The 1,153,433-nt window shown below is 41.6% G+C and overlaps 19 protein-coding genes, 1 long non-coding RNA gene, 1 other non-coding gene and 1 pseudogene across 44 annotated transcripts; 12 read left to right on the forward strand and 10 right to left on the reverse strand.

Moving 5' to 3' along the window:
* Positions 1 to 7,686: 7,686 nt before the first annotated feature.
* On the reverse strand, positions 7,687 to 16,872 carry LOC135264932 (crk-like protein). The gene is made up of 3 exons (XM_064353989.1): positions 15,526 to 16,872; positions 13,829 to 14,288; positions 7,687 to 9,804 (listed from the first exon to the last, which is right to left on the reverse strand). Exons 1-3 carry the CDS (start codon positions 15,834 to 15,836, stop codon positions 9,670 to 9,672), a joined length of 906 nt encoding a protein of 301 aa, XP_064210059.1. The 5' UTR covers positions 15,837 to 16,872; the 3' UTR covers positions 7,687 to 9,669.
* Positions 16,873 to 18,540: 1,668 nt separating this feature from the next.
* On the reverse strand, positions 18,541 to 26,625 carry klhl22 (kelch-like family member 22). The gene is made up of 8 exons (XM_064353988.1): positions 26,437 to 26,625; positions 25,419 to 25,699; positions 25,112 to 25,277; positions 24,041 to 24,352; positions 23,313 to 23,719; positions 22,529 to 22,721; positions 21,665 to 21,898; positions 18,541 to 20,854 (listed from the first exon to the last, which is right to left on the reverse strand). Exons 2-8 carry the CDS (start codon positions 25,637 to 25,639, stop codon positions 20,513 to 20,515), a joined length of 1,875 nt encoding a protein of 624 aa, XP_064210058.1. The 5' UTR covers positions 25,640 to 25,699; positions 26,437 to 26,625; the 3' UTR covers positions 18,541 to 20,512.
* A 7,031-nt stretch (positions 26,626 to 33,656) lies between these two features.
* Positions 33,657 to 44,159, reverse strand: LOC135264934 (sphingomyelin phosphodiesterase 4-like). Of its 2 annotated transcripts, XM_064353994.1 has the most exons (20): positions 44,024 to 44,159; positions 43,216 to 43,306; positions 42,952 to 43,038; positions 42,008 to 42,144; positions 41,734 to 41,809; positions 41,363 to 41,468; positions 40,999 to 41,051; positions 40,758 to 40,909; positions 40,450 to 40,582; positions 40,087 to 40,158; positions 38,353 to 38,442; positions 37,446 to 37,594; positions 37,088 to 37,178; positions 36,832 to 36,932; positions 36,591 to 36,754; positions 35,963 to 36,168; positions 35,292 to 35,522; positions 35,034 to 35,165; positions 34,663 to 34,791; positions 33,657 to 34,549 (listed from the first exon to the last, which is right to left on the reverse strand). In XM_064353994.1, exons 2-20 carry the CDS (start codon positions 43,252 to 43,254, stop codon positions 34,229 to 34,231), a joined length of 2,469 nt encoding a protein of 822 aa, XP_064210064.1. In that variant the 5' UTR covers positions 43,255 to 43,306; positions 44,024 to 44,159; the 3' UTR covers positions 33,657 to 34,228. The 2 variants fall into 2 exon arrangements, with proteins under 2 accessions (XP_064210064.1, XP_064210065.1); XM_064353995.1 differs by lacking the exon at positions 38,353 to 38,442 and having other exon boundaries at positions 44,024 to 44,158.
* A 21-nt stretch (positions 44,160 to 44,180) lies between these two features.
* si:dkeyp-14d3.1 (transmembrane protein 132C) lies at positions 44,181 to 212,097 on the forward strand. 3 transcript variants are annotated; one of them, XM_064353990.1, is made up of 10 exons: positions 71,760 to 72,588; positions 73,000 to 73,159; positions 104,605 to 105,496; positions 141,729 to 141,872; positions 169,422 to 169,608; positions 193,660 to 193,803; positions 202,640 to 202,848; positions 206,429 to 206,702; positions 208,712 to 208,903; positions 210,379 to 212,097. In XM_064353990.1, the coding sequence occupies exons 2-10, from the start codon at positions 73,081 to 73,083 to the stop codon at positions 211,558 to 211,560; spliced, it is 3,303 nt and encodes a 1,100-aa protein (XP_064210060.1). In that variant the 5' UTR covers positions 71,760 to 72,588; positions 73,000 to 73,080; the 3' UTR covers positions 211,561 to 212,097. The 3 variants fall into 3 exon arrangements, with proteins under 3 accessions (XP_064210063.1, XP_064210060.1, XP_064210061.1); XM_064353991.1 differs by having other exon boundaries at positions 71,760 to 72,450; XM_064353993.1 differs by lacking the exons at positions 71,760 to 72,588; positions 73,000 to 73,159 and adding an exon at positions 44,181 to 44,358.
* Positions 212,098 to 227,200: 15,103 nt separating this feature from the next.
* Positions 227,201 to 258,636, reverse strand: slc15a4 (solute carrier family 15 member 4). Of its 2 annotated transcripts, none has more exons than XM_064353998.1 (9): positions 258,430 to 258,636; positions 257,084 to 257,707; positions 254,398 to 254,693; positions 253,310 to 253,451; positions 252,995 to 253,081; positions 249,510 to 249,693; positions 243,837 to 243,995; positions 238,547 to 238,705; positions 227,201 to 227,752 (listed from the first exon to the last, which is right to left on the reverse strand). In XM_064353998.1, the coding sequence occupies exons 2-9, from the start codon at positions 257,657 to 257,659 to the stop codon at positions 227,601 to 227,603; spliced, it is 1,755 nt and encodes a 584-aa protein (XP_064210068.1). In that variant the 5' UTR covers positions 257,660 to 257,707; positions 258,430 to 258,636; the 3' UTR covers positions 227,201 to 227,600. The 2 variants fall into 2 exon arrangements, with proteins under 2 accessions (XP_064210068.1, XP_064210066.1); XM_064353996.1 differs by having other exon boundaries at positions 258,085 to 258,636.
* A 174-nt stretch (positions 258,637 to 258,810) lies between these two features.
* Positions 258,811 to 284,895, forward strand: glt1d1 (glycosyltransferase 1 domain containing 1). The gene is made up of 12 exons (XM_064353999.1): positions 258,811 to 259,412; positions 259,705 to 259,856; positions 261,453 to 261,558; positions 263,740 to 263,791; positions 265,603 to 265,639; positions 266,703 to 266,759; positions 273,985 to 274,083; positions 274,241 to 274,290; positions 279,672 to 279,715; positions 280,115 to 280,235; positions 281,418 to 281,516; positions 284,132 to 284,895. The coding sequence occupies exons 1-12, from the start codon at positions 259,345 to 259,347 to the stop codon at positions 284,276 to 284,278; spliced, it is 1,032 nt and encodes a 343-aa protein (XP_064210069.1). The 5' UTR covers positions 258,811 to 259,344; the 3' UTR covers positions 284,279 to 284,895.
* Positions 283,574 to 288,023, reverse strand: LOC135264937 (uncharacterized). The gene is made up of 2 exons (XR_010332825.1): positions 287,248 to 288,023; positions 283,574 to 284,274 (listed from the first exon to the last, which is right to left on the reverse strand). It is a non-coding gene; the product is annotated as an uncharacterized LOC135264937 (long non-coding RNA).
* A 620-nt stretch (positions 288,024 to 288,643) lies between these two features.
* Positions 288,644 to 416,287, reverse strand: LOC135264939 (transmembrane protein 132C). 5 transcript variants are annotated; one of them, XM_064354004.1, is made up of 10 exons: positions 416,151 to 416,287; positions 412,880 to 412,972; positions 321,972 to 322,857; positions 307,902 to 308,039; positions 303,061 to 303,247; positions 299,063 to 299,206; positions 292,927 to 293,132; positions 292,321 to 292,588; positions 291,711 to 291,902; positions 288,644 to 290,656 (listed from the first exon to the last, which is right to left on the reverse strand). In XM_064354004.1, exons 3-10 carry the CDS (start codon positions 322,805 to 322,807, stop codon positions 289,382 to 289,384), a joined length of 3,246 nt encoding a protein of 1,081 aa, XP_064210074.1. In that variant the 5' UTR covers positions 322,808 to 322,857; positions 412,880 to 412,972; positions 416,151 to 416,287; the 3' UTR covers positions 288,644 to 289,381. The 5 variants fall into 5 exon arrangements, with proteins under 5 accessions (XP_064210074.1, XP_064210075.1, XP_064210072.1 ...); XM_064354005.1 differs by lacking the exon at positions 416,151 to 416,287 and adding an exon at positions 414,835 to 414,973; XM_064354002.1 differs by lacking the exons at positions 412,880 to 412,972; positions 416,151 to 416,287 and adding an exon at positions 336,371 to 336,485.
* On the forward strand, positions 378,532 to 382,641 carry fzd10 (frizzled class receptor 10). Its single transcript, XM_064354000.1, has 2 exons — positions 378,532 to 379,756; positions 379,992 to 382,641. The coding sequence occupies exon 2, from the start codon at positions 380,103 to 380,105 to the stop codon at positions 381,855 to 381,857; it is 1,755 nt and encodes a 584-aa protein (XP_064210070.1). The 5' UTR covers positions 378,532 to 379,756; positions 379,992 to 380,102; the 3' UTR covers positions 381,858 to 382,641.
* Positions 414,969 to 425,973, forward strand: piwil1 (piwi-like RNA-mediated gene silencing 1). Of its 2 annotated transcripts, none has more exons than XM_064354008.1 (21): positions 414,969 to 415,464; positions 415,895 to 415,978; positions 416,165 to 416,264; positions 417,419 to 417,547; positions 417,633 to 417,847; positions 418,164 to 418,285; positions 418,407 to 418,487; positions 418,613 to 418,810; positions 419,293 to 419,401; positions 419,769 to 419,895; positions 420,186 to 420,303; positions 420,781 to 420,895; positions 421,257 to 421,444; positions 421,955 to 422,027; positions 422,637 to 422,837; positions 423,063 to 423,166; positions 423,439 to 423,509; positions 423,614 to 423,767; positions 423,891 to 424,016; positions 424,125 to 424,272; positions 424,648 to 425,973. In XM_064354008.1, the coding sequence occupies exons 2-21, from the start codon at positions 415,910 to 415,912 to the stop codon at positions 424,762 to 424,764; spliced, it is 2,565 nt and encodes an 854-aa protein (XP_064210078.1). In that variant the 5' UTR covers positions 414,969 to 415,464; positions 415,895 to 415,909; the 3' UTR covers positions 424,765 to 425,973. The 2 variants fall into 2 exon arrangements, with proteins under 2 accessions (XP_064210078.1, XP_064210077.1); XM_064354007.1 differs by having other exon boundaries at positions 415,909 to 415,978.
* A 38-nt stretch (positions 425,974 to 426,011) lies between these two features.
* On the reverse strand, positions 426,012 to 546,245 carry rimbp2b (RIMS binding protein 2b). 8 transcript variants are annotated; one of them, XM_064354009.1, is made up of 29 exons: positions 545,265 to 546,245; positions 543,335 to 543,469; positions 523,510 to 523,647; positions 488,412 to 488,495; positions 476,152 to 476,241; positions 472,532 to 472,654; positions 467,703 to 467,807; positions 465,472 to 465,522; positions 464,205 to 464,225; positions 460,595 to 460,799; positions 459,696 to 459,844; positions 456,754 to 456,833; positions 454,935 to 455,044; positions 453,608 to 454,486; positions 447,530 to 447,681; positions 446,115 to 446,882; positions 445,272 to 445,421; positions 444,094 to 444,246; positions 441,106 to 441,885; positions 439,404 to 439,518; positions 438,631 to 438,765; positions 435,997 to 436,166; positions 435,672 to 435,840; positions 434,745 to 434,807; positions 434,199 to 434,302; positions 432,482 to 432,508; positions 431,930 to 432,001; positions 431,047 to 431,181; positions 426,012 to 428,256 (listed from the first exon to the last, which is right to left on the reverse strand). In XM_064354009.1, exons 1-29 carry the CDS (start codon positions 545,361 to 545,363, stop codon positions 428,062 to 428,064), a joined length of 5,457 nt encoding a protein of 1,818 aa, XP_064210079.1. In that variant the 5' UTR covers positions 545,364 to 546,245; the 3' UTR covers positions 426,012 to 428,061. The 8 variants fall into 8 exon arrangements, with proteins under 8 accessions (XP_064210079.1, XP_064210084.1, XP_064210081.1 ...); XM_064354014.1 differs by lacking the exons at positions 432,482 to 432,508; positions 441,106 to 441,885; positions 464,205 to 464,225 and having other exon boundaries at positions 543,335 to 543,475; positions 545,265 to 546,209; XM_064354011.1 differs by lacking the exons at positions 432,482 to 432,508; positions 434,745 to 434,807; positions 441,106 to 441,885 and having other exon boundaries at positions 543,335 to 543,475; positions 545,265 to 546,206.
* A 6,772-nt stretch (positions 546,246 to 553,017) lies between these two features.
* stx2b (syntaxin 2b) lies at positions 553,018 to 567,173 on the reverse strand. Of its 2 annotated transcripts, XM_064354018.1 has the most exons (11): positions 566,776 to 567,173; positions 565,205 to 565,279; positions 565,003 to 565,102; positions 561,926 to 562,000; positions 561,000 to 561,073; positions 560,368 to 560,476; positions 557,787 to 557,860; positions 557,418 to 557,555; positions 556,487 to 556,597; positions 555,781 to 555,901; positions 553,018 to 554,947 (listed from the first exon to the last, which is right to left on the reverse strand). In XM_064354018.1, the coding sequence occupies exons 1-10, from the start codon at positions 566,803 to 566,805 to the stop codon at positions 555,806 to 555,808; spliced, it is 882 nt and encodes a 293-aa protein (XP_064210088.1). In that variant the 5' UTR covers positions 566,806 to 567,173; the 3' UTR covers positions 553,018 to 554,947; positions 555,781 to 555,805. The 2 variants fall into 2 exon arrangements, with proteins under 2 accessions (XP_064210088.1, XP_064210089.1); XM_064354019.1 differs by lacking the exon at positions 555,781 to 555,901 and having other exon boundaries at positions 566,776 to 567,171.
* Positions 567,174 to 568,888: 1,715 nt separating this feature from the next.
* On the forward strand, positions 568,889 to 575,354 carry LOC135264943 (GTP-binding nuclear protein Ran-like). Its single transcript, XM_064354020.1, has 7 exons — positions 568,889 to 568,990; positions 570,527 to 570,582; positions 571,147 to 571,231; positions 572,594 to 572,719; positions 573,257 to 573,444; positions 573,744 to 573,914; positions 574,941 to 575,354. Exons 2-7 carry the CDS (start codon positions 570,544 to 570,546, stop codon positions 574,983 to 574,985), a joined length of 654 nt encoding a protein of 217 aa, XP_064210090.1. The 5' UTR covers positions 568,889 to 568,990; positions 570,527 to 570,543; the 3' UTR covers positions 574,986 to 575,354.
* A 2,058-nt stretch (positions 575,355 to 577,412) lies between these two features.
* On the forward strand, positions 577,413 to 630,654 carry adgrd1 (adhesion G protein-coupled receptor D1). 3 transcript variants are annotated; one of them, XM_064354021.1, is made up of 26 exons: positions 577,413 to 578,102; positions 578,212 to 578,248; positions 579,079 to 579,195; positions 580,109 to 580,207; positions 580,912 to 581,034; positions 582,525 to 582,701; positions 584,564 to 584,821; positions 587,428 to 587,495; positions 588,473 to 588,622; positions 588,798 to 588,857; positions 589,247 to 589,370; positions 589,865 to 589,972; positions 592,273 to 592,348; positions 593,929 to 594,070; positions 604,333 to 604,406; positions 605,229 to 605,352; positions 613,847 to 613,950; positions 614,457 to 614,568; positions 615,524 to 615,677; positions 618,094 to 618,160; positions 619,808 to 619,874; positions 621,230 to 621,321; positions 625,572 to 625,698; positions 626,020 to 626,061; positions 626,560 to 626,652; positions 628,312 to 630,654. In XM_064354021.1, the coding sequence occupies exons 1-26, from the start codon at positions 578,049 to 578,051 to the stop codon at positions 628,405 to 628,407; spliced, it is 2,745 nt and encodes a 914-aa protein (XP_064210091.1). In that variant the 5' UTR covers positions 577,413 to 578,048; the 3' UTR covers positions 628,408 to 630,654. The 3 variants fall into 3 exon arrangements, with proteins under 3 accessions (XP_064210091.1, XP_064210092.1, XP_064210093.1); XM_064354022.1 differs by lacking the exon at positions 580,109 to 580,207 and having other exon boundaries at positions 577,415 to 578,102; XM_064354023.1 differs by lacking the exon at positions 580,109 to 580,207 and having other exon boundaries at positions 577,415 to 578,102; positions 579,079 to 579,171.
* Positions 630,655 to 728,410: 97,756 nt separating this feature from the next.
* Positions 728,411 to 755,075, forward strand: LOC135264945 (matrix metalloproteinase-17-like). Its single transcript, XM_064354024.1, has 10 exons — positions 728,411 to 729,144; positions 741,254 to 741,386; positions 741,710 to 741,845; positions 745,526 to 745,812; positions 747,951 to 748,127; positions 749,499 to 749,598; positions 750,202 to 750,284; positions 752,032 to 752,184; positions 752,714 to 752,971; positions 753,370 to 755,075. Exons 1-10 carry the CDS (start codon positions 728,998 to 729,000, stop codon positions 753,690 to 753,692), a joined length of 1,797 nt encoding a protein of 598 aa, XP_064210094.1. The 5' UTR covers positions 728,411 to 728,997; the 3' UTR covers positions 753,693 to 755,075.
* A 109,213-nt stretch (positions 755,076 to 864,288) lies between these two features.
* On the forward strand, positions 864,289 to 897,683 carry ulk1a (unc-51 like autophagy activating kinase 1a). 3 transcript variants are annotated; one of them, XM_064354026.1, is made up of 28 exons: positions 864,289 to 864,962; positions 865,596 to 865,688; positions 865,801 to 865,842; positions 870,319 to 870,351; positions 871,012 to 871,048; positions 873,509 to 873,682; positions 875,445 to 875,518; positions 875,698 to 875,799; positions 878,963 to 879,021; positions 881,244 to 881,326; positions 881,510 to 881,560; positions 881,987 to 882,075; positions 882,523 to 882,676; positions 883,270 to 883,330; positions 883,566 to 883,655; positions 885,393 to 885,518; positions 885,855 to 886,009; positions 887,395 to 887,466; positions 887,867 to 888,162; positions 888,682 to 888,875; positions 889,889 to 890,004; positions 890,802 to 890,927; positions 891,031 to 891,218; positions 891,959 to 892,137; positions 892,482 to 892,600; positions 893,230 to 893,387; positions 893,647 to 893,782; positions 893,928 to 897,683. In XM_064354026.1, exons 1-28 carry the CDS (start codon positions 864,873 to 864,875, stop codon positions 893,981 to 893,983), a joined length of 3,153 nt encoding a protein of 1,050 aa, XP_064210096.1. In that variant the 5' UTR covers positions 864,289 to 864,872; the 3' UTR covers positions 893,984 to 897,683. The 3 variants fall into 3 exon arrangements, with proteins under 3 accessions (XP_064210096.1, XP_064210097.1, XP_064210098.1); XM_064354027.1 differs by having other exon boundaries at positions 891,034 to 891,218; XM_064354028.1 differs by lacking the exons at positions 864,289 to 864,962; positions 865,596 to 865,688; positions 865,801 to 865,842; ... (1 more) ...; positions 871,012 to 871,048; positions 873,509 to 873,682 and adding an exon at positions 873,689 to 875,159.
* A 1,700-nt stretch (positions 897,684 to 899,383) lies between these two features.
* On the forward strand, positions 899,384 to 902,500 carry LOC135264948 (pseudouridylate synthase 1 homolog). 2 transcript variants are annotated; one of them, XM_064354031.1, is made up of 6 exons: positions 899,384 to 899,544; positions 900,189 to 900,443; positions 900,580 to 900,717; positions 900,901 to 901,003; positions 901,103 to 901,800; positions 902,031 to 902,500. In XM_064354031.1, exons 2-6 carry the CDS (start codon positions 900,234 to 900,236, stop codon positions 902,061 to 902,063), a joined length of 1,182 nt encoding a protein of 393 aa, XP_064210101.1. In that variant the 5' UTR covers positions 899,384 to 899,544; positions 900,189 to 900,233; the 3' UTR covers positions 902,064 to 902,500. The 2 variants fall into 2 exon arrangements, with proteins under 2 accessions (XP_064210101.1, XP_064210102.1); XM_064354032.1 differs by having other exon boundaries at positions 899,518 to 899,654.
* A 364-nt stretch (positions 902,501 to 902,864) lies between these two features.
* Positions 902,865 to 932,475, forward strand: ep400 (E1A binding protein p400). Of its 2 annotated transcripts, none has more exons than XM_064354029.1 (49): positions 902,865 to 903,329; positions 904,352 to 905,688; positions 906,057 to 906,170; positions 906,437 to 906,521; positions 906,816 to 906,935; positions 909,174 to 909,577; positions 909,672 to 909,974; positions 910,073 to 910,258; positions 910,786 to 910,926; positions 911,040 to 911,118; positions 911,705 to 911,763; positions 911,876 to 911,930; positions 912,078 to 912,167; positions 912,858 to 912,965; positions 913,118 to 913,311; positions 913,404 to 913,581; positions 913,672 to 913,808; positions 914,178 to 914,347; positions 914,528 to 914,702; positions 915,376 to 915,512; positions 915,670 to 915,856; positions 917,128 to 917,297; positions 917,800 to 917,996; positions 919,036 to 919,287; positions 920,956 to 921,129; positions 921,449 to 921,604; positions 922,178 to 922,275; positions 923,021 to 923,322; positions 923,491 to 923,693; positions 923,891 to 924,060; positions 924,702 to 924,898; positions 925,427 to 925,538; positions 925,961 to 926,230; positions 926,796 to 926,873; positions 927,187 to 927,321; positions 927,421 to 927,465; positions 927,577 to 927,730; positions 928,154 to 928,389; positions 928,491 to 928,664; positions 928,956 to 929,003; positions 929,142 to 929,278; positions 929,422 to 929,478; positions 929,626 to 929,704; positions 929,804 to 929,998; positions 930,189 to 930,234; positions 930,356 to 930,462; positions 930,984 to 931,185; positions 931,642 to 931,745; positions 932,167 to 932,475. In XM_064354029.1, exons 2-49 carry the CDS (start codon positions 904,384 to 904,386, stop codon positions 932,458 to 932,460), a joined length of 8,619 nt encoding a protein of 2,872 aa, XP_064210099.1. In that variant the 5' UTR covers positions 902,865 to 903,329; positions 904,352 to 904,383; the 3' UTR covers positions 932,461 to 932,475. The 2 variants fall into 2 exon arrangements, with proteins under 2 accessions (XP_064210099.1, XP_064210100.1); XM_064354030.1 differs by having other exon boundaries at positions 928,157 to 928,389.
* LOC135233820 (small nucleolar RNA SNORA49) lies at positions 924,242 to 924,372 on the forward strand. The gene has a single exon (XR_010323954.1). It is a non-coding gene; the product is annotated as a small nucleolar RNA SNORA49 (small nucleolar RNA).
* A 699-nt stretch (positions 932,476 to 933,174) lies between the features above and the next one.
* LOC135264949 (E1A-binding protein p400-like) lies at positions 933,175 to 935,247 on the forward strand. Its single transcript, XM_064354033.1, has 4 exons — positions 933,175 to 933,315; positions 934,157 to 934,297; positions 934,413 to 934,487; positions 934,778 to 935,247. Exons 1-4 carry the CDS (start codon positions 933,217 to 933,219, stop codon positions 935,090 to 935,092), a joined length of 630 nt encoding a protein of 209 aa, XP_064210103.1. The 5' UTR covers positions 933,175 to 933,216; the 3' UTR covers positions 935,093 to 935,247.
* Positions 935,248 to 938,788: 3,541 nt separating this feature from the next.
* LOC135233715 (matrix metalloproteinase-17-like) lies at positions 938,789 to 1,003,916 on the reverse strand (annotated as a pseudogene).
* Positions 1,003,917 to 1,057,377: 53,461 nt separating this feature from the next.
* LOC135264950 (matrix metalloproteinase-17-like) lies at positions 1,057,378 to 1,087,103 on the reverse strand. Its single transcript, XM_064354035.1, has 10 exons — positions 1,086,537 to 1,087,103; positions 1,071,608 to 1,071,740; positions 1,071,257 to 1,071,392; positions 1,067,564 to 1,067,850; positions 1,063,263 to 1,063,433; positions 1,062,675 to 1,062,774; positions 1,062,201 to 1,062,283; positions 1,061,407 to 1,061,559; positions 1,059,951 to 1,060,208; positions 1,057,378 to 1,059,566 (listed from the first exon to the last, which is right to left on the reverse strand). Exons 1-10 carry the CDS (start codon positions 1,086,672 to 1,086,674, stop codon positions 1,059,223 to 1,059,225), a joined length of 1,803 nt encoding a protein of 600 aa, XP_064210105.1. The 5' UTR covers positions 1,086,675 to 1,087,103; the 3' UTR covers positions 1,057,378 to 1,059,222.
* Positions 1,087,104 to 1,153,433: the final 66,330 nt, after the last annotated feature.

The following is a 1,153,433-nucleotide window of genomic DNA, read 5'->3' on the forward strand; positions in this document are numbered from 1 at the left end:
ATACAATTTAAATCACCAAGGGACCTCAGGCTGATGCATTTAAATGTTCAGAGTACTATTTAAAAAATGGACACCATTAACATTTGAGCCCGGAATACTAATACTGATATATTTGTGCTCTCTGAGACTTGGTTGAATGAATCTTCATTTCAAACGATGCCATAAAGCTGGAAAGTTAGATTACTTTTAAATTACTTTCTTAAGGTAGATTAATTCCTGAAGTTGCAAGTGACTGCTTTGAATTAGGCAAATCTGCATTTAGCTATTGTGCTCCTCAGTTGTGGTATGACTTCCAGGTTATTTGAGAGCTGGACTTCCCGGTTCTGACCTCATGACTTTACTGAAGGGACTCTGCCTTTCAATTTAATATTCTGCAATCTGCATTGTATGCGACTCCGCATTGTATGTTACTCTTTGTATCTTAGCTGTCCTTTCAATCATATATTTCAAAGTCCGTTATAGAGACTGTGGTGTCACTGGAGTTTCCCTGGTTAACTAAAGTTAATAAAGAAATTATTTCAGTGGCTGCTAAATTGTTTGCTTGTTTTTTTGTGATATGCAAATCTACTTATATATGTTAATTATATCTTCTTCAGCTTTCTTAGTGGTATTTTCCAGGGAATCTTAATGTGCACCACTGCAGCTGAAATAGGAATGCTAAACAGGGAGAGAACTGGGGACAGATTTGAGGATGACTGACAGGAAAGTGAGGATCTGAGGGTATCTGTGCCAGTGTAAATTAAGCGCAGAGATGATATTTGCACTAAACCATACCCTCGCCCTCCACCATCGAAAGGGCCATTTCAGCTGCAGTCTGTTGCCCAGCAGGGGGGAGGGGACGGTGGGAATTGTTGTGGGTGGATAGCTGACAGACCAAGTACAATGAAGGGAGGAGAGAGGTCTCCCTCCAAACTCCCTACCCCTCCCCCCTCTGTCCTAATGTACCATATCCTGTGTTTGTGTTTGAAGAGTTGCAGTCCAGACAGGACAAGCAAACAAGTTGCCGGTCACCTTTCACCTGAGAATGGCCTATGACCCAGGGACAGCTAGGCTGCCAGAACATACCAGTGGAGCCACTGAAACCACACTCAAAACTGCAGAAGAGACACCCATATGGCTACTGAACAGAGGAGATGTGCACAGTGCACCTGGAAACAACATACCAAACAGTGTTTACCAACCATGTGCCATAAGGCAAGGGCAGGTGTGCTGTGTGAAAAATTCATTTAAATAAATTTAAAAGTTCAAATGAATAAAAAAAAACGATTCTACAAAACGATATGATGATACACATATCAAGTGCATTATATGCTGAGAGTATCTCAATTCTACTTTCATGTGTTAGAATTTCTGAATGTATTAAGGAAAGACCAAATAAAATAGTGTCATGAAAAACAACATTTGACAATATAGTATAGGCTAAGCCTAACCTTTTGCCCTCAGAACAACTCAATTATTATATTTAGAATTCCAAGGGCACTGTACAGGACATGTTTCTGAGGTATAATGACTGCGTAGGAGACTATCACCTGAACAGCCTGTGGCCTCTGTGGGCTCAGACACTGATACATACTGTCTGTTCACTTCATTGGTTTGCTTTGGAATGTTTTTGCATGCAGACCAACAATTTGTATTTTGTCTGTTTAAATATTTTTCAATAACCTCTACACTATGAAATGTTTATTTGTTGAAGTGCAGCACTCAGTCTATTGTGGGAAGTCAGCTTTCATTTTACATAAAAGTCTCAAAAAACAAGAGAAAATAAAAGCTCCCTAACATTGCCTTTCTTACTGTGTTCTGAGAACAGAGTTATTTAAAATGAGATAAATGCATTTCAGACATTGATTACAATACAATACTGCATATAAGTTTCTTCTGCTTTCTTCACTAAATAATAGAAGATGAGTGGCAATTATTATGCAGAACCTTTCATCCTGGAATTGCATATGGAAAAAAAACAATGAAGATAACATCCATCTTGAGACGACAGTTCCCTGACATTAAATCAACAGGACTGATAAGCCAAAGGAATCCCTCTGTGATCTTCCGACCTGAAGCAAATACAGTGAAAGCCAACTCTAATGAAGGTCAATTGGCTGCAACAGTCACATCTGAACTAAGTCAAAGTTGACAGAAAGGGCAAGGAAACTTGCAGTGCCAGAGAATCATTTTGAGACCTATTCTAATCCTGGCATCAACTTCAAAATCTGACCCAGATGCAGAAATAAGATCGGCAACAATACACAGTGGCCTCATTTTAACGGTGATGCCCAACAAAAAAGGAGACAGACAGTATGTTCAATAAATATTTTATTGGGTCAGTTTAAAAAAGCAGGTCATCGTGCGTAATGAAAAAAAAAGTTCCAACTGCTAACCAGCAGAATACAGGTAACCTGACCAGGAAGAACAGGCGACTGCTTTGAAGTCAAGGGTGTAGCGTCAAGGAACAAATTATTGTGGGCGATGGTGCCAGATCGCCAGGGGACAACAGCTCCGTTGAGTGGGACTGAACAGATTTTTCCACATGGACGAGAGCTCAGTGAAATTGTGTCCACTCTGAGATGCAAGCAATGGAGGGTGCCGGCCTCCCCCCCACATGGTCAGCAGGACTCCTTTCAACAGCCTCTGCAGAAATGTACTTTTCTCATCTACACTGTTACGACCCCCCACCTGAACTGACAGAAAGACCTTTCTTTGCCTCCAACGAAATGTTTCTACTTCATTTTGCACAGGCCTTCCTTGTCTAAAACAGAAATGGAGACTGTTCAATAAATGCAAAAACCTAATAAAGAAATGTCCAGTAGCTACCCCCAAATACAAAGACGCACAGGTTTTGTCATTGAGTTCAACAATACTATCCAGCGAGAAATTTTTTAAAATGTATCTGTTTTTTTTATTTTTCAAATACTTGAGAACATCGCAGTGAGTTCAACTTTGAAGCCATCAGCTGCCTGCAATCAGCGCCTGAAAACGGTCTGTACATCAGCTGCAGCTGCCGCCCGGAGTAAAAACCCAAACAAGCAGAATCAAAATGGAATGGTCTGGAACGGCAACTGCATTTTGTGCACTTCAGTGCCTCCAAGAAGGAAAATAGTCCGTGCATTGGCTGCCCACACAAACAGATGCCAGAAAGACTGTGGAGGAAAAAGCCCGTAATACATCACAAATGCACGACTTGTGCAACGGCACCCACGACGCTCGTTGCCAGCTATCTATTCTGCATAAACACGCAGGCTGCCAACCTTTCAAAGGGGAGATGGAGGGAGAGCCAGTGCTCCAAATTAGCCTCAAAGTGCCTTAATAATGGAGCGCAGAGAAGCCTGAATCGACCTGCGGTGCCTTCGGATGGAACTGAAAATACTAAGTAAAGGGGGTTCGTTTCAATTAGTCCCAGGGTGGCCACCACCGTTAGAATGAATTGACCATGCTGTTTAATGGCACCATTCTAACACACCAAGCTGTGTGCTGTTAAAAAAGAGCTTTTAACAAGCTCCAAGGTATGAAAACACTGAGGAACTGAGTAAGGGCTGGGTGTACATCTGTGTGTGTGTGTGTGTGTATGTGTGTGCATATACGTGCATGTGCATACATGTCTTTGGACCAACAGTGATTCATTTAGAAGCGTGTTCATATAATTATACAAAAATTATAAACATTTTAAATATAATTGAATATTTACATCATCCATGAGTACAATGCACAGATCTATTCTGTGACATTCACCCATTTAAATCATTCGCAAGAATGACAACAGCTGTTCTGTGGACAGGCTGTGGGGGGTTGGGGGTCTGACTGACAACTTGTTCATTTTTCTAGTATGCGTGTTGCATGTGTTTGACATGCTTCCCATGGGTAGATTCATAACTCGTCATGTAGACTGTCTGATTGTGCCTGTGGTGCATTTTTTTTTAAATAGCTCAAAAAACCATCTAACCAGCAATCCATGCAACTTTCCTGCCTTGGTCAATAATAATCTTGCTAACCAGCAAACATAGCTATGTTTACTACATCTTGCTACTTATTTACTGCATGTCTGATATTTCATCTTGCAAATGTAGACATATCTCGGTTGTAGTCAAAGTAAAGTAAACATCTTATTTAAAAACAGGGTAAATACAAAAGAAAATATTTAGCATAAAAGGATAATAGACAATTTTAAAGAAAAAAGTAAAAAATAAAAAAGGTGACTCATCCAAACAATACTGATCAGCAAGCCCTATCCTTTGCCTTCATAAAGTCATAAGGCCAAATGGGGAGGAACTACTGCAGACTAGACAGGGAGAAGGAGGGGGTGGGGGTGGGGGGGTGAGGAAGCCCTGCTTCTGCTTCTTCGGGGCTTCAGAGGGAGGCCACCCCCCTCTTCTCCTACCCCTCCCACTACTTCCCCCTGCCACCATTGGCCCCGCCCTCTGCCCGACAGTGCTTGTCTTACCTGATAGGGGTTTGCGCTTATAATAGACAGTAATTTGCGCACAGAATTTAGCCATGTGTTTCCTACAGCCACTGTGTGCTTCGTTAGTCCTTATCACATCTTATGAGCCTGACATCCTCTGGGTTGGGAAGCCATAGATTGTTAGTGTCTAGAAGGATCCTGTAGTTCTGTCGTCTGTCACAGAGACATGCATCTCAATTTGTCTTCAGTGGAGGCACCACAGGTGAAAAGGGTGATTTTGGCTGTACAGGTCCATTTTGAGATATTGTCATACAGTATTTAGCTTCTACAACTACTGTAGTTTCATAAAACATCTGAAACAATGAAAAAAGTATTTTAACTAATATGCAAATTTAATTTAACATGCAAACTAATATGCAGAAAATGTTTGCATTAGTGTCCACAATAAAAATATAAAACGCCATTTTGATTGGAAAGGATTTTTTCCCCCCAATTCACCTTTGGTACCTCCTCTTAATACAGTTTTGCTCCTGCATACTCAAAGTGCATAAATAATTAATTAGCGACCAAACTGCACCTCATTCTACCTTTTCTCAATCATTCGTCCTAAAGGCAGGACACAGTGTGATGGTTAGAGCACTAGACTCACATTCCTTGATAAGTGGATTGTCACTATTGAAATAGATAACAATGACTCTGGACTCGAAATTCTGGAATGGAAATGAGGTGAAAACCTGCAGCATTTGCCTACTCCCTTGGCTGTAAAATTGAATGCGACATTTTTGATTGTGCAGCTGAACTACATTATGTGAAGGCAAATTGCTACAGTGTCTCGTTGGTACAGTGTTTCAACATTTCAACCATTAGTTATGCTAAAAGTGCATGTGTTTCAGAACCAAAGCATGTGAGTGTAGTGGAGATAGGGTTGCTGTTCAAATTTTCATATGCTGTCCGGTCAATTACAATAAAATTTACTTTCCTTTGATCACATCTTGCTTGCATTAATAAAGCTCAACTTACGCCTTCAATATGCATTAGGAAAATTAAATTGGTGCAGCCCTGTTTCGCCTTCTTCAAGGTTAAGTCCCTGCACTTTCTTTAAGGTTTTTTTTATTTTATTTATTTATTTATTTTAAACCAAAAAACAACGCGGGTAATATTACACACATCGACACAGTAACTTGGAGCAAAGTATGACCCATATCTGAAAAGTCATAGAGATATCCGCTTACTTGTCAGCTTGCAGAACGTTCCGCTTTGATATTTCATGAAACATGACTGAGAAGGAGCCTTGGCGTCATGAGCCAATTCTAAATGTCAGTGGCGTCACACAAAATCTGGCCGGCCGGTGAAACACGTGTGAAAATCGATTTTTCTGTGGTGGGCTATAGTGTTGACGGAAAGCGTATTTCTTTCAGCAACGGTGATGATGACAAAAAAGTTTTCAGAGACAGCCTGCTACATACATCGGGTTAACGCATGAGTCTGCGTTATCCAAGCGTAAAAACATGAAATAATTCAGCGCTGATAAAGTACAGGTAGGCTACATCTATCGTGACCGTCAATTCAGTTTCGAGTTAAGATTTGTCTGCAGTGACGCACAAAACTTGAGCATATTTTTTAATATTCAGCTGGGAAACATGGATATGTGCTTCGCATAAACCTATCCAAAATACAAAAATGTACCCGTTTCGGTGTTTGATTGTGAGCAGCATGTTAAGAAGACAAGTGTTTTACACTGATCAGGGAAAGCTGTAGCGGCATTGTTCTGGTTTGCGAACTAGCTGGGTAGCAGTAACGCTATCTTAGATTTGTTATATCTTGCTAAAAACATAGGGAATAGACCAGTGTTCCGTAGCAAGCTAGGTAGTGCTTTTTTATCCATGGGGATGACCTTTAGCAAGCGAGCAGCACACGCATGTTCAAGACACTGTGTATGGATTATATCTAGGTGAGTAGGCCTACGTATTAGTATCAACGTAACAAACGATGTTAATAAAATAATGTTCTGAAATTTGACCATGAACCCAAATGACGCCACTGAAAGTTATTTTTCAGCCACGCACAGCGTTGCTCCGCACCCAGAAAACCGCTTGCCCTCTTGCGGTCAACCACACTAGCAGCCTAATGGTTAGGGACCACGTTTGGAGTCAGTCTGGACAACTCCAAAATATTTATTAAAGGAAAGCCCAAGGCAAAATCATGGCTTCAGCTTAGGCTAGAGCTAGACTGATGTAATGGTTATTACGTGTCGTATACAGTTTTTCATATCCACTGAAACCCTTGAAGCAATGCTATTAATGCATATTAAAGGCATGATGTGAGATTGGCCATCACTTCCTCAAATTTGAATGTAGAATTAACACAGCCTTAATTCTCATTAGTGTACTATTTTACTATAGCACTCTGCAGACTATTTGACGATTGGGGTGAGTTAATATGAAAATAGGACCTACAAAAAATGTCACGTTATTTTGTTTACAATATGTTTATGGAAATTGATTTTCCTTTTTGCAATAAGATAAATCTTAGCCGCATTGACTGAAAGCGCCGGTGTTGCTGAAACATAGCCGAAACTGAATGGTTTCCAACTTTCGTCCAGCCTGACGTAAATCTTAAGACATGTTGCACTTGGGTGGATGTTTGGTCTACCACGACTGAAACAGAAACCGCGTAGGCCCACACATTAATTTAACCGTGTCCAAATACATTAACGTGTTCATCTTACCATAGCTGACTGCTCAGTCACTCCAGTTAAAAGAAACAAAAACGTCATGTAACGCTGATGAAGTCACATAATAGTGCACGTGGATATATTCTGGAAGGAATTTAACATTGTGATAAAAGACGTCAGGAAATAAAACTGAGCCCGAATCAGACGCCGTCAGGTACCAGCGGGTATACAAGCCTTTAATGATCCAATGCATGGAATTTAGCATAGAAAATGGTGCTGTATCACAACCATATGAGGTTGTATTTATGCATTGTCGCAAAAATGGTTAACACTGACTAACCTTGAAGTTTTTTCCCCACCGAAGGTCATCAATTCATTCGCTCCTTTTATAGCATCTCATTAAAGAATCACTAATTGCTTGTTCCTTCAGGGCAAAGCTAGGAAGTAGCACTGTAGAAAATTAAAACCATATTACAGCAGTAATTATAACACGCAACTCTCATTGCTTTCCCTCACCCAATTATGTGGTTGTGAAAAAAGTATTTTTCATGCATGAAGTTTAAAAACAAAATAATTAAAAGTCTTAAGTGGTAAGACATGTACAAACCAATACGAGAAGTCGATGGTAATTTTTATTTACTTGCACTGTACATGATGGGTTTTACCAACACGGGTATTATATTAACCATGTGACGCATTACACACATAAATGCCGTAAGAAAATAAAAGGCACAATTTTGCTTTATTAAAACAAATTGACACTGTAGGCTTCCTAAACCAGAAAAAAGCACTGTAATACTGTTAATGTCAATAACAAAGGAATACAGTATTCGGGCAACCTCCTGATTTAAACAGACAATTTAATAGCGCATTTAGAGACAAGGGATTGATATTGCTTCGTTCAAATGGTTAGAAAGGAGGCTGCACGGGTATCTGAACTATGGGTCAGGATACAGCAATTCCACTGACTTAAAAAAGAAAAAAAAGAAATATAGAATATAGGAGGTTAGAGGTGACAAAGCAGCATTTTGACTTTGAACAAACCAAAAGATCAGGACGTCATGCACAGAGGCAACTAGCAGGCATTATCCCTTTATGAAATGTCCTTTTCTGTTGACAAGTGTGTGACCCGACAGCTGACTGTTAAGAGAGAGGAAAAAAATAACAATTTTTCCTGGACAAGGTGAACTGCATTGCTATTCTACCAAATGAAAAGAACAGGTTAGAGAGAACGCACTATATAGAGCAGCATGTACAGCTTTTTTTTTTTCTTAGGGAGAGCATCTAGTGACAGCCTACAAAGCAGAAAATCCATTAAGCTCAAGCTTCAAAAGGGGGGGTAAAACCAGACCAGACTTTATTTTTCTGTCATGATTTTACACGGTAAACCTTAAAATATATTCAACTACGTTCCGACTTCCTCGTACAGTGACAAAAAGTCCGGAGGAAAAGCTGGTTTAAAAAGACGAGGGCAAGAGCGGCGGTCACTCCTGCAACTCTTCCTGGTTACAAGAGCCTTGTCAACAATGTGCAGTGCCTTTCATCAGTCAGTGAGACACAGGCAACATACAGTAAGATTTCTTCTACAGCCCCACTTTACTGATGGACTTATCACCCCCTACTAAGCTAATGTTACAAGAAGCCCCCTTCCTAAGGCAGCAACATCACTCAAAGCTAAGTCGCAAACTGTGGACCTCCCGTTCACTAGGGACGCCCCACAATGAGCCGTTTCGCAGCACCTGAAGCAGCAGGCGCAGGCATGCGGCAGCCCCTATCAACAAGTGGCATTGAGAGTCTACTCCTGTGTCCTGTCCATCTCCACTCACAAGTTTCTTTTGGAGATCAGGAGGACAGAGGGAGTTTCACTGAAAGGCACGCTGCTGGTTCTGCTCTCTGCACGGGTCGGTCAGCCTCTGCTCCACATTAAGGTTTGCGCTGTCCTTTTGCACCTCGGCCATTTTCTTATTATTCGCATAATGGTTACACTTAAGATTCTTGCTACTGAGCAAAACGAGAGCAGCGGCCTTGATTTGAATAAGTTTAAGGTGGCGGAGGAAGGAGGAAAAACTAATTTGGACAGAATGCGTCCGTCTCTTCGTTGTTTCCTATTCTGCTCTTCATTAGTGATTTGTCTTCTCGTCGTCACGACCCTTTCTGGTCAGTGTCAAGAATGGGGTACCTCATTCTGGCTCTAAAAACTGTAAAACGGTTTCAAAAAGCAACGAACCAAAAAAACCAATACGAAAATAAAACGTCTTCGGCATCACTTTCAATTGACGGCACATTGCGCTCTTCGGCACGGCAAGGGGCTGCCAAATGTCCGAACACAAAAGGTTATGAGGGGATGACAAAACGGGGGGGAAAAGGTAAGATAATGATGTCAATGCTGACACCAGGGGAGGGGCTAACAGCTCTTTGATTTCAGAGGTGGAGAGACTCTAGTGATGGTTTCAGTGGGTGAACATGGGCCTGACGTTCTCTGAAGCGATGCATTGTGGGAGCGGGCAGGCCAGGCCAGCAAAGACAGGTGGACAAATGGAGGCTGCCCTCAGACTGGGGAAGGGTGGGAGGGATGGGGCGGGTCATGGAGCCCAGCTTCGTCTCATTCGCTCTCGTCCGGATTCTTGGGGTCGATTATTTTGACGTGAGTGAACGGGAAAAGCCCCCTCCGACCGTTCACCTCCCCCTCCCACTGGCCGCTAATGTTCATCCGCGTCACTTTGACAAGGTCTCCAACCTGAAAAGAGAGGACAGGGGCAGTTTAGAGAAAACGTATTCCGCCTCTAGGTCTATACATCAAAATATACCTTTGACAGATCATTTCACATTGACAGCTTGCACAAGTCCTTTTTGCCATTAAAACTTCTGCATTTGGGAATAATATATAGAAGCAAACCACAAAAGAGTGTTTACATTATGCATCCCAAACCTTCTTTGCAATCCCAACACATGCTTGACTTGACAAATGCTCTTTTTTGAGAGGATACATTTTCGGGGATATGGATTTTACAATTTAGAAACATTTAAATATACAGTTAGTACATGACTGTAAAATAAGTTAAATATACATGTCTTAATTCCTGAAATAAGAAAAACCAACAAAAACCCAATCCTGTTCTTGGGTTCCAACAGAAATCACTGAATGGACCCATAGGGACAGTAGCTAGAGATGCATCCATCCAGAATGGCACAAAAATGCTCATTCAACCTCATTAACAAGCAAGCGGTCTTATCTGGAGTCATTGGCTCGGTGTGGACATGGGCTTTGTGTGGCAGAATGGCCATTGCTGTGTCAAGAAACACCTATGACTGTCTTATCAAAATGATCAGTGAAAAGGCTATGAGATGCAAAGAAATCTATGGTTATACAACAGACACAAATATTAACCAAGACATTGGTAGGGATGAAACTGGACTGTGAACACCTGGAAAAATGTTACCATCTTTGCTGCACACAAAAACATCCAAGTGTGGGAAGCCTACAACATTAAAAATCATGAAACTACACAGATTAGACTGATCTTATTCTTGGGTCTGGTGCCAATTTTAATTGAATAACAAAGCTAATTTAAAGCTATTTTTGCATTTTCTTCAGTGGCTTTTTCTGAAATTTCCTCTGGTCCTTCAATCCTTGTAACTGCCCATTGTAATACCCTGTAGGCTCCTAAAACCAAAAAGCCAAAAAAAAAAAAGGTTGCAATAAATTTTTTTGGCTTTCATATAATTTAGTGTACAGGCCCTCAGTCATAGACAGCTGTAAAATTAGACAAATGGCTCGCCCTTCTGCATTTCCCCTAAGGGGCATGATGTATCACTGCAAGCTATTCTTATTCGTGTAACAAATGTGCTTCACACTTTTTCACAAACTCAATACTTTGCCATTCAAAATTTCATTTCTTAGGCACTATTCATGAAGAAATGAAACCTTTACCGTTTTAAGAGCACGTTCTTACTACCTGACTCTTTGAAATGGTTGTGGAAATGTTAAAAAGTCAATAAAGGACATTTACCAGTTACTAGTTCCCCCTAGTACTGATTTAAAAATGTGTTAAATTATTCCTAGTTACTAGCAGGGAAAGTAGCTATGGATGTATGTATGTAACAGCTATTTAATTAGCTGTGTTAAAGCAGCTATGCATTTGCCACATTTGTTAACATGAGAGCCTTATAATTCAGTACATGAGTGACTGGTATTGCCCTCTGGATTACATCCATCCCAGTCCTTCAGCACAGACCCCTGTTGTTCTAAGGTACCAAGCCATTTTGCTCATAATGGTAGACTGTTTGGAGAGGGACTGTCCACAACTGCAGAGCCAGTCACTGTTCCTGTCAGTACGATATGTTCTTTAGGCAGGATTTACAAGCAAATGTTCCCTTCCCAGCCCCCCAGCCTTGCCCCACCTCCCCTGCCCCATCAATGGGCAACTAGACATATCCCAGACAACTGTTTTTACCAAGCTACTAACCTTATGCATACCACTGCATATTACGCATGCAAATAAAGGGTAGAGATGCATTGGGTGCCGTTGTCCACATCTTAAGCATTGTGTGCTTAATCTTTAATGACAAATGCTGAGGGCATTACTTCCTTCTTTAACACATTAATTTAACACACACTTCCTGCTCTGCTGCCACAGCAAATACAGAAGCAGCAACCCTGCGCGGTGTTAGCGGCAGCACAACGCCAAAAATGCTGCAGTGTTGCAAGACCACTGGAAGTGTGAAATGGAGGAGCACAAATTAGCTGTATTGCTCAAACAGACTTCACTCAACACTGGTTAGTGCAATCAATCTGGACCACAACACGCCTACAAAATAACACAAAGATAGAACAGTTCCCTTAACCACTTTTAATTTATTGCCCAAATTCTAATTTGGCCCTTCTCATAGTCTACCACGTTCATGATTCCCCATATGATTTGTGGTGTCTTACAAATGAGAACAATAACACAAATAACATAATTAGATGCAAATTAACTACATACCACTGGTCACCTTACTGACACAGAAGGGTCTTTCCACAAAGCGCTATACTTAACATGCTGCACACTAGCTAGTGCCACTGCTAATTTAGCTTAGTTGGTGTTAAAGACTTTGGGCAACATCATCTGAAAAGTAATCACCTTACTCTTGCTCCTTTCAATTTTGTGCTACCAAAATCTGGAACTTACTCCTGGGACTAATTTCAATTTTAGCTTGCGAAACTTTTCCATTTTAAAAGGCGTCATTATCATTCACCCTTTAAGATTCCCCAGTAAAACAGATCCCAGATCTCAGATCCTCATCAGCCTCCCTGCGACAAACCGGTTCCTGTTCTAAAATGGTGGACACCACGTCTGCACAAGGCTGTTAACCATTCTAGTGGATTTAAAGGTTTAAAGTACAGACGCCGTGTTGCTTTTAAAGCAGGCCTCAGGAGATGCTCAGGGCTTAGTCAGACCTGGCTGATGGGTATGACTGTGTGGTGCGGTGGGGAACTACCTGCCACACTGTTTGCTGAAACGGGCTTCGGGGACGGCCCTGAGATTTCCATGAAGCAGCAACACGAGCGGGTTCACACGCATTTACATTGCAACCACAAATAAATAAATAAATTACGCGTGATTCATAAAGGCCTGCAGAGGACGGAAAGGCATGCAGCGGCACTACCTGCAACTATGTCATTTTGGCACAGAAATTTAAGTAGATCGGACAGTTTTTTTATGCCAATGTGTGCTCAATACAGGGCATGTCCAAGACCATCACAAATTACCACTCGCAATAAACAATCTGCACTTGCTCAACTTCAAAAGCAGGTGTGACCAAAACCAGCCCTTTACTGTATCTCCGCATTTACAGACAGCTTGACACAGAGACCAATTATTAAGTAAGAACAAGAAAACATGGCATAACCACTGCTTAAAATATCTTATTCTGGCCAATCTGCTTGCTGAAACATCATGCATCGCAGCTAAAAACACGACATTATTTTACCTGCCAATTTCCCTTACAAACTACCTGGGCGTGGTTGCACGGTTACTTGATTTATCAATACTTTGATGAATTAATGCTGATAAGGTGTGGGAAGCATTCCTCGGCTGTTGCGCAATAAGGAGCATCAACAGCACTCGCTATTTTGAAAGAATTTCAGTAGTTCACCAGGTGGAGACTCTCTGAACCCATCCAGGGAGCATTGTTGAAAGCGAACAGGATTATAATTTAACCTGCGATTCTGTGTTACTAAGAGCCAGTTACAGTGAACATTCACACAGATTTCCCCCCCCAGTTCTATTTCAGGACTTCTTTTCAGACGCTCATATGATTTCAGTGTATTTTAAGAATACCGCATATCTTCCGCTTGAATACGTGCATCGACACGAGCATCAATTTCAAATTAAACATTCTGAAAACTTCACCAGCACTAAATGCTGTCCGCTTTGCACCTACGTGGCGATCGATGCAGACCATCGATCAACAAAATCCATGCCGATGGCTAGGCAGCAAGACATTCAGCAGTCAGCTGTTATTGGACTATCACTAGACTTTACCTTAAAACATCAAGTGTGAAGTGCACAAAAAACAAAATGAAAGAAAAAAAAGTTCAGTGGATAGGACAAAAGGCAAAACTGCAAGTGATGACAAACGGGGTTCACTAGATGGGTACAATCTCAATACTTTCTAGTAGACAAATCCTGCACAGTATGTGGTGGTATGCACCTCTCAGTTGCTACTCAAGTCACCATAAAATCCAAAGAAGAAGAGGCTAGAGACAGAAGCCCTACCTCTAGTGCCAGGGCTGTCTTGTCGTAGGCGCAGGGCACCCGTTTCTGGATGGCCTTGGCCATTACAGGTCCGTTCTGCGTGGAGGGCAGGGGGTTGATGATGGCGCCGGGCGTGCCGGGGGGCAGAGGGGAGGGGGTCTGGGGCTGGGCGTACGCGTGGGCCGGCTCGGGGATCCCGTAGCTGTTGGAGTTCCGGTTGCCCTGGAACTGGAGGGGTGACGGCCGCACCAGCTTCTCCACGTAGGGCACGGGGATCATGCCCACGCGGCCCTCCTTGCTCTTGGCGCTCCACCACTGCTCCTCCGGCTTCTCCAGGATGATCAGGATCTCGCCCTTCTTGAAGGGGAGGTCCTCGGCATCGCTGCCCGTGAAGTCGTACAGAGTCCTCACGTACTCCAGGTTCTCCTCCGGGCCGCCCATCATTGGAGCGGGGCTGCCGCCGATCGCTGGGTTTGGGTACCTGGGGCACACAGTGAAAGGTAGTAATGAAGTCCCATTTTAGCAACGAAAAAAGGAAGCATTCATGCTGAAACTTGCTGGGCACACACAGAGAAAGGTTATCACTTTGAGATGCATCAAACCATTCACTGTTTTTGGTATAATGAAGCTTTATTGTATGTAGGATAAACAAATCAAGAGGGCAACAAGTTGTTGTTTGCAGTCGTCTTTACCGTTCTATTTTTATACACCAAGCTAGCTACGTACATCCTTAATAAAGGTCTGAATAATGTTTTGGGGTTTAAAGAACATTAGCTGTTTAAATGCTTAGATGTCTGGCAAACATGGTTAGAAAGTAGAACTGAAATCACTGTTTTGTCAGAGATTGACTCAATATATTGGCAAAATTCTGGAAGAGCAGACAGTGCAGAAACTGCACACAGGTCCTTTGAGAGGCAGCTTACTGGCTATGATATCGACAAATCCAGCATTGAATTTCACATGCTATGCAAGGCATACAAGCACAATGCATAAGACTTGAAATTTATATTATACCCATAACAATGAACTTGGTTTGCTTGACATTGTGCATTTCATCAGATTACAAATAACAGTAGTTTATGAATCCAGTGGCATAAAATTACATCTGTTTAAAAATAAAAGATAACGTGGTGCATACTCTCTTGGTTATATTATGCAGGCAATTTCAGCAGCCAAATTATATTGAAATAATTTATATAAAAAGACATTGACCAAGATAAGTTGGTCTGAATTTTTACTGCAGTTCCTGTCCCATACTACACACCTCTCACTACTTACAACTTACTTCGGGGCAGGGTATGCCAAACAAAACGCCCCATAATGCTTTACGACGTTAACTGAGGCTTGTTAAACATTTGTGATTCACGTTAATTAGGTATGTTCAGTATTGTGCACTTGACAGGCGCTGCAAAACATGTGAATAACGCTGACAAAAATACTGCTAGATTAAATACTGAGACCTTGGCATTAAATATTAACGTAGTTGAACACAAAACCAGACAATAGCATGAGCCAAATATCTAATATTGTTAAGGCCGACCGTAATGCTGGCTGAGACGTAATATGAATATGACGTTATGCACTTATCCAAACCGTTTTAGCTGATAATGAATTTGTAAATGAACTACCGCTAGCTACATAACTACAAATACAAGCCAAAATAATTTCGGTAAGCAATTTCAGTAAGTCGAAAGGCATAGTGTGATTTATTCACTTACCTGGGAGCTGGCTCTATGAGTGTCGTGGTGTCTAAGTAATGGATTTTGTAGAATTCCAAGAGAGCCGGAAGATGGTCAAACTCTTGATCGCCAATCTTGAACCTCTTCGTGGGCAACGAATTAATAATATAGTGGGACACTTTGGAGTTTTCTGATACCGACAAGACATAGTCACCTGGGCATGTAGAAGAATCCCGTACTAGAAACATGCCATGCCGCTGTCCCTGCAATCTGTTCTGAGCTTCCACCCGAGAAACGGGACCGAAATACCAGCTGGCCCTGTCCGATGAATCGAACCGTGCGGATGACATGGTTCTAAGTAGATAAGACGATTAAATAAACAAAGATGCAATTACAGATGTCCAGCCCGCAAATAATAAATTGAAAGTTTGTTAGCGATACGAAAATATCAGCGGTGTCTAGCTAACGTTAGCGTTTTAATGTAGTGCACGCATAGTTTATGTGCCCGATTCAGCTAACAAGATATTGTTCCAAAAAAGTAAAAACTCGCCTCAAATACTTAAACTACACAGCTAACCAACCAAGTATTTTGCATATACCTAGAGGCAAGCCGTCGTCTCATGCGAGAGAGGCGCTTGCTATCCAACAGTTAGCTAGCTTTGCATGCAATCTGGTGTTTCACAAAAAGAAAGCTAGAGCAAGCGCGAGCCCACTTTGAACCATTCTAGCCAGCTGACTAGTTGGCTAATGCTACCTTTAATATGTGACTGAGATTTTCCAAACGAGCAAGCTAATGAAATGCATAACTCGGAGATTATTGTTTCAAGATTACCAGTCAGTGTTCCCTTTTCTTTCTCTCTTCCGAGAGAAGTGGTGAGGTTAGCCAGCTAGCTAGCTGACTAGCTAGCTACTCCAGTGCACTGCTCCCATGTCTTTAGCCAAGTTACAAAGCTAGCAAGCTAGTTGCCAGAAGAACGGATAGCATTTACCTAATTATGGTGTGCTAGTCTAAGAGTCGTACAACGGTGTAGTAAAGCTATTAGGTCACGATAGTTCCCGCTATGCCTAAGTTGACGCCTATGATATTTCGAAAATTGGTAGCTAGCTAACTAGCTACCGTAGTTAGCTAACTAGCTTACTTGCCAATAAAAATGGCGGCCTTCAACACGTCCTAGCAAAAAAAGAATCCTGCAGATAGCGATGTGTCCGCTGCGTCTACATCAGCGGAACCAAGCGTCACTAAGAGCCTTTATGTTTACCCGCATATTATTTTATAAAACTCGAAAGAATATAAGCAAGCAAATCTCTTGTAGCTGTCTCTCGCATTGTTGATATTTAGTTCCTCTCTCGAGACTGAAGTCTGAAACTGAGAAATGGCGGATAGAGGGCGGGTCCGCGCGCCCCAGACTCCAGCACGTAGAGTGACGCCGAGCAGCGTTGCATGAACCTGACCATTTAAACCGATGGAAGGTGTAAACCTCATAGATAAGTTACCCATCTTGGGAGCATTATCACCTGTTTTTATCACCTAACCAACCGAGGTTTTCCGATTATGCTGTAAAAACACTCGATTAGAAAAGTGCTTGGAGGTGAGTTTAATATTAATATTTCTCCATACTTATTTTTTAAACTTTGGTGCAGCTAACTATAACTTTTTCAAAAGCGTCCAATCCTTATTCAAAACATAACGCTGTTGTTACATAACTTTTGTATTTCTAACTTCAACATTATCCAGTATTGGCTGTGCCCGGCGACTAGAAAATCTGTCTGTGCATTTTATTTAAGTTACATGTTCTGCGTGTGTTCTCTTGGGAGCCTTCGTCGTTCTCTTTCCTCAGTGGCTCAACCATATTACATAAAAAATGTGGAAACGCAGTATTACCAACACTACTGCTACACTATAATACTCACTTTGTTTTCTTCTGTAACAAATTCAGAAATTAATTCTGAGCAATCAAATGAAACTAGTGTGCTACTGCCTTTCAAAAGTCAAAAGCGCCTTAATTGGTTAACATTTTTTTTTTCGTTCTAAATTTGTTCCCAGACAGCAACCAGAGAGCACTAATCACAAATTACCTCTCCTACATTCACACACCAGGGGAATACACTTGAGGCCTTTGGGTGGAGGAGACAAAGCAAGCAGCCTTCAAAACCCTAGCTACCCAGGGGCTGTTGTGAAAGCTGTAGCACAATATGCCTTTCTAAAGCCCTCAGCAGTAAGGCCTGTCTTCATCTGTGAGAAGAATTAGAAACAAAAGGCGGTCAGAGGGACTCGCCTACAAGGGTTTGGTGTTTCCAAGCCGGATAAAGAAGCTGGATGGCTGCCTTGCTCTTTCATCCACACTCGGTTTGGGTGAATGTTAATGCCTTCACCCGTAGGTTTGTAACGCACTGCCTCAGCCAATTCCCTGGAGCTGGCCGAAGGCAATGGCACAATAACAAAAAAGATGAAAACAAGTTAGGAAACTGTTCCACCTTAGTGTTTTTAAATGCATACTGAATCACTCAGGTGCACAAATGCAGTAGTGTGCAGGACATTAAGTTGCCTTACATGTTGCAAACCGACATATCCAAAGTAACTTCTACAGCTTTTTACAAAAATATGTGGTCCATTCATACAGCTGAATTTTTATCACAGCCTTTTGTTCATGAGTAGAAAGACCTTTGCTGCAAATGGGAATCAAACTGGCAATCTTGGGTTACCACACATCTTTAATTCCACCATAAGCAAGCAAAAATGAATGAGCAGTTTAAATGAATTCACAATGATGTAAGAATTTAGTCTTTGGAAAGCTCTTCCACAGATTCACTTCCCAGAGAAGAGCATGTTCTTAATGGAGCAGTGCTTTATCGGAGTTCATCTCACATCTTCAGCCAGCTACCTACAATATTAATTTTGGGACTGACACTAATGGATGGAATCAGGGTGTATAAGCAACATACCCCACTTTAATATTAAGCCTGCATGCCACATGGATGGCGCTTCTAGATAATTCAAACTATTTTACTGTAGTTGGATGTGTGCCAAATCATTAAGTAATAACTCGAGTGATGTTAGATTTTTGAAGTGAACAAATCATTTATTTAAAACTTGCACAAATATGGACAGAAAGTTGATGAACAAAACCTGAAGCACAGTGATTTTTGCATTTAAAAGCTTGACTTACGCACCACACCAGGCAATAGGCAACCTACCAATTTAGTGGCAAACAGTGACACTCAGGCATGTTTCCTCCTTAAATGCAATGGTACAACTTTTCAGTGGCAAATAGTAATTATTTGAACAATTCCATAAAATCAAACACGTTTCTTCACATCAATAAGTGTGTGACAGAAAAAGCCTATCTTGGCAAAACATTCATAAACAATTTATTCTCACTGCAATCAAAATTTGACATAGAACTGAATTAAGTGCATTGCATTCCAGTAAAAGATCAAATTAATATTAGAAGGTGCCAATAAATGAAACAAACAAACAAGATGGCAAAATAAGGCCTATTTCTTTAACAACAAACACCAACCCTACAAGGGACTTCCTGATTTTGTCCAAGCAACAGTTGCCAATGCAACAAGAAACATTCTGGAAGATTAAGTCTTCTCGAGTTGAACTAGCTGGCTGATAAGAAGTACATGGGTGGGAGGGGTGGCCTAGGAAAAAGTAGGCCACAGTGACCCAGATTTGTATTCCCTGAGGAAACTGCACTAATGCTCCATGTGAGAAGTAGATGAGCGGTTGGGGAGGGGGTGTATCAAATTAAACATGGTCTGTTACTCTGCTGCGACACCTCTCCCTCCTTCCCATGGTGCAATGCCGGCCTCCCGTGTGCATCGCAAATTCACTGAGATAGCTGTGTCACAATGTCTCACCTCATTATGAGTCAGGCACTCAAGGTTACACTGATTTCATGGTACACTTTGTCAGTAACACAATACTCCATAAACCTGTCTGTTGCTGAACAACATTCAGACTCTTTCAGTCAGACTAAGTTCCATGTGATTATGTCACTTGTGATCATTTCTTGACCATTTTTGTAACAGTGTTCTTCTGATGTTACAGTACCTAGTTACAGCGCCAAAAAAACTCAACAATGTTACAATATGAATATATCGTAATGAAAAGGATGTAATACACTTTCTTAGGGGCGTTCTTCAAATCGGGAGTCCAGGATTTTAGAAACATGAACTGGCAGAAAGAAATAAGGCACCCTGGAAATAAGACAAAATTTGAGCAATTTAAAGTGCATGTCATGTCTATATTTTTCCAAACAATTGCCTATAATTGCCTGGTCCACCACTTCACCACCTGCGGTTGAGTCGCTTGGTAATTGCATGAACATACAGGAGAACATCAAGAATATGCAACATTATTTTCATTTCTAGCACATAACGTCATGCAATTAATCGCCTGTTTAGTTAACTGCAGTTGTAGCCAACTGCAGACATTCCACGCAAATCCCTGTTAAGTACAGTAAGTGAATCAACACTGATCTGATGATAAAATGGCTTACATAGATTAATAGATTTTTTCCAATCTAAAATTATTATGGGCAGAATGACCGCAAATCTTTTTTAAATTTTTTTTTACAAGAATTAGAAGAACATCAAGAATGTTCCCTCAGTTGATAATTTTCATGTCATGAGAGACCAGCTGGTTTAAAAAAAAAAAAAAATGGCAACAAATGACTTTGGCACAACTGTAGTATTGCAGTATTCTACTCTGCATCTGATTATAGATCTGTTATTTCTACACTGTGCCTAATTACATGAATTCACAGGTTGTTACAACTCAGGTAATCAATGTTAGCATTTCGCTTCGCCGACGGACCACGTATCAATTCAGAGGGTGAATTCCTTTTCCTTCCCAAAAGCTAGACTTAAAACCTGGCAGCGTTTAGCTAGGTCAGCCTTACATGCAAAAGAAAGGCAAACAAAAAAAAAGTGCTGGTGTCCGTGTCCTTCACTGCTTGGGGGGTGGGGCTGGTGGGGGCTTGGTGGGGGCTGGTGGGGCTCAGACCAGCGGTGGCGGTCAGTCCTCGCTGGAGTTCTCGGAGTTGTCGAAGTCCACCATCTCCCAGGAGGCCTTGGCGTGCTGCTCCCAGCTGCGGGCCTGCCTGATGACGGAGCGGGGCATGAGCAGCACGCAGGCGGCCAGGCCCGAGATGCGGTCCTCGAAGGGCGTGCCGTTGTCCCAGCGGTCCGTCTTGGTGTCGTACACGTGCACGTACTTGGTGCGGCTGCCCTTGTCGTGGGAGCGGCCGCCCAGGATGAAGATGCGGCTGTCCAGCACCACCGTGCCCGGCTCCCCGTGCCCGGCCGGCAGCGGGCTCAGCACGCTCCACTGGTTCACCGCCGGGCTGTAGCACGCCACCTGCAGGGAGACCGACGCCTTTACATCTATGCAGAACACACACACACACATTCTAGCTCTACTTGGCTACTGCATGGACTTCAAATACGACTTGCTTGTTAATGTTCCTTTTTGTGTGTGGCATTTCAAAATAAGTATCATATAATTTGCTAAAAATTTGCTATAAATTGCTACATAAGATTTATCCAATGAAAATGCATTGTATATTATACAAAACTTGATTATGTACTCTTCTGATTGGAGTACATTCTTGGTTGAGAGGATGCTGATTATTTCCCAGTACAGAGAAGCAGTATAATGCACACTCGTGAATTAGTCACTAAAAAACTGCTCATCACAATTTCAGGGTTGTAGGTTTGACTCAAAGGTGGCGCAATGCCATTGTACCCTTGAGCAAGGCTCTAACCCATGGTTCTTCAATAAATATCCTGCAGTGTAAATGCAGTGAATGTACAAAGAATGTAAGCCGTGGAAGCCACTCTGGATAGGAGCATCTTCCAAATGCCTAAAACAAGAGCTATAACAATATTTAGATTGATTACTAGATTGAATGTTTAATTATTTCTGTTGCAGATAGCCATGATAATTGCAGAATAAACCACTCCAGGTTGAGCACTTGTATGAAAATGAACTACTTCAGTTTGATTAAATGGTTCTTGGCTTTGTCTCAGGGCAGCATCACACCACTGTGCCACAGTGAATTTTCATACATTTGGGAGGATAAATAATATTGCATAATTGACATTATGACAGTCACGCACTGACTCCATTCTTAACCCCCATGTCAGACAGCTCTCCTGGCTGCGGTACCTTGAGGACGTCTCGGCGGTACCCGCGCTCGTCGTTGCTCCCCCCGATGACGTACACGCGCCCGTTCACCGCCGCCATGCCGTGCCACGCCCGCTCCACCGGCCCTTCCGCGCACGGGGCCCAGTGGTTGGCCATGGGGTCGTAGCAGTAGGTCTCCTTCAGGTACGAGAGCCCGCGCCGTCCGCACGTGATGTAGATCTTCCCGTCGACAGCCGCACCAGCGTGGGCGTACACCTACAGAGGTGTGTCACCCATCAGTGGAACTCGCAAGGGAAAGAGGTCGACCTTCTCTTGATGTTTCTTACTTCCAATTCCAAATGTTACTCAGATCTACAGATGATGTCATTGCCACGGCTCAACAAGTTAGCATGTAGGTATTGATTTTTATCCCTTTTTTTCCGACAATAGAGTGTTTTCGGAAAACAAACATGAATAACACTGCTAAAAGCCTATCACAAAACTGTTCAAGTGCACCCAACACATTTTTAAGGGGACAGATTTCTGAAGTTCCATCTCCCTCTAGTGGACAAATGAAGCAACTTTGAGTCATTTCCACACTGTGACTTTTACATCACCAGTATTATTATTCTAATAAGGCAAGAGGGTCACGTGCTCCTGCTTTTAGGTTCTGCAGAGCCAGAAGGACACACTCAGCAGAGATTCCGCTAAACCACCGGATCGCAATGTCAAAAGCAAGCCTAATCAAAGCAGGCAAATCTATGCTAAAGGGTACCAAAGTTACGCAGCGCCGAAACTGCAACTGGGTGGTTAACTCAAGTGCTCGTTCCCCGCTGAGCCTGTCATCCCTGCAGTCTGTAAGCGGCGCTAGCTGAAGACCGCGTTTTGGGCGAAGGTGCTCGTTACCTCCCGCTTGAGGGCGGCCACGTATTCCCAGGTGTTGGCCTGGGGGTCGTAGCGCTCCACGCAGTCCAGCTCGTTGCTGTAGTCCCGCCCCCCGATGGCGTAGATGAGGCCGCCCAGCACGCACACGCAGTGGTCTGCGTGCTGCTTCTGCAGCGGCTTGATGCTGCACCAGCTGTTGTGGCGCGGGTCGTAACTGTGGGGGGTGAGGGGGGGTGTGTGAGACATCAGCGAGGGTCAAAACTGCTGCCTGAAACTGGCCCCTCAGAATCCCTGCATGGCTCTCTGAGCCAGACGCCATACGCCATGCTGTGCCTCAGTAGACGCACTGGGAGCAGTCATAAATCATTCACAAAGCATGTGTTATCACCCAAGTACATATTTAATCAATTATGAACCTCTGAAACTAGCACTTTTGATGCAGTGTTCCATCACCTAATGTGCTTCCAAGTTCCCAGAACTGCATTCTATAATAACTGAAATCCGCCACAGGAGATCTATCTACTCCCACTACATTAACTTTAGAGCAGATTTTTATTTTCAGTTTTATCTGAGTTCTAACTGGCCCTCTCATTTTTGCTGATGGTACCCATGCTTTATGACTACGGCATGCTCACTCTTCTTTCACACAAAGGGTGTTCGAGGCCTCGCCCACCTTACTCTTTAGTGTGTCATCCAGGAGATTCTTGGCCCCTCCTACCATACTCTTTACTGTGTCACCCAGGAGATTCTGGGCCCTGCCCACCTCACTCTTTACTATGTGACAGAAAGGGGTTCCGGGCCTCACCGCCAGCAGCGTGTCTCGGCGCGGAAGCCGCTGGTGTTCTTGTCCCCTCCGATCAGATAGACGAAGTTGTTGAGCACGGCGATGCCCTGGTTGGACATGCGGGGGCCCTGGGCGGCGGTCAGGGTCCTCCACTCGCCCCAGGACGGGTGGAACACCTGGAACTCGTCGCTGGCGGTGACGGAGCCCGGCGAGTACATGCCCCCGAAGCCCAGGAGGCAGCGGAAGCAGGAGCGGGGCTGGGTGAGCGGGCTCTGGAGCACGGGCTGCCACAGCTCCTGCCCGTGGTAGCGCAGCGCCGCCGCCACGCAGTCGCGCAGCGGGCAGCGCTTCAGACGGTCGTGCAGCCGCTGCAGGACCGGCCGCTCCATCAGGCAGAAGCGCACCGCCTCCAGCATCTTCAGCGGGTCCTGCCGCAGGGTGGGGACAGAGCAGCGCTCCCAGTGATATTACTGCTTATTTAAAGTTAGCACTACCAATATCCCAGCTAAAACAATGTTCTCACAGGGCTTCTGTTAAAGAAGTAGTGTTGTGCTTTCAGAATTACTACCGTCAATGCTACAGCAATCCTGTGAGGATAGCTTTCTCTGGCTGAGACCAGAATCACATTTTATTTGTTTGAAACACAGACTCCTGAAATGAAATGAAAAAGACCGCAGTCGTGAACCGTATCCAAAACAACATCATGAGCGGAAATCAAAGAGACGGAGGGTTCCCCCTGCTGGCCGTACCTGCAGGCACACCTGGTCCGACTCCACCTCCTCCGGGCTGTAATGGTAATGCAGCGCTGCCTCGTACACCTCGTTCTCGGAGCTGACCTCCAGCTCGTCGCTCGACAGGACGCTGAAGACCTTCTCTGGCGGGAGCTGGCGGTACACGGGGGTGCGGGAGAAGGTCTGGATGTTCTTCAGGATGTACGAGTGCACCTTGGCGCCCAGCTGCTCCAGCCCGTACATGTCGGCCAGCTTGTACACTTCTAGGATGTTGTCATCATCCAGCCAGGAGAAGAGGAAGTCGCAGCAAAAGCCAATCACATCCTGAATCTACAAAAAATGCAGCAAAAGGCATGAACTTCATTCATTTCCCCAGCAAACTTTGTAAAGAGAAAACCTGTCACGCTATTCTGAGGTGCTACTGTGTCGTAAATGAATTGGTGCTCAACCGCTTCTGAATTTCACTTGAATATATCTTATTGGTCAAATCCTTCACTAATTTATGTCACCAGGAAGCTAGCTTTTGACTGGTGCATTCAAAGCAATCTTTATTTTTTCACCCTCCTTGAGGTTCTCTGTACTCTTAATCATTTAAATCTGCTCAGAAGCCCTCCTCTGAAGGTGGTGATTGTGGAGGCTTCAATCACTTTCTGTCTGGCCTCTGAATATAAACGATAGTTTTAGGATCCACAGTGACAGCACATTCCTGTCTCTTCAAGGTCTGTCTTAACAGAACTGAAGGTGGGAAATTCCAACATGTGCAGGAAGTGGTGTTTGAGTATTGTAAATATAGATTTACAATATATAGAGACAAACCGCAAAATCATCACTTCTGAGAAGTCACTTTCACACATTGAGCTGGGAACTGCCTGTACTGTTAAGACTCATATGTAAAATAATTTTTTATTTGTGAATTTTAATTCAATTATGAGTGTCTAATAGCTTCTATAATTAAGATTATCTGCATTGTGACTGGACATTGAGGGGTTCTAAATAAAAGAAAACTATATTACATTTTTTTTTTAAGACACTGGTTGTTTGGGAGAGGAGCTAAAAATGTCAAAACCACACGATGATGCAAACGTGCACCTGCAGAAGCGTGGAAGCACATAGGATCTCTTGCACATTGTCCAGGTTCAACTCCAGCTCTGCAGTGTAAATGAAGTCCAGCAGCTTGGTCATTGCTGTGTAGGTGACCCCATGAACTGGGATCTCTGACTGTTGCATTTCTCTGAGACCGCCTGCAAACATACCCCTTAAGAAAGAAACAGCAGAGCTGAGTCAATTTGAGAGGCTGACGGTAAACCTCTAAAGTAAAACATTTTGTCAATGTCAAAAAAAAAAAAAAAAAAGTGTTTCAAGCTTTCTTTTAAATAGAGGACACTGTCCAGGGTACCTGAAGTAGTCACAGGAGGCCGCCAGGAGAATGCGGTGGGCTTGGACGGGTCTACCTTCAACCAGAAGCACTACATCGAACAAGATTCCACTTTGCCTCAGCGAAAGGAGTCCTCCTAGCAGTCTCTGGGAGTGTGCATTGCTGCGGTACGTCTGACGGCTACGCTGCGCCGTCGGAGGGGCAGCAGCGCCCGCCGTGTTCAGCTCCCTATCTTCTGCCATCGCTGGTAGAGTAGGCCAACCCGCACCGATCACATCACTCCTGTCCCTACGTTTGCACACCTAGGAAAGCAAAAGGCACAAACTGTAATGCTTTATTTAGCTTACAGTGAAGTCGCATGAGATTTCACTCAACTAATTTTCATTGGACTTAAAGACAAAAGGCTGAACCCGCAAAATAAACTAACGTGTAACGACAGATGATAATGGTTAACATTAATATTTTGCCATGATAACCATTAGCATCCTTCATACCAACGAGGGAAATGATTTTTGCAGAGCTGCGTGCTATCCTTAGCTCGTGAAACATCAAGGATATAATCTACAGTGTGACCTTTGGCATTTAGTTGTATAATATTTAAATAGTTATATAAACAATAACTGGGCGCCAACTGTCATCAAAAACGAAGTGTATTGCTCTGTACAGCAATACTGTACCGTACATTTAATGACAACGATTAGCTAGCTGACATTGCTAAAGCTAGCTACATTGCTAGCTAGAAGAACCGTTCGCCACGTTGTTTTTGAAATATAGCGAGCTAGCTACTACACGTTCGTTATCGAAATTATCGAAGACAGCAAGCGTTATGCAAAGCTTAAATATACGGCAGTCCTGTTCAAATGGAAAGCGGAACATATTCGAGGGTTAAATTATATCTAACAATCATACTTCGCCACGAACTTCAGCTACCCAAAAGGACAGCGGATAAATAGCTAGCAAGCTAATGTTAAACATACAGCCGGTTAGCTGGTCCACAAACCAAAACATTCCAATATGTTATCAGTAGATTTTAACGTACAAATTCATGCACTCCCAGTTGAAACAAAGCACAATAAGCCGTATTTTCAAGAAGGTTTAAACGTTGTTGTCATCGTGTATTGCGCTTTCAGTTTCTATCTTGATTCCATTTTCAATTGTGTGTTTACTTTCTGACTTCAGCGTCGTGCGTCGCAGTTTCGGGTACAGCCTACACCCAGTGCATGTAACATCCGGTACTGAGAACGTGCAGAAAAGGGTATCCGGAGTAATGCACCGATGCAAGTTTTTATTCAATGGTATACTTGTTTGCTTTGTATGACCAACATTTCCACAATTTCTGACAGGAACACCAAACAGAAACACAAATTGTGCTCACTAATTATTGGCATCATTACATATTTTCAGTTTTTATCGTTATAATGTGCATAACTCAATTTATAAAATTGAATTACACACAGTATAATTTAACTGTGGGTATCTGCAGTTCAGTTCATATCTGTTCTGTTATTTACTTTGAAGAGATCTTTAATTGAAGGATTAATGTAATTTCTCATATAAAATCCCCCAACCCATATGAAATTTTTAGTTGTACATATCTGAAATTTGTTCTTGGTTGTTGGCGCTTTGTGGTAAATATAAATAATTTCTGTGAATATCCTTAATTGAATTAGTCCATAATCTAGAATTAAGATTATGTTTACAATTAATTGTTTAGTGTTTTAATGGCATACATGCAAATTCCACAGTTCTCACAGGGGTGGGTGGTGGTAGAAATCAGTAACTATACAATATCAAACTCACCAAAGGTAATTGGATCAATAAAAAAGTAATCGTTCAAATGAAAAAACATCAAAATTAAATGAACTTTCACTATGATGATTTTTTAAATTTATTTATTGAGAACACCTTAAAAATTAGCCTAACACATGCATAGGAAAAATCTAAATTTAGCTACTCTTGTGATCTGTAATGTAGAACATGGGAGACATGAGAAAGATGTTAATGCATTTTTTCTTCTTCCCAGCTGCAGCTCAAAAACAGAGTAATTGCACTGAGGTCCATGTGTCCTGCCTGCTCCAAAACAAGTTATTTCCTCCTGTTTCAAACATTTGTTGAACTCAGCTTGGTGTGCATTTTGTTGGATATACATATATATCAATTTAGTTAGTGGTGGTGGTCTTAGTGATGTTTCTGGCATGTCTTGAAAATCTAAGTTGTTTCAGTATACAGACTTGAAATATACAGTTGTCATGAGTAAAATGTCCAGTATTAATGTAGCCTTTATCACCCCCCACCCCAAAGTTAAAATGCCAGGGAAAAAAAAAAAAACTCCCTCGGGAGATGCAGAGTTAAACTGTAATCTTGTATTGAACTGTAACGCAATTAGAAAAGTACATTAGTGAAATTGCAGATCAGGCGTCTAATTTAATGCAGAAAAGCTAGGAGTCTCAAGGCCTAGCAGGCAGATTGCTGTAGCCTACCTTTTCTCCTCTTTAACTAGAAGACAGATGTGACTGCTCTGAGTTATTGTTTTAAGCTAAACACATAAACTGCAGTCATGGGCTGGACCTGGTACAGGTGGAGTCATATGTCTGGTCATGAGAGAGCCACCGCCTAGTAATTGTCCTCATAGGGGGCAGGAAGTCAGAAGCAGGAAATTCCAAAGCAGAGAATATCCTGGATGGGCAAACATGCTATGTAAGACCTCTGTGGATGCCCAAGGCGTGTTAAAATGAAAAATGAGAGTTTTCAGCTTCCTGATCTGTGTTGGCAAGATGGTCAATATGGTTCGGCGGAAAAATCACCCATTGTTCTATTGACACACATTATGTGCTACAGCCAAATGAAATATTTTAACAGTGGGCAATGATACAATGGTTCTCTTGCCATCAGTGAACAAAATGTTGAACTTTTAATTGTCAACACCTCTGCAACGACAGGATGGATAATGTTAAATGTATGTCCAATGAGGTAGAGACAATGGCTATTTTTGATATTCAGTGGCTAGAGGACCACCCATTAAGTCATTCATTCTCACCAAACTTGGACAAACTGACCAAAAGCACTAACAGTCTGGCATTATTATTAGTTACATTTATATAATGACTGTTTCAAAGAACCCAAAGCCCAAAACCCCTACTTTCACCTTGCCTCTTTGGTTGAGGAAGCCCTGAAGCTATTCTCAGAAAGAACAACTAAGCTGTTAAACTTATTATTTCCACTGCAACCACAGTGGCCTGTTATTTCGCTACTGTTTTCAATAGAAGTGCATTTTAGCTTTTATTATTTTGATTTGAATGGCTAATGGTATGGCTGAATCAATATGACAGGAAGCCATTATTATTTGCTGCATATCTTCATGTGTGTTTATCTACGAATATTTACATAAATACTCACTCAGGCATGAAGTAATTTGCCCCTTAGCATGTACTAATGTTTAACGAACTGTCTATAGTGTACATCATTTTCCCAGAAACACCCTTGATGAAAGTAATTTTACAAATAACCATCGCTTTTTGGGAAAATTGAGTCATTACAGGTGCTAAATGTAGACACTTTGAGAATTAAATGATGCTGTTCAGCAGTGTGGATACTGAAGTCATTGCCTTGTGCCATTGCCATTGCCTTATATTGAAAACCTCTCAAATAGAGAGGGCTTTGTCAATACAGAATGCACCACCAGGAATAATTTTTATCAGAGCCCAAATGAGCTTGAACAATGTTTCTTATATTTTGACCCAAATAATAAATGAATGCAAAATAACCTTTTTAAAATATCTATTGTATCATTTCACTTAAAGACAGACTTTATTATGCATGTTTACTTTAACCACTCACATTTGTTGCTCCATATGTTCTGTGAAAAGGACAAACAGGAAGTGAAAATAAAATAGTATTAGGACATAGTTAAAACATGACTTTATTTCATACAATTAGTAAAATCGCTGATGTAATCTTTAAAAAACGTGTTCCACTGATGTGTTAACATGTTTTATGGTCCCACTTCAGGAGAGGAACGACATATTGTCATTACAAATATATAAACACATTTTACTCAGTGGCATTGATACCTTCAAGCGTTAAATGGTGCTGTTCAGCAGGGTGGATGCTGAAGTCGTTGCCTTGAGAGTTTAACCAGATAAATTGAGAGAAAATATTCAAATGTCCTTCACAGCTGACAGAGCAACAGTGTTGTATTTTATTAGCTGTTTTCAGGGTCCAGTGTGTCACAGGCTGCAGTGCTGTTGTCGTGGCCCATCTCTAACCGTGCCTGAGCTCTCAGACAGCTCTTCTGCCTAGCCCGCATCTTCCTCTGCTGATCAGTCACTGTGGTGGCCAGGGTCTGCTTGAGGGCTGGGAGGATCACTCTCTCCACCTCCCTGACCAGAGGTCTGTACCTATAGGAAAGCAGGAGGGCGTTTATCACTCCAGGCTGGCCTTTTCTTACTCCCCAATACTGAACCCACCCCCAGTGACTTAGTTTCTTTGGCTGTGATTTGAGAGGGATTTCCGGAAGCATCAGCTCCTCTTCATCACTGCAAGAGCTGGAAGAGGAACAATTATGAACTTTTCCAATAATTTCCAGGAACTGACCCATTTTATGTGGAAATTTGGAATTGATGGAATTTACCTGGTAATGTTGTGGCTGTGGGCCTTGGCCAGGATGTAAGCCTTGGGGGAGATTTTCTTCCTGTTCAGTACAATGTCTCTGGGGCCAGCCTTCACATGCAAGAAATAGATCAGAGGACCATGTATTGTGGAGCCGAGGTCTATCAGTTCAGGAAATTAATTGAAATTCAATTGAAAAATCCCCATATAACATTGTAACAATTTAAAAATTAATTAATTGAATTTAATTTCAATTCATTTCCCGAATTGGGCCAATTCAAATGGAAATGGCCATAACCCTTGTCTGCAGTCATAGCAAAGGAAATTCCAGAAAACAGATCTGTCACAAATGCATTGTGTATTTGGGATATACTGTATGAGAGAGATACATTTGGGATTAGAGCACTGTTCAGAAACGGGGAGCTGGAAAAGCGTGGCAATTGTGCTGAAACACCCACCTCCTGTGACTGCAGGCCGTTGGTTTTGTGGAGCTGTCTGAGGAGGTCCTGGCACTCCTGCAGGGTGCTGACGGGGAGGGAAGAAAAGAGGAGCCGTGGGCATGCAGTGGCACTAGGGAAGTCATGAGATCTGCCCTCAGCTGACCTGTGGGTTCTGGGCTGCTGGATGCTGGATAGCACAGAGATGTCTTTGCCATCAAAAACATATGCTCACTATCGGGAGAGTGTTGGAGAAGCCAAACATGCAGGGCACGTGGGGCATCAGAGATGGGCTGAGTGAAGAAAGCGCTTATCCGAAAGATAATTTACACGTTAGAAATCTAAAGCATCTGTTCAATAGCAGATTAAGCTGATATTCCAAATCAACAAGCCAATTCCATTGAGTACAGCATGATGCAGAACACAGAAATGCAGAACTCAGAGATGCATCTTTGCCATGCAGGGATCTGCAAGGTGAACTACCTAAGGGCTGCTCGATGGGATGAAGGACTGGGCAGATGAAGCAAGCGGCGGTTGTTCTCTAAACACATCCCACTCCAGTGCCGGGCCTCTGTATGCGACTGTGGCTCTTTTCCCTTCCGGCAGCCTGAGGACAAAGGAGTTGTTAAAGGGGGGGCTCACTAAACTCTCCAAGATCAAACTGTGGCAAAGTCTCCAATTCTAATCTTGCATATGAAGTGCTAGCTGTCAAACAATATTGACTTTAACTTGGGCCCTCTGATGGTGCATAATATTTGAAAGAATCCCTGTTGAAAGCAATCATTTTAATGGCAAATATATTGAAAACCTCTCAGAAAAGATCAGATAGAGAGGACTTTGTCAATACAGAACACAGAACACAGAGCTGGGACAATGTTTTTCACAATCTGACCCAAAATGCAAAATTACATTTTTTATATCTATTGTATCATTTCACTTAAAGACTGACCTTATTATGCATGTTTACTTTAAACCAGTCCCATTTTGTTGCACCTTTTGTTCTTTGAAATTTCAGGTAATGTAATTTTCCTCAAACAGGAAATAAAAATGAAATCGTCTTGGGACATAGTTAAAACATAACTTTATTTCATACAATAAATAAAATCACAGATGTAGTCCTTAAAGAAGTGAATGTGTTTTATGTCCCTGATAACACCTCAATAACATAATGTCATTGCAAATATATAAACATATTCATAAAATACTGTATTTAAAGGCATTGTGATACATTATAATTGTATAGTTTAATATAGACTTTAGCAGAACGGTATTAAGATTTTATTTATTTTTGACTTTGCATACTGCAGCACCATTTGCACAAATCCAGGTAATAATACAAATATGCAGGGCTCTACAGTACTTCCATTTTCAGGAGAATTTGTTCCTTAAAATTGATGTATGCCAACTGGAAAAATAATTTAGAAGCACATCTACTAATTGGGATGCAATTGTGTGCTCCTAAACATTTAAATTTATGAGCACATATGCTCCTTAAGAAAAACATGTTGGGAGTAGTGCCCTACAAATATGACTAAAAACATTAACGTAGTAAGATATTTAAATATGATGAACAATGACTATTAGAACGAGGGCAGAAATATCAATAGACCTCCAGACTTGGAAGTATCGATACAACAGTGATGAAGCTAAATATATAAAACTACAAATTTGTCTTACCTCTATGTTGATTTGTTTTCCATGGATTGTGATAGACACTGGAGTGATGGTTGTCACTGCCAGTCATAATTTTTAAAAATCCTTCCAATTCCAAAAATGAAATGGTCAAATTATAAATTGATTATCCAATTAACAAGATTCATATATAAAGCATATATATATTTTCTGCATGGCTGTGGTGGTTCCATAATTATATTAGATTGTATTTAACAACAATTACAAAATTGCAAAAATTTGAAGAAGCGGAGATTCACTAAGAAATACAAACAAATGACACTCCAGAGGTGTGTGCAGTCTTAAAAACAAGTCTTCTGGCAAAGACATCCTTCCTTAACAGCCTTTTACTGTACTTACAAGGACAAAAGACAAAGACAATTATGTAAAATTATACTTTTTTCATCAGGGGTGCAGCACTGTTCTTAGGTTGCTTAATCCTATAACCTTCCGTTTCCATGCAACCAAAATCTAAAGTGTCACCTGCAACTGGTGTCTTATGCTTGGTTCTCTTTGTCTATATCAGGGCAGCATTAATTATTTTAAAGCCCTGGTAGTATTTATGCATTTATTATTGGCTGTTTTCCAGTTCTTTTCATTTCCTAGACACTAATCTGTGAGAAACTGCCCCCTGAAAGAGGCAAATTACAATGGTGAAGATGCCCAACTTCCTAATTATTTAGTAGGGTAAGAAAAGAATACAATTAATTAGTGTCATCTTGCAAGATTATGTAGGCTTGTTAAATTGTATTTTCAGAAATCCTGTGATTTCATTTTAAACTCTTGGGTCAATTGTCATTTCTCAAAACCACTTGCCTCCAACGAAAAAGATTTTTAAAATTGTATACAGCAATAACACATCTTCCTAATGAATGTGCCCCATTAATGCTGAGGGGCACTACACATTTATTAGTCCAGACACTCGTAAATCTTTGTTCTTCAGGGAGTACCCGATTTTGCCCTAGTTTCGATAGCACTTAAAATGCAGGGCATTCTTTTTTACTGATCTGATGTTAACACACAGCCTACAAAATATAACATTTACTTTAAACAATATTATTCTGGTACAAGATGTATCTTACAGTAAATAACAATTCTCCCCACCATAATTTCCCTGCCTTTGGATTCCAGAATTGTTCGCTAAAGTTGCCAAATGCTCTATAGAGACAGATCCTAAACATCCTATTGCTGTAGGGTAGTTAAGGGAAACACAAAGCACCCATTTTATTTCCCTGTTCATGGACACTTATGTCCCGTTGCAGATTCCTCAGAGCATTTCTGCTGCCAAGGCAGATCACAACAGCTTCCCACCCATTTCCTCGTGTGGCGGAATTTTGGCCATTCAGCATATGGGCAAGAACGTTTAGTGAGAACAGCCTTGCAATTCAGGCTTACAAGTTTCAAATAGGACTGAGGCAAACTGTGCAAAGATAGTAGTCTTAATATCCAAGCTCACTGCTTACAACCACATCTGTGGCTCTTTGTGTCGGACATCGGGTTTGTATTGTTACAGCAAGCCAGACAAGAACCTGTACATGTATCATGTCATTCGAGCTGAGCTTTATTCCCCTTTCTGTGTCTGCTACATAGCATAAAAGCTATTTACTAGCATCTTGTAGGGAAACTCTTTTTTTATACATCGCTAAGGATAATACACTGAAAATTACTAGCTTAAAAGTTTTACAATGTAGATCTCTATACAGATAAACGAAGTGCACCTGTTGACTTGGTCAGTCATTGAATTGAAAGCCACAAGCAGGGGTGTCACCAGGGATTTTGATTCCCATGAAAAGATTTCACATTTTGGGAACCACCACCCTGGGCTACCCCATCCCTGAAACAATTACAGCACAATTTTTTGAAGGCCCCTGTGAGTCTGGACCTTCGGAATCGTCTCCCCATATGGTGCCCCTGGCCACAAGTAAAGGTACTGTCTTCCAAATGTCTTAATCAAGAGCCCTTAACTACAGACGTTGACATTTCATTTAGAGGTGAAGGCAGTTTTCCAATCAGCTGTTTTTGCTTGTAAACATAGACCTAGTAAAAAAAACATATTGTATTTACATGTGAAGGCAAGAACTGGGAAAAAATAAAAAACTTGTAGTATAACTCGTGCTATTGTTTTTTCTGCTTCTCAGCCAACGCGATCATGAAAAGTCCGTGAATAAAGGCGGCCACCAGTATGAGGCCCGTGCTGGACAGAGGGCCGAAGGAAAAGAGCGCCCCCAGCAGGTAGAGCAGGAGGATGGCGAGTATGGTGCGATAGCTGGCGAACAGGCGGAGGCTGAGGCGCGGCCCCAGGTGGCGTTCCAGGCTCCGCCGCGTCGCCGGGCTCTTCCGGCACCTCTCGGCGGGCGTGTCGCGCATGAAGTAGTACTGCCCCAGCCGGCCCAGGAAGTCCCTCCTTACACACAGCGCATCCATGTGTCCTCCAAACTGCGTAAGAAAACTCCCGTTAATGCCTGCAGCCCCACCACTGAGCACTCATTCTGCCTGCCGAGAGCTGTGTTAAATTCTCTCGAACGCAGAGGGTTCGAACGCACTCTTACCCGCCGGTTCACAAGCGACGCTATCCAAAACAGCAGCCGAACCAAAAATGCATTCTCGTAGCTTCTTATGGGCTGCAGCTCTGGGTCCCCTTGATACTCAATCTCGAATCTGCGCAGTCCATTAATAATCTACAACAGAAAAGGCATGCAGGTACAAGTCGAGTTGTTTCATATTTCAAACACAAACAGGACATATATGGCAAAAAAAATTGTACACATAATTATGAGCATCTTCATAAGTAAATTTATAATGAAAATATACTGAGGATCTACCATTTGTTCTACTACAGTGATACTTTGGCACTTCTCTATAACCTGGAATTCCCTCATCTGAAATGTGGGGTCACCATCGATGTAAAGAACCCGGTTACCTGCATCCTGCCCAGGTCAGTGAGGATCAGCCCATTTTGTCCTTGAATGCAGTCAGGTAGCTGATTGGATCCCACATCATTCTTTGTAGTTGCCATGGTTCCCATCAGCTGGCACACCTGCCCAGCATTCAGCTATAACCAATCAATGGGGGGGGGGGGGGAGGAAATCAATTAGAGATGGGATTAGTCAAAGGGTGCAGGGTTCTATAGCTGATAACTGTCATTAGCACATAATCAGTTGTGTTTTTATCCACCCACCCGAAATATCTGACACAGGTAGTCCAGAGCCCTCTCCAAATGCTCGTGGGTCTTCTTCCCGCTCTCGCCCGTTTCGTCCAGCTCTCCACCTGTGTAGGTGGTGTTGAGGTCTGATGAACCCAAGCCAAACCAGGAGAGGTAGGACTGTTTGGCAGCGGCCTCTCCCGAGCAATCAGACATGCGCTTCGTCGTCTGCTGGGCCTGAGCTACGAGCTGGACCAGCTGTATCACCTGGGAGAGGTACAAGAAAGGGTCGGCTGTTCAGGCGCTTCATACCTGGCCAGGATCATCTAGAGAGGGTGGGATTTGGACAGCAGGGTAAATCCCACCACACCGCTATCTGGCAACCCTTCTGATGTCTCGCCTGCAGTCTGCCTGTGTTATTAGTTGCTGTGGAAACCGAGCTGGTGCATTGCAGAGAGAGAAATAAGTGGTCAGCTGGCTGCACAGCTGGGGGGCATGTAGTAGCACGCTGTTCTCTAAAACCGACAAAGGATGTTGCAGTGATGGGATTGTCAGAAATAATACAACTTGTAGAATATTACATTATTAGTTTAAGAATATAGACTTATATGTGATAGAAGATTTAACGTGGCAGATTCTGTCCATAGTACCAGTCCCAGCACATATTTGTCCTAGTGTAAGAGGCTATCTGTGGTGAATGACCTCACCGCATTACGCTGCTCTGTCCCAAACATTTGCTTGTACTGGCAGTCCTGCCCCTCCAGGCTGTAGACGTGACTCTTGACCTTGAAGACGGCGTCGGCCTCCGCGGGTTGCCGTGGAGACAGGAAGCTGCCGCCGTGGGCGGGGCTGAGGAACAGTCGCTGCTGCCGGTGGTGCAGAACATGCTCTGGCTCGAGGAAGAGCTGCTCTCCTGCAGAAGACCACGCGTGAGATGGCACCGCGCACAACACTGTGTTGGCAAGGTAAACTGGCAGTGCCCAGCTTAGGTATGGCACAGACCTCAGGCAGGAGCTCCACAGGAAGACCCTGCATGACTGGCCAGTGAGTGCATCAGTATGACACTGGGTTATACCAGCAGCATAGAAAGCAGCTGGTGGAGAACCTCTTCTGAAACCACATCGAGGCATCAACACAAACAGCAGATGTGCTGTGTCAGCGGTTTTTGTTACCGCCAGTCCTACACCACATCGCAGTGATGAATGTCGATCCCTTGTTATAGCTCAGGGAAAGACTGATTGCATTGGCACCTCCTGCTCTTACAAATGCTTCAGAGAACAGCAGGAAATACAAAACAGCTTCAAAATGACAAACTTTGGAGAAACCTTGAGTTACCTTTCTGGATCATTTCCGACAGGTTGGGCTGAGCGAAAACTTTGGCGACCCTGAACACCATTAGCGCGTTCTTGCTGTTGACCAGGTCCGTGCGTACCGCTCGGTTTACGAAACCCTGGAACAGCTTGGTGTACATCAGCAGGTTCTCCTGCACAAAGGCTGCCCTGTGGGAAAGGGGCGCTGATCAAATGTACTGCACAAGCACAAGGAACAATAGGTCACTATTTTCATAAAGCATTACCATTTCTCAGGGACATTTTTGTTCTGGCCGTCCAATGAAGGATTACTCTTTTCAGAAGTATACCTCCAGGGCTGGATGTAACTTAGCCAGGTTTCCAACACCTGCGGAGAACACCCAGAATAGAATCAAATCAGTTATGTAACAAAGGCGAGTATCCCAGGATATAACGCTACTGTACGAATGCCAGACATGCAGCAATGCAGAGAAAGTTTTTCATGTGAACAGATGGGCCTTGGAGCGGAGGAAGGTCACGTACTGCCCTGAAGGAGGCGTCCAGGGGCCAGTGACCGAAGCAGTGCTGGAGGAAGATGTAGAGTTTCTGCTGCACGAATCGGGAGATTACCACCCTGGGGGCGGACATCAAGAACAACAGGTTATGGCTGTCGTGGTTAATGAGGAGAAAATCACTTGCTCTGCAGATGTCCTTAACCGAGGCAAACTGCATAACTTTGTAAAACCTAATCCACTTTACAGCTGGCTGGTTACTGAACAATTCAAGCTCAGTACCTTCCCCAGGGTATGGCTTGGCAGTTCCCCTATAAGGATTATACCATGCGAAAACCAACCAACTATGAATGCGTCCCACTATGCCGCACTGCCGACTGGGGGCTCACCGCTTAAACTCCTCCAGGGGGCTGGCCTGTGGTTGGGCGGAGGGTGAGGGGGCGGCCGGCTCGGGCTTCAGGCTGTTGGAGAAGGCGTGAAGGTGCTTGACCAGCAGCCGCACCACCAGCACGTGCTCCTCGGTGGGGCTGAAGGGCTCCTGCAACCCCCGGCCCGCCCACCAGACGGAAAGGCAGTTAGACTCCGCCCTCAAACACCCTCACCTCCTCAGCGCTGATTTCAAATTAAAGGCCACAAGTTACAGCCACTGTGCAGCCAATGACAAGATTTCTTACTCGTTTAATAATATACACAATTACATTCATACCATCTTAGTGTAATGTTTTAACATTGGGCATAATCTTGGATTCACTCAGCTCAGAGAATGTGTAAAGTGAATTCACCATATGAAAGTAACACTGCATCTTGATTTTTTTTTTTTCTTCTTTTCACCCAAGTACCATTACACTGATGTTTCAAACTGGACACAAAACAAAAGCATGATTGTTAAAATATCAATCAAGAAATCAAAGGATCGAAGAGATTATTTAATATTTAATAGGTAGCTGTTATTAAAAAGCAAACCCCTTAAAATGTGTTCTCCAAATTTTTCCAAAATGGTAATATATAGTCCGGAGAAAATTACTTTAAATGTTCATTGACATCTCAGAAACAGAAAGCAAAAAAAATGTTTTCCATAAAAAATGTAAAAGACATTTACAAAAAAAAATGAAAGCATATTTGACGCCCCTCTAAAGAAATGCCACTGTTTAATGTACCGTGCTCACTGCTGCTGAATCTTTCGCTCAGACACAAAACACCTTCTTTGAGCTTTCTGACACGTGGCCTGTAATGAATAGCTCAACTCTGCAGACCCTGTGTACCTGGCAGAATATGATATAAAGGTAGTAGAAGTACTTGGTACGTGCTGAGGGTCCCATAGCCGGGCGGGGCCGGGGGGCTGCAGTGCATACTGGAAATACCGAGTCGGTACTGGAGCACCGCCAGCTGACACAGCCGCCGCGATGCGGGTGCGAGAGGGAGAGGAGGGAGGAGGGTAAAAAAGAGCCAGAAAAAGGAGAGGGAGAGAGGGAGAGAGAGAGGAGAGGCGGAAGGTGAAAACAAGAGGAAGAGAACAGAAGGCACGAAAAAGTGCAATTCAAAGACACAGGGAGGACAATATGAGACAGGAAGAAAAACAACAACAACAACAACAACAAAAACATCGACACAGGAACGCTGCCATGACAACAGGGGTGATGCGGTAGCCCGATTCAGAGCAGGCACTGTTTGCTGCAACTGCACTGGGGCAAAAACGTTAGGGCCTTACAGAGGGTGCTGGGGGCAAAGAAGCAGCACCGTGCTTCAGGCTCGAATGCCGCTGATGGTTTCGGATCAAGGAAAGGGGTTACCGCATCAACTCTGACTGTTCTCTACACAACCTCATAGTGTGAGCCAGACAAACCATAAACGGTGTGACTTTATGTATCATACACCTGAATTTCAGACACATTGTAGACATGAAGAACAATTACAGCGAGTTCTCTTGAGAAATTTAGATTTATAGTAAATTTATAAATATATATATATATTTATATACTTCAATAAAAAATGTATGTATCATTGCATTTCATCAGATAGACAGACTCCTGGGTCAGAACAGCCACAGGAGCACTTGCACTTGAACCCTCTATTACCATGTAATGAGACGGAAATTCATACTAGTAGTCTACAATTTAGTTTAAAAAATACACAATACTCATTTTCTTGGGATACACAGCAGTCCGTACACAGCCTCTGGGGGTTTTCCCAATTAGAGAAAGGACAATGTAGCAATGGAAGAATGGGTTCAAAGTGCAAGGCTGACAAATTTGTGGAGTGAAAATGAAAAGTACCCGGCAAATGAGGACAAAAATATAAGGGATGGCAAGCAGTCCCTACAGCCAACATTCAACAGCCAACATAGAGCACAGACAGGAACTAAAGAGAAAGCAGGTGATAGAGGAAGGGCATGCACAGATCACAGTAAGAAAGCAGGCCTAAAGAGGAATCTACACACTATTCTGGTGCAGTGTAACTTTGCTGCAGTCACCCACTAGTACGTTTTGCAAAGTAAATCACTGAGAGCAACAGGTACTTCCGTTCTGTTCAAACAAACACCACCATGCTTTTGCTCAAGCAAAGTGTTAACTCTTTCCCTGGTGGGTATTGTGCTTTAATTTATTGGATTTGAACAGGATGGAGGAATGAACAGCAAGGTCCTACACTGCTTGTGCAGGGAAATGGTCAGACCATTGAAATCACCCCTCCCTCCATGACTGTTACACTCAAAGCTGCATGGTAAGAAAGGTAAACATTCCTGTGCAAAATGTACATAAACGTAGGTTTCCCATCCAAGGCAAGAAAAGAAAAAAATCTATAGCAGTTTGACAGAAGGAAATAACAGGTCATCTGTGCTCTGGTGAAAAGCATGATTGCGAGAGGTTGGTGGAAACTATGTGAGAGGGCTTGTGGGAGGGTGGAGAGGTCTGCTCTATGGATAAGGCCGAGGCCTGCCCAGATTTACACAGCTGGATTAATATCCATGGCCTGCTGTGTTGAGCTTGTGGGGGGTGGAGGGGGGGTGGACATGCTCTTCAGACAGGTTCTTACCTTCACCTGGGGGGATTGGAGCTTCTGGTACATCTCCAGAGAGTAGTGGTGCAGCCATACCTCCACAAACATCTGAAGCAAAGGCACACAAAATGAAACAAGTCATTTTATTTTAGTCATGGTGGCCCATTGTTATCAACCAAATGGCAATTACACAATCATATTGCAGGATAAGAAATGGAGTTTAAAGTAGAGTTACTGTTCAGAAATAACTAGCCAACAAGCTACAACAATAACTGGGAAGGAGAAAGCTGATCATTGTAAACCACTGGAATAATAAGGGTCAAATATAGGATGTGTGTAATCCCTCAATGTCCAACAGTAGATAGTGTACAGTGATCCAGCCTGGCCTCTAGCCCCCACCTGCAGCAGCGTCTCAGTCCTCCAGATCTCCAGGGCCGCGGGGTCGGCGCTGGCAGAAGGCTGATGGGAGATGTGGCGTTTCAGCAGGGTGGTGCTGGGGATGCCGTACCCTGCAAACGGAACGCTGGGGGACCTGGGGATGGAAAGGCCATGTCAACCCATTCGCAACATTCACACACATATTTATCAATCTCTGAGCCGGACGTAGTCACAATTAAAACTGTGTGCGCTACCCAGTCTGAATTTGTCTGGTATAAAAAGTGCAATTTCCTGCAGGTGCCATGGGGACGAATTCTGTACTGGGGTACCTGGCTGCAGGTGGTGGCACCGTGGCCCTGATATCTGAGAAAGGTGACAGAGGCACGTTGCCCTCAGTAGGCAAGAAGTACTTCAGGTAGACGTCCACCAGTGTGAAGTAGGCACTGTCCGATGTGCTAATATGCAGCCCGCTGGGGTGATTCTATTAAAAAAAGACAAGGTGCCAGTTGTTCAAGTCATTTGTGCACAGGGAAAAAATGAAGCTACAATAACCAGATAGTGCATACTTACCCTTTGGGTTATGAGGCTCATGGCGAAGTAAAACATGTAATATTCAAAGGGATCTGATGAAAATTTAGGAACTGCACTCAATTGAACAAGGACCCGAAACACTTTCTCTATAGCAACAGGTATAAAGTTATTGACTCCATAACTGGCTATGTTAACATGCACACCAATAGCATGATTATTGGGAGTAATCAGTTTAAGGCAATATTCTGATTAAATGTTAACATGGATCGAATAACACAATTACTGTAACAGGTTCAGTCGATTCATTGCGAAAATTTGTTGAGGGAAAATTTAAAACATTAATTTTAACAGCTTGACAGTTTCACAGTTTGAGTCTGAGTTACTGAACATAATGAAAGGATACTGAAGGACAGACTGAGACTCATCTGGCCAGAGAGAGGGAGCTGCAGCTTTTGAAAAAGTGGACAATCGGGAATGGTGCCTTCCTGAATGGATGCTTTCAAAGGTCCCTGCAAGAGTGAACCGACTGCAATGTTATGAAAACTAATCCACACACCATCTTCTTATACAGCACAGCGCTGCAAGGTTCATTCACACTAATATGTGTGTGCAGTGCACTTAATTTCTCAAAAGTACAAATCTCATGGTAAACTTAAAAAACATCAAGAACACAACAGTGAGACTGTTGAATTAGCATGCTGTTTCAGGTTTGTAGCATCACACAGTAATTATCTGCTGTGCAGGTTATGGTGAACCACATTTTTGTAAACTTACTGGGAGACAAGTGATTGGGATATCATACTTGTACTCTTCTGCTTGTAGCTTGTAGAGAAGTTTCATCATTGGACCACTGAAAAGCACAACAGTTAGTAGGTAGTTTTAGCTGTGGTTTGTCTCGTATATCAGTTTTTTAATGTTTCATTTAATGTTTTGAACTGCTGTACACCACCAAAACTACAATAGGTGAATTTTCCTGTACCGTTGTATTTGTGCACAGAATACTTTGACAGTACTGAGACAGCCATAGGCACCAGTGAGAACAGTGTACCTGGGGTCTAGGAACTCCATAGCGATATTATACTCATTGTTACGGGCCTGCAGAAACCGCAGGTTCCACCCTCCAATGACGCCATCCAGACTACCAAATATGCTCTCTACCAGCCAAGGGAAGATCAGGTGTAGATCCTGCATAGGAACAAACCAGTCTGTGGTAATGCACACTGCTCATTATCATACCCATAATGCATTGCACAAAGGAGACTCACTGTAAACAAGAGGCCAAAGACCTTTTATTCCTAACAAGTCCTCACTGGTTAAGTTCTCCTAACCAGTCAAAAGTTTCACATCAAAAGAGCAAAATAGTGAATTTCCTAAGGCTAGTGCACACTTTCAACATGCTCTTTGTTGCTTTTATAGGACATTATCAAAGCAATTAAATTCATCTCCCATGGTCTTGTGGCCTTTGAAGCCTAACATCGAGATATAAATCATACAATCCACACTACAGTTGATGTTTTTGGCACGCTCTGTGGTGTCAGGAAACCAGCAGCTGTTCAACGACTCCACGGAAACAATCCCCTCTTTCACCCACAGCAGCAGCTGTGTGAAACCATTCTACACTGGTACACTAAGAAATAAAGCCCACTGCTGAAATCTGTGCCCAGCTCTCTTGAGTTTTAGGGAAACTCCACTAGCAAGTTTATACATTCATTTCACTTGCATCCCTTTTTAGATTGTACATCTTTTCTGATATTTTGGGTCATTTTGTGTTAACACAATTGTAACATGATCCAGTCAAATCATGATGTTACTAAACGAATACATATTACTTTTGAAACTGGAAACGTCCCCCTCTACACTAACAGCCTTGTTGAATGTCATGAAACATTTTCAGCCGCTTACTACAGAGAGTTGTCCAATCCTTTGAGAAAACGTGGCTTTCGCCGCAATTATTTTCCAAACAGAATTACAGATTGAGTGGCTGTGCTTCACCTTGGCAGGATTGTCATCGATCACCTTCACCAACTCTTGACATCGCTGCAGAAGAGGCTTGATTGCCCAGTCAGTTTTCAGATTGGCCTGAAGAAACACCCAGCTTTATAAGTGCTACAATTAATTATGTATTTGCAGTATTAGCATATTAGTTGGCATAGTATTACAGCAATATGTAGCCTTATTTACTTGTAGATTAGTGGATCAAAAATAAAATACACATCGTCGCTAAATTAGATAAACCAGGTAGCTAACGTTACAAACCAGAAGGAAATTCGGCTGTTGCAACTGAGGGGTGGCCATGAACGCAGGGCAGTTTCAACACCCCAACCTTGCAGTCACTACGTTAAAACTCCTGAAATACACAAATTTAATAAATCATAAGTCAAACAAGCACAAATTTGCTAAATGCATACTGCCGTGTCAGCTAGCTAACAGTTATGACTTGCCTTTACCAGCAGAAACGAGTGTTTGACTTGTGAACAAGAAATTAATTATTGCCTCTAAACAATCAAGTTAGCTAGTAAATGTTGATTAGCTAATAGTTTGGTGTTATTGGTAACGTTGTGTTTTGTTGGCCATCTACCTAGGGTAGCCATATCGCTGTAATTTTTGACTTGGGTTAGTTTAGCGAACGATCCTTGCAAGATCCCTGTTTTAGTGTCAAGTTGCTTAGCTACACGTGCAGGACTAGCTCGCTAACAATAATAAAAACAAAGCGGTTAACCTAGCTTTAGCTAGAAGGAATTTAGCTAGCTAGATCTAAGTATGATATGGAGGATGTATGACGATCAGCAATAACAAACAGCTTCCTTGCAATGCAAGCGTCTCAAACGACCAATCGACCGCACGTTAATTAACATTACTTGGCTAAAGTTAAGTAATTCAGTTGTCTAGCACTAGTACAAGGCAGTTAACTTGCTAGATGCTAGCTATGCCTGGATGCGTCGTTACGCAGGAAGCACGCTACACCTTCCAGTGACAACACAAACAAAAAACACGCATTTCAAGCCCAATGATTGCACTCATCCACAACAACAATTTGATTACATCAATATGCGATTAATCTTACTTCTAAATCGTCTTCTAATCAGCAGCTAGCTAGCTAAATTAATCGTTGCGATTCCAATCTACCGCGTCCGACAACGTCCATGCAGAAACATAGAAAATAATGATGCCATTTCCGCTGTTGCTCCATTCAGAACGGAGAAGCCTCTGAAGCCCAGCCCCAATATTTAGCCACGCCCCATCCCTTGGCCCGCCTACCGCAGACGGTACAATCCACTGCGGTTGTCAATGAACTGTATGGCTGTGGTCGATTAACTTGACTTACTGAAGTGATTGCGATATAGTTCACGCTCCAACATGGCACAAGAAATGCAATGCTGAGACGCCCATTCTTTGAGGGTAAATAGGCTACGTATACACTTGTAAACTAGTTGTTTGCTGGTTTTTATTGCACAGTATGGCAAGCTGGCCCTGTACCAAGTGTGTAATACCAGTTTTGGCAACAGCATTTGCTTGAATTACATGTTGGCTGCTGGCTGTCCTCAATGTGATGAAACTGTCTTCATTGTTTTTTTTCAGTCTGCTTTTGTATTAGTGCAGGTGGATGGGATCTAGTGTGCTGGGAGCCATGCATTTGTTGTTCAGGTATTTGTTTTTAGGTAGGCCTATATTCGCCTGAGTTCATACTGGATGCTTGAAATGCGGTGATTCGTCCTGACCGATTCAAACAGACCACTTGTTCTAGTGGAGTTGAATCTCGTCATTGTATTCACTTTGTGGATATTTCAAGTTGGCAGAGTTAAATTGAAACTTTTAGCTTATCAAACCCTGTGAAATAATGCACTAATGTAAATTACAGAGGTTAGGTTAAGTCAATGACATCCCAAGTAGCTTGAAAGAGAAGACGAGCTTGGATTCCAGGAGCCGTTCCTTATTTATTTAGTACGACCCACATTCTTACTTTAAACGGCCAGTCCTTTTTTCATAGTGAAACAAATTACATATCATTTGCACGGACATCATTCAATGTGACACTTGAGAAGACCTTCTGACTTGACAAATATAAAGACATATCAGGGAACTGAATACTGGGCAAAATGCATAAACAAATCAAGGCAAGCATCTGGCATGTGATATCAATCACAATCAAACTAGAAGCTAGTGCAGGAAATCGAAGATTTCTCCAAAACATGTTGTAGGGTCTAATATACTGTGATATTCTGGTTTACGGGCAATTATTTGTTAAAAAAAAACAGGTAAACTGTTATTGATGTTTGATTCTCTGTTTTAATAAGAGCCTTTTCTGTTAGGTTAATTTTAAATTAACTTTAAATTATTATTTCATTTTCATTTTTAAACTATTCATTATATTTTGAGGGTTCTCCCCTGACTTCCAAATAAATTAAATGGTCACTATAGATATGGTTTAATTTCTCTTTCACTGCTTCAGAGATTTTGTTGCTGGTTCTTGTAGGGAAAAGCTAGACTGTTTATGCAATTGAACAGGTGCATAAATGGATATTTTCCAGTGCAGACATGAGGGACCATGGAAATCTGCTTGGCCTCTGATTATGAAACTTGGGAGATGCTCTATTTCCCATTCAATAAGCTGCTCATTTTTCATTGCTTAATTTGGCCTGTAGAGTGTGTAATTAAATGTGATATTTGCATGGCCCTGCATGTGTTATCACTTGATCATCTGTGTGTGCATTGCACCGTGGCGCATAATGCTGTTTTGGGGACCGAGAGCATCTGGTAAACGGAGTGTTAAAAATCCCCCAGTACAGCCTTTTCAGTGCACGTGCGGTGATACATTTTGTGGCTTTTCCTTTTGGGATTTCAAAGCGCATTCATCCATCACGAATGCCCTCGGTGGTTGATATCCCCTCTCTCTGAAAGACTGGGGCAGAGGAGCGGGCTTTAATCAATGGCTGATTAATAATTCCAGTTTAATCTCGTTCAGGCAGAGCATTATTATAATTGCAACTCAGACACTCAGTAAACCATTGTTCCCTGCACCGAGAGAGAGCTGTTTTAAATCCTTCTGATGTGGCTTCAGCCTACTGCCGTTGATGGCACCATAGTCAATTTACTCCCTATCCTTGTGCCATTTGATGGATTGGGGTTTCTTTCCTTTTTTAAAACCATGAGAGATTAACCCCCTTTCCTTTTATTCACACCTGTCTGAAAACTCTGGGTCTACCTTAGATCTCTTCTCTAAATTAATGTATTGCCCATGTGTCAGATGGGAGCATGCGATTGGCTGTTGTAGAAAGCATCGCTCTCTCTCAGTGGCTTAGATGATCTTTTTGTGCTTGAACACCAGCTTGGGCATAGAAATGACTATCTGCAGTCTCTCCACATCACTGTTACAATTTATACCTGAATGCCTGCCATAAAATGGCCCTGTGTAGTCGTAAAGGGAGAACTGGCATTTGCTTCTGGTCATATCTTTGCTCAATCGAAAAAGAGTGTATCCATTCTTCGGACATGTGTGTGAATCTACCTTTAAAAGATGGCTCTTCGAAGGATAAATAATGTTTATAAGTACTTCAGTTTAAGCATCTTGCTCAACATCAAAATAGAAGCACTTGACATAGGATGTTAATCAAGAACTTACAGTACAAGTTACAAGCTAAGTTTTTAACCACAATACACTGCTAATGAGCTTTTTTTTTACGAATTGAAAGAACTGCCACATCCCCTTTCCACCCTGTTTCTGTGAGAGAAGGGAGCAGAAGTTGAAATCCCTTAAAACTTGGCTGCCGAAAGAAAGCCACACTGTAAACACAGGGAATGTAGATGCAGATTTATTGATAAAGGCATTAAAAAGTAGGCATTAAAAAGTTTTGTAGTGGCTATTATTGGGGGGGAGGGGTCAGGAATGGTTCTCCTTGTGGTTGTAAAAGAAGAAAGATTTATTTAGGGTGCAAATCCCAGCAGACAGACACCATGTCAGAAAACAAGACAGTTGGGGGAGGAGGGGTTAGGCATCGCTGATTATTAGAAGCTGAAACACCCTGGCACACGGTTGCACAGGTAACTACTTTGTAAGTAAGATGGACCCATGAAAGCAAAGTGAAACTAAATTAAGCCAAAGAGAGGGGAAAGAAGAGCTGAAGCGAGGAAGGAAGAGAGCTGTTGACAGGGCCAAGGTGCTTTAGCATACTATTATGGGGAAAAAAGCAGGCAGGGAGAGCAGTGAATTGTGAATGAGGCATGGCAAATTGCTGGTTCTGTTTTTGTAGGCTCATGTGGGTGGCTAAGAAGGGAGACATTAGAGCTGGTGGGCAGACGGTAGGTGCCTGTGGTGCTATATCTCTAGAGGCCTGATGAGACTTCAGCAGACCGCCAATCAGAGAAACCAGGAAGGACTGATGCTGGCTGGTAACAGTGAGAAGTAATAGTCTTGGCCTCATGGAACCCCAATCTTTTATTCTGTGAGAATTCTAGAGAATTCACGTTTGTAAACCTGGTGATGGATTATGCGTCATGTACAAAACTGATGTTGTGGGACTTGAATCAAAGAAAATAAATAAACCAAAAAATAGCTTTGCAGAACAGCATGTGAAAGATGAGTGTGTCATTCCAACTGTCAAGTGGTTTAGTCAATGATTTTACGCTGTTTCAAGGAATTGCATATCTTATGGAAATATGTTCAGAATTTTGAAGGAGATTCAGATGAATATTGATATCCATTCACCATCACCAGTAACGCAGCAGATCCTGCCCCAACTTGAAAACAGTGTGAAACAGCCTAAAGGGCCTCCAATTGGAGAGGCTGCATATTTTATGGGTCATTTAACCCCTTAATACATTGCAAAAATGCCAAGAAATTCAGACAGCATATTCTTTTTCAGAATAGGTATCTTTCACATTTTAAGGTTGAGCTCTCATCAACAGCAGTAAAATGTAATACATTCTCGAATCAGAAGCCAGGAATGAGCTCTTGTCACGCACTGTGAAAGCCTTACAAACTTAGTTGTTGTATACTGAGGGATTGGCAATTGAAGTCGCTTTTATTAAGATTGGTTTGCTAGCATTTGCACTGTCCAGTGGCATAACATGAGAGTGAATTCTGCTAACAATGAACAAATACCCATATTTTTCCTTCATTCTTTTTTGGCTTTATCTAAATTCTTAGTTGTAGTTTTTTTAAGGATTTTGATATGTGTCCACCGGGTATATTTTGATTAAGCCCTGTTGTATGATACGATTGCTACGGCTATTGTAGGGGGTGGAGAAGGTAAAACTTTTGACTGATGCCTTTCACATCTATTTGTCCAGGCTATACAAATATGGCCAGGACTGTCACATTTGTGCTAGACTAAACGAGGCCAGAGTTAATGTGCTTTGTAAAGCTGATTTATCTAAGAAATACTGACATACAGACCTGTAAAGGCATATTTAATCTATTCATTAAATATCCATGAGTCATTTTTGAATGACAGACATTGCAATGAAGCTAAAACTGTAAATTGGTGTTTTGAAGCCAATTAGAATTGCTGTCAAGGTTGATTTTTGATAAAAGACCATCTGACACTACAAGTCTGAACTATGGGAAAATCATATTCTTTATTTTCTTGAGTTTTCAGAAATGTACTTTTGAAAATCATGCCTTTGGAACCATTAGTGCTAGCAGAGCCACAGTATTATGAATATGGATGTCAATTGCCCTTGAGTAAGGCACTAATTGAATTCAAATGAAAAGAGGGAAAAAAACAACGGTGTGTTCAATGAAGAGGCATATGAATAGTCTGGGTTTTGGATTCTGCCCTCTTTGGTTGCATAAGCAGGGCTCTTGTTGATGAGCAATGCGCTTCACAAGACAATAGTCGAGAAAATCAAAGCGTGACGTTTGGGATGTGAACATGCATAATAATGAAAAAGGAACAAGGCTGTTGAAATTGAAAACCATGTTCTATCATTATTTTTCTCGTACATACACTTGAATAGATCTATTTTGAAAAAATAATCTTACTCTCTTTTCAAGAAATGCACAACCTATATTGTAGAATGTTCTTAGAATAGCATCTAAAAGTTCAATGTCTAATGTGGTTTTTCTCTTTCCATATAATGTTGGTAGTATCTGTCACTCTTGTCCTTTCCCTAGCTTATGCACTACTTTACATTGCAGAAGTGGTAAAGTCAATGCCTTGTTGTATATATCTTATGCCTTTACACTTGAGGTACTCACCAGCTTTAAAATGTCAGGAGGCTTCTTATCAGCCCGAAAGAACAGATGAATCTTATATTTCAGTGAGATTTTAACAGGTTACACAGCTTCAGCAAAAACCTCCCTTCTTTCTTCGGATTGATGGTCAAACAAACATGTTCATTTACTGCTTTGCAACCACTCTCTGGAGATGATTTTTGCCGTCAAACAGTGGTAGTGTCTTTGGCAGAGATGGAAAAACCCATGGCCATTTAAGATTCCCTTTGCTCCGTCAGTCTGCTTTTTTCCCCGTCTAATTTCACACTGGACTGTGAAGAGAGGAGCAGAAAAAGGGAAGAAAATGACTACAATTCCATTCCTACATCCCCTGCCAGTAAATTGGCCCTTTATTAAATTTAGGCCCCATCTATCAATACAGAGACCGGTATCGAAATTGCTCTGCTGGCCACAAATCGTCGGGAATAGATCGGGTCTTATTTGAAACAAGGCCATCATTAATCTGGTTCACTTGTTCTCCTGAGGTGAGGAGGAAACAGGACGTATTAAGACTTTTATTTGTTCCCTCAGTGATAGATGTGGTCCCCTTGAACCCCTGATTACCAGATTACTAGGACTAAAGCGGGAATCCATTAGACAATCATTTACTGCTGTTGGGGAGGGGAGGGGGGGAGGGGGGAGTGGTTGGTTATGGAGCCGGGGAATTCTCTCTCTTTCTTCAGACAGCAGGAAGGAGGCTTGGAAGAAACAGTGATATGCCATACACTTTCGTTGAAAAGAACAATACACTGAGAAAACATGGCAGTATCATATTTGTTTTCCTCCAAGGATACTTTCTTGAGATTTGGTGCATTTTTTGAGGTAAAGTCAACAATTGGATGCTGGTTATTTTGTGTAATGCTGTTTGTTCTACATATTCATAAGATGGAGTACTGTACCAAAAATCCTTAAATACCAGGATTCCACTGTCTCATCTCACACCAGTGACCCTTGCTGGTCAATTGGGCTCCCACAAGTTTTTCTGTTGAGCTGCATGAGGAGTGTCATCCTTGCACAGCGTGTGAACTTAACTTGTGATGCAGCCACTGAAGTGATAGTTGACATTATGTGCTTCTTATGTTTGCCTGTGTTCCACCAAATCAACAGTGGAGGTTGTGGAGGTCAGCTTCGCAGCATGAGCATGATTGGGCAATTGTGGAGAAAAATTAAAAAGAAAAGAAAAACATAAAAAAAGGTTTACCTTTACTGATATGAATAGATTTCTATATTTTAAGTTCAATACTTTCATGCCATAGGGAGACCTAATGTATAATTTATCTACAGAGAAACCATAATAAAGACAGAGTCTGCCCTTAGCAATGTGAAAGTGGTGGCAATTAAATGATGATGGAAGTGTGAAAAGCCATTTATTGTTCTTTTTACTATATTTTGAGCTTATCAACCTGTTGGGTTCTAGAGTAGTTTCTGTCCAGGATAGCTGAATATTGAGAATAGGAGACTCTTTTGGCAAATTATCAGCAGCAATGAAAGGTCACAGAAAGTTAAACACGCCCGCAGAAGGTCATGACTCCTCCGTACTGATAAGAAAAACAGTTTGTGAAAAAAGCAGGGACATCAGTTTGTTCCATTCTCTCTATCTGAGCTGCCAGTCAAAATAATTGTCCATCAGTCCATTCAGTGTTTCCTCTGAGCCCAGTTATTTTTGGATCCCTAAGTTGGAAGCTGCCTTATAATACAAAAGTGACCCATGTTAACATTATGGACCACCATAAGATTTTCTGTACTGCTAATTATAAGTTTATGGATACGTTACAATAACTGTATCTTGATAAAGTATTTGTGATCATCATTTCATAAAAGACACGAAAGCTTCATAAATGAATTTGATGCAGTTAATAATGTTTATGATGTAGTTAACCATCCAGGTGAATGATTCTAGCTCCTCTTGACCACGGAGCTTCTCTAACCTAGCTCCAACAGTGGTGGAACAAACTCCTTATTTCCCCTAAACCACTCAGCCACTGCTTATTTTCTGCCATGGTATGAAGACACATCTCTTTAGTGTAACATGACTACGCTGCTCTTCGACAGGGTCACTCTCAATCTATGATCACTATCATATCACTTGTGTCCTTGTATCTTCTAGCATTAAACTCTGTCCTGGGCCCCCCTGTGTATGTAGGTTTTTATTCCAACCACAATTGCATTCCTATTGTTTTAACAAGCTGCTAATTTTTCTTAATTAGGCGGTTTTCCTCTTTGTAGGGATTAAGCCATATTGTGTCTGGAATCGCATTCCACAAAGAATAAAATTCCCATGTTGATTTTGTCCTACATTGAGCTACATTGCAAACAGTTACATAAAAAAGAGGTAGCGTTAATAGGTAGGTTAAGAGGTAAATTAATAGGCTCCTAATTAGGTGGTTGAACACGTTTCATTCTTTTCAGAATGTATTTCTTAAACTTATTAACAAAATGCAGGTTTGACTCATTATCATTTGCTTTGTCTTTGAATTCTTCATTACATTACATTACAGGCATTTAGCATATGCTCTAATCCAGAGCGACACAACTTTTTACCATTTTTTTTACATACCATCCATTTATACAGCTGGATATTCATATTGAAGCTATTCAGGTTAAGTACCCTGCTCAGGGGTACCACGGCAGTTTTCTACCTGGGAATCTAACCTGCAATTATATACTACACTGCCACTTTGATGGTTAGTTTTATTGGCCAGATATCCACACTTTCACCAATTTGGAGCCTATTGATTTGACCTCTTTTTCAATTGTTTGCAATATAACACAATAAGCACAATATGAACATGGGAATGTTAATCTTTATGGCATTCATAGCTATTTCTGACGTAATGTGGCTTTAAAGGGTAAATAATCCCTCTAAATATGAAAAGAACCTAATTTAAAAAAAATAACAGCTTGTTAAGATTCTGGGATTGCGACTGGTTGGAATGAAACCAGCATTCATGTTATGCTTGTATCTTCGTCTAGGTCTTTTAATGTTGTAGCATCATCTTGATCTTGTAGCTCTTTATCACATCGCTTGTAATTATGCACTTCTAGTTTGACTTGCCATAACTCTACTGACGTAGCCTAAGCTTACTGTGTGAACTAGACTTGATGTTCATGCTATGGATAACTGATACTTTATGAGAATTGTACCTTCTTGGACCTGTGTTCTATAGTTGTTCCAGCGACCTTTGGTGTGCACTTATTGGATGTCGTTTTGCATGAAAGCATCTGCCAAATAAAATTAAATGTTTTTTTGTGCTTTTTCATATGGCAATTTTAAGCAGTATCACGCAATAATAAGCAAAATATTTTATTTTTATTAAAGAACTGAAAGTACATATAGGCCTAAAAATGGGATCAATCATGGCAAATAAGGCTTGTGCAATTTAAACCATTTCCTGTTTATGGTTGTTTTTTACTTAAACATGAAAAGTGAAGGTCCATAATTTGAACGGAGAAACCAGAGATACACAATTGACTTGAGCTATATTCATAGAGGTCAGATTGCCATCATTTTCTTTCATGACAGTATATCCTTTTAGAGTTTCCAAAGATAATTTTTTACCAGTCTCCCTTGATCAGTGACTAATACCAGCTATATATCACTGAGCCATGCACAGCTGAATTGTCATGCACTATACAATGCATGAAGTAGATTACTGGCCAACAGTTCAGATGATTACAAATGAATACCTTAGTGTTATCCAGAGAGACACAATATCTGATTGTAACCCTACCTTGGAGACAAACTTAAAACCAGCCACTTTTCTTAATAATATGAAATTACAAGTTCTTCTACCACGGAATGATTTTAAAATTATAAATGATTGTATAATCAATGCATGCACTTGCACTAGATGAAAGTTCAAAGCACACAGTAAGAATTCGTAAAACTTTTTCTTCATTTTTACGGTTTGAAATTGTATTTATTTTTTGTGATTTATTGTCTAATTATCTTGTTCTTTTTATTGAGACGTGCATTATTAATCTGTTTTGCTTTCTTGCTGAGCTTGCAGCTACTGCATTTTGGACCAGGTCTCTGTTGCAAATATATATTTTATTTTAGCAGAATAACCTGGTTTAATAATCATTAAACAACATGTTTGATCACAGTGGGTCACTGTGATATGTACCCCAATTTGATAATATGCCCCCCATAGAATGAAAAATGCTGCTTTGTATTCTTTATAAAAATGGCTTTCTTTCCTAGGCTAGACTCTCTGCCCTGTAATGAACAATGCTTGTTCCTGCTGGCATGCACAGAGTCATGACAAATAGGAAGCTTATGTGTGCTTGAGCTGTAAGCAAGCCCCTATTTCGTTTTTTTCTCTTCTTCATAACTGAAGATATATTTCTCTATAAAACAATTCAATACAAGGCTTGGATATTGTTCATATTTGCTTGGTTGTATGTTTTTGATAAAACCTGGGTTTTTGTAGACATTCATTATCATTTTCAGATGTTGCATGATGCAACTTTGCAAAATATAGAGAGAGCCCATTCCTTGACATTCATGCTGCCATTTGGCAGTTTTCAGCGATATGCACATCAAAACCCACCCATGCCATGAAGTGCATGCTCTGTTACTCCACAGACAAGATATTTGCTTGAAAAAAACGGTTTTGGTTTTACTGAATGAATGTTTGACTGAACATTGATTCAGCAAATGTTCAGTCAAGTGAATGTCTAACATTTTCAGAATGAATGTTCAGTCGTGCTGTCGACAGTCGTCTGTTAAAAAAAAAAAGATTATTGTTCAATTGCACTTTCTCTTGAGCGACGCCTGATTTACGACACTCTTCTCTGAACTAAGAGAGCAGGGCTCAGACGGATTCTGCTGTAGCCTATATCTTCATGCTTTATGGTGTTTTTAATGTGGTGCGGTAATGGGGTCAGCTGACACTGTCCTTGAATTACGGTCCTTCTCTGGGGCTAATGGAGGCCCGTGGTCTGCAGGGGGAACCTGAGGACTGCTCCCCCTTCCCAGACAAGCCTGTTTTGAGCCAGGGGCGATCTGCACGTCCTGGTGAGTGTGATCAGCACAGCCATAGTTTTAAATGGGCACTTGAGCTGCCAGAAACACTACAAACAGAACATGTTGGGTTCCACTTGTGGCTGACACTGATGATCTGGGGGCTAGATAATCAAAGCCAAGTGGCTTACTGATCTTACCATAAACTATATCTTATAATGTAGATATATTTTGTCTGCATATTATGGAATTTATGATATATTTATTCTTTGTCATAAAAAATAACTCTATTATGACCTGTTATATTACTTATCATGTCGTATACTGAACTCCTTTTAAATTATGAACAAAATTGTCTGACCCATTTTTTAATTATCACATACTATGAAAATTCTAACTGAAGAGGAACTACTAGTCGGGGCCTCTATTAATGAGCCCTTAAATTGTGGCGGCAAATCCAAAATATAATGTACATTTTAAATAGAAGTGGATTGCAATCCTTTAGGTTAAAAATTGAGTATTCAGTAGCCTCATTCAGAAGGGGAAGGACACTTATAATGGGATGCCCATTACAGAACTTCTTTCAGGATCATCTTTGCTTCTTTTTAAAAGAATGCTTTCTGTTGTTATGTTCCTCACTGGGCATGGCTGCTCTCAGCATTAACGTCAGGGCGCAAGCAAGAGGCAGGCCAAGCGCGTGCTAGCTGTCAAGAACACTCTGATGGCTTCTGTCGTCTGGGGGAAGGTCACGTTGTACCTCATTGGTGGGCAGCTGGCAGGCAAACAAAGTGGTGGCACAGGCAGGAATGATAAGTAAATACTGTCTTAATGGGGTCCGAATCGGGAGAGGCGATCTGTGGACAGGGCACCCGGAGAGCATGGAGCCGGTGCTGCTGAGGTTATTATTAGCACTATCATAGATCAGATAGAGCTTGGAAAATGAAGGGCAATGATGGACTTCACAGCTCCAGACTTGCATTGCAGCTGTCGTGACCGCAGGGGGAGGCTGTCCGTGGTGGGGATGAAGGGTGCCACCACTGGGGTGACCTCAGATTGGCCAAATTAAGCACTCTTCTCATTGTGCCTTGGGGGATGGACCTCCAAACTTTGACTGGAAGGTCATAAAACAAGTTGAGTAACATTGGTGAAACTTCCCTTTTGTCAAACTTCCATCCATATATTTCAGTAGTATAAGTGGATTGTCCTTCTACTGGGAGTCTGGGTATTTCATGAAGTATCAAATGATATTTGAGCTACACATGCATCTGTAAATGTTCTTGTCTAGGTTGTTTTACTTGAATACAACTGCAGAGGAAAAAGTCAAATTTTTCTGTAACCTGATTCTCTTTTGTGGGTAATGCAGCAAGCCTTGTGCAAACAAATCTGATTTAGGTCATAGAGATTTTCCATTAATTTAGTGACCCTTGATGGCTTACCTCCATTCCACCTAGGGAATATTGCTGCCTATTCTTCTCAATGTGGGGTTGAGCATGTCCAATTCCCACTGTAATTTGGAATGGCCAACGGTCTGCAAATGCTGTCACGCTCATGCACAAACCTCACTGCGGTTTTGGGCGAGTGTAGACATTCGCGATTCTCCTCCGAAACGTGTTGTTAGTGTGCGTCTTTTCAAGCTGCAGACTGCAGCGAAGCTCGTATAGAGCTGAGTCAGAGGAGGACCTTTCATATGCAGCTTTAACATGCAGTCCACAGGCACCCGATCCACCAGCAGGGGTTGCTAGATAGCGATGAAATGCGGACCCCTAACTGCCTAACCGTCCCATACCCAGGCCAGTGCAATCTCCAATTACACATCGCCCTATGGAGCTCCTGGGCAGTAGCTCCGAAACCATGGGGTACTTTATGCACCACAGCCTGGTGCCTTAACCGAATGAGTCACACAGCAGTCCCTTTTATTTTCCCCTTTCACCAATCGACCCAGCTTTTCCCTTTGCTGTTCAAAACGGCTGTAATGATGAAATGACGAAGGACATGGCTCCTCTACTCCACACTCCAAAAGAACTAGCAAAAACTAAAAATGATTTTGAGTCTTCCAGATATTTTGCTTGAATGTACAAAATGTTCCCCTTGCTCACCAGGCTTGCTGAAGAGGCTTTGGAAATGACAAAACTCTGGCCTATTACTGTCGTTTTGCACTCTGTTGTTGCAGATGGTGTAAACGCGGATACGCTGGCCGTGGCCCGGTCCTCCTGAGGGGCCGTTTGGCAGTGTAATGGATTTCAGAGTAGTATTAGCTTCCAGCGCCGCAACTTTCAGCTCCCTATGGTGCGGAGTTTGGACAGTCGCCAGCGGTCGGTGTGAATGAAACCACGGCGCACCTTTACTTCTGAGAGGAAATTGACCCTCCCGCATCGTGTGCAGTTTTTTTTCCCCCCTACCTCTAATGCTTTCCACAGCTGTCTGAGAGCGAACCAGTTGGCTGGCTGGGAAATTGCATTAAAAACACACAATGAGAGATCCTAGTCGCAGTGCACAGATGGCGAAATGAAACCAAGTTGTTTAGCCCAGTGTTGCAAGCATCGCACGTTTAATGTCAGTAGGTTTTTGCTGTTATTTTTAAAGATGAATATTTTGCGTGGCAGAAATTTGTCTTCAGTGTTTGCCTGTACTCTTTAAACACAGGTAATGGAAGAAATCACCTTATTCCACAAATCAACCTGGCTTTAAAAAGTATACATAACGAGGTCGGGTAATATGCTGCAAATGAATGTTAAGGCTAGTAAAGCAAATTTTTAATCTGTAATTTCTTACGAGGTGCTTCTTTTCTCAACTATACCAATCCTGCAATTTTTATTTATTTATTAATGAATAAAACATTGATGCCTTTAATATTATGTGATCACTGATTGAAACAGTAGCTAAAACAACTGGCTCAGAATATTTGAAGACGTCTGTGAATACTTTGAGTATTCATAAAGTCTTTCATGTGTTCTGTTAAGTAGAAGCCTTGTTTTAACAAATGTGTGTTTGATGTTTCATCAATTACAGCCTCATAAAATATTGATCCCAATTTTCTCTGTCTCTCTCTTACTCTCTCTCTCAAATACGTACGCACACATATCACCAAATATCACAACTACACAAAGACTTAAAACAGAATTGAAGTGTCTTGAAGTTTAACTTGTTGGTTTGGAAACTTTCTCACCAGTTGTTGTATTGGTGTGCATTTACTAGATATAATTTTGAGTGTGGAATTACCAGATGTAAAACCTATTTTGATCCCTACATATTGTGTTATGTTCTCTGTGACTTTATCATAAGACAATATTTTCTCTACCTTTTTGACATTTAAATTTGATTTCCACTGGCCTGTAACCTGACTTGCCTTTGAGAGGAAAAGGTTTGTGCTTTTATGTTTCTGCTGCATTTGCATTGTCATATAAATTGCTCTTCAGATGTGTTTCATGAAAGGGTTGTGAACAGAACAAATAGAATGTAAATCACAAACAATTTGGAGTGCAAATGTGGTTTATATTTTTGACTGAAAGACTGAATGTTATTTTTCATCAGTAAAACTGAAGATACATACAGTGGGCCTTTTTGCCTCAGGGTCATTAACTCAATTCTGCAGTTAATTTTTTGAACTTTGTAGAACACCAGGTCCCTCGCCATGACAGAATGTAATTAATTTTGATCAGAGAATCCAAGGAAGTCTTTAGTGAGCTTCTGAATGCCATCCATGGTGCTTCCTTTATGAATCAAGGAGGGGTCCCTCCTACTTTAGACACTCACACGACAGTTAAGATTATCTCTGTGTGAGTCACAGCCCTTTAAGTTAGGGGACCCTTGTGTCATCCATATTATCCGCTCATGTGAGCCGTCCTCTGTTTCTCCTCTCTCCATTGCTTTGAATAGACTCTCCTCCCCTCCACCTACACCCCCACTGCCCTGAACACACAGTCTATTTAGACTCCTCTCTAATTCAACTTTTCAACTTTGCGCTCTCCTCAACCCTGACTGTGAAAGTTTCACTAATGGGTAGACAGCTGCAACAGACGGCCGCACAGTGGCCACCCAGACATCCAGAGCCGAGAGAGTGTGTTGGGGAGCGCCATGCGTAAATAATTCATGACTAAAGACTCTTAGGAAGCCTTCCAGAACATTCCAGAGGACATAATCTCATTGATCGAAATAATAATAAAGAGCCATACAGAGGGTCAGGATGTGAAGATCAAATGTTAATCCTGACAAAGATTTTGTTATGAATTTTAACTGAGCCATTTCAATCATGTTAATGTCTCCGAGTGCCTTACTTATCGGGGTCTTGCTTCAGTACATTATTGCTGGTTGTTAAGGCGTCTGTTGCGGTTTGAAATGACTGATGGGAGAAATGCCCTGCACTACGTCCGTTCTTGACAGCCCTGAGTGAGGCTTAAAAAAAAAAAAGAAAACTGCTGACACAGCTGATACAAATGAGCAATTACAATGCTCATAAAAAAGCTAGGGCGGCCCAGAAGCAGATGCTCGATCATAAGCTGTTTGTTTACAGTGATGATAGCAACAGGTTATGCTTCTAATAGAATACCAGATTGCAGAGGCATTTGGTCTGTGGTATGAGTCAACCTTAGTGGTTAGGCCTATATGTAAATATAATTATGTGATATGTGTAGCATATAAATTTGGATATTGGTCTAGTTTCTTCTTTAATACAATTAATTTGTTTGTTGCCTTTCCCTACATGTACACATGTACTGTATACTTTGTTTTGCACCAGACCCACAACTGATCATCATAAGGAAAAGAGATGGTGCTGGGTAATACCTACTATTAGTTATTAAGTTACCCGCGTAGATCATGTGCCACCATTGCCCTTCAAATTCATATTTGTCATTTTGACATGCCCAGTGAGATCTAGGCTTTGCTGTTATTTTTCAACTCATTACACTTTGTTACCTACGTGTGAGTATTACTGCTGATATTTACTATGATGGAGAAGAATAGCATCTAAATGAATGACAGAATGAAAAAGCCCGTAATATGTTTGTTTTGTGCCATAACTCACCCTGGAATTGGGTTTTTGCTGATTAAACGTGCACAAACATCCATCCCTGTCATTCTGCAATCAGTTAAAGTCTACACCAACATCACGCCATTGCTAAATACTGGCCTTAGAGTTTGTCTGAAAGAGATAAAAATGAGATGTAATTGCAAATTTAGTACTGTACCAAAGTCCATTGGTGGCCTGACAAACTTGGTCTGAAAGCCCCTGGCAGGACAATATGACAGAGTTACCTCCATGTAATATAAACCTCCACACATCTTGAGGGCGCGTCCAAATTATTCAGCAGAGCAAAGTAAAGTCTTTTTGCCTAAATCTAAATCTCAGAGTTGACAAAAAGATATTAACATGCTGTTTTGGTACATTCTTTGCTAGTGCCCAATTCACCTTGGACACAGTTACATTAGGATGACCATTTGAATGAGGAAGGGATAGTGTCATTTCAGTTCAAGTGCAAGGTTTCTGTACAATGAATTTGTAATCTGAGAATTGTTTGTGCCACCAGTAATTGGTTTTTGTGTCCAACACATGCTTTACTTTAACAAATTTTGTTCACTTTCATTGCAATTTGGAAATGGCAAGCAAATGGTGACTCATATCTGTTTTTTACATTTAAAAATTTACCAGATGCTCTTTTTCAGAGCAACCTGCAAAAGAGCAGACAGAAAGGATTGGGTTTCAACAAAGAGCTGGTGCCAAGTCATTGAGGTTTCTTTCTGACAAAGACCCATAACCTGCTTTGAACTACAGTAGTACATACCTAAATCTAAACAAACCAGTTACATGCCATAGTAGGCGCATGAAAGAAAATGAAAGTGGGTTCAGAAAATGGATTTAATAAGTTGAACATTAGGTAAGCTGAGATGCAAGTGTTTTCAGTCTGTTGTGTGTCATTATTTTTAGGGTGTTAATGCTTGTACACAAGGTTTCAAAAGCCATTGTCTAAACCACATTTAAATATCCCTGCCACATTTATAAATAACTAGTTTTTTTTTTTTAAACTAAAACTGCTGTGTTACAAAACATTAATGTAAGATCCTTGTGTAAGGTTAATGTAAGGTCCTTGGATTGCCAAGGGTTCTAATCCATTGAAGCCAGGACCCTACCAATATAATTTTAATAGCTATTTTTACCAATAATAAGTTAAGAAATACATTTATTTTATTTTTAGCAGCATAAACAAACCTCCAGCTACATACAGTTTTCTCTAAAACAAGATTACACACGATAACTGTCGAATGATATAAAATCCATATGAGATGTCGTTGTCAAACAACTGTTAATTTGACCCAGATTAATTTGACACCAGCTGGAACTAAAATCTGTTTACGCACAGCGGTCCCTGAGGACCGGTTCAGAGAAACCGCAATAAAGCACATGATTATTGGCCCTAAATTGATGTCATATTGAATTTCATGTTAATACATTTTTATGGTTGGACAGCTGGTCCACAAGCACCCAAGCACACACTTGCCCAAACGATGCATGCTGTTCTCAGTGTTCATTTTACAATATTTGTGTTTCTCTATTGTATGTGTCATCTGAATGATGTCACATAATAAATTGCACACCAGTAGTGGGTTTAACTAAGGGTGTCTAGACAACTGGGGGAAATAATAGCATTGTGGAATCTATATTTGGTCATTTTTGCATTAACAATTGCACTTTCCTTTTATTTTCTATGATAGTGAATTCAGAATGAGGGGCCAGTTTATTACTACCATAAACACTGTCCAACATGATGAATACAAGTACTGTGAACACTTGCATGACACATTCTACAACAGATTTATTTTATGGTCTAAAGAGAAAGATCTCAATTGAAATTTGCCTTTGTCTTTGGCTTTCTATGACATCTTTGTTGCATACAAGATATTTTCGCACCTTGGCAAATGATTTCTGACTTTAGTGTAATCTCAGAATTTGACTTCTAGTAAGGTAGAAATCAGAATAGAGCAGATATCATAAGATAAGGGGTCCCCTTATCCAAACAACAGCCATTGCTAACATGTATTTACAGCTTGAATACCAATTTGCTGGTGATTTTGTGATAGTGTTATTTTTCTTTACATCTAAAAACTGTGCAGAAGCTATCCACATATTTGTTTAAATTTGTGTGTAAATATTAGCAATACTTTGTACTCTATAATTATAACTATAATTGTAACTATAATTATATGGAGAGTAATCTCCTGACTTTAACCTATTCGGTGAAATTATTTTACCTAATTTTATTTTATTTTTAAAATGGTTATATTCTCTACCTTAATGATAAGAAAGAGAATGTTACAGCATAAGACAAGAGAACACTTTGACTTTAATATGAAATTTACCAAATGTACTATTCAGGTAATTGAGACACTGATTAGTCAGAAAATTAGATTAAACCTGTTATTGCTATGTCTACCTCATAAATCACATGCTCTCAGAAAACATGTTATGTTTAGCTGAAGCGCCATGGAATGTGTCACTGGAAATATCTCAAGCTACATCTGATGATAGTAGAAAAATGAAAGCTATATATGGCATTGGATTGTGTTTTCCACCAAGCTGGGTTTGGCAAAAGGCAGATCCAAAAACATAATTACTCTACAGTATAAAGATTGCCTAATTCATTCAGTAATTCACCACCACGTGAAATGGAGGTTGTTCTTTTTAATTCCCTCTGGCCCAACAGTTCCTCTCCTTCTTTCTCTTTGGGGGTTAAAATAGAGACATCAAAGCCCCAGCAAACAAAAAGAGCCACAGAGGACCCCAAGAAAAAACCGTATGCAAACAACCTATCTAATTTTAATTGTATTTCGTTTGCATGTTCAAGAGGTTCTTTTTTCCAGGACTTCCTCTTCTCTTTCAAAGCCGAGATGGCTCCATTGACACAACTGCACAGTGTTCCAGAATGAAAGCTTATGAACATAATTAACTGCAGTCTGTAACCTTATTTAAAACCATATTCTGTGATTGAAACATGACAAGTCTTGGTGGTTTTTATATTTAATATTGGTGCACTGTAACCTAGAAGTGATGGATGAACAAATCTACTGATACATAAGACCAAATCGTTTGGACACTGTCTATAATGAACTTGTTAAACACTGTCTAAATGAGATGGGTAGTGAAGGAAACATTGTCTCTGTGATGTGCCTCTTCACAGTCGTACATTGTATTCATCAAGTATCTAATGCCCTTTTCTGTTAAAAACTCAGCGAATAAAAAGATGTACTTGCCCTGCCAAGTGGTAATCTGCATGCACGCAAATGTGAATGTGTCCATTCAGTGCATTAATGCAAGCTTGGAACGACCTTCTTTGAAAGCTCAACCTTTGTAATTAGTAGTTAATGAAGAATGTGAAGGACCCAGTCCTTTTTAAACTTGTAATTACCTGTTATTGGTTAACATTCCATAATTATGTTTATGAAAATTTGAAATATAAAATATTTGTGAACACAGATTCAGCAAATACTGAATGAAAGTTAAATACTGAATATGTGTACCTCTCGATATGCTTTTGAAATCACGTAACTTGTACTTAGGAAATGTAAGTTTTACAAGTGAGACAAGAAGAGTTATGATTGGCACTTCACAATCCTCTCATTGAGTAGCTGAACTGGCACTAGTATCAGTATGTCAAGGGTAATTAGCCCCTGGTGGCAACTGAGCTTAGCTTATTGCACGTGACTGTTAGTTCAATATGGTCTCAGGTTGTGAATCCACAATATTTAAATTGGATGTTTAATGAGAGATTCATTGTCTGTTCTTTGTACGATAGTATGTGTGTCAACACGTTCTATTGAATTGGCCTTTGGGAATGTTTTTTGCACCTTTGGAGTGCTCAGCTTGATGGCAAGTCAAAACATGTGAAAATTAACTTTAAAATAGAATGCTTCCCAGAAATAATATAGTGAGTAGGAATGGGAAAGGTTTTAAGTGCTCTGCAAGTAAAATGAATGGATATCATCCATCCATCCATGACTATTACATTAGTCAGTCAGAGAGTTCTCTAGAGAGAACAAAACAAAATGAAGTGTGTCACGCTCTCAGAGGGCTCATTAAATAAACGAAATAATATTTTAAAAACGTGTTTTGTGTTTACTCAGTTTCCCTTTGTCTAGTATTACATTTTGTCTAAAGATATGAAACCATTCAGTATGACAAATATGGAATAATAGAGGAAATCAGGAATGAAGCAAGTACCTTTTCACACTACTGTATCTAAGGCCATGTTCTTAACAGAACCCAAGGATTCATGGATGATGATGATGATAATGATGATGATGGTGATTATTATTTTTTCAGACATTTCACTTGCTGAAATAACAATTATTTGAGATTATTTATTTATTGAGAAGATTAAAAGCCACACTTGTGATGTACTCTTTTTGTATTTTACAAGGTTGAATTTCTGTGAGGTTTCAATCTGAGGATCTATTTCCATATGCCATTTTCAGAAAAAAAATCATTAACATGCTAATAAAACCAAATGAAATTTCAAACTTGACTGGGACAGCTTAGACCTGCTGTGTACACACAATAAATTATTTCAACCAGCTTTGTTATTATTTCTTTCACATATTAAATTTTTAAATCTATTTTTTTTATGAATTAATTTTTTTACTTTCATGTTTATTTTGTCACACGAAAAGAAAGCAAAGAAAAATGTCCCCTTTTACAGAAATAAAAATAGTTCATGATAGTCTGCCCAAGACCTTTCCCCAGTAACACAATTATGAACATATTATAAGTGTCAATATCCACCATATTGTATATTTATTCTATACCACCTCATGTGGAAAATATCAGAGGAGCCTTCTAAATCCATTCTGGGAGGATTAAAAAGCAGGCTAAGTGGATGAATCCGTTTCCATGGTACCCTTTGATTGAATCCCCCACTATTCAATTTCTTTGTGTTATTCATAGTCATTCAGGACCAAACTCATTTTCGCTGGGAAATCATATAACTGATGCTGAGTCTTTCATCAACACCTTTTTCCTCCTTATATCTCGGTCAATATTAAATGTCAGCTCATCTAATGGGAGATCTTTTCACAATCCAACTAATTTTCAGACATACGAAACATAGTTTTCAATCACACACAAGCATACAAAATAGAAACCCCTTGATTTTTAAGAGTGCAATAAGTCATGCAAGTGCTCACAGTACTTGTATTCATGATGGACAGTGTTGATGGTAGTAATAAACTGGTCCCTCATTCTGAGTGCACTGTCATAGAAAATAAAAGGAAGGTGCAATTGTTAATGCAAAAATGACAAAGAAAATTGCCCCCAGAAATTCATTGTTGAAATTCAAGTTTCAGGGCCATTGGTGGAAATTAGCAAAAGGTATGTTTGGCACAAATATCAGCAAGTATTTATTTGCAGTATTTACACAGTTGCAAGTCCTCACTGCACAACAGAATTAGATTCTTGGTTGGCATACCTAATTAAATAAAGGTTAAATTCAATTTTTCAAAATGTGTGGATCTGCTTGCCAGGTCATGTAGTGATGAGAACCCATGGGTGTTCAACTCCAAGCCTGAGTCTGTGCTAGATACTGTCTTGTATGTGATAAATGGTGAGTGTTTGATACTGTCTAGTTGGTAGGTAGTTTGCGAGTATACATGGGCTGTTCTTGTCACAATGTGTTTTTATGTGAGTATGCAATTCAGGGGTAGTAAGGCTAAATGCAGGAGAACCCTGAACTTCCTGTCATTGATCTGCTGGTACAATTAAAACCAACAGGTATGGGCCACGCTAGCCCTTGACATCTTTTGTCTAACTGGTATTATAGAGTGACTGTACATTAGAAATGTATTTTAGAATCTGCTTGTTAGGTTCCAACTGAAAACCCACTGGCGAATCAACTGAAACCCCTTAATATACTGTATGTCCTTGCAATTTGAATGAGAACATAAAGTGTCTTCAAATTAATATGGCTGGATAAATGCAACAAAAGCTTTCTAAAACAATTGTCACTGTCTTACCTAGTGACCAGGGTAACACTTGGAAAAGTAGTACTTTGAGTGAAGATTCTGACGGAATTATGCGGATAATGAACAAAAAATGGAAATGCCCAGCAATCCAACATCAATGAGTTCTAGTTGTTCTGTAAGAGTGTGGGAAGAATTATCCTGGAGTGGTCTACATGCTTTTAAATACTTAGTAGGCCAGGTGGATATCAACTGCTACTCAATGGTCATGAGTATCAATCTAATTCACTCTATCATCTTCACCCCTTGTTAAATATTTTCTATCTTTCAGAAAATGGTATCTTTAAAAATTGGAATGCCCCCATCCACAGAGCATATTAGTTGGCGGAAAGTGACACTGCTTTTGTCCTCATGCCTTGTCATTCAACCCTGAACCCAATTAAGCCTTTTTTTGGAGAATTTGGCGTGGCAGTGCTTTCGATCAGCTAAGCATGAGTTGATTGACTTGCCTGTTCAATAGTCGTGCCATATTCCCCCTGCTAATCTACATATAGTAATAGATTCATGGCATAGTGTGTGTAGGTTAAAATTGCCACATATGGTGGTCCAACACCCTAATAAGTGACTTTACATTGGTACTTTCCTTTTTTCCTGTTACAAATATATACATCAATTTAATTTTTCATTTTAGGAAATAGTCAAATCAAAAGTAATAATTGAATGCAGAATTGACTACTTAATATGACCACATTATATGTTTTGAAACAAATGTTTTGAAACATGAAAAATAAATAATTTCATGAATAAAATTACTATCAAAGAAAGATAAGAGGAAGGATGACAGATTTATCACCTGGAGACAAATAAAGTATAAAATGTTAGCAAATCAGTTCTTCATTAACCTTATGTATTTTTTAATCATAACTAATGAAAACTGCAAGTGTCCTGCCAAGCTCTTAGTTACCCTTCAAAAACACAGATCATTCATTAGGTGGTGATGGCCACTTATGCAATTAATAGACTTGCTTTCTCCATTTGTGAAGCGGGAAATGTTGCCATAGGCACTAATATGCTAATTAAACACTGGTTCAAGCACTGCATTAATTAGCTTATGAAATCGGGTTTCTGGCGTTTGCATGACACTTTATGAAATAAACATCTCTGGACACGTCTTATGGCTAATTATTCATAGTTCAATTACAGCTCACTCCATCTGTGCATCTGTGTAATCTTCACTGGGTGCAGAAGTTTGATTTGTTGTGCTAGCATTGGAACTGCTAGCATGGAAAACAAAGGCAACCCGTGAATATGATGTCACTGCTTCAGACTTTACATACTGTAACACATCATGGCACTGAATTCCCTTAGTGCAACAAAACATGGTAATTTTGGAATTAAGGGGAAAATAGAGCTTACCAGGGATTCATTTATGATGCCACAATTTATACGATTCAATTTTTTTTTCGGGCTATATTGTTTTGGCATAGTCCTATGCAGCTCTGCTTGGCAAAAGGCAATTCTTTGCACAGTGCAAATGAAAGCATCCCAGAGAATGAAAGCAAAGCAGTATTTGGTATTCATAAAATCAATGCTTTGAAAATTAAATTTGACAAAAAAATGTGTGCTTTGCAATTTTCTTCTCTTGTCCTATATGCATGTGTTCTTATCTTTATGAATCAGACTACACCCAGGCCAGTTAATTAAATCTCTCAGAATCTGGGGCTGTTTTTCATTCCATGGATCTGAAGGCAGTGAATTTTATCTTAATCTTTCCTTGGGTTGTTTTAAACAAACAAGCTGCCACAGCAATGTCAATGTGTTTTATGACAGCTAATCCAGCTCGAGTTATTCAGCCAATAATAGGGAAAAACTAATCTTGTCTATGTGTACTCTAAAGTTTGGCTCTTGTTACAGAATTTAGTCCATTCTCTAGTAACACAGTAATGTGCTCAGTAACTCAACCAAAAATGGCAGAAAGTGAAGACACACTGACAAACCTAAATCATTGGACATTACATAATGGAAAATTCAATGTGTTTTCGAATTAAGGTCTGATAAATGTCCTTCTATATTTTACCCAGAAATGTGATAATGGGAGTTATTTGGGAAATTTGGATCAAATTGAATGAATGGTCCTTATTATTCAACAGGAACATACTGTTCTGTTGCTATTAATATTTTATTGCATAATCTTTTTTCTATTGCAACACCTTATACTCTTTCACAAAACAATGTAGCTCACTTGCACGCATATTCCAACACCTGTATAATAGGACTCTAGGCACAATTTGCTTAATTATCATGCAAATTGTAAGTGGATATAATGATTTAATTGTTCATCAATTAGATGTTTACAAAATTGTAACAGAAAATCTGGAGCCATAAGAACCCTAATGTCTTTTTCGACAATTGGTGACCTTCTCAGAGGTAAGGAATCATTCTCACTATGAATTCAAAATAATGTTTGCAGAACCGCGCACAACTCCAAAGACTGCTTTGGTTTAGATATCATGCTCCTGTCACATGAAAGGTTCCTTTCTGAGACGGATAGATACTAATTACCTGAAAGGACAAACAAAACAAGCCAAAGAGGTGGAGGCAAAAAATAAAGGAAAATGATAAGGATGCAAATGATGATAGAGATCAGGGAACGCTGAGACACAACAGCTGCCAGATGTGGAATGAGTCATATCTAGTGGCAGGTGATTTCACTGACTGCACGCTGAGGATTTGTGATGCTGCGCAATAACAACCTTGTTACATCCCATTCCAAACCTATTGCTGTTATTTGCAGCATCTCTTTATATCTCTAAGCAGGCAAGTTCTCTGCATCTTTTCACTGTAGTCCATAGGCAGAGCTGCACAGTCATTGTATTGGAGGACAACACGTCACACACAACTGATGCACTGCAGGCAGAGAATCTCACGGTACTCAACTGACGCACTTGTTTCATGGAGTTGAAGGAAATGACTGAGGTCCCGCTGACCTGGGTGATGCGATAACCGACTGTGAATTGCCAAGCGGGTCCCAGACAACTGTTCATGAAAGCCCTTGAAAACTCATTGACGGGCAGCGTGCCTGGTACATGGCACAGTTGTTTAGAAGCATTGCTTTGAAAATGTGTGAAAATTAATTATTTTGGACCCCCTGCCATGAATCCAAAGTTCTACAGAGCAATTCATCCTGTTTTGTTTTTGGTTTCCAATTAATTTTACTATTTATTCCTGCTGACAGGCTGCTCTGATGAGGATACCATAGATCCTATTGCCTGTTTGTATGTTCTTAGTTTTTGCTTTTTTTAACCCAAAGATCTAATTTTCCATATTTGATTTGTTATATTGCATGAAGGCTACAAAGAAAACATTTTTGTGAAACAGTGAAACAAAACACACTGAAACAGAGACATCAGATTAATTGTTCTCTCAAGTCTGTTTGATACAGTTTATACCCCTTTACTTTGTACTTTGCTTATTTCTTAAGTTGTAGAGCAATCACACTTATAACCACATTTAATGTGTGTACAAAATTATGACAAACATTTTAGCATCCCATACTTACAATTTGACAGCATTACAATAGGAGGTCCTTGAAAAAAGAATACGATATCTGTTTCTATGATATCTCTTTATGATGAAAACATATGACAATATAAGACAGTATTAATGAACAAGAGATCCCAGGACAACGGAAGTGCAATGTAGTTGTCCCGTTTAGCTAGTGACCCAGAACAGTTCTAATGTGCCAGTTCCATGGAGCAGAGGACCTGTCCAGCTCAGAATGCATTTATGGTGAAAATACTGTAACCAGTTTATGGATTAAAGCACTACTTTTCATAACAGTTACACACCGCATACCCCATGGTCCAGAATCAAACCCTGACCCTGCAAGTGCCAACTGTGGGTCCCGTGAAGTCATCCATGATTGGCCCAGAGTTTCAGTCTGCAGGGTGTTGTCCCACCACTGCCTAATAGCCGCTTCCTTGCTTGAACCTGTGCTAGATGCATAATTTGCGTGGATCTCTGCTGCAATAACTGTACTGTTCAGGTGGTGCACTTCAGAGAAAAGTAGCTCGAGCAGCTCACAAATTGAGGGAGGACATTGCAGCAATGTCTCCCAAAATGGGAACGAAGAAAATAGGGATACAAGTAGTGTTCTTTTGGATGGAAGCAATCATGCTGTTTTGCGCAAGATGGCTGCCAAAGCTTTCGTGCCTGGTAGTAGCAATAATCAAGGCCATCCTGACAATCCTATGGAGGGTTGCAGAGCACAGGAATGAGTTGGTGGGCTAGCCAATAGGACAGGTAGATTGCACCATAAGCCACTGCAGGTGGATCAGCACTTCATGCGGTCACCAGGCTTTATGAAATACACTACCAACTAAACAACCAGGTCCTAGAGAAGGTGAAAAATCTGAATTTAGGTGCTCTACAGAACTTGTGTGTTCTAGGCTTATTTTTATTTTTTGTGTGCAAAATTTAACAAGACCTTGGATTTTCATGGCATTAACCATTTTTGCTGCTCTGTTTTGATATTCAATGTCTATATAATGGCATGTGTGGGTTAATGGCATTGAAGAGTTTACCAGAGGTGTATTGGCAAAGATCAGCCATTTCCCTGCTTGACAGAAGATTTTATTTTACTTTTTAAAAAATCAAGAATAGGTGAGAGTATATCAGTCATGTCAGGAGAAATGAATAAGTGGATTTGTTTTTCTCCAGGCTTAGAGTGAATCATAGACAGCTGCTTTTTGATATTCAGTCACATAAAAAGTCTGAAGCACCCATGTTTCTGTGTGTATTTCATGTGTCAGCAATGCGCCCGTATCACATATCTGCTTTGCATGCTGTTGCTTTGAGATCTGAGATATTGTGCTTGTGTTCAGCTGTTTCAGACAACATTTCTGAGAATTGCCACAATTTTAAATTGCCATTCTTTCATCCCTGCAAAAATTTGGTCATTCATCTGCGATGTAAGCTAAAGTTAGCTCTCCAACAGGCAAAATCATATTTCAAAGTAATTCTGAGGATGTTATAATCCTTGTTTTTATACTTCTGTGGCACTGATGAAAGCTTTTTAACAGAAGTCATCAATGAACTATACCTAGAAGGAAATTAATTTTCGTGTCAGCCACCTAAGACGTGGCAAAAATAGTTGTTTTGTATAGCTGAACACACGAAACTACTGTACTTAAAGTGCAATCAAGATCATAGTACAGAAAACTTGTGAGAATATTTAATCAATTTGTCTTGCTTATTGTAATGTCCTCTACTTGACACGTCAGTTTGTAGCTTGCTCTCCACGAGGGGTCACTGTTGCTTTTCTGTGGAATATAGACCGCAAGCAGTGGAACTGGAGAACATGTCTGGCTAAGGGGGACTTTCTAATTGTTCCGGGGACTTTCTTTCGTCAACTTGCATAAATTGTTTCTATAGCTCTGTTCGCCTTTAGGGATATTTTTAGAATGGCATCTGAACATGAAAGAGCATCTTCGCATAGGAGGGAAAGGAAGCGAAAGGGTTTCGGAATGGCACTTCAGTTCTTTCAGCATTGCATAAAGTAGGCTACATCACATCTTATCCACGTATCCTTGACTGTGAAGAAGAAATTGCATCTCGTTTGCCTTTCCATGATTAAAAGGCCTATAGGTATTCAATAATGTTTATATTAAAATTCATAGCACGTGTTTTCAGTAAATAACATGATTCAGTTGATACTTCTCCACATTCCTCTCCATCTTTCCTAATATTTTTTTTGTGTGGAGTAGCTCTGTCACAAAAAAAAAAAAAAACACATCAGGTTCTGCACACCGTCCTGGTATTTACACGATATATAACATTTTACAGAGCAATACTTTGGATACTGCATTTTCATCGATAAGTTACATTTAGAGAATGTATATAATAGCATTCTACAGTAGCCTTCGGAATCATTTGTATTTGATAAATATTTAAATAATAATGTTCACAGTATAATAATATACTTTTTCAGGCACGCTCTTTTTAAGGGATGCTATTCTTATTTAATCATCACAAATATTCTATGTTTTCGGGGAAATGCCAGCTTGAAGCATGAAAAAAGAATGCTTTGAGATATCCTTTTCATAGACAGGTGTGGCAAACCGATACATTTAGGCTAAATTAAGGAAATACATACATTTTTTCAACAATGACTGTTCAATTCACTTCTCTAATGGATGGCAACTATTTAGTCATACGTGCGTAACTAAATCATTCAGCTTTACGTTGTCCATGTTTAGGCTACTAAATATTATTCTCATACATTGTTCTGGAATTGTTTAATGTTCCAACTTTCGGGACTTAGTTATAAATTGTTTGTTTTAATACGGGGTTTTGAATTGCAATATCGTTTCTGAAATTAGTCTGTGTTAATGTGCCATCTACAAATTACCTCAGTTTTGTAAAGGTTCGTGGTTCACTACACTATCGTCCGAATTTTTAAGCATTTACTAGCCTATGTAACGTCTTATTTGTGTTCTCAAGACTTATGTAGTTAAATAGTTCGTGGTTCATATTATTAGCAAACCAATTGTTTTCCAATTACACAAAGGCTATTGCGCGCGAGCAGTGTGTTTAGCACTATATCCACCCATAAAAGCCCTCCAGCTCTGAATTTGCCAATCCAGGTTGTCAGTATGCAGTGTTCTGGTCGCTTATGTTTTTCTACAAAACGTCCTAGCAGGATTCATTGACGCCGCCGAACGGAGAGCGTAGGACAGCGCTCTGGTTGAAAATAACTTGTCTTCGCTGTGCAGTAGGTGGACACACGACAGGAAAATACTTTTTTAGGAGCTTCTCTGAGTGATGTTGCCATTGTCTACTCTTCGCTGATGTGCAGAAGTTTATACCACGAATATAAACTAACTGCAACAAATGGTTGGAATACAAGACTATAACTGTCGTCTGGAATTCGGAGTGATTTTTACCTGTACAGGAAACCAAAAATGTTAAAAATTCCGCACATTTTTCTTGGAACATTAACCCATCTGCGTAAAATAGAATGCCTTCTGCAACGCGACAGCAGTCAGGAAAAACTCTTTAACAACTCTTTATTTTTATGTTCCTGAACATTTTAATCCAGATAAACGGTGACTGTAAATAATATTCTCATCGCTTTATTTTAAAACACTACCGATACTACCATTAATTAACAAACTCAAAATGCACTCATATGTGACATACAAGTAGTTGCGATCTAAGTGGATGTAGTGCGTTGCCCGGGGAAGATCGGTTGCCTGCCCTTCTCAGTAGCCTAGCCGCGGCCAAGTTATGTCTTCGAGGGGAAACAGAAAGCTGGGAACATAAGGATTCTGCCTTGTTCGGGGGGACGGGCGATGATGCAGAAAAAACGGTGACTAAATCGAATCTGCGCACCACAAATCCGTCCTAGCCAGAAAAGGAGGAAAAGGGAAAATACCGACGTTTTTCGGAAGAACAAATCTCATTTTATGGGCTAAGCAAAATCACCCAGCATTATGGACGAGAACGCGTGCGTTAGTAGTTCCTTTCTTAATTAAGTTTGATTTCTCTATAAGACGTTACTGATAGTGACCCAAGGAGATTGAGCAAGCACGCGGAGTCGCTTTCTGGAAGCTCTGTATTGTGCAAGGGTATTTTTAATGAACGGGTGCACTACGAGGAGAAAAAACAATCCCAGCTGTAGGAGACAAGTTGCTTAGAACGGACACTTCGTCTGTTGGTCTACCACATACAATGCACTGACAGGTTTTCAAAAGGCGTTTTCTTTTACAACTAAAGTTTAATCCAAGATCCGTCGGTTGGCAAATGCCTGTAATGTGTTAGTTCTCACAGCTTGGATACCTGGATGATAATGATTGTGTTTTTGGAAAAAACGATGGGAACTTAAGCATACATTCTTATGATCCCCTTTCTTCATTAGAAACGTCTCTGTTGGTGTGTAGGACGCCCAGCCTTTGTCGTCGGTTTCTACTCTTCACATTTCTGTTTGTTTTTTAACCTAATGGAAGTTTTTGACAGAGCGGAAAGAAACATGTTGCGTCTCTGCACGCTGCAATTTATCGTTGCTGTGCTTTGGAGAGGTGAGTATAAAGACGAATGCATTTCGACACAACAAAGTTATGAAGAACAACGACGATATTAAGCATATTATATATAGTCGCGGTCATAATGATAGCGAACTTTATTACGTCACGTTTATCTTGCAGATATACTTGGGTAATGCAACTCGTTATTAGCTTACACATTTCACCCAGTTAGAATTAATCGGGATTTTTCTGAACGCCGCTGTGCGTTCGACGTAAATGTCGGTCATAAAGAATCTTTGCTCAGTAATTACATTGTCTGCATTCAGTATTGTGACATGGATAGTCTCCAGTTCGTTAAGCATCATTCCTCTGGTCACAGTGGGAACTGACAGCGCAGTTGGGCGCCTTGAAAATAGGCGCACACAATAATTAGGTATCAGTCATGGTTTTATACACACTAAGCTGTATTGTGTATTTTATGATATTACATCTCAGTCAGTATTTATGGACTCAAAGCATCAATTTAGTCTTGAAGCATTATTGAAGCCAGGAGGTAAAGACTGGCTACTGGTGTGAAAAACACAAAGATACATTAAAAGGGTTAAAAGATTTTTTTAAAATGTGTAATGATCTCAGCTATTTTATGAAAATATTTTCAGAAGTTTTTTATGAAGTTTTATCTGGAACAAAGAGCGCATTGGTTTCCACCAATGATATGGACTGTTGCATCTCCAGTGAGTGAAGTGTTGTATGTATGAAGGTGGCTACTTCAAGGATCATTAGTATCTTGCGGCAGATGCATTGGGGAAGATAAGACAGGCTCTGTTGTGACTTTGTCACCCTTCCTCCCAAGAGCTTCTTCTAGTGGTACTATTCGGGAATGGGGGGACTGGTATCCCTCGGTGCTCTGTGAAAGGCCGGAAGATAAATGGCTCCAGTCGGAATGGGCAGCCACCGCATCGGCTCTGAATCTTAATGCTCAGCTGCCCAGGGACACCGAAATTCTGAGTGAATCTCATAACGCCCCCCTTCCACCCTCCCAGCAGGATAATGCAGCCTCAGTTCCCTGTGCTTACTGCAGCTTCTGGCCCCAGTCATGTGTCCGCAGATGTGAGGGGGTCTTCCTGTGGCTCAGACGCAGAAGAAAGCGAGGGAGCAAGAAACCTCTGCCCTGGTTCTCATCAGGGCGAGGGTAATTTGGCCTTGTGTGATACCGGTGCTGTCACTGGTGTTTAAAGGCATTTTAAACATCTGGGGTGTGCAGCCTTACAACCACCCCCCCCACCTCCCCCCAACCCCATAAAACCATAGTCATTTGTCATTGTTTTGGAATGGCATTGTTGTTGTTGGGCACACCACTTGATCAGGAATTTATCAGGCATTTTATTTCTAGTGTGCCTGAAATATCGTCTCACCAATCATTGAAGACTTGCCAATTTGTGAGAGCCGTACAGCACTGCAGGGTTTGGTTAGCTCTAGGGGGTATGTTTGCTGTATACAGCTCTCCTCTGCTTAGCATCCGAAGTGGCAAATTAGAATAAAAGTCAAAGCAATTTTTCCCGAATTGCTAAATTATATGGCATGGCTCTGCCTCAAGGAAGTCATGGTTTTCTGTTGTCTTCAGGTATGACCAGTTCATTACAAAAAGCTGACAGTAGATTCCAAATCCTTTTTCAGCACAGGATTACTGTTGATTTACTGTTCCCTGGAAGATTTCCACAGAATATATAAGCCGTATTTTGCGTCAAGTAGATTCACAGTTGCCATAAAATGTTATGTATCCTAAAAACGGCAGTGGGTAGTAGTCATACTTTTCTTACTCGTTTATTATTAATGCGGAACTGTAAAATGAAAGGAGAAAAGGGAAAGAATCTCTTTCCTGAAGCACATACCTAGAATACAGTTAGACCACCGGCTCTGTCAGTTTTCCTATTGAAAAGGGATGGTTGGATTATTTTTCACTTTTTGCAAAGACAAATTAAAACTCTTTATGTGTTTGTTTGCGCATGGATTTCATGATTGATTGGACACTGCTGTAGGGCTGGAAATAGCATTTTTCTTCAATTGTTTGAATACGCACTTGCGTGCTTGTTTTCAGTAATAAAGTGAATTAAGGTTCCTCATTCATCACCCCCCCCCCCCCCCCCCCCCCCGCAGGTGATTCTCATTTATTCCAGCATGGCATAAAAAGGAGTAGCACTGTCGTCACTACCAGAGCTATCTGCCATGGTTCCCCTGATTTCTGACCATGTGGAAGGGGAACTCACCTTCCTGTTTGTCTCTGCGGCCACATGGCGATGCCGATTACTGTCTTCACTCAATTTATGATTGGGGTTGTGTGACTGTGACCCCACGTCAAACTCGAAACTGTGACAGGCATGCAGAAACAGTTAGCGGGGGGTCTCTTCTGCGGAAACCGCGATTGGTCACATTGTTAATCTCGTTGCGGCAAACGAGACCGAGGCACTCTGGGCACGGTTTCCTTGGAAATATCCCATTCCCTTCTAGAGAAGCAAAGCACATTTTTGCTTACATTTATTTATCCGTACAGCAAAAAACATAGATATTTCTTCAGACTTAATGGAGTGGCAAATTGAAGATGCATTTGCATTAAATAGTATTTTAGCGGTCTCTCAATGGATCTGTGAGTTCCAGGAGGATTGAGATGAACGCACTGCCCCAGGAACACTGCTGGAGACTCATCTATGCAGACTGATCTTAAGGCACACAGCACCAGAGGTGTAAAAGCAATAGTAGCCCCTCAACAGTGTCCAGCATTACCATAATAAACAGGCGAGCAGATTTTGTGCCCTTTTAAGAATACTATAAACCTTGCATTGAGTAAAAGGTTAAGATTTGGAAGGAGAATGAATATACTGTAATATCTCAGGTTTATATAGAATATTGATGTTCACTTGAACCATCTGTATGAAAAGTAATTTTCTATCCATATTTGTATTTCCATCCCAGCTCCACCTTGCACAGCATAGAAATCGGACTTCTCCATGAATTTAAGAGTCCTTTAAATATTAATGATCAATTTACATTCAGGACAAAGGTATCAGATGAGTAGGCAGAGAAGGAATTCTCACTGTTCTTAGCACAGTTAAACTATGTACCTAATTTAAGAGGGAGTGAAATAGATGATTAATAATCCACAGGACCATATGTACCTGTTAAACATATTGCTCAAACAGCCATGTAATTTCAAGGTCATTGCTTCCAGCTACCATCATCTGCATGTAAGACAGAGGGCACGGCAGGAAGGCCAGGGCTTTTGCATTTTCCTGCAGTTGTCTTTGGCTGGCCGCCTAAGTGTTTTTTTCAAATCACCTAAGCTGCCTGTATGAGGAATAGTGCAAAAAAAAAAAAATGTAACGTCCCCAAAATGTTGAAGAATCACAGGATTGTCCAGAATGTGATTGTATGCTGTGGCTTTAAGATTTGCCTTCACTGGAACTAAGAGTCCTAGACCAAGGGGTGTCTAGATACTTTTGGTCATAATGTGTACTTACGGTATGTAACCCTTCAATAGATACTGAAATTGGTCCTTTTTTTTGTTACACGTTTCATTTCTATAGCCTACATCTCAATGGATTGTGTTGGTCTCTTGTAGACCAAAACTTTACATTCTGAATACAGCTAAATATAGGGAAATTACACATTCAGTTAGCGGTGACAGTAAAGCCGAACCAGCCGTTGTTACTGTCACTCAAAATCACCACCTAAGCCCTATTTTGAACCAGAAAAACCCCTGACGGCTGTTAGAGAACTCCAGAGATTATCTGTTTTTTTATTTTTAATAAAAACTTGATGTTTCATAGTTTTCAGCGTGAACAGGACTTTTAATTTTCTTCCTTAATTAGGTATACATCTATTTTATGGTAATATTACTGCTGAGCTCTTTTGAGAATAGTTGTCATTATTGTTGTCTTTTAAAGAAGAGAGAACATCTAACATGCTCACATGTAACTTGTGTTGGTCTCTGTGGTGTGTTCCTTTCCCATGTAATTTTTATTAAATTTCAAAGTAGTTAACATGCAACGACAATGACTACATCAGTACTATATTTTATTTGGTCTGCTCTGACATAGCCATAAATTTCTTTTCTGACACTGAGGCTATTATATAGTGATAAACTGATAACCTCCTAGATAAGAAGGTTATCCTTGACATCTCATTCGCCCAGCTTGGTGTCTGTAGGTCAGTGTTTCTCATACCTCTGTTGGCATTGTATCTGTTGGAAACCTGTGATTTTCCTTTATTTTAGAAGGAAATTGCAAACTGCAGCAGAATGGAGCCCAACCAGGAATGAAAAAAGCAACTGTCAGACAGATTGTGTGTATCCATGTGGTGTGTGTGTGTATGTGTGTGTGTGTGTTTTGCATGTCCGCTTGCTTGTGTGACTAGTAGTTTTGAATTCGTATTTGTGTGTGCATGTGTTTGCACTATAAATCGAGCTGTATCAATGTCAAATGTTCCTAATTTCATTTACATTGTTTGAATACACAGACTGAGCTATAAGCTTGCAGGATGGGTCGGGGGTATTGTGGCGGTAGTCCTAGAATAGTGGCTATAGGTTTCTTGCTCTCATGTTAAGTGGTCACATATCCTTTTTTCAAAAGATATATCAAATTAGCATTGAAATATTACAAATCACTCCTGAAATGGAAAATAGAGATTTTTCATCACATCAAATTGCTTAATATATACACTCACCGGCCACTTCATTAGGTGACAGGAGTGGCACCCGGTGTGGTCTTCTGCTGCTGTAGCCCATCTGCTTCAAGGTTTGACGTGGTGTGCGTTCAGAGATGATCTTCTGCATACCTCGGTTGTAACGAGTGGTTATTTGAGTTACTGTTGCCTTTATATCAGCTCGAACCAGTCTGGCCATTCTCCTCTGACCTCTGCCATCAACAAGGCATTTTCACCCAGAGAACTGCCCCTCACTGGATATTTTCTCTTTTTCAGACCATTCTCTGTAAACCCTAGAGATGGTTGTGCGTGAAAATCCCAGTAGATCATCAGTTTCTGAAATACTCAAACCAGCCAGTCTGGCACCAACAACCATACCACGTTCAAAGTCACTTAAATCACCTTTCTTCCCCATTCTGATGCTTGGTTTGAACTTTAGCAGATCGTCTTGATCATGTCTACATGCCTAAATGCATTTAGTTGCTGCCACGTGATTGGCTGATTAGATATTTGCGTTAACGGGTGCAGTTTGCAGTTGAACAGGAGGACCTAATGAAGTGGCCGGTGAGTGTATATGCTCATTTTCATAAGTGTGTATCATCACTGTCCATTTGAGCCGTCAAATTAAAAAGCCACTACTATCTGCCTCATTAAGGACAGTGTTAAATAACATATATCAGAACCAAAATGCTAATACCTACTCATGTAACCTGCTGTCGGAAAAGTTACTTCACCAAAAAATAAGGTCAACATTTAATTTATACAATGTTTAATTGTTGACGTTCTCCACACAGATATTCTGTAATTCCATTCATATAGGTAACGGTATGGCCATTGCATATTCCGCTCTTACATTTTTTTCAGTTTTATTTTGGGGCACATGCTTCATGTGCGCTACCTGTCAAAACGGATCAGGGTTAAGATTGCCTGTCAAGAGGTGGGGAGGTAGGAAGAACTGCGAGATGTGTTGTGGTGGCATGTGTGAAATCCAGGGCGGTGGCTACTTGCGGATGTCTCATGCTGGTTTGGATTCTCTGTACATGGAAGTGTTTGTCGGTGTTCATTGTTATGTGTTGGGGGTTTGTGGTATTGAGGGGTGAATTCAGTGGTTTGTGTTTTGGAGAACACCATTTTGTGTAGCTGGATTTTCGTTCATCTTTTGCCACGTGGCAATAGAATTTGCGGCATTGTTGCTTTAGGTTCACATGCAATCCTTTGTTTTGAAGTGCTCAGACTTTGCACATGTTGGTGTTTGCTTTATAATTTTCTTGTTTTACCTTTTGCCTTGTGCATACAATAAACAAACTGTATCCTACACTGTGGAAAAAAAGTTAAATTTCTCAAAATTTCATGGGAACTGGAGTTTTGAGCTGAACATATATTTTTAAGTCGCTATGCCAACTATTCCTACTTATACCAAAAATTAATTTGTTGTTTTGTTCAGAAAACTTACTAAATTAATTTTATATTCAGAAAAACATACATTTTCTGAACTAATGAATGCTAGTTCATAGAACTATCAAAATGTAAAGATCTATGTTAAGCTCAAAACAAAACAAACTTAGTGAAGTATTGAGTATTCAGAACTTTTTTTACAGCGTGTCCAAGTAAAATGGAAGGAAATAACACAGTGCTGTGCTCTTAGCCTGATGCCTAGATTGGTCTCAGAAAAATGCTTTTGGCTTTTGCTTACAGACAGGGTGAGTTCAGTGTATCCCTTGGATAGTAATGTTGCCTTGCCTCTTGTTTTCTTTTCATTTTTTTAATGAATTTACACACACAACACCTTGTGTATGTTCAGAAGCATTTAGTATCTGTAGCAGCCTTGGTTAACCTTTGCTATGTCTTTTCTGACACTTTTTGAGGTTGAAGGGCTGGGGTTGTGAAGCTTCCCGCTTTAACCCATTGCTGTACACTTACCTGTTCCATGAGCTCCTTGACTCATTAACATATGAATGGTGCAGGGCCTGAGGGGAACTCATTCCAATGAAATGTAAAGCATTTGAAATGCAATGAATGTTTCTTGAAATAAAGTTGTCCCCCGAGGGGGTCATGGTGGTTAACGCAATGACAGAGATTATATCTACAAAAGAAACAGATATTTAAAAATGTAATTGTAATTTCTAATTAAGTCATTTTCATCTTCGTCATGAAAGATGAAGACATATCACTAACAGAATTAATTGCAAGCATTAAGAATAGCCAGCAAGGCTCTCCTGCATTAATCACAAGGAGTAATAGCGCTGGCATTACACTGAATCAATACAAGTTTTTCTTGGAGGAAAAAAACAACGGAAAAGGCAAATCGGGTCAGTTAAACCAGGAAGCAGCCCTAGGGCAGCCATACCCACTGTATGATCCGCATCGCACTGAGTCAGAACGCGCAGTTGCACCCTCCAGCTGTATTCCTCCCCTGGTTGTCGCGTCACCTTGAGGAATGTTGTGAAGAGGGTATTCCCTTCACACTGTGTGTCAGGTTTACGGGTCAGACTACGCTGCTGACAGCGTTGATCACCGCCCAGACCTTTATAGGCCACCTTTATGGTGTCGATTGCCTTTCGGCCAGTTGAAATCCGTGGTTCCCGTTTCCCGGTTGCGACCTCATCCTGTTTCCGACAATCCAGATAAGTGCTGGAGCTAGCTGTGTTCAGCAGGCCCAGATTCTGTGATAAAAAAACAAAAAACAAAACAGAAGATAAAATGGGTTTTAAAAGCTTCTCAGAGGAAGGAGACATGGCCAAAGCGAATGGATTAAGAGACAGCTGTGAAATCCCCTTTGTTTTGCCGTGAGTTTCAATCCAGGCTCCATACATTTGCTGGAGGTAATTGGGGTTTCTCTGTGTGTAATCTCTGTGGCACAGCCCCTATGTGTGTTTCTCAGAAGATGAGAGATTTAAAAGTAGGCAGAGTATTAATACAAGGCCTGTTTATTTACGGTGGCTGACAATTACAGCGAGGGTGTTACCCTTTTACACACAGCTTTGTCGCCATATCTCTGGATAACCTGTGGAACCGTGACTTAAACCTGCTCTACGTTTGGTGGGACAGGGAATATTGTCTTCCACTGGTGCAGACTCCAGGTAATAGTCAGCAGAGGACACACCAAAACTGCAATGCCAAGCAAACAAAGAACTATAATAATAATGTCCAAAGATTCTGGGACTTACGGCCTCGGTTCAAGCATATTATATCCAGACAAATCGAGGTCGACCCATGTAAAGTCTGATAATGTCTCTGAGCAGATGGATGGGTTAGAACAGGTGGGGAAGAGGAAGACTAACCAGTAGCAGAGAGCAGGAAGATTTAGGCTTTGGATAATAATGGCTGGGCGCCCTGAGCCCCGACAGAAGGGAATTGAAATAGTCCAGATGGGAGCCCACCAGCCCTGGAACAGCAGCTGGATGGTTTAGGTGGTGAGAAATTTGGTGGGATTTTTCTTGGTGGGTTGGGCGAGTGTGTAAACAATGCAATGAAATACGTGTATTTAATTAAATCTAACTGGAAGACAGTCTGTACCAAGTGTTTGTAGAAAAGAAATTGTGTATATATATATATATATATATATATATATATATATATATAGCGCCTATATGAAGTACACACTGTACCAAGCAGATGGTTGGCCCTAGCAAGCAGCCATTATGATGATAAGCATAATGGCATAGTGTATGTTTACATGCATTCACATTAAATTAGCTGCAATAAGTTGGTTCCCTGTGTTTATTCCTACTAGGACTTTAGTGAACTCCCAGAAGGAATATCGTATAGTATTTGAATGTAATTCGGCCTTACAGGCGTTCCTTATATCCTGCTGCATACAGATATAAATTGTTAGCATTTCACTGTAGTTTAACTAAAAAGAGGAAGGTAAGAATTTTCTGTTATTGCAGTGCTGAACTGACCTCAGCCCTTGAACATGTTCTGTAGTATTTAATCACCATGCTGAAAAGCAGATACATTTATTACCGAAAACCATATTTTTTTTCTTCCACAGTCATTTTAACCTCAGCTTATACTTGGCTTGACTTAAATGTATTAAACATATAAAAAAATAAATTATCTTAGAGGCTTTGTGACAGAAATGGTGTACACTGTGCTAGAACCTGAAGTAATTGAGAATAATACTTGGTAATAAGGCTAAATCAATGTCCCTGTTTTTTTTCTCCTCCTATTATTTCCTCATCTTGAGGGGACTGATGTCCTCGAGCTGATTGATCTGCGTGTGCCTTACAGTGCTCCTGCACCTTTGAAGTGTATATTTCCTATTCAGTGCTGTTGTTGCTCAGGATTTGTAGTTGAATGTGCCCTTTTAATATTCTCCAGGAAGCAAGGGCAAATGCAGAGGTATTCAGCTGTGAGTGAGCCTTCTGCCACAATGATCAGCAAGACCAGAAAGAGCCAAGGTTTGTCCAGAGAGTAAATGAGGAATATGTTGATAGACAGGGCACCTGACTGGCTCAGTTCGTGGCTGCTTTTGCCCTGTGCGCAGGCCGAGCACCTTGGCCTACGGGTTCTGGGCTACGTTATGAGCCGCTGTGAATGGGTGCCGGCAGCAGTGGCTTGACGGCTCCTTGCGGTATTGCTGCGTAAGCGCCTGCTAGCGACTCACCAAGGCGTTTACAGTGTGTATTTGTCAGCAGTAAACATGCGCCTGTCCATCAACTGGTCCTGTAATTTCCTGTGTCCGTGAAGCCGTGTGGACTTCCGCTGCAGGGCTCCCAGCACAAGTGTGGATGGCACAGCGATAATGCAAGTGCATAAACCTGGAAATTCCAAATAGGAAATTCATTTATTTGTGTGTGTGTGTGTGTGTGTGTGCGTCTGTTTGTCTTTCTATGTGTGTGTGTGTGTCTGTCTGTCTGTCTGTGTGTGTGTGTGTGTCTGTCTGTCTATGTGTGTGTGTGTGTGTGTGTGTGTGCGTGGTGTGATGTGGTATGCTTAAAGCTTTGTTCTCATCATCCGTCTTGGGTTTCTTTTGTTCTTCAAGGTAATGCATGTGCGGAATTACAACTTCAGTGGTTATATACGGAAGAATGAGCTGGTGCTTAATTCAGTGGGCCTTTCACACATTTAAAGTTCCAGCACACAAGTGCACTGATTATGGATGAAGCACTTTCAGATTCTAGCAATTATTTACAGGTAGCCCTTTTCAAAGCTAGTCACTTATTTTTTTAAGCTGTTGGTTTTTCATGGCAGTGAAGTGTTCCCTTGAACTGTTTCCCTGGGTAACTGGCTGATTACACAAAGCTACTTTGAGCTTTAATCAGATTAATGGAACACTTCTATTCTGTGGTGCACATACTTCATGTAGACTGGTGTGCTATTTTTATAAAACTAAGAAAGTGACTTTTCGGAATCTGCTGGTTTATGTGCAATATACAGTAGTGAATTACAAAAGTGAACCAAAAGTATTGTATTTTAAGAAGCACAGGTAAGAGAAATATCCAATGGGAAACTATTCAGTATTAATCTAATTTACAAATTCAGACCTTTTTTGCATTTTAAATCCATGCTGGGACATTCACCCTTGAGATGGGTGCCTGGATTACTTAAATAAATATCCATAAATATAGATAGCAAACTTGCAAAAACAGAAACCAACAGGCAGCTGTTTTCTTAGCTTGCAGGAGCGGAGAAGAAGGCTGAGAAGTGATGTCATAAAAGCGAGCCGTGAACTTCACAGAAAAGGACTTACCTGAAACGAGTTTCATCCTCAGAGAAGATTTGCTGTTCTGGGACTCTGATATGTTTTGTGTTTGTTAGCTTAGCTCAAAATGGTTGCCCGAAGCGCACCAAAAGTCACAGTACGCTTATGTTGAAAAAGAAAGGCACCACAGAGCTATGGGCTGTCCCATGGTGCCCCTCAAGGCTGACAGTGTTGCTGTATTGTAGTTGTGAGAAATCTTTGTAAAATCATTTTAAATGAGTGTAATGTACAGTATACCCTGCCCAGTGTTGCATAATTATGGGAAGGGTGACACAAGGGTATTAACAGTGGTGCGACAAAAAATAATATATCTCCCTGTAATGTGTATTCATGTATTATATTTGTGTCAGTAAAAAACCTTCCTTGTGCGGAGACAGTGTGGCACAGTCTGTAAGGCTGTCAATTCCCCACCAATATACAAAAACCCCTGTGTGGCCGGCTCAAGTTCTGGCTATGGAACATTCTGTACCATGATCCCATCTCTGCCTATCACCCCCTCTTCTGGGCCCCATCTGAATAAAGTGAAAAAATACATAGAGATCGTGGCCTGTTTGCCGTCCTTAGAAAGGTTTCTTCTTTACAGTAAATTTCTTTCCCTCACATCATCATTACAGAATTGAAACATTTTTAAACATGAATGTGAAAAGTGAAATATTTTTAAATAATCCACCACAGTTCCTGAAATGTGTACAATGTCAAGTGTCAGTTTTAAATTGGTGGAAGAGTTTAACTGGACACATTTATCCTTCTTGGATAAAATCATAAACTTCATACAAATATACATTTTTCGAATGAAGTAGAAACAGTTGATTAGCAGCAATATCTATATCTGTCTAATGTATTGAATTTATACACACAGATGCACACACATACACGTGTGCACACACACACACACACACACACACACGTGTACACACACAATTTGAGAGAGCAATATTTTAAGTAGCTTGAGTAAATATTTCTTATTATGATGCAGTATATATAGATGTTATTACTGTCTGAAGTCTCCTGGTAAAAATGCTAAGCCAGCACATAGACAGTATTAAATATTAATAGAGCACATAGCATTTGAATACATTGAGTTTAAGTTTACAGCAGCACATTTAGTCTGCAATGATTCCAGTTTGATCCTTTATTGTATTGAAATGAAAATAAACTCAAGCTACAGTATCTGCACATGTCTGAATTACAATTTTTCATTGCTAGATGTCTCAGTAATTTAAATATGTAATTTTTTGGAATTAATTTTTGTATATCACAGGTGGAGAGACAAGTCTCCACAAAGCATGTAGTGCTTTATAGGCAGTTTTTAGTGTCCAGTGGAAAGGTCATAACCCCTAAACAGAACTGCGATGGCAGGTATATTTTCAGGACTCATTGACTGCTGTATATGAGGGTAGTTTTCCTGTCAAGGTCATTGTGGATTAAGTGCTGACTTCAGACAGCCTTCATTCCTGTGCGATCCCTAGCGATTTTACACACAAAGACCTCACTGAATTATTATTGTCAATGAAGAGGGCAAGTATTTAAGTGCTAAGGACATCACAGGCTCACTTTGTTCCCAGCTGGATTCTTGAAAATCCTGCGTCAGTTTCTTCTTTATTACAGTGAGTGTATTTGACTCCCATTTAACAGATCACGTAAGACAAAAACACTCTGTGATCCTGCAGATTGTGTATAATCATTCCTGGAGGTGAGAGTTGAGGGTACAATCAAAATAAAACACTAAATCTGATGACAAAGCAGGAAGTAATTTAAATTTTACATTATTGCTTTAAGGCAGCAATATATTTCCTGTTGCATGCAGTGCTAATAAACTGACATTAGTCATTAAAATAAAGTGCTTTGCTTGACTGGTCAAAGTTTGCCCTGGCGAATGGTGCTTGGTGTACCCTGGTGGGCATTGTGCTGTAAGTTTTTTCATGGGTAGTGGTCAATAGAACAGGATGAGCCTTATAAATTTGTGATACCCCTTCTTTGTGCATGGGGGGAGGGGCTATGCATGGAGATACCCTTCCCTAAAGCATCTCTCATAAAGGATGGCAACGCACAACAAACAGCAAACAGATTGACAGAGTGAGGCTTCTTGGTTCGTAAACACACCATCTGTGCCTCTTGTGTTTGTAATGTGACCGCGCGACTCTGTTTGGGGCTGCACATGAAGCTGACAGTGAGGATTATTTTGTATTTTTTTACTGTGTAATTTTACAAGGCATTCAATCACACCCCTTGTCATGCGGAAAGCCTCCTCCCAGTGCAGTCCTCCAGTGAAATTTTTCGACTTGAATTAAAATGGGTACACAGTAGCGTTTATGCATGGCACTGAGTTGGAGAGGATTAATAACACAATGACATCCTGCCGCCTTACATATTTATTTTCTCCTATCATGTGTGTTTGCTTGCATTGTGGATTTGTCACTCATCATTAGCTAATCTTGTCCAGGTGACTGGTAGGAGTCAATTCCGTTGTATTGTGCAAAATGTCACTTAGTGTATTTCGGTACAATAGACATAAAATTGTTCAGTTCAGTTTCTGAGGGACAACGGAGGTATAATTTAAATAAAACGTTGGAAAGCCTGAATCTATTATAATTACCATCATGTAATTGACATGCGTTTGGAAACATAGTTTTGGTGGTTAGAGGGGTGTTCCGCTGCATAATTGAAATGCGGAATGTTGTAGCTCTGCGAATCAGTGTGAAGCAAATCCCTGACACCTAATCAGGGCTGTGGTAATGAGGGCCTGGGAGCCTAATCAACATGTGTGTCGTTAGAATGGAATGGTTTAATCTTAATTAGCTGGAGTAAGACTGCCCAGGGTTGGGACACTGAAGGAAAACTCTGACACAGAGGCACAGTGAAACTGCACAGAGATAAGACTCTTTTAATACTTGTATTTTGGTTTTCTTCTTCAGCAGTTCATAGAGCAGTAATATCAAGTGAATCTATGAACAAGGTTACTGTATAAACATTTTCAGGGACTTAGCATTTTTCAAAAATAAACCTGAACCTAACTTCGACCTGGACCATCTGCTTTAGAGATAAAATGTACAAAACATTGAATAGCAGATCCAGTTTTCAATTTTCAGTAGACAGTCTGTAATATCCAACCCATAAATATAGCCGATATGAAGTTCTTGATTAAAGACTACGCAGCCAAGGTATTCCACCACAGGTGCTAATGATGGTATACAGTGCTGTCATTGGGGTGAAACCTCCGATGTTTTTTAACCTTGGAAGAATCCCATTGTCTTGGTTCTCGGTGCTCCACTATGGTCTCTCCACACCAAGGCTGCCCTTGCCGTGGCAGGGACACCGTTCAGAGAGCTTTATAAGCTGTAATAACACCAAGGGCTCCCATTATCGACTCTCATTAACGCCCCCGGCAGCCTCCCTTTGCCAGAGCGTGTTCTTGTGCTCAGCGGTGGCTGGCCAGGCGCTGTGCGTGCTCAGTGTGCTTAGCGCTGCTATCTTGTCTTGCAGGCTGCTCATCTGTGGGTAACCGCAGGGCCCTGATTTCACACACACACACACACACACACACACACCAGAAGGGGTTTGTAGGGCAGAAAAACAAGAACGAACCTTAGGGTCATGAAGGAATTATCTGGAATAAATATTTCGAATTATTTGAAATTTTTAATTAAAATGAGAATCAAAATATAAATTTATTTCCTACTGGGGGAATTGTATTGTTTTTAGTTTTACACAACATTTTTGACATAACTTGTTATAATTAGATGCTGTATTTAATCAACATTTCCCCTAAACTTTGGCTAATAAGTAAATGTAAGTTTGATGTTTTTCTTCACAAACTCAGTTTGGCTGGTTGGTTTTAGTGGTTGCTGATTACTGAGCTGTGTTGGTGAAGAAAATAGTTATTGCTTTTAATTGTCAGTGAGTCTCACTGCACCAAGGCTCCCTTTTTTTTTGAAGGTCTGGAATTTAGGCCATGATTCCAGTGTTGGGACAAAAATTTTGACCTTTCTTAAATACTACGCCTGTTTTTTAGGCTGGCCAGGAAAGGCATACGCAGGTTTTTTTCAGGTTTTGGTCTTTAAATTTGGATACAGGAACTTTTTTAAAGAACAGAATCCCTTTTTAATGAGGATAAAGAAAAAAGAAAAAAGCACCGTAAAATATAAAAATGGCTGACATGATACAGGCTTCCTGGAGCTGCACAGTGAAATTGTTACCAAGATAACCTCTGTGGTCTGTGAAAAATAATTATCTGCCAATGGCGGGTCTTTGTATTCCTGCACAGACTCTGCCTTTCACCCTGAACTTTCCAATTCGCCTCTATTTACTGTCCCGGTTAATTAATATCGCTTGTGTTCGGACAGATGCCATCTAGCAATCCATCAGCTACTTCCGACATCTATTGCCCACCCTCCCTCTTTCTCTTTCTCCCTGACCTCAGACTTACTGTATGCCTCAGGAATATAATGTATATCATAATATTTATCATATAATTGGCCAACAAACTTTGTGCTCTTCTCCTCTTGCCTAGCATTGCTGAATGGATCCTTGATGCATAATTTCTGAAAGCGTCGCCATTACAGCAGCCCTCGTGCATCGAAATAAACAAGGATATGTCTACTCTGTAGCAAAACCATAAAGAAGCAGGATTTATTTGTGTGTGTTGGTGCTTGGTTTCATGTCATTCTTTGATGTCTCCCAGTCACTGCCCAGACTTCCAAAAGCCCTGCCATGTACTAAGTGGTTTTCCAGCTGATTAAGAACAATTATAGGACAGTAATTTCATGGTGTTTTTTTATTTATTTATTTTTTTTTAAAGACGATGCCTTCTCTGGCTGCTTTTGTACGTAATTTCGCCATTTTAATTGCTATAGCTAGCTGATTGCTTCCGCTGTTTGCTCCATTACCCACACTGGCAGATCATTTGAATATGTGTATTAAATGATTTACTCGCACTGTAATCCATTCAGTCAAGTGCTATGAATGAAACGCATTTCAAATATAAATTGAATGTTGACTGAATGCTATATTACAATAATCAGGTCATACCAAAAAATCTATTTACCGTACACAGACTCCCGTGCGCGTACACACACATGCACACACACACACACACACACACACACACACAATTATGGATATATTTCTCATTTGTAGTAATGCACAGGCACACATAGGCACATGCCAGCTTATACGAGATGCATTGTATTTGTATTTGCTGCTGAATTGGCTGGAGGCATTGGGATTAATCCTTTGGAGCCGAGGATTAAGCCGGTTTTGGAGAACACAACCCGATACACATGTTTCTGTTTACAGGCTCCCAGTCGCGCACCCTTCTTTGGTGGGGATTCTAACGAGCCGCACTGCAGACCCACTCCATTCGCATGCAGCTAGCGACGTCTTCGTTTTGTGATGGAGTGCTTCCGTCAAACTGGCACTTGACAGTGTTTGTTAAAACTCCCGGCAGGTGGAATGGATGGATAAGGAGAACGCGTCGTGCTTTTGTGTACCCCGCCACTGTGGGGAAATATTTACAAACAAATAATGTACGTACCCTTTACCCTGGCCCTCTGACCGGCTGTATGCTGGACTTAAATGCTGGCCAACCTTTCGTCCCGCTCATTCAGCGAACCTGCCGGAAACCCTGCCCTGTTTCGTTCGTACATATGGAGCCCTTTCCGTGATTCTCTGCTGCAATTAAAGACAGACCGAAGTCATTTGCCAACAGCAAGAGCACCCAACCGTAAGCACTTGACACCGTGCTTGTTGGCCTTTTCAGGATTTCTTGTTTTTTTTTTTAGAAGTGTTTATGCCGTGCATTTCGACGGATAATTGGCGTAGAGTCGAACTTTGAGAGCCCAGAGACAGATTCCCTGTCATAAATGTCAGATCCCAGTGGATTCCAGCATACCTGGCGGTATTCAGATGATTGTTTGGGAGAGTGAGGAGCAGTTCAGAAGGCTCTATTTGCAGGTTGTTTCGTTTTGTTGGCCGGGGTCTGCCATCTCTGGCAGCGGAGGCGGCTATTCATCCATGTTTCTGGAATATTCTGTGCCCGTGTCAGATGTGTGGGGTAAACATTTTCTCTGCAGAGGCCGGCTGCTCATTAAGATGAATGAAAGAATTCTAGGTGGACATGGATCGGTCTCCATTTGCTGCGCGCCCCCGGCCTTATCGTCACGTGCATGAGCGCTCGGCTCTTGTTCTCCACAGCCTTTTCTCGCTTCATCCCTTCCCCCTTCTGAATTACTGGAGTGTGGAGTGCTTTTCCAGGCTTCCCTGTCTGCAAATACTTTCAATCAAGAAGACTGAAGCGGTTCAGTCCCTCCCTCTGTTTCAGCCAGCATTCAGTACGTTTTCAAGAAAGAAAAATTTTTTTTGAGAACAGAAAATGCCAAAGACAAAAGGCAGCCTTGCTTGAATGGGAGAAAGTCGAGAGGGAGAGGCGAGGGCTGTTGGGCCAGGAGTGTGGGTGGTGTGGGCAATTTGCTCACATTGCCCAATTGTGAACGACTGCTATTAGTTTGGAGCAACGGCCAGAGCACTGACCTACATGGTAACGATTGCTGTTTGCCAGACAGAATAGTTTGTCAGGAAATGAGGCCTGTTATGAAGCTAAAAGCCCGCAGTCCCTTGCATCCTGGTGAATGGACATGAATGTAACGGTTTTAATGTGCGGTATGGGCTTTGAACACACTTCAGCTCCATTCATTAGACTAATACTCAAAAGGAACCATACGTGCAGTCTCGCAGGATAAACCCTTATGTAAGCTGGAGTCTCAGAAGCAGTCTACAGTGTTAAGCATTTGGTTTCTTGTGCTGCGTCTCTAATGATCAGGCCATACAGCCAAAATTGTTACATCAGTCCATGACAGGGTCTTTTTGGCAGTCTCTGGCGGTGGGGAAATGGGAATTGTGGGCATTGATGGAAGGAGCAGGAGGAGGGCTAGAGGAGGCCGGAGGGAGCGGTCACCATGAGCCAGGAGACGCAGACCCCAGTCGCGGCAGCACTGGGCTGGGGACAGGGCGAGGGGGGTGGGAGACTCTGTCATTGTGCTGGAAGATACTGTACAAAGGGTTTAGCTAGGAGCTGTCACTGAGGCCTCATTGCAGTCTCGAACAAAAATAAATAAAATGGATTACTTTCATTTGATATATTCCCCGAGAAAGGGACCATCATTGAAAAGCCATTTTAAAGTCTCATAATGTTCTTTGTAGTGTAATTTGTGTGCTTTCCGCCTCCCCTACAACTACATTGTGATTGCTTTCTCACTGATGGAGATTTTTTTTGTTGTTGTATTTTTTATATTAGTTGAGTTGAAATTACCGCATGGATTTAATAGTATTACAATACAATACACAATAAAGATTGTGGGCGAAGTGACTGGCAGACAATTGTGGAATACAGTATAACTCATGTCCAAATAATGATTAGGCCACAAATTGTGGAAAGGAGCCCATAAATAGCACTGTCAAATTATCTTTCTATGCTTTCAAAATTGTTCTTGATTTTGTCTGATAATGCTTTGTAAGTATTTTAATACAGTATAAGGCAGGGTTTCAGCAAGTTTTTGCTCTGAATATGTTGCTGATATAGGATGATTACAGAGGTGTATGGTAGGTACATTGTCATCATTAGCATGAATTCCTACACCAGTGCTAATATTAACATGTTCCACAGATTACAAGGATTTCTGCGGTTTTCTTTCTTCCGTCTTAGTTTTCTGTGGAGTAGGGAAATCTCACAATCCACACTGCAAAGGAAGCTGGAAGAAAAGGAGGGCTGAGACCTTTTGCTGCTATGTGAGTCCTCCCTGTTTGATCATATTTTTTGGCAAACAGACAAGAAGTCTTTGAGAACTGGCTCCCCTCCTCATTTTTCATCTGTCTTCACAAGAATTTCTTCCCCTTTCTTTAACTAAGAGACATTATCAGAGGCAAGACAGAGCAGCTCTTCCTTTTGTGTTCCAGTCAGAAATGGGATTCCTCTCCTCACTTTTTAGTAGTCAGAATGGCTTTTTTGGTCCTTTTTTTAAAGACCAAACGGGGACACTTGGTGATACGTTTAGTTCCTACTCAGACAGCCTTTGGGTTAAAACAAACATTTACAGCCAGTCCATCTGGAACCAGAACAAAAGACAAAAAAAGTGAGAGAGAGAGAGAGGTACACTGCTGCTCTTTTGATACCAGTGTTCCTTGGCTCAAAAACAAAAAGTGCATTTGTAAATAAAAACCCAAAGCCAAACACCACGCTTTGACCAATTGTCAAATTATTTGCAAGCGTGGGCACCCTAAAAAGACATGAAACGTCGCTGTTCATTGTTGATTCGGCTCAGTACAGAAAAGCGTGTGCTCTTCTCTGAAGCTTGCGATGTCAGCCGCTGCTCTTTATCCACACTCCACTCCAAGTTTGCAAGTCGGTCGTGCACAGGCATCAGTAGGAAGGCACTTCACATGCAGCATCACAGACAAAATTGCGGGCACCCAATTGACTGCTGGGATTGATCGGATGCTGTCAACTTGGCAAACTGAAACCTCCATTGACACTGGAGTCAGTTGTGTGACACCCTGCAGGGCTGCTGGCCGCAGTTGGCACTGGTACAGTCCAGATTTGATACCGTGCCCTTAGAACCGTGTCTTAACAGGATGAGCCACCCAGCAGCTCCTCATTGGCCGGTTATTTTAGGAACACCCACCTGCCCACTTCATTTATATGTACCCTATTGTATCAGAACTGTTCTTGAATTTTTACAAACACACAAAAGGGAATCCATGGACAGTGCCTGGGAATGCGATGCCCTGGTAACAGTTAAAGATGTGGAAATGGAGGCATTGTGCCTCTGTGCTGCTGTGGACTCTGTGCTCTGCTTCTACAGTGCAGCACACAGCTGTGACAGGTAATCTCAAAGTGGAATTTATTATCCGGCAGCTGAATGACCTTGAGGAAAGTTTTCTGATATTTAGGGGAGGATGAGAGGGGGAGGGTCAGCTTTCCCATGGAGAGAATCATTTTGAGGTAATGTCCACACCAGTATATGGGAACTTTATGGTGCAGCACTTTATTTTAAGACTTACTGTAAAAATGGAAGACCATTTTTAAAAATCCTTTTCTCAGCAAAATTGGAAGCACTGGAAAGTAATTATATATATGTGTTTTACAGGCTTCCGGTTGAGCCTCTTTGCGTACTGCGGCTAAGACTGTATTAACAAACATGCATTTTTTGTGGAAAGGCTTAGTCAGTGCTGTCCTGTGGAGCTGTGATGGAGGTAATCAGCTAGTATATTCTTTTGCTGAGCATTTTGAATATTTTCTGATAGGTGAAATGAGTTAGAAATCTCCAGGGGGGTTGCTGTTTCAAGCTTCTTGAGCACACTTGAGCACCGGCCTTTCTTTCCAATGGACAGACATTTTTACCTTGCCAATACAGCATTAAATTTTCAGAGCTGGGAAAGATGTGTATCCCGGTAATTCTTATTGCCATCTCTCCAATCATAACCATGCTCCTCTAAATGAGTTGAAAATGGCTGTAATTTTGTTAAGTGACCATTATCCTTTTTCTCGGAGATGTGGCCTGGTTCTCATTGAAAGCATGTCCCCCTTTTTTTGAGCGTTCTGTCTATATGGAATGCTGGCCGTATGAATTAAGGGGAGGGGTGGCTTTTGACTTTCTGTTCAGTGAGGTTGCTGCACAGCTTGGGTAGTTTTATTCACAGGTTTGCGTTTCAAGAGTTTGATTTGTTTTCCGCAGATGTGCTCACCCCCATATTGAACTCGGTATTCTCTCTTTAGTGTGTTAGTCTCTGTTATAAACTCAGTATCTGTGGAAGAAATATGCCTTTGTTTTGGCACAGCGTGCAGAAATCTGGATGTGCTTAAGTCGGGTACATGAATATTAAACCAGTGTGAACTGCAACAATGAAATTTAGAACAGACAGCGAAGAGGAAAGTAGGTAGTTATGTTTTAAGTTTTTTGAATACAGAAATGTGTCACTGAGCTGTGTATTAAGCCAGCTGACTGGGCTACCTGGCTAGCTGGTTAGTTGGCAGACTGGGCTATCTAGCTACCTGACTGGACACAACAATAACACAATTTTACCAAAAGGGATCAAGTTATGGAAATCTCTTTTAGCTTTTTCTTTCAGAAGTATGCAATATTCATTCCATTCCATGAATGAAAGCTAGTCATCCAATTTGTTTAAAAAGACTCATGACGATGTGAGACATTAGCTTTGGGATGTCCAGTCCTATCCAAAAAGGGTTGACACGGGTGCAGGTTTTTGTTTTAGCCCTGCGCTAAGACAGCTGATGCAACTAATTAACTAAACATTGTCTTCAGTCACAACCTAAAGTGAAAAGCTCAGTGTCTTAAGCAGTGAAAACTTAAGAGTCTTAAGCTTTTGTAATAACTGAAAGGCAGCATCATCTCAGTAATGGCCTATGTGGAAGAATACAAGTGCGATCCACCCGCTAACTCACCTGTGGAAACTCACATGCATTGAGGCTGATACAGCTAATCAGTAAGCTTGGGGAGGGGGAGGGAGGCATGCTACAGGGGTGAATGGGGCACGTGAAACACCCCGACAAGGGTGCGGCAACATCCTGCTGCAGCAGTTCCTACCCAGGGTCTCTTCCTTTCTCTTCTTGGCCTTGCAGTGCTTACTGGAACATTTTTATTTATTTTGTGTTGCATTTAATCTTTACAGCTCGTGCGCTCTTGGCCGGATCTCAGCGATGTGCGAACGGCTCGGGCTGTTTGTTTTCTCCCTTCCTCCGCGCCTCTCCAGGACCTCTCCTCATTGTTTTTAGATATCCCCGGGTGATCGCAAAGGGGCCATCTCCAACTGCCCAGCATTCGTGCTGATTTACGGTTCTGCTTCTCAAAAGGGCAGAGTGAGGGGGGAAGTGATTCATTAGGCGGCCGGTTTATGTTTTTGGAAAGTTGGGAGAAGCCCCGGGAATATTGATTCCCTTATAAACCTGCGCTTGTTGCATCTTTGTGAATTCCCCCGCACACGCGTATGCGCATGCACATGCGCACACAGAATCCCCTTTGCAACGTGCGCAAGGGAGTCATTTCTCCCCGCACGCTGGAGCGGTTTAGTGTCCTCCGGCCCGGTGTGAACATTCGCCGATGTGCTGCTGCGGTGAAATTTTTGCCTACCGCCGTTAGGCTGCTCGGACTCATCAAACTGTACTCCAGCACCTGGAAGGCCAACCGCTGCGATTAATAGTCTGGCTTCCCCGCTATTTCGTTTTACGAACTTGCCGGCGTGGTGAGCTCCACGCGGAGGTGCTCGGGCTCGCCCAATAAGTTAAACAAGCCAACCGAAAAGTGCCGCGTTTAGTCTGCAGTCAATACCCTTCAGTCCCCAGGATCAGCTCACATGCAGCCGTCCCACTGACGGGACCTGCTCGCCGATTACTCCTGATTAGTCCTGATGTCCTCCGCGTCGGCGTCCATTAGAGGGAAGGCGAGAGGCCGCCCCGCCGGGGCACGGCGATGCCGTGAGAGACGACGGCTCTTTGGAAAAACACTCGCTTACCACACTTAATCACGGCCGTTCACAACAGATCGCTTTATCAATTTCAATTACCGCCCTCGGAAATGAGTGGAACAATGGGAGCTGCCCTTTGAGGTGACAGAAAGAGCTGTCTTCGTGAAGAGACGAGCAGCGCTGCAAACTGTCAAGGAAGTTTCCAGATTCACACATTATAAGCCAGGGGCAGCCTAGACCAAAAAAAAAAAGCATTGAGTGCATGTGCGTGATTCTTCGGCAGAGAAATTGCACACGGGTAGAAAGCACTGTAATAATATATCATTGATTCCTTCGGCTGTACTTTACCACCAGCCAGAATGCAAAAAATTGCATTGACATTTTTTGGAAGACAACTTTGCTGTCAGAAAATATGGTTACTTGAGAAAAGAAGAATTACTGGTACTTGGAAAAAAAAAAAAAGACTTATTTGACTACATTAGGAATGGTTGATAATCCAAGGATAAAATATGATGCAAGTGGCTGATTAGGAAAATATGGAGCCATCTCGTGTGAAAGCCTTCTTCAGAGGTGTAGAAAAAAAGCATGCTTTTGAAAGGATGTGCCGTGAAAGATGGTGGATGGTGGGATTATGGATTTGGAGGGCAGAGGAGTCAGAGAGGGGCACAAAGGCCGGGGACTGAGGTGAAGAGAGGATTACTGAGTCCTTCAGCGTTGGCCACTGTGCGTTACGCAGCGTGGGTGGAGCTCCCACGACTTTGCTTCACAATTCATCTTTTCATCCGGCCTTTCTTTCCTGGTCACTCCCTACTTTTTTCATTTCGTATCCATATACAGTGAGCTCCATGATTTTTGGGGCAAAGACATATTTCTTCCTGATTCGGATCTGTACTCCACAATTTTAGATTTGTAATCAAACATTTGTAATCAAACATGTGAAGGGCAGATTCTCAGCTCTTATTTAAGGGTATTTTTTAAAATACATTTTGGTTTCGCCATGTAGAAATTACAGCACTTTTTAGTGCAACACATAGTCCCTCTATTTAAGGGCACCATAATTTGAGACACTATGTTTGGGACAAATGACTTTAAAGGTGTTTCTGATTAGTCGGATGTGTTCATATGCTTCATTAGTGCAGGTATTAGAGAGCTTTCAGTCTCCAGTCTTGATTCTAGGCATTGTGCCAATGAAAGTCAAGGAAGCCGTTATGAGAAATGAGAAAAAAAAACTGTCTGAGGCATAGGCCAAACCTTACGCTTACCAAAATCAACATGCAGAGCTGACAATGGCTGCAGTACAGGCCTGGCAGAGCCTCACCAGAGGAGCTACTCAGCACCCGGTGATGTGTATGGGTGACAGACTTCAAACAGTGCATAGGTGACTAAATATGACTAATTTCATTTACAAAACATTAATATATACCAAAAATTATGATGCCCTGAAATGGGAGGGCTATGTATAAAAAGTGCTCTAATATCTACTTGGTGAAACCAAAGTGTAGAAAAGAGAATGTGCACTTTAACCACATGTGAATTGAAAAAACTAAAAAACTAATCTAAAACTGGAGTAAAGAGCCAAATCAACAAAAATAGGCATTTGTCCTGCACATTATGGAGCTCACTGAATGTTTTTCTCTCTGTCTCTCACTTTCTGCCTATCTCTCTCTCTCTCTCTCTTTCTCTCTGTACCTCTATCTGTTTTCTGGGCCAGCTGTGGGGCGTGCACAGGGTCCTATCCCCATTCTCCAAAAATCACATTTCTGAAAGAGTGGAGACGGGCGTTTCTCTCTCCATGCCAGGATGAACAGGACCACCCCCTCCCTCTCCCACTTCTCTATACCGCAGTAGGTGGTCACCTGGCATCCCGGCGTATGGAGGGGCCACCCATCAGGCACGGCGGGTGCTGTGCCGCTGCCAGTCCGCCAGCGCGTTCGCGATTACCCAGCAATCCTTTCAGCTATCACCGGGACTGCAGTCTGATGAATGACCAATCCCGCGGTGGAGAAATAATAAAGGGCTTTTTGCGCTTAGCGTACCCGGAGCCCTACGGAGGCAACACCGCGGATACGTCCTCGGTTATTTATGTTCCTCACCTTTTTCTTACTGCCTCATCCGAATGCAGGTCTGTCAGGGCCAAAGACAAGCACCTTTCGGAGCCTTAAATAAAGCTGCGTCTCGACATTTCTGATAAAGTGTTACGTTGTGGCGAGCACTTGGAGCCTTTCACCACCAATGGAATGTTGGATGGAGATTAAATCAGGTCATTCCCCAATATACTGCTACTACACTGGTTAATTTCCTGAACCATACATTTTTAAAGGACATTTTTTGAAATTAACTGTATGAGCGTGCAGAAGTATGCAGAACTGCGCATGATGCTTCATACTTTGCTGTTTTTAATTAGTTGTATTTTGCACACTTTTTTGAACAGGCTTATGGAGTCCTTATTTGCTCCTTAGAAAGAAACCGGTTTAATTGGTTTGTAATATTTGCTTTTCAGTTTATGCTCGGATCATCTGAACACTCCACCACCCTTATAATAGCTTTTTTTAGTGTCAACAAATCAGCACATTTATACCAATATGTAAGAAAATAGAGATATATGGATTCAAGCCAGTGGTTATGGATTTCTCAAGATTTCATTATGCTTATAGGATATGAAATGTATGACAAAATAACAAGGTATTTCAGACCTCCACCAAAGCATGCAAATTAATTCTCTGTCATGTTGTAAAGTAAATAACTCTCCATAACGATTCTAAGCTGTTCACTGAAAAGATCTGCATGCCTTGAAAATCCTATGTGCGTAGTGTATAAAGCAGTAGGGTTCCTAGTTCTGACTGGACTCACTTTCTAGTCCTGCCTTCTCTTTATTTCAGAGAGACATCACAGATATTTAAGTAGGGCAAAATGACCTCTTCCCCCAACATCACAAACGATATATATATATATAATTGTCTTTTATTTGACATTTGGTTTTGAGATCAAATTATCAAAATGGGCACTGTCAACTCTAAAACAGGTGTTTCTGCAAATGGTAAAATATATTGGTATGTACAATGAAATAAAGGCTTACTTTTGACTGTCTGTACTTTTGTCTCATTCATCTTTTGATGTCAAACCCAAATGGCTTAAGTGCAAATATAACAAATTTCACTCAACCATTTCCGTACTCTTGGAGGGCACTGTACCACATCCTGGACACTTGGCTGCTTTCCAGTTTAAGAGTGATATTTTTTCACAATTAACAATGAAATCATAATAATCCACCCATTAGGATATTTTATCATGCTATCATATGTTGTATCCTGCAGTATACCTAAAGAACTTATTTTATATGATATTGCATTTCAAGGCCGTGGCTAACCAGATCTCTAGATCTTTCCATACATTTCTTACTTTCCCACATTTCCAAAATGCATCTATCATAAAAAAGCCTTAAATATATGAAGTTAACAGATTTTTGTGTTCTGTTGTTCAGGTGTTTCCTTTTGCATGGATTGTTCACACATAAAGCAACAGTGAGTGTCTAGATTTAGAGTTACAGAAAGCTTAGATCATCATGAAGACCACAGGACTAATAGGACCGTATATATAGGTTGTAATATTAAGTAGTAATATTATTAAATTAGATTACATTACATAATAACAATATTATTATTTAATGTAATATATTGCATTCTAAAGGGAGTATTCTAACAGGGGTATTCATGTAACCATGCTGGATCCCTCAAATCTTAGTGGGATCAGTTGTGATAGCAAGTACCATTAGGACCTTTATACTATGTGACAGGTGATAATTAGTTTTTTAGAAACACGGTAATTGCTGTTGGTCCCTCAAAGGATACAAGACCTTTTATTTCCCCTGGTTCACCCTCTGCCCTGTCTTTTATTTCTGTTTCATCTTCATGTAATGTGTTCTTTTCAAGGCTGTTTCATCCTTGTGAAGGTAAACAGTTTTCAAATTTCAGTGTGATAAGTCATTCATTCATATATATATATATATATATATATATATATATATACAGTATGCAGCCTATTGATGAGAATGAAATCCCACAGTTGTCTCTCAATATAAGTCTATGTACAGTACAGTCCAACTATCCAGGGACCCATGCAAAGAATTGCTGTTATGGCTTTCTATAAAAAAAAAATTCATCATTGAAAAAGTGATGAAAGACTTATTGCCAATGTCCATAAAAAAACATCCTGAGTGCCTCATCCATCTTTCTGTAGTTGAATGTATTTCCCCCCACATTTCTTAAAAAGAGAAAAAATAATTGAACTTATTGATCTTTGTAAGATGTATGAGACTGCTGTTGCATAACAAAAGAATGATGGAGAACTGTAACTTGCTGTAATGTGACCAGAATAACAAATCAAACCAAATTGCACTCCCCGAACTGCCAGTTCTGAGCTTGAGAATTTGTCTGCATGACACTCATTACTTTTTGTGTCACTATGCTTCAACATGTTGCTGAATTGTTATGGCTGAGGACCAAATGAGAGTGGTATAGAGAGACCAATGAGTGTCTGTGCTGAATCTCTTGAGCATCTATGAACTATTTTGGTTTTAATGCGTATATTTGTTAAGATTTATTGTGTATTTTATGGCATATTTTTCTTAGTGTACATTTCTCTTATTCTATGCATTGGCTTTATAAGTGTGTTGCTTTTGGTTTTATTTTTGTTTTATTAATTCCTCTAGCCATTATTTTTTTCTATTTTTAGGAACAGTATGGCACAGTATGCTTGTGAGAGAAGTAGGATTGCAGTCTTAATTGCAGGCTCAAATCCTGTCCAAGTCATTGTTGCTGTTTTGTACTTTAATAACCTGGGTAGTTTTGGTAGACATTAAAGACATTACGGGCTGTACAGTTACTTTCTTCTTGCATTTTAAGTGTTCATTGTTCTGTGCTATAGCACAACAAAGCTATCCAGCTAAAATTTCCAGGTAAGGGTATAGCACAAAATTATTTCATTTAACATTATAATATAAATTAATCTTTTCTATGAATGACTAAACTTTTATCATTTGTCCACAAGATAAAGATGCATACTTACTAATTAATGAACAGGAAAATAATTTAACCTAGTTTCAATGTGTAACGGGTTATCTCTAAACATGAGCATTGGTGGTCTGGCACAGTGTGCACATTATGTATGGATATTTATTTATTTTCACTGCCGATTGGTTGTTCACAAAACAGTTGCATTTCTGATTGGTTAAAATTTTAATTGCATGTTCAAATAACCAATACCAAATCCCCCTGTAGTTGGCAGTATAAAAACTGCAGTATTTGTGATTTTAAAAATCTCGTTTAAAATTTAAACACAATAATATCGACTTAATATCATAGTATTTGGTTCTTTGTGAATAACACGACTTAAAAATGATAAGTTATGATTCAATGGGTCTTTTAAGTGAATCAAAGGCAAAATATAAGGTCCTGGATAAGGATGGCTATGAAACAAGTCCATAATGCCCTGTAATAAGGAATATAAAATGACTCATCATGGAAGAGTAAACTCATCCTTGTCTTAATGAAGTGAAATCAAAATGTTAATTGCTTTCTGGTCTCAGATGACAGAACCAGCGCCAGTTCCATCTGCTGTGGCGGGGAAGGGGCGGTACTCCTGGTTCTAAGTCTGCCTTAATTTTTTTGCACTGTTTTTGAAATCTGTGATTAGTTTCTAAATTGGTCATAGCTTCAAATGGGCCCTGCCAAAGATTTAATGATTGTTGAGCACTTCTGTCTTTTACAATACACAGAACTGAAATCAAATGAGAGCTAATTGTGTGTGAGCTATATGGACCAAATATTATTTTAGGCCAACATCATAATAGCAGAATAGCCTGTATAAGTACATAGATGTTCTAAAGATCTATATAAACGCAAATGATCTCTTTGATTTTTGAGTGTTCACCATAAGCAACATTTACTTTATTTTGCCTTCTCAGGCAAATTACTTGGATAGCAAAAAAGAAAAGATGTAAATTATTTGGATGTTTCTCAAAAATACTTTCTTCATTTTGATTTTATTTTTCCAATTAAGTTTTAGTCATTAGATGTTTTTTACTCATCCATTAACTGTGTTTTTATTATGCCAATAATATTTTATATGAACAAACACAAAATGTTTTACTAACATCAATATATAAAAAATGTCAATTTATTTTCCTATACTGGTGTTTATAAAAATGGGAGAAATGTCATTCAAATGAAATAACTGACACTGCTTTGCAGACCCACTTGCCTACTATATTGAGACATATTTAAAATATTGAAACGCATTCAAAAATCTTCGTCATTTTTTAAATGTCAGGAAAAGTTTACAGAGTTAGTTGCAGTATCTGGATATCGAGCTTATCACATGGATAATATTCTAATTTTCCATATTGCAAAAATTGTGGTAAATTCATAACGATGATGAGGGCAGTTTTAAGCCCTGTCAGACACTGGGCTAGATGGAAATATATTTAACTGAAACTGATCACTGGTTGTATGTACTGTAAAGCAGTTGTGACATTAATCGCTGAAATGTGGCAGGGACGTTTGCACATTGAAAAGAAAAATCATTATTTATGAACTGTTCACTCTTAATGTATGTATGTATGTATATATATATATATATGATGGTATGTACTCCTGAGGTAAATCAAATCTAGATTGTGTTATTGTTTTATACAAAAAAATATCATGAAATTCTGAATCCATCATATGGATATGGAATGTATCCATATTGCGATACTGACATGTAGCCTGTCCCAAGAGTTCATTTTACATTACTATATATGATTTTAATGTGTCCAGTTAGAAAACCAGATTCTTTATTTTGCTAAGTGACTGAAATTTACTGTTTTTATTTAACGCTGTTAGCCTGTGTGTTTTTTTTTCTTTGCATCATTGAATGACAGCTCGTTTCTCAGTCCATGTTATTTACAGTAAATGTGGTTTCCTTCTCTGTCTGGCACAGTGTTGTGAGACCAGTTAGGACCCACTCGCTCTGTTCGCTTAGTGAATGAGATCCAGCAAGCGGCAGACATTTAAAGACTTTCAAGACCATTAAATAGAAGCTATCCAGCTCTTCACTTATCCAGAGGCCTTTCATTTTCTCATTTGTAGCACAAAAGCATCCTCTAACAACAGATTAAAATGTTGTTAGAAGATGAAAAATGTGCTCCTTTTCTGAAAGTGTTGGCCAAGCTTATAATTGCGATTAAACCCCGGCTCATTCAGTTCCTACTAATTGCTTCTCCTTCCTTTAGTAGCAGCAGCCCTCTACTGCGGTGGATATGCGTCTGGAAATTAAGCAAAACTAACCAAGCTTGCTGGAATACATCAAGTCAGTAATCTTGTCCCTGGGAGCCCATGCGCTGCGTTTCTAATGTCGGCGCCAGCATCCTGCATCTCCAGTCGTATGCTTCTTTTCTGCGCCGAGCAACTTTAGCGATTACCTTTAAGCTGGCATCATAGTTTTGTGCACTTTGTCATTTTTAAAGCACATTAACCTGTACGTTGCATGTGAATGGAATGAAGAAAATGGCCACCCAACAGCAGTGGACATGAATATAACATGAGGGGCATGTTTGAATGCAGATGCAAACACAATTAAATAATAACATGAACTAGCCAAATTACAAAACCATACCGCTTTTGAGTATGAGAGGTGTGTATACCGTTAGATGTATGCATGGGTGCTTAATTGCTTGAACAAAAAACACTCAATATATCTGATAATGAAGTGATTAAATAAATTGGGCCGCGTTTTGTGTAGAAAAGGCTTTGTTTCATTGCTTCAGACAGATGGTTACATTACTGCCAAGGGACACAGAGGATGACATTGTTTCTCTGATTGTTAAATCTGGTATTGCTCAACCTGGACCGTTGGGGTTTTCATTTATCAAACTGAAATAACAGTGCCTTTCTCTACACTCAACAATTCCTTAGGAGTGCAAGCATGCTTGTTTGTTCCTGAGAGAGCAAATGTCATCTTAGACCAATTGTATCTTGTTTGCAGTGTGCTGGGGTTTGACTTTTGTCTATTTCCAAGCATTATGTCTTTGTCATCTAGGTAAATTAGGGAACTTGACCATATGTTTTAAATACATTTAAGGACAAGGCACATTTTAGTTGAATCTGATCCTTGTGTGTTTAATTAGCATCAGCCTATGGATGTAATTTAATTTGCATAACTGCACAGTTAATGTCCCCAGGTTGCTGTTGTTAATGTGCAGCGTTTGGTTCTCCTGTCTGGCTTGATGGCTTTGGATAGGGGTCACATGTGTGGTATGAATCACAAATCCCTCGCTGATTTGTAAATTGTCACCGGCATGATTTACAAGGCAGCAGAAAGAAATGAAATCATCCTACAGTCAGCGAGAAGGAAGAGGAGAGGCCACAGAGGGTGTAATCACACATCAGATTGCTCTTGACGACAAGGTCAAACCTTGCTCCGATGGTGATTACGGGAATTTTAGACATGAGGTGTTTCCTTTCTTATTTCACATATAAAATCCAAGATGGAGCTGTTTATTTCTGGCCTCTGGGGTTACCTCCCCACACAGCTCAGGTCAATTTCGTTTTTCTTACCCATCATTTTTCAGCGAGCTCCTTTCCAGTCATCAGTGTCCTTATTGTAGACGCTTGCCACACTGATCTGATTATTTATTCCGTCCTGAATGCAGAAGCTACACTCACCCGTGGCAATGCCAAGCATATTTTACAGTTACATTGTTTGTATTTCAAAATGTATTTTGACCTGCATAAGTGTGTAGATACCAAATTGTTGTTTGCACATAGACTGTAACTCAATTTTGTTCGGAATGAAGACACTTGAATTTAGATGTGAGACAAAATTAAGGGTAGACATTTAGTTAATCATAGCTACAGTATTTCTGTAATCAAAATAGCTCATTTAGAAAGAAAATGTGAATACTGTCAGAATACTAAACTTCCAGTTTTATTCTTTTCTCTATGTACTGGTATCACAATGCAATGATCTCACAGACCGCCTGTAGAAATGCAAAGTGACTTTAAGCCAGCTCAGCGAGTAATCAAGCTTGTGACCTAAGCAAACCTGAAGACTATGTCTGTGACTGACATATATATTAATTTGAGTTAGGTTTACAGGATCAGTACTGTTCTAACTGCATTCGGTCGTCATGAATGGCGTAAAAATATTCTTTGTGCCCTTCGTAGCAGCTTCACCTGACCCAACCCCGAGTTCTGTAGCAGTGCAGCCCCCTGGGCTGCCGAGGGGAGGGGCCCGCTCCCAGGCTCTGGCTGTTTTTCTTATTTGAGTGGCGGCCTGCTGGCAGCTGACGTGAATCACAGCCATCTCTTTCAACACCGCCATCTGGCTGTGATGTGAAATCAATGGTGCTGTTTCGGGACCCCATCACTGAAGATGTCTTCTGGATGCTGATGCGGAGAGAAGCAGATATATAGACCTAGACTTGATCCAATTGCTGCAGTAACTACTGGTCAAGAGTGACCATTCCTTTAGATTGTGTAGTAGGCTGTAATGGCAGTGTGGTCTTAGACGTCAGGGAAATAGACTAATTAACCTGTAAGAGAAAAACTTGCTTTAACATGGGTCTTCTTTTTTTTTGCAGTGGTGGACTGTCGAAGCATCCTAGAGGGACTGCAGAGGTTTTCGACCACCCCCACATACCTCCCTGTGACCTATCAGGTGCTCAATGCTGAGTCCTTCTTCTTCCTGAAGGAGGCCAATCAGGACATCATGAGGAACTCAAGCTTGCAGTCACGCACCGAGCCATTCTTCATATACCAAGCCCGGAAGATGCCTTCGGTGAATGCCAGCTACGGGCCCCTTTCGGTGGAGCAGCCGGTGAACCTGGAGCTCCTGCAGAGCCCCAATGCTTTTGTGGCCTCCTCCATGTTCACCTTCAACTGGAAGGTGCAGACCTTCATAATCAGTGACAAGATCTACCTGAGCAAGCCCAAGGTGCAGGTGCTCTTCTACGTGGCTGGCCGAGACTGGGATGACTACAGCACCATCGCGAAGCTTCCGTGCGTCAAAATGTTCGCCTTCCACGAGACCCAGGAGGTGCGGGGCATCTGCCGCCTAAAGGGGGAGCTGGGGCTGTGCGTGGCCGAGCTGGAGCCCCTGGCCGGCTGGTTCAGCCCCCCCAGCGTTGTCCCCGGGCGGCAGAGGACCCCCGAGCTGCCCGAGGGGACCCCTGTGGAGCTGTACTACATGCTGCAGTCCTCCGAGAGCGGGGACTGCAGTGCGGACGACTCCCGGAAAGGCAACTCCATCCGCTCGGACCAGGAAGGGCTTTTCGGCTCCTCTACTTCCTCTCCCATGAAGAGAATAGGGAGCGTGCGGCTGTACCAGAGCTCTGCCAACGTACCTCTGAAAGAGCAAAGGCTGGATAGTAACTTCATGGTGTTGCTGCCCTCTAGACCCATCAGACAAAGGGATACTGTCACCGCCTACCTCACTACATCCACTTTCTCCACGGTGGAAATGTTCACCCTCAGGTAAGTGGCTGTGTTTCCAAGCCTGGATGACCAGGAAAAGAATCCTGTTTGTTTTTTTTTTTTTTTTTTTTTTGGGGGGGGGGGGGTGTGGTCAGCAATTCATGTGTCTGAACTTGTTTGTTTGACTAAAGGTGCATGTTCAATATAGTCAGTGCCCATCCCCTCCCTGGTTCACAATGCCAATGTCCGTCACCGCCCCCTTGCCCCTCCCTGTCCATGTTTGTTTGGATTTCATTCTTCTCATCTGGTTACAGGTCACTTAGTTCCTGCACTTTTTTCCACCTCAAGCACTAAATGTAGTATATATAATATGAAGTGCACTTAAGTTTGGAGGGAACACTGCTAGTCGAGGACCATTCAGGAAACAGTTGCCGTTGGTTTCAGTACCTCACGCTTTGTTTCTGAAATGGGATCAGTCCAATAAACAAACTGGAAAGCACTTAGCTCAATTTCTCAGAGCCCCTCTGACTCTGCAAATCAGGAGACAAACGTCTTTATTCAAGGGAACTCATCTGATTCATTGAGCTCTGGGTACTAATTAGAATGTGCAGATGAGACTAAGTGATTTGGATAATTAACACACAATGCAAATGAGGATGTAATTAATTAAAATGCATTTCCATTAACGTAATGACTGCAAGCCTGATCTTAATCACGGAGGGTGAAAACATTTGTAAACCATAAGAGATGCTATGAGATGCTATGACAAAGGATCATACAATTTGTCAGCCTGTGCACATTCAAATAACATGAAAGCCTCTGTGATTGTTTTCTGCGTGGGACAATGTAGACGGTTATGGTGTATAATTTTAGTTTCGTATATAGATTTTCAATGTTTTTTTCCCCATTTGCTTGTCAAGGTTTTTTGGTTTCTTGCTTAGATATCTTCAGCTCTGTTAAGGAGGTAATGTTGTCTGACCAAATTTTGAGCAATAAAACTGATATTATGATCATGAACTGACATGTTCTGAATAGGATTTAACTTGCATATGGTGTTGATTTTACAAAATATATAGTTATCTTGAAATGATGTTTTAAGTGATGCTTCTCATGATGGCCTCTTCAGCCTTGATGTTATTTTGGGCTAAAACCAATTTACATGTGAATCATTCCATACAGAATCAGTTGGAAAATAGCAGCTTGTCCTTCATCATTTTTGATATTAATGTCAATTTTCCGGGTTTTTTGCAAGTCTGATGCTATGTAGAGTGCCTTCTTTTATAGCCTTATTTTTCATGACTTTTAAAACGTCTTATCAATGCTGCTTCCCCTTAGAGACGCGCACATTAGAGTATTTTTTGGCAGCACTCAAACGCTACGCGATCAATAGTTTGTGCTGGCCAGCTGAGTGGGCCTGATATGGAGATGGCAGTGGTCTTGGGTTTGAGAGTGTGGCCAGGTGATAAGCCCGTCCCTGTGTCCGGGAGCGTCTAAAGCGGCCAGACTTGAAATGGCCTGGATCTCCTCACTGGCCCCATCGTAATCCTGCTCCAGTGCCACGTGCCCGTGTTTATCGAGATTGGCATCCTTCAACCCTGCCACAGCCATGTGTTCTGTATGGCAAGTCTCCATTGGAACCTAAACACAGTAAGAATAGGGCATTGTAGAAGGAAGTGGTTATGAAGTAATTTAATAACGTTGACAGTTAAAAAATGTGTTCAGTCGTTTATAGATTTTCCTAAACGTTAGAGTTTTTGTTAACTTTTAGCGATTAAACATTTAGAAGTCACACCCCTAGTGGCTTGCAGTCTAAATAGTTGCTGGAGGTCTGCAGGTCGATTCAGAGAAGTGCTTGTGCATCAGCTGCAGTGTTTCTTGAACTGTTATGTGCAGGACTGGAGATACGCAGTTGGTGCGGAAGACTTGGGGAAACTGCGGCTTTTCCCCCAACCTCCACCCCTTTCTCAGAACGGCGTTCGCATGTTTACTCTGAAGGTGCACATTCTCTTAATATCGCAATCAATAATTAATTAGCAGTTTGCAAACTGGGGAAACTTCATTCACAGACAGTGTTTTAATTCATTTCTGCCCAGGCCGTCAGCAAAAGCAATCACAGGTCGCCCACTGAGAACAATCTACTCTGTCCCACCCCACGCTGACTGTTAATACTTTGCCTCCTATGAATTCATGTTTATGAATGAATCAAATAGAGCTGTGCTGTGGCAGAAGCAAGGATGAAAACTAATTTTGATTCTGCTAATGACCAATCATTGCCGCACCATTCACGCCTGACAGACGTTTTCATGCATTAAGGCCTCTCTTGATCACTTGGTGATGTGCTGGAGGAATATTAAACTGGACAGATTTAAAGCCGTTTGCACGCAGTGTGTTTTCTGTGAAAACAATGTGGATCATGTGCTTACTATAGCTAGGACAAACGCATGGATCCACCCATGCGTTGAATTTAGAAAATTGTGGAAAATTGCAAATTTAATTGACTTTTTCTTACATGCGCCAAAAACAGGATTGTTTCATTTTACTATGCAGATATGTACCATCAAGGTTTACGAAAGAGTGGGCTTGGTTGTTAACCCCCCCTTCATGCCCTTTTGTTGCCAGCCATCGCATCTCTTTGTTTACAATACATTATGGCCATCTGTGAAGCTCTGTTCACTTGCACTTTCATGCGCAAATTGCCTCAATGTCCTTTTTCATTCAGTCCTATTATGGTATCTACAACCTCTGAATAGGCTTTCTCTGACTATTTTGACTTGCCATTTCTGCCCTGGACATTTTATTAGTGGTCTGCTTCCCATATTTGTACTTTCCAACTGTGCTATGAATGTCAATCAGAAGAGACCAGATGCCCAGGTGGTGCTGTTTTATCACTTCACCTTGCGACCAGAAATAAGTGTGTGTAGATACTACTTTCTCACCTGAAGAATAATCTGTAGACATTAGGAGCAATGGAGTTCATGTTTAAAAATGATTAAACTAGAGCACTGTAATATTACAGCTAAGCAGGCTGATGATGTGGTTAAACTAAAATGGTGGTAGCCACACTAATGAGTTTTTTTTTTCCTTTTTGTGTGCTTCACCAAAACAAAATTATTTTATATTAAATTATATAATAGTAATAATAATAAAAATGTAGCACACCAATAGTGTACCACCTGGCAGAATTTAGTTTTTCTTTATCACTTAAAATATATATATTTTATTCTTCATCACCTGCATAGATATCTTGCCTGTATATTGTATTGTGTTGTATATTTGTGTGGGAAAGTCCAACACACGAACATCCACTCTGAGACAACATAAGGGAAAATTTTAGTTTTTTAGTTTTATTATTTTTGCACAATTTAAAAAATACACAAAAATGACAAAGATAATAACTAATATACAGTGCAGGGAGAGGCAGAAAACCCAGTGGGCTTATTTGAATAATGTTAAAATAATTCACACGTACTTGGAAAGTAAACAGAGGTGAACATAGCTGAGAAAGACTACTGTAAACCACATGCTGTCTCCTTTTTGAAACCTTTTTGGTGCTGTATTGCTTTGAGTGTTCAGTTATGTTTCGTGGAACTGAGAAAGATGAGAAAAATGTTCATTACAGTTGGTAAGAAAATTAATTTCATTTAACTATTCAAAGCTTGCATGAAAAAGGTTAATAATGCCTAGACACGGCTAGCCATATTGGCGTCTGTAGCTGCCATAGTGGCTAGCATGATAAAAGTGAATTTACAGCACTTAATGCAGTGTTTTTTTTTTTTTTGCAGTATCCTTATATTTCAACAACCCTGTAACATTTTGTGGGAAAGATATGCAAGTGATACTAATCTGAATTTAAGATAATTCATTTTTTGGATTCACTGCAGAAAAAATTTCATGAAAGTTATTCATTAAAAATATGCCTTCATTTAGACAATTTTATAATAAATTCATAACATGATAGACCAGAAATGCGATTAAAAGACATTTCATCCCTGGGACATATAGAAAAGGAAATCCTATCTCTAGATGAAAATGCCCACTTTAAGCTCATGAAGCTAAGGCTTTGGTTTTGAATGACCTTTTAATTAATGATTTACCAGAGAACAGATTAGCTTCCAGATTTGGATCAATGCAAACACTCCTTCCTTGTCTTTCACATTCCTCGCTGGTTTTCTGGAAGCCAGGTTGTTTGAAGGCATTTGCTGGGCAGCCGGTCCTCGAATGGGGTCCCCAAACCAGCGACTTTGGGACTTAAAAGTTTTTATACCCGATGCGTCTTCGTCTTGTGATGGCACACAGTCCATTTCGAGTACAGAGATGGATATAGGGTCTTAGGTGATTCAATAACACAATGGAGTGTGCAGTGACAGGCACTCAATGAAGTGAGGCATTATGAAGTAATTATTGAGAGTGTTGGCTTTTCAGAAGAGCCTGCAATCCACACAGCGCGATTACTCTGTTCATGTGTCTTCCTCTCTTACGGTCCTGACTCAGCACAGAAGTGGCTTAAGCGGCACACATGTAAAGAGAACACTGATGGACAGGCTTTTGATCAACGAAAACTTTTTGAAAGTGCCTTTCTTTTGTGGAATGGATGTCATTGTCAAATTATAATAAATTACTTTGAGCTGTGATCAATATTTAGAAAAGTTTTGTTTTTTTTGTTTGATAATATTTGAGATGTTTTGATCTTGATTTAGGTGAGTTCATTTTTGATCGTGTTGAGTATTTCATATATCGAGCAGTAGTATTTATAAAAACCTAAAAGGAATGCTAAGGCTTGCATTACATAGCAGGAATCAATTAGCCTGTTAAAATCTGTTAAGACCGAGTTGACAGTGCTCCTTCACTTCATGAATGGTCTTCCAGGATGCAGATCAACCCTAGTGCACTACTAGGGTGAGCATTCCAATATATTGGATTTCCAGGGGTAAACCTGATTTGCTTACCTATTTTAGCACTGCTCAATGCAATATTCTCTTCAATGAATTTGAATAAACACAGAACCTAGAGAATTGGGCTATGAACAAACTCACCGTAGTTCTAGGTATGTTTACCGGATGTTTTCCTGTACATTTTGCAGTCCTTGGCTTTGGACCAAAGCAATTATCTGTTCTACAGCTGTATAGAGAAACTGCTCTGTTTCCAAAGCACAGGTCAACTCAGACTGTTGAAGCTGTAACAATGAGCGTTCACATTCTTGTGAACCATACTTTTACTTTAACCTTGAAAAGTTTTCAGAAAGTCCTGTATTGTACAGAGTTCAGTTACCTGGTGAGGTAGGCTGCCTCCGACCGATGTGTGTTGTGTGGGGGTGCCAGTATGCTTACTGTTCATACTTGGAAGCCACTGCTGTCCCATGTATGTGTATAGAATATTTTTAAGCTGAAGAGAAACACTTCATGAACAAAATGTGTGCACCAAAATGGAATTTGCCCTTTTTCTACCTTCTGATTCTGTCAGTCTATGCCTTTTTTTGTCTGTCTAACTTACTCTCCCCTCTTTCTCTCTCTCACCAATTCTCCTTTACTGGTATCCTGTATTTTTGGTCCTATTACTTTGGGAAAAAATAGAGTATTAAGATTAAAATGAATGATCTTAAAGTGTTAATAAAAAAAAGATTGAAAGATTTTTAAAAATTAAGATTCATTCATCATGCAGGAGCACTGCATGAAACACACTGTTCCATATGTACAATATAGATATCAATATATTTTTAAATGGCTGTGTTTATTTCTTGATATTTTCGGGAATGCAGTAATCTAATGAGTGTGACCTACTGTGCAGGTAGACACCATAGATATCACAACTACTGTCTTAATGAGACTCAGTTTTGCTCAGGGGGCGATGGGCTGAGGCTGATTGCCAGAGGGACTAATCAAACTCTTATTTAAACTCTCATGCGGGCTCCAGGGGCTTACATTTTCTGTCGGATATACTGTATGCAACATTGCTATGCTCAGCAGCAGCCAGTGATCACAGCCTTGACAGGATTCATTTCTCTGCAGCACCATTGAGGGCCATTAAAGGCACTTCCCTGACATCCCGGGCAAGCGGACCCCTTGTTTTAGTAATTGGTGCTTGAGTGTCATTATCGTGGCATATGTCACTTTTAACTAGCCGGACTGATGTGACACTTTGAAGGTTGAGCTAGCTGTAGTGGGAATTAATAGAAATAATTTTAGCGTGCGTCTGATCCGGCTCATTACGGGCATTGTGCAGGTTGAGTGACTGCACAGCGTGAAGGTTTTTGTTTCCTATGATGGGTGAATGATGCCAGCCCCCCCCCCCCCCACCCCCCACACCTGGTGGCAATGCGGCAGCACTTTAGGTTTCTGTATAGGAATAACATGGGAGGGGAAGAGGGGGGTTGGGGGAATGAGTCATTCACTGAGCTCATTGTGACACAGGTGGCTGGATACTGTTGGCTGTGCTCTTATTGCACATGCACTCTTTGCTGTGGTGGTCAGTATTCTTGCTGCTACCCCACTGGTTCCTGTTATCTGTGGCCTGGGCCTTCCCCTTGGAACTGTGATAATCTCTATTTACTATGTCCAGTCCAGGCTTCGGGACTTTTAGAAGTGAGTATTTTTCAGTGACTGTGTTTGTTTATAGCACAGAAAGACAGAGCTAGCGGGCTTTGAGGGTTATATTACTGCAGGTCACCCAGACTTCTTTTAAAATGCCTTACACCCCCTCAACAAGTAGAAGGAGCAGTAAATGGCTTCCATTAAGGCAATCATTAAAAGCAAAGAGTGAATAAAGTGCTTGTGCTGACTAAGAGTCTACAGTCAACACAGCTCTTAAATGTTCAGGCTACATACCGAGATTTCTATTGCTTACAAAGAATATTGCTCCATTTTTGGGCCTCATCCATTAAGTGCGCTTACACAAAAACGTGCTTTATCAGCAGGTTGATCTCTCTGTAAAACATCCATCCTGTGACGTTGAATTGAGCCTGTTTAATTAATATTAAATTATTTTCAGTGTAATTTTCATGATATTTAGCTTTGGAGAGGTTCAGAATTGAACAGTTGCTCAGACATTGTGTTATTTTTTTTTATTATGTCCTCACAGCATAGCAGGTGGTGATTCTCAAGAGTACTGGGCATTGTTCACAGTCCAGCATGCAATGCAGTAATGTGGTAGTAATGTGGTCAAAGAAGGAAAAGCAGAGGATGATGAAGTCGATATCAGCTATGAAGGTTCAGATCCTTAAGACAACAATATGCGTGTGAAAGCTTTACCCACTGTTCCTTAATATAGCGGCATTTCAGAAACCATTAATATTGTTGGGTTTGGTTCATTGTTCTGCGATGATTCATACTTTTATTTGCCACATCTTTTGTTTTGCCTCTGATTAATTTATGCTTAGTTAGGTTTCTGACATTATATGTGAAATTACTTGTGAAATTACTGAGGGTGGAATTTTTCAGTGTTTCCTGGGTCAGAAGACCCAACTCTTCAGGCTGCACCGTGGCTCCCCTGACCCCATTCACCCATCGTTATTTTTTATTTAGGATATTTTTCTTTCCTTTTGTGATACTGGTTTTGGTGTATAAAGAAAAGATAACTGTATTGTGATATTTTCTTTTGTTTACAATCCTTTATGTTACACTTATTAATTTTAAATGGGCCTTCTGTGCCTTCTTGGTGATACTGCACTATTGTTTTCCTGAGACTAACACTGATCTTCTCTGTGTTTGTCACTCTGGATGAGAGTTTCTGTGATTGTAATGCAGTGATTGGGGTCAGACAGTGTCTCTCCCAAACAATGCTGTGGGAATGGAGAAATTATAACTTTTTTTAATTCATTGTGCTGACGCCCAATTATTCAATAATTATTCTAATTATTCCCTGAGTTGTGATTTTTTTTCTCTTTTTCTAATTCGACACAATCAGGTCCCCTTCCACCTGCACCATGTGTTAAATGCACTCTCTTGAGTGGAAGCAGAAAGTTTGATCTCTCTTGAGCTGTAATCTCTCTTGATCTGTGTGCTCCGGTTTTGTTTGTGTGGGTGAAATTCCGGTCACGTATTTAGTAACCAGACCTCGGGAGGGGGGGGGGGGGGGGGTGAGGTGTCAAAACTCAGCCGCCTTTTTTGCTGAGCTTGCCTATTGGATTTTAGCTTAATAAGACCTTACCTTTTTGTCAGCTGGCAGATTGGATCACACGGTCGTCGATGCCCAGGCCGATATGTCACTTAGGTCCTGTTATCAAATAATCCTGGTATTATCAAGCCTCTGAGGAATTCCTCTCACCAAGGAGGAACAATGCATCCTGCTAGCAATAAACTAACAGCTACTACTTGGCAGCTTTACCTACTCTAATGATGCTTGTATCTTTCTGCTGTTTAACAGAATGTTCATTGTTATCTGTCTGGTGTGGGAGAGAAACATGTACAGTACATATGTAGACAATGGCCAGGATTCAATCAACGTTTGTGCTAAAATGTCTGTTTTTGTCTCCGCGGAGCTTGGCAATCACCAAAATGACACCACCAAACTTGTGTTGGATGGATCCTATTTTAATTCAGGCCAATTTTGGCACTTTTTCTTTGAAAGACACTTAGGATATTTAGAGAGAAAACTAACGTGCATCGGCTCGGCATCAAAAAATGGAGGGAAAAGAGATGATCTAAACGAGGACCTCGATCAGTAATTAATTTTTTTACCCAGGCAACTTCTTCGAAGGATGAGACTAACTGAGACTGGAGCATTCAACATGTAGTGGCACATATATCATTACATATAATTACGACTACATATAACAACTACATTCACTATAATATATAATTAATGTATAATTGTTTTAATTATATATAATACATATATATTAATGAACAGGGACACATAATCCAGTCTGATAATTCAACGCAACAAGCGTTTTCTTCTATACAAAGTGGGAAGGGGCTTAAATGCCCTTGTGTTCACTATTGACAGCAAGAATAATTATTTTCCAAGTGCACTTACATAATAGCAAATGCATTTGAATATGTACATTTACTGTTTACAGCTTTTATTTCACGGAGTTCGTAAAGAGCAGAGTGTGAAGCAGAAGGAAACAAGGACATAAACATTATATCCCATTAACATTTTAAGTGAGGAGACAGGCTGAGTTCTTCATTTAGACCCTTGGGCTTTAACTGTGCGCAACATATAAATACAAAACGCTCCCCTTGTAAGTAATTCGTTCGCCAAATCACCACCCCAGGAAGAAAGAGTGACCTTTCTCAATGCCTTAGAATTTAAGCACAGAGGCAGAATCATGATTGGTCCTGATGCAGTGATGTGCAGTGGTATATTCCATGTTCTTATTTCAGAGGGTGGCCTTATGTTCAGAAAGGCCACCTGAACCTATTATATAAGGCCAACTGGCCATTACAATAGGTAGACAACACATTGAAATGTCTGTGATTTATTTAGATATTTCTGTGTTAAAATAAATGATCGGTGCTCTAAACTATCAACTACTTTATGAAACAAACAGGGACAAAGTACCTACTTTACAAAACAACGGTTTAGCTTTCTAACTTAGCAGCAGTCCTACCTCTGTTCAGATCACACAGGAAGTTGTCAGGCAGTTTGTTTGTTTCATTATTTTCCTACTGGTTCCTCTGCAAACACGTGGCATGCAGCAGTTCAGTGAACCTAACCCACTCAGGCCGGTGCTGCTGGCCTGTAATCCATTCAGCCCTGTAGATGATGATCCTCACAGTCCTCACTGAGACCTGTCTAAAAGTCAGATCTTACAGGCTGAGCCACCATTTACCTAGAACTCATCATCTAAATGCTGATGTCTATCTGCCTGGCCTCCCGGCTCTCCTGGGAGGACTGGGCACATCCAGTAGCTCATTTCTGTCACAGTTTATTCATTAAAAGCCTCATTCAAAAGCATCCAATTTCCCCATGGAAATGTACAACGATATTTTCCTTGGTAACAAAATTACCAAATGACACACATTCAGTGAAATCACATGGCATTGCGTTGTTAAGATTATGTGGTACTTTGTTTGAATGTCAGTCACTATAGAGGAGAATTATTACTGGTATTTTTGAGAATACCGTTTCTGTCTCATGACAATTAAACTAGCTGTACTGTGAAAAATGACCACATTTACGGACTGGTGTCTGGGATTGCCGATCTTTTGGGCACAAAGGTTTGTCAGAAACCCATTGTAAGGATATAAATCTTCAACACGGTTAATTTGTACTACTAGTTGCATGTGGCATAATGACTTGCATATTTAGATAATTATCGTCTTGATCCTCATGTTCAAGTTCAAACAATCTTTCCTGAGAATACATTTTTTGCCAGATGAACTTTAAACAGTAGAAACACTTTTGTGTTATATCTGGATGTCATATTATCTGGAACAGTTTGATGAGATATATGATGGAATATACAATTACCAAGCACATCCTTAGGGATACAGACTTCTTCACTACGCTGTACATGTATACTTGTATAAAGGATATATGCAGATAGACATTTTTTACATTGTATTTCAGCTGTGCTCAGCCAATTAGGTTAAATGGGACGCCTTATTTGTACATGGTATGGATAGAATTTTGCAAGGCACATTGCAGTTCCAGTATCGTGTAGTTGTTTCCAGAATCCGCGGTTGCCTGCTAAAACTCCTGCTGCTCCCAGCACGTACTGGGATATTGTCTCGTAAAACATTGTGTCATTGGCGTACTGTACCTTTACCTGCTATATATTGCCCTTAATACGTTTTTTTTCTGTGAGCTCCAAGGCAAAGCCAAAAAGCGCTGCAAAGTAATGCATCAAGTGTGCAGAAACAGAAAAAAGTGCTGACTCTAGTATAGGAAGATGAAATGTTAAAATAGGCTGGTTAAGATAAACCTTTGCATTTCTGAATTCTGAATGTATTGTCGTCACATCAAGTTTATACTCAACATCTGTAAAGATTTTCCAAGTTAAAATTTTATACAAAAAACAAACAAGGACACACACTCATGAGGACAAAAGGCTATAGTTGTGTCAACAACGTACACTGCACCAGAAAGTCATAACTTCCATCTCTTGCTTTATAAGGCTTAGTACTGCTATATAGGAGAGCCAAGACATTACATTATATTGAAATCACTTACAAGTGTTCTTATCCAGAGTGATGTTCAGAAGTGAAGAATATCAGTGTTAGTCTCAGAAATACAGAAATGTGATGTTACCAAGAAGGCACAGAGAGCCATTTATAATCAATAAGTGTAATGTTAACCTAACAAACAGAAATTTGTATTAATTAATTTGTAAGAAATGTTCAACTAGGCAGAACATGCCTAGTTGAACTATGCCTATCCTATCCAAAATGGAAATGCACAGAAAGAATATCTAGAGGATGTCAGGGGAGATATGGTGTAATCTGAAGAAGTGAATCTTCAGTCTGTGTCGGAAGGGTTTCTGCTGTTCTGACAGCACTGGAAAATTCATTCCACCACCAGGGGGGCCAGAACAGATAGGAGAGGTGACCTGGCAGTGCAGGCGTACGGGAGGTTGGGGGGTGGGGGGGGGGGGGTGCGCGGTGGGGGCAAGGGCCAAGGGCCAAGGGCCAGGCGCCCAGAAGTAGCAGAACAGAGAGGTCTGGTAGATGTGTAGCGTCTGATGATCTTTTGAAGATATAATAGAGCTGTCCTTTTAGCTATCCAATAGCCTAGCACCAAGGCTTTGAATGTGATGCAAGTTGATATAGAGAGCCAGTGGAGAGAGGCAGGCACATCTGCCTTTCATTTGGAGGGAAAGCGTTTAGTGGATTGAACAGCACAGCAATGTGCGCCACTGGCTAAATACTTTGGTGACATCAAAGAAGCTCTTAACGAACTTCTGTGGTAGCAGAGGCTGTGGTGCAAGTCAGTACAAAGCAGACTGTAGAATTTTCCTCATTTACCAGGTGAAAACAATTACATTTTGTGGAGCAAGATCATGAAACTATAGTCAAAATTCAATCAAAACCTGAATAATGAATCAAAGGGGGTACATCTTTCTCTGACAACAATTGCACTTATTTTGTATGAATGTAGAAAAATAAAATGTTGCATATATTTGTTGAGGATGCAGCATATTGGGGAAAGATTAAATTCATCCCTGTGTTATGCCACAGTGACAATCATACCGGGATGCTAAATGTGAGTCTAACAGTTAAAGAAGGGCAGTCCGCTTAAATTGTTTTTCTGGCCCTAATCATCTCAAAGTATGTTTTTGAAGCATCATCATAGACCATTGATTATGGAGATGATTGCGATCATAATTTGTAAGTACTTTTTTGGCTGCCAGTTGTTACTGAAAGGAGGATGTAATCTTTTTTTGTCACTCAAAATGTCAGACTAGCCAAAAGCTCATAATTGCACATTGTTATGGAAAATTTGATTCTTAAACGTTGAGCAGGTAATTAAAAATTTGCAATGACATCGCAGCAGCTTGCCAAGTGGTGTGTGCCATTTTTTAATAATGCATTTTCAAATTTACCCTAGCAGATGTTGCTCTATCTTCATTCATTACATTTCTGGTTTCCATAGATACCACTCAGCTGCCACCAGTCACAAGCAATATAACTCCCTTTGATTCCAATTGTTTATATATGTGGTTTTTGAACACGACAGAGCCCACAGTTTACACTGATCAGTATCTGTCTGATTGTACAGAGGAAACCTGGTGTGCACCGGTGTCAAATCTTGAAAAACTAATGGAAAATTTGCACAAAGCCGGAACAGAGACCAATGACTGTAATTAAACCCTGTCTCTCTCTGAAAAGCTAGAGCTTTCATGCAGTTTTCCTAATTTTATTACACTGCTCTGTCCAGTCTGCATGTTGCGTGCATGCTTTACACTACTCTGAACAAAAGGGGTGATTAGAAATGAACAGTGAGCAATTTGTTTTGTTTTTGTTTTTTTTTTTTGCTTTATTTGCTTTTTAGCTTTTTGTTGTAGCACAGGATTATCTATGGTCCTGAAGTGCCAAACGCAACAATAAAGATGAAACACAAATGAATAAGAAATGCACAAAAACAAACAGGCAAACACAATGATATCAGCAAGAAGACAAAAATAGCTTAGCCTAAATGGCAACAGAAAGCATGATCACAAGTGAATTTATTGTGTGTGTGTTTTCTCTTTATTTGTCAAATTTGTCAGTTTGTAGCTGTGCTTGTCACTTCAGGCCTGCTGCTCTCAAAATTTGCAGAGAAGAGAACTGCTCCATGGGCAGCAGTATAGTTTAATGATTACGGTTATACTAATTGTAGTATAACGGTTAAAGTATACGAGTTCAAGTTTGATTCCCAGGTAGGACACTGTCATTGTACCCTTGAGCAAGGCAGATAACCTGCATTGCTTCAGTACATATCCAACTGTATAAATGGATGGTATGTCAATAATGCTAAAAGCTGTGTAAGTGGCTCTGGATAAGAGTTTCAGCTAAATGCCTGTAATGTAATGTCCATGTCACTAAAGCTGGCCAATTGGATTATGACACTGACAATTAGGGTCATTTCTCAATGTGGAATATCTCATTGTTATCATAAGCATGCCCCTTTTACTGTGACATGCTCCGAAAATTTGTGTTTACACCTCTGTAGCACATTATTGGGTAGGTATCATGTAATGAGGGGATACCTCTACCTCAACATTGTGTCTGACCATCCCAGTACTGTAATGAAAATGAATTAATGAAATATATTTAAAAGAGTAAAAATGAACATTATTTTGGGAAAACATATGAAGAGAAATGGAACGAGATTCCAATTTTTTCATACTTTGAATCGAATGTTAATTGTACTGTATGCAATATATTGAAATATGAGCAAGCCTTGTCAGGAGCTGTTTTTGATTTAATGTTTTCATAATCATATTGATCACATACCTTCTGGAAAAATGTCCATATGCACACTGCATGAGCATATCTGTTTGAGGTTAGAGAGGTTAGAGAGACCTGCAGTTCTTTGGATGTTCTTCTGTGATCTTTTGTGACTTCCTGGATGAGTTGTTGTTGCACGTTTGGAAAGATTTTGGCAGACCAGCCAAATCATCCTGGGATGATTCACCACTGTTCCAAATGTTCTCCGTTTGGAGATAATGGCTCTCACTGTGGTTTGGTGGCATCCCAAGGCTTCAGAAATGGCATTATAACTCACTCCAGTCAAATAGTATTTCAACTATTTTTTCCCCCTCATCTCTTCTGCAATTTCCTTTGATCATGGATAACTTCTTTCATTAAATAAAGCAAATTATAATTTACTCAGTTTCCCTTTGTTTAACATTACATTTTGTCTAAAGATGTGAAATCATTCAGTGCGAAAAATATGCAATAATAGAGGAAATCAGGAAGGGGGCAAATACTTTTTCATGGCTCTGTAGTATATATGGGAATCTATGCAGCACCCTATGTTTGTATGGTATACTGACACTTAAGGTCAGGGGATTATACTTGCATCGCACGGTGCTTCCATGGCTGGATCATTTGCTAGTGCAACTGTAAGTCCATTGTGAAGATGCATGACTGGAGGCATAAGACTCATGTTTCTCTGCCAGTGGCTCATAATGGCTCAATCCATTATTCTCTTGGGATGTCAAAGAGGCGGTTGGTTTATTGGTATTGGTTTATACCTCCAGCAATAGGAGGTCTCCATAGGAGAGGCGTCCTCATGTACTCATTTGGAGTAAGACATTAAGGTAAGGGATACCTAAGCTTAATACTGTAGCTGTTTACTCAGCTTTTACCTTTTGCAGGCATTGTGTCAATAAACACTTTCATAAGTGCTCAGCATACTTTGAGGATGTGATCCTGACTGAGATCAGTGACCGCAAAACAGAAACCTCTGTGATGTTTAAGTGGATGTGAAGTTGTACGTTTGAAGATTTAGTAACATATGCATATCACGCTGCACCAGGAACCCCTTGAGCGGAGCATGTGTATTTTGCAGTGATTACATTCATAAGTGTGACAGAATGGTATAATTTACAGTAGAATATTTAGTGCTCGGCAGGAAAAATACTGAAATAGTGTACAAACTCAGCAAAGACAGTGAACTATATTTCACAAAATGTGCAGCGTGTAGAAATATGAACACAGACATAGGCATCAGTATAGGCCAATTATAATTCACTGTTGTTCTGACTGTTCCCTAGTGAAGCAGAATTTAATGTTTTACAAGCAAACCTTATGGTTCTATGTTTATCTATGTTCTGTTTTATCTGTTTTTTCAGTACAATATATACAAAGGCCAGCCAGCTTCTGGGACATTTCATCTCATTTTAGAGATCCACCTGACTGAAACCAATGACAGCTGCATTCTCTTTATCATCAGTAGAAAAACCACTTTGAAAAAGCAAGAAGTGTTTCTAACAAATACCGTGGAAGTGTTGTATACTTGTTTGACATTCAGTGCATGATGTAGCACAAATGAATACATTTTTTCTCTTTTATTTCACTGATGTGGGTAAACAATATGTAGAATGCAGGTCAGCAGGGGTGACAGGTAGATATTGTGTCTGATATTGTTCTTCTGATTCGGAGGGCATCGGTGTTGAATGCTCAGCAATGGTGCTTCTCAGAGATCTTGTCTGTTCTTATTTTCTTCCCCCCTGCCTCTGTACTGTACAACTGCTGTGGCATTTTACATGCGCTTCCAAAATTTGTTGGGTTATTTAATAGGCTGACATTTGCAAAAGGTCGCGGCCTTTCCCCATTCGTTAGGTCCCTCCAATGTCGATTTTTCACTGTTCAGCAACAGTTTGCAGAATGCCCGACAGCCTGCCCTGCTTCACAGCGCGAGAGATAGCCCTATCACGAAGAAGGACTGATTCATAGCGCGATTACTCTGATTTCTCACCTTACAGCTCACTGCCTTGATCTTACCAAGCACGCTGAATTGTTGTGCTGTCCTAAACTCTGTAGGACTACACTTTTGTACACTAGTCCCAAATGAAGATTTACAAACTCTCCCGTGCAGCCCAGCCAGTGCTCATTTGTCTGTATGTACAACAGGTCCAACAGTGTTCTCAAAAACACCCTGCTTAGAGTTAGCTCGCACGCTGTGCGTGAATAGAATTTTGATCCTCTCTGCATTTTCGTTTGCGTGTGAATGCATATGGTATACACCCTCACCGTAGAAGAATAATATCCATTTGGTATGGCACTGAAAGTCCAGTGAGAGTTGCAAAGCGAAAGTCTGACTCTGAGCGTGACTCATCCAAGACAGACAGGAAGAACAGAAAAAAGGAGGAAAGCTAGAAAAATGTCCAGAGGAAGCCTCTCTGGGACATTTTATCTGTGTTCTCAGTGTGACGCCCCCCCTCCCTGCCCTTTTCATCTGGTTACAGAAACAGGAGGCCTCTCCCCACAGGGGTAAGGTTAAGGATTCATCACTGACCAGAAAATAAACCTATTTGTGGTCAGGGTGGCTGGCCCAGTGCTGGGTAAACGAAAGACTAATGGACAGTGAGACTGGGGCTGACGTGCTCTGAAGAGGGTTGTTCGCAGTCACTACGCCCGTCATCCATCACGCCTCCCGCTGATTAGAGGAGATGGCTCTCCTGGGGGATGAAAGAAGCAAGGGGCAGACCAATAGGGTGAGTCCCCTGCTGCCTCCCTGGAACCCCCACCCAGCTTTGGGTTACCTGTGGAGAATAGGCTCTCTGTTTTGTCAGAGGGCCTGGGGAGGCAACGGCTTTCCTCGCAGACACAAGAGGCTCTGTGCTGGAGTGGTCCGCTGGGGCATCCCTCACTCTGCTGTCCATTCAGTTAAACTCGATTATGTTTTTATGGATGGCTAATGAAGCCATTATGTACATTTGGAATAGTTGTTCTCTGTTGAATTGAGCGGACATATTTGGGTTTTGAATAGATCAAATCTCCATCTCCCGTGCTGGAAATGTGGCCATAATTGCAATTATCTTTAAGACCACCCAATCCTCGGCTGGTTCTCAGCAGGTCCCGACTGCACACATCGCTGGGTCTGGTGACGAGGTGGCTGGCTCCGTTTAATTGCAAAAGCTCAGGCAGATTCCCATTGCTAGATGACTCAGGGAAGCAGAATATAAATGATTAGGTTTTGCACCATTACACGCCTCTCTCGGATATGGGGGGGCGAAATCAGAGGGACGCTCTCTCTCAGTCCCGCAGAGACGCCATTTCCACACAGGTGTACGCGCCGTGCGGCGGAAAACGCATCCAAAAAGAAACCAAACCCCCGTTTCTCGGCACTGAATGCTACTTAATTAAATGGCGCTAATTGAACCACGTAAAGGACAGAGTTCAGATGGTAGCCGTACACGACGTGGAGAGGTGAAGGTGAATGCCTGCTGGCAGTGTTCCGCAGTTGTGAGCAGCATTGACCCTGGCACGCGGCCGTTTACTTGTTTACTGAGTGGGCGTGACAGCTGTTATGATCTGGGGGCAGCGGTGAGAAATGATCTGGGCCACGAAGTGCAAGAAGCAAGAGAGAGAAGCAGTGGTGTGTACAGGGCACCATAGAATAGCAAGCCCATGTGCGCAAGGATAGGGCCTTGTTGTAGTTCTACCTCTTTCAATGGGGCAGCAGCCAGACCTTCCTATCCAAGGCATAAAACACTGTAGCTAAACTCTCCCTGAACCGCAAGGCACCCTCAAATTCGCCCACCGAGAATTCGGGCTCTCGCTAGATGTAGGTTTCGTCTTTGCTTTGTTAAACGAGACCGTGAATATTCACCTCAGTCCACAGAGAATCTCATTAATCGTTTGCAGGGTTTTTAAAAAAAGGGAAGCGGTGCAATGTGCCTGTGGGCTGGAATTAGTGCCCCGGGTCGACAAATTCCTCCAGCGATGGCAACACTTTCCATATCAATGTCTCTAGTTAGCGCGCCGTTGTGCAAGCAGCACAGCGATCCCCAAGCTTTCTTTATGCTGCCTTTGTGCTTTCTTGCTTCCTCTTTGCATTCCAGCGACACATTTAGAGTTAATCATGCCCCTGTGTGTTGAAATGCTATCTTTAATTAAGTATATCCCCTTCAGAGTGACAGCGTGAAACAAAAAGGGAACAAAGCAATTGCGTGAGTTCATGCATCTCTACACCTCACTACGTTCCACATGCCTTTTATATGTACTGCATGTTAAACTGGTGGCAAAAAAATAGATAGAGTGCAAGAAATGCCGAGCGTAGAATCTTGGAAATCTTTTCATTGATATTAATTTATGGAGAACTGATCAATCAGTTGCTGCTGCTTTTGCCTTGGCCAAGCAAATACAAGTGTACTGCATATTTTAGCAGTCAGGATTGCATTACAACACTTTATATTATTTCTATGTTATATTATTTCTGTCTTCACTTTAACTGGCTGGGTTTGCTGATTGACAATAATTCATCATGGCAACAATGAAGGTGAGAGAAAAAAAAATGAATGAGGTATGTTAAAGAGAGCGTCAGTCCTTGGGGTGTTGTATGGTAATTCCGGCTGGCTTGTAGTAGTAATTATTACGCTTTAAAGCCAAAGGAGAAACAACTCATTTGTGAAGCAGGCACTCTAATTTAGTCTCTTACCTCACCGCCTGGTCTGTTCTGACTTTTGCGTCCTCGCTGTTCCTCCTGTATCATTTCCTGCAGTGGTTGCCGGGATGCTGCCACCGCAAACATTTTACAACGAGATGCCATTAGGCCAGGAGAACGCTTCCGCCCCCATTGATCATCCAATGATCAAGCCGCTTGTCTCGAGCGAAGAAGAAAAGTGTAAAATGTTAATAGTGACAGAGTCATTAGCATTAACTGAGCAGGGTGACTGACTGCAGTGCCGGCGCGTTTCCTGGAGTCAATTGGGCGTACGGTAAACAGCACGTGCCGTTGATGCCGGAGCAGCGAGCCTTGCACATTACCCAGTGCTCCTTCTCCCTCGTTGACTACTACTGACATTTAGACTCCGTCGTCCCCGGGGAAAACCGTTCTCCTATTAATCACACGGATAAACAATGTGGTCATGTGCAGGGAGCAAGTAGAAATGCCATAAATATCACCTTATTAGTCGTTCTAATCTCTTAAATAAATAAAGTATTCTGTCACTTTAAATGAATTCCTCTATTTCTAGACTGAAATCCCTCTGAATTGTGTGCACATTCGCTGTTCAGCTAATAGGAAAATGAATGGGAAACGCACTGTTTGGAACAGTGTCTCTCAACAATACAACTTAGTCCATTTAGTGTATAACAGGAAATAAATTAATTGCACCACAGCCTTTTTACTTTCGGACAATGTTAAAATGTTGTAATGCTTTCTTGTATTTTACCTAGTTACCTTGGTCTTACTGTGACTGAGTAACTGAGTATTATGCTTTGCTTTTGCACTATGGGTATTATGGGTAGAATTGTGCTTGCCACTTCGGTAATAATTATTACACACACACACACAGATGCACAGGCACACACACAGACGCACTCTCTTTCTCTCTTTCTTTCTCTCATTTTCATGGCCTACTTTCCTGTAAACCATTTTCTGTTATTTACAATATTGTTACATTATTATACGCTCCATTTAAATGAATGACAAAAACTGCATGTTAATGTTTAATGACTACAACTGTCAAACTGTGACATAGAGGGGCTGACATTCCAGGAAGGAATAAAACTTATTTTTGTCCACCGGGGACACAAAGCATGTATTGCTGTGGGGTTTGTCTGCTATTCTTGAGTTTTGCACTCAAGTGTGTTCAAAGAGGGCCCATATCCTGTCGCACAAAGTGCAGCGTTCACAGCTCCAGGTCCAGATATTGAATTCACCTCTGCTTTCAGCAAGGTCCTGAGCTCATCAAGGCCTCATTGTTTCAGCACACAGAGCAGCCAAACAAGGAGAGGGAGGGAGGGTGGGAGGGACATGGAGTGAGAGAGAGAGAGAAAGATAGAGAGAGAGAGAGAGAGAGAGAGAGAGAGAGAGAGAGATAAAGAGATAAAAAGGCTTTTTGTACACCTCTGGAGTCACAGACATAGAGGACAATGTTGGCTCTGTGCTGACAGGTCCATTCTGGGTAGCCGCAGAGGTTGGGTGCACATGAAGTGAAGATTCGGTTGGGTTGTCAAGTCCTGCCAGGGCTTCCCTTGACCGCTTCTCCCTCCATGCTGTTTTCAGCTCCCTCAGTGTGGCTGTTTGTCATACACGCGGCCAACACAGCATAGCCTAGTGTGGCTTGAGCTGCCAGCTTGATTGTCATCACAGAGCTTTGCAATTGGAGTGGTATTGCATAAAACAAAAAACAAAAAAGCATGATTAAACAGTCACACTCACCCTGGACTTGTACCTTGGAGGTTGCAGGTTCAAATCCAGGGTGGGGCACTGCTGCTGTACCGTTGAGCAAGGCTACGGGGAAATATTCAGTGTAAATGGGTTGTATAAAGGATTAGTGTTGATAACATGAATGAGACCTTGCAATGCGTAGTATCCAAGGTTTTTTGGCAACCATATGGATCTTATGTTGCATTTTTCACAAAAATAAAATAAATAAAATAATGACCAAAAAAAATTCTCATTAACAACAGAAACCAATTTAATTTATCAATGTATCAACACTACATTATGGTTTAGTTAACAACCTCATTGATTGTTGAATTATGAGAATTCTGATGTAGAGAACTTTTCAATACATCTGTCAGACCCAAATGAAAATAAAAGATGGCTGCACAAGATTTTTGCAAAGCAAGAATTTTCTGATAACAGTGGTAGAGATTATAATCTTGTCTGGTTTGTCTTTGTCATGCTGAATGTACAAAGAATGAATTATGGGCTACTTTGAACCACCAAATTTGAATTGCAAATAATGATTATCACAATTTAGATTAATGTTTTCGGTGCACTTTTATTGATGGAATTTGCATCATGAGACAACACTTGTTTGAAAACAAGGCAACACTGCGATGGCCATGATAATTGTCTTCAAAATGGACTTTTGGCTGTCAAATGAATGTGGTTAGCTATGCCATGCTTTAACGACTCGAGTAAAGGCATTAAGCAACGCATTGCCTGCTTGGTAAACACTCGATATTAAGCCAGCACTTTAATTTCCTTATTATTGAGGGAGCGTTGAAAGGCCGAACGGCCACTAGTCCGCCCTGCGATTTGGCTCACTCAGTTCTAGGACATCCCTTGTACAAGATGGCGACGCTCATGAATGCACAATATGGGTGTTGGTGTGTAGGTAGAGTGATTAGGAGGTAAATTGTGACTGGGTCTAAGTCTTACCTGTTGCTTTAGCTGTGCCAACAGTCTGTCTGTGGTCACTGTAGAACAGGGGTAGCTGACTCCAGCTGTGGGCATCTGTATGTCCTGATTTACCTACTACCTCTGTGCTTGTTTAAAATCATCTGCCCTCATTCACAAACATTTCTTAAATTATTCTTACTTTTGTTCTTAAAAATGTTCCTATGAAAAAACCAATATGGGATTCATGACTCATGTGCAGACCTTTGTTTTTGTGCATATCCCAGGTGTATGAGATAATGAATGCTGACTGTTTGTAAATTTTATGCACAATCCTGTTCATGTGATTAGCACAAGGAAACAGCCATGAATAAATACAGGTAAGAAGAAAATGATGTTGAAATGTTCTTGGAAACATTCTTACACACAGTTTACAAACAAATGTGATCGTACACATGTTTTGTGAATGAGGCCCATTGTGTAAACATGACCAATCTGCTCACCTGGTGTCCATGATGTAGGTTATTCGCTGTTTGAATGATAACCATGAGTCCTATAGGAGTCTGCCCCTGCAGGTCGGGGTTTGTGCATCCCTACGATAGAAGGACACACAAGACAAAGCACCTGAGGTTTAATCCATGACCGGGTTCATTCTTGGGCTAATAGAAAAGAGTCTGAATGGTTGGATAGTGATGGGATTAGTTTGGCAAGGATTAGAAATCTAACAATGTTAATCTTTTCTCCTTCCCCCCTTCTCCTTTATGTTTCGGAGGAATGCCATAATGAAGTGGCAGGGGGAGAGAGAATGCCCAGTGGATTTACCGGGGATAATGGGGAGAAGAATGGCATCAAACTTATTAATTAAATTAACTTTGTTGTTGTGCCCCACTCTGTGTTCACCTTTCCCCATTCTGAGCAGATTAAACCGGCTTTAATTGACTCAAACGTATTCGCATTCAGGTCCTCGGCTTATTTTACATGATTTAAAAAGCCTGGAAAGACATTAGCGACTCCGGTTTTCTGATAATCCCGTTTGGCCTGTGGAAGGAACCGGTTGCCAGCGAAGTCACTCACAGTAGAGAACAGACACAGAAAGAGCCACGCAAACATGGCAAACAAGGATCTTTGATTTCAATTAGCTTCACCTGGTGGGATACTGAAAAGTGGTTTGCAGGCATGTTAACCTGTTCGATTTTCTTTTTGGTGGTTTCTGCAGGCAAAATTTAGATTTAATAAAATTGTTTAACCTGGTGGGAGATGGTTTTGATTTAATTTGCTGTCTGGTAACACCTGCTTGCCAACAGCAGGTCTTTTATCTGCTTCATGGCATTTGAAGTGCTGTATCAGAGAGTCAGTTTGTATCTTCCTTTCTCGGCCTCCTTTCTCCACTGTGGAGTTTTTTTCTATGTGATGTTGAACCACCTGCTTTGTCATCTCTTTGTGCTTCTCGAGGGTGAGGTCTGTTTTAAACCCACGGTGCTGCTTTGTGCAAGGTGGGCCCTCTCCCCTCCATTTATCTCTTTTTTAAAAGGTCAGCCAGTCGGGTTTTTAAAATGTGTCGAGCGCTCGCTCCCCGAACAGATAATTTACTTTCAAAAGAGCCGCAAAAAGGGAACTTTGAAGGAGACGGTGTTCCCTGTCTGTCCAAAGACTCCTCTGTCCCTGCGGAGCGCCCCGCCCCCACGTGCTATCGGCACCGCGGAATCGCGATGGAAACCTGCCTTCAATCTTTTTCTCTTTTTCGAACACAACAGACGAGTGCCGGTTGGGAGTGATCTCCCTCTTCCTCTCTGTCTGATGACGAGCGCTCCCGCTCTGAGGCGCTCGTGATGTGCAGTGCTGTTATGTGGAGAATTTGTGCGATGATACATTTAGAGTTTTTCTCTCTGGTCCTTTGCTTTCATTCTGGGGGGCGGCAAAGTTCAGCGCTGCCTCCTTTCTCACTGTCCTGGTAAGGTCAGGGCGATCCTTTACTGCATTACTTTGGGATGTTGTTTACAGGCTCCCCCGAGGCACGCGTGCCTTCCTGAAATCTTGGGATCTTGGGATTGCAGTGAAAGGATTTTCGAGCTTAGGCCAGTCCAGTTCTGAAAATGGTCAGATGGGTAACATTATATGAAATCCTACTGTGCTGCAACAGCTGCTAAAGAGCGAGTTATTATAGCAGATGTGCCTCTGCTCTACATTCTCTCATTCTGATATTGTTTTTTTCCTGTTCTCTGAAAGCTTCTAAGCATGGCGTACATTGATTTATTCTTATCCACCAATTAAAAGCAATTTTGCGAGCATTAGAGCAAGCTGAGCCACTGGCCGCATGTTGAGCCCGGCCACGCTGTTCCGTCTATTACCGCTGTTTGTTTATCAGCGATTCCCATCACGTGGAGGGCATTAGTTCTCTGTTCTGCGGCTAAATCCCTGTGTTGTTGGAGCTGTGTCAGTATTCGCCATGAGAGCACAATGCTTATCTTTTACAAATTCCGGGTGTTCGGGGGTGGGGGCAGAGGCAAAGGGTGTGGGGCGTGGAGGGGGGGAAGTGATCCTTGTTAGAAGTGATGGGGTGATGAGGAAGCGACTGGTGTAAATAACCCTAGCTAGTGACAGCAGTGAAAAGGGCTTAGATACGGACTTGAATACCAAGTGTCAGCATTGATAGACTCACTCCCGGTGTCACTGTCATAAAGGACTGCCACTCCCCCTCTCTGCATACTGACATCAGCACTGAGGCTCTGCACTTCCCCTAACTTACTTCACAGTGATATTATGCCTTAGCATCAGTTTCAGCTGTGAGACTAGAGCAGCAATGATTATACTATTTGAATAGCGCTGTTAGTGCTATTATTAAGAGCAACTGTATACTGCGATGCTATTTTATTTATTGATTAATTTGCTAAAGAAAATACATTTGAATCATACTATTTCAACAGACTGTTTCATAGACACCATACGCTACAGAGCCAAAAGTATGTGGACACCTGACATCCAATATCTCATCCAAAATTATGGCGTTCATATGGAGTTGGTCCTCCCTTTGCTGCTATGACAACCTCCACTCTTCTGGGAAGGCTTTATACTAGGTGTTGGAGCACTGGTGCAAGGATTTGCTTCCATTCAGCTAGAAGAGCATTAGTGAGGCTGGGCACTGATTGGACGATTAGGTCTGGCTCGCAGTTGGCTTTCCAGTTGATCCCAAGAGTGTCGCATGGGGTTGATGTCAGGGCTCTGTGCAGGCTAGTCAAGTTCTTCTACACCATGCTCGACAAAACCATTTGTATATGGACTTCGCTGCATTCCCAGGGGCATTGTCATGCTGAAACAGGCAAGAGCCTTCCCCAAAATGTTGGGGAAGCACAGATTTGTCTAGAATGTGAGTGTATGCTGTAACATTAAGATTTGCCTTCAACAGAACTAATGGGCCCAGCCCAAACAATGAAAAACAGTCCCAGACCAAGGGGTGTCCTGATACTTTTGGTCATATAGTGTATAAGCCATTTGAGTAACTGTCTTTGAAAGATATACATTTTCTGTTGTACATGTTGTACAAAATGTTGTACATTTTCTGTTCTCAACAAGAGAACTAATCTCCCTTTTTCTTATGTAATGCTGGGTTTATACCTTACCATCTGGACCTGCTGACTTATACTTCTTAAAGCTGAATTCTGCCCAGGGTTTTTCTTTTATTTATGGAAGAGTAGCTTAAAATGAGCTCTTAGCCAACTCTCTACCTGCAGTGAGTGCCGAGATGTAGCTCTGAACTGCTGCACATGATCCAGTTACCTGCTTTACTATGGACTACAATGGGGTGGGTGCTTACAGTCTATGGGCAGGAATCAGACTACGCCACTCACAGGTTGCCACGCACACTGAATACAAACTGAGGGGCTGAGTTTTACTACTTGGCCTTGGTTCTTTGAGAGAGGCTAATGTTACCTGCTACCAAGCTAGCCACTGGAGAATGTGAGAGGGAATGGGGGAGATGAGGCGAAGGTGTTAAGGCAGACAAGGAGAATTGCATGGTTGGTATTGTTGACATTCCCTCATAGGAGAGTTGATACAGATAGTCTCCATATCTACAGGAATACAGTTCAATACATTAGCTGGCAAAAGTATCACCTTTGTCTTTTGTTCATTCATTTTCATTTTCCATTGCTTTTCTAAATGACAAATCAACAGCAAAATGTGCACAACCATTGTATTGGTATAAAGACAGAAGTATGCAGGTCTGAGAAATAAGTGTACAATATTACCAGTTCTACTGCCTCTTAAAAAGGAAATATTTTCATTGTAGGGTTTTTAGCCACTTAGCATGTTGTTACATTGTCTACAGCTGTGGTAACCAACCCTGTTCCTGGATATCTGCTGTCCTGCAGGTTTTCACTCAGAGTCTAACGAAGCACACCTCATTCAACAGCTAGAGATCTTGTTCAGCTACTAATTAGCAGAGTCAGCTGTTCCAAATTAAGGTTGAAATGAAAACCTACAGGATGGTAGATCTCCAGGAACGGGGTTGTTTACCACTGGTCTACAATGTCTGGGTCAGTTACCTCAATTCACACTTCATTCTACCGCAAGCATGGACTTAAATGTTATTCAGTGAACAGCTTTTCAGTCAAGTCTCTGTGGTGTTCGGTTTAAAACACATGCTTCTGTTGCTTCAGCTGTCATCACACCAATGCCTATAAATGCCCCAACATTTATTGTAGGCATAGGGTGGTTTGTGTACGAACTGAGATTTCATTTCAGAAATCGTGTACAATGCTGTCCTTTATAGAACCAATTTTCCTCGCATATAGGCTTACAGACTCTGAGTGAAATTCATCAAAAATTATTTATGAAATGTAATTACCAGTAGAACATGACTTCAGCTAGATGATTTTTTCAGTTAACCTACTGCAGAAGACACAAAAATGCACTTTAAATGTAATTGGACTATAACATAATTTATTGCTGGCAGTATATGTCAACAGAAGCCTACATGCGGCTATATAATGTGTGTACGGTAGATATGGCATAGTGGTAGAAATATGATGCTACAAAATAACAGTACTAATGCAAATAATCTGTGTATGTTTATTATATCTAGGTCATGGTATATTTCAGCAGCAGAAAAACATAACTAGCGGTAAGCTAACGTTAGCCAACTTCAGGCTGTTTGATTAAAATGTGGAATCAAACACATTGAAACTTGCTAGCTAGTTAGCAGTACAATTATCAATAGTACACAGTTAGTTATATTTAGTTAGCTAGTGTCAATGTATCTAGTGTTGGGTTTGGCTGTCATTTTTTTTTGTACCATCCAATAATTTGTGTGTATCAGCTGTAAAGCAGGAATGTATGTAACCAGTTCTTTGGAACCTCTCCACAAGCTTAACTATTGTCAACTACAATATTGAATTCAGTAAAATTTTATAATTGCTGTCCATAAACTGTAATTATGGCATCTCCTTGCAAAGTTTGGAACAAAGTCATTTTTGAGTGAACCTGCAATAGCATTAAATGTAAATGTCACTGTACAAGGCAGTCTGTAACTCTACACTTAGGGTGACCATTTTTCTTGGCTTTCAAAAATATGGACAGGGATACACAGTCTTTATGAACATAATATAACGTTATTTTCTTACAGTGTTTATATCAAATCTATTGAACAAGCAACTCTAACCAGACACTTTTATGCATTTAGAAATGCAGCCCAGAAGGATGTTTTATGTCCCGAAAGAGGAAGTCTGGTCAACAAAGGTATACTGATATCACCACTCAACGCAGAGGCTCCGTAGTCTATAGCTCTCAGTGCGTACAGATATCATCGCTCAGCACAGACTCTTGTTGTAGTCTCCAGCTTTCCCTGTGCACTGATATAATCACTCAGTACTGAGACTGCCCTGTCTTAATTTCACAGTGCACTGACAACATCGCTCAACGCTGAGACTCTTTTATTGTCCATAGCTGCCACTGTGTGTCGATATCATCACTCAGCACCGAGACTTTTTGCGGTCTCTTAAATATCTCACTGCTCTCTGACATCTCTTCTCAATATCAGTGTCTGTACTGAGTCTGGCCCTCTTTCAGCAACTCTTGATTTCGCTGCTCCGTGTTGGCATCAACACGCTGAGGCATCTGCAGTGCACGCGCTGCACATTAGCCGCATCCTGGGTGCCAGCAGCTACCACTTTCCAGCACTGGAAACGCAGAAAACATGCAATTAGGGGGAAAAAGGACTACCTCAAATTTGGTCGTCGGCAAGTTCCGAATTGCGATGACGAAAGAAGTGAATCTTCGCCGCCTCTTTCTGAGCTGAAAAAAAAAGCGGGAAATGCAGCGGAGAGAGAGGGGTGCGAGTAAGAGCGCGAATCAGCCTCCCGCTTTCAGCCTCGCCCTGGCATTATCACCTTTTCACGGCTCGGCTCGAGCACATTCTTCCGTGGCCAAGAGGAGTGCTGCGCCGTGAATGATAGGCTTGTTTACCGATATGCAGACATCACCTGCGGATTACCGAACACCTGCTCGGGATGAGAGGAGCACCGGCACAAGAAGCGGAGGCCCACGCGTCACCTCGCCTGCCCACCGCTTTCCCATCACCTTCTTACCTGTCCCCATCTCACTGTTTCTGTGAGGACGTACAGAGAGGGCTTCATGTCTGATTTTTTATTTGGGGCGGGGGTGGGTTTAGAGACATGCCACTACATCTTAACCAACAATGCAATATTGTTATAATGAATGGTTGTTTACTGTTGTTTTTTGCAAGTCTTTTCCCATTTGCATGCGCCTCTTGCGCAGCACCAGGGCTATTTGTGGATTGAGTATGGGCACTTTGCCTTCGCAATTTACATCCCAGCAAAGAGTCCGAATTTGTTTTGTTGTTTCAGGCGATGACTCGAAATGAGATAAAACCCGGATAAACACAATGTTATGCAAATTACTTACAATAAACATGTGTGAATATCAATAACCGTGCTCATTGCTTATCTCTTTTACTGGCTCCCAAATCTAATTACGAGACATGCTTTCCTCTGAATCACAAGACTGCATCCCACAAAAGCAGGCAAATTAATTCTTAATACGGGTTTATAAGACCCCTTTTTGCATTTATGCTGTTTGCACAAAGGTTCATGTGGCACATAGGGATCTATGCAAAATAATTTTCCTCCATTGAAAAGCCTGTTGCAGGTTGTGGTGTGAATTTTCAACATTAAAATCTGATTAACTGTATGCCCAAAGAAGGATGCAGAAAATTGGTTAGCCTCACCAATCAGTGGGAAGGTGGTAACTTCCTGTCCTTATTGTCCTGATGTTTATTTTTTGTCACTTTTCTGTTTTTGTGCATCTCCTTCAAAGAAACCCTCACGTCAATTCCGTCAATTCGCGATAAAAGCAAGAGCCACTTTCAGACGTACGTGCATTGACTGGTTGCCGTGGATCAAAAATGTGATTCAAAATGTCCTCTGATGTCCTTGGTGAGAAGCTAGTGATCAGAAGAGGAGGTTGCGGGTCAAATTATTGTGGCTGAGCTATCGATGATTAAAACAGACAGGCGGTGATTTATTGCTGTGTAAATGCCGTCGGTGGGAAGTGTCTGATTGAAAGGTGAATGTTGATTTATGGTTGATAAAATGCCAAGGCAGTGAAAGAGCACACAAGCGAGTCAGTGTTCATGCTACGGCCATCGACTGCAGGAGGCATTTAAGCACTTTTGGCCGAAAAGGTTGATGATGATGAAGTGACGATACCCATGAAAATGAGTGAAGGCATTCAAAAGACCTTGATGCCTTTTCTAAAATCCTGCGGAGGTGCCTAAGAATATTTTTGCTGTTCAGGGCGGCAGTGTAGTATAATGGGTAAGGAACTGATCTTGTAACCTAAAGGTCACAGGTTCCATTCCTAGGTGGGGCACTGCTGTTGTACCCTTGAGCAAAGTACTTAACATGCATTGCTTCAGTATATATCCAACTTTATAAATGGATGCAATGTAAATGCTGTGTTAAAGTTGTATAAGTCGCTCTGGATAAGAGTGTCTGCTAAATGTCTGTCATTCCTCCGTGTTTTCATCCCTTAAGCCATAAGGATTTGGGTGTCACTCTTTGTGTTATTTATTATCATGGTCGTGGCTATCATGATCACTGATGATACTGCTGAGTTTTTTTTTTTACTGCTGTGACTGTGCCTCTCACTAGTGCTAGTGTCCCGCTGGGATCAGGCTTGATCTCTGAAGACAAGGGCCAGCACAGATTGATTCTTCCGGCTGCAGATTGAAACATCACACAGTGGAGGCATTAGCTGTGGTTTGAGCTCTTCCCGAATACAAACCCTTGTGGACTCAGGAGAGAGATAGCAGAGTAACATCTGCCTACCCTTTCCTGAAGTGCTCAATTCACACAAAGCGAATGGAGGACATTCACAAACTTTTTCACTCATTTTTTCAGGAGGGGGGTATCTCAGTAAACTCCTGGTGCCAACATCTTATACATTGATATACATTTACCATTAAGGCAGAATGACTTATACAGATTACATTGTTTGCATGCAATCAATTTATACGGCTGGATATTTTACTGAGGCAATTCAAGTTAAGTATCTTGTTTGAGCAATCAATTCCCTAACCATTATGCTACTCTGCTACCTGTATGTAAATCCAGCATCTCCCCTTTCTTTTGCCAATCCTGCAGTGCTAAAGACACAAAAGACCATACAAAAAAATTGGTTGTTTGGTTTAAGCATTTGGACTCACCGCCGGTTGTTGATATTTGGTATACAGAGAGGATAGGATGTGAGTGTGGCACTGCATCGGTGGGTATATGATAAAATAAAGTAATGCCACAGCTGTCATCACTCAGAAGACCACGGTTGGGCTGTGAGGGTGCTGGCAGTCAGAGCCCTGCCCCCCCCCCAATGCAGTCCTTATCCCAAAGACATGCTAAAGAGTGACCCCTTGGAGCCTGTATCTCAATGTGACTACCCAGGTTATATTAAGGTTAAATAAATGAAATTCTTTTTCAAATCCCAATCGCTCATTACCTATAGGGGCTATTGTAGTAGCCCCATTCGGCCTCTGTGAGAATTCTTCCCATGTTCCATGGGCACGTCCCACTGCATCGGTATGCAGAGGCACCAGGTGGAGGTCTGGAAGGGAGCGCTGTGGGGCCGAGCGGTGGCCAGGCCCTGCTCTACCTCTGCTGAGATGGAGGCGGCGAGGGGACCGCTGGCTGGGGACTCCCACCAGCACTCAGCTTCCAACTTATTGGATTTTGTCAGGCGATATTTATTTCTTTCGCAGCTCCACTGAGGGACAACTTTCCATTTCCAGTTATCTCATCATTATTTATTGAGGAAATAGGCAATGTGCTGCTCTGTGGTTTCAATAGACAGTTTGGTGGTGGAGGGGGAGTGGGGGGGGAGGGGGTTGGTGAGTGCTGAGCTTTTCTGTGCATCCAGTGAATGCAGCTCAAATTGAGAATGTTGGCAAAAAAACAGCATTTGTACCCCATAGGGAAAGCCAGTGTCCAGCTCTCTCTGCGTCTCCTACTCCTGCTGTGGCAACGGCCAATGTACTGGGGCTGTCAGCCATCTGATTGCACTGCTGTCATGTTCGCAGAGCTGCAGACTTTTGAGATCTCTGGAAAATGTCTGCCGTTCTGTGCATTATGGACTCTTCAGCTTCAGTATGTGCTACTGTCTGCAGTACACTGAGAATGGGATTTGCACAGATTGAAATGGCGTGGAGGATAGTCATACAGTATGCTTTCTGCAACTGGCTTTGTCCCTGGAAGCCTGCAGGTTCAAATCCCAGGTGGAACCTTGCTGTCGTTCACTAGCTGTGGGCCAGAACTCAATGGTTCTTGGGAAGGGTTGAGGTGGGTTGATACATATACAACACAAGAAAATCGACATTAAACAATGGAATTTTACATGAATTGCAGTAATTACAGTGTAAATGCTGTTCTTTTGATGAAATTAAAATGTTTTAATTGCTTATAATAGTGTCAGGCAACATTTTTTAATTGGGGTGTGTCGCAGAAAAGGTATTAGCTCATTAAGAGGATTGTGGGCTGAGAAAATTAGATAATCGCCGCCCTGGGGCATCACACATCATCTTAATCTCTTTAGTAAAAACCTGTGTAAATGGGTACTATGTAAGCTGTCTTAGTGGATGCTGTCTGCTGGGTGAATTTGGCTCGAAGAAAAAAAATACGAGAATGGGCTGTACTTTGGAAAATTATTCTGCTGTATTGCATTTTGTATTTTCTCCCCTAGAGGTTGCATGAGGTAATGCTCAATTAAATCACTGAACTAAGGATTTAAAGGGAGAAGAAGGTTAAAATGGGATTATAACCTTGCCAGGCTGTTTCTGTTAAGTGTTGAGTACTTTTGCAAAGCTGTGTTCCTCTGGCAGTGCAGCCGTTTGAGGGAGCATGGATAAAACTGAATGAATTGCCGGTTGTGAGTGCAACACCACAACATATGGGACATATTTGTATTTTCTTTTTGAGGGTAACTTATGTGGTACCGTGGAAATAGTGCTGTGGATGGTACACAATTATAAAGACCATGCAGCAGGATGCAATAATAACAGAGTGGCTGAGTACAAAATGCGTTATTATATTGCACATTGCACAATTTGCACCCTGTGTTGAAAGCTCCTAAGCTTTCAACTGGATTGAAGTTTAATTTAATTACATCCCCTTGTCCTGTGGCACAATGCTATGGTCAATGCTGTGTGATGACCTTGAAGGAGAACAGACTGGTTGGAAGAGGTATCACATTGTCGAAGCCAGTAGGACCTGCTTTTGAGTAATGACTAGCTGAAAGTTTCACGTGAGCCCAACCGAGAAACAGCATCTGCAGTCTGTACAACATCTCTCTTTTAAATCCTTGGGTATGCTAAACTTTACATGTAATGCAATGCCTGTTTGGGAAGAGGACCACATTTGGATATTTAAGGTGCTTTAACTGTTTGACAGTTTACTTGCATATCAATGAATGTGTCGAGGAAATGTACAACAGCAAAAAAAAATATTTATCCTGGGTTACCACTTGTAGAGAGGTCACTGTTAAAAGCAAAAAGTAGGATCAGAGGGAAGGAATACTGTACTAAAAAATAGTGTTGTGATAGTGAGAACATACATGTTTCAAATAGCTTTTGCTTATATGAATGTGAATTATGTTTCAGTATGTTTCTGTGTGTGTGCGTACGTGTGCATGTGTGTGTGTGCGTGTGTGTGTCTACGTGTGTGTGTGTGGTATTGGTTCTAATGGGCTGAAAAGGCTGCATGAACCTTTTTTCAAGTATCTGAGTAGCAAGACATCTGGTGGATGAAAGCTTTCCATTCCTATTTTCATTCATCAATGCAGAGCCAAATCATTTTTTGAAACTAAAAGGACGGGAAAAAAAAGTCACACAATCCTCTGCATGAAAGCCAAGAAGAGGATGTGCTTTAGCATTTTCCCTGATCGAAATGACCTCACCTAAGGGATGAGCACATCTATGTAAATTCTTTTTATAAGAGCAGTAAGGGATGGGAGTCATGGGTATAGTATTGATGTGAATTGGTTAGATGAGATCTAACCTCTCAAGCTTTATTGCTTTATTTTAAGCCCTTTCATTCTGGTATTGGCTTACTGTATTTCAAACAGTTGGTGCATTTTGTATTGCCTATCCCTTATTATAATGGACTTAGAGTAGTTATCTATTTAGTATCATAGATACTTTGCTAAAGTGCACTTTAGCCAGAGTGTCAAACTAGTACTTATTGCCACCTTGTCATAACTATCAGATCACTTTCATGATTTCGGTGTATACTGGTGTTCGATTGTATACTCCTTCAGAGCTGTGGCTGCTCCGGGCTAGAATTTGGCAGAGTTACGTTATCAGCGTTCTAATAGCTTTATCCATATGCTTTTTTGTGTGTGTTAGCCGTAGATTTGTATGGGTTATTACTCTTCCATCTGCGCCTACGTTGCTTGGCACATGGAGCAGGGATGCATTCCAGAAAATTAACTTCAGGTGACTTGAATCCTCTGACTTGGATTTCTATGTTAGATACATATGTTCATTTCCAAGTCACACATATGTTTCTGGATAAACGTTCTGTTTTCAATGTAATTCGTCTCTGATAAGCAGTCAGTAGTGTCTTTCACCTCCCCCACTGCGCTTAAAAACAGTGCTTTCTCCCTTTTTTTGGTGCGATTTCTGTCTTTTTACGTGCCGATTTATACCCTACCAGTGATTCTGGAAATAAGGTAACTCATAGTGACAGTCGCAACATCATAAGTGCCTACTCTCAGCTAAGACATGCAAAGCATTAGTTTTGAGAGACATTCAAAGCATATGGAATGACCTACCATATCACTATCTGTCTACCATTTCACTCTCTTCCCAGGATCTGGGACCAGGACAGCTAACAATGATGGAAATCGAAAGTATCACACCATTAACAAGTCATTCCCATGCAATATTGAACCATGGAGCTCATGAGGTGAATCAGATTTTTTCACCCACTGCAAATCTAATCAATTCAAAATCGAAATAATTGTCTTTTTCCATTAGGGTCCTTCTGAATGAGTGTAGCAGCGTATGAAGCAATGTACTGGAGCACATCTAGACTGCATTCCTCTCACAGGGCTCAGCCAATCATAATCTCCCCTCTGCGCACCTGTGTCGTACTGTGGGGAGAATGCTCCGGACGATGCAGAGTGCATGCAGAGGTCGTCTTTGGCAGAGCATTGACTGATATGCTTTGAAGTCCATATCATTAAATTTGGCCCTGGAAAACCCTGCTCCTTCCCATGTGCCAGCTGGCCCCCCAACATCCATCTCGCAACCAGTAAATAATAATTGAATTAATGGTAGGTTTACTTGCCTGGGAATTAGACTGCTTCCATGTGCTGATGAATGGGAAGATGGATCCCTTGTTAAATGGATGCCTTTGTGTCAGCCAGCTACAGTAGAACGTGCTCCCTGGTGAAATATTGGCTGTCCCCATCTCATCTCAAATATTACATTTTTTAATTAAGACACTATTGTTTTTTTCCCCTCTTGTTTGCTCATCTATTTGTCTGTAAGCATTTGTTGTCTTTATGTGACTTTGACGAAGACCGACAGGAGGGGCAGTGACAGTGGCTTTGTCGGTTGGCCATGGCTCCGATCCACGAACACCCTTTTCAACCACTGGTTGTAGAACAGACCCTGAGCTTCTAACATGTGCCCCGGAAATGGGCAGCCTGCTGTTTCGCCCACCCTCGACCAGAACACTGCGACACACTGTAATCATAGTTCATTGTCTCCCCGAACATGTAGACTCAGAAATGACACCATCTGTTGTTGTAGGGCTGGAACACACTGGCCAATTACTACCACCGCCACGTGCTAATAAGATTTCATTTCATACAATGACCGACAGAAGCCTGTTCCTTTTGATAGCGGAGCAAGCAGTTTGTCACACTATTAGCGATCGGTAATGTGAGAGGGATTGCTTTTTCATGGGTAGCTTTGGTGGAAAGAAGGCAATCTATTCAAATTTTGATCTTACATTTTCTCTCAGAAAAACCATCATTCTAGGTTCAGCGAATGTACTATTGACTGAGCATTTCAATACGCCATTTTCCCTCTGAACATTTTTTTTCTTGCCATTTTTAATGCTTAGGACATTAGGCAGGGTAATTTGTCTTGAATAAAAGACTAAATATTGGATGTAAAAACTGAATATGTGTAAGAGGAGGAATCTTTGGGCTAAGTAAAAAATAAAAGAAAAGGTACTGGCAAATGAACAGAGGAAGGGAGAGCTCATTGGGTTGGTGCACACATTTCCTGCTCTGCTCACAAGGCCTTATTGATTCTAGTCTGTGGAGAAAAGAATGACATGCCAACAGTGAGGCACTGGAAGAAAGGGGTCAAAGTTCAAGCAGAAACTGGCATTGCTGCTGAAAGCCTCCTCTGTACCTGGGGATCAGACATGCTTTGAAGTGCTTTGAAGGGGATTGTCAAAACTAAATTCCACATTGGCTCCACACAAAGAGCCTCTCTGTGACCTCCACACCTCTGCCCCACCCTTAGCCTGCTCCACCAGCCAGCTGGCCCCCTTCAAATATTTGCCCCCGCTGGTGCGAGGGCACCGTGGTCCAGTCGGTCCAACACCTAGCTGATAACTCCGAATGAGACGATTCTTAGGGCCGATGTCTAAATTTTAGGGAGCAGCTGCAAGAAAATGGGAGACTGTGAGAGCCATCTGCCAAGACCAGAATTTTTATGACGTGTAGAATCCTGAGGACTTGTTTAACATCCCTGAACCAATCTGCAATGCACAGTGAAGTGTTGTGCAAATGCATTATTCTGGGGTTAGGTGGGGGATATGTGGGATGGAGGGTGGGTGCCATTTTAACTACTGTAAGTATTTTAGCTGGGAAATAAATATATTTATACGCTTATAGTGAGTTAGATCTGGCTTGGAAAGCCTGCGTAACAAAACATGACAGGAAATAGGAGAATTGCACAAAGTAATCATTGGTAGCACAATTTATCTTTGTCTACTATTTGTCTTCTACTCAAGAAATAAAAGATGTATAAATAAATAAAGAACATCTCTGACGCCGGGAATTCATTTGTATACCTTGAATGTAGCAAACATGCTGACTTGCTGCTGACAATAGTGAGAGTTCTAAATTAATGAAAGAAAATAATGAATGTTTTTTTCAACTGAATGGACTTAGCTGCCCTTTAACTTAGTCATACTGAGAGAATTAGTACTTATATTTTTCATGTGCCTGCATGAATATTGCATTTTATAGTACAATGGTTCATAGAAAACAAATATTCTGCATTGATGCTGAATACTGCTTATTATTACTTTAGAATTTTTAGAATGGCATCTAAGAGAATGCTCCAGAAGCATTCATGGGGAAATACCCGGAGTCCACATGTTAAGGTGCATTATATTTTACAAGAGACTAAGTGGTTTGTTGTGCTGTTGAGAGAGGAGATGTACTGTAAGAGGTTTTTTCTTTTTTTTCTTTTTTCTATTCTCAGCCACCTCTCCTTATCACAGACATTGCTTCACCTGAACAATATACGCTTGTTAACCGAACATTTCTTTAAGCCATGTTTCAAACCTTAAACTGACTTTTTTTTGTGGCTTCCAAATAGGGTGAAGTTAAAAGAAGGCGTGGCCTTTCTGGGTGCGAGGCCCAGCAACCCGGCCCTGTGGATGGTCAGCCAGGACGCCCGGAGCGAGGGCCACAGAGTGGTCACCCTGCACTGCCGCAGAAAGGAGTCCAGCTATGGCCAGAGGCAAGTGCTGCCGCCATTCTTTACCACACAGCATCATATAATACAACAAGTAAGCCAGAACAAAATGTCAGACTTTTAAGCTATTGCAACAATTTAGTCATGTCCTTACAACCTTCCTGTATGGTTTCATTGGGAGAAAAGAAAGAAAAACTGCATTCTGTAAATCCAAGTCATCAGTTTTATGAAAGAGATGACTTTGATAAAGGCACTTGCAGTGAACTTTCCACATTCAAAGGGAAAAGTGTGCGACTAAGTCAGTGATCTTGTTCCATCCATCAATGAAATTGCAAACAAATTGCAGCTGATATTTTTCTGTGCTAGGATTCGAATGTGGTCACTCCTCAACATCTGCTCCAAAAATCAGGGCACCACATACTGACATACTGACATCCAGGACCGGCTATTCATCCAACTGAAGGTGATTTGTGTTGCTCATTAAATAATCTCTAAGGAAGCCACTGGCCAGGTCCACACTGCCCCACAGCCCAGATTGCTCTCTCAGCAGACTTGCTGTAAGACAGTTCCTGGTACAGTAAATGTGCTGAATCTCTCACAGAGTGCAGTAAAGTGTGCATGCCCTTTCCTTGTCAAGCGCATATGCCTGGGAAGTTAGCAGGCGCACTGGACTTTCCTCAAAGATTAGCAGTACTTTGCCCTGCGGGTGTCATCGAAAATGTATTGCTGATTCAAGCTTGGCCTTGCCAGGGTGATTTTTCCCCAACCAAACATTTTTTTTCTGGGAGATACTGTCTGATACAGACATTCAGTTTGCCTTTTAAGTAAAAGAGTGAAGGCAAGAGAAGGATATTTTGTGCTGTGCTTCTCCACACCCTTTCATAACATATGTGGTTAACAGTCTGTCTCTGGCTCTCTGCCGATTAGTATATTTACTCCCTGTTCTTAAGTAGACTGAAAATTCTTTTTTGGGTCATTTCCTATCGGTATTTACATACTTGAATTAATCCTATAAATAAGAAACTGATTCCCAGAATGAGAAAAAGGTTATAATGTTAATTAAGTTGAGATCCAGGGCCCTTGTGGGTTTTAGTAATTTTAATGGATTATTTCAGGGATCAAGAAATAGCATTAATAAATTATAACTTCCAGTGACAGGTGTAATTTTATGGATTAGAGAAAGATTGCTGGGTGTTTGCAAACTCTTCTTTAGGCCCATAACTATCATGCTAGCATTCTAGGTTTTACAGAAAGAATAAGCAAGCATAAGCAAGTTACGTTCCCCCAAAATGTATGCCTCTGATGTCTAATTATCAAACTGAGCTTATTTTATTCAAGCACTCATTTTCCCAGCAGTTTCATGGTTTCTCTGAAAATAAAAATAAGCGTTACTTGAAAAATAAAGTAAGTGTCTTGCAGCAAGCCCAGGTCTTGTAAACAAAGTAATGTTGTGTGGTGCTGATAGCTCAGTAACTCATAACAGGGGTCACTTTCATGATTTACACTTCAGCTTGTTGATTGACTGAAATATTATCTTTGTACGACTAAAATCTAGAAGATGAACTGCTGCACTGCCGGATAATAATGGCATTTTTTGTGTGACTGCTGTAATCAGTGACTTCTTGTTTATTTGATTATCATTCCGTTCATTTTTCCTGATATATTTCACCATCGGTACCTGTGCCAACATCTTTCCAGTGCTTCCTTAAGAAAGGCTTATACAGAGTGCATACAATTTTTTGAACTTAAGATGTCTAATTCTTGGTGATCTCATTCCCCTCCTCCTTGGATCTTTCATACTGAATATAGGCATTATAGATTTATACATTAATTTATTTTTAAAGACCTCTTAATTCTGTTCCCTACCAAATAGCGTCTTTCATTCCATCTTATCTTTCATGACCATCTTATCTGGTCATGATAGTCATGTTTATACTAGCTGCAGACAGCCCCTGTCACACTTAACTTATGCACTAAAGATCCGTGTGGTTCTGTGCTTGATTCAAACTCAATTCTACATTGACTGTCTTATCTATAGCTGTTGCCTGAATGGACAATTAAATTAAATATGTTTCAATATATTGATCATCTGCTGCTGAAAAGGTCCTTCTTCATCATGGATCTGCAGAACCTGTAGTGGACCCAGTGGCAATACTTTATTTGCCCTTAGAACCCTTCTTCTTTAAGTTTTGTGTTTCCATAATGTGTGCCTGCTGTATGCCCAGAAACTATGTGGAATATGTGATGATGTCCCTGTAACCTTGCTCAAGATTACGGAGCTGTTCCCAGGGACTCAAAACTGCAACATTCTGGCTACAACCAAACAATAAACCCATTAGATCCTCTGATGTCTTATTAGCCCCATGGCAAATTTACATTACATCATCATCTAGGCTTGATCTATATAAAGTAGCTGGGCCATGGAGCAGTCAGTCAAGAAGTAAGGATTTGCAGATGGCCAAAAGCTGCCTAATAATATGAAGAACATGTACAGAAATACTTCAGGCAAGAGAGCCCAGAGAATGTGCCACCAGGGAACCGGGCAAACAAAAGGACATCACAGTAAATCAAATCAAACTAGTTTCTTCTTGAGTGTGTTATCTGGCACACTCACTCCAGGGACAGAGGCACCGAAGGCTCGCGCCGGGCGTAGATTTAAGTAAGACTTCCCCTGGAAGTAATAAGAGCATGACTTGTGTGCCTTAGGCTTATACGTGTCTTTCCTGTATACAGGAATAGCATTAGTCATCAGTGGGCCCTGTGTTTAACGCGGTGTCCTCTCCCCCTCCCCCCAAATGATGCACAGAAATATTCTCTTGAGTTTTATAATGCATCTCAATCACAAACAGAAAAAGTAGAAACGTGTGAAATGTTAGCATCCAACCATAAGCAGGAAAAATACATTGTTTATAAATTATGAAGATATGATTATGTGTTTAATAAACCATGTGAAAGATAAATATAGACAGAAATTTAACACAATGCAGGTCAGCCTTTAGAGGTGTGGTCCCCTGTATTGATGGAAAGGCTAAGAGGTCATAAAATGTATGTTTTTTAAAATACATATTCGGACAAAGAAAGATTTTTGCTGTTATAAGACATTGAGAGATTTCCACACACAGATCTAGTCTGGTCAAATAAAAATGATTGTAACTAGCAGACACGTATAATTTTACATAATTTATATACAAGTATGTCTATATAAATTACAATAGTACTGTCATGAACAACTGTGGTAATGAATTTCCATTACTCAATAGCAGAAAGTGTCATTATTGAGACAAGAAAAGAACAAAACGTTTGTTGTGACAGGTGTTAACATCAAGTAATTATTTTGTTTTATTTTTATCCTATTGCATGAGTGGCAGTCAGCACAACCCATCTCAGTTTCCTACCAATGTATAAATAAATGGCTTTTAGTAGGCTTTGTGTTCATATAATGAATGACCATTTATGAGTTTAATCTGCATGTCTAGATATTGATTGGACACTATATCAAATCAAATCTTTGCAGTATGAATACATATATAATTCCTAGACATAGTCAATCTGCTTTATAATGCACCATCCCTCAATCATAGGCTCACTCTGGACTGGTGTCATCAGTAGTTATAGACAGATCATGTCTCCTTCATTTTCAAAAATACTGTAAAGCCAGTGAGTATTCCTTAGTCATCACATCTTATCTACATTGTGAGTTCTTCCCATTCTTCAAAGAGGCCTCAAATGGAGTCCCCAACTACCATAACCACCTTAACCACCCGATTTGACTTCATTAAAATTATTTGTTATTCTTGGTGAGGTTATGGATTTCATCCACTGAATACTACAGCCAACTGTATATCTAAATATGATTTTAATACTTAATGAATGTATTTTCAGATTTTTTTTGTTAGTGCTTATAACATTGCATAAATGACAGTATAGCATTTTATATGCTGCAATGCATAAAGGTTCAGTTGTAATATTGAAATGAATTTTAATAATTTTAATATATATCCAGCTTAAAGGTGTTCATTTACAGTCATACAGTATACAGTATCTATTTGTATCTTTGTATCTATTTGTATCTTTGATCAAACAGACAGACTTTCAGTACTGTACAATTAGATCTAATGCGGGCACATTTTTATAAATCCTTGAAAATATTGTCTGATAGAGGATTTGTTTCCCTGAATTAAATTAGTTTGATGTCAAGTGCTATCAGAACACAGTCGCAATACGAGTCAGAAAACAGCTGTCACCACGCAGACATTTCATTGGTTGTTATCCAGTAGCAGTCATCGCCTCAAACTCAGGTAATCGCGAATCATCGGCTCCGGAACACAGAGCAATACAGTAATAGTGAACGTAAACATGCTTACTGATGCTCAAGGACGCCTGCAGGTTTTTTTATTGATTAAACGGTTAGAATCATAGACAAGAGACGACATACTTTGCTTAATCCTGTCCTGTTGAGCTCTGTTTGATGGACTGCTTTTTAATCCTCCAGCTGTCGGAGCCGCTTCATAAAGACTCATAAGAAGCTGGGATTAAGTCCGTACATGATACACTTTATTTCCTGCCCCCCACTCCCATCTTTTTTTTTTTTTTCATTGAAGCTTCTTTGGAGGGATTAGATTCAGCCATCTCATCTGCTGAGCTGTCATCTTGTTTCTGCTCTCTTCTTCTTCTTTAATGTTTTGTCTTCATTTCATTTTTCCTCATCCTTTCTTATTTCCCCCCCATCGATGGATGAGGAATAAGGTTCTGTGCACAGGCACAAGGCGGGTCCATCTACACTGAATGCCTGGCTTCTTTTTTAGTGCTCCTCGTTTTACTGGGGGCAAACTTTAATTATGTGCATTGGGGTGCCTTGGTTTATGGGGAATTTGATCCTAGTGTAAAACAGTAGGCCATGGTTGTTATAAGATAAGTGAATAAAAAACAGTGCTTAGAAGACAAATCACAAAGCCCGCTGAAATTTGGCACAGTGGTTGATTTGTGTAAAGTTTTCTGATGTAGTCATTTCCCATACTAATGTTGTGTTGGATACGTATTTTTATGTAGCAGGGCATATATCCAGAGTGACAATTTTACATATATTTATCCACCTTAAAACATACCTGACATTTGTTTAAAAATTATAATATAGGATTCAGTATTACCAACGGTAATTACCATAAAGCTATATATTCACACCGAGAGCATTTGTATGCTCTCAGTGTGAATGATCTAGTAAATCTCTAAGATACACGTATCCTATTTGATGGTAAAATGCACACACATGTTCAATTAGTCGTAATGGAATGTGACAAAAATGAATAAATGTTGCTACTGTCCCAATAAATAGATTTCAGCATATTTTATAAATATTCATTGAAAATATTGTGTTTTCTTTTTGTTGCGTTCAGAAGAATTTTGGACTATTATAATTGATCCAGACAAGTGGGTGAGGATAAAAGAATGACTTGCACAACATATGTAAAGCTGTTACGAAATTATAGGCTAATGGTGGGCACAGACAGCAGTTTTTACAAACCAGCATAATCACGGGTCAGATGTTCCATTGCCGTGCTACTACAAATTGTAGGCCTATTAATTAAGTATGACTAGATGTCAGCCGCTTAGTATTGTGAATTCCATGGGTGTTACTGTGCACGGGTGTTAAAAGTTTAATTAAGACGCGTTCAGTCCTGGATCAGCCCTTTGCTCGCGCCGTGGTAGTGTTCGTTCTCAGTGCATGAATCACCGTGACCTGATGAATTCATGGCTCCGTCTTCAACGAGGTGAAATAAAATCCCCCTTAATCGGGGGAATTTGTCTTCATACCCAAGGAGGCCGAGTGACAGGTGCTGCGTTTAAAATCGTGCACGTGCGGCTATAGCCTAGCTGCGCTGCTCGGTTGTTCTGCAGAAAGGAAGCACTGGCCGAAAATGGCTTTGAAATGAACACGTCACTCTTGTGTGAGGATCACAATGAGAACTGCTGCTGAGCAGCATGCGTCAGTACTTTTGCGTGAACGTCATTTCAGCAGGAGACCACTTTCTGGGATTAACAATGCGGAGGCTCAGCTATTATAACCGCATAGTCTCTAATGAGTGCTAGCCGCGTAGACTCTCTATGCCGTAATCCTCTCTAAGCGGGCCTTTCCCTGGCTCCCTTTGTGAATGTAGCGTGTCCGGACCTGGTCAATTTAGATCGTCACCTTACAGATGGGTTTCCCCTTGGAGGCGCAGCTTCATTAATTCCGTGGATCGCGCAGCTTTCTCGTCCAAAAACACGTTCTTTCCGTGAAACTCCACATTCAGCAGTAACGAGCCATTGTTAACATAATTATAATAATAATAATAATAATAATAATAATAATAATAATCACCATCACCATCACCATCACCATCACCATCATCATCATCATCATCAACCCTGCCAGGTCTTCTCCATTCTCAGGCCTCCATGGAACACAAAACACAAGGCCGCACATTCCAACAAGGAAGTCTTTTCACTTCACTAACAAATAAATAAATAAATAGACTTGAACTGCCAATTTTGTGCCATGGTGGTGCAGGTTTTCCCATTTGACATTCATTGCATGTTTTCGCCACCTTCCAACCCTCAAGACATTTGACTTGATGAAATGTGGCCCTTTATGACAGGCCCTCACCCTCAGCATTGCGTGGTCCCCGAGCAGGAGGGAGAAGGAGAAAAGTACAAACAAACCTGCTGTAGACTACAGCAAAGTGTTGCATAGAGTTTGTCACCCTGTCAGTTCTCTTTGTTCACATAGGCCTACACATTTCACCCAAGTGCATATTGGCTGATCATTTATATATCACTTTAATCCATTTTTATACACTTATATCTATTCTCTTAGATTTTGGCAAAAAAATCCTTTATCACTATTCCACATTGTAAGGTAACCATTTTTGGGTATTTTTTAAATATTGTTATTAGCTCACACCCATCCAGCCACATAAAGAAGTACAACCTGTTTATTTTTACCAAAAGGAGGTTTAAAAAATGTATTTTCATGTTATTCATTCTTAATATAAATATATTAACATTTATTATTATTATATTTTCTATATAAATTTACCAACTACTTGCTTAATAAATGTACTGTCCTCTCCATTGTAGAATCATGTTCTGCTAAAGCTTGGCTTACTGTAAAAGAGATGCCGGCCTTGCAGCATTTTGATCTGGAATTAATACTTTTCAAGGGGCCCTTTTAAAAAAAAAAAATCATTTTCATTTCCAGTAGCTATTAAGTGTGTTGTGTTTAGCCTGCTAGCTTTCCCCCTGATCCGTGAGTAATTGCATTTTACTGAAAACCAGGCATTGTGTTGTAATGTTGTATGAACTCGGACAAGTTGCAACCCTATGCCAATAGTGATGGGTAAAAACCACAAGTAGAAACAGGAACGCTGGTGCATACTGCAGGCTACTAGATATGGGGGTGGAGGGATGGTAGCTGGAGTGGCTGAGATTTGACAGTGTCCACCCTTTTGCTTTTTAAGACACAAATAAAGAAGGCACCATTGACAGCGGTGATTTTTATTGCCTCTGTATGAGCGCTGACATGCTGCCAGTTTGCTGTGTGACAAGCGTGTGGAATGTCATTCAAAAGTTTGTGGTTCAAACTGACAGGATCTACCCGAGTCACGAGCAGCTCATGGCTGCTCGGAGCAGTGAAGGGTGTCTTTTTACCATGCAGAGGGGAAGAAAAAGAGGATGAGGACCATAATGATCTTACAGTGTAAGTCAATGCAGAAACTAATCGAGACTATTACATTAAGAGTTGGGTGGGCCCTTCGTGAGATGGTATTAGTGGTAACATGCTTAATAATGGGTCTGATTCTTTTTCTATTGCCTTGGTCCAGGCAGCCTTTGTGGGTAGTTATGTTCATCCCATGAGTACATAATTTTGTCAGACCATAAAGTACAACCCAATTTATACACTACTCACAGAAATTAAATAACAGATGATCAATATGATAAATCCTTGTGACAATCAGTAATGTCAGTAGTCTGTATGTAACTCTTTTTTTTAATCAAAGCAGAGCAACCATTCACCTCTTAATATGCTTGTTCCAAAGCGCAGGCCAGTAATGGAAGAATAATTGTATGGATGTCCATAAACAGACTATAATTTTCTGTGCCATTCCTTGTACAATGCATGTACAATGGAGAAAATGTTGTACAGTGTGTTACCGGAGACTGCAGCCAGTCAGCATACCTAGGTGGTTCTCTTAGTTTCTGTGGCCATGAAAAAATTCTGGCATGTTCTGGTCTGGTCCTCAAGTTATCTGCAAAGCAATGGTGGCAATGTACAGCAATGGAAGGGAAGCTGAGCTATGTTGGGATCAAATTAATTGTGGCAGTCTATAGAAATAGAAATATAAAAACTGTACTGAATGTCTATTTTGTAGGATATTATTTATGCTATTGAAGATCTCCAGATCCTGCGTGAAGCTTGCCATTGTACCTCATGTGTTTGAGATTTATATGGGTTTATCATTAGACAACCCTGGCCTCAGAGGTTAATCTGTAGCGAATTTTAACTGTGGGAGTATGCTAGCATACTGAAGAATCTAACAAAATCGAGTAATAATAATAATAATAATAATAATAATAAAATGTGTATATTACCGACATACTATAGAATATTCCTTGTACTGTATTTATACAGAAGGAAAATGCATTTTTTGTTGCATGTGGGATTGGTACATAAAATAAAAGAATAATGTAAACTGCACAGTGGGGCATGGATATGCCTGCTGCGTTGTGTTAGTCATACATTTGGTTCATAAACAGATGTGTTGTACAGCTATACCCTTTAGGTATTCCCATGTTGTCCAATGGGGGGAAATCTGTATTTTTTTTAACGAGGGCCTGCGATGAAAACGCTGTTGTTTCCTTATGAAATCCAACCTCAGGTCATTCTAAGTGTACCTGGGGGTGACATTGAGTTAAATAATAATTAATGAAAGAATGTGGAGAAGTGTAGTACTCCCGTTAGCCTCCTGCTGTCAGGAGAAGCACCATGAAAAGCATTCTGTGAAACTGAAAAGCCTACCACCACACTAAACAAAGTACTTAAAAGCATATTGGCAACACAAAAAAATGCCCTTGTGAACAAAGAGGGCATTCAAAAACAATTTCCTAAATCTGCAGGCACTGAGGCTGCAATTAAATATAAAGAAAGGCAGCCCTTATACAGTATATTGGATTTCTATTGACCTCACTGTGGGTTTCAGGCAAGCGTGATTACAGTATGGCCTCATTGCATTTTACTTTTTATTTTTGAAAATGCATGAACATTTTTGCCTTTGAAAACCACTTCCGAATGACTTTTGACTATAATGCAAAAAGCACTCGAGGGCAAATAGCATGCAAGGAATAATTTACATCCTTAAATTTTTTGAAGGCCATACTAGCAAATTAGTCAAACAGTCCATCAATTTGTATTTAATTGGACTTTCTGTTTCTGGGCAATACGCAAATTCTGACTTAGATTATGAATATCATCTTGCAACCCCATGTCCTATCAGAGATTAATAAATGTGCACAGTTTCATAAAATTGCCAATTATGTGTGCTTTACATGAACAGGCTGAATGTGAGTTCCGTGCACTAGCTGTCATATTTGTGAAGTCTGCAAAGACATCTTAACATCCATTTAATTTAGCACACCCATTTTCTGAGAGAAGATTGGCTGCTTAAAATTGCTAGGCACCATGTCTTATAAGAAAATGTGAGATTAAAGACTGCTTGTCTGGTTTTGAGGCCGTCTCATTCCTTCAACCTGGGCTGCAGAAATATTCAAACAATCTTTATAAAGCCAGCTCTATTTGAGCCGAAAACGGCAGAAGGAAGATGAGCTGGTCATGGCATAGGTGAAAAATTAATTTGCGATTATTGAGATGGCCGGGGCCAAATTCAGCTGAAAGAAGCAGAAGAAGGAATATTTATGTGACTGCGTGTGTGTGTGTGCGTGAGAGAGAGAGAGAGAGAGAGAGAGAGAGAGAGCAGGAGAGAGAGCAGTATGCACTGGAGAGAAAAATTATTGTTTTCAATTTGAAGATCGGCGGTGATTGGCACTCGAGGAAAAGGTGGAACAGACTCTGAGCAGTTGTGAAGTGAGCCATCGGGACTCTGTGTGTCCGTGTGGAGTGTCCTCCATCGGTGCCATTGTCATGGGCTCCCGACCCATTTTGCTCAGCCACCGACGTTAACTGGCAAAAATTAGAGCCAGGCCAATGGGACGGAGCAAATACCCTGCCGCTAAATGTTCCTCTGCTCCTCGATGCGGCAGGGATTCCTCAGCTTCTTTACGGGCGGTCAGCCAGAGTTTGGAGTGTCCTCATTAGCCCCCCCCCCCCAAACGGTCTTCCGCCAAAGCTGCCCATTTCCCCTCAGTGTGCACTGAGAGGCAGTCAGTGATTTTGCCCAATCCGAATGATCAATCTCCATTGTTGTTGGCAGATATTCTGGAGGTGACGGTAAGCACAGTGAGTGTTTTTTTGCCTGCTGTACCTTGGCATCTGTGATGCCCTGGTACGATGTGGATTGTTGACATTGCAACATCAAAAGAATAAGCACCATTACATGATTTGGGAAATCCATTAAATCAGAGTATCCATGGACATGGCCTCACCAAATGGAAGAAAGGATGTTTGCTGTCATCTCAGTTCCTCATCAACTTTACCACTGTGAACCTTTTCTCTTTTTGCTATGTAACGGGCATACAGTAGTTAATAAATATGTACGCTGTTCTGGCTCTTTGCACCATGTGTCGATGATTACTTCAGAGTTCAGTTGACGCGTTCAGTTTGTGTTAACTAGGCGGTAGAATACCTTAACGCTTGTCATTAGATTCCGTTTCTTTAATTAGTCTCACATTTCAAGACTGAGTGCCTCCGTTGATAGATCAATGTCTCATTTTGCAGGAGAACCCCTGGGTGACCGGAGGCAGTTTGGCTGTTCTGAAACGCGTCACGATTTTTCAGCCCCAGCTGTGTTCGGTCAAGTCTGCCCCCCCCCTCCCGATCGGAGCGAGCTCTGCACGCGGTCCCCTCTTTGCATATTAAAGCGTGTGGGAGGTTTGTGCACACACACGCTCGCCGGGCGTGCGTTTAATTGTCCCAGCTGTGATATACTGTTGCGCCGAGCTCATTACCGCACATGACACGGAGACCGTGAATGACGATAAATGCTTCTGCTCCGATCTCGCGCACCGGGAGAACAGCGGCGCTGTTTGTGTTTCTAGAGCTGAACGTGGCGTCGTTTTCCTGGGAGCTGCCAAAGGTAATACTCAAGTGTCAGCGTCTATCCATTACAAGAGAGTGTAAAGTCTTAGCGCCATGATGCAGAGGTACTAAACATTGAAATGCCATTGAAAGCGGTGTTCACATAAACACCAGCTGTGCGGCGTATTGGAAAGTAAGCCTGTACCAGTCTATGACTGAAGCTTTTTTAATGCAATCTTTAATTAGAGAAAACTTGTTCCTCTCATAGTTTTCAATCAGAGGAGAAGATTTGGCAGGAATTTTAAATGCTCACTATATAGATGTAGTGTTGCCTCAGATTTGATAATCTTGTGTCTGTGTTTGGCACTTAAGCAAGTGCAGGATCCTGTGATTATGTGCCTTACTTATGGGAGTGAAAAGATGGTGTGGCAATCAAACAGCATACTGATATAGAATTTTGCCATACTTATTCAGTTTATCGGTCCACACTCAGGAGCTAACTGAGTTCTTCTCCAAGAAACACTTCTGCCATTATGAACAAAATTCTTCCTCATTAAAGTCAGGTTTGCGTGCAGCAGAGGACCGTGGTATGTACCTCAAATCCTGCGAACCTAGTTTAGACATCACTATGCAGCATAGCTAGGTGTGAAAGACTAGACTCGTTTTTGCAGGAGAAACGGGGTTCCCTGTGCTGGTCTCCCCTTCCCTGCGACAGAGATTGAGGGGTTGGACAAGCTACCTTGGGCTGATGGAGGGTGGTCATATTTCCACCGTCGGGCCAGGCATCCCAACACTAATGCAGATCTCCAGCAGGAGAAACTGATACCGTTCAACCGGGTGCATGAGGGAGTCGTCACTGGGCACCTGCCGAGAGATCCAAAGCCACCTGCTGGTCATGATTTGATCGGCCTGCTCAGTGGGTCTTGAGAAACCCCACTTTTTTGTCATTAAATGGTGAGAAAGGACTATGCCCTGGTGTCACTTCTGCCCCCTGGTGGAATCAATTACAGCACCCTATATTTGGGATAGCCTAAGACTGCTCTGTGGAGGAGATTGATTTGAACCCCCAAATCTGGTAGTTTTGGACTGTGTCTTTTTTTATTTCACAAGCTTAGTTTATGAAGGTTTTGCAACTGACTTGGCAAATGGTCTCCCCATCTCCCTTGATGGCTTGGTTGGCAGAGCAAACCGAATGAATTCTGGACAATAAATTTAGGAGATGCTACTTCAGGATCACATATATTACCCATGTAGAAGAGATATGTCTTTACACTGTCTAAAATATTTCTTGGGATGAAATGTTACATTGAATAGATGCCTCAGTATTGGCTGGCTGTGAATTCAAACTAAGTTATTCTGAAATGTCAAAAATGGGAAGGTGTGGTGATTTAAAATCCATTATGCATCACCAGTGTTAGTGGGGAAACCCTGGATTGTCCTTCTTTGGAAAAGTGACTGCAGCTATCTTCTCCATAGAAGGGAGCGAATCATCTCTGCCTGCTTTGGTCTTGACAGCACTCACTGGCACTAATTAATTTTAATCTATTTATCAAAGAAGAGGGTGGATCATTTTGCTTGGTTAAGCCCACTCACAAAGTCAAGAGCAAGTTCTTCCCCTAAAGCTCTTCATTAGTGGAAACTGAAGCTTTACAGTCCTGTCTCTCTGCTTCTAAGTGACAACGAAGATTGCTTCTTCAGGATCACACAACCAGCCTCATGGGAAGATAATAAGGATATTACCTACACATTTTTTGTGTTTCCTTTTTTCATCATGTTGCTTAGGACTTTCTATACAACTGAACTGATTTCCCTTTCCTGGCACGATTCAATGTACCTTGTGTGCCTTGTTGATGCGAGTGGCCACTGAACTCAGGAGCTCTGCCTCATTAGCTGCAGAGAGGACAGGCTCTCCCTGTATCTGAACCCCAGATGCATAGAGCCGTAACTGCCACAGAGTTACAAACTGTCCCGCAAAGCCCCTCAGTACAGGTTTAGAAGCCACCAAATATACAGTAGCTGCGATAGCGGCCTCTTTTATCTGGCGCCACCTGGTGGATGAGCAGTGTAAAACCCCACCCTTTCAGCTGCTGGGCTTCAAGGGGTGTACTTCAAGTCAAACCAAGCTGGTGAACACATTAAAAAATCTTATTTTTACTGTGCTCTTTTGATCTGGGGCTTTATAGAAGTTTCAAAAATTCCTTGGCTTTCTTCTGTTTGCCTCTCAAAGTCTTTTCTCTGTAAACCTTGCAAAATTAATTTTATTAAATCAAAACATTTTACAGTTCAGATGTATACCTACAAACAGTAGTAGGCATGTTAACTAACAGCTATGGAATAAAAATGCAATCAGATACAAATTGAATAGCTACTTTGATGTTAGGAGGCTTATCTATTCAATTATAGGCTAGCAAGCTGTCGGCAGCTTAAACTGTGTTATTTTTAAAGCTGAAATTGTTGAAAGGAATGGGGAACTTATTGTTAATGAGTGCAGAAGAGATTGCTTATACCTTTGGTCACAAGCAGCAAGATTGTTTTGATATTTCTCCTGTGCTCTGAAATGAGAATCTGCTGAAGATCAGAGGTACTCGTCTGCAAGTCTGAGACCTTCCCAGCAGCCTCTGCAGAATTAGTGAGGTGGTAATGGTGATTCATGATGCCAGCTTCACTATGGACAGACATCAGTCCTACCGTGCTGAAGTGGTGCCAGGTATATAGACCAAGCATTGATCAACAGAGATAATTGTGGTGATGGATTTTCACTCTATTCAATCAGTATGACTCTCAGAACTCACCCAGCTATGTTAAACGGTCCATCTTAAATTATATTTGTGAACCTGCATAAGATATTCGGAAAAGGAAACCATAAAATCAGTACCACCAGTATTAGTTATGTATTACAGTACAGCACTGTAATACATAATTTGGCAGTCACCACTACATCTATCTCCAGTGATATTGTAACAATAGCTGCCTTATGCTATTTTTTGTGCTATCTCACAGTGGCTGAAAAGCCATCTCTGTATGTTTTTAATCATAATATTTGCTTGGTGGCTTACAGATCCATCTGGAAAATCTTTTTTTTTTTTTCTTTAATAAGTTAAGGATTTCAGTGATTCACAACTTTTGTGTTTAATTGGATACTTGCAAGATACCAATTTCTATAATATAATAACTTCACACCCTCAAAGTTTATCCTTGCCTTTCGATGGTAATTTGTAAACCACTCAGCTTACAAATGACCATTGACAGATGAGAATAAACCTTCAAGCCATTGCTTGAGACCTACTGCCTTCTACCAATGCCATTGACGTCTGGCTAATGGCTTTAAATATTTTTCTTCAGTGATTTCTCACCGAAATGCAGTTTCATTGGGTTGCTGGCACCAGTTTAGTGTTCCTTGTTCTGCATTTTTACTGATTAGTCCATAAACATGAGGTGCTGCATAGTAAACAAACTGCAAGGCAAGTATCCTATGAATATCTGCAGAGGCATATCCATGCCTGTGAAAATTATGCAGACTGTCTTGTAAAGGCATTACCCTAGTTTTCCCAGTGGTTCTTTTTCCAATATAGCATTAACATAAGATCTTCTGCTGATAAATGCATAAATAGATGCATTACCCTTTAGGGAAATATTTTAACTTAAGCGTTTTTTTTTTTTTTGTATTTTACAAAAAAATGCAACCAATCTAGAGAGACCAAAAATAATTAATAGACAATTTTTCTGCTTTCTGAATCTTGATTTATTATATTTGTGCCTTACCTGTGAAACCAAAAGCTTTAGGGACATATCCTACTTTGAATACAAACAGAAAACAGCGTAGCCTATATGGGGAACTGGTATTGGCAAGCGAGCTTATCGTTTTCCTTCTTGATGAACGTTCAAGTGGAATCGCTCCCTTCCGAATTGCCGGCAACATCGCCACCGGGTTCGCCGTACCGCTGGAAATGACGCTTCCCGCGGCTCCCGGCCGCGCTCAGGCGCTTGTTGCCTGAAGCTTGTCTTGATGGTGCCGTGGCTTGGCGGGCTAAGATTACTTTCGCTGGTGCTTGGGTGAGTCATACGGAGGTAAGCAGGCGCCGTGCGTGTGTCTGTGTGTGGGTGTGCGAGTAGCGCTCAGCTGCGGCCTTTCCCGTTTGTTAGGTGACTACTGCTGCAGAACGCTGCTAATAGGAAATCTCATTCCCCGTCCATGTTCAATACACACTATTGAAAACCCTTTAATTTGCGCCCACGGTTTATTATAATAGTATAATTAATACCTCTCAGCTTTTTTCCTCCATAAGCTCAGCTAGAAAGGCTTGCAAAATAAATGATTAATTTTAAAGAATCTAATGCATATTAATATGGTGCTTTAATTCTAGCTCAGTAATTTACTCGGAACCTATTTGCCTAATTGCCAGATCTATTTTACATAGGAAAAGACAACTAAATGGATGGGAATTCAATTCATTCTGCTTTTATTCGGGAAGGGAAAAAATGCCTTAAAATTTTGAGATGCTTCAAATGTAGCTCAATTCATGCAGTGGATGTGTGATGTGTAAATACAGCATTTAAATAAATACAATGTGTAGATTTGGACATGTAATTATGGGTTTGCACACAAACACAACCGCACACATACACGGATTGTTTTTTCTGTATCCAGCTGTGTGAGGTTTCATAGATGGCATCTGACTGCTGCTCTCACTCACAGCCAGTGTCTTGAAAGACCCAATGGTTAAACCAGATATATAGAATAAAATAACTTTATCTTTCCCAATGGAACTTACATTTTGGCATTGGCATCAGAAATAAATATGCAATGCAGACATTAAAGTGTACAATGCAGTTCATTACACTAACGTTCATATGGCACACTGCAATGTACTGCACTGTATGCTCTGTAATAAGATTATTATGCCTTGCTCAAAGAATATGTTTTGGCTTGAATTACAATGATTTTCCCTGCCATCTTAGTCTCATTCTGGGTCCGGGGATTCTGCCAGGAAGGCAAATAGGGCTTGTGTACAGCAACATGACATGCAATGACAAATGATTACCGAACACAATATATTTGTTTATGTTCTTTCTCTATTAATATTTATGCACGATCTTGTGTTTGATGTGCTGAATCATCTCTTTCAGCACCTCAGATAGGATATTTATATCTGCAAGCTGTGTCACGCCATTTATATTACCAAGGTAACCTTCTTAGCGGACTGCCATTTCAGATGCTACAGTTCAATATTTTCCCCCCGTCTTTGTTGTTGTGGTAAAGTGGTGCAAATGAATGGCAGCAGACAAGTCATAAATCATAGGTATTAGTATTGCGTCTTGGAGGAAATGATAGCACCATGAGAGATGTCACAGCCCACACGGACCTGCTTCATCTTCCACCTCTGAGTCTGAAAAATAGTTGGCCGTGCCTTGAATAAAAGGTATATACACAAACACACACACACACACACACACACACTTACACACGCACACATATACACATACACGTGCACAGACAAACACATGTACGCATGCATGCACGTGTGTTTACGCAAATATGTAAACACGCATCCGCACACACACATAGACACGTACATCCACATACACACACAGTCAAACAAATACAGCTGGTCACCTCCCATGGCTCTGGTTCCTCACACTGTCAACAACGGGGACCTCACCACCGCCCAGTGGTTTTTTACCAACACACACTAAAGACGATATTTGTATAGATTTTGTAAAGAGCGCAGTTTGTGGGAAAGGAGGCAATACAACTACAGTAGGGCTGCGATTTTAGGATTTCACTAGGATGATTGTTGATTTTATCGTGGGCCCTGCTCATGCTCGACACCATTAGATTTGTCAATGCCTACGTCAAAATTCTCTGAATAACCCCCCACAGGACCTTCACGAAGTGCGAGAAGAGCGTCCATATTGTGTGGTGGAATTATTCTTTCTCCCTCATCTCCGCTATCAGTCTCACAGACTCGAGCCCCTTTGTGAAAATGTCTGCATTTTGGTTTTGTTTACCGAGGAGGAGGCCAGGCATCTTTTGTTTGGTTCCAGTGGGGCAGAAGACTACCGAAAGAGCAAGTACGGTAAATGTCACAGCCGGCCAGTGAGCTCCACCGTCAAGGGCCACTTAGCCAGGGGAACCTGACCTCCTGACAGCAGTGCTCGAAGCCTCTCCAATGCCAGGAGTGAGGAGGAGCCAAGGAAGCACTGTCTTCCTCTCGTACGCATCTAGCATTTCTTTAAATTGGTAGGTGTGTAATCATTGCTGAAAAACAGTATAAAAGTCATTTGGCCCTCCTTTCGCAAAACTTTTCTTAAATTATTCTTACTTTTGTTCTTAAAAAATGTTCCTATGAAAAACCAATATGGGATTCATGACGCATGTGCAGACCTTTTGTTTTTGTGCATATCCCAGGTTTATGAGATGATGAATTCTGACTGTGTGCAATCCTGTTCATGTGATTTGCATGAGGAAACAGTCATGAACAAATATAGATATGAAAAATAATAATGGATGTCAAAATGTTTGTGGAAATGTTCTTACGTACACAGTTTACGATCAAATGTGATTGTACGCATGTTTTGTGAATGAGGCCCATTACTTCCCACATATCTCTTTATACAGGGATTCTGTGTTAGTGAGAAAAAGTAGATCTGATGAAGCTATAGTCTTGTGGTACAGCCAAGAAGAATTAAATGGCTCCATTTTACAACCCATCCTTTCATGGCATGTGTGCGCAACATTTATCAGTGTTATTTTCATCCTTGCCTTGCTTTTATTTGACAGGGTTTCAGTGGAGTCCTCTCCCTCTGTCACTATCTCTCTTTTCTGGACTGACTATATTGAAAACTCCATGGGGTATAGGGCTCAGAAAGGGCCCCTGCTTCTCTCTCAGTCTCCCTCTCTCTCTTCCCGACCCCCCCTCCTCCCTTACTGTCTTCCCATTGGGTGGTGTGCAAGCAAGGAGAGAAAAGGACAGAGAGAGAGATGCAGCTGTCAATACACAGGGATTAGCAGGGAGCGGAGCCCCCGTTGATCTCTCTGCTCCATGCCTTGCTGTTCTGTCCTATCAGCAGTCAAGGGGCCTGGCCGTCCTCTCTCCTGTCCCTCCACTCTCATCTGCCCTCCTTTCACTTCCTCTCTTGCTTATTCACTCATTCTCTCAGTACTTAATCACTTATTTTGTGTTTTGTTCCACATATGCTTATTTCTCCACCCTTTATTTAAATTTTTCCTGCACACACACACACACACACACACACACACACACACAAGCATCTGGTACAAATTTCTCCCTCATCTGATTGCTGTTCTTTTTCTTTTGTATTTTTTTCTATTCATCCATTTTCCCCACTGCTTTAGTGTCCGTAGATCTATTCTGTTTCCCATATGAGGAGTCAGAGTAGAGAAACATCCATCTCCACTTTTGACACCCAGGCTCACACATTAATGGCACTTTGCCCATCTCACTGCAGCTGCAATAGCGAGAGTAGATTACGGTCTTTGCATCAAATTTCCCGCAGCATTTACGCGGAGCAGTGCTCATTGTATTTATCCTTTGTCAGAGCACCCTGCCACTTGGAAATTGGCTTAAAGTGCCTTTTAATAAGGTTCTTTTCTGGCTAATGATGTCATATTTCTTTGTTGTAATCCGGCAGTGGGCAGTCTGGAAGACGGTTCTTTTGTGAGCGGCCACAGGTCCTCGGCCCCATGCTATCTCCGTGATTGGGTTTCGCGTTTCCGACCGTCGGGGGCCACTGACTTACAACGCGGCCCCTAACAAGAGACGCTCACCTCCAGGATGCGTGCGTGCCGAGCGTGCCCCCCACCCCCCCGCTAATGCACTTCTGACGGCTTCCCCTCGGCCCCGCGAAATGAAATTCCTCCACAGCTTAGTGAAATTTCACCTGGGCTGAAACAGCTATTACCTCCACAGGCCGCCGATTTTCTTTCTGCCTGCATGGTACCATTTGCGCTTCGGCTGGGGCTTTGTGGAGAAATTGATTCACTCCCTTTGATGTATTAGTATTGTCACAGCTAAATAAATTGCGAATGTATATGAGAGGGCCCCTACCAATGTAATAAAAAAAAACAAGGACCAGTTTTTTTATTTTATAACGTGAGACATTTGACATTGAAGCCATTCGGTGGTGGCGTTCGGTCCCACGTCTGCTTGTAAATGTAGCGTAATAAATGCGTTTAAGCAGTTTTTTTTTTTTGTTTTATTTTTGGAATTGGCAACACCAGGCAGTCCTTGATGTGGTGGGACCCTTTGAACTGACTGGACACTTCTCAGTATTACTGAACTCTGTCAGTAGGGGGGAGAACTTTCTCACGCAGATACGTAGATGCGAGCTCGATGTGGGAGTCGTAGTAGAAGCTTTGTGTAGGCCTACACGCGAGAGAAAATTACAGTCATGGCTTCAGTGCAGGCGGAGTTGTTTGCATATTTATGATTGGAGACAGCTTTGCTCGGAGACAAGCCAGATGACTTTGGATGACTGGTTGTTGAAGTGGAAATCAATCAGCGTAGTGAAGGACGGTGGGCGAAACATTGTTGCAGTTAGTTTATTACAAGGTTTGCGAAGGAGGGCTGGCGCATCGTAGAAATAATTGTCAATCACTTGCGGCGTACATAATGCGTAATTGCATCTTTTAATTATCGCTCCCATTAGCTACTTCTAAGTTTCAGCAGGGCCTCGGAATGGAAGGGGAAAGGCTGTCTTTCGGTTGAGTTTGATGGCTTATTCCGTGGCAGTGCTCGTGCCACCCACCCCCGCCTGAACGAGAGGAGAGTAAATTGTCGCAGGCTGGATGTACGGTGTAGCAGTAAACTTGTGTATAATTGTCGCGGGTGGTTGACCCCAGAGAGAGAACAGCCCGGGTGCTTTTTGCAGGCACTGCTGGAGCTCCAAATGAGATTATTCCTTCTTCACAATTGGTTTTGCTCCTGATTGTGTTTTGTTTCCAGTAGATGGCTTGAACGGTTTCTAGCTTTCATTGAGAATGAGACTATATATATATATATATATATATATATTTTTTTTATATATAAGTGTGTGGGTCTGAATTCCTTCACTGTACATTGGCTGTTCAAGGCTGTTTTAGTGCCTGTTTTTCTTCAGGCTCTGCAGATTGTATTTGATTAATGGATCCTGAGGTAAAAAACACACTTTAGCACACACACGGACAGGAGAACAACAAGGGGAAAAAGTGGCTGCAGTGTTAAGGGGGGAGTGGGGGTGTGCACAGGAGGGAGCGGAAGCACTTATGTGCGCCATCCTGGAGGGAAGACGGCCTCTCTGCTGCCTATTCCCACACGGGTGGACTGCATGCCTCTGCCCCTTCAGATCCAGAATGGGAGATAGCTGCAGTACAAATGCCAGGGCTTAAGAGACCCCCCACCCCTCAACACCCCCCGCCCTCCCCCCTTCCCCAACACCACAGCATGAGCCCCAGCGGTGTCAGAGGAAGACAGAGAAAGCCCTATCGCATCTCTCCGCAAGATTAAATGAAAGTGTCACAGTGAAACATTGGGTCTGATAATAGGACAATAGAGCCAGTTTCAATTATGGCTTTCCCTAGAGAAGACTGCAAGAAATAAATTACCTCGGTCGGGAAATTGTTTATTTTTTCTGTCAGTATATTCCCTGTGACATTTAAATCTTTCTTATTCGAACCTCGGGGTGGGAGCCAGCGGGGGGGGTGCCGGGGGGTACGTGGGCAAAGAGCCGACTTAAAACTCAATAGCTGTAGCCTGGTCTTACAGAGGTGGTCTGTCGCGAGCAGCACTTAAAATATTCCAAATGTTAGGCTGGTGAGTTCAGTATTGCAATTGCGGGTCCTGAAGTGCTCGTACGGCAACTTGTACCAAGGACAGGACTGGGTTTGGCCTTGGCAGCATCTTCAAGCAGAAAGGTATGATTTCGCTCAAGATTTAAAGACTGCACCCGCGATAAAGTTTTTTTTTTTTTTTATTTTTTTTTTACAATGAGTGTGTTCTTGAGGAACGCTGGGTGGATGAATGTTCTTTAAAAGCCAATTTCTCTCTGCCTGTAGTTAATCTCCTCTGCTTGCTCATTTGTACGCTCCACTCAGGAATTGGAAGTGTGGTCAGCCGAGCTCTCCGGATGTAAAACATGCTGAGCCGAGCGGTGAGCGAGGAAAAGCTATACACCGCATGAAATAGGTGTGGGGAATTATACATTTAGATAAGCCTAAATCAACTGAGGATTTTGCCGAAGGATGAAAACTAATTTCAAGGGAATATTTTACCATAATGAGCATGTCTCTGTTACAGGAAGACATTAAAGCCATTAATTATTCATTTAAACCGTGGATTGTTTGGAGCCAAGGTTCATGCATTAAATTAGAATTAGAATGTCTTTAATTAGTCCTCTGACAATTGCAGTACATGTGCGTTTGGTTAATCTTAGCCCTCCAAGCCGAATTGTATTAGATGTTTTTGATCAGCTGAATGTGAATTTTTGAAAGGCATGATAGATATACTAATAACCCAGTTGGTCTCAATATGCTTATGAATGCGCGGGTGGTAGAAACTGCAGTGGGTCCAAGCTGCTGTCCCATATACATGTTAATGTGTGTCTGTCTTTGTCTTGTCAATTGGCCGGATGTTTTGGTGAAGGGGTTAGACACTGTCCCAGAAGTGGCATTGCAGCATTCGAGAAGAACGTCTAATGAGCGCTCCTCCAATTGCTTTCCATGAAGCCCTGCAATTCGGCGCTAGCTGGAAGCAACGTGCAGGAGTGGGTCTCAAGTCCCCGGATTGTTCTGACCTTTATCCCTCTGATCTGTTCAGAGCTCAAAGTCTGTGCTTCTCAGAGGTCATCCTTGTTCCTGTCTACACTTTAACAGAAGCAACAAACAGGATTGTACTGTAGATAATTGTCTATTCAGCTGCTTTCTGCATCAAACAAACGTCTCCTGAGTAATTCAAACAGAATCTCAAAATGAAAAAGAGGGGTGGTTTCACTTAAGAGATAAAACTGCTCACTACATCAACCTGTTATCCTGTTTTAGCTGCATTTTAGGAAGCATTGGACACAGACTGAAGCTACACATGTTTCAAACAATTGTAAACAGCTACCAAGGCTTACAAAAATGTAATCAGATCACATTTTCTTGTGCGGGCTTGTGTGCGTCTCTGTGTGTACCTGCGTGTACAGTGTAAATATGTGTGTATGCTTGTACATTCTACCTGTGTACAAACGCACTGTACTGAATTTGTGTATGTGTGCGAGTGCATCGATGAAAGAGTGTGTGTGTGTGTGTGTGTGTGTGAGAACAAGAGAGAGAGTACATGTGTAAGTATGTGTAATTTGTTGTTCTTGGTATATAGTTAGGTAATTTGGTTTGGCCATGAAAAGATGAATACAGTAAGAGACAAAAGTACAGACAATCAGCTTTTATTTGATGGCATGTACATGAATATATGTTTTACCATTTTGCGGAATGTATATGTTTTACCATTTTACAGAAACAGCTCATTTCACTATCAATCGCATGCTTTTGGAGGACGCCGTACTGAATGTAAAAGGGCATGCTTGTTTGTAGCTGTGGGCACTTGCTTGCCCCCTTCTGCTGTTTGGTGGCAGAGGTGCCCCTTTGGAACTGGGCAGCTGCTGGAAACCTTAGCCATTAATTCACAGCACCGCTCCCACTTTCGCACTGCCAGGGAGGACAGGAGAGAGAGACGCATAGGGTCCGGCAGCCATGTCACGCTGACACCATCTGTGCAGAACCCGCGCGTCAAAGTGAAATGAAATTTCCTTCCTTAATTTCAACGAGGCGCGTGCCCCGATACGTGCGGACCGTGGACCTTGTGTGTGGCGTGCCCGCTCCGGAGCCCCGCTCCGCATTCCTGCCGTATCCGAGCCCGTATCCGAGCCCGTTTCCGCTGCGGTTGGACGTAACGTCCGCGGGCCGGTTTATATATCTCTGCGGTGGACATGAACAACATTACACAGCCTATTAACTTTAATGGCCAGACACCGCAGGCGTGAAGGCCGCTGAAGTTGGACCCGAGCGGCGCCCGCCGAGGCCTGCGGTTGCGCGGCGGCTAACGAGGCGTTGGCTTTATGGGGCACGCGCGGCCCGTGACGACAGAGGGCCCGCCGCGAGCCGCGCAGCCCGCTGCCAAACGCCGTCTCGGGCCGGCGGCGGCGGCGACGGCGCGCTGCGACTGCACGTCAACAAACTGCTGAAGACCGTAAATACAGTAATTACCCCGCTCAGCAATGTGTGCACAACAAAGCCCCGTGTTTGTTTATGCCAGCACCAACGCGGGCCCCTCCGTATTTCCCTGAAGTGGAATACGTAATCTTTTTCGCTCCACTCTCGGTGCTCAGTGCGAAGTGTGTTATTTTCGTGTCCGTCAGCTAATTCAGCACCTGCCCCAACCCTAACGGAGTTAATACCCTCTGACGAGGGGTCTCAGCTTTGACGCTAGCGAATTGTTAGCAGAGTCTGTTGCTCAAATACCTAGTCCTAGCTTCTCAAAAACAATGTGTGTTTATTAACTGGTGGCAAATGTGCAGTAAAACTGCATTTAGATATAGTGCTCCTCATGGCTGGAATGAGTTGCAATGCACATTAAAGATGAAGTCTTTCATTACCATGGGCCTTGTTTAGGAGCATGATCAAGAAACTGGCTACCTTTGAATGTAAAGGTTCCGACTGGATTGAACTGTTTGACTGTTTTATTATGCCTCCGTGACGGCACAGCCGTGGCCGGAGGCATTATGTTTTCGGGTTGTCCGTCCGTCCGTCCGTCCATCCGGTCCGTCCTTCCTTCCGTCCGTCTGTCCGTCCCAATTCTCGTGAACGCAATATCTCAGGAAAGCCTTGAGGGAATTTCTGCCTTGGTTGGCGGAGGCATACAACCGCAAGGCGGTATTTCTAGTTATTTTTATTACTTCTATTATTTTTATTAATAATGATTTTTTGTTTATTTTTATATATTCATTTTATCTCTTGCTACCTTTAGCTCTTGTCTGTTAGACAGTTTTTTTTCTTTTGTAATCAGGCTCTATTGAAAAAGAGACCCAGTGTCTCAATGTGATTGTATAAATAACGGTTCGTGAGTACAGCAATCTGACAGCGCCCACATGCATGACTGTGTCAGTAGACTGTGAAAACAGCAGAGACTATACATAAGTCAGCTATAAAAAAAAATCACAAATGACATTAGTGTTGGCTAATTCATGAACATTCATTTCTTAAATCTATAAACACTGAATTTCACTTTGTTCATCTCTTATATGTGTGTGCATGTGTTCGTATATGTGAAAAAGACTAAATTTATTACATTTTGAGAGGCTGACTGTCTACCCTGGAACTCTGGGAGGCTGTTGATAAATCTCCTGTTACCTTCAGGTTAGAATGTCCTCACTTACTTTGGGTCATGTGGTTATGGAGTTATGGAAGTTCTGAAGTATTTTTCTCAAATACCAGTGTGCACCTTTGATTTTGTCTGTCCTCTTTACCTGAAGTTCCAAAGCAGAATAATGTCAGAATAGCTCACATTTCCAACAAATTTTTACTTCCTGAGGTGTTTGATCTCATTTCCTTTTTAGTCTTTTCTTTTCTCCTTTGTTTTCCTCTCCCCCTCTCTACTCATGTTCTTGCATGTGATTGATGTGACTTACTGTACAGTGTGATATTACTGAGAAGGCACTGAAGGTCCAAGTATATAGAGTAATTATAAATTTAGTTGAACAAACTAACATACCATAGTAATGTAAACACACAGCTGTATTTACACTGCTTGTCCTTAAACATTTTAATTCCAAAAGGAAACAGAAAAAGCTAAAGGGTCAGAGGAGCTATTTATTTAACCTATAAGCCTATAAAGATATGCTGTATAGCAAAACCATACTATTGTGAATATCTAAAATTCCAGGATGAATTGAAATGTGCGTTTAATAATATGTGAATTGTTGGAACCAACATTTTGCAGCAAGATCTTTCCAGTCAAAGACTGAAGAGAACAATGAAGCTAGGAGGCACTGTTGATTGGTTGTTGGAGGGAGCGGGGTGCTTTCCTTCAATGGCTTTGTAATTCTGCAGGGGGTAACTGATGTTACTGAAGGTAACATTAGTTACTGCTGCTGCAGAATTTACTGCATCTGTGGCTTGGATTCAGTTTTCACGGCTAGGGGTTCTCACCTTTTGTCCTTCCTAATGTGTTAGCAGCATCCTACAGCTGAATATAAAGTTTATGGATGCCAACTTCTGAATGCCTGCTTGTAACATCCAACTGTAATCTGGAGTAGAACAAAATACAGGCTTCACATAGATAAGTTCATCAAATTTAATTCATTTGTGACTTTGGCGCAACCTCTGTTTCAGACATGTCTTCTCGGTCTTTGCCAATTGTCCTGATCTTGGTTATGTACAGTATAAGTGAACCTTTCCATCGACCTCTAGTATATGTACAGTCAAGTTGGCATGGGGACGTGACATTTATTTAATACCTGAAAATATTTCAGTGTTTGAGGATGTTTGAGGGTTTTTTTTTCCTTCCCCCTGGGGAGTTGAAGTAGAGTGTCTTTGTAATGTCTCTGTAAAAAGTATTATACAAGTAGATCTAAAATTTTAAACAAATCCTGTGCTTTTATAACAACTATGAGCACTAAATTGGAAGCCAAATTTGAACCATTTCGGGACCTGAAGTAGCACTGTATAGGAAATAAGGACAGGCGGTTTTAGGTGTTTGCACACACAGCAAAAATGCGGGTCCTTTCACAGTGCTGGTCTTCATTCTAATTTTGACATATTCACTCACGTGCTGAAGATATGCAGGGAGTGACAAGGCCCTGTGAAATCCAGCGGGTGCACTCAGACACCGTTCCTGCTTGCAGATTCTTTGTGAGATTTGCAAGAGCACTGTCCCAAATCACATTGTCCCGATTTTAAATAGTTTGGGGTACATGCGCCCCTGTAAATCCGTGTATCATCTGTCGCCACCTTTCATTTGTAAGCTCCCGAGGTCTCTTTGAAACTCTAAACTTAGCTGTCTGAAGTGCTTGGCACGGGTTTATGGAATTCACCAGAAGTCATCTGGACCCCTCTCTAAATATTTAATAGCATCCCTGTTTCGACGAGAAAAATTGGGTTGTTCTGCACTGGGATCTTTCGACTGTTTCTTGTCTGTGTGGGGTGAAAATAAATAACATCAGAAAGGGTGAGAGTGACAGAGAGTGGGGATCAGTAAATCCGGCATCTTGTGTATTATTCATTGTTTCTGTGCTCTGGCTGTGTATCGCATTCATAAATGAGTGCTGCGCTTCGGTTCAGAAATCCTTCCAAGAAAAAGCGTATTTTCTGTTTTGTTTCTGTCCCCAAAAAGTAAAAAAAAAAAAAAAAAAAGGCCGAGTGCCAAAAGTAATTAGCTTCTTCCGCGGTTGCGACCGACGTGCAGCCTGTGCTAGAACCGTGGCCTCGAGTGAACCTCGCGCTGCTCCGCTCCAGTGGAAAAGGGAACAAGGAACGAGAAGTCTTTCCGTGACCCGCCTCTCATCCGCAAGGTGCCTGGCAGTACCAGAGGGTCTTCCGGGCTGCCAGGCGGAGTTCGGCGGTGGAAAACCGCGCCACGCTCCCGCTCTCGGAAGACGGCTCTGACAGATCTCGCGTCTCCTCCGGATCCCGGCTCTCTCCCTGACTGCCGGCTGTATTTAAGCCCCGCGCGCCAGGGAGACGCAGTGTCACGGAGAATTTTATTATCGCCGCTCCACATTTGTCAGGTCTAATTCACTCCCGCCGTATGTCTTCGCATAATACCGCCTGCGTCATTGTAAACAAGGACGAGGAGCGGGGCCGATCCTTGTGAGTGGGAAGTGCTGTATGGCCCTGAGTGTTTCTCTGATTCTGATCTGCAGTGATGCTGGCTCCTTAGCCTAGATGTTTCAGGTCTATGCCCAGGTCAGGTAATTAGCTTAATCTCATGAGGCATTGAAATTTGAAAGAGCTCCTTTGCTTTACTGCTGCATTTTCCCCTCCTTCGGAGGATCCTGGAGTTGACAGCGAGTGATAAGCTTCCATTTCTGTCTATGCTAGTCCCCCCCTGTGTAGCCTGTAATGTGGAAAATAGGCATCAGTAATGGTCCTTGTGTTGGCGTCGGTGGCGCGGCGGTGACTTGAAAGGCACAGTTGGAAATTCTGAATTTCAGAGGGGAAGGGGGTGTTAAAAGAATTTGTGAGAAAAGACACAGTCAGGTTTTTAGCAAGTCATGGTGTGTTTTCCCCTGATTCCCTCCAGCACAAGAAAGAGCCTTTCTGCCAACTGATTTCTCATGTGCAGCCCCCTCTGAGCCTGCAGTGACGGTCGTCCTCTCCTTCCTGTGTGCTCCAGGGCGGAGGGCGGATTTCAGAGGATCCTGCAGGTGGACCTGGAGGTGGACAGCTTCCTGGGTCCCCTGGGCAGCCGGTCCATAAGCTGGCAGGTGGAGTACCCGGGCACCCGCGTCCTCACCGAGGAGGCCGAGACCGAGATCCACCTGGCGCAGAAGGATCTGGGGGGCATAGTCCCGCTGGCGATGGTGAGTCAACGCGACCAACCAATTAATCACAGCCAAACAACGGGTAGGCTGAGCGACCAACCAGATAATGATCCCTGCAGAACAGGAAATTATGCGACCAGCCGAACAAGATCAAATCGCAAAAAGCGGTACACTCTGTTTTCACTCTTTTTAAGTTATTGCACATTCATAACAGTAAAATAACAGCAACTAACATTTTTGGTACAGTTTTATTTAGCTGCATCAAAAACATTTTTCACCTTGTGAATAAGAATTAAATGCGCTTTTTACTGGATTTTCATTTAACTTGGACCCACGTATAAAGGTTCTGAATGAAACTAATTCCCAATTCTGTTTTTGTTTTGAATCTGCTATCGGTGTTAAAGGTCTGAGCTCATTTGGTCTTTATTGGAGGAAATGTGTGGGCAGGAATATATTGGCACAAATGGTATGCATGTGGGGGTCACTTCTTTCTTACCTGGCAGAGGATTCTGGGAGTAATGTTTGCACAATGTGAGAAGACTAGAAATAGAACTCTTGCAAATCTGCTGCCAGCACTTATCTTCTGTGCTTTATTTGATTTGCTTTTGTTTGTCTATTTTTCTCTTCAGCATGTTATTCTGATGTTACGTTATTATCTCTATTACAGAAAATTGCAGGGCTATATTTGAGAGCGTACATCTGAGAGTGGCTAGGTATTTCCAGCCTGTTTGTTAAAGGATTACAAACAATATGATTATTGGTGGGTTATCTAAGAGTGGCTAGGTGTTTTCAGCCTGTTTGTTGAAGGATCACAAACAATATGATTATGGATGGGTTGTTGGGATACCAGTTTGTGGCTGTTAATTAAACCTCATTTGTTTTTTATTTACTTTTGGTAGAACTTTTGGTAAAATATTATTTATTATAAACTTCTTCTGGACTACATGCAAACATTCAGCAAAAGCTGTGGGCATTTGCAGTGCAGTGTTGTTTAACTTTCCAGCTTCTGTTCAGTATGGACATTAATTTGACTCTGTAGGTAAGATTTTGAAGCCTGCATGAACATCTGTTTAAAGGTAATTATAATTAGCCAACTAAATCAGCAGATGCTTTTGATGGTAAATATATATAATATATATTGCTAAGCATCTGTAGATAGCTTCCAGATGAGTTGATTAAACGTTAAGTTTAAAATTGACTCATATTTCTTTAACTGGACTGTATCATATCAGCAGAAGAAGAAGCAGTTGTACTATATCAATATCTTATTGACCATTTGCTAATTTGTTGTTGAACAGCAGCGACGATATCAAGATATTTGAAATCCAGAGCTACAACGATATTAGACTGTAGACTGTCACCGCCTTGATATCAGGAGGTACGGCTGTAAAATCTTATTTGTCTTTTTTGGTGTTTAACACCAGAGTTGTGTTGTTCGCCATTGCGGAGCTATTTTCACAGTCAGCACAGTGACTGCGCAGGCCTGTCTTGAGTAAACATGAGTAATATCTCTTCTTCACTTTGAACGCATCTTGGCAGCACCCTACTTACCGACTCGAGAGAGAGAGCCACAGGAGACACCCCCCCCCCTCCCCATTCCCCCACAACAGGGGAAAGATAATGTTTACCTTTTAGATTCCTAAAAGAGATGAAGGCATGTGTGGGGAAAGAAGAAGACATTCAGTTTTCCCTTTATTTGTTGTATATTCAGGCTAACAGAGAGAGAGAGAGAGACAGAGAGAGAGAGAGAGGGAAAGAGAGAGAGAGAGACACTTACATTGTTTTCAGATTGAGATAAATGCGGCAGTGCCGTTATCAACGTATCCCTTCTCTCTCACGACCGAGTGGAACTCCCACAGGCAGCAGGTTCTCTGTCTGAGATCTGAGCGTGTCTCCACTGGGAACCTCCGCCCCTGGGAGATCTGTAGCCGCCCTTAGCGCCGCTCCGTTTGGCGGCAATATTGGCAAGACTATCTGATGGAAGACACAGGTTTTTAATCAGATGGAGCAATATCTGAGCATAGCCTAATCACTTTATGGAAGTAGTGATTATATTGAAGAGGTCTTGTGCTGCAGTGAGACGAAACAATATGTGCGAACACGAGATTCTCGTGTCAGACGACCCTGTTTTTCCCGTTTCATATTTCTTGTGCTCCATCAGCGTTATTTTTGATTGCTGTTAAATTATGTATGCTTAATTCTATAGATGATTATATTAACATCCTTTCAAACAATTCTATATATATACATTGTGGCTTAAGCTTTTGATTTTCTCCCTAGCGGTTGCGCAATATGCACGATGCAGTATGCAATGAAAGAAGTCCTTATGAGCACTGCTACCTGCGGTGATGCTTCCTCCCCCAGGACCCCAGAAAGAGAACAGCCGTGAATAACGTGTCATGAGGCACCGTCTCTGGGGGTTTGTGACTTCCTCTCTCCCCAGGTCCTTTTGGAACGGCCAGGCAATATAAACGGCATCCTAAGCTGGGCTGATGCCAGGCTTCTCCTCCTCTGGCAGGAAACGGCTGATACCTTCTTCCGGCTGTTCCCCAGCCCACATCACAAATAGCTGAATCATAATGTGTGTATGCATGTGTTTGTGTGTGTGCGTGTGTGTGCGCGCGCATGTGTGTATGTATGTGCTTGTTTATGGATATAGTGTGTGTGCATCCAGGAAACATTGGAATGGCATGTATATATGGGTGTATGTTGGGGGTGTTTGTACATGCGTACGTATGTGTATGTGTGGAAGGTACGTGCGTGTGCACGAGCTCACATCCATGCATGCAAGCCTGTGAGGTTGTGTGTGTGTGGGGGGCAGGTGTTTGAATGCGAGCGCGTGCTCGTTTGCATGTATCTGTAATACGTGTGCAGGCTTCAACGTGTCACGCGTTTGTCAGCGGGGTGCGCATTTTCACTGGATGCGTGTCGGCGTGTGCGTGCTTATGCGTGGGCGTCTGTCTCCACACGTCAGTACGAGCACGGCGGGCCGCAGTGCGGTCTTGCATTAGTCAAAGTTGTGAGAACGCCCGTGCACACATCCCCCTCCCCTCATGGACCCGGTGGTGAAGCAGAGTCTGCAGTGTAAGTGCGGTGCTCCTTCCTGCTCCACTACCCTTTACTTACCTATCATAAAACCTCCAAAGTGCATTTCTGCGCTGCCGTATTTATCACTGATTGCCCCGAACGGGGCTTGCGGTTCATGTGAACGCGCGATGCGGGCGTCCCGGGGGTTCTGTGCGTTGCCTTCGTTTCGGTGTCGACGTAATGAAGGCGAAACTATTAATGCGTGTCCCAAGGAGGTCGGGACAGCTCGTTGATTCCCATGTTCTGCCCAGAGCGGCATTGGGTTGCGGGAAACGATGACATCAGCAGGTCTGGCCCGGCAGCACCCAATCACGGGGAAGTTGTCGGCGAGGTTTCTCCCATCTCCTTTAATTGAATAGGGCAGAGTGGTTTTTTGTGGACACGCGGAAGGCATTTGACGAAACAACCGTGTTGTTACTTTGGTTTAAAGAAGCTTTCATGTGTAATTAGTTCTTATTAGACTAATAGGCCATATTGTCTTCTGCTGTGATTGAAAAGGTAATTGAATTTGGGCCAGAAATAATCCTTTTAAATGGAGGGAAGAATCCATAAATGACTCCGCTTCAAAGGCGGTAATGTAATAAGGGTAATGATTATTAATAATGCAGAGCTTATTCAAAGTTTGATCACATTTATGGCTTATTAGCCCAATAGCCTCTCAACCCCTTTCCCCCCCTGATTTGCTTTCTGTTTTCATTAATTTGCTCCCTTATCACTTATCAGCGGTAACGCAAATGTATTATTATTTCCAAAGCGTTGGAAATGGGCACCGGACCACCAGAGCCATAATCCTGCCAGTAAAAGAGCGTCGCTAGTCAAAGAGATGGATCTGACTGTGAAATAAATCTCTTTATTTCTTCAAAGCTGATTTTCCCCTGTCCGTGCCTGCCAAGAGAACACGCGAAACAGACCGCCAGCCGCATTCGAACGGGGAAGGGCGGGGTTTTTTGCAAATGCGGCGATTCAAATATATTTTTTAAGCGAGCGAAGGTGAAGGGATGAAATAAAAGGAAATGGTGCGAGGGAGCCTCTCTGTGAAGTGCGGGGGAAGCGAATGCAGCCGACGACTTCCCGCCAAGCAGTCCGTGACGCGCGGAAAAAAACGCTCGCCGCCTCTCCGGCCCTCCCGCCACGTCCGCCCCGCGATTCCTCACTCTCCTTTAGCCACACATGGCATAAAACAACTGTGCGGGGTTTCTTTTTTTTTTTTCCCCAGGTCGTTTGGAGATGGATTTTAACAGCAGTAATTGGAAGCAGATATGATTCTTCAGCCCAGCAGGAGGCTGCTCCATTACCTTTTGCCATCCAAAAAGTAATACGCTCCTGACCGCCAATGCCTCATTATCATTATCAGTGTGGCGATAAATGACTGAGCGCGAATGATGGAAAATGAGGCAGGGGAAGGGACATACATCACACAAGCGCTCATCAGTCTTGCCGCCGCGACCTCGGCGGCGAGCCGCATTGCCTGAGATACACATTCAAAGCATTCAAATGAGAAGAAATGAAAGGAACGGTTTGTATTGATATGCGGTTCGATGCGTCGTTACACAATACATCATCGCCGGGAGAAAAAAAAAAACCCTGCACAGTTCTGTGAAGATAAAGGCATCGATCAAGGCCTTCCAAAGTGATATCTATTAATTTCAGCCTGACTTTCTTGTATGTTTGGCGTGCATGTGTTTTTTCAGCTGCAGCAGCTTTGAATAGCCGTTCTATTTTATAGAATGTTCATATAAATTTATATTTCATGATATGCATACACCATCAAACTCAGACCAGCGGGACCAGTACAAATCCCAGATCAGTACAAAAAACACTAGTTGTAAGTGCAAACTTTCTATAGGAATACTTTGCCTCTATTGCAGTTAAATAAATCCAGTCCTGTGAATGGGCGGGAGAGTATGGAAAATGTGACAGTGTATTCCACCCAGGACAGAATGTCAATTTATTGAGGCCTGTCTGAAAGAGGAACCTAACGCGGAAATGAAATGTAAATTTGGATGCGATTAGTATTGCATCTGGTAGAGATTTGCAAAGCATTACCTTGAAAGCCTGTTGCAGACACTTTAATATCTGTGGATGTTCAGAAATGCTCTAAAGGTTCACAGCCTGAGAGCATCGTGCCAGGCAATGATTTGTTACCATCACTTCAACTGCATTAGATTATGTGGTAGTACACCATTGGTGAGCAAGTGCTGATTCAAGGATTGTTGACAGACACAGAAAATTCTCACTGTCAACTCTTTTTTTTTTTTGTTCACTTGTTTTTTATTTATTTATTTATTGACTTTTTGTGACTGTGAGAGGCTCAAGATCCATTGACTGCGTCCCAAAATGGAGGGTAGAAAACCCAACTGGATAATTCAATATCAAAGTATTATTTTCTTCCTTTCACTCTAGTAATATGTGCATTCTCCAAAGGGAGCCTTCCTCTGGAAAGAAAGGCACCTTGGATGAATTATCATGCCTAATTTCCTGCTGAAAGCTTTCTCGCAATCACTCATTTTCATGTTCATTATAGTGTAAACTCTGCCAGGGCTGTGGGACCCTGCATCGAAACATTTTTCAACTGGAAGTACAAATTCACCCCACTTTACTGTGGTATTCATTGTGGTAGTACTGTGAAGGTAAGGAAAATGTGGAACTGGCTGCAAACAGAGCATTATGCCTGCCTATTCTGCTCTGGGTGATTGTATTATCATTAACATGTAAGTGAAAATACATTTTTCATTTCTGGGTGAACTTTTCCAAAGGTTCACTGCACTGACTTACAGTTACAAAGACATTTTGATCCAGAAAAACTGTAGCCTATACACTCCACACTAGGTGGCAAGTTTCACATGATATCCACCAATAAATCCACTGAAAGAGCTCTCTGAACACCAAGTGATGCAATTTTGCTTCCTCCATTCAAGTTTAAAAAAATGAAATTGTTTGTTTTTGCAGCCTTAGACAGAGCTGTAATGTGAGCTTGGTTAGTAGATTTGCCTTCGGTTAGCTGATTGTTGTTGATGTGATTTTGAGGGCTGTATTTCCATGTTGCAACTTGTTCAGTACAGATGGCACACCACATTCCTCTGGGGCCAGAAATGGAACAGGAAAACAAAACAAATTTTTCACACTCAGTCTTGCTAACAGATAGTAAAAGGGTAGAATTGGACTGCCAAATGTTAAGGTTTTAGGAAATGTTAAGGGGGTTTAAGAAGTCAGCAGCAGCTCCAGTCTTGAACAGTGTAATAAGTACTGGAAGATAGATTTTACGAAGCTCAAATCTGAGCTAAACTGCCATTTTAAATGGTGGTCTGAGCATTTTGATCTCTTGCATTATCATATGGTTGGGATTTCCAGTCATGGAAGTTGTCATTTTAAACTGAAAACCAAGGTGCATAGTCATCATTGAGCAGTGACTCACTGTGCTGTTGAAAGTTGTTCCAAAGCAGCATTTTCAGGTATGCCCTGCTAAAAGTCTGCTGATTTCAATTTTGGAAGTTCCATTGATCTGAATGATATATGATCTGTCTTCTCTGTAAAAAGCTTAAAATCGTAGCAATTTTATCTGGTATACTCACACAGGCGGTAGGAGAGTTTTAACTGTATTATATGCAAGGGAAGGATGGGTATTTTAAAACATGATAAGCAGCAGACAGGACCGGACATGTTTGTGTTTGCCAGCGACCTTTGGGATTAGGGTATGCACATCCTTATTCATTTGCATGAAAATAGAATGGAAGGCATTTTAAATATCCATAATTTACATGCAGAATGCAATTAAACATTTCATCACCACAGTCAGATGCCAAAAATCTAAGCAGCTAAAGGCGTGAACATGTAGAATATGTATGATGAATAATATGTATAATAATATTGGCACTTTGAATTAACAGCCACATTATGGTGCAAGCGTAGCATGTTTTGCCATGTAGCAGTACTTTTTTTACAGTGTTGTCTCATGAAGCAGTTCCCCACCCAACTGGGAATCAGAAAATGATAAATATGGCATTGACGGGGTATGATATTTTGATTCATTTCTTGATCTGCTGGCCAGTATGTGAAAATGTTCATTAAAATATTAAATTAATATGAAATACCCCATACAGAATTAAGTTGCATGCTTTGCCTCCAATACATGCAAAGGGATATGGAGAGAAAATATAAGGAATAGCAGCGTCAGCTAAGAGACTAAATAAATGACAATCATGCTTTTTGGAGCGCTGGTATGTTTTCAACTGACCGCTGTTTTTTTCTATTAATTGGGCTACAATGTGTCAATCAAGTCTGACAGCTCTGCTCCCCTTCAGCAGTCCTGCACCCGCCTGTCCACCTTCCTGGCTGGGCCACATTGCACATCAGTCATGGGGCTCCTGCATAAAAGTGTTGCTCCAGAGAGTGTTCGTGCTTGGAGAAGCCCCCCAGGGCATTTATAATATTCTCAGTGTGGAAGGCAGAGCTTACCGGCAATGTGTTCTGCCTGGCACTGCTCAAAGTTGCTCTGCTGCAGTTCAATCGGAACAAATCTGGTATCAGAAACAGTAGCTGGCTGGTGCGCTACCTCGTACAGCTTTGTACTAGCCCTCTTATTTTACATTCACAGTGCTGTTCTACGTGCCTGCCACTGATTATTAATAGCAGAGCTGTATTCCATTAAGCTTCTTTGAATAGCGTGATTCATACAGTATACAGTGCAAACTGATATATGGATCCCAAGTGGATAATACATTAGAAGCTTGTATGGCTTGCGGCCTAAATTAGCATGATAAAGTACGCCAGCTAATTGAACCTACTACAGTGTTCATGGGTGTCACAACGCATGTAATTTTAATTCGTGTAACATTTCTTGCGGATTACCTCATTCATGCGCTCACTTTCCCTCAACAAAAGAAAGCTATGCATGTGCTTTGTGCACCTTTTTTAAATATAATTATTTAGCTAGGGTCTTAGATGTATTTCATTAAACAAGCACGCAAGCTTCCTTCACAATAAGCAGCATGTGGCGTTCCAATGGTCTTGACAGTTACATTTACAGGCATTACCACTGTGTGTGGCATACCTGAACCTGGCTTAGGTCATGTTTAATCCACTATCTTTAGCATACTGTCTTGCACATGATAGCGATTGTTATGCCAATACCCACAAACTTAATTAATTAACTATTCTTATAGTGCAAATGGATGGGATGGGATTGGATGGAGGGCAGAGGAGTAAAGGTCAATTAAGTGATCAGACCCAATTATCATGCTTGCTACTGTATCCTCAGTCGAGCCTGTCCTTTGACCTGGGGCTGTGGCGTGTCACATTCTGCCCCTCCTAGTCCCCTTCCCCAGTTCTAACACCTCTGTTTTTTATTGGTGGGTTAGGGAGATCTACTAATTGAGTTGCCGATCACTCTCAGTTTCAGAGAACAGAGACTTAGTCTCCTGATATGCGTCTTTGCGCTCTCGAAATATGCTCTGTCTCTATCGTTTCATTCTGTTTTTACCTCAGAGAGAAAGAGAGATGCCTGGGGTCTCATTGTGTTTCTCAGAAACCAGTGATAGAAGACTGTGTTAATGACCGGTAGCACGAGTTTCCCGAATCTGAACATCTCTCCTTCATTCATTCTTTTGTTTTCTTTTTTTTGAAAGTTTATCAATTTGTATGGCAGGCTCTCAGAGAAGACAGAAGCTACAGGGGAGCTGAGCCAGTGTTGTGTGATTCCTGTGTGTGCAGCATTTAGGTACATTCCCAAAAGGTGCCCCTCTCTCTCTCTCTATCTCTCTCTCTCTCTTTTTTTTCTAGCTATTTCTCTCTTTTCTGCCTGTGGTTAGTTTGTTAATTGTTTTTCTCTTTATGTTGCTTGTGTATTATTTTTGTTTTGAAGTACAGTAATTTCTGTGGTTAAACAATGTCCCAATAAAAGGGTTTTTAAATCTCAAATCTCTCTCTCTCTCCCTCCCTCCCTCCCTCCCTCTCTCTCTCTCTCTCTCTCTCACGCACATACACACTCACTTTATCTCAATGAGTGTGTAGAAAAGGGGGCAACTTATAAGTTGGCATCATAATAAAGACATATTGTAATATATGGCAAATTATGCTACATTAATTCTAATCATTTCCACTTGTATTTACCTTAAATATATATTCATATATTGTTTTTGTTTCACATGGGTTTTTTTTTTTAATGAATAAGGGTCAGTAACACTGCATTTCATCACATCAGTAAAGCTTACTCTAATTTGAAAACTTCAAGATGTGGTAGCTGCGCATTGTTACACACTCCCTAACAAAATTAGGTTATTATCGGATAAAAAAACAATGTGCTTCCCAATGTGTCCATTTTCAGTTTAAATCTGCATTGCAAAAGTCTATGACAGACAGTAAACTAGCTTAGATTTCCAGAACTGTTCCAAAGTTGCAATGTAAATTGAGTGAGCCAAGTGAAAAGCCTGCTTTCTGGATAATGGCAGCTTGGGGAGCCAAACTTGGCCTGACGAAAATGGTCCAATTTGGCCCATGGTGTCTTTTACTCTTTCCTAACAGCTGACTAATTGTTTTGCTGGTCCCAACAGATCAATCTCTCGAAGCGGCTCACTGTTAGACACATCTTTGGTCATATTAAGTGTATCTAACAATGTGCCAGTACTTCTTGTTTACATCAGGCTTGCTTAGTCCTGTTGCCACAGATGGCTCCATGGTTCTTTTAAAAAATGAAAGAAATAAAAAAAAAACATCTGTTGCAGGAAATTTATTGGGGCCCTCAAAATGCAAATACTGGCTGCTGGCTGAGATTCTGATAGGAAATTTACCGTGGTTGCTGTTTTATTTAGGCTAATTCTTTTTTTATTTAGTCTTTATTTTACCAGGAAAACCCCACTGGGATTGACATCTCTTTTTCAAGTGCACCATGATATGTGCACAGTTATAAAGATATATAATATAACAATATAACAATGACAAGAAATCTAAACAGTTGGTAAGACAGCTTGTAGCGGTATATACTGGGTAAACAAGATTAGAAGCAGATGTATTTTTCAGTTATGGTATTTCAAATTGAACATCTAAAATCAGAGCACTGTATTGACATGGCAAGATTATTCCTGATTCTCAAGTTCTTCTCAAGTTAAAAATGTTAATTCATAGACAACACAGTAGGTCATGTAAAGAAGTGGAAACTGCATGCATATACAGTAACCAATTAAGGATAAACATTTTGATAAAACCAACCTTCTGTTGGCCTCAAATGTAAAAATAAAATAAAATAAAATAAAAAAGACTTGTTTTTAAATTAGAGCCTAGCTTTATTTTCAGTGTTTCATCCAACCAGAAACCTAGGTAGGCATGAGATGACAGCTGGTGAATGTGATTACCATCTAATGTGAGAAATTGCATCTGATCTTGACTTATGGGACCTAGGAAACAACATACATTTAATTTGCAAAGCATTTAGTTCCAGATGTAGCTCGCTGAGAGCAGTCTGAATAAAGTTCAAAGGAGCGCAAAGTCTTGTCAGACTGAGGTTAGTGAAAGGAGCATTAAAATATTGTTATATGTTTTTGAAATAAAAGGAGAAAAAGACTGGAACCAGTACCGATCCTTGAGGAACACCTTTAGTAACCATCATGGGCAAAGAAGACATGTGGCCAACTGCCAAAACACATTGTGTTCTATCAGAAAGATAGTTTAAAAACCTGGTTGCTGTTAAATTACAAATAGTTCATTTAGATTGACCATATATTGGACTTCAGGAAAAGAGGAAACGGGCAGACAGGAGTTAGGAACATTATACTAGACTGATTGTTTACATGCAGTCATTGGAATGAGGCATTTTTAGGCATTTGTAGAAACTTCCTGGATGGATATTTTCAGTCCTACAAAGAATTGTCCAGGAAAAAAAGAATGTCTGGTCAGCTTAGCTGATTATATGTTCTGAGCCTTGCAGTTTGTTTTTTGATATTTTATCTCTGATTTATACATTACTTTTTCGCAAACTTTTTGCAAACTGCTTTGCACATCAGAAAACTCATAGTTCATAGTCTTAAAAATATAGATGTAAATATCAGTTTGCTACTTCTCACCTCTTTATATTCCTGAGAAGAAGAAGCTATAATTATATAAAATTCTTTATTAACATTCTCTATTCTCTATTAATGTTAAAAACTGCTGATTGAACTTGGGGTTTTGGACACTAAGCTCAGCTTAGTCAGTGGTATGGATTTTGATCAGAGCAAAGCCCAGCATACAGATCAGATGCCACCACTGTTAGGTCACTCCCAAGACACTTGCTTAGAGCCAAGCACAGATCTTTCTATCACCTGGAACAGATTGTGAAGGGAGGTATAGACATTCCGGTTAATCCGTGTCCTCTCTAGGCCAGCTCAGAAAAGGTGGAGGCGGAGCTTCGGGATTTCGGTTCGAGGCACGCCCACCATACCATACCATAGTGCATCCATATGTGATGTATTGGCAGGCTTGTCACTTTTTTTTCTCGCTTGTATAGGAAGAAAGGTGGCATCTGCCCTTGAGGCCCAGGGGAGTCCTGCTCGTCCCCGGCTGACGACCTTGCCGTGTCGCTGAGCGTGATAAAACTTCCTCTCGTTTGTATTCTCTGGGGATGCCGAGCCTTCTTACCTGACCCATTGATCCAGCTGCATTGTGGGTGTGCTACACGTGAGCAACGTGGGTGCTGTGTCCAATAAAGTTAATATATAGAGGCTCTCCTTCCTACAATGTTTTATTCAGGAGCCAGCCTGCCACTGCAGAAAAATGAAATTCGCTGCTATTTGGCTATAACAACCCCCCCCCCCCCCATTTTCAAATGATGAAAAAATCTGGAATAACCCTCCATCTTTTCATGAAATATCTCTTATCTAATATATCTCATTTCAGCTGCTAATATTCCCCAAAAAATATCAGCTTATTCTAAAGCAAGAAGATATATCAATACAGAAGAAAATTACGGATGCTTTTAATAGGCTTCTTGGCTAAATGGTAAACAACTTTCTTTTTATTCACATTTTCCTCTTAATTTTCAGTGTTATCTGTGTTCCTGCAATAATTAGTTGAGACAAGCAGCCAAGCTGTGAGGCCTGGTAGCTCCTCATATCCCAAACATTGCTATTACACAGTAAGCTTAGTTTAGGCCCTGTAATGGAGATGAAGCAGGTTGCGTGAGACCATTTAGTGAGTAGTGTGCAGCAGAAGTCTTTACAGACAAACTAAACCCCAAATTCTATCCCCCCTCATACATGATGCCACCGCTCTGTCTACTGCCTTCATGACAATATCTCTAAGGAAAAAGGGGGGGGGGGGGGTCAAACAAATCCAAAAAGAAACAGCTTGCTAATTCCCTGTTTCATTTTTTAAAGGGAGAAGTCGGGATGCAGATTTTCTCGGAGAGCTACTTTCATTGTTTGCTCTACAGGCTTAACAATATTTCTGCTCTGAAATGTGGCACACAGCCCACTGTTTCCATTTGTGTTAGCAGCACCAGCCACGCCGAGTTGTATTATGCGTGACTTTGCTGAAATGCTTGTTTTGTTAATGGCTCTGTGTGTCTTTGTGCGCTCCGGAAAATGTCAGAATTCTATTCCTCTGAAGTTCTCTTTCTGAATGTGATGCGCCACTGGTACTGTGTTTATTCTTATCATGGGGTTTGCAGCAAACATAGAATTGTATTCATCTTCATAATAGACTTCTGTGGATCTGCCATTTTCTGTTGTTTCTATTTTTGGATTTCTGGTAAGGAGAGGAACTGTGGGGTGGCTCATCCTATTAAAGGCATAGTTTGCTATCGTCATGAGAAACTTCTGTAAGTATCTAAAATATCCTTCATTGCATTCAATGCTGCTGGGGCTAATTGAAAGCATATACTAACACTGAGATGAAAAAAGTGAACTGACCCTTTATAACACCGTTTTAGTATGTGGATAGGCCCCATGGTCTGGAATGTAATCCCAGTTGTCCCCGTATCGACTGTGGCCAGTGCCGATGGTGGGCGGTGGCCCTCAGGGTGACACTTAATTGGTGGTTGCTGAGAGTTCAGTCAGCCACACGCTCATTGCTCTCTAGTGACCCTGCTGGTTGATCGGGCTCCTGTGGTCTGCTTGTTAAAAATGCACATGAAGTGTCTTCCTCCAACTGCAACCTTCCTGCAAACTTGGCTTGACCATGGTGTGAAAAGAAGCATCTGGTGACATCACATACTTGAGAGGACCTGTACTTGTTAACTCTCTTCCACAGAAGTCGGTATTCTAGACTGGGGAGAAAATGATGGGAAAAGTATTTTTAAGGGAATATTTAATGGATTAGATGCAATCCATTTTAATGAGTAATGGTTATGAATATCAGACTATCAGTCTAAAAATGTAAGGTGAATAAAAGATGGAGACAAAATAGAAATGTTACTGTAAGGATATTTGGGTTGGTGGTTCGATCTTTTGGATAATCCTGGAATAAACTCCAGTCTCCCTGCTGCATAAGTGTGGAGCAAATGAAAGCCAGTAAGTTACCTTATGTGAAATGTCTTCATCATTGCTCTGCATTTATTGTGGATGAGCACAAACAGAGGAAATATGTTTTTTTTGTCATGTCCTGTCAATTCTACTTCATTTTGTTGCAATTTATGTTGGATGAAAGCTGAAACTCAAAAGATTTGAAGCTCTTTGTAATACAAATAGAATGATTTCTTCGCGAAAACTCATTTTTGAATAACTACTTCTGACTACCCACGTGTCCTTGTTGAGGTTATCCGTCAATATTAATTATGTGTTGAATATTGTAGTGCGACTTGCAAATTCTTACAAGACCATCTCATTCAGGCTTCTTTATAGAAGTATATGTAAGGAGGCAAGCAGAGTCAGCCACTGGGATAAACACTTTGTGCAGTTGTTCAGGGCCTCAGTCATCCTGGAGCCACATTCATTCAGCTGTTACGTGGTGAGTGTGATTTATGTTGGAGCACTTTGGGGCCACAACAACATTCTTGTTTTGGGCCATCAAAACCCTAGGGCCGGCTCTGGAGGGGAGTAACTTCTTTCAAGAACAAATTTCCCTGGTCATATTGATGAATTTAATTACATTTCTAAAGAAAAAAAAGAACGGATTAGTTAGAATGCGGGGAAAGGGTTTCAAATGTAGCCCAAAGACAGCTTACAAGTGCAAGGTAATGTAATTATACTTTCTAGTCAAGCAGCATCACAAGACTTCTCCACATGGTCCCTCATTACGGGGATGCCTCTGAGTGGATGTTCTCGCATGCGGTCCCACGGCCGACGTTTCCACAATCCAAATAGCTTATGTACCCATTACGTTCTACCAGGAGGCGCCCCGCCGTAATGAGCACATAAGCTCTCTCTGGAGCACCCTCCCGCGGTCCGCGCGATAGCACTGGAAAGCGGTTAGTGGTCTTTTGGAGCCGCTGAAGGGCGGCCGCCCGTAGGCCTTCGTCTGGCTCCTCGTACGCGGTAATCTCCTTCTCTTAAGAGGCTGCGGAGGTCTGAGACACAAGGGTGTGCTTCAGCCTCGGGTGGGAAATGGTTTTCTCCCGTGAAGAAGGCGCAGTGATCTCATTGACTGCTTCGCCGCTTCGGTGGATTGTCGTGCGATGGATGATGTGTCGCCTTTTCCGCGGCGCGACCGGGTTTTTTTTAATTCCCTGTGTGGCTGTCACTCTTCTTCCGTCCAATTAAAATCCCACTGAATTGAGAGGGAGGAATCAACACCCACAGCACCTCGCGGTACAGGCCCCATAGGTAATGAGCGATTCCGTCCACGTAGTCTCGTATGTTATCCCGGGCGCATGGAATTCTACAAATTTCGAACGTGTCATCTCCTTCTGCTGTTGTTTCGATTCTTTCTTACCTGAATGATGGGGAGAGAGGAGTGGGTCAGCTTTTATATATGTTGGATGATCACAGGTTACTGTCATTTATTTTTTCACCAGTTTTAAAAGATTTGGGAGGGAGCATGTGTGATCACATGATCACATTTTTTTGACAAATTTTTTCCTAGAAACAAAATAGTTCCACTATATGTATTGTGCTCATACTATGTGGTACTTAATAAACTTGACTTGATTTACAAATAATATAAACTAAATTATAATTGCTCTGGACAACTTCTGTAGTCAAATCACAGGTATTTATGATACTGGTATTGGGAGAGGTCTGGTATATTGTGACAGTGTTAGATTTTGAGATGATCTCTATTCCTCTTTCCTACAGTACCCCATTGCCACTGGTGTGATCAGGACTTGAATACATTGGGTCAGCTTCTCAGTGTCCTAGCAATCAGTCAAATTAAATAGGAATCATGTTGACTTAGGGCCTCTGTAAGCAACCAGGGGGTTGGCTCGGAAAATCCACTCAGTCTACCATGTAAGTCGGTTATGGATGGTCTTTAGCAATCTCCCTTAAAATCCATCTCCAAAATTTTAGCCAGACATTTGTAAACAGCCTTTAACCACTGAGTCGATGAGAAAGCAGAAGGATTCCACCCATCTGAGGTTTGGCTTGAAATATAGATTGTAACAGAATGAATGGAAGTTCCACTGCGAGCATTTCCTACTCCAAAATGATGGGCTGCAATTGTGAACTGTTCTAAAAATCGATCAAAGCAATACAGTTATGTGGCTTATGCAGACACTCAAACTGTACAGAAAGACTAGCACATTTCCTCCAGGACACAGGGGAATTCTCTGCTCTTTGCAATAAGCAGCACGCGATATTCAAAGAGCACAAGTCCTAAAGGATTTTGGTTAAAATCTCAACCAAGAGACATCATGGTGTTCTATATTTGCATAGTGCTATCTCCCATCATTGAGATAATGTATTAATTTGAATAATGAATATTTATCATGGATGTGATTGTGGTTTATGGTTTTATCTATTGTTAGCTGAATGTTTAAGAATTTCACATGGTATTCAGCGTCACTTGGCACTCATTTGTGTTGGAAATATTGCATTGAAATTGTTTGGCCATTGGTATTGCTATGTCACTCTTGCTTAGGTATATACCAAATAAGTGACAGTAGCAACAATGTAGGCAACATGAGCTGACATGGGGTGCAAATTAATGCAGGGCTACCTACACAGAGACAGCTCAATGCTGGGTCACCCACACTGGAACAGTTTAATGCTGGGTCACCCACACAGAGACAACTCAATGCTGGGTCACCCACACTAGGACAGCTTAATGCTGGGTCACCCGCACTTACACAGGTCAGTGTTGGGTCACCCACACAGGGACAACTTAATGCTGGGTCATGGTTACCCACGCAGGGAAGGCTCAGTGCTGGGTCACCACACAAGGATAGCATAATGCTGGGTCATGGTTGTCCACACAGAAATGCATCAATGCTGGGTCAACAGCACCAATGCGGTTCAATGCTGGGTTACCCACTCAAGGACAGCTCACAGGGTGGCACAGCTTCAGGCTTTAACACTTGCTGAATCTAACATGTCACAGTACACCTTCAGTGACATGAATGAATTATTAGCCCGTGTAATCAAACCCTGCTGCCTCTCCAGCACACACACACACACACACACACACACGCACTCACACACATACACACATTTTAGCCTTTCATTGATTTATAGTACCTTGTTGTTTTCAGTGTGTGAAACTGATGAGGAATGGGAAGGGGGGGGTGTTAAGATAAGTTGTAGATAAGCGTGGATTAGTCAGTGATATTCCCTTTGGCTGAGTGGAGAATGTGTTCGGTATATTAGGGGTGAAATTAAGGTCCAGCGGATCGTTGACATTAATAAACAACAGCCCGGGCAGAATATATACTGCCATGGCCCCTGCGGTGTGAGCATATGAATAATGCAGGGCCCCCCGCTCCCCTTCCTTAGCATGTTCCCATAATACTCATTCATGCACTTGACCCAATCTTCTGGGAGCCGTGGCCTGGCGACCAGGTCGGTGGTGGACGAATAAGAGGGCACCGTGTTGGCCTTACTTGGGGGGAATGCAAGGTGGGGACAGGGCGGGGGCAGGGGGGGGACCTGGTTTTAATGCCAGCTGTGTCACTCCCCCTGACACCATAAATCTCACTTAATTTCAGGCCCGAGCCAGACGCGGGGAGAAATTGCACTCCAGACCGCGTCACTTGCCGCCGTGTCTGGAATTCTAAGTGCGTCCTGTGCCTCAAGACCAGGCTGCCGCCCCAGCTTTGCGAGGCATAAGAAGCTAATGAGGCATTCCCAGACCTTCACAAAGCTGTGTAATATAGAGACGCCATGTTGGTGCCAGTGTGACTCTGTCGCCAGAGCATGTGAATTGAGATTTAATAACCTTATGAGCGAATTTAATAGATATGGGAGGAACAAAAGCCCTGTGGTTTACAAACATTATGTTCATTTTTTAATTTGTTTTATTTTTCAGGAAGCGTTTTTTTTTTTTTTTCCAGCTCCAGTATGAGCTCCTTCACATTCCGAGCCCGTGAGTTATTCTGAACGGCATAGCATGGCAAACTAGCCTCTGCCTGTCTTTAATTGCAGTGTCTCTGTCTCACTGTGCAGGCTATTGAAGCATTTCTCTAATGTCCCAGTGTGGCTTATTACAACCAGGGCCAGATCTTTAATATCCTGCCGCTTAGGACCTGCTGGGTCTTTTCAAGCTCTCATAATCGAACATGGCCCCTCTTTTCACTGGGCATCAACCGTTTACCCTATTATGTATTATAAAAGTCCCTCTGGATATGGGGGGGGGGGCAGTAGAGGGGGAATTAATTTACTGAAGCCCCTCTTTAGAAGGAATTGAATCAAAGTCAGCAGCACAGAGAAGGTTTATACTCTGTATAACGCTGTCACAGTCTATAAAAATGTAATGAAAAGTCATTTGAAGATAGCGCCACATTAAGTGTTTTTCTTGATTCATTGGTATCTTTAGGCTCAACTAATAATCACTTCACTGCAAAGGCTGCTGAATAGACCCTCTAACCGATGATGACAACACAGCATCTCTCTCTAAAAGGACCGTAATCCTTTCTTTGCTTCGAATTTTAAATGCCCCATTTCTTGTTTAAAAAGCAGCCAGACACAAAAACACAAATTCTTAAGGTTTCATATGCAGCGCTGCTTCTCGGAGCCGTTCCCAGTGTTTCCCTGATGCTGATAAATTTGTGCTTTGACACCGAATCAAACGACAAAGATGACTCCGCGTCACAGTGTGCCAGCATTAGTTATCTAAATTCAGCCCTCAGTCTGTTCGGCAGACTCACATTAGCATCGTTTTGGAATTAGAAAGAGGAAGGAATACTTATCATTAGTCAGGAAATATCATTACAGAGACTAGAGAGGCATGCCTTTGAAAAGGATGAGCTTAAATACAGCGCAGAGCACTCTATTTTCTCTCATTGTGCAGTTTCAAGTCTGATGTTTGAAGTAGAGACTGACTCTTAAATGGAGCCAGGAGTAATAACAATAATATGAAAAGGCCCATGTTGTATTACCGAGCTTTGAATTCTATTATTCGGGTCTGAGATTGAATAATGTTATCTGGGGTTCTTAAAAGGAGGCCTGGTAGGTGGGGTAAAGAAAGGGAAAGAAACCAATGATTAAAACGCTAACTGACTGGATCTTTTTGGCTGGCACTCATAACAAAGGTTCGGCCTACTTAACTGTTTAATTGACAATGGCACATAATGAGCAAAATTAACTTCACAATGAAACAAGCTGATGTTCGTTTCCAGGACAATGAGGAATCACTCGTGCCTGTCTTAATTGTCCTAATTATCAATGCTGTCGGAGTAATGAGAGGTCACGGACTGCGATTGTGTGGTAATGAACTACTGCTGTCTGAGGCTCCAACTTAGAACCTTCCCCGTGGCGTAAACACACAAGTGCTCTTTGTTCTGAACTCTCACCTTATTAAGAGGACTCCCAAGAGCTAACATGGAAGAATTTTGTGCTTCAGTAGACTGAGTCATAGTAATGGTACTTTCAAAGGGCCTGCACTTTGAACCAGTGAGCAGATGGTTTGAAAGTGGCTCTAGTGCTGTTCTATTTTGGCTGCAACCTTAGCAACAGCTCCAAAATTGTACCGTCGATCATGCATTCAGTGACCGAATCATTCACTGAACGGTTTCCCAAAATAACCTTTGTTTTGATGTATTCAGCATTCTGTGTATTCGGTTTGTCATAGCCAGTTCAATTTAACTCCTTTTTTAGTGAAATTTTCTATCAATCTGATCACTTGATACACTGTTTGAAAGTTTTAAAACTTGTGGTTCTATATCTATAAAATGTTTTACAATGCCAATATGACAATGTTTCTTTTTTGAAACGTGGGGTGGCAAAAGAAGCCTGGGGGTGCCCACCTTCTTTGCATTTTGGAAATCCACAGACGTCACACATCTCAAAAAGTTGGTATGCTTGTCACTGGAAGAATCCTGCAAACAAAATCCATAGTCATTTTTAGTCCCAGAAATGTGCTAACTTGAAGAAACCTCAATTGAATGCCCATTGTTTACCAAAAAATTCTCCAGAAGAATTATCATTGTTGTCCGTTGTGCCATTGCATGCACACCGAAAATATTGTGTACAAAATAATGTTGTTATCTTCAGTTTGTATAGATTCTCAGAAACAAAGCAAACCCACCTAAGCTTCTCAGACCAGTACTGGCCAAGTAGTCCCTCAATATAGCCAATGGGATCCGCAATGACTCAGTACACTGCCAGCCAGTGGCAAGCTATCATGGTGACGGCTGAGAATCATTTTAAATAATGAAATTACGTTTCTAATGATGTATCGGTTGTTAAGCTCGCCTAAAAGGACACGCTTTGTTTCTCCTGTGTAAACAAACCATAAAAAAGCCATCTTTTTCAGTGCGCATGCTGGAAACATTACGCATACGAGTCTCAACATTCTCAAGACTTATGCCTACAAGGGTTGTTTTACAACAAACATTTATTTTGCAATGCCTAAGTATAAACAGAAGACTGAGCATTTGGAGGTCTTGGATGAAATCACTTGTCTGAGTGAATATTTCTGAGGAGGACAGTGGAAATGGCTTTTCCACAGCAGAGAGTATGTTCAATGAAGGACTTAATCCCATTTTATATCAGTGAGCATCTAAATACATTCTCAAAATATATATATTTTTTATTATTGTCCTCTTATAAATTAGGAGTAGGCATACTGAATAATAATAAACATATTTTAAGAATTGAGAGTATTTTGACATGTTGATGGGGGTGGGATATTTGACATAATCTTCAATAGCTGAACCTCAATCAATGGATTAGTATACAATATATTTATTTTATACAATCATCCAGACCTCCTGCTGCCAGAGGTACTTTTTTACGCAATCATATAGTATAAGGTATATAGCATTTTACAGCTCTCATAACCCGTAATATCATTTGGTTACCAAGTAGCCTTTTGGAGTCTCCAAATGGCTTTTTTGAAGACATAGCTTTTGAGACATAGCTTGGAAAAAACAATGCACACTGCTTATTTCTGGTGGTATTGTCATCAAATCTGAACCAGGATTTGTCCAGTGTTGTGGCTTTGTCTGAATTGTGTTTGTAAGCCCACCAGGCACAGTGTCAATCATTTGTATCCACTCAAAAATATATATTTTAGTTGAGAAAAAAACTTCCACTGTGTTTGAGCTTCTGTTACTTTGTTTCAGTAATATGGAAGAAAAATCAAACTCCGAAGGTTTACCTTTCAGAAAAGGATTATGCCTGTAGTCAAAAGGGTTCAAGTAACCATCTTAATTTGGATATGTAATTTTCAGGCTAGCATTAAGGAGTTACATAAGGAGTTAAACTATTTAGGCTACTTAGCATATGTATTTACTTCAATGATTGATCAATTGACATTTATATGTCTACTTCTTAGCCTTGAAGGGACATATTCTTTTAGTAATCTGTAATTGCAATAGTATTATACACAGATCATTAAATCCAGGGTTGAACCCAAAACACAGATACTTCCAACAAACCCTTTTTATTTGAAAGTTGGTTGTGCATTTTCCTAGTAGGGCTAATACAAAATAGATTTTTTACCTCTAAAAAAGTAAATTACTGTGTGTACATGTTTGTAATATTGGAAATTGTCCCAACAATAAGTTTACAATATGCTGTGAGTGCATAAGTGCTCTAAGTTATTTCACAGGCAATCATCAAAAGAAACAGTGTGGCGAAATCAGGCTCATCAAGCGAGTCTCAACGAGTGGCCAAATGCATTGAAAATAACAGTGTGATAGATGTTGCCCTGACTACAAGAAAAAACAAATTATTAATATTTACATTGGACATTCTTGGTGGAGGAATTATTACTTTCTCTGGTCTCCAGCATCCCCAAGCACTGGTACCTTGTGTTAGTTCAGCACTTTTCAGCAACAGGGTCACTAGGGAGCCGTACACTCACCTTATAGTATGTATCAAATGTGTATTCCGCAAATAGAATGGGACATCAAAAAGCTTGACAATTGTGTACATTTGTTGTACATTTATCTGGGGCTGTATGTAATGCGGTAGAGTTTTTATTTTTATTTTAAAATAAATGTGCCATCTCCAATCGCCCTAATTCGGAATGTTCAATTTCCGAACTACGTACAAGCTTTAATCATATGCAGCCCCTACTGCCGGCTTATGCGAGTGAAGACAATTCACGGTTCTCGTCCGAAACATGTGGTGTCTGCCAGCTGCTTCTTTTCACTCCGCAGCCACAAGCTGCGTATGCACAGAGCTGGGGCAGAGGAGACCCACTCATACACGTGCACAGAGGGCAAGCCACGGGCACCTGGACAGCCAACACAGGTCACTTAAGCAATGAACACTGCTTTCCCTACAGACTGAATCCCTCCCATATATCCCCTGGGCAAGGCAAAATCAATTGGTGCTCACTCATGCACTGCAAGCAATGTGTAATAAGGCAGAGTTGTTTCATTTTCTACCCTTACTTTAATCGGAGTAAGTATAATCCTCATCCGTCCAAGCAAGAAAACCTAACATTCTCTATTAATGCATTAAATTTATGTTCAGTTGTATAAGGATTCACCTGAAATAAGAAAAGTAACAATATTTTATTCTGACGTAAACCACATCAAAGTACACTGCATTACATTACAATCATTTAGCAGACAGTGTTATCTAGTGCCATACAGTAGGGGAGAACATCAGTGTTACACTCAGGAATGCAAAAGTGCAATATCACCATGAAGTTACAGATGTCTGTAAGTTTAATGTTATCATAAAAATGACTGTTGTTATTGTAACAAAAGAAAGTACCACAAGATGGATACCTGATTTTACACGGCTATACGTATAACATTAGCCAAAAGGAAGTTCTGAAGCATTCTGTGAAGGTGAGTTTTCAGTCTGCTTTGGATGATGGGCAGGGTTTCTGCTGTCATGATGTCCTGACTGCATTGTGAAGCTCATTCCACCACTGGGGGGCCAGCCCCAGCAGGAGACATGAAGCGCAGGCATGCAGGTGTTAGGGGTCAGATGCCCAGAGGTAACAGAAAAAAGAGGTCTTGTTGGTGTGTAGAGTCTGCTGATCTTTTGAACATACAATGGAGCTGTGCCTTTAGCTGCTTCATAGGCTAACACAAATGTTTTGAATTTGGTGCAAGCTGATATCAGTAGCCAGTCGAGTGAGATGTGCAAGGGAGTGACATGGCTAAGATGAGATGTGCCAAGGTAACCGTGGGATACAAATTCTTCTGTATTTCTTGTTTGAACAGTTGAAAAGCTGAGACTACTGACAACTGAGACAACCACATTACTTTAAAAGATGACCACTGCCAACCTCGAACACTAAACGTGATATTGTAGAAATGTGCTTGTACAAATCTGTAAGTCTTTCCATCAAACCCTGCTGTCAGTATGTGAACCTGCCAGGGATGTAATATAAAGCGTTCTTTGGTACATGCTGTCTTTATTTAGCGTGTTTGAGGTTTGAGCCCTTTGGTACAGTAAAAAAGATACTGTGCAGTTCATACTGGGTTGTGCTACGATAAAAGAGGAGAAAAGTTGAGAAAATGCTCGGATTAGGAGGTGGTTACTGTACTAATGAGGGTCTTGGGGCGGGTTAAACTGTGACCGCTTGACCGGGCACAGTTTAATTTTACTGATTCCTTTTGACCGGGCACAGTTTAATTTTACTGATTCATTTTGACTAGGCACAGTTTAATTTTACTGATTCCTTTTGCTGCAGACTGCTCTGCTGCACTCCTTGCAGTCTGTTTCATCATCAGGGGTGCATGTTGTCTCCATCTCTCTGTACGGCACTGTGACTCCGCTGTACCGCACAGGGCCGGGCTTAGTGCCCTCATGACACTGCACGCTTCGACAGAACCTTCAGCACAGCAGGAATGGCGGCTCTGATTACGCTAGCGCATAGTGTCTGTTTCTATGCGCTGGCCCCTCAGTGCTTTCACTGTCAGCACAATTTTAATGTGGCCACGTGGTGGGGTTGCTCTAATTAAGTGAGTGGATAATGTCTATGGCTACAGTTAGCCTGCGGGGCTTAATGCTCAATTCCGATTTCACTCAGATCGGATTTTTTAGGCTGAGTGTTCATATTAATTTTTGAAAGCAACTCAGCAGTACAGCCACTGCAGAATTATGATATTAGCCTGTTGCACGGAGAGTGACATAAAAACCACTTAACCGGAGGATCTGGGGCTGGGTGGGGAGTGCAATTCTGTACCAAAGCTGTCGTCAATCAAAGGAATATCTTGCCCAACTGGTGTGCACTGTACTAAACGCATTCATGGATTGAACAATTCTGATTTGAGGGTAGATGCAAGTCAAATTGAAACTGAAAAAATACAACTCTGTGGTTTTCAGCAATTCAAACTGTTATAAAAACTAAACTTCCAAACTGTCACATACAGTATGAGGAAAAGGAAAAAATAGAAATTGGTTCACTCATAGCTTTATTCTGAACATAGCCAAGGTTTCTGTTGGTTTTGACCCAGCTCATTCTATCAGTATGATTTAAATGTGGCTGTACTGAGCCTCCATGACCTGTTGTTCTGTGATCTGGCCCCTACAGGACACGGAGATCCTCAACACAGCAGTGCTGACCGGAAAGACTGTAGCCGTGCCAGTGAAGGTGGTTACCGTGGGGGCAGACGGCACGGTGACCGATGTGTCCGAGTCTGTGGAATGCCACTCGGCCGATGAAGACGTGGTCAAGGTGAGTGTGCGAACTGGAATTCTAAAAAATATCATTCGAAAAAAAAAAATTCCATTTATGGACCGGTGCAAAAACACATATATCAGTCAAATCTCTGAGATTTGACATGCATTATATTTGCTTCAAGGTCTAGCGGGAGAATTTAATGCTGTGTCGTTTTTTTCCTCAATATTGAATGGCAAATTCAATAACTCAGACACAATATTATTTTTACATTATATTTCTTGCCCTCCTAACAATTGATATTTAAGAACATCCTTCTTTACAAAAATGATGGACAGTCTACCTTGCCATATTGACTGAATGGTTGTCTAGTTGCTACATTCATGTAAGATGCTTGTTAAAATAAATGTTGCATTATTTGTGGAGGCATGACATTATTGTTTTTGCATGCCTCCGTATCTTTCAAAATGCCCATCACCTGAAAGGTCTTCTAAAATACTACAGGGAGTATTTTAATTCTAATCACAAATACAAAGAATTAATTAAAACGAATATAAAATATGTATGTGTTAAAAACTGCCATCCTCACAAAGAAAAAGTGTTAGCAGTTGGAAACAGCCACAATAGTGCCCAAGCGCAATGAGTAAAATACCAAATTGAATTTTTTTCTTTTTATTGACAATGTGCAGCAGGTTCATCAGGACACAGATGGTTATGAAGGATGGCTGGTGTTTCATGAATAAGTGGGGCTGTTTGTTAGTTTCACTTTTTACCAAGCCTTCATTTGGACATCTAGCCGTAGGACAAAGAAACAAGCAGTCAGACATGATTTTAGAGAAGATTTCTGCTGACAGCCTGTTTGGGATTCTTTTTCTTCTTCTTTTTTTAGTTGCTTGCGCTGGTTCTTGACCAAGAGAAAAAGACACAATATACTGTACCTCACACACTGCGGTCAGTTGCCCGCCCACGCATCAATGTCAGTGACATTCCCAGAAAAGTGATTTTTCTCTTTCCTTCTGGGTTTAATTATCAACTGAACACCTCAGCACACTGTGACTCGTGGAATCATCAGATCCCTCAGAGGCTGTCTTCAGTCTGTCAACTGTATCCCATTTCAAAGCTGGTTGAAATATTAAGTGACACTTACACAGGCTGCCAAAGCTTTTGCGTGCTGATTGAGACAACAGCTGCTGTCTTTTTGTCTATTCCCTTCTCTACAAGCATGTCATAAAAATGCAGATAGATATAGTGGAGAGGAATTGCTTAGCTAGAGTGGGAAAGCATGCCTTCATCTGAAAATCTGCAAATAAGAAGCATATTTTACAGTTTGGTGCATTTACGGGGTGAACGAGTCGCCAGTTTTACAGTGGAGTCATGTGACTCCCTTAGCATTACACAGCTAGACCATCAGCAACATCAGGTCCATAGTAATCGTTCTTATTCTTAGTGCTGAATTGTTTTTTTTTTTTTACCTGTATAATGTTATGTAAGGCTAAGAAAAACAAGTTGCATTACTTATAACTTTCTGATAGGCTTCCCAGATAAAAATTAATTTAGCCTTTTCCCTTTTATGGGGGTTTTTGTTAAAAATACAAAATCATATATTTTAAACTTTTTCATAAAAAAATTTTAATCAAACAAGTAGCTGTGTTTATTTCAGTGGGGTAAATGTATTCTGGATCTTTGGTGCTCCGACATATCAAACTTCTTCTGTGCCCTCCTTGCTTTCTTGGGCCAGTGTAAGGTACACTACGAGGCCAAAAGTATGTGGACACCCCTTCTAATTAGTGAAAAACTTGAAACTCTCACTACCGAGTTCTAGACTGCCTCTGCAAGCGACGTCAGCACAAGAACTGTTCATCGGGAGCTTTGTGAAATGGGTTTCCATGGCCAAGCAGCCGTACCCAAACCTAAGATCACCATGCGCAATGCCAGACGTTGGCTGGATTGATATAAAGCACACCTCCATTGGGCTCTGGAGCAGTAGAAACACGTTCCCTGGAGTATGAATCACGCTTCACTATCTGACAGTCTGACAGACGAATTCGGGTTTGGCGAATGCCAGGAGAATGCTACCTGCCCTAATACGTAGTGCCAACTGAAAAGTTTGGTGGAGGAGGAATAATGGTCTGGGGCTGTTTTTCATTTCAGAGAAGCAGTGAACAGAGGGGTAACATGAATACAACATGAATATCCAGATGTGTCAGAGAACAGTGAATAACAGAAAGTTCACTAACTTTCTTATAAATAAAATCAGTGAGTGTTCTCTGTATCCCTTTTCAAGTGAATTTTTGGAGATAGATACTGCTCTTGTAGTGGCTGTCATTGAAAAGGAATGCCCTTTTTATAGAGGGAGTATTTGACAGTGCACGCTCCTGTATGTTGATTGGATGACAGCCTCAGTGTAAATAAAGAGGCAGAAACACTAAAGTAAGCTGCTAGGCCATTTATAATCATATATTCAGAAATATAATGAAATATAACTTGCATGGACTCTGGGAAATTAATGTACAATAAACACAGTGACACTGGGACTGAATAATGGATCAGAACACGCTCATAAACTCATCCTTTATTCATTATGCGGGATTATAATTAGATCATTGTCTTTAATGGAGACTGCATATAACATGTGTTCTCCTAGCCTCCAAAGGGAGAACAGTGGTTGTAGCCGTGCTTTTTTGGCAGTGGTTGTAACTGTGCTTTATTGGTAGGTACGTGTGCAGAGGAGCTTTCACATATTTTTCTCTGTTCTTGCTCTGTTTTCCTGGATACCGATTGAGTCTATTTTTATCGTGTGGTGTCAAATGAGATGTTGTACATTTAGGATGCAAAGAGCACTGACTGTGTTTGGTGTTGCGCGTGACAGACATCCATATGTTACACCTGTCTTTCCACATCGACAGGCTTTCTGAGAGCGTCCGCCGGCTGCGTTGTGTTCTGGGAGGGCATTAGCCTCTCTGTGGGGGGTCTCCTTACCCTACGGCGGGTCGGCTAACACGGCGTTTTCTTGCGCTCAGCGATTTCCTTCCACTGCTTAGCCCAGGCGGCTTAAGCGCCACGCGTTACCCGCCATCCATTACTGAAGCCCTGGCTCATCCGCGCCCTCGCTCGCCCTCACCCGTCTCCAGCACGCCGCCGTTGCTACGACGCCTGACCCCCGACGTCACTCACACGAGAGACCAATTAAGGGAAAAGGCTGCTGAGCTTGGACGGTGGCCCAGAATGATTTCCCCCCAAGGAGCACCCACTCTTCCCTCTTTCTCCCACCCCTCTCTTTCTCCCACTTCTCTCTCTTTCTCTCCAGCTTCTCTCTCTCTCTCCTCCACCCACAGTCTTTGTCAGGCTGGAACAGCTTCACGTGCTGTTGCTGGCTCCTTAATGCTCCCAACACCATGCAGCCTCTGTCACAGCACTTTGTGTGTGCCACTAATCTTAAATAGGTAATTACACAAAGAGTAAATTAAATTCCAAGCAGAAAAGAATAGTGCACAGCAGGGTTTTTTTTGCATCTGCAGACTGCATCAGCTGCTAGTAAATGTACAGGCTAATTGCCAAGGTACATTTTATTCACCTCTTCCTTACACAATATGCAGACCCTGTTGTAAATGCTAAATAACAGTCTTGTATATGACAGCACCATACACTCCGCCCCCGCCCCCTCCCCGTAGGAAAACCCACTGAAGATATTTCGCCGGGTATTACCTAAAACAAATACAATTACAGTGTGTTGTCTTCTGTCCTTTGTGACAGAAATAAATTAAATGTGGTCCCTGTATTTAACCAGATGCCTCAAACTAATGTTTACTCGGATGAGGTCACGCCCCCACGCGTCTAAAGTAGCTTATTTAAAAAGCTCACATGACGGAATGAAAACACCAATCACATTAATATTATTTTCAGTTAGATCCCTGAGAACGTTTAACTAATGACCTGGCCTGCTTGGAATACAAATCTTCGTCATTCAAATAGAATGGAAAAAGCAATAACAGTGATTTATGATATCTACTGTAGGGGCTCTTTTTACCAAATGGAGGCTCCCATTCAAAGTTGCATATCTGTCTTAGCCGTTTAGGCTTTATGAATGTGAGTTGCTTTGATATTCCCCACTTCACAGAAAGGAGTGCAATAAGAAAGAGAGTCTGACTGACTTTTCCCAGTAAAGCCCAAAGCAGACTTCCTTGTTGTCATCGAGTTAGTGGCTCTGTAAGGGTTATTGTTTGGCCAGTAGCACATATATGTGTGTGTGTATATATTATATACACACATTTTTTTTTTCCTCTGGATTAAGTAGTGCATAATGTCGCAGTGCAGGTTAAAAGGAACCTAGCTGTAGGGAGCACTGTCTTTCAAATGGAGTATTAAACTGAAGCTTTGACTCTGTGTGGTCAATTAAACATCCCACGGTGCTTATTGCAAACAGCACGCGTGGTGTCCTGGCCAAATGCCCAATTTGCTAATCATCCACCCCCCACTTGAAATTGCTCATTAAAATTCCTCGCTCGTGTTTGATTCCTGCTCTGGCAAAAACAGACTGTCCTTCACCACCCAGGTGGGTACTGGGTGTTAGTGCTGTATTAGTTAAGTTAGTCGCCTCACTTTAGAAGTGCTTTGAAATCCCGGGATGAAAGATGCTATTGAAATGCAGCTCATTGTTCTTGCGCTTGGCATACAGCTAACTGGAATATTGACCCACGCTGTATGCAATAATCACAGACAACAAATCAAGCAGAAATGAAATCATACCAAACTGGCAAAGATGAATCGCTTAAAATAAATAAGATCAGGAGAGGGAAAGCTGAAAGTAGAATATTTACTTTTTATTCCCTGTTATCGACAGTGTGTGTATTTTATTTATTTTCATGTTCAAGTCTTTTCTGGCCATTTGTTTGCAAGACCCACTGCTGCGTTCATGGCCTAGAAAATGGGCTATTCTTGGGCTAATGAAACATTCTTGTCCATTGTACAGTCCTCTGGCTTTATTTCGACTCAATTCGTACAGTCTAACCCTGCGGTGAACCAGTGTAGACCACACTGCGGCTGCCCTTTCTTTCCCCACCATAATCCAAGACACCTTAATCTGAAAACCCATAAATTACCAGCCCCCTCACTCTGAAAAAGGGGCAGCACGTGCAGTGATTTATCAGTGCTCTCTGCTAAAGAGAGAAGAGCCCTGTGATCCCCAGGCCTGTGTCCGTGCAGGGAGGGCCTGGCTCAAACAGGCACAAACAAAGCTGTCAATCAGGGGCGCGATTAGCGCTCGATGCTCAGGGGCTGGGGGGAGCACTGGTATGGAATAACAGGTGCAGTGCATCTGAGTCCTTTTGCCTTCCCGCTATAGAAATGAGTATTTTAACTGGATGAGAAAGCTTGAGAAAGAGTGATTATGGAATTGGAGAGAGTGAGAGGGAGAGTGAGAGTATGAGAGAGAGAGGGTACAGTATACACCTGGACTACTCTTTGTGAAGAGAAAGTCAGGAGCTTCTGGCAAAATGAGACTCTTCTCCACTGAAGTGACTAGCGCAGCTGATACGGGCTGTGGGCTGGTTAATTGCTTCTGTCAAGCCAACTCTATGTTTAACACACAGACAGGCCCACCTTCATGCTTTATAATCCCATCTCTCATATCGGCCGTTGATTGTATCTGTCTGGCGTGTCATTAATTTCCTGGGCGAGCTCCAACGACAACCTTAATGTCCTCGGTAAGTATTCTCCTGTTAGCTGCCTAATGCATCTGATTAATGTGACGTGAGATCCTCCTCGACGTTTATGATACCTTGAGGAATGGATGTGACAAAGAGTTTATAACTCAGAGCGGAGTCGTACCTTTGCCTGTGTTCTCGCGCGGTTCCTTATATAAACTGTCTATCCTTCTCTGGTGAGGACAGTAAACTGATTCACTCTGTGTATTAAAGTATCGATCAAGGAATGAGAGAACTAATAAAGCTCAGATTACGTGCGTCGGCTGTAAAGGGAGGTTTCATATGTAGTGCGTTCGATGATTGTTACTGCCAGTGTATTCTGAGGAGATTAGAATATCCCAGCAGGCAGTTAATTTGTTGAAGAGGTACCCCTGTGACTTACGGTTTGTTAATCAGGCTTACAGATTCAAATGTATTCATGTCTTTCCAAGCACATCTTTTAGTACCGACTCAACTCGATTTGACCTGACATGAAGCGGCGGGTGGGGGGTGATATGACATTATACTGTAGGAATGAGACCTTCAAGGCCTTAATTAGTAGGTTTTTATTATTAAATTTTCTTTAAACTAGTTGCTCATCCACACTGATCAGACTTGTGGGAAAGCTGAATACTTGTCCGCCGCTGCATGTCCACTAGGGGGCACAGCTGTATCTTCGGCATTATTCCACAGCTGTGGCTCCCGGCAACATCTGGAGAACTAGGGCCTGGCCCTGACAGTTATAGTACTGATTAACGATTTTACAGTCAGTGATCATCAATAATTTGCCTAAAGCCATTCTGGCAAATGTCAAGGATCCCAAGAGAAAAGCATTTCATTGATTTCCTCTGCTTTCTGAATTTCAGCAGTCTGTAAACAAAACTGCAGTTGAGGCAGATGACATTGGATTGAAAAAAAGAAGAACTATATTAGTGTTGAGGTCTTTGCTTCATTTAGAGCGAACTGAATGTGTGTTGTTTTTTTAAAGAAATATGGCGTGCGCAGTGGAAACAGCAGATTTACACATGCGTTTGGCAAGCTAGAATGTAATAAAAGACAAGCAGCAACAGGTTTAAATGATCAGAAATAGAGTGAACGACAAGGAGAAAAGAAAAATAAAAGAAAGACAGGAACTCAATCATGCTCCATTGTACATCTCGATAACTCCAACCGTCCACTGGAGATGTAGTGCTTCGGCTGTCAAAGTGAAGATATCAAAGGTGAGAGACACTTTTGAAGGTTCATTTGAAATGGACTCTTGGTTATCAGAGAGTAGCACGCTCTCATGATTGCTGGCCTGGGGCTGGCCCTCTCTCAGCGCTGTGTCTGCGGGCAGAGGGTCTTAACTACCACCAGAGAGCTGGAAGAGCTGTTATAAGGCTCCAGAAAGCCCTTCAGATCCTGCCTTTTCTGTGAAATAACACACGACAAAGGCATCAATGATTCTCCCCACTGATGCGGCACAGGCAAGCCGCACTGAAGATGGTGGGAGGCTGGGTTGGGTCTGTGAACAGCTTTAGATGCTTCCAGAACTGTTTGGAGAGCTGGTGTGCTCAATTGTGCATTCCAAAGAGCTCCTTGGATGCTTTTTCAGCGATTAGTGGCTAAATGCCTATTCCTTTCTGTTTATGTGTTGGAAATACACTGAAAACTCTTCTTTGTTGTGTTTCATTTCTGAAATAGCAAACTTCAGAAAGGCTGAATCACATTACACAGTGTGTTTTTCAATCTGTTGATTGTGACAACGTAAACGCGAAACATGTTCATTTTTTCAGTGTACTGTGTATGTGGCATTACATCAGCTTGGACTCGGGGGGTGCTGAAGCTGCTAGCCTCTCCCCTCAAAGTCCTTTATGGTGTGCGCTTTATCTTTGTTGTGTGCATGAGCACCTCAGAGGGGTCTGAGGGAGATTCAAGAGGGGGATGAAAGGAGCATAAAGGGACATTGGCCAGCTCGACTGGAGAAGGAACCAAATCGCAATGTCCTGCTTAATGGTGAATGGGTAAATGGAGTCTGAAATGCAGTTTCCTGTGCAAATGATTCCAATGTATTTTTTTAGTACATTAATTATTGTGCGAAGATTCTCCCTCTCTCTCTCACACTCCCTCTCTTCTCTCTTTCTCTCTCTATCTCTGTCTATTTCTCTGTCCTCCTCTTCATCTTCCATGTGCAGAGTAGCCCTGGGCCTTAACTCTACAAGCCTTGTTTAACGTACCCATGCGCTCAATTCAAAGACATACCCCACCCCCCACCCCCCACCCCACACCCCCCACCTTACCCTCTGTAGTCACAAATGAGTAGTTGCAGGGGCTATTCGTGGACAAGCATAGCTTTCATCTGCTGCCTCAAACGAAATAATCACATGACAAAAAAAGATAAGAAATTGTAGCAAGGATATGTGGGGGTCCATATCTCATGCTGGTCAGAAAGGCTTGACCCAGTTAAGACCATTGTGATCAAGTTTGGGGACCTGCCTTACGACATTGGTTGGATGAAGATCCCCCTGAGATGACAGAAGATAGCAAAATGGCTCCTGCACTGATTGTATCTCCGTGGAGTTGTTGTACTCAGAGTGGCAATGCCAGGAAAGGGTGTGCTGTGTGAATTTGCAGGTAGTGACAGGGCTTGACACCTGGCCACTCAGTTCCATTCCCCACAAGGCAGTGCAGTCATGGATCAGTGAAGCAGGAGCCAGCTCCTGTTGGACACCACTTTCCTCTGTCTGAGCACAGAGACCACATCCCACAGAAAACCTGTTCTGGTTTCCAGTCCAAGAAATCCTGCCTTTCTCAGGTTAACGCAAAGATTTTGCCTATTAACGTTCATATTATGTGATGTTACCTCTTTTGTTATGTTAATTTCTTTCCTTGTTCACTTTACCAATGTGCTGTTGAACTCGCTGTCTTTGTATTTTAATCTCACAGTAAACATTGTTCTTTTTTGCCTACACTGTTCATTTGCAGGTGCCTTTACCTGACAGCTTCTGATTCTTTCTGGTACATTCTATTGGCTGTTTGTTCAGCTGGATTTTCCAATGGAGCCACAGGGAGAAATTGCATTGTACCCACACCTGCAATTTTACCCAGTGTTTCTCCTAGGGCTTTTTACAGTATGTCCCCGCTCCCAGTAGTCTAAGGTTTTGTTTAAAAGAGCAGCATGAGTGATGGTAACCCACCTTTCCTGTCTTCCTCCTCTCTCTGTTCCCGCTCAGGTGTCGGACAGGTGCGACTACGTCTTCGTGAACGGGAAGGAGATGAGGGGCAAGGTCAAGATAGCGGTGAACTTCACCTACAGCTACCTGAGCGCCCAGCTGGAGATGACCGTGTGGATCCCCCGCCTCCCCCTGCAGATCGAGGTGTCCGACTCCGAGCTCAGCCAGATCAAGGGCTGGAGGGTGCCCATCGTGGCCAGCAATCAAAGGTGCGTCACCCCCTGCCCCCCCACGTCCCTTCCATCTGGCCCACATTAGGCTGTGCCATGCAACCCTGTTCATCTCTGTCCTCCTCTGTGGGTGCCAAATCTCACCACCCTCTAACTGCTCCCTATTGTAATCAGGGTGTCCCGGGCACTCTCAATGCACACGGACCTCCGGGCTCATCTTTCCCACAGCCGTTAACTTTCTCTTTACTTGGATACCACTGGGGGAAGGAAAGAGGGAGTGCTCGCTCACCTTGTGTCATCTGCAAGCTGGAATACCCATGCCCAAATTCTGATCCCCCCCCCGTCCCGTCTCCCCTGACTGAGTTTACAGGCAGCTGCTCCCCCCCGCTCCATTCCAGTGGCTGATTTCATACTGTGTCTCCTGTGCGCAACAGAGCAGACTGCTGCTTCACACACACAGGACCGAACATGCACAGAATATCAACACACTAAGTTTTTCCTTTTTTTGTCAACACAGATTTAAAAGCCTTTTAAAAAAATAAAATAAAATAGTGCTCAGTGTTCATTCAGATTTGCTCCATTATATTTAATGCGATTAGAGCAAATGAAATGAATAGTCTTTTCCCTGTCACGGGCGGAATAAAGTTTAGATTCACATTTCCCCAAATTGATATTCATACTGGCTTCACATATGTAATATTCTACACTTGTAATTCATATCAGACGGAGGAGAAAAGAGAAATGAGCGCGTGCTTTAATTGAAATGGAAGTGAAGGTAGCGTTTGCTATGTAAATTAGCCACGCAGGCTTCTCCTGTGACATTTCCACTGTAATTCAAATTTACACAACTTTTGAGGCAGAAAAGGGCATTAATTGACACGATTGTTCCCCCTAGTCGAGGAAATTTACTCTGTCCAGTTCAATATCCATTTCGTCCAATTTAGTGCTTCGGGTCAAACACCCTCCTCCCATTTCTTTCTTTGTGAAAGTATCCTGGTGGTTTAATACACGGCACTCACGGCATTGCTCGAAAATTGCTGTAGCGTGAGCATGACAGTCACACTCAATCGTACAGAAGTGTGTTGTACTTCCTGCGCTAAGTTTGTGTAGATATAATAATCCAGTCTAAAAATGCTACCCAGTAGCATGCAGCTCCCTGTCACCACAGAACCAAGTGGAGAGGCCCAGTCCATTTTAATGGATTTGCATATGATCCAAACAGATGACTATACTGTATCTAAGCCACTGAACGCGGAGGCTGCCAGATCTGCTTCCCCTGCTGCTTTGGCCACACCCCCCAACTACGCACACATGGCGACCACCTTCAGTTGTGCAAAGGAGTTCCTCCCTTCAGGGGATGTGGGCATGCGGTACGTGAGCGATGTGCAACTTGTCATCGTGACATTCCCGCTTTACTGCGCCGTTGTTGTTGTCATGTTGTAATGGCTTTCATCACAGTCGGCTTTAACAAGCAGTGAAATAGCGTTGGGTCACTGCAGCGCATTCCTGAATCTGTATTGTTTAAATGCCAGAATTGTTTGTCCTTGATTGCTGACCTTGTCCAAGTAGTTATACCTTTTCTTTCACAGCAATATGTGTTTCTACTCCATAGCATTTAATATATGAGGCTCAATATCCGAGGAACAGAAATGCCAGACCGCATTTCTTCTTGTAGGACCTTCATAGTGGACCCTCACACTTGTAGACCTTCACTTCTTTGTAAGCATTGGAGCTACTGCAATACTATACAAAACTAGCAGGGCAAGGCAATGCCACGGCTCTGGCATTAACATGCGAATGCGAATCCAGGACTAGCAAAGTGAATAAAACGCTCTCTGAATCAGGCTGTTCCCAGGGTTGTATTTGTTCATTAGATTATCCTCTGATTTGATTTGAAATCTCTGAGCAGCGCTGTAGCGCAGATTAGACCCGGAGAGCGATACCAGCGGTGTAGGCCCCGAGATCCATCAGCTGATAATGTCAGGCAGGAGGGCACCTTAGACGCCTTTCCCCAGCCTGCTCTGAGTGCTGCTGCCATGTTAGCTGAACGTTGCTTCCGAATCTCTCCGGGCATCGGACTCCTAAAAAAGATTGCGTTTGAATCGAAACATCCAAACAAAAGAGAGTCTGGCATAATGAGTTCTTAAGAGCCGTTTCTCCTTTTTTTCCCGAAGGCCAGAAATGTAAAAATCGTTCACCAGCCGCACAAATTAAAGTTTACTGTGGACGGATATTATTAATGGGAGTTCTTGCTGCTACAGTTGTTATAACCTGTTGTTTACATCAGCACCGAGGGTCAGCGAAAAAAGCTTTTGAATCATTAATTGAACAACCCTGGAAGTATTGATTGTCTTCAGCTTGTCTTTGATTGTTCTACACGATTAGCACTTTCTAGTTCTGTAGGCAGTTGCTTTTTACTTTGTTGTTTTTTATATGATGCCATTACCTTTGTAACCTCAAAACACTTCACACAAAATTATAATTATGGCTGAAAGATTTGTTTGGCCTTAAGACCAACCGATAATCTCTGCATTAAATCAAAGTATATTTAAAATAACACAGTTTCTTAGTTTTAATTGAAATATTAAATTTTAAGTGTGGAAAGGTATCGCTGTGTCATTAAATTCAATCAAGTGAAAAATCATGGCAGCTGCAGGTGGGTGATGCTTACTGAAATTTGCATGCTTGATAATCATGCAAAACAATCAAAAAACAGCTCACAAGGGTTATTGGTGAAAAAATAAAGTCGTTTTTTTTTTTTGTTTACCACCTCCGTTTTAAGCCCGTGAACTTCCAGTGCAGTCGACGGATGAACAGATCTCTCGTGTTCCGTATGCTGTCACTGCTGGGCCTGAACCCCTTCCCCCAAATCCCGTTTAATTTCCAGACCCTTTCCGGCAATCCGAACGGAGCGTTTATAGAAGGTGGAAAGAGGACATCCTCTGACTGGCTCGAGGCGAGGCTGGTGATGCTGAATGGCAGCTCTGACAGACATCACTTGGCGAGCAGCGCTGTCCGTTTGATCGCGCGGTGCTGTAAATGTCATAACTGTTAGCCCCCGGCCTTTTGTGTTGCGTCGTCTCGATGCATAAATCAAAGCCGCGATATTAACCTCCCCGCGTTTGACGCTCGGGTAGCCAGGGCCTCATTAAGCCTAATGGAGGTTGTCAATTTAATTTCCTCCCAACGCCGGCTTTCGCACCGGCAGCGCGCGGAGTAATAACGGTGCCGAACGCCAGGCGATGCCCCCTGATTACACCTGACATGCCGTCCCCGGAGGCGTGTAACGCCACCACGCTACCATGTCACGGGCGCAATCTTTTCCCCATTCTACAGATTTCTGTTGTTCTCGTTGCTATGGAAAACGTAGAGGGTAGCTACGAAGGGCCTTTACAGTCAGATGGCGACGTTTGCCCTTTAAAGTGCTACATTTGCATTCTAAAGGAAATGCCGCGGTAAAGAAGGATGGTCCAAGTTGGATTATCTTTTTTTTTTTTTTTTCCCATTTTTATTAAGTTTTTTGTCCTTGCCAGTATCGACGTTGTATCTGTGGGTTTGACCATTTTACCGTGACTGGATACTTGAAGTGGGGCTGAAGGTTGTTTTCCTGCTGTTCCAGGTCTGCACGGGACAGTGAGGATGACGACGATGAAGACAGGCGAGGGCGGGGCTGCACGTTGCAGTACCAGAACGCCATGGTCCGCGTTCTCACGCACTTCGTGGCCGAGCCCACCGATCCTCGTGGTCAGCTGACCTTCATGCTTGGCAGCGATTGGCAGGTGGACATCACTGACGTGGTGTGGGACTTCTTGAAGGTGGAGAATCCGCAGATTGCCCAGCTGCAGGACAGCAGGGTGCTGGTGGGGCTGGACGTGGGCATGACCACCATCCAGGTACTGTGAGAGGGGATCCTGAAGCAGGGATGGGGAAGAAAACTGCTAGAGGGAGGTCCACGGAGAGGGAGTCCCTGTCAGAGATAGTGACAGACAGGTGGACACAGAGAAGGAGGGACAGAGGGATGAAAAGGACAGAGGGGGAGGCCACTGGGAGAGAGACAGAGAGAAGGGGGGAAAGGCAGAAAGAAGAAGGGTATTATGCGCAAGAAAGAGAGGAGACAAAAAACAGCGAGGGAGGACCCTGTGAGCAGAATAAAGAGACAGAGTGAGAAAGGAAAGCAAGATAGTGAAAGGGAAAGGGAGATGAGAAGCCGGGGTGGTGTTCGTCAGTCCTAACCATGTGGTCCATATAATGTTCAGACGATGGTCGATAATATGCCCCAGCCAGGATGTAGTTTATTTGCACTGCTGAAGCATTTTCAGTTTGCCAGGCTTTTCACAGGTTATATACTGTACGGTTCCTAGAACTGTTGTTGGATTGAGCCTCACTTTAAAGGAAAACGATTTCGCGTTTTTAAAGAGCCATGCTCTCCCGAAGCTTTTATCATCAGCCAGTCATTTGTGGCAGATTGCGTGCAATTTCCACCAGGGGTGGGGGAAGAAAGCGTGTCTCTCATGAATGGCCCACTTTCCCTTGTCCATCTCCCTTGGATGGGGGGGAGGGAGAAATAGCCATCGGTTAATGGCACGTATGTGTCAAGCCTGCCGCTCCAACATCACATCTTCATTCATCTGTTTGCTGCCAGACACCATCGCCACCATTAGGATCTATATCTGTGCCCAAAACAGTGTTTGTGTGAGCGAATCTGAGCTCGCAGACTCCAAACCGTCAGCCCACCTCCCCAAGGCCCACAGCTCAGAAAACGGTAAATAACGATAAAGTCCCCTCCTCAAAAGAGCTTCAGAGCTCTCTCTCCTTTGTCATCTTCTGTTACAGACGGAGTTATCGACGTTGCTGTTAGAGAATTATTTAACAGCAAAATTGCCTATTGATTGAGGCCGAAGATTTGAAACTTGGCCCATGCTGGTGAGGGAGGCTCCATTTGAGCCAATTGACAGAAATCAAAATCCGATAAAAGGCACAATAACAGGTGGAATTAGGTGCAGCATGGCTGGAAAGAGGCCAGGGGAAATCGAAGTGGGGGGGAAGGGGGGTGTGCAAGGCCTCCTGGAACATTCCAGCATCATCTCTCTCCTTGGGCATCAGCATTGACTCTCAAGTAGCATTCAACAAGAGCTGGTGACTCAGGGACTGTCATTACAGTGGATCCTCTTGACATTAACATAGTCAGAGATTCGCTTTATTTCGATAATAGGAAACCATCTGTAAACGTAGCTCACTTGCCTTCGTGAGAATTTTTTATTGTGGTGGTAATGCCGCAATCCTGGATATGTCCTACTGTAGGTCTCTCTGATCAGCATAGGTTTACATGCCTCAATCCTAGCACATGGTCTTCTGCATTCATTTAGCCTAATGATCGATTCAGTTGTGTAATTAAGGGGTTGGAAGGAACAAGGCTAATGAGGCCTCTTCAATAATGCACCAGAGGGAGTCCTGTAGCTTTTTTATTGCTGGCGTACGGGACATTATTGTGAGTGTCAGACTGGGGTTTAAAATTCAACAATGGGGAAACTTTAAGGCCACATCTGGGCCTGCCATCTTTTGCTCAAGTAGAGCCCTCTGTCACTGGTTCCAAGGGAATGACGGAGACATCATTAGAGAAAAGTTACTATGCATGCAGGAAGGTGCTCAAGTCCAACCTTTTGTTTGGATTGTATCAAGAATTTTCATGTAGTTGGTCAAGACAGTTGTTCATGTTCCACGACGGGATTCCAGGTTACTGTGTACTAAGAATAACAACTTCATATAATTACTTCATATAAGTTCAAATAATTACCCCAGTATCTCACTATATTGTGCCTGTAATGTATAGGGAATAAGGTAACAGGACATTGCATAATGTGTGTGTGTGTGTGTGTGTGTGTGTGTTTGCGTGATGGATCAGGTGATGTCCCCCCTATCAGACTCCATCCTGGCTGAGAAGACAGTGACGGTGCTGGATGACAAAGTGACCATCACAGAGCTGGGTGTGCAGCTGGTCTCTGGCCTCTCCCTCTCCCTGCAGCTCAGCCCAGGAAGTAACAGGGCCATCGTTGCCACGGCTATCACGCAGGAAGTGCTGCAAAGCCCTAAACAGGTAGCTACCATTTCACCCTCCACACTCGAAAAAAGGACACCATGCCACAACATTCCTGCAGGGTTCTCTCAGTGCCAGTCAAAATGATTCTAACCAATAAAGCATCCAAGCTGTGTCTGTCCTAATAAAGAGAGCCACAATTTGTTTGTTCACTCATTCACTCAAATTTGGGTTCACTCATTATTTAATTTTCTCAGTATTATAATGTCCTACATTAACTCTGGTGAAAGCTGAAGAATGGCAGAGCATGCTCTCCTCTTAGGGCCTTTTCTGGAAAGGAGACAAATGTTTAATCTCCGAAAGGATAAGTAGGGCGCTGCTGGAGAATTATGAGTCGAGAGGCCCTCCCTATGCTGTCCTCTTCTGTCCCCCACTTGAGATGGTGAGGGGGCAAAAAGCAAAGGACAGGGCTGAGGCCCAGTTATCTTGTGGATCTCTGAGTGTCCACTGCTGGGATAAGCAGACAGTAATTCCCCCACTCCATAATTAGAAAGCACGTGGAGGGGATCTCTTGATGAATTCCCAGGGATTTGCCAAGTGGGCGTATTGGAGAGCAAATTGCAGAATCGCAGTAAAAAGGACTTAGACTGCACGCGTCTCCGAAATCCCCATTTACATTAAAGTTCGGCTAACAAGGCTAAAAGATTTTTCCTGAATCTTTTAATCTGTCTTTTTTGCCTTCCCTTGATAGAGTTGAAATAAGTAGATAAGCTGAACTGGCTGTAAGGCTGATCAGTAGTTCTGTCTCACAACGTATTATATACTTTTTCCCCCATCTCGTTTTAACTTCCAAAACTTGTCTTCCAAATTTAATACATTCTTTTGACATGCTCGCCTGTGTGTATTTCAGATTTGATCACAGTGTACCCTTAATGCATAATGCAGTGTTGAAAATAGAATTATTTTGATGTTGAAGGCTATCTTCGAGTCTTAATTGATTATAAAACATGATAAGAGGAGAGCTTTTATGCTGCTTTTAAGCTGCTGTCAAAATATTTGAAGAAATCAAGCTTTGAGAGAGCAGAGCATGTCATTTGCACGAAAAGGAAAAGGAAGGCAAGGGAAATATTTGATGCGTTTAACTAAGCTGTTCTACAATTCCTAAAGAGTACTGAGTTTTCTGATTCATTTAATGAAATAATGGAGTAGACCCATTTCATTTTTTACTTAAGAGTGCTAAGCACATAAAGAGTATTTAGGTTAAAACTGTTATAACAAATGAATAAATGGACTTAAGATATGTCTTTATTATCCATATATAATCTGAGGTGTATTTAACATGACATATTTAGTAATAATGCTTCTGTCGTGGTCATTTTGTTATGATGTTTTAACTTTCATTTTCTTAAGTAGGATATGTTATTTTAGCTCTTGGTAATACACTGTGGTGTAAGAAAAGGGAGAAGGGGCAGACTTGTGGACAAATGCGAGAATGTGTTGTTTAGTGTGTGATGGTGGTGTCTGTGTTACTGCAGGAGGCTTTAATTAGTGCCTGGCTTCAGTTCAGCGATGGCTCCATGGCCCCTCTGGATCTCTACAGCCCAGACTACTTCGTATTGACGGCCACCTCCTTGGATGAGGAGGTGGTGACCGTGCGCCAGGATCCTGCGTGGAAGTGGCCGGTCATTGTGACCGAGGCGGAAGGCCAGGGCCTGCTGGTCAGGGTGGAGATGACCGTTTGCGAGCCCTGCCAGAAGTCCAAGCGCCGGAGCGTGCTGGCCGCCGGCAACGGCAACATCCGGGTCAAGTTCGGCCAAAGCGACGGCTCCTCCAGGGCCAGTGACTACGGGCCCGAGGGCGAGGAGCTGGAGAACCACGCCAGTGACCGCCGGCAGCGACCGCACCTGCAGGACCGAACGGGGCTGGACAACCATTACTACGGCAGCTCCATCTCGGACATGGAGGACGGCGTCATGCGGCGGATCACCACCACCACCAAGACGGCCATTGTCAGGAGGCCCAACGGGGACAAGCTCTCGGATGACGGCGGCCAGATCCAGAGCATCCCCATTGACTTCTCGGACTTTCCGGCGCAGGTGGACCTCCCACGCGGCCGCAACATGGAGGACGACCTGGTGCAGACGCCCCGCGGGCTGACGGACCTGGAGATCGGCATGTACGCCCTGCTGGGCGTCTTCTGCCTGGCCATCCTGGTCTTCCTCATCAACTGCATCTCCTACGCCCTCAAGTACCGCCACAAGGAGCTGTCACTGGAGGGGCAGGAGGCCATGAACCACGCCCACGACTGGGTGTGGCTGGGAAATGAGGCGGAGCTTCTGGAGAGCCATGGCAGCCTCTCTCCGCAGCAGGATGAGCACACGACCATGATGGACTCGAGCGCGGGCTTCGAGGAGGGCAGCCACTTGCTCAACGGGGGCCAGAAGAACGTCCAGGGCCAGGTTCACCGGTCAGCTGACTCCAGCTGTCCAGGCAAGGACCACAAAGGCGATTCCCCTACCACAAAGAGGAAGCGTGTCAAGTTCACCACGTTCACCACCATCCCCCCGGACAATGGCTGCCCGTCCATCAACCCCAACATTCTGGGGCACAGTGAAGACATTAAATGGGTTTGCCAGGACATTGAACTTGGGGATTCCAAAGAGCTTCGGAACTACATGGAGAGATTAAATGACAATGCTTTAAAGGATGTTGCGTAGTGCATTTGGTGGACCAATGGATAAGTCACCCTTATGCCTTTCAGAGTGAGGAGATGGACCTGAGCGGTTATGCGAAACCTGAAGCAAATGGTACCTCATCATGACAACAAGATGGAACTTTCAGTGTGACTTGTTGCCATGGGAACTGCCAAAGGGCCATTCATCCTGACTTAAGAAAAAAAGGAAAAAGGAAATAAATCACAATGAAACCACCATGGGAAAACACAAACCTGAATATAGGAAATGTGAAATGATCTAGAACATTTGGTTTTGTTGTTTAATTTGTTTATTAATATGTTGTTTTCTTCTAATCCTCATTACAGATGTGTTTTTAAATTCCAATCACAGTTTTTTTATATATACGTATATGTATGGATTTAATTTTTGGTCCTTGTGTAGTTTAAATCAGATCTCCACATTCCCCTGTTCTGCATACGCACACGGTATGTGAAACAATATGCAGATGATGACTTGTAGATTTGAGAATGTAATATTGCTAAATATTCAAGTTGTAAATAAAGTGCGCATAGAACCGTTTATCAACGTTTTGACAAATTTTTGTAATGTTTTCAAGATTGTTTTTCTACTCCACTGATCGTCATATTTAGCTTTTCAGTATTGTTTTTGTTTCCATCATACATGACATCATACATGCTTGTGTCTTATTCAAAGGTATACCAGTCATAAGAGCCCCTTTTTAACTGATTGAAGGCACCAATAAAAAGCTCTGTACATAGCCCAGAATTGTCCCTCTATAAATGAAACTCGATTGTATTGTTGCTCTGTAAATTGTATTTTCATATATATCATTTGAAGAACATACAACGGTAGGAGGGGTACACTCAGCCTTCTGCTGGGAATCTTTTGGTGTAGCATCCTTTAACATGACTTTCCTCTTTGTCTTTGACAAGTGACAGCTCTTTCAGAAAAGATGAAGAACTGGTTGGTAAAGGTACTTGAATGCGTGTTTTCCCAGAAACAACATAAAAATGGCAATGCATTAACCTGAAACCTTTTGATTAATATGAAAACCCTTTTTTTCTTTTGTGCAGGCAGGTGGAATTCTATGCACTGGTACTGAAAGCTGGCAGAATTTCCCCATATTTTTCCACATGAACAGACAGCAAGTGTGATGAGCTGCTAGGTTGGTTTTAATTAAAACCCGGTGCTGGTTATAAATATAATTTTTGTACATTATACTATGTTTATGTATCAACCTAATAAAGAACACTGTTATTTCGTTATTTAAAAAAACAACATTTCTTTGAAACCACTTCAAGGCGCTACCACGTCAATCATAATGTGAATACATTCTTATTTTCACTAATTATATTTAGCTGAAAAACAAATGCACCTCATAGAGATACACTACATGGCCAAAAGTATGTGGACACCTGACATCCAATATTTCAACTCTTTGTGAAAGGGTGGACCAAACAGTGAATTGGTCCACCCTTTGCTGCTATAACAACCTTCTCTCTTCTGGGAAAGCTTGAAACTAGATGTTGCAGCATTGCTGCTGGGATTTGCTTCCATTCAGCCAGAAGAGCAATAGTGAGGTCAGGCACTGATAGGACGATTAGGCCTGGCTCGCAGTTGGCTTTCCAGTTGATCCCAAAGGTGTTGGATGGGGTTGAGGTCAGGGCTCTGTGCAGGCCAGGAAAGTTTTTCCACACACGAAGAACAAAACAATGGTTTTGTTCTTTTACAAAATCATTTCTATATGGGCCTCGCCGTGTGCCCGGGGGCATTGTCATGCTGAAACAGGAAAGGGCCTTCCCCAAACTGTTGCCACAAAGTTGGAAGCATAGGTCTAGAATGTCATTGCATTAAGATTTGCCGGTAGCTCCAGTAGCTTTGCTTTATTAAGATTTCCAGGGAAACCAGGCAACATAATTAGCATATTTTCATTACTAAACATCATTACTTTCAGAACATTTCATTCTCAGGAACATCAACTGTTTCCATTTCTCAGTGACCAGCCTATAGTTATCTTTTATTCACACAGGGTCTTCAACCAACTTTATTTGCAATTCCATCACAAGATATAGCGCTGAAAGAGAACTTTCATGTGTTGCGTTTTGGGTGGGAATGGGCATACTTGGTTTTTTCATTACACTGACAATATGATTGTTTGGTAAAGTAAATATTACACTGTAGTTTTAATGTATTTGACACCTTGGATAAAAGCTGTGGGTGCAAATGCAGCTAGGATTTGCTTCTGTTTGTTTTCTCAAAGATGGTCTTTCATAGTGTGGGATACAAAGGGTCTTATGGGTTTTCCTGAATAAAGTAAAATAACCTGCAGCTATCTTTTTCACTGAGAAAGGCACAGCCCACTGGAACATCTCAAACAGTGGCAGGGCTAGCAGTGCCAAGCTCTTGTTTTCTGGGTGGGGTGGAGCGAACAAGTCGTGGTCCCCCCATATTCGGGGTCCGAAAGTTATTGGACAATTGGCTGCTGAACTGTTTCTTGGTTAGCTGAGTGTGTCTTGCTGAAGACAAGACTGAAGGCAAACATCCCCCCAAAAAATCAACAGGACCTGAAGATGGCTGCAGTACAGGCCCAGCAGACCGTCACCAGGGAAGCATTTGGTGCTGTCTGTGGTTTGCTGACTTCAGGCAGTCATTAAATGCAAAGAATACAAAGGACTTGCAACTGTGTAATAAATATAATTACTTTATTTAAGATTATGTCCATTTGTCCAGTGAGTTTTGGTCTCCTAAAATGCCAGGACTAGTATCAAAAGTGCTGTAATTCCAGCATGGATCACCCAATATGGATGTAAATGCCCTCAAATTAAAGCTGACAGTTGGCTCTTTTACCTCTTATTCATTGCTATGTTTCAAATCCAATATGGTGGAGTAAAGAGCCAAAATTGAAAAAAGATAAATAACAGTATGTATAATGTCAACCTACAACTTTTTTCAAGCACTACATAACGCGTGTGGCCTTTAAAAATGTAATTATCTGTAGTTTGTGAAAGCATCATGCTGGGTTTGAATACAATACCTTATTAATCTTCACCCCAAGGACACTGCATTGGCCTCTGAATGTTTGCACGTTGGACCAGGTGTGCTGTGTCTGTGCTGCTGTGTTTTCTCTGTTTGGCTTGATTACATGTCTGCTTACTAAAGTCCCCCACCCCTGTTTGAGAAGAGCTGGCTCTGGAGATGGCCTGTTGTGTAGGTTTTTAATGAGGAAAGGGGATTGATCCCATATCTAATAATTGACCTTGCCAAAATGGCAATCTGTGCTTCCCTGTCCCCCACGAGCTTCAGGTCTTACCTCAGTTTTGGGAACTGTGTTTCCTGTTATTAAAGATAAAAGCTGCGTACTCTGTTTTTGTTATGCTAACGGGAAGCATATTTCACTCTTCTCTTTTTGCCTCGTGTTGTCATTCATTCTATTCTTAAATGAAACATACGATAAGATAATCTTAATACCAAACACCATGAACATGATACGCACACATAAATAAATAAAAAATAAATAAACTAAATCAAATTATATACACATGTGCACATATTACACATATGGTGAATGTTTCTTGCAATGAAAGAATAATCTATATATTTTTAAAATACCATTACAAACTTGTCAATAAAACAAAAATAATTATTTTGTTAAAGTTATTAAATGTAAGTAGAAATAAAGGGGAAAAAACTTTTCCTTGAACACTGTTTTACCAATTGATCCAAATGCTCAAAGTAACTTAGTTCATTCGCGGACTGTATGACACACTCAATCATAAACAAACATCTTGAAGGATAATCTGGCCGCAAGATTAGCTTTTCTTTTGTCAAGATTATGTCTTGCATCTTGTAAGTAAACACACTGAAGTGAAAGGAATCTTTACAATTCATCCACTCAATGTGCAGTGGCACAGAAAGGATTAATTGCATTAATGTCTCTATAAATGGAAAGAGATTGAAATGATTATATCCCCTACAGTGTGAGCTGGCTGAAATACTTCTTTATGTTATAACACATTTTTATTCGTTCGTGTATAGATTGTCATCCCCCCCTTTTCTCAATGCTTCTCTCAAAATAATGATTGTCACCATGAGGTGATGGGTGTAATTAAAATAATGTGTAAATAAGGGCATCTGCTAGATGACAAATATTTCTAGTACTAATAGTACTAATTACAAGGTATTATATTCAGTTATGAAAAGTAATGAAATTAGCTTGCTCACATTTGGCTTACCCCTGGCCCAAGTTGCCAGCATCCCATTGTACACCATTGAGATAAGTATATGAAATATAAGAAATCCAGCCGTATGGACTACACATTAGTCTTTGGGCCAGACATGAATGATGTTCAGGAGGTTATCATATCAAGTACACATCCTTCCCCAGCAAACAGGTGTGTCCTAATCAATTTTTATCTGTTACATCTCTGCTAATTCATTCTTTTCTGGCCTTCACAAATAGGGATGATATTCAGCTCAGACATCTTGGATAGTGTAATGCTACAACTATATGGATGTGCATGCAATGCATGCATGTGTGTACAAGGACTTAGTGGCTTTTGTATGAATGGTAGTGCTAATTTCCACGAAATGGGCGACAGCAGATGTAAGTCCATGAAGCTTGGTGGTTAGGAACCACTTACAATGTAACTGTAGTAAAAAATGCTGCATGTTTGACAGTGGGGTGTTGCTCTATCCTTGAGCAAGGTACTTAACCAGAATTTTTTCTGTTAATATCTAACCGTATACATTCATGAATCATAAAGGTGTCAGATGTATATTGATCATATTGAGAAACTAAAATTAATCCAACACCAAGATGACTGCAGTCACTATTTCAGATCAAATCTGACCTTTTAGTCAGCGTGTGGGATTTGTAGCTACTAGAAACCAGCTACTGTAGGGATTGTTCCCCTGCCTGGCCCATAATTTAATAACCATATAGACTGAGATAATCCCTTGGGTGGTTCTGCAGCTAATTATGCACAACTCTGCAGGGTGGCTCCTCTGAAATAAAATTTTGTGTCGATTACAACTGCTTCTTTTCGCACTAATGTGCTTTCAACCAGTTAATTTGCACTTTACAATGGATATGTGTGTATGAGTACGTGTGTGTGTGTGTGTGTGTGCATGTGTGTGTGTCTGTGTGTGCAACTCTTGAACTGAAAGTAGAATGAAATTAAGTATCTGTATTGCGATAATGGAAATGTAACTACTAATGATGCTTCTTGGTTCTAAGCAACCAGAAAACATCTAGATTTTCTTTTACATTTGTGCCCACCACCACCCCGCTATGTACTTTGAAGAAACAGTGTTCTTTTTTTAATTAACTGCCTTTTTAGCATTTAGTTTATTCTGACTGAATAAGAAGTAGGGACAAGAAAAAGAAATGTGAATGGAACAAGCATAAATACAATTGCCTGGTAGTGCGATAAAGGGCTTTTTAATTGAGGGTCAGCACCTCGATTACAGTGCCCTCCGAAAGTATGGTAATGGTAGAGTGACATTTGTTGATTTTGCTATTTACTTAAGGCATTTGGATTTGTGATCAAAAGATGAATATGAGACTAAAGTACAGACAATCAGCAATCAGCCTTTATTTCACTGCGTGTATGTGTGTTTTCCCGTTTCACAGAAACACCTGTTTTTGTGTTGAGTTCCGCCCATTTTCAGCTGTGCCAAATTATGTTAATTAAGGAATGTAAAAGTAAATACAAACAATAAAGTCTAACATTTGGTTGCATAGCCCTTAATTGCAATAACTGCATTAAGTCTACGACTCATTGGCATCTCCAAATATTCGATTTCTTTTTGGGAAATGCTTTGTCTTCAGTCTCCTCTTCAGAAAGTGAAATTCATGCTTGATTGGATTTAAATCATGTGACTGACTTGGCCCGTCCAAAACTTTCTACTTTGGTAGCATAGGCAGAGTGTTTGGGGTCATTGTCTTGCTGCAGGATGATGCACACACCTGCTGATGAGGCTTGAGGAATTTATTTGCCATAGCCAGACAAAATCTGTCTGTACCCTTCCAAATTCATCTTACTTCTGCCATCCTCCATTACATCATCAGTAATGATGAGTGAGCCTGTTCCAGAGGCAATCATACATGCCCATGTCATGATATTCACTATCTCCGTTGTATTTCACAGATGAGGTGATATACAATACCTTGGAACATGGGCTCCTTTCTCCACTATTTTGTCTTTCCATTACTTTGGTAAAGGTTTATTTTGGTCTCATCTGTCCAACAAACTTCCAGAACTTTTATTGCTCGTTTCTGTATTTTGGGTGAATTCTAATCTGGACTTTTGATTCTTTCTGCTTATAAGAGGTTTGCATCTTGTCATGTAGCCTCTGTAATTCTATTCTGCATAAGGCGGCTTGTGATATTTTCACCCCTCTGGTGACTGCTGGTAATATCACTACCATTGTTTTAGGGGGTATCTTTGCAGATATTAAGATCTGTCTGTCAACAAGTGAAGATTTTCTTCCTTGGATGACCTGTACAATGCTTATTTTAATTCCACCAGTAGTTAATGTCTTTTCCAAGACTGCTTTATTTGACATACCCAGTTTCTGTTATCCTTCTTAATTAATTATCCTGTTCTCTCAGATGACAGATTAGTTGCTTTTCAGCCAGTTAGTTCTCCAGTCTTCATGTTGGTCTGACTCCAAATATTATTAGATGGAAACAAAGGCTAAAATCAAGACTAGACGCTCACTGCTCTTTTATGCATGAACATAAAAGGAAACATCTGAGCAACAGTTATTACCTGTCAGTCAACTGTTAATTTTACACAGCTGAAAATGGGAGGACTCAACACAAAAACAGCTGTCTCTGTAAAATGGTAAAACATATGTGCATGTAAATACCATGGAATAAAAGCTGATTGTCTGTACTTGTATGTACTTTTGTCTCATATTCATCTTTTGATCTCAGATTCTAGTCCAAGTATATCACAAGAATAAATAAAAAATTCACTGAACTATTGCCATACAGGAGGGCACCATACTTGCCCATTTGTCACCGATTCAACTTCCCACTTAAATACAACTACTGAATACCAGTTAAAAAAGTGAGTTTACAGTCCTCACATTTTGAATTTCACTATGGTCCCATAGATCACTGGTGTGCTGTGGTTTGTGCCCCATTTCTATAGAGACAAATTGAAAATGAACAGGATCCTTACAAGTCATTAGAAAGGACAGCCCAGAAATTACATTCACTGTTTTTCCATTGACGTCAACATAGATTGAAATGAACTGGAGAGCGCCTAACATATTTGTGTCATTTACACTGAACTGAACAGCATATTAAACATGGTGTGATGATACAACAGCTAAGCCTGCATGAAGGGTCAATCTCAGGACATTAAACCTGCCACCATTTCTTCTACTCGTGACAATTAGCAGCCTATTGCAAGATAGCAACATAAAGCCTCCTCTCTTAAAAGGGCATATTCATTAAATAATGATTGTACTACATGTTAATGTGACATTTCCTCAACAACCCATCACACAGAATTATTGTAAGCTTTCTACAATTCCAATGCCAATTATTGTCTAATTCACCTTTCAGATCACGCACTATGGAAACAACTGTTTGAAACAGGGAGGGTGATATTTTCACTTGCTCTTTTGAAAATGACAATTCCTGTCAGTTATCAGAGAATGCAGAGTATGGCCAAATCATCTTTTTGAAAAATTCCAGTGCATTGTATAGAACACTTCATTGGGGCCACTGGTACACTTTGTGAATCGAAAAAAATAAATCAAATCTCAAGCAAGTAAGCTCAATACTGCTCAGTAAATGTTTACTGTTCTGCAATGTTGAAGTTGAGGACACACTTGTTTCACTGCACTTGCTTTCATTCACAGTGCAGCACCGGCATGTTTGCCCAACATATGCTTTGCTCACGTGGCTACATGTTTTGAAACCGTGGCAAAATTAATTAAATTTCCTCCTCAAAATGTCAAATAAATGTGATTATCATACGCGTGCAGTTTCAAGTGTAATTACCGTATGTTAAATTACTGTGCAGACTTAAAACACCCCATGTAGTCAGTGTTATGGAAAGTGTTTTCTGATGTATATTTTCCACCCTTGTGTTGAATGAAGATGATTTCTCATGCACCTGAATGTAAAAATAACAAATGTAGGATATTTGTTTTATTTCCCCACTTTTTGGACATGCAACTACATATAGTCTTAGGTAATTTGTCTTTTTTCCAGTGAAATGTGTTTTCATTTTAAATGTCTTAAAACACTTGTTTATTCACTCATTTCACCCTGGTTGCTGAATCTTTTCCATTCTATGTATATTACCAATTTTCCAATGAAACAAATCATTCTACAAACACATTTTCATTAATTTATTTAGCTGTGGTTGTTGAATAAACATGATTTTGTGCCCTTCTTAATTAATTTTTTTTTAAAAATAATTAGCCATACACATTTTAGTTATTTTTCAGTTTGCTAGTCTCCATGTGTGGGTTTGGCAGACATTTTTTAATGATTGGCTGCTGCTAGATATTCGCCCATACTGGCAAGCATCTAAGCATCTGACTAGCTGTAGCACTAGTTTAAGATGCTGGCACCAGCTTCTCCTATCTGATGTTGTTCAAAGTAGCAGCTGAGCTTAGTAGCTTAGTGTACGGTAAGTGTATACTCTAAGTGTGTGGTAGCCTAGCATTAGGACTGCTTCAAGTTTTAGATTTTTCAACATACCAGCAAGTGAAGCATGAGCTTCATCTTGTCGTAGTTCCTTTTTTCTTCTTGTGGTTCTTGACTCTTGGTGTCTTTTTGACACCATTCCTCCACCATATCGAATCGCAATGCAAATTCATGCATCAGGTACCGCATGATTGACAGTTGTTTTGGCATATGAAAATACACTTGGGGAAAGGGGGTGAGGGCACTTTACACATTACTTATTATTTTGAGAAAATATTTATTTAAATGCACCTTACCTTATGATTTATATTACAAATTAAGTGAAATAAGAATGTTTTTCTGCAGCCTAGCTGTGGTTTCCTACATGCAGCCACACTGAGTTTATATGGTGCTGTACTTGCGTGTTTCAATTGAACAAGCACCCACAGGTGCTATTTTCCCCCAAAAGTTTCTGTTTCTCATTTGTTGTAAATTATACCCATTACTAAAAGAAGAAATGATATACAATTTTATATCCTTTTCTGTTTTCAGCATTCACAGAACGTTCATAGAACATTTTCTATTAAATGTTACATAAACTGGAAAGAAACACAATCTGTTCTTTATGTGAACTCAGAACTTGGACATTGGATTCTGTGCTTGGCCTGAATGTCCAGGTAGCATTTTTTAATATTAGAAAGCACTGGCACAAATATCTTTGAAATGAAGTCATTATGACTGCCCAATCCATCATACAGCTGTCTTGTATATCTATTGTGTGTGGGCATATGTTAAAGTGTGAATATAAAGAGTAGTAATGCTAGTGATGCTCCAGGCCGTTGTGGAATATCAGGTGAATATGGGCCTCAGCTCCTGCAGTGGCACAGTCCTCTTGAGCTGCTGCACAGGAGTAATCTGCTTTAATTGCTTAATTCCAAATGCTGGCTAAGCTAAAAAAATAAAGAATTAAATAAATAAAAATGAAAAAACTGCTGTCGTATCAACAAGCCCCCATAACAGTACTGCTCTAAATCTGTTCTGCTCCAGTCGGGGCCTCCCTCGTTTCTTTATTTATTTACTTCAAGTGGCTTGTCTACATGATTCCCAGTGCTTCTCCTGCCGTTTCTCTATTGATCTCTTGCTTTATGTTTAATGAAAACAGCGGATTAAATAAAAGTCGCTCAGCCATGCCCTCCCCTGCTTCCGTTCCATTCACTCTGCATCTTTCGCTCTCCCTCTAATTTCTCCAGCACCCACGTCCTGATAATTTCTCCAGCGCCCACATCCTGATAAATGATTCTTTTTTCTCTCTCTCTCTCTCTCTCTCTCTCTTCCGTGCGATTTTGATTGTGGCTCTATCAGCGGAAGGATTGATGTCGGAATGATGGCGGGGGAGGGAGGGGGTGGCGTAGGGCGGTGTTTTTGCACGGCTCTGGACGCCAGGACTGTGAATTCCGCGCAACACACCCCCTGAACTGTGAAGGACAAAGGAAACCAGCGCGGCCTAGGAGGAATTTAACTGTCAGCCACAAGGGGATGATTGATGGAGGGTCTGCTGTAATTAACACAACCTTGTGATTTTTCCGCCTGTGGGCTGCCACTGCCGTTGCTGCCTCTCACAATATCCCCCCCGTCTCGCGTCAGAACAAAACTGAACAGGTCGTAGTCGAGTGGGTTTTTTTTTTTAACGGATTCTTCTTTACACAGACCAGTGACATGGCTGCCCTCACTGATCCATTTGAATATTCTAGGCAGGACTGGAGTGTGGTGCTGGGGTGTGTAGTTACAAATTGCGTACCGGCGGGGGGGGGGGGGGGTTACATTCATGGACTTGGGGGCATGAATGCAATATGTTCCATTTTCCCATTTTCCATTTCCCAAGGCCTGAATGGCATGCACACATTTTCTTCATAACATGTCACAAGGGCGTTCTATATTATTCCCAAGTAAACCTATTGCTTTCTGAAAGATGACATGAGTAAGATGAAGTTCTATTCACAAATCTGACACAGGAAGTCAGATAATTCCTCTCAAAATTTCCGCAGAAGGGCTCATAAATGATTCATGAAGATGCTACACTGTGGTAATTAAAGAGTTATACATGCTTCACAAATGCTTTAGAAGTGTATTCTGTGTGGTGTGACCAAATGCGATGGGTTCTTAATTAAAACTCACGAAACGTACGACTCAGACATGGGCCTGTGCACACACATACAGTAGAGCAGTAGAGGTGCAGTAGTAAAAGTGAGCCTGGTGGACAGAAGTAAGTTACTTCTAGAGGGAGAGCAATGGGGAGCAAACAGCAGGAGGCCTGGTACACATGCACCTCGTCATACCTGTGAAACGAGTGCGCTGTGAAACGTCTTCCTCACCTGACCTGTTGTGCTTCTCTTCGGGCCTCCAGACAACACCCTACACTTTCTCTCCTCCACTCAGGAAAGAGACGGGGGTGCCCCCAACGCCCCCTGGAGAGAAAACAGCAGAGGCTCTGACAGGGAGCATGGCACCCCAGGGAAAAGCAGCATATCTGTGACTAAATGAATATCGAGTGCAACACTTTCTCCTGCGGATTCAAAACAACCACAGTGAGACTGAGTGAAATAGAGACCTAAAAATACAATGCAAAAAAGCGTTCTTGTTTTCATTGTGAAGTCTCCCCTTACAGTATTGTGTAGAAATGTTATTCAGATATATATATGTTACCAAACACTGTCATTCAGAGTGGTGAGTACTTCTCAAAATTCTGCATCTTGCTTATCGTGTTGTATTATGAAATTATTACAATACCACATTACGGCAGTGTATCACCTTGGATCCAATCCCATAATGCCAAGGTGCAAAGTGCCAGCAATTCTAACCTCCACAGACCTGCTGGAAAACGGCACGACTGCCCTGGAGCTGGAGCACAGGACCGTGATTGAAAGCTTCATTAAAACGCAAAACACAATTAAGTTTGGGCTACTGTAGATAAAGGAAAAATAGCGCCCCGCCGACCGTGCAAAGCCATGGGGGATTCAATCTCCTGCACCCCGAGCTTTGGTTATCTTGTCGCTGCAGATTTACAGAGAGCGGGGACATGTGTTCTTACTGCCTCCCGCCAACTCCTAAACATCCCAAAGGAGGGAAGGCACTTTGGGCAGACGGCTTTGGAGGTTTGGCTTTGTGAGCCACGGTGCAGAGAAGTCCCACGGCTCCACGTAAATTCAGACTCACGAATGACTGATACGCATCGACGCTAGCCGCTAAACGCGGAAGACAAACACGCGCGGGCCGGTTAAAGTGACGGTCGCACCATGTCTGCCTTAGTTTATCTAAATGGACATCAGGCAGGAGAAGCAGGAAGCGTCTCTGCTCAGGAGTAATTGCTGAAGGATTGTTTAACAGTTCGGTTATTTGTGGTGTTGCTTGTGCGTGCTCAGTTGATCGCAGGATAACAGTGAAAAACATTGCTTGCCGATTTGGCATCCCTTTGTACGAACACTAACGTCCCCAGTGTGCTAACGATTTCTCTAGCTCCTGAACATAATCCTAAACTTGCCTCAATCTTACGGTTTAGTGTTCACCTGACCATAACCCTAAGCCTAATTTTAACCCTAATTTATAGATTTAAGAGGTTGCAGTGCACCCTAATTGTAAATGTATTTTTAGAAGAAAAGGGGAAAAAATCTATGCCTTCCTCCAAGGTACTGCAAAAGAAAAAACAGATGCAACATACAAAGGTACGCATAACGGCATACGAGTTGACCTGGAAAAAAAACGATGAAAGTGCTTCGTTCTCGACACTCGATCATGGGATGTCGGTTGGTGTGGAAACAACAGAACGACTGCAGGCAGTTTTCATTCTTGTAAGGACACACAGGTTTGCTTTATCCATATCCACCGAGCTCTCAGCCTGAAAATTGCCATTAATGTGATGGACGTGCCGGCAAAGCTGCAGCTGTAACCTGGAGGGTTTGCGTGCGGTCTGCACATCAAACTGTGTGTCACGCTCGCGCGAGCTCTCTGACGAGCTCCTTCTCGCACGGACTCCCATCTGCGGCGAGCCGCCCTCTGATGTAGCTACAGCTGCGCCGCTTCCAAGGGTGCGATTTACAACACTGCCGCGGATCCCACTTCTGACAGCTTCTGAGGTACGATGGAACTGTGAGGAATCGCTGAACCTTCAGTTCGGCTACAACCGTGTCCGGATGCGCACGTTTTGCATTCGACGTGTTTTCCAAAACAACTTACGAATTTCACGTTTCGCATTTATCTTACGTGGAATTCCACTAGGACATAATTGCGTCTCTTCGGCAAGCTTATGGAAAAACAAAAACAAACGTGCAAGGATGTAAATGGTGTATAGACTTATCGCTCAGATTGTCCACAGCTCAGAGGAAATGTAACTATGGTTCTCTTTGAGCCGATGGCTTAGAAGTACACAGCAATTTCCCTCAGTTCTGCTTTTAATCTGTTCAATTCTCCCCCTTCTAGAAACCCATACACAGTGGTACATGCAAAAAGGACATTCAAAAGTTCAGCTAAGCCAGTGTTCAGCATTTACAAAGCCACCCGGTCTCTGAAATGACTTGAAATGCTATTTAAATAGGCCTTAAAGGGTAGGGACACATCATATCAGGCAATCAAGCATATATAAACAGACAGCAAAGCCATTTAAGACAGTTGAATTTTTTTAATAGAAAAAAAAAATCTTAAGTAAACTGTCCTTTTGCATAATCCCATTGAAACACATTTTATACACAAAATGCATTAAGGTTGTTAGATTTCAAAAGACACATAACTGCAAAAAACAACAGTCATTAATGGCCCTTCATCATGACAAAGCAGGTGCTAGAAGCAGGCTTCCAAACAATCATTCGAACACTTCTGAATCAGACTGGCGGAGGATCTCCTCCACGTAATAATGTTGATTTAGAGAGGAAACCATGCTTGGCTCAACACACATAGAGATTTAATTGCATTTAACAAGACTACAGCAGCATCCAGATGGCTGTAAGCTGCTGGAACCTTAAGGAGTGGTTAACAGTCATACCTCTATTACGGTTGCCATCTACACAACATTTAAAAGAAGAACCCATTTAGAAATCCATCCATAGGTCAATCTGAAGAGTTCTCAATTGCACTTTCCAGGATTTAATACAAATTCAACCAACTTATCTTAAAAGCTAGAACTCATCAAAACCGGATGACTGCAGTGAATGAATATAAACTAAAGGTACAATAAAACATATATTACGCTACCGTTTATGTACATGCCATTTTCCATTTAAATCTGCTCACTAGTGATAACAATATTACAATTACCACAACCCAAATGTAGAATTTCAATATGGCAGATTCCTTAGTACAGTTAGATAAGTATTAGAACACAACTGAAAAAACAAAACACAATAGATAAAATGTTCAAATATGCCCACTAGGTATCAAAGTTCCTCTGACTGCACCAAGGAACACTAAATTAGACCACATTTTTATAGAGACTGGGAAATGCATTGTGTTCAGGGAAACAAGTGGCCACACAGGTCTCTACTTGAACATTGTTTTCCCAAGAAGCACATGTGCTCCCAAGTTAAATGATTTAGGAACGCATTAATGCATCCCAATTAGTAGATATGCTCCTAAACAATTTTTTCCAGTTACCGCACATCAATTTCCAGGAGCAAATGCTTCTAAAATGGGAGCACGACAGAGCCCTGCTGCAGACTCTTAATATGCAAAGTGATCGCTCCATTTAAAGGTGCTTAAATGCAAATGCATCAGAGCTAATTTTTTATTTATTTACAATAGCCAGACAACCACTTTACAGATTCCATATCTGACATTTTCCATTTCTGATTCCTTACTAATAATAATGCTCATTAAAATACTTAAAATGTATTACAATGCAATTATCTGAAGTGCATCCATCAAATTCGAGATGTGTCACCAGTCTGAGTGATCACCACAGTTCACGCAATTGGGAGAGGTATCCGATAATCTAGTATGACTAAAAATACAAAAAAACTTATATCCTTCAACATCACGGATATTTACCAATTTTCAGTGTTCATTTTATCTTTTTAAATTCACACTTACTAAATGTTATGCTACAGAAGCTACCTATCTTTTCATAGCCAAACATATTTGGTTTTTAAAATGCCAAAACATTACCCACTTGAATAACCATTACATAAATAACTGCAATTATCGTAGAAAACAACAAATGCTCACCAACACTTTGCTGTTGTAAATTTCATTATTTTAGCACTCAAGTGGCCATGCTCTGGTTCGTAAACGTGTACTGCTCCTCCTTTTCCAAGTGTACATGGTGATAAGGCCTGTTGCTTCCGGAAAAGTCCATAGAGACTCTGGTTTTGGTAATTAATAGAAACATGGGTAATGAATTCTCCAATGTAAACTCATTAAATGCTACAAGACTCGACACATCAATACTCAGATCTCAAATACTTCACACATTATAATTATGTAAATACTCCGAATTACCAGAGGACAAAAACATGTAAATCGTTAATATTTCATCTTCACAAAAGGGAGAGGAGCATTTGGTAATGAACAAAAAATAAAAAGAAACAACCCAAAACAGACCCCATCATAACGCAACTCCACAGTTTCTGTTTAACGCCAATGCCACAAGTAGCATGAAGGTGGCACAGCTGATCAAACAGAAACCAGGCAAAGACAAGTTGTGCGAGGGAAAAAAAAAAAAGAAAAAGAAAAAAAGAAAAAAAAGGATCACTAACAAACCCGTTCTGCATCTGACATCTGACGCGAGAGAATGCGTGGCTTACTTTTCAGATGCACAAGTCGAGATTTCATATTGTTTGGTGATAATAAATTTGACTCTGTACTGATCTGTCATAATTGCACAGCAGTAACTCAAGATGTGCAGCTTTTCCGAAATTCAGACACGCATTTTCAAACATCGTTAGTCTTCGCGTTTAATTTACCGTAACACGCCAAAGTCAACTGTCTTCGCCTGCTTTCTGTTGCAGCTTGTGCAAATGAATGCATTATGCAGAACTCACACCACAAGCTGTCCCGGGCAAACATACAGTACTACCCAGAACAGGTCAGATTATCACAGCAAGTCAAATCTTATCACCTATGCTTATCAAATCATAAGTGATAAGACTTAGCCTCAGGTAAGTCGGTTAAGATTTAGAAATTCTTAATATTTTAAGATATTTTACTTGTTAAAAGATTTGTAAAGTCAATAGAATTGAAGTCAGGAACAACAGTTAAAAAATGTTTTTTTTATGTTCCGCTTTGCTATGTAGGTCAATTGTAAAAAAAATAAATAAATAAAATAAAACAAAAATTGGCGGGCTTTTTAATCTTTGTTTCGAAAAAAGCTGGAGAGGAGATGAGAGTGATAACAGGGAAGGGCCCTAGGAGTCCGGCCCCCAGGTCAGGAGGTGATGCTGGTCTGCCTCTGGCTCCCCGGCCTCGCTCTCTGCCTGTCGTATTTCACCGAAACGATGATGAAGAGCAGCAGGGTGACTCCCTGGATACCTGCCAGCAGGAAGAAGTAGTAATGCAGGGAGCAGTCGTTGATGTTGCCTGGAGAGAGAGAGAGGGGGGGGTGGGGGGGGGAGAAAGGGAGAGAAACGGATGGCAGACGTTAGCGTCGCGAACCGGCGCGCGGGAAAATAAATACAGACACTTAGCGAGGGAACGAGCGCAATTTGTCAGCCGCTTCCAAACGAAAGCCGACAAACATCTTCCTCTCCCGCCCGGGCCTGCGCAGAGCGAAAGGAGCAGGCCGCGTTTCTTCTGAAGACCAAGACGGCCGCTCTTCAAATCAATCCCCTTTGAGGGGGGGTTTTAAATGAATGGCGTTTGACTTCTGGGAAGTGCGCTGTGTGACCCGGGCGCCTGGCTGGGATGAGGCCCGCGGAGCCGAGCGCTGGGACTGGGGCGCTGGCGGTTTGCCTCAGGGGGACAGGGCGGGGGGCTCAGGCCGGCCAGCCCCGCGGCTCGCTTTGCCGCCGACCCCGGCTCCGACTCGGCGCGGTTTGAAAGGAGGGCCGTTTCGGCATCGCGGCACGGCTGCAGAGGCTTAAGTGCCGCACCGATCGATCGCCGATCTCGGTCGAAGCGGCGTACAAATCAATCTTCTCGCGCGCGGCCAGCGGAACGTGGCTGCGGGTCGTGACCCCGGCTCTCACTGCGGGATCCGCATCACAAGACCAACCAGCACCTGAGAACCTGCACCGCGGGGGCCGGCTACAAAACAAACCCTCCACTTCGCAGGCCAGAGGCCAGACCAGCATGCTTTAATTACGGAGCAGGCCAAACATTTCCCTCCAAAAGAAATTTGTATTCATAAACAAAAAATAATTCTGGATTCTTAACACCGAGGGTCCAGCCTCCCTGCCAAGGTAGCTGAAATACTGCGACCTGACGCATCTCATTAAGGGCAGGACCACGGGCAACAATGGGGGCGATTGATCATCTGTCCTCGGACACGGCTCCTCATGAATATTCATGAACCGCGATACAGCACCGCTTAACTATTGTGACCAAACAGAAGGGAGAACTGAAGGAAAGCCAGAGCTGACCAGCCAGTACGGTCTGCGGCCGCAGCCCCATCTTTTCCTGAACTTTCCCATCATGCCTCGCGCTGTATGTGCACTGTGATGTCTGCTTCCCTGGGAGGGCTCTGAATCTTGAAAGCAGACACGCGCAGAGAAGAGAGACGTCTGCGATAATCACACAAACACTCGCGGCGAAATCCAAACTAAATTTCATTTTTTTGTTTTGATTTTTTTCCTCTTGCACTTTCAGCCAGCGTTTGACGCGGAGAGGAAAGCAGACAGCCTCGCCAAACCCCCCCCCTCCACCTCCCCTTTCCCCCTCCACCTCCCCTTCCCCCCCCCACCTCCCTCCTAGACTTGAAACAAAGCAACAAAGTGTCTGCCGATCGTGCCGGCGGTGGAGATGAGGCCCGCCCGCGGTCCGAGCCTGGCAATAGAACCTGGGCCCCTTATTGGTCGGCCCGCAGCGCCGGAGGACCCGCCCGGGTTCCCTTTGACGACTCCTCCAAGAACAGCACCCGCTTGGTGGATTCCCTTCGCTTCATTTTTTCACTTTATTTTTCCAATTTACTTTATAAACTGCTTCAGTTAAGTACTGGGCTACACTACAAAAGCAGCTTTTAAATGCCTGGCAAAATGAGCTGGCCAAATATATTAAGCTGTAAAAATTGATTCCGGTCCGTTCCAAACGGACGGGGTACTTTTTTTTGAAGTAGCGGAGCGGTAGCCAAGCTCTCGGCGGTAGCGGCGGCGGCGCTGTCAAAACGATCTACCTATTAAATCCTGCCGGTGGGAGTGTGAGGCGGCAGGTGGAGGGAAGGTGGGAAAGGCTGGAGGCTTAATTGGAGAGGAGGTAATTCTGCAGACATCCTGTCATTTCTCTGAGCGGCTGTAGGTGGAGGTGGAGGAGGAGGAGGAGGAGGAGGAGGAGAGAGGGGGGAACGCGGAGACGGAGCGTTGAAGGCTCCAGGGTCCGGAGCTGGAGGCTTCTAATTACAGCTGTCCCTAAAGAGCCGGGCCTCTCTGGCACCGCCGAGGTCATCTCCACGGTGACACAAAATAAGGGGCGGTGGGGGATGGGGGGGGGGTCAATTAATGCACACCCAGATCGAAGAGACACGCAGTGTGGCACTTTCTTCATTTTTCCCGCCCATTACTGGAAGCCAGACTCGCTCCCGCTGTGGCTACGCCAGGCGTCCTTCTGCGAGGCGGCCTGGGAGGGATAATGCTACCCCCGCGGACCACGAAACAGGGCTCCCCCCCACACAGCCATCGCCACCGCCAACCGCCACCACCACCCCCGTCTCTTACCGCTGCCTGCAGTAAATGTAACACAGCAGCAACCAACACTGTTCCTGGAGATCTACCAGGAGATCCTGTAGGTTTCTATTTTAACCCAAATTTGGCACACCTGAGTCTGCTAAATAGCAGCTCGACCAAATATCTAGCTGTTGAATGAGGTGTGCTTTGCTAAGAGTTATGGTGAAAACATCGAGGTACAGGGCTGGCTGCCAGTGATGGAACGACCAACTCTGGGACGTGAACGTGATTCTTACTGTGAAGAGATCGTAACGCTCCACAATGAAAGACCATAGAAAAAGAACCTAAGCATGCAGAAAGGATGCAAAGCCATCCTGTTGAGATGCAGGGCAATTTCATTTGCACATTAATTCTCGTTGTGCATCGACAAAGTTAAGGTTTTTAATTTCAATCTGAGAACCGGTAAACAATAAACAATTTCAAAGCACTGAGCATGAAGTGGGCTAATCAATACAGTGGCATTAATGTAAAAACAAAGAAAAGCTGTAGTGCCCATGTAGTAATTAAAGTACTTTCTCCCTAGCCTTGTTCCTCAGGACTAAATAAGCCACTGATTTTATTATTGTCTGCAAAACAACAGAAATTGGGTCTATGAACCTACTTATTCACAGGAACCTCTGAAAATGCATTAAAGCGCCAGACTTGTGAGATTGCCCGGGTCTTGCTTTAAGAAAGTAACAAATATGCAACGTCCATCAGGACCACAGAAGCGGAGGCTCAATTTGCACCTTTCCCTTCCCCAGTCGGTCCTGTTCTCTCACCTCCTCTGCACTGAAGGACAGAGGGAATGCCCCCCTCCACGCACAATGCCGCTTCGCTAACGGACACAGCGACAGTCCTAACCCCCCCACGGTGGGAGGGGCGCCTATCAAAACATTTAAAAAATTCTATCATATGGTAACATAACATAAAATAATGAGAACAGGCCATTCAGTCCACCGATGCTCACCATTTTCCTACTTCTGAAGTGTTCCTAGTGCTCGGTTTACCTACAAACCAGATAGTATCTAGCGCTGTACCAAGCCTGGTCTTGAAAACACCCAGTTTCTGCCTCTACCACATAACCTGGCAAGCTATTGCACACATTAACTACTCTCTGTGTGAATAAAATACTTCCAAATGCGGAATTTACTTTTTGCAAATTTCCATCTATGCACCCTTGTTCTAACCCTAACAGAACTCAACCCGAAGAATCTCTTGTAGTTCACTTTGTTAATCCCTTTAACAAATCGCCGCAAGTCTCCTTTTACAAACCTTGGAGAGATTAAGCATCTTAAGTCTTTCCTCATAACTCTTATCTTTCAGAACAGGAACCAATTTGGTTGCCACGTCTTTGAACAATTTCCAGAACCTCTATATCTCTCTTGTAGTACGGTCCCCAGAACTGCACACAATAATGTATGGTCTGACAAAGGCATTTTATGAGATAACTATAACTTGGCTTTGGACTCAATACTCTTGGCTATATAACCCAGCATCCTGTTGTTTTACTGCTATTGCACAGTGCCTAGAACCTGAATGTCTTTGATCGACCATTATTCCAAGTCTTTTTCAAATTGAGTACATTCCAATTGTGTTCCGCCCATAAAGTAGTCCTGCCATGTTTTTTCTACATTTCCCACATGTAGAACTTTACACCTAGCTATATTGAATTTCATTTGCCAGGTTTCCACCCACTTCTGGATTCTGTTTCAAGCTTCTTAAATTACTTTAGTAGATTCCAAACTGTTAGCAGAACCTCCCAGTTTTGTATCATCTGCAAATTTAACTAATGTACACTCAATGTCCCCATGAAGCTCACGTATATAAATGAGGAAGACCAGTGGTCCCAGCACCGATCCTTGTGAGACTCTACTTCACACAATATCCTGTTCAGATAAGATCCCTCCTACTACTCTTTGTGTTAGACACTGCAGCCAGTTCCGAACCCGCTCTGAAATGCCTCCGGTGATTCCTACCGTCTTCATTTTGATAATGAGTCTCTCGTGTGCTACCTTATCAAATGAGATGAGCGATAACACATTCCTGCTGCACGATGTGCGCAAATCCGTTCGTGAAAATCGGAAAACGGAAGATTAAAGATGAACAATCTCTGTGCCGCAGACCCTACGAGGCAAAATGCTGGTTCTGAGGAGAGTACGCAGTCCTGCACATCTGTAGAATGGACGTGCATTACAGGCCTTTCATCTCCTGTTCAAAGGACCAAGGAAAAAGTACCCATTCTACTGATGAAGTCAACACCGTGGCAAACCCCACTTGTGATACTACAAAAGGGAAATAAGAGTAGTGCGTCCCATCAAAGGAGAGACGCATCCCAAAAAAAAGAGAGAGAAACCTGCCGCTCCCTACAGTGTGGCAATTGTCCCGCGACGATCACATGTTCAAACTCAGGACTGACTGTGATCTGAGTCAGGCAACCAAAGGGGAGATCTTAGCCCCCATCTCCCCCCACCCCGGATTTAAATAATTTAGGGGAAATAATGAGAGGCTCGCAGCAGGCTTGCACTCAGCCTCCCGTGAGGCCGCCTGCGTTTCGGATCGATAATTCCTCCTAACCAGCGCGCGCCCGGGACCCGCGAGGGGGGGGGGCGCGCTCTCTCCCTCCGCCACAGCCTTAATTAAAACGGGGCGAGCGGCTGCAGGAGGACTCCTGTAAGGACACGTGTGCCGCTGGATAAACAGCGGGAGGGAATCAGCCCTGCGTCGCTCTTTAACCGCGCGGCGTTTCCCCCGGGCGAATAAACGGCGTTACCGCCCGACGCGGAGTCCCGCCGAGACGTCCCGCTCCACGGCGCCTCCAACGCCTCGTTTTATGAATTCGGCTTGGGTCTTTCTTTCTGCAAGGTTTCCATTTTGTAATGGTCCCACTTAAATTTTATTGTCCGTTTGCATCAGAGCAGACCGTGTCCGTGTCCCCCCCCCCCCCCCGGACCCGCCTCGGGCTTCGTGTGGCAGCAAAACGCTCGCGAGACTGAGCGGTAATTACGGTCGCAAAAGACAAAACAAGAACTCGCAGTGACGCCATTAACGAACCCCACAAATACCGGCCAGCTATTTAAGGAGCGAATCCAGAGCCGGGGAGAGATGTGGGAATTCGAACGGAGAAGCGGAGAACCCCGTCAGAGATACCCGCGCCGGTACCGGAAATACCGCGACGCCGGAGAAAGCAGCCGACGTCACCGCGAAAATTGTGTTTTCGCAATTTATGTCACACGTCCTTGGACTGTAGCTGAAGAGAATCCGTGGTGAGAATGAACGCATCAATCAGTGTCGCCACATTCGCTCGTGCATCCAAATGTAACGCAGCAGGGTCTAAACGGCATTAGCGCACATAATCAGGCAAAATCCCATCATGCACCTCAATTACACAGGTTAGTTTCTAATATTTTCATTTACGCTTTTAAAATCGTGTATTAAATAAAGTTTGTGACCCAAATAACTGTTTACTGGACAGATGTCTATAAATGGCTATAATCTATAAATGTCTTAATGTAATCTATATCTATACAAAAAACACCTTGCATCTTTATCCTGAAACACTTCCATTGGCAAATGCTATGTATAAATCAGAGGGATGGACCTGTCTTAGAGGTAGGAGTAGCAGCAAATGTACGCTTGAATGAAAGGAAATGCAACTAGTGCACCTATAGAGGGTGGACAGCAGTCACCTTAATACTTCCCATTGCAGGGGGAAAAAATTACAGCTATTGGTTTAAAAGCATTTTTCCCTTCATAGTGACAGATTGCTTTTGGCACGGAGTACAAACGTGTGATTGGAATGAAGCTGGGCCCGGAAATCTCACCACAAATTCTTCAGCCGCTATTTCAGCTTTTCAGTTAAAGGCAATTCATACAGTGAAATACAGTGTGAGAATTTTACATTGCCCAAAATTGCGCAAGAGCTTCAAAGGACCTACTATAGCTTTGGCCAAACCACATGGGAAGCTCGGCATAAAATGCCGTTAAGATTCGGAATCCCTATAGGAAAAGGATTCAGGTAATTCTGAAATCACACCGAGAACAAATCGCAGATTAGATTGCAGTCTCAAATTAAAGTGAAAACGTTAACGGGGGACTTGAGAAGAGAAAGCCTTCATTAGCAGTACGTGCTCAACAGTCCTGTGGAATAACGGCAGAGATTTTACACTCCATCTGTCTCCTGTTCCTTTCCCGCCTTTCTTCCTCGCTGACACGGCTGAACCTCATTAAAGCGCTGACATTTCGCTAAGTCTGTTCGGCGGGGCCGGGAACAGGAAGCGGGAGCAGGGGGCGGGGCCTTTCCGCCTCACGGCCGCGGCGGAGTCAGTGCCCCGAGGCGGACGGCCCCCGGACCGCAGCCCAGGGCTCCCGCGTAGCCGCTTCCAGAGCGCCCCCCGCCCGGGGGCGTCGGGGGCCGAGCCGCGTCTGTCGATAGAGGGGCCCGCGAGGGCCCGGCCTCGGAGCGCCCGCCGAACCGGGCCCGCGCCGGCGGCGGACACGCGCCGCGGCGGACGTGAAGATAGCGAGCGGCGGGAGGGAAGGAGGGAAGGGGGGGGGGAGGGAGCGGTGGCCTGGAGCCAGCGCTCCCTCAGCACTCTCCCAGCTTTGCTTAAGAGGAGCCGGCTGTGTAATCAGGCCCCCGGTCAGCGATTAACGCCGGGCGTCTTCCCCCCCGGGCGTCTCCGTTCTGCTCCGACAGCTGGCGCTCGCCGCCGCCGCTCTCCCTCCCTGCCGCTCGAGTACAGCTATACCGCCCCCGCCGCCGGTGGGCCGACACAAGGTAAAACGAGGTGAAAGGAGAGAATGAATGGCGGGTGTAAAAAAAAAAAAAAAAAAAGAAAGACAAGGCAATTGGAATGTCAGGCGGCTATTCAGACGGCAGCCGCGCGTAATGCCTTCATCGATAAGCACCCGAAGGCCCCTCTCTGAACGTCTCCCTTTATATCTTCCTTACACGACGCCTCGAAGCCGCCGAGACAAAAGGCGCGCGGGCGGGGCCCGCGATCAGAGCGGCGCGTACCGAGCGCGCGGCTCCTCGGGGCCGAGGCCAGGGGGCCCGATTTATGAAGGCCTTCGGCCGGACCTCTCCCGCTGCTAACATCATCAAAAAGAGAGGGGGGGAAAAAAAAAGAAAAGAAAAGAAAGGGCCTCGGAAGCTGTCGCGGCGCTGTATTAACGAGCGATTCGACGTCTGTGGCCAAACAATTTACAGCGGGCGCTTACTCACCGCGCACTCACAGTAAAGTGCGTCTGCGCCGCGCGCTGCGGCTCGCCAGGGGAGGCCCATCCATCTGCCGCCGCCGCCCGCTCCATTTATTCTTTGCGCTCGGACAGATTTACACAAACCTTTTGTCGTCGGCCTGACACGTCTATTTATTAAGGGGAAAGGCCTCTTAAAACCAGGGGATTGTGGAGGAGTTTTCCCCGCCCGGTTAATTCGTAAACTCTTAACGGTAATTTAAAATCGAGACTTTCTTTCTTTCCCGAAGGTTCATCAAACGCAGATTAACTCTCTGAATGCGCGTAGATTCGCAGAAGGGCTCCAAGACTTTCTCCAAAACGCAACACCTGAACAGTGTTTACAATTAATGGGAAAATACTTCCATTAACATCTTATTATCAACCTTTTTGGGAGAGGGGCATAATATCTAATGAACCTATCTGAAGTTTTCCTGTAGATTTGCGAACAATCGAAGAGCTGTAACACAGAGATCACAGGGACAGAACTTGGGGATAAAAGGAGAAGAATAGGCTAAAGTCAGGCCTTTTCCTGCTCCTGGAGCTGCTCTCACAGATCAGCGCTGGCGCAGGCCGCAGACACAGGGCATTTGGCCCCGTCGCGCGAGGGCCGTGGGGAACGGGCGGGGGCGTCGACACGTCGCTCCGTCATCCTCAGTCCAATTCACCCCGATTGCTTTCCGCTGCCGTGGCTCTCAGTCAGCCCACCCCCCTCCGCTGCCGTGGCTCAGTCAGCCCCCCCCCCCGCGGCTCTCAGTCAGCCCCCTTCCCGCCGTGGCTCGCAGTCAGCCCCCCCCCTTCATTTCTCATCCCTAGCGGGGCGGGCGGAGGTGTCTGAGGCAGGCTGTCGGGGGCTGGAGTCGGAAGGGAGGCTAGGCTAACCCCTCCCGTACGCGCTGACCCCCCGAAACTCATTACTCTGCGGCCGAGGAGCAACCTGACGGAATGGGCCTTCACGCCGCGCCGGTCTCCGCCGGTCTGCCGGAGGTCCTCTCCTCCGCCCCGCGGGCGTACGGCTGAAACGTTTTCCGCGCGTTTGCCGCATTTACCTCGCCGAAGCTGACGGGCTTTGATCTGTGGATAATTTGAAGATGCAACAGGTGTGGCTAAATTAACCGCGATAATTTGGCACTGGAATAAAAGTTAAAATTGGCAACAAATGCACTCATTTAAAAGGAACAAATTATATCCCTCACAAGTCAATACCCGGTGCCAATAAATACAAGTGACTGCATGAAACTAGTTTCAAAGCTTGCAGTGTGGGTAATTAACCCGTGGCCATTTGCGCAAAGCTTGGTATCCATGTTGCTTTATTTGTAACTCGACACGTTTAATATCACAAACTTCATTCCAAGTCCCAGTTTCCAAAGTTATACTCAAGACATACAAGGCTTGAAGCCTAATCAGAGTTGGAGATGGGCCACTCCCACCAAGGATATCATATGCTAATCAGATGCGTTACCCATCATATGAGCCAATGGGATGAGAACTTGGGGTGAGGTCAGCCATACACTGTCCATGCTGCATTTCTAGTGGAATATGTTGAAATCCTAAGAACACATTAGACCTTCTCTGAAAACCTCTCTCAGTGTTGAGGAACCAAAAATGGGATATTACTGTGTGTACATCCACCTCCTCCTCACAGCCTGACATCTACAGAACATGCTCATTGGTGAATGTGTGGGGTTTTTGAAAATGGTTTTTTAATTGCCACTCATTGCCGATTTAAAGGAGGGTGGCAATGTATTGCCACTCAACAGCATATCATGGACCAATCCAAAATCCAAGCCAGAAAAAACCGTAATGCAGGGCTTCCCCCAAGAAAATACAGAAGTCAGTGAAGGGGGAAGTGCCTCAGAGGGCAAGCAGAGGTGGTGTGAAGTGGTGAGCCGAGGTATTCACACGGTGTAGTTGTCACCAGACCTGGTGAAAACTACACGATGCCAATTTCGTGAAATAGCACCACCGTGCCTTTTCCCCTTTCCACGGAAATTTGATTCTGAGGTTTTATTGATTCCTCTCCAGTGTTTGCGGACGTGCTCGTGAATTCAGTGGAGGTAAGGGTCTTTGCTATTAATACCTGGGGGAAACCCTGAAATGTGACCATCACAAGAAATGTGTTTTTACTGAGAAGGCTGTAAAGCTTTAGTGGTGGCAAGGCAGACTGTTTCTGCCCACCAAAGGACTACTTTCCAACTGCTTGAAGGCTTTAAACTGCAAGTCTAATGGGACAGTTTAAAGTTAAAGTTTTTTTGACATTTTCAGTTTTGGTGGACATTTTAGTCTCCAAAGCTGCTTGTACGAGAGACTTTGCTTCAGACCACAAATCCCCAAAGTCCTTATTTCAGCCGGAATAAATCCAGCAGGCCTTCAGAAACTCAGGCAAATGTCTAAAGCATCCATCGAGCACAGAAACCATTGGGGGTCAACTGAAAACATGCACAAAAACTGAAATGGAGGGGAAGAAAAAAAAAACATCAGTAGGTCAATAGCATCAGTCAACCCGGCCGCGCTAGTGCAGTCCAGCGCGACTCCGAGAGATTAAGATCAGCGCTAGGCTAACAAACCTCGCGGCGCTAAACCTCAGAGTCAACGGGGCTGTCCCCGGGGAGCGAATCCGAGCCGACAGCTCAGCAGTCACAAAGGACGCTCTCTGAGCAGGGCCCCAGCCGGCGGCTCCGGCAGAGATCCCAGAGACTCGCGGCCCAAGGGCCGGAGGGTGCCGTAATCCCAGGCTGAGCTCCCCTTCTCAGCCGCCACTTCAATTTGCGGCCATTACCTGCGGAGCCAAAACGGCGACCGGCAATTTCGCCCGCTATTTCGCCAGCGCTTCGCAATATTCGGCCGCGATTGTTTTCCGAAAATATTATCTTTAAGACTCCTTATCTTAAAGTTACCTTGAAAAACTCGGACCAAATTCGAGGCATATTATTTGATCCTGGGTTTGGGAAAATGAATGCAATTGTACCTTTCACATAATTACACGTCATTACCATTACACATTACGAGTCAAACGGTTTTTACGCTCTGCGTTCCGGCCTTGAATAGGAATGGAATACATCATTTCACAAAACCGTTAGTGAAAGCACAAAGTATGCCCCAGCAAAAGTATCCATTTTGGGTCCATAAAAAATTACTTCCAAAGGTACGAAAACATGCATTTGTACTGTCATGCACTATATACAGGAAATAATATTAATTAGAAGCTAGCCATTCATCACTGTGACGGCATTTGACATTGCTCATCCGTTTCCCTGGCCGCGGCTGCCGGCGACCTTACCGAAGTCTCTGTGGGAGGACATCCATCCGATGCCCTCGAGGGAGACCAGGGCGAGCAGGCCGGAGCCCACGAAGGAGCCGATACCAGAGAAGAAGAAGAACAGGCCCATGATGGCGCTCTGCATGGACTTGGGAGCGGCCGAGTACGCAAACTCCAGACCTGCGGGGAGAACACAGCGTCCAGGACCGTCAACATCTGCACCACCGCTCAAACTCACACATACATCACAGACACATAACAGGCCATAATATGGATGGCTTCAGTAATCAAAAAAGTAAACACAATCACCATTTTAAAATGATATCACTTCATGAATACCTGGCTGTTATGATCAGGGGACCATGTTAGGGGCAGTTTAGTAAGACTAAAGGTTTTCTGTACAGGTTTTCTGTACAGCAAGCCCCAGAGTTTTGCTAAACTTTGTGGCAAGTTGTAGGTTCTGTTTCTGATTCTGTTGCTCATCCACCTCAGCGTGCTTGCGATGGGGCAGCAGACTTGCTGTGATCTACCGTTACGGAGACCAGCGGATCCCTGACAGTGCGACTCCCGCCACCGGAGTCACACCGAAACCAGTCGGCGAGGAGGAAGGAACCACACTGACAGCACTCAAGCACCACGCTGCAAAACTGGCCAAACTCACTATGAGGGAGCTCTTTTCACAACAACCTTCCTCTGCTCCGTAAAAACAACCCGAGCGATTCGTATGAGGACCGGACGCTTGCTGATTCGCGCCCCGTTGTTTTTCCAGTCGCTCACAGGTCGACAGCGCTAACGCTCCTCACTCCAAAACCTTCGCCAAACCTTGCGGTCTCCGACTCAGCTCAGGTGTTTGTTTGTTTGTTTGCTTTGCGAAGGTGACTGGTGGGGAAGGGGGGGGGGTGGAGGGTAAAAGCATACCTCTGCGGCTGGAATTGTTTCCAGAAAGGTCTCTCAATATTTAATGCATCATCAAAAAAAAAAAAGATCAAATCGTTTTCTGTCAGCGCGAGAGAGGCCGCCTCTGCCTGCCGGGTGACATGGGTAATTTCATGGCGCCTCAAACCTGTGATTTCTCAAATTACGCCCTATAGCTGCAGCTGTCAGCAGAGATTACAGCTGTATGGTTAAGCAAGGGTGCCTTTCCAGACCCTCCTCGGGAGAGGAACATTACCACAAATTAAAGAGACGCACGGCTTCCCCGCCAAGCGCCTGCACCGGAACTAATGCGCCTCGTTAGGGAACAGGGAAGGAGGGAAAGGGTGGAGAGGAGAAGGGAAAAAAGAAAAAAAAAAGTGCAGCCCCGCGACGGGAGGAGCGGCGAGAAGGCGAGCGGGAGAAAAGCACGCCGCCGTTCCGCCTCCGTGCTCGCGCCAAGCCGACTGCTGCCTGTCTGCACTCACATTCGCCTGCCGTTGGAGGAAAGAGGAAAGGAAAAAAAAAAACCACTAAACAATTATTTGTATCCTCAGGTAACCTTTTAATGGAACATTCCACCCAGGTCTGTCAAGGGGCGTGGCCAGTGTGACGTACAGGAAAAGCATGCTTGAAAACAGAGCGTGTCAGTATGGCGCAATTGCAGGGGGGGGGGAACTATTTCACTCACACGTTTTCATCACCAGTTCGCGCGCAGAGAGACAAACCTCAACCTCCGGGCCGGGGAAACCGGCCAGGAAAGGAGAGGAATTAGAAATGTTGTCCACTTTCCGCCAACACGCATAAACAAGCGGACTGACCTTTGCCGACTGCGAAACCGAATTACTTAAAAAGAGGCGAGCAAGCTGAAATATTTCATTCTCTTTTCCCCCCTCCGGCTGTGTCAGAAGGCTGATTTTTCTTTCTCGGGAAATAACATTAGCCTTTAACATTTCCCAAAGAGCAATTCATAATTAAAAATCCCCAAGGGGAAAATCTTACAGTGTTTATCATGGTCCCGGTGACCAGAGGACAGCGGTTATCTAGTGGTCTGAGCACAGGAATTTGCCCTCACTCCTCTGTGGTACAGGATAGTGGGAGAATATGTGGTCACCTATGACCCCATGAAGTGTTAAAGGAAATACAATCCCACGGGTACACTGAATTTCCAGGCATTCCTCTAGAGGTCCTATTAGCATCCTAGACTGTGTTGAAGATGCGAAAACACACAAATTTAAGCTACACCAATCAGCTACATGTCTACAGAAACTCTGCCTTCACAGTAACACTGCGACACACAGGAGCTGATCAGAAGGAGGCTAAAGAGATAACCCAAAACAAGGGGAAAAAAGAGAAGGAAAACAGCCCATTGGACACGGCGAGTTTCTGCAGGGAGGGAGGCTGGGGGCGGTGGCGATGGCCCAGCGATGAACCCACGGGCCGGGAGGGTTCCATCAACCCCGGCCTCCATATCAGCGCCACCCCCGAAAGCGTCCTCCTCCACGTCACGGAGATCAAACGCGGGGGCTGTAGAGGCCGCCGGTCACGGAGAAATACCTCTGCGGGAGTTACGGGCGCATCTCGCTCAAAAAAAAAAAAAAGAAGAAAAGATTTCAAAACGATCATTCCGCCCAAAACGATCATTCCGCCGTTTCCAGGAGAGCTTCGGGGGGGGGGGAGCCAGTCCCCGGGACGGTAATAAAGCTTAATGCTCTGGATAATGAGCAGGGAGAGCACTGGAGATGGAGCAGGAGCCAGCTCTGCGTACAGCAAAACGTCCACACAAAGGCAATAAAAAGCAATACCGGGATAGCTGTGGAGCGCTCGGTACGAAAGACGCACTGGATTTCAGCGGAATCACAGTCTTCCCGTGAGGTGAAACGCCACTGGGTGGATTATATACGCCGGGACGCATTCCCCGGAAGGGACAGAGGGATCAACTGCGTAACGTTAGAGAAATCCCACGTGAACGGCCGCTTCCTGTCAGCAACAAGCAGGTGTCCCAGAGGAGGAAGCAGCGCCCTGTGCTTTAGCACCTGTGTGGCTGACACCCGATGAGAACACAGGACGTGGACCGACCTTGCGCCACCTCAGAACAACGAGGTATTGGAACACACACGGCTTCTGTGCAGGTTGACACGCTACTGGAAACGGAGGTGTCAGACATGTCACACGCACACGCATGTCTGACAGGTGCGCTTACAGCGTACAGCGTACCTTTAAAAATATTCACTTAGCCTGCTGCACCTATACAGCTGGATACTTAGGAAACGGTTTAGATCAAGCACCTTGCCAAAACAGGAGGGTGGTGCCCCACTTGGGACTTACACCTACTGCCCATTGACTACAAGCATAAACCATTAACTGCCCGGTGAAACTGATGGGAGCTATTTGTGGTGACTTTCGCTTTCAGTTTGCCCTTTGACCTTTCCCTATCACAGGCCCACTGACACCTCTCCCTTCCAAAGGTCTCATCTAAAAAGCCACTGGAGCTCTGCTGCTAAGCCTGACAGGTGGAACTGCCCATTAGAGCTGTACTTTTTTAATGGTTTTTCGTCTCTCGGTTCCCACACACTCCACCCCCCCCCCCCGCCCCGAGCCCAGACCCGTGGGAGCGGGATGGCGAGGACGGCTGCCCCCGAACTCACCCCTTTGCCCCTTAACGCCCAACCGGACGGTCGCCGGCTAGTTCCTCTCGCTCGGCCGACCTGCGGGTAAACACAAGGCCGTCTGCAGCACCCGGGGCTCTAATTAGCACTGGGACCGGTGTGAAGAAACCAGGGTGGGGGGGAGGGGGGCGACACAGGGAGCGTTTGACTGGCTTCCAGGAAAAGCGGCGTAAACAGCAGGGTGGACAAACCATGGGAGGGGGTGGGCAAAATGAGGGAATTTCAGACGGGGGGGACAATGGGGGCGACGCAGGCGAGGGCAGAGAAGGGGCAGCGGGCGCCGGAGGGAGAAAACAAAAACCGAGGGAGGCCGTGTCCGCGCGAACAAAGTAGCGCAGACGCACGCTCCGCAGCACCACGCAGCGAGCCCCGGGGTGGATGGGATGCCACGGCCTCCACGGGAGGCCGGCGTTTAAGGAGCCAGCCAAAAAACAGCCCTTTCCAACTGTGATAAAACTCTCCAGACACAGGCTCACACACGGCCACATCGCCTACAAGCTCCACAGCAGCTGTGTTTCAGGGAGACTTTTCAGAAGTCAAGAACTATTTAAAAAAAAAAGAATCTAAATCTCATAAAAATTCTGTATCATGGATTTCATCTCACATCTTCACAAAAATGGCTCCTCAGCACCAATTATGTTACTTTGTGAGATTTAGCAGACTCTTTTCTCCAGCGACTTACACAGCCTACGCTTTAACATACGATGCCTTTATACAGTCAGATATTTTACTGAAGCGATTCAGGTTAAGTACCTTGCTCAAGGGAACAATGGCAGCGCTCCAGCAGGGAATCGAACCCACGACCTTTGAGTTACAAGCCCGCCCCCCCCCGACCATTATAACCCTGATCATTACGCTGCGATTGTCCGCGCTTTAGCTCTGACAGCCCTTAATGTCAGCCCGCGCCGGGCCCCTGCTGCAGCGTGCAGCGCGGGCCGGGCCCCAGACAGAGCAAAGGGCAGCCATTCATCGCCGCGCCCGCCGATTCGGAAGCTGATGAAGTGCCGGAGCTCTTAGCCCCGTCACCTGGAGCGGTCAACACAGATGGAGCCCCGAATCGGGGCTCGCAGTTACGAACATTGTTACGGTAAACGTTATAGGCGACGGGAACCGGTTCCCTGGGGGGTGGGGGGGTGCGTGTCATGGTGGCGAATTGTGCTACATACTGACGGCGACGCGGAAAGGTGTCCAGCGGCGACGGACGCCGTGTTGCGCGATGCTCCCTAAAGCGCGGCGCTAAATGTGACCCAGGCGGCCGCAGCAACGCATCGACGCCGGGGATCGATGCCTCGGTGATTGATACCGCCGTGGATTCCGTAACCAGCGATTCCTCCCACAATGCCGCGGGGAGAGGCCTGCCAAATAAAAGCCGTGATGCGCAGGGGTTTTTTTTTTTTTTTTTTTACGCGTCTCAAAAGAGCCGCCATTGATTGGCCGAGTCGTTAGGGCGGATTGATGAGCCGGGGGGGGGGGGGGGATATCCTCCGTATCGAGTTGACGCAGAGTCCAGGATTAAGGCCGTCTGGCGGAGAGATCGCAGATCACATGCTGATGTGGCCGGCGACTCGAGAGCTCGTTCCTAAGGGCGACCGGGTCTTTTTTATTCTTCAAATAAAAACTTCATCGGAAAATCGACCGCGCCGCGCTTCATCGTCAGGGCAACGGCGGAAAAGCTGGCGACCGCCTCGTTTTGGCGCTTGTTCCCCCCCACCCCCGAGACGCCGCCTTACCTGCGATGCTGGCGAAGATCTCGCTGATCCCGATCAGCACGTACTGCGGTATCTGCCACCAGATGGGCAGGTCGGCCGCGTGGTACGTGACCCCGCCTATGACCTGGTTGACGGGACCGTAGGCCTTGACGATCTCCAGCCGCTTGGTCTCCAGTATCCCTGCGGGGGAGAGGAGAGAAAAGGCATCGTTAAAACGTCTCCCCCCCGGTACACCTCGCTGACGGAGACGGCGTCTGAATCGGGGTGCGGGCGGTCCGTCCTCCTGCGTGCGGACGTCACGGCCCGCGGGATTTCGCCTCCCCCTGATCGATGGGCGGTCCGATCGCTCTTGAGCACGACGGCGCGCCGGCTGGCTATTAGACGCGCGTGACCTCGTTTTCGCCGCAGGCCTCCTCACTCCCTGCCCATACCGATGGGCCACATAATCTCCCCGCTAATCAAACTCCCGACGGCGCTCCCACATCTGCACACCGTTGACCGTGACCGAACAGGTCACGGCCGCGCGTACCGAGGAATTTTAAGAGTGCGGTCAAAGAAAGGATTAAAAAAAGGTAATGGAAGAAGGGTTAGTCAGTTAACTGATTTTTGTTCAGGACTAAAATGGAATGCATACAGTCTGCATGCACTACGTATAAATGTATAAATCCTCCTTGAAATTGAACTAGTAGCATGTTATGTTATGATCTAAATTCATATTACAAAACTCATGGGCTTAATTTAGTCCCAGTTTTGAATTCCTTTCTCATTTTTTTTTTAACATAAGCAAGACATGATAAACACAGCTCAAAGGGTCTGGGTTTGACAAAGGGTTCAGACAGCAAGCAACGTATTGATGCTTGATTGCAGTCAAGGCCACTGCGATTTCTTGTCTAAACGGAGTAAATTAAATGCGAAGCGCATATTTTAAGATTGGCCGTCTAGACAGCAGGCAGCGTGTTTGCACAAGTCTCCGCTCAGATACAGAATGAGTTTTTCCAGAACTCAGATATCACAGTATATAAAAAGGCAGGAGGAAATCTTTATGGGGAAAGAGAGGGAGAAAGAACAGCACATAACCCACCTTTCCCTGCAAGTACAACACAGTGGTCCACTACACTCATATCACATCTATAACGCATGGTCCATGTGCCACTACTTAACCTACTTGATTAAACCCAAACGTAACAAGATAAACAGGAAGGACAGCGCATGTCACATGTGCGTAATATATAAAACTTATCAGCCGTCTGTCAGCTTGAGGAGAAACAGGTGATGTCACTTCAATTAAACTGATCCATCCGAGCAACACAGTACCAACAGTGTTCTCAAAACTGTTCAGGTAGTGCTTCCCATAATCTCAATCTTGCTATTGATTTTATCAATTAAAACACTCCCTGAACGCATATGCTCTTCATTTAAGTTTGCGAAGTTAAAACAAGCACACACACAAACACAGACACACACGAAAAAGGGTAAAAAAGGAACACGCAGATAGGACCGCTCTAGATAAAAAGTGCGCTTGTAAGATTACCACAATCCACCAACACCCAAGACACAATGACAAGACCCAGAGGGGGGGGTGCACAGGGAGGGGGGGGGGGGGGGTGCACCATTAAGGATTAAGTGTCAAGCCGGAGCCAGTGTTTCGCACAGATGGAATCAGCGCAGTACAAAGTTAAGAGATTATAGTAATTTGTAACGGATGAGACCGGACTGCAGAACAATGACTCTGCGAGGCTGTCACCGGGACCTGTGTTTTTCCCCCGAAGGCTTTATTCGATAACCACTATCGCCGGAGCGGCGGCTATTTGCAGATAACCCCCGCGGCGGCGGCGGCGGCGGCGGCGGCCCCATCACACACGCTCGCGCGCAATGCCCCGCTCCAGAGCGGACAGAGCTCTGTAATCCCGCCTCCGCCGTAATAACCGTCCGTCTCTCCGCGGCCCGACGGCGGGCGCTGCCCAGAGGAAGTCCTCTTCTGACACCGCGCCGCGGAGTGTTTCCGCGCCGACCCGGTGACTTCTGGCTCCTTGCGTTACGAGGAAAACCGCTCGAGCCTCCGGGGCTGTGACACAGTAAAACTCCACGCTGGGTCCAGTAGATTAGAGATTAGAAAGAAAGAAAAGACAGTTCCAGCTGAGCTCTGCCGTTCCTCAAACACCCGGTGAACAACGGCCGTCTGGTGCTGTCGGCTCAGCGGCGAAGTGCTCCCGGGCTGCGGGGCTGGCACGCCGATGCCCGCTGGTGAATTGCGGGTGGCGTGGACAGTGAGACAGTGGGCACAGGAAGCCGTGCAGCGGGTTAGCATCCGGGCACGCCTCTGCTTAACCTGAAGCGAGGACCTCGCCACACGCAACAGGTACTGAAGTGCTGCATAGGGCCTTGTGCACTACTGTATTAAAGCAGTACGGCCTTGGGTATGGGGACGTGGCACAAATTACCACCTGGTACTAACAATACGAGTGTCACAGGAGTGGGCTTTCCCAATTAAACTCCATCCAATTAGAAACGTCTTCACAACGAACCAAATGAGCCAAAATGGAGCCCTGCTCTCACGGCTGCGTCGATCTCTTTACCCACGCAGCAGTGTTAAAACGGCCAGAGATGGGCATAAATGCAAGCCGCACTGATGACGCTCCCTTGCGGCGCTTGCTGACGCTGCAGGACGTGGGATCGGTGGCAGCGGCGCTAAATCTGCGTCCGATCCGCCGCCGCGTTGAAAACAGGCCCGAGTGATTCCGTTTCGGGAGCGCCGTGAATCCCACGCCCGGGTGGCGTGGCGGCCGAACAAAAAAGTGTCACGCCGTCTTAGCGAGCGCAATTTCCTCTAAAAGGTTAGGCGCCACGGCGGCAACAATGGGAATGGGAATTGGCCGGCCATGCGGGGAGCTCTAATGGATAACGGATTCCCGCGGTCTCTTTCAGAGAGCGCGCAGACGCGCGGGAGCCCAGAGGCGGAGCGGAGGAAGGGCCCGGAGTTTGCGCGGGTCGCCGGGTCGCGCGGATTTCCCGTAGGACCCCGACGCAGCCGCGCGGTGCAGGGAAAGGGTGATGGCTCTGGTGCGCGACTGCAGCCCGCGCATACCGCCGTAAACCCTCCTCTACACCACGGCGGTTTTCAATGACTTTCTCCCGACACATACCAAACCCTTTATAACCCCGTTTTTAGCCGAGGGATAAATGCGGAGTGAGGGATGGAGGTGGGAGAAAATAAAGGGCGAATCTGCTCGCCGGCTGGAGCGCTTTATCCCTTTGGAAATGTATTGATTTACATTTTTAAAAGCACGTCCGTTAGCCGAACGGCGCGACGGGGGGGGGCACCGAATGAGTCGCGGTTGCTGCTCCCGCAGTGACTGATCAATAAAATAACCGCTCGCGGTCGCGTTTTTAACGGCCTGATCGCGGGCGCGTGCCTCCTCCCGGCGTCTCTGCGAGAAAGGCTTCTCGAACGTTTGTCCCGCGAACGTAACAAGCGGCGTAAGGTGGGGTCGTTAGGGGGGGGGGTTAGGGTGATGGGGAGGCTGGGGATCTGGGACTCAGCGCAAACCCTGTTAACACGGTGCGGTTCACCTCCCGAGGAGCGCCCCTGGTCGGGTGTGGTTTATTAATGACGCGCTACAAAGAGAAGGAGGAGGAGGAGGAGGAGCGGGACCCGGCGGAGCCAGACTCTCCCCGGGGAGGGCGGCCCGTCCCCGGAGCAGTCATTACGCGCCCCTCTCGTCCCAGCGTGGGCCGGGCAGGCCGCTCCCGACGCCGGCGGCGGGCGGGCGGGCCAATCACGTGGCGGCCCTGCTGACTGAGGGCCCGCCGAGCGGCTCGACAGCCTGCGAATGCACACATTTACATGCGCGCTCGTGTGCATTTCCATTCGCTTGCGCACATCGCCACACACGCATCTGTATTCATGAGCGCAGGTGAGCGAGGCTGCCTGGTGGAGGTACGGCAGCTCATTTCCATCCACACCCACCCACACACGTACATACACACATATGCATGCGGACACACAGGCATGCACGCACGCACACACAGGCATGCACGCTAGCAAACACACACATGCTTACTCGTATGCACACATGCATACATATGCATGCGTACACACACACACACACACACACAAAAAACTAATTACACGGTGAATGCTTTACTTCCTTTCCCTTTAATATGACAGTGTTCAGGCTAACGGGTGAAGGTAAAATAGAAGAATGTGACACTCTCAGTGCACACGACCAGCAGCTCTTCACCGGAGAGGTATAGGCAGTGCCCACTATGACCATGTAGCAAGGAATGTGGGCTCACTGTAACCATAGACACCACCCTCCCAGCACACGGCCCGTTTTACTTTTACTTCCTCTTGAAGAACATTCTGGGATTCCCCCACCAGCTGGGCAGACCAAGCCCAAAACCACCACAATGACAAAACATCTGAAGACCATAGTTTGGGCAGAAAGAAGTAGTGAAAATAGGCCTATACAGGATGACAGCAACTTAAAAGTACCGGGTACCATAGATCAAATGACTTGACACCAGAGGGGCTTGTTTAAGGTTTCTGTTTAAAGCTTTCAATAACACATACATAGTTGCATACGCCCATTTGATTTAGTCCTGAATTAAGATACCATCTCGAGAGAATTCTGTGGTTCACTTCAAAAGTACACTCTACCTGCCACGGCAGGGTTCGGTACTAAAGAGTTCGCTAAAAAGGTTTTAACCTTAGGTCAAGCTATTAAGTATTGAATGACAGGTGGGGGTGAATTAGTTTTTCAAAGCAGACCTGTTGGCTGCTGCAGGATACTGCCTTTTTTAGTTTTCAGGGCGGTATCCTGCGAAATTCAGTCAGAATTAAACGGGGGGTAGGGGAGAAACAGCTTCCCACGTTCACCACGCAGAGTCTGGAAACAAAGCACAGCTTTGTTTTTTGTTTTTGTTGTTCTTTTTTTTTTTTGCTTTAATCTGCAGGATGCCGGCCAACCAGCCAGCTGCGTTTTGATGGGAGAAATATGAATACCTTTCCAACAGCCTCCCTGCTGGATTTCTGAGTACCCGCCCGACACAGAAGGTCAGTCTCAAACTCTTCAAAGGCCAGCAGGACTGGTCAAACTAGTTCAGCTTCAAACTCCGTTCACAGGCCAATCGTAACGGAGATGTAAATCGTCCTGAATGATCGTTTTCATATTTTTTCGAACACCTCACCCTCCCCGTCCGACCCCCGTCGAGCTTCGACAGGACACCGCACATATATTAGCATAAAACTGTTAACTATATTTTACCAACTCACCCCACATGAAAAACAAAAAATAAAAACTCCAAAATCCACTTTCCAAACTTTTTCCCAGTAATTTACTGTGACAATTTAACCATGTTAAGCTGGTAACTGGCAGCCACAGAAGGAGCCGTGCTGCACAGAATGAGGAATAAATGACTGGCATGTGACTCGGGTTACCTGGCACTAAACATGAAGTCAGCTGACCAAGCCAGCTCCTTAATGCACCTCGCTGTTTCTCACACGCATTTCAAAGTCGATGTGAGCACGAGGTAAGGAGGAAGGCTTTGCCACTTTGGCCACACAGTTGAAGACACTTCCACTTCCAGAGAAGAAACTCCCACATCCCCCCCCCCACAGTTCGAACCGGTGACTTGGGGCAAGTGGCATAAATCTTGAACGAACCCCTCCTCCCGCCCGCACCGGACCCTTACCGGCGGCGACGACCGAGCACATGACGAAGAACATGCCCACGGCAATCCTCCGGAGCGAGGACGGCAGCAGGCCCTTGCGCTTCAGGATGGGGTCCACCACCTTGTCCTTCAGGGGGATGAGCATGAGGATGAGCACCGCGTCGAACATGGTGAGCCAGGCCGCCGGAAAGCGGAACAGGGAATTCTGGGAATTGGAGGAAAAAAAATACACGGAGTGTGCCAAAAGCGACGGAAGGGTACACAAAGCCGGCGCCCCCGCATCAACACAGAGAGATTAATAACGGAGGAGAGAGCATTATCTTACTTGAACTCCAGCACTGTGCTAGCTCCCTCGTGTGGTCAGAACTAGAACATTAGTGGACTTAATTCAACACGATAAGAGTGAATACAACTCAAAATATTACAAAAACTTCAAGGGCAGCCATTAGACTGATGCCCTGAAACTGATATAACTAAATTAAAATCTGATACAGTTAAAAAGTTGTTGAAGACTGTCCTAACACGAATCATTTAGCATGTTGGTTCATAAAAACCAAATCCTATAGAATCTGAAATAATAAAAGAAGGCCTTTCGGGAGTTTAAACATACTGTATTCAGCTGTGACAGCTGAACTGAGCACACCCCTGCATACATGGTCACAAACAAGAGATTACAGCAATAATGGTGTTGTTTTTATACATTTAACACAACAACAGTTAATCTCGCGACAAGACTTTCTGTTACACGTGACCTCTGTCTGCAACCCTGGGTAATGAGTGACCTTAATCAGCTACAGGAATGTAATACTGGATTAATAAACTCGGACTGGCAGGGCAGAAATCACTTCCTCCTGGTTCGACCCGCTCCGCTAAGACAGATCTCCGAGCCCACTGTGCAGAAATGAAGCCAACGCAATGCACTGCAAGTCCAATGCATGCAGGCAAGGCCATTTCACACAGTATTTTTCTGTACCAAATTATAGCTCTGAACACATGCTGAAAATTCGAAATGCGAATTGCCCTAGCTTGGTAATGACCCCTCATAAACCTGGAACAGGGAAGGGGGGTGTGCGGTGCTTAAAAGATGATGACCTGCAGTAAAACTGAGCGGAGCAGCCGCCTAATGCCCTCGTCTCGATTGTTTTGGTAATGGGCGGGCACTGCGGGTTAAGGACTTCTTTGCGGAAAAGGGTCTGATGAGACTTGGAGATTAGTCAAAAGATGCCGGAACAACACGCTCATTATGCATATGGTCCTATCAAGTGTTTTTCATGCATAAATAAAAGACAAAATATTCATCAGCGAACTGAATCGCCGTGGATTCATTTTGCAATTTAAATTTAATTTTTACACTGAAAGAACTCACTAAACAGCACTGCCTTGAAAAAGCTAATAGTTTAGTTTATTCCCCAGCTGAATTTAACCAAGTGATTTGAACATGCGCCACTGTGGGTTGAGTGGGGCCTGTTTGTTCAGCTTTCTTCCGCTCCCTTTACCTGCCGTCATATCCCAAACATCAATGCGTCCTAATTGGGATATTATCAGCCAACGAGCGCAGCCAAGCTTAAATAGCAGAGCTGTCCCAACAGAGCCTAGCGTGGAGGGAGCAAATTTGCCTGCTTAATTGTTCATTAAGAGGAGACGACAACGTGAGGGGAGTGACTCCGCCCCACCCCGCCTCGCACCGCCAACTGTCGACCGCTAACTCTGAAACGGTCTGAACGCGGGATGAACAATCTTCCTGGAGCGCTCGGACCGACTGGGCAGACAGTGTCACTATGAAACTGCACACTTGGCCGAGCCCGATTCCCTGGGAGAGAGGCTGCAGCAGTGCTGGAGGAAATGACTGTCAGTAAGCTCCCTTCCCCTGTCAGTCACTGGAAATCCTACTTATTTGTAACAGCATATCTGCTTACTCATCCTGTCCTGCTGGGGCCAACTTCACTCTTGCTCTCTGAAAGGAAAAACAACTTTCTTCCCGTACAAATGTTGTGTGTTATGCAACTTAATGCAAGTCATTGTTAAAAGCACGCGTTAAGTTATCACCAAACAGTAAAGGTCTTTCACTTCTCCTTAGATCTTGTTGGTTACTAAAAGGGAAATATGGACATGCTTCCGCTTTTGCAGATGCCTGCGTGGAATTTAAGACTTAAAATAACATCTTTAGTTCATTTAGCCTCCACCGTGAAACGGACAATACACAAATCAGCCCCTTCTCGTGTACATGGTCTTGTAGTACATTTTCCCTTCAGTCCTACCTGTGAATAGTAATTTCATTCTAAAGCAGTTGGTTCATTCTAATCTTTCATTAGCAACTTGTGCACTGTATTTAAAAGGCATTTAACAATGCACTTTATAGTCGGTTTTGGCTTCACGTTCTGCAGAGAAGTACTGGTCCAACAACTATGTGAAACAGACAAAAATGTGCAAGACCAATACTGATGTCACACCTTTTTTGCTCCTTGAACATCCTGTTAGTCTGTAGACAGGGGCTTAGTACCACAGTCTAAAGAGTTTCAGTTCACTTTTCATCCAGCATACTTCCCCTATACAGAAAATGCTCTCATACATCTTATTGTAAATCACAACCCGCTGCACTCCATTTTGACTCTCACTACACACAGTTCTGACGTTCTTTCCAATTAAAACACTATTTTAAAGGTAATAGCACTGCCCTTGAGTTGGGAAAAGGAATTAAACAAGTCACAGGTTTTTTCTAACCCTGCACAGAACTTTTAATTTTAACTGTCATGACAATTAATTATAAATGTGGAAGAAATCAAAAACAGAGCACTTGCTCAAATAGATCTCAAAGTATCCTCAGGCCATAGACAAACTGTGGGTTCAAACAAATCTTCTACTCATTTGAGACATACTGATAATGACAAGTCATGTGATGGTGGAGCTCAGGAAGGTCAGACTGTTAGCAAATAAAGGATTCCTGTCTGTGTCACGACCAATAATTTTTGAGACACATATACAGTGTCTCTCTCTCAGTTTCACTTTCTCTCTCTCTCTCTCTCTCTCTCTCTCTCTCTCTCACTCACACACACACACACACACACACACACACAGCAGGTTGTTAATCTGTGATTAGCGAGAGGGTCAAAGTTTTGATGTAATCCCACAGGGTTCGGCTTCCCTCCCTGCTTCCAGCTGCTGTCTCTGGCTGTTCTACGCTGCGTACAGGACCCATCTCCCTCCCCAGAGGGCTAAGAATGCCTGCACAAATCTCCAGCGAAAAACCTCAAGGAGAAACCTGCCGCACACCGAGGGGAACAGAAACTGAATGGAAACAGATGCGGAGACTTCAGTACTGGCTTAATGAGAATGTGGCAGAGAGACATTATTTGAATGTGCTGCAAATTTGTAAGGCTGTCTGAGTGGCTCTGTAGAGGCAGCCAAACAGTACCACAAAAAGATGCATCAGCCAGAAGCAATATCGGCTGATGAAATATAACATTTTCATATCTCAGACTCTTATGACAAGCTTACCCAGAACTTACCTGATTTGGGGTGCTGGCGTTGGTGCTGTTACCAGCAAATTCTGGGATCTTTAAGTGAAGGCTCTGAAGGTTATAGGTGGTCTGCATCTATTTCACATAAAGAATAGTAGTGTTGTGAACATTTTTTTTGTTGCAAAAGTACACTTTGACAATATTACCCAAAGGCCCCTTCTTCAGTAAACACGACCAGCCTGCAGTAACATTTCATGCCGTTATTCACAAGTAAATATCTGCATTTCCACAGTCAGAGCATTCAGATAAGAGCAGCACTTCCTTTGTGTATGTGTGCGTATGTAATGGACATATGTGCTTTACCTGGAAGTACACAGTCCAGTAGGGGATGAGAGCGAGAAATACGGGGATGATTTTGACCAGGGATTTCAGCTCCTCCACCTTCTCCTCTGGGAATTTTCCTCCGTAGCTCACTTTGGCACCGTCCAGCAGTGTTGGCTTGGGCCTCAATTTACAAGAAATCAAGAAATAAATTTTGTTTCGGCCGGCCGACCACGACCGTTAAGTTCCAGACAGCCGAAGCAGTGGGAAGCAGGGACTAGAGAACCCGGTGCCTCCTTCCTCAAGAAAACGGGCACAGACGGTTCTAACTGACAACTCTTCTTTGCTTTAAAACACAGTAACTCTAGAACGAGGGCAAAAAACTCAATTTTTCAAAGACCGTAATCCCCTCTCCAGGAGACACTGTCTCTTAATAAGGAATTTGTGAACGGTCCTATGATTTGACAACTGGAAAAAAAAAAAATCAGTCAGGTTTTCAAGCCGATTGTTCTATTCTGGTTCAAAGTTAAGGTACGCCGCGTGGGAACAACCTTCCGCCGTTGAGAAAAATGATGAATAGTAAGAGCGCGTAAATCTCCGGCAGAGTAGCGGATCAGGGGAAGATTTCACTCTTCAGGCTCACGCTGCGGGATATCGGCTAATCCCACGCTACCCATACAGGGCACTGCTTATCCCCAGAACACTACTTTTTTTAAATTCAGGTACTCGAGCAGATGGACCTTCTTGAGTCCACAGAGAAGCTTGCATAACAATCGGAAAAGGCAGCTGCTCTTCTCTCAAAGATTTCTCTCACTCGTTCATACGCCATGTCTCAGATGCCCAATCTTGACCTGTACACACCGGTTTCTTACAACCTGGCGTCCAACGCTGGTCATAAAGTGTCATCAAATTCAGCTTAAATTACCAACTAATACATTTGGCTATCCTATTATAACAAAGTACTGAGAAGTTCAAATGTGGAAGCCCATATTCCAGGACACAGTTACGATTCAACGACGGTAGAAACTACCAACTCAGTAGGGCTCTGTATTACAACTTATTTCCCCCTCATTGTTAGCACTCTGGCCTTGGAGAAGGCAGCGCAGTGAGAAAACGGCTCCCTTTCTTACCGGAGTAGGTCGGGCTCTTTGGGCCTCCGCGAGGAGCAGCAGAGAAAGGCCAGGATCTGGAAGACCCCGGTGAAGGCGCTGCCGTCGGCGGGCTTGGTGACGAAGACGGTGCGGCCCAGCAGGAAGACCACGAGCGAGATGCCCAGGCACACGGCCGGGATGATGTAGCCCACGAGGAAGCTGAAGTTCTGCTGGATGTAGGCCACGCCCCCGAGAGACAAGATGGCGCCCAGGTTGATGCACCAGTAGAACCAGTTGAAGAACCGTCGTGTCGCCTCCGGTCCCCGGTCTTTTACCTAGAAGCCGCCATTTCACCATAAAAAACGCATTTAATTACACTACACATTGAACTTAAGGGCAAATGATGATTTGATTCAAGGTTTTTCTATTGTTGCACAAATGTCAACTTCCTTATGAAATCGCTGAAGATTATGGCAAAAAAACATGAATGAGCAATATTGTGCAATTCTGTGCTTCCTTCTGAAAATACCAGTGCGGAAGAGTCTCAACTCAAACAAATTAACCTGCACCTCTTATTGATAAATGCCTGTACAGAAATTGTAAAATTAAATTAGCTGTCCTGACAGCAAAATTCACAAGAATCAAATAATGCAAGATTCAGAGAAAGCCATCTTTCTGACATTAAAATTACGGAATATGAATCTTTTCTCATATAATTCAATTTGTGAAATATCCTCTCCTGATGTCTGTGTGGGGGGGGATTCAATACAGGGATTATAAAGAAAACTAGTAAGCTATGTAACAGTAAACTAAAGTACACTGACTGTTTGCATTTTTACAGAAGCCAACCACAAAATAAGCATGGACGAAACTGTTCAATATACAAGCACATGATAATCACATGATGGTGGAAGTGTTCTGCTAAACCAAAGGACTTCTAATTTAAGACATCTTTCAGCCAGTTTAGGTTTTTATATGAACAGCAAAGAACCCTTTTAAAGCTTTCCCTGAAATCAAGGCATTGATTAAAAAGTCATTACAATTCCAGACCTTTTGTTGGAAACAAATGTGAACAATGTTGTGTCCATTACTCGTTTTAAGTTCAGACAACTGACGTCATGAACCATTCTTATTACTGAAATGTCAGCCTCATTAGGCAAATTTTCAGTCACAATCTGACTGAAATCCAGTAAGGATTCCAGTCAGATTGTGCTTCTATGTTTCTAAAATGGTTATGAATGCATATAAAAGCCCATCGTCCAATTGCTCAACTCAATTATGCATGACTACCGCACTGCGTGTTAGCATGGCTTCTGCAACAGGCAAACCAATTAATTCCTTTCAGTTTGAATCGAGCATCAAAATGTGCTGCAATGAAAGAGGTTTTATAAGAGCATTTATTTTATTTATTTTTATTTTTTTACCTTGTCCATCATCCGAAATTCTTTATGCACATTTTACACACCAATTCCAGTTCCAGCTAATTTTGCCAGTCAATATTCAAGTTTCAATTCATTTGGCATCTGGTACATAAGCAATTAAATTAATCAAGGACCATGACAGGAGGGTGGAGAGTAACCAGGTGCACACCACTCTACATCCGAGAGGGGAGAAAAGCAGTTCCTCATCCCGCAAAGCCTATTGATTATGAGGACAATATCTAGAAGTGGCCAGATGCGAATCACAATCATATTTGAAATTTTAACACTTACCATTGACAAATGGGAAATGAGAAGTATTAATATCTCCACGGTAACAAAAGGGAGCTTGATTACGGTTGGTTACTTTACCCTCAACATTTCATTTAACAGTTATTAAATCACCGCCCCTATAAACTAACGCCAATTTATCTATGATTAACTTACTGACCATTGCGGTTCTAGATTTTCTGGCTGTGTACACTTCTTCAAATACATTTCCCCAGTACATAATTACAACAACACAAATGCAGTCAAGTGAGTCAACAGTAACCCTAAGCATGGATGCTGGATAAACGCATGCTTTCAATGGACATGAAATGGGGCTTTCATGCACTTCAGTGTTTGAAGTGGCACATGAATAGCAGTGCTGGGGGTCAGTTCTCATCAATGATGTACGGTTGCCATACAGCATATTCAGTAATTGTAGTAACTTCATTAATTGTTGTGAAAGCCACTCATCGCATTTCTTCCTGTGCTCTGAAAATGCATTGTTCCCTGTAAAATTTTACAATGAACAATTATTAAATGAATAATTCTGGATATTAGCCCAGCGGCTACATTTTTTTTTTTTTTAATGGGACTGGAGCATAACATAGCCAGAATGTAAAAATCAGCACAGAAAACAGTTAAGCAGACACCAACGTGTCCCAAGACCGGGACGGCACGCACATTTGAAACAGAACGGATTTTAAAACTAAGCTTAGATATGCTGCTATCAGTCTGTGTGTGGAATGAATGACAGCTTATCAAAGGAAATGCCTTTCACCGAAAAACAACCCACAGTTCAGTGTTTGACTTCATTCAAAAATGAAAGCTACCTTGGCACACAGCACAGTCACAGATACCCATTTGAGCTGCTTTCTTTGCAAAACGTGCTTGAAGGCCAAATCCTCAGAACATTACTGATAAAACTACAATGCCCCAGGAAAGATAATGTGCTTTCAAACCTCAGAAATTCAGCCAAGAGAAATGATGCCATAAAGGAGCACGGATAGCACCATGTCCCTCAGCCAATTGGATCGTACCTGGTCAGCCCCAAAAGGAGTGATGTTGGACTTCACTGTTCCCACACCCAAGGCGACGAGGACAAGGGCGCTGTAGATTGCCGGTCCACAGTAGGGTTTACGGGTAGGGCAGGACACATTGCTTGGGGGAGTACTGTTGTTGCTCAGGCACTCCGGGGGCAGTACGGGGAAAGCCATTTCTTCCCCACACAGTCCAATCCTGGTGCTCTCATTCGCAATCATGGGAAAAAACAGCATCCCAATGAGGTAAAGGAATAAACTGCAGGCGATGGTGCAGAACTTCCCCAAGTAGGCATCTGCCAGCCAACCACCAAACGGAGACACCAGATACGTGACCCCCATGAAAAGTAGAGAGGCTTGGCTGGCCTGCGCACCCTCCCAGTAGAAAGGGCTCCCATTGAGGAAGAGGATTAGGTTGGAGATGATGCCGTAAAATGCCACTCGCTCAAAGGACTCGGCCAGAAGGACTGCCGCACATGCCAGTCTTCTGCCCTGAAAGACTGATCCTTGAAACCTGTTTCCAGCTGCAGCACTCTCCAACAGCGGCGTGGTTTCGCCGACCTCCCTACTTGACATGATGCACTTTGCAGATTAAGACGAACCTCTAACAGGGAAACTCAAAGCCTGTGAATGAAAGTTTCAAATACAAAATATAGGCATTAAGGCAAAACTCATACTGATGCCACATAGAACTAGTTTTCATTTGGGTAGCTACCAAGCTAGCACGTTCTGGCAAAGTATCTGCTAGCTAATAAACAAGCTAGCCTCTTGCAAACGTTTAGTGTAAACTGTTGTAGATCTACAGACAAATGTAACATTAGGTAAAGTGCATTATTTTTTTCTTTAATTCAACTAATGCAAGTTAATCAACGCTAGATTTCTGAATGGCTTTAGCCAAGTTCGACTCGCTAGACATATTATTCGCCTGCTTACTACATCAAATAAATTTGCTAGCTTGCATGTTTACAATCGAATAGATAACGTCACACAAAAAAACTTACCGGCCAACTATGCGCTCGTTTAGGTGAGAAGGCAAAGTCATTTAGTTATCCGACTAGTAGCGCCAGCAACACACAGCCAGCTATCGTTTCCTCAACCTAATCAATCAAATACATGTAGCCAGATCCTCCCGAAAAGAACTAACTAGCTCAAACCATGTAATGTCATGGATAACGCTAGTTAGACAGCTAGAATGCTAACGTTAGCTACTACCTACAATACACAGAACCTGGCTTAGTTGACAAAATTATCTAACGCTGCCTAACTACAAGTTAATTAAGCTAAAATAAATGGTGTAGCAATAGCTAGATGACAATTTAGCAAACAGTACAATGAAGGCTAGCTACCTTTGATTTCGTTACCAGACGTCTGTCATTTAACGACTGCTAGCTATGTTTCATGTTGGTTTGTTCTTATCGGCATTTATTTTTCCAGTAATATTTGTTTCGTGGCGGAAAATAGGAACTCTTGTCGAAGTTCGCCCACTTTCTGAACAATTCCTGAAATAAACTTGCCTAACTCAGTCACAGTACTGCCGCGTGACATTAGAGTCAGCCCACTTCCTTTATATTAGCATGTCATTGGCTATAAAGGTGAAACGGAATTAGAACCACTGGATACATTCTATGCCAATCATTGGTAATTTTCCAAAAACTTCCTGGATGATCCGTCAATTTCCTCTGTAAACCAGTAAACACTTATTGACAAAGAGATGGACGTTTAAAGGGGCACATACACCGCTTAAGTAACAGCTTTATCAACCTGTGGACATATTTTCTGACACTAATTAAAATTATGGCTTCTGCTTTAATAATTTCTTTCTCATTTTTTATTTTCTTCGGTAGCAAGAAGGCTAGAAGGAAAAACTAGCTCTCTGATTTGATACTATTTTACTAAATTGTGATAGGTTAATCGAGTAGCCAGTTGGTTCTATCTAGTATATCTGATGGTAGTAGTATAAATACTGGGCATATCACTTTGCCTTACGAATTCTAAAATAGCAGTGTTCAACGGAAAATTTACATTTTCTTTTATCAACTAGACATATTTAGGCTCGGTACCTTTAAGTAAATGTTTCCAAGGGAAGGATTTTGCAAGCGGACACAGATCAAACAACATGGGCATCAACTTGTTACTTTTTGCTCTTTTAGTTTTAAATAAACAGCTCACATTTGTTTACTGTGTGAGAAGATTTTAAACAACTGTTAATTCTGACTGACAGTTGAAATTGTCGTAGTTATTTTATTTTGTTAGTTATCGATATGAGATTGCTATTTTTGGCTTGTTTAAGTCCAAAAACAGGAAATTGTACCACAGCCGAAAGGATCAGGTATGATCTAACTTAGCTAGCAAATGAGCTATCGTTGCTCTATTACTACGAAACGATTACTAGCTACTTAGCAGGCTCAATATCCCCAATTACTAGATCAAATACCATTGCTTGCTTTAGTCAGGGGTAACGTTTTACTCTGCGTCGTATCCAATGGTAGACTGCTCAAATTATAATACACATTTTCCGCATAAGGTTGCTTTTTCAAATTATGAAACAAGCTTACAGCTTCATGTTTCGGTCTGTGTCCATATGACTCGCCGTCGACACTTACTTTATTTCTGCTTTTCAGGAAACACATAGAATCAGCGGGTCACATATGTGTTCTTCGAGATATAGTGGACTTCCATTCTCCCGCTGAAGTTACAAGTTTGGTGTCGGGAGAGCCATCTTTTGAAGGGGCACTTGCCATTCACCTATATAAAGGAGGCAGACTTCTCCTTGGTAAAAAGCTTACTTCATCAACATGCATGACGAATTTGTAAGAGGGCTTGGTATAAAACCCACTGGGAGATTGTTTTCGTCGGTTGGCTTTTATATATGAAATGTAATAAAAATGGAGACAGATATTTTTCCCCCTCAAAATTCATGTGCACGTATGCGTGTATATAGTCGCCAAGTATGTGGAAACGCCAGTATAAACTCCCTTAATAGGGCATTGGGCCTCTACGTGCCACCAGAACAGCTGGTGTCTGCTGTGGCATAGAATGCACCCATCTGAATTCTGTAGGAGGGATGTGGCGACATTCTCCCACAAGAAAACACTTCCCCATGAATACTCATTTGGGTTCAGATATGGCGATTGAGAAGGCTATGGCATATGGATAACAGTGTTGTCATGCTCATTGAACTACATCCTTCCTGGCTTGAAAGATATTTAAAAACATGGGAGGATGGGGATCATACAGAATCATTAAGTAGTGATTAGTATTGACCTTAGATTCTAAGTGGATGAAATCACCCACTTTACCAAAAAAAAAAAGTGTTTTTCACAAACCACTGGAACACTTCCATGTTATAATCAAGTACTCAAGTCTGTAGGCTTCTTTAGATGGGCACACATCTGTTTGACAAGGACAGGTTGAAAGTTGATTCATCTGACCATATCACGTTTTTCCAAGTAAGCTTGCAGATTGAACTGGGCCGGATGACAGTGTAGTATAATGGGTAAGGAACTGGTCTTGTAACCTGAAGTTCACAGAGCGTCTGCTAAATGGCTGTAACGTAATGTAACTAATGCACATGGACATAACAATCCAGTCATATGCCCTTGTGACCACAGTTACCCTTTGTTGATGACAGATATGCACAAGTTTGCATACATTTAGTTTTCTTGGCTGCATCACTACCCACCTGTAGAGGTTCCTATAATTAAAGAATGCATATGTGTTAGAATGTATTCCTTACTTTTTCTATATCAATGAACTTTGAGTATCATTTTCATCTCCATTTGTCTAGAAAATTGTGAGTAATAAAAAATCATTATGTTTGCCATGTACATATACCAATGCAGTTGCTTCCTGACTACCTAGCATAAATATTATCATGGCACCATGATAATTGGCCTCAACACAACTGCGCCATATAACATGATGAAGTGAGAAGATTTAGTAACATAACTTCCATTATTTCAGTGAGAGAAACCGTTCCAGTGAGAAAGAGCCCGTGTGTGAGCAAACGAGCATGGCTATTATTTACAAACATAATAAAATAAGGCATTCTGCAGAAGAGACTCAGTTGGGTAGGTTCCTGTCATCACATGGAAAGCGTACCTTCAGACATGACTGGAGGATAAGCCGTTCATCAGAAGTGTCTCCTGAATGTGTGGCCGTAATCTGCGTGGGTGAGCGGTTCCATTTCCCTGGCTTTAAAGACAGTATTCCTTGCCTAATGAGCTGCATCAAGAAAGATGAATGTTTTACGCGAGGGACCGGAGAGAAACCGGCAGAGCCTGAGAATATCGTTCTGGTGGCTCTAAATATGAGCAAAAGGAGACAGAGAAGTGGCACGTTTTTTTCTGTTTTTTTTATGTTGCCCCAGGCAGCAAGGCCCCGTACGGAATCATCTTTGGAGGAACAGACCTCAACCAGGACGTGAAAGATGAGAAGAAACGTGCAGTGATGGAACAGGTGCTGAAGAAAGCAAGGTAAGCTTTATGCGTCCTCCCTTACACACTTGTAACAGGGAGATTGCACAGAACAACACAGAACAAACTGGTTTCATGGAACAACAGTATTTAAAAAGGGTGACACATGGCAACACCTCCGTTATTATATACCTTTCAGCATAATGTATGCAATAAATCTCTTGAAATAAGTCTATTGAAAACAATACTGTGTTGAACAAGATGGCTGAAATGCAAAATAACATTTGTTTTTTAAAGCTAAAATTATTTGTATTTAAGAATGATGCATATGTAAGCAATATTGCATGTGCTTGCTAATTGTTTTGAATCAGTATTGACAGGATGACAGTGTAGTATAATGGGTTGTAAAAGTGTTTTGTGGAATTTATCGTGAATGTCTCTAAATCATCACAGCACATGGCACACTAATAACAGCTTGGTGACACATTTGCATCAGTGCAGAACATATACACGTTTAATATGTGCAAGCTTGCAGTAATTGACCTTTTGCCTTGCGTTTTTCATTTTTGTTAGCACTTTTCAAATGGATTGATGTGTTGCTAACAATTCCAAAGAATAACCGAGATCCAACTGTCATTTTGCTGTCGTGACACATTCATTTCCTGTTTTCTAGCAGTGGCATGGTACTAGAACATATGTTGTTTACCTGTTAGTAAATCGCAGCACACCTTTAATAAAAGAAAAAAGGGTTAAGTATTTAGCTACATTAGGATCTATATAATGCATTTATAATAGATGTGAAAGATGAGAAATAATTGAATAATAAATACCTGTCTGTATTTAAACAACCATTCATGTGTATTTATTAACAGACATTAACAAGGTGATGGTTTGACTGATGAGAGCAGATGAACTGGAAAGCACTGGTGGGAAAATGAAGTCGTAGGTTACACTGAGCGTCTGGTGGGAGGCCTTCACAGGGCTTGGATTATTGACGCACATTTTGCATAGGCGGGGTCTCTTCACTGTAAAGCTCCCATTCAGGACGCCTGGGATATTCGGCTGCTGACATCAGACCTCTTGTTCCAAAGTCTGAAGGCGTATTAACATTATGTTTATCGGTGTTTATAAGCGCTAGGCATATGGCTTACTTTAAGTAGGGTTTGCGGTTTCTATTTTCACCTGCTTCTGTTTGATTTTACTGTCAGCAAGACACCCATCTTGGAGTCTGAAGCTGTAATTGCCTTTAGGGATTGCGAGTGTAGTGCAGGCTTGCGACTTCAAACGTCTCTGTCAGGGAACCCCCTGCTGAGCCTGCCTTCACAGATGTACCTTGATCATGGAGTTCAGGCCTCTAAAACTAGATCCCGTTGGCCTTATTCACAATCAGAAAATAAACCCAAAAGAAGGCACACCTTCTTTTTTTGGCTCGAAATCTGTCCCTTTCCAGGTACACGCACCTCCCTCTTTGCCAAACCATCAGTGAACTACCACTCCCACCTTCTCTCTTCAGTATTGAGGATGCTAAGGAGTTGTTGTTCGTCTTTGATTTTCTGTTCGGGCTCTTTTGAGATTGTTGATTACTTCTGAGGGAGTGACAGGCGGGGCTCCAAGCGTGAACATCAGGGCTGTGAAAAGACGCGCGACGTAGAGATTTAAAGAGACAGTACAGTATGGCTTTAATTCAGTGCATGGTCAGGTTTTTGTTCCAGCCATGTTCTTGTTTCATGACTGACAAAATCCATATGATTTTTTCCATGATCATTTCTGTCTTTGATCCCTTTACTATATGCTTTGTTTATGAACATTTTTCAAAAGTTCTGAAGGAGCACAGCTAGATGCCTATTTTCAAAATTTAGGGCTGCAGTGACATACTTCTGCTATTTCAATAAATAAATAAATAAATAAATAAATCAAACCACCAATCAGTCACCCAGTCGGCCTATCAGTTAATAAATCCAGGGAATAAGTATTCAATCAATAAAATTCCTCTTTGAATATACTGTATTTTAAAAAATTTGGCAATACATTTAGGACTGATTCAGTTAATGAGCAGTTCTGATTATGCAGGGTTAACAGTGCAACTCTGTTTATGATGTAATGTGGCCTTAAGAGTTCATGTTCTTTGTAAACAGTTGGAAAAAAAATCCATCAAACGCAAGGAGGCCCAGAGCTGTCTTAGACTGTACAGAAGGTGTGCGATCCTCCCTGCAGCTTAAATGACAACATGATGTTTTTCAGGTTTGCTGTTGCATTCTCCTACAAAATGAAGGAAGAGGCTGAAGTCTTCTGGGTAGGATCTGTCCGTTTGTACTACTTTTATAGTAATATACTTAAGAATGTTCCCAACATTTCAACAGCTACAGTAACCCAAGAATGCTTCCCATGGGTGGCTGGGACCATACCCTTTTATCGCATTCAGAAAAAGCTTTGTCGTTTCCTTCAGAATTCACTGAAGCATTCACTTAATAAAAAACGCTGCTCCAAAGTTGTTTATGCTTTGGGGGTAGCATATGTAATAACTTTTCAACAGGATGTCAGTTCCCCTGTTTTCTCTCTATGCAGAGACAGCCTCACATGTTTGACAGCCAGATTAACAGATTATTATAATCCATGAATTATGGTCACAATCACAGTGAAATTTTTTTCAACCTGCATTCACGTACAGTTAACTGGGACTGAACGAGTAAATTAACTATAGTGACTGAGGCTATGTAATTGTAATTGCCCAAGATAAATATTAATTTTCTCCATAACAAAATATAAATATTTATTGTCTCCCTAATATTTTTGTCTCCTTAAATGAATATTTCACTTTGTAAGGCTTCGGTGATTGGCCAGATTAGCACTGTAAAACGGGAGCGAAGGATATTGTATTTGGCGAAAATCAACCGACCACATTGCAGGACCGTGAGATAGGCTACATTGCGTAAGAGCACGGGGGTCAAGGAGGGACGTAGATCACTGCAATCTCGCAGATAAAACATTTTGCCCCGCAATTTATGGTGGAAGCCGGCGTCGCGAGACAGCAGGGCGCGACAGCCGGCATAAATAAAGCAGCAGGGTTTTACTGCGTGCAAACACAATATCCTGCTCCGTCCCTCAGCAGCGCGGCATTAAAACAATATTACCATGTTTTATTTTCAGATTAGATTCCCCCGCGGCCTGCAGATTGAAGGAAACTGGCGCACTTTATCTCTGCAATTTAGCGGTGACAGCACACAGTCAGGAGTCAAAATTGCGGAGCAGGACACGTCTGCCACGCGCTGTTTATTGAGACTGAAAGCGTGGGAGAATTTATCCGGCTAAATTCCGCGTGATAAGAGTTGCCCAATTTCCTTTTCATCAGCGCAGAATTATTACCAACATGGAGCGTTTTGCTTTTTTTTTTTAAATATAAAAGCTGCCTCCCCGTCTATTTATAAATGAGCTCAAATGTGCTGCTTATTATTCTGTGAATGCTGAATTGTTCTAACAGTGGCTAACATTGTTTGTATGTAATTGCTCATAACACCATACCACTGCTGTTTCTTTCTAAGCTAATGACATAGGAGATGATCTAAATAAATTTTCCCGACATATGAGATTTCTTTCACGAAGTACAGTTGTGACTACTGTCAATGCATTTTACTGTGATAAAACCTTTCATAGAGTTCTGTCTGTAGTAGTACTACATGGCTGTGGGAAAGCTCCTTGTAATACTACTGCTAATAATAATAATAATAATAATAATAATAATAATAATAATAATTATTATTATTATTATTCAATGTATGATTTGAAATGTTTAATGTTAGAATAATATAATTTAGTATTATTTTTGAATAATAGATTATTGTCCTAGTCATTCATCTAGTTGTAATATTGTGTTATATCTTCAGTCTTTGAGATTGTGCTATAAGAGTGAGAATAGTTTCTGAGCCACGTGAAATGGGCCTTTATAGTATGAATTTATCAAACCATGTGTTACACATACATACAGTTCCAAGCAAAATGCATGTACGTATAACAAATGGTTTAAAAGGATAAAATACCTGTTCTTTTTTTATCAATAAGCAATCAATTAATAACCTAATCATTGTACTGCTTTTCTTGTTCTCAAAGCTGTCCCAGAGCAGCAAAATCTATATCCAGCCCCAAGGTAAGGTCTGAAATTGTGTGCTGCGCGTCTGCTAATGGCTTTTTTGGCATGGCTGTGTTTGCAGTTGCGCATGGCTGAGCCGGAGCCTGGCTCGCTATTCCATTCTCATTCCTCTGGCACTCGGACGCGGCTCCGTTTGTTTTGCTGCCGGGTCGCTGGCGCGGCCGCCGAGCAAGATGAACGATTGCGCGAGTGGCGGAGGGGGGTGGGGGGTAGGGGGGGCGGTTTCGCGGCTCAGGCCGTTAAGCCGCTGCCACCGCGCCTGAGCTTTAGCCCAGCTGTCCTCTGCCCTGCCCTGCCCCGCTCGGCTTCTGAGGGCCCCCTTCATTCCCGCCATCGCCCACGCGGGCCCCTCGCCGATCCGCGCGGGGCGCCAAAGGCGCGACGCATCAGAGCCGAGCTGTCCCCGCGCAAAGAAACACCCCTCCCAAAAACAGGGACCAAGGTCCTTAAAGCATGCCTCCAGCCTGATTTTTTCAGAAAGGGGAGCTGTCAATCAAGAAGCCCAGGGGTTGATTGGTGTACCGGTGGCCCACGGGGGCTTGCAACATTGATCTATCGTAATTGGTTAAAACTGTAGGCATCTTGGGGCGGGGCACGGCAGCAGGTGGAAAAATCACACAAACGAGCGCACGGGAGCTGCGGCAGCCAATCGGTGAGGGGTTAATCGCTGGGCTCCGCGCGGAAGGAGGACGTCGCTTCAGCGGAGCACGGAGCGCGCTCGCTCGTCCTGCTGTCGGGGGCGATAGATGATGAATGGGATGACCTTTCGGCGGGAGTCAGAAATGTCAGGGAGCGATAATTACACCCAGGGCTCCGGTCCTCCCCTTAGCCGCCAATGTAGCGCTCCGCCCGCTGCCACGCCGTCTCCGGTGGGGCAGGTTAAGGGCAGCCGCCCGAGCCGGCGAGCGATTGGCCGGGAGAGAGCTCTCTGAAGCATCCCACGCATCCCATTCACAGCCACGTCACTCTCCTCTCCCTTCACTGCAGATATGATGTCTTGCAGCCGCTGCCTCTTTGCCCTCGTAAACTCAAGCCTCTCTTCTCTCTTGCCCTGACTCAGGCATCGAGACCGGGGCCGCGCCGAGCTTCAGCTGGAGGGCCTTCCTGAAGAGTTCAGGTACCGCCTCGCATCCCGTCGCACCCCCCTCCACCCCCCCCACCCCCTCAACCGCCGAGGGTTGCACCACCTCCTTAAAATAAGCAAACGGGGCGCTCAGGAACAACCCGCGTTCCTCCTCCGAGCCGGTCGGGCGGAGGCGGGAACGGTGGGTGATTATTCATACCGCGTCAGGCGCGTTTCGTTCGGTGTTTCTTTTCAAGATAAATGCCCGGCTGCATTCTTTCCCCCGCGCGGGGAAGGCGGCGGGGCATTAATCTGCGGGAGCCCCCCCCCCCTCCGCTCTCCAGTCTCCGGGCCCCGCTTCCTCCCCGGGCCCCTGCGTCCCGGCTGTGGCAGCCCCACGTCCCTCTGCCGGTGAACACGCGTCATTATTCAACAGCCTTCCCAAGACCTGATTCTAAATTGAACACTGTGAGGCAATTTCCATCCCTGCTCCATCACAGAGCGCAGAGCACCCCCGATTAATAACTCTCCAAAACAGAGCCATTTGTCATCTCCTTCCCCCCCTCCCCCCCAAAACCAGCATGAATAATACTGATTGCCGCCTGTGGCCAGACACTTGATGATAAAATATACATGGGAGGGGGGCTTGAAACCCTGCTTTGCGCTGCTTTAGTCCTCATCCGAAGGTGTGGAATTATTCATACTGTGATTCTGAGTCACAAATGGACATAAGCCCCACTCTCTGCAGCTTTGCAAGTTTTCAAACTGGCAGAAAACGATACAGTCCAGTTTGTCTTATTTCCTTTTGACATAAACCGAAGGTGTTTTGTCCTGTCAGGTTGTTTTGATTTGATTAGATTAGGTTTTTTTTTCCCCCTACCCTGTCATTTTCCAGATGTGTCGTGATATGAACTGTTTTGAACTGTGGCGCACCGAGACACTCTCTCCTCTCTGCAGGTAATTATTTTTCGGTTGTCATACTCCTCAGACACAATAGAATGCGCCGCCAGAATGCGGGAATCTCTTACTAAAAAGATATCAATTCCGCAGCCCGTCTTGTCAGCACTTGTCCCCTCTCTTTTCACAAACACTCTCTCGCAGAGGGGGGTCCATATCTCATTTGGTGCTTCTTTAATACCCAGTTTCGTTTATTTAAATTCATCATAATTTCCCATGTCGGCTGTTTTGTTGTGCTGCTAATCCCTCCTTTGTTTAAATCCGTAAATCTACAAGGTGCGCAATTTTACGCTGCCTTTCTTAGCATCCAATTGTAGACTAATCTACGAATGGAAGGAAAGGCAAAATGTCTGCTGTAGGTAGGTTAGCATTGATGCTAAAAAGCTAAAGCATTCATTTATAGTGTTTTTTTTGTATAATATGCACTATTTATGAATCAACATAAGAAATAATAGCGGGGTAAATTAGCCGTGGATTTGCGGCTGAAACCGAGGGGCCTTTTCTTCTTCTTTGGTAACGCTGATGCGAGATGTTCCTTTGTACTCGTCTTTGGTTGCCGCGGAGGCCCGGGGGGGTGGAAAGCCTCCGCGGCGGCCGCCTCTTCAAAGGAGCCCGGTGTCGGCGCGCGTGTCGCCCCCTGCTGCGCTCAGCGTGCGGCGCGGGGCGGGGGGAGGGCAGGTGCCGGGCCCCCCAGGAGCCCCGGCGATGAGTGACACGTCGCGCTGGGGGTCACAGGTGGCGGGGAACGCAGGCGGGTGTCCTGTTTTTAGGGTGGAGCGGCGGTCTTTCCACGGGGAATGCACCCGCTAGGATTCCCTCTCTGATTTATCATAACGCCGTCACGCAGCCACATACAGTATCTGAAGCTCCTTTATGTGTCTCTGCTTTGAGTAGTCAGGCTTGCTGGTAGCCTAGCTTCAGGTAACGCCATATTCTCCTGGCTCTCGTAGCTTAGCCACGATCAAACTGAGAAGCTGTTTTTTCCCTATGTGGGTTAATCTGCCGTGGTCGCTATGAGGTAGAGAGAAACTATGAATATCGGCTTTTGTGGGGAAATTGGATAGTAAAAAGGAAGATGCATTTAGTCCAAGTTCCCTGAGGAAACCATTGTCTTGTGTACCAATCTGCCAGTCTAATGCCTGTTGTAGTTTGGCAGACTGAGCGTAAGACACATTAAAAAATTCAGCCCACCTGCAAATCTCAAATAGTCTATTCAGGACAGACACTGTGGAAAAATACATTATGAGCATAGAACATTGATTTAATCTGCCTCTGTGGTTTCTAGGAAGAAACAGGACATGGCAACACGGTTCATTTTAAAACTGAACATCTGCTACAAAATTTGGTCTGACCTTTGTTATTGCAAAATGTATTATTTTAAATTTTTTTGTGAGAGATCTGAATCTGCCAATGATGAATTTACAGAAGTATAACAGCTGAGTTTGCATATATTTAATCTTTCTGCATTCGTACAAAAACAAGTTTTTCCCCCCCCCAGGTAAGAGCAGATAAGTTTTTTCAATTTATTTTCCAGAGGCGGGGAGCGGGGTGTTTTGCATTGTCAACTGATACTGTAAGTTTTACACCTGGGGTTCCCTTCCTAAGCTGGCCTATTATATCTGTAGTTCACACTTGAACAGTCACAAACAAGAGATTATAGCTGTGAAATATGCTTCAAAATGGACTCTTTGTTTGTTAAGGGTGAATGGAGACAACTGATACAAACGAGTAAAGACAGGCTTCTGTCAGCAGAGTTGCATTTTCAGCTTTAAACGAATTGAATTAAAATGACTCTCGGCGGTCCGCACCCTGGAAATGGTCTAAATTGAATTTGTCAGTCACCCTTCAGGTTCGGGTCGGCCTGCCGTCTGAAGACCCCTCCGAGCGCTTTTTCGCCGGGCGTAAGTTACGGATAACTTAACGCGCATAAACGTGCGGAAAAGGGCCGATTTGCGCCTGGGACGGGGCCCAGCGCGCCGTCAGGGCGTGGCGTTTCGCCGCCACGGCGACAGGAGCGCTGGCACTGTGCCACCGAAGCGCCGACGACGCTGGCAGCGGGAGAAGGTGCCACCTGAGATCAAAGGCGGGAAGAACAGGAACGGGGATGGCCACGCGAGGGACAGGAGACGGGCCCAAAACGAATGCGGCTGGCTGGACAGGCGATCTGTCCGAATCAGTTTCTCCTCCGGAACAAAGAGAAGTCACCCCCGACGCTCCCATCAGGCTCTTTTCTTCCTTGATCTTTCCATCCTCTGACAAGCTTGTAAGCGCTGCTTCTCTTCACCTGGCCCCTCCATCTTCTTTTCTCCTCTGGTCCTTAGGTCTGAAATAGTGAAGAGAACACTTTACCCTCAGCCAACTGACACTGCCCCCCCCCCCACTTTTTACTGGCCTGAAGTTAACCACTTCAGGATAATTATATTTACTCTTCAATTACATCACACTCATTCGAACTGTAAACACACTACACACCACACACCAGCCCCTCCCCCCCATGAAATGAAAGTGAATAGCCAAGTACTGTTAGAGTTCCTCAGCATCTCACACACTGGTTCCCAGGCGTCTGTTTGAAGGAGAAAACACGAAGCACGGTGAATTCAGGGGTTTTGCGGCGGGTTGTTCCCGCGCCGCTGAGAGACGGACGCCGTCTCCGCCCGCCTCGGCGCCGTTCTCTCCCGCGTCCGTGCAGAGCGGCAGGAACATCGCGGCGGTTTTGATTTACAGAACGGCGTACGCGCCAGAGTCATTTCACTGTGGGCTGGACTGCGAAGCCGCGGTCCTGTGAGCGTTTGTACGATGCTGTGTGAGTCTCGCTCAGTTTAAGCGGCCAATAAGAATGAGAAATGGCTCGTACAGGTCAGAGCCGGGCTGAATATGGAGGCTCTCGAGGGAAATAGATCGACAGATAAAACCAGGAACATAGAATAAACTGGAACCAGTCAAATCTGTGCTTAAAAATGAAGTGAATGGCGTGTAACTGAAGTAGAGGCACTAGGGGTGTTTAATCTGAGCTTCAATACAAAAACGGTATATTTTTTATACACGCAGCAGTGTTGTGCAGTGGTTTGAAAAATGAACTTGTAAGCAGAAGGTTCCACAACAATTTCTATAAATTGCCTCAATGTAATGCATTGCATTCAAAACACAGTACTGCATACTGCATTGAAAATACAACGTGAATGTGGTGTGGCACGACACATACTGAATCATTAGTGCAGCATCAATAAGCATAAACGTAATACTCAAACATGTTTGCATACATAAAACTCCTTTATTCTTTTTCAGGGGTGCAATGTTTATTTACACCATGGCAGCTACCACAGTGCAAGTCTATATGATTGTTATGTTGCTTTTTTCTTAAAATTTTGATATTATTTATTTATTTATTTTTGGTTTAGTGCATAGAAGCTGAATGTCACTGATATACTATAAATGAGCACTGCACCACAGAAAAGAATCTCCCTTGGGATCGTTCTGGTCAAGTCAGTGACATCCGTATCAGAAGATCTAAATGTAGATTTCAAACTTCTTTCAGCATTTTTGCTTGGCCACAACCGGAGAAAATTTTTATTCCTTGCACCGTTTATTTTATGTTCCATTGGTCAGGCATCGTAAAGTTGAGTCACATTCACCAGTTCGTAATTGTATTTGCTGTTGTGTAATTAGCACCTGTCTCAGAATACTCGCACGTTTCCTCGGTATCTCTAAGAGGGTTAATTTTTCAGTAATCAGGTCAGGTGTCGGCTTTGTAACTCGATGTTTGATGCATTTTATTCCTCTTGTTTCTGAAATGACACTGTGCTCTGCCACGATTTTAATTTACCTCCTGCCGTTTTCTTTTCTCTTTCCTTCACTGTCACCCAGCACCTACCTCAGAATACACATGAAAAGGCCATACGATGAGGGGTCATGTTCAAAACAGAGATAGAGCTTTGAGGGGTTTAGCGTTCCATCTTTTAGCGTTAGCCTGCAGGTCATAGTGTGTTCAGCAGTGCTAGAGGTCCTTTCCATTTATTGAAGCCTGAAGGTCTGTACGCATTGAGCCAGTGGGCCCTGTCTGTACTGGAAGGGTGATTTTTGGGGACCTGTTTAGCATTCTTTGAAGTACAGCGACAGAAAGGGTACTCTGGATTGATAGTGCTTTGTTGAATGCATTCTGAAAGTTCAAGGAAAAGTTAATAAACAGTAGAAGATAGCAAAGCTGCTTTTTTGCTGTTATCTACACAATTCAAGTTTATACTAAAAATATTTTATGTACATTTCTGTTTGTACTTATCTTTCTACATTAAAAAGTGGATGCAAATGCTTTAGAATGGAGCATTGGTAAAACTTTTTTAAATTTTAGCAGAAATTTAGCAAAATAAGTTTTTTAACTTAGCTGAAACTATCTGTTTCAAATACTACTTAAGCAAAATAGTTATTTTGCCTGCATGTGTTTGTATTTCTGCATGTATGTATTACTAAATCATTTTTAAAAATATTTTTTTATTTAGCCATTTTACAAAGGATTGTAATTGGGCTTCATGTAGCTTTTCTGCTATCGTGCTTTCTTTCTTAGTGTGAAGGCTAGTGGTCAGCAGTTCAATTGATTTTGCCAGCAGCCAACCAAGTTTGCCATACCGAACTAGAGAAATTTCACCTGTTAACAGCCAACTGCCATAGCACCGTGGTGGTTCTTTTGAGCGTAACGGCCTCTAGGTTAACCTCTCCCAGTTTAACCCTCTGACCCTCCAGTGCCAGATAGGTAATGTAATCATCCAGCTTTTCAATAGCCTCTTTGCTGACTTGCGCTTCCAGCTACTAGGTGAGCGCTTGAGCACCTCGACATGAAAGAAGCCTTTAGCATTTCAGTACCTGATTACTAAACCTCACAATCCTTTCCACATAAAGTTCATCCTCTACAGTATATCTCCCCTGCATCCTTACTTCAAGGGGAAACCCCCCCCCCCCCACAACGTATCGCTCGTTTGCATTATTTATTACGATGACAGAGAGGGAGAAAAATTCAGATTCCACTTAAAATTATGTTGTGCCAAGTCGGTCAAGGCAAGTTATTAATAGAAGCGACGGGGTAGATTGTGCTCTTATCTTCTCTGTGGGCGCAGACTCTGCTGGTAGGGCTGCCCACGGCTGCCTGGCCCATGCCCAGTGTGTGTTTCAGGAAAGGGCCGAACACGAGGGTGCGGAGATCGATAAAAGCGCAGATTTGATAAAGAACAGCTTTTCCAGAAGGGAGCTACTGAGGCTGTGAGATAGTCTTTCACTTTTGGATGCAGCCTCTGCCGTTTGATTCGTTTTCGGTGTGTATCTAAACTGCGGTGATCCCCATTTTAGATACACAGCTGGAGAGCTTAACCTTAAGCTGCACTGTACTGGATGTGATACGCTTGATTGTCCTCGGATAGGAAAACGGCTTTAAAAAGCCTTCTGATGTATTGTAGGCCATCCTCAATGCCCAAAGATGAATTCAATACCTAACGACGTCAGGATATTGTGCCTGTATTACTGTATGCCCACAGCTGAAAATGTATTATCATATATGGGTTTGCATTTGAGGCTCTCAGTTCTGTCGGTGATTTTCCGATGGGCGTTTCGTTGATCCAGCACGCCCTCTGTGTCCCTCCCGTGTGAGTTTTCCAGGGATTTCCGGTGAACCGATGGCTCAAAAGAAAACGATTGCATTTGCATTTGTTATATGGTGAGTTCCAATCTCATCTCAAAGCACTTCGCAGTGAAAAAGGGAAAACTCATCTCTGCCCCCAACGTGTTGCACCCACTTGGGTGATGTACGGCAGCCATCTTGTGCCAGAACACTCACTGCACATCAGCTGAGATGAAGAGCGAGAAAATTATCAAGCAACTGTCAGAATGGCCATCATTTTTTGAAAAACAAATAGGCAATGGAAATGTGTTCACTGGCCTAAACACCCATTTATTTAACTTATTATTCCGGGCAGGTTTGTCGTATGACAGCCCTGACTAGAATAATAAGACTGTAATGCCAAAGTGTAAGAGCAAAAAATTATGTATTATGTTCTTTTAAGTTTTGAGACAAAATTGCTCCTGCCAGCAAGCAGTAAAGCAGAACATTGTTTTTTATTAATGATACCAACACATGGCCTAAACTTTCACTTATGGTTTAAAAGAACTATCAGCTCAGCGCTGCTTGGTTGCTGATATCCTTTAGCATCAAGTTTCACTAAAACCTTTGTTTTATTGTTGGGGGTGTAGTCCATTTCCCAGTCAATCCAATGGCAAGGTTATCTGCACAATCAGCACTGGTTGCTATTAAGATGGCGGCTATTGTGTTTTGTTTGTCCAGGTGTGAATGGCACAGGTGTGGAGGATCTGCACGTTTTCCTCCTGGTCTGTGGCCTTAGGAGAGTGAAGGACCCTCTTTACCTAGTGGAGGCATTCTCAGGTACGGGATCCTACTGTGTGTTACATCACGGTAAGGCGCATACACAGAGAACTCTCAAACCCTTTGCCCTTTATCTGCAGGGCACAGGTGACTAGGAAATAAGTCCCTGTGTCCTACTCAGTAGACTCTGTGGTTGATGCCGGCTGATCTCTTTCAGAGTGGCATGCAGAGGATCCATCTGTCATCCTGATCATCATCGGACCAAAGGTGAGTTACCGTGGTGAGAGGCTGAATGCATGAAACAGCACTTGATTTTATATTTATCATTTCCCTCCCCGTGGTCACCTCCACGCACAAGGCGCACAATAGTGTAGCCTATGAGTTGGAGGGACCGCGTAACAATTGGACGCGGCCTAGATAACCGCATTTGGGCTAACGAGCGGAACCCTGGCTGTCAGAGTGCAGGTGTGCCGTGCAGGTGGGTGACAACACTAGTTGGATATGGAAGGGGAGGAGTTACCCTGCCCACCTGCGTGCCATAGGCTGCAGGCAGCTGGCCCCCTGTGGCAGTCAAGCCCCTGGTTGAACGTGGCGACATCTGTCACTGTAGATTATTTCCCAGAGGCCTCTTCTTTGGACGTTCGCCAGGCTTCTGCAAAACGATCCGCCCTGTGAACGCTCATGATTTGGGTTTGGTGTTAGAAGGACAGCAGCCCTAGCCTGTATTCCTACAGTCAGGGGAGTGGGAAACGGTAAGAGGATTTCCTGTTGAGGGTCTCTATTATTCCTCAGGTCTGTTGCTTCAGATTGTTCACAATAAAGGAGCAGAGATCCTTCAAAGACTTGAATTAAAGACTACTGCATTAGCCTTATGATCAGTATATTTTTTATTCTTTTTAAAGGTCAAGGGGAAATAAATCTGTCTTGGTCAGCCCTGGCTTGCACTTTGCACAGTACACAAGGGTACTCGTGATAAAAAAAAAAAACGGTCAGCGTGTTTTTGCCCTTAAAATCTGCAGGTGTTATTTGGATGGATTATCCGATGACAGATAGCAGCAGCCTCTGATTTTTTTTCATGCACTTATAGGGTGCAAATAACCCCAGGAAGAGTGCCATGGATTGAATCTAGGCCAGTGGGGGGAAAATGGAATGAGGTCCAAGTGGGGCTTGAAATTCATTTTATGCACTTTGCAAAATGCCAATATGAATTACGTTTTATACAGTATATGGTCCTTCCGTTAACTAGCTTATGGCGTGTGTGTGTGTGTGTGTGTGCGTGTGCCCGCACGCGTGTGTGTGTGATGTCCTCAGCCCTCAGTCACAAGTCAAAGAAAATAAATTAGGTTCTTTTCTTGCTCTCTGAGCACTGAAACCAAAAAGTTGTTTTCCATTGAGTTAATTGCATTCCTCTCTCCTGCCTGAATATTGATCCTGTAGAACCAGCAAGTGGGCCTGAAACGCCCTGTTATTCTGCTCCAAATCTCTTATGGCCCTGCCAACAGTGTCCTTGGGGGGCTCTCTCCCTGAGCAGTGGGTCATTAATTCAAGGCTATCCTTTTTGCTGCTTTAAAAAATATTGCATCTTCTATTTCCCTTTTTCTCCCAGTTTGGAATTGTGTATGCTCATCCCTAGTGCTGACTACATGATCGAACAGACCCTTGTATTGGTATTCTTTTTTGGATTTTACCTTGTTTTCTTTACGCTTTCTCCTTGTGTCTTCAGTCATCGGTGTTGTAAGGCATACATTTTGTCTCGTTTTTTTTTTTTTGGCACCTTCGGATTTGAGTCGTTCTGTTCCATGTGACTCCTTTCCCAGTTGGCTTTATTACTCCTGTTTGATAAGCTATCTCGGAGAGGTCGGTTTCTGCTGTGATCCATGTAAAGCACATCAAATTAAACGCTTGACATGCTGTGAGTCGTGTCAGCCTTTCGGGGTTGCCGAGGAAACGACTCTGAAGTCAGCACTACCAATCTGATTTCAAAACGCAAAAAAAAAAACTGAATAGTGATTCAGGTAAAATTGCCTGGAGCCCAAAGCTGTTTGATAATACAAATTAGCCATCCACATATGAAAGCTTCCCACTGCAACCTCATTTTTGAAAACTCTGACAATGTGAAAAATGATTTCACAATAATCATGATGATGCTTAGCCGTTTTGGACTGTGTCAAGTATGTGGCCATTTTCAACCATAACAGGTTGCTTCATCTTGCATTGTTTCAATGTGACTGCTGTCAATACATGCAGAGGGGAGGGAACTGGGTTTGCCTTTATGTAAGAAATTAAGGAAGGAATGAATGTAACCAAGGTAGCATTGTACAATAGGTTGGCATCCACAGACTGCCATATTCATTTTCTACATGTTAGTGTCTGCCAGGGTGGAGAGCATTATTTGTTCTTATTGAATACTCACGCACCACTGGTTTTCCCTTCCCTGAGCTTGTTCTTACATTACCTCATTTCTCGATTGTCCATTTGTGTTCTTGTTTCATCTTTTCCGGGGGTGAATAGAATATCTACAGATATTCTTCACATTTAATGTCACATTAAACTGAACAACTGGTCTGTTTTGTTCCGTGTCACTTTTATTTTGCTGCGTCCCTGTAGCTTGTAGCTCTAGCGAGGCACATTTTCCCAGAATCCACACAAAGGCCATTTGTCAATAGGTAAGAAGCGAGTCATTAAAATATAATTTTTCAGTGGAACAACAAATGGACTCTGGAATAAAAAACAAACCAGCGAACAGCAGCTTGCTTGTGACTTATTTGACCTGATTTGCTCAGTGTTGTGGGCCAGTTAATGCATGTAAATCCCGCACTGCAATTAATCAGATTGGGAAAGGACCCCACCCTGACCCCAATCTCTGGAAATCAGAGGGATTTTGAAATGTTTTTTGGTGTTAAGTGGCACGGGGAGGGAGCATGTTTGAAGGTATGATGTGGTATTGTCCTGTCATGTTCTACATGGTCAGTATTAAAATGGCAAGGGAATTTGCAAAAAGTCATTACATTTCTTAGTACCTAGGGCTATGAGGTATTGCATATTGTCTAGCATCACATAATATTGTTAGAACAATAATAATTATAGATAATAGACAATAGGCAATAGCTGTAGACATTGACTAATAAATAACTAAAAGTCTCTCAAAAATAACTCATCTAATTTGGCATGCATATGTTTGTGCACGAAAGGCAAACGAGTTTTAACTGATTTATTGTCAGTGGGATGTATGATCTTGGGCCAAAAAAACTTTGCATAAATGCAAGGATAGTCAGTCATCCTTTCAAGATGATGAGAATTGTTTGGCAAAATAATATGACAATGTGCAATCTATGAATTATAGTTTCAGATAAAATGGCTGAAATGCCGTTAAGTTTATGCAGTGCCATAACAAATCCTTTGTGAATTTAAATGCTAATTAAGATTGAAGATTGTACACCTCTGAACTTTTTTCTTTTTAGTTTTATTGGAATATAATGTATATTTGATATTACTACTGCAATATGGTGCTTGTACAACCAGCCCAGAACACAACATTCATGTTCATTTAATATCCCAAATGCAGTGCAGAGGTTACTCTTCATATGCTGTAAATTTAGCCAGCTGAACCAGAACGAGTGCTTTCCTTGAATGAAATGTTAAAGATCTTTGTTTCACAAGGCTCCTGTGAGTCTTTCCCCTGCAAGGAGCAGTGAGCAGTGAGCAGTGTCATAATCTGAGGTTCACTCTTCAGCATGAAGTGCCGGGTTATAAATATTGATCAGGCAGTGTTTGACCACCTCCTACAGTTTAGCTGGTTTAGTTTAGTTGAGGTCACAGGGGCATTTTTGGACAGCTGGCAGCAGCAGGTGTTGTGTTGTAAGCTATTTCCACGGACTTGGACGCCGTTCAGAACGCGTTGTAACCAACGAAAAAGTTGTGCTGCTTTTCTGTGAGGCGCGGCAAATCCGGCAGGCTCCACTGAAGCCTGCATCTCGTCCTTAACTTCGTCTTACTCCAAGTGAAATCTTTCTTCCACTCCACCTGAAAACTTGCCTTTCTACATCACCAGTCTGAGCATCATTCCGAGTTCTCTGTTCTTTTGTCATGAAACAGTAGCAGAACTGCCTTCACGGGTTTATCTGCAGCTAGGCGGTAGTATTGTTTCTCTATGTTGTCTCAGTAGAGCACACATCTCATGATGAGGATTTGCCCTAGTGCTAAAAAGGCAATTAGCCACAAAATGTGGACATCACTTAAGTGTCTATTTGTTTGGATGCAATATGACTGACAAAATTTTGTACCCACATTTATTGATATGTACTGATACATTACTTTTCACATTATATAAAGAAATTCTTGTTGTAATAAATATAATAATAACAGCTGCATTTGTTCAGAAATTTTGAAGATGGATTTTGTGGGATTTTTTTATGTAAAGCATGGTGTGAACAGGGCTTGTCTAGTTTGGAATCAGAATTCTCGGAAGGGAAGAGATGTGAATGCAGTGATTCAGAAACTCAACCTGGGCGCCTATGTATGCTTTTGTCCTTTGTACACATTTGCTTTCGCCTCCTCAAGAACGTCCAAGTTAAATTACTGTCAGTAATCTCTCCTTTGAAAGCAAGCCACTGGTCTTGTCACTCTGCAGAAGGACCTTGGCTTGCATTCATGGCTCCGTCTGTCAATGTCGGCCCCAGTAACCGTGCACGAATTGACTCCAAGCGGGTGTGTAATTGGATCAGATCTTCCCTGTCACAGCAAGCTAGGTGGGCAAGGACTAGATGTCAGAAAAGGGAGGTTTTTATTTGGAAAATCGGGGGGGTGGCAGATATCTTGTGTATTGTTTGGTGACAGTTGCACATCTTTTTGCTGATTTCTCTGTCCAAAAAGAGACTTCTCTGCAACTCTGCAGTGTAGTTGATCTGCCCAGCATCCCTGAACTGCATATATTCACTACATGGCCAAAAGTATGTGGTCACCTGACATCTAACGTCCCATCCAAAATTAAGGCCGTTAATATGGAGTTTGTTCACTCTTTTCTGCCATAACAACCACTCTTCTGGGAAGCCTTTATACTAGATGTTGGTGCATTTTTGCAGGGATTTGATTTCATTCAGACAGAGGAGCATTAGTGAGGCTGGGCATTGATTGGGTGATTAGGCCTGGCTTTCCGATTGATCCCGAAGGTGTTGCATGGGGTTGAGGTCAGGGCTCTGTGCAGGCCAATCAAGTTCTTCCACACCGATCTTGACAAAAACATTTCCATATGGACGTCACTGTGTGCCCGGGGGCACTGTCATGCAGGGGAGGGCCCTCCCCCAAACTGTTGCCGCAAAGTTGCAAGCATTGGTCTAGAATGGCATTAAGATTTGCCTTCACTGGAACTAAAGTGGCTAATCCATGAAAAACAACACCGACCAAGGGGTGTCCCGATACTTTTGGTCATAAATATGCAATATATCTCCATGCAAACTGATGAGGAGATACTGTACAGTCATACAATAGTGAATTGCACGCTTAAGACTGTATCTATATTCTGCTAACTTGTGCTTACAAGAAACATCAACTGGGGAGAAAGAAAACTGAATTCATCTATATTGCAAAGCGGTGCAATCAATAAGGGCAAATGGTGGAATTTTATTAAAACGGACCTCATCTTGTTTCAGATCGATCCTGTGTTCACTGGGGAGGTGGAAGTGAATGTTGAAAGGTAAACCATTTTAGTTTCAGCTTTATTTTACTTATTGTAAGTTCCAATGCTACAATATCGCAGACTTGAAATTTGCTCATGTGCCTTTGGAACCTGTGTCTTTGAATGCTGAAAGTACTTCAGAGATGTTCCCAAGAGTTGTCTGATAATTTCACTTATCTGCCACCAAGGACAGCCAACAAATTGTGCAAAATCTATACTTTCCTTAGTAAACCAGTACTAAGCTTTCAAAGTGCTGTTTGGGAGATGAATGAAGGTGCCTGTGGGTGACTTTATGTGTGGCCTGCTCTCAACAAACCTGTACCAAGGTCCTTATGTTTTTTACTTCTCTCATTTCTGACATGCTGTAAATTAGTAATAGAAATGAAAGGCTGTGCACGTTGGTTTATATCTCACCAGAGCGCAGGGTGTCTACCTCACCACGGAAAGGAGTCAGGAGGAGCTTCACGCTGCCCTGAAGATGTGCTTTGCACTGGTCAACAGCTCCGTCTCAGAAGGGATGTCGGCCGCCATTTTGGAGGTGGGTCTTTTCACGCCTGGGGGGTGTGGGGGAGTGCCTATGTGGCAAGACGCCCTCCTTAGGCTAAAGCCACACATCCTCCGACTAAATCACCTGGCATCACTCTCTCCTCCGCTTGTGGGCATTTTACATCTTTAAAACAGTGTTCCTTAAATGAATATCGATCGTATATATTTTGCAAAACCCACACAGCAATAATTAACCTTAACAGTACTACGTGGAATGGGGGGGAAAAAATTATATCAGAGACAGTTTACTTGTTGGACCTTTAATCTGATTGGTTATCACACCATGTTTCCTTTCTTTCCGGTCACTCCGCCTCACTTCACCAGCTATCCCAGCATGCCTTGAGGACGTGAAATATAGGCTTCCATTGAAATGAATGGAGGCGATTACAAAGAAACCTGTCCTCGCAGGATGTGTGGCTTTACCCTTAAAGTAAGACTTAACGACCAGTAGAAGAGCGTATAGATAATTAACTAACAAGCAGTTTTTCAGATGCAACAATGGCCTTGCTCTTTCATCAGTAACACATAAAGCTTTATCGACAGTTTGACAAAGGCAGCGGTAACTGTCACGAAACATCACACACAAGCAAATGCGATTCATGTTCATTCCCAAAACATCAAACACACTCATTCACCAGATTTTCCCGCTGCTTTATTTTTGATGTAATTTGCCCTCTGGCTCCTCAGATTGAAGGGGAATAGTCACATTTTGAACACTTATGTGTTATTTGAACACAATTGGCTGCAGATGAAGCATTTCTCCCAACCGCACGGACGGCCTCTCGTCTGCTGTGATAGTGCGTGTTCTCTTTTGGGTTCCAAGGCGTCACACCCCCGTGGTCCTGCCTGCAAGCCACATTGGCGCGTGGCCATCACACGTTTCATCACCAAAACAACCAATACGCCGTCCTTTCTTTCCGTACTTACCGCAGAGCAGCGCTATAATCCTGCTAATCTTTTTTTAAACACTGCAGATTAAATCAATCCTCAGAAAGCTTAAAACACTGATGAGTCTGTCTGCGTTTTCCTCCGCAACCTGACGCCGAGGTATTCGCCCGATAGGCGCAACTAATTCTCCCTCCGGTGTTCAAATGGAATTGTGCAAGTGAGGGAACTTGGGTGGAACTTTTGGTTGGGTTAAGAGAGTTCCTCTCACCCCCTCCCCCCTCCACAGGCCATGCACCTGGGGGTTCCTGTGGTGGCCAGGGACATCCCGGGGAACGCCGCGATCATCCGCCACGAGGACACGGGGCTGCTGTTCGCCACCCCTCAGGTGAGTGCGGTGACCTTTCACGCGCGCGCGGGTTCGAGAACGCGTGGTGAGACTGCCGCCGCTGCGTGCGCCGTAGCACCCCCCCCCCCCCCCGTCACCCTCTCCCCCCCCGCCTCGCTGAGCTCTTAGCGACCGCGGTACGCTTTCCCCTCAGAGCACACTGTCAGGTACACGGCTTCCCGCCGTCTCTCTGACCTGTGCTGCAGCTGAGAGCACTTTAGATAAGCACACACCTATATTTACTTTCCAAATGATTTCCCTGTTATTTTGCTTCCTGTTCTAGCACAAGGTGAGCTGTCCATGTTGGAGAGAAACTAAATGGTTTGGCTTTGCATGGGTTTTGATCAAAATGTTCTACATGGTGAAACTAAATGTTCAAAATGACGCAGCGATTATTACTGTAGCTATTGCTGTTGTTTTTTCTTGTGTCCATTGCTGCTGGTTTGTTTTTTTAACCATGGTGGTCTAAAAAGACTACACAAGGATGGTCCTGGCTAGTTCAGTGAGTGAAATTGAGAAACTGAGGGCCATTTGGTCAAACCTCTTCCCAGCTTTCACCTTTGGATATTTTCTCCTGCACCGATCCATATTTACCTGAGATACTGTGTCCTGTTTTAGGTTCCAGAAACTTCTGGAGCACTTCTCTCCAATGCATTATTGTTTCCTTTTGAAACCTGTTCTTTTCTAAACACGGGAAAAAAAAGATTGCCTAATCGCCCTCAGCTATGGCATTAGGTATACTGCCATGCAACAGTTTTAGCTCTGAGGACGCTGCTGCTGGAGAGGAGGCATCTCCTTGGGTGTAGCTGTTCTGCCGGAGGGGCCTTGTTATAATCACTGCCAGAACATCTCTCACACAGAGGGACTCAGCTTCCAGTGAATAACAGAGGAGCAGCCAGAAAAGAGAGAGAGAGAGAGAGAGAGAGGGAGGGAGGGAGAGAGAGATTGAGAGAAAGAGAGAGAGAGAGAGAGAGCACTGGGGAATCTGTTCAGGTCTACACGACGTGACACCATGCGGCGGGGGAGAGGTGGTGACGTTCCGGGACAAGACAGGGGTCGTTAGTGTAACCCGGGAGCAATGTTGACATTAGCGTGACACTCCCATGATCCCCGGCGCCGAGGGACGAGGCCCTCACGGCCGGCGGTCAAAGGGAATGGCCCTGGTGTTCAGCAGTGTCGAGCCGCACTGGAGCATCCTGATGGATAAGGCTAACACGCGGGTCGAGGCAGGCTGGGCCGAACTGTGACACACTGCTGCAGAGGTGTCGCTGTCTTCAGTGTGCCTTTACTGAGCAGAATTTCACAAGCGTCGTGCGGGGAGTAGAGAGGTCTGCCTGCACTTCTCCCCATTATGATGTATAACCATATTCTTTTTAGGCAAGACATTCATAAAGTGGTGGTTCCTTAATTAGAATATAAGCAAGTTATCCTATGACGAATGACCCCCTTGAGTAAAGAAATGTTATTTTTTGTGTTTTAATTGCCTACAGTGAATGGCCAGGTCCAAGCCTCCTTTGTGCATTCCCCTACCCAAGACTGTGGAAGCCATGAAGTGACAATACCAGAACACTATCGTCTACACGTTCTCTCAGACCAGACCAAACTTTCATTTACACAGCATTATGGGCCATTAGGACAATGTACTATCAAGATTCAAGTGCAGCCTGGAGCACAGTCATATGGATGTGGTAGTTAAAAACACATTGTACATGTGATTCTGTGCTAACAGACCTCTTGGGTGGTGTTTTTTTTTTCTCAACACAGTGCATTCTTGCTCTGCCATCAATCCAGCGGCCCCCAGGAGACGCTGACAGGGGAGGGGTCTGGGTGTTGTAATTCTCATCCAGAATTAACCGAGTGGCCGTTGGCCTGGCTTTGGCCAGAGCTGGCCAGGAGATTTGTCTGTTCTGCAGCAGCGGTCTGAGCTGAAAGCTTACAGAGTGGGGATGTACTGTAGGAGCCAAATCAAACCTGCTTAAGAAATGCCCTGCTCCTGACTTAAAAAAATAAATGGGAAAAAAAGCCAAACTTCTGGGTGCAATACACTTTCACTGCTGTTCTGGGTTGTCGTAGTGATTAATTTTAATGAGTTTGTCTTTGTTTCACCTCCCTCTCTGACCCCCTTGTGTTTGTCTTTGTGTTTGTGAGAGCCCAGAGTCTTTAAGTAGTGAGAAGAAACCTGACAGATGGCCTTTCTTGACACCTCAGGGCTAAATAATTAACAAACTTATCAGGGTTGTAGAGAAGGTGGAGGTTAAGCAAGGTGAAGCCATCTGATCAGCTGTTTAGTGAGCAATCAATCCTTTGAGTGACACGCATCATCCACTGAGGATTCACCCTCTCATTTTTCCTTCTGTACATATCACACTTCACAGAATCTCATCACACATGAAAGCAGCCTTCAAGTTCATATCACTACCTGTCTTGATAAGGTTTGTCCAAAACTGCCATTAAGCCAGGCTGTCACATTTTGAAAAATGGTGAAAACACAGTGACTGTCTGAGTCAGCATTTTCCATTCAGTGAACAGTTTCAGTAAACAAACTCGAGCGAGTCGCAGTTCTGTTCTTCGTAATTAGGTGCTAACGCACATTGTCCTCTCTCCTTTCCCGGCAGGAGTTTGTCACCATGTCCAAGAGGCTGCTGGAAGATCGCCCCCTGCTGGAGAGCATCGTGAGTAACGGGAAGCGGTACGTGGAGAAGTTCCACAGCTTGGCGGAGGAAAGGATCGTCTACCAGAAGCTGGTGGAGCTCCTTCTCTGAGCACAGAAGAAAAAAAAAACAAAAAAAAAAACGGTTTACCTACTCTTCACAGCGCTGCTCCTTTCGAGACTGATCACTGCCTGGCATGAACAGCAGGGTACCGATGGCCATTCACACACAGTTGAAGGGGCAGTCAGTTGTTCACCATTTGCTCAGGATAAGGCCTTCCCTATCACTAAAAAGCTGTAAATGTGTCATATCAGGGAAGAGTCACTGTGGACCGTAGTGTGTCCAAGGACTTTTTTGTACAGTAAAATTTCTCTATTTCCAGGGATAATGACAGGAAATGTAGCTCTAACTTTCTTTTTATCTTACAATTGATATTTTTTAATATACATCACAATAAAACAACTTGATTTCTAAGACACACAAGATGCAAGATAATATAGGACTACTGTGTATGAAAACAGTTCAATATTAAATGCGTAAGCAGCTGAATAAATCTATTATGGTGCTACTGTAGTGTTTATTGCAAGCATTTTCGATCTTGAGAAAAACCCTTATGTACTTTTGGACCGTATTTGCTGATGTTGTTTTATAAATTGGCGTGCAAATAGCTGTTTTATATATGCCTTTTTTGACATGCCGAGGTAAAAATTATTCATGATTGAGTTTGATTGATTTGCCATTTGTGATGTTTTCCAACCACACTGTGCTTGTTTTATTCCACACTGACCCAGCCACGGCGATTTCAGCAGCCACAAAGCTCCCTTGCGTATATATATTATTTTTCTGTACGATAAAACATGTGCACAAGTGCACAGGTATTTTAACCCACCCGTCAATAGCAAGCTAATACGGAGTACTCAATCCGTCAGTGCAATTTATTTTTCTGCTGAAATTTGGTCTGTTCCATACGCTAATATACTGGTTGATTTCAGATTCCAATTTCACACTGCGCTTTTTCATTCCCTCTGTAATTAAGACTTCCTGCCGCAGCCTTTGAAGTAGGGTGCCGTCAGCAGGGCGAGGTGGGGAAATAAAGGTTTTTTGCAGCTGTTTACCCTTGAGGGACTTTTTGGGATTCTGTACTCTGAGAATCGCACTTCAATCGAGTCGCGCCATTTATCCTCTACAGCACAGAAAAACAGCGCCTTCCTGTGATGGGGCTCCGTCATGTTTGTTAACATTTCACCTTTTTCTGAGCTCTTTGTTCATACTGACGGTTCACACTCGGTCCCTCAACGGCTGCTCTCTGTGTGCAGGTCTGAACGTTCAGGCTGTTTGCGGCCCACTGCTGTGTAGCCAACAGGCATTCTGACTCTATACAACAGACGAAAAACTCATCAACTCAGCTATTCATTGCCATTAAGTTTTCATGAATGGCAGGGAATTGCGTGGAGCGAGGCAGCTGACGCGCAGAGGTCGTGGAGGTGCTGGAAAGGGCGACGGTTGAAAAGGTCGCGGGAGCGCGGCGTTAAGTGATTATGATCTGTACAGATGACCGGAGACGTGGAAACCCAGCAGGACCGGGCCTCTCAGGGCAAAGCCCCTACCAGCCGCCATCTCGGTTTTCATACGGTAGAAATGTCATCGCTGTAACCAATTTAAACCAAGCACAAAACACATTATCGGAGAAAGGTCGTCTTCAGTACAGTTTGTATGTTGTTATTACAGATCTTAGATTGACGAGGGTATAGTTCTTATAATCTGGTTTGATGAAGTGGGCCCAGGAAGAAAGAAAATGTATGCTAATAACTTTAAATTGGTCCATTGCAAATGTTAATGATCTATGACTGTGTGTCCATATATATTACCCCATATCTTTTCTGACATTTGAATTGCAAAATGCACTTCAACAGTATTTATTGTTGGCATTTAGTACATTGATTCTGCTTGTTTTTTTCTACAAATGTTAATGCACCTTTGCAGTAATTTATGCATACAAAAAAAAATTCAATTAAAATTTTGTGCAGCGATAATTGGAACCTCATCTGCAATTGACAAACCTTCATTCCATTATACACCAAATGTTTTGGCAAACACAGTGGCTGTGTAATCACATTCGCAATTACGTCTTTGGTTTTATGTTTATTTCAGCTGACCGGGGATCGCAGATTTTATTATCTATTAAATCCATTGAGGCATCAGGTGGTATCTATTAAAATGAAATTCACATATTTTTGAATATTAACTTGGTGCATTTCTTTATAAGACTGGAATATATATGCGATGACTACACGGGTAATATTGTGAACAGTGAAACAGACCCACTTTATAGCAGACCAAGCACAGCTCCTTCATGACCAATATAATCACATGCCTACAGGGTTGTCGTCAGGGGAGGGGGGAGGGGGGAGGGGAGGCAACCAGGCTCATTGTCCTGTGCCCTGGAAAAAGATGGGGGGGGGGGGGGGCAATGGTCTGTGAACCTGCAAATATTGTCCCAGGCCCAGGAATAATACAATATAATTTTGTCCTGCGAATTCCACCCAGCAGCCCTGTATGCCCACACACTGTGCATTATAGACTGACTCCACAGTGACACTGCTATTGGCTGACAAACTCAACCGCATATACGCGACAAATATCACATGCGGCTTGCACACACCTTTGGGTCACAAGTGAGCGCCTTTCAAATTCAATTCTTATGTGCTTAGAACTCACACAGACACATGCCATGAACTGCGACACCTACACTGACCAACACACAAACTCTGCATTTACACATTACTGGCACACAAACTCTATGCTTGTAATCCAGTAAACACCAAAATTCTACACACACACACACACACACACACACGCCCCTGTATAGAATTAAACCAGCCTTAATGCAGGAGCATTGCACAAGTTCAAAGACCTGAATCATTTGGAGACTTTGCACAATTTGTTACAATCCTATCAAAGATAATAAGCTGCCCTAATCTTCAAATTTATAGCTTACACAATTCGCCTTTCCACAACCGCTGCATTCAGTGATGTAAAACAGGAATGCATGACTGAGACAAAGCAGCCCATTATTTTACCTTACAAAATGATTTAAGAGAAACGCTGGAGATAGGGAGTACTCCAAAAAAAGACATTCATTAAAAAAATAAAACCACAATGGGGAAATTGCATGCCTTTCATAGACAAAACCTCAGGCCCACTTCTTGCAAAATGGCCATTTGTCTGCTTCTCGCACACCTGTTTTTAAGACAAGCTAATTGCAATCACCAGCAGGTGTGCCAGTGGGCTTAATCAGTCACAGATTGAGACTATCAGCAGTTTAAAGCACTCTGAAATTATCAACAAAAACAAAATCCATGTCCCCGTATAACACTGAAACATTTTAGTCACTAAGCGCATTTGCACTGAAGAGGTCTTCATCTTCATAATGACATACCACTTAATCTCTGCTTTAAATAAGCCTGACTGTGATGTAATTTACCTCTGTCACCATTAGGTGGAGCTGACTACGTGACCACCCTTTCACTGTTGCCTGTCTGTCTGTATGTCAGGGTAACTAAAAATGTAACAGGTGGATTTTTTTGGATGACTAGCTTCGTGATAGGGGCAAATACCCAAACTTTACTGTGCTAGAACAAATGTGTCCTATTTGAACTCGGTGCTGGAGCATTAATCATAAAGCACTGCATCAGCAGTATATTTGCATAAGGTAATGCCGCAGTTCAAAAAACTTGTAATGAAACTAAAGTGTGTTGCCCTCATTCTGCAAGAAATTTTCATTTTTCAAAGAATTAAAGAAGACTTCATATTTCTGTGCATTTGGGCTGGGATGATTTAGACTTCAGGGCTTCTTTCTGTGGGCTTGGGCAAAGGTGGCTGGGCCCACTGTTTCACACTGAGATACAGCCTCAGTTGTCGGGCGCCATAAAGATATTAGCGCAATAGACAATAGCAGCCTCAGAAATCTGGTCGCATTAAAACCATTTTTCAATTAAACGAGGCCTAATTATTTTCCATTTTTTCGCGGGAACCTTGCCATGTCGTGCTTTGCAAAGCACGCTGCGACAACCCCATTGTTACGAGCGCCGTGGCGAAACTGATTGATTGACTGATTGATAGTCGCATTATCTTCCCTGCGGCTCCAATGGTGTCTCTTGGCAGCCGCAGCAGAAGGCTTATTCACAGCTGGCTGTAGAGCTGATGCATTGCTATCTCATCCTGTGTGAGCCAAGACCATTTATTACTCACAGGCAAGGCTGTGGGCAGATATGCCCCTGTCGCAGTACAAGGGTGAGGCATTCAAGGGGAACAAGCAAAAAAAAACAAAACATGGTACCAGTAGCCACCCTGCAGTATATCAGATTCAAAATGCCTGGCCCTGAATAGAATCCTTTTATTTTACACCTTACTTCTGCTGTTTGAAACATACGCAGCATATCCTCCACCCAAAACATCACAGAAATAATCAAAAAGCAAAGAAAGTAAAATTTATTCAGTCTTCTAGTTTTAATAAGAAATCATATCAGGCTGTACACACAAAGTAGCAATGTCAGAAAGTCAAATAAATTTAAAAGAGCAAATAATCCTATACAATATTGACAATTACAGATATAAAACAATCCCTTATTTAGCCGTGTCTCCTGGTTGCGTACTGTTGGTGTTAACACTGTCATGCGTACCATAGTTTTGTTAAACTGGATACAAGCATGAGTGAGTGGGTGTGTGAGTGTGTGTGTCCGTGTTTGTGCGCATATGTGTGCCTGTGCATGTGTGTGCGTGCACACATGTGCGTGTGTCCAGTTCTAATAAGGGGAGATGTCAACACAGTGTGGTCCTGGCAGAGTGATTGGCGCTTGTGCCCCTCCAGCACACTCCTCTGCTACATGAATCAGATTCCCCTCTGCCCGTCCTGCGCACCAGTCAGCAGCCGACATGACTGACATGACTCCGTCTTAAGCCTATTACATTATAAATGCAGCGTGTGACAGACAGGCTGGCCGGCTCAGGGTCCCAGAGCAGAGCAGCTTGTTTGCAGCAGGCCCCTCAGGCAGACTCAGGCAAAGCAAGGTTCCCAGAGAGGTCGTTGTAGTGAATGTTCTTATCCCCAGGGGTGGTGATCTTTGCTGTTAGCCACGTGCTCCTGTCCTTTCCCACTGACGGAAGGCATCCAGGTGAATGGACACTGGACACTGGATGGACCGTCACAGACGGTCATAGGCGGTCCACGGTGGGCACTTGGGGCTCCTCAAGGTCCTCCTCCTTTCCAACCCACTGGATGTCTTGGGCGTTCTCCTTCGGCTTGGCGTCGGAGGTGCGGCGTCGGTCGAGCGAGGCGAAGGTGGTGAACTGCACCCTCTTGCGTTTGCTGGTGGGGGAGTGCACGGGCTCGCCCCCGCCGGCCTTGGCCCTGAGGGACCCCATGCAGCCCACGGGGGCCTCGGCCTGGGGCTCACAGCCGGCCCCCCGGCCCAGGGAGGCCGTCATGTCCGCGGCGGGCGCGATGTCGATGACGGTGGTGCTGTAGCTGTCCTGGGGGGGCGGGGTGCCCGGCACGTTCATCACCAGCTCGGCGTCGGTGCCCAGCCACACCCAGTCGTGGCGGTGCCCGCGCGGCTCCTGGTCCTGCGCCGGGGCCCGCTTGTGCCCGAACTTGACCGCGTAGGAGGTGCAGTTGACGAGGAAGACCAGGATGGCCAGGCAGAAGACCCCCAGCAGGGCGTACATGCCGATCTCCAGGTCCGTCAGGGGGCGGGAGGCCTGCGTCAGACCATTCCCCTCCTCCTCCTCCTCCTCCTCCTCCCCGGCCTCCTTCCGCCCGGGCACCTCCACCTGGGACGGGAAGCCGGTGTAGTCCACCAGATTGCCGTGGCCCTTTCCCGGGCCCCGCCCGACGACGCTGCCATCTCTGTTGCCCACCCCCTCGTTCCCCCCCCCGGCAGTGCTCCCAGGCCTGGTGTTTCCCGCATTCACAATGTTGCCCACGTTGCCCCCGGCGCCCATGCCGTCGCCGCCCGTTTCCCTGCTCGCTGCCAGGTCCGGCGCGGCCGACCGGGCGGTGGTGGTGACCTTGCGCATGGCGCTCTCCTCGCGCTCCGTCGCTGAGCGGTTGGTCGGGCCCCTCTGGGGCTTCCGCTTGCGTTCGGCGCCGAGCTCCTCGCTGTCGCTGCCGTAGTCGCTGCCGCCGCTGTTGCTACGGTTACTCGGGCGCTGACCCCCGGGCTGGAAGCTTACTTTGAGGGTGCTGCTGCCCACCGCCAGCGTGCTCTTGCGCTTGGACTTCTGGCACGGCTCCGTGATTAAGAGCTCGACCCTCAACAGCGCCCCCTGGCCCTCGCCCTCCGCCACCACCGCCGCCGGGGACCTGCGCACCGACACCACGCCCTCGTCCAGCGACGTCACTGCCAGCGTGTAGCAGCTGGGCTCGTAGATGTCCAGGGGCGTCAGGGAACCGTCGCTGAACTGGATCCAGGAGCTGATCACTGCTTCCTGGGAAAGAAACAAAATGAACGCTCCACGCATATGCTAATGCAATTTACCCACTTCAAATGAGGCTAAATGTGGATAATGGGAATACTTGAGTTACTTGAGCAAGAGTTTTTTTTCCATGGTTTACTTTATGTGATGTCATTATCATGGTCTGCATTTTTGCATTCAGTGCTTATAAGACTGCCTTTAAAACTACCAGTGTTTTCAGAACTTACCGAACAACGGTCACACTAACACTGTTATTCACTTTTTTGCATGCAAATCAGGAAGGAATCATAAAAGGGACAATAACCATCAGCAATTATAATCGTTAAAAATGATGATCGTTAAAAATGTACCACAGACTGCCATATAGAGAGAAAGGTCACTGTATGCCAAAGATTTCACATTGATGAAATAGACTCATCATATCATTACGTCAAAAGAATCACTTCATCATATATACATAAGTCATATCATTGAGAGTGAAAGGTCGCTGAATGGCAAAGGTTTCGCATCAATGAAATGAAATCATCATATTATCGTAGCAATCATTTCACCACAGATAAACATTTAATCATGTAAAAGAATAGCATAAATGCTGGTATGCAAAGGCTTAATGAGTCCGTATAAGCTGAAATATTCTAATGGATATATTTCTCATTCTCTTAACTGAGAATGTTTATCATGGTATTGAGCCAGTGCAGAGGTCAGGCATTTGATGGTTTCCATCATATTTTCAAAGCATGCTGAACTGGCTACCACAGCTAGTCTGTTCCTGCTAGATACCTCCTGTATTCTTAGCTCTAAAATGTTATTGCCGTAGCTCTCTTTGCTGGCTTGTTATGAAGGGTGTGGTTGAATGCCAACAGTTACAACACAATCACATGATGTTACTATCCAAAACATTCCAGGATAAGTAATTACTGTACAGTGGATGGAAGGCAGGAGCTGACCATCTGGTTTGTATGTAGAACATCTGTGACAGTACCCTCAGTTGACTGGCAGGCATTAATCACTTGCATGCAAACACTGTAATCCGGCTTTGACCGTTTTTCCATTTATGAGGCAGTACCTGTTTAGATCTTTGCAGCACTTCCTGCGTGGTAGCCGTGGCAACGATGGCCCTGTTACTTCCTGGGCTGAGCTGCAGGGAGAGGGAGAGGCCAGAGACCAGCTGCACACCCAGCTCTGTGATGGTCACTTTGTCATCCAGCACCGTCACTGTCTTCTCAGCCAGGATGGAGTCTGATAGGGGGGACATCACCTGATCCATCATGCAAACACACACACAAAATACACAATCATGAGCCTACCTAGGCTTGTCATTTACTTAAATCCTAGAGCAAGGCTATTCAACTGGGCCCCAGGGGCCAGTTGTTGGCTTTCATAGATGAACACTTGGCTCGCTCAATGAGAAAGAAAAAAAAAACATTCAAAAGCTTCAGAAATTGTGAATGTGCCCTCATCTACATTTCCACAGTGTCTCCATAGCTTCCATTGTGGAATAACAAAAATGACTTCTGTACCACATTTAAATATAACATGCCGGAAGAAGTAGATGAGGAACCCTGGTTTAGACATACAGGGTGATACACAGACAGAGAGGCCAGGTCCCAGTTCAGACAACACAGCCACAGGTTCGATGCTCAGTCCCTGACAGGAGTCCGCGTTACCAAATTTACCTGGACGGTGGTGACCCCGAAATCCCGGCCAGACAGCACCCTCCCCGCCTGGAGCCGGGCGACGCGCGGGTCCCCCACCTTCAGGAAGTAGCGCACCAGCTTGGTGACGTCCACCTGCCAGTCCTCCCCCAGGAAGTAGGCCAGCTGCTCGCGCGGCTCCGACCGATCGGCCACGAAGTGCGTGAGCACCCGGACCAGGGCGTGCTGGAACTGCAGCATGCAGCCCTTCCCTTTGCGGTCATCCTCTTCCTCGCTGTCCCAGCTGGTTCTGAGGTCAAACACGACAGAGGCACTCGGCACCGACCAACACGCCACAGAGAACACTGAAAATGCTCGCTCCCCAGATTCCTGTCCTCTCTTTCCCTTGTGCCCTCCACCTCAGTTCGATCCCAGAAATGATTCATTCCTGCATCATACACTGGCAATGGTATTAAAGAGGGAAGCTGTAGCTTTTGTGTCATCATAATTCTCATATGAAATTTCAACGTACGCTAAACTGACCATTTTTTAAAAGCATGTCTACTTTGGATAACCCTGTAAGCTATATGTCTGAAGGGGTAAGTGCTTGATTGTGCACTTGGCAGGGGGCCATCTGGCAGGCTCTACCTCTTGCTGGCCACGATGGGCACCCTCCAGCCCTTGATCTGGCTGAGCTCGGAGTCGGACACCTCGATCTGCAGGGGGAGGCGGGGGATCCACACGGTCATCTCCAGCTGGGCGCTCAGGTAGCTGTAGGTGAAGTTCACCGCCATCTTGACCTTGCCCCTCATCTCCTTCCCGTTCACGAAGACGTAGTCGCACCTGTCCGACACCTGAGCGGGAACAGGGAGACCCGCAGGAAACCCATTAAAACGAGATGCTGTTTCCACGAAGATTATGTTTAGCTTGTTTTCAGTCGAAACGTTGCTATATTTAGGCCTAGACTGACTGCTGCGCCTGCAGACACCAAACATCACTCAACACATTATACCCATCAGACTGCATGAACCACCCCTTTGCCCTTGATTATCTTACGTACCGGACTTGTTATGCGCACAGGCGCTTTTGTAAATAGACAGCTTCATGTTTTATTTTTACATCAACAAAATGAAAATGAGATGATTATGCCCTTTAAATTGCTCGCAGATTGTACTGTAGTAACATTGGATGGGCAATGAATGGAAAATAAGGACATAAAGCTCAAAACACTTCTTAATTGAGCACAAGACAAATATTTTCAAATGCTTTAATAAACTTAAATTGCACGAGCGCAGCTGGGTGACTGAGGTAATGCAGTCAAGCAGAGGTAATAAACTGGAAGACACTGAACGCTAGGCTAAACCGCCATAATGAGTTATCGCCGAGACTTTCCGTTAATTTAATAAACTGCGCCGCATTAAACATCAATCCTTTGCAGTGAAACTCATTTGTTGAATTTCAATTCCTGATGTCACCTTGCTGAGTTTCCGGGTGCTTCTTAAAAGAAAAAAAAAGGAAAAAAAAAAAATAAGAACGCTTTCAAATTGCCAAAAGGCATTCTCTGCTGTGCACCAACCCAGTCAATATTCCATTCTTTAATCAATATGATAATTTACAGATGATTGACTTTCTGCTGTTACTGTCACCACCACTCCCCCCCCCCGCCACCCACCCCCCAGGTGCTCGAATGAGCTGAGGGGACAGGCTATGACTTTGACTGAGGACTCAAGGAGGAACGCTGCTGTAGACTTTTCTCCCAGCAATTCCAAGCCTCGGCAGTCACAAAATGGGTGGTCACAGTCGCACGGTCGCGGTGTTGAGAGAACCTCAGGGGGTCCTGCAAGCCGTTGTGTTTATGATGAGTGCGTTAAGCCTTTCACAGGGATAACACCGGCTTCAGTATTTTCCAGAGAGCCTGGGAAGTCTCTAAATCTGACCTGGATAAAAGATTAATGACAAATTCCTAGCAGTGGTGGGTGGCGGGTGGGGGGTGGGTGCTGGATGAGGAGTTTGAAGGAAATCTCTAAGAAAAATAACAACATGACAATACTCGATGATAAACACTTTCTGCCAATGACAAGATCCATTACATATGCTACGTAGACAGCTTCACAAAGCTTGGTAAAAACATCAGGAACAGGCGGATTGCTACCTTCTCTCCCTTGAGTATGACACTTGCCACCTCGAAGCAAGCAGCAGATTTTATGGTGGCTAGCCTCACTTGTCACGTTCATAACCTTACTACAGGAGTGTCTGAAGTCAAGACAACAGGGTGGCTAATTGCTGATTTGAGAGCCCAGATTACAATAACATTATTTCATAATAACGTTATTTCAACTGTTTTGCTTCTAATTGCTCTCATAAAGAATATACTGTCCAGCTAGCCATTTTTTACAAAATGGAATGGGTGTACTCCTAGATACCCAAACTTGCACAGCAAAAATAGTACAGAGAAGATAGTTTATCTTCTGTGTAAGCAGGGATAACACTGGGACAACATAGGGATAACTAGTAAACAAAGGCATGGCGAATCAAATCCGAAAGACTGATGTTAGAATGACAGCTACAACCTCCGCCGCGCTGATAGCGAGATGCGATCTTTACGGGCTGCGTGCGGGGTGCACACAGCTACGCGAGCGGGGGAACAGGGATGACAGTTCGCCGTTACACGCCGTCGTTCGTCTCTGACAGCTCCGACTCCCGGCCTCATTAATTTCACGTCCCGTCTCGGCAGAGTTTACTTCCAGGCGCTCCCCTCTCGGCTCCCGCCATTACCGGCGTAATTAATGGAAAGCGCCGGCGTGGAGGGACTCGGTACACAAACCCCCGGGGCTTCACTCGCGGCGGGCCGCCAAGCCATTGTCTAATAGAGAGGTAAAATTAACTTTTTCGTCGAGGCTCCAGCGGCAGTTTTTATTTTATTTCATTTTTTTAACTGAAATAAGAATTGCGGGGGTTGCGTGCGGCTTGTAGTTCAGCCTGCGTATAAAATAAGACTGTAGTGTTTGCACCAGGATCTTTTCTGTACGATGTTCAAAAATGAGAGTGAATCATCACACAGTAGGAGTTACTGTGAAACTGGATTTATATAGGAAACTTATGATATGTGCTACCAGTGATTACTGGGCCCATATGCTAGCTAGTTAGGAGAGTTTATTCTAAGTGCTGTACTTTTCTACAAAAAGACTTTATTTTTATCACATAGAAGATCAAAATCTGTTTCCCTCGAGCTCTTTACAGTCTCCAGAATACACTCAAAGGCACGCCCGCCTGAATTGCCAATTTTCTGTCATTACTGCTTTATTACATTTTATGGGCTGTGAAATATAAATCAAAAGGCCTAATGTATTCGGCCTACATCAAATCCACAAACTTGAACACCTGCAAAGCAGCGGAGGCAACAGTATAAGCCAGTCCTGTGTTACAAACAGACCAGAAAGTGCCCTGGCTCCTCACGGAGAGACTCGATCGGTCTCAAATTTGGCCGGTGTCAATTCTCCCGCCGCGAGACAGCAGCTATCCGCTAACAGTGGCACGCCTGGAAGCTACGCCCCGTTAGCCACGCTCACCGCTAGTGAAAATCCTTTCGTTTCTCCGCAGGGGGCGGTATCAAATAATATTCCGTAAAGGTTTCCTTCAAAGACATTAGCGTTTTGATGCGCTGATGCAAAATCTGATAGGACTCCAAAGAACACTTCTCAGCAAGGTACAAGAAGCACCACTTCATGATTTACACAAAGTGACTGAAGTATACTGGTTATAATACTGTATGACAAATTGTGCCTTTTAACTGCTGTTTCAATATGAAGGCTCGGAATGTGTGAATTCCAGGTCATGCTGAACATTTTATAAACATTCTCCTTGTTTTCCTTTCCAAGTTAAAATTTACAAGTGGCTGTGTATGTAGAAGGCACTTCAATGAACTATACTAAGGTTCATTCACTTTGCAATTTGTCATATTGCTGGATATTTCTAAACTGACATTGTCGTGGACAGATATTATTATGTATTGCATTCTGATTGATAGACATGTACAGAGTAAATAAAATGCACAAGACAGGAAGGCCAGCATTGTTTAATTATGTTGTCTCTGCAGAATGTCTTCTGAGAAACACTAAACATTGTACAGTTGCTAGGGCAAGATACTGTATATGAAAAAAAGCTCTTCTGTTGGCTCAAGATAATCACTGTGTATCTGGGTTACTGGAATGCTGCCACTGAGTCCTTTGAGCAAACATGCATCATCATCTTCAATCAAGTACTGCATTATGTGCGAACTACACCATTTCAGCCATACAGTACTTAATGAGCCAGACAGACAAATACTACCGAGGGACTAGTGGTACATCGCACCAAATTTATTGCTGATAAAAAGTGTCATGAAAGTATGTCAATTTTGACTTTCTCATATTTCAGTTCCTGTCCCTACCAGGATGGTCACTTCATGTACAAGACTCTACACTCATTGGTATACTGTAATAAAAAGAAAACGAGGCAGAACATCTTTAAAAAGCAGCTGTTAATTCTCTGGTTCCTTCTGGAAGAGAAGCAGATTGATGCAGATTATGTTACGCTATCAGGTGTAGCATAGTACACGGAGTTTGTGAAAGAGAAAGCGTGCTCATTCCTTTTCTGATGATAACAGACAGAACAAGCCTGTTATTCCCAGTAGCACGTACACTGTGCAGAAACTGTTCACCTGTCCATATCAACTCCGTGTGTCTCATTCCTCCTTGTTGGTTGCAGTGTGGAACACAGCTCTTGCATTTTCCCCCTGCTAACTGAGACAGCTACAGCTCAGGCTTTGTTTAATCAATCCTAATATTGCCTTACACTGAGGTACAACCCAATAAATAAATAAATACATATTATTCCTCTATAAAAGTGCACCGCTCATTCATGTAAGAAACCTCGTTCCTTTTTTCAGCTAAAATCCCTGACATTTTGGCTGTCAGATGGTGTGATGATGAGTCACTCAAGCGTTCTTGCAGAAAATGCAGAGAAACACGAGGCGCGCACCAGATCAGGCGCATTAGCACGCAGATGAGCGCACTGCAGTCCTCCTTCTTTGTTCCCCAACAGCTGCTTCTACATTACTTAAGAGGATTACACTCAATTAATACAGCAGGATAGAAGGGCGCAGACATGGCAGAGTGTGCACAATTAACCATGCCACTACTAGAGTGTTAAAGTTAGCATTTTTTTGTAAAATGCATACCTTAGGATAACATTTGCTTTGACCTGGAAGTACTTTTCATAGCCTTGAGATTGCATTGTGTTACTTCATATGGTGTGTTGTAGGACAGGAGTAGGCGACACTGATCCAGGAGTGCCAAAGATGTTTTTCTAGTTTGCTTCATCCAAATCCTTAACTAGATGAAGGCTTCATGAACGTAGGCGACCTTGAGCTGGAGGGGCAAAGAATTTCACCATTCAGACTGTGAAAATGCAAGCTCAGTACTGAGCTTCGATCAAACTGTGCAATCAATTTTGGAGAGAGCAAACAGAAATATCTTTGGCACTACAGGACCAGAGTTGTCTACCCTTGCTGTAATATATGCTGCATCATCGTTCAAGGTAAGATTAATTGGTAAGGATGGCAATGGTATGTATTGTGAGTTTGGGGTTTGCCCTGTGAAAACAGTACAGTCGCATTGTTGTAGGGAAGATTAAGAATGGTGAAGATGTCGACAGAGCTCCTTTAACAGAAACAGCATTCAAATGAACACAGCTCCAGCTGTTTACACAGCTTGCTGTACGGTTTCCTTTACTTCAGCATTCTGAGAACAGTCTATTGCATTGGGTTGGATTTGTTTGTATATTTGTATATTGTTAGACTTCAAGTAGTAAGAAAGTAGGAGAAAGTCACTGTAGTTAGGCCAGAGTTCTTGTTGGCTGCATTATGCAGTCTAATTAATGACTTAAACTGATTAAATCTTTCTTTTTTTACCATATCTGTGCTCAGCCATGCAGTTTAATTTTTGTTGATTCTACCGCTTCATGACATGTCATATTGCACATTCATGAAGAAATTATCTGTTTCATAAAGAACACATAACCCAGGTTCTTGGGGCAACTACAGGGGTGGAGAATTTTGAAAAGTGTAGGCACGCATCAAGTTCTTGTTCTGAAAACTTACAACCTTCTGGCCTGTTTTCTGCTTCGTCGCAGTTGCTTGGTATCAGGTAATTTTCCCTCAGTAACGACGTTCCACTGCGACTAGCTGGCTCAAGGAGGGCAACACTTTCAGGAGAAACTTTTTTTTACTTTTTTCTTCTTCTTCAGAGTGGCACTCAGGGTTATCAATCTCAAACAGACAGTAAACTTAACCATTACTTTCTGTCCCTGGGTCAACTCGGTGTGTAGTCACAGAGGAGAGGAGAAATGTCAGCGCATGTAAAGTTCCGGTTTGTTCTGCGATGTGGAAGAGGGAGAGCAGTGAGGTGGCTCTGATAAGACGTCCCCATGCCGTCGCTGCCTCCTGCCTCCTGCGTATCAGCCTTAGGCCAGTGAACTGGCATGACGGCTCTCACAAAACCGGAACCCTTCCCCTTTTCCAAAACCACCATTTCCCATTTCCCAGTCTATGTGACAGGACGGTATCACTTTAAATCTGGAGCACTTCCACGCAAACTTATGAGTTTGGTGGCAGTGATGACACCAAACTCCTCTTGAAGTGGTGCACAATTGCATGGGATTTGTCCTTCACATAGAGCTCTGTTTCGTCTCCTTGATCGCATCCGCCATTAACAAATGTGAAAGACAAATAGGCTAGACGTCCTACCTTCAGGATGTCCTCGTTGGTCGACCGGCAGTCTGTGAACTCGGAGACGTCAGTGACAGATCCATCCTGCTCGACTGCCACCGTCCTCACTGGCACCGTAACCCTCTTCCCGGTTAGCACCGCTGTGTTTAGGATCTCTGTGTCCTGTAGGGGGCAGCACAGAGCGCACACCGTTCAGTGAGAGAAAGATGGCTTATGCCCCGGCATACAATGCAAGTATTCCTTTTTACACCTCAGGCACCAGCTCACTGAAGACAAAAGACTGATCTAAGACAAGCCACATGCATGTTCTAATTAAGATCAACATCAACTGCCACAGTTAATACAGAATGCCTCTTATTTGACACCTACTTCCTATACACAATCACCAATAAAGACACCATACTGTGCATTCCCAGGCTGTACTACGACTAATATCAAATACATATGACCAGCACACATTCCTGTATAACTCTAGTGAGAGTTGCATTAATCCAGATATTTTGCCAAGTACAAGGATCTAACTCGGCACCTACTCCTATACTGTCACATACAAGAACTTATTTAAACACCACAGTGATAAATAATGGTATTACTGGGCAAATATTGCAAAATCAATTAGGATTGATTAAACAAAGCCTGAGCTGTAGCTGTCTCAGTCAGCAGGGGGAAAGGCAAAAGCTGTGTTCCACACTGCAACCAACAAGGAGGAATGAGATACACGGAGTTGATATGGACAGGTGAACAGTTTCTGCACAGTGTACGTGCTACTGGGAATAACAGGCTTGTTCTGTCTGTTAGCATCAGAAAAGGAATGAGCACGCTTTCTCTTTCACAAACTCCGTGTACTATGCTACACCTGGTAGCGTACTATAAATACAACGAGGGCCAGTCTATGTTGTAAACAAGAAACTGCTTCAACAGACACTGATACATCCCCACTGGTGTTACATGTGACATTTTGTGATTCCCAGCTTTCTTCCCCAGAAAATGTTCTTTCTCCATAAAGTTTTACATACTTATATAATTTATGTGATGAGCACTAATCATGGGACAGTTATGACACGTAAAACACGTTTTTTTCTTCCTCAGAATTCTACGCATCCACATTCATTCATATTTGTTTATGACATACAGAAGCCGATTAAACAAGAGCAATGTTCTTTGCATTGATCGGATTGCGGAAACCCCTTGAACCGGAGCGGACACCTGTGCCGTTGCCGGCTATGTTGACAACAGGGCTTACTGTTGCTTTCCGGGTCACTGGATCCATATGCACCCGCATTGTCCTCAAGATTTAAGAGTCGCTTGAATGAATGGGAGGGACGCGTTACTACGCGGGGGCCCTGCATGGGCCCTTTCTCCCTGTGACTCTCACCGCTAAACTCCCATCAGGATCACACATGGGTAGTTCAATGGCTATTTTGCGCTGATCACCATAGACGCAATCTGTTGTGCGAGGGTGGGAATGAATCCTAACTGAATTCTAACTGCCGTTAGGATTCACATCCTAGAAGGCAGGACCAGTGGGCAGAAGCAGAGCTGCATTTTAATACTTCCTCTGGCCCCATAATAACAATTCGATGGTAATTGTGGCCAGCCACATGACCACCGATGCCAGATAAAAGCTCAAAACTTTCAACACAATCAGCCAGTGCATTGACCATTATCACCATGGTTTACACAGTGGCATGAACCCTTCTGTGGTCCCGGTCAAGACACAAAGGATATTACATTTTTTCCCTTGCCTAAAATATATCTTGCCAATCACAGTGAAAGAGTTCTTTTTAAGCTTTCGGGATGATAAATATATGCTGAAAGGTATTCATCCTTGCATAAAGTTAGTAAATATAATGCGTACTGTAGGTTTTGTAGAACATGGCCGAGAAGATGTATAATTGGGTTCGAATGAGATTACACCTATTTAATAACTAGACACACTCTTCATTACTGATGTTACCAATGCCTTAGGTTCTCATCAAGCAATATTCCAAATCTAATATAACAAAACAGATCTGCTCTAATGTTACCTTCGAACAGCACTCAAATAAAATTCAACCTGTGTTTTAGATGACCATATTACATTACTTAAGAACATATACAATATAAAATTATGGGAGGAAGGAATAAGATGTGTAAATTTAATTAAAATTCAAATTAAAGTTCAATGAATGTTTTGCTGTTACACAAGTATTAAATAATACCATGGGAAAATAAATATGTGGCTAGAAGTGCTGAATTTTATCACCTCTCAAATTTTGCTCTTGAAATTATATCACAATAGATTTGAATAGAGCCCTTCAACAATGAGTATTAAATCATATACTTAGAGGGCGAATCTACATAAGCAAATCACTGAGTTAATTAGACAATACAATAGGATGCAAATTATACGGTACATAAACATCTCCCATTCTCCCAATTCAAGTCACTTGAGAGTTTACAAGCAAAACACAGTACGAGCAAGAGTTTATCATCAGAATTGCACAGTCAATTTAAATACATTATGAGATATTCAAACTGAGCTTGACAGCATCCTCCATGAAAACAAACTAAATAATGGAGATAAAGATCAAGGACAGAGTTCAGTAGCTGGCCTCCTTTTGTCTTAAGAAAAAAAAAATGCACACTGTCCTCAAAACAGCCTCGGTTATAATGGTTCAGATGAAGGGTAGATCAGGCTACATTCTTGAAAAAAACATCTTTAATCATGAACATTTCTATGGAGAACAGGAGCGAATCTGATTTCTCCTTTATGTCCTTATCTTTCTATTACCTAATCCATATGAGAATTTTTTTTTCCTTTGGTGCCTTTAGTCAGATTTGACTTGAGGTCCACCACTTCATTGTTCTCTTTAAATGTAGGTGGGAGACAGAGGTTCAGGTTATTTTCTGTTTTCTGTTCAGGGTGACTCATCAGAGTAACTCTCACACCTTGAGGGCAGATCAAGCACCAGGCCCAGAAACTGGGACAAAGCTACAATACACACATCATTTCCAGACACTGATAAGTCGCCAGCAGTATAAATCAAGCATTCCGTGTCAGGAATTTTGATTTGAAAACATGAAACACAAAAGAAATAATCAAACAAACTGTCCGCTGATGGGTACATATTCTGATCTTTTTTCAGGTAAATAGCCAGCCTATATACTAAGGACAGGTGTCAAAAACACAGTTATTATTCAGTGGACAGACACAATGTTGACTTTCCATGATTCCAGCCTAAGGAATGAGGATTTTCTTAAAGTAAAACAACTTTGAAATGTCAGAGTATCATGGGGACTAAGATTCCTGTATTCCTCTTGGACTGAAGTGCAGAGATTTCCCGTTTCTGAGTTTTGAGCAAGGGGGAAGTAACAAACTCAGATTACATTTTTGAAAATTGCATTGCTGACAAAAATCTGATTGCAGCACTTACTATCATGTCTAGCCCATTGCAAGATCTCCCTGTTCTCTCAACAACTACAGCTGAAAGGAACATTCTGCTGATCATAACAGCACACAACGCAGATAAAAACCATAATACAAATTGCTTCACAGATTTCTGAGCATATTCAGCTATGAGATTATTTCACAGATTAATTGTAGGACGTTAAACACAAAAGAGAGGGAAAAGACTGCTGTACAGCGTAGCAGTAAACATTTGAAAAGCAGGGAAAAGGGCAGATGGGTCAGACCGATGCCTGAACAGGGAAGTAAACACTGGTAGAAAGATAGAGAGCTGCGATTGGCTTAGCTGATCTACATCACAGATAGCACAGCACTTCAAGCACATCCAATCTGCTCTGGAAATCAACAGCGTAAGGGATAAGTGTTTGACCTATACAAACAGCCTGGACTTTATACAAAGTCACTTGAATTATTAATCACAGTAAAAGCTCAACGAGCCAGAGAAACAGGGGTATAAGGATAATTAATATACATCAATAACAACTCTCATGAGCTCCAGAACATTAGAACCTGCCCTGATGGTGAGAATGAATTGAAGACATGTCAGATGCCAGGGTTCCGTGCTCACCGTTACAAGTGGAGCCAGGCCCACAAAGTCCCTTTGAGTGGTGTAGATCCTCATGGTGCCCTCATGGCCCGCCTTGGCCTTCCCTGGCAACTCCAGCCGCCACGTGATCACTTGGCTCTCAGAATGCCCACTGAGTTCCTCGGCTTCAAAGTCCAGCTGCAGGATCTCCCTCAGGTTGCCCTCCAACCTAGAAGTAGAGATGGGAACTGCATATCTTTAGCGGGGAAAGAGCAGATAGCTGTAGGAGGGAACATTGTTTAAAATTGCTTCTATAAAAGTCTGTTTCCTGGACTGTTCTGTTCTAATTCACTTACGACTGGGCACATTCGGAAGCATTTCAGTTCTCTTGGAACCATCTGGTAATGACTTGCCGTTTTCATAAAATGTCCCTCGGTGCCGATCACAAAGAGCTTGGAGTCCTTCTGCATCAGTGCAAAATTCCCAGATTGGACATTTAATCATTCCTTGGTTTAACTTGCTGCAGAAATTCCTCCTTCTCCACCCTGGCTGATGTTTATTGAGTGCTATTCCACAGAATGGCCACCTTATATCCTGCATCGCCCTTGAGTGTATAGCACCCGAGTGGGTGCTGTAAATCCCCATTGCAAAATGTTCTGAGAGCCTAAAATGTTCAATATACTGTATATTCAATAAATTATTTGAATCCATTACAGAATAAAGCCCTATTCGCATGGGACTAGTATTACCTGGGGACCTCTAGTAACTCGTAATAATTGCGGGGGTCGTATGTGATCTTAATCCTGTGCGAATCTGCCATGTCCGCAATTTGTAAAGTAAAAATTCCACCGCAAATTACCTACCATATTTCGCCAAACACAGAGGTCATATGATAATACTAGTCCCGTGTGAATCGGCATCTCGGTGATTTGGGGTCATATTTTACTGTTAAGCAGAGCAGAGCCTTGACAATTTCAATCATATCCGGGGGGATAACGTCAGTAAATTCTAGTAAAATACATACTTTGTTTACCCCGTGTGAATGCGCCGCACGAAACACAGACGTGGGGGGGTAATTTCTAAATCATATAAGGTCCCCAGGTAATACTAGTCCTGTGCGAATAGGGCTTAAGACAAATGTTTAGTTGTGCGGATAACAGATTAAAGGCAACCAAGGCAACCAACGGAAGGCAAGTCGAGGTCTCGTGCTGGTAATGGGACTGGTATAGCGAATGTAAAGTCTGTCAATACTAGTACTATCACTACTGCTACTACTGCTGCTGCTGCCTTCTGCTGCTGCCGGTAGCCTCTCATCTGTTATCTTTATATCCATCCATTTGTCTTTACCCAACAACATCCCACAGGTGTCTTAAACCCATCCATACAACATTCAGTTCATCCTCTCTTGATTCAGTCAATCTATCTAACATTTTCAAACTATTTCCGTCAATAAAAATACAATTTCATTATTCTGCACGTACCTGGTAAAGACTGATCCACAAACTGCTATCAAAATAATGCATTATATCTACATCAGGTAATGGAAGATTACATCTACACCATCATTCGTTCATTTGCGCAAATGTACCATTATAATTAGTGTCTGTCACTACATTTCCTCAACAAAAGAAGGCTTTATCCAGAGGCAGAGTTTCCCCATTGAGCTAAAGTAACCTAGGATTAAAGTGCATGTACCTCACTGCAATGTCTAGCAATCATGGAATGTGATCTGACGTGCACTCGGTGGATGTGAAAAGTCAACTATGGAGATTGAGGAAGGACTCTCTCCCCCCTCCAGTCCCATCTCATCTCATCATTCCGATTCTTCTGAAGCTCATTACGTCTGAGAGACTATTTAGAATCCATCTGCGTTGCAGATCATGCACAGGGCTAAAGGGCAAAAGGCACCATCTCGCATTTCCAGTGTGCACCGTCAGTTTCACAGTAATAATACAATCTGCTCCATTCGGTATATAATGCTTTGAATAGGATGCAGGATCTGTGTTAATCTGATGAATCATCCCAGAATCTTTCAGCAAGCAGGGAGCTCTTAAGCCTTGCGGTTGAGCTATAAGAATTCAGGGGAATTGTTTTAAAAGCTTAAGTAGGTCAAGCCATATATAGGGGGTCAGTAGAGAAGTAATGGGAGGATGAGGTTGACCAGTCTTTTTCTGATTAAGACTGGGGAGGGACTGGGATCATTTTGTAGGATGATCCTGATAACTCCCAGACTTCCCACTCTACTGTAGAGATGGCACACAGAGCCTAGACTTAATTTGCTACGTCAGTATTTTACTTAACTCTATTGAGAAAATGTCATACAAATTAAACTTAACTCAACTTAACATCTTACTGTTTTGTAATCACAAATCGTTTAGGATTATTTAGTTTAGCATTATCAGATTCTAGATCCTGGTAGCCCTACATGGCATAGTAAAGTACAGTAAAAATTAAGGTCAGAAAGTACAATATAGAGCTGCATGAGTAAGTTGCCTTGTACCATTTTTCTACCATACAGCCATGTTTCTAGCATACAGTTAAACTCGTCCTGTTAGCATAAGTATGCAGTGGGGGTGTACAGATGCTTCATTTTCCATACTAACATTATTCCAGAGAACAAAAAAGCACAACTGCACCCAGATTAAAAATATGATGGGTTGTTGTCACTAAGTGGTTGACATTGCTGCACATTACCGTAATACTTACATACAGTATTACATAAATATCACAAACACAAAAGGGCCAAGGGGCACAAAATGGGCTTGCAGTAACACCCATCAGAAAAGCCCCAGCAGGGAGCAAAACAGGCTGCATATTATTTTAAGATGGATTAACTCAACATTTACACTCCAAACTGTGCAGATCAACATGTATCGCACGAGGACCTATTTTATGGTCACCATGAGGTCATCCAAATCTGTTATGGCAGCGTCCTTGTTAAACTGGCAACAGCTTCCCTTCTTGGCTTAGTATGAAGTAAAATGACTGACAACCAGAAATAGCTTAATTCAATTGCTTCCCATTTGCTTACAAGCTATGTGCCATTGCTCCCCTTTACATAGTTTTACAGTACATCCTGTCAGGCAATGGACAAAGTGCCAGTAGGCTCAATAGCTGGGTACTGTAGCCAGACCTCTATCATTTATTGTTGACTATCATTTATGAAATTATGTAATTATAAATTTCAGCCTACTTTTTAATCAATAAAAGCCTATGATGAACGTATTTTAATCAAAATACAAAGAAATAATAAGTGAAATAATTTAAATCTTATGCTATATACAGTACATTCTTGATTCTAGTTTTTTGACATGCCTGTTTTTATCACTTCTAGAACATTCAGAATCTGTTGTTTCTGCATCTAGTTAAGCCAGACATGCTCTTAGTAGTGTTACCTAGTCAGGTACCTGGTTATTTTTTATCTGCTATGACTACTATTCATGCACCTGTCTACCTAACAAAATGTAGATGAAATGTGAAATGAAAATATCCACGGTCTCAGCAGTAAAACAGAATACATTACTTTTTCCTTAAGAGTCCTCTGACGGAATTACTGTGACAGAACTTTTGTTAGAAAGATCACTTTGTTGCACTTTGAGAAGAGAATTTGCTGACATCATGGTTCCGACAATTTTATGCTGGCCTGTTTTCAATAAGAGCATTACATCCAAGTCTGCACGGCCATACAGCAGGCGCACGCACAGTACCATAAACAAGACCCAATTTGTTTCTTCAATTCCAAGTCATTTTCTAGAAATCCTGGATCCACAGAGACCCTGTAATACAACTAAACACAGTGTACTTTCTCATGTCTCCTGTAATGGAAGAAATAATCATGCAGAAAGAAAATGAAGGCAGCTCTATTTCACCCTGCAGGCTTGCATCAGCAAGTCTATTTCCCCATTCTTCTACATTGTGTATTTTAAATGCGAATTTTACAGTCACAGATGGTGAGTGATACTGGGCTGAAACGTGAAATGTGCTGTAATTGTATGCACACACAGCATAGAGCAGGTACAACTACAACTAGGTGGAAGAATGCCTTATCCCCCTTGGCCCTTTAACACGACAGCATCAGCAGTTCCAACTTTTTCTGGCAGTCTGTCCACCCGTGAGGAGAAGTGCAGCTCTGTACTCTTCAACTAATGCCACAGTTCCCCTTGTGCTGCTGCTCTGTTCCACTTTACAGAGCAAGCAAAGAAGTTGCATCAGACTGTTTTAGTAATATTTTTGCATTTAGGGGGTTTGCATTTATATTTAGTTACTATTCTCCGAGAAATGTGCAAGGTTGTGTCATTACATGCAAGTAACAGCCTTGTGTCCTATTATCCTAATATTACTGCCTGCACTATGGAAGAGAAGTATGTTGTCCTGTGGTAAACATACACACAATCCCAATTTTTTGGCAGATGCTAAGTTTGAATGGTAAGTTTTAACTATGCATTTTAATGCCATAGTGAAATTCAATATGACCCATACAGATAGGCCTGAGTGACTGACCCACCCATCCCGACTAATACAAGGTTTTATAGACTCAGCCCTTTCCCCCTTCAGTTACACAGTGCTGGGTGTCTGGTCAAGTGGACAGTGTGTGACCCAGTGTGTGTGAGAAAAGGGAGGCGACACCCTTCGCGTTTTTTGAATGTTGAAGCACAGGTACATATAAGAAATCACACCCACACACATCCATCCATTCATTATCTATACCCCCTTATTCCTGGCCACGTTTATGGGAGGTACTGGAGCCTATCCCAGCATGCACTGGGAATATCCACTGACCAATTGCACACCCCGATCCCACAGTACAGACACAGACAGACCTGCGATTGAAAATGAAGAGATTCTTAAAACATAGTAACAGTATAACCAGAGGTATAACTTACCTTTTCCTGGGAGTGGTGGTCTTCTTCTGGCACACAATGGAGATGGTGCCATCTGCCCCAGTGTCTAGGGTGGTGTCCCAGAGGAGTGAGTTGCTGGGCGTGGCTGTGCAGAAAGACATGCCTTTCTTCACAGTGGCTCTGTTACAGAGAAAGACGACATCGAAAATTGTCAAAGAAGTTTCTGAATGTCAGCTAAAACAATGGTGTCATAATTCTAAAATCCATACAGAGCCTGCTGATGTTATGTTCTTTGTTCTCTATAGTTAGCTTTTCTGCAGGGTGCTTAACACAGACATCGCCCCTGAGCGGTTTCTCCAAAGTGCAGTGTCAGTTGAACTTTTGTGAGGGCAGGAAGCTGGATTCACACAGGTGTCTATCTCTGAAATAACTGTTTCCAGGATTCACCACATGAAAAACACTAATTCTATATCAATAAACTAAAGTCCACTGAGCAGAGCATCGCCTAGGACAGTGACATTACATCAGCATACAGCACAGAAAATAACAGTGAAAAGAGTACAGTGGTGTTGAAAACAGAACATAAAGGGAAGCCAGATATTTTAATGCAGAAAAGCGAGATATAAACCATGCCATGCATATACAACAACAGCACGGCAGGGTGGCGATCTCATTAACCACCCAGAAGTACTATATATTCTTGCGTATGCACTGGTATGGAGTCGTTTAAATCTTTTATACCATGGCTACAACTAAAATGCATGAAAAATTTTTAACTTGAGTTTTGATTCTACAGTTGTCTATCAGCTATCAAAAACATGAGAAAAGAGAATGATAAACAATGCAAACACTAACTAATAGAATGCTGTATTAATAGCTTCTATTACCGAATATCTAGCTGCATGGCACACACTATATCACTATTAATTTAATTAATATTAACCTTAGCTTTTGGTTTAGGGAATCAACTGTTATAACCAGTTGGCTATGGTGAAGTTTCCTTTAATTTATTTGGGGATATGGATGCAAAAACATTTATTTGATTTCTAAGCATACAGCTAAACATTTTTCCTGGTAGTACTGTTTTTGAACTGTAATGAAGTGAAGTACCCAGATTACCATGGTAACATACACTTTACCGTGCCTATACACAAATATAATGTATGGCTGTCAATCAATCAGAATTGACCATTTATCCATAAAGATTAATGTCTGACAGATTCAGGCAGGATCTCGGTTGTGAACTTGGCAGTGGCAAAGGAATAAAAAGATTCTAATGGGGAAAGTTGTTTGGTATGCATCAGCAAGCTTTAGCTTCCTTTGTTCCTGTCGTACTGACAATTTATTTATCCTAATGGGTGGCTGGCCTCTTGTCCTCTAATTTTCAAAGGATAAACATTATCTAATGGAGCTAAATACACACACCGCTCTGACATGCAGTTGAGCTGCTGGGGGTGCCAACTGCTAATGGTAAACTGACTCCAAGAATTAAAAGCAAACAGAGGTAGGTGTGATTGGAGTGTCTGGCCTAGCTAGACTCCAGATGGGCCACAGAGGGAATTGAGTGGTAAGGTTACATAAGGAAACCCTCCCTTGTTGGATTTGATGACCTAACAAAGACAATGAGAACAGGAGGGAGGAGTTTGCGCCCTATCACAAACAGAAAATAAAATAAATGCGAAGGAGGCTCAAGGTCAGAACTGCCTTTTCCTACCATCTTACAAACACCTCCCATAACCTCCCCTCCCCTCCCCCACATTTTTCAGTGAGGGGTAAGCCTTTTTTCTCTTAGGTCTCAGCTCTGAGAGTCATAAATGTCATAGTATAATCTGAAAAGCATCTCTAAGCCCCTCCCACCCCCCTATCAAGGCAACTCTATGAATAAGATTTTCGCAGCAGAGCTATAATAATGTCCCTATCACATGATGTTCCAACATTATTTCTCCATTGGCTCAATACGATCAGGAGACTCTCTTTTCACTTATTCAATTTCATCTGTTATGACACAGACGCCCTGCTAACCGTGCCAGAATAATTCCAGCACAATTAAATGGCCGACTATGTTCTTTTTGTTAAAAAAATGCCATTACAACGAAATGAAATGAAGCCCACAGCTAGCGTGTAGGATGTTAAGTCCAATATTTTTCATTTAATCTTACGACGATGCTTATTGGCTTACGCCCGTATCTTTCCAATAAACATTAAAGCCGTAAACGATGCTGCGTGCACTATGGGCCTCAGCGGGGTTGTGATGTGCGCCGTTCGAGTGCCAGTCTGACGCAGAGTATTTCCCCAGCTGGAGTTTGCCCAGCACTTCCAAAGGACACTCACAAGAGCGCACCTTGTTCCAGCAACCGCATTCATGTAAGGTCAGCAATGCCTCATCTCCCTTCAAATGCCTAAAGCGAGATTTTCACTGCGTGTGCGCGTGCATGCGCATGCAGACGCGCGGATGCTCGTATGTGTACAGTGTGCGCACACACAGTACATGTGGCATGTTTTAACGCTTCAGCGCATCCGTACGGGCAGCTCGACCCTCGCGCGGGTTTGGGGGCTCAAGGGAGCGCTAATCTTGGCAAACATCCGCCTGATCTCCTGCTGACAAAGCCACACGGCATGGAGAGGCAGGATCTGATCCCCTGGCCTGCCACTCCGTTTGGAGGAGGCGCCGCTGGTTTCCTGACCCACGTGAGGAGCTCCACTTGCAACGCGCGAAGGGACAGAATGGAGGAGACGCTGCCCTGTGCTTTAGCCCTTGCTCAATGTGCCCCACCCCTGTAATCTTATTCTGACAAAACTATTTAGGAAAACTATTTAGGAACATTTACAACACTACATTCTTGTGACACAGTGCTTGGAACAATAGCTTTAAAAACACTCAGGGATATGACAGAAACTAGTTTAAGTTGATTCTGTGAACTGTAGTCCTCACGCAAGGTGCAATTCAGCTTAAGCATGTGCATTACTCTGATGTGATCGCCTGTGGGCTAGTAGCTGTTTTACACAGACAGGCCACAAAGCAGTACAGTTAAGCAAACACCAGTGAGAGGAGCAGCATATTTCTCATTTGCTAAAATTGGTAGCCTCTGGGTGCCTGGTGTGTTATTAGGAGGGACTAATGCAGCAAAGCAGTCTGGGGGACCATGTCTGGTTTAAATACACCTTATCCCTGGGGAGATGAGGCCAACTGAGTTCACCCACTGTGAACCTTGGGTTGTAGTCGGTTAATGACTTAGCTGACGATGAATTCGGCAGCCAGCCATATAGCAGTGGTAGTGCTAGCCCGTCTTTGGAACACGGGAAATTTTTTATCTGCCTTTTACACTAATTCACGTGTTCTGATAAAATAAGTTTTTTCCTAAATATGCCAACTCACAATAATAAGCCAATAAATCTATGTAGCTCATAATTTTATTCTGCCACTTGTGCGGAATCAGCGGGCTTAGAGGGATGAAATAAGCTACAAAAAATGTTTTCTATTTTTTCCTACACAGGCTAATCATATTAAAAAACCCTAGGGTAGATTTATTTTCTTAATTTACTCACGTTGAGCAAGCCAGCTAGTGGTTGACATTTTTGACTTTTCATTCAAATATCTCTTTGAATCTTTCAATGCTACCAACGGTTGTGTAAATATTGTGATCAATGAACAACATGAATGTCAGATACTGAAAGACAATCTTCTCAAAGAAACAGTTTGTTGCAGTTCAAGTCTGGGACATAGCCCATTGTAATCTTCAAAAAAGCCTTGGAATATTTGCCTTTATAGAATGCAGTGCATTTTTTTTCTTGTGTTTTGTCTCTTTCTTCTGTGTAAAAAATGCATTACTACGACCACTGTGCAAAAACTCACGCATACACTCGCGGTAAACAGCCACACTAACTGAGGCACTTCGTGAATCAGCTCTGTGTGACAAGTCTATTTCTAAATGACAAGTTATTACAGGCAAGATCAGTCTGTGATTTGACAGCGCAAATACAATCAATGAGCACATTTAAGCTTGGGAATGCAAAAGGAATAAAAAAAATCGTTCTTCAGTGAAACTATGGAAAAAGTATGTGACGTCAGTCTAATTAAAAATATCAAACAAACAAAAACAGATGGTGCATTATGCAAGCCAGGAGAGAGGGAGGCCGGGGTGCAGGGGAGCCAGTGATACAATGCGGGGTATTTAAGTCCCTGAACCGGGCTGGGCTGGGCTGCTTTTGAAGGTGACCGGACGCTTCTGCGCTGTCTATTAACGTGAGTGGTGCAGAGAGCGGTGGCTCGTCTGGGTCTGGCTCTATTGTTAGAAGCAGGCTGACTCTCTGGGGGAAGGGCGGTCGGGGTGAACGCGGGACTCGCGAGAGAGGACGGGACGGAGGGAACTGGCTCGCTGCGGCCTGTGATTAAAGCGGCGATGGTGACGAGGGTCGCGGCCGAGAGGCATGTGACAAACGGGCGATATGGAGCCTCCAAATGCAAAGATGGGGATGCAACTGTCTCACAGCAAGCCGTCCGAATAAAAAACTTTAACGCGGCAAAGGCTTTCATACATTTGCGGTTTCTTCGTGGAGTAACAATTACATAATATTTACACAATAATTATGTCATAACTCTCTTTGATTAATTTGCACACCTCATAATTTGTACACAGTAATTACAGAGGTGAGAAAGATTATCTTCGCTCAGCGAGTAATTCCTTCATGGACCGTGAAGAATGTGGCAGTGTGCTATTATGTAACTGAAATATGCATAAAAAAACTTAATTCCTCACCAAATAACATCTGTCAATACACCGTCGGGGGAATAAACAAACAACCCCCCCTTCAAACTATTATGACATCTGTTCTCTTACTCTGAAACAACACAAATCAACATTTCAGATCAAGGTAAAAATTTTGCAAGGTTCTGAGTTGAGTTAATGAAGTAAGTTTACATGAAGAGGAAAAAAGCAAACTGAAAGCAGTTTGCGTCAAGATCTGTGGAAATGTTTTCACATAATGGGCTTTGTGGCAAATGAGAATGCTGGTATCCCGGAAAAAAAGTGAATCCTTACGCAGAATGAAGTGTGTGGAGACAGAGGGTCACACATCACTCATTCTTCCCAAAATACTCTTTCCTCACTCCACGGAACCTGGTGCTTTGCCGCTCGGAGGGGGACTGTGGAGGATGTCCCGTTTGGGGGGGGCGCAGTGTTTTTTTGGGGTGGGTAAGGGGAGGAAAGGCCCCTGGTTAGCGGCGCTGGCGGCGGAGGGGGGGGCGGCGGGGCGGAGAAGACGGATGGGCGCGCTGGGCGGAGCTGACGGGGTGTGAGAAGCCTTGTTTCTCAGGTGGCGCGCCTGCCATCCGTCTCGCCTCGGGCCGGGGAGTCCCGCTGACAGGCGGGGTGTGATCTGCATAGAGGCCCCGGAAGCGGGCCTGTCGCACGCGCCCTCTGCCCCCGTCACACGCCGCACCGACCCCCCTGACCCCTCCAGTCAAAAGCTTTTCGGGTTTTCTTCGTTCCCTGTCTCCTCAACTCCTCGTGGCAGTAAATCATTCTGTGAAGTGGATGCTATAAACATCAGACTCCCACCTACAGAAAGGTCATGAAACATTTTGCATTTGAGCTCAAAATGATACTTTTTAGAACAAAAGGCAAAGGCCGCTCTCCAACCATCCCTTACCCCTGTATGGCTGCATTCTCATTGTGCTGGTTATGTGCTGAAATCCTGACACATGGCTATGCATAGTGCAATGTGTATGTTGGCAAGGTACTGTGCTAATTAGCACTGGTTATGATAACATAGTGCATTGGTTTAGTAATAATTTCAGCAAAAATGACCCAATAGCAACACCGCATATTGGGAAAAACAGCACCATCAGCTTGTTTTGCATCTTGCGAATACTTTACAAGAAAGAGAAAAAGCGGCTTTACAGAACTTTAACTGTATGTAATGCTAGAAGAGTGTGTGCAGTATGAAACAGTGTCTCCTAATTCTACTATTCTGCCATTCTCGGTGCCGAGATTGCCTGGGTTAGGGAGTGCTGACGGCTGATTGCCCCATTATTCTACCTCTCCGTCCCCATAGCGACCGATACCCTGCAGCACGAGCGCTCGCCGTACGGTAAGAGACGTGTAACACGCTAGATCCGCCACCAACGCAGGCACAGCCAACGCGCGCGCTTATCAATTATGCGGGTAAGTGCGTCAGCTCATCCAATCAAACGCTCGGCGGTGTCCGCCTTGGCGTGCCTTTCGCATACGACGTGTGACTTAGGTATGCAGAGCCGTTCTCCAAAAACGCCATTAGGCATGGCAGGGAGCTGGCAGTGCCAGATGGCCGGGTCGAAGAACTCGGCTAATAGGCAAAAAATCACGTGCTGCTCAAATGACCGGTAAGCGGCCATACAGACAGTCCCAGACGTCCGCACAGCAGACTACCCAGGAACACAGCCGATTGCAGCACTAATGTGCCGTTATTCTTCTAATAGCACAGACATGCTTAGTTAGTGTTAATAAATACAAATACATAGTTCAATGGCCGTTACGCACGATCATGTTCAGTCCTCATTGAAATCACTGTTTGCATGAAATAGGCATTGATTTTGGAGTTAAATGGAGGAACCAGACCTGCATACTGTGGGATTGCCAACAATCTAAAAGCATTTCAAAGCCCTCGGTGCTGGTGCATTTTCTGTTCACAAAAAAGATCTGTCTGCTAACTGGTCCCTCCATAACAGTCCAATTTGCATCCCTTCCAACCGGAGTAGCATGGAGTTCAACTTTGCCTTGGAATCAGCGCCCATATACTTATTCAATGCAGTTTATTCTGCAGTTCTCACCACTGGAGGAGCCTACGCCCCTTGGCTGTTCAAAAGCACGTTGGTGGAAGTTTCTTCTGGATTGTTTTAGCGATGCCCGTAAAGTCACAATAAAAAAACAGTTGCATCACCATCTGGTCTCCGCCTGCACCCATCTACAATCCGGGCGAAAAACTTGCCAGCGTAAAACGGCAGTTACAGTGGCGCTCCTGCTGAGGGAAACGCGAGACCATCTGGAGGGACGGCACTAAGACAATAGCAGAAGAATGATAAAATAAATGGTCAATGGAGATATTAGTGCCGCTCATATGCAGTCGGTCCCTTGCTAATCTCCATCCAATTTGCCCGGGTCACTGAAGGTTTTGTTACATAGAAAGACCATAAATCAGAGGAACCGGGATCTACAAATGACATGACAACATTACTGTAACAACAACAACAACAACAGCAATAATAATAATAATAATAGTGCAGACATATGCTGCCTGGGCCCTGGCCATCACAAAAACAGAAGCTTCCTGGGATTGGAGTGACGATGAGGAGGAGAACTCAGACGGAGCGTGAAAGTGTTGAGCCACGCAGACGTGGGCTCGTTCAGGGACGGACGCTTTCCTCCGGCCGCAGAAAACTCGGCGTAATAAGCAAGCCGGCGGAGCGGCGAGCGACTGTCTTCCGCCCGTAGGACCGCTCAGAAACGGTCCGCTGCTTCGGCTCGACTACGCTTCCGCGCCACGGTCCGGTCCCCCCCCCCCCACGCGCATAAACCGCACGCAGGCGAGTGATTGACGAAGTGGCGAAAGTAAGCGAGAGATGGGGAGACGGATTTGCGCTGACAGTGATTAAGGTACGAGGCTGGAGGGGGTGAGAAAGTAGCAAAGCAGAGAGAGGGAGAGAGAGAAAAAAAAGCCCTATTTTCAGCACCGCTGCTTAAATAAACACTGTGCTGTGCGGGAGCGGGGCGGGCGGGGCGGGCGGGAGGAGCCAGTCGGGCCTGTCGCTGATTAAATAAATCCCTCGCTGCTTAAATGAGTTTGGAGAAGTAATGTTGGAGTACGGGGTACATGTACGCTTGGGTGCATCCTTCCACACACGCAAAATACAGCATTAATCTGGGAAAGGCTTTTTTTCATACTCGCTCACATCCAACATTTTCACACTGAGTAGCCTACACAACCCCATCTGAAAAGGCAGAAGCAACATGCTGAATTCAGGATCTATCGGTGCATTGTGAGATGTACAGACAAAGAAGTGGTTCTTAATGTTTCAAGGTTATACTACAGTTCTTTTTAATACGGAAAACCTATTAATATGGAAACCTAATCTATCACAAGGCTTGTCATTTCTACCCTATTTCCACACTATTTTTTAACTTACATTACATTACAATACCCATGCAATACAGGCGGTCTACAAAAAATCAAACACCAGCTGTAACAGGTAACAAGGTGTTGGTCATCATGTGACCAGCACGACCAGCATCTGGAATTCTGCAGGAGGAACACGACTCCGTTCTTCCGTAGCAAAGTGAATCGACTCGTGCCTAGTTGATGTGGGAAAATGTGCCCGGCATGGGTTCCAGAATATTCCATTTGCGCTTGATTGGATTCAGACCTGGCTGAGAAGGCAATGAGGTGCATGACACTAGCCATTAAGTCAGTGTCACGCTCCTCAAACCAATGGGTGATTATGCGTGCTGTGTGCACAAGGGCATCCTGAAAGAAACCACTTTCTGCAGGGAAGAGCAAGCCTGAGCATGTTCCAAAACAATTTAATGACTCTCTGTCTAGTTATATCTTTTCTTACATAACCCTCGCCTCGCCTTTGAAAAAAATTATACGACCCTCCCCCATGACTGACAACATTCATTTGCATAAATATGTCAGGTCTGCACGTCTCCGCAACTGGCGATGTGCATGGGAATTTAAAATTTAATTTAAATTTGCTCAGTACATAGACGGCTAAACATATTCACATCCTTTTATTATGGTCCCTATTTATGCGGCCTACTCCATCACCAAACGTCAGCTAAATACCAAGTGCGTATATTATGCTTTAAATGCACAATGAAAGATACATGAATTCATGAGAAAATGTTCTGCATGATGATGTACTTGCATGGGGAAAAATATACCAAACTGGGCAGCTATCTTGCCAGCCTACTACAGTGACTGCATCCATCAGTGATTCACATACGTAGCAAATAGGGTTGAGCCATAGAACCAGTCAGTTAGTGTAAGAGACATGGCACTGGTAGTGGGTGACACACCATGAAACAGAATTGTATGCCAAGGATCATTTTCCATACAGCATTTTTCTACCATTTAAAAAAATATATAACTAGCCACCTAAGTTCAGTTTAGCAAAGCATGAATGATGACCTATACCCCAAAATTTAATAAGAGATCCTCCTTTTCACGGTAGAACAAAGCACATACCGGCCACAGTGTGGACGGTTGGCTCCTTCCCTGATGAAAACCAGTATTGGAGATATTCTGAACACTGAACCTAGATTTCAAATACTGTAACATTTATTATCAAACATAATAAAAAACATTTGTTAGCAACTTACCCAAATGTTACTAGTTAACATATAGTTGTCTAGTTAATGCATAGTTAATTATATAAAGCTGCACAAATGCATCTTACTAAACATTACGAAAGCACTCGATTTAAACGGTTTTGTTACATTTATGAATTTTCCTCCAGAAACACTTGATGGCATCAGATTATTCTGACTTTCTGGGCTGAATTCAGTAAGTCTGGTTGAAGCAGCAGAGCCAGACCATGTGCGTTCCCGCTGGTCTGTGCAGGGACACCCAGATGGGATTTTAACACCACCTGCCCAAATTTCAGTTTTCCTCTTAATTTAATATTCTCCTAAAGTAAGCCTGCTCAAGACAGGCACAGCCTGCCTCTCAGTTAATGCCCATTCCACAGACCGGTTCCCACATTCCCAAAAGCATACATAAACGAATGAATGAGGGAGATTGGTGAATGGATGAATTATTCATGCTTTGGTCAGGAGGGTCTCCATTTCAGCATCACGGTCTTTACAAGCACTGAGCATCCTAAGGGACACACACACTGCTTCTGGTGTTCACTGCACTGCACTGTGGGCTTTGACTTCTCTCAATGTAATATTCATAGTGTGCAGGTAATCATGTTAAGTTGGTTGCAACTCTAAACAGCTATTCATAGTCTTTCGCCTCTGTTAAATGACCATAAAAAATGTATTTTCATTTTGAAAATTCAGAAATAGTCAAGCACCAAGATAATTAATCAAATATATTTTAGAGAATCATCACTAGGTTCAATTATGTTTACTTCTTCCATTAATGACCAACGTTTTTTATCCATTTTTTACAAATGCCTATTCAAAATTCTCAGCCTGTGTCATCACAGAAATGTGCTAGAATTTTGGGAGCTTGCTCACCACCACTTGTCTTTCAAAGCACACGTAGCAAGCTGCTGCTTCTTCTCATTTGGCAACAGACAGTGCGGGCTGAGTGAGGCTAAACTGAGCCGTCATTGTGCTGGGAGATGATACAATCAACCCCGCTGACAAAGACAAACCAAAAGCACCCAGCTGACCAGAGGAACACTATCAATCACCTTTATACCAAGACAATACAAATCTTCCTCTTTTTGTCATGTACTATATATCTCTTGCCATCTTGTTCCTGTAAGAACTGTGGTACACACTGTGGAAATATGATCCAAAACAATTAGGAAATTTTTTGGAGGAGTATTTCTGTATGAATCTGGAATAATGCCAGCAGTGATTTTACTGATTTTTTTTTTTTTTTACTGATATTATAACATTTGTGCACAAGGTCTTCAGGTTTTTCCAAATCAAGTGGTTTTAAAGAAAACCACCTCTGTGTTGACTGTGCAAAATAATTTTTCATAATTCCTGTTTAAAAAGGCATTGGTTAACTTTGATACTAGGGAAATGCATTATAGGATCACTGGCTCAAAGTCTCCCTTTTGACTTCGTATTCACATTTATCTGGATTCAGTTTTGTAAGGACTGAGAAAAAAATAGAGCCGCAAGTAGAATTTAGCACCAAAAGCAGGCCTGCTCTTTACTGACATCTGGAACCACTTAAAAGCATAAGTGATGTTGTCACACGACACAATGAATGACATGTGAATTCTGTTAATCGTTCCTGTCAAATAAGTTATAGAAATCTCCTAATGGATAATTTGATCCACATGAGGATGTTCCAGAGTGGCACAGTCAGCACAGCTGTGGTGAGTGCAGGTTGGGCTTTATAGCCTAGACGTTAATATTTCAAGTTGTGGCTACAGTATGTCGTAATCTGCTACATAGCCAATGACTTCCCTTTTGATTCAGCATCCACAACCGTGGACCTGGAAAACAGAAGGGTCACTGGTTTTGTTTATTAGGACTTAAAAGTAAAGCATTACATTTGTCTTAACTTTCTTGGGTCCAAATTGGTTGCTAACTTTGACGTTGCAATGAGAATCAAATGGCCCTGTGGCTCTCCAGGACCCGTGATCCAGACCCCTGCTCTAGAAACTTCCAGGCTATAATCTGTTGCCATGGCAACTGAAACTTTATTTTTTTTAGAAGGATGCTTGTTTTTTCCTGTTGTGCTCTACTGCAGTGTACCTGGATAGTAATGTAGAAAATAGTGTTTTGGAAGAGTGCACACTTTTCAGCTGCAGATCTCACTGTGTAGGTATGGCTGACAGAAAGGTGTCAGAAGCATTGTAAAATTGGTGTTTAAAAAAATTCAAAATAGAAATAGATTCATGCATGAAATATTCAAACGTTTACAACCTACCATTGCAGCTAGCAGGCTTTCTGCAACAGTCTACATTCTATTAATTAAACATACAAAGCTGTTGTGACAAGTAAAATATGTTTCATTTGAGTTGTACGGATTGTTTCACCATATCACAGTGTACTTTAGACTCCAGCTTCACTGGAATTACAAGAGTTTCTTTAGTCAATGATGAGCTAACAGCTACAAGTTTCTGTTTTTGGCTATAATTTCTAGGCAATAAGTAATTCATTATCTGTACGTTTGTTTTCTGTATATCATTCCGTGATGGTGTTGCATTATTCATGCACGTTCAATGAAGATATCCATGGTTAAGGATTAATTCAATGTAAACAAATGAATACTGTTTCACTTTTTCTCCATTAATTGCAGAGAGACCCAAACATCCTCCAGCTCTAAAGTTAATTGAACTGGGACACTGCTGTTTAATATTTATGGTCTGAGCAGTGAGTGGGACTGCTGGGAAAGCTAGGACCGAACAGGATTCTGGCATGGAAATACATTTGTGTTTTTTAATAGACTCAGAATTAGATACACAAATAATATTAGATAAAATAAACAAACGAATAATCATAAAAAATAAAAAAAGCAATAAATCTTGTCTTCAGCGCGTGGTGTATCTGCGCTGGGCATCGGAATGCATAATATTACCGCGATAGATCACAACAGAAAAGAGAGCAAGCCTCCTCCTGAGGACTGCCACCTTGCTGCCTCTGATTCATTAATGTGAACATTGACTGATTGACCACGTTGGTCATTAAAAAACACACCCTTACTAGCCAGAGGAGGACAGCCTCCCCCTTTTGAGTCCGGTTCCTCCCAAGGTTTCTTCCTATCTATCTCACCCAGTGAGTTTTTCCTTGACACCACTGTGTTCTTAACCCTTTAAGGTGTTTAACTGAATGTAACCATGACTACTGGAAATTGAAAGCAATGGAGTTCTGACTTAGAATTTAGAAATAGTATTCCAAAAAAACCTACTCTTCAAAGGGTTACAGTAAGCCAAAGACTGAATGAATGAATGTGCATCTCCAAATACCACTCTGGATATAATATCCTTTGGCGTGCAGGACATGTGACATGAGATAAACACATGCCTTTGTATGTGCTGTTAAGATAGGCAAGAAACACCAGCTATCACATGGTGCAGAGCAAAAAAAGTGAAGCTGGGAAGTCCCATTACTATTAGGCCTACATCCCATTAGTCCTATCAACCTATCGGCACCATAGATATTTCTCTTTAACATCAGCCATTCCCAGAACTACGACAACGACAACATTTATCATATTTCCTGAAAACGGCTGTAATCCTGGATAAATCCCATTTCCCAATTTTTTCTATGTTTTCTATGAGGGCTGGATTTACCCAGACTGCTAAAACTGCAGATGTTCCACGGAAAAGACATCTTGGCCAGTGGCCAGTTCTCTGCGACGGAATTATGTGGTTCATTCATTCTCAGATTTCCTTCCACACATATTTTCATTTGGGGTGGTCTGGTCATCAATATGCCTGAAATACAAGCATGTCAGTCACACAGAGCTCTGTCTTTGCAGAGGAAATTCAGTTATCAAATGCAAGACATAATTGGTTGGGATCCATAAAAATAGCCACGTCTGGACCAGTTTGGTTTTTTAACAGCTCTGGCCTAAGTAATGCAGGTGATAAGTGGCTAATAACTCTACAATAAGCTGAAGATGTGAAGACTGCATGACTGCGGACTGGCCAGACAGGAGTTCTTTTGCATAAACATTAAGCGAGACTTTGCACCCCTGAAATGGTCTTTTTCCATGGCGTTACATTTATCATTATTTTCCTACACTTTTAGAGCAGTGTCTATTTTTCTTCCCACCAGCCCATGTAGTTCTGCATCACAGAAATGTCAGGTTGGAGCACGCCACCCAACCAACCCAATCACCCGAAAAACAGTTTTCTTACTTTAAACATTCAGTCAGGCATTGCCAGACTAAAAGCTTGCTGTCTTGGAACTGCATTAAAATTTCCTTTTCCAGGCAGATTTTTATGACCATTTAAGTATTACAACTCAGCATGTACCAAATCACATCCAAATCCCCCAACAAATGTTACATCCCTTCACACCCTATCCAAGTAAGCAACTTTGAAAAAAAGCACTTAGAGAACAGCAAGGAGTCCAAAATGCCAGTAATACATTAGCCAGTTGGATTTTATCATTGCAAAATCTTCCTGTGCTTTTATAATAGGGCCCATACAAAATCATTCCTGTATGAAATTAGGTGATTTTCTACTGAGCTGGGGCGATTTCCTGCACTGGTCCACAAAAACATCCTTAACTTCAGGAAACACAAGCAGAATCTTATATAGTACACCATATTTCATCTGTAATGAAACAATTCTCTATATAAATGTGATATAAGTATGCAGTATGAAGACTGACACCTGAATTGCACGGTGCACACAAATGCCTTTCAGAAGTATTGTAGACCCATTAATGCAGACCAAACCATTCACAAGAAAGAGCCCTAGGAGAGACCTACTTGAGCGTAAATTTGTCCAAGGAGGAGGAGCTGGACATGAACACGTAGAAGGTGGTGATGTCCGTTTTCTTCAACGGCTTGGAGGACGTCTGTATGATGATCGAGTCTCCGAGCTTGAGCTGAGAGACGGACGCGTTTCCCCGGGCCACCTGCAGGAGGCGCACGCTGCCGATCCTCAGCATGGGCGTGGCGTAATCCTCGTCGGGCGACGGCGGCGGCCGGGCCCCGCCACGCCGCCCCCCGCCCTCGCCGCTGCGCCCCCCGCGGGAGCTTGGGCGCGTTCGGTAGTAGAGCTCCACGGCGTTGCCCTCCTCCGGCCCCTGCCTCTCCCTGCTGGAGGTCTCCTCGGCCGGGCTGAACCAGCCGGCCGGGGGCTCCAGCTCCGCCAGGCAGGTCCCCCTCTGCCCCCCCAGGGAGCAGGAGCCCCTCACCTCCTGCGTCTGCCAGAAAGCGAACACCGTCACGCAGGGCAGCTCGTCGTCTGCGCCCGCCTCGCCGCCGTCCCACTCCCTCCCCGCCACGTAGAAGAGCACCCGCACCTTCGGCGCGGAGGAGAGGACCCGGCGGGTCAGCACGAAGGCCTGGATCTTCCAGCTGAAGGTGGAGGCCCTGGGGGAGCGGAAGAGCCGGACCGTCTGGACCAGGTCGAGCGGCACGGCCCGGGCCACGGACAGCGGCCCGTAGCTGGCGTTGATGGAGGGCGGCCGGGTGGCCTGCAGGAGGACGAGAGGCTGGGAGTGCGTCTGCATGCTGGAGTTCTGCATGATGTCCTGGTTGGCCTCCTTCAGGAAGAGGTAGTCTGCACCCAGCACCTGGTAGCTGATGGGGAGGGACATGGGGAACAGAGGGGGGCTCTTGGTGTTCTCTCCCAGCTCCGGGCTCAGTTCTGCAGAAGCAGGAGGAAGATTACATTCATTAAATTTTTATTTTAGTATCATCCAGCACATTACAGCAAGAGTGAAATGGAAGAAATTAAGATAAACTGAAACAGTTGAAGCTGTTTAAGCAATGTAAGCTACCAATGAATATTATACATTCAAGACATACTTAAGTTTCAGTAGTCTCCATTTTATTATTTGCAGAGAGAGAAATAAAACAGAAGTCTGCCACATTCCAAATTAAGGCACCCACAAAGATAAAAGTACAAAAAGGCAAAGCACCTCTCTGAGAAACAGTTTAGTATCTCACATCTAGATGCTTATAGATAATTCCTCTCAAAAGTTTAGAGTGATTAGTATAGTCATTTAGACAGTGATTGGAAAAGTGGAAGTAAGCAAGGGCTTTGCTAGTGTAAGGTTCTTCTAGGTTACTGCAGAACAATGCATGTTAAAATGAAAAGGTCCCATATTTGGTTTTCTAGGAAGCAACAGCTAAAAATCTATATAGTGGATTAGACATAAAACAAATTAAAGTGAAAGGGTAGCACTGCCTTTTTGTTTAATCCAAACAAAGCTTCCATGATAGAGAATATAGCAAGGCTGCCTTTTTATGGCTGTGGGGATCATAGGGCACAACTTATGGGGTATTTTAATGTAAATGGCGTTATTGTAACCTTACTCATTTGACATATCCAGAGTGACCTACTTGAAGGAGCTAAGTGTTCAATAAAGTAGCTCAGTTCAGGTGCCCAGTGTGGGATTAAAACAGGAAAATCTCGGATCTCCAACCAAATCACTTGTTATGTATTCAGCACCTCACCAAAGGTCCATAAATGTTCTTAAATACTGCAAATCGACAGTCAGCTGATCTTACAAGACAATGTAAAAACACAATAGAATCATTTCCATTCATGTTATAATCATTGATGTATGAATATAACCATACAACAATTTTCATCTGAATAACAAATTGCTCTGGGGAAAAATGTAAAAAAATGATATATTAATGTATAATGTGCATCAGAACAGTCAGAAAAGCTGAATTTCTGGTTTGCTTTCACGAGTTCCTCTCCATGTATTTACAATAAACACATAAATCTACATTTCACTGCTGAGAAAAATATACTTACATATGCAAGAACTCAACCACGCACAAACTGCCAGCTCTCTTCTACATTATCCACACCACAGGTATGAATCACAAGTGACTTCGTCTTCTACATTTCACAACAGTATTTAGCAGTGTTTGTCTATTTCTGTGTCGGCATAATTGTGCTCTTTCAACACCTTCCCTGGTATTGGATTTCATAGCGAAACATTGATTAAATGTTTTTTTCGCAATCATTAGAACTGACAGCTGCCATCCTGCTTGACGCACTTTCACAGAAATCCATAAGGTATGATTGAGCGAGGCTCCTTCTCATTGGAAGTCAGGATGGATTGTCAGCTGCTGTAATATGCGGACAAACTTTGAATACCACTATTCTGCAATAATTCGTAAAAGTTAGAATCAATTACAAAGGTCACATTGTCTGCTGTTTCACATGAAAATTCAGAGGTGTTATTTGAATGTCAGAACACCGAGGCCTCATTAGCATACATTTCTACAAACACAGTACAGTCATAATAAAGACAGCTATCATCTAATATTAGCTCTAATTATGATATAATGACAAATTCCTTAGAAGACGTGTATGATTATAATTTCACTGTCGAGCCCCAGTTATTCTTTTTTTTTTTTTACCACTGCCACTAATAATAATAATAATAATCATCATCATCATCATCATCATCATCATCATCATCATATCATAATCATTATCATCTTCATCTGAACCATATAGTTAAGATCACAATTATAATAGATGTTGGGTTAACTGAAATCGTGCTGATTATAAAAAGAATGGTTTGTCTTGAATTAACCATCATAATGGGATTTCCCAGCCAAACAAGTACTGAAATCTTCTTTTTTATTAAAGCTCAATAGGATACCATATGACCCAAGACCATATCTAAACTATCTTCCATCCATTTTCTACACTGCCTCCTGGTTGGGGACATTGTGGGGTGGGGGGCATATGAATGAGTGAAATGAATACATATGAATCACTCACTCATATGTATGAGCAAATCAGAGCCTCCAATTAGCTGCATCTCTTTAGACAGAGGGTGGAAACTGTAGTACCCGTGGAAGCCTACACAGACATGAGGAGAACATGCAAACTGCACACAGACAAGCCAGGATTCAGACTCGGTACTTTCTTGCTGTGAGGTGACAGAGCTATTCACTCCACCACCGCGCCACCCACATCTAAACTTTATCCAATCACTCTGTGCTCAATGGTGTTAAACTCCTTTATCAGTTTAGTTAGAAACTGATGTTGCTAGGGTAAAATTCAACACTGATTGTCATTATATGTTCAAATGTGTCTCCGTGAGATGAGTCCCGCAGGAACTTGTACTTATCGGTCCAATAGTTATTCAGCTGTGACCAAAGGTTTTCGAATTACTGAATAATTCAAAATAGGATCAACTTCTGAATAAAAACCAAGTTATATCACCCAAGGATAGAGGATGATAATTTAAGAAACGGTTTTAAAGGAAGGGAGGAAATATGAGAGGCGACTTGGCAGAGAATTACAGTCTTTGCCAAGACTCTGAATAATAACGCTGAAACCTATTCATTTTTCACAGACCTTGGCTGTCACCAGTAACCATGGCCTCCTCGAAAACCCAATACGCAGGTCATAATGGATCTACATGTAATGGATCTACATGTGGCTCAAATCATCACGTTCCCGTGCTGTTCTTACGATCCACCCCTATGTTCACAGTAGTCCATCATACACCCTATGTTCTGTATAGAGCATGTACATGTGTGTTAGATAAATAATGATGATAATGACAGTCTAACATGCAACCTTCCCCACCTCAGATGATAATGAGGCATCTGACTGACACTGGCCTTCATGTGCCCTGTGGTATTCACTGAATCGCATGATGTCATGTGAATGTATAAATATCTGCGGTATTTATTTGCTTTACCAGGTGAAGACCTGTGAGGTCGAAATTCTGTCCTTTTGATTACATAATGAAAATCACAATTTATAGAGACAGAATTGTGCAGAATGACTTCTGAAAGAGCAAATTACTACACACACACTCAGATATATATATATATATATATATATATATATATATATATATATATATAGTGTATATATTGGCTGTCAACCAATCAGAATTTAGGATTTAGCAAAGCCATGATATAAAAACATACATTAGTTTGTTATTAGCTATTAGCCGTATATGTATGTATAAGACAAAGATTCTGACTCAAAAGGATCAGTGTCATCGCTCAATAGTGGGGAAACAGCCCATTTCCTTTGAAAGTACTCATACTGCGATGCTCAGCCTTCCTGCAGGTGACCAGTTGTCCTTGCTGAGACAGTGCTGAAAGTAGCACACTGCACCACACAGGGAATCTAATTCTAAACCCATCCTGTCTCCTTCTGACAGCAACACAAAGTATTATTGTGGAATGGGAAGCATTATGCTTGGCAGAGATGTAAAGAATGACACAAACTATTTCACTTCACTATTTTGAGCCAAGGGGTAGATGCTGCGTGGGGCAATATACAGTCCGAATGTACTTTTTTGATGGGATGTTCCACATTTAGCACAAAATCTGTCACACAGGACTTGAGGCTGAACACTTTTTTAAAGAGAAACATTTCTCTTGAGAGGAAGGCATGGTTTGACGTGAACTTGATGGAACTGACCCATTATTTCTTATGCTGGCGTGCCAATTGGCCTTCAAAAGCTGCATTAGCCACTTTTCTCAGCCAATAATAGTGACTGGTAGACTGACTTGATTTAATTAAACATGGATTTCAGAATTTGTGAGACAACAGTTTCACGGAGTCAGGAGTTTCTCATGGATCAATTCCGTGTGATTATATAGAGTGAGATTTAATAACCCTCCTCCCCCCTCCCAGACGCCTTGTTGCGAAGCTGGACAAACTAATAATTTATCTAAACTACTTAACACCAATCTATTGCGGCACTAATGGTTAAATGATGCATTGTCAAGGGAAAAAAAAGGTTACTAGTACTACACTGTGATATGTGTTAATAATTAATTTCATCATTTGAAACCATGAAGCTGGAACTCTCCCTGGCTGTGAAACCTATAAGGTAACAGCTATTTAACCGACATTACTCCCATTACCGGAGACACTTGACAAACCACCATCTCACCCCAAACCACTTCCATCGTTGCCCTGTTTGTACAGGCTAATTGATTATCCCTTTTACACAGAACTGCCAAGGTCATCTAACGTAAGGGCATTTGCAATGGAACAAATAAGCCTTTGTGTTTGGGGACGGGCATGGAGGGCAAGGTGGAAATGACTGTAGCATATCCACTCTTCTCCCATGACACAGAGAAGGCAGTGAGCATGCCCGTCTTCCAGAGGCCAAGCTGTGGTCAGGATTATTAGCACAGAGGTCACGTAGACCAGCATTCATGTTCATTATACATCCATTATACATCTGCGTTGATGAATTGCTCGGTACGGCCTGCTGACCTGGGTCAGCAACCTTGGTCTGTCTATAGCACACTTACTAGCTCCCTTGGAGAGCTGGGAACACAAGAACACACAAGGACAACCCGGGGCCATTATGCATTCATTACAGCAGACGGTCGAGAGCAATTTAGCGCACGGCTACCAGTCTGTCACGCAAGGAGCGCGCAGCGTCAAACAGCTTGGGATCCTGACCCTAAGATTCTTGCTTATTTCAGTTTTAGCCATTTGAACACATTGTTGTGGATGAAACAGGTGAGGCTGGCTCAGGTAAGCACTGAAACAGCCAGGAGATTTAGCATCTCACCACAGGCAGCACCATACACATTTAGCTGCTCACAAACTGGCTTATAATGCCAGTGTTAATCCAAAGCATCATAATTCCAATGTTTCCACCCCATTGCTATCAACGTACTGACACGTAATGGTTTTCATTTGTTTATTAACTTTCATTTTCAAAAACTCTTTGCTAGATTAATTGCATCTAAAACCGAATTTTCCTATGTTTAAGAAGTACATATCGTCAATATTTTAAATAGATAATGCGCTATATTTATATGCATTTTTTGCCAATTTAAATATTATTTAATATAATATTACATACTCCCAACCAAATACATGTATAGTGTTTGTGGTTTCCTCCATCAGTTTCATGACTAATGTCCTCACCAAACTTCCATGTGAACGCATGCTCGTTTGCCATACTTTGTGACTGTGGTGTTTTATGCACATGTAGCGGTGTGGTGACTGCGGGGGGAAACGCTGAGAGACTCTGCTCTGATCAGTACAGCCAGGCAGCTGTGATCCTCCCTTATTATCTATGCAGCTGGCGCCTCCGCGAGCGACCGCGCGCTTTACGGCTGCTCCCCGAGCCGTGCTTTATTCTCTCCCTCTCCTTCGCTAAGTTGCCCCTTCTCATTAGCTGCTGGGAGATTTAAACACCTGTTCGGCAGGATAACCTCCTCTCCCGTCCCCCCCGACCCCCCCACCCCGCCGCTGCCGGCCTCCGCAGACCGTCCCTCGCCCATATTTGGCGCTGTGTGAACTATGGGGGTCATTAAAAGCGTAATTAGCCCCGCTACTGCATCCACCGCGGCGCCGGCCTCATCAGCGGCTTCACGGCCCGCGGAACAAATGCGTGCAAACTCGCTGACGTCCGCAGCCAATTCATTAAGAGCAGAAGAGCAGCGGCCGGGCGGGGCGATCTGCCGTCTCCGCTCACCCGCCATAGCCAAGATGCTACTTTTGGGGGGTAGAGCTCCTTAGCGACTAGCGCGTGTTGGGTTCACAGAAGGATTCTGGCGAGTGCAGCTATTTTTTTGGACATTTTCAGAAAAGCACAACAGTGGGACGGGAACCTGTCCAAAAAAAGCGAAACACTGTTGCCATTTCGTTTTAGTTTTTCTTAGAACTAGATTTGTGATTGGACTTTCGTTCTGAGAAAGGAAGAGGAACACTGAGCACCGACTTGGAGCAGTAAGGCAGTACAATTTCAAATGACCTTTCTCTTGCTTTTCATTTTCCACAGTATCACAGTAGTGTCTATATCTGAGGATTAATCTTCATCTATCTCACTTTATTCACATGATGCGAGGGCCACTTATTATTAAAGAGTAATTAAGCATTAATTAATTAATACCTATAATATAAATTAGCATTCTGCTTTATCATTAAAGGATTGTACTCTAAATTTAAACTTACGGAAAAAAAAAACACTTTTGCAAATGTGAACAAAACGTTTCATAAATCCAGGTATGTCCTAGGTTCTCTCAGGAATATCATTTTTGAGAATCCCTTCTCAGCCTTTCCCACACTGCCTACAGTGTTTAACAGGGTTTCATATTACAAACACAACTGTTTTCATCACCTGAAATATATTCACCTGGGCTTGTGAGCCCACAAAGCTGAGGAGAGGGAAGCTTGTTCACATCCCCCACAATGTCTGCCAAGCTTCCAGAGGGTGGATGTAGGCGGAAACCATTTTACACTGACATACCCGTCAATCAGGACCTGCACCAATCACAAGAAAGAGCAGCCGGGTCCCTTCCCATTTACTCTCCTGACTATATGGCAGATGTCATCTGTCTAATATCATGTCAGGCAATGTAACGTAACAAAAAATATATTATAATAATAATAATAATAATAATAATAATAATAATAATAAATACAATTTAATTAAATGTGCTGCCTACATGTCCACAATCGCAGCATTTTCTGTTCAAGGTTGACGGTGGTCATTAGTATGGGAAAAATACTGGAGCAGTTAAGGAAAACAACCCAGTAAGGAAGCTGTGTGCCAAGGATAAATTCTGCTGAATGGTCTGGTGTACTAGATGACCTCCTTTGCCCATCAGGCTATGTGGGTGACTTGTGGATCTTACAGATCTAGACCACACACATAATTATTCTGATGTTTGCAAATCAATAGAGAAGTGCACACCATCCAAAATTGTGTGCAACACCCACCCATCATACAGGACCGATTAAAGTTCTGTGTCCCACAGACAAACATGGGACAGATCTCTTCATCAGCTGTTTCACCGAAGAATGCAAAATCACTGCTATTCGACAAGACCGACTCAGCAAGACAGGGAGAAAAAATGCCCTGCCAAGTTCAGAACTCCAGATGAAAGACAGATTTTTAAGAGTCTTTGCTTTTTCACTATCTTGTCTTCAACATTCATTTCAGTGAGGGATGTTTTTCAAAGGCACTTGAGGAAAAACCTTTCAAATGTATGCCAGACTTGAAATCATCACCTGTCTCTGCCAAACTCTTGAACATATTAACCAAAATAGATTACACTTAATACAATTCTTCCTTGTGTTATATGTCAACAAAATTCTGTTGTGTTATAGGAAACATCAATGGTAATTCCTTGCCAAGAGCACATGCATAATAAACATAATGTAATAACCTTAGTGATCATGCAACAGCTAATCAGAAAAATAATTATTCAAATAAAGAGGAAATAGAATTCTCACAGCAATAACATAACACTCTTTTGCAACATTAGTCTGAATTACAGAATAAGCAGCAGATCTGATGTCCTAGATTGGATCTTTCTGGCAAATGTCATTTCAAATAAATCATAAAATCTGATCAGACGCATGAACAGGCTCCTTTCATTTTCTGGAATTTTTCTAATTTCTTTGTTTTATTACGCACAGTATTGAATAAGGTTGTTTTTTCCTCAACAGAAGTTTGAAACAGATAATCATTTAGAGCTGGATCAATTTGTAGTCTTTTCCAGCTGAATAGTGCAGCGATTTGCTGACTATTTTCTAGGTGAGTGCTCATTAAAAGAACACAGATTCACAAAGGTAAAGTGGACATTTAACAGCACCAGAGCTATTTTTTTTCTTTCAAAAGTTACAACAGCGAGCTGGGAAAAAACACATTCACTACAAGCAGGGTAAATGAAGAGTGTTTGAGGTTTCCAGGCACATAAGGTTTTTGCACACAGTTCATTTAACCATTGGCACAGCAAATTTCTATATGCCGTGCAATACTGAAAGAACACAGATTTTTTAAAATTCTACCTCATTTTTTTCCACAAACACAACATCTAAAGGTATGAAAGGACCAGGACAGCATACATTTTAAAGTATGTCTTTGCAGGCAGGAAACAGCAATCCCTGTGATAATGTATTCACACCATTTTGCTATCGAGAGAAGACTCTTTAAGCCTATTCACAAGAGTCAGCGACTGGGAATAGCACTAGATCCACAATACCATCTTTCCTTGGCTTATCCTTATGCTGAGTGCCATCTAATAGTATGGATAGATACTGAATTCTGACACCCAGGAGAAAGAGGCATAGTTTCACTTGATGTTGAACTATCAATACTGTTACATTTCCTATTCTAACTGCATGGCCTAAAGCATTAGGAACAAAAAGAAACCATCGTTCACCATAGCTTCTAAGATGAGAACAGGGTGCACTTCTGCTTTTCATGATTAGCAATGGCTCCTTTGCTTCCATCGGTGGTGTAATACAGTTAGCTTTTCAGTTTGTGGGGCAGTAAATTGTGGAGCAGTAAGTTATTGCATAATTAGTTTGGATGAAATGGAAATTGGATTTAAAGTTTGGAGCTAATTTGACCACATGAACCTAATATTTGTGAACAAGAATCATTTGAATTGTCGTGTAGCCAAGAACATCCATCTTTTTAGGGAAAGCTCAAGCACTAAAGATTTTTTTTTAAGTGTGCATATAATCAGGTTTATAACAGAAATCATAATTCCCAGATTCACGATTGTACATTTTAATTGATCACAAAATGTTTGTCCAAATATGCAGTACACTAGTATATTCAAGGAGTCTGACTTAATGAAACAGGCTGAACATTCGATACACATATTAAAAATAACATGAAAAAGATGGCGTGTATTGCTTACAAAAAGAACAACCATCCTTCTTTGATCTCATCATCTCAAAAAACAAAGAGCAAGTTTTACAGTCTTACTACTGTATACATCTGTGCTTTACTGACTCACAGACAGATAAAGCACTGAGGATTATAAACAAATCCTGTCAACAGGAGAGCTTGTGCTGTACAATGAAGAACATTAAGAACCTAAGTGGGTTAATGGTTAAAGCCAGGAGAAAGAGAATGAAAAGAAATGCCCCCAGAGTCTTATCCAGGCTCAGTAACAGATAGGCCAGAGTTTTGCTTATTGTTGCTTGACATGCTTTACAGATGCTGCACAAGCACACCTCCCACCTTTGGTTTCATTTTAGTCTGATTCAATTTTTCTACTAGAATAAGGGACCTGGCAATTGGTGCACTATGTGTAGCCTTTGCCATCCACGTGTAACAAGTTCAGACGTAAACTCATTGTCTGCATCTCGTTCGAAAACAATGTTAGAAAATTTGTGTTCTCCACAGGGATGGGACAGGGAGCATTTTTGAGAGGACAGGACAGTGTAGGATTGTAAACGTTGCTTTAGTTATATTGGGGTGGGGCATAAAAAAAACTTGGACAGGACAGCGCAGGTGTTAGTTTTCACGCCTGTATCATGCTCTATTCAACCCGTCTCATTCATAGCAAATCTAATGATCCAACCATCTCTGGCGGTTGGAGCTTCTGATATTTCTCATTGTCAATGATTGGTCCACACAAATAGAAACCAAGCTTACAGACTCCCAAACTCATTTCCAGGACTTGATGTACAGTACGTGATGTGGAGCAGATGGCACAGAAATAAATTCATGTGCACCCCCACCACCCAACCCCCCCCAAAGCTCTTGGTAGCAATCAAAGTAGTAAAGGACAGCTGATTTGATTATATTGGGCACATTTTTTTTACCATCAAAGGTCACATAAGACTCCAACTGTGTGCAACACTGGACAGCATACAGAAATACTGAGAACTAAAAAAACACAAGTAGGTGCTTTCTAATAATAAAACTACATGGCTTTATAATTTACAGTATGCCAGATGACTGTTAGTAAGCTTCATTAAACCGAAGTGTCCTTAATTCTGAGCAGCATCTTCCATCAAGTGTCAGATGATTTTTTTCACTACTTGATCAACATTACAAGTTGGGGTTTACTGTTTACAGAACTAAAAATAATAAGAGATTTGGAATACTCGTTAAGCACAATGCTCACGGCCTTTGGCTCAATGCATTGTGTGAGCATTGTGTCTTACATGCAAAGAAATGGTCTCATTCTTCCATAATACTTATGAGTTATGTTTAATGAATGTAACTGAAAGTAAAGGATGGGGTGACGCTGTTAATAATTCAGGGCCACATTAAGCTCTAACATTGTCAGTATGATGATATCTGCACAGAGAAGCTTTTACGTGATCTTACCACAAACTGTCATTACAAAGCCTTGCAATTTTGCACTCACTGACTTTATTACAAAGTCTCCACATTTGCACTCAACAAAGGGTCAGTTTTAACAAGTGAAAGGCCATTTAATCCTTGTTCTAACAAGGGCAGTAGAGGATACCTGTTTGTGTGATCTTGTTCAAATGGCTTAGCTTAGCTAAGAGTCTTCACATGACATAAGCCACTATATTCTCACTACACCAAGGATAGGTCTTTGTATCAAAGACTAAAATGGGAAATCATTACATATAGACTACTGGTGGATACAGAGAATGTGAGTTTTTGTAAGATTTTTGATATGAGAGTAGGAGAGAAAGAGATGTGAGAGGGGAAGAGAAAAAGTGAAAAGAGGAAAAAAGAGGAAAATGAGAAATGTATATGGGAAGCAGGAAAAATGGTGAAAAAGAAAGACATAGAGAGAGAGATAATGAGAGAGAATGAGAGAGAGAGCAGGGATTGCTATACCCAATGAGACCCTTAAAGCTGCTTTTAAAAATCTGTTTTATCTGATTTTCTCTCTTTTTATGATCTTTTAATCCAGTCAGTTTTTTTGTAAGTCAGGGAACCTCATAGTCTGGGAATAGCAGCCTTCTGGGCAGTTACAAGCTCCTCTATAAATGTGTTTCGGCCATCAAAAAACAGAGTTATTGTTCCACAGCATTTTTAGAGTATTTAATCGAATGTCAGTGGGTCATGAGACTTCCGTGGGTCATGAAACAAAAACTATAGGTGTGATATTTGCAGCAAAACCTGGAAGACTACAGTGGGGATGGAATGGCCCATGCCACGCGAATGTTTTAGAGAAGGACAAGCTCTTTTTAAAAGCAGTGGGGGGATTGTATTTTCTATACATTCATTTGACCAGGTCAAGTGAAATGTCAGAACTGGCTAAATGAAGTGTGGCGCAAATTACCATGAATGGTAAAACAGAGAAAATTCTACAATACTAGAATCAGACTTCATGGAGCTTGAACATCCACCATGTTTATACTGGACAAACAGGGGTCAGTTGAAGTAGCAGGGACTGTTAACAGGGACAGTTGTATCACCTTGAATTTCTCCAATCAGAGCTAGGCAAGAGCTTGTTATTCACAGCAGCAGTCTAGTTTGAGAAATAATAGGCCAATTTACAGTTTTTTCCCACAGATGGCTAAATCCATATCTCAGTGCACGCCACCAGTGGGTTTTTGTTACCTTAAGCATATTCAAAGTGAAACTTAAGTGAAAATTAAGTACATTCAAAGACACTTGTTTGATTAAGACCTGAGACACCTTTATTTAGCAAGAATTTCAAAAATATAAACCTGCTTTCACTGCAACTACATGTTTTAACTGCAAAATTCAGGTAGAACAAAGGCCACCCAAGAGAAACAAAGTTTTTACTGTTGTGTACAGACTAGCTGTGAAGTATTTCTAAAATTCCCTTTGACTGACTCATAAAAAAACTATTGATTTGCTCAACAGTCTTTAGGCTACTGTAAAATGTCACTTCGAATTGATTTGCACTTTGTTTGAATTAGCTGCAAGGTATTTGAGACATTTAGGTGGATTCAAGTAAATAACTTCTTTTCAATGCATAGTAAACTTGCATGGCTGAATTAGTTTTCAAGGTAAAGGTATTTCCATGAAAGCGGTCTTTAAAATAGGCCAATTCAGTAAACGGCCTTTAATTAAGGGGCACATAAGAGTTGAAGTCTTCTCCCAGCCAGAAAAGGATAAATCACCCATAAAGAGAAGTAAAGCAAAGCAAAACAATGTAACGCCTTCGTATTTCTGTAGGCATGCAGTAATCAGTGCAATTGCATGTGATTGACAGGACTGATATTTGAATTTCACTAGAACACATTAGAACACTTAGGCCTAATATTTTGCATATGTGTAATTACGTGATGGTTAATAGTATTTCAATTTTGCAAATTAAAATACTGTGTTTGTCCTTTCTAATTAATTAATTAATTAATTAATTGGTCAATATTTTAAATACAGCCGCCACTGTTAATCGTGGCTAAAACACTAATTTTTATTAAGGTACAAGTTCAACAGTATATGACTGCTTTAAACTCACGACAGGCTACTCTAGAAGTAGCAGAAATCCGTTTGCTATACTTCTGGATCAAGAGTTACAACTTCTGTAACTAGATCTAGTCATCATCTAATTGAATATTGGATTTTAAATATTCTGTGAAATTTAAAAACTGTTTCCGCTGCAGGAATTGTCCTAAATCCGCTTCGTGAGACAATTATGCTTTATTATCTCGCTGGTAGCCTCTGTAGCCTCTCTTTTGGCAAAACTGGCAAATACATGGAAAAACTTACCTTGTGTAACTACTGTTGAAATCATAGCAAAAATTATTTGCGAGATCCTCCAAAAGTAAAAACAAAGGCTCATTTTGACAGCCGGAATGGCTCTGGATTTATTCCATGGAAGTTCCAGGTCGATCTCAGTTTAAATAGTTAGGGCTGAAAATCCTCTTTTGCACATTTCATTCATTGCATGGGACACCACAGCACTCTTGAAGATCCAAACAAGGGCTCATTCCACTTTGGCACTTTCCTTGTGTGGAGTAACACCTGCACCACGATTTAGAAACGTCCCGTTCGCGGAACCCTTATGTCTATCGCTGTTTTGGCAGTGCGCATTCATAGATTCAAAATAAATCTTTTCTGCTGTCTTAAATAACAGTCCGTACAATGCATTTCAGTGGTTTAACCTTCCGCATTACAAATAACATTCGCACAAACCAGTTCGTATCTGAGATATGAACGATGATATCAACATTGTCCGAAATGTGTATCCTACCTACCCCACATGTGCAACAAAAAGAATCGTGTCCACTTGAAAAGCGGTCAACTTTAGACAACTTTGCTAATTCCAGTTGCGAGTTCTCGGTGACGTTTGTTGAGTTTGCTACGAGGAGCAGCGCACAAAACCCAAAGCCCTGAAGTCAGTCAACAATCTGATCTGGAAAGTGTCCAATGCGCGAGCTCAGGGATTTAGGACTGTCATAAAATTATTAAACAAACGAGAGCATGGTGATGGAACATCGTGCGATTGAGTAGTTCATTTCTACGGAGAAGAAAGGGTACCGTGCATAATCCCATAGCCGTTTCCAACAGAATACGTCATCCAACCTGAAGACTAATGAACCCAAACGTTTTCGGTGATTCGCTGTATGAATCCCTATTGGACTACAAAATGCAGCACTAAATAAATTGAATGCAATTTGTAGAAATAAACGATTTAGTTAGTCTAAATTGTAATTAAAGACAGACTAATTAGTCCTAATTAATTTACTAATAAGAAACCATAGCCTATCAATTTAACTCCGTCTTGCTGTCTTCTTCACTTAAAAATAGGTTTATACAGCCAACATGAATTTGTTTCCTTAAATTAATTCTTAACAGTTTGTCTATGTTTTAAGCTATTTGTAGCCTAGCCCTAGATTTTCGTCCCAAGTAAACTAGCCTATACTCAATTCATCAGGCCTTCGTAACTCTTTTTTCCTTACAGTGATGTACAGCTATCAAAGATAACATGATAGATATAGTGTCCAGTTAGTCACCACAGAAAAAGGATTAGACATGTGGCTAAATTCCCCTCAGGATTATACTACAATTTGGCCTACTATTTACTGTCACATTTTGTCATTCACAGACATATAAAATAGAACATGTTACAATTCCGAGTTCCGAGTTTCTAACTGTTTCTAACTGTTTGTGAAACTAGACATATTTTTAAACTGTAAAATGAAAATGTGTGGCGGGCTACTTGGATTTCTGTGCTAGACAGATTGTGTGTAGTACGACGTGTAGTAGCCTCGGTAGTAGCCTAAAACAGTCACTAGACGCTTGGGAACACGGTCGGAAATGGAGTGTCAGTGCCCCCTAGTGGTCATCTACACGTTCAAATACTGTGTTTCTGTGCAGTGATTTCTGCAGGAAACATCCGACTTTTTGACTGCACACTCCTTGCAGATAGTTTCATCAGAAAAGTTCAATGAGCATCGGCGTTCATTTAAAATTAGTTGTTGATATAAAGGGTGAAGTACTTTGACATGTTTGTCTATTTAATAAGTGCTATAACATTTGTTTCGTCAACGGATGGATTACCAGAACTTGATACAAGGCAACATTCTTGACATAAGTGCATACATCCTTGAAATAAATATATTATCTATATATTACAATACTTAATAATATATTGGAAAATATACTAAATATTGCCACTTTATAAAATATAATAATATATCACACTTCTATGAAATATATTTAGGCCTATATTTTCCACATACTACCACATATAATTTGCAGTATATTCTATTTCCACAAGGTTTGGCTGTGAGAAACACTCACCCAAAATACAAATGCGCACAGAAGATGATTACTGAAAAATTGGAAAAGAAATCATTCACAACCTCAGCAATCATATTCACAATCAGTAATAATAATTTCTACTCTTTGGCCATGTGCACAAAGGCACAGGCAGAGAAAATTATTTTTGCTTGACCAACGTAACAGTGAATTAAGGACCGTGCTGGGAGGAGAGGGGCCTACCGCTGCTGTATGTTAGTGGCTGGAACACCAGACTTCAGAGTCGCGGGGAAGTCGCCACGAGCAGCACCTCGACGCTGCAGCTTCGCGATAAGCTTTTTACAGGGGCCCGCTGTATTGTGGCTGTAGGGCTCCCGTGATACTCTCCAGTCTTATGACTGCTCCCAGCGCACCGGCACACCGCACAGCAAGCCAATCTCTGACAACCTTCTAGCAGCCTTGCTACAAGTTGTTATTGCATTAAAAAATAGATAGGCCAACAAATAAAAATTCAGTTCTGATGGATTGTGAGGAGGAGGGGGGAAAAAAAGCAAATTTATATTTAAAAATATTCCTGTTTTGCTCCGCTGTGCTGATGGAAAATCAGAACTGTCGACTCTCGCACTGTCACAAAGTGAATTCAAGTAATTTTAGTTGTCGTGTCGGTCTGACAATCAAACAGGCTTGTCTCGCCTCTAGCTGTGTACATCAGAAGAATGCTACAGTACACCGCAAACGCCAGATGAGCAGTGATTTCGTATGACTGCCTGTGCCTGTTGTCCACCGGCTCTCCAGCATAGGTGTGCTGCAGCATTCTTTCCTCCAGAGCCCTGAGTAATTCTGACACAGTAAGTTACTGGCACAAGTTCAGTGTATGTGCTCTGAACCCAGATGGGGCCGTGACACAAATGTCACTCAGCAAAGCACTCAGCTGCTGCTAGGGCTATGAATGCTAGGACTAGCATTGTGTCAAGGAGTAGATGCTGTCACTGCGTGCCACTGAAATCACAGCATTGCGACAAAGATTAGGGTCTGACCCTGTGACCCATGCTCGCTGAGACGCTACTCTGAAACCATTAAGGAGGAGGTTTTTGCCCTAGTCCCTTCCTGCTATTTTTGTTTTTTTTAACTAGATTTGGACCTTGTCATGTGACACATGGCTGGCTCATAGGGTCTAGAGCAGTGGCAACCAACCCTGTTTCTGGAGACCCACCATCCTGTGGGTTTTCACTCAAACCCTAACAAAGCACACTTCATTCGACAGCTAAAGATTTAATTGAGCTGCAAATATTAGAGCTGAAATGAAAACCTACAGAATGGTAGATCTCCAGGAACAGGGTTGGTTACCATTGGTCTAGAGAGTTACAGTATGCAGGGCTGAAAGCCATCCACTGACAGGTGTCATATCGAGCAACACCTCATAACTCTTCTCCATCTCCAGCACCTGCTGGAGATTTTAATACCTCGTGGCTGGAAGAGCACCATGCTTTCCTGAGGATGGGCATGAAAAGCAGAAGTTTATGTGTGAGATAAATCAGACAGGGGGAGAAGAAACATGGCAGGATTGGGACCTGCTAGTGTGTGGGGATGCCTCTATGTTTCTGCTTCCTGATATTTCACTCTGGAGAAATGTGGAAGAATGGAAGTATGTTTTGTGGAAGTATGTTTTTGCATGAGGCTGTATGGAACTCATTTCACTTCTGTCTCTTCTTAATTATTTCTGAATTTTCTGAAGGGAATTGTCCTAAACAATGACAATGTTAATTGAATGGTGGCAGAGAAACAATAAAAGACTAAGATTCTGGACCCTTCATCTAAGGCTAATGCACATATCCTGTGCAGGCATGCGGCATTTCTTCGGGGGTGGGGGGACTAGCTAGCGAATGCAAAATAACAAGGAAACTGCACCTATCCTAACCCAAAGCATTTGTATAATAAACACAAATAATTGATGTCTGCATTGCTACGGGTTTGCGATTGAAGAATTTCATTTGAATATTTTGTTAGTGTTGGAATAATGTGTTTGCTCTGCGGGGCCCACTGGGTGGTCTCAACAGGATTGCTAAAGCGAAAGGGGTAAATAATCTCTTGTCCAACAAGGCAATTCAGGCTATTTTACAATCCCTAATGTCTGGATTACACAAGCAGGTTTGCTGCCCATTCCGGCTACATTTGCAAAGATATTGCAGTGATATGACAGCTTATGTCCGCATAATGGAAATATAAGGCTTCATCTAGATGGCGCGACACAAAAAAAAGTCAATAAATAAAATAAGGTTATTTTAGGCACAGGTTCACGTGACAATAGGTTTATTGATTGACCTGATTAAGAGTTCTGTTTTTATTTTTCAGGGACTGTGACAGAAGTGCATCTGTAGATTACAAATGGATTAAAGGCTAAATTTAACTTTCATTTCCCAATCAGATTTTGCAGGAAATAAACAGCAAGTTGCTTTATTTAGAAAGATAAACTGTGATGCTTTGAGCCAACCTCAGAAGCTGTCCTCAACCCCTCATATCCTAAAACGTCATAAGCCTTTTTCTTTTTTCCAGGTTTATATTTTCTGTTTTTGGCAACTAGGTGTAATACCACTTCTGCCTGCACAATTTGCAATGGTGCAAAGCAAGAGTAAGTGGTGTAGTGTAGCTTGGTGTGCATTGAATGAACAAAAACAGCCATATTTAGTTTCTATTGCACTGAGCAGTTGCACCAACCTTGCACTACTACCTGTCGGTCTACTCCGTTGAACTCTGTGGTCACTTAAGACAACATGAACAGGAATTTTTTTTCCCATGCATATTAGGGAATTAAAATATCTGATGTCAATAGTTAATCAAGGTACTATTGTATTTAAAAATATATTTGTAGCACTGAAAATAAACTCTCAGATTTGTGTTACAAGTGTCATGTCAGCTGAACTTGTACAAACGTTTTTGGATAAAACTATACACATGCGCAATGATCTGAATGCCACTGCAGTGGAGAGCGTAATGCTTCAGTCACACAAACTGTCCAAAAGTTGTGGAATGCCAGAGAATAGTTTTCCTATGAAAACTTTTCAAACACAGTCAGGGGCATTTTTTCTGTAGATGCTTTTTCATTCACTGTATTTGAATATTTACAGTGTGTGGCCTGAAGAAGTCAATGTGGCCATTGGTCATTCTCAGCCAATTATATTTCCATATTTACTATGTGTGGCCTGCAGAAGCCATGTCCCTATTGGTTGTTCTCAGCAAATAGTAAGCAATCTACCAAAAAGACTGCAGGAGAACAATGCCTCAGGATATGTAAGTAAAGAAAATATCACTGTCGTTGATGGATGCCAAAGTTAGCAGAACAGTGATTCGTTATTATGTGAATAGTATCAATAAGTTTGTGATAGATGAGCATGCCATGCTAGCAAGGAATGCTTTCTCAACGTACACCATCCTTCTCTTTGACAGGTGGAGAAGTAATGTCAAAATATGTCAGCCCACAAGCTCAGTTCATCAAAAATGAGTCACCAACAGACAAAAACCTGCATTTCTACAAATCCAGCCTGAAGCAATGTGATGGATTGTAGACCCCCCCTTCCCTTTTTTCTCTTCCTCCTCCCCTTGGGATCGTTATTAGTCACATCTGTTTCATAAGCCTACTACCAAGATTCATTAAAAAGAAGCTTCATAAAAGAACATGTTCATATGACTTCTGAGTATGAAACAAATATAGGCTTAAAAATAGCTTCTTAGAAAAAGATAAGAGAAAGAACATGCATATATGTAAGGACCTGTCTTTTCAGCAATGAAAGCACACAGCCTGTAATCCAGTCTTCCATACAGTGTTTTCATGAAGCCACCTGCTGAGCAATATTTAATAGAACATGGTATACATTGCACTATTTGATTTCTCTCGATTTGTCACTGAATTACCTCTAGGTATCTGCAATTAGACATTGATTCGAGAATGCCGCTCACGGCTATTGAAGCATGTATATAAAAATTTAATAATCTGTATTATGATAAATTGTCTGCAATACTTACATTATTCTCAGTAGTTTATCGGCACAGCCTCTACAATCTAGTGAGAAGTTGTGAATAAAAAAAGGGTTGTTGGTATGAAGCAAATGTCATTTAAAAAGAAGAAAGGAAAGTATGCAATATATTTTTGTATTTACCTTAATCACTGTCATTCAACAAACTGGACTGGCACAATGTTGTGAAAAATTGCTGTTCATGCAAAATATCCCTCAATCTGCAATCCACTAGGGGAATATTGCTTTGCAAGTTTGTTTAAGGTTTGTTTATTTATTTGATTCAGTGCCGCTGATAAGGGGCATTTTCACTGTAATTGTAAATTTTGATTCAAGCACCACATTTCACACACAGAACAAGCATCAGTGATTTTTGGCAACAGGTCCCTGGTACCCAGTCCCTTTCCTGGTACTTGGTATATCTCTGTGTGATACTTGCTTATGTCTTTAAATGAACAACACTTCAACAAATCTGCTCCATTATTTAGATGTTGTCATTTTGACAGAATTTCAGTCTAATCCATTCATGTAACACAATAGTTTCTGGACTGTCAAACTCATTATAATCCATTTGTCTTGTCTTGTCTCAATCTCATAATATTAATCACAGCTAATTGCCTTGTATATAGACGCATTGAAGTTTTCTTACAGAATTACAGATTACAAAGCCCAGTAGCAAAATACATTAAACTTTAAGTAGGACCCTAGGCAGTGAATGCAGGTTCAATGCAATCTTATGGCACTTGAAAGGTCACTTCAAGTGTGACCAACCTCTTCACTTCTGCAGGAGTATAATAGCATGTACAAGAAAGACACGCTCTTTGTAGTGTTCTTGTATCATGGCACATATATACAGACAACTGAGAATACGGGACCTCAGGAATAAAAAGCTGTAAGAACTGCAGAGCTCTTAATCGCTGACCTATTCCCCCTCTACATGCTACCCTCTTCCATAAATCTGTTGTGGATCCCTTTTTAAATTATGATTACCGAGCATCATCTTTCAGTTTGGCCACCATGTTTGCGGTCCTTGGAAGCTCATGGCAGGGACCTAAGCCACATCTGGCACTGAACTAATACGCATCCAGGTGAAGAGGAGTAGTCCCATTTACTGAACTACTTTAGAATTCCTGTCATACACACTTCTTGATACACAGAGTCTGCCAGGAGTGGTCATTACATTACCAATAACAATTATTACAAACAACAAACAACAGATCAATACAGATAATGTAACTATAACCTGAGTTTGATTTTAATTTTTATAAATTTGTGTTATGCTTGTCTTTTCTGCTTTTATTGGCTTACCGTATGCAAACACCTTGCTGATTACACAGTGAGAGAAGCTGATATTTTAAACAATATTTTACATAACATTTAGAGGCATTCGATTTGTAATCTTAGCACTGTTTAACTGAAACTAAAAAATATATATTGTCGACTTTTGTTCAAAAGCCTTCTCATGATGCTCATAGTTCATGGCAACACATGCTGACGTGGTATACACACACATACACACACACACACACACACATATGGTATGTGTGTGTGTGTGTGTGTGTGTGTGTGTGTGAGAGAGAGAGAGAGAGAGAGAGAGAGACAGAGCACGTATACATACAGCTTTGAAGTGACATTAAATTTTTTACCTGCTGTGTGTATGTGTGTGTGTGTGTGTGAGAGAAAGAGAGAGAGAGAGAGAGCGAGAGAGAGAGAGAACATACAGCTTTGAATATACATAACATATTTTACCTGCTATGCTGATAGTTTAGCACCTGCATGAAAATACATTTTAAAAGGTTTCTGATTACTGTATCTTCATCATGATTTACACATTTTTGTATTATTTATTTTCTTGGCAAATGCCCTCATCCAAGACACCTTCTGTTGCCTACACTTTGACTTATTATCCATTCATACAGCCAGACATTTACAGTAACAATTCAGATTAAGTGCCTTGCACAGGGACACAGCCGTCATGCCCCACCAGGGAACTGGACCTGGCCTTCCGATAGCAAGTCAAGTTATAAAACCACCATGTTGCATTGCCACCAAATCATTCCTTCTCATATATGTCAGGTTTCAATGGCAGCCATTTTATAAGCACAGCCCCCAGGAGTGATAAAAAAATCCTTGTGGCACTTCTGGAGAGGTTATGGACAGGTTGCCACCTTGTTAGTGTAACCTTGACAGAAACGGCAAATCGTGTCTGGAGTCCTGCTCTACAGCACTTTTCAGGGGAAAGGCAAGGTTATGGCCGGATCGTATGATCTCTGCTATGATTACTGCATTACCTTGACTTATATGACTCTTACTTTACTACTGTTGCCAAGGGCAAGTTTCTAAGAGTCTCTGCACGAAAATATACAGTGCTCAGGTGAATGTGGGGAACATGCTCAGAAGCGCATTCTTTCTTCACAATCTGCTGAGCACAGCTGGAGTCGGCGGATAGTTGCCGGTGGTGTGAGTCTCCACCGCTGCCATTAGAGGTCGTTACAGCCGCTGAAATATTTATGCATCGTTCCAAAGACAAATGGATCCTGACATCTTGCCAGAGATGCTTATTAATGCCGAGTGGTGATTGAGGGGTCACGGCGACAGTGAATTTAAACACACCCCGGCGAGAACATTACGGGCCGGTAAGTGCCTTCCGGGTCCAGGTATCCCGAGACCGCGACAATGGTGATGCTCAATAATATATGAGAGCAATCTTCTCCCCGGGAGTAGAACGGGCTCGCAGCCGAACCTCTGGCATCTCCGGCAGATTTCCCCAGTGTGCCAAAAAAGCATCGCGGCGGTAGATCAGTGCCGCCGTGAATCCGCCGCTTGCCAGCAAACAGAACAAGCCAGCCGTAGTGCGACAACGGCTCGGGAGATCGCTCAAAAGTTCAACAATACATCCCTTTTCTGCATTAAAGGTATATGTACATACTCTAAAAACGATCCTACACGGAAAAGGGGAAAACGCGCCTGGAAGTAAGTCCATTGCCCCCCATCACTCTGACCTGTTTGTTTAGTATATTACATTACATTACAGGCATTTAGCCAGAGCAACTTACATAACATTTTACATTGCATTTCATTGCATCCATTTATACAGCGGGATATAGCAATGCAGGTTCAGTAACTCGCTCAAGGGTACAATGGCAGTGTCCTACCCAGTAATTGAACCTGTGCCTTTTAGGTTCCTTAGCCATTGTACCACACAGTAACCCTTAGTATTTAAGTCAGGTGAAAATAAGAAATGATCTTCCTTTAATAGAGCTTCATACTTGTTTCAGCCTAAAGCAGGGGGATGTATAAAATTCTGCTAGCTGGTTTACATGATTTCACTGGAGTTTATGTACACATCTCCCCAAAATATACATAGAGGTGATTTTGGCAGACAAGAAAATAAACATAAATATAGATGCAGGCAGCAATAATAGGGATCAGAGCACACATGGGTAGTCACAATGGCAGAGTTGTAGATCTGGAATGCCTGAAGTCTGTGCGTGTGAAGCTTGTCATCAATTGGCCTTGTGGTATGGACCAAAATGTAAATACAGTATATGGATTATAGTGCCACCATCTGGCCAATATGTGTGGGACACCTTTCTTGACTAGTGGGGGGCCATAGCAACCCACCTGCTGAATATGGTTACTCTAGGACAGGGCTGCTCAGCAGGTTTTCATTTCAACCCTAATTTGGCACACTTGATTGTACAGCTCAGCAAGGTTTCTAGCGGCTGAATGAGGTGTGCTTTCATAAAACCTACAGGATGATAAATCTACAGGAACAGGGTTGGGCAGCCCTGCTCTAGGACTTACGGTTTCTGAGGCACAGACACTTTTATCTGAGGAAAAGAAAGAAAGGAAGAAAGAAAGAAAGAAATTATTCCAGAAACAGCAATATAGTTCCAGCACTATGTGCTTGGAACCCTAACAAACAGGGGCTGCTGGGTAGCTCATCTTGTCAGTGCTCTGTTCTAGCCAATGGGCCAGGATTCGAATGCAAGCATCGGCCGCAATCCGCAGTCAGTTGGTCTCATTACTCTAGCAGACCCCGCTGGTCAATGAGGCACCTATGGTCTGCTTGCTAATGCTGCATCAGGTGTCTTCATCTGACTCATGTCTGTGCAAGCTTGGCTTGTATGCTGAAGTGTGAAAATAAGCAGCTGGTGGCATCATGTGCTTCAGTGCACATGCTCCCCTGCATAGGCGGTGCAGCTTCCAGCATGAGTGCAATTTCAAACAACTGAGAATTTCAAACTTGATGAAAATATCATAAAAAGGAACAAAATTCATAATAAAAGCATGAGAAAGGTACAAACTGCCTGTTTTGACTAAAAATAGTGCCAAATTTGCATATTGGAGATATTTAAGAGAGAACCACTTTTAATTTATTGCAAATAAAATTAAAATTAAATTAAAATTAAAATAATTCAATTGAAATTAAACTGCAGCAGTCTGTGTGCCAGTAATGTGAACGATATCAAAGCCCCTGGTGCAGTGAGATGTCCATGATGTAGGGAGTCGCCACGCTCCTCATTTAGTCCACAATGGCTCTTTCCTCATTGAGGAATGGCTCAAAGGTAAGCATGGCCTTCAGGTATGTGAAATGATGACTCTCCCAAGGGGTCAAGACAGGCTCAAATGTATGTACAACCTCATCTGGAAAGATTGCCTTCCTTACCTGTCTGTGAGAGTACAGATTGTGCCATTCTTTGCTCTGTCTTATTTTTCCTTTCTTTCAGCTCTTGGCCAACATATGACAGGAATAGCCCTATTTTGTGTGGGAGGAGAAACGGTCAGTGCAGGAAAGCAATAAATCAATAAAGCTCTCAGGGAGAGAGAGAGAAAGAGAGAGAGAGAGAGAGAGAGAGAGAGAGAGAGAGAGAGAGAGAGAGAGAGAGAGAGAGAGAGAGAGAGAGAGAGAGAGAGAGAGAGAGAGAAATACAGATTGTATGTTCTGTTTTTTTACTGAAACTAAACATTGCCCGTCGGTGCTTTGAGTCCAGACCTTTCCTTTTTTCAGACTCCAGGTAATATCTATTATCTACACAATCAATGCCCTTAACTTTTGAAGTGAGTAGAACTTCACCCAAGTCATGGCCTGACTGCTTCCCTGCGTGAAACTGCTGAATTTCACAGTTGGTCCAAGAGGTAATCTTGACCCCAAAATCAAATGAAGAAAAAAAAAACAATAAAAAGCTACAGTACAAAATTGGAATGATACATGCCAAGCACGACAAACCAGCTGAGAACCAAATGGCCCTTAACTAACACACAGTTACTGTTTCCAAGGTACCCAGTGTGTGGGAAAATTTAGCACCTTTCACAGAGGCAAATGTTAAATTTAAGTTTCTGCCAAAGATATATTTAAGGACATTCCTGGAGAAGTTATGTCACCTCGTTAACGACTATGACTAACCTAATAAGATATTACTCATTCAGGTGCAAAGGCTTTAAGTGAAATAATTACCACTTTCATATCACTGCTGTGCCTCTGTATAGTCACCAGTGAAAAAAGTCAGATTCTGCAAAGGCCAGGCAAACGATTCTTTGAATTATAGAGCTTTTTCAGGGATACTATCAGTAATGTATGAGGCAGCAGTGACAATAGCAAGAAACTGAAGGCATTCATCCTATTTTAGACAGCACTTGAGCTCCAGAACGAATGGTAATCTAGAGCAGATAAGGGCAGAGGAAACCAGCAAGAGGGCCCTTGGAATCACTGTTGGGTTTGTGGCATTTTAGACCAACTCCTTCCCCCACCCTGGAGAAAACTGGACCCAAATGGCAGGAACACAAACACCTTCACCTTTAGTTTCATAGGAACTGAATGATGATTGACTACTATTAGTGCTATTAGCTTTTTAGTTATTGAAGTTGTAGACTGGGAAGCTTTACACTGGTTTCTGTGGTGGACTGTGCACTGGGGACCACAGTGTGAATGCAGTCACTGCACTGTTCGTGTAGACTGCAGTGAGAGTGTAGCGCTTGCAGCGTGAATGTAATGACTGCCGTGTGAACACGGTGGCCAGAATGCATTCCTTGTGAATGCAGTCGCCAGATAAGAGTCGAGTGAATGCTGTAACTGCAGTGGGGTTGCAGTGACCGTTGTGTGGATGTGGTAGCTAGATGGTTAAAAAAGTGATTGAAGTGTAACCCTAACTCATTAAATTACATTACATGGTGTGAAAAGGTGACTACAGTGAGAACCAATGTAGTAATAACAGCAGTTGGATATGAATGATCATTGTGTAAATACAGTGCAAATGGAGTGAAGGTAATCTCTCTCTCTCTTTCTCATTTTGAGTGTGTGTGTGTAGGGGCTTTGTTGTGAATGCAGTAAATGCTTTCTGCAGGAATGCATAGATTCAGGTATTAAAGTAATAAACCCGAAGCAGTAACTGCAGCTGGAATATCATTATGGTAGCGTGAATGACACATTGCTATGCAAAGCAGCCTGAAACAAGTGTCAGCGGTGTGAATGTAACTGCCTTGTAAACGTGATGACGGTGGTGTAAACGTGGCTACTGCACTATAAATATTATTACGCTCTGCATGGACTGCAATGTAAATCCAGCGGATGTAGTTGTCACTGAGGTGTGCAGCTGTACATCTGCTCTCATAATCATTCTGAAGGCAGACAGAAGAGCAGCAGTAGTCCGGGATGCAGACCTCCAACAGCAGCCATATTTCTGCTATTTGCACCACCCAGTCAGTTCCCTGTGGACTAGCAGGGTGTATTCTCAGAAGACACTGCACGCTTATTGATCTGCCAGTGTGGCTTGCTCTGGTGATGGCAACTGGATTTAATTTGTATTTTACACTCACAAATGCCCATTAAAGCATGCGGTCAAAGAAAGGAAGTTAGCCATTCATGTTATTTATTCATTTATTCATTCATTCATTCATTCATCTATTTTGGGTATGCTGATCCATATACAACATTTGAGATTACAGTAAACCTATTTCAGTTAATACATACCCGGAAAACCCATTATTTTAAGAAGCAACAAGCAAGCAAAAAAAAAGGCTAAAACAATTGCACGTAAAAGGTTCACGAAAGGACAAGATCAAACATGTCCCAGTCGAAAGAAATGTTCTCATTAAAAATGCATCTAAATGAAACCCCGAAGTGATTAATGATGGTATACTCGATTAACTGCTGCCATCTAGTGGAGAATACACTGCTAATTTACTGTACACGTATTGAGAGCAGTAGTTTTGCAGACCTTGAGAAACACTGTCTAAATTTCATACCCACGAGGGCAGTCTGACTGGATCTATCCATAATGATCATTCTAACAAGCACTAACATAAAATAACAAGTACTAACATTGCGTATAGTTCTCGACCTTATCATCTTATAAATTAGGCCAATAAGACAGTGAACAACACAAACTCAACAAAATGCATGTTTTCTGATCTATTTTATTATCTTAACAGATTATTGTAGATCCGCCTGTGAATGGTAACCTCAGCACCCAGATATTGCTTATCTACATCAAATGCATATTTTATCTACATAAGCAAGTCTATTTAAGTGACATATGCAAGTGGCCTACATATGCAACTGCACGTCAGCATAGGTTAAGTATGTTTATGTAATATTTGTGTTCTAAAGCATAAAACAGTAAGACCACATCAAGTTTACCTCACATCAGCACACTATTTTCACATGGGTCACTTTCTACAGCGACATTACTTCTCGACCAAGCCAATTATTCACTGAACATCGACTAAGACGTTAACCGCGACCTCATTAATTCCGCAGGACAGAAATCCATTTGTTTTTTGCGTCCTTTTCTGAGTTGGATGGATATGTCGGATGCATCCAGTTCCTTTTAGCTCAATACGCAATAACACTCAGATGTCTTCTCTGCCACTTAGTTACACATATTCGATATATTTTATGATAAAATAATTAAAGGAGGGAGAAACCAATATAATGGCGGTTAGTCTGGCGACGAACATACATATAAGCACTCAGAAAATAAGCCCGTGGAAAAACCAGAGAAATCAAATAAGTGCTCAGAGTTGCCCCCAAGTAATCATGAGCTAAACAACGGATACCGGAGGGGGTGAGGCCGACGTTTCCGTTGCAATTCGTTCCATTAATGCTTTTGTTTCCTCCTTGCCGCGCACCATGTGATTAAATAAGGTTACTCTCTTGGCGTCTACTCTCTCGCAAGCTTGTTTTTGTATGTTAACCTTGATGTAAGAGTCGCCATAAATAGAACGGCTATTAAATGCAACGCAGTCAATAACGTAATGTACAATACTGCAATCTAGCCAGTTCAGGTTAGGTTAGTACATGTGCAATTTGGCCCTCTACACCATAAAATGTCCAGAGTTAATTTGGTGGATAGCACTGTTGCCTCACAGCAAGAAGGTCATAGATTAGAATTGCGGCTTGGGGCCTATCTGTGTGGAGTTTGCATGTTCTCCCTGTGTCCGCGTGGGTTTCCTCTGGGTACTCTGGGTTTCCTCCCACAGTCCAAAAACATGCAGGTAGGCTAATTGGAGACTCTAAATTGCCCATATGTATGAGTGAGTGAATGGTGAGTAAATGGTGTGCGTGCCCTGCGACAGATTGGCGGCCTGTCCAAGGCGTATTCTTGCCTCTCGCCCAATGCACGCTGGGATAGGCTGCAGCACACGCAGCAATCTTGCTCAGGACAAGTGGGTATAGATAATGGATGTATGGATGGTGAGGACTAGTGACATGTCAAAGCTGACTGAAACTAGATTTTATAGTGCTAAACTAAATATTTTCTGAGAAAATGACCAAAATACAAAAACTGTTACATTTATGGGGAATCTCCACTAATGCATTAATAAAAATGTTCACCAGTCTTGTACTTAAGCACATGATGTTTTAGGGACAAATCCCACCGTCTGGGCCCAAATCAGGGTGAATGTGAGGAAGTAGTACCCCTCAAACTCCATATAGTACCTTTCTTCCAGCATCAGCTCATGTAGTGGAGAACACAACAGCCTTTACTAGATGGACCCAGCTTGCAGTAATACACTTTAGGGAGATGAAATGGGAAAGGTCTAATCAAGGCAGGTACCACAGATAGCTCAGTGGCATAGAATGGACCGCGGGGCGATGATCTAGAGCCGGCCATCCATCAGACAATGGGGTGATGGGAGTTTGAGGACCTGGGAAATATGTTCCCCTCTGTGCCCCTCTGTGCCCCTCATCATCTCATTTTAAGCCGCGAGGAAACTCCTCTCATGCCTCCAACAAGCCAGCAGTCAGCCAGCAGGAAGGGGCTGTTGTCCAGCTTACTGAACACCGATTGCAGTCTCGCGTATCCATTAGTTTGCCTTTTGATAGTGTAAGGAGCCGTGGTGCTGAATAAGATCCTCTGTCTGGAGGAAGAGATACAGCGCATCGGGGTGCTCATTTGGCGAAGAAGACAAGCACAGATTAACTGCAAATGAATAGGAGATTGCTTCCTAAAGAAGTTAAAGGGCTTGCAATTATACTGATGTATTTGTTTTGAGGTAATTTTTCAAACAGTAGATTAGGACCCAGGGAAAACTCTCACGGACCTTGCACAGCATCTTCTTTCTGATTCTACTCTGTTCTCTGGGTTGTCCATCTTATTAACGAAAGTGTAAAGTTGGAGCAACAGCATTTATTGGACAGTGTGTGCTCATCTCACTTTTCAACTGCCTCATTTTGGACCCACTGCCCAAAGTGCTCTAATTCACACAAGGCAATATCTGTAAAGAAATAAAGATGCTTTGTAATGCATACCATTGATAATGAGGTATTTACAAACACATTGTATATAACCTGACAAATCAATGGCAGGTCATTCAGAATGGATAAGGATAATTAAGAATTCCTGGTAAAAACCTCCTAGAAAAAAAACTATTAATGTAACCTCATTCACAGTACAGCTGAAGGACATTACTCCACTGTTGAATGCATATTTCATGCCTCCTGCTGTCTTCTGGTCTTTGTATAAAGGACATGACAGGCAAACCACCACTCAATAGGTTCTGATTTTTCTTTTTAGTTTTGTAGGAGGCTTCTCAAGAAAGACATTCCTGCAGAATCATTTGTGATTGTTAGGGGTGAGTTCGGATAGAAGAAACATCAAACTAATATGTTAAACATGCCTGCTCTCAGCACCGACATGACTCGCACTGCTCCCTGGAGACGACACAAAAATTAGATTTTGATGCTGAATGCCTGACGAGAGAGGGAGAGAGAGAGAGAGAGAGAGAGAGAGAGAGAGAGAGAGAGAGAGAGAGCAGGGTTCAGTTGGCCTTACTGGGGCTGACAGGTACATATGGCTGATCTGATGTGATTTATTTTCACAGAAGAGCCGACACGAGTGGCGCGCGGGCAGGTCAGTTTGGTTTGGGAGAGGCAGCCCCTGCTCTGATTTATGGAGCTGGGACCGCGCCCGCTCCGTGCCCTCTCCGTCCGACGCGTGCTTAATCCTGAATCAGCGGGAAAGCGCTCAAGGGAGGGGAAAACAAGCGACCTGGGCTGGGGCTGTCCTCTCGCAACCAGGATACGCACAGAGGGCGTTTTTCTTTCCAGACGCCGTCACACGATTAAGGGACCGAGCAGGAGGACGCAGGCGCTGCGGTTTGTTCCAGGTTTAATTGCGTATGTGAATTCTGCAGGTGTACCGCAAAGTCGTTGTGTCAGCGAAATTGGCACCAAAGACATTTGCTACCAAGAGATGATATTTAAGAGAAGATACTGGGAAAGTGTTTATGTCCCTGGGCCTACGTACATTGAAATGTAGTAAAGATGTGACAGGCGCTGGGTCTCAAACGGGTGAAAAATAAGACAGAGACCAGTCTGGAATTTTATGAACTGCGACCCATTATTCAACAGGAGTGAGTTTCACGAGTCATTTCTCACAGGAATGGGGGTCTTATGTTTGACAGCAGAATTTATTTGCGCCATAAACAACTTTGCTTCTCTTAAAAGTTATTCAAATGAACCACAGTGCCCAGGGCCTTCAATTCAGAACGTAGACACACAGTTTGTGAGTTCCTTTCAGCTGAGGCCATCTTGTGGTTGGTTTGGGAATATGTCTGCAGTAGACGCTTTTTTATGTGCTGCATTATTTTTTATTGGAAATATATAAATTACACCACCAGGTGGCAGCCATACTAAAGCAGAGAGCAGAAGGCATCCTGAATGCAAGAGTCTTTATGAACACTGTCAGAAATATGTAGTGTATTCATATTTGTTAAAACAAGTAATAGACTTACAGAGACAGGGCTATGGCTATGTTCATAGTCTAAAGAGTACACATTTATATAATAAAGAGAGATAATAAAGGGAGATACCCTGCATCACATCATACTGATGCAGCCTATAATGCAACAGTATTTTTGTAAATAATTCATTTCAGACAAACTTCAGAAAGATGTTTCCAAACATTTCATGTTTAATTCACGCGGTCACAATTGGGAGGGACTGGGCACCTCCTCAATCAAAAGGGCACTTAGAGCTCAGTAATAGGGCAGGTGACGGGACTGTCTAATCGAAAAAAAGGAAAAGACATGGGTCATTCTCCCAGTTGGGCAGTAAGACACATTAATATGTACACAGATAAACTGCTGAAGAAGGGCAGTGAAATGTTCTAAAAGGGTTAAAGCTCTGGGCTTTGTGGTGAACGTCTGGGCCGTTGTCTTGGTTCAGCATTAATCAAAACAATGGAGCCCGGGCGCTACCTGCTGTCATCTTCAAAGGCCGTCGGCCAGGGTTCCCCCTTCTGCCCGGGCGTGCGCGCGGCCGCCAGATCAGGCGGGGCTGCTTCTGGACCCTCGCAGCTCTGATGTGGTCAAAGTGCCGTCTGCCGTGAACCTGCAACTCCCCCTCCCATCCTACTGCTCCCCCCCCCCCCGTCCAGGGTCCCTGTCCACCAAACGCACGCATCTCTTAGCAGCGGGGCAGGGGAATCATTGTGGATCTCTCTATTTATTTTTCTCTCTTTCTCTCTTTTTCTTCCGCTCTCTGCTGCCCCCCTCCCTAAGCAGTTGGATTCACTCCCCCTCTGGAAAGTGGAAGGCCGGGCGGCTCTTTCACAGCTCTGCTGGCCCCAGCCCTCTTTCACAGCCTCCACGGTTTTGATCATGGGAGAACGGGGGGCACAAGGCACACTCTATGCGGTCCAGAACTTTTTCATTACATCAAGTGTAAAATGTTCATTTTATACTTTTTAAATGAACATTTTACACTTTTCTACAAGAAGGTTCTTGAAATGTACAGTTCAGACTGCTGAGTGTAGTATTGTAGTGTGTGGCAGCAGTCTAGTCAGTGCCCTACTGCCAGGTGTTTGCACCCTTGAGCATGGTACGGAACCTGATTTGTTTCAGTAAATATTCAGCTGTAAAAATGGATTGTTAAAAACTATAACTGAATAAATTGCTCTGGATAAGAGCATCTGCTAAATGTAATGTCCTATTGCTGCCTTAGCTGACAAGCACTTAAATAGGTTATTTATGAAAAAGCTGTTCCCTCTCTGAGATTGTGCCAGTCCCCTCAGAAATGCCTTAAAGGTGGCAGAGGGTGGTCTGAGAAGAAGGGCACTGTGGCAGTCCATCCATTTTGAACAGGACAATGAGGAGGCTAGGTTATGAAAGCTCCATAACATTCACAACGCATGCAGGCAAGTTTCCATAAGTCATGTCATCTTAAAATTTCCTCACCTTATGTACTGTAACCTCGTGCTGTACTCTAAGTAAGCAAAAGCACATTTGCTGTTGACTGAGCTGTATTTTTATACTGTTTGGAGTAAAATGCAATGTCACACATTCAGTTATTTCTCCACCTATTGATTATATGAACGGTTTTCTGCCTGTTCGTTCAATTGGACATACAGCTGTTACGGTGACCTGCGTGCCTTACCACCCACGGGCTCTCTATGTGTGTGACCGTGGCTAAATAACACAGCTGGCCTGGATTTTAAAGGCCAATCAAAACTGAGACATCAGTGGCAACACGACTCCTAACTTCATATTTGGCCCCTCTGCGACTCAGACATGAATTCACCTCCCCTCTTGTTGCCTCTCGCACCCTAGCTTTGTGCCCGTAAAGAAAGGGCTGAACAAGCCCGGCAGTTTTTTACTCTTAACCGGGGTATTAGGATCCGCCATTTCTACAGGCGGCCCTGGTCCGGGACTCTTCCTCCGCACAATGGCCGTTTGTAAAGAGGGGATATATCTTTAGAGCCGCACCTGACCCGGTGTTCCCTCTTCAGCGGCGGCGCTGTCAGCAGGTACTGCCTTATCTCTCGCCCCCGAATTGAGGCATTGAGCGCACACTTGACCTTGTCATTATCTTGTACCTGCTTTTGTTTCCAGGTTCTTTTCACCCCCTTTATATTCACCTCCCCCCTCCCCCACTCCCAACCCTCTGTGCTGTTTGAACAGCGATAAGCTCTGGCTCGCTCACACAACGGAACCTTTCTCTATCTGCCCCGGCCGCTTTCCGGCCTGCTGAAAGACGCGTTGTGCGCCCAGAGCGGGAGAAGCCCTTGGCACCGATCTGACCCCCCGCTCCAGTCCGCTGCGGTCCGGGGGATCAGCCGCGCGTTCGCTCCTGAGCGGCAGCTCGGCCTCTGCTAACGCGCGGGTGCGAGCGGTAATTACGCTGTCAAAATGCCTGCCGCTCCAGCTGTGGTAACAATGCAATCAGGCGGTCCGCTTATCATTAGCTCACAGGACGCGCATCGGTATGCCGTCTTGGAGCGGGTCCCAAATCAACACCTTGCTCTTCAAAAAACGGCTGTTACCCCATAACCGTAATTATAAATCACAACGATAAATTAGGGTAATGCGGTTCTTTGAAAATGTGGAGTTCCTACATTTTATTTCAAACGAAATTTAAAATTCTGTTTTTTTCCCCCTTTGATATCACTATGAAGGACTTTGGAAGAGACTATGAAAGGAACTTTTTTTTGCGCGAGTCTGATTGTAAGGTATCTTTAATAATAGGATTTTTGAAAGACCCTAAATTAGGCCAAGCAGAAGAGGATTATACACTTTGGTAATTTGAATACTTGAAGGTGCTGCTGGAGAGCAGAGTGGCTAGGCAGGGAGGTTAACCCCTCGCAAGAGGAAGCCTTTGGTTTATTCAATAACCTTCAAACAGTGGGCTGATGTCATTATGCATACAGTGGCTCTGTCATTGCCCGTGCTTACAGCATACGGTTCAATCTACTGTTGGCTTTGAACCCTTGAGACAAACAACAGGCTGCAATGGAACTGACTCACACCTACCCTACGTTCTGTGTTTAAGTGCAGAAATCACACTTTTGTTGGTAATATTTTTGGCCATTGCCGGTAGAGAGCAATATTCTTGGCATACACTCCATAAGCCTGTCTATATCTGTCTATCAGGAAGTTTCAACAGTGCACTAAGAATGGTGGTGTTGGCCTTTGATTTTAATACTAAGAGCATAATTTATGTAAGATGTTTGAAAGGCTTTTTTGAGTAAGAATACATTAAAGGAAGTTTACGTAAGGGAACAAAAAAAAGTGCAGGCAGAGTGGCGGGTTTCACTTTCGGAAACTGTGATTGAAATGACAAATGTGAGCGGGAAGTTCCTGTTAGTTAAAGCCATGTGCTAAGCAATAAAAAATCAAGGCTGCCAATCAAGGACCTCCCTTGTGTTTTACACACACACACGTGCACGCACACATGCACGCACACACACACACACACACACACACACACACACACACAAGCACGCGCAGGCACACGCATGCATACATACATGTATGAACCGCTTTTTTCTTGAGAAGTGTAAATATTAAAGGCTTCCTCGCAACAGTTACTTGAAACATGGCAGCCCCCATATCGTAGCTCGCACAGTCTCCGCAGATCAAAAGCCTTCGACAAAGGAGCTCTAGGTGGCATAATGAGGTGGGCCGCTCCTTTCAAAAAGCACACCGAAAAGTATGGTGGCTCCTCCGTTTCCAGGGGCTCATGGTCCCCTTTTGCCCCGCTCCTGAGCCTGGCTTCGCCAGCTTTGTGGGGCCCGTCCGCGGTCCGGCGCCAAAGGGAATCCAGAGCGCGGTCGGAGGCGCGGTGGAGTGGGAGGGTCCCCGGCACCTCCTCAAAGCGACGGCGTCTCCCGGTGGCGGGGGCGGCGGGCTTCCTTCCACAGGAGGCATGGCGACCCCCCGAGCCTTGATCTGTCGCGAGCTCCTGTTTTTGGAGCTTTCGGGAGGTGCGCTCACTCTGGGAGCGCTCACAAAGCCCTGTATTGTGAGCGACACCTCCGCGCCCGGCAACCGGCACCCCCCACCACACCACCTGACACCCGGACCAAGCCAAGCACACACAGCATGGCTGTCATGCAACTCAAACAGAGCGGACCTCTCCAAACAATAGCCGACAGGAAGGCTGTTTCTCCCTGCAACCTGAGTCCAGTTTTGGCAGATGTGGGAGATGTAATTAGAATAAGGGGGATGTGGTCTCGCCTAGTTTACAGTGGCAGCTCTGTGTGCCCCACTCAGACATGCGGGTGCCCTGAATCGTATATCTGGATGCGATAAAGACCGCGATTGGCGGGGTGGCGGTGGAGATGCCAGCAGCAGCATGGCAGCACATCTCTCCCCGTCCTCCGCCTCTCCTGTGACAACTTAACAAAACCCAGATGCGCTGGCGTAGCGCCAACCGCCAGGTGCCCCCCTCCCTCCTCCTCCCCCTCCCCCTCGCCATCCTGCACGGATGCATCAGAGTCCTTTACTTCAGGCTGAAAAACCTGCATTCCTAGCGAACGCTGGGCGGCATTCCCGCTCTCTTTCCCCAACGTCGCGCCAGCGCGGCTACGATGCTGCAGCTACGATGCCGCGGCACAGCCGATGCGCGCCAGCGGTAATCGTCCGCCGGGAACACGCTGCGGGGACATAAAAGGCGGAGGTGGCGGCCTTTCATTGGCCCGCCGAAAGCCGTGAGGCGAAAAAGGGTGCGGGTCCGCGACGCTACTGTTTCGCTAACCGAAAAGAAAGCGTCCATTCAAAAAGCGCCGGGGACAGACTTCCCTTCCGCCATTGAGCGCTGCCTCGCGAGCGTGCGGCGCCCGGCTGCGACAGAAAAAGGCGCGCATTGTTCGGGGGAGGGGAGATCAACGGATGGGCGAACGTGCCCTAATTCCGCGGGAGCTCCTCTCCCAGGCTAATGAATGCGGGCCTCCCTGCTGACTGCACTGTCGTGCTGAGCCCGGCGGGGGGTCCGGGAGGCTTTGTGTTCCCGTGCCCAAATTATGGAACCATCAATACTCTCCCTGGAACCAGTCAATAGAATTCCGCTTTTGTAACTGACGGGAGACCGGCTCGCAGGCAAAAAAAAAAAAAAAAGAAAAGAAAAAGGGAAGAGGAAAAAAGATGTAAAATTGGATATATTTAGGACGTGAGACCGGCTTCGGCGTGCCGAACGTTTACGCGGCGCGATGCTCTTCGCTTCTGATTCTGAGCAGGGCTGAGAAGCCCGAGTGTTGCCGGGGCTTCCTGGCTTCGGTGGGATGATTGGTGTCGTGGCTGCGGGAGAGCGCTGTGAGAGAGTTTTAACGCCGTTTACTTTTTGTCTGCACGCCCGGAGAGACGATGGCGAGAGACGCCGGCGCTAATGCGTCGCAGTCGCTGTGAGGAGGAGGGCAGAGGAGCACCTAGCCGCCGCCGCGCGCCCTGTCTTTAAAGCCCGCATTACAGAGCGCTAATTATTCCTAATAGCACAACTAACGCACAGGCCCTGTTTTGACAAACAAATTAGGGGCATGACGGATCCTGCAGAGGCAGAGGACGTGGGCCGCATTAGCATTCAGACGCAACGTTAAGGCACACTGTGCAAGTTTCGTCTGCATATTTGCAGCTCATAATTACAACGTTAAAGTTCATTATATGTTGAAACCTGATGTATAATGTTGAACAAACCTGCAGAGGCAGAGGACGTGGGCCGCATTAGTATTCAGACGCAATGTTAAGGCACAATGTGTAAGTTTCGTCTGCGTATTTGCAGCTCATAATTACAACATTAAAGTTAATTTTATGTTGACATTTGATGTATATAATGTCTAACAAACCTGAGGTGAGATATCAAATGGCAAAAAATAAAAATAATACCAAAGAAATACGAGTTATTAAGCATGCAGCTGAACTCATATTCATTGAGACAAAATGCAGTACACATTTAACAGAAGTTAAAAATGACCCTGGCTTTGCGGCGGTCTGAAGTATAAATGCAGTACACAGTGCGCAGGCTAAGCATGCAGCCGGGGTTGTATGCACAAGCGAGTGAATTATTAAGCACCCAGCTTCAAATAGCCTGTGAAAACCCCCGTCTTCCATGAAAAAAGTGCAACTTTTTCGCTCTCTTTCTGCCTTTATTTCGGCGGCTTCTGTAACTTCAAGTTGTCTCCGGGTTTTTCAAACGGTTGGAAAATACAAGTTTCCTCAGTTTCCCCGCGCTCTGAAAGGCCGGGTCCCTCAGATGTGCTACCTTGCCGCGCGGCGGCGCAGGAACGCGATCATTCAGATATGCTAATGGAGCAGCGGGGTAGCTCCGAGCATGGCTTACCCCGCTTAAAATAGACAGCTGCCTTTTCTCTTTCTTCTTTTTATTTTTACCCCCCACCCCCCCCTCCCCCCTCCCCTCCTCACTGTTCTCCCCCCCCACCCCTCTACACACCCCAAACCTTCCCTTTCTGATTCCGTCTCCGTATTAAATAGCTGGTTGGAATTTAACGGCCCGATTCATTTTTTGCTAATTAGACATGGAGAGTAATTTGCTTGAAATAATTTCTTAAATCAAAGAGGACGGAGGGGAGTGCGGGATTGGCTCGCGCGGCGGAGGTAGGGCTGGGTTTAATTGAGAGCGCCGCGCCGGCTTGCTCTAATGATATCATGCGCGCCGGCGAGCTCGGAATAATGGCGCTGGCGGCCTCTCCTCGGCCGACCGGTCCCGAGCTCCAGCCGCCCCCTCTTTGTGCGGTTAACCCCCGCAGCCCGGGCCGTAATTCCAAATTCTCTCCCCCTCTCTTTCTTCTGCGAGCGGGACGCATGCTGCTCAGGAATCTTAGGTGATTGGGTTTCTTTAGGGAGCCTTGTAGTTAGTCATAAATCGGAGGGGGTCCCCCCCCTCCCCACCACGGCCCCTAACCCCGGCTCCAGCTGCCAGCGGCCGATTGTTGGGGAGCCGGGGTCAGTCAGGGGTCGCTCTCCGTGGCACTGCTTAGCTCCCCTCGCCTTTTCTCTCCCTCTTCTCTCTTCCCTTTTTTTCTCAGCCCCCTCGTGGAGGTTGCTATGGCTCGGTATTTGGATTTTAAGACCATGTACTAATTACAGGGGAGCCTGCTTCCCCCTGCTGCCTTCTATCCCCCCTTTTTTTTTCACGGCCGCCGATGATGTGGGTAAGAAGCACGGCTGAGGGGAGCGCTGGCCCTCCACAACGGCCTTTTGTGCCTCCCGCTCGCACACACAGGCTCGATTCATCCACATCCGGTAACCTCTACAGGGGCCGCGAACGAGAGGGTGGGCGGAAAAAACCCTGGTGGTCAGCGGCCAAGACCTTCACGGATAGATGGCGGACATGAGGAGGTGGATTTAGAGGGGCGGGGGGGGGGGGGGGTCACGTGCCGAGGAGGAGAGTTCAACAGGGCCGTCACAATGCTCGGGCTACAGGCCTCGTTCTGTACTGGGAAGCTGCAGATTGACCCGTATTGTTAGGGGTTACAGCAAAAATTCAGGCAAAATTAAAGTTAAGTATCAACCTCTTTAGTGAGAGCGTCACATCTGAGTTTGATGGAGAGGCACTCACACTTTCTTGATTAACGCTCAAAAATAAACTTGTGGACTGACAGCCAGTTCTGGCTGACAATAAAATACAAACGACACAAGTTTGGTTCCCATTTCTGAGCTCTGTGACGCCTGCCCGTGGTTTATTTACTGCCAGTGTAGAAACTGTGAGGCTCTCTATACTCCCCACAGTGACCAGGCCTTCCTTCCTGAAACAGTGAGCCGTGGGTGTGTAAGGGTCTTTTGTGAAGTGCTGACCAAGAGGGAAGTGAGTGATGGCGCTTGTGTGTCTATGTGTGCGGTGGGACATTCCCCTCCTGAGATCAAAGGCTGGCAGCGACAAACACAACACGACTTTCTCACTTCAGTCACCGTCTCTCTTCTGATCCGCTGACTCCCAATCTGAAAATGCACTGCTGTGCAGCACAGCTGAATATAGCACAAAACAAATATGTCCAAACAAGGTCTAAACCCCATAACTCAATAGCTGAGTTCCCCCACAAATGTAGAACGAGGACTACTGTAGCATCGTATATAGAAATAATGAATTTTAACATGACTGAAATTGTTCCTTATGGAAATTGAACGTGCTACAATATATTGTAAAAATGCCTAAAGCTGGAATAATTTATATATTTGCCAATATATTTTGAAGTGTTGCAATACATTGATAATATTTTAATATTTACTTCTATACAGCAAATATATTCAGTTTCCTTAAGGGGTCCCACAAAAATGTTAAATCTGATTTGATTCTAAAGCTATGACATACAAATGAACATAAAGAATGAGAATTTTTTGCTCATCAACTGTAGAGATCTTCCTTGGCCTACCAGGCCTTTGCGATTACTGAGCCCACTAGCAACCTCTTTCTTCTTAATGTTCTTACAAGCAGTTGATTTTGGTCAGCATATGGTTTGGCCTACTCTGACTCTTTGTTTTTTGTTATTTCTCAGCTTCCTTGAGTTTCATTGGCACAACTCTGGTCCTCATGTTGAGAAAAGCCAAAACCCAGACTCCAAAGGCAACCAAAAGCCTAGAATCAAGACCACATACTGTTACCTGCGCTATAGATGCAACTGAACACACCTGACTAACCATAAGCACCTGTGAGGCCATTTGTCCCAAACATTATGGTGCCCTGAAATGGGGGGCAATGCATAAATTGCTGTAATTTCTAAATGGTGAAACCCAAGTGTTTGATTACAAATCTATAATTGTCGGGTAGAGAGGCTAACCATACTGCAAGTTCTCTGAATTATTTTCTTCCAGGAATCATTGAAACAATACTGCAATAAAGTCACACTAATGCAAGTTTAGGGGGTGATTACTAATTTATGCTTGCCATATTTTGTACAGCAGGCCATATAATCTGTGTTGCCACATATCAAAATGAGAAAAACTCAAGTCTCTTGTTCATGGTGTTTGTTTTAATATGCTCTTTGTGATTTTAGCAGGAAAGCAGATGCCAGAATGAAACGCGGATGCACAAATCAAATTTGTCAATGAGAGCAAATAAATGGCTAAAGATTATAAACAGCCAGGAATTCAGTGCGGTTTTATTCAGAATCAGTGAGCCACATGCCGAGTTCTTTAAACGCTCTGAGGAGGAAACACAAGCTTCTCCGCAAACTCACTGCAGTGGTCACTTTGAGCCTCTTTCTTATGCGACCGCTCTCATGAAGACCAAGCGTGCCCATTTACCACCCCCCCCCCCCCTTCAAGTCCAACTTGTAATGAGTGGCAATTACTGTAGTTTATGAGTTGCATATTGTGGGCTTAAAGCATCAAGCTTGATTTATGGCCATGTGAAATAAAAGGACTATCTGTTCAGAGCTGTCCCATTGTCCGTTTTTAATTACCTCCCCTAAAACACTTTTAAAAATGCATCTGGGACTTCTTGTTTTGTGCCTTTTTTTTAGTTCCAGCTAATTTCAAAGACCGAGGCCCAAATAAGAAAAGAAAAGCGCATGAGCACTATAAGAGAATGCCATTTCTCTTTTGTGCATGGCAAAGTGCCACCAGCTTCGCATTGTTTTGCGTGTAATAAGAGGCCGTACTGGGAAGAGGCATTGTTTTGTTTCTGTGTTTGAGTCTCTGTTGTGTGCTGTGGCTTTTGGCTGAATGGCCCTTCAGTTCTCACAAACAGAATGAGTGCTGTTGATTTTCACTTCCTCTAACGCGGAAGTGGAGGGAACAAGATTTTTTTTTTAAAGTACACAATAAACAGGTGCCATTTTAATTATGCTTTTTACCCATTGATAGAGATCTATGTACCTGGTCTGAACACACGGGGCGGAATAGAGGCAATACACAGAGCTAATACAGTACAGACTGAACTGCGTTTTCTGCCAACCAATGAAAAGTGGACAAAAAACTGTGCTCATGCTGTTGTCGAGGAGTTATAAATAAACAAGCAAGCTCACTACTCCAGGTTGTTCCATCACCCTTTAAAATAATGCCTTCAGATTCTATAACTATTTTCAAGCCAAGTTGTCTCACACAATCATTGCATTCACCACCCTTCTCAATTTGTATCTGAACGAAATCGCATGAGACGTTCAAGATAACGGGAGAACAGTTTTCTTCAACAAGTCTGTGTCTGGGAACGTATAGAAACGATAGCGAGCCGCAGCATTGTAAACACGTTAATACACATTTCCCCTGAGCGGATGGACGGACCCCGTCTGACCCTGGGCAGATGGAGGGGGTGGGCGCGTGGAGCTCAGCCGAGAGGCGGCGGCCACCATTAATTATTCATGCCCCTGATTGCTGCCACATGCATTGATTGCGCACGGCGATAATTCAGTGCATGTCCGTCCCTACCAGCTCCACACAACCGGACCGCGCGGCCAAAAGAATGATCTACTTCTGAGCGCTTCTTTAATGGCCCACATGTTTTGGCGAAGCCTGATTAGAGCCAGGGGAGCATCAGCATTTGTGATGCATTACGATTTGGATGCTGCCGCTGTCCCGACACTGATACTGAACCGCTTCACGGTTGCCTAAGTCATTACCCCGTAGGAAATTCCAGTTGTCTCCCAAGTGTAATGTCAGCTGCGAGGAGTGAAATCTAAAATCAAGCTGGTAATGATTACTCAATGTTACAAAACCAGTGTTATTTTCAAAAAGAAGCCCATGTGACTGCAACAGTTTACTCAAACATCACTCCTGCAGTTCAAATCTTACCAAAAATGGCAAACATTTATACCGTGACACCAATTCTGTGCCTGTATTTTCATACATGTTCTTATAGTGAAAAACTAAAAAGAGGAATGCACCACTGTGGTACACAAAAAGATGGCATCAGCACAAAGCTCACAGAACACCAATGATTGTGAACAAACAGGCCAACTCTCCAAGGGTCTGTTTATGGGGCGATTGATCTTGCACATACTATTAAGAAGATAGAAGCGCTATATAAATGTAGTCCATTTAAGATGAAGTGCTTCCTGCCCAGTCTGCAGAGCCCAGAATCTGATGTAAATGCTAACGTAAACAGAGAACCACCATCGAGATCATAGTTACATTCCCAATTAGAAAAGCAGCAATGTGATGCTCACATAAACTTTGGTACTTAAAGGCTGGAGGTTAATCACTTTTACATTAGCATACTGGGTACACAGGTGAACACGCTGATGTGTGGCCCAGTCCCTTTGAGTCTCATGCCACGGCTAGGTGTTACCCACCCCAAAAACAACAAATGTTACATTTAGCACTTTGGGGGGCTTTGTTCTGTATCTTCTGCCTTGTGTTCCGCCGACTCGGTAAGTGTGACAGTTTCACACTCGTCCCTCGGTGATCTGCAGCAGAAAGAAGCCATCAAAAAGGTGCCGCTGGAGATGACTGCATCACAGCGCTTTCTTTGGGGAGGGCCGGGAGAGCTGCCATTGGCTGCCGGTCGGGCGCGGAGAGAGGTCCTCGTGAGGAACGTGGCGTCCTTCACGCTTGGGTTGCAGGACCGGAGTGTCAGCGATCGCCAGCGAGGCGACGATGAGGCCGTTTCATCGCACAGGAAATGAGGAGAGTGCTCTCCTTCTTCTCCTGATTCCCTGTTTGAACTTTTAATGGGCCGCTGTCACCTTGTTAAAAACGGCTAACAGTCTGCCCGCACGTACCTGGACCGTCAACAGCAATTGACACCGCTTTCAAAGGGAATGACAGGAGTTTTGTTTACTCCGTTTGGTCTCTCTCTGGATCTTGAAAGCACACATTTCCTCAACATGTGTAGCGGAGATGAAACGGAATTGTAATTGGAAGCAATCATTTGAAAGTTAGAAGGCCTTCTTTGTAGGATTCCGGCGTGGTAAAACGTTATTACAGTATGAAGATTGAATCTTGGGAAGGAGTTAGTGGGTCGCTCATTTGTGTTGATGCAGTGCTGTTGGTTTTGTGTAACAGTGTATGTGGTGTTGGTGCAGTGCTGCTGGTTTTGTGGCACAGTGTATGCAGGAACAGTGTTTGTTTTGGTGTTCTGAATCCACAAAGTGGCAGACAGAGGTACAGGACCTTGAATTTTTACCAAACACCTGCTTGTTCCTAACAACAGAAGATTCTCACCACTGTGAGCATGCTAGTCTCTAATCAACCAAATAATTTATTTATTGAGCAATTAGGGTCTCCAACTTGGTTATTTCTCAACATCCTGATGAGGTCATCATTTAAGAACCACCACTGGGCTAATTTTCCCTACAAGGAAGTGAAACAGGCTTTTTTTTTTAGTTTTTGAGAGTCACACGAATCTTATTAGAATATTTAATGCACCCACTTTCTTCTATTTTTCTCAGTCTGTGACTTTATGCGAGAGCTCTCGTCCTTAAAATTGCTTTCAAATCCCTCAACAAAAGGTGTTTTATGGGTAATAAGCCCACATCCTCTCACCCTGGTGAGAAGCTGCAACAACCATGTCTGCAGCAAACACAGAGGAAAAAATAAAAAGAGTAGAGGAATAACAGAACAGAGCATATTGTTCTGCTATGCTGTTTAATCATAGAGGAAAAAACAGCCATTCCCCATAGTACCACACACTTCTGAGATGAAAACAAATTTCAAAAAGATAGTTTCAATAGGGTCTTGTTTTTGACATGATGTCATATCGAGTCACTGTTTTTTCTTCCCGTCAGCTTTGAAAATTCTGTGCTGAAATAAAATAATAATTCACTGCAACGCTGGACCTGCCACTCCTAATGGGATTTCGAAACAAAAGTAAGCGCTTAATGGCATGTTCATTTCATGTGTATTCAGGAGCAGGAGGGGGAGGGGGAGCGTGGTTTTTTTTAAATGACGAGATTTTTGGCAGTTGCATGTGTGACTCCTTTGGGAGAGGTGACATCTGGGTAAAGACCAGGTGTATCTTTTGTGAGATACTTTCAGGTGCAAAAGTGTCTTTGTTGTGAGATTCATTTATCAAACTTCTTAAGATTCCCTAGTTATTTTACAGTTGCAAAAATGTTTTCTCATCGGCTTATCCTTAAGTAGGCAACAGCTTCTTTATGTTTTAATTACGGCATGTTCCAAAAACCCACACCAAACAGTTTTAGGAAATTGCTTAAATGCTTTAGCCTTCTGAGAGGTGTCATTGTTGTGGGTTTCTTTTTTTTCTGAAGAATGGCCCACAAGCTCCTACACGTATGAAATACTGTATTCAGGGGAAGAGAATGACAGGTTATTTAGCGCTGTTTTGATATCTGAGCCCGAGGAATGCCTAAAGATACAGTAATCCTTCAGTCCGTGGAGGAAGCTTCAGAAATGAGGTAAGAGTGCTCACAGCTATGAAACAAAACCTGAACAGATTAAAAGCCATTTTGCTCAGTTTGATTCATACACCTTCCAGCCTGCCCAGGTGTTAGATCTAACAGAACTGTGCGTATGCGTGTGCGCGCGTGCGTTCACCTGTATAGACGTGTGTTAGTTTATATGTGTATCCGTGGTTACATGTGCACGTGCATTTGCGCGTGTTTGTTTCTGTGTGTACGCATCTGTGTGAGTTCATGTGTAGGTCTATGTGTGTACGTGTGAGAGTGCATTTATTGTATGCATCTACGTTAATAATTCTTTCATTTGTTCTGGCACTCAGATAAATACGCCTCAGTCCTGCTGAGAGAAGCCTCCGGTGTCTTGGTTCACACCCTACTTCAACACAAGGGACCGGAGGAGGCCCTCTTTGGACACTCTGGAGAATAATGCAGACGCAGGAAAAATGCAGTAACCTAGAAAGCCATTTTCGAATAAATTAAAAACAGAGGAGTCAGCTGATTTGTCTGAATGTTTGGCAGCAGCGTGCTACTGACACAATCTTCAAATGTGTCAAGGCGAAGGATTTTTGCTTTGTTGCTCTGCGCTAAGGAAGTACATTACATTACATTACATTATAGGTTCTTAGCAGACGCTCTTATCCAGAGCGACTTACAACAAGTGCATTACAAAACTCGGAGACAAGCGCTTTACAACATTCCTGCAAGAGAGCTACAATAGGTATAACAGAGCTACAATAGGTATAACAGAGCTACAATAGGTATAACAAATGCAGACAAAAGTAAACAAATGCAGACATGACTGCGGGAAGTAGTCCTTTGCTAGCGGTTCAGGTCCCGCCTCGCCTTTCCAGAAGGAAGTAGCAGGCCATGAGAGATAACATATTTTAGCCAAACTGAAAAAAGGCCGCGGACGACTTGGAAAAGCCATATGCTAATTATTTTTGCTTTGGCCCCAATCCTCTGTCTGGTAGAGGACCATTCACAACTCAGTTCGTATGTAAAGAGTGTGGGAGAGGCATACAGTGTGATTCTGGGTTTCGCAAAAAACAGTTGCGCCGCTGCCTGGTTATCTCATGAATAAATACTGAGTGTCAAAAGAACCTCCTACTGTATTTATGCAGGTACATTTCAAAAGAATAAACTCTACAGATTTCGGGTATTTTAAAAAGGATTTTTCAATTTGGTGTCCATTTGATTAAATGACTCTTCATTGGTGATTGTGATACCTTTACACTCTAGGAGATTGGCAGTTGCATAAGCACTATGTCACCTCATTAGTTTGTGAGGTGATTGGACATTGTGTAAGAGATTTAAACTTTTGAATGCTGAGCCTAGTGAAATACATCAAGGAAAGCGAAGAACCTAAATGCTCACAGTGTTGTACTATTGGTAATTATATTATACTGCAAAGAAATGATTATACTGCAGTAATCCCAATAATGTCTTATTATTGGGATTACTATAATAATAATAATAATAATAATAATAATAATAATAATAATAATAATAATAATAATAATAATAATGTTATTATTATAATACACGATACAAAATGCATATACACCTGGCCAGGAAGTGACAATACGAGTAATATGGGAACACTATTTTTTGCAAAAGTTATTACACTTGCTGACCAGAGGGAGAAGGATTGTGTGTACACAGACAGAAGATTAGGACAGTCTGGGAGTGTCTGAGGCGTTCTCGCTGGGATAAATGACAGAACTGCTGATAATGGCAATGATCATGATTAAGCTCTGACGGTTCCTGCTTGTCTTCATAACTGGAGCGGAGCTGTTCAGGTTTCACCGACAGGCACGTCAATCACTCCCGGACTTCTAAGGAGGCTGCGACTGCTTCATCCTCACACTCACTCAACCCCTCACACCTTGCCGATGACCTGGAGCGCAGCCAGCTTTTATAATTGCACATAATTATCCGGTTTTGAGCCCCATGAAAGGAGCTTTTTGTTTTGTTTCGCGTTATTTTGGGGAACGTGAAGTTTAGGGTATTTTGTTTTAATTAAATCTGACATGTTTCAAAAAAAACAAATAAGCGACTTCTCTACCGTACATTGTCAGAGGGACTTGATTCAAGCTCGGTTCTTTGTTCTGCAGGAGTTTAAGCAAATAACAACTGCCAAGGAAAGCGTTTCAGAAAACCACACTTCAATGTCCTCACTAATCTAAACAAACTTCAATAAAAGAGGCTCCACATGTGGTTCCTTGCAAGAAAAGCTGGATGCCTCTGGTGAAAAGGCGCTAAGAAAATTTCACTTTCTCTCATTCCTTTAAAAATCTCGACTAATAAGCAGAAGACAGCTCCATTCTGTTTGTCTTAGCCATTATCTCTTACTCATTTTTCTCCCGGTTTAAACCTTGACAGCTACACTAAACACACTGAATAAGAGTACGCCAGTCCCAATTTTTCTGTCTTTGTATTTCATAACAAAGACAAAAAATGATACTTTCTATAAATATTAATATTATGATTATGATAGAATGACTATTATGACATGTTAATATGATTGCAAAAATTGGCAGGGTGATGCAATGGGAACATAATGGTACCAGACACTGTACAGTGCATATGATGCATTGCCTCTTGTGTTCACGCAAAGTCAGCAGGCTTTTGGTAGGTCTTTGTTGTAAGAGTTTCGATGTGCTTAAGTGGGGATGATCACTCTAGGGCCTCTGTGCGTTGCCTTGTCTGTACGCGGGTCACCGGGAAGGCTGCACCGCGTGATATAATGATGACGGATCACATGATCTCCGGCAGCCAATGACGTGCCCCGAAGCCCTCCGCGCGCCTCTTTGCAGGGGGAAGCGAGAATCTCCATCGCGCTCCGCATGTGTTTATCTGGCATCGCCATGTCGGCATTTTGTCTGTATCGGCGTGCGGTTTGAAACGCTCGGCGTCAGCAAAGGGTGCGCTTGAGCTTCATACAGAGCTGCAGCAGTCCCAGGGAACGGGGGGGAGAAAGGGAGGAAATCAATACAGAAAATATAGCTGCAGGCTCACACATTTTATCTGGCTTTGAACGAGTCAGCTTTAATTTTGCTTTGATCTCAATTTGCAGCACAGATTGTCTGTTCAGACGGCTCGGCTACTCAGTGAACTTAATAGAAGTTCTCATGAAGAGGGCTCTTACTAAAGGCGGACAATTAGACAAAACTATGGGCAGTTTGTGTGATTTAACAAGCGGACGAGGGCGCGAGCAGCACAACAAATTTGGAACAAGCGACGTGTTGACCGACTTAAACCCCTTGCTCGGCTGAAAAGTGAGCGCATGATTTATTCATCCTTTTCAGAAAGTACATTTTCCTCATCTTGTCATGATACATAATATAAACTGTCCAGTGCATTCCAAATGAGAAAGCACGCTAAAAAAACGTTAAGAAAAATATCACAATTTAAAATGCAGCACCTCTTAACCTACAGTGATTAGGGCAAGCTTTGAGTGTTACATTGCATTGATTTGTTCAGACATGCATGCTTTTGCCCGAGTACACAGTGCAAGTGAACCCTTGAACTTCTGCTTCACTCATAACGCTGTCCCTTATTGTAATCCAAGACAGCCTTACTCTAGGCACTGTAAGATAGCACTTGACAGCGGCTTAACTTTCACGTCAGCTAAATCACTTCTTTTTAATCTCTCTCTCCCTCTCTCTCTCTCTCTCTCCCCCCTTTTTTTTTGAAGACGGCAAACTGGAATGCCCAAGTATGGAGGAATAAATCAGGTTGCTATGATCTTACTGCAGGGCGTTCTTTTTTGAAGTGAGCAACTTTCTCGAGTCGCAGATAGGGGCGGAACAAAACCAAGGGGAATAAGGGGAATGGAATGGGTATCACATCACAGGGTCCCCCCCCACCCCACCCCCCAAACCCCCCCCCTCCCTGCCAGCCACTTCCTTCTCTCAGCCCGCCGTTGGACCCTCTGCAGGAAGTAGATAAATCACAAGCTGAAAAGACTGGGACCGAAACCCAGAGAATGGTTTTACCCCTGACTGTTTCAGGGACAACCTACAGTCGAAAAAGGTCCTCTTACATACACACACAAGCACTTACTTTATAAAGACACCAGTTAATTATTTTGGGCACAGCATATTACACATTTCAGCGCAATGGCACAAAGGTTACTGAATTACCATCTGCAACATCAAGCATGCCTGTTGCAGCCATTTCAAGATGCCACGCTGTAGTTATCAGAAGGAAAACAACTTTGGCAGTGTCATTACCTTTTGCAATGCTGGCAACAGCAGCAAATAAATATATTGCGTGTTGATGTTGCGCTGCTTGCGTTCCACATTTTATTGATATTCTCAGCCAATGTGACCACCCCAATGCTGAGAATAATGTCTTTGTGCCCCTCCTCTTGAGTGCACCCTTTTTATGTGACCCAACATACAGAAGCAATCCAACACGGCTACTTGATCAAGTACCCTACTGCTGACACTGGGACACATCTAATACTGCTTTGCTTGACCGATAATCAATGCTTCGATTAACCGATGGGGGGGGATTTCACATAGTGGGTTTAAGGAGCTAGCTGGCTAACTTTCAGAATTATTTTAAGATCACTATGGCTTTCCTCCACTCAGAGTACATCTTATTTAAAATATTACCAAAAGTAACCTGGCTAAGGAGTTATGAGATGAGCCCATGCTTTATAGATTTATAGCATTTTATAGTATTTGTTTGTAAATAATAAGAGAAGGCACTTGACGAATTGGAACTTCCCCACTGGCACGCAACAGATATATTTATGACTTTAGTGTATCTGTAATTTACGAGACTACAACAAATCTGTTGTGAAATACTGATGCTGAGCACGCGCAGAACTTTTTCTCTTGTGAACTATTGATGATTTGTGAAACAGCCTGAACTACCCACAAAGAAGTAAGCACTGTTTTAAGTAATCGCTGCAATATTTAGCAATGGGTACATATTCCTAGTGTATGTTCAGTTGTCTGGGTTTGGGGCAAATGAAGCAGACAGATCATATCTAGGAATCAGTTAGTGTACTGTTGGCCTAGATAAACCTCAAAATATAGCTGCATGGGTAAAGCTGCTAAAACTCCTCAAAATGACTCATCTGAAGCTGAGTATTGTCAATGAACAACTACAGGGAGCATGGAAAAATAAAGAAACAAACAGACCTAAAACTGTCCACTTGATACTTTGAGCTTCCTGGATCATGCACATTGTAAACACACACCTGGGAATTATTTCTGGGGTACTCTTAAAAGCTTCTACCATCAACAGTGCCCCAGTTCTATATTACACTTTGACTAAAAATAGATCCACTACGTGAACTGTGTTTAGAGTAAACCAGACATGCATAGTAAATGGCAGACTATAGCTTCCAGCCAGTTGCAAATTAATTGCTGTCGTTCAATGGGAGGATTCATGACCAAGCAAAGCAAGCCAGACAATATCGGGCAGGCTATAAAGGCATCCTCCCCATTGCTCACTGGGTTCTCATTTTCATTAAAGTAACAGGTTGACATGCAGCACAGCTGGCCAAGTTCTCACCGCTTCACTCCCTCCCCCCCTACCCCCACCGCACCCACCCACACCCCCTCTCCCCCGACCGCACCCCATCCCATCCCTTTTCCACAGGCGGCCCATCACTCTGGGAGAGTGACAATGGGCTACGAGAATTATGAAATTACCCCGGGTCAATTAGAAAACTTTGAGAAAAAAAGTGGCTGTCTCTCCTTTTTTAAACTCTTTCAAAAATCAATGTGTTTTTGAAAGTTCTGTGGAGTTTTTTTTTTTTTTTAAAGACAGAAGAAAGCGAGGATAAAGGCCTGGCAGAGAAAAGGCCAGCGACGTGCTGTGGAGAAAGAGAAGGAGTCTAATCTAATTTGGTTGGAGGGTGCCTGTGTGCGAGCCTGTGTTGCGCTGTGCGGTGGGAGTGTGGGAATGGCCAGGGGAGGCGGCCCAGCTGAATGGCGCCTCCGGGGCCAGAACCAGTGGGGAGTCCCCCCCAGACGCCACTGATCCCAGGCCAGCCACTCAAAGAGGGATTAGAGAGGGTCTTCCTCATTTGCAATTCGCACTCAAGTGCCCCAACAAGGACCCTGGGTAATATTTCAATCAATGCTCTTTTCCAAACAGGGGAACAAAAAAAGTGTTTTTCTTTCTTTCTTTCTTTTTGTTCTATCTCCCAATCTTCTTTGGTTCTTACAGTAACTGCAGTAGTCTTTTAAAAAAGATATACTGCTTTCGTTGAGCATTAGACGGCTCCATGTCTCCCTCGCCTCCTTCCATTAAGTGTTGTATGCCGACCCAAAGATGTGCTGTGTGGATCAGTTACTGGAGGGACTCTTCAGCCACACTGGTTGGTCTCAGTCTGGTAAACACACACAGGCGCATTCTTTCTCTCGGGCGCTGTTTGATGGTGACCAAATGGAGGCAGGAAGGGAGCAGATCCCAAATGAGACCAAGCCAGCACACCTACGCAAAGACTTCAAAGTGACCACAGATGTGACTGGATTTGTAACAAACTTGATTGGTAGTGACCTCCTGGAATTGTGAAAATGTATCGTTTCCAGTCCTAATCCGCATCACAGCAAATCAGAACAGATACCATGTTAAACTGCTTTAATCTGCAGGCACAGACACTTTGAGCGTCCATTCTGTTCCCAGTGCCGTCTCTGTTGTGAATAACTTCATGAAAAGTAGGCTTCTGTGGCCCGGTGTTTTCCTTTTCCTCAGTTTTGTGTCATAGAAAAAAATCAGAAGACCAGGACAAATTAGTACTCATTAATAAGTTATTTTCATTGATCTATTAAAACCGTATGTGCACAGAATACTGAAGGCTTTGATGTTGCAGGGCTCTTAAATAATTAATTGCTCAAATTCGAACGCATTTCCTCAAAACGTCTGACCCTTTGCTAAAATGGAGGATCTTACTAAACCGCTTGCAAATGCAAATGCAAAAAATAAATATATAAATAAAAACATTTATAGGGAATGCATACTGAAATAAAATAATATATCGGGGGCAGACGGTAAACTAGATCAGACAAATGAGACTGCCTCGCTCACAGTCCCACCTTTTCTCAACCCCCTTCCCAGGTCACAATTTAATTCATAACTGCGGACGCATTCTGTGGCTTTGGCTGGTTGGCTGGTTGCATTTTCCCCTCTCTCACCAGAACAAGGCAATTACCCGCCCCTTTCGATTCATTTTGACTCATTATTTTCAATGGTTCTCTTCTCTATCAAGAGAGCTGTTGCTCATCCCATCCCGACTGTTCACCCGCTCTCTGGAGGGAAGGGGAACACATTTCCCGCTGTATTCACTTTTTTTTATTTTATTAACAATGCTCCTCTGCAAATTTCCCCCAAAAGCAATGATTAGGGAATAAATAAAGTAAAAAAGAAATACATAAATAAAAGGAACGTGAGAGAGAGGCCCAGGCTTCCTGAAGATTGTCAGGCTTCGCGATGATTGTCCGGATAAATAGACTCCCCTCCAGCGGAGCATGTTGTTTCTGCTTATTGTGGGTCATGAATGAGACAAGGAGGGGGTCTCCCGTAAGGCGCTTATGCCTCTGCCCCACCCCGTCCGTTTAATCAACAAGCCCTTTATTTTTTCGGCAACAATACAAAATATGTCTGAAAGGTTCTGCTCACTCACAGAGTCGAACCAGTTCATTCTGTTGAATGAAAGTGCCAGAGCAATAATTGCAGATGGTCTCAAAGTTTATTTTTTTCATGTCACTTGATGTCATCACAAATACTATCAAGTATATTTCCAGTGACAAGTAAAAAGATGGCGTAAAATATTACAAGAAATAAATTCAGACTGCATTGTCGGCGGTCACAGAGTTTCAGTTGCCATTACATAGGTATCACTATTGTTTTTAACATATACAATGATCATCTTAAAAATAATGTTTTTTATTTTTTTTTAAACTTCTCGAACAGAAAACACAAGCTTCACATTCTTTAGAAAATAGCTAATAAGATTTCCATTAATTTAAACTTATCAAAATTCCCACAAGGGCCCTAGGAGCTTTCTTTTTTCACCCCTCTTTTCTTTCATCCATGGTTAAATATGTAAATAAAATGTCTAAAGTCATTCTTCAAAGGGGAACAAAAGAAAGAAGGGGGCTGAGGGAAAAGACAGCCATAAAATTCCTCCGATTCTCCATAACATTAGCCAGAGGGGGGCCAGCTTCTAGCCAGAGCCTAGCAGCAGGGGAGCCAGCTAGCTCCATAGAATCGCACATCTCAAATCCCACACACAAAAAATAAAATATCTTTTCAGCTTGAGCCATCAAAGGGCCCCTTTCACTTTATTAGTTACAGAATTATCTCACAGTTACTGATTTCTCAGAGATGGAACAGTGTTTTTTCCTCTTTATAGTGTTGTTGCGGTTTGGAAAGATGAGATAAAGTTGATGTGTGTATGTGTGTGTCAGTGTGTGTGTGTGTGTGTGTGGGGGGGGGGGGGTGCATATGTGTGAAACGGAGGGGGGGAGAGACTGAAAAAAACAAGATAAAAGAGAGAGAGTAGGAGCTACGGAGGCTACTGATGCTAAAGATTGAGCGGCAATGATTTCTCCCTTTTCTTCTCCCTTTCAAAGAGAGATCATCATGACCAGCAAAACAATCATAAAAGAGAGGGACGAGAAAGAAGTAGGGAAAGAGAAAAAACAGGAACAAAGGCTCTGAGCTAGAACAACCAACCAGCCTGTGTATTTTCATTAGCCAGTGTGACAATATTATCTTGTATGTTTTATTAAACGAGCAATCAAGGCAGATAATAGGGGTGGATGCGTGCCTTTTAAAGGTGTCAGATGCCGTTTTCCAAAAAGCTATGTGATGGGTAAACAGGGGCAGCGATTGTCGTTGATAGCGAGCAGAACAAATAACATTAAATAATGGCTTTCCACCTCTAGCTGTCGTTTCCCCTCTGCGCCTACATGGAAGTGACTGAGCGGCGGCTCTACCGCTAGAGGCTACAGACGGACTGTGGTGGGTCAGCTGTTTTCTGCGTGCAAAAAATGCATTTACATGAGAGCCCCACGCGTGTGCAGTTGTATGGATTGAGGAATGTCCAGACAATTCAGGCCTTGTAGGAACAAAGGCAAATCTTTCTTTGGACTTGTAAGCGACATTTTCGTATTAATATGAAAAATATTTGGCTCCTGTTAGATGACCAACTCCAAGCGCACGTTTAAGAACAAAGCGCAAACACCACACATTGAAAAGGTCGAAGATCGTTGCAGAAAGGCGCAAACTGAGACCACAAGTGCTCTAGAAGTGAGAACCCTCATCTCACTGAAGCACATTTCCAAAATATTCTGAAGAGCACTTTAGCGACTGTAATAAAAATGCACTAAAAGCATTTTTATTTACTTGTGATCCTAATTTCACCCTGGGCAAGGACCGTGGCGAGGTCTGTGAATAAATCATGTTATTAAACTGTTTTACAAGGTAATGTGAGCGGGCGGGGAAGGATCTGGTGTCTGCTGCAGTCAGTGGGGCCCTCGATTCTCCCACATGGCCCCGGTGGAAGAAGAAAAAAAAATTTCAAGGTTGAGTGGTTCATGTTTCAAATACACAGGGGTTATGGTGCAAACAAACCGTCTTGCCATCTTAGACCAGGACTCTCAGCTCTATCACGTAGTCATGCGTGTTTTTTTTGTTTTTTACAACAAAAAGTCTACTAAGTGGATGTGAGGCCCACAAAAAAACAATCATCAACTCGCTGAAGCGGTCCAACAGCACATAGCACGCAGTTCAGCTCAGGCCCCAGGGCATGATCCAGTTGCCATTGCTTTTCACCATGACGGGAGTAGCCGAGGAGTGGGTCTATGCAGAGAGTCGGTTACAAACTGTAATCAAGAGCTCCTGATAGGCTTGTTTGAATATTCAAGGTCACCACATTTGATGGTATACCATTTCCTGACTTTATCTCTGGCAGAAACCACTTTGACTTCTTTTCTGTTAAGCCTCATTGGAAAACGCACAACACCTGCTCTGGCGTTTTCCTGTCGGTTAAGCACGTCGGAGCCCGTCGCCGCAGAAGGAGAGCCCGCTCAGTGATATGAATTCCCCCAGCAAGGTCACGTTTTGTTTTATAGGCTCGGAAAATTTCTCAAATAACCCAACGTGACCCGACAACCTCCAATTAAAGACTCCAACTCCCACAAGCTTTCTCCATTACATGATCAGGAGGGTACTTAGGCTCATGCAGTCAGCTCAGTTATTCATTTCTAGGATTCAAAGGGAGCGCTAATAACAGTTCTCAACAGAGTCACACAGACATAGCTAGGGTAAGGGATGTTGGGGGCCCCTCACCAGTAAAAGTAATTGCAGAATGCCGCTGGCGATGACACCTCCAGCTCAGCACTGCACACACTGATCCCAGCAATGAAGACAGTGGCCAGGCAGGCAAATTACACAGCACCAATGGCAGATTAATGCGCGGCCCTTTCATATTCTTTCTTGCTTGTTTTCACGGACAAAGATGGACATATTAATGACACAGCAGTCAGTAGTTACACAACCCGGCGGTAAGAGTCCCGAGGAATGTTCCCGGAGGCGTATTTATGACCTCAGAGGGAGACTCTGACAACCTGGCCGTTTTCGGGTCCGCTCTGCCAGCGCGGTCGCCGGCACCGTGAATCACGGGGAGAAAGACAATGGGCCCCCGCTCAACACAACTTATTGCCACGCCAAACGAGATGCTCGCCGACAAGTGGCAAGACAAGGCCCGCACTTTGGAATGTCCTGACGGATCTCCGATGGCAGGGTCAGAGCCACATCAGGAGCTGAGGAAGACGGATCCCCTCCGATCCACGCTGGAAGGGCTTCGCCTCCTGACTCTTCCCTCCGGGCGCTCCTCTCCGTCTTCGTCAGAAAATTTATGAGCGAAACAAACAAAACAAAACAAAAAAACTGTTTCCCGCAGAAAGGAGGCCCTCCGCAGCTCCTCCCTATGTTTGTGTCCCCTGTGATTTCCGCAGTGATCTGAACCGAAAGGCACAGAGTTTTGAGGATCAAGCTCTCAGCTGCGTTGCATTCACATGAATTGCATTGCATATTTGACTGCCTAATGATTAACTGGTTTCTCTGTGTTCACAAAGTGAGCAGTCGGTTTTTACAAAGCGTGTAGGAAAACAAATGCAAAGCATTCCAAAAACAATGTGTGCTGCCAAAAATGAAGATCAGATATATCATGTAGTCTATTCCCACATATATATTTTATGAACCTAAAGAATTTAATGAATTCAATAAAAAAAAGACTCAGCAGCTACAGGGTCATGTGGGCACAATTGTATCTATCTCTTGTCTCTATCTCATTTCTTCACTCATGTCTTCACTTGACGGTTCTCTGTTCTGAAAATTTTTAAATAACTAAAATGAATGAGTTAAATCAATGACTTTGTATTATAGATGTGGAATTGTATCCCAAAGAAATACATGAGTTCATTTGTAAGAATTCATAATAAAAGTCACCACAATAAATAAAAAACAGTGAAAACTATCTGTATGTACAGCAGTTGAGGGCTACTGGACAGCAATCTTGTGAGTTCCTTCAGGACAGTATTAGTGGCCTACTTATAGATATGGACAAATAGCTGACTACTGTGGGCCAGAAACTGCCTATACGCAGGCGTCGCGCAAACAGGTCTTTCAATCGTTCAAAAGACGCCAGACTGTGGCGCGGAGGTTAAAACAAACCGCGGGTAATAAGGGCAATTTCTCATTGCTTAGCACTTCTCCGCTCTGGAAGGGCTTAATTGTGCAAAATTGCAAGCTGAACAAATCGCAGCTTTGAGGAGTAATGTGATATATGCAAAGTGCTTTAAATGGATTAATATTTGAGGAAACTATAAATACGGTGGGTGAGTCACTCCTTGCATCTAAGAAATGTGTGGGTCTCCTAGGGAGAGTCTGAAGCAAGAAACACACTATTAAAGGAAATGGTAATATATCTGGGCGCTGACAGACGACGGGTATTTTTCTCCTAATGAACACATATAATTAACAGTACATTTGGAATTCACTTAATGACGAGAGCATCTTTTCAGCGCAAGTGTCTGCAATATGCTGGAAGCTTGACAATTAAACTAGGATTAATATATCCTTATCTTTTACAAAGAATAATAATGTTTTTTTCCAAACATCTTGAAGTCGCATCTGCACAGCACGCCGTGCTCTGTGTATGAAAAGAAAGATATCAAAAGGCAGGATGAGCATTCTAATTTTGTTGCTTTTATTTTACAGAAAAGGAAATCCTAACAGCTTAAACTAAGCTGGCAAACTCCCAATTGCTTTGATGAAAGATTGCTTCTTTTAAAATTTGCCCCGCCCATACTTTATTTCTCCTTTTCCGTACAGTTAAGGAGGAATGAGACATAAACAAAACAGGATCATCTCCTATTATCCGTCAAGTGTCGCCTCAAGTAATTTCTACGAAATCAGGTTTGAATCTTTTGAAAAACTTGCTATTGTGTCCTTACATTTGGTAGCCCGTCCAACAATGTCCTGATATTTATTTTGCAATTATGTGCGTAAAATATAGCCTGTGTATTGCAGCGCATATTAAAATAAACAAATTTACCGAAGTAAAGCTATTTCCATGCATGGACGTAAGGCGTACCTACTCATTTAAAAATAAATATAAATGACAACAATTTATACACTTGGTTCTGTTCTCACTAAACTGTGAGGGAAAATTGGGGGCGACAGAAACTTCTCTTTCTCTCACTCTCCCCACACAATGCCCCGACCGTGAAAATCGTCAATTGTGGCAGAGGAAAAATAAACATTTCGACGGAACGCCGCAGAATCCATTTGGTTGTCTTTGACGACGTTTGGCTCATACCTACTACGGAACGTGCTAAATTCTTAACACTTTTCGGTCAGTAGAAAGTTTTTTTTAAGTCGGAAAAGAGAACAAATGGCCGATGAGTAGTTTGCTATGATCACAATGTAAAAGGCTGTGAGGATTTTTAAGGAGGTCTGCTGGCTGTTCCGCACGATTTGAAAATAATCACCGTGTCAGTTTCACCTTTCTTATGCAAAATAGGTATCTTTGAAGGCGGATCTTTTGGCAGGTTAGTCCAGGACGGTGGTGAAGACAGAATCAAATCTGCAGTGCAACTAACAACTCGCTTTGGCTAGGTCTCGCTCCGGATTGTAACCGGCAACAAATGTAAAGTTAATTTTGTAGAGAAATTTTGTGAGCGCATGAATATTGCTTGTGGACGCACAAAGACTAGTCGCATTTGGAGGAAAACAACAGCTTACTTGACATTTTTTTGCGAAAGCTTTTAGTCGCGCACGAGTTTGAGAGCGCTGCTCGTCTCCGCTCATGCTGCAGGACGGTGGCAGGACAGCCTGCCGAAATAACGTGATTGGAAACGAGAAGTGTTTGCCTGGTTTTACACGCGTCTGCTTGGAAATTGTCTGGATTGTGTGCTGCTTTAACGGATCTGAACATTTCCCTGTGAGAGAGCCGTCTGGGGGGCAGCTGGTTCGTCCTCCAGCACATTGGATGAGGTGGACATTTACCACACCGTGGTTAGATCTTTCCCCTATAGCATTTTCGGATGTCCAGCAACAGACTGAATAACAGTTCACGGACTCTCATGGTAAGCTCCAATTATTTTCAACGCAAGTTATTTACATTTTAGTTCTAGGAGATCTCGCAGGAATTACTGTAACAGGCAATGGAAGTAAAAATTGATAAGCAAAACGCTATGCTACTTTGACAGTTAAGTTTTTAAAATCCTCTTCTCTTTACTTTTCTGTAATTCTTGGGACATGTTCATGAAAGTACATACAGTCGCTTAGTTTATTTTTTTATTTTTTATTTTTTGCCTGGAGGAAGTTAAAACACCAGACATTATTCTAAAGAGGAAGAAAAAACAACAACTAAACATTGCCTAGTTTACCCGTATTTGGTGGAGCTCTACATGAGAGAACACTGACAAGACAATGCCTTCCTCTGCCAAACTGAGCCTCTTCCGCCTGCTCATTGCCTTTGCGCTGGGGGGCTGTGCTGCCATCAGCTCCATAGACCCGGATCGACCCGGGGAAGGAAGATGCCAGCACATAGTGATCCCCCTGTGCAAGGACATTGGCTACAACATGACCAGGATGCCCAACCTCATGGGTCATGAGGACCAGGGGGAGGCTGCCATCAAGCTGCATGAGTTTGCCCCGCTCATTGAGTTTGGGTGCCACAGCCACCTGAAGTTCTTCCTGTGCTCGCTGTACGCGCCCATGTGCACAGAGCAGGTGTCGGCCCCCATCCCAGCCTGCAGGGTGATGTGTGAGCAGGCTAGGCTCAAGTGCTCCCCCATCATGGAGCAGTTCAGCTTCCGCTGGCCTGACTCCTTGGACTGCTCCAGGCTTCCTAACAAGAATGACCCCAACTACCTGTGCATGGAGGCTCCCAACAACGGCACGGACGACCCCCCAAAGGGGGCGCACACCCAGCCGCCTGACTTCAGGCCCCAGCGGCCCAACAGCGGGCAGGAGTTCCAGATCAAGGACAGCGGCAACCGGGAGGCCTGTAGCAATCCGGGCAAGTTCCACTACGTGCACAAGAGCGAGTCGTGCGCCCCCAGGTGCCACAGCAAGGTGGACGTGTTCTGGGGCCAGGGCGACAAGCAGTTCTCCCTCATCTGGATCGCCATCTGGTCCATCCTCTGCTTCATCTCCAGCTCCTTCACCGTGCTCACTTTCCTCATCGACCCGCAGCGTTTCAAATACCCAGAGAGGCCCATAATATTCCTGTCCATGTCCTACTGCGTGTACTCCATGGGGTACCTCATCCGTCTGTTTGTCGGGGCGGAGAAGATCGCCTGCGACAGGGACAACGGCGTTGACTACATAATTCAGGAGGGCCTGGAGAGCACTGGCTGCACCATCGTCTTTCTCATCCTCTACTACTTTGGCATGGCCAGCTCCCTGTGGTGGGTTATCCTCACGCTTACCTGGTTCCTAGCCGCGGGGAAGAAGTGGGGCCATGAGGCGATTGAGGCCAACAGCAGTTACTTCCACTTGGCGGCCTGGGCCATTCCCGCCGTCAAGACCATCATGATCCTGGTGATGAGGAAGGTGGCCGGGGATGAGCTGACGGGGGTCTGCTACGTGGGCAGCATGGACGTGAAGGCCCTCACCGGCTTCGTGCTCATCCCCCTCTCCTGCTACCTCATCATCGGGACCTCCTTCCTGCTGTCGGGCTTCGTGGCCCTGTTCCACATCCGGAAGATCATGAAGACCGAGGGCGAGAACACGGACAAGCTGGAGAAGCTCATGGTGCGGATCGGCGTCTTCTCCGTCCTCTACACTGTGCCCGCCACCTGCGTCATCGCCTGCTATTTCTACGAGAGGCTCAACATGGACTACTGGAAGATTGTAGCTGGGGAGCAGAAATGCAGGGACAGCGGAGGGGCCCAGGACCCCGAGGACTGCCTCATGAGCAGCTCCATTCCGGCTGTGGAGATCTTCATGGTCAAGATCTTTATGCTCCTTGTGGTGGGCATCACCAGCGGCATGTGGATCTGGACTTCTAAGACCCTCCAGTCCTGGCAGAACGTCTTCAGCAGGAAACTGAAGAAGAGGGCGAGGAGAAAGCCCGCCAGTGTGTTCACCAGTGGCGGACCCGGCATCAAGCCTCACCCGCCACTCAAAGGCCATAACACTAAGTACGAACCTGCAGGGCCCCCTCCAACGTGTGTTTGAGCCTTTTCTCTCTACAAAGAGTGCAAAAAAACCCATTCTGTTCTTTCAACATGTAAGCCCTGCCTTTGATGATGTTTTGTTATTACAGTACTGTCTAAAGGGAAACATTACAGGTTCATATTTATTTTTTTATGCAAATGTCATTGAAGAAAATGCAGTGCATTGAACAGGATGCTCTTTTCATATTATGATTTATCTCAAGCAATGGGAGCAAAATTTGCTGAAACGTAAAATAAAAAGGAAAATAGTGGTTCTCTAACTGTTAAAAAAAACTTTTAAAGATATTAAAAAAGAGGGGGAAAAAAACTTTTGTTTCGAGATAAAGACAATGGAATAAACAGTTTGGATGTGCCACTGGGTTGCTTGAATAATGTGCAATAGATGTTTTCCTTAGTGACAAAAAGACACAAGTACTGTAGAAACAGATTAAAGACAATGAAAGGACTCCCCTCGACAAAGGGAATGAATGGTCTGGGAGACGGAGGCCCTTTCGTGTTGCGTTTTGTGGCTTTTTAATGGAAATCAAGGCAGTGTCATACATGTTTGGACTGATGTGAAGAAAGAATGCTGCAGTTGAAAAGGGCTCAGGAGCGTATGGACTGCCTATTATGAAGCACATTCTAGCCATAAATAAAACAACAAGCACTAGATATTTCAAACTTTTTGTACAGACAGTTTTCCTTTGATTTTTTTTCTGTGCTTTTTGTGGCACATCAAAATATTTGTATATATTTCTAAAAAATGTCATTATTTTATAAAGAAATAAAAACATTATAGTTTTAAATGTTGGTATTTCAGAATTTCCTATATATATTTTTGTTACTATATTATATATATTTTACTGGTGGTTTAGTTCTATATTTTTTTTTGAGAGTGAGCGCTTTGAACACACAACCTCCTTTACACTTCACTTTGGAAAGATTCATTCTTTAATCTGAGTTCTAATTAGATTTATTTAATTGGACTAAATTGTTTATGTTTAGGTATACATTGCCATTTCATTGCCTTAATCTATATCTCTGTCTAATTTCAGCCCACAGTGCAAATGCATGGTGTATTTGTAAAATGAATGATCATTTAAGAGCGGTCACCGTTTACAGGAATCGCTGATTATTTCTTGTAATGTTGTGTTGAGGCTTAAGGAGTTTATCTAAGAGCATTATGCTAATTTTGATAAAGTATGGTCACTCATAAAATGGCAGAACTTTGGTGGGAATTGATCATCGGATATAAGCATATTTCACTGGAAGTTTCAGCATTTTAAAAATAAGGATGAAGTGTAATGATGCTCATGTCAGTTGTGTTGTAGATAACATTCTGATCAAAGAAACTCCGTAAGAACCCGGTCTAAAACTTGCTTAGATTAATGTAAACACTGATGCGGATGCGGGCATGTGTCAGGACCCGCTGTATACAGGTTCTGCCCGGGGAAGCATAGGTTGACACGCTCAGAATGTATGGACACCGGATTAGAGTATACTGGCTTCCTGGAAACCCTGGCCCAGCCATGTCCTGGGGGAGATTAACTGTGTTTAATTGTCAGTTATCACTGTGTGAATACTGGAATTGGCAGAGGTGGGATCTCACTCTGAGGTTGTTTATTAGAAAGAGGGGAGGTGACTAATAAAAAAAGTTTGATGACATCAAAGAGATTATGAACAAAGCAGTTTTTATTATTTTTGAACCAACCACTTTTGAGAGCTAGGCTTTCATATTTCACTCCCATTAAAATTAATCTATTCACTTCCATGTTGCATATACAAACAATACAGAAATGAAGGCTTTAAAGTTTGCTTGGTTTTGTTTTCCTGTTTTTCCATTTATTTGTAACTTCAAATTAGGTCAGTTTTGATGTGCAGGCTTTGATTAAAGTACACTTTTCCCCTAAAATGTCTGGAATTCAAATGCACTAACAAGAGCTCTATGCTACTTAGGTTCATACCATTACCTTTATGGTCCACTAACCTCTTTGCTCCGCAAACTTGGGTGTTATGTTAACATTAAAGTTTTATTTTGGTGTTATAATTATGAGAATTAATCAGTAAAACCTAACCACCTTTTTGTGACTGTTAATCGCAGCTTAAATTTGGAAAGTGTATCTTCACACAAGTTGTGCATAGTCTCTGCTCAGTGCTTCCGTTAACGGTTTTATCTCAGTGGTTTATTAAAATTTTTACCTTAGATCTTTATGAAGTAAACAAGCGCTCTGTTTACTTTGAATCATTCTCACGTTACGATGAAAACATCTAAACACACAGACACCAGCCGTATTTATAGGTCAGATTATGAAAAACACTTTTTCTGTACAATCTTGATATATATACCCTGTCAGTATATTGGCTGGATGGGCCTGAGTTTTATGACTCCGATTTTGTAATCTCAATCATTTACTGCATTTAAGAATTAGACTGAATAATCGTCTCCCCATCTGTTCAGCAGTCAATAACTGAACAAACGGGTTTTCTTCCACTGCCTTGCATAGCACCGATGAAAGAAATTCACAATAACATTGTATTTGGAAGCCAAAGGAAGTTTGCATCAATGTCAAACATAAAGTTCATTGATTGGATGGTCAAAAGGGCGCCTTTTCCGTGATTGTGCCGGTGAGCGCAAACAAACAACAAGCACATCCGATAAGTAAAATAAATGAACCGCTATGTGTGTGTGGGCTTAGCTGCATCCATTCAAAAGAGGATTATGCTGCTTGCCTGGGTCTGGCATTCAGGTGGGGACAATTACAAACAAATGCATTATTTTTGCCCTTCTTTTTTTCCCTACTCTGGCAGATATTACTATAGGCACATCTGGTGCCTACATTCTGAGGCCTCCCTTTGAAATGTGACTAGATCTCATTTTGAATAGCAGTCTCAAGCCTGGGAAAGTCAAATGTACATACTGTGTGAAACAATGTGTTATGAATCTCCTGAGAACTGCGTGCCCCATCTTGAAGAGAAACCGCAGCTTTCATGTGTGCAAATAGCACTTTGGGTCGGGTTGTGTGTTGTTTGGGCCTTTGGGTCTTTTCTGTTGAAACACCTGTATTCCACTGGCGGAGAACATTTGTTGTCGCTTTTAAATGTAGGCTAAGGTAAATGTCTTCTTTTGCACTCTCAAATCCAGGTTTGTAAGGATTTTTTTTTTAGCAAAGTACATTTAACACACAACTGAACTTAAGCTTCATAGAAAGAAGCTAAAAAAACAAGACATTCCACTTTGAGCGAGCTTCGTCTGCTCCTGGGATCAAAAACATGTAGTAATAAACTAATCCAAGGTTTTTCAATTACGTCCTCTTCATGTGGTTGACAGCTTTGCCTACATCTAGGTTAAAAACTGCTTAAACATCACTGTACTTACGTGATTGTTAAAGCTTCCAATAACTGTGTATTCTGCTTCACCATGCTCTAAAATTTAAGCTGTGCCAAGCAGGCTTTTCTCACTATATAAAATGTACTGATAACATGTAGCTACATAACGTGTGATTCGAATATTTATGTGTGTTCTAAATGTGAGTTTTTCAGTTATTTTATGTTCTGTCAAAATGATCTTGAAATATGCATTGTCTCTCTAAAATAGATGACTACATACTGTGTGTTTTTGCTTTTGAGATTTTTCAGCAAATGTGCATTATCAAAAAGATACTTTGCCAAGGAAGGCTGCATATCTCCAGGTATGTATGCGCCTTATCATTGTGCAGTGTGATCTATGGGCAGTTTTATAAATGGATCACTGTGTTTGATAGTGGGAAACAAAATATTGACAGCAAAACTCATGCTGTTGAGATTTTGTTCGACTCAGGCACCCCACGGTTGCAGGAGAACAGACATGGCAAGAGGGAGTTAAATACAGTTACAATGTCTTATTACTGAATGAATCAATGCGCACCTTTCAATATATTATTTAAATACTTTCAGTACTTTTTTTTAATGATCTAATCTGTTTCCTTAGATTATCTCCTGAGGTTCACCAACATGTAATATATTTCAGGCAATAAATTGTTGAAAGTCTTGTCAATATATATTTCAAGAGAAATATGTTAGCTAAAAACTGCACAAACAACTAATATGATTGAATCGTTGAATATTTTTTTTCAGCAAATTCATCTGAGCATTGCGTGTGAGCACATTTCATATTGCATAATATCTACAACTGACAAAAATTATATTTCTGTTGCATAACTGGCGCACGGGGTAACATGCTAAGTGGCGTGTGAAAGAGGGGAAGAGAGATGTCAAGAAGGAATCACTTACTACTAGGTGATGTTACAACTGTGGAAACTTTTTCCGCGCCGTTTGCGTTGAATTTCACTGGGGAACTGGACTGCACAGGGAATCCAAATCAATATTAAACTATTGGCCCAGACACCCTGCCTGAGGCATTCAAATCAAATCGGAATTTAATAGTTCTGTCACAAAATGGCAGTTGAGGTGTTATTTCAAGTGGGATGACAGATGTAAATAACTAAAAATGTGGTATGACTTCCTTTCTGCTATTAAAAGTAATGATGACTAAAATGTTGCTCAGAGGAAAGCAACAGTGTCTTGACTGTGCTGATGTCAACAGCTCTCAGGCGTCTCAGAACTGTCCCCAGGCTAGGCCACACCCTCCACTCCACCATAACCTTTACTCACACTTTGATGAACCAAAGTTTATTTGTTTTTCACGAGGAATGAGTGTGAAAATGAGATTTTCACACTCATTCCTTGCGGAAAACTACTTAAAAAAAAAAAATAATAAAGCACTACTTTTCGACCCAAACAAACAATTTGCACGCAAGCTGCTTCTCGGCGAATAAAATCGTATATGCGCGGTACAATGCACTGCACTGCAGGATGAGTCTAAATATGTGCTCTCCCCCACAGGGCATTCAAGTTCCAACATCAGCCAAACCCGTTTTAACAGTCAAACACACATGACTCACTGCCACGCTGCTGCCCAATCAAAGTGGAGCATCGTCTATAGATACTTTGTGTTGCAAAAAAAATGTGAATGTTTTGGAGGGTTTCAGTCTGGGCCACCTGGATTACAGCCCCGGAGGTGTCTGAGAAGGTTGTAAATATAAATGACAGTGCTCCCCTCCACCCTGCTCTCTCCCCCCGACCCTACAAACACACACACACACGCTCCCTCCCTCCTTCCCCAGGTTATCCGGCTCTGTGTCTCAAAGCGCTTCAGCTGCGGATTTTAACGTATATTTTTCTAAGTAAAAACTGAAGGGCATTTGAGACCAGCGATTGGATGAATGGCCCAGGTCTCTTTCCCTCTCTCAGGTTTGTACAGTTAGCGTCGCAGATGCTTTGTGCTGGATCCGCCAGGCGGTTGATATCTCGACTCCTCGCCCCTCAGATGTCGCGGCATTGAAACGCGGTGATGAATGGGGCCGTCCTCTCCGTGTTGCCGCCGCCGCGGACGCTTGGTTCCGCCTCGCGCTGCCGCTATTATTTTTGCCCTGACTGGGAATGTTTTCGGGAGGGTCGAGATTATTAGACGGGGCAAGGGGCTCATTAAATGCTGTCAGTGCTGCAGCCCTCTCCCTCCCCCCCCCCCCCCCACCCCCCGGTGGTTCCTGGCGATTGTGCGAGAGGCACCGGTTTTTGTCTTTTCCTAGCGGGGGATCTGGCAGCAGGCATCTGGGCCGGGGCTGACGGCCCTCAGATCCGCGTCTCCACGGCCCCGCCGGCTGCTCCCCACTGACGCCTCTCTCTCTCTCTCTCTTTCAGCGCAGCTCCCTCCGTAGGCCGCTAAGCTAAGCGCTAGCTTTCCAGCAGCTGCGCGCCGGGCTTCAGCTGCAACTGCCGGGGTAATTAAAACTGAGAGGAGGCCTCCCTCAAAAAGTGAGGGCCCGTTCAAGCCATTTCCCTCCAGTTTATTTAACCAACAGCTTTTTTTTTTTGTTTTTGTCTTTCCCCTTTCCAAACTCGATGAGTCTGCACTGCGGAGATTAGGTTTATCTCGGTGCTTTTGACAGCCTTCTCTGTCTCTGTGAGGACCTGTTGGTCTGAGGCCTAAACTATGCAGGTTAACCTACAGGCTAGCCGACTTGTTGGTATCTGACGGAGGAGAAAGGTCATCGCGCGGGGAGCGTACACACAACAAAAATAAAGGAGACCTGCCTGTTTCACAGCCTGCACGGGGCAGTAAAGACGAAGTTGGTTTGGGGGGTGGGGGGCAGTGAAGCTGTGAAGCTGTGAAACCCAAACCTTTTGGCGTAGCTGTGAGCTCGCCGCTCCACTGAGTTGTAAAGTACATGGACAAGGTGACATAAATCAGCGCGTCTCATTGACTGGCGGTTGGGGCTGCTTCCTTTGATCAGGCTTTTTGAAGGCGGCCTGCGCCCTCATCCACCTCTGCTCCCGCAGCACCTGTTTACGAGTCGTGGCCTGCCTGCCTGCGCAGCTCTCTCTGTGCGCGCGCGCGGCCATGCGAGCTCCCGTACCTGCCAGCGGGAGATATCCCAGCAGTCACTGGGGGAAAGGGCGACTGTATGCGTCCTGATGCGCTGGTTCAATGAGAATGCCAAGCCTATGGCCATTTCTGTGACTCATGGTAGCCTACTGATCACTAGCGCAATTAAATGAGAATAAAACAAAATGAAACAAAAATAAAGAACTTTTCTGGTGGTTTGCGGTAGTATTGAAATGCCCTATGCCTACCTGGTGGCAGTCAAACTAAGGCACAAACCCGGAAATTGGCTTGTGGCTCGAAACCGAAGTAGCTCCTTCCCAATTATCAACTGTCAAAATAGTTTTATTCAAGCCTCAGTATTAAGAACTCTTTAATTGACAGAAACATTCTATAAATGTTAGAAACACTGCGAGTATTAACAAGCATTTAAACAAAAAAACAGGCAGGTTACCTGTGAGTGTGTTTCAGCGTTTCAGCGGATCAGATATGAATTCTGCTCATATCAGCGACCAAGCAGCAATACTATAGCATGTATCACACTTTGTGAGGCCCTAGTACAAATGACAGTGCAGATGCCACCATGATTAAAAGAAAACATCATAACGAAATATGGGGAACAACATTCAAAATGGAATTTCCAGCATGTGTTGAAGCATTTGACATGCTGGATCCTCAATGTTTCCATAATTTTACCAGAAAGGGAAAAAAATTAAATCATAATAAAAATAAAGGTATTCATGATAATGCCATTAGCTGTATGATGAGAATGGTGAAATCTCTTATTTATGCGTATAATTTTTCAGGCCTCGGTACTGAAGCTGGCCCAAGATCATGCCTTGCATGCACTTCCTTTAATAACTGAAATGCGACACAGACAGATAACAGGCCGTCGGGTTTAACGCAGCCAGGGACGGCGACAGCTGCATGCGCGGAGGCGCGGGGACGCAGCAATAACGAGAGCCCGGAATATTCCGGCAGGATCTCGCGTGACAGAAATGCGTCTGAATCGCCGCGGAGTAAATCCACTTATTTGCTCTGCTTCGTTTTCCCTGCCAAGCACCTTCGTGTCGTCACCCAACCCGGCTGCGTGCGGAAGCCCGCGCACGCGGACGCAACATCGCGGAGGGCCTGTTCGGCTCAATACCGTGTGCGGACGGACAGGGCCGATTTAAACCGCGAAAGGACGCTTTCGACACTGACCTCAAATACGCGAAAAGGTGTCTCTCGCACAGACTGAACGCTGCAGTCTCGCACGTCTGGATGGCGCACTGCTTGCGGCGCTAGATGCTGCTTCTGTCCCACCGGCAGCCACGCACGCCCTACCCACTGCTCTCTTTGCACCGCAGCACGGTGCCCTTTGACTGTCAGAGTTGACGGTAATTACATAAGAATCTGATCTCTCCACTGACAACAATGAGCACATTCCCCATAAGGTGGGGGCAGACTGGGGAGTGACAGAGTGTGAGGAGGGGGGTGTGGGGGGCACCTTTTTCAAATGTATAGTGCTTTGTCTTTCATGCTGTCTCCTGATCAAACAAGAGTTTGGTAGCGGCCGAGGTGCTGAGCCTCGAATATGTTTATTTGCATTTTCTCCTGTTAAGGAACAAACAGCTGGGAGTTAGAGATCAGGCAGATTACAGTCCACAGGAAAAAGATCCACCCTTACTTCAGAGCCACTGCAAACAGACACCCTACCACCCCCCCAGCACACACACACACACTCCAGCAGCAGCTCCTAGGCACTACCTTTCGACGGTTAAGCGGTGAGATCAGAATCAACAGCAGAGAGAGCACACTATTTACATAAACCAGTTTTTCTTTTCTTTTCCCCCATTTGCATGGAGCTGTCTCTCTCTTTCTTTGCAGACTTCTTACAGGATCTCCCTTTCTCTCTCAGTGTTTTTCGGGATGAATTGCTCTCAAACAATATAACTGAAGCACCTGCAATTGCAATTGTTGCAACTGCAGTTGTTGTTGCAGTGTCTTATTTGTCTCTTTACCAATACCCAATGAATTGGCAAAGAGACAAATGAGTAGTCGCAACAACAAACATGTTTGTCTCCACCACTGAAACAACATTCCAAAAATGCTAAAAGGCAAAGAGGGCTACAACACAAATATAGCATAGCATACATCACAGCACCGGTATTGGTATTGCCGCTTTGTTTGAGACTGAATTGAGCTTTTTTTAGTCTTCTGTTAGGGCGAATACTCCCACCCATACACCCCTTCACCAAAATGTTTTTTTTAAATAAAATCTATCTTGCAGGAAAAAGACCGCAAGAAAGTGGTCACTCTGGGTAAACGTGCAACTCCCTTCCACTGCAACAAAGGGGAAAACAACCCGCGATAGCAGCGCGGGGTTTAATGGGACAGGAAGTTTATGACAGAGAGCGGCACGCACGGCGCGTTTGATCACGGAGGAGAGGAGTCGGAAGGAAACGCAGCGTTAAGAAATGAGGGAGAAGTATAACTAATACTCATGGGCACCCGTACGCTAAAATGAGGCAGAATGGGTGGAATCCACAAAGGAGAGTGACTTGAGATTCTGTGCGGAGGGGGGATGTGAATAGCCTGGTGTCAGCTGGAAGCAAGGTTTTCGCCATGGTGACTTAGCAGTGCAGGATTGTGCCTCTCTAATCTGCCACCCTCCTAATCCTCACAGCAAAGTGTTCAGATAATAAAACCCATCAGAATTCCAGTGCCCAGGATCTCATTACTGCTGCTGCTGGGGAAGGTTTTCCACCCTCTCTCTTTCTCACACATGCACACACACACGCATGCACTCACAGAAACATACACACACACACATGCATGCATACTCACAGAAACATACACACACACGCATGCATACTCACAGAAACATACACACACACACACACATGCATGCAGGATTACAGAAACATACACACATGCATGAAGACTCACAGAAACATATACACATGCATGCATGCACACTCACAGAAACATATACACATATGCACCTATGCATGTGCATAACACACGCACATACACACACAAACAGGCACACTCACCTGCACACATAATTACACACACAGGTGTACACTGACATGCACAGCACACCCCACATGCATGATATGCATGCACACACAAATGCAAATACACACAGCGCACACAGGTACCCCACCTTCTTATTCAAATATATATGACCATGCACACATACAGTATGTATACCACACACGTCATACAGGGCCGTACACATACACACCCAAAAATTCAAACAAACCTTCTTCGGCAAACACAAACACATAGATATAGGCTACACATGCAAGCACATGAAGAAGCAACAGAGAAACACACAAATAAACAACAGAGCATTATTTAAAGGATAATTCCTTTTTTCAACCTGGGTCCTTTTTTTCAACACCACCATACTTTATGCACACTATTCTGTGCACATGAAAATATATTGTTTACAGTGGTGTGTAGCTCATCTTTATAAGATAATGTGGAAAATCCAAAACCTAAACCTGTTGTAATGGCTGATTATTCATTATACTATTACGAGGATGCTGTTGACTCTCTTCACTTTGATGGCCACACATTTATTTGAACAGGATTTATGATTCATTTTCACTTCCAAATAAGATCTTTAGATATACTGGACTTGTTTGTGGAAAATTTAACCTGTATTTTGATATGACCCATAGGCACCATCTGTTGAATGTGGTTTTAAATCTTTTTTTTTCTTAGTTCTAAAGTTTTTCTTCTTAATTGCCAGTGATAATTGTCTGATGCCTGTTCCCCCAAAAACAGTATGTACATCTAGGCACTAATACTGGGTGACATCTTCATAAACCCCTTTTGACCTTTTAAACCCTTAATTTACAGGTTGGATGGTGACATCAAAATTATGGATGTTAAATATATGACCAAAATCCTTAATAACTAAGGGATTGTGGTATATCTTTTGTTTTTCCTCCCTATACCAATGGCTTGCACAAATGTAAATTCTATATAACCAGCCATCCCATTTAAATAGCTGATATTTCCTAAATTAAGGTGGTGTGTCTATACAAGTTTAATCTTTTATTTTTCCAAGCGTTTGACCAGAATGTCTCCAGCTGAAGAATGTCCTCCCAGCTCCAGGGGGCGCTGTGCCTGGCTCTGGCTGTGCGAGGAACACTATGAAAGGGACATTGTGACCTGAAAATGGAGTGCGGCTCCATTGACAGGTCTCAGTGTGAGAAGCGCGGTGGAGGGGAGGGAGAGCTCACCGGGAGGTCTGCACCACTCGCAAGCACAGCCGAGGAAGAATGCCTATGGCTCACACAGACGAGTGCTTAAAGCAGCTCTCAACAGACTGCAAAGGCAGATCACATGAAAGGAAGCTACACGTTCAACTGTCAAAGTATATACAAACTCTGAGGGGAAAAAAGCTATAAAAACCAGACACTGGTCCACAAACACACCTGAGCAAAACTTTAGCTTACCGTTTGTGCAAGACCATATCGCAAACATGATTGGCCCCCTACACCACAGTGTAATTCAGTGCTTAACAGCGCAGATAAGGATCACTGGATGTTCCTTGTCCGTTATCATTTTGCGCGATGCGTCGCTGAACGCGGCGGGTAAGCGTACGGCGGGACAGGTGGAGAAGCGGCGAGGAATCGTCGTCTTCGCGAGGCTGACTGAAGTCCTGTCAGCGCGCGCGGGGCGAGGGCTCCCGCGTTTCCTCCGCGACGCAGACGCCGCGTCGTCTGCGTGACAGATGACAGCGCAGCACAAGGAGAGCTCGAAACGCGACAGCTCTCCGGAGCGGCGCTGGCAGGCTGCGGCGCCGAACCCCGTCCGTCAGCGAGTCCCTGACTGGAGCGCTGTTTTCCACAGCCATCGTGGCTCCTAGCCACGGGCCCCTCGATGCCGTGTCACACGTTGCACGTCGCCCCCTTCCGGCGTCGGGGCTGTTCGCGGGACGCCGTGAGAACGCAGTCGTTTGCAGTTTCCTCGAGCGGTTGTTAATTCGCCCTCGGGTTCCGGGCATAGGTCCACTTTGCATATCTCTGGTGTCCAGGTTTTTAGCAGGATGCAGTCAGGTAGTACAAATCCCTTCAAAAAACACAGTACTTTACAGAATAAACGGGTGAACTGTCAACAGTGTTTACATTATGCAACATAAATTGCTCTACAACTGTTTCCCAAAATTATGTGTGACCGAGGCCAGGCAGGAAGCCATTTGGATAGGATTTGAGTCTGAGAGAATATTCTTTGCTAACATTGGGGTGACAGTGATGCCTAATGGTTATGGCCCTGGCCTTATAATTCAATGCTTGTGGGTTCAATTGCTAGCTGGGGTACTGTCATTGTGCCTTTGAACAAGGTACTTGACCTGAAGTACTTCAGTAAATGTCCAGATGGATTGTATGCAAAAATGTCATCTGGGTAAGTTGCCATGGATATCTGTGAATTGCGAATTTGAAGTAGGCCTACATGTTTGAGTTTGAACATGTCTGATTAAAGAAAGATTGTGTGGTCTTTGAATAATCAGTGCAAAAAAAGAGGAGATTTAAACTTTCCGAAAGCTGGTGCGCACTAAGATTTCCTATTCCTGATAACGACAATTTAGCCAATGGCGGGAGCGAGTAATCTGCTAAGAGCTGGCCGGCGCTAACTTATCGCACAAGGCAACGGCATGGAAAACACACTCAGAGTCTGTCTGGACAACAGCTGTGCAGAGTAAAGTCAAGGGCAGGTCCTGCGCATGCTGTTCTCTGTTACCTAGGGCACATTCCCTGTATAGTACCTTTCAGTAAAATTTCCTTCAATCCAGCTTCCAATAGTTCTGCTCGCTAAAAAACATTTTTGAAATTCCTGTCATTCCCCGCTTCACCTTTTCTTATGCTAACGTTCTTTAAAAGTGTGTGCGAGTGTGTGTCAGAGGATACACAACATATTGACCAGAGACTCCCCCTCAAGGCACTGAAGTACCATTGTTGACCTTCAAAAGCACATGCGCTATTTGTTGATGCAAAGTTCTATCAAAGGGCAAAAAGCACTCTACAACTTGACACAAAATGTCCGACTCCTGTTCCTCAGGCGGTGGTGTTGCTTTGGGCCCTGGTGTGAGGAGAAGAAGGTTGCAACTCCCATTCCCGCTATTGAAGGAGAGGACTGAAAGTGAAGCAAGGAGAGATGGATGTACCCCCATTAAGGGCTCTTTTCCTCTAAAGAAAATAGCCTTTTGAGATGAATGAAGTGAGTAGAAGGCTCTGGTCAAGGGAGGTCAGAGTGGACTCAGAGGGACTCCCATGTGAGTGTAGGGACTTTGGAGGGTGTGGGGAGGGGGCGAGTCAGTTCATTGATATTCAAGGATTTGACCCGGTGACAACGGGGATGTCACAGGGGTTAAGACAGCCTCGCCTCTCCCCATTGTCCCCCGCGAAAAAAGCAGAAGGGTCTCCGGCAGCCCGCTCCCGTCCGCGAGGTTGTCATGGTGAACACGCCGAGCGAGCAGCACTTTGTCACAGTCATGTGGGCGCTTTCTCTTTTTTTTTTCCGCCTCCCCCGTGCTTCGCTCTGGGCCCGGCGAGGAAGGCTGCTTTTCCCACACAAAGGCCCCGCGGATTCAGAGTCGCCGCGGCGAGGACTCGGACTGCCCCGCGCTCTATGGGGGAAAGATCAAAAACGGCCATCTCCCCACAGGGGCTTGTCAGCTCGCGCACAAAGAAAAACACGAGCGCCCTCCCCTCACGAAAAGAGAGAGAGCCACTGTCCGTGGGGTGTGGGTCTCCAGAATCTCGGGATCCACGTAAAGAGGTCGAACTGCCACGGCAAAGGAGCGCAAAGTGACAACCAATCACATCCTCCGCTCTTCCTCAGTGAAGTGATTATCCCTCTCACTTCCTGTGTTCAGAAACCTGCCCTGGGTGCCACGAAGTGCCATCGCACTTCATTTCTCACTTTTCTATTTCAGCTCCATTCCATTCCGTGTCCATTCTGTGCTCACAAATTCTTTTTGTTTCATACGTTGCGCAAGTCGCTATTGATTGATGGCATCACTGCCGGCTTGCCAGACGACGGTGACATCTTGACAGGAAAATATGCCGTCAAACCTCATGTCAGCCGCGCGAGGAGAACGCGGTGATCGCTGCGATCCGAGAGGGCGACTCTCGACGCGGGGCATGCCTCCGCGCTCCACCGCCTCACCCCAGGTGAACCCGTCAGCTCCGGTAGCTGGCACCTCGGCGATCACCTGACCGGAGCGTAAATCAGGAGAGAGCGCAGCAGGAGCCCTGAAGCGACTCTGACGGGCGCCGCGCGAACAGCGACACGTTCCCCTGCGCGCCGTTCCAGGCCCCGCCATGGGCGTACGGAGACCGGCGTGCCAAGGACCGCACCCGGTCCGACCGGTTCGGCGCCGATGAGTCAACCGGCAGTGTTCTCGAGACTTGCGTTACCGCTGACTTCAATGTGAGTCCCGTGTGATATAGGTATGCCAGCCTCATAGCTAGCATTCTTTGTTTGTTTGACAGCTATTATCAATGAGCCATGGCAAACACAAAAACGGATTGCCAGATAAATGAAAGTGTTAACAGAGACTGCTTGCGAGAGGTATTGTGGTCATTGCTATCATATCATTTAACACATCAGAAAGGTTGATACTTTGAAAATGGGGTAAGGAGGATTTCCTGATTATCAAACTGGTGATACTTGCTAAATCTGATTAGGTTGTTTTACTCAAGATTTTAGTGGTACTACTAGCAGTTAAAGTAACAGTACAAGTAACAGAAGAAATATTTGTAGTAGCAGCAGTAATAAAACCTTTATCTCCCTATCTCGGATGTACTGTGTACTGAAAAGACTGGCTTCCTTCTTGGACAATAGACCACTTGAGCAATGTGCAATACACAGGCAAATTCTGAACAGCTCTTCAAAGCAGATTGGAGGACTGTCGGCTGATCCTTTGACCCTAACACAGACTCTGCAAGGTGCCCACTATGATAGATCCTGTTCACCAGCAACTTAAGAGAAAATGCTGAGTTGCACATTACTTGAAGGGAGAAAAGGGTGCTGACAAAGGAAATGAAAGTTGTGAGTTTGGCAGCGTTGTCACATTCTCTTAAAGGCAAAAGAAATCCTTATTACCATTAGATTCACACATCATTTGTTCCGCTGAAAAAAGCAGACATGGCTTTAGAGACAGTATCAGCTCTCTGCTACAGACGGAAAAAAAACAGGATTTGCTTCTCTTGAAAGCTGCACACAAATTACACGCACCACCCTCTTTCCATTGCTCAACTCCTCTCTCATGTGCTATTTACCAAGTCGTTCTCTCTCACTCTCTCCCTCCCCATCTTACACATATCCACTCTCAACCTGTCTCTCTCCCAATACTCTTACCCTCACAATATCTCTCTACCTCTCATTCTCTCTCTCTCTCATACATACACACACACACACACACACACACTGTCACCTGTCACTTTCACACAAACTCTGAAGTGTTTTTCATTTATGATCTTGCTCATTTGTCTCTCACGAACACACCCACTCATCCATATACACACTGTTCTACCACACACATGTGCATGCACACATACTGTTCGCTCATTGTCTCTCTCTTTCCCCCTCGCTCTCTCTCTCAGATGTTATGTTTTCTAGAATAGAATTCCTGCACATCAGTAGTGCTTTCTCTCCATTTTTTTTAATAAAGCTTAGCACAGGCGCACTCTGATTCTCATCATAAGTTGTATGATCTTTTTCATTTCAAAGGAAATGCCAGTTACTCAGAAGTATCTCACATCATTTAGACAAGAAAGAAATGTCTGCAACATGCCTATAGTTATCTTTGTAATCTTTGCAATATCACATTCCACGTTCTTTTTTCATACTATTCTGTATTCCTTTCCAGGGCGAGTCTTACTTCGAATCCCAATCACGCTTTCGTAAACAGATAATTTGGCAACAACAGAAACGTTGGAGGGAAGAGGAAGGCGACGGGAGCCATTTGCTCTTTGACTCTAATTTGGTAAAGTCTTCCTCTCCCAGTAAGTGATACGAGCCAAGGACCTCACCACTCTACTGGTAGTGTTTACCACCCCTGCTATGCAGATGATAAGCGCTGAGGCTTATTTCCGGCCCCTGTAATCTCCATGTGGCAGCCATTACTTCCCCGACACTGGAACCGCTCAATTAGCTTGACCAAAACAGCCGGCGTGAAACTTTCAGAGTTACCGGCAGTCTGCCACACACCCTAACGCCCTTATCTTCCTCACCCTCTGGGGCGTACTGATGGGTCAACGAGATATACTCCTACTGGCTTTCATTGTTTAGATAAGCTTGGTTCCATTTTCATTTGATTGCGCGCCAGCTTAACTAGGCTATATGTAATTATTCACATTTCAGCATGTGAAAGCAGTTATCGTAAACACAAATGAGGGCACACACAAACGCGCATACTTTTTTTGGGCAGGTAGGAGATGCTTTAAATTTTCACCATCAGATGATTCACTGTCATTTCTGCTTTAAATTACATACGGAGACAAACATTCTTTTGCACCTGGTTGCAGCAACTCAGAACGATTTAAGAGTGGAAACTACACTAATCATCACCTTTGTCATGAGTAATCATGTGTTAAAATGTTTCCAAACATGTTTCCGTAGTTTTGTTACAGCCAATGCAGGTGGACAATTTCTAGAAATACGAATTCTATAAATCTCTTTCCGAAAAAAAAAACACTGAAAGGTCTCCCAACGTGTTTTTTTTTCTTTTTACGCTGCAGGCTCTTGCACAATTTTCTAGAATTTTCACCGAGAGAATGCACAATATGTGGCCTGCCGTACAATCACACAAGCCCTCAGGGGACCAGATAAGTAGAGAGTCCTTTCAAGTTAAATGTTTAAATAACAAAAATGTCCTCATGGGGTAACTGTACACGGGCAGATTCAGAATTGATTGCTCTACAAAAGCAAGGTATGCAGCTTAGGCCTAAGCCATATATCCAATTATCAATACAGCTGTATGAAGAAAGGAGAAAGTGGTTACACAGGCACTTAGAAGTGTGATGGTTCAACTGATTAGAGATTAGATACGAAAGAATGGATGGTAACAATGTTCTTGTTCAACACATTATTATATAAAACAGGCGGAGTACCTCTTTAAAGGTACCATTCAGTGAAATACATTGTATGAACACTGAACAATAGTCTTCTGTTACCATGTATGTGACTAAAGCATGTTACCATAATGTGCATACAGTGCCTTGAAAAAGTATTTCCCCACTTCCTGATTTCCTCTATTATTGAATATTTAATTTAAAGAAAAGGGTTATCAAACACCCATATCACTCATGTGAAAAAGAATTTGGCCTCTTAGTTGCTTAATCAACCAGTTAACCAAATTTAATTGATAATTAAATTCAGCTGATTGAACACAGCCATGCTTGATTACAGCCACCATCATCATTATCATCAGAGCGAAAATAGTCACCACAAAGTTTCTACAATCATACAATGAATCATACCATGCCACAATCAAACATAATTCCAAAAGAGATGAGAAAAAAGTTATATATAAAATAAACATATCAGTCTGTAAAGGGTTACAAAGCCATTTCTACGGTTCTGGGAGAGCCATTATCTCCAAATGGAGAACATTTTAAACAGTGGTGAATCTTCCCAGAAGTGGCCGGCCTGCCAAAATGTCTCCAAGTGTGCAGCAACAACTCATCCAGGAAGTCACAAAGATCCCAGAAGAACATCAAAAGAACTGCAGGCCCTCTAGCCTTAGCTAAGGTCAGTGTTCATGACTCCACAAAAAGAAAGAGAATGGGCAAAAATGGGAGTCATGGGAGAGTAGCAAGGTGGAAACCCCTGCTAACCAACAGAAACATCAATGCTCATCTTACATTTGCAAAAAATCTACTGGATGATCCCCAAGGCTTTTGGGATAATGTCCTATGGACAAATGAGTCAAAAGTGGAAAAAGTTGGGTGACATGGGTCCTTTTATGTCCAGCTTAAAGCAAATACAGAATATCACAGTAAGAACATAATAAAAACAGTCAAAAATGATGCTTTGCTACCTTGCACCCTGGACAATGTGTAATTATTGCAGGAACCATGAATTCTGCTCTGAACCAGAAAAGTTTAAAGGAGAATGTCCGGTCATCTGTCCATGAGCTGAAGCTGAAGCATAATTGGGTTATGCAGCAAGACAATGATCCAAAACACAAAAGCAATCCAAAACTGAATAGCTGAAAAGCAACAAAATTAAAGTTTTGGAATGGCCTAGTTAAAGTCCTGACTTGAACCCAATAGAGATGCCGTGGCAGGACCTGAAATGAGCAGTTCATGCACAAAAATTGCAAAGAAGCGTGGGCTAAATGTGAAAGACTGATATCAAATTGTAGTAAGTGGTTGGTTATTGCTGCTAAAGATGGTGCAACCAGTTATTCAATTTATGGGAGGTATTACTTTTTCACATGGGTGGTATGGGTGTTTGATAACATTTTTAATTAAATAAATGAAATATTAATTAAAAAAATGTGATTTGTGTAGGTTCCCTTTGTCCAATATTACATTTTATCTAAAGATCTGAAAGCATTAATTGTGACAAATATGCAATAATAGAGGAAATCAGGAAGGGGGCAAATACTTTTTCACAGCACTGTATACATACAAAGTCAGCTAAGAAATTTCTCATGGTAATATGGGAGCTTAATTAAGGCTTGTACTACATACTGTATATTTATATTTTATTATACTTTAGAGGTTTTGTACTGCATGTGTTACTTTATGGGTTTTTGAGAGACTGTTCATAGCCCACAGAGAAGTTTAAATGATAGTACTATTGCTACCACCATTATTATTACTGCTGTTACTACCATAGGCATAAGTTCCACATGTCACTGGCTCTTTTTCAACAGTCATGGGATGTAAATTTTTCTGTTAAAAAAAGTTCCAAAAATAACTTTAAACACCACTAAGGCTGCATGTGAAACGGTCCTAGGACCATATGTAAAAAAATGCTTGTGTATGTATGATTTCTGGGTAACATTTGCTGCTGTTCCAATAAAAACCATAGTTCGTTTCTAATTACAAAAATGTGGCACTAAGGACCATGTTAGACTACCATGGGATACCATGTTGAAATGAAAGGCTTATGAAAGAAGTTAGGCACAACTTCCCCCGGCTTTGCCATAAACCACTCAGGCAGTTTATGATAATAGAAGGAGGTTTTGAATGCTGGCGGAAGATATTTATTTTATTATTATTTTATTTCATCCGGGGAGACACAACATCTCCCTCAGTTCAGAGACAGGACATGACCCAGAATGGCAAGACATGAATTCGCCCTACACTGTTCCTTAAAAAAGAGCAGGTGCACAGAAAATTAAACATTAAGATCAAATGACACATGGTAACGACTCATATCACGATCATATATCGTTCATCAACATAGTATCTCATCTCTTCACCTGTGTGTAAAATAACATGTATTTTTCCTTGATTGCAGAGCTCAGGAGTACAGTGACAGAGGGAAGCTACAGTGGGACCGTGTGACACTTAGGATCAGACAATGCGACCAAAGTGTGTCCCTTGTGCGCGTGCTACCCTCAGCGGTCCTCACTGGCACGCTGGTGAACTCAGAGTGTGCACCAGGACACCCCCTTGCACGGGGGTGACCGCGCTTGTGAGACACAACTGGCGCATATGCTTTTGTTTGGGTGCACATTCAAGGGGAGAGAGACGGGGGCTCCGCTGATGCGTAAAATCATCAGACGGGCTGGAGAGGAGCTTTTAACAGGTTCCAAGGACCATGGCTTACTTTTTAAATAAAACATAAACAAGGAAAAATATCAAACCCATTAATCTTTCATTAAGCTAGCCGGATAAAAAAGAATCGCTTAAAGTATCATTCGTTACCATCACTGAGAGAGCACAAGCCCCCCTGCTAACATCAAAGGGTTCTCAAAAGAAAAAGGGAGAGAGAGAAAGTCAGTTAACGGCGTTTGGCTGGGAACCAGCTTGTAGTTCAGTTTTAATTTTCTCTGACTCATAACGGGGACGAGGAAATAGAAAAGCAGGACTAGGAGGTTTCAGAAAAGACCAGACCTGTTCTGAAAAAAAAAACAGAAGAAACGCTCACGTGTCGGGTAAACAAACAATGCAAGGAGATTCAGCGATTGCTCGGCATCTCTTTGATTCCCTCGTGCTCCTGCGTCACATTCTGGGATGAGGGTGCTGGGCCGGGAAGTGGCGGGTGATATTTCAGGCGATATTTCAGGTTACTCTTCATGACATCGAGCTGCGCTTCGACATTTCATCCGTTTACCGCCATTTGGCCATTCATCTTCTTGGGCGCTATTTGGGTTGTGGGGTTGTGTGTGTGTGTGTGTGTGTGTGTGTGAGAGAGAGAGAGACAGAGAGAGAGGAGGGGGGATTGTTTGCCACATACTGGCTTCTGGAGGCAATCACATATTTTAGCAGCCCTTCCTTTTGAACCCCTGCCACAAAGCATCATTAAAAATGTAAATCAAATATGCCATGCCACTGGTAGGCAAAAGCCACAATTATGACTGCCAAAAATGTGAAATGCCAGCCTTGGTTTCGCTGACAGAAGCAATAGGGGAGCACTTAATCTCATCACACCTGCGCAGGGCCGATATGATCCGAATCAAGCAATCTCTTTGTTGCTGATCCAGTGAGGTGGGCAGGTAGCGGGAAGCGGCGCGGAATCGCGGGGGCGGCCGCGCGGGCGTACGGCCGCCGTCGCGTCGGGAACAGACGAGCATGTTCCCGATTTCCGACCTCTCGGGGGCCCGGATGCCCCCTCCGATCGAGAGGTTCTTCCCCCGCGCGTTTGACTGTGGCGCCGCATCTTTGTGAGGGGGGCGTCGAGACGGAGCCGTCGTTCGGTAATTGAGCTGAACACATCAGCGGATGAAAAGGGCAGATGAGCGGGGCGCGGACTGCCCGTAGCGTTAATGAACAACAAGATCAGACGTTAATTATCAGGACAATGGACTCATTAGGTAATTATTTAACATAGTTCATTCAGCCCCGCATATCCCCCTCCCCCCCCATTGAAATTGCAGAGCACAAAGCAATCGACCACCGACACAACACAACAAAAAAATAATTACAAACTAGCGCTATCATACATCATGGTAATTTAATCGCCATCATTAACCTGTAGACTAATGTTTGTAGGATAGGTATGCTTTATCAAACTCTACACCGAACATAGACCTATAGGTGAATACAGAATGATTTTCCTCTGCACAAATGATACTAGTACCATTTCAGAGAGACCGAGGGCCCCACTGTCAGTCACAAATGTACCATAAAGTATATGTTCACTGTGTCAGAGGTGATATTATTTTGAACAGTCGCTGTGAAGTTGATGGGTCTGCGCTGCCAGAATTGTCACAACCTGTCCGGGAGTTCACAAGCAGTTCAACAGAAACTTCTTCCCTCTCCTTTTCCACTATGGCACAAATGTATTCATATCCGTGATGTGATATGACAGTTTACTATCACCGTAACCCGTCATTTGTAAGCTGTCGGATAACAGAATGACACTCGGTATGCATAGTTTCATTTAAAATAAAAAATAAAAAAACAAACAAAAAAAAACAAACAAAATTTGAAGTGATGGCAAAAAAATGTTTTATGCTGATATGCTTATTTCAACAATATTCCAGTGGTACGATATCTTCTCTCCCCATGGTCCTCCTTTTAAAGCATTTTTTTTTTAGTCTGGCCTTTAATGTGAATGCAGCCATTTTCTGCCGTCGGTGACATCTCCTGCCTTTTCTCTAACTTTTATTTCTGGTCTCCTTTTTTGTCGTTTGAAGATGGAAGAATGCCTTGGCTGGGGTGTCAAGTAGGTTAATAACATGCAGTGGATTAAGGTTTCAGTTTAGTTCCACACGCAGCTAGTGTAACTGATTTATGCGGAGGAAAATAACAACTAAGACCTCTTTCCGATGAGCTTGACTCTCGTACGGCACCCTGTGCATCCATGGGGGATGTGAAACTGTAATTCAGGTTAATATTTGTGTAGGGCAGGATAGGGAAACGTATGGAAATGTATACTCACCAGACCCTACGTATTTCAGACAAAGTCATGCTTCTTACAGGATTAAATGTAGCCGGATGATTTCCTTTTTATTTACAGCCAAAGCACTCAGTCTGACCAGAGCTACAGTATGCAGTGCTGACACCATTCAAAGCAGCCTTCAGAACCAAACTCTCCAAGCTTCAGATGGCTTTGCTTGTGTTTACTCTGCTCAGTTTTTCACACAGTCTGTTCCAGATATGTGCAACGCAGGCCACTCTTGTAATAGTTAGGATTTTGATTCACATGGGACAGTTTGTCTCTTTTCAGTTGGCATGTTCAGCAGTAACATACTGTATATCTGTGCACTGAATGATTCCATCTCAGAAGATTTAGTCTGTTAAGTCATCAGCTGGCTTTTAAGATGCTGGTCACAGTGGGACGGTTAAACATCATTTAAAAGTGAGACTTGTGAAGTTTTTGGAAGTCTGTGAGTTAAAAGAAACTGGGCTCTTTGAGGGCTCCACCAAGCACAGAGGAACTATAATTGCTATTGCTCTTTTCATTTTGTTTTTCTTATCTAAACTAACACCACAACATCCACTGTGACTGGAACACTCAGAACTTGAAAAGATGGTGATATTATTATTCAGACTTTCAAGATATAAGATGTCAGAACAGTGATTAAGGGGAAAAAAAGGTCAGATGTATGGGGAATCACAGAACATTTGACCGCAAGGGTCTTTTCTTTTTCTCTGTGAAGACTGAGCGGGGGAGCAGCTTGTGTACACCCTGGCTAAATGCTAAATATTTTAATTGGCCTGAAGATGTTACAAAAGTGTGTTTTTGGTACATCTCTCCTTTGTTAATCTGGAGATGTGATGTTTTGGGACAAACAGGGGATAAAACGGGAAGGTCCTGTTGCTAATGAGATGCTGAAGCGGTGGGAATGATGGTTTTAATTACTGCCGAGGACTGCCGCAAAGAGGGATCGCTGAAGAGCATGCTGTGTGTCTTGGGTTGGAAGTTCAGACCGATGCCAGTCATGCTGAGCCTGCACGCCTTTGATGCTCACTTCGTTTTTTGCTTCAGCCCCCCCCCCCCGCCGCCTCCCCACACCACCCCCCCCCCCACCCCCTTCCTCCTTATTAGATTCTTGCTGCAAGAAAATGCTTCAATGCACCTTTGTTCAGAATCATGCTTCGGATAAGGAGAGGCATAAAGGGCAAAACCCCAGCCTAAAACCTGACACAGTTTCGGCGACGCAGAGAGCAACTTTATCTTTTGTGGCAGCAAAATCAGAAGCACTTCCTTTGTGGCAGGGCTTTTTGTAAGATTTTTTTTTTGCGAGGAGAGAAGGGGTGTGTGCGCTGGCTGGGGGGGGGGGGGGTGAGGGGGGAGCAGGGGGTGGCGGAGGCTGGGGGGATGAAAAGCTTGCATCATCAGGGTTGGCGTCAACGTATCTGGCGGCGGCTGCGTCAAAGCGCTCCACGCCGCCCCCGAACCGACCGCGAGCCAAAAGCGGAGAGAGAGAGAGAGGCGAAATCGCCCGGTTTCAGGTTTCCTGCGATTGGGTTGACCGCCTGTGCAATTAAACATAAACAATCTTAGAGGATTCCCCCTCTTCTTCTTGTGCAGCCCCGATACCGAGCGCCCGCCTTTTTTCCCTCTGAAAGGTACAGAGGCACAGATAAATAACCAAAGGCACCGTGTGGGAATGAATGGCGCTCGGCTCACGGTGAGCCCAGCGGGAGGGTGTTGCTACGCGTCCGCTCTGTGTTCCCCTGCAACCCAGCTGTGGCCCGTCTCTTTGTTGACTTTAGAAGATCACATGGCGTCCTATTGGAGACCTGCTCGGAGGGGGGGAGCCCCTCTGCAGGACATTTTTTCTGGTCAACATTAACTCCTCCGCTCATGCGGTTCTTCCTCGCCCCGGTTTCAACACACGGAACGGCAGAACAGCCCGCTCGTGTTTACACTCGCAGGCAAAGCACATTCTTCAAGGTGCATGGAGAAGTTTGTGATCTGTTGCTCTGTTGTCTGAGTGTAGGCTTTCGGTTTGCCCCTGTCTGACCCAAGGCTGTGTGTTCCTTGTGTCTACAGGTCTCCCTCAGAAACATACTGGATAGATAAATCATGTTCTCTCTTGTTTTGGCAGGTGAAGCTTCCCTCTCCTTCCAAAAATGGCTTGTGAACTTGAGAGGGAGAGAAGAGAAGATGTCTGTCTCCAATCAAGTGTGTGACACCTACCAATTAGAGAGGTAAATTAATGAGTATAAATTTTTTAAAGTTTTTAAAAATTAGCAGTAAGGTACAAGGAACAAACCAAACAGACTATCCTTTGGTAGTGCTTGTATCGTGGTGTTACATATTGCTTGTGTCCGACACTGATAATATCTTGTGCAGAAAAAGCAGAGGTTGTTTCAATCCTTGTAACCTTGGGAGGGCTTGAGGTTTATCTGTTGCCTTCTTTCAACTAACAACTCCCAAAACACTTTTAGCCTTCAGCTGAGGTGAGGATTTAAACACAACTTGTGTTTTTTATCCATTGACAGCAAAGGGATTGCTTCTTTGCCAAACACTACTCTAGAAGAAGGAAGTAGTAGTTGCAAACATTTTAGCACTGTGCTGGAAGTGAATGTAGTCTTCGTGTTGGGAGCACATAGAGAGCTTCACCTTCATCCTCTGAGAGTACTCTGATGTAACAGTACAATGATAGAGAGTGAAAGGCTGGTTTCAACAGAGTCTGCTGCTGGCTACGGGGGGCAAATGACCATAGAATAGAAGACAAAACATGGCGGGATGAATTACAGCATCCTAAACAGTATGATACTTGCACTTGTAACTCCGGCTGAAATTTGTGGACTCTTACAATTCACTTGGCCATGAGCCAGTGACTATTTCCTCATCTACTGCCTACAGTAGAGAGTTAGCACAGATTGGATAGGAAGTGTTCCTCTCATTGATGACAACGGGTAGCGTATCACTGGGGTCATACAGTAAAGACCAAGGCTCGACCCCGAGGCTTCGGGGCTCAGTCTACGTAAGTGCATTTATCAACTACGCCTCTTGGCAGAACTTTACATACAATACATTGCTTTATATTTTGTCATTTCACAAGGGCCATGGTGTTCTCATGGTATGAACAGAAAACAGTAGCGGGATTGTTTCGCCTCAACGGGAGCACATTGTGAACACAAGGCTTTCCTGCCATTGTCCCAGCAGGGCTGTGACGACACGACATTCAGTAAATACAGTCTGTAAACCAGTGTTTCCAGTTGTCGATGCAGAGAAGCCGTATTGCTGCAGGTCAAGGCTAACGGGATAAAGAGCACATCTCTAATACTGCCTCAGAGAGCCCTGCTCCATTCCCCATTTCCAAGGGATTGCTGGGCAAACCTCAAAGCCATATCAGACAAAAGCAAACATGATCCGGTCCTGCAACTGCTGACCCAGAACCCTAAATCAAATACTTACACCCATTACAGCTCAAGCTGCCCATCCAGTCACCGATCTCAACGGAGTAAGAAAACACCGTCATTGTCTACCGGAAGAAAACGACAAAAGAGAACCAACCTCAAGGTGTACGGTGGGATAAAATAGCTTCAGCATGAGCAAGTTACAATGTCTCATTTTTCCACGTTGAAATTTCCATAAGTGTACAGTAGCAGATAACCAGACTTAGCCAGTGAGTTATAGCCCTTTCCCCCCCAGTGTGTGGCTAATCTGCCCAGCACCCTGACGGTGCTCTGATAGCTGAGTTCTGTCATGATTACTCAGTCTCCCTGGTCCTCCCAGCTCGCTCTGCTGACTGTGGGCTCACAGGATGCTTGTCAGCTAAGAATAAAACATTTGACAGCTTTTGCTGCCAGGTGTAAAGTGAACCACACTTAACCACCAGTGTGCTGTTGTTACAACTATAAACCACACTGAACCACCAGTGTGTTGCTGTTAAAACTATGAACCACACTGAACCACCAGTGTGTTGCTGTTAAAACTATGAACCACACTGAACCATCAGTGTGTTGCTGTTAAAACTATAAACCACATTGAACCACCAGTGTGCTGCTTTTAAAACTATGTCAAAATTGTGCCTGTGTGTATTTAAAAACACTTAGCAGAGAGAAAATTCTGCCCCCACTTCCTCTGCTCTTTGCCGAAACTTCAAAGCTTCCCTGCATCTAAAAAAGTTAATTGAATCGAACTCTAAGTACATCGAGCGAAAGAAAGGCTCATAATCTGAGCTTTGGGCATGACTAAATCTGAAGATATTTCCTTGGCCTTCAGGCATAATGACTGTGCAAGGTCGGCGACATGATTATTTATCGAATGAAACAGATCAATTTGTTGATCAATATCTGCATTATGTAACCTGCTTTTCTCTCAGAGTATTCTCTCCGATTCCTAGGTGAATGAATTTCGGAAATCAGATAATGCACAGGTATAGATCATTTATGAAACCTATTCATCAACTCAGGAGGCATCACTCTTGTTTACATGACTTATTTTACATATTTGAATCACATAAATTTCAGATGGCCCATATGCATTTGCCAGTAACCAAATATGTCTATGTACATGTTATGCCTGTACAGAAATGGGCGAGTTTTTATGATGTCCACTTCAGACATTGTCAGCTTTTTGAAGGATCTTTATCTTTGCATCCATTTGTTTCCACTTATTAGTTCAAAGACGCTCCTTAATTTTGGTCAAGGCCACAGTAAGTGGAGATAATGGTGCTATTTAGGGCTTTTAAAGATTAAAGGCAGAAACCCTTCAGTTTATCATGGATGGAATGAGCCTTTTCCGTGTGCGTTCTCTGTTTGGGAAGGCTGCTGTATTTAAGTCATTCAGCTTTTGATTACCCCCTTCTTGAAGACTGAAGTAGGCGGGGTCTTTGTGCATGGATACCCAAAGATTTGGATTTATTTTTATAAGCCTTCATAATTAACATAACTTAGCTTCCAAAAAAATAAATAAATAAATAAAAAAAAAACCAGCGCATTCATATCTGCATTTACCTTGAAAACAAGACTGGGGACATTATGTGTTTGCAAGCGTGAGGTTGCCTTACCGTGACTACTCTGTGAATCGCTGCAGATGTGGTTCGGTCACATTATTTCAGCAGAGATCTACCGAAAATCCCCCGCAGCTGCAAGCACATTAAGACACATTAAAGTGTCATCGGTTTACTAATGATGACAAACAAATAAACTGTGTTCATTTTTCCAAAGGAATTGGACTACGATCTAGAGCTTGACAACGGTTGACATGTTTCCTGTCAGTTAAAGTGGGTCCATGCCACACTGTTGATCCCACACAGACTGGGCATGCTGTTATTGACGCTGACACCGACGAAGACAGCAGAATACCGGCCGCGCTAAAACAAAATTAATCACACTTTTTTTTCAACGCCTCGTCGCGTGCTGCATGATATGGACAAATTTCTGTTGTCAACCTGCATCTTTTAACGGATTAACAATCACTTAGCCAGGTTGTTTGTGTTGGCTTTCTTGTTTCATGTTCGTGCTTTGAAATACGCAGAAAAAAATCCACGGCGTTAATCTTTTCGCCTTGCTCTTTCCCAAATTATAGAACCAAGACTGTGTCCTCATAAACAGACACGGGCTTGATCTACTGGTATCATTACGGTTTAATGGTGATATGCTCAGGTAGGATTTCAAAGGCACGCACGCTTTTTTGTTAATTGTTTATTCTGTCCGGGCTGAGAAAACAATTTTCATAACTTGAGAGTGACAGGGGCGTGAACAGCCTGCGAGTGAAGGACACGGTTCCGTTTCACCAAGGGATCTTGCCGATACTGAAGAGATTAAGTTCCACAGCAGGCGATAGAGTAATCTAATTTCCATAACCCGCTTACTGATGCCATGCCACAGTACCCTTATTATTCAAAATTCCTTCTTGTTCTATTTCTGTAATCAAATATAGGAGCTTCACGATTCCACTGCTGTTGGGGTGGTTGATTTTATTCTGCTTTCATTCATATATCATGGCTGAAATAGGGTTATAACCAGCAAAAACAAAACACACACACACACACACACACAAAAAACAAAAACTAATGTTGTAACCACACACGTCATCTGACAGAAAATGACTTTTACCGCATCTTTAAAAACCTGTTTTTCTTGTCAGCGAAACAGATCCTAAAAAGTACTCTGTTGAAAGCTGCAAAGCTTAGCCTATATGTGGTTACCAGAGGGAATACTGATAGCAACTCAATGTGACAGGCAAAAGAAATCTATAGATTATTTTTAATCTTTCCCTGTGGACACTTCTGTGAAAGCCTTTGGCAAAAAATCATGCCACATTCCATAAACTGATATACTGAGACGTTTCTTTTAAATTCAGTACTGATTCACAAACACCAAAATGACACGTATATATAAAATATTAATTACTAGTACAGCTACTTTTACTACTAAGACTATCATTTTTGCCACTGTGGTTAAATCTATGGCTATCAATACTATGCTGACTACTATTACTAGCCTATAATAAGTACTGATGCATAAATTATGAGCCTTGATAAGCAGAATGGCCTGTTTTCATCATTAATGAATTGTATGATTATTATAATTGTTATTATCATCGCTGATGGTGTTGCTGTTATATTTTCTACGATGATGATGATGATAATAATGATGAAGATAAAGAGGAGGATGATGATATTATTATTATTATTATTATTATTATTATAACATTAAGAACACAAAGTGTCTGGTCTTGGTTGAAAGCCCCCGTTTCCTGGCCTCCCTCATTTGTGTGTGGAATGGATGTCTCGCAGTGGTTGATTAGTGTAAGTGTGGGATCCAAGCTGCTGAGAGCTGCAGGCCCAGCTTGAGGCCTGAAACGTATTCATCAACTTCCCTGGCAGGGGGGCACCTTTCTACGCTTGGTCCCACTCTGCCCGCTGCTCGCTCGCTGCCTCGCTTTTCTTCTGTAGCCCCCCCTCTCTCTTTCATTTTCACTCGCTCTTTTTGGTCTCAGTCTTTGTTGTTTTTTCCCCCCTTTTTTTTCGGGAAGGTGGAGGGGGGGCACGTTTGAAAAGAAACTTTTTCAAAAGGTTTTCATGTGTCCAGTGGCTTATCTCATTCCAATAAAAGGTGTGATGACGAGCAAGAAAAGTATTTTCAAAAAGCCATGCTTATTTAATATTCCTTTTGACTTTTCTTTCTCTGATGCAAATGAAAATACCAGCTTCTTATTAATCATCGCTTATTTCTTGGTTCTGAAACCCCCCTCCTGGTACTGTAAGAAGAAAAAATATATTGAAGATTTTGAATTTATGAGCATAAAATCTGAGTGTTTCCCTTCTTTAAAAAGCCTTGCTCCTCCAAAATACATTGAGCACTCATCATCAGAGTCTAGTGCAGGAATCATTTGGGCTCTTGAAGCTAATGCTAGCCTATATTTACTCAGGCAACAGACTGTGGATTTGACTGTAAGTATTAGGCAAAATTATAACATAAGCTCAAGCAGGTGGGTCGGAAGCTAAAGTGGTCTGTCCTGACGGTTCTGATGTCACCAAGGGAATTGTAGTCTAAAAAGAGTCTAGCGAAGGACCTGAGATAAACAGCATTGTGGACGGAGATGAAAATATCTCTGCTGCTGTGTCTTTTGAAACCGCTCCACATTGAGACATGAGAAGGTAATAATTACTTTAATTATGATCCAGAGTCCGCTGATAGGCATCTTTCTGAAGATGAACCCCAATTGGACTCGGCCCAAATGCACATAAAGAGAAGAAATAAATCTCTTTAAGTTTTAATGAACCATTGATAAAAAAGGGAGGGGGGGCTATGTTCATTCTCTCAGTGTAACAGAGTGCTGGAGAAATTACAATATCTTTTTTGCGGGGTTAGTTTTCAAACTTGTGATGTTTCTCTTTTTCATAATAATATAAAGAACTTAAAAGATCTTAAAAGATGAATCTTGGTAATGGATTAGCACAGAGCATAGCGAGAGGCTTCTGCTGCCAAGGAGATATAAGCACGACTTCAGGGAAACAAGAAATGGCCACACTTGGGAGGAAACACTGACTGCAAGGGCTGAAAGAGCAGCAGTCTCTCACGCAAAATCAACACAATCAGCATACTGCAATGAAAGGTCACTGAGTGAGGCGGTTCAGAGAGCTGATATGTGACATTCAGTAATATGGCATTCTGAATGACAATGTGCCCTCATTACAGCCAAAACAAAAACCACCAATGTCTTTGTGGAGTTAGAGGTTCAGCACTCTCTCTCCATGATAAAAAAAGGCTGAAATCCCAGCTTTGGTAATGGGCATCACCTTCATGCAAGCTGACCCTTACATTGCAGGCCATTAAAGGGGGGGGCATTTACTGTGGTGTACAGTGGACATTTTCAGCGGTGTGAAAATAAACAAAAATTGAGCAGATTTATAAAATTGAACAAAGATAGAAGAACCCTTCTCAGCGGCTTAGCGACATCCATACGCAGTTTGTGGTCACTCAGTCACATGCGTCAGTAGTGTTTCTGACGTTCCCACATCTACGTGGAGAAGGGCCTCTCTCATTCAAGGCGCAAATTAGCTGCACTTTCATTTTGGTGTGTGCCCCGTGGTGCTGGTTCCCATGCTGGGTTTTAAGGAATGAATGAGTTTTTGTTGGATGCCCACGCTTAATACCAGAGGCAAACATAACCCTTCTTTTTCTTTATCAGACCCGCTCTCCCTGTTGAGAGCTACTCTCACAGTCGTTACTTTCAATTTCCTCTCTGAATAGTTATTTTCTCCGATTACATTTTAAAGACTACAATTTCATTTTTTTTTTTCAGACGAGATATAATCTGACGGGATTCTAGGGCAGTGATTCGGCAATTTTGAAGCCTTAAAACATATTTAAGTGTTTCACAGAAAGTCTTTGCCTGTTTTTAAGCACCATACTAATTTGATGCACACAAGAAGCAGCTACACTAAGAATAGAGAGGATATAATCCTCTCTAGCAGACCAACTGCACTGACCAAGGTCTCAGTTTCTCTGAAAAATGGACAAAAAGGAATGACAAAATAGCAATGCTAGATTCTGAACATTGCTACGCATCAGTAAGGAGACATCACTGAGGGCCAACCAACCCATCCTTTGAGTGACAAAAGGGGTATGTTTACGCATCGGGGAACACAAGCCCATTTTACATTGTGTTGCCATTGGGGATGAGTTCAGTGCTCCAGGTGTTGCAACAGCACATTCTATACAGTATTCATTTCTCATTTGCATTTTATAGATCTTATAAAATGTGTCAGCACTGTTAATAGAGAAACACTTGGCATCAAAAGCCCCAGGAAAACAAAATGCCATTACGCTTGCCTTCTACAAGATGGTTCACTATTTTCCCCTGCTGAAAGGATTAAGGTTCCTAACTGTGTATTACCCATGTGCTTGGCTAGCTGAAGTTTGTTTATCACAGTGTCTTTCTTAACCTATCTAGAACTCACTTGTGAATGTGTTTATAAATGCAGCAAGTAAACTTGGGGAATGTGAAAAGGCATATATACTTGAATACTCATGGGCACAATTTTTTGCAGATCACTGGTACCAGAAATAAACACTTACCCCAGTTCAAAATGTCTGACGTCCTCTTCTCATATGGTAATGTGTAGAAAGGTTTCTGGGATTTGTAGTTCACCGAAGGGCGCAGACTTGGATCTAAAACAAACAATAAAAGGAATAAAGAACACAAAGAGGTGAATATTTAAGGTAATGACAATGCTTGGAAATGTGCATCACCTTGTGCTAAAATCTTTTTTCTTTTGCATTTTTTAGACTCTGATTCCTCCTCTCCTTTTAAGGCAGGTAAACAGTGACTGGTGCAATTCCTATCAGACGTGTCCCTCAGGTCTGAATCTGTAATCAGTCTTAGATCTCAGACATGAAAGACTAACGTACATCTTCCTTAGAATGCCCTCTAAGGTGCCAAGTGATTTTTTTTTTAGTTTTTTTTTTTGAGGACGGAGAGTGAGGGTGGGGCGAGATGAGGGAGAGAGGAAAAATTTAACGGTGGCTCATAATGTGGGCATGGTAATGTACCGGGAGAGAGGCAATGTGTGACTTTGCCGCAGAATCCTCAACATCTGAATCATTAATCTTTCAGCAAACTCAGCAGGGGCGTCGAAACAAGGAAGGGAACGACAAGCCCTGCACGCTCTTTAGGAAACTTGTTGGCTCCCTAAATTGCAGTTAAAAACTGGCCTCTGCACACAACTGGTAAATAATAATGCTCCAACTTGGGTGGTTTATGAGATGACACAAATGAGGATTGACAGGTTGCAGCTGCTCAGATTCATCATAATGCACAAATACACACCCGAGACACCAGTCTATCATGCAGCTATTGCCCAAATCTCTCTTTTAACATAAGTGCCAACCAGAGAGGCAATTAAATTTGTTTAAAATATGGGGTGACACAGCTGGGCACAGAACCCACAGTCTTCTGGTGTAAACAGGCACTCAAAATGGAAGGTCACATAACCAAGAATGTGAATCACAACAGATCTGACATAGTGAGGAAAATAAATGTAAAGCACCTTTGTATACAAAACATTGCTGATGTTTTTGTTTTTTTTGCCCTGCAGATTAAACCAGCTGTGGTTTGGACCCAGGTGCTCAAAGGACTGTCCGAGCATACAAACTTCAGGCTGGGAACATCCAAATGAAAAATGAGTTGTGGAATTGGCATTCTTTGATCACATCTTTTAAATGGTTATTTTTTACATTCGACCAAGCGCAACCAAGCAGCATGGTGTTGCGGCAAATAAAACCACAATGGAGAGACCTTGAATTAACAAATATGCCAATTTATCATATTTGCGTAAAATCACACAAGAAGATACTGGCCTAAATCCCCGTGGGCTTCCAGAGAAAATTAGAAGGAAAATCCACTTTGAATTTGTGCTCTTGCTGATTCATGTGTCTCCCAGTAAACTCAGATGTTCTGGGGTCCACTGATGTTGTTTCCATCAAAATACAAGGAGATGAATAAACAAGTGACTGTGGCACAGTAGGGGAACTTCTATCTGCAAAACCCAGGCAATGGTGAACGTACAGGGCTTAAAGGTGTAGAGCACATTAGGCACACACGATTAGCTTTCTTCTTCCAGTGGATTCTAATGCATTCATGCAAAGGAACTGCACATTGTATTTGATACACGAGACTGTTTACTACACTACATTACTTTTTTACTCTCTCTATTTAATAACAAAAGTAGAGAGAGAGAGAGAGAGAGAGAGAGAGAAAGTGCGCGCTCGTCTGTCCACTTAAAATTCCTAATATAACATATTCAGATGCTTTTTATCCAAATAGCGTGTTTTTATTTTTTTGCAGAGGCACTCTCAATAATAGACACAAGTGCCTTTATACACTTACTTTTTTGTTTGTTTTACAAAAATCAAGTAACACGAAAACACATCCCGCAAAAAGCAATTCCCAGTTAATAATTTTCTCAGTGCTGTCATGATTTGAGAGGTTTATAAATTCCTGGCTACGTATTAGTCATAAAACATTTTCCTACCTCAAAAAAGAGCTGCAATACAAATTTCAACTGGAAAGGTAGTTAAAAAAACAAGTGACCTAGTTAAACTAAGATGAAGAGAACATGTTCGAAACTCAACAGATTTATAAATCATTTGCCATAGCGACGTGGCCAGCTCGGTAACTGTGAATGCACTTGCTATAACGGTGTGAATAAAATTGACATTAAGAAACGAAAACCCACCGCTGCGATTTAGAAGTCAGGCCATTCTTCCGGCGCCATCTAGTGGAAAGTCATCATGTTGCTCTCGACGACAAGTTGCAAAGTTGCAAACTGCGCACAGTCAGTTGCAAAAATCTTCATGTGCACAGTATCCGTACAAAACAAGTAGATCCACTTAACTTTTGAAACCAATTTACCTATGAACAAACAAAACTATCAACATTCTTTCTGCTGAATATTAATAATAATGCAAAATTAAGTAGAAAAATTAGTGTAACATCATTTTACATCTTATGCAGCAGACCACTGCTGTATTACACGCGTAGGGATACTAAGATTGACGAACCAATGGTTGCCTTATAACGACGGGTGTGGTTTAATTAGTGTACATTCCAAGTTTTTTGAAGGCGCACAACGAGGAAAATTAGAAGTTCATCATCTTACGAGGTATTATAATATACAATACTGTATTGTTTATATTATATGTATATATCGTAAAGTGAGCGTTCACTTTGCAAATTTTATAGCTGACTAGTTTAAGTTTGCCAAACGGAATGTTTATTAGCTCAAATTTAGCAAATAATTGTAGATTTGCTTTATTAGTTTCTAGCTACCGAACCTTTAGAATAATTTCGCCTGGCGAAAGTAATTGCTGATTACATAATTCACTTAAAGTTTACAAAATGGCATGGAAAACAGCTGCCCTGTCAGCACATTGGGCAGCTTGGTAGCTAGCTAATGTTTACGGCCTAACCACGTGTATAGGCCTCTAGTTAAGTAGCAATGTGGTCAATTTCATACGGTGAACGTTGTCTAATGGCAATACAATTTAGTTTTGAACTTAAGGCACGGAAAAAAAAAATAGGGCAAATCTTAGTTTCTTCATTACAGAATGACCGGCCGAGCTAGAGCTAGATCAAGGGGACGAGCCCGTGGACAGGAGACCGGGCCTCCAGGAGTGGTGAGAATCTTCCACATTTCTATGTAATTAACAGTTCCGACTGAACCGTGGTTAGTTATGCCCAGTTTCTTGAAGCACAGCAACGCATTTTCTGAAACGGGTGACGTGCCATATAATCTATATTTTGGCGCTCCATGTTTGTTTTGCAGGGACAAATGTGTATTAAACGTACCAATGTTATTTCAGCCACCATCGGAGGAGCCGGCGCGGGAAGTTCCTTCAGAGGCCGGTGAGCTGGTGGGGCGTGGACGGCAGAGAACAGCTCCGGGAACTGTTGCTAAGGAAGGTAGCAAATGTTGGCTATAAATCTTAATTCTTGTCCTGAGCAGGATTGTTGAATGGCCAATCACGTAGCTAATTAGGGGTCCAAGCAGTGATTTTTATACTGTCTGTGCTTGAGATTTAGGTTGGTACTATGCAGGCAACAAGTAGTTCCTTCTGAAGTGTACAATGGCACTGGCCCCACCTGATCATGCTCCACTGAACTAAACACAAATTTATCATTTTACTATAAATTGCAACTGAACATACACAATCTTTTGAGTCAAAGTGTATCATGATTACTCTTAATGTAAATTGGCACAGATTACATGACATTCTGCAATCATTGGACTGCTGTCAGGCAGACATAGGGATCATGAATGGAGGATGATTTAACAATGTGTTTTTAAAATTTTAACCTTGGTTTCCTACTAAGACTATCATTGTTGCGTCGTCAGTGAATACTTATAATTTGACATCTGAAGTATTGGCTACTAAGTTAAATTGGTAAAATACAAGGCAGTAGTGTTTCAATTAAGTGTATCAAGAATCCACATCCACACTGGTATAACTAAAATAACAATGGGAAATGAAGAAGTTTAGCTTAAGATATAATGCAGTGTATCTGTGATCTTTCAGGATGCCCATGGCGTTCTTCCCACTTGGGAATCTTGCTGGCAGTCAAATAATGCTTCAGTCAGAGAAGAAAGAACAGTAATCTCATGCTATAAAGTACAGACATCTGATGCTTTCTAGAAAATGTTATACTTCATAGTTTTTTGGGTACATTTTAAATATAGTGCTGAAATTCTTCATTTGTGATTTTAAGTTGGAATTGGTCAGAATTTACTTATCCAAAGTTGACCAAGACCAATCGCTATTAGAGCCTGTTCAGAATAGTAAGCAAAAACAGTATATTTAGATCTTTGGGGAAATTAGATTTTCTGTTATATGAAGTTCTGCTAAGAGAACATCAACAGAAACTGCTCTTTTTATTCAGTTTATCAGTTAATAAGAAAAACCAGGCAGTTGCTTGAGAAACAGCCCTGTATGTAAAGGGATAGGGGGAATTTTAGGTGACGGAAATCCCCGGCACACAGCAAGGTCGGCTGATTACCATGGCTGCGTTTGTCCAGTTCTCGCCGAGCTCACGCGTCTCTTTGTGCTGCCCTTGCGCAGCCATCTTCCAGATCTCCGCCGGCTTCGCGCAGGTGAAGATCGGGGAGAGGGGCGGGCGACGGCGCGACTTTCACGATGCCGGAATCAACACCCGGCAGGCCATGGAGCACGTCAAGGAGTCCAAGTCCGGTGCGTACGCCGCCCGGCTCTGTGGGGAGGACGGGCGCGTTGCACCAGCGCACGCTATAAACGCGGCCGACTCTCTCTCCCAAAGGTGTTTCCGGGGCTCCCATCGAGCTGAGGGCCAACTTCTTCCGCATCCTGTCCCGGCCCCAGTGGGTGCTCTTCCAGTACCACGTGGACTACAACCCCCCCATGGAGTCCCGCCGCCTGCGCTCCGCCCTCCTCTTCCAGCACGACGAGACGCTGGGCACCGCGCGCACCTTCGACGGGGCCATCCTCTTCCTCCCACGCAGGCTCCACAACACGGTGCGGCATCCCCCCCCCTCCCCCGCACATCCGTCACCCCAGCGCACTGTTCATTAGTGTTTCCTAGCTCAGAGTGAGAGTAACCAATGGGGAACACTATATGATTGTAGTTTAATGGGAGGTAATGCACATGTGCAGTGTTAATTAAACTCTAGCAGAGTACTTAGGAGTCCGATCGTATGTACTCTGTAAGAGTCGATTTACCACGGAACATGATACTGTGCTAATGTATTGCGGTAAGAATTGTTGGGATTGTAGTCCCAGTCCGGAGCAGCTGTGCAGACGATGTAATGCTGTAAATGCGTGTGGTGTGCAGGAGACGGTGCTGCACAGCGAGACCAGGCACGGAGAGAAGGTGAAGATCACGGTCACGCTGACCAACGAGCTACCCCCCACCTCCCCGGTGTGCCTTCAGTTCTACAACATCATCTTCAGAAGGTCAGGCTGGAGCCTCCCTGCAGCTGCTCACCGGCCACTTTGGGCAGTCTTCCTTTAGGCTATGAAAGGCATCAGGGCAGTGACAGGCAGAGCCCCTACATAAATGTACTTCTACTTACAGAGTGCTGAGGATGCTGAACATGCAGCAGATCGGCCGCCATTACTACAACCCCAGCGACCCCCTCAACATCCCCCAGCACAGGTTTGTGTCGCTCGTGGGAGCACAGGTTTATACTACACACACCGATACAAGAGTGACCCTACGGAACCGTAAATTCAGAATCCCCGGTACAGGTTTTATAACCGTACACTTGTTTTGAACGGTAGGCTGACGATCTGGCCGGGCTTCACCACCACCATCCTGCAGTACGAGTCGAGCATCATGCTGTGCACGGACGTGAGCCACAAGGTGCTGCGCAGCGAGACGGTGCTCAGCGTGATGGGCCGGCTGAGGAGGGAGTGCGGGCCCGAGCACTTCCCCGAGGCCTGCACCAAGGAGCTGGTGGGGCTCATCGTGCTCACCAAGTAAGGCACGGCCAGTGGAGCGATGCACACCGTTTCTCTTCTGTAGGCTGATACTGAGAACTGTGTTGCCAGATTCACTGACTCGCAATGGGTGCTGAAGGTTAGAATTCACAAATGGCTTCTGTTGGATTGAAAAGAGGTGAGGTGTCAAACGTGTTAATGTTTTGAAGCTGTTGTCATGCTAGTTCTGAAGGTCTGCAGTGTGCAGGTTTCTGAGGTTTTGGACTCTAGGTGTGTGAACTCTTCAGCCAATCAGGTACTTAGGTCAGTCAAGTGTTGAAACACACTGCTGCCCCCCAGGACTGCAGTCTGACAGCCCTCTGTTAGAGACACCAAGTATTCCGATGAGTATGACACTTGATTATATCCATGCAAGTTAACATGTTTCAAAAATATTTTTTGGGAATTTATGCTGGTGTACAGAAAAAGGATGTTACAAACAATGTGGAATTAAATTTTGTACGCTGTATTTGCTCTTCTAGGTACAACAACAAAACATATCGAATTGACGACATCGCATGGGATCACACCCCAAACAACACCTTCAAAAGGGGGGACTCTGAGATCTCCTTCAAAAACTACTACAAGACCGTGAGTGCACCCTGGAGTCCCTGCTCGACCATGCCATGTATTCCATTTTGTTTCCAGTCAGCTGTTGCCAAGTTACATGTTTTAAGCCCCAGGGTGGGATTGAGGGTGAGATTGCAGTGCAATTCCCAGTCATTGTTTTGAATGAACCAGCTAACTTGGCTCTCCGTATGAAAATGCTGATCTAAGCTCTGGAGTCCCTCTGGAATAAAAGCATCTGCCAAAAATTTTACATAAATTAATTGTATCGTAATTTACAACAACCATTGCTGTCTGATTGCACTTAGAAAGGAAAAGTCTAAGAAAGGAAGCTTCATTTTTGTTTTTTTCCTGTTTGTAACCACCAAATTTCAATGTTCGTACTATACAGCAATACGGTCTGGACATCACCGACGGGAACCAGGTGCTGCTGATCAGTCACGTGAAGAGGCTGGGCCCTGCGGGAGCTCCGCCCCCTGGGCCTGCCATGCTGGTGCCTGAGCTGTGCTACCTGACAGGTGGGTGTGGTCTAAGTCAAATTCAGGAAGAGTCAGTAAACGTGACACCTTTACCTGGCCCCCAACCACAGGCCTGCCATGCTGTTTCAGTCACGTTTGAGTCTATGGGGCTATATTAGATATGTAGCCATGTAGTGGATGAGATATTGGCTAAATATTCTTGAAAGGGGTAAAAACACAGGATTTGTCTGAGCGTGTTGTGGGAATCCCCGACCTGAATGAGTCGGCACATTGCCTGCTGCTTCCCTGACCTCCCCGTCACATTTACTGACCCCCTTCCCTTCACTCAGGCCTGACAGACAAAATGCGCAGCGACTTCAACATCATGAAGGATCTCTCATCCCACACCAGACTTACACCGGAGCAGAGAGAAAATCGACTCAGCCGCTTCATCAACAACATCCACAAGTATGACTATCCCAAGGCCGACACTCGGTTGTAATTGTTTTAAGGTTAGCTGTTGTCCTTTGCGGCCTTTAATTGGAGTGATAAATGCTTTGAACTGCCTTAAATTAGCTGCATTAGTATCACCGATTGTGTCATGGAACTTTAAATGGTGAAGTTTGTCAGCCCTGACCCTCAGAATCCACTGTGTAAAGATGGCTTGTGTTCAAACAATTTAGTCAGCCTCTAGAGAGACGGGGGAGCGCATCCCATTATGAAAGAGATGAGGGAGAGGTGTTTGTGCCAATTAAGAGGAAAAGATGAACTATTTCAATCTATATTTAATACTCCTGTGAAGGAGCCGATGCTAGTTAGTGTTCATAATTAAAGCTCAGCTAGCAGTGTAGTGCATGTTCAGTGGGTCCCTGTGACCTGCGCTAAGTAGCGCTGCCGTAGCGTAGAGGGAGAGAGCAGGCTAACGCGCTCCCCGCTGCCTCCCAGGAACACGGAGGCTCAGGCGGAGCTCAACACCTGGGGGCTGAACTTCGACAACAAGCTGGTGAACATCCAGGCCCGCGTCCTGCCCGCAGAGAGGATCGTGCAGGGGCCCAAGACGGTCTGTGATGCCCTGGGGGAGAGGGAACACGTGGGGAGGGGTTTTTGTTAAAGCAGTGAAATGAAGCATCCAATTTTTTAAATGTGTGGGTTTTATTAGGGGTGCACAGTAATACTGGTGTCATAGGGATATCGGCCAGCAAGGGGTTAAAACTAATTTAACGGTATTAGCCCGATACCAAGATTATGGCTGTGATGGGCCAGTATGACACAGCATATGCACATTAGAGAGGCAGCTGTTTAAGATACTGTTATATATAATGAATGCATGCTGTAAATGTGCTTATTTGTGCTTATACATACAGTGTCAGGGTAATGTGTTTGTATTGTGAAGTCCTCATGCTGTCCTACCCTGTTACCAGTATGAGTATAATCCCTGGATGGCGGACTGGTCGAAGGAGATGAGGGGGCTGCCCCTGATCAGGTCCCGCCCCCTGGAGTCCTGGGTGATGTTCTACACGCGGCGCAATGGCGACATGGCGCAGTCCCTGCTGCAGACTCTGGGTCGAGTGTCCCAGCCCCTGGGAATCAAGATGCAGAGAGCAGTCATGTGAGCCATGACTGACTGTAGGGGGAGCCAGAGGGTTAACTTCAGGGCAGATTTAGAGGCTATTGATGCTAAAAAATGACTTGCCCCTGAGCCTTCCTAAAAAAATACAATTTAAAATGACTGAACAGAAGAAACTCTTCAAAGTGAAATCTTCAAAGTGAAGATTTCAGTTCAGTGCTTGAATATTTTAGTCAGATGAATAATGACAGACTTATTTTTGTTTGGGTTAGTGCAGTGTTTAATGTCAATGCAGCATATTTACTGAATGTTTAAACAGTACAGTCTGTAAAAGACATCTCACAATCCGTTTGACCTTTCATGGAAATTTGTACTGTACTTGAGTCTTTGTAATTTAATCAAAGAAGTGTTGGTAATTAATTTTGCTTGATATGGGCAAGCAAGGCTGGCAGAAATGATACAGTCTTCCAGACATAAGCATAACTGTAGCGTTGTGTTACAAGCCTTCCGCTCCAGAAGGCAGTTAATGGCCGTTGTCTTATTTCTCTGCAGGATTGAGTATGACGACAGGCAGGACGCTCTGCTCAGGTCTCTGCAGCAGAACGTTGGCCCGGGTACTCAGATGGTAGGTGTGCACGCAGCCTTATAGAATGCAGGACTGCCATCATGTGGTGAGATTTTAAAATCTTAGCAAAACCCAACAGGCTACACCATCTGCCAGTACTGCAGAACAGGTGTCTATTATTCTATCCATCACAAATTATATACCAATCAAAGGACTGAAATCCACAGCAAAACCAATCCTACATGTTTGTTTAGCTGTTTTAGTAAGTGAGCACACGCCTCTGTCATGACTGCTGTTTGTGCTCCTTATTATGAATTGTGTCTTTGTGATGCAGGAAAGCATCAGAGTTCATTCTGTGAATAACTGAAATAAAACACTTGTAGTTCGTGACTTGTGCCCTTAATCCTTATTCTAGTAATGTGCTGGCCTAAGGTGTTATTTCATGAGTTTTGAGTCTGACGTTAAACATTGATTCAGTTCTTTGACTAAAATCTTGCAAAGGAAACAGATGTTGCATTTAAGTGGGAATTGAATAACTAAAATGGGTGAAAACTCCTCCGTGCTGACCACAGCAGATCAGCACATTCTCCCCCCTGTTCAGGTGGTGCTTCCGGGCGCACTGACCACAACGACCCGCCTCTTCAAGCTGAACGAACCCTGTCTCCCCAGGTGGTGGTGATTCTGCCCACTAACCGCAAGGACAAGTACGACTGCGTGAAGAAGTACCTGTGCGTGGAGTGTCCCACTCCCAGCCAGTGCGTGGTGGCTCGAACCCTCAGCCGGCCTCAGGCCCTCATGACCATCGCCACCAAGATCGCCCTGCAGATAAACTGCAAGATGGGCGGCGAGCTGTGGAGCGTGGAAATCCCGGTAAGAAACGTGTTCAAACACACTTACGAGTAGTGCATTAGCATGTACAAAACCTTTTAGTGTACACAAACTAATAACACAACCAATGATTTGTGCAGAACATACCATGGCCAATCGTCAGTCATGTTACTGGTTTTGCGTGTGCTAAAAGGTTTAATAAATCACAGTTACACTTCTCATACCTCTGAACCCTGCTATGCTCTGTAACTGGCACTTGTTCCCCAGCTCAAGCATCTGATGATCGTGGGGATTGATTGTTACCATGACACCGCTGCTGGGAAGAGGTCCATCGGGGCTCTAGTGGCCAGCCTCAACCAGGGAATGTCAAGGTAGGGGTTCCACACTGGAGCGGGCTCTGCTGGGAGTTACCCCTAGGAAAGGCACTGGTGGGGATAGTTTGGGCGCTTGAAGTTTTACTGTTGAAATTTTTTTTTAAGTAAGTTGGCAAGTTAAATGGACGTAAGATCTGTGTTTTTCCTTGGTTTTTCATGTTAAGTCATTTGAAAATGTAATTTCTTGAAAAGCAAGTGTCCCAGTGTACTTGGTCCATTTCTTTCGTCCTTGTGTGTCAAATGCAAGTGAAGTTCCCTTCATCTTCCAGATGGTTTTCCAAGTGTGTGATGCAGGACCGTGGGCAGGAGATCATGGACGGCCTGAAGGTGGCGCTGCAAGGCAAGTTGAGTCAGTGGCCTGGCAGCGTACTGCAGTTCGCTAGCCTGGCGCAGGCTTTGCTACGAGGCGCGGCCCGTGCCTAAAGCGCCTTTTCCCATCTCCAGAGGCTCTGAAGGCGTGGCTGAAGTACAACAACTGCCTGCCGGCCCGCATCATCGTGTACCGGGACGGCGTGGGCGACGGCATGCTCCAGAGCGTGGTCAACTACGAGGTCCCGCAGATCATGGACTCCATCCGGGCCCTGGGGCAGGACTACGCGTGAGAGACACACACACGCGCACACACACACACGCACACACACACACACACCCCTGCTTTTAGCGCTCGCTCTCTCCCCAGCGATGCCTGGCAGAGCCACGCTAACGCCTGCCTGTCCCCCAGGCCCAAGCTGTCGGTCGTGGTGGTGAAGAAGCGGATCAGCTCCCGCTTTTTCGCCCGGCTGGACGGGAAGCTGGCCAACCCGCCGCCAGGAACGGTCATCGACACGGAGGTGACGCGCCCCGAATGGTACGTGACGCCAGGCGTGCGCGCTCGCGGCGCACGAGCGCTCTCAGTGTGGCGGTACGAAGACGTCATCCAGTCCAATTCCTTTCTGAGCTGCGGTGTGGTTTTCAGGTACGACTTCTTCATCATCAGTCAGGCCGTTCGCATGGGGAGCGTCTCCCCGACTCACTACAACGTGGTGTTCGACAGCAACGGGCTCAAACCGGACCACATGCAGCGGCTGACCTACAAACTCTGCCACCTGTACTACAACTGGCAGGTAACAAAACGCTGCGTTCTACGTTCTACAATCCTGTCCTGGTTGGTCTTAAAATTATTTACAACTGATATTTTCAGTGTGTGTTGGTATGTCCTGTTTTTAATCCGTTGCATTTTTAGAATAAAATGTTAATGGGTAGTTCACCCTAAGATTAAATTCTACAAATAATAAATTCTAATTTTTGTAGATCAAAAAATGTCTTGAAACGAAGGCATGGCTTTAATTGATGCTGTGACATCTGTCTCGACCTGTGTCCGTGGTTTGAATTAGAATATGTGAATTCATCTGGAGAAATATGAAATGTATTTAACTCCCATCCAAGCCCGTTAGGATTTGGGTCTCCAGGTTGTAACTTGGTGTCCCTCGTTAATTCAGGGGATCATCCGGGTGCCTGCACCCTGCCAGTATGCCCACAAGCTGGCCTTCCTGGTGGGCCAGAGCATCCACAGGACCCCCAGCCTGCACCTGGATGACTTCCTCTACTACCTGTAATGGGGGAACGGAGAATTTTCATTCAGCGAGCGCATTTGTTAGAAATTTTCATTTTACGAACACTTGTTTTAAATCCTTTTATTTTTTTAATTTAAAAAAATATCTTTTTTTAAGGTACCTAAAGACTTGTTTGACTGCTTTTTGGGAGCAACATGATGGTTGGTTAAACGGACTAAAGTTTGTTTCATATTTACTGTTTCAACCCTTGCATCTACATGATGATGCCAAGTTCTTTGGCAGTGTGCGTAACTACCGAACAGGAATGTAAAAACCTGATTTCAGTTTCTGTTAAGATGTTCATTTGAATGTAATGGTGGACATGTTTGTGTGCACAGGCTTGTTTCAGTGTTTACAGTAGCATTAAAGGTCATTAGTAAAAGGTCTACTCAGTCAGTGGTAGGATTTTTTCAGTTGCTCTGAGCAGTATTAGAAAGTTGAGCGGTGTTCTCTTCAACACCGGCAACACGTATACATGTGAATGTAACTTCATCTTTTCAGGTTGTTGGCACGTATTTCAATTTCTTTTCTAGAAACTTGCAGCAGTTATCCCTGCTTTCGAGTTGGGAAGAGCCATTTATCATTGAGTTACTCAGGTATATCAGTATGAAGTATAAGGAAAAAGGGAAAAAGTTATTTTATTGATCAAATGTAAATTAAAAGAACAAGTTGAATTATCTTGAACTAAATGGCACAGTCACCACCAGCAGCACTTATAAACTGAATACTGACAGACCCACACATGCATATATATATATATATATAGTTGCACACAAGGGTCTATGATGAGTTTTTTTATTTTTACTAAAACTACTGATAAGTTGGCTGGCTGAGCCATAATGTCAGCTGTTTCCTTAAGTTTGCTGTTAATCAGTACTTTTAATGGGCACACAAGTGGAAGTATGGCTCCCTTTGAATACCAACCATTGGTAAAGAATGCCCGTTTTTGGTTTAACAGTGAAAACTCTGGAGTATTCATTTTTCTGCTGGTCTGCCTACTTTTCATTTGCAACTATATTCATCTTTGTTGCCCTAAGTGAAGTTGCTTGACTTAAGACGGTTTTGCTAAGGATGGTCAAAAAAACAAACAAAAATAAAACTTTGGTTTTTGTTCAGTTAAATTGTGTGGAAGAGTTCTCCAGAAGATCAAGTTGTTTCCTATGTGTATGGTGTACTGAAATGGTGTGAATAAAACCTTTGTTGAATAAGGAATAGTGCATTTCATTTTTCAAAATATAACAAGACAAACATTACAAAATATCAAATTTATTTTGATAAAAAATTTGTACACATGCACCACCCACACAGTATTTGATAACCACAAATATAGGCCAATGATATATATTTTTGATTCATAAAGCTAGCACACAATTGCAGACTTTTAAACATGTTTCTGAAGACACCATGGGGAAAGCTTGCACTGTTTGATTATAAATCTTAATTTACAAAAAAGGCAGTCTGAAAATCAAGTATAAACATTTAAAAACAATTTACAAATGGACAAGTACAAAAAGAGCAACAGTCACTCAAAACAATATGTATAGAAGCTATGCCCAATCACTGATTCTTTATGAACTGGGAGAAAAAAATGTACATTAAATGGATCAAATGCAGAATTCTTTTTATTTTTTATTTTGGCGAACAATTATGCAAATTATACCCAACTTATTGTACATTCCATTTTTGGCAGTCTCAGTTCTTTTTCTTTCATTCAAAAGTAGGTAAAATGAGAAGGAAGTGGGTGGTAACAGGTAATGAAATGGTCTGAGTGACAACGGTGTGAAATGTTGGCTTTGATTGATGTGTAAAGGAAAAGCACGGAGGAGAAAGATCTCATTTCACATACCAGCTCTGGACCAAAAGTGTGGTGTACATGATGAAACCAAATAACTTTTAGGGTGGCCCAAAACATACTGCGCCTCATTCACTGCAATACACATTTTTGGGGGGTTAAAATGACCAAGGCTTCCCATCAATATAACAATATGGAACATGCAGAAACAGCCCGTTAGTTAAAAAGAAAAAAATGGGATGTTTGCTCCTGCCTGTCACAACAGGAATTTGTTTAAATGAAGGTCATGGCCAGAAATTAGCCTGTAAGCACATGAACACATTTTTGTGCAGAATCTGGAGTAAACTTGGGACTTAAAAATTAGACCCAGACCCCTCGGATTTTTAAAAAAAGGACTATTCAGCCCAATCTCTCCCCCCCAACCCCCTTCTGCCCTCCAACAAAATCAGATATACATGGAAATGTAGTTAGTACCACGTCACTTCATCACAGAACTTGAAACTACATTTCTTTTTTCTTCGAGAAGGAACACATTAACATGAATGCACACAGTACATACAAACTACTCTTGCTCCATTTACTGGACAAAATACAAACCATTGTGCATCAATAAGGCAAATACATGGAGGCTGGTTTCAACTAGGCATTTCATGACCATTCAATACTGATGAACTAGTCGTGAGTGATGGGGGCATGTTCCCTTTTGAAAAGCTGAAAAGCCAAGACTTGAGTGTTGACACCTGTTGGTCCAGATGGGTGTGTATTTTTTTGCAGCCAAAAGAAAACCGTGTTTTACCAATTCCTCTTAGAGAAACGGTATGCTCTTGAAATGTGAATTTAGTTCTTTTCTCTGGATGTTAATTTCACTATATACTCAATATGATGTTACCTATGCTTTGTTTTTTTATGCCAAAGCCAGTAAATATATATATAAAAAATTCAATCTGATAAGTGTTTACAGTGTATACTAAGGCCCTCGTTGATCCTAGTCAGTCATGGGCTGTAAACATCCGCCATCCAATTTGTTTGGAGGCAAGCTTACAAGAACAACAATAACAGTGATGGTAGGGGGGCATAGCATTTTCATTACTGAGTTAATAATGTGTGTTTTATAGAGAGAGAGAGGTAACAAATACTGTGAATGCCCTCTGACTGACCTACATTCAGAACTGAGAAAACATTTTGATCCACTTGGAATCCACGATAAACATACTTGACTGGAGAGGTTGCATAAAAATAGTGACATCTGGTATTCTGCCGTCCCCTGTAAAAGTCCCTGCATTTAGATCAAACAAATACAGTCAAAACTGAGCATGAACTGTGTGCTTCGCGAGCACGAGTTAGATGTGTGTACAGCACTTGACTAGTTGACAGTTGTCATGAAAATCCTAGTTTTGACAGCTATTTTTTTTCCCATTTGTTTTTTTAAATTACAGTAATGAAAGAATAGAGTTGTTTTTTCTGTAATATGAATGTGGTTGGTATATACTTCAGTTAAGTATATCGCTTTATTTCACGGCGCCAAGTCTTTTCAACAGTTTCTTCCCTTTGGAGAGTAGTCCCTTTTTCTTTTTGGAGGACATGTCGCGGGGGCCCCTGATGGGGCTGCCGGGCCCCAGGGTGGCGGGCCCGGAGCCAGGGAGGTGTTGGCGCACAGTGGGGGAGGCGGCTCTTCTGGGCGGCCCAGTGTTTTCCAGTGGAACCTAATGGGAGACCCGTAAGGGACAGTTCAGGGGATTACAAAGCCAGCTCTCTCGCACCCCCAAGTCCCTACTCCCTCCACTTCGTCCATTTTTGTCTCAGGAGGCGACCCATACCTTTGGATTCATGTGTTATCTCCCTTTAAAGTGAAGTCAAGTGCCTCTTCTCGCACACATAGGTTAAGTTCACATTTCTAAGAGCAAGCGTACCTTCACACGCAACGTGTGAATTGAAGACTACCCCCTCCCCTTCCATCTTCCCAGCATGGAAAAGCAGACTTCAAATCAAGCTGGTTTAAATGCTACACCTGGAAAAGCCAGAGCACTTCCAGGACCCAGAAGTAAATGTGCATGTTTAGGTCTAGTACAGACTTTAATCAAGTATTCACTTCATCATTAGCACACACTTGGTTATTTTGCTGCTGGCTGCTTGAGGTCTAGACGTTTCCTCACAGCATAAGCAAGAGATTGAACACAGTTATCAGATTATTCTCCAGTGAGGCACAGAAAATGACAGTATGTGCAAGTCTTTCAATTACCTCCTTGTAAAATCAGTAATACAACCAGGTTACAATGAGACATCTAGAGTCTAAATATTCCTTTATTGTAATCATGAGCTAAAAGGCTTCTTTTCAATTGCACTCGAGAAAGGACTGGTGCCCTCGAATATCATTAACATGAGACAGTAGCTACTAGTATGAGTTACGACCATCTAGGAGTCCAAATGAAAAATTTTAGGGATATTCTGCACATAATTGAATAATAAAAAGTGATATGAAGAGAGGAGATAAGTATTTAATTTACCAGTTTTGATGCAATTAATCACTTTTCACCAAGGTAACTTCATCAAGGTTGTGGGAATCAATTCAACCTGCTTTAAAAAAGTTTTATTTACAAATCTGTCTGCAAGCATTTAACAATAGTTAAATAAAATTAAATAAGAAAATAAAACAAAAAGCTTCTCCATTTCTCATGTTAATATAGTGATGAATTTTGAAAACCTAACTGATGCCATTTTCTATGAGAAAAAAAAATTGTTAGTAGCTCTTTAGCCATTTCGCATCATTCCTTAAGTGACAACGAAAAAGTGCACCCCACAAACGACTTAATCAGGATCTTTGAATAACACGCTGTGCAACCACTCTCTGAAGCCAGGCTAAGAAGACGATTTGAAGGCCAAATGGTAAAGATATGCCATTGGAGTTCTAATGTGGTTATACTTTTTCACAATGCGCTTATCTGGAAACCTCTAGAAGAAATTAGCTGGTCAGAAATTTTCCACTGGGTCACCATTTTGTTTTTGCTTTTCTATATTAAGTGTGGCAGGGTGCACTACTTCAAGGAAAGGGAAGGTATCTTATTGGATGTTAGAGAGTGTAATAAACTGCAAACAATAAGGAGGCAATCTTGGCGTGCAACAATGGCCTTTTAGCTTACCATGAATTACAGCAGGGATACTTATCATGAAGGACGAACATTTTAATGTTACAACACCCAGAGAAACAACTGAAGATACCATACTTCTTGTCTAATGCACTGGCCGGGGTGTTCTCTCAGGTTAATACAATACTCCCAACCTTTGATTAGCAATATTTGGGTTTGTCAGAGGAAAAAGATCCAATAAAACCAAAGAAACTCCATGTCACATATATTGGTTAAATGTTACGTATGTTTGTGTGTGTGTGTGTGTGTGTGTGTGTGGAGCACTGAATGTGTTTAGTTACGAACAATTTGAAAATAAAATCTGAAAATATTGTTTATGTTTTTGGGAAAAAAAGAATACAGAAAAAAGAAAGAATTTCTGTTGCATACCGGGAGCTAGGGTACCCATGTCATCTGCATTAGACCAGGAGAGCGTATTCTTGGTATCCTCAGTTGCTCACTTACGTGACGGAAACAGTGCCTTTAAGGTGTGAAATGAACACTCTTCTTCTGTTTTGCCAAGCGGGTGAGAAAAGAAATAAAAAAATGCAGTGATGGCATTTCAATAATCCGCACTATGAATATGAATAAAATAATAAGGATTATAATCAAATAAACAAAGAAATACAAATCTCAGATGAAACCTGTTGATAAGCAAACATATTAATTTGCAATTTGTTTACATACAGTTATTACAGTATTGTTTCTACTGTTAATACTACTGTTGTAACTATTTTCAGTAGCTTTATTTGCTGTTTGTATTGCTCAAATATATTTTAGAATGTACCCAATGTTACAAAACAAAGTTTTCTGGAACAAATACAAAAATTGTGATAGTTAACATAATATTTTGTGTTCAGGTAAAAATGTAAGTTTCAATCCTATAAAGGAAATGACATGCTTTGCTAGAGACTACATAGTATATTAACCTCAATCCAGCCCATCTAAATTAATTGTTCTATCGGTGATTATTTTATATCAAATGCAGGCTATATTCATAAAGCACTTACAATGCTAAATTTACATGCTTCCTTGTGAAAATACAATAAAATGCTTTGTGAGTTTGACTTTTTATTTTTTTTTAAATATCCTCTTACAGAAGGCTTTATGAATATTTCCATTTAAAAATATTACAATGTACACTTTCCCCCCTTAACAGTATATACATATATGTACTTCTGTCAAGTACAATGGAGTTCTCTTCACTGCTCTAATTTCAACAGTGGTTTTGAACCAATTTCCAAATTCCCCATTGCAAATCCGTCTGTTTTTCACACACGAATGCACACGTTCAAGTGAATAAATAGCGAGGTAAACAAATCAAAACAACAAATGGATGACAAAGGGCTAGTACTGCGAAAGAGGATGTACCCTTTTGGTCTTTGTCCGAGCGGGGGTGTCCTGGGCGTATCGAGACGGACTGTCTGTGAGAAAGACCTCTACGTCGTCAGGCACTTCTTCCAGAAAGTTTGAAGGAACGAGACCTTTGTGTCCATTGAGTTCACCCTGCGGAGGATAAGTATGGAGAGAAGGTCCTGCATAATGTATACCATAATGTACACAACCATAATGTATATCTACCGCAGTCTCTTGTTAAAAAAATGTTTACTCTCCTCTGCAGCAGAAATATCTGCAATAAGCGTTCAAAAGGGAACTTTGATTCATTTAGTCTGGTGTCTGCTCTTCTCTGCATTATCCCTGGCCTGCTATTATTCTGGAAGTTACAAAATAGAAGGTAGCTCCGATCAAAATGTATTCTTAATTTTCAATAATTGCAGATCAATAATTGCACTAACATGTGTTAGCTAACAAAAAATAACACACAATATTTCCTTGTAAGTCAAGATTAAGGTCAAATATTGATTGAATCCAGGATAAGAACAATTATTAAACAGCAGTACAGGAAAGAAATAAGGCTTAAGTGCGCAGCAATGGTTAAGGCACAGGAATTGTAATCCCTCTTAAAAGGGCAGGGCAGCTAAACTCCCTACACTTCAGTAAAATCTCTGGCTGTATGAATGCAAAACGCAATATATCAGCTACTGATGAATCCAATTACTCTAGATTTGTCTAGATAGTTTGGCAAGTAGTTCCAAATGATGAGTGATTGAATATCTTGAGCACAGAGTTACTGCATGTGGGAGAGTTCCCACAAATCATCTTATTTGGAAAAAGCTGTGAGGGAGGAGCAGTGTATGGCCTGTCCCATGAGAAACGCCCCACCCACAGTCAGCACAACTCATCATATACTTACGTAATAAAACCCATCTTCATCGATTTCCCCAAAAACCGTGATGATGTCGCCTGCGCAGAACGTCAGCTCGGCCTGCGACAGAAACAAAGTAGTCCTCAGATGTGTATAGGCACCCAATCAGACGTTTGAATACGCAAAAGACCAAGAACATAACAAAAACAAGCCAAATCTGTTTATGATGCCTTCATTTTATTCCAGAAACACCAGCATATTGGTGATGAATAAAACGTTCCCCCTCCCTCATTTGTGTGGTATAAGAGTATAAAATATTTCTTCCCACTACCGGCCAAGCCAGATGCATTTTATACTTCAATGGCCAGTCCAGCTAGGCAGACTGTGAAAGCTTCTGCACACCAAATGTGGGGTCTTTGAAGAGAGCATCATAACACGGACAATAAACGCAACACAACACTGCCTACCTACTTCATCTCAAGCACCATTCAGAGTTTAACACCCAACAGGCAGGTCAATCAAAGACTGAGGGGCGGGCTTAAAACAACACGGGCGGGAAATCACTCCTCCTCATCAACGGGGCCTCTCTACTCCACTCACCTCCAGATCCAGCCTCCCAAACTCTGTCTGTGGCATCAATGCAGAGGTGAAAGCAATTAACCGCCCAGGAGTAAGGGGAAGTGGAAGCAAATGGCAGAGTTTATATACATACTCGCGCACGCACGCACGCACGCACGCGCACACACACACACACACACACACACACATCCCATAAGAAGACCTATGACCATCAAAGATGGTAATTGTTTCTTGTTAGGGTTTTCAAACAAATATAAAAAGGCCACACAATCCCTTATTCTTTCAAGAGAGTACTCTCACAAGTAACCAGAGGACATCAGTTGACAAGCAATAGGTGCCAAACCTTTAGCAAATTAGAATTCAACAGAGGTATCAAAATCTTGCAGAAAGGATTACCCAGTCACTCTAAAACTCCAAAAAAAGATGACTCACGAATAAAACAATCATAGTATTACAATTCAGTTATGTTTGAATTGTGCCAGTATAATTGTTATATCCTCCACTCTTTTTTAACAGTTCTATGGTGATTTCAGTTGTAATTTACCCAAAGAATCACTGAGAAAATCCACATCATGAAACACAACAGTAGAAACATAGGCAGCAGCAGGGTTCATTCACTGCACCAGCAAACACGGGGAAAGAAGGAAGCGAGACTGAACTATACACACAGATGAGGAAAAGCACTGTGTATGACCAGCTCCAACGCGCACCCCCTGAACCCCCCCCGCCTGCGTACACCTATATATTTTGGGTTTTTCGTCCAGCGCAAGTGCGTATTGTAGCCAACAGTGGTTGCATCAAAAGATATTCCGGCCTGATCTATTCTATCACAGCATTATGAATTTTAATGCCTTGTTGCAGTCTGAAAACATTTGCATTTATTTTGCATAACTGTTCTGCAGTCAAACTATTCTACACATTCTACCATTAGTGTTACAGTGCATGTCGTATGCAGGCGTGCACTTCGAACCAAATTTAATCAGAGCCTGCACTACATACTGTAAAATCTAAAATACAGTCTAGCACAGCACTGAAGTATGAATGCAATAAGACATTGGGAATTATCACTCCTTATCGGCCACTTCACCTTTACTGCAGGCCCTTTGAGCACAATAATGTCCCATTGCTTTGAGTAGTGAAGGAGAATGAGGGAAACATGGCACAGTTTGGGGAACTCATTTCCCTGCTAACAGATGATAGTTTTTCCTTCTGCCTTAAATCCATTCACTTTTCTGCCATTACTGCCAAAAGATTGAGTGCATCATAAACAGAATAACATAAATTCCACTTTTGACAATTACAATTTTAATTTAATAAAAGTAATTACTGGTAATTTTCCATATATAAATATAACCAAATTACTTAGCAGTGGCACTATGACCACAGTCTTGAGTGATACCCCCAAAATAAATCTGAAAATGTTTCACAGCCACAAGACTGGCATTTATACATGAACATTTACAGATTTTAAGCAGGGTATAGAGTCAGTTCAGGAAATTATGAGAAATCCAATTTATGGATCAGAAATGGCCATAATATTCTATGTGGAATTTACAACAAATTAATGAAATTTCAATTCAGTTCCTGAAGTGGCCAAACTGAAGTGGACATGACCCCAAGCCTGGTATAAAGTGTCCGGTCTGTTATAGTAGTGTGTGTGTGATTGTCTCCAGGGAAAGGCAGGAAAAGCATGCTTGTGCATTCAGATTGAGGGGTCACTCTGTGGCGCTGGCAGTACCTCCACGTCCACGTTGGGGGAGCTCTCCCTGGGGTCGTAGTCGTACAGGGCCACCATCCTCCGCGTGGCCACCGGGTGCTGCCTCCCGCTCCGCCTGTTTCGTTCTGCATCGGGCAGGGACAGACAAGACAGCGCGGGCTCTGGTCAGCCTAACGTTTGCCTGCCGCTCCTTCTCCAACACAAAAACACGCAGGTTTCCTTTACAAAGTTCTCCCTGACACGGTTCACTAATCCATGGTCATTACACACATACAGTATGGTGTGACAGCTGTAATTGTTGCAGCTGTAATTGTTGTAGCAGCTGTAACACTGCAAATACAGTGAGAGTTAACGCCTGCAACCCCAGCAGGCACCGCATGAGTGATATTGAAGTGCAAAGACAAGCATGCCAGCTATTAGTATGAACTTTCTGAGAACAACGTCGATGGCAAAATCATTTGAGGTTTCCATGAAAAACGAACAAAGAGGAAGACGGATGGAGGGGGAGGGGGGAAACAAACAAAGAGTTGAGGTGAAGGAAAGTTAGTTTGGAAAAGAAGCACAGACCTCGCTTGGATTTTCGGGACCTGCGGTTTACTGAACGCCCGTCTTTGAAACGATCGCAGTTCACTTCACAGGAAAGGAAAGCCAAACAGAACAGAACAAGAGAAAAGAGTGAAGAAGCCCAAAAGCGACCGGCTTGCCTGCAGCAGAGCCTCCTGTGCACTCACAAACTCACAGATATCTGACCGGAATCGAAGGGCAGTTCATATAAACATACCATCCAATAACCTCTAAAATGATACGTGGCTGCAGATATCCAAAATGGCACCTGTCTGTATCACATGTGAACAACATAGCATAGATTTGTATTGGGATTAATGTCAAATATTTCAGAAAGCACTATGATGTCTACTGCTATAATACATCTTGACAACCCACCAGTGGCAACTAGAAAAAGTCTCAAATAAACTCCAGTCTTCTGCTAAATGTGGCTGTAAAGAAAACTCCACACATCTGATTGTAGTTCCTGCCAGCATTGGTTCAACAAATATTACTTCCTATAATGTGAAACTGGGAAGTGACAAATAAGAGGAAAAGCTGTAGTGGTGGTCTGTGAATAGACCATTATTGTGGCCTGTAGTGAGTGGGAAGCGCACGTTATACCCGTGTGACAGCATTTGGGATGGCAGCGGCATGCTGCAGCTGTACAAGCAGAGCCGTGACAGTGGGTTCGAGCAGGCTGCAGGGACCGCAGAGCATGGCCAGGGGGCGGTAAGGAGCTGATGCCGAACATCAGAGAAAGTGAGAGAGCAAGCAAAAAAGGAGAGGGAGACAGAGAGTGGGAGAGGGAGAGAGGGAGGGTGAGAGAGAAAGAGAGGGTGAGGGAGAGAAAAGAGGGAGAGAGGAAGGGAGAGAAAAGGGAGGGAAAGAGAGGAAGGGTGATAGATAGAGATAGAGAGAGAGAGAAGAGACAGGAGCATGGCATGTTACCTATTTTCTCTACAGGGGTGTTGAGCGGGAGAAAGCCCTGCTTGATGAGCTGATCCATCATCTCGTCGTCCTCCGTCTGGATCTCCGACACCATGTTGCAGGGGATGAGGCCCTCCCTGCCGCAGATCTCGCCCCGGTAGAACCCGTCCGTGTCCTTGTCCCCATAGATCTGTGGGACACAGTGCAGTCCATCATCATCAGTGAACAGATACCTTAGCAAACATCTGCACCCTTTGCTCTGCACGCAGCCGCAACAAGCTAACTGCGCTAATTGGAAAATTAATTGAGCACGAACTGAAAAAAAATAACGAGCCGTGTGCCGCACCTTTATGATCTGCCCCTCCTTGAAGGGGAGCTCCTCGTCCGCCGCGTCCGGGTTGGGGGACATGGAGAGCGGGTCGTAGTCGAACAGGGCCACGAATATCCGGGACAGGTCCTCGGGCTCCGACTCCTCGTAGTACTCCGGGGAGTGGCGCTCGCGGCCGCCGTAGCCGTCTGTAACACAGGGAAGAGAGACGCCCGCTCGAGTCTTCAGGCCCTCGGTGCCACAAGCGCCGGTCGCACTCGAGGCTACAGAGGGCATTCTGGGAGGAAGATGCCACTTAGCAGCTGATGGGGGAGACTGCCACGAGGAGACGTGTGCAAAGAAGAGAGACTTCAATAGAGGCAGTCTGAACTGACGGTGCAGTTTAAACTGACTGCCTCCAGTGATTACTTCACTTTAAGGGGGATTGCTGAATTTGTTTTTTCTAATGTGCCAGTTTTTTAATGGTAGAGAGGAAGACATCATCTGTCAAACTGCAGTTGAAGTCACTAGAATATTCATGGAGAGCAAACCTAAACTCTTCACTTCATAATCAAAGACACATTTCATTATGACAAATAAGATGTCAAATAAGACAAGTGCCCTTTTTTGCACACCTCTGCGAGCAGACCACAAGACAGACACGGAAATCGCAGTGATACTGAAGCTGCTTTGTTTCTTGCTTGCAATCACATTTTGACGGTATCAGGGAAGGCAAAAGGTCATTTCAAGCAATGATGTGGGATGCAGGAGATTTTCAAAGGCCATGCATATGATGAGGACAGGGGGAAACACACATTGCTGTTTCACAAAACGGTTTTACAGTTTCATAGGCGTGCATGCACTGCTTTTCAGGTTTCAATTCAAACGTTCTTGGAAGAGGCGCCTGTATGCATGAAGGTATTTATTGTTCAAGTCAGAAGACTGATTTCATGCTGTTATTAAAGGCAGTTACTATGTTTAGTTGTAAGGGGAAAGTGGTACTGAGCATGTTTTAGGTACTATTAGGAGTCAAGACAACATACACCAGTGACTACCTGTAAAATTACAAACGTCAGAAGCAAAGCACCGGACAGACGAACAGATCTGTTATGAATGGACCATGCAATTAATTTGTCACCATGCAGGACAGCACCTTCAAACAGCTTGTACCTGTGTTAAGTAGTTATGTTATTCATTTCTGTATGGTGTCCCCAGTATTATATGTTATCCATTTATATATTTGTAATAATTAACAATATCAATAATAATTATGTATTTCCCTATCTAACACATTTGCAATCAATGCTTAAACCTGTACAACTGAAACATACATCAATACAGCTGGGTTTCACTGAATTAAATAGGTAAAGTAGAGGAGCACTAAGAGAAGCCATAGAAACGAGTACAGAAGCATTGGATATTAAAATTATTATCAGTTAATTAGCTTATCAGATGTCCTTAAAGATATGTCACTCTTTTAGAACAAGCAATTTTGTGGAGCCTACCCCATTGTATTTGCATAGCGCGAATGCTAGCAACATCAGATGCTCCTGCTGACTGTTCCTCCCAGTCGTCAGGCTCCCAGTACACTCCCATTCATTTTCAGGACCTCACCATAATTAATAGTTTTAAAGCACAAACTACAGAGAGCAATAGATCCGTAAAAGAGAGCACAACGGACAAATGGCATCTGTTCGTTTTAATATCAGACGTTTTCTCAACATTTTATTGCCTTATAAAAAAAAAGAAGATCCAGCAAAAAGTGATGTATCCTTGCACACAATAACAGATTCACATGGGAGAATGCATTAAAATAAATTCAACTATGGCTTGCTATATTTCTATGCAGTAGCCAACCAGAAAATATGCTGACAATGGTAAACAAGAGTTTCTGATGTTGCTAGTGTTCACGCTATGCAAATACATGGTGGTAGGCTCTATAAAATTACTTATGTTATAAATTGGTGAAATATTTCTTTAACCAAGGGTGACCGACACAGTCTACTATTTTAAAAAATCCTTATGTATGCAGTTTGGATTTTTAATGAGGTAATTCAGGTTAAACATCAGCGTCACACCTGCAGCATTCAGTTACAAACCCAGGTCCTTATAACTATAACCCAATTTCCACAGATATGTCGTACTACTTTAGTGACATTAAGTGCAATGTGAAATACTTATTGTTTGGCATGGGTAAGAGCATTGTTCATACTATTTCACTACGAGTGGGTGGACACTCTTATATGGAGAATAGGAGTCTATTTACTCATCTCAAAGGTGCCCTCTCATTATAAGCAACCAGTCATGCAAAATAAACAAGCTAAGAGGACAGGTGTGGAGAGGGTTAGGGGGGGGTCAGCCCGAGAGAGGCGTTCACAGGGGGGCAAGGGGGGCAATTTAGGACAGGACAGGAGCATACAGGGAACACTCATTCTGCAGGTACAGTAAGCGGCCATCTTGTCTTCCCCACCCTTCACCACACATTTCAGCAAACTGACACCAAAATCTCAAAAGCTGCACAAATTATGGGGGTCCTTTGCTGATGTTACCAGCATCCACCCCAAAAAAATTGACAAAACAAGTTGTGCTTTGGCGAGAGCAAGGAAGGAAGCATGTGTTCTTAAATGACTATTTTTTCTCTTCTGGTTTCTGGAGAGGAGCCGCACCACATACCATATCGACGATCTGAGGCCATACTTCGCTGTACGGGCCATATCCTTCGCCGAGCTACACTGCCATAGTAAACATCCTCCTTGACAGGTGAGAGGTTCCCCTCACTCCCCTCACTGTTACTCTCCATGGTGATCTCTACAGAAGATACCAATCAGAGCGTTACATTCACAGACCCCGCCCACTCCACCTCGCGGACTGGGCCTGGGTCCTACTGTGCTCTGGGGCCCGTCCGGACTTCCTGAGACTGGGCGGGGCGGGGCGGGGCGGAGCAGGGAGCTGGACTGAGCTTTGAGCAGTCCGCTGTAAAACAGCAATGCTTGCACTCTCCGCTGTGACGCGGGGAAAGATAACAGCAAGGAGAAGTCTCCTTTTACGCCTTTTTAGGAAATGTTCATTTGAATCTCTGAAAACGGTCCTGATTTTTAAAGCTGAACAAACAGTGTATTCATCATAGTTTTAACGATTAGAATAATATTTTTCTGGTGTGTTTTTGTTGCTGATAGAAACACTGTGACCTTACCAGCCTACAGGCAACTATTTCAGCGTTATCCTTCCCCACACAATTCTTTTTTTTTCTGTTGAGAACAAACACTGTATGGGCATGATTCTGAATAGGAGTGGGCGGTAAACACTGTCAAAGCCTATGGAGATCTACGGTCATGTTTCTATGGAGAGATGTCCAGCTCACATGGGTACACATGTGATACGAAAGAAAAAAAAAAAGGAAAATAAAAACAACACCAGTGTGTCCCTCTCGCGGTGACCGCACTAACCAATGGAAGGAACCATCATGGGCCGGCGCTGGGGGGGGCCCCCGCCGTGGGTCATTCTCCGTCCTGAGTGATCCAGCCGGTCCGAGCGTCCCATGGAAGGGGAGTTCCCTAAAATCTTGAGAGGAGAGACACAGGTGCACGTTACGGCCCACTGCCTGCTCGTCACCGTGGAAACCACCCACCAAAAAAAAAAAGAATACCAAAACCATAACGAACCAAAACGAAAAATCATGTCATTTCGATTGAATTGTTAGGAGGCAAAACAATGAACCAACCAATAAGAACAAACCAATAACCATCAAACAGAACCAACAAAAAGGAAGGCCCAACGGTGATATGGATCAGGTTTGGGCTGAATCGGATGCTTAGCTAAAGACCATTGCCATTGTTTTTTGTTCTGCACATGTCTGTTGGATCGATGGAAAAAGAGAGTGAAAGAAAAGGAGGGGGGATGGAAACATGCTTTGTCACCCAGATATCCGATTGGGCTCAACCATAATGGCTTCGGCCTGGAGTCCCTATCCCGGACTCGAATAACAGTGTACAGGATGGAGGGAGAGGATGGAGGAAGAGCACCAGCACGGAAGAGTAAGAGGCCACGCTGAGGTTTGAGGAAGAGGAGATGATCAGGGAGAGGACAGAATCAAGTCATTATGGGGCAGAGCACTGTATGGAAGGGGCGCAATGTTTAACCACCACCAAGCTGATGACTAATCCAGCATTTAACAGTCCGAGCAACAGCAAGCCAAGCGCAAACCATTAGAGGCCACTGGAAAGACTTGGTTGTCCTTCTGTAGTGATTCGGGTAAGGACTCCCTTCACATGCTAGGATAGACCAGGCATTCTAACCAACATCCCGGGGCCGGGGTTTAAAGGAAATGCAGACAAATTCCCGTCAGATGCCGTCAGCACATTTCAAACCCTTGACATATTGGGTTGGAACAATTAAAAACAATGACTCAATGAAAATACATCAATGAATCAATTAAAACCAAGCAGCAATGTGAACTTCAAGTCAACTCATCTAGAATGTTCAAACCAGCAGTTGAAGAATATTTTCCTTGCTATTTTTATCTTCTGGAAAAAATAACAGCAAAAATATCCCAGAGGTTTGACCTTTGATCTAAGGAGGGAGCCACTCTTGGGCGAATGGAGAGATTATGAAAGAGAAGAGAAGCAGTAGGCCTGGGAGAGAAGGGAAGGGAAGGACAGTCCTCGGAGCTCCAAGGTGTCTGCAGTGGCCACAGCCAGCAGGGCAGGGGAGGGGCGAGCAGAAAGGGGAGGGGCCAGGGGGTACGGAAACACCAGATGCTCTCCCATGCACCACAGGGAGAAACGATTATGGTTGGACCTCATTCTCGTAGTTGCATTGCAATTATTTTTTGGGGTTCTTCCAACAGAAACAAGAAACAAATACTTTCTCAAATGGCCTTTAGGTAATCAAAAATACTTAAAATAATAAAAATCACTGCACACTCTAGGAACATAAAAACTACAAAATAAGTCATCAATATTTGGCACAATGACGCAATGCACAGCAGTAAGGAGTTAAATCATCGCACGAAAAAGAACAAAGAATGCAAAAAGAGAAAACCCATAAGAGAAACACCAAGGAAAAGAGGAGAGGGGGAAAAAAAAAAGGAATGATTTTACTGATTGGAGATGCGCGTGTAAAGCAGATGAGGGCCTAGGCCACACACACCAGCGGCTCCTCCATCCCCCTGCTGAGCTGAGCCACTGAGTGAGCCCTACAGTCTCTGTGATAGGCCCTCCCGACCTCGTGGAGCCTGCCCTCGCTCAGGGCCACGTCGCCGCCCAGCCGGCGGTGGCCCGCCTCCCTGCCTGGGCGGCAGCGCAGCTCGCGGCTCCGCAGGTCCGCCACGTGGACCGTCTTGCTGGCCAGCGGGGGGACGTCGCAGAAGTCCTCCTCCACGCTGCACTGGCGCGTCAGCGTGCGCTTGCGGCCGCCGGCCAGGGCGCGGCGCTCGGCGGGGCCCTCGCAGTGGACGGCGCGGGCGGGGCCCCGCAGGGGGCTGCCGTGCGGGTGGCCCCGGCGGCCCAGCGAGCCCTCCTCCTCGCTGCCGCAGTCCAGGCCACTGTCGGGGCTCTTGGTGGTCTGGCGGCCGGCCCAGCCCGCCGGGGGGGCCCGCTCATCCGGGCCCGGCCGGCTGTCGGGGAAGCGGGGGGAGGAGCGCTGCCTCTGCAGCCTCCGGCAGCACTTGCCGGGGGAGCCGTGGGCGGGGAGCTGGGGGGGCTCCTGGTAGTAGGCCCGGGGGGTCCTGCAGCAGGGGCGCGGCGTGCCGGGGCAGGCCTCCTCGAAGCGCAGCCGCTGCCCCAGCGCCTCCCCGCCGTCCAGCTCCTCCTCCGCCACCTCAGGGATGCTGTGCAGCCTCTTGCTGCGAAGGGACTTCTGCCGCACCACCTCTCGCTGCAAGTCCCAGCTGTCCCGCTCCTCCACAAAATCCGCGCGCCTATAGTAGGCCTTTGAGCCATTCCCGGGGTGGGTCGGTTGCAGCGGTTCGGTTAGTTTGTCGGTTTTTTTAAAAAACACAATTGGTTTAAGTTTTTTTGTTTGTTTCGTTTTTTTTTTTTTTTTTGAAGGTGTTAGAACAGGCAGGACACAACACAGTGTGTGAATAAAAAATAAAATGGGAAAAAAAGACAAAATAAAGACAGAATTAGTTATTCGAGGCAATGGTGAAACGTAATGCATGCAGTCTCATTCCATGAGCGAAATGGCATGCTTCGAACGGGAATCTGTGGGAGGAGAGAAACAGAAATGGTAATAACACTGAGGATGTGCACTGAAAAGAGGATTTACCAGCTTGGGGGAGTGGGGGGGTGGGGGGGTTTGAAATCAGCCAGTGAGATCTCAAAATCAAAAAAATAAACCTGCCAAAATAAATCCTCAGGGACAAATGGAGGGATGCCGTGACAGTGGTGAAAGGTGCACAGAAATGCTGAAGTAAAGGAACGAACAACAGTGACTGAAAAAGTGTACAGTACCAAGCACATTCAGGGAGAGAGAACGGAGATTTACCCAGCCGAGTGGGATAAGGGCAGCACAGCACAACTATTTAGCATTACTATCTTAGTTTCCTGTTCTAGCAGTTTCAAAGCTAAGTTTTTTCCAGAAGTAGTTTTAAAACTAAAGACATGATAGGCAGTGTTTTTTGTGTGTGCGTTTTTTAGTTTTTTTTTGTCTTGCTGAATCCAAAGTCCTGCTGTTCTATACTCCATTAGCGCTGAATGCTTAGGCCAGGCAGAGCCCTTCTAAATGGTGTAATCTAATAAACCAATTAGCTGCTCTACACAATCACCCATTGCAGTCCACACCATACAATGATACCCCGGCGTCTCCACTTAAAGAGATGCTCTGTAATTCCACGGCAAAAAAATAAAATAAAAAATATTGTTTTTAATTTTAATTAAATCATCTCTAACACCATATGAATAGGTATGAACAGATTACTGCCCCTGTGCTTTGTGACAAGACGGAATTGTGAACTGTGATATTGTGGTGAAAAAAGATACAGTAAAAATAACAAAACCGTGATGCAGTATGCAGTCTGGGTGTATCAAGTTAGAATACATGTTTTTTTCAGGACATAGTGAACTTGTTTTATGAGACACAAATCTTCTGTTTGCCACAATAGTCTTAATTAGAGGAAAAGTCTCAATCATTTATATATTATGCCCAAAACTTTGAAAGAACGTTAGTATTGGGTGCAGATACAGGTATATGTACTGAAAGGAATCACACAAAAGTCAACTGGAGGCGTTTCACATCGCCAATATTCCAGCCAATAGATACAGAGGTATTCATAGAACTTCTCCTGTTTCTATTTGCCATCAGTTAGTTTTGCACACAAACTCTCTTCCCCATTTTGTTGAATTTCTTTGTGTAAGAGCAATTTTTAAGCACTGAAACCTGCATGAGCCCCGTCAGCCCCGATTATTACCCTACAAACTTGCCCCAATATCATACTGAGTGAAGACTGAAGACAAGGCTACATACAATACAAAATAATCATCCACATCTTGAAAATAACTGAACACAAACGAGGAATAACATGAGACAAACGCAAACAAAAAAATGAATAACCATTTCATTTAAGCAGACTCACTTAAATGAGATTCCCGAGTTAAGTCATGAGCATTCTATTTGATGACATCTCAGTTCTCACTTTAAAGCTAAGCACAGTACTTTTCCAGAACAACATCCTTGTAAAACATTTACAATGGAGTTAATACCCCTCTTATTCAAATGTACTCCACCACTTGACACCAATGAGTACTTTGTATTCACTCAAACTTTCTACCAGGTCCACATAATACCCCACAAGAGGCAAGCTCATACTGCTGCATCTTGCATAGTATAAGATCATTCACCTGCAGATCAGTCACAGTGAGCTTACCAGCGTCCTACAATACATGAGGAGGAGGACCCTGTGCGTGTGTGTATGCTGCATGTATGTGCAGTATGCAAGCCATCAGGATGCGTTATGCTGTGAATGATAAAGCAGGTACAGGCAGACAGCTTTGTCAGCACACAGCAGGCGCGCGCGGAGGCGGGGCCACAGTCAATCGCCCGTCCGGGAGGTGAGAGAGGGACGAAGCCAGGAGGCATTCGAGACGGGACCCCAAACTCCACCCAACCCCCCTCCAAGAGGCGGGGCTAAGCCTGTACCTTGAGCGTGTTGTGGGAGTTGATGCTGCGCCTCCGGCCCTCCTCCAGCTGCATCTCGGAGTACAGGTCCTCCTCGTCCTCCTCCATGATGTCGGACAGGTCCGACCCCCGGCTGCTCTCCGTCTGGTACTCCTCGCTGTGGCTGTAGTGTGGCTGGGGAGGGGGGGATTAAAAAAAAAAAAAAAATCAGTTGACCGTTCTTTTTAACTAATATGCTGCCAAGTATTGGTAAGGTAACAGAATGCAATACACCTGTTACAGCACTAGAGGGAGGACTTGTTCTTTTTTGGTTATTTTATAAGCTTTTTGATCTTGAGTTGCCAGCATAATTAAATCATAATCTGTTCATCAGATCGCCCAGTGTAAAATAACAGTCATTATAACATACATAAAACACTCCATCTGTATTGACCTATTCTTGCCTGTTGGTGCTCATCATTGCATCATTCAGAGGAAATATTTATACACTCTGGCACAGAACGAATAAGGTCTACTTAAAAAATGCAAATAGCCCCTCCAAAACCTTCAGGATCTGGAGTGTGTCCTATACAAATTGCAAAACACACAAGTCCTGCTGACTAATATGCAAATGAGGATGTTAGAATTGGGATTTTCTGCTTTCTCCTCTTCCCCTTTCCTAAGGCCGGGGGCAGCAGTCATTAACAAATCAAAGCCATACTTCAGCACCGCGTGTGGGATGCCAAATGTGTTTCCGTTATGCAGTAAAGCTCATAAACTGAGAGCTTGCAGCTGAAACTGGAAACAAAATGGCCTGTGCTACGCTGACACACATGTATAAAAACAACGCAATTTAAAAATGAAGTTATAATTGATCATCATATTACAGGGAATCATACTATCATTAGCTCATCCAGCGGTGTACATATTAGGCAGGGCTTTAATACTCAAAGAAAGCATCTGTACATTGTAGTATAATGGGTAAGGAGCTGATCATGTAACCTAAAGATCACAAGTTCGATTTATGGATGGGATGCTGCCTTGAACAAGGTACTTAACCTGCATTGCTTCCGTATTAATCCAGCAATGGAAATACTAGGTAGAAAGTTGTGTTAGTTGGTCTTGATAAGAGCGCCTGCTAAATGCCTGTAATGTACATATTTTTTGGTCAAGACTGAAGTGGACGCCGCTGCCCCTTTTTTTGCTTGTTCTAGGCCCACCTGTCTGCCCAGCTCCGAGCCCCTCAGGAACTCGTCCACCGACGCCCCCCGCCGCCTGGCGTGGGGCGACTCGTACCCTTCCTCCTCCTCATCTGAGTTCAGGGGGTGAACGGCATTGCTCCTCTCACTGAAGATGTTCCTCTTCTCCGCCTGCAAACAAAAGCAAACACAGCCTTCTTGCAAGTACAGTAAAGGCACATCATACATACATTCAAATGAGACTTCATTCACTTAATTTACATACCAGGCAGGCTGATAAAGGCTGATTGACAATCGTGTACTAATTCAAAGTGATGCTATCAGCTCAATTCGCGCTAACTTTAATTTCCTGTCGTGTCATATCGGGAAGTCGAGTTGCTACATGCACCAGGGTTAATGAGCTTGGTTTGTAAACCAGAAGCGGAAGGTTCCCAGCAGGGGTGCTTTGAATAAGGTAAGTAACCTGACTTGCTTCAGTTACCATCCAGCTATGTAAATCATAGGCTGTAAAATGAAAACTGTGTACAGCATCTACTAAGCATATGGATGAAAATGAAACTGTAAACTACAGTGTTAATGACAGAATACTATGAGTCCATGTCACACCATTTGTGATGGAAAGTACTGTCACTCACAAAATTAGACAAAAGTTTAAATATCGGATGTTCTCAGAACAATGAAAGCCTACTGCCAGTCATATTAAAGGGAATCCCATCATGTCTGTTATTCTCACACCTTGAGGCATTTTGTCAAGCTCTTGTGCTGTGAATTTCAGCACGAAACTCAGGTGTGGTCAGGTGTGTTTGTGTGTGTTCAGGAGTGTTCAGGTGGCACGGCTGCGATCTCAGGGGGGCGGGGTCTCACCCGGTTGCTCTCGGCAGCCACCCTTTGCGCCGCCTCCCTGGCGATGGCTTTGGCCACGGTGTTGGGGATGGGGGCTCCCTGAGGCTGGGGCAGGATCCTCTGCGGAGAAGGGGAGCGGCGGCCCTGGAAGTGGGGGGGCTCCAGGGTGTGCCCGTGCGACGGGGGGAGGGGCGAGGGCGAGCGAGCCGGCTCCCAGGGCTGGTTGAGCCGCATGCCGTGGTGAGCCACGCCCGGCTCCTGCTCTTTGGTTTCTGGCTCTCTGGCACTTGCTAATGGCTTGGGCTTGGGCATGGGGTGAGGGTGGGGTTGCGGGTGCAGCTGAGAGTGGTGTTGGGAGTGGGGGTGCGGCTGGTGCTGGGGTTGGGGTTGTGGGTGGTGAAGTGGTTGGGGCTGGGGGTGTGGTGGAGGATGGGCCTGGGGGTGTGGCTGGGGTTGAGGCATAGAGTGGATCTGAGGTTGGGGGTGGGATGGCGGATAGGTCTGCGGGTAGGGTGTTGGGTGCGGCTGGAGGTGTGGCGGGTGGGCCTGCGGATGGGGCGGTGGGTGGGGCTGTGGATGGGGCATTGGGTGGGGCTGCGGGTGGGGGTGGGGGTGTGGTGCGGGATGCAGAGGCACCAGGAGGTTGTGCGGAATGGAGGCGACTGAGGAGTCCTGAGACTCTCCTTGTGCTGATAACGTTCTGACAATGACTTCCCGAGCCTCCAGACCCTGCAGTCTCTTCAGCTCCACAATGACGTAGTCAGCCGTCGGGTACAAGACCTCTGCGATCTGTAAAAAAGCAGCACTGAGAACAACCGCATCAACTCGAGCAGACGCCCATGTCATCACTGGCGTTCAAGCAGGGAAGTGACTGCCCCAAAAAACTGTGTTTTTTTACAATGATATGGTACCAATTACAAGCATGAGCAGCTGAAAAGATAAAAGTTCTCTCTAAAGAAAAATAAAGTACTCTGATCAATGAATGCACCTCACACCAATATGGGCACAATAGGTTAATTCTGTTAAACTGATTGTTATTTACAATCTTGCCAATAAGGATCAAGCCAACATGACAAAACATGCATGTGATAATATCTGACACAGAGCAGTGGGTTTTACATCGAACAGATCATTATTCAATAATACGGGATTTGCATAATTTCCCAAGGGCGATATATGGATCAACCTCATTTTGCTCAGGGAAATCAGGCAGTGGCCAGGGAGTCTCTGTGCTCTTGGTGTGAAACCCCCATGTTATATAACTGCCTCCAACCTCCCAAAAAAAAAAAAAACCCTTTCATGATTAGTGCTGTACATCCATTCTATTCCAGCAGAGGACGTGAGAGCTTCACGCGCTTTAGCGACGCCAGAGCCAATCAGGAGCCACATTACTCAACGCGCTGGAGAGCGGCTCAGCACCAGGCGACCCCGCTCACCCGCTGTCCTTTCGTGCACACCGCGTAGCCGATCACGCTGGCCCCATTGGAGGTTCCCGAGGGGGTAAGGGGAGGGGGCTTCCAGCGCACCTGGAGGACCCCCGGGGTCTGTCCGCACTGGACCTGCACGTCCTGGGGCGGGAACGGGGGTCCTGGGACGAGACAAACAGGGCAGGCACACGTCAGCGCTGTTCACCAGGAGTCAGTGCCCAAACAAACAGGACAGAACCTCCACTAATCAGGAGACCATCTGAGGTACCGTGGAGCATCTGTTCCACACGTCTCACTCACCTGGGCATGTGAGCCACAGGTCATGTGACACGGCAGTCCAAATGCTTGGACTGGCACCAGGAGTTGCATTTGCTGCCTACGTGCAAGTTCGTAAAATCAAAGTTTAATCAGGATAAACCAAGAAAAAAACAAGAAATCTGGTAATGGCCACAGGAAAAATAAGACATAAAAGGGGAAAATATTTTGACAAGATGATATTAACAAAGGAAGGAGAAGGCAGAGAGAAGAGTTTGGCATGTAAGAGTTCTGTCACGTCTGCATTGGCCCGTTAAATGCCGCGCAGCTGCCGCTTTGTACCGCTGAACTCCGCTTTAAGCCACTGCCACAGGTTAGGTAGCAGAGCATCACATCACCCCTTCACGTTTCTCCATTCATTACAGTCCTGTGGCTGGTGAGATCAAATGGAATTATTATTAGCCTGGCAGACGGTCTTATCCAGGTCAACTTACTGAGCTTACACACTGTACTACACACTGGATATTCAGCGAAGCAGTGAAATCAGGTACTTTGCTTAAGGGCACAACGTGGTGCTAGTCTGGGAATGGAACCTGCAAACACAAGTTCCAATTAAAAACTATGCTGCAGTGCTCCCAATGAGAATGCACACAAATAATCTCATCCATGCATCCTACCCTGACACATAATATGGATCTGTGTTAAATTATACATGATCTGTGTTAAAATATACAAATATCCTGTGAAACGCGAAACATTGATTACATCACTCACACATGACTAGAGGAGGACTGTTTCCTCTCTGTTTCCTAGTTTTGTATGCAAGCATTCGGGTGTTTGGGTTCGTGTGTGTGTGTATTTATGTAACATAATGAAAACCCAATAAGAAAGCACTGCTTTCCAATCCGCAGGACACCGTTTAATCGTTAGCTGACCACAGCATGGGGACGCTTGGTGAAAAATGCAGCAGCTGCTTGCTTTAAACGATCTCTCTCTCTTTCTCTCTCTCTACCTCTCTATCTCGCTCTCTCTCTCTCCCTCCCTCTCTCTCGTTCTCTCTCTCTCTCTCTCTCTCTCTCTGCTCATAGCACTGCAGGCTGCTGATATATGCTTCCATTTCCACGCTTAGTATTCCACCACTGCAACTGCAAGCCTCCTGGCAGTGGGGACTAACAGAACGTGGATGTCGGTCACCGTCAACAGGACCACACACTTCTGCCCCAAAGCTACTCTGAATATCATATACCCATGCACTGTCCCCTTTACATCGAGTACACGCAATCGGTCAGCGGACATTCATGCGTGTTTAAAACAAACCACCGCTCTCTGCAGTGCAGGACGGTCTTTAATGCCGAATGAAGCCCATCTGCGCAGCACCATGGCGTCCGGTCTCCCATCTGCGCAGCCGCGCGCGCACCTGCGCTTTGATGGTGATAAACAGCGATGAGACGCAGCCAGCTGCCGGCTCAGCACAATTTCAGGGAAACCTGTGCGGGCGCTGTCAGAATATGTTCATCAACACATCTTTTTAAAATGGAGAAATACGAGGAGCAGGGAGAGGAAAATGGCCTCGAGAAGCAGAAGCAAACGTTTTGAACATTCAGCTTTTCCTGCGCGTCTTTGAATTATTCCTTCCTTATTCATTTTGCCTCGGCGTTCTTTGGCTGACGTGAAGAAATATTCACAGGAGGCAGTTCAGATGAATAGGAGTTCATGAGGAAATGGATCTGTCAGGATCTACGTATTTGTAAAGCAGAGGAAATTGCCAGAACAAGACGCCTTTCTCTTTTGCAAAGTACAGGCAAATTGCTTAGCCGTACTGCATTTTAAAATGTTTTTCTTTTGTAAATCCTTCCTTGCTTCCCTGTGCATATGCAATCTTTAGCAATTCATTTGGTTTGACGGTTGAGCAGTACTAAAAAAACAGATTAAAAAAAAGAACAAAACAACAGCTAGAATGAAACAACCGAGAAACCGAGGGACTGCAGTACATGTTTACGGAATAGTTTTGCATCCTAATCCGCCAGTTTGTGGATTAAGTGATTAACGTATGGATCCTATAATATGATTTTAGACAGCCTTTCAGGCCATGAGAAAAACTGGTTTTCTGCTTATCCTGTAATCTTAACCAGGGTTTGTTGTTTGTTTTACTGTTACATGCGCATGCGTGCACAAGGTCACGTGGCATTGTTTGGATAGCCGCAACGCGATCTCTCCATCATCTAGGCAGTGATTATGAGGTTAAATGGCAAGGAAACCCAATCACAACACATTGTGTGTTCAGTCATTACATCATCAGAACATTAACAAAAATGTTTAGCTGATGTGTTTATGCAACATGGCACAATAAATGAAAAAATAAGCACAATTTTATATTTTTTATTGCAACTTATAATCATTACTGTAGCATATTCTAAACCAGGTACTCCTGTTTTTAGACAAATAAACCTGGTCAAATGGCCCAAAGCCAAGCAGTCTTATGTCCTACAAATATGCAGGGTAATAAACAATCCAGACATTCAAATTCACCTCAATTTACATATTTCCGTACTTCAGGTCAACCCAGTTACCAACAGACCATGAAGCCCATGAAAATTACAGGTAACATAAAATAAAAATAACATAAAATTCAGTTCTCATCAACTTCCAATATCTCTCTGTCAATTTTGAGGTCAGGACTGCCTTGCATTATGTTCACTACATTTTGTAGTCATGGAAAGGCTTCCTTCTGTTACTCATCACAGACCAGGTCACCGAGTCCGATGTTTCGAATGCTGAAGGAAAAGTACATTTCCTGTGTCTGTTTCTAATGCGGAAATTACCTGCTTGGCAGTGTTGTTCCCTATCAGCGCTCCGAGTTCTGGCCAAAGACAGTGAAGATTTGGGACATGGTGCGCGACAAGTACAGGAGAGGGTGCGGGACTCAGAAACTAATTTGCAGCTTAATCCACATGAACGAGATCAATTCCCTGTAATTGAGAGGCACTCAAATGCCATCTTTATCTTATCAAGAGCCTCGGTGACAAGGCAAGGTCAATGCCCCTAATGTTAGCTGCCTTCAAGCAGCAAATTAACAGGCCAACCCGGCTCACCTCTAAAAACTCGCCCGCACAAAAACACAACTGCTTCGACAAAACGGTCCACTCCCAAACATGGAGTACTTATCTTCCAATAACACTTAGCCTTGCCTGTCTCTATCAACTCTTGGCTCCATGCTTCTGCTCTGACATTACGTTCAGTACATGCCAGTTTACCACTGGACTGGAATTATTTTTCAGTGGGCTGAGCACAGATTATCCTTTGCGTCATTTTAGGATGGTGACTTGTCCTTGAATTACTTTTCCGAAAACGGTTTATCACTGATAACCCACTACACAAGGAAGGCACAATAAGGGGAAAGAAAAACTGAACTGGCAGTCCAATGGCAGGGCAGGAAACATGCATAACTACTTTAAATGTATGACTCACTGGTGGTACAGAGCAAACAGTGGTACAGGGTAATGTGTGTAATTATCCATTTTCTCTAGAAGAAAATCATTTGAGTGAAAATACATTTGATATTATTATTGCGTAATTGTTCATTAATAGCTGATACAAAGGTTGCTGGGGCTTCATATACATTATCTTTTCAGTTGGTTTTTTTTTGGGGGGGGGGGGGGGTGAGGGAAGGGAGTGGGATGCAGACAACTCAAATATGTTTAACACTTTGGTGAATCGCTTTCCAAATTGGGGTTGCTACACATTTAGTATGACCCACAAATATAATTACTAGTATTATGTTACCAGTGTATTACATATAATTACTTAAAATTATAGTATTACATTAAAACTATGAAATTAATAGCATTACACCAACCCCCGTTCCTACACCCTCACGACTCCCTTGTCAATAATTTAATCAGCAACCCTACCAACCAACATTATCATATCTTTGTAGTACTGGGTCCTATATTCAGCTAAAAGAAGGTAGGCAAACCTTCAGGTTTGTCAGTTCTTAGTTGTTGTGGATTTCTACCTAATACAGACAGTTGTTATCATCTTAATCAATTTTGAAATTCAAGTTTTCATTTTGTGCTAATTTCAGTTTTTTTGCAGCCATTTAAAGACTGCGATTCCAGTGCAAGCCATTAGATATACACAAAAATTACACGTGTACTGTCACTGTTGTATAGCTATTGGATCCGCATAAGAAAACGAGCCTTCAATTAAAGGACAATTCTGTCATTAAACTGGCAGTGAATTATAGGGTTCCGAAAATTTCTCATAACATGGTGTTCCTTGTAAATCCGAGAGACGGATAGATGAATGTAAATATTGCTGTGAATTGGCAGCGTGGTTTTGAATGGGCAAGCGCTCCCACGCGCGATGACTGAAGAATCTCCCGGTTTGCCAAGCAGAAGGAGGGGAGTCTCATGGGAGGGGAGTCCCCGTGAGCGAAACAAATTACTCGCGCGCGTTAAGCATCCTGTGTTTCCCTCTCCCTCGCTGATCTTGCTCCCATCCTCATAAAGATCCATATCACCAACCACAGGAAACGCTCATTACAGATATTTATTTATATGGAGCAGTTTCTTTTTTTTTTTTTTTTTCAAAGCCAGAACAAAGTAATCCTTAGGGTCTGTGCAGCTCATTTGAAAACGAGAAGAAAAGAAACCCAGGCTAAGACTCAAGCAGAGGTATGGGGCCATGGGGCCGGTTAATATTACAGGCACAAAGCCTGTCAGAACCCCAGCAAGTCGTTTACTCTGTTAAATTGCCTGGTGCCATTCAGCCAGAAACCTTTCTTGCTTGATGAATATCTTAATAAGGACTCTTCTCGGCTGTGTACGCTTGGAATAACATCAACTGCAGGAAGTCGAAGCAAGAATGACTGCCACCTAGGATCTGAAGTGTCTGTTTTGCAAATGCGCTAAAATGGCGCCGAATTAAGATGAATAATCAGGGGAGTCATAAAGAACACTTCCTTGTGATTCGATGAAGGACCCTTGAAATCCTACAGAGCACGCACCATCTGCAGATCTAACGGCAAAACGCCATTATTGCAGTCTTCCGCGAGCGGAGAATATGCGCGTGAAATGCTATTATGTCTCAGCTGCGGCAGAAACGACCGAGAGACTTTGATTTAGCTGGTTTCCTGACTTTCACAGCCCGCAGAGGGGGTCTCTGAATTAATTCTCCATCTCTGATCAGCGCAATGCTCTGGGGGATAAAAAGCTAATATACTGTAAAGCTGGCTAATCTAATTTACATTTAATGGCTGCACACTTTGAGAAGACAAATCTAGGGCCATTATTTATGAACCAGTTTACATTCTTGCCATTTCAGGCCACCAAGGTGTAAATCAGGGTCAAGCAACGAGATATCAGCTTTTATGCAATCAGACTCTTACAGTCTCTCGGAAGCAGAGAGAGCAATTTACCGTGTGTGCACTGTCATAAGCACGCTGTAAATCTACAATCATTAGATAACCATGTTAACCAGCCAGAATTCAGATTACAATTTAGCTTATGAATAACCTTCTAATATAAAATTCGCTTTCACAGAACACGCTGATGTTGGCAGTATTCACAATACTCCCAACCTATTTCTTTATCCTCTGTCAACCCTATAATTTCAATTGTTGTCCAGATCACAAGATCAAAATCTCAAAATGAAGGGTAAGATGATATCAGAGATAGAGAGAGAGGGAGAGAAAGAGAGGAAGGGGGAGAAAGACGGTAATTGTTTGTTAAAACAAAATACTTTCGCTGTTTGCTAAGCTAATGCATTCTATGATTTCATGCCATGACGACATTTGAACTAAAGCTGAAACAAGCAGGAAGAGAAGCAGACCTGCAGGTTGGGTGCAGAACTCCACGGAGATCTCCCTCTTCTCCCTCTGCTCCAGGGGCAGCTGCCAAGGCATCTGGTGGGGCTGGGCCACGGCCTTCACCTTGTAAACGGTCATGGGCTTCAGGTTGAAGAACTGGTACTTGTAGCCGGCCGCCTTGACCATGTCATACTCGGCGTCGTTGAGGAAGATGGTGTGGCTGTAGTTGCTGTTGCTGGGCATCCAGGAGAGCTCGGCCGAGATCTGCGTGATGTTGTCCACGCGCAGGTAGTAGGGCGCCACCACCACGTCCTTGCCCACCAGCAGGGTGCAGCGCAGCTCGTCCGACAGCCCGCGCTCCGTGATGCTCTGCACGGACACGCGGTAGGTGCACGTGGCCAGGTTGAGCTTTTCGATGAGAGCCTTGGTCCTGCCCCCGAAGGGCACGGTCATGCGCACCTCCTTGTCCACCAGGACGTTGTAGCCGCTGATGGAGCCCCACCCGGGGGGCACCACCGGCGGCTCCCAGCCCACGATGACGCTTTTGGCCAGCTGCTTGATTAGGTTGATTCTCCGGGGGTAAGGCACAATGTCTTCGCCGATCTCGTCGATGCTGACGTCCAGCGTCCCGTTGTTGCAGGAGCTGAAGAGGTCCATCCCCAGGCTCCCCAAGCTGCCCAAGCTGCCCAAGCTGCCCAGGCTGTCCAGCTTTCCGTCGGACAGGAGGCTGCCCACCCCCATGCCCGCGCTCACGCCCATGCCCTGCAGGCCCATGCCGCTGTGGTTGAGGTAGCCCGACTCCTTGGCGCTGTCCCCAGGCTGGGTAGGGGGCAGCTCCTCGTCCTGGACAAAGTCCACAAAGTTGGAGGGGACCAAGCCTCTCTGCCCATCCAACAGCTCTCCTGAGATACAGACACAATAAGAGTCAACAGCTGCCATTTTTTAAAGGCCTAAACACTGTAAAAAGCAATACATTACCGATGACATTTTTACCCCATGCAAGCAGCTTATATTAAAAATCTGTATTTGTGGATCACAAAATGATTATGGATTCCAGTTTTTTAACCTACCTGTCTATGATGACATTGGTTCTTAAGGGATTATCATGATGCTTATCAAAAGATTTGTTATTAGACAGCTGCTACCAAGCTATTATGCACTACTGGGAAAAAATTGCACAGCAAAATCCCCAAGTTATGCAAATTTGTGTCACACATATTGTTCTACAGGCAAAAAAAAATGGAATTTAATGCAGGGGATTAGAAATTTTGGCAATGGGAAATCATAGCTAATGATGCTATGATTAACTGATTATACATACAACAGCACAGCTGATGGGATATAACAAACCTTCATAGAACCCATCTTCATCCATGGTCCCGTAGACATAGAGGTATTTCCCTGCCACAAGAGGGAGCTCTGCTTCAGGGTTCTCATTGGGTCCATCATAAGGGTTATAGCTGATGACAGGGTAAGATCAAATATATTTTTAGGTAAAACCAGCAATGAAGCAAAGTGAATATTTTAAGATATAAAAGATAAAGATAAGATTTATTATGTTAACAGTAAACAAATGTGAATTAATGTGTGGTTTTTTTGTTCTGAAATTCTGAATTATACTTACCTTCAGTGTAACCAAAAAAATACCTTTTTGATTTTATTGGTATAATTGAAGTAAAGTCTTCTGTCAATCATGAATGCAAGTAAGTGTCTCACTCATACTTCTACATCTATACGCCTATTAAAAAAAATATGGAATAGGGACTGAACTATTACATGTTTGTGGAAGCTAAATGAACGAAAATCTTTTTTGTATATGAACTAACACATTATAAATATACAATTTCTATTAAAATGTAGTCACGTGGCAGATATTTTTAGCCAAAGCACCTTACAAAAGTACACTTAGCATGTACCGGTTTCTGGGAACTCAGAGATGGGACAGCAAATTTGTGAGAAGATGCTGCACGGAGTGGTCTGGTTGGAGTGTATGGTATAACGCTGTCTGAAGATAGCGACCATCTAAAAGGCTTAGTTAATTCATCCGCAGTCCTGAGCAGAGACAGACCATTCCAGATTACTAAAGAAAAAAAAGGTCTATGGTAGAAATAAATCTAAATGAAGAGTTCCTTGGGTTGTGGGCCTTGGGCCATGCATAATGCAATGCACATCGATCTTTCTCCAACAATCTGTATTTTTTTATTACAAGGGAGTGATGGAGGTGCAGAAGCAGTCGGGTGTTACGCTAAGCTGGATCCCTGCACCATGCATGCCCCTTTCTCCAGTCCACCAGAGTCTACAAGGAGGAGGGCTATTTGTGTACACTGAGGTGGAGCTAGAAAACCATTATTAAAAAAAATTTTGGAGAGTGAGAGAAAGAGGAGAGAGAGAAAACAGAGTGAGAGAAAAAACAGAAAACAGAGAGAAGGGGGGAGAGAGAGACAGACAGAGAGAGAGAGAGAGAGGCAGTGGCAGTGTGGGTGGACAGTGTGGGTGGACAGTATTGTGTTTCATGAATAAAAATTACACTCGCCTTGTGTTCCAGGGGATTGCAATTATTTTGCTGACAATTTATTTTCTTTGGTGGAAGCCAGGCAGTGCATCATTATATAGAGATTAAATAAAAGCGGGGTGGGGGGGGGAACCTCAGCGCGAGACCGCAGAGCTTGGGAAGCACTGCAGTGGCGCACAGCGTTAACCCTTTCCACTCCTCCCCCGGCCCCGCGCTGGCTAACCGCTGACGAATGACAGCTGACATTTTCACAGGCCCGCCTTCTCATGATCAATGGATGCCGAGCGCCACCCGAGATTCCCACCCCCGCCCCCCACGCAGCTGACTCGTCGAGTGATTCCCTGATCTATTGATTAGCTTTAACTGGTACTGCAAACAAAACGTAGCTGCCCTAAAACCAATAGTAGGGACGCACGCTGCAGATAACAGGTATTCGGCCAGGCGTTTCCCATTAGCCTGTATACGCGTTGGCCCGTTAGCATTAGCGCGTACATGCGAGAGCTGCGTTTTGGGAAGTCGGTTTATAAGGCGCAGATGTGCTCGGAGGAGGTTTGGGAGGAGGGCTGCAGTGCATAAATGAGGCGCGAGGCGGGAGCCAGCGCCAGAGCAGAGCTCGAACCGTCGCCCGGACCGGCGCGGAAAGCGGCCGCCACTCACCTGTACCGAGCGATGCAGAGGCGGACCTTCCCCGTGTACCTGGCCTTGGACCTGGTCGTGGAACCGAGTTCATTGTCCATCTGAATGGGGGAAAGAAGCCCCTTACTGAAGAGATGTTCAAACGAGAAGCGCACACTGAACTCACAATGAGATGGAAGCAAGGAAAGAAGAAACCCAAAAGTGACCTGAAAGCTCAAGCATTTTAGTTTTCATGAAAAACCTGTGTGACATTTTGCCAAAAAAAAAAAAAAAAACTGCGTGGGAGTTTGGGAGACTTTTTTTCTTTAATAAAAGGCAGTGGAAAATGCCACAAGGGTAGCAGGAAGCCTGGGCACTGTAGTCTCCTCTCTGTACTTTCACATCATTATATCCGGCCATTCTGCTATTCTGACAAATAGCCTCTAACCCTTGTGATCCATCCAAGCTAAGGCCATAAATTCTTCAATTTTCACAACCACCAAGTGACCAGCAACTTCACTTGGGAGCACATTAGATAATAGGCTATGCATATGCAATATGCAACAATATTGGACCACAACTACATGCAATGTATAAGGAAGTGAGGTATAAGTAAGCCTTATCTATGGAACAATACATGTTCATAAACAGTTATCCACACATACATACCTCAACATGGAAACAAATGACGGTATTTCTGATTTTTTAAAAAAATTATTTATTTATTTATTTATTTATTTATTTATTTATTTATTTATTTATTTAAAGAAAGGAGCAAAAAAACTCAACCATGTCATTATATCTTACAGGGCAAATAGAGGTGGACAATGTAGTTGAATAATGGCATGCTCCCTCTCTTTAGCATTCAAAGTGTGTTGGCCTGAGCGTGAAGCTGCCCATCAGATAACATGCAAACCAACACAAAGGAGCCATCGACCTAAAACTGAAGAAGGCAAAAGATGCATCACAAGGTTCCTGATGATTAACGATTTGTTTGTGTCTTGTGCGCAAGACTACATGATACGTACTTGGAACTCAATAAAAAAAATGGGGATGTAACCTGATAGTGGATAGACTAAGCTACCTCTGCAAATTGTTTGTATTGATTTGCATCAAAAGCTGGCACAAGCTTCCAAAACAATTCCTCCCCCTCTTCCTTACTCTCTCTCTCCCTCTCTCTCGATCTCTCTCTCTCTCTAAGAATGAAATTCGCTAGCTGCAGCGATTGTTGAATAATCACAATAATCATGTTCATACAATGCTGTACAAGGCGAGAGAAAATGGCCAGCGTATTAAAAGATATCTCGTTACACTGCCCGTACAATCTGTTCAGGAACAGAGAAATGCTGCGTAATCATATGATTGAGTTGTTTTTTTTTCTGCAAATACTACGCTTATTAGTCTCAGAGACGAGCGCAAGGGAACCTGGGTCACGACGGAGATGCATTCACTGTGCTCTGAATCATCCAAGGGAGTCATTACGCAGAAGAGACTAATGCGGGTCCAACTATATTAATTATAGTCTGACAACCTCAAAGTGCATACAGATTCCTAAATGAAAAACTCTGGGATCAGAAAGACTGACTCACATCCTCTGCGCTTCAGATAAAATGTCCTCCTTTTTCAATTTTTCCTGAACGGTTACGTGATAACAAAGGCGCAACGCGGTCGGGTTGCAGTCATTAGTTTTCCCATTTGCAAGTTCCGTCCAATACGGACCAGAGGGGTACGCTCTGTATGGCGGGATATCGAGCGTGATGTAAACGTTATCTACGCAGTGTTCTTCTGCTCTTGTGGAAGATGATTTCTGTCCCGCTCAGAGTCAGAAACACATTGCCCTTTGAAAAGCCATTAGCAAATTTCTGTCCGCCGGATGTCTTTATGTTGTGGTGACACGAAACCCCATTCACACTGCTACGGTGACATACTTGTCACTGGAACTAATGCCACATCTGATGCTGACAGGATACTGTATTGCTGCATACCCCTTCCTACGGTGGAGGCCAGCACTGGCACCATGGTAAATATAAATGTAGTGCGTGGCTTTTTGGCCCAACAAAGCGCATGCTAACTGGCCTACAGCAGAGTCTCTCTGTCAGACTGGAGAACGATCACAACAGCCGAATGCTAAAAAAACAACAGATTGCTTCATTCGCACCCCAGGAGTTGGCTTCTGAGGCACTCCGAATGGCCCCTGCTGTGAGTTCCCTCATTATTGCTTCTCACTAATGTCAAGACTTTGGCTTTCATAAGCTAATGCACAAAAACTGCAGACACGCTGGCTGCGAAGCCAACAGAAAGTCATTTCCATCAAAGCAAAATAAACATGGAAAAGGCTTTGTGCAGTTATCGTGATAAGTAAGTGTGTGAGCATTTAAAAAGTCAAAAGGCACGTAACAAAAAGGCCTCAACTTTGATTTGAAAACAGGTAGATCAAGACTTCAAATACATTCCTACTGTGCCACCCACTCTTGAGCAAGGAGGGCGGCAGCTGCTGTGTGTGTTACACTACCACAGAAACCATGGCTTTTCACACTACAGGATATACTGCAGTAAAGATAATCCAGTGCAACAAGAGGCATGTTTCACATTGATCACAACAGGCAGTTTGCATGTCACTGGGAGGAGTTAATGCTGCAACTGCCCCAGGCAAACTTAAATCTCCCTTTCTGTTGGTGGGACAAAACCAATTGTTTCCCATCACGTGGTACTCTCAGTCATTGTGAACTAACAAAAGCTAAGGACACCGCCCAGATTTGAACCTGTAATGTCTAGACTAAAGGGTCCAGCCAGTCCTCAAGGGAAGTCCAACAAGTTATGCATTAATATTCCTGTCCCATTCTTTTTTCATTGTTGTAAAAAATATGTTATATGTTAAATATATAAAATGCATATTTTTGTTGTTTTAAATGTTTGAAGTGATTAAATTTAGAAATGTAGAAGTGAAATACCTGAAAACAAAATGGCGTAACGAACACGCTCACCTCGGACAGGAAGGCCCGTCTGGGGCTGCTGGCCGAACTCCTGGTGAGGAATGTTGGCTTGACAGACAGGAGCTCGGGTTTGTCTCCGCTTATCTGCAGCGGTCGGATGAACTCTGATATTACCGACCTGCTCGCTGGACTCTCATTGCCTGAGGACAAACAAGAAGAAAGTTCTACAATCCTTCGCACAGTGTAAGATCATACGCCTGCTGTGACAAAATGAATATCCAACCAAAAAAAAAAATATGACTGATAACCTCACTTATTTAATTTAGAGTGAACTGAATGGGAAATTCTCCAACATGAGGGCATTGATTAATATCCACGGGATATCAACCATAATCTCCCATCCTGTTGGCTATAGGCAAACATTTTACAAGGCAAAATTACTTAATGACATTTGATTTTTTTTTTTTTCATGTTCAACAATAATAACTGTAATGACAATAATCCAAGAGAACTGCTATAAGAAATGAGAAGGCAGCGGCAGTAAGAACATATTGAGCTCCTTCCGCAATTTTTTAAATCAACTTTGTGCATATTTTATTTCATAATCAAAGACAGTGTTAGTGAAAATTAGTGAAAAAAGTTTTATCTAGCTAAATTATAGCTTCGGGCAAAATACTTAGTGTTCCGTACATCTTTTTGAGGATATGCAGTGCTTTGCCTTCATGCTCAAACAAAATGCCAGCGAAACCAATGCCCCCTCACCCACACCAGCACCCCAACCCACCACCACAACACGCCTACTTTCCCGCCAATCTAAAACTCTGCTATTTCTTGAATGCTGTTGTTGCAGACACGTTTTGAGATGTCACCATCAGCACAGAGAGGACAGAAACTGTTCCAGTGTGAAAGTATAATCGACAGCAGGACGGCCGAAAGGGGGGCGTGCTCACCTTTCCCGAGGGGGGCGGCCAGTCCGTTGAGAAGCTGGAACAGGGATTTGTTGGGGGACCCGGGTGACTCACACACGGTCAACGGGTTGGTGCTGAGTATATCAAACTTGCCAGCCTGCAGGCGGAACTTCTCCAGCTCTTTGGACAGGAGATTGAACTGCTCACTCTGTATCCGACATTTCTCCTCCAGTTCTCTGACTTTGGCCTGACACGGACATGGGGTGGGGAGGCGGGGGGGGGGGACACAAGGCACAGACAGAGGGAGGAAGGCCGCTGAAATCCATCCAAACCAAAGCCCTGGTGCACTGGTATGCCACCATGCAATTCAACTTGCCTCAAGTAGCACTCAACCTCACCACTACAAAAAAAAAAAAAGCAAGAAATTCACAAGAATTTGGGATCATGTAACTGAGAATTTGAACGATAACAGGAAATTCTACAACTGCTAATGTATTTAGCAGTGTATTTCCTGAGAGTAATGAAATAAAGTTCTTAACCTACTGTACTCTATCCACAGTATGAAGACCACATGCAAGACTACAGTTGCTAAAAGAGCTGTCTCTTGCTAAGAGGAGGTATGCATACCAAAATCTGAACTGTGTTCAGAGCAGGGGGAATGCTCCTCAACTTCATTTCGAAGATATAATAAAATAAAGGCAAGAATCATCATAAGTTAGAACTGTTCTTACAAAAGAAAAAAAAATATGCTGCAATATTAATTAATAGCGGTATTTAACCATGCAGTCGGGTCCTTGGTTTTATGAGGAGAACAAGCCTCCCACATGCTGGCCTGCTTTAGGGGAGATAAGAGTGGGGCTCCAGCACGCAAGCGGAGACATCCCGCTCGTTAGTTTCCATAGAGATTGATTTGGGGTCAGCAGCTCATGTCGCTGGGCTGTCACGAGTGTTTTGGTTACGGGGCGACGATGTCAGGGAGATGCTATTATCTAGAAGGTTCTAGAAGGCAACAAAGAAATGCAAAATGTCGCTGAAAACTTGATGAGGGTTTGATTGGAAAGCCACTGTTAGATATTTGTTAAATATTTGCCCGGTTTTCATTATACTTTGTTTATTTTGGGTTTGCACACTTGCCTATCTGATCCCCTCTGTCATGTAACTCCCTCCGATTACCGACTCAAAACTAGCAGACAGCTGGGATTTTCTATATTGATGACAGACCCGTCTTTCCTTATTGTATTTCAGCACTGCAGGAAGGTTAGGGCCAAGGTTAATATCAGCGAGCTGTCAGGTAATACAAAGTGAACAATGGCTGGCTTTTTCTTTTCATATTCCAGAACCTTTCCATAACCCTAATATAAAGGACAATGTCCTTTACCTCTAACTTTGCAGGAGACAATCTTTCACTATGAATACTAAAGTAGTTTGGGCCACACAGAAATCCCCGTCTGCATTCATCTTTAACTGCTTTATTTCTGCCAATGAACACTTTTTAACTCATATACTATTCATCGATATGTGCTACTACCACTACTGATATCTACTCTTCTACAGGCAAGGGCCATAGTGTTGGCTCTGCATATCAACAGTGCATATCTGTCCTTGGTGGCTTCTGCTGGACAATATACGTGCAGTTCCAGCACAGAAACTAACTGTGCCATAGCCTTTTATCTGAAATGCATTCACACAGATAAGACATGTTAAAATGTCTGCTATAGTGCAATATCAAGGCATCCAAAGTCAACTGTGCATATATATTGTTTTTTTTTTCAACAATATTTTTTTTTGTTGTTGCAATAATGCTTTTTACATGTCAATGTTAGAAATAATTTCTGGATGCCCATCTACATAAATCAGATTACAGACCACTCAGCTTTGTCCACAGTGGTCATTCCCTGTATCCCTGCTTGCTGTCACATTGAGGGAATTGGTTTGCTGTCGTTTAAGGGTAGGAAAGTTCTCATTTTATCTAGCATTTGTTTGAGCTTTGGGTTATTTCCATGCAAACGAGTTACCGCTCCTGCTCTGCGTGAGCACGCCATTGCACGGGAGGTGACCTTTCCAATCCCCGCGCATGATTCAATGGCTGGCTGCATTAGCACCGAGGCTAGTGAATTACCATCGAGGAGCACGCACCGTGTGACAAATAGTGACCTCGTAGAAACGCGTGTCCGGCACACGCACTGCAATCTGGGGAGAGGGGTCTCCACTCTGACTGAAATAACCCTATAGCGCTGAAGCAATCAACGTCCACTGCGGTGATAAAAACAATCAGGAACAAGTGCGCCACTGTTAATACATCCAAACCTGCAGTTTTTTACGTGCCTTCAGAGAGTAAGTTGATTTTATTTCGCTTCTGCCATTTTCGACAACAAGAAAAGTCCCTTTTCCCTCAAAAACAAACCAAGGCAATTAAACATCTTAATTAACTGCATAAAACATTAATCCTTAACATCAAAATTAAGGCTCATGGTTGTGAAAAGAAGCAAGACTCTCTAAAATCTCTCTATGGAAAGCTGGTAGATGTGCAGGTCTTTTGTAAGACAAAAATGAATATATCAAAAATGAATATATCACCCCTATGCCTGACGACAATGTTAATGGCTGATGATGCATATGTGACGTTATATAATATATAATATTTCCTCCTCCAGCTTTTTTTTTTTTGTCAGGCTGTTCTGAATACATTAACCCTGAATCCTATCAAGATGGAAGTGGTAAAGAGCACATTTTTCAAAAACTTGCATTAGAAAAGAGATGGATATACTGGTCACATCCAAGGACAAGGGCAAAGGCAAAGTTGTTCTTAATGCATGAAATATGCTGTGGTTTTAATCTTTGGTTCCAATTTCAGGCTTTTCCATTATCAGATAGGGTGCATTTTAAGCCACACGAAACTATAGTGGAAGGTGGGGTGGCACGCTTTCGTCAGAAATGCTTGACATGAAAAGAACTAAAAAATAATGTAACTACCACCCTCCATGAAGCGATTTTAGAAGCACTCCTAAGATTAAGGAAAGCTTCACTGAATGTCACAACGTCCCCTTTGCCTCTAGTGTACGTCGTTCTGTACGTGTCACCGCTAATCTTGGCCGATGCTGGATCCAACAGACTAATCAGCTAATGGAGCGTACTATATATCAACACGCGTGATTCAATGGCAGCTGGGTGAAGTATGTGTTTTGTGACAGTTTGCAAAGATGTCTGCGCGTATGCATTCAAGAACTGAAATTTGTGCTGTTGCCATCTGTATGTGAAGGAGATGTATGGTGCCAAAAGAAAAATAACACCGAACAGGTTACATCACAAATGCTGTTACTTCATGCCTTATGGCCAGAAAGCTTTTTTTCAGTTCTTGAATCATGTAATACCATTAAAACACACACACACACACACAAGATTACCATATCCCCCAAATTAATTTTAACTTATGACAGTCACTGAACACTGAACTTTGTTGAAAGAAAAAAAAAAACTGAATGAAATTAGCATAATGATTTTAACATTCCCAAAATGATAACTTTTTCTAGAAAATTCATGATGCACCCACTTCCGAGAAAGCTAAAATAAACTAGGGGATTCACCCTAATTTGTTTGTTGATTTACAGATAGAGAAATGAATAAATGTTAGGGAGAAACGGTTCTGAAATACCTGCATGCTGTCCAAGTGGTTCTGTATATGCATAAAACACACACCGATAACACAGCGACAAGAGATGTGAGGAAAGAAATTAAAGCACCATTACAAATATGAACACTCATACTCTTCAAAACATCTTCAAAACAATAAGATAAATTAAAGGGTTATTTATATCATGCAAAATAACTTAAACAATATGATAAATGGATATATTATATTTATAAATATAAGCCTTAAATTAAACAGAAAATATCTATTGAACCAAACATAATTTAGGCAATGAGATTCATGAAGGTCTATGTAAGCATGAGGACAAATCCCAAAGGGAAAGCAGAGGTTGGTCTTTAATATCTAATTTCTTATTCAAGGAAATTATAATGAAAAAAAAACCACACTTTTATAATATAATATAATGATAATATCAGGCACATAAGATTCATTAATCAGCAGTTCCAATTTCTTTGACAGGCCAAACTCCTCTTTTGCCCCAGCTAAAAATTAAATTTCCCTGACTGAAACCAATATTTAAGTTGTTCATATGACACCACGATTTAATGGCCGAGATATCGTTCATGCTACAAGTCTGACCTGCTGTACATTTGCTTTTCATACAATTACTGCAAGGAAGGACTTTTACGCTTCCAAATTTTGTCATTGAAATTCTCAATAATGGCATGAAAACATAATGAAGGAGAATAAATGTTAGATGCATTGAAAGATTACATGATAATGAGAAAGAAAACCCAGAAATAATTGATTGCAACATGTTACAGTAAAGCAAAAATTTTCCTTCAAGGAAGTATTGTGCCTTTCATTCAACCTCCAAGTGCAATTGTATGGACAAAAATTTGCCGTTCATGTGTGCCAATTCAAAGTCATTCTAAAAAATGTATATTGAATTCACTCCATTCTGCAGCACTGTATACTGTTTAGCACATGCAGCCACGGCCTATATAGTCACTTGGGCATCCAATTCAAGTGAAATTTCAGCAAAAATAAACAAATGAAATCTAATAAAAGCTTGTAATGCTACTTGCAGCTTTTCTCTTAATCTGGCCAATGGTCTTTAAGTACCTAGTCAGCGGTTTGAGCTACACTCTTTAGCAGATCCAGGTATAAATAAAATGTTGTTTTGAAAGAGGTGCATGCAGCCTCTGCAATAGGGCCTACGCTGGCATGCAAGCCAGGCACTGATACACATGCCCCCTTGCCACCCCCCCCACCCCCCCCCCCACACACACACACACAATCAAGCCCCCCACACCCCCCAGTGACTCACCTCTAAAAGATGGACTGCACCCTCATGTTCCTTCTTAGCTTCAACTTGAGCCTTCCCAAATACACAGAGAGGTGTAGTCACTGTTACATGAATGTCAGCATTTGCATTCCATCATAATATGAACACGATGGAGAGATAGAAAAAACATGTTTGTTTACTGGAATGGGCTGGCACTGCCCTAATACATCAGATAGTGGTCAGATCCCACAGTGGTTTCCTGTCTCGGACGCTTTCGCTGATAACCGAACGTCATTTATTTCTGGAAGCGGCGGCCATGGCGTAAAAATGAAGTCGTGTTATTAGGCGAGGGGGCGCGAAGGCGAGCCTCATTTCCTGTTCCGCGTGTAGGCCGAGAGGAAACCTGAGCAAGGTTCAAGGGAGAACGCAATTACCACCATGGCCCTGGCAGCCACAGTTATCTGTCCTTCACGATATGTGTTTTCTTCCTCCGTGTCAGGGTGAGGAATATGCTTGGTGATGCTTCTGGAAGATGTGAATGGATTCAAAATGAAACTTCGGAACAGAGGTGGGGGGGTGGTGTTCTTTTGAGGGCCTAGTTTAATTATAGCCTGTGCAACCTCTCCTACATTTCAAAAATATGTGCTCAAACCAAAATGTCAGTGCTGTCTTCCTTTGAGGGGTCTCTGATACACTGGTTCCTACAAGCTGGCCTCTCCTGCTGTAAGACAGACAGGCCTGAGCCTTCGTGAGCCTCCAGTGGGTGACGGCAGGACTGTAATGTGGTTTAAATCATGGCCCATGGTGGCTGAAAGTGATAATAGGAAACATTGATCAGCAGCACTTGTGGACGAGGATGGAACTCAGGAGAAGGCAGTGATCTTGCGAAACCACTCTGTATGCTCATTAGGAGAGATGGATATTTTCTTGGGGGGGAAATATGTGCATGTGACAGACAGATATCTTGATAAAGAGACATTAAATCACCCCATCTCACCTGAGGGATTCAGAGAAACCGAGACAGGTCGTAGTAGTTTAATGTCCATATTTAATAACAGAATATATATCCACCAATTGAACTCATAACTTTCCAGTGCCAGATCACACAGAATTTCCACCGCCAATGAACCTACTGGCTGTATGACGATTTTTTAAAATTAATTCTAATTTCGTATTCAACAGCCTTGTGATGAGGAGATTCACATGGAATTGTGGGTCTGCTGGGACATCAGTACTGATGATGGGGCCATAAACAACTTAAAGTACTGAGTTTCAGTTAAAGCTGGTCTACAAGATTCTCACTGGATGTTTCAGGTAGTTTGAACCATTTGTCTGGATGTCATCTGAGAAATGTTCTTAACTAAAGAGAAGTGACCCGCTGAAATCTTATATAAATCATATTAATTCCAGGAGGTTCAACTACTGTATGTGCCAGACAATAATAAAAATAGTGTAAAATCTAAAATGCAATGCAACATATCTCAGTTTATTCTGTTTGACTCACAACATCTGCTAAGAAAGATCCTGTTCCACATGGCTAAGATAACATCTGTTGTAGTTCTAATTTCATGAATCCACTGTACAAGCAATTAATTCAAGGTAGAAAAAAAGCATTCCCTTTGTAGCCAAGGGAAAACCAAGCCATAATGAATCCTCTAATGGGAAAACAGAGAGACTCCTCGTTTATGGCAGAAGTTAAAGGAAAATGCAAGCAGCCAATATAATGACACGGAGGCTGGGGAACTGAAGGGTTCCCCATTAATTCTGTGCCTGGGACGGAGCACCGGCTCGCGACTCTCTCAGGAACTCTGTTTTCAGTCTCCAGTAATTGCTCCATTTGCGTGACGCACCTCTCCGTTCCATAATATGCAGGCAAAATATCAATTCTTCTGGGCATTTCTGTGAGCACCAACTATGTTGAGTCTGCTCAGGTACGCTCCCATTTCAACAGTGTGCCTATGAATCTTTGATGGTTTCCGGCTGCGAACCAGGTTGACCTGGGAACACAATATCTCAGGCCTCCATTTCCCTAATATCCCTAATGATTGCTCCAATTATGCAGTTTGGGGTCAGATAAACTATTGTGAACTAGATGGGTCGTAAATGAGTGAACCTCAGACTACGGGTCGAAGTATGCACTTACGGGACAAAACAAAGCATTCTCCAATGTGTCAAATGCGTTCTTTGGCGCGTTCTTTGAAGGCCGAAGGCGGCTGAGGCTAACGCTAGGCTATTCCCGCACAGCGGTTCCGGTACGGCGCGGTGGCCCTTACCTTCTGAAGAAGGTCAATCTCCTGTTGTTTTGCATTGAGAACAGCCAAGGCTTGCTCATGCTCCAACTCTAGCTGCTGCCGCCTCTCTGCAGCCTCTCGCATATGCTACAGGAGGGAGAGGTTTTGGGATGGGGGGGGGACAGGAAGCAGTATGCGTTAGCAACCTTCACACCCAAAAACAGCGTTTCGCGTCTCCAGACCTCTCCACTCTCAGCCCACAGATCCCAACTCTACGATGCAGTGGTCATCTCGATTAGGGAAACTGCTGCTGTATCCACAAGTTTTCCCTATTCTTCATCTGTATTTATTAATACGATTGGTCAGGATTATGAGCCGAATACTATTAGAAAGGCATTCAAGGACGCAAGAGGTCAAAGGGAGCATATGATGTTTTGTCACAGCCTCAAACAATTCTGTTAACTTTCTCATGCACAGCAAGAGAGAATTAACAAGAGTGAGCTGAGACTACATCATCACTGCCACGTACTATTCTGCCTTTTGAAGAGAACCTCTAAAAATAGCTTCACTGAGCAGACAGAAAAAATGCAACCAGACATTGCTGAACACCTGCAGAATTGAACGGATCTCTGACTGGGGCACACAGAGCAGGACTGGAAATGCTTTTCAGAGCTTGTTGAAAAAAACAACAGCAGTTTGCAAAGTATACTACCTCTCTTTTTCACAAGAAAAGAGGCTTTTCAAAGAGATATTTTTCAAAGCAGCACCATGACCATACTTTAGTATGACAAACAGCAGGGCTTTTAGTTTCCAAACCGTGCAAACTCCACAACTTGCTTTGTTAGTGGTCTCCATGGTAACAAGCAATACAAGCGCAAGGTTAAATGCAAGGCCTTTCCCAGCCAAAAAGTGGAGTGCTCAACCTTGCAGTGCAAAATGCATAAATGTTGAAAAGGTCCAGCGTTTTCTAAGATGTTTTCTTGCCCAGAATGTGACCTAACGGCAGAAAAGCAAACAAACAAGCAGCATGATTTCAAAAGAAAGATAGCAAAAATATAAATTAACTTCATGCTGCCATAGCACAGTCGTACTCAATGTCAATGGCAGTCCCAAGCTTTGTGCGCGGGCGATGGGGAAACCATCAATGTTGTGATCATCGGCAAGTCAAATCAAGTGCCCCCTTCCCATCTCGGTCCCCAGCACCTCATCCCAACATGCACAACCGCAGTTCTGCTGTGTGGCGGCCTTTGCCAGGTGACCTTTGAGGCGTGCTTTGGGAAAACGGGGGAGGGAGAAAAGGAGGTGGGCGGGCACGACGTGACACAACCGACAATGTGGGGGGAAAGCATTTGAAAAGAAAGGTGGGACTGGTGGGGGAAGGGGGAACTGTGCATGCAGATAATATGCACAGAAGCGGTACCTTATGAATCTAACACGGGGAGAAGGGGAGGAGGGGTTTGGGAGGAGGTAGGGGGTAGGGAGGGGGGAAAACTGCTCCAGTCTTCCTAGTCAGTCACAGCGGCAGGTCTGACTTCCCACCCAAGGCACTGGAAGGCAACAGACACGGGAGCAGAGCAAGGTTAGTGGGACAAGGGATCCGCCCGCCACAGCCTCCGCACGTGAGAGACGGACACTGGCGAGGGGTTAACAGGATTAGCACACGCTTTGCACGCGGCTCAGCCGGAGAAATGCTGAACCGTAGCATCCGCCGGGATGCAGGTCAGGCTCCTGCTCCGGCCTAGAGGGGGAAACCCAGCTGCTGAGCCAGCCGGAGGAGAGGGGTGGCTGGCACACACGCTGTGACACGCCGCGCATGGCTAGCTCTGGGTCGGCTGGGGATGTTCTGTCGGCTCTAGCGGTCATCGATTCCATTTCGATGCGCCGCTCCTCACCGTTTGTGTGTCAGTCAATTATTATGTGCGAATAAAAAGTTTGACTGAAAAAGAAGACTGAGGTCTACTTCGAGATGGATGAACTGTATTAAAACTGGGGTTTTGGCAAAGATAACAGGAAGAGACCAGATCCAGGAACATCGAAGAGAGAGCGGTGAGGAGGAGCCTTTGTCTCTGAAGATCCCCTGGATCGCTCCTGATGGGCCATAATGACGGGCTTCCAACCCATCTGGGGCAGTGCTGAGAACCAGCTGTAAGGAAGCATGATTCCATCCGTCCAGTGCACCCCCACTCCCCCCCAATGAGTCATTCTCAAATGTTGTTGGGGGGGGGGGGGGCGGATAGACTGGTTACAGAGACCCATTTCTCTCCTGGAAAAAATCTGAACCTAAACCATGTCATTAAAGAGGCTGCTGACAATTAAACCAGCACATATGCATTAATGACAAGTGGGAAGATGTCTTTTCAATAACCAGAATAAGGGCAACCCAAATTACACTGTTCAAGACTAACGATCCATCCTTTTTTTCTGGTGGACAAGGAATAAGAAATTACAGCACAATCCCTACTTCCAATATTTCACAAACTGGAAATGAATAAAGAGCTGATCTACTGTGAAAAGTTTTTCTTATGTAACCATTAGCCTGAAAGAAACTGCAGTCGATATTACCTGGTGGTACCCTGTAGTCTGTTGGACAAAAGAAAGACGTTCTGTCTTTTCCTACCGTCTTGCCTGGGTCATTGATGAAGAAGCAACAAGACGCATCCAAAAAGCCAGTGCAACTTTTAACAACCACAAGACAGCATTAAGTCAGGAGTCCTGTCAGTCCCCCAAACAAGGAGATACAAGCAACTTCATGCTGAGAAATTAGCGAGCAATCTATCAAGCTAGAAAATGGACCTTTACAACCCAAAGACACATTGAATACATGGAATAGAACTACACTGAAATAGTACACACTAGATACCTATGGCAGCTAGCTAGGCAGCATATAAATCATCTCGCTTCCAGAAAGGCCAGATTGCTAGTCACCGTGGGATTTTTACTAGTATGTGAGCTAGCTAGCACTTTCTTCCAGCGCTTCCATTTATTTGGGTGTAACATTCAGCTCTGATTTGTGAGTCACTTTGAGCCACATTTTGTTTCATATAATAGAGAAATTCAGAAGCCTGACATAAAACCAGGAAAAGAAAAATTCATAATGGACACAAAATAATAATGTGTGACAAAATCAAGATGCCTTGAAATAGGCATATGCTGACGGCAATAAGGAATTCCCCAGAAATGTGGTAATTGATTGATACTGTAATTATGGTATAAAAATGTTTAGCGGTGTCATAACAATCTACCATGCGTGACTGCTTATTCTTGTGCTGAGCCAATATTTTCCCCAGAACTTTTGATCAGTTTTCGTTTACATACGGTAAATAAAAAAGAAAAAAAATATGGAATAGAATTTGGCATCATTACAAATACAATTCTTGATGTAAGCAACATTGAGATTCTGCCTTCAGATCTCCAGTTTACATGGTTAAATGGAATAGCGCAAGAAAAATATGAATTAAGCATTTTTGGCGCTGCCATATCAAATCCCGTTTTATGGTACGTAAGCTAATTTCATGTGTACGGAAGGATTGGTCCCAGCATTTGCATGAACACGTTTTTGATTCACTCTTCTGGAATAAATGAGGTTTCAAGACTGTTCAAGTTTCTGAATGTTACTTGACCCAGCAAAACGTTTGTATCTGCCTCCCTTACACAGCTTACACAGTCAGAAAATATTACACTTTTTTCTCTTGAGGGAAAGAAAAATCTATTTTCAAACAACTGTTCCTTGCATTCGCTGACAGGGCTACAGCACTGGCTGAACTTCAAGTAATTCCGTCTTGTAGGGCAATGAACTGGCCCAGAGAATCACACCAATTATAAAATTTCCCATTTGGGGAATACTTGTGTTTCTAATAGGCTACTATCCATTCTGTGTAATAACATTACGCATCTAATGTGGGAATGTACATTATTTTTAATAGCACATAAAAAATGATAGAATAACTTAAATACAGCACAGTGGAGTTTGACCCACAACTGAGTTTGAGAACCTCAATATAACACCAACCTGGAAAAATACATCAGTAATAATGGAAATGATAGACAGAGCTAAATATACTAATGCACAAGCACAAAGGATGTCCCCAGAATTAATGTGCATATCTCAAGCCACGGTAGCTCAGTGCTGCTCATAGACCAGAACACGTCATTAGCATAGCAATGAACCAGACATGGGCAGGCAGTTTTCCAAAACAAAAACACACAGAATTCACAAATGATTTGGTTTCAGCAGCTGATTTCAAGGCCCCTCTTGCCCTCGGAGCAAAAATTATGCTATTTGGAGAAAGGATGACTGCCAAGTAAGTAAACAAAGCAATTAGAATGCAAACAGAGAAGTGTTCCTTTCTCTCTTTACATACCCCTGCCCTACGACAGTTCAAAACATTTCACAATCCCCCAAATGCGGATGCTTATGCGGATGCTATGTTTTATAACCTCAGACAACATTCAATGTGTTTACATTGGGCATTTCCTATATTTCAGGCTGAAAACTATGCTTTAACCTTCATTTATGTACCTTTACCTCTGTTCAGAATTAATCTAGATTAGTGTGTCACACGTCGTTTGGACACATTTAAATTCCGTCCAGTCTGGCTGTGGGACCTGCACGGGCTCCTGGGAAATTGGATGGGGAGCCTGGCTTCCCCTTCCTTAGTGAGGGGGTTAGCAGTCCCCTCTGTCTGATATCTCTAGCCAGCACTCTGTTCCTTGCCCAGACATTGCAGCATTCAGTCTGCCATGCTGCAGAACACCTGTTGCAAGCCTCTCAGCCCCACCACTTATCCGAGTTGACCATCCCCATTCCACTTACTGTGAACATTGTGCATTGACGCCCATTGGTCCACGCAAGGGAAGGGCAGCTGGCTCACCTTTAGCACCTGCTCTAGGTTCTCCAGTTTGCCTTGGAGATGGATCTTCTCCTGCAGGGCCGAATCTCTCTCCTGAGTCACAGCAAGAAGGGTTTCTCTGAGCTGATCATAGTCTGACTTCACCTGCAGAGAGAACAGAGGGGCAGTGTTGGCCTTCTGTAGGCACAAAGATGGAAGGAGAAGATTGCCTTCCTATATCTACTTCTGGGCTGTGGACAAAGACCTTTGAGGGACATCCTTCCTACATCAAAGAACACTGTAAGTGTTGCTGCTGATCGATAGAAAAGAGAAAAATACAATATGGCTTTTTATTGAATTCAGTGCATGTGAATGTTTTAGCCTAAGTCTTCATCAGCATGTGTCATAGCTGCTTATCGATCAAATGGGAAGGGCCACTAGATATTGATGTACATATTTTCAACGCATAAACAGCTATTCTGAGTGCATGGAGGAAGGGATAGGACTGTAAGGCGAGCCAGATCAAATCTGATGCACCGCAGAGTGTTATTTGATCACACCCAGATATGTGAAATATTTTTGTGCTTACTCTAGGCACTATATCAAACCCACACTCATTCTGAGTCGGCGATGATATTTATTCATTTTGAGATATTGTTTTTCCTTGAGACAGGAGGCTATTCATTCCATATTGATTTTTGCGGCAGGAGAAGCCACTCATCTTCGCACCGGATGAGGGCGAGCGTCTTCGCCGGTTTTTACGTCAGCAAGCTCGTTAGCATCCTGCGAGACTCATGCTCAGATAATGGTCTGATTCCAGGGGCTCTCTCTGAGTGACATCAGTCTTCTTACAACATAACCATCCATCTTGCATCCTAAAACCTTGCTTTACATTTTTAATTGACTGTCACGATAAATCAGTGAATGGCTTCAGACTATATTGTATGGGGTTATTGAATGAATTAAGCATCAGCAACAGGGTGAGACATCAATTGCATTGCAATACTGACTTATATCAGTCTTAACATTTGTTCATATGTGCAGATTGAATCGAAAGAGCTTAATTTATTACTGGGCTCTGAGCTATTGGGTCCAGGTCCTTCATGATGTCATGAAGGACCTGACGTAATGGCCAATGAATGTTTTAGTCTCATTGCATACCTCCTCACACAGTTTGAGGCTAATAAAAGTATGTTTGATGATGTTTTACGCGAATCTGCGATCTCTTTACAATAGAATGAATTCAAAATGGTTTGGGATTTGGCAATTCTGCGCAAATACCCGAATTACGTGATAATCCATTATGCAATTAAGTGGATTCTACTGTATATGTTTGATGTAGCTGGCATTGTACTATATTTCTTTTCATCTGCTTTTTATGAGCAGCATGACCTGCCTTTTTTAGCCAGCTAGCTTCGTTTTGGTGGGTGGGCATGGGTGTTTAGGCTGGGGTACTGTGGTTCTGAGGGGTGATCAACACCTTAGTTTGTCAGTGCTTGATGACAGGCTGACATTTACGCTTTTTTTTTTTTACACTGTACATAGTTGATCCAAGGTTAAAACAATTATACCCATTAAGCCCAGGGTTAAGTGCAGTGTGAAAAGCTCTCGAGTGCCATGTCAAGCTGAGTGAAGTGGAATTACGTGTTGGTTACTGTAGACAGCGTTAGTAGAATTACTACCTCCAGGTCCTGTAAATCTGTTATGCTCTGTAGCTATTATGCTAGTTAGCTATTTTTAGCGATCCAAATTTCTTTGTTTTGTTATCTGACAGGCTTACTGTCCAGTTCATTGCACTTGCAGCCCTGCTAGCCATGTGTTCGCTTACTTGTGGCTGGTACTTTTGGGAGGAGTTGAGGGGGGAGGTGGGGTGGCAGGACGCTCCCAACCACTATCCTGAGGTTTTTTCAACGTGGATTTTATGCCTGATTTGAAATGTGCATTATTACAGTTATTGACATTACTGTGAATAGATATTTGGTGAATGCTTAGTGGATACCTCCCTCTGTGATCATTTATGGTTATTTAAACTATTTTAAGCCACTTTATAATCACTTCAGCAACGCACTTGTTTTTTTTCCTATCTTGTTCTAGCACACACAGAATGGGAATTTGGTGAGCAATGAGCGAGCATCTGCTGGGCATTTCAGAGAAGTATGGCAATAAAGCCATGTTATTAATGGGTGGTGATTAAGGGCCGGCAATCACAGCACTTGTACCGCAATTATTTCCAACCCAGCTGCAGCGGGTTGCGAACACTCTGTGATTCTTGTAAGGGGAAATGAAGGAAACGCAACCGCCTTTTAAAGAATTTTAAGGCTGAGCGCTAGTTTTAAAGCTAAGTGGTGGAGAATTGTGAGCCCTGATATCCAGCCCAAGGACAATGCAGGGAAAAGAGTCGTTCTGTAGAGGTTCTGCCAGTCCATCTGCAGCGTGGAGCAGCACGCATTCAGCGAAGGAGGCATTGCACTCTCAGAGCACAGCGCGTTGTGCAGATCATTGATATGTTTCTGCGCTCGGGCAGGTTAGCACCGCTGGGTCTGTGCCCGAGGCTTCCCTCTCCTTTACTGTGGAGAACGCATTCATTAATGACTAATGAGAGAGGAGGGGCGCTTTTCTGGAACGTCGACAGCGCCAGCAGCCGAAACGCTCGGGTGCAGCGAGGGGGGATGTTTGTTGAGGAACAAACAGCGGCGGTGCTCAGCGGAGGAACCAAAGCGCAGGGAGAATAAATGAAATCAGGCCGTGGATCTAAGGGGGTAGTTCCCACGTGAGGCGCTGACCGGATTGCCATGGCGATAAGGATCGAAACACTGTGTGGGCTGGGGGGTTGGGGGGTGGCGGGGGGAGGGGGGAGGGGGGAGTGGGTGGTATCTCTGGAGCAAGGCTCTCATATCCTGCTCCTTGATCCAACTGATGGATGGTGCTGTCTGAGAGCTCACACTCCAGATTAGATAACACTACCCAGAGTCCCATACCACCCCCACCTGCCCCATATGCTGTCCAGAGACAGGCTGTTGATGCCTGCTAATCGTGTGTGGCTGATACCTGTCAATCTAATCCTCCAGGAAATTGCCTTTTTTAATTTTTTTTTTTTAAAGTAATCGATGGTGAAGCCTCACAGTCTGGGCCTGCTGATCTCCTCTCCTTTTCTCTTATCTGCATGGAGAGCTTGTGAAATCCACGGGGCGAGAGGCAGATGATGTTTCTATAATAGAATCTGAATCTCTGGGGCAGCAGAAGTATGGATCGAGCTGTGGGGTGTAAAACTAATTTCTGCATGCATACGCCCCGTGTAGACAAACAGCCATTTTGTACAGCTGGAGCAGGCAATTAGTGCACATTAGGGACACATGCTAATAAAAACTCCCTTGATTGGACAGTAAACCATTATGAGAATAAGACATGGATTCTGAAGGCAGAATTATGTAAGATCAAATTGTATCTTTTGAAAAAAATGAAATAAAAGTGAATTTAAAAAAGAGATGCAGCAGTCCTTTCACATACACATGAATCATAAATGCCACAAGATGCTTAGGGGGCCAGGCTCCCGTGAAAAAATGGAATATCCCTGAGCTATTAGCCCAAGGTAATTGTCAGTCAGTGACGAATTGGGGAAAGCGTTCCAATGTCTGATCCATAAAGCACTGCGCTGCTCTTACCTGGTCATATTGCACTGCCTTCTGGCTATGGGTGAGCAATTCAAGACTCAGGCGATTTTTCTCCTGAAGAACATCTTGGAGCTCAGTCTCCTGTGGGGAAAATAAGCAAAGCAAGGCTCAAATTCCATCGGGGCTCCAGGCAGGGCCTACGTGGGAGTTGACTAAAATGTCGCCAGAGATGGCCGATGCATAATGCATACAGATATAGAGCAGTCATCTGTCCTGGAAAGCTAGACTTTTGAGGGTGGAAACCTCTTTCTGGCTTGAACAGAGGAGCAAGCTTGGATCAAGATTCCTCCTCATGGATTCAGCCACAGTTGAAGGCTCTGCGACATTCCATGTACATCCAAGGTTCAGCAGCTTGAAGGATCTGGCTGATCAATTACATTTTAAGGGAGCTTTCTAAACAGGCCATCTGGAGCTCGACTGAAAAAACAAACTGCGACTACAGGGGCGAGGACTCAGGATCAGTTGGCACTGGTAAGGTCTTTCCCCACAAGATGTCTGTCTGTTTTTGTGTGTGTGTGTGTGTGACAGTAGAGGACCGTTTGTGTGCCTTGTGGCTGACACATCACATCACCCTCAGGAGTCCCCATGGCCCCTCAAACACCTCTCTGTATCACAGTTACACCTGTACATCACACCATCCTGTGAACAGTTTATAGTCTGTAGACAAAGGGCAAGCCTAGATGGGCTGAATGGTCGTCATCATCAACGTTGTGATATTTTATAGAATAATCTGTAAGTTTGTTCCCAGACAAGTTAAATTCAGCAAGAACAATGTGTAAGGATAAAAAGAACAAATACTAATGAGGTATAAGTAATTTCTCATTGTTATATTGCAGTCTTTAAAACAGACCTCACCTCTCCTCTATAAAAAAAAACATGTGCTTTTACCTTAATGAATGAGGTTTAAGTGTTAAAAAAGCAGGTAAGAGCTCAGCACTACTCCCTCGCCCACATATTTTTCCGAGGCAATCTGAATTGCTGGGAAGGAAAACTTGATTATGTTTCATCAACATGCATGTAATGAGCTGCCAATGCAATTTAACATTGAGACAGGAGAGCCTGGGGGGTAGCGATGAGCATTTCAAAACAAACAGCAACAAAAACCAGAACAGGTCTTGCCTAGTTGCAACTGTCACACATAATTAAATCTGCAGGAAGGCTTACTTAAAATGTAACTTGTGCTTGTATCAGTCCTGATGGTTAAGCGTGTTTTTTTAGATGACAGTGTTATGGAGGTCAGCGCTGGTGGGATGGGGGAGGGGGGCACAGAGTGAGCATACACATCCACACACACGCACGCACGCATACACACACACACACACACGACATCAAAGAACACAGAGAACTGCTGGGCTCTGCTATGGCTGACAGACCTGGGATAAGTTCCATTTTTTTCAATTACCTCTCACCGTAAACCCATCGTCATTTCAATTCACCTCCGTTCCCTCCAGTCACTTCCCATTTTCCTCACACAAACATATCACTGCATTGACAATACGCCGCCGCAGATCAATTCAATTTGCCACTGACCGCAACTACGACTGGCTTCCTCTTACAGTGGGAAGTCCGGGCCTCCTTAGCAACATGCAAGGAGGTGTTTTTGAGGAATCTGGAGGCTATAGTCAAGTTCCGCTGCAGACCCTATAGTGGAAAGTAGAAGATACTACATGTCCTGTATGAAAGAGTAACTGTGGCTAGGGGCGGACTGGGAACTGGGACAGAGAGCGAGAAGGAGATGCAGACCACAAATGGATGGGCTCCACCAATGTCCACAGGTGCCAAGTGCCAGATTCCATCATGTCTGTGGTTCCTGAACTTTGGGTCTGGTGGGCCCATAATCATATCAGGTGTTTATTTGGTACTCGTCGATATTGAATAATGTAGCAAATACTCTCCCTGATCTGGGAATTCTGATAGTCAGGTCTGGAAAATGCTGTTCATTTAACTCGTTCTGGCTAACAGTGTCCGCAAAATGAACATAATGTATCATAATGTGGTGCAATGCAATGTAAACCGCAGTAGTTATAGTGTACTTGCAGGTGTCTGGATTGTCACTTGCAGTTTTTTGATCCATGTCAGGATTTAGTTTATTAAGGGGCAGGTCATAGTAACACACTTGTTCATTACGTGGATCTTGAGCTTGCATATTTGAGAAACTTGTGCTCTAGATCTATCTCAGATACAGCTGAAAACGATTCAGCATTTAAAATTATGGGAGGTGGGGATGAGCATGACCGAGTCTCATTGAAATCTTTACGGCTTATAAACAATGCACTCCCCTGCCATTTCAAAAAAGATAATGATTCGCATTGCATACTGTAGGCCTGATAGGCACAACATTTCAACAACATTTCAAGTTACCTGTTGGGTCTAATTACACAGGTTTTTTTTAATGTAGAATTTTAATGTATTTCAATTATTCCTTGAAAATCTGGAGTCACTCAGACCCACTTTCAGCCGGTGCATAAATGTAATGCAAATTCAAAAGAAACGTCCATTACTTGTTCAGGTACAATTCAGAATATGAATTGAAAGAGTCCACAGCTCCCACACACTTAGAAATAAAGTCAGTAATTGGGAGCTTGATAGTTGTGTGTGGGTACCACCAATTATTTTAATTGAATTAGATTAAATTAAACTGATTATATTAAATTCACAACATTATCTCTACTTGTTGAACTTTCTGAGGCAAAGTGGGTTAGGGAGATACGCTGTACGTGATTTTTTTCGTGATTATCAGAGATGATGGTGGTGGGGCACAACCTCACCATTACTGCTGAAAACAAGAGCTGACAAGTGGCAAAACTGAGTGACGCGTGAGGTCTTTGGGTCCATCGGGGAAAATCCTGGTGCAAAACAAAACGCTTCGCCAAGCTCACACTTCACAATTCATCATATTTTGCTATGACACTTTCTATACGGGTGCATCGCTTGCTGTCAATCACAAAGGATTAAAAAAAATAAACAGAGAAGAAGATGGATTTGACTGCACTGTAGGTCATTACTGCAGCCAGTCCCTGCGCAAATAAATAAATATACTGACTGTTTTGCGAAGAGGGAGGTCATTAAAGTCTTGTCCTATTAAAGCAGTGGGAAACGAGTGGGCCTCGTAAATAATGCATTTCAATGAGAGTATACATTAATTAGGCACTTGTGTGTTGCCTTTATGTCACTGAAATCCCTTTCTCAACTGCCGATGAATGGCAAAAGGCAATGTGTGCTAGGACCCAGGTCCGCATTACTGTTCTACACTGTATGTTCAATTATAAGGGGGGGAGGGTGGGCGGTGACGGACGGCCGGTTCCTTATAAAAAAAATCAGCCCCACTGACCTTTCTGCTTAGACTCCGTTCCGAAGGGGATTGGCTGGGAAAATCCCGGCATCCAATCTTTCCCCTTCCATTTCCACACAGAGGATATTATTGATTTTCCTGTGGGCTGACAGTGTGCTGCACGCAATTATATCGGAACATTGCACAATTCAGGTTTTTTTCCCATAATCACAATAACTAGAGAACGGAGAGTAACTGGGATTCATTCAGCGATTCCAAGGCTTATTTTTCTTACCCCAACTGAACACATAAACAGGAGCGACAAACATGCCCTTGCTGCACATTTTGAGATTTACATTCCTTCAATCTGCAGGGACTTGTTGACGGAGTTGATTCCAATTGGATTAATTATGTACAGTTGCCATGGCATCATTTGCTGCATCAGCAAAACTATACGAAAATTTAAACTTGCAGGTGAGAATTGGCCACAGAGGTGGAACAAACCATTTTCAGAATTATTACTATTTATTTATTACTAGGTATGGTCTTATCTGGCCAGATGCTTGACAACATTCTGACAAAACATTATCAAACCTTCTGCTATTGAATCCTCCACTGACATCGCAGCCAATCAGCTGAGTGAAAACCGTCCCCATCCACTGATCTCACTCTCCAGAGCAAACACCCTGAAGTCTACCACAGTGCAACCCCCCCCCCCCGCCCCCCGCCCCTGCCCCCATGCCCAGCACTCCGCACACAAACAGAGTGAGGCTGTAAGGACCTGGAAACCTTCCATTTCGCACTCCTGACCTGGAAATTTACTGAGCAGGGAGCAATTTCCTTACCGTGGAAATGTGTTACCTAGCATGCCGAGTTTATCACGTCACGCAATCCGCTCCATTCTCTCCACATCCAGCCAACCTGCTGATTCACAAATCCCACGGATACGACTGAGGAGATTGTTCTTGCACAGATAATCCACATGTTATTGTGTATTAAATGCTACCTCTGATTTAGGTCTCCATTATTTAACTTTCAGCCCAGGCAAAATCCGAGAGGCTTTTCTGGCATCCGGCTCATGATATGAGAAAGAGAATATCTCTCTCTAGCTTTAATTGGGCATTTGCGTATTCTAGCGCAGCACATTGGTTTTTGAAAGCCTCCACTGTTTACAAGGTAGTTTCATACCTAAAAGCCTTACACAACACATAAGCCTAAAATTATCGAAAGCACAGTGGTTCAGTGGGTTCTGTCATTCAGGACCAGAGGTGAAAGGAGACCATGTTGTGACCTGCGGTTGTTAAAGAAGACACTCTGTTGAGTAAAACTGATATCTAATTAACGTTCAATCCAAAATTCTGTTCTGACCATCTCTGGCCAGGACATCTTATCACCCTATCATTTAACAGTCCTCTTCATTTCCCACTCCTTCCCAGTAGATATGCTGTAAGAATTGTTGTAAGAACTGTTGTAGTAATAACTAGAAATTAATGACACGAGTTATCTGCTCCAGTTACATAATTTATTGAACAAGGATGATTTTAAAAATGACAGAAATTCGTACAGTGTATCAAAAGCATAAATATAACATTAATTTTGAGGTGGTGGTGGTGGGGGGGGCAGGACTGATGTCTATCTGTTATTAATGGCTGCAACATTGATTAGCCTTTCAGCAAAATTTAAGCTTACTTGCAGAAGTTATGGAACCTGCAGTTTCCTCCCACATGGACTGTGTTCCTGGCCGAGGTTTGCTGCTCTGAGTAAAACGGCTATTTCCCTCACAGACTGTGAAATTATCATTGATAGGAGTAAGTTATATTGCAATGATGTTTTTTATTTTTTATTTGGGGAACTGCTAATTGCGGTAGGATAAAGACAATGCAGACCTTACAACATATAACAGAGACTTCATATTGCACATAGTACTCGGGCAACCACAATTCAGTACAATGTTGATGTGGTACAGGAATGAGTGTCCTGGAAATAAATGGACAGTAGTAAAGATGTCCTGCAGTCTGAAGAGCATAATGCAAGATAACATGGTTGTCTTACTCCCCCTCCGCCCAACCCCAAAACAGTCCAGTGGACCAGTGCATCCGCTTTGTGCTGTACTGTGTTCATGGCACAGAGAGGCATATGCATGTGTATCTGCATGCATGTCATTCCGGGACAGGGCGCTCCTGCTCCTTTGGCCCCAGGTGAAAGTAATTCAGTGGCTTTGAGAGAGATTAGGAAAGGCAACGGGGGCTGTCTGCTGGAGTAGAGGGGGGAACGCAGGATTAGCGGCTTCGCTTGGGTCTTAGCGGGACACGGAGCGACCGGCGAGTCCGTCCAAAGCAGGCGACTGCGCGCGCCCCTCGGGATTGGCTAAGGCATTACAGGTCAAGGCCGTGCCATTTAGGTAAATCCTGCTCCACTGAACAGCATTTCACTGCTTTTTAATACTTGTGGGTACTGCACTGAATGACCGGCGAGAACGCCAGAAGACCCAGAAGTGTAAGGTCAAGTGTCTGAGCAATGTGATAGGTGAGAACGTTAACACTGCAAGTCTAATTCCAGAGCATTTCTTACTCTGAATATTCAGTCAGTGAAGAACAGAAAATGTACTGTACAGCAAGAACTATTTTCATCAAGAAACACCAGCGATGCTTTTGTAAACACACCACCTACTCCTACACCCCCCGCCCCAAAAACAGATCAATGTAAATACAGCGGTCCTCCGCATTGGCACAGATGTCACTATTATTTGGATGTTATTGCTGGCATTGGTATGGTGCTACAAGATGCAAGGTAACAGTTTGTACAAGCTGGCATGCAATGTGCCTGTAGCATACATACCCAGTGCATGTGTGATTCCCGTGTGATTCATTTGAAAACACGGTCTTGCCCAATTGCTGAGGCACGCCTTTCAGTACTGGGTGAATCTGCTAGACTGAGATGGTGCTGCACAGGGGCATTTCTAGCAAGATTACAGGCTCAGGCCCTCTAGGGGTGCCCGGGGAAACTCTCTGAATGAACTGCGGATCGGGGTGAGGGGAGACTGTGATCATGGACCAGGTAGGAGAGATTACGATCGCAATTTCCGTCGACCAGGTGAGGGGGGAGCTGGGATTGCAGACACCAAGTGCAGTATCTTTGATTATTTCAGTGATCCCCGTGGCTGCCTCCTATTTCCAAAAGTTCATAAATTGATTGTCAGAAATTTTGGGGCTGTGCAAAAATGATCCAGGGCTTCAGCCAGTGATGCCACCAGCTGGATGCACCAACGGTGCAGGGCCTTCTCCACTTTATATTATAAAAATAACTTCCATGGTATAATTGGCTCCAGCTGGGAATTCAATCATCAGCCTTTTGAGAGAGACAGTGATTCTAGAGAGTTCTCTCTGCTTGTCCTCCTCTCATAAGCACAGGCCGCAGCCAAAAACAGAACAGACTTGGGCATTTCATGCCTGTCCAAATGAGATAAATCTTTAAAATGTAAATCAAATTACCTATTTTAGGTGACAAATAATAAGTGTGTTAATTTGTGGCCACTGTCAATATTGCCATGGCTACATTGTAATAGTAACACTGTGTTCTTGTTCTCAGTGAACAAAGAGTTGTTACAGTACATGATAAATGTGCATACCATGCTAAACCAAAATCAATGAGGTGTTCCTTACAATATGCTGCGGTCATGTAATAACCAATGTACAATAAGAAGTGTAGTCAACAACAGCCAAACTGCCTGAGTAAAATGCATCACTGGCATTAACCTATCACACACTGCCTTTAATTATGAGAAAATGAATCAATTGAGCCACAGCTTGTCCATAGTTACCATGACAACAAAAATGAGCCTGCATTGTATATAGAGGATTAATACAAATAACGACAAGGGCAGCAACTGCACAGTGAACTGCTTACAGCATTGCTTACATCTTATAAGTAAATCTAAAATAGACTGCATTTGTATGAAAAATGAAAAGCAAATGTGAAACTTGTTATGAAGGATCTTAAATGGACAGCTCCTTATCTGTCTGTAGAATAACAAGTTGGTTGCTATGACAGCTCGGCAACACGACAGCGGAACAGAGTACGAAGGTAAAGCTGTCAAAGTGTTCTCTGTTTACCTGTTAAGATAATGTCACAGTCTGTACTCTCACTGGGCCGGACCACTGCTGCTGGCAGAGCCTTTAACCTTGTTTTTTTACATTTTAGCATTAGAAAAACATTAACCAATGCCACACCCAATTATGTGCGTGTGTGCGTCATCTGGGGATCAAGCATGACAAAACTAGACTGATACATAACATATTTCTAGTCATTTTAAAATCTTAGCTGAACTCACTTGAATAGCCTTGTTTGTGTAATCCATCACTGCCTTAAATAAGAACTGAAATAAGAATGTCAAGTTACAATTTACTCAATCCGATTCAATTCAATGCAGTTATATTTGTATTGTGCATATACAGAGACACTGTCAGAAAAAGACATTTTACAGAAAATAGCGATATTGAAGGAAAAATAAATTGTCCAGCAGGAGGAAAAAACACAACAGCAAAAAAAGTTACAGTTGGAAGAAAGCGGGAAGAAATCCCACCCTCCAACAGCCAGTCCAGTGTCAACTGTTAAAGATAGTTAAATGGTATTAGGGAGATAATAGGGAATTTACCAGATCAAATAATCTTAGTGTTTAGCTTGATTATAGCTGGGGGTATTAAACTAGCTGGTAAAATAGAAGGCCCAAGCAAAGAACCAGACTTGGAGATGTAATGCCAGAAATATTTAAGATACTAATGATGCAAACCCAGTAGAAGTGTCATTAGCACTGGTACATGCTTCAGAAATAGAATTAAAGTACGAGGTTAACCGAAGTCCGGAGTATCATGAACAGCTTTTGCCCGTCAGGCTATTGTGGTGCAGTAATTAGATGTCAAGCTGATTTAAAGATGAAAAACTGTCTCCCTGTGTTGCTCATTACATAACATTATATTAAAGCCCACACATTACCAAAATAAGAGATGACAGACCTCGACCTCCTAACTTTCTACTGCCACGACCACAACTTCAATAATTAATTTCTTTCACAAACAATCTGTATGCAGGTAACTAATTATTAAACAAAATACAAAAAAATTTAAGAATCATCTGTATTCAAATAAGAACTCACTCACCATATCACCACCTCCCTGCATCCCTATATAAATAGCTTGGAAGTATATCACTCATTTTCCAACATCCTCCATCACACAAAATCCTTTAATCCCCTACATCCCCAACACAAGGCATCAGTCATTATACCGTAGTACTGTTCCTACTGCAACATTCCCCACATTGGGAAATGAAACATATCTTCCATTTATCTTCCATATCTTCCTGAAGCCCACCTAGGCTGCTACATGCTTGCACTGTAATCCACAAAGAATGAAAACTTTAACCCCAATATCTGATTACCCTTACAGGCTCATGGCACCACTATGTTGCATAATGGCATGGTTCTCTCCCTAAATCACTTCAGGCTACCCTTATTCAGATTAATTACAGTGATGGCACTGTGGAGAGTAGCATTGGGATGGACAGGCAGGCTAATAGCTCTACTCTCACCATGCACCGTACAGCTACTAAATTAAACCATATGGCGATGTGCCCCGGGAGCATGGTGAACAGCAATTCATTTGCAGAGGGGAACTGAGGATGACACAACAATGTAAGGTAATGATAACGTCTCTTTGGGCCAGTGATACTGGCACATGTTCAGTCATTTGTTCATTTTGGTGATCACTGGATATGCCTGTGAAGAATTTTGCTTATGATTCTAATCATGAATGGTGACTGAATCCAAAGATCAGTCCTATTCTTGGAACATTACCAGAGCACTGATTTCCCTTAATTACATCATTTGTAGCATCATGCTTTCCAGCAGATCATAAGCTGTCCCTACCCTGACACAGCACCTCCTGGTGGTTCCCACTGATAATGCCAGCAGACATCACAGCAAGGCAATTATCATTAATGAAAACTGAAACTAAAACAAAATCAATTAAAAAATCTGTTAATTAAAATGAAAACTAAAACTAAGCCTGTGTGGAAAAACTAAAACTAAACTGAAATATTTGCTTTAAGACTAAATAAAATAGCATTAATATTGAAGAAATATTGCAGTCGTTTTTCATTTAGTCCATTTAGATTTTTTTAAATCAAAAAAGCAGAATCTCCCAGCCTTCACCACTATGCTAGCAGTTGATCCTGATGGCAAATAGATTTAGTAAAGATACAACACTTTTCATAATGGAGACAGCCACAAGCTCTCGAGCATCTTGTGGTCATAAAAGAGAAAGTAGCATTTGGTAACATTTCGAATACACTAATGTTACTGATAAAAGCAAGTGCATATACAAAATGTGTGGCAGTGAAGAGGCTAAGAGGGTCTTCTCAGTGTGTGGTGAACATAAATGGACAAACTTCTTTTTTTTGCATTTTCATTTCAACCATTCAACTTCCACTGTTTAAAAGAGTTCAATTTGAACGCACCTCGGAATGGTTTGTGCAGCTGTTAGCGAAGCTTCTGATGTCAAAACAGAGGACAGACGGCTCCCAGGATGTATTCAAAATAATTTTTGTATTGTTTCTGTAAGGGCACAGAATAAGTTCTGGTGCTTCATAGGAGAGCTGGTACAGGCCAGGGCAGGGATTTCTTTCAAAAATTAAGCTTTAACTAAAATCAAAACTAAAACTAATACTAATACTAAAACTAAATAGAAATGGATGTCAAAAAACTAAAATAAAAATGGCTCAAACTAAACTGAAACAAAACTTGAAATGGAAAAGAAACATTAAATAGAATAGAAAAAAAAGAAACTGATTCAAAAAATGAAAACTAAAATCATCCTGCTTCAGAGTAATGACAACTCGCTGTGAAGACGTGCCTTTGGTGAGAAATGGATGATGGGATGGCATTCATTATAACTGATAATATTAAGGCTGTTGATGTCATGGTTAAATGGCTGACAGCACTGCAAGGAGCATTAAGACATGGGTGAGCAATCGAGAGAGGGTCACTGAGTCTGCAGGCTTCTGTTTTGCCTCAGCTGTTTAATTAACCTCAACTGCTTAATTAAGTCATTACTTATACAGGAAGTCACCTCCTGTTGTACAGTATCAGGTCTTAATCAGCCGCTAATTGAAAGATAATTCCAAAATCTGCAGGACACTGACCATTAAAGACAGAAACTGCTCATCCTTAAAACAACACATTAAACTGAACACGAATTTTACGGATTTAATACGTCAATGTTTTATATACAAATGCATATCTAAAACATATTTTATACTGTTAAAGTATTTGGCCTATATAAGTTAGCTAAGCTCATTTGGTTGAGAAAAAGATTCTAGACAATAAATATTAATATGCAGCACTATTGAACATTGCCATTCATTTTTTTAAATTTAGCTCAGAATCAATTCAGAAATACATCTTCCATGCGATACAGCTGGGGTAAGCTTATTTGTGGCAAGTATGTAATTGAGCAGTACATACCTGTATTGACTTGGACAACATAAATTACACAACAAGCAGATGAGCACATTATCCTCACAAAATGGCATTGCAGATTCGCAGATTCACAGATTCAGTTGTATTGTACTGTGCCCTTATTCAGACCATTATTCAGAACAGACTAGGATGAGCTATATGAGACCATACAATGATAGACCCTTTAAAGAAATTATAAAGAGCAATGTCTAGGCTATATTTTTAAAGGATTAACAACACCGGGCTTAAATAAATAAATAAATAAATACAGAGATACTGAGGTCTTATTTAGCCATGCCCCCATAAAAATGCCTTCTTTAATACCTTGCCAATGATGTAGTAGAAGGGACTCCCTGCTCAAACTAGCCAAGCGATGTATCAGAAGCTAATCAGTTTGTGACTCGTTGTAAAGGCCTAGTCACTCCCCTGGACCAATATATTGATGTTGATACAGGGAGCCACTACACAAATTCCTTGGGGTTGTGTAGCCATAAGAAATAGTTCCAACCAAACATAAGTCTACAAAATTTTTTGTATAATTGTATAATGCACACACATACAATCTCTGGAGGCATAGCATATCTGTCCAACCTACTTTGCATTTCCTTGAAGTGTATTTTCTCGCTGTAGACTATGAACCCTTGAAAACCCTGCTAGCCAGCAGGTCATCAGAAAAATTTATCTGCAGCAACATGAAAACTTCATGTATTAAATGAGCTTCAGTCTGTTGGAATGAACCTTTCTAGGTTCACTTTGGCACTGGTAATTTAAAAGAAACTGCTAAATCTCCTGTTATTGGGTTTAAGGAAACTCAAAGAGCAAACTGTACTGTAATGTTTAAGACCACAGTGGGAAAAAAAGAAGATAAAACCCTACTCTAAAGGGGCTGCCGCTGTGGTCAGGAAGGATTAACTTCCTCGATATTCGCACCCTTTCTGTGTTCGCCTTTTTCCACCACTTCTCCCCTTGTTGAGATCTACGGCCACCCCTGGGGCGAGTGACATTTAAGGCACGCTCTCAGAAGCAGCCCTGGGGGCGCAGGGAGGAGGAGAGGGAGAGGGAGAGGGAGGGGGGGGGGGGGGCATTTGTGCAGCGCACCCCTGACCTGTTTCAGCAGAGAGCAAAGGCACTTGGGCTGGAGCTGTACCGTATGCAACCTATCCTTTCTGCCAGCGGGATCCGGACTGTGCACGCTGCACGTCCATGGGAAAGGCCGGAAGACATTTACAGAGATAATTTACCCTGGCTAAGCATCTGGAAGTGCCTTTTGGTAAAAATCCACACAGTGGAAAAGCCATCAGCCCCTGAAAATGGGTCAGATTTATCACAAGACACTTGAGTAAACTGGCCAGCTCCAACAATAAATTGACTTGGTAGTATAAAAAATGTATGATGTATGAGAAATGTTCAGTTCTTTTTTTTTTTTCAGGATGGAGAAGGCCCCTCATGAATCTTAACGGCACTTACCAACGTCTGACATGTTTGACTCTTTTTCGTCACCTCCTCTTCAAGGGCTTCGCACTCCTTCCGTTTTTTGTTAACCTCTGTCTCCTGAGTGGAACAGAAATGAAAAGGAAATGGCTGTGAGCATTTTTGGGCAGATTAATGACTCCCATTGCTGCCGATGGCAGCTAGCAGAGACAAAATATCTATAACCTTCCACTCCCTGGTTCAAAAAGATACATAAAACCTATGTTCTGTTCCATCCCAAAAAAACATTTAAAGAAAAAACCAGCTGTAGAACATATCAACCTTTTGACTTCTGATGTGCTGAAGACAATTTTAGTTTCTCTTTTTAAAAAGAACCCATTTTCGGACAGTTTTTCCCGAGCACTAAAAGCCCATGATGGAAAATTTGTGAAAACACATTTGACCGCCGTCAGTCTGCTATCTAGCAGATGCCTATATATAGACAGCCCATAATTCTTTGCAGCATATCAGATCACCAAAGGTACACACTCCATAATCCATTCTGAAAGACCAAGACGAGTGAATAGGAAATATGTTCCAAACAAAATGTAAAAAAAAAAAATGTAAAAAAATGTGTCATTGAATATAACAAAGGATGCACTATCTTGATAAATCTGTAGAGCATTTTGATATGTTGCCTAAGATTGGATGAAATAACACATTTAAAGGCGAGAGCGATAACCTAAGAATCCCTCTCACAATTAAGCGCGTTAAGAGTAATATGTTATAGGTTTTTGATAAATTATCATTTGATGAAAACTAGCATGGAACATTAGCTTGGAAATCACACAACCCACAGTCCGTCTGTTAATAAGGCACTGGCTCTCTCTTGGCTTTCCCTAAAGCGCAGGTAGATTAACCTTTTTGTCTCTGATGTTAGAATGTCATGCTCTAATTAGATTTTCATTTGCTCCATGCTGAGAGGCACTTGTTGCCAGTGGTTTTGGTAGGGCAGTGACAAACAACACATACACAGCACCCAATTCTCGTGTTGTCAGTAGCGCTAATGTAGCGCCTTCCACAGAAATATATCCCAGCCCTTGCTGAATGATGAAAATTGTGCTATTTAAAAGGTGTTAATTCCTGCTAAAACAACAAAGCTCCCCATTTTCTCTCCACTTGCTTTTTTTTCTCTCCCGTACTTGCCCCTCCTTTCCACGGCCCGAGCCTTTAGCACTGAAACTAATGCTGAAGCAGCCGTCCAGATGCACCTGCTGATGACCCAGCCATTGCTCTCCAAAAGCACCCTATTCAAAATCACGGCTGGATTTCTAGGGGGGTTTCCTGCTATGCATCCTTAGTTTGCATCTTTGTGCTTCTTTCAGCATTATTAATAAGGACAGGTGAGGTATCCATGCACTATACAACGAAGAGGAAATGGTGAAGGGGAACAGCTGGGAACTTTCATTAGTGGGGTAGAAATAAGAAGGATTTCATCTGTATCAATATGTTCCACCGCTCTCTCTAATGAGAAGGAACCTCTTTCCCAGGGGAGAACCCAAGCCTGACAGCAAACAAAAGCATGTGGATATTCATCAGCTCATACTGGGCTCATATCACTCCAGGGCTGTCAGCTAAGGCTGCCATTATGTTCATTCACGGCCTTTATCAGCCGAAGTAAACAATGAGTAAACTATCTTCTACAATTACAGTACAATCCCTCGGAGAGTTGCAAATATTCACAAGCTAAAAGGCTGCGCACTTTGCGTGCCGCTCATTTTAATTGCAGCGTCTGAGCGGCACCTCGGACTAATCTGACATCAAAGCGAGACGGGCAACAGGCTTCTGAGAGGGCAGATCCAAACAGCCAATCAGAGAGAGTGATGAGGCAGAGGCAGAGGGGCCCTGCCCAGGAAGGGTCAGCATTGATCGGTGCACGCCGCTGTGCCCTAGGGTTTCTGACAGGATGATGACTACCTCGATCTTCAAATTCGCCCATGCCCATTCTCTCAGGCCCCGCCCATTACATCATCAATATAACCTTGTATTTACTGCAGTGTGTGTGCGTGTGTGTGTGTGTGTGGGGGCAGGTGATTTATTTCGGTATTGGCTCTGCTATATTAACCAAGAGGTAAAAAAAAAAAAAACAGTGTCCGTAAATCTTTGTTCAAAGTCTATGTGTAAAGGCCTGCTGTTCTAAGTGTTGCTGTGAATATTTTACTCATGCTCCTTGTTAGTCTGAAAATCAACCGAAAGGCTCTTGTTTTTTCATTAACAGCCTGCAGTGGATAAACAGTTCCTCGAGCAAACATCTACACATAGCCGCCGTTTTGGTTGATGCTGCTCCTAAGTGAAGTGGTGACGTCCTCTCTATGATTCATGTGGGGTTTTTTTTGGCTTGTTTTTCTTTTTCTGGTTGAGTGTGAAAATAAAAGCCTCCGTCAAACATAAAACCCAGTCATGTACGAGAGAGTACGGGAGCGTGTAGAGGATGTTCAGAAAACAACCTGCCCCCCCCACCCCTCCCGCCTTGCTGTGTGCGCTGTACAGCACACGGCTCAGCTACGCGTGTGCAGTCATGTACATGATGGAGCCAGGAGGCCACGGGGACAAGGACGGGCATATAGCCCAGGAGGAGGCCCTGGAACCCAGGCACCGTGTGCCTAACCAGCGCTGGCTGCTGGCTCTATGCGGTCATTTAGGGCCACAACAACCATTGGGCCGCTCAATTCAGCTTTTAAACGCTTTAAATTTTTTTGGACGACATTTTAGTACCGTACACTTCACAGGGTGCGAGTAGTTTTTTCCGATGCTATTGTTCTTGCGGCAGTTCTCCGGTTCGCAATCGACGACAACCACTCCCCGGGTCCCGATTGCTTTCCCCATCTGCCACCCACCCTGTCTGCGATCGGTTCACGAAAATCCTCCAGCCAGGTCTGTGCCTAACTGCGCATCTTAAGCAGGCACTGCAGCACTAGTCTGCACAGGGGACGGGGCGGGGAGGCTTGGACGGTTGCTATAGAAACAGCCTATGTGGCTAGAATGTAAAACATATCCATAAACTATTCAGCTGTAAGAAGAAGAAGAAAAAAAACACTATTTATTATGCCAAAAGATTTGTTCTGCTTAGGTCAAGGCAATAAAGCAAATAACATTTACGGTTCTTTCGCAATAAAGACTGCAGTATTCCTGCGTTGCATTGCCATGAGGTGACAGACAAACAGTTCACCTACACATGTAACAGCTTAAACAAAGACATCAAACAAGGAGCCATTATAAGTTGGTAACCTATGTGTCACCAAGGCCAAGCTACACTTGTTTAGGTACAGACACCAATGAGTCATTTGCGTCCATAGGGAGAAGCACTGAATACAGTAGTTTTACGAGCTGCCTTTTATCAATAGCTTATCATTATTATTTACATCAAAAAAACACAAGCAACCAACACTATTGCACAAATCTATCACTATTGCATAAATTTTACGTACAGAACATATAATACTTTATTTGTTGATTTAAAAATTATTTTTGTAATCTTTACAAACATTAAGAGGAAGCTTTTTAAAATTTGAGCTAACAGGGGTGATGGCCTCATTTTGGTTGATTTGCAGCACTGTCCCTCCCTGCAGTCGCGATTGGGGTTGAAGCAGCTGTCCTGCCGCTACCCTACAGCATGCAGCGTGTAAGGTCAGCGCTCAGCTCTTCAGTTTGATTGGACGGGGGTGGGAGGTGCTCTGAGAGCGGTAGGGGGGTGAATGGGAGGAGGTCCTCATCCTCAGGCCAGTTCCACTCCACAGGCTGGAAGCATCATTCACGCCATCTGTCAGGGCGTCGCACGTCTAACCCCGGCTGCCACTCATCGGTGACATGCAAAATGAGGACTCGCTCGCTCGCTCATCACGTGTCCAGCTTTGCTCTACTGTGTGGGCCTAATTTACTAACACCTTTAGCTCGTGCAAAACCTTCTAGCGCACACAAAACTAATAACGCAACCAATGATTGGTGCAAAACAAATACCATGACCAATCATTGGTCGTGTTATTGGTTTTGCGTGCGCTAAAAGGTTTTGCACATGCCACGTCTGTAACCCATAAACACGATAATAAAAAGGATTTCAGCCATTATAGGCCTTATGATTACTGGTTCCTTTCTCTGTTCAGCATCCCTGAAACAACAAGAAGCTGGAAGAGTAAAGCAAAGAGGAGAATGGAGTCAGTAAGGACAGCGTGAAGGACCGCGGCTCTCCACGGCTGTGTCCCTGAGACTGGCTGAGGGACAGTCCTCCCTCATAAACCCCGCCTGGTCTAGCACACGCACTCATCACTGACAGACTTTATGTGCCGTGCCCTTCTGCGTGAGGACACTTCAGACATAACTCACGGAAGGTAGCCAAAGCAGCACGCACTGTAATTCCTTATCTGAGGCCGCATTCAAACATACAAAAAAGGCCCCCAGATTTTTAAAATGTCAGAAAGGACTTAGACCTTGTTTCTAGTCAGTTTCAATACCCATACCCGGTTTGAAAGACTGTGCAGTAGATTAATCAATCAGTTTACACAAGTACCTCAGTGCAGTTCAAGGATGTAAAAAGCAAGGCCTTGTTCACACTGAGAGGCTGCCCACGATGCCTGAACTACAGAAGCAGATCCTAGCCAGTTGTTTCACTTATTTTTGCGAGAGGCCTGCAGCTTTCAGTCCCCACACGACTAGTCTATGTGCATGCTCCAGGCTCCCAAAAATAACAATGAAGAAGATTCACTTGTAGCCTAGATGATACATTTGGTTCACCAAAACTTGATATTTTAAAAATTATGTAAGATGCTTCTTCTACAGATAAACTGTATACACAGGCCACTTCCATTGTGAACATTTCCCCATTGGTTTTATCAAAAGCAACAATATCAGGTGTATCAGCAATGTTAGAAAATGCACTGATATTATTGCACATATAGGCTACATAGATATGCTAATTTTTCTTGCTCGCAAAACATATGTTGGTGGATACACACATTTCCTCTCCTACACACCCACTTATTTTCTCCTCCTACAAGAAAACACACAGACTCACATACACACACTTTCCAATGTTATCTCTCTCTCTCTCTCTAGCAGTTTCAGAACTCAGATTCACACACACACACACACACACACACGCGCGCGCGCGCACACACACACACACAGCACATGTGACACTGTAGCAGCTCACAGCTGTATATTTAGACGGCGTTTGGTTCTATTTGGGGCTCCGCTCCCCATTCAGACGTTCTGTCTTTCAAACCCCTATCTGCTCTGGAAACACTTGGATTAGTCCCCGGAGCGGAGACGTTCCTCCTTCGGCTCCCAGGATGTTTCTCTGCTAATCTCTCGTGGTGGGGAAGTGGGCCCGCCCGCTTTCAAGGGTGAGGGTTTTTTGTACTCCCTCGATCCCCCCACCTCCCTCCCCCCGCTCCCCGTCAGTAAATGTACTTCAGAAGGACATAATCCTAGGACTGACTGCTGCTTCAGAGACCGGCTCTGTCAGAAACAGGAAGCAGGTTTTTTCTTTTGCAAGCCTGCATTTTTCCAGAGATTTTCATAATGTATGAATTGTCGTCTGTGAAGCTCGGCGAGACTGTTTGGATTATACGTGCAGACACTCGCAAGAACGTTCACGGCTCCGATGCACATTAAAACTAACCGCCTAACCAAAGCAGCATCCTAGAGCATGAGGAGAAGATCACGCGTCCAATGCTACACCTAACTCTAGAATCAAAGAAGCTGAAATTGAATACATTTGGTTTGCCGGTGCATTTGAATTTGAGCGGTGGCTCTTTGAAAGGAGCATCGCTGCAAGTGAATATTGCCGGGCAAGAGGACAAAATGTTCGCTGTGATGTCACACCCTGTCTGGTAAAAAGGGAATTTATGACTCAGACTTGTGTTTCAGGTGTGTGTTATACCACCTACACTACTCAGTGTCTTACCACTGTTGCTCTAGTGGACTTGCCATATTTGTCCTGTCCCTATACATGCAGCTGAGAAAAATGTATATACATTAGTCTTTGTGAAATTAGATAACTGCTCAGCTGCTTGAGACTAAGCAACTATATATTTAGATTTTTTTTTAATGCACATTGATACTTGGCTGAAGGGTGATTACTGTGGATCATGCCGAATGGACCCAGTGCTAAAGGAGTATATGTGACACCTAGATCAATCAAGTGACCAATCAATATACCATTTAAATTTTATTTAGAATAGGCCCTTCTGTGTTTCAGTGTCACAAAGGTTGCCATGACATTTGCATCAAATCCTTATATATACAACAATACAGCAATGCAACATTGTCCTCTACAAGTAATTACTTCACACTGTAGACATGTCAGCAAGTGTCAAAATGACCAGAATCTCCAGAATCTGGACTGGTAAAAAATGAACAAAAAACAGCAGACGCTTTTAGCTTTTCAAGGAATCAATGGAAAACAAATTTCTGACTCCAAAACTGCACCTCAGTACTTTTCACTGTGGGCGGATGGATGACGACATGATGCGAATTCATAGCAGGTATGAGTCCATGTGAGCGACGGAGCGATGATCCAAGGCGCCTGAGCGCTTTACAGGCGAACGCCTGGCGGTAGCCCTTCGCAGTAAAGCGGTTAGTCGCCGGAGTTTCACGAGCTCCGCCGTTTACCGCTCGGTCAGCTGTCGACATGGCTGGCATGTTTGCACACAGGAACCGTATTCAACTCACACAACAGTGGCTCACGGTAATCCAATAAAGATCCGCCATAGCCTTCCCAGCCCCCCTTCCAGTACAGCCAAAAAATTAACCCTCTCGCTGCCTGACTGCTACCTTGCAGAATAACTTCTGCCCTGTTTGCTCAAAGCCCACCTTGCCTCTCATTCTTAGAATCAGTTTCTTCTCTCTCACATTTCAAACACTCCTCCTCTGCAGAGGACAGCTCTGGACCCACTGTTCGGCAATGAGACGTTAGGTATTCCTTGTAATGCGAGTTCATCATTTACTTGAATCGCTCCCGTACTGCATGCCAGCCAGCTGACTTTAGATGCGCCGGCTACAGGCTTACCCCCGCCCCCCCACCCCCCATTCCCGGAGCTGAACAGGTATCGGACACCACAGAGATGGGATGGATCGATCACGGTTCGATAGCGGTCAGATCAGCAGGTATAGTGCACCTAAGAGCGGGTCTCCCCTGCTCTGCATCACCACGCTATTCCACATCAGCAGCGCAGCGTGTTTTCACAAAACAGTACACACAAACGCACAAGCACATTTAAAACCCAGCGCTAACGGTCAGAATCATTTGAAAAGGCAGAGTGGAATTACATAAGCAGATATCTGCTCTAAAGCCTAAGTCAGCATGCCGGCACGGACGCCCGGGTCTTAATGCTTTACCCTCCCCTGCACGGACGCGGCCGCAATGAAGCCCACAGCGATGTACACGGATTCTCCCTCACACTCTCCTCCCCCTCCCCACTCACACACTCACACACACTCTCACACACACACACACACACACACACACACACACACACTCACACACACACACAGAGTCTTTTCCTCTGTGGGTACTTTCTCAAGCTCTCCGTGCTCCGTGATAGTCATGCCTCTCCGTGTCCATACCGACAGTGCACATGCAGAAACACACACTGGGATACTCAAACACTGGAGATGGAGAGAGAGAGAAAAAAAGAGGAGAGAGAGAGAGAAGGAGAGAGTGAGAGAGAGAGGGAGAGAGAGAGGGAGAGAGAGAGAATGAGAGAGAGAGTAGGATTTACCGGCTAAGCTCCCCCGCTCTGCAGCACTCTGACTGAGACGACTGTATATCTTCCCCCTTCCTCCCTCTCTTCTCTCTCTCTCTCTCACGCGTGCACTCTCTACCGGTGTAAAATGTCAGGCACCGGCAGCAGCAGCCCCTGGGCACTGGTCTCCTCCTCTCCTGAGCAGGCAGGCAGCAGCAGCAGTGTTAGAGGCAGCAGCGTTAGCGGCAGCGGCGTTAGCGGTGGCAGCGGTAGCAGCAGCCGAACGGTGGGGCAGCCTCCGCCGGGGACCGCGGGCTCTGGCATGCTGCAGAATCCAAATTAATCTCCCGCTATTTCCCGGGGCTGACCTTACAGCGCCTGACTACTGCCTGCCGATGAGCTGCCCGTCCCCCTGGGTCTGAGGAGGAGAGAGCGCTGGAAGATGAGGGGAGGGGAGGGTCAGGGGGCGGGGCAAGGAGGAGCTCCTCAGCTCTGGGCCCCTCCCCCCCTACCCACTACTCACTCCCCCACCCTCCCCCATCCCGCCTCCCCATCCGCACCTCTCTTCCCCGAATGCTGTCAGGCTGATGCGAGGCAGGAGCCGCGTGAAATAAAGGCTACCTAATTAGGGTGAAAGCGTGATTAATGCCGTTTACCTGGGGATCGCCAAGGAGACGCCGCCAATGCCGCTAATCCCCGGGGCCGCTGGCAGCCGTCTCAGACCGGCCTCTTTCCCTCACGGCCGCCGAACCGGCACCTGCCAGCGCGCCTGGCGCGGAGCTGCGTGACGAACGTAGGCGGGGAACGTGTGACACAGAGTCTGGAACGCGCACGGATAAAATAAAGCGTTATGTATGCAAGGCTTCCCCCTCGCGTGGGAAGTGCACACCGCTGTATCTCACGAGCGGGAGCGTAGCCATAAATACAGCCACCTCTTAACCGCGGGAGAGGCAGACTGTGCCCTGGGGTGACAGCAGTGGTGTCTGGGGCAATGGAGAATATGATTTGGGGCCATGCTGGATGTCAATGGACACAGACACAGAATACTCCCTGGGTGGGAGATACTGAATACTCTAACTCTAAACCAACATTGCAAGTGATTAGGTAATAGCCTTATCCATTTCCACGCCAACACAGTATACTACTATCTGGAATACATTCCACTCGTCACTCTTTTAATGTTTAAAAAAAGATCAGTGGAACTGGGGTTAGATTAGACATCTTCCCTAAGCACAATAACTATGGATATAATAATATTATGTGAGACAAAAGCAAAATAGTATGTATAGACATGTGAAATAATGGACAATTATAGTTAAATTAATGTTTTATATTAGAATTGCTTAAGTGGGAAAAGCAATCCTGAAGCAGTAGTAGGGCATCCTTGGTTTAGAAAAGCTCAGTGTGCGTGTGTGTGTGCGCATGGCCTACTACTGTACTGACATGTACTGACATACCCCACAAAAGATAATAAATATATAAATAAAGACAGTTATTGCCCCTCAGAAACAATGCAATAACAAGCACTCTGACTATTTATTTGCTCTCTGTCTCTCTCTCTCAGACAAAGTAAAAATTGCATAGTTAAGGATCTGGGGCCCAGTGAGGCAGTGTGTATTTCATATTGTTGTGCAGTCAAGCCGTTAGTTTATTACACTGGTGTGTCAAGTCGAGAGTTATTTCATTACCATAGAGTCTCTTCGCGTGTAAACTGCTTATAGAAGTCATATAGCGAAGCTGTCAGCGGGAGTGTAGAGGCAGCTAACTGCTAGTGCTGGTGGGGGGGGGGCGTGCTGCACTGAACACATGTGCAGCTCCCGAAATATAGTGGACCCTCTGTCCCTCACAGACAGGAGTCAAGGAGAACATTCAATTAAACAGCCATTGTCATCAACTCGTTTAAAGTATTAAAAGAGCAAAACACAGTTCTCTCACAACAGGAAGCAATCGTTTGTTTTCAATAGAACATAAATACAGCGCAACACACTGAGTTGTTATGAGAGCAGACTTGGAATTGGAAAAGTATTGGGAGCCAGAGCACGGAAGCTTCCGTAAGCCACCGCTCCAAAGCGGAACACTCAACACCAGTTTTCTAATGAGAAAATCTGCCGGTTTTTCTGGCCTGGAGCCTTAACGCACGCTGTCCCCTTCCACAATAAGACCTTATTTATTCAGGAGCAAGAGAGTCAGCCTGGGGACTGAATGCTTCATCTAAGGACAGCTACCCTACGTGCTTCATAAAGAGCCAGAGGTCTGCGCATGGGGGCACGGGGCGAATCTAAACTTAGATATTAGCGGGGAAGAACAGCCCGTAGGGAGGCGCCACGAGAGATTCAGCTCCTTCCATTTATCCTATAGAGCTCCGCACTCAGCGAGCAACTTATCACTGTGACAGAAGACTGAGACACAGAAGTGTGTCAAGGTCAAGAGTCAATCATCATAAACAAAACAGCCTCTCACACTGACACCGTTCCCCGGCATCAGATTTAATAGATCGAGCTCAAGCACATACACGAGGGAGCACACGCGTATACAGCCAGCCCACCTCTACCAGGTTACTGTAATTTGCCTCATGTGCAACACCTGTGGGCTCACAGGTCCAAAGGCCGTAGACGTTGACCAAAATGGCGGGCTTGAAAGGGGACAACATGTCCGCCCTTGCGCGTTTCCGCATGGCTGGATTTGGCACGTGGCTGGCATCCTCACAAAGCTTTTAAGACCCCCCCCCCCCATTAATGTCACACTCCAGGTTTAGAAGTGCTAATCTGTTCAATTTCCTGTACACACAAAAGAGGAAGAAGAGAATCAGAGGAGGGAAAGAGTGTTTGTCCAGCGTTGGTGGCTCGTACAATTCACTGAGCTGCCTATACTAGTCAATTCACAAACTATGAAGATCAGTGAATCTGCACTGCATAAATATGTATGAACTGCATGCAAAAACTAAAACGAAATGTGAGCGAAACAAGGCACCAGCAGTCAAATAAAACAGACATGGCGCATAGACTGTAGCAAAAGACACTGTTAGATTAGAAATCAACAATACACAATATATGTCCGTGCAGATATTACATATTGTCCCGATGCAAAAAAGGCGTATATATGATTATGATAATTATCCTCACTGCAGGAGTATGTCTCATACCAAAAAGCAAACTGAAATCTGGCATGAAAATGGGCCAAATCAACGGCAAACCAAAAAACGGGAAACAGTAAAGGCATCCCAGCCTCCATTAACGGGGGCATTCCCACTTGTCTGCGGCGGCGAGCCGACCCGCTATGCATTCTCCGCACTCCTTTTGATCCGTCCCTCAGCAGCTTCCCACTGAAGTAGCCAAATACCACACTGCAATAGAATGCATTAAGCCAGCCGGCCTCCCCATCAAAGCAAAAATGCATTTCCCGCCTCCGCTCATTTCCATTACTCCGCATGTGACATGCAGGGTTCCACCCCCACCCGCCACATCCGTCACGCTCAGGACGTGATACACGCCCAGGAGTACTGGCGCTCACTTGCTTCCTGTTTATTCACCGTTCATTTAACCCGATAGGTCGGCTTAGAACTCATTACATTACATCAACTTAGAGAGCACAAGTGCATTCACCTGAGTTAAATAGAGCCAGACATGACTACCAACACTCCCAGTTCGGTGAGTGTATGTGCAATATATAATATCGGCTCTGTGAGCATAAATCACTTGGTTTCTCCTTTGCAGTGACAACCTTTTTTTTTTTCCAAGGAACTCCCACTAAATCTGTGTACTCGCACACAGCACGTACGTATTATGCAAACGCACATACGCATCATTGATAGGTTGGCATTTTCCATTATTAATGCCGCCGAAATGCCAGTACCAGTGAGGTCACAATAAGCAGTTTTACATTACGTTACAGGCACTTAGCAGATGCTCTTATCCAGAGTGACTTGCAAAAGTGGAGAACGTCAGAGTCCGTCTCAGGAATACAACAGTGCGATAATTTATCATGAGCCATGACTTAGTCAATTAATGATGTTGTTATCAATGGGCTTACAATAAATTATACAAAGTGGGCATTAGAGCTAGAAGCTATAAAACGTTTCAATTAGATCACTTACATTTGTTCTTATTTACAAGTAAACATAGCGCACAGTGAATGTAGTAGCGTAACAGCTCAGGCACAAGACCAAAGGGAAGAGAAAAGGGTTTAAATATGCTCCTTTTGTCCTGTGACACAACTTCCATTTATAATCCAGAGTTAATGTCCACTAAAACAAGTACTAGATATTGACAAACTTAAATAAATAAAAAATTCAACTCCTAGAACAAAAATGTTAAAAAAAGATCATTATTGTAATCTTAACTAAAAAATGTTGACTCATTTTAAACGAGTTTAGTATTTGCACAGCACTGTTAAGCAACTTCATAAATGGGTCCAAAGCATTTGCAAGTTTTGCAGTGATTTGTCCCAAATTTTTCTGGAAAATTGAAGAAAATCTCCAATGGATTCTCAAGAAGTGGACAAAAATGGTGGACAAAAAGATGGTGAAAACGGCCTGGGGAAACGTCAGGAAGCTTCCTCGACTGCTGAGTTTACCTGGGACTACACTTCCCAGGTGAGGAGCAAACAAACAGTCCTCTGAAAAGGGTTTTGGAGAGTTAAGGTAAAATGACTTTACGCTGCATGGTATAGCTGTTTCCTAACATCCCGTCCATATTCCTTGCTGTGCTCTCATTGTGTTCCACAGCTATTCTGATACGAATTGAAATTCACGTCACAGGAGCGTCGACTTTTGAAGATCACCGCTGCAGCCCTGCGTTTTAATGCAACGTGCCTACCTGCTCTCGCTCAAAAAGGTTATTCCTTTCGGCGTAACTGATTATAATGCGTTTTCTAACTAGAAAATAGACAGTTCTCCGCTATTTCAACATGTCACTTTTAACGTCTAGAATTCAAACTACAAACAGAGTGTAAGTCAGTGCTTAAAAGGTGAACACCCCTTCGCTGGTTGCAGCAGTAAGCATTTCTCTTTGATCGTTTGGCAGTGCAGCTGGCAGTGCACGGTGGGGGTGGGGGGGGGAGTGGGGGTGTCAAGAATGAGAGCGCAGCGACTTCTTAAGTGATCATAATCCTGGCAGACAGGTACTTCTGACAGAAATTCTTCCAGTCTCTACAGGTTTACTGACCCAAAATTGAAAAGATGCCTATTTAAAAAATTTGTGCAAATTCTGCAAACGCTCTGCGATTCTCATGGCTTATCGTCATCTTCATATGGTTACCGCAAAATTTAAAACATGTTGAACATTTCGGGTTTAATTTATTTTCATTAAAACGATACACAGATGATGAACTGCAGATGATATCATATTCTGTCACCCTATTCATTCAAGGCAGCAGCTGACTGCTGGAGGATGGCCCAAGGTCGGCCCAGAGCTGGCTCTGCTCACAGCTCACTGTGGCATGCAGCGATGTCCCAGACTGGAGACAACCTCCAGGCTGTTTCTTACAGAGGCAAAAAAATAATAAAATTCCAGCTGCTCTGCAATTTGGCCCAGATCCTTCTTGATGAGTGCGTGAAAATGGTGTCATTTTGGATGGTTGGCTACGTGATAGCAGGATCTTGCCGAGATCTGGACCCGGTTGATTGAGCGGTAGTACCAGGGAATGCAGGGGGGTCCTGCGAACTCGTGGGAGGGCACACAGGGTGTGGGGGAACAGGGGGAAGAGGAACAGTCGGGGTGGTGTCATTTCCCTCCTGGCGGGGGTGCCGTACCGCGGGACGCCCCCGCGGCATGCTGGGCCGTAGCCGGGGAGGTCAGGGGAGGGAACACAGATTCCCTAATGGAGGACAGGTGCCGCTCGAGGGGGGAGATCGCGGGGATAAAGAGGCACGATTTCAGCCCGCTGGGAGCTGGCTCGGGCACAGGAGCCCAGACGTGGCGCGGGATCGAGCGGGCAGGGGGGCAACCGCCGCCACCAACATCCGGGCTGCCCAATCACATTGCAGCCAATGGACCAGAGGGAAACATTTTCTACTGCTCCAATATTCAACCAAATAACACTATGAGAGAGAACGGGCGATAATGCCGGCCACAAACAACAACAGAAAGTGCGAGAGGGTCACACTCGAAGGGCTTTCAAATCTTTGTGTTCCACTCTGGCTCTGAGGTGATTCCAAGTATAAACACCACTGAGAAACAGTACATTCGACTCACTGATTAAATAATGACTATTCAAGTGATGCAATATGGAAAGATTACATGTTTGGGGAACAGTTAAATTAATCTACTGATCAATGTAGCTATCTTTGTCAAGGTCACACCGTTAAAGACTCCTGTAATAACACAAGTCAGATGTCTGAAGTTCAGTCTAGTAACATTCGGCACCCACTGAAATTGACAGAAGAAATTGATAGAAGCCCAAACTGATGGAAGAAATGTAACAGTGTGACTCACTGTTGAGTAGAACAGTGAGTCACAGTAGAACATTTACATTGCATTTACTGCTCATTTAATGGTGGAAGAAACAATTATGCTCCAATTTCCCATCCAGAACTCAGGGTGCCCTTTAAATTGTATCCCTCTTTGGTCTTTTCCTAAATTAAAAGGTAGAAGAAAGTAATGGGAGCAATTAAGTTAATGCAGCGTAACGAACACTGTACAACACAATGCGATTACCGAGAACTAGAGCAGCACACACGCGCCCACACATGCGCCCACACACACACATGCACACACACACAAATGCCTGTTTATCAGCCACACACTGTGCAGAAACACAGAGAAACCCTCCCTGCAGGGGCTCAATTGAAAACAAATTGCTTTATTTTCCCACTATACGGAGACCCGGAACTGCCGGGGTTCCAGGATACCGAGTACTGCGAGTCAGGCTATTTTCACCCGGTATTTATAATTATGTATGCAGGATTCCTTTGGGGGGGAAAAAGGAAAACAGGAACCTCAGATGAACTCCCCAGGCCCCACCGATTTTCTGTAGTTCTGGGTGGACACCCCATACACTGTGTATAGAACACACACAAAAAAATCAAACCATACCGTGAAATGACGATTCTCATTCCACCTACTCTCGGGTGCGGATGGCTGCGCGGCGTTTTAAATGCAGATTACGGAACGCTTTGTATGCGCCGCACTCCGCCAGCTCGGGGAAAGCCTGCGACGTGGCGGTGTCACGTCCACGCATTAGCATATAAACGGCATAGCCCTACGGGCTCCAGCCGAAGACACAGTTGTCAATGCGCTCGCTGGTCCTTATCCAACGGTCAGAGAGGGGGGCAGCGGTGCTGGGGGGTGGGGCGGGGGGGAGGGGCTTAAAGAGACGCACACCGGAGGGGAGATAAACGCACGGAGGAAACCGAGCACGGCGTGTCGCACGCTGACCTTCTCGAAACGCGCGCGCCGGCCGTTTCGCTTCAGCCTCAGCCTCAAACAGTGACCTGAGCTATCGTTCCCGTCTTCTGGCTCCAACAGCAGCATCACCCCCTCAAGGAAAATTATCATATTCCGTAAGAAAGAAACAGATTCTATTAAGGAAGAAGCCGACTCGCCAGATGGACATCAACGAAAAGCAGAGCTATAAGCAGACAACGTAGAACACGAGGACGAGGAAATTAAATTAAGGCTTTATGATACTATCTATAATAACTGAAAGTAACACAGAGCGCCAGATCCACATAATAGACGGCTGGTAGGTGTTGTGCTGTCGGCAAAAGCCAGCACTGGGTGTCTGGATATAAGCCCTACCAGAAATGCTACAACCCAGCTAATAAAATAATGTTCTCTAGACCACTGAAAGCTTTTTACTGAAAGTAAATGTGTCCTCCAGATTTTGTCAGGTTGAAAACATGTCTTGTAAAATGTGCTACTGTGGGGGGGGGAATCTAAACTCTGGGTAATATGGCCATTGCTGGAAAGCTGTGGTTTGGGGGTGGTAAAAGAATCAACATTAGGCCTGCATTTTGCAATTACAGTAGGTGGGATATACAGTATTTAAATGTGAACTCAGCAAAAACGATGTCCCTCTGGAAGCCATGTGATCAGACTGCTTCTCACCATTTAATAAGGAAACACATGCTGAGCGGTGCAGGTATAATAAGGCAATGGAAGTCAGTGAGTAATTCATGCTCTAAGACCACTGGACAGGCCATCAGAAGACAGAAGCCAGAACTACCACTTCTTATTCCAGGGGCGACATAAACATTTTCAATGGGAGCTAAATCAGCTCATAACTTCACCGCGGTGGCGCATAAATCAAAGGTCAGTCCACATTCTCAGTCTCTCAATTCCTTTCCCAATGACAGATTAATAACATTATAACATTACATAAGTGTGTGTTCAGTAGTATCCAACTCAATCAGCTACTGTATGTTTGCTACCATGCAATTTGTGCTGTACAAAGAGAATTTCATTTTATGAAGTTAACATTCATTTACACAAGCTGAGAAATCATTGGTTTTCTGAGCCAATGTGAGCCTTTTGGTGAACAGATATCTGGTGGTGTATTGTACAGTTCTGACCTGAGGATTATTGCTGTGTTAGAGGCACAGTTGCCTTGTGATTTCAGATGACGGGGGAGGAGACCAGCGCTGAGTCAGAACAGGTGAGTGACCGACAGACCCTCCACTCCCATCACCCCTCCCCCGACTCTTCTTGACTGAATGCAAGCTGACGGCAGGACTAATTGCATTTCCTGTGAGCCCTTGTCTTTCCAGACAGAGAGTGTAAGAGAGAGATCTACATCACCCCCCTCCCCCTCCCGCCCCCACCCCGTCACCCCACCCCACAAAGGACACATGTTTAGCTGTGCTTCCAACCCACATTTAATGCTGATTTCGACAATGATGTTAGTCGTAATAAAATTACAATGTGCTCAGAGACCACCCCCGGACTCAGCAGCAGGCCCATCTGAGAGCAGCACAGCGTTGCTCTTTGTTCTGTGAAAAGGCTATGAGAGGATTACATGATGCCGCTAGTGCTGATGCAGCATGGCTTCAGTCAATGGGATGCACCAGCTGTCTACAGCAAGGGACAGCTTCCCTTCCAAAAATCACACAAAAACTGCCAATCCTGCAGAATAGTGACCCTCATACCATACTGCCATAACGACTGTCTCCAGTCATCCGGAAGATTAGAAGCGGTTCGTATGGTCAAGGTAAAATTGTTACTACTCTATGAAGTACAGCATCTCAATGATATGGTTCCTTGAATCTATTCTGTGTGCAACAGTCACTGAACCTCTCATTCAAGACTAAAAACACAGAATCAAAAAACGTGTCAGAAATTGCTGACCCAAACAGAAAAGAGAAGTATGGATGGGATACTGTGGGGTACTGTGAGTTTTATCTTGTGTGCTATGGATTCAGTGAGAAGACCTATTCAGACTGGTGGATAGCTGTAGTTTGTCAGGCCTGAATTACACAAGAATGGCAACTGATCCTAATGAGCGGGCAGTGCATCTCATCAGGATTACAGGCGTAATGTACGGCTATCTTTAGAGTTCTCCAGATTTCTATTATACTACCCTTTAATGTGGCTGAGGTAGGAATATTTGCTCTTTTTCACAAAATCACTATCATTTTCTATGTAACAAATTACTTCCAATCGCTGTCAAAAAAATATATTTATTCTTCTCACATTCTTACTGAAACAAATGTGCAGTATTTTCTACAAGTGCTTTAGAAATGTTAATAACTTGGGAAATCGGGGGGGAGGAAATGAAGGGTGATTTGAGAGGTACTATGTTTTTACAAAATGTAATTTGTTTCACGTCTGTTATTAAAATGGAAATATATCAGCACTTATGAATGCTGGGAAGATTTAAATTAGCATCCCTAGAGCTGTTAAATTGCTTGACTGGAACCTGCTGCGGTGACTTGCCTGAATTCCTATTAAGCGGTGAGAAACCAGTGAGAAAGAACCCCTGCCTGACCCAGGAAGCAGTTCTACTGAGAAACAGCTGTCTACCTCATTTCCTGAGAAGGGCAGGCCGAGTCCCACTGCATCATCACTCCAAAGGAAACCGGGGGGAAAAACCACTGTATTTGCTCTTCATTGTCGTCCTCCAGCAGGTTATTGTACTGGATTAGTTATTTAATCTTCTCTGCAGGGACCAAACATACTGGCCTGCAGATGACCCAATTGGTCTTCTTAGATGAAGCGCCTCACTCTTCCTTCTCTGCTCTTATTTTCTGGTGTTAGTTTGGAGGTAAATATTTAAGGCACGACAGGTTCTTTGGAGAGGAGTGCATTCACATAGCTTTTTTTAAGCTAAATTTCAATATTTTGAAAAGGAACAAACCTACGACTAACTGAAGACGGATAGTGTTCCTCTGCCTTCAAACACATTTAATTACAGAATACAAAAAAATATATACAAATTGAACAGCAGCTTTTGTCAGTTACTGCAGCAGCTTGTAGTGCATTTACACTGAGAAGACAGTGAACACAAACAAATGTGAAAATGATATGTAACGGCTCCTAAGATTACTTCAAATCAGGTTACGTCACATTCTGCTATATTGATACAAAGCAGACACAGTGCATTAAGAATTGATACGCGCAGTATATTTGTTCAACCCAATACTGCCCGAGTTTGAAATTGAAGATCATGGAATTAGCAGACAGCCACGCATTAAAACGATACCAGCAATAAGTAACGTCTGCAGACGGCCCAGCAATTTGATTCTAACAGAAGCCAGGTTTAGCGAGGGCTCAAACAGGCGTGCTGGAGAGCGGGAACAGCCCGCCTCGTTCTCTGCCCAGCACCCTGAGAGGAAACTTTCCAGATAGCACGTCCCCTCCACCAGCTGCCTCCCCGAACCTGACCACATTCATCTCCACCCGCTCCGGACAGTCTGTAATTGAAAAATCAATTGTTCTCATTTCGTCAGTGTAGCGCTACCAGCCGACGTTGCGAGGAGGCCGGACCGCGTGCCTCGGCTTCTTGCTGCAAGCTCTTCACCCAGCATGCGCGGATATATGCACACGCACACACATATGCAAAGAAGATCGCTAACGTACTGCTAATACAAAAATCCATGCATTTGTGTCCTCAGGTCTATTGAGTCTGAAAGAATACTCTTCAAACCTATTTGAGATTCAGCATGGTAGCTCTGGCTGGCACAGGCAATGAGAATAAAAACTGGACAGAGCTTTATGCTAGTGCTGGGTTGTAGGATGTCACTTGATGGTCCGGCCCTTCTTCCGGAGACCAAACAAATCCCAAAGTCTCAGATATGTCTGCACAAGGTCAAAGGTCAGGCCAGGAGAAGGACGCCCACTTAGATGGCAGGTCGTTGGTTGGACCACTTGAGTCCAGCTTCCTGTCTGTCCCCACATTCATGAACAGTTGCCCTTCCTCCTCATTGTCCCTAGATGCAGTGGCCTCCTTTCGGGCGTAGGCAGCTCCACATACACAGTGCTTGCATGGAGCCTGCAGGGTTCCAATGCGTTAAACACTGTACAAAGTTGCTTATGAGCCATCAGATCACTGCCATTCTGATTTCACAGAGGACAGCAGCCACAGGAGACGTCGGTGGTCTCTCTGGGCATCAATGATTCCATGGCTTTAATTCCTGTCCTCTGCAACACCAACTGAGCATGCTCGGTAAAAGCCTTCATCAAGCACAGAGCCATCTATTATCATGCCATTGGGAATAAATAACTGCTAAATCATTTAATAAATTCAAAGTGGGTTTTCACTATCCTGTAATTCAATTTGCCCCCGATGCTGTGTTTGGGCTTCATCTTTGCACAACGCACCATGATCTTCAACACAACCGCTGCATAATCTTGAAATAAATGCCACAAATACACATTTCATTGGTGAAATACTTAAGGGGTATGTCCATAGTGCCTGCCTCCCAGGTTGTTTGAAGACCGCCATGACACCTTCCTGGGCGTCACCACTGCTTCCATTCCAGATCTTCAAAAACAGGAGAACCAATTTACATTAAATAGCGCCGCTTCCATTAACTCTCATTAGTAGAATGACATGGAAATTTAGATAAGTTTTAAATTAGTCATTAAAAATCTTTATATGAAAATGTATCACTGTAGCATCCATGCTTACAATAAACAAACAATATGTCCAATAGGAGGTACAGTATACAAACGTTAGTATTTAGTATAAATATAGTATAAAAATAGTATTCATTGTCATTCTTCCAGTTCTCTGTTTTTATAAGGGCGTTGCTGGGGAAACCTTGAGAGGCTTTGTAAAGAAGGAAAGCACCTCATCTATTGCAGGAAAGCATATCTGAGCCTCTTATTCTATACAATTGCACAGGCTCTTCCTGTGAGGTTGGCACCGATCGGCTTAGCCGGCAGCACATGCAGCAAATAACATACCAGTCCTTCCAGTCAGTCTTCAAAATTGTTACCTTGAGTCAAATGACCAGAACAGGATATTATTTCTGAAGGTGCAAACTTTGGATCGCCAGATTAAAAAAAACTGCTTTGTGTTCTCGTGGCTTGGCAGGAAAAATCCACCAATCATCCCCATCCCTTAGGGAAAAGTGCTGATTAATCACTTCCTTGATGCACGTCACAACCTGTCATTCATCAACCACCCCTGATTGTCTTATCATCTTAGGACCTCACGGAGGTTTGCCCATTTTTACTGAAAAATTATTTTCCATTCTAAATATGTAAGCAGTTTAGCAGTATTCATGTCGGGCAAGCAGAAAATTAGCATGACAAAAAAACAGGAAAGTTAAAATTGCCAATGGAGGTAGACGGGACACTGAAAAATACACTGACTGGAGGATTTTTAGACACATTAAAGAAGCTTGTATGCAACAGAAATAGTACATTGTGACATCAGATATTAAATGTGGAGGTGGAGGTTAGCATTATGCATATTTGTTCTGATAAAATGCCACCTACTGTCTAAATTGAAAAGTGCTACAGTAACATATGCATTAGCAAATGTCATGTTCACAAATAACAGTCTTCTGTTTTTACAAAGTTTATTACAATAATGAATGCATTACATTACATTCATACAGGCATTTCAGACTCTTATCGGCTACACAACTTTACATAGCACTTTACATTGTACCATTTATACAGTGATATACGAAGAATGCAGGTAGTACCTGTCAGGTACAACGGCGTGTCCTACGATTCGACTGCCTTGTACAAGCGCATCCTTACCCACTGTGCCACCTCGTCTATATGCAGTCGATCAAGGCATTGTTTTGAAATCAAAGGACTTAAGTCCTACTATTAGATTCATCTTGATTTAAGGAACGTCTATAAGATAAAAGTGTATGAATAGGTGAATAATTCACCAAAGGCATCAGAGAGAATGGCATATTTTAAATCTAATGGTAACACGTGCTGTCTTCGCTCATTCCAGTTCTTAGACAAGACTGAGAGCTTGGCAATTAATAAAATCAGAGACAATTGTGTACAAAATAACGAAATATAATGTGCCGCTAAATATGATACCTGACGGGTACGAACAGGTGCATTCCTGGAATCAAGAAACGCAGTTAAACACAGAAGCAACTGCTCACGCATCTGGCACAATTATGATCAATAAATTAAAACAAGTAAACGATTGGTGCGTACATGCAACAGAGCTGGCCTTCAACAGAGGGCGAATCAAACCAGGACTCAACGAAGCTGCGGCTGGGATACAAAGTGTTCCTCCCTTCAGTAAGCACACTACCCAGGAGAGGGGAGATGGTGGGCCATTTCCCGCCCCAAGGACACACACGCGCGCGGGGTTGCGTAATCGGGCCGCTTGCCGTTCGCAGTGCAGTTAGACGCGCTTGGGCTGCATTTAGTGGGAAAAACAACAGTTCTTGCTTCCGGGTAAGTGGGGATATTTTTAGCGAGCGCACGCGGAGAGCAAGATGGGCTTGCTTTGACACAATGCTCTAATAATAGGCAGATCCTTGTAAAGAACAGCGCACCAGTCAAATGATCCCTGGAGCTGAGAAAAATATCCATTTCTGAATAATAAAAAAAACGGGGAAGTCCTGGGGGTGCTGATGCCATATCCACAGGCACAAGAAACAACCAAAGCAAAGGGCACGTTTCAAAGGTCAACACCACAACATGGTGGACCAAACCTTACAATTTCAATGGGAAGCCTTTAGCTTGACACCCTAGATAGCTGGAAAATAAAAATAAGAAGCAGGGAAGTTGACCAAAACGTTACTGAATCTATGTGTGGGTAAGAGTCCATGCAACCACTCAAAAGCGCCTTGTGGTTTTACAGTCCACCAACCACCGAACGCCACATTTGCTCTTCGCATTTCTAGAAAATGAATGGCCTGGAGGATGGATTCTATACCAGTACGACGCCCGAGAGCTGGCTGCTGCAGTCACTGTAAATGTCACACCACATCATCTCACTGAGCACGCCCCAGAGCCAGACAGGGAGAAAGAAGAGAGAACACAAGCTTCACATGCAGCAGAGTCTAAATCCCACCCAGCCTACATGTCTTCAGCTGAGGAAGTAGCCTACAAGCACACTGCAGCAAGCCCATCCTGGCCAAAGCTATAGGGAACGCTGACTGGATTTAATCTAAGGAATGTGGGATGGAAACTTGGAATTGCTGTGGGAATCTTTTGTTTTTTATTTGGAAGATATCCTTGAGTTTGCTCTCCTTCTCTCTCTAAGTACCTGTCTACAAGCTTCCCAAGCATACTTGTATCACCCTCCTCCACATCTCACTTCATTCACCTCCCATCAAGGTTAGAACTTTGGTAATAACCTATAGGGCAGTTAACGTAACAGCTCCTCCACACCTCAGGTCAATATTCAAGCATAGTTAACTTGCACTAGTGCTTTACTGATGTTACATCTTTACTAGCTGGTCTAGGCCTACTGCTCATGTTAATCAGGTGAATGTGCCTATGCTTCTCCTATATTGTATGCTGGTTGGATAAGAACATCTTCTAAATTAAAGTAATGTAATGATCCTTACTGCCAGAGACAGAGATGATACGGCACATAAGAGATCCATGTGTCACACCATGCATTTTATCTCTCTCTCTTTCCCTCTCTTTCTCTCTCCCCCTTTCTCCCTCTCTCTCTTCTCAGTAGCATACATTGGCAGATATAATGTCTCCGGGACGTGACTGAGTGTGAGTCATCAGAATCGCAGAGGGAAGGATATGTGCAGATGAGAAAACCCTCCAGCTCTCCTTTACTCCTGCTGAACTCAAAAGCGAATGCTCCAACTGGCAAGGCAAAACATGGAAAAAACAAACACAACCCCTGAACGCTCGATGTCCAATAGAAAACTGTTACACTTCCAAAAATATTAAAGAGTTGAACATGTATGCAAACAGTCAAACTGACTCCTGTGAGATGCTCCTAGAGAATCATGGTGGAATCTGCCCACCCCTCTCTCTCTTACGTATAAACTTGATCAGAGTTTCCACTGACATCAGCGGTCAGGTTACTGTAATGTGGATGGCTCAGGAGAGAGTGCGACCTGGATCACATCACAGAGGCTATAATGTTAGCATTACAAGACAGAGGGAGAATGGGGTTACACATTTGTGTTCAGAGAAGTCCGGCTAAATCCTTAGAAGGTTAATAGGTGCCAAGTAGCCAAGATCAGTTCAGAAGTCTGAACGCAGAATGCCAAGCTAAACAGAAAGGGCACAGTGTTTGGCACAAAGACATACATAAAGGGAAATTTCCAACAAAGAAGTGCATGTACACACACACACACACACACACACACACATTCAGACTGATCAAAGCTTTGCTGCATTTTATCAGCAATTGTCTGAACATGGTTAAAAGCCAATACTATATTTTTTTGGCAATTTTAATTCTAGCAACACTAGTGCCAAAGAAGGATATGTTCTGATACTCATAAGTGTCAACACACAAATAGAAAGACACCTTTCGTATTGATACAAGAGAACTATTAACACAGAACAGTCAAATTAGACAATTGGGTTGGTCTAATTTTTCCGAAAGGCAAAGCACGATTTGTATTTTTCCAACTGTGTCTACAATGATTACAAATGTACCCACATGCACGAATGCAAACAGTTCTGAACAAAATGGATTTCTCTCAGACAACACTATGAAAGGAAATGGCTCCCATGAATTCCCACCACACTCTGCTAGGAAAGCATTCTGAATGGACACGCACATATAAAAGCCACGGCGGAGGCTGCTCGACATAATTGCGACTGATTACTGCACCAAAGCCGCAGTCTGCTGCTTGATAACTCAGACCGATTGGCACAAGCCTGTGCTAAGTTTCGATTTCCAACAGCAGGCTCCACAAGCTCACTCCCTACCTGCTCCCACAGATTGGCTATCTCCCTCATGCTCTCTGGAACAGCAAGAAGGCCTGTAACCCATGGAGCAGGTCCCGCACAGCAGCAGAGGTGAACAGACTTCTGCAGTACGGATAATGAAAGCTCCTAACGGGGCGGAGAAGTTAGTAACTTAATCCCGGAGTTCACAAGAAGTCCACGAATGCCATCCAAGCCCTTTGATCGAATTACACCTTAATGCCTGCTGTACGGCCATCCATAATGCACCGTCACCCTGACAACAGAGACAGAACTGCAAGAGAACCACTGACGCAGATAAAGCTCAAGTTTGACACGAACTGCGACTCACTTCTCATTTGTTATAAAGTTTTCTAAATTGACATAAACATTTGCTTGGAACTGTTGCATGTTACGGGAATGCAATATATTCATTGGAAGAGGCAAATTTTTTAAAGAATCCCATAGTAGGTTTGGTGCTAATAGTAACAGCGACAGCATGAGAATGCATTTTCCAAACGAGTGATCTGGCAAAGGCTGAAAGCTTTTGCATCCAATCACTAGAACAAACCCATTTCTACACGCCCCCCCCCCCCCCTCCCAAACACATACTTTCTCTGTCTTTGGAATCACTTTTTTAAAAAGATGTCAGACTGCTGTTCAATAACAGCAATTCAGTTAACTATGACTCATCTCCCCTTGAAAGAGGAAAAACAAGGTAAAAACAAATTGCAGTCTGGTCTGCCCACTGCCTTTCATTTGCAAGCACACTATCCGGTGTTCTCACTTCAACTCTTTAGCGGGATGGCCAGTCAGATCAATGCTTTTCAAGTGAGTCAACTCTGATCCTCAAGAGATGGAATGGATTTGATTCTGCCTTTCCAGCAGGGTCTACTTAAAGCCAGGATCACAGGCAAATTCACCACCATCCCACAAAAGAACTTCAATTAGCTAAGCACCCTCTGGGGTGGAATTCAAAATCAGAACCATTTTGGCCTTCAAGAACCCTCTCCCTGGTACTAGTAGACATGCTACATCAAGTCAAAGCGTGGAGGAACATTCAGCCGACATGCATGATGGACAGTAAAACACATTTTTTGAAAAATATTCAGCAGAATCCTTCCTTTCCCGTAACTTTATCTCCAAGAAACAAAAACAGATAAAGAAAGTATTGCTTGTCCGCTGCATAGCAGAAGTTAGCCTTGGCCTTCTGTTCCAGTCAGGAAATTCGGTTTAATCTGTGTAATCTTGGATAGCCTGTGCCATGCCTTTTAATGCTGTAACGATGCTGTAGATTTGGACATGCAATCTCCCTGTGATATCTTGTTCTGGCTGATGACCTGACAGAATCCTGCAGTCTGTCAGCAGGGGAGATGAACTGAGGCCAAGCTGACAAAGTATGTTCATCAGTCTCTTCTGATAACAGCAGCAACCACGTAAGAGTTCAGTTACACATATATTCCTGAATGAATAGACATCCTTCTGAACGTATACCGTACAAATTTGCTAGTTCAAATGACCACTGAGCATGATGACAGCTCTTGCTCTCTCGCACTCTCTCTCACTCACATGCACGCAGCCACACACACACACACACAGTAATGACACACCGCTGAATGTTCTTTGCCGAATATCAATATAGATACACTCGCTGAGCTCATAAATCTCAAGTAGTGAGCCAGAAAATCAATGCATGTTTAATACATCTTTCTCCTTCTCGCTCCGCGCGTACGATGAGGACCTCTCGAATTAGTACGGGACACTACTGCAAATCAGTTACATCATTGCCGCGCACTATTAGACTACAGTGGAGAAAGCAAATTGCAAAAGTGTCATTCAGCGTTGAGAGGTGAACTTTCAACAGCGTGCGAAAGGAACATCCTTATTTTACGAGGCACATCCCAATCCCATCCCTTCGAATTGTGCGCGTCCTCTGCGTGATGTATGAAGAAGCAGTGGGCTTCAGTGCGAGGGTGTTGGCTGACAAACACCATCAGTCATCAGTGAGGCCATCTTGCCCAGGGACTTGCCCAGTATTTCACGCACGGAAACGGGTTCGACGCTGGGTGGCCACGCTTGCGGCTCACATTCTAGCGCTAGTGGGGTTTTTTTATACCGCTCCTCAGAGGGAAACCAGCCTGCAATCGCTAGAATTTGTCACCAGGCTAACAGGCTTATAAAAATTAGATGAACGTTTTACAATCTTGTTAAAACGAGTTACATTATTAAAGGCCACATTCATCTTTTAAAAAAGGCGAGAAAGGGAACCTCCGGCAGACGAGAACTTTATTAACCTCGATATGGCAGAGGAAGGCCGAAGAGCACAATGCAGTGGAGAGGGGAATCTGTGACCGTGACTCTCGACCGCTACTCAAAACCGGGACTGAGCCTCTCAGGAGCTCCGAAGTGATCGAACGCGCCCGTTCCATCCCACAAAACAGATCTCACATTAAAATCACGTGTGTCACTGGAGCATTAATAGCCTTCACAGTTCACTGACTGTCACTTCATTTTGTGTGAACCTTCACAGACCTCATCTCCACCCTTCAAGCGAAAACTGAGTATGGATTCTGGAAACCTTCAGTGATGCAGTTCTTTTAAAGCAACTCAACATCCACAAATGAAGTAAAAAGTCCATTGTTGAAAACATATTACACTTCTCAGTGATGTCAGTTTCCCCAGTACACGTAATGGCTTTATTATCAGTCTTAAGACTAAGAATAAAATTAAATTCTCCCCCAATTGCCAAAAATGCACATATGGTTCTTTTTTTTTTTTTTTTTTTTACATGTTCATTTGTCAAAATCCCTTCTCCTTCAAAGGGACACCATAACAGGCAGAGACATATGCTTGTCTTTCTAATAGCAGTACTGTTCTATCGGGTCCGCTAATTCAGAAGCCCCTCCCTGGGTGCGCGGTAGGCTGCCCCTCCGCATGCCCAGGCATGTGGGCTGGAGGGTATCACGGGCTCGGGGAGAGACTGGAGTGGACCCGCGCAGCTGTCTGATGGACATCAGATAAGCTTTATCGGAGCAGCCCCAACACTGTCCGTGAGGCCGAAGCTCCCTGTGGATGCCAGGCTGTTCATCAGGCGGGGCTCCTCCCCCTCCATTAACCCTGCTTGATTGAGTACAGGTGCGCGCTCAGATCGACTGCTGCAGCGGTACGCTACGGCTAATGGCAGGGGGAGGAGCCAAAACGACAGGCAGCAGTGTCAGAGGGAAGCAGAGTGCCTCTGGAACAGCAGCAGCCTTCATCGCCTTTATTATTGCCCTCCAAAAATCACATTTCTCTTCTGCACTATACAACAATGCACAATAACCTTGTTATTTAGGTTATCCGACATCGGATAGCATTTATTCTCCAAAGTAAAGCTTTGGAATACATTTTCTCTCATGTTCTGTGATTCAAAAACAGCAATACAGGAAATTGTAATCTGTTTTTCAGCTTTTGTAACACTACATTTTAAAGAAATGAATAGAAGCCTATATTATTTGGTGACTTAGCAGCTTTGCATAAATTAGACTGTTTCACAGTTAATTATTTAATTCATTGGTGATTTCATGCTTTCTGCCGCTCCTCCACGCATGCAATTGAACTATATGCTGAAGGAAGAATGGTGATCTACATTTATACATGCCATAATTAGAAACACGGCCTCTGAGAATAGTCTTAAATATGTATGCTGATGACATCTAGTCAGTTCAGAAGCAAAATCACACAAATGGAAGGAAATATACTTGTGCATATTTGTTCATTGCATAATCCTGCATGTTTCTCGTATTTGCTTGAAGGTTTGAAGCTGCATGTGGCTGTGGCTTAATGTATAAAGGCAATCAAACGAAGGAACATAATAAAAAGCGCATTAAAATCCCCCCAGTTTGTCCAGCTGTCTATTTCAGGAGACAGGGACATGTCTGTTATTGTGTTTCCCACTGAGTGCCTTAATGACTTATTCAGGCTTACGCGAGGCTCTGCTTGGCATTGCTAGTTTGGGCAGGGCTGGGAGGTACCTGTGCCAGGTGGAAAGTGGGCTCCAGTCTCCATTACAGAACTATTATCGCACCATGGACCTGCTAGCTTTAAACACTGAAAAAGCACATGGAATGACTGCATAATGATTTGGCTGGGGAATGGACTGTGGCTGTATCTGCAAACGTCCAAACAGATTCTTTTTTAATTCTTGATAAAGCTCCTCCTAATACAGCATATGAAGCTTGCTTTGATCCATCCTAATATTAAATGGGAAATCTCCATAACCAATTTAAAAAGTAATAGCATAAGTGCTGTGTATCGCTTATTCCGGTTGAAAGTCCCTAATGCAGAACAGGCAAAATTACATGCCGTGTCATTTACTCTACTTACAGACCCGCCCTCAAAGTGCAGTCTAACCCAGAGCCTTAACCCCAATCCTCTTTTATGCAACTGTGACATAACCATTTTCAGCACTTTTGCAATCATACGTTATGTACCCTGCAATATTCACAGTGGACTTAGAGGCCACTTATTCAAAATAGTGCATGGTATTAGACCATTTCCTAAAACTCTTCATAAAGAATAAGCTGACGTGTCAAATAACAGGGCATGCAGTGTAGTGAGTAATGAGTATGACAGTTTATGTAAATACACCCGTTCTAAAAACATTTACAGGGTTATGCTCGCTTCTATTGAGGCAAATCCATGTTAGCTGAAATGTAGGCTAATAGCCTTGAAGCCAAACATACATTTTAGCCGACGTGACCTTCAAAAGTATTCACAAATATTAACACAGATTCACTAATATTCACCTGAAAATATGGCTGCCATATGTGTCTAGCCTTGCTTCATATAGGACAGCTATGGTTGACAATGTAAAAGCGATGGAAGCTCTTGTGGCACATCACATGTTCATTATGACTAATCATTTGCAAGGCAGTTTTGTTCGCCTTCAGCAGGAATAATGTTCCATAGAAATGAAACAGCCTATCATATGCAGAGTTCCTTCTATAAAACCATGATAAGATGGCCATTAATACAAGCCCATTTAATAAAAAATAAGCCAGTAATGGAAACTGCCTGACTGCTTATAAATAATGGGACCCTGTGCTTCCATTGATGATTTTAAGATGATTTAAAGCCCCAGTGTAGTGAAAGACATTTCCTATATTTGGTTTGCACTGAACCATGACATAAGAGGAAATAATAAGGCTGTGAGAATCACTGCATGTTGCCAAAGTTCATGAAATATAGGGATAAAAATACACATCTTCAAATTTCTGCCTTCTAGAGGACAGAGAATCAAGCTCATACAGTTTATACAGTATACTCTGTAATATATTAAATAAACCACAGCTTTGAGATACAGAAGACTGTCCTAATTGTCTGAATGTGGGCAGGAGTAAAGAGTTACCTCCCTTCACTGACAGTTTGATTACTGACCTCTACTTCCTCAGAAAGTGGCATGGCTCATTCTATTAATAACCTTAATAACATTATTCATAATACTAATGACATTATATTAATAACACCTGAAAGAAGGTTACCCCTTTCAACTAGATTTAAAGTACCACAAATAAATACAATATATATTAATAAAATACCAGCTAAAACATTCTTATCTGAGGTAAAGCCCATACCCAGAGATGACCGATGAGATGAATAATTGAGTTTACAGTAACAAGAAAAATTCACTGTCAGAAACTTTGGCAGAGGCTACAGTTTTACAACTTGAGCTGTGTGGGTCTTGCCATAATGAACTTTTGGCGGAACTTTCAGGTTGTTTATATTTGTATCCAGCCAGCCATTTTAACAGCAACATAGCTCTTCTGCAACCGCAACTCCCATGAGCATTACACGCAGGCAATCATTCTCCTTTAGTGATAAAATTACAGCACATTTAGCCCTACATTCAACTCATTAAAATGCAAATGTATGGAATTATGTTTAACTAATGTATCTTTCAGTATGACTTATATTTTTTCTCCAATAAAGTCAAACGTATTCATTTTAATCGTAGTTAATCAATCAATTGCCTACAACACCTCTAAGACTCAAGACAATATTTTCATATTTTTAACAGATATGACTAGCTAAAAGATGTGTTGTTTACTAGGGCACTGGCTCCAGCAATAAACCATTCTTCAGGGGATATCATAGAGTCCTGAGGACATGAGCTTTTTTCAGCCCATGACAATGCATCATGGGAAAATGACAGAACAGATGGAGTTATGCACGACATATCAATACATAGACCCAAAAAAAAAGAAAACAAATGCCATCAACACTAAAAATGCAACTCAGTCGTGCTGACATTAATGCCAACAAACAAGTAATCGTGGCAAACAAATCACAAGCAACCAAAATAAATCATTCTGGCCACTTGGATACTCAGAATGATACTCAATTGCAATTGATAAGTTTGAGAACAGTATTAGGGGGAATATACCCGAGTCGCATGGGACATACCCATTGAACCAAACACCACATCAGTACAATGTTAAAATGCTTTCCTTTAGAGAATGCTAAATGGCGTTACTCAGCAAGTCTGAATAGCTGTAACCATAACATGTACAGTACAATTCAGTACAGTACATTCTGTAATCGATGTACTGGGGGGAAAAAAAGGCTGGGACACGTCTGTTTGGGTTCTGAAATGAGCGCAGTCAGGGCTGGAAAGCCGCATGTTAATACAGAGGGTAATTGAATTATGCGAGCAGAGAGGGTCTGCAGTTTGGACGCTGCGCAGTCCTAATTTCATTAGGAGGGATGTAAACAAGGGCGCATGAAGGCTTGCCCCCAGCTGAGGCTCTCTCCCGTCAGCTCGGCCGCCCATGTGAAAACGCCCGCCCCGCCATCGCGTAACGTTACGGCAACATTAATGGAACATCAGAGGAGGAACGGCTTTCACATGAAGGAGCTTTAATAATCAGACCTTTGGGTGATGCCACTGGTAGTGCTGCATAAGCCTTTTCTCCCTCTGCTGTCAGTCCTTTCATTTAATAAAAAGGAAAAACAAAACGCAGATTCATGATTATGTAAGATGTGCATGAGAGAGCGCCTTGCAGACTAGTAGCATCCTCTGCAGTTATTACTGCCCGTAATCATCGGCAATTATTCTCAGCCACTTTATTAGCGCGGTGGTTAATTGTCTTCTGTGTTATTGGTGTAGGGCTCTGGTGCTCCAGGAGCACTGGGCTGAGCAGAAAGCCTTCCCTGCTGGAGAAGAAGGGGGCGTTCCCTTAATGAGGTGTCGCCAGGGGGACCGCGTGGCGAGCCCCGCCCCCTCACATGGAGGGGCGCGGGGGAGCCAGCCAGTGCTCGGAGCGCGACGCTCCTTAAAGACACAGAAGGTCATTCGTCACTGAGGGACCGCTCTCACCACACTCCATCGTGCTGGGTCACCAGGCAACACACGTATGTGTGCACGCGTGCAGACACGTACACACACACACACACACACACACACACACACACACACACACCCCCCAGAGAAAGCATCAAGCACAAGACAACAGCTGCCACTGAGTCAGTCACACATACTTAAACCCCACACACTAACCACAGAGGAGAGGCAACTATTATATTACAGTTCCACAGAGGAGTAGGCATAAGAATATAGAAAAGCAATAGGAATATAGAAAGATTCCAAATGGGAAATTCTCATGTGTGATTCTTCCACCTGTTCACTACAATATCCAGGCTATAAATGACTGCTATCCTTTCTCCCACAATTCTCTATTTGAAATTATTTTTGTAACCTGCCTGCATACTGGCCAGTAAGGACATACTGCTAGCATACTGGCATACTGGCTATTTGTAAACTTGTAAATTTTAAATGTGCAGAAATGTTTTTTTGGACAGCAGTGGTTCCTCCATGGTGTCCTCCCATGAATCCCATTCTTGTTTAGCGTTTTTCTTATTGTGGACACATGAACAGAGACGTCAAGAGAATTCTGCAGGTCCTTTGTTACCCTAGGGTTCTTTTTGACCTCCTTCAGCATTGCACGCTGCGCTCCACTCATGATCTTTGCAGGATGCCCACTCCTAGTGAGAGTAGCAGCAGGACAGAATTTCCTCCAGTTGTAGACAACCCGCCGTATTGTGGATTGATAAACACCCGGACCTTTATTAATACTTTTGTAGCCTTTTCCAGTTCTCCTTCTAAGGTCCTCAAAACCTGTTTATATCAGGGCATGGTTCACATTAAGAGATATTTATTCAGCAATCAAACTTTGTGTGCCTTTTTTATAGGGCACCTCCAACCCACACCTCCAATCTCATCTGATTGATTGGAACAGCTGACTGCACTTAGCTTTTGTAGAAGTCATTAGCCTAGAGGTTCACACACTTTTTCCAACCTAGACTGTGAATGTTTAAATAATGCTGCATTCAGTATTGACAAGAAGTACAATTATTTGTTATTAGTTTAAGCGGATTGTGTTTGTCGTATTGTGACATAAATAAAGATCAGACCACATTTAATAATTAATTAAGTAATTCCAAAGGGTTTGCAAACTTTGTCTTGCGCCTACAGTCAACTACGCCACAGAACATTCACTGCACAGCTTTGGTAAAGCACAAGTTAGTAAGTTACCCAATATCAAGAAAGTACAGCTTAACAACTAGGTTGACATGCCTCAGCTGTCACATTGAATCACTGAGCCAGACCAAGATGGTTCCGAGTATGATCTGCTTGCCAGTGGAATAGGCCTTGTAGGAGGCAACTTCAGCGTTTGTGTGCGTGTGCGTTAGCTGGAATATTCCAGAACACTGTCTGAAATGAGGGAAATGGATCCCTGCATGTTTGAGCTGCACGGCTCATTAAGTAAGTGACAGTGACCTCATGGGTTACTGCTGACAGCACAGTGTCTGTCCTCTCATAGAGGAAGGAGGTGCGGGGCCTGAGAGAGACACAGTGCAACTGAGCTATATCACTTTGCACCCGCTTCTCTTTCCCTCCCTCCCAGCGTCACCCTCTCGTCTCACCTCCCCTCTCGCTCTCCTCTGCACCTCGTCTTACCTCTCCTTCACGAAAGCTCTCCCCTAGTCCCACTTCCCTCCTCCTTTCTTCTCACCCTTCAACTCGTTATTAGGCTGTGACCATTCTCATTAAATGTTGTCATTTCAAAATTTAAAAAAAGCACTAACAGACCAAAAGCTTAGCTTCACATTAAAGGTAATGGAGTGTATAGGAGAATATTCTTTGAGCACATTCAGGCCAAATCCTATATATTACAAGTACTTTAATAAAGCATAAAAATAAATGATTACTGGAATTAAATACATATTTCGGTTGTCATCCTGCAACACTGTGTTCTTGGTACAAACCAGTTATTCTGCACTGCATGTGTGAATAATACAGATTTCTAAATCCAGCAGGGGGCAGTAGCTGCAGTTTACCAAGATATAAATGTGGCAGCCATGCTACCTTTCCCTATAATTCACCTGAAAAGGCTTAGGTCAGAAGTGCACATTGTCAGCAACTAGCCTGAAAAAGCTATGAAGTTCAAATGAATGCTTAGACAATTCTTATGACTCGATGTGGTGCCATAAGGACGGACAGCTGTCCACATGGAGAATGGCACCCACATAAACACCCACAACAACTTTGGTTAGCTTTTTAAATCTCCATCTTGAGCATGTTGTGAAGGGACTCGTTAGAAAGCTGACTTAATTGTCGGTCAGTTCTCCGCAACTGCTTCATTGCTTTTCACCCGTGAGAAAGTTGGTAACTGGTGTCGCCTGGACAACACCTCCTGCATTCAGTTCATTCTTAGCTCTGCCACTGCAGGTGAGGATGGCACCCGAAGCAAAACCGTCACCAACACACACCACCTCACTCGGTTGACTGAGCGACACTGAAAAATAACCTTCCTTATCGACATGGGAGTACGCAGGGTTCACAAGTGCTGGTTTCCTAGCAACTAAAAGGTAAAAGTGTACAGCTAAGTTGTTTTGTGTCGCCGCTGCTGCTGCGTAAAGTGTTGCTGTTAACAGGTTGTGATCCGAAGACCAAAAGATGACAATGTGTCGCAATTAATGCAGAATACTACTGTAGAATATGAAACCCTCTAAAAATTTTCTCCCTAAACACATCAGTGGGTCTCAGAGGCCACTAAGGTCCTACACAGGTACACCGTCTGGGGCAAGCTTAAACATCAGTATTATTTCAATGCATCCGCATGCAAATCATATTTACACCTTGGACAGGATTTGCCTAATTATTTACGTTTTACATCTTTATTTATGAAGTGTTTGGATGCAGAGTAGGCTGCTAGAAACTCAAGAGACACGAGTCTAGATAGCCACAGTGAAAGGGGGAATAAATCCTTGCCAAGAAGAAGCAGTGATCGTGCACAAGACCGCCCGCTGTGCAGTCTACTGACAGGCAATCCAAGCGTACACAAACCCTGCACACCTTCCCCTGCACAAACAAACACTGCTCATGTGTGCCAGGCTCACCAACCAGATCGCGATGGCGCCCCGGGCACGGGAAACTCCGCCCCCACTCCCCCCCCCCTTCCCCCTCCCACCCCGACCGAGAGCGGGGGCCGGCGCTCTGTCACGCGGTGACACAAATGCTGATGCTGACAATTCAGGGCCAAGCACGGGGGGGGGGGGGACGGGGGGGCTGTAAATCAACAGCGAGCAGCGGAGGGGGCGGGGGCGTACGACTCCCCCCGCCAGCAAGAGGCCCGAGGGGGTGGGGCCGACACCGGCGTCGCTGCTGAAGAGGAGCAGGCTCAGGAGAGGACACCCCCGCCCCCACAGCACTCTAATCCCCCTCGCAGATGCACAGGGCTGAGAGCCCAATCGATACAACTCATCCGTATTGATCGGCGGACGCAGAGGGAAGCCTGGAGGCTTCTGCTGCGAGGTACAAGCCTTCCAGACGGCGAGGAGACGGGGGCTAGCTAGCTGCTTCAGGTCGTTTTTTTTTTTTTTTTTTTTTAAACACAGCTTCCTCCTTGCTGCCAATGCAGAAGCGCCTCCGCCCGACGCCTGGCCTGTCTACGCAGGGCCTCTCTGAAAATAGACCGTTTAGCTTCCCTGCGGTTTTGCCCGATGTCGTGTAAAACAATCCAGATCGCGAGCCCATAAACAGCATAATAAGCAATGCCACCCTGCAAAATTCTTACACCCCACAGAAACCACCAGCAAGCCACCAAAGCGATCTGCACTCACCAGTAACTTGCGTTGCAGTTTATCCTGGCTGAGGGTCAGGACCTCGAGCTTGAGGGCACGGTTCTTGTCTTCTAGAAGCTGGAAGTGGTCCACATTTTGTGCCGTTGGGAGCTGCAGTGGCAAAACTTCACTTCTCAGCTGATGAAAAAGAAAGAGACAACAAATGTCAGTCATTTCTATTATTATCATTACAGATTCAATCAAACAGACAGTATTTTCAGCAACTACAATTTATTCTCTGAATCACAAATATTATCATCAGAGCTACCAGGTCAGAGATAGCTTTCCAAATTTTGACCAGAGCATACACACTTAATGTTACGCACATATAAATAACATTCACACAAATAAAAACCAGTTCCATATTCCGATCATTTATATTTCAATTTTTTCTTTTAAAGTTAAATATAAATATATACATTTTTACTGATATATTTATGAAATCTGCAGAGAAAACCTTAACTACAGTTTTCCTCTGGAGGGAAAGTGAAGCAGTGGTGTTTGTTGTGCATTTAACACACTTAAGACTTAGCTCCATCCCCCTCTGTTTGATCCCCGCCGAGAAATCTAAGTAGTGGTTGCTGCGTTAAGTCACACAGTTCTCCACAAATGCTTTCAAATGCGGGCTCTAATAACATGGCTTTTATTGCTGTCATTGTTTGCATGGCGACTCCTGATTGCCTGAGAAGGCTTCCATCAGCACTGTTGGGTTATTGTATAGCCCGGGACCAGCTGGTAGGTTGAATGGAAAGCAACCTGCTTATTACCCAGCATCCCCTCTGAGTGTGTCAGTGGCACAGTGTTAAAGAGAGAGAGCTTACTGCTCCGGCCCAGCGGGGGGGCTGTGGCCAGCCAGCCCCCACGCTGGAGCACCTGCCCAGCTCAGCACACACAAGCTGACTGCAGCAAACACAGACACCGCACACAGGTGTGCACACACATAAGCGTACAGGCGCATGCGCAATCACACAAACGCACACATCCAGCAGACACAGATGCACATGTGCACACGCACACACACAGCTACGTGCACAAACGCATGCATGCGCACACACATGTACCACGCACACACACGGGTGCTCACACATACAAACACACACACTTATGCATAAGTCCGTACTGTTAGTGTGTTCACTTGCTTTTTATTTTGCAAAGCCATTGAAAACACTTAAACTGAAAGCAAAAATTGCAGTTTAAAAAAAAGACTCAAAAGCACCAGCACAAAAAAGAAATCACTGATGCTGCATGCTGCATGCTAAAGTCTCTGTCAGACAGCAAACCCAGTGAACTCAGCTGTCACCGTAAACTTCTGTAAAATCCATCGACAGATTAATTTTGCTTCCCTGATCTTTTTCATTCAACTTTTTACAATACGTACCATCTTATTCACTGCACTGTCATATACTATGATGCCCCTGGAACACTGTCTACTGTCTAAATTATGTGTTCCTCTTCTCATCACACACATAGCTTACACATACCAACAACTAGGGTGTCACTAACATGGTCTTTATTCAAGGCAGAAAGCGTAACGTCTGTTTCTAGGTTACATGTATCCATACGGTCACTGACAACACTATCGCTTTTAAGACCTAAAATAGCCGCACTCGGGTTACATTGAGCAGAACCGTCTGCAGATCCGTTTCTGAGTGCCCAGTGACAGCATCCACTGCGTCCTCCCGTCATCCGTTTCCATTCGAGTTAGACACAAAAAGGAGACGGCTCCAAAATGGGGCACCTCCACATCTGAGTGGTAGACCGCCACAATACTTACAAACCCACAGGAGCACAGGAGGCTGGCGTGGTAAAAAAAAAAAAAAAAACACCCGCTCTCCGTGATCAAACAGCCGAGCTTCTGTTTGCGCCTGAACGTCGGCCGCTCTCCCTGGCCACGGGGAGCTGCTCGGAATTATAAAAGCGCTTTATTTATTCATGATCTCTGCCAGGTGGAACCAGTTGCTGCCTTTGTGCCTCCGCAAGGAAGCTGTAATTCAAACCGGCCTGGGGAGCTCGTCTCCGTACGATTTCTACCTGGAAAGGGGGAGGAGCACGCCGCGAGCGGCCAGCCACAACCCAAACTGCTCCCTACAGCAGAGCCGTTATCCTATCAGCGGGCAGGGCGGCCCAGACTGAAATCTCTGGGCCATACCTTTCCCCGTACTGCAAAGATTTCAGGATGTACAGGGATTCCAGCATGTATGGGGCCTCATAATGGTGCTTTTTTATTTCTCTTTTTTTTTTTTTTTAGGTCAACATAAAAGGTTCTTACACTATGCACAAAGCCCTTTCCACTCTGACCTGACATTTTCAGGAATGGCCAGGAGTTGACCTTCTCGTCTGTGCCCGTGATGAATGTTAAAGCGCATCTCCGTCGCCCACCGCTCACGAGAACAACAGATATTTTTAGCCAAATGTCCCCAGCTGCACAACACCCACCCCGAGGCCAACGGGCAATTAGCGTGCGTTTCCCCCGGCGGGGAGCTGATTGGTAACCTCCGTAACGCAAGCTGACATCGGGGGCGGAGGCTGTCCTTGCCTGCCGTTCGGGCGGAGGACCCTCAGCTGCGCGGCCTTTTCTCTCAGACCGCGGGTCTGCGATCGGCAACACCGTGTCACTCCCGCTAATGTCGCTAATGTCCTTTACTGGAGCGTCTTCTCCGCTCCCTGTACACGTCTGTTTTTATCACAGGGCTTGGATTGTCTGCCTGTATGCCTGGGTCTCCATATTTGGTTGCATCTTGGCGCATGTTTTTTTTTCTTCTCCTAATTTTACACTATTTAATGTAAAAGAGAATTTATAAACAGTCTGATGACATGTATTGTAACATTCATCGCATAAGCTAATTTGTGAATGTTTGTCCCGATATGGGCTTTTGTTACAAACACACATTCAATAAAAAATATACAACATCATGAAGACAAACATCATCAACATTAAAATGCTGGTGTCAGTGCTATATATAACATTTACAAAGTGCAGTAAAATTAGGCAAAAAATGAAAGAATGAGAGGAAATGAGAAAGAAAGAAGAACTCGAATATGACTCGTTCCTCAAAATCTGTTTCAGTTTGGATTTAAAATGGTCCCTGTTACGGTCAGTTTTGAGGTGCGTGAGTAAGGAATTACATGTATTAGCCCCTTGAAGGCTGTCTGTGCAAAAGAGGCTTTGTGATAGGGCACTTTACAGGTTCCCATAGCAGAGCCTCTTGTAATTGAACCTAGCACTCAAAAAGTTTTCACCATATCATCAAGAGCCTTGGGAATTTACAGTATGACATGTCACAGTTCCATGATAAATGCTTTATCTTTTAATGTGTTTTATAAATGTGAACATGATTTAGCCCTCTAGCTGTCACGCTAAATTCTCCTCATATGAAACCATTCAATACTGACAATTTTCTCAACGTTCCAGCGGTCACATCATTGCATTGGGGGGGGGGGGGGTGTTCTGGAGTATAGTCACACATCTGCCCACTGCCTCTACTGATACATAGGGAACCCTGCTCACATGTTCTGATCTATAATGCAGAGTCCAGGGTGAGCAGAATGCAAGCCAAAAGGGAATAGATATACGTTTCTCTTTCTCTCCCTTGTTCTTTATCTCTCTGTCTCAGCAACAGAACACATCAAAATGGCTGCAGGTGGAGAGAAAAAAAGACCTTTATACAAACTCATTCACATGCGCTCCTAAGGCAGAGGCCTAAGATAAGCCTATTAATTCCAATGAAGACAACCCTGCAAATATGAACTGTGGTGCCTGTGCGAATGCCAACCAAGACCCAGAGTTTATTCTACAACTGATTCATCTGATATGCACTGACTGGGGCTGCAATGGAAAGGCATCTATCAGCATGACACAGACTTCCCATTCTTCACAAATTATTCATGCGTCCCGACAATTTCCAATATTCAATTACATGATCAGGATTTTACAACCTGAAGATAGAGCCATCATATAGTAGTGTCCTGTAAATGTGGGATGTCTAAATTGCAAAATGCAAATTTAATTAATTAAATTAGACATAACCAATAATTCATGCAAAAAAAATGCCATGACCAAACATCGGCCATGTTATTGGTTTTGCATGCGCTAAAAGGTTTTTAACGTGTTAAAGGTCTTGGTAAATCAGGCCCCAAGACGTTTTGTCTACTTTTTTTGCCCTTTCCCCATCTAGTGGTAAAACAAGGTACTGATGATAATTTGGGAGAGCCACACTGTCAAATGTGGGGTACACTACCGGTTTTATGACCGGTTCCTGCAGTTAGACCCAAAAGCTACACCTTTTAAATATATATCAGACATTACCCAGGGGAGAGTAGGAAAAACAGCAGGAATTGCCTCAATACTTCAAGTAAAACTGCACTTTGTGTCACACAGGCCTTTTTGTTTAACCAGTCATGAAAACAGGCCTTTTACCTCAGTGCTGCTTTTGGACCGGGCACATCATTTCTCCAGCCAAGAGGGCAGTGTTGTACATTTCATGGAAAACGCAAATTAAGTTAACAATTAACTGTGACAGGACAAATCACACTGCCATGCTGAAAAGAGGACCTGCAGCCGAGAGTGGGTGAGACAAACTAGAAAGACCACAGGCCCCAAAACCCAGCTCTTCTTATTAGCTTGCATTTTAAAATACCCTGCTGCTAAACAACATGAAAAGGAAGCTCATTTCAAGCCTGACAAACTGAATAAATAAATTAGCATTTGGGCACCAATGAGTTTTTTTTCACACCATTTGCACAGGGAAAAAAATCAACATCCCCAACAGTGAGGAATCCTTCTCAGTCATATGAAGACCCAACCCCTTTTCAAATTACAGCTTAGAGTCTTTATTGTTGCTAATACAAGTATTAGCAACCTTTTCAGAGAAGATGACTACTGCTGAACATAGTCATTTTGTTACATTCTCACCATTTTGTGGAAGCTGTAATTAATTTCATTTATTACAATAAAATTCACATGATCCATGATGACCAAAGCCTTGCAATGTCATTCGGACTAAAATCAACTGCAAATAGTTTATTGCTCACAACCTCGCAATATTACCTCAAATGATTCCACTGTGATTGGCAAAGACTGTATATGCAGCAAAAATAGTAAGAGCGGCTTCCAGGAAATAGCAACATTTTTAGGCTACGTCACTATTTATCACCAAAAAAGCAATTTATCTTTTTTTATTATTGTTATTGCATATTTATCTAGCCCCTCGGTAGCATACTTGTGTACATGCATCCAGTTAGTATACAAACCCTGACAGCACATTTGAGATAACACTGACACCGCTTGCACGCACATTTTAGAATAATGGTCGGACACTTCCAGCAGGTGTAATTCCATGAACAGGTTCAAAGGGACGTGATCGAATCATAGATCGGCGTTCCTAAAGAGAAGACACAATGGCGAAGCCTCAAGTTGGTTCGATTCTGCTGTACAGAATTTGTCAATGTGAGGAGAGCTCAACATTATTGATTACACGCTCTGGGACTGAATGGTGTTTAAATTTTAATCTACCCATACCACTGTGGGAGTTTATGCACAAGCCATTACGAATTTCAATTGCTAATATGTCAGTAGGTTTACAAGGGCCTTCAGCACCAGAAGTCCACAGTTATTCATTACAGTTCGCTCCTTACCCTGAGAGAATACCAGGCTCTGAAGTGTGTCTGAGGTTCTACACTAGCGCTGTATGCCGTTGACCGGGCCGGACTCCCACACTGTGTACTGAATCTGCGGTAGCTGAAGAGACAAAGTGACTGCCTTTCCCGCACCTCACCTCTCTGATCCAGGACTGTCATTCACTATGAGAGGCATGAGAGAGCAGCTCTGTCTCTCTCAAAAACAGGAGACAGAGGTTCCTTTGCTTGATTACGGTAAAAGTCTTGGAAAAAACCTCTGATAAAAGAATTGTTATGCTCCACAGGCCTTCTTTATGCCCTGAGCAGTTTAATGTTGGCCATTTCCTCAGAATAAATGGAAAGCTCTGGAAAGCCGTGTGGGCTGGAGTTAAAACAACGTTACATTTACAAGCCATTCTTTACCTTACAGATTTAATGAGAACGCTTCGAAAAGCATGGAACGAGGTCTACTGTCATACTTATGATTAAGTGCATACATGACTGCCTCCAGCTCACAGAAAGCACTGTGAAGCAAGTAGCTCCCTTCAGGCTGTTAGCACCCATAAAATACAATAAATTGAAAATTCAATACGGTGAAACACAAATCAAATTTGCATACAAAGTGCAGTTTTTAAAGCATGTAGGGAGGGAAGTGGAAGTACACTTTATATGGGGTTGATTATTGTACACTGAATCAATGTGCCACTCCAGCTGAGGTTTGCTATGTTTGACCAGCTGATCTCTTTCAATTTTTCACAGCACAAATAGGTCTGTCTTGAGCCTTTGCCATAAAAAAGAACGTGTGTTCTCGAGCACTTAAAGGGCCACAGCACATTTTCAATACCAGTTTAAAGATCACAAGCCCCTTTTCAGTCCCTGCAAACAATGCAAGTAATCTCCCATAAAACTTCCCAACACATGGAATTATTTACCATGCAAAGAGCTTGTGTTCACTTAAACACATTCACATGCACGTATAAAACTTCCCAGTATGCAGCCATCTAAATCATGAATTTCCATTTCCTTCTTAAAAATCAATATATAAAGGTACATCCGGACGTAATGCAAATTCAAGGGCGTGCAATATTATGGGAACAACACTGAACGGAGTAATTTATCCTATCCTTCCATACATCTGGGATGAGTGATCCAAATAATTATGCAAATAAGATGGCCGACTCTAAATTACATAAGACCAGTAGCATTACCTACGTAACAATGACAAAAAAAAACCATTTAAAGAAGAGAGAAGCCTGAAGTCTCATACCCTGACCTACAGGTGCTCAGGTGTCCAATACCTCAAATCTAATAGAGGGAAACCCATTATCACAGGGTGAAGAGCAACACAATCTAATGCCATAGCACCTGAGCAGCCATTTAAAAAATCTACAATTATTAACAACTGTAATATCTAACCATGTCATATAATCAGTTGGACTTTCATTCTCCATCTGCTTGTGGTGAGGCACGGCCAATTTTTTTATTTCTCCAGTGGAATTATGGCCACGTCGTTTTATTGAATTTTAAGAAAAAGACATGGGTGTTTTTAGCTGTCCTTTGGAAAGCCAAAGCATGCTGAAACACTTCCAGTGAATGTGTATATGCATATCTTAATCAATGGCATCTGTGTTTCTGTCATGTTTAGCATAATGATAAACTTTTATGCATACACCGGATTGTACTCTCCAGGCATTGCGGTTGGGTTGATTCATTACATAACATGCAATTCTGATTGTAATTACAAAAATGAAAAACTGAACATCAGGGGAACGAAGCAGTTCAATCTGAGAAACAGAATGTGCTTTTGATTATGTCATCAAACCTACTCCACGGAGAGTGACAATCACACTCACACACAGGGTCTAGCCAGACCTCCTAGCTCTCTTCACACATACAGTAAGCAGTGATGCTAAAACAAAGAGAGAATGCATGTGTGCATGCATATGGTCGTGGATGAGTTGGTGTGCATGAGCATGCGCGTGTGCATACGTGCGAATGCATGAGCCTGCATGTGAGTATAAATGTGAACGGATGCGGGCTTGCGTGCGCGTACGTGCGGGTGCGTGTGCGCGTGCACACGTATGATCTCCGCTGCACTCCGGCGATAGGACACGCCACTCAGCCGCAGCGATGCTCTCCTCTCGGTGCATCGGTGCTTTTAACGGTGAGTCATCGATGACTCCTCGGGCAAGAGCATTCACCATAACAGCACAGACTCATTATGCAACGCCCAGCAGCTGGCTGGCTGCCGGACACTCCAGCTCGTACTATAGCTTCTACCCAAACATGGGAATAACGTGGGGGGGGTAGGATGACAAGTCCCAAATCACAAATTTCTGTTCAGTGCACACAAAAGGACATTTATGCCATCTGTGGTCTGGGACAGGCAGCTTATTTCTCCTCAGATCTCTGGAGAAGGGATTGGGAACACGGCATAATTCTCCCCGGGTATGTAGGATGATCTGAAATTGGGTTCCAATGCTGTGCGCATATCTGGGTCCACACAGAGTACAGACAAACTTCAGACTGCTTTCTACAGAATACTTTTTTCAATTACTGGGACCCAACAGCACTTGAAATTTTGACATTCCACACGCCGTTTATTACATCACAACAAAGACCTTGGCCTTGCTTGGTTTTCAGCATCCACTTCTCATGCCATGCGAGCAGCGCGTAGCTGCAGATAATTTCATGCTAATTAAATATGAGGGGATGGTGTTTAATGCGTACACAGGCAGAATTATAACACCAGTTTTATTTAGCACAAGTATTTTCCTCACGAATGGGTGCAAATTGCTTTGAACTGAGACGATTACAACCACATGCTAATAGCCTATTTTGGAGCAAGCTGATGAGATTAGCCACCATTGTATTCCGTGTGCAATTTGTGTGAGGTAGAAACAATCTTTTTCCCCATTAAAAAAACCTTCTTAATAATACTGTAAATATGGACCGTGCTTTAGCTTTATCACAAGCATCAAATGTGAAGTACAGAGGGTCAAATCAGAAGCCAGCCATCTCATGTTCTGTTATCTTAATTCAATTGAACCATGGAAAGATTTATTTAATTTAGCCTATTAAAGCTACTTTACACAATTACCATAAGCTCCTCCGCCTTGTAAAGTGAGACTCCTGGTTGGAGAATGGGGCCAGCCAATCAGAAGAATACAGGCTGGTTTGAATTGGATAGCGTTTTTGTTTATGAAATAACTTTATGAATGCGCTTTGGATCTGTGGTAGCAGTACATTTTTCATCAGACACCAAATCAAAAGGTTTAGTAAATAAACTTGAAATAATCTGTCCCAAAGCAGTTCAGAGCATAACTGGATTTTATATTTCCAAAGGTTCCTTGAGGTCACACACACTTTTCTGCTCTAAATATGTTTTGCAAAAAGCCAACAGTAACAAACTGGCACAGGGCACCAGAACCAAAGCCAATATTATCAAAAACATGTCTAGTGTGTGCAATTTACCTGAAACAGGAGGAAGACTAGAGACCGTATAAGACCCTCAGATATTCAGTATTCACACATCAAAGAAAATAAACACGTAAATAATCTAAAACACTGAAATTTGGTGAGAAAACAGTCCGGTACCTGCATGTGCCAGGTAGTGTTCCTTTTACTTTCAGCTATTATCAAGTCACCTGTATCAGAGAGAAACAGTAAAAAGCTACTCAAATAATCAGATAAAAGACCAGATTTTTACTCCTTTAATTTTAGACATGGCTGGGGCCTAATGTGCTGCAATTTCTGAAATGTTCCAGCAACGGCACCCTTCTGTTCCAACGGAGGACACGGAGCTACTTTGCAATTCAGAGTAGTTTGCTAGGACTGCCTTTATGGAAGAGACTGCATCAGGAGAAAGCCAGCAGTGATTAAGGCAGGGCAGACAAACAGAATGCAGTCAGCACATAGCGTAAAAAGCAATATTGTGCCAAAGACAGAGAGATTGAACCTGCGAAGATAAGCTTTTTCATTACAATGCAAATCCTAGCCATAATCAGGGCTGGAGCGCGGCCAGAGCCCACGGTCGAGCACAAGCACGCACAGTCCTCGCAGCGAGCTGGCACCGCCACCCTTGAGCGTCACCGCCACCTTCCCCCGTCCACTGTCGGCTTGTCTGCCCACGCTCCCCACCCCCCACCCCTACTCCCAGTCCACTTCCTCCCATCCCCCTCTCCTCCCAGCGCTCTCCCTTGGCCCCCCATTCCATCACTCTGCTAATTATCCCTCTGCTTTCCATCTCAGGCGTGGGCCCAGTTGTTCCTTCCACACTGCTGACACTTTGGAGTACATAAATGGGAGTTTATTGTGGTACTAAACCAGACGATGGAGATGCGGTCACACACTATCACGTGCGGACTATGAAAGGCAGAAGCTGTTAGCTTAGTGTTGTCACTGCTCTTGTCCCATTTATAGAGGTTTAATCTAAATAATCTATTTGATTTTTATAAAACTCTCAGCCGTCTGAGGGCAGAAAAGCAAGGCTGCATTTTCAAACATGGCTTGTTAAAATGTGACCCTAAAATCTGGCTCCTTGCTTTGTTTATGCACAGATACTCCCACAATCACCTGCCCTCCTGGCTGTCTCCATTACAAGCACCCCCCCCCCCCCCCTCCCCCTCCGCAGTTCCTACAGCCAATCATTTTCAGACAGATTCATTATAGACTTGTGTAATACCACAAGATTACAGACGACTCAACTGCTCCTATATTACTGCAAATCTCCATCAATAGCTACGTACTTCCAGGCTCCATTTATTGCGAGCTCCGGTATTAATTACATAGTCATAGATGGCTGGTGCTGATTAAGATAGATAAGGCATGTATTATCATCAGTGTTCCCCTTTTACCTTTCTATTTCACATTGATTTTGCTTGGTAACACCTCAGCCCAATCATTCCCAGAGCAAACGAGTACACGGTACATTTTAGTCTTTCTAGAGAAAGGCTGTACATCTGAACAAATCTCTTTTAGTCTACAAGACTAGGATACTGAAAGGTTATCTCATCCTAATGTGCTTCTGCCTCAGCTCTAAAGGTTACCTGCTATTGCTTTTGTTGTCGGATTTGATTTGATTTTACTCAGCAATGTTTTACTCTTCCCCCCAACAATTTCCCTGTAAAGAAAAACCAATTCACTTTGGCCAGTAAAGAACTGCAGAGTAGGAGCTCCAGTGTAACTCAGTTTTAGTTGTTTTGCTAATAGATGTGTGTGTGTGTGTGTGTGTGTGTGTGTGCGCGTGCTTGTGCATGCGTATTGCTGTACATATATGAAAGTATTTATGCATCGGCATGCATACATAAATGCATTCATGCCTGTGTATGTACTGTATGTGACTGTATGTGTACTCTGCCCAATCACACATGGTCTTTTACCCCACTCCTGCATTGGCTACACTTGGAATTAAATAAATGACAGGAGATATAAAAAGACACAAAATATGGAAATGGCTACCATTGGTTGCTGCTCTTGAGGTCATGAGCACCTGGCCAGGAAGCAGCAAACTGACTTATTCTCATTTGGTGCCGGGCAGTGTGCAGAAACACTGCTTATTCCCTGCTGGACCACTTCATCGTCTCCTTATCTTAGGCCATTTCCAGCCCGGTCTTACACGGCATTAGAGAACTTAGCCCTAGTTTCAGGCAGCAGTTCAGAGGTTCAAGGGAGATAGACAGTATTCTCTCAGACTACTGCTACATACCTCTTCATTGGTAGGGGGGTAGGGTTAGGTGAGGAGCTAAAAATGAAGGCTGCCAAAAAGACAGATGCAGACTGTGTTTGCGACATGGAGCGAAAGACAATGTGCTGTCTCTTGCAGCTATAGATAACTACAACTTTCTATAATTTCACAAATCTGACAAGATATTCAAGAACATTCTGGAGCTGGCTAAAATAGGATCCATGTACTGTAATGAACCTCAAAGCAGTCACTTCTCCAAGAATAACTCTTTCTGCCAGATAGGTTGTCTGACACCTCTAAATTTAGTTGAGATCAGCCAAACACATATACGTCATCTAACACAATCAGGAATGTTCAGTATTTTTACTGGTGGGGACAGATACAGCCAGGCCAGATGTAGGGCTCCAGTCCAGCTCACCAAAGAGGAAAGCAGCAAGGGAGACCTGATGGGGTTCAAAGTTCAAAAGCAGCTATACAATCAGGACAATAACAGCAGCCCTGACATGTCTACAGGTTCTGTCCCCTCTGAAATTATGACAAATGTAATTTTCCACATTTTTGCACACAAAGGCCTATTCGGTTCAAGGGCTGCCTCAGCCACAACAACAGCATTAGGTCCCTTGAAATTATAATGAATGCTCATGCTCACCCTGCAGGAAAGTGCATTTACAAGTCCCCTCTGAATATGTAATTGTAACAACACAAGCGACAAAGAACATTATTTTTGCCGAGGGAAGACAGTTAAACAGACGGATTCAGATTAGTCGCGCAAACGGCTTCCTGCTACAATCACTTAAACTTTCCTGCTCGGTTCGAGCTCCTACTCAGCGCCGTACGACTCGTTAGGGCAATCAATGGGCTGATGACGGCATGACACAAATTGAACCCGAGGGTCTGTAGGGCTCTGCGGCGATGATTGCAAAGCCAAATAGTCCACCCTTAAAAAGATGATGCATGACTGTTTACCCAGCACGATAATACGCAAGGAGAGAACGTGCCGGTGTCACGATTGGATTTCACCACAGCGATGAAAAACAAGCCTCCGAACGCAGAGGGCGCGAGCCGAGGGCTGCAGTGCTCTGATCTTCAGACGGACGGACAGCATTCATCACATTATTACCTAATACGGTATGACTTATGACAAACACGGGGTCCGCGTGCATACCTCACAACGTAAACCCGATACAATCGACTGTCATCCCCAATTCACTAAGGTCACGAACATCACCAGGACAAGGAAGAACGAAACGAGGGAATACCAATCCCAGGGGTTGCGGTAAGAAAAATAAAGGAAGTCGTAGCAGGGAGATCGGGGGAAGTTTGGGCGGGCTCAGGCATGGGAGAGGAGGCCGCCCGATCCGGCGTGTCGGGGCAGCTGCACCTCCTAACAGGGCGCTTCACGGGAGCGCGACACGGACCAGATGTCAGCGGCGAAAACAGGGTCGCTGGGATTAGCCCACGGCGCGCGGTCTGCGACGGGCGTGAATGGCGGGACGCGACCTATTTAAAGGTGAACGAGCGAGCGCTTAGCCCCGGATCCGGGCCAGCTGAGGACAGGCGCACCGCCCGGCCATTATCCTCCCCTCTCCTGCTCCCCGGGTTTTTGCAGAGGTCTGGATTCTCTGATCCAACGGGCTGACATCTCATTTCGATGTGAGGATGAGAACAGTCAAACTATTCTCTCCGAAACTCTCATTTAACCTGTGCGTGACCCATCAATGTGTGTGATAAATGAATCCCCTTTCATAATTAAATAAAAGGACACCATTTTAAAGAAGATCAATTTCTAAAAACTTGGTTATAACTTGGCAAATTAATATCAAGATCTGATACATTCCTCAAGGTTATACAGGTTACATACAACTAAATTACTTCTTCCAAAAAATGAAGGGTAGTAAATTCTACAAAGATGAACAATACTTGGAGGAAAGCTTCTCTACTGAAACTCCTCATGCTCCAGAGCTAACATGCAATGGGTTTCAAGGTAACTGCTTATTTCTGTTAGAGGCAATGGCATAATTTGCCTCAACTTGCCCCATACTGTGTTTATTTGTGTTCATTATAGAATGAATGACATTGCACTACAGACAGAACCATCTTCACCCAGACCACACAAGCCCATGGAAAATCCACACTGCTCAACTCTTTCAGTATTGTGGGAGATCTGCAGTAGAGTTCACTGTGTAGAGAGAGCTAAAACCCCTGATCACAATGAAATCAATCAATTACAGGCCCTGAGCCTGGGCCTCCAGCAGCTACCACCACTGCAGCTGCCTGACTTCCGTTTGTGCAGCCAACAACACAGTCCGCAGGGTCTGCTGACACACAGACACACAGTTACATGCACACATACACACACACACACACGTATATGCACACACATACGCACGCACACGTGTGCGCACACACACAAACACGCTGACACTTAGTCCATCTGCGATTAGAATGTTGTTAATAATCGTGAGAGCCATATGTTATGAGAGAGATCTATGATTTCCCCTTTGAAACAGGGCAAATTTCATTTTTTGGAATACTTGACTGCTGATCTTTTTCCTCTTTCTAATACCACTCAGACTGTCCCAGCATTTGGCTTTGATACAAATCATGTACACAGCTATTACATGACAGTCTTAGCACTGGTGCCAAATGCTTTGTTTCCAGTCTATAAAAAGTAGATCCATAAGTCATATGGATAAACACGATGCCTGAACCAAAGGCAAAATCTGCTCTCAGAGAAAGCTACAATGAAAGATCTTAAATGAGGAAAAAAACATTAAAATGAAAAATATGCCAGCCTTTTCATTTCCATTTGTTAAACTCACAGCGCAGAAAAGCATATTCAGCAATACTACACTATTACTTTGATGTGTGAGACTATCTTTGCAGAGATTTCCCCCCACTCCCCCCCCCCCCAAAGATACTGTTACGTAATCCTGACACAAAGCCTGCTGTTCGTACCGCTAAACCTCCCGTCATGACGGGGCAGTCACGTGCGTGGGCCAGCCGGTCCCCCGCGCCGTCACCGCTAGGGCTGGTGGGAGATCACAGTCACAGGAGCGGGGGGGGGGGTCACTGGGCCAGCGCTCCCACGATCCTCCACCCACGGACGACTGCGTCCGCTGTCCCTCTGCGATTGGGCAGCGGGAATGGCCTTGCGTCAGCCGCCAGTTACCCGGTTACCGCACCCGAATGAGGTGATGTAGCTACGTCCGAAAACTCAGTTACCCTTTTAAAACACGGACATGGATGCCTAATGCCCCACTTTGGCCAGCAAAGGGCAGGGGGGGTAGAGTGGAAAACATGCACTCTGAAGTCCTGTTACATGATATCTATAACGTCTGAAATAATAAAACTTAACCGTCTGGGTTAGTATGACATTCATTCTGAAAAGGATACAGTGGTAACATAAAATTTTAGTGTCACCCTAGTTAAGGCAACAGTATCACCGCAGGCAACAGTCAAGTCAACAGCAGCACTGCAGTTAAAATAAGTGTTAGAGAAAAACGTCTCATGCCAGCGCTACTGCTCTCGCTAACACTCCCTAAAGCCACACGGTCATGACTGAAAACAACATCAGACCTGTGGGTTTAGAACCGGTCGGCAGTGGCAAAAAAAATAAAACACACCCCAGTGACTTAAGTGTCTTTCTGGCCACAGAACAGCACACAAATAACCACCCGCTGTCTAAGACCCATCTCACACAGACCTACAAGGCACGCAGCAGCGCTCGTTAATGCGAAAAGTCAAACATGTCCGCCGACATGCGGAGCGTGTGTCTCCGAGGCATGTCAGCCGAGGCAGGTGGAAGGATGTGAGGGTCACAGAGGCACTCTGTACTGTGGTGGGGAGACCAGGGGAAAAACATCAGACCTAATTGCGGCGCCTTTCCCCATGCGCAGCCTTGGCAACGGTCACAGCAACGTCAACAAACCCGGGACCTTCCTTCTCCGCTTCCTGGAAGGGGCTGTAGCTTTAAAAAGTGCTGTTTTCATCTGGCCCATGAGAGCCCGAGGACAGGCTAGTGTATCAGACTTCATATGCATGCATAGACACTCGCACACAGATGTACAAAAAAGCGTCTAAGTACAGGAGCAAATTACAAATACATGAGCAAACCAAAATGAACAAACACACACACAGACACACACACGCACACACAAATACACACACAATCACACAAACACATCCCAAACATATGAGCACACAAAAATGCACACATACTAAAAGAAACGTACTCAAATAAACACAAATGAACAAATAAGCAAATCATACACACACAGAATATTCACCCTGGCTGGTCCAGCTGCTACATCCAGCAAACACCCCAAATCCTGCCATTTGTCTCTCAGAATGATCGAAGGTGGAAAACTGCATTCCTTTACAGTCCAACATGACTCACACACAAGGTACTATGGTCAGCATTAAATATTACAAACACACATATACGCACACAGGCACAAACACACACACACACGCGCAGGAGCAGCAGCAGCACTCTGCAGAGGTTAGTAATAAACAGCCGAACATTAACAGACAGACAGTGCAGCAGCGCTGGAAGCCAGCTCTCTGCAGCAGCAGCAGCAGCAGACACAGCGTAGCGTAGCGCAGCGCAGCGCAGTCCGCTGTAGCAGGCGGAGAGCGCGTGTGACAGTACCTCGCGAGCAGCGGTCCCCGGGACTCCCTGTTCCCTGCTCCAGGACAGGCAGCGCCGCGTCCTAACGCGTCATGTCAGCGCCGGGCGGGACGGACGGGACGGTAACGACGAGACGCTTCTGCCGCGCTGGTCCGGGGCTTAGCGCGGTTCATTAGCGAGCGGCGGCGGCGAGCGGACCAGCCGAGCGGTGCGGAAGCGGCGAGAGAGCATCCTTCAGCTCGCACAGCGGCAGTGCAGCAGAGCACACACGTTTACACACACGCGCTCTCTCTCTCTCTCGCTCTCCCCTCTCTCTCCCTCCCTGTCTCTCTCTCTCTCTTTCTCCCGCCCTCCCTCACTCACTCACTCTCTCTTTCTCCCTCCCTGTCTCTCTCTCAGTCTCCCTCTCCCCCTCTCTCTCTCTCTCTCCACCTCTCTTTCACTCACTCTCTCTCTCTCTCCCCCTCTCTCTCTCTTTCTGTCTCTCACACACACACACACACACACAGACTAGCAGACACAGAGGTGGTACAGCTCACAGTGCCGGAGTGGAGTGCAAAGATGCCTCAAAAAGATGGCTCTCTCTCAATCTCGGTCTTGTTAAAAAGCATCTCTCACTGACTCACTCTCAAATGACCAAAAACTGTTCCTTGCCTGCTTTCAGACTCGCCCGTCCCACCCCCCACGCCACCATTGCCACCATAATAGAGCCCCATCCCTCCTCCTCTAACCCAAAGAAAACTGATGGAAACTGACAAGGTCAAATGAGGTTCTTTTTATTTGGGCTCCCCCCTCCCTCGCATTCTTCTCGCCCATCCCACTGTTTTTAGGTGCAGCGACCCCACACGGGGTCTGCCGTGCCTGCCCAGCCTCCTCGTAGGTCATCACTCCCGCAAACATCCTCCCGACACCAGACCCCGGGACCCCTCGGAATCCCCTCAGCCAGCCGGACCAATCATCGCCTCCCACACTGGCAGGAATATTTCCCGTCCAATCACGGATCGGGAAATCAAGTGCAGAAGGGTATTAAGAGAGATTACTCGGACAGTGCCGGGCTCTTTCCCCCCTGCAGGCAGATTTGATCTGGGCGCAGAGCTGGAGTGATGAAGCGCGGCGCCTCAGTGGCTAGGGGACTATCAGCGGCTATCAGCGGCACCGCAGACAGAAGGGAAGAGGGACGCAACGGGAGCCGAGTACGGTGCCTCTTTCCCCTGCTCTGCTGCCTAGCAACCGCAGCGGCTCTTTTCTCATGCCCCCCTCCCCCGCCCCCCACCCCCACCCCCGCTCCCAGATCCCTGCCCCAACCGGGATGCTCCACCTCCCTCTGATTCCATTTTAAAGCTTCCGTTTCGCAACCAGCGCATGACGCCCTGGCACTGCGACATTGCACTCAGCTGATGGCACAGCCTCCGTACTCATGTCCAGGACACACAGAGCAAACCAGGGGGGAGGCACCCAGATGACGAGCAGCAGGAACCGTCCAATCGGGGAAGGTTTCAGGACACGCTTATTACAGACAAAAACATGCTGTGATTTAATATGTCAAGGTGACACTTTTTTTAGATACTGTGAAAAAAAAACGGTGCTATTGAACCATTTTAGATCTACTTGTCTATGTTATAATCTGCCTCTTGCCTCTAGGTGATTATCATGGGTGCTGTTAAAAAGGTGCTTTATCAGCAAAGATGCACACAAAGTATTCAAATGAGGTTGCTTTGTAAATGGGTGCATGTAAGTTCACCTCTTATCATAACTCTTTTAAAAATATTGCATTATTATATATGGCACAAAACTACTTTGATTACTTCATAATATGCTGCGTCTGGGTAGATCTAAAAATATAATTGATCAATTCACAGCCATTTGGGAATATGCTGGAACAAAAATAGAGACTGCTGCTACATAAGTAATATTTACAAGCCCAAAATAATCTGTATTAATCATGTCCAAGAAAGTACTTTACAGGCACTGAATAGGGCAATTAAGCAGTTAATATGATCATAATACGATCTCCCCTCTCTCGTAAGCATTGAGTATTAATATGCTTAAGTCTTTATAATTGAGAGGATGAAAAGCATGGGCAGTGCAAACGGATTGCCGTTTCTCTGAGGAACTTCACACACGGCGCATTACCCCCAACTGACGGTTATGTCCTCTGTCCTTTGAGGTTCTTTGCCCTAAATACGCTGCATTTCTTTTGTCTGGGGCATGGCCGAGAGGGAGGAGGCTTCACGCTCAGTGGGCGGCTGACGATCAAAGACCCGCTGGGTCAAACTCCACCGCCTGCCTTCAAAGCCCACATCGCCGTCATGACGGGGGTTATCCTTATATTGCACTTTGAAAAAAAAAAATCAGCTAGGAAAAAGGTAGGGGGGGGGGAAGCCCTCTGCTGATAACGACAGACCCCAGATCAGTCAGACAGCACAAAGGCAGGTCCTTGGAAAAGGCCCCCAAGGTATTGATCCTCAAAGCCTTTAGGAAGTCAATGCGTTTCCAATTTAGACGCAGCGCAGGCTGCCGAGCAGCTTGGTGTTTGGAGTTCCAGTAGAGAAACCTGCCCGTTTAAAAATACAATACTGTGCCGTCCTCTGCAATACAAGTGAAATTAAATGCTGTACATGCAATATGAATAATAATCCAAATAATGAGATGTTTATTTCTCAGCTAGGGTAACACATAGGGGATTTGTTGGCGTGTTGTGAAAATGATGCGGCATAGATCCCAAAACGAGGTGAATATTTTCAATAGATAAAATGTGCTGAAATTTAAAGTCTGGAACTGGTACAGAAAATATGCTTCCATAAATAGAGGTTAAACAAGGGGAATGCTTACTCTTGAAGATAATTACAGAAGCGCGGTTCCGAGTTCCAGTTCTAGGTCTTACAAAGTTCTGGCTCTGTTGACCCTTCGGTTTCATTCCAGTTTTCTGAACATATTCCCACGCGCCAACTGAGTAGTAGCACACCGTGGCCAACTGAAACCAAAAATGACTTATATTTCAGATGGCTTATCTTTCACTAAACTAAATAGAGGCCCCTCCATTTGGTATTTACATGGCCCCAAGTGGAGTAGTGTTCTTCAGTCTATGACATGACTGTGAGAGTGACAGGAGTGAGAGTTCAGTCCTAGGATTCGGGCAGTCAGGCCGGTGAGGTGGCAGTCTCATTACACCTTGGCCTGCCGCTCCTCAGTCTCCTCCACAGATGGTGGTGACACATTTCACCTTTCTCCAACAGATGCTTGTCTCAGTGAGAGACTGACTGATTTATTTATTTTTTGCCTTTGCACTTTGCGACCCATAGAAAAAACAAACATGGACAATGGGGGTCTATGAATGTATATGAAAAGTGTAGTAATTTCTACATGCTGAAACTGTAGTGTATACAAATGCCCTTACATAAAAGCTGATAAAGTGCAATTTAACCACATGTGGTCAATTTGTTTTATTACAAATATAAAATTGTGGAGTACAGAGCCAAATGAAGAAAAAAAAAGTATGTGTCCCAAACATTATGGAGCTCACTGCACTATACTAAACCATATAAAGTTACCATATGGACCAAAATGAATTGTCACTCTGATGAATGCCACTCTAATTGAGAGGAACGTATATAATTTATATCTATATAACCTACATTCATACAGCAGGATATTTACAGAAGCAATTCAATTTATTAAAATTATTATTATTTTTATTATACTGTGTTTAAGGGTACAATAGTAGTACCTTCACATCAGAATATAACACAATTTGGTGACTACAAGTCAAGATATGCATCTAATAAGAAACACTTTAAAATAATGGACCGCTGTGCAAAAGCAAGCTGCAGCCTACCCAAATTATCTGTGAGAGTGCAACTGTGTCACTGCTACTGGCAAGGACCACTCACCTTTTCCTTGGCCTTCCTGTGCGTTGAGTTCCTGTCCGCAATGATGGACAACTGCCTCTGGATCCAGAGCAGCTCCTTCTGGGACTGTTTCAGTAGCTCCTCAATGTCACAAGACCGGTGACCTCCCATGACCTCCTGCACCTCACACATACACACACAAACAGGCACAGATCAGTGTTGTTTGCATAACATCCTCGTGTAATAACCCCAAGGCAACAGCTACATTTCTACAGCATGTCCTTGTCAACAGAATATGCAATTGCCCTCTACTTTCCACTTAATTGCTCTTTAATTGGGTTGAGATGGCTTTACTTCATGGTGGCAGGACCTACCATGATTGTGCCTTTAGCATGCTTAGCCAATGCGCTTTGACCACGGCCGGCTGCAAATGACTGCGTCTAAGCTGGGACGCCGCGTGCTGCTCCCGGCCTGGGATTATTAATATGCGCTCTCCACTGAGTTACATAACAATTGCTGTCGGATTATTTTGTTGGTGTACGGAAAGTCTGCAGAGACTGGACCGTGGCCAGCTGTTCTCCCACACAAATCGAATCCCACCTCCCTACTATTCAAAGCAACCACCTGTAATATTCAATTATAAAATAAGCCAGATGAATAGACACCTGTAAAAAATGAAAATGAATCTAAAAATAATTAAAATACGTTCTTTTTAAAAAAAAAAAAAAACGGTGATTCACACGTCCTGTTAATCGCCCTGTAAGTCTTCTTAAATAGAGAAGCCTACTACTACCAGGCACTCGAAAATCCGTTTAAAACATGTTGCAATGTCTAACTTCTACCACACGGTGTGGCTGCTGCGCCACTGAAAGAGTTTCAGTTTCACGCGAAACTTTGTTCAAATGAAACGTATTTTACCAGTGATTCAATTCCCTTTTGCAATGAAAATTCTGTGCATGAGATTCTGAGAAATGTTATACAGCCTTAAAGTAGGCTAATATTCGAAGTCTTCTGTTATTGTTATTGCTATGGCTGTGTCTGTGTGTGTGTGTGTGTGTGTGTGTGTGTGTGTGTGTGTCAGATTGTTTTGATTTAAATAACACTCATTAATAAGCCATAGCCGGCCCCACATTAAAATGTGCCAAGTAGCCCCAGCCACCAATGAGCAGTTGATCATAATACAATGTATTTTGTGCTAGTATGTATTTCATACAACTTATTTCGGTTTAAACCGAATGTACTCCAAACGCATTGGAATGCATTTAGTCTAACAGAACATTTGCCAAATGCATTGTAATACATTTGCACCATCTATTTTGCCAAATATTCATTGGTGTTTGTGTAGCTGTTTTGAGAATTTGAGCACAAGATTGTCAAAGTTCATTGTTAATTAAATAAACACATCGGTTTAACAGAGCAAAGATAACCATAATTTCATGGATAATAGGTTTATGAAAGGTTTGCCATAAATAGTAAACCTCCAGCTTTAACATTCCATTATCTTTCCTTCAGTTTACTGTAGCCTATTGCCAGTATCAAACACTTGACAAAACGATTAATTCAAAACAACAATACATCCATTTAGAGCATGCATTTCTTCTGAACCATTTATTTGGAAGTCACTTAATGTTTCATGCAGTATGACATATTTGCTTTGACATTATTCTGCATTCTGGCAGTACCAGGCCTATTAGATAGTTAAATATACACGTCGTCATAAATATATCTAAATACAAACAGAAAACACATTTGCACATAATATGTAGGCTACATTTGTAAATATACCCCAAATATTTAAGTAACATTCAACATTTGCCATACACATTTAAAATGTTATTAATACATTACAGTAGGCGATTTCTAATATTTAGAAATACTGTAGGGATTTCTGTGGGAAATACATTCTCAAATTAGGCTACGTTATTTCCATTTTGGCTAAAGAGGCTGCACATTTTAAGCAGTCAAGACCTACCTTTAAGGATCCCAGTCGCACCCTCATTTTCTGGTACCCCTCTCGTGATTCCCCCGTCTTAACTTTCTGGTGGACTCCTGTTGCGAAAATCCCCTCCATTTACGAAGCTATATCCTCGCGATGTGAGTGTGTGTTGATGCCTGAGAATCACGTCCAACCTGTAGGCCACACAATTAGTCGAGTAGTCAAATATCCCTTTAGTTAATCCATATTTTAATTGGCCGGTTGTTCCTGGTGCTTGCTCCGGTGGTTACATCTGTCATGAATGTGTTTGCATGTTAATGTTCTCGTTTAATCAACAATTCTTTTAATCTTTAGAAAATAAGAAATGCGTAATGATTCCTGGTTAAAACGTGCATCACATGAGAACGCTAATACGGAGCAGCTGTGTTTTCTTTCTAGGGTAGCCTACTAATGCAACTGGGCAGCGTGCCTCGAGCCCCCAGTGGGGTTTTCTTAATATCAAATATAGCGTACAAATAAATGGCATCATTAAACGATAATATTAGATGTAGCGTGAGGAGACCGTGTGTATGCGTTTTGTTATTTTCATAGATGAACATTATCCTCTCATTGCTGCTGTTCCAAGCCGAATAAATTTAATCGCTCTCAACAGCTTCACTTAACTAGATACAGAGAACTCGCTACCTCCCTTTTTCCTTCAAAATGGCCAATCAAGTCTAAGAGTAGCCTATATTTGCCAAATGTTTCTCCTAGAGAAATATTTTCAAATGCAATGAATCAAAACTCAGACAACAATGGTGCAACATCCGTGCAGCAACTAAAAATAACGACTGTGCTTTCAGAATATTTACAAGTCTGCCTCCATGTCTTGTCAGACAAACGTCCTGAAATCTGGTAATCTATCCAGACAAAGTTACTTTTAGGAAGGGGGGAAGATTGTCGAACACTACTTATGCTAGGCTACTCATGCAGTTGTTAAGGGAACTAAACTTCGCTAACATGGCAATAATGTAGGCCTACTGACTAACTTATTACTCAATAATCTTTTAAAAATCTCCATGCAAAACATATGTACCGAGCAGGCCTGTGGAGAACAGTTTGTGCGGAGCATACGCCGCATTACTATCCATCTGTCTCGGTAGAGAAAGTCGCGTCGAACGGCTGATTTTACGCGAAGCCCCTGAGCCGGAGAGTCACTCGAGCGTCTGCTCTTCCAAACGTCTCACAGCCCACCCTCTAGTCTGAGAGCCCCATCATTCGCACAACATGTAAAAAAGACAAACTGATTTCTCATTGTACTGTCATGTAGACTATTCTGCTCAATCAAATAATTGGAATGTTACTGGCGTCGTCGTTGGTGAAAGCACACAATAGAGCTAGGTTTTAATTCCAGCCAGAGAAAATTGAGGTATAACTGATTGACTGGATGGCTCTTCATAGGCTAGTCACAATACTTGATTGTCCCTTCTGTTGCTTCTCTCATTTAGGAAAGAATTATCCCACAGGTGGGTATCATAAAATTAGGCTAATGAATAAGTTCCAGTTCAAGTTAATTTATATAGCATTTTTCATATACAAGGAAATATAATGTGCTATAAATCATTGTAATGAGCTGGTAAAAATGTCTCATTTTGCAGAAAAGGCATGGTCTTGCTGTGAGAGAAACAATATAAAATTGATGCACAGCTGTGGTAGCCTACCACAGAAAATGCTCCCTTCACTGTTGTCCCAAATTTGGCTTTCATGGTCCCCCTCGTGAGCCTGACTGCACCTGGCTCAAGTGTGTAACAATGATGCAGCTCTCCCTGATGGCAGTGCTATTGCAGGGAGGCAGAACAAGGTTTAACATCTGCATGCATTGTTTCTAATGAGAGAGTACAAAGCATTTGCCCATGATGAATTAAAGAAAAAGGCTATTCGATTTTTGCAACTGATAAATACAAAACAGCACATTGCAGCTCATTTTCTGAGGTGCTCTGTTGTGGAGCACTGCCGCATGAAAGGAGCGACTGAGAAAACTACAATTAGCCTGTGACGAGCCCCATTTATTCCTTGATAACGTCTGCTTCCTGTGTACAGCATTGCTTTCAAGTTCATTTAACAATTTTGCGACATTTGAGCAAGAACCTGAATCAGTTTTGCATATCGTGTTCTCATGCTTGGTAGCCTCACTGCCCCGACAGCTGTCTTTTATTAGTCGTACTTGATTGAGTGAATAATTAATGTTTCTCACTATTTTAGCAATCGGCACATTAGACTCTGGAGATATTCAGTGGCACAATCCTACACTCTACCGAACATGGCAGAGTTATATACTGTGAATGCAGTAAAACCTAGCTCTTATTTCCCATAAGTCCATTCTCTGTGTTGTCACTGTGTTAAGTCCTGGATAACATCATTATGGTTGCAACTGAATCAAGCCTGAATCGCAACAGCCAACGTGAAGGGATATACTCATCATTTGCATTTTGAAGCACTTTCAAAAAATGCAAGTACAAAATGTGTAGTCATGGGTAAACAAGTCATCTAGGTGTATGCAAGAGCGAAGCCAATCAGCAGTGCCCCCATGCAATTGGTGACTCCATCTCTGACAAATGTGAACAAGTGAATGGATTTATGGTCAGTTGCCAGGATTTAAGAGAAGGTACACATTTCTGGCCTGTTTTATTAAGTGGTCAAGTAGCTAAAATATGATGCTCGTTCTCAGTAATTCACACTCATTTGAAGACTGTTAAAAACATGATAATGAGATCAATTTTGGTCTTCTAATTACCACTCTGAGATGCAAAAAAAAGACATCTCATCAACACCTTAAAAACTGGCATTTAAGATTAGCTTAGAATTGTGCATGCATGTTCAGACAGGAATTTTAAAGACAATGGTGTGAATGGACTTTGAGTCTTAGTATACTGTTTTTAGACACAGCTCTCAGCAAAGCCATTTTACCTTAAAATGACAGGTGTGCGATTACATTATTGTTGTTCGATATTCTGACCTCCCTTTGTAATGTTTCTTATCTTCTGAAGCTATGTTGTACTCATAGGTAAATTTCACTTCATAATAATTAATATTAACTATAATGGTAACACAATAAGGTCACATGAATTGTCATTAACTACATTAATTACTACTGAAAGGTTTTTCTGTAGCCTACAGTTTTGTTATGTATTTGTAGGTCATTTATTCATGTTAACAGCAACATTAGTTAATGCCAATTCATGTGACCTTATTGTAAGGTGTTACCTCTTTAATATATTAAATGGAGGCAAATCACTCCTTTCTGTTCTCTGTTTCTCATATAAACCACCATTACAAATGACTCATTCAAGTAAGAGGAAATTACAAAAGCCGCATTTCCACCGCAGGAACTTTCCCCAGGAACTAGGAACCCTTTGAGGAACTCAAAGAAGAAGTGCGTTTCTATGGTTTCCACCGCATGAACCAGGGTCCAAATTAAGTTCCGGGGACCTTATTTTAAAAAGTCCCTGCTGGGGGGGTACTACTTTCGAAAAGTACAGGAACTTTTGGGGTGGGGCGCAAGCGCTGAACATTTCTGATTGGTCGAGTACTCGCAGCATTTTATTTCAACCAACATTTTTAAAAATCTGCAGCCGCAAATAACTTGAATTCAGATATTATGTTATGCGGCGCAGTAGCCTACTTTTGGTTAGCCTATAGCCTGCCAACGTCTACAGATGAGAAATTAAGATTGAGGATTATTTCGTGTGCTCTTCTGTTCTTTTCTTGCTTTAGCATTAAGTCTGTTTTATAAAATCTTAAGCATTTGTGCTGGGACAGCATATTATGTACCAAAACATTCAAACGATTTTTCGGTTGCTGAATATTTTCGTCCGGATTTTCTTTGTTAGCCCGTTATAATTGACTCAAAACACCTGACACAGTTATGTGAGGTATGCGGTAGTTCTGCGTAATTTACGTTGGGGATACAGTAAAAGCAAACTGGAAGAAATCACCTTCCGCACTTTTTGTCAGGGTAAAATAACAGGTTAATTCAAGTAATCGTCCCTTTTGCTTTTTCAAACTGCCACAATTTTACTATGCGATTCTTCAATTCCACAAAAAGACCAGGAAGACTAGACATATGGACTCTAATTTATGGTGCATGGTTCGCATCTGGAGGGCACGCTTGAAGTAGCTATTTCGCTGCTCCGCTAGCAGTAACCTTAAAAGATGAAAGCAAACGGTGGCTGTACCACTGCAATATTAATTAAAATTTTCACGCAAGTCTGAGTTTTCATTCTATTTATTCTTGTCATTTTGCGATTATATTGAAATGACGATGAGAGTCGAATTAATCAATTCAACAGCCAATTGTTTACGACGTGTGCATGTTTTCTGCTATATAGCCTATATGATGTTACCAGTTATTTGTGGAATATGCATTCTGTCACCTCGGATGTCAAGACTTTAAAGTGAATGTTCGCATAAAAACACAATGAATGTGTTTCAGAGGATATATAAAACAGTTACAATCTGTATATTGGTCTGTTATATCCTGTTTGTTGCATAACAACGGTCCAAGTCGATCTACCAACGAGAGTTTTGCTTGACAACGGTAAAATAATATGCACAAACGGCCCCGGAAAAATATTTCAATTTCAGGTGATTAAGTCGATAAAAATCAATAAATAGCCTACTAAACTAACCATATATAGTCATTATTGGTAACCCGTTGTATAAGTGGAATAAACCCCTCCGGGCTGTCCCGTTATTGGAAAATAACGTACTTCGGTGGCAGTATGGAGTTACAGAAGAAATCATAGGACAGATAGACTGACGACGACGTCGCATTTTCCTACGTCAGTGGACTTTAGACCGCTGTGGAAACGCAGACAACAGTGGGCTGAAGGAACCTTTTACTAAAAGTTCCGGGTACTTTGGGTGGAAATACTAATGATTGGTTATAGAAGGACTTGGTTATTATCAAATAAAAAATCAGCAAGATCTTCTGTCCCACATTGAAGGGAATGAAAGCAGAGGATTCTATAAATTTTGTCATGATAGGCCAATTATTTTCTCCTCATGATGGCAATTAAGATTGACACTATATCCAAACTTCAGCAGCACCGCACACATCCAATTCATTTTGAAGTCATCTTCCATTTCTCATACTTGAACGTGCAGAGATTAGCTCTGAACCAGCGCAGTGCCACAGATGGGTGGGCAACGTGTCACAGAAGAGCTTGTACAGGAACACTGTGCAAGCAATTAACCACCCTTTTCTGTTCTATTGATATATCCGTCTACCCTGGCACACAGTATCCCTGTAGTTAACCTGTGTATGGTTTAACCACAGGATCCTTAGCTGAAGAGCCACAGGAAAGTAGGCAGTTTTAATATGGTGAGAGGAAAGAGGTCAGGATTCAAACAGCATGTGCAGAGCTTGTTCTCTTCCATATTTGAGGGGTGTATTGGGAATCTGCTTTTGTATCGCTGCAGATTGCGCACTCATGAGTACATGCGTGCAGACTTATTTTGTGTAGTGTAATTGTAAAGCAACACGTACAAGCATTTGGGAGGAAAGGAATCAGTCCCCTTCGCTCCTTCCTGTTATTGTGTCAGGCACCGCTTGCTGAGTGGCCATATGGCACCAAGGGGCAGGACAGACATACAGGGAGGAACTGGCACATTCCCATAATGTCAACAAGATCCATTGTTTTTGCACTCCCTAACGATAATAAAACACACATATAGCAGGAACACATTAAAATGAACAGGAAATTAATGACATCATTAATCTTGTACATGCGCACGTACCACCACAGATTGTTTCCACTTCGGTTGCTCATGCAAATCCAAACTTTAAGCCGAACAGAATAAACTGTATTACCAGTCAGCTGGATTACAGGTCTACAACACACGGTCTATTACAAGGCGTAATACACTATTTTAGTTTTTCATCGCGGTCAGTGAGCAGTCTGAATAATAATGTCTGTAAAATAATAATGTCTATAAATTGCCTTACAAATTATGGGCTCAAATACGGAACATCTATCTCAAGTCTGGCCATAAAAGGAGATCTATTAAAAGCAAGTGTTTTAGTCATGGAATAAGCTAGAATGGAAAGCCAGTTAATGACTCATTAAGCCAAAGGCATGTAGGTAGTGTTACTATATATATACCTGCAGTTCCTGCCTGTGGAGACTCAGGCTGCTCTGGCCAGTTTGGGCTGTAGTGGACTGCATGGGAGGGCTTTCTCAGAAGTCGGAACAAACATCTAGACAAAGTAAGATCGTGGGAGGTCGGCCTCCTCGTACCACTCATAAAATTGGAATGGACTGGAAAAACACATGATGGGGCAGTTCTGCATTTAAAAATTTTGCTAATTAAAAATTTATAAGAGGGGGTAGCCCAATCGCAAAAAGCACTGGTCCTGCATTAGTGAAGCATAACTCTGATGACCTGTTAGGAGGACTTCCAGACCCTTAGTCTAGCTAACTTGCTAGAAAACGAGGCTTGTGAAAACTAAAGCTATATTGACACACCATGGTGTTAGCATTGAGCAAATGGACAGCTAGCAGTTTCACATCAAAATGAACGTAAAAGAGGGATGAACAAATCAAGTGAAAACGCTTGGGTTGGCCAGGCTATGATCGAAGGATTGTGTTGGGGGGGGGGGGGGGGCAGCTCACATTCCCACAGAACTAACAAGGCAGAAGAGACGAGGAGATGGCACCCGTTCCCCGTTACGCAGGCGCGACCTCGGGGGAAAGAACGGGGTCCTCACAGCTTTGCGAACAGGCCGGCTCTTGTGCCGCGCTGCTAAGGGAAGGCCCTGACTCACAACTTCCGCGCCGTCAAGTGGGATGAAGAAACGTCGCGGCACGACCAGCCTGGCACGGTGAACGGGAGAGGCTGAGGTCGGGCGCAAGGGCGGTTTTTACATAACAGAAAGCATAACCGCAGCCAGGCTCCAAAACACTAAGACGTCATGGGAATCAAACACACAGTCCTCTGTGAGGAGCCTGTTCCAGCACTGTGGATATTCAAGCTCATACTTTACATTACATTACAGGCATTTAGCAGACGCTCTTATCCAGAGCGACTTACACAACTTTTACACGGCATTTTTTTTTTTTTACATTGTATCTATTTATACAGCTGGATATATACTGAAGCAATTTCGGTTAAGTACGTTGCAACCTTAAGTACCGTACAACGGCACTGTCCTACTCGGGAATCGAACCTACGACCTTTCGGTTACAAGCCCAGTTCCTTACCCACTGTGCTACACTCCGCCCTGACTTTAAGTTCAGCGCCATGACAATGCCGATGTCGTATCCTTTCAGAAAAACATCTATGTGATAGATATTAAACAGCTATGAGCATATTCAATCACCCACTGCTCTACATGTGCCATTCTAATTATTTCAAGAATACAAAGCAAACGGATAATAACACACTTCAGGAAGCATAAAGTAGCAATTTTTGAATACAAAACGGAATACAAATAGAAGTAGTTATTACTTTGAAAAGCTATCCTTTACAAGTAAGGTAAAGACTTACTTAATTACACAGCACAATCAGAAAACATGAGTGACACCATTGTATGTCTTGTTTCTGGACTGAAAAAAACATATGGTATATCTTCCGTGAAAAATGTTTTCATTATTGGCACAAACAGCACTTTTCATCAGCACCGTCAAAATTATAGAAAGAAAAAAATGATCATTTTATTCCCCCTTGGGATATACAACTCAGCATCTCCGCACAAAACACAAAGAGGGAACAGCTGTCACCGGATTTGAAAATAAACGCACAAGGCATATCCTTTTACCGGTTTGTTTATTTCGGCTAAATTCAGTCAGTGTAATCACATCATAAACACAACAGGACCCCCCTGCCCAGAGGGTATGTCAAAATAAATGAACAATGGGGGGGGGGGGAACAAACAACTGGATTCACAATGGCTAAGAGATGTGACTTCATCTTTGGCAGAGTTTTATGATCCCAATCAAAATAAAACCTAATAGGGTTTACTGCTAACTGAAGACATTCTTTTTGCTTTGTACAATCACATTGCAAATAAAATAATAACCCATGATTACGTAAGTGCCGTTTCACACAGCGAGACATGTATGTACAGCAAAAAGTGAAACCAGTAGAAAAAATCCAGATATACTAATTATGGCTTTCAGTCTCAAACTCCAATGCATCTGCAGCATCGCTCCGTTCTACATATGGAATGCATTTTCAAGAATCATTCTCATTCGATTTATTATTTATATTTTATATCATTTATTAAAATACGTGGAGCATCTCTTAGTTGTGACTAAATAAGTTGAGACTGCATTCTTTACAGCCCAATTTTTCTGTTTATTATTATTATTATTATTATTCATATTATTATTATTATTAGAGAGGGGTAAAACCTTTAGTGTATTTTAATAGTGATACTTGAGGTATTCAGAAATATTTCCTTTGGAATATAGAAGTATTAATGCTATAATGTGAAAGACTAATATGAAACCCTTCCCAAGACATTAATTGGAGCTCTTTCCACTGTAACTTGAATTAAATCACTCTTATTCGAAAAGATAATTGCACTCTCTGTTACTCAGTCAAATCTCAGGCACATTCTGGTCATGATCACAGTTGTCGATGGAAATTTAAAACAAAATTTTAAAAACCACGAAGAAGAAAAAAAAACACTTGTCTACAGTGCAAAAATTGATCATATACACGCGAACTAAAAAGACTATAAAACAATATTTAATATAACATAGATCTAGGAATGATTTTAAAGCTTATATACTGAGGTTAGCAAGGAGGCTAAAATAAAAGACTATTCTTGAAGGCTTGACAGCCAGTGCTGGAACAGTGACACATTCACTAAAATGGGCCATTGGAGAGCTGGCCTATACAGTACATCTTGGCAGAGATTCCCTAAATGGGCCCTTGTGTGTCTCGGCGATTCTGTAAAATGGCATTTCAAAGGACACTTTCAGGTGACATGAAGGGAATCGCAGTCAGGGTACAAAGGATAAAATAGAAAAAAGTAACACAGTTCTCAGGAGACAATTCATTCAGAGCAGCAGTTCCAGGATTGGAGTGTGTGCGCGTATGTGTGTGTGTGTGTGAGAGAGAGAGAGAGAGTGTGTGTGCATGTGCATGTGTGAGTGTGTGTGTGTCTGTCTACAACTCTCTGTGTGCGACTGTGCGTGTGAGTGTATGTGTGAGGGAGAGTTTGTGTGTTTAAGCGCTAGACTAATGCTGGGGGTCACAGAGCATCTTGTAACGGCACAAAAAGATTGAAAAGCTGGAGATTTTCTATGCAAAAAAAACAAACTTTTAATATATAATTTTTTAAAAATTTGGAGTGAGTCCTGGTGCAATACAAAGCTGTAAGGCCTCTTTAGGTGAGATTGTGGAGCACGACTGGTGGTACCTTGAGTGTGAATCAAGGAAAACAACGAGAAGCCCTGTTGGAAAATGTGGAGCAAACAGGGAAAAGGCTGGAGAATAAGGTACCACCAAAGAGCAAATCATCTACTTTGTAAAAACCTGCACTTTAGGTTTGCTCAGGGGAGTGCGAGTCGTTTCGTTCTCATCTTCGGGACGCGAGCGTTCCCCTCGACGGCCCTCTCCTTTCTTCCTTCACTGGGCGAGCGTGGTCAGCACTAAGACACCGTGGTCCCGATGATAATGGCTAAAATAATGACACCCACTATCACACAGATAGCAATATAAAGAGTTTTCTGCAAAACCAAAGACAACACACGGAGGAAGAGAGTGAAAAGAGGAGAGAGAAACAGGGTCAGAGGGCTTCAGGAAACCTTTGTATGCACACACCATTACAAAAATGACATGCAGATCATTGTGTTCTACAAACAATTCATAAGAATGTAAAATAAAAATACTGATTTATTTTTGTGATCACGCGTACACAAGTTAGACGCCTTCCTGACTCGGTCACAAATTTTGAAACATCTGAATAAGAATCTATTATTTCCTCAATAGTGTGTCTCTGTGGGCTGTATCTGGTCCTTGGACTGCAAGCTGAAGAGCTCAACTCCATGATTATACAACAGCACATCACACATCTGCCTATGCAATATGGATTAACGGAGGTCAATGACAGCACTGATGGGTAAGTCAGAAGCAGGCTCTTAGTCACATGGTCAGTGGCCTCATTCACTGAGTTACTAGCTCAGCTCGTGCTCTGTTTTCTGAATTTCAGCACTTGTTACAGCATAAGAGAGTCACAGTGGGTGATGTGCCACAGGATGCACACAGCCAGCATGCTCTAATCTAGAAACAAAACAACACCTGGGGTGTATTTCACAAAGCAGGATTAGCGAGTTAGGAGGATGACTGCGCTGAGCAAAACCCGGAACAGCTCTTTTTGCTTCAGGCCACGTTTCAGACTTGGGAGGGTTCCGAGTTCCGGGTTTTACTCGGTGCAGTTATCCAGATGACTCAGCAATCCTGCTTCATGAAACCACTCAATTCACTATCGGCACGAATGTTTCCAAAACACTGATGACCTACGGAGCAGGTGAGCAGCAGCATGCGATGACGTGGTAGTTACCTAGAGCAGCACGTGGGGAGGGGACTTATTGTGGGGCTTTAGCCAGCCCCACAGACAGACCCACGATTAGTGCAATTACAGCAAGCAGGACGAACACAGCGATGGCAATAATTAAATATTTCTGCCAAAACAGAGATCGAGAGGGTTACATTCAGCTACTGGCACAAAACAACGTGCAAGAAACAGAGTCAGGGGTGCAAAAATGATAATGTGTTAATCGTCTGGGGTTGTTATGCGGTGGTTTGCAAAAAAGCATCAGGCATACATGCAGACTGGTGGTAAGACGTTTAATCAGTCTATTCAAAGCAAAGGGGTATTTATAACTTTACACATCGTTTGACATAGAGGGACCACACTGACCACAGGAATCTGAGTAAAAGCTGCATGTTGCTGCAAAAAAGGCTAACGCCACATGTGACTCAACGGTGTAACGTACAAATATGTCCTGAAAATAAATGCTTTTTCCAGGATCCCAGGAACTGATCCAGGATCAGTTTTTAAAGAGCATTATTTATTTTAGAATATGGACAAGAAGCTTTCCTTGATGACTGCCAAATTCTCCCAGCAAGACACATCAAACCCTTTAGAATACCTTTACGTGTTTCCTCTTCCCATGTTAGAACGTCACTAAGCTTGGGGCCCTGATCACACATGAGTGGTGCTGTGCTGAAAGGGGGGCGGGGCAAGCGGGAGGGGGGTGTCTTACCCTGCGAGCCTTCTTCTGATACCTCACAGCTTTTTTGGTCTCCTCTTTGGCATGGCCGATATACTCCACTGCATTGGTCACGTTTTTCTCAATGTTGTTGATCATTTCTCCCTTTAAAAATAAAAAATAAAAATAAATGCATACAAAGGGCCTGAAAGCATTTTCTTTCTTTATATTTTTATTTGCTTACTTTCCTCTCCTTAGTCCCCATATTCATATTAAAGTACACTACATGGCCAGAAGTATCTGGACACCTGAATTCAAACATATCATTCAAAATTATGGGCATTAATGTGGAGTTGGTCCAGCCTTTGCTGTTATAACAGCCTACACTCTTCTGGGAAGGCTTTATCCTAGATGTTGGAGCATTGCTGCAGGGATTCGCTTCCATTTAGCCTGAAGAGCATTAGTGAGGTCGGGCACTGATGTTGGGCGTAATGCCTGGCTCACAGTCAGCATTCCACCTGATCCCAAAGGTGTTTGATGGGGTAGAGGTCAGGGCTCTGTGCAGGCCAGTCAAGTTCTTCCCCATCGAACTCAGCAAACCATTTTGTTACGGAACTTGCTTTGTGCATGAGGCACTCTCATGCTGAAACAGGAAAGGGCCTTCCTCAATCTGTTGCCACAAAGTTGGAAGCACAGAATTGTATAGAATGTCACTGCATTAAGATTTGCCTTCACTGGAACAAAGAGAACTAGCCCAAACCATGAAAAACAGCCACAGACAAAGGGGTTCCCACAAACCTTTGTTCATATAGTGTATTTAAGTGCTCAAATATGAAAATGTATTCATAGATGTTGGAGATTAAGTTCCAAGTGAATGTGCTTTGCGATCAAACACTTTATTTGGGCTGGGTATTGCTTTCAGACATAATAGCGTGTCCTTCCGGACCCAAATGAGTATGTGTATGACAGTACAGAGGACAGGCACCTGGGTCTCCACCAGCATGGCCATATCCACAAACATGTCGTGAAGCTCCTTGATGCTGGACTCCAGGCGGATGATGTCCTTGTGTCGCGACTCGATCTCGTTCAGGGCCTGCCGGGTGATCTGGGAGTCCGAGATGATCTGTGCGAAAGGTTAAAAAAGGGCCTCCTTACTGTCCTGCCGCTCTGCCTTCATAAAATGCAAAAGCAAGCATTTCCCTTTCTGCCAGGCAAAAGCCCAGAAGTGTGATACTTTACGTCCACCAGAGGGCGCTACAGCCAACTTCTAGGCAGAGTAATGTAATTATACGCAGCGTTCCGCTGTGGGATTTGATTGTTTACATCCATTGTGTGCATGACTCAAGGGTCTCACGTCAGATGTGAAAATTGCAGGGTTCCCGCTCTCCAGCATGTCCTCCAGCTCGTCATCCGTGGTCACTTTTCCAGCTGAAAAATAAACACCGAATATTTACCACTGACTGACAACCTCACAAGCTCAACAAACCGAAGGCTATAATTTGTCTCCATGATGATGCGGTAAGGCGATCGTAGCTTGACGAGCAAAGAAAAAAAGAATATCACCCGACACTTTTTTCAAAAACCACACATTAAGGTCTGCATACATGTGCTTGCTTGCTTGTGTGTGTGTGTGTGTGTGTGTGAGAGAGAGAGAGAGAGACAGAGGAGGAAACAAAGGAAAGCACCTACAATCAGGCCCAAGGGCCATGTCAATTCAGCTGGGTTTACCAGAAACAGGGGAACAATGCACAAATGAAACCAGGGGTAAAAGAACAATTCACACAACTGAACGTCTAAGCGATGGACTGCCCGGGAGAGACAACAAACGCTTTTATACCACCACCCGCCCCCCCACCTCCGCCCCTTTTCAGAACAGCGCAGGAACACTGGTGCCATTCTCCAGAGCGGGAGCCGCGAGGCAGTCCGCTTATAGGCCGAGCCTCCATTACAAATGGCCGCGGGCTCTGGAGACGGGCCTGCCTCTCTGTCGCTGGGGGACGGGGGGGACGGGGGGGACGGGGGAAGCGGCACATTCACAACAAGCCCTCCCTCCCCCGACAGCGCCCACGATCCCTCTGCTCCTGGCAGCGTCGCTGGAGGGGTGCGGCGGGGGTCTGCCACGCGGGCCGCCGACGGGATCCGCTGCTCCCGACCGCCCGCACGCGTGCGGAGACAGGCTGCGCCGGGGCGTGGCCGCGGCTGAAATTCAACCTGCTGATACGGGCGGCAGCGTCTCACCGGATACAGCAGACGTGTCCGGGCAGGGTAATACAGGCTTCAGCTTTAGCCTTGAGGGGGGGAGGGGTGGGGTAAGGAAAGCTCTCCTGTAAACACTCAAACTCTTAAACTCCGTAACTGCAAATCGCTAAAAGAAACTTAGCCAAGGGGTGCATATTTAATTCCATACAATTTCGCTCCCCAGATTCCTACTCCCTGTCCATCAACACTGATCCTAGATCAGTTCTTACCACCCGACCGTGTAGCAACCTGGTGCGAGGGGGGAGGGAGTTGAGTAAGGAAAACTCAACTGTAAACACTCAAACTCTTAAACTCTATTGCAAAACTCTTAAACTCTGTAGCTGTAAAACAATAAAAGAAACTTAGCCAAGTGTTGCAAATTTCATTCCATACAGTATCACTCCCCAGCTTCCTACTTCCTGCAGCCTGGTGCGAGCAGGGGGGGGGTTAGCTGAGGGTGGGGTTTTTAGAGGGGCACATGCACGCGGGGAAGCCGTGAAACCACACGGCTCAGGGGGTGACTTCCTGTAGGTCATCTCCGGGAATTTCCGGACGGAATCCGGGCCGGAGCGCCAGAGCACAACGCCGGGGCCGACGTCCGAGCACGTGCCTCGCATTCCCATGGATAATCCCGAATGCACTGCTGCCTTACAGCAGTAAAGACCTGAACAGCAGCACCAGGCCGGCTCAGACTATTCGTGTGTTATTTTCAGGTCTAGAGGCAGAATGGTTGTTTGCCTATGGTTTTACATAGCTCATTTTCTCTGTACACAGCCACTGTAATGTTAGTAATTGAAATCATTCATTTGAAATCTTTAACTCTGCTGAAACAGGAACTTTCACATTTCCTTAATGTTTTGAGATAAGACTTTCCCTGGTGTAAATCATGTCAAACAACTGACCTTCTACACCCATACCTCCCTCCCCTTTCCTCTCCTCCTTCCCCCGCCCCTCCCCCCGCTCCTCCCCCTCCCCCACAGCTCTCCCTACCAGAAACAGTCCTGCTGCAGGGCTGTGGACATACCCCCGGTCACGTGACCGGTCGGCCCCGGCAACGGTAAACGGCAGGCTCTCTCTTCTCGCCCGCCGTTCCCAGGGAAACGCTAACACAGGTGTCTCCTGTCGCCGGCTCCTCGCCGTTTCCCGAGGGGGGGGCTGCTACAACTCCAGCGCCTCCTCGGGGACGAGGGTTTTACCGCACAAACCGCCGCGCAGCAACCCGAGACGCACAGGCAGCGCAGCCATTTCCGCGGCGACGCAGCAAAACAGCAGGCTCTTCCGAGGCAGAGGTCGACTTAATTAATACATCGCGAGGTTAGGGGAAACGCTCAACCGAAATGCCAACCGAGAGAGCGCTGACCAAATTCAAATATTAGGCTGCTCCAATCAGTCGATCATTCAGTCATATTCAATCAACTGCGAGGGAGGAGGGAACCATGCCGACTTGAATTAAAAAAGAAAAAAAAAAAGCATTGGGGAAATTTTTTTTTATGACTGTCAGAAACAAGTGCCATTCCAGTACTTTAGTTGGCTTGAGTATTCCCGTAGAGGGCGGAATTCAAACACTTAAACAACACATTTGTAACACTGTGGAATTGTGTGTACAACAGTTTTTTTTTTTCTGGGGGGGGGGAGCGGGGGAGGGTTGTGTATTAGGAAGGGCCTTGTACCCCCCTAGGGTGTGGTCAGCTACTCACTTATCTCCAGCTGTCTCTGAATCCTTCCTTTGCTTCTTTCCCGAAAGGACACTTGGGTCTCGTTGTACTGAGTCATGACCTCCACAAACTTCCGGGAGAGCACAGTGTGCTGAGGGCCGGAGAGCCGGGCCAGGAAGCCGGGGGAGAGAGGGAGGGACGGCCAGGGAGGAGGTGGACCGAGGGAGACAAGAGGAAACATATTTACAACAGGGCGAGAGTGACAGCGGGAGTGGAGGAAGGATGGGGTGGAGTGGGGGGGTGAGACGGAGAGGGAGCAGGGGGGAGGATAAAGCAGGGAGTGGGGGTACAGGAAGTGAAAGAGGGAGAGAAACAGGGAGGCAGAGGAAGGAGAAAGAAAGGGCAGACAAAGGAGGAAGGAGGAAAAGAGCTCACCCAGCATAAGCAGTCAACGCAGACGTCTGAACACATTATGCATTTCAGGTTCATGCGCACTGGAGCGGGACCAGATTATTAAACTGCTCACTTACACATTCATGTAACACAGAAAAATTCAGGCCATGTTCAAAGCTGAAAAACCCCTACCACTTTATTTCACATGCAAATGACTCCGGGAGCCAGGATTTAAATGAAAGCGATACAATAGGCAGGGAAGCGTAGGGGTGTGGCCAGACCTGGGTCTTCTGAATGCGGAGGTCCACAGAAGCCCTGTTAGCGTTCTCGTCTGACGGAAGGTCCTGCTGCATGACTGTGGAACCACAACGGGCCTGTTGTTAGGACAGCGAGCGAACCATCTGCCACCCCCCATCCCCTGCCCCCCACCCGCACTGCCCCTGCTAGTCGCAGGCTGCTGCCTGTGCCAGGGTGATTACTGCCTCCGCCAATGCGCGGATAGGCTCCAGCACCTCCCGCGACCTTGACCAGGAGTAAGTGGGGATAGATAATGGAAATATGGGGATAGACTAACAGCAGTGCTGGCACCAATAAAGACACCCTAAATTGTTCTACCCGAGAAAAGAAAACAAAAACTTTCCGGAACTCAACCTAAAACACTTCACTCGTTTCAGCAGAATTCACAGTTTAAAGTAAATCTTTTCCCATTTTTATCTCCAAATTTGGAATCAGCGATTCTGCTTCTTGAGTCACTGCCATCTGCACCCACACAAAGTGCAGCTGAAGGGTGGGCACTCTGATGAATCCCCACAGACATGAACCCCCAATTATGTCTGTTGTGGACTCATGATCATAGATAACCAAATCCTGTGAGTATTTGAAAATGTACTTAGTTTTTAAAACAAAAATGCTATGGGATTAGAGTTATAAAAACAACATATAAAAACTGTATGCAACTACCAGTACCTGCCATTTTAGAATCACAGGCATTTTATTTTCGGTAAAGTGTCAAATCTGAATTATAAACAGAACTTGCTATTTAGTCCTATGCGATGTGGCTGCCCAGCTTGGATACTGTGTACCTCGCCACTTGTTTTACAATCCATCTGCTTTGCTTTCGGCCCTTTTGCAATCCAAATTGTGACATGGCTAAGAACATTAGCCGATGCTTCTGGTCCTTTCAACACAAATACGCTGCTCCACTCACTCTTTAACTTGGCCCGCACAGTGTTGGCATTCTTCTTAATTTCGTTGGTCAGCTGTTCCAGTTCCTCTTTTGTCCCTGTGAAGAAAAGCAGAGAGGAGAAGAGACTTCCGACTTCCGAGCACAGGATATGATTGGAGAAAATTACCCTTTTGACGGATCAAAGAACCATCATTTCCCCTAACTCTGAGAAGCCTCCAAAGAAGACTCCTCCATCAGATGTCACACTGCTGCTCTTTTAATTGCATTACTTTAATTTTATTAAGCTACTGTAGCTATAAAGCTGTGAGACAGTACATCCTGTTATTGCTAGATCACTTGTGCGCTGAAATAAAACCACCAAGATGAAAGCATGAATTAGAGAACAAGTGGCTCACAGCAGGAGGCTGTCATCACTCAGTGACTTTACTTGTCACACTCACTGGATGATATTCTCCATTTGTGTTCAGTGGATATCGAGGTTGGATAAATGGAAACTGTGGTGTGCAAACAAAAAAGGCCAAATCTTTGAGAAAATAGAGGAGTAAACTAGAGAATTTCTCTTGAATTATTAATAAACCAGAAGTTTTCGGTGACAGTGAACCAAGTCTAGGAGATATCGGAGAATGGGAGCAGGGGTTTGAACACGGAAAACTCCCAGAACACCAGGGCGATGAACCTAATCTGTGGTATGTGTATAGCAATAGAAAAACAAAAAGAAATAAAAACCCCAAAAAAGAGGGAGGTAGCTCCTCTGCAGGGAACTGTCCTCATCCCACAGCTGGGGAAAGGAGAGGAGGGGTAATATTTTTGATTGTCGTATTTGTAAACCAATCAAATTTTAATATTTGTACAGTAGGGCAGGTGTCATACTGGACGAACGTAGGCATTTTGCCTCTGAGGGGAAAAAAAAGATCAGTCAGGGAGTTCTTAGGTCAGTGCAAAGGGCCCAGAGCTTTGTTGGTTCCCTCACTACTTCTACAAGAGCAGGCAGGTTTAGGCTAATTCATGGATGGACAAAACATGAAATAAATACAAGCACAAACATGTGCAATCACTGAGGCTTTTCAAAAGGGTGCTTATACTCCATATTAGGGCAAAACCAAAAAAGATCAGAGAAGTTTATCGAGCCTAGGAATCCATCAGCTCTACAGTGGTGTATGTTTCCTCATTATCAGACTTCAACACACAGTTCTGTATTCAAACGCAACATGAAAAAGGTCTTCAGCAACAGGACAAAGCAACAGGATGACAAAAGCAGAACTAGGCTACATAAATTAGCCTACTTCCTTCACACTGCAAATGCAAATGATTCTCAAAACTGAACTTTAAACCCATGACCTTTCCGCTCATCAAAATCACACCTTCAATGTTTAAAATCCACAGCTGCTGCACATCATTCTCTAGACTTGGTCACCTGTAGCCAGTAGGAGTGCCCCCGTGTACATAACAAAACCACGACACACGCCACAAATGCTGGTTTTCAGTAAAGGTCTTTTCAAGCAACGCATTGTGAATTAAGTAGCCTAACGCTTCAACAGCTTGACAACCTTTTCTAACATATACAGTGAGTTAATTCTCAATTAGTCAACTTCGGGGACTGTGCATCTGACAACTGGTTGTCTAATAAACTTCATACTGAAACTGAATACAGTCATCATGAACACGAAGGTATTATAAACAAGTGTACTTGCGCCAGTGAAAAAAATCTTATGATTTATGTGAAATTTATTTGGGCATGTGAAAATACAGACTGGCCGTTCGCCATGTATCTAATCCCCGATCCAATTAAGCCACAAAACGTGGAGACAAATCTGACCCACATTAAAATGAGAGACCACGCTTCCTAATTTACAACAAAAAACCACTGGAAGAACAGCTGCAGTTCAAAAGTTTGGAGCACGCACATACAAAAGAAACTCAACCAATCACTACAAACACACAGACATACCACCACAATCACCACAAACACACAGATACACCACAGTTCCCTATTTTTATAATATTCAGTTTTATTCTATTACACCATTTATTCTCAACACCAACTTTTTAAAAAAGGCCTATTTAAGTTCTAGACATTAGGTTGTCAAAATGCACAAACTTAAAAGTTTTTTTTAAAGTTCCACCACATGGTTTGGCCAGTGTAACTGACAAACTATTAACAAAGCTGGCAATGTCATTCCCTCTCAACCTTGCACCTTCCCTGGTTAACAATGACACAAGAGGTTTCTGGTCAAAGGCAGTCTTCCTACACAGGCTTGTTTGCTCCACAATGTATTTGTATTATGACAGATACAACATTTCCTGATGCAGGACAATGCTCACCAGGAAATTGCGGCTATTGCTTTCCCTCAAGCAACCAACTGCCCAACCATACCTCTGAATCTCAGTGGCTATATTTAGCCCTTCAGCTTACAAGGAAGAGTAACGCTGATATTTTAATTGTTTGGTTTTGCACACAAACAAATGTATGTGTTCTGGTTACGTTTAACGCTGCTCCGAAGGATCTTACGATTTACTCCTCACCTGTAATCAAGGTGAAATATAAAATGGTAAAGTGTCCTGTGGACCAATGGAACTTGGTCTACAGTATGTAGACAGGTAGCTTAGTAACAATTTATCTACACAGATACTGAGGAATAATTCAATGAAAAATGGATTACCATTATAGCCCCAAAGAACCAAAGAGCATGGAGCCCAAACTTTAAATCACTAATTAATGTCTTCTATATCTACATGGCAGCCCTCATTAACCGTTTAATTAGATTGCCTCTTCAGAGAATATTGCTCGTAAATGAATTAAGCTGGAGCAGACCTCCTTCATCATAGGATGGTCAGTGTCAACCAAAGTTCCATCTTTCTGCTCCAGCACAAAAACAGTTGCAGGCATCCAAACATCACACAATCTAATTCCTAACAGCAAAACAAAAGGAAGGCAACACAAACTTAATGGAATGAAGAGTAAGTGGATGTGATTAGCTGCAAACTGATATGAATGAGTTTAAACAGGTGCCATAAGGAAAGAACACATTAACAGGTGCATATTTTTGGCTGGGCAGGGGAGGACTGGGATGGGGAGGGGTGTGCAGATGTGTGCTCACGTTCATCAGGATTAGGTGCAGACAGGATCATGCTGTGTTTCTTCTTCACCTCCTCCACTTGAGATGAGATCTTATCAACGAGTGCCCGAATCTCCTCCACCTACAGGACAAGCTTATTTGTTCATCTTCATCAATATTTCTAACATCAGGGTAACAATATGATAGACAAGTCATCCTTACAATATATTCAAGTCGTTCTTACCCGTCGGAAGAAATCTTCCATGAATGCACCCTTATCAACCGTGATGTTGACTTCCTCCTCCTCATGTCTGCTGTTCTGCAGAGACAAGAAGCATTCCGTGTCAAAGTCCAGCTTTGATAAAATTGAAATATTCAGGAAAGAAAGGTATTCAGAAACAACAGAAGTGGATCCTTTCCATCAGACTTTAATATGGACATATATTCCATGGAGTGTAAACGATTTAGGGTTTTGATATTAAGCCCTACTAGACATAACTCATTGAAAAATAAACCATTTCGACAGCATGTTATAGCCGAGCCTAAAAAAATTTAAAAAAGCCATCTTGGGATTACTTTCAATATAAAAATAGTACATGACAAGACACGTGAATTTCATGTAACAGCAATTGATTGTCACCAACTGACTTACAGGACACTACTTAGCTAACTTGAACAAAATTATATGATAAAATCCAAATCGTTTCTATGTCACCATGAGAAATAAAATTAGGAAACTATTCAATACATTTTAACTTTTTTTGTTTGTTTGTTTAATCTCACGCGGAAGTATTCTCCAACACCTTAAAGGACCCTCCTAACTTTTCTGGAAAATAACGGTGACCCAGTTTATGTACCTGGGAAACCATATGCCATTGCTTCCTATGTGTATAAACAGAATGTGCCTGTCAAAAACAGTAGGCTGTTTTCACACGCTACAGTCACATATTTAAGTCTCAGTCAGCACCGGTATGGCACCGCCACTTTAGGTTATGATATTGGAAATGTTGTGTTAATGTTACATCTGACATAGCCCAGATTTCCAAAATCCACAATTTATTTATTCATCCATTTTCATGTGTCACTAGAAGTTTATTGTCTGTTGTAGTTGTTACCGCCAGCTCATGGTATACTCAGTCAATGAACTTAGGTAGTTTAAAATGCTCGGCTAAGATTACTTAAGCGTTACAAGCCTCTGACTAGAGCTACAACTAACATTAGCTTACTATTTCCTAAACATGTCATTTTACATGTAAACTTGCAACATCAGAATGTTATGAAACAGATAATTTGTAACTAAAGCTATATAACAATACCATAGCTAACACGTGAAAGGATCAATTACATCTCATAAAGTGAGTCACTGATTCAGACATTAACATTAAGACAGCGTTAGCCAGCCAAGTTCTCGTCTACAGTGAAAACTAATAACCGACTGCTAGCTACTAGAGTAGCTCGCTGGCACTCTGGTTGAATAAACTGCATCATTTTAACTGTTAGCCTACAGCGTAAATTTTTGTATCTCTTGACTGACGAGATACTTTATTACGTAATGTGGTGGTAGACTAAAAAGTTGTCTCGGTGTTACAGCAGACCAATCTTCTACGTTAGTTCATGTTAAAGGAAAAAGTTTTTTTTAAATACCCTATTCGCCAAGTAGCTATGATAGCTAGCTAACCAGTAAATTGTACGTTACTTACGCTAGATGGCAAGCCAGTAGTATAATTGCTAACTAACAGATGACTGCTCGCCGACTGAAACAAGGCAAGCCAGTACTCATTTAAGATGGTTATTCAGAAATTGAATATTACTTACGGCTGTCAAGTCGGCCAACCGGTCCCTCATCCCCCTTCTTTTTCAGCACAGTTAGGTAAAAAACATCAGCTAGCTAGCCAGCTAACGTCAACGCACAATGTCCAATGTCTTGGCACTATTCCATAGAAGTAAGTCGGAAAGATATCCAAGGACACATCGATCGGTTTGGTATTGAAGTTTCCACGTCAATGTGTACCTCTTTAAATTACCGATACAGATAATGTATATGCAAATTGGTGATGATTCCTAGTTTTATCAAGTATTCCCTTAACGCGTGCCTGCTTAAAAACCAGCTTTCAGAACTCAGAACTCCTCAAAACTAGCCAGCGGCGTACCCTCGGAAACGCCTCTACGCGGTCACGATCGTGCACTCGCACACGCATCAATAAAGCTGGAGACACTGGAGCAGAAACTTTGAGACCCATCCGCTTTGTGCCCGCAGTTGGCCCATCTTTGTCCTAGCTAGTGGGCCAACGATAAACATCTTATAATTCTAAATTTCGATTTCGTTAGTAAATATTTGTATGATATGTTGCACGCTGCTTTACAATAGTTTAATTTATTTTCACATAAAGCCTTTTACATTTACCGCAAAACCACAATATTTAAGTCTATAAATATTTGCTATCTTCAAATCCTTTTTTGACAGTTATTTAATAGACGTTTTATTCTAGTCTGTGGGCCATATGTATGTCATATATAGCATAACAATTGTGCAATGGTCTAATTGATATTTAGCTCTCTGATGCCACCTTATGTCTATACAAATTTCTCATATTAACAATTCTTCGTGTTTTGGGAAGAGGCATATTGGATACGTGAGAACACGGATAATTGAATAGACAACAATAACAAACAAGCAGGAAAGCAGTTTGAATCTCGAGTATATCATTTCTAGCATGTTTAAAGCCATGTTTTTGAGAGACTACGCGTTAGAGTTACTGAATATGGATGGTGAAAACACAATTTCATAACACGGTATAGCCTAAGCATCAAGCCACATATCAAGAGTAATTTTTAAAGTAATGATATGGTTGAGTAAGGTTGTTAAAGTAATTAAAACAAACACAATGCTTATATGAAATTCCAGTTGTCAAACTGTCACATCAGCTAGGAACAGCCTGTGGAACTTGAGATACAGTTGTTAGAAGGCAACATGTTTGTGAAGGTTATTAAAAGATTTGAACCCTCCTAGGAGCACTGTTCATTCCATTGTAACGTGGAAAAATATGGCACAACTGAAGCACTTCCAAGATTAGGTCATCCTACCAAACAACCGGACAAGAAGGGCAACTGTCAGAGAAGTGACCAAGAGTCCAGCTACAATACTGACAGAGTTGCAGAGCTCACTGGCTAGAATGGGATAAACTGTCCAGAGATCAACAAATCAACAATCTCTTCAGCACCTCACAGATTTCACCTCTTTGGGGGAGTGGATAGACAGAAGCCACTGCCAAGAAAGGCCAATTAACATCGTCATACCAGAATCAATGTGACAGATCCTGAGACCTAGAAGAATTCTAGAAAAATGTTCTGTTCTCTGATGAGACAAAAGTTCAGCTCTTTGGCCTGAAAACAAATCACTATTTTTTACACAAACCAAATGCAGCCCATTCACCCACATAACACTGTCGACCAAGCAAAGCCCATCCCTGCTGTAAAGCATGGTTTCTTCACTCTCAAATACAGATCAGAAAACGCAAAGGCTACTTGGGAAGGCAAAGCACAGAAACATTGGCTTCAGTGTTCAAAGCATGATATTTAGTCCTCCCAAGAGCTCCAAGATAATGACTTAAGGCAAAATCTCACTTGCATGGTTGTGGTTGAGTTTGGAACGCACTTGATCACGTGAGCATTTTACTCCCATACCTACTATATGCTGTAGAGTCCAGACAGAACACAAGTATATACAGTTTGAAACACAGCCATACAGTTTGAAACACAACTATAGAATTCAATAGTGGAGAGTGGTGACTGATTCAAACCATGAAGTGTTTATGCGCTAAGGCAGTGTTCTTGCCAACTATTGAGTAGCCTACACAAGTTTCATTGTATACTCAATAGTAGACAAGTATGCTGATGCGCGCACGAATCTTGCCGCGAGTTGCCATGGAGAAAAATAATCACGTGATAGGGGTGTACACTACAGCTTCAAAAGCGAATCAGCCATTTTCTTCAGAACATTCCCTGAAAGGCTGCTGTGCGGTAAAAGAAGGTAAGTTACTAGAAAAGAGAATCCATCAGCAATCAAAGACATCCGCAAAGCTGCTATATAATATGTGTGTGCATGTATTGACCTGGATATTTGTAGACTCGTGTTTTACGCTTTTCTCGCCATATATCGAACTTTGGATGTAGCTACGTCTATACTTTTATGGGAATGGTCGCTATTGTGGCTAGCTAGCTAACCACTTGGCGGGCTTTTAATGTGACAATGAGACTGCACTTTAACAGCTGAATTTTCACTCCTCGCAGTCGTAGAAATGTTAGTAGTCATAAATTAAGCCTTCACCATAGTAATTTAGTTTGCTGTGTTGCAAACGATATCATTTATTGCCAACTTCGTAGCATATTGCATTTCCTGGGGTAGGACTGACGCTGTTTGAAATCAGTTCGCTTTAAGTGGTGAATCGGCTGCTCTATCTGTACGCTTTATGCCTAAGTACATGTACTCTTAAGGTAAACTAATATTAAGAGCCTCTTGACGAACTTTAGTCTTTAAAAGCTGCAGATGTACCCACACTACAAATCAGTACTGAGCTTGCTAGCTTTCTTGGTAGCTACCGGAAAGTGGAGAGCCAAGGCAGCTGGTGAAAGGGCCCAATGAAAAAGACTAGCTAGCGAATAAGTAACGGAGCTAACGAACGTTTGCTGTCCATGATGAAAAGACTAGTTTGCCAAATGTGTCATTGACGTACCAAAGTGACGTTTTTCCGAGTTTTTTTTGGTAACCAACCACTTATTTAATGTTGAGCAACTAGGCCCATCATCCCTTCGAATTTGAACGAGTGGACAATAGTTTGCTGGCTAACGTTTGTTAGCAAGACAGCCATGTCGGTTGGTGTGACTGTGGCTACAGTTAAAGATGGGTCCACCATGGCAAGTTGAACTGTAGATACGTTGGTTAGCCATGTCGTGTTGCTATCTCAGTTCTGTATTTGGCTGGCTAGCTAACTTTTAGATCCTTTTGTACTAGCTAGCTAGTATAAGCATTTCTGGTTTCTAACACGTGGCCTCACCGTCCCATTGCCTCGCCCTGTTCTAACCGGTTGTGTCTAGATGAGAGACATAAGATTTCAGGAAGTGGTGTCCTATACGATAGGTTCGCCCCGATAGAATTAAAAGTAGGCTAAATCGTGGAAGGTTTTTGACCTTATTTGTTGGCCAAACAAAGGATAAACCTGCCTGACGGAAAGGTATCCAACTAAAACCTGCGGAAACTAGCAACGCTAGGTACCTACCTAGTGTTACTAGCTCCCACTCTTTATTCCGCTACCTTTATGTCCCAGCGAGCTTAGTATAGCTGAAAATGAGGTCAGAAATTTGTCATAAGGAGTAAGGCACGATTTTGTTCTACTTCCCGAAATCTCCTGTATCCCGTCTTGACACTTCTAACACTGAATGAACATGAGACAACTGAAAGCTGTCTGTGTCGCATATTCAGATTAAAGCAGATCTGACCAAGCCCCTCGTATCATTGCTACAATGTAAGCAAGTTGGTCAACTAACAGATTCTCTCTCTTCTTTTCAGGTTAACTTAAATCAGTCATGGCGGTGCCAGCGCAAGAGCCTCAAGTCCAGTTTAAAGTAAGCTTGTTTTTATTCAAATAATCAGTGTATTATGAACAGTTATTCTCTCATTTGGCATGTTTGGCGATGAGTGTAGAGTAAATTCTCTGTTCCCGAATGTGGCATTTTGTAGTGATTCCAGGATGTATAACTGCTCTCATGATGTAATGACTGTATACAAAGATGTGGTGCCTCAGTGGCTTTGGGTTTGCGTGAAAGTGTTCTCATCCTGGAATGTAATCGGGAGATTTGTCATTTGTTTTGGTGTATGTTTGGCCTGGACTTATTTAGCAAATATGTGGGTGGGAGGTGATTACAAATAATTAAAAACCTCATGAACTACCGGTTTTAACATGTAATTAATATAAATTTGAACTGAGTGAGAACCTTGCTTTGGAATGTAAGTTGCCACAGACACATAATTTGTCTCGGCTGAAGGCTGTAACCTTGATTCATCTATTCAACTTTTGAACTGAGGTTGGTCCCCTGTTGCATTTTCATGTGTTCATTGAAGCACTGATAATCCTTTGCCTGGGTTTGTGCAAAACATGTAAGCCTGCTTTTGGTGACATTTCCTTACAGTTAGTCCTGGTTGGAGATGGTGGCACTGGAAAAACAACCTTTGTGAAGCGACATTTGACAGGAGAGTTTGAAAAGAAATATGTGGGTAAGTTGATCTCAACCAGTGACTTCAGTTGCTGTTTTTAATACTTGAAATGACCGTAACCCTACACTACTCAGACCTCTGAACTGAGTTCCCTACAATGATCAGGACAGCAGAGTTCTCTATAGACAGACTGAGGACCCACCTTTTAAGACTACCATGGCTCCCATGATCCCCCTGAGGGAATGAAAAGCAGTTCGTTCTGGAATGGCTTTTTCTCTTCCCCCCCCCCCCCCCAGTCTGAATAACTAACATCACTCCCGTGGGCTTGATGCAACATGAAAATTCACTTGAACACTTCTACTGTAAGAGGCCTTAGGATAACCCTCGGTCACCTCTCCTTGGCCTGCCATATTGCAGCCGTATGCCAGGAATGCAGATAGTTTCTGTACAACGTGCGAAGAATCCACCACTTTCTCGCCATCTACTGTACCCATATTTTAGTCCAAGCCCTGATACTCATGCCTGGATTGCTCAGTTCACTGTGCTCAAACCTCTGCAACTATTACAGAATGCAGCCACACTTATCTGATAGTCCACCATTGTAACCTCCATTGTCAAATGGAGAGAGCACAAGAGCACGTTCTCTCCTACAAAGCATGTGATGTAAACTGCTGCTGCTTCATATCACTCAACCCTAAGTTGGGCGCGCACACACACACACACACTTGAGTTGGAGGAAGACACTTCATGCGCAGCTCAGACAAACTTGCTGTCTCCTTTCAAAATAATAAAATCTTGCTGCAGCTCAAGTTCAGAGGCATTTTTAAGCACACTGCAGTTTTTAATGCAAGGAACTGGAACCAAGCCAATGCTGGCACGGTGTAGGCATGATTGACACTCATAACGTCACTACTTTTTCAACTCAAGCAATTCTGCTTGGAAAGACCCCTCCCTCTCCTGCATCCCTTAAAAATTAGTGAGCATCTGTGTGATGCAATTTCAAAATGTGGGCGTTACTAATTAATTGATTCAAACTTGCAAAGGTTTATGACTAACATCAATTATTTAAAAATCATCTCATAACACAAGGTTATACTGTGGCTGCTTATGCATTCCATACAAGTGAATAGGCTTTTAATGGCTTATGTAATTACACAGACTAAAGTTCTCCTGAAAATGTCAAGTTCATGTTGGTTACCTCATTCTTTGCAGTTTGTGTGATAAGGCGTCCCTATGGTGAAACTTATCTGGTACATTGACAACTTCTACGCTAGTTGTAAATCTGCTGTTATTGCAGTCCACTCCTTGTACTCTAACATTAGTTATGTTTTTTTAACCAGAAGATTTCACAATTGCATTTTCCTTGAGCATTAAATCAGATTTGAGCATTCATTGTCAAATGGATTTTCCTTTGTTTTGCAGCCACTTTGGGTGTTGAAGTCCATCCACTCACCTTTCACACCAACAGAGGAGCTATAAGATACAACGTGTGGGACACAGCCGGACAAGAGAAGTTTGGAGGTCTGCGTGATGGCTATTACATTCAAGGTAAGGACAGGAAACGGTTCCTTTCTGTGCTTTGCTGGTGCCCTTATGCGACGTGAAGAGTGCATCCTAAAGCTTTGAGTGTCTCAGCTTGTTTTACATCTAGAGGGGAAATTCGGGCTGTTCTTTTCTTCACTGAAGAACACAGCCATGCTTCTCCTTTTTGGAATCGCTAACCTTGTGCTTATAAAGGTCCTTCCTTGTGCTGTACAGTATTTAAACCAAAGGATACTCTTGTCAAATTTCACTCTACTGGCTCCAATTTTAGTTTGGTATCCAAATGCAAACTGCCAGCCTTCCAGTGTTTGCTGTATTGCCTAGTTGGACATCTCCACTACTTCTGTCATTGATCACAAGCAAACTACCAATTACAAAGCCATATGTGAAAAGTTGTTGTCCATCAATTTGTACATCAAAATAAATTGTCTGGTTTGTTTACCGTAATGAATAGGAAATTAGGTGATTGGATTGATTTTTATTTTTTAGTTTGCCTGGTTTGATTGCTGCATTTGTGTCTAACATCCAGATTTGTTCTTTCAGCCCAGTGTGCCATTATCATGTTCGATGTGACGTCGAGGGTAACTTATAAGAACGTTCCCAACTGGCACAGAGATCTAGTCCGTGTCTGTGAGAACATCCCCATCGTTCTGTGCGGAAACAAAGTCGACATCAAAGACCGCAAAGTCAAAGCCAAGGCCATCGTTTTCCACAGAAAGAAGAACTTGCAGGTACAGACTCCGCTCCACCATTGTGCATGCATCTAGATCAGTTGTACATCAGTGCTTCCAGAATTTGCTGACTCCACAATATAAATGACTTTGCTGTGACTTGCTTCTTGTAAAAAGCACAGTTCTTGACTGGTGTGAATTCAGCAAGTAATTTTTCAATTTGCATCCTGTTTAAAACCCTCTTGGGACTGGGATTGGGAACCACTAGTCTAGAGTAGCATTTGTTGACATGGTATGTCTGGCTTGTGCAGATGAATTTCTGCAGAGCTCTTAATCTTGTCGCTTGTCCATATTTTCAGTATTACGACATCTCTGCTAAAAGCAACTACAACTTTGAGAAGCCCTTCCTCTGGCTGGCCAGGAAGTTGATTGGTGACCCAAATCTGGAGTTTGTGGCCATGCCCGCCCTGGCACCTCCAGAGGTTGTCATGGACCCCCAGATGGCCAAACAGTACGAGGAGGAACTACAGGTACGGCACAGGCGGTCGTGACTAAAGGGTTATGCAACCGTTATGAAACTGCGCAGGTGTTTTGACTGTTGTGCAACTCTAAGAATTTAATACATTTGCTTTCTCCCAATTTCTATGGGTGGAAAATAACAATATTATAATTTGAACATTGTTGCAACTGGCATTTTGTATGATTAAAACAGGATTTGTGTTTTTGACTGAATATTTGGAGTAGCTTGAGTCTTTAGGCATCTTGGCAAGTTGCATTAATAACCATGCAAATGGAAAAGCCATTACAAGTTGATGAGCCTGCAGCAGCAGTTGGTTGCAGGTTAAGTTCTACAGTTGAGCTCATCCACTATACCTTTGAGCAAGGCTGAGTTGTTTTGGTAAATGTCCTTCTGTGAAAATAGATTGAATTTTAGATTTAAATAAACTAAAATATTTTGGTATGTGTGAAGTCTTGCCAGTTAAGCTTTCAGACTAAACCTTTTAAGCCCATATTGGAGTGTGCTGGTTTTCGTCCTCTTGGGAATTCTATGGCACTGGTCTGGAAAGCCACAGAATCTGCTAGTTTATTTTTTATGTTTGTTTAGTTTGCATCCCGTTTAGACCCAAGGTGAAATTGTGGGGAGAAATGTGATGTTAACTATAATCAACTGTTGATTTAACATTTATATTTTGAATGGCAATGAAAATCAGCAGGGTTAGCTGGTTTTGCTGAGATCAGGGTGGGCCGCCCCTGATCTCAGGGATGGTTCTGTGACCTGACTACATCCCCTCCAGTAGCTGCATCACACCCATACACTGACATCAAAAAGTTAGCTGCTTTGTGCGAATACTTAAGCGATTGGAGTTTCATAGTGTTTTAAGGAGAAGGGGCAGACGAGGTCAAACGAGACTCAGTCTTAGGGGGGAAAAAAAGGAGCAGTGTAATACTGTAATGGAAGTGCACTTCACGATTGGTACATTTAAAGTGGTTTCCTTTTTGTCCCTGAACTGAATGCCCTGACGTAGCTAATATCTCTTCGCATCTCCTCTCCACAGGTGGCCCAGTCTACTGCCCTGCCAGATGAAGATGATGACCTGTGAATTTGCTGCAGCCTGACTCTGGCAGTCTAGTTTTATAGGCTGCTGTGCGCAGAGGGGGGGGGTGTGGGTGGGGGTGGGGGTTATTGGGTTGGGAATGGGAGAGTGAGGCGTGGGACGAGGCGCACGTCCTTGTCCCACAGCAATTCAGCAGAACATTCATATGTGCTTTACAAGAGCTGTGGTGGCTGGCGGGCGGAAACGATTCCTCCTTTTGGACCTGCTTTACTTGGCTTTTTTTTTTTTTTTCTGACTGCAATTGTCTCAGTTTTTGGTTTAGGTTCCCTCATTTCCATAATTTATAATCAAATGGTGTGGCACTTCATTCCCATGTTTTATTTGTCATAATAAAGTTGTTTTGAAAGCACAAAACCTTTGTTCTGAATTTATTTTTTTCTTCATAGTAATGTTCACATGTCAGTCAGTAGGTTAAACTTGGAACTTATTTTAAAAAATTGTTTAAAAAAAGATAAAATAAAAAAAAAAATTGGTTCAAATTTGAAATTTCCACATGAAGCTTAAGCACTTTTGGTAAAATACAGACAGTTTATTACCTCTGATTAATGAGGATTATATTTCTGAATGCAATTAAATTGAACCTTCAATCTCACCCCCCCCCCGTAAAATGTCTTGGAAAAGAGGGGACCCTGTGTTCTGTGTCCATGCTGGCAATTGTAGAATACTTGGCATTCCTATAATTGGGCTAGTTCAATCTAAATTTTAGCACTGTATTGCACAATTCAGTGCATGCTATTAAAGAAAATGTCACTTTGCTTGTCGCTTAATTTCTTGGACACCATAGTTGGTTTATAAATGGCAAGGAAAATTATCACATCATACCCCACCCACACTGGAATATCTATTCTAAGAGTACATTAGTTTGAGCATTTTAAGTGTTTTCTGTAATCTCCGTTTAATGAGCGTAGTGACGTTTTTGTAGTTTGGGAAATAACTGGATTTAGAATAATTAAGAAATGGAGTTTGGGGATTTTTAAAGTTCTTAAAGTTCTCCGACTGGAAAATATATGCGTTTCTGATTACACACATCCTTTCAATTGCCTGTCATTTACATGAAAAAATAATTTGTGCCTATCTGAGATGGTTCCTTTATTATGCAACCCAAAATGAAAATTTGTGTTTTTCTAAATTTCCACTGAAACCGACTTTAAATGTTACTTTCTGTTTATCTACCCCTTACATTTCCATGGGCATATACGTTAAATATAGCCTTTAATATATACAGCACAAGATGGCGCTGTTAGCCTTCTTTTGCGTTAATCCTGAACGTATACCTCAATACCGTAAAAGGCGTGTCTTATTTCTGGGGTTTAAGGTAAATGAGCTTGTGTGAATGTCTGATTTACAACTCACAATTTTTGTATGTGATGAAGGGTATTATCGTAATCATATACACTTAAGAAAAATAGGCCTACTTAACATGAACCAAATCAGAATATCTAGGTGTATAAATGCGTTGTATTTAAAAAAATAATCTGGGTGAACGGTCATGCATATAAAAACGTCTGCGAAATGCCGTAATTCGATTTGGCCTATGGAAAACCCCGCAAATGCAGAAATGTATTAGTCATCCTAGACTTAGATCTCTGCCGTATTTAATATATAATTTATAATTAAGGTAGGCCTACGTCAACAGCTGTCATTATGGCCAAAAATTGCCATTATGGCTATCTTGACAGTTCCAGGTCGGAATGCCCTTGTGTCCTGTGGAGTGGGGTTGCTTCATGAACGCGGTGGGTGACAATTGGGCTTTCCAAATTATGGTGGGAATTGGACATACACTGGCCGGCATTTGGCGCCAATTTACAGTTACTTATTAGAAATAGCATTGAAGTTATTTTGAAGTTTACTGAAGACCATGGCTATGATACACGCCGAATTATTCACCGTTTGAGTCATTTAGGCTTTAATTTTGTATGGTGGCATATAGCCTATAGATATAAGCCTAGAATTGGTATGGTTTATGGAGATGACAATTTTGTTAGGATGTGTCCATTTATTTATGTATTTGATAGATCCATGTGTAAATGTTTTAATTTATTTTTTATTACTTTTAGTTCGCCTAATTTAATAAAACTAGCCTATATCTCTGCGTGGAGTGAACATCTTATCACACTCCGTGAAAAGGGTATGGAGGCAAGGAGACGTGCACCGTTCATAAAAATAAAAGTTTTCATCCACCATAGACTATGTCTGCACAAACGTTAACAGATTTCACCCATTTGCTTTATATGGCAGGCTAGCCTAATACGATCTAGTTTGTAGTCTGTAAACTTTCTTTAATCTTTCTTTAATTTTGAAATGTGTGGATTATTTCTGAAATCCGCATGTTGTCAAATGTTTCTGTTTGATTTGCGCTTTAAACAACGTTTATCCCTTCCAATGAGGAACTCGTCGGACTACATGTTTTTTTCGGAGCATTAGCCGTCGTTACTTCTGCCAAGAAGCCTAGCCTATTGTTATAATTTTTGGAAGCCGATGGATGAGGCGCACACATTTGTGGTGGAATCGCCTTTCTAGTTCCCGCTTTAGGTATTCCCCATCCCTCAAAGCAAATGACACCACAATTTGAATTCCCACACCTAATCCGACAGCGCTCAGGACCCGGCTGAGTGAGTTATTTTACCAAAGACCTGTTGAGTGCGCAGTGAGCAACAAGCGCAGGGAATCAAGAGACTTGCTGCCAATTTCTAGACTGGATCCAGAATTCGCTTTCCGGGCGGTGGATTACAAGTTTGGGGAAACAACCTAACAAAGGATCTCAGAGTTTGCTGCAAAAGATAATGTGATAGTTTGAAGATTTTGCTTGACAGCGTTTTTATACTGTTGAGTTTGCGAATAGACTAACATTTTTGACGCAGGCGGCAACTTTTTGGTGGTTCTAAATTCTAAATAGCCTAGTGATTCGGGAATTTGCTAGCCTAGGCTATTGCTTTTTCCAACACCTGCGGATTATTCTTGAGGTGCAAAAAATGCTCAATCGTTTTTGGATGTATTGTGGACAAAGGAATTAATTCAAGAAAAGTTATCATAACCGTTTCGCAAGCTATGGAGCAATTTTGCAGAGTGCTGTCGCTAACCACATTTGTAACTTTAATCCAGGTAATATTACAATTTTTAGTAATAAAAGTATGATTGACAAAAACAATTCGGCGTTGACTTGGTTAAATGGGTTCGATGTTCAAATCAGGTAATGTCTTTTTCTGTTTAGGTCAATGGTAAAGCTGTTATCCCGTCTGAGCATCCAGGTAACGTAATGCTTCCTTCCTTACCGTTTGACTGACTTTTATATTCATGGTTACTTATAATTGTAGCCTATTTTATTTTTCTATATACTTTTATTTTATCGATCATTTTATTGGAGTTACAGAGCCAACAGGTGTCATTAAAGGCACTAGATCAAACACAGACAGTTTAAGCTGACCTATATCTTTTTCCTGATAGGTTCACTGTAATGAAGTTGCTTCAAATAATCCAGTACAAATATAAAAAATAAACTCTTTAATTTGTTATCTTAGATTTATGGGCTAATGTTGATTTACAACATGCAATCCAGAATGGTAGCCTTATGCAATGCCGCGTAGGGTTCAGCCTGAATAATATTTTGCTGGTTATTTTCTCATATTGGACCGAGTTAAGTGGGTTCTAGGCCTAGCGAAATAGTAAGAACTATTCACTGCTAAATTCTGAAATCCCAATTTAGGAAGCCTATGAATTACACTGTGAATGACGATTTTAAATTAACGTTCACAATCCTGATTTAAAGAATAGGCTATAGGAGAATGTAGGCTATTCCCTTATTTTTATTTTCGACATCTATCCACCCTGGTTAAGTAATATCAGTGAAATCTCTGATATACTCATGACATTTTCGTGAATGTCCAATGGTGGTCGCTACCGTTCATTTAATTACAGTGGTGTAATAGACTACGGAAGAAATTAACCATTCTGATATTGATTTCTTTTCTCGAGTTCCCGAAGTCCTAGCGAAATGCTAAGTGAAGTACAGTCCTCTGCATGGATTTTTTTTGTTTTTGTTTTTGTTTTTTTGTTTTTTACTAACCAGCTCTGTCCACAGGCCTCCAGTTGCTGGCCACGGCCTCGCACTACTGGCCTCTGGATGCTGTGGATGGGATTCACGGACTTTGGGACCAGATTGGAAACAGAACAGGTTATGTTAATGGAAGTAATATAAGTATGTGCACAGGTGTATGCTTCAGAATATAACTCACTGTCTTCTTGCTGTCTGCCTGTCCATCAGTTCTCACCTCACTCCCACAGTTGCCATTCAATTTCTCTTTTCCAATGCACATATGCAGTGTTCAAAATTGAATGAGCCAATAGTTGCACGAAATGACTGTTAGAAGATGACTGAAACTAGAAACATGTATGCAATTTGAATACTGTTCTACTTTTATGGGGCTGGTGTACATCACAGAGCTGGCAATAGAAATGCTCTTAGCTTTCAATAAGTCAGATTGCAACAGAGTCAGATTTTTCCATGTGTGGTTTATATTAACAGAGATCAAGGTATTATTGAATAAAGAACCTTCTGGGGAATTTATGGGCACCACTTATCATAACATCCCTGTTGAAATAGCATTGTCCTTTTGGTGCTCTGCTTTATTCCTACCTCTTACATTTAATATTGTGTGAGTGAATGTTTGCTCCATTTACTTAGGCAGCAAATAACATCACTCTGTAATGCTGTCTCATATTCAGATATTGTCATATTACAGTAGCAGTGTGAGTAGGTTAGACATTAACTGTATGGCACAATTTTTATTAAGCCAAGGAGATAACATGCATCCCCTATAAAGAAATTTGCTTGTATGACAAGACATTTCTACTTGGTGAAATATTTTGAAGTGATATTGTCCCCTTCAATATAATTTCCCTTCACAGAAGGGCAAAATTTTGTTGAGCACTGTGTATGGGTTACGCCCTTTTGGTTTCCCTTTGCTTTCAGTCTCTCATGCCTGGTTGTTCTCCACGGTCTGTGTGTCTTTTGTCTCCCATTACTGCGTCACCAGCGTTGCGTTTGTGTTCATGTGAATCACCTGTTTCACCCTGTTTGTCTGTCTGTTTGTTTTTCATGTCCCGTCCAGCTCTCAGAATCCACAACCACACTGTGCTCCCTTCCTCCCATAACACTTCTTCTGTGTATACCAATGATTCTGCCTACACTAACATTTCTGCAACTGTAGGTGAGGATCATCCCTGTTCCTTGAAAATTGCAGTACAGGTCCACAGTGATATCATTATGCCCTGTCTTGTGTCAAAACATACACGTCTGTCTTCCGTGGTGTATTTTCAAACCCCTGCCACCCCCTGCTCGGCAGCCAGGATTGTTTTCCCTGTCGTCCCGGCCCAGCCCGTCAACACTAACGTGTCACCATAGCTGTGCGCTGCCACCCAAAGACGTTGAATTTCTCTCCCCCTGAGTTACTCTGCCCCTTTTTAAGTGCGGAGTTCCATGCCAGGGAACTAACCAAGATCACAGCTCTAATGATGCAGTGGCCAACACTGAGATTTGAAAATATGCCTGGAGTACAGTAATAATTTGACTCTTAATACCAGCAAAATTCTGTTGGGTCAAGATTTGTTCACATGAGTTGAGGAGGAAAAATAGGTTAACCACCGAGCCACTGATCAGTCAATGCAGAGCTGAACTATTGCTCTGAAGGCTAGCTTTCATTGCAGCACAATGACTCATAGTGTGTACAGAGAGGTGAACTATGCATCCTAGTGTCATTCGTGGTTTTAGTTTATTTTGTTATCTACTTTTCTTATTGAATCATCCTTTTTATTGACGCGTGGATGTGGTTACCTTTTTATTGGTAAAATTGCTTGATAAGAAACTAAATAAAAATGTTCAGACCAAATAAATGTGTTTCATCCCCACCTTTAGACATCGTAGAAGGAATGGTTAACAAGGGGATTTATCTGAATGGAGATAACGGGGCCACCTTTTTGCACTTTGGGAACTACAAGAATTCATGCATCAGTGACCCAACCCTGTGTGGCTCTGAAGGTAAGTCCTGTCTGGACATCGCCCCTGCCTCTCTCGCTTCCGACAGGAATGTCTTGGGGCGATGAGAAAATGTATATAAATTTGTTACTGAATTGAACCTAATGCACGGGTGACAAATTAAAGGAAAAAGCAACATAAAGTGTCTTAGTAAGGTTTTGGGCCACCACGAGCTGCAAGAACAGCTTCAATGCGCCTTGACATAGATTCTACAAGTCTCTGGAACTCTACTGGAAGGATGGAACACCATTCCTCCAAAAGATATTCCCTCATTTGTTGTTTAGATGATGGTGGTGGAGAGCGCTGTCTAGCACGTTGGTCCAAAATCTCCCATATGTGTTCAATTGGGTTGAGATCTGGTGACTGTGAAGGCCATAACATATGATTCAAATAATTTTCATACTCATCAAACCATTCAGTGACCCCTCATGCCCTGTGGATGGGGGTATTCTCATCCTGGAAGACATCACTTCCATCAGGATAGAAATGTTTCATCATAGGTTAAAGGTGATTACTCAGAAAAAATTACGTACTAATTTGCAGTGACCACTGTAGGGGTCAAGCATTCAAGCCTGTACCATTATCTTGGTGTACGCCATACATGCTCTCGCCCACTTGTCGAGAATATAGTGAAGGATGACTCATAGTGAAGGATGACTACATCACTTTTTTACGTATCTCTGTACACCAGTGAATATGTTTTTTTGCACCACTGAAGTCTCAAATGTGCATTCATCTTTGTAATGAGGGGTTTATGCACTGCAACCCTACTATGATATTCTTCTCTATGTAGTTGTCGACGGATTGTTCTTGCTGACACAGTCTGACCATGTCTTGCATTGACATTCTCAGTCACCTCAGGAAGAGTTGCTCTTCTGTTTTTCCTTACATATCGCATTGATGCACAAGCATCACTGTCATCGAATGTGCACTTTCGGCCACAGTTTCTGACCCTATTTACTGATGCTTTCCCCATAGATCTAAATGCATATGTCACTTTAGTCACTGTTCCTACTGAAACACTAGCCAGTTGAGCAGTCTTAGCGACTGAAGCTCCTGCCATCCATGCTGTAATAATGAACCCTCTTTCAAAGTCACTTAGATATTTTCCTCTCGCCATCTTGATCCAAAATTGAGGTTAACTGGGCCTGCTCAGCATTTATATTCATGCCACAGTACGCTACAACGTTAATTGCTTAATTGTATCATGCAGTACATCTATATGGAAGCATCTGCATCTGTTATAATTTCTCCCCTCATTTATTCAGGTTGTTCCTTTAATGTGTCACTGGTCCGTATATATATATACATATATACATATAGAGAGAGAGATAGGAGGAGATGTAAATGTATGTACTTATATTTGTGTATGTATGTATATATATATAATATATGTATGCATGTATGTATGATATAAATACATATATGTGTGTGTGTGTGTGTGTGTGTGTGTGTGTGTGTGTGTGTAATTCTCTTCTCTTACTCCAATGCAGGAATCACATTTTCCTTTTTTTGGAAGAACCAGGAGGCAGGGTCCCGCTTTGCCATTTCTTCAGGGGGGAAAGTCATTTCCAATGGGTTCTCTGTCTACACAAATGCTCATGGGGGATATGTGGAGTTTTACACAAGGGGAGACTCTAAGAGATGGACAGCAAAAATCGAGATTCCAGGTACCCCTTTCTAGGGCTTTAAAATACTTGTAGCCTTTGCCAAATCTAGAATGTGTTTTGCATCAGCTCTGGTCTCTTGGAGCATGGGCTTAAATAATTTTAACAGTCTGCTTTGTCAGTTGTTTATTTAGGTTAAGTTTGACTCACTGACTGTTAACACGTTTCATACACACAGATGTGCAACATGGAAACATAGAGCGATAGTTAATTATTTTCCAATATAAATATAATATGCAAGAAAAAAAACTTGTACAAACAACTAATATTATAAGTAACCACAGAGCTTCACTAAAAATATTGAAAATATGTTAAACGTTGTTATGCGTCTGGTTAAAATCACAAAAACAAGACCTCGCAGAAAGAGAATGCACAGAGCTTGAAATTTGTGTCAGATCCCTCATAACAAGTCCATATTTCTAACTGAAGCCACTGAGGCACATGAATATGTCATAAACATGGGCTTTATTGCTTATCTTATGTAAAGGGCACTGAGTGAGACATTTATTGCAGTGCCATTTAGCTGTCTATTCACAATTTATTGATTGCATGATTGTAATATAAGTCTTTGGTTATCTTCTGATGCCGCATGCTTTGTCTGCCATCCTGACGACAGAATTCTTCCGCGATTCCTCCATTATCGGGCATTGTATATCGCCAAGTTGAGCTATATGTTTTATGTTTAGTCACTCTACTGTATCTTGTGGTGTATGAAATTAACTTTATAAACCTATTATTATTGTTTGTGTAATTATTATTATTGCTGTTGTAAAAAGGTTGCAGAGAGAAGTCAAATTGAATTATCAAACGTAAGCTGGTTTCGAAATCAATTATTTTTAAGTGGAAAAGTGTTTTTTTTTTTTTTAAAGTAAACAAAGTAACACTGAGCTGACATACAAAACCGCAATTTCCTGTACACCCCCATCTTCAACTTCAAGGGCTGGTCTGGAAGCTGTAACTAATAAATCAATATTTGCATTGACTTTGGTTTATAAACAGTTGATAAAAGACAAACCTTCAGGCTGTTGTGTTCTGGTATTTCACCTGATTGCGTAGAATGCTTAAAACTGCTGGAGAGTATAGGAGCAGAGAATGACGTATTTCATTTGCCCTTTCCTCACTAAACTAATCCAAATACTGTACTATGAGACATTGTTTTTCAGCAGTCTGGCCTTACATAACTTACAAACAGACGACACGTGTGTACGTTTACATGAGTTCGGCTTCGAGTTGTGAGCGGCGGTGGTGGGACATATGGTTTGTGTTTGGGTGGGGCCGGCCCAGACGGCCTGTGTGTGACTATGTTTTGAGCTCCGGGAGGGGGAAGTGGGGGACAGAACATGCTGGGGCAGGAAGTGGCTGCAGGGAATATTGGGTCCCTGCTGATGTCAGTGCCCAGACGCTGGACGTCACCTGGGAGTCTTTCACTGCCCTGCAAAATAGCCAGGAACATATGTTAGTCCGCTATTGGAAGGTGGAGGGAGCCTGGATAGGTGAATAAGGAGAATGGGCTAAAGGGGATATGGAAAAGGGGAAATAGAAGGTCAATGAAAGATCTGACTGTTTTAAAGAGCTTCTAAAAATAAGTAAGTTGTGTTCAGAGGGGAAAATAAAAAGACCCAGAACAACAGTGGTGTTCGATGGACTTCCATCTTGAGTTTCCTCAGTCAGTTCTTCTCAGTACTCAACCCCTTTTTAAACTGAGCAGCTGTCCTCAAAATTCAGTTTAACTCACAACATTCAGATCCCACTCTGCATGCAGTGAATTGAAGCAAATCACCACCCAGACTGTACAGCTATACTCTACTCATAACATGTAGCATATCAGACAAACTGACTCATGTGGGCTGTGCTGTGTGTCATAGGGCCTTACTGGACACACGTCCTATTCACCTGGACCCAGAAGGATGGCCTGAACGTCTACGTCAATGGTACCTTCAGCATCAGTGACCCGGAGGGGAACGTGTCCCAAAACTACGGGGACCCTCATCAAAACCTAGTCATCGGGACCGACAACAAGGAGTTCTACAAGTACTACGCAACCGGAACCTTTGACGAATTTGTCATCTGGGAGCGGGCCCTTTCTCCTGAAGAAATCATGCTGTACTACAAGGCCGTGACAGGTAGGGGGGCTTTTGGATGTTTTGGAAAAAAAAACTTTATTTCTGCTGTTCTGTTTTGTGATATTTTTGGAATGCTGTTGATTTCCTTAGAAGTTATGTGCACGTCATATGGATGCGTTTGAATTTTGTAATTTCCTCTTGGAGCTCAGCCACATTCCATGCATGTGTATCACTGATAACAAAAGACGGGTGAAATGGACAAACATTTGCACAAAATTTTAACATGTTTTCATGGCGGCAATGTAAGCAATGAAGAGGATTAGCTGGACAGGTGTAACTGAAATTCAATTCTAAGAATCCTTCTGTTCTTCTTCTTGTGGAATCAATGGGGCCCTAACAAGTTGTTTTAAATGATAGAAAATATTTAACCCTTCTATTACTTTGTGTTTGTTTTTTGATGAGGTATGCTGGTAAACAGGATTGAGATGTGCACAGAAAGATGTTTTGTAATAAATAAAGGACGTGTTTTCCATACCTGTTCTTGTCAGGGTCTGGTTCCGCTTGCAGGAGGATTTTCTAAGCATTGCTAACAGGGAGATTTTCTAAGCTCCGCCAGGAAACCAGGTTGTATTATAAAATAGCGGATGTGTTACTCAGTGAAAAAAGACATTTCATGTGGGGGATTTATTTGCCCTGTGAAATAAGAAAGTTTAGCCTTTGAATATTATTTCCATGCTTAAATGCAATCAGGGAAACTCGTAATTGACTCCAGAGATGCCCAAAGATGAGAGGGTTTCAGTCGGACTGGATGAGAGCCTCTAATCGCACACCAGTGACCCCTGCTGGCTGATTGGCCACTCACATTTCACCTGTTGAGCTGTACATGGAGTTTCTTCCTCAGACTCCTGTCTGCGTAAAAACAACTTCTGGATAGAAAAAAAGAAAATGGCAGCAACATCACATGCTTCAGTGGAGAGAACATGCCTTTTTTTGGGTCTCTCAAATTGACAGCAGAGGTTGCGATAAGCCGTGTAGTGTGAGCATGATTCGGAATTCCAAATTGGGAGGAAAAGTGGGGAAAAAGCATTAAAAAAGGAGATGAGGGGAACCTCACAATCAGTACATCCATCAAATTTGGCTCTGGTAGTTTTGAAAACCGCATTTAAATCCTCCTCCTTTTCATGGTTCCACATGGATTACATGTAGGTGCACAGGAGGTAAAAGTGTCCACTTTTCTCCATCAGTTCACTTGCAGGAGATTACCGAGGATTTAAGAAAATTCTCTTTCTAACAGCTTATGGCATTAATGAGTTTGCGATGAGAGGTTGAATGATGGCTGGTGGACCCTGTATCCTGGCACTGTGGAAACAAACACTCCAAAACACAGCGGTCTACCGTAGGGCCCCGGTCTGTTGAATCTATCAACGGAGGTATTCAGGTTGAGCACCGAATGCAAGACTGAGAGGCCTGCCATAACACTTAACCCTTGTCAGTTAAATGCTCTCTCAGGAGTGGGCCAAAAAGAAGCATATTTCTCTTGCGCTAAGGGTGGTTTCAAGTAAAGACATAGATTTTAAATACAGTACATTTTGATAGACGTTTTTGAGGTTCTCTATGGATACATTTTTAGAGGGTTCAAGGAAGAGATTAGATACCAAAAGTGTGATCTGTGGGGAGAAAATTTTTTAATCTGACAATATTTTTGTCAACAAATGTAAGCCTTTGGAAATGACCTCCTGCTATTTTAAGCTTGTCCGCTAAGGGCTTGTATAATGTTACAACAGTTACACGTCTGCGTTATTACAATACCAGAGCATTGAAGCTGGACGACAGGTTAATAAATGATCTAAATATAGGACGGGACAGTTTTTTCTTGGTCTAATAAGGTCATGTGGATATTTGCGCTTTTGGGAAACAGGACTCTGTAAGGACAGGATTGTGAATTCAGTTTCACTGGGGAATAGTTTATTTTTTAGGATCTTTCAAATCCCGGGTGAGTGCTATGAAACATTTTTTCGCTGGCCTTTGGGAATGGTCAACATCTTTCCAGACAATAACATCCAAAACAATTTGTGTTGGGATAATACTCCTTGAAAGGGTTGTTCAATTACAAATTACTTAACACAGTTTACCCTCCCCATCAGTAAATTGAATACTAGGGCAAATGGTCAATTTCAGATGTAAATTCTGTGTTTGATTTATTATAAAATATGAAAGAAGGAAACGCCAGAATAAATAAAGGAAAATTTCAGCCACATATTGTTCCTGTGTCATCCACCTCTTTTTCTTGATGGAACTTCATGGATTTGGAATGCGCTATTCTGTTGTAGACTGGCGACCTGCCCAGGGTGTATTCCTGCCTCTCGCTCAATGCATGCTGGGATAGGCTCCAGCTCCCCCTGCAACCCTAATCAGGAATAAGAGGGTATATATAATGGATGGATGGATGGATGGGTGGATGGAATGCACTATTTGTTTTTCTCTTTGGCCCAGGTGCTGTCCTCTGAAATGCTGTCAGATAAGCTGCCACTGAGAAAATGTCTATAAATTAAGTGCTGCTGTATGTATTTCCTCACTCAGAATTGGTGGAACTCGGTGGATTTCAATTAAGTTAAATCCGGACCGTATTTTCTTAATTAGTTTCAAATTTGTTCTTCCCCCTCAAGGTGAATCTTGGGTTGCTCCGACAACGGCATCTGTTCCTACTTCCACCACTACTTTGGTGGATACTCCTGTAAGTAATAATCCAAATGGTTGTGGCCTGATGTTGAATGCTGTAGATTTATAGACTATATTGTCCCCTGATGGTAATCCGTCTTAGTCTGTTAAATTGCAGTGGGCACAGTTATTTATGACATATCGCAATGCACCGAAGTGTTTTTTTAAGGGATTGCGCAAGGAGAAAACATTGTAAAAACTAAGATAAGAGTAGATAATTTTAACGCACACTTATAAAAAGACAAACTGGAGGACTTCACCTGTCTCCATGGGCTTGTGTTCCCCTGAACACACACTCTGTTGCATTAATTACGCTCGTAAGGAATTTATCTGATCTCATGTAGGGACCTTGTGCTCTCCTCAAAATAAAATACTGGTTTGAAGTGAGGTTGCCTGCTCAAATGATCAGCTGCAGACTCCCAGGCTGATTAAGTGAGCTACGGGTGGCAATCAGGGAGGAGGAGGGCCTTCAGACCCCCCGGTTAGATCTCAGTAAATACAAACATTTGTTTTTATGTAACCGTTGTTTTGCTAAAGAGTCTTCGCTGAGGAAATGGAAAAAAATGGGTGTGTTCAGTGCACAGTGGGGCCCCCGTGCTGTTTATTAAACAGCTGCTATGGATCTGACTTTGAAAGAGAAAAGAGCCCACAGCTCAGCAGCGGGGAATGCCTCTTCTAGGTTATGGTTACATTTCTCCTCAGAACTCCTTGCTTCTGTTTTTTGTCCAGTCGTATTACTGCTGCACCTCAGTGGAAATGCTGCATTATTGGAACTCGAATCTCAGAGCTGTGTGAACCTATCTGTGAATAATTTCGATAGCCTTACGAAATTGATGCTAATTCGCATCGATACCTTATGGAGGAATAATAGTTGCTGTTAAATCAAACGCAGACTTCAAGCTTGGAGCTGTGACAGCACGCTGCACTCTGCTAATAGATAAGTGAGGCAGGTTTGAACCTGGTGTGATGCGGTGTCTTGTGTCCCTGCTGAAGGTGCCACCTACGGAAGCCTCTCTCCCTGTGGTCACCGATCTGCCGGAGGAACTCCAGATTTATGAGTACCCCGTCTCCATGCCAGGGACTGTGTCCATCAGCCTTCCTAAAAAGAACATTGGCCAGGACACTGCCAACAACCTCACCCTGGTAATGTGCACATGCATGTGTACACAGTTTATTCACACTCACAAGGCTCTTAAAGCGCATACACACACACACACACACACACATACATATACACACATACACATACACACGCACATACTCACACACACAGGCTGGTTATATTGTACCATGCTGTCTTTCACTGTTTTGGTTCCAGGCCTTTTTGAAGAGCGTGGAAGAGGTCCTCTCCGCGCCGGGGTGGCCTGAAGAGGAGGAGGTAAGGCCGAGAAGACTAGATGAGTGAGATGTGCTTGGCATATGAGCTGCCTTACAAGATGATGGCTCGACACAAACAGATTTATGAAGACTGGAATGCCTGGCGAGCGAGAGACACTTTTGAAAAGAGGCTGTGGTTTCAGCGTGATTAACACAATGAAGTTCAGTTGTTTTTACATGCGCAAACTCTGAACCAGATGTTGGAGCCCTTGAGTACATTCCAGCCAAACAACACAGGAAAATCTCTAGCAGAAATTCACTAGAGGGTACTCCCAAGTACAACAAACTCCCATAGCTATCTCTTCTGTGTGCTTATGAATATTCCAATATACGTACCTGTGCCTTTCAGTCTTACTAAGAAAATTTGGTATGCCTTCTGTGTTTTTGCAGCAGTCGATCCCTATGGTTAGCGGCTTGATCGAGACTGTGGACAGAGTCATGATCCACATGGTGTCCAACCTGGAGTCCAGTTCCCAATCAGTTATTTCTATTGGTGGGAAATCTTCCGTGGCAGGTCAGCAGACTCTAAACTTTAAACATGCATGCATTTTGAATGGTTTGCTGGCATTTCGAACTGTACGAACTTCCATAAGAGGCTCAGAGCACGAGAAACATTAATGATGTACATTCTTTAAGCAAATGATAAAGCTGGTTAAACTATCTGGATTTTTACTGGAAAACCAAAGGCTTAAAAGGGTTTTGCCTGTTTAGGGGAAAGATGAACAATTAAGAACCATTAACAGGAACATGTACCCATGGGTATGTGCAGGCAGAGGGTTATTTTGTCCCAAGTTTCCTTATTTGTAAACAACCATATTTTTTCCTGATTGGGATTGTCCCTACTTTGATGTTCCCATTAATCACAGATAACCAATCTTACATGCCTAGATAGAACATTACATTCTCTTCTGTACGTAATTTCACTGTGCCCCTGCTCTCCCCCACAACAGTGAATTTCTATCATAAATTGTACTCTGCTAACTCCACCCCTTCCATTTTCTTGTGCAGATTACTCGCTGATGAAGATACCGCAGAACTACAATCTGCCACTCTACCGCTTCCCCACGCAGGGCAAGAACTACATCTCTGTCCCTGGGGAGGCCTTCACCCAACAGGGTGAGTGCTGACTTCCTGTTTCAAAAATTCATTTTTCTCCACCCACTGCTCTGAATCCAAGTTTATCTGCCTCCAGTGTGGTTGAATTGAACCATGTCCCCCAGCACTGGAGCTACAGTACAGAAATACGTACTTTACCTTTTAATGGTTTCTCAACATGGAGGTGCCAAATTTTCACAGTCCACATGAGAGGAGGAACTCTCTGTGAAGAACATGATCAGCACTGCGAACTGTTGGTTGTATTCACTTTCCTGTGGTGCTTTCTTCATCAAACAGCCACCACAGTATAAATCAGGAAATACATGTTTCACACAGCTGTCTGGGTATACTGCCAAGCTCAGGCCACTAGTCAAGCTACACAAATTTGGTGGTCAGTGACCAAATACTGTGGAAACAGCAACATAAAGAAAATAAAGCTTTTTTTTAAGGACAAAGACCCTTGTGGTTACCTTTTCTGAAAGCATGTAATTGGGCAGTTGTTTATGTAAAAATAAGCGCACTCTAACATGGAGGCAGGCCCTGGAATGTGTGTGTCTCTGGCACCTCAGCTTCACGGCTGTTGGCGAAGTCCTGTTCATTATTTCAGAAGCCAATAACAGCACATGGAACCACACAATCCCCCATCATGCTTTAAAGCAGTTCTGAGGCTCATTTACTTTCTGGAACTTAAGACTGAAACAACAATTACATTTAAAATGACAATTTTTAAACTTTTTTTTTTTTTTGTTTACAGCCAGATATACCAATCACCAGCAGAAAGTAAAACAAATAAGTCATCTGCTACATCAAATCTATCTCATTTCAGTATTATAAATAACATAATTTATAGTACTTCCTATTTCTTTTTGAATTTCTCCATGTGCTTTTTTATAAAAAGCACACTTAACATGTATTTGTATCACATAATTACTGTGACATATTCACACATTTTTTTTTCTTTTTTTCCTGGATTTCAGAAATTGCATTTTTGCCTTTTCTCTGTGGTGTCTGCACTCCAAACACAGCACTGGTCATAGTAAAGACCACACCCAGAGACAAACCCACTGTTCAATACGGGCAAATGGAAATAGCTTTGGGGAAATGGATCCCTTTTCTAAAAAAGTCCCACTTTGATGAGAGGGGGAAAAGAAAAGAAAGCAGGAGAAAGTAAGGAGAAAGCAGAGATAAAGAGAAAGAAAGAAAGAAAAAAATGAGAGCTGATTTCAGGTACTTAACAGTCTCATTCGACAGGAATGCTCTTTTCATAAGACGGACTCATTTATTAACTTTTTTTGGAGGCCCTACTTGTTAAAGTTTGTTTTAATGCAGAGGGTCAGTAATTACAGATCACATTAAAATTGTTTGTTGGAGTTTGTGCAGAAGTTGGATTCCCTTGGCTCCACCTGGCCTCCAAACCGCTCCTTGTTACTCTAACATTTGAATGAACAATTTTAATGATCCATTAAAACACAATTATCAGAAATGGAATATAAACATGGCTGCTGGTGAAATGTGTCCAATATTTAAGATGTAAGCCTGAACACATGGCGTGCTTTATTAAAAGCACCCCGTGGAGGTTTTATAACGCAATTAAGCACACACAAAGCTGCGAGGTTATTGTTTTTCTTGTGTCAAGGTAATTCCAAGCTTTTAAAAGACACGGAGAGATTGGAGGTGGGGATGCATTGAAGCTGAACACAAGGGGGACGTTTTGGCCAAAATTTTCTTAAAATATTTTTTGCACTTTCTTCCAGTGCTGTAGTCGCCTGGGACCACATTCCATTTCTGACCAATTCATTATTATGAAAAACACTGATTGATTTATGCTGTAAATTGCATTTTCATGTAGTAATAATAATAATTAGTCATTTATGATTTTCATATTATTGTCATCGTTATTCATAATTTCTCTTTTAGGAGAGTATTGCCATAGTCTTGTGTATTGCAAAATCTGAGGGTGCGTGCTGTCTTGAAGTGACCACCCTGCTGTGTTAGGTTTGACTGTTTGACTTGGACTGCTGAGGCTGTGTGACTTGCATAATCTCCCATCACACACGTGGCCCTCGGACAACCCCTCCCTTGCACCTGGGTGCGAGCAAACAGCACTCCCATTAGTCTCTCAGTGCCAATGCTAAGCAGCGTAGGAGCGCTAATGAATTTCCTGTCCTCGGGAGCATTTTATCAGTACACCAACAAAAAAAAAGAAAAAAAAAAGAAGTTAGCCACAGGTCTCTGAGCGCTCCGTGTTTCTCACCCATTCCTTCATGACTCACGTCTTTCTCTCTTTTCCCTCTCTCTGCCTCTTTCTCTCTCACCCATAGCTCAAACCACCATTGTAGGCCTGTTCTACCACACCATGCACAACTACTACAAAGAAATCAGCCCGCTGAAAACCAAGTAAGTGTCGTCACACCTGCAGCTATGTTCAGTCAGATCTTGCCCTGTCAGGTTACTAATGATGATTAAGGTGTTTTAATTCACTCAACATAACAAATAATTAAGAGTTGGGTTGTCATCTGTGGTTCCGTAAGTGGCACCAAACTGGGACATGTGGTGTCTTGTGTGTTCTTCAGTTGTGTGCATCAGGCCTTACATACAAAGACCATTTCAAAAAAAAAAAAAAATCAGCCCTGGCAATAAATGGTCGCTTAAACTTTGTCCACATTAGCTGCATCCCAGGTCTGGCTTCCTCTTCAGTTTTCCTGAAGCTGTCTGCGGGCAATTCCTGCTGGAATGACTTCCTGTACGTCTGGATAAGAGTTACTGGGTCCTCTCGTGCCCCCTGCTTCGTTGGTACAGAGTGTGCCCGGGGCCTGGTGGTTTTATCAGTCTTCGACTACCTTTCATCTCTCTGCTCACCCTCCTCTGTGAGACTGAGCTTCCCCATTATCTCGCTCCCTCTGTGTTAGATGGACTGGATAATTTTTGTATCTGGCAACCATCGGTTAAATTGTCCCCATTACCGTGGGGCTGGTGGTGGCTGAATCGACCACTCTCCCCTCCCCAGCCATATGTAAAGTGTTTTGAAACCCCTCGGGTCAGAGACGCTATGCGAGCGCAAGCCATTAAATTTCCTTTATCGCTGCCAAGCCTTGTACATTCCGAGAGGCACCGTTAAGAACAGGGTGAATGAACACCTTCCCTACGGTCTAACTCAGAGACTGTTGTTTACGGTGGTCTCAGTGGGAACTAACCATGGTTTTACCATAGAATGTTTTTGGTTCTCCTATCAGATAAAAATAAATAAATAAATAATCACACTGGTAAGTCATTTTGTCACACCTTTTCCTCAACACTCAGCAGTGTTATCATTGTGCTACAGGACAATCATGATGACAGCCATGTTGGCTGTGTCACGGTCACAAAGATGCCTTATTGTACACTGTGTGATAATTTAAGATCACGCCAGAAAAAAACTATAATATTGATAGTGTAGCCTTTCGCTCTAGATATGTGATCATCTATTTTGATATGCTAACATCTGCACTCTGTAATGCCCATGTTTAGCATGTTTGCTGTGAAGGGGCTTTTAATGTAAAGGTGTGAGGTGTGAGTCTGGGTAAGCAAATTCTTCTTGGCTTAAACATATCATTGGGCCCATTTGTGTTGTCTTTCGGACATGACCTCTGGAGTATGACTACTGGACGAGTCACTCATTGCACCTTCACAGTACGACAGTGTTTGATGAAGGATGACTCCCAATAACAGTGGGAGGTGTACGGGGGCTGAAGACTCAGGGGCTCCCTGTGCTCTGATGTTAGGGTGAGGTTTTAACAGCCTGGCGCCAGTTACCCGCTGACCCAGAATGAAGGTGGGGATGCATTCTTCGCAGTCAGAATGATGAATGAATTGACTGAGGTATCAAAGTCCCACTCCCCTGCTACGGCACAGATTGTAACGGTGCTCAATGCAGAAGCGCGCAGAGCCTGCTTTGCCATGGGCTTTCGGCTGACTCTCCGCCCTTATCGTCCCCACAGGATCAACGAGGCGGCCGATTTTAAAGATCACAAGATCCAGGTGGCCAGTTTCCTCATCTCTCTGAAGGTGGAGCCCTCCCCCGCCCTGTCCGTTAACCTGTCGGGGGCCCCTCTGATAAAAATCGTCCTCACGCATCTCCTGGTAAGCTGTGCCCATTGGGTGAATGTGGGGCTTCTGAGTGTGGAGGTGTTACCCCCCCCACCCCCCAGCCCCCCCTTCCCCTGGTGAAGCTGTTTTGGCTGAGTGTTTGAGGTCATCATTTCTTAATACTTCTCCCTTTCTTCTGCCATTTGCTTTTTTCTCTCTCAGAGTCAAAAGGGTAACATTATTTTGGGGACAAAAGCCTTGTGTACTTTTTCAGTCAGCACTCTCCATGATAGAGTGGAGTGGAAACCATCAGTATTTTAGCTCATTTTTTTCCTTAAACAGCTTTTTTCCAAAAAAAAAGCGAAAATTATTCCCCTTTGAACTCAAGCCGTTTGGTTCTTTTTTTGAAAAGAGTGTTTTTTAGTTCACCGACAGAAGTTTTGTTTTGTTAGATTTGTAGTTGCCAGTTTTCCATGGGAAATGCATGTGAAACCTGGAACGGAAAGCATTCATGAGCCAATAGTATATGCACCACATGGTTATCCTCCATACATGAGTCCTTACTTGCCGCACAGCGAGCACCAATTGGGGGAGACGTAAATTCTTGACTGGCTTAGAAATGATTCAGTCGAATGATTCCATTTTTTCAACAATTAATATAAGGCAATCTGTAGTGTATAAATAACAAGGATGATCTAACCAGACACACAGCTACATTTCTACCAGAAAAGTCTTGTGTTTTGCATTGGACACTAACAGTGCATGGCAGATTCTGTCAGATTGGCTCGCTGAAAATGTGCTTCTCCTGACATGAGTGCCTCCAGACATTAGATATTCATTCGCCGTTGAAATGACTGGCCGTCAAACCACTTTTCTTCCCCAGTTAAGACGTTCCTCGCTGTTTAAATGAAAACCATGCCGACTGCCTGAAACCATGGCAATAGGTTTTGCTTTCCTCGTTTTTTACCCTGCAAGAGAAAATGTTTACTTTGCAATTATCTGGCCTGATTCCTGTTAGATGATTACAGTGTTTGTTTTACCAGACACCCCTTGCCTCTCTTTGAGGGAGCGCCAGTGTGTATCGCCCTCATTAGGGGGGTTGGGGAAGGGTTCCAGCTCCGGGCCGTTGGGGTTAATAGGACCAGGTCACTACAAACAACTCCCACCATGATGAAAGGCGTCATATTCGGAAAGGAACAAGGAGAACCCTCCAGAGTGATTGTCCGGTGTCTGTCACTGCTAAAAAATCCGATGATGTAACTTTCTGTTCTTTTTCTTGCTTTTTTTTTTAAATAAGCCACACGTAGAGCTTCAGAGTATGTTATGCTCATAAAACAGATTGATTTACAATTGGCATAACATCTCACTGCACTGACCTGAATATTTTACGTGAGGGGGATGAAGTATTCTGGCAGCGACTCTAGCATTTTATTTATTTATTAAATAAATAGTGAAGATATCATATGAGACTTGTTGAAAACTACTTGTGAGCATGCATACATATTTTGTTGTGACTGAAAGAAAGTCGGGGGTGGGGGGAGATGTGAAAAATATGTTGTCATTGAGTTTTAAGGCAGTGGAAGATTAGCCAAGTGTGCCTATTTTCAGAATTCCCTGTACTCGGGGTACATACCACCCTTCGAACGATGAGAAAGGGAAAGCTGCTCTCCCAGTGTGGGATAGACCTTTCTAGTCATTGTGCGCTCCCCTCTGTTCCGTCTGTCCAAATTATGGACATTTAGTCCTGTGCCCTAGCCTGCTGCTGAGAGGAAAGTGATTAATTTTGACCCCTTCTGCAGTCCTGGTGGCTGTGAGCTTGAAAGGACAAATCTCAGCACTTCATTAAAGCAGAGGAGGGCTATTGTATTGCCGGCACACCTCGGGTAGCCATCCCATGCTTCTCAACCTTTTTCACCTCGCCATGGTTACCGGAGCCTCTCACAATTAATAACGCAGAAGGACAACGCACCGTCAATCTTGCGCAGTCTTACCTTTCCAGTCTCAAAACATCTCAAAGGGGTACTTCTGATCTTATGTCAGCTAAGCAAATCAGCAATGTCAAGTTGACACCTGTCAAAGAATGAGTTTTTAAGTTCTGCAACAGAATTTTTGCTTTTGCTCATTTATATATTTCTTGGCCGTATTTGTAATTCATTTGGGCGCTGTTCCAAGTTTCTGACCTGGCCACCCAGTTCTTAGTCATTAGCTTGACATCCATTTACCACTGTGCACAGTTTAATTTATGGCAGCCCCATGTATGGCTGGACAGACCTTTAGCTGATTTATACATTCGGTCAGCTGTCACATCTCTTATCAGAGCGAGCTTGGAGCATCATTGGAGTTTCTTTGACACTTAGATCTTGAGCAAATGTTGATCCGACTTGCAGGCAGTGATGGGGTGCATTAGGTGCAATCAGGAGTAACCCCAGCCCCAATCTGAAGGGAGGCGTTATCAGGTCCGTTCAAGTTCTGGGAGCGTTCCCACGGCATTCTCCTGTGGTGCTGATTTAGCCTTGGCTACAAATGTGATTTATTACTCAGTGATGAGCGTGTGTGTGTGTGTGTGTGTGTGTGAGTGGATTGGAGGGGTAGATAGGGTCTGTAGTTAAGTAATGTGTATATCGAAGCCTTATAGAGGAGGCGTTAGGTGAGGAAATGGAAAAAATGATTTCACAGGGAATGTCGGCGTTGCTTATTGTCACAAACGGACAGATTCAAAAAAAGATTTTGACAGGCAGGGACTTTTATGGCTTTATAAAACAGCAACTGAGGTGCATGTAGGAACACAGATGAGCCGTCTCTTGGAGAAGTGGAGATGGCCTTAGTGATGCTTTCTCTTCCGTTGGATTCTTCACAGTGTGGGACAGGGACAAATCCAAGTGGATTATTTTTGGGTTTCAGCTTCCCCTCCCAAAACAAACAAACAAACAAACAAACAAACAAAAAAAGTCAGAGATGTATGTTTTCTTAAGGAAAACTGTAAATGTAATCATACGTACCCACCCCGGTGAACTTCCCACCAGCAACAGCAATCCTGTGCCTGTTCTTGCCTCGTGTCAAGATCTTAAAAAAATATTGTGACAAAACATGTTTTCCTTAGTAAAAAAGATTGCTGTGTGGACTAAGATACGTGTGCCCATTCAGAAATAAATTAAGAGTACCATGTTGTATCCTCCTACTCTTACCATTGTGATGGATTAATTTTTTGTAAGAAAAATCTCCATTTCTCACCAAAGGTCACTGGATTTATGTCATGACATCATTAATTGCAGTTAGCTGACCTCATTGTCTGCATGTCTGTCTCTCTTTTTGCTGCCCCAGCGATGGAAAAGTATAGCTGTAGTAGGGGCGGGCATGGTATTTTCATGCTCTCATTTGTGTATTGGAGTCAGTACGCAAACAACAGAGACTGTGGCATATGGAAAGTGAATGGCACAGATGCAGAAGAAAAACATCCACATCTCTGAGCTGGTCTTGAAAAGTTTCTAGATTTTTATCTTCCTAATTGACAATTATGGTAACAAATGTGCTGAGTTGGCAACAGAACTTTTCTGTTTCTTTCTTCTTCTTCATTTCTCGGGTACAACTTCTCTTTCCTCTTGGGGTCTTCCAAATCGGAAGCTGACTTTTGCAAATAAGATTTTTGGACTCTTTGGAATCTTTTACTGTAAATAATGACATCTAGTTGTCATAAATTACTAGTTCTGGCTGGTCCAGGGTTGTGGGGTTGATCCTTAGATTTTTAAATTGACTGTTTTATCTCTTCACATCTTCACATAGGGACAGTGACACAGAGAAATGTGCTTATTGACTTAGTGTGGCTAACCTTAATTTTCCACTTTTGGTGGATTTGGCGACATCCGTGGTGACTGGTGTTCCATTTGAAACAAAGCTATAACGAGAAGCACATTGAGTTCTTATTTTTCTTAGATAATCTAGCAGGAGCATATTTTGGGGGGAGAAGACTGCCTAGAGAAAACCAACAATGTCGTCTGACATAGTAATATTGAGCAACATATCAAACCTAATTTTAAAGACGTTTTTCCGATTTTAGGTCCTTGCTCTTTCGCATTCGGCATGCAAGTTCCTGTGCATGCGTCATCACATTTGAATAATTGGACCTGACACCACCACTGGAAAATAGCATATACAGGAGCAATTTACAAATGCAGACACATTGAATTGATATTGTTACAAAAATTCCACCGTGATGAAGTATGAAATGTTATTTTTTAATATGAAAAAATTACAGATAGACAAGTTAAAGATTTAATCAAAAGCTAAAAATATTTTTAAGCAGGTAGTTTGTACTAATTTTAGATTAATGGTTTAGGTAAGAATTGTAAATGCCCTCTTTTTTCTTGAACAAGCAAGCCAAAGTTTGTATCAGTCATCATTTTATCACAATAATAACTAGCCTTTATTGCCAAGGGCTTTTTATAACTCCCAGAACACACCCAAAGTCTGTGGGCAAGACTCTCTCTGTGGCGACTGAGCTGATCAATTGCAGATGGAGGCCTGGCTTTCTTGCACATGCTGTTGCACAGAGAACCTCCCCTCTCACTCACTCACTCATTCACTCACTCACTGCCCCTTTCCCCTTTTCTCTTATCTCAAGCTGAATCTCTTCCTTCCCTGCTCACCTGGGGTTGCATTCCTCTTTCCTGTCAGTGAGCAGCATGAATATCACTCTTTTGTGGCATTTTTCCGCAAGCGCTGGTTTGTTGGAACCATTTGCCATCGGTGTACTAAACCTGTGCCTTCCACAAAAAGGGCAAATATGAGATTTTTACAGGCTACAATTGCAGCTCCCTTGTTATTTTTGGGAGCCTAACCCATATCTTAAAAATAGCATGGAATATGCTGAGGTTTCTTTTATGACCTTAAACAAAACCAGCAGAAGAGCAATACAAAAATGTGCAAATTTCCTGAGGACAAAGATTCCATTAGCCATATGCATGTGTGCTAATGTGCTCTAGCTCGTGACTGAGAAGTCGATCCCCAGTTCAGCTGTGGAGAGGCAGATGTGGTCAGTAACATTTTGCACAGTGCCTAACACTGCCAGGAATGTATTGCTCTGTAAATTAAGTTGTGTGGCCACAAAAAAGAGAAATCTTTTTTTTTCTTGAAACAGTTTTCAATAGTTCCTGAAACTCCCAAAAAATGCAATTTCCTGTCCCTGGGTATTTTGTATTTTAGTCTAAGTGCAATAGCTTGTTTTGTTCACAATGAAAGATCATTTCCTGTTTGGACAGCAGTGTTAATAGAATATCTCTATTATGTAGATTTCTCCATGGAACACCTCTGCTATTTTTGGAATAAAATAGTTCCAGATCTCCCGACATCCGAGGAGAAATTCTAAACTTAAACCTTGAGGCGTGCGATTTCGCCTCATTTTCCTTTGCACCGTCCACATGTCTTTCGACACGACTCAAATGTTTTCTCAGCTTACCTACTAGGTTTCGCTCGAGTCGCAGCTGCGAGGCCTACATTTCCCAGGACACCATGACCTCATCCCGGGCCTGCAAGTTCCGTCCAGGCCCGCCCCTCGCGCCTCATCGCGGATTGAGCCGACCTCCCGCTTCTGGGAGTCTCGCCGCGTTTCGCTTTACGTTCGGTCGGTTCAGCCGCCAGTAACCTCTCTCCGAGGACCCGTCAGAACCGTTAACGAGCACGGGGGCGAGGGAGAAGTGCCGAAAACGCCTCACCGGTGATGATAACCTGACTTGTTTCTTTGGTCTGAGACCGCCGCTCGGGCTTGTGTTACAATACGCCCCTGCGTTTATGTCCCAGACACCGAACAATAAAACATTTCCTTTTATAGCTCACTCTAACTCTGTAAAATGTCTCTATGGAGACATGCAAGAGCTTTCACTTTGCCAGGGTTGTATAATGTAGCCGTATGCAATGGCCCTTTTCTCTAGTTTTCTTGCAGACAGTGAAAATTGACTCGATAAAACTTCTTTTTTTGTTTACTTGAGCGTATGAGTGTGGTCTGTCTCAATAGATGACAATATTCAGAACGTGAAATTGCTTTAATTGCAGGTTTCTCGAGCCTCAGTGCTCGCTCACAATGCATCGTGCCGTGAATGCGATGACTAGAGCGAGGTTTCACCGAAGGGAGGACAGCATCTTTCTCCCACAATTATCCGGGAGAAAAATGAATGCTCACGAAATTACACCCTGTGGCTTCGCGTCTTTATAATTAGAGGACGCAGCGCGCAGCACGCAGAGACAACTAGAGGAAGCAGATTGGCGGCTTGTTTATTTTTACATTTATCTCCGTTTCATCATATTTGGGAGACGGATCCAACGGCCCTTCAAATTTAGACCAGCTGCGCACTTTATTTAGACGCCGGGGCTCTGAAAATATGTTTGACCTCAGTGTGGTCGCCCACTGTTCTCCAAGGTGACCGCAGTGCTGGTGCTGCCTGTTCAGGCTGTGGGCCCATGTGGGTGCAGTGGATGTCTGGAAGGAGCAAAATTTCAGTCAGCCCCTGTCACCTCTCTCTCTCTGTCTCTATCTCTCTTCCTACTTCCTGTTCTTCTTGATATCCCCACTACCCCCCACAGTGTCCCCCCTGCAGAAGACCAGAAATGGGAGTGACAGCTCATTTCAAGCCAAAAGTCATTTTAAGCCAAAAACTTGAGCACACATCAGCTGCGATGGAGAGAGTAAAACTTAATTACCCGGTTAAGCTAGGCTAGCGGATGATTACATGGCCGAATACTTCGCGGTTACTGTGTTTCCCACTGTGTTAGGACTCATTTGAGAGACTTCTACAACAGAGGACAATTTATACAATTAGGTTTTCCTTAATTTTATTATTTGTCTTCCCCTTCCCCCCCAATTGGCCTAGATGTAATTGTAGTCCCGTCCTGATACCTCGGCATCATCAGTTTTGGAGGACCTACTCCACACAGCAGTCATGCAGGTATCCCCCCATGCAGTCCCCCTGCAGAACTGCTCAGTTCTGTCCCGGGGGACTGTGCAGTGTGGATCGCCAGCAGGCCTTAGGGATCCAATGGAGCCCAGTCGAGGGGAGCCGCCGTTTGGTGAATAGGCGGAATACCCCACCAACTCAAAACCTTCGCCCCCCTCCCCAGACAGTAATGGACTGTTATTCCTTTTTCTGCTGGGCCATGCTCAGGAAACGAGATGCATGATTGCGCTGGAATGTGTTGACCTGCAGAATCTGAGCGCATATAGGCTCCCTCCCTGCAATCAAAACTTGGGACCGAAAATAGGCTGCAAAAATCTGATGTCTTTGACACAAAAAAGGCCCATACTGGGACTTCACTGAATCCACGGTAGGCGATGTGAAAGTGGCTTCGACTGTGCAAACAGGCAGCAAATTGCTGTTGAACTCACGTACATATAGTATGATGGCGTGTGTGCATGCGTGTGTATGTGTATGTGTGTGTGTGTGTGTATGGATGATAGGTGGATTTTGTGCCCCATAACATTGCACCACCGTGTTTACTGTTCTTTTCATGTAGAGATCTGGCAAAGCACAACTCTGCTGTAGATGATAGGAGTGGACGTACAGTATCAGCACCGGAGTCGGCCGGCGCTTTGCAGTTGGCAGCGCGTTCGGCTGAGTGCCATTCCTGTGCGCTGACGAGAGATGGAGAGACGACTCCGCTGCTAATTGCCAATACGCGCCACGCATTCCGTGCCACACAGGGCCCCACGTCCCTCCGCCGTGAGGTCAAGCAACAGGCGGCTACGTGACGGCGAAGGAGACATGAAGTCATTGCAGCTGACAGTCGCCACATGCCCGGCCGAAACGGATGACATCATCGTTAACCCTCGAAGAGCCGTGTTGGTGTGTGTGCACGTCCTCCCGACCGGTGCTTTCTCAGCCCTGGTCCTGGTGGGCTTTTGCGTCGTAAGGGATTCTGTTACACCTGAGCACTTCGCTAATTGATGAACCTAATCAGACACAGTAAGAGCAGCAGATCTGAGATGCAGAGGGGGGAGGGGCAGAAGCTCTGCTCCCTCCTCTTGGGGTATAAATGAGGAGTTGAGCCCCTCCCTCTCTCTTTCTCTGTAATGGAGGTTTGAAGTCATTTCTAAGTATTTCTGTTAGGACCTCCATTGTTTATAAACTGCTGGCGCAGTCAGGGGTTATTTGGCAAGATGGTGAAAAAAGGGCACAGGACATTGCTAATGAACAGGCCTCCATCAATTTCAGTTAGAATTCAAAGAAGAAGTTTTCTGAGGAAAAGAATCAGTCTCTCACTTGCGTGCTCATCGGCACGCGTTGTTTCAGTAATACTGCGGTTCCTGAATGACGTAGCCGCCGTGCCACACCTCCGCAGCTCTGAACCGTGCCGTGCCGTGCCGACAAACGGCCTAATGGGTATTCGGCCGGCCTGCATCACATTTGTTGCTTCATTTTTTTGTAACCAGGAGGTCTTCATGTGGAAAATCAGTTCCTGATGACGCACGCTGTGGGCTTTTGGAAACAGTGGAAAAACAATGGCGTTAGTGAGCGGAGAGAGAGTTGATCGCGAGGCTTTTTCCCTCCCTCCTCTCCCCCTCTTCCTGCTCCTCCTTTCGTGAAATGCACCGAGTTGCTTCGCCCATCTGTTTTAATTTGTTTTAATGTTCAGAAACCTTGGTTATTAAGTCCCGCCGGGCCCTTGGAAATCGGCCGGGGTCTCTAGCACCTCTTTAAACGTAGCCTAACGCTGGGCGGATGGCGCGCATGTGTGCAGCACGTGGCCCTGCTCCGCTTCTCTTCTCTCGTGCACCCCGCTGGCGGCCGACGGCATCGGACACCTCAGAGAGAAAGCAGGTTAAATGCGCGAGCGACTGTGAAAAATACAGAGCGCTGATAGGCTCGTGACGAGCGGATGAGCCACCGACCGAGGTGGGGCTGCAGACGTGATGATGATGATGATGATGTTGACGAGGCATTCCGCCGCTCTGTCCTTCTCAAGTTTTCCAGCGAGAGACTCAAATGGAGGCCATCTCGCAAAACGCGTGATCCACTTTCTCAATCAAGGCATGGGATATAACGAGAGGGGGAAAAAACAGGATGGCTCTATACACCGGCCTTTTAGAAATCCTGTTTTTGTTCAAAGATTGGACCATGGAGCCAAAAAGACTTAACCCAAAACGAAGGCCAAACCCCAATTACCATGTTCACATTCTTTAAACCATTAGCTCACTGTCACGGGGGAGTCAAAATCAGTTTCAAGGAATTACATGGAAAAAGTGAGTTGTCGTAAAAAAGAATGCTTTAAGACAGTGGGGATCCTCACTACAATGGCACACAATGCAGTAATCACCATCGCAAAGTGTAGGATATGTGGTTCTGTTGTGGCCTAGTTAAAGCCGATGGCCATTTTAGATATTTTTTGGTCTCACAGCAGCGATTGAGCAATACCAGCTAATTTAAAATTAAAATAAAAAATCTTTTATTCATCCAAAGCTAAAAAGGGCTTGCGACTTGTGTGGAGCGTAGAACTGGTTCAAACTGTCGTGTTAGCACTGGGGGACTCACTGAACTGAGCCAATGGATTGCCAAGAGTCTCTGATTTGTGGGGCGTTACTGAAGCTTGCTCTTTGTGGGGCCCTTTGGGGAATTTGCGGTTGTTCCCCCCCCACCCTCCCTTCATGGCTGTGTACAGTGTACATGCCACTCTTACATGCACATCAACAAGACTTGTAGAGGGTCATCGCCGGGCCTGAGGGCCAATCTTAGGAGACTCACGAAGACAACAGATCGCATAATTAATCCTACCTCCGCTCTCCTGGAACGCTCTTTCACCCATCGATCCATTTAGCTAACCGCTGGTTCAATTAAGTCAACTGCAGTGCTTCAGGGGCATCTTGTGTTTGTTCCAAGCCATTTCTGACTGGCTGAAACTGAGGTAATTACTCGCTTGACTCAACTCCCTCAAAGTGGAATGGTTTTGAGGGTGAATTATGTTGGTCTCCTATAACACCACAGGAAAGGCCTGCTGGGTTATGGCATTGGTTAGAAGAGACACAACTGGAGTTCAGCAATTAGTCAAAGTCACTCGCAGCATTACCTTTTAACAGGGTAATGGTTTAAACATCAAGCGTACAGTGGGATGGGGAAAATTACTGAAATTGCATATTTTTTGACAGTTTATGTTTATTGTCTTTCGTTGATAATTACTTTAGCAATTGTATGCTATAAAATATGCATAAGGCATGGAAAATGAACAGACATAATGTGAGCAATGAGAAACATGTAGGAAAACCATTCTTTTGTGTGGCGAGGTCCCATTAAGTTTGTACAGACAACAAAATAATGACAGATATTTCCTATTTCCAGAATAAAGAACAGTACAGTATTGCCTCAAATCAGAGCAACAAGGTCTTCCTCTACTGCGCCTTCCTAGACTACAGGTGAGTTCTTAACGATAGTTCTTGATTTACATATGGTAATGATTGAGATATTGGTCTATAAAAATACCTGCATTATCATATGCAAATTTAAGCTGGCCAACCCTCTTAGGGGTGTACGAAGCCCGTAAAGCAGTGGTGTCCAGTCTTATCCACAAAGGGTTGGCAGGTTTTTGTTTTAGCCCAGCACTGTGACATCTGATTCAACTAACTGACTAATTGTGGTTTTCAATCAAGGACTTAATGATTAGAATCAGGTGTCTTGGTGCTGAGCTAAAACAACTATTTTTAATACTATTGGACAACCCTGCTGTAAAGTGACTGGATGTTTTACCCTGCATTTAAGTAAAATATGTTCACTAAAAGACAGACTGTATGTAATGTAAGGAAGGAAGTCTACATTAATTTTAATTTAAATGGTCTCTGTTCTGTTGTGCACACAAGCTTCTGTTACTTGCATGATCTAGATAAGGCCCTGATCTTTGGCTCAGTAAGTTGTGCCTTGTGTTTGGAGTAGCAATAACCTGACGAAAGAGCTCTTTTTATTGCTTTTAAAAAAAATTAACCAAACGTTGCGGTATGCATTTTGGCACTGGGGCCATGGCATTCCGTGCTTCTCTCCCTGTGGGTCATGAAATCAATTCCAAAAATATGACACGCTTGTTAGAGACGAGCGCTCTCCTTGTGAAACTGTTCTCAAATATTATGGAGGGAATTCTGACGCTCATTAGCTGGTCTTGGAGGAGCAGTTCTGTATGTTTGGAGGCTGAATCTGGAGTGGTGAGTGGTGAGTGAACTCAGCCAAATGTCTGTGTTATCCATCAGTAACAAGGAAGGCGTGTGGTCCAACGAGGGCTGTGTCCGGTCTGGCGGGAACCTGTCTTACTCCATCTGTCTGTGTAACCACCTCACCAACTTTGCCATTCTCATGCAGGTGGTGCCAGTGGAGGTAAGAGCTTCTCTCGTGATGTCATCCCACAGATATGCTAAAGCAATGTGCTTAATTCCTGAATTGGGATTTCTAAACTGTGGCGCGGGGACCTATGGGGAACCTGAAGGAGTCTTGCCCAGGGGTCCTCAACAAAATGGGGAAAATATTTTACCCTTTAAGAGTTTGAATTTCCATTTTATTAGTGTAATTTATAAATAACACGGATATTGTATATCACTGATTTTTACATACTTCCATATGTTTGTGGTTTAAATATCTAATACATTCTAGTCTGTAGTGGGTCTTGGCTAAGTGTCAAAAGTTATCCATTTTACTGAGTTGGCTGTCCCCAGTCACAAGCTGGTGATTTTAGGGGCCTTGAGTTTAAAGGGTTTGGGAACCTCTGCTGTAGGCAATGACTAAGCTACCCTGTTCTTTTATGCTGCTGAACACACTGTCTGTTCCTTAATTCTGTATTTGGGTAGGTCAGTGGGTAGGTCAGTGGCCATAATAGTGCTATGTTCTCAAGAGGGTTTTACTATTTCATTACTAGAGAAGACATAGGAAAAGGTTTTCAGATTTTAAGTATCCCAGGGCCAAGGTTACCTCCCCCTGGTGTAGACCGTGCAGGTAAATCTTATGCTCAGTTGCGCCTCAGTGCATCGCAGTGATGATGAACAAGGACAAAGCTAGATGGCGCTGTTGCTTGGGAATTACTGAATCCCCAGCGTGTTTGTCCACCAGGTCCCTTGGGCCATTTGTGACCACGTAGTAAAGCCTCCGCTTTAGTGGTGGTTTATTATTAAATCGCTGTGGTCTACCATGATGAAGTGTGCTGTTTGGGGCTCTGTGTGGACAAGGGGCCTTGGTGTGGTCCAGAGGCTATTTTTCTCTCCTCTCATCCTTTTCTCCTGATATTTTCCTGCTCAGAAATATCTTATTCTTTTCTGACATGGATCTAGAGTACAGAGAACTACCATCACTCAGTTTGAGGACACCATAAAATCACTGTGTAGTTGCTACATTGTTTGATGACTGAAAGGTTTGTGGAAAATTTTTCACAGGTGAGTACGCTTAGGTGAATGGGGAACTGTGTATTTTTACAAATCCCTTTGCCAAGCACTAAAATCTGTGTAGGTTTTTACAAGTGGATTTTATTACAGGCAAGCGATGGGATAGAAACCACATGGTGTGTGAGGTAGGCATAGCCAACAGATCTGGTCCCTGATGGTGCACTCACAGTTATGGCTAAAGACGTGGGTCAATGCAATGGAATGCATTTATGACTGTAGGAGACTGGTTTCAGCTTAAAATAATGTCAATCATCTCTTTCAAGAATGAAAGTGTATTTTTTTATTGGAGGGGCAGGAAGGGCATATTTTGGAGGTATATGCAGAACAGAATCAGTAAGTGTTATGGCAGACACAAGGAGCTAAGCCAAGGGAAACATCCTTTGAAAAAATGTACAATTGCTAGCCTTCAAGCTAGCTGACATTAATCATATAAGAAAGCTTAATGACCTAACACTAGGAAACCATTGTCCTGGACTTGATCTTGTAAGCAGGAAGCTTGGTATTATGAAAGTCAAGGACTTTTGACACTGTCATTCTGAGTATGTGGTATACTTACCAGCCAAGCCTAATAATTCTACATAAATATAATTCTATACAAAATCTAATGACAAAATACAAATTATGTATGTCTGTATAACAGGCAAGCACTCTGTGAAAATGTGTAATTTGGGGTTAAGTGCGTACATATGAAAGCACATTGAGAAGCGTGCCTGAGCATGCGGTAAGAGATGTCAGCTGGCAGCTGGTCTCCCTCATATCTGATGGGAAGATGCGTAACTCCAGCAAGCCTGCTGTTCAGAGACCAGCTGTTTGTGCCTGTCTCAGGGTTTCACTTTCTGCCCACTCCTGAAACCGCACCCCCACCCCAACGGGGCAGTTTGTGCCAGGCTCCTTTCTCCCTCACACTGCAACTGTCAGCACAGGTGCCCTCCCCTCTTAGGCCTGGACTCTGTCAACATTTGTCCTTAACTGTTAAGTATGAAAGAACGATTGTGGAACTCTCAAAAGCATTTTTGAAAAGAAAAAATATTGTATTTGCTTGCAAGTCAATTTTAGGACTAATGTTGGTTCAATCCAGGCAAAAGAATTACATCACCAAGGAAAAAAAAGTAATCCTATCCAGTGTCTCTGTCATGAAGAGGGGTAGTGGTCCTACTCACAAACGTGAGTCGGATTGTGAGAAAGAGCATGGAGTAATGTTTGACTTCATAAAAGCCAGCACAGAGTGAGTATGCTCTGTAGAAAGTAGCATTAAGATCTGCTCCTACAGCAGCTGAATGAAAAGCAGCAAGCTGTCTTGCTAAGTGAACGGTGGCAGGTGCTCAAGGGTAGAAGAGCTGGAGAAGGCAAGCTAACAACATGAACATTGTGGCGCAGTGGCTAATGTTTCAATTAGTCATAAGGCTCTTATTTATTTGCATTGGGTATTAGTTTTCATAAATACATGCAATGCACAGTAGTAATCTGAGGTAACATCAGATACTTATTTTGTTTTCATTTTGTTCACAGTTTAGTTGTGGCTGTTCAGTAATTTGTCAATGAAGTTGATATACGGTTTTGTTTTATTCGGATGTCCAAGATTGATATGTTTTGTACAGTTTAGATGTGGTCCAACAAAAAAAGGAAACCAGTTCAATTCTAGGACAATCTGCTTGTTTAAATTTCAAGTTCCTGTTTACATCCTCATTTCGTAATCTGTTCATTGTAGTACCCTTGTATCTGCCCCATGTTGATTTGGAGGATAATTGTCATCGAAACAGAGGTCAGAGTACATACTTACAGATTTAGCAGACGCTCTATCAGAGCGACTTACCAACTTTTACATAGCACTTTACATGTATCCATTTATACAGCTGATATATCTGAAGCAATGCAGGTTAAGTACCTTGCTCAGGTACACGAGGTCCTTTCGAATCGAACCGCACTTCGTACAAGCCATCTACACTGTGACGCTCCGTCCTTAGAGTATCTGAAGATACTTTGAGGATGTATCCGTTTTCATCAGTAGCAAATTGGTAGCAAGGCCTGCATCCTCTTAGCCTTCCTGTGTGCGAGCCTCAGCTCTGATGTGTGTTTCTATGGCGGTAATAATAGTTTTCAGCAAGATAGCTAATCGGTTTGGCAAGCAGGTTCTCCCTCTTGGAGATCTCTCCGTTCTGTTTCACTGCCTCTCACTGGGGTGCTTAAGAGAGAAACCTCAGCTGTGTTGCATTTCAGTAATGTGACCACTTCCCACAGCTTTGATGCACTGTCCCTCGAAAAGGGCTTTAATTAGCGGCCATCTCCATCCTACCCATGCGAGCGAACACCCCCAGCTTGCCGTTTCGGGAAAGTCTCGGTTTTTTGGTCGACTTAATTACAAGGCACCCTAAATGTAATATCTAAATGTATACATCTATGCCAAAGACTCAAAATAACTTACTGCCAAAAAAAAAAAAAAAAAAATGTGCACAAACAAATGTGGTCATTGCTAGCAGTGTGAGCTACTATTACAATACAAGTCCAGAAACGTTGTTTGTGGTGTGACCTAAATAAGGCCAGGGAAAAGCGCTGCAGTTGTGCTTTGACCTGGCCCACCGTGGCAGAGCCATCGTGGGGGTCTTTCCTGTGGAGCTACAGCAGGGCCATGTGCGTAAGTTCCCCTGGGGAACCCGTGAACGTTTATACTGCCAAAGCGAAGAAAGAGACAAGGCCAACACTGTTATTACCTCCTGTGCAGAGTCTTCCACATCTAGGGCTAACCCACACGCAAACAATCTGTTTTTCACACTGTTCTTACTGTTCTTTCTTAATGTTCGGTCTCTCTCTCTTCTTCTCTCTCAGTGCAGTTCAGTTCAGTTCAATGGTGCTTTATTGGCAGGACAACCAGGGTTGTATTGCCAAAGGACACACACACACACACACATACACACACATATACATAGTGAGGCCTTGCTTAACTATGGGTGGAGGCAGTCATTGGTTACCAGGGACTAGCCTTCCAGGGATTATTTTGATTCACAAATTATTTTTTCCACCATAAATCACCTCCCCCCCAAATGCAAATTTTTATGCAATATCTTAATTATATTTGTTTCTTATTAATAATAATAATAATAATAATAATAATAATAATAATAAGGGGAACTCACCCCAGCCACCACCAATGTGCATTTGCTCCAGAATGCTGTCCACACATTAGCTGAGGTAGAGAGGGAGAGACCAATTTTTAACCAAATAAACTGGTTGACGATTAGGTGGCAGGTTGAATTTGTGTGTATGTGTGTGTGTGTGTGTGTGTGTGCGCGTGCATGTGTGCATGTGGGAATGTGCGTTTGTGTGTGTGTATCTGTACTAAACTATACGCAAATAATGTTCTGTCTCTGTGCTCGGTGGCACTGCAATACCTCTAAAAATATCATCATTTTGAATTGATGGCTGACAGAAGTGTAGCAATCAGAGGCTGATATCATGTCACCAGTGAAGTGCACTTGTCAGTGTATTTTATATGCAGCGACAGTGGTATGGCTCTTAGCTCAGAATATTATTGGGTCAGGGACATGCTCATTCCACTGCTGGTCATTTCCCTCACTTTTGTTTAACATCCTCCGCACCCTTGACGATTGTCGTCGAGATTGAAAAGGCAAGTGAAACCTGAATTGGGCAAGGCTGCGCAGAGGATGAGAGACATTTTTTGTGCGATTGCAATGTTCACACTGTGAAATTTTAGATTGGGCGTTCAGTTAAGTGGTGAATTGCTGTATACTCTTGAAGTCCTGCAGATGGCGCTGTGTGTCCACGATTAAAGTTCTGCCTACCCATAGTGCAGAGACAGCTCAGGTGAGTCAAGATGAGATAAGACATTCCTTGTGCAAGACGGTTTCTGTACATTTCAAACTACGTCGAATACTATTGCACGAGCAGAATTATGTGGAAAATTTTGGAATGAGCATATATTATTTTTCTGTTTGTCTGAGATGTCATGTAGTTAGATAAAATGTTGGACATTTCAGAAATTTTTTGTTCCCAGTCCAAAAGAAACAAAACTATTTATTTTATTTCCAATAGAGCGATACTGTCGAAACTCACTGAATTTATTTGTGCTTTTATTTTGTTTTAAGCAATATATTAAACTATCAAGATTAATATGCTGAATTATGTGAGTAAAAAGGTAACTCTGTTAGAAAAAAAATAAATCTCTGAGAGATTTATGTTACTCACCTTAGCTTACCTTAGATGTATTGTTCTCAGTGCAGTGCTTTTTCACATCACTAATGAGCTATTTATAGAATTGCTTGGTATAACTAATTAGTTATACCAAGCAATTCTATAAATAGTTCAAATGCACATTTTACACAATGCTTGGTATAACTCATTTTGTTAACTTTGAAGTTCAAATGCACATTTTACCCAGATGCTGAGTTAATGTGTATTTAAACCACCATTCCCCTCATTACTTGTAAGGAGAAGCCATTAAGAAAAGCATTGTTTTTGCTTTCCCTGTTATTTACCGTGAAGGGAATGTAAAACAATTGAATCTGCATGCCATCTAAGATAAAAGTAAATAAATGTAGGGATACAGGGACTAAGAGCAATACTGTTTCTCAATTTTGTCTTTCTTAATTGAAACCATGGGAGCCTGCCCATCTAACTGTGAAATGTTTTTAAAGAAAAAGAGATTCTGCTTCCACTCTTATTTTGATAAATAGTGGTGTACTTAGATTAGGTAGATATATTTATTGTTGTAAATGAGTCTGGGCAAAATGGTGTGCCATTCATCCCGAGGTGACTCAAGAGAAACAGGGTCCACAGTCAGAATTGGAAGGGATACTCAAAAAAAAAACCTCTTTTTTTCTTAGAGATATCTAACAAAAAAGCTTTCAAAGGATGGTTTTTATTTGGAGAAATTTAAACAATTTACCTAAGCTTGTATGTTGTGCTAATATGGTAGTTATTCAGTGAGGGAAGTGGTTAGCAAAGTGGCTTCAGGCCTCAGGATTGGTGATATTGCTGGTGGGACGGTTTTCAGAGCACAGAAAATGTTTGATTGCACGGATAAACGGGATGAGAAAATTTTCTGCTTGCCCTCATCAATTGATATTTACAGGGCGATCAAGTTCAGCGATCTCTCATATTAGAAGTGAACACTTCCTTGAGAGTTTTGAGATGTACTGTCAATCTTCCTCGCTCAGTGCAGTGTTACTTTGCTCACTTTTCATTTTATAGAGAAGCACTGGCAAAGCCAGGGTATGTATCATAATGCTGGATGCCTCCTTCTGATCTCAATTTTAACAAGGGTGGTTTGAGGTAATAGCTTGGCACCATGCACCAAGTGGGGCAAGGACTGTGACTGTTCCCAAACGAGTATGGACTGTGATTGTTCCCAACAATGGTGGGCTCTGTGATTGGTCCTAAAATGCTGTGGACTGTGATTCTTCCCAAAAATGGTGGGATTGTTGATTGTTCCTAAAATCAACTGGGGCCATTGCTGTTCCCTTTCTCAGAGGGGATATCCAAACATGCAGTCCTTTGATGCAGCCGAGTGAACAAGTGCTGATGATAACCATGATTGGAAAGAAGCTTAAATCAAGACACTCAATAAGCACTGTGAAGCATAACAGCAGTAAATGAAAAATTTATTTTATTTGACAATTAAGATAAAACACAGTCACACACAGCCTTGAAGGTGTGCATTACGATGATTACACTTTACGAATATTGAGGATAAAAATTTCCAAGCAACACTGGGTTTAAATGGATGGCCATGCCACCAATGTGAGGCTCAGAGAAAAAGCCAAGTAGATGTGGATGCAGTAACAGCAATGCTCAGCCATTCAAATGAGCAAAGACCTGCACACAGTTTTAGCTGTTTAAGTATGAGCTGCAGTCTCCCCAAATCATTCTGTGCTGTTGAGACATCCCCCTTGGCCAGTTTGCACTTTCTAGAGCACAGGCCTGTATTATTGGAGGTCTAAAGATGTCTGCCCAGCACTATACGGAGAGGGGAAGAAGGATACTAGATTGGTTGCAACTGAGAACATGAAGTGAATAATGTCCCAGAACCACTTCTGGGATGCTTGGTCTGTACATGAACACCTCCATCACCACATCAACACCCCCTACAGACTCAACGCTGGGTATGCAGGCTGGTTGGTTGTTGTTTGTGCTGTTCTCAGTGGGGACAACAAGCCCCCACTGGAGTTGTTTTACAGTCTTGTTAATATTATATTACTAAAGGGCTCCAACGTAGCATAATTATAATTAACTGAGATACTTATGTGTATCTGTTATGGCTAGAGCACAAGCAAATAACTGTAATTTATCAAATTAAGCGAAGTGAAATGGATTAGAAGACAGTCAAGGCAATTGTACAGTAATGTAAAAAAGAAAGCAAGTGGGATGATTAATTATTACCGTAATACTCCAGTTATGCCAAAGAGCACAGGGACGCTGACATTAAACTGGCAGGAAGATGGACAATAACCACATTAGTTGGACATAAACACTTTTTCATCCGGAGGGTAATGTGGTGCTGTATGAGTGAATGGTACTACACTATATTAGTTCTTCAGAAATAACGGTCGACTGGTTTGAGGCATCACCTGGCTGCTAGGATCATTTATGCTCTCTTTCATAGTCCCGTCTGTGCCTTTGCTCAAAAGTTTTTTTTTTCTTCTACAAAGCAGAAACATCGAAATATTCTTTATAGTCCTGCGGAGAGCTGTTTTGTCAATCCACTGAAATGATCTTATGTAACATTTTGTGCTGGATCATAGACACATTTATTTTATTGCTCCCTAAACAACTGAATGGAAGACATGAAAACATTGGAACAAAAAGCCTCAATGTGAAAAGACACAATATAGTTGAAATATATTGATTACTTAACGAGCTATGTGGAGGAATATGTAGCTGATTGGAGGCTTAGGCTGTGAATTCCATTTCATGGTGTTATGGAAACAAAACTGTCATTTGGTTGATTTTATATTTTGGATTTCAGTCTGCTGAGTATTTCATTTCCCCCCTTGGCATGAGGAAACTGAATTTCACAGCTTACATAGTACAATGTGTGAAATGCAGTTCTTCCATGGGCGTGTTGACAAGCTTGCTAAAAGAGGGTCAGAATGAATCTTTTTAGCTGGATTAAAGCTTTTTGTTTGTCAAGGGACAGGTTTTCACTATTGTGATGAAAGAATGCTGAGTGCTTAGTGGATCAAACAAATGAAAAAGGAAAGTAATGAGGTGCTCTTTCAACCAGAGGAAAATTGAATAAGACAAAAAAAAGGAATTACAAAGCTCACTGTTAAGAATCTTGAACAAAAGAGGAAAATATGGATGATAGAGGCTTACATGTGTCCAGGGCACTCTTATGTTAAGAAGTGAACAGGAAAAATACCTATAAAAAAACTTTGATTTCACTACTGTTTGACCTGGTCCCATCACTTGTTCCCTTTATGCAGCTCACCACGGCCCACCAGGTGGCACTGTCCACCATCAGCTACATTGGCTGCTCCATCTCCATCTTCTGTCTGGCTATCACCCTGGTCACCTTTGCCATCCTTTCGTGAGTGTCCTGTTGTACTCCCGACTTCATTAAAGTGTGCAACAGTGTCCAAATGCTAAACCCACATTTTTACAGGCATTTGTGGAAACTGGAGCAACAAAAGGGAAACATTGTGTTTTGCAAAATGTCTGAAAAAGATGTAAACAATAATTTACTGCATTATATACCTACCACTTCATTTCATATTTGTATTTTGCCCACTTGCAGGCTATAACTGCCCTATACTCTTTATAAACACCCTGTATACTCATTAATACAAGAACAAACATGAGATTATAGACAATGCTCACACAAGTATAAAGCCGTGCTATGCTGCAGGTCCAGTTTGAGATTTCAGTTTATAAGGTTTTGCCATGTAATTATGCCCTTACGCAGTGTATACTTCAGACCTGTTTAGAAGTGTGGCATCCTGCCTTTCAGAATATTCATGTGATGGCTCATGAAGTATTCAGCGTTTAATCTGACTCGGCTGATGGGAGCTGTCCTTGTCCCTTGCCGCTTCACAGATCCGTGAGCACCATCCGGAACCAGCGCTACCACATCCACGCCAACCTGTCCTTCTCCATCCTGGTGGCCCAGATCCTGCTTCTCATCAGCTTCCGTTTCGAGGCGGGCACGGTGAGCCTTCCGGCGCCGCGGCCGGGCTCGTAGCCAAGCCCTCTCGCTGCTGCCCTACTGGGCGAGCGATAATTAGGGATGTTACTTATCCACAGTGATTTACGTGTGATGGCTCAAGTGTGATCGTTTTTCACACAGCCCTTTATTAAGCAGAATATACACTGGTCAAGGATACAACAGTGCTCAGTGGGCGATTCGAGCTTGCAAACTCCTGGTTATATTTAAGCTTTGCTCTCTGACTGGCATGCTGTGCTGTGGACTGGCAGCATTGCCTGGGCAGTTGTGAAGACTGGGGGGGGGGGGTGGGGGTGTGTTTCTGTTGCCACGGTGCTTTTCTACAGCCATGGAAATGTCATTCAAATATCTCAATGTTAACGACTAGTTCAGCTCACCCGACACTCAGCAAGGGTCTCTTTATGAATCCCCGTGTTATGTACTTTTTTCACCTCATGTATTCCAGTACAGTCTATTTCTATGCAAGTATGTTATTCCCTCCATTCCTGTGCTCTCTTCCTGTATGTGCATATATTATCAGAAGTTAGAGCTCTTGTTCCAGTTTCTCTGGCCAGATCAGACCCTGCGAAGCCATAAACAGTACGCTGAGATGGTGATTCAGACAGACCCGGCAATTATGCAGGTGGTGAAAAAGCGCTGATCGAATCAACCAGACTTTGACAAGATAATAAGATCTATCAGCATATGCTGAGTCTTCTTAAGGAACCCCAGACTCATTAAGAGAGGCTGCATTCAGAAGCTCCTGCCAAGCTGAATGAATTCTCTCACACCTTCGTGATTTGGTCTGGGGCGTGCGTCGACCGGGAAACAATACGGCAGCTTGCGTCGGTTGCTAATTGCGTTTTCTTTGTTTCTGATTATTTCTGATGAATTCCGTGCAGGCGGTTGACATGCATGCTTATTATTGGCTAACCGATGAGTCATCTCTCTTATCCCACAGCTCCCCTGTAAAGTTATGGCTATCCTCTTGCACTTCTTCTTCCTGAGTGCCTTCTCCTGGATGCTGGTGGAGGGGCTGCACCTCTACAGCATGGTCATCAAAGTTTTTGGATCCGAGGGCAGCAAACACTTCTACTACTACGGGATTGGCTGGGGTAAGTCCCGCCCCTCATTTGACCGCTTGTGGTTCCTGTGTGACTGCACTGAAACATTCTGATTCTGTTTTTTATTAGTTCATGATTTACTATAAAGGAAAAATTGAGTTATTTCTATGAAAATGAGGTGATTCTGGTCTTTCTGTAAGTTATTTAAATGTTGTAAAGTATTGTAGCAGGGTGCTTACCTAAAAGTGCACAACAAGAAGTAACCTTACTACATAAAACATGTTTTTTCAGTTTTTTTTATTTTTTAGAATTAGTATGGAAAATAAAGATTACTGTATTAAAACCAAAAACTTTTTACAAAACAGACCAGCATGGGACTTGTTGCATTACATGTATATGTGTCATAAGAAATGTAAACAGATGTGATATTATTAACATGCTCTCTTACTATTATACCAAAGGGTAAATCACAGTGAAGATATCCTGTTGCCGTATTTTATGAATCAGTTTAACGGACAGTGAAAAGCTAGTCACACATAGCTCTCAGTGTTGGTTTTAGACGTATTGGGCTTCAAGACAAATGGTGAGAGAAATTTGTGTGGAGGTGGCTCAGTATCATTCATACAGATGAGAGTCACTTGACACCAAAATGCTCTCTGATTGGACAGTGCATAAACGCTGTTCTTGGAAGATTGATGTTCACAGGTACCGTGTTAAGAGTTTCCAGTGTGCTGTAGATAGATTACAGCTGGTGGCTAACAGGAAGCAGCTGACAGTGAGTGTGGCTGTAAGTGACATAGCTCACGGTGTTAATTGGTGGGATATGGACCTCAGTGTGTCTGTGGTAAACACCGGCATCGGCATCTGTTTCACTTGGCTCAAGTCAGGTTCCTCTTCCTCCTCAGGATCAGTGAAAACATGTTCAATTCAAAACATGTTCAAACAAGTTCAATGTTAAATAATAAAAAAAATTTGATTAACGCAAGAGAACCCTATTGGACCAGGCAAGGAATGTCCTCATTGTTTTCTCTTTTCAATATTCCTGAGGAGGGAAGACGTCATGGAGATTTATTGTCACTACAGTAGATCACAGGGGATTTTGGAGTGTGGCTTTCGCATTACTTCTGTTTTGAATGAAAGCTTTATTAATTGAGTCATCCTCACATGTGCAGCACACTGATGTTCTGCATTTGGTTTGCATTTGGATCAAGCAGCAGTTTTGACCTGTTCCATTTCTCCTTTGTCAATAAAGTCTTTATTCCTTATTTATTTATTTAATTCCGAGTCATCCCCCAGATTTATGTCACTGGCAGTAACTGAGCACTGCGTCACAGAAAACATGTGGCCCTAAATTAAAGACACGTTAACGAAACAATTGAGTTTATCTGCAGTGTGCTGCGTATTATTAAACTCGAATAAACCAATGAAATTATAGGAAGAAAAAAAAGAAAAAAGCTATCTTTCATTCAAAGCACAAAGCACAACTGAAAAATGGTTATCCTTCACATCAATATAAAGTACAATTTGTATAATAGTACACAAGAAAAGTAAGATATATTTTATTTTAAAAATATATCCACTGAAATGAATTATGCTTTACCAAAGGACAAAGTACATGATGCTGTTTTTAATATCTTGTACATATTTATAGTTATAATAAGTATATTGTAGAGTTATAGTAACTGCTGACTACTGACGTTTTTGTGGACTTCTTATTAGATTTAATCAATTTTATTTATATTTTTTGTGATCCACACTTCCAATCACAGAAGTATAATGTACCAGTTACAAACAGCTGTGTGATCTAGGGTTGGCTGTGTGTCTTCACCTCAGCCAAAAGAGAGGGGCATGTAGGATGTTCCTGACCTGATTACGACGAGATGGTGCAGATGAACCCCCAGCTGGGGTGTGCTCAGATCACTGTGAAACGGGGGGAATGTGTGAATGGGGGGAAGGGGAGGGGGCTTTAACAGGGTCTCTCTGGGACCGGGTCTGGGCAGGCAGAGGAATGCACACAGCTTGGCAACTGGTCTGGGAAAATAGCACCTCCTCCACATGTTCCCCCTGATTATTTCCAGGGGAGATCAGCTTTCCTTTTTTTCCTCTTCCAGTGCTCTATGTTTTTTGGCTAACAGATGTTGAATATTTATGGCCAACGAGCAGGCTTTCGGTCAGGCGCACTTATAGTGGTTAGCTAGTGGGACCATCGGTGTTAGTGGTTCTTGGTGGTTTTGTTGAATGGGTTGCCCTTTGAAGTGTGCATTGATGACCAGCAAATGTTCTAGATCCTTCTTTTTTTCCTTGTTGTTGCAAAACCTTGCAGTGTTGGGAAAGACCGTACATCTGAGATGTGTTTCAGGAACATGGGAATCCATTTAGCTCATTATGACGGCAGACTGAGGGAGTGAAGCCCTCCCACCGGTTCTCAAATGTCACCGTCTCAGAACTGTGCCTTTTTCCTCCCCAGGATCTCCGCTGGTGATCTGTGTGGTGTCCGTGACCTCGGCCTTAGACAGCTACGGTGAGGTGGGGAAGTAAGTATCAGGGTGCAAAGACGTGTCCGCACGGAGCGCAAATCACTCCCGTTCAGGGACTATAGAGTCCTGGGGTAGTTTTGATCACAAAATAAAAATAATTTTAATTGGGGTATGACAACTGATGACCGTCAGGTATTTTTTAGTCATTTGTTATAGCTTTTGAAACATCCAGCGGTACCTGTTTTTGTGTTTTTTAAAATAATAATGAATTAGAAGCCACATTTGCTCTATGCTCAATTATTATTATTTTATTTTTTTACTTCTTCAAAAGAAGTAGCATTTTTTCAAGGTATCAGACAACAAATGACAATGCTTAAGGAATATCTCTAAGGGGAGAGCCACAATCTGGTAACTCTGCTCTGAGTAGCAAACATTGAAATAGGGATTTATTTTATCCAAACTCTTCATTAAAGTTTAAAACTTTGTCCTTTGCGGTAATGCTACCCCAAGGGCTTCCCATATCCATTTGAAGGGGCTCATTAATCTGTGAAGTAGAGAGTAGTTTTGTAATATTGTGTCAAACATGAGCTGTGGTCTACTTTAGGCTTATATTCAGGCTTATTTTGGAAGGACTTTTGGAACTTTTTTAGCTTTAAATATGACAGATATAAATAAATATGACAATTGAACCCTCTTGGGAACATGTCTGAATTGCAGTTTTGTCTGTGAGTGTTCTTCACATTGAAATACAACATACGCCTAGCACTAGGAGTGCAGGCTTCTGTGAACAGGTGGGTTCTGCTTTGTGGACTGTGGGGAAAAGTCAGTAATTCTGCATTTGATACTCCCTCTCCTCAATGAGGACATTCATTTCCACTCATCTTGAACTATAATTATAATTCAGTCAAGTTTGGACATGATGAGAGTCGGAATGGTAGCAGGAAATACCAGTCTGTATAAATATCAGTAGTTCCTATATTCCCTCTTTTAGGAACCGTCTCATTTCCTTCACATGTGACTCACTACTAATGATGCAAGATTCGGGACTCAGGAGTTAGGACATTCAGTTAAACTTTTCTTTAGAAGCCTTTCCTATTTAAGTATGCCTTATTTTTTCATGCATTAAAAAAAGATGAGAATCTGAATGAGGCTCTCTCCTGTATAAATAAAGGATGAATAAAATTAAGGAAAATGCATACCATAGACATACCTTAATCTAAAAGTTTTCCTGTATGTATTTCTGCATGGTACATGGTATGGTTTCCTATGCCTTCACAAACGCATAGGAAACATTTCTAAAAGATTATAGTTGTGCTTGAATGTTATGAATAATGCAACATGCATGATCGCAATGGTTTTCAGTCTGGTATGGTCACACAGTTTAGCAAAGTACCTGAAGCAAGCAGGCCTAATCCATTATGGAATTTGGGTGTGAATGACTTAAACCTGGAACACTATAAATTTCACTTGAACTCCATCAACCCAAAATGGCATCCTTGATCAAACTTATTGAAAGTTAAACAGTTTAATGTATGATTATCATTTCAAATATATTTTGTAAAATCAAAATTCTTGATAAAATATGATGTTGATATGATGTTTGGTTTTTGGTTCTGGCCTGTTTGATGGTAAGTGGAGTGTACTAGTGTAAAGATATGTTAGGGGAGCTCAGAATTTGTGTGTGATCTGGCTGTTCTTCTCCAGCTGCTGGTTGTCTCTGGAGAATGGAGCCATCTGGGCCTTTGTGGCTCCTGCACTCTTTGTCATCGTGGTAAGAGAACCAAAGCCCATCTTTTACTGTCTGTTTCTTCTGTCCCTCGTCTAGATCCTTTCACAAGGTTGGAAGGTGTTCTTTGTCTCTACATACTTAGATAATTGTCCCTCCTGTTTTTTTTGACATATCTCCTTCTACTCTACCCTTTCTTTCTCTTTCGGTAATTTTCTCCTTCATTGCTTTGTTCTGTCTGTAATCCTTTTTCCGACTTGTTTTCCAGTTTGTTTCCCAAAGTTAGTTGCTGTTTCTTCCATTTCTTCTTCAGTCCAGCATTTCCCTGTGCTCTCCCCTCCAGGGTCAGTTTGCGAGGGTCGTTCTTAAAACTCTGTGGGAGACAGTAAATGTCGGAATATGCATTAACGTCTTTGCAGCTATGCTATCTCGCTTCACATGAAGTCCCCCTGCAGTCATGTATCTACAGCTGAGTTCAAGTAGAAACCCTGGTAATCATACGCAATGTTTTAGTGCACCATTACAGAGCCCACATGCACAAAATAAAGATTTGAAAAATCTCTGTTTACAACTACATTCTCGCATCAGCAGTTGCTGATGACTAGAGAGAGAGTTTCTTTGACAAAGAAACTTTTTCAATTTTTCTTTTTTAAAAGTAGTGATAGTACAGTATGTCCATAGTATTCGTGCCCCCAGTACCCACAGCCCTTTGTGCTTTGAGTGACATAAATATCTCCAGTTAGGAAAAGTTACTGCATAAGTTGGCTGCTTTCATTACCATAAAAATTGATATTGAAATCTATTTTCTCTTTTGCTTTTGTGAGCAGATAGCCCATCTGGCAGGCAACATGAATTGTGTTTGGCTGTACTTGAATGCCTGTTCTCCCTCCTGCATTTCCATATCAGTAACAGATGCTTTAAATGCTCAGATTCAGTGACAACTTTCCATTAAATCTTTTCTTTTTCTTTTTTTTTGCTTAGCATTTGCTCTTATCTAATCTAAGGCTGTGTTTATAGTGTACATGTCATACAATTTTTGCATTTGACATCTTGATATGTCCTGAAGCTGTTGAGGTTAACTCCAGACTGGGGTTTCCAAGAGCTGATTAATGAAAAAGGGAACTCAGCCTCCCATTTAAAATCTGCCCTTAAAGGTATTACATAACACTGCAGCCCAATCACTGCAGTGGTGTAACGGTGCCCCCTGCTGTTCTGCCAGTGCCCCTTCCAGTGGAAGCCCATATCTGCATTTTACTTTGAGGCTCCCCATTAATGTTCTCTTGAAGTTTCAGCTCCGATCTGCTGATGGTAATCTGTGTAAGTGGGATGCTCTTGCGATGAATGCATTATCTGTGTAGTGCGGTTTGAAATTTATGTGCGCTCTCATCTGTCTGAATCAGGTGAACATCGGGATTCTAATCGCTGTGACCAGGATTATCTCCAGGATCAGTGCAGAGAACTACAAGGTGCACGGGGATGCCAATTCAGTCAAGTGAGTCCTCACTCCTAAACTAATACTACTGCTGTGCCTGTGTCTGTGAGTTTCGCTTATGACTTGAAGGGCAAATGAATGTCATTATATACATGGGTTTGATTTAAAAACCTATCGAGATGCTATCAGAAATATGGGCCAATCTGAAGCTCATAGCCCTCGGCAGTGATAAGAGGAGTTCTGGTGAATTCCATTCATAGGCACCTGTGTGTATTTCCCTGAGTTAGTGGGGACCTGTGTATATTTCCTTGTGTTAATAGGGACCTGTATATGCTTCCCTGTGTTAGTAGGCACCTGTGTGTATTTCCCTGAGTTAGTGGGGACCTGTGTATGTTTCCCTGTGTTAGTAGGGATGTGTGTATGTTTCCCTGTGTTTGTAGGGACCTATGCATATTTCCCTGTGCCAGTGTGTGTGAGAAGCCAGCGGATCACATACTGAAGATTGTGACATTACCATTCATCTTCATCATTGGGACAAAAGCATGCCCTTCCTGAATGGGCTCTGTAGTAGAGCCAACTTTGAGTCGTTGTATCAGCATTTAGATCCGTACCTGCTAATGGACATGTAGCTGTGTGCAGAGAATGGAATGGCCTGGGGGACAGCCAACAGACAACCTCATTTTAACCCCCTCTGTTTAATTCTGATTGCTGCTGACCACAGCCAGCGCTGGCAGAATTATGATCAGATTTTGGGCCACGTGGTTCATCGATGCTTCAGTTGGACTCATGGCCCTAGAATCACTACATTACATATGCACAGATCACACAAATTCATTATGATAAGATGGACCTTTCACAGTCTACCCCACATTTGTCATTGTTTGGCAGAGAATATGTACAGCAATCTCATTAGACGTTGTCCGTGATGGCTGATTGAAGAATAATTGTCCATATCTACTCAGCATTAGAAATAGGCCTTTCCAATTGGAGTCCATGGTCAGGATGATTATGTTTATTTATTACCTCTTCCTTTCATCTAATGGATATTTACTTCAGCAATGGGAAGCAATTTGCCTCAGCGCAGTGACAGCTCACTCTTTTTCAAACATACAAAACGGCTTTGTGAAATTAGGGATGGCAGCATTATCAGTGCAACATTTTCAGAGCAAAAGAATTTCTCATGAAAAACAGAGCTTTGGATGAGTTCATTTTTTTCCAGTCTGTGGTACAAAAAATTGATTATTTGGCTGCACTACTGTCCCTTCTGAAAAGAAAGGGCGAGGGGGGAGAGAACTTGAGATCTGATTTTAATGTCCCTCCAGCATAGCCGACTACACAGATTCAGTTCACATTATTTTCCCTGTATCTCTAAAATTCACCCAACAGCTTTTATCCATGGCCTGTTTCATCTGATTCAAAAGTGACTGTTTACTTAACTGTTCTGGGGCAAGGGATGAGCAAGGAGTTAAAGTAAGAATAACATGTGAAACAGTTGAGAAACCGCAAGGTTCTGGCTTATTTTAATGACGGGATAGATAGACTGATAAATATGATTAGTCTATGAACAAAGCTTTATCCATCATAACCAGATTTATAGGTAAATTGAAATTTAATTGATTATGAATTTCTTTTATCTGAAACCGGAAAACATGGATTTGCCTTGGAGAGCAGGAAATATGCTCTGTAGTACTGGCTTTATCATACACTGTGATCTGAGTCACGTAAGGTACCCTCTTTAAGGTACCCACCGTGTAAAATCCACCTCAGGCTTTGAATGCATTCTGTTCATTCATTCTGTCCTAATGGAAAATCTTTGTTTCTCGGCTAGGGCTGTGACCTTTTGGTGTTGACGAACTTGTGATAAAAAAAAAGAAAGGAAATCGGCAAAGGCTTAACAGAAAGCAAAAACATGAAATAAAGCAACTGTGGCTTTAGCTGTGATTAGGTGACAGTGCCAAGGTATTTACATCTATGCAGGGCAATCAATCAGCCAGAGAATTATACTGGCCCCTAGCAAAGTACTTTCATAATAGAAGACCATAGGCTCTGTTGTTCCGGTGCCGCGCAAAAATGTTATTATGGATACCCTTATAAAAATGTCATATTGGCAACACTGATTTACTCTGTGTAAGGGCTAAGGATATGGTTCGTCTGAGAGGCCTGTCTGCAATAAGCTGTCACATTATTGAGGAATAGGCTGACGCCCAGAGGCCTGCGCTGACTGCCAGGTATCGATTTCTGCATGATGAGAACTTTAATGCGCGTCAGCAAAAAGTGCAGTGAAGGCCTGGCTGAGCGAGAAGCCGGGTTTGGTGTCTCTTCAGGAGCACTGTCCTGTCTGGCCTCTGTCAGTACCAGGGCGTGAGGGGCTCTGTGTACTCCTCCCCCTGCCAAAAGAGCTGCATGTGGAATAAAGAGAAATATCAGCAAAGTGATAAAAGCGCACGACAAGGCAGTCGAAAATTGTTTGATTCCTGTCAGGAAACATCAAAGCAGTTCTTTGAAAAGTATAATCAAATTCGTATTCACAATAATGCTTTTCTGAAAGAAGCCAATCTAACCAGTCCTTCCAATCAGAGGCCTATAGCACAAGTGACAGGCATGAGCAACCTATTTGCTGAAATCATTTTTTCTTTTCGAACAAAATATGCCATTATTACTATAATCATGCTAAATCAGTACACTCAATCATAAAATTAAGGCCTTTTTCAATTTACTTTAAAAGCATTCAATCAAAGAGACAGATCCAGTTAGTGCATCTTGCTTATTTGGTGTAATTCACCATGAAATTAAGAAAAAAGAATTATGCTGTAATAAAGTCCAGGACAGGTATGTTTGGATTGAAAGATGAGATGTTTTGCTGTGCATCCATTTATGTTAATTGGGTTACTCTAACCTAGCATACTTGAGATATAGCATTTTTCATATCTGAGTTTCAGTTAAACCAACAAAATGGAATCATTTACCTTCCCCCTCCTCCCCCCCCCACATGCGTGCACACACACACACACACACACACAAAGCTGTTTCAAATGAATGTCTGTAACACTCTGTAGCAATGCCTCAGTTTGCCTCATGCCTCAGTATCACAAATCTAAAGGAGTTTTTCCTGCACGATATTTTGGAAGACTCTCAAAAGCAATTTGGACATAAACCAGCCATCTTAAAGCCCCAGATCTTTCCCTTTGTCACTTTCAATAGTTTAGCTCTATATTAATGGATTTTGCCATTTTGAATGTAAAGGCTTACTAAATCTAAGAAGTAAATGTACTCGTGACAGAGCAAGGTCACAATACAATGTTTATATAAAGCTCTTATGTAGAAAGTAGAAAGATGAAAGTGTGGAGAGACTGAGGTAAACTGTGGCATGAAATGCTATTCTTGGAGTTTTCAAAAAAGCCACAAGGTCTTCCCTCTGAAATACCTGTTATGAAGGCTGCCACAGTGTAATTGAGATACATGTTGTATTACCTGTTCATCTGAAACTGAAAGGTTCAGCAGATATTTTGTTAAGACTGGTATAAAACTCTTTTCTGAATGAACACAGACAAAATGGCGACTCTTAATAATGCTATTAATAATGATAGCTTAATGGCACATCTTATATTAATAATAGCACATTTTACAAAGAATTTGTCACAAGTTCACAGAAATCCATGGCTTAAACCCCCACCAAAGCAGACCAAAGGCAACCGGTGCAAGGAAAAAATCCCTTGTTGACATGTAGTATGAAACCTTTGGAAGAACTAGACTCAATAGGGGGGCCCCATCCACCTCTGGCCCGTTTAGGGTATATGTTCATTGTGACCTTCATGGTCAGGAGGTGGTGGTTCCAGGGTGGGGTGGTTAGCTGAGGAGGAAGACAGGGAGACAGACAGCAAGTGCAGGAGTGGCTTGTGTGGAACAGCAGATATATACACAAACATGCACAAAATCACAAGCACATAGGTATACATATATACAGAATACTTGCACGCATTCACTGGCACACAAACACACACAAATGCCTTTTTACTTCCTCACACGCATACACACACACACACACACACACACACACCTTATGGAGCAGCAGATGCAGATGGTCTGGCAAGCGGCAGATGTTCATTTGTACAGAAGGGCTGTCTTTGCCAGCCATTGAGCAGCAGGGTAGGCATGTTCAGCTGCAGGAGATGACACGCTTTGATCTGATCTCTCTATTTGCAGAACTGTGTACAGTAGGTGCATCTTTGCTTGCATGTTAGTAGCTGGTGAGATTATGAGATCATATAATCTGCGTATGTGCCCCTTCCCCCCCCCCCTTCCCCCCCCAGACTGACCGCTAAGGCTGTGGCTGTTCTCCTCCCCATTCTGGGCATTTCCTGGGTTTTTGGAGTCCTGGCCATCAATGACCATTCCTTGCTGTTCCAGTACCTGTTTGCTGTGTTCAATTCCTTACAGGTGGGCGAGCTTATTCTGAACTTTAATGGCAAGGTTATAGAATCCATGTATTTAGCCTTTGCTTTAATCAGAAGGCCTTTTCTAATTGGTTTTCTAACTGACTATAAAGAAAATGTCAAGGGACAGTTGTTTCGAAAAAATGCAGCTACTGTGTATTTTATTGTTTCTCCCTAATGTTTTACACTGCAGTTTAGGGATGAATTTTCAGAACATGAGTAATATGAAAAACTGAAATAATAGTTTAGGAGGACAAAACATGTTTGGAACGCAATGTATTCTGAATGGCAGTGGAGATGACTTTAAATTTGTTTTGTTTTCAAGGGATTCTTCATCTTTTTATTCCACTGTCTTCTCAACTCAGAGGTAATGTAGTCATTCACCATTTTCTGTGTATTTCATATAGCCTTCATGTTAAATTCTGCTTGCAGTCTAAAAAAGGTGCCTGTTGCTCAGTATTTGGCTGTACAGCAGTGCTGAAGTAATACATTAAAACAGTAATCTCATGTAAATAGAGTATAAAAGGTTATTAATTATTTCGTGAAATTTGATTTGGGTTCATTATCTGCCGCATCAAAGTGGCTGTTTAAAGAAATAAATAGGTCTATATATCCAAATCCACATTTCCATAATTATTCAATAATTTAATTACAGGGCTTAACAAATGAAGGCCCGACTGTGTAAACATGGAGATCATATCTCTCGTGACGAGTGCCACTTGGATACCCATAATTAAGAAATGTCTCATCTTGACTGTGATACCTCATCTGTGAGATAACCTGCTGGGATTAACAAATGAATTTGATTGGTTTTGATTCGCTGTCGTTGTGCTGGATCTACATTGTCCCGTTGTCATTATTTTAGGTCAGAGCCGCCTTCAAGCACAAGACCAAGGTGTGGTCCCTAACCAGCAGCTCTATCCGCAACATCCACGTGAAGCCTTTCAATTCAGATATTGTGAGTATTCAATTCTCCGGTGCCTTCAGAGGCTGTCGTGTACAAGACAAATCAAAGAAGCAAAGAAATCTACAGGGTTGCTCTGTAATAAAATGAAGTACTGGAGCAAGTGGTGCTTTGACCGCCTGGCTTGTTTTGTGAGTTGTTTTGGTTTTGAGGGTAACAGGTAGGATAGGATCAAGCACCATCTACTAACACCCATGCCAGCCTTATTTCTTAGAATGGCAATGGGTGGCAGTGAAGTTCTGTGAAAGAAACATAATACTTCACTTGAAATCAGCACTGGATAGAAACCTCATTCCCTGCGCTCTTATTATTATTATGTGAGTGTGTACAAGCCCTTGCAATCTCTCATCTGGACTATTGTAAAACCTTGCTGGCCGACTTGCCGGCCTGCAGCTGAATGCTACTGCCTGCTTGGTCTTCAAACTGCCTAAATTCACCCATGCCACACCACTTTTGAACATTCTTTACTAGCATCTGGTATGTCACAGTGCTTAATGCCATTAAAAGAACCCATCTTTCAGGCAGGCCATAGTGTTTCCATTTGCACAGGGAAATAATCCAATTTGTTATTTTACAGAAATAGCTTATGTTCCTTCAGTACATATTTTAAGACCAATATATTATTTTTCCTCTGAAAAGGACTCAGAATGTTAAGGTAGCTCATTAACTGAGAAAATGTTTTCCCCATCAGTATATCGTTATAACGATAAGCTTGAACATCTCTTTGTAATGAGAAAACATCTTGATATAACACAAACAGGTCGAAATTTTGTGAACCCTCCCATGATCCCAGATCGCCATGATATCTGACGTACCCCTCGAGCTGACCAAAGCAGAGTGACACAACTTCAAGAGGGTCAAACTGATTCTTTCTTCTGTACAGCCCCATAAACATCATAATTCTCAGAGTATGCATACTCATCACAATACCATCTAAAGTGCTCAAGGATAGCAGAGTCTCACCGTGTCTCAACCAAAGAACCAATGACTCAAGTAAAACTTGGGCTGTTCTCGGAGTTATTGCCCACACTGGAAAAATTCTGTGTATCATTTTTGTTACGTTTTCAGCTCATTTTTAGATCTTTTCTCGTTGTAATGAGAAGTATTTCATTATAACAAGAAATCAAAGTGTATGTTTCTTGTTATAATTCAAAAAGTGAAATAATGAAAAGTTCCTTGTTATATGAAGTTTCTCGTTGTAATGAGATAATGAACGGAAAATATTCTTTCACTGAGGCAGCAAATGTGCTGAATAGTATGTGGAAAAGAGAAAATCTGTTTCTTGAATATTGCTACAGCCCTACATTTACGTGAAGATAGGGACCATTTTCTATGATTATAAATATTGACTCCTTCCTCCATCACTGTGCCCTTGTTATTTACATATATTTTATTCATGCACACTTCATTCTTTTAAATTATGATTTTCACAAGATTGCTGGGGCTCTCCAAGGTCTGTCTCTGTGAGATAAATGAATAGAAACAAAGCAGTGTGTTTACAATGCGTTAATTTTTTTATGTGAACTAAGCACATTTTTGTGTAATAGTCCAAGTTCAGAAGTCATTATTCTGGAACCCTTCTACCATTTAGACCTTGCAGTACACAGCTCTGTGATTTAATGTGCTAAATTGTTTCTCCCTTTTCCCTCACAGATGAATGGAAACAGAGCATGCATGACCCCAACAAAGATGCACACGTGGGACAAAAGCACAAATTCTGCCAATCGCATTGACCTGTCAGCAGTGTAGCACCTGTAACACTCAATGGAAGATGGAGGACAACAGCTAAAATCCATTTGCTTAAACATAATAGCTAACACTGGCTACTTCAGGTAATCAACCATTTATGTGAGGATCCCACTGTGGTTTGCCCAACCCTGACCACATCACACATTCCCTCTCATTCACCAAATGCAAGACTGAAAGGTCATATGGACACAATGAAAGAAAATGGATTGATACAGTACTATCTACACTTCAAGACCAAATAATCGTATTACATGTTTGCAAAGAATGTTTCTAATGTCATGGAATATATAAACCTTAAAGTATTTTGGACTGTGACATTTTGGATTCAAACATTTGCTGAATCAACAAAAACTCTTTGTCAGAGCAGTTTAAGAGAAGAGACAAGCAGGCAAATAAAACAAATGTCACCTAACAGGTGCATGGACATCATCAGATAACCAGGGATACACACGAAACGAAAAACAATAACCGAGCAACTAAATAATTCAGGAAAGCTATCATTTTGAATCAAATTCTGTTTGCTTTTGGGAGGAACGGTGAGACTTGCTTTTCGCGTGACAGGGCTGCCCGTTGAACTCCGTGAGAAAACACTCATCATCTCAAACATCTCACAGCCCATTAAACAACTCCCCGCAGACCGTAACCTCCATCTCTCCTTGGGCCCTCGCTGCCAGATCGTTCAGTGTAGTGCTATCAGCAGATGAAAGTCATGTCTTAACGGTGTGTCCCTCCTTTGTGCAGAACTGATGAATCGAAGACCGTGCCTCTGGGCACCTGTTGAAAGATGTGTGGGTTGCTGTTCTGTCTTTGTAAAACCAAATTCCCACCTACTCTTTCCCCCCTGTTTTCTTTTTGTCAGATTCTTAAAATAGGGTGATGGGGGGAGGGTGGGGGGGCAGCTGTAGCATGCTTGCTGCTGGTAGAAAAAGTATTCTGTTTTTCCCTGTAATAACTCACTGCCCACTGCATGTACATGTATTTCTGTTTGCAGGATGCTTGTTCAGTCAGAATGTGCATGCAGATGGGAGAAGGTTGTTCATTAATGATCCAGGTCATGTGCAGGCACAGTGAAATTCCATATTCAGAGGCAGTTTTCTGTCTCTACAAAGGGAAATATGTAAGAGTACAGGTATTCACCGTTGGTACTGCTCCATCTGAATAGCTTAAATGTATAGCTCTGTATACCCAAAAGTCACTGAGGCAATACCATGAAAGTCAAAATATGGAGCTGTTTGGCATTATTTGTTACTGAAAATATTTCTACTTTTTTTTTTTAAATGACAAAACAGTCACTCTTATCTGCTGATTCTGTACTAAAGTAGAGCAAAAGAGAGCTTGTTATCACAAGTAAAATTAAGAGGTAGCTTTGACCTTTTTATTCTTATAATTGGTACAAACTAATTATCTGTTCATAGGACAGAATTATGGGTTTATTGTGTGAGGGACAATCTCAGCATAGATATGGGGACATGCCATTGACATCATTTGTCAGTCCAAAGATTTCTCCGTTTTGCTCATGTAGAATTTGGTATAAAACAAACCAATGCTTTTCATATACTTTATATGCATTTCTAAGCTGTAATTAAGCAGTATGCCCTTTGCAAATGGCACTGGGCTTATTTTATGTGAAATCAAGCAATAACTCTAATTTAAGTTATTCATATCTGTTTCAGTATAAATGGTGTATTAATTACGTCTGATTGTATGTGTGCTTTTATTTCTGGTGTGACTGTACTGCAAGTCACAGGTTTAACAGCTATGTTAATCTAGGTGACCTGTGATTCCTTGTCCTGAAGGAATGTTACAGTATGTATTTTGTTCACTGGGGAACATAGTTTTCACTTGTGAGTATAATGCCTTTTTCCTTTTGATAAGGTTCTGCATATTAAGCATTAAAGATTTATTATGCAATATTTATTATAAATATTGCTTTTTTGTCCCAGCAAAAAAAAACCCCAAAAAAACAGCAAGAGTAAAATGGCAAAGCTCAAAAGGGCTATTACACAGAATGTGCATTCATTCTAATACAAACTTTGATAAATCTGGAATGTATGTTGTGTTGTATGTTCTGTTGTTAGTTTTTTTGCTGTTGTTGTTGTGAGGATGGCTTACTCTCAGCCATAAGAACTTATGTAAAAGCCATAGTTCACTTGCGAAGTGAAGATCTGTTCAATGAAGGTATTGTCTTCTGTACCTCACATTTCCGATAACTGCAGTTATTTTTTTTGGTCAACACATGAAGAAAAATATATGCATGTCAGTCAGACACAATTCTGTGAATGTTTTATTTATGTCAATCAGGAACACTGTGCCTTTATCATAATTAGTTTGCAGTTTTCTTATTTATATACACTAACCAGTGTCAGATCAGGACTTCTATTTGGGTCCAACACATTATCTTTTATAAGGAAACTTCACTGTGATATTTGTCATCTTATATGTAGAGATGTAATTGTTTTGACACTGTACCACCACTCCTTCCCACAATATGATTCACTGTATGTAGTATTTTTGTATGATTTAAATTCAGAAAAACAGAAAAGGGTTTAAGCATCCTGTACAGTACATTATCAAGCTTTTTTGTGTCAGTTTCAAGGTACTATCTGTGTTTAGTATTGCCTTTATTTCCTGTATTGCTGTTTGTCGAATAAAGTACAATCTCACAAAAAAGGGAATGTATTATTGCTACTCATAGCGTTTTTTTTTTAATATTTGTTTTTGATTGTTTTGGGTATATCTGAATTTATCTTTTATTTTTCCAACTTCTGAAATATACTGGAGGCTAGCGTATTCTGATTTGTTCTAACATCCATAGAAAGGGATGTTAGGGATGTTAGGGATGTCATATAGTATTTCATTGGATGCTTGAGCACCTCATAAAGGTTAACCCAAATAAATCTGATAGCCCATTCATAACTATCTCTAAAAATAATATCAAAAACTGTATAAATATGATAACAATAACTAGTACAAAGGTAGGCATGTTGATGGTTTGGGAATCAGAGGGTAATCAAGCTGCAGAAATGGGTCTTTGGTCTTTTTCTGATGATGGACCATAATTCTGCTATCCTAACCGCTGTGGGAAGGTTGGTCTACATTTGGGGGGTGGGGGCCAGTACAGACAGACCGTGTGACTATGGAGGGAGGGGAGACTCAATCACTGTGGAATGGAGAGTTTCTAGATTGATGGGAGGTATGGTGGGGCTGTTCCATTACTACTACTCTGTACTCTGTACTGAAGTTTTAACCCTTGTGTTCTGTTTACTTATTGGCACCAATGAAATTGTTAGCCTGGGCCAGATATACCAGGACATGATTGGGATTGTAAAGCACAACAGATAAAATTAAATTTACCCAAAAATTTACCCAAAAATACTCAATATGTATCATCATTATCTCAATTCCAGACAATACAATGGTTGCCGTTTTCCTGTTCTAGATCACAATGAAAGAGTCATTGATTTTTTGTGATGATGTGATTTATATAAAAAATACACTATAATGAAGGCAAGGGGGCATACATCATGTTTTACTGTGAATAATTAAAATGAAACAAGGTTTTCATGCAGTAAATTATTAATATTTAGTGTTTGAAAGTGTCCTTTTCAATTCTTTTTCATATTTATATTATTATATTCAAAGAAACCATGAAATCCTCTACTGTCCACATTTTCTCTTACCTCAGAGTTGTTCATTTTTTCACTCTTATAACCAAGCATTCTTGGTTATTTTGTTTAAAATGAAGAGCCTTATTACATCTCTTTTGAAGACTGTTACTGCATTAGTATTCATTGGTATTCCTTTGATTCTTTACTCATACGAATATAAATGAAGGGAAAAAATGAGAAAGGACGTGTTTTTTCTAAACAAATTTACATCCAAGTTTGGCTTTTGATTAGGCTTTCCTCAGGGACTGCAGTTTGTTAAAATATGAATTGAGCACACAAAATACTTCTATTTTGTAAATGTCATAAAGGGATCAAAAAAATGCAATGTTGGAGTCTGCCAGTGGGTGGCAGTGATCACCAAAAGGAGAGAAAATGATATGGTAATACCTGCTGTTAAACTGGTGTATTGATTTTAACATTAGCATTTTATTGGTAGCCTATAGCCCATACACAAGGATGCAAGACTTCTATTGAAGTCATCAGCTAGTTAGTGAATTTAAACAATTTAAACTGCTGTTTTGTGTGTGCATTCCGTAGGGTACATAATGAACTGTGAATACCTTTTTACCTTCAGATGTTACGTGACCTTCTCCCATCACAAGTTAATCCATGTACATTATTTCAACCCCCACGATTTGCTGGTTTTACTGGGATTTTTCCACGTGTTGTTCTGTTGGTGTTGATATTGTTTCCTTAATTGGGTCACCACCTGTCTTTTGCTCTCATAGGTATTTTCTTTTGTACATCCTCCGCCTAACATCCGCCTAACATCCTCTACATCGTCTACTGTTCATTTTATTATACCTAAAGAATACATTTTGTTTGTGATGTCACTCCAAATTTTGTCCTACTTGTCCTCTTCAGTGTTGTAATATGTCATGAAAAAGCTGTAGCTACCTCGTTGACCGTTTCCTGATCTGTAAATTTAGGTTTCTTTTTCATGTGGTTCCTATGCTACTTGTGTCTGGTTGGTTCGTACCTATTTCTTAGTGCCTTATAATCTAGATGTGTAAGAATACATATTGTTTGTGATCATTTTTGTATGGGTGTCTCCTACTGCAAAATTGTGAATGAGGGCATTTAATTGATTTGACTGCGTAAATAGGAACAGTCTTTGTAAATCGGTCATTAATGTACAGTATTTGCAGCCGCTACAGAGCCAGAATACAGCAAATATGTTTTGCACTGCAACTGTTTCCTAAGTAAATTTGGCTCTATTACACTTGGACAGGCATTGAGATGACATTCTCTCTCCCTGGATGGGTTTTATACCACTTGCAGAAATTTGGTCCCAAGCCCAAGAAGACTACTATGCTTAATATGATCATGGCTTAGTAAATAGTATAGTGAAGGAGCATGCATTTGCCAATTAACCATAGCACAGAAGCTAATGGAATACCCAACGCTGGCGATGCTTCAGCTTTTAGATGAAATGAAATCATATATCAACACTTACTGCTTCTAGTGAATTTCATGTTCTTTTTATTGCATTTACTGTGATGTTCTCAGCATGAATGCACAAGTGCTTTTTATTGTTAATTGGAACTTTGTATGCATATATACACACAGTACATCTGGCGCAAGTGGGCCCAACTGTCTGCACCTCAGCCATTTCCACGATCGAGAAGAATTTATTGGTGAATATCCTCCAGCTCATCAGTAAAAGACTTTATCAGCCTTCCCATCTGACAACCACTCTATTTGAAAAAAAAAAAAAACATTCAATCTTAACTGATTGTAACAGCTACTGCTTGCCACAACATCATGTTTCTATGCTAATTTTTTGCACAAGGAAGCTATATTTGCTCGTATTTGTGTGATTCATGAATAACTCTGTCTCTCTCTGAGAGGGATAAGCTACGTACACACCGCTGAGCCATACGATCCTGCTCTCTGGGAGTCAGTTCCATCTCTGTGCCTGTCCCTGAGCTGTACCTGGCAGACATCCTGAGGAGCAAATACAATTCAAATTAAAACGGATACAACACTATACAAAACATGACATTAATAGCAATATGAAGGAATAAAGCAATGTCTATTAGCAATGGCTTTTTTGAGACATCAGTTTTGTAATGTTTTGCAGAGCTCAATGCAGAGCGAATGTGTACATATGCAAACAAGCACGTTGCAATGTAATGCCCATTTGCCATTATTTCATTTTTTTTTTTTTTTTACATTAACTTTATATTTTGGCACAAACCTGCCACCGTCTCAATTGTGCTTTTTCATGATAATGAAAACTTACAAGAAAGGGAGACAAGCGATGTGGAATTGAAGAACCAGGGCATATAATTATTTAGACAAGTAGACTCAATATACAGAAGTTAGGCACACACAGCTGAATGGTTGTCTGGTGAAATTTTTATTCACTGCATAAGCTATCTCACGGAAGCAGATGGCGAGGTCATGGTTCGGAATGAGCAATGGGTGTGTATCCTTCCAACAGAGCTCAGAATGGACAATTTTCAGCAGGCCTATTCAGTTGTACAGGGCATTCACTCGAGTTACCTCAGCTTATTCATCCACAGTTCTGCTTGTTACCTGCATGATTTTTTGTGAATTCTGACCATTACCTTGCTCCCCTCTGTGCAGGCAAGTGGAAACACTCAACTGTGCTCAGAAGATGGCTGACTGCATTGTCTGGATTTCCAGACCAATTGAAAATGTGCATATTCTTAGTTTGTGAGTAAAGGAATGAAATTGGAAAAAATGAAACATTCAGGCAGCCACACTGTTGCCCGGAGTACAGCACACTGTGCGGGGGCTAAAGAAAACACTCCTGAAAAGATTTCGGAATGATTCAACTGAACGGATCCACAGTCTCTGGTCCCCTGCTTCAGTGGTGGCTTGAAATCAAACAGCAGCACTTTGAATAAGCTGGAGATCCCTGTGCCTCACAAGGCCACTAATGTGTGACTTATTCAAAATGGTACTGTGTGTTCCCACTTTGCATGAGATTGCTTAAGGATACAATACGTTTTTTCTATAATATGTAAAGAGGAAGAGAGAATCATTCCAGAAATTCTTTCATCATGTTACTAAAAATGTGCCTTTAACGTGTCATCTACAAATACATTTTTCTGACAGAAATTAAACTGTTTCATTCACTTCAGTACATTTAAAATTATGTTCCTCTTATAAGAATATGATTGTCTTGTACAGATGGTATAGTAATTCAGAGGAATATGTTCTAATCCACAAGCAGACTCAACACCGAGACATTGATTTTAAAAACTGATCTTTCTTGGTAACAGTTTTGATCCTCAAATTATCTATAATTTCTAAGACTGAGTCAGAGTTGAGCAGAACTTTGAATATCATTTCGAATTCTGAGATTGATTTTCATTCATCCCCTACACTTATTCCTCTGTACTTTCAACTTTTAACTGAGGAGCCCCTTTCTTCTGAATGTGAAGCCTCTGTTCCATTAAGTGGGGTGAGCTTGGGATAATTAAATCTGTTCTGCAGTATGAAGCTAAATTAAAAATGAATATAATACGGGCTTATTCAGCTCAAGAGCATTGTAGTGATGCAGTGAGACAATTACAAGCTCTGTGTAATGTAGATTATAAATGTGCTCCCTACTCATATTCCAGACCTGTTTATTACATCCTCCGTACGTCCAATTATGACATGGCAAATTCCGTTTATTATAATTAATGCAATTATTTGTTTAAATACAAAGCTATGGAAAGCGATGTAAAATGAATTTATTTTAATCAATGCAGTACATTTATAGCTTTTATGTTTGTTGACAAGATTTTGCTCTAAGTTTGTTTATTTACTGATTGAATAGGTCTTCTTATAGATGGAGATGCTATTTGATATACACTAATGCTGCATGGTACAAAACATGACTCTTCCTGTTTAGAAAGTTATCTTTCTTCAAAACATGCCTTTTCTTTCATATCTCTGTCTAGTTTTTTTTAAATTTTTTGTTATAAGCAAATGCAATATTGTGTGGCAGGATTTCTTTAATGGAGAATAATAGCGCAAAGCTCTCAGGGTGGAATTCAGTCGACATCAAATCCTGACCAATGGCGTTCAGGGATGGCTCAATCAGTGGTATTGTCCTTGCCTCACTGCATGAAAGTATATCCTCTGGGACCCCGCAGTATGCTTGTGCCAGCTACGCATGAGCAGCGCTCATTCTACCAATGACTGCAGCTCTCCTGGTCAACTGAAAGAGAGTAGAAAAAAGAAAAAAAACAGAAGAATGCACTCTCCCAAATTTACAGGGGATATTACAGAAATCATACGACCCCACAAATACACTAGGACAAAAAAAAGAAAGGTTACTGTATTATGTTACTGTATTATTTTGGTTACTTGTGGAATATTTTTGTGAAATTGCGGTGAGTGAAAGCTTATGTCAGTAACAAAAACAAACAACATACTGTATAATGAGGCTTATCATCAAAAACATGAAACAAACCACTTTATGATTAGGCTTAATTACACCCTGTTTATTTCATATGATTGTTTTATAAAAAATCGAATGGCTGTGATCTGAAAACAGCCTGTGACCTCCATCGCCAAAACTGCTCTAGTGTTCTATTTTTGTTTATTTTACTGATGTAAAAAAATGGCAGCAGGAACACAATAAATATTCTTTTTACGGTATAAGGAAAGTGGTTAAAATATTACCGAGAGCTAAAACAGACACAGTGAAAAACAGGTGTGAGGGAGAAAGCACCGGAAAACTACACTTTTATCTTTCATAGTGAAATGCGGCTTTCTGTTTGTTCGAACATGATCTTGATCTTGGTTGCCTTCAAAAGCTAAGAAAATGACAGCTTTTGAAGGTAACCAAGAACAAGATCAAGTATGTTAAGTGCAAGGTGAGCTAGCGCTGATGAGACTGACGTTACCGTAGCACTGAGCTGCATGGCTGCATGATTCATCCAATCAGAGCCAGTCGCGGCTCTTCCAGTGCCTTCCATGTGAAGGCATGGTATCAATTAGCATATTGGAACTGAGCTCACCACAACATTAAGGACAGCTGAGTTGACTATGTTCTGCTGCAGACTGGAAACTGTTTAAAATGTTTCTTGGTTCAACAAACCCATTTATTCAAGGTTGAATACCCCTGTATTTATTATGTTTAACTTCATAACCCTAATCAATCTGCTACTTACATACTTTTGAAAAAATATGTAATTAAGAGAATAGTAGGAGCAAAGGAAAGATTTCACTAGTTACTATGCTCATTAATGTTATATTTTTTATAACTTACTAATGTACTAATAACTGTGTACTGATAGCTTCTCCCAATCTTTTTGTGCGCACTTTCATAAGTTGCTTGCATTTAATGGTGAATAAAAGTTCAACACAAATTGTGAATGAATCAATGGTGCAGTAAAGGAAAACAAGAAATGAAAGCACATTATCATTTTTGTGACCTGAAACCGCTCACATGGAACTGAGAGTCTCACAGAACTCAAGTCTTTCGAAAGCAATCCATGATCCTACTCCTGTTTTTATGTGCTGCAGGTGAATGATGAAGGGAAATACATTTGGTCAAGCGGACTTGATTTTGTTAAGGGCAATCTAATTAATAAACTGGTAGTGATATTGAAATTGAACAGTGTCACACACCAGTGTGGCACCCCTGGGAGGGAGATGCGGCAGTACCGGGGAACACCGTTGTCTGTCGCATGGCGAGAGAAAGAGAGCGCACCCACACAAACATGAAATAAAATAAATGCCATCTTCACCCTTCCCCCTCACGGGTTCCAGGCAAAAACAATAAACTAAAACAACAAACTAAAATAACAACGACAAAAGAAAGTAAAACTAAGACTTTGTAACGGGACTGCTTTCCAGCAGACCAGCTCCTTCCCCTTTTTGCCAGATAAGTTTTCTCAGTCTTATTAAAAGAAACAAAACTAAAATAAAAATGCAACTCAAATAAAGAACCACGCTTTCGGTTGTGAGCTCTCGGCCTCGGGGCCGAACTGTGGAGGGCTGATTAGCTAACGCAGCCCAGGTGCGTGTGCTCTCTCCACCAGCCGGCGCAGCCGAGACCAATCCACCCCTCTGGCAGACTGAATGCCACAAACAGCTTTGACATTAAATACACATTAACCTAAGGAAACTGGACTATTGCCTTTTTGGATTTGTTCCTTTTTATCTTCAATTTTGGAATCACTGACTTCTGTGATCTTGCACCACTATAATGTCATCTGTAGCCACACAGGAAGCACCACATCTGAAGGGTGGGCATCCTTTATCTATTCTCATCAGCAAGCCAGTGGCTACTTTCTTTCAGTGGCTACTGCAAGCTTCACAGCATGCTTACGGGCAGACATTTCTCACTGTCGACGACTGGCAACATGTAGGAAACTCACTTTTCCCCTTTGGGAGGAAGCCAGTTGGAAGCCATTGATCCCTTTCACACGCAGCTAACGAAAAAAAGTAGCTCATACTCGATGCAACTTACTATTCAACCAGATTCACTCAGCTGACTAGTACTTTGGACCATTTAGATTCAGAGGGACTCTGCAGACAACAACAAGAAACTGTGAAAAACATCAGAACTTTTTTAAAAATGGAGAGCAGACATTCTGCCCTCCTTACATATTTTTTCCACTTCATTCAGACAGAGAGAAGCAGAGAGGGTTGGATATAGAATTGGGATCACAATACGAAAAATGCCAGGACAGGGAATTGAACCCCCAGATGCACAGGGGGATTTTCTAAGAGAGTCATTTGGGTTTGTATTTATTTATTTGTTTATTTATTTATTTTCATCTGTTATTGTGATTCTACAGTGAACGTGTGTAGGCTGTTTAATGTATTGCTCTTGAATGTGTTTCATTATTTTCACCAGTGACAACATTATAACGTAATACGTAATATACATTACACAAACACAGACACACACACACATTTTATTCCAACATTTTTTATTTCATATTTTATTCCCATCATTTCTGTGCATAAGGAAATGGTTTCGGAGCTTGTTTACAGACAAAAAGTAAACTCCAAACTCTAGAAACTGTCCAAGAGAAAGTGTAGAACTTTTTGTTTTACAGAATTACTGAAACTGGCAACTCCAGAATTTCCAAGGCTTTAAAGGAACAGCGGGAAGCATCTAAAGAAGCTTCAGGGAGACTGACAGCATCGGCTGACCGACCTTTCTGGTCTCATCCCTTTGGTTTCACAGCAAGCAGAGGAAATACAACTGCCTTAAACACTTCCAATATTATTGTGTTTCTGAGATGAATTAACGTTGCCTATTTTCTGCTTTCACATGCAGAAAGGATGCAGAAGGATGAGCCATGCACCTGTGATTTACCGATTTCATAAAGCCGGCCAGAGAAGAGGATCAAAATCTGCTCCATCATATATTACGTGCAGCTGGCAGATGCAAATTGATTTTATTCCCACTTGTACGTTGGCTGCTTTTCCAACAGGATTAAAGGCGACATCACCAAATGAATGTGCGTCTTAAGACTGTAGCTCTGCGGCTGAGCCATGTTGATAATTATAATAATGGTTTTTCCAGCTGTATGACAGCATTACATTTTGTTCCCAGCAACTGATGAGTCAGTTAAAAACCAGAATGGACACAATGTTGATAAATAATTTATAGAAAAACTGCCAACATTTTGGTCATTAAAATAAAAAATGTGTTGCATTTTATGGAGGAATGTTACATTCTGTGTCATTATTTTTGCAACGTTTGTCCATTTGTTGTGAATTAAAGTACTTGCCTCACAACATTTTTTCCACCTGCAAAGAATAAAATGAACGTGCCGCTGCCTTTTTAATCCATGGAAATGGTGTGACATGTGTGACTGTGACTCTAGATTGCATGACTAAAGAACATGGCATAAGTTGTGGCCTAGCACTAAAGATGTCTTGCTAATCTTTAAATCATTATGACATGCCTAAGAAATGCAAACAGCAATAATTGGAGTTAGGAGTTCCTTACAATAAATCAATATGGAATTCATATAAACAGCAACAAACTTTAAATATAATGCATTTGATTTTTCCAATATGTTCAGGACCAGCTGAATATGCTCAATAATTTATAGGGGAGCATTTCTTGCTTTTGTGTGGAACCTGGCATGCTGAACATTCATACATTTAAAAAGAAATACTTTTTTTGAGGGTGTCAGAAAAGAGTGAAATTTCATGAACTGGAAATAATGAGTTTTAGGGTTTGACGTGAACAGGAACCATAGCTTAAAAACTGTTCAGCAGTGGTGTTAAAAAATGATTTATTGGCCATGTCATACTTTCGAATTACACTTGTCCACAAGGCCTTACTGTCTGAGCATTGTCGGTGACACAAATATTCAGAATCACGAGGCATGTTACATAAAGCCTCTTTGCCATGATGTTAAGTGAGTGAGGTGTTGCCAGTTTCCTGATACTTAGGCACAGCTTTGCTAAAGATTACAGTGTAACCTCATGCATATGGAGTACATTAAAAATACATTTGTGGAAGAGAGCTTGCTACCATTTTATTATATCGCAGTCATTTTATTGTTGATTACGATGCTGCTGAACTTATGTAATAGCAGGTCGACAATAATCAGGATGGATTTTCTTTCTAATTACTACATAATGATATGGGAAGACAACTGAAATGGATACAGTACATTTCATCAAGTTGAGTCTGCATTGAAAGTAGAACATTATGAGTATAAACAGATAAAATAAGTGATAAGTATAACTAAACCATGCTGTCAAATTTAAAACTGCATGGCAGTTAATGTAGAATAATACAGAGTATAATATATACGTTAGAAAGAAACAGGCAATTTGTTAGAGGTTAGACACAACCAACAATTCAAAAAATTAGGTTGGAGATTTATGTCTATAATATAGTCTTGAACTATGTTAAACCAAAATTGACTAAAAGCTATTGAATGGAGTGTTAGAGGCCAGCAAAGTTACTTACATTTCGAATTGCTAATTTCCTTCTAACACATACACACACAAACCGACAAATCAGACATGCAGTTTGCATGTGCAAGGAGAGAGTGCAATTTCTGACCTTCTCCATGTGGATATATTACAATAAACGGCATATTACTGACTCAAGCATACGTCCAATTGGTTTCAGGACTCAGTTCCACTGAAGATTTTTCTTTCGACTGGCAAAAGTTCACTCAACAGAATACTCAACCTCTTCAGGTTATATAGAAGGCATTTAACCCCTACCAACTTTTTGAATTTATTAGCAATTAGCAGTTCTTACTCCACCCATCACTCTTTCACTCATGCTCACACATGCAGCACTGCAGGTGAAGTGTGAATTGTGTTCACTTCCTGATGCATTTGACCATGGGCCAATCAATTTACACACGAAGGGCTCTATTTTCCAATCGGTGCATGGCGTGTTGTGAGCTGTTGCACTGGCGAAATCGATTTTGATGCGCCTGAGCCATTTGGTAATTTTGCAACTCGTTGCGTGCCGAGGTGGGAGGGGAGCCGTAGCACGCCCTGTGCCATGTGCACGGCTCTTAAAGGGAATGAAAAGAGGTTATTAATAAATCAAGCTCCACCATACCCACTGATACTATATTCAGTATAACCCAGCCCTGTTTCTAGGAGCACCATGCGTTTTGCACAGTACGCTCCTCGCCTGTGGTCCTGAAAATGCCAACATTAACTAGCCACATCCAGTACACCCACGTCCTGCACCATTGACTGCACTCATGCGCCGTGTGACATAGACTCCAGAAAATAAAGCCCTAATAGCCAATCAGCACAACAAGACATCTGGCAGAGGTAAGGGGAGAAAAATATCTGACTGATGGGAACTCGTAGTCTGTGGCCATTTGATTAGCATGCACCCTGTGCACTTAAGTCACAGTCGACTCGTATAATAGCCCAAGGTGCAATCCAAGATGTCTAAGAAAGTAATCCCGTCCTGTGGTAACAGTGATTGCCCTTACCAACTTAGCCATGCATTCTGCTGTAGGTGTCCAGTGCAGCTAGATTCTAGGGAGTCTGCAATCCCTCTTGAACTTGTTGTACTCTTTGTCCAATTAATCTCAGAAATACTGGAATGTCTGGTAAGAAAAAGCCTACAACATATTTAAAGGCTATCCTATGCAAATATTGCATGAGTACTCATATTGTTCAGTGTTGAGGGATTTTCATTCTATCATGAGACAAAATGTACTTTTATAATGCTTCACAGTATGTGCTTTATGCATGTAATTCTGCAAGCACCTGGTAAGGGTAATTTGCCTGGCGAAGAAATTAATCAACAAATCCATGTAGTTTCCATTTTTATGAGACCGTTTTGATTGTACTACGGCCAAACTCTGATTCACTTAGAGTGGAGACTTTGGCAAATTTGCTGATGAAGAAATAATTGACAGCTACTGGAGGGTAGAACATTGAACTATTGCAACTAAACAACCCAGACTGACAGAATGCATTGTTGGCAGTAAATAAAAGCACATTATAAGCTTTTTCCTGACGGGGACAGGAGACATTTCTGCTTTTTCTCTGCTCTAGAGGTCCTGTGACTCCTTGTACTTAGTTTATTTTTCATAGGAATTTTTTTTTTATTCATCCTTCATTTTACTCTGGGAGTCCCCCTGAGTCTATATACCGTGCTTGTAAAAAACCCACAAAAAACAACAATAACAAAAATCCTTTGACAGAGTGTAACAAATGTCTCATGAGTGTTCTAGATGTAACCCATAACCAGAACTCAGTGTTTATTCACCCCATACATTCTGACATGTTATGTTTGAGTAGTGATGATGCCCGTGGGCTGTCATAGGAGGTTCTTTGAAGATGAATTCATGACCCCAGAAATAAAATGGTGGTTTGTGTGATAATGTTTTGAGGAGGACATTGGCAGCTAGTGGAGAAGGCAGTCTTCTGTTGCCTGATGTTGGCCACCAGTCTGTTTAGGACAAGTGTGATGAGCAAGTACGATCGGACTGCAGGTGTCTGTTGACTTTTAGGTTTGTTTCAGTCATTCTTAAATCTTACACACTTCCACTTCCACACGTAGGGAACCTGGGGCTTATGAACATATACGGACACACACACACACACACACACACACACACACACAAACTCTGTATAGTGGATGGAAAGGAGCAGTTGCTTTTGTGCAGAAATTCTTAAAGTTTACTCCAGGGGACAGCTGCATCATATTCCCAACTTTAATGATCCGTTTGAAAAAAGCATACCTTTGGTAAGTGTGTTTTGCTGAGGTTGATGCAGTGTTCATACATATAAAAATGAACAGAAATTATGTATCTAGGTCCTCTGTATCAATTTCGACTGAATGCTCTGAACACTGGCATGGATTCGACTTGGAACGAGACAGGGTTGAGAAAATCTGTTGTCTCATTCCTGGTTAGTGTACCATATGGGTGGAAGAATTGTTTTTATGTAATTTTAATGTAATGCATAAACAATTGTGCACATAGGAATAGTTTTTTCTGCATTCCCTGAACAACATTTCAGAATTTCTGTCTTTCTTTGGTTTTAAAATGTGTTACCTTGACAATAATGCTATTTCAAAACCTCTTTTCAAAAACAGGGCAGCGTGACTGTAATAAAACAAATAAGCTTCACGACACAGAAAATTGCTTGACCAAAATTGGCTTTTTTCAAATATATATTGTATATACATACTATGCAAATGCCATGGCCACTGAAAAATCCTGATTTGTCAAAGCAGAAAGTGTTTATCTGTTAAAAAAAACACAATATAATGCTGAAGTAAGCACAAAGAAACCTTGACATAATGAAAACAAATCAGTATTTTGTGTGGCCTCTCTTAGAAACCAAAACTGAAGTGATTCACTTTGGTAAACTGTTGTATTACTGTGATAAATTCTTCCAAGCTTTTTGAAGGATTTTACATCCATAACTCCTCTTTAACTTTGCCTGCGTTTTTCTCTTTTCACTCTTTTCCAAGTGATTCTATACAGCTTCAATATGTTGAGGTAGGGGTCTGACCATCTGAGGTAGCCAGTCTAATATGGTTCCGTCCGACTTCTGCTCCTGATAGGTCATGTTTGCAGAGTATTTGGGGGCGTTATCATGCTGAAAGATAGTTTTCACCAATCTGCCATTTCCCCAAAGGTTCAAGATGAATCAAGATACTTTTTATGTTTCTCGGCATTCATAATTCCATCCATTTTGACCAGATCCCACACATTGTTGGCTGAAATGGACCCCCAGACCACGACAGAGCCTCCACCGTGCTTCACAGAAGGCTGCTGACAGGCATCAATGTATTTCTTGCCAACTCTTCTTCTGACATCCTGGTCTTTGTGAACCACAAATGTCAAATTTGGACTCCTTGCTCCATAAGACTTACTGCGTCTGGCTTTCGCCCTCTACCTCATGATCTGTTTCGTACTGCAATCCATTCTGCTTAATCGTTCCTTAGCCGCAACGTGCCGTACGAGACCATTTCTTATAAGACTTATTACAGTCAAAGCGTGTTCTTCGGTGCCAGAAGACTCTGCCAGATGCTGAGCAAGCACTTCACTGGATTTCCTTCTGTCCCTCAAGGAAGTGACCTCTAAGTACTGTTCATCAGACGCAGACAGCTTTTGGGGTATTCCACTGGATTTTCTGTCTTGAGCTTGTCCAATTTCTTCAAATCTCTTTATGACAGCTTGAACAGCACATATCGAAAATTGAGTTAGGCGGTTGCTCGCTGGGAATTGCCTTGATGAAAAACTATGCTGCTATGTCCGTCAAACTGCAGTTGCTTAGCCATTTCCAAACCTCTCCTCCCCTAGCTATTCCATGTATTTATTGAGCTCCACCACCAGCACACCAGGTTCAGCAAAACAATACCTCGTTTCAGTAAGTTGAATTGGGTGTGCTCGTAGTAGGCCATTTTAAAAATACATGGGATGGCTGGATTGCCTCAAGGAGATGTTTGGGAACCAAGCCTGTTTTCTTCTAGCCATCTCACAAGATATAATTAAGTTTTTGGATAAAAAAAAAGAATTTCTTGTTACTTTTTATTGTATTAATATTGTTTTGTATGTATTTTAATGCCATATAGTGTTCTTACAAGAGAGTAAACACTTACTGCCTGATAAATATCTCTGAACATACATTTCTTGCATAAGCTTTTTGCGCAGTACTGTATATATAAAACATTTTTTCCCAGACATTTGTTCTGTTGAATGGTTGGGTTATTTTCAGAGAAAATGTTTTGTCGTAATTCAGTTATTGTTGTGCTCCAAATGTTGATGCTTGATTTATCCCATAGTTCAACATATGCATGCTAGAAGTGTTTCACTAAATATTACATTTTTCATTAACATTTTCTACAAAAATGGGGAAAACAATAATGTAACATGCAGACAGTCTATTAGCGTCTGTATGTCTGAGGCAAAACTCTGTGATCATCCTGATAACCAAAATCAATTGATTTTTGTAGTTATGACCAGTTTATGCACTGATGCCAAAGGAGTTGTGAAAATTACAATGGTGCCATAGCTGCATTAACTCCTCACACTAGTTGAAATAGAAATTTGGGTCCCTTATATCTATCACATGACCATGTTAGTTGTTTGAAATAAATATTGTTATTTAGATAATATTATAACCATTGTTTAGACATTTCATATGATTGCATACCAGCACAATGAGCGACTGTACAATTCCCACTCTCTCTTTGAGAAACTAACTAGCTGGCTATGTGTTATTCTTTTGTGGTTTAATAAGATACATTAATTTAATAAGCACACATGCTTTATGTATCCAATTGTCTAGCTGATGTTGGGAATAGATTTTGCAAGGTGCAAACATCATCGCATATTCATTTTGAAAATTTATTTTCAACAATATCAGAACAATACCAGAACCCCAGGAAACAACTGTGAGAACACCAATAATGTTTTGCTATTGAGAGCCACAACTCCTCTCAATGCTCAGTAAAAATGGACTATTGTGACTTCACAGATGCTGCTGGTGAACACATGAAAAGTCCTGGCTAGTTTCAGTGAGTAAACCTTTTGAAATGGGCCTTAAATTCAAATTGCACACAGAAGAGAGTTAAGTGACTAATCCATTTATTTTCCATGCCTTGACTCATGGTAGTTTTAAAAGAATGTGGCCCTTTCCAGCGAGGCCTAAAAGGTTATTTTTCAGACGTTCCATACTATCATGACCATCAACAATTTAATGTGTCACTGTACAAGTGCTCAGTAAGTAATAACCACACCATCAATAGATTCTGGCCTGTTCATTCTCTGTCAGTCACACCACCTATGTTGTTTGTCCTGTTGGTTTCTGCTGACAGTAAAGGAAGCTGTCAAACAAGGGCAGCTCTTAATGGCTATTTTTCTGGTTTTTGAAAAGGAATAAAAAAATAAAAAAACTGTAACAGGATGAGTCAATAACTCACTGTGGGAGCTAAGAAAATACTCCTACCCACTTATCTATTACTCAGGGCCACGGTGCTATTTCCAGGTTTGTCAAAGCTAAGAGAGATTACATGGAAGCGGGGTAGAAAAGTTTTGAAAAGGCTGATCGATGCAAAGCAGTGACACTGAGAAAATGCTGAGTCTATAGTTCTTGGAGTTAACAAGGAACGCTTCATAGCAAGGCAGTTGCTTAATTTGATGGAAAAATCAAAATCCTCCGCTGGCAGTGTCTGTAGCAACCGAACTCGGTGGTTAGGTTACTTTATCTCTTAATGAGATGACAGTTTGGTTATCAAATTGAAGCATATTTATGAAAGAGGTTAAACTTGTCAGATCCCCCCAAACTACCCACCAAAATCACAGATTGTCATCACCAGAATTTGTCAGGTTGCATTGATTATGATTTGAGTATGACGCCCAACAATGGCTTAAGCAATGGAGCCTTTCATATTTGATAAAATACGGGGAGTGTGGAAAGAATTTCTAAAAATATTTTGGTCCACAAATCAGCAGCTGGGTGAAAAATATGTCAACTACAAGCTTTGAACCGCTTTGATGTTTAATTCATATCTCAGTGGAACTTCAGAGATACTAATGCATAGGTAATGTAGGTCATTGGGAACTCTGAGATGTTTTTGACATTGAAAATGTTATCAAAACACGTATATGAATCATTTATTCTTGATTTTATACTGCAGAGTGGCATTAATTGCACTGATTAATGTGCTCAAAATCCCTTGACTCTCATTTTGTGATTAAGGTGTAATGATTTTAATAAACCAAAAATCTGAAAAAAAACTTAAAATTCAACAAATAAAAAACTTCTTTGCATACTGAAAAAAAAAACTAAAAAGTTCTATTGATGAAAATCCTGAGCCCCCCTCATTTTGGAGCCAAACCTGGAAAAAAATTGGGATTTTTACATTTGAAAAGACAAATTTCACATGATTCTTTTTTTGTTATGGTCTTTATCATGGGAATTAAGTTGATAATTTTTTTTCCAGACCTGTTGCTTTTGCCCAGAGATAGAGCTCTGCAGAGTCCTTTAGTTTGAATTGCAGGGGGACAAAACACACCATTCTCTGCAATAGATGAAGATAAGTGGAAGGCTTCATAAGCGTGAATAATGAGAGCAATCCTTTTCTATTCAGGTTGCTTGGGCTTTGCTGCTGGGGGCACTTCTGAAGCCAAATTACTTTGTGCTCTAAGGAATTAAAGATACATCCCAATGGTGATACAGCAATTTGGAAAAATTTAGAAACAAATCAACACAACTATGTTTGCTGTATAATGCAAAATTGTTTACAACAAACAGTTTTGAGAGAGGTCCCCTCTCTCCCTCTCTCTCTCTCTCTCTCTACTTACTACTAGAAATCAACATGTATCTTACACGTGCTTGGTAAATGAATGTATATGACACCACTCATACAAGATGTGCACGTATAAATGCATCCACACAGTCAAACTGCATATTTCTTTTCCTGATGGTAACACAGCAGCCATTCTACCCTGTAGACTGCAACCATAACTGTCTTTTCACGGGCAATAAATCCCAAGGCTCTGATGATCTTTTGGTTGAACATAATTGCAGTCTATGCAGCTGTCAGCTCCCCACCAAGGCAGTCATATTACTATTCCAGTGTAAGGGTTTTATGTGACCTATGAATCTCCATTAATCTTTAGTGCAGTGTTGAACAAGAATAATGTTATGAAGAATTCTGACGATAAAAGCAGTAAATCAGGAAATGTGTGTGTATCTTGAAAATGTTCAGCAATAGAATTAATATTGGTAATAGTTCATCGTAACAGCATGCTTTGGCAAGGCTGGTGAAAAGATGGTCCTAGCTTGACTGAAATGCCCTTTGCACTGAAACCCCTACTTTGCCTGAAGATGAAAATAAATATTTTGTGAAATTAACCATGCCAGACAATAATCTTTTTTCTCTAATGGTATCATGTTCTTTGGACTAACGTGCTTTCGCTATTTATGCAACAGAAAAGCATAACTTCAAAGCCATTAGGAAAACAACAGTGGAAAACTGCATTCGCTGTATTAAGCTCACTCTTAAAGTGACAATCTCGAAGATTTCAGTTTCGTTCTCTATGGCAGTGCCAATGGCGAGAAGCGGTAATTGCATGTGTGTTTTTAGACCTCACTTCCCATAGATCCAATCGGATCCAACCAGTGTCGCCTGTGTGACGTCAGTCATTTGGCACGCCACTATTTACTGAATAAAAAACGGTTGTTATAAAAGTAACATTATGTACATACTCATTCGTTGTCTAACATTAGGCTAACTCAAGATGTCTTTACACTGCCGAGCTGGGTTAAAATGCCGTAGCAAACCTGGGGTAGAATTAGTGATGATCAATTTCTGCAAACGTTCTTTATCCACCTTTTGCCCTGTATGAACATCTTTACACTGCAGAGAAGAATTTGCAGGATTCGCTGTGGCTCGTGCAATTATGTATCTCGTGCACAATAAGCAGTCTTTTTTGTGAATGATTGTTGTGTGGTATTTTTGAAACAACTGCCTTGCAAAATGTTACCCCTGGTGTTTCTGGTTTTGCTAGCTAAACTGTTCGAGAATAAAGCTGAGCTGGGTGTTAAATTAGCAATCAGAACAAGAAGAATAAAACAAAAACAGAAATTTTATCAAAAAAGGACATAACGGCGCATAAGGAGCATATGAGGAAGCGTAATAGAATAATAACAATGCTAATCCATACTGGCGTATTATTTTATTTAGTTTTCGCCTGCATGACGTCTTCAGAAATCAGACCCGGCTCCGCTCCACATACCCCGGCTTTATTCCGATCATTATAATATATTGATGAACTCGATGGCAATGTAAATAACTTTAAGGCCAGTTCAGATCAATGATTCGCAACAAGGCGAAACCGTTTCAGAATGTTGCAGAGAAAATTGCAGCGGTGTGAACTGGCTAGTAGCAGAGCCGTTGCCTGCCCTGAGGTTTTAAAAGACCGTCCTTGTCAAATCGCCAAGTGCAGTTTTAAAACGTTTACAATCAGACGTCTTGGAATTTAGCAAGTTGCACCCAGTCTCGTTGCGAATCATTGATCTGAACTGGCCTTAAGTTAGCTACACTGCAACGTTGCAACAAGGTAGCATTGCATTCGAGAGACGGTTTGCGAGGTCGGTACCGGTCGGTAGCGTTAGCTAGCGTTTTTTTCTAATTGTTAGTCGAAATTAGATCGTGTTAATTACATTAGCTAGCTAGCTAACGCAACGTTACCTGATATGAGAGATGGATACTGTGCGCAACGTTGTCTAAACTAATGTTGTCTTTCTTGACATGGTCCGGTAGCTAGCGTTAGCTGTGCAAATAGCTATGTAATTTAGTAAAGTTACATTGTCATTAAATGTAATACGAAATCTACATCAACAAATAATATGATCTCTCATGTTACACAAAAACTTTTTAGGGTTCCATAACTCCCCCAACCCCCCTTTCTCTGTTATTGTAACGCATGCAGACACCAGAAAAAACAGTACGCCGCTTACACACAAGTAAGTTGAAGAGCTAGCCTGTTGCGTTAGTACCGCCTAACCTCTCTGGCGGACCAACCACTGATGGGTGATGAAAAACGTGTCACTAACTGTGTGCCGCTTGTGATTTTTTCCCAGGAATGTCGCCACAGACACCAAGTTTTTTAATCATGAATTATGATAATAATAATAGAATAAATTAAAGAAATAGGCTCAATCACCATTGTGTTACCCAATGCAGCGATAGATAGTGACTTAAAAGACATTTATTTTAATGAAAATCTTCGAGATTATTACTTTAAACTTCTGAATTGTGTAATATTGGTTATTTTATTAATAAACCCGTCTTTTATTTTTAATAAATTTGTATTCCATACTGATGTCCTCAGAGCACATTTTGAGAGATGTGTTCAGCTTAATGTGTGGCAAAATACATATGGTTTTCTGTTTGAACCACATTAACAGACAGTCCTTTCGTTCACAAAAAACACTAGGTCCGTTCAGCAATCATCAAAGTTAACTCACCAACATTTATTTGTCAATAAAAATACTGTTGCATGCTTTAATTTGTAAGTTAATAGTAAGGGCTTTGTCTGCATATAAAATACTGTACCTCCTTGCTTGATCATCCAGAAGCCAATCATTTTTTAAATAAATATCCTGCTTGATTGACATTGTTAGAGTAAATTCAGCCAAGATTTTATTTAGATTTTATTTAGTATGGACCCGTAGCAGTGTACAAAGTTCAGAAGAGATTGCAAGCAGCTAAGTGCATCTGAAACAAATTATTTCTGCGAGATAATTGGTGTCTGGTTGAAAGAAGATGAAAGAATGATATTGTACCAGCAGAAAGGAACAATAAGCATGACAACTGTAAAAATATGAAAAAGAATGAATGTGATAAATAATTCAAAACAATAGATAATAAAACCACATGGAGGAAAAAGTACAAACAAAATAAATGTAAATGGAATAAATGATACCAAACAATACAGAAAATTAAAAAATAAGGGAATGCGTACCAAAAGACAGAAAAATAGACAAAGGAAGAAAAAGCCACTCCACATCCTCACCTACCGCAGGCTAACATTCTAGCTTTTTAGTTTGTTCTTTTGGCGCTCAGTGTACATTGATTGTTTTGGATGCCATTTTAAATTAGGCTGATGGTGGATTTCTGAATGCACGAGAAATAGCCCTCATCACGAGGGGAATAAAGTCATGTGACGTGCATCAGAGTTGCTCTTTGCTTTGCCGCTCATTTGAAATCATGTCTAAAAGTAAAGAGGGCCATTGAGCTGACAACACAGGGGCAACGGACTCACGGCCTGCCTATTAAAGTGAAATTACATCTGGCAGGGGAATTTTCACAAGCGTCTCGGTAAAATTTAAAAAACCGTCCTTCCTGTAAGCTCTCAGAACTGAATCTTTTTCTGATGAGTTACCATGGTTTGCTCAATAGCGGGTGCTGATTTCCTTCTCTCAATCTTCCAGGGTTCTTAACCAGAAAGGTTATTAATTCAGCTATGTCTCCTATCAAATGTCCCAACATCTTTGATCGGTTTTTATATCCCTGCTTCTCGCTGAGACTTTTTTCTGATTGCTTTTGGCCTGGCATACATGAAGAGAAAACATGAATCGGTACAAGGTGTCCTTCGAGCATGTTAACATAGGGGTAATTGCCAAGTCTAAGTCTTACCCCATTGTGGTTTCTGTCATAATTCTGCATACTATAGCCTGTTGGGGGTTCTCCTAAATTTATTTTAGAAGGAAAAATCCAATAGTCCTACCCTCACCGCTGAAACTCAAGGATTCTGATCCAAGGTGTACACTATACATCCATTCAAATAATATATTTTGTGTGCTTACTACCTAAAGATCTATTCAATGATCAATGTTGTACACATGGTTTTTTTTAGGATTGATCATTCAAAATAACCTGACAACTCAGGGAACATTTGGGAGGGGTTTCCCTCTTGAAGCTATTCATTTAGAGAAACACTGATTATTTGAATATTAAAACTTGCCCTCTCAGGATTTTCTCAATATTTGGCTCTCTTCCTCAATTCCCATTGTTAGGTTTTCATCAGCAGTCATATACATAAAAGAATTCTGTCACTGGAATCATGTTAGTGTGGGGATCAAACGTCTGATCTGGCATGAAGACAGGACTCACTGTAATGTTAAATTGGTTTGATTTGTAACTTGCATGCATTGAAGATACTGTAATTGGAACTGCCCAAGGGGCATAATATGCAGCAATTACAATCTGAGGACTTGGTGAGAGCATCAGTGAATGGAGAGAGTGAAGCTTCCTTCATTACAGAAACGCATGTACTGAAGGAGGACAAACACAGTAAACAACGTGAACATGATGCAACAGATCTGCAATTTCAAATGCAAAAAAAAAAAAAAAACATGGCAAATGCCATCAATTTCAATTAGGAGAGTGCTTGGAAGTGGATAGCATGTATCTGAAAGTGAATTTTTTTGTCTTGGTGCTTGTACAAAGAACTCTGCATCAGACCAGGCAAATCTTGATCTTTTCCTCCATTTCATAACCATCTGTCGAATAGCCAGAGAAGCCAACATGCGTGGAATAGACAATGAGATCACAGTAACATTATATTCACTGGAAAATTCCCCCAGTAATCTTTGATTCTCATAAAGCCAAAATAAGATGCACATATGGTATTGTGGTTAGTGCTGTGTTATGCACTAGTAGGATGGGCAGTTCCTACAGTTTGCATCTTGGGCAGTTCCTTTCAGCCTCCTTGCTTTGCTCTTGCCATCAGTCTGATACAAGTGAATCTTCGTCTCATCTGTCCTAATGACCTTTCTTTCAGAACTGTACAGGCTCTTTTAGGTATTTCTTAACAAACTATAACCAGGCTGTCCTATATTTGCACCTAACTAGTGGTTTGCATCTGGCAGTGTAGCCTCTGCCGTTCTATATATGAAGTCTTCTGTGGACAGTAGTCCCTGACACATCTATGTCTGCCTCCTGAAGCGTGTTCCTGATCTTTAGACAGGTACTTAGGGGTTTTTCTTTATTATGGTGAGGATTCTTTGGTCTTTCTTGGTCTATCAGGCCTTTCCTAATTATTGAGCTCACCAGTGCTCTCTTTCTTCTTAATGATGTTCCAAACAGTTGATTTTGATAAGCCTAAGGTTTGTCTCTGACTTTTCTTTTCTTATTTCTCTGCCTCATAATGGGTTCCTTGACTTTCATTGGTATAAATCTGATCCTCATGTTGAAAAACACCAATAACGGAACACCAAAGGCAATCAATACTAGATTCTGAAAGCTTATACCAGCACTAAGGAAGCAACTGAACACATCAGAACACTGACTAATCAGAAACACCTGTGAAGCCATTTATCCTGAATATTATGGTACCTGAAATGGGAGGCTATGTATAAACAATGTTGTAATTTCTACATGGTGTAACCAAAAGGTATAAAATTTAATTTAATGAAAGCTGAGAATCTGCACTTTCGCCACCTGTGAATTGGATGATTACAAATCTAAATTTGTGGAGTACAGAGTCAAGTCAAGAAATGAGGCAAATGAGCCAGAGCCAAGTCATGGCTTTGTCCCAGACATTATGGAGCTCACTGTATATACATTTGGAAACACTTTATGTCAGCTAGAATCTGACATTGAATATTAAAAATTACAATACAGCTTGCCATATAAAGTACCACAGTATTTAATTTCTGGTTGTTCAAATTATAAGTAACACAATGATGAAGGAGCTTATGGCATTACTATAATCCTTATGAATTTGTGGTAAAATGTGGGCCAATATACAAGGATTATTTATTTAATATCATGCTAATATGGGCTTAAATTTTAAAAATTCTATTTTTTAACAATAATTAAATTGCTGGAGGAAATACATAATGCTACAATTGTTTTTAAATTTATTTATTTGTTTGTTTATTAATTAATTAATTTATTTGTAATCTGTGGGGAGAACTGTAACTAGATAAAGCATATCAGCATAGGACCTATGAGAGGGAGCTGCACCTAATTCTAATGAACAGAGTTGTTATTTTTCAAGGTGGTTCCACATGTCTGATTTCTCTTGCTTCCTCTTGTTTCATTTTTGCAGAGATAAATATAATTAATATAGGACTTGTCTCGCTGATGAATATCTTGGCTCAAACAGCAGTACAATTGGCCTTCTCTTTACACTGAGCACTGCTCCTGTCTATCTGCCTGGTGGAAGGGACTGGGCATCTGAGCTGAATCAACAACCTTTAACATGGTTGTGGTTGTGGTAGAGCCTTTTGCAGCATTACAATAGCCATTACAATACCTGGTACATATAAAGAGAGGTACACATGGTTCTAGCATCTGAAAAAAAATAGTCAAATACTTAGAGCCTCAAGTCACTACTAAAATGATCTCTCTCTCTCTCTCTCTCTCTCTCGTATGACTTTCTATACATCTTGTGCATTAATAATTCAATGCCCAAAATATACAATATAGTTATTCAACCATTAAATGCTTGGCAAACCAGTAAAATAAATCTGGCGAGTGCCCGAGGACCATGGTTATTTCTCTGGTTCAGAAAGTCCCCATAAATAAAATGATGAATCATAAAATGATGGTCATGATTGTGAAGTCCTTTATTAAAGGAACTAACATATTTGCTGTGGAAAAACGAGAAGGAGAACTTTTCATAATTATGTGCCCAAGGACGGCAAAATTCTGGCATGTTTTAATTTAGATCAAATAAAAAGTATTTTTAAGCACATGGCCTATAGTGACTCAGTCCTGATGAGGGGCTGAACTCAAGGGCAACACTGCACTGTGTAACTGACAGAATGAGCTCTGCTCAAGGGCAAATGAATATTCTATGCATTGACATTTTCCACAAACAGAGGCGTCACTAGGGGGGTGCGGACCGGGTGACACCATCAGAGTGGAGTGACACAGAAATGACTGGCAATACATATTTTGTGCAGTGTTTTGCATAGCGACAGGTTGAAACAGCTAATTTCTCCGATGCGGTTTACTGCTGGTTGATTTAATAAGGGCTATTAATGCGACGAGAAGCTCTTTGTCGTTTGAATGCATAACCCCGGTCGACAACACCCAACAGCACCCCCCAACAGCATCCCCCCCTCCCCCCTCCCCCGTCGACAACATCGGGTGACACCAACGATCGACCACACTGTGTGTCACCAACCCTAGTGATGCCACTGTCCACAAATCCAGGCAATGTCCACCATCTGTTGTCCTTGGTCTTATACCTGAGGCTGATCGGAGGTTCCTTTCTGAATATTTCATATTTTTGGTTGAAATCAATCCGATAGGATATTTGGTTTCCAAATGATTTCTCACAGAAATGGAAGCTATAGAATATCTAATGATCTCTACCTCTTGCTTTTCCACAATAATTAGCAGCCAATGACTGAGGAAAAGCATGCTGTGTCTACTGCCAGAGGAAATGAATGTTTGAGACATTAAGTCTGAATCATTAAACAATCTTGTTTCAAATAGGATATATAGAAGAAAGTGGTAAAATGGAGGTGTGGGGAACTTACAGATCTTACAGTAGCAAGCATTAGATAGCAGACAGTGCAGTCACAGCTGGGAGTATCATCAGAAAGGTGAGAATAGCTTATAAATACATTTTGCATAATTAAGTGCAACACTTTTGGCAAGCTGCGATGCCAGGCTGGTCTTTCTTTGTCACTCTTAGTTCCTCTACTCATTCCCAATGACATTAGTAGTAGTAGTAGTTTAATGTCTCTCAATAATCTAGACCTTAACCTCTATCAAGTTTTATTAATTTGGAAAGAAAAAAAAAAAAAATAATACATATATATATATATATATTTGAGTAGGTCTCTCAAGTCTGTGCAGAATGTCTTAAATATTTAATGTAGCACTGAGTAAACAGCTGGATACATTTAAATTGGGTTTTCAGATATTACAAATGAAATGTGGGTCATAATGGCTGCCATTGCTAGAAATTGGATTAAATTAATTGCAGACTGGCACATTTATTCCTCCAGGTCATGAGTAATTTAACCTACACACGACCTTGCTACACTTTCCCAGTAGTTCAGATTTACCCCCCATCTCATCCACGTGATTCTTATGCTGGTAGTCGGCAATCTCCGTGACAACCAATCCATCAGGGCTCAACCAATGCCATATAGTGCCATTATCTTTTTAATAAACTTTAAGACATTTTATCATAATTGGATTATAAAATACAATACCTAGTGCATGCACTGCAGGCAAATCAGAGGGATGTATTTTTTATTGAAGTTGAAGGGAAAGCCACTGTTCAGAGGTCAAGCCAGATTTATGGTGTGGCATTCAAAGGCATCTGCTAATCAGGATGGTCTCCTATAATGAAGATCTGGGCATCTGCTGCTGGCGATTCACTTATGAAAAATTGAACAGAGAGCAGAGTAGTTCTTAGATTGATTCCCTGCATGATTACAATTATGAAGGCAGTGTCACATAAGATTAGAGCTACCATAACTACACAGCTGTCAAACAGACATTCATTAACTCCATAGAGTATTGGGATACTTAAATTTTAAATTAATTTAAAATGTATGTTTTAATAGTTCTGCTAGCAGTTACGCAAAACATTAATCAAGTGAACTCCTTCTATCTCTTGAGCTGGTGAAGACGAACCATGTAATCTTGCTAAGATGATTTTCTACATATTGTGTCTTAAAATGACTGGAATCCAACAGAAGACCGTTCCTACTGGAAACAGTACAGCTATTTCTGGATCTAATCTTGCACTCATGGCAGCCTTGCTCCACTGAGGTGGGATATGAAATTATTTTCCTCTAGTTTTGGTGAAGAGGGAGTTAATCAGGGCTAAAAGTGGCACAGTAGGTAAAAGAGCTCAGTTACCAGCACTGTAGAAAAGCCAAACCTATAAAGTATATAGGAAATAGGCTGGCTCCATTAGTTCAAGGATTTCCTGTATTTGTCATAAACAATCCACATAAAATCTGTTGGATTATACTTTATCTGGTTGTATACAAACTCCACATGTCCAACCATGTCACTCGCATTCTCACCTCCCTCTATGACTGCATATATCAGCTGGCATCAAATTCAAAACCTTGGTACTAGCTTATTGGACAACTACAGGGACCGTTCCATTACTTTCAAAAGATCATCAGACCCTACACACCAGACAGATCCCTTTATTCTGCTGACTCTGAGTTCCAGTCCCCTCTCCCTTTGCATGCCTGCAATTCGAGGTCACATCTCCTGTCTGTTCTGGCCCCCTGGTGGTGGAATGAGCTTACTGGTGTAGTCAGGACAGCAGAAAACCTATCCATTTGCAGACGCAGACTGAAAACACAACTCAGACTATGCCATTGCTCCCCTGATATATAGTTGTTTTAGTTCTGTACCCCCTCACATTGGATTTGAAATTAAACTATTTATATGAGGTTAAAGTGCAGACTTCACAGTAACAGAGTACATATGTATGAGTCCACTTGAATGTTTTACTGTGTGTCAGCTTTTATTTCAAGGTATTTATATCCATATCGGGTGATATGTGTAGAAATTACAGGCCTTTTATGCACAGTCCCTTCAGTACTTTTGCCTTTAACTGTATATCAGACCATATACACCAGTTGCAATAATCTAAATATATCCAAGTGCATGAGAATATATACATATTCTATCTTGTTCTAGAATACTAAAGTAACAAGTCAGAGAGAACTCACTTAATATCACATTGTGGAGAGTAGCGCCATTACCTGGAATTTGCTTCATCTTGAGTCGTAGACAACTTCTCCATACTTCTTTAGTTAAAACAGATGAGTTACACATGTCTACACAGCTCAAATGGCCGACACGACCTTTAACAAAATCATAAATATTAACAAAAGGAAAAAGGTCATCCTAATATTACAGCAATGCGGTTCAAGAAGTGTCACAGATTAATTGTGCTCCAATGAGACAGAAAGAACACTATCCATGCAGAGAAAGGTCATGCTATATTACCATTCCATAAAATGCAAAGCTGTAACCAGTATTTGTACTTCCACAACTTTATTCCTTATCAATTATGACACCATTGTCATTATAGGCTAACAATTACAAACCAAAAGGCATTTTTAGGCCCTAAAAAAGGTCTGCTTCTCCATTAAATGTACATATATAGACTGCACATCATGTTCCCTTCTTGTATTAAAAGTTGTAGGATATTTTACAGGTTTTTAAGACATCATGTTTTCATTATAGTTTCCATTAGATTTCATATCTTAAGCTCCAGCAAGCTTTTCAAATGTAATAACCCATAGGTAGTATTAATTCTGACTTTAAAATGTATTTTCAAAATATGGTGCACTATTGAAGCTGATTTCTCTAAACAGTTTTCATTTTAATGCTGTAGACTTGAATACACTAGAGCAGCCAGTCTGACACATTCTGAGACATGACAACCATTTTATGATTCACAAATCAGACCATCCTGAAGGTGAATCACATTAGAACCTCAGTGATATGAACCGTTTAGGAATGGGGGTGGTTTGGGACTGAAAAGTTTGAGATACTTACTGTAAATGCACCCATTTTAATTTGAATCATTTATTTAAATTGTTACTGTAACCTTATTTTTATCAGGATTTTGTTTTGCAGCTATAAATCTTTCTTTATAAGTGAATAAACAAGCTGCTAGAGGCCATTTTTTTTGGAATGGACTGGAATTCAGCAAATAATATCCTGCCTGCACTCTAACTGTTCTCAAAAATGAAAAACTTTACAAAGTGTAAACTGAAATGTCATAAAGAGTAAGGCCGATCTTGAGTGTAAGCTGCCATTGTCTTCTTGATGTTGGGGATTCTTCCTATACTTTACGAGGCACTTAATTATGTCTGGTTGAGTGGAGATTAAACATCTGAGTATTTTGCAGGGGATTTCATGGGCTGAATTTGAACCACCACTTCATAAATCTCTCTTCTCTTTAATTGCTTTAGACTCCCTCCCATTACTGGGAGATGTTGGGCAATATGGTCCAGTTTATGGCTTGTCAAACGGGTGAAAGTGACTGAGGTTGGCAGCAGAACACGGCTTGAATCTGAAGTGACTGCCTTTGGTGGGCTGTGTTCAGTTCAGCTGCCAGTCTGCACTGTTTAGTTTGTGGAGAACACAAGACTTCAAAGTTTTATTTTCAAACAGAAGCCCGCTGTGTTGTTTTTATTGCTACCATAATTATATGTGTATTTGCAATAGATCAGCACTTTGTAAAAAGCTTGCTTTTTGGTTTAAGAGGACTTCACTTTCTTTTGCCAAACCTTTTTGGAGTAGCACAGGACATGTGGCAAGGATAATGAATGATTATTAACAGCTTATTTTGGCCAAGAGAAGAGATGATGTACATAAAAAAATAACATTTCTTTATAGATTAATTGGACCTTTCAGATTAAAGGAATACAAAATTTGACACAGAACTTTTTAAAAGGCCTTTTCAACAAGACTGTCTTGTCATTCTTTTAATGCTTAAAAGTTACACTGCCATACTGAATTTTCAGCAAACACAGTATTTCCATCAATATATTTAGGAGCCAACTAAGAAAATAACCCCTAGAAATGAGCTCATCTTTATATATACATTCTTAGTACTTCTTGTTGTATTATTTATGTTCTCGTATTGCATATGTTGAAAACTCCCTAATGTATTTATCGATTAAAACTATGTTATTATTATTATATTATTACATAAATAATACTATCTCTAATTTTATAGCACTTATCAAGCATATACAGCACAATGTGATTTACAGAGATAATACATTTAAATATAAAAAAAGAACAGACATCCAGTGCAAAAAGAGCAATTTAAAATGGATGGCAACTCGGGGGCCAATCACTTCAGTAGCTTCTAGTAGGTATGACGTTTAAGGAACTGAAGAAGGGTTTCATGTATGATGCAGTGTCAATAAGATCTTCTATGGAAATAGGCACAAAGGAATTCAGAACGCATTGCCAGGGTATTTTGGTTCCATTGTGGAATGAGAGATCTTAGATCTAATATTATCAATCTTCTTGACAAAGAAAGATAAAAACTTCTCTACAGCAGATAATGCAGAAACACAAGCAGGTGCAGAATTTACAAGATGTTTAAATAATCGCCTGTAGAGAGACTGAATCTGAAAAAAATTACACTCTCGCATCTTTTATTGCCCTGTTGAAGTATATTAATAAGCCTTTCATATGAAAATAATGAACTTGCAATTTGGTGGACTTCCATTTGCATTCTGTTTCTCTGCATTCCCTCTTAATGGTGCATATTTCGTCATTTAACCAAGGGGGACATTTTTACTACAAGCTTTGTCTTAATTTTAAAAGGAGCAATGGTATCCAGTGTGGTCTGGCATAAGTTATTAAATCTATGTTGCAGTTCCCCCATACCTACAGTCAGTTGTGGTTCTGTGGGAATTTGTCAAAGCAACACGTAACTTTGAAGCAGTTTAGGAGTTTATGATGCATGAGCAACAAGACTGGCTGTTATTTTTAATGTGCACAGGAAGCTCTATATCAAAATAAAACAGATAATCGGAGACAAAAACACCCTTCAATTCATGGCTAATTAGGCTGATGCCAAAAGTAAGAATAAGATTGAGCATACGTTATGGATGATGTCATGTCTCATGAATGAGTTTACTTATTAGGTCCATTGTGATTGGTGGCTAGGGGACAGGTCTGTGTCGGCAAATTAAACATGGAAATGCTGTAGCGCGAGATGCAAATCATGTTTCCATATCAAAATAATGATTTTTATAAACAAAGTAGGCTAAGAGCCTGTTAATTATTTAGGCTAGAATAACCATGGCTGAGAGTAAAGAGTGTCATACTACATTGCCCTGAAAACTAAAACTAAAACCAAACTGGATGCAAGAACAGCCTTTACTTCTTGCCCAAGTGTTTCATGAAAGAAAGGACATTAAAGGGAAATATAGAGTTGGGATCACTTCAAAAACCAAGAAAGAACTGTGGGAACATTTATGCTTCCACATAAATGCGGCTTTCCCACTTCAGCCCATTCTACTATAATGGTAATACCCTTGCGATCTGAGGTGATACCTTTTTAAAAGCTTTACGTCATTAAATGTTTCTAAAACACTGACCAGATTATGAGGTGGATTGCTAGCAGCAGCCATTTGGACTGTTTCTGATTTGGTTTTAGCTACCTTAGAGTCCTCTTGACTAGCCCTAACTTAGGAGTACTGAAGTTAGGAGTGACATGCCCATTTTATTTAAGTTTCTCCTAAATTGGCAAGTTAGGAGCTACTTTTAGCCTGAAATGTTTTGTGAAAAAGTTTAAAGCCCTCAGTTCCGTCATATTAAGTCTCTGTCAAAAATAGGCTGGAAATCCCAGGCAGAGTTAATATTTTCTGGTGAACAGCTGGAGCAAATTAACGTCTGAAAATAAATTCTTTACATTTACAAAAAGATCAAGCTTTTGCAAAACAGTATGTAAAATAGCTTATTTGGCATTCTTCTATATAAGTATGAGTTATAGGCCAATTTTCAGGCAAATGAGCCTGGTAATATTTTTCTTTGACATCATCAATACATTATTCTGTGAGTAGAAAGTAGTCAACAGGCCTCATTTACAATCGCAATTACGCTCTGTCAAGCAGTGAGATGAACAGAGATGATCAAATATTACTAATTTTTCCCTGGCCTTAGCCTGCGTAGTCATCTGTTCGCCTGCATTTGAAACCACTCTAGCCATGCCTCACAATACTTCTTTCAAAAATGAAACAAATGAAAATTTTTATCTCTGCACCAAACATTTCTCCTGAGAAGTAACACCAGGGGAAAGTACTCTAAGTATCTGGGCTTTATCCTTTTGTTCAATCCTTGTTATTCTTGCAGATTTCTTAAAGCCTCTATTTCCACACACAGCGAATTTCTGTTTTAAAGGGTTAGATTTCTGGAGTTTATTTTCAGACCTGTATTGTCGCTTGTGTTCAGGGTTAATCTTTTGTGGTGTATCATTTTCGTGTTCATTTATTTGGCATATTACATTGCATTACATTTATTTAGCAGACGCTTTTATCCAAAGGGACATACAAAAGTGCTTATCAATGTTGTTGGAACAACTACAAAACACAGGTTTGATAAGGTGCAATACTCATTTTGTAGTCATTGTAGCTAGTTTAAAAAAACCTGTTTTAGACAATGGAACATACTTTACATGCATGCTTTCTCCTTTACTTTACATGCCTTGGACACAGTTTACCATAGTCCTTTGCCCTTCATTTCAGGTGCTAAATCATTAACCCATCATGATCTGCTATATAAATGGTCTGGGTTGACTTAATTACATCTGTGAAGATTGTTCAACTGGTATACATTCATTTATAAAACAATAATTAGTTTATTTCCTTCATACCTCACCTGTCTACTAATTAGAACTACACATTGTTATCACCTCCACTCCAGTGATGTGATACTCTTTAAAGTCCCTCATCCCTCTACTGAATTTGAAAAGTTGGATTTCAGATATTTTGCAACCTACAGTTGGAACAATCTTCAAACAAATCTTAAACTTGACAAATTACTTTCAATTGCTGACTTCAAACATGTTATTCATGACTGCAACTGAAATATGGTACTATTTTTAACCTCTGCTTTTTAATGACTCTTACACTGCTGTCTCATTCCCCATTTGATGTTTGTGACGTGTTTGTCTACTGTCTTGTATAACTTTGAAACTTCATGTTTTACCGTATGTCAGGTCCCCCTTGCAAAATAGATTTATATCTTAATGAGTTTTTTTCCTGGTTAAATAAAGATTAAATAAGCTATGACGCTTATCAAGATTTTTTTCAGGCATCAGACAATGCAACAAACTTATGCCTGTATTAAAAGACAATTTTATTTGAACATTACATTAAGCAATTATCAACTCAATCATTCCATAGAAAGCCATTCATTTTGTTTCACTGCCTGCCCACACAAACAGCCACTAGCTTGCTGCTGGAGGTGCCAGAGAAATCTGGATGTTCGCCATCCTCCACTGCTTCTGTTTACAACAACACAAACTGTCTTTTTGGCCCCTTTGTGAGTGGCAAACACACGCAGTCAGGGAATGGCTGAACTGATATACATGACTCACCACAGAGAGCGGTACACTCATGCTGCTGGATCTAACTACATGACTTGAATCAATACTAGACATGCTCTTTCTGGAGGAGCAGGCTGAAACCATTTGTGGGGTGTGTGCGCGTATGTGTGTGTGTGTGTGTGTGTGTGAGGGGGAAGCCTTTCTAAAACTTGGTGCACACTTTTTAATGGTGATGAAACAAAAAAAAATCTGGAAAAATGAAAGACAATCATTACCCAGGAGGGACTGACATCAATCTCTGCATGTGGTTGAAAGAAGGAACACAAGCCCTGAAGCACCTGGGTCTAAAATGTATGTAACTGAGCATCCTTCTTTAATTAGTCATTTACACTTTTCTGCAATCACGCAGATGTATACCGCAGGTGTAAACTTTAAACATGCTTTAAAAGAACGTTTAACCGGCTTACTGCTAACTCAGGAGATCTCATTTCGGAAACGCAAAAATCAGCACATGAAAAGGTATTTTAATGGTAGAGTAATGGATGCTAATGGATCTTGTTTTCAGAGAAAAAAAGTTCATGTTGCCCATGTTGTAGTGAATTTTAAAATGAAGTCTCCTTGTTACTTTGTTATCACAGCTGCTGCAGGTGCGGGGACAATGTAGCTGCCCCGGCACCTCCCTGCTAAAATCACACACATTTCAAATGCCTTTGCATATCTCCCTGTAGCCATTCTGGGAAATAGAGGAGAGAATACTCAGCCATACACATGCATATATTTGTGATAGAAAAGCACTTACAGAGAAGCACTCACTCTATTACTGAGAGCTTCCTTGACACAGACAGACTCCAACAAGCATGCCCACGGAGTGTAACATTTTTTGGCTCCTGTTCCCCAGTCTAAAAATACACAGCAGACACAGGGGACAGAATAGACATACACACTGTATTTAATTTTTAGGGCCATCATTCATGCACTATTTCAGATTTATTTAGTGTGTGCTCACACTCTATCTTGTTTCAGAAGGCACAAAACTGGTTTTGACATGCACCATGACATGGGACCAAGTGAAAACTATGTGACATCTGTATGAATATTTAGAGGATTCATGATGGCGTAACCACAAAATCCCCTTGAGAAAGTCAATACGCTTCATGCCTTTTTTGAATTTATCTCTGTAGCTTAACGGACCCAGTGACCCAATGCCTTTATTTAAAATAGTCATATTTAATTTTTTCATATTAACAAATTCATATTTGATACCTTTTCATGCTGGCATATTTGTAGCAATATTGATTCAATGTGTTTGTGTTCTGAAATTTCTCCTCTATATGTTTTTTTCCATCGGTGGTGTTAAGTGCGACAGTCCTGCCAAGTATTCAAATATGACGATGCACACACAGGAACTTGCATGAAAAATGCAAAAGGGAAACCCCTAAAATCCAAAAAGCATCTTTATAATTAGGTTTGATATATTGCTCAATATTATTGTGTCAAATGACATTGTTCGTTGTCTCTAGGCAGTCTTCTTTCTCCAAAATACACTACCTGATTGTGCAGGTGAGAAAAAAAGGCCAAACGGGCTTATAGTACTCGTGAATCAATTGAAACAATTCTTCTCGTAGCCATGATTTGACACCATGAATCATTCTGATTCTGAAACTATTTGCTTACACATTCTGACAATCTTTACTGATCATATATTTATACAAACACAGTAAAACGGATTAAACTATTCCACCTGATTATAAATGGTTAATACAGTATGCACAAACCATTTATAATCATGTATAACAACCATTTAATTAAACATCAGTGGCTCAACAGGGATACTCATAGCAACTCCTAGGAGAGCCGGCATTCAAATTCATGCATGAGGCACATCTTACTGACATTTTAATGTACCGTTATTGTTTGGTTGAATCAATCTGCTTTAATTGCTATTCACATAAATGCATATTAGATTTGATGCATCCTTTAAAGTCACACTGCTCGGCATTCACTCAAATCGAGCCGGTGTGTGCATTAATATGATCTCCGATACAGTTTTATTTCTCTCCCAAATTTATATTCATTTATTACAGCCATAACCAGAAGGTCAGATCCCCAACAATCGAATCAGATTAATAATAGGAGGACTTGAGTCTTTAGAAATGATTAAAAAGTGCAGTAGCATGAAATCTCGCCTTTTGAATTAAGCCTACACGATTAAATGAAAAAGGCAGAATAATGAAAACCAATACCTTAATAGAAAGCATGTTGCACATAATGTAAAAATCATTTCAGTCCACCTGAAAAATGTGTTTATTAATTAGATTAAATTCAAATGTTCTCAGATTGTCTTCAAACAGAATTGGGACAATTTAGGATATTGTCCATTTACCATTCATGCTGTTTGTGCGATAGGGTACATTTCACATGATTTTTTTTGTAAAGGATGCTTTCCAACATTTACTGGCAAAAAGTAAAGAAAAGATAAATCAGAATACTCAAATGTAATTCTATAATAGTCTATTATTTTTGTGTTGTGATATTTTATGGTATTCTCTGTGGGGCAGGGAACTATTGGCTCTTCTAACTTAGTCTTCTGTTAACTGTGCAACCTTTCTGCTTTAGAAATATTATTGCTTTGATTTACTGGGGCCTGCATTGAAAGCCTCAGTATCTTTTTTGCTCCTTCCTCTGTACTTATAATCAATGTGACCTTAAGTTCTACCTTGGAAAATAGTAATGATTTTCCAGGAGAATCACATAAAATGGCATGTACTTTTCATAGTCTGGAAGATAAAGATTTATCCATAAGTACTTTATCATGCAATTTATGATTTGCTGTATTTATGCTTCCATACATTACTTATCTGAATGACATATTTCTTTGTACAGTAATTGTCAATAAATCATTTAAAGGAGTACCATGGTGGTTGAACGTGACACTTCCCAGTTGTCTTCAGGCAACAACAAAACAAATGTGCATAATTTTTTAATTCTTCAGTTATTTCAATGCACTTTAAAACGTATTTTTCTAAGCCTAAATTTCCCACGATAAAAATTCACCCGAACCGTCTGGGCGTGGTAATGAGAACTGTCAGTTAGCTATGATTGACAGACCGTGTCCGTTCCATAGCTACCCCATGATATGCGCTCTCTTTGGGAGACTGAATTTTCACAAGCTAGCTAGCTTAGTAGGGCTAGTATATCAAGTATCGGTAGATAGCTAAGGTAAGGACGTTGACTTATATCCAATTATAATTTTTGATATCTAGCTAGCCAAGTTAAGATAAAAGCACAACTATAACGTCCTCATAAAAGCAAACTAGCAAGCTAACGTTATCGATAACATTGTCTTATGAAAGCAAACCTCCTAGCTAGCTAACGTTAGCTAGCTAGCTAAATGAATATAACCGGAAATAATCTAAAGGTACTCTAATTTAAGTGAACCTAACGTTAGTCAAATATTTGCATTGTCTGAACAGCAGGACGGTGTGTGCTGTCAGATTTCTTTACGGGGCGTGGAAATGGGAGTAGTTACTGTATTAGTGACGTAGCAAAATGACAACTTTCTCAACCGGTTGAAAATAGGACGATGAATTTAAAACGCATATTTCTCCAAAAATACAGAACGGACATATTTAATACTTTGCTCATTGTGTTTCTTCAATGCCTCTTGTGCAAATAGCACATAAAACCGAGAAAGTGTGAAAATCACCATGGTACTCCTTTAAAACCTAAAAAGAAAGCATTTTGCCTTTTAATGCTTGACTTGATATTTCAACTCCGTAAAGCTGCTCAGCTGGCAAAATTTCAAGATTTTCAACACAATTTCCTTTAAGTAGTAGCATTAGAATACAAAACCTGTATCAGGTCCTGTTTAAAATGTACACAATGCCATCCACTGAATTAAATCACTACATTCACTAATTCTGTTGCAAATAACTTTTTAAACATTACTGGAACTACACAATGGATAGTGTGGCTACATAAGTACCAAACCAAACTGTTTTGTAACTAGACACCAAAAGGTGACTGTTTCTCTTTTTATTATTTCAAGGTACACTATATAACCAAACGTATCTGGACACCCCTTGGTGCTGGGGCTGTTTTCATGGTTTGGGCTGGGCACCCAGCACTGAGCCCTGACCTCAACCCCATCCAACACCTTTGGGATCAGATGGAAAGCCATCTGCGAGCCAGGCCTAATCGCCCAATCAGTGCCCGACCTCACTAATGCTCTTGTGGCTGAATGGAGGCATATCCCTGCAGCAATGCTCCAACATCTTGGATAAAGCCTTCCCAGAAGAGTGGAAGTTGTTATAGCAGCAAAGGGTGGACCAACTATATATTAATGCCCAAATTTTTGGATGAGATGTTGGATGTCAGGTGTCCATATACTTTTGGTAATGTAGTGTATCGTTCTTTTAATTCCAACATATTTGTTCAATTTCAATTAATAAGATTTTTGGCTTAGTTATATACTTGGTTCAGTTGTATAATTTCATTATTCAATATTAAATTAATACGCTGAGCATTTCCCGTAATGCATGATACTGTTAGTGACTGTTGAATGTTGTAAATCACATTGCATTTTCTTTACAGGCATTGGGTTGGGAAGTATTATGGCAGGAAAATTAAGGTAAGACTGAGTAACCTGCAACCAATGTTCTCTCTCATTACTCAACCATAACAAACTTATACATGTAATAGTGTACTCTGATTTAGTTCAGTATACATATTTTATATGTGCATAAATCCATACTTGTATAGAATATAACATTGATCTGTTAACATGAGTCATAATGTAGATATATTCATTGCAATACAAAGTATGCAAATACTGCCTTGCCATTGGTGTTAATTCTTCTTTCGTGTCAGATGCACTGAAGTTACATTAACTGCTACCCTCATTACTCTGTGCAACATACCAATTACGTAATTATGAATAATTACACTTTCATATGGGGGCATACCCGAGCGATGACATCATCTTCTCTACGGGAGCTCAATTGTCAGGTCCCGCTCATTAGTTTTACTTCGCAGCTGTGAAAGTATGGCTGTACACCTGTCCCAGTGCACCTTTGCAGGACCATCTGCCACTATTCATGCTTTGTACTGTTTCAAGATTGCTGCTGCCAAACACCAGCGCAACACATGCAAACAATAAGGCTGTGGGGCCCTGCTTTCCTCCCTGTTGTTATTTAGCGCAGAATTAGCCTCAAGGCTGTCACATTTCATTGCTCACTGAGGCAAATTCTCCTCAAAGGGGCATATGGTATGGGTGTGTGCTTATGATCCCTTTCGTGAATATTCTCCTAACTGTAAAGCACTCAGACAACCTTGGATGACAGGTGTTATATAAATGCAAGTCGTTATCATTGTTATCATCCCCCCTTTCTGAACATTATCCTCATTTATTTTGCTCCAGACTCCACTGACTGAGGGAGGCCATGCAGGAGGTTGGCAGAGTGGCATGTCTCATTAAGTGCTGAAGCAGATGGGACAGAAATTGCCTCTCCCTCTTCCCTGTGTGTGCTCCTCATCAATCTTATCCATCTCTCCGCACTCCACACGTTCCCATCCAGCACTGCTGTGCCAGATTTAAATAATACAAAAAAGGTGGTGGGGAGTCTCTGGGAGACTCAGAATGTGAGACAATATGTATACTATCTACGGCAAGGCACAGCAACAGTGTAGTGTAGAGTCCCTGTACATTCTGAAATTACCTTTTTATTTGAGATTTTAGGAGCCACTTGTCACATACAGTAAGGAATTTGTTCATCTCTGATTGAGAGATGTACATGCCCAGGCAATCCAATGTGTCATTCGGAGTTTTGTTTTTGTTGACCCTGTTTGTTAACAGTTACTTTTTTTAACCCTGAGCAGTACCGATATGCTCTCATCTCCCCTTGGTTTCAGGAAGGGCATCTGTACAGATTTGCCAATAATATATGTAAAAATGGTTTTCTTTCAAAGATGCAAAGCAGGATGCTGGCAAAACAAAAGCACTTAATTTTGAAGCTCTTGGCTTTGGAACCCAAAACTCAAAATTTATGCCCCCCCCCCCCCCTTACCGGGTTAAGTCACATATGCAGACATGGTAATGAGCATGGAAGCTGAGGAGTTATATGCCAGGATTCAGTCAACATGGTGTTCAGTTAAACATAACTGCAAATGTTAGTTTGATTCAATGAACATGTGAGTTTTGGTTGTGGTTCTCCAGTGTCCAGGAGAATGGCCCTAAAGGTCACATGACATTCGGACCTTCCAAAAAAGGGAGGAGATGGTTATGCATAGTAGTGCTGTCAGGTGCTCAAATGCCAGCTCTGATGCCGTCAATGAGTTTGTTATGCAGCTGGACAGCGTTTTGTGAATGCAGGCAGTTGCATGAACCGAAAATGTCCTCTTGAATTGCAAACCAATTTCTCTCAAAAAAGATGACCTGCCCTTTCAAAAGCTCCACCAGCGATGGTACCTTTCCCCAAAATTTAATTTGTTGAGGCAGTAGGCACCTTCGCCATGATCAAAGGATAACATTTATTGATTTGTGTTTCATGGTACTTTGAGAACCGAGAGGTAAAGGAATTGGTCTCCTGTCTTCCTGTGTTTGTGTTATTAAACCCTGTTTGTTTCCACCTTTAAAAAAATCCTTAAATCACTGTTTATGACTTCAGGCTGCTTGAAATGACAGGCCTCTCGACACATTAAGTAAACTCCCATTGAGCTGGGTAGGCAGATATAGTTGATTTATATTGTAGCAGTCACCCAAATCCTGTAGTGTTTTCAAATTAGTTCCCTTCGATGCATGTTATTTAATTTTTTAAAGTTCGATATTTCTTCTCAATTATGTATTCACTGTTTTTGAGATTCCTTTGAGTAAGTAATTAATTGTAGGGCTATATGGATCAGCTGTTGATCAGTGTCTTGGAGACTGGCGGTTATTTGATCATTGAGAGCAGCTGTTGTGTAGCTTCATGATGGCATTAAAAGAGTCAATTTCAGCAGCCTATTTTAGTTAGATTCTCGAGCAGGCTTTTATTTGAAATTTTCTTTGGTTTAGTTGTCAGACTAATGGATGAGTAGTAGTCAGAGTATTGGAACGCATAGATATTTCTAGGTCATTGCATTTAAAAACAAAACACACCTTTGCTGGGTAACCTATGCTAAGGTAGCTAGTAGACCTAGCCTTGGCAGGCAGGCTTCATTGATTTTGTTTACTTTTTAACTTAAGCTGCAAAACACCCCTCCTACACAATCCTTATGTCATTTTCTGTTGAAGAGAGAAGAGAATGAATTTACAAAGGGAGTGAAAAACTAAAAAGGAATTATTTAGTTTCCTTCTAAATGGAAGACATGTTTGTTCATTATTCATATTAAAGAGGTATTTCCTCCCCGGTAGAATTGTTCCTCAGAATAGTTTCTGATCAGCTATGGTTTGGGAAACTGATAATGCCATGATATTCCATAAATATTTAATTTAGAAAATAATCTTGCATGTCAACTTATTCAAATCACCAATGTCACACTTGAATCAAACATTACCCCAGACAAGGAAGTAATGACCTGCTCATCAAGTGATATCACTAATAGTAATGGTCTGCGGGCAGACTTGAAAATGTGCAATGATGCCTCCTAAATATGCCTGCCATGACGAGAGAAAAGGATTTGTAAGGTTGGGACAAGCAATCCTGAAATAATATTATTGGCTTACTTTCCCCTCCACTAATTAACAGGACAATGATTTACAGAATTTTAATTTTACACTCAAATTTACTAACTGTGGCAGATTTCTGTATCACAAACAATTAGAGCATGCTGTGTTTGTAATCATGCTTTCTGTCTTGTTAAAAAAATGCAGTATCATTTCTGGCACATATAAATAGTATGCTATTTATGGACTGTAGAACCTTAAAAAATCAAGGCTGTTGCCTTAGCATTTAATGGTTATCCGCTTTTGTCAAGACCATGTATTTTTTTGCCCTCGTTCATAGTAAGTTAAGCCGTGGAGATTGGCCCTACCATCTCCATGCTACTGAGCTACACTTGAACACACTTCCTGGAAGTTCCTGTGTTGTGTATGGAGAGAGAACTTTCCCTACAAGACTGAGTTTTTCCATCTTCCATGATGGACTCTGTAGTGGTCCGTTGAAGTTGGCCGGGACTAGGGGAGGAGCGGTGACTGTACTTATTAAATATAAATAGATTTGGATTAATGAAGATTAAACAGTGGACCACTCATGCAACTGGGTGTTTCAGAACCAATGCACTCCATTGTTTTAGGAGACAAGGAGTTGAGGTTAAGCAAAGTTTGAAATGAATTAGTTGGAAATAAACAATTGAATGAATGAAACAGTCATGAGTTAAAAAAGAAGGCTGCCAACTCTTTGGGGAATGGAACAATTTATTTAAGATAAGATTTAGGTTGTTTTTCAAATGGTCTAAATACTTTTTGGGATTTTCCTTCTTCCTGCCTTACCACCAAGAAGAGGATGGAGAGGAAAGGTATGATTAAGATCTTATAATTAACAGAGGATGCAACCATATGACAACTGTGAAGTTTTAAATTCCTTCTCAAGACATTTAATTTATGATTTCCTTCACACCCTGTTAATGTAGACCAAGAGTTAATTTAATTATGAAATAATATATTAATCTATATAGTTTAATCTCATTTTTCATGAGAATGTCAATATTTTATAAAAAAATATATCCTGTTGATGTGACATATAAATAGTGGTTTATTCATTTTATATTTAATACAGTCTTGACCTCAAGGTTATGCTTTGCCCTTGGGTATATAAGCTAGTAGACACATTGAACAGAATGAAGAAACAGTATTTTAATAGCCAGGGAAATAACTGGCCCCTCTCTCACCCATCCCCATCGCCCAACTCTTCATATCCCTTCCACCCTATGCTTCTCTCTGAAAACTGAATCACTTATAAACCTCATTCTCCCACATGCTATTCACCTTTTTAACCTGGGATCTCATAAATTTGATTTTACACCTCCCTGGATACACACATCTGCCAGATCATAATGCAGTGTATGCATGCCACAATGTGCAGTTCTGCTTTCTGAACCAGTTCTTAGAGCGATGTGTTGGAACTGACATGCGTGAGTGTGAATGTACAGAGCAGCGAGGCCCTGAAAAACACCAAGGAGAGCGGAATTTATCTGAGATCAGAGAAGACACCTCAAGAGGGCTGAACATGTTATTGAAAAAAAAAATCTGGTTTCCTAGCAACCACCTGCTTCTCTCCCAAGAAAAGGACAATTTTCCCTTCACTGAGTGCAAATGGGGAAGGCAGTTGGGATTTGGCTCCCAGTTCTGAGACAACCAGCAGCAGGTAGTCAATTGAGGCAATACATGAAATGATCTGGACAACCACCATGGCAGACCTCCTGTTATGGGCGTGAGGAGGTTTGCAGTGCTGCAGCTTCTTTGGGCCAAGACATCACTTGGGTTCGCCAGCTTGCCAGGTCGTGTAGTAGAAACAGACACTTCAAGACTAGTCATCAAACATGCTGCATGCGCACAAGCCTTGATGGCCTGTTCTTATTATCTCTCTTGTGTTCTTATTTACTTCAACAGCACACATATATAGCACCAATATACAGTAGCCTCTGAAGACACATTGGCTATGACAGGCCAATGAAGGCACAACCATGTAAGCAGCTATTACTGTGTGTTGAGCATTATTGACTCCTAATGAACCAGTTCTACAATGACAGAAGAGAAAGTAACTAAATTGAGCCAATCGGTGAACTGCATATCTGCATCCTGCCTCTGGTGACTCCATTGCATGGGCAATAAAGATAAGAGCTCCCCCTTCTACTTTTCATCTTAAAAGAGCAAAATAAAAAAATAAAAATAAATGTCTGGCTATTTACTCGCTAATGAGAGGATTTTGCTATATCTGTACAGTAGCCGTAACAATTTTTGTGAAGAATAACATTAACTCACTGAGCAGGCAACATTAAGCAACATCACACAGATGAAATGGGCTTGTCATTCTTAGCTGTCCGGTCAACGTCCGGTGGACATTCACATTTGACAGTCTATTTTGACCGAGACCATAGCTGAACTTTAAAATGTTGTTAAATGTCAAAGAATGTCTTCTAACTCCACATTTTGTTTGCCAAGATGAAGACAGCGAAGCATCCTCAAATGTTGACAAACTGTGGTTAATCTTTGCACCTGCACAATAATGCCCCGTGAGTAAGAGCCTAGTTATGAATGCTTTCCTTGTGGGGTTTGATTGTCAGTGCTAGAGCGTGTTCATAACTGCCACCTGCCTTCCCTTCACTCTCACACCAAACACATTTCCCCTTACAGTATGCCAAGAGCATGACTTTCAAAATGACAAAATTTCTGTCCTGCTCACCTTATACAACATTGTTTCTTGTAATCGACGGCGCTCACTACATGGTCTTATTTGTGGATGACATGACAATTATTACATTCTGACAGAACTTGAATAAAGTAGCCTTCTTTGAAGCCATGTTATATTTTAGTCACTTCCTTATCCTCCCTTTGTTTCGAGTCATGGTCTCATTGGCTATTGCTCATTGTCATTCTCACTACTTGTGGTACATTGCTCATGCTACAAGATTACAAGAGATGGCCTCCTCTCTGAATAAACACGGTTTCTGTTTATGTTTCAAACAGAGATTCTCTAGAAGGGAGATATTCAGCTACATAAATATTTGGTCCCAACACTCATCTACTGTAAAAGCAGTACTTTATCTAGATTAACACTCCTCAGTGTTTTTAAAATACATTTATATAATTGACAGAATTTAAAAATCTTATTATACCTGGCCATGAACAAGATAACCCCAAAGGCAAAGGATTTTCTGAATCTTTTTGATTCTTTAGAATTTAACCATAATGTGGCTGGACAAACATAACCATGACCTGGTCATTTCTTGAGAGCAAGACAGCAGTGAAGAATGTATTCATGCTGTTAAAGAGCACTTTCTGAACTCTGAAGCAGCTGCTGTATTTTCAAAGTTACATGTACATGCTGCCTCTGTTTAATCAAAGTCATGGTCCTGTGATGAACTTGATGAATAATTTTAATTGACAAAAAAACTACCCTTGATACAACAGCTTGAGTAAAAATAAGGAAAGTTTCCACTAAACATAAGGCTCCATGGGAAAAAGAAGATTGGTCTGATGAAAAGGAACTGCTGCAAAGCTGAACACAAATGAAGAATGACTAAACGGCAAATGCGTGATGACATTTTAAAGAACAATTTGGTAATTAAATTGCATCTAATAATGCAAGGGAATATCACTTTTCTAACGTCATTAGTCGTAATAAAACAATCCCTGCTGGTTTCCACTATTGATATGCTACTAAATACAGCTCTGGCAGTTGATTCTGGCTGAGACGTTTGTTATACAGTAAATGCAACCTTTTTTTCAAGGAAAAAAAGCAATTAAATCAAACATAAATAAAGAACTTATATGCAGAATTTCGATTACATACTCCAAGTTCTACATGTCTGGCTACTATCCATTTTTTCACCCTGATTGACTGCAATGCACAGCAAATTAGTTTTGTAAGTAAAACCCTCAACATGCTCACAAGATCCAATTCCCATTATATATTTAAAAATGCTTCTAACTCAATGTAGTGTTATAGCTTCTGTTAACTGCTCTTTACTGATGGGCAGATTCCCCCGCTACACTGAAGGCTGTAATTGTGAAATATTTGCTAAAAGAAATGCAACTTGGACCGTTCTGTATTATGTAATTTTAGACCAATATCTAATCTCCCATTTTAAAGCAATATTTTAGAAAATTGTTTAGTTTCTCAAACACTTTGTATTCAATGTGAACCACAGTATTGGAACAAGCTCTGGGTAACGTTTTAAATGGCCATGGACCAAGTGTAGATACTGGACATACATATATATTTGTTTTATTGGATCTGACTGACTGCTTTGAATATAGTAGATTGTGCAAGTTCTTGAGACAATATTACCCTAAAAAATACCACATCCAAAATTGAAATCCCAAAATCGGTACCACAGGGATCAATTTTTGGGCCCTTCTCTATTCTCCCTGTATATGTATACCTTTGGATGTCTAATAAGAAAATACAATGTTGGTTTAAACAGCTATGCAGATGACACAATTATATATCTCACTGTTACAACAGTAAGGTGTATAAAGAGTGTACACATTTGCATGTGTAACAATTTCCTCCAATTTAACCAAGATAAGACAGACATTCAAATGATCAGAATGAAAAGATCAAACAAAAACGTATTTGTGACATAGCATGAAATTGTAGACTAGAGGTGAAAGAGATCAGAGTAATCTTTGATTGAGGCTTGAGATTTAAGCCTAATTAAAAACTGTCAATTTGTTTTTTAAATGTATTTTTTTTAACCTTTGGGACATAGCTAGTTACATCCTTTCCATCACAGTCTGTCACTGAAAAAATAAATCACAGATCTTTCTGAAGTCTAAAAATTGTGCTACAGGACTATTGACTGAAATCAGGAAGAGAGCTTACGGTACTTGCATTTTGCACTGGCTGTCTGTTTGTTTATGAAATGATTGATAAATTCTTTTACTTGTTTATAAAGCTGTAAGTGGCTTGGCACTGGAATATTTTACTGAGCACGTCCAAAAAGATCAGCTCAAATCTGCGGTCAGATCCACAGGTGGCTAGATTTCTCCGTATCCCAAAAGTTGAACAAAAACACAACTTTCCTTTCCTTTCCTTTTATGCTCCTATTGTGAAACAGCATGTCTCTGCAGATCAGAGGCTCCGACAGTTGCTTGTTTTAGAAGTCAGTTGAAAACATTCAAAACAGTTCTACATTAGCTTTTGAGTTAGGTTGCTATTTATCTGTAACTTTTTTTTATTCATTTCATCCTGATTTTTATTTTTCAATCTTTTAGTATTTTTACTGTATCATTTTTGTATCTCTTATCTTTTTTGTGAAGTCAGGAAGTTTCCAAGGGACCTAACTGACAGGGGGCCCTCAAATTTGTGCTGTAATGGTGTAGAGATGGGGGTGCTTGGGCTGGTGGGGCCCATTGTGAGATTTTTTAACGGGGCACAAAATCCCTGGAGGCACCGCTGGATGTGTATATTCCAGCACCAATGTTTATATTCATTTTTCTGTTTTTCTTCACAGCTATTAAAAGACACGATTTCTTGCTAGAGACCTGGGATCTAATAGACATCTTATTGTAAAATCAATTCTAAAATGACAGTGTTGACTGTGCAGCACAAAAACCTTTTTATTTAACAGGTCTATTAGATATCGAACTAATCTGAAAATCATTCTGCATTATCTGTCCTCTTTTACCCTCTGTGTTTTGCCGCTCTAGGCTGTTGCAAAATAACGGTTTCTTGGCTACCACAGAATATATGCAGCATCTGAACTCTAGACACAGCAGAGCAACTACCCAAGATACACCTTTACCTTCATTTGGATGAACTCTTAGAGACCGAGCTGTGAAACACAGCCTGCCAGCAGCATTCTCCATAGCATAGCACTGCCACGAGTAGCATCAGTGTCAGTCAGATTAAGTCTACAGATGAAAGAAAATCAAAGTGCCTCCAGTTACAGGCTCAGCTCACTTTGAGACTGCTTTCAAAGGGTGCTGACAACCTCAGACAGATTACACTTTTCATGGTAGATGGTGGTGTTTTATCATAATTAATTTGATCTTCAGAATTAAAAGCTGAATTTAGCCCTTTATGTGCAGCAAGGTGCTTGTCACTGTGAGGTCATGTACTGTGGCAAGCTGTCTTTCAAGGACATTTTCACTGTGAAACCACATTATGTTAGTTCTACATTATAAGTAAATTGGCATACACATATGGCTCAGTTCTCTGGTCCCATTAGATAATATAGAGCCCTCCCTCCCATTCACCAACATCTCTCATAGGCTATATATAAGCTAAGGAACATCACCTTCCCACACAATTACCTTCCACCATTGGTTCCACTTAAAGGGACTGGGAGGTACAAACATAATTTTTCTCAAAGGAATACATATTCCTGGTCATATGGTGTAATGGGCTTTATGTAACTATGAAAAGGCAGCTCCATCCTGTGGGCAGCCTGGAGTGGCTGCATTAATGCTCCCAGGTCAGATGTATGGACATTGCTTCCCTGTCATAGATTATCACCTCCAGAACACTGGCTCTCTAAAGACATACAGTGTAGCTTATGCACAATAAAGCACTCCCCGAGTGCTTCCTATGATATGCTCTGATTCTCTGCAGTCAGCTGGGTTTGTGAAAGAGGAAAGCAGAAAGCCCTGCGTTTCATCCTGACCAAACTGCAGCTCTAATTGTTGCCACCACAGGAAAGTAAAAACCACAGTACTGGCATAGTACCATGTTGTAAAATGACTATGTGGTAGAGGCATTGGGAGAGCATACCGTGTTTGCCGGTCAGATGAATGCTCCACAGTTGTAGCTCAGCTGCAGGCACCCCCTGGGCAGCGGTGTAATGGGTTGTGGCACATCCTGCAGCGAAGCTGATGTCAACAACAGAGCTGGGCCGTTTTCCACGCTTGCGAATTTCGGCTCGGTCGTCCTCGTGTCCAGGAATTGGCAAACATGTCCTCTTCCTGTCTCAGGTTCATCATTTCACCTCTCAGTGATGACAGTCTGGCTCCAGGCAACTGCTCTGCATCATGGACGCACAGAAATATTTATTGCTGTTGGACTGGATTTACTATAAGAAATGGTGAGGCTTACAATGCTGAACAACATATGGACTCAATATTGATATTTATAGCTTAAACCTAGAATAAAACCTGCAATCATTACGTATCTTCTTAATGTAAAAAAGGATGATGAATGTAAAACATTCTTCCAATGCTACTGGAAATGTAATGTATAGTAGATGTTTCAGGGATTACAGGCATCATAAATACATTTTAAGTATATATAGTGAGTTCCTAATGTTTGGGACAAAGACATATTTTTTTCTTGATTTGGGTATGTGTCACAAGTTACAATAATGCTATCACTTAAACTTCAATCGTGAAAACATTTAAATTCATAAAGTCAATGAGAATTTAAAACCATAATTTAAAACATCACAAGATAATTCTCAGAAGTACATGGTGGAAAACTGGATTTGGGGAAAACTGTAAGAATCCATGGCAGAACGACTGAAAATCCATTACCGGTTTAAGAAAAGTCAAAATACAAATACATATTTTCAGTTCTCTGTCGGTAATCTATCAGAAAGCCTTTTTAATCCTAACTTTAGATTGATTGCTAATGCCTTTGTCCATACACTAGAGGGGGATCGCAGTCTTTTTCCTCATTCCAGATAATGGTCGTGATGAGGAAACAAGCAGTTCAGGGCACTATTCCTGATTAAGTTTATATCTTTACTGCAAACACCCACAACCTCGAATAATGGCTGGGACACCGTGGCTGCCAGGTTCTCTCTATGTAAAAAACAATGTGTCCACTTCACTTCAGGCGCTTTCTTTAAACAGAAGAGCAACTCTTCCTCACGAGACTGAGAATGTCAATGCAGGACGTCATCAGACTGTCAGCAAGATCAGACCATCGACAGCTACACAGAGAGGGATATTATAGTATTGTTGCAGTACTCTGATTACGAAGATTAATACAAATTTGAGAGTTCAGTCGTGCAAAAACTATAGGCATTGAGATGTGGAAAAAAGTGATATGGTCAGAGGAGTCATCCTTCACCCTCTCGACAAGTGGACAAGTGCATGTGTGGTGTACACCAATAGAGTGGTACAGGACTGAATGCTTGCCCCCAACAGTGAGTAGGTCCTGTGGTTCTGTTATGCTGTGGGGGACATTTTCCTGGCATTGATGGGGTCCACTTGTCCCCTTACAGGGAAGGATCACTGCAAATCAATACAAAGTTATTCTGAGCGATCACCTTTATCCTATGATGAAATATTTATATCCTGATGGGAGTGGTCTCTTCCAGGATGACAATGCCTTCATCCACAGGGCCTGAGGGGGTCATTGAATGGTTTGGTGAGTATGAAAATGATGTGAATTGTATGCTATGGCCTTCGCAGTCACCAGATCTCAACCAAATTGAACTCCTAAGGGAGATTTTGGACCGACGTGTTAGACAGCGCTCTCCACCACCATCATCAAAACACCAAATGAGGAAATATCTTTTGGAAGAATGGTGTTCCTTCCCTCTAGTAGAGATCCAAAGACGTAGTATCTATGCAAAAGTAAATTGAAGCTGTTTAGGCAGCCTGTGATGGTGCAACACCTTACTAAGACACTATGTTGGTTTTTTCTTTAATTTGTCACCTGTCCGTATATATGCAATAGATCAGGGTGCAATTGAGTTTATTTTTCATTTGTTTCAGCATAGGCTTTGTGAAGGTAATCCTGACCTGAGCTCAGTGGAGCAGAGCTAGATGATAGTTTCCTGATACTTGTTGTGTGAACCCTGTGTTCTGCAGATGTGTCCTCAGAGTTCAATTCAGGTAAGGTAAAACAGTTTAAAAGGCTGTGTTTGAGGTAATAAGCGAAGCTTTTAGTTCAATTCAAAGTTGCACTGACTTTTGAATTTTCTTTGCAGTATTGCAAAAGAAACAAGCCATGAATTGAGTGTAGTGTTTTTGATGCTGATTCACTTCAAGGTATTCATACGGAAAAAAATGATTCACTCTGTAATTTCACCTTCTTGCATTTATCAATGATACAGTGGTACACAGATAATAATCTTTTAGCTGAGAGGCCATGGCAATAATCTGCAAATGTTTAAAGAGAGAGAAATGTAATAGCGTTCATGACTGGGAAAATACAGAGAAAATCTACAGCATACATTTCTAGTTTAAAGATACATTCAATGGGCTGTTCAAAGCATGAATGATAAAATCCTTCAAGATATTAAATACAAATAATTTGACAAAAGAGATATTAACTTTTATATAAGATGTAGATTCTATATTCTTGTTCATTTCCAAACCACGGCCAACAACAGAAGGTTGTCATTAATATGTGAGCGCTCTGAAGGTGCCCTTCCTCTTTCCTTCATCCCAATCCAAGCCAGTTCCCAAATCCACTGCCACGTAGCATGAGATTCCAGGATAACGCTGACCAGCCTGAGCCTGCTGTGTTCACTGCATCTCTGTAGAGCGTCTCGCCTGGCTGTCCCTGCATATAGGCTGAATGCCTAAACTCCACTGTTTCTCCCCACCCCCCCCATTCTAGTCCTGGCTGCAGCTTAATGAATTTCAAACCCAGTAAGAGCTGGCTGTCTGAGCGCAGGGTGGCAGCCGGGTACTTAGGCACCTCATGTAGGGAGATATTGTGCTGAGGGGGAAATATGGAGTCGTATATCCCTGGAACTGCCACAAAGACTGAATCGCTCTGCAGGATTGTGTCCAACACGCCTCGGCGTTCGAAGAGTACAACCACAGAACCAGGCTGACTCGTGAATGAGTGCTCATTTGATTTCACGTTTGCTGTTGGGTCAGAAAATAGTTTACTGTATTGCTGTCGAAATTTTACAACCAGTTCTCTCACTACATTTAAATGTTCCGTGATATTTTATGCTTTGTTATTTTTTATTTTTCACAAGAGGAACATCAGAAGAGAAATTTCTAAACAACCTGTAACAACAACAAAAAATAACTAACTGTACCAAGCACCAGCTGGTGCCCTGGTACCCCAATTATGCATGTTTGTGTAGACAGCAGAGGGCTGGCTGTAATAGGATGTTTTATCCTCACACTGAGCTGCAGCAGCTCAGAAACATAATATTAAACTTACACTCAGCACTTCGTAATTTACACTGGAGTTTTTTTTTACCTCTAGGTTTTGTCTCTGACATGCCAATGGTTGTTTAGTTAATACCTTAGCATCTTTGCACCCCCCCCCCCCCCAGAAAAAAGTGGTGTCATATCATTTTTTATTTCACTTAGTCCCTTCAACATAAGAACATAAGAAGAACTTTTTTTATCCAAAGGGCCATCCTAATGGGACACTTGCATGCTTAATTTTTGCCCTATAAAGTGCCCTAGAAGTGTACCCGTATGGCAGAGGAAACATGCTTACTTTTTGCCCCAAGTTTCTCATGACCTCACTGCAAAACTGAAGCATGGAAGTGTTTTATTAAGATGCCCTTTTGGATGAAAAACTGAAGATCTCATGTGCTACTAGTGTGTCCCCTGTGAAAACATGCTTCATTTTTGCCCTAAGGTCACACCAGAGAAGCGTTTGAGCTGCTCTTGCCTTGCAACTCTGTAAAGTGTCTTTGTGACAATTCTTTGTGAAACGCGCTATACAAATAAAATTGAATTGAATTGAATTGCAAGTGCCTCTCTGGTGTGACATTACGGCAAAAATGAAGCATAGAAGTGTCCCTTTAGGGCACAGACTTACCCTGGTTAAATAACGCTTTAAAAAAACGAGGGTACTTCCATACCTCCCCTGTGCGCACCACTGCTTCTCGTTGTGTCAGCCTGTTGGCGCCAACACGGCATGTCCTTGGGTTTGTTCTGTTGCTCCGGCCAAAGTCATTTACAAAAACATTCTTCTTTTCACAAGTTTCCCTGTCTCGCAGTACTGGCTCCAGTATAATAGGCTTCCATCCATTCATGAGCCCCAGTCTTCTGCTCACTGGCTCTTTTTATCTTTATTTTCCCCTGCTGTATATGTAGAGTGCTACCTACCCTGCCTTTTGATTGAGGAAAAAAGTGTGAAAGGTAATTTTGCAGTTTTTAATCTATATCTATATTAGCATGCGAGCCCAGTAGCAAACTGCTCAAGGCTGCTTTAAGATATTATGCTGGAACAAGGTCATTGAAATTGTTAGAATGAACTTTAAATTGCCGCAGGTAATTCTCTATGAAGGAAGATTTGTTCTGCGTGTTTGAAGTATCAACCTATTTACCGAGCTGAATTGACTCTTAGGGTAGCTCCATGTCTTCCAAGGATCCTCTCTGGTCATAGCAATAACAACAGGCTCTTGTTAATGGCTATAAATTAGCAATTCCTTTGTATTACACACAATTTTTGTTTAGGATTGCACAGTAAATGAGATCCCCTATGATCTGGTGCAGATTTGAGGATGTCATATGTCCCTGACAGAATGACACACATAGAGTTTGACACATATCCTGATATTTATTGTTGGCCAGTAAATAATTAATTTAGAAATTATTTACTGGCCAACATTAAACAAGTGAATGAATGAAACATTGCCTTTATATAGCACTTTTCCAGATCCTCAAAGTGCTTTACAGTGATGTAGGGGTACGTACCTCACCCACTACCAGTGTGTAGTACCCACCTAGGTGATGCACAACAGCCATTTTGTACCAGAAAGCTCACCACAGATTAGCTGAGGTGGAGAGGGAGTGAACAACTTTTTAGGGGGATGATTAGGTGGCGGGTTTGGGAATTTAGCCTGGACACCAGTGAACCCCCTACTCTTTGCAATGAGTGTCATGGGGTCTATAATGACTACAGTGAGTCAGGACCTCTATTTAATGTCTCATTCAGCATCTCCTACAGCAGAGTTTCCCCATCACTGTACCGAGACATTGGGGTTTATTTGACCAAAGGGAAGATTGCCCCCTGCTGGCTCCCAACGGAGAGATAAAACTCCTCCCAGAGTACCTTCGAAAATAATAAAGAAAAAATAGCAAAGCCAAAATAACTAAGTAGTGTCCCGATGGAAGGATTTGTAGTCCAGCTTGGAACACACTAATTAACCGGAGCACTATATGGCGAGCAGAGGGCAAAACAACAGTCGAGGTTGAGAATGAGTACAAAACATGAAATTCAATCAGCAAACAAAGCAGAGGGGCTAGAGTGAATGGTCAGACACACAAAATTATGGGGCAAACTAGCAAGAAGGGCAAGACGCGAATCCCCTTATATAGTAAGACTATTATTTTGAATTGCATGTGACAGATTTGTTTGAGCAGCTGAGTCAGATGAATAAATAGCCAAACAGGCAAAATTCGCCACCAGTTGCATCTCCTCAAGAAAATGATAAACTATGGTGGAAATCTCTGTCCTATTATTCATGAACAGCAGTATATCACAAAGATGTCTGAAATAAAGCAGACATGAAAGGAAGCACAAGATGAGACATAGATGGAAGGACTGGCACAATTTTCCATTGCTTTGCGTTGACACTTCTATTTACCACTACAACAAGTGTTGCAGCCCGAGCTAAGCCTTGTGTGGCACGTTTCAAGTTTTTCCAGACAACTGCATATATGACAAAACGTGCTGAAAGTGCCCTGCTTGTCTTCCCATTACGGAACAACATGCACTTCAGGATATAAAAAATGTGAACAGTGTGATATCTTCCTTTACTACCTGTGAAAATTATTCATAAACAAGGCCTGCTACCTTGAAACTCCTGTGTTCCACGTTTTTCAGAAGAGAAGGGAATTGTGTAGTGTACATGTTCACTGATTTTGAGATCATTTTAAACGAGCCGTTTAAATTGCTTTTCTATTTTATCTTCTCATATCGGCAGACCCAATGTGTGATGACTGAATCATCCTTTGGTCTCCGAATTCCAAGTAGAAGGTGAAAGTGTGATTACTGTACTAACCCCACCTGCTCTGATGGTGCATTGCAGCCCTCTTCTCTGTGTTCTCAGGGGAATGAGTGCTCCACCATTCTCATGGGAGATAGTGATTTTATTAGTTCGACCACACCAGAGCACGCTCTCTCTCTCTCTATCTCGCTCGCTCTTTCAGGGTTCCAGAATCAATGGCACACAGCAGATGGGCGCACAGGGCGTGGCTACTAAATGTTGTTAGTTTGAGCATACAGCTCACAGTGCAGGTGGAAAATGGGTTGGAATAGACTGGATATAATATCAGTGCACGTGTTGCAGCTGGATTCAATCCTAGCCAATCAAATGACCTCTTTCCTTCAAAAGCTGTGTACTTTACACCCCGGTGTACTTCCAATTTATGTGGTCTACCACAGCAATGGAAGACGAGGTATACACATCAGAAGAAGCTTCTCCCAAGAGGAAACTGCTATTCTCGTACAGGAGATGCAGAGTAAGGCTGTCAGGTTTTCCAAAAATTGAAAAACTATTAAAATAGTCCAAATGTATAAATATTATGGCCCAATTGGCCATTAAACCTGTTGCCAAATAATGGAAAAATGCTTTGGCCAAACTAAGAAATAATGACAACAGTATCTTGAAGTTTTATTAAACAAAATAAACCCAGGGCACCAAAATTTCAATGCACTGCTCCAAAATTGCAGTGCCCTGCTTGATCTTCCTTGACACACCCTCAATAGTGCCTCTCCTCCCACTTTAGTATACATCACTAAATTACCTAAAGGACTCAGGCATATCAAAATCCATGAGGAAAATGCCACTTCACCAGTGCAATGGCTCGCCACATGCCATGTGCCAGTCGGAAAATACATTGCTCTTTCTCTCTGCCGCCGCGAGCCAGATGAGATTTATATCCTCTCCAGAGAACATATACACCCCACTCCACCTGCAAGCGCACGTGTTTACGCCCCTCTCTGCTCCCTGCAATTCCTAGAACGCCTGGTACAAGCTGTCCCTCCCTGTAATAAATCCCTGCTAAAATAAATCTCCAGAGATCTTGGGGGAAAAAAGTGATCATGAGAAAAATGCCATCTTGTATTTGTACGGACAGGAACAGATGAGAGAACTGTATGAACACCTGAGGTCCACATGAAAGAATGTAGTTCTTTTCTATTTATTATCCTATAATAGTTTATAAGTTGAAGGAAGGAGTTTATGTTCTCCAGATAAAAGGCATTGTTTTTCTTTCTTTGGCAATGCTAGCTCAGTTTAACAAACTATGGAATTAGGAATTCTAAGGAAATCCCTTTAAGGAATTATATGTATATACAGTATATATTATTAAAAAATCAGGCCCAGAGAGAAACCCTGGAAAATAAATGACTTGATCTGGAAATGGCTGGACGTTCATTCACTTGTTTACCATAACCATCTAAAGCCTTATATTTTACTTACTAATATTTACTTGCTTCTTCTACCTAGTAATAGTCGATATCAAATTAAGTGATTATATTACTTCAATATATTTAACACATGCTGTTTTTAAATTTAATGGCATCATAAGTTCCCATGGCCCATGCTGTCTATGAAATACAGAATCAAATAATTTCAAGGGTCATTGGTGATCGCAATGAATGTATTATTCTATGTCCTATCCATTTCTGTGCTCTCCCACTCCAAAAAAACAAAAAACAAAAAAAACAAATGCATAAGAAGTCCACACCCTTTACGGATGAATGGGGTTCTACGGGCCCAGATTAGCTCTAAACATACTGGAAGCTACACCATTGGAGAGTCTGTTCAAACAAGTCAAGCAGTTGCTAAGCAAGAAACATAGATGTGGGAACATGCGCTGCAGGTGCATTTAGGGACTCTTTTCTGCAGTTTATGGTGATACACTACATGACAAAAAGTATGTGGACACCTTACATCAACATCTCATTCAAAATTATGGGCATTATTGTGGAGGTGGTACACCTTTTGCTGCTATAACAACTTCTACTCTTACTCTTGTATTTTTTATATATTTTAATTAGGTGACATTTTTGACAGTAGAAATCAGCACATGTTGCCTCTGAAAGGACATTCTTTTGTTTGAAAGGTGTAATCTGGTTACACCTGGTGTGTGTCAGGAGATTTTTCAAAAACTCCATATTGATTTAATTCTTATTTGCAGTCGCCTTTTAACTGTAAAACATGAAAAATTGTGGATTGTGACACAGACCGGATGGGGTAGTGAGTTTGGAGGGAATGATTGTGCTCAGTTAAATAACTATAATTTAAAAATTCCGTTTTTTGGAGTTGAAAGTGTGCTTGCTTTGTAGTGACTTATCATGTTGGCCTGACTCAGTGATTAATCATACGTGCTGTATTTTTTCCATGTTTTCTGTTGACGGTGAATAAGATCATAAAGCAAGAATGATAACTCGGCAGATATTTTTGGACATTGTCTCTGAAATTCATAGCCTGAATTATTTTAATTAAAATAGGAAAGACCAGAGCTCTTCTTATAAATGGTAGTGCTGCTGCATTATCTTTCATGCAAGCTTTGCCTTTTACAGACAGCTCTGTACTGCTTTTGTTTTGTTAACTTTCCATCTATTTGGAAATTAATGTCTTTGTTGTTGTTGTTTTGTTATTGATTTCAAGAACTTTTGCAACACAAAATAAAATGGAACACTTACACTTAAAAATGTCTCAAAGAACACTGCAGTGTACTTGTTCATAGTCACTATCTGTTCCAAAGGCAGGGGGCTGGTTAGCAGAAAATTGGTCCTTCTTTGGTACACAGGTTCACTTGAGGAAGCTGCAGAATGGAGGAAGCTGCAGAATGATGGATGTGAAGGGGAGAAAGTGGGTAAGCATGCTGACATTGAACCCTGATGCTCTCAGTACAATTCACATACCAGATGAGTCATGATTTCCTGTGGTTTTGTGTATTTTTACATTCTTTTAGTACAACAACATATCACAGGCTGGTATCAATGTGTAATAGGCACACTAGTTAATTTACACTAGTGGTTCAATCTGGACGTGATAAAAACGTTTTAAGTACCTGACAAGAATATGAGGAGCTGTATTCAACCAATGCTGATAAACTGATATCTTGGTGACAGCTTGATGTGAAATTCTGAAGACAGATATAAAGTCAAACTGACCTCTGCTTGTATAAATAAGAAGAAACATAGGCATTTAAAGCATCTACAGGCCTAAAAAAAGATTAATATCATCAGCTTGGTAGAGAAGGGATGTGAAAACAATAAAAAATATTTAAAATCATTTACGTTTCTCAAACTGCTGCATCCATGCTTTTATAGCATAAGCAGTTTAAATGGCAGCAAAATTAGCTGGAACCCAACATGCTCCTACAACCAAGTGACACCTAAATTCTGAGGGTACAGATCCACGGGCTACACTCTAAAAGACCTAGCCTTTTCATGTGATGGGAAAAGCAAAGGTTGCTAATGTTGAAAGCATGGCCTAGTGCAAAAGCCCAGCTGGTGGGCTGCACAGGGAAAAGAAGCGCTGACCTGCTTTTTTGGATTATCTGTGTACTCACAAATGGGCAGAGGTTTCTGTAGTATAAATGATTGAACAATCAAAACCTGGAGAATAAAAAAGCAGGCGATGAAAAGATATAAATAAAAATAGTGCATAATGTAACGGCTTATGCCGTAAGCACAAAATAAGCTTCCCTCACTAGTTCTGGCGATGTTTTTTCCTCTAAATCAAAATGAATATGTTGACAATAAGGGTTTATATATTCTAACACCTTTGAATAAGTGGTGACCATTGTTCAAAATGTACTCAGAATCTTATAAAGGATTTTTAAGAACACGTTAGAGGTTTAAGTGAAGAAAAAAGGATTAGAGCTGGCAAGTAAGCTGGGAAGTAGGTCTTAAACCAAGCTGCAGTGGTTCAACATCTGGAGCACAGGTGATAGATCACATTTTAGACAATATGAGTGACATAAAAACAGGGCAACATGCAGTGCATGGCATGTGGACACCAGACATCCAGCATCTGTGCAGGTCAATCAAGTTATTTCACACCGTTATCGACAAAAACAATTCTATACGGACCCCGCTGTGTTACTGAGGGCGTTGTCATGCTGAAAAAGGAAGGGCCTTCCCTAATGTGTGCTGTAGCATTAAGATTTGCCTTCACTAGAACTAACGGGGGGTGGTGCAGTGGGTAGCACTGTTGCCTCACAGCAAGAAGGTCTGAGCCTTTCTGTGTGGAGTTTGCATGTTCTCCCTGTGCCTCCTCTGGGTACTCCGGTTTCCTCCCACAGTCCAAAGACATGCAGGTAGGCTAATTGGAAACTCTGCATTGCCCATTGGTATGAGTGTGTGAGTGAACAGTGAGGGAATGGTGTGTGTGCCCTGCGATAGATTGGCAGCCTGTACAGGGTGTGATCCAACCTCCTGCCTAATGCATGCTGGGATAGGCTCCAGCACCCGCCACGGCCCTGCCCAGGATAGGCGGTTATAGATACTGGATGTATGGATGGAACTAAGGGGCCTATACCAAACCATGAAAAACAGCAACAGACCAAGGAGTGTCCAGATGCTTTTGTCAAACAGTGCATTCAGGACAGGGTGAAAACGGGACATTAGTATTCTATCGTGTGGCTATAGAAGCAGATACCATCTGGTTATAGAAATCTATTTATAGTAGAAAACTATAGGCACTCCTTTATTTATAAATTATGGTAGCATATTGTGGGAAGACCTTACAGTCCTTCCCACTGTTCTTTTACTCTGTGCAGTTTCTGGATTAGTTAATTAATCTGCTTCCCAACAGTTGCATCAATTTACCCCCTGCTGTGATTCCAAATGATGAGGGTTTAAATGGAATTCTGTGCAACAGCGAAAGTAACTTTGTGATTTAAAAAATGATTGTACAGTCAAATATGGCTTTGACAAAATATCAGTTGCTGAATTATGAGAAATGATGCTATAGCAAATTCACAAAATGGACATGCTGTATGAGGAATTTGCATGACAGCAACAATGATAGATCCTTAGTGTAGAGTGTAGCTAGTATTGTGCCCAAAGGAGTCTATAGCAGCCTTTAGCAGAACTATATCATCCAGAACAGATGTTTGAGCATTGTTATAGTATGTAATTTAATTTTAAAGCCATAAGGGGTTGCAGGAAAGAGACAAGCTTAGGATTTACTGATTTTAAATTATCAAAAGTCATGGAACACTAAACAAAAACATTCTCCCTGCAGTCCATTGTGGGAGACTGCCAAATCTAATCCATCATGAAATGCAGTAGATGGTTGAGCAAAATAAGGCCTGTAATTCAGGTGTCTCTATATACGTAGAACATTTTTGATAGAAATAGTTACTGTAGCTTCTGCAGCATAATCTGCATTGAAGTTTCTGCACTAGAAAAATTGTCCTAATGATGTAAACATGATGGAATGCATAAATAATGAAGACATGCAGAAATGTCTTCATTATGTCAATGCCACAACTGTCTATAACTGTATGGTATCAATAGTTCACAAATGGCTTCCAATATGACTAATGAAAATGTGACTTCTGAATTCAATTCAGAGCCACAAATACTCTCCCACTCCTGAGCCGGGGTGCCTTATTGAGTTACTGCCCACCAGCACAACATCATTCTTAACATATCAAACCTGCTTTATCCTCACCAGCCCAGGACCTCCCACGGTGCTGGACATTACCTACATGAGACATCACTCTTACCTACTTGGACATTTTCTGACTGCTACTGCTCTGTACAGTATGTACAACTTGATAGAATACCTAGAGTGCCATTTTGTATAAGTTGTGACTGGGTCTATAACATGACTCATAGACAAAGAAGAGGTTTTCATTGCTGTGGAGTTCCCCTGTGTTGCCTGTCACTCAGTGGCATCCCCTTGACTACTCTGGGCTGGCTGATAGGTGACTGATCAGCCAACCCTCAATATTATGACCACTTTAACATGCATGGTTAAATAAATAATGGTTAAAAATTATGCCATATGAGCATGAAAAAAAAATCAGGATTAGCCAATCTGGAGATGGAAACAGACTTTCTTAATTTTTCTCTTGGTCCTCTGTAAAACTGCTTTGTGGTTTTATTTGAAGTAAAGTAGAATAATTATACCGCCCCTGCCACAGCTCGGATTGATTACTTTTTTACATATGCATTGCAACGATAGAGAGCATTTTAGGAGAGCATTTTAAAATTTCGTTTAAAACAGTCAATTTAAACCAATCTCATTGTATTTGTGACCCAGATTATAAAAATATATGATGGAATAATGAAATATGACAGAACTCAATGAGAGTGCCTGGTATTGATCAGGGACCTGGAACTCGATCTATCCTGATTGAGAAGTAAATGACTGGAGCAGCTGACTGTGCTTACAGATACAACTTAATGTGCTCCAGCCCAGCTTTTCCCTTTCTATATTAAACATATACCCCTTTTCTATGCATGCATGTGCCTGTGTGTGTAGCCTGCACCATCTCAAAATTAAATGACACCAAAGTTACACCATAATTCCTTTTTTTCCCCTCCCATACCTTCACTCACCATGTTATAGATTGTTTTTAATTGTCCTCATTTGAGTTGCCCTGTCTAAAGAATGGGCTTTGGGAGATGACCTAATTAATGAAACAGCATGCATGAGTTCTTTAATCTCTTACTAAGCCATTAGATTCCACACTCCCACCATTAAATACCTGAAAGTAAATAAATTAAACTCAATGGAAATCAAGGACAATTCCATTTGTGAAACCCTATGCCTGCGTATCTTGCCATTGACTGAAGACTCCTTCACACTTATGTCCACAGCCTTTGAGTGCTTACCTATGTATGTTCAGAACTGAACAATTAAGGCCACCAGGTAGCTTGGCCTGTAAATACACTGGGTTTCATGTGTGTCATGTGCCACACTATCTGATCCTGAATCCTCCCTGTGCCAGTGCTGATTGTGGTGACTGACGGCCATGCAAGATGTTGCATACTCCCTCGTAGCATTCCCAGGGGAGAGAGGATTCCACCAGGCAGGGGTATTCCTGTCTCACTACGCATGTAACTCATGAAAAACAGTACGTTAAGAGGTGCACATCTTGCTTTGTAGCTGGCAGCAGGGGTGTGGGAGGTAATGACAGACCTCTGCGCTGCACTTGTAGTAAGTGGTTGTTTGCTAACTGCATCTCTGACCTCTACTCTGATTGTCTGTATTTCAGTAAATTATCAGTCTGAAAACTGTCTCTTGCCCTCTTCCTTCCACTGCATATTCCCTATGACAACGGTGCAATATCTGTACTCTTCTCAGTTCACAGAGGGTACTGCAACAATGAGACAGGAGTACAAATACAGCTGGGCATTTCAAATTGGGAGGAACAAGAAAATCTGGAATAAAAACTGTCTGCAGAAAGAATGTGGACACTTCTGCAAATGTGAAAATAGAGCAAATGGAAAGAATACAATCACTAGCTCTCTGTGGAGCTAGATTTATATATACTGTATTACATATAACATGCCACAGCAAGTGTATTCTCAGCAGGAAGTACTATAGATCACATTGTATTGTAGCCACAGAAATAAATGAGTTATGTCTGTGGTCTTCCAATAAATCCATTAAAAAAGAACACAAGGTTGCTTTAGAACCACACACTTGCAGTTCCACAATTTTTTTTCCAATATTGATGAGCATTGTTCAAATGTGGTGTTTTGTGTTAGAAAAAAATACAACATTTGGTGGATAATTTTTATGCTATTGAATCATTGTCAAAAATAAAATAGTAACATACTCTTTCATGCTTTTATCATGAGATACACCAGGGTGCTGTCGATGCGGATTGAAAATGGTGCTCTTTCTCAGACTCACTTAATAGAACATGTACAGCAGGACACTTGAGGATTGGAGTTTGGATAGCCACTTTCCTTCTTTCTTTCAACAGAAGCAAAAGCAAGCTGATTCGATGGCAGCTGAGCTCAGTGCTGGAAGGAATTACAATAAGTGATTCTTTGTGGAGTATTTTCATGTTGTCTGCTGCAGTTCAATATAAAAATTCTGTCGCACAGCTCTAGGGCACAAAACAGATACACGCACTGTTAAACTACAGTAATCTGTCACACCACATTTTACACACTAGTTATGAGTAAAATATAATACTCTATTACCCCATATGTGAAAGCGTTCTTTCAGTAAAGTTTCAGTGATGGAGAAATTCAGAATAAGAACAATGGGCCTCCTTCATGAAACATGTACGATCAGATTTGATCGTAAACTGCGTGTAAGAACATTTCTATGAGCATTTCAGCATTTAATATTTTTTTGTTTTCAGAATTAGTTCATTGGTACAATAAAACTCTATGTGTGTTTGGAAACAACCATAAAGGCAGAAGATAGTGTGTAAATGTTCTTGTAGGCCATACCGAACTAAAAACTCTCACCAGATGACTTGGGACACTGATGTCCTTCGTACTCACATGAGCTGATAAATACCAATCACTCGTAATGTAAAAAGCGCCTTCATGGTGCAGATGATTTACATTCAGTGATGCCCCATAAAAGACAGAGGAGGCAGGCCCCTGATGCCTGACATCCAAACACCGAAAAAGAGGAATGCCTCAGACGCAGATGCTGAGGTGATCTTGAATCATGTCCACTAAAAAAATATATTTTTTAGCAGTGGTAGTATATTATTTTGATCAGCAGGGTCACAGCATGCGCAAAGACCTAAATCTGGAAACAAATCATAGACGAGGTTAATTCTGTCTAGTCAATGGAGCGCAGCTTAACAGAGGCAAAAAGAAAACGATTTGACATGAAAACCGAGTAAAAAAAAAAGGGGCTAACTGTTAATCGGCATTCTGTCTGCAACTGGGGGAGTGCATGATGAAGCTTTTGAAGGTCAGTGATCACATTGGTGCTATTATTGGAGAACCTTTAATGTCAGGAATGCCAGGTTTTATTGGGGACAGTGACATGCCACCAACTGTATCAAAACATTTGTCATCCAAATTGTTGGACTGTGTATAATTTTCACCAAATACAGGCATACAATGAAATGATCATTTTAATGATAATATCTTCATCCTTATGTAATCTTAATTGGATTAATTTACAGCAGCGTGATTAAAAGCCTCCATTTAAGTCCAAATGAGGAAGTATAACACTGATGGATATATATGTCTCCTTTTACATAACATTTACACATGCTCAGGAGCAACGGTGAGGTGAAAATTGGTGGGGAAAATTTCCTTTAAATTGATCAATGGTCTCACCTGTTTTAATTAATTTTCCTTGATTAACAAGCATACCGACAATCTGACTTATCAATTGGCAAGTAACACACAGCATCATGTTAATGAGATTAAATGATAAATTAAATTAAATTCACTTAATGAATACTTAATGAAAAATGATACACCACTCTATTAACTATGTTAGCTTTCAGCATAACCAACAATAACAAAACCTGAATTTCAATATTTCTTTGCCATGAATATTCTCTGAGTGTGAGTGCGGATAAGGAAGAGGTCTACCCATGGAGGTGTATCCATTAATGGTGTTTATAAAATGTGCACAATTTTGCAATGCAAATAAAAATTATTTTTTTACTTGTTAAATAGCTTAAATGGAGAAGAGCTGGCTATATCTGAGGGTATTGAGTATTTTGTGAATTAATTGCTATATTGCTAATCAAGGAAAATGAGTGAGAACAGATCAAGACCAGTTATCAGTCTGAGGGAAGCTTTCCGCCCCGCCAATATTCAACTCACCAAGTGTCACTGCTCAGGACCTCTTGCAAGATACAAGCATTTTCCTGAATTAATTTGACTCCTGAAAACTATCATGAATAACACACTTCTTGTGTAAACATCAGTACACTGTACAAACGCTTGCAAAAAAATGTGTTAATATCCTGCTTGATAAATGAGGCCCACTATTCCTTAGAGAATTGATGAACGGAGACCCTCTTGGCTTCTATTCTGTGGGGTTCCTGATGTAATGAATGAGAACCATATTCCAAGATCTAATCAGCTAATCGGTACATGGCCTAGTTGCACTCTCTCGGATAAGGAAATAGGAAAGACAAGTAAGAGAGGAGGGGATGGCAGAGCAAGTTTTCACTCTGACCTCATCCCTGTTGTGCCTCCACCTTGCCAAATAAGATCCGCAGCGACAGCAAAAACACTAAGCCTATTTTTAGAGGGGGAAAAAAGTGATACACTTCAACAATCACATCTTGTCAAATTGAAGAGGAAGAAGAAAAGAATTCACTCTGGATAGAAACAAAGCTGTATCCGGGCCTTGGATGGCTGATGTAGAGATGGAGTCGCATGCTGGGAAGCAGCGTGATGCCCCGGGGATGAAGTGGGCACCCCCAGCCGAACAGCAGTCCCTGCTGGGGGTGCTAGAATGCCTCTACATCTCCGCAGCGGTGGGTCCAACCCAGTTTGCGATACTTGGAAAACCTGTTCACACACAGGGAAAGTTTGAAAACATTCCCAAATATTTCCAAGATACTTTCCCAGATATACAATTATGTTCTGAGTAATAATGAAATGAGGTCACAAAAAAATTGTCAGGCATCAGACGTTTTCTTGGATTCTTAAAGGGTTTAAGTATTTCAAATTTGCATTTTGACCCAGAACTGATTGGATCATAGCAGTGTCAGTGCACAGGTCAGTGGTTTCAGTGTGCTAGCCCATTTGAATACATGTAGTAATAGTAGTGTACCAGGCCCATGTGTGTGAGTCTGCAGACTTGTGTACAGGAGTCCTACCTTCATTGAGTCAGTGCAAGTCTCGCTTCAGTGTTTGAGTGAAAGGGCCTTGGGCTAATGAAGCAGAGACCTGTACATCAGCCCCTGATCCCCATCACAGCCTTATTAATCGCTTCAGAGGACGACATGACAAATGACTAATTACAGTTGCGCTCTCGCAATCTTGCTGTCCAACAGCATGTGAAATGAGCGCAAAATAAGAAAAACCCAAATTTCACTCTTGGTCCCATTTCCATTTCCTGTTTTTCAGGTATGAGCGCAATCCTAACATGACTGCAGCATTTCCCCTCTGTCCACAGCTCTGTCCTCCACACCTCCTGTACCAAATCCTCCAGGAATCCCAAGGAGCCATCACACACAGCCAGAGGCCTGTTGACCCCCTGCTGTCAGCACGGCTTAATGATGTCATTTTGATGCCTTTGAACTCCCGGCTTACTGCGTCAACCTCCCATTTCACCTGATGTATGATTTATTTCGTGCTGTGAATCCTGAGGTTTTCCTATCTGGCCCCGGTGTTAGCAGGGATAAAAGTGGCAACTAGTTTTAATCTAGTTAGTACTAAAATGCTTGCACCAGCAGAGTGAAACCTTTGAACTACAGAGCTGGATCTGGACTGGCAGGTGCAAGCACTGGATAGATATCCCGTTATTGTGTTTGTTGTAATGACCTGTGTCAGCTCAGCCAGCTAGCATTACTGGTGCCAGCATTGCAATGCTATGTACAGAATCGACAGGCTACAGTGCACAACTATGCCAGCATCAATGCAAAGAAAATAAAATAAAAAAGAAGAAGGCCCATCCATGGTGATCCTTGCTCTGGGCAGATGCCTGAATTCAGTGTTTGTACATGCATTGTAATATTTGTAATATCTTCTATTTAGTGGTATTTGTGGTTGATAAGATTTTCTCTCATGAGAGGGTCTAATTGATCTTTTATGCTTTCTGATTTAAAATCAGGCAATGGTAAAAACTATTTCATTATGTATAATGATATTGTCATATATTTATTTGATATTTCTTGGAGGTTGCCTGACAAAACAATTTAACTGTACTTTTGAACAGGTGTAGGTTGTCAATGAACTGCCCACCTGTGGCCAATTAATTATATGAGTATAAGCTAGAAACTTGCTTGCTTTGAACCTGTGGGCACTAAGGGAATTAGAACCTTTCACGTTTTGTAGGAATTGATTGGCTTATTGTAGTTTTTTGTGTTATACTGGCAAAGGCAAGATTGCCAAAATGCATCCATAGACGACTGAAAACATTTGAAATAAACTGTATTCTTTTGAAACTATTGGCGTGATGGCCAATCATGCTTTTTTAACAGTTACATTTGGCTCCAATCTGTGCTTGATGCCATAAGTTTATGGAGGAAAGGGCAATATGGATTTTCACAATCTGTTGCACCCTGCCACCCTTGGCAAGATGAACATTTCATTTGTAGATCTGGTCATAACTGATCCTTTTGCCTGTCAGTATTTCATACTCATTGGCCTGCATCTCTAGAGAGCTGTTAAACCCCCATGACTCACGAGAGCATTGAACTGTGCAAATAATACTTGTCTATATTGAAAAGCAGCAGCACATTTGGATGCTTTAATTTTTAGTTCACCAGTGCTTTCATATACTGATTTTTCCACTTTCCACCATGCTGCATGCTCAACAGTCATTTTGAAGTGCATCAGTTTTGGTAAATTGATTTAATTTTCCTAGAATTCTGAGAGCTGAAGACTAGCTGTCTGGCTCTCTCAGCCTGTCCATATATTTTGCAAGATCTACAGTAATAATAATTTGTGCATCCACTAACATATTTGTATGTTATTAAACATAAAGCTCAGCCATGGTAATGTAATTAATCATAAATTTGGAGGACTGTCTGTAGAATGCGATGGTCAAGCCATGTGTTGTTTTTTTTCACCCATTTCTCCCATGGATTGCACATAAAACACTGCACATGCTCAATTCATGGTTCATGCTTACTGCTGCACCTTCCTATGAATGTGCTATGCTCAACCATAACCATTGCTTCATTTCATGAAGTCCACCAGTTAAGCTCCCACAGACCTTGAATTAAAGGAGACCACTTAACCTAATAGTGAGGTTTTTAACTGTGGGCATCTGATGTTTGTAATCGAACACATACTTCCATCCCAATTCGGCCGATTACTATATGTGATACCCTGTGAGGCTACTAATTGCATGTTCCATATTTTATAATAAAGAAAAATTCATAAATTTGGAAAAAACGTAAATATAGACTAAAGGTGTATTTATGCAGTAATAAATCTTTAAAATGTACATATCTACAGGAAACTGTAAAGCCTCTACACATCTGATCATGTGCATTAAGATGAATTCTTATTTTTAATGTATTTATTGTTTTTGAAAGGCATAGGTTGTATGAGTTATATGCCTGATGTATCTACTTTTATTGCCAGAAATCCTATATGATACTATTTATCCAAATGGCAAAATACATTTGCATTTTTTTACAAACATTACTCTTCAACAAACATTTTGTTCTCTAAACATAGCTGACTGGAAATATGTTTATAGATATTGATTGCCTTGTTGGAAACCTATCCAGAGTATATAAATATGCATCTGACTACAGGGGGAAGCTACACCAGGATCATTCAAACTTCTATTTGAAGGTAACATTGGCAAAAGAGGTACAGGCAGGTGTCCCATTTGTTACCTAAAAAGGAAAGGAAGCAATTCTAAAAATCAAAGCAAATTTGCAGGGCTTCCACACAGATGTTTCATATAAACAAAAACAGATGGTTTGGCTCATATTTTAGGCAAGACTGATGTTGTCTGAAGCAACAGTTTTTATTATCTACTATAGCCACTGTGTGCCTATATATACACTGTGCCATATATACACTGTGTATTTGAAGGGCTTTTATAACACATAAAATAACAGCACATACACTAACACACACTAGAACTACAGTGCATAATCTACTTACATCTACTAAAGGGATCAACTTTTCAGCATCAAATAACAGAAAACATTTTCTTTTTTTATATACAGGGAATGATTGGGCACAGAAAACCTGTGGAAAGATTACAGAATTCATTAAAATTGTGATCCCAAAGAACAGCATTCTGTGAACTTTCTCTGTTAATAATGATGGTCAGGCCAGATCCCTGGTGAAAGTCTTAGTTTTAGTTATCTACTATAACTGAGGAGCAAGACATTATTATCCACATTGCACTTCCACCTGCTAAATTCCTATGTTTTATTTGAAATAGTCCTTTCTCCTTCTATCTCTGGTTCATATCATAATCGTATCATAAAAAAAATAATTAAAAAAAATAAAAATAAAACATGTTATACCACAGCCTGGGGGTATTCTAGACTACTTCCATGAAGGGGGAAGTGGCCTCCTGTGGGGCTATGTGGCAGGAGAGGCATACGACTTTTCAGCAATAGATACACAAAGTTAGACTGCGTAAAATGCTAAATAAAATAAAAGTAAAATCGACAATGATTTGATGCGTTTGTGAATATGTGTGCTCATGTCACAGAATTTTGCAGTGCTTCCAGGCAGGCAAAAGCAGACTTAAACCGGCTGGCACTGTGCTAGCAGTGGCTAGCGTATGTCTGTTCCATCACCACTAAGCTGAACCTAGCTGCCCTATAACTTTGCTGCATATGGCAGTGAAGTGGGAGTTCTTGCTGTTGGATATGTCAGTCGAGCATTTTGGCATACTTGTGACTGCCTGACTGCTATGAATGCCGCTATTGCTGTAATTTTTAAACATATGTCATTACAACAATCTGCAATATAATGTTACACCGCCACCAACATAGGTAGCCAGAGCAAAATATCTAGTTAATTTGTGCGTGAGTTTTGTCACCTTGGGGGTGTAGGTGGGGTTGAGACTGGAGGACACATTTTTGATTGTAAACACAAGAGTAAAGCAAGGAAAGAAATCCTGCATAGTATTCCTTTAAATGTGACTGTTTTCTTTGCAATAGAAAGTGTAGTTGAGTAAGTTAACCTTACAAGCTGTGAATAAAAGGAAAAATGTGCATTCATTATATTTCTGCTCTTGCAAGAGTGCTCTTGCCTGGGCGTGATAAATCAGTAAGTGCCGTTAAGTGCTGTTTTTACCTGTTCTTTGAATATTACCACTGAAAAATTGCCCTTAATACATACACAGTTCATTATATGTTTGTGACAGCCTTCCACAAATTCCTATTTTTCCCCTGATTGTTGGAAAAAAGCTTTTTGTGTCTTTATTTTTTACATACAAAACATATGTTTTTGCTTATAAATCAATATCTATAAGTATAAATATCAATATTAATAAAACCTCACAACAATTCCAACCTATCTAGCATCCTAGTACTATCTAACCCAACCCAGTAGGTGGTGATCTTAAGGGCTGCCATGCTGTAATTCTATTACCAGCCTCTGTATACAGTATGAAAGAAAGCCTCCCAAATCCCCTCATCATCTGGTTGCTCAATCAACTAGGCTGGAGCTCTCTTAGAGGGTGCTGCTCTAAAATGCTGGGCTGAAAGAGATTAACCTTGCTGAACTGGAAGTTCTCTCTCTCACCACACTTTCCTGGGGATTTATCTCAGCATCTCAAGAGAGGAAAATAGCTCATGAAAGTCAAATGCATCAGCCTTCTTTGTACAGCAGTTGGTGTTTCAGCCTCTATGTTAATATTTTGTTCAATAAGTGAGAGAATATTCTCCATAAACTGCATGTAGAAAGTCTCAATGTATTGAGTTCAGTTTTTAATGTGACAGTAATGGGGCTGAAAATAGTTAAGAGAACCATAAATTACCACAAATGGATGCATCCATTACACATTCACCAAATATCTATTCAATAACAACGCACATTTTGGAATTATATGCATACAAAAAACTGAAATTCTACTTTGCAGCTTTATCAGAAATTTGACGGGTTATACCAATATTAGGGGTTTCTAGGTTGTCCACATACTAAATCTAAAATGCAGCGTATATTCCACTGTCTTACTTGTAAGCCAGTCCTGCATGTACATAACACAGTTACAACTGTGAAATAACTGTGAAATATAATCTAGCCATCTAGTAACATATTATTAACTATTTAACATAATACAGTCTGTATAGTATTGTTAACATACAAAGGCAAAGGCACATGCTCTGGAATGTGGGGACAAATTGTCTATTAAGAGTTGAATTAACATTGTACATTTTATTGTGTAGCTGCCTATTGCAAGTAGCAAGCAGACATTACCTATCCTATAGGGACCACACTACAAGCATTCAGCTATGCCAAAATAGTTTTTTTTTGTCAGCATAATATGATCCAGTCTCTGATTAGTAACAAGTTCAATATTAAAATCTTTATTGCCAACAAACAATTGTGAATAGATTAGAAATTAAAACAAGAGCCCAATGGTGCAAACTGTAACTGTGCTATGAGCACAACTACGTCAGAACATGTGTTCACGAGTGGCCAATGACAGGTCAGAAGGGTCGATTACCTCAAACAGCCTGAGACATCAGAGCTTCTGAAACTTGTGTGTGTCCATCAGCTTGCCTCTCGCTGAAGGCTAAGAACCCTTCAGATCTTCTCCCAGGTTGTATCTCACCAATCACCCCTCGATCTCGTGCCTTTCATCTCATGAACGGCACAATCATGCTCAGGGCATGTGCATTCAAACCCTCCGGCCTTATACGTCCTGCATCGCTCATGTGGGTGCCTACCTGCTGTTAGTCAATCTGAATTGGTCTTAATACTGAATCATTCCTATTTAGAGTTAAGATTCCGCCTCTCCATTGTCCCCAAATGTTAGCTCACCTGCTTAAAAATTGTAGAGAGTTCAGGTCACAGACCCAGCAAAGAAAATTTTTTGATTTGTTTATTAACCTCTATTTATACATGGGATACACTTGAGATCAAGGTTTCTTTCACAAGTATGCCCTGTGCAGTATGGGAAAAAACAAACATATGGTGTGCAAATATGGGTGTTGTGTTTTTCCTTTTACTGTATAACCTCTACCACCATTACATGAATCTAAGGTCATTTAACTACCCAAACCTTATAAACTACTGCCCTCCAAAATATTATTTTGAAGCTTGTTTGAAAATTATGTCATTCTTAATGTTTTTTTGTTTGTTTTCTGTATTGCCCATCAGTTAGTGCTTGCTTCCTCGCAGATGAAACTCTCCCTGACTATTAACTGCACGTCCCTATCCCCAGAGATGATTATTCAGCAGATGATTAGGTCTGATCGTTTTGTTTCCCTGACAGAGCATGTGTTCCCAGACTGCCACAGGGCTTGTATTCTCCTTCCATCAGTCGTGCACGTCTGATGCTCGACTGCAGTGAGGGATGTTCTTGTGCAGTGTGAGTGGAAGATGGCTGCGGGAGGGATGAGGTAAGGCACGTGCAGTCTGGGAGCCTGTGCGGAGTGGGGGTCTGGCTGCCCGTGTGGAGGGGCGTCTGGCTGCCCGTGTGGAGGGACATCTGACTGAGAGAGAGGCTGATTGCCAAAAGATGGAGCCCGCTGCTTTCTCCCAGGCAGGGAGGTTTCACATCACTCATTACCGTGGGCTTTTGTGGCTTTCCCTTCCTGGATTTCGTGTTGAGAGGACAGGGGCAGGCAGATTCCCATATCTCACAGGAACAGATGCGGGTGAATCAGTGCACACCTCATAGCCACTGGGTTAAGCCCTGGAATCATCTCAGCTGATTTGAACCAGCAGCTTTCAAAATCAGGGCACCAGCATCTGCATTAGACTCGCGTAAAATCTAATTTGAAAGGAGCTTTTCGCTACCTAGAGCTGTGTAACATTACACGGGATACAAATGTGTTCAAAAATAAGGAATGCCAAATAGAAAATCCACAGCTTAGTAATAAAAGTCATCCTGTTCAGACTCAGTAAAGAATTAATCTGATGTGAGAATTTTCTCACCCCTGTAGATCACTGTAGATCATAGAAATGCAGCGGCTAAAATTATGCTCTTTCGCCTCTAGAATTAGCACGCTTCAGTAAAATAGATTTCCTTGCATTTTGCTTGACTGATCACCTGTTTGAAACACTTAATCTAAACGAATACATTTAGATAAGTTACATCACACTTCTGGAATGGGCAGCTATACATTTTCTGCTGCTGCTGCATTTTTTGGGTCATGACAGAAGTCTTCTGATAAATTCAAACCAAGGCAGAATGAGCAACAGCCAGAGAATTGAGAGAGCAGCACTAATCCTAATGAGTATCCAATGGTGAGAAAAATTCCCTTGACTGCTGATCATAATGCCCCTGCTGACAATATGGGAGCCACAGTTAAACGTGCCCATATCTGTGAGCCTTCTGCCAGGCTCACATATATAAGCAGCACATAAAAAGTTCATTATTATCATTCAGCAACAACTTGGACTATATCCAATTAGTTTTTATTTTAAACAGCGGGAATAATCCCCCCAGTGCTGCGGTACTTGTAAGTTTGTGCATAAAGAGTATTAGCCTCTGTAATTGCAGGCAGTATTTATCAACATTGTATTTAATATCAGTCAGTCCTTGTTATTTTATTTTTTAATTGCCTATGTGGTCTGAGGGAAAAAAATGCTAATGTGTCATCTCACTAAAACTAAATTGAAAATGAACCTTGCATTTAATATAAAACAACACCAGGGCTATGTTTACAAAATAGAATCGGTGCTGCGTGGGCATTCCTTAATCTGTCAATTAAAGTGTATATTATGTATGTCAGGAGTAGGAGCTGTCAGGAGTGAATGGAGCAGGAATTAGAGGGTGGAGCCAGTATAGTGCGAGAATGGAGCACAGCTGTATACCATTTGCATTTGGGGATGGAGCCTGCAATTGTTTTAAAGTTTTAAAAAACATGAACACACTAATAACTATAAAAATCAATCCAGAAGAGTGCACAAAAGCTGGTTTTTCAGAATTACGTTTGTGTCTCTTGCATGAATAAATCATTTGTTGATTCAACTCTGTATATTATTCACAAAATTATGGAATGTACAGCATGCAAAAGTAAAAAGAAATTGAACAGTGACCCTTTAGAAATTGGCAGGCTTGTTATTGATGATGGAAAGTGATGATGGAAACAGCCTGATTCAGGACAAATTGTTATTTTAAAGACAAATTATAATGCTCTTCTATTTATAGCCTTAGGGCTGCTACAGGAGCACAGCTCTCTGTACTTCCCGATATAATATTTAGTGAATGTATGCAATTGTTTGCTGGCGAAGCGTACATCCCATACAAGACATTATTCTTTTACTTTGTGAGAAAAACATCAAATGTCTTAGGAGCCCTCTTTGAATACTCGCTCCAAGCCCTCAAGTTTAATTGTCCGCCCAAGGCCATGCCTACTAAAGTTTAATTGTCAAATGTCTGGCAGGTACTAGAATAGCCAGTCTGTGCTCTGAAAAATGTATAAAACCCAATTAGGTGCAGACACCACCACAAGGTCAGGAGGCTTGCAGTCTAAATAAATTTCCTCTGTCTAGTTTCGGCAGATCCACAACGCGTGGCATCGCGCCATTATTATTTGAGTACCCGCATGTCTGATGTTCTCGGAGGAGGAGGATGCAACTCGAGCAGACCACACTCAGAGAGGCGCTTCAAGTGAGACTGGCAACTGTGCACACGCACTTTAAATAGGAACCAATTAAGAGGCAGAGCCGGGTATCTCACAGATCGCTGTGCCTCTCTCTGTTTCTGCAAACTGCACCCTGGTTTTCAGCATTTAGTCGTGGTCATTTGGAGCCACTGTGTGGGTGTTGATCTATGCTTTGCCGCAGTGAACTGCAGGTTACCATATCAGGTGGGATATTTTAAAACGGTGAGTTATAGTGAGAGTTTAGCTGAGGGAGGTTTGCTGGGGATCTTGGCAACCCCCCCAGAGGGCTGTTTAAAAACTGTTACACTTGCACTTGTTATTTTCAGTTTTTATTGACAGAATTCATAAAATGCATTTCAGTTCTGTTTTCCCTGCATTTCCCTGGTTTCCTTTGGGAAGTTAGAAGCCTGCCATAAGTTTGGTTTAATAGTAATAATTTTTCAAGGAATAACACACCCTTGTTTTTCCGTTACCTGATATTTTTTCCCACTGTCAACTGTCAACTCTTATTGCAGCATATGGTTTATAGATATACTAGACAGCTTACTTTTTCAAGGAAATGTCAAGGATTTCCTTGCAGGATATTATTTTTTCATTAGGTGTAGATTCTGTTCTGAACCAGAAAATTCTTAAGGAGAATTTCCGGTCATCTGTCAGGGAGCTGAAGCTGAAGCGTAATAGGGTTATGCAGGAAGACAATTTTCCAAAACACAAAAGCAACACCACATCTGGATGGCTGAAAAGAAACTAAATTAAATTATTGGAGAGGCCTAAGCCAAAGTCCTGACTTGAACCCAATAGAGATGCTGCGGTAGGACCTGAAACGAGCAGTTCATGCTTGAAAACTTACCAATTTGTCTGAATCAAAGTTCTGCAAAGAGTGGGCTATAATTCCTCCACAGTGATGTGAAAGACTGATATGAAATCGTAAGAAGCACTTGGTTGAAGTTATTCCCGCTAAGGTTGGTACAACCAGTTATTAAGTTTAAGGGGGAAATTACTTTTTCACATTGGTGACATGGCATTTAATAACTTTTTCATTAAATAAATGAAACAATAATAAAAAATGGGTTTTGTGATTACTTAGGTTTCCTTTGTCATTTGTCTAAAGATCTGAAACCATTCAATAGGAAAGGAATCAAAACAATCAGGAAGGGGGCAAATAATTTTTCACAGCACTGCAGGTAGTCAGCTGAATGCTCTCATGAGTGTTTAATGTTACTCTCAGAAAGCTACGCAGCAGTCTGTTGTAATGAAGGGGAAATAAATTAAAATTAAATTTGAATCCATAGTTATACCTGTATACTGAAGTACAATATAAAAATATGCAAGAAATATTTTTTGTGCAAAAGATATTAATACAATTCTATCCACATCCACAATGTTGGACAACATTGTTTGCGGCTTAAAACCTCCCGCACTATGCCATACCCCAATTTGTTTATCCTTCTCCTTTCAGTTTTTCTTTCACAAATATATTGAAAAGGTCTTTAGTGGTCGACTTTCGCTTTTGTTTCTTTGTTTTTTTAAACAGTATAATCCGGCAGACTTGATTTGAAATTTCAGGCTCTGTATCATTGTGCAGTGTGGGGAGAAATAGGATTTGAAGTCTCAATCCACTGGAAAGTTTGAAAACTCTAAGACTTCAGCACCGAGAAACATTTCTCTGACAACTGTGTAAATCAACTTTTGCCTGAGAAATTGAAAGTCAAGCTAAGTTGTTAAATATGTGCCAGCTTTGCCTGCTTCTAAATTCCCTGCCTATTTAACGAGGCTAGCAAAACCGATGGCAAAACAGAATAAACCCTAGAAGATACATTGTACTTTCCATTGTCAGTTCTGAAAGCTAACTCAATTCATTGTGTCATACAATTAAGTATTTAAATGTTTTTAATAAAAACATATGACATATTATTGTGAGCCATTGATAGATGGCTCAGATTCTCCCATTACAGGGCATCACAGTTTTTCATTTCTGATTATTTATTCACCACATTGAAATGTTACGTGCCGGGCTAAGCCTTTGAAAGCCCCATGCCATCCTCGTCTGCGTTTTAAAGCCCATTTCCGATTTGAGTGGTGTCATGTTGCCGTGAGATAAGAGAGAAGACCTTTTAGGGTGAAAGAGGAAAAGGTGGGGCGTGACCATCTACTCATCTGAGTGCTTGCATGACACTGGGAAAGCAGTGTACTCACTGTGTGTTTGTGTTTGAGGGGCTTTGGTTTAAATAAAATATGTCTGAAGGGGTCAGGCCAAAACAGTGACTCTTCTGGGTATCTGTGTCAGTTACAGTGGCTTGGATTTTGATTGACGTTAGTGGGGGAGGGAGGGGACAGTCATGAGATTAAGTACTCACATACCACCCTTTTCATACACAGGAGAGTGTTTCTCTTCTGAATAAGGGATCCACCAGGCGCAACACCTCAGCTCCTCTCTGATGGATACTCCAAATCAATGGTGTCCAAGGACATGGAACCAGGCCAACATACTGAAATTACTGAATTGCAGCCATGGAGTGGTGGCATGAATTAAATAGTTTTCTGTCTGTAGCCTACAGGCTCAATCACAAGCTATGCTATATGACCAAAGGTATGTGGACACCCCTTGGTCTGGGGCTGTTTTTCATGCTTTGGGCTGGTTCCCTTAGTTCCAGTGAAGGCAAATCAGACGACTACTGGTCTGCATTTATACTCCTTGTACTGTTCCTTATACTATTATTGATACCAATTGTACTTAAGATTTACTCAAAATGCTTCTACAAAGGTTTTCATTAAATGTACCCAATAAAGATTTTATATTTATGGCCGGTTGGGGGAAAATTGAAGCCTAAAATTAAAATACCATGAGGTGTAAAACAAAATTAGTGAATAAACATACTCATACTCATAAAACATAGATTTTCAGTTTTTGTGACCTTAAACTGTACAAGGGTAGATAGCCTTGAGTACAAATACAATATGTGTGTAAAAACCGACCTCTCAGACCTTGTGTCCTTCAAGTCCTGCTAACTGACAGCCCACTTCTGTTAGAACAATATTGCAAAGACCGCTCAAGTGTATCCACCAACCTCCCATCTGATGGATAAATAGCCCTTCCCGGATGGGGAAGGTGATGCCTGTTTGAACCTCAGTGCATCAATCTTTCATTTTACGAGAAGAGGAATTGTTAATGCTCACCATAAACATTTACAGAGTACAAGTTTGTGCCTTCCTCAAAGCATTTTCTGAGGATTCACTCCATCTGCCCAAACCACTGAGAGACAGATGTGACGGTTTTGTCCTCTACTGTCCTCTCCACCGAAGAGATTAAGAGCTGTCACAAAAAAGCTAGCTGTCAGAGCTGCTCACCTACTGTAAGCAGAGAAAGGTGGAGTTCGGGGAGTCATATAAAAAGAGTCATGAATGTCCCACTACTATTACAAAGCTAGCCCCTGGAATACTGTTGCCAAAATTTACTGCATCGATCAAATACACAGTAGATTATTGTCAAAGCATTTGAATTGCACCAGGGGGAGTATGAAATGCGTGAAGTCGTCACAGGATTAAAGGTCTCCTGTGCTGTCAAGCCTCTTATGTGAAACGCCCAAGATTATATGCTCATGAGTAGAAATGAGAAATGTGACACGTGTGCTTCTAATCCCCACATCCGAAAGCCAGAGCATGATTGGAAACCTGCTGAGGAAAGAAATGTGTCCGTAACTGTCTTTGTGTTCGCTTCTTTCTTATTTGACACCAACATTTCGTATTGCATCAAGCCTGAGATGTAAAGTATGAATTTTTTCAATGTTCCAAAGGTTTCCTGTGTCACAGCTTTCCTTGAAAAATGTGCATTGAACTGTTCTACTGCCCAGTATTACTGTGCAATGACTCCTATTTCTCTTTACAGCTCTTAAATGCGTGCCATTGAACAGATGGAAAACAAATGTCCCAGTGCTGTGATGGGGACTTTTGAGTCATTAAACTGAGATCTTGACTCGGCTGTGATTCCATATATAAACCACATAAACATCACCGGTCAAATGATGCACGTAAATCTACTTTACAGCAGCAAAGCAGTAGTAAGTGTTCCGGTGCAAAATGGCTGAGCTGAGTCACCCAGGTGTGTGCTGCACATTGTGGATGATTCATACATCATGGTCTTTTGGTACTTGTAAATGCAGTATAAAGTGGTACCTGTAGCACATGATGTGTCTCTAGTACAATCTAGTGCAGCAATACCAGCTTTTGGCTTGTCTCTGCCCACTTCACAATTTTAAAAGACTCAGTTCTGGGTTTGTGAGTGAGAGCACTGAGCAGGGTAATTTGTGCAGTCATATTAGATAGGTTTGAATGCATAATACTTACCCATCAATCAAGAAGATGGGTGGAGATGAGGCTTTGACTTGCTTATATTAAAGTAGGTTTTTACCTACTTCTACATCATGGATGTAGGCTGAGCCCCAGGTGAAACGAAACAAATTTTTCACCTTTGGGTGGCAGTGCATGTCTATTTTTTGCACTAAATGTGGTGGCACGGCTTAATTCGATTTTTGTTTTTCTTTACTATAGAACTAATGTGATATATCAAATTGAGACAGGGTACTAAGCTTTAGAACTCAAAAAATGTGATTTAGTGTTTATTACCCTATTAAACTTTCCTGTTTTATGTAGGGCAGTTTGTCCCTCAAAGGTCCCCATTTTAAGAAATACATCCAAAAACACATTTCAGAAATATGCTGTGCTAGAGCCTGATTTAGAACCACCACCCCCCCCCCGGCTTGTACATTTACTTTTCTCTCAGCTCAGGCTAATGCAATTCATTTGATAAACCATCCATTAAAACAGATGAAATGGTGAGTGTTCGAAGTGTGTGTGTGTGTGTGTGTGTGTGTGTGTGTGTGTATGTCCGTTTCTTATATTCAAGGGTGTAATTCTTGGGAGCGATAATACCCCAATATTATAAAACAAAATAACCCCCCAATTATATAGCATGATGATGAGAAAAAATGATTTGTGATCAGTAAGGTTGGGTGTTTGTCACGGAAGTCACAGGTGCCATGGATTCTGAGACTTTCCCCATTTTTTGACATTTCTGTAATTTCCTCCATTTAGTGCTTTCCATGATTTCGCGACGGTTTTTGATGGTAACTATCCAGTTCAACGCAGCCTATGGTTTTATTTTCATAGGCCTATGCATTTTATAGTCTACTGCCAAATGCTGCATGGGAGAAACAAAGTGTGACAACCTGTATACAGATTCCTGAATGCGCTAGGATCAAGATTCTTGCCCTTCTCAGTTGGTGCAATCAAATGTTTGACAGCCCTTGTCAGCAATGTTGATACCCAGCACTCCTTCCTCCATTATTGTAACATCACTGAGAACAGGTGCTTATCAATGACTCAAACCTCACAATGTAGCCTACAATGCATTGTGCCAAAACAAACTTTAAAGACGATGCGGTAACCGTGTTTTATTTTAGTAATACAATTTCAGCATGCTGTATTTCTGACAATGTTCTGTTAAAGGCAAAAAAGCATGCTCTTTCTTTCCACAATGGACTGAATTAAGTGAGTACATGCACCAGCTTATGAATGCATTTCACTTGCTGGCTGTTCCTAGCAACCAGCAACGGCTCTTTGTTCTGAAACTTCAAGCACTTCTTGCTACGGTTGTGTATGTTACTGCATTTCAATCGTTTCCCACTGCTGCGTATGAGATGTATTAATTTAATTAATTAACATTTAAAAAAAATAAAAAAAACATCTGATTTCTTCTGCTTTTTAAAAAGTTTTCCATGACTTTCAACAACTTTATCATGTCTAACCCACAACTTCAGCCAAGACAAACACCCAGCCCTATTGAGAATTCACCAGAAATAATAATTTTTAAAAAATTAATTATTCAAATTAAAAAAACGATTCAAGGGGCACTTGCCCCCAGGACCCCCTACACAGTAAAATGTACAGTGTTAATTCAACACTTAATAGATAACATTTGGTCCACATTCCAGAGTGGGACCAAATGTTAACTGTTAAGAGGTGTTGAATCAACACTGTTAGAGTTGAATTAGACAGTTGGTCTACTGAGTTCTTTTGCAGTTCTCAAAGTCGATATATTTTAACCTCCCAATATTCAAACTAAAGTTACGCCCTTGCCTACATTTGCATTTACGCTCACCAAGTTTCAAGCTGAGGCCCAATATTTGTCAAGAGTGAATGATGACCAGGCAATTATTCAGCACACAACTGACATACCCTGTCTGCTATCAGTAAAATCCTGTACAACACCCAGTTAACAGAAATGGGCTGCCTGAAAATATGCCCTGTCCTCGGCAGGAACCGCATCCCATCAGCAGTAATTCACAAATAATCAAAGTGCCTTGTGTTTATTACTGCTTCTATTTTGGTCTCCTGGTCTGCCTCAAATTTTGTTCAAAGCCTCCTGCACTTTTTCCCGTCTAACTGTCCAGCAGAATTTTGAGAGGATTGGTTATGATTGCAGAATAAATATAAAAAGTTACTGGAAGAAATGTTGAAACATTCATTTGAAAGTGAAAGGAATATCAGAAGAATTTTGAGTGGTTGTAAGGATCAGCCACTACCAGACACTTCTTATGCTTAAGTATTTTTTTTCAAAAATATATACTGTACTTGCTAAAGCAAATACGATCTTGATCTTAGATTATTACACAAAAAAATGGCGAGAAAAAAATAAGAATCAATGTCAACATTTCATTGATGGGAGGTCTTTATGGAGTCTATGGCCTGAAGTTCACATTTTTCCTCCTAGTTAACTCGCTTTTAAATGAAAGTTTTAATGCTCTCTTGCAAGTGTGTGTACTCTTGTCCTCACACAGTTTGGCAATCAATCAAATAAAACACTGTGTATAAAGAAAAATGTATCAGTCCAGGTTAAGAACAAATGTTGATTGAATCCATGTCTCTGATTATTTGCCCAGATTAAATCAGGGAAGACTGGACTTGTTCTGATACACATGCATAGTTTAATGTATGGTGAAGATCTGCAACAAAAAAAGCCTATGTTATCCCACAATTTGCCGTTCAGTTCCTAAAAAAAGCTTACACCCTCCGAAACTGACAGGCCTTAAGTAATTAAACCATTTGTCACATAAACAGGATTTAAACTGACACACGAGGAATACGTTGTCTTTGGAACCTAACAGCCCTATTTTTGGTGAATTATGGAAATTTCACCAGAGAACTTTTAAGGGACATAAGACAGATCTTATACTTTAAAAGTTCATAAAGCCACTGTTAACAAAGCTTACTGTCGGATAAAATTTGATGTATGATTCTAGATATTTTCTCTCTAAATAATACTGGGAGCCACACACATCTTCTGTGACAGTGCCATGGGAGAAGAAATGGCAGCAGGAGATGATTAATGATGAAAACCGCTGCCTGTGGTTGCCCGGAGTCCAATCCATCAAAGTAAAAAAAAAGCATGAACAATCTGAACAGACATCACCCAAACAGATTCATTCAACAGAGAGCTTGTGAATGGTAAGGCCACACATTGTCTGTGCCTTCCAATGTGTTCGCCATGGAAACAGAATTGTCTATAAAACTAAGGGGATGGGCTAGGGCAGGGCTGCCCAATCCTGTTCTTGGAGATCTACCATCCTGTAGGTTTTCATTTTGTTTGGCACACCTGATTATACTAATTAGCAGTTCAACAAGATCGTTAGTTGTTGAATAAGGTGTGCTTTGCTACGGTTGGAGTGAAAACCTACAGGATGGTAGATCTCCAGGTTTGGGCAGCCTTGGGCTAGGGACTTTTCTGGTGCAAAACAGTTGATGATGTCACAAAGAGTGTGCAGTATAATTCACTGCACTCATAAGCTTGAGCAAGGCAAATCTGTAAACAGGGTTCAGTCAATGGATCTCATGTAATAAATGTTTATGAGCCGTAAAGCAATAGGCTTGGCTGAGGAAACTGTCTGCTCCAGCAGAAAAAGAAATCAGAACAGCCTTGTTAGGAAGGTTTAAAACAAGGAGCATGAAGTTCTGAAAAAAGGTCACACTCATCACTAATGAGGAAGGAAATCCCTGAGGTCCACAGCTAAAAAGCTCTTTGGCCCAACATGAATATTGAAATTTCCCATAATTTTGTTAAGATGACAGAATCGTCCTGTTATTGGTAAAAGTAGGTCACTAGGTTGTTAGCACATCAGAGAATTGTGTTACGGCAGGGGGAACAATTAACAAGTCAAGTAAGGTGGCAGGTGTTGAGGGGTTTATTTAATTCATTTACACATGAGGACGTGAAATTGCCATTTGATTAATAAATTAATTGTGGTACGAGTGAAATAAAACTAGTTACATAATTAGAATTAACCTACTTACCAATATTTTCAGGACAGTAACATCTCTTTGCAGTGACTTGTTTTTGCGTGTACCAAAATGTACCAAAAATGAGTATAATTAGATTTACAGCCAAATTAATCAAAGGTCTAAGAATGCCAAATATTATTTGTAAACCTTAGCATACTCATAGTTATCTCTTTTCTTAACAGGACTTAAATATGTTAATATCACACTGGCTTTGAACACCACCAAGTATTTCTTGAATGACATAATTTATGATTTGGGAAACTACCAGCGAATCATATAATTCTCATGTTAATTATTTGCACAGCATAAGTGTGGTAAATTTTTGTTTGTGTTTATACTGCAGTTTGAATAATTGTGACCACAGAAAACCAAAACATCTCTGTTCCATAAGCAGGGTATGGGTAAATGTCAGACTACTTCTGGAGTTCACATCCTACAATCATCTCTCCTTTCTCCCTCTCCCTCACGTGCTGCCCTCTTAATCACTAAAAATCCACTCTGCTTCACATGTCTGAATCAGGGAGTCAATGGGGAAAATCAAGCCATTCTCTCAAGAGCTGATTTCTGGGACAGAGAGAGTAGGATTATATGGGAGAGGACTGATAAAAAGATAAAGAGCATGGGGGTGGGGTGAGAGAAACCAAAGAGGGTGAAAAAAGGGACAGGAGAAACAGAGTGAAAAGAGTGAGAGAAAGGCAAAAGGAAAGACAGACAAAAGATGGAGAAGACTGAGGAGAGACAGAAAGGGTGCTCTTTAGATGAATTGAAACAGACAGTCAAGGAAGCATCTGACTACAGAATGCTTCATCCTGTCTATTTGCTGAAAGCTAAGCACTGCAATGAACACATTCCTTAACCGGATATCAGCCTTTTCACACACACACACACACACACACACACGCACGCACACGTACACGCACACGCACACCCACACACACACACACACACACGGACGTACACACACACACACTCACACACACACACGCACCATATGTTTCCAGTTTGGGATCAACCTCTGTGGTCTGAGCCCAATTATGCCATATTTGTGAGTGTGTGTGTGTGTGTGTGTGTTCGTGTTTGATCATATATTATGAAAGTTGAGTGTAGACAGACTGCCACTGCCTGGATCAGTGATGTGAGAAACAGTGCAGTCCCCATCACAAATGGCACAGTCAAATGAAGACAAATGAGCATTAGCAGACATGCAGACGTTGTCCAGCCATGTTTTCCTATGGGCACCTCAGGCAACATTGATGAGAGCAATAATTACAATTCCACATTGTGGGCAATTTTCTGAACAATAACCCATCGTGCTTTTATGACAATGTATTCTCTGGGAGGTAATGCAATCATAAAAAAACCCTTTCTGTTCAGGTTTATGTTAAGGATTTAAGATGGCCATATAAATGACTAAAGGCGAACGGAACCAAAAATACACGATTAAACTCATGGCATTTATTTAATGTCATACTGAAAAATGGAATACATGAATTGGGAATAGAATTCACTTTGCCATCTGTGTCTTTGAAGCTTTGTTGGCTCTCTGCCTGGACACACAGGGTGAGAATCAGCTGTGAATGATGTGTGGCAGAACTGCTACAGTACCTTGGAATCTCCATCACCCATCTCTTTGTGACTGCACAAGCAGAATACTTGTTGAGAAGCTCTCCGACTGACTAAAGTACAGAGAGACTTTCTCTAAATGCATAAGCAGTCATTACTTTGAATAAATACAGCATTGAGTGCATGCACTATGAAGAGCCTATCCACTGAATTTGATATTGGACACAGTGCACAGTGGGAAAATGGACAGCACACATATCTCGGGACTTAATGGATCTCGTCCACATTGCCATGCCTCCTGTGCAATAGCAGTACACACTACTCTTGGTGGAATGGTTTTGTCTACTTTGGGCTACAGGTCATAGTCAGTTAATGAAGTACTGTTACCCAGGTCTAAACCTGTCATGTCTTGAGCTCAAACTATGCTTGATGCAAACCTTTTCTGCTGGAGAAATTCTGTAGCCCCATCTGTAGCCCCCACTGTGCCCCACTGATTATACAGAATTACCTAGTGTATTTTAGAATATCACAATTAAATAAATTCTTCATTTTGGCTTGCCATACAGATGTTCAAAAATGGGCTTAACTACTGCATTTTTTGTATTTGTGTGTGTGCGTGTGTGTGTGTGTGTGTGCACGCGAGAGAGAGAAAGTGGAAGAGAGAGACCAAGACCTTTGAGTGTCAAAGTGTCTGCTTTTAAATGTGCTGTCCCTATAACAAATACAATTTTCATTTTAATCTCTCTCCTCGATTCTTAATGAGATCAGAACTTTTCAACTTCAGCAAGTTCCATGAGAGTAGTAACATCCATATGGCTGAGATATCAGGGTCTAGACACACTTTGCAGGGGAGAGAAACCCAATCCCCCTTAACTGTCCATTGTATTTGTGTTTGAAGTGTGTTTATTTGAGGGAAATCTCTTCACAAATTGCAGCTGGACTTTTGGTGTGTCATCTGTTGCTTGTAGTCATACACTATATTTGGCATGACACAGATTATGAGTTTAAACAGGCATTTTTGTACAATGAGCTGTCCTGCAGCTGCTTGCGTGTGTGTGTATGTGTATGCGTGTGTGCGTGTGCGTGCATGCGAGTGTGTTTGTGTGTGTGTGTGTGTATGTGTGTGTATTCCCCTATGTGAGCACCCAAGTGACAGATCAATTTTCAGTTTCTGCAGTGGGAGCCATTTCAATGACAAGCTATTCAAGAAATAACTGTTTAATGTCAGTGCAACAAAATTATGACAATAAGATTAGCACGGATCATGCTTTTAAAGTCTTGCAACTGAGAAAGTACCCAAGGAATGCAATCTGTGATTAAACTGTATGTAGAGGAAGTTGCCGTTTTGTTAAAACTATAGAGGCTGGTTGAACTGAAGTACATTCGCAAAGCAGAAAATTATGTTTTACCTCTTTCATTGTTATCTTCTATCATAATGTGGGATGACACTGTAATATAAGATTAACCCCTTAGCTGTAATTAAAACACTGACCCACAGTTTCATTATGGAAGATCCAGTGTGGCAGTGTGAATTTGCTCTGTATCTTAGTAAGGCAACCATATGTAAGGGCATATTTCTAGAGATGCTGCTGAGAGGAGTGAATTAATTGCTTTGGTGCAGTTTCCATTCTAATTCCACAATGTGGGCATGGATTACTGTCCTTGTGGAGTGGAGTTTGTCCTCATTTATAGAGAGCAGGGCACAGTTCAATCCTTTGGTTAAAAAAAACCTTTTTTTTTCTAAGGATGCTCAGTTGCACATTGCTTTACTTTGATGACCACATTTCTCTAATAACCCTTTGACAACAGCAAATCCACTAGGACATAGGTCCTATCAGGAAATACTAGGGAACCATAGCAGGCAGGGAAGAGGTTGAATTTTTAAAATCTGGTTTAAAGTAAAAGCATTCAAACAGATTCAGAAGTGCAGCAACGCAATCCGACAACGTGAAAATTTAGCAATCTCCTGTATGCCACTGCTATTGTACCCTGCTAAGCGCATCAACAGAGTAATACAACTGGGAATGAGTGGAGCAGTCTGCGTGATGGGGCTTACATCTCTATTACCTGTATGAAGTGCAAATCACAGAGACGTGGATACTGATGTTAAACCAGAAAGAAGTTTTTGCAAGGGAATTGCTATAACTGTCTTGGGATATGGGGTATATCTGGGAGGGAGGGTGGAGGCAGAGACAGGGGTGCTGGGTGGTTGTCAACGCACGTAGCACAGAAGAATTACCAAAAGCCTCAAACAATGGCATGGACATCAAAAGTCTACACTCAGTCCAGAAGTATTTTTATTAAAAAACCATTTTAATGAAATATCAGTGGCGCTCTTGTCCCTCTCTCAACTCTCCTCTCTCACCCGACCTACACATTCTCTCAGTCTCTCGGTGATATTAAACATTACCCTGACGTCATGCGGTAAAGATAAATATTTTGTACAGCTGGGATTTCTGATGTGGGTCACATCTGGTTGGCTTTTCTGGGAACAGCAGAATCAATTTTCAGTGTTGAGGGCCTGATTGGCTGCTTCACTGGGTCTGCCTTGACAAAGCAAATAAACATTTCATAAAACTTATCAAAATACTGCCTTTAGCCGCTGTTTATATTAAAATAACAAGTAACAGGGACACAGCATCTTTTCCACTGCACTTTTAGATGTCCTCGTTTATATACCTTTAAATTGATATTTTCATTTTTCTGAGTATCTGTAATTCTAATCAGATTGTGTGGCAGACACTGTACAGTACTTCATTTGAACAAGATATTTGTGGAAACCATTTCAGCATATGCTGAGTGCTGTTACGTGCGCCTGTTTGAGACCAAGAAGCAGATCATTTTCAGGAATGGACTATTCTTAAAGACCATTCTTTTTATTCACTCCATTGTGACTGTTACAGCAACCTTTATCAGACAGCACATGTGTCTGAGTATCAAAGTCCCTGACACAGCAGTCTACAGTAATACCAAAGTCTTCATGGTGTCTGCTGAGTGGCTTATGCTATTCAGCCACGGGTGCAGCATGGGGATGTACCCCATAATCTTATATCAAACCCAGTTCCTGCCAGTGACAACTTTGCCTAAAGGGAGGCTTTCAGTCCTCTAACACAATGACTGTGAAGCTCGGCTGTTGGACCACAGACTGAAAAGTAGCATTGGCTGGCAGCCCATGCTTTTGAGGAGAGAGCGTGCTTGCCTATAATCTCCCAAAGTGTCAGTGCTTTTCTTTGGATGTACATGTCGATGCTCTTTGTTCACTGACTGCTTTTTGTTCATTCAGTTGATTTTGCAAACCACAGAGAGAGGGCCCCATCGGAGAATTGGAATGAATCTGTTTATATTCCCTTGTAAACTGAGTCTCTGTACATATGCTCTGTCGATTAGCTCTAATGAGCCATTGTTGCAAGCAGCTTTTACATCGCTGTTTTGAGAGTTTATTATCCAAGGAAATGGAGCCCTTTACTGGCCAACCATGCAGCCCTGGAAATAGCACTTATTGTTGTGAAACTATTCTGTCATAAGAAAATAGATGTTTTGCAGGTTTTATTATGTGAAATATTTCTGTACAAGTGCTGGTTTATTATGTAAACAGTGAGTTCAGTGGTAGCTTTGCTTGTGAAGTGCATCCCTGAGTCCACAACCCAACATTTACAAATATAATTTTTGGTAAAATCTCTTTTTGTGAAGAAATAATGCCCTGACATAAACTTCAGTGAGGAACTCTGCTTTGACAGGCATATCTTAGTTATTAAAGATGGTTTCTTTGAGTACATACTAAACTGCTGTCTGAGGTACAGTCATGGTTTTTTGTTCGTGATGTGGTACTTACTGCCTTCTACTACCCTGCTCATTAGCTTGCATTTTATAAACCCTTTCATTGAAAGTATTTATGGCTTTGACTGACTAATTAGTTCCCATGTGAGTGTCCACTATTTCATTCATCATGGTGAGGTCTCTGGAAGAACATTTTCATTTGCAGAATTCATCTTTAAAATGAAACAAGTGAATCATTACAGCTGTACAATTATGCACTGTTGTGCTCCTTTTTAACAGTAACAATGGATCACAATGAAGAGCCGCCCATTAAGAATATCTGCGAATGTATGTGGCTCTTTGACATAATATTATCTCACAAACATTAAATATATAAAAAAACATGGTATCTATATTATAATACCTCCCCTTAGCATACTACATGATATACAATTGAGCAATAGCAAAATAAATGGGACATATTTTAAAAAATAATCATTAGGGCTATACTGATATGCTGTAACCTTGCCAGTCACTAGAGGTGCTAGGGCAATGAGATGAATATAACCTTCCCGGTCTGTAAACTGGTATTTGTTTTCTGATTGAATTCTGCTGCTACTGATTTGATCTCAAGTCATGTGGGGTTTATTACCTAGAAATGCCGACCTATAGCTTACTTGCTCTCGAGTGGCCCAGAGAATTGCTCTTGTTGCTGGGGAAGAGCTCTCGTTGTTGGGGAAGGTTGTTCTACTGCGGAGCCTTAAAAACCCAAATGATTTGGAAGAAAACATACAAGAAGATTGCTTTAATAAATTGCACAGTGTGTGCGTGCACGCATGTGCATGTTCGCGTGTATGCTCACGTACACATGCACATGCATACATGCGCACGCACACACAGTAAAGACATTTTTTACAATGTGATGTGTTCATTTGCATTTATTTATTACACCCTTATCCAGGGTGAAAAATGGAACATAATAAATGACACTTCAAAATAAAAGTCACATAAGTGACATAGTCACATAATTTTTGTTGTTTTGGCTCTGTATGCAGGCACACTGGATTGTAAATGAAACAAAGAATACGAGGTTAAAGAGCAGGCTGTCAGCTTTAATTTAATAAGGGTATTTGCACACATATCTGGTGATCAGTGTAGGAATTACAGCCCTTTTTATACGTAGTCCCCCCATTTTGAATCTACTGTAATTGTAACATGCTTTGCCCTTTGCTCACATTTATGAAGACGCTTCTGTTTATTTTATTGAAGAAATTACCAACCAGTTAGTGTGGTATCTGTGAAAATTGATTACATATTTCACCTAAAGTTAAGGAGGAAGCACATTACAGCACTGATCTTTAGATTGGCTATTCTCAGTGATGAACTCAATGATTAGACTAGAGGAATATGAGAATATTATATCATTACTTTTCCTACACGACTCCAGTTATTAAATTCCCCTTGGGATTCTGCTTTCATGCATTCTGTTGTATCTGTTTTCTCATAACATTCTACTGATGTCCATAACAATTTCTCCCTTAAGACAAGTGTGTAACTTATTTTTATGAAGGTAGCACCATTTTGTGTTCAACAGTGTACATGCAGCACATAATCTGGCAATTTGCCATGAAACAATGTGTACACCAAAGACAGAAATACACAAGTGAGAAATATACCTTACAAAACAGTGATAACAACAAAAAAATAAAATAAAATTTCTCAGACAACAATCAGAAGAAGAAGAATGAAAGTGCCCAAAGTGAGAGGACAGCTGGCATTAAAGGGCTTCCTTTTATCTCTTAAAGCTTTGTGAGTCAGTGAACAAACCACTGTCTGCTTAGAAAGGTGCAGGTCAAGAGATTCTAAGTGTGCAGTACATCCACGTCTCACACAGACTGACACAAATTACTCACTTGCAAAATGCTACGATCGCTGGTTGTCAGCTTCACGAGAAAGTGTTTCCTCGCTGGATTCTGCCATCATTTTTTTCTGTCTTCCTCTTGCTGTTTCCCTGAAAGACTGAGGCCATAAGTCTTGCAGTGACATTATAGTGAAGTCTCTCGGCCATTTTACATTTCTAGAAATGTATTTGATCAATTTGAGGGGAGAGAGCTGAGTGGCAAGGAGCACCAGCAAATGTTGTGTTCACTGCATCACCATAATGTAAACCCAAATACATCGTCTTTAGGAACCCAAAAAGATGTTTAGGGGTGTGCCCACTAGAGGTTTTATTTTAAGTCATGTTAGCAATAAAATAAGTACAAATATCATTGTTTAGGAATACATAAAAAAACTACTGGAAGTATGCTGGCTTTTATATATTTTGTGGTAGTGGTGGCACTAACAAAAATGATCACGTTGGTTTATTTCATATCAACAAACCTATCCATGAAAAGTTGTTGCTATAATAAAAAATGAAATGCCTGGCCTCTAAAAGACAGAGCATGGAATCCAACTGCATTGCCTGATGCAAATTTGCAGGAACATGTCACTGGTTTCTGATGCTTTTTTCCTTCTGTATGGTTTCAGAAGTCTGAACATTCAGAAAGTTAGTTGCTGATGAACACATGATGTATTTAATCAGTTGATTTTTTTAAGGATCTACATAAATGTATACATAAATGTACATTTTATCACAGTTATTCATTAAAATTGGAATGTTACCATTTGAATCTTGGCCTTTACATAGCATTATGTGAGAAAATCCCTTTCATGATAAATGTATACCTTGTACATAGCTTTTAGCTGAAGGAATCATTCCCAGTGCCACACACATCAAGAGCAGGCACTTTATCTTCATTGTGTGATTGGCCTGACTGCTACATAATGAAATTCAAATCCTCAGGAGAATTCCCATCTTCACCATGAATCAGATTAGCCTAAAGTAGGTACAGACCCACCATAAGAGAAAATTATTCTCTAAATGTAAGTGCACATAAACGTCAAGGGACAGATGGAGCATTCAGTGAATATGTGCATTGTGACTACAGAATTAATGCCTCAGATGAAGGTCAGCTATTCTCTGGCCAGGATATTTACTGCAGGCACCAGCAAGCATGGCATCATGTTAGCTGCCTGCACATATCAATGAATTATCGATCATCACTTCTAAATACAGTCGAAAGGCATTAGTCTGTGTGTGTTGATAAAAAGATGAAGTGTGAACAAAAATCGATTTGAAGAAAATAGACACTGCCAGCTCATTAATGGACATTCTTTGTGCTTGTCCATGAGCTCCGGAAACTGCCTCAGTTAGGCTTCATCATGCTGAAAGCAACATATTACCTTACCAGATGTCTTCCTCGACTTCAATCTCACTTCCCCATTCTTTGCATCTTCCCACATTTTCCTGTTTTCCCATTGTTCTTTATTTCTCATTTATTCTCGAGAAATCTTCTTAAATCAGGTTCACCTAGAAACCAGAACAGATGAGCTCTTGCTGAATCTACAGCAATGCCACAGTTGTAACCACCTACCATATGAATGGAATTGGACTGATTTCAATAGAGAATTTGGAGCAGAAAATGTTACATTGCACACATCAGACCAAATGTGGAGGAATAATTTAATTCATAAGTTGCAGAAATAAAGATTGTGAATGTAGATTACAGAATACAACATGACTGAGATATGGGTCTTCTACATGTTTTGAGGTATATGAAAGTATATGCAATTTTCAGTGCTATATTGTTAAATAGATTTGGTTAGATTAGACACTACTTGCCCGTATATATATATATAGCATTACAAAGCTGTTTCCATATACAAAGTTGCTTCCCCTCAACACAGACACATACAACAGTCACATAAATTTGCACATGCTCCTATTACTGTACATTATCTCCAAATTATGTTATTATTAAATATATTTAATATAAACCTTATTTGAACAAGGCCCTATAGTTGCACTTTACTTGAATATTCTTATATTAATACCGTAAACTAAAGTGCTGATTGAGCTATTTGATTGGATATGTAATGAAGGAATATTTATTACACTTGGAGTTGTGGAGTCTATAATGCCTTATTGATGACTTGAGTTCGTACTCTTCATAAAGAAGACTCAGATTAAATATTTCTTTGCCAACTGAAGTGTGCTTTCAATTAAAGAGACTTGGAAGGTCAGAGCAGATGACCAACAATGTTAGAATTAACTCACTATATAACGCTCCATTTCTTAGCAACAACATATTTCTACCACTAGTCATACTAAAGTGTGTGGCTGCAAAGCAGCAGAAAACATGCAGCTACTTCACAACGTAGTGTAGCTTTCAGTCCTTATTGTTCTAACCAATCACAGTATGTGACCGGTGAGTGAAAGCATGTGGTACCCCCGCCTCCTCACCACTTAATTAAATTGAGTGCTATTCAAAGCACCAGATTGCCTGCCAATCAATAATATCTAATTTATTGCTTCACAGAAACCTGCACTGAGAGTCAGTGGGCTGGCTTATAGTCCCTGCTTGTTGAGATGGGACAAGACGGCTGACACAAGCATGCAGAACCTTAAATGAAGGTCAGGAAGCCTGATCTGATCCATACAGTACATATTTTGAATGGAAAATTACCTGCAGTCTCAATGGGGGTAATTGTCAACAAGATAAGCATCACCTATCAATTGCGGCCTCTCCGCCTCGTCAGTCAGGATGTATACAAACCAGCTATTCCCAGCCCACGACGCTTGGACTGCAAACAGCGCTCGCTGGTTACACGCTGTGCAAAATGTGTACAGGGCCACTTCCTCGCCAAAGCCCTCTGGAGCTCTCGGCTGCTGTTCAACATACGGTAACCCCATGTTTGCAGGCTGTCAGGTTTTCCTGGGGGGATCGTGTTCGTCAGCGCTCTTGTCAAACTGTTCACGTGGTCGCGAAATGTTGTCCCCAACATGTCCACAACATGACTGAGGGGCCCTTGAGATCACGGTCATCAAGACATTTTCTGGAGGAGGTATTGCAATACCCGCAAGGTACTGTTCTGAACCCTGTTGCATTCCTTTCCATAACAACCCAGTGTGCCTGTGCTGGGAGCAAAGGAGTACCTCTTCTGTAGCATTTTTTCGATTCAGTAAAACTGATTAACGGTAAATGAAAAAATTCAATGCATGTAAGGAACAACTGGAAAGGGTTTACGGACAATAACCTGCCTATAGGAAAATAATAAGGAAAGAACACAATAATAGAGTTTTTGTATTCGATTTGACCGCAACCCCTCTCCCTCCCTCCCCCCAACCCCCCACCAAGTTGCCCTCCCTCCCCTCTGTCCATTTCAGTTTCCCCAAAACATACTGAAACAACAGCAATCACGGGAAAAGCCTCAAAGCTTCTCGCAATAAATCTAGCGGCTAATTAATGGAATGCTTTGAAAGGGTTACTCAGTAGCCTACGGGGAGAGATAAATCTGAATTTGCTCGCTGCTACGTATCCCGTCATTATTGAACAGTGGGCTTGTTGGCTGCATATGCACAGGAGCTCGCTATAGTGCCTGGGGCTGGGTTATTAACCAAATGGATTTGGGCAGGAAAGGGGCAGTGGGAGGCAGCCAACAGGGATGCTAATGGGCCTACAATTCCATTATTTAGTAAAGGCATCAAAGCATCTGCAGGCTTGTGCCATTTTATACAAAAGGAGGAGACTAAGGATCTAGCGAAATTAAAAATGGGTGCATTACTAGATCGTTCCTGTTGACTAGTAACGAAATGTGCATGAATGTTTAAGGGTAATTACCATTTAGGTAGACAAAATCTGAACTTAGAGCTTACCTGGTGGACTTCTGGGTGAGAGGGCTTTCCACTTTGCATGCAGGAGTTCACACAGTATAACACGGCTGTCAAACTTGCAGCATATTTTTGAGAATTCCTCACTGTAAATGCATAGAGCTAATGAATTAGTTGGTTCAATTAAGTCAGAGTAATGGGTTGGCAAAAAACACAGAACACAAGCTAACACTCCATTGAGCTTTATACCCCTACAGTAAACATTCACATCCATTGTAAAATTGCCTCAAGCAAATTTAACGAACTATCAAACGGATGCGTCAGTTTCCTGTGTGCTGTATACCTGTGTATTTCCAAATACAGCACTTTTCCGAGTGTGCCCCAAAGAGCGGACAGACAGAACCTGCAGACGGTGAAACACGCATCGTTTTTTTTACGCAATGTAGATTCGTTCGCAACCCTCCCCGACTTCTTTGTATCGCGGTGAATTTTTCCACCTCAGCTCCCTGGACCCGTGCGCCCCTGCCAATAAATTCTATTATCACCTTGAATAAACTTCAAATGAGACTCCACTTTCCCCACTGTAAAACCTCAGCCCAGGCCTCAGTGAGATGAATGGGACGCAGTCAAAAGGGATATGGGATATATACAGTGATTGAGTGAGTCCCGCCTACTGATAGAGCCTAAGCGGCAGGTTTGGCCTGCTTGCGATTATACACATGACAAATCAGCTATAACGTTCCGTCAGCGCATGAGTCCGGGGAAAGGAAAGTAGAAGCGAAAGTTTTTTTGGAAGAGAAACTTCATCTCGCTTTTAGAATTCAGAGTGGTTTTCTTTGCTCATACCAAAGAGCCATTACTAAAGCATCCTTTAGCAAACTAAAATCTTTTCTTCTTACCATTGCTAAATTGGCCTTAATTGCACTGTGATTTACTCCCCTTATGAAACCTCTTTTATGTCACGTATGCATAGTATTTTCTTGCTATTTCTTTGTTTGGTACAGTTATCTGAATATCAAATTGCCCTTGCATGAGTTTAAACAGAATTTTAAGCAGGCTAACTCTGTGATGTGTCAGAATCTGTCAGCAAAACATCATTTAATGATTAATCCAATGGTATTTCATAATCACTTAATGAAATAAATTGGTCTATAGCAGAAGACCTGTAGTTGTCTGTTTAATTAATTATAATAAAGATTCCATTGAACCCATTAGATTCAGTAGCAAGAGTACATTGTTATTTTCTGTCTTATGATAAATACATTGGAACATCATTGTAATATTTATCTCTTATTTCAGTATACAAAGTTTTGGATAATTGACACTAAGGATATGATGAATGGCTGGATTGTCACACTGGTGGCATTAGTCTCCAGTTTTAGATCATTTAAAGTACACAATAAACCATACTTTACCAGGAGAAATGCAATATGTGTAAGCATGCTTGGCATAATACTATAAGCTGCTTCTTAGTTGCATTCATCTTTATTTATGCTTAGAAGTCAGTGCTCATGTAAATAGGCATAATCATATTTCACCGTTAGCAAAGTGACTGGAAAGCTTTTGAATTACATTTTTCTTTCCTTATTGCTTTTTTGAAATGTGAGTAATTATGGACTGTATTGATAAAACACTTTCAGTTAGCAGGAGTATCTCACTAATGGTGTATATGTTACTACAAACAACAAACACTATGTAAATACATAAATAAATAAACAAATAAATAAATAAAAGAGATGCCAGGCGATTCACGTTGCTTAAAGATGGGTTTCAGTGTGGGAAATGCTCCTGCTCTGGTATGAAACCCTGAACATGTTAGAGCTGACTGTGGCTGTTAGCTCTGGGTCAGGCCTAAGTAGCGGTAACTATGCCCGAGGGGGGGAGGGTTTAAGGTGGTGTTTTTGTCCTCTGCTTCCGGTCAGTTAGGTAACTGCACTCCGCCTGTGCCAACCGTGCAGAGAGTGTTCTCTTCCAGCACAATGACTGCGCAGCTCAGCAGGTGGACCACCGAGTGAAAATAAGTGACAGCAGGCAGAATAGGCCTTTGAGAGCATGTGCTTGTATTTGCTGTCCTGAAATGGCAGATGATGTTGCAGTGATTTTACAGGGCCATTAATATCAAATTATTCATTTCAAATGTCAAGTCTGGGAAAAATGAGACAACATATATTGAGTGACCTTCTGTGTATTGTCCGTAATACTGTGTGTTTGCAGTAAATAAAAAAAAAGAAAACATCACAAGCTGGCAAAAATAACGTACAGTAGGTCCAGATTTCATACTTGAGTGCCAAATTACGGCAGGACAGAACATAATGAAAATCTCTCATTCTCCTCCTTCTGTTGAACAAAAAGACAGAAAGAGAGGCCAGCTTAACTATCAAACTACTGTGGTGAAGAGACAACTCTCATTGACCAGGGAATTGAAGGGGGACTGAGGGTAGCCATTACATAATTTTAAGCAATAACCAGGATGTACTGAATTTTTTTTTTTTTTTTTAACGAGCATCGTTAAGCACTGCCTTGTTAAAAACTAAAGAGGCAGATAAAAAGAAGGGACCGAAAAGGATAATAATTATTAGGTAAAATAAACCTTTCTCCATCTAGCTGCAGTCACAGACCTCAAGCAGTGAAACTGCCTATGCAATGATCTGTGGACATAATTAGATCTCATTTTACTCCACCCAGGGTTTCCAGTCTAAGCAGCTTAAAAGAAACTGCCTGATGGTTATTAGATCTCGCTCTTTAAGAAAAGCTATTGATCAAGTTTGCTAGTGCTTGTTGCTGGGTTTTCGGTTTTTCATGTAAATGATTCATTTTCTGACAAAGATAAATACAAATGCAGACGGACCTTATTCAAGGAGAGATGTATTAGGAGGGGCACATTAGAGTATCTTACTTGTCTCCTTATTTTCCCCAAACAATGGTCAATGATTATACTTCAAGTGATACTAAGTTTCAAGTTTAAAAGCCAAAAAGTTTTATATGATGTCCAACATGTTCAGGACTAAGGAATGGAAGGTGGACATCATGTTATTGTCCACATTTCTTTCAAGTAAAAACTCAATAGACATAAATAAGCCTGGATCCAGTCAAAATATATCTCGACTCTTATTTCAATGAATACATGTTTCCTTATATTTCAAAACGTGGTGAGTTCAGCAAACACCAGAACTGAATTTAAAATGTGTTTTGAATTACATTTACTTTTAAGTTAAAGGACATCAATTAAGGATACAAGTTGACTGAGTACGTCATGACATTCAGATTGAGATTGGAATCTTCACAACCTGTTTAAAGCTGTACCGTTAGAGAACCTACTTGTAGTAAACTCCAAGATATACTGGAGTCATAATCAATTTTACAAGAACAACACACTATTCATTTTTAAACCAGAGTAGAAAGAGTGACTGCTGCCTAGCGGTATCAGTAACAGTCAAGCAGAGTGAAACGTATCAGAAAGCATTCAGAAGGCATATCATTCAGCCATGCATGGCGTGAAAATAGACTGCCGCATTTGTTTGATTGTTTGTTTATGAAGTCCTTACTCTTAATATTTAACTCTGATGATGGCCATGTCAGATGGCCTGCAGCTGATTTTTTTCTGGTTTCCCTGCTGGAATGAATGACAGGAAATGAATGAAGAAGGAAGTTTAATCTTAGGAAAGGAGAATATTATATCCCACCATCCCATGGGACACTATTTATATAGACAGGCTGACCACAGTTACAGCCTACCCATTTGTAGCACAGTGACATATACAACCGCTTTAATTCATTTTCTTTTTCGCAAACAAGCACTTTCATTTTGTTTAATGGGACTGGACCAAGGGTCAATCATCAAGGCTTAAACTGATATCAGTGATGGGCTTCTGGACCCATCTTTTAATTGATTTTTGCACGGCTGCTGTTATTTAAAAGCTGCCACTTAGCATGTGGAAGTAAACATGGCCATTGGAAAGGAGGCCGAAGAACACTGATATCTTGAATACATTATGCAAATTGATTCGTCCACGGGATCAGTTATGGCGTGATGTTTTTGCGCACCAGTCACCTCGCTTTCTTCCGCCTCTGTTGTCTGCAAGCTTTTATTCTTATCGTCTTCATCCCCTCTGACAGTCTTGAAACACTTTGTGGAATGGGTCTCTTGTCCTACCGTTAAGGTCGTTTGTCATTTAACAAAATGTCTCTCTTCCATTAAGCAATTGTGTGTCTGTGTGGCCATAATTCAACACAGACCGGGAGGGAGATGGGACCGAAGAGGCAATAGGATATCCTCAAGGGAAGAGAACAGAAAGGTCTCTGTGGGACGCCATGAATGGTAAACATTGTGTGCTGAATCTATTATGGGATGGTACCTTCCCTCACTTCCCAGAAGTTTGGCAGTAAAATGTATTACTTAGTAGTAAAAATATATGACTGGCAGCTATAGCAGCTGCTCTAGCATGCAGAACCACCAATGAGAATTTAACAGTCAGTTTTTCGTAAATTTGAACCTAATTTATCAGATCCAGTTATTTAACACTGCCTGTTAAACCTGAGCTACATATGTTAAATCTTATAGAAATTCTGATAAAGTGCATTTGACTCTGATAGAGGACACTTGATCTCTATTAGTCTCATATAAACTCTACTAGAGTGAATTAGCACCAGAGTTGAATACAAATATGTGTATTTCTGCTGAATAGCATTAAAGACACTATTGTCAACGCTAAAAAGTTCTGGACTCTGTCTTGCCACGCACAACAGAAAGATAAATGTCCCATCATCTTTGAACAATTTTTAAGAAGAAATAAAATGTTCTATTTATGATGAACGAATACATTATGATTATTCAACAAATTGAAGCATGTCACAGCTTAGTCATCTTAATATCTGAACATTTATGTGGCCTCTGATCGCACTACCAATTTCATGGAAAAGTTTATTATTTATTTATTTATGTATTTATTTATTTATTACTCTAAACACCACCAGGGAGTGCTGTGTTACCACAACTGTGCGCAGCCTTCTAAATCATCAAAGGAAAATGTTTTTTTTTTTTTAAATTTTATCAGAAGAGAATTTAGAGAATTTGATTAATGTAATTTATCCTTGTTAAATGATACGTTTAGATGAAAGTTGCTCGTTGTCAAAAATAGCAACATACTATAGCCTATACAAAGTTTTTTGCATAGCATGAAAAACATGTAAAAACCAAAGGCATCCTGCAAAATAAATAATTTAAAAATGTTATTTAGATTTGTTAAGGGCTTGACCGAGGCTTCATTGGTAACTGGCAATATTTACAATACCTTTCGATCTTAGTAGCCAGCTGTGTCGTGTTTTGTATTTCCCCCCCGAAATACTTAATAGTAGTGAGAATGAATGCGTTGCTGAAGATGTTCATGGACTGCCTCTACAACACACATTTATTTTCTTTGGGTTGCGCATCTCTCATTACGTTAATGTAACCTTCCTCATACCTGTTACCAGCCATTTGGATAGTAGTCATTCTTGTTAGGCAGCTGAATACCTACAGTCTGCCATCCATTGATATACGAGTCACGTTGTTCTAAATTGGTCTCTTGTGCTCTAATTAAATTAGCATGTCATTACTCAGTTTTGTTTTCGCTTTGTTGTTGATCATCTTTTGATAGTTGTGTAATAGGCTACATGGAGTGCAACGATCACCAGCATTAGTTCCATATGTGAACAACTAAACATTAAATATCGGTATGTTGTTGCTTAGCTTATTGTTATTGTTAAAGAACAGTCCAGTAGAAATAATCTTATTTTCCTCAGTGGTACCATTTATATGTCTTTCCAAAATAGTACATAACTGAGGACTGTTTTGCAGGCTATAGACTATATTGCACAAATAGAGAATTTCAGCAGATCAGATTTTTCTGAAATTCTTAAATTCTATCAGCAGACCTTACGCAAAATAGCCAGTGTAAGCAGACGGTAGACAAGATAATCAAAATAAAGAATGCAATAAGGGTTCTCGACATGCCGATAGAACAACTCTCTCTCTCTCTCTCTCTCTCTCTCTCTCTCTCACACACACACACACACACTCTCTCTCCCTTTCTTACATGACTGTGCTGTTGTACACACGCAGCTCATCATAAATATCCTGTTTACGGTACTCTCTTTCTCCCTCCAGCTGGAGCACTAGTTCCTCTGCCTTCACAACACGCGCTTCTGGTCTTTTCCCCCTGAAAGTACAGCGAGATAGAGTTGCCAGATTGAACAGAGAAGAACTGTACATTTGAAGAGAGCTTCTTTTTTGCCAGTGTAAATATAGCCCTCCGTTCTGCTCAGAAGCCGCGTTTACCGAAGCTGGGAAATTTGCCTTCTGAACTGACTTCTGAGCCGGGGTGTTTAAGGATGAATGCTAGCACGCATAATGCAAATATTTTAACCACAGTGTACTCTAAGCGGAATTAGACTTCTTTCAAGAGGAAAGCAGTTTCTGATCGCAACATCCTCAACAGCATCCGCGCATAGCTATATCAGAAGTTCGGAGTGCGCGTGCAACAAGGTTTTATTTTGTTGCCATGTATAGAAATGTGATTTCACATGCATGCTATGCGAAGAATTGAGTTATATTCTGTCCTCGGATGTGGCGGGAGTACGTGAACATATGCGCCAAATCAACTTTTGGAAATGATTGTTCTTAATTTGCGGAAGTGGGGATCATCTCTACAGCGTTGGATAATATACTCCGATATGTTTTTGTTACCAATTCTTTGGCTTTTCTCCGAGACGTTCGCGGCACCATCGCTGACGGCCGAGCAGATCAACATGGGGGTGGTAAGTGATGCAAAACCATTGTCCCTTAGCACTTTTGGTCCGCTGCAGATTGTGCTAAGGGATTTCGGATTCGTCTGAAGAAAGTAGGCTACTGAATTTAACGTGAGCACTATTTCTACAACGTTGCCTCGCCGTCCAAAAAATTAGCATCAATTAAGCATGATGTGCTTGCTTATTTATTTATTTATTTATTTATTTATTTATTTATTTATTTATTTATGCATTTCGTATTAAACATGTTTTTAATTTAGCAGTGTATCATTTTGCATTTATTATTCAGTTATTGTGAAGATATTTCACCTATAAAGACTGGAAAACAACGTATATGTGTAAACATTCTGTCAACAGTGTGAGTTTTAGCGATACATTGTTTCGCCAATTACCTCAAACACAAATTGTGAATGCAGTGTTCAGTCTTCAGTAAATATTACCCTGTATTTAGGCTACCCTGTATCTTTCTTACGTAGAAGACAGTGTATCGCACACCGCGGCGCTAATTGTCGTTGACGGACGGATAGAATACATGGAAATATTTGACTACTGGCATAGGTATTCACAGACATGAACCAGAACCATTTTGTGACCCAAGTTCAGTATGGATTTACATTGCAAAGTAGGCATCATATGCTATCACTAAACGAGAGTGCGCGATGATTTTGTTTTGGTTTGTTGGTGTATTTTACCCCCCCCCCCCCATGTGCTGTATCTTTTGATGATTGTTTTGATGTCGCAAGCTGAGACCGGACCATGCGCAACTAAATCACAACGCTCAAGTGGCAAAGTAGGATAAAGAACTTGGCTACTGAAATTGAATTCTGAGGTGTCACTTGGGTGCTCTCATTTCTGTGTGTTCTCAGATTCTCCACAGGGATTTCACAGACAGGGAGACCTCACGAAACACAGCCACAGAATGGTGATGTTGTTGTTTTAGTTGACAATATTGAATACATATAATACTGCTTCAATTGAAGAAAACCGTTAAGGATTTAAAATACCCAATAAAGCCCCCAGGCTTATTTCCATTGTGGTCCTCAGTTTTGTTGATGCTGTTAATATAGACAATATGATCACTCTTGTTGATCACTCCCTGCAGTCAAGCTCTGGGTACATAGTAAAAAGACCTGTTTTAATTCAACTCTACTAGAGTACATTTGGTCATACTCTGGATCAAATTTACTCTGTTACTGTTTAATTAACACTGGACATTTTACTGTGTGAGCAGGTGCATGTCTCATTAGGGTTGAATGGCTCTCTTCTGTTGGAGAAACTTTGTGGTGACAACTTCACTCTGATGGTGAGGTTAAACATAAGTGAGGTTTACATTCAGCAGGGCTGCATGGCTGCAGTCAAGCCTGACTGTGTTAAATTAGCTTAATCTAATCAATTAAATTAGGTTAATTGGTTGATTGAGTAACTAAGGGGGCAATTCCTTTTTCACATGGGTGATATGGGTGTTTGATAACTTTTTTATAAAATAAATGAAATAATCATTGAAGAAATGTGTTTTGTGTTTACTTGGTTTTGCTTTGTCTAGTATTACATTTTGTCTAAAAACAATTTTGTGTGACAAATATGCAATAATAGAGGAAATCAGGAAGGAGGCAAATACTTTTTCACGACACTGTATGTCAAGAGCCTTTAGACTTTTGTCATACTTTTCTTGTCATGTCGGTTTGCAAAAGTTCACTTGAATTCCAGACATCTAGCTGTAAACTGTATGCCAAATAATTCAAATAACAATCTTGCAACCAGAAGTACCTACAGTGTCAGAATCCCTATTTTTTAAACTTATTTTTTTTAACAAGTTTACTGTTTCTTGTATTCCACACAATATGAATGTCCATACCTGCTGATGGAAGATTCTTGTATTGATTTACTGCTGGATAATATAGGTTTTGGCAACCAGAAAAGATGGGAAAACAAAGTTAGTACAATTTAGGCAAGAATCAAATCATTCTTCCTCAAAAAATTGATCAGCCGGACTATAGAGACATACAAGACTATAGACATACAATGAAGTAAGAGTTGAATCGCAACAGCGAATATGATCAAACAGCATTGTATTTCTGTGTGATAACCTAATAACAGAAATGTTTCTGTTGCAGTCTACTAAGGTAGCCTGGAACAATCATTTTCTCATCTCTGTATAATTATAGGTTTTGCTTTTTTAACACTCTAGATTTTGATTTGTGGCCCCCACTGAGTCGATGTATAGCAGTTTTCATGGCTGGGACCCCTTCACTAGTGGACATCTTGAAAGCTCTCAGTTTGGACATAGCAGCTCTTTTAGACACACGGGGTGTGAACAAGGGATAAAATAACTAGAAAAATGACTTGAAAGACACTCTTTATAGGTACTGAATCCTGATCTGACAAAAATAGAACGCTTCTTCATAAGCTACGTTTTCACACAATGATAATTATGGTCTTTATCCTTTGTTTACATCATTGTGAGCCTCTTCTCTTGCCCATTTGGGGTCTGAACTGAAGTTTGTCTAAATGAAGTGAACCTATCCAAGTCTTACTGAGCCAAGTATTTGTCTTTCAATGGAACCTGCGGTTACAATGGGTTTAGCATCGGACTGGTTTCTTGTCATCATTAGACATAACTTCCCAGAACTGAGCTAAATTGGCAGCAGGAAAACTCAAAGGAAATTCACTTTCTCTTACTCCCCTATCACAAGTGAGATGACTAAGAAAACCAAAGACAGCATAAAAGACATGAAATGGTGTCGTGTCACGCACAGTTGCTTCCTTGTTCTTTTTATTATTGACGCAGCTTGCAAATTATTTCAAAGCCGCACTTGATTCTTGCATTGGCCCCGTCTCTTTTTAATGTGTTTACTCATTTGCATATTTCTGTTATTACATTCACAAAAGGGAGTAAAATACCTTTCTCAGAGGCAAGCTGCAGCAAAGAACCAGGTGCATGAGGGAGAGACAGGCTTTTTATGTGCAGAGAGCAGGCTCTCCTCCAAAACTCTTCTTTGTGCAAAAAGGCTTTGTCCTGTCTCTCCTTTCAGAACCCTTTCCATTTAATTTTCTAACAGAATTAGCCTTGATGTAAAAATAAAAGATCATAGGCAGGGCATGGCTTCTAAGAAAATGTTTATGAGCAACTCAGCTGCTTATTCTCTTTTGCCAATTTAAAACTAATTTCACCGTAGTGGTTACATTTATGGTTGAATGTGACCGCTACAGTGGCAAGAACATTTAATAGCTCATTCTTATTTTCTTTATTTCAAGCTAAGCTTTAACAGGCAAATTGTTCTAAAAACAAACTTGAATATCATGTCATTAAAATTTTATTTGTTTTTCTGCTGGGGAAGTATTACACATTTAGTACCTAAATTAGGGTCATCTGTGTGCTTTAATGTATCGTTTTTTGATACCCTCCACTTCCAACACACACACATACACATACATGCAGGCATATTTTGTCATTGAGAGGCTTGGTAAACAAGCTTTTTTCCCTTCCTTTGCCAAGAAGAACTGCCCGTGGAGTAGTGTTTTTTGTGTGGGAGCTTCTTGTGGTTTGTGGGGTTGCCATGCTAATGGTCTCTTAAGGGCATGATGTGCAGAAAATGAACAGCCCTGTGGTCTTGGCTGTGTCACATCGTCCCCACCCAATTCTGTAGACACGTGCAATACACCTTCACTTGTGATAGTCACAATCTGTGTGTCCCAAGTGCAGGGTCAGTGCTGTTCTTACATCATATGTGCTTACAAGAGGGACTGACCATCTTCAGTGCTGTCCTTGATCTGATTTAAACATGTATTTCTTTATATCCTGAGCATGCTGATGCATGTCAGTGTTCCTGGGCCAGCTCTCTGGATGATGACATTAGATTTCCTCTGGCAGGCATCTCCTTTTCATGCTTGAGGCGCACGGCTTATGCCCATAGCCGATTGTAATGGAGCGAGTTGTATGGAGAGAGATCCATTCAATCCATTCCGGTTGAGTCCAGGTGACACTCATGCATGCACCTCATTCACTCTGACAGTCCATGAGATTGCTAGCCTGCTGTTGGTGCTTTGTGGACACTCAGTTGGACAGGCAGCATGGACATGCAGTGTGAATTCTAAAATATGTGACCGTGTATTTTGAGTGTACTAAAATACATCTCGAAAATTGGCCAATTTTAGTAATATACAGGTTTTTTCCTGGCTCAAAATAGGGCTTAGGTGGTGACTGCGTGACAGAATGGTCTGGCTATAATGCCCCTGTCATCTCAATGCGGGCATTGGAACAATTTAAATATTTAAATATGTACTGAAGGGTTACACATTGTAATTGCCAGAATTTGGTGACAGTGTCTCACAAATACATCAACAGCTGCCTAATAAAGAAACAAAACTGCCAGAATTTATGAAGGCAGGCAGTTTCTGTTGAAAATAGCAGACACCTGAGTTGCATGCACAGTAGTGAGCACTCTGTGCCTACTCTCTTATTCTTTTATGCAGTTAAGCAGGTTCTACTGAAGTTGATGTCTAAGATTGCACAAAAACTTGAAAGCAGACAGAACTTAAAAAATATTAAATGCAGTATCATTCATGACCATACTTAGGTGGCCCGCCTAAGACATTTCAATGCAGGAAAAATCCTCTTATACCCTGTACCATTTCATGCTGTGATTCTGGTAACAGATTATGTTACAGTACAAACTACATTCATGAAATGTATCTGTTTTATTAAATAATAGTAATGTTTGGATTTGTAGCCCTTTATTAACACATACACACAATCTCACACACACACACACACGCACACACACACACACACATTTCATATTGGAATCTCATGTAAGACTCAGAGGCCACTGAAATGACACTACGCGATGATCCACTAGTTGGTAAAACTGGCTTTCAATTTGTATTATTTCTGTGGTCAAGGGCAGTCTAAAATGCAAATAGGGAATGCAACGTGAAAATCAAGTTCCCTCTTTTCTGCTGTGCAAGCATCAGGGCCCCTGTTTGTGTAAGCACGGTCATCGGAGGTGCAGCAGTGAGCGGGCGATGGCCGTTGCCACTGGTGTGAAGATGTGTATTTCACCGTGGACCTGCATGTCGATGTAAAGACAAGAGAGGGAATTGAAAAAGCAGGCAGGCTGACAGAGATCCTTTACACTCTGGCAGTCCGTGATCCATCTCTTGGGCTTTTGTTCAAACATGTGCGAAAGATATCAGTTGGACAGAAAAACACTGGCACATTTGTTGAAGGGGATGCTGGTGGGATTACACAGAGGAGTAGGAGGAAAAAACAATGTTTCCAATACCTCACTTTCTCTGTCACATCATCTTTTGCAAGCATGTTCCTTGGGTTTCATTGTTGCATGCACTTTTCCTGGAGTTTTGGTGTTGCATTCTTGTTCCTGGAGTTTTGGTGCTGCATTCTTGTTCCTGGAGTTTTGGTGTTGCATTCTTGTTCCTGGAGTTTTGGTGTTGCATTCTTGTTCCTGGAGTTTTGGTGTTGCATTCTTGTTCCTGGGGTTTCATTGTTCCATGCATATACCTGTCTCCGGGGTTTTTCTTTTTGCTGTTGCTGGCATGTTCCTGGGGTTTAGGCGTCGCTGGAATGTTCCTGGGGTTTCCTCGTTGCATGCATGCTCTGAGCCCTGATATTGTTTGTTTTTATTGAAAGGAAGTGAAATGTGTTTTGATTCGTAGACCTTTCCTGTGCTGTACCAGTTAGTTCAATGAACGTGCACAAAATTAGCTAAAGAGAGTCTATCTTACAGGGTGGGATGATGGAAATGGGGGCTGGGGGTGTTGTTTTCTAAATGGGAACTTAATTGACTTGCTTTCAGCAGTATAGATTTCTTATATTTTATTGTGTCACTTTTCAATAAACAGCTTTTCTTTCAATAGACAGTTTTATTTTTTGCTGCCTCAGGGGTTTGTCTGTGTACCGTGGACTCTTTGAAGCAAATATGAGACGGCTTTGGGGAGCTATGGAGTTACATGAAAACAGATTGAAGGCTTTGCATTTTGAGGCTAAAGGAGTGGGAGGAAAACCCATTTAACCCAGAAATTCAAATTATTATTTTGTTCTGTAATCATGCATAGTTTTTCAGCATAAAGGTCCTATAGGGGATGTGTCTGTTATTTTTGTGTGTGTGCGTGTGTCTGTATGAGAGAGAGTGTGTGTTTCGTCTTTGTGTCCAGGCGTATTTATAAGTCTGTTCTGCTGGTGCAACATTTTCCATCATTTCGAGACTTTGACATTGACATGCACAAAACAGACCACTTCATCCGTTTACTGTGTGGTTGATCAGCTGACCTGTGCAGTCAGGAGAACTGCCCTGCATATGCAGCTGACTATTGCTACAGACTGAAGGACGGCTTGCATGATGAGGTTGGAAATAGACCTCCAAATGAAACTGGGTCGATTACATGCTGACCTGCAAGACTGCCAGCCACTCGTAATGTTTTGGGGGGTTGGGGGTGGGGGGGGGAGGCAATGGTGGATTCTGTGCATGAAAATATTCTAGAGTCTTGGTCATTACGATCCCACCCATATATTTATAAAAACATTAAAGCTAATGAATTAAGTTTCATTTTATTTTAATTCATGAGCACAGCATCTTCAACTTATTTGTGATGCCAAGGCTGTCTATAAATATTGCAGAGCCTCAGCAAACTCTGGAGATGAAGAGCATGTTGGAATCTTCAGAAGCCTCTGCTTTTTGGGTTTTTCAGTTTGTGCCCTGTTTTTCAGGACACAACTCAACGAGTCCAACATACGCGTCTGTTAGAATGTTCCTTCTTTCAAGAGATACAGTATCCTCAATTATTACGAATGTATTTTGTGGTGGAAGTTTTTCAACGCTCCCTTCAGAGAACAACTTGGGTATATGCCACACCATTTTGCTTAGGAAGGTATTGTACATTAATGTTATCATTCTAATGGAAAATTACTTAAAAGGGCAGTTAAAATCAGAGAGGTACCACTTGTAAGGTTGCCCTCAAAAAGTAATGTATTGGTTGTTAAACAAATACAAACTTGTGTTTAAAGGTTTGGGGTATGATACCTATTAGCTACTTGCCATCAATTTACTTGATACGAGAACCCACAACAAAAAGGGTGAAGATTCTTCTTCCATGGTATCTTAGAACCATGAAAGTTAATAAATGAGTGTAACACACTTTGTACAAACAGAGTAGTTGTACAATACCAGAATAGTTGTAGAATAGTAGAAATGTAGAATAGTTGTTGAAAAAAATCCTACATATTATTTATATAAACATAAATATTTACTGTCTCAACTCATTTTCGGTACTGTTGAGGTAAAACTAACCGAATGGTCACAAAGAAGATCAGTTAGTTGGGAACACTGGGCAGATTAATTGTTAACTGCTAATAACAATTTATTGCGGGAGGACATATTTATGTTTATATAAATAATATGTAGAAAAAATGAGGATTCCTCCCAAAAACACTTAAAGAAAGCTATGATTGCAGTACCATCTATATTAGAGTGGCTGTGTTTGGTTCACAAAGAACATCTAACTGAAACGCTTTGTTTCAATCAAATGTCCATAATATTTTTTTGAACCAGGTTTTTCAAAGCACATTTGGCTTGTTCTGCAGCTGAGGGACAGGAAATAGATGTAAAATACAGTATTTCTTCAACGAGACACCATAAAAGTTATGATGTAAGGTGATATCAGCAAAAATACATAAAACAAAATGTCCAGATCCCTTGCTGTTACAGTTGCTATTGCCGTACCTCTGGGTGTCCTAGGCAGGCATTTTTCTACCAAGCATAAAGCCCAGAAGACAGCATTTCTGCTTTGGTTTGGTTACTGAGTGCCAGGCGGCTATTTTCTCCACTTCATCAACAGTTCATGCATCAGAGCCAAGCGATCAGCTCATCAAGCTGTTCTTTAATCCAGTGTCACAAATACACACAAGCTCTCTCTCTCTCCCTGTCTGCCCCCCCCTCTTTTTCTATCTCTGACCCACACACACACACTCAAGCAGCATCCCACGCATTAGAAAGCACTCTCCATGAGACAGATGGACAGCGCCTAAGATCTTGTGGGTTTTCATCCAGCACAAAAGGTTACAAATCTCTCAGCTGGCAAAGCATAATCAGCGAGCCGCATATTAAGACTTTGTCTGGAGCAACGGCATGATACCGGAGACCTTTTTGACATGCAGTGCAGACATACGCCGTCGCTCTAATCTGCTGTGCAAACACTGTGTAAGGGAGATTCACATATCCCCACCAGATCTGAGAGTGCTGTAAATACAGGTTAGCACTGCATATAATTGCATTTTTTGCCAGTTTTGTCAGTAGGCAGTAGGAGACATGACAGGCAAATATGAAGTTTTTTTAAAAAGTGTTAAATACAGTACATATATGAAATACACATGGGAATTATCGAAAATGTCAGAAAATAGCTTTGCAGTTCATTATGCTGCTTATTATGCAGAGACAAAAAAAACATGCCTTGTGGGCAGGTTTAAGTAGTGTTAGATACCTCTGAGCTGAGCTTGCAGCTTTAACTGTGAGCTGGAGTGCAGGATATTTATGGTGCTCGCGCACATCCCTGTAGCCGTCCGCAGTTACCCTGTAGGCTCAAGGCCAGATAATTAAAAGCCTATGAGAATGAATGTTGTGTTAGTCTGTGACGAACTTAACCCATACAACGCTAACTGCATGCCAGTGTTGTTAATACAACACTTATTAAACACACACTTTAAAAGATTAAAAACATTTTGTTATCTGAATTTTATATATATATATATATATATATATATAGTATTGCACTACTGGCATAATATAAGAAGCTTCATTCTGAGCAGCCATTGGTTCATTATGAGATTGATTACGCTGACAATTTTCTCTGTAGGAATGTTGTTGTACAGTATTGATCAAGTTCTTCTTGTTTGTATTACAGGCAGTGCCGGGATTTGGTCTCGTCTGTCTGTGAGGTCCCTCCTGTCAGATCCCCTTACCCTTTGTGATGTCAGAGGTTCAGCAGTGTCCTTGAGCACTTCTGCTGTCATCGTAGGGCGAGCGTTATGTTCCACGTGAGGCCTGCCTCGCTAATAGGCTATTACTTTAGCCGACAAAGCATGAGAGGCTCACTGTTTCCGTTGGTGTTCCCATGTGTCCGCATGGCATGTTCTTCATGTCTGGAGCTGCCCCACTTATAGACTGAGGGTGAGAGGCTGTTGAGAAACATCGCATGCCCATTTGGAGTGGAGAGGAGCAGGGAGAGAGAAAAAGAGGGGATGCACCCTTTCCTCCTGCAATTTCTGCCCTAGCTGAGAAGGGGAAGAGCTGTGAAAATCACAAACCAGGCAAAGTCACACTGCCACACTGGTTTTGCGCCTCATTACTACAGCTTTTCTATGACACTCGGGCTACATTCTCAATCAGTCGGTGGCTGTGTGTTTCTGAAACCTCTTCTATGTAGCCGTACTTCTGGTTTTTGTGGCCGTATTTTGTGGTGGTATAGTAAATGGACTGATTTTGCCTGGTGCTTATGAACCTAATAAATAGTCAGCTGATTCTTCAGTGGCCTTACTGTATATGAATGTCTCAGTGACTAGCTGTTTGGCTTGCGTAAATCAATCATTATTTTATTTTAAATAGTGACCCTTACTGCCATACCTGGATTTACTCTATATCACTGCACCACAGTGGAGTTACTGCTGCTTGCAGAAGCACATAGATCACTGCCACCCGTTCTGATGCTCCACCCACATTATCGCGACCTCCTACAGCCTGGTGCTCTTCATGCAGGTGACCTCAGTGGGGTACCCCGAGAGCCGCAGTGTCTGCTGGCCAGCAACCAGTTCAGATCCATGAAACAAAGTGAAGAAGTTAACTGTTAAGTCAGTCGCTATAATCAAACAATGAATTACTGAGGAGAGACAAAAAGCAGCACACCCCGTAGGTTAAGGACCAGTGCCGTCTGGTTTATTGCTCGGGCCACACGGGCCCTCCTCCAGTTGGTGATCCTTAACCGTTTTATTTTGCCGAGTGCCTCAGAGGCTCACTTGCCAGTCTCTATTACCTGCTTGACTTGCCTGTGAGCCTGCTCCCATCACGTAGCTCACTTATCTTTAGCTCCCCGTTAGCTCGGCTTCCTGTCGGTCCGCCCCGGGGCCCACAGCAGACGGGCGTCCCGAGAGAGCGAGCCTGAACTGCGTTTGAGTGCGTGTTCACTTTCACAGCTGAGCGGCCTTGTTCCGAGACAGCCTCTCTGACATTTCGCCCTTTGGCATTTGTGAACAGTGTTAGAAAGCGATAGCAGCTTGACTGACTCCCGTTTTGAATATGAATACTGCTTACTGATTACACATACCGGCAGTCGTATAGCCAGAATCTCTGTTTATGACTCGGTTCCACATTATAACTTAGAATGAAGTTGTTAGAAGATTTTTAAAAAGTGCTAAAAATGTTGTACCATTGCAATGTTAACTCGCAATTATCACATGTTTCCTAGGAGTATTTGGACAGTTATACAATAGTAGAAATTGCACAGAATTGCCATTTTATTAGAGCTGTAAAGTAAAACAATGCATTTGGTTCAGCGCAGTTTTTAGACCTGTTTATATTTAAATTAGGTTGTTTGAAAAGGGAAAATGTGACGAGAGTACTTGGCAGCTAGGGGTTTCTATGGATACAGCTACTGGTATGGTGAAAGTGCACAGAAGCCAATGACTTACTTCCTGTCCGGAGAAGGTTATAAAAGGATCTTTATCACACAATCCCATGAGAAAGACCCGCAGCCACATTGGGAGGTTTCTCAATGAAGATGATGGGGGGACAGAGACAATCCTGCTTTTCATGGGGAAGATGAGGTTACAATAAACAGCTGACAGGACATGGTGGTTTTTTGGGAGGGGAAGCGCTCTAGCATATGATTTTGGTGCTTGATCTCTTGAGCCACTGTGAGAGTCCCTTGTCATCCAGCTGTGCCAACCCTCTCAGCCCCCCCTCAGCCCCCCCAGAAATAAGGCAATTATGGGACATCTTGGCATTTTCTGAGCTTGTCATGCATCCTAAAGAAGGGCGTTTTGTGTCATTCATCTTGAAAACAAGGCTGTTTTTAAAGTTCAGATGATTGGATCTTTTCAGGTCTCATATGAATGCCTGTTGATTGTGGGAGAGCTGGGTGTAGTGTTGTGTCTTATTAAAGTATTTTTATTATAATTTGTTTTGTTATCTGTGTGAAGATCTTACAAATATTCAATCATCCAAATTATATATCATGACATTTTCTATGATAACTTAGATAAATGTCTCGTTTGGTTCATCTGTGGACCACACTGTTTTGGATGTGTACTGAGTATAGCCATGACATAGTAGTTAGATACATTTTTTGCTATAGAACTATGAAATGCCTTGTACTGACATATTTTTTCAGTCATTAAATATATAGGGATAAACATCTCATGATCCCTAGATACGGTCCTTTCCTGTATCCCAATATGATGTATGGAATATGTTCTTTTTAGCCATAGCCTTACCTCATAAAAATGATATATTCTTTAATTTATTTAAAAATATGTTTCTGTGCCACCTGCAATTGTGAATTGCATTCATACAGTCTTCTGTATTCTACTCAGAAGTATTTTGAGTGTTGTAGGAAGGAGGAGTTGGGGTGCTTTTAATTCAGCACACTGAGAACAGTTTTGAAACCCAGGAAACACAGCATTCCTACAATGTTTGTCTTTCGCCTTGCTTTTTTCCCCTTGTGGGGTTTCTTAGTGCTCCCTGTCTGTTCAATTACTACACTTCTACAGGATTACTTAATCTCCACTGAGACCTGGGGTTTACAGCGAAACTGTCTGCAAGAGAATATTTTGATTGAAGCGAAAGGGATTGTGGGAAATTAACCTGACTGTAGCTTTCATGCCATGGCTCATGTTCAGAGGATTTCAGGGATACTGATGGATTTGACGCTGTTCATGACAAGTAATTACCCTCCCCTCCAGCGTTACACTTAAAAGTGAGCCAAAAAATAACAATGGAAACTGAGTGAAAATGCAACAATGATAATTCAACAGGGTTTTCTCTCATGGTATGTTTTAAAGGTGATATTTTTTATAAACCACCCCCTAAAGTTTTGCTTTTTCTGTATCTAGGACTGGCTGACCAAGTTTGGGTACCTCCCACCCCCGGACCCTGTGACAGGACAGCTGCAGACCAAGGAGGCTCTGACCAAAGCCATCAAAGCCATGCAGAAGTATGGAGGATTGGAGGAGACAGGAGAGCTAGGTCTGTGTGCGTGTGTGTTGGCGTGAGTTTGTGTGTCTATGTGTTTGTGAGGAAATGTATCTTCATATGTATATCAGAAAGCCTGTCAACATATCAACAAGCATGTGTTTATGGGTGTGTGGGGTATGTGGTCCAGATTACACGTATTGTATTGATTTAGTACTGTACTGTTGTATTGTACTATGCATGTGCCCAGTGGATAAATATGGAGTAAAAAATAGCCTTTTATATGTGTGCATGTGTGTGTGTGTGTGTGTGTGTGTGTGTGTGTGTGTGTGTGTGTGTGTGCATGTGTGTATGCATGTTTGCTTTTCTGCCTCCAGATGAAAAGACCCTGGTGCTGATGAAGACTCCACGCTGCTCTCTGCCAGACGTCGCAGAGCCAGAATCACATTCAGGCCGACGGAGACGTTCAGTGCCCTCCCAGACCAAGTGGAGCAAAAGACACCTGTCCTGGAGGTAGGCTCACGTGCAAAGCATGATGGGATACACGTCTTCTACCTAAAATAATACTTATTGATGCGTTTATACAGTCTTAAGATATTTGCTAGATCTGATATTTACATATTCTTGTTTCACAGATGCCAATTCTTTCTACAAAATGCACAATTTATTTTTTTAAAGGATTTAGTCCAACAATGGTTCTGAACATATGAACCACAAACAATTAGGGCCAGATTTTTGCACATAAAACTCACAGCACAAATTGCAGGCTGACAAGGATATGTTGGTGCGTTCGCAGTCTTCCTGAAATCAACTTTATTTACTACGGCTACAACTAATTATGCAATCAGCAAATGGTACTACCTGCTATTCACATTCTGTGTATGAAGCACATCTTAAAAGGTGCAGTTCAACAAAAGAAACTCCTGTTTGATGGGTTGAATACACTGTAAAATTTCCAGCACTAATTCAGCTTTTACAGAGTTTATATGAGTCCGCTCTAGCCATGGGAAGAGTACATTTAACACAGAATATTGTACTGTATATCTTCATTGGATGCAGGGAAGTTGATTTATCTTCTGGTGCCATGTAATTGTTTATCCAACGCTACAGACAGCACAGAAAATGCACGTGTTGGCAACAATTGCTGATTGAATCAATCCTGATGTGATAGAGTGTAATGTTACAAAGAGCTTGACTATTGTCTGGATGGAATGGGATTGTGTGGAAGGTTCTGGGTTATCTTTTATTTCTCCCAGAAGCATGCTGTGTATGTTGTTTCTAACAATGTTCTGGCAAAGGCAAAAATCATGCTCTTTCCGTGATGGACAAAGGCAATTTAATGAACCTGTCTTTCAATGCATTATTTAGCCCTAGTAGCGGCAACTGCCCACTGAATTTTTTGAAACTTCAAGCTTGTTACTGTTGCTACAGCTGTGCATGTTATTTCAATCGTTTCCCACTTTGATACATAAGATGCATGTTTCTGGGGTATAACATAGCTGTGACATAACTGTGTCAGAAAATAGTAACAATAGGCTTGATAAGTCTGGCCTTTAGCTTTCGCTGGAGATTTGTTGATGCAGACCATACTTTCATCAGCTGATTTACATACTAAACTCTCAAAGCCAAAATACAAGCTGCAGAAGAAGCACAGTTACTTGAAGTCCATTACTGAAAATTGAAGTAAGTTTGAGTGAATGAGAATGCACAACCCGCCATGGTCTTGCAAAGTGGCCAACCAAGCTTGGCCATACACCCCATTGCTTCAGCCCGTGACAGGTGATCATTTTTATGTTCTGCACAACATAGTAAAATTTCTTCCAACATAAAAGCAGAAGTAAAGCAAAAATTTTGAAATAAGTTGATTTCTTAACCCTTTTGTGTGTTTCTTTGTCTTATCTCTTGTATCAAGAGAAGTAACCAAAGAATGTCATAAATAATTTCTGGCAAAATGAACAAATGAATGTGTTTTACTTCAAAGAGTTTAGGACCTTTCATAGCACGGAGATAATTACATAATTATGATCCAGCCAGACTTCCAGCAGGCATGCAGGCAAAATGTAGCATACACCCTTAAGCCTGTAGAAAATGACCCCCAGTGTATCTCCTAAGCCCACATACATTCCTGCACACAGGAGCTTTGTTTTTATGGGAACCTTCCATGTGGTATTTCTATCATCATAGCGTCTTCAGTTGCTAGATCTTGCACGGTCCCCAACTGATTTATTAGCTCCAGCAAGTAGAGTGCATCTGAATGCTACAGCAACGCGATCATTGGACAGGAGGAAGTAAGGGATCAGTGGTGCCCTCATAGGCCCCAGAAATCATGCCCTGCAGCACCTGATACCGTATTTTGTATGACAAGCATGACAGCAACCCTGCACTTCACCTGCTTCGAGCATCAGCCTGCTTTATGTGTAATGCTGCGAGCTTGGGAATTATGTTCCTTCCAACAAGGAATGACACAAGCATAAGCCTGTAGCCATGAAATTGAAATGTAAGGCAAAGTTTCTAGAGCAGGAGAGTCGCATGCAAATCATTTTCACCCTGAAACTTGAAACTACCAGCAAAAAATGTCACAAACCATAGACTCAATTCTACACTGAAGTGCCAACTTCCACTGCAAATCAGACTCGGGCTGATGCTTGTTAACGTCACACTCTCGGTCACACTCTTAATTGTTTCGATGTGATGCTCAGAAAGAAACATCCCCTCATACCCAAGGTCCTCGACACCTACAGGGCCCTGTTGACACAGAATAAATGGGATTCTTGTTTCTGCGGATGGAAAACAAGCTCGCCCCTCTGGTTTGCAGACAAATGGGCTCTGTATGATCACAGCTGAACATGTCATCTGGGGCCTTTGCCGTTGGGATGTTAGTGGCAGGAGTCTGAGGCTGTTGTTTCAACGTGTCAGGCTTTCCAAAACCTGGCCACTGGTCTGTCACTAAGAACCAAAGAGTAACAATGTCTTGCACATCAAAGGTTTAATTCAAGTTTGGAGAGGAGATTGTTCCCTCTCTCTCTCTGTTTAATGTTGCATTTAAGGGTCTGGCATAAGTCTTTACTGCTGTTCAGTGTGACTGTGTGGCACTGGGGCAGTTCCATTCTAATGATGCATGTGGAGCACAATGCAAGCACAGCAATGACCATAGACATTTAAACAGAGTAATAAAGTTTGTGCTGGGGGCAAAGAGAGATGAAAGACAGCATGCCCTGATTTTGGCAGTGATTTGTCAGATTTTTACTGTAATTTGAGCACACATTCAAGAAAGCTGCGGCTACTGTCAAAGGGCGGCTACTGATGCTCAGAATGCATAAAGCTTCAGTCTCCTGAAAATGAAAGAAATGTCGATTGAAAGCAGACGGTAGTGTTACATTCTCACTCTTGAATACCTGTTCACCTTAAGATCACCTTAACCTACGCATAGAATGAAAAGGAGAAGGGAGAATTTACTGCAGAAATAACTACATTTTTATCAAATTCTGTTATAACACAATGTGCCAGTTTAGAATCCCTGTTGTAACAGGAAAGGACATACTGTATATAATATACTCTTGCCATATTGTTTGGCAATGGGCCATGGACTTTGGGGTGAACCGTTAAAGAAAAAAAACTGGAGTGAGAGACAATTTTTTCAGCTCCTTGTCAAGCAGCAACCATGGGAGTTCAATTTGAAATGCGGGGAGCAAGATTTCTCTGTACCTGAGACATCATAGAACACTTTGCATCGTGGGATGATTATAGAGCGCTCACGCAGTTATCACCAATGCCAAGGTTTTGCTAGCGGAGTTTAGGACTGGAGTGGGGAGACACCGAGCTGCTTTCTCTGAAACTGTGTGGCAGGAAGTATCTGAGGTGCGCCGATTGGGACAAGCTTTTTCACTTCCAGCCTCTGTGTTGTTCCTCAATGGGAGAGAACAGCTTTAAAGGCCTTTTGAAAGGAGGAAATGGTTCATGCATTGGATGCATTAACTACAGCCTCCTTCAGGAATATTATTCATTTGTTTATTGCCTTCATGAATTACATAAGAAACACCAATAAACTTCAAAGCGACGGCATTGCTCAAACAGTGCCTCTGAAATGGAAAATGTTTTTTGAATTAATACATTTTTTGTGATGATGGTTATTATGATGTTATGCGCTATGGGTGGAAACCTCTCTTCTATCTTTCTTGGGTTCGCATCCTCAGAATACGGACGTTCCCAAAGGAATCTCACTTGTTGGGCCGGGACACGGTGCGGGCCCTGATGTACTACGCCCTGAAGGTGTGGAGCGATGTCTCGCCCCTCAACTTCCACGAGGTGGCAGGCAGCGAGGCAGACATCCAGATTGACTTCACCAAGGCCGACCACAATGACGGGTACCCCTTCGATGGACCCGGGGGCACCGTGGCACACGCGTTTTTCCCGAGTGACCGATTCACAGCGGGTGACGCGCACTTTGATGATGATGAAGCCTGGACATTCAGGTCACCAGGTGAGGGTGTGCGGCAAGACATTAAGTCGTGTCAGTATCTCTTTTCTGACATTGTGCAGTCATTCCAAAATATCTGTAAAATACAAATTAGCATAGTGGTGTAAGTGTATGTCTTGTCTTTATGTTTGTCCAGGTTGCCCGGGAAACCGTGGTTTTCCTCACAAGCTCACTCAAGAACTGACAGTTATAAATTCAGGTCATTGGCAGAATCCCATGAAAGAAATTACATTCAATGTACCTTTATGTATATAATATAGCGCGGAAGAAAAACACTCAAACAATCTTTCTCTAATGAATCTTTTCGGAATAATGTTATCACATATAGCAAAGAGTCTTACTGTATATGCCTAGTTTTATGAATGACTTTTTGTATGTCATGCACTACTTAATTTTCTGGTGTTAAGTCTATTAAATATTGGCTTGAGATATTTTTTCTTGGAATTAACTACAGGCTCTGATCATTTTTCATCTAATTGAAACTTGGCACAATAATGGGTGCCTAGCTAATAGAGATGCTCCGGGAAAAAAACTCCAGTAAAATTTTGGTGTCCTGCTGGTTAATTGAGGCAGTGGGGGGAAAAAAATCACACGCCTGAATTCACTACAGCCCATTTTATAAAGAGTGTGACCCTGCTATTGCAGGTCAGATGGATTAATGTTTGTGACAGCAGCCAGATGGCTGGTATTAATTACAGTTTTCTGCCAATACAGACTGATTATCAAGGCTGGAACAAAGCCCCATTAACTCATTAAAAGATTGGAATGGACATTTTGAGCAATAAGGTTGCTAGTAAAAAAAAAAAATTAACAAAAGCAGCACTGCAATATAAAAATAAATACATAAAAATTATTCAGCTGAGCCTCTCAGCACGTTCACGTTTGTTTTTTAATCCTGATGAATCATGAAATAATGAATATTAACGCACTGCCAATTCATGTATCACAGCTGTTGATTATATCTTGAGTAGACAATTTAATGAATTTAACGTTATCCTGAAATTAAACACATTTTGCCTGCAAATGTCCAAATATCTTTTTGAGAGCAGCTTCAAAACAACAACAAAAAATGTCCATTATAACTTACAATAAGCATAAATTGGCCCTGTGGCTTGTATGTGTGTTTTAAGTGCCCACTGTTGGCGATCTCCCCTTATCAGTTGCAGACAGGGAATGTTGGGTGTCTGCATTCTGCTGATAAAGGCTCTGATCGTACAGCTATCTCCAGAAACCCCCTTTCACTAACCACATGACTGATCCTAATGAAACTGAGCCGAGATGCTATTCAAAGACATTCTCATCTGGAGTACCGGTGGATACAGATTCTAATGAACGTTTGTGCTGCTGTTGCCTTTTGCCTGAGGTCTTACAGGACTCAACCTATTAACTAAGGAACAGTTACTCATTTTGGGAAGCCATTGGGGACGTGCACAGCAACACTCATTAATGCCCTTAAAGTGTTCCTTTCAGTTATGCATTTATTCTTAATCCTCAAAATCCTGTTTCTTGCAGCTCACTAATCTCTACTGATGGTTCAGGTCCGGACTGTGCTGTGAAAGCGTGGAGTCATTTTGCAGCCTGCTTTATCTGACAGTTTTACTAAAAGATTGTGTGCAAGAAAACCACATTTACTGGATTTAAATAGAATACTGCTGTAAACAAATAAACTTTAAACTTGTTGCTTCAGATGTATAACAAGTGTGAAGGATGAAGTGAGTGGAATCCTTTGCTGGGAATATGTGGCAGCGGATGAGAGTGGGCTTTGTTGTAAACAACATTACCCAGACACTGTGACTGACTGACGATTAGGCATCGCTACTGCATTTGTCAACTGGAATCATAGTCATTCTTGACATTATTCTATTCCCGTGGTATTCTTAAGAATAGCAAGTTTACACCTACATCTTCAATGTAGCCAAATTCTTAAAGTAACTCTGTAATAACAGGTTACTATTATAGGTGTTTCTCAGCTCAGTGCACTCAATGCACTTTAACCAATGAATTCACAGAGCAGAACCACGTTTGTTGGCACCGATTCAGCATCATAAATCCCTGAGCTTAAGTGGCCAGCTTCTAAAACTTACACAGCTCCCGCGCAAAAAATGTACTGACATCATTGTTTTTCCCCTTTTTTGTCCCAGATGCTCATGGGATGGATCTGTTCGCGGTGGCCGTGCACGAGTTTGGTCATGCCATTGGCCTGGCGCACACCTCTGCCATCGAGTCCATCATGCGGCCGTACTACCAGGGCCCGGTGGGAGATCCGCTAAAGTACAGCCTCCCCTACGAGGACAAGGTCCGTGTCTGGCAGCTCTATGGTAAGCGCAGCCTCTCGTCCTATATGAAGTGCCCAGGTGAGATGCAGTGTATTAGACTTGGATGTGGAAGTTGATGTTATATATGATATATTGATGGAAGTGTCCCTAAGTTCTGTTTTCTACATTAGTGGAATAGTAGAGGTTCTGTGTTTTCTGTTACTGGCACAGTGATGGTTCCATTCTGTAGGGAATAAGTGGAACTGTGGAGCAAAGTGCCTAAACTGCGTTTTAAGTTCTGGGAACGCATCTCTGTTGTCTAATGGAGCGGTGATGATGGTATACCAATAGTGATACTTAATTTGAGAGCCAACTCTCAACTCTCACCACTCAAAGACAGGATGTCCTGTAGAATTTATGGTAACAAAAGCATCCACATTTACTCCCTACATACATACAGCTGGGGCACACCTTCCTCTGCTTGTCATGCACAGCGCGTACAACTTTATCAGAAGAGTCTGTAATTACCCACAATTCTAGTGGGACAGAGGCTTTCCCATCCATGACAGGTTTGTTTTTCTAATAGGCCCAGGATAGCTGGGATTCAGCTTGATTTACTTATATAACTTGGGTTTAGAACCAATTAGTACAGTGTTTAATTGGCTTTTTCCAGCAGAGTCTGTGGTCTGCTTATCATTGTGTGCCAAGCCTCAGTATAAGAGACTATGTGAATGCATCAGAATACACTGCAGAATAAGGGTTCTGACTAAAGACATTTAGAAATGTTAATCTTTCAGTAATTTTAAGGGTTTAGAATAGTGATTGGAGCAGTGGTGTGTAAAGCACTGATGTTATGCCATTACCACCATTAATGTGATTACAGGTGTAACTAATCTTTCTTAATTTATGTATTTGAGATTACAAACATTTGCCCTGCTTAATATTTGATTCATTGCTATAAAAAAAAACTAAAACATCGATTGTCTTTTAATCTAATCATTTGAAATATTTAGAATTGGCATTTGGAGCAGTGGTGTGCAGGAGGCAATGAATGTGTGTTCTGAGGTTCTGCTGTTAACATGTAGCAGCCTTGAATAATTAGTGTAATTAATGCACATGTGCAAAATACATTATGTTAAATGCCTGAAAATCACAGATTGTCTTGAACAGTGCTTTTTGAATCTTCTGTTTCTTATAAGTGTGTTTGTATTAATAAAACTGTTCCTTAAATGGTAATGTTTCTGGAAAAACTGAAATGCACTGTCCTATGTTGTCTTAAAAAAACATCTTAATAGTTTATTTTCCAACACTTTTAAAATAGCAGGGTGTGTTCTCCTTACTCTTATTTTTAGGAAGAGGCTAATACTAGAACCTCAGTTTTTTACTGCACATTCTACAGAATGGCACTAACAGTAGTCTCCTACTCCTTTCCAGGTGTTCGAGACTCAGTGTCTCACACAGAACGCCCTGATACCTCTCGCAGCGCCGATCCCCCTGTCCTACTGGACCTCCCCGAAAACAGGTCGACCGTCCCGTGAGTAAGAGGCCATTTCAGGACCCTTTCCAGCTCTGCAGAGAAGCCATTACGCATGGCTTGTACATGGCTCATTTGTGGGCATAGGATTACAAGTGACAACACTCACCACACAAGTCTCTTTAGATAGCTCTATTCATAACCAATGAGACAAATTTGTATTTACCAGGATATTAAATAAATAGTACCGTCAGCATAATTGCTCCACTTTTAAAATAAGCTGATTTAAATCTCTCATTAGCTATGAGAAAAGTGTACTGTAAATATTTCCCTGCATAGTGATGATTTCCCTTGATGTTTGCCTAATTGCAGCACGTTAAATCACTCTTTTATCTTGATACGTACAGTACATAAAACACACACAGTCAAGCCTGCATAATCCCCCAAAACGCATGCACAAACGTGTGCGCACACACACACACACACACACACATATGCACGCACTCTCACACACACACACACACACACACACACATGCATGCACACACACACACATGCACACACGCACACACACAGGCACACACTTGTATGTATAAATGCAATGGAGCTTCTGTTGAGGTGAGCACTTGATGATGTCAGGGCGTGTCCGTCTCTGTGTCTCAGGCCAGCTCGTGATGCCCCAGACAGATGCAGCACTCACTTTGATGCCGTGGCCCAGATTCGTGGAGAGGCCTTCTTTTTCAAAGGTAAAAAAGAGCTGGACTGAATTCAATTTTTTACGAATGCTTAAAAAACTGTCTTGAAGCTTTTTCAAGATGTTGCATTGTCTAGAAGGTATCTACTGTTCAGTAGTGGAGCCAGGAAATTTTCAATGGGGTGACCAGAATGGTCACTTTGGGTGACACAGAAATATGAACATAAAAATGTGTCCCAACTATTCTATGTTCTGCACCTATAACATGTAACTACAACATTTGGTACATTAAGGACCAGGCATTACCATCCTTCCATTCAAACATGCAGAGTATTATATATAAACACAAACTTATGAACCCAGTTCATCAATTTAGGCAATGGTAGACTAGATGAAATAACGTGTACCTGACTAACAGTTTTTTTTCTTATCCCTGAAGATACAATGATGAGAGATGGTTGAGTGAGAGAGAGAGACTATAGCTGAGTGTTACAAGTGCCCTGAAAACAGAGCTGCACAATGAGCTATTTCTCTTTCTCTGTGTCTTCAGCAATACACACAGATGCTGTAGACAAATAGATCATTCAAAGGAGCCCCAGAAGGTCAAACTTATAATCAATATGTATTCTTAGGCTCTGAGCCAGAAAAAAACATTTGAAAGTGAATCACAATAACAATAGCCTTTAGAAGGATTTACTACAAAAGTCAGACAACTCTGTATTGAATTCAAATTGTATTTATTTAATTTTTTTTCTTGAAAAAGTAACACCTCTACAATGTGCTTACAACAAAAGGCACATACCACTATCTATAAGCAATTGTATGTTCAGGGTAAATGCCAATCTCAAAAGGCTGAGCACTAGAATGTTTTATAAATTAAAATTTGATTAGATTTGGATCCATTGTGGATAAATGAATTTGAATGAATCAATAGTTTTCCAGTTTCTTACAACAGCTGTATTCTGCAGTTGTTGTGGTTTCTCGCCAAGTAACTTTCCTCATCTGGGCTCAACACTTAAAACACCCAGATGGGGAATTTTCAAAAACACTACGCTATGTCTGGTGAATGAAAAAGATAGCTAGCTGCCAAGCTAATTTTTTTCTGCATGGCTTGCTAGGGGCTTTTTTTAGATAAAAAAAATCACAGTAGTCCATATCGACAGACCTCTACCTTCGCTAAATTAACACTTCATGAAGTAATTAACAGCTGGGTAATGTAATCGTCCGGGTTTTATTAGCTTACCTGTAATAATTTGGTGGTTTGCACATTGCCAGCTGTAAGGACCCAGGAGAATCTAGTGTTTTCTGGCTGTTGGTCAGCAGCAGTCACACACGGGACAAAGGACACTATCAATAGCCTAACATTTCCATAGATACTCACCAAGCAATCAAGCTAGTTAGCAAGGGAAAAGGAAAAATGCGTTTAGCGTCAACATTACAAAAGTATGACGATATGGAGATTTCCACAGCCACCCCACAAACCTGCGTTTGCTAATGGTGCTAGCTTAAATATAAAATACCAATATTGGAAAATTCCCTGAGAGTAATTGTGTGTCACTTTACTTCCACAATAGTTTTATCAGTTGGGTTATAACTAACAACATGTTAGTTGTTCATTAGATTGCATGTGGTTTACAATCATAATGTTCAGTTCGTTAGCTCAGTGCCGAGATTCTCACTACCAAGGTCAAGAATCATTGATCTTGGTAAATGCTCTTCTTCCTGTTGATTTGTCATAACAACTGGGAAAAGACACAGAAGCACAAGAATAGGAACCTTGCATGTGTTTTTCATATTAGGGAAGTACTTCTGGCGTCTGACCCGAGAGAAGCACCTGGTGTCCCTGCGCCCGGCCCAGATCCATCGGTTCTGGAGGGGCCTGCCCGCCAACCTGGACAGCGTGGACGCTGTATATGAGCGGCCCGGGGACCACAAGATCGTCTTCTTCAAAGGCATGTCAGCAGAACCCTGAGTATTATCAAACCCACTGCCCTTAAGCAGCTGGGCTTGTCTGTGTGCTTCTGGTCTCCTATGATGGCTGCTGTAGCTTCATAGGGTCCAGCTCCATGCTATAATCCTAGAATTGATTGTGACACGTCAGTTTACCCTCAGTGAATTAAGCAGCCATGTTGATGAGGCTGCACATTAATCATCCACATCTAACCTGGATGTACATTCGCTCGTTTTTGTTTATGCTTTCCAAGTGAATTTCATTTTATTTTTATCTCCTAACCCAGTCTATATGTTTCTCTAAAAGTACAGCATGAATTCTGTGTCTTGGTAGAACAGCGTGGATATGTAAATTAGCAAATTAATTTTTTCAGTGTTATGCTTGAATGTTAACTTTTACCACCGTATTTACAGACTCATGTCTGGACTCCACATTTTAAATGTTAACATAATTGCTTAAAGCATTTCTCGTTTGAAGTATATTCCTTGTATTTTGATTCATTGTGCGTTTTTTGATGCACTGCCTATCAGGTTTGAAGTACTGGGTGTTCAAAGACAACAACGTGGAGGAGGGCTACCCCCGACCAATCGGCGATTTTGGCCTGCCACTAGAGGGTGTGGACGGCGCCTTCGTCTGGCTGCACAATGAAAAGACCTACTTCTTCAAGGGCAGCCAGTACTGGCGCTATGACGACCATCTACGGCGCATGGATCTGGGCTACCCCAAGGACAGCATGCTGTGGAAGGGAGTCCCTCCACAGCTGGATGATGCCATGAGGTGGTCTGATGGTGAGTGTCCTTTAATCCACAGTAAAAACTAGATGGTTTCTCTATCAACAATTATGTCACATCAGTTGCCCATATGATCTCTAACGGTTCCAAATAAATGGAACTGAAAGAATATCTCATAAGGTAAGGCATAAAACAGAGTTAGGTAGGTTTCCTTACATTCGATTTAATTTAGATTTTTAAATTGAAATATCATTCAATATATGCACCTGTTTCTATTTAATTCTATTTAATTTGTACTAATGCTCTTGTAACCTGAAGTGAGCATAGCATAGCAACACTTAAAATTGGCTGTAGGCCTACATCTCTCTTTCTCTCACAGACACACACACACACACACACACACACACACACACACTCACATTCTCTCTGTCCCTTTCTCTCTACCTCTATTCCAGGCGCCTCCTACTTCTTCAAGGGGAAGGAGTACTGGAGGGTGGTGGGGAGTGACATGGAGGTGGAGTCGGGGTACCCACGGCCCATTAGCAAGGACTGGCTGCTGTGTGCCGACATGCAGTCTGACTCTCCGGCCCTGGAGGCCAACGGCACAGAGACCCGCTCGCACGGCCAGCGCCATGCCAGCCACGCCGAGAACAACTACGAGGTGTGCTCCTGCACCTCTGACTCGGCCACGGCCCTCTCGCTCCGCCCCTCCCTCTCATCCCTGTGGCTACTGACCCCCCTCTGGACACTCACAGCGACTCTCTCTACATCGTCATGATGACAGGGGCCTGAGACTCATGGACACACAGACAGTCATAAAATGGAAGAGGATCAGGCTGCCTTTTTCTTTTGTGCTTTTATTTTTCTTTTAGGTATTACAGTACAGCCACGTGATACACAACCGTTTGTGAATACACCCACATAGTAATTTTTTACAGTCAACAACTGATGTGAACTTTATTATTAACAGTATTATTTATGAAAAAAATATATATACAATAAATAAAATCAAAGTTGTTTCATATTGTGAAGAAATGCAAAATATTTTTTTACTTTTCAAGTTTCAGATTGTATGACCTTTGGTAAAACAGTGGATGTATTTATAGTAATGGTACACCTAATAATAAACCATTAGAACAATAATTGAACTCCCAGGAAAACTTTTTAAAAATGGCTTAAGCCTTTAATATCAGGGGAAATATATAGATATGATTTTACATTTCCATACAAAAAAATCCCATTCCAGCTGAGCTGTGTAATACTTGCTGTCATATGATTTTACTATAGAAAGTGGTCTGCCTCATAACAGTATGTCTGTTATGTACACTCAACTTTACTGAACGGAAAAACAGATGTCCTTTTTCATTGGGCCCTAGGATTCAAAATTGGGGTTTGAGCAGATATTTGTAAATATTTCCATTCTGGTGGCAAAACAGCAGCAGTTCTTTGAGACATAATCTACAGAAACTACACTATATGTATAGATATTGCAAAGTCAGCTTCAGGTTTAGTCCTGTGTTTCACACAGTTTAATAAATTGGGGCCCCCAAGGTTACAGGTGCTCTTAGAGCAGTGACTTAGGGCCCAGGGAGTTCATATGTCTCTGAACAGTCTAGCTGTAAAGTCAAGTTAATGCAGTCAAGATGTCTTTTGATAATATTTAATAGAATACAAAATGAATGTGTTTTGTATAGATTAAATCCAGTCATCTTTCTCAAGTCTCAGTTTATAAGCCCCAGCTCTGACGACCTGAAAAACAGCGGTACTAGAAGACAGACTTTTATACAATAGCGAGACAAATATGCATGTGCAGTGGAATTTATTTCTTCTGTCATGCTGTTGATACCAACGCTTTGGAAGGCCATTTGGATATATATTCTGAAATACGAAAAGGGAAGCAATAAAACGAACAAATAAAAGGAACGAGGGCAGTTTTTTTGTTTCATTATTTCTGCAAAATCAACAACTGAAAAACAGGATGGTACTTGTCGCTTTCAGCTTATTGGCTGTTACACACGAGGAAATGGGCATTCTGCTGCTTCTGCAGAAAACTGTGTACCTGACAGTAAGATCAAAGCAAACAGTTGCCTGGGCTGCATTCACACTAGCTATTGTACTACACAATCATTTCCCCTTAGTGAAATAAACATGCTGTAATCAAGGCAGACTCCTCGTGGTTTTCATGGTTTACAACAAAAATATTTCCAGTAATGCCAACTCACACTTGCTTCACAGAGAATACACATGGTGATGGATAGCAAGAACAACGGTCCTGACAATTTATTTCATATCCTCTACTTCATTCCACCTAATACTTTCAAGAGCAGTGTTAATGCTTTATAATAGTGTGCAGCTATACACAAGACTAATGAATTAGCATTAACTGCTTTATACATCATGTTGAAAAATATTAAGTTATAATGTTGTGAAATGTCATGAAGGTATGGGTCTATGCTTCAGGAGCTATTTATTATAAAACTTCAATAAAACAGATTGTGTGTGTGTGTAGCTATGACATAACAAAGATGTGTGGCTTCCCGTAAAGACTTTCAGGACCCAGTGCAAGAAACAAAGGACACAGCAAATAAATGGATTTCCAAAAAGTAATTTAGCCTAAGATGTTTTCAGCGTGTAGCTGTGTTTGCAGAACCACTTCAACATGACTGACATCTTCAGAGTAAGACCTTTACTCAACCACAGCACTCCATGCTGAATGAATGTCTGTGGCTTGATTAAAGCTAGAAATTTAAATTTTCAATATTCAAAGTTCTCCCGTTTGCTTGCATTGGAGCTGTATTTTCTGGGTGTGTTTCTGTATTATTCAATCCCTGTTTTCTGTGGTAAATCATACATTGTAGAAATGTTAGCAAATAGGTTATTAAGAATGATACCTGGTTCCTCTGATTGATAACACACCACACAATGTCATTCCATAATATGTACTGTTGAGATGGGATTATAGTAATAAAAAAGTAATGTTCAAGTGGGAGGCTAAGGCAGGAGGGGTTTTGGAGAGAACCCTTTGTACTAAGTTGCTGTCCAAATTTTTCTATGACATATAATTTATGGTCTGTATTTTCATTTTCATTCTTCCCACTGCAAAATCCATGTTAGATGGCTTAATCATTATTGCTTAAAGTTTGCAGTTCCCTCAGCTCATGTTGACAAAGGACATGCGTTGTTCTAATCACAAATCAGTAGAAGATATCAGGGCTCACAAAAAGGATTAGGACCAAGGCGCAGAGAACAACACAGACGCACAGTAAGTAAATAAGTCTTTACTGAAGTTTTCATGTAGCAAAAACAAAACAGCAACAAAGCAACAGGAGGCAAGATGCCAGTAAAATTAGACACAGGGGACTAGCAGCTAGGACAAACACGCAAGAGAACACTAAGACCAAGGGCTGAGCTGAAGAAAACCAGGAACTTAAATGCATTGTGAGACACATGCAGACAATCACTGAAAGTGGGCAGACGGGTGAAGACTGGGGAAAACCAATAATCCAATTACCAAGACAATTAACAGGCTAGAGACATGAAACACAGGAAATACACAGGAACACAGATGAACTAAAATTGGAATGCAGGCAGCAACTGGCAATCAGGGACCGGAGCCGAGACAATAAAATAAGAATAATTTTGGACTGGTACTCATTCTTCTCCCTTGGAGTTATATGGTAATGTCGATAATAAAGTTTTTGCGAAATGGGTACAAGATAAATCAGCTTCATTAACTAAATGTAGTTACGTTAATGATACAGTGAGCAATGTTATAGTAATGTTATGGCGTCCATATATTTCAATGATAAAAGCATTAAGATGTATTTGAGAACCAGACCAAAAATAAACAAATTTACAGATAAAATAAGAATTAAATAAAAATTAAAAATTAAAAAAATGAAAGATTCAATAGGCATTTGCATTGCTGTGGCTTCTGGATATAATGTGCGTTTGGGATTGACATTGACTTCAAAGCTTTGCAACTATAATAAGACCAATTAAGATTCTGAGCTGGGTTAGCCTTAGAAGTTCCATAGAATCCAGAAAGCTGCCTTGTTTGGTTGGTACTCACAGCTAGATGAAAAACAAGACTGTAAATAACACAACAGGGAATCAAATTCCTTTACATAAACATTTAAAGCACACAATATTTTGTGAAAGAAATGATATGGGTTTCATATTCTCTCACTAATTCACATACCAGTGTGTACTGGCACCTAGCAACCAGTTATTTTCAGTTAACCGAATTAATGGAACGCCGCATGCTGTTGATATCTATAAAGTTGCCACTGTTTTCCTGTTCAGACCTAAAGTACTCTTGAGGCAAATGTGGAAATAATGCATAACTTTGAGAAGCACCATACCTGGGCAAGGACAATGAGATGTCTAATATGCACACAGTAGCATAAATGTGAAAAGGCACTCAGCTCTACTCTCATGCAATCCCAGTGGGTGTAAATTCATTTTCCTTGCATAAAAAGCATTTGGGAAAAAGAAAAAGACACAAAAACTTAAATATCCCTGAAATTAATGAGCTCACAGATCATGAAGCCTGATCTGCTGTGAAGTCATCTCCTCAAGAGAAAATTATTTAGCACTGTGTATGAGTATTGATGATCTACCCCTCAGTGCACCTTTTTTCGATACAGAAAAGTAGTCTTTTCTTATTATTAAAAAATTGGAGAAGTCTAATTCATTACTTTCACAATTAAGCATTATTTTATGAGCCATGCCAATTTATTTATCTAGGATGCCTTGGGCCACTAATTAACATACACAGTGCAGAATGTAAGTATTTGGACAATTGCACATTTTTTATTGTTTTGGCTTTACTCCAGCACACTGGATTTGAATTAACACAATGCATATGAGATTAAAGTGCAGACTGTTACGTGTATATACCATATCCAGTGATCCATGAAGGAATTGCATCATTTTTAAAACATAGTCCCCCCATTTTAGGAGAACAAATATAATTGGAAGTAAAATAAACAATCTTAAATAGTCATATTTACCTGGTTGCAAATTCTTCGCGTTTGATGAATGCCTGAAATCTCAGACCTGTAGACATCACCAGATGCTGGGTATCTTCCCGGGTGATGCTTTGTCAGGCCTGTACTACAGCCATCTTCAGTTCCTGTTTGTTTTAGGGGATTTTTTGCATTCAGTCTTATCTTCAGAACCTGAAACGCGTGTTCAATTGTATTCAGGTCATGTGATTGACTTGGCCAGTCCAGAACACTCCACTTTTTGGCTGTGATAAACTCCTTGGTTGCCTTATCAATGTGTTTGGGGCTATTGTTCTGATGCAAGTTGAAGCACCGCCCAATGAGCTTTGAGGCATTTGGTTGGATCTGAGAAGATAAGCTATTTCTGTACACTTCAGAATTCATCCTGCAGCTGCAGTCACATCCTCAATAAAGACAAGTGAACCAGTTCCAGTGGCAGCCACACACGCCCAAGCCACAACACTACCTCCACCAAGATGTGGGGGGTGCTTTGGATCATGAGCAGTTCCTTTTGTTCTCCACACTTTTCTTTTTTACTCATCATATGTTCATAAGAGTTTGTTCCAGAACTGTATAGTTTTATATGCACTTTTTTTTTTTTTAGCAAACTCTAACCATTCTGTCCATTCTGTTCTTGAGCCTTACCAGTGGTTTTCATATTGCAGGGAACCCTCTGAGGTTATGCTGGTGTAGTCCTCTCTTTATTTTAGTCTTTGACAGTGGTATTTGTTTTGTTTTTGTTAGTTCCTAGTAGGACATATGCAGCAGCAAGGAATGGGAAAGTAACAATTCTGTTTAAACTGAAACAATTAGTGATACATTTGGTTAAGAGTATGTGTATTGCAGTGCATTTGGAATACATTCGATTGAAACTTAAATTCATTGTAATAGATTTCTTTACCATATGTGTTTATCCAAAACCCGGATACCCCATCGTGTTTATGTTCTTTATAATGATGCATAATACAGAACCTTGCCATCCCGGAGAGCAGCAATTTTGAATATACTGCGACAGAAATTGTTTCCTCATTGTTAATCCCTGTCCTTTGCCCTGAAGCAGAACCACAGTTGTCTATATTTAAAATCCACATAGTGCAGACCTACAATTCCAAGATAAATTCTTCAGGGAGGCATGTACCTACATTGCCTGTAGGTGTCCGCTAGGGTTGAAGAACAAAATATGGCTATGACTTGCCTGTCTACAAGAAAAGTTCAAAAGCAATTAAATAAAAAAAATAACAGACACTCTCTCAGGGCTTTTCTGGTCATTTTTCTTCCAATCTATGATCGGTATGACAATTAATACGATCAGATTTAATTTCAGATTCACTTACAACTGCCATTACTATACAGATAAGTTTTTTTTTTTTTTTCACCTCACATATATAAGGGTAAACAAATAAATGCACCCAGATGCACTGTTGTATCTCAAGCTGTGTTGAGTTTTGCTCTGGCACAGAGAACCCTTTTTGTTATATTCTAAGAAATAGTCCCTGGTCCCACCTACAGTTTCAGAAGCAATTGTGTTGCACAAAACACATCATAGACCAAATATAACTATATTACCATGTTCAAAGTAGAACAAATCTGATGTATGTGCTTCTTTTAGAGCTTAGTAGTCTGGTCTTGTGAACCGGTTTTGACACTCTAGTGTTTTTGTGAATACTGTGGCATCTTTTTGCCTGACTATTGTCAGCAATTTGTAATTACAATGCATTAAGATATACAAACATAAACAGTGTGGTACTGAATATTTTTGTTTACTCTTCAACTTACCAGCAGCTATCAGTGTGAAGATGGAGTCTCCCTCACCAGTAGAACTGATGCAAACACTTAAGACTGGACTGAATGAATATTTCTGGACTATATAGTAAAGTTGATCCCACCACAGCAAGGAAAACAAAACTATTTTGTTAATGAATTGAATTTCTACCCATTTAAGCTGGTGGTATTTAGGACCCTGGAAAATCACTGAGGTCTGGTACTATTGTGACAAAGCATTATTTCAGCAGTTGGTAGAGCTCCGTGATTTATTTAAGGAGGTGTTTCAGTAATTTACACAACTGGAGCGTGTATAGTCTGCAAGATTAGCCAGAAATTCAAAATAGGAACCAGATACACCGAATGTTGGCATTACTTTGTTGCTTGTTATTATATTGGTTGTCTGTAATTAACAAATTATAAGTTTATTCATACTTGAAATTATATTCTAATCTTGAGTCATTGTGCAGCCACAGACATGAATGCATTCTACTGAAACAATGCGCTAACAACATTTCTCTCACAATAGAAAATGTGTGCACTCTGTGGGGAAGGATGCAACTAAAATGTGCATTAATTGTGACATTCTTAAATTCTGTTCTTGTCACTGTGTGCTGTCTCTCAACATTAAACGTACATTCTCTTCACGGTGTTGTCTTTCAAGTTGAATTCTCACTGAAGTAAGATGGCTGTGAATGTTCACTCATTGAAATGTGGCTGATGTCTTCCCTAGGGTCTGGCAGTCTCCGTGATATCTCAAACCCAGACACCTTAAAAAAATAGAGAGTGATTCTGATTCACACAAGCCAGATGATAAAGCGAGAGGCAACAATGCATTCATCAAACAATGAACCCCTGTTTAGGTAATGGCACACAGCAGCAACTGACAAACACCACATCTCTCCTGAGCCGACTTTGATGATCACTATAGTACCCTTATCACTGGCTCTAACAAACTATACCTCTCATGCAGCCAATTTAAATGGCAGGATTCATCTAATATTTATGGACAAGTAATCAAGGGTCCAACTGTCATGACTCTTCTGGAGTCAAATCTACAATGCCCAGGTTTGAGAATGCAGTTTAAATCAGCATTCATAATGCTGCTCAAATGAAATTATATGTACTGAGAAGAGTCTCAACTTCAGCATCACTGAATCTGGGCTCTTTACTATTTTTAGTAATTTAATTTCTATGTCATTACAGCATGCGGCATGTGTGATCTGTATCATGATACAAGTAATCTTTTGAAAGCATCCCAAAAAAAGCAGTGGAAGCTCTTCTAATGCAGCTGTTGAATTGCTGAATACTAACAATCATTCGGAGAGAGGGCCTGAGGAGAGGCCTCTTCAGGTTCCATCACTGGGCTGCTTTGTTTTCTTTACATGAAAAAAGCCCAAAAATACACTGCATTGAAAGCTAGAGTCAAAGAGCATGGCAATTTACAACTTGGGCAATTGTACATATGCTAACCATGAATCAAATGGCTAAATTTAACTCTTCTACACTTAAAGGTTTAATTAAATGCAACAGCTTTAACCACAGCTCTGATACTGGGTAGCTGCAGTATAGTGCGTGCTGGGTTTCATTCAAGCTGAAAGGAAGTTTCTGGAGATTTCCTTATACCAATATCAAGTAAAATATAAATGTGCATACTGTATATGAACTTTCAGGCAGCTGTCTGCCAATTACGTTTAATTGGTTTTGGTCTGTTTGATTAAGGTATGAGAAACAGCAACATTGAGAACTGAACAAAAAAATGTTCTCCCTAAATAATAGTCGCAAGCTAAATCTCACCTCTCAATTCCCTCATGAACATAAATATTACATTCCTTGCGGACCAATTTTATCTTTAACTTTAACTCTCCTTGCAGAACAACTTTTGTTGCTTGATCTCTTCCTCCACTAGTCCATACTAATCAGCAGCCCAGCTTGTATTGTTTCCATCACAGCCCAAAAATGTTATTTTCAATAGTGCTCATAGTGTTTCTTGAGAATTCTGTCAATGGTATGAGCTGCTGTTTCTTGAAAGCATCAAGACTGGCATTTCTTAGTGTGGTGTATGCAATGGAATCCATGAATACAGACTGTATATCAGCTCTTCATACTTCATCTATTTTTTATTTGTTAAATCAAGGCTGTCCTCTCTTTCTAAAGAGTGAATTGGAATATTGCTTTTCCACCATTATATCTAGGACACTCTCAGTATTCATATATCTCCTTTTTCATTTAGTGTGGAGGTTACCAAGGGTTCAGAAAATGCAGAACATATATTTTGAAATAGCAATAAGAGTTTTACAGTTCAAATGATTGGCTTTGTGCACTTACAAAGGTTACTGTGTGTTTCCTTTGCTATCATTCCAAATGCACCTTTACTAAAATACAACTGACAGCAAAAGGTTTGTATGGCCATGATTGCAAGTATTAAATAATGGTAATGAGATGTATAATTCAGCAGAAGGGTCTGTAAAGGAGGAGATCAGAGAGCCCGTCTCACCCTGGTACTGATGGGGGCCAGACAGGACAGTGCTCCTGAAGAGACACCAAACCCGGCTTCTCGCTCAGCCAGGCCTTCACTGCACTTTCGCTGATGCACATTAAAGTTCTCATCATGCAGAAATCGATATCTGGCAGTCAACGCATGCCTCTGGCCGTCAGCCTATTGTTCAGTCATGCCACAGATTCGTGAGCACCAACCGTTCTGACAAGGGGCACCGACAGTGAAATTGACCATCTACTGAGTATGAAAATTTGGCCCTGAATGATATTTTATTAGTTTTCTTTAGTTTTATTAGTCTTACTATTTATTATCTGCTAAGCTCAGCTAAAATTATTTTGCCTGTAGGATGCTACTTAACTTTTTAATCTTGAAAAAAAAAAAAACATTATGTTTTAATAATCTATTATTTAATAGATGATGGTGGTTATGCTGCATTTACAGATTAACCGAAATACATTTGTAATGAAAATACACTCTGAGAGCTGGAAAAAAGATAGCTTTGCATTAAGTGCAAAAAAAAAAAACACAATGTCTTCATTTTGGGCATAGCAGGAGAAACAGATGTTGCTGGTGTCTGAAGCGATTCAGCTCTCTGTGTGAGATAAGGCTAACACTACAGAGACCTTGCCCTTGGGGAGGAAATGAATGGTTTCAGCTTACAGGTAAAATAAATGAATGTGATATCTGTTTAGCCAATACGGGGGTGAGAGAGGCAGCCATCTGTGGAGCCCATGCTTGTTTGTCAAAAATCCTTTTTTTCCCATTTTAAAAACGTGCCAACCCTTAAGACTTTTTAATCGGATTTGAATCGATTATCCTACCAGCTTTACTTGGTTTCCTTATTCATATCTGTGCAACAGCACAGGTAAGAGAACACAGCAGTTATGTGTAATCGCATGAAACATGCTGCTGATGAAAGGAGTTGACTGTTTGCAGATATTTTGTTTCTGATTATCAAAGACAAGGCATAGTTTTAGGAATTGAATTGAAAATTTAATTCAAAAGGAAATCACAATAGAGTCTTCTCTTCTGTAGAGACATCTTCACTGCCAGATGCAGCATTACTTTATAATAACTTGGAGTTTTATAATGATGATAGAGAAAGACAATGCTTGTCCAACTGTCAAGTTTTATTTTGCCTTGTCTTTTCTAATGGTAGTATGTTGGCAAGGGTTGCCACTAATTAGATCAAACTACAGCACCTTTGTTCCCATTTGAGAAAGCAATTATCTGTCTTATATAGTTTGCAGAGTCTGGCACTGTTGAAGTGGATACCTTCTCATTGCTGTGATGAATGTTCTTTCGACAAAAGGGTCATGACTGCAGTTTATTATCATTCTTACTATAGATTCCTGCTTCATTAAAAAGGGAAGGCCCTGGTATTATGGAAGTGTAACCAGTAGGACCCTAAGACCCAGTAGATTCCCGGTAGGCTCCCAGGTGCGTTTCAACCAAGGAGGTAAAAGCAAAAGGTTAACATGACACATAGGTAGTTTCTCTTAATGAATTTCAGCTGGGAATGCCTTGGTTCTCTTGCTTGATAGGTCACTGAAAGATCTGAAAATGGTATGTTTTTGCTATCCTTGTTAAAATTTAACTCTCTAGTTAGAAGGAAACTGTTTTATTGCCTTGGTGTGGAGATGTGGTAATGGAACGTAAATGTAGCTTGTCTACCTTGTTGCTGCAGCTTGTGAGTATTGCCCTGGGTATGAATATGTGCATCACTCATTATCTGGCATTATTCAGTCGCTGGGTAAATTGTGGCTTGCTTTGAGAAAGTAGCCATCCTTTAAATTCACTATAGTGCTTATTATGGTGATGCATAGTCCCTTGGTTACTATACTATCTGGGTGCATTGGATATCTATGCACATTTCTGTATACACAATACCTTTATAAATAACTGTGCATAACTAATTATATATATATATTTGCCATGAACTGAATGATTAGTCTAAAACAAGCTACTGAAGCAGGTGACAAACAGCCTACAGAATCCCAATGTTTCAAACAAAGTGTAAAAATAACTGTAGGCTTTGTAATACCTGCAAAACAATGGTTATATTCCTATAGTTATAATTGTCAATATAGTAGTGGAATGTTTCATTACACAAAATCATACAAACTACACAAACCCGTTAAAATAACGTGAGTTTGTCGATTTCACTTTTACTTCACCGTCAATTGCATGTCCTCTTTCATGAGAATAGACATCCCCAGTGCACTTTCACTTTCACCTCCTGACCATCATCTTCGTCCTTATAACGAAGTACAGTTTGAAGTGGCTTGAAGTGGTAGTACAGTGGCTCTGAAGTGCAAAACACAAAAACAAAAAGAAAATGCAAAAACAAAAACTTTCGACCCTGAGGTGCAGATGCAACATACAAGAACAAAAAGGAGTGGTCCTGGGGTGCAGATGCAACATACAAAAACAAAAAAAGAACAGCCCTGAGGTGCAAATGTTTTGCACTTCTGGACCACTCCTTTTTGTTTTTGTATGTTGCATCTGCACCTCAGGGCTGCTAGTTTTTGTATGTTTGTGATTTGCACCTCAGAGCTGCTCCTTTTTGTTTTTGTATGTTGTATTTGCACTCCAGGGCTGCACCTTTTTGTTTTTGTATGTTTTGTAAGTTTACAGCATCTATTTCTGTGCCCACAGTGACATAATTTCATAAAGATTACAGAACCATATTTTGCAAAACTATTTTCTTGAAAGAAATGACACAACTGAATCAATTTCAACAGTTCTCTTTCTAAATAATAGGTCCAGCAGTTTTCTTATATAGGCTATGGGAAAAATGCATAAATGCAGGCACACTGTGAAAAGTGCAAAAATGTGCAAACCAAGACAAAGCACAAAATGTAAGAAGTAGTTAAGGAAATACAAATTGCAGTGTTTTAAGTATTTTTTTCAGTTACATCAAATTCAGCACATTCAGAGAGGGAGAGAGAAAGTGAGTGAGAGAGAGAAAAATAAAGAGCGGGAGGGGGGTTGTGTGTGTGTGTGTGTGTGTGTGTGTGTGTGTGTGTGTGTGTGAGAAAGACACTAAAGGCACTCACTTAAAAATAAGGGCAGAGGAACCCTCCCTCAGTCCTTTCTGCTTTGGATTTAACTATCGGTAATGCTTGTCTGGATCTTAATTATGTTCTCAAAGCCATATAAAGGGAAACTACTTTTCCTCTGTCATTGACTTTCATCACCATGTAGTGAAAATTCCTGTCTTGGACTGCCTTACCTTCTGGGACAGAGAAAGTCAATTGATAAAAGGTGAACAGTGCTAATACAGCGGATTGAGGTACTATAGACAAACAAGCTGTTAGCATTTGTATCCTCACAGTTTCTGCCTAAATAAACACACAGTATTTTTTGTAGCATTGCTTTTATTTTTACTTTTAGTTTCGTTTAATATGTTGATCCATGTGCCTGTTTGCAATCATATGCTGATTCTGTTCTACCACTGTTTGGCTATAGATTTCCCTGTTTCTATGGAAATTTCAGCAGAATGTGACATTTTTTACATCTATTTCTAGCATTTTCCAATCAAAAAAATTGTCCTGTAGTGCAACACAAACAGAAATGCACCATGGCAACACAGCCATTCAAAACTTCTGTTATAGCATTGTGTGTTTGATATAATCCTTGCCTTGGCATCAAGAGTACGTTCAAAAACTAAAAAGGCCCACAAATTGCCTTCCCAGGTGACAGTGAGCACACCCTCAAGAGTTTCTGGTGCATCAGTTCTGTCTTGTTGCTGCTATGACGGCTTCTGTCTAAGCTTGGCTTGTCAGATGATGTCTGCTCTGATTTGCTGATGATTCAGAGGTATCTGGCTTTGCATGGCATGGGGTGAGGGAACTCATTGTAGTTATGGTTCCTTGGCACTACAGTGGTGCACAGAACATGAGTCTTACTGACAGTGACAGCTCAATGCAGCTGGCTAATTAACAATGGCTAAGTAACTGGTTAAAACCTAGCTAATCTTGACTCATGCTAACAGGTTTTTTTGCCATGATTCTCTCTGTAAAAAATCTAGAAATGTCAGGTTCCTGAAGTCTTATATCTCTCACTTTTTATGTCCATTGCTTGAGAAACATGTTTTTTTTTTTTTTTTCCAACTGTTGTTAAACTGTTAAAGGAGTACCATGGTGATTTTCACACTTTCTCGGTTTTATGTGCTATTTGCACAAGAGGCATTGAAGAAACACAATGAGCAAAGTATTAAATATGTCCGTTCTGTATTTTTGGAGAAATATGCGTTTTAAATTCATCGTCCTATTTTCAACCGGTTGAGAAAGTTGTCATTTTTCTACGTCACAAATACAGTAACCACTCCTATTTCCACACCCCGTAAAGAAATCTGACAGGACACACCTTCCTGCTGTTCAGACAATGCAAATATTTGACTAACGTTAGGTTCACTTAAATTAGAGTGCCTTTAGATTATTTCTGGTTATATTCATTTAGCTAGCTAGCTAACGTTAGCTAGCTAGGAGGTTTGCTTTCATAAGGCAATGTTATCGATAACGTTAGCTTGCTAGTTTGCTTTTATGAGGACGTTATAGTTGTGCTTTTATCTTAATTTGTCTAGCTAGATAGCAAAAATTATAACTGGATAGAAGTCAACTTCCTTACCTTAGCTATCTATCGATACTTGATATACTACTAAGCTAGCTAGCTTGTGAAAATTCAGTCTCCCAAAGAGAGCGCGTATCATGGGGGTAGCTATGGTAACGGGGCACGGTCTGTCAATCATAGCTAACTGACAGTTCTCATTACCACGCCCAGACGGTTCGGGTGAATTTTTATAGTGGGAAATTTAGGCTTAGAAAAATACGTTTTAAAGTACATTGAAATGACTTAAGAATAAAAAAATTATGCACATTTGTTTTGTTGTTGCCTGAAGACAACTGGGAAGTGTCACGTTCAACCACCATGGTACTCCTTTAATGGATGTGGCATTACTTTACTTACATTTCCATCTTTTACTCTGTGATCATATTTACAATGAGCTGTATTTTAGATAATAATGGGCCGTATAATACCTAGATAGAGCTGCCATCTTGTTGGACCATTGATGATTTTAAAGTATGTAATATAATAAGATATTATACCCCAATTGTAGATATTTGTATTCCCTATTTCCTTTCTGTGCTTTTACTCTGTGTTTCTGTAGATTTTTTTTACTTCCCTGTGTTCCCACCTTGAAATGCGGAAAACCAGTTCAAAAAATCGCAAAAACATATCCCTCTCTCAGGGTCCCATGAATCTCCACCCCATGTTGCCATTCCCATACCTGATCAAACGCCAAGCACAATCCAGCACAATGTTTTTCTCATCCAAAGACATGATTTACATGAGTTTTTATTTTATTTTTATTTTTTTTTCCAAGTCGTTATAACTCAAAGCATGCATTTGCCTTTGACTTGAAAAGCTGCTAGTTCAGTGGTGGTATTGAGTTCTAGGCATGTTTGGTGATTGCTTTAATCGGCTAATAGAAAACAGTATCAATCTATTCCATACACTGTCTGCTTACAAGTGTTTGTTGGGGACATGTCTGTTTAGAACATGGCAAAGTGCATTTTAGACATTCATTTGTCTCTGGAGGGATGAGAAGCATTCTTGTCAAATCTGCACAGTGCATAGGACTGTGGGTCGTGGAAGTGCAGATTGCTATGCATCAGTGTTATGAAATATTGGGCTGATTTTAAGAATTCATTGCATCTTCAACAATCACCAATGCCTGTAAAAAAAAAAAGTTATGCATATACACATTTAAAAAACGTGGTGACCTTGTGTATTCCCTAATGTCTGCAAACCTGAAATTTGAAACAAGGAGGTGTAGAAAACAGGAAAATACTGACAACAGAATGCCCATACTTATCTCAGTGTTTGGACTCATTTTCACACTTAAGGAATTCAAGTTTTAGAGAGGGATTGTTTTTCAAGACCCAATGACTTTCTAACATGGCGATTTTTATACAAAGACAGTCCTCCTGTCTCAAGAACTTTTACTTCAGCACCAGCCCCTGTACCCATTGGAAGTCAGTGAAAGGCCTCAACTGGATGACAGCAGATTATATTACGACATTCAATGGAATAATGGAGGACGAGCTGATTCGGAACTCATATATCAGGTGCTTCAGGGGGAAAGGGGGCATGCATAAACATCCAAAGTGTTGTGTGAACTCCCTCCTAATGTGCCATTTGTTATTCTGTCCATGCTAAGAGTTTGTGTACAGGCCCCTGGAAAGAATAAACAAAACAGCTAATCTTGTTACAGGTCTTCAGTTGCAGAGGTGGCCCAAAGTCAGGGAGAGGCTTTCGATAAACACAAGATGACTACCCGACACCCAGTGTAGCCGCTACACTGTCTTGTATGCACACTCTCTTTCTCAGTTCAAATAAGGATACAACAATGGAAATGAGTATTTCATCTTCAAACAGGAGGGGTTGGATTCTTTAACCCCTCTATGGAATTGCTGTAGTTCATCTGCATTGTATTGCATTCATTCCGAGTATTGCTTAATTAACTGTGTTAAATGGGTTTTGTGGAATAATCATGTGTGAGGTGCAAATCAGGTTTTTACCTCTTCTATACCCTTCTACAGTGCTGTGAAAAAGTATTTGCCCCCATCCCGATTTCCTCTGTTATTGCATATTTATCATACTGAATGGTTTCTGGCCTTTAGACATAATGTATTGTTCTTATTTTTTTGTTTAATGCTAAATTATTTCATTTATTTAATTAAAAAAAGTTATCAAATACCCATATCATCCATATGAAAAAGTAATTGCCCCTGTAGTTACTCAATCAACCAAATTTAATTGATAACTAGATTCAGCTGTTTGAACAGAACCATGCTTGTTTGCAGCCAGCCCTGTTGACTCTAATCCTCACTTATTCAGTGTGACAAATATCCAATAATCGTGGAAATCAGAATACTTTTTCATGGCACTGTATATGTATGTTCTATTTACATTCTATTTGGAGATGTTACAACCATGCCATGAAAAATAGATGTCTATGAATAAAATGTACAAAAGGGCATACATTTAGCATTTACTAAGCTATGCAGTATAACCATAGTGATATTCCATCTAAATAAAACAATTTGGGATGAGATTTAGACTCATTTTGTGAAGTGCTGGCAGTAATTATATTCCTTTGAAAAAATGCTAATGTAAATACAACAAGTGTTGTGAAGACAATACATTAATTTCATCTTTTGCAGGTTCAAATTCTCACTTACTCCAAACAGTAATTTCTTATACGTGGAGAGAAATATGTAACGTCTATACACAAAGGAATTGCTAAAATGCCTGGAGAGCAATTCAAGCTCCATGGTGATGAGAAACAGAATATAATCCCTGTGTGCAGAGTGCATGTTTAACACTTACAGTGTGTTCAATGCATGTTTACCACTAACAATGTGTTTAGCGCATGGTTAACATTAACAGTGAGGCTTGAGGGCAATATTTACTGTAATGGCTGGTGGATAAATTGTAACAGAGCAATCCATTGGGGAAGAGTCTATTGCTAATGTCTGTGCTCATGCAACTCAAAAGTTTGCAGATCTTGTATTCTGCGAGAAACTCAAAGATAATTGCTCCTGTTTCTCCTTTGAGCACGGAGCTGAGTGCATACTATCCCTGACGTCTTCTGCACAGTGTTGCAGTGATTAGCACTGTTGTCTCGCAAGAAGGAGGCTACGGGTTCTTCTCTGCAAGGAGTTTGCATGTTCTCCCCGTGTTTGTGTGGGTTTACTCCGGGTACTCCGGTTTCCTCCCACACCTAAAGACATGTATTTCAGGTAAGGCATACTCCTGGCATATCTGTTGACCGAGGCACTGGGCACAGAACTGGAATTGGTCCCAGGCGCTGCACTGTGGCTGCCCACTGCTTCTAAGTGGCTAGGATGGATTAAATGCAGAGGACAAATTACCCCACAGGGTCCAATAAAGTATATCTTACCTATCACACACATAATTATCATTCGACTGACAACTCTGACAAAGTAATTTTTTTATGAAACCTCTGTTGAGAACTTACTTTTAGTAAGCAATTTACCAGTATTTAAACATCAGTGTTTATAGCATGGTCAGGAGGATTTATTTTCTTTGAAATGTAACTGAAGCAGAATAGTGGAAACAAAGGGTCACTATGGGGTTCAACCATTACACTTTGATATTCTGGGAGTGCCACTTCTCTTTGTAGCATTAGGGTTTGCTGTTGCATGGGACAGTGAGAGCAGGTTAGAGTTCTGTCAGGAGGTTACGAGATGAAGTCATGAGTATTTCTGTTGATAAGTGAACCATTTTGACATTCCCTGGTGGGTGGCAAAGTTGGACTGCTGTAACTTGTCTGCCCAGGTTTACAGTCTGCACTGTCACCTGGAAATAAAGTGCACTGTAAGCTTTGTCATGAAAGTAAGAACAAGTCAATGCAGAACATATTTTATTCTGGTGTGAATGGTCTCCTTGCTTTTTCAGGGGCAATGTTTTTTGAATCATTTGATTTTCATTCCTTCCACATATTTATTATACACACCAAATGCACTAATAACCACACTTAACATCAGAGGGAGTTTTTTTATTATTTGATTTTTAGCCCTTCCAAATATTTTTATATATACCAAACCTACCAACAGTCACACGTGACTAGACAAGAATACTTAGGCAACTCTTCAAATATTCTAAATGAAAACAAAAAATATTCATCCATATAGCTCAGAGTCGTGGCAGATTGTGCAGAGTCATAACAGGCCCGGGAAAAATATGTTTTTTTTTTTTCAAATATTGCCTGATATCTTGCCTAATTCAATATTCATAGAGCAGAATGGCTATGAATTAATGGTATCATTAAATAATACAACTATCTGTAGCACAGTAAGCACTATGTAATTGCCTGTTTCACTATCTGTGATTTCTAAGCTTTGTGGACCACTGTGCAAGATATTTTGCTATACTTCCACTTTCCCTCAGCTAATAAGTTAAATGGATTCTGATATTGATTTTACATCACTCATTCTGAGATGTTTGACAAATTTCTTATCAGGATATGTTTTAAATTATATACATCATATAATAAAGTTTATACCGTAAAATACCATAGCCTATTCCTCGTATCGGACTATACACTATCTTTTATGGAAACTGATATCTTTCTTGACTGCTACAATGTGTGCCTGTGAAATCCTTATGCTAAAAAGGTGTTTTCAATATGTGTGTAGATGTGTGAGTGTGTGTGTGTGTGTGTGTGTGTGTGTGGGTGGGTGGTGGGGAGGGATGTGAGCTTAATACAACCGGAGCATACTCATATGGTGTTTGAAATAGTAATGCGAAGAACTTGTGGGGTAATTTGGGCATAGCTGTGTTAAAAATCATTTAGATTGCTTAGTCTGTAGCCTGCAGCTGTAGAAGCACTATGCAGAGCAATTCACTCACAGATGAAAAAGACAAAGCGCAGCTCTTCTGTGCAGTGGGTGAAGATAAGTACAAGTGCTTAAGAGTGAATAATGGCTGCAGTCCATTTCCATTGACATTGCTTTGGGGTTTCGCTGGTTATGTTGCAAGTTTCAGCAAGTAATTTTGAGAGTAGGTTCTATAAATAAATGTTATCTGACTGCAATAAACCTGTCTATAGCTCAAAACTATGAAAAAAAAAAAAATTAGCACAAAGCTTTGAAGTACCTCCATTCAATATGACAATTGTTTGCAGAAAGTAAGCAGTATGGATCAATATGGAACTATTACAAAAAATACATTAAAAATATCAAACTGAACTGCTGTCCCTCCCCATGACGATCATTCATAGTCCGGAAAAAAATGCCTGTCAAAAATGTGGCATGTCCTGCACTGGCAACAACAGATTGATTTCATATCTGCTTTTGAAATGAATGGAAGAAAAAAAAAACTCAACAACCCTTAGCTTTCATCTGCAGTACTTTGCTAAAGCTTCAAACAGACGGTATTATGCATATTGGTTCAACATCAAGGCAACTGTAAATCAGATTAAGTTGTCTGCACTAAATCAGCTGACATTACCCGGCAAACCACTCAATATCCTTGATTAAAATATTCACCATTTAATGCAGAGGCTTCCTTCCTCTGCATGTAAGCAAAAGCAAGTCCCCTCTCCCCACAGGCTTTTAGTAATGAAACTTGCAACTCGGCACACATAAAGAAGAAATTCATGCCAACACTAACTGATTTGTTACTTTTACTATAACTTGCGATGAATTTGAAGTTGAAGCATACAACAACTTTTCAGCCTAGAACAAGTATGGAAATAAATGCAATAATTGCATCCAATCTGTGGGTGTAGGGACCCAATAAGATACTAAAAAATCAAAATGCTTTTGAAAAAAAAAAAATATTTTTTCAACATTATTCATCCTTTACAGTACCATTGCACATAATGTGTTCCTAAAGTGTCTCCTGTTTAAAACAAGTATTATGCACAGATACAACCTCTGGAGGCATATTATTACTGTGCTTTGGTGTCAGCTGCTTTGGCATCAGTTGGACCACAAACCCCAAAATGCACCAAATGCCAGCCATTGTAAAGGTAGCTAGCTGTCACGAACTTCCTGAATATACAAATTATCTATACATAGCTGCAAATTAAAACTGTATGGGCCATTTGGGGGAGGGGGGGTATGGAAGAGATCGCAGTGCAAAAATTGCCATACCAGGGACTGAGCCCACAAACACGCAAGGGGAATTCGCTTATGCCTGGAGAGACAGACCTTACAGACACAGGTCCTGCCCAATTTGAATAGCAAGCAAATCTTTCTGGCATAAAGGGCACGCCTGGTTTGTTCTGACTGCAGGCCTCTCCGGCACATGCAAAGACACGCACACGAAACAGCATCACGCAGATCAGCTAAGGCCACAGTCAGCCGAATCCCACTGTTTTAGGAGATTACGGTGGCTGTGAGGGGGCAGATTGAAACAGGATTATCGCACCCGAGTTCTCGTGGTGGCCGTACGCGATGGGCTCCGGCAGACGCTCGAGGACCCGCCGTAGCTTCTCGACAGACTGATGATGGGTCACCAGCTTTGGAGCGGAAACCGCAGCGATGGAATGTGGCCTCCACCGCTACTCCCCACGCACATCAGAGGACAGACAATTTAGTTCAGCATGTTCCAAGCAGATCATTCCAACACTTCCACTGTTTTCCCAAAGCAGGGTGGCAGCTGTTGGTGTTATCGCTAAAACCGAGAACCATCTTTCTGTTTGTTGTCTTATTTTTTTTGGGGGGGGGGGGGGGTCTTCAGAGATTCAATGCGTGATGATGTATGCAAACAAAGTAGCTGACCGAAAGCACTATTCTGTGACAAGCCAATATCTGAGATTGAGTGACTCAGCAGCTTGGCAAGATATCATTACATTCAATCTCCATTATGATTTTTGAATACAGCCGCAGTCATATATTCATGCATATAAAGTCACATTTAAACCTTGACCAATAATACAAGATGGCTTTGACTTTTTTCAGTTATCTCAACCCCATATTGAACCATGCTGCAGATTTATCCCCGATTTAATTGTCACCTGCTTTCATTAATAAGTAAATGGATAAAATCCCACAGAAATATATTCCTAACATTTTCTTCTTTATTTGGTGCTCCCCATGTATTTCAAACTAAATAAATGTGACAATGTGGGATGAGGAGGAATAAAACGGTATATAACTGTGTAAAGAATATGTTACGGTCTGTCTGTCATCTATGTCATGCAATCATAAAATCACAGTGAAATTACCATCCTTTTTCCTGCCGGAATGGCAAAAAGAAGCGTGTTGACGTATGATATGATGTTACTTGCTAAGATTCAGGTGTAAATTACTGGTTGAGGGCTACAGATAAGAATGACATTCTGTTTCTCGTCCATATTTGTATAATTGTGTGAATATTCTGCTGACAGATACTGTAAGAGCACGTGCAAAAAAGAGAAACAACAAAAAGTACAAAAAATGGCAAGCTTTATTTAAGAATAGAAACCGTTTTGCATCCCTTCACAACAATGAAATGCCTTTTGATTGAGAAAGCGAAGGTCTTCAGAAGAAGCCAAGCTGACACGTCTTAGTCTGTTGAAGCTTTAGGTTCAAAGCTAATTCCAGTGGAAACTGACATCTGAGATCTGAGACAGAATCCTGTCTGCTCCGCTTTGCATAAAACATATTGTTTTGTTCATCAAGAGGCAGTCCAGGGATTTTGCTTCGATAAATACATCAAAGTGGCTAGCTAAATAATGTGATCATAGCAGTGATGCAGTACGATAGAAGCACATGCTGTGGATGTAGTGTATGTGGGTTGGAGGTGATGGTTGCATTTGGGGAAGAAAAAACTAACCAATTGACACATATTCATTGCTTCTTTGATGGTGCTGCAGGTCAGTTCACGAATCATAATAGAAATAATTGGCAGAGAATCACACTACTTTAATTTTTCACACCACAGGTCAAACAGTCTTTGGTTTGGGAGATATAATAATAGCAGATAAGGTGTTTTTAGGGCAACATTATTTTCTCTCCTCATTAGTTCAGTGACTCACCATAAGACTACAGCATGTACATAAATATGATGAGTCTAATGCATTTTAATATTCATTTTTTCTATACTTTTGTTTAGTGTTTTCACATGGAAACGAGTCCACAGATATAATGAGAATTAATTTGGCCTGGCTAAATAATTATTTGCTACCATTAAAATGTTTGTAAGTATTCAGAAACATCAATGTATCACACACAATTCTTTCATATCATTTCATAACAGTTTGGTTTGTCCCATTTCATTGAAAATATACATTGTTAAAGTGTTTCAAATACCCATTTGACCCAGATGTGATATGAATACAGGTTGGAAATTGAAGTAAAAGAGGTAAATTAATACATTAAAATTAATCAAATTTAGGATGGGCAGCACGGTGGTGCAGTGGGTAGCACTGTCGCCGCACAGCAAGAAAGTCCTGCGTTCGAATCCTGGGCCTTTCTGTGTGGAGGTTGCATGCTCTCCCCATGTCTGTGTGGGTTTCCTCCGGGTACTCTGGTTCCCTCCCACAGTCCATAGTCATGCACGTAATGCAGATAGGCTAATTAGAGACTCTAAATTGCCCATAGATATGAGTGTGTGTGGGTGAATAGAGAGTATGCCCTATGATAGATTGGTGGCTTGACTTCTCGCTCAATGCAAGCTGGGATTGGCTCCAGCACCCCCCTGTGACCCTGCCCAGGATAAGCGGGTATAGATAATGGATGGATAGGGTCTTTTAGTAGAGAGAAAAAAACACATTTTTTGCAGAAGTGGATAAAATATTCATGGTGGTGCTCTTATTAATTCGTTGTTGACTTTTGTCATAATTGGTATGTTTGGTACACATGTTTCCACTATCCTTTACTCCAATGCACTGCTGTTGGGTTTTAAACATTTAGCACTGTAAATAATTCATGAGGAATGAGGAATGCCAACAGGAATGGGGGTCATCTGTTTATTATACCATAGGAGACGAGAGACCGTATCCTAGAGAATTGTAACAAAAATTTATTCAGCAGCCCTAGAGTGATCGGCCTTTTTTCACTATAACTCACATGATAACACATGTTAGCATTAATAATATTTATTCCCCCTCCCCCCTTCTGTTCATTTTATTCATTGCTGTATCCCTTGCTTTCAGTACTGGTGTACTACAAGCTTATGGTTTGACCACATTGCACCGACACAATCTATATGGTAATGCTGTTGCATCTGACCAATCCCTATGTAAAATTTAAAAATATCTTGTCACATCTGTTCACCTATCTACACAGCTGGAAACAAATTATTGGTTGACATAGCAGAAAACAAGTTTGGTTTAAGATGTGTGTGCTCTCCCTTCGGGCTGGATGTAATCTGTATCTAGCCGAAGACCAACAGCAATGAATTTAGTTGTAAATTACAGGCAGTATTTTTATTTATCTTAATCTTCAAATTCAAAGAGAGGATTATTCTGATATTATTAATGCCTTAGAACATGCGTTGTCCTCAAGCAACACTTATAAATATTTCAAACAAAGCTGTAAATATCTGTTGTACTGGATGTCATATGGTGTTGGCTCTTGGTCTTAGACAACGGAACAATGCAGGCAATAAGAGTAAATGAAGATGTATTATGCACATGTTTCTCTATAGGCATCACTGATAAGTGAAGCAATGCATTTTATCTCACAGAACAGGAGAGTACCAAATGAAAGAAGTGACAATGGGACCTATATGCCGGATGGCAGAGTGTACCTCAGTAGTGGTGAAAGTATTCAATCAAGGCAGATATCAGATAGATCCTGCTGTTTCTGATGGTGGCGTACTAAATACATTAATAAATAAGTACTGTACTGCATAATGTCATACCTGCAAGCATGCAAACACATAATAGGTAGCTCCACATGCAAGCCATTTTAGTGCATAAGTAAGATTTCAAACTAGACTTTGAATAGAATAATTGTGAAATAAACAAAATGACTTTTTGAGTAAGGTCTGCATTCTGGCATCCATCAACCTCCTGCTAATATGGCAGAGGGATTTGAAGGTGAGACATTTAATTTTCCTTATTTTCCTTATTACAATATTGATGATGATTATCATCAGCATCAGGCAAATTAATTCTCCCTTACTTTGATGACTAGTGCCATTATTCTTCAAGGTGTGATTCCATTTCCATTTGACTCGCATTGCTTACCGTGATTGATTTCCAGGGAGACACAATTAATACCAGGCGTGCCTCGCTGCTGAATAACTAAACATAACAAAATGCAGCATCTGAACACCATAGTGGCCTTATCCTGTGCACTGGGAGATAAAAGCTCTCCCACTGTCTGCAGAGGTGGTGACCTGAGGTTGGTGCTAGCGTTTTTGCTTGGTGTTTACAGCAGCTGTGGGACACAGGTGTGTATACAGAACTGACAGATTCTTGTAATATTCAAAAAGAGCCCTTTGAGTACAACCTCTCCCTTTTGCCTCAAATGGCAGATAACAGCTATCATAAAAACATTAGCACTCAGATAATGGATTAAAATCAACCCGATAATGACATATTTTGTCTGTAATTAATGGCAACAAGTGGAAAACTAATTTCATTTTAATCTTGGGGTTTACGGTGAAAATTCTTTAAAATTATGATATAGAAATTACCTGCCTGTGGGGATTATTCTTGCTAGGACAGATCTGCTGATATGTTGTTTTATCATGCCTCTGTCTTTCATGGATGTGTTAGTAACTTTACAGTACACCTCATTGGTTAGCAGTTGGCATAAAGTATACTTAAAGCCACAACATCACCCATTTTTGTTTTCATGTCATATTAAATACTTTTTTATTGTCATGTCTTACCTTGCTTGTTTATCTGATAAAGGAAGGTTGCACCAACAGCAATTCTATTGATGAATACTAAAATGTAATATATTAAAATGACATGAGTAAACAAGAAATAGGTATTTCTTTATTAAAGGATTGTTCATTTTCTGTTTCTACCTTTGATCATAGAAATACAACCTATATCTTAAATATAAAAAAAAATATTCTATTGGCGTTTTACAGATTTTTTGCAAAAAAAGAGAAATCGAACAAAAGATGTATCTGTATGGATTGTGTGCCAGTGACACTATCCAAATGACAGTGGCAGAACATGGACTTACCTCAGCTGTGGCAAACTGTCAGCTCAGTCTTCAGGCCACAGCAAAAGGCTTAGCACTGTTTCACAATGCAAAATAAGGAACAAAATATGCGCTTGGTATTTGGGCACTTCAAAACTGAGTTTTATACAAAAGAGCTGATACCAAAAGGAGGTAACCCCTGGGTTGTATTATATCCTTATATCCAAAGGAGTTCCTGTCTGGACAAATAAGACCCTGGAAACAGCACAAATCTCATTTCAAGGTGTTGACACTTTTTTATTTCATGGCAAAAGGTAAAATGTAAAACATAAAGGGAGAACAGTGCTTCATTAAGGTAATTCAAATGAGCTCCTTAACAACTAGATGCCAAGCCTGAAAATTGAACAGATTACTACCCCATAGGCAATCAGTTATTTTGTTATGAAACTCTATCTAGTACATTTTAACACAGTGAAGACTTTGCTTCACTGGTTGACTAAGAACACTATGGATATTATATAAATTCAATGGTAAATTAATGTTCTACTGTGTCCTGGCTTTTTGGCTTTTCTATTAATCCCACCATCTCTGGGCATTGATTTTATGAAAGTGGTCGATTGGAAGTATGTTCCTTTCTGAATATTTCATAATTTTGATTTGAATCAGAGACACAGAATATTTGGGACTGTGTTCCTTTCTAAATATTTCATCATTTTGATTTGAATCAGCGAGACAGAATATTTTATTTAGAACAATTATGCGCATTGATGGAAGCTGGAGAAAAGCCCTGTTCTCTAGCCTTTAATTAGCATTCTTCAAGACTGATCATGCTAAATCACATTTTCTCATGCAAAAAGAGATGTTTCGAAGGCTAGACATGTAAATGTCTGTGGCAAACACGCCTGCCACAGGCCACCGAAGTGGCTTTCCTAGGGGCCCTTCAGCACAGAGACACAGGGAGAAGATGTTCAAATAGTCCACATTTATTGATGAGGGTTTGGCAAGATGTTACAGCCAAGTGAGCAGATCTTAAACACTGTCATGACAGAGAAGCTTCCTTGTGTGGGTGGGGATGGCAGATTTAACCTGTGCGCAGTGATTACCTCACTGCGCACAGGTGCAGCCACTCCTGTTCCTGGGTCCAATTAGCCTGGCCAATTATCTAATTCTTAACCAATTATCCAATTGGCCAGGTCTAATTAGCTTGACCCAGGGCAGGTGTGGCTGCTTAAACCAGCCATCCCCACACCACAATGTCAAAGAAGACATGCAAAGTGGAAGGCAGGCAGTGGGTACTAGTTACAACAGGCACAGTTTTAGACAAAGGGACATGCTGATAGCAGAGTTTACCTAATAAACATGCTCAAGACAAACACAGATTACTCAGTCATTAGTGTTGTTCTCTGTTCTCAAGATGGCTGCAATGATTTTTTAAAATTCTGTTCAGCAACTGAGTTGGTCATTTACCTAATTAGCCAAATATATCTACTGTAACAATTTGTTCCAAAGCATCCACGATATAGCTGCATTTGTGTGCTTCTTAGAAATTATTTTGACCAGTTATTTATCCAAAGGTTTTAGTCCCAATTTAGAGAGACTAATTGTATTTATGAGACTGTCTCAGTATTGAAACATCAAGCTGCAAGCATACTCTCTCATCTGAGGCACTTATACCCAGTAGCCACTCCTTTTTGCTTCGCAGTCCACCAGCTGAGCTGCGCAGTCATTGTGTCGGAGCGGTAAACTTCATGCACAGTTAGCACAGGCCGACTGCCTTATCTGACAGAAAAACCACCTTTTGGTATGAGACAGACAATACAAACAACTTAATAACTTACTTCATAATGTGCTTAATAACGTGATAGCACATCCATAGTTTGTAACTGCATGGTCAGGATTCAATACCAGAATATGGGGTGTATCATTATTTTTTCTAAAACTGAGTTTTTCTCAGTTCATTCTAAGCAGTACAGTGTAATGTGCCTGTGCTTGCGGTGGTGCTGCCACGGGGTGGCAGCAGAGGAGATTCTCCTCGCTCACTCATTACCTGCTAATTGCTGATTTGGGCCACCTGGAGTCTACCCTTTATAGGGACCTCACTCCCTCTGCTTGTTGCTCTTGCATTGTACAAGCAGCTGGTAACGCTCTGGGTATTTTGAGAGCTCGATGTGACTTACTCGATGGCTATCTGGTATGGGAGCTAAACACGTAGCAACCGGGGCACTTGAGAGTGATCACTTTTCATAGAAGGCATTCGTGGATAGAGTTATCTCCAGCTAGTCTCAGGCTTGAGCTGAGAGATCTTACTTAGCCTACTTGGGTGTGTTGTGTTTGGTTCTCAGTCAAGAGACTTTCGTCCTGTTTTTGAGGATTGCCTTTTGTTTGGCCTTTTGCCAGGGTTTATTCCCCTTTTCCTTTCTCCTACCTCGCTCAGTGGTTGACTGCTGTTCGCAGTCAGCTTTTAGACACCCCGTGGATTTATTGTCCGCTTCTGACGTTGCTCGCCAGCCCCAACCTTACAATTTCAAGTCCTTGCCTGTCCCCTGTATGTATCTACTTGAAATCGTATCTGGGTAATCTTAAAGGCAACCAATATTGTAGATTTTACAGAAACCCCATTTTGAAGCCATGATCATTTTATGAAGCTTTCAAATTTCTTGTACAATTGGATGAATGGCCAGTGCACTGCTATTCCTGTTGGTGAATAAGAAGGGTAGATTTCATCTAACTTGTAGGGAAGATGTCGCAGAGGTCAGACTGATATATGGAGCCCTGCTGATAGGAGCTGGCTAATTAAGATTGTCTTTAATGAACATGTGAATGGCAGCTGAAGCAATGTACTTTACAAAAATGAACAAAGAGGGGGGAGGGGAGTTATTGGATTGATTCCTGGCAATTGGGAAGGCTCATAAAATTAGAGCTACTGTACCGGAACTGCATGAGTCTCGCAGCCATTTATCAGTTCTGCGGTGCGGGAATTTGTGACGCTTATTGAATGTTTCAGAGCCTGGGAAAGACAGGGGAGTGAACAAAATCAATAAGTAAAAACATAATGGGGAGGGGAACTACTTTATCTGACCATGCTTGTATGTCATGCAGTGTCTCTTATCTTGATTATCTTTATCTTAATCTTATCAGCTTACACACAACTGTGGAATCTGAAAAAGAATAAGTGTGTGGTGACTTATTGTTTTCCTTATTTCTCATTCTATTTGACTTCCAACAGAAGTAATTTTATTTCCACAAATTTTGGAAATTGGAAGGGGGCCCAAATGCATGGAGAATGGTCTGAGAGGTTGTGACTCAGAACAGTCTTTTAAAAAAAAAAAAAAAAAAAATTTTAAATTTAAAAAAAAAAGGCTCCTGCCCCTGCCTCCTTTTTGTTTTTCTGTGGTTTTAACATTAAAATAAGCCTGTAAAATGTACCCTGCTAATTATGAAATGAAGAAAGAAATAGCAATGTGCTCCACAATCTATTGTACCCCCCAATTAAAGCAATACTGTCCGAGGATGGTGATGTTGTGTTGGGACTTGAAAATGCCTCTCATGGCACTTATGATCTAGAGCTTGAGTGATACCCTTTTAATGAACAAGGCAAGAGCATGCAATTAAAGCACCACTCACAGAGAACCTTGACTGGGTTGTTTAAATTGACCTTGAAAAGATCCGTGAGGCATTTCCTTCCTCCTGCATTCTACACAGGCAATCTGCCTGCCCATTCAATTATTCACAGGGATCTATCAACAACATTAAGCAGTTAGACATCTTGTTGAGGCGAAGAAAAGAAGGATCTTTAGAATGATTAGTGTGGGGCATTGTTTGAAGTGTGTGTACATGTTTTTGTGCAAGTGCATTTGTGGATATGATTTATGTGCATGCACCACTCTGAGAAAATGGTTCTTAGAAAGGAAAGATATGCAGAGTTGCCAGAGTTGTGCTAAAGTCATCTTGAGCAAGTCCAAGTCACATCTCAAGTCTTACAGGACATGCCCCAAGTCAAGTTTCAATAAAAAAAAAAAAAAAAAAAAAAAAAATTTTTTTTAAATATAAAGTAGCCTATTATACTTTTTTTTTTTTTTTTTTTTTTGCCAATTTCATATTATTCCACAAGGTCTACCAAACATGTTGACATCTTTTAGGGGAAGAAATATTGTAATGTGCTTTAAAAAATACATAAATCAAGTAGGCTTCTCCCCTTTTGAGCTGAACAAGGTGTTTTGGGTGGGAATTTGTTTTTTCACATGCTCTGTGTTGATTGGTTAACTGGGTATTGTTCATATTTTGCTGCTACTGGTAAAACAATGTTTTTAAAATGGTACTTGCTAAGTTGCTGAACACTGCCTAAACCAATACCTTCTCTCAAATAAAAATTTTAAAAAATTGTGCCCAAACCGAACCCAAGAGAGCTATGCCCCAGACCAAACCCGAACCAGACTAATAACTGAACTGAGCCCAACCCTGGAAAAAACCCAATTTCCACAAATAGTCACGGTGTGCTCTGTGCCAGTGTGCCTTACAGCATAACGTACTGGCGTGCAGGGACAGAGCGAGATCTCCAAGACCAACTGAAAAAGCATTGTTCAGGCCTACTCTTGTTTATTTTGGCCAACAACAGGTAAATTACTTGAACAGTTAGGCTTAATTAGAATAGTTAATTTTCAATGAGAAAATGCTATACAAAGTAAAATGCTGACGTGTTTACATTAGCCTGCATTCTCAGGGAACTTTGCATTTACTTGCAAAGTTAAGCTATAAACGTAAAATAAATAAAATAAAATAAAATAGTCAATACAAAATAACAAGGGTTCAGCTGTATCAAGAGAGGACATGACAAGCAGCTAGCATAGCCTGATATTCAGGAAATAAATAAATAAAATGAAACACAGCAGGAAATATTGTTTGAATTGACAAATTCTGAAAGTAAGTAAATTAAGTAAAAACAAGAGTAGCTTGACTACTCCACTCTGCTGCAGCAGGGTGACTTGCACTCCCTGCCATCCGGGTGAATGGTTTTTGCTTGTCTCAACTACAGAGCTTCTCCATCCTAGCTTACCAGCCGTGGAACAAACTCCCTCCGTCATTGCCTATCTTTCGCTGTGGTCTGAAGAAAACGTCTATTCAGACTGCAGCTACCAGGACTCACTATCACTACTCTGCAGGGCATTCCCAATCTAGGACTGCTCTTATCATTTGAATCCTTCTAATTTGTTCCTGGAGCACTTTCATGTTACACTCGTGACGTGTATCTCCATCCAGCACTTATATTGCACTTGTTATCTCGATGTTTTAGCTCGTTGTCATGTCTCCTAGGTTGACGTACCATAACTTTCTGACCTAGCCTATGCTTTACTGTGTGAGCTGGACTTAATATGTTCATGGCTATGAATAACTGTTACATAATAAGTATTGTACCTTATCGGACCTGTTTTGTAGCTGTTCCAAAGACCTTCAGTATGCACTAATTGTACGTCACTTTTGATAAAAGCATCTGCCAAATAAATGTAATGTAAGAGTGCCATGATTTCCGCACATCAGAATAGAAAAATGTTAAAGATTTTTCTGATGGCCATTTAGACATTAAGCCATTTAGAATATCCATCTCAGTGTTTTTGTGTTGCTTTCATGGTCGTTGTATATGTTGAATTTGAGTTACTTCAAGATGTGTCTTAATATGTTCACTAAGAGATATGCTGTTGCATTTAATATTGCTTCCTATTTGAGAGCTGTGCTACAGAGGCCATGGAAACGGTTTCTCTGGGGACTGGTGCCCACTCAGTTCTGGTTATGCCCACTCAGTTCAGGCAGGTTCACCTAACCTACCGAGGTGACGTCTTTATATACTGTGTGGCCGTGTCTTGTTAGAAAATCAAGAAAAATAAACAAGTTGAAGTTTTTTCCCAAACTCACCACATCAGCAGCACTTTGTTGACAAAAAGGCCTATATTTTCACATTTTCAACTTTCTGTCCTTCATAGGGCCTTCATTTTTACCGAATCACATCCTCTCCGCTCTCCAAATGTCCCTTTCAAGTTACATCGCCTCCAGTCACATCGGCAAACTCATTGGGTGTCCTTGCTGGAATTGCAACATCATTATTCTAGCACAAAGAAGTGTGCAAGAAAAGGAAACATATGCTCTTGGAATTGAGGCTACAGAGTCCATAGCCAACGCTCCTGCAGAAAGAGATTTAATAGAGCCTTTTGAGTCTCACCACCCTCCTGTCTGTATCTCCTCTGTTTTCTGTTGGTCTTTAAATCACAGCAAACGGGATAACAGGGCTTGTCACATTCTTTTTACACTGCCCCACTCGCATATGGCTCTCTTCACATTCAATTAGTGTATTACCATTGCCGCAATCCGTTTTTAATGTTGTTCCCTTCGACGGTGGCTTTATTTTTCATAATGTCCAGGAAAAGGCATATGCTGATGCATACCTGGGTACCTCTGCCAGAACAGTAAATAAAAGATTCAGTGTTGTTGGAAGGGGTTGTGTGTGTATAGGAAATGGGAGGATTTGGTAGTATTCTTGGAGGTTGAGGCGTCTCCTGTCCCAGCATGCCTTGTTTGAAAGCTTCCATAATGGTGGAGGAGAAAGAAGTGAGCACTGTGTACTCTGGTCTAGCAACAAAACTCCAGACAGGGCTCCCCGGGTGATTAGCACACAGGCAGTTTGAAGGACAGTTCAGCATATCTGAAATGGAATAAAAAAATCAGGAAAATGGACAAATGTTAGTAATTACTATTTTAATAACACGTTACAGAATGATCCAGATGGGTCATGGTGACAGTGCCTATCTATTTTATGGTTTATTTTGCTGCTTGTCAGGTTCCTAGCCAAATAAGACATGTTTTAAATACCAGTTTATTATAACAGCAACATATGTCAGGGGCTTGCAGGAGTGAGCTACAGAAGGAATTTGGAGCAGAGGGGTTGTTGTGCAGCCAAGGTAATGTGGGAATGGGGCACAATATTTGGTAATACATAACCTGCAATTAAAAAGTCTGTGCAGTTGCCTCAGTCTCTGACACATATATACAGTAAAACATAATTTAATGCAGATCATGAGAGATGTACAGTATTGAATTATTGATCTTTTGTGGGCATTTGTGAAAGAACATGGTATTTTATCTCTTGGTGATGTTGTACTACAAAGTATTGGGCAGCAGTATTTCTTCACATTGAGAATTGCATACTCTTCAATGTTACACATTGCTTGGGGAATCATTTTATAATTTCAGGGGATAATTTACTTTTTCTGTGTTGCATGCATACAATTCAAATTGAAATGAGGTGACACTGTCCCAACCCCTTCTCTACCCTCCCAGGTTAATTACTCTTTTGAATTGAGGCCATGGCTCTTTTGAACAACAGTACATTTATTTTCTTTTCTTTCATTTTTTTGATTAACATGCATAGGACAGATTTCAGGGACACAATCTGCTATTTCACAAAGGTAATGCAACATTTAAAAAAACATTAAATAATTCTCTGCTCAGCTTTCGGGTTGTGTTTTAAGCACTCTTCTATGCAAATTAAATGAATATTGTTTTTTGACGGGATCAATACCAGCCAAAAGACAGTTGAGACAGTTGCCTTGTCAGGTTTATGACAGGTACAAGATAATGGGAGCATTATTTGAGTCTTGTTTCCTTTCCTTTCTGCCATTTTTGTGTGATAGCATGCTTTCCAGCTTCCCACAACTTATAAATGTGAATTCCTCACTCTCAAAACAGCAACAAGAATCAGAAAAAAAAACCCATTAACACCAATTTGGAGCTGACAGTACATTTCGTGGAGTTTGAATTATGCAGAAGCTGTATTATGCGGACTGCCATTTCCCCGATTACATAACCGTTTTTTTAGCCCCATTATAGATTGCTCTCAGAAATGTCACCTCACATTTGTCCTGCTCAGTACTTAAACTGAAATGATGAAACAGACAAAAGTGTACGAGTCAAACAGTGTTTATTTCTCCAGCAATCTCATCTTTTTTTGATGGGCATAAAGAGCTGACTTGTCACTCATGGGGTAAATGCATTGAAATACATATTTTATGATTTTAAAAAAGGGTGCTATAATTGTATACCTTTGTTTTTAGTAAGAATTTAGTTTTGTCCATTTTTTTTTTTTTTTTTTTTTTTTTTTTTTGCACAGGCTTGTTTACAATGAAAATAATCTGCCTCGCATATCATAAAATGTAAATTATCCAGAGCAACTTACAGCTTTCATTATGCAATTGGGTATTTACTAGAGCGATTCAGGTAGTTCAGCCATTCAAGTACCTTGCTCAAGTACACAACAGCATTACCCCAACTGAGAATCTAACCTACAACCTAACAGTTGCAAGCTCATTTCCTGAATCATTATGATACACTAACAACCTATGAAGCATAATGGTTGTAAGTCTGCTGATCTACTGACATCAAAAATGCTTCACTCTTTTTCTTCATAAAGGTCAGCTTTGATAAGTTAGACCAGAACACAAACACACACACACAAAAGTGACGTACACATCCCCTAAAGGAACTTGCTTAAAAACTGCATAATTACTGACCAAAATAATAATTACATTACAAAAAGTCAATGGAGAAACACTTATCATGTGTCTTGCTTTAATTTCATTTGTCACCATCTCATTTATTTTGATCCTGTTTCAGGTCTCTCAGGTATGACATTTTATTTGAGCCATCAGGTATTAATACAAATATCCATGCTACGCAATAAATTAAGTCATCGACTATTTAACATTTTGAGGGGTCCACCTGAGGCACAGTCCATGATTACGATGTCCAAAAAAACATTACTTTCCCCTGACCTTTCAGTAAGCCAATTTTCTACCTTTGAAAAACGTTCACGCTTTTCTCCTGAATCTCTTGTAAACTCATGGTTTTCACGTAGGACTAAAATCCATGCAGGATTCATGTAGTATGGAAACAGTTGCATATTAAATGGACTGAAGCTAAATCATTTTACATTTGGCACACCCATAATGCTTCCCCTTCTCATCCTGATTTGAATTTAAGCGAGGTTCAGCTTTATGCATTTAAAAACATTTGGAGCAATTGAATCTGCAGATGTTATGTATCACTTGACCTTCAGCTGCAGACCTGCAGATTTCCAAACCAGTGCCATGGAAGTGAATGTTGAGTGGAATCTAGATGAGCAACTGAAACTGTATCAGGAGCTTATACAAAACATAAAAGTTGCCAGACTAACACATTTTTTTATACTACCATTATAATACTACCATTATTATGGTTTTGTTGTCTCATCACGTCTGACAGAATGCCATTTTAGAATTTGTTTTTTTCTTTAGAGGGGAAGAAGGAAAACAACTGCGGAATAAATAATGCAAGAAACAAGTTCTAGCCTGTCTCGTTTGTCAATATTTTTTCAAAAGAACAGCTAGTCCAGTGATAAGTATTTACATAACAGAAAGCCCTAAATGAAACTGAATGAACTGTATGAAATCAATGCAAAACCCACGGCTGAACGGTGCTTGAATAGAGACTCTGCAACAGAGTAGAATAAAGTCACATGTAACACGAAAGAACCACCTACAATGAATTACCATTGAGCCAACTAGTGACACAAACAGGGGTGAAAAATCCAGGTCCAGAAAGTTAAAGTCCTCCCTAGTATTTTGTTCCAATCGCCTGGATTTGTTATATATATATATATATATATATATTCAAATGACAGGAATTGCAAATACAGTCATTAAACGCAGTCAATGAAATATTCCACACATCTCCTTGATGCAGTGTAGCAATAAAATGCTTCATGGAGGTATATTCAGACAGACACACAGATGAAAATTCAGTAGCTTCAGACCAATGGAGAAATAAACAAATAACTCATCTGTACACTGCCTATAATTATTTGTTCCATATTCCAAATAAACCTATTATTTATTCTACATAACCGGCCTGTTGAATCTTTACAGCTTGTTACCTGAATTCCATAGAGAGGTAGTTTACTCACAGTACTTATGGGCATAAATAATACGCCAGAAATGGTAGTCAGCTCTAGGCTTTTGAAAAAGATGCCAGTGCTTTGCGAACGCAATGGCTTCCCTATTTCCAAAAGCCTACTTACTTACTTACTTAAGATACTCCATGGCGATAGTACATTCTAATACATCACTCATAAAAACTGCTGATAAGTCTCAGAATGTTGCAATGTTGTTGCGAGGTCCTCACATTGGTGGAATGTTAAAATAAGGTGTTACTTGCTGGCTGGGACTGCTTCATGACTGACCGATGTCAGACCTCTATCTCTAATGTGATGTGTATTGTGCGGAGGAAATGAATCAAAAGTTAGTAATTTAATGTGTCCTATCCTGCAAAATTCAATACTTCACTCAATTATTAATGTAATGTCCCAGCACACAAGCTTCCTGCATGCATTTTAAAATGATGCTGTTCATTACTGATATCTTTATATATTTTTGGATTTAGGTTCTTCTCAAAAAGAAGCTTCTCAAACTTTTTTTACTCTAAGGCAAGGAACACATTTTCTTGGGGAGATACATTGTCAGAAATGTGGTGAAACCAAATTTTCTTGGAGGGTAATATTGTCAGAAACCGAGCAGACATTGTGACCCTCCTGGGAATGAGTTTGAGGAAAGAAAAATAATAAGAAAAATAAGTTTTTTACTTCTAATGAGTTGAAGCAGCAGCAAGGCACAGAGTCTGTAGCTGACAGACAGCGACATGGCTAATTGCAAGAGAGGACAGAGCTGAAGCCACAACTGTCTTCAATAAGTGACAGCTGTGAACAACATAGTAAATAACTGCAAAGGGACACCGCTAACAGCCAAGTTTTTCTGCCCCTGTTTCAAAGTACTGTACTGTGCATCCATGCCATGTTGATGCAGGGGGCAATATTGATGCAACATTCAAAATGCGTGATACAGGAAGGCTGGAGGCGTGTGTAAAGGGAGACAGTTGATGTCCATAAATACCTCAATGGGCAATGTCAATGTGTGACCCTAGTGAGCTGAAATATACGGCTTATAAAACTGTCAAGCAAAAAGGCACCATTACGTGTTTTTTTTTTTTTTTTTTTTTTACTTGCTTGTTTTTTCCCCGAGGAATGACAGACATGACCCCACTCGGTTCTCAAGGTAGTAAGTATATTGTGTAGGCAGTTTGCTATTGCAGCATTGCCAAGGGCAAATGAACCACCAAGGACACATTTATTAAGACCGTGGACTTTGGAAACAAAGCTGAGCTCAGGACTCAGGACTGATACGACCCCTGTGCACTTCCCCAGCAGCGATGATTCTTGCGACAGGGCTCATTCCCCCTCACCAATAACAATCAGCGTTAATTGGTGCTCTAAACGATGACAACTTCAGTCCTTTCTGTTATCATAAATGGCTGTCCAGTGTGCATTGCAATGCAAGTACCATCAGTTGTGCATGATTACGGCCTTGAGTGTGATCTGTAAGAAACGGAAATAGCATACATAATTAAGCAGAGAGTAAGCAGATTAGTATACTGTTTTGGATAATTGATGTAGCTCATTGATGACAAAAAACATCACTACAAATTACAGGCAGAGGTGCGGCTTAAGGAAATGTAAATAGACAACTCTGTCAAAGAGGAGGTGGTTTACGCCAGCTACCTCAACTGTGTGAGCCAATAGAAAGTAAACGTAATTTGAGACACAAAAAGTCGAGTCTCTTTAATACCAGGAAGTTTTCTCCTGAAATTTCTCATGCAATAAAAACCTTTGATTTTGGTGTGAGGGTTTACTGAGAAATAAAGTGCCTGTGTTTTCTGAACAGAAGACGCAGCATGAGAGCCCTGCAATTAAACAAATCAGCTCTCAAACCCATTGAAATACCCAGGAGGCAGACCTGCCATGCTTTGTTCACTACTTAAAATATTGTTTGCATTTTAAATACAGAGTTGAGATGTGAACTCTTTCTGTTGATCATTTTTCATAATCCTTTGATGTTATATTATTTTCAATTATGATAGCTGGCCGTATTCAGCAATATAATGCAATTACGTCGCTCTGGATAAGAGCGTCTGCCAAATGCCTGTAATGTAATGTATTATAATGCAATTGTATTCGTAACCAAAAGAGAATAACTGAGTTATTTAAACATACTGAAATAAATGATATTATCAAGAAACTGCACACTATGGGAAAATGTACAAATTATTTCCACTTGAAAATACTGCAGTATATATTTCATTTATATTAATTGTTGACTGTTAAATTGCCATGCTTTTCTCGTGAGACGTGCAGAAGACAATACAGAAGACAAGATGGAGCGATGTATGTGCAGAATGGCACAGCATGACCGAACTCTTTCAATCTGATATTGAGGGCTTTGTGTCCCATACTTCATCCCTGAGGGAGCAGACAGAGACAAGGGGGAGAAGTGGATAAAGATCGAGTGGGAGGAAGTGGAAAATCACCGGCAAAGAGAAAGTGGTCTGCAGGTAACAATACAGAAGACAAGATGGAGTGATGTATGAGGAAATTGGCTAGGCAAGTGAAAGACAAGTGGAAAATTACACTTATATGTTTTATAACCACTAAATACCCCGACCGCCGTTGCTGTGTTTTAATTCTGCTTTAAGCGCCTAAGCTTAAGGGAGCTGGAGGTAATTCCGATTGTTTTAAAAAATTAAGTACCTAAATCCTTATGTTTTGAAAATCATTAGCATAGAGAATGGGGAAGTACTGAGTCAGAATTCAAGATTAATCTTTTCTCTCATTCCAAGAATTACAATAAGACATGCATTTGTTAGACCAAGACCTCCTTTGTGCACAACGAGTCTGCACTTCTGTCAGAACTACATCCTCAGCAAGAACCCAAGCAAACTACGCAACCCGAATTCATTATGAATAAAAGCTGAGCACATTATAGCCCTAACCTATGGAAGAATGGCACATTAACATGTCTGCTTACCAATTATCAAGCAAATTGAGTCTGTATTAATATACTTTCCTGCACAGTGTTTACTTAAAAGTGCAACGGATAAACCCATAAACCCAAGTCTAAATGGATTGGCAAATTTTGCTCTTTAAATAACATAAATGGGTAAACAGCTTAAAATGAAGATTTTAAAAAAATAGTATTTATTGAAGCATGTTCAGAGCCTGCGGAATGGAGTATCATGCTGAGTCACCTGTTCTTAGAACAGTGATGTGCCTCTCAGTTCAAATGGACAGCGCTAGTGCTGACTGTGGTCAATAGGCTGGCAGGGTGACAAACAGTCGGCTACGGCGTTTTTCAAGGTTTAAGTCCGCAGGGTCTTCTGCCTCACCGCTCAATCAGGAACTCCTCTAGCCGACGGACTCCCTGCACACTGAACCGTGCTCCACAGCCTCAGCTGGAACCCCACAGCTGGCGGATTCTAAAATGAATACGATTTTCATATTTGGCTCAATTCTGAAAATATTCCTGGAAATAGATTAATCATTTTTTAATACAAACAACCTACATCCCTTGGCTATGATTGCACACCACAATTCTGGGACATACCATTCACTAGCAATCTGACTGAAAGTACCAAGTGTGAAATGTTACATTTAACCCTGAGGCTGGGTAAAAACTAATGTGGCGCAGGGTATACCTAGCAGTCTTAATAGCTTTAAAAGTTCACACAAAGTAAGGCTATTCAATATCGTTCAATGTTATAAGGTACAAGCAATTTTTAATTTATTTTTTGATGGCCTACCTATATCAGTGAAAATCTATCGGAAGACAGTACATTATTCTCTAGTTCCTGTCTAATGTCTGTTCGATTCAAACCGCTGTATCAGTCGACGTCACGTTGCCAAATAGCCTAAAGCTAAAGTTGAATGATATACGAAGATTCAGTCTGATTTGAACAAATCCAATCAATTGTTTAATTAATAGTCTACTGACAACAGGCTAACAACCCCATTAGGTTTAACCCCGCAGGGTGGGTCTGCACTTTTGCCTGGCTAGCAATCCCAGCAAGTTAGCATGCTATATCAAAACTATGTGATCTAAAAAGACTGTTTATGATTACATACATTTGGATTCCTTGACATACACACACTGCAGTTGCTGAAAAACATTTCCGGTAAAAAAAAAAAAAAAAAAAAAAGAGCTAGCATGAATACAAAACAGACTTTTGGCAATATCTATAAAAATATTTATCAAACTCTCCCGTCGTTCATTGGAGACAAAGAGATGGTAACTAAGCATGTTTAACTTGAAATAAGTCATTTAAGCTTGATGCATTTACCCAAAAAAGACTGTCACATTTTACATTGCATTGTTAGATTTTGCCCTGCTCTCCCCTACTCAATTGTTGCATGTATTTCAGGAGTCACGTGCTTTAGTGTGTGCACTACTTGTGATTACATTTCAGCAATGAGGTGGGTTGCAATTACATATAAACATTCAGTAGAAAAAAATATGGGCAATTAATCAATGAATAAATTTTTTTTACTATCAAAACCGCAGTGGCTGTTCTCCTTCATAAACACAATAGTGAAGGCTGAGATCCCCATGGCAACACGTGGCAAGGTTAAATTAAAATGTTCCACAGCCCTGCTCTTTGAGAATGTCTCAGGATTCTGCCAACACCGTGTCACACGTCTGTCGGGTCTTGCCAATTTGCAGAGGACAATTTGCCAGCCGCTCGCTTTACGAGTTGGATAGAGAAGGAGATGGAATATGAATAATGAAAATAAATCAACGTATATACATATTGCATTCTCCTGCTGATTGCCTAAACAGCACAGACCTGGCTGCTCCACAATTCGTCTGCATCATAAACTCATAATAGCTATGCAAAGGAATGTTGCGGGCTTGGTTTAAACAATGAAATGGCACATCAATTTTGTGCGAAATTCTGCACGAGCAAAAGGACTGGATCAGCAATGGATTTTTTTTTTTACACTCACAGATGGATGCAGACCAGTCACTATTAAGAACGGAACTGAATGTGACTGTAGCGGGGCTCACTCAGGGAGAGGAAATTGGAGAAAAATGGGGCTACGCCTACTAGATAAGTGGGCACACAGATCAGGGTTGGGCTTTGAAGTGCGCTTCTGTTCTCAGTAGGCATCTGAGACTGGAATGGGCACAGCAAGAGAGCATGAGAGAGGCAGTGAAGGGGGAATGAAGCAGAGTGGGCTTGTGAAAGGCTTCTCTTAACCCCACCCCCTTCGCTGCCTCCCTCATGCTCTGTCGGTGAGCCGATTCCCATCTCAGACGCCTTCTGCAAAAACAAAGCACGCTGTAGAAACTTGGGCTGATGAGTGGCCCAACCCTGGTGCATGTGCCCTTATCCAGTAGGCGTGACCCCAGATCGCTCCAATTTCCTCTCCAAGAGCAAGAGCTGCCACGGCGATGCTCTTGGGACTGGAATAATTCACATGACATGTAAACGTAATTTTGTCTCATGTCTCATGCCATGGACGCGACCGTGAAAATTGCAGCTAATATTAAAACAGAACAAGCTATGCAACAGTGCTGGTGCATTTTTATGTTTTTAAAGCCTTAATATTTCTAAATTCTAAATTGTCACGTACAATACTTCCTGAAAAAAGAAAAATACGTGCAGATTACTTTACAGCCAGAAAAATATCTTTGTATTCTCTCTGTTTAACCTCATTGCTTTGTTATATGAACTGACCAGTCTACGGTCAGCTATAGCCTACCGCCTCTGCCCTCATCTGACAATACTAGTGAGGGATTATGGCTCTTTGGAATTCTGTCATTTATATTCTTTATTATGTTTATATTGTTTATTTATATTCATTTTATTTCTGCGACTTACTGCCTTGGTGAAGTGATATCATGCCTGTAGCATCCTTATAAGTTTTTAGCTCTCAATAAAATCAATAAGAAATTGTTCACAAAATATATAAATAAATAAATTCCATGCAGTCCTGGGACTGTGCCAACCCAAGAAAATATCTTTGCAAGTGACACTGAAGTCTTTCAACAAAAATAATTATGCTGCTACACAGTGTGATATTTCAACTGTTGGTGACAATTTGGTGGAATGCCTAATTGGAGACGATTCAAACTGAGCACATTGTTAAAAGTAACAGCAATTATTTCTAAATTAAGTCAAAGTTTGTTCTTTCCAATAGTAAAAGACAGTATCTAGAATTGATCGCACTGGGCTCATGAAAGTAATTTTGGCTTCTTTATGAGCATCCAATGGGATTTAATTTAGAAGAATTTAGCCATTTTTATTTAAAATAATCAATTATAGGCTATCAGCTTTAAAGAGATGTTCCGTGCACACCGCATATTTCTTTTTCACTGGCCTCCATTCAAGAACACACTCTCTCTCTCACACACAAGAACATCTAAGTGATGGAGTATAGCCAGAGGACTATCATAAATGAATCATCAATGATTGAGCCTGTTCTCAATAAAATATGCTTTCTGCACTTTTTTTCATCCAGCTGTCTTCTTGGAATATGATATTTTTTTAAATGCATGATAGCAAAATGCAAGGGCTTACTTATGTACAGTACAATAAGGTTGAGTCTGTTTTTGTTGTGACAGCTCAAATTACATTTGCTGTGCCTCGGTAGTTGGTGACTATATTTTGAATGTTTTTGTCCCTTCACTAATCACAAAGGGAATAAATAATCGTTAGTGAGTTCTGTGGAATGAACTACATCGAGTCCAAACATCACAAAGGTTCATGCATTAAACATCTCATATTCCCTATTTGGTGATATAGATGGTTATATTTCATTAGTAATCCCACAAAGCACCAGCAAAGTGTATGATTCCACAAATTAACACCTCCCCCAGAAGAACTGGGCATGACAAAGCAGAGGTAAATTTATCTGCAAGCCTTTTATGCTTGTCGGTAAAGTAGGTGACCATTTTGTTTTTTTGTTGCATGGGGTTTATGAGTTTTTTTTTTTTTTTTTTTTTTTTGTGTTCACCATCTGGCCAGCTTGCCGTGAGAAGGAGTTTGCAGAGAGCGCTGTGATTTGCAGCTATGCTGCACCAGCAGGACGACCTCTCACTGTGATTAAACATTACTCTTTATTTTATTTGGTCTGCAGTGCGTTATGGTACTCAGCTGTGCTGACTGAATAAAAGGCACTGCAATCTGTTGCATGCTTATTTTATTTTTTGCAAAAGGAAATATAAATGGTGGACAACAGCTGGAAAACACTGTCAACTGTATTTATGCCATTGGCAGCTTATTCATGTTCCATTGTGTTCTATATGCAAAATAAAAGTTTTAAATTGCTTGAAACATTCCGAGTTATCAGATTAACACCAGCTATTTAAAGAAGGAAGTCAGACATCCGGACCATTTTTTAACAACAACAGAGCTATTCTCCCAAGATCAATTTTCAGAAGAGGTCACGTGAAAGTGGAGGTCAGTTCTTATTTAGAAGGGCCCAGTGCAATTTACATTGATCACGCTAAAGTCTATTTAAAAACTGGATTTCCAACATAATCACCAATAGGGGAAAGGTTCTGCACTTTCTTCATTCCACCTTTGTATTTTTATTGAAACCCTGGGGTATGTCAAACCCCCCCTTACCACATACTGAGTCTGGGCTGCACTTAGAAGAACTCATTATGGGCACCTCATCTCCTTATCACTTACTGTAAGTACCTTTATTGCATGAATTAGCCATCTCAGAACTGGCCCATCAGACACTCAAAAGGCCAAGCGTCAACCTTCGAGAGCAGACTTAAATAGAACAGTTGGATGTGATAAAATAGCTCAGAAATAGTATCCCTTTACGACACTATATTTGGGGGCTTGAGGTGTGTGCTGTGCACTGGGAGCTGACATTGGGTTTGTTTATCTGAATTATTTATCAATTTAACTAAAACAAGCACTTCACATTATAAGTGATTTTCAGAATAAATTTCCACCATCTGTTGTTTTCAGAGAAACACATGACTACAGCACGTCCATAGGGACTTCACAGTCTTATTCATACACCATGCAAAATATGTTTGCAAAATATAAATAATCAGTACCATGACATTGATGGAGGCTTTGCTATGTCTGCAAAAAACTTTAGTTCGCTAATGTTATGGTTAAAAACCTATGGGAAAGCTCATCTGTAAATTATGATACTGTATCCATGGAACAATCCAAATACGCTGTGGGTGATTAGCACCTTCATTAATACAAATCAGGTGCTTCACCTGGCAGCAATCTGTGCAGAATAGATAAACCTGCCGCGAATGTTAGATTACACTATGGTCTTTCGTCTTTGTTGTTGTTACCTTTACACATTAGACAAAATGGATCAGAAAAAAATGAAACCGTAGAACAACAGTAGGCTTATGTGTGTGTGTGTGCGTTTGTGTGTGTGTGTGTGTTCATATAAAGTATGTTAAACATGTTACAAAGCAACAGGAGGAACAGCATGTGTTGTTTGTATGCATGTGTGAGTACAGGATGTTCAAAATAAATGTTTGATTGTAAGGATTGCAACTGCTTAAGACTGTTGTTTTGTTTTGACTGTCTTGAGACAGTCAAAACAAAAACCATTCTCATTATTTATCTTTGAAGAAAATTATTAAAGAGATCTGAGAGATCACACTTGAAAAATGTATTACCTCAAAGCCCCATGATATTGTGACATTCCTCTTATGAGTATTGGAATCACCACATCTGTTGATCAGTCAAAAACTTAAAAAAATCTCACATCACAGTGCTGTAACCCCACACATTCTGTATTAGAAACACTGATAAGTGGTTTCAGCTTTACATGCTAACAAAGATAACAAAATTGCATGCTACACAGAATAAATAAAGAGAAAGCATTTAATCGCAAATGAGAAGACACTGTCAGCCTCCAGACCAAAGAAAGTGATGTGAGCTTAACTCAGGCGAGAGGCTTTTTCCCCCCCGCAGTCTGAAAGTTTAATCTAATCTAAACTACACAATTATAATCAGAAAGCACAAAAAAAAGTAAAAAAATATTTATCACTGAATCAGAAATTAATAATAGTGGGAATTCAATTTGAATTAAAATCAACCATTCATGATTGATTGGCTTATTTTTATTTAGCTGATTTTATAGTAGCTAAAACGTTTACTTTTCTCTCTTTATGTTGGAAATATATGCAGTACTGGCACAAAATATGGAAACACTGTGTATATAAACTGCTTCTGTATTACTGCACAGACTGCATCAGCTCTTGTGTCCGTCAGCATTAGTCACAGATCGATCAGAGCACAAGGACCAGTCAGGTGTGCTTCAGCTGGATAATCAATTTCTCATTCTTTCCAGCCCTGGTTTCATCTCCATTATTTCTGCTGATCTCAGTGATAAGAAATCCTGTTTGGATGATTGGACTCACGGTTAGCTTAAACAGAGTGTCAGTTCACCAAGCCACAAAAAAGTCCAGGGATTTAGTTAAAACATTTAAATGTTTCTCCTACATACCTGGAAGGAAGGGAAATGTTAAAAGCACTTCATATTTATTTTCAAGGGGTTCAGCGGAAACAAGCCTCAGTAAAAGTATCCAGCATGTATGAACTTCTGTAGTGCAAAGTGAATACGGTCGACTTATGTAGGTTTAACCTATTACACACTACACATGACACAATGACTTTCCTCACTGTCCTCAAAAATATTTTCTAAACATGTGTAAATATGTTTAGCAAGCATAAATAACATACAGAGGTAAAAATAAAACTGAGTGGAGTTTTGTCTTATTGTAGACATATTGAATTATATTGTTGTCATGTTTATAGTATTGCGAGGATATGCTTCATACCACTTAGTTTGGACTCCAATTCTGCCTTCTCAGAGATTAGCCTTAAACTTTTTTGTCAATCTGTGCAGAAGAGGTGCTCCATTTAAAAGACAATATTCGCTTATATAAACACCTTATTTTAATCATTATTGACTTATGATACATCTTTGCACTCTTATCTTAAGTGACTTGCATAGCTTTGTAACAATACTTTTGTAATGAATGCATTCCTTTTGAATGCTTTATGAAGATACACCGACTGCAAACCAGAGATGGAGAGAGAGACAAAGCCAGTCTGCTGAAACAAGGTGCCACAACAGTATTCTGCACGTATGAGTAATATGTGCCTGTGATTGGTGTGAATTAGGAATATAACACCTCCATTTCAAAGAAACTATTTTGCTCATCTGCTGCCACCGCACTGTCTTGCACAACCAACTTTTTTTCCCTCCAAGTCTCATTGAAACCATGACAGGTATGATGCCCTTCCAGGCTTTGAACCTGAAAAAAATAAAATAAAATAAAAATCACAAACACAAATCACTCACCAGTGAGAGTTTAAAAAGTGCAGAACTCCAGTTCTTAGAGTTCATGCATACTCTCACACATTTAAGACATCATAAGAAAACTTAACAAAGAATGATGCTGGCTGTCTTGTTCATACCAGAGAACTCACAAGGACTCTCTGCAGGGCTGTGAGCTATACTGAAGATATGCATGAGTGAGATAGAAAGAATCTTCTTTTTAATTTTTACGCTTTGTTTTCAAAATGGAGCCCATCTCTGGCGCAGCTACAGGCAGATGTTCCCAGATATACTGCCTTGTTTAATCGGAGGCACCCAGCCCACCACCTGTAATACTCGACAGGCTTAATCAGAACTGGATCAATGCTGTGTTGCAGCCAATGAGATTCAGAGGCCTGTCATGTATGTCCCAGTGGTTTGCAGCCTAGCTGGTTTATTCATTGTTCTCGGCCGTATCTCTCTCGAAATGAGATGCAATTCGAGATGGCTCGATCTGATTCCTGCCCGCACAGCCTCGTGTATCCAAAAAGGAAAGCTGTGTCAACTTTCGAATCTCATTTTCTGGCTCTCGAACCGGGAGGTAAGGTTTCGGGAGGCTAGACGCTTATGTGCTTAGGCGGTGTGGTATTAGGCAGAGCATTTTTGACAGGAGCAAACTTTGTGCCGTGATTGTTTGTGGAGAAATGTTTGTGCTCAGATTGTCACTGTACGAGTGCCTAAACAACATTGTTATCCATAAACAATGTGCAAGAGTGGCAGCGCAGCAATTAACATAACTGCTTTTGTGGTTTCCAATGTCTATATCAATTTAATTTGATATGCTTTTTTAAGGAGCGTGAACAGTCTGCTCTGCTTATATATTCTTCCACTTTATCCAGACAGGGGAGACACAGAGAGGGTTACAGATGAAGCAGGTATTACAGTACAGAAAGCATCACAGCTAAGAATCTGGCCACATGGGGATCTGCATAGAGTTCAGTGTTGGCTGCCCTACAGGCTGCCCCAGAGAGCCTCCAGGACTTATGTTTTGATTTAATTTGGATTTTTAATTCAGAACTGCACTTGTCAGCCTGGGCAGATGTGAAAGTTTCAGAACACGGTTTCAGTATTCACTGGATATTTACTCAAATTCAGCATTTTATCCCAATGTCTGAATCTGGAGTCTCTGATTGGATGGAAACTTGAATAACCTGTTTACCTATGTCTATCCGCTGCCACACAAACAGGTATACATACATACATATACACTATCATTTGTAAAGGGCATGTGTCAGTGTGCTGAACATTAAGCTGGCGTTTTGGTGTGCTTATGGGTTATGATCATTTTGACCTGATTAAAGCTTTAGGAAAACCCAAGTTCACTTTAAGCATTATTTCCTTAGCAATGGTGCCATTTATTGATATAATAAATGTATGTCTTTTGTATTCTTGCATGTCTGTGGTTCTTTTCTTTTTCTCTCTGACTGTGAAGCTTGTTTTTATGAACCTGATCAGTACCTTCAATAAACTTACTAAAGAAACTACCAGGCCAAAAGCACAATCAAAAGTGTCTGCCCATGGGTCAGTGTTTTCCGATATCCCCGGTTAATCCAGATTTACAGTGCAGTCCGTAAATATTTTGACAGTGACACATTTTTTTGTTTGTTTTTTTTGTTTTTGACTCTGTACTCCACCACATTGAATTTGAAATGAAACATTGTATATGAGGCTAAAGCATTTATTTGAGGGCATTTACATTTACATCAGGTATGTGCTGGAATTACAGTCCTTATTATACATAGTCCCTACCATTTTATTTCTGTCCTCCTTTTGTTATATGCTCTTTCTTATGTCCTGCTTTGTGAGGACTTGGGCAAAGACACTCGGTATATGGGAACACTGCTGTTGCCTTACTTGCCCTGCTTCATGGGTAATTACTAAAATATGTGATTAATCTTACAGTCCCGATGCCACAAAGAGTTGGCAACGAGATTTTGATTGGACGTATTACTCATCGCCTTTCTTCCAGGCCGGAGGGTTTCTGAGGAACCCTTGTTCATCAGCATCCCAGCTCAGGTAATGTTCTGTTGAAGCCAAATGCATATTGGCATAAATGATGCAGGACGCTCGTGGCAGTAACTACAGAAAGGTATTTGAGTTGACATTTCACAGGCAGTGCACTCCCCGTGGACTCCATCAGCAGAGTATCTAAACATAACATGTATACTGTTGTTTGTCTCTCTGAGCAGGTTCGGGCTTGGCAACAGACTGAAGGGCTGGGGAACAGGGGGGTGGGGGGGGGGGTCAGAATGCGTGTTTGTTCAGCAGAGGGGCAATCAGGTGGGACAGCCCTCGCTGATGGAACAAGGATTGTGCACGATGACCTTGTTTATCACCAATTCCGCACCAAGCTGTGGCACAAGGGAAAAACGTGTGAAGGTGAGGGGAAGGGCACTGAAAACAGCTGCCTGGACCGTGTCGGAGTACTGCTGACTGACTGACTTCCTCACATTATTTTGACATTTTCAGTTTTTCATTTCACAGCCATGAGAATGAAATTAATACTGATGGAATGGAGAAATTACAAGGGTTCGATAAATGACCACGGTTCCACAACAGAAACAAAACGAAAACTCAATGACCCGACCCAATAATGACCTCGACGGGGATAAATAAGCCCTTAAAATGAAGTACGACCAAATGTACTTTTGCAACAGATAAAATGCAATCCAACACATTAGCTTTTGTATCGCCATTCCAGAACCATATTTTCAATACTAGATGCAAGGTGCTGCTGGAAAGGTATCTTATTGTCTGGGATTACTATAAAACTTTGATACAGTGTCACCAATAAAAAAGGTAAGTGTTTGGGCTACTTAAACCTTTATTATTTTATTACCCTTATGTTTTAAAATCACATGTTCAGTAAATCAGATCAGGGCTTCTTGGGAAAAGGCAGAGTCTCTTTTTATCTGCAGTTTTTCAGAATGTGCCACATAGCTGCAATCATTTTGCTGGGTTTAATTGCCATGTCATTACTAACTGTATGGTGCTTGCTTCCTTGTTGCAGGTCTTCCATGAAAAAAGATAAAACACCATTTCAAAATTTCAGGCTAATAAATGCACCTAAAATGATTAAATCTTAAAATAAAAACAGTAAAATTAATGGGAAATGGTCTGAACACAGACCTTAAGAAACAGTCAAGATGTACTATAAAATGCCCTCTTTCATACTGCTAGCACTGTACTAAAGGCCTCATTCCAGCATCGCACTGGCAAAAAGCATATCTACAATAGCCAAAAGGAGCTGACTGGAATATCAAAGGATTCAACCATTACAACTGTATTGGAAATGCATCTAGCTTTAGACACTTAAAAGCTGCAATATAATTCATGTGGGTAAAGTATAGCATATACTGTATAATCTTTACTGCAAAAAAATATTTCCTTCTCACTGAATCGAATAATGAAGAGTGACTTATTAATCTCTCAACACAGTGCCGGTCGGATGACAGGTGCTAGCCACGCTTGCCTGAGACGCTCTGGCTGTGACGTCGGTACGGCAACCTCCGTGGGAGGCATGAGGTCGTGCGAGGAGGGCACATTGAGGCGCTTAATAAAACATCAGGGCAGTCTTGTAAGCTGTCAAACACAAAGCTGGAAGAGCACGGTAGGGGAAATGAAACTGTCAGCATGCTAATCAGCCACCGCTAGGCACGTTCACCATGCTGCTCAGCAGGGACAGTAAGAGAAGTCAGGCATCCTTCCTTCCTATGGTTAGTATGTCCGATGTCATACTATTTTTTGGCTATTTTATATTATTGTACAAGGTCCACCAAAGTTGAAAGAAATATAAATCCATCAAGTTTTTTTTTAATTCTTTGTGTTGAACAGGCCATTTCGGGTGGGCATTGCCGTGTTTTTCCACATGCTTTGTGTTGGATAAGTGCCCCAGAATGACACTATCGCTCGTCCCAACTCATGCCCACACTCCCTCTCCGGAAAAGCGAACAAACATTGTATCCTTAAATCCACCCGTACACCTTTATATGCTACAAAATAGCTCAACGTAGGGCACTGCACCAAATTAAATTAGTTAGCCCATGCTCGTCTATCATCCTAACTCTTGGTCTAGTTTCACTGGGTCTCAGCATTTTAACAGCATGGATCAGATCTCATTTATTGTTTGTGGTTATTGTTGTGGTTAAAAATCAGATCATTTTAAGCACTTTGCTTGCAGAAGCAGTTAGAATCATGCAGCAGCAGGCCGCTGCTGCTACGTGAATGTCGTGGAAACACTGCAGCAAGTAGATTGACATGCATGCTACCACCCGATTCAACTACACGACACATATGATTACATGCACACAATATACATGCTTTCATCTGACAAGATTATAATGTTAGTTGCTAAATCAGGAGAAGGTGGGCAAAAGAGGCTAATAGCGGTGTACGTTATGTTCTGAGACTAGGCTGACCAAGTGTGGGTTTATGTTGATGAAATGATTCGTGGTTTTCACTGAAGGTCAGTTGTGATGTCACAACAGAGGCAATTTTTTAAACGGACTGTTTAGCCTGGTGATTTTTTTCTTACGCAACAACAAAAAAAAATTAAGTAATAGCAAATTCATATTTTACCAGCTCATAAGCATCATGCCACACTGCACAATCAATGCTATAACTCCAATTTCTAAGACATGGGACCTTTAAACGTAACCATTACATTACAGGCATTTAGCAGACGCTCTTATCCAGAGCGACTTACACAGCTTTTACATTGTGTCCATTTATACAGCTGGATATATACTGGAGCAATTTTGGTTAAGTACCTTGCTCAAGGGTACAACGGCAGTGTCCTACCCGGGAATCGAACCTGTGACCTTTTGGTTACAAGCCCAGTTCCTTACCCACTGTGCTACACTCCGTCCTGTAACCTTTCTCTTGTCAGTAGAGTCAACTGAGAACTAATTCCTGTTTTTTAACAACCTACGGAAACAACAAGGGGAGAAAGTGCTAGAAGATGCATAACTATTTAAATACAATGAAATAAACTGGGTGGCCACAGTGAGGATTAGGCCAGGATGCTGGATTTAATACTTCTACACTTTTCAGTTTTGTGGGATTACAGTGGGTTAGTTGCTTAATCCAACAGGGAACACCCACTGCAGGACAGTGTTCATGACTTTACACTTGAGCATTATTATGCATAGGTTCACAGGAAGTATCCCATATTGACTCACTAACACAACTTCAATTTTGTCAGCAGGTCCATTTCCAATGCCCATCCAGGCCAACTAAGCTTCAGGAATTTAGCCTGAAAATGCTGCAGGGCCTTTATTTGAAAAGGTCATGAGGAACATGGCACAAGTATAATGCTCTAACAGCATGGATCAGATCTCGCTTATTGTTTGTGGTTAGGAAAATTTTACATTTAAAGTTTCCAATGTGCATTTAACAATGCCAACTGACATCATTATTATTTCCTCAACTGTAAAGTATAAAACTGCATAAGGACTTGATCGGCTCTTTAACACTGGGGCTTAGATGAACATTTCAAATGAAGATGTTGAATAATGCAAAACTTGTCAGGGATAAGGCAGTTACTGCTGCCTGACCTCTGCCACATTGGCTAATCGGCCATTGAGCCTGATAAAACATGTATTACTTTCCTGACCTTAACCACCAATGCAGACGGCTCTGAAAAATTTAATCTTCTCTTTATAATTAGGCTAATGATAGATAAAATGTCAGCACAGAAACAATCTATGCTTTACAAAAATAGTTTAATCTAACCTGAGGGTGAATTGTATAATTTTAAAAGATAATATGACGATGACGTCATCTGAGGTCACTCACTGAAATGCTCTTTCGTTCTAAGAAATTTAACGCTAGAACAGCCAGATTTCATGGGGAAAAGGCAAATTGACAATGCTTTCAAGATGAAAGGCTGACCCGGAAGGGCTTAAATTGAGACCAAATGATTATGACCATTATTATGTGGATTTTTCATGACCACCAAAGAAATGTTTTCAATTCGTTTTTTAAAAGTTGCTGTTGTGTCTGCATTTCTGGGAGGGAGTTCCACAAACAGGGAGCATAACAAGTACAGTAAAACACCAGTCATTCATTTTTATAAAATTCAAAATATATTTATTGATTTATTTTTCCTGGCCTGGAATTAAGTGAAATAAAATAAAATAATAAGCACCAGGATATTAATCCATTTACATGAACTTGGTGTAAAATGCTGTAAGTGTCCTGTCTTACACAGACAAAGACATGTGAACCTTTGCAGACAATACTGAATCTGAACTGTAACATACACTTGATAAATCTAGCCCTGAATTGATCTGTTGAGAATGCTGTAATTAGCTAGGATTGAGCTGTGATCCTAAGAATGTGAAAGCAGTATTTTCTTTGTGAATGAAGCCTGTCTATTTTTCACAAAAATCCGCAATGTTCAATTCCTCAGCCATTGTCTTTTGATACAGTGGAGATATACTTCATTAAGATTTTACAAAATTTCCCATGAACTCACCATCTGATTATTAAAAAAAAAAAAAAAACTACAATTTGGTATCAGGACCGCTGACTCCACTCTTGCTTGATTATACCTGAAGAGTTCACATATCTGGAGGGACGAGACCTGGTAAATGAAGGCACCTGGAGTGGCTACACCTGCTGCACTACAACCACCCTTGACAGCCACCAAAACAAGCAGTGACACAAGCTCTTACATGAGCAACACTGGAACTAATGGCAAACTAATTGCATGCAGCGGCAATGTGGGAGCTTGAGTGCAGAGGCAAGCCCCTGGTTCCTCGAATCAGAAAGGCTTTATTTAATACTACACTTAAATCTCCATTCCCTGGCACACTTCAACGTGTTCTCACATCAGAAAAATCTTTTGATGAATTCTTAAACATGAAAGGCCCCCTGAGCCAGATAAACAACCATTTCACATCCTTTACGCTGTCAAAAGCTGTTTATAAATTCACAGGAGAGAATATCATAGCTTCGCATCCACATCCGCATCTAGGCTTGGGATGAATCCCTGGTAAGCATAGAGTAGTTTATGACGGAGCCATTTGCCGGAGAAAAAGGCCTGGGAGTCAGGAGTTATTAGACAAATTCAGGACAAGGCCGTCCATCAAACTCCCAATGGTATTGACAAAAAAACGCAGGTGCCTGGTTTTATTTTTCCACAACCCTCAAAGTCATTCTTCATTACAGGAACACTTCAGACGTGAAAATGCTGGCAACAAGGGAAATCGCCTTTGTTTCTGTTGTCTCGGGTAATAAATGAACAAGTCATTGTATTGCATGTGAAACTTCCATCTGAAGAATTGTCTGTCCTCACTGAAGAAGAATGTGTGGGTCACATTAATGTCAACAACCAGTCACTAATGTAGCTGTATGAGGAGGATGAGCCTTTTTTTATTTGTTTTGTTTGAACAAGTTTTTAAAGAGTTTTGTATATTTTTGAATGTTGCTTGATGTATGAAACAAGATGGGAGTGAGAGTGAGCAGCAAGTGGTTGTGAACAATAGGCCTGGTCCATTTCACACATTCCAGAGGATATTTAATTTCCTGCACTGTGTGTTATTTGTCATTAACTCCATTAACATTCACAAGGGTAGACATGTCAAATGTTTTAGTGTTAAAAGGTGTCCTGTTCTGCATTAATGTGCTCACCCTATTCTCCTCCCTGATACACATCACTGCATAACATGTTGTTTCCATTTTTGAATGAATTTTTAGGTTGTCAAGGTACTGCAAACTGATGATCACTTAAGAAACGCTTTGGTAACTGCACTTTTAAAAAAATTGTTTTTGGTAAAAATTTTTAAGTGGTCTCGGAATGAATTTTATTGGGCAGTGAGGTGAGAGCATGGAGATAAGAGGAGACATCAAAGTGCTGCATCATTTAGTTACATTGAGTTTCTGGTTAGCATTCTGTGATCCTGTGAGTCAATGAACAGAAATAGACTTTCATTCAGGGGTGAAATTTGACAAAACACCCCCAAAATGGCCAGTAGAACAGAAGTTCTTTGCAGAATGTTGAAATAGTGTTAAGTTGTGCATTTGGTTAAAGAATGAATTCTGAAAAGTCCAAAAGGGAAAAAAAGAACTCTTTGGAAAACTCCATGACAACAATGGATAATTAAAGGACAAATATACGTAATGTATTACAACTGTTGAAATAAAGTACTAAACATGACTACTTTCATTAACATAACATTAATATGTCCCAAACATTATGGTACCCTAAAATTGGGGGATTGTGTATAAAAAGTGCTGTAATGTCTACATGGTGAATACAAAATGTAGAAAGATACCCAATAAAAATAAAATGTGATTAAAGCGGAGAATCTCCACTTTAACCATGTATGAGTTTGATTAGAAATCTAAAATTGTGGAGTGCAGAACCAAACACTATATATCCTTGCATTTATATAGCACTTTTCCGAATGCTCAAAGTGCTTTATAGTGATGAAGGGGAACTCACCTCACCCACCACCAATGTAGCACCCACCTGGGTGATGCACGGCAGCCATTTTGCACCAGAAAGCTCACCACACATTATGGAGTGCAATGAATATATAGTGATGCTCCTGATACTGAGAAATGCTGTGTGTTCCAGCTTAAAGCAGTTTTGCTTAGAGCTGCACATTGGATCTACAGTGCACTCTTTTTTGACAGCATCATTTTTATCATGAATTGTTCTGCATTCTAGTTCTACCACCCAAATGCAAGATACCCAATGGAGCAACACATAATATTCAATCCCCGGCTTTCTTAAAATCCCTGCAACATTTCACGCACATTTATCCACAAAAGCATGGATTCCCACAGAACGAGTTGGCTAGGCAAAACAAAATGAATGGCTGATAGGTCCATGACAGCATCAGAGTGAAATGGGTAGATTCTCTTTAATCTACCGACACAGAGTGCCAGTAATAATGGACACAGCATGCTGATGACTTCATTTTACCATTCTCTGAAAAAGTCAGCCATGGACATTTTTGCATGGTAGAGGAAACCTAGTTTCCAGGATAAAGGCATATTGCTGCCAGCTGACAGATGACATCATTCTCAAAAAAAAAAAAAAAAAGACATAAAACTTGGACAGGAACACAGTGGGGCACTTTTTAAAATGAATATGGCAGATGTGTCTTACAAGGCAATTATGTCAAATGATACTACATGGAAATAACCAGAATTGCCAAAGGCTGCAAAAGAGAGTAGACAGTACATACATTTAGTTCAAAGCTGATCAAACTCAGCCACTAAAGTAAAAAATGTGCAACTGCTTGACATGAACCTCTTTGAAATAATTTATATAATAAATATTTACATGTATGCATTTAACAGATGCCCTTATCCAGATGTGTGTGAAAAAGAGAAAAGAAAATAGATGAATGATAAATAAATACAGGGGCGACATAGCTCAGGAGGTAAGACCGATTGTCTGGCAGTCGGAGGGTTGCCGGTTTAAACCCCACCCTGGGCGTGTCAAAGTGCCCTTGAGCAAGACACCTAACCCCTAACTGCTCTGGCGAATGAGAGGCATCGATTGTAAAGCGCTTTGGATAAAAGCGCTATATAAATGCTGTCCATTTACCAAATAAATAAATTGCTGTAACTTTTGCTGTAGAGAAGGCCACACTGAAATAACACCCATGACTCAGCAAGAACTGACATTTTTCAATTGGAAAATAAGACCCTAATGTCAGCGTCTGAGTGAAACTCACCTGTACCTTTTTTCATTTTCATTTTTCTTCGTTATCCCAAATATGACGATTTCATTTCTTCCCTTTATGTTAAAGGCTGTCATAATTTACTCTGTTTGTGCTATGCAATACAGAACATTGCATAATTGTATCACACTGTCGTCCCATCCTGAATCAACAGAACACATTTTATTGAATATCTTTATCTCAGGCATCCTATTTTCTATTATTATCTATAATTTATTTATTTTTGCATTAAAAGTAGACCTTGGATTTGAATCTACCCACTAAAATAGTTTGATAGGGTTTGCTATTGAAATAAATTACTCTCTCAATTGCTGTAAAACCTAAGGGCTTCTGTGATGCAGAACTGAAACAATCTCTGCTCCCTTGACCTGAGTCTTTTGTAAAACTGGATTGATATTTAATATTCTCATCTGTTCTCGTTTCCTGAAATAAGTGGGTGTGTTGAGCAGCCCACTCAACCATGCACCCTGACACCTCAGATTTTCTCTGTGCTGTTGGCTTTTAGACACCCCAGCCCCAGACAGAAATGAAATTCACATCATAGAATAATCAGAAATGTTACATACATCTGGTTCATGTGAGAAGCAGTTATTCCTTCTGTTCTCTGCTTCTTTTTTTCAAGAATTATAAACAGAAACCCTTCCCGGAATTTACATCTCTGGGACAGGGTACTTAGGCCAGATATTTAATAAAATCACTAAACAGAACAAGAAATTTAGACACATTAGGCGTGACAAAAGCTCAAAATAGCATATATAGTAATGATTTGCTTGCTGTCCTGACAAATTTGCTACATGTTCAGAACATAACAGCTTGTATTTGAACAATAATTAAAACCTACCAACATACATTAGGGTTGATTAATTTATGCACCCTTCTGTAGACCAAAGGATACAATTCTAGATTCTATTCTGACATTTGAAGCTATGCTAGTTGCATATCCTGTGTACACCAGAGAGAAATATCTATTCAGTTGATTTGGGTAATTTTGCTATCCAAGGGGTACTCTCTTGGTGATGAGCCTTATTGTAGCTTTTGAATGATTTGCCTAAGGATATTATTATAATCTATTTACCATAAAGAGATTGTGCCAAAGAAAATTGGCTCAAAGTGTCAAGGATTAGAATTTCCTGTGCCAGACTTTCTCCAAGAAGAGGGCCATTGGCTAATGAGGAAGACAAATCAGAAATGTTCCCGTGGTGACATCCAGAAATGAAAAAAGCAGATGTTATTTAACTGAATATGCCTTGCAAGCTGCAGCATCGAAAATCTGGAATGTACCACAAGTTCATTTTTCAGCCAGTTCCTTTGGTAGGGCCTGATAAAATCTATGAATGAAATAATTATTTGTCAAGACTATATGGGATTTGAATCACACTGACACTTTAATCACTGTAACAAAACCATCCAATATAGTGAAAATGTATTACATTTCAATGGAAGCACCATTTGAAGATATAGTATGAACGTTTCCATTTAATATCTTTAATAAACATGTTGATAAACTACAGATATCTGTGGTCACCTTCTGACAGTATGAGTAAACTATCGGGCAACCAATGCTGTTACATATTTACCAGATACTGTAGATGTGTGGTAATGTGGTTTAGTAGATAAGGGGGCTGGGCTTGAAACTCAAAGACCCCATTTTGGTACCCAGGTGAGGCAAGCTATCATGGAACTCTTACCAGTTTACTTAACCTGAATTGCTCAATAAAAAAAGAAAAAAAGAATAAATAAAATAAATATAAAAATTAACTGCTTAAAGCCCTGCAAACCTGGCTTTAATCAAACTTTGAGGATATAATAATTGATTGCAAAAGCACTACGTTTAAATGGTAAATGGTAAATGGACTGCATTTATATAGCGCTTTTATCCAAAGCGCTTTACAATTGATGCCTCGCATTGACCAGAGCAGTTAGGTGTCTTGCTCAGGGACACTACGACACGCCCAGGGCGGGGATCGAACCGGCAACCCTCCGACTGCCAGACAACCGCTCTTACCTCCTGAGCTTATTTAGTGATAAGAAAATCCCTTGCCAAAGCCATGGCCTAGCTACATGTGCATGGATGAACTTTCAGTAAGAGCAACACAGGAGCAGGCATTTACTGGGTACTCTAATGAGCAGCTAATGAAAAGTGCTTCCAAAATTCTTAAGCAGAATTCAAATGCTATTTCTCCCCCTTATTATTTTTCATTTAATACAATGGCAAGCCAGGAGCTAGCCACTTGGGGAGAATACTAAATTGTTAAATATCTACCTGTACAAATGAATTATTAGAATTCATGGATATTTACCTTTCTACCATTTAATTTTCCCTGAACAATTGTAATTGAAATATTGTGACAATATATTGAGGGGCAGAGATCCTTGCAGTGAGTCATATAAGCACTCTTCATGGGTTTAAGCTCTAGGGTCTTAAGCACATTAATGGTTTGTTTTGTTCATTTATATGGTTATGCAGTCAGACAAGTGTAAAAAGCTATAGCATAGTTAGGGTGAATCTTCCTGATATTTGTATAGTATGTCTGCTTGACTTACAGGGTCAGCGCTTTCCCTACAAATCAAATTGACTATTTATTAATTCTTCTTCTTCACTTCTTGTTCAGCTGGGTGTGTTAAGCTTTGCTGATTCAAGTAAAATGATTTATTTATTCAAAGACTTTGGAAAAATGGCTTTGCTGATGGCCTCAGGAAAATGCTTTATATTTTTCACTGCAATTATAGCTTGACATTTACACTGATTCGTTCATAAGCAAATGAACTGCATTCATCCAGTAAAGATTTGGATTTATGTATTCCTCGAGAATAAGTCATAATATATACTGTGCATACAGATATATTAAACACTCGCACACATTGATGCCCACATTGTGTGTGTCTGGGTCAAAGAGAACAGGAATAGATAACAGTTATGCAGAAGAAAATGAATAGAAATAGCGTTTTCCATTCCAGTTATATCTAGTGTCCCATTTGCAGGAGTGCATAATGTTCATGACCCAACATTTTATTTATTGATTTTATTGTGTTGTCTGAGTGGAGGGGCAGGGAGAACATCATTGCCTGAGGCTGGCCCTTCTGAAAATTCTTAGTGGGTGGTGTAGTGCTTCTCAATCTCCCCTTGCTGTGTTTTAAGCCCACTTTATGTACACAGTGGGACACAAGTATGGTCACTTGACCTTTTCTGAGCGACGTCCAGGCTGAAATAAAAGTTTGATGAAGTGTTAGGTCTGAATAGCTGGATTTATGACTGAAATATTTTCAATAATATTACCTTTCAATACACATTAATAAATATAAGTTGAGTACAAGGTTCTAATCTGTTCTTCTGATTTAGGTGAAATAAAGCTCATGTTAAATTTGAGAACCATGCAAAAAAGGTTTCAGAATCCTCTTACTTTTCCGTGCCACTCATTTGAAGGCATAAGTGTAAATGTGTACCTATGATGTACTATACTTAGGAAATGCAGTAGGCAAAACAAATTATGGTTGCTGTGCTTATGCAAAATTTGTTTGCTCCTGCTCCTGATGCTGTAGGTGTCATTTGTGATAAAGGCCTTATTCATGTTAATTGATTAATGGGCCACAACAAACTTTAATGAGGCCATATCTTTATAGAATTGTAAAGAGTTGTCACACTCAATTATTTTGACATGATGATTCTCTGGGCCATATTTGCTCAAATTAAATATGACTGCTGAGAGCAAGAATTCTTGAAACTCAAATTAACCACCAATTTACTAAACCATTTCTGCAAAGTAGCTAATTAGGTAAGGGGCCAGAAAACTGGACTTAAATTGTGAATTTAGACCAAGTGCATATATATTTCAACAAAAAGAGACCAAGGTACCAAAAAAATTTTATAATCGAACGCCATTCATGAAATTCTTTTTACCAGTTTCATTAAATTTCACTTAAAACCAATGAGAACAAAACAACAGCAATAATAATAATAATAATAATAATTGTTTGGCCTCTACAAGCATCCGTATATACATATGTGAAGAAAACTGTATGAATTGTTTTGTTTACTTGTGAAATTCTATTGACACCACTCATGCTCCCCAAAACTTTATGCAGTGATGAGTAAGTTTTGACAAGGCTGGTTCAGTTTTATCAGCCCTGTGTGCACCTTGCCTGTCACCAAATAATATAGTAAATTTAACGAATATTCCATCAATTTATCTTTACTCACAATGATTTCTACATGTCAACACTTTTCACCCACTAGTGTTTTTAATACAACTACACAGTTTTACACAATTTTAGGCATTGGTGGTTTTAGTATTATTATCAAGTTTTCATAATTCAGTTGTGATTCTGCAGTAGTACATGTATGGTCACATTTTTTAGTAAAATATTTTTATTTTAAAATTAAAACAATGCTCTATATTTTGGAATTTTATTATTATTTTATTTATTTAAAAAAAATATTTTATTTTTTTATTTAAAAAAATATTTTATTTATTTTCATTTTTTATTTATTTTCATGTATTATTATTATTATTATTATTATTATTATTGCATTTAATTTATTTATTTTTTGTTTATTTGTTATTTTTATTTTATTATTTATTTCATAATTTTAAAAAAAATTATGTATTATTTTTATGTATTTATTTATTTATTTATTTTTAATTTAGTTTTTATTTTTATTATTTTTTATTTATTTTTTAAAACACTTTCAAATTGTAATAAATGATATGATTCATAGGCATACAGTAATGAGTTGATAGTGCTGAACGCCTAGTAACTTGGAAGCTGAAAATCTAATTATTCTAAAGCACTTGTGTTATTTAAATAAATAAATGTGGGGAGTATCTGTATAACATTAATCTCTATTTGAAAGGGCTATGTCCCTAATTTGTTGATAGGTTCACAGTTTAGACTGTCAAACTCCAGTAGCAACTTGTGGTGAATTTCCGCAGATCCAACCCAATTCCAGTAATAATGTGACTAGAGATTGGAACACCTGCAGCGTAACTGTAGTAGAGATTGGTTTAAGAGGAATAAATGTGGGTGTAGTAGGCATTTTACTTCATTATGGCCATTGTGCAGGCCACTTCCTTTCCCTTTAATACCATTGCATCAAGGATATACACAAACTGGCAATTTTGTTTTGCCTGATATACAGTACTTGTCCAGAAGTAGTGTTAGCACATTCCCATGTGTAGCACCTCAAAAAACACCTCCCATCAAAATGATGTTGGTATGATGTCATCAAACAAGAATAGGAAGATCTGGCATGCGTTGTTTAGTTTCTGTATTGTCACCTCAGCTGGATATAAGCCTAGTTTTTTTTTTTTTTCATTTTAATATGTAGTACTAAAACTTGTTTGAGCTTACCAGCTCATTTGCGTCAGTGATGCTCTGCAGCCCACAATTCCATTGCAGAATTAACCCTAATCATAACAAACCAAAGTACAACCAAGCTTGGGTGTGGTTTTCTACAAACTACACCCAAAGGAATGTAGTTTGTAGAAAAAGAAAATCACTGTTTGACATTAAGAACTTTGTTGTTATTCTAGTTAAATTGTAGTTAAAAACAAGATGCACTAAAAGAAGAAAAAAATTAATGACTAAAAATATGTGAGCTGTGTTTTGTTGCTGAAACGGCTAATTATTAGCTACACCCACCAAGCACAGTAACACAGTAGACATGTTCCAATGTGTGCATTTGTCATAGCCTGTCTGTCAGTTCAGAGACTAATGCTAGTTCACAGCAAAAAAAAACTTGCTTGCTGGAGGTTGTTCTTATACAGTGTTACTAGCTAGCTGTCTAACTAGCTAATTGTCACAACTAGCTAGGTTGCAAATGTTTTTTTTTTTTTTGTTTGTTTGTTTTTCCATTCACTGTGCTCCTCTTTTCGTTTTGTGGCAGTCACCCAACTTACATGGACTTTACTTTCATGGCATTAATTGTAATAATGATGATAAAAATGTAGCCTACATCTGCCCTTGATTGTCTATGAGTGGCAGTGAATTTGGTAATGATAACTGCAGGTGATATCAATAGACTCAAAAGCCTTTGCCAGCCTTACAGCAGGAAAAATGTTATCTAGTGTCACACACAATGTGAACAAAACCGTGGTGATCATTGATGGATGGATTCACTTGGCTCTTTGTTTGAACAAGTGATGCTTTTGTTATGACCATGTAAAAGCAGGCAGTTTTTGTGTGGTTGATGTGCACCAAGTCAGACAAAAGTGGCTGACAAAATCTAAAAAACAGCCATTTGCTAATATTGCTGCTTTGTGTCAGCAGTGATAGTGTGCAATGTTGAATATAAGTCACAGAGGAAGCAGCTGAAAGGCGATTTCTGCTTTGCACCTTCTATGTCTCTCTCATGTAAGTCTTCCTTCTCCCTCTGGGAGATTTAACACTGCTTGTTTCCTGATGTTCCCCATTAAAGCTTTTAGGTAAATATACCCCTAGTAAACGTGTCTGCTGTCATACATGCTGTAGCTTTAGTACTAATATTGCAGCCTGGGATGTTTAAATGAGGCTTCCCTGGTGTTTCCATGTGTACAGCAAGCAGGGAGCTTTGGGTGCAGTTTCTGTTTCAGTGTAAGTACCACAAGGTGTGAGGTTAATACCCTTTGTGGTTAACAAATAGACAAGAAACCCCCCCGGTAAAGTCTACATTACTGTATTATTCATGCTTTATTACCCACTCAGGATCACGGATTAGTGTCAAAATTCAGCATTATGGTGTTTGGTCGCATCCAAACGCAGTATATACTGTAAAGCTCCGATTCAAGATGTTTTCTGTTCCACAATTTTCTTTAAAATTTTCTTTAAAATTTATTCTAAATCAGACCATGGTCTTGAATCGAACCCAACCCATACCAGTGCCGACGCTCTTCTTATGATAGTGTTTTGTAGGCTTTATGGCATATAGTTCGATTTAGTATAGATAAAGCTTTATCATATACAGTTTACAGTTCTTAGTTATTTCCATAGGTCCATACTTCTTTAAATCTCTGTTTTAAATTATATTTGTGTAACTGTAAATTATTAATTCCTCTTCAGTTCATTTTCATGAAGGAGATGAGAGGACTGGGCTCTCTAATGAACATTAAAATGGAGCACTACTAGCATACTAGGCATTTGAGAGAACTTTACAAATGTGCGATGTCTCTGCCATCATTGATGCAAGAGGCACTTCTAAAACACTCAAACTCCTTCAAATGCCAGCGAAGCGAGACATTAGAACCTTTTGCAATTCAACTTCCCTCTCATATTCTCTTCATGGCCCTCAGATATGACACATCCTGCCACAGTGCACGGCTGTATCTGTTTTAATTTGTTTCTTTGATTTGTCATGGAGTGCACACACTGGTTCCAGGGTTGATGGCAGGACACTAAACCGAATGTAAGTGTAGTGTTTCCTGACTGAAATGCCTGTAGTTCAGTGGTATGGCATGGTCAGTCATTAATATTGTATACATATACAGATTTTTGGACACTCTCCAGAAAGAAAGAAGAAAAAATAAACATCACCCACTCTAGTTTCTGCAGCCGAAGCATCAGTATAATATTTGAGCATCCATTAGACTAAAGGCAAAATTTTGTATATTTTAGTCAATATGAAAATAGTCCCTTAAAAGATTCTGTGCTACATTACTGGCATTAAAGCATCCGCTTAGCACAGCTAATTTGCATTTCATCCATTTGGTTTGCATTAGTTTCCCTGCATGTGCGATTTGCATATTGCCCTTTTACGGGATATCAGTGGGTAAGGAGTGATTGCAATGCCATTTCTTGTTTGCTTATTTTATTAGTTTTGCCCTCAGTCTTGCTGTAGGAGGTTGCCTGTGCATGTTATGTTTTTATTCCACTCCTGTGGAGAGTACATACGGGAGCACGGCAGGGGGTGCATTTGACCTGCAGCAGGTGAAACACAGACACAATAAGAGAAAACAATGGTGTAAATTCAATCAACATCATCCTTAACTAGCTCGCAATTAACGACAAGCATTTTTTATGCACACACAGCAAAGGATATACATACTACAGCAGAACATTATAGCAGAACCAACATTATAAGGCACCCTGTTGTGATACACATTCGGATGTAATTCTATCGTGGCGTGACTCTCGTAGTTGCAAGTTTCAAGCCCCATAATCCACAAATTGGCTTCCATGACAAGCAGTTATGCAGCCTAATGTCAGCTATTTAGATTACCATGATGAAAAATCAAAATTTATTCAGAAGGGAAAGCTACGATTTACAATTCGTATGGCAATCATTCTATGCAACAAATGTTCACACAGGCTCCTGGGAGTTTCCCCATCCCCTCCAACTGCAGAAAGCCCCCTATCTAATGACGCTTACAACATTACAGCAGCACTCATTGTTGCAACTAAAGGCCATGCCACATGTTTAAAGTTCAATGTCATTTTTAAATGTGCTACTAGTAATTTTTTTCCGATAGCTAGCTAACGTTAAGTCATAGCATAGGGCGAAATAATGTATTTGCAAATGACTGGTGGTATTTGTTCCTAAACAGCCATCACAAGCTCCTCAATGGCATTGGCGTAGTGCAAAACATTTGGAAAATGTCTGCAGAGTTTGAAGTGTAGGTGGAAAATGTTCAACAGGGCCTCAGTGTGTTCTATAATAAAAATGTTGGCATTGCTGATTGTTGTTCTGTGAGATTATGCTGAAATGTAGTGTGGTTTTTAAAAAAATATATATTACTGGGTAACTCATAACCCCAACCTACATTCTAGATCAAATGGCCCAGACTCAAAAAAGTGTCATCTTGTTCTGTTGCAGGTCTGTTTATGATTTTCTGTAACAATGTTCTGTTTTTATTAAAAAAATTAATAAAACATTTCAGTTTAAATCGTTATGGTAAACTATACTGTACAAAGATCTAGCTCAGAGATTTGTATGGTATCTGGCAGACTGCGGTGGCAATACCAACTTGTACATTAATTTCAATTTATAGATTATGTTTATATTTGTGATTTGTGAAAGAAACTTGAGGAACCATTCTTTTTTCAAATGGATTGTTCCTCAAAATTTATTAAATTCTCTTTTGTTTTTCCATCAGCAGAGACTCTGTGACATCTTTTTTTATTTATTTATTTTTTTAATTGCTCCCAAAGCATTTGTTGGTTCAGGGGTTAAACAAGTCAGTATTAGGCTTATAAAACTTTCTCTTGGGACTTTAGAATGAGCACCATGCCCCATGATTGTGCTGAAAATATGTTTATGATTGCACTCATCAATCAAATACTGATGTCAAACGGCACACTGGAGGGAACTACACCTTAACTCTGTGCACCAAAATGAAGAAAAAAGATAATGGAGAGGAAAACGGTAGTAAAATGAATTTATGGCTCGTGACATAAAAGTTTGAGTTGTAACTGCTTATTGTACACTCGAACAAGATAGTTAAAGGGGAAGTTGGGTAAAAATCAATGATTCAGTAAGATACTTTGATTCCTGGGCTCGTTGCTTGGGTGATGCAGGTTCTTGTATTTGTCAGACATCACCAATGGAACTATTTTTATCCGCAGAAACTTATCTACCTTCAAAACACCTAGCTGAAGGCCTGTTTGGACTGAGATATTGCTAGGCAACATGACCTGTCCTGCAAATCTATGGGCCCTTTTTTCACAGTCGAGGAACAATCGTGAAATGCAAGCGCTGACGCAAGGAGCTGGCGAATTAGGGCACACCAATTTCCGCCATTTTGTGTCTCCAGGCTTCACCGCAACTGGCGTAGTTGTAAAAGCCTTTTCTTTCTCTTTAAAAAACAGTGCATTAGCGCCATAGTCAACTGCTAATTTTGTCATGTCCGAAGAGGAAGCACAATTTGAGGCTCCGTTACAAACCATTGCTGGTCATATCAAAACAAACGTTATACCAAATAGTTTCAATTTTCATATTTATTTCCACCCTCCATTTATTATGGATTTTCCACTAAAATGCCCGTGCCAGAAATGATACAATAAATGGTTCACTGCAGGGTGAATATTCTCAGACTGGCCAGGAGCAGGAGGCAGCTGGCGGAGACACCCTCCAGTCAGCCTCTCTGTTGTGCTGCTGCCACTACTGTTTCAACTGGGCAGGCATCACGTCTGTGAACCAGAGGACAGCAAAGAATACTGCATGCTTCATTTTAATTTACTATAGCTTTTTTTTTTTCGGTCAATTTTTATTCAATACCGCTATTTAAAATAAACAAAAATAAACAAAAAATGTCACTACTTCATCAAAGTTATATTCATTTCATAAATGCCCTTGGTAAGATGCCCGTACACTCACTAGAACGTGCACTGCAAGTTTCTATTGACAGACCCCCTACACACCTCCTATCATGGTGCCCAGCCCATGTTGGCATATACATAGTTTACTGCAGACCAAGAAACTACCAAACGAAAAATATTCTGCTTGTAAGATAAAACAACCAATTCTACATGCCCAGGCATGTTTGAACTTGTGTTTTCACCAAAATAGGACTCTGTATGTCTCATCTACATGTCCTATATCCTATGTCATATCTATATCTAAAAATGTTTCTTCAGGATTTTTTTTACAAGGCTACACCTGTTCTTACTTTCTATTTGTTATTAGAAATGGAAATGACTTAACATAGGGCCAACATTAATTTGGCATTAAATTCTGATTGAGACTTTGCATACAAACATATAATAGTTCTCAAGTGGGCTGAAGGCTTTTTGCTTGAAACTTAACTTTTTTTGTTTGCTATATTAAAGGCACATACAACTCAATAAAAATGTTTTTATATTAGTCTCTGGAGGAGCAGCACTTCAAGTATTGAGCTAATTTTTCTAGCGATACAGCTTGCTACAGTCTTCTCTTTTCAAATATTTATGAGCCTTGTACCTGGGGAGGGGGGTAGTTTTGCTATGCTTATGTTCTCAGCAACTCCTCAGTAACTGGCTCTTATTGCATTACTGGAAGCTTGGGACACAGGCTCGTTTTGCTGATCGATGAGTAGTTGGGTTTGGATTGACATCTGTTCTTTTGCTGGTCTTGTTTTTGCTGCTGTTGATGACAGACAATGACAGATTGATTGCAAGGCTTCTTCTGTTCTCTTCCTCAGTTAGCTAATGGATGCTCTTGTGTCATTTTGTCAACTTATTGAGAAGCACCGGTTCAATATTCCTCACTGTCCCTAGAATCATGGAGTACGGTTTCATTATCAGTGGGGGTCTTAATAATTAGGATGGAGCTTTTAAGACAATTTCATACAACAAAAAGGAAATGTCTTTCAATGTAATCACTTGATTAATCACAATAGCTGTGTCAATATCAACAGTGTATAAATAGAAATATATAAATGTAATTTTGCTTGTTAGTAGAGATTAAATATGTTTTTCATATGCCAAATAATTAATTCTCACCCTTGCCTTATATGGGGTTTTCACACTAAAGTCCCTGTCTTGGTGACAATGCAAATGTACATAGGGAGTGTGTCAATAGACACACTCAGAACTGTGCAATTTTTAAGTACTGAATAATGCATTTTCCAGACCAGGGTCTGACTCAAACAGTGGCCTGTTTTGGTGGTGTTATGAACGTGCCGCACATACGAATACATGAACATATAACACAAATACAAGAAATATTTTGTTATTTCAGTGACTACTTGAAATGTAAGCTGTGTTCAGTTATGCAGTCGAATGCCGGCTATTTAGGCAAGATGTCTGTATGGAGTCAATAGTGTAAGCTGCTTGAATGAGAGACAGAAGGAAGGCTGGAGACTAGCCCTACACCCATCAAAAGTGTAAGATATGCATTTGTTAAAATCCTGCTTAATTATTCCAGACATTGAGTCCAGAACACACCGGAAACTTACTTTTGATTGTGCATGTGGCATGGCTAGATCAATTATTCAGCAAACCTTTGAAAATGTTATAAAAATGCATTTTCAAATGCGGGTCGGGTAGTACATAGCAATACAGCTCTCAGAAAGTTAGTGGATTATGTGTGGAGTGCTGTACTCTACATTACATAGCCGTATGCCTCGGATGTGACAGACCTCACAGAGGACACATTACAGGACTTTCATGAGGAGAGGCAGAGCTGCGCATGATTATTGTTATGATTAGAGGTACAGAATGCACATGAAAGCAGGGACTGGTTGGCTGTGGAACTGTTTCTCTAGTGAGTGTACATTCATCTTATCAAGTACGTGTCTGAAATGAATGAACTTCTGTGAAGCAGTGACTTTTTGGTTTAATGGTATTAAACAATGACAGCAAAGCAACAAAAAAGGTATATTAATTTAAAACTAAATATGCAGTCTTGTCCTCCGGTTCACAGGTGTGATACCTGCCAAGTTGAAATAGCAGAAGCAGCACCACAACTAAGAGCCTGACTGGAGGGTGTCTCTGCCAGCTGCCTCCTGCTCCTGTTGTTCAAGGGGATCATTTATTATAGCTTTTAGCACTGGCATATAAATGGGTAAATACATTTTGTTGAAGGGGGGAAAATAAATATGAAAATTAAAACTATTACGTTCACGTTTTGATATCACAAGAAATGGTTCGTAAACTCTTCAGCCATGGTGAAATTAGCAGTTGACTGACTGTGGCGCAAACGCATTGTTTTTAAAGGGAAAGAAATGCAGTGATTTAATTGCCAATAATGAAACCAAAACCCTGCCACACCCACAGTTCATTTATTCCTATCAGACTATCCTCTTTTGCAACTGCACCACAGTTGCACTACTGCCTGGCATCCGGAAATTTCCTAAATTAAGTCTTTGTGTTAGGGCTAGCGCTTGACAATTATGCCTAGACTGCTGAAAAATGATCACACTTCTTTCCATGGTATTCTTGACATTCAGCTCCTTTAGACCATAAATCAAACACTCGTTGATATGAATTTATCACTCCCAGTGCAAGACAGTCAACAAGTTTGTGAGTGAAGGTGCTGATTAAAATTTTATGCTGCGCTGTTGTTCTGCCATATGTCTATATTTGCATTTGTGGGTTATGGCTGCAATATATTAAGCCATTGTTACTGCACAATAAACAAAAACTCCCTCCTTCAGCATACAATTTTAGCCTGTCATGGTTGTCTCCGAAACTGTCAGGCAGTCATGAATTTATATCCAATATTCAAGATAGCAAAGCAGTTGAGTGACTACTGGCTTGAACACGCACGTGATTTGGACAACTCTCTGTTCAAAGACAATTTTCATCGTTTTGAACTGACGTAATTCCCTCCCCACCAACAGAACCATGCAACCACTGCTGGACCCAAACTAGTGGACGAGGCTAGCTAGGTTTTCACAAGACCAGAATGTTTACGTATGGCACTGTACGTTGTGCATCCAATACCGAAAAGCAATAAATGCACTCTATTGTAAATTGATTAACAAAATTGCTTTCTATTAAATACTTTATACTTTAAATATCATATATGAATTCATATATTAGTTAAACAACATACCCAAAATAAAAGTGCATATATGTTCAGCCTGATGTAAAAAATATTTATAAAGTACCTACATCTGTGTGGCTTAGTGTGCATGTGAAAAACAACGCCTCTTTAAAGTGCAAATTAGATTTGGGATGTTTGATGTTGGCCATTTTGCCCCCGTTCTTAATACCATTGTCAGGTCTCTCTCATGTGAACCCAAACCCGTGACTTGTCCCTCCCCTTCTACAGGCAACCATGGCCAATTAACTTTTTAGCCAGATGTTGTCCAACAGACCCCAGTCAAACCACATTCATGTCACTCAGTCTGTTCAGGGCTTTAAAGCCAGCATAATACCTCAGCAGGAACGTTGCAGGAAGTGATAACTACAGGAGGCAGATATCAAATATGCAATATGAATGCAATATTTCATACTACATTTGCAAGTATACAAATTAATTCCATATTAAGATATTGCAATATATTACCCTGCTGTGAAAGATATGATCACATTTCCGAAAAGTCCACATATTTACAAAACATTGCAGTATATCAAATTTCTCTAAGGGCATGCACACAATTTTCTTTTTATTTTTTAACAGTCCTGTTCCTTCCGATTGTTTCCTGTGGATTGAAAATCAGCAGGTGATTCGGTAGACATTGGGGACAGTAGCAGGGTATCATTTTTTTTAAACATAAATCCACAATAAGTATGAGGGGTCTTTTTACTGTTCTCTGATACCGTACACCCAGCAAACATTAAAGTACATTTGAGGACATTCCACGTTGATTCTCATGTGGTTCTGAGATAGCATTATGATGATAATGTTCTCCAGACAATTTTATAATGCTTTTATTGTTCTCAACACGTTCTGACAAAGACACAGAAAAATGTCCCAGGAATATCCAATTGTTAGCTTGATATCTGTCCCATGTCTGTGTGTTTTATTGTAATTCTGTGATACCCCCTAATTAGAATTCTAAATTAATGCAACTGCATTTCCCAGTTGCACCATTCAAACACTTTGTGGCAGTCCAACTGTATGGTCACACACCACAGTTTGTCAGATTTTGCTCAGAATTAAATCAACGGTGTTTTTCAGTCCTGGCAGTGCCGTTAACTGTGAATATATCTGGGTATTTGCCCCTTTCTGAGATAACACTGTATCCACACATCAGAGTTCATACCTTTCTTTTAAAAAATCGAGAGCTTAGTCGGTTTTGTGGTTATTGAAGTAAACATAATAAACATAATATGGCTCAATCTCGGTTCATGGAATGATTAGTTTGAACAGATTATTTTCCTATTCCGGTTTATTGAATGGATGGCATGGTGATGCAGTGAGTAGCGCAGTTGTGTCACAGCAAGAAGGAGTGCAAATGCCTCCCAAGGGTCTTTCTGTGTGGAGCATGTTCTTCATGTTCTCCTCATGTCTGCATGGGTTTCCACTCACAGCACTAAAATATGCAGATTAGATTAATTGGAGTCTAAATTGTCTTTGAGGTAAGAATGTGTGAGTGAATGGTGTGAGAGCCCTGTGCAAGCATTTGTGCCTTTTACGCATCCACACATCTGCATTTTCTGGACACAAAGTCATCAACGAATTCCACCCTAAATTGTTCTTCTATCTGCAGAAGAGTAGCTGTCCTCCTGATTAAGGAGAAATGCATGGTTAAAATGGTTGACATTCCCTCATAGGAGATGTGATACAGATTCTCCACATCTACATGAATACATTCAAATAAATTATCTGACAAAAATATCACGTTTGTCTCATGTTCACCTATTGCCTTGAAACGGACACAAGGCTTGTTATTTTAGTGCAATTAAGACCTATGTGGGTCTGAGAAATCAATTTGCAGTATTACCAGTTTTATTGGCTGTTGAAATGAAATGTTTTCAATGCAAATATTCTGTGAATGGTTTGTTAGTAAAGTCTCTGTCTTGTTCTTTTAATAATGCATGCTTCCATTGCTTGAGTGGCCATCACACCAAAGCCTGGCAATAGCCTGAGAATTATTGTAGGCATGGGTGTGTACAAACCCATTTGCTGAAATTGTGTATCAGCAACTTATTATTATTATTATTGTTGTTGTTGTTGTTGTTGTTCAGTTATAATTAGACTGAAAGCTATTGAAGTAAGAGTATGAATTCTTATCTATTAGGTCAGCGTTATATATAAACTTTTGCTTAATAATTTTATGTAATTTAGCACCTTCAAAAGTTCAAGAAGGAATGTGGGAATCTCACCGTATCTGTGGTAACACCCCTGAGCCATTTTCTCCTTTACTTTCTTCAATTAGTTTCTCACAAGCTTCTGTCACAAAAAATATTTAAATCTTAAAATGGCTTCTTTGTTAAAGGTTGAATCTAATTAAAATAAATAGGACACATTGGTTCTGAAAAGATAACAGTTCAGATATATTTTCACCTTGGCTCATGCAGAATAAGTTTAAACCTTCAGCTAAAGTCCGAGACTGACTGTAGAAAATGTTTCCACAAGGAGCGATTTATAACCAAATGAGAACAAGTAGGGAGCCTAGCGATTACACATCTCTTTATTTAGAGCCCATAAAGTTCAATGTCTAATTGATGCTGGCAAATTTAATATTTTAAAAGATGTTGGCTTTAGTGCAGCTATCCCTTCTCTTTTTCCAAACTGATTGAAACTCTAAACATAAAAAGCATGAATGTCATCCTATTCATGCGTGTTTCATGTTATCAAATTAGAATGGATGTTGTGATGGAACTGTATTTTTTGAAGTGCTTGGTAATTTGACATGCTTCTGTCTATCTTTAGCACACTCATCTTAAATAACAAGTGTCTGTGTGTGTGTGTGTGTGTGTGTGTGTGTGCTTGCTCGTGTGTGTGTGCATGCAGATGAGTGGGTGGTTGGAGGGGAATTCAAGTGAAGGAGTGTACATGTGTGAGACAGGATGGATATGTATGTATTTGACGTGAACATGGGTTAATGGATCTGCCTCTTACTCGTACAGCTCTTCAAAGCTGAAGGCTTTCAGACAGCTTAGCCTCTCTCTCTCTCAATTCAATTCAATTAAAATAAGCTTTATTGGCATGATGTACATATATATACATAATGCCAAAGCGTAGCTACATCAAACAATAAACATGAACGGAGTACAAATATGTGTGTGTGCGTGGTATTTGTGTATGTTAGCAGGTGTAATGTCAAGTGTAAATTTGATGAAACAGTGAATATAAAATTTAACAATAATGAAGAAAACTATGCAAAAATGTATTAAAAAAAAAAAAAAAAGATTTTGTAATTGCTGATGTGTTATAATTACTTACTGTCCCTCAGTTTGTGGCAAGTGGCAGTGGCAGTCTCTCTCTCTCTCTCTCTCAATCTCACTCTTTCACACACATGCACATTGATTCTATACAGGCTCAGAATCCATTTTATGTGTGCTTTTCACACCCAGAAATTGAATGAGCTTTGTCTCAGAATAGAATAGCTCTCAACAAAAGAGCCCCTCTCTTTTATTTTCAGGAGATAATATTTTGTAAAAAAGTATAAAAAAGGCTTTATGCAGTATAATTAACTTGAAGTGACAGTAGTGAACAGCACTGAAATAAAATCACTCTCCCATAATCCTGTTTTTCTTTACCTATTTTTGCGTCGTGTTCTAATCTTCATATTTTATTTAATGACCATTGACCACAAGGTAGAAAGACAATGACAGCAATAACACAAATAGATCCCTCTTTGTGGTAAGTGAAATGATGTTACACTTTTTGTATGCAAGAAGCCAATAATGTGTCTATTATGCCATTTAGTTGGTCCACCAGTTCAATATGGCAAATTAATTAAATGTTCATTGTTACTTGGAAGCATTGAAAATTATGTTTTGGGGAAATTCACATTTTTCAAATAATGTTTATAACTAAACTTGCTAAGAGGCAATTAAAACTTGATGATATGTGGTGTTTCTTTTATCAATAGGTGAAAACTGCAGAGGCCTCCTGCAGTTTTTTTCAGTAGCCCGTAGGTCCAATTTAACCCCAACCCATAGGAACCGACTCTTTTGAGAGGGGAGGTGTAAAAAGTAATTTTGTTAGGAATTTGAAGAGCCAAGGAGTTGAAGAGCCAAGCTCGAGTGTTGAACAAAGTTTTCCTTCCTCTTTTATATTGTTTTCTCTGTGGATTAGGAAAACTATTTATTGCAGGAGTGTTCCAGTTGAGAGCAAGCAGAATAGAAACTGAAACTAGGTCATATTTGAGACTTCTACAATGGTAGTATGCAGTTACCAAGGCCTATATTGACCATGTATGAATAAGGTTAAAAAAGTAAGAGTCCCAGTCACACTGTGGGGTTGCTGGATGCTGGATGTTATTTTTTGTCTCATTTCATTTTCCCCACTGGCTCTGGAACAGTTGGGTGGAGGAATGTAAGTACTTCAAGGATCTGATCTTATAGTCTCTGTTCTTTTAATCTTTTATCTTACATGTCTTAAAACTCTTAACATGTCACTTGGGTCTTTTATATTGATGTATGATTGTGTTTTCCATACGAATTTCATTTGTCTTACAGTATTTTATGTCTGCGCCTGCATGTTATTTTTTCTAACTTAATTGCCCTGTGGGATACATAAAGTATTATTGAATTTAATAGAATGGAATTGACGGATGAGACACTAGAGGTGCCTATCGCTGCTGAATACAAGCTATTTAATCTGTTGAAGAATGAGTAAGCTGGTTTGGAGTGATGCACAAATGACAGGAAGGTTTCATTCACTTTTCATTTGGATTGTTTTGCTTCTTATTGCCCAGGCTTTACAGATTAAAAGAGTCATAAGGGGTATCGAAGCAGACAGTCTGGATATAAACATGTTCTCTCACATAGGCTAGTTCTGAGCTGGTGTTCCCTCTGTTCCTCAATAGGGCCAAAACTCTGTGTGAGCTGAACTCAACAATTCCCGTTGGGCTGGTACCACCTAATCTCCAGGTTTCCCTTAATTGACCATTCCATTGGTTTGTATTCACAAATTTTAGGCTAGTGCTACGGAGATTCCATGTTCTTCTTCGCATGCCACCTCTGTCCTGGGGTTCAGAACCGGTGTATGACAGAATGAAGCAAATGTATCAATAAAACAAAATATAAAAGTATGTGCCCAGTAGGCTGTCAGCCCATAATTGATATCACACTGAATCAGAGCTCCAGGTAGCCTTTTGATCTCTCTTATCCCTGTTTGAACCTTGTAGGTTATGGCATTCAACACAGGGATTTGAAAACACTGAGCTACTGTGAGAGTTCAGTCACGTGGGCTGCAGAGGAGGTGCGGTAACAAACCACAGATCCATTCAAAGCACAGCTTTGATATGAGAAGTCTTGCTACTGATAACAGGGCTTACTCATTGTGTGTGCATTGCTCTTTTCAACTTGTACGACAGAAGTATTTCACAGGGCAATGAAAGCAGATGTTGAAAGTTGTGTCTCCTGGAAAATGTTATTTTTTCTGTGGAGAAGGAGTCATCAAAACAGTAAGACTTGTACCAAGACCATCAATTGAAGTACATGTGAGTCATCAAACAAGCTGTTGTTGTGCAGGAAAGATAAAAAAGCTGAAAAGTCAGTGAACTCAATAACTATAAAATAATAAACATTCACAGAGAAAAATGTGCCTTAATGGTGAATTATCTGTTTATAATGTGTAATAAAAATGCATTTCTTGACACAAAGTTTCTTTTCTTGACTCAAAAGTTTAATTAAACTTGGCCATACCTGTTAATACAGTATTTTTGTTATTTTCACAGATGAAGTAGGGACTGTATTTTTTTGACAGCTTCATCTTTTGAGCAGACATTAATTGATCCTTAGCTGGTTATTAATCATAAGGCATTGGGTTTCATTAAATCAGTATCAGAGGAGCATTCCCTAAATTCCATTCTGTCTTCATGTACCAAAATGTCTTCCACTGAAGGCTGAAAACAAATTGAGGGGTAGATCCACTAGGAACAAAATACTGAGGGCAGTTTGTACTGCTTACTGTGCCACAGCTGTAAGGTGTAATCTCCACCATATTCATGACTGATACACTGAAGTATTGAAGCAAATCAAATAACTCCTAAATAACCACACCTAAACCACAAATAACCACACCTAAATAGTGAGTGCAGATACAATAATATGCTATGTTTTTAGTCGTAAATAATGATGTTTTGGCCATGAGGTCAGCCTTCATAAGATATATTTTGTTCCTTGTCTGAGCACAAATATTTTTATTGGAAAAATAGTCATTGTGTGGTTATTTTTGAAGGCACAAATAAGTAAAAGCCTGGTTTTGTTCATGTCTACTTTTGAAGTTCAATGACATTAATAGGACGATTGTTTTATTTCAGTCTGGTTTCAGAGCTCAACATAGTACACAATCTGCTCTCCTGAAAGTGACCAATGATCTTTTATTAGCTTTCTAGGACCTCAGTGCTGCGGTTGACACAGTGGACCACAACTTCCTACTTGAGCGTCTTGAACATGGGACTGGCATTCAGGATACTGCTGTAAAATGGTTTACTTCCTACCTGAGCAAGAGAACCTTTTCAGACTGGATTGGTAATTTTTCATCTTCCGCAACTCTCACGTGTGGGGTACCCCAAGGGTCTATTTTAGGTCCTTTTCTCCCTGTACATGCTCCCCCTGGGTTCTATTTTAAAGAAATATGGTATTTCAAAGCTGTGGAAGAGTTTACCTCTTCATGTTTGGTCTGCCCACTGTATTGACACTTTTAAATCACAGTTGAAAGCCCGTATTTTCCCCTTGGCCTTTAAACTCATCCTTTTCGTCAGGGTGTATTGTCTTTTTATAATTGTTTTATCTCTTCCCAGTTAGCAAAAGCCCGCATCTAGGTGTCTAGAGGGGTGGAAATCTAGGTTGAGAGATGTTTTAGCTCAGGTTTTACCTGGATATTGCCTGACTATGTCACTTTTCAACCAAATATAGCCAGGTTTTCATACGTACGTCTACATGTCTAGATGTTTTTGTTAATTGAAGTTTTACAGCACTTTTCCTAAGGACAGTGGCTTTTAAATTACAGGAAAAACCAGAATAAATGAGTGGAGAAACATAACGCGATTTTTTCGTACAGGTGTACTGCATTATACAATTAAACAATTAACGTAGTATCATGTTCTGTGGTATGTCTAAAAATGCTGAGCAGGCCCAGTTGACTTTGATTTTGGATCAAGAGGAAAGGTTCTACTGTAAGTGACTTTGAAAGAGTGTTCATTATTGGGACATGGATGGCAGGAGCTTAAGTCACAATGACTGCTCAACTGGCTAGTGTTTCAATGGGAACAGTGACAGAAGTGACATCTGCAATTTAGATTTATGGGAAAGACTAGTGACTAGTTCAAAACTTCGCTAAGATTACGTTCATAGATTTTCATAATACTGTTGATGTTACCTCATTGGTTATTTATTGCCTTACAGTGTATTGTTACTGCTTAGTATTGTTAATGTCTATAGTGACACTGATCAAAGGACCCAAAGAAAGTATGTGTATTAAAATGACAAACAATGTCAATTATACCTAAAACCTTCAAATTATATACCAAGATCTGATGAGGAAGATTATGAGAATTGGTTACTGTTTTTGTTTGTTTGTTTGTTTGTTTTTTGTTTAGTTTTTTTTTGTTGTAAAATTACAACTTTGTTTCCAAATGAGAGAATTCAATTTATTTCATAAATTTCAAAGGTTTAGCCAGTCATTAACAAAATTGGTTTAATGAGCTTTTGCTCAGGGAAAGTTTCTCTGACGTAAGGAGTTTGCAAGGTCCTTTGAAAACCATGGGGTGTCTTTCCCTTTCATCCTGTTTCAGAGGAACATTTATTTGAGATTGCTAAAAATTGCAACCAAAAAGTAATTCCAAGCTTAACTGTCATCATGGTTAAGCTTTAATACAACTTGTATCAGAATACAAGAACTCTTTCTCATTTAACTATTTAAAGCTATGTCTTGTCATAAAACAAGTTAAACAAGTAAATTACAAGTAAATATTTACTAATTATTAGAGCTAACTCTGTATTTCTAATTCATTCTGTAAGGCTTAATGTTCTTTGAATTTGGACAGTTGTCAGCATGTTGATAACTCTAGGGCTACTAGGTGTTGGTGTATTGTCGAGCACGAGAGTGCACTGGTAATAATGCACTAAAATTTAGAAGGTTGCAGTATACCTTCTTTCCAGCAAAAATGTGGTCAGATTCTAGTTGCATGTTTAAAATATAATGTACAATTATAAACAAGTACATTAAAAATGAACAGAAATACTCATTTAAAAGCTCATTTCTTTTTATGAATAAGGTCAATGTCCGAGTTTGAAACACAACCAAATATTTAAGGTGGCACAATGGAAACTCTGTTGGGTAGGAGCTTTTCTTTCTAACAGTAAACATGTCTAATGAAAAAAAACACACAAAAAGACAATGAATACAAATTTCCCACCTGAAATTTTCTTATTAGGATTGCATAGCAGACATGGAGCAGACAGCTGTGGATTCATTGGCAGATTTTCAGCCTTGAAGACTTTGTGTAATATTGAAAAAACTGGAACAGGGCCATGATGAAAACACTTTCTTTGATCGCTCCAGTTGAAATGAATACTTCAGTCGACATTGCATTGGGGGGATATATCATCAGACATATTCATGAGCGAAAAGAGCAGGTGAGGACAAAGAATTAACAGATTTTTTTATGATAACTGGAGACAGTATAATGTACATAAAATGGAATATGGTGCCCGGATTGCTCTCACTCATGATTTGTATTACACTAATAGTGCAGGTATGTATGTTAATAGATTAACCTATATGTGTTGCACTGTGTGCAAATTTTTTTTGTGTCTGACATATTTAAAACATTTGCACAAGGTGCATGAAATGTAGATATACCAACTTTCTATTGCACTTTTCTAATACTCAGTTGACTATGCCATATGTTTAATTCCAAACCAATCAAAGCTGCTCATAATATATGAACATGTTTCAGATAATTACAAAAATGCATATTCTGGATGTGTCTGAAGTTATGCAATTTCAAAACTAAAGCACCAGGCTTTGACACATTTAGGCACCAGAGCTTAAACTGTAAAATGGTGCTACAGGTCTCTAGGGGGATGATGGGATTTTCCCATTCATTCTAAATGAAGGAGGGTAGCAAGATAATATCGAGCTGAATGAATTAAAACCAAACAGGACAAATTGCAAGTATCCCTTGAGGAATAGTTATATTGCAGATATGTGGATGGGCAGAGTGAGAAGTGAACATTTCAGTGCTCATGGCCTTGCTGATTTGGTTGAGACCGTAACCAATGGTGCTTATGGTTGTGATGGTGACTGGTGCTGATGGAAACTGACGATACTGATGGGGATATGCATATCCAACACACTTGTCTCAAAATAAATGATAAATCCAGCCCATGAGGCTATTTTTGGCCAGGTGAATGCTGTGCATCCATTTTGCAATGATGACACAACTTGACTGATGCACACTCCATCAGCCCCATTAGAATACAGACAAATTGCTGTGAATTAAAGTGATGAATAATCACTGAAAACCTCTATGGAGAATGGCCTTGCACCTTAATTAAAGCATTACAGGGGACTGACTCCCTCTGCCAAACCCACTTTGGTTTGAAGACTTTGTGCCAGCGTGCTGTCACATGGGATGTGGTCCTGATCTTTAATGCCATTGCAGGGTGAGATGAAGTGCTGGGGTAAAATAATCAAACAAACAGATACAATTATATGTACTTGTCATGCCAGTACCAACTCCCATGAATGCAAGAAGGTTGAGCAGAGAGAGTCATGTTAAAAAAAAATCCCTCAGAGCATGCATTCCTTTGGAGTGAAGGCACCTTCTAATGCACCCTCAAAATGGAGAAATCCTGTTGTCATTGAAGGGGATTATTTGGATTGATTTTTCTGGTTCTTACCTGCAGGGCCTAATCCTCTGTGATGGCAGAAGATAAGGATGAGCTGGGCAGGCTGCCTGAGAAAGAGATAGTGGGTTTTCAGATGGGACAAGTGCTGTGGTACCACAGGACCCTTCGCTAGTCATGCTTCCGGCCCTAATTTATCCAAATGAAAAAACTAAATAAATGAAAAAACTCTGCAGCTGTTTACTGTGACATTTTATGCCCTTGTTTAGTTGTATTTCTTTTATTGCATTCAGCGGGTTGAAGTCAAATGCTTCTAAACTGTTTTGCTAATTTTTTTCCTGTCACTATTTGATCTGGGGGGTATATTCTCATAAGCTTGAAATAATGAAAACTTACAGGATGGTGCACCTCCAGGAACAACTCCAGGTTGTGCAGCCCTGAACTAAACCATATTTATTGAAAGCTGTTCTTTACATGCTGGTATGTTCTCCTGAGATGTATGTAATCTGACTCTGGCCTTCAGTGCAAGGCTTCTAAAAGGCAAAATGCTTCATATTTTGCATTTGTATCATTGTAGGAAATGACAGAACAAAACCTATGGAGTACACAAAATCAATGTGCAGGGTAGCTTCAGTACCAAATTCAGTAGTAGGATAGAGCAGCAGTCTAGCTGACAATATGTTTTATTTAGCACATTGTGTGTTTCCTGGAAGTCACCCTTTGAAACAAAAGATAGGGAACGGCTTGGGATGCTGCTCCCAGGCAGCACAAGGGTTCCTTTTTGCCTCTGTCTTGGGTGGGCCTCCTTTGTGCCTCTGTCTTGGGTGGGCCTGAGGCATGGTGCTGGCCGTATTGATCCATCAGAGGGCCTCAGGCAGGTGTATAATTGGGAATTTGGGTGGCAAAGGGGGGCGATTTGAGACGGGCTCACAAGTCCTGACAGGAATCATGAATAAACTCACATCATATTTTTATATTAAAGGCAATTTTGGGTCCTGACATCGTGCCTCCATAACAGCCATCTGGAATAATTGGAGTGATCCAACAATGTGGTAAATTAAGATTTTATTTGCATTAAAAATGGCCATTGTATCATTTCTGTTGATTCTCATTCAAATTACTGGCCACTGCAGTTATTAGAGAATTATAATAACTGCATAGTGATGTTGCAGCTAGAAAGTAATCCAGTGGGAACTGGGTTTTGGCAGATATGTTCTGGAAATAGTTGAGAAAAGGTGCTGCAGAACATTACCAGTCTTTTAGGTATGATCTACAATGCCACAGGACTTCACAGATTGATGACTGACACTAGAACTATGAAGCTGACTTAATAAATTAATGCAGTCTGAGAACCAATGTCAACCGAAGTTACTTTATAAGGCCAACAGCCAAGTATTGGAAAGCAGTGATATTTTCTGCAGTTTTGGGCATTTTTGCATTGTTATGAATTCCTCCCGTAACTTCCAAACCAACGGGCATGTCTTTATACCAATCTCCAAACAGTGGCCCCTCCATGAACTTTCAAGTTGTTGACATTTTATAACTTTATTTAAAGAAGAAAAAAACGTAACTTTATTATGTGGAAACTTTTAACACGGGTGTTAAAAGTTTCATTCCAACAAGTTACAAGGAGGTGCGCATTCAAACTGCGGAAGAGGTAAAATGGCAGCGCATGAACCGAAAGCGAGGATTTCACTGACAGCATTGTCAAGCCTACCATCCCCAATATGAAATTTACCAACTGAGAACGCAAGGCCAGGGACAAAGCCTAAACCACCTTGAAATGCAACCTTGCATCACCAAAAATGGTGATGTATCAGGGAACATGACAAATATAATAAATTAACTGTATCAAGGAGAGACGGTGTGTGTTAGTGAGTCTTTGGAGAGGAGGGAGAGAAGTGAAAAGAAACAAATTCTGGCACTCTCATGTCCCCTGTAGGGGTGTGTCATTCAGGCTCATACCATGTGCTTAAGCTGATTTTTCTTCAAACCCGCCCCACTGAAATTCTTTTGACAAGCAGATATGGATTTTAAGAGGACTAAAAGTTAAGAGGCTAAGTTTAAAGAAGGTCTTGGCTGTGATTTATTCCCATTTCTCCAGAGAGAGAATGCTGTTGTCTCTATTGACTGTAGGCTGCAGAGGAACATTGGCTTTCCCTTTTTCTGATCTGATCGAAGTGCGGTTAATTGGAGATGGTCCGGGGTTAAATTTGACTTATGAGATTGTAATTATCAGAGTTCTTGGGAAGTCTATAAAAGGGATTAGGAGATTGAATGAGTAATTGAAGAAACCGGTTGCCTCCTTTGGTCTGTTTCAGCTCTGAATGTGGACTCATTAGTGGTTGGGGATAATTCACATGACTCAAAGCCACCGTGCTAAAATGCACTGCCTACACTGAGGTGAAAGCATGGGTTCACAGTCGGTCCTGTGAGTTTGAGGCACGTTACCCCATGTGACTTCCTGACAATGAGACGCAGGTAGAGAACATTATCTTGTAGGACACAGGTACAGAAGTGACATGTGTGAGAGAGATGAGAGAGACAGAGATCATAGATAGAACTGTGCTACTTTAATGAAAATTATGTTTGTGTGTGTGCATCTATATGTTAAATCAGGCCAAGAAAGAATCATTTAAAAATATTTCCCAGCCATTTGAAAATGCAAAAAGGTTTTAAAACGACATATCCGCAAAGAATTCACAGATTACAGCTTCCTGGACTTTTAATATATTTCATCAAAATTCATGAGTTGTCCGGACTGAAATTTATTTTTAGTGTACTCTTTCACAGTCTCAAAGTGCTTCATGGTGAAAGGGGAAAACTGACCTTCACCACCACAAATGACTTTAAAATGACACATTCCTTCATACCTTCACATGAATTAAATAAAAATACTGAGATTTTTGTGTCTGATTCCTATGTGAGCATTGCTCCCAGTGCTTCAATGTTATCTCAACACTCAGCTATAGTGCAATTCATTCTGATATAGTTGATCTATCTTTGACACTGCTGGAGTTAAATTAACACTATGCTTTTTGCTGTGCATGAAGCATTGTGTGGAGCGGTTTTTGCCTTGGAGTGTTTATTTTTGGAAGCAAATCCCCACATTCCCTTGTTCCCTCTAGGGGTGCCATACTCTGGCCCAAACTCTGCCATCACCCTGGTAAAATTATTTTGACAAGCAGTTGATATGCATTTTAAGAGCCTAAGGTGTAAAATGCTGAGTTTAAGAGTTTGTGCTTGTAATGTATGCTTATATATTCATGCATGTGTACTGAGTGTGAGTATGTCCATACTGATTATGCAACATACATCACAGTCTGTCACTGTTCATTATACAGACAGCACTTCGGCAATATTAACAGGTTCTCCTGCTATAAGGCATATCTAACTCGTCCTAGATCACACCACATAAAAAGAGTCTGAGACAAGTAATCCTTTCCAACATAATTAGCCAATATGTTCAACTTGGGGGGAAAGCTCCATCTATTTAAGAGCAATAAAAAGACAAAACTAACGCTAAACTTCTTCTTGTGTGTGTGTGTGTGTGTGTGTGTGTGCTTCTGTGTTATGTGCTTGTGTATGCGCTTGGATGTTTCCATTGGCAGGTATTAATAATGCGTAGGATTAGGTTCGGTGGAAAGAGAGTTCAGGGGCCTACCTTATTAAGCAGGTATTGTAGCAGACTGTGTTGGCATGCTGCTGTCAAGGAAAATGTCAGCATAGATTTCCAGACACGCTACACATCCTGGGCTTCCTCCAGATCTGACTGGATCAAATCTCCGCATGTCCTTGCTTGAGCTCCACATGTCTGCACGGGGGCTTGGTATTGCTCTCCTCAGAAACATTCTCAATATTTCAGTATTCTTCGAGAGAATATGATGAAGATCCAGTGTGATCGATGTGTGGGAGACTGATGCTAACCAGACCCTCTATAAAGCATTTCGGAAAATATTTTCACTGTGTAAGTGACAGGCAACTTGTTGAAGTAACCATTTCTTTGTTGACGATCTCACAATTACAATTACACATAAGTCTGAATAGATTTCATTTATTCCAGCAGTGGAATGAGTAGAGAGATTGGAGGAATAAGAACATGTAGCTGTCCATGCCAAGAAAGGACTGCTGTCAGGATTTAAATCGCGCTTGTTCTGTATGCAGTGCAGTCTTCAAAAATTAAGTATGGACAGGACTTTTTTTACATTGTGTGACTTCTAACAAGGCTTTGGCTTAGTCCTATAGCCATTGTTGCGGTGCCCACTTCAGTTAAGCCATCACCACACTGTTCTCTCAAAGAGGATTCAGGTTCAGTGTGTGCAAAGCAGCTCTAATGTGAATCAAAGTGAAATAGACATGTGAAATTCTACATTTTCAGAGCTCTTGCTGAGGAGAGATTTGGGGATTTCTGTGTAGAGAAGAACCTGTCCTCAAATTGAATAAAACAAAAATTATGTGCAGCCACATTGGTCTGGATTATACAACTTTGCTGAAATCTCATTTAAAATCCAAAAAGAGAAAAGCACAATTTACTCGGTTTGGAACAAAAAATAATAATGCGTGCTGTCTTTTCATATTTCAATTCATGTGTAAGAGGAATTGGGGTCAGGAAAGAGGGCTACATGTGGGTTAAAGAGGGTCATGGCTGCACATTGAACTTTGACCTCTAAAAGTGACAGCTCATCACCCCAGGGGCTATGATAGGCCGACCGAGGCCCCACTTATTTCATACCTTAATCATTTTAATTGCAATGCACTCTCTTTTAGTGAGGCCTTACTCACCCTGACTGTACCCTTCAGAGCAGCTCATGCCTGCCACACTCCAGTTATAATAAAACCTTTCCATTATCCATATTCCTTTTAAATAAATGACTACTTTTTGTGTGATCCCTGGCATGGGAAAATGCAGAAATTATAACATGGGTCAGACTACAGCTAACCTGGCTGGTGTCGTTTTGATTGGCAGATTCAGTCGGGAGAGTCAGTTTTCTCCAGGCACAATAGTACTGACGGACAGGTCCAATCGCTTTCCTTTATTAAAAGGACAAAAAGTAGGGGTGAACACCAGTCATAATAGTGCAACTTTTGTTGCTACAGCTTAAGCCATTGCAAAGGATAACAATAACACATCATGATAAAGAAGCCTAATATTTTTCTACTAGTATGATGAATTGGAAAAACATATCTATTTTATCGGTTTGTATTTTCATATATCATTCGTCCAAGAATAATCATGTTTACAGAATAATTGTAATGTGTTTATACTTTGTAATGGCTGACAAAATTTTTTAAGTGTTTTTCTTTCTGGAAAATGTCATATTAGCTCATGCAACCACATATTCCCATTAGATTTCAAAGTTTATGTTAAACTATATTAGAGCGGTGTGCCATGTTGGGATATTTTACCTAAGGTATTAAATTACACAGTACTGCACAAACCCAATGAAAATCTCTCTCATGAGACATTACACACACATGCAATGTACTTGATGCAGAGTAAAATATTATTACAATTGTAATGCTAATGAAGTGTCTAAAGTTTTTATTGTTAAAAGTATTCATTATTTTATCAGCATTTTAGAAGAGGTGTGTTCTGCACAGCAAATCTTAATTGGGCACAAAACAATACAATAGTTGCCTTTGTGTCACCCAATTAGATTTATTTATCATGCAGTTTATATTAAAGCATGATCATGGCCTTTTTTCAGGATTGTTGGAAAGTCTGGATAATCTGAAATAATGATTTAATTATGATTTAATTATGATTTAATTCAAAAGTAAACAGGAGAAGTTATTTTGGACTATAATGTTACTGTACACATCAAAAGATCAGAACAGTTCAGTTAAGTTTGTGTGTGGGTTGCACAATGCTTTATTATTATCGTTTGTAGAGCAATTAAAGGGATGATTTAGAAGGGATAGTGTATTACAGCAAAGATAAAATGCCAGAAAGTTTGTATCTAGAAACAGTTCTCTACCCTGAAATTGAGCTCTGCTTTTCATGTAGAGCTTGTAGATTAATACTTGCAGTGAGGCATTACAGAACATTTGGATTTAGTCCGTTTTTACTTCCTGTTAAAATGGGTTTTCGCTTGCTTTCATTGCATAGCTTTAATAGGTTGCCGTCACAGGCGGCATTTGCACAGCTGAATGATTCAAAGTAAGAAAACACACTGTACTGCACTGGAAACAGCCCCCATTTGAGTGACATGCTATAACCTTTGCTAAAAAAATAACAAATTTGCACATTGATTTTCACATGTGCGTTACTTATAAATTAGTTCAGTAGTGTTTCATAACTTCAAAACACGTCAGACTCATGTTAAGCTCTAATTGCTTCAAAATCAATGGCCGTGTAAGAAAAAGGGTGCAAGGCAAATGCATGTTGATAATGACTCAAATTGTATTCAGAATTCATGCATAATTCTTGTTTTTAAAAGTCGTGAGATGGTCATTTGAAGATTGAAATCACTAATCTTATTAATATCACACTGGTGTGGAGCGGTGCTCTGTTGGGTGGCTGAAGATTAGAGGAACGGGGCTTGGTTTGAGTGGGAGACCTCCAGGGAAAACAAGGCTGCTGCTGGAAGTGGTGATGGTGGGCCAGGAGGGAGCCTTCTTTTCTCTTGATCAAGTAAATCCGATGCACCACAGTGCTATAGGACATGGCTACAGACCAAGACCAACCTAAATTATTCTGCTGTTCAGCATGTGAAGCCTGTAGGGTTACCACGGTTGTTTACAATTTAAATGACTGATCTTCAGAATTTATTTATAAAATAAAATTCACTAGAGCAGGAAGCTGCGGAATCAATAATAAAAAAAAATGGCTACACAGAAATGAATAATAAAAGACTCCTCACTGTTATTAGGTGAATTTCCCGTTACCACCGTCATTTTATAAATAAAGGATCATCATTCATTTATTTTTGAAGAAAGTCACTTTTCCATATTGAATGCTGATTTTCCTTCTGTCTCTCTTTTCACCCTGGCTTTCACCAAAGCTCCATGAACTTTTCAATTAATTTTTTTTAGTGAGGAAATACAGCCCATCTTTCATTTCAACTCATCCTTTTAAGGCCAGGTCAACAGAAACATGAATCTTGTAAGATCTTCTTTGCCTACACTCTAAATGCTTTGGCTAGAACACAAAAGGCAGCTATGATACAAGACAGGAAAAATTGTGAAAAATTTGTAACATTAAAAAAATATATATTATTTAAAGTTTCACATTCACTGATAGAAGACAACAAGCAAGGCCTTCATGGTGCTGCAGGAACTAATAAGGGAAAAAAGGAAGAAATGTACATGCATCTCTAAGGACACCTTTCATAATGCCTCTCTTACTCCTAACATAGAGAAATTTGTATTAAAAATACATTACAGTTTCCATTCTGGTTTTCATTTTGCTTGATTGTTTTTCCTCAATTCCTACAGCAAATATCAACTATATCAGTGGTTGGCAAAATGCATAAGCTATTAAAAATTACCATGGCTTTGATATTCACTGTCCAAAAATACAGCTGAAAGCAATTGTGTTTTTAACAAAAAATTAATGGCAAAATGAAGCAACATTTTTTTCATTATGCCCACAGCCTGTAAAGAAGGCAATTTCATCCTTCATGTTGTCCTTTGAAAAGTTGAGGTATTGCCAAATCTCTTCATGTACTATGGATTGTGCAAAATTTCATTATAATCTTTCAACACAGGGGCAATATTAAAACACCTAAGTATTTCTTGCATAGTCTCTGTTGTCTTAGGGGTAAAAGAATATATGGAACATATATGGAACTTCTGTCATGAAAATGCAGTGTATTTTTGGTAAAATACCTTGTAGACATAAAAAAGCATTGTATTCCCTGTGCAGTAGCACAAGAATTTGCCAAAGTGAAATATCACAAGTATAAAACCTATTTTTCTTTTGGAACACTAAGATACATACTGCCATTAGATAGCACTGTCTGGGTTCACAGTTATAAAGGCCAGACACTTTGTCATACATTTTTTCAACTCAGTATGGATCAAAAAGTTTTATTTATTTATTTATATTTTATTTATTTATTTATTTATGTTTTGGTTTTTTCTGCATCAATACACTACTCTCTCCCATGAATCCCGACCTAACTCCTTCCCTTCCTCCAGTGAAGTTATTAATACCCTCCTGTTGTGATCAACCTGAGAAACTGGTCATCAACAAAGCTTGTTGCCATACCCACATAAATACCACTGTCTCAAATGGCACCTATTTCCCCTGCCTAATAAAAATAGGTTAATTAAACTGAGATTAGTGAGTAACTACAAAGTGGAACGGATGACTCGAATGGCTTAGAGCAGGAGTATCAAATTCCAGTCCTGGAGGACTGCCGTGTCTGTAGGTATTTGTGGCTTCTTTTCTATCAGAAGCCAATCAAGGCCTTCAAAACAAGGTGTGTGGACTCTTCAGCCAATCAATGACTAAAATTAATCACATCAAAAAGCAACAGTCACTGTGGACTGTGTGCAACAGTCACCCTTCAAGGCTGGTGTCTGACATCCCTGGCTTAGAGTGGCAAACTGCAATATTCACTGTAGTTCCCATGAGTTCATCAAAGACAACTCTGAGGAATTAATTGAGAAAAACAAAAATGAAAAAGAGAGCCTCTGTGTTTCCCTGCCCTTGATTAGAATGAAAAGACATCTCTGGATCTCTCGCAAGCCATGTAGCCCAAGGTGTCAAAGAAAAATTATAAAATTCCAGAAGCATAGCAAGCTTATTCGTTGTGCACCATTTATTCACATTGAAATTGTCCTAGCAACATAGTACATGCCAGGGCTTATGACTGCAACTGTTGAAAGGGCACACATATTCTATTGGTTGTTCACCATATACTGTTTATATGGGACTGGAGAGGCCAAGCACATAGATATCTCTCCTACCTAACGCCTCAAAGAGGATTACAGCAGAAGGTTAGGATGATTGCAGCAGAGCCTAGACCTCCATTGATTTCTTGGTCAGGATTACTGATCTGATCTGTATTTTTGAAGTGGAAAATTACCTGTTTTTTCCCTAAATTCTGATCCAGTTATGGCTCCGCTCACATCTCCCACCTCCCCCTCATTCACAATTTCCTGTGAGAGCACTGCCTGAGGAGTGTACCTCGGAAAGTAAACATTGTCGACTGGTGAAGTTGTTCAAAGTAATCTGTGTTCCATTCCAGGCTATCCCCTTAATGAATCCCTAATACTCTCTGTGGCTTTCAACCGATGTTCAAAGCTCATGCAATTTTTTGCAGTCTGTCAGGCTACCCAGGGAGAGTCATGCACCAACAGTGCACTTATGAGAATTTTCTTGGGTTCTTCTACGTATCACTCACAATACACCCTGACAGAGAGATTCATAAATTCAGCGTGGGTAGCATAATGGATTTAATTTTATATGGCTATGCGTTTCAAGAATTCAAAAGTGTTTTTGCAGATAGGGCGATGGTGGGTTGTTGGAGATTTGAATTAAACCACCATTAGTCAATGCCTGCAGGTGAGCTATTTGGAGTTGTCTGTAGGCGTGCTTTCTGGAAGGTCTTATGCATTTTTTTTTAAACTAGTGATTGAAACATTTTTACAACTTTATTTGTTTAATGAATAAATTATTCATAAAATGAATGTTGAAACATGGAGCGGGATATAAATAAAGATCACAGGAATAAGCAGTCGCATGCTGTGTGAACTGTTCTTCTTTTGTGTGAAAAAATAGGCATGTGGCATCAGCAATCCAGATGAGACCGGAATCTCATAATAAATCCAGCTGAGTATTAGTGGCGTTGAAAGGGTTACACTGGCTGTGGGGGGGAAATAAATCTAGATGTCTTTTCCACCGCAGCTATGGAAACTGCTGTCGCTGTGCACCATTGAACAGGAACCTGCAGCTCATGCCAGCAGTACTTTGAGTGCATTTTCATACTATATATATGAGGTGATATTATATGTATATGTATATGGGGTGATTGAGTGGACATGATGAAATAGACTAAATGCAAGAGATATGTAGATCAGAAAAATTTCAGGAACTGCTTTCTTAAGATTGACAACACTCTTCAAAATAAAAGCAATCAAGGCTAATCCAAATGTCCGAGTGAGAGAGAGAGAGAGAGAGAGAGAGAGAGAATCTGAATGCATACCGATGCATAGCTCAAGCACTCCTGGTAGTGTGCTGATATTCTTTGTTAACCAGTAAATGTGTACACACAAAGAAGATGGGACCAGGGTGATCCGACAGCGGGTTCACAGCTATGTCACTTTATCTTCCCCCAAAGGGCTGCAGTCTCATCCTTGTGCTCCATCTACAAACGCAGAGCCATAAAAACCCTGGTTCCAGGCCCAGCAGGTCCATATATTTTCCCAGGATGCCTCAGAGAAGCACGGCAAGTAGAAAATTGAAAGGGGGCAGAAAATCGAGAACCTTAAAATATTTCAGTCGTGCAGCTATTCTTTTCAGCTGCGGATGTTAATGCAGGTCTGTTTTTAAATCAGCTGTGTTTTCGCTTGTTTGTTTGTTTGCGTACTTATTTTTGGCCCCTAAATTAAACGTGACTGTCCTGACAGCAGTTTGTGTCCTCACAAATGATTCCTATCTCCCTCAAAACAAGGCACTGATAGAGAAGATTCACCCACCCTTTGTCTGTGTTACTCTTTTATATGTTCTCTTAATTAGTCTGATAATCTTCACTGGACTTTTCCTTTCCCATCATTTTCCCTGATTGTAGTTCTATTGCATTTCATTAAATTCTGTAAAAAATAAATCTCCTGACACTGTCCAAGACCTTCATAAAGGAAGGCACTGTGTACTGACATTCTCCCCTTATCCACCCTCCCCCACCCCTCCCTGCCCCTCAGCATAACTGATTGAATGGTGTTCTCATCAACTAAACTGCCTGCCTGTTTCATTCAAATATTCAAATATAGTCTCTTAACCTCTGGAAAGAGGTTGGTTCACGGAGCTGGTTCAGTGAATCAAGCATGTGGATTTGCTGTGCATTCCCCTTCCATGTTTTCTTGTCCTCTGTTATACACCGTTGTTGAGGGGGATACAGGAGGGAGGGGTGGGTAAGTGGTTTTTGTTCTCTTGAAACATCTATTTTCCATGGCTTCCGTTCCCTAAATCCATGTAACGTGTGTAAAAACTCTATTACTACCACAGATATTTTTTTTTTCATTCTATACAGCACTAAATAAAGATGTTGAGATAGGCACAGGCAATGTAATGGTGTTTGCACCTCTTCTCAGCATCTCTTCTATTCCCTCTTGAGAGTTCATGTTCCCTTGCAGCTAATTGCCTGTGAGCTGGATTAGAACTGAAGAGACCTGTCTCCAACTGCAGTTCCCAGCTTTTGCCACTTGATGCTGCTAGAGAGTTGATTCTCAAAAGACCAATACCTGGAATATGCAGGAGCATTACATACACAAATCAAATTCATTTATTTAAAAATTGTATTTTTTTATTTTATTTTTTTATTTTATTTAATAATTGAATAATAATAATTTAAAAAACACATAGCTTTAGAGAAACCTCATTTATTGGATATTATATTTCTGAGTTTGAAATTATGCCTATTGAGTATGTAGAAACCAGGTTCAGATGAGGGGTGAAGGCCATAGCAAGATTTTGTGAAACTACAGTCTTATAATGCCATACCCTGGCTCTTTCTCTGTGGAATTAATCTGTGCAGTCACATTTATTACATATATTAATGTATTCACATTTTAATTAGCTTTAGCAGAATCTGTCCTCATCTTTTCTGATGGTGTTAAACATTTGTGCCATACAACACACTTCAGGAGACTGACTTTGAAGTCGCTATGAACTAAGCCTTAAGGGGAACACACCCTCCGACCAGCTGAGTTTGAAGGGACGCTCTTGACATGGACTGTGCCTAGATTCTCAGTGGACCTGATCTGTGGTGTCGAGCTCTTTTGCTCCCTCTGTGTCATGTGTAATGTTTGTTTTCTGCAAAGGATTTTGTTCAACCTTTCCCCACATATGTGTGTGAGTGTGTATGGGGTCTGTCACCAAATGGGGGCCTGACCAAAAAAGGTTTAGGAAGCACTGAGCTACACAAAGAACTGGCCCTGGGACCCAAATGGCAAACAGAACAAAGAACAGAAATAAAAGGTAGAAAAAGCAGTAGAGTCATCGTGGCTGGCAGGGCCAGAGAGAAAACCACAAGTGCAGATCTTAATCCTGGATATGCAGGCGACATTTACAGCACCCAAGCCCAGTGTCCTGGGTGTCCCAGATGAAAGTTTTACTTTTGGGCGTGAAACACAAGGAAACAGAGAGACAACTGCAGAGAGGTACAGACCAGAGGGAAGCTGACATGCACTATATACTGGATGTCAAAACAATATGATGTCACTCCTCTAACTGAGCAAAGATGTCCCAGGAGCCAAGAGATGACTTATTCAGCAATCAAGAATTTTGTTTCTTCCCTTTTCCTGGCACTGGTTTTAGACGAGGTGTACTGCTATGTCATTTCTCCCTTGCTCCCTTACATTAGAGACTTCAGATGAAGGACAGTACAGAAAAGTCAGCAGTTTCTCGAAAGCGGAGAACATTTAAGGACCATAAATTATTGCCACTGTATTCATCATCAAGGCCTGTCTTACAGCCAGACCCTCCCGTTTCCGTGTCCTAATGAAGACAAGCATGTCTAATCTCATCAAAAAAAAAATTTTTGATAATAGGCATTATAGCTGATGGAGACAGTGTCTGCAAAGGCAATGAAACTGTGCTGTTATAAAACCGAAGTCCTGCTCCTTTCAGACACTTTATTGTAAGTCACTCTGGATAAGAGTGTCTGCTAGATGAATGCATTGCAATGTAACTTCAAAATTACACCTGCAGCCCCAAATCCCATATGAAATCACGGCATGCGGTTTAAGAAGATCGCAGACTGGTTTAATCTTAAGCCCCACTTAAGCTCCTGTTGTAGCTGCATTTGATGGAGTCAGTGTTGTCATTTTTTCCAACTCATAACAAGTGACTCTGGGCTTGTTTTTTTATTTTCTTTCAAAAGTCACTTTATGGAAAAAAAAGTAAGACCCAGGTTGCGGTTTTTCATCTTAAAACATTTATTTATTTATTTTTACTTTTCAAGGGGTGTGCAAACTGGCACATTTGAGAGGTTTTAAGTGCAAATGCCCATGAACTATACTGAAACAATTCATCACTGCACCTCCCCCAGAAGCTCTTGTAACCCCGCTGCACAGTAAACCGTGAACCGTAACTGCACAGTAAATACATTATAAATACATTTGGCTTGATGAGCTAATGTTGTAATTTTCTTAAGACGAGGGTAATTTTAATGCTTGTGAGAGTTGGATAACCTCATACAGCTACACTGCAGTTCACACCAAATGCTGAGGATGTGCTTTTAGGGAAGTACATTACGTAGTACATGAAGGTAGGATGAAGGAAGGAAACACTCCCCCCAAGTATGTAGATTTATCACAAAAAACTAGAAGAGTATTGAAATGTAATGTGGCTTTTCGTAAAACCAATAAAATAAACACATTAGTTCTATCACAGATTTCTGATGCAGAGCACATTTGTCTCTCGCGTCACACAGGCTTTTCCTTGAGCTGTTTGTTCTGTGCTGGTACAAGATTGTCCTGAAGGGTACAAGTACACAACCAAGAAGATAAATTAAAGCCCAATTGATTCTGGGGTTTGTTTTTCTGAAAGCTTATGTTTATTTGTCTAATGGGAATCCCTATTAGGTTGTGTTGAAAGTGTAGTTTCAGAGTTACTGGAAGCAATATGAAGTGTGATAAAATAAATAAAAAACAGTAAGAAAGGCAGCAGTGCACTTCAGGAATGGTACCTTTGGGCCTTTTTATGGCCTTTTTTAGGTAACACTGGAAATCTTATGACATTGATAGGTGATGTATTTTTTATTTCTGTTCAATCTATCAAAAGTGTTTTTTAATTCAAACAAAAATACGGTGTGTTTGTTTCTACTTTGTCTTATTGTATGTTCATTTGAAACATAGGGTGCTGCTATATATTCAATCAATCATTAATTTTTATGTAGTGCTGCTCATACGCCCAGGCATCCCAGGGTGCACTGCACAGTGTAGTCAGTTACACACAGATGACATATTCAAATGAAATTACTTATTGAAACTTAATAGACTGATCTGAAGGGAAAACAGGTACATACGTAGCAATTCATAGCAAGGTTTGTATTCCACAAGGTATCTATAGAAAACAAAATACCAGAACAATCAATTCAAGGCCTAAAAATTAAATCAGACAGAAACAAACTAGAAGCTCTTAACCCAAGGAGAAAATTAATCAAACTAATTCCAGTTTACACAATTGTCATTCATAAATGTAATTGCATTTTTTTTAAATGTCAGGTCGCCTGACAAGTGCTGTTTTAAAACAAAATGTGCTTTAAATAGAAATGCTCAGTTACTCAAGACGGTTTCATCTTAAAGACTGCAGATCAGGGTATTTCTATTGGGAGCTACAGGTGAGCATTAATTAAAAAAAAAAAAAACTCCTGTCTGCAACCAGCTATTGCAACAACAGAACAACAGGCAGTACTGTGGTTAGTCAATTCAAATAATTAGATAGTAAACAGTACGATGGCACTGGCATCCATATATTACTTTTGACGATCCATTCACCTTCCCCCTTTTGCGCCCTAAAGTCATAGCACAGACAGTAAGACAGGAGCTCTGCTATTTACCTTTAATGAACTAAGAAAGAGGTTCAACTAAGAAAGGATGGCAGTTTATCAAAACAAGGCTTTGAGCTGCATTTTGCTGGTAACCACATAGGACATTGTTTAAATAAATGATCATCGATATGTAACGGAAAACAATGTGGCTGAAAAGTTGGAGCAGGAAGTTGATTCTGGGAACAGTATAATTTGTTTCCCTTTGTAACGGTACATTATGTTGCCGGTGCTGACATGATGATTTATTTTTACCTGCTACAGTAGCAACAGCTTTTCTCACTGCTCGAAAGAAATGTGCTTCTTGCAAAAGGTTAGCATCCATATTTCCAGTGCACAGTCATTCATTGTTCATTTGTTTTGGTAGTACCCTTCATTTTCCCATGGATTACTCATCACTGAACTCAATAGCTTTGTTTAACTTAGTGGAGACATATCATGGGGTGAATTATTTGCTAGACACAGTAGAGCAACGTGGTTATCTGAGCAGAAAAAAAAGAGAAATTAAGTTAACTAAACAATGTTCAAAAATGAAACAAGAATAAAAGTTGTGTGCTCTCTTGCATGCCTTGAAATTAAAATCACCTATGCATATACAGCAAAATGTCCAGTTTAACACATTACATGAGTCCAATAGGGACCATGTACTCTGTAAGAGTTGATTTAACACTGAACGTTTTACTGTGTATTAACACTAACACAAATGGAATACGAAGCAACACTCAACAAACATTACTACACCATCTGTAAAGTGGGACTGGCTTCTACAAAACATACATATACATGTGTTTCATTTAACTTACTGGCATAAAACATAAATGACAACAGGTGCCTAAATGTCAACCTGCTTTACAGAGGAGGATTACAACTGGAGGATGGTTTTTGATACATTAACATGTATGAAAAAAACCTTCCCAATCAGCCACCCAAAATTGTTAAATATATTTTGTAAGCCTTGTTACAGGTTTAATTGCTGAGTAACTACAAGTTAGAAAAGTCAGTTTAATCCCATGGCCCCACATGATAATGTATATGAGCCACAAAGTTTTAATGCGTTTTGTGAGACTCTTGTATTTAATTTCATGCAGCATGTCTCAGCTTTCCCTGACAGTTATACCATGAATGTGGCTTGAAGGTTTTCCCTGAACTTTTCAGTGTCTTTCTGTGATTTGTTCTCAGTGTCTTTGTTTTCTCTTTTGAGCTCACTATAAGTCTGTTGCAAACAGTATTGCAGAGCAAGTGAAATTAAATTACTTGAACTGTTAGTTGGAATTGAGTTTTACTGTTTCCAGAATAAGTGGTGAATTCAATGTTTATCTCTGGAAGTAGTGGCATAATGGTTGGAAGAAGTGTTGCTTTGAATTACCAAATAGGAGTCAGTAAACTCCTGTTTGGTTCTGTGGTTCCTAATTTACAACAATGTACTTTTTAAAAAGTACAAAAGCTACACCCATGTGAATGTGGGGATGTGCACAGGAATTTTGGGGGATAGGGGTTCAAAAAAGGGTACTAGCCCCCCACCCACCATTTTGACAATGTTGCCATACCTCAATTTCTGCATGCAGTCATACTCACGCATTATTTTAACAGCAATATAATACCTTTCATACCGTAATACCTACAAATAATGGAAAAGGGCACTGTATGCTGCATTTTTATTCTTGTTATCAAGCTAACTGTGGCACACTTACTGAACCTCTCAGATGTCATACAATATAATAAATACGCATCTTTATTACAGATGAAGGGGCAAGACTATTTGTCTTGCTAGATTAAATTAAGTAATTAATTTGATCACTCTGTTGAAAACCATTAATTTTACCCTCCAACTGCCTGCACAAGTAGTCGCTAGCTTGCTGCTGGAGGTGCCAGAGAAATTTCTGGGAAAGAACCTGGATGTCCGCCATCCTCCACTGCTTCTGTTTACACAAAAGAACTGTTTGTTTGGCCATTAAGTGACACACACATGCAGTCAGGGAAAGGCTCAGATTAATTATGGTCAATCTCTCTGATGACGAGCAAGCTGAAACCCTTTGTGAGGGCTGTGTATGGGGTGATTTTTTTTAAAAATTTGGATGCCCTGTTTGGCTGGACCGCAACAGCGGGCCCAGCACTATGAATGCCTGTGACTGAGTGACTGAGTGAGTGATGAAGTTACACCATTGGTCGGCCAGTTCACGTGTGTTAGGTCCAGCCATATACTAGGTTTTGACCTGGTCTTGTTAATGAAGATGATGATGATCACGCTAAAAATAATAAATAAACAATACAAAAAATTCACACCATCCAGGGGGGTACTTTGTGAGTGACAGGTCAAAAGGTCAGGGCTATGTTTGTAATTCGTAATCGCGGAATTTTTTGAACGGAAAAGGTGCCCGTGCCGGCAAATTGTGGTCTTCACAGTGCAAAAAAGTACAAAAGCTATGCGCATCTCATAATGTATGTAAAACAGGAAGCGTGGAATCTGGGAGGCCTATTTTGTATGTAGCGCAAACAAACCACCATCATCCTCTACTGCTGTGAAAAAAAACAAAAAACAAAACAAAACAAAAAAAAAAACAGAAAGAAGCTACTGGGGTCGTTGTGTTCAGGTTAGTAACAGTGAGGCGCGTTGGGGCAATCAAGTGAGAAGCATGCTGACCTGTGACCATGTATGAGAGCGCCTCTTATCTCTGAGCTCGGTTCAGATTTACCCTTGAGCTGGAATGTGTGAGGTTTATGGAGCATATGGCACCGATCCCTTTGGCAGGCCACTGTAATAAATACAAGCGAATGAATGTTGTAAACCTGGCCTAGGGCAAGGAAGGTGCTAAAGCACTTTCATCCTGGGCTTGTCTTGTCCACTCAGCGCTGCTCTGGTTACACTGGCCGTCGGTCACAAACCCACGTTTCACTGGCTCTGTGTAATTCCAGCCGACCGGTTAAAAATATTTGTTCTGCTTTTTCGTCTTTCCCAGCTTCTCTCCTGGCTATCTTCCAGCTCTTCTCCCCACTCTCCCTGCTATCCTTCAAATGAATCTTTCATGTCACATCTAAAATCTTTTCTATTTGCTTTCTTTGTGCCCCTCTATGTCACTCTGTTTGTGGACTGTTTCCATGAGTTTTTGTTATTATGTGCTTTCTTCTGTATTTCTTTGTGTGTCTGTGAAGGTGCTTTTCTGTGTGTTTCTCCCTAATTATGTTTGTTTGTCTATGTATTGTAAAATTCTGTGTATAAATCTGTTACTTTGTGTATTATGCATCCAATATATGTGTGTGTATGTGTGTGTGTGTGTATGTAAGTATGTGTGCACCCTGCTAGGTTGCTTTGTCTCTCTGCTGTACAGGGGTATAATGGAGTGAAGCAGTGGATGAGATACTGCTCAATGTGTGGCTTGGGGCAAAGTGCTAATTGGGATGCCATGCCTGACAGACAGCATGGGGGCTCACCTCCCCACAGTTGGGAAGGTCTCTCCTGGGCCTAACCTTGCGTGACACCAGAGGATCAGGGGTGCCCACAAACGTGTTTGACTTTGACTGAATGCAGGAGTGTCAGATCTGAGGCTTACCCCACTAAAAGGCGCTTATCGCAACCAACAAAGCACAGCATTGCTCTGTCCTCCTGTGCGTGTGTGTGTGTGTGTGTATGTAAGAGTGAATGCAGCTGTGCTTTAGTCTTAGTGCAGCTTCTCAGATGTTGCATTTCACAAATTGCAAAGCATTCTATGCCCGTATTCATAACAGGTGTTTACTATGCCAGGAATATGTCAGACCTCAGGAATATTGCTCACATACCTCTAATGGATGCACTTACATTTTGTTTCATTGTAAGTCCCTCTGAATAGACAATCCTTGACCATGTCAAGGGCTGTGGGTAATGGAGTTTGTGCCAATTAGCCTCTTAGTTTTTATTTAAATGCTTGCTGGCATAGGATGCAAATACTTTGTATCTTAGGTGAAATTTATTGCTGAAGGGTGAACTGAATAGGTACTGAAAAAACGGAGTGTTTTTTTCAATTGTTTACACATATAAACTAGACCTATGGACATAGTATTCAAAACCTGAATCCTTTGTATCAGCAGAAGCATTCTGTCTGTAAAACTACAAGAAGGTTTTGCTTGTTTTTACTCATAATTGCATCCTCAGATTACCCTTTTGCAAAAAACCAAACGCAATTCTCCTCATTAAGCAAAATCTTCATCAATAAAATCTCTTTTTTGTTTGTAAGGAAATGCTTCATTTAATTGATCATTTAACCACATTAGTTCCTCACCGATGCAAACATTACTTGCTGGAAATGTTCAGTAATCAGAACTTTAGCAGAAATAAAGAGGCCACCCCATATGAAAAGTATGTTTCATCATACATGAAGTATAACTGTATAATAATATAAACTTCCACTTCAAATATTCAAAGGTATACTGTAGTATACTTTAAGTGTACTTTAGCATACTATCTATTACACATGGGGAAGGTAAGCTTATTGGCCACTGTGCCATTGTGGATGTCCATGCTTTCACAGGGCAAATGTCACTATATGTGCAACTATCAATCAACATGGGGTCCTCCATACAACACAGCCTGACTCCTTTCTTTCAGCAACACTCTCATCTCCCCAGAGCAGAGACAACCATCCAGCCCAGGACAACCCTTTCACTAGCCCTTTCATTATCATTTGGGACAGCATAGGTTTCCATCCTGCTGCTTTGTTCAATGATAGGTTCATAAAAAATCCCACTATTTACAGTTCTGTCTGTCTCAACCTACTCCCGTTTTCCTCAATCTTACTGATGAGTTTCTCTCATCCTGGTAGTGTCAGGTTTACAACCGGAATCCCTATGAGCGTGTGTTTGTGTGTGCGTGTGTGTATGTGCGTGTGTTTGCATGTGTTTGTGTGTGTGTGTAAGTGTGCGTGTGTGTGTGTGTGTGTGTTGAGAAACTGCAGTTTCTTAGCTCAGATGCCAAATATCCAGAAGAGCTTGGAGTACACTGAAAGAAATTGACTTGGATTTGTAATATTATGGGGAAATTAAATTTAAGTGAGCATGTCCACTCCACATCCATTTCACAGAAGCACATCAGATAAATGTGTTGATATATCATAGCAGTTTTTTCCAAATGTTTATACACTGTAGAGTAACTGAAACTGTGAACACAGCAAAATAAAAATAATCTAAACATTAACATTACAATTTTGTGCAAACTGAACACTTTTTTTTCATTTTTTCACTCAAATTACAATTCTAAGTCATGGTTCTTCAGAATACTTTAGCACTATGTTCATATTCATGTGCCTTTTGTTCATAAGGAAAGCCCATGTTTCCAAATGACAAGCAGGCTAACAAGTGGCAGTTGAATTAGATTTATACCTTACCAGTGCAAACACTATTTTCATTAGTTAAATCATCTGAATAAAGTTAATCTGTTCTGAACTTTATTGTAAATATTTTCAAATGTATTGCATGTAGATGAAAACTATTGCAAACTAGTTATTTCTGTTTTGATTTTGTTTTTTTACTCATAGTTATGCAATAAAAGAAGCTTTGATTTATTTATTTTTTTCTCATGAAAAATCAGGTTGACCAGAGAAGTCACTTTTGTGCAATGAGATAATGAAAGGAATTGGTATTTTTCTAACTTGGGCATGTCACTGAAGTCCAGTGTATTAGCAGGATGAGACACCTGGCAGCCCACTGTACTTGTACATATTCTTTCAATGAAAATATGGTCCAATGTTGAATACCGGGTACTCCAGTTTCCTCCTACAGTACAAAGACATGTAGCCCAGGAACAAAATAAATGTGATAAAGATAAAAAAATTAGCATTCCTGGCTAACTCTCCAAACAGCCCCTATGAGGAGTCTGACTGTGATGGAAGATAATCCTTCAAACACATGTTCAACATATTTTGTGCAAAACCTTTTAAGGCCTACACTAGACCCTGTTATCTGTCGCACACTCAATTGGAAGTGAACAATGCTAGAAACAGAACTTTCTTCCCCTATCACCCCAGAAAATAATTGTGTGACACCTACATGGTCTAAATGACATGGAGCAAATGAGATTCTAGTCCTGACAGCTCAGAACATGCTGATTCAGTACCTCTGGTTATCAGGGATGTCAGGTTCATGAAATAACAGCAGGATGAGCAGGGGGATTGGCTGCTATAACTATACCACTCTTGTACATGCGTTATTTAAAATAAAATTATAACAAAAATCGATCTTTTATATTTTCCTCATTTTGAACTAAAGGCATGCACCAGACTGGAACTTTGTTTTCACCTTGTGTGGATAATTTCCAACTCCACCTAGCAATTAAAGAGAAAACTAAATTGTGCAATATTTGATGAACAAAAATGAGATGCTGTAATAATGAAAAAACTGTAATAATCTGTCTGGAAAGCATCCTGACTCATTTAACACATCATGACATCATACATTTCCTAAAGGTTGTAAATAAAGTAATGATGGCACAACATAGCTATCAAAAGAATTTAAATCTTTAAGAATAACTATCCATACTAAATTGAGGGTAATGTACATGTGAGGGTTAAAAACCAAAACATGACTGTTTGTTTACCTCTAACAGGAGCTTAATAATAATAATTCATTTTAAAGTTCTGGAAGTCAAAGGAAAGTGTTTAGTTAGACATTAGACAACTGGCTCTTACAAGACGGATCTATAAATGCTAGATATGGACACCCCCCCCCCCCCCCCTCCCCCCCAGGAGGACTTCATTTTCAAGTCCTAGGGGCTTTTTTGATTGCACTTGGAGCTGGATCTAAGCAGCACAGCTCTGCGAATGGAACTGTCAGGGGTACACTAACAAAAGAGGCAAATAATTACATATCAAGTTTTTTATTTTTTATTTTATGCAGAAACGGAAACAAGTAGCCATTCTGCATGAAGCACCATACAAAGCTAAAATAACATTTAATTTACAGTTAACAATGGGCCTTGGCTCAGTGGTCCTAACATTATGCATCCTGTTGCCAGGTAATCCCTACAACGACATTTTTAGGACATGCAGGAGGGAACTGATTAGGTCAGTCTTAATCATAATGGATACACCATGACGACCAGTGCAATCTGTGGAAATAAGTTGTAACGGGGTGTGATGCAGTCCTAATGAAATGCTATGAAAGTGGTGTTAGGCCCCTGGAGTATATTTATATCAAGTTTATTCCACCACGGCTACTTATATTGATGAGTATATGAATTACTGAAGTAGTGTAACACTGATTTCACTGGCTATTTTTTGCTGTCCTCATGAGCAAGCCAGCTAAAAAAATGTTAGCAAACCTGTCATTGGCTTTGAATTTCATGTTTTTTCAGAAGTCCGCAAATGACTAATTACTAATGAGGAATCACACCCATTCTCAAAGTTTGTTTATATTTAGGACAGGCCATAACATCAATAAAATGTTGGGTTTGTATGTCAGCATTTATGAAGAACAGCGATAAAGTCATTATAGCTGTAGCTGCAGTGGTAATTTTGCTTGCTAATTCATTGCTGGGAGCAGCATTCAGTTCTCTCCTGCCATATGAAAAACACAGAGCCATCTGAACGGTGCACTGTGCATTATCCTTATTTGAACTGTTTCTCTACGCCTGAGAATGCACCCTGACTGGAACACCAGTGTGTTAATCTGTGAGAGCTCCTGATTCACCTCCACATCCAGGACTTCCAATAATTTTCCTTTATCCATTAATTGATAGGTGTTTTTGCGCATTCATATAACAATAACATTTCTGCTACTTTACCCTGCTATCAAATGACTTATACTTCTTTCAGTACTATATCTCTAAACTCTCCCTTAGACCTACTACCTGGCATTCAGCTTCGTGTTGAAAATAATTACTAGTCTTGCCATGAAAAGAGGCTTCTATATTGTGGATGACTGATGACATCCACATCCTGTTTCAAAAAGGTTATTTTCAATCTGAAGATGAAAGGACTCACTGATAAGGACAAATTCCTCTTTTTAAAAAAAGCATATGTCCCTTGTGCAACCACCATCTTCAATAATGGACTGATTAGGAACTTGGACATACAAGTGCGGCCACTAGTGGCCAGATGTACATTAAACAAGGATAATGTAACTATGGTAACAGTTACTGTTAAATGATTTCAAATTGAAGGTTCTATTTTGTTTGCTGATGACAAAGATGGATGTGGAAATGAAAAGCAGAGTGATTTTTACTGTGAACTACCAGCAGATTTTTAACAGTGAGCAGGCAGTAAGACAGATATCCAGATCAATTTCACTAAGACCTACTGCAACAAAGCATAACCCTTCGACAAACCAGGCACACTGTGCTAACCTTTCTGGTGTTCACATCTATCAGTATCTCTGCTAGTAGGTCACCCTATCTTAGCAGTAAATCTGTCAGTAAGTCAATATCAATACAGTATTACGCCTAGTCTGCAAGTTCAATAAAATGTAATCAGATGAACAGATGCTCCTCTTTCATGTTTATAGCTGCCATGTTCAAAAATACTGGCCTTAAATTCAGAGAGCATCAGCCACCAAAGGATCATCTGCTGGTCTTGAAACCTAAAGGTCACAAGTTCGATTCCTGGATGGGGCACTGCTGTTGTACCTTTGAGCGAGGTACTTAATCTGCATTGCTTCAGTATATTACCAGCTGTATAAATGGATGCAATATAAATGCTATGTAAAACGTTGTGTAGGTCGCTCTGGATAAGAGCATCTGCTAAATGCCTGTAATGTAAAAATGGTGGGGCTTGAGAGTGATGTATTGTGGACCTCAACTGTGCAGTCCTTCAACTAAATGCAACACAGATTCACAGTAACGAGCTTGCTGCTGAGTTTAATTATTTTGTTATATTTTAGTCCCTCTCCACATCAATGACTTTCTTGGTTCACGTTGGCTAGGTTTAACAAATCTCTTTTTACTGATGTTATATTAAAAGGGTGAAATTATCCATTTGAGAATAATTTTATTGTCTGAATAATATTTTGAAATCTAGCCACGGCCCCCCCAAAAAATGCAGCAGAACTTGGAGTGCAGAGGAAGTGCATGAAGACAGGGATTATTAGGTCTCCAATAAAGTATGTATGCTGTTCCCTGCAGGTTATTTTAAAGAGAAAAGGTCTACCCTGAAATGAATGCTATCCCTTTCATTGCACATCAATGCCTGCAAAGTTTGATCTGAGGTTTGCAACCCTCTGCTTACATTTCCCAAGACCTCAAGTGTGGTATAATTTCAAATCAAGTGTTTTTTTTTTTTTTTTTTTTTACGAGGAACTTTATTCTTCTCAATAAACCCACCATTCCCCAGCCAGCTGTAACAGGGCACAGTGTAAAAGAGAGAGCATTTTGTGTAAGTCCAATATCTACTGTATTTTTTCTGTCAAACATAACATAGCGTCAAGGCTTCATGAAACACTGGAAGTCACAATTCAGGTAATGCAGAACACCAGGGGCCTCTTTTATAAAATCATCTTGGGATTCATCCTAAATGTGAGTGCACGATTGTTTCCGGAGATGTTCATATACAGTATGAAAGATTTATAAAATGTCCATATGCACAGATTAGTGTTCCTAAATCCTTCCTAAGAATGATCCGATTATAAATCATAAATCCTAAAATTGTGCGGACATGAACAAGCTTATCAACTCCACACAGTGAACACCCTCAAATATCTTTCTATGGTTGGGTTTTCTGCTATATACTCCATGAAACCATTTTCACATGATATAAAATCAATATACAGCCATTTTACAGCATGTTGTACATTGATATGTTAAATGTTATACATTTCAGTATTACATAGCTTAATATTTGTTAAAATTATTTTATTTCAATGGAGTTCTCATTAACAGCATTTCTGTATATAAATCATTATCACATGAATATTTAAATTGCACATTAATATGGTTTTAAAACAAGGCATTCTTCTTCTTCTTCTTCTTCTTCTTCTTATTATTATTATTATTATTATTATTATTATTATTATTATCATTATTTGGATGTTTTATTTTATAATAAGGTTTGCACACTTGACAATGTTAACAGAAAGTGCCGCAATAGCCTAGTTGATGACATCTCACAAAAACAAATTTGATGCATGTGTGGTCTAATGAGTGGGGACTGCCAAATGCTCTCACGTCTGAAAGAAATAAATGTGTTGAGCCTGCAGGACAGCTGCATAGCCACAAGGAAAAGTTTGCACTCATACTCTGGAGTTTGCAAATGCGTAAGAACATTTTCATATCAGTTTCAAGTTTTATGAATCTCAATGTGGATTTTCACACAAAACAAAATCTAGTGAATTTAGGATTTAAATCTGTGTGTATGGACATTTTATAAATGAGACCCCAGGGCTCTGAAGCACAAACTCTGGCAACTAATAAAAACATGTTGCCCTGCAAACAGCCAATTTGCCAACCGAATAAAAGACATATTAGACTGTTTACGACATTTGAAGTACATCCCCCTTCCAGATATAAAGCAATTTGCTGGAAAATAACGGGGCTTAGTTCTTCTGTCGTCTCACCGAAGGTCTTCTTAATCAGTGTAACAGGTGTGTTGTTCAGAATGCCCTTGCTTAGAGAAACAAGCTGTTGAACCCAGTAGAGGAAACAAACACAGTGTCATTTCCCACCGTGGGATCTGGGTCCATATTTTGATAAAAGAATGTCTTTTTAGAGATCACCCCACCCAAATGGGGGAAAATGGAAAAAATTGCCTGAGAAACAATTGAATAGTGACACTGGTAAACAAGAGATAGCATTGGACATTATAGACATATGCATTTTAGCTTGTGTAAAAGGCATTTTAACTTGTGTTTTTTGTGTCTGTGAAAACATTTTATGACTTTTTTAAATTGCTTTTACCTACTCAACGACTTTTGATGCAATGTCTTTTGTATCTATTGTAGTGGTGTCCTCTGCATTTTAAACTCTGGAATGCTTAATCTCCTGCTTACCTTTATACATTTATCCGTGGGTACAATACAGTACAGAAACCACAAACCTTTATCCTGGTACCTTTTTCACTTTCAATTTCTTTTATATTTTTCAATATGTGATACAGGGGTTTTATTTAGTGTGAATTTCCTTCACAAAGCATGTAAAAGTATTTAGTGAAAACATGTAGCATTTGACAAATATACACAGGTTGCATTACCCATCGTTCCACACGACACGTCTTCTGGTGTCTTGTGTGGATGGCCCCAGTGTCACGGATAAATTCCAATGTCTTATCGTCAATCTAGACATTAAATAATTTCCCATCCAATGTGCTAAATGAAGCATTGCCTCACACTCTGACTCTATCAATGCAGCCATCAAATCATCCCTCGGGCAAAATAAAACCCTGCACTTCCACTTAACTTGAGTGTTAACCATGTTGGCAAAATAGCTGGCATGCACCACCCAGTTGGGGCGCACAGCGGTGGTGGTTGTGGCAATTTACCCCACAACACCGTTAAATGGTTTCAGCTCATTTACATGGATGAACATACATACATACAAACATACATACAATATAAATGCAGTTTATTAATTAAATCCCAGAAAGGAGGACATTTTAAAATTATTCGTTTTAGATAAGCCTTAAGATGAATGGAGAAAAAACAACACATTTATTTTGTACATCGCTATATCCATTCAGAATGAAACACAGTTAGGCCGGCAGTTCAGGAATAACAGCCATGGAAAAGCATTGTCTTTCTAACATCCGTCTTTCAACACATAACATTTTATTTATTTAATTTATGATTATATTTGTATTATTTATTATGGGATGCCTATTGGAGGTTTCAGAGAACACCTATTAACATTAGAAAAGATTTTGCAACCCAATCCTAATATACTGTCAATGAGACAATGATCAAATTATCGACTGAAAGCTCAGAGATCAAAGTTACAGTTCAACTACAGTTCAGATTACACCAAAACATGTAGGAAATCGTCTTAAAATAAAGCCCCCCACAAAATTTGTCAGTAGAGTGCACACGGTCCAAAGCTGATCAACTGAGCCTGCCAGGTCTATGGGTACAGTGCCTTCAAATATGCGGTATGCTTCCACTCTTTGGATGGCTCTTTCTACATGTTCCCTTACACATGAAATTTTGGTGCCCTCTCCAGCTTGAACTTCTGCGGTATTTTCATTATGTCATGAAGAATGTAGTGTTAAAGCATTGTTTTCCTTCAAAGGAGGTCTGCGATTGGAAGTTTGTCATTTACCATGACTACATCTCCTTCTTCAAGCAATTTTGGAATCCCACAATGCTCAGCGATTTTCCAGCCTGGGATGTTACCTTTATAAAGGTTACTGACGAAAGGCATCGCTCCAGAAGGACTCAGGCCTATTAGTGAATTTAAGGTCATTGTACTTTGGCTGTTCTTACCATTTTCAGAGTGGAGTAGTGAGCTAGCCTGCTCACCATAACATTGGTTATGTCCTTTTAATGGATAGAAAGCTGAAATAGTGCTAAAAGAATTATAATTGTAGTCCTGTCATTCAGAGTAATTTAATCTAATTTGATTCTGAAATCTAATCCTGCACCTGAAATCTAGTCAGCCCTCTCTTTACTTTCTCTGAAAGTTCATCTATTGCTTGACTTGAAATGTATTGTTGTCATTCCAGGTTCAAAGAATACTGACAGGCAACATACGGATGAAATTAGATTAAATTAGTCTGAATGACGACACTACAATTAGAATTGTTTTAGCACTATTTTAGCTTACTAGCCATGTTAAACACTAAACTACGTTATGTTGAGCTAGCTAGCAGCAGTGAAGATTGTAACATTAGTTAAAAGCAGCTATCATAATATCATTAGGTAGCTAGCGTGCAGAACTGAAATCAAAAGAAGAAAATGAAGAAAAAGTAGCCACATATTTTGACCAGTTTCTGGGAATTATAATTGGTGGATGGAGTTTGCATGTTCTCCCCATGTCCACGTGGGTTTCCTCCGGGTAATCCGGTTTCCTCCAACAGTCCAAAGACATGGAGATGGGCTAATTGGAGACTCTAAATTGCCAATAGGTATGAGTATGTGAGTGAATGGTGAGTTCATGGTGTGTGTACACTGTAACAGATTGGCAGCCTGTGTATTCTGGCCTCTTGCCCAATGCACACTGTGATAGGTTCCAGCACCCCCTGCGACCCTGCCCAGGATATAGATGATGGATGGATGGATCAAAATTTTTAATGAAAAATAATCAAAGCAATATTTTTGTATTGTTCATGGTGTATTTTGGTGAAGGTAAAATATATTTTCATTCAGAAACGGTAAAAGCACAGCATTTCTGAAGCTCTTTGCCAGTTTTTTATTTCTTTTTTTTGGGTTGTCATTGTGTTTCTTTCCATTCCATTGTTACTGGACATTAATGGGAGTAACAACTAGCTTTATTGTGTTGGGAAATTAGCTGTTATGAACAAACATTACCATTTCCACACAAATAATGTACTTCAATGAACACTAATTACACAATATGCCAGAAAACAAACACTCCATTAATGTACTGAGGAGAAACATCTGTGTTTTCACAATCATGAGCTACGGTTTGGTAACAAGCCCTTTATCTACGGACAGCATTTGAAGGATGATCTATGAAAGGGATGACTGCGTGTGTGTGTGTGTGTGAGTGCATATGTCTGCTTGCAGTATTACACAGTACAGGGGTCAAATACAAGCCAGCAGTTAGGCTAAATGAGATGACATCATGAAACGAGGCCCCTTACCCTTTCCTGCTAACAACAGCAATGCATCTGGGGTCCCTACAGAGCTGTTAACTCACGGATAACAGAAGAAAACTCTTCTATGCATAAGTGAATGTGCTTACACAACTCATCTCTCCATAGGACTTTGCCCCAGAATTTTACAATTTTTAAAATGTATGTTTAAGAACACTCTAATCTGCCGTTCTGTTCTTGAAACTTATCAGTAGTTTGCATCTTGCAGTAAACCCTTGCGGTGAACCCCCCATCTTGCCGTGGGGTTATGCTGGTGTAGTCTTCTCTTTAGGAGAATTTTTGAAACCGCTATGCCTCCATCCTGGAGAGGGTTCTTGATCTGTTCAACCATTTAAAGTATGCTTTTTCAGCCTCATAGTGGCCTGCTTTACTGGCTTTGACACTTCTTTGTTCCTCATGTTGACTCTAAATGCAAATGTGACCTGAAGAATCAACTCTTGAGCTTTTCTTAGCTTTCTTGTGCATGAACTAATGCATGTGCATCTCCCTTTTTCCAATCTTTCTGATCCAGTGTTGATTACGTTTTGCCCACTGAAGTATTTCCTTCTTGTTAACAACACATAGCAAGTGTTTTATTGCAGATACACATCCTTTTAGACCATATATTTGCCATATAGCCACATATCATCTCCTTTAGTTTCTATAGTTACGTCAGGACACCATTATTTCTCTTCAATAATATGTAGCTGCACAAGACCACTAAGAGGATATAACAGGAAGCTCATGCCCCTCCCTCAGTGTAGTACACTTGTGAAAAAACTATGAAAAAAAAAACTACTGATGGCCTAATACGTTTGGTCTGTACTGTATAGGATAAGAAATAATGTAGGGAAGCATGAGTCAGGAGCTCGAGACTCCTCAGCCTGTCATAGATAGATCCTCACTGATATATGGCTGCTACCAGAGATTTCTGGGAATTATAATGGACATTGTCTAAGAATAATGACATGTCAGATCTGATAAGGATTGAGTCATGGCATTGTGGCAAGGCTGTTCTGTTCCTTTGATTGACATTTTGATGTTTTGCACCCCAGGGAGTAATCATTCCAGTGATGTTCAGGAGAGTGATACTCATTTTGATATACCACTGAGAACACTAGCAAACAATATTAACCCAAAATGTGTATTTATAGATTGTTTTTGAGTAATGTGCTTCACTCCCAGGAAACCCCAACACAGTGCTTTTGTTTCCACTCTCAGTAAATAGCGCTGAATTTGCAGATGTCGATGGTGAGTTTTTGTCCTGGATTGGACTGAAATTTTATTATATCCATTGCAGCCTATTATTTCTTTTTCATCTTAACATGACGTTGACATTTCCATTGAAGACCACAGTCCTTGTTTTCAGCAGAAAAGTAACAATCCCTGCAAAAAATACGAATTAGCATTTTTGTTAGTTGTTCAGTGTGCAGCACGACGAAGTAGTTTCATGTGTTGTTTTGCCATTAACAAGCTCAAGTAACGAGGTGTGGGGCTTATCATGTAAATAAATTCTGTGAGCAACCCTGGCTGGGGAAGCCTGTCAGCTGTGTGGTTTTTAGTGAACCAGAAGTGCTTTGCAAAGGGACTGCAAAAAAGTGATGTGATGTCTTCCATGAGTATTTCCACAAGGATGAATGTAAATCGGGTCTATCAGCATGTTTACTGGGAACACAGCAATGCCAGCAATGCCAACTTGAAGCAGAGAAGACCGTTCTCTCCTGTGTTCCTTCATTCCCATCCTGGTTCTTCACTCCATTGGCTTCTTCCTTTTATCATACACCTACAGTATATTTCTCCTCTGCTTGTTATTCTAATGTTCCCTTTGGGCCTTCAACATATAGTGCAAAGTGCTGTCCTGTTTCATACTGTAGCTGTTTGAACCTGTCATTGTATGGATCTGTAGGGTACAGGCTTGATTAGGGCATTGCCCCATATGTACAGGTACATTCTGGTCAGCTGTCCAAAGTTTTATCCATCGTTCTGGGTGCAAGAATGTGAATCAAAACTGCTCAACATGACTAATAATGTGTCAAGAGGTCTGCCCTTGTCTCTTTCTTCACTCCTTGTCGCTCATTTTATTTGGAATGCATGTGAATACGATAATTAATATTCTAATTAATTTGAATTAAATAGTGAGCTGTTCAAGGTATGCAAGCTTGTTTATTCTGCATTGAGTCATCCAACAAAGATTAATAGATTCTGAGATAGCCTTGACGCAGGGTTTGTCTGTGATTTTATGGAAATATATTTCTTAATATATAGCTTTTTGCAAGGAGGGGAACTAAATATGAAAATAATCTAAATTCAAAGAAAAGCCTTCATGCCCTTTTGAAACCCTGTAACACACATGCCTATTGCTTTGCTTCAGTATGTGAAAGCTTTGTGGCAAGAGATATCATTTGTTTCTATTTTGTTCTGTAAGCCTTCCCATGGTCTTATTGGCTACTTATTATAGCAGAGAGTCCTTTCTCTCGGTACAGGATACATTACACTGAAATTGGTAACCACGGGCTCTGTTCAGGCCAGAAAATGACATTTGAGTATTCTGGTCTGATGACTTGCTCTATTGCTCAATACAGAAGCATAAACATTATCCCAGATACATCTGGTCTCTCTATGGAATCAGTCTTTACAATATGAATAGTCTTTGTTTTATTGCAACCTTTTTCATTTGCATTTATATAAGATCCTTGTGTCCTGTAACAAAATTGTTCTGTTTTTTCTCTTCCTAGTAATGAAAATAGTAATAAACCAAATGCCATATTGTAGTGCCCCTGCTTTGTTGGAATGTAGTTGTTGAATCGCAGGACAGTCATTTATTCCCAACACCATGTGGAAACAATGTGTTCAAGGTTTCATGTAACATGCTATTTCAACTGGAGAAGAGCACAAGGCAATAATATTTGTATTATATTCACATGTACACAAGCCAATAAATGAGATTAAATAAGACAATTTAATGTGACCAGACAGTTCAATTGTTTTGTCTTTTAGTCTAAAAAATATGTGTTTAAGATTTTTGTTTGGGTTTAGCGAAGGATAGTCTAATAGGCAAGAATGAGAGTTACAAACATCAGACTGAAGGGGCTGATCCTAGTTGATATCACATGATAGCTACCTTAATAGTACTGGAATTATTTGTGGCATGCATACATAAATACACTCAGTGCCCACAGTCATTGCACACAAAAGTATATGTGACAAAGTACTAAACATGACTACTTTCATTTACGTAACATGAATATGTCCCAAACATTATGATTGCTGTATTTTGGTTTACTTCCCTGGCAGATGATCATGTTGGATTCGGAATGGGGCTTGGCATTTTGTCTACAATGTGCTACTGATTATAAAAAAATGAATGACAATAATCAACCCATGGTCTGGTACAATTTGCAGAGGCTTTTAGCCAAAAGGGGCATTTAACATGGTAAGCAAATCATCACTGAAGCTACAGATAGGTAAAGTTATAGAATAAAATCAATGCAGGTGTCAAGATGGCTGCAAAATAAAGGGATTAAAGGGTTCATTAAAAAAGCATTTAAGTCAGGTGTAGTCACATAATGTGGGTTTTCAGTCCCTTGAGCAAAAACAACCCATGAGTCTGCTTGGGTCTGACCATTGGGGGTTGAGGGTGGAGAAGAGCTGGTTTGCAGAGAGTGGCTGCCAGGTGCCTGAAGACATTGGACAGCCAGCTACTGTGGCAATATGCAAATTGGGTATGGTTAATCGTTTAAGTATTACAGTCACATCTTCTGCATCATTGAAATAAAAAGAGATGTCTCATATTTCAGAACCTAGACATTGCACACTGTACAGTAGGCAGCAATGTGTCTCATAAAAGCTTGATGTGGCAGAAAATCACATCATTCCCTCTGATTGTTTATATTTGAGACACCATGTGAACACTGTGACACTTTCTCAGACTTTTCCATGCATGCCTTCATAACAAAATTAACTTGAATCATAGTATGGTTTATGAGGGGACAATGGGAAGGATGGGGGGTGGTAGTATTCTAATTAGGATTTTATGAGCACATAATTAATCTCCTGTGGTTTTTCCACAGAAGAACCATTGGATGTCACCTCCTTCTCATGCATTAAGTAACTTCTTTAATTATTCCAGTAAAACACAGCCGCATAAATTCATTCAGAATACATTGAGCATCCAAACTGAGTATAAAATGAAGTCTTTAAAGACTACTTTAAATCGTATTGTTTGATAAACCCACAATGTAATTCTGGAAAGACCAATATAAGGCTATACGATTACTGTAACAGCTGCACAGAGGTGTGTAGAGTACGTGTCTGTTTTAAAACTACAGTAATAATTAAATGTGTTACTACTTTATTATTTATTAATATTTGCCACTTAACAGTTACCCCCAAATAAACAGATGCTTTCAAAAATATTTAAAGTGCGAATTGGAGTGTAATGGGATAAACTGACAAGACTGACAAGAAGTTCAAATAATTTCCTTTAAAGAACTGAGTTTGCACTTTCTGATGAAAGTTTCTTGTCAGTTTCATCGGTGGGCCGACGAATTTGATATTAGTCTAAAGTTAGCTCATCATTTTAACATTGTATACTTTTTTCAAATTCCCAGTTAATTTCGACATATAATTATGCATTAATTTTGTCTTATTGTTGGCTAAAGATCTCCCCTCGCTGTATATTTTTATATTATTACGCAACGTTTACATGCCCAGAGCTAACACTGAACTCCACGCTCTATGAGTGTTAAGCACACTTCCTTCGACATCAACTTGGAAGAAAGACGCGCATGCTCACTCTCTTTCAGCTACGAATAGCTTTGAGGGCTCTTTGTTTTAGACGTAGCTAGCTAGCTACAGACGATTACCTCTCTTCGCTTCAGCCTTTAAGGGCATCAGGTGGACGACAACCAACTTCATCACAGGAGTTATAGAAGAAGCTTGAAAACTGGCAACAGAAGACTATTTTTTCCGAAAAATACATAATTTTAGGACCATGAAACAGTTGACACTTCCTCCTGTATACAAACAAAAATGAGTCAGTTGTCCTTAAGGTAGACCTTAAGAGTTATTTTGTAATTTGTAGTTTCGAGTCGTATTTGTTTTCACGTGTCGCGGTGAAATGTAATGTCATGCGAAGACATGAATAAAAGGTGATAGACTCCTTTTCTTTCAAGCGGACTAACATGGGAGAAGAGGGTTGTGTTTTCAGTGAAAGGCAGCCCATGGGGTGCGAAGGTACATGGCAACTTTCTTGGTCTCTGGACTTTAACGGAGGCGAGTGGGGTCCAGGCACAGAAAAAAGCCCAAGATCCTGATTTCATCCGATATTTCGTGTCAGTTCAAAATTGTGGAGATGGAGACTGTGGGGAAATTCGAGTTCAGTCGGAAAGATTTAATAGGACACGGCGCATTCGCGGTGGTGTTCAAAGGCAGACATAAGGAGGTAAGAGATCATCTGTAGCTAGCTAACCAGCTAGCGCTAATGAACATAGATGACATTACTAGCTTCATCAGCTTGTTATAACGCTGCATATTTTGTATTATTACGGTGCGTTCAATTTACTTTTTTTAAAATATTCGTTTTACTTACCAAGATATCTGGATTTTCGTCACTTGTATCAACAAAACACTTTTCAGTGCAGAAAGGGGCTCCGAGCTAACCGGTTAAGTTTCATTAGAATACGACCTTAACAGGAGAGGCCTAGGAATCGGTTGCTATTATTATGCTATGTTATTGTTAGCTAGACGATGGGGATGTGGGAATAAAAACAAAACAAACCTTAACCAACTAACGCATAGCTAACAACAGTGTAAAGCTCTGTCTAATATGCATAACCTATGGGCAAATGGTTTCTGGTGTACTGAAGCAGAAATTAACTACAGTTAGTGAACACATTCTTTGACTCATGTGCCACACAGAAAATAAAACCACATTCAACAAGGGGAAGGAAAGATCATTGTAGAATGTTTTATTTGTATGTAATTAGCTTATGTTTGCTCAACCATGAGAGGACTCGTGTCCATATATATTCATAGATTGGGCTACGTATTTTTTTCCAATTGTTTTCCCCATCAGAAACACGACTGGGAAGTGGCTGTTAAGTGCATTAACAAGAAAAACCTGGCAAAATCACAGACGCTATTAGGAAAAGAAATAAAAATATTAAAGGTAAGTATGATTACTCAACCCATTCATAATGTTTAACCACCGTGTGCTACCATTGTTTCCATACCCTGTCAAAAACATCCTTGACTACATGTGCATGTTCTCTCTTTTTAAGGAATTGAAACATGATAATATCGTTGGGTTACTGGACTTCCAGGTATGTTTACTATATATTTATATGTGCACGATAAGCAGTGTTTGTGGACTTGATATTTCTTGAGTTCTGCAGTGCAGCATGACTGATTACTTGAAATATCCCAGCACTAGTTGTCTAGTCTGCTACTTCACTGTATCAGCGTTGAAAAACATTAGCTATACTGACAGATTCCCAGTGTGACCTATATTATGTAGCTCGTAATGGGTACAATGACTGTGTAGGCCATGGCCGCGTTAGAGAATGGATTTAGCGTTGCAGTATGAAAACCGGGTCAAGTTGTTTTTCGCATGCGAAGCACCCTGCCCGCCTGACTCTCTTTCGCCAGTTTTGCTGCTGTGGCTCTCTGCCATCACGTGTTTCCCTGTTGACATTCCATGTGCGAGCGATCTCATTGGTTCAGAACGGTGGTGCGTGGTATATAATGCTTCGCGTGTCTTTCTGAGTAGCAGCAGTCTGTTTTTTTCCCTAGTAATTCCATTGAAATGCCGCTGGTTGATCACAGATATGGAAATACTGTATTGTCATTTGTTATTTGAATTTTGTTACGTGATTTTGTTTGGTTTTGATTTATTGATACAAGTTATTCGGATATGCGTACAATTTTCAAGAGGCAAAATATTAAACCATATCGTTCTTGGGGATCAGTTCCTCTGTCTTGTTGCTTATTTCAAGATTACACTATATATATACCAAACATTTTAAAATTATTTTAAAGGTGCATTAAAAAAAAAAAAAAAAAAGAGTTCATTGAGTTGCTAGGACTGATGCCATTTACAATGTGACTAACTGTTTAAAAGTGTATGTGAAAAACATCTGGGAGACATTTGGTTAACCTCACCTCTGTGGGCTAATTACTGGGATGGTGTGATGCATCCACACCCTGGAACAGGATGTGACTATTACTATCAGTGACCTCAACACCATTAAGGTCTGTAAGAATAGGCCATATCATTAGTTCATTCTTTGCCACAAGGTACCACAGCACAGATTCACTTCTGTTAATTCTGTCTGACAGCATGTTTAGCCAAACTTGGTAGAGTTCAAATCAGATTGCATTACATTTTTATTAATTTGTTTTTATTTATTTATAATGTATTTTACAAAGAATTTATCATAGTATGCTTCACAATGCAAATAAAAGGAAGCGGCAAAAATGCTACTGCTACTCTGACATATCCCAATTTTTTATGTATTAAAAAAAAAAAACTTTTTCCTTGGTCTGATTATAGCTTTAAAAAAGTCAGAAAGTTGTTGCAGTTTGATTTCAGCGGATTCCCTCATGGGAAGCGTACCGGTCTGTCTTGTCTGCAAAATGCTAAGAGGAAAACAAACAGTCTGCACATTCACAGCGCTTCTCTGGCAGTCGTTATGGAAGGATTGGGCCCACTCCGCACGTAAGGGGCAGACCCATGCAAAAGAAAAAGAAACAAAAAAAAAACAGGTCTCTGTTCGTTTAGGGCGTGTTATGGCGCGATGCCCGCTAATTTTCATAGCTCTTGGAATGACAGCGCTCCCTGTCTACAGTTGGCCTCTAGGTAAGGTACATGAGGCTGCTCTGGTAACATGATGAGGGAAGGGCAGCTGGGTAGGGTGGGGCAGGAGTGGCCGATACAATCACGAGAGCCTCGGAGACGGAGACAGGAAGTTCAGGTGATGCGTTTGTGTCAGGTGGCTTGCCGGGCCCATGACAGCTGCTCCGTGCTGCGTCGCCATGGAGCTGACAGCCTCCTGCGGTTATTCACAATAGGGGGCAGTGAGCAAACATAATGGCCCCACCTGTCCGGAGCATGGCCGACCCTCGTGCTCTCCCACGAGGAGACACCAGTGCACATGACCAGATGCAAGGGAGTTGCCCCATGCCTCAGGGCTACGTGGTTATACACTTGCTGAAATTTCTGTTTCTTAACAGAAAGAGGAGAAGGTAGTTACACTGTCAGGCTGTAACTCAGGATCTGGTTCTACCTTTTGAAAAAAGTTTATTTCCATATCCATGATTAACATATTCTGTATTATATTGGATACAGGGGGCTTTCTCATGCTTGGTGGTTTTTTAAAATACATTTGTCACTAAAGGTGAAAAGCTTCCATCACATATGTTTATTTTTTGATCCCTCTGTGACCTCCCTGAAGTGTCCTTTGGCCTTTAAAAATATGCCACTGGTGTAAGCTAATTATCGTGGACTGGCCGCTCACATTTTATTTGGAAAATCACCTGACTTGCCTGTCAGGAGGGTTAAAAATCTTGTCAGCTTGATTTGTCTGTGTGTGTACACAAGACCTTGAGAGGACTGACAGGGGTCAGCTGTGTTTTCATGGATTAGCTGGGAATCACAAAGCGCAGTACCCCCGGGCGATTTGCCACGCACCACTTGTCCGGGGGCTAAGCTACAACAGTTCGTTCAAAGGTCTGCACACTTGTGAATATGAAAGCCTAGGGTACCGAGCACTCTTCCTGAAGCGATTGACCCCTGGGGCAACGGAGGTCTGGCTCAACTCACCTAGCTTTCCTTTTTTACCCCCTTGTTTGGTGGATTTGGCCAGTCTGCAGTGCTAGTTCAACAAGATCAGGCTAAGCGAATAATAAAAAACTTTTGGACTTCTATAAGTGGCTTGTTTTTGTTATGTTTAAGAATATTTAATAGTAGCTGAGGTTGTTTTCTGATAAGGTGTTTTTGGGCAATGAAACATTTTGAAAGGGGAAAGCAGTCTGGACTTGCTGTTTGTCTCTGTTTGTCTATAATTATGTAGACTAGGTCTTCAGTGTGCTGTACTTCATCTTTGATTTGGTTGTATATACTTCAGTGTAGGAAGCTAGTTCTAAATTGCTATTGATTTACCGTTTATGAGGCTTTGTTCTCGCAGGCTTTTCATCATTTTCAGGCATGTTGCGTGTCACAGACCTATGCATTTTAATATGTATGCAAATTGTGAGGCCTCTGCTAGTCCCCAGTTTGTAGTTGTAAGTTGAAACCACCGGCAGGCAGTTGGGAGTGAACGAGTCTGCCTGGTGTCACAGAGTGAAACAGATGGCTGGCTGCCGCTGCGCCGCTATCTGCACAATGGCAGTGGAAAATGAAAATATTGCTTAGTCAGCAGGTTTACCCTGTGAACAGACAGCCCTCCCCACCGGATTGGCCACCCTGAGAATTATGCATCATCTGTTGCTTGGTAAAAAGATAGCCTTTCGAATGGGCTGTCCCTTTCTTGTGGTTTTGGGTTGTTTCACGTCAACATGTTTGCAAATAAAGGACTGTATGAGAGAGAGATGCGGTTGTATTGTCTGTGACATTTCTTATTATCTCTTGCTTGCGGGCTCTTGGATCTAATAGCATAAATTTAATGAAAATGGGTTCCTCTTTTGGATTTTTTGTTTTTCTTGAATTTGAATTTAAATTTCTGTAACTATGCTTTTATTGAGAAGTTGTCTGTTATGGAGAAGGTGTCCAACAAAGCCAGGGTGTTCTCATTAAAGCATCCTGCCCGTTGGCTGCCTCTGCTTTGCGGTCGTTCCCTGTAACTCATTAACAGCTCTTGGGCTTGTGTCCAGACGTATTTGGTTGGAGGCACTCTCTTTATTAAAAGAAGAACAGGCTGTGTTCCCCTTGCATGATAAATAAGTCTACTTAAACGTTCATTTTTTTTCAAAGTGGTACCATTCATTACAAAGAATAAACTCTTGAGCTGAAATTTTGAAGGCTTTTATTATTTGTTGAGAGATTGTGGTTACAATACAGGCCCATTGTGGCTTATCGAGTGCAGGCTGTATTGTGAGCAACCTTATACATATATATATATATTTTTTTAAATTCATTAACACAAGACCTTAACCCCATTGTCCATTTAGGATGGTTAAGTGAATTGGATGAGGGAGGCGGAAAAGCTCTGTTGCTTGCTCACTTCATTGTGTTCAGGCTACCAGCTGCTAATGAGGCCTCGAGCCCCCCCTTCCCCCATTGTGACCCTGCGTGACCCAAACAGACCCCGGCTGACAGAAGCTGAGCCACGCGGGTTTCATAGGGATTTAGTGTATTTTGGTTCGGTAACATCTGCACTGCCCTAGGCTGAAAGGTGGGAGCGCGGTAAGGTGGGGGTTATGCTGTGTCAGATTCCCAGGCTTCTGCTCGAATCGTTCTGTTTACTGTTCATTGGACAGTAGTGCAGATGGATGCTTGTTTGTGCACGTTTGATTTCAAAGTGGGCACACAAGGTTGCTCAGTTCAGTCATAAAAATTTTTTTTTTTAAAACACACCCACGTTGCAGAAAATGGTAGGCTTGTTGGCGTCCAGCTGTTGTTATTGTTTTTGGGAGTTCTGTGCTTGCACTGATGGCTCCACCCTCCTGAGATTCTTAAATAAAAGTCCTTTGTCATGCAATGGTGCCTTTTCCTACTTGAGAATAGGATGTACTTACTGTCTTGCTAACTTTGATGGATGTACTCCACCCATGCCTGACTCATTCTCTGTCTTCCTTTCCAGGAGATGGCAAGTTGTGTGTACCTTGTCATGGAGGTAAGTGAGTTTACGTGTCGCAGAAGACTGCAGTCGAACTTCCCCTCTATGGAGTGTTCCTGGAAAACACTGCAAACAAAACCCTGATTTGCTGGAGGGAACGCTTTCTAAGTCTAGTGTTAGATATCACTTAATAACTGGGCTGTGGAGGATTGTATGAGTCACATTATGTGGAATGGACCAAGGGGGACGTTACACAGTATCCATGTTAGGGATCGTATGTGCTGTGTCCATGAATATAATATTTATTTCAAAGGAGTTCAACATCTGCCCTCGCCTATATCACACAGGTGGAAAAGTGTAGATCAGTGGAATGGCTGCAGGCTTTGTTGGCTGTCCCCTCCTTTATCTTGGTGTCATAGGAAGTTCCCCCATTTCTTCTTTCAGTGTTGTAGTTTGTCAGAAGCAAGCGACGGGGGCAGGAGCCCAGTATAGCCACAAAGTGGTGAACAAACTTGTGTGATGTCAGTAAACGAGGCTGCAGGCTCTTTTCCCTCCTAGATGGTGGTCACTGTGATCCATTATTTATCACATGGTGTGAGGAATTCTTGGCTGTGTGTCTGGCTTTTGATGCTTTGCTTGATTAATTATTCACCAGTTCATTCTGTTTGTCTTGAAGACTTTATTTTTCTTAATGCTATTCCTTTTATTCTTTCTCAGTACTGCAACGGGGGAGACCTGGCGGACTACCTTCACTGTAAGTCGGCTGTTTCATGTATTAAGACCACTTTTTTTCTCTGGGAGCCTTTGCACAAGAAGGCTTGGGAGAAACTCAAATGACTTTTTAAGGTCTCATATCTCTACATGTAGTGTAATGAAAAGGAATACAGGGGTGTCTGAAAGAAAGGGTTTGTTAAATAGGAACTTGTGGGAAGTTTATTTGTGTAACAGGCTTGTGGTTATTTAACCTGTGTGATGTCCTGTTCCTTCCAGTGAAGACCCTGTAACACAGCCTCCAATTGTTTTGCTACTCTTCCCCTTGTGGGTGTTGTGTCTTGAATGTTTGTGTAACCTAATTTGGCATTAATCCATGGATTAAGTTAAAATTACAAAGGGAGAAAAATGTCTTGAAAGCGTTGCTTGAATCAGGAAAGCAGGGAAATCTGGTGTCTCCTTGCGAAGTGTCAACACCGCTGTAAATTTATGTGCTTTGTCACTGTCCCCAGCCAGACAGGAAATGATGCTTCCCCTTCCACTTTCTCCACTTGCACAGAGTGGATGGGAAACATCCTTACTGGGTAAAGCTACCTGGTTTGGATCAGTGAGGCTACATAAAATTTACAGGCCAGAGCCCTGACCTCATTGTGCTGCATTGCTAGCTTCTCCCATGCCGCTAGCATGGCACTACCTACTCAACTAGATGGCCTGAGAACTGGCAGCTCGCTCATAGCAGAACCCTGACTTCATTCCTCTTTTTAGAGTGTGTCCTGTAATGGCCTTCTGTTCGTACGGTCCGCCTTTTCACTTGTGGAAAAACACAGCTTCTGAAAATATGTTTGTTTAAGCTGAGGTACTTTTTATTTTGTGGAGAAAGGGTGGTGATAATTCAGGGGACATTTCATCTGACCCATAGGCACCCCCGCCTTAACTTGAGTAACAATGTGTTTTAATGTGTTGCACATTCACTCAAAGAATATTGCCTCTTTAATCAATGTGTGAGGCTGAATTATTGAACTGTTTACCGTAGGTCTTCGTTCTCAGACCTGGTTTAAGGGGTACTTGTTGTCCTACACCATGAAGATGGGGCGAATGATTAATATCCTAAATGCTATTTCCAGCCTCGTGCAGAATTCCTCATTCGAGCTCTGTGTCAACACTGGAAATAAGTTTTGCCATTTCTTTTTTGGTTCATGGAAGCATTGAGTTTGGTTTCAGTGTTCTGAGGCGGCGTGAAATTAGATTTACTGTTTAAACGATACTCAGAAACCGGCCAAAACTTCTTGGTACCAGCCCTGATGAAACCTGGAGAAACTTCCAGAAAGGATTTGTCAACTGGTATTCTCAGAAGATGAGGAACAGTTTCCCTGTACAGATGCCGAGTGTACTTTTAAGCAGTTAGGGAGGGGCTGTAGGAGGAAGTTCAGGGTTCGGTCCGAGTGACAGGGAAGTGGGGCACCATTTGGGGATGTGATCACGTTTGGTCTTAATGGGTGATGCATACATGCTGTGTGGCGTTTAGAGTGAGAACACACCCGCAGTATAAACAGTACCTGAAAGAGAGACTGTGTCAAGACAGGTGCTGGGGACATTGGAGGTTACTCTCGCTCCCACTGCCTGTGGGAGAATTTATTTTTCCACTCATGAAACACCTCATAACTGGCGCCCTTCTATTTAAAGCCTGCACTGCCTAAACTCGGCTTGGGGTTAGTGAGTTCTGAAAGTCTGCGTAATCTTTTGCTGTCACACACACATGCTTGCTCTCTCTCTCTCTCTCTCTCTCTCTCTCTCTCTCTCTCTCTCTCTCTCTCTCTCTCTCTCTCTCTCTCTCTCTCTCTCTCTCTCTCTCTCTCTCTCTCACTCTCTCTCTCTCTCTCTCTCCTCTCACTCTGTCTGTCCTGTCTTATTTCCATTTCTGAGAAGACCTCTTTAGAAGTAAACATGGGGATGAGATTTCACCTGACAGTGCGACAGAACAGCATCTTCGAGTGTGGAGGTGTAGTGTTTGGTGGTGGGGGTGTGAGGATCATAAACCACCAAGCAGGCAGTGGGTTAGCCTGACAGTTGGGGGGGGGAGGGTGTCCAACCAGCGCAGATTTTCCTTACATTAAATTGTGTGCTTTACATCCCCACATACAGCCACTAGTAGGCTGGTATGGTGGTTATGCCTTCTACTGGCAAACATGGCCAGAAAACATGCGAATCGGTCTGCTAGGATGACAAATAACAATTTTGCATGGGATTGTTTTGTGAACAGGATTTCTCTGTAGACTTGTAGTTAGTGACCTCTTTTTTTGAAATTTCAATGTGTTTCACATGTTAGATGTTCATATTCACTAAATAAACCGTGTGTCTTGTGACTGTTTTGGTGACATGGTGATATTTGGTGAAATGGGTGTAGGTGATAAGGAGAATGTGTGAATGGACTTGGGGTTCATTTTGGAACATGGTTGACGGTCTTTGGCCATTCTGACATGACTCCGTGCGCCCCATCCCCCAGCGAAAGGCACGTTGAGTGAGGATACCATCCGGGTCTTCCTGCAGCAGATTGCTGGTGCCATGAGGGTTCTGCACGCTAAAGGCATCATCCACCGGGACCTGAAACCCCAGAATATCCTGCTGTCTTACTCCGGGAGCCGGAAATCCAACCCCAACAACACTCGCATCAAGATAGGTGTGTGTTCACACCTGTGTCTGTGTTTCCGTTTGTGTGTGCATGTGCATGTGCATGTGTGCGCATATGTGCGTGTGTCCTGGTGTGTGTGTGTATTCCTGTGCCTATTTGCTGATGGAAATTAACTACCCAATAGGGAGATTAAACCAACTTATGTGAGAATTTGTTGCATAACCACATTAAATCTTTTAAGCTTTCAGAAGCCTGGCTTTGTTCTCCTGGGGTGTATTTGCATGGGAAATTAAGGGAAGTGTTCTATAAATGACCTACTACTACAGATTAAAATCGAAAGTTATGTTGTACTTCATGCACAGAGAGATAATTGATGTTAATATTCATGCACAGTGACCATTAAGTCCCACTGTGAAGCGAGATGCTTAAGTGGGCAGGAGGCTTTTTCAGCTGAACATAATGATTCTGCGAACGGAGTAATCCCATCAGCCATTATTCGTGGAGAAAGGCAAGGTGTGCTGGCTTCTTCAGTTCCAAGGGTTCCTCCGGGAGCCAGGTCCTCATATTTCACTTCAGCATTGCCATCTCCTGGCTCTTAGGGAATTTGGATTGTGCAGGGTGGGCGGCCAGACTTAAGCAGACAACATAATTACAGAGAGCGTGTTTGGGTGGCCCTTCCCTTGTTTTTTAAATGAAACCGGTCTCCTCCTACGTGGATGTTGGAGCGATTCCCATCTCCCAGGCGTAGATAATGTTCTCCGTCTCGGTGTTATTGCAGGTGAACTTGGCAGGTGCTGGGTGGGGCTTAGTTCCATATAGGGGAAGAGGGGTTAGGGAACGTGCCTTTGAACACATTATCTTAAACCTGTTTTTCACGAATAGCAACCGTGAGTAAGGATCACTGGTCGGCCACGGGTTCCTTTTGACTTGAATGTGCTATGTGATGGTGTCACTTTGGTGCACTTCACATAAAATCATTAAAGACCAATAACAGCACGCAGGTTGCACACTGAATCATTTGTTTACACTAGAGACAGTGGGTTAGTTAATTGTGTGTAAAATGATTTCATCTGCAGAGCGTAAAAGGCAGTGCAACCGTGTTAAATGCCCTGAAGTTAAAAGCCAAGGCAGCTGATAATGAGTGGCCGCATTCAAATTGGCTTGCATCATGCCAAACGATGAGAAACGGGTTCAGGGTAAATACAGGCTGAAGGCAAATTCTCTGCCTGTCCCGCCTGTACTTGGCAGTGGGTGCTTGTTTGTCGTTTGTTTTTTGGGCTAGAATTTCGGCGTGGCACTGAGCGTGACCCTGAAGGACAAGGAGCACTCCATTTGGAATTCAGCTGTGCTACCCTAGCAGTTTGGAGAAGGTCCACATCCAGACAGGAATTTATCGCGGCTAAAACAACCTTCCAGTTCCTTATTCTCTGCTGAGATCATGGAGTCATTCCGAGGACCTGATTCCTGGGAAAATGTCAGCCAGAAATCAGAATAAACACACCCTCTTGCACAGAAGCCAGCCCTGGTACATTATTTATGTACTCTTCAGGCCGGTTTATCTGGGGCGACTTGCATAGCTAGCGTATTTATGTATCCTCTGTTTATTCAAATTGATGTATATATGTGGAGGCAATTGAAGTTCACCTCAGCAATGCCCCAGGTAGAATTTGAACTAGAAAGTTTCTTATTACAGGGGCATAAAATGTGATACCAGCGAGTTATTTGATGTGCCTTGTAGAACAGTCTCTGTTGAATGTGTAACCTGCAATGCACCTCGTGGTTTATGACTGTCTGTCATTTCTATCCTCAGCTGACTTTGGATTTGCACGCTATCTACAGAACAACATGATGGCTGCCACACTGTGTGGCTCTCCCATGTACATGGTAAACACTCTCCTGTGCCACTTTAATTTGCGGGTTTGATTTAAAGTAGATTGGCCTGGCCTCCTGTCTCTTGTAATCTAAGCCCATTTCCAGCTGAATGGGGTTAACTCGACCTATAGAACCAGGCTATGCTCTGTTGGCTTGTGTCACATCCTCACCCTTCCCCTCCCCTCCCTCAGGCACCTGAGGTGATCATGTCCCAAAGCTATGATGCCAAAGCTGACCTGTGGAGCATAGGAACCATTGTGTACCAGTGCTTGACCGGGAAGGCCCCCTTTCAGGTGAGCACATGGAACAAATGCGGATGTGTGCACACAAACAAACCCTGATGCACGGCTGGTTTTTGATGTGCTTGTGTATTTGTGCAGATAAGCCTAAAGGACACAGTTTTACCTGTCTGTCAGTCAGGTCAGATAATGCTGTTTTAGTGTTGTTGTCATATTTTTTAGTGCACAGAAAAAAAACATGTCATGTACACATTGGGTCATGATGTGGTTCTGAAGTACATGTAGTACTCTCTGAAAACTTGCATTTTAGCCAGAACAAACAACACATTATAATCCCAATACTTGTTTTGGTAGATATGTATTGCATATAGCAGTTTTGTGCCTTTTTAAATGCTGTCCCAAGTCCAATGTGCTTGTGGGTCTTCTCTTTAATTATATATAAACATAAATTAAATATGAACCAGTATGCCACCAAGGGTGATGGAGATGGCAGGTTTGAAGAGATGTCTTATTCTTGAGCTTGTCATTGTGAAATCTCCCTGTTGAGATTTGTTTAATCTCTTTTGAAGTTCCAGACATTTATACTGGGTTTCTGTTAGGTGAATAGCATTATTGTCTGCCTGGGCATGCAGTGTTGATCTTTTGATAAAAACCCTCAGCTGTTAATATCTCATGATTTGAAATGCAGTGAAAGTGATTCTTATATTTGAAGAGTTGAAAAGCAGTTCTAGACTTTTCGCAGTGTTAGTATTTTGAGACCGATCTTACTTCCTTCTAATACACTGTTGATCACTGATTGATCTCAACCTGGTTTCATCAATTTTCTGTGATGAACAAGCTAACAATCAGAATAATCAACTGGCAGGGAAGCACACAGCTTCTTTCTTCACATCATGTTAGGAAGGTTAAATGATACATTTAATTTGGGAAATTTAGTTTTAATCAGTAAGCACACTTAACAAAGAAATATACACCACTCAGATACCATGTTGGCTTTCAGCACAACCTGCAAAAAAGATTATTTAACAAAACCTGCCCTTTAAGATTGCTTAAATGACAACATCTGCACATTTTCCATCAATATTCTTAGTGTGAGTATGGAGAATGAACAGTATCCATTTTAAATAATGTTGGTAAAATGTTGTGATGCAAAAAATAATTATTTATAACTCACCGGATTGGGGAGAACTGACTTTCGGACATTTTTCAGTATTATATGAATATAATATAACGTGCTATTATTCATTTAATAATGACAATTGCTCTGCCAATGCACCTTTTTTTTCTTTTGAATTACTAAATCCCTGCACTGACCGTTTTGTAGAGAACTGTACCAGTGTAGGCTTGTACGCCGTATGCCACCGGTTAAACCGAACGCTGCGACAGGCCTAGGCAGTTCACTGATGACGGCAGTGCTGGCAGTGCCCCGGAGATCCAGGCACCGGTGCCTCTTAATGTCTCCGCGCTTGTGGTGTCTGAGGCTTTAATGTCAAGCCGGTCAAATGTCTTTATTTTAATCTGCGCTGTTCTCCCCCCGCAACCTCCTCTTTGATTTGCGCACTATTGTCAAATTGTCAGCCCCACCTGCTCACGTGAATATGTGTTCCCATGAAGAGGGAAATTTAATCCCCAATTCTCTCGTATAACAAATTAAAGGAATACTTTTAATGACTGCCAGTTCTTTGCGCAGTCGCTGCGGCTTTATTTGGCTCATTGTTCGTGTTAAAACAGCCATGAAGCTTCGGTGTTTCCATTTAACAGCTGAGACATTTTTAGAGACAGGATGTCTCGGTCCTCATTACAAAACATCCTTGAAAAAAAAAAAACAGCTTGTGATCTCCTTTCGAATGTCTCCCCTACACCTGTTCCCTCAGACGTTTGACATGGACGTGAACCCGCAATGTTTGGCCCACATGCCTCCTTATTCCAAGATAAAAGACTAATGCGTTTGTCTGTGATGGAGGACCTTGTTTACAAACGTCTGCGCTGAAGAAACGACCAGCCCCGGTGTCTGCGAGATTGCCATAAACAGGATTGCAAAACCGTTGTCATGGAGATGTTTTCCTGGCTGTGTGTCAGCTCAGAGCCCAAACACTGATGGCAGACCCTGCCAAATTTCAACATGGGGCTTTGACCACGGAAGGAGTTCATTAACCACTCCCTCCTCTGTCTCCCACAAGCCAGCTGTTGACAGCATTACGTTACCTGGTCTTCTGAAAAGTTTGACAGTTAACTTTATTCGATATACACGGGAGTCTTTGTTTTGGAGCCCTTTCTTAGGATTGAGTAGAATATTAAGTGATATGATTTAAGTTATGTAACTTGGCCCTGCTCTTGGCAGGGATATTAGTGTGATCGAGGAGTGGCTGCAATGAGAGATCTCATGCGCAAATAGGCCCAAACTTTAATAATACAGCTTTGTAGCGAAATAACCGTCAGAGCTTCCTGTGCAAATGTGTTCCTCTGAGGGCTCATCTGCTTAAGTATTCCTTGCAAATCTGTGCCAGAAGCCATCAAAGTAGAGCTGAAGACTGTGCATGATGAATTTGCAGTGCCCTTTAGTGACAAGGTTTTTGCCAAGGAGTTTTGTGTGTGTCTGTGGTTTGTGTGGTGTGTGTGTCTGTGTGTGTGTGCGCACGCGTGTGCCCGCAAACTTTGGCTATCAGGGATAACTTACGATATGTATAGAGAAATGTAGCGAGGATTTCATGGACACGCAGATTTTCTGCAAAACTCACAAAAGCAAATATGTTTGCGACTAGCAGTGGATTTTCAAAATCTAACTACACTTTTCACAGTCTGACTGTGAATCTGGGTCATTGTAGGAAAAGAACTCATTGACCCAGGGTCTGAGCCAGGAAAACGGCTTACTAGCTCTACTTTGCCGGCATGCTTATCTGTCTATTATTATGAAGGAGGTATTTTTATATCGATCAAGCTAATCAAAACATGCTTATTTGGTTCTGCTTGAGGAAACAATAAATGAAAAAAGTAATTCCAGAGTGAGAGTATATTATGGCAATTTAATTACTGTGCGTTAAAATGAATTAACTATGAACAAATGGATTAATCGTGTATTCATTGTGAATTAACTAATGCTTCCGCTTGGCATTGGCCTGGGAGCAGGATATTTGGAATGCACAATGTGTTGTCTGTCTTGTGGAGAAGTTGTATTTCTGCCTGTAATAATGTTAATGTCTTGTTTGGTGTCCCACAGGCTAGTAGCCCACAGGATCTCCGGCTGTTCTACGAGAAAAACAAAAACCTCAGCCCCAAGTAAGTTCTGCATCTCCCTCCCTCCTCCTCCTCCTCCTCCTCCATCTTCCCTCTCTTCTGCTCGCCCTCCCTGCCTTTCCTCTCTTTATCTCTCTGAAAGCCTCCGTGTGCCCTCATGTGATCAATGGCGTCGCTCCCGTCTGACGATCTGCCGCTCGCAGTCGTCCGCGCTTCTTATCTCTGACGCGTGGCTTTGTGCAGCCCTGCCTCGGCTCACCTCCAGGGAAACAAAGCCGACGCGAATGCGCATCTCGCGCACGCGCGCGCACACACACACTCACGCGCACACACTCGTGCACGCACGCACACACACACACCCTCACATGCACTTATGAACACACACGTACACACACAGACAAAGACACACGTGTACATATACACACACACACACACACACACGCATGCACGCACGCACACACACAGACACATTCACATGCACTTATGAACACACACATACACACACAGACAAAGACACATGTGTACAGATACACACACGCACGCACGCACGCACACACACACAGACACATTCGCACACACGCACGCGCGCGCACACACACACATGCCCCTGCTACTTTGTGTGACTCCTCCTGCCAAGCCTGTGGAGTTCTCAGAGCTGGAAACGGATCCCAGGCAGACCCCTCCTCCTCCCCCGCTCCCGCCCTCGGCCCCCAGCCTCCGCCAAGAATGGCAGACACTCAGTAATTTATTTATATTCGGTGTCGAGCCAGAGGAGGCAGATTTGAGTGCGTGATATCACCAGTGACGCGGGGCGCCCTGTCCTGCTCTTGGCACGCGGCCACACGCCACCTGCCTACTGGAGCCCCTGTTGACACAAGCGTTTATTCAGATGAGAAACGGTCACTTAGAAACGATCACTGGCTTCCCCTGATCACTGCAACCTCGCTCAAGTAAGCCTGAGCACACGTGTGTGAGAGGACCAACACACCTGTTGTTGACGCTACTGCTAGTGTTCGCAAAAACTAGACGTCTCCATGACGTACGACTAAGATGTTATGATTACAACTTCTTAAGCTCAAAGCTTATTCAAAAATGTGTGAACCAACCTAAAGCCATATAGTTTCTCAGAGTGAATGTTGCCTTTTGTTATCTCTTTTTTTCTTAAGGACGGGTACCTGGCGAGTATTAGCAGTTTAAGCGATGTCTGAAATGCCCCTAGATAGTTAGTTGGAAATGTTTGTTTATGCGAGCCAGGACATGGTGTTCGCTTATCCGCTCTATTTATAACGGATCTTTCGAGGCCCTGTGCTACTGTCGCTTCTCATCTGACCCACATAGCACAGGCCCATATGCTAGCAGTGAGACTCTCAATGTCAGTCAGTTCCCTTCTTTAGCACACACACACACACACACACACACACATACTCCTGTGAACACGCATGCACACGCGCGCTCCTTTAGACATGACACAGCACCTGCTGCACGGGAGGCTCTCTGTGTGTGTGGCTGTTTTCTAGACCCAGCTGGCCGCAGGCTGCAGAAAGTGAGAATGATCATTGCCTTTTCTTTTGTGTTGCCTTATGGACTGGACAGCTGTAACCGCTGTTCCTTTCCTTCACCGGAGATATTTTTAAAGATTGGGCTTATTGCTTGTGTGTGCATGCGCATGCATTTGTGTGTGTGTGTGTGTGTGTGTCTATACATCCATTGATTGTGTGAGAAAATGTGTGTACCTATTTGTGTGTTTGGGTAGTTTATGTCAAGAATTACCCTGAATAAACTCTGTCACTAATGGGACATCAGTCGGATTCTTATCTTCATTATTAAAATGGTTCTGGGATAGTTTTTAGACAGTTATATACCCTGTGTGCATGTGTGTGTGTTTCCATTACTTGTGTGAAGAAATGTGTGTTCATATTTGTGTTTGTGTGGTTTAGGTGAATAATTACCCCGAATACACACCATCACTAATAGGACATTAATGGCATTATTATTTAAATAGCACTAGAATGGTTTTTAAGCTGTTCCATAGTCTGTGTGCGTGCTGTGTGTGTGTATGTGTTTTGATGCACATGAGAGTTTTTGGGTATTGCTTCATAAATCATTTTTCAATTATGGTGTAATTAGTGCTCCCGGGTTGTGAGAGCCTTCATTAGCCACAAATGTACTCTCTGACATTTAGACAAAGCGGGCTTTATTGCTTTTTCATATTGCGTATTGACATTATGTAGTCATGTAGATAATTGAGTGTTTGCTTTTCCCAGCATTCCCCGGGAGACGTCCAACCACCTGCGACGTCTGCTCCAGGGCCTTCTGCAGCGTAACCACAAAGACCGAATGGACTTCGGTCAGTGCGGGCGCACGAGCACTGTCTCATTACAGTTCTCCCCATTGTATTACTTATGGTCTACTGTCCTGCATTCAGTTCTTAGTTCCTTTAAGTATATTTTTCCTGACCACGTAAAAACAGAATTTGTGTTTGACTTACTGGTTCTTGTCGTCTACCTTGTCGTCCCTTTTTTAATTCCAGATGAGTTTTTCCGACACCCTTTCCTTGAGGCGAGTTCGACGGTGAAAAAATGTGAGTGAAAGGACCAGTGTTTGTGTTAACCACAAAAAATGCCTTCACGTGTCGACTTTGATAACCCAGCAGGCAGCCAAATCTGCTCCATCTTTACTTTATTTATAGTTTGTTTATACAGCTGGAAGTTACTGAAACGGTACAGTTTTTTTTTTTTTTTTTGTTCAGGAAGGTTTGTTACCTTGTGACCCAGAACACTCAACGGCTTCACTATCTTTGCCCCTTCTGTCCAGTTGCATAACAGTCCACAGAGAGGTCTTTGCCATTAGAACAGCATTTATTGGCTGCATATTGTTCACCCTTTGATTGCTGGAGCATGAGTAGGACTAGGTGTCGTTGAATTCTGATGCATTGCTATGCGTGTGCCTGTGTGTCTGTCTGTCTGTGTCTGTGTGCCTGTGTCTGTGTGTGTGTTCTCTTCCACAGCTGTTCCTGTGCCTATGCCCTCATATCCCAGCTCCGGATCAGCTAGCTCCTGCAGCAGCTCCTCCACCTCCCACCTGGCCTCCCCTCCGGTGGGTACCCCTCTTTCAGAGCCCCCCCCCCCCGGCCTCACACCTGGCTGTGTGGGTGCGAGCGCGTGTTCATGTCTGAACACAGCGGTGGCTCGTGCGTTCAGCTCTTCCCCCGCTGTTATAGATTAACTGTCCGCGGCCCTGCTGTGACGTGGAGCTGTTTATTTAAAACAGCTGCCTTGCTGCTCTGTTTATTGTTTAAGTTGCGGTGATAAGGTCTAAGCTCTGATTATGATCGTGCCATTAGGAGGCTGTGCTTACTCAACATCAGCCGCAGAGATAACGGCTACAGGCGAGAGCCTCCAGACCACAGTGACTCAGGCCCAACCGCCTGTTTTCTCATTGTTGAAAGAAGGTGGAAATACAGTCAGATTGACAATGCTGTTGTTGCCCCTGCTCCATCCCTCCCTCACCAACTACCCCCCCCCCCCCCCTTTAACTTAATAGTCAGTCGGAGAGATTCAGCAGCTCCGGGGCAAGGCGCCGACATCGCCTACCCAGGATTCCCCGGGCTACCTGAAGGACTCGGCGGGGAACAGTAGCAGCAAGAACTCGTCCAGCGACGCGGACGACTTCGTCATGGTGCCTGCCCAGTTCCCCAGTAAGCCGCCACGACTCACGCGCCCCGATAGTTTCGATTGCGCGTCACACGCCGAACCGACGAACGCACTGTTGCGCCGTCCTAGCGTGTGGCTACGAGAGGTGCTGTTCCATAGCGTACTTTCTTTCTGGGTGGTCACAGCGCTACGTCGTACAGTGTTTGTTGTCAGGTTTCTGAAGTGAGCCATTGGGTCCTGTGTGCAAGCCACAATGCTCCTACACGTGCTGCAGGGATTATGTGCGTGATTTCGCTATTCATTGTGCTCACCACAGTATTGTGATCGATGCAGCTGTAGTCCTTACAAGTCCCTGCAGCGGCATCGAAGGATTTTTACTCAAACCCAATACCGAGCTAGTGTGTGCGTTTTCCTGTACACAAAACAGATTAATGGACAAGCTCTGAAATCTTCAAAGATTTCTGTGTCAGGCCATATTAATCAATAACAATTATTTTTTCGGAGTGCCTCCTAGCTGCCTGCCTGTACAGGGTTAGCAGTAGTAAAATGTAGATATAGATAAACGATACAGATTTGGCGTAGTTGTATGTGTAGTTTATTTACTTGGTCTTTATTTATTTATTTTCTTTCTCTCCAGGTGAGCTGGCCTGCGAGCCCCCGGTTGGGAAGCCAGTGCAGGATAGCCTGATGTACAGCGGGTGAGTGGGTCAGGGAACAGCCCCTTAAAGAGCCCACATGGATTCAACCCGATTGCGCTATTCAAAGGGCCTTTGGGACATAACATGAGTATGAATTCTATATTTTAGGGAGAGGTGTATTGTATCATGTGCCAGGACTGCAGGATTACTACCCTGCCCTAGTCTTATGAAGATCAGTATTGCACTGTTGACGCTTTATATATGTATTTTTTTCTGTCTTTCTCAATGTGAGCAGGAGCTCTCTGATGGCTTCTGGTGGCGTGGGGAGTCAGGGCAAGACCCCGCCCCCCTCTCCTTCCTTCAGTGGCATTCCCAGCCCAGCAGGGTAAGAACAGAGGGGGTGGGGAACAGCTGGGTTTGGTGGGGGGTTGGGTATGGAACAGCTGTCCTTCTGTGCCAGGCGTGACCTTTCCTGTGGCAGCATTTCATTCGTTTCCTCTCCTGTCCCCTTCCTGGCCTTTGGGTGAGGACACGATCCTCTAATCGGATAATCCGTTATCCTGGTGGTCTGAGTCAGACCTCTTAATAAAGGCCAGGACTTCAACCTTAGCACCTTGCTGCTACTTCCAGGTTTCACAGTGGAGAGCTTATCTTTCTATTTATGAAGCAAAATAAGACTGGTGTGTTAAGCAGTCTGATCAGACCTTCATTTCCGCTTGTTGTTTAATAGTTTTTGTTGGAATTACAGTTCCTTCCAGGGGTGTTAGATTATGTGGCACGTTTGGAGATGGTTGGAATAAGGCTTATATTTTTGTTGTAGTCATAATCTGTAATTCTACATCGAGAAAAACAGAAAAGGCTCATTACCGAGTCCAAACAAGGAGAGGGGAAATTAGATTATTATTTTTTTGTAATAAAACTGTTAAAATAAAATGTGTTGAAATGAAGTTTCAAAACCCTCAAGCCAAACATGAAAATAAAAAGACCTGTATTTTATTCCATTTCTGTTTATTATGGGAGACTTAATGAGATGTGCTTCAGCTCTCGTTGTTTTAATACTCTTGCACAGGGAAAATAGGGGTTTCATACCTTATTTGTCAGTTTTAATAACATGGGCTTGAGAGGTAAATGAGAAATTTCCCCTGCAGGATCAGTAAACACAGATCTACCTACCTCACTCTCTTTAATTCCGTCACATGTCTGAGAACCGAAGAGGCTCATATGAGCATGATGCTCGTTGTAAGTGTTTGGTAAATGAACCGCACTGTGTGGGTTACTGCGGCTCCTCAGTGCAGATGGCTTGTGAAAGTTATGTTCACCAACGCAGCTACGGTGAGATTCAGCTCACGCTAGAGCGAGAACGCGGATGCCTACAGCATGTCTAATTACAGCTGCATGCAATTGCACTGTACTGTCTCTACAGTGGAGAACTGCACAGCCCAATTGGTAGACTGCAGAGTAAATAAACATAGAATCTGGCTGAGCGTGTGTTTGGAAGGATGTTCGTGCTTGTTTGTGGTCACCCTAATTGAAGGAAGGGGCTGAAGAAATGGGTCGTGCTTACAGATACAGCTGGGAATTCCAAAACAGGCACTAAATGGTAAATAAGGGTGTTTTAAAAGACTGGGGTGAGGTCAGCCCCTCCTACTTCCTGTCTGGTTTGACTCTGAGTGTCATGGGTATCAAATTTCACAAAGCCCGAGGAAAGCTGGACCCTCAGTGCTGTGACGTGGGTAGACTGTGTCCCAGAGGAAGTGAAGGTTCTCCGTAAAGAGAAAGCATTAACTGGAATTAATTGAGAAATGTCAGTCTCTAATTTACATTCCATGTGTCCGTGGGAGTTGTGAGATGCTCTTCTCTTCTCTTTCTCTCTATAAATTTCACCTTTCATTTCAAGGTGTTTTATTGGTATGAATTTAGACTCCATTGCCTGAGCAAAGGTGACAAACTGCTACAAACAAACAGCAATGTCAACAGATAATTTCTTGGCCAAACAATTAAATCATTTTAATAGCTGAGTGTGACATGCACAGACCTTGGTTACTGTCCATTGTCAAACCTCGTAGGGGTCATGTAATGAGACTTGGCGTCATCGTATTTCTCTCTCGCTTGCTGCCTGCAGGAGGACCCCCGATTTCTCCGCCAGTAACTATGGCCAGTCTGTTGCCATACCTGTCCCCACTCAGATCCACAACTACCAGCGCATGGAGCAGAACCTGCAGTCCCCCAGCCAGCAGGGGTCGCCCAGGTCAGTGCATGCATGTGCACACGCACGCACGTGCACTCTTCCTCATCCTCTTCCTCAAGCACTTAAGTCTTTCTGTCAAGTACAAAATATTAGCTTGTTTTAAATTACTTTTTGTTTGAGACAAGTAAAATTGTCTCACCTCCATTGGTAAATCGTGAAATGAGTCCAACTGTCTCACTCCATCTGCAATTTTTTGGGTACCCACATGACCTCAGTTGCTGAATTTCCATAATTTATGCTGAAACCGCCCAAGCCTTAACTGAGCTAGAACGTGATTGGTTGGGCACCCGCGTGACCTCCCGTGTGAAACGCTGACCCCACCCTTGTCCATCGCAGGACTGCGCCTGGGCTACGTAGGTGCTGCAGCAGCGGCTTCCCGGTCTTCGCGAAGAGTGGGGCCTCGCCCCCCTTCCCAGGAGACCAAGGGGCGGGCGTCGTGGTCCGCAGGCACTCGGTGGGCGGGTGCAGACCCTACCAGCCCTCCCCTCAAGGTAGGACTTTCCCGGACTCTGCATGAACCGGCCTCTTGCCGTGTATTGTCGTGCTCTGTTTACTTTTCTCAAGGAAAGAGCAGGATAAAGAAATGAATACTTTCATAAAGCCACAAGCGAAGCCGGAGATTACCGGATCTCACGCCAGCCTCTTGGGGAATAATCTTAAATGTTAAAGTGAAACAGGTTGACTGGAGTCTACTTGGCGTTATCATAAAATTGATATGCTTCTGTTTTGGAATTCGAGGTTTCACAACTGGGGAATGCCATGTTTATTTCCAAATTCATTATTGCGACCAAACTGCTTTACTCAGGGAACAGGGAATATGTGCATATACACTGCAAAAAAAGTCTTACGAAGTCTTATTTATTTCTGTCAAGTAGAAAATATTAGCTAGTTTTAAATTACTTTTTGTTTGACAAGTAAAAGTGTCTCACTTTCTCCATTGGGAAATCATGAAATGAGTCAAACTGTCCCACTCCATCTGCAATTTTTTGTGTCTTAAGTAAAAAAGTAATAGACATAAGATTTTAATTCTAAATATAAAACTAAAATGCTTGTTAAGGTTGCCTTATTCTTTTGGTTTTTGCAGTGTAAAAATGTATGTTCCACTGGCTGTTGCTTTTTGATATTTTGTACCAAGATCTTAAAATCTTCTGTTTATGGCATGTGTGCTAACTTGTCGAAACACAGTGACCCAAAACTTATAAAAAAAAACACTGTAATAGTTGTATGGGTTGCAAAGGTTGTAAATGACGTAATTTTATTGGCCAGTTACTTGTACACTACGCGTACCTGCATTAATCAGTGGTGCTCAAGCATCGTGTGCTTCGCCAGAGCATGCCTTTCAGACAAATCACGTTTCCCTGGAACATTATCACGTGACTCTACCTGGCCGAGAAGCCTTTCGTTGGCTACAAGGCTCGCTGCGATGCAGGGGCTGAAGACAGCCCAATTCAGCAACATGCCTCAAACCGAAACCCAGGAATGTCGGCGAGCGGAACGTGTTTTGCTCCGTCGGATCGTTCGTTACTCTCGAGATATGCCAACAAATTCTTCTCCGGGGTGGGGGGGGAAAACGTTGAAACGGGGGCGGGCGTGATTGATGGCAACAGTGGGTGTGGAGCCGGTGGGTTAGGGGCCTGTTCCTGCCAGAGCACTGTACCCATTCATCATCGTGGCAGGTGGGGAAGGGGCCACCTCACTGTGCCACAGGGCGAGGTGTGCGTCTGTGAGTTTGGGGGTAGCGGGAGTGGGTGCGCTAATTGAACACCTGGGGCTGTTGATCACACGGTTGCTCTCTCTCTCTCTCTCCCTCCCTCTCTGTCTCTCTCTCTCTTTCTCTGTCTGTCTGTCTATCTCTCTCTCCCTCTCTCTCTCTCAGTGGGGACGATCCCGGAGACGCCAGGTCAGCCCTGTCCGCAGGGCACGGCGACGGGCCGGCTGCAGGGAGCAGGTGAGCCGGGGCTGGAGGGAGGTGGTGGTTGGGTTTCCCTGTCACGTTGCTGCGTTAGCTTTGCATTAGGAGCTCTGTAGTAGCTTGCCTGAGGGTGGAGTCGCGCGGCGCGTAGCACGCTCTCTCCATTCACTCTGGCTTAGCGTGGGCAAGCCAGCGGTGGAGCGCCGCGGTCGTGTGAAGCGATGTTTATATCTGCTGTGCCGGGGGCTTTTCCTCCCGTTTCTCATGAGCGGTGCCAGCGGGATCTCGCCCTGCTTGGCTTGGCTTGGCTAGCTTCGTTATCACGTAGTGACCCCGTTGCCCGTGTGGGAACAGAAAACAACGAAAGTTTCCACTGCCTGAAAGTTTCCTACCTGCAGCGGCATTAATCCCCCTCCCCCGGTGGGTGTGGTTGCAGGGGCGGCCCGCGGCGCTCTGAGGCGCGGCTCGGTCCCGGAGCCCCTCCTCACCCGGCCGGGCCTGGGCTCCCGGCTGCACAGCGACCCCTGCCTGGCGGAGGTCGCGCACGGCTGCCGGCAGAAGATCCGCAAGCAGCCCTGGGACGCGGCGGCGGCGGCAGCTCCGCGGCCCTGCAGCCAGCCCCTGCAGGTCCCCCCCGCGGGTGTGTCCGGCCGCCCCCTCCACTCGTCCCCCAAGCTGTCCGAGTTCATACAGAGGAGCCCCCTCCCCACCATCCTGGGATCCCCCACCAAGGTAAATGGTAATGGTAAATGGACTGCATTTATATAGCGCTTTTATCCAAAGCGCTTTACAATTGATGCCTCTCATTCGCCAGAGCAGTTAGGGGTTAGGGGTTAGGTGTCTTGCTCAAGGACACTTCGACATGCCCAGGGTGGGGTTTGAACCGGCAACCCTTCGACTGCCAGACAATCGGTCTTATCTCCTGAGCTATGGCGTCCCCAGTTCCTGCCGCGTCTTTGGGCATTCGGGTCTCATTCTGACCTACGCGTTTCTTTGGACCCCATGTTCTTCTTTTTACTTCACCGAAAGTACTTTTGCGCTCCGGTCTTGTGCATCGAGGCAGTTAGGTCAGACCTTATTAAATATTGAGGCACGTAAAATGGCTTCTTTCGTTTGCTCTCGGGTGAGCGTAGCACGGTGTGTGGTTCTCAGACAGCAGGTCGAGGTGTTTAATTAAAGTGGGACCATGCTTCGGTTCCCTCGCCTCCGCGGCGGGCTGCCCGCGCTCACGTTACCTCTCCTCTTCTCAAGGACATGCCTCCATTCGAGTTCCCCAAGCCGCCCAGCACCCAGAACCTGGTCACGCTGCTGACGCAGCAGGGTCTGGTTCTGACGCCGAGCCGCAACCAGACGGTCCCGGACCTGAAGGAGCTGGAGCTGCTGCCCGGGGCCCAGCCCGGCCCCTGCAACGTACCGGCGGAGAAGAACAAGGGCTCTTTCGGAAGGTAAGAGCCAGCCTCTCCCAGCAAGGAAAGCCTATACCTTTCCTGTTGTACTTGCATAACATTCCTATATGAGTTAAAGTATATTTTTAAAAACTATAAACTGATCTTGATATTACACATTAGTTTAGTTATTTTAAGTTATCTCATCGTGTATAGAGGAAGAATATCCCACATATCATTGAATGCTCCCCACATAAATGTATTAACTGCACCACAAAGACCATATTTAGGGCAAGGGAATCTTTGTCAAGTGAAGTGTCCCACTGGGAAAGGAAAAAGGCAGATGTTCAAATCCAGGGGTGTTGCCTGAAAGACATCCACCACTGTGAGCGAATTTCAGCGTTCAGCGCTCCGTCTCTCCGGAAAGCTGGCGAACGTGGGAGGTCAGGAAGGCCCTGTGTTAGGCCCCTCTGCGTTCTCTGCGCATGAGAATGGGGATGGAGCCAGACCTCCAGCTGCTTTCTTACAGTTGTGCTCTGTCATCAAGAGGAAGGAAAGGCCCAGAGGAAGGGGGTGGCCTGTGAAGTAGAGGTGCTGCGGTGAGGCTCTCAGATGCAAATGCTGCACCGTGGAGATGTCAGAACTTGTTTTTGCTTCTGGCATCCCCCTCTGGGAGAGCAAGGAAGGTCCAGGGGAAAGACACCCCACGCTTTTTCTGTAGTTTATGCAGTAAAACAATGCGCATAAAATAAAGCGCACCATGGCCACTGACTCAGCCTTGAGTAGATCTGGCAGAAACATGATCAATAGAACTTGGTTTTGTTCTTGGCTACGGTATGGCATGACTGACCCTGACAGCCAAACTTATCCCCCTACCCCCACATCCTGCTGCATTATAAATATACAACCCCGACCTTTCAGTACCATGACAGGCTCTCTTCAGAAGCCCATTGGGAGGCTTATTGTCGGTGCACAGAATACCTTTGTGAGGAGGCCCGTAGACATCCGGCATTCTGTCTGGCGGGTGTGTCCGGGCCTCTGCAGCTGTCCCCGTTTCCTGCCCCCCTCCCCAGGTCGCTGAGCACCGGGCGCCTGTCGGACATGCTGCTGAAGGCCGCCTTCGGTCCCCAGCTGGCGGAAGGAGGGAGCAACGAGAGCCTGAACGCCGAGAAGCCCATGGACACCACAGGTAACGGGGAGGGGCCCGGCGAGGCTAGGTCACGCGAGCGTCCCACGACCCCCCCTCCCCCCCTGCTTTCTGCATTACGAGCACGTCTGCGCTCTGCACCGTGAGAACACCCAGCGCTACTTTAGCAGATTAGATAACGCCCCTAATCTATACAGGTCACTGTTTGTTTAACCTGCTTTTAGAATTGGCAATAATTAGCAAATATGCAGTTTTTTTTTTTTTTTTTGTTATTGTTGTTCGAGCCAGAGCTGAAATGAGAGCAGGATGATGCAATTAATAACCATGAGCTTGACCCTAATGTGATGAATGGCTTTAGTCAGATTGGAAGATAATGGCTACCAGGGTCAAAGGCTGATTTAGTGATTTTTGGGGATTCTTTCAGAATTGCGTTTTGGCTTCTCCTTATCCCAAACGTTTCAGGAGTTTGCTTCGCACACACAGTAGCTCAATAGGAAACAAATTATTCCCAAAATTCTATATATTGTGAAAATGGTAAACAATGAACCAAACTCAACATTTCAGTGGTATTTTTTAAAATCAGTTTGACTGGGATTATGCATTTATTTATTTATATGTGTCACGCTAATGAGTCTCATTGAATTGAATTTATTAGAGGGATGGCGGGGTTGTTCTATGAGCTGACTCTGATGTCAGATGTTTTATTACATTCATTAAAACCCATGAAAGGATGCCAACAGCGAAATACCAACAGCAATGACTGAAGAAGTTCCCTTTTGACCATAGACTCCAGTCATCCCTCATCCATCCTGGTCTCAGTAACATTTCACTTCCTACAGCACCCCCTGGTGGTGGAGGTGGAATGGCAGTTGGTTCAGGCAGCCCAGTCCCTGTGGTCTTCACTATTGGTTCCCCGCCTAGTGGGACCACGCCACCTCAAACCACTCGGACCAGAATGTTTTCAGGTAGGATGAATTAAAGTGGTGAGCCTGTTTGTTACTTATTTTAGCGTCTTTATGTAAAAATGCTTTGAGAGTGTAGCTGAATTCCCCCGTTTGTCTCCTGCAGTAGGCTCCTCCAGCTCAGTCAGCTCGGCGGGGTCCTTCACTGGTCGCCAGGTCATGACGGGCATGTGTGCGGAAGGCTGCGAGGGTCCTTCCAGTCCACGCTTTGGCTTCTCTGACCCGGTGACTGCCAACCTGGAAGGGGTGGTCACCTTCGAGGCCCCCGAGCTGCCAGAAGAGACATTGATGGAGGTGAGGGGAGACAGATTCTTCCCGCTTTAAAATCATCTAAGGTTGTTTAAGTGTCTTGCTTTGTTTTGCGCAAGATCTGTATTGAAATCACGCCTGGCACCATGGTATCAGTCACCGTAATCAGGCTGTTTAAGACACGTCATAATTTAGTGTGGGACAGAGGGCAGTAGAACAGGGTATGGGTTCTAGCCTTGGTGTGAAAATGTAGACAAAAATTATCTTGACCAGTGATTCATTCTTGGTCCTGGAGAGCTTTAGGGTCTGCTGGTTTTTCTTTTTGCCATTGTGTCAGCAACCCATTCAGACCCAAGAAACCAGGTGAGGTGAGTTAACTTTGTAATTGACTGCTTTAATTGATCAATTAAGTGCCGAGCAACAACAGAAAGCAGCAGACCATGCAGCTGTCCGGGACCAGGAATGAAGATCACTGATATTGACTAACCAAGATGGCCAGCTCTTGCATTCCTTCTGTCCTCTACTTCCAGTCGACAGGAGGTTACACTTGTTTACAGGAGTCTGCAGTGCTATGTTGTTTTGCAGTGTACAATTTTCATTGCCGCAGTAGCGTACTTGGCCCCGCCCCTTCATAAATGTTCGTGAGATGTTTCACATTGCGTAGGCATCAGCAGTGGGGGGAGGCGATGTTATAGATATGGAGCAGAGTATGTTATGGACCTGTAGAATCTCTGGCGTGGTGTTATGTGTTTACCTTCTTATGTGTTTACCTCTGTCAATCACAGCAGGACCACACGGAGATGCTGAGGAGCCTGCGCTTCACGCTGGCCTTCGTCCACTGCGTCATGGAGATCGCCGTCTCCAAGGGCAGCGGGATGGACACCAGCGAGGCCCCCGACGCCTCCTTCCTGCAGCCGCAGAGCCCTGTGGCCGACCAGATCAGCCTCCTGAGCCGAGAGTGGAGGTGAGGGGCGGAGCCAGTTGGCCACGTCTTCTCCAGCTTCCTTTACACTTCCTGATCCCGGGAGGCAGTCATGTCAACCTACACTCAGGATTTGCAGTACTGACAATTTGCTGCGTGCAAGATTTACTGTACCTGTGATTTACTGGAGTTATTTATCGGGCTTGGTTTGTACTCAAAGTGAATGAAAGCTTCCAGTGCATGACCACGACCACTGCCCTCCTCTGTTCAATGCTGTTTTTGTTGCTCGGACTTCGGAGTCGGTACCTGCAGAGTGTGTGTGAGAGACATCGTGCCTGTTCCTGTATCTGTGTGTCTGACATCAGGCGTGTCTGTGTGTGTCTCAGCTATGCGGAGCAGCTGGTCCTGTACATGAAGACGGCTGAGCTCCTGTCTTCTGCGCTGCACAACGCCATGGAAGGCATAAAGCAGGGCAAGCTCTTTCCCTCCTCCTCTGTCAAACAAGGTCAGCACCTGGAAAAACCTCCTCAGACGAGCCCCTATGCACTCACGTCTATGTATAAATTATACCATTGATTTAAAGCGAGTTCAGGAAAATGTGTGGAAATTTTGATTGAATGCAGTGGGGTGTTTAAAACATGGTAGATATGATGTCACTGATATAACACTTCAACCACACTCGGCCTGCAGGCTATAATTATACCCATCTTCCCTGACTGTTATAGTCTGCCCTCTGATCTCTTCACTGAATGTGCTGTGATTTCCTGCTGTTGAATATACGCTGCTGTGATCTCTGTCTTGCTGGGTACTGTTCTAATTGTGTCTGTCATCTGGCTGCCCTATGACCTCTATCTGCTGACTGTGCTGTCATCACCATCTCCTGACTGTGCTGGGATTTCTCTTGCCTGACTGTGCTGTGATTTCTCTATCCTGACTGTGCAGTGATTTCTCCCTCCTGACTGTGCTGTGATAATCTCTCCTGCCTGTGCTGTGATATCTCTCTCCTGACTGTGCTGTGATTTCTCTCTCATGACTTTGCTGCGATTTTTCTCTCCTGACTTGCTGTGACCTCTCTCCTGACTGTGTTGTGACTTCTCTCTCCTGACTGTGTTGTGATCTCTGTCCTGTGTGCAGTGATAAAGAAGCTCAACGAGCTCTACAAATCCAGTGTGACCTCGTGCCGCTGCCTGAATGTCCGGCTGCAGCGCTTCTTCCTCCACAAGCAGCGCCTGATGGACCGCATGAATAGCGTCACTGCCGAGAAGCTGGTGTACAGCCACACTGTGCAGATGGTAGGGTTCTGTTACTGTTACTGCATGTGAACCAGAATCTCTCTCTCTCCTGCTTCCCCTCTCTCCCTCTGTCTCTCTCTGTCTCTCTCTTCCCTTCCCAAGTTCTGTAAATCAAGGGTCTAACTTTACTCAGCATGTCTGATGAGGTCGATTTGCATTGTTTATATTCTTGGTGTTTCTAAGTACACTGTGCACTGTGGAGCAGAGTAGTGTGTATCCCAGCTCTTGCTCAAAGCTCTCTCACACGTTACACATTCAGGTGCAGTCTGCAGCGCTGGACGAGATGTTCCACCACGGCGAAGCCTCCATCCAGCGCTACCACAAAGCCCTGCTGCTGATGGAGGGCCTGTCCCTCATCATCACCGAGCAGGCGGATATCAGCAACATCAGCAAGTGTGAGTATCGCCGGTTCTGAGCTTTTGTCGCTGTGTAGCCTTTAGCGTACTAATGAATCGATCACGTCTCTCTGCTGCCGATAGTGTTAGATGGTTGATGTCTCCCAGCCTTCTCTGATTAAATGAGCCGTGTGTGTCTCCGCAGGTAAGCTGTGTATTGAGCGTCGGCTGTCTGCCCTGCAGTCCGGATTGTGCGCTTGAGGACTGGAGGGCTGAGGCCAAGCCGTCAGCGGAGCCTCCTGCCCCCTGTGTCAGAACCTCAGCCTCGGCACCCCCCTCCTTCTGCTGTCTCAGAACCTCTCCTGCCTTCACGTCAGACCTCTACACTTCCATACACTTCAGACCTTTGGCACTTTTGAATCTTCAAGCTTCTGGAGGGGGGAGGAGCAAGGCTGAAACTTCTGTGGTTGGCACTGAAAAGTTGTCTTGTCAGTGCCCTTGTGGGATAATCCAGGCTTCTGCTCTGAGAATCCTCAAAGATTTCATGATCCGCCGATGGTTACCTTTTGCATTTGCTCATCGTTTTTCATCTCTGCTCCTATCAATCATTTGACCCCTGCCTTCGGGAGCCGAGCTGCCAAACATGCCGGAGCATCTGCTTTCTCAGTGCATTTGTGATTCAGCTCTTTGAAGAGGTCTGATTTGAGTGAAATCCATGTGAACTCAAGGCCCGTGTTTGTGTGTGTGTTAACAGAAGAGGATTTTGGAGAACAGGAGCTGGATCAGTTTTCAAGTTGTACCATGAATGCCGTTTGAAGACCACTGCACCTTTGCAGTGGTTAAATGGCAAGGGTCTGGGCGAGGATGGAGAAGTGCTTGACAAAATGGCCCACTGTAAATAGGCAATAGACCATGTCCCTGGTTCACTTACAAGAGCACATAACTCCATTCACCCGTATTAATTTCCAGTGTAGCAAGGCCAAGTTTGAGTTTCCCTTTTTCTTTTAACATACCTCTGAGTGCATGGTATTGAAGAAATGACTTGCACTCTTCTATTCAAAGTAATTTGACTCTTGTAACTTAGGAGAATGAAGAGGTACGCTTACTGCGTAATAGAGTCCAGCAGAATATAGATACATGCCATATGGCTGTAGACAACCAGTATGTTAAAAAATATTTATATATACATATATATTAATTTATGGAGTTGGAGTTTGAATGACTGGGGTCAAAAATCCCAATTTTAGACCAAAGTATTGTGTAACGGCTGTGATGCTGAAAACACACATGAACTGCTGAAAACCCAGTATGGATATTGTGAGCGTTTTCTTTTTTCACCACTCCGTCGGTGTTCCTTTCTACACATTTATTTGTTACATCCCTGCATCTTGTACCAACTGCAATAAGTGCTTATGTACACTTATTGGCCCCCAGTAGCATATGTAGCACCCTGTTGTTTTAAGACAAATCAGTCACCAACAAATCTCAAAGTAAATATAATTCTTCTTACAAGGAAAAGTCACAAAAAAACTTTGTGACCAATAGACACTGGACTTGCCTACCTTGTCCAAGTAACCATGACATTCAAAATATGTTTAACTGCAAGGCCACTGTTCCCTGTAAATCTTGAATAGGAGTGATCTGGTGAGTTCTGCAGATACAGGCTTGAATGTATGCATTTCAATATTAGAATATTTAGCAGAAAAATGTGTTGAAAGAGAAGGGTCACAAACCTACATGAATGACCAGCTGAATATCTGAAGACAAAACAAAGGAAGAGGCCTTTTTTGTTGGTTTAGTGTTCTTACTCCCTATGCCACGTTTGAACAGAGGAGCACTTTAATATTTTTATATTTCGCAAAATTGTGTATGTTTAAAGGGTAACAACTCCATTTCCTCAATATGTTTCCTCAGGCCGGCCACCAAGTGAACTGCTCTCTGCCCGAAAGTTGCAGAAAGTGTGTCTGAGGCTAATCAAAGGGGGAGGATCCTGTGTTATCCAACACAAAGTTGCTTATCTTTTGCTTTCCTACGTTTGCATTTTTCCACTTTTTAATTCAATAAGAAATTTGTACACAGGAAGTGGTCGTGTGTAGAGCAGGCAACAAAACAGTTAGGGGTCAGAATCCCTTAACGACCTTGTGCCACAAAGGCTATGTTTGAACCAAAGTCTGGAACCTGACTCATGGACAATCCTAGGTTGTCTTCAATCGGTTGAAATATTTTAATTCCATTTCTTATTTATTGCATAATGTCAATGAGTAGTCCAGATACTACCACTGCCAGAGACGTGAGCACTATGGACATTGAAACTTGATCATTCAGTGGGGGACTCACTGGAAACGGCTGTTGTAGTCTTGGACCATATCTCAGGAAGTTTCCATGGAGACAGACTTTCCTTTTGTTTGTCAGAATGACTGCTCTTGCTCGCGATGCCAACTCCTGACACCTATCAGTCGACACTACCTACAATCTGGGCGGGCTCCTGTGTGAAGGGGGTGTGGTTTCCAGTTTGACAGCAGCCTTGGGGATTGCAACACGAGTCGACTTTTGGCTCAGTGGACTATGTAGCCCAGTGCGGTGTGCGCCATGTCCCCCGACCCCTCCCCATATGCACGCTGGAGACCGGGACTGGCAGAGACTTTACCCGAGTGAGCCCGGGCCTGCTGTGCCCAAACAGCCACGCGGCCTGGCTGGCACACTGGGTAGCAAAGAGCACTCTGCATTTATCGTTGCACTACTACTAGTGAATGAATCAGTACTGTATGAATAAGACTTAAAGAAACAAGTATACTTAGATGGAGCTCATCTGATTTTCATTTTGTATGCTCTTACAAAAATTAGTTTTAGAATTTTTTTCCTCCATTCTTAGAAGGCTTTTTTTAATTAAGCAAGAGTGCTTTTACTTGTCTTTGACTCTTTTGCCTGTTATTTTTATTGACCTGATTGTTGCCTATATCTTGACAGAAAAATTCAAAATAAGCTGTATGGAGGAAAAACACAAAAAGGCACCTTTTCAAAGTCAACAAAACAAAATGTACACTGAAAATTTTTTGTTTTTTTTAAAATATATAAATGACATGTATTTGTACCTGTATTGAGTGTTTTAATGGTTGATGTGTTTTTGTTTTTCAGTTAACTGCAGCCAAAATTGGATGGATGTTTTTGTAGGACTGGGAATGTATGTGAGAAGAGTGATTGCGGTTGGTTGTTGCTACATAGTTCAAATTAAACATGCAAAATGAAATACAGGTGTGTTTGTGTGCAAGTCTGGTGTGGTGATGCGACCCAGAATCTCTGGGCTACACAAATCTTAAAGAAATTAAATATGTCCACAAACAAAGATATACATCAAGCAGTATCAAAGCAAAGGTGGTGTAGCAGGAGGGAAAGCTGCTGTGGTTTCAAATGTTTTTGAATGAAAGCTTGGGTCAGCTTGTGTTTAAGGGGAGTATGAATTTGCCAACTGATGCTCCAGTTCATTGCTTTGCACCAGTTAGCAGTAGCACCCCCAAAATTATCTTCCTCTTCACTGTTGCTGTATGTAAATGAATGTAATTATGGACAGTCACACATGCTTCTCTGTAAATGGTTTACAGTTCACCAAAACCAATGTATATATTTTCATACTACTTGAAAATTTTGCTTTTGTGCTTATAAATATTTTTAAAAATTTGGCCATTGAGTGTATATTTTACCTTAACCTTTCTTTATTGCTTGTACTGTAAATAGTCTGTAAATTAGTATTTATTGCTTTATAGATACACTATAAGAAATGCATTAGGATAATCACCGCATCTCTTAGAATACTGACTTTCATGTTCTGCAACTGTTCACATGCTGCCAGAACATTGTAAAATATTACTGACAAACAATACAAAACTAAAAAAACACGTATTTTAAATGTGTGCTGTAACTTTTTGCTTTGAAAGTGCAACATAAATAAAGGTTTGAAATTTGAGTGAAGCACATGTCTTTCTATATTAAAAACCAGCTGCTATAAAAGTATTGTCTTATTGGATTTTACAAATCTTCTATCAAGAAAATTCAAACTATTACGAAACAAGACATCACTTATAATCCCAAACCATTTCCTATACCTCTTGAAATTTTGCATCATATACAGTGCCAACCAAACATTCTTAAAAAATAAAAAATGAAGACATTAATCAATGACAAGTCATCACGTGAAAAACACTCATGCCAAAACATGCATGTGTATCCATTGTTGGTCCCCCATTTTACAAGCACCATTAAAAAAAAACTAAAAAAAACAGGCATTTTTATAATAAAATGTAGATATGCTGCTGTTTATAGTTTGCAGGCATGGGTGACCTTGGGGGGGGGGGGGGGGGTGCACTAGATGATCAGTTCTTTCCAGTGATCCACCCCCCACTTCTCTCTTGCCAGTCTTCTACACTTTACAAAGTGCACCATAAAGCTGTCCTGGAGGAGGTCCTGAATTCTCCTGAGAACACTGTTTGTTTCAGATAGACCCTGATCTAGACACATATGAGAATATATCCAAGCTGTGTCTTTTTGTCTATTGCACAGAGATGTGTGCGTAACACTAGTCCTGATTGTTTCTGGGTCCAGGGTCGGGCCACCCCTGTTATAGTTTGACTAGATCTTAAAAACACCATGATGACCTTATAACTCTATTAGGTCAGCCCATCCCTGGGCAATCCCACCCTGGACGTCCATCAGTGCCCAATATACTGTATATTGGGATCCCCCATCCCAGCTAGCCTATATGCTGCAGTCAGGCCCAGAGCACGCAGGCCCATCATCTTCATGAAGGGAGTGACACAGTACCTGGCATCGGTACCAGAGGCCTTCCTCACCTTCTGTATGCCCTTGACCAGTGTGGTTACTATCTCGGATGTTGTGTTGGCAGTGCTCCACGTTTGTTAGATGTGATGTGAGATGTCTGCTGTATGCTGTGCGTTGAGCTGTGTATGCTACAGTATGCTGCTTGCACTTTATGTGGTGCTATGCACTGCTACATGTGCACTATCTGCTCAATGTGTTGCTATGTGCTGCATGATGCTAAGTGCTTGCAACCTGCCCTGGAACTCCATATGAAAATTAGCTGCAGAAATGGTGAAATCTGGTACATTTCCCTTTTTTAAATAAATAAACTTGTACTATGTCTGGGACCCCTTTACCCCTGTACTCCTGAGCACAGATCTTTAAAGCTTCTGCTCCTCTATGCACACAATATGAAAAGTATAGTACTTAACTGCAGTCATATCAAACCTCAACAAACATGGCTCTCATTTTAGCAATGTCTCAACCTTGGCAGAGCATCAGCAACGAGTGGACGTCGCAGTGTTCAAAAACATCAATGAATGTATGAATAAATGTAGCCATGTAACACTTAACCCCTGACCTACCCCCAAGTCTTGTGAATAGCGCCGTTCTGATGTGGTAGTAACAACACTGCGATTTAACATTTGATTTTTTCTCTTCAATTGAACAACAAATCGAGTTTACTGTTTTACACTGACATAGTTATTATGCATTGTTTTCTTAATTTGACCATCGAAAACATAACCAGGGAAACTGGGCCGCATTAATTAAAAATTATTAACACATCAAATAGTGATGATTTCACTTTCATTCCAATAAGTGTTTTTATAAACGTTGTTCAAGCTTCATTGCTTCCATCTACTACCATCGACACATAACTTCTCGTGTTCTCTCGTCCCTGCCGTTATTATCATCGCGATAGTTCTTTTAAAAAAAGAACTAAGAGAGGTTAGAGTTCATGAAGAAAACTTTTCACGTGGATTGAGTGAAATGCTCCAGGAGATTGCTCGGTAACTATCCATCTTTTGAGTCTTACCTCGTTGAATATATCAATAGCATATGTTGCTTTTTCCGTAGTGTAATGGGTTTCCTATCTACATACACAGCTTGCAAAAGCCAGGTGAATTACTAATTCAAGAAGCTAGTAGCTACAAGAAATAATGTATGTCGAGAGTTAGGAGGGGAAGGAAAGGAAGCGTGTATAGCCGGTTAACGTTATAGAGACGAATCTGGTGGAAGTGCTCAAGAGAGCTAAATTAGTAAATATAAACCAGCTGGCTTGTTGATGTCCCACGACTTGATGTATTTTTGTGCCGTTGGCTATGGCTAAAGAGTGGAAATAATGTCCCCATTGTGCCCGACTATCCGTAAATATTATGGATACGTTAGCTAGCATCTAGCTATGTCTGTGTTGGTCTAAGAAGACCGTTATCGATACTGTATCTGCAATTTTTACATTATGGGGGGGAATGCATTATAGACGTGAGGGGATTCATATTGAACGAATATTACAAAAATATCTTTCAAGGTTGAACCGTTGAACCCAAGGCTAGTTGATGAAATTGCAGAATATATGAGTAGCCGCAGCACTACTGGTGGTTACACGGTATAGACTATGGTAATTAATCTATGTTATGTGGTCTGGAAAATGTAGCTGCTGGCGTTAGGTTGACTGCGCTGCCGTGTGACGACCAGCAAGATGAACGAAGGGCAGCTTGTGATCAAACCACCGGCCGATACGGACGAGACGCTAAAGCGAGAAGCTGAGGGTAACGGGAACTGGGGGGATGTTGAACACATAGGGAAGAAGCTGAAAGCTAACCCAGATGAGCCAGACGTTAGGAAATTTCCCAAGAGGAAAGTGGTACTGCTCCTTGCATACTCTGGCAAAGGCTATTATGGCATGCAGGTGGGCACATGTTTTTGAGCAATTTCATCTCATTTATTTTTAAGATAAATTATTGTCGAATTGCAATGTGAGGAGCTTTAATCTCATATTTTTATTTCTCTTGCCTGCCTTTGTATGTGGACATGTGTCCTTGTAGAGAAATGTTGGATCAACCCAGTTCAAAACTATCGAAGATGAGTTAGTCACGGCCTTGGTCAAGGCTGGGTGTATTCCCGAGAATCATGGAGCTGAGATGAAGAAAATGTCCTTTCAGAGATGTGCAAGAACTGACAAGGTACTGCACGTACCATTCAGCGGCACAAACAGAAACCTGGCAATCGGAGCATGCAATATTATGTAATATAGTTGTGCAATTTCTGCGAAGATATTAAATATTTGATTCTTATAACTTGTAACTTCGATTTTTTTGTTTGTTTATCTTCAGAAGGTAGTTTCTCACCATGGTCTCTCTTTCCAGGGAGTGTCTGCAGCAGGCCAAGTTGTGTCACTTAAGCTCTGGCTAATAGATGACATTTTGGACAAAATCAACAGCCATCTACCATCACAAATCAGGGTGTTGGGTGAGATTATTCACGTTTGAATGTTGGATATTTTATGAAGTTGTGTGTCTGGAGAATATTGCAGAGAATTCTCTTGCAAACGAGTGCATGTGTTTCCAGGGCTTAAACGAGTAACTGGTGGCTTCAACTCCAAGAACAAGTGTGACGCCAGGACATACTCTTACATGCTTCCGACTATTGCCTTTGCCCCCAAAGAGCTAGACCATGAAGATGGAAGCTATTGTCTGGATAAGGAAACCTTGCAGAGGGTAAACCGGCTGTTCTCGTGTTACAAGGGCACTCACAACTTCCACAACTTTACCTCCCAGAAGGGCCCACGGGACCCCAGCGCCCGCCGCTACATCATGGACATGGTCTGTGAGGAGCCCTTTCAGCAGCAGGGTATGGAGTTTGCCGTCATCAAGGTGAAGGGACAGAGCTTCATGATGCATCAGATCCGTAAGATGATTGGCTTGGTGATCGCCGTAGTGAAGGGCTACGCTAAAGAGTCCATTCAGGAGAGGAGCTGGGGTGAAGAGAAAGTGGACATTCCGAAGGCTCCAGGTCTGGGCCTGGTGCTGGAGAAGGTGCACTTTGAGAAGTACAACAAGCGCTTTGGGGATGACGGAGTCCATGAGCCCCTGGACTGGACCAACGAGGAGGAGCTAATTGCTGCATTCAAGGAGGAGCACATCTATCCTACCATCGTGGATACAGAGCAAGAGGAGAAGTCCATGTTGAGCTGGATGAAAACTTTGGGCATCCATGACTTTGAGGCCACTGTGACAGAGCCTCAGGGTAACAGAGACTTGACACAGGTGAGTGGGACCCGTAGTTTTCCTTTCAGGTGCCAACCCAAGGACTTCAGGTCTCAACCTTAGTTCATTTTTGCACCTTTTATGTTCTTAACAAGTCTCTTACTGAAGTGTTTTACTTTGGTTTGTGCTCAGTTTAAATGTATACAGTGAATTAACTAACTGCATTTGTCAAGATGTACTGATTTATGGATATACATAATTTTGTGCAATATTTTTTGTCTTTCTTCAAGGATGATGATGAAGATGGAAATGGATCAGACTAAATGTCCAATGAAACTGTGGACAGACACCTTTTGCTCCCGAAGAAGGCATTGGCTTGCTGTTTGCTGTGGAAGAATTAGTTCTCCATACCTGCTCATAAAAAATGTTTTTAGTAATACTCAGGTGCTTTATTCATGTGAAGACTGATTGTTTTATCATTTTGACAAAGAGGGATCTGTTATTTACAGTTATGGTATTAAAACATGGTTCTTGACTCTGCTGGAGGTAGAAGGAAATGGCATAACATCAGAACGTATATGATTACCAAATGTGACTTCATGCTGCTGACAACACTCAGTCAAATTCCTCCATATGCATTGTGGATGTAAAAATGCAAAAAGTTAGACATGGTCCAAAGGTTGCATCTTTTATTTTCTGTTCATCTTTCTGAGCTTTTTGCGTATGATGCTTTTGCATTAAATGTAATACTTTTTGTCCATTCATATTTATTTTTTGTAAGGGGCTTTGGTGAGGATAAAAAAAAAAAAACTTTCTCTGTGCTGTTTATATGATTTTGAAAAGCTCTTTAGTCTAAGTAGCCTGAGCTTGCATTGTAGAACATATTAATAAGTGGTAATGGTGTGAATTTATGGAAGAACAATTTTTCCGTACAAGCATTTAAATAAACATGTAAGTATTTTCATTTAAAAGAATGGTTCTATGTCTTCTCAGTGTTTTCATTAAGAAAGACACAAATGAGTAATTTCACAATATTTCACGTTTGGTTATCTGAGAACATTGTAATTTGCCTTTCTCTTTAACGGTTTAATGCTCTTAATAATCATACAATTGTGCAGATACGTTTATAAATGTGTTCGTATTTAGAATTACAGGTTTTTTTAAATAGATTTTTCTTTAATGCAGTTGTATTCCTCATTAACGAAGCCTAGTCGTATTCATAAAACAAGATACACTTTTGAACGGGTTCTCCATAATGAACAGAGGAACCAAATCCTAATTGCCCCCACACCCCGTCTGGCTACGTTTCATTGTAATGAATTCAATGAATATGGTTGGCCATTAATGAAGTCACTCTTTTCAATGGGCGTTTCCACTGTACAAACAAGAAACTACTTCCGGTTCTTGAAAGAATTGAAAGAAAAAATGGTGGCGGCCGCCATGTTTCCAAATGCAATATCTCCCAAGCATTAAATATAATTATCAGGTCTAGCACTGCTATAATAGTGCAGAAGCATACTGTAATTTGTCTCCAGGGGTTTGAGGAACGTCCTGTGGTGGATGCTGCGGCTGTGGGACCTGCATATCCTGTAAGTGAGTGTGAACGTACTGTGTTGTGTTTTGGTATTGTCGGGCGCAATGGAATAACGGAGCGGCGTGTCTTGTCTAGGTTCGAATCTTAGCTAGCTAGTGTTTTGAATACACCGTCGTAATAACTCATGAAGGAACCGACCGAACTAGTTTACAATTCTGGTTAACTAAAATCTGCATGAACTATTTTCTCTTTGATTTGGCATTCGTGTCGATGTTTAGCGTCAGTTTACTAATTAGCAAGTAGGATACGTTATGAGCCTAGGCCTTGCGATCCCTCTCCGAAGACGAGAACGAGAGTAGCTAGCTAGCTAACGTTTGCTCTGATTAACCGGCAGCATAAGCTTGGTGTTCAAGGTAGCCTAGTAATTAAGAAGTTAGTTGCCTAACTATTTATTGAATAACCTTACCAGTTTAAGCGGAAACAAGCTAGATATCCACGAGTTCGCTGCATTGTAGCTAGCTAGTTCCCCTAGCCTAGTGTTTTAATCGGTGTGTTGTATGATGGCTAACTAACAATGAGTTGGATAGCAACGTTAGCATGTTAGTAAGCGGGAGCAGATACCTCTAACAAAGCTGTCTGCATGACCAGTTAATTTATTGTTTTAATATTGAATTGTTTATGTAATATAGTATTACTATATATAGTTATATAGTTTGTTGTGATGCGGCTGTCGTTAAATGGTCATAGTTATCTTTATTTTTGCCTGTCGGGGTTTACGTTATTTCTGACATTAGCTAGCGACTGTTCTGCGATTTGTTTGAATTCTGTCACCATAACACAATAGCTAACCAAATTTGAGTTTGAATTATATAGCTGTTCTGAGCCGCATTTAAGTCATTTAACGACATGGTCATGCAATATAAATGCATTTAGACTGTATTAACGTATTTTTGCCCAATATCTTGCATCACGGACTGAGCCGTAGTTGCATTTGCTGCTGGCAGGCTTCGCTAAAATCTGACAAGAGCCATATATTTTATGTAGTTGTAATTTGACACGATACTGTCTCCTGTACAGGTGATTGTTTGATTTAACAACTGGGGTTCACAATGCACCATGGAAGTGGACCCCAGAACGTGCAGAGGCAACTTCAGAGATCCAAGTCCTTCACAGGATCAGAGGCTGAGGAGCAGACCCCAGCAGTGGCTCAGCAGCAGCCCGGGCCAGTCAACCTGCCCCAGTCCCCAGCACCATCCTTCGCCCCTGCTGCCAGTCCCTCTGCTCCACAGTCCCCCAACTACCTAATCATGAGCCGCACTCCCGTTACTGGCCAGAACATGAACATCACCCTTCAGAATGTCGGCCAGATGGTGACAGGCAACCAGCAAATAACCCTCACCCCTCTGCCCTTGCAGAACCCAGCTTCTCCAGGCTTCCAGCACCCAGCCTCTCAGTGGCGTTTAGAGCCCACCTCCTCCTCCCCCTACATCCAGGTGACCTCCCCCCTGCCGCAGCCCATGCAGCCCCAGAGCCCCACGCAGCACAGTCCCGTGGCCCTTCAGGGGATGCAGCGGCCGGGGGCCTCTGGGGCGGGGCTGGCCGTGTGCGGGCAGAGCCCCACGCGTTTTGTGGAGTCCAGCATGCCGGTGAGGCAGATCAACCTGGGCAGCCCCACTGGCGGCAGCTACTTCGTTTACCAGGACGCCGCGGGTCTGGCCCAGCTGGCTCCCACCACGGTTAGCCAGGTGCAGCTGACGTCCCCCGGCGCCCCGGGTTCTGTGCGCGAGCGCAGGCTGTCCCAGCCCCACTCCCAGACCGGCAGCACCATCCACCACCTGGGTCCCCAGAGCCCGGTGGCCAGCGGACCGGCCTTGCCCACCCTGGGGAGCCCGGGCCACATCACCACCTCCAACCTGCCCCCTCAGATCAGCAGCATCATCCAGGGTCAGCTGGCACGCCCCATGATTCCCTCCCAAGGCATGGTGTCCAGCGTCGGGGCAGCCGCCGTTGCCTCTTTTGGCATACCCAGCGCCATGCCGCCCTCCAGTCCGTCCCGCACCAATCCACCCCAGGGGCTCTCCAATCCTCCTCTTACCCCCACGGGCACAGTGGTCGGCGCCATCAAGAAACAGCAGCCCAAGAAGCTCGAGGAAATCGCGCCCTCTAATCCAGAGGTGGCCCAGCTGAGGAAACAGTGCCTGGAACACCACAACAAGAAAATGGAGGGCCTTAAAGACGTCTTCAAGGAGTACCTTATAGAGCTCTTCTTCCTGCAGCACCTCCAAGGCAACATGATGGACTATCTGGCCTTCAAGAAGAAGCCCTGTGTGCCACTCTTTACATACCTAAGACAGAATGACCTGGACCTCGAGGAAGAAGAGGAAGAGGAGCAATCTGAGGTCATCAACGACGAGGTAATGGACCGAGTATTATTTCGCAGCTGTTACCATACTCATTATGCTCTGGGAGCCAATTATTCTATTGTTCTGAATAACATGTAAATTCGAAAATGGAATGACACGCTCCAGAGAATTGGATAGCGTGCAGTGTAATGGATATTGCTTCTGATCAGCATTGTGGTTGGTAGTCATAGGTGGGAGATGGCTATTTTACCGTTTAAAGGTTGAGTGAATGTGTTAATTGCAAATCTAAGTCGCCCCTAGAGTAATGATTTGCAATGTGACCGTGGCGTAATTATTCTTCTGCTGTTCAAAAACTTTTTTCATGATGGAGAATGCGTGTTTGTCTTGGTGTCTAATGGCTCCGTGTGGGAAAAACCTAGGTCAAGGTGGTGACTGGGAAAGATGGTCAAGCGGGAACGCCGGTTGCCATAGCAACGCAGCTCCCTCCCAACGTGTCTGCAGCTTTCTCTGCTCAACAACAGCAACAATTCCAGGTGAGTTCCAAAGACGGTATAGCCCTGTGACCCATTTGTGCTTCCCTCCAATAGACAGGATTGTGTCTTGTGAAGGGAGTCTATGTGTTATTTAAAATATTTGGAACCATTTTGGAAAACGTAGTTATTGGACTTTTCCCCCCGTTTTTTAAATGCTCTTTATGTTCTCTGTTCAGGTTGGAGCCCCGAGCTTTGGTCAACATGTCTAGGTGGATGAAATGTGTTCTGCTGTCTCATTTCCTTTATGGTTAACCTTTGTTTTGCAGGGACACCAGGGAACATCTGCTACGAGCATCACAAAACCAGTGGACATAGAAGTAATGAAAAGACAGCAGGCTTTGGCGCAAGCAGGTAGGGCGACGGCGGTGGAGTCTGGTGGCTTTTTTATTTTATTTTTATTTTTTATTTTATTTTTTTTTCTTTCCTTCCCCGTTTCTGGTTTTTGTCTCTTTTCGGTTTATTTTCTCCTTTTCGTCCTTTAAACTGCTTCTGCTTTTAGATATTCGGCATCTCCTACTAGCGCTTCTGTGTGGAAGGTCACGGTCCGTGGAAAGGGGGAGCTCTGAATGGTGTGCAGAAGAAAGGTCATTTGCTCTGTTGCCCAGTGTTTTGCGTTATGAGGGTATTGTGTGTTTTAAATCCCAGATCAGGCTAAGAGGCCCCGGATTGACGTTGGTCGCCACGGGATGATTTTCCAGCATCCTGGCGTAGCTCCTTTAGGATCACCTGGGGTTCCTCTCCAACAGCTTATGCCGACTGCGCAAGGTAGGATTGCTACTACGAGGCAGTTCTGTGTTCTGTTCGATGCCGCTGGAAGTATTTCGACCCTATATCGAATCAGACGTTAACAGAATGCCGGGGGCATTTTTTTCTTTTTGTTTTTTACGACCAATGGCGGTTACGCCCCTCGGAGAGCATCGACGTCATCCAGTGGCCGGGAGGCAGCCACGAGTCCAGGCTTAGGGTCAGAATGCATGAGCTCTGACTGCCCTCGTTCTGTTCAGAAAGGGGACTCGGGGGAACGAAGAAACTCAAGTCAGAAGAGAAGGAGAAGGAGTAGCTTTTTTAAAAGGGACGAAGCTCATGTTTTTAGGATTTTTTCCCCCCCCATTTTCTGTTTTACCGATCATCCGCTTCATCCTTTACGTCTTATTTTGGCGTTTTCTCACCTTCTTTGTTTGGACGGACTCTCCCGCGACCTGAGCGTCTCTCGGCGACGCGCAAACACGATCAGGACGAGCGGCCGAGGGAAATCGCCCGGAAAGAGAGCGCTTTCAGACGGAGGGGGCACGTTTGCTGGCTCGTCGGCCCACTTCTTCCTTCTTGTTCCAGCCCCCATCTTCATGCTCACCTCCCTGCATTTCCGACTCTCTTCCCTTCTCGTCGCCCCTCCCCTTTCCTTCCAACCCATGACATTGTGTGGACCAAGGACCCTGGACGCATCCCACCCTCCCTTCTGCCGTCCGGCAGGCCAGTCTTGTGGCGTGGTGTTGTGCTCATCCTTCATCTTCTGTTGGTTTATCTCCCCCCCCCGCCATGGTCCGTCTCCATCGCATTCCAGTCCGTTCTGACTCGGTTTCTTTCCCTCACTGGTCTCGGGGGGTCTCGGCCCCGGGTTTGCGGTCGCGCGACGGTCCGAGGCGGTTTCGCGTAGGCGTTCAGGTCAGAGGTGTCGGCAGCGAGTGTTGAGGGAGGCGCTTCTGAGTCTGCACAGCTCTGCTCAGGCCTGCTGCCTGCTAAACCCCATGTCTGCTCTGCTCTTCCATCCGCTTCGCAAATCTGTTTTGTGCTCCTCAAATCCTTACAGAAGGACCTAAATGCAATTTTCCAGCAAGAATGACACTGCTCCTCCATGCATGCTAATCATGTGGTGTTTTTGTGACTGTGCCACATTTCCTTTCCTCCTTTTCCCTTTTTTCTATTTTTATTTTCTTTTCTTTTTTTTTTCTTTTATTTTATTCCAATATGTGTTTTTGTTTTGTGTTCTGCTGATGTGTTCCCATGCATGATTTTGTTCGGTATCTAACCGCATACCCTTAACATTTTATGATGGATGTTTTCTTTTGGGTTATTATTCATTAACTAAATGATTGTGCTATTATTTAATGGACATACAGATTATATTAGGTACTATCATTTGTCATTTCTTATGTACTTTAGTCATTAGTCATTTCTTGTGAGAAAATTTTCATAAACTACTTCTCTGCCCCTGTAGTAGACTATTATTCAAACGCATTCTTCACTGCATAATTAACTGGTGGAGAAAAGCTGATTTGCACAAAAAAGAACTCCTAAGCAGGGCACTGGATATTTGCATTTTACTTTGGAAAAGATGACTGAAAGTCCTGATTCTTCTACTCCAGGGTTTTTGCCACAGTTGCCATTGCTTGACAGCATAGATGATCGATGCTTACGTTGCAACCGAAAGTAGCATAAAGCTCATACCATAAATCCAGATAAACTGCATATTCATCAGTCCTTAGGAGTTTATAGCCCTCATTATTATCGTTATTTTTCTCCACAATGCTCTTCTGGATAATTGTTTCCTTACGAAACGATTGGAGACACATTTGTTTTGTATCCGGCAGCGGTAAGGTGGGGGCAGACGCTGATGTAGACTAGCAAAGGGCCTCGGCACGGAAGCGCCAGGCTCGAGCAAAGCACTGTCTCACCTCTTCTCCATGTTGTTCTCCTGCAGCCGTCTCTTGAACTCGGCTGCAGTAGCGTGGGAGTACCGCCGAGGAGCCCCGTCTTACTTACTTACGCATTTTTCTCCCTCCATGAGAACAGGCCTGGTTCGCAGCGTGCGACCGGGCCTTGCTCGTAGGGGAGGGTCCGTACCCTCGCAGTAGAGGCGGGGAGGAGCCGGGCAGCGGCGCGCCGTCCGACGAGTCGCGCATCATTCTTTATTCTCTTTCTCTCTCGTTCCTCTTCCCTCTTCTGCCCGTTCTCCTTCTGTTCGGTCGAATACCTCACCCCCCCCTGCCCCCCCCCTCCTCGCAGGAGGAATGCCCCCCACCCCGCAGGCCGTCCAGATCGCGGGGCAGAAGCAGAACCAGCAGCAGTACGACCCGTCCAAGGGGCCGCCTGTGCAGAACGCGGCCAGCCTGCACACGCCGCCGCCCCAGCTGCCCGGGCGCCTGCCCCCCGGCGGCCTGCCCATGGCGGGGCTGCCCCTCGCCCTCTCCCAGCAGCAGCAGCAGCAGCTGGTGGAGGCGCAGGCCCAGCCGGCCGCCCAGCTCCAGGCCCAGGCCAAGGCCGGGGCGCCCCTGCTGGCCGCGGGGAACCCCCACACGCAGCTGCAGGCCCAGCTGCAGCAGCAGATGCAGTCGGGCCTCCACATCCAGATCCAGGCCCAGCAGCTGCAGCAGCAGCAGCCACAGCCCTCCCTGCAGGCGGGACAGGCGGTGAGCGCCCCTCTCCCTGTGAGCCTCAGTACCTGTACATCAGCGCTGTGCGCCCCCAGTTTGGCCCCTGAACCTCTTTTCCTCTCCACTCCAGACCGTGGCCCTCGTGCGCCCCGGAGCCGAGCTCTCCCAGCCCTGCCAGAGGCTGGTGGCCAACTCCCTCCCGCCTTCCTCCATGTCCCCCGCCCCCGTGGCCGCGCCCGCCTCCTCGCACCCCGTCTCCCACCCCGTGGGCCCGGGCCGCCCGGCGGCCTCCAGCGCCACCCCGGCCGCCCAGCCCAAGCTGAGCGGGGCCAACGCCAACCCCCTGCTCAAGATGTCGGGCCTGGGCCAGGCCGCGTCCGCGCAGCCCGCGCAGGAGAGCTCGCAGGACAAGCAGGCCGAGCAGGCCAAGCTGGTGAGGCGTGCCGATGGGCTCGTTTGGGGGGGGGAGGTGGTCTTAGCGCACGCCCACCCGCCATGGGCCTCGTCCTTAACCGTGACTGTCGTCCCCAGGAGAACCAGGTGCACCAGCGCATCGCCGAGCTCCGGAAGGAGGGGCAGTGGACGGCCAGCCGGCTGCCCAAGCTGCTGGAGGCTTCCAGGCCCAAGTCCCAGTGGGACTACCTGCTGGAGGAGATGCAGTGGATGGCGGCTGACTTTGCCCAGGAGAGGAGGTGGAAGATGGCCGCGGCCAAGAAGGTGGGGGGTTGCGTCTCAGTGAAAGAATGTCAAAACAAACCCTCATAAACTCACCCCTCGTGTCAATCATCCAGTCTGCTGACAGGCCAGAATAAAGTAATAAAACGTTCAGAATGAGATTGGCATTGGTAGAGAGACAGGGTGACCCCTAGACTTGTAACCAAGGTTTGAGGGTCAATAACTAGGTGGAACTTTGCTGTTAACATGCAGTTTATCTATTAAATATCCAGCTTGATACAAAGAAGGTTGTTAATAAAAATTTGCTTAATATGTTGACCATATTAAAGTGTTTCTTTAGCATAAATTTAGTTTCTGAAGGAAGGTGAGACCAAAGGTAAATGGAAGTGCATTCATGGACTGCAGTCATTTCTGTTCTGTTGTAAAATGAAGCGAAAACCTGCAATAACTGGTTGCTAATGATGCAGATCCAGATTCATTTCCAGAGGGTGACACTCGCTCCAGCTAATAGTGGGCCTGCAGGATGGGGAGTATGTAGGGAGCGGCCGGCTGATTGTTTGTCTCCCCAGCTGGTGCGCACTTGTGCCCGTTACCATGACGAGCAGAGGCAGGTGGAGGAAAGGGCCAAGAAAGAGGAAGAGGTGCGACTGCGGCACATCGCCAGCACCATCGCCCGGGAGGTGGAGTTTTTCTGGTCCAACATCGAGCAGGTACTCCACCTTTCCGCCACAGGGTATACATCAGCAGTTTAGCAGCTCTACTTTGACTGAAGTTTGTTTAATAGTCCATTCTTGAATGAGACGTTCCTACATTCCTTCTCCAGGTTGTTGAGATTAAACTCCGGTTTGAAATTTATGAGAAAAGGCGGAAAACTCTCAGCCTGCAAAGAGCGACAAATAAAGGTATTTTCATTATTATTGCTTTGATAACTTTTGGTTTTTCTTTATGGAGTCAATGAAAATCTGTTTACAGGCAGTAAAATGTAATTCACCATTAATTTGATTATCATCACCCAAAATGAAAATATTGGATTGTTCAAAAATTAATGAATGAATCAATCATTCAATCAGTCAGATATAGATGAGCACTGCAAGACGAAGCATCATGGCCACTGAGGGAGGTGGTCATTGCATTATTTGCAGAGAAAAGCCAATACGTTGAGTTGCTAGCTTGCTAAACTTTTTTTGCAATCAGATTTGTTTTTGTTCAACAAATAAGAGGGAACAGACAGACCAAACATAATGCAGATTACATAATATCCCTCTCGACCTCCCCCCGCTATCTTGGTAAACTTCAATCATCTGTGACTGGAATACCCAGTTGGACCAGACTGCATATGTGGGGTAGAGCTGGTAAATGGAAGGTTAATTAAGTACAGCGATCTGGTATTGTGAGCAGGTTTTCTGAAAAGCAGTTATGGGTAAGGCAGAGCCTTTAAGAGCAGCCCCTGGTTGGGTCGTAATGAGTTATTGATTAAACGTGTTGCAGGACAAAGCGTGAAATCGGCACAGACCCCCGGGGAGAAGCCCGAAGACGAAGCCCGCGCTGTAAGAGCCTTCTTTCTCACCTGCATGCAGAATCTGTTCTTTCTGTGAGATACATATTTCAATTTAAACATTCCCTGCATATGTGGGTAATTTCATGAACTTTGTTTAACAGGAGTCATCTACCAGCAGAAAGCGGAAAGCGAGTTCTTCAGTAACGGATGAAGAAGGTACATGCAGCAAATGTGTCCTTGTCTTAGTTTGGAGGGGGGCGAGGGGGGGGTTGCTCATCATGAGGAGTGCCCTTTACTGTGGCTGGGAGAGGGGTTTACATTGACACTGGCAAGTTGTGACCGGTGATGTTCCCTGGGTTGTAGCCGAGGACGAGGAGAGCACCATAGAGGAGCAGGAGGCCATGGAGGCAGTGGGAGACCAGCAGGCAGAGCTGGCTGATCTCACTAAAGAAGGTACACCATAGAGTAAAGCGTATTTGCCCCCTTCCTGATTTCCTCTATTATTTCATATTTATCACTCTGAATGGTTTCAGATTCTGAAAGGGATCCTCAGTAAACAGAAAATACATTTTATTTATATTAAATTATTTATTTAATGAAAGAAGTTAGCAAGCACCCACATCACCCTTGAAGTAATTGCCTCTTTAGTTACTCAATCAACCAATTAACCAAATTTACTTGATAATTAGATTCTGTTGATTGAATCTGATTGAGCCAGGCAGCCAGCGCTGTTAAATCTAAATGTCCAAAGAACTGCAGGCCTCTCTAATCTCTGCGAAGGTCAGTGTTCATTACTCCATAATAAGGCAGAGACTGGGCAGAAATGGGATTCATGGGAGAGTAGCAAAGCGGCAACTACTGCTAAACAAGTGAAACATCAATGCTCACATTTACAAAAAAGCTCCTGGATGATCCCCAAGCCTTTTGGGATAGTGTTCTATGGTGAAAGGAGTCAAAAATATAACTTTTCGGAGGACATGGGTCCCATTATGTTTGCCATTTAAGCAAATGCAGCTTATCATAATCAGAACATCATACCAGCAGTCTGGAAGGGGGCAAATATTTTTTCACGGCGCTGCAACATGGCATTTGCGTAATGAATGTAGGAGTTTTCTTCACCCCCTATCCTGCCTTGCCTTGCAGCGGAAATGCCGCTGGACGCGCTGAAGAAGCAGTACGCCGGTGCCTACGCGGAGCACTTTGAGTGGCCCCAGCCCAGCTCCCAGAGCGACGACGAGGACAAAGACGAAGGTGAGCGGCCGCTGCCATTTACCCGTAGGAGGGTCACTCGTAGTGAGAATCACTACACTAAAAACACCAGCAGGGAAGTGCGGTATAAATGAGAACAGAAGCCAGTTACCTGTCTGTGAAACTCATTTCTGGGCTTCCCTGGCCTCACACAGAGATGGAGGAGTCCCCGCTGGACAGCCCGCACGAGGCGGTGCTGATCGACTCCCTGCTCAGCGTGGAGCAGTATCGCGGGGCGGAGAAGGTCACCTCCCCCGGGGCCGACGGCAAGGCCAAGAGGGACATCGCCGAGGTGGCCGCGGCGACCGAGCTGATCCTGCCCAAAGGCAGCTCCAGGACCATCAACGCGGTCAGTCTCTCGCCTCTGATCCCGGGGTTGTGGGTAGAACGCTACTGTACGGTATTTGCGTGGCTGACTCCGCCCACATCTCTGTCCCTCAGGCGCGCAGCCCCGCCCCCTTCCTGCTGCACGGCGCGCTGCGGGAGTACCAGCAGATCGGCGTGGACTGGCTGGTCAACCTCCACAAGAAGCACCTGAACGGCATCCTGGCCGACGAGACGGGTCTGGGGAAGACCGTGCAGACCGTGGCGTTTCTGGCCCACTTGGCCTGTCAGGAAGGTGGGTGGGCTTTACAATGTGGAGGAATGTCCTGCTTCCACCATTAATCCAAACGGTTATCGGTACTGGAACCTGTGTTCTTTGCTGTAGGAATCTGGGGTCCCCATTTGGTGGTTGTGCGGACTTGCAAAATGCTGAGCTGGGAGATGGAGTTCAAGCGCTGGTGCCCCGGGCTGAAGATCCTCCTTTATCTCGGAAGCAAGAAGGAGCGCAGGTTTAAGAGAAAGGTAGCTATTTCGGGTGTTCCTTAGTGGTACTGTTGTTGCTGTTGGTGTCGTGTGTCTATGTCATGGATCAGAAACAAGTTGTTCGGTTCATTTATGCTTTTAACGCAAGGAATTGCCTGTCTGTGGTTTAGTCCGCCCTGACACAGGTTCATTTACAAGAAAACTTAATCTCATTGAAGAAGATTAACATCCAGCTGTAGCTTATGTGCACCAATAATGACTGTGATAGCGTGTGTACATTGGCCATCGTGAGTCAGAGCCGGTTTGGAATATGGCGTGAGCAGGCCAAAGACCTGTTCTGACCTTGCTTGTCTTGCTGTGGTCAGGTCTGCTGTGCCTCTAATTCATGCTGTGCCTCTTTGCCCACAGTGGTGGTCGGAGCCCAACAGCTTCCACGTGTGCGTGACGTCTTACAAGCTGCTGCTGAAGGACCAGAGGGAGTTCCTCAAGAGGAGGTGGAAGCACCTGGTGCTGGACGAGGTGCAGCTCATTAAGAACATGACAGAGAAGCACTGGGATGCCATATTTTCCCTTAAGAGGTGCGTGGAGCAGGTCCCTGCCATTCAAAGAAGCCTCTGCTCACTGACTGCAAGGCTGTAGGAGGCCCAATGCCCACATGATGATGGAATAACACCAGCATCCTGTTTCTGTGGTTATGCATCATCAAACTTAAAACCAAGTTTCAGTTTGAACTGACAGTGTATTGAACCTTTTTCCAGTCAGCAGAGGCTCCTTCTGATCAACACGCCACTGCAGAACACGCTGAAGGAGCTGTGGACCATGATCCACTTCCTGCTCCCCGGCATCACGCGACCATATCTGGACTTCCCCGTCAAGGCCGGCACTGACCAGAACCAGGACTACTGCCACAAGCTGGTCATCCGCCTGCATAGGGTGGGTCAATCTGCTCACACTCCAGACTCTCTTTCACGGAGGTGTACTAGCCTGTTCCCTCCTTCACTGAGGTGTACTAGCCTGTTTCATTCTTCACTGAGGTGTACTAGCCTGTTTCATTCTTCACTGAGGTGTACTAGCCTGTTCCCTCCTTCACTGAGGTGTACTAGCATGTGCCCTCCCACATGGTGTATGATGTTTTTAGGTCTACTCTGACTTTTCCATTTGAAAAGCATCAAAAGGTTAGGAGGTCTTACATATTGTGAATAGTGCCTGTATGTCCCTCTTCATGATGAATTGCAATGGGGGGCATTTCATGATACAGACCTGTTCTGATCAGTTATGATATTAATGCCACTCTCAGTTTATGGCACTTTGTTTTGGTGTTTGTGTCCAATGGCACTTCTGATGCTAAGATTGCTAGTGTAATCTTTGGCTCTACACTGGCGTTCACATTCACAGACATCTGCTCTTGGTCACTCCCTGATGTGCATGTTATTTCTTGGAAGTGTGAATCATGCAGGAGCGCGGGTCGTGCTCTTCCTGAATGTGTGATATTGTCATTGCGTCATTGCGCGCCAGATGAGAAGAATAGGTCCGTGCTCCTCTGAAAGTGACGGTGAGAGGCTGTTCTCAGATCAGTGAATCCTCTCGTTCCCGCTCTCCTCCGCAGATGATCCAGCCCTTCATCCTGAGGCGCTCCAAACGGGACGTGGAGAAGCAGCTCCCCAAGAAGTACGAGCACATCCTCAAGTGCCGTCTGTCCAACCGACAGAAGAGCCTGTACGAGGACGTCATGACGCAGCCAGGGTGAATATCAGGATGAACTCTTCATTAATTTATCTAACCTTACAGTCAAGCTCAGGAGGAGCAAAACTCCTCTGAGGCGCCCGGGCTGTAGCTGCCTGCTGCCGCCATTGGCTGTGCTTGCCAGTTTGAGTCCAATGCGCTGCCTCTCTCCCGCCAGAGCTCAAGAGGCCCTGAAGACGGGCCACTTTGTGAGCGTGCTGCAGGTTCTGATGCAGCTGCAGCGCATCTGTAACCACCCGGAGCTGCTCCAGGCCCGGGAGGCCCAGAGCACGTACGTGTCCCAGGCCCTGGAGTACACCACCGCCTCCCTGGTGCTGGGCGCCCTCCAGCGGGACCCGTGGAAGGTAAGGGGCGGAGCCACCCGAAATTCTTAGCACCTCCCACCTTGGTTTTTCATTTCTGTAAGGAGGTCAAGTCAACTGGGTTTTCAGTTTAAATTGAGATTTAGTATTGTACAAGTTTATTTCTCTGGCATGGCCACCCGTGGATTTTGATTAGACCTGACATAGCCTAAATGCTTTTAACATTAATTCGTGTTACCAGTTTTTCAGTCAGGAGTCCCACTGGGGTTGTCCTCATTTGCAGTCTCTTAACTCGGCCTGTTGAGCCTGAATTTTAACGACATGCTCGCTGTTCAGTGGAATGTTTTTCTTTTTTCTCTTTCTTTTGTTTAAATGTCAATATTTTTCCATTTCAAGTTTCTTTCTTGTGCTTTTACTTTACTTTTGCTGTCAACCGGAATCCATAGCTGTCCATCGTGTTATTTCGGTGTCTTCACACAAATCGATCAGTCTTTGTGGTCCGCCTCCTCGGTGATGACGGACATGCTGGTTGATTATGGAATGCACCTTTCACTCTGTCTCTCTGTTGTCTGTTACATAGAATAGGATATTCTGTGCGATTGTTCTTTTTTTTGCCGAGACCTTTTTGTGTGGACGTTTTTAGCACCATCTGAAGTTTTTTTTTTCTCTTTTTCTTTTTACTGATCGTTGAGCTGAAGATAACTTAAAAACTTTTAAAGTGCATTTTTCCAGTTATTGGTTTTTTCATCCGACTTCAAAGTAGAATTTTTTCAGGGAAAGGAAAGCACAGCAGTGCCCCCAGGGTAAGAATGTAAGATTGTTCCGTCTACCGGTGAAGCCACATAGGCATGTTAATTGGCAAAAAACAAATAAATGCATTCAGCAGGACAATTACAGTATAGTATATTTTGATATAATCCATGGCATTTTTATAAAATTCATTTTAAGTTTCTAACTTTTTTTTTTTTTTTTTTAGTACACACAGTGTAGTTGGTAGTAGTTAATATTATGCTCGTTTAGCATGCATCACATTAATGTACCATGTAATTGTGTCCGTGTCCCTGAATGAACATCCCCATTACTAAATGGCTAAGGTAAGAATAGCAGGGTGCTGATTTTTTTTGAAGAACGGTTTTGTGTTGTTTTTCATTTGGCGTATTTGTTACTCCACAGCCAGTGTAAAGTAAGACACTTGGCATAACCTGGATACGAGAGAGAGCCCTTTAATGTTCTCCTGTTCAGTTTTCTTTGACATCAGAGTTTCAGTTTGATCTCGGTTTCGTGCTGAATGCTCCGTTTGATCTCTTCCCCAGACGGTGGACCTGTCCATATTCGACCTGGTCAGTAACGAGACCAGGCTGACGCGCTACGAGGCGGAGGAGGCGGTGCCCAAACTCAAGCTGTCCCGGCAGCTGATGGAGGAGATCCACGGAGCTCCTGACCCCCCGGCCAGGCCAAAGCAGTGCAAGATCAAGCCCATGAGGTCTGCACACCCCCCTCCTCCCCCAGCTCCGCACCTGTCCTCCATCTTCTCTATTGAGTGAAATGTCTGCTGTGTAGCTCTTTGTCTCAACCTGCTTGTGTATGGTGCTGTATACAGTGTATGTGTGCATGTGTGTGTGTTTATATACTGTGAGCGCCATAATGTTTGGGACCAAGACATACATTTTTTTGATTTGGCTCTACTCCACAATTTTAGATTTATAATCTTAGCCACATGTGAATTGTTCTGTTAAATCTAAAATTATGGAGTACATAACCAAATCAAGAAAAAAAGATTTCTTTGTCATAAATGTTACAGAGATCAGTGTGTGTGTATGTATGTATGTGTATGTGCGTGCATGTATTGCTGTATATGTTGTAAATATGTTTGGTGGGTCGCTCAAGGCAAAGCTGCATTAGCAGTGGAAGTCTGATTTATGCAGGCATTGCCTGTACGCGTGTGAGTGCCGTGGCTTGATCACTGTCTGTTTGTGGCCCGGCAGGCTGTTCCAGCCCGTGCAGTACGGCACCAAGCCGGAGGGCAGAACGGTTCCGCTGTCCAGCACCCTGGCCCAGCGCACCCCCACGCCGACCACGGCGTCCGCCGCCACCACCGCCACGGCGTCCCAGCCGGCACAGGCCCGCGGCAAGTCCCCCGTCCTGACCACCGCCACCACCACCTCCACCACCGCCACGCAGGGTAAGGAAGCTCCCGCATGGCCCCTCGCATGCCCCTGCTGGTTTTTACGGGCCGTGGTTTTTGCGAATTCACTCACAGATTTGCTTTAACGCCGCCAGTGTGCTGTGCTCCCTGGAAACCCCGCCCCCACAGATTAATCTTGATAATGAGAGTTTAGAGGTATGCCTTGGTGCAGAGGAAAACTCCACTCTGAGAGAGAGAGAAGCTCTTGCTATTATTGCAGCACGGATCTGCGTAGATCCATTTGAAGTTGATTGCACCCCAAACTGCAGTTTAATGTCATCATTCTTCTGCATCAGTTGAAATGTGCACGCTCTTCAATAATGACGATACCTTGTGGTTTTCCCTAAACCTCTGCTATCTCCTTTTCTATATTGATGGCTGTGTTTTTTTCTGTGCTTTTTTCATGGTAAACATTGTACATTTTGTATCATTCAATGTTTGTCTCCATTAAGTGACTCATTGATTTTTTTTGTTGAGGGCTTCACTGGCAGACTACTTTTTAAGAGAGAGCTGCTTTTTTATAGGGAAGAACAACTGCTCCGGATTCTGTATGTTTTGGCAAATTTACTGATCCTTTTTTGTAGCAGACCGTAAGCTTGTATTACTCATTTTTTTCTTTTGTTTTCCAGAATATATACTTTCCATTGTTACTAAAATCGTTTCTTTGGCCGAATGTTTTTACGTAATTTTTTCCTGTTTTATCTGCAGAACTTTGTGTTTAATGCTTCTTTTCTGTTTGGCAGTGGCGCCATAAGGAGAGTGTTTTCTTCAGATTATTCCTAAAAGTGCATATGACAACCGCTTTAGTTACCCTGTGGGTCTGTCCTGAGCTGTGGAGAATTAAACTCACACAGGGTGGAGAACGTCTTACGGTCTTACCTGCGGCATCGCGCAATTGAACCAAATGTAACCAGACAAATGAAACTAAACCCAGCCCAGTTAAGGCTTTAAGAGCACAATAGAGGGTGGATACCCTGGCAAAAACCTAACAGCAAGCCAACCCCCCCTCCCCAACCCTCCCCCTTGTCCTTCGCAGTGGCTGGGATGGCCTTACAGAAAGCCCAGACTGCCCCTCCTGCGAGCAGCACCACCATGACCCCATCCGCCGCGGCCGGCCTGGGGCTGGGCGGGGCCGCGGGGGGCGCCGCGCCCCGGCTAGCCGCGCCCGCCGCCGTGCAGGCGCCCAGGCCCACGCAGGCGCCCCCCCAGGGCCCCGCCCACGCCGTCCAGCCCAGCCTGCTGCCACAGAGGCTGGTGCTTACCCCCCAGGCCCAGGCACGCTTGCCTAGTAAGTGGCCTCCCCTCCACACCTCCCACTCCTGGCACAAACCGCAATCGAAACGGGGAAAAAGCTGGGCTTTCTCCGGGACGCTGCTGAGGTGGGTCTGGTCTGGTTTCGGTCTGGTTTGCCATTTGGTTCCAGCAGGGTTCCCCCATTCTCCAAATTTCTGGACAGTATTACCATCTTGACAAGTGATGGAAATTGGTTATGTTCTGCTGTGAAAAGTCGAAAAATAGCGTTTATCTGTTTCTGGATCTGGGTTCATTCCAAAGGTTGTACAATGAGTCAGTGGCATATCGTTAAGTCGCTAGCTTTGTGCAATTTCCTAGTGATGCCAGTTTGCCAATACATTGACTAGCTCATTGGCGTACACTCCAAGCCCACTGCCAAAAGTCTTTGGAGACTGGTATTTGCTGAAAAAGCATGTGGTGCCTGCACAGATATAAAATTTTTTTTTCCTTAAATATGAAATGTACCCTTAGTGTTATTGAAATAGATTGGGAACACTGTGCTATTTGTGTATTGTCTTTATTTTCGGATGGTAATACAGAGCATAGTGATGAATTTGCCTAGCAAACATGCCTTCCTTCAGTAGAAGGGCTTGTCAAGGCCTTTCTCATGCTCTAAAGCACCATTTAAGTTTGACAGTGAAGGTTGTGATGGGGCCAAAAGCCCAAAGGGACCAGTACCAGAACCACTTGAGCAGCATCCTGTCGACAGCCCTACCCTCTCACTCCTCTGAGTTCTGCATGTGTCCACAGATTCCAGGTCTGCTGTTAAACATTTTTCTCATTTCCGTTGTGTTCATTTACTCACCTGTCTTTTCTCTCAGACCGTTTCTCCCGTAAGGATACTAATCCTCAAGCTTTGTTCTTTTCTTGAGGATCAAGCAGGATCAAGCTCTGTAATGTCTCTTTTTAAAGATTTTTTTCTCCCCCCCCCCCCGCCCTCCCACCCACTTGTCTTGTGGCGTTTCCCTCCCCAATTGTTGGTTGTTTGAACGGAGAGCCGTGTGCACTGCCCAGCACGTTGGATGTGCCACTCCCTCGACCCGAGACCACTCCCCCCGTCCGTACTGTATGAGAAACAGGGAAAGGAACCCTGTTCAAAAGCACAAGTCACATGACAGAAATCAGACTCATTTTGAGAACCGGAATTGACCTATGATTACAGTGTGAGCCATGCATTGCAAATCTGGTTTCCCTAAATCATTTACAAGGCCACTGTGTAACCATGGTAATCGTGCATTGTTGAAAACGCAGTTAAGTGCAATTCACTGCGCTAACTGAAGATCTGTTTATTGCAGGGTTCTGACTCACCTGAAGTGATGCTTTTATTTATTATTTTATTATTATTATTATTATTTATTTTATTTTTTTCTTCATTTTTTTGCTTTTTATTTATTTTTTTCACCCTATTCCTTTCAGGGGTGGGTAGAGGGTAGGTACTGATACTGTCCTCTTCTTTCGGAGAGCATCTTGCCTCCTGTATAACCCACCCTCTGACTCTGCATGTCTGGCTGCTCTCTCACCCCCTCCACTAACTGAAACGCGGGTCGGTGTGTGTGCTCGTATGTGTGCGTGTGCGTGAGAGAGCGGCTCTCCTCTCCCCTCGCCGCGCGCCCCCACGTGACCGGCGCGGTGTGCGTGTGTGTTTCCTCCCCCCCCGCTGAAGGTGGCGACGTGGTGAAGATCGCCCAGCTGGCCTCCATCGCGGGGAGCCAGAACCGCATCTCCCAGCCCGAGACGCCCGTCACGCTGCAGTTCCAGGGCAACAAGTTCACCCTGTCCCCCAGCCAGCTGCGCCAGCTCACCACCGGCCAGCCCTTGCAGCTCCAAGGTACACTCGGTAATGTACCCCCAGATCCACCGCACCCTCTTCACTCTTTCCTCCTCCTGCACTCTTACAACTCTTACAACTCACACTCTTAGTTTCACCCAGCCAGTATGTTCTGAACAGTGCCAGAGTTCATACAGGGAATTTACTGTGCTAAACTAAGCATATTGCTCGATAGTGTTTATTTCATTGACTCTCTTTGACTTTAGTCGGTGAACTCGTTCCGCTTCACGCGTGATTAATCGATGGAAAGGCGAGTTTCCTTGTGACAAGTGGCTGTTTAATTGTGTCTCTGCGTGTCTGTCTGTGGTGTGTCGTGCGCACTGTACAGGCAACATCCTGCAGATCGTGTCGGCTCCCGGCCAGCAGATCCTCAAGCCCCCGAGCTCCATGGTGATGCAGACGGTGCCCCCCCAGACCCTGCCCGTCCCGAATACGGCGGCCACCCCCGGCGCCCTGCCCCCGGCCACCTCCTCCGCCCCGCAAGGTTAGTGACCCAGGAGGTCGGCCGTCTGCAACGGGGCACGCCCTGTCAAAACTCAACACCGCAAATTAGCGCTATTGATGCTGCTTAACAGTTTTTACTGCAGACACTGTAGTTTTCAGTGTTTGCAAGCGGTGCGATGTTATGTTGGGTGAACTGTCTGTTCTTCCAAAGCCACTCAGTTCTGTCTTCTCATGCATGCCTCTCAGTTAGAGTGAACGAAATGAGCCCCTTTTCTCCTTACTCTAAGGCCAGCGGTGCATTGGGTGTTCTGATATTGACAAGCAGATGAAGTGAACCCAGCTCGAGTGCTGGCTGGTTGTCTGGCACTCCTCTTACCATCAATATTTGAGTTCTCTGCTGTAATCTCAGACAGAGACTATCCAATAAAGCTAAATGTTACGAACTCCAAAGATGTAATGAAACTAAAATAAATAAAATGATTGGTACAAGGCAATTAAGTCTAAATGGAAAACGTGTACCTATATGCCTTGAGTGGTGCATACTCTGTGACAAGCTGACTGTTTTAAAACCTTCTAAAGTTTTCTTCTAAAGTATTGTCCCTTCCTCTTCAAGCCCCTGGGGTTGTAGCAAAAGCCACGGTCACGACGGCGGTCTCTGCAGACCAGGGCACCAACGCCAAGCCCACGCCAACACCTGCCGTCGTCCCACAGGTACTGTGCATCCGCACCTGCCTCCCAGGTTTCTTAAAACACCGATCTTTTGCCGCTTTGCGGCCAATATAAGCCAATATTTCCAGACTCCAAGCAAGCGTACCGGTTATATGGATTTTCTGCCATGGCTCTTTAAAATGCACTGGTGGTTGTATCTGATAGATGAAAATGGAAAGCCTGCATTTTTCTCAGTTTAGCATATCTATATTGCATCTTTCAGCAGCGTGAAGAAAGTGATTATTGCCCTTGGCGGGCCGCTGCGTGTATTATGATGCACTCTGAATGTCCTCTCGCTGTGTGTGTAGGAGTCCTCAGGACTGCTGTGTGTGTTCTGATGCACTCTGAATGTCCTCTCGCTGTGTGTGCAGGAGTCCTCAGGACTGCTGTGTGTGTTCTGATGCACTCTGAATGTCCTCTCGCTGTGTGTGTAGGAGTCCTCAGTACTGCTGTGTGTGTTCTGATGCACTCTGAAGGTCCTCTCGCTGTGTGTGAAGGAGTCCTCAGTACTGCTGTGTGTGTTCTGATGCACTCTGAATGTCCTCTCGCTGTGTGTGTAGGAGTCCTCGGACTGGTGGGTTTTTCTGATGATAATGAAGCCTCATCTGTGTTTTTTGGTGAGGGTCCTCGGACTGCTGTGTGTGTTCTGATGCACTCTGAATGTCCTCTCGCTGTGTGTGTGTAGGAGTCCTCAGGACTGCTGTGTGTGTTCTGATGCACTCTGAATGTCCTCTCGCTGTGTGTGCAGGAGTCGTCCGAGGAGAGGAACCGCCTCACCAAGGAGCGCCTGAATCGACTCTTCGCTGCCAACGAGCGGCGCTGCGCCCGGGGGGTGCTGTACGGGACCGACCTGCTGCAGGCCTGCGGCGTCTCCGAGGGCGACAGGCCGCCCCTCCCCTCCTCCGTCCGGGGACCCGGCGGGTGGAGGTGGGTGGGGAGGGACAGCTGCCTGAGGGCCCGCCGCGCGTGCGTCTCCTCGACCTCCCACCTGCGCTCCGCCCTGATCTCCGCCCGGCAACAGCAAGAGGCCGCGGAGCAATTGGCTAAGAGGTAACGGGGGCGCGGCCGCCCGTTTTCCGCGCTGCTTTTGGGTTGCCTCAGTGGGAGGGGTGTGACAGAAGTGGGATGTCAAAAGAAGCCTGAGTGCCGCTTTAGAAGTGCAAACGTCTCTGGTTTCCATGGTAACCCCGCTGCCTGCTGCATCCTTCTCCCGTCCAGGTTCTCCTGTGTGGTCCCTGCTGCGGTGGCCCCTCCTCCCCAGCTGTACGCGGCCAATCCCGCGCCTCAGTTCAGCCTGGAGCAGAAGGCGTTCAGACTGCGGCTCCAGCGGGCCTCGGCCCCCCACGTCAGCGAGATCCGCCGCCTGGCCTCGAGCCGCCTGCTCCAGTTCCCAGACCTGCAGCTGCTGGAGATGGACTCAGGTGAGCTGGGCGGGCCTGGGCAGCCCTGGGACTGTGCTTGAGGAGATAGGGCAGTGTGTGTGTGTTGTATATGTATGTGTGTGTGTGGAATGACGTGTGCTTTCCCAGGTAAGCTGGAGTCCCTGTTACTGCTTGAAGAGATAGGGCCGTGTGTGTGTGTGGTATATGTGTGTGGAATGACGTGTGTGCGTTTCCAGGTAAACTGGAGGCCCTGGCTGTGCTGCTGCACAAGCTCAAGTCGGAGAATCGGCGCGTCCTCATCTTCACCCAGATGGTGAGGATGCTGGACATCCTGGAGATGTTCCTGGACCACCACCAGCTCCCCTACGTACGAGTGCACGAGAACCTGCCTTTGGAGGAGCGACAGGTACCTGCTCTCAAGCCTCCCGAGCTCACAGCTCTGCTCTCCCTACCGTTCATCCTTCTACTTTCCCAAACACTCAGCATTCTGCTTTACCTAACACTCAGCATTCTGCTTTACCTAACACTCAGCATTCTGCTTTACCTAACACTCAGCATACTGCTTTCCCGAACACTCTGTATTTCGCTTTCCCCATCTAACACCAGTATCTTCTGCTGCAGTGAAGCACTCTGGCTTAAAGGGGATAGAGTATTGGGCTCTCTTCCCTCCTCAGTGGACACCTGTGTTCCACTTGGGGCCTAAAGAGAAGCCAACAGGGGGCGCCCTCTCCCCTCTCCATCTCCTCCTCTGTACTGTCTCCTTGTTTATGAACTTGTATCCAAGCTCATGAAGGCACTTGTAAACTTTCTCTTGCTGTTTTTCCTTCCTCCTTTGTTTCCCTCATCCTAGCTCAGTGATGCATCTGAGTGAATCGTGCCGATGGTAAAAGAATGAATGCAGCGAGCGTAGCATGAAGGACAAGCACTGAATCAATGCAACTGAAGAAAAGGATTCTGAAGTGGTGTATAATACCGTAGTCTGAATTGCTGAAGTGCGCGGCTCTGTCTCCTTCCCCGCCCCCCCGCCCCCCCCCCTCGCTGTATTAGGAGGAAATGAAGCGCTTCAACAGGAACCGGCAGGTTTTCTGCTCCATCCTCACCAACCGCTGCGGCTCGGCCGTGGGCCACGTCTTCGACGCCGACACCATCGTCTTCTACGACACCGACCTCAACCCCAGCATGGACGCCCGCACCCAGGAGTGGTGCGACAAGATCGGGCGCTCCAAAGACATCCACATCTACAGGTAACGGCACGCACAGAGCTTTTTCTTTCTGTGCTTTGGTTCAAATAGTTTTTTGGAATGTAAGATTCAGATATGAAGTGATTTCCTCCCACAAATCCTTTGGATTTCAATCTTTTAAGATCACGTACTGGGGATTCAGACGGAGTCCAGTGTGTCACTGCCGTCATAATTCCTGTCTTGACTGATGTGGTGTTAGACATGCCTCCCACTGGGAAGGCAGGATTTCAGTCAGCGGGGTATCCCCTACCTCATTGCTCAGTAGAGCCCCCTATGGTCAGTTGGATACTTGCGGTCTGTTAGGGTCCGACGTGTTAGCCGCACAGCCCGCAGCCGTGGTAACCGGGCAGCTCAGCCGGTAGAATGCTAAATATGAAGGGCAGCGGATGACTGAACGGCCCTAATTGACGGGGGGGAGCGGGGGGGTAGCCTGCAGTCATGGGAAGCGTCTTAATTAAGAAGGAGCTTTTCCAAATCGGGAAGAATAATGGAGAATTAACAATGGTGCGGTGCTCCCTCCTTTTCGCTCAGGTTGGAGAGTGGAAACTCCATAGAGGAGAAGCTGCTGAAGAACGGGACCAAGGACCTGATCCGAGAGGTGGCTGCTCAGGGCACTGATTACACCCTGGCTTTCCTGACGCAGGTACGCTAACGCGCCCCCAACCCAGTCACAGCCTCTGCTTTATATACCACACACTGCACTGCATCCAGTTTGGTGTGCTAAAACTGCATGTCCTGGGATGGATAGGCAAGTTCCCCTCCCTCGCTCCGGGACCTGAGTCCAGTTTTGGACACCGGCATTGACGTAGGGGATACAGGAACAGCTCATTCTCTCCCCTCTCGCATTCAGCTGGCCTGCTGGCCGTGGGCAGGTGGCTCGCAGCGTTCTGTAATCCTGACTTTCCTGATGGCGGTGACAGATGGGTTTTAATTAATGAAGCAATTAGCAATTAGGTTTTTTTTTGTTAGACGTTCACCCTCAATTGCTCTGACTGTCGGACTTGCGAGTGAGTGGAGCTTATGGGAGCCGCGCCCGTAGCCTGACTGCGGCTTGTGTGCTTCCAGCGGACCATCCAGGACCTGTTCGAGGTGGAGTCGGGCTCCGGGGAGAAGGTGGAGGAGTTTGTGGTCCTGCACCAGGAACCCTCGCCCTCCGAGACCATCTCCCCCCGAGTGGCCCGTCCGTACATCCAGGCCCTCAACAGCATCAGCCAGGACGCCCTGGAGGAAGAGGCGGGCCACGCGGAGGACGAGGAGGACTTAGAGGAGGAGCCGGAGGTCAGAGGTCAAGCGGAGACATCCCAAATGGAGGAGCTGGCAGCTGTGATGGAGCAGGTAACATTCCAGGCGGGAAACTAACTTTTTTGTCCGCTGGCCACTGGTGCAACGAAAAATTCACCAGCCAATTTCACTCTTACCAGACAGCTAGATGTTTGGAATAGAAGAGAACCTCCAAATGATGGGTGGTTACCTGCCAAAGTGGCTGGTAGACAAACTTAGCAGCCACAGATGAGTTTTACCAGCATTTGGCTGGTGGTCGGTGTTGATTTCCCACCCTGGGAACATTACATTACCTTCAGGCATTCAGCAGATGTTACAGATTGCATTTATATGTGCGGCTCATCAATATTTAACTGAAGCGATTCAGGTTTGTTGCCTTGTTTGAAGGGTACAATGGTAGCGCCCCAACTGGGAATCGAACCCGCGACCTTACAAGACCCATTACAATCCCTGTTCCATAACCATCACGCTGCCCTGCCGACCGATAACAAGCTCGGCGACGCGGGATTTTGCTGCTCAGCTCAGTTTCGGCAGAAACGCGGTGTGTGTGTGTGTGTGAGATGCCTCCAGCACACTAATGATGCGTGGCTTTTATTATTTTTTCCCCTTTCATAACCAGTTGACTCCTATTGAGAAATACGCCCTGCAGTACCTGGAGTATCTGCATGTGAGTGAGGATGAAGAAAAGGCCGCACTGGTAAGAAGATATACATTGCATCTGACGTCTTGTGTGGGCGGCCATTTTGTTTATTCAAGGGTTACGTGAGGTGCATGAGATGATGGGGGTTAATACATCGGTGGTAAAATCGCTCGGGATATCAGAAAGATTGAAGATGTGTTGAAAGCCACGAGGGTTTAATTTGTAGAGATATTTGAGAACAGCCTGTCTGAGAGTTCAGTTGCTCGGGGAATTGTGGGACTTTATGAGATTCTCTCGCAGCGCTGAACGCGGTTTGGCCGTGAAAACCGAGACGGCTAAAGCACGTTTGGGACTGATTTGTGATCCGCAGGAGCGGATCGACTGCGCAAAGAAATGCTGGGAGATTCAGCATCTGCAGAAGCTCAAGGCCGAGGAGGAGGAGCGTCTGATTCTGGAGGAGGAGGAGGATCTCTTCACCTACACCAGAGAAGACGCTTACAACATGGTAATGCGTCTCTCCTTCACACAGCTCATTAACAGTCCTTGTGTTTTTGTTCATAGGACCAGGAGAAAAGGTATCAAACCATTTTTTTTCGTTTTTCAGGAGTACGTCTTTGATGGCGAAGACGGCCAAACGGAAATAATGCCGGTAGGTGAACCTTTAATTGGCCTTCGACTCTTGCTCCTCCAGCCTGGAAGTGTACACGCGTCCCCCCCGTACGCGTTTTTAACACGCTCTTGACCTCGCTCCGGGGCGCAGGTGTGGACCCCGCCGACGCCCCCGCAGGACGACAACGACATCTACATCGACTCGGTCATCTGCCTGATGTACGACACGGTGCCCATGCCCGAGTCCAAGCTCCCGCCCGTCTACGTCCGCAAGGAGCACAAGCGGCTCAAAATGGATCCATCTGGTACGGCTGCCGCTCCAGTACCCCGATGCGCATTTATAATCAAAAAGGAGCACATTAGGGAAGCCTTAATGGGCCAATTTTCACCGTGATCCCTGTATTTTTATATTATTTTAATAGCTTGTATTTGGAAGCCCCTGTTCATTTTTTGTAGACCAGCTGTTGCAGATTTACTGTTGGGCGTTTAATGGTAAGGGCAGTGATTATTACAGGCAGTCTGAGCTGGCTATTTGCGGTTTACGAGTGCTTAGGTGTGTTAATGGCTCTCTGTCACCGTTTTGTCTGCGTGTGTGCTCAATTCATGTTTTTTTTTTCTACGTGGTGTGTGTATATGTATGTTTATGTATGTTGTGTTTTTGTGCGTGTGTGCGTGTGCGTGTGTGTTTTTGTGTGTGTGTGTGTGTGCGTGTCTGTGTGTTCACGCAGCAGCAGGCAGGAAGAAGAAGAAGGGGCACGGGGAGACGGTCATCCCGCCACGCTCCCTCTTTGACAAGGCCAGCATGCTGAAGGTGCGCCGCGACGGAAAGGACCAGAAGAAGAACATCTCCCTGAAGCAGCAGGCGCCCTTCGCCAAGCCCCTCCCCTCGCTGGTCAAGCCCGCCATGGAGGCGGGGCAGGACAACCCGGAGTGGCTCATCAGCGAGGACTGGGCCCTGCTGCAGGTGAGGCTCTGGCCACGCCCCCTCAGGCCGCCTTCTGAAGCGCGTCATCACCACCTGTTTCATCACCCCTTCCCTAAAACCACTCCCTCTACCCCTCTCAGGCGGTGAAGCAGCTGCTGGAGCTGCCCCTGAACCTCACCATCGTGTCTCCCGCACACACCCCAAACTGGGACCTGGTCAGCGACGTGGTCAACTCCTGCAGCCGCATCTACCGCTCGCCCAAGCAGTGCCGCAACCGATACGAGAACGTCATCATCCCGCGGGAAGAGGGCAAGGTGAGCATGCGGAGGGCAGAGGGCGAGGGGCATGGGAGGCTGTCGTGGAGCCTCCCCTGGGTCACCTCCCATGGGTCACCTCCCCTGGGTCACCTCCCATGGGTCACCTCCCTTGGGTCACCTTCCTTGGGTCACCTTCCTTGTTTGCTCTTTCCTAGTCTTACTGGAGCCCTGGAGAAACTCAATAAATCATATGTGCATTCATTTTTCTTTAGTTCGCCTTGGCATATTCTTTCTATTTTATTTTTGTTAATTTGTGTTTCTTGATGCTTATTCATCTTTCTGTTGCAGTTGGTGTATGAAGCGAACCCGAAGAAGAAGACCAAAAGCATCTACAAGGTATGTCTCGCTGTCTCTTCAGTCTCCCGTTTCACTGCTTTACCTGTATCAAAGATCCATGAGAAGTCCTTTCAGCTCAATGTCTCGGACTCAGACTCATTTCTGAGCTCTCATTTCATGCACGTCCTTCCGTAACAGTCCAAAAACAGCCGGCCGCTACGCACCTGCCAGATCTACACCCAGGACGACAACTCCACCCACATCCAGCTCTACAACAGCCGCTTCGAGCTGATGAAGATCATCGCCAGCAAGAGGAGTCCACCCATCAAACCACTGTAAGCACAGGGGCCCCTACTCGCACGATACATGCGTCATCCGTCCACTAGGGGCAGCAGCATTTCCATTTCCAATAACTCCATTGGTCAGCGGTGGAATGGCCATGCATTTACCAAGCGTGTTTTTCTCTTTTTGTTGCCAGGCTGGGTATGAATCCATTCCAGAAGAACCCGAAACACGCCTCCGTCCTGGCGGAGAGGTAAGCTCAGCTTCTTAGATCAGCAGAGGACGTGATTCTTCAAACTTATTTTTGGTCCCTTTTTTGTGGTGAAGTTTTCCATTGTAAAAAAGCAAAAATGGATTGTGGGCCTTATCTGAACCAGCGCTCTTTTCTCATGCCCTGCAGCGGGATCAGCTACGACAAGCCGCTCCCTCCCATCCAGGTGGCGTCCCAGCGCGCCGAGAGAATCGCCAAGGAGAAAAAGGCACGTGGAGACGCACCGAGCACCACGTCAGCGATTGGTTAGCGGTTGCCGAGGTAACAGAGGGGTGTTTAACTCCAATGTCTCTGCCCCCCTCCCCAGGCCCTGGCGGAGCAGCAGAGGGCGCAGCAGCTGGCCCAGCAGCAGCAGCCGCAGCCGGGGACCCCCCAGGCCCAGCCGGCCACGCCCCAGCAGCAGCAGCCGCAGCCCGCGGCGGCCGGCCAGGCGCAGCCCCAGGGAGTCCCGCAGGCCCAGGCCGTCGCCGGGGCCACCGCCGTCCCCAACCCCGCCGTCCTGGTGAGGCTCCGCACCCCCCTCCCCCCTGCCTCTGCCTCTTCGGGTTTATTTACTTAGCAGCCTTATCAGTCTGAAGCTCAAAGCCCCTCTACACGAGCGCGTTAAAGCCATCGGCACAGCGTCGTAAGAGTGTGTCTGAACGAAGGAAGTGCGCCCGGCTCATTCCCCTGTGCCGCCTTTTCTCCCTCAGACGGGCGCCATGAAGACGGCCGTGGTGGGGACCAGCATACAGACCGGTGAGTGACGGGGCAGCCCCTGGCTCTGGGGGCACCCTGCGGGTTAGGGGAGGGTTAGGGTTGGGGTCAGGGTTAGGGTTAGGGTCGGACTCACCACACGCCGCTCTCCTGTCCTCCGTAGCCACAGTCGCCGGGAACGTGGTGGTCAACACAGTGGCCGGGGTCCCTCCCAGCCCCTTCCAGGCCAACAAGCGCCTGGCCTCGCCCGTCATCCCCGGGGCCCTGACGGTAAGCGCATGTACACAAAACGCACGCAAACACACACACACACATACACACCACACCCGCACATGTACAAAAACACGCTCACGCGCACACACACACGTACAAAACACGCACATGTACACACACACGCACACCACACACACACACACACACACACGTACAAAAACACACGCACACGTCTTTTCTTTGGGCTTTATATAGATTTTTTGTAAACCAGCGCTATTGATTTGAAGATTCTCAAAGCTTAACCGCGAAACGCTCTTCACAGGGCGAACATCTGAATTTATATTTGAGCTTTGATGAAGGAGGAAAATCCATACAGATGAGTTTCTTGAAGAACTCCAGAATCGTTAAGTGTAATTGAATCCTGCAGCGCTGCAGTTAAAGTTTCAGCCTGTTCAGTCGTATTCTTTATTTATTTTAAATCATGTTACTTCAGCTTAACTTTGCTTTTCTAGAATGAGCGCAGTTTGTCATTATAGCTGGAGTCTCCTAAATATTCTCTTGTCCCCCGTCCCGGACAGACCACGGGGGCCGCCGGGGCGCAGGTCGTGCACGCCCAGCAGAGGACGCTGCCCGCCGCCGCCGCCCCCGCCGAGGTGGTCGCCATAGCAACGGGCCAGAGCATGAGGGTGGTCACCCCGGCGACGGCCTCCACGGTGGTGTCCACGAGCCTGACTCCGGTCCAGACGCAGACGCGGCCCCTGGTCACGCAGGTCACGGCAGGTACGCGCGTGGACAGGGCCCGCCGTTCGCAGCTCGCCGCTTCTGGTCATCTCCGCTTTGCTCCGGTTGGCCAAAGCTCTGTTTCTATGAGCTTTCAATGAAGAGAGCCCCTCCCCAACGGATATAACAGACTTTACTTTGATATTATGAGGTGGTGACGGTTGTCTCTGTCTGTTTTGTGTGTCTGTTACAAAGCGGGTATTTTTGCATTCAGGACTAAGACTTGAAGCCTGTTTTAATTCATTTTAATTAAGTCCTATATTGCGGTGACGTCTTGCTTGGCGGTCTGGCCTTCTTGACTGCTGGCTGCATTTACTGTAAAACATACCAGACGCTTCAGTTCAATCCGATATTCTTTGCTTTCAGGCTTGTGTTTTTTGTGCATGTAGCTTTCCGTTCACTCGAGGATGTTGGATACGGAGGAGAGGTTTGTTCACCCGCTGCGTTTCTCCACAGCCCCTGGAATGGTGGGGAAGCCCATGACGCCGGCCCACCTGCAGATGCTTCGCCAGCAGCAGCTGCAGCAGGCCACCCCCAAAGCCGCGGGCAAACCCCAGCAGGTAGGCCCTCCTGAAGGAAGCGGCGGAGCTTTTCCGTTTATCGCGTGTCTGCGGAGGCGGCCGTAGCCACGCCCGTCTGTGTCGTTCAGAGGGAACCGGTGGGCAGGAAGTGCCGATGGCACGCACGTTGCGGTACTTGTGGAAAATTGACTTTGCGCCCGGTTCTTTTGTTTTTTTTTTCCATAGGCCGGCACTAATGCCATTTGAATTGTTTTTCTGTGGAGTGTATGTGTGTGTGTGTACATGTACAAGAGTCCTCAGGGAGGATAGAGGTCCAGGGATTTTGATGCAAGATTTGATTTGAGCGCTCGTTCAAGCGGTCAACCTCCAGGGTTCTCGGTTGTCATACGTGTGGGGAAGGCCGGCGCGGTCGGTAGCGTTCGCGTTCTGCTCGGCCTGACCGCGGTCGCTGTGTTTCCAGGAGCTGATCAAGCTGCAGAAGCAGAAGCTGCAGCTCCAGCAGCAGCAGCACGTGGCGGCGGCCGTGGCAGCGGCCACGCAGCAGCAGAGCCAGCAGGGGGCGCAGCAGCCGCAGCAGCAGCAGGCCGCTCAGGTGCAGCCCACCCAGGCGGCGCAGCCCAACCCCCAGCTGACCGCCGTGGCCGCCCCCAGGGCCGTGCTGGCGGGCACCACCGTGGCCAACCTGCCGGTGGCGCGACTGGTGAGTGACTGGAGGCTGGAGCTACCAACCGCTCCATTGAGCCGTGCCTGCTGACCTTAGCCACAGAAATGCATTCGGCATGAACAACTATCGCCAATGTTAGTAAAGTTACTACAAGTGAATGTTAATCATTTGTAATGCTAGCAAAGTAACTGAGTAAATGTGTAATGTTAGCTAGGTTACTCTAAGTAAAGTTTGTAATTTGTCATTTTAAAGTAACTAAGTGATTTTATGTTTGTAAAGTTACTAGAAGTGAGTGTTAGTAATTTCTAAAGCTAAAGTAAGTAAATTTGCAATAAAGTAAAGTATGTAAAAGTAAGTTTGTAGCATCAGTGAAGTTTGTAATGTTAGTAAAGGAAGTATAAGTAAGTTTGTAATGTGTGTAAAGTATATGTAAAATGTCAGTTTAAGTATGCGTAAATTTGTAATGTTAGTAAAGTAAGTTAGCAATGTCAGTGAAGTAAGTCTGTAATGTCAGTAAAGTAAGTATAAGTAAGTGTGTAATGTCAGTAAAGCTGTAAGTAATTGTTTGTGACTGGATGACACTGACGCTCCTCGTCTTCCTGTCCCAGCGAGTGCCGGGTCAGACCCAGCCTGCCCCGCCGCAGATCCCGCTCACCAAGCCCCCGGGGGTGCCGGTGCCCGTGGTCTCCACCCCCGTCACCGTGGCCATCGCGCAGAAAGCAGGTGGGCCCCCGAACGCTCGTTTGGCCCCGCCCCTCCGCCCCACAGTGCTCCCGCCCCTGACCCGTCTCTCTGTCTCTCTCCCCTCCCCCTCCCACAGGAGTGGTGACTCACTCCTTCCAGCAGATGCAGGTCCAGCAGCTGCTGCTGAAGAAGCAGGCGGCTGCAGCTGCGCAGCAGAAAGCCGTGCAGCCTCAGCAGGGCGCGGCCACCGTGCAGCAGAAGGTGGGGGTGGTGGGGGGGCTCTCCGCTAAGACCGCTGCTCTCCAGGGCCCATGCCCTCTGCAGGAGAGCCACAGCTGCTGTGGTGTTCCTTCATAAGGCTTTTCAAGCCAGGATGATCTGGTGCCAACTGTTCATTTCTTTCTTACTTATTTTTATTTAGTTTTTCCCCTTTTCTCGAAAGTATTGTCATTACTGGTAATGTCTAGTTCTTTCCCTAAACTGCAAACAGTTTAGTCTTCTTTTGTACCCCCAAATAATTTTAAAAATGTATACATTTGGCTCCATAATGTTTGGGACAAAGACATATTTATTTTTTTCTTAATTTGGCTTTGTACTCCCCAATTTTAGATTATCAAATAATTCACATATTGAAGTGCATAGTCTCAGCTTCTATTGAAGGGTATTTTTTACACATTTCGATTTTTCCACAGAAAATTTACAGCACTTTTTATTTGTAGTCCCCCCATTTTGGGGCATAATGCTTGGAACAAAAGGTGTCACAGGTGTTTCTGATTAGTCAGATATATTAAATTGCTTTCTTAGTGCAGATATGAGAGCTTTCAGCATCTGGTCTTGATTCTAGGCTTTTGATAGCCTTCGATAGGAGTCTGTTATTGGCGTTTGCCAACATGAGAACCAGAGTTGTGGCAATGAAAGTCAAGGAAGCCATTATGAGGCTGTATGAACTCACTGTATATAAGTGTAAAAACAGTACCCTGTAATGTAAGTGAAATGTGTTGATAGCTATGTCCAGTATTGAGTGTAAAGGGCCTTCCGTATGAGAAAATGGCTGCTCTCGTACTCTTGCCTGACCCCTGGCTTCCTGTCGGTCGGGCTGCAGCTGGCCACGCAGCAGGTGACGGTGCAGACCCCTCAGCCCGCCCAGCAGCAGCAGAAGGTGACCTACTCCGGCATCAAGACCCAGTTCTTCACCACCACCCTCGCCCAGGCGCAGAAGCCCGCGGGGGCCCAGCAGATCCAGGTAGGCCCGTAACCCCGGGAGACGGCCGTGCCCGAGACAAAGCCAGATATCGGGAAGCTGAATGTGTGTAACTTTTCTTTTTAATATTGAGTGTCATTCCAAAATTATCCTGTAGGTTGCGAAGCTTCCCCAGATAATGCAACAGCAACCCACTGTGGCCAATATCCAGCAGATAGTGTCTGCATCTCAGGTAAGCGTTCGCCCAGCAAGGATTTTCCGGAACCTTCGAGAAAAATCCCAAAATCTTCCGAAAAAGCGCCCTTGCTTTACCGCGATATCTCTACATTCTGCCTCACTTGACCTCTGGCTTTGTTTGCTCTGAAGGGAAGGGGGGTGTCTTTCTGACTTTATTACCTTTTCTTATGTTATAGCTGGGGAGATAAGTTGGAAAGATTGTATACATGCAAAAGCCATCTTAAAAATCCCCCTTGTTCTTCCTTCCTCTCGCTCTGCCCTCTTGCCCCCCCTGGTGGCCCGCAGATCCAAGCGCAGCCTCAGACGGTGTCCCTGTCTCAGACGGTGCCCTCCGCCCAGCAGCAGGTGCAGGTGATCCCCGCCGCCACGGTGACGGCCCAGGTGGTCCAGCAGAAGCTGATCCAGCAGCAGGTGGTGACGGCGGCGGCCGCCTCCCCGCAGATCCAGACCCCGCCCCCCCACAGCCCGGCGCAGCAGCAGCCCGCGACGGCCTCCGCCGACTCGCCGGTGCAGCAGCAGGGCAAGGCGCAGGCCCGCTCTGGGGCCGCCATGCGCGTCAAAGCCCCCGCCAAGCCCAGCGGCGGCAGCGGGGGGAGCTAGGCCGACCGGCGCGGTGCGGTCCCCACCATGAAGCCTCCAGCCACAGAGCTTGTGTATCTCTCTCTATCTTTCTGTCTTTCATCCCCTCTCTCTCACAACATCACACACACACACACACACACGCTCACCAAGGTATTTCTCTGAAATACAGTGAAATGGGGACATTCCTCTCTGTAATCAGTGTATTTGATCTTCGGGTGCCATGGAAATGCAGACTTGCCCGCACACATACACACACACACACATACACAGTCAATCGAATGCAAGAAATGGGCCCCTTCTATCCTGTGTGCTGTTCATCTGTCCCCGAGCAGAAATGCACCCTTAAGTGAAGGGCGAACCCAGAATGTTCTGCCTGTGTCTGCAGGGAGGGCTGAGTGTGTGGGTAGGGGGGGGGAGGGCCTCACAGTGGGGGGAGGACGAGAGTGAAGTGCAGTAGAACCGCAGGTCTTTGTAATGGCGGCATCTACACGATGGCAAATTTTTTCCCCCCTCGTGCCGAAGGCCAAGCTCACCTCGGAGTTGACCACATTCGAGGTCATCCACTTGCTGCGCTCAGCATTAATGACAGTGTCTACCTTTCTTTCCAATAAGATCATCTTTTTGAAAAGTGTAATATAAAACGTGCAAGTCCATGGGTGGTCTTGGTTGCGGATACCTGCGGGGTATAGGCAAATTTGGAATTGGGGAAGGGAATAAATGTGAAGTCTTGTGTCTTTATTACGCCCCCCCACCCACCCCTCACCCCCAGGCTCGCTTTCCTAGCCCTGGCTTCATCTTGCCTTTTTGTTCAGATTTTTTAAAATTGTAATTTCATTTTTTATTTTTTACTTTTTATTTTTGTCACAGTGGTTCATTGTCCCTTTCAGTTACTTAATCATGGTCGGTTATGAAACATTTTGCCGCCATAACAGTCGGGCGATGGCATTGACAGCTTCCACAGAACAGCACAGATAAAGGTAGTTGAGGTAGGTATCCGGACTCATCTTCTAACTAGTCTGTAATTGAAGCACACTCAAATTTAATTGGTGAGCAGCTCCTAGATACCCTTGCATCCTGGTTTATTAAAAACCCTGGCTGTCTCTAGCTGGTTTGTCTAATGCAAAAAGATCCAGTCGCGATGGATCAGCATTCAAAAAGTGACTTTGAACAGATGGAACAATAGTAATAGACAATGTACTTTTATACTGTGATGCTACCGTATGGAATTTATGAAAATAATTACCCTCACCTTTCTGAGATGGGCCTTTGAGGCCCACTGCCCAGTGATCACAATCCATAAATGAAAAAAAAGTGTGGAAGATTCCTTTTTTTTTCCCTTTCCTTTTTTACTTCAGGAGCTTCAGTTATAAAACGACGCATTTTGTTATCAATTATGGTTACTGGTGTCTTTTGTACGTTATGAATATGCTGTAAAAACAGGTAGTAAAGTCAAGTGTTCCGTTTATCGTCGTGTATTTTATCGCTGTATTGAAAGACGTGTAAATAACCTATTGAAAAAGACATTTGTATTTGTAAAGTAGTCGTGTTCATTCTTTTTCCAATCTAATTGTAATAAAGTGTTTGTTTTTATACACGGTGTGACATGGCATTCCTGCACTCATATATCGTTGTTAACAGGGAATTAAAACCAGTTTTTTATTTTCTATATATTTTTTCTTTTTTTATTATGAAGGTCAATAGACTTGACTGTGCCCTTCATATGGAATTCAGATAGTTTGGGGATTTTTGTGAATGAAGTCATGCAATCAGGTGCACAGATTGCATAGTTACTTGCTCCAGGTAGTGTTAGATTTGTATGGAGAATGGAAAGTGTACTGACACAGGAAAAACTTGCTGTGCTGTGATTAAATGGCACAAACACACCGTTGGATAATATCTGTTCACACAGACTAGTGTAATTTCCTTCCATGCCATCAAGCACTGCAAGAGTAAGCATGTTTCAGTAAGAAAATCTCTATTTTCTGTTCTTTTATCCTATTATAAGCATTTATATATAAGATCACCACTGTAGTGCTCATGCACAGATTCATTTTACTGACTATATAATCAGTAGTATTTTCCGGACTTTGGATTTAACGCAGCATAAGAAGACATTCTTGATTTCATTTTATTTCTACAAAAGCTTTTCTCCCCCTGGAGATGAATGGATTAAGGCTCATCCACTGTGGCACAGTCCTTGTTGAAATGAAAATGGTGGGGGGGGGGGGGGGAAACTTTCATTCACTCCCGAGAGCAGTGCAACCAAGTAAAGGACACGACTCCTCGATCCAGCCCTCCATGTCTTACAGCTGGGCTGGTGCTGCTTTTCAGTGAGGTAGGACAACAGCTTCACGTGTTCTCAGTTCTTCCATTCGACCAATGTCCTGTATGCACACCCTTTATTTGTTTATACCAGTATTTTTACTCTTAATGTCTATAACCAAACACATACCCATATTGACACATGAAATGCCAGTTTTTTGTCAAACTGAGGTGTTCCAGACTTTCAGAGGTGAATAATTAAACGGGACTAGATAAATGAGTCGACTTATCTGTATTTATGTGGGTAACCACTGTTGGCTACCTGTCTTGCTCTATTTTATTTCAACAAGGAGAGACTAATTTTGCGCAACCACATGAGATGCCTGCAATATGCTGCCTATGCATAATAGCACAAGAATACTTATTTAGCCCTAAATTCCCTTTGCTCCTAATGCTGAGTGTTATTGTGGGATGCCTCCTGGTCTTTCAAAATAGCATTTAATCACACTAATGGTATACTCAGTGACTTCTTTTTAATGGAATTAATGCTTTTAGCAATTTAATTTTTTGCAATTTCAACCTACAAGAAATATCAAAGGGTTGTTCTGAAGAGAATTACTGCATAAAAACTCTCTGACTACTTATTACATCTTTTCTGCTTTCTAAGTGTTTGCAGTAGGTGTCCTCTTGTCCTTCAAAACATTTATTGGTACCGTATGTACAGTTTCTGATGAATGCAGTGCTATTTCTGTCATCCAAATGATGAGCATTCCCTTTACTAAAGCATTTCAGAGACGATGGGATCAAAACATCTTACGCATTCTAAATTTAGATGAAGTAGTAACCAATAAGCCGGAGGTAAAATGTGAAATGTGATTCTAAAAGAACGTTACATAAAACCGAAACATTGCCGATTTCCAACCATTTCGAAAAGAGAAGTGGTGGTGGACAAAAAATGTATGTGTTCTAATTGAAATGGCTTTTCTAGTAGAACTTTATGATGAGGGTATGAGTGGGCCTGGCTTTCTGAGGGGGAAACCACAGAAGCCCAGGGAATGGAGTGGACACAGGTAACACTTGTGCACTTTGCCTTAATGAATCTAGACATGCTCAGTAAAGTGGTTATTTACACAAGTGTTGCCAAGTCCTGTCAAAGCATTCAGAGTGATCAGATCAACAATGGCTAGAATGATTTATTTTTCATATCACGGAGTAGTGTATTTGTCTGGATTTGTATTTTTCATCACTGTACTAAATCATTGTGAATAGTGAAGTTTCAAATGATAGAACTGGAAGGAAAGATTGATTATCACTTTGGTTGAAGTGGATTGAATTCCACATTTTGCTTTTAAAAACACTGACAGCATCTCCCCCATGAATGGCTGAAGATTTAATCAGTGAAATTGTCTATTGTAATTATACATTGTTATTCATACCACAGCAATTATTTTACCTTCAAAATACGATCAATTTGCAAATATGACGTAATTTAATATAAATATCTGAAGTCATTTTCAGTAAATATTGCTTCACTATTGACTCTCATACTCTGGGGAGTTCAGGCGATTGCAACTAACTGTTGCAAGTAAATCTTTTTATATAATTATATCAATATAATTATTCTGACCTGTGAAGTGCAGGCCCCAAAAAAAGCTGAATAATGCGATAGTTTTGTTGCAGTTATTATTGCGTGAGTTTGCAGGAATCGAATATGCACAAATGACTTCTTTCCTCTCAGGTCTTTCGCTTAGTGACACTGAACTTGCCTTGAAAAAAGTTTGTGGGCCAGATAATCAGACTGCCTATCAGCACACAGCAGCCAGTCCTTGCTAATGTGCCGTGGGTATCCTGACTCCACCTCCATGTCACTCCCCACCACCCTCCAGTACTCCTTCCCCTTGAAGAAGTAGGAGGCGCCTGGAATAGAGGTAGAGAGAAAAACACTTAACGAAATTGGATTTAGAAAATGACAAAACGTGTTATCAAGATATTGCGACGCTTCACAATATGCAGGCAAACATATCAAATTATTGCTGCTTTCAGATACTGCAATATATTACACTGCTGTGAAATTTATAACAATAAAGTGATACGCTTTTCATTAGTCCACATATGTACATGTTACGTTCCCTGCCTCTGCTTGCTTGGGTAGCGCAGGTGGAGTTAATTACCTAATTGCCTGATTGCCTCCACCTGCCTGTGGCCCAACAAGTCCCGCAGTAGGAGGCTGAGGAGAGTTTTCTTTGGGGTTGGATGTTAGTTTGTGCTTTAGTTTATAATTTAGACTAATACATGTCTGGGTTCTCTTTTTAAAGCAATTTCTAGATTGTTTTTGGTGCACTAGGACTTTGGTTGTTGGCTGAGCAACAGGGTCCTCCAATGGGGCCAGGAGCCTGGGGCCCCTGCTGTGCAAACCTTTCAGAAATCTGCATATGTTACATAGAGGTGGTGACCCTGCTGGTACAGCAAAGACCTGCCTGGAAATGATGTCTATTTCATAACTCAAGGGAGAGAATGCAACATTTCCCTTCTAATTCAACAAAATTAATTAAACTACATCTAATCCTAAACCTGACCTCATGCAAGACAATGTCTGAACCAAATGTTCCCACCCCAGGGAAGTACTAAAGGGACTCTACATCCATGTCCCAGTAAAAGTATGCCTTCATCTAGAGACAGTCAAATGATGGGACAGATGGAAAACTAACAATCGCTGTGTTGAGTTCTGTGCAAGTGCTACAAAGGCTTTGGAATAGGGGTGTCAAATTTGAGGCCTGGAGGGCTGCAGTGTCTTGCTGGAATTTTTAGTTTCCTTTCAATTGATGGCCAATAAAGGTCTCGAGAACAAGGTGTGTGGATTCATTGGCCAATCAATAACTTTAATGAATCACTGATGCTGAAAAACTGAAAACTATCAAACATTGTGGAGCTCTAGGGCTGGATTCTGACTATTGTGTTGTATAGGATCCCTGACACTTGTCAGTGAATCAGTGAAACAAACCCATCAAAGCCTTTAATGACTTCTAAATGCTTTGTGTAGCTCTGTTTGTGGATAGAAAGTTACAGTGCAGACTATAAGGCACTTACCATCAGACCACCTCATGGCGTCATCTAGCTGTGGAGTGACTCCCTTCCTCAACATCCTCTCCTTGGGGTAGCCCACATCATGCCCTTGAAGAAAATAGGTCTTGTCACTGGGCAGCCAGATGTAGGCAGCATCCACACCCTCTAGGAGCAGGCCGAAGTCACTGATTGGTTCAGGGGGTAGCCTTCCTCCATGTTGTTATCCTTGAACACCCAGTACTTCATCCTGAAGATTAGTTATGCATGTCAGTGTACAAAGCACAACAAGCATGACGTGACTACTGATAATGCAGGTCAAGGAAAAGGTTAGAGACATGCACTTTTACTTAAACCCTGTTCCACTGTAGATCTGAAACCAGGCTAGTATGAGTTAAAGTTAATGGGCTTTCCCATCACGTAATAACACAACTCACTTTAATCCCACACAGGCTATTTGCTGACAACAGCATGCTCATTTTTTCCTGATTTTAGTTTTACATTATCTCTGGTGGTCTTAGAAGCTATACAGTCATGTAACTCCACTGCTGCAACCAGTTGCACTGATACTAGCAGGCTGAGCTGACCTGGGTCGGTGTTGCAAAATCATGATAGAAGGCTGCAAGGATCCTGACCCAGATAGACAAGCCTGGTTGCAGCTTGACAATGAGTAAAGAGTATTACTAACTAAAAGCGTGATATTTTTCTGTCATTTTCAAAGGGGAAGAAGGGGAGGAGGGTAGCCTGTCAGCCATGGAGAAATAAAATCTGGACTCATTATCTCTGACCCAGGGTATTGATGCAGGGACCAACGGAGCTGCACTGCTGAGATTGACCTGATACTCGACTGTTGGGTGTGGGCAGTGTGGCCTCTGACTAAATTGCAATGTCCACAGGACCAGCAGGAATTTGATCCGCAAAATCTGCTCGGTACCCTAAACCCAGGTGAAAGGCCCACATTCTGCCAATGCCACCCTTTTAAAGAAGACGATCTTGTGATCCCCTGGCTGCTCATACACAGCGTCCACGCTGTCCAGGTTGGCACCAGATGCTTCTCTCGGGTCAGATGCCAGAAGTACTTCCCTAAGATGAGCGGGAAAAACAAACACGTGGGTGTTTGCTCTTGTCCTGTGCTGTTCTTTTTTTGTTGTTGTTGGAACTGTCTTTTGTTTTGCTGCCCTTGTGATTGAGGTAACCAGGGAGAAAACAGACAATATGTGGGGCCAGCACACATCAGGCTGCCTTGGGCAAGAGTGGCTGGCCCGTCAATTGGGCGAACCAGCCAAGCAGACAGCCTGGGGGTTCCTGCTAAGGAGGTGGCACTTTTGCTGGGATGTGATCCTGAGGTTTTGCTCATGTTCTGTCAAGGTACAGCTGGAGAGTTTGGCAATGTCAAGTTTTATCTTGGTTGACTAACCACAGTTCTTAATGTCACACAATTAAAAAGTGCAATAACTTTCTCAATGCCTTGACAACAGGGTATTTACTCATTTAAAATGTTATGGGAACTGCCTCTCTCAGCTTTAAACGCTCCTATTAATTCTCTTTTGTATGGGATCCTTTTTGTACCATGTAACAGACAATACGACTGAAGCAAAGGTGTGTTGAATTGTATATAAGAAAATAACAGGGAAAAGAGAAAATGAACTCGAAAATAACCATGTATCACTTCAGGACAAAAACATACAGTGTTATTTTTAAAGCAATTTAGGCATGTCGTTTATCTCGCAAGAGGAAATGGGTAGTTAATGACCTCGTTAGGCAGGCCTTCTGTTACATCCTTTTGCACACTGGTGTGTCTTCCTCCTCCCTTGTCTGTTTTTCTCAAAGCCTGATTGTGAGACTAATTGATTGCAGATGACTGACACTTGTCTTGACGGACCCAGGAACAATAAATGGTCACCTTGCTTGGTGGTATGTTTTGACCAAAGTATTACTATAAGCAATGTGGTCAGCTGGCAAGAAGGTATTTTGCAATGCGAGTTTTGCTTGTTTGTTGAGTGCATATTGAAATTATTTTTGCTTCATTATTACCACATGCCAGAATAAGATAATAACATCTGGATGATTTTCATTTGCTGTTTTGGCATTTTTTTCTTTTCTTCTTCCGGGTACTAGGTAAGGTTGGCTTCACAAATTATCACTAGTAGGTAAGCATAGTTATTGGGTTGGGAGTGTGCATTTATTACTTTTTTAACCCTATCCACTATGGCTCCCTAGTAATGGGACATCGACATCCCATTTTGTTATAGTAGCGCTTTCCAGCTCCAAGATCTGCGTTGCAGATGTCATGAATATGGTGTGGTTGTGGAAAACGAACAGTATATGATGTATCCACAATTTTAAATGTTGATAAAATGTGTACAATGATGCAAAAATAATTTTGTATTACTCAACTAATAGCCTAATTCAGGAGAACTGGCTATATCTGATGGTATTGAGTATTTCATGCATTAATCGTATTGTTAATCAGGGAAAATGTCTGGAAAAGATTGAGACCGATAATTCGTTTTCTGTCCCCTCAGTCTTCAGCTCAGCACCTGCCACTGCTTCCTGACCCAAGGTGGTAAAATAATTAGTGAAATCAGGTGGTGTAGTGGATGGTTGGAGTAAATACTACAGACACTGCAGCCCGTAGGATCTGGTGTTGTGTAGCGCTGTTTTATAGTATTCATATTTCCCTGGAGTGTGAATGGACAGTGTATGCTAATTTGTCGACGGTTGTGTAAGCTTTACTGTTTCGTGCAGTAATGTTTTGGTTATCGTGACACGGACTTGGCTCGTGACTCTTTCCTCCACCACAAACCCCTGACATCACACTTCATGTTCCTGGGAGCGACATTATTTGAGATGAACAGTGACACTCCAACTTCAGTTTATGGGTTTTTCCCCCTCTCCCTGATTTTCAGAACACTTAACAGCATTCATTACACTGACGGCTTCGGAACAGGATTCCATCTGCAATGACACAATACTTAGGATCCCTGCGAAGGGGGGCGTAATGTGTGCAAAGCGCACAGCCGATATTAATATTGATCGCAGCCCCATGATTTCCCCCTGGACTCTTTACCTTTGAAAAAGAAGCCTTCTCCGCAAATTTGGGCCACTGCATCCAAGTGGTGCGTCTGTCTGTGGCATCAGCAGCCGGCCTGAGATGGAGACAGACATACTTAGACATTTATCTTTATCTTGTTGTGTAGGGGCTGCTCAATCCTGTTCCTGGAGATTTACCTTCCTGTCAGTTTTCATTCTAACCTTAACAAAGCACACCTCATTCAACAGCTGGAGTTCTCCTTGAACTGCTAATTGGTAGGTTTTGCCAAATTAGGGTTGAAATAAAATAAAATACAGGATGGTAGATCTCCAGGAACTGGATTGCTATAAATTAATCTTTAATTGTGTGTGTGTGTGTGTGCGCCTGCAAATTTTATATATTTTATATAACTAGTCGCACTTTTCTTGAACTCATCACTTTCAGCAAAGGCTTTTTTGAATTCAACTTCCATTTTCCTCATGCTCATGACTCATTTAGAACTGGCGAGGATACTGATGGAGAAAGCAGAAAAAATATGATGACAGTGCACGGTTGTGAATAAGCACTTTCATTCGTTTTTATTAATTGAGCCATCTAAAGGGACCTTTGTCACACTTAATCTAATGCTCAGGATTGAGCCATGCAGAGGTGTGGGTGCAGTAGTGTCTCTGTAGAGCTGGGAAGGATCCAAACATGGGCTTTTACTCACGGGACGATTGGCCTGTTTTCAGGGAGGTCCAGTAAGATGGGGGAATCTGAGCTGCAGGATGTATTTTGCATACTATACATAAGCAAGGTCATTCACAATGTATTCAGGTAAATCTGATGTTTATTTTCCTTAGCAAAATGTGTTAATTCTCTGACTGTGTGCCACCCTAGATTGTGTCATGTAAGATCTTAAGAAAAGATCTTAAGAAAATGAATGTGCTATTGATGGCATCAGGTTGTAGTACAGAAAACAAAACTGTTTCAGTGTTTCTCTCTCTCTCTCATACAGGATCCAAAATTCAATAATACAACCATTTAAGGATGCACTTTTTGGGATGTGGTCCATTTCCTCTAGGAACCTCCCTAGGCCCTTCTATTGCTCCAGCCTACTAATGTACCAATATCAGCTTCCTATAATGAGGAACTGCACAGAGTGATAAGCATATTAGAGGCTCTACTGGGAAAGTCAATTATACACATGCCTTAATTGATTCTAAAACCGAGATATATAAATGGATCAAGTTGAATTTGAGCTTTCCTGTGCCTATCAGGCAAAGACAAATGGCTCTCAGGGAAAGGAAAGCCTGCATCCCACAAGGAATTATGGGTAATTACAAACTCTTTTTATAAGAGTGCATGTGTTGTGACAAGCAGAGGAAGGTGTTGCCCCAGCTGTATGTATGGAGTAGATAAGGACTTAGAGTCCCTATAGGGCTTACTGTTTTTGAGTGATGAAAGCTGGCACTTTATCTTCATTAGAGAGGGTCACAAATGGAACTCCATCTGTACCTCTTGTCTGATAGGAGAACTGCATAGCCCTTACAAACTTAGCGCACAACTTAGCTATGCCACTGCGAAGCCAGCAGATATGGTCTTGCGACTATTTCCTACATGAGGGATGGCTAAAGCTCAGATCTGGTCTTTTCTAGTACGTAGGAAGGAAGACGTTCTATGAAACTACCTCACTGCTAGAAGTGGAGCCAGTAAGGGTCAGTCTTTCTTCTGGACTAAGCAATATAAATCTCTTGAGTGCTGTGATGGGAGCACTGTCCTGCAGGAGGTGCTGTCTTTTAATAATATGTGTTAATTCCCCTTGGTTATTAAAGGTACTAAGGCCATACATAGATTAGGAGGTCCCATGCTGTCCTGGCCAAATTCTCAACCTGACTCTTTCAATCTGGCTATGCAATCATCCGCCAGTTTAATTAACTGAATAAATCCCTCCCTCTTCACCTGAGCTAATTAATGATGAGTGTGATGCAAAATGGCTGTTGTGCATCACGTAGGGGTGTGCTGCCTATTAGTGCTGGTGAGTTTCCAGCCCTTTCCTGTAAAGCACTTTATGATAATCAGTAATACAATATAAATGGAATCCACTACTATCATACACAATGACACAATATTTTTCATCCATCCTGCTGAAACATCCATAATAAACCTCATAAACCATAATAAAGTTCCAAACATTCAGAATATTCTACATAACGTTATGAATTACAGTAGGGCTGACAATGTCAAAAAAAGATGCGAAATTCCAGTGAGATTACTCTTGCCTGTCTATCAAGACAATGAATTCCAACTGATGACTCTTTTCTGTTTAGTATTGCACCTTAAGTGGCTTGCTTTCTCACACAATGCAGTCACCACCCAGCAGGCTGATAACTTGGGTTTCTGAGGATTTAAATAATCTCAAACAGGAAAAATATTATCTTCATAAAAGTTGTGTATGTACTGTGCAATTTGTACTAAATATATTTTTCCTCCTGTGATCTATGATTAAACTGTATTCACTTGTTACATCACTTGCATACATAGATGTACTTTTATGCTGAAAATGTATAGTATCATATAATTCATATCATATAACTAAACTTCACATCGCAAAAAACTAGCATCACATAACAGCCTGCCAAGTTTTTCTTAGCTTTCCAACAAACTAAAAAAAAAGACAATTCACAAAATAACATAATAATCATTCAGCAGCATTTTACATCAATTTGTAACTTTGAAACTAACTGACAGATATCTGTCAAATTTGAGCAATAAATTCTCAGTGGAACATGGATGACACATTTACAATCCGTTTCAACCACTCATGGCTGAAAACCCCTAAAAGAGCACAGAACACAGACGTTCGCCTTTGCATTTCTTACTGTGTTGCACCAATGTTGCACCATTCGAAAATATAGAATCTCTGTTGCTTCATACACCTGTATAGTATCCCCACATGCTTCATATAATAGGAGGACAGGCTGCACCTACCATAGAGCTGCCAGACACTGACCTTGTCCTCGTAGGGGAGGCTGTACTTTAGCGGATCTCCCACCGGTCCCTGGTAGTTCGGCCTCATGATGGACTCGATGGTGGAGGTGTGTGCCAGGCCGATGGCGTGACTGAACTTGTGCACGGCCACCGCAAACAGATCCATCCCATGGGCATCTGCAATACTAAGTACTAAGGCAATGTCAGGAAAATTAGTGTTCAATTTGTTTTAAAGGCAGCCAATTTATTTTCAGAGAAAACAATGCTTGTCCCAAGTTTCAGAAATGCTTTATCACTATTTTCTCAGGAAAGTGGTGATCAGATTGGGCGAATTCAAAATATATATGACCAATTCGAAACATAAGCAGTTAAACTGCCTCTGCAGACAGCCAAAGTGAATATTATGGGTTTGCAATGAGCTGATTTAGTTTGTTTCCTCTTATTTCAACAAAGCACAAGTAAAATCATAGACATGTTGTCTATAACACAAAACAATTTTTTTTTGGTTCCAGCAGTAGAACAGAATTAGATTTATAATTAGAATTGACAAATGCCTATGAGTCCACATATACACTTTAGAGGAGGTGCTGGCAGTGCCTATTAAATCTGCCAGATGGAGGCTGTCCAATCTGATTTCCTGTCCCATCCCATGGAAACAGCTGGTTTTTTTTGGTCGGTGAACAACAGGAAGAATAACATATTGTCAGATAAAGAGAGATTTGCGAAAAGGTGCTATTCTTTTACAGCATAGACCAGGCCAGCTGAAGTATCAGTAGAGATTACAAAGCCACAAGTGTCAGGATTCAGGCGGATCAGTAATAAATGTATAACTGAAATGTGCACTTTAAAGGGCATTAGTGAGCGCTTCATTTTGGAATGTTTCCCCATAATGAGGAATGAAATATGAGTCTTAGTTAAAAGAGTTTTTAACTGCCCTAATATATTAACCCATGCTCTTTTGTACATGTTCTGAGGAAGCTCGGAGGAGAAAGGAGAGACAAACACACACACCCACACACACACACACACACACACACACACACACGGAGAGAGTCATAAATGGGTCATATACTTTGTATTCGGGAAAGAACCAAACTTTGCATTTTAATGAAAACATGTTATTTTCTCTTTGTTTCCAAGTCAGATGAAAATCTACTTAACCTCTTATAGCAGATTTATTTTGATATTAAAAACTTGTGATCTTGAATATGAAACTGTCTTTTTTTCAATACCAGTAAAATACAAAGCAGGATGTAACAAGCACTGGATATAATTCATTTTCATTTGTAGTGACACTACTTCATAAAAATAGTCTAAAATGTAATACCTCACTGAAAGTTTACTAAAACAGGTTTAAGACTGACTGTTACATTTCTATGAATTGCTGCTAAACTGGAAAAAAATAAATGTGTCATCATATGTATACATCAGTGTCTGTATGCTATCCCATACTGTGCTAACCCCAAACAGGGAACATGTGGGTGTGGTCAGTGAGGTTCTCCATTAATATTAAATATCTCTGATTGATCAGTTTTCATTTTGGGTGTTTCGTATTTAAATTCAATACCTGGACAATTAAATTGGTTAGTTTCAGAACTAGACAGCTGGTTAGAACAATATCCAAACTTTTTTTTATCAGCAATCATTTATTCAGTGATACATCAGTCAAACAAAAACTGCTCTCTTGTAAAGATGGCAGAAATAAATTCACTCAATAAGTCAATTCATCAGTATCGTCAAACTTGACAAGAACAATGTAAATGAATAGTAATAATGAATTTGGCGATGGTATTCCCAAATACACACAACGCCCCCATCACACACAAGCCTTGTATTTTCCACCCAGCCTATTTCCCACATGTTGGTACTTTAAAAGATAATCTATTTTCCGAATGAAAGGTGGATGCATTTTCCGACTTCCCTTATTAAATAATTTTTTTAAGGTAACCTGGTGATCTGAAGGTCCAGTCCTCATCATCATCAAAGTGTGTGTCCCCTGCAGTGAAGCGGTAGAAGGGGTGTGCCACGGTGCCCCCAGGTCCATCGAAGGGGTACCCGTCATTGTGGTCGGCCTTGGTGAAGTCAATCTGGATGTCTGCCTCGCTGCCTGCCACCTCGTGGAAGTTGAGGGGCGAAACGTCGCTCCACATCTTCAGGGCGTAGTACATCAGGGCCCGCACCGTGTCCCGGCCAAGCTGGTGAGACTCTCAGGAATGCATGCATCCTAATAAAAAATGTTCAAATCATTTTTTATAAATGTTTTATTATCCAATGTAAAAGATGTGATGACTAAACTAAGGATGTTATATAAATGACTTTTACTGGTAAGCAGTTAGAATTACTTATTCTGCTCCATATCTGTGCTTTTATGGTGTTGCACAAAATATGGAATATTGGAATACTTCCATTTCATCCTCATCTTCCATGCCCCTTATGATTCAAGGTTGTTCTGACAGAAGTGATTTGGGGGTAGAATAATAAATAACATTTCAACTTTATACACTCAAGGACAACTGCAGCCCCCTGACATCAACAGGAGATTAATGCTAAATTAATTTAGGGGATCTTTCTGCAAAGTTCCATGCATGAAACATAAACTGTCCTCTATATGGGAACAAAACATGACACAGAGATTTAACCGATCCTTCTTACATTAGAGATGCTCAGAATGCGTGATTATAGGAACACGGGCTTTAGTAACCTGGCAACTACAAAGATAACAATGACTCAAGGTCTCCCTTTCATTTCAGTGTGTTATGAAATAGCAGCCATTGTTTCCAAGCCTCCCACAGTTTCTCTCAGTCCTGAGATTGACAGGTCCTACTCAGTGTCTTTGGGCAGACATTGAGGAGGGCATGGATATGCATATTTATGTGTGTGTCTGTGCGTGTGTGCTTTAAATCTTCTAAGTGAAGAGTAAGCTGTATTGCAAAAGGCATCCTATCCCTTTGAGACTGGGGTTTGATTGACAGGTCATGGTGCTTTTTAAAAGTGGCAGATATAAACTCTGCAGTGAGCTTCTTTCCACAGTCCCCCACACATATTCTTCAATGTTGCCCTTAGATCTCACAGAATCCGGCAGGGGTGGACATCTCTGAGGATTATGGGTGCATAAGGGGGCGTCCCTAAGTTCTCAACTCCTCTCTGCCATCTTTGCTCAGAACAGTGTGAATCACTGGGAGAACAAGCACATATACGTATGTACATAGTGAGCTCCATAATATTTTGTGATATTTTTTCTCGATTTGGCTCAGTACTCCACACTTTTACATTTGTAAAATGTGGTTACAATTAAGATTTTCAGCTTTTATTAAAGGGTACTTATAGAATATTTTTATCATCAAGAAAAAAGTCCCAGACTGGCCTATTTTATGGATGACTAACTGGTCATTCCCTCTGACTCCACTGGGTTCTTGTTTTATTATTCCAAACTGGCCCTATATTTGCCACAGAATTGACTAACAATACAAAAAAAGAGCTGAACCGCAAATGTTTTATCTTAGTTTTGTCATTTAATCTTAGTTCTCAGGCTTCTAGCTGTCGAGGGTCAGCAAAAGCATGTTGACTGCTACCGTGTCAAAGGTTGCCTGAAGAAGGCCTTCTGAGCAGAGCTTCCTATTCTCAGTGCAGTGATGTGCATAACTGGCTATAGCACTGACCAATGAGTGAAAGCTTCAGCTTTCAATGCCCTTTTATAGAACCGAGTGAACAATGACACAGCACTTGCTTAGTGTAAGCTACAGTGTTATGAAAAAGAATTTGCCCCTTTTCTGATTTCCTCTGTTATTGCATATTTTTCACAATTGTTTTGTGGTTTTTCACACAAAACAGTTAAATCATAATTTCATTTATTTAATGAAAAAAGTTATCAAACACTCATATCACCCACATGACAAAGTAATTCATCCCTTAGTTACCCAATCAACCAATTCACAAAAGATCCCAAAGAACTGCAGGCCTCTCTAGCCTCAGCTAAGGTCAGTGTCCGTAACTCCACATTATCCACATCTTAATGGCAAAAAAGAAACAAAATTAAAGTTTTGGAGTGACCTAGTCAACTTTGTTGCTGTGGCAGGACCTGAAACGAGCAGCTCATGTTCGGAAACCTACCAATTTGTCTGAATTAAAGCAATTCTGTGAAGAAGAGTGGGCGTAATAAGTGATGGGAAAGACTGATATCAAATTATAGGAAGCATTTGAGTGCCTTTATTCCTGCTAAAGGTGGAGTGACCTGCTATTAAATTACTTTTTCACGTGGGTGATATGAGTGTTTGAAAACTTTCTTCCTTAAATAAATGAAAATGTGAAATAAGGATGGGGGAAAATACTTTTTCACTGCACTTTAATACAATCAAAGATGTAGAGGTTAAGAAATAAGGCAGATGCTGCAGTCTGTGTTTAAAAACAGGGTGTGCAGCCAGAGTTTGTGGTCAGTTCTACAACTCCATGTTTATGTTTGAAGCTGCATTTGCTTAATAAACAAGCACAATGGCTCAAAGCAGTGATCCGCCTGGTCTGTCCTTCACTACAATATTTTCAGAGAAAATACTATATATACTAATATAACCCCAGGAGAAATTCTGTACGAATGGACGAAGCTCCAACATTAAATTAATATAATGACAACATAATTGTATGTCGGGGGCGACATGGTGGTAGCACTGTCATCTTACAGCAATAAGGTCCTGGGTTCGAATTCCAGCCTGGGCCTTTCTGTGCAGAGTTTGCATGTTCTCCCCATGCCCTTTCCTCCAGGCACTCCGGTTTCCTCCCACAGCCCAAAGACAGGCCAGTAGGCTAATTGGAGACTCTAAATTGCCCATAGGTGTGAGTGTGTGAGTGAATGGTGAGTTTATGGTGTGTGCCTCCTGTGATAGATTGGCGACCTGTCCAGGGTGTATTCCTGCCTCTCACCCAATGCGCGCTGGGATAGGCTCCAGCACCCCCCGTGACATTTACCAGGAATAAGCAGCTATAGATAATGGATGGATGGATGGATAATTGCATGTCACCTTTGAAAAAAGTACCTTGAAATCTGTTTTAGGGATGAAATAGCAGGTTTGCCTATATTGCTTGTAGTAAAAGTCAAGGAAATGTAGAGTTAAGTATCATGTCCCAACAGCCACCTGTCCACATTGTGCTCACAGGCCTAGGATTACATTTGTGAGGATATATTCCTCTAGGATTGAGGTTGCAAAAGGGTGGTAAACAGGAACTAATTAATTGTGTCATTCTGAAAGGTGGATGCATAACTGTCCAAATTTAGAAGTTGACCTGTTCAGCTTGTTTTACACCCAACCTCCGGTGGGACAATTGACATTTCTGTTTTGACAGTTAAACCATAAAAAGAAATGACCTCATTAGTGATGGGTAATGTAGATTAATTAAGTTCTCAAGTCTCATCCCTTCCTGATGAATGGATTCAACGTAAAGGGCCCATATCTGAACAGGTGAGCAGCTGACTCTTCTTCACTATCTAATTAATCATCCCAGCCCAGGGCTTGTGCATGTTTCAGCTCCAGGGACTTCTAACATCTAACATGGATGTTCAGACAAGCAGAAAAGCCTTTTCCTTCCGAAAGACTTTGTTTTTGTCCCTGCATTTATTTCTCCTAATCCGCACCACAATAAGTTTCCCTCTTCAACTGTTGTCTGCTTTACGTCTGCAGGCTGTTTAGCAGTAAATGTGATTCAAATCAGCAGAGGTCCCGACCCCAAATCTTGGCTCACTGCCTTCAATTGCTCCATGTCACTCGGCTAAAGCCAAGCTATTTCACCGCCGTTTTTGTCATGTCAGACAAAACAAAGTACTTAATGAAATGCCAACTGCTGCGTACTGATAACGCAAAATGTTGGTATAATATATAATTAACTCCTGGGAGTCAGCAAAGATTTTATTGTTTGAGAAATTGCTCACTGTTAAGTGCATGACAGCTAACAAACTCTGGCTCTTGTCTGAATTACAATAAAGGCGAAAAACATGTTCAGATTGACAATGAGCTGGATAAGACTCACTTGGTACACCGGAAAGTAGTGAGGGTTTATGATATCATAAGAAGGGTGTGGTCTCACCACTAATCTCTGCAAATTAATTTCTGCTTTCAATTGGTCTTTAACCCAAAAAAAATAAAATTCATTATTTTCTACTGGCAGTGAATGTTCTCAGTCCATCCAGATGTATTTTTTAGAATATTTTCCCAAATGTATGAGTTAATGGTGAAGAAGAAAAAAAACATTCACAAACTTCATTTCATCTTATTTTGCATGGTAATCCCATTTAATAAGAAATAATAATGGCTGGTTAATTATATATTTCTATAATTAATTTTTAAGACATTTTATATGCTAACTACTTTCTGATTTTTACAAAGCTGCTGTTTCATAAAGCCATGATTTACACACCTTCAGAGGCTTTTAGTAACAAAAGCATCCCACCTTTAGGAATGTATATCATTCTATTAAAAAAAAAAAATTATTTCTCCCATATTTGAAATTTGCTGCTGTGCCTCTCCAAGCACTGCAGTCACAAGTCAGTCACCTAATGACTTAGCCAGGTTTCAAACCAATGCTGTAGAGCTCATGGTAACCTGAGTCACAAGGGAGTCCCCATATAAACAATTTTAAGGCTTCAGAAGGAATATCTTTTTACGGTATCAATTACAAAACACTGCTCCACTTTATTTTGTTGCTCAAATTAATGTCCGTTGAGTTTTTTTAATGGCCAGGGGAGTAGCTAAGGCCAATCAATATGTTCTTGATAGCCTGCTAAAATTTGAAGTGCAAATTGCAACATAAACCGTTTATGACATTCAAGGAGATAATTACTGCGGCTTGCAGTGCTTATGTATTTCAAAGTGTTCTCTACAGATAGGATTTTCAAGATATAAAATGTGTGAAACTGTGTGTGTCGTGCCATTATATTAAAGGTGTACTATGCAGGATTTTTCAGCCTTGTGTTTACAATCAAAGAGGTCTTCAATCCTGAATACTCACTCCAAGTACTCGACTTCACTCATTTAGCTACTAACGTAGCAAGCTAGATAGCTAGAAGTAATGTTTCTTGCAGGTCCAACAGAAAACAAGTCAACTCCGTGTCACTTTTCATCCTCTTGGTGAACTTCAGCTGATGCCACTGAGCAAAAGCAATTCTAAGGTTAACTCTGGTTCTTGAATGAGCCGACGGTGCTCATTAGCCTAATGAACGTCATCCAAAGCTTGAGGGATAGTTGTCTTTTTGCTTCACTGTATCTGACCTTCTTTCACCATTGCTAGCAACAAACACTCTGGTGAATCTGATCCCAAACCACAGGCTCTGTAGCCACGCGCACCCCTTCCCACACAGAAAAGGATGCTATGCCCATAAATGACCCAAACGCATTTTTAGCTTTCAGTGCAACTGAAAAGAGCACATAATTGGATGCTGTGGCATGTGGCAATACCGTAAGCATATAATGAACAAGCTAAAAAGAACTGCACGTCTCTACTGCTACCAAGGTGGGCCAACCTTTGGCTGAAGAACATCACACATTTGTCAATGAAATAGAGGTGAAGTGGTGGAAATGTACCATGTTACTTACACAGCCTGGTAAATAAAAGCAATGTAGTTAAGTAATACAGCTTTAACAAATTATACTAAAAATAAACTACAGCAACACTGCATCATTCTCCTCTGGTTGACAGACTGTTTTGACGTCATTTGCCAACAATTTTCTTTTGACAACATTTGAGGTTTGTTCGAGGTGCCACAAATGCACATTTGGTGACTCTGTAGCTCCTGACAAAGAAATCAGACATAACAAAATTTCCTGTTCACTGTAGCATTAAGACACTGGCATTAAATAGAAAAAAAAAAACAGCTGATCTAATTAGCCGTAATGAAACCAAGCTGTTCTGAAACTACACTACAGGTGCGGCACCATCTCTAATCACTATATTACAGAAATTGAGTTGGGCATGCCTTAATATTTGCCATCATATTGATTTAGTGCAAGGGTTTTACATTTGTGCACTGACTGTGAACTTAGGGCCCACAGAGTGAACCTATTTATTCACACAGTAGCCAATGAAGAGTTCAGGCATTTGCAAACCTATATAGTACATCATCATGATTTGCACTTGACTCTACCTCCAGGACAGATGTCTTTTGCTCCACTTGGTCTGGGAGGGCACTGAACATCTCCGCCGACCTGAATGTGATTCTGGCTCTGAGACGTCTGGCAGAGAGCAGCGAGGAGTCTTCATCAGCACAAGAGTATCTTCATCTGAGGATCAGCAAATAAACAAACACCAGTTCAACCTTGTGCACACAAATCCCACTGTTTTCAGCACTCTCCTCTAGCCCAGACCAGATATGACGGATTACGGTGAGGATTTGTTGGATTTATATCTGTGCCTTCTATGGATCTCAAAACATTTTACAGCTAAGGTGTAACTCAATCACCACCAAGGTGTGGCACCCACCTCAGTGAAACCCTGGAAAGGCTATCATCACCAGAACTCTTATTGCACTTCAACTGAGGTTGATAAGGAGGGATTTATTTAGTTAATTACACCAGTGGATGATTAGATGGCCAGATTGAGAGCCAATTTATGAATTTTGCAGCACACTGGAGAATATCCTGCTCTTCCTGATAAGTGCCATGGGACCTTTACTACTACAGTCAGTACCTCAGTTTAATATCTCTTCTGAAATATGGTATCTCATACAGATCTGTGCCTCTTTCACTGCACTACATTGTATTTCTGAATGGTCCAAAGGAATGTTCGCCCCACACATCATCCAGTAGCAACCTGGAACTCCCAAGAAACCTCCCATACAAGTGCTAACCAAACCCAGCTTCAAGCTGAAGGTGCAAGCCCCAAGCCAGCCAAAGGGCTGGTGGATGTTGCAGTCTAATATGACTGCTTGCTTTGTTTGGTCCATTTCCAGCAATACAAACTTGGGGTCTTGTTTATTCTCTGTAAAAAATTATAAATGCTAAAAATTCCCTTCTTGGTGCAACATTATAATTTTTTAATTATATGGTGGGAGGTACCCAAATTTGCTCAACCAATCCTGTATTGGGAGAGAAGCATTGTGCAACTGTCGCATTATTTTACTTAAATCTGTGAACACTTTAAGGTAAAGCCTCAATGTAAACTAGAGAGGGTCTCTATTATTGAAGTGGGAGTGTGAATTCCACTGCGGTAGCCGAAAGAAAATCATCCAAGGCTTCAGAAATAGAATAATTCTCATATCCCACAAAATCCAATTCAACCATTTTCCTCACACTATTGGTCTAATGTAAACTTTGCAGTTCTGTGAAGGATAAATAATCTTGCAAACGTGTGATAACTGGGCAAATTCCACCACACAACAGTGAGGTATGTAAGTGGCAAACACCAGTAGAGCTTGGAGAAGATTCTAAGGTACCAGGCTGTGACTGACCAGTGTTTTACTTGCCCACAGGCCAGGGTTATTATTCTGTTGTCACAAGCAAGAAACAGTAGTATGAACAGAATTTCCACATTATTACCTTCATGAAGGTTGAGTATGTGAAAGCCTGAATGCTCTGTCTGATGGTGATGAGCGAAACTCTCTTGAGCATCTGCAGCTTCTTACAGTGTTTATACAGCAGATTAGAGTGGCAGGGGTGTGTTTTTGCACTGCACGTTAAAATGGTCTCCGGTATCATTTCATTGCTCCGGAGGACATCTTAATAAGAGGCTTGCAGATTATGCTTCATGAGCTGAGAGATTTGCAACCTTTTGTGCTGGATAAAAACCCACAAGATCTGTCTCACAGAGTATGTGTGCATGAGTGTGCGTGCAACTGTATGTGAGAGAGAACAACAGAGGGAGAGAGACAGCAAGTGAGAAGACAGAGCCCACATGAGAAGGACATAGTAGGCTGTTCAGCCAAGTCCACACAGGCATCAGTGCAAATGCTAAAGGAAATGTAAATCCATAAGCATTCAAACAGAAAAACCAAACTGGACGCAGGGGTATAAATCACTCACAGCTAAAGAGATACAGTGAGGAGGAAATTAAGCATTAAACTTAATTAAGCATTCCTTATTTACCTTCCCGGGGCTACTTCACTCCCTCCATTTGCCCTTTGCACCCCTATAGGGATCCCCCAGAACAAATGTCTCTGTGTTCTTCTCCCTGTCTGATCATTTGTGGAACCTTGCAAAGCTGTCAGCCATTTCCTGCCCCTCAATGACCTTTTAAATTTGATACCCTGGTCTGGGGTATGGCCTTCTTACAGCTGTACCCACACTGATCGTTCCCAGGCAATCAATAGTTATCTTGTATAATGGCATTTACATACACTTTGTCAAGCACCATTATTCAATTGCCATTTTTCAGAGGGAATAAAAAAGTTGGAAAAATAGTGGGATACTAAAGACTAGAAAAGAGGAATGGCATGTTAGAGCAGATATCGTAAAAAGGCAGAACTGAAGCAAAGGCAATGCTTTAAAAAATAAAAGATGGAGCAAGTAGCAGTCTCCAGGGTTCGAAAAATGACTTTCAATTATCAATGCCTGCCAAGCACTGCTCCATATAGCACATCTTCTACCAGTGTGCACTTCAGAGTTTTCCAGCTTTATGTTCTTCTAGTGATATGATGAAAGGTTATGAAGTTGAGAATGCCATGTTGTTACCTACAAAATGAGCACAAACCAAAAAAAAAAAGCCAAATAAAGAGTAGTGCTACTAAATGTAATTCACAAGCACAATAGCAAGAAACTGAACCTATGTGTTTGTGTCATTTTACCAAATGACCATGGGAAAAAAATAAAACTGGCATAAAATAAGGTGACTCAATACTATTCTCTGCTACCTTACGTGTGAAACCTTTAATCGCCACCGGAAACTCAAGATTCTAACAGGATCATCCACGGGAAAGGTGTGTATGTACAGTATACTCTATAGGTTTATATGTGTACCGAAGGAATCCAAATCCAGTATTCCATTATAAACAGTGAGAGAGCTTCAACACTACAAAAGAGGATAATCAAGCACTACATGTACTGTTGCTGCTAAATTGTGCATGTTTGAAAATCACATAAGACATTGTGCAGAGGATGCATTCAATGTTCAGCCTTCCTTAACTTCTTATTTGCTTATAATCTCCGGTGATGAGTTTGTTCTCAAAAGATCCTCAGTGGGTTCTGACTCCTTTCAAAATATCAACGAGTTTGTTAATAACTGTGTGAAAATGTTTGTTTCTGGAAAAGATGGTGAAGACAGGTTCCATTATTGGAGGATATTATTGGTACAGTATGTGGCCACAAAGACCACATATGGGTTATGCTGTAAAATAAAAGTCAAGAGTAGCTGAAAAGCAACAAAGAACTGTAACTGGGAGATCTGAGATTTGCCAAGGCCCACACTCTGTACATTACAAAAGGAAGGTCTACATGGATGTTTTAGTTTAAACAAAGATGTAGCTAAAAATAGTCCATTCCAAACATAGAATTATTTTGAACTTTAGGCAACATAAGTGTACAAAAACAGCTCTAAATTGTACTACTTGAAGAAGAAACACTTTCTGTAAGACAAATAATAATGATTCTGAAGTAAGTGAAAGATTTATTTACATTGCTTCATATTTCTGTGGGCAAGCTATTTTATTGTACTGCATGGATTTTTACAGATTAAATCTGTAAAAGTTCAAATACTTTAAAGCCTTTGATAGCAAGCCAGGGACAGCATAAAGCTAGTTAGGGATCTGAAAAATTAAAAAACAGATAGACACACTCAAACAGACTCGGTTATAACATAATTATTGTTTAAAGTATTTCTGAAATGTAAATAAACAGACAGCATGGTAAATGCTGCAGGACACTGTCAGTGTGGGCAAACATTTGAAGGGTCATTCCATGCTTGGTCAGGCAGAAGGGAATTAATAGAGTAAACAAACAGATAAGGGAGACAGCAAAGTTAACACTCATCAATCTTGCCAATGGGTGGACCAAGGACAGAGGTGGCGATTCATTTATTCATTCGCACAATTGTTTGGACTGCCTCTGCTAACTTTGTCCATACACATTCATAGCATGCACAAAGGAGGACAGCTCTCGTCTCCCTGGAAGTTTCCCAGGGTACAGGGTCAATGCCATGCTACAGCGGCGGTGCTGTCGTGTGTGGCAGTGTTTAGCTCTTTATTCCCTCTGCTTCTCTGCGGCTTCATAGCTGCAGCCACCCACTATCAGAACCAAGAGCAGAATCTTTCTCTTCTTCTTAAACAATGCTTTTTTTAAACAACACTGACAGGAAGTTTGGAGACTGGATATTAATTTTCTTCTTCCATTCATTGATTCCCCATTTTCATTCCCCGTTCCGCATTTTCTGTGATTTTGTTCTGTATTAAATGGACAAAAAGAGAGTGCATCTTCTCAATCTCACTTAATTTGGTTGGTGATGAGCTTGAGTGATTGCATTAGCCTGCAGTGCTGTAAGCATGTCAATCTCACCAGAGTGCATGCTCACAGCATTACTAAAAAGATTGTTTCTGCCTAGTATTGCCCTTGAATGGACCTATTTTCTGGCATTGATGCAACAAACCTTGTTGCACAGCCAGGAAAAAGTTTCATAGCATGAGGAGCATTTAATTTCATCATTGTATTTATTTTATATTTTGATCCTTTTCTATAGTTACCACTGGAGTATCTGACAGTAAACGAAAGTGATTCAAATGAAAAAAAAAATGGAAAAAAAGAAAGAAAACCAGGAAGAAGCTTTCAGGCTATCTGTATTCTAGGCTATTCAGTATGCTCCTGAGGCATTCGCACTGCTGCTGCTCGACCAAGCAATTATACCTCAGTTAGATGAATGTACACTCTATAAAAGAAAGCCATTTAAATTAAGGAAGTATTGTCAATGTATTTAAGCGGTGCAACAAAGAAAATTAATGGGAAATGGAGACAATTGGGTAACAGTAGATTTAAAATTGCAGTAAAATTTAGTGTTTCAGTAATAATGTTTTTTCCGTAATCTCAAACAACAAAGTCTGGCTGAATCTGACATTATTGTTATGCATGGTCCTTCACAGTCTTCCCCCCCCCCGGTCCAAGTATTCCTAGTTGACTTGTGGAAGGTTAGGGGGGTAGAAACATTACTTTACATGACAACACGTCTCCACAAAGACAAATAATGTATCAGGTAACCCAGTATACGCAGGAAGTCAGAATCAGTCATATCCTGTCCCCTGTGCATTTATTACCACTGCTGAAGAACTCCATAACTTAAGGGAGAGTAAAAAAAAAACATCCACACAATTAGAACCATTTCAATATGAGGTTACAAAATATAACTCAGCTTCCAGGGACTAAAGCATATACACCCAGATGCAACAAAGGAAACATCACGTTGTTTCAAAGGTACATGAGTAAATCTATGGCATACTGACTTGTTAGTCATACTTCTTCAGGCATGACACAGATGCCAGAAGACCTGGAGCAGGATCACACAGTGTAGACCCGATGTTTATGTGGGAGCGTCACGCTGCCTCAGCCTACGCGGAAGGAACCCATGGGGACTCAGTCTTAAACATGCACACCACCACTGCTGGAGGGGGTGACTTCGTCAGCCAGGAATGCTGGGGATGAATCAGCAAGCCGAGAATGAAAGATCCATGGCCAAATCACGCCAATGCTGAAGTTCCCCAAGACAGCCTGCAAGCCTGGGGTTCTAGAACAGTCCTCTGCAAGAAGCGCTTACAAGAATGTTTGACACTGGTACAGACTTGGCTATTTAAAGCTGATGTGAACGGATACACATATCTACAGCCATATTGTGCATTAAATTAGACTGGCATATTGAGTACATGATCAGCGACTCTAATGAAAAATACTCCGTAAGTCTATGCTCATTTCCAAAGAAGTCACTGGATACACAGTGGACAGTGCAAGAAAACACGGAGTACATAAACCCATTTGATACCAGTACCAAAATAGGCAGAAGCTTTATAAACCTATATAACCTCCTTCTAAGTAGTTATGTCAGCCCCTTTGCACTAGAATAAAATAAAATGCAGCAAAATAAATGTCTAGGGGGTTATAGGCTGGCCTGTGAAAATCAGAAACTCCCTTTTTAGTTTCCCATTTTGGCTTAATAAACTAGCCCCTGAAAACAATAGGTACAGTAATATTTAAATATCATTCTGAAAACTGCTGACTATAGCTTTGACTATAGCTCTTTGGAACACAAAGAGAACAAGACTTATTTGTGCGGCCAGTAACTACTACAATCTGCCTTCAAATTATAGAAAAAAAAGAGATTTGCAGCTGAGCTGTGACAGATTATATAGACAAATAAAAGCTCACTTAGTTTAAGTGGTCTCTGATCTTTTTAACTACATCTAAAATCAAGGCTAATCCATCCATCCATCCATTATCTATACCCACTTATTCCGGAGCAGGGACGCAGGGGATGCTGGAGCCTATCCCTGCGAGAGGCAGGACAGCATGGACAGGCCACCAATCTATTGCAGGGGGGGAGAAAAAACAAGAAAAAAAACAGCTTACATCAGGAAAAGAATGTCAACCAACACTAAATATAGGAAGAACTTTAGGCTAAGATTTACATTTGATTTTAATAAAACATTGATAGGAATGTTCCCTTAACAGCCTTTAAAAATGTAATCGTTTTAAGTTCTGCCAACCACAGAAAAACAAGCATTATTTACTATACAAGTAAAATACATTTAAGAAGGTTCCCAACAAAAGTATTTAAATGCCAGATTTGTTTTAACATTGCTACAATTTCAGATAGAATTAACATGAATGACCATCCACAGTTCAATTTTTTAAAACTTGAATAACAAATTGAATAATGTTCCATTTTTGAAATGTGTCTATTTTTGAAATGTTCCTTACTTAAAGGCAATGTTCCTGTCTTCTAAGGAAATCAACTGCTGGCCATTTTCTGAGAACCAAAAATTGCTAGCTGAAATGTACATGTTATGTGAATACCATGCAGAAAGTTGAAGACGGCATTCTGGTACGTAGATAAGTCTCTTTCTAAAGCAGGATAATTTGGAGTGCTACGCTTCTCAATATGTTTTTCTTCTTCATCTCCTTAGGAGCTGAAAAATGCAAATGAAAGAAACAGCCAAGCTGGTCTAATCATTGTGCAAATTAATGAAATTATTAAAAGGGACAGGGATGCTATAAAAATTTGTTGTGCTGTCCTGGTCATATTTTCTGCAAAATGGTCCATCTGGCATTCAAAGTAAAGCAGAGGGTCTCTTATCTGCACGCTGCACCAGTGGCTGGTGGCGACTCCCTCCCTGAAGAATTCTCCAGCATAGTCATGAAGGTGGTTCATATTTCCATTTATGAACACCTTAAACAGGCCCATCACAATCCATTGAACAATGAAATGTGTCATCTGAAGTTCGTAACGTGACAGAAGCATGAGCTGCAATGTCAAGCTTTGCTCCGAGGGGCGCTACAGCAGGCAACAGCAGGGTGAAGCCGTCTTTTTTGAATTGCGCTTTCTTCCGCTCGGTCTTTTGCAACAGTCCTGGATCGCCCCCTTGAGGACTCAGGTTTATTACCTCCACAGGGACACAAGAACGCACGCTGAGTGTGTACAACCAGGCAGTGCGTTTGCAGTGTCGGCCCGGCATTTTCGTTTGTGTTCACTGAAGGAATTGTCCTCCTGCATTTAATTACCCTGCTCTCAACAATTGGCTGTAAAACAACACCATAATCCATGCACATAAAAGACAACAGACCTGTAATACGATATGCAAATGCAACTGCTTACAGCTTCATGGATTTCCTCTACTGGGGCTGTCTAGCCATAAAACTTGTAAGCCTGTTCATGCTTCCATCTACAGCTGTTACTGCAAGAGAGTATGCTTGTATTAATAATAGTGGACTATATATGAGAAAGTCCCTTAATATGATAGGAAAAGCCAGCACTTCCATTAAGCAGTACAATTCTTTTTTTTATTTTTTATTATTCTTATATACTCTTACTGATATCCGCAATATGTTCAAGACTAAGAGTGCATGAGGCCAATATAAAATAAGCACATTACAGCTTGTTGTGAGTGCTGGCTCCCTGTCTTGCAATATTGCTTTGATTCAGCACAAAACATGGTATGTTTGATTCAAACTTTTATGTGCATCCTCGAAATTAGCCAATATTCAAACATACTAATAAACCAGCCTGGGTCCACATGAGATATCAAGGCTGCTCTGAACAAAAAGAAAGGATCATCTACCAGGATACAATAAGAAAACCAACAATAATTTAGAGGAAACTGTGCAGATTAATTAGAGTGAATCTGAATATGGGTAGAAAGAAGCTGCAACAAAAGTCCATGCTAATGATGTAAAAGGGTGTCTGGAACAGGATGGAAATGATTTTGTGGTACAGCAATGAGACTTGGAGGCATCAAAAATGAAGTACCCCATACAAGAAACACTCTCCCTAAATGAACCTAAATGCACCTAACCATACATATACATGTCTAGGGCTGCAACAATAATCGGCATATCACCATACTGTGGTGATAAGAGACTTACCGCTTTAAAAAAAAAATATATATATATATATATATATATATATATATATATATATATATATACATATATATATCCAACAGGACAGTCCATCCTAGAATAATTAAATTGAAAATAGAGGTCTAATCATTAGGGTACAGGGTAATAGTAAAGAGATCCCATACAAAAAAGCCAGTACTTCAACTGAGCAGAGTCTCAATTACCTTAATGTGCTTGTGACAATATCATAAGGGAGAAGGAGCAACATCCACAATTTGATTCAGAACCATAAGCACATTACTGCAAAGTTAATCTTGCTGAAGTGCACAACTAAAAGGTTCAAACACTCCCTTCTTCCATCAGAAACTTGATTGGCCAAATCAAATGAAGCACTGAAATGAGGCGTGTGGCTGTGGGTAGCTGTCCAGAGAATGAGAATGTCTGAAAGGAAATTAAGTCATTAGAAATGAAACTAACTTCTTTTTAGAAAGAGCAGTTCTATTCATTAGCATGTGTTATTGCTCTTCACTTGACCATTTGTGTTTTTACCTATACTGAATTTATTGTTGAATATGCTGTCTTGTATGTACTGTTCTAAGCATTTGATTGACCATTAATTGTTCTACACATATTGTGCCTGATAACTGTCTGGCAACATGTCTGCTACTGATGACCATCCAATTTCCCTGAATTGAGATCAGTAAATTTTATTGAATCTAATCTAAACCTAATATATCTAAAGTAATCTAATATCTACTGTAATGTAATTATTTTCTGGATCATATTTTAATGACAAAAGCAGCTCTTTACATTTGAGGGAAGGACTAATTCAATACTGGAAACATTTTTAAAGAGGTTCCCTCTGTCTCAAAGAAATATGAGTGGGTTTGGTGTGGGTGTGATTTTCCGTTATGTGGCCTATAATTAACAATAGTTAGGGTTCAATCAGGGTTTCTTGAATTAAAAATACTCAAAGGGAAATATACACATCGAATCCAGGCCATGAGCACAGCAGCTAATCAAGCTCTGATTCTGGGCTCTTAATAACAAAAGTAGAAACACCTTTCCCCATGTCTACCATGACAACGTAAAAGGCCACTTCCAGGGAGAGACAGAACTAATTGCTAAGTCCTCTGAGGGATGGGAAATGAGCTGGCTTGAATAGAGATAGAGGGAAAGGGAAGGTAATGGTGCAAAAAGTGAGCCAGGGGCTTTCTTTCTGCCAGATCAGGTCCCAGGACCTATTACAAATCTGTCTCTCTTTAATTCTGTCCCTGCTGCTCAGCTGAGCCTGAAGTAATCCCATTCCAGGGCTCTTGGGATGCCCAGTGGATAATGATGTCACAGCCATCAAGATTCTTCTAGTTGAACAAGAACCAGGAACAAATGGCAACAACTAAAAATAAATACATCTTATCATAAACGACTTATCATTGAACTTTAAAACAGGCTTCAATTTTACTATTAACAAATACATTTCATCAAGAGACATCCAACCGAAACAAGTAATTGTTGTGCTCATGGTGCATTACTGTTTACTTCATGAGTGACGGAGATTGAATTTTGCATTGATGAAGCTGATCTACAGTTTTGAGAGCAGACTGTTTATTTTTAGGAGATTAAGTGTTTATCTCTTAGGTGGAATTCAGTCCCTCAATACCTATGAAATAATTTCATTTCTGCAGAGCAGAGGACAGAGCAGAGTCAATCACTGGCATTGTGATGGGGGGGGGGGGGGGGGGGGGTGGGTCAGAGATCCCTGGGAAGAGAATGGGAAATCCATAAATATTGTGCTGTAAAGCAGAAATAATAGAATCAGTACACAAAGGCATTTGTTCCTGACAAAAAAATGACACATTTTCAACAAAAAAAAGTGCATGGTCATGTGATAAAGCCCTGAATAAAATAAACCTGGTTGGACTTAGACCGGGTAATGATAATTAATCATGGTGTATCAGATGATAATGAGGTCAATTACATTACAGATAATGAACAGGCAGCAATTCATGCAGGTCGGGGACATGGAACCTTTGCGGGCGATGAGAAACATTCAGTAATACCTTACCTTGTGTCACAGTGAATGTCAAACCACCAACAGGAAACTGCACTACTGCAAGTCCAATTTCATTCAGCTTCCTTACTTAAAATCCTCCTGTGCTTATGCATTTTAGCCTCTCAACTGCTTGCTAACACTATCACTTATTTTTCTTTCCGGGGTCATTATGAACGAAATTGATCAATACAATAATAATTCTAAATTACTTTGATGTTATTGCTGCATTATATATGGGCATACTGCAAGCGAAGAGGCGGTTGGTTGTCTTATAGACCTTGGGCTGGAAGTAGCTGGGAATACTGAATTTTGCCTGGTGCATTAATTTGAAAGTAGGAATTGCAAGTTTGTTATTGGGAAGGGTCTAGGTTTGACTACAAAGGCCATTCTTCAGAATTTATAACAGAGTAGAAATGTTTTGAAAAGCCAAATGGCTCCCTGTTGTTAAGTAAGGGGCATCCATTGCAAAAATGAATGAGAACTGAACAGTTCACTGCTATAAAATGCTTAGATTTTCCCAAACACCTCAAACAAAAAAAAGAGAAAGCAGTCAACCCCTATCAGGGATGGTCATGTCCAGGTGTCCCTAGAGCTTGACTGCAGGGAAGGTTTTATGTGAGTGAAGCCCCTGACCCACACTGCAATCCTCCAGCTCTGCATCCAGAGGATTCCCTGGTCTGAGTCTAATCCCATTCAGGGGAAAATCAGGGATCACACATATCGGGGAATATTGTAAGTGGTGCATAACAATGAAATTTAACTCGCTATCTGCTTTTATTGTCCTTGCTGCATTCGCTTGCTGATTTGTCCATATAAAAAGCCTTTCAGTTGCACATGGTGAACATGTAACCGTAATCAGTGCATTAAAACATATCACAAGTAATGCATGTAAAAGAAATATATTTCCATAAAATTATAATAGTAAAAAAGTGGAAAGTATTCTTGTGAGTGCTGTTCGGTTTTTCAGTTTATCTGTATTCGGCACTAGCTGTAAAAGAAGGAAACATTCAAGGAATGTATTGGTCTTACAGTGTTACTTAATAGAAAGAGGTCGCTTAATGTGATTTGAGGTGTTGGCAATCTTGTTAGGGAGAAACATGGGGACAGGTGTGAGCTGGAGGCAGCTCTGACCAATGCTAAGCAAGCACACACTGCTGTATTCAATCAAGATCCTGCAAAGTGAGTAATAGTAATATCAGAGAGAGAGAGACAGATTGTGACAGAATAAACTGTGATAGAAATGGTTAGATAACACCTGGTTAGATCTGGAACTATTTCTCTCACACAACTGTCTCAGGTTTGATGGTGCACTGTAATGTAACATACTGTACATACAGTAGTGTTTTTTTCTTCTTCTTCTTCTTTTTCTGCTGAACATTTCCTGAAATAAGGTTATCTTGGTTTTCCTTTCATCAAAGACAATCCCCGCCCTATTGCTGTCACTTCTGTATTTGTGATATGATTTATGATTTCCAAGCACCAAACAAAATGTCAAAAATAATTTACTTGAATTGGCTTGTACATAACTATCTGTCCATAAGATAAACCCTTCTGCAAAGCTATTTAAGTATTGGTTATAAAAACAAACATTTTCATGTCATTGTAGTGAGAGTAAACTCGATGTGAAATAGATTTTCATGCAAGATTATACACCAGCAAGCCTGCATTAACCACATGAGCTGAGAAACATAAATATCCTGACTGTCTTCTGTCAACAAAAACACACTCTCTAAAAAAAACAAATTTCCAAAACATATTTTCTGTGATTCTTGTACACTACACAACTAGTAGAGCAAACAATACCAAAGACCATGCAACTTGGCTATAATTAAGAGTGTTGAATAATCAACTAGATCTACTTTTTTTTTTTTTTAACTGCACAATATCAACAAATGAAAAGTATTTGCCAAGTAATCAATAGCCTGCTTCAGTCTTTGAAATTTCAAGCTGCTGTTAGTGCAGTTATGAATGGTTAAGGCCTACTATGAATAATTCATTAAAACAGTATTAACACAGAGAACAAATCTCAGATGTAATGTTCGAAGGGGTGTGTCTCAAGAAATGCAATATAATGAAAATATATTGAAATAAAATTGTATTACGGAGATTATGCCTGTTATGTCTTCAAAATATTTTGGACAATCCACACATTTTGTCACTTTCCACCTCTTTTACACTGGTGTGAAATGCATTCACTATTATATTTTCAATATATTTTACAAAATATTGCATATATTCCATTTCCATATGGACTATATGCTGTGATGTGTTGTGATATGCTGATCTTATTGCAAGGATGTACTGATTCATTTTAACCAGAGCAAAATCAGATAATGTTTAGCTGCCATGACTTCGCTGGATTTCCTCATTATATTTTTCCATCAACTGAAAAAAACAAAGACACTGCCATTGCCTCTGGGAAGCAACTCACTCAGTGAGTGCATTAATGAGTAATCAAGGGACACTGTTATTTCTTGGGCTGTTTATATTTCGAAAGGTACTTGCAGAATAATGTTAAAACACCTGAGTAGAGCTGCTTTGAACAACTTTCTATTCACTGGAGAATATGGCGACCAAAAAGTGATTTCATACACACAGGTTCAGCTAGTGTTTTTCTTTTTCAATTACAATAAATCAAGACAGAAACAAATTATTCAATTTCATACATCTGACCCTTCACCCAAAGAGATTGCGTTTTAGCTTCCATTGTTAGATTTTTTAATTGAGCAACACGTATCTTCATTACAGCCAATTAATGGATGGAAAAACCTTTTAGACACTGTTCAATGGCACTAGTGAACTGTAGGGTTAAGAAATTGGGACTTGAAACCAGCAGGGCCATGGGTTGAATCTCTGATAAGCTAGATAGTTTACTGCCGATGCACAACTGAATTATGGATTTATCCTGAATTGTACCTGACTATCCTTTTTTATTCATAGAAAATGATGCAAAATTAATTTCATTTGAGATAAATAATGACTATAATGATGTGAACAGTTTATGAATTCTGGTGGTCTTTCAACAACAATTACATCCATTGTAAAAACAAATACAATCATTGCCTCGCCTTACTTAGCAACAGGCAAGCTACCTGAGCATAAAATCCTGTGCGTGCATGATGGCAATGCTAAATATTTCCTCATTCTCTGCATCTAAATTAGAATATGTATTCATGTTAGGCCTACCGATTTATGTAGTCTATTTACAAAACACGCAACAGACCATTTAAAGTTTCAAATGTAAACCACAATCATAACATACACTAGACAATATTAATTAGTTATTTGTAGAATCAAGCTATTGAAAAAAAGTTTATAACAGGTTACATTTGACATGCTGCTCTGCCTTTTCAATTTTCCGAATGAATGCTAAATGTGTATGGTTTTGTTTGTGAAAGACAAATTAAATGATATGACTGGGTATGTTTTCATCTGTCTTTCAAGTTATGAAATCCCTCAGCCTGTTACTCATGTGCCCAACTACGGCATTCTATTGGCGACGTGTAAAACTGTAAGAAAATACTGGAAATAAATGGTCAAAGAAAAAATTATACTTCACAGTACATGATACATTACAGCTACTGGAAAAAAACGTACTCTTGACTCTTGAAAATGAGGAGGACCATTGAAATAGCGCTGGTAGTTACAGATGGTTTAAAGGTGAGACCTAGCAGACACAACGGGGATGTTGCAAAGGGAAGGTTGTCTTCGGACTGCTTACCACCCCTATGTTAATCTGTTCCAGTGTGAGCGAGGTAGCAGAAAAAGTCTCAGATAAAAACCACAGAACACAAACTACAAACATTCCTGGAAAAATAATCCTGTCGCTCCACGCAAGCCACCTATCCTTAAAATTCATAGCTCTTTCCCCAGATCACATCCCGCTGCCACTGCTGTTTGTGAATTGCAGTTGGCTGCTGGATCTAAAGAATGATACAAACTCAACACTGGGAATAGGATGCATGTACGATGGCATTCAGATTAGGTAAGATATTTTACTCAAGGAGGCAGTAGCCATGACATTTAACATGACCTGACCGGAAACATAATCATTTTTACGTTAAAAATGACTATGTGTGGTTTAAAATGTCCATCAATGGTCCGCACCAAGCACCGGTAGGCTGTAGTTTTGTTCTCTTGCTGCTCTGTGCTGATCTCCTCCAGCAAATAAAATGCACAGCCGTACCGCGATTTGAACATCAATCCACGTATTCAGGGCCTCCTGACCAGATGAACTGCTACGATGTTTACTATAACAGTTAACATAGCTTACATAGCTTATTCAGTGAGCTCATAAAGGACTATTGGAAGCCTGTTACCACATGAAATATGTCCAATATGAAACTGTCTTCATGTAGCATATTACTATATACTTAAATTTGTAGATAACTTCTGAATCCCTTAAACCGTTCTACTTATATGTCTGCATTTGAATGGAATTTTGAACCAGTTTAAGACTGCCTGGCTATAAATTCTTTTGAGATGAAGACTGACGTGGTCAGGTAATACAGTTATTTAATACTGCGTGTGTAAATGTAAATATTGTGTTAATGTAAATATTGTTCATGGCAGAAAATATTACAAAATGCTCTCACTAGTTATTTCAGACTAAAAATACAATAATATATAATATATATATAATATACAATATATATATAATATAATAATAATTTTTAACAGTTTTAATGTCATTTCAAATGAGTAAAACCTAGTTTCTGAAAACAATTTAACATATCACATGCATTATTTTAAGGTACCAATTTTGAACAGTCTTTGAATGTCTAAGTGTGACACTAGAAATCTGTCAATACAAGTAGTCACAAGTAAAACTCCACACAAGTTTCTGTTTTACACAATAAGTTCCTATTGCTGGATTTATGATGGACAAGATTTGAACTTTGTTTTCCATCTGTTTTGCACCAATATTACAAACAACCTATCACAGTATCTATTACAAAAAGACTAAAATAGGAGTTCATGTCCAAACCTACTCCATGGGCCTCAGGCATATTAACTGCACTGCACCATCCTGCTGTCACTCACCATGAAAGATGAAAAATGCCCACCTTCTGCATCTCCAATGCTAAGTCATACTTCCACTGACAGGGTGTGATGGACCAGCTCACAGCCTTTAGACCTCTATAATGAAAAACTGATTTTAATGATGGGAGCAGTGGGGAGAGGGAAGTGAAAAATACCTGGAGAAATACCTGGAGCAAGAAAGAGATTAATAGAGGTCGCAATGAACAGGAAATAAAGGAGGTACGTTTCACGGTATAATACTGTAAAACCCTTCCAACTGTTACTGATTTTAAGTGCAGTTCTTGATCTATTTTTAGATATAAACCCTGACTTTCGTAAATAAGCACGTCTGTTGTCAGGGTAGTTGTACCTTATCAAGACATTGAGGACGATCGATCTGCCTTCATTTCTGAATACAAGAGTAAAATAATACCTGCAGTAGACATACATATTCACATACAGTACATAATTTTACATTGGGCAGTGGTGACAGTGTAGCATAAGGCCGTCATGTTGTAAAGAACATTTCTTTCCGCAACACATCGTATCAAATGTGGCAGATAATGTTTTCTAAATGTATAAAAATGTGAAAATGGCTCCTGGTTGGGATGAACTAACTGCTGTTCCTCCATAGTGCTCCCCAGCTGCTGACAACACTGCGACTGTAATTACCCTGTGTACCACTGATGTCTACTATTTTTAATGGCATATTACTCAAGCGGTTGAGATAGGAATGATTGCAGCTGCTTCAAACTCGATGACAAAATCATGATTTATTATCATTGTTTTCCCTCTTGGTTATTCAAAGGTCAAACACGTGGTAATAATCATAATGTGGGTAACTTTGAATGTCCTGCCGGGAGCAATCATTTCCCTCCGTCTAACATTCCCATTGAAAAATAATGTGCCAAAAGCTGGGGAGATGCAGGTATTCTACTGAGCAGGCTGTGGAGTCATAATGCCCTCATTTATAACACAGCTGCAGACAACTTTTGAAACAATGTTCTCTGCAATGTTCAAAACCCCCAGAGACTGGCCTCTACATTTAATTGACATTCAACCTTAACTTTGATGTTTTACTTTTTTCCTCAAGAGTAAACTTCAGGGAGTTTAGTGATCACTAAAATGAATGTGAAAAATGGTGACTGTACCGAAGCAAGTTAGGCTACATTTACATTTATGTCTGGTAACAGTAACCCAATTCCATTTTTTTTTGCTCTCATGTAGCACAGATCCAATATGTATTATGAACAAGTAAACACATAAAAATGGAAATAATATATTGGAATCCAATATCTGCCAAAGGACTGTCATATAAATGCACAGATCAGAATGTCATTGTGATTCACACGTCATACAAAATGTGATATTTTCACACTTTTTTTGCATAATTACGTGCAAAACCACTCTCTGCTGGTAACGTTACGTTTAAAGAAATTAAAAGGTGAATGAATATCAGGCCAGTGGACGAATATCGAGGTTATGTTCTTAAGCCTGTGTGGTGAAGAGTCAGTATAGGCCAAATACAGGGGATGTTTGTGTGGACTGAGGGTGCTTCGAAAAGCAATAGTTTAAATTAGTATTTCCGTCTCATTCTGTGCCCTTTGCAGATGGCGATATGGCTGTGGTGGCGTGGTTGTTGTCCTTTCGTGTCAGTAACCAAACCCTCTTGTACACATGCAGGTTGTTTCAAGTGTAAACCGTGTTAAGACAGGTATTGGATATGGGTCACTTTTGAAAGTCGACATAAACAGGGGGTCAAAAAATAGTATATAGTCAAAAAATTGCAACATCAAGACCTGCGGTGTAACTGCAGCATACGATTTTATTTTCCTTGAATGTCAAAGTTAAGGGTGGTTGGGCTCACCTTGTGCCTTTTCAAGCAAAACTCACTCACTGACAGAAGGGCACTGTTTTCTGGACCTTGCTATTATTGTTGCCCTGACCCACACACAGAGGAGTCACAGTCACAGCAAGCAGGCAGCTGATACTGTATGAACATCAGTTCAAACATCTGAGCAGCAGGCATTACATACCACATACAGTAGTTAGAAAATGTGTGTCCTCACCCCTGTATGAGTGCGTGTGTGTGCGTGCATGTGTGTGTGTATGCGTGTGAATGTTTTGCTAGTCATTAGTTCACAATGTAGTGTGCGTGTGTTGAAGACATCAAAAAGCAGTGAGATATTTTCACGTCACAGCCTCTTCTCTTGGGATGACCCTGTTCTAGAAAAAGCCAGAAGCATTTACTGTTCTGTACAATATGCAATATTAGAGCTGGCTGGCATCTGGCTTGCATTACTTTATTGTGAATTCAGCCACAAGTGGAGGCATAGGTCAGAATTAGTAAATGTTCTGTCAGCAGAACTTTTGCACGGGGGCATATGTGGTAAATGTTACTGATATCAGGAAGTCTTAAAAATATTATAGATTGGCCTGCAATGTCATGTTGCGGAAATAGACCCTTAAAGTTATAACAATCAACCTTCTAAATTTTTTAAGAAAACAAGTCTCTATGAACAGAGGAGACCCATTTTGTAGAGTCAGCTATGACAAAGTTACAGATCAGGATTGACAGATTGGGATGGCAGGTATACAGCACCAAGAGTACGGCACTTTTCAGGGTTTCCTACAGAACTAACCAAAATCACCTCAGAATTCTGATAAAACGTCCACACAATAAAGTCCCAACCTTGAGTTATTTTGCATTTAATCCTTCTTTCTCCTGCTGATTTCTTCATCACAACTGCTCCAGTCCCACAATCAATAATTCTCCCTATTGGACCAAGCTACACCTGCCAATAACAACATCGAATCTAAGTAGCCTGATGAAAGTAGCCAATTGCAGGACCCTCAAATACACAGGCAAAATGGACACATAAGGAAGTGCACATGTGATGCTATTTCAGCCAATAGGGCAATGTAGAACAAAAAAAAATATTTGTGGAAAACTCAAAAACATACACACACTCAGTGGAAAAAAAACATTTTGTCAAAGACTAACTGACTAGAAAATCATTTCCTTTGGAGCCCAGGATCTGAAAAACAGAGATAAAAAGTTTGATCAATGGCAATAACAAAGGAACTGATTGGTGAAAAATAGACAGCATTAGTCTCTAACTTGACTAACTGGTCGTTTTGTAATGGATAAATTAGATTTTCTGCCTCCTCTGTGTGGCTTTCACTCAGTTTTTATAGTTATATTTTGCAAAGCGTATGCCGTTCCAAACGATAGCTTTTAAAATGCAGTTTAACCAAATCAATGACAACAAAAATACACTTCCATCACTTCCAATATTGCTTAATCGTTCAAGTGCATTGCTTTCTATTCTAAATGGAGAAATTCTTAATGCAGCTTTACAGAAAACAAGTTTTCATGTTACTTTAAAACGAAAGGAAATTAAAATGATATACCATGTTTCAGATTGCATCTTGGAGTAACTGTGATGTCACTGTTTGGGAACAAGAAGAAAAATTTAGGAGCCAAAATGCCCTGTAGGGCTTCAGTGTGACAGACTCAGATTCATTGTGGGTATTGTTCATTTATTCAGGCATAGTATAGGGTATTTTCAGCCTTTATATCATTGTATACAGATGCTTTATGTTACAAGCGTGTATCAGACACTCTTATTTCGATAATATTACTCAGCTTACATTCTTTACATATAACCCATTTATATAGCTGGATATTTGTTTAAGTAATTCAGGTTAAAGTACCTTGCTCAAGGCTGACGAACATAGGATTCAAACCTAAATGTTTTTTATACTCCATTAGCATTTAGAGATGGAAGTGTATCAAAATATTTAGGTGTGAATCCTAAGAGATGTTCATTGTATTATGAACTTTACTGTGACATGAAATTATCACATATAATTATAATTATGCTGGAGGAAATTAGAAGAACAAAGGAAACATAAAGCCATTAAAAGACATTGTGGGTGTCATGGAATGTAAGAGAGGTACAAAACATGCTTTAAAGAAGCAAAATGTTGGGTAATAACACTGGGGCAATGAAGCTGCATGCTGTTCTAAACATTCCTTTGAAGCAACGCAATTCTACTTTTAATTTGCTAGAATGTTTGCCTTGTTTTTGCTTGCTATTCAGTCAACATACTTCCAGTAAGATAATAGTACAACTGTATTTCTATAATGGAAATAATATCTTGGGGCGACAGTGACTATGATTAGGAACAATTTTAGCACAGAAATAACTGTAGTGCAGATGAACATAGTGTAGATGAGCATGGCTCGCGAGGGTGGAGGATTGCATAACAAATTACACCAGCAATGAGTTACACTTTCTAATCACACAGCTGTCACATAAGACACATGCAATTTAGAGGCTGGAGTGTGATGTATAGGCATGTATACATTGTCCTCGGCTTTGAAAGATAACATTTAATTTTCAAGATTTACCATCTGCTCACATTCCCGGGCATGCTGAGAGAGAGGCTGATCCTGGAACTAAATGGAGTTGTTGTCTGGGGGACCATAGTGCATGGGCGCAGTTTCAAAAACAAGAGAATGAAGGATCAGAAGTTATGGGAGCAAATACACCATCAGCTAATCTTGGCTTTGGACAGAGATCCATGACATCATCTTATCTTTTAACATTTCCAATTGGCAATGGTGGTGCAGTGGTACATGCATCAGGCGTGTGACCAGGGTATGCAGAGATTATAGGTTCAATTCAAGTGCAGTGTGGCAGTTAAGCGACTTTAAACAAGATGCTTTACCTGAATCTGTTTGGTAACTAATAGTGTTTACCCAAACAATTTGATTGTTTTTTGTAATATTTTTTTTTTTTAATGCAGTTTCTGTCAAAGATGACAACAGTAGCAACATTGGCTTTCTAATCAATTATACATGCCTACAGTATGTATGAAAAAGTCAGCCTAGATTGAATATTTAAGGTTCCATGAATTTTTTTTTTTTTTTTTACACTTATCCAGAGCATAAGTCGCCATTACTTTGATATATTTCCATAAACGGATACATCCATTTCCTGAAGTGTTCAGCAGGTTCTCTCTTCTCTTCCATCTATCGTGCTCAGCCCAAAATTCCTTCTTCCTAAAAGTGCATAATCAAAGGAAGGTTCTAGATTTATTCCTTCCAGCTGAGAAATGAGTAACTCTTTCAAATCACACTATTTACAAAAAGGAGGGACCAAACCACATATCAAATACAAATAGGTTGCCTTAATCTCTTCTTTTGATTTAAGACCAGTTTGGTTGACATCCACTGTCATCTCCAACCCGAGATTTCTTTCATCGACGTGAGTAATTATTCAGTCTTCTTAGCCATGCAAGAAAATTCAAAGAGGATGCAAAACTGGAGCATGCTCACTGACACCTGACACATTTCTCAGTGGGGATTGGCTTATGTGTGATGTGTCTAGAAGATTCTGACATGAGCTAGGTAGGGAGTCTCAGGATAACCTGTCAGTCAGCAACAGAAAAAAAGCTATTTAACTGCAGGAGAAAACAGAGGGGATTTAGAACAAAAAAGATGGTTCTATGCTAAATCTGTACTAACTGTGTTGCCCCAAAGATATTATTTCCATTATAAAAATGCCTAGGTCCCACTGTAAAGATGTTGACTGTTGAACAAGCAAATAAGAGGCAAATATTCAAGCAAATCAAAAGCATCTTGAGTTCTCAGAGCAAAGTTGTAAACTGTGTGGCTTCACAAACCATTCCAATGTTATTTCTGTTATTAATGTTAACATTATTATTTGGTTTCTTTTAACATGTTTTATACCTCTCCTAATACACTATAAAACTGAATAGAGCTTGAGATATTGAAGGAGTTAAGCTGCAGAGACTGCATTGGATATTTCACCAGAGCAATGGTTGCTGTCCTGGAGTGGGCCTTTAAAAATACAGTACTGTTTTGAGCTGATGTGTTCAAAAATCTGGCTTACGAAAACAAAACTTTTTTACCCCCACTAATAAATCAAATAAACACTGTGCATGCTTCTAAAACACAAAGATCTGCACTACTGCAATTAAAGACCATGTGGCATAATAGCATAATTTGAAGAATAATTTGTTATGTTCGTGTTCTACTAAGAAATACATCTCTCATATATCTTGCAATTCATTACATGCTTTTTGCTTTGGAAAATTAAAATTTTCAACTTACCATCTGGCTCTTTTAAAATATATAATCATGTACTGAAGCCTAGTGAATTTTTGTTTACTGAAGCAAAAAGTGTCTGAATCAAGTAGTTTTGTGAGGTTAACGTTGTCCTCTATTTTGAAGACAATGTATTTCAAGTAATTACATCGGTCCAGATTGAAATATATCAACGTTAAATTTAAAGGCCAAAACATCGGTTTGCAGCTGTTGCTGTTTTTTTCAGCGCAAGCACGATTTATTTATTCATTGTTTATATTTATTCCTACACTCAGAAATTGTGTTTTGAAAGAAAAAACAATTAAATTTCATAGTGAGAACATTTAAGGACAAACATTTGTTAAACTCAGGCAAAAGGTTTAGCATAGAAAAAAGCCATTTTTAACTGGTTCTTCCAAGGTTGTGTGGTGGGCCAATCATTTGTTCCTTGGACAGTAAAACTCTCATAGCCCTTCATGATTCTACATAAAAGCTAATTGCAAAAACTACCAATTAAAGCTCAGTATTAGAAAACAAGTGCAGAAGGGAGATGTACCTTTACACGCTAACAATTAACCCCACCTGTAACTAATGACACATTTTAAAAGCCCTGACAGTTGCAAAGTAATAAGTCTCATCATAAAATAAATGCAAATACAAAATAAAAGTGTTGTATTGGTAATCGGTAATGCCCAATATATAAAGTCTATATAATATTATTGGTCTTTGTTTAAAATCAAGTCTTTTAACATAATGCGTTAGCATTATTAAGACATTATATAAACTGTCCACAAAGCCAACTGAAATATCCTTGTCATTATTAGTTACCTTTTTATAAGACCCAGATTCTAAAGCTTTCATTTATCTACCCCTTACACATAATCATCTATTCAGTACCTTTTGTGCAGTGTAAACAGGCATCACCAAGAGAAAGTGACAAGGATGCATGAATACTGTGAAATCTGAATCAGTTTGACAGACCTTCATTCACACCCTGGTAGATATTCATTTGGTGCTGTTTTATCAGAAGTTTCAGTTGAAGACATATGTGCTATGATGGACAAATAATTTCAATGGTTACAGAAGACAGAAGTAAGTAGTGTATCAGAACTAACAATAATACCTGGATTCAGCGAATATGTGCAGGAGATTGTGTCCTTTGCTTTTGTGTCAATTATTTGACTTTCTGCTCACCTATAGTACATACAGAAATGAGAACATGCTTTGGCCACATATAACTGCAGCTGTCTTAGAAGGGAGGATGGACAGCTTTAAATATTAGGAAACAGGGCCACTCTACAGACATATCTGCACAGACAAAGCCTGAGAAGATCATCCAGTCAGGGAGTTCATTGCCATTTTCAATTCATTATGGCAGTAAATTGATCAGTACAATTGGTCCATCGATGCCAGTGTATCTGGAGCATGTGCAAATATGACAAAAGCCCCTCCTGCTGAAGGGTTTTTTTGTTTTGTTTTTTTCAGTTATTTCCTTTGCCCAGACATTAATTTAAAAAATGCTTCCTTTGGTAGCAAGCTTAGGCAACTGACTTTCTTCAAGAAATACATGCATGGGAATTTTTTTTTAGCCCGGTGTAGTACTCTCCTGTTGAGAGAGCATAGAAAGCCAATTTAAAATGAATCAGAAAACAACTGTTTGAATCCCATTTACCATGATATAGTCAGGACAAGACAAACATTAGTTCTGCCTCCCCCTCCCACTCACACCTCCATACTTCCACAACATGACTTCCTGTGTCAGACATGCAAAGCAGAGTGGATTTTTGTAATGATTTATCAGAGAGAGTGAGAGGAAAATAAGGAGAGATTACTGTAGGACAGTAACTCCAAAGGGAGCTTGACACTTGGAGGAAGACAGGAGAAAAGCTACCGTGATCAGGCATCATAGGGCCTCTGAAGACTGATGATGGCTTTTGATAAAAACACAAACATAGCACTAACCATCAATCCATGCCTAAAAACATGTTTGAGTTCTGCTTAAAAATAGCTGATGTCATAAAGTAACTTTTCTGTCAAGTACATCAAAATACTCACATACATTAATAGGAAGAGTCCATATTCCATTTTTCTTGTCATCCAGGCACTGCAGCAACAATTGAATGAATATAAATCTACTACAAAAATAGCATATCTATATATATTTTTTTGCTTATCGTACAAACAATCATTTATAAATAATTCATAGATTTTGGGGTGAAAGAAAATTCATGATTTGTACTTGCCAGAGGCATTCTTCAGCACAAGCAGAAATAGACTCACCAGTGATAGTCTATGCATTTGTACTATAAAGACAATGGATGTTTAACAAGTCGAAGGACTGTTTATTATAATCTGACTGAAGTGACTTTAGATGTTGTCTTGCTGGTACCTGGCTCAAAGCAGCTGTTTAATGAACCACTACCTGAAGCTGCCTCTTTCCATTCTTTCTCCCTCTGTTTTTGCCTCTTTTCATTCTGAGGCATGACTGAACAACAGTGCAACAATTTGGCATAATGATTAATTATTAAAGATTAAAAATAGTGTTAGATGAAAATAAGTAAGGAAAAAACTACAATGGGCTGTCCCGTTTTGGAAAGTAATATACGACGGGGATGGTGATGCGGCCAAGGTGAAACCAAGGTCGCTTAACCACTCCCAAAGTACATTATTTTCAAATAACAAGACAGCCTTGAGTGGTTTATTCCATGTATACAATGGGTTACCAACAATATATATATATATATTAGCTACTTTTACTTATTTTTTAAATTTTTTATTCATTCTTATCGACTTAATTAGCTGAATGAATATTGAATGTTGAATATTCTTTCGTGGCTCTTTCGGCATATTGTCTTACCATTGTCAAGCAAAACTTACTAGTTCTATTTAGACTGCTGTTATGCAAAAACTCTGGTTGGTAGTTCTATTTGCACCGTTGTTAAGCAAAAACCTCGTCGTTAATTCTGTATAAACAATGATTCTTTTCATTTTTATACCATTTTATGGCCATCAACATCGAAGAAATGTCCCATTTAACATAACACACTTTGCAACCCCAAAAAGTACCTGTTGGAAATACACAGCTTGTGGATGTGGCAATCAGCCCCTTTCACATGAGCATCATAACATGTAAATGTTCCGTTAATTTTCTGTGCTCACGTTGCGTGAGGAGGAGCAGGAGTCAAAACACGTTTGTCCAATTTGTTATATCAGGACGTAGTACGATTTACAGAATTCTTCCGCCATGGCTTGATTGTGAGTAAAAGCAGCAGCATTCCCAGGCAAAGCATTCAAAAGGTTATAACCTTCTTACATAAGACGTTTTTATGCTGAGTGAGAAAGCCAATCACAAGAGACTTAGAGGGTGACACATTACATTCTGTGATTTAATCTCTGTGTGCATGGGGTTGTAGCTGCTCAATTTGATTGTGAACCTACAAACAGAAGAAGTAAACCAAGGAAGAAAGCATTTTTGTAAAAATGTTTTGGAAATTTGTGACAAGGTAATGTTTATTTATCCGCACAGAGGACAACAGGCAGCAGGCAGCTTTGTGGTACCATTAGAGATGCCGTGGTTTACGATAAGATAACAAACATCCTACAAGGTAGCCAGATCTATCTGGAAAGGTCAAGTCATATGAGAACAGACTCAACACGGACGCTTTCTGTTTACAATACGTGTGAATGGGGAATACCACTACTTAACCCAGACAATTCAACACAGCAATGTTGTGGGTTCCATGTGTGAAAGAGGCTTATGTGGGCCACTTCAGAGACTTTGTCCGGACGTCTACAGCAGGAGCAGCGGGCTGCTTCAATTTTCTGCTAATCGAGTAATTCAACTCTCCCGTCACCATCTCCTTGCTCTAATAATCACGCTAATAATGCAGGACAGATGAGAAATCTGGTGGTCAATGCTATTAGCGATGTATTGGAAAAGTTAACCTCTGGCCTTTTGAAATTACCTCCATTAGTATGAACATAGTGAGTGAGTGTTGGGAAGTGCAGCAAAGACCCACAGTCAATTGAGTTCTATCCGCCAGGAACCATGGTAACAAGTAGCCCACAGGCCCCTGGCACAGTTATATTGAAAGCTTGCCAGAATGTGATCGAGTATTTTCCTTAAAATATTTGGAGATTCACCGTTCCTTTTAAAATGTTATGGAAAAGATTAAATAATTTCTTCAATGTAAATAAATTAAGAGTGTGCCACCTTTCTATAAAACTGAGGATCCTTTGTTGTATCATGGGGATATTGTAAAACTGTTTACAGAACTCCACTTAACATGCAGTGGGAATTTATAGAGATTGTGAATAATTACCTTGCCGGAACTGTTCTAGCATCAGTGGAAATGTACTCTCTATTTCATTTACATTTGGATGGAAATAAATCCAGCGTTAAAAAGGCACATTTAGCTGCGATAAATTAGACTGACCAGACATCCTCTTTTCCCCAGATGTTTCTTCTTTTTGGGACCAAAAATATCCTACGCAGGATTTCTAAATTCCAAAAAATGCTCAGTTACACTGATCGACCATATATAAACAAATAGCCTAATATTATGTTCATGATGCCTTTATCTGAAATACAATATATGGTTAACCCACTATAAATTATTTAATACTGCATGCTAAGGTCCTGATTTTTGTGGCATTTTGTGGCAATATTGAGTTGTTCAAATTGAATTATTACAAACTAAATTTTCCTCACTACTTGTTTTGGTATTTCTGCAATAAATGTATTTGTTGGTTAATGCTCACATTTTTGTATCAGGGTGTAATATTGGTAAGGCATAATTGTAGGTTGTAAGCTGCTTTAGGCTTCTTACATGTTTGATTGACTGGGATGGACCTGCTGGTAGTAGAGCATCGATATTAAAAATTAGCTTTTGCCTTTATACACATACTGTATATTAAAGGAAGGAAATCAGACATTCTGATTGGCCATAATGAAACCAGACCATGCTCATAATTTATTCTTCGTAACTTTTACAAACATTGCCCAAGTTGCATGACTGTCACAAAAATACTGAATTACACTGGGCCTAAAATATAAAATCTAATTAATATGGTGTTCATTGTGTAGCAGTCACCAAAATCTTGCTAGTTTTCCAGTTTGTTTCATTGTATGTTATTTCCTTTTCAATTGGTTTGATGTTTCTTCTCATTTTCGTAGTCACTCAGTTCGAGATTCCTTTGAATCAGTAGTTGATTGTAGGGCTATTGGAATCAGGTGTTGATCAGTGTCTTGGAGGCTGGCTGTTAATTAGCAGCTGTTGTGCATTCTTCTCTTGTCCAATCAGGGTGTAATGTCACCCTTCCTGTTGGGATTAAAAGAGACAGGCAATTGCAGGTCCTACCATCTCTTGCTACATTTCTCATGGCAGTTGTCTTGGTTTGTAAGGAGCGCTACTAGTCATTTAGGACTTTCATTTTGGATTTTTGTTGATTTAGTTGTCAGATCAACTGAATGGTAGATTGCATTTAAAGAAACAAACAAACAAACCAAAAAAAAAAAAAAAACAATTGCTGTGTCACCTGCACTAGGGTGGCTAGCAGAACTAGCCTTGGCCAAGTTCATAGAGCTTGCCTCAATGATTGTCTAGCCCTGCTGGACTTAATTTATTTTTTATTTAAGCTACAAAACCCCCCTTGAATCTACATGATTCAATTTGTCTGTCTGTTGAATGGAAAAAGGTTAAATAAATTCTCATTTGATTTAAATCCTAAAAAAAGGAAAACCTAAAGAGATTTTATTTTCCTTGTAAACTGAAGCCATTTCTTCATGATTACATACTGAGGAGGCATGTGTTGCAATACAGTATATATTAGTCTTTCCCAAAGTGAGGTGAAGACAGTACCTTTGTAGGGCCGGACAACTGAGCCCAGCACTCCAAAGCCTGTTCCTGAATGTCTGTTCACTTATTTTCACAATATGACCCCCTGGAGTCTCTCTGGCTGTCTGGTTGGCATTCTGCTGCCTATCCCATGGGTGCTGTAGGACAATATTGTGGTCTCATTATCGATCTGTGTCATGCAGACAGTCATGTACATAAACAGTGGTCCCGAATAGCAATGTCCAAGTCTTGAAATTGTGCTCTGTTTCACATCCAAGTGCCTGGCAGTGTATTTTGCATGCCAACTGCATAACTTCTCTGAAAGTCAAGGCATGAGAGGTTGATCAGAATTCACTATCAAACGTAACATTTTGACCCAAGACATGGTTAATCCTGAACCTGCTAATTGATGTGGGACAAAATGGCCAAAATTTTGGCCCTGGAGATACAGGACTTTCTTTGCAAAATCAAGTGGGATATCTAGCAGTTCTCAAGTATTATTCAAAATCATAAATTGGAGAAAATGTATGACCAATCTGAAAAACTTGCATTCATTTTTAAGTCATAACTCCCTTTTTCCTTATTTTATTTCTTATTTTTTTTTGGCTGGAACTGGTACACTGACTTCCTGACCAGCTGGGGTTTGTAGAAAATGGTACCGCCACAATTTTATCCATTAAGTTTGAAAATAGCTGTCAATTTTCTGAAAGCCTGGCTTAGGCCATTCACAGGATAAGTAACAGATAGCTCCCTCTCCATCCATCCAAGTTAATCACCTCCGGACTGCATGATTGACTGAAAGGGCCAGAACTAGACCACAAGCACACTCAAGATGTCTTCATGCCATAATGAACCCATAGCAGCACAGCAGCCTGGGCCATCCACTGAATTGTCTTACTGGTTTTTATCCAACACTCATAGAGGGACAAGAGACACAGATCTGCTTAGCAGATCACTGCTTTGTTCTCCTACAACCCTGGCTGGCCCTGCAGCTGCCAATTCTGATCAAAACAAAATTGCACTCTTCCAGATTCTAATTCAAGGGCTGGGCCCCACACGCAACACCCCATCAATGTGTCAAAACGGGAACCACAAGCATCTATTTTGGTCTCACTTTTTGGACATGACCATTTTTGTTTCAGTTCCGTCTTTTCACGATTGACACCAAACTCACATGAGTTGTAAACATCCATAAAAATTCTACACAGGAAGCCAAGAGAGGGAAAAATAATCGCATCTGGGCCCAAACGCTTTATTCAAATTAAGACGTTGGTGCCACCGTTCTCAACAATAAGTTTTGTAAGGGCATGGGGTGGGAGAGCACTCATTCTATATATCTACTTCTGTGAAGAGAGCTGCGCTGCAGTATAATCTATAACTATCGATTATGTACATTTCTGAACACCAAGGCTGGGTTCGTATCAAGGTTGTTAAACTGCCCGTGCAGCATAGCTTCTACCTCTTTTCCAGGAAGCGGTTCTCAGTTCTGTTGTGGGAGCCCATTTCAGACCCCATTTTGGCCATGATGTCACAAAGCCAGAGTCACTCATGGCCATGTTTGTCACTAACAATGTGGACAGGTTTCATAACCTAATGGGAGCCCAAATTATTTTAATTAGTTCTCTCATTAATGAAGCGAAGTGTGATACATGTACTCGCTGCTCTCTCTCTTCTGAGTTCTTTCAGAGAGACCGAGGGCAAATTTGGATCAAAACATTTAGCCTCATAACTTGATACCTTATTATTATTTCATGAAAGTGACCATTCTTCCTCTTTTATTTGGTTAAAATGAAAGTGTAATTCTGGTTTTACACAGAGGCCATATTAGTGTGATTTGAATACCAGATTATATAAATGTATGTAATCAAAGCAAATCACAGATTTTGTCACCCATATTACACTTGTTCTAATACAGATGGAACTTTTTTTTTCTTTGTAGCTTTCTGTTCTGTTTCTACAATCAATTCAGAAACAACTATTTCCCATAATGCATTTATTTCCCTTGTGCCCACAACAACCATGCAATGAAATCTGGGAAATTTTGGAAGTACAGAAAATAAAATAATATTTGCTAATTAGCACCATTTTTCACCCTATACACTTTGCATTGAAAATTCCATAATACTTCCGTGTTATCACTAGAACAATGTTAATAAACATAACTCCTTAGCTTCTCAACAGTTTAATATGTGAGTGAGTCTCTTCAGCCAAGTCAGGAGAAAACATACAAAGTGCTTCTTCTCAATTAATGGTCTATGCTGGCATTTTCCAAACAGTTGTCAAAGATCATTTATTACCCTGCACTCTTAAGTTTGAGAACCTTTTTCACTCTGAGGCAATAATATGGTTCAGGACACAAGCCTAAGAGTGAACATACAGATGCCTAAATCGTCAATGTGTTTTTGGCAGAGAGAGTCAATCCCCTGCAATGTTTTAATGGAAGAGCAAAGTTGTTCTCCATAAATGTTTATGATGATCATTAATAACTCCCACTGCACGACAGACTGTCTCCTGTAAAATGGAAGATTTATGTTCTGTGGGTCAGGCAGGATGAGTCACCATCCTGAGGAGGTTGTTTGCTTATTGTGGCAGGATGCAGCATTAGAGGTCACATGTTTTGTATTGAGGTGTTTGTGCTGGAGTCGAGCTGTTCAGTCTCCCCTGAATCTTCCTTTCAGCACCAATCACCTCCAGTCAGCAGGGTCTGGAGCACCAGAGGGTTCTACTCTTCTCACATCAACCCTCCACACATCTGCTATCTAACCACTCCCCGAGGGGCCCTTGAAATTTTGTTTACAGTTTGGGTTTAATTCGTTCAGCTTGTTTTGTTCTCCCTCCTTCATTTTGAGAAAATCCTCTCAGTCCCCTAGTGGACCTGTTGCACCGTTTTACAGTTTAATCTCTGGTGCCAGAAGCCTGTAATCTCATCTCTCTCCAGTCTCTCCTCAGATGGTGATAGTCGGAGAGATGCAGTTTAAAGGCTTACCCAGTCATTATTTCCTCTTCCTAAAATCATTAATACTCTGTAAGCACTCTCACAAATCGCCTCTGATAATTGTCCCACTTTTGGCGAGGCTTATGAATTTCAAACAAGTCTAAATGTGTAGAGAAAAGACTACACAGCCAAGAGCATTAACCTCCAATCAAGCCAAGGAGACATGCAACTGTACTTTTTTAAGGCAGCAAGAGCCAGGCTGGAAATAACTGAAATATTCCCTACCATGAAGGCTAAAAAGAATTGCCCAGCTATCAATGGACCTTCGATTCTCATTTGGTTGTGAGATAATGCTTTGACAAGAATGTTCCACTGTCTAAGTTATCAGTGTTCAAAAAGAATTTTCTGTCAAGGTCACCGATACGTTTCACATATTAAATGCAGTATGCACCATGCCCCTGTCATTATCTTTTTGCTATAAGAAACATCATGGAGGGCAAGTCATCAAGGAGTGCCACAGGGCTGTGTGCCTGAGCGATTCACTCATGGAAATTGTTACTCTTGAGTCACTAAATAGATTTCTTCAGAAAGAATGAATAGATTCACATACCTTACTGGCAATACTTGTGATCACAGGCATCTGAAAGTGGTGGTGCTGAGATGTATGAAAGCCAACTAAAAACACCTAACGCAATTTGAATAATATTGGAAATGACCCCTATAAGCACGATACATTGGCACTACTGTTCAACCATTTTATGGTCCACTAAAAATATTCATATTGAAGTATTAGGCTGATTACACAAGACATACTCACAGTCAGCTAGGGAATTTGTATACCTTGTAGTTCAAGACCAAACCCAAATCGACCTGGGGATGACATTTTGCAGAATCCAGAGCCGCTGAAATATTGGTTTTTGAACTCTCTCGTTTCTCATTTGCAGCTTGTATTTTCTGATATTTACTGATATCGGCTATTAGCCTTCCAGCTCACTTGAATATATCATTCAACTAAAAAGAGTTAGATATGTAAGCCATATATAAAACAAACAGAATTGTCCTTATGTAAGATGACCAATGGTTGATTTGATGCATCAATCAACTGCATTTATATTTAAGTAAACCCTACAGACCTAAGCATGGGACCAAGAGTTTTAAGTAGTACAATGATAACTAAATAAAAGGTCACACAACAGATTTAAAGCCTGCTGAAAATAATTTAAAGACTGTGCAAATGGATTACATACTGTCTCACAATCCAGTTTTCCTTACAAAATATTTATGTTTCTTTTTTTGGGTGTACATGTCAGGATTTGGGATTAACAAGAGCTCACTGATTCATTCACAGCCAGTTGCAACATATCAAGCATGGCTCTTTTCTCCCAGGGAAAAAGGTTATTTTAGCCTAGTTATGAACAGAGACTGTGACTGATCCCAATGGCATGTCCAGAATTTTGAGAGAGGGGATTAATTCAATCTTGGGGGGAGGGGGGGAACTTGATTGTTGCCTTGGGAAGGAGGAAATGCAGTTAACAGGGAATAATCCTTCTATTGACTGCACTGTGTCAGAGAGAGCTTTGTTTGTGCAGAATTAAAATAAACAGAATAACCCATATGTGGAACAAGTCGTGAAACTGCAAATTTGACTAGATTTATTTATTTATTTATTTATTTAGATATTTATCATCTAAACCATAATGGCAATTAATCTGCTGGGAACCCCTGAAACACCAGAAGGCATGCACACGCATGCGCACTTCTTCCATTCTGGAGGGGGCTGTGGGCGGAATTCCAAATATTAGTTAATCCCTGAACTGGCTGGACATTTACAGTGTTCTTTCTCTTCTCAGAAAGATTTTCAGCATGCTCTGGTGGAGAGAATGGAGGGAGACCCTTGGGGTCATAGTTCAGACAGCTGCTCATGAACTGTAGGTCCAGTCCAAATGCATTCATAGACTTGGAATCGAGTTCCTTGTCCTAAAAGCTGGATATAACTTTCACTGTTTAGTTAATGCAGCACCAGTTTCGGATGACTGATTTCTTCAGTTTGTCTTTCTATCCTGTACACACACAACAATACTCTGGCACTGACTGCAGAAGTTCTTTTAAAATTTGTAGTTATAAATGAACTCAAGCAGCACAGCTAGAGGTTTAAATGAGTGGCAGTTTCCCTACAATTTCACATGAATTAATTTCCTGAAAGCACCAATCGTAGCAATCACAGGAGTGATCAGAAATACAGGGCATCTGAACACCTTGCTACTTCCTGCCTGATCTGTAGTGGGGACTGCTCCACTGGTCTCCAATGAGCTATAAAGCTTGATGGTAAATTAATAACTTAGCAACAAACTGCTGATGTTCACTCAGAAAACGAAGCCATCAAACAGTCAGTCATCTGTCAAAAAATGGAGTACCATCTGTAGGAATAATAAAAAGGCTGACGAGGACATGACAGAATATCTGATACCTTCAAGCTACATATCACCTCCTCTTCAAAATTGATCAAATATTGTACTGGTTGCAACTAAAATGTTTTTGTACATATAGTTATACAGGAAAAATGTAAGATTCACAGGACCAAGGACGAATACCATGAACTTCATCTCCCTTCAAATTCCAGGAGTGAATATACACCAAAGCATTTGCTGGCTATTTGCTTTTTTCCCTCCTGTGACCATATAAAAGGGCATTATCCATTAAAGGGAGTGTCTGTAGGGGTGGTTCAATGGTAAAAATCAGAATGGGTAGCAAAAGGCAAATGCAAAGGTTACTGGCAAAACAAATTAAATGTGTTCTGTCATTGATCCCGCATCACTCCTGGTTTTCAGCCATGTCTGGAGCTGAACAGACATTGGTTAAGAGCAGGTTTCCAGGCACTGGAGCAGCCCCTTAGGTCCTCAGCAACATTAGAAAACAACCGGCTGTAATTTCAGAAGTAAAATCCTTCAAAAACTGTTGAAGAAACTGAAGAATCTCAACATTCACATCATCTCTTTACATATGGCTTGCCTTTGGTTCGATAGGGTTTTATATAACATTGGCTGTGTACCAGTCAGTTGTTTTGCAAGTTATTGTAGTTTGCAGGACTATGCAAACTCACTCCATCATGAGAGTCAGTTAGTTAACAAATTCTGGATAACATCAGACTGGACTCTTGGCTGGCCAGCAATAGGATATGTGACCATAGGGGGTTGGGTGTAGGGTGTGGAATCTGGCAGCTGTTAGTTGGAGCAATCATTGAACATGACAGCCGAGCACAAAATCTGAAATGCGGTTTAAAGTACAGAAGCATCCAATGGTACGCTCTCCTACTCTTACTTAATTCCTGCATTCAGTGCAATATGCAGGCCACATGCTGAAGCAGAACTAAGCACAGCTTTTCTAGCGCTCTGTGGCTATCTTTAAATGGCCTGTCAGCCATGACAGCTGGGGTGGAATCCGAGGAAGCCAACTGTGTGGAACAATGTAAGTGCAAAAAAAGATGCCGGTTACGGCAAGACTCGCTACACTAGCGTAACACTGTCCACATTATGTGGATCTGAATTTCACTCTATGGTATTTATTTAATGCAAAACTTGGATGACACTTGGGCCTCCACACATCCTGCCCTATTTTCATTGATACAATTACAATCTGCAATGCAAGATGGCAATTCACCTTCATTGAAATGGCAGAACTCCAAAGGAATCTCGGGATGGGCGTGTGATCGTTCGATTAGAGTGTGTAGCGCACCTTCAGATAATTATCCAGGGCATGACTGATTAAAATGTTGTTTAACATTCCCATCTTGTCCTGCCATTACAGCCTAGTATAAAATATGTTCTACGTGATAAAAGGTTTTGACTGCTGGCCACATGTGTCTGGCTTAATTTTATTGGCTAGGTATTGATTTTTAAAGCCTTTTGCGCATTCCTTGTGCCACCACATGTTCATCAGTTAAGTGAGACATGCCCTAACATTGATCAAGTTTGTTTGACAATGCAAATGCAATTAGAGGACTATACAGGTTATATCTTAATACAGTTAGAGACGGGTAACATTAATGGAATCCGGTTAAATCAGACAAAATTAACAAATACCATTTAAAGGTTTTAAACTATGAGAGACACTGACCACAAAGCAAGCACATTTTAGTGTTTTCACTGTGGATGGATAAAATATGGGTAAAATATATTTCTGTGCAGTTATAATGTCCTAGAATGCCCCCGCTGTTCAACCAACTAGTTGTGGGTATTACAGTATAAATCATTGATAGATACATTACCTTAAATAAATCAGTCAATCAATCATTCATCCTGACTTACTAATACACACAAGCACGTTTTTTTTCCTATCACAAGCTCAGTTTGGGAATTTAACGTAGGTGCTGCTGAACTCTCAGAACTGTGTTTGTGAAGAAAAAATGAAAAAATAATTTGTAATTCAAAGTGAAGGACAACTTTTGATTCAGTCTGGGCCTGTATTCCATTTGCAGCAAAGCTCTAAACAGGCTTAACCTGAAATAAATGGCATTCAAGAGCAGGGGGAAAAATTACCTTTAAGAACAGCAAATTCATTTTTTAAAACATGGTAGAGAGAATGAAACACACCAGAAGACCGTCATTTCTACCAATTTAATTACTACCTTCCTTGGATGACAGAGCGGAACGAGCCATTTTGTGCATTAGCGGTGACACTATTTCCGAAACAACTAGCTTTACTTAAATTTTAAAAATTCCATTTTCATTAGCACAGGAGGATGCCAGCGGCTCCCTACTGTGGCTGTGCTTTGTAGAAAACAGAGTGCAAATATATCCTAGCTCTCGCACAGTGACTGATTTCCCATTTATTCCCCTTATTAACAGCTTGATGAGTCCTGACCATTGCAAAGTGGGGCGTGAATCAACCTCCACGCCATCCTTTTGACTCCATCAAAAAGGAAACGCAGAATGAACAAAAATACATTGAGCTGCATCATTATTGTTGCATGTACGGGGCAGCAGTATGAATGAGTCTGAATTTCAAATTATGTTTAAAGTATACGGATAGATGGAGTGAAGCACTGCTGGAACGTGTTCCTGTTCGTCACAGATAATGTGAATTGACAGAGGAATAAACAGATGCACACATTAGCTTTTCAGAGGATTTGTTGTGACATTTGAATGCCCTTAACTGCTTGTCAAATTTTTAAATGCAAGGAGTAAACAATGAGTCTTACAGGCACGAAGGATCCAATGGCATGATTAAAATGTTCTTCAATGCAAATGGTTTCTATAGACAACTGCCTAAATATCCGAGGTTAAGCAAAAGATTCCCTTAGGGCCTTCATCTGCTTTGTGTGTTGAGTGTCTTTGGGATTGCAGAACTAATAGAGGCACAAGTTCATTTTTAATAAATGCAATACATTGTTTTAAATATACTTTAATACTTCAACAGTGTCTTGGTTTGACAGGTAATGAACACAATGTAAAAAATGGAACAAAAAAAAATGAGACTGAGATGAGAATTGATTACGCAAAAATGGCCTTTATGTACTTGAGCTTAACAAGTACTTTATTTTTTGTGGAGAGAAATAACAACTGTTTCACAAACACTCTCGCCTTTAGAGCCTATGAATGAATAGCTTGGGACAGCAGGAATGTTCCACACCTGCTTGGAACAACACAGCAGGCTGGCAGCTTCCCCTTTGTAAGAGATCCCCAAAACGGACTCTCTGCTCATGCGAGTTGGAGAGCAGATGGGTGTTTAACTTCACATGAGCCCCTTGGCCTTATTTGCATATTCGATCAGGTTCTGAGCACTGTTTTTCTTTTTTTTTTTTCTTTTTCTATCACTGCATGCCTTCCAAAAATGCCATCATTCAGATGTCTAAACTGCAGTAAAGCATGAGTCACTACCCCCTGCGCTGGCCACAGTGTCAAACTGAATTTTTATGTCTTGCTTGCAATTAGGCATGGCCTGGCAACTTCACATGTGGATTCTGAGTCAGTGAGCCAACACAAGCTGGACTCTGTGCCCAAAGCTTTGTCACATACGCACAGACACGCACATACTAACACGAACACACATACAGACACGAACAGCCACACACGTGTGCACACATGCATACACACAGACATACACGTGCACACAAACTCAAAGCCTTTTGATTCAAATTTTTGGGACCCAATATTTATCACCGAATTGTGATCATATATCCAATGATACAAGTCCACCAATTGCCCGGTTCTTTTCTGCTGTTAGGTCGCATTTAGAGAGAATGCTGTTCTAAGCACCAGTGATCATGCCCATGTAAACAACTGAATATAGCACCGCTTATGTCAACCAAACTTTAGCTATTAAAATTGCAAAGCGATGACCTGACTAACTGCCTCTTTGCATGCGCTGCCACTGAGATTATCATTACTTCCTGGCATGACGCAATAGAAGCTGGAGTAATGTGCCCCATAAGGGACATTTGGTGTCTATCCGACTCTGTCTCTTTCTATGGTAATCACTACTTGCTTGCCCAGGAGCTCACTAGAGCCATAAACAAGGGGCATCGACTGACCTGCCAATGGCTTCATGTGGTTCCTCTTTTTAACGAGCACATTAGGTTGCCATTATTTAGCCTAAATTAAGGCTGTTAGTGTCAAGCTACTGACACACTTTAACCTTCCAGAGGGTGCAGGTGAGGTTCAGGCAATTATCATTGAAACCTCATTATCACACTGTCAGCTAGAGGTGGATCGCTTTGCTGAAGTTCTGATATCATTGATATAAGGTATGAAAAGGTGAAAATTCTTTGTCTTTAACTAACAAAAGAAAAGGGGCACATGCATAGAAAAAGGGTTGTTGGCCAACTGTAGTTGGCTAACTGTGATCTACTTTAAAAACAATTACAGTAAAACTACCAAAACTAACTATTAAAATTTCCAATGAAATTAGTGTAAAACTAGATTGCCCACTTGCCTATATAAACCCAACTAGCACGGAACTAGATGACTTGAAAGCGTTCTTGGAGCACACCCCAAGGGTTCACGTCATTGCACTGCATGGCCTGGTTTACCATGATCCTTCATGTTTAGATGCCCTGGTGGCAAAAAAGCTCCATAGTCAAACATGGCACCCTCCATGGCATCTCTCATAGGAAGGAAGCCATGCAACTGGTAAGAGGAAGCTGTCTCCAGTTCTTGTATATCTCGATGTTCAAAATGAAGGCAGCAGTGATGGGGAGAAGGCGGTTCAGATTCTGAATGATGTAAATGAAAGCCTCACGCTGTAAAATGGCTTCTGTAAAATTGCCATTATTATTGTTCTAATATTATTTTCACCTTTTGTAACTTCCTTCTATCTTGTATTTGTGTGCATGTTAAAGTGTAGGGTTACGTGAAGCACACAGTCTGAAAGTGTTAGAAAATAAATACATTTTTATTTGGTATTTCATTTGCTCTCAGTCTGGTAAACGGTGGTAAACAATTATTTAGTGATGACTGCTTGTGACTGCAGTTCATTTATCATCGTTTTCAGCACATTACTCAGTTGATGCTATCACTGAAGTGGAAGCAGTGATAAGTTGGTGTTCGTTCTGACAAAAAGTTGGTTCAGGAATCAGTTTCAATCTTCAAAGATTCTGAAAAGGTTTGAGACAATAAAAAGTTGAAAGTAGATAAAAACAATAGATTGTAGTTTGGCTGGCTGTACCTTGTGCTACAGATAAGCTGGAAAAGAATCTGGTAAATGGGGACAGGGAGGAAATGTAAGAAATGGTCTGCCAGTGTTAACTGTGGCAAGCAAGAAAACAGGTGCTCGAATAAATGTAATCAACAATAGTGAATAGGTAAAGGGGGCTGAGGAAAAAGGGCTAGTGCGCAATAAGCGAAGATGAATTTCCTACTTCAGATTATCCTCCAACTCGCATAAACTGAGACTGATTTTCAATTTAACATTAACAGCAGAGAAGCTGTTTCAAGTCATAATATTTTTCCACAAATGTAACCACAACAAGGATAGTTAGGTCTAAGGAAAGCAGTTATTGAGATGTGAGGCACATTTAGTAAACTACTCACATTTATACAAATAAGTAGGTAATACAAATTCTTTCAGTAGTGGTGATTTGTCAGGGCCAAAGGTGCTCTTGGTGTAGGTTCATCCTCTGTCAGCTACCTTATCTCTGCAACATGTCTTCTCAGCAAGATTAGTCTTTTCTGAAGTATCTCAATCACTGACATAGGTTTACAAGGAGTCCTATGTGAGAAAAATACCATATCTTACCTCAAGGTAAAGCAATAACAGGAATATTGTCATTTACTATACAGGGGACATATTTTAGCTGTTGTACATATCTCACTTAAAAGGTCTGTTTTAATGTTATACAAATTAATTTGTCAAACTCGCTTATGAAAAATCTAATCTTTGAAAAGCATGGCTGGAGTTTGATGTAAGAAGGAAGAAATTGAGGGCATGAATAATTAATTCTTCAAAAATTACAACTTTGCTCTACAAGATGACACATCAAGAATGTCAAGCTTGAGATTTTTACAGAAAATTAGAGTAGTAATACAATATGAACTAAATCGTTTTACTTAAATTACAAATTTATATTATCTTTTATCTGGTCCAAAGAGATTCATTTAGTAATTAGAAAATAAAATCTCATCAAAACATTATGCTATAGTACATTTTCAGAACCCAGCGGTTTTAACCGTTAACACCCTCGTTTGACATCTGGCACTCTGAATACTGAACACAAGTGCATCAACAGCTAAAACACCTCCCTGATCCAACATGTAAAATATATTCAATTTTACAATTATTATCAGAGATATCAATTATCAATTAAATCGCAAAATGTGTTAATGGGCAGAGCAAAATGTTGGATCAACCTTTATCAAAATGTACAACTCTCAACCAGATTAAAATTAAGATTTTTACAATACAACAAATATCCACGTCAAATCTAAAGAAGAGGTTCAACTACCTTGCACCAATTAACAAAGGTCAAACGGCAAACCTAGATTCAGGACACAATTCTGACTAAGTGTTACAAAATTCATCTCACCAAGTTGACCAAACTGACTGACTAAAAGAAAGCTGCATATTTTATCTAGTAAAGAAGTGGGTGGGTGGGTGGAAGGATGGATGGATACCCCATCAGACACACACACTCACACCTCCAGTGACTACTCCCCCAGTTCCTGCTCAGTGTCTTATCTCCAGGCTATGCAGGCCTAGCACTTTGAAGCTCCCTATGGCTGAGAACGGCCAAATGATGAATTACCCGGGGTACTTTGAAGTAGTTTTTCCTGTTAAGTGAAATGTCCGTGTCCATTTGATGTTGTTAGACATCAAATGGACACAAATGTTATATGATATTAGACATAACAAAATTAACCAATAATATTTGAATATAAAATCTCTCAGCATTATTACTATCAAAATTCTAAATTTTGCATTAGGAATCAAAAACCACTGAAACTAAAATGGGTTTGCGCACACAAATAAATTTAACAAAATTTTAAAGTGTATATTATGATTTTTTTTTTTTTTTATGTAGAACTGGCATCTAGCGCAAACATTTTGGCTATGCCTTCGTCGGAGTGCGGAATTTTCCATTGTTCCATTGTTTTTAGTGATCTGTTTTTCACCCTTTATCAATTTTGACTGCCTCACCTGTTCACCAGCTAAACTCAATGCTGCAGCTTCCGCTATCAGTTTAGAAGAGTCTAGAAAAGCGGACACTGTCCCCTGAAATGTGTGCTGTTTTTTTTTTTTTGCATTTGCTTCTAGGTCAGAGGAAGACTCTTAATATTCAGACTGAGCAGGCAAGCTGAACATCTGATTGACCAATGCAGTTGCTGGTGAGCGATGAGACATTGTCATTCTGCCCAGCAGGAACCATCCTGCCCCAGGCAGTGCTAGCACAAATTACGCTTCACTCTGGGTCTGCTGGACACAGTCATGTTTCAATTAACTAGTTAAGAGAATTCCAGTAGGGACAAAATTACTCTGTTGCAGTCATATGATTCCTTACTGATTATTTAGCTTTGATTTTAATATTGAACCTTAAAGCCTCCCACATGTGGGAGTCCGCTAAGAAATTAAATCGAAAATATCACAACTGTGGCCTCAGATTGAAATATCTTTTACACATTACAAATTATAGGCTTGCTCAATTTTGTTGAAGTGTGCACTTCTGGAAAGGGACAAAGAGCAGGAACAAGTTCACCTTTGTTTTGCATCTTTCTCAATGCATGCTTGGACTTATTAACTTCCTAACGGAGAGCTTTAACATTCATGATTATAACAATGAATTGTTTCAAATACATGGCCAGTTACCTGGATGTAACATGATCTGTATCCAAAACAGGCTTAATCAAGTGCAGTTTTCAGTCATTCAAGATACAGGAAAAGTAATTTCTTCCATTTAACTTTGAGCAGAGACAGTGGGTTGGGTGGAAAAGTTGGTGGTAGTGGGGTCATCGAAACCCAACACTAACCCTAACATGAATTTTATAATCTGTGCAATACTATTTGCTTCTTTTTTTTATTCATGTCATTATATTAATAATTAATAATCATACTATGTGCAAAACATCCTGATTCTTCAGTGTTTCAAGGGAAATAAAGTCCATATCTAAAATACGTTTTTTTTTTCAGCTTTTATACTTCCACAGAATTGAACGTGTTGCCAGTTCATGGCGGGTGGTGGGGCTCTGATTTCAAGTCATCTGTTAAAAACCAGCTGAGATGATGCCAGGGTCTGACCCAGTGGCTACGAGGTGAGGGCTGATTCACTCACATCTGCTCCTGTGAGATATGGGAATCTGCCTGCCCCTGTCCTCTTGACACAAAATCCAGGAAGGGAAAGCCACAAAAGCCCACAGTAATGAGTGATGTGAAACCTCCCGGCCTGGGAGACAGAGGCCTGCTCCACCCGGTAGGCAATCAGCCTGTCAGATGGGCTTGCTCTGCTTTACCCTGCGAGACTCTGTGAATCTTGTGCCATTACCTCATGTCACGTCCTCTCCGGGACACACAATCACCTGGAGGACCTAATGCCATCGTGTGTTGCTGATGGGGGGGGGGAAAAAAAAACTCACAATAAGAGTTCGACTCCCCACTGTTGTCCTGAAGGGCATGCAACATTATCGCAATTATAAACCACGATCACCAGGCATCTCAAGGGGGAGGGAACAACAAAAATATAGCAGCTTAAGAGTTTAGTCTGTGGGGAAAATTGCATGGCTAATGGTCAACACCGAGAAAGATGGATATGCAAAATACTAACTGACCAGAATATTTTGTAGACAAAGAATGCCAAGTGATAAAGTTGAATATTGTATACATGTTCTATATTGTATAAATAGCTTTATACCTGTACAATTGCAATTTCAGCAAACTGTTCAGAGAAAGAAGCACTCTTAGCTTCACATTGCACTGTAAGCATCTTTGGGCTCAGAGCTATATGAAATTAGACCAACTTATTTGACTTTCAAGAAGGCTCTACTATATATTGTCATTTCCAACCCACTAACAGGCTTTGACTTTACTTTTCCTCAGAATCTTTTCATCCACTAAAATATCATAAAATCACTGGCTGTACCATGGGATAAATCCATTCTAGGTTCCAGACTGCGCGTCAAACAAGCCTGTCTCATTTGTTCAAGCACAAGATGAGATTTGATGGGTCTTTGAAAACCTTACATGCTACACATAATCTCTTTGTGCAAATGGTCTGTTATGCTTTGTGAGTCAGATGTACATACTGAGACTAGAGCTAATTACGCAATCAGCGAGTGGGATACTGCCTACTACTCGCATTTTGTGGATGAAGCAGAGCTTAGAAGTTCAAAAACAGTTGAAGAAAGTAGAATATCTTCAGTAGATGTAGGGAATTTGATGCGTCTGCCTCATGCTCCATAAGTGAGTATGCAGTGCTACGGAAAGTGCACAACAAAATGTGGACTGTGATATTCCAGCCGCGTTGGCAATTGTCAAAGAAGTTGCAGTTGTTGTCAGCCACAGTAATGGAGTGCGTGTCATCAATTACAACCTTCATAGACGCAAACCTCGCAATGTTGGGTACAACATATACCAAAACCAACTAACTTTTATTACATAACATGTCATATCTGCATCTGAAACTAGTTGCAAAAGGCTTAGTACATCTGGCTCTGTGTAATATGATGCAGGGGACCTTATTAGTTCCACACAGAGACTGGCCACTTCAGGTGAGGTAGCAAGATAGCCACCAGTGTTCAGGAATTTCCCTGTGACAATAGCAGTGCCAAAAAAACTAGTAATTATTTACTCATTAATCTGCAGATGTGTTGCATGGTAAAAAGCCAAGCTAAAATGTAAACACTAAAAGCTAATTATCATTTTGATTCCATATTTAAAATACAATAAAGTAAAACAGCATGGCGCTGATGGAAAGGCATTAAACATTTAATGTATTCCTCACTGGTGGATGAAAATAATTTAACTGAACAAGCTTGACTGAGCATATATACATGTATATATTACAAAAGTGCACGCACATACACATACATTTTCTGTTATTTTACTTTTGGTGAAATGTCCTTTTCGCAAAGTCTATAATTATCCAAATAGTTCTTAAAGCCAGAAAGACAGTTTTTCATTTACTATAATGACCATAGTGTCTGTAGTGTGACTAGCAAGTTTCAAGTGATTTTATTTAGCAAAAATTACAATCTTCTCACAAATAGAAAAACATCAATGAATGGTCAGAAACACCATTATTCTGCCAGCCATAATGATAGGACAGAACAAATGTGACACTTCATTGAAAATAAAGACCACCCACAGTATACAGTACAATTTATTGATTACTTTTGTCTGCTTGATAAGATTTGTATTTATTGTAATGACTCCACATGCTACGATGTTATGCTTTTAACATACACCCTGCTCACACATAGTGTGAATAAGATGAGCAGAAACCTCCTTGGCTTGGTCTGTTGCTGAAAACCTGTGTCATAACATGGTTGGATGGAAGATAGCTAATGCATACAGACATGGTGGAAATGGAAGCATATGGGGTCTAAAACCTTGCACAAAGCCACAACACAGACACAAAATGGCGGGTAAAATGAGAGTTCTTGCAAGGACATTCCGCTTACCCATGACTGCTGCAACTTTGGCAATGTTCTTTCCTGGAGTTATGGGTTGAATGAGACCATTCATTTGGAGGCAGTTGTTGCGAGCTCACAGCCAAGGCCAGCCGGAGGCACTGGAGCTGGCCGTGCCGTGGATGAAATTGTGAGTCGCAGAGAGGGAGACGTTTATTCATTGCACAGTGACAATGGCTCAAAAGACAGCAGTGCATTGGCACAGCAGAACATTCAAATAAACACCCCAGCAATAAAACCTGTGAGTGTTTTTCATTGTGAGCAAAGTTATTTTGACTGAGCCTCAGAGCATCTATGCATATGCATGTCCAGTGCTGGCTCTAGCCTTGGGCGACCCTAAGCAGGACTCATCCACCCCCTCCCAATCCACCTATGCCTCACTTATAAAGTTATAAACATTTGTTTTGAACACAACACACATAGGAATTAAGTAAAAGTAGAGAGGTACCTGTTTACAGGCACAAAACCTTTAAATATCTGCTTTATATCTTTCTGCTGTTTTAATGTGTTTTCCTGAATCAACCCCGGATGCTATATGTATGAATTATCACTTGAATGGTGTTTCTTGATTAAGTGAGTTTTAAGGATGTGGTAAGGTTATATTGTATACTTGAAAATGTGAAACAGTATAATGGTACATTTAACTTCTCTGTCATCCCAACAATGGTCTTGATTACTAATGTTTTTGACCCCAGGTCAGTGAATAAAATAACAGCCTAAAGCAGATACATTTTAATGCTAGGTGAACTAATGTTAGCTAACTTGCTCATGTTCTAACTTTCAAAGTCGTATGAGTTTGAGGTAAAATTCAGATTACACACAGTCACAAGAATACGTTTTGGCCTGCATATTCCTGCTCTTCTATTACTAATGGTAATCTACAGAATGTAAATGTCATATGGGACCTGGTTCATTTAAAACCTGACTGCGTATCAGAAACATCAGTGAGTTCCCCAGGACAGATGAAGGTATATAAACACAATAATAATAATAATAATACCTGTATTAAAAATGTAGTAGTTGAGTCATTGTATGCACATAGTGATACTACCAGGGAAAAACTGGCTGAGAATTGTGACTAACTGAACATACACAATTAGAGTATGTTTGGAGGCAAAACCTATATTGAAAAAATTTAAGCTAAACCCACCTTTAAAGACACATAGAATTCAATGAGAATTAAGAGGCACAATGTGTTTTGTAACATTACTCTTCTATTTATATGTTTACACTCAATGGTGAGAATGGTTGGAAGATTTTCTGTTCTGTTGCTAGACATTTTTCTTTACTTTTCATTTTTTAAATCTGATTTATACTGATACTTCCTTCAGTCAACTGAACTATGGAATAATGCACTAAATTTGTTGTTATACCCAATGCCATATAACAATGGATAGACTTGTACTTTTGTTTTCTTTTACTTTTGGCCATCTCCTTTCTGTATGGTAAATGGGGGAGCTATCATGGCATTTAGGAGCATGAACTCTGTGAATATTGTTTAGCTCACTCAAGGTCACGGAGACAAAGTGTCTCTGTCAGCGTAATGGGCCATGTTCTGCTTACCATTTCTCAAGTGCTATATACAATTTTACTGAAATCTTTACAAAACAAGTAGGGGAAAAAAAAAACAAACATTCCTCTGCTTGTTTTAAAATTACTTTAAGGATATATTTGAAAGCAGAGATACATGTTGTGTTCTATTATAAATATGAAAAATGTCAAGGAGAGTATTTTTTCCCTTGGAACAGAAAAAAAACATTTGTGTTTTTGCTGTCAGAGGATCATACTTGGCTGGAATAGAAGCACAAGAGTGGAACTCTTCCCTCTTTTTTTTTCTTCCCCCTTTTTGTTATCCCAGGACACGGATTAAATATGTATCCATCTAAGGGGCATGACTTTACTGCTTTACTGTGGAAAAAACAAAGGACTTGCAGTATGTAGTTTAGAATGTGTAAACTTGATCATGGACTTTCAGGTCATTTCAGACTGAGCATGTGAATCCCTGTACATGTATATGCCAGTATTGCTATTACGATGGTGGGGGGAAATGGCTTCCATTCAAATGCATTTGACTAATTGGTTTGAATAATGTAAATTTTAAACGTGTGTGTGTGGACTTTTCAAAATTATGCTGGAGAGGAAGTCACTTGAAAGAGCGGGTGAGAGAGGGCAATACTCTGACTCAGGTGAATAATTGCCTTAATTAGAGCACCCATCAGTCATTTCTTGACAGTGGGGATGAATCAAATGACTCTTTGAGGGATGTGTGACAGAGGCTGATCAGAGTAATATCATTTGTGGAATGAATATCAAAAGATGACCAGCCTAATATCAAGTGTTATAAATATGCTACATAGTGAGACATACGCAACATTTCCAAAAGTATGTGGACACCCCTTGTAATTAGTGGATTCAGCCACACCCATTGCTAACAGGTGCATAAAATCAAGCATACAGCCATGCAAATTCCATTGACAAACACTGGCAGTAGCATGGGTCACACTGAAGAGCTCAGTGACTTTCAATGTGGCACTGCCATAGGAGGCCACCCCTCCAAGTCAGTTTGTCAAATTTTTTGCCCTGCTAGAGCTGCCCAAAGATTGCTTTGCTCACAAGATGCTGGGTACTTGAAAATTCCAAGTATATCTAAAATTACACTGGGAGGCAGAGCCTTCTCTTACAGAGCTTCTATTTTATGGAATAATCTCCCTTTGCATGTTTGGGCTTCAGACACACTCTAAAGGTTCAAAATGTACATCTTTAGTCAATGCTTTTTGTTAAGGATGCCTAGGAAATATAGTAAAGGACCATAGAGCAAGTCATCCACACTGGCTCCTCCCCCATCTGAGAGGAGGAAAACTGTAAATTCCACAAGACTGGTGACTGAAAAGGGTTCTTCTGTCTTTCAAGAAAGAAACCACCTTTCAACTGGGGTCCGGCAAACACACCTCTTTGTGTGGCTGCCTGCACCTGGAAGGGCAGGGAGCGTGGGCCGGGAGCGTGGACCAATGGCGGCACAGCGATCAGCAGAGAATAAGATACGTCTTTTCACACTTGAGGATGGCTATGCTGAGCCAATGAGCAATAACTGAGAGATGCTGGAGTCTTAAAGACAAACTCAAACTCATCTGTGGGTGAGAAATGACATGCTGGAAGACACACTGAGCTGAGCTTTTTCCTCTGGTTAGTTATTAATTGATAGATTTGTAATTTTCACTCTGTCCCTAGGCTCATCCTTGTTGGTTATATATGATAAAATAGTGATAACGGGATGTGTGTATTGGATTTGACTTCAATGAACCATGTGTAAATTCAGTCTTCCTCTCTTTTGAAGCAAGGTGTTGGTAACACATCAACTTCAGCTGTTTATTGATTTTAACGATCCAAACTGCACCACATTTGTATGGCATTGTTGAGATCACTACTTTTTATTCATTTGACTGCAACAGATATTCCACTCTGGCAAAACTTCTCAACACCAGTCACTGATTGATGGGAGCAATCTTCAGCACAAAAAGATTTTTGAAATCCCTAGTAAGAGTGTTTTTAAAGAGCTCATATTTGTTCATTCATCCTTCCAAGCCCAAGGACAGAAATGTAACCAACACTGCAATGATGAATGCAGGAATAAGTTCTACGGAAAGTGGTTATGCGTCAGATCTTGAGTAATTTGTAATGGGAAGCAGTACATTAAATAAAAAAAACAACATCATGACATTTCGTAAGCTACGGCAGAATTTACTTACAAAACAGGAAAATAAACTTCCTGTAAGAAGCCTCACTTCATCTTTGAGACATCTAAAAATTATTCCTGTCACTGGAGCTAAACTATATACTCAGTTTTCTGGCTGGGTGTCACTCTCAGCAAGCTTTTCCATTTCTGAAAACCAAGGAACCATTTCTGTTCTAATGAAACGTTTCAGTGCTTCACGGGTCAGGGAACACAATGAGCCTTTTTGGGTAACGTTTTTGGTCTTAATAAGTCCTCTACCGCGCATGTAGACTATAACACACACGGTGACACATTATGTCTTTAATTGTTATGTTTTTTTGCCTTTTTAATGATTACTGAAATTGGATATTATTGGCTTGAAACAAATGAAACAAAACACACATCTTAGCTCTCCGGCACAACGGTACCCCACATGATTTTATAAATGACTCAATATACCCGTGGCTAAAATAAAGCAATCCATTACTTTCAGGCTAAATTGAAAAGTCCAATGCCCTCACAAAATGCCCTTACATAACAAAGCCTCCTTCCTTATTTCAACCATATTGTGTCTGACTCAGTTATTGGAAATTAATAGACCTCCTCAGATCTTTATTGTTTTTGAACCTTTAAAGTAGAGGCAGCCAACCTAGGTTCTGGAGAGAGAAATAAACAATAACCAAAAACCAGTGCTAATCCAGATCTAATAAAAATACCTTTGACTGTCCCACACTGCATTCTTCAGCAATAGTGCCGATACATATGTCTAATTTTAGTAATGTTAAAATTAGCATCAGTGATTAAAATGAGCTTGATAAGGTGTTCAGCTGAATGAGCATTTTCACGGGTTTACTATATGACAGAGAATCAAGTCCCATGGAGCATCCTTTTTCCCATCATTTTCTGAAAAAGGGCATGATGAGATTGTACTGTTCAATTAAAAATCGACATTGTGTGTGACATAGAAGCATGGAACAAAGTGTCAAGAAATGTATTAATCTGTCTTTGTTTCTCTTAAAAATACTTAGTTTACTGGCCTTCTGTCGCTATGTCTTGTGTGCTTGGTCAGGGGTTATGCATGTGTTTGTACATAATTCCAGAAGTCCCACGCAAGGTCACTTCCCTCTCCCAGATGGCAGCCTCCCTCTCCCTGGTGGCTGATTCTTCCACCCTGGCATGGACCGTGTCCTCCAAGGCAGCTGAAAATGTCTTTCCCACTGCTGATGGTCCTTTTCAGCCTGCTCCATGTGGACCCGCTCCCTCCCCTTCAGGAAGGCCAGGTGTTCAGATGCCTGGTCCCTTTTCCTTTTGCCTAAAATAAAAAGTACATTTAAGTTAACAATTAATACATGGACCAGTACAACAAAACACTCAAGTCCACACTCATGCCCACAGAAAATCAGAACTCAGTTGAGGTTTATCCACTTATCAGAATCAGAAAGTATAAAAGATCAACAAATGTATATATGAGTCCAGAGTAGTGCAAATAATATACATATACACTTGTTGATATTTTGTATATTTATATCTAAATATGAGTCCGGAGTAGGGCAAAGAATGTAAAATATCAACAATGTATATGTATATATGAATCCGGAGCAGTGCGTGAATGAATCACAAAACTCCACACCGGTTTCCCCAACAACGTTACAAATTTTCTACCTGGGCGTTTGGGGGTGATTTATGGTGCCGGAGCCTCCAGCATAGGAGTGCTGGACCTGGAGGAGGTACTCTGAGTAGCTTCATCCAGAAAACTCGTCTGTGTATGCTCTGAAAAGCAAATTACATCAACAACACCAACTATTAAAAGATCCCGTTAAGCACGTGTGCTTTGCGTACAACAAATAACGTTAAGATGGTAGCTAGCTAGACGAAGACGAGCTTCCAGCTAGCAGCTAGAATGTAGCCAAACAATGTCGGGTGCTGCTAGCAACTACTAGCTAGCTAGCAGCTACAACAAATAGTCACGATAGTAACTAGCTAGTAGTTGCTAGCAGCTACTAGCTATCTAGCAACGTCTATTGTATCATATCATGTATAGAGAACTTACCCTGCTCCTCCTCGACATCCTCGCCTCCAACAACCGCCGACACCGAGTCCAGCGTCCCACTTCTCCCGCAGTTGGCTGGTCTGTGGCAGATAACTGCATCGATGGCGTCGTACCACCGCAAGGTCCGGCAGCACGGATTCCGGCACGGTACAGCAAGGTATTGGAAAAGCGCCATAAGAGTTTCCATTAACTTACATATTTATTGAACCCTCTGTCAGGTCTTGCTTGTGCTTTCAACAGCAAGGGCTTTTAATGCAGCAGAACATCCTCACTTCAGGTCCTGGCAGGTTCATTACTCTGATAGCATTGTTCATGTCTTCCATCATTGCATTACACAAAAAAGAGAAAATATAGGCTACACAAAGAAATAAGTCAGGTACCCTTCAGGGAGTCTATGACCAACCTGCCTTACAGCTACTGACTACAGACAAACTATTTGCTTTCGTATTGGTAGGATCCACCTGTATGTGAGAGCAATTTGTAGGATCCTGCATCTTTTAGATTTTGGACAGCAAGTTCATAGTTATTTGAGTGTCATAAAACTCTCACACGCTCACTGCCATAGCAGTGCACCCATTCATTATTCCAACTGCATAACAGGAAATGTAACAGCAAAAAAAAAGAAGCTCAAACAGGACTTACAAAAACAGCTTAGGAAAGTAATGTTTCCTGTCCCTGGCAAGGCTTCTGCAGAAAAAAAGGTCATTTTACTCTTCAACAAACGTGAATGGAAAGAAATAGGAGGTACATCTCCTGAACGCATGACTGGTCACTAATTAAAAAAAGAGGGTGAGCAATCCTGTAAAGTACCCACCACAAGGCAAAAGACTTGAGGGGCTTGTTTTACAAGCAATATGTGACCATTTTCACTCTGAGAGAGCAAATTATTGTCAAAGTGGAATAGGAAACTTCAGGAAATTGTGTTGCTCATAATCCACATTTGTTACCAGTACAGGGTTACCGCATACTGTATATGCCGTCATCTACAGAGAAGACAAAGCCTTGCAGACTAACTGTTCGCCATTAATCGGCATGATTTTTATTTATAGGTTTTTAAATGTGCAATTTGTCAGTTACTAGCTCAGGGCATTATGCCACCGCAATAGCAGTTGTATGTTGTGTTCCTTAGCGATTGCTGTTATATGATATTATATGAGTTTTGTGACCAAAAGAAACACATTCCCTTACACAGAAATGTATTGTTTGCGTGTTCATGTATGTGCCCACTCATTCTCATTGAAACAAAGTGAGATGAGAATTAAAACGATTTCCAAATGGTAGACTTTTCTTGCATACATTTTAGGAGGTGTGCTGGTGGAATGAATAATAATTTCATTATGAAACACTCCTTAAAAAAATAGAGAAATTAGCATATCTTCAGATATTATAAAAAATGTATAATTGCAAAAGTAACCTAACCAACAAATATATTATGTAAATATATTATTAGGCACCAGTCCCTTCTAAAAGAACATTCTGCTTCCTCCAGAATTTTCTCCACATTGATTCAGTTCTTGACATCTACACTACACAAATGCATTGTAATATTCTGAAATGGGATACAGACACAGCATTTGAATAAAAATAGCTTCAAAAGCACAGAGACAGTCACGGACAGAATCTCAAAGTCTAAATTTCTTATAACAAGGTCAGAGGACAAAGGAGGAGCTGACACAGCTAGAGATTATATAAACTATAAGAGATGGGTTTCTACTCCAATTTTGCAATTTAACAGAATTCGGTCCGTTATGGAAACGATAACAAAGGCTTAAATGTAGGTCATGAGGAGAGCAGTCTGGAACACTCATTTACTTTCAGCAAAATGCGACCTTCCATTTTGACAGTGCCTAGGCAATAACCAGAGATGGAATTACACTGTATTGACAAGCACTGTAAGAAGAGAGTAGGTGTATTTCTCAGACAAAATTTCACTGCTGAGTTCTAATCAAACAGGAGAAAGAAGAATGAGTACTGTAACTAACTAGTCAAACTAGTCCCTGTTTCAGTGATGGAATTGAATCTTTAACGTACCAGTGCTAACTGTGGTTGAAATTGATTTGTTGAAACAGCTCAGCTGTGGACTGCGGAGTGAAATTAAGAGGTAGCTGGTACCACATGCGTCCGAAGACGCTCATTAATTGATGAGTCAGTGACGGGATACAGCTGCAAATATAGCAGCATTTATCTAGACTGGAAGTACCTTCCAGACACGGGGCAGAAAAAGAAAAGCCTTCCTTTAAAGTTGGCTTAAAATAAAATGTTTGCCAATGGCAATTTTTTTTATCTGAGAACTCCTTGACACAAGTTCCAGAAATGATTCGAGGGCTCAGGTTAGCAAGAGTTATCACAGTTGTTGCTTCAGGACTTATTGCTCTGTTATCTGCCACATTGAGGAATTATTTTTTTATTTTTTTGCCTCACAGCTGATTGAATCCTGCCAGACAGAATCTCTAAAGGACTCAAACCTATGACCACTTTTTAGGGTCTATTTGTCATTTTATACAGATGGTTTTGACATTTGTTTTGAAGGACCAGGATGCACAGTCACTTTCTAATGTCCAAATAACAATGTTTTTACTTCAGACAAACATTGCAATAAATGGTTTGAAGTTTTAAAAAGGGGCATTTCCAAGAACAGAATCCGTTGGTGTATTAGAAACAGACTAGTTCACTTTCAAAAGGCTACCTCACAGGAATAAAAATATATGAGAGCAATTATTCTGGCCTTGCTTTTCCTTTTAGTGAAAACCAGTGGTATAGGAACACAGAAAGCCTGATCGACCACTACTGCTGAGGTCTTATGACAGAAAGCTGGTCATTTTAAAACCAAGGGCGCCTGACTTCAAGGAAAGAATTTATGTTTAACTAGTCACCTTCAGTGTAAAAATGCAAGGCCATCATATTATACAGTAATATAGAGTTCCAAAGAAAAGAGGACAGAATGTACACTTAGCCACAACTTGGCCAATGATATTACAAATAGTGTAGCTTGCAATGTATAGAAATGTAGGACCAAAGTAACCAGAGCAACAGGATAGACTAAGTGTCAACGCAAGTGTTTTAGAGTGTGGATTTATGAGAATGAATTAGAAAAAAGAAATATACAAAGGAAAAATACCAAGACAGTAAGATAAGGGTAAGCACTCGGGTGCAAAATATTCAGCTGTCTCCAGTTTCTTTCTTTTATTGAAGACTGTGGCTGTTTCCTCTACCCTTCAGCAAGCCATTTTTTGGGAAGATATCAGACACAGGGTAAACAGATCGATGTCTCTGCCTAGATTTGTCTGTGGCCTTTCAGTGAATTCATAACTTGCATAAGAGAAGAAATGGTTCTGTTAACCTTGAATCTCCCTTACTGTATGTCAATTTCCATAACACAAATCTCAGTACAATTCTGATTTCATTGCGAGTAGACTGCCCTTCCCGATGCAAATTCTGCTCAGCATGCACACATCCAGGTGGCCCGTTTACCACAAGACTAGAGACAGCCTCTGGGGTAAAAGTTTACAATGAAATAATGAAGCATTAAACCTAAGTTTTGTTTAGGTTTGATTTCAGTGTCAAAGTAAATTCATTCGACCACATTCCCTGAAAATCTCATCAAATCATTTCCATCAGCTACACACCTTTCCAGCTTCATCTTCCAGTGATGAACAAGCAAATTCAGTCAGGAAATTTATTAGAACACCTCAAAGGAGAGACTTAAGATAACAAAATGATGTGTATCCTGTTGACACAACATTTAATTGACCTGGGGGCAGAAGGGTTAATTAAAGTTTAACGACATTTAGAATTAATAAGCCAGCTGCAGAGATTAGTTTACAAATCTGAAGGAGGAAAATTACCTCTAGCGGAAAAAGACAAAAACGCTTGCCTAGTTGAAAAGAGACTTAATCTTCCCTCTGCACTGGCTGTAATTTTTATCAGAAGGGTGCAGGGACAGGTAGTTCTGGGCCCTGCGGGACTCTGAGGGTGTGGAGAAGAGGTATAGATGTTCTCTGGCTTGGAGGCTGCCGTGGCTTCAAAGAAGCGCAGGAGGCCGGCTGTGCGTGTGTTCGTGTGTGTGGTGGAACTAATAAGGTGACTGTCTCTCTCACGAGGATGGGAGAGCACACGTTCCCCTGAGAACGCAGAGAAGAGGGCTGCAATGCGCCATCGGAGAAGGAGGGGTTAGTGCAGTAATACGCTTTCACCCTCCTCCTGGAACTCGGCTCAGAGATCAAAGGATGACTCAGCCAAACTCCACCTACCTGGATGAGAGAAGGTCAAATGGAAAAGCTGTCAACTATTTGCCTGATATAATCTGATTGCGATTAGTCAAAGGTGCACCACAACTTGTCCTCAGAAAAGTTGTAAAAACAGTTGTTCAATACTTGAAGTTTTTATTTTTTTATTTTTATTTTTTCCAATGACTAATGTAGTGTTAGTGGAAGTTATAAAATACCTTATACCCCCACCACACTCCAAGTTAACTAAATTAGCTATAAGGGTTCTCGACATTATTCTTATTTTCCATTCTTTCAATTAAAGTACTTTGCATTATCTTGAGACTTTTAAATGTGTTCATTTTATTTACCTTAATCTTGTTATCTTTGACTGGGTCTTATCACCCAGCAGGAATGCAGACAGAGCACTTATGCAGAGCTGTTGAGCAAATGGGTTTTTTTCTTTTTCTGTGTTGCTGGCTGCAGATTAATTTCTTTTGTAATATGATGCCAAATAGCTGATTTTTTTTTTCTTTGCCATTAAAAACTGAAGTGGGTTGGTTGGTTTGATATAGCTACTCTACCTTAATGAACATGAGTTCTCTGTAATAGGTTTAGTCACATAAGCCTCTTCAGCTGTATGAATAATAGCAAATATGAATGCAGTTAAACCCTTATGAATAAAGATATTTCTACAACAGTAATTTGGTATACTGTGCAGCGGTAATGTTACACAAGTATGTGGTTTTTGTGGGAGAATTTGCTAAGTCCCTTAGGTAAATACAGTACTGTTATTCTGGTATATTTAGCATTTTTTTTATTTGTCATCTGACATTTTCCTCTGTGGCTCTAGAAGTCAGCTCATGTATTTTCTCTTTTTATAATTAGAGATAAGGAGGCGATACAACACATCCAGCATCCCTTCACTCAGTTCACTACTTTGTTCCCCCTTTGGGGACTCCGATTTCCTCCCATGTCCAATGGTAAATGGTAAATGGACTGCATTTATATAGTGCTTTTATCCAAAGCGCTTTACAATTGATGCCTCTCATTCACCAGAGCAGTTAGGGGTTAGGTGTCTTGCTCAGGGACACTTCGACATGCCCAGGGCGGGGATCAAACCGGCAACCCTCCGACTGCCAGACAACCGCTTTTACCTCCTGAGCTATGTCCAAAGACATGCAGCCAGCCTACTCTGTGTAAATAAATATAATCATAATCCTTGTGGCTGCTTTCTCTCTTCCATGTGTACCCCACTACGGGGTTTTTGCTGCTGAACTCTCTGCCTTATCCATGCATGCTTGTGTGGATGGGTGGGAGGGCTTCTGAAACAGAGCCATACCCCCAAACATAACTGTTTTGCCTTTTTCAGATTGTCAATAAAGATTCCTACTTTGACAGTGGTCTTGACCGAACCTAATTTTTAACATACCATTGTACTTATTTGATACATAACATTACCTACTTGTTATAAACCTGTGAAACCTTGCCTGAAACCTGTGACAGGTGATGTATGTTGTAGTTTTTGATATAGTTAAACTAATTCTACAGTGTTATTGTGGTGGGATCACTGTGTCTCTATTTGCGATGGAGTTGTATCACCACTAGTATAGCTCAAAGTGAAGTGGATCTATTGATATTTGGATGCTCCTGGACAAAAAATATGAAGTCACTATTGCAAGATTACTTTTATCTTGTCATCTGAAGATATCATGTGCAAGCACTGAGGCTCAACTGGCATTTAAAAAAAAATAAATATATACTTTTTTAGCTTCATAGCCAAACTGATTTTTGCACCACAATTGACTTAATAACACTTATTGCTTCAATATATATATTTTATTTATTGAGACATTACTATAGCCTATACACCAAGAGAGAAAAGCCTTTATTTTGTTTCTTTGATACCAGCTCAACATAATTTGACTATCTTGCCTCAACTAATTGCAATGTTGTTGTTTGTTGTTGAGTCAGAGGAAAAATGCTCTAAGTTCATTTTTCAGGAATTAGCCATCCTATGAGGCACCAGGTGTTGTGGTTGTCCATGGTTCCTGCCAGCTTTCCCTTTTTTGGAGGCGGGAGTGTCCCGGCTCTGTTTAATGACCTGACATATACAGTATCACACTTATAGACAGAGGTCAGGTTGGAAATTTCTTAGATGCTAACCATAATTTTTTTTATTGGGATCTGAAAAATACATCCCTTTTGCTCCTTCTGCTCCATGATCTCAGTGGCTCAGTGCTGAGGAAGTGAAGAGTGGGCTGTGAAACAAACAGAGGAGCTTAATGAGCTATCAGCACTTACATGCTATGTTGGATTTTGTGTGTCTCATAATTTATTGTGGGTTTCAATAGCTGGCTGAGGAATAACTGGCTCTGGATTGATCCTCTAGCTACTACACATAGGTTGAACCATAAAACAGAGCATAAACCATCTCGCAGTCCATATAATTGTTCATCATCAGTAGAAAAATAGTCCCAAATGAAGTCTAAAAATGATATTTAACAGCTCTAGACAATGCAGGCCACAGCATACACCAATAGACCTATCATTCTAAAGTGGAAATAAAGTAAAGTTTAAGAAAATATTGTATGTTATTTATTTATGAATAAATAGATATGGAAATTCGCTTTTCCAAGTTCTTGGATGAAATAGAAGGTGTGTTAATAATTCATTGCAGATGTTCAAAGCATTTCACCAGCTGTACTAATTGGATATAGTAGGCCTGGAGATTGAGTGCTGCTAAAGATACCATCAAAATCCCATTAGTAAAAAGGAACAACAGATCAGTCCTGTGATGATTCAATTTTGATAACTAGATTCAGTCAGGGGACCGTGCACTCATTTCCATTGTGGCAGGGTCACACATTTCCTGAAATTAAGAATTACCCCAAAAGTTTAAGCCCTCAATGGAGGACAAGTAGCTCAATTGTACATGGAAATGAAGACCATGTCCTTGGCAACACCGTGATGGTTATTTACATCAATTCTGTTTTGACTTTGAAGACCTTAACCTTCACTATCGAATCTCAAATTTTCAACCATTGCTTCTCAATCTGAATGTGTGGAACATTTTTTGACTGAAACAAGACACAATAATTGAAAAAGGAAGCTCACAACTGAGATTTTTAGGTCCAAGGACAAATTCAGGAGCTAATGAATGCAGCACTTTATAAAACAGACCTTTTTCATGGTCAAAGTGCAATGGCAGTTATTTACTTTTATTTATCCTAATATGCCAATAAAATTTTGTATTTGTAGTGATAGTAAAAAAAAAAACAAAAAAAAAAGTAAGAGGGCAGGGAAGGTGTATGATGAATCAGACATTAAGGGAATGATTTAGTACCCAGATGCAGTAAACCATTTTAAAACATCTAAACACAATTGTAATTCAGAATTAAAGACACAAACTGATGGAATCCAGGGCATATAAAGCTTTATCTGGTGGCAAACCCTACCTCTGTGTTTGTATTAACCTTGCATGTGCTATCAGTTCTGTAGGTTTCATATTATATTTCCATAATGCAGAAATTTCAACCATAGTAAATGTACATTACATTATACAAATATGATTTCATGAAAACAGCAATGGGGACTGCTTTGCTGAAAATGTGAACTGCTCAATGTGGGAGATCATTACCAACCTACCTCCCGGGGTTGGTGAGGGAGGCAATCCCTCATAATCATCTAAAATATCTTGCACAAAACCCCACGGTGCTCCTTTTTTAGATAAGCTCGCTGTCCAGTGTCCATAGGCCACTATCTTCAACCTTTTCAACCCAACTCACTTGATTGATTTCTGCAATTGCCTTCAGTTAATTAAAAATGAAGCCTCACCAAATATCCACTTTTCCATGTTGAATTTCACACTGATCATATTCATGCAACTAATTAAACCTTTTTAAAAATGCTTAAAGTTGTCACTTGGCATTCTCTAAATTTAATAATTCAGTAAAAAAAGGTTTTCAGTAAATTCTGAAGACCGCAAGGACACTGCCAGTTTCCATTATTGTACCTTTTGGCATGATTACAGTGTTCTTCTGATAAGAAATAAGGGACATGCAATTTTACCCTGTACCACAACAATTTAATGAGGAGCGTACTCCATCCAGAGCTTTTGTCATCACTCATTTCTGTTCTAAAACATTATCCACTTAATGGGAATTCAAGGCTGTTCTGTTTTTTCATCTGAATAAAACAATTTTTGGCTGGATCAGGGTATAACACACTTATTTATCTGAGGTGTGGGACTGACTACTTTGTCCGTGGTACAACCAAAATGCTAATGTCCAAGGATGCCCACATGTTAATTCTTTGCAGATGAAGGTCTCTTTTATAAGTTTTATGTTGAATTATCTTGAGTGAAGGACAGTTACGATACTCATAATGTAAAACTGAATTCTGAATTCTAATTATTTTGCCATTCCAGTTGAATGAAGTGTGCTCAACCTAAAAGCACCCACACAGCAAAAATGTGGATGTTTCCATGTGGCTACCGACCTGGGATGTGTACTGGAGAGGAGCTATGTTGAGAACACATGTGCAAAAGTCACATGGATATACAGTAAATGTACAGTATAATTGTCAAAGCTTACATATTCATGGTGATTTGTTTCTTTCACATAATAAATTATAGTATGCAGGAGATGGGCCCATTGATGTTATCAAACCTGTCACTACATCAGGACTCTCAAATGTTGAGTTTGAAATAAGTTAGCTCAACTTCAACTAATGTAAGGAGTCTTCTGGACGCGTGTGCCTGATTTCTGAAATGTCCACTTGTGCCACTCTAGATATCCCTAGTGTCTACATAGCCACAGAAAACTAGACTTAATATTAGGGGGGATTGTCTCTTGCTGCTTAATTGATCCTTGGGAAATTAAGTTGGGTACCAAATATCAGCTGTCCAACACTTGAAATGAGTGGTTTCAAATGATGAGACACACCTGAATAATAATCACTTTGATTTTGATCTCCCCCATACAATAAAATACAATATTTGTGTTACCAAAGGCACCACTGGTGCTTTTCATGATACCTATTCCAGATTTCAATCATAACATGATCCAAATTCAGTTTACAAATGTCCCCTGAATGTTTCACTTTGTATATTGTTTTGAATAAAATTGCATAAAAATAGTTTTGATTTGAAGGACGGAGATTAAAATGATCATTTGGACTACAAGGTGCTAGAGTTTTTAGCATGGGAAATATTTCAAGATCTACACCAGATAAATTTTGTGGATTCTTGATTTCTTATTTTAGATTTTTTTATTGTAATGCTTAGCCATTGTATAATCTTCAGTCTTTTGTTATAGTGAAGTATTTTATGTTAAGAAACTTGAATATTAATATATCATTTTGCATAGATCTATACAAGTCCAAAAGAATAAGTTAAATTAAACATCTACATTAAATTGGTCAAATTACAATTCATTAAGTTTTCTTTCCCCCTGCTGCAAAGCATAATTTAATTCCTCTGGTATTAAGAAGATATAATATAAATGCTTTTGACCTCATTAAGTTTGCTGAAAATGACTTTCTAAAATATTTAATTGTGTGGGAACTTATCAAACTGGAGTCCCCCTCTCTCGCAAGCCTTTGCTTTCTATTTGAGACTGATTTCTGCGTTTTGTGAAGATGAAAAAATGAAATTTGTCATGGCATTGATTTCTGAGGCCATCACATTACTGAATTGATCATACTAAACTCATCATTTTTTCACTAAAACAACCATCAAGTTATGCTTCTCACAAACTGTTACATTATGAGCATTGTACCTTATCGGACCTGTGTTTTGTAGTTTTTCCAATTACCTTTGGTCTGCAAAACAAATGTAATGTACTGGGGAAAAAATAGGAAAATTCTTCTATCCTAATACAAATGTAAAGATATTTTTAAACTAAATTATTTATTGCTCAAAAAGACAGGAACAAAATTATTTTCTTTCCTGAGATTGGTGAACCTATTAGTGGGGATCTTTGACCATTTTTCCATGTAAAAGTACCATGACATGTTTCTGATTATTGTGCTAATTTTTCTTTAGTTTATTTTGTTTTGATTATTATGGGGTAGAGTCAGCCTTGAATCACTGGGTCTGACGTGGGCTTACAGATGTTATCTGAACAGTGGGATACTCGTTAACTGAGCTCTCTTGTGCATGATTTCTTTCAGCACTTCACAAAATATTTCAGTTGGCAAAGAAAAAAATCAAATGCTTCTTAGCACACAGTCAAGCTTTAAGAAAATAACATTTAACCCACTGCCACATAGAATGCAAAAATATCATATTTCTAAAAATGAGGCAAGTTGCAGAATGAGCATCTATGTCCTTCATTTAAATGCTTCACTTTCAGAAAGGATGAATGGACAGTTTGACATGATTTTTTGTATTCTTGCCTCAGCGGCTAAACAAGAGAAATAGTCACAATATTCACTCCCATTAAATATATGTAGAAAACCAAAAGGAAATGAAATCACAGGAAAAAAACAAACTTCACGCCACATCAGCCTTTGTGTATTTCTACTGTAATGTGTTTCCTTTTGTAAGACTTAAGACATTCAGGTCCCAGCTGTCTCATTTGCTTTGGAGTCCTTTTTCTGCAAGGTCCTGTACTCTTCTTCAAAACTTCTAAATAAGTAGAAATCCTAAAGAAAGAAAACTCATTTCCATGCAGGAGGAACCATCAGGACCATGAACAGCACCAACAGGAACAGCCAGCTTTTCAGCACCGCCCTTCCCTACTTAAATTTGGACAGCTCCTCAAGCTCAATTATTGAATCAGGCAACCGATTACCACTGGGCAATCGGAACTGCTGCAACCTGTTCCAGTAAGCAACTGCATCTCCATAAAAAGGCTCTGCACGACTCAATCTGTGGATTTCCATGCTCCAAAGAGGAAATGCTAACTTGTTTTCTCTTGGTTGGTAATGTAGATTAAGCTAAACTGATGGTCACAGAAACAAACACTCCAACTAGCCAGGCCTATAGCTTATTATGACCTATACTACACAACACCAAAAAGCCCAGAAAAGAGGTATGTTTTGGCACCGCCGTGGCTCACATTGTAGAAGGCTAGCAGGGTATGAATACAATATATAGGCTATGCCATTCATTTACAGATTTAGCTTAGCTGGTTAAAGTATTGCTACAGCCAAAAACTGCACAACAGTGCCATACCAATTAGCTAACAGCCCAATGACATTAATATAAAATCCACCAGTTACTGCATTTAAGTGTTCGAACTCTCAAACGCTACAGAGGGCAATGTGCAGTTAATATCCCCCAATGTAGAACACCAAGATGAATGAAAACGCATAATCAGCAAAATTGCTATACTGTGGGGATCATAACAAAAACCCATTTCTTATCCATTGTAACTAATTTTCAAGAATTTTCAAGTGGCCTATTTAAAAAAACTGCCCAGATAGCAAGCGACCCTGGACTGATTCTGCTCTGGCTGTGCTGACTTTGGGTCAGAATCAGCCAGATCTGGCCCAGAGTCACTTGCTATCTGGGTGTGCCCCACAGACAGGGGATGGGGCCTTTGCAAATATTATTTTCTGCCCATGCCTGAGGGTGACAATAAGTCCAGTGAAACCAAGATCTTATAAACCTCTTTAGTGACCCTGGAGTACATAAATGTTTTGCACCATTGCCCTTCCATTTAAAATAAAAATGAAACCTACACTACTGACTCATTTACCTTAGTGGGTTATGGGAAAGGCTTTGAGGAAAGTTTTAATGCAGTATAGACTCAAAGCCATATAGGGTACTTCAAGAGATTGTTGGCATGGTATACTTTTTGAACCCTGCAACCAGTCAGAATAAAGACGGCTAGATACGCATAATCTCTCCATATCCAATAACAATCCATATGAACTTGAACGCTCGCCAAGCCACATGTCCAAATGAGCTCTACTTTTTTTACATTGAAGATAAATATTTAAAGTTAATGTTTCTTCCTTGCAGCTTTGGAGGTAAATTACATCTATCTGCTGACCAAGGGAGACACAGCTACTTAGACACAGTTGCTTTACTTGACAGAAAACACATTCATATACTCTACTTGGATGCAAAAAAAACAAAAACTCTATGCTAAGTTCCCATGGTCACTCTTAATGTTAATTATTTCCCCCTATACACCTAGCAAGTCTGACAAGCAGGTACATGAAAGAGAATCTCTCCCAGGTTTGTGTGATAAATTATGATGGGGATATTCTTTCAACCAACTGGTGCTGTCTGGTAATTAAACTGGGGGGGGGACTTCTTAACGAGAGCTGTCTTAAATTTTCTCAAAATGAAAGGCCCCTATTCAAAATGATTAAATACGAGGTCTTTGCAGGAAAGGTGTCAAAATGCAAACACAACAGATTTAAAGAACTATCAGAGACAATAACAGGCACGTGATGGAAAATGTGCTCACCTATTTTATATGTATTAGTTTAATCGAAATGGAATCTTGTTTGACTAAACATTCAAATACAGGAATATGCTAAACTCAAGATCGCTTCATCTAGGCAAATACATGCAATGCTGTTTGACAGCACACTTCACTGTTTTTCCCAAAATCTGCCTTCAGTTGTATCTTTTAGTTTGAACCTTATTGGTATGCTTTGAAAAATTCATTTGTTGTTTAATGCAAACAGTTGGGGTGAACCTCTTGCAAAGTAAGGTGAACCACCAGCTCTGTGCCACCTGAGAGGTTGACTAATCCTCTGATTAATTCTCATTAATCCGCACTTGCTTTGACTTATTGAGCAGTATCCCCGCTCTGCTCCTTACTGACTTCAAAGAACCTCTACGGCACCTTCTCACTCATAGACTGAAAACACACACAGAGACATCCTAGTTGCAAAAACGGCTTTCTAGAAGCATACAACGTTGATGATGTTGGTGGAAGAATGTCTCTCTTTGTTACAGATGTTAATTCAATTCCCATCAGCACCTCTAAAACATTAGATTATGCCAGTTCATTATCTTATTACAGGTAAGCGAGTGTCTGAGTATAAGAACAACATACTCTGATATTTTGGAATCTTTTGGAAACATATTTGTTTTATTATGTTTTACAGAAACGGATATGCAATCATTTGAAACTTTAAAAAATAAAAGTCCATTAACTCTTTATATTACCTGGTCAAACAGGAAAAAGTCAATATGCTTAATTAAAATATGAATAATGGAATGTACAGTAATAAACAACAATAACAATTTGTCTCAATAGCAGAAATTCAGTCACTTCATTTTATATTTGATGTTACCATTCATGACCACACAAAACACATCATAATATAATTAGAAACAATCGAAGAGACTAAATACCAGCACAATTTTAAAATAGTACATATGATTTAGCATATCATACCATATCAAAAGAGCCTTTCAGGCAGTTCTGCATTCTTCTGCTAACCCCACTCTGTCATTTCCAGTGTAGTTCTCAATGAAGGTGAAAAGACAAGATGTCTCTAAATTCACATAGTTTCTATTTTAATAAGTGTATAATGACAAGACATGATGATATTTCTCCCTGGACAATCTGTATTTTTCATCAGAGGGCTATGGTCTGTTTTGCTTACAGAGGGCAAAGGCGTACTAATGTTATTTTATTACCTATACATAATTGTGCTTACATATTAAGAAGCATAATTTGCTTATGTGAGGAACCACAGTAAAAAAAAAAAAAAAAAAAAAAAAAAAAAAGCAATCACTGAATTTCACTGAGGTATTAAACTTAATGCACAAGTACAAATTGTTTGGATTAAAGGAATGCAGTTTATATGGCATAGTATATGTTCTAGTTATCCATTTATACTACAAGAGTTTTGGAATGATATTGACAATTTGAGTCCAAGTGTTCAGACAGACACTTTTCCATTCATTCCATTCCATTCATTCTTCCCCTGAGCTTAGAGTCTGGAGTTGAGCAATTCTTCAAAAAACAAACTCTGAGGATAATGCAGAGGTAGTCGGCCAGTCATTTTCTCTGTTGAAAAGGCACTGCCATGGTTCCATGCTAATACCTCTCAATTGGCAGGTTTTGGAGTTGTTGTTCAAGGACTGTTGAATGCAGTCAACATTTGTCTATGCTTGTTCTGAACCTAAAAATAAAAATCTGATTCATGTATTGATTTTCTATACAGAAGTATATTATCACTTTGGGAACGCGGGTCATTTGGAACTCTAATGTCAAGAGTTCCTAAACTGGATTGGAGGATGGGGTAACCTGAAATGTGTATTAAAAATTGAAAAAATAAAATACTAGACTTCACCTCTCATGCCCCTGAAGCCTACTGCATGTACCGTCATTAAATAAAATAAAAATAATTTTGACAAAATTAAGATACTTTTGAGACCCTGAACTTCAGCTTCTGGCTATAGTTCCAATCTTGATGTGACGAAGAAAATAAGGAAAATATGACGAACTGCATGTGTCAAATACAGTTTTACCAGTGTATTTGAAAGTGAAGAGAAGAAAAGCTAAAATGGCTGCTATATGCCTCGCTGTGCTATCCAGCGAAAGTATAAGCCCAACAAATTAAAATTTCTAGATTAAACAAAACAAATCTGCTTGGAAACCAAAGGCTGTTTCCAGTGAAAAATGGAAGTAATGAAGCCGGCAGGTGTACTTCAAAAAGACAATAGTGTCTCCAAGACAGCCCTGAAAGCTTCATATAGAGTAAAATGTCCAATTCAACTCTAACAGATAACATTTGGTCCCGCTGTGGTCCAGAGAGAGACCAAACGTTATCTGTTAGGGTTGAATTAACGTTTAATATCCAGAACCCTTCCAGACTTAGCTCCACTTAGCTTCATGTGTCTCATTAAACCGGGTAACTGGTGTAATTGGGTCTTATTCTGTGATTTACAGTTAATTATGACATTTGCAACAGAGGCATGTGGACATAGATGCATGTGTGCTAGGTGTTGGAGTCACATGATTTGTGAACATTAATATGGGGTCACATCAGAAACAAGTTTGGGAACCCATGGTATACTGGGTTTCAAGCAGGGGTAAAAGTCATGATGGGTAGATCATAGAGAGATGGTGATTTTTTTTCAGGTAATAGCTTGCTTTCAGGCAATCTACCTAGCACTGGAATGTCTAATTGAGAATATTTCATACTTTTCGTGTTTGAAACTTTATTCATGTACATGGAAATTCTCATTTCCAAGTACTTCTGAAAACGCTTTCAGCTCGATGGAAATAATGCACAGACTGTACAAAGCGTGAAGTGATTGCTTGTGGCTCAGAGGGGGATTTTGGTGACATCATTTCCATTACTGTAGTTCCAGCAGTTGTTTGACTTGTTGCAGGCAGTTATTAAATGAAATCCTAATCATAACCATAAAGTGGTCTAAAAGTCTAAGCTTTACAATGGTTTACAATGACCTCTACAATGAGCTTTACAATGACCAATAAAAGCAATAATTTAAGACAAAGCGTCTAATTTCATGGCCACTGTGCTCTAAAGATTAAAAAAATAATCAACAAAACATCGTAGACTGCACAGATAACATAATTCACATGTTAACCTCTGATTTTAAATGAAATCAGCTCTGTTTGCTTCATGAAGAAAACATGTAAATTGCCACTAGAAGTACGGGGCCCTGTTTCATGTATATCGCTTATACAGTCCAGGATAATTTGATGCATATTTTATGAGATTATCTCATTAATTACATTTGGGCTTACTCCATTTCACAAATGTGAATTACAATTTGATTAGTTATTTCAGGATTGAATAATCTCGGATAACTGCGCAAACTCACCCTTCTATAAAGGGGAGATGAATTGCACTCCAAAAACAGGACTGTACTCCCTATTTAGACACAAAGAGAGGTGGCACTGAGTATTTTGGGATCACGTAACATATCAAAATTGATGAAAGCAATATTTTTCAAACTCTCCTAATGTAACTTATGTTGTTTTTTTAATTTTGTTTTTGGGTGGTTAGATCACAAAATTATGGTAACACTGGAAGGCATGTATGGTAAATGGTAATGGACTGATTTATATAGGCTTTATCCAAGGCTTACAATTGATGCTCTCATTGCCAGAGCAGTAGGAGTAGGGTTAGGGTCTTACTCAAGGACACTTCGACATGCCAGGCGGTTTGAACCGCAGCCTCCGACTGCAGACATCGGTCTTACCCTGAGCTATTGCCCCACGTCGCATGTGTTGTTTTCACCTCTAAATATCATGAACTCATCAAGAGAAAGCAATCCTTACTAGCAAATCAAACAGTCCAAGCAGCCAAAATGAGGGAGGAAGACTGACAGATAATTGCTGATAAATTAAATAGGCCAATGCCTACATACTTTTAAGAAGACTTTCATTCACTTGCTTTCTGATAATGTCCCCCCCTCATTTTGGCTATATTTAATTATTATTTTTCAGCAAGTGTGACAGCAGCTACAAAAGGCAGCAGGTCAAAGTTAAATATTAAAATATATTGAAAACGTAGCCTTTATTTGAATTCTACAATTTCAAATAGGCAATGTATTTGTCATGGGTTTGGGGTGCAGTTCCGTTTTTGGCCTCCCAGCCTGATTATTACCTCATCGGATGCACCTGTTTCCATTTATTCCTCCCTATGCCGTGATTTCAACCACCTGTGTCATGCAAGGCTATTTAAGACGCTGTCTGACTTTCAGTCCTTGCTTCAGTGTCAACTTATGTTCACATTGAGCTGGTAAGGTATTCAGAGCCTGTTTAAAAGCCTCCTATTCTCTTGCTTCTCAAGAAGCGTTTCCCCCTTAGAAGGTTTGTATTTCGGTCTGTGTTTCTGGGCTTCGTGCCGGCAGACCGTTAGGGCTGTTTGACCCTAAGTTTTCCTTTTTGTTTTGGGTCTGAGCTGCAACTCCGTTACGTTGGGTTTCCCTGGTTTCTATCCCAACTATTTTCGTTCCTGAGCGGTGCTCAGTGTTTTTCTTTCTCTGTTTCTCGCCCTTGTTTTTACAGGGTTGTTTTCGGTTGGCCTGTTTTTAAGGCTTGACAGGGAGTTTGAGTTTTCACTCCTGTCATTCTGTTTTATTTTTCCCCTTCCTCGTTTCCTCTAGCCTCAGTGGCTTATCACCTTGATAAGCTTTTCGAGTCCTTGTACATTTGTGTGTGGTCCTCCGACACTCCCCCCTCCCTCACAGTACTAGTTAGTGGTTAACCTCACAAAATAATTCTGTAATGCAAAGCCAGTTTTGTTGAGTTCCTAAATTGGTTTTTCTTTCATTACTGCATCATGTAGTTTACATACTACAGCTTTCCAAAGCCATTTGGGAGTTCATTTGTAAATGGAGACCTTCATTTGGAACAAGAAAAACAAAATTAAAATAACAGGAGGCTTAGCTCCAGGTTTGCACGATATAGTAGCCCTTATGCAGAGTGATTAACACAATGGTCCAAATGAATGCCGCCCAAACAAAGTATTACCTACAGAATTGCATCAAGCACATGCATTATTGTAGAGCTTATGAAGTGAAATGGCCCACAAATCTTCTCTCTGGACTGGTGCCTCAAAAAGATAGCCTTAATCACCTGTATGAATGCATTGGTAGTCGATGCTATTTATGGCAATATTAATCATGTAAATTTGGAGAATGTTAGTTTGTCCTCTGTAAATGTGTAACAACATACCATCCTGTCACTGCTGGCAGAATCTTGAGATGATTTGAGAGCAGTGCCATGGAGCATTTTAATTTAATCCTGCTACACACCACCACATGGATCTTATGCACCACCCATGAATAAATCAATGTTTTCAGGCAGGCTAATGCTGTTTACAGCATTTGTAACATGCTTTGTTCTTCTGGCACTCATTCACATCTTGCTATGCAGTTATGTTCAAAGGAAGAATTGCTTTGAAACTTGTGAATTTTGAATGCTTCTTGAATTCCATAAAATATTATCAGAGTTATTTTTAAAACTATCACTATAAATGTATTCTGAACAACGTTTGTGCCAAGATGTGCCATGACACTCTTGCTTGACTTCCCAGTAAACTGCTTTTCAAAATGCCGAAAAATACATTTAACAGAGGTTCCTTCAAAATTAAATTGCACAGTGAACATGAACAATAATTTGTCAGTGTATTAACAAATAATGAATAATGCTTGTTAACCAAGCCATCAGCAAAGGGTGGGGTTAGATCATTGCGCTAATAGCTTGAACAAATCATTAACCAGTGCTTTATTAAAGGATTAGTCAAAGTAACATCTGTTAAAGCAGCCATTAGTGTCCATGAACAAGTGTTAATGGTTTGTTCATATACATTAGTAACACATGTTCCTATTACATATTAAATACTGAATTAGATAATGATTATTCTAGTTAATGGAACCTTGTTGTAAAGTGTTACCAGAAAAAAGAAAACAATCCATCCATTATCTATACTCGTTTATCCTAGGCAGGGTCGCGGGGTGCTGGAGCCTATCCCAGCTTGCATTGGGTAAGGAAAATACCCTAGACAGGTTGCCAATCTATTGAGGGCACACACCATTCACTCATACCTATAGCCGGAATTCGAACCCAGGACCTTCTTGCTGTGAGGCGACAGTGCTATCCACTCTTATAGAGTGAATGGTAACACAAAGATGTACAGAATTTGACCTTCCATAATTAAATCCTGTTTCTGCTGTTGTATACCAGTCTTCCAGTCTCTCTGCATGCTGCCTTATAATATTACTCCACTGCTCCAGTCATGGGTTTGAAACTTTCAATCGACTGTCTGAGTCACATCCAGTTCCCTTGGAAAAATCCATTACTGGGTAGTAGTAATAATCAGTTCTATGATAAGACCATAAAGCAACAATACGCCAATTTTTATACTCAAATTTTCCCACAATTACACTAACAGCTAGTTATTTTCGTCCGTCTCTCAGTGCAGCATCCTCCTTTTCACTGCGCAGTCCACCTGCTGAGCTGTGTAGCCTTTGCATCACAGCAATGCCCTTCATCTGGAGATTTAACATGCCCGGCTGACCACTGGAGCCACTCAGCGCAATCAGGCTGTGATCCTGCCAATTAAAACCCTACGTCTCTGGGTGACACTACAGCTGATTATGCATTTCCCTATTGGGCTGCCAACTACAGTCAGACTAGCAAGGTTACTATTTAATACCAGACTGTGGAATGTGTCATTGCAATGTAAAACCAATGCTTTATCAGCTCATATTTTCACAAAACCCATAGCATGTCCAGAACAAATTGAGTTATTCTATCTCCTTGTTTGATGTATGTTGTATTTAAGAATAAAAATGTGTTTTCATCAGGAGGAGAGAGTTTGTCTTATGACAGAGCAATACAATCTGTAATGCTAGAGGTAATCCAATCAGTCTCAGATGTAGTGCCACTCTATGGGCAGCTGATGAAATGAGTCATGATGCTGGCTGTCCAAAAGTAGGCTGACTTACTCAAATAAATAAAAAAATTTTTTTTTTTTTTTAAACTTGACCAAGGACAATTTCAGTGTCCCAGACTGATACATGGGTAGACCAACAATAAAGAAATTATGTAGCAATTCAGTGATTGTGGAGTGTATAATGCTAATCACTGTCTTAGAGTATATGACTTTCATTGTCTCTTAAATGTGAGCACCATCTTTCACACAGCACAGCCTCGTCCAAAGTTTGGCATATTTTAGAAGTCTACCCTTTTACCCTTTTATGAAATCTATAAACTCTAACAGACTTGCTTGTGTAACATGCTTCACTGTTGGAATGTTAACTGGAGGTGGCAGATATGTCATCTGCTAAGTTGCAGGCTGGCGAGATGCTCCTCATACAGTACTAATATTGGCACTTTACCAGGTTTTCCACAGAAATAAGTACAATAACCAAAGTCTCACTTCTTACAGAAATTCATTTCTGTATCCTCGGGCCTCATGGAAACACATGGAATTCATTTTAACTTAACACAGGCACACAATCAATCTTCAGATAGTGCTTCTTTCCAGTCTTCCCCTATCCACCTTCTTCCTATTTGGTTTTTTCCTGTGAATATTTTTAAAATTCAACCTGTTTAATTTTCTGCATCTTCTCAATGAGTGAATTTGTGACACTCCATCACCGTACAGTAAGCAATGTGGAGTTTCTTCCAGATAACCTCATTTTTATTAACATTTCAAAACACCTTGTATGAGTCACAGTCTGGGGTTATGCTGTGTTGCATTGGTTGTAAGGGAGCTGGGGAAATGGAAATGGTTGGGATCGTCCCAGGGACCTTGGGAGCTGTTAGCTAGTCCCTCAGCGTAGGCGCTCAGCTATGGCAGTCACAACTGCCAATCACCACAGATACGGAGGCCAGACCACGTTCCCGATGGAAATGGTGCAGTTCCTCAGTCTGCTCTTCCCTGTAATTACCCATTTCGCTCCCTCCCAGACGCCCGAGTGATGGCTTCATTTTCCATTCCACTCCAGTGCTTTGTTCCTTTCCATTTTCCTGGACGATAAAGGTGTCAGGGTGTGACCCTTATCAGCCACAGAGCTCTGGTGTACCCCGTCCAATTTGGTTGCCCAGTCGGCTCCACGGCTGCATTTGCTCATCACATGCTGAAATCTGTACATTTCATATGTGCTTCCTGGCCATATACCCATATACCTACACTGAATTTAAAATGATGTCCCCAAACCGATTTGTCTCCTAATAATACTTTATTCTCCATTTCCTTCTTCCACCTACTATGGTATTTACATGTGTCTATGTATTCACTTTTAGTTTATGTACAGTGTAATGCATTAATATTATATTTTGTAGTCCATGGGTGTATGTAAATAAACTACACCAAATCAGCAATCTTTGCATAAAAATCCATTCATGAACCCATCTGAACTATTGAAAAGATGATTCATCTCAATGTATCCAGGAGGGAGTAAACCTTAGCCAGCAGAACAGAGGGTCCAGTGCCTCATAAAGACACCCACCCCAGGGCAAAATATGACTGGAATATAATAACAATAACAATGGTTACAATTTTGTTAGGTTCACTGGTCTTAGTATCAGTCATGCTTATAAAAATCTGCACGGGCATTGCACAATATCCAATGGTAAGTTGCCGTGGAAAACATGATTAAAAGCATTACATCTGTTTATATTTATCATTTGACCAGAATGAGCTTTTCCAGCTTTGCCACAGAAATATTTTATGGTATTTTATTTTGTCTGGATGAAATCTTGTGACCTTTCCACTTCTAGGTTTTGAAATGAACCAAAACAGACACCTCTTTTAGGTTTTGAAATAAACCAAAACCGACGCTAATTTTCAGAACTTTTGTACAGACTTTGTGTATGAATGTGATATTTAAATAAAGGTTTTGAAACATGGTTTTTTAAAATGTATTTTCATGTCTGTAGAAAAATGTCTTGGAGCTCTCCCAAAACTTGGTCTCAGTGCAGCTATAGAGTTTCAATGAGGACTCTGAAGGTCACAAGTCAATATGTATTGATCATTTGTGCTACATTAGTGCAATAAGAACATTGTCTGTGCTTGTTTCTGAGAAATTGACCATTATATTATTTGGTTAAAACATTCACCCAGAAACCCTTACTTTGTCCAAATTCCACAAAAATAGTCTAATTTGGGCTGAAATTGTACCGTGTGTATGCTACTGTAAATTTTGTGTAGACTCCACAGCTGCTTGTAAAAAAACATGCCTGCTGTTCCACCCCACATGACTAGAAGTCCAACATCACTAGTGCAAAATTCAGAAAATACATCATTCTGCCCATCATGTGCATTGCTAGGAAAAAGTACACCACTGTGGTGCACCCAGAATATCCAGAAGAAAGCATATCTGCCAACATTGCAAACATAGTGCGTGCATCAGCTATGCCATAATGAAAATGAGGCAGTTCAATGGAGGGGAAAAATACCCAATAGGGTTATTATATGCTGCACGTGCAATTAATGTTGTTTCTTTATGAATTGTCATTTTTTATTTTACTCAGCTTTTTTTTTTTTCATTATTTATTTTTTACAAAAATTCCTGAATGTCTGGAGCAGGTTTAAGACTAGTCTGACCTGAGATATTAACAGATGTAATGAATTCTCACCATAACATGAGGGTTGGTTACAGTGTAGAGAATTTCACCTTTCTTTGACACTGCACTGCCAGGGTATGATTGTCAATGCCCTGTGCACTAGCAAAGCCTGTGCCAGCCAGTGCTAAAAAAATAACCTTGGACGCAATATAGCTCCCATCAGGCATAAACTAAAGCAACATTTACACTCTTTATGGAAGCCACCGATGGGAATGGAAATGGAGATAACAAAGCATGGGTTAGGAGAATGATGTGCCATTTCAATGCAACATTATGGATAGTATCAGGGATCCTTGAATGGAAGGACTCTGAGATCTCAGTTTATATGCCAACCCTGAATGTGATTGCTACCCAGCGACTGTGGTTGTGAAGCCATGCAGTCTTTTTCGCCCCACAAACGCTTTCGTTGTGACCTTCAGCATTTGGCCTTCCTGTGCCCTCCAAACCTTCAGAAAAGAGAGCGAGCTGTCAGTCTGTGGGGCGCAAGGAACGGGCAGACGAGATTAAACGGGCACCGGGATCTTGGGAATACAGAGGCCATGATGAAAGGAAACTTTAAGAAAAGTGGTCGTTCACTTCCTATTTTTTCATTCATCTTTCATTTCAGTTATTCTTCACAAAGGAAAATGCATTTGTCAGGCAGGAAATATAAGATAACAGTTCACATTTTAAGGCAGACATAAAAGTAACCTGCATAAAATGAAATTATCACATTACAAATGGAATTCAGCATTATGATTAAACATTATAATTTCACTGCTGTATATTATTTCCCTTTGTATTTCTATCTGTACAACATTATTAAAATGAACCATTGCAAACTTTACAGTATTTTCTCTAAAACTATGCCGTTATGCTACACAGCAAGCTACCTTCCTGATGTCCTTGGCACTGAAAGTGTGATTTAATACCATGGTAGGAATTATGACATAAGCCTAACTCTATGATTTTTGTCCACCTCAGAACATCAATCCACATAAACTCCTGTTATCATCATGCTATGTTTTCAGAATGTATACAAATCAACCCCAGAGCCACTTGACAAAAGCAACAGAGATGTGTCTGCAACATGCATTCTGTGTTTGCTCAATACATATGATGCACATAATTCTGCAGACTACTGACTGAACAGTATACACAGTATGACACTGGAGGAATGCTTCTTATCCTTAACTCAAGGTGACCTCTTCCCTCCCTTCTTCCAAATATCAGATCTCAGGTGAAATGGGTTTTCACTGTGGCAAATTGGGTGGGACTCTTTTCTCCAGGATTCTGCAAATAAGAACAAAGTGTTCTATTCTTGAATCCATGCATATCCATGCATATCCTTTCAGAATGTAGGCTGTCTGTTTGCATGCATTTATGTGTATGCATGTCTGTCATAGCCTACATGTATAAATTACTATTATCACTTACTCATAACAAACACAGTACAAAAATAAATGATATCCAATATTCATTGATAGCCTATATTGTTTCTTGTAACTAGGCGTAATTTTGTTATCAATACTTTTAACAGCAGGTCTGGATTTTGCCAGTTTGAATTAATGACATATATGGTTGCTTTGTACAGTATGTGTGAGTAACTTGGCATTTTTGTATGTTGAAACATGTTTTTCATCAAATGTAATCTTATACATGGGCAAGTTCTTCAAGTCCTTTTTGTCTAAACTTCTGAAGCAACACAATCGAGTAAATATACATCTGAATTCACAAAACACAAAAACATTTTGTTTGTCATTAAATATACAAATCTGTCTTTGTGATAGAAGATGAATAATGAACTTGCACACTTATAGCAAAGGGCAATTTAGACAAATTAGCCTAACCTTCAAATCTTTGGACTGTGGGCGGAAACCAGATTACGCCCACATAGACAGGAAGGCCCTGGCCAGGATTTGAACCCGGGACCTTCTTGCTGTAAAGCGACGGTGAAAGTAATATCAGTGAAGTGTCTAGGTTCTTCTTTGTACTAGGTTCTTCTTTCAACTTCACAGCTTAACTGATCATTCATCTATGTGGCCGTGCTTTTGTTTTTGTTTGGACTGCAGTCAACGATTGAGTGATACATCACAGCCATAATGTTGAGAGCTTCTGCTTTGGCAGTTTGTATAATCTTGCATGGGTTACCATTATCACAACTCTAGGTCTAAAAAAGGTTCAAATCTGCATAAAACTGAATATCATTCAAATTCAAATCAGTATTCAGAAATTGGATGATTCATCAGCAACAGAAGATCCAAAATCCATTTTATCCATTACATGTCATGCAAAATAATGTATAGTAAATCAAATTTATTCAGCAATAAAATTTGAGGTTTGCAAAAAGCAGCAGTTTAAAGCCTCCAAAGTAATATAAATATTAATGAAATTCAAATTGTCTTTCCTGGAGTGCTTTAACACATAATGTTTTGTAAAGTTGATAAGGTTATCTTGTAATGTCTGCTTAACATAATGATCTGAATGATCAGGGTGAAAGGGGATGAATTTGTTTTATATCCTACAGGTTTGGAAATGGATTATGAATACACATAAAAATGAGAGGATGTTGAATAACAGAACTCCACTAAATAAGATTAAATGTTTAATTTTGTTACTTTAGCATGCAATGGCTTAGAAACTTGAAATTAGCTTGATATGTATGCCCGTTTGACACAAAACAGGTCATAGTGTGGGATATAAAAATGATAAAACTTAACATATCTGTACTAAACTTTCTGTAGAGCCTCAATACCCTGTGAGTAAAAGTGCTGAACTTGGTGGACTAGCGATTTCCAGTTGTTCAGTTCAGCCCCAGTGGATTGACCTGTATTGATTTTGGCCTCGTGGATTCCACAGTCTGGGTGATCATTTGCCCAAGGATCTGAGGACACAGCAATCTGTCAGACTTAACGGCAAAGGGAGATTTTTATTGCTCAGCAAGGTTCAAACATGTGATTTGGTCTTGTGGTTAAGAACCGGACAACACAAGGCTTGTAAGCTTCATTCCCAAGTGGACCAGTACTGCTATACCCTTAAGCAAAGCATATATCCCAGATAGGTTTAGTAAAGATTGATGTATTATATGTAAACAGTGCAAGTTGCCTTAGAAATGAAGAACTGTCCTGCTTTTATCAAATAATTATGTTACATGGCAGCTACTGTCATGTGGTTTTCCTTTCATAATGACATTCCTATTCAAATGAAATGTAGGATAAGTTATTTCCTCATTGGGACAGCTGTCATTCAGCTCACATAACACCTGTCACTGCTTTAAGGGTTTCAGTTTTATATGGAGCCATAACAAATGACTGTTCACTGATAGAAATGTTAATCCTGTTATACTATGACCCAGATATGTCATTATCAGGGGAAATGTTGTTAAAGTAATGCACCATTAAACTGCATGCGCTGGATATACTATATATAACTGCCTAAAGATGATAATCATAGTAGTGCTATTTATGAATACAGCTGTGATTTAGGTCCTTCTGTCAAAATACAGGGGGGAGGGGGAGTTGAACTTTTCTTGGTTTACGTGATTATACATCTGATTACGGTTAAGGAGTGCTGTGGAAAATGCATGAGCATAATCAAAGTATATTCAAGAGCACAAAACTTCAAAAATGGTATATAAAGAGCTCATGGGGTGCAAAACACTGAATGTTTTCCTGAAATGGAACCAGATTGTGCCAATGCTATCCGGGGTAATGTAGAGGTCAACTGACCACAGTGTAGTGCCGGAAGGGAGATTTTGGTTATTTCCTCCCTTATTTGTTAATTGCAACTTCTCAGGTCAATTGGGTGCCTGCAGTCTGCTTTCGCTGGTTTCTGCAAATGAGCAGTTCTCCGGTACAATTACTGTGTGGCTCTGCTGGTGGGCTATGACGAAGAAAAACCTGCAGCTGACTGCCTGTGTCTTGGAGAATGCACATGCTAATCTGTACCCTCTTAAGTTTCTGGGCGATTTGGCTCCTTTGAGATGGGTTTGTGATTTGGGATTTTATTTGTGGAATAAACTAAATACAAATGTACTAAAATGTAAAAAAAAAAAAAAACAATGTTCAATTGGATTCATGAGTTTTGGACAAAGCGAAATAATTAATCTGGCATTGACTGCTTAAATTGCATTACACATTGTACATACATGTAGGCATGTTTTCTCTGTGACCAGTTAGCCATTTAAAGAAAAATAAATAAATTGTTTATTTTATTTTTTCACCAGTAAAATCCTGGTCAAGAACCACTACTTTCATTATTTTGTACTAATTGCTCATCACATCATCAAGCACAACATCAAATCTTTCATTTCGTAGTGTATCCATTTCTGGATTACTGTACTAATTTGGTGTATTGTGCTGCAAAGGGATATGGGAATTGAATGTGTATTTTTCCAATGAATATACAGGCTAATGATGGAAAGACAAGCAAAATGCACAAAATGTGTATAAATCAATGGCCTACGTAGCCTGTCCAGCTGAAAAAGAGACACACTCTTCCAGTCCTCCATTGTATCAGGTCGTGTTTATTTTTAAATGATTCCCCAACCATCCCATTTGGCTCTGCCACTTTTGCCTCCCTTCTTTATTGGCTTCCTGACCTTGCGGTGCTCTCCATCTTAGGCCGTACTGTCGTAATTAAATGTGTAACAGAAGGTGAAGCTGGGTTCCAGGTCTGAACACCTGCTGACACCAGTTTTTGGAAGAAACATTTGGTCGATTTGGTCTTCAGCAAGGACAAAGGACAATACATCGTGTGGATTTTGCAGTGTCCTGCACTTAATTACCTCATAAAAATGACAGCAGTGTTTTGTCGGTTCTTTTTCTCATCAAACGTTGCCAGATTGTATACAATTAATACAGAGGCCTTAAATCCAAGTAATTGTCACACTTTGACAAGTAACAATGCCTTGTGGTAATAATGTGAACAAACTGTCAAAACACCATTAATGTCCTACCCTATTAATGAATGTCTTCACTCCCTCCTAGCCAAAGACAAGTAAGGGTGCACTCTGAAAAAAGAAACAATATTCTAACACACTCTTGTCATTTTTCATGTTACTCTGTATGTTGATATTTGTTAATTAGCACAAGCGCACTTTAAATGGATGTTGCTAACAAGGCTAACTGAAATGTGCAGGTACTACCCACATTCCCAGGGTTTAACTAGCTCAGGAAATTATGCACAGTATGCTGCAGACCAGTGGTAACTCAACCCTGTTCCTGAAAAATGTTAGAGGGGTATTGGTGAGCTAATTTGGCAACACTTAGTTGCTGTGGAGAGTAACCCTCTCTGAGTATTCAGAGAAGTCTACAGCAATAGCAGCAATCCTTCTAATCAAGAGAGCTTCACACAGTTGTGGGAGCTCCAGGAAAAATGAGAGTCCACTAAATTAAAGAAAATGAGTGAGTGCCTGAGAAATGGTTGTCGCTCAGTTTTATTAATGTGACGGGGGAAGGGAGTCTTCACACTTGCTCACGGTGATGAGGATTTTAACTGCCCCATGCACAGATGACAAAATCAGATGTGCTTCCGTGTTCTTAAGGTGACAGTTAATGTTTGTGTGAGAACTGTCAGCTTCCATGTGAAACTTCACTTGCCTCACCCTTGCTTAGATGTGATGCCAGACATGTCACAGTCCAGTAAAAAGCAGACAGATGTCTCCCTTTTTGTTTGACATCTCTGGCAACCATGAACAGATTCAGGTTAAGAGGATTTAGGTCTGCATTTTATATATTCTTCTGTTCATGTTCCCCCTGAGACCCATATCTACAGTATATCTGTCATTTCAAGCCACCTACTGAACTTGTTTTATTTGCTCAGAAATTGAAAGGGATTTCCTTACTTTGGGCCATTCCTAGTTTGAGGTTACTGAGTCTGTGAAAAGGACATTTTCTTTTAGAATTAATTTGATTTTACACACATTGCGACTAAAATGTAATGTCATATGAACAACTTAAAGATGCTGTCTTCCAATTTCAGTGTTCAATGATACTGTTAATGAATTGAGAATTCAGTGTATTTGTTTGTACATGGTACATTTATTTGTAATGGGCTTTATATTCTTTTGAAAATTAAGTGTTTTTGAGCTTGTTCTATTACCACAGATATTTAATGGGATAAAATAATGTTGAAAACTCATAATTAAAAAAATATGCCTCATTAGCATATTCTTACAGATGGGTTTGCCGATATAAAAATTTCAAGTACTTATGTTCATTCTACTTTTGTTCATTCTATGGCTACCTGTCTGTAAACAACAACTTCCAGCTTAGTACTGCAGTTCTCAACCATTGTGCAATGCTGAATGCATACACTGGACTAATCAAAATTACTTTTACTCACACAATCTTGTAATTTTCATAGTAATTTTTAAAACTTCAATTATAAAGCCATAGAAATGTAATTAAAGCTTTTTCAACAATTTATGTTTGTGCTCAACAGGCTTGACTGGCAGGGGGTCATGGTTGCCCTGAATTGACATGGTCCTAAAAATGATTATAGTGTTGAGATTCGATTAATTATTCCTCTGCACTTTTAATTTGTTTAAGTGCCCCCTTCCAGCTGATGCTTCCATCAATCTAGCTTCATAAATCAGTCTGAACTCTGAGAAACTGCTTCCCCTCCAAGTTCAATTTGTCTCATCATCTCCAAGACATGCTGTGTGCAACCTTATCATCATTTAATTTTATCTATAAAATATGCTTCCTAGGGGGATGATACATTATTTTGTATCTTCATTTTGAGTGAAAAAAGCCTCTTGTTAGCATTAACCACAGCTGCTGTATGGGCAGATCAATATTTTGGAGCAGGTCAGAGAGAAACAAGGATGCTTCTGCCTACATTGGTATTTTCAACACAGCCTTTAGCTCTAGCCCTGGGTAGAGGGCTGGGTTGCTCCTTTGAGAAGTGTGTTTTTGTGCATGCTTACACAGCGCACAGTACTATTTAAACAGACTCAATGTTTTATAGCACAGAATCAGCGGCACACCAGCAATACCAGACCCATGTGCAAATCCCCATCTAAAAATGGGCAGGCACTTGATTACCTACCAAGGTTGTTTGTGTTGTCATCTCATCTCATCTCGATCTGTAGCCCTCTCTGCTTTGCTAGATCTGAATAAAGACAAAATGTTAAAGGAGGACAGTCTTCTCTCCCTCAAAAAAATAAATGATATATTGGTACATGCACACTTAATCATGTCGCACAGGAATGGCAAATCAATCATGTCACTCAATCAGCTAATTCCCTCCCCTCATAGATTAATTATGTGGATACAGTCCTGCAGTTTTGACAGGCACAATTGCCTGACTGTTTATGTGCAGAACAATGTACTCTGTATAGCAGCAATATCATCTCTTGGAAAGGTATGACTGAGGTGTTCTGTCTACAGTAGAGTAACATGCGAGACAAGAGAAAGCAACTCCATTATTTTTCAATCCACTCTGTTAACAGTTCTGTGGAGCTAGTGCTGCCTGCAAATAGACTACAAATGTCACAGACAGAGCCAGGTAAGAATTCTGGGATTGCCACATTTCAGTATGATCCAGCACATACAACCTATACATCCATCAGTTACTGGTTTCTGAGATATGACCATTCAGAGAAATGGTCAATCCCTCAGAAATATCATCAGTATGTATTTTCTATTATGACTCAAAACAACATCACTATCTTTGCTATTTGCACTTTCCTGAAATGTAAGGTTCACCAGTGTAGCCACATCAACCCAGAAAATGATACATCAAATTTTATGTTCCAAAAAAAAATGTCAAATACATCCACGGGTATAGGGAGCACAAGGAAGTGCATAAGATGATATTGTCCATTAGTGCCATGGCATGTAACTTTGTGATTAAACCTGTATGTGAATCTGCTGCTTCTCAGAGAAAGTATTTTTTTTCCCGTCAAACATGGTTCGAAACCTTCAACAACCCTAAAACCTAAAAACAGTGATTTTGCCACCTAGAACTCTAATAATGAGACCAATCTCATTCTTGCTGTGATACTAGCAGGTAAACATCATTCTCTGCAGAAGATTGCCATGTTCTCTCATATTAGCCAGCTCTAAATTCTACACATAATAAATGTCTTTTTTGCAACAAAGGTGTACTCTTTTCTGTATTTTTTACTGGTATAAGCCCTGGTCTCCAAAACACCAAAATTATTGGCATATGGCTGTTATGCTTTTGATGGTGACCCTCTTTGATTCTTTTCATTTTTTTATTTTTATATAGATGGTCTGGTTTTGTTCCCAGACCCTGGAAATGCCAACCGTGGCCAGCAGTGCTGCAAAGAATGCACAATTGGCTATAACGTCACCCAGTGGAGGGTGAGTTTCAGTAAGCCAATATTACAGAGTGTCATTGCTCACAAGTGACCCCTGCTGGTCGACCAGGTTGGCACATGAAGTGTCTTCCCCCAACTCATGTCTGTGCAAACACAACTTGCAAACAGAAGTGTGATGAACTTCACATGCTTCGAAGAAGACCATATGCTTATCAGCTTAAACATGCATGCATACATACATACACACATACACACATATACACACACACACACACACATACACACATTGCATGTTGAACTCTGGCATCTTTTAGTTTGCTCCATGTATGTGAATGCCACTATTTTTGAGCCAATAAATATGCACAACTGTTGGATAACTAAATATTCCGTCCAGCTGATTCAACTGAAATACACGTAAGTAATCAAACAGGAATTAACTCTCTTTAAAAAAAAAAAAACTTCTGTCATTTTTCTGGAGGTTATAGATTGGACTCTTTCTGCCTAGGTTTATGGAATAACAGTGAAGCATTCAATATTTATCATTGAATAGACTCTACAGGTTATACTGAGTGTTCCCCTTGCATTCACTGCTTGAGGAATGATTCTCTGTAGGGCGGGACTCTGAAACAGCAAAAACTAATACCATCGCCACAAACATAACAAGTTATAACTTGTAGATATAGATCCATATACATATGATCTGTGTGACAAATTATACATCAGTATTACTTTATGCTTTGATTTTAAGCAGTACTCCAAAACTGCACAGCATGGGATGTACAGATAATTTGGCACCCTTATATATCATTGGAAAGGTTTTTATTTGGCATCATACATGCCATACATTAAAATCATATACGATATTATAGCAGTGGAAATGCAGTAGTATGTTGTGGACAAAAAAGTAATATTTGTGCATTATATGTATTGCGCGTATTTTATCACAAATAAATAAATATAAATGTTCTCATTTTTTGGCGAACTGAGAAATTATTGTGATTAATCATTTTTTAAATGGCTATTTTATTGCTATAGCACTGGCTCAGTCTAACTAATCAATTCTATGCAACTTCTCTGCGACCAGAAAGATTGTCTGCTCTTGATTATGATGAAATATGGAGTTATGTAAATAGTCCCTATTACTCCACCATTACCCAGCCAAGCATACAGCGCCCACAGAGCCACGGTCTTCTGCGGTCTCTATACAGAGGAATGAATAACTCTGCTCCGGAACCCAGGAGCTCAGCTTTGCTGTGTGAATGTGAGTCATTCATCAGCAAGGCTCTCTCGTAGTCCATCTTCAAATCACTCAGGCGAATGGGGCCACAACATGAAGAATAACTGCTTTTCTCATTGAAATAAATGTAAATGAATCATTCTGATGATAATCTGATAATTATCACCTATAATCTAATGATGAAAACCTAAAAGGCCTGTTTTCGACTTCCTATTACGGCTGTTGCAGATGAACCATTCACAGCAGACTGATGTGTGCAAGTATACCTTATTGCTGGCTGCACCTTTGCAGAGCAAGATCATTTTAAATGTTTAAATTTATAACCCAAACACACCTACACATGCACACCCAAACACACACACTTCACGTTTGTGAGCTGCATTTTTCATCGGCCGACTAAGGTTTAAATGCAGCTGTGGTTGCCTTTGCTTAACAGTTCAACGGCCTAAGTACAGCACACCAAATGTGTGTTGTTGAATTTGAACTTTTTTTTTTTTTTTTTAAATCAGCCACTGCATAACTATTAAAAGCACACTTTTATGTTAGTATGTGAATAGACTTCCGGTCATTATTTTAGTACATAAAATGATGTATGTCCACCCAAATACTCAAGCTTCTCATAATGCATACTGTAAAATATAAAATATATTTCAATAAATATATATTTTTAATTTTTATAATGTTTCTGGTGCCTCCCAAATAATTTTCAAAATTCTCTGATGCAACTGCTGTTTTCTGTCTCCAGAAAACCTTTTATCAGAAGCTAAGCCAAGGTACAGCAATAGCAAAAGTGCTTCCAGGATAGAAATGGCACTGTGTATAATTTTTTTAAAGACAGTATGGGATCAATTGAGCCATCAAATGGCTTGACCTGCCTGAAGTGCCCGTCATGTGATGTTTTAGTGGTCGCCTTCCAGGAGGATACATCAATAAGATCAAGCACCTGCACTCTCAGGATGTTTTTCTGTGCTGCGAGGCAGAAGCCAGTACTTCTGACAGAATTATATGTAGACTTCAGTGCCAGCAAAAGGGGCACTGACAGCCCTCTTCATTTCCATATTTACGGATACAAAATAACTTAAGGACCATTCTCTTCAGGAGGGTCAAGCTCTGTGGGCACTTAGACACCATATCATTTTGCTAGAACTATAATATATGTTCTCGTAAATTCTTATTATCATTACGACTATATCTATGGTTTAAGCTCACGGCACGTAGCAGCCATGCAGAATGATGCAGCGACTGTCCTAAAGTAAATAAATTGGGCACAATGGCAGATGCTTGGGCAAATATGGACGCAGAACCAGATCACTTCCGACATAGGAACACAGATGCATGTCATGCAAGCTGGAACAGCAAGACAGCATTTCAGTTTATAATCTGGTTACAGAGTGGTCTTGCATTTGTCAATCAGGATGGTTTCCACATTGCTTTTAATGCAATAAACTCTTTAAAAAAATGTTTTTCTTGTCACAGTCAGATGTAGCTGTTCTTAAAATGTGGTTCATAATTTTACTATAGTCCACTTAAGAATGTATTATTCAAAAACTGTTTTTTAAGTTTAGGCTTTCAGTGTTAATCCTATTTCCCATAAGCCTTTAGACTTGCCAGCTGCTCTTTTGCAGGTTCCTAGGGTTTTTAAGGAACCTAAACCTGCTGTGGTCTCATTCTCAGATTCTATGTTAATATTTCTCAAATTTCCAGTTTTATAGTGTAGCTAACATTATCAATGTTCACAGACACTGACCCCCTGCAGACCAGGAATTCACTGTCCCCAGCTGTGATTCAGCATATCTGATCATTCACAGGGGATCAAATGGACAATATGCCCCAGGCTTGTCACCACAGAGAGCTTGTACCACCAGTGTTTTATTAGCAAAGCCTGTCTCACAAGGTCCTTCTATGCATTAGACACTCAGATTATTTTCATCATACACATCTGGCACATCAGCTAATTCCCCCAACACTGCATTCTTTAACAGTAGTGCTTACACATGTCTCAAAATGTTCATGGAAACATTCATATGCACAGATCAAATTTGCTTGTGTGCATGTTTTATGAATGAGGCCCAATCTTTGAAGGCAAAGATTAGTAACTAGAGGTGTTCTGTGTGGATTGCAGCTTCTGTCTTTATGCCGTGTAATAACGAATGGTGTAAATTGAACAACAGTTAAACTTACAATGGTACTTAAACGGTTACTGCACTGGGCCTGAAAAGAGAACATTTTGTCACTATTTTCTTGCTGAGCCCCACAGAGTAGGGTTCATTTGGGCTCTTGTTTGTTCCTGCTTGCAGCTACCTTTCCTTCTAGTAAGCATTTTATATTAATGGTGTAAAGCTCATTTAGAACATTATCACATCCATTACCTGAAATGGCAAACAGGCTGTATTTATGAGGTTTTGCTACTCAGTATTTCTCACTGACAGCAGTGAGCGGAAACGCAGCTGTGGAAGCATTTGCGTATTAAACGTAATGCATGTCCGATGTGTGGAATGGTGTATTGATGATGAATATTTCCACCAGAATCTAATCTCAGCCGCAGAAAAATAGTTGCGTTTTCAGCACGCTGCGTGCTAAGAATATGTGAGAGGTTATGCTTTATTGTGCTTGCTATCCTCAAAATTCTGAGTCAATATAATATCAGGCTCAAGGTATAGAAAGGCAAATGTTAAGCTATTTTTATTTTATAAAACTGGGAAAAGTGCCATCGATTTTATCCTCTTCAATGCTCAAGGTATAATCCAAGAATAGAATGGGGAGAAGTGCTCTAATACACTGTACAGTAGGTTAAACTGTAAATGTACCAGTCAAACCCATCTTGTTCATGTGTAGTCATCCATGGGATCTTTTCTCTCAAATGCTTGATTTCACTTGAAACAAATACAACTGAGGAATTTAGCAGCTCATAAATTGTTATTACCCTAAACCACTAGCTGTGTTCCATCATACCGAGAGACAAACGGCTCAGGAGATTTGCATTTGAGAAGGACAAGTCGTATCAAACAAGGTCAAACATTTTTTATTTTTCCAATCCTTTTTCAAAATGAGAATATTTATCAGAAAAATTCATGTTTCCATTCTCTAATAAATTGAAACACAGTATTGCTTGAAAAGAGAGAGTATAAATATCAACTGTCACCTGTGTATAAAGCATATTTATAGCTATGATGGTAGACCGATATTTCCCCATAATATCAGCATTCATTTTGATGGTTCTGCGGGATCAGTGCCATGTAGTAGGCCTACACATTATCTAAAGGCCTTATAAGTGTGAAGAGAACAGATGGATGAAGATAAAGCAGTCATATGTAGCATTCTTTCAACATATTGTGTGGCCAAGTGTGGTGATTGATAATGATTTGTGACAATGATTGTGCTGAATCACACCTCATAATCATAGAATATATTGTTTAGTAAGTGATCCATAACAGTCATCTGGCATCACTTACTACTTAAAAAATTAACTTTCAGAATTTACCCTAGTTCATTTTGTGTCCGATACCAAACTGGATGTAATACCCACTCAAAACAGAACGTTCAGTATGTTCATATGAATTCAATCTGGAAACGACGTAACAAGATATTTTCTAGCAGAACAAAAAAAAATCCTCAAATGTGCTGAAGACATGTGAGGAAAAATGTGGGCAGACTTTAGTTATAAAGTGAATCATAGACTTTTGTCATCCATTTTCCTCTCTTCAGTCCTACTGTAACACCAGCAACACCCCATGAATATTCAGACAAATCTTTGTTAATCTTCTAAGTCTTTTACATATAATTGTCTCTGATGGCTATTCATGGTAATAGTAGAGTAGTCCATATGTCTGAAATACTGGAGATATTCACACTGCGAAATAATCTTGTCTGTGGTACAGCTGTTAAAACCTCCTAGCCGATGAGATTTTACAAGATAGTATGCCAGGGTTACTATGGAAGAATCACTTGCTCTGCACAGGTCGTGAAACGAAAAACCAAAAGGCACATATAGTTGATAAGGATTAACAAGCAATTAATGGAGAACTAACACCATCTGGATCACCGGGCTAATTACTTTCTTGGTGAAACCAACAGATCTAAATGAACATTTCCCTCCTAAGTCTTTGACTGCTGTACCTTTCAGCATGCTTGAATCATGCAGTTGCTTGGAATAAATTAATGATTTTTTGTGATGTTTCTCCTCCATTAATTACTTGTAACTGGCTATTAACTATGTGTTTGCAGCAGGGCTGCCGTGAACATTACCCAGGCCTGGGGCAAAATCATCCCCAACGGCCCCCTAGCCTTTTACCCCGCTCCTGCAAGCCAAGCCCTTTCTCATCCCACAGCTGTGGTTGCACACAGAATCGGCCATAGTGTTGTCACAGGATGCATCAGCCTTGTACCAGAAAAGTGAAATAATAAACATGCACATAATCAACCAGTGGCATTGACATTTTCTTCGCTTTTCCACCATGCCATCTTCAGTCATTCAACAGAGCTGTCCTCTTCCGCCGTATGTGAAGTGGCATTATCTATCTTATCACCAAACAACACCATAAAACAGAAAAACCACTGTGGCGATCATTATAAAGCTGTCTTTACACTGCTATAGCTACTGGTTAAGAATGCCGGATCAGAGCTGGGAAAAACAAAACCATGACTAATTGACCAATGACGTTCATTTATCGCGCCTGGTATCAGGTTTATTATATTGTTACATTAGCTTATTATTTTTCCCCGGTTACTGTGAGATTGAAAGGAGATCTTTATTTGCCTGTTCAGTGAAGACACACACACTCTCTCACTAACTAGCAAGTGGCATAGATATAGCCATTTAACTGAACAATATAGCGTGTGAAGTTCTCCACAATAAAACAAAGTACCATGGCAATGTAGTAACCGATCTCTCTCTCTCTTAAAAACCTGGTAAAATGTTGCTGGTTTATTAGTTTTCGAGAACAAGAAAGTCTACTATGAGCTTTATTGCACAATCGTGATGGCCAGCCTGTCTCCAGAAGAGTAATTAAAGTATTCACTTAGAATTTCAGTCACCAGCTGTTAATGCAAGAGCTGCTGAAGCCTTCCACACTCATGTCTCAATTCTACGATCTCATAGAAAAATGGCAAGTTGTAAAAAGTTGACTCAAAACGCTTAAAACATGCCTACTGCAACTCAGTGCCCACTTTGTTCACAGATGTTTGAAAGCATGCATTGAAACATGGGAAGGGGTAAACTAATCCAGAATAAATTCAGAGTCTCTGAACCCCCTTATGGGTTGAAGTGAAGAAATTTCATAACACAATAAATCCTGTAAATCGGTATCTGTATATGCCAGAAATGAAATGTACAGTGACATCGTGCAAGTCCCTTAGAATGCATGTCTCTGGCCGGAAACTTCTTTTCATTCTGCAATCCACCACATGAGCTGCAAAGATATTGTGCTGAAGGACTGAACAATAAGTGAAGAGAGATGGTGGGTTCCTGAATGGCAAAAAGAGGGTTCTATAGAAAGGTGAGGATGGGACTGACCACAGTCAGCACTTAAGGTTTATCTTTTAACTTTGAATGTGTTAGTGTGCAGTTGTAAAGTATTTATAATGTGCTTCAAATTTGCTTGATTTTTTTTCAAGAAAGTGCTGGATGGTAAAATCTTTCCGAACACAAGCCTCTGGCCATCTCCCGTTCCTCCGAATTATCATCATGTAGAATGCCTTGCACGTCCAGTCTGCCCCCTTTCTCTTTAAAATGTGATGAATTAAAGCTTTCCGCATTTTAATAATTTAATGATTACTCCCAACACATGGCTCGCAGTACAAAATTATAACAATTTATCAATGGGAAGCATTATATGGCTCCAACTTTGGTCGGCGGCTTGGACGCAGGGGCGCGGGACAACGTTGTGATGCCAGCTGGAAAACCAATTATTGTAATTAACAACACAGCCAGGCTGCAGTTTCATTACTTCCTGAATGTATGTCCATTATACAGTGCATCACCTTGAATTTCATAGGAAGTTTTTCTTTTTAAAAAGTATTAATATTGCAAGAGGTTCAGCTTGAGTTCAATTCCATCACAGTTTCTTTGTCCCAATTGAGAAGATTCCTGGTCAATAGTATGGTTCTCCTTTTTGGCTGGCTTAGTAAAAACTTGAAGCTCTGCTCCTTGCCTTCTTGTGACTCCTGGCATGGAAATTGCCTGTCTTCTTCCAGAGTGAATCTCATAAACATTCGAGCATACTGTTTTGAGGATATGGTAGATTTCCTTTGAAGCTTTTCAAGAGACCGGTTGACAGGAACCTGACATGGGTCAGTTGGCGGGTCCATTTGAGACTCCAAAGGACCTGACCATGAGAGTATTTTCTCCCCCAGTGGCCCACCTTACCGAGCTTTAGAAGTGTGACATGTTTTTATGTCCTTTTTGCTCACAACTGTCATTCATACAACAAAAAGATCCTTTACTTGCATGACAGGCGGTGCAGAATTTAGTCTTTATTTTCTTGTTTGCCTCAGAATCCCATCTAGTGGACTCTACATACATTTTATAAGGTTGATAAATTTCACAGATATATAGAAACTTACTTAATGAAATTCTGATGACATTTATGAGGCCATTATAATCAATGGTTTCTAAAGTGACTGATGGTATGTGATGCTCAACTCTATAATAACGTGTATCATTAACTCTTCTCTTCTGTAGTAACTTTCCTAATTAGCTGCTCTTGAATAGTTATAGAAAAGAAACCATTTAAAAAATCTGGGCCACTGGATCATCGATTGTGGTGGATGGATAAGCCCCACGGTCTCAGATAGAATCCGGACCCTACCAGTGTTGACTGTGGCCTTCTAATTTCACTTTCTCAGGCCTAAAAAAAAATGGCACTTGCCATTTAAACAATTCAATTTATTTTCCCAGTTTCTGCATGTTTACACTCATTCTCATTCTCTGTTTGAGAATAGAAGTCCATAGACATTCTGTCTCAGACCCTTCATTTTGCATTAAGGAACTCTGATATTCCGAATTCACATGTTCGCAAAGCGCAAGGTGGAGGTGCTGCCCCCCCCATGTCACCTGTCAAGCATCATTACACACGTCAACATCAGTGAGGGAAATAACATGGCATGTTCATTTCATCAATCACAGCAGACATTGATACATATTTAGCATCATCCTGCCCTCATCTAATTCAATGTGTCAATTATAAACATCCTGCCCACCTCCAATTCAAAATGTCAGTTATAAGTAGCAGAAACTTCACCAAGTGTGAAAATGAAAACTACTTGTCATAACAATAATATAGGCATATACTGGGTGATATGTATAAAAAAAATAGCAGGGAATAGCAATTGCTTCCATTAGCAATCAGATTATATAACTCATCCAATCATGGTGGTCTGTGATGTCATACAAATTTTGGCAGTAATCTGGTGAAAATCAATAGCTACACAACATAGGTGCACAAGTGATATTTGTTCATAATTTGATATACCCTGGCATGGTTTCTGGGCAAAATAAAAATGCTGGTACTAAAGCCAGTTATGTATGTATCAGTAGACTTTTCATCCATTAACTATGAAAAAAACAGAGAGATTGTAGTAGTAGCAGTAGTAGTGGTGGTAGTGATGTTACTACAAAAGGGCACTAATGTAGACCAAAAAAAAACCTACATTATGCATTTATTTTGTTGTACACGTCAATATTTTTAGCATGTGACATTTGATGTTTTGACAGCTATTCTATTCAAAAATCTGTCATTTAATTGCAAGTCAAAGCAAAAAACAAATATTGAATCCAGGCCTAGGTTTACAGTACAAATGGTTTCTGCAAAGTAAAATTATTTCATAATTTCAACTGAAAGCTAGAATTTCCAGCTCCCCAGGCTTGAAGGAACAAAAAACATTTAACAACCTGGAAGCAGACTGTAGACTTTGATTGATTGCTGTATTTGTTACTTGTGATAGACATTTTAATTTGGCAGTCACTGGGTATTTACAGTTGGCAGTTCTTCCTCCTCGCCCACATTCCCTGAATCACTGCACTTTGTAAGTCCTACAGATGTTGGAGAACGGAGCAGCTGGCTGTTTGCGTGGAGCACGCTCTTTCCTTTCATGGAACTTGTAGTATTACTGTGCAGGCTTCAGTATCAATGGCTGTTTGTGTAGGCCGATGTACAGTAGAGATTCTTATCAAAGGCACTAATTATCCCTGAATACAGGAGAATAAGATTTCAGGAAAAATAACTCTAATGGGTTGTTTCTTATTGAACAAGAACTTTAAGTTCAACCAAGCAGCTCTAGTCCCCGATCACTCGTTAGCTTCTATCCTCTCCTTTCACATCTTCACATAACCTCATGCACATTGAAGGGTCTGTTCATTTTTCCCTACTTCATTTTGCTTTCATATTTTAACTTCTGCATAGCTCTTTGTTCCTGCTCTCTTTTAATGACCAGAACAAGCATAGCAGTATTATAAGCTTTGTGTAGTTTATTCCTCCAGGGCTATGCAGAGGTGGAAGGAGATGGACCATGGTAACTGCCTGACAATCTGGGAGGGAATATTAACAAAACGAGAAGCGTTATCAATTTCTGGTACTTTGTTCACACCGTATTTATCCAATGCGATTTTCTACTAAAAGCAACTGATTACTCTCAGTATGGTGCGCTACATTGCCTCTGACTGAAAATTGTATAGATGTGTACAGAAAGTAATGATCCATAGACAGGATGTGATCCATTTTACAGGACTAATAATCCATTGATTTTACCCGTATTATTAACAGCACAAATTAGTTCTCCTCTCATTCATGTAGCTTTTGGCATGTAAGGTGAATACTGCTGTCTTATTCATGAGACAGAAATAATCTATCCCCAAATAGGGTATTTTTATTTAAATCTTGTTTTTGACTTCCATTTGCGTGTGCTGTCTTGATCTGAGCTGTAGGGAAATGATTAATGATACATAATTGATGTCATAGCAAAAGAAAAATATCTAAAACACTTCTGCATTCATTTCATCATGAAAAGGTAAACACTGACATAACAAAGCATTGCTCCATGTGATCGTGGTGTGGATGAATACGTGTTAAACCAATTAAAGCTGTATTCACAGTGAATGAAGTCAAAAGGCGAAACTTTCTTTGTAGAATAATTTCTTTGCACCAATTTTCCCATGCTGTGAGAAGGTAGGGAGGGTGGCACACCCTTTTAACTGGCACACCAAGAAAGAATCCATTGACAGACTTCCTACCGATATCATTTGGTAGAATAGTGAAGTCTGCAGATCGATGTTTTGTCAAGGAAACAATATGTAATATCTGTCTAATCTAAAAAAATAAGGCTTGCAGGCAGGAAGCTAGATCTGGCCATATTACATTGCATTACTTTACATTACATTTATTTGGCAGATGCTTTTACCCAAAGCAACGTATAATAAGTGCATAGGTCACCAGTCTACAAGCTTTTATTAGACTTGCGATTTGAATTAATGTATGTTCATTAGATTTGAGGAGTTGTATGTTAATTACATATCACATTGTTTTGTTTAGTTTTTTATTTTATTTTATTTTTTTTAATTCAGAAAAGGAATAAAAACATCCATGAAAACAAATTGTATAAACTAGTCTATAAAAGCAAAGATATTTTTTATTAGTTACCGTTGAGGACCAATGTGTGCTTCTCAACTGCTTTACATTTCAATTGCAGGTAAATTATTAATGCCCAGAGGGACACACTTCAGTTCCTTTTCACATGGAGCAAAAATTGTATTTTCATGTACTGTACCTCTCGTCGAAATCCAATCTCTGGTTTTCAAGGGCCATTATTCATCTTTTAAATTGCATCAGTAACATGATAAATAGAGAAGGCCGAAATTAAGATTGTAATTAGAGTACATCTTTATAGTCTGAAAGGGAAATTTGAACTGCAGCATGTCACATAAAATTTGACAGCATAATAACATAGAATTTACAAATTACATACAGGAAAAAAAACTGTTGATAAAAAAATAATAAATTGAGGTTTCAATTAATTGGCACAGCAAGGACACGTCACCACCCAAACACCCCATGCCACTGAGGTGATGTGAAATGGCAAACTGACATGAAAGAGTTTCTTAATCTATTGTTTTAGATACTTTTTTTTAGAATACCAATGTTCTTTCTCCTGTGTACTTCCCTGCCACTGTAAAGTACACAGAACACAGCAAAGGAGACGTAGACAAAAAAAACTTCTTTGAATGGGCAAGATTAGTTGGGTTGTGTGAACGCAATGTGGCTGTATGATATGTAATCTAGTAAGCGAGGGGTGACACATATTTGTACACACCTGCGTCCTCTCCTTTCAATCAGGCAGAACACTAAATGCCATAATCTTGAGATAAAGACATAATTCAATTCTTTACACATCTGTTGAATGGTTTCTGGCTTCTCAGGCCTAGTATGCAACACACACACACATTTATTTTACTAAGAGGAGACTGTCACTCTATATCTGCCAAGAGGAGACTATAATTTCCGCATTTTTTCAAAACAAAACAGATATTGAAAATTTTGTTTCGAGTCAATATTTTTTAATGAGATTTTTACATTTTTTTAATTAGCCAAGATGGGACCTGAACGACGCCTACTTAACAGTGGGGATATTTTTCAAGTCTATGTGATGCACACATATGAAGTGATGAAGCCTTAAATACAGTAGAAGACTCCCTAAATGGGTGAGGATTGGCCAGATTTGGCATATACGCAATGGGATTCTATGCTCCACTGCAAGCTTGTCTGGCATTTTACAATGTTTATAATACAGCACACCACAAAGAATGCACTTTCTGAGGGATATAGTATTATGTACCACCTGTCCAGTCCAATAACCAACGCTGGACTGCATAACTGAGCACAGCTTGCATTTCAATGTGAGGCGCATTTATAATACCACCAATATAGCCCAATGTGGCAGCATTTGAGTTTATCCTGGTCTGGGTTGGTTTAAAACACAAAGGCATTACTAACCGCCATACTTGCAGAGCCCCAAATGTTTCAATTGACACATCGACTATTGCAGCACAAATGGGTTTACTGTAGATCATGAATCTGCCTAACCTGTAGCAGATGACAAATATTCAGTTTGCAAGGGATGAAACTAGCAATTTTACTTGCATCCAGGTGCAATTGCACTTATGTTGTCATAAAAATATGTCCCTGTGACCTTGGTTAGTTTATGCTGTAGCTTTATTGAAAGTTAAATACATCGAGCAGCTACGTCATTGCAGTCATTATACTGCCTATAATGCACCTGCTGCCTTTTCACAGCTCTTCAAAGATCCAATTTCTGTGTACTTTTCTTTGCAATTCACACTCAACTAAAGTATTTGCTAAACTAATGAGCTGAAATGTAATGTAAGGCATATTGTGTTTGCAGTACACAGGCACACAGTGGTGTGTAACATTCTCTCCAATTCAAACAGCTAAGTGAAGGATTTGGTGTAATTAATTGTAATAGTAGTTTTATCTGGTTAATAAGTATAACTGGATAATCACTGGAGCAAGTTTGCAAAGCCATCTTTTTAATTCATAGGTCTATGTGTTTTATATTTCTATGAGTCCTATTGGCTGAAATAGCTTCACATGGACTGATTTTTCGCAAGGCTCAAAATCCCGATTCATTGTATTTTTTTCATTTGTCGTTCCTCATTGTCCGTGTGAATTTTCTTTCCCGAAAAACCTTAAATATTTTGAAAACTATTTGGAAATTCAAGAAGCTGTGTGCAAGCACGGTGCTTTGAGCTGTAGGAGAAGTAGCATGCAGAAATGTAGGTGGAAAGAAAATAAGAATTAGAAAAATAATAAGTATGTAAGAGAACAGGCAGTTGGTTGCTGAAGCAACCACATGAATAATAAGTATGCAAGAGAACAAGTAGTGGGTTGCTGGAGCAACCACACAAATTATTTAAAGAAGTGCATTGTATTTTACAGTGTTACACTAGTTTATCATTATAAATGATACAGAAACTTTGCATATATGCATTTAAGTATGTGAATATTATGTACTGTACAATATATCCATCCATTATCTATACCCGCTTATTCCTGATCAGAGTGGTAGGGGTTGCTGGAGCCAATCCCAGCCTGCATTGGGCGAGAGGCAGGAAACTGTTTAATATACAGATGTGTTAATTCATCACATCATCATTTTATAGCAGGAGTATAAAGTAAAACATCTGTACAGTTCTTACATAACCTTATTCAGAAGTGGATATTTATTTTATGGATTTTAAGTGAATTGTTATTTTATTTCCAAGATTTACATATGCACTGTTCGAGAAATTTACCTGCTTATTGCAACCTGGATGTTTTATGGGTGCACTTACAGTATTGTGAAACCACAAAAAAGACAAAGTCAACATTTATCATTAAAATGGAATTAATCCATCTGACATCTGACATGTGAAAGAAATGGTAATTATTCATCCTAGTTTGAGACTTGACCGATAAATACTACTTTCTGAAATTTTATAACTCACATAGGAACTTCAAAAATGGAATTTATTTCAGAACCTCTCTTTTTTTATTGTGACAAAACGCAAGCAACTGTTGTTTCACCACTTGACCTTATACAATGCAAAAGTGTTCCAATACTGCCTTCACTGGCCTTGTACTTCTATAAAAATTGTCCCTGTTTGACCCCTGGAGATGGGTTTTTGATTTGTTGTTTTGTTTTGCTGAATATTTCCGGGCTCACTGCATCAGTGCATTCCATGCACTGAATGCCTTATGTGCTGGAAATACAACCGTGAGTGTGCTCAAGATACAGTACCATTTGGGTGCTCTCCTGAGGGAAGCAATTCAATAATTGCATGGCAGCTCATTTTCAATTAGCCTGCTAATTACCATCATAAAATTAATGGCCTTCCAGCCATTGTCCTGGCATTTCTGCCAGTCCTTATGGTAGATGGTAACATAAGGTGTAATAGAATGTTCAGACAGCAGATTAACTCCTGGACTCACGGAAACTTATCCAAGTAGCTTTAAGGATTTGCTACACAGGAACCCTAGAATTAATATGTGAAGACCAACAAATGCAATATGAGTTTAAGGTGTTCAAGCGACCTCTGTCCATATAAAAAGAAAGTATGTAACGTATAAGGCCCAATAAAATTATGAATTAAACTGGAATAAAATCGAGATTACATTTGTGTTGACTAAATGTCAACAGACCTACAAGGGGAAAAAAATCAAGTCATTCCTCACTTAAGTTGGTTGTATATTTCTACATGTGCTCAGTCATGTAAAACTAATATATCAATGTATACATGATTCCTCAATATTTTATTTCAAACTGAAGGAGAACAACTTCATTTAGCATTTTCTCCAAGATAATTGTGGCACTTTATTTCTACATAAATTATGAATATAATCTAATCTAAGTATAGTAAATGGAATGAGTGTCTTGCTTCATTTAAGCCATTTTACAAGTCTCTGTGATGCGCACATTCGGCATTAAATAGAAATAGAATAGAGACCCCAACCACCCCTCCTACGTGAGTGATGATTGGCCAGATTTGGCATCTGTGCAAAGGGGTTAATAAAGTAAAATAACCATTTATTATTCAATTAAAATGATTTTGGATCAGATTTTATGAAAAAATGTAAATTATTTATTCCTGGATATAACAGAAAAGAAACTCAGATAATTAAAGAATGTCAAAAAGATACAAATCATACTTATAAAGACTGTATTGCTGGCGTGGAAGGACTACAGGTGCGTGATCCACGAAGGGGTTGCCATTGAGCAATGACATGGTAAATCCCCTACCCACTGAAACCCACCCAGGCTGACACTATGGGTAAGGGAGGTTGACCTTGGGGATTCTTGGATACAGTAGGCCCCACTGTAATCAGAATTCGATCCTGGTATAATGCACAAGTTTGCTGCCAATTTGTTGATGCCCATTTTTTTTCCTGAGTCTTTTGTGTTAAGAAATCTATCAGTAGGTTGCAGAATTATGCCGTTTAGACAGCACTAACTGCAAACACCACAGACATAGATCATCTCTGAGTTGAAGATAGAGCAATGTGAAGGCAGAGAATCAGCAAAATATTAACAGCACGTTCAAAGCTGCATAAACATGCAATTCATTTCAATTCAAATCAGGACACTGTGAGAACTGATGGAAATGGCTTCTATTCAGTTCAAACAAATGAGGTGCAAAACTGTCTGAATACAAAATTGCCTCTTACTTTACTACCATTATATTGAAAATATCTAATATTTCCCTGAAAGAACACAAAAGATATGAAACAAGGTATTTTGAAGTTAAAGCCCCACAAATATAGTTTAATGAAGTTGAATAAGATGTAAGTCTCACATCTGGCTATACAAAGGCAATGAATATTTTTGTATATAACTGGTGTCAGACCTGGGCTTCAGATTCAAATACATAGAAATTTAGTTAAAAAATTAAATAAAATAAATAAATGAAAACTTCTTTTTTTTCATTTTAGTTTCACCATGTAAAAATTACAGCACTTGTCATATATAGTCCCGCCATTTCATGGGCACTATAATGGATAAAATGGCTTCACAGGTGTTTCTGATACATCAAGAGTGTTCAATTGCTTCCTTGGTGCAAGCAGGGGCGCCGTAAGGGGGGAGGGGGAGGAGGGGGAGAAGGGGGAGGGGGGAGGGGGGAGGGGCGGGGGGGAGTTAGGATGATTCCATGGGCCCTGACTGACAGGGACCCACAGAAAATATTAGAACATATGATGTTCTGTGGTGGAGGTGGTGTGAGCTCTTTTCATGGGGCCCAGAATCCCTGGTGGCGCCCCTAGGTGCAAGTATAAGAGAGCTTTCAGTATCTAATCTTGATTCTAGGCTTTAGATGTCCCAATATGAACGTGCTAGTGAGAGTACTGAGGCTGATGCTGGGCAATAGATAGAGCTGACAACCTCCACTTTTTTGTTGTACGCTCAATTCAGTCTATTGAGTAAGCTCTTCTGCACTGTTTGCTTATGGTATCGTTGGTTTACACAATGTTCCTGAAGTTAAAAGTATCCAGCACCATGGTGTAATTTGCACCATGCCATGATCACTGGTAATCATGCTGAAAATGATTTCCTTCTTCATTTTCATTACTTTTTCTCTGGTAATGAATAGGAAAGTATAAAATTGTTTTAATGCAGATGTGAAGTATAAGAAAATGTCTGTCAAATTTTAATTTCATGTTTAATGGCTTGGAGGTAGAAATCTGTTATTAATAACAACAAAAGCCTGTGCCAGGTTATACAAGACACATACAAGACTCATATGAGCAGATTTGTTTAAGTTTGAGTCATGCTTGTTTAATGGAGGATTGAACCTTTGAGCTGACTCTGGAGGTAAGCTCATTTCAGCTCCAGCTGCCCAGTTGATAAAACATACATTCAAGACTGTATGGAGTATTTCATGTTACATATTCATATTACTGACCTCCGATCCCAGCCTGTGTTTGCCCCCTTGGATATTACAGTATAGTACAGCATGAGCTCAAATCATCTTTAAGGGAAAATGAACTGGAAGTGCAGTGAAAGGTCACTGATGTCAGGACCCCAAAGATCCAATGGATCCAATGAATGGGCAGGAGAAGCTGAGACTGGTGTTTGTTCATATGAGTGTGCATGCATATGTGTTTTTCAAATTAGTATTCTTTAAGCTGAAACTGAAGTTTTTCCTCTATTATTGCATATTTGTCACACTGAATGGTTTCAGATCTTTAGGCAAAATGTTATAATAAAGGGAACTGAGTAAACACAAAACACATTTGTTAAATTATTATTTTCTTTATTTAATGAAAAACATTATAGAGGAAATCAGGAAGGGGCAGATACTTTTTTTGTGGCACTGTAATTCAAAAGACCATTTGTGTTTTTCTTCTCTAAAAATGGGAGAAAAATAACTGCATGAGAAGGCAAAGCAAAGGACCGATGACTGGGGGTGGGGGGGTGGATTTGGCATCTAACCAGAGAGGCACTGGATCAGACCACAAGAAACCCCTACTGCACCATGCAGTTCCTTCACTCATTTTTGAACTGCTATACAAGGTTTTCTTTTAAATAAATTACTTCATTGTTGCCACACAGCAAGAAGGTCCTGCATTCGAATCCAGCCGGGGTCTTTCTGTGTGGTGCTTGCTTGTTCTCCCCGTGTCGAAGTGGATTTCCTGTGGGTACTCAGGTGTCCTCCCACAGTCCAGAGACATGCAGGTTGGTTAATTGGAGTAATTAATACATTTAATTGGAATAATTGATAATTGATGTAACAGAACCTACCATACGTATGTTATCCTGGATGACAACTGTGATGAAAACAGTTGAACTAATTCTGTACAATCTAGGTTTATTCACACATTTAACTCACAACCAGTTTAATTTCAATGCATATGACCATTTAGGCCTCTGTGATAGTGCAGTAATGGGGAATCACTTTGAAGTGAGAACACTACAGAACATAAAACAGATTAAAACCTCAAAAAGTACCCTATACAGCAGAATGACAATTCTCTGACAAATGTATATAGTCTCTAAAACAATCAGAATAACGTGAATTGCCTAAAAGTCATTCCTTTTAGGTTTTTTTTTTTTTTTGGAGTACAAAAGATTACCTAGCCATGCTTTAACTCATAAGACATTTGAGACACCAGGACAATTAGTTCCTTCTGTGTCTCCATAAATCTCTGGCTCACATTGCACGCCATGATGAAATAGCTCTATTTGTAGCTCATGGAATTGGATTAAAATTAATTTCATTTGAAAGAATGTGAGAACAGGCAATTTTTAGACCCAAATTCTCCCTCAGAGCGAGAGAGAGAGAGACAGGAAAGAGAGAGAGAGACTTGACTTTGATGCCCCTTTATTAGAACATCATTGTCAATTTATTACAATAAATTAATCTATTGAAATAAACTAAAGATAAAAATTAAGAATAACAGAAAAACATCAATACACACAATATCAAACCAACACATTTCTTTTGACTGACCTCACCCCTTGCCCCCCCCCCCCCCAATCATGACAATGTGATCTCACAACCCTCATCAGCCACACATAGCATACTCACTAAATTTATATTCCCCCTGTCTTGAATTTTGTTCCTCCTTGTGAGCCCTAGCCTCAGTTTAGCTTGCCCAAACAAAAAGTTCAAGAAAGACACTGTGTGCATGTGTTTCACTTAATATCTTGCTCTCAAAATAAAAATCAAACAAAAAACAAAAAATAATTTTATTACTATTAGCATCTTCTCATTTTGATTTTACAAGGATATCCAGAAGAATTAAGCCCCAGAAGAAGCTTTCAGGTCCATTTGCCAAAGCATTGAGAGGAAGTAAATCATACTGAGAAGCTGTAACCAGCTCAGATGGAGTTTACTGGAGGTTGGACCACAGACCTGGGCTACACCTCTGCGTTGTTACCCTGTTCATCACCTTAATGGCCTGTGCAGTGTGTCTGCATAAACTCTCAATTTCAACACATTCTGACAACCTGATAAATGAAATAGATATGAACAGGGTGAGTGAGAGAGAGAAAGACAGAGAGGGAATCGAATCGAATACACACATTCACGCACAGTCTCTGTATGTGCTTGTGTGTGCGTGCATGTGTGTGGCATGTGTGTGTGTGTGTTTGTATGTGTGTATGCATGACAGTGACTTCAGTGCTGTTAAAGTTCAATTTTCTAGGCTCCTGATGGTTCAAAGGCATTGATTCTCTCTGTCATGATAACATAGTATTCAGGGCATGACATATAAATTTAGTTGTAATTATAGTATATTGTGTGGTTCAAGGAAGGTCACTGAAGGTAAGATGATAATCATTATGGTCTCTAACAATATAAGTCATCAAAAGGAAGTGGTGTGAGCAGGTTCATTCCACTCAGACAGAGGATGAATATAGACACAGAATATACCTTATCAACAGTTTGTAAAATTTCTTATCAAATGCTTTAGTAGCCTGCAACATTAGCTAGTAGGAATGTAATGTTAGAATTGTCTAAATAAACATAATATGTATGTCCATTTCAGAGAAAACGAAACGTATTGACCAAACAGTGTTAACGAGTAAATGCATACAGTGCAGACATGTTAAACAAAATTATCAAAGCAGAAACTTTTTTTTTTCACTATTTAGAAGTGCCCCTCCAGTCACTGCTACGCCACCCACACCTTATGGAATGGTCACATGTTCCTCTGATTCCTGTGACAATTTTATAATCTACAAGTCACACAGTACTACAGGAGAGCACCAGCTGAGAATGCGTTAACCTGAGTTAACCTGCAGCGGGCAGGTTAGTCTGATAATGGCGCACCTGCGGCTCAGACCTGCAATTATACGGCCAAGAATGGTGAATGTATTCACTGACTCAGCCACTTCTGATGCCCAGAATCTTGTTCACCCGCCTTAACCTTTTCTTACGGATAACGTGAAATGGATAATAGCATTTTAAAACACTATCAGGGCACAGCAGTAAACCTGTATCAGCAAGTCTGTACGTGAAAGATGGTATATAATTCTGTGCTGTCCCACCCAGTAGACCATTCAGCATAATTCAGCATAATTATATTTTCAGTCTGGCACCTGATTCCGTCCCATAAATCAACTTGTACAAAATCATACGTCTCTTGTTTGACTGTTTGCATAACCAAAGGGCTTGATTTTGTTTTTAAAATGAATTTTAAGACATAAAATCGTGCTGAGAGAGAATGCAGTGTGAAGGGGTAGTATGTCTAATTTGCTCATTTTTAGTTCTGTGAAATCATCCTGAAGGTCCATACCATAGTGACTGAACTCCCGACTCAGAGAAAGAGATTATTTGGGTGGCCTTGTTCTGCAAAGCAGAGATCAGAGATATGGAATTGTAGCCAGAAGGTTTAACTGTAATAACTCAGTCACTATACCAAGCAAGCGCTTCTTAAAACTTAAAGCTGGACCTGATTGATTTTCAACTGCACATGTAATTATGCGAATAGTGTGAAAATGCATAAATCAAGTCAGTTGTGCAGTGTGTAAAAAATGATGATGATGACTGTTGATGATGGTGATGATGATGATGATGATGATGACGGTTATGATTGATAATGCTTGACAATGATGATGATCAGGTGCAGAGTGATAAGAGGTATATAAACTGGGCCAAACAATTAGATAAAAGATAATCCTGATGACTGAGCCTGGACATTCAAAGTGCTTGTTACTACACTTAATAGAAAATGGAGCCAGAAGAATAAGTATTGATGAGCAAGTGAATACTACTCAGTTCTCCTGCCTGCTGGGCTATCAACCTAATTTGGGTGGAAAAAAATAAAATAAAATAAAAAATTTATACTTAGAAACTTTATATGGTTTCCACTGATGCATAATATTTTGTATAGTGAATACATATGAATAGTAAAACATAGAGAACACGTCATTCAGATTTAGACAGAACATAAAAAGTAAATAATTCACAGATGTGAGAAATTTCCTACTGTAGCTGCATTAACATACATACATATGATACATGATATATTCACATTTAATTTAAATTGGACATAATCAAACATTAAGAACATTATCATATCCTTTGGCTTATAAAATGAATTTGATCATTAGGAATTAGTATAATTAATTTGTTTACAGTGAAGCTATGATAATTATGTTGATACAAAAAATTGTAGGCATAATTAATGTGCATATGTTTTCTCATGTTTTTATTATTGTTTGATATGGTTCTTTAATTTAATTTGGTTTTAACTGACATTCTTGTTAAGTTGTAATTATACAATTCAATGAACTCATTTATAAGCTATTTTAAGCAATATTAACAAATTGTTTGTTATTATTCAATTTACACTATTTTATCATTACCTTTACACGTTTGACAATTTACTAAATAGTTGCCTTCGCCTTTTTTAGGGTAAGACTGAATATTTAACAGAAAATTAATTGTTTGCAGATGTGAAGAAGCCTCTCCCAGGATCCTTTCTCAGAGAATTACAGGGACTATTGATCAGGCCGACAGCTTCACGTGTCATTTTCTTCCTGATAAGTTCATTCACACCCTGCGGAATGAGGCCAAAGACCTTCAATTAAGAACTCCATTCGATTTCATGGATAGGAACCGTGATCCAAGATAATAGCTGGTGCAATCATGCTTTCATATGTGCAATTGAATGATGCGGTAAAATGCTATAATAATGTCACAAATTGGCCATTACTTTGGACAACAGAAGGATTTCAAAACGACCAGAGCTCAAATACATAATCACAGACCTACCGTATTGCTGACAAAATGAAAGCAATGGAATGCATATGCATGCAGGTGTTATACACACAAATATGTGAAGTCAACATTTTACAACGTAGTGAGCTCTGTGAGCGTTCACTTCAGCCTGCCGTGATCCCTCAGGGTGATTGATTTGTTTTCCTTATGCCATGTGAAGGATGCCTGCTATGGGATTCAGGCTGAAGCCTGGGGCTTCGAGAATGAGCTGAGCTGTGCCTGGAAGCAAAATGGGCCCTTTGAAATCTATAACTCACGGCGTTTTGGGGCGCATCAGCCCACGCCGTCCTCTCGCCCGCGCCATCCTCCTGCACACGCCTGCTCCACGCCCGCGCCCTCGACTGCAGGGGCCGATTAATGCAGAGGGAGGGAACAGCTGTGCATGTCCTCCTGTCCCGACACCTTCACATCACCGCACTCTGAATCATCCAAGTCCTTCTGAAGTACCGCAACTCCCTCATTTTCGTCATGATTTCTTTTCAACATTGCTACACATATTACAGACATGGCTTGTATACTGAAGAGAAATGTTTGGGGAGAAATGACCATATATTATGCTATTATTTCTCCTGCTACCAGGTAAGATGTGAGAGAGCTCATATACATTGCACACGTATTAAAGCCATATTTTCGGTAGTGAAGCATTGTGGACCCATCCAATCCCATTACATAGCGGACTCAGAACAAGTAGCTAGTACCTCTGATGGTTTGTTTGTTGACCATCCATTTGTACCACTGTTCAGTCATTCTATGTTATGCTTAGAGTCATTGAACAATACACATTCAGTATAGTAATCCCTGTTAGAGCAAATACTGGTTGCTATCCTCCAATACAGACTGTTGGGTGAGTACAATTAACTTCATGATAGCTACTGAACATATGTTTTTCTAAACCTGAACCAAAGCACTGTTTTTATGTCAAATATTTTTTTATGTTCCCCCACAAAATCTAATTAAGACAAAACAAACTGGAGCCCTGTGCTGCTACCATGTCGTTTCAGCAGACCTCTGAAGGGATTAATTAAAGACAAGTAAATAAATGAAGGGAAATCGTTAGGGCAATTTGCCGAACTCTCTTTCACCATGCAGATGAACACATCCACTCCTGCGGAGAACAGTATCTCTCTGTTACGAGCGTGTGAGTTAATTAACAGCACTCAAGTGTCGCCAAAGGTATTGCTACCATAAGCAGAAAAAAGCTGGGTGCTTCAAGGCCGCTGCAACAGTGACACGACAGGTCAGTACGCCGACGTGCCTTGGATTTGGCCCTTTTAATTTGACCCACGAGTGACCCATAAGTGAGTCAGATATAGGCAAACGCATATGATGCAAACAAACAGTGCAAAACAGAATAGTAAAACTGTGTAAACGAACATGCGTCTTAACATGTCCTAATCTAGATGTATTTGCCGTCCCACTATTTTAGCCGTTCAGCTTTACCCTGAAATGTACAGGATTGAATGGGGGACATTGCCTGATAACTCACAAAAAAGCGGGGAACCCCTCATCAAGATTTTCATGACCAAGAAAGATATATCATTAGTGTAACATGGGTACATCAAAAGGAAACGAAACCAAAACTGAATACCACAGGACAAAAAGCAAGACTCCCAAGATTTTGGCAACATTTCTTAAGAAGAGAAACTTTTTAAAGATATCCCTCTTACATTCATATGAGCTTGGTACAGCGAAACAAAGAAAAAGTTTACATCCATTGTTTTTAAGCCTCCCAAAAACACAAAAAGTTCAGCATGACACAAAATTACTGCACCCTTGACATTGTTTGTATACAAAATATCTGAGGGTAGAAAAGACTTGGCTTTTAATGTTGCTTTTCTCTTAAATATATGTGTATATTTCTTCATACAAACAAACGGGTATATAGCAATATCAAATGTTCTGTATTTGACAAAATCATACATTCCTCATTTTATACATCATGTGTATACACCATGTATGGAATCATTGCTGTGTATATACACAGCACAAGCAATTGTCTATATAAATACATATGTACATGCACATTTCTGCACAAGGACAATGAGGAGACATGTGACTGAGGTTCATTAAGTGTTCTGACTAAATCACAAAAGTCTGTACTAATTACATTGCGCTGTAAATGGGGGAAAGGGACTCAAAGAAGTGACAATTTAGGGCAGAACTGGTGACCTATATAAAAGCCAATGCAATGTGAAGTCATGCCTTGGACTGTGGCAACTATAATTGCTGCTAGATAGAGATTTATCCAAATATTTATCAGAAACCCAAGAGAAGAGACTTCAAACAATGATTTAGCTTTCATGGATTACTGAAAACCAAATATTTGCGTGTTATACATAATTTCTATAGAATCAAGTCCTATTCACATAAATTCATGCTCTGACAGCAATCGCTTCACAGTTGGACCACTGCCTGTTTGTGATGCCTGCACATAATGCACATATTGTCTCATTGTTTTCTTTACTATTCTTGATTGACAGTTGTGTGATTATTTTAAAATGTAATATTCAATGTCATTTCATTCCTTATCCGCAATGTTTTCAGTGGGAGATGTGACTTCCATTTAACATGAAATCAAATTTTATTCAGCTAATAAAGTGTATTTATCTAATGGCCTGCATTCTCTGCAGGCTCGTGCTCCTCATCGCAGCTGCAGACATGAACACAGAAATACGCTTGTTACGCGGCATTGCACCGTTCCTGCCGGCTGGTCCCCATGCAATTGAAGTCACCAGGTTATGGATTACATTCACAGTACATTGGCTTAAAGTCTCATTGGAAAATTAATGCATTTGATTTTTATTTTTTTTCTGCGCGTTATTTACTACCCGTAATTAGCACAGGTTGTCGGTGGCTCTGATGGAATAGTTAATGAACCTCAGATTAAAACAAAAAATAATTTATTATGCATGTCCCTGGAAACCATATGCATGTGTGTAATTACAAATTTGTCCACATAAGATATGCACAATTTATCCCTTATAAAACCCTTACAACAGCTTTTCCATTACAGACTGAGGCCATTGCAGCTGGATAGGGAATACAGTGAAACTTCTCCAGGATTTTTTGTCACCAGTTGACATGCAGTCTTTATGTGGATCTGCCCCTCAGGATCTATGTGGACACTGGGTACTAAAATGGCAATATGTATCTGAGAAAACATCCCTGACTTCTAAAGCACTTGGAATGATCATTTAAAAAAGAATAGTACATTTTATTCACTTTCAACACTACCAGTACTATTATTAATATCAATTCAAATAGTTCAGTGACATAATACCTTATCATGGCTGTAAAAAAATACTTTTATTCAAGTTTCGAGACAAAAGGGTAGAGTGAGTCCCATGGCTGGACTGTACGACAACAGAGCAAAAGAAAAAAGGATCCAGGCAGTTCCTTTTTGATTAGATATATGGTTTGAATTAAATTTTTTTGTCACTGTTGGTATATGTTTAAACATTTCTGTCCCTCCTCATGGAGGTGCACATAGGACCACAGCGAATGTCACCAGAGGGGTCAGCATTCCGCAGGGAAAGGCCGGCAGCCCAAGGAGCGAGAGGGAGGGGCGGAGCGAGAGGGCCGTGGCTGAGTCAGAGGTGCAGGAGCACACCTCGTAGTTGTTCTCGGCATGGCTGGCGTGGCGCTGGCCGTGCGAGCGGGTCTCTGTGCCGTTGGCCTCCAGGGCCGGAGAGTCAGACTGCATGTCGGCACACAGCAGCCAGTCCTTGCTAATGGGCCGTGGGTACCCCGACTCCACCTCCATGTCACTCCCCACCACCCTCCAGTACTCCTTCCCCTTGAAGAAGTAGGAGGCGCCTGGAATAGAGGTAGAGAGAAAGGGATAGAGAGAATGTGAGTGTGTGTGTGTGTGTGTGTCTGTGAGAGAAAGAGAGATGTAGGCCTACAGCCAATTTTAAGTGTTTGCTATGCTCACTTCAGGTTACAAGAGCATTAGTACAAATTAAATAGAATTAAATAGAAACAGGTGCATATATTGAATGATATTTCAATTTAAAAATCTAAATTAAATTGAATGTAAGGAAACCTACCTAACTCTGTTTTATGCCTTACCTTGTGAGATATTCTTTCAGTTCCATTTATTTGGGACTATGTTAGACATCATATGAGCATCTGATGTGACACAATTGTTGATAATATGATAAATCATATAATTTTCCCTGTGGATTACAGGACACTCACCATCAGACCACCTCATGGCATCATCCAGCTGTGGAGGGACTCCCTTCCACAGCATGCTGTCCTTGGGGTAGCCCAGATCCATGCGCCGTAGATGGTCATCATAGCGCCAGTACTGGCTGCCCTTGAAGAAGTAGGTCTTTTCATTGTGCAGCCAGACGAAGGCGCCGTCCACACCCTCTAGTGGCAGGCCAAAATCGCCGATTGGTCGGGGGTAGCCCTCCTCCACGTTGTTGTCTTTGAACACCCAGTATTTCAATCCTGAAGGCAGGGTATTAAGAAACGCACTGTTTTCAAATATAAACAGCCATGAATGAACTGTTTGCTAACCAATAAATGTCCTTTTAGAATGAACTGCATTCACAGTCTGAATTGTTTAACGATTGACATTACTGCTCAAAAGACTGTGTGTTGTGTTTGTGCATGCATGCACTATTTGTATATTGCCTCATACTGCAAGTCACTCAGTACAAGTGTGTGTGTGTGTCCATTTTAAGAGTGATGAGGTCATCAGCTGTTTGAAGGGAATAGTTAAAGGGATAGTTTCATTTTTAATTCTGAGAAAATAAACTTCAAGTAACTTCAATTAACTCCAAAGCCAGTACATAGGAACACAATAATTTTGTGGTTATTATTCAGTCATTTTTAAACATCCATTTTCTACTGGTTCTTCTTTCTTTGAGTGCAACAGTCTCAGGTTGCATGTACTATTGGAAATAGTCTCAAGTGAAAGTAAGACTGAACTTAATTTTTAGAAAAATGATCAGTTAATAACACAAATTACAACCTCATGAGACATAACACTGCTGTACAAACTACTTTGAAGTTACTCGAAGTGTATTTTCTTGATCAGAAACTTGCACAAGCCCCCTATACCAGTCATTATAAAGCCAGCAGGTCATCAGAAACTTCTGTAAATATCTAAAATGTCTTTCATCACACACAAAAACTGTCTGGCCCAATCAAAACCATAAATTAGAACCGAAATAATATAAAGAAACTCCAGAAAGTGAAGAGGATCTCTTTAACACAGAGCATGCAGCTGCATCACCATGGGACAGACTATGAGGTCACAGTTTTTAGAAACTCCAGCTGGAGGCAAGTGGGAGGACGAGGTTGTGACATTAGAGACGGAATGTTTCCTTCAGACCATGTATTCAGTAAGGCAAAGTCAGTTAAAATGGGAATGAGCAGCAGAGAGAGCCAAAACAAGAGACACATTATGGTGTAGAAGCATTCGGAAACACATATTTAATCATGAATGGCTTATGATGCTTCTTCCTTGTATTAGAGATGAATGTTTACAAACTCTTAAAGAGTACATTTTACAACTGTAAATTATGAGTCTAATGATTCTAATGGCACTTCAACCACCTTTATAGGCAGGGTTCAAATAACAACCATAAATCCTGTCCAGTATAACCGCATTTAGGTTCTCACAGTCTTTCTAGTGCGGTACCTTTGAAGAAGACGATCTTGTGGTCCCCAGGCCGCTCGTAAACAGCGTCCACGCTGTCCAGGTTGGCGGGCAGTCCCCTCCAGAACCGATGGATCTGGGCCGGTCGCAGGGACACCAGGTGCTTCTCTCGGGTCAGACGCCAGAAGTACTTTCCTGAGGGGATGAGGGAGTGAGGAAAACAGGCGTACGAGGTCATTCGCTGCGGAAGTGTTTTTGAGGCCACAACAGGGCAAGCACAAGCAGCTCTCTGGGTCAACAGATAAACGTCAGCTGTTGGAAACAGCCACGCGGACACAAGCGAATTGCAAAGGCTGCAACAGAGACAAAGCTGCTGTCGAACTTGAGTTAGCATTCCCTACTTCATAAGGAGAAGCAATGGCAAGTGTGAAACAGGGAAGAAGGGAAAGAGAGGTGAGGACGTGGGTGGAAGGAATTGATTAGACAGGGGACAGCCCTTTGTGCCTTCTGTAATAACTACACCTCTGATGGTATTCCAAGCCCGAAATTATTCAATATACTGCGAGATGAGGTTCTTCTTTTGAGACAATTTCATGAACCACAAGAACAAAGAAACCTGCTTCAGACTCATTGGAATCATCATCACTAAAGCCTACATCATCAAACAAGAACTGGAGCATTGAGGAATGCTTTTATTGGCCACTGAAAAGAACACTATGAACACCTCAGCACACATTCTACAGAACTGTAGAATGTGTGCTGAGCAAGAGCAGGCACTCAGCTGGGGTTAATATTGATCATGGCTCTCTGCTCTGCTTTTCTCCTGGACTCTTTACCTTTGAAAAAGAAGGCTTCTCCACGAATCTGGGCCACGGCATCAAAGTGAGTGCTGCATCTGTCTGGGGCGTCAGGATCTAGCCTGAGAAACAAAAAGGGCACAATGTGTCTGTGCATGGCTGTGAATGGGAGTATGTGTGTGTGTGTGTGTGTGTGTGTTTAATTTAATAAAACTTTCATCAAACAGAGAAAGTATTATTCCCAGGTAGGACCAGTCTATTTTGTTATATTTGAATTTTCATCAAGCTAATAACTGATGCAGAAACTTTCATGCAACTTGAATACTGATGGTAAAAGCGGAATCTTACAAAAGCGAAAATTACATTTTCACACCATATTGACAGAGCTATATAAAGTGACCTGTGGTGACCCTTGCCACACTTAGCCCTGTGATCACAAATAAGCCACGGGTAGGGAGTGGGAAATGGTTTTTCTGCAACTCTGAAAACGGCCAAAGAAGGCCTCTCACTCACGGGACAGTCGACCTGTTTTCGGGGAGGTCCAGTAAGACAGGGGGATCTGCACTGTGGGAGGTATCAGGGCGGTCCGTGTGAGATACTGAATCTCGAACCCCTGTGAAAGAGTAGGAGACTACTGTTACTGTGCTATATTCACTAGCAATTAACCACAGAAGGGTAATGTGAATTATATATAGCCTCTGAATGCTGTGACATTGTCTTAACTGGTACAGCAAAGAAAAGGCTGGTGTCCTTTTCTTTGACAGGAAGCTTGTTTGATCATATATTTCAACTTTTCCTGAGGCTGGCTATAATAGTCATAAATATATAAGTTGAAATAACTAATGCTAAACATCCCATCTTTTCAGATTTAGACAGCATGCTATTTCCAGTAATGTTATAGCATATGTCATATTGTATAGATGGGCAATGATCTTATTTCTGTCATGTTCCATGAATATGCACAGATATAATACTTATGGGCAAATCAGTAAGTGGGACTGGAACTATCCGTTTCATATCCTGGAATAGAAAAACTTGATCAACCAACTGTTACAGGTATTACAGTATGGAAAGTCCATCTGCCTTGGAATCTTCACCTACCATAGAGCTGCCAGACACGGACCTTGTCCTCATAGGGGAGGCTGTACTTTAGCGGATCTCCCACCGGGCCCTGGTAGTACGGCCGCATGATGGACTCGATGGCGGAGGTGTGCGCCAGGCCAATGGCATGACCAAACTCGTGCACGGCCACCGCAAACAGATCCATCCCATCTGGGACAGCGGGAAGAACGAAGGCAAAGTTAGATGCATTTTTGCCCAAGGATGGAATAAGACATTCTGTCTCAACTGCCATGAGGTTTGCCGAGTTTATAAAAAGCAGAATATAAGGTAAATATCAGAATCAAAACATACAAGTTTGACATTTTAAGAAAATCCCTAAAGGCCTCTTTGATTCTTCTATATAAAACTCAGCAAGATGTACGATTATTGAATTCTTCCCTGAACCCTCTGAGGTAACAGAAAAGAAAATCGACTAATTCAACTCAGTTCCCAGTAGTGGCAAGATCCTCCAAGTCAACAACTGAGGCCCTGCTCTCTGAGCCCTGTAAAGCGTGTGACACAAACCCAAAAATGTACTGGAAAACATCAATTTGTTCTAGCTATTTTGGATCAGCTGGAAGACCCTGAGAATCAGATCCGTAATGTGATCTCCATTCTAGGTTAGTACAAGGCGCTAGAGGTTTATGAACCCATACATTTGCAGTAAGGACATTAGTTAGTACAGCGATTGTGTCTTCCGTTCTTTCAAAGCCACGAAAGTCTTTAATATTTAATACTGATTAAATTTAATGCTGAATGCCTGTAATTGATCTGGACATTTAGTGAAATGATTAGTATTTAGGATACATTCTTTCTGTCAGTATACTGCATGAGCTCTCTCAAGTAGGTGGTGGTGTGCACACATTGGTGTCTGGCAGATAGAGGCCGTCCAATAAGATTCCCCAGCCCGCAGAAACAGCTGGCAGTGGTGATGTAAGATGAATGCATAATGAGGAATAAGAGAGTCAAATAAATAACAACTCTTGAACATTTGCCAGCCCTTTCTAAAGTTCAATGCCAGAAGACTTTGCTAAGTGCTGTGGAGACTACTGAGCCACAGGATACAAGAGTACAAACATTTTTCGTATGCAATGTATTACCCCCGATGGCTCCTCTAAATTAAAAGCTTCTTAAAAGATCTTACTAATTCTCATCTTTGTCTCGCTGCTACTATCCACTTCACTGCTGAAAAAAACAAAAAATACATATTTCTGAAAATGCGAAAGAGCCAAAATGTACAACTTGGTCACAGACCACAAATAGGAATTTGGAACTTTGCATTAAGCTGGTGCTTGCCTGTGTTACAGTGGGCTCTCCTTTGAACTGTGAAAACCAGTCTGCATTAGCAGAAATGTATAAGTAGGCAATTAATAAAAGCAAGCTGGATGTTGCCACAAACACAAATTCCTATGGCTCCAGATGACCTGCAAGAAACTGATAAGGCTGATTATAATGGGATCTGTATGGGGTTCAGGCTTGACTGACCACTGCATTATTTAAATTAACCAGAGGGGATCTGCAAGCACAGATTAATGGAGTTCTTAACATTCTCCATCCCTGCACATTACTATCCTTAATAAACAAATTTTTCAAATCCAGTTTCAATTTTATTAAATATCATTCACACCCTCAAACTATACTCAACAGGGAAAATTATTTCAACATCGATTCCTCTAAATGATTAATGCCTATCATTCATTGTTCATGAAATAAACACAATTATTTTGAGATTTGTTTTTGGAGCTTTTTTAAATTGAGTTCAATCCCTTGGTATGTGACGTCGTGAACCTTCAGGGCCCTGTTTCACGTACATTACTTAAACAATCCTGGATAATTTAGTGCGTATCGTATCAAATTATTTTGAATTAAATTTGGGCTTAGGGTGGAGCCACACATCCTCCAATGAGAAGCAAATTTGTCTGATTGGGTCACGATAACCAATCAGATTACAGATCCGATGTGTACATTGTCCCCCATTTCAAATTTTATCACACCCATGAACGACCGATAGTGAAAGGCGAGATCAATGTCTTGTCAGAGAATGTGTGGCTTCACCCTTGCTCCATTTCACGAATTTACATTAACTAATCAAATCCTAATCTACCATTGAATAATCTCTAATAACTGGCCACACCTGCTTGACTATATAGGGGAGATGAACCGCATGCCAAAAACAGGATAGACACAAGGCAAGGTGATGCTGCCCTTTGCAGGCATACTTGACATTGAAATTGGCTCGTTCATCGACAAGAACCTCTTACAAACGGTACTTTCATCTCTGCTTTTGGTGTGTGTGTGATTTCACCATGTGGCTTATAGGCCATGTTCATGTTATCCAGCTAACGAGGGCTTAAACCTGTGGTTTCACAGATTTGGGCTTAAGACTCTGTTGCTCTGGTAACAAGTCTGGCTAAATTATGGACTCACTTTGTGAGACCGAAAATCCTGGGCTATGACATAACTGGTAGGTAGTTTTGGTGGTGAAATTTAAACATCTGCTAGCTAGCTATACAGATGGGATCTATCAATAACCGTCCCTGCCAAACAGCTGTCAATCTAGACCTGTTTTAGAGCTGAGATCAACACACCTCAGTCTCCAAACCTGTGAAAATGCTTGTGAAACGCCATTCGATAATTTCTACCTTTGGTGAGGCATGTACCTTCCTGCAATGCTGTTGCTTGTAACAATGTCGCAACAGTAGAGTGCCTATTGTCTAAATTAAATGAATCAAGAACTATGTGAGGATGAATAGACTATAGGGCAGGAGAGACTGAATGGACTGGCAGTACTTTCTACAGAGAGCAGCAGAGCCCCGGAGCTGTATTTGAAGGAGATTGTTTACAAATTTACACAATGCAAAGCTGGTCATATGCCCTTCAAATGAGTGAGTAGACAAATCGCTTTTCAAGGGGACTAGAGTGGGATTTCTGATGAGCCGACATGCCAGCCAGAGTGTTGTAAGTTGAGTTCTCTGTGTAATCTCTGTCTCGATAATTGAGTTTTTTATTTGTCTGAGCAAATTCGCCAAGCTAAGGATATGGATTGTGGGTTAAGGATAACTGAAATCCACACGCACTGCTTCTAAAAGTGAAAGCACTCATGACTGAAGTTGTAGGAGAGTGGTAGTCGGTCGTCTTTATAAACAGCTATAGCTGTTTGAGACTGACTACTAATATTTTTAGTACAGAAATGATATTCAGACTCTTCTAAGAGAGAAATCAACTGTTGAATTAGTTACCTAATTATATCTAAAACTGGTAGACCAAGAGGAGCTCTGAGACAATGTCGAGAAGCATTGACAAGTGACAAGCTAAGCTGCTTATGGGACCCTGAGATGTTCCATTGACACAGACATCATTATCTCCTCCATCATTTGACAAAGACTTGCTCCACCCCCATCCCAGTCCAGGTTTTCATGCCTGTCCAGACCTGTGTACATGATAAATTGTGTAAATGTATGGATATACAGTATATGATAATTGTACTGTGTGAGTTACACCAAATGCAAATTAAAGCAACCCTCCAGCTAAGTGCAGATACTCAGTGAGGCAAAATTTAAACTGGGCCATGATGGACTAATCTGCAATGTAGCCCAGGGAAAAAAAACATCTCATAAATATTATAACAGTGATTCATGCCTGGTAATAAGATATCAAATCTCATCATTAAAGCCAGCTCATTAAAACACAGGATGTGAAATGACAGGTCCAAATTTGTGCCCGTCGCCTACACACCAGACACAGGCTGCGTTCTGCCTTACTCAGACACGCGTGTCCACTGCGCAAAGCGGAAGAGTGGAGAACAGGAGCAGGTGGATTCATTAAATCTTTAACTAGCTTCGTTTGCCCAGCTATGGCTATATTGATATGTCTGCCTACACAGCTGCTAAAGGTTCTGTACCAAGGGTTATGGGACATCAAATTTGAGTTACCATCAAGTGCAGGTGCATGAAAACGCAAAATATCAGTGCTCTAAAGGATAGGGTCTCCAGAACCATCTAGCCCCATCCCTATAGCGCCTAATGAGGATGGGTAATCTTGAGCCTGGGCTCTCCAATGTTACACAGTGACACTAATATAACATATGAGATTTCAATGAATTTTGCTAAATTATGAACTATGTAAAACAGTTTCTGGGCATTTCTACAAAAGATAGACGTAAAGATTTACCAACAATGCTGATACAGAATGCACCGTTGGGTTGACTGACAGTTCAAGACGCATTATGCACTATAGAGCTACTACCATGGCAGATACTTAAACAACTTGTAATGGCCTGCCTCAGAACTTCACACCCTCACCTGGTGATCTGAAGGTCCAGTCCTCATCATCATCAAAGTGTGTGTCCCCTGCAGTGAAGCGGTCTCCTGGGTAGAAGGCGTGTGCCACGGTGCCCCCGGGTCCATCGAAGGGGTACCCGTCATTGTGGTCGGCCTTGGTGAACTCGACCTGGATGTCTGCCTCGCTGCCTGCCACCTCGTGGAAGTTGAGGGGCGAGACGTCGCTCCAAACCTTCAGGGCGTAGTACATCAGGGCCCGCACCGTGTCCCGGCCAAGCTGGTGAGACTCTTTCGGGAATGTCCGTATCCTGTGGGTGTGATTCCAAAACAGAATCGGCGAAAAAATAAGTGTAATAGAGATGATCACTTTGGCTATTAGTTTTACAATCTTGATGACAGAAATGAGCCTTCATTGAATTGTTTTTTTCAATTAAACACCTTGGTAGTTTAATCAATTGGATCAAAACAATTTGAACAATACTATACATATTCTCTCTGTCCAATATCCTTTCTATAATTCAAGTTAATCACACTAAAGGTGGGGTCAGCTACGTTTTAAAAATCAATTATACCAATTACACAATGTAAACAAATGCATGCCATTCATTTTTTTAACACACCTGTAGGCTATTTTCATTCTGTACACTTGTATTTGTATTGGTAACAGCAATTGTATTTCTTTAGAAGAATTATGTAGCCATTGTAGCCAAATAACAATTAGGATGACATTATTTGCTGCTGTGCAATCATGGGTCTCCCCACCTGAATTCCAAGATCAGCATGCATCCAACACACACACACACGCATCTTCAGCTGCGGTCCAATAAGCAAGGGATAAATAAATTGGTCTGACTTTTTGAACTGATTTAGTGCAATCCCCATCCCTGCTTGTACCTTTTCTGCTACACAATCTCTGCTCCGTAAGTTGATGCATTAAGTCGGACACAAATCTCTGAACACACTGTTGTCAGCTGGCTGCAAGATGCACTTATTACAGTCTTCATGTGCAAAAAAATCTGTTCACACATATAGATGGAATCCGAATGCAGGGATAAATGCAAAAGCCACCTTTTTCAAACTGACAGACTTCTCAGGTGGACTCTCCCAACAGGCCACAGTAGATGCACTTCACAGTTCTCAGCACCCATCCACTCAAATAAGGGCATGCTCAGATCATTCACCTCAAGGAGTTTATCAAAAAATAAAAAAATTGGACCATGTCCCTGGAAGTCTTGAAATCTGGAACAGAGAATCCAATCTCAAGTCCTTCCATGTATGTAGTGATGTCATCAACTGACAGTCTGGTGCAATGGCAGCTCCTTCAGATGCCTGAAGTAATGAAAAGTTCCACTTTGAACATCCCTTCCGTGCATCATACAGAGTCAGTATGGTTTGGCCTGTGCCTTGCAGCTGTACTCTAAGTCAAATGCATTAAGATGGCCTGTGATGTCAGTTAAAAACACGAGCTTCACAAGGCATTTTTCATCAGGTAGTTCAGCTTCTTCACTGCTAAAAAGGGCCTGATCACATCAATATACTCCACAAACCACTTCAAAGCCTTCCCAGCACTCAGCCACTGGCAGGGTCAATGAGGACCAAGCAACGAAAACTTTAGCAATTGTATCCATCACAGCGTTCAGGTCAGACTAGGAGATCTTCACACAAAGGTTTTAATGATGAATTATGCAGTGAAACTTCAGGATGGGGTGAGCCATCTGACATTCAATAATACTCACAAGGCCGCTCTGTTTGCATACCATCACAGGGGCACCGTCTGTGGTGACGGTGAATACCTTCTTGATATTAACAACTCTCCACTCAAAATGATCTGTAAAGGCCCTTGCCATGTCCTCCCCTTTTGTAGTGGCATGCATTCGCGTTAAACAGTGAAGCTCCTCACGTATACCTTTTTCATCACTGTATCTTGCAACCATGGCTAGACATGGAATGTCATTGATGTCCACACTCATCGAGAGCCACACTGAACACAGATGCAACTCTCAGCACTACGGTTTACTGTACAATTTTCACCATAACACTTATGCGCCTGTTGACAGTTATTGCAGAGAAGCAGATCTGTACAAAATCCTTTCCCTTTCAAAGGGGAACTGCAGGTTTCCAACAACACTGGAAGACCAAAGGAAAAAAGAAAGAATAAACCCAAAGAGAAATAATAGTCTTCTTGTCCATGTGCCTCTGACAGTTTTCCACCACAGAGCTGAGCTGAGCACATCCAGCTCAGCATGTCTTAAACTAGTGAGACAATACTTGGAGACTGGGAGACTGTGTGTGTTTGTGTGTGTGTGTGTGTGCGTGCATGTGTGTGCTCTAAATCATCAAAGCGGAGAGTAAGCTGCAATGGACAAGGCACAGCATCCTATCCCTCCGAGACTGGGGTTTGATGGACAGGTCATGGTGCTTTTTAAAGGCGGCAGATAGAAACTCTGCAGTGAGCTTCTCTCCAAAGTCCCCCACCCACAGCTCCTTAATGCTCCCTTCAGATCTCTCGGAATCCAGCAGGGGTGGCCGTCTCTGAAGATTACGGACTGTGCAGTCGGGGCGATGCCTCAGTTCCCGGTCGTTCTGCCACCTGCTTTCAGGACGCTGTGAATCACTGGGAGGAACGGGGCGGAGCAGGGCGGCGCCATCTTGCCGCATATTTTCCCTGCCGGGTGATTCAACGGACTGCTCCGTTTTACAGATGGGCGAAAGAGCTCTTCCAGAGGTCAGGCCAGGAAGGGCTGCATAGTACAAGACTGTAAGCAATTTAATCTAAAGTCCATGAGCTTTCGCCACAAAAATTGAATCAGTCTGAAGTTCCAAGAGGCTATTCGCACCAATAACTCGAATAGGCATCGTGAGTTTCGACCCATCGCAATGACGTTGCCAGGGTGACTAGCAGATGTATAAAAGAGCTGGTTATTATCACAACAACAGAAAAAAAACTACACTGGCATATTTTTATTTCTAACTTAAGAAAATCCTGTTTTTAAACTTCAAGGGGCTTCAGAGTCCTTGCATTTCAAGTCCCCCAGGAAAGGTCAACTGCTGTGTGTGTTAGAAAACTAAAGTGCGTGGGAACAACACCTACACTTTCTGTCCCCTACTGCGTAATGTGAACCACCCCAGCGCCGTATCATCTGTGCTTCTGAAAACAACAGATCACAGGAGTCTGCTTATGTGGTGCTGCAGATACAATAGTACAATTTGTTCTGAGCTATCAGGAACGCATGGGTATTACACTTTTGTCTCTTAGGTGTCAGGAAGATTTCCCCCTTACAACAGAGCTACTACCAGATTAAATGTGTTACTGTATCTCCATAATGTAGACATAATTGAATTTGAAAAATGTATCTCCCATTTCAAAATACTTGTTGCATTTGGCTTTTATTCCTTACAAAGTTGGAGAGCTTAAGACATGAATTTATCAGCACAGAGCAATGTACATGAATGTCCAAAACATTGCAATTTGTGATTAAGCCACTTTGCTTTCCTCTGGTAAACTTTACATCTCTAAATAATCAGAATTTGTCCTTTAGTGCTTTTGTCAGACACTTTGCTCGTGTATAAGAGTAAAAACGCATTCTTCACTGGGCCATATGCAGCTGTGGGATGGTAGAGAGCATATTCATTTATGTGGTTTGAAAAAATCCAAATATCAATCACTATTAGTTCAGGCAATTATATCCCATCATGATTTGCACTTGAGCCTACCTCCAGGACAGGTGTCTTTTGCTCCACTTGGTCTGGGAGGGCACTGAACGTCTCCGTCGGCCTGGATGTGATTCTGGCTCTGCGACGTCTGGCAGAGAGCAGCGTGGAGTCTTCATCAGCACCAGGGTCTTTTCATCTGGAAGCAGAAAAGCAAACATGCATACACACACACACACACACACACACACACACACACAAACAAACAAACACCCACACGCACACACATATAAAGAAATTGCCAGTTTGTCTATCATGCAGAAATAGGTCATTGAAGAACCTTTGAACAGGAGCACTGTTGTCTGGTCATGCATTCAAACACACAGACACACACACATACATTTACACACAGACCTAGCTCTCCTGTCTCCTCCAATCCTCCATACTTCTGCATGGCTTTGATGGCTTTGGTCAGAGCCTCCTTGGTCTGCAGCTGTCCTGTTACAGGGTCCGGGGGTGGGAGGTACCCAAACTTGGTCAGCCAATCCTGTATTGGGAAATAAAATACGTTGAAGAAAAGCTCAAATAGATGTCCACTCATGATATTAGACCAATTCAAAGCCACAGAATTGATTTACAACCATTTTTCAGGACGCAGGGGACAGAATAGCAATATCCTATAATCCATTTCACCTCAACCATATTCTCCCTCTGTCAGAAGTAACTCAGATCTTTGGAGATCAATTAATCCTGTTAAAGTGTGATAACGGAAGAGAGCAGGAGCTGCCTGATGAAGACAACAAAGGCCTGCATCAAACAGCAAGTATTCAGCGAATGGGAGCACAACCCAACCAAATGTCAAGCGTAAAAGCCACACTGCCATTAAGAGACCCCATAAGTAAAGTGTCCTATTCCATGCCAGTACGAATATACAGTATGATTCAGAGCACTGACCTGAGGTGCAAGTCAGTAACACTTTTTCATAGAGTTCATAATTCATAATTCCATAAATTCATAAATTCAGTATCTCTAAAATGGAATGCCGGTATATATCCACACACGTGACTGTATTGATTTATTCAGCAGATTAATTGTTCTCTGTTCTTGGAGACAACTGAGATAAAGTACAGCGCTGTAAAATGGGGGACAGAAACACAGGGGCACAGGATTAGCCCATGTCTATGATGAATCACCTATTAGCACACAATGGAGGGTATAACTGGCATAATGGTTTGTCTTAGTTTTAAGAATACAAAATGTTCTTTCCAAATAAATATTCATCTTATATCTTTGAATTTCCCCCCTAAAATGCTTTTGAAAAACGTATTTTCCAAAAAGATTATCCTGTGGCTTTTCAGCTGCAATGAATTGTATTTCAACCAAGGTGACTTTGACCCTTAAAAAACCCTGAATATTCTCACCAAATCAAAAACAAAGTGCCTGCAAACAGACTTCCTCAGACATTTCAGTCTGACCAGATGCTGGTAGCCATTATCAAAAATATGAAAGTGGGTCAAGCTTCTTAATTCCAGCCTGATTGAAATAATGACTTCCTGTGGAAAACAGCTGGTGTGGCTTACACGTAGATTTGGATTTTGCAAATAAATGGCTTATATTACACTACCATATACATTCAAAAGCCATTCTCATTCATCTTGAGATCATCTGAAGAACACATGTCTATATCAATATATTTACTTATTAACATGGCAGCTCAAATGGTGAGTCACATCTGGCACAATATGGGTAAACAATACAAATCACGCATTTATTTTTTGAACTCATTATTTAAGCCTGGAATACTTCTCAGTTTCCTCTGCTAATAGAAGACCAAAGTGCACTTTTTTAAGTGTACATATCAATAACAACATGACAAGAATGCTAAACTCCAGTCCACCAGAATATTGTATTCCACTTTGGAACAAAAACAAATTCAACCAACAAAATATCAACAGCTGCAGAGAAACGTTCCCACATGACACTTACATCACTTACCCTGAGAGTCTAAATGATGTGTCACGCGCGCTGATGCCAGAATGACAAAAGAGTCTGTTCCTTCTTTTGTTTGACACTTAGCATGATTGAGAGAGTAAGTAAGAGGAGGAAAAACCCACTGCAGAGAATGAAGAAGCAAGCACACCAAGAGAATCTCACACAACAGTAACAGCCTAAACTGACCTGCCTAAGCCAAATTATAATGGTACTGAAATTAATGAGAAAATGGAGGATTACAGTGCAAAAGCCTACCCTTTTACATAGTTCCTGAGGAGGAAGATACTAATAAAGGTTTCAACCAATATTCGTCCTTAACCGACAAACAAATGCAAGTATGTTTTACTCACAAGATTTGTGAACATGCAAAACAGATGGTTGAATCTTAAAGCCCTTCTTTTTCATTCATTACACTTTGAGCCCTATAAAAAGTATTACCCTATTTCCTATATCGCTGCAAATAAATACAATAGGATGTAGCGTGCAACCCATATGGTCACATGGCATCAAGCATGAAAATCCAGAAACATTCACACTGGAGAAGTTTTTTCTCACCATCCCCTCCCCTGGGGGATTTTTTTACTTTCTCAATGCTGATAAAAAGCACGGAATGGGCCCTCATACATATGGGCCCGATACTTTATTTAACGAGCCACCAAAATGATGAGTCTTCAGGACGAAACCTTTCCCTGAATGTCAGCTGAAATCAACTTAATGACATCAAAGAAATGTTAGCATGCAGTCGCATTCAAATACACGCAAACCCACACATACTGTACACATACACATAGTCACACATTCAGACACACAAGGTCATCATTATAGACACGTACATACACATACGTGTACCTTACACATGCAAACAAATAAGAACAAGCGCACATGCACACACGCACACACGCACACACACCCATCTAATGAGAGAAAGCTGATAATGAGCCCATATCATCCCCACAGCTTTAATTCCACCTCCGCTCCGTAATCCGTCAGTGCCCCTTTAACTGTCCTTTACTCTTTTACACGTCCAAATGAAACGGGCCCGGGGGACAGAGCAGACACTGCCACGCTGAGATATAGAGATGTCCCTGCAAGTACGCCTGCTGGGTCCCATCACTCACTGTCCTCTTTACATTGATCAACCAGCCAACTGAAGGTCAGCCTGTACGCAGCTTCACTCCAGCATCGAGCACTAATCCCCTGCCTGTTAATATTTCTGATCTTTGCGATATTTGCTCACCTTTTTGTGCGGCAACAAGGGCAGTTATTGACATCTTATCAGCAGTCTGTCATGGCGTCGGCCCGCTGAGCTCACTTCAACCATGGCTTGTACAATACATACATACATACATACATATACTATTTATAGTAGATCATGTCTGGGGTAATGAGATATCTGACTCTGGGTTTGTTGAGCTGCCAATATCCAATATTGTGCTAATAAACATGACAAAAATACATCCGAATACTGGAATGTAGTCCATAATGTTTATTTCACTCAGACACCTCTCATGTCCACGATAACTCAAGTTAGTGAAAGTGAAAGGAGGCCATTTTTTATTATCTCAACAATAATATATTTACAAAGGGTGTGGGTGTGTAAACAAATACATCTGAAACCAACTGTAATTTAAATCGGACATGTCATTAATGCACTGACATCACATTTAACTATATAGGCCTATATTAGGATAAAAGCTACAGTAAATGCTACATGCTACAGTAACCAGCAACATGTGTAAAACCTCATAATAAGGTAAATGAGCCACACGCAACTAGCTGGGGGTTACATCACCTTATAATGTGAATGGGAAAGACACTTAAGTCTACATTAACAGCTGCTTGACAACACATTAGCATGGCAACAAGGGTGCAGGTTCTATCAGGGTTCTTTGATTAATCCATTAAATAAATATGTATCTCTGAGCATTTATAAAGACACTACAAAACAGAAAACACATTTTGTTCTTAATCTGTCCTTCGGTGTGATAGAATTGATAAGTATAGAGTAGGTGAGGCTCACAGATATTTCAGAGTGATGTGAAAATGGTGAAAACTAAAAAAGGACGCAGCAGGTGATACTCAGTGATATTTCAGAGTGATGTGCAAATAAACTGGTTAGCGTGATAAACCTGACAGGTTGCGGATAGATCAGCATGCAACAAAACACCAGAATCAAAACCGTTCCAGTCAGATGTAATGCAATATTTGATATGAAATTTATTACTGAGGATGTGTGGCTTTGAACATTTCTGGATCCCAGTGATATATTACTGTGTTCCCCTGCAATAAAACTTTTCTGAAACCGAACCATTCAGATGCTACAAGAAAAATGGTCCTGTTGTTTGTGTGACATAATTTTCATCAACTTTTTTGGGTGATTCAAAGCCATGGTTATAATTCGAAGATACCTTGTATGAATGTGCGGCTATTTACCTCACAGCTAGCGTGCTCGCCACTCGTATATTAGAAAATCTGGCACTGGAAGCTTCCCTGTTTGCTGATAAGGGGCTTGTTGGGCTCTTTGCCAAGTGCAGCTACTGTTTGATGCAAGTTTATAGGCGGTGATTTGCTGGGTGTCATTGCTTTTATTTAATAACAATATCTACCTGCTGCACAGTCAAAGCGCAAATTGACACCCCATGACTCCTTTGCCCTTCCACAGTGCAGAGTAAGCATAATATAATAAATGGACCTGCCTCTGATCTGATGGCAGGGCTAAAAGTAGCCTAGCTATTCCAATTATGCAGTGGGGTTTCCTGCATGACACAGGAGCAGAGTGAGCAAATACTGCTTGTATTTTTTCCATAGATTGCGTTGTTGCCGTTCTCGTTGTGTTAGTGTTAATCAGTTTAACCTTCAGGGTCCAAGTTGAACTATGCGGTTGTTCCCTGCACTTGGACCAGTACTTCTCTCTAGGGGTTTCGTCATACTTGTTCCTGGTTATGGTTATACACTTTGTTGTACGTCGCTCTGGATAAGAGCGTCTGCCAAATGCCTGTAATGTAATGTAATGCAGACCAAAGTTGATGGCTGTACACCTGGAAGATGGGGGAAAAAAATTGAGCATCCCTCTGGCTTTCAGATACATACGCAGCTCAATTAGCTCTGTTGAACCCCAGTGTGTGTTAATGTAACAGGGCATGTTGAGCATTCATTTGCTCATACAGGCATTGAGGCGACAAGCCATCCTCCCTGCAGTCCCTGTTATAATCACGGTTCACTCTGACCACCCTGTTTGTGGCCCCTAATTAAGTGCAAATTGCTTTTCATATCTCTCGGTGGCTTGACTTAGCCTTCAGTAAAAAGATGGAAGTGGTGGATAACATGGTTCACAGCGAAGCATATGGCAAATTATCCCTCAAGTAATCATTTGGAAACACAAAGCATGTGGGGAGGTGGATCTGGGATCACCGGCTGTCAGTGTGGCCAGACTGACAGGCTCTGGAACTGTTCTACAGTAATTAGACACAATATGGCGGTTTTCATTTCAGCAGAAGCCTTTCTCACAGCTCACGAATCGCGCTTCCTCTTCCAACAGATAATCTTTTTTTTTGCTGCTACCTACATTTTTCTTCACCTACGATAAACACAGGTATGTGATTGTTTTTTACTGTAATATATACTGAAGAAAGATATTGCGATACTTTAGCTTTCATTATTCCCATTTGAAAACATAAAAATGCTACACAACGCTGATATATGCAAATTCCACATACAGAAACAACAGGTGAACATCTGTTTATTTTCTAGCATGGAACATCAATAATGCATAACCAGGACTGAGCCACATAACAAACAGAAGACATTGATCAAAGCCGGCTGTTTTTGTTTATCTTCATGCTCAAGTCCCATCATGTTTATATGACCCCAGCTTATCTTTTAGAGGATCTTGCTGTTGCTGTTCTCAGTGATAATGCTACATTTGTAAATTCCTTTGCTGAGAAATTTAATTTCTCAACCATACTCCAATTGTTAAGTAGGCGAAATTCAGCCACTGAACAATCTGAACAACAAAAAAATGTTAAAAATGTTAATGAACTGACAGATTCAATAATAAATTATTTAAGACTGAAAAATCAATCAAATTAATTTGCCGTTAAGGGAACACCATTTGATCAAATACAAATCATGAAAATATGCCCCAAAAACCCTGAAAATGGTGCAGGACAAGCACGATTCGCCTGATTGACTTGCTTTAGCTTGATATTTTGTCTCAAACTCTGTACACAACGTTTAGTCAGCCCAGTTATTTCTGTGATAACTCGTCTGAAATAGCTGACCTGTATCTAGGGTGGGTCAGTGAGAATTCAGCCATTGCGATTCAGGAGAAGGCCTCTCGGGCAAAGCTTTTTACGCTGCTTTCTCTACTTTGTACGGCTCACTGAATATCTTATTTCTCCAGTACCTCAATCTTCTTTTGAAGGGGTGCCTGGTTCTGATCATAAAACTAAAGACAGACTTACCCCTTATCATGATTTTTGAACCGCACTTCGAGTCAGAGTGCACTCGCAGTGAATTTCAAGTTTTACCCTAAATCCTGACATTATATATCGATACAGTCAGTCAATATAGAGAGTCAGCATAATAGACTTGACACACTGAAACCCCCATTTCATTTCTGAAATGTAAATTAAGATGCATGTACATGCGCTATCACTAGTCTGTCTGCAAATACGCAATTTGACAGATCATAAGAAGGTTGATTCTAGAAATACAGTAATGACATGCAGCATACATATCACATTAATTAACTCTGTTCTAAAGAATGATGTTACATAATTCAAATCTACATATGCAACTATGAAGTACTCAAAAAGATGCAGCAAAATCCATCTCCATAACCCCAATGCATATAAATGATACGGGCAGTTAATATCCACACTATGTTTATATTATGCAGGCTTTGAAGCCAGAATTGTCGATTTTTTTGTCCACTGTTTGGTTACTTGGCTACAATTTAGGCTGGGATTCAATAAACATTTGTCCTTAGCTTTGATGAACAAAGGAAAGATTATTTCCTTCTTGCGAGTTAAGAAACCAGTAAAACAAAGTCGCAGAACTGCTAGCATTTCCTAGTAAGAATTTTTTTGATTGAATAGCCACCTTAATCTCAGTAAAAAGTAAAATGTTTTTGTATTATGTGAACATGTGCATATTAATGTCCAACCATTATCTGTTTAAATGTGGAAACAGTAAACGTTTAAGTATCCTACATTAATTTTCCCAAATAATGCTTATACCCACCATCAGTCTGGCTAATGAGCAAGCGTGAATTCACATGATATCAATCGGCTGTTACAATCAGCATGGCTTGTGCAGGCAGACTGTGAACACCCAACTGACCATAGGGGGAGGCTAATGTGTGATGAAATGTGGACGTCCAATCGGGGGAAGCCCTTCCCTCTCATTCTGCCTATTAGGCACGACCCTGCTGAGCTGCCAGCCACAGCTGGCACTGGCATAGCCCGGATCAATCAGTATCCGACTGGGGCTCGTCCACACACAAGGAAAGGGCGTTAACAGGATGAGACATCCAGCAACAAACCACCAAATTACTTGAATACTCGACTAACTAGATGCAACAGCTGTTTTTCACTGTTAACTAAGCAAAGGTTAGAGAGCAAATGAGGATATATTACAAGAAGCCAGCAATGTACGACCGAAATTGGAAAAGAAAATCACCTAGGAAACCGGAGCACAATGAACTCTCACGACGAGAAACAGACTCACACCGGGGTCGATTTTGTGCTCTGCCAGACGCCATGATGGAAGGGCTGAAGAATAAACCCACACCGAAAAAAGGACATCAGATTCACATTCGCATTTATCCCTCTCAGACACACGTAATCCAGGGCAGTAGACCCTCCAGGGAGAAATGCACCCACACTTCCTGTTTTCTTTTTATTTTCAGCTGTCTGTCAGTCACTAATCACCCTGAAAAGTAAGTCAAGAGGTACTCTTGTTTGTTTGACATCTCCCACAGGAAGGGGTTTGCACCGTCAGGAGTAAATATCGAGTTTCCTGGTTATTGAACAACAGAGAGAGAATGAGAGTGCCAAGGGGAAAATATATTCACTTGTGATAAGGCCATGCATATTCCCAAGTGCAATTTTCCTTAATGTATTGTGTTACGAATATGCAAATATTACAGACTTTGGGTGTATTACTGAAGTTTGGGGTTGCCTGCAATCTGATATTAGCCAAGAGGTTCCATATTTCAGAAAAAATGGTTTGTTCTATATAGGGCACCCTTTTCCCTATATCATATTCAGTTTGCTATATGGTTATTTGCTAAATAGCTAGCATTAAACGGTGTCAAATGAATAAAATGGCACATTACAATTCCCCTCTGCACACACACCAAAGTTAATCTACCGAAATCATATTTCAAAATAAACTTTACAACTTTTTAAATTATATTCCTTTCCAACCTCTGTGAAAAAGATTCTTGCATGCAAGTACTCGTGAAATGACAACAAAGATTTGAAAAAAAGATTTGATAAAAAGTACTTATCATTGCATTCAATCTAGGTTGAAAATGGAATTAACTGTGTCAAACGATTAACCTGCCTTTTTTACTAGATTGTTAAGATTTAAACCAACTGATTTTACTAAATCTAGACTATTCTGTTGTTCTTTAAAATGTTTGACCTTGTTAAATTGTAATTGTTAAAGAGTTGTGTCAAATCAAACAAAGTACCTTTTGGTGGGAATTTTGAATGACATCTGAAAGCACTTAATCAGAGTGAAAAAATGTACATAGATTAATGACAGTAATGATAGAGGCCGCAAAGGAGAATGGTGATGTAGCTTTTTTTTTTTTTTTTACAGGTAGTAAACACATTACAGGACTAGGCAGTAAATAGATGTTTATGTTCTGCTGAAAAACTTTTTTTTTCACGTACTGAAGCCATTTTGTCTTAAAACGATTAAGGACAACAGACCGTTTTTACACTAAATTTTTCATCATTAAAAATATGAATTGCACATATTTAAAAGCATATGGAAAAAACTTCTATTATCCAACACAAATGGAAAGGAAGGCTCTAAAACTCTGTGTCATGTGCTTCTTTTACAGCTGGCTCAAATCCCAACAGGGGTAACAAAGGACCAGTCCACAAGAGAGCTTACACATCTGTTTTTACGCATCATCAAAATGGGCAATATTTCAAGCTGGCTTTCCTAATTGACTAATTTTTCCTAATTTTTCACCACAGGCAAAGCCTCTGAGGAAAATAACAAGAATATTTGAGTACCAGCAACTAATCACATTTTACCAGGGGTAGTTAGAAAATATAATTCCATTCCGTCTCAGAAAACTGAACTTTGCACAGGACGAGCAAGCACACGTCAGCCATTCTGATATTTAGAGTTCATTTAGATTCACATTTTAAAATGGTCACTGTAACCTCATGGGTCTCTGATCCAATGTGGCATTCCAACAATACCAAAGCAGTCCCAGAGTCAAAATGATGTAAAAGACCCTCCTCGGATATTTTTTAAAAGAAATTAAAATAAATAAAAAGGCTGGTGCTAAAAAAAACTAAACAAATAAATGATACAATGTCAAGGAGCTTGCTGAGAGTCACTTATTTTCAGCAGAGTAAGGGCAATGCACCTGAGGGGATAGGGATTAAAACTGTCCAGGTCCCAGAGTTATGGTGACCATAACTCAGGAGTCAGGGCACAGCGGCTACCCCCTCCCCTGGCAGGACCACTCAGCTACTTGGATGAGAAATTTTACATTACTCCTGCCAGCAGGTTGATGAAAGCACTCAGCTGGCAGGGGCAACGCCGCACATGCAAAAATATTTCAAAATCCAAGCGTGGGAGAGTTCCTGTATTATTCTGTCCCTGATCACTGGCACAAGGAGTCTTGAAGCAAGACATCCTGCCCTGGTCGTTTTGTCTCCTGATTTTTTGAAGTTGCTATTGATTCACATATTTCACATCGTCTCTCCAGACATGTACAGCAAATTTGCCCATCTGTGTAAGCAGGAGGTAGTTTACTTTTCAAGGAATAGAGAGATGAAGCTTGACATGCTGTACAGTCGATGTATCTTGCTTAAAGTAATGTTCGGCTCCATGCATTACAACTAGGTTCAGACTGACTTCATTGAATTACTCAATTTATAACATTTTTCTTCTGACAGTAATGAAATGTACTTAGAGGACGCCAGCAGGCTATGAACCTGAAAAGGTCAAAGTGATGGAGCTGCAAAACCTGAATCAGACTAAGGGAGTTTCCAAGTCTCCTTCATTTTCCAGCAGAAAGGCAATACCCCCTTAGGATTATAGTCTATAACTTACTGAAAAAACCTAATTTGATTTTTTAAAAATACTAATCAATGCATTCAATCTACAGTAGGTTGAAACTCTGTATTTTACTCTCTGGGCAATTTGCTACAAACAAATTAAAACCTGAAAAGATTATCCTGCCAAATGCAGTCCATAAATGACAGGATGTGATTCTGAAGATCATGATTTCTCTCTATGATACAGTAGTAGTTCCACTCCCTCAATACTAACATTTATCAACCACATGTCAGTAGTTAAAGGTGGGAAGGAAGCTAGAAAGCTGATTTATTTTTTTTATTTTTTTGTAAAACATTTTGCCCAAAGTCTGTCATTATTTAGGCAGTCTTTCTGTATCATTCAGGAAAAGATGAAAGGGATGCAAAAAATGTGGCATAGTTAAACACTACAAATGTCATTGTGTGACAAGACTTAGTCAGGTGTCCAGTTTTGGGTCCCACACTACAATGAAGATACAGAACCTCTTGAAAACATACACATAAAGAGAAGCTAATGGAAACAAAAAGGGATTAACAAAGTGAATGACAAAATCATTTTTTGTTTGAGTTCTATCAGCAGAACAAGATGGCAAAGGTGGAAATTAGTTAAAAATAAAATCTAAAACGATGGACCGGCTTGCCGGATCATGCAGTAGAGACAGAGACCCAAGAGATGTTCAAAACTAGGACAGATGCACTGGATTTCACTGCTGCAAATGACAAGCCTCGATTGACTGAACACCCTGTTCTTTTTAGTAATCTTCATATTCTTCCACTCAGTTAATGAATTCACTTGTCAAATGAAGACCTTCAACCAACATTTATGAAAAATAACAATGCGATATTACAGGAAGCCAAATGGCTCCCACTCGTGCAGTATATTTTGCACTTTATTGGTTTTTACCTCCCAAAAAAATATCACTTGGTGTAAAAATTTCAGGAGTCTGTCTGTGAGTCACAGATGAATTTATGAGAATGGTATCCTTGACAAACACATACAACAAAAACAGGAGAAAACCATTCAGCTGCATTCAGGGCTGTGTATACCCAAGGTGTGTGGATTCCGTTTGACAAACCCAGCCATAACTCTGCATTATGAAACAGCCTGGCCATTGAATTGAATCCCAGCACTAACACAGGGTTTGCACAGTAGAAGGAGCACAGAGTGGAATTAAAGTCTATACACAGCCTACTTTTATCCCCCTGAATACATGAGCCTGGCCATTCAACCGCACAGCGAACCTCATGCACACAGACCAGTGTCGAACACAGGTTTTCAGATGATGGATGGACATGACAAATGAACCATGGGAACATCACTGCATTAACAAAGCGGCTCCCAAAATGGGACGCATGGTACAAGCAGCCTGATGTTCTGAAAGGTCAATGATCCACAAAGAATGATGTAAAAAGGGCAATGGAAAACAGTTCAGGGTAGGAAACAGGCCTTCACTGTGAGGCACTGACAATCTCATTAAAGAGAAGTGTGAGAATGGGTGTGAGCTAGAAACAGCTGTGACCGCAGCTATGCGAGCACAGGCTGTGTTCTGTCAAAGTTCTATAATACAGTAATGGGGAAAATATTCCCAGTCTCCTGCAATCTCCTAGATTGTGGCTTTGAAATGGGTTTTTAAATGATTACATCTAGAGATCGGCAAAGGAAGCCTTGCAGTGTTCTTTGTATTCCAATGCTTTAAAAGAATCCCGTCGGAGCAGCTGTGGTTTCAAAATTGTGTAAAAACCAATGTATTTCAAAACAATCCACTTCCATGAGATAGACAGATAGATAGATAGATGGAGAAAAAGCAAGTGAGAGAGAAAGAGAGGTTGGTAGTACAACGCTATGGCACCTTGCTTAATGAGGAGAAATTCACAAACTATGTTAAATTAAATGGCTATATTTGTGTCACTTGCTGGTTATTGAATTCAGCAATTATTCATCTATTTACTGTAAATGTTCTGCAATAACAAAATATCCTCTGTAGCATGTACCATGGATAGGTAGTCAAATGGACAAACATTGAGGTGGTCTCTAATGCAAATCTTTTCCGTTCCTTTAGTAGAACATAAATGACCATATGTATGCTCTGTGTTCTGCAAGTCCTAGATGGCACGCATATTCTCCTCTAGCCCAGCTAGTAGGGCCTCCATTAGTCTGCTGTCGCAGGAACACAGTAAAGAGATGTGGAGTACCGCTACTGTTATGCAATGAGGAGGTTGCCTAAAGGTGGTAAGTAAAATGGTGCCAGAACCCATGGCAGGGTGGTTCCATGAGGCTTTGAGGTGCATTAGTTGAGACCATAGCACATGTGTGTTCAGGAAAACTCACCTGTATGTTTTCCTGACAGAACAATTGACTTATTTCTGTCCAAATCTGGTCTACACATCCAAATGTCCATCACAATGGTTGTCTACACAAATACTTGATTTGTCACTAATATGGATTGTTACCAGTACTTACCAGAGCATCTGAGATTTTGCTGACCCCTTTTCATTTGGTTTTGTCACTGATAATCGCTGGGTACTCTATGTATATCTGGCTTGCCAGCAACTGTTTTCTTGTTCCCTTCTCACCTTTAACTGCTAACACATGTTTTGTAGTTACCTGTTCCTTTAGAGGGAGTGAAACTGGCCATGCGAAGACTATTATAGAGAGAAATCATGGTCTTCAGGATTGAATCCTGTCATTGATAGACTGCATTTGGCAGGGTAATCTTTTCAGGTTGTAATTTTGTTGCAGGGAATGTCGCAGAGGGTGAATGACAGTGTTTTGACCCAATCCCTCCTTCACCCTAGATCAAATGCATTCTTACCCTAATAAGTACAGCACATTCCTCTCTGGGTTTTACGCATTTGCATTCAACAGGTTCTTTACCTCATCACTTGCACTAAATCACCTCATTTGACAGCAATAGCATTCTCATTGTCACTGTAATCATTTCACTCACACAGTTTAAATTGCAGTGGGAGTATGAATTGGAATAGTTCATGATGGGTCTGTCTGAAGACAATTACAGAGAAGGTCCCGCCAGTCGCTGTGTGTGCTGCTTCCCCAATATGCTGGCATAGACCAAGTGCGAGACACAGCAGCCATTTAGCTGAGGAAGCACTTGCTAGCAGCTTAACTGCATGTTTGCAGCTGTTTGTGTGAGTGTGTGCATGTATGCTTGTGGACGTGTCTGTGTGTGTGCCCATGTGCATTCATGAGTGTGCATGCTTGGGTTTGTGCATGTGTGTGTACTACAGCTGAATTTATGGGATCAAAATAGACATCAGCTTATATTTATAAACAACAACAGAACAGAATCTGTATGTATAAAATACATGTATCTACATATGTAATGTAATATATCTACAGATACACTGAGCCACATTGTGCCATTTTTGACAGTTGGATAGCACTGACACTCACTTCATTAGTCAGCTAGGTAACTGTGTACAACTGATGAGGTAATAAACGTGTTGAATGCAAATGCATAAAACCCAGAGAGGAATGTGCTGCAATTATTAGGGTAAGAATGCATTTGATCTAGGGTGACGGTGGGATTGAGTCAAAACACTGTGATTTACCCTCTGTCGCATTCACTGCAACAAAATTACAACCTGAAAAGATTACGCTGCCAAATGCAGTCCATCAATGAGACCATGATGTCACTCTATGATACAGTAGTCTTCATATGGCCAGTTCCACTCCATCAAAAATAGCAGGTATTTGCAAACCATGTATCAGCAGTTATAGGTGGGAAGGGTGCAAGAAAACATTTGCTCGTATACATACCCAGTGATTATTATTTGGTCAGCGAAATCTCAGGTACTCTGGTCAGTAACACCCTTAGTGACAAATCATGTATTTGTGTAGACATCTATTGTGATGGACATCTGGACATGTAGCCTAAATTGGAAAGTAAGAAATCAATTGTTCTGACCCTGACCACTCTTATGTTATGATCTGAACTAATGCACCTTAAGGACTCATGGCACCACACTGAAATTCTGACACCCTTTTACTGACCACCTTCATGCAAACCCCTCATTGCAAAACAGAAGCAGGACTCCACACCTCCTTATTGTGCTCCTAACAGCAGGTTAATCGATGTCTTACTAGCTAGACAAGAGGAGATAATAAGCTACACACGAGCATACATGCATGTGTTTGTTCAGGCTCTACAAAAAGGAATGAAACATTTGCATTAGACACCATTTCAATGTCCATTTGACTGCTAATCCATATACACGCTACAGATGAAAACTGCAAAACATTTTCAGTAAATGATTGCTGAATGCACTAACTAGCAAGTGGCATAGATATATCCATTTAACTGAACAATATAGCGTGTGAAGTTTTCCACAATAAAATACAGTACCATGGCAGTTTACTAGTAACCGTCTCTCTCTCTCTCTCTCTCTCTCTCTCTCTCTCTCTCTCTCTCTCTCGTACCTTAGGCTTAGCTCAAAAGATGAAGTTCATTACGTTATCCTTCATAGGGGACACCCACGAATATGATCATTAATTATGTCTACATCAATGCAAAATACTTCTCCATGGTTGAAGGTAACACTGTAAAGCCAGTCTCCACCACAGCCCACACACACACACACACATATATATATATAAAATGGGACTCTTCTGCCGTCGGTTTTCGATATACTGAGAGTTAATATACCATTCAGTTATAGTCAGCTAACAATGCAATAAAATATATTCGAACGGGTAGTGTTCTGACAACAATCATGCAATAATTATTATTAATTTAATTAGATATATTTAAAGATATAAACAAATAGAAAGCTCAGTTAATCCTTAATCAGACAGGAAAGTTCAGGATAACAATTATATAAGGTAACTATTTTCATAATTCTATTATTCCTTTTGATTCTTCCCATCCAAAACTTTGCAGGTCTCCGGGGTCTACTATTTAGTTATAATCCATACATAATATGAACCAGTTAAAAACTGATTTTTTTTTTTTTTCGCAATCAATCGAAGATTGCGCATCACATGCCGCAGAGTAATCCAGTATTTAATTGCAAAGAAACTTTGGCTCAGAATCACTTACCACCCCCATGTTCATCTGCTCGGCCGTAAGCGAGGGCGCAGCAAAAGTCTCGGATAAAAAACAAACAATTGGAACCAGAAACATTGCTGGGAAAATAATCCAGTCTCGCCGCGCTGACCTCCGCTTCCTAAAATTCATTCCTGTTTACCATTCCTTCTATTCGCCGTTCCGCATGTGATCACGAACTACTTTCTGTCGTATCCAGGTATTAAAAAATAATCCAAATCCGAACATTTCTATTAAGACGCATGCACGCATTTTCTCACTGGCAAAATAACTACCTTTACTGTTGCACGCAAATTATGTTGGTGGCTTTTATTATGAGAACGAACTTATGTTCCGCGAAGTCGATTTCATTCGTAATATTTCAGCCTCGTCGGTTTAAAGAGAGTTCGTTATATTCATCCGTTTCTTTTGCAGGCAAATTAAACATGTCTTTATGAAGTTCCTACAGGAATGAAGCGAACATTTATACTGTCTTCTAACAACGGCCCTTCTGTTTCAACCAAACAAGGCAGACAGCGGCGCCCGTGCTCTGCTTTTCTAGCTTCAGTGACAAGCGCAAAAGACTCCAACGCTTAGAGAGGGGAGTAGGAGGGAGGAGAAATGTGTATCATTGGTCCAGTTATTATAAGGACCCTGCTGCATTAGTGATGCGCGCCGAGAGTAACTACAACGTTACGCCGGTTGTGGAGGAGATGTGTTGCTTAAAACGTTTAGCGGACAACCAGTTTAAACTGTCACTCTATGTGGGTAATTGCGCCCGGGGAGTATTCAGCTAATTATCGGTATTTAGCATATTAGTCTGTCGTATTTCAAACAACAGAACTAATTAGTATTGAACTAAATATGTTTTAATTGTGTCTTTGTCACACATATATTTGTATTGGTCTATACACATCAACGTAGAGAAGTGTTAGAGTTGGCAGACATAAATGGTTGGGGAGCTACTGTGAAATAAACTGGGAGACACGGGCATCGGTTCAAGTATGTGGACACCTGACATCCAACATCTCATCCAAAAGTATTACCATTAATATGGAGTTGTTCCACCCCTTTGCTGCTATAACAGCCTCCACTCTTCTGGGAAGGATTTATACTAGATGTTGGAGAATTGCGGCAGGGATTTGCTTCTCACAATCAAATTAGTGAGGTTGGGCACCGCAGTGATTAGGCCTGGCTCGCAATTGGCTTTCCAACTGATCCCAAATGTGTTGGATGAGGTTGAGGTTAGGGTTCTGTCCAGGCCAATCAAATTCTTCCACACTGTTCTGTACGCTGTGTGCCTGGGGCATTGTCATGCTGCAAAGGAAAGGGCATTCCCCAAACTGAAAGTGTTAATGATCTTTTGCTGTCACGCACACATACTTGCTCTCTCTCTATCACTCTCTCTTTTTCTCTCTCTCTCTCATTCCCCACACATTTTGGTTAATTTAAAAAAGTGTTCCCTTCAGAAAATGCTTACATTTAATTGAGGCAACCTTGCATTTAAAACAGTTTAAAGTGATAAAACATAAGGCTGCATTTATCCCTGCTCTTTGGTTTTCATGTTATTGCTTTGTATCAATCTTCCCAAGCCCTATACCCACATTAGACAAAGGGAAAAATCTTGTGATGTTCCCCCCACCCCTGGTTCTGTTGTATTCAAAGTCTCAACAAATCCCCCAACAAAGATGTGCAGCAGGGTACAGGAAAATGTGATGGGAGAATATAATAATTCAGACAATCAGTCAGTTCAGTTGAACCTTTCAAAATATTTAAAGAGACTGCATTTGAATGAAAAAGGCAGTTCAGTTGATAGGGATACCATTCAGCTATGTTTGTGGAGAATGTGGGTGTCAGTGCACTGTGCTTTGCTGAGACATTTACATGTATATGAGGGGCCATGAGTGTCAGAAGACAGGTTGCTATGGATTTTCTCTTTTGAGCTGCTGGCAGGACATAATCAGTTGAAATAATGTCAGTAGCGTTCATTAAGTTCATCACAGACTGCAGTCACAATATGGTTGAGGTGGAAACATGGAGATACCCTTACATCGTCCAACTTGATTCAGCAGGCCTGCTTTCTGAGATGTGCCTGAATGTTTCACTATCCTGATTCAGTGTCTGTGTCCTAGATTGATCCAGGTCAACCTACCTGTTTATGTGACCCAAAATTCTTCTTGGGGGCCCTTGTTTGAGTTCTTAACCAGAGGCCAGTCACCTTCTTCTTCAAAAACAAATTCAAACACAAATCACTTTCTGGTTATTCAGCATCTTAAATCTAAAAGTTTCTTACTTAGTATAGCAGACACCTGTTTGCAGAATAAATGTCATAGCTCTAACATGAAACATTCATCGATTCCTACATTCAGCAGTACTGAAAGTCAGTTTATGTACCTGACTGTTATGGTTCCTATACTGTCAAACAATAGCAGCACAACACCATTCTAGGAATGTCAAAAGTAATGTCAGCCAGCTATATGGTGTCTATTTTAGGACACTGTCATACATGCACTGAAGTAGTATCAGTGTCAGCTGAAATTGAGTCAGCCGAACCAGCCTCTCTCAGAGCTGTAGCCAAAGGGTTTCTTGTTCATTATTAACTTGGCAAATGCTTTTATGGGTGGCATTGAGTGATCAGCCTCTTTTCCAGTTAGGATCATGTCCAGGTCGTAGCCTCCTTTTTTCTGTACCAAGTACAGTAGCCCTGTTTGTCCTTCTGGTGACTGATTACAAAACCTTATGAGGCAGTTGTCTCTCACATGCTCCTTTTCAACCTGAAGGTAAAAATAAGTCTATTGTAATGTTGTTCTGTGCCCCCACCCCACCCCTTACTTTGTGGAGATAAATTAGTAGCATTGCATACTATAATTCTGCAAAAGTTGCTGGTACAACAAACTGAATGCAGTCCTTGAGACTTTAAGACACCCATTTAGCAAATCTGGGCTGTTTTTAAAAATCATAATTGTACCTGCAGGTTTTGCAGAACCTGTTATTCTTTCAAAACTGTTATTTTTTCTTGATATTTTAATTTTGAGGTCTACAACAAAAGTTGCACAAGGCCACCATGAATAATTTCAAGTTACTTCTTTCATAAAGTTTAGATTAGCAGCCTTTATTTCAGTCTTACTCTGTTTTTTCTTCCTAACACTCCCCACATTATAATTGTTGCTATAATTGTCGTTTACACTGTATGAAAAAATGACTCTTAAAATCTGATCTTATTGCACTTGGACATTTCAGCATCAACAGCTTGTACACCTTTGTAAATGTTCCCTTCACCATTTAACAATTTACAATGGTGTTAAAGGGCTATCTTTGTAGGTAACCTTTTTTTAAAATTTACCTGAGATAGCATATGTTTTAGTGTCAGTTGAAGACTTTACTATGCCAATGCACAGTACAATGTAATGCATACAGAGGATTCTGTACAACAAATGTCATTTTTAACAGTAACAAATGCTTGACCACAATAAAGTCAAAACTTTACATACAGTCAGATTATTTAAATATATTTCATTGTGTGGCTGTAAAGGTACAGTGGACTGGTAAAAATTAATCAAGGTGATTTTAGGTAGGCACAAATGCACCTTCATATAACCTTTTTTTCTTTTCCGTTTGACTAGATTAGTTGTTTGTGTTTTCTTCCATGAAATTGCATAAGCTAATTATAATATGCGCACGCTGATGCAGTATGTTATTTCATTCCCCTGAATCAGTATGCTGCCTCTGACAGAGTAGTGGAGCAGAAGCTGTATTAAGGCCCTTTTTAACTCCTTCTACCGATTTCCACTGTTCTGCTCTGGCCACTTGGTTAGTAACAGCACCCAATAACAGCCTCTACAGAATACTCCCATTGGAAGAAGGCTGGGTCTCATGCAGCCCACATGATGCACTATAACTCCAGTTTCCATAGCTGCAGCAGAGAAGTGATTTTAAATATATCACTCCCACCAGAATGTCAAGTTACACTCTCAAAATTTTCACCAGTTAACATCTGGACGTAATATAATGTTCATTCTGGTTCCTTCATTTACACAGCGTCAGTCCATCTTAGTGCATATCTGAAATAATCCAATATTTAATATTTTTATCTCCAGTCGGTTGAGTATTGGAATTGTAGGCTGCCAGTTTACCAGCAGATCCCATTAAGAATGAATACACAGGAAAACATAAAGTAGGATGCATGGAAGAGACTCAACCAGTAAGACCACTTTACTTATATAACTCTGTGTTTATACAATACATGTGTAGGACAGCTAATTTGTCCCAGATCTTCAAGTCTTGAAATCACATGGTCAGAGAGTGTAATGGACCTTTATCCATTTTATGGTCTCCCTAGTGAGCTGTAGCAAGTCATTTATGGTTTGAGAAATACGGGTCAGAAACCTGACCTTCAGTTACGGTTCTCTCTGTTTTGTCTACTGTCTCATCTCAGTACAAGCAGGGAGGCGTTGAATGGCCACCAAAGTGTCAATGCCTGTATGACTATAAGGTGATACTGAGTGACATGAGACATGGAGATCAGTTGTTGGAGCTGCATGAGAGTAAAAACTTTTTATTTATTTGCTTTAATAAAAAATAAATACAATAAAAATGACAGATTTCCTATTCTCTTTTTATTTATTCAGTGGTACATATGATTATATGAAACCCTCAGAGAAGAATATGAAAAATAAGCCATTATTATTTGGCCCTTGGGTAGACCACAGACCTTTCCTGATATGTCACATGCATATGTTTCCTATTGCATCACATCCAATTTAATTTATGAAACAATGCAGAAGAATAAGGGAGGGCCCTTCTAGCTGAGCAAACAATAACCTGTACTAGTCAAACATGTTTTCCATCAGGCAGCAAAAAGCTAAATATGCTCCCTATAAGACATAATTACATTGTTAAATATTTTAATGTCTCACAGATAATCAGTTCCTTAAATCATGTCTAATCATTTAACTTTACTACCAAAACATGTCAAAAGTCACTAAGATAGAAAAAAAGTTTTTCTTTTTTAAGACGTTGCCATCCTTCCATGGTTTCCAGCAGGACTATTCAGTCTAGGCAGCCATCTTACAACCTGTCCTATCATCCCATCAGCAGGAATTAAAACAGAAAAGGACACAGGATAATATGAGAGAAGGGTTATTTCAGCTCAAGGAAAGTTAAGCGCATTGAATAAATGAAATGCCCTGCAGCTATCGCAAGTCTTTTTCACATTCGGGAGGAGGGCTAGAAATATACGAGAAATGCATTTGAAAGCAACCCATTATGCAATAACACAAGTGCTCAATGGAAAATTTTTGCAGAAAAGTTTGAAATGTGCAGTGCAAATGAATTGTAATTTGTTGTTCAGCAAAAATATGGTGAAATATTTTTTTAACCTTGACTCACTTGTATGTAGCCTAAACTCAATATTTTTACAAGGATAAAGGAACTCAGGCTAGAACGCAGGCCATACTAACTAAATGACGTAAAAAATAATGTGTTTCTGGAGAAAACGAAACTCCACATTGACTTTGGCCACCCTGGCCAACATAGATGAGATGTTTTCCCAATGATATCAATACAGAGATTGCCTGCAATTGGTCAAAAATATCACATGGGACTTCACTTATTTAAGTCTGGTCATTGTAGTTTCCTGGACGGTGTGGAAGCCTAGGGAACCAAGGCCAGACAGCTCTAGATGGGAATCCATCTGTGTGCTCTAAATGGCAATTCTAGCCCCTGACATCACACTGATCCCTCCCAAGTGAACACAAAAAAGGAAACTGTCTGTAATGATAATAGGCGGATGAACTTTCATGCTATGATGTAGCCTAATAAGAGCACATACTGTTCCACCTGGTCAGATGTGCAGGAACTTATCACATACAGTATTTCTAAACTGAATCAGCTTGTAGAAGCACAGTTGTTTTTAGTTCACTTTTCTTCAAACCTTTGCCAAGCTTGTCACAAATTTATTTTACTCTCACTATCTAGTTATGATTTTTTTTTTCCTAACTGAAAAAAGTCAGGGCTCTTCTGCATTCTGTTGAAAACCGCATTGCATTACACAGTCCAGTAACTTTCCCTTTATCCCCACTGTCCACAAGTTAGCCTTACAAAACCCTAAAAAGGCAGTGGAAGACAGTTTTAAAAGTGGGTGGGCTAAAAGTTCATGGTCTGATGAGTTCTGATAATGGAAAATTGGCTAAGGTAAGCACAGATTCTTTATTACTTGACAGGCAAATGCTGAGGAAATCAGAATTTGTTCACACACACAGACTTACATGACATGCAGGGGCTTTCTACAGAATACAGTAAAACTAGGTGTATACTCAATAGCGGACCCATACCATTACAGTAATTAAAAATGATTAAATTCTCAATCAAGTATGACATTAATACCGAATGTTGTCCATTTTCACGTTTCTCAGAATTATGCCATTAGGGGCCACTCTTTTGTGTGTTTTATTTACAAAGATGTTTCAGACTTTCACCTCAGCATGTGTCAGACATTTTTTTTTTCTTTTTTGAATCACAAAATCCCAATATTCTAGGCCAGGGTTCTGCAACCCTGGTCATGGAGAGCCACAAGCACTGCTGGTTTTTGTTTTCACCTTAAATTTAGCACCCAATTTAGACCCAAATAAACAGTGAAGTAAAGTGATTGTAAAGTGAAAAGTAAAGTAAAGTGAAATTTTTTACAAGATTATACAGGTTTTTTGTAAATATCTGCTTATCGTAATAAACTTATATAATGATAATATTTCATGCACTGGATAGTTATGAAACTTTCATTGTAGAAACAAATGTAACAACCTATACTTATCACACACATATTTTGTTTTATACACTGATATTGAGCACATTTAAAAAATGTATTTACTGTAAATATACTTAAATGAAGCGTACAGTAATTGCTTCAATTTGAGGAAAAACAGAACCAGGAACTGCCAATATATAATATTGGTTTGCCAATTCTACTAGGCCTGTTTGTGTATTGTGTTTGAGAATCTGCTGTTCCCATAATAAATGTAACTTAAATTCCAATCTCTCTCCCTTGGTTGTTTCTCAATGAGAACAGCACTTGGCCATTATTAGTGTATTCCCTGAGGATCACTGTATCCGTATGGCACAGCTATCCAGTCCTGGAAACATTTCTCAACAGAAAGGGTCAGAGACAAGTAATCCTCTAAGTCTAATTAGCCATTGCAGATAATTTTCGGAAGTGTGAGACCATTTTTCTGAAATCCAATTTCCCAAAGAGCCCAGCTGCCCCTGTGCTTATGTTGCATTACTTTTATTGAAGCACTGAGACTGGGAGGGGTTGGAAATTCAGCTTTTTTTAAAAAATAGACATCCATAAAACATAAGCTGGATCAGATCTGGTGAGACACACAAAGCCAGGTTTTCCCGTATCCCACAGGCATGAAGAGCGTCAGAGTCCTGGAGCTCATGAAGCCCGCGGTGCCTAACAGCCAAAGGCTTCGCTCGTCGGCTGAGGCTTGCGAGAACCACAGTTAAACATTACGCAACTGTCAAGGAGGCATGATTCTCCAAATTGTTCCAGAAGCACGCAGCTAGTTGTTAACCGCGCAATAAACCATCTTGCACTGAGAAGCTGATGTGTCAGTGACATTGTGACTCTGCCTTTCTGGTCCCAGGTAATGAGGCTCAGGTATTTATATGTTCCAAATAACCCCACTTACGTGCCTTTCCAATTAAATATTGCATTACACATGAGAAAAGAAAAAGTAATTCTGGGGCAAGAGCCACATGGGTCAATCACCAGCTGGACAAAGTATGTGAGGAGAGTAAATGGCTTTTAAACATTCAGTCCTTCTGGGATAGCATGAATTCAGGGCTTGGTTTCCATGATAGGAGGCATGGAGGGAAAGCGGCTGTTATCTCTGTTTCTTTTCCTTTCTCACTTGCCCTTTAGCAATCCTCTGTTCGTCCTGTAGAGCAGTATATAAGAGGCTGACTGCTTCTCCCTCTCCATGACTCCCTGTGTCAAATATTCGAGGAGTGTCAGAGTGAATTTTTAATGATAAAGAGAAGAACGATGGGAAAGGAGTTATCACAGTAGGACGTGAAATCCAGAGTAGAGCTCTGCATGCCCACAAGAATCGTGCAGGACCTGATAAGGGTTTCTAGCAGTACCAAATGTGTAGTAATAAAGTGCTTAGTAAATAACAACTGCTATAAGCAAGGCCATGATCTTTGGTCAAATCATTCTTGCTTCCATATGCAGTCGTGCAAATTACATTTACATGGCAACTAATCTGGAGACTGTGCAAATAAAATCACACTTCTAATGAACTTGCCGATGCCTGTATGCCGTTCACTCAATATGGGTTAACAGCTAATAAATATAGTAAATGGTGGCAGATGGTGCTGAAGTAAGTGGCAGCTACATACTGTAGAGAGCACCATTAAGCGTACTGAAGTTAAAGTCACATGGCCAACTGAACTATGTTGTAGATGTAGCAGCAAAGAAAGTACTGTAGTCTACTGTTGTTTATTAGCCATGGCAAGTACTCGCAGTGTTCAAAGCAAATCCAATCCATTTACTCATATGAAAATCTCACTGTGGAGTCAATTATAACGCTGTGGGGCTGTGGGCAGGAGTGAATGAGACCTTGCGGGAGAAGGTCCAACCTTTGTGTGATGGGCAGGGGCAAGGTGACACTGTGAAAGAGAGGGATTAAGAAAACTTTCCTAGAAGACTGCGGCCGGCAGCCCCACATGGACGAAGCATAATTGGCTTCACATCGCTCAGGGATATGGGAGGGATACGGCATTGTTCACTGCTCCAACGACTCCTGCTGGCTGTCCAGGTGCCCATGGCTAGCTCTCTTTGTGTCCGCGTATGAATGAGTCTGCTCTGCTCCTGCTCTGTGCGAGCACGGCTTGTGGCTGCGGTGTAAAAAGAGTCTTATGAAATCGATGCTTTGTAGTTTCAAGATCAAATGCAGCTCAATACAAGAACATTAAGGATGGCATCCTTCCAGGATTTTACTTTTACAAGTAGTATATTCATAGAAGATTGCTCCATTTACTGGTTTTCAGAAAAAAAACCTTTTTAACAATTTTTCAGCTGTCCTGCCATTGTGTCCAGACACAAGATTTTAAACACGATTTGTGAATAAGGATTAGCTGGTTGCATTATTGCCAGCACAGCCATTGCTTCCCTTTGCATAACTTGTCAACACTAACTTTTATATGACAACTTGATAGTCTCATGAAAATACAGAAAAAATGATATACTCTGTTTTTCATAAACAAATTTATGCACAGGCTTCAGACAGAAATGGCACTTTTTGAAAAACACTGGGAAGAAGTTCAGAAAACCTATTACAGTTGAGTTACGAATTTCACTTTTATCAGTTCTGTTTGGTTTGTAAAATAGGGTGGGACCATGGTTTCTCATGATCTCATTAGAAGCAGACATTCATCAGATTCATCCCCCTCATAATGCTAAATTGAGGGTGCAATTAACCCCAAGACTGCTTGTTCAATGATTAATATTACTCTGCAGGAGTAATATTCATTTACCAACTGTCAACACACAGTTCTGGCAAATTAAAATGGTTCTGAAAATGATTTCATGTTGCATTGATGTCTTACACATGATTTTAATCCTAGTGCTTTAACCAGTTAATAAATCAAAAGGGCACTCCACCAAAAATCATTTTCTTATTTTAAAAGTTTCTTTGCCTATGGAAGTGTGAATATAGGCTACAGTGTGTAAAGTCTTACTCTTTATAGATAGTATTGAAATGACTTCTACAACGCAGACAGAATATACATGCCCCATTAATATATTTACTCAGAGTCTGTTCAGCCAGTATTAAATTTTGTAGTCAGGAAATCATTTGGATGGGAGTCAATAAAGATATTATGATGAAAAAGATAGGCGATTAACTCCAAATCAAAGTACATTACTGAACTGCTCCAATTCTTTCATGGACCATTGGAGACCTTCTCAGGGCTAAAACTGTAAAAAATCTTTTTATTAACTCGAATGTTCGTGTACTCAGGGAGACTGAGCCGGGTGGGTCGACAGATGTGAAGCATGCCCAGTGCTTATGCACCCCTCTACAGACCCAGCTCTCCCAATTAGGCACCTGCCTGGGACCCCTCTGATCCAGTTGGGCAGAACGAGGCCTCAGACACATGTGTGAACCCACCACAAAGGAACCACTGTGCTGGTGGGGAGCAACATCCTCGACCTTCTGGTATCTTCTGCCTCACTTCACTTATGGCAACCCACAATGAGGATTAAAAACATTACAGAGCAGGACCTTGCTTTGTTCTGCTACAGGCCCCTCAACAGCGCTGCAGCTGCTTGCATTGAGGAAAAAACAAAGTCACTGTCTTCCAAACCTCATTCATGGACTTGGCAAGTACAAGTATTTCCATTCACTACAAATGTGACATAAAAGGAACCACAAGTAAAATTCAAATTTAGTCTCTCTGTTGGCTACTTCCTTTCTAATTTTTTCCCCTTCTTTTTTTGTCTCACGGAATTCTTTGACAACTGCTAAACATCTAAAAAAAAAGCTTCCATATCTGCATTCAAAAATACATGCAGTAGGAATGTTCTATTCTGGTAAACAAAGGAGGCCCCACCATCATCAGTCTCCCTTACTGTGTCTTGATGATGGGATGGAATTTAACTTGCAGCTGTTGTTTGACTCTCCTCACATCAAATGAGCTCAGATTCTCTAATGTTCATACAAAAACTAAATATGATTCTGATTTATGAACAAAGTAGAAAGGAAAGAATCATTATGACAAGGGACAAAGGAGAGAGAGAGGGAGAGGGAGAGAGAGAGAAAGAGAGACAGAGAGGGAGAGAGAGAGAGAGAGAGGGAGACTTATTTTGCCATTATGAGGAACATAAGCAGGAAGTAAATGTGTTACACATGTACTTGGTACTGCCTTCTGTGACACATGAATGCAAGGAACCCAGTGAGCATAATTACGAGAAGCTTGCTTTCTGATTGTTGTATTTATTAATTACGCAAGTACAATTATAATGTTCATTTCATTGAATACTTAATCTGTCTTAATTTTGCATGCATGTAAAGTATCTACCTCTCATCTCTTCAAAAAAAATGAAAAGAAAGATAAAAGAAGATGTTAACCTGTATAATTAACTGAGAACAAAAGAAAAAAAAACAGATGAGTAGTTGTCTCCTGTGTACTTCAAGAACCATGGCAGAGGTCAGATCAAAATTCACTGGGTCTGAACTTTCTGTTTGTCTACCAGTGTTAAAGCTGGATGACAGCTGACATAATGCACAAACTGTGTGGGTGTGCGGCAGACAGAGATTCCAGCAGACAGTTAAATGAAGTGACCTTTGAACTCTGCCGCGAGATGGATGCTTCTCGGAGGCCCCACATACACTGTATGATACCCACCTCATCTGAGGGCATCTGCTTGCATTTAAGATGGAATTTTATACAGCATTTATGTTCATGTTCAACTGCAACAAAAACAGGGGAGACAAACGAGTCACAGAGATGTGAATGTGGAAAAGGGGCTGGTGACCGGACCGAGCCCCAGTAGCTGGAGATTCATGAAATATTGATCACCAGAGCGGAGCAAAAGGAAATTCTGTTGTTACTGTACAAAGCAGAGGCCAAGGAAAGAACAATGGAAACCCCAGGTTAAAGGAGGGCAGAAACTGTTTTGAACATAAGGTCCTTTCTTTACTTTCTCAGTTTTAAACCACACTTTTCACTGTTTACTGTTTCTCTGTGTTTCAGTGTGTTCCAGGGAGGCATTTATTAAAAGATAACTGGTTGTGGAGCTCATGAATACAGCTGGGAGTGAACAGACACCCACAAAATAAGTTAGCCAAGTCTGTGTGAACTATGAATGTCAAAACAGAAACCCTAATGGGCAGTGATGAACTGACATTTTATAGAGCCTTTCTCCAACTGTCAAGGATAGCAAAGCACTTTCTAGTAAAAGGTAGGATATGTAGTTCACTTCAATCACCGCTCATTTGGAACCAGAACATTCGCCACACATCAGCTTTGGTGGTGATGAAGAGCTGCATTTAGCCAATTACTGTTTCAGTGGCAGGACAAGAAATGAGGACCGCCTCTATTTGTACCAAATACAATGTTACCCAACGACTGCACACGTCAGGATTATATCACATAGTATGATGCCGTATATCTCCTGCAATAAAGAGTCCCATCACAGGTCTTGGTATTTGAGGATTGATTGCCCCCTACTGAACCACCAGTGCAACAACAGGCACTGGCCTTGTTTTTCAATAAGGTCGCAAAACCAAACCAAGCCCTAGTTAGATGAAGCACAACAAGGCTACAGGGCGGAATGGCGGCTATGCAGGGTGCCTTTGAAACCGATCATACGAAACCCACATTTGTGAATGAGATGAGCTGATGTATGGGAGATGCATGGACTGCTTGTCATTTTGAATCCATCCGTCACTCCTGCTGTGTAAAGGGGAATGCATAATTCTGGCATGTGCATCTTAAGCGCCACGTCCTCGTCACACACCCTGCCCCCCAGAACTGACATGCAAAACAATTTGTCTGCATCTGCTGTGCAGGCTACAAGTGACATTTACACCAGCACAATCTTCAAAACACGAACGGCTCACGTTGGCTGGCTACAAAAAGTGTATTCATTAGACAGCGCAATGTTGTGCTAGCAGAATTAAGCCAGCGACATGGAACGTGAACGTGGATTTCCTCTCTGGTTTTCAATCAGCCTTGCACTGTTGCGTTCCCCTGCCAGAGATACTGCTGCCCAAGTCTCTGGCAGCTACATAAAACACCCAAGAGGTTTGGTGCTGACTTTAATACATGGACGGGAGATATTAGGAGTGATAGCATTATTCAGAGCGTGGCAACTAGGAGAGATATCGCACATGGAATACGTTAACACCTTTTTAACAACTAGGGAAAAAAATGGAATAGAAAGAAGATTTTAACAGCATCTTTACAACATGCAGCTCCTATGCAGGCCACCAATAAAAGCAGGAAAAGCTTTAAAGACAAAAAATAAAGTTTACTTAGATATATATATATGTGTGTGTATATGATACAAGATTGAGTACTGAATGCCCAGTCTCTAGAAACTTGTAGGTTACAGTGACTAAGTCATCTGCACTTATATTTAATTAAATAAAATATGCTGGCCTTTTATTTATGAGGCATGCTTATGGATGCCTGCACTTTTTGAGAGATATGCCAGTCTTTAATCATTCTGTGACAGCCCATTGTCTAACACCCCCCCCCACCACACACACACACACACACACACCAACACACTATATATATGAGCCACATAGGCATATCCCCAATATGATTCTCACTCTCTCTCTCTCTCTCTCTCTCTCTCTCTCTCACACACACACACACAGCCCAAATTACTTATCTGTACTTTTTTAAATCCTGACTGCATTATCAGTAGAGCTGCAGCACATCCAGTTCCCTGCAGTGGCTGGCTATGTGTGCTGTAGAAGAAGTCAGGGGTTCAATCTTAGCTCAGCCCTTTGGCAATGACTGACTTCCCATTACTCCCCTTATTAACAGTTTGACAAGTTTGTCTGCTGCAAAGTAGGGCATGAATCAAACTCGATCTGTGCGGCTCCTTCAAAAAGGAAATGCAGAACATAAAAACTGGCTTGTATCTATCCACTTTTGATGGGCTGCACGCCACAATGAACATGTGCCTCAGCATCAAGAACTGTGAATATCTTGTTTTCTCATGTTTGACTGCAGAGCTCTTTCACACAAAAGCCTCACATTCTAATGATGGGGGGAAGGATAAAATGACATTTAAATGCAAACATTTTCTCTGAGGAGAGTTTGATAAATGTCAGCCGTAATTCCTGGCATTTGAATAGAGTAGGCTACCCTCTGAAGTATGACCAGCAAAAGAAAAAAAAGGAATCAAACACTCTTTTCTTTTCTTTTTAGCTCAATTTAGTGCTACACATTTATCTAATAAACATACACCTGAAGGTGAATACACCTTTATAAATTCAGGTCAATAGCAGACACATAGAACAGAAAATTGATATTTTATCCACAAGATAAAATAGATTTTGGTAATTGATGAATGGTGATTTTTTCCCCCTTCTATTTACTGCCCCCTCTGCACACATGCAAACACACACACACACACACACACACAATTTCTTGGAGAAAGTAAACCTGCAACTTAAAAGACACCAGAAACAAACACAGTAGGGAAGACAAATGGAAGAGAAAATTACTGCCCCAGTGTCCCTGAAGCAAGTACTTCTTTAAGTCCAAAGTGAATGATTATGCACCAGCAACTGACAGCTGATTATTTTTCTCACTAGGATGTGTCTTGACCACTTGGCCTCAGTTGCTATTTTCCTGTTATTTATTTATTTATGTATTTATTCAGACCAAAGAATTATGATATGTCAATGTTTTTTGTATGTATGTATCGTCAAATTTGTATGTATTGTCTGATTTTCTCTGGACCCGTCCCTCCTAGAGAAGAACAGTAGAGGAAACTGGCTGTGGGGCCATTTTAAAGAAACATTTGAGGTGCTTGTTTTCGTTATCCCGACCACTGAGCTTCACCCTCCCCAGTGGTGGAATGAACTCTCCATTCCTCTGCAAGCCACTCGGTCCCTGATCCATTTTCCGCCGTGGTCTGAAGCCGCATCTCTTCAGGCTGTACCTGGACTAACTATCACTACTCTGCAGGGCACTCCCAAGCTAGGATTGCACTTATCACAAGTATACTTCTATCTTGTTCCTTTAGCACTTTCATGTTACACTTGTATCGTTACCTTGTAGCTTGAGGTCATGCCTAGTTTGACTTACCATAATTTTCTGACCTAGCCTATGCTTATTGTGTGAACTGGACTTGATGTTCATGGCTGTGGATAACTGCTACATAACGAGTACTGTACCTTATCGGACCTGTGTTTTGTAGCTGTCCTAATGGCCTTCGGTATGCACTAACTGTACGTCGCTTTGGATTAAAGCGTCTGCCAAATGAATGATGAATGGTAATGAAATGTAATGTTATCCAGATATTTTTAGTAAATTGTCCATATGTCAAACATTTAGTTGGTAAATTTCGTGAGAAGAAATGAAAGGTGCGAGGTAAATAGCAGCCTTTCAATTGCAACCAGAAACAACTTCAGTCTGCTTGAGGTCTAACCCCGTTCTGCATAATTGGGACTAAGCTGGTGTACAAGAGTGTAGAAACAGGTTAAGTCACTTTCATCTTTCTTTGGGAGAACTTATGAGCATTCCCTGAATAATCCAAAGCATTCATGAAGACTGTAAAATAAGTGTAAACTTGGGATAATATTGCTACTTTTTTCTTTATTTAATTACTGGGTACTTCATTTAAGGAGCCATGTTTCCATGAAAGCTTTTAATGCCCCAAGGAACCTTCTCCAAACAGAAATAAGCATTTTATTGCTTTGTGACATGATGTGAAAGAAAATGTCCACTTTATACACTGATCACCACAGACTGGCCGTGATTTTTTACTCAGAGTGATGGACAGAGAGCAAAGAAAACCAGAGTTATGTGATAAATCACAGCCATGTGTGCAGAAAAGCTACAGATGTGTTGATATATATGCAAACCAGGTGATGTATGGTCCCGTGGATTAGTATCAACGGTAACACATGCTAAATTTGTGCCATCTCGAAATCACAGGAGCTGTGATGAGAGAAGTCATAAACCATCAGTGTTTGTGTGTGTGCGTATGTGCATGTGTGTGTGTGTGTGCGCGTGTGTGTGTGTGTGTGCGTGTGTGTGTGTGGCCTGTAAATGCTGTCCCTCATCTGGGCTTCTCAAACAGCCCTTTGTCAATTAATCATGTATGCTCAGCTTTGGTCAGTTCAGGGTCAAAATTAAGTCAGTGACCTCATATGGGAAGAACCCTGCCTTTTAAATTAGCGAGAACTGTTTCCCTTTAACCCAGCATACTGTGTGCTGGACCTCTACAGACAATAGCCAGAACAGCCGGTAGGTCTAGCAATCCTCATGTGTTTCAATCACAAGGGCATGTTGTTCTTAAAATCCTCTCTCGGTTTAGCACAAAAACGAGATTTAAAATCTTGGTTTTTTTTTTTTGTATAGTTTAAAAAGAATCTCCACCAAACTCTGCATCTATATTTGATTTAATAAAGAACCGATTAAAAGTTTCCTGTATAATCCACCGGTGCCAAACCAAAACTGGCCATCTCCATTGTCAGTTTCAGTATTCAATGATTACGTCAATGACTACTCATCTAGGAAATGGTGTATTTCCAGCACTTGCACTTGCATTTATTAGTGTTATAAAAAAGCTAATTAGCAACTTCTGTGTGTGCCATCAGTCAGTCACGGCACAGGAAAATCTATTTTATTGGACCACTTCACTCCTGGAAAGAATCTGCAACCGACCCTTTCTTTAATTAAGTACATTGTATAGACTATTCATGACAGGCTATGAGACTTTGTTTTCTTTGTTAGTGGGCTGCAAATGTATTCAGTAGATATACTTCTAAGTGTTTCTAATAATTTTTTTCAAGTGAGATATCATAAATCTGTTGTTTTATCCTGGGAAGGAAGAAAACAGTAGAAAAATATGAAAAACGCAATTTTAATTCAAGGCAAACAGTCTTTTGTTTTCGTACTGATGGTACGGGGGTGGGGGGAATCTTGTTTTTGCCACATTTTCTGCTTGGAACAGACATCCGTGGACTTGGCAGTTGAGGGGTGGGACTAGAATTTTGGAAACAAGAACTTGATAGGGAAACACTTACACAGACTGCCTTTTCTCTCTCATAGCCATTATGTTATGATACACTACAGTTAATACTGGATAACAGCTACTCAAATTTTAAATAAGTAGTGTTTACAGTATGTTAGCCAGAATTTTGGTTTAATATGATAAAACATTGTGTTTGTGTAATGGAACATCCACTACAGAAGCTGTTACCTTCTGGAGGCTCAAGAACAGTTTACATAGATAGTCCTGTTTATTATTGGTTCTTATTGTGTGGTCCATGGTTCTTGTGTTGAGTAATTATTCTCCACATCAAAACATACTGTCTCATGGCCAAGAAGATATTCTCTTTTATGAAATATCTCATAGTAATAGGAGACACTTTATCTTTATTTACACATTTGTATGCAAATACTTTATTTTAAAACCAAGCTACCTAATTAAAGTGCTTCTTAACAATATTGTGGTGCATAACAATAGAATTATAATTGAAAGGAGAAGTACAAATTATTGTATTATTCAAAAGAAGAAGCACATAATTATTGCATTAGTATAATACAATGAACTCATACACTTCTTTCACCTTTTCAGTCTACATTTGAGTCTACACTTCAGACATAAAAAAAGAGAAAAAGTTGTCTTGTCGTACTGGTTTATTAATGTGTTTAAAATCATGCCATAATGTTTCAGTAATAATATGGCATCGCCTGCTACGTCAGATTTTTAGATCACATTCAACATCATAAAATGTTGATGGTGAATGAGAGTTAACATAGCAAGGAACCATTTCTACAACAAAAAGGCCTATTATTTCAATTTCAAATAGCTAAAGCATTTAATCAACAGTTTTTGAGAAGATTCTCTAAAAGGGAGATAATCAAACTACATGAACATCTGGTGTCAACTTGAACTTGCTTAACAGCTCAGAATAAATATTATAATATATATATATATATAATTGACATAACGTTGCATATTGCAGTCGGGGTATAACTTTGCCAACTTGATGCTGGCTAGAACAGTATTAGTGCGCAGCAAATGTTAGTTGTTTTAACTTGACAGGTCATTGTAACCACTTTGTTCATACCAATGTAAATGTCGCAAAAATGTCGTAATCAACATAACATTGGACTTTGCAGTCGAACACAGATAGCTTTGCTAACTTGGTGCTGGAAATAATGTTTTAAACCATTGTAACCACATTCACATCAAATGTAGCTGGCAAATAGATAATAAACTCAAACAATGTTGTCTCTTCTAAAGAAACTACAGTCATCAGCACATGTATACAGTAGCTATGGGAGTGAGGCATGAGGGGGTTTTATTGTCTGAATAAATACCATGAGAATTCCACAAATAAAATGAGCTTCATGAATATTTTTCGTAACATACAAATAAAATAATTAGTTCACAAATAAATGTTGCTGATCTACAAATAAATGTAAAAAATCCACAAATAAATGTAGCTGCTCCACAAAAAAAAATTCAGCTGATCCACAAATTAATGTAGCTCATTCATAAATAAATGTAACTGGTTCACAAATAAAAGTCATTGGCTGAAAAATATGTTTTTACACTCGCAAAAAAAAAAAATCTCTCCGGGAAAATGACTATGTGCAATTATGCATCGCCTAGTGCGTGTGAAACCACTTTAATTTATTTGAGGATATCCTTGCAGCATAATTTGCAAAACAAATAAAAAAAATCCACAAATAGTTTATTTTTTTTCTACTGAGTCTCGTCCAACCAATCACATTTTACACAAAACTTTAAGACATACAGTAGGCTACTGCATGTAGCATGCAGCATGTGTGCTGGCAATTGACAAATCCCAGACAGATAGTATTGTTTTCTACGTAACTTCAGTTTTCCGATCCTAAAAGACTGACCTCTCAGGTGGCTACGTCAGCAATTTTAATTTCAAGTGGATTGGAGAGAGAAAGTGAGAGTTTTACAAAGTTTGTCAAAGAGAATAAGCAAGCAAAAAGAAGAATACTGCATAGAGAAAGTGAAAACTGAACCTTCAGGTATGCTGTTGCTAATAAATTTAGATGTCAGCCAGACCACATTGATGTTCACTTTTTGTAATGCTGAATAGGGTGAGTGTATGTGTGCGTGTCTGGGGGTGAATGTACAAGCTACAAGTGAAAGTACAAGCTAATGCATACACAGTGATTGTTAAATAATTATCACATCCTTTTTAAGAGTTAAAAACAACTACCTCCACTTATTCCAAAGAAGTAGAAAGGATGCAAAGCTCCCAATTACCCCAGTGGAGCTCTTAGAACGACTGCATCTTTACATAGTGAATACATTTGTGAGAATGTTAATGGATTTTTTATAATGAAAAAACAGTGCTAAAATGTTGCACATATCTTTCGACAATTCACATTTTAAGCACATTTCATGATTTAAGAAAAAGCTAATATATTTTTTCAATATGTGTCCTTATTAAGGGGTTGAGACCAATTAGCAACTCAGATATAAGCAGTGAAAGACGCTTAAATATAATAAAACTCCGCCTAAACTGTACATACTGCCACTCTCCGCCCCAGTGCTGTACAGTTGCTGCTATGACACCAGCCGTAACCCATGCAACCTGTACCCACCTCAATTAATTTCCCCCTTTAAAACTGAACAATCCGAAACAGCTGGAAACCATCCATCAATTAATCTGCTCCCTTGTAAAACTGAAATACAAATACATTTCCAGAAAGCCTGGAGTTGTCTCTTTAAAGCTTTAGCATTACATTTTATGAAATCTTGCTCCTTTAGGAAATAAAATGTAATAGATTTCAGACCTAGGCATGACGTTGTCCTCAGGCTTAAAGAACTACATAGAAGGTTCTAACTGTAGGGTCCTCCAGGATGTAGATGTATAGTGACCATGCCGCTTGTATCTCAAGGCTATTTCATATATAGATGAATGGTTTAACATAGCATCGGTTGTGGGTATGTGACCATGCTTCTGTCTTGTTTCTGTCAAGTAGTGATTCATATATAGCTGAATGTACTATTAAATATAGCAGGGTGTACGTTAATTACACATTGCTATAGTCTCTACTCGTGATTAGTTTCCAGGATCAGTAGTCTATACAGCTGATTCGCTAGCTAGTTACTAGTCTCTTTCTGCCTGCTGGGAAAAGTCACAATATTCGAAATAAACCATTTGAACACGCCCATCCATCAGTGAAGAATGGTGCCTCCATCTTCTTTTCTTCTCTGCCATTACTGCACCCCCCATAAGTTCTTGTAACCTTCTTACATTTACATGTCATGAAATATCCTCATTCTAACTAACAAGCTGACTATGTCATGGTTTTGGCTGATGCCACCATTTCTTTTCCTTCCTGCGCCTTTTCTTCAGTTATTACGGCCATTGGTTTTTTCATGCACCTTTTCTTCAGTTATTACGGCCATTGAGTTGATTGAATTATACACGTGCAAATTTCCTTTTACAATTTGCACCTGTTGGTGTTCTATTTAAACCCTGAGCAAGCCGATAAGCTTTGCTTCAGTGTCACTTATGTTGCACGAGAGCCGGTATTCTGTCAAGCGAGGTAAAGGTAAAGGTAAAGGTAAAGGTAAAGTAAGTAAGGTAAAGGTAAAGGTAAAGGTAAAGGTAAAGGTAAAGGTAAAGGAAGTAAAGGTAAAGGTAAAGGTAAAGGTAAAGGTAAAGGTAAGGTAAAGGATTGAGCTGCGATATTGGATTGTTGTGGCTATAAAATTAGCACAACAGTCTTTAGCTTTTTTAGATTGTTGGCAACAAGTTAGTGCCACAATCTAAGCTCAGTATTCTTTCTTTAGGGTTTTACTTTTTCAGCCTCGGTTCAGGTCTTTTTCTTGAGTTGCCCGTTTTCTGCTCCGGCAGTTGTTTTATTTTCATACTCCTTAAGCCTTAGTTCTTTTTTACCCAGTACGTGGGTTGTGTAGAGCTTTTCTTTGGGATACTCTCCCTAAGGAGTATTGTTTTCCTTTCCCTTGTCTCTTGAGACTTTGTGGCTATTTTACCTCTGGTTAATAGCTTAAAGAACCCCCTGTTCAGTCGCGGTTGGTCTCCCAAAACTCCAACTCCCTCACAGACTAGCTAGCCATTTTATCAAGTGATGTAACTTGCCTGTTCCATATTAAATGTACAAGCTGCTAAAATGGCATCATAATTTTGAGAAGGGAATGATTTCATAACAATTAGTTTTTTTTTTTTTCTAGATCAAGGCTAATCTTTTTGTGCGTTTGCTTGGAACACAATTTCCACTTGACCAGCTGCTTATTTATGTGGCAGTGGTCAACCAATTGGTTGTATCTGTATTTTTTAGCATTGTGCCAGCCACCCACACTGTAAATGAATGCAGCCTGAGTCTGTTCCAAAGGACTCAGTTTAATCTAACTGACCTTAAGGTAACCATTATACTCACTAAAACTATTGAAAAGAACAAAAGAGTGGGTGGTTTGGCTCATTATCTCGCTATGCCTCTGTAAAGTGGAAGATAATAGCAATTAAACAAGCACACAGAGGCTTTACTTTAGTGTTTCCACACAAAAATGTTTAATAATATCATATACATTTCATCTACTGAAGTTTGTAACTACAGTGTTTGCTCATCACAACAGGGGAAAAGGAGAACCAAATTATTGTTACTTAAATATATATTTATTTGAACAATAATAAATACAGTATATGTTCATATAAAATGCATTTCTGGGCATTTTGGTAGGACTGTTGTTTTTGGTGTGATGGTATTTGTACCAGTTTTTGTGCACAAGTGAAATAAATAGGCTGGTTTTATAGGTTCTCATTCATATTTGTATGTGCAGAAATGCAAGTCATTTTTCTTGAAAGTCACACTTCCCTTTTTTGGGTAAGGGGGGGAGGGCAGTTCCCCCAGCATGGACTCCGCTTGTCTTATTTTGTTTGTTTTTACTCTGAAACCAAATGTTTGTTAGGGGGATGTCACAATGCAGTTACATATCAGTATTATATTTAGGGGAGGTTTCAGTCGAATTTTAAAAAAATTGGAGGTCTGTACCCTCTTTTTTGTATTTGTGCTGCTGTTGTGGTTCATTGTTTGGCACCAGGTCAAAATGCCATAATTAGGTTCTATGTTTACATTACATTACATTTATTTGGCAGACGCTTTCATCCAAAGTGACATACAATAAGTGCATACCGAAGGTCATTGGAACAACTACAAAACATGGGTCCATTAAGGTCCAATACTCATTTTGTAACAGCAATTCATAACCATGTACATGTCAAGTCAAACTAGGAGGCATGACAAGCTACAACATCAAGATAATGATACAAAGTACAATATAAGTGCTGGATGGAGGTACATGTAACATGGTAGTGGCACGGGAGGTACATGTGCAACATGAAAGTGCTACAGGAACAAAGTAGAGGGATTGAAGTGATAAGAATGATCCCAGATGGGGAATGCCCCGTAGAGTGGTGATAATTCGTTAGTCCAGGTATAGTCTGAAGAGATGGGCAACGACTGAGTGGTTCATAGAGGAACAGGGAGTTTGTTCCACCGCTGGGGAGCTAGGGTAGAGAAGCTCCGTGGTAGGAACGAGTGAGAACTATTCACTAGGTGTACTTTAGCATGACGTATCTATGTTGCTCTTAATGGTGTTTGCATTTGATATTGTATGTATAGGTCAGAGATTGTGTTCTTCATGTTTCTTTATGTCGCCCCCCCTCCCATGCCCAATGCTGAGCAAATATGATTGCTTTCCATATGTATTTTCTTCCTATTGTGGCTCCAACCAGATTATCAGCACTCATGTTCTTTTTGTAGACAGCCAGTACTGAGTAACAGGTGTATGTAATTGATTAATGCTGGCAAAATAGCTTAATGGGTTTTTTCTCTATTAGAAAATTATTATATTTCTGTAAACACTGCTGATGCTCGACCATTTCTTTGTGTAAAGCAGAAAAACAGACATCTTTTGAAGTGACAGGCAAAGAAAAGAAATGGGAGGACAACTGAACATTCTGGTTAACCGGGTATTTTTGGGAACATAGCAAACCAGTAGACGAGGGAGAGAGAGAAAGACTGTTGGATAACGGGATTTGGCACACACAACTATATTTACCCCTTAACAATGCTGTGTCACCTCTGCTGTGACAATCAGGGGCTGACATGCTGTACAGGGCCCTGCCTTATTACCACGAGTCCCTCTCACTCAAACATGGAACACAAAAGCTTCTAACAAGGTAAAAGGGTAAGAAGGTAAAACTCCTACTACACAGGCCTGCAGATTCACATTCCTGGTGCACTAATACTATGTGTTTAAATGGGTTTACACACTCAAACTGCTATGTGCCTGATGCATAAATTTGTAGCATGTTTGCTTTTCTCTGAAGAAAAAACTGCAGACATCCATGCAGGCAAGGCCAGGATAGCAGAAGCAAGGAAAAACAAAGGACAAAGGAGGACGAGAACACAAAATTTTGCTGTTCCTTAATCACTGCAATCTGAGAAAAAAAGCCTGCAAAATGTTTTCTATGTTATGGTGACAGAACTTTCTGGACTACCCTGTCTGCAAATGTTTTGGTCTAGGAATGTGGAAATGTGTCTTTCTTGTGCCCCTGTGCATTATGTCCTGAACTGAATGTTGTCTAATCATTGCAAACTGCCAACAAAGGAAATAATTAAGAGTAATATTTATTATAGATTAAATATATACACTAAGAATTTGATTACACTGATATAAACAAATTAATCTTATATTCAATAAGCAATGCAATCTGAGATTATGATAAGTGTTCAAAAAACGGTCACTATCTATGGTAAACTACAGTTCAGGTGATGTTAGCAATTTATTTTGCTCAATTTATTTAAAAGTGCATCATTAACTCACAAAAAATAACACAATATAAATTGAATAAACATTCTTCTTTGAGTTTTTGACAGTCTTTAATGGAAGTAAGTAAAGATTTCATATTGACATAAACTGTACATCACCCTTGAGCAGCTGCTATGTATAGTCTTCTCACATGTCACACTGACGTCTGGTCCCCCAACCACAGCCAGGTAAAACCGCAGCACTACATGCATTTACCAAGCCTTACTTGGTTCATGATGTGGGTGGTAAGAAGTAGGAGGGATTAAGAAGAAAAAATGAGGAGAAAATGGTTAGGGAGAAGGGAATCAGAGAAGGCAGGAAGAAAAGAGAAAGGCAGCCAGGAGGTTACAGTTTGAAAGATGACTACTGAAATCCCTTGACATAGAAAAGAAATCAATGTTGAAAATGATAAAACCTGACATCAATTTACAGAGATTTTGCACCCTCCTAATATCACCGTAGTTAATGGTGACAGTGTGCCACTGAAATAATGTAAAATGTTAATCTGAAGGAAAAACGAGTTAATTAAGCGCCATTACACCATCATTATTTAGGGAATGGCAGGAGGATGTCCTCCAGTAAGATTAATGGGGTGGGTCAAAATCACCTCTTTGAGTATTTCCTAAATTTATTCATTATAAAATTGGAGACAATTCAAAATTCCCCTGGCAGACTCAATTTTAAGCATCAAGGTCCTGCCTTTCTGGATGAATTAAGTACCATTAGGCTGTAATGCAGACAGGCCTGCAGACGTATTGCAAGAGCAAGTCTAAGGAAGTGACATGTGCACAGTATCAAAATGGACAACCCATGCTGGGGAAAAGTGAAGATTATCAGTAATCACAGGCAGCTGTTCTAATCGTTATACTATCTGTCAATACAGATTAGGTTCTTTGTCCAACCGATCAATACCAGGAAATCTAATTGAGTTAGCCAGTCAGTGACTACTGAACTGCAATTCATTTTACTGCCCTTAGGAGTCTGTTCACCTCATCTCGTCATATTCATCCAATTACTTAAACACTGTTTAGAATGCCACACAATGAAAAGGGAAAAGTGTGAAACCAAATAATGTATAATTAAATAAACTGACAAGGCAATGCAATTACTAATTTGCAAATGAGCCAAACTATGTACACATTCCTGTTAGTCAATTTATTTTATTCTAGCTGTAGTGTAATATGTTCAGCTCTATGGGTTGTCCGCAGGTGAAGCCAACATGGGGTGCTGTGCGCTCTACAGAAATTGACAGTGTGGGCTGAGCTGGGTTCTTTGTTGCTGTTAATGCTTACAAGAAACAAATCCCTTCTATACCTCCCTGCTGATATAGCCCTACAGACATATAGATGCCATCCTATAGCATTCTGTGTAACTGAATAATGATTATAGCAGCCAGACATAAGAGCCATTTTAACCAGTAGAAGAATCAATCTGGACTTGACTTGAGATTACTGACATTTATTGAAGCTGTATCAAATCAACAACAGCAAACTGCACAAAATGTTAATGTATACGTAAACACACATACCGTATATGTGCTGACATCGACATTAAAGGAGGAAGGCCATACTCTTCTGTATAAACTCTGAAGGTTTAAATTTGGTTGTGTTGAATACATTTCTAATTCGATATTTCATTCATATTGAAGGTTTGTGGTTATGATAAATATGAGGTATTCCATTTACACCTAGGCTTTTCATTTAATTTGAATTAATTGAAGAATGGAATAAAGAAAAAAGCTATTTCATAATGAACTAAACTGTTTAGCCAAATCCTGCAGGTGCCATTTCAATGCAGAATCCTTTTCATTAAACAGGGTGCCATGTTTTTCTTGATGCACACTACACACAGCTTTTCAGCATTTCCGTGAGGAAAGTCTTACCTGGCCCCCACCACAAATCAATTGATATCTCTGTACCGTGGAGAGACTGGCAGTACTACTTCAACTTCCCAAAAAAGAGGACAACAAGCAGGGCATAATTAATCTTACATCTCACTTCATCTCTGGGGCTGCATTTTTAGTAGTGATTCTTGTGTGGCATAAAGACTCAATGATAGTCTTCATATGTCTCACCGGGGTTACACTCAGTGAATGTGTCAGTTACAGATGCTGCCCTTTTACCTTTTTGAATTAGAATTAAGGGAAGTTTTGAAAATTTCACAGTGCTATTTAGGTACTATCGTGGATTTTCTAAAATTGCCCCCAGCAAAATTGAAGGCCAGAAACCATTAGTTGAGATAAGAGTCTGCCTCCATACAGATTTACAAATTTAATTTAAAAAAAAGGATTGATGAGTTTCATTTTTTTGGCAGACAATGCTACAGAAAAAGGAGCCTTTATACATACCAAAATTCTCTCCTTGATTCAGATGTATGTCACATCAAGGCAGGAAAACTATGAAGCAAGCCGGTTATTCCCTGTCCAGTTTTTGGAGATGTAGGCTTAATGTAGTCTAGTATTTTTAGATGAAGTACCGTGCACTTTGACTCTTACCTCCATTACATGTTGTGTTGTAAAAAAAAAAAAAAAAAAAAACTTCCCTCATGGCGATATTTAATCAGGAAGGATGAGCAATTCTGTGACCAAAGGTTGCTTATAGTTGCCCAGGTTGTGACAATAAGCAGTTATGAAGCTTGTGATTAATGTTTCCCATCTCTTGTTTGAAGGCCAACAGGAATGGTGCCATCAGGGGGAAAGCCGTGTTTGATGGGTAGGAAATAATGTATGAGAATAATGCACACCTCTAGACCCACATGCATATTGCAGTCTGTGAGCAGGTTAAATACATCCTTATGAGGTCAAGTTGCACTCCAGCAGAAGGACTTGGCCCGATGACCTTCAGCCACAGGATGAAACATTGCTGAAATTACTCTGGGTGGCACTTTTTGAAACTTCTATGCATTTAAAATACAAACCATACAGTGCAACATGCGGTAATAAGGAACATGAGAAAATGTCAATCTTGGTTCTTTTTCAACGTGGCCTTCTTACCAACAGATGTGGTTCCTGAGTTAATTATGAAGTTATTTGAGCATGCTCTGGGTCATATACAAAGGTTGCCTATAATTACGGTCCGCATGGGTAGAATATGAGACCTCAGTGACTTTGACAGTGTGTCACCTATGCCTAGAACCAGCCCCGGTTTGGCAGAACATTCAGTGATGAACGCAGTTCAACTTGCTGATGTTTCATGAGGGGTAGGGTCTATGGTGATGTTTGTATCACTAAAGGAAATACATTACAAACACTGTGTTTCAGATGTGGATACCTCTGGATTGTGGTATTTGTGTATTTAGTCACTTGTCCACTGCATGGTACCGGCTCAACTCGACTCTACTACTCTACTGCTTTTGGTACCAGGTACTTCGTTTTCCACTGCCGATAGTACCCCCGTCAATGCAGCTGGTCGTCATAGCGACGCCGTATGAAACTGCCGTTTCTGACCAATCAGTGGTCTGCAGTGTTTTCACGTCACCTTTTTGTATCGCCTCAGCTCGCTTGGAACCTCGATGGAGGTGATACCAAAAAAAGTACCAGGTACCAGGTACTATCCACAACTTTTGCCCGATGGAAAACCAAAAAAAGTCGAGCAGAGTCGAGTTGAGCTGGTACCATGCGTCGGAAAAGCGACTTTTGTTCAAGGTGAGAGGCTAATCAGGCATGCAACCTTAAATCAACGGACTGCAAATTTCAGTCTAAGACATGAGAAAGCAGTTTCATCAAGTACAGTCCATTGGGAACTCTACATAGCAGGATACTATAGACAGATGGTGGTGGGTAAGCAACTCATTACACCTGGCAATACACATTTTCAAGCACAGAGGTGTAAAGCACACAGGCAATGGAATGTGTTATAGTTAAATAAATCATCTTTAACTACATTTTCTAAAGAAGCCAACAGGCTTGAGTGCTTGGATTTGGTGGTTCCACAGTGGTGTACGGTGCATTTCCCTGCCATTGTTTGGTTGCACTCATGCCCTGAGAATGCAAGGTGCAACCAAGATACCAAAAAAGTGCTAGTCACTAATGAATGATTCCGAGTGATCTCTTTCAACCTATGTTGCAGTGTTTTTTTCTGCCAAGAGGGATGTCTTCCAGGATGACAATGCCACTAACAATATAGCACGGGCAGTCACCCAATAGCTTGATAAGCCTGGAAATGTTATCCATATTATATGGCTTTCTCAATCACCAACCAATTAAACATTTATGGGAGGTTCTGACACTGAATCTAATAATCTGAGATAGCATTCTACTTCTCTATCAACAAGGCCTGAATTTGACTTGACTTTCTTGTGGAGGAATTGTGGTCTACCCCTCCTGTGGAATTTCAGACACAGGTGGATTCTATATCATTGCAAATACAAGTTGTTCTGGGGACATGTGGTGGTTATACAGCCTATTAAATAAATTCATACTGATGTTTCCACATTTTCGGCCACTACCTGTCCATCTGGTTGCCTTTTCTGAAAAAAAAGGGTGTCAACAAAACAAATATTAAACGTTAAATACAAACCACCACAAAGGTACTACTGTATATGCTTTTAAAGTCATTACTGGGACATGTCCCATTCAAGGACAATACAACACAACCTTTCCACATTGCCTCATGAAAGGCAGGCACAGGAAATTAAAGCTTTGAGAAACCCAAACACAAATCAAGAAAGAGTGTTTCCTGTAGTCATTTATTAAAGTGTCAGATAACAAATGGCTAGATTGCCTTGCAATGTTGATAAATCTGTCCATACAATGAGTGGAAAGGGGCCACAGATAGAAATGAGCTTTTAGCTATATCTGGTGCAATATATTTATTGTGCATTGTCCCTGTCAAATAAATAAATATAAAGAGGTTAGTGGGTGTACCCTAGACCCTGATGAGTATGAGGTCCTCTTTGATTCAGAGGTTGAAAGGAGAGAGAAGTGCAGAACAAAGGCTGTGCTATTTACCTCCACACCCTGATTACAGACACAGAATGTAAAACATGGCTATTTGCCACCGTGGTACGATGATGCACTATTGGGCAGCAGCAGTGTGGCATGTTGTTGAGCATCCTAATCTTTTAACAAGTGGACTACAGAACTGAATTCCAGCTGGGAAACTGGTGGTTTACCCTTGAGCAGGGTGCTTCACACGAATTGCTTCGGTAAATATCCAATAGCAGCCGTGAGAAAGGGATAGGGGAGAAAGATTACTTTCCTTTATTCTGATACGCGTCTTGAAGCTGTTTGCGATCATTTCTTCATGGTTAGCACCCTCACCCAGCCACCCACGGTGGCTGATTCCTTTTCACTCATCTCTTGCACAATTACATTACCCATCTATTCTTCATTTGTAAAATCTGTATTCATATATAAGGCCAAATATGTGTATATGCATCTCTGAGGGCTTTGTTAAATGAACAACAAGGAAAACCCACCACTACAGAAGCTGCTGATATACGATACTAATGATGTGGAAAGAGCCAATAAGCATGGCAAATTTCAAGCCACTGAAAGCACCAAGACATGTTTTACAATGTTTTGATGGAACAGTTGTGTGCAGCAGGGAACAAAGTACCAATGATTTAATGTGACAAATGCTCCAAGGTTCCATTAAAAACAATCCCATAATACTGAACAACTGCTGTCATTTTAAACATTTAAAATCTGATATTTTGTTATCTTATTTCCCTAGTTTCTATTCCTGCTGCACAGATTAAATGTATTAAAATAAAAAGTAGCCTGGATATGTTATTTTAGCCAGTGAAAAACTTTATTATTTATTCATATCGGAACCTCACTGTGGGGATTGCAGGATTGTTCTTTTCATTTTAAAGCAGCATAATTATACAGTATGTTCATGTTTGAGCTGTGCAAACATGAATTTATAATATCCTACTGTACCATCCCACCTATTGTTAATACAGTGTAATATTTTGGATGTCCTGGACTGCAATAAAGCTGAAACATCAGTACTTCATAAGTGATGTTTTGTTTTAAGATTACTTCACCTCTGATTATTTGTGATTTAGTTGTCAAGGTCAAAACCAACCAGATTTTAAACACAGCTTCTCTTTCATAAAACCCAGAGCCTCTCTCTGTTGGTCAGTCAGAGACATAGACTAAACCTTAGGCTTACCACAACCAACTGTTTGGAACATCATAATGAAGAAATAGAGCACCGATGAGCTCGGTAATCTCAAAGGGCCTGGTAGACTAAGACCTGTACAATTGATTAAGAATTCTCACCATAATGAAGAAAAACCCCCAAGCACCTGTCTGACAGACCAGAAACACTCTTCAGGAGGCAGGCGTGGATATGTCAGTGACTGCTTTCTGCAAGAGACTTTATGAACAGAATTACAGCGCTACCGGTAGTTAGCCGCGGTACCACAATGACCAGGTTACTGTTTGCTAAGAAGTCCCTGAAAGAGCATGCAGAGTTATGGAAAAAGGTCTTATGGACAGATGAGACCAAGATTCACTTGTATCAGAGTGATGGCAAGAGTAAAGTGTGGAGGCCAAAAGGAGCTGCCCAAGATCGCCCCTTCTCATCTGTGAAATGTGGTGATGGGGGTGCTATGTTTTGGGCATGTGTGGCTGCTACACAAACTGGCTCACTTGTCTTCAGTGATGATGTGACTACTTATAGTAGCAGAATTAATTCTGATGTGCACAGAAGCATCTTATCAGTTCAAGTTCAAGCAAATGCCTCCAAATCCATTAGGCAGTACTTCATTTTACCACAAGACAGTGTTACCAAACATACTGCTAAAGCAAGCGAAAACTTGAAAACGATAAAATTCTTGACTAGATAAATCATTCACCTGATCTCCAATTGAACATACGTCTTATATGCTTAATAGAAAACTAAAGACAACTAGCCCCCAAAACAAGCAGGAGCTGAAGATGGTTGCACTACAGGCCTGGCAGAGCATCATCAGTGAAGACTCAGAACCTGTTGAAGTCTATGGGTCACAGACTTCAAACAGTCATTGCATACAAAGGATACGTGACAAAGTACTAAACACTGTCAGTTACAGTAATATGTCCCAATTACATTACATTAATCCCTGTCCTGAAATGGGGGCCTATCTATAAAATGTGCTGTAATTTCTACATGGTGAAACCAAAATGTGTCAAAAAAATATATACTCTTAAATAACACCTGAGAATGTGCACTTTCACCAGAAGTTAATTGTTTGATTACAAATCTAAAATTGTTGAGCCAAATCAAGAAACAATTATGTCTTTGTCCCGAACATTATGGTGCTCACTGTATATGCTACAGATGATGTTCTGCAGTGGCAACACATTAACAGTAAATAGAGGGATAATTGCTGAATGCATTAACAAGCAAATGGCATAGATATAGCCATTTAACTTCATAATATAGTTTGCGAATTTCACTACATTAAGGCTAAGTACCACTCTCCCCACCCCCCCTTGAGAGTTTATGCAGACACACTGCACAGGCCATTAAGGTGATGAACAGGGTAACAACACAGAGGTGTAGCCCAGGTCTGTGGTCCAGCCTCCAGTAAACCCCATCTGAGCTGGTTACAGCTTCTCAGTATGATTTACTTCCTCTCAATGCTTTGGCAAATGGACCAAAAAGCTTGTTCTGGAGCTTCTGGATTCCCTTGCAACACTAATAGTAGACACTAAAATTAGCAACATTATTTGTTTGTTTGTTTGTTTAGAGAAGAGGCCCTGACTGGAAATTCTGCTATTCTCCTATTCTTTGCTTAGATCTCAAATAAATAATTAATCCTGCTTGATGATCCTGTTGTCACTGGAAGAGTGTCTCACGGGAACAATGAGCAAGATTATTTGCAAAAAAGAAGCTTAAGAGGTTGAGAAAGTAGTTGAAAAAAGTATATTGTGGACCGGAGTATTGTGCAGCAAATATTTCTGAGGCGGCACAAAACTACTGAAGCATTATTATAATTATCTAGTGCATTATAATGATACAGAGTTTATATACTGTAAGCTGTACATTGTATATTCATTCAGCAATTATGGTAGTCTCCTCAGCAGTTTAAGAGCCTATAACCTTTTTATTCCTTCTATACCATTGATTACCCCTTCCATTCCAAAAAACTGGAATCTTACAGTCTGTCTCTCTCTCTCTCTCTCTCTGGAGTGAGTGAGTGTGAGCCTGGCGACACTGAGAGTGTGCGCTAGAGTTCTCTGCTTTGTGTTTTATTTTTCTTTCCATCCTTTTCATTTTTCCTCTAGTCATCCTTTTTATTTTCTCATTCAGTGCACTGCTTTTGTTGTTGTTTTATTATAAGCAATCGAAAGGGTAGGAACAGTCCAGGGTGGCAATTTAGGTTTGGGAATGGTGTCTCTTTGCTATGGGTTCAGGTGCGTCCCAGAGGCAGGTCCAACCATTGAAGAGGCACTCATAATGGGAGAACAAGCTAGTCATAATAGTATTGATTTGACATTGAGGATGAATAAAGCTGTTGTTGTGTTTCTGAAGATTGTGTTAGCCAGTTCATTGAGAATGGGTGAAGGAACGTTTTGTGCAAATAATACCATTATTATCACCTTTCATTCAGAATGAGCTGGTCAAGAGGAACTGAGACAATTTGGCAAGTGTGAAAAAAAATTATACCACTCAGGTGTAAAAATGTAACATTAAAACATTTTCTATACTTTTGCAGACAAGTGTTTATGTTAGCTTAGCTGTAGCTTGGCCCTCTAAAACTTTGGAGGTTTTGTTTCGTGTAACTCACAGAGGAAGCTCCTATATGGTATATGCAAGCACTGATAGTTTACACTGTTTTGAGTGTGGTGATATTTGCTATAAAAGGTTTGCATGTACTCTCAAGACAAAAAAGAGGAAGAGAATAGCCAATCGACTGCAGAAATGCCCCAGAGTGAAACTGGGCCGAATACAGAGTACAGTATTTCCGAAGAACCCCATTCTTGACACTCTGTCGAGTCGGCAGACCCGGGCGAGGGACCCTCCTCAGTACGGAAGGTGAGTACGGAATCACCGGGAATCACACGGTGATGGTGAAAGACAGCAAATGTGCATGTTAAACAAGGAAGGGTACAGATGCAGTGCTGGGCAATACAACAGTGGTCCACAGGGTAAGCAGGGTGTGCAGCAAAGTTCTGAGGGTTTACTGGAGACGGCAGAGGTTACGGATGAGGCAATGACAGAGGAAGATAGGTGGTCTGATGGATCCGATATCTCTTGCAGTCAAACAAACGATGGGACGTTATACTCGGTAGAACAAATGAATGCTTTTCTGGACAAAGCTAAAGAATAATCAGTAGGCGTGGGTGTTTTTTTCCCCCCTGATCTCGACAAGATTGTTCTTCTCCAGCCACAGAAGAGTGTTGGTTACAATTTTCTTGACAGGCAAACACATTTTTGTTTGAAGAAACACAACTACAATTCAGAAGAGGAAAAGTGAACACCATTGAAGGGGATACATTGACTAAAAAACTGTAATAAATCCACATCGATATATGGCTAGCTTCTTTCTGGTTTCTTTTCCATCTGTTTCTCTGTTTCTTCCTCCCTATCAGTCTATATAGGACCTACAGCTAGGCTCTTTAAATCTAAGCAGGGCTAGGGATAAAAGCAAACAGGCAGTGTTGTTAGTTCAAGATAAAACAAATGCATGTAACTTTTTTACAGGAGACACAGAGTCATAAAAGCAAAGAAGCAGAGTGGGGATTGTGGTGGTAGGGTGAGTATACTTTCAGCCATGGATCAAATGTAAGTCCAGGAGTTTAAATTTTCACTCATAATACCAATATTAACATATTATCCAGTTTTGAAGTAGAGAAAGGCCATTTTCTGATCGTTACGGCAGAAATGAAACAGCATTATGTTTTTTATTAACATACAATTACAAGAAAAAGTTAGTGAACCCATTGAAATTACTTGGATTTCTGCATTAATTGCTCATTAAATGTTGTCTGATCTTCATCTAAGTCACAAACACAATTTGCTTAAACTAATAACTGACAAATAATTGTAATTCTTGTCAATACTGAATGCATCATATAAACATTCACAGCCTAAGTTGAAAAAAGCAAGTGAACCTCTAGGTTAATGACTTCTCCAAAAGCTAATTGGAGTCAGGTGTTCCAATCAATGAGATGAGATTGAAGGTGTGGGATGGAGGTGCCATGCCCTATAAAAAGCCACACACAGTTTCAGAAAGTTTTGGAGTCTGCTCTTCTCCAGAGTACAGGGTAATTTTAAACTCTTCTGGAGAGCAGAAGAGAGAATATGAAAGTTTACTACAATGGTTGGATGTGGAGAAAACTCAGATTAGGGCTTTCTGTTAACAGTATACCTTTCACTCTATGGCTAAACTGAAACAAACCATATACAAATTAGAACAAGGTATGTTCTAATGAGTAGGCAAAAGATTCTCTCTCTTTTTCTACGGTTCCAGCACCCTTGACTACAGCCATAGTCTGCGATCTGGCACCTGTGGCACGCCTGAGGCTAAATAAACCTCAGAATGTGAGCTTTCATCACATGCTTGAAACTCAAACTCCCTGAGGTTTCCAAAGGCATGGTTTCATGAATTGTATGCAATTCTGGGTAACACTACCTCCTGGAGAAAAAATGGAAATAAATCTTACATAAAAAGATTAATACTAATAGGCAGAGTTTTCTGATCACATCTAGCAAGCCTCTCATATTAGGCTTGTTTGTGACTCCTGTTTCTCTTGCCTTGGGTAATAAAACAAATATTTTATTTTTAGTATTTTTGGTGTGAATGGCAAACACCACTGTCAAGGCCATCTCACATTGCTTAAATATGACTTATTCAACACTATGTATTTCGTTAGGCAGTGTATATGAAATGCCTTGCTCAACGAAACTGCAGCTGAACCTGCTTATAAGTGTTACCTGCTGAACACTGCTTCACATGACAGCTACGCAAACAAGCTACACTATATGACCGAAAGTATCTGGGCCTGTTTTTCATGGTTTGGGCTAGTGCCCTTTATTCAAGTGAAGGCAAATCTTAATGCTACATCATAAAATGCTAAACCAACCTAATAGCAAAGCCTAATCACCCAACTGGTGCCCAACCTCACTAATGCTCTTCTGGCTGAATGGAAACAAATCCCTGCAGCAGTACTCAAATATCTTGTATAAAGCCTTCCCAGAAGAGAGGATGCTGTTATAGCTGCAAAGCGTGAACCAGCTCCATATTAATGCCCATCATTTTGGATTTTGGTTTTAAATAAGTGGTTTTTATTAATTCAGACAAACACTCTACAAATTGCATCTAGTTTGAGTGAATCATCCTGATACTATATGCCCGCTAGTATTAGTGTTAGTCCACTTATTATAAGTGAATTTGGGCTTATTTTGTTTGTGTGGTGGACACACCGTTAGGGAAAATGGATCTGAACCATGGGAACAAAATTCAAAATCCGACATCAGATACTGAGCAAGCACCTGCTAAACCTGCTAAAAGTAGGGCGAGCAACTTATGGCCGAGCTTCATCTTGTGATTGATAAAAATGTTGTGAAATGTTGATAATTGTGGAATATTGTCTGTTGCCTGAGGATTTTGAAGTCAGAGAGGATACGCTTCCGGTTTAACCGAGTATAAAACAATTGTAGCTGTAATAATATGGTCAACTAATATATAGCCTAGTTACTGTAGTTCTCTTAGCCCCTTAGCTTGCCAGCAATACATACAGGTAGATGAGTTAGCTACTGTTATGATTTTCATGTTACTTTGTTACTACTTGTTTTATCTATTTGTTGGGGGCACTTATGGGCCCTGAACATTGAATAGAGGAGCACTGGTATAAAAAGGTTTGAGAACCCCTGTGCTAAAATTTGACTAATACTGTAGTTTACAACATGAAAGATTTATCTAACATTGCTGGGGCTAAGCTTTTGTTTCTCTGTTTCAATCCACAGCCAACAAAAGACATCAAGCACTGTCAAAATAAAATAGTCAAAATTACGTTTGCCAGCGACTGGTATTTGGCGCAATGCCATAGAATAAAGCAGCCATGTTTGTTTTGTGTTCCCTGGGATACTTACTTAATAGGGCAGGTGTTCTGGCATAACGATCCAGAACTTTTCTAATTGAAAGAGGCTTTTTATGTCTGCACTCTTGCAGCACTGAAGAAGCCTTCAAAAGTGCTTTGAATTGCTACCTTTTCCAGAAAAGCTGCCTTGTCAGATAGCATTTTCAATCCTTCTGTTTTTTTTTTTTTTTTTGTTTGGTTTTTTTTTTTTTTTTTGTAGGAGATCTTTTGTCTTCCTTTCTGTTTCTGAACAGAAGTTGAGCTACAAAATGCCTCCAAGAATACACATACAAAGGGTTAAATTACAGCTGTTTTGTGACCTGCATTGTGATTACCAACATGCTACAGTCAAAAAACTCTCTGCTCCTTTCTAAGATAGTGGGAAAGGATAATCACAAACAATTTAATTAAATTACCAAGTACCACAATACTGCCTTAAGAATAATTTTCCCCATTCTGTTTGAAGATGTTATCCATTTTGTTGAGTCTACCCCAAAGATAATTTATTTTGGTTTTTGGGTAGGAATTGGTTGTGTTTCATGTACCATATCATGAAAGTAGCATTAATAACATTATGCCAATAAACATTGTATCATAGTAAATGGAAAATAAATGAATCAGCACTTCAGGTATTGAAATACCCATCTTTCTGTGGTTACTGATGCGTATATTCTGTACATTGTATCCATACAAGACAGTATCTGCGTCTGCACACCACATCTCCTAAGAAACCTAGGGACAGCACTTTTAAAAGCAAGAGAAATACATCGCGCGCAAGGCTTGTTGAAGGCTTTGCACTTTCATTTACCTTTAATGTTTGCATGGAGCACAGTTTGTACTCCGTTTCCAAGTCAGCCAACTCCCAAAACAGAACACCTGCGGTGAATTACAACCACATAAATAGCTGGAGCGCATCTTATTGTGTGCACAAGCCTGTTGCCAAGTGGATTCTCAGCTCCTGTAGACTGTAAAAAGGGGGAACCAGAGCAAGCTAATCGAGCATCTTGTCAAACATTTGATACCGGTTGAAAGTGAGCACTGTGCACTGCTGTGCTAATGCATGTCCAGGGGGTCTTTTAAACGCATCCAATTAGTTTTACTGTGTGTGCACTGCAACCAGGCTGCTTCATAAATTTTATGTTACTTAGGATTGTGAAACTGACAGCATGAAGCAAGAAAGGCTTTAGCTGGTTGGATTGTAGCACTGGGTTCCACTGAGTATTGCACAATAACCTGGTACTAAATAATGGTAGTACCATTTCCATCTTGTAATTAGTAAGTACTTCAGAAGGTTCTGGGAGTCACTGCTGTGCCTATGTCACCAAACTTTATCTCAAAGCCCCCTAAAATCATCACCATTTTGGTGAGAACCCGCCTCCCCCATATTTTGCCTTTAATACATTCTTTTTTCAACTATGTTCTCAACCTCTTAAGCCGCATCTTTGCTTTGTCTTTGCAAATATGTTTGTTCATTGTTGCTATGAGACACTATTCCAGTGATAACAGCATCATCAAACAGGATTAATGTTTTTTTTTAGATCTAAACACAACATTTCCAGGGTTCTCCTCTAAACAAGCAAAAATTGTAACTTTTAGTGTCTTCTTCAATCAGTTCTGCAAGGACATCCTGAAGAAGTACTAGGAGAAGCTTTTAGGTCCATCTGCCAAAGCATTGAAATGGAATAAGTAAATCATACTGAGAAGCTCCCACTGGCTCAGATGGGGTTTACTGGAGGCTGGACCACAGTCCTGGGCTACACCTCTGTGTTGTTACCCTGTTCATCACCTTAATGGCCTGTGCAGTGTGTCTGCATAAATTCTCAGTTTCAACACATTCTGACACCCTGATAAATTAGAGATTAACAGAATTACTGAGAGAGTGATTGAACGTGTGCGTGTGTGTGTGTGTGTGTATGCCTGTATGTGTGAGAGAGAGAGAGATACTCAGGCTCTGGTATTTATGAAAGGCAGGGGGTATGCACTGGTATGGAAGGAAGCACAATTAATGGCAAGGAGCTGTGTTTCAAATAAAGTTGGTTTTTAACAATTACTTCAACTTAAAACCAAACATGACTTCTGAAGTAATGCAGTAGTGTTGCAGTTTTATCGCAGTCCAACAAATTACACTGTATTAACAATAGGTGGGATGACACAGCAAGATATTATAAATTCATGTTTCCGCACCCCGAAAATGAACATACTGTATAATTATGTTGCTAAATAAAGTCTTTAAAATGAAAAAGAACAATCCGCAATATTATAATTATCCCCACAGTGAGGTTTCCATATGAATAAATAATCAGTTGTTCACTGGCTAAAATAAAATTCTGTAGCTAGGCTACGTTTTACTTTAATAAACTGAATTTCCGTAGCGGCAACAGAAAGTAAGGAAATCAAGATAACAAAATTTCAGATTTAAAATATATAAATGTCAGTGGCTTTTCAGGATTATGGGGTTGCTTTGAGTGTTTTTCACATCAAATCATTGGCACCTTCTTCCCTGCTGCACACAACAATATTCTAATATTTGAACTGAAATTGTAATCTTGGCCTTGTATCATCCCGTGAATCTACTATAAATCAGCTTGGCAGTGAAGCAGTATTAGGCCTACATAGCATCTGAAAATGTTTCTGCTGGTAGACAACCCTAGCAAGTCAGAAGCAATTTATTAGCAGGGTTATCTGATTGTGTATCGCAAATTGTCTGTGAGCCTGGGGGTTCCATACGGCTCACCTAAATTCATAGTGTAATACAGATTTAAATAAATGTCAAAAATGTGTGTGAACATGCTTAAATTATGGAGTTGATACAATACATCTCAGTAAAATGTTTGCTGTTAGGAAAGATGTTCTGTAACATTATGTATCTATAGTCTAAATTTCAGGATCATGAGTTTGAAAATAAATAGATCAGTTCTTTGCCCTTTCCTGAATTGATCACTTGCTTCAATGTGAAATTCAGGTGGACACAAGCAAAGAGGACTGCGACCCCTTTCCATCTATACTTCACAATGAGATCTCCAGATTAGGTCTCAGCACAGTTTAACTCTAATACAGTCTTTCCAGGATTTAAAAGTCCTTTACCTCAGTGATAACGCAGTTTCATATTCACGTTTACAGTTTATTGTACCTCACAAACCATAGGGAATCTTGATTCATGTGGTTATACCACTGCTAGTGGTAAAATACCATGGCCACTCTCTCTCTATTACTTCTGTGCATGTTTAATATTCAGCATGTGGCGGTGATGCACGTGTAATTTCAGCAAATGTAATTTTTTGATGCATCTGTCAGGCGATTGTAATCACAGTGGCTAGTGATGGATATTTTGCAGAATGACATGTTGATTCCCCTACCATTTGTCTCAGCTGACAAGCTAAATCGAATGATTGCATGCACAATAGAATTATCACCAAGTGTAACCGGCAAGATCCAGCTAAGGGGGATCAAAATGCACTCCTGAAAAACATGTTCAACTAAAGGTACATTCCCCCAGATAAGGGGCTAACGACTGCTTTACAGGAAGTGAAGTCACTCGGGACAGGTGCACAACACTGACAAACTGCACTGTAAAAGGACACTGCAAATCTTACGTTACGATAAAATTAATTTAATTAAAACTGGACAGCAGTTTGCAAGGCATCACCAAAGATGATATGAGATGGCAGGATATGGTTCCATTACTAGAATGGCATAAATATGGTGTGAAACAGAGTGAGAAGGTGATAATAAAGTAATTAAACTTCAGTTTCAGCTTTTAATGAGTCTAGCATAATCATGCAGAGTGACAGCCATAGAAGAAATCAAATAATTCAGACTGTACAGTATGTAATTTAGAATTTCTGTGTAACCAACATAGGGACTTTGTTGTGTCTTTGGTACTCTGCGCCTCTCAAAATCAGCTCAGACCTTTGACAGGTATGAAGTGTACTGAATTACTGGATTCACCTGTTTGTTTAGTCTCAATACATCCAGACTGACCTTTTCACCTATGCTATGCAGATTCCAGACAGGTCCGCTGCATGCTGCTTGATGTTTTATCAAGTGGCTCCGTCTGTCCCTCACAGTCGTAGAGGGGCTGACACAATGGCTGGAGCACCCCAGGCACGCACGTCTTTCTCCTGACCTCGCTCAGTCTCGGCGACACCATGTGACAGGATCATTTAGCCCTGACATCCTGCACGTCAATTTCACCTACACTGCAGTGCGTCTCAAGAGCACTCATTGTTAATCAATCCAATAAAGAAGGAGCCCTTGGTTTATACGATACATCACAGACGGTGGATTGATTTATATTAACAAAATCATATTTTTACTGCCCGAAGGCTCACTTGAGTGGTTGAATGTACATGGCACAAAGGAAACGCATCAGGGATTGTTTTCCATTTAAAGCAACTCCTGCCATAGTTACCTGATTTGTCTTGACTGACATGTCTCAATTAGCTTTATAGGGACTTACTGTAGGTAGCTGATTGTAATCTGAGCTTGAAAATATGCCTATAGGTCTCAATGTATGAGATTCACGTGTGAATCTACAGTGAGTTGCTCTAACTAGCGCTACCAGTTTGTCTGCATGTCAACTGATGCATTCACAGATTTGAACTTGAACCTCAGTGGTTATCCTCCAGGGGTCCCCATACGCACTCCAATGGCACAGTCAAGAGACTAAACATACAACTGAGTTTCTAATTGAGACATTTATAAAATTCATAAAGTCATAAAGAAAAGTGAATATGGATGGTAGTGTGAATGTTACAAAAGCATGTATTTGAGCCACTGGTCCTCACTACTGGTCCTGGAGAGCTGCAGGGTCAGCTGGCTTTCATTGTTTCTCAGCACTTGAATAGCACAGCAATTGATAAGTTAAAGCAACTGATTACACACTTAACTCAGGTCACCAGGCTTCTTGGATCTGAATCAGTCACTGATGTTAAGGAAAAAACAAAAACCAGCAGACTCTACAGCTCTCTAGGACCAGGACTGAGTATCTCTACAGTAAAAAAAAATGTACCTGTATAAACTACAGGTGTCAAATCTCATCTGGAAATGGCTGGTCTAAGTGCACATTTTTGTTTCAGCCCCAAGACTAAGACATCCGATTCTACATAAAGTTTAGATTGAAGACCATGATTAGTTAATTAGTTGAATTATAAATTATTATTTTTCTAAACTTTTTGTGAAAGTTAAATGGCATAGAACTGCTCTCATTTTTAATGTGGGCATTCCCATTGCTTTTAACAAAGCCTATCATGCCCCAGCACGGCTCTAGAAATATGGCAGCATGCCCACGGTAGCAAGTAATCAAACTGAATTTAACACGTGTCACTTGTGAACATCGCTGTCAGTCATAATCTGTGCTTAATTGGCAATTTACAATTGCAATTAAATAAATAAAAAACGGATACCCTGCCATTCCTGTGCAACACTACAGTCAGTTCTGAATTGCCCTGCAGAGCTGATGACTGCAGTCAGCTCTGGTATGGATTTGATAACAGACTGTTGGGACAATCCATGCACTAGAACAGAACTGTGCAGCAGCCCTTCCATTACTTTTATAATCACTCTGCTTAATATTTAAAATTTATTTTAAACACGGGGGATGAGTAGGATTCTTACCTTGCTCTTCATATGTACAGGTAGGCTCTACTGTACTATACTGTTAATTACATGTGAGTGACAGTGACGTTGTCTGAATTGTGAAAAATGCCAATGGAAATTTCCCTCATGTGGCTTACTGAATTGCATAGCTCAGTATTCCAGAAAGAAGCTCCCATTTCAACATCTGCTCATATGATCTGCTCATGCAGAGTACAGTCATACAGCTGTAGTGACTATGTCTGAGATGAAGAAAATGTCACTCCAATGTGAAAATGCAAGAGAGACTTGTGTGTGTGTGTGTGTGTGTGTGTGTGTGTGTGTGTGTTGCTGCTTTCCTGGTAATTGTATTTTGTCTCACAGTACTGCCATTCTTGTTCTGTTAGGTGCTGTAATGTAAGTGTTCCTGGGAGCCATTTCTCAGTGTTATTTTTTACTCTTTATTCTGTATTTCAGTTGCTTTGTGGCTGCCAGCACAGAACGTTAGCATTTGAACCAAATGTATCTGTCACTAATTCACTCATATGCTTTCAGCAGTGAGCAGAAGTAATAAAGTTTTACCACCGAAAGGCAAAAAGAGAAGAGAGAGCAGTCAAAACCAGCCTGCCTAGTGGCAATTCCACAATAGCAGCAACTTAAACATGAGAACATTATTTTTATATTGCTTTTATAAAATATGAAACATTTTCCATATTTTTCAAAAACCCTTGACACAACATACTACACAGTGACTCACAAGGTGAGATGTTGTCACAAGTACAGCTAGTTTTTGCCGCTCATTGTTGATGTCAATAGTACCCGGACAACAGGTGGCTATGAACAAAGTTCAGTTTTTAATAGATTTTCTGGGAATTTATACCAATGTCAGATGGATACACCACTCATGCTTTGTCAGAATTCTTTCGCCCAATGATTGGAAATTGGTACCTTTTTGTTCAACTGCTAAAGTGAAATTCCATCTTTTTTTTTCAAATAATGCTTTCTTGCCAAGGTAATAAACTCAGTGATGCCACAATGAGGGTGCTCCAGATTCTCCATGGTTACCACAGAAAAGAATGAGATTGCTGTTGTGTCCTTCTCCCTGTATGCCAAAATAAACTGGTTCTATGGTGAGCATTACATTCAAAAGAACAGGAGGGCAGGCAGCAACATGCCGAGCCAATAGTATTTGGGCGGAAATTAAGGCAAGTGATATTAACTTCATGCAACTCTGTCATCCCTTCTGTTTTGTTCACTTCATTTCATTTTTGGTCTCCTGGCCCAACATGGGTTTTTAATTTTGTATGGTCACAGGTTATGCATGACCTGAATAATATTAAGAACATAATGCAAGTGTGCCACGTATATTAAAATATTACATGCCCACTTCTTGCTGTTATTGATTGAGACTGTTATTTATTGCTAATTGTTTAGTGTTTCCACCTGGCATCATCTCCTGTTGATAATACATTTCTGTTTTATGTGGGTTTGATTTTATCTTGTCCAAACTGTTATCATTCACACATGCCTAGATTCCGTTAGCTTTGCCCTTCACATTGACTCATACTCTTCATTATTTTATTTTATTTTTTTTCATGAACACAGCTTGGCATGTATAAATATCGTAAAAATGAACTGGCAAAGATGTGCTTGTCAAGGTTAAAATAAAAATATGTGTATTTCTTTGTAGGACAGAATCAAGGATAAATGATTGAATCCCAGCCATAATATGACAACTAAGGCAAGGTTAGGCACTACAGATTTGCTTTATCTGTTATCTGTTACATCTGTGTTAAATTAGATATTTCATTATATCAATATGACATTTGTTCTTTATTTGGAGGTATTCATGACTGATCACAGAAGATGTGGCCGAGCTGTTCAGACAATGCACATTTGTTGCTATAGTGATGATCTGATAACTCTTTATCAGTCTTTGGTCAAATATATATTTGAAATAATGCTTTAACTCTTTAGATGCTAGTGTAAAAATGGAAAACACGCTTTAGGTCCTTGGCAATATTCAGCAGAATCTGTTTCTAACCTTAACAATCATATGAAAGAAGAATTATTGTGAATATTGGTGAAAACTGTTGTCAATCTGCAGGAAATATACGACTGTTTATTGAGTTTATTTTTTAATTTTTTAAAGGATGAACGTAAACAACATATACACAGGCAGTAGACCACGAATGCTGATCAGGGTTGTTCTTTTCCCAACACTTAAAAAAAAAACTGTCTCTCCCCTATACACAAAATTTCCCCTGATTAACAATCAACTGAGCTACAATCTCTCCTACTCCAATGGAGGAACAATGGCATCAGTCCGCTGGCACTGTAAGTACGGTCTTGATAGAAAAGAGCTGTCAAAACACAGGAGAGCCAAGAGCCACGATACTTGTTTTTTTTTTCTCTTCTCAACTAAAACAAGAAGCTTACAAAATTGATTTAAAAAGCCACGAACGGCAAGATGTTGCAACAAAATAAAAAATAAACAGAGAGAGGAGATAAGCCTCGGTTTTTTAGCAGCTGAAGCTGAAAGCGAGATTCTGAAATGCACTTTTTTAAAACGTCAGTACAATGCTGCCAAGCATAAGCAGATTCATTATGAGATAATGACAGCATGTTTAGTCATTTTCATTTTTAATCCAAAATAGTACTCAGGAAAATGACAGTTATGTGCGTTTTGAAACAATGCTGAAAAGTAAATGCTTTGATAACAAAGTAATGGATTGGTCAGCGGCAGTTTCTCGAGCTAAACTCAATTTCAGGAAACCCTTGTTTCTCTCTGTAATGGACTGCGAGTAGATGGAAAACGCCACAAAACAAAGTTCCTTTCTACACTGACAGCTAATCTTAAACAGGCTGATGAAGGCCAAGTGTTTCATTTCTGACATAGAGCACTGCACTGAAATACTGCACTGTTCTTCTATGTTTTGTTTTTTTTACTTTAGCCCTAAATAAAACCGATTAAGAATCCTAGTTATGGTAGAAGTTATGTAATTTAAAACAATAGACTAATTTTTGGTTTGCTATGCTGCTAATCGCCCTATAATACTAATGAATATGCTGATAAATAAGCACCTAGAGAGAAAATTGGTTTCCTTGGCAACCAGAGCTTTTTGAATGTTATTTTACGTCCAATAATTTTAGGTGTGTTTGTTGGTCCTGTTAAATTTAAAAAAGGGGGAAAAAGGTTGATTTGCAAGTTCAATCCACCATTCGGGGAGCTTCGAGGACACTGTATGGATATGATATCATCTGAGTATAATAGTACTCATTGCAGGGTAGTTGGTATGGGATGTGTTCAGTGTTAGCTTTGTTTTTATTTTTATTTTATTTTTTAAACAAGATGGCTGATAAAACAAACAATGATACTTTAAGTTGAAATGAAAGTTTCACTTTTGGAAAATGAATTGGAAAGAGGCTGATCTTAAACAGATTTTTTTTTTATTTAAAAAGAGAAAACATAACTTCTGCCAGTCAGGGGTATGCAGTATCATATTAGAAAAGGACATCAAACTAACTTTGCTAACTGTTCTGATGCAGTTCTGTTTTTACTCATGATCTGGTGTTTCACCATTCCTAATAGAGTGTGAAAGGCTGTGTATGCCCATAAGAAAATGATTTATTGTAACTGTATAAGCAAATGCCTCGGAGAAATCACTGTCAAAATGATTTACGATTAGATATTTTTCATTAATGCATGCAGTTTGTTTTTCATTTCTAAAAGCACCTGAACAACAGCAAGGACTGTACTCGTATTAAGGTCTCACAAGTATCTCTAGCATAACTTTTCAAACCCAAACACGTTTTTTGAAACATCCATCCAAGCCGGGAGAATGATCAAACAGTGCTCTGTCTCCGTTTGTTTGAAAAGAACATCAGAACGAACAAACTGTGCCCTTGGGAAATGTGACCCTTTCAAAAGTGCAAATTTTCCGTTAATATCTCTGGTGTTCTTTAAACAAGCTCACAGAGTGAATCAAAGTACATGCACATTTAGTCTGGATAGCCTTAGCTGCCCTTAGAAAGATGAGAAAAGCCAGAGAGCTGTTCATTTTCCTTACCCTTACCTGTCTGTTGTTATTTCTTAGAACGTCTGAATAAAGTAGATAATGGATAATAAAATTATGCTGCATAAGTGACATAATATGACATTAAAAGCTGAAGGTGACCCTTGGGCAATCTTTAATTTCCTTTTATCCATCTGTCCAACTATACCCAATAATTCCTAATCAATGCATTTTAGCACCTACTGTATTTCCTTTTGGAATAATGTAATAAGTATAGCTGTGTAAAGGTCTTCTGTCAAATCTGTCTAGTGGTATTTACTTTTGTTACAATAGACTGTTGGTTTGTTAGGTTAACATTACACTTATCGATGATAAACGAGCCTTCTGTGACTTTTTGATATTTCACTTCAATTCCTGACCACTGATATCATCCATGTATGTTAGTCACTCTGTATGAAAGTGTCTGCAAGTGATTGTAATATAATGCAATGTATCCACTTCCTTTGCTGATGTACAAATGTTTTGAAAAAATATAATGTGTGTAGGTTCTACACCACACAACAAGATGTGAAATTATTAACATCACAATTAAACTAAAATAGGTTTCTTATTATGAAATGTAAATTCATACGCTGTATTTTTTTCAGTTCATATTATCTTAATAGTCTTCATATAAACTTCACCAAAATGTAATTTATATAAGCAAAGATAATCATGCTGAGCACCTCTCCTACTAGAGTTATGAGTGAATTTAAAGCAGGCGGTATGTTTAAGTTTGGTGGTGTTTTTTAATCTCTATGATCGTTTTCAAAATCATTTTCATTTTCTTATGAATTGTATTATAATGCATTAATCCCCATAAAGTTCTGTTCTGCCTTGGGCTATTATAGTGTGCTAGCTAAATCTAATTTAATTAATTAATGGACACATGAATAAGAAATTTTACAGGAGTAAAATAACCTTGTACTGAAGTTTAATTAAGGACAGGTTAACATATTCCTTCATATACCTACACACACAAGTCAAATGTAATTATATGCATTCTACTGTTATTGTTATCTTAATAAAGAATTTCATTTTAATTAAGTATATTTTAAATGAAACAATATTTTACCCTTGTTTCCATAGTCATGGAGAAGGTGCAATATGTATGATGCTCAGCAGAATGTAAGGCACATTTGTTGACCAACAGAGGTTGGTAACAGCAAATTTGAGAACTGACAAGAAAGAACTTTGAGGTACTGTACTTTGAAGAAAAAAAAACTAAAAGTATTCCCTTTGTGTTACAGATTTTATTATTCTTATGAATCCATGCAATTTACGACAACCCACATGAATAATTAATGTGTGCATGTTTCCTCAAGCAAAACTAAAGTATTCACATCATTCCTTTCAACCACATCCTTTGCCCTAAACCAACAGCCAAATAAACATTTGTACATTCCTCTTTCCCTGCAGTGTAGAAGAGAACCATGTTGTTTTTCCGACAGCTGGCCTAATATTATGTATAAGCTACAAGGGGAATACACTTTAATCACCTCCGTAGGTACCTTCAATTTCAATAGGCCTATATCCCTGACCTTAGAGCCAGTGTTGTCCTGCTGATTGCTTCAGTAGCTAGAATCTGCCAAAAAAAAAAAAGTTATTCATTTTCCACAGGGGTAAACAAATCATAAATTCAGGTGGTAATCCTCTAGGCGATTGACAGCTTAGTAGCCTAAACAAACTTTTTTTGATAGTAATAACTGCCATCAAATTATATTAAAATACATGGCAAGATAGCATTCCAAACAGTTTGCTATCCCAGTAGCCATTCTAGCAGCCATGTGTAAATCCTGAAACAAAGAGTACCTGCCCCTTTTGCCCCCAATTGCCCCTTTGATTTGAAAAAAAATGAATACTTATATCATTATTGCTGCTGATATTAATTTTGATTTATTCATTTTGTTAAAAAAATATTACTTTCATTAACTGGGTGTCGAAAAAATTGATTTCCTAGGTCGGTGTGCCATTTTCTCATTTTGATCGCCTGCTCCTCAAAAGGTCTCTGCACTGCCCTGATGTAAAATACCTTCCAAACCACTGTTTTATCCCTTTTTTTCATCAGTTACATCTCATATTCAGTAACTTGTTAACTTCGGCTACTTTTGCAAACTTTTTGTTTTTATGCTGTCCCTGATTTCCTCACTTTGTCTTTTTTGCTAAACATTTTTTTTTATCTCAGTTAAGAGATAATTTACCAATTATCAAACAAGGTATCAACATAATGCAAGACCTAAACTTTACTTTGCATACAGTGAACATCTCGGTGACAGAAGCACTTCAAGATTAAAAACTATTTCGGAATAAGCACTTTATTACAATGACTATAAAGAAATTCCAAAGAAAGCATAAACTGTAATGGTGTTATATTATAATGATGTTTTCCAGCATGATACATTTCATGCACTGTAAAATATAATGTAGAGTCATGTGATAGCAAATGAGTAGCTCAATAACAACAATGGTGGTAGCTGTGATTTAGCTAGGTGGCTAGGTACAGTACTTAATCACAGTTAAAATATATATTTTCTGTCTTGCTGCCATCCACTGCAAAAAATCTTGATTAAGAAAGCAACTTAAATATTCTACAAGTTTCATGCTTTGATATTTGGAAATTCACAGATTTGGCTTTGGCAGTTTTGAGGAAGCAATTACAATGAAGTGTCCAATGCTTTGACAGTTTTGACAGCTAGAAATTCACATGTTAAAGCCAAGACAGTTTTGAGGAAGCTATTGCGAAAAAAAAAAAAAAGTGTTTAACAATTTGACAGTTCTGATGACTGGAAATTCACAGAATGAGTCGTGATTCAGTGCCTTGCTCAAGGGTACAATGGCAGTGTCTTGCTGGGGAATCAAACCCACAACCTTGCAGTTACAGGGCCAGATCGCTATGCCTTCTGCACATATCCTTACATTTCATAACATTGAAATGAGTGTGATAAGGCTGAATTTAACCAAATTTTATATCCTTATAATACCTGGCAATTCATTTTTGTCCCCTGTAGGGGACAGGAGTTTCTGGTCTTAATATCAACAATCATACTATATTCTACTATTCTGAAACCTATGCTACATGGACATTAATGCAAAACAATATAATATTTTGCAAAATATTTTTACTGTAACATGTATTTATGTAAAAAAAATTAAATACTATTTTTATCCTCAGTCTCAGAAGGATATGCTATAGATTTTGTACAGCAACTCCAACTTCTAGGATGCCTGACAATACAATTTCAATGACTGAAATGACTGTGGGTAGCTACAGTTTTGAGTAGTAGTTACGAACTATACTTTCTTATGTAAGTTTCTTTTGTAAAGCATGGCACATAAAACAAAATGGCACTCTCTATCCCCTCTCACATGAGCACAGACTTTTTCATATTATAAATGGTTCCCTCCAAACACAAAATATTGAGTTATATTCAATGTCTTTCAAGAGTGGCTCTCTGGGTGTAGACATGATGACATGAATGAAACAAACAAATTACAGAACCAGATGAGTACATTATTAACAATGGCAAATGTATTCACAACAGACTGAAAGTGACAGCATAATTAGCATCCTTCACATCCTGAATAACAAGGAAATGAAAGCTTCCAATATCATAGTCTATGGAAAAACATGGAAGTTGCCAAAGCAGGCATCTTATCTTGGCATCTCAGCCAACCCTGTGATCAATGTGTTGATGATGAATACTAAGACAAAATGTAGACTGTTTGTAAGGATTTGATGGGAGAAAGGAGCGCACAGTCCTTGGGAGAGGAGAGAGCCGAGGTCTGGTGTAAACAGCCATAGAAAATTACAAGCAAGTCATTCGGATGAGAATAGATTAAATGTCGACTGGCTGGTAGCTGGCCTTTTAGATGTGTGTGTGTGTGTGTACATGTACTGTGTGTGTGTGTGTGTGTGTGTGGGCATATGCGTGAGGTGCTTCAATATATTTTCACTGCTTCTGTTTTTGAAATTCCCTATGACCATGCTTTACCCTCCGTGGCCTTGGGTATCCAAACGGACATGAATTTCAAAGTTCTATAAACAAAACAAAGCTGAGAGCAAAGATTAGCACTTCCCACGTATGTCTTCATATCCACTGTGTGCCCTGATATAAATCTTGCCTGCTGCTGCTTTGTCCAAAGAGCCAAAAGAATATCAAGGTTAAATTAACTTCTTTGACACCTACCAAACACAGACAATAAATCTTTATGTGCTTAATTTAATAATATTGATACCGCTAGATTATGGTTGTATTTCTTCCCAAAGGCAGAAGGGAATCAAGTAGAGTATTCCAAATAAAAGTATCCCAGAGTATCTACCAATAAAAAGAAAATATATAGTTTTGCAGTTTTTTATTCTATTTATTCATTTTTGTCAAATCATATTAGGCATTTCATTGTCTTCCTCAGAGGATTCAGGTGCCATGACAGATTGCTCTGAAGACCTTTTGTGAAGCTATGTAAGCACTGCTATGTCTGTCAGATAATTGCAATAATTATGTTTCACTTGGGTGCAATACCGTGATAATTTCAATAATTAAAATACACCTGATTTTTTTTTTTTTTACGTTCCCCATCGCCAAATCTGTTGCACAAAGGTGGCTGTATCCTTTCGTTCATCATACTAAAACAACAGTTTCAAACTCTTGCAATCAACTTTTGCAGTTCCTTCAGGATAATGTTGATGACTTTTTAATATTCTAAAGTTTCAGTACTTAAACAGATGCATGTGTCAGGAGGCCGATAAGCTTTTTAATGCCAGGAGGTCTCAGAGAAGGCAGTGGACGTACACTCAGGTCATATCTTCAGTGTCACCCAAAAACTAATTCTGAAACTGGATAGCAAATGTTGGTGATTCTAGCCACAAAAATGTTGATCATTTATAACTTTATGTATAGCTGTTAAATAAAATTAGCAGAAAAGTATGGAATATGTGTGCAATGACATGGTGGGGGGGAGTATTATAAACATTTGCAATTTATTCATATTGACCATTTTAATGTAAATTCACTGAGGTGGAATTATAACTTTAGAACCACTAACATCTCCATTCTCCTTTCAGTTAGCTGTGGCGGTGAGGCAGCTGGAAATCAATGGCCTGATGTCTTCATAAGGAGTTCTCATTGTTTCGACAGAAATTCATGGTTGCAGCCTGCTGATGATGTCAGCCTGTGATTGCATTCCTTTAATCAAGCATATTGATTCACCCCCTGGTAGTGAGCAATTCTGGCGAAAGATCCAACAAATAGTAAGCCAACACTATCCACTGATTTCATGTTGGACAGGGCCTCCAGTGTCTCACTGTTTGATTCTCATGAATCCACACCCAACCATCCTTAATGAATGTTGTCGATTTGTCATCCTGGTTGATTCACAGCAGCCTCCTAGGATTGACAAACTTTTCCACAGACCACAACCATACTTCGGCCACACTTAATTTGGCACAATTTGTAGATGAGCCGGCACACATTCTGACTTTTAATATGTCCTGATGTCATCTACGTCACAGGTACTTGATGACAAGAGTAACAAATATGACATCAGAGTTTTTGTGCACAGGAGAAATAAAATTATTTACATTAGAATGAGAGGCTGACTAGATCCTTTGGTGTCAGGGGGAGCAGATATGTCCCTCAGAACACTGACAGGAACATTTTTGATAGTTTTGAATTGGTTATCCATGCGAATGCTGGAAATAAAGGGGATTTCTGTTATCTTGGTAAAAATGGATAATCTGGACCCTGAGGCCTATTTTAGTGAGGAAGAAAAAGAAGAGATTAACCAACATACCTGGGGTCAGGTTGTTGTGCTCTGAGCTATCTGTAACTTATTGTGAAGGACACAAACCAATACGATCTGTACTACTGTCCACCACTCAAGTGGCTTCCTAGTGTACTTGTCTGCTGTGCATTTGCTTGTAAAATGAAGTAAATTATATTTTTTTCCAATTCAGATACATGCAGAATATATGCATTAGGGTGTGTTTCCAACAGGCAGGTATATTAATTTAACTCCACATCCTGGGGTGTATTTTTATTTCAAAAGAAGGCAGGCTTATATTAAACTGTGTTGTCAAAGGTTTGTTTTGTTTCTTATTACAGATGATCATTTCTGGGAAAAAACAGGTAAAAGACAACAAACAACAAAACAAAAACATAAGCACATGATATATGGAGTCAGATAGTTGGTTGTAAAGCCATTCGTCTCTATGTTATCATGGTGCTTTAAGTGAAGCAACTGAATTAAAATCCACAGGTTTTATATTTGAAAGATTCACATTCATTCCACAAGTCCCCCAAGTCTCAGTGGGATGAATAACTCCCATCCCCCAAGTTTAAATAATGGGCAGGTATTTAGCAGTATGGGCCAAATAATACTTAAATTATTAGATTTTAAACTGCAGCTTCTAGTTGGGAGTTCCTGGACCAGTGTGTCAGTCTAATGGCATGTGCCATAATACCCCAAAAACAGACAGTGAAGAAACAAAAAGCTATTCTAAATTCAAAATAAATTTGCCATCTTCTTTCCCATCCTGTGGTTCACAAGTGTGATGCCTGCCAATTTGCAGCAGCAGTGGCAGCAGCACAACAGAGAGGCTGACTGGTGTCTCTACCAGCTGCTTCCTGCTCCTGGCCAGTCTGAGAATATTCACCCTGCACAATTGTTCACAGGAACCATTCATTTTAGGCCTGGCATGTAAATAAAAAATATATATTTTGTCTGAGGGGGAAAATAAATATTCAAATTTAAAACATTTTGTCTCATTCTCTTGATATTACCTGTAACAGCTTGTAGAGACGCTCGTAAAGCAGCCACTCATAACACACTTGCTTTTGAGCCATGACAAACTCAGCAGTTGGCTATGGCTCTAACACACTATTCTTCAAGGGAAAGTAATGTAGAGATCTGATTGGCCATAATAAAACCTGAACTGACCACACTCATAATTTATTCATATTGAACCTGCCTCTTTTACAACTGTGTCACAGTTGCGCTAATGTCCGGAATCAAAAAATGACTGTGGACATTGGACAGGCCCTAATTCGCCAGTGCCTTGTGTTACCACTAGTGTTTGATAATTGCATCATGATTGTTAAAATATGGCATTATATCGACAATTTGTTTTAAATCGTTGACCCTGCTTGTATCTACTTTATTGTTTAAGAAATCATGGATTGAACTATATTGTTAAAACTGCATTATAACACAGCTGTCAAAGAACTTGTTCACAGCAACCGTACAACATAGGCACACACATCATTACACACTCTCACATACACATGATTATTATTAATTATTGATTATTATTATGAGAATTTGAGTGTGCGAACGAATACACATACACACACACAATTTAGAGAACTGAGGTGCAAATGTGCATGTGTATCGCAGTTTCACATTTAAAAAATTATCAGCTATGACTAATTACAATATCAAAAACGTATTAAAATTTCATACATAAATTCATGTTTATGAAGTGTGAAATAGATCAGCTTCTCCAAAATTAAAAGATAAGGTAAATGTAAAAAATAACTTCCTTTTCCAGTTTTTTTAAAACCAATTTTATCTTGATTTTATCCTGAAACATTAATTACACCAATTGCACTGTCACCCCCAATGCTATTGTGTAGCGGCTGAATTTTGCCCATTCAGAAATGGCAAACCAACATAACACACTGTTGTGCCCCCTGTGGTCAAAATGTGGTATTGTGTGTCAGTTTATCAAGTACAGTATGTCAGGTAATCAGAAATAACTGAAAGGAATAAAAATTGTTTGGGCTTTGCTGTTGACAGCAACAAACATCAATTTTGCCTTTGCACATATCTGGTCTTGGAAGGAATGTTGACACCATCTGATCAATTATAGGGGACATGAAGATGTATTACCCGGTACTCTGGATCTTGGAAGGCACATGCTTATTTCCTCCATCCTCAGTGCAGCTCATTTTCATCCTCAGCGCCCCACAGGTCATGTGAACAGTGAGTGGGATCCTACAGGCCGCATTCAAATTTAATTACGCCAATTGGATTTTGAATTACATGGATAAATATTTCCTTTCAGAACCATACAGACCGTGCCTAGAGGATGATGCATAAGTGGTAATGACGTCACCATGGGAAACTGGACTTTATTTTTCTACTTGAAAAAGCAATGTAAATTCCTTAATGGCTCACTTCTTGGGTTCAAAAATGAAATAATTGTGAATTAAACTATACAATTTTGTCAAAGCAATGCTGTTCTTGGAGCAGTGAAAGGAAGAAAAACTGAAGCATTCAAAAAAATATATATATTGTCATAACCATTTCAGATGAGAAACTCAAATTGCTCCATGGGGGTGGGGGAGTTGGGGAGAGAACACTGAGAAATCATGTGCTGTGATGATCATGACTGGGTGGGCTCAAAGACACCAGAGAAAACTCCAGAAAAGAAAATATGCAGACGTTGACCGCAAAGAACCCAAAAAACCCTGAAATACACACAAAAGATAATTAAAGGAAAACTGGAAAAGTAATCATTCGTCTCCACCCACCCATCAACCTACTCTTTTTGTTTGTAATTATACTGGTGAAAATAAAAATGTCCGACCTGTTTGTTGCTCATCACAACATATCAAAAACATTAAAATTCAATTTTCAGATTGCATGGCCTTTCAGAGTTGATTACAGGCTACATTGTATCCTGGGACACTTAATACAATGTGATAACATGCACAGTGGGCCAAATTAAATAATTCTTAATCACAGAGAGATAAAGCTACAAATCAGAGAGGTAGCTCCAACCTTCTTACAACACGTTGACCAGATGGCTATGACATAATAAGTGACCACATAACACTCATTGAGTGTCATAAAATGATATAAGCGATAAATTAATTACCCTAGTATCTTTTCTGGCTTGTTAGCCATGCGTCACATCCGATTGAGGCTGCAACAGGATAAATAATTCAGACCTGCTGTATAGAACTGAAGCTAAGCCAATGACTGATGCACAATTTGAAAGATGTCTCCTGCAGGAGAAAGGCCTTCTGCAGAGGGTCAGCTAATCCAGAATGCACAATACAGCATGTTACTGAGGAATATAAATATGGCTACATTTACACCACAGGTCTTGGTGCCCAGGTCAGATTCTTTTGCCTATATCCTATTTTTCGCCTGTTTAAATCTACTTTTAAACATGACCCATATAAGGTTACATACATGAGGAATTGGTTACTGATACAAAAGTAAACAACCACACCGGCACAGCCATCTGCAATGAGCACAAAACGAGACAGAAATAATAATTCAAGCTATTGCTTTTTGAAGCATCTTAGGTCTATACCGAGGCTATACCGAGTCTTCCTCCTACATACTTACATAAAAGGCACATAACCTCAGTATTCGCCACTGGACTGAGCCTTCGTCCTTCATTTTTACTTCTTTTAACATTTACCTTTAACAGTAGAGAGTGGCTGTACACGTAATATATGGTATGCATCATTCAGATGCAAAAAAAAAGTATGAGAATATTGCATTTTGTATGACTTGGGAATTGCAATGACAGGAAAATTCTGATCTCTGTGTTTAGACAGTCAGATATTGGATTCCTTTTGGATTTATTTCTACATATGAATGTGGCCCAAAACAAATCTGAAAATAACTGATTGCATGTGCTTTTGTCCTGTTTACACATTCATAATACATATCTGATCTGTGCCACATGTGAGCACAAAATCGGAATTGGGTCATTTTTACCAGACAATGTAAACGTAGCCTAAGAGTTGTAGTTTAATTTGTTATTACAACTGGATTTTGAGTTTCAGATTCAGATTATGAAAACATTATTTTTCCATGTGTGGGAGGCATCAAACATACACAGATAAATATCATGCAAAGAGAGTGACAAACAACACCATAAAAACAGAAACGGGTGTACTGTAAGTGCAGCGTAAAAACACATCTTTAACAATTCTAAGGAGGAAGCTCCTATAGACGGACTAGCTCAAGAGCCAGATGGAGGATGGTACAATGTTAGTCATGGCTTGTTACATCCTCAGTGGTAGTGAGCTTATGCCCAGATGGGAACAAGCTGTACTGGTTACGCAGTTTGTGTGACGTCTAATGTGATTTGTGAACCCTCCTTCTTGCCCTCTTATTGTAAATATTGCTTGAGTGGTTCTTCATCTTTACCAATGATTTTACTGCACATTCTGATGATCTTATGGAGTGGGTTAATGTTGGTATTGCTCTATGCTCCAAATCATGCTGTGGTGATGTACTGTATGTGAAGAGAGCAATGAAACAAGTATAGAAAGCTTGTAGTGCTGATTGATGGGCCTGAAGTTTCCTGAGAAAGAAGAGATGTGGCTGACCTTTTGAGAATAGGTAAGGTATTTGTTTTCCTCAACCCAGTCTACGTTCTGGCCATACCATACCAGTGCTGAGATGGTAGTCTGGTCTTGCTCTTTGGTCTGGGAGACGTTGAGATCTAGATATTTTACCCTGTACCACTCTGCAGACCTGTGCGTTTCAGTCTTGAGCCTCCCCTCTGAGTTACTGGTATCCACAAAAGAATATTTTGACATTAAATATTAAAAAAAGAACTGAGCAGAAAAAGTAAACGTGTCCAGGGGTTTGACGTTCATTAGTGTTACACAATGATATGAAATCATTCCATGGCGTTGCCATAGGCATAGTGATGGCTTCTGATTAAATGTTTATGAGATGTAACATGTGTAACATTTTTATAAGGTTCAGCTTTGAAGGAAAAAATGCTGCTGATACTCATCTTTCAAAACTTCACACAGCGTTTGTGAGATGACAGCTGTTTCACATCAAAAGCCTATTGATTTTGTCTTCCTGAAAATAATTAATAAAAAAGGAATTACTGAGCAAGTAGCTCTAATGCAGTGGAAATGGCCTGTCTCTTTTTTGGGAAACTAACTGAAAAAAAACTCTGAAGATGCCTTGAAACCTGAGAGAGCTTACTTTTCACCTCACAAACCAGCCTTTCACCAATTATCACATCATGCAATAATGAATTAGCAGGTGAGGTCCAAGAGACGTCATATAACACAGAAACCTTCCACCTGAGCTGCCAGAGATAATCAGCCCTTCAATTCTGAATTAAGAAAACAAAAACAGTTACATTTACCAAAAAAAAAATGTTAAATCTGTTCCTCTAGCACAGAATGAGTTCAGTGTATCCATCATTTGTGATTGCTGTTCTACTATTTGTCACATATTGCACCACATTCTTATGTGTGTTCCTTAAACAAAATTGAAGTGTCACCAAGCTTGGCTGACTGACTGCCGAACAGCACCTCCCTCTTTGCTCATAAAGAAGTAATAGACTATTATGAGTCCATTATGAGCAACGCATGATGAACAGCGGATATATTCCTGTCCTATTATTCTACTGGATAGAGCCAGATTGGTCATACTGCATGACATTTAAATTTCTGACAGTTTTAAAGATGTGTCAGAGCAGTTTATTTTATCTTTAAGTTTCAAGCTAAAATAATGTTTGAGCGAGGTTGAGGAACGAAAGATCAATTTAACAAAAAAAACTAGCAAGATGACACCTGTAATTATTTTTGCAATGTATGTCAGTACCTAGCTTATAAAAATTCTACGAAACTGCATTAAATTTATTATTACAGGCTATAACATTAAAAGCCAGGTGGTACACACCACATATATGTAATACAGATGGCATGTCAATGTATGTTCATAAAACCGACCATTTTTGGCCAGCTGTGCATCACCTTGCGAGAATCCCTGGCACAGTTTGCACTGGCATGTTGTGCGTTAGGCCCAGACTGAGAGCAGTGCTGCGGAACATTTTCATGTAATCATGTGACATTTCAGCAGACACAAGTATATGCACACACACACACACACATGCACGCACATGCACACACACAGATACACCGGGACCACATACATGTCCGTGTCCGATGAATAAATCAGTACATTTTGACTATAGCCTGAGAACCTATAGCCAGTCTGACATGCAAGTTGGTTGTGCACAAAAGTATTCCGGAGCCATCTTCCCCAATAAACTGTCTTTGGTGAAAGGTCTGAGCCAAATACTGAGCAGGATGGTGAAGGACTGGAAACAGTCTTGGTGCCAGTGTACTGAAAAGGAAATCAAACTTTTTGTTTGAAACAACACATTTCATGCAAGAGACTAACAAAAAACTCTGATTTGATTTTGTATGGTGCAGTGTGTGCAAGCCCCCAGCGCAAACTGTTGGCAAGCATTTCACAAACAGCCCACCAGACCTCCAACTGTCTGCAATTGGACCATTCACATTCCACATTTCCACTTTTGACTGTGTAGCAGGTCATGTCTAAATGGCATACAGGAGATTTCATAAAATGGTGTCCAATCTGGTTTGCCACGATATAAGAATTATATAATTTTTAAACTAACAATAAATTATTTAGATAGAAAGATTGCCAAATAAAAGATGGGGAAACTAGTAATGGTAGGTAAGGTTGCTAGCCACCTAGCATTACTAGTTTATGCATCTTCTATAGAAACAAAGCAGTAAACGCATCTAATATAGCTTTAAAATGTTATCTAGATAGCTACTCTAATCACTGTCCCATTGAAACGCATGGCTGTTGGCAGGTAAGGCTAGCTAATTAACTTGCGCTAATATTTCCAGTGTGTTGTTATGTTGCTTGGCAACCATTCAGTTAAATGTTATAGAACTATATTGTCTGGTGGAAGAATTATTTATTTAGTTTTTTTATTAATGAATGATCTCATGTTTTGAGTATTGGCGATATCACTGTTTATAAAAGCTATAGGGCATTGAGTCTGTGCTATGCTGGGAATATAGTCACAGCTAAAGGGTTTGCAGGCACTTTTGCCTAGCAAAGCCCTTTAGCTGCACCTTCACGATATAGCACAACCTCAGATACCTTGTTGCTTAAATATGTCCTGTCTGGACTCATCCAAGGCCATTTTGGTTGTGGCAAAGATAGCTGTTGACAGACAAATTGAAGTCATGTATTGGCTAAATGGTTCTCACAGGCCTTATTTGGCTGCTGATAGAAAGTATAAAACAAAAATCTGCCCCCAGGCTTATAGTTTGAGATCTCTGCAAAACCTTAAATTTTCAGTATTTTTTGGTGTGTGTGAATTTATATTACATTTTAGTAAGCCATAAATGCTTACTTTCTGTACTACTGTAATTTCCATCAATGGTTTTGATTAAACAAAATAAACGAGCACCAGATTAATGAAGCCAAATTTGAATACACATTGTGAATGTGGATTCCATATTTGCATGTAAATTGCCTCAATAATTAATATATTAACACATGAGCCATCCATTACATGGTGCTGGCCACACAGTGACAAATGAAAGTTCTTTTTCATCTTCATTTTGTTAATGTAGTTTGCTCTGCGTTATTGATGAATTCATATTAAACACCGTGATCATTCCATCTGTAGTCCATTCCATCTCAGATAGGCTTCCCTTGAATATTGCTCTATGATTAAATTGTGTAATTCTCTCAGAACTGCAGTATACGATAATGCGTGAACTTGCCATTAATCGATCCAATTGCTCTTTCTAAACTGAGGTTAACCGTGTCCTCAGTCGGGTTGAGAATCAGATACAGATTCAGAATAATGCCGTCCAGATGACCACCTATCCTCTGAAGACGAGGAGGTAAAAGAAAAGCACACCACAGGACTTAATGAATATAAACTTTTTGAAATAGCTCATTTTCTCACCTGTGGCAATTCCAATATGTTGCTTATTCTGTCATTTGCTTATTTTAATTTGAGGCATGGCTATTTCGCAAAGATATTGACCTGTTTAAGTTGCTATCATAGTCTAAATAAGAATGTTTTTGTATTATTTCTTTTTTTATTTCAAGTTCTGTCAGATTTTGGCCTTATACAATACAATACAATACAATGTGACAAATGGAAGCAAAATATTTTTGTCATCACCCCAATGTACCTTAAGGCTTTCACATCAAAGAGAGGCTGGCTTCAGATTTCAGAACTCAGGATATAGATATGACCTTATGTCAGCTTCTTTCTGGTAGCTGATTGTATGAAGGGCAGGGATGGTGCTGCCCAGCTTTTGTCTGTTGGGTTGATTCAGTCTGAATGTGGTCGGGGGGAGCAGCAGGAGACGGTCTGTGACAGAGGGACATTGGTTCTTCTAATCCCAGTTGAGCAAATTGCCGCCCAAATTGCTCTCTGAGGTACCTCCTGCCCCCCTTCAGACTAACTATTAGGGGTGTGATTAGAGAATGATGAATCATATAGACCTCGGAGCACACCTTTCTGGATGTGAATGGTTCAGAGTGAAAAGGTTGTAGAAAAATATTTTATTGTTAAAAAATAAGGTAAGAAAGAGGAGAGACAGGGTACAAGTATTTTGTGTGGAGACATGGACAATCCCAGAAAATAAGTACATCTTGCTATCATTTCATTGCATTTTGGAAAGATTCTGAACTACAATATCCTATTTGAAAGGAAACTCAATGCATTTTTGCTCAAATTAAATGTGGATGTTCAGTGGATGTTGTTTGGATGGCAAGCATGCCATGTGCCATGTCAGAGGCTACTGGGACATACCCGATACCTATACAGCACTGAGAGTTTAGAATTTTATCGGAGATAAAATGACAGCAGACTCCCTGCTCTTAAAAACATTAAATTCCCTAAACCCTCTGACCTCATGTTAAATGCTCAGAATTCAGATACAATTTTACACAGCCAGAGCCACAAAATGCAACACTGAACTTTGGTTATTTTGTGTTTCTTTCTTATCATCATGTCCTGCTTCATCTTTACTTCTTCATATTCTTTTTCTTCAGCTTTTCTTTTTAAATTTCCTTGCTTCCTGCCAGTTACATTCTCACGAATGACCCAGTCCTCCATAATTAATTATCCCTAATAGCTTATGTCTGCTTTCACATTTGTTCACAGTAGCCAGTTTAGAGAAACATAACAGGATGGCAAGCCACAAAAGCACAGCTACATGTTCTGCTCATATTTGTCTGTTACAACAACATGAAACATACCTGGAGATGTTTAGATGGTTATTTGGTATCATTTTGATACCAATAATTTGGACTGCTGAAAGATTTGAGAAATTCTGTTTTTAAATAAGTGTGATGTGGTTTTCATGTCGAAAGTATTCTTGTTGAAATACCTGGGCAGATTTTTTCTCGGCTTTCTAAAAACACCCTATTAGTGTGTAATGTTCATTTTATCACCCTTGAAAAACTGTAAACACCATTTAACCACTTCATGAGCACATTACCATGAATGCTCTCGAGGGTTTATTAGGCGGCATGACAGCAATTATTCTTAGGAAAGCCAAAATGTTTGTTTCAAAGTCCCATCGCTTGCATAATGAACTTGAGACTAAAGGGTTTTTGCTTTGTAATCACACCAGTTATTAGAATGGTTGGTTAGCCAAGCTAAAAGCTTTTACAAATTTTACCTCATTAAAAAAAAAAATTATAATAAATAAATAAATAAATATATAAGCTCCCTCATTATAATTTGTTAACAGACTGTTTTTGCAGTTAAAAGGTATGGAAGCCCTAAAACACCATGGATTCATCCATTTAATTTACTCCATTTTTTCTGTGATAAAGTGAAGTTAACTGTCTTTGTTTTCTTGAGTTCTTAAGTTATGTCATTTTCATGAAATAACAAATGTTGCTTTCCCGAGACAGCGGTATAATTTTCTTGAGATTGCGAGGTAACAAAAGGTTGTTTAGTGAGATAACGAGACAAACAATTTGAGGTCTCGAGAAAATGAAACCAATTACATGTGATGTAGGCCTGTTTCTTGAGTACCGTGAAATGACCGACCATGAGTGAAAAGAAGTCAGGAGAATCTTCGAAAATTGTTCAAAATAAAAGTCCACCAGCCCAAAAGTGAGAAACATGCATCTCAAAGTTTGTTTTCCGAAATTGGAGTTTGAAGTTTTGATATTTAAAAATACTGTAATAATCACAATATAAATTATGTTTCTGGAGTAATACAATAATTACATGTAAAAGCTATGCCATTTTTATAAAGTATATTTTTTAACTTTCTACTGTGTTGTTTGTTAGAAATGCAATAAATCTGAATGTGAAATGCCAAGATAACAATTTTTTCAGAGAATCTATCAGTAATTTAAACATCTTCATCATAATTGGCAGGTCATGTTACTATTTTTACTTCATGTCATTGTGCTTATTCAAATGTTGTGGGGAAAGACTGGAAAAATGCCACTATTTACATGTGAACAATGTTAAAAATTGAAGTTGTCATAATATTGTTCAATCAGAAAAGGAATGGTTCATATTTTTCAAAAAACTTCCATTTGATTAAAACTTAATTCATTCAATTATGTTGAACATAATAGTAGTTTTATCGTTGTGACTTTTATTTTGAAATGTTCAGACCTTTACAAAAGTCCTTATTGTCCCTAGCTTCACATTGCCTGTTTCTTGGAATGATTTTATTTGTATAGCAATCTATCTCGTTATCTAGGCAAGTTTCTTTATCTAGAGATCTCAAGGAAATTGATGCCTTTATCTCAACAAAACGACATTCATTATTTCGAGATAATGACATGAATACATGATAATGACTTGAGATCTCGTGAAAACAAAGAAAATGAAATTCTTATCATGGGAAAACGTAATAAATAAAATGTATTATTCCAAGGCCTTTTGGTCTCTCGAAAGGGATAACTTTACAATTTACTGAGCATCTTTTATTTTTTGCATGTTTTTAAGATGTTACAATTAAAGTTCTTTCTTTCTTTCTTTTTTCTTTCTGTCTGTCTGTATGTCTTGTTCTACTCTACAATGACAAAAACTACACAACACCAATTCTTATATTCTTATAGTTACTCATTGTCACTTGCTCTCTGATGAGATGCCTTTCTTCTCCAGCTTATTTGGAATTTCTGTGCATTGCCATTCAACTGACTCTGGCTGAAGTCACTTAATCTGCTTTTCACCTTAGCTGTCAGGGAGAGGACTTAAATATGAGCCACTCAATAACTGCCACCTTCATGCAGTAATCATTTAAAGACTATGTAAGAACGAAAATGAAATAGCCAGAATGCAAGTGAGCGACACATTCGAGCAAGTAGCATACCTGTTGCTATTTGCCTCTTGCCTCTTGAACCATGAGTTTCAACCACTGCTTGTGTTCGGTAATTAGGGGGGAACGGGGAGAAACAAATGACACCGCATGCCATTGTAAAATACATTTATTTTCATAATGATCACAATTTCCCAGATCATAAGGCTCAGCACGTCTCCAATCCACCTTTTTATTTCTTACAGTTATAGAGTCACAAGGATAAATGGGAACATATGCCCCCAAACAGGCACTTTCTAATTAGATGCTGCCACACATTGTAGATGAAATGTGTTTAATTTCCAAGAAACAAAAATAGGGCTTATTTCTCCTCCATAAAAATGAATGCGCTACCGGGGTTTTGAAACGATATTACTCTATCAAGTGAAACATAAGTCAGGGCAATATAAATGGGACAGCAGGTGCTCTGCTAAAATTGTATTACCTGAGCCAAGAGGTTATTTAAAACCTTATTTATTATTTAATGGTTAAATCCAGCATCAATTTTTACATGTTTACATGTTTGCAAGACGTTATTCTTTAAAGCAGAGCTCTTCCTCCAGACTTGCTCTGTGTACGGAAGTGAATATGACCAAATTGCACGCAACTGATCTGTTGAATACGCCCGTTGAGAGCATTCTACTGTGGATTTCTACATTCATATTTCACAGCAGCATTGGTATGCTGTGTCCTCTCACCAGTGTTAAAATCACACCTATACCCCTGCATGATTGATTATATAAATATGTCATTTATTTCTCTTTTCCTGTTGAGAAATTGCTTCATTAAAATGATTGCCAATGCTTTGGATTCAATCAACTTGGATTCAGTTGGATTCACAATCATTCTTTGACTATTAAATTGAAATGGCATACATATGTTTGTTTATCATTTTCACAGTTTGGCTTGAGTCCAAAATAAACTTTTCAAATCATGTCTGAAAAGAAATAGTTGCATGTATTTAAAAAATAAGTGCAAATGTTAGTTGAATATGTACCTCTATTTCAACAAAGATACTGCATGTTATTACAGGTTTGTCTTTTCCCCTGATACGAAGGAAAATGCAGTAATGGATTCTTGTACATACTGTATACAGTGACTGAGAAACTGTTGGCTCTCCCTGACTCAGCCAGTTAACTCTGTAGAATCCTGTGCAGTTTTGAGGAATAGCCAGATCAAGGCACTGTCCAGGCAGTATGATACACCTATCCACTCTCTTATTGTTGATCATGGTCAGAACTATACTAATCAACATTCCTATGTCCCCTAATCTATGCCTTTTTATTATTTTATCCACAAGCTACTTTTTGGATGTGGATTGATTAGAATTGGGAACTCATTGGAATTTTTTCATAATTCATTATTTGATTGATTCAGGGCCATGGTGTATTGCATTTCAACAGTTTTCCCATATCACATGAACCACTATTTCTATACTGTACATTCAACCAACAATTTGATTCTGATAGTAACTTTTAACTAATAACATTGGCCAGAACTCCCCCCCTCCCCACCATTTCCTGTACTTGCTCTGAGCAGAAATGTTATCCATGTGTAAATTTAAGAAACAGTATGCCTGAGAACCAAGAAAATAGTAATAAAAGGAATACATACATTCAGAGGGAACCCTTTAGTGCTGGCTACATGTGATAGGCAGATTCAGAAAGTAAACCTTTGTCACCATTACTGATGCAAGCCCATAGTAAAGTGCAAACTCACCTTGAACATTTAGCACAGTGCTGAAATGTAAAATGCAATAAAACTACAACTCTGCTCAAGCTGTATGTGTGTTCAAATTCTAGTATCTGTTGTGCTAAGGACCTTGTATTACCTTTTCATGTTTGACCTTCTTCACTTTGACTCTGTTGCATCAGTTTAAAGCAGTAAGCAAAAGATGTCCTTCCACAGTGAAGAAAAAGGCTTTTTATACTGCCTTTCTGCAGTAGCACATGAATACATACAAGTGCTTCTGCAATCTATTGGAATTCAATCTTCAAAATCCTGCACATGCCTGCAAACATAATAGTAAGACATTTTCAAGCTAAATGAATTATTATTTGCATATATGTTGCTTCATAATAGTTCAATTGATGGCAAAGAGAAAAAAGTGGAAGAAAATTAATCTTTGTGCCAAAATAACCTGTTATGGCCATTGAATTCTTATTGATTTCCATGGAAAATCTCCTGTTTAGAAAATTCCCAAAATTTAGCAAGCCTAAGACCCATTCATTGTTTTCCAATGTATTGCTTCTGAAGGTGATCAAACACTCCTATTCATTCTGATAAATATTTAAGTCATTAACCAGGTGGGCACAGAGATTTAAAAAAAAAACAAAAAAAACAATAATCTGGTGAAATTGTTACTTGGTTGTTGAAAAAAATAGAGCTAGTGACAGTGTCTGCATTGCTAGACTTTGGTTATAGTATCATAGTTCAACACGACTGTCAGAATGTGTTTAACGCCACTGTGTAACACATACAAAGAAAGCCACGAAACTGAATAAGACATCATTTCTTCATCTGATTTTCACATTTATCAGTGGAACCTTTTTTTTTTTTTTTTACAGAATTTGCAAAACAGCGGCCTTGTTTGAATCAGCATGAGCAAATGTTTAAACAATCCTCATCAAACCCAGCAGTGTACCTGCACACTGTGGCACTTTTCAGCCCCTCGTGGCTTCGTGTGATTGATGTGCCAGCTGAGAGAGACCATCTCGGGCCACGTCTTCTGGGGAATCTGCGGCAGTAAACGCCGGTGCAGGTGTGCGCCGCCGGTTAACGAGAGGATTTTGCCCGTCTGCAGAGAAGCTGTCAATCAAAGCCACCACTGGGACCTTCGCAGACTGGAGACGGCCCTCCTGCGGAGATGGAGATTTATGTGCCCCCGAATTTGCCTGCAGCTGGCGTGCTTCCGTATTGTCTCACGTCATTAGCATCTATTAGAGGACGGTGTCTCTGAGACATAATCTACTCCCGCTCACTTTGCCCAGGAGGACGTGTGCGGAGTTGGGCAACGCTCCAGCACCTCAGACCGGGAGTAATTACAGCGAGGAGAGGAAACGCACTGATTCTGAACAGCCATCAATAACCGCGCAAGTACGCGCGCGGTGGAGAACACAGCATCTCTAGTCCATCAGTTCCAGCGTAAGTGCGCTGCTGAAAATGTTTTGGGGTTTATCTTCGTGCCAGCAGAATGAAACAGCAATGTAACTACCTGTTTCTCTATTAACAGGCTACTTGATTCACTCCAATTTGCCTTTAATAATAGGCCTTAATATGTTATTTTAGGGACGAACATTTAAGCCAGACAATCATTACCAGTAGGCTATAATGACTCATTCACTGCAGATAAACAGTCAACTAAGCCTTATAAATGACTCATGAAGAGGTAGCTAATGGCTAATTAAAAGCACGTTAGGTAAACTGTTCTCTTCAATTCCCTTCAAGACTAATTTTTTTTAAAAGTGATATCCTATGTCCCAATTAACATGAACCCAATTAACATGGCTTCTCTGAAACACCAATATAAAACATCAAAGGAATCCAATAAACAAGGAATATATCAATGAATGTACTCATATACATATATTGCGTGTATTTTAAATGATCCTTTTATGTGTTTGAGCCTTTATGACAAAGCCCATCACACATTACCCTCCCAAGAAGAACCGGTTGTCATTATCATGATGCCTTCTTCAAAACTGCGGGTAAAGCGCAAAGATCTTCTCACAAATGAATCTTACAAACTGATGTACAATTGTCATTCAGATTCTCAAAGAGAATTCCAGATGTACACAAAGCAAAAATACAGGTATAAATGAAGTGAATGTGCTACCAGAGTAGTAATTTAACCAAAGTGAAGGGAGAAAGTGAAGTATTTTTGAACTAGCAAAGATGGTTAGGTAGTTCTCAAAGTATAAAGGTATCGGAGATTATTAAGATGCTTAGAGCAGCATATTATGTTTTATTAGTGCAAAGGGCATAGTACTACCAACAGCTGCTTGAAATAGCTTTCTCTTATATAACTCACAGCATAGTAAAAAAAAAAAAAAAAGGTGAGAGAGAGAAAAATAAAATTGAATTACCCAGAACATTTGCAGAACCAATGACTGGATTATTTATTCAGGCAAACCATGACAGACCTGTGATATGTAACCTTTAAGCGACCAAAGCTTGTCATAAATGTATAGATGAAAAAAGTGAAATGAAAGAGAGAAATGACTGTGGGGGATGGCTAAATGCTTTGTTCTCTGTGAAAGCTATACTTTAAAGAATAACGGCATTGATGCATTGCCCTGCTGGACACTAGAACAAACACCGGTTCCTGTGGGGTGGGGAGTGGGTGGAGAGGGGTGGAGTGGCACTACAGAAAGAGTCACAGCCATTGTCAGATAGGGCCAGCTTTCTCGCTGTCTCCTTATTGTGATCAAACGCTCCCTAGCCGGGGCTGTTCTGGCAGGGGAGCGAGACAGAGAGGGGAGAGGCAGGAGGTTTTGCTGACACCCTTGCAAATGTCTTGTCTCAAGGTACCTTTCATCCACTTGCATCAGAATGTTC

This window comes from Anguilla rostrata, chromosome 10 (genome assembly GCF_018555375.3).
Source record: "Anguilla rostrata isolate EN2019 chromosome 10, ASM1855537v3, whole genome shotgun sequence".
NCBI classification, from domain to species: Eukaryota; Metazoa; Chordata; class Actinopteri; order Anguilliformes; family Anguillidae; genus Anguilla; species Anguilla rostrata.

Bases quoted from the DNA above. Each gene is read 5' to 3' on its own strand.
- LOC135264932 (XM_064353989.1), bottom strand. From the start codon at position 15,836: ATGTCATCCGCACGGTTCGATTCATCGGACAGGGCCAGCTGGTATTTC. The intron at 14,289-15,525 runs GTAAGTGAATAA...TGTGTGCCCCAG, and splicing joins CTCATAGAGCCAGCTCCCAG to GTACCCAAACCCAGCGATCG. The intron at 9,805-13,828 runs GTAGGGCTTCTG...CTCTCTTTTCAG, and splicing joins AGACAGCCCTGGCACTAGAG to GTTGGAGACCTTGTCAAAGT.
- klhl22 (XM_064353988.1), bottom strand. From the start codon at position 25,639: ATGGCAGAAGATAGGGAGCTGAACACGGCGGGCGCTGCTGCCCCTCCG. The intron at 24,353-25,111 runs GTGCACGTTTGC...CATTTTTTGTAG, and splicing joins GTGCTTCCACGCTTCTGCAG to ATTCAGGATGTGATTGGCTT. The intron at 23,720-24,040 runs GTACGGCCAGCA...ACCCTGCGGCAG, and splicing joins CGGACCAGGTGTGCCTGCAG to GACCCGCTGAAGATGCTGGA.
- LOC135264934 (XM_064353994.1), bottom strand. From the start codon at position 43,254: ATGGCCACCCCTCAGTTGCAACAGCCGAATTTCCTTCTG. The intron at 41,052-41,362 runs GTATCCTTTCAT...AATTTTCATCAG, and splicing joins GAGTCTCAGTCTGTCCTTCA to ATCCCTTTGAATATTACATG. The intron at 34,550-34,662 runs GTAAGAGTGCGT...TTTCTTACGCAG, and splicing joins CGTCGCTTGTGAACCGGCGG to TTTGGAGGACACATGGATGC.
- si:dkeyp-14d3.1 (XM_064353990.1), top strand. From the start codon at position 73,081: ATGGAAGTTTTTGACAGAGCGGAAAGAAACATGTTGCGTCTCTGCACG. The intron at 169,609-193,659 runs GTGAGTCAACGC...TGGCCCCTACAG, and splicing joins GCATAGTCCCGCTGGCGATG to GACACGGAGATCCTCAACAC. The intron at 193,804-202,639 runs GTGAGTGTGCGA...GTTCCCGCTCAG, and splicing joins CCGATGAAGACGTGGTCAAG to GTGTCGGACAGGTGCGACTA.
- slc15a4 (XM_064353998.1), bottom strand. From the start codon at position 257,659: ATGTCAAGTAGGGAGGTCGGCGAAACCACGCCGCTGTTGGAGAGTGCT. The intron at 254,694-257,083 runs GTACGATCCAAT...GGCGGCTTCTAG, and splicing joins CTCCTTTTGGGGCTGACCAG to GTAAAAGACCGGGGACCGGA. The intron at 227,753-238,546 runs GTAAGGTCGCCG...CTCTCTCTCCAG, and splicing joins GTCCTCCCACAGAGACTTCG to GCAACATCAACGACTGCTCC.
- glt1d1 (XM_064353999.1), top strand. From the start codon at position 259,345: ATGAGATTGCTATTTTTGGCTTGTTTAAGTCCAAAAACAGGAAATTGT. The intron at 259,857-261,452 runs GTAAAAAGCTTA...ATGTTGCCCCAG, and splicing joins AGGAGGCAGACTTCTCCTTG to GCAGCAAGGCCCCGTACGGA. The intron at 279,716-280,114 runs GTAAACCATTTT...ATATCTCACCAG, and splicing joins GTGGAAGTGAATGTTGAAAG to AGCGCAGGGTGTCTACCTCA.
- LOC135264939 (XM_064354001.1), bottom strand. From the start codon at position 335,672: ATGAGCCTTTGTTTTTACTTTTGGAGGATCTCGCAAATAATTTTTGCT. The intron at 308,040-321,971 runs GTAGGTCTCTCC...TCTCTGTAACAG, and splicing joins TTGGACAAATTTACGCTCAA to AGCCACTGTGAAGAAAGGCA. The intron at 303,248-307,901 runs GTAAGTTATACC...CTCTACTTCTAG, and splicing joins ACCACCACTCCCAGGAAAAG to GTTGGAGGGCAACCTGAGGG.
- fzd10 (XM_064354000.1), top strand. From the start codon at position 380,103: ATGCCTTCCTCTGCCAAACTGAGCCTCTTCCGCCTGCTCATTGCCTTT.
- piwil1 (XM_064354008.1), top strand. From the start codon at position 415,910: ATGACCGGCCGAGCTAGAGCTAGATCAAGGGGACGAGCCCGTGGACAG. The intron at 418,488-418,612 runs GTTTGTGTCGCT...TTTGAACGGTAG, and splicing joins CTCAACATCCCCCAGCACAG to GCTGACGATCTGGCCGGGCT. The intron at 418,811-419,292 runs GTAAGGCACGGC...TTGCTCTTCTAG, and splicing joins GGGCTCATCGTGCTCACCAA to GTACAACAACAAAACATATC.
- rimbp2b (XM_064354009.1), bottom strand. From the start codon at position 545,363: ATGGAGGGGATTTTCGCAACAGGAGTCCACCAGAAAGTTAAGACGGGG. The intron at 439,519-441,105 runs GTGTGTGTGGCC...TCTCCTCTCAAG, and splicing joins GGGGGATGGAGGAGCCGCTG to ATTTTAGGGAACTCCCCTTC. The intron at 434,808-435,671 runs GTAACATGCCAT...TTTCCTGTGAAG, and splicing joins CACCCCTGTAGAGAAAATAG to TGAACTGCGATCGTTTCAAA.
- stx2b (XM_064354018.1), bottom strand. From the start codon at position 566,805: ATGAGGGACCGGTTGGCCGACTTGACAGCC. The intron at 562,001-565,002 runs GTGAGCACACAT...TTTTCTTCACAG, and splicing joins TGCACCTAATCCTGATGAAC to GGACAAAAGAGGAACTGGAA. The intron at 556,598-557,417 runs GTGCCTGTCCTC...TTATTTTTAAAG, and splicing joins CCATGCTGGTGGAGACCCAG to GGAGAAATGATCAACAACAT.
- LOC135264943 (XM_064354020.1), top strand. From the start codon at position 570,544: ATGGCGGTGCCAGCGCAAGAGCCTCAAGTCCAGTTTAAA. The intron at 570,583-571,146 runs GTAAGCTTGTTT...ATTTCCTTACAG, and splicing joins AGCCTCAAGTCCAGTTTAAA to TTAGTCCTGGTTGGAGATGG. The intron at 573,915-574,940 runs GTACGGCACAGG...TCCTCTCCACAG, and splicing joins AGTACGAGGAGGAACTACAG to GTGGCCCAGTCTACTGCCCT.
- adgrd1 (XM_064354021.1), top strand. From the start codon at position 578,049: ATGGAGCAATTTTGCAGAGTGCTGTCGCTAACCACATTTGTAACTTTA. The intron at 579,196-580,108 runs GTATGTGCACAG...TGTCCCGTCCAG, and splicing joins TGTTAATGGAAGTAATATAA to CTCTCAGAATCCACAACCAC. The intron at 580,208-580,911 runs GTGAGGATCATC...CCCCACCTTTAG, and splicing joins TAACATTTCTGCAACTGTAG to ACATCGTAGAAGGAATGGTT.
- LOC135264945 (XM_064354024.1), top strand. From the start codon at position 728,998: ATGATTGTTCTTAATTTGCGGAAGTGGGGATCATCTCTACAGCGTTGG. The intron at 749,599-750,201 runs GTGAGTAAGAGG...TCTGTGTCTCAG, and splicing joins GAAAACAGGTCGACCGTCCC to GCCAGCTCGTGATGCCCCAG. The intron at 752,185-752,713 runs GCATGTCAGCAG...ACTGCCTATCAG, and splicing joins CAAGATCGTCTTCTTCAAAG to GTTTGAAGTACTGGGTGTTC.
- ulk1a (XM_064354026.1), top strand. From the start codon at position 864,873: ATGGAGACTGTGGGGAAATTCGAGTTCAGTCGGAAAGATTTAATAGGA. The intron at 875,800-878,962 runs GTGAGCACATGG...GGTGTCCCACAG, and splicing joins CCGGGAAGGCCCCCTTTCAG to GCTAGTAGCCCACAGGATCT. The intron at 892,601-893,229 runs GTCAGCACCTGG...TCCTGTGTGCAG, and splicing joins CTCCTCCTCTGTCAAACAAG to TGATAAAGAAGCTCAACGAG.
- LOC135264948 (XM_064354031.1), top strand. From the start codon at position 900,234: ATGAACGAAGGGCAGCTTGTGATCAAACCACCGGCCGATACGGACGAG. The intron at 900,444-900,579 runs GTGGGCACATGT...GTGTCCTTGTAG, and splicing joins AAGGCTATTATGGCATGCAG to AGAAATGTTGGATCAACCCA. The intron at 900,718-900,900 runs GTACTGCACGTA...CTCTCTTTCCAG, and splicing joins GATGTGCAAGAACTGACAAG to GGAGTGTCTGCAGCAGGCCA.
- ep400 (XM_064354029.1), top strand. From the start codon at position 904,384: ATGCACCATGGAAGTGGACCCCAGAACGTGCAGAGGCAACTTCAGAGA. The intron at 911,931-912,077 runs GTACATGCAGCA...CCTGGGTTGTAG, and splicing joins TTCAGTAACGGATGAAGAAG to CCGAGGACGAGGAGAGCACC. The intron at 913,312-913,403 runs GTCAGTCTCTCG...TCTGTCCCTCAG, and splicing joins GCTCCAGGACCATCAACGCG to GCGCGCAGCCCCGCCCCCTT.
- LOC135264949 (XM_064354033.1), top strand. From the start codon at position 933,217: ATGCAGGTCCAGCAGCTGCTGCTGAAGAAGCAGGCGGCTGCAGCTGCG. The intron at 933,316-934,156 runs GTGGGGGTGGTG...GTCGGGCTGCAG, and splicing joins CGGCCACCGTGCAGCAGAAG to CTGGCCACGCAGCAGGTGAC. The intron at 934,488-934,777 runs GTAAGCGTTCGC...GGTGGCCCGCAG, and splicing joins AGATAGTGTCTGCATCTCAG to ATCCAAGCGCAGCCTCAGAC.
- LOC135264950 (XM_064354035.1), bottom strand. From the start codon at position 1,086,674: ATGAATTTTAGGAAGCGGAGGTCAGCGCGGCGAGACTGGATTATTTTC. The intron at 1,071,393-1,071,607 runs GTCTGTGTGTAA...TTCTGCTTCCAG, and splicing joins GGAGGAGACAGGAGAGCTAG to ATGAAAAGACCCTGGTGCTG. The intron at 1,063,434-1,067,563 runs GTGAGGGTGTGA...CCGCTGTCCCAG, and splicing joins CTGGACCTTCAGATCACCAG to ATGGGATGGATCTGTTTGCG.